This window comes from Plodia interpunctella, chromosome 2 (assembly GCF_027563975.2).
Source record: "Plodia interpunctella isolate USDA-ARS_2022_Savannah chromosome 2, ilPloInte3.2, whole genome shotgun sequence".
NCBI classification, from domain to species: Eukaryota; Metazoa; Arthropoda; class Insecta; order Lepidoptera; family Pyralidae; genus Plodia; species Plodia interpunctella.
In genome coordinates this window covers 2484386-3605928 of record NC_071295.1, presented here as the reverse complement: position 1 = coordinate 3605928, position 1121543 = coordinate 2484386, and the positions used below count along the sequence as shown (strand labels likewise).

Here is a 1121543-nt window from a genome sequence, read left to right as displayed (position 1 = left end):
TATTGACGCTGTGGTTTATTGTATTACTCGTGTTATAAAGCCCATCTGTCTAACATTAATGGCAGCAAATCGAGTTCCTAAAACTTTTCTATACCAATTGTAGTTACAACAAAAGGCAGATGACGTTATTTTTTGGTATATATAACTAGTTAAAATTTGCACCTGACAGAACAGGGTTCGTTACAAAGACACAAAATAGTACCTACTCTATTTATTCTTACTTAAACAAAATGATTTGGTGTAGGTAATGGATCCAAGCTAAGGTACAAAAACTCTACAAAAATATTACTGGATTCTAAAATTTACACTTACCTACTAAAGTCCTTAATACTAAGTATCACTAAAAGTTACGTAGGTACTTATTTTTAGTATACGGTAGTTAACTTGCAAAGGCAAGCTGACTATTATAGGATTCGATATGAGGCGAAATTATACAGCCTTAAAGAAATCCTATCAGAATGCTGAAGTTGCCGGCAGCCGAGGATGCGGTGAGCACTGAGTACACAATAGGTGCTTGTGGTGCCGGCTTCATACTAATATTGACGTTCAATTTCTTTTTACGACATAAAATTTGCCGTCTCTTCAACTTATCTCCAGTTGTTAAATTTATAACCAGTGCCAGTTATCTACGAATACGAGTGGGCTGCACCAGTCAACTTTCACGTTAAGTGTAACCTGCGCATAAAAACCCAAAGTACGCAATTTGGTCAAAACATCGGTGGAGCGCGAATTTAAGTCAACGTCAAAGTCGACTGGTGCAACTCACCCTTATTGTTTTAATGTTTATTATTATTAAGGAAATTACAAAATTACAACTCACCGTTATAACATAAATGAATGACTCGGCAAGTTGGGGACCAATAACAACATAACAGCAAGTCTTTGTAAAGATCTCTAAAATACAATAATTTCTAGGACTGTGAATTTCTTTCAACTATTTTGTGTCTCTGGGGATATTAATTTTTTTAATTCTTTACGGCCTTCGCTGACTATTATGACTAATTCTACCTGTGTAAAAGTGTACCTATGACTTTTAGAATAAAATAATGACGCCAATGGACGTAAGCAAGCATTATATCTAAGGGACGTCGGCCTACACGCGCACAATGCCTTCGAACAAATCTTTTAGGAACCAAAACATAGGGTCAACTAAATATTTATCCCGGAAGCTCCCCGTGAGGTCTCATCGTTATGACCTTAGTAAGATCATCCGTGGTTGCCGTACAAAGCGATTACTAATCAAATTGTTGGCAGCAGAGGCATGGCCGTAGGGCCGAAGAAATTGGTTCTCACGGACACGCGCGGGTTACAACAAAAACGCTGGCCTGTGGACGACGGCAACGCGTATTAATTAGCCGCAAGTATCGTTGATGTACCATACGCCGCGACGTTGGGCAGTACTGTCAAGTTGTTAAGGTATTTTAATCTCATAGCCTGTAAAGAGTAGGTACCGTGATATATGTCCAAGATCACCGTGAATAAATTAAAACTTATGCTCTTTTTCGTCATTTCGCTACTGAGCTATCTCAGCTGATATGGATACTTATATAACTTGTAAGTGTACTTTTTTAGAGTTTAGTTTTTTTGTACTTAATGTTCTTACTCGTATATCTGTGGTCTATGCTTTTTGTCAACGTTGACATTTTGATGCAGTAAATTTGAATTTGGACCTGTTGAAGTCTTTTACATGATAAAGTTAAATGCAAGGATATATTAATAGAATTTAACTAAAATATGTTTACATAGGTAAATTATCATGTTCGTGGGCTGTGATTTTGTGCTTATAAAAAAAGCGTTTAGGTAAGTAAAAATATTATGTACTTATCTCAAAACTAATAAGTATTTTAAAATTATCACTGCATTTCTGGCATTTTTGATTCGTAAATATTTTTTAAAATCTGTACAGCTATAAATAGCGTTTCGACCACAGCTGAGAAGATCCGGCGAAACGCTTTTATCTCAGGATAAAAGGAATAGAAGCATTGATGCATTCGGCTGTACTCGTCCAGGCTACTGTCCGTGCGTGTCGGATCCACTCAGCGTCGAATTCACGGCAAGTCAAATGTTTAATTTGCTCTATAAATCACGCCATTAAAAACATTTCAAGGGTGTCATCGCCGGCCGATCTCATTGGAAACGTGACTGAGCTAGCTGTGTGGTCGCTAGCTTGCGCGGGCGCAAGTCACTGTCTTTACAAAACTTACAAAACAGTTACAGTAGAGAAAAATCCGTATTTCATTTCAATATCTATAAAGTGTATTTTGTCGCCAACTTTAGTATCAAATCAGATTTAAGTGCTTCATTTGACACAAAATAATTTAGTTTAGCACTTCGTAAAATTACAAACTTATTGTTATTTGGAGCATAATGCTCTAATTATTTCATCTAAGTATCTAAAATTCAAAACATCTGTCAATTTTGATCTTTCATGGACTGAATGTTGGCCTTTGTCCAACTCTGTATTTTAAATGTTTTGTGTTCCATCATCACACAGTATTGGTATTACTAGCGCATTGTTGATATACTCATTGTGAGGGATATAATGCACTTGTATATCAAATTCAATTTGTCGAGATTTAATTGAATTACCCATTGATGCCGTGAGATGTTACAGTTATTTATGAAATGCTAAAAAGCAATAACTTATAGTACGGTAAAGACATGCAACATTTTGATTGCATTTTTTCTTAAAAATGTTATGATTTTGTCTTAATAGCCGTAAAAATGGCTTTTTATTTAACAATATGAAATTTCATACTACTAATTCCAGTTTTTTTATTAGTTCATTTTAAACTGGTTTCCGATTCATAACAAAATATTAGAATACTTACTATAAAAGGATTTTTATTAATAAATTTACCATGATAAATAAATAATCTCCAGCTAATGAAATTGACGAACCTAGGTACTTAATGATACTTAAGTACCAGGTATAGAATCATGTATTTTAAGTAATTGCCAGAAGTAAAATGGAGGGTTGCGTGACATGACTAAAACTAAACTGTCCAGAGGAAGTTCGGAGCGCAGTCAAATTAAATTAGATTAAATTGATTTATTGGTTGAGTGTGGGTCCTTCATTGTAAAACAGCGAAAATACAGAAATGAAGCACGTAACTTACACATACAGTTTTGTTGTATGTATGTTATTATGTAAATAATATTTAAAAAGTTAGTAAGTTTTTAATGTAGTTACGATAAATTAGGTGTACAGCTTTATTTGGTTGTAATCTTTTATATTTATTCTCTAGCTGTTGCCTAGTCATTCTTCACGTTTCTATCTTCACACCAAAGATCATATTAATTCATTGCCCTGAAACACCTGAAAAAAGGACAAACAAACACAGTGACTATTTCCACTCTATCCGTGCCTGGCCACAAGCTATGCCTAGCCATTCATTGGACAGCCGAATGCACATTTATTGAGCTTTCTTGCATCTGTTAAAAAATATGCCTTTGTTTTTGATGCATCATTAAAACACGCAATTGGAGCGCAGTGACATTAGCTATTACTTATCTAGCCAATAGAGCTAAGTGTAAATCAGGCTATACATACATCTCTCATCGATATAATTTGAGTAGGCTCTGTTACTGCCGCCGCCGCGTCTCGTCCGCGTCCCGGCCTCGTCTCGCTTCGTTACACGCCTCTGCGGCACAGAGCCCTAATTAATGACATTCGATTCAGAAAACTACTAGAAAATGGCCCGCCGAAGTTGCATCCTTTTTTACCCTAGGAGTGAATAAATTAAATTTGAATTATTTAATTTTAAAAAATATTAAAACGAATAACCTAAATTATTGTCATTAAATGAGTTTATGTCATATACGTAATGACAATAATTTAGGTATAATACTATATATATATATATATATATATATATATTTCATATAGCGATCACTATAATAATATCTAAATTTTAGTCGAAATTAGTAATATACATTCATTGTTCAGCGTAAACATAAAGTAACAATAAAATTAATGTATTCAAAGATTTTAACATTGTTTCATTTTGGTGGTTGAATTAATTTTGTAATTGTTTCTACGAGTTTGGGAACTTGTAGTCTTTGTTCAATGATAAATAGCAGATATTATCTGTTATAAAACCAACCACATTAATTAGTAGATTTTTGTTATTGATATGAGGTTTTGGTAATTTGGTGAAACTTAAACTGTCGTGGTATGATTGCACATTCTTTACAATGGACAAAATCTGCCTTGATTTAGTATATTCATATATTACAATCAAACCCATGTTGATTACGCGGCTAGTGAAAATAATAAGTGAAAACTACTTCTAACTTCGCTTGAATATGGGAGTAGGGCGAGAATTCCATTTAAAAAATGCATACGGAGATATTTGCAAGCTGTTTGCACAAATAGCCAGTTTAAAATTCAGGTCCGCCGTTTACAATATCTACTGATGCTCGTGTAATTTCTTTTATAAACTACAATGTGAGACGTCAAGGACTCTCTGTAACTACTAACTTCTGTGTAGAAGAAGAATAGTAACTATAAAGGTTCAGATGTTATAAATACTAATTGGTTCTAGTCAATTAGGTACTCGAGCATGGTTTGTTAACTTTAGTCTCGTTTACTTGCTAAGGTCTTAATTCACACCGACCGGCGGCGGTTACGCAAACTATCAATAATGACACAAAAAGTGATAATGCATCACCTGCCACAACGGATTATTAAACCAGATTTATTGAAAAGTCAACGAAAAAAGTCGAGAAATGAACACAAAAACGTTCACATGGAAGTGTAGCGGCATATAAAGCGATTTATACGCGATAATTCCGATACATAAAACATTTCATTATAGGCAGCGAAGCCCCATTATTCAAAGATATTTATTCATGTCGAATGATTGCATTTCTTTTGTGAATCGACAATGGCGTCGCCGGCGTATTCCATTTGCGCGGCATCGTTCATTCCTTCATTGTGCACGCGAGCGTTTTGTTTTGAATTTGGAACGGCGGCTTTTCACGCGCTCGCCTCCCGCGCCCGCACCACGTATCCTATTCTAAAATTAAATGGAGCCAAGATTGATGAGTTTAGACACGACCTGTGACACGCACTACCGAATGTTACACGTACCTACCTCTGGTTCTCAGTTGTTTGGAATGCGCTTTATTTCACCCTTTATTATAAACGGTAATTATTGGTAGCGAACGAACGCGGCTTGTTTATGTACTTATGTCCATAATATGAGCCGGTTTTTGTTAGGCATTTGAACACCTAATAGGATTTTTAATGCTTCCACGGAGTAGAGTAGTCGTATTAAGATGACGTTAATTTATCTTTTAGTTACGGTTGCTAAACATATATTGAGCGCGTCGGTTACTGATAAGCTAATTGAACGCGGGGACTTGATGCTATGAGATGATGAAAATTTGGAAAAAGTTATTTCAACTTCATTTGTAATGAGTAGTCAAGTTATGCTTCATTGGTTATTTATAAATAAATTACCTGCAGGTTTTATAAATAATAAATAAATAAATATATTAGGACAAAATTACACAGATTGAGCAAGGCCCAAAGTAAGTTCAAGACTTGTGTTATGGGATACTAACTCAACGATACTATATTTTTATAACAAATACGTATATAGATAAACATTCAAAACCCGGCCTAATCAGAAAAAGATCATTTTCCATCATGACTCGACCGGGGTTCGAACCCGGGACCTCTCGGTTCAGAGCACTTTACCACTGCGCCACCGAGGTCGTCGTTGTATACTTTATCTATATATGTAGATATGCAAAGACCTTATAACTCGAACTCGACTCGTGGTACGGACTCGAAGCGAAGTTAGTTTATACTTATCCCTACCAACCGCTCCTCAGTAGTTTTGATATTGTGTTGGTAATTTTAACTATCTTTAATGTATAAAAGTAATTTAATTATCTATATGATATAATTTATTTATCTATATTTCGTGCCTTAATCTTAGACAGATATCAGTCTTTTGACTGAAACGCTTAATGAAATATGCAAGTTGTAAATTATCGTATGGTTCTTATGATGTTCTTAGTTACTGTTAACTTACAAAAGAAAAATAATTACTACAAAAAGTGATATCTACACTTCTATATGTAATTACTATCCGTATAATGTAAATAGAGAGTTTAGCTTAGGGCCGTAGCCGTACGCCGTATACAATTTCAATCATACTGTAATTGAACAAAGAGTCGAAATGCGTGTGATTGATCGAGTGGAAGAATTTAGGTGGCAGAGCTCCCAGTACTGAGCTACTGGACTAAAAAAACTGAAGTCATTATTTACCACCACATGAATTATAAAGACCACAATGCAATATAAAACATATTTAATAGCTACCTGAAGTTAACATTACGGAGCAAATTATAACAAACTGCTTATTAATTACAAGCTGACAAGTATATTTTATTATTAAAATTTGTTTATTCCCTAATATGGGAGAAAAGGAAGCATTAGTTTATTGGTATAATGACTTCAGTTTTTTTAGTACAGTAGTTCAGTATTGGAAGCTCTGCCACGTAAATTCTGCCACTCGATCAGGCTTTTAAACGCCGATGATCATAACCTAAGGAAATTTCAATCTCATAACAATCTTAATCGCCTTGGAAGTAATTACGCAAACTATATTATGTCTGCACTATACTCCTTCTGCTTATGTACGCGTTAAATTAATTTTGTTCAGTTTGTAGGCAGTCCCTTTGATTATATTGATTAATATATATTTTTTACATCATAAGGTAAGCAAACCTGATGCCTGATGGTAAGCAAACCGCTGTCCGTGGACACCCAGCAACATGATAAAATTTACTGATGCGTGGGCAACGCATTAGTAAATTTTTGTGCCCAGTAATCACAGTGCCCCCCTTATGCAGAAAACTTGCACCAAGATTTACCTCTGCTAAACTAGGGTACAAAGTAATGTTGCACTAGCTTGCTAAGTTTATTTCAGCAATAATTCAAAAATAATAATATATTTGTGATAATCCATTAATTCATCTATTATTATTTTTTATGCTGAAAAGGTTGTTTAGGTTGAATCATGCTTGTGATGTGATGAACTGTCTTTATAAAATAAATGAATTTTCAATTTACATTTCTATGTAGTACACTAAAATTGCATATTGGCATCTGAACACCCAATAGGAGTTTTAATGTTTCCATGGAGTAGAGTAGTTTATCTTTTAGTAACGGTTGCTGAACATCAATTGAGCGCGTCGATTTCTGATTACATACTTGACGCATAAATAAGTTTTTTTTAAACTTGCCATAAAATAGCATTGTGTTCTGAAAGAAATAAAGAAAGAAAATATTTTTATTAGAGAGAAAAAAAACATAAACTTACAACTAACTATGCTACTTAAAATTAACAATTCAGTAAGTATAATTGTCGAAAAGGCCAGCTCAGCGTGTTGCTGTGGCAGAAACCATAGCGCTGATTTTCACTTCAGTTCTGTATCACTAGAAAATCTCACCTACACCTATGTAATTCAATTCCTAAATAATGAATCAAAACAATATTGGGCACAAAATGTTATCGATCACGATTCAATGAATAAATGAGTATCTGACCGTGCTTTGGAGTTATTATAGCCTAATTCGAATGTTTGGGCAACGGCGCGGCCGAGAAATTGGGGCAAGCGTGGTAGTTTGGCCGGCCCTGTAATTTGCCCACCGCCGCGCCGCGTGCTTCTTGGAACTAACTATCGTGCTCTATTTCAAAATTAACCTTTGTGTGTAAACAAAAGAAAAAATCTGATAAAGTATTCTTGATTTTGACTGACGCATTGTATTCCTGAGAGCTGCGGTCGAGATCTGTGAGAATGATAAAATTATCTTGATCAGACATATAAAAAGACAAATAAAATAAAATTATAAAATAATATTAGGACAAATCACACAGATTGAGCTAGCCCCAAAGTAAGTTCGAGACTTGTGTTATGGGATACTAACTCAACGATACTATATTTTATAACAAATACATATATAGATAAACATCCAAGACCTGGGCCAATCAGAAAAAGATCATTTTTCATCATGACCCGACCGGGGATCGAACCCGGGACTTCTCGATTGAGTGGCAAGAACCTTACCACTGCGCCACTGAGGTCCTCAAACATTTATATGGTAAATAATCTATATATAATAAAAAAATAATAGCAATAATCTATATTAAGATAATTCAAGATACCTATTCGATAAGTAGATAAGTCGATGAAAGAATGCATAACTGCTTCTGTGGACTAGCTAAAATATACTTGATATTCGAAAAGTGACGATTTCAATTTCATTTCATACATATATTATTAAATGTCTGCAATCATATAATTCGATGGCTCGATCAATCATAACGATTTTATTTTTCTGCAAACACATAGGTACCTAATAGATACGGTATTCAAGACTTAAATTACATGAAGATCGAATTCAGGATTTACAGAGTCTATTTTGAAGTGAATCATTTAACACAATTCGAAACAAACGTCAAGTTTGAGAAAATAAGTATGTAATTCTTAGTTAGTTACCATAGGTAGGAAAATTTATACTCATAAAATCTCTCACGACTGCACTCCACAATGGAAAGTGGAGCAAAATGTTGTCTAATGGATATTATTTTAGCATTTTAATTGCAAAATGAATTACTGTATTTAAACACAATACTGCATTATTAGGCATTCATTTACATACAGAAGTGGCATGATTTGATTATATTATAAAAATAAATGTTTATGTTTCTGGGCGAGGCTGCTATTAGTTCGGGAAGTGGGGGGAAACTCGTCTGATTTTTATCTCAAACGGTGAGCCGACGTTTCCATCGTGGTAATTACAGAGTTTAGGCCCTAGAGTGAATTATTAGACGCGCCGGGCCGTAATCAAGAGAATAATTGTTATTCACGAGTTAGTGTTTGGTGAGTGTTGCGGTCGCGCGCTCCGTCTACAAAATTGAATTTCGTTCAATGCCATATAATGTGTAGGTTTTTAGAGTTCCGTATTAAGGTTATAGCCGAATTTATACCGCAGCCGGCGAAAAAATCTTCTTCTTTTTGAATTCAATCTTACTTCTGGAAATGATAAAAATAATTGGACAACAATAGGATCTAATCGGGCCGCACGGGAACTAAAAGGTTAATATCAAAATACATTGAATTGATAACACGAGAGCTGTAGGCGAGCTGGCAGCGCCCTGTCTGCTAATTTGTTGCCAATGTAATGTAATATCTACCGAGGACGCCATAAAGTTCACATTTCAATACAAATTTGGTGGAATGGTCGGCTTAGTTAAAGAGCTTTGGCATAAGTGGCATATTGAACACAAGCAATTGTGACTAATATTAGTTATATACTAGAAGTAAATAACAAATAATTAGTATAATTTTTAGGCTTATATACCTTATTACATTACTACAATAATACTTCGAGAATATTTCATAACATCTCTAGATAGTATACATTCTGTTGACGATAATAAAATCTACTTTAATTTTCATATTAAAATAATGTACGGAACTTACTAAGTGCCATTAATATTTGCACTTGCCCTTTATAAATGTCTGCTTCGTGTTTTGTTTATTGTGCTAATAAAAGTGAATCGAGGTTCTCTATGGCTAGAGTTCGAAGCTTAAAACTTCGCCGTAAAAGCTTGTTTGGTTGACTTACGGAGCTTTTACACGACAGATGAGTAAACTATGTATTTTTTTATTAGCACATGGATCTTTGTAAATTTAATTTCAAAATAATTATATTGACGGCGTAAGTACAAAAATATATATAGTATGTCAAGATCCCTGCATGGCATGGGCTTCTACGCCGCGGTTACTGGAAGTATTCTATAATCTGTGGCCGCGGTAATATGAGCGGTGATCCATGATGATGTGTTGTTGACTATACATAATTATGTTCAAATGCCAAAAAAAAATATAATATTTAAGTATTATATAAAGAGCTCACGTTTAACATGCTCAACGGTTTAATATTCAAATTTAAAACTTATTTATACAGACAGATTGCAAAGTTTTATCATGAATAATAATGCTATTCTTCAAAGAAATAACATAAACAGTTTTATACCAAGTTTTAGCGTTATTGAAATGAGGCGTTTAACATCTAGACAGTCGTAAAAATAGGCATCGAGTGAAATATTACAAACGCATTCATTTCATATTTAAGTGCATTAACAAATGCATAGCGATTTAATTATCCATACATTATACAACTATTGGGGCTTTTAAAAACAAAAGATGAAATACAAGGCAATTTATTTGTTGGGCGCCGCCCGCCCTCGCAAATTCATTACAGCACAAGCTGGCGCTTCCGTTTCCGTATTACAGCCACGCCACCTAGCGGCATTTTCGGAGTGTAATGCATTCAATGCTGGTTTTGTGTTCATTTAATAACTTAATTTTTGATGTTCCTAATTTTGCAAATGCTTGGAGGATATTTTATATAGGATGTCCATGCGAATCTAATGGTCTATTGAATCTTTGTTAACAAGATATAGATTACATGTGTCATTTGCCTAACTTTTTCTCATTTTTTTTCATTTCCAAAATGCCTTCTCCCTCCAAAAGAATGGCCAATATGAGTAACCAGAAACATAAAGTAATATATAGGGATCAAAGTAACCACCAAGTTTCTTTGTTATGGGGTTTTAAACTCCTGGGTAATGTATTTTATAATTGATAATTAAACATCTTACACCTATGCTAATCTGAAAAAGACAGGTTTCCACCTTGACCAGACCGGGAATCAAACCGGCTCAGAAACAAGATTTACTTAGTACTGCGCCCTAGACGTCGAGAGAATGCTTCATTTGTGGCTTTTTGGAAACAATTCACGTAGTTTAAACTGTTCAATGTATATTGATCTGAGATATACGTCCGACTGAATGCATGTCATGCCGAGCTAATATGACATTTGTTATGAATTCGGATAGCTTGATATGATTTTGACTGTATATGATGTCGTGACCGATATCCTTGACTTGGTCTCAGTTTGCGCAGTGCTTATGGAAAACTTACATACTAACATGTAACTTCACGTCTACCTTTTTATGGTTTTTAGGCAATTATAATGCAATTGTAAACAAAATTAAGTTGCTAAGTATCAGGTAAAACACTTTTATTATTATTTTAAACTGTTCAATGGATGACGTATTTGAAAAAACCGTGTGTTTGTAAGGTGTCGTGACCGCCCGGCTGCGTGACTTGCCCTCAGTTTGCTCAGCGCTTGCGGAAAACTAACATAAACTTGAATATGTGCGAGTTCTCTGACACGTTCTGATAAATAGGCTTTGTAATGGTAAGCGACTATTAGAATAATGTTTGTTACTATGGAAAATTGCATTGCTTTTATTATAAGTTGTGCCATTTTTTTATTCTGAGCTATGATGTGGTATTTACTCATAAGATCACAAAAAATATCTGTTTCTTGATTTAAGGTAGTCTATATTATGTCAATTTTACTTTGATTCTGATAACGTCCTTTTTTATAAAAAAATGTGTGATTTAAAAAATCATAACAGTATCGGTTGAATACTTGTATTCTGTGTCTACGAATAATTGCTACGACTCGTAGCACACCGCTCGAGTAGTGACAACTTCGTCATAAATTAGCTTTATTGTGCAGTAAAGGGAATCCTCGTGTTAGATTAAGTTAGATATGTAATTATCTTAATCTTTAAGAATTGTAAAAAATAATGAATAAACGGATCCTATCGAATTTCGAAAATTAGTTTTTTTTATTAGTCGAGTAGTTGAGTTGACATACAGAATTTAATTTTCCAAATACATAATTTAATATCAGTTACAATGGTAGACAATTAACAATGATTGATAAATTGGAGACGTTTGTTACTATCATCGTTACAGTATGAGTGACAGTTGACAGCGAGTTGAGTGCTCGTCGGGGTATCACAGAGCAGTAAATTATGCAAGTCTGTGTTGTAGCGGCGGCCGTCAATCCAGAACACAAGTGCCGCGCGACGCTCGCTACAAATACACGGCCTACGCCCCCGCCACAGTACAGGAAACTTGAGCAGTAATACTACTTTGTATTTGCCTAGTCATTTTAAAATATTTATTAATGTGATAAGTTTTAGTTTAGCAGTGCGGCGCGTTGTGTATTGACCAGTAGCTGGCAACATTTTTTTATGAATTGTGTTTTTGTATCGATACTTCGCAATCTAGGTGTTAAATTAATATAAGTTTGTTTTCTATTAATAAGCAATATGGAACTTATATTGAATTTGATATCGTGCCCACATTTTGGAAAGATAAGCACGGATTGGAATTAATTGAAATATTGATTGATATATGTAAATCACTATTTTTTATACAGAACGACTCCAAATTCCATAAGACTATAATGGTTTAATTTTTACTAGTTGTATCGGCCTATGGTAGAATGTGAGGCTGTGAGATGTTGTATATTATTATGTAACTAAAAATTATATAAAGCCTTGCCTTTGATGTAAGATGAAACGACTTGAAAAAATAGGTTAAAAAATGAAAAAAAATCTGTCAATGTTTTCGCTACGTTTTTAAACAACATTAAATAATGTAAGAAATATATATTACACTTAATAAAAATGTACTGGTTTTACTTATACTATGGGCATTATACTTGATATGTAATTCAATAACAATAATCGGATTCTCTTTAACGCCGACTTGCTCTTACAAATTCACTATAAGAACATCCTATAGTATCATTGTGTGTATAGAAATATGGTTCTTATTGCTTTAAGTTAAGGAGGGAATTAGAGGGGTATGCAGCTCATTTTAAATGTGAAGATTGGAAAGCAGTTTGGTCGGTAATAGGCCGGCCGGTTTGAGCTTACAAGAACAAGTGTTACGTGAGAGGGTTATTGTATATGGATATTGTTTTGAAAATACCCGGTGTGAGGCATAGGCAGCTCCTATATTGCACCTTAGTAGTTTAGTCTACTGAATCGTTCCCCTGCCAATATAGTTTAGATACAATTGTATTTTGAAGATATTTTTTTGTTTGTAATAATGATGACCTCCGTGGCCTAACATAAACCTAACGTGGTCATCATTGGAGCCGGGCTGCTACATTGGAGGTCCCATGTTCGATCCCCGGTCAGGTCAAGATTGAAAATGATCTTTTTCTGATTGACCTGGGTCTTGGATATTTATCTATATAGTATATGTTTTATAGAATATAGTATCTTGAGTTAGTACCCCATAACACAAGTCTCGAACTTACTTTGGGGCTAACTCAATCTGTGTATTAGCGCAATTTCCTATGTATATCTCTTACAATGAACCGGGAATAGGTTAAGAGATTGAAATTAATTTTTTTTATCGACATTTTGAATTAAATTAGTGCAATTAAAAGACATTTATTTTATTAAGTATTCATTAGACAGGACGGCGGAAATCTAAAATTGATAGACCTCAATTTCAGATATGCGGGGAAAGCGCCTGCGATTCTCAGTTTGAGCTATGTCCAATTCAAAATTTGACTCTTAATTCATTCTACGAAATAGCCTCGTAATTTTATACAGGGTTATTTGTCAAACAACAATAACTAAGATAACATAAGTATAACAACTTCTTCGAACTTTGTCGTTAGATTTAGATGTTTCCTGTAGCATAGTAGCTTAGGCGTCACCACGTCCGGCCGCTATCTGGAAGTCCTGGGTTCGATTCCAAGCGATTGGTGTGTGACTTTGCGTCCATCGGATCCGAGATATAAGTAATTTAATTTTCCATTACCTTTATCGTTACGGTTGCTGGTGTTTTCAAGTAGCTCTGTCTTATTGGAATTTTGAATTGCTTATTTAGAGTTACAAATTTACTGCGGACTTTATAATGTACCTTGTCAAAAGCTCTATTGGAAAGAAATAAACCAATCATAACGACTCGATACATAAACATGAATCGAAATGGGTTAAATGCCTGTTCACCATTATGCAAATGCAACGGTTTTAACTGCATTTTATTTGCATCAGCCGATAAGACTCGCTATCAACACAATGTGTATCTGGTCTTCAAGCCATTGGGGTAGTAGGGTGACACTGAGTAAGAATGTTTTCGGAAACTAAAAATATTATAGTAACACATGTATTTGCTTTGAAAAATATATGTCTTATAAAATCCAAACCTATTCTTATATTTGAATCTCATGGAGAGGTTAGCAACGTGTATTTGAGCCTCAAATGCCAGATTTCCATTAAGGAAATGGGATTTTCAGTACATTCAACATGAAACTTTATACTGTTTGTAAAAATAAAAAAGAAATATAATTTGCAAAATTACTAAACTCCTTTTTGGAGATTTTATTTTTAAAGCAGTAAAATCTGTCTTCACGAGACCTAATACATGGCCACAACCCTTTCCGATTGGACGACCTTACATACGCACGTACAAAAGAGCGGACCTGTTTATTCGTTCAAATTGCGATCTCAGCGATTTGCAGATGCCAGATAAGAGGCAATTAAGTCCACTCCAATATACGAGCAGAGAACATTGGCTGGACATACGTAACCAATTTTCCGAGGTCCATTAATAAATAAAATCTCATATTTGCGCTCGCCCACAACCAAATGATATATAACGTTTGTTAATTAGGTTATCTCGAGAGCGGCATCTACAAAGGGCATCTTAAAAGGCTCGTTGATATTAAAAATGCGGCTTATAACTTTTATCATAAATCACCCTCTGGCTAAAGACGAGAGGGCGCGCGAAAAAATGCGATCTACTTGGAACAAAAAATATGCAAGTAATGACGGACGCACCCTGAGAGCTTTTTCGGGTTTTTGAGATGGTGTGCTTAGAATTAATTAGTGCTTGCCGACAATACAAGCTGTCACTTAACTTGTGAGACGTGACTATATTATTGTCGATATCGTTCCATATCGAAATCAATATAAATTGAATAATTGTCTGTTATCTAGCACCAGTAAATGTAAGAATTGCACTTTTTTAAATAATAAAGATATATATTTTTTAAGGATACCTAGGCTTTTCTGCGTTTTGTCTATGCCATTATATTTGAATTCCATATTTCTTTATAATCTTCAAAAACTTTGATGTGCGTTGATAGCGGCTATTTATGAAGTTCAGTTTAATAGTATCAACATTAAACGTTTTACTAATAATATTAACTTTACAAATTTCTTAAATCTTAAACAAAAATTTGCTTCTTGTCACAATTTGGAAACTCTCTAGAAATATAGTAATATTTTCTAAATCGTACTGATTTTTGTGGAAATCTTTGAGAAGTGTGTACTTATGGCCATAAGTAAGTCCACTAGTAGTCACTTGTCACGCTATGATGATGGCCAGGTCAATCCCAATCTATCTATAAATTGATATAAGGCAATGTAATTCGTGACAATATTACGGTATTAGTTTTTGTTAAAAACAATTTCGTTTAGATAACGGTGATATTTTAAAGTTTTTCCTGCCGGGAAGGTCGAAGTTCATTAGCTATTTCGTGATCTAAAATTAGACTAGCGAGTTGTTTTTATACTTTACTATAACTGTATTGCAAATAGCAAAGCGATTCTTATGAGTCACGAGCTACCGATTTTAAGTGATTCGTGATTTACAAGAAATAACCGATGATGGTTTTACAACTTTATGATAATTACTATCAGTTAATATACTTTTCTAAATAGTCACAACACTTCTAAGGTTTTCTGTTTTTATTTATTGATTTAGATGAATTCATATGTTCACCTGAACAATTTCAATAGCAAATGACTACCTAGTCATTTACTATTAAAATTGATAATTGATTTCAATAGTAAATGACTACCTAGTCATTTACTATTAAAATTGATCTAGGCATGTGTCCTAATTGTTAAAATCCGTTCACATGAAAAAATATAAACCAATCACCCGTCTGTGAGAAACTTCGAAAGCAGAAGGAGGATTATCATCATCACCCACCGAGGAGCAGCGTGAGAGCCCTCGAAAGTAGACTGTGGATCCTGATCCGGTTTACGATGGACTGTAATAATAAAATATCAGCGCCTTTATCGCTTGCCTCCTCGATAACCATCCGTGACGAATTCGCACTCGTTGAACTATACTCGGTGTCCACATAAACACACCCTTATAATGACTGATGATGGCCCTCATACAAACCACATATGACTCTATGCCAGATGAATAAAGTACATATTGTAATAACAATATAATATAACTTAAGGCGTTTACTGGCTGCGCGGAGAAAATGGCTGAGATATTCGTATCGATATAAATTTATTTCCAATTACAGCGCGATGTTCCCGAGTTTTCGAATTTTGTGAATTAAAGTTTTCGGCTGGAGTTCTTGGAAATAATTGTTATTACGTATAATCTTCTTATTAATGAAGAATAACAGACATTATTTCTCTAAAGAAAACCTCTTATGGAAAATTGCGTAAAATAGCGGCACAATATCAATCGACTCTTACAATGACGGCCGGAATTGTAGATATCTATATATTCTATCATATAGCTGTTACCCGCAGCTTTCCCCGCGGTAGAATATGTTTGACCACGGGTGAACTATTGCATTTTCCAAGTGCATAATGGGACATAACTCCTGTATATATTCTGTAGAGTTTTTTCAACCAAGCCTATATGTAATTTATTTTAATAAACTTTTAATAACATTTTTTTTGAGGATAGGCCCCTGGTCCACCATCCATTGTTAGCAATTTCAAAATGTACATGGGTTAACAAATTACGTGGGTCAGTTTGCATGTTTTGTTATTGCGACATTGTTAAATGAAATTTGTTCATCAGTTGATTTATAGATTTGGGAGTAAAGAATTTTTAAAATGTCCACACTTACAGCTTTATTTCATAGAATAATGACAGTTGCTCTATCTACACTGACGGATAGAGTTAGCAAAGCTAAGTTGACTCTACATAATCATAGTGTAATGTTACAGTAATAGGTGGAGTCAAATATGTAATAGTTTTATTTTATGATCATTTACCAAAAATATTATAGTGACATTTTCGATTTTAAATTACTAGATCATTTGAAGCATGAAGCAATGATAAAAACAAGAAAATTCATTACTATAATTGTTTGGCTATTCATCAGTTTTCCAGCTAAATACTAATTAAAACCCATATTTAATCATTTTCAATGAAAAAGATACTGAAGTAGGTGTCATTTTTAAATTTCGTACTATGCCATGCTTTAGAATTTTGGATGATTTTATACAAATGATTGGATGATTTTATACAAATGATTGGATGATTTTATACAAATGATTGGATGATTTTATACAAATGATTGGATGATTTTATACAAATGATTGGATGATTTTATACAAATGATTGGATAATTTTATACAAATCATCCAAAATAGTATAATAGTAGTTTTTCATAAAATCACCGAATAGATTGCCGGTGAAAATTCCATTAAGGCCTTTGAAAAAATAATTCATAGCATATTTTCAAGTTGACAAAATCCATACTAATATTAAAAATGCGAAGGTTTGTCTATTTTTCACACGCTTGCATGGCTAAATCGCTGCACCATGGGCCGACTTTGATGAAATTTAGAATAGATATAGTTGACTTGTGTTTGACATAGGCTACCGCAAGTGGAACTGCGGGCAACAGCTAGTTTTAAATAATTTCAAGTGCCGCGTTCCGACACGGCGGATGCCGTTTTTGTCACAGTTCGTCCACCTTTCCGCCAATCACAGAATCTCGAACGGTATCAACACAAAAAAATTTTAAAAAAAAAGTACTTTTCGTGACCGATGCGCCTGTGTTTGATTCTTTGCTTTTTCGAAAGTCAACACTTGGTTATTTATTGTGCAACTGATCTGTAGAAACATTTTATTGGAATTTTATTATACAAATAAAAGTAGGCTTTAAAGGTTGGTAATAGAGTAGTTCAAGGAAAATTGTGAGGTAATGTATTTTTGCTAACGTAAATCCCCTATGCCGATAGACTATTTTTCACATTATCTTAATGTATTAAATATTTAATTGAATATAGGATAATAAGACGTAATAATAAATTTCGCTAAACATAATAAATTGAAAATATCGTGGAAAATAATGTTTTCATTCGACCGTGAAATTTACTTACATGAGTACCTAACATAGATACTACTAGGTTGTGAAATATTAACTTTTTTTTCAAAAGGTTAAGGCACTTTTTAAAAAAAATGGATTAGTCTATTTGAAAAAGAAAGTACTACTAGATATAATAATTTTATATTAATGTTTAAAATTCACTTACGGTAAAAGATTATAATAATTCTCTATATTCGTTTCATCTCGCCGATAAAATTATAATGCTGAGAATTTGAATAACACTCATTCATCGTCGAATTGGTGTATAATTCAAATATCTTTTTCTGTATCATCGTAATTTACATACGCTAAATAAAAAGCGGTGTCATCACAAAAGATATTTGGAGGCAATATAAACATAATATCAATTTAAATTCCTTGTTAGTGGAGCGAAAGCCGACATCATACCTGAAAGTTGAGGGCTGTGATTGGTTGGCTAGTGGACCAATAGCGAGCGACGAGTGGAGCTGGCCCGAGCCCCGCAGCCGGAACATGTCGGCGGGCGGGCCGACACTCGGGCTCTCCGCGCCTCAGTTGTATTCCACACCTTGCATCGACGTGACGTGATCACTTATACGTGTTATTGTTTTGCTCTTATAACTTATATATTTTTAAAACTCGGTGGAAGTGACAATGCCGCGTCCCTCGCGTGAATCATACGGTGATCAAAAACCACCATATTCATACATCTCCTTGACGGCCATGGCGATCTGGAGCTCGCCGGAACGCATGCTCCCGCTGTCGGAGATCTATCGGTTCATCACGGACCGGTTCCCGTACTACCGGCGCAACACGCAGCGCTGGCAGAACTCGCTGCGGCACAACCTCTCCTTCAACGACTGCTTCGTGAAGGTGCCGCGCCGGCCGGACCGGCCCGGGAAGGGTGCCTATTGGACTTTGCATCCGCAGGCCTTCGATATGTTCGAGAATGGCTCGCTGCTCAGAAGGCGCAAGCGATTCAAGCTTCAGAAAGGAGAGAAAGACAATTTGAATGCAGAATTGGCAGCCCTCGCTAGTTTTAATAGAGCATTCTTGGCACGTCAAGCTAGTGCACCTCCGCCGCCACCGATGATGCCCAGTGCCAGTTTATACACACCCCCGATGTGTCCTCAATTAAGTCCTGAGCCAGCTGAAATGCCAGAGATGACATCAATAACAATGTTGCCGAAGGAGAGACCTCGTCGGGCTTTCACAATTGATGCATTATTAGAGCCAGAACCACCGCGGTCATCGCCGTCGCCTCCTCAACCAATGATGGTGCAGCCGACGCCGAGGCTAGGGTTGTCGATGCCATCGCCGTACATGGTGGCGGCGCACAGATACCACGCGGAGCTGCTGCAGGCGGCGGCACATGCGCTGCGCCCCTGCTATCTGCCGCCGCCGCCGCTGTCCGTCGCGTGACATCCACGGCTGTTGAGTAGCTGCTCCAACCTATCGTGCAATGCTAGATTGTAAGTACAGACATTTAAATGATACACAGATTAGTACAAGCAAATGTTTTCGAATAATGTTCTATTTAGCGAGCAGAATCGTTATAGTTAAAAATTGTAGAGCTTGAAGATGTTCACTCTATCTGGAGTAGGTAGGTATCTACATTTTGGACTTATTGATAACATTATTTACAGGATCAGCCAATGTGAAAATATACATATTTCTTTTGTATATAGGTATCTATGTATTTTGAGGCTTAAATCCGGGCCAGGTAGAAATGGCCAATACTTAATTCCATAAAGTGATTCATCCTTCGTAGAAAGTGTGATCAAAATATTTTAGCGATCTCAATTGTAGCTATTTGCAGTAATTATTAATTAAGGATAATGAGTGTATATTTATAAATCAAATTAAGATAATGTCGAAATATTTCTTGCCCAAAAGTAATTAGATTAAAAGCATATTATTTCTTTTTCACTAAGATTTTTTCACCTGTTAATTAATCAAGTTCACAGTATCTTTGTAAATACAGATTCCAATTTATAGTTCCAATAAGTTTTATGTTAGTAAATGTTGTTGTACGTATACTGTTATTTATTTTAGCTAAGTAAAATTATTTAATTCTATTGATTATTTTATAAAATTGACTATCAATTTGTAAATATCGTTTCAAATTGTTATAATTAACGAGTAGCAAAATATAATGAAATAATTCTTGTAACTGCATACATTTGTTTTATTTCGATTATTATTGAACTGATTGTTTTGTGAATATTCAGATAAACTTTAAATAGCATATATTATCACAGTTATTCTACAATCAAATCCAAAGCTTCTTGTCTTCTTCTGTCAGTCTATTATTCAATAATGAAATAAAGAAAAGCAATATGTGATTTCAAAAAATCTGAATTCTAGTTTGTCAGTAACCTACGGATGACAAAACGTTCTACGTGGGAGGTTTGCCCCCCAACGTCAATAAGCGTGCTGGTAAATGGTAAAAAGTGGTTCCTTCGGTGGTCTTTTTCATGGATAACGCGGCGCGACGTCAGGGTTTGTCCTCTAATAGGTCGTGATATTGGAAGCCGCGGTGACTCAGCTCCGGCCTCGTTAGTATGGAATCCGGGATGGACTGCGAGGATAATTCACTAAAAAACTTAAGATCCAAGCTAGAAAACTGGATCAGTGTGTAATAATGATAGGTCTGCACTTGTTCAACTATTGCTCGAGAACTTTTAGATACATTTACAATGTGAATGTGTTGTTGGAGTAAACTTTTCGAAACGCAGATTAAAACGGGATTGTAACTACTCTAAATGTAATGTTTGATTAACGTAAAATTCTTTATAGATATGGAAAGGTAAACACATAAAATAAATCTACACAAATCTCCACTAATATATTTGCTAATTATAAAGAGGAAGTGTTTGTACGTTAAGTTTGGTCATTAAACTTCTCAACCCATTTCCAAAAATTCTTGCACCAGTAAAAACCCTCGTTACCTACACCTTCTAACTATCTCCACGCAAAAAATCATACAAATTGAAAAATCACATCGAAACAGAGCAAACTGTTTTAATGTGAAAGTTCAAAATAAAGTTGCTGTTTCCAAGTAAATACATTTTTGGTCGACAATAGATTTATATGTATGAAAGTTTAAGTTCATAAATGCCAGATTGAGGCCTGTATAAATATATGTCGGAGCGAAATGTTAAAATCAGTGAGTTGGAAGTTTGTATGAATTTTTATTATTTTTGAAGTGACGGGCCGGGATGGGACGAGACGGGACGGATACGTTACTGGAAAAGAAAAGGGCATGTAGCCGATAACAGAAAAAATGTAAAACGAGAAATTTGAGACAATACGAATTTAAATCAAATAAATTTTACCAGTCTATCGGAATATGGGATAACAAATGGCAATAATACGGACGAGGGCGAGGGAAATATCTTGTACTTATATACTTGTATATAATAACTGTTTAATCTACTGAACAATGTATTTACGCTAAAGTAGCTCAAAATGTTGCCGAATCAATATTTGATCATTTCATTGTAGCTGATTTTAGTCAATCAAATCATATTCAATAAACAGTAAAGTATTTTAGTATTCAGCTACAGTGGTGTTATTTCACAAAACACCTCTCAGCATTATCATCAAGTGTAGACGGGGTGATCAACCCCTACAATAAAATAGAGATGTAGTTGAACCGAGTAAGCCATTTTACGTAATTTACACCAACAACGCTTGCATTTGCACAAATACTAGCTTTTGTTATAAGAAAAACAATAGGTGATATTCTTTCAAATATATTATGATAGTTTATTTTTACAACTTGCAAATACTTTGTTTACTGATTAAAGTTGTTGTTTATGTTTTACTTGTACTACAATTTATTTATTTAACATTTTGCTCGCGTTTGGTCATGTACTTACGCTATTTCACAATTTGTGGTATCAAATAAAACTGGTATAAGATACGTCTTCGTTTGAGCTTATTGCAATATTTTTTCTTTAAACTTAAAAAAAGGAGTTTGGATCTATCTGTGATTACGTAGTTTTGTATGGATCTATGCATCTTTATTGCTATTTTGTAGTATCCAGATAAAGAAACATAACTGAATGATAAGTTCTATTTGATTATATTCTTATATAATAAATTATTTATCCCATTTAATTATAAATATAGAAAACCTAATATTTCAGTGTCAAAGGTGCTGCTAGTTTATCTATGAGTGCTTCAAGCAAAGATTGATCAACTTTAAATGTTTTTGAAAATAACAGGGATTAATGAGCGGCCACAATATTTTAATTAAATCGGGAACCACTTTACCCACTCGTCTTTATAAATAAATAATATAAAGTATAAAACTTAGAAATGTATAACAACGAATACATTAATAATTTTCATCAAAATGATATTCAGGCATTAACTGATGCTATTATTAAATCATTTATGTACACATGACAAGAACTGGCATAATAATGCGGCGCTTTTCGAAATATGGCATAATTCAAGGCAAATACGGTATTTAATTATATCCTAGACAATGTTAAAATCAATAATACTGTCTGTCTGTTTGACAGCTTGTTTACATACTGTGTGTTGCTATAAACTTGTGGGAATAAATGTCCGATATTGTATAACAGTAATGTTTACTCAATTGTACTTAATTATACCTATTGGTGTTATAATTTCGTCATTGCAACCAGTCAATTATGTTGCCAGCCGTAGGTGTGAGATACGTGTCTGGTATGAAATAATATTTTACTTAGTACCTATACGAAGTAGTAGACTAAGAGTGTGTGTTCACGGGACCCGCCATCGGAGGGAAAACCGGAGCGAGGAAGCGCCATATAAATGAGTTTAGAATAAAGCGGCATACTTTTTTTTTTCAACAGCCAGGGTTAATTTTATTCCTACTTTCCTACGGATCCGGATGACGGATCCGGCAACACGGGTACAGTAGCTTACGATGTCAAGAAAATTGCTACGCTTGTCCCATGAGTACTACTTAATTATAATTTCATTTATAGATCTTCATGAGTATTTAAAATACCAACATAAAAACACTGGCCACCCGCCATCATATCGTCCAGGGTTTTCTAATTAGGAATTATCTTCCTATAAACATGCTAACATTTTCTATAATTTGCGAAATTCTCTCTCCCATCTGATCACATACCCGGTTTCTTCCCAGACGTTGAGTGTCGGAGCGTCTATAACTTGCGATAATGTAATCTTGTAATTACACATACATAGTATTTATAAAATATAGACGCAAGTGAGTAAACAAATATGATTCGCAGAGCCGACATCCTATAAAGAAGTTAGCAATGTGATTGTAAACACAAATGAAATCCGTAAGTTGATAAATAGAACACCGTACTGCGACACGCGGAACACGCTTCCAAAACACTCCGTGGCTTGTATAAATAATAAATATTTGTAAAGGCAGATGTTTGAAAAGGATTATTATACGATCCGAAAATAATAATCGTCCTCTCTTAGCACTCCTGTTGACGTTTTTGCCCCGAACACCTTTGGAACTGTAGCCTATAATTTGGAAATTAATATCTAACACATTGTGCCTATCCGTCGGTCCGTCGATTTGCCGTTTTTATAGCTTTCCCGACACCGTAACTGCTAATTATTTCTACCATGATATCACCTCAAGGGTTTCGTGAATCCGTGCTAAACTATTTTCAACCTTCTTCATAAAGTTTAAGGTTTATAAGGTAACGTTTATTGAAAAGGTGATGTTGATATAAAATCAGGATTAAACAAAAGCTGTCAGGAGTGGCGGTCGTTGCGAGTCAGCTGGATCTTGACAGATTGTTGAATTTATCAAATGCTACGTTTGGTTTCATGACTATTAATTACCAAAATTAAATACTATTTAATTACGACATTTAACGTTATTTATATTTTATTTTTAAACTTAAATGGCCATATTCAATGCTTTATTACTTAAAATAGTTAATTTAAGCCCATTATTACTTGTAGGTAATTAATTGTCTACTTACAGTTAAACTTCAATTCAGACTACCGAAGTTCATTTCAAATTCGCTTCTATTTCCGAGGCATAGAGATACGTGCAAAACTTGATATGTTAATATCAACTCTGCCGGTATGAATTTTTGAATTTGCAATGAATTCGGATAGGTTGATGTGCTGTCAACTATGTGATATGGTATGTACTTGTTACGATGGTACAAATTACTTCCCATAGAACTAAGTAAGCGTCATACTTAGTTAACAAATATGTTTCTATTAACGAACAATTTAAGGTCATATTGCGAGATTCTATTATAATATCAATCGTTCCTCGGAGCATAGAGAGACAATGTCATTCATAGTGATAAACGTGGCGTGTATTTTGACATGCCCTTTATTTTAGGGCTAGCACGTTTATTTATTTGTATGATGTTTTACTCATTCCCATTCCATGAACCCATCCCTGCAATAGATTTTTGATTATGTCTAGGATTTGAAAACTCTTCAAATTTACCTAATTGATTACAACTTAAAAAAAAGTACTGTTTAAACCAATAAATCTGACAAATTAATGGCTGATTTAGATTTAGATTTGAATATTTAAATGATAGGACTTTTATTTTTCCAAAAGGAAATTTCTTCTTTTAAAAAAATATAAAACTGCTGCAACTAACATTTAATTTGCATCATTTGTAAAAGGAATATCATCAAGATTCGAATGGAACTGATGTAAGGATTTTAAGATTAAGAGTATAGAATAAATATAGGGGTCAAAGGGAATACATAATTCACTTGTTAATGTTTATCACGTTTCATTATTAGACGTCTATCTCACATTTTATAAATATAATATAGTGTAATGAGAGTATTTTGCAACCATTTTTACAAGCTATAGTGTTATTGCAAACATTATTTATATAAAAATTTATGCGTAACATAAATATTTACACCAAAATGCAAATATAGAAATTTATTATGCGCAATGCAGTGAAATAAACGTAAAGTATATCTCTTTTTGCAACTATGCTGTCTATTATTTATTTTAACGATTTATATTTGTTTTGCAACGTTCCTTTAAATTTTATTTCGAACAATCTGAATTAATCTAGAATAAGCACTATAAAGAAGTGCCTTAGTTTCATAAGTTTTAAGTAGTATTTAAAAGGCGGCAACATTTGTCGTCTTCAGCATTGTCAGTAGAGTAGATATAATTGATTCAAATAAGTACCTGAGCGTAGTACAGTTTTAAAGAATGATGTCACAAGGATGAATATATGCATGCCAATGGTCTGATAGCTAGGGATGCCGACGACCGTATGAAGGTGATACGAAAAAGTAGGAAAATAGACTATGGACTCCCACGGTCAACGGCTGAGGAAACAATAAGGAAAACAGGTATAGGACATAGAAGAGAGAGTGTACAGTTTTAAAGAAGTATCCAGGAGATCAGTCTACTAGCAGCCCTGTAGGCCGGCATTGTCGGTGTCGGCAAAGGCGTCCCGCTGCGTGGTTCCGGCGATTGTACCAGACCCGCCCCTCGCTCGCTCCATCAGGTTCCATTTACACTCTGTCAAGTATAACTTGGTGTTTCACTGGGGGCGCCACCTACGCCTTAAAAACGATATTTTAATACCACAGAAATTAGTTCCCTTTTCTGCCACGCGCTATCTTTTACTTGACTTATACGTCTTCCATGAGGTACAATATGAACGACAAAACGAACATTATTTCCTTGTAATAGCTGCTAAATTACAACGAATGTTGTAGATGATAAACAATTTCAAACTAGTACTTACCTTGTTGTAGGCGCGCTTTGATCTTGAGTATTTGCATTCTGTACTTTCCATTCTATATGTTTAGGTTTCTACTTAGTGAGATAATGTGTGTTTCTACTTAGTGAATATAAGGAATATTTCGGGTCTCTATCTATAAGCATAAATGTAATATGGCATACTTTATTATGGCATGGTATACCAAAAAATAATTATGCCTTAGACCTACTCGTAATTGTGCCAAATCGGTATGCCAAATAACAACAGGACAAAATAAATTACGTCGTATGAACAAGTACGAAATTATATTAATGTGAATTTTCTTCATCAATTTATAATAAGACTTGTATAATAGTAGTAAATGAACAATAGATATCTTAATACAATTTCTTATTTTAGCTAATTTATGATATATTATATCATTATATTATTATTTTTTAGATGCCTTGAGTATAGTAGAGATTCATAATTTATTGAACCACAATTTAATATTCAATATTTTAATAATTCCCTGCAATAAAATCAAACTTTGTATGGTAAATGTCAATGTAATCCCCGAGAAAATTAAATATGCCAAGTTAAATATTAATTAAAGTATTTCAGCTATAAAATCAATCTACGCATATTTATTTCATTGGGTTGGGTATTTTATTATTAATATTATTCCTAGGCATTACATCACGTTCCTATGTATTTTCAACAAATACGCTTATTTATGTAATGTTAACTTAACTGACATTGCCATCTAATTATTATAATATAATTATTCTATACAGTCGATATAACATAAAATTAGTCAAACTCATTGCAAATTCGTCTTTATTTCCATCGCATGAAGTATGTACACTTACAAGTAGTTAACTTTACCTACTATTTATATTTACTATTACCTAAAACGTTGCCATAACTTCCGGTTAGATGAGGTCGTAAAGGATATTTCATACGTAAAAAATTACATTTAGCAAATATGCTGAAATATGCACTAATAAAGTCAATAGTAATTAATTTATATTGAGTATTTAATAAAATCCACCATTGTTTTGATTGTTTGCCGCAATGAAACACGTGACAAGACTATATGTAAAAAATGTACATTATAAAGAAATTGAGCTACAGCTCCGTGCTTTGGAAGGCATGTGGTAGCTAGTTAATTGGCTGTTCAAATGAAAAGGATGGCGAAGCTACAGCAGATGTATTGGACATAAAAATCTTTTGCCATTTTCTGACAAAGTTTATTTCTCTATTTTTTTCTTTAATTGTCTCCACAAGAAACAATTATCTACTATTAAAAAGTTTAATTTTTTACCTAGATAAAAATATTATTATTCAAGTAGAATAGAACCCAAGTAATCATCAGGTGTCTAATAGAGTAGCGCTTCTCAAATCTATCAGATCAGAGTAAAGCCAAAGTCATCAAATCTCGTGTGGAGTCAAGAGTGAGTGTATATGTTGTCTGTACTTAAACTTGATGAAATATTTAATAATTATCACAAGTACCACACAAGTATTTGAAAGCAGGCATAGTTGACAAGCGCCTGTAATCCGTACACAATGCAATAATGACGTGCTCAATCAAGCGCAATTCCGGCGGGAGCTTCCGTCAACAGAGAGTGCGGAGGTCTTATCAATTACGATTTTATGGTGAAATCACCATTGGTCGTTAATAAAGCTTTCAAATACTTTGTATAATTACGAAAATGTTAATTCAATTCATCCTGTGGTGTGACAGGAATATACTGCAGGTAAAGCATTGGGAAAACCGTTTCCATCCATCCATCCATTGCCATTCATTCCCTATAATGGAAAATAAGAATCAAATATGTTACACATAGGTCGGGTATAATAGATATATATTTTTAATTTCGAACGAGAGATCTAATGTTTTGATCCTAAAAACTATTAAATTAGCCATAGTAATATTATAAAGAGAAAAGATTATTTTTTGTTGTAATGAATAAAATCAAAAACCACTAGACCGATTTTGATGAAATTTCGCACAGTGAAAAATAGACTAAACCTTCACGAGTAACATAGGCTAGTTTTTTATATAGTTTTCCCCGAGCGTAGCCGGGACGGATCTCTAGTAGTAAATATTACTAATGTGTTCCTACCTATACACTTGAACAGTCAGTAAAGAAAAAGTTTTATCACGATGTTTTCCTTAGTGTAATTTGTATAGGTTAGAAATACATTGGGAAAAAGTTCCTGTAAAACAAGGTACTTGTCTTCTGTATTGCAGCAAATTGAGTCAAGAATTGTATTGCAGTTGTCATTATATCACGTATGGTGCTCCGCTGATGGTGTGAAGCGAGCCGCGGCCGCGTTTGAAGTCGCCGCCGATACCGTTCTCCCCGGGTCAGTTTTTCTACGCTGCGTTTAGGATTCGACCTCTTTTTTGTCCATGTTTGTAATGCCGAGTGTGTGGGACTTGACACGTAGGTAACCATTGTTAATTCATTCCTGTTTGTTATTGTTGCATTCCAAGTTTGTTATAAGCTATTTTGTGGCCGGCATCTTCACAAAATTTTTTTTGATGTGCTGTTGGTTAATCTGCCTTGTGATTTCTAATTGTATCGCGCGGGTAATGATGCATGAGTAGGAAGCGATCGATATGGTATCCATTAGACAAATTGTAAGTGATTTCAGTTATCATTCACAAACGATTTATTTAATGTTTGCACGCGAGGCAATAAAATATCGTGGTATCAATTACTGCGAAGAATTTGCATAAAGTAAAAAAGATCGTGTAATAGCCAGGCTATCACAGTTAAGTTTTCCATAGATATTTATAGCACTTAAACAAATTATTGCGCCGATGTTTACAACATTATTGCCATGTTTAATATTCTCTAGTCACGTCGAGCTATTAAACAAAATGGTAAAAACGGTGTAGAAGTACCTAAAATGATAAGCATACTTAAGTTTGTCTCAGTTTTGAGTTCCCGGCGAATCAAGTTTAGCACAGCGAAGATCACTCCTCTCGTTATTTGCTTCATGGTGCTTTTCGATTTGTAGTTTTTTCTGTTGAATTAGTACTTTCTGTTCATATTTAGCATGCTCACGTTTATGTTACCGAAAGTATCTTTTGATGAAATAAAAATTAAAGTTTTAATAAATATGTATAACTATTAAGTTTGCTAATTCAATTTTAAGTTGCATTTACTACTGCAAGTGTCTGTTGGTTCAAAATTGCACATTGACCCACTTTTTGTCAGCACCAATTATGACAGTATTCGTGTTTGTCACACTTAACTACATTTCAACCCTTAATGCACTTTTGATAACATATAAAATCAAACAGACGAAATATAGGTAATTATTTAGCTAAACAACATAATTTCATGGGTCAGGTAAACCCAGAGTGTCAATATTTTGATGACACTCAATGACATCCCTTTCCTGAAAGTGTAGTAAAAAAGAGAGGACACAATTAGATTTCTTCTCAGATCATCAGTCCTGTGTTTATTTGCACATTTACTCACTTATGACGAAACGTATATTTGCCCGCTTATTACCTCTATGGAACGAGACAAGACAGGTTGGTAAAAAAACATAACTCAACAAGTGTTCAAATGCATTTTTAACTGCCTAGTTCTTTTTGTATAACACATGTGATACATTTTAGTTGTTACTTGAATAATTCCTGAAAATTATTGAGGGAAAATAAGTGGGCCGTGTTGTTGCAACCGGAACTAGTTATATTAGTGCCACACTTTGAGAGGTATTCCTGTCATTGCACTATAATTGCTAGGTCTAATTTACAAATTAATTAAGATTTTTATTGATTGCGTCTAATATGATCATCGGCATTGGTAATGATAATGAGGGCAAAAGTGATGCTTTATGGGGCAAATTAAACTAATGATATAAATAATAATACACAAATTGGAAACTTGTACTGCGGCGAAGTTCTAAATTTCGAGATATTAATTAACGCCGGCATTTATATTACCAGCGGCATTCTTGAAGTTTACTTCGACGTTGAGAATATTACTTATCGTTTAATGATATTTTCAATCTATCAATTTCAGCTTAATCGCACCTCTTTACGTTCTTCGTTTATTCTTGACAGATTTTATTAAAATTATTATCAGGCAGATTAATTTTAAATTTCCAGTAACGTTAGTTATATTCTTATATCTATAATTGTAAATTATTAGCAATAGATATACAGCGATTTTATTTAAAACACATTTGAGAAATATAATGATTGAATACTTACTAAAAATAACAAGATTACTCGTATCTTGTCACTTTGTATAGAGCAATTTTTAAGTTCATTATTTTTTTTACAGTCTACTTTTAACTTTTAAAATGAGTATGATCAATAGGTGAGATACTTTATGCAAATACGCAACGTGTGGTGTCTGCTCCGACAGCAGCTGGTATGCAAATGAACACAGCAAAATAATTTTAATTCCATGAAAATACAATTTTTATTTAATTTAATTAATTAAAAAAAAATAAGTATATGTATACACGGACTACCTCTAGATTGAGATTTTTCCGTCCGATATAATTTTCGTATTTGGTATTTTCATCTTTGAAAAGTATAAACCCTCCTAGTATTGTAGCTTCTCAATAAATTGGCGAATGAAAAACAGCTTAAACATGGCAAACTAATAGTGAATAGTAAAAAAAATCAACTTTATTTACTTACTTTCTTCCATTATATTTACACCGAAGTGACAGAAAAGCACACAATGAATGATTTTAATTTAATTGCGCGCCATGAACATCAATTCAATTTTCCCGGGGCCAAAGAAAAAGAATAAAAATCACAAACAACATCAGCTTCTTTATCGTGGTGGAACTGATTTTGCATCATTACAACCGTCCCGAGATTGATTCCCATACAATGCTGCTGTCAACCTCGCTGGGTGAACAGAATGCGCTTATTGTTGTTACAACAAAATGAAGTCGTAATGAGAGGTTGCAGCTTGTGAATCAAATTTAAAAGTGTTCGATCTTACGTCAAATATTAAATACGAATATAAAGAAAAAACGTATATGTATAATAATCAAATATGTATTGAGTGTTTTATACACTTTTTTAGAGGAGTGTCCCTTATCTAAGGCGTCTTTTGAATTCTCGACTATGAACAAGTAAAAACTATTTATAGATGTCGGGCGGCGATGAAGAAATATGTACCTAGTATAAATCTTACCGAGTTCATTTACTTTCACTGAATGTTTTATATAGTTACGATCAAGCAAGGTAACTGGCAAAAGGCCTCCGATCTTTTCAAATTACTTTAATATGATGGCTTTAAAACGTTGACATTTGACAAGCGTCAACCGCGACTGACACGGGCTGACGTGGCGGAACGGGGGCGGTCGACTCTCGCGCCTCTAATGCATATCATCTCGGCATAATACCACACATTCATGCAAATATATCATTGACTCATGAGAATCATGACCACTTTTAATTTTATTAACGCTTTACAAACAGTCGTTATGCATGATGTAAATGTAGCTATTGAGGTAAAAAGTTAGTAGATTTTTTTATTTTACACATTCAGTATCACGTTTTATGCTCAATGGGTTGTGTGTTTGATGGATTTTTTATCAGTTAATTAATGTTTATGGATGGGATTTTTTATACCATCCGAAAAATATTGGACGCTGAGCTCCTACGATTCGCAACATCTGGGAAAGCGTTTAAATGTGTGAAAGAGAGAAGGAACAATTCACCACGGTATTCTGTGACTCAATCGTTTTCTAGTCAAAGTCGTCGGAGAGTTGATGGAAACGCGCATTTACGCGCGGTCAGCGGCGAGCCTTTTGTCTTGTTTGTTATTAACAACAATGAGCTGCCCACGCGCTACGGCGGGCGGAAAGTGCTGCGCGGCTCTGTGCCTGGAAGATGACTAAATTACTGAGAATATTTTTATTAGAATCAAAATGCAGAGGTAAATACATTATTTTAAACTATAATTTTTTTAACTAATTATTAATTTTATGGCCTTCACTGATATCACCATAATAATATTTATAAAATGAACATCGATGATTTTACTAACTCTGGTGAAGGAAAACATCGTCCAGAAACCTTCACTGTAGTTGTTGATACCAGCTTGAGTATTAAATGGAGTTGGCAAATGACAAAATCACTTCATCACCGATTTACACCAACAAGAGCAGAGCTTTCAAAGGATGAACAATATAATGGTTTGTTGTATTATCTTTATTACAGTAGTTAAAAGATCCTGCATTTGTCCGGTAATTTCTCTATGCTGTGTTGTGGTCGTCGGTCTGTGTTGCAGGCAGGAGTGATTAGCCGCGCACAGCCCTGTAATCACACCTCTGCTGCCCGGGCGTCTGCGCCGACGCATCGCACCCCCCGCGCACCCCGCCCCACGCAGCCGCGGGCGAATATCTCCAGAGCAAACAGAAAAAAACACAAACAACCTCGCCATCGTGCGTACACTGTTAACGACTCGACCTGTTCTCGGTGGGAAGATTTAGCGAATTTGAATTTCGATTGCTGGACTCTGCCCGATGTTCCATCCATCACTGGAATTGATGGATTTGGGGCCAAAAAGACGCGAAAAACTGTCCGAGATGAAAGCGGGCCATTTCGTGAGCGGTATTAGTAAGCGATGCCATTATGCGCCCTATTTTGTTTTGTTCGCCGGTGTTGATTAGATTTTACACCTAAGTTATTTTAGTTTAAAATAACGTGTGCATTTTATTTTGTTCTTATTTTCTCTCAAATGCGTTGTTTAGACAAGTTTTAGATGTGAAGAAAAAAAAATTTGTTTGGTGATTCCAAACAAATCTTTGTCTTGGCTCAAAGTTGATGTTACTCGTATCTAGTTCTTTCTTACGGTCATAAAATGTCCATGAGAAAACGTTAACATTATAGAACCCAGATGAGCTAACTTAGTCAACGTAAAGACATAAGTTCATAAACATCTCTAACATTTTTCAATTTTGAACAGACCTAACATTTTTCAATTTTGAACAGAAATTCAAATGCGTCAAAACACACAGCTATATTTTCTAAACCCGTACAAAGTAAACATTACTTACAGTAATTTAGTAATATCATGTAGATACAGGTAAGTACATAGACAGTGTTGAGGTGCCCGTCAGTCTGCAGTGGCTGGGATGCGCCGCGGTGTCTGCACCAAGTTCGCTTTCTCCTTGAAAAACTCGCCTGATTCACATAGAGCGAGCAGCTTGGCAAGTACGAATAAATTGTATTATTTAGAGTAATAATTTAACATATGATAACTTGTTATAATTAAACATATATAAATCATTAAGAAGAATACTTACCGAACTTATTATTCGAGGATTTTTAAATAAAATGTCCATATTAATTTCGTTAAAATAATAAAAACTCAATTCGAATAGGAAAAACTTAGTTCGAATATAGATATTCTAATATGTGTACTTATTTATTTAGTCGTATGGCATTAAGTCATTCTTACACTTATAACTATCATAATCGTACATCTAAATTCTTCACCCATCAACTGCGCCCGTACATGACATTAGGTATGTTTTCAGGAGTTAGTACTTCTGAAAAACATACCTAATATATTATCATAGTTGGTATGTAAATCTGAAGGTAGGGTCGAAGAAATATTTAAGCAAGTCTGTATACAAGCTATAGATGAAAACCACATTAAAGTAAGAAATGGTAAAGAAAAACTCGACTATTGTGAAACTTTAGCAATATAATTCCTGTCGCCATTACCAGGGAAGGATGCTGTAAAAATGGCGGTCGTTTTGCTGTATTTTATTTTAATCTGGCTGGAATTAATGTCCGTTGTTGTTGGAGAGGAATGTAATTCTGTAGGAGTGATTTAAGGAATCCATACTATTTACCACTTACTTGAATAACACGATACATTTTATTGAGCGAAACAAGGACAAAATGTATGTAGTTATTATTAGCAAATAATAATCTAAGTACATGTTGGTTGATTAATACGGTGGATATACGTGGATTCGATATGGAAATTTAAATAGTACTTAAGTATGTACATATGGATAATTTGTCATTCAATTTAGATTCACTGGGTTGATCGACATCAATTAGGTTGAGATGCACCGTCAAATTTGACGTTGATTTTGATCGGCGCGCCGCTGATTTTTATGGATAGACTGTAATCATTGGCGGCCTTATTATTAATGCAATTTTTAATCTACATAAGCATATGATTTATGATACGAAATCGTCATGATAAAATGCACTATATCCGTTTTCTTTATAAAACAACACCGATGGAAACACTAAAATGTTACTTGTACAATCATCTTAACATATTATATTTTAATATCCATAAAGTTACCGTACAGTTAAAGTGAAATGTCTGCTAAATGCTGCCTTTATGTAACTGTCATAACGGCGAATTTGCGATAAATTTGGCTATGTTGTTGTGCTGTTGACTGTACCTGTATACTGGGTTTACGACGGTTATATCTATCAATGGTGATCTCTTCTCCATGACAAATATTGGCGGCTTTTCACAAAGTGCCCAGTTTGGCCATTATGTCGGACTTTCTGTGATTGTCCCTTTGTTGCGGCCGGGTAATGATGACGTCTCGAACTAAGAAAAAAGTAAAGACGCAGCGAGAATCGATACAATACGATGAAATAAAAAGATTGTATAACTGAACCGCATATTCTCCAGGACGAAAAATACTAGTGTACGACCAACTCGACAGATATATAAAAACAGAAAGTTCCGATATTTGTTGGTTAAGTTAGGATAATACGATCAACCTTACAACATAAGAACAGAACACGTTCTTTCAATTTAACAGACTATTTATTTTGATTACAAAGACTGAATTAATCGGTGGACTGGTGGTATGTGTGGTAAAAAAAATTACTCCCAAGACAAGTCGCTGGTATTTGCCTTGGGAGTAGTTTTTTTGCATTTCGTTATTACTACTAAAATCTCCATACTCAAGTTAATATTTTTTGTATAATTTTTTTATAAACCTTTACACATCTCGATTTTCGTTCTCTATGTTTCGCGGCGCTCAACCTATTTTGCTTGGCGACGATGACGTGAGGTCTTTGTGTACTATGAGGGTGTCAGTCCACAGGTGCCGCGTGCCCGGGACAATAAGTGGATGTTTACCTGAATATATTGTGTCCGTTCACTAATACCGCATCCCTTTGTGACAAAATTACGTTACTGAACATTCATACTGGCCACACGCAAGTGGTCTTTACATTGTCTATGGCAAATTTCGCACGATAACCACTTTATAAACTGGTGTTAGATTTTATGTTAAAAATGAAGAACTATGTGAATTTATAAAGATGTAAAGTTATAAATTGTGTAATACTTAAACAAGTGTATGTGCCTTGTAGTGAAGTTTAATTGACCCGCAGATCTAATAAGTAGGTATGTCTGGTTGATGTACTCAACACTCCCAGTGCTATATTTATTTCGATTTTAAAAGAGACAACATTTGGCAAATGTGACAACATTTGGCACCTCTTTTAAAATCGATCTACAATGCATAAAGAAATTCAAAGTATTTTGCTTATTGTGCAAAGTTCTAGGCGAGTTGCAATTAAAATTAGGTAAGGATGTTGGTAGGTAGAACAGCTTGTAACAGCGTACAAAAACAAACATATTCCACGTTCCCCGACGTCTGAGGCCAGATGTATAAAAAGGAAATAATATTTATTCTACTTGATGTATGTTGCGCCTGCGCCGCCGGACCTTGGCCGTTTTATGATGGTGCATCTGCCACATTTCACGCTTACCTTTACAGTTTTCCATCGGCTTTCTGATGTTGCTATAAAAGTTTATGTTTTCGAAAAGATCGGTATTTGCCTGCCGATGCAGACATTGGTCATGCTGTCTGGGCGCATTGACAATTTTTTTTTCATTCAATTTGAGCAATAAAATGTCGTACTGTTATATTTATTGGGATCAAAGTCGAGTATGGTTTGTGGACGTTTAGTTCGTATTCATGCAGATGGCATACACGGCCCGTGTGCTGTAACATATACGTAACTAACAGACGAACAATACTCGAGAAGTGCTTATTAAAATATTTGTTGTTCTGTCGTTATTTATTTGTATTCGTCGAAGGCTTTGAGAGATGCCGACGGGCGTTGATGTAGGTGCAGCCGGCGCAGGACAACTGTGACCAATCCATGTGAATGATAATAACATGGCGAAATTCCATTTTGCTCGGAAGACTTCACACATCATCTTGCCTTATGAAAATTATAATTAATTTATACACTTATGGCGTTGTCGGACTAGTTCATGAATAACAATGAGGATGATGTGAATTCTTAATTTATCTTCTATTGTAGTTAATGTCGTATAAATTACATTACGTAAATAAACTAGCATTAGTTGCTGACTTAATTAACTTTTTTACAGAAGGGGCTTGCATGAAGTGATACTAATATTAATATCTTACAAATAAGAACTTGTTAGATAAATTAAGTAGGTATTTGAAACACTTCACGTTATAATAGTTAGTTTTTATTATTTTTTATGTTATGCATATACTTTATTATGAAATACCTGAAAGCTTCATTTTCCAAATTGCTCAAATCCTAGCTATTATTGATAAAGAAATGTTTAGTAAAATTAATTTAATTTTCTGAAACAAATACCGTTAGGTCAAATGGCCATCATAATCGAAATTAAAATGTATGTACCTTGTTATCTAAGCGTGTAAGAAGAAAACAGTTTTTAAAATGTTTCATTTGCACAGAGCAACTTATTTCTCTAATGTTAAATTAAAGTTGAAAGTTTATTGTGCAGTAGACTTTATCTATATAATATGATAAAATTTCACTATCAGGAATATTGTTATTAAAAACTTTAATGTTTCCTGAGTATGTAAATAATAATTGCAAACGCAAGCTTTGATCACACATAGCGCATAGCGGGAAAATAATTGAACCTGCAAACTTTGATATTACAAGTGTACCTACTTAAGTACATTCTGATCAAACTAGGAGTTTAAAAGCCCCTTGTTTACAACATTCTAAACAGCAAGCGAAGGATTCAATTAAACGGAATCGATTATGTAGCCCGAAACAGCGATGCGGCTCCTGCGGCCGAGTCGGCTATAGAACGAATCGACTCAATTATAACTGACCTGAGCAGGGAAATTAAATTGGGCTGCGGCATCATGCGCTCAAACGACCACACTGTTAAAACATTATGAGCCATACAATTTTTATCTCACTCTCAAATCTTTAAACAGAAGAGATCAGCGGGTCCAGCAGACGCTCCGGCGCAGTGAGACAGAGACTGCGAACGCGGCGAAGAAAGAGATGGAAAACTCGACCGGCCGTCAGAGGTCGAATATAAATGTGGAATGTTTATGGTTCTACCGTTTTATTTTATTCTTGTGCCGGCAAAGCATTAAATATTGTTTCAATTGAAAGCGGCGGATCAGACGCGAGTGTCTAATGAAGAGTGGATTAATAAATGGCCGACAGCCGATCGGCTGGATTTGCAACTCGCGCCGATGCGTCGTCTAGATACGGCACTACTTGTGTTACGATAGGCGATATAGATCTACAAGCTCGATCTTACTAAGTGCTGCGGAGTGCACGTTGACTCACGGCTATTATGGATATCTCGGATGAAAGATGAGATTGTAAACGTACCGCGCCAACGAGTTACAGTCCCGTAAGTCATGGCGATCTCGCATGAAATGTAACCATTTTAAATAAAGACAGCACTTACTTATATATAAAATAATTGGTTTATCATATCTTGATAGAGGATATAAAATAAATAGATTTGACGTATTAAAATAATAATAGTTTTTAAAATAAATTCTGTAAATGCCATAATACATCCCATTGGAAAACTTGAAAAAACTGATCAGAGTAATAGAAAAAAATTTCACGGTTAAATCAGTTCGACGTTTCAGACTTTAAACAATGATTCACAGTATAGCTACATGTTTAAGTATTAAAAGGAACAATGTTTTTTTAACAATATTTGAAGTTCAAATACAAGAGGCGTTGTGCAACTTTGCGGATACGGGAAATCTTTAGTATGAATAAATATTACACGAATGAATACCTCTTTGAATTTGCAATGTAAGAAAACTCATACACACTTTAAATGAAGAATTAAGCATATAGGAAAACTATTAGCATACTAAAATGAAATTGAGAATAATACATATGCAAACATGTTAGCTATATAGAAAGTCGCTGACACTGTTGCATGGGAAAATGTAATTTGTGTTCAAGCTGTATTATTTATGCTAATTTGTTTGCTATCACAATGAAGGGAGCATTATGCGGAGTAGAGAAAAGAGGTAAGACATAAACTTCAACAAACAGTAAATTGAAAATTTGATGAAAGCGAGTTGTCGCGTCGGCACTTTCGGAATTCAGAGTGAAATACATATATCGGCGTGCGACCGCCCGTGTACAAAGGCTTTGTGGAGGCTTTCTTGCGCTTTGGTACAGCGGGCCAGGTCGCATTGAGCGCGATTCGTCGCGGCGCTGCGCTGGCCGCACCACATTCGTGCGGTGTTGTGACACCAGCACACAGCATCACTCGCGCCGACAGACACGCCGACTGTTTGCATTGTGCTACGTGCCGTGACATATCTTTTGTCGCCCAGCCGCCGAACGAAGCCGTTTTATGGACTCGCGCTTTGTCCTCGTTCAATGAGCTACATGTAAAGGAGGGTTGCGTTAATAATTACGCTGAGACCTAGCTTTACCTGGAGGTAATGGCTGGAGCCATTGTTCGCGGTCGTGTATGTTCAAAAGATACTGAAAGAACGTGATGTCGCAAGCAAGCACATATTTGTTACCTATTTAAATAGTCTTTGTTATTCTACGTTTTTATTCTTGCCTTGCAAGTGTATATTCATTAAAATCATTATGTATTATTAAACATCATGTGAAAACGGATGGATATTTAGATCCATTTTAATATTATATAAAAGACTATCTAAATTCTTCAAAATTGCACATAAGTTGCGAAGAAATCATTTGCATATAAATAAATAATTCAAGAATTGCATGTTTAAATTATATAGAACAATTCGCCTAAGGCATGATGGTATCAGTCCAATACGATCAACTGGTTGAACAGCTAGTTTGGATATTAAGGACTTTCCCGACATCACACTAATTGATGTTGGATACCTACTTTATAACCTGAGTATATTACATATTTAACTTTATAACTTGCTGCTTTTAGCTAATGCAAATAACTAACACTTGGTATGTTGCACCAGTTAACTTTGATGTTAACTTTAACCTACGCGCTGCCGACGTTTGATAAAATGACGTACTTGCTACACTTTGCTTACGTTTTTCTGTGCAGGTTAAACTTAACGTCAGAATTGACTGATTCAACCGAACCTTAGGGTGGATTGCACTAATCAACTTTGACGATAACTTTAACGATTGTGCGTTATTGTGAAATAGCGTATATTGCGATTTTCTGCGCAGGTTAAAATTAACGTCTAAGTTGACTGCTACAACGCACCCTTACAATCTCACAGCTTCAATTCAACATGTCTCTATGCGGTCGTATTTACGTAGCTACCATATAATAAGCAAATGGTCAACGCGGAGTAAGCCTGCAGAGCCAGTTTTACTAAACAGGAGTTTTGCCTTGAGAATTTTATGGGGCTATATATGAATTGGTGTTTACGAAACAAGTCTAATATGATCGAAATCAAAATTACTACACCTAATAATGCAATATTACGATAACAATTCATTGTGATATTCACATATGTGGATATATTGTTATAAAAGATAATATTATATACATATAATAAATGAAAATTATCTTATTTTTATGAGATTCCAGTTGCAAGCAATGTAGTTGGTCAGACCAAGTGACTGTAAGTGACATGCCATGGCTATCATAAAGTAAATCAGCCCGACGCAACTAAAAGACGAGGGATTTGCAAAATTGAAATCATTATGACCTGAATTCGCTTTTGAAAAAGAAGTACTTAGTTATGTAAATCTAAATCTGATGAGTTTATGCGGTGTTGGTCTAGACGAAAAAAAGTAGAAAAGGCTCAATAATAGATATTAAATGTTATAAAACATTAACACGAAGTCAGTGTCCAGAATGAAAGCTGTGGGGGTCTGGGTGTGACCGATTTGCTAATGTCCGTTCTCTCATAGTTCACATAATCGCGTTCGCAATTAAAATCTCATTTTACGCCCCTTTTTTCATTATATAGAGGACATTTGAAAAATCTGTGATGAAAATTTTATACGAAATAGGAATAGAACTGTGTCGTGACTAAATGACAATTGATGGTTTGCGTTTGAGCTAGAAGCTTGAAAAGGTAAGAGAATACGATTTAAAATATTTCTATATTGCAAGCTCGGTAAAAAGCATATAACCTATTCTTAAAAATATGACTATTTAATCTACAATGTATAAATTTATATTTTATATCCGTATATATAATCCATATGTATACCGACTTATTTTATATATCAAATGCATATAGGTACTTGAATGCTCACACCAACAAATGTATATATAATATTAATAATCTTTAAGTTTTTTTTTCAGTGAGTGAAATGTAAATTTTTTCGAGAAAACAAAGTTTTTTAACCACACATGTGCCAATATTGTCTGTGATATCATGAAGGAAAAACTGATATTCATATTATATTATGCTTGATTATTACTTTGATTTTATTATTATTTAATTTTTTTTATGTCCACTGCTGGACATAATTATTGCAGTTTGGATAATTCTAAGCTATTTAAACTTGACTATACATAAGTTGTAATGTCTTTAGATAATTTAGTTTCAACGTGTCGGTGTAATCAGAATCTCTATCTAGCAGTTAAATCGCTAGACTTCCAAAAGATACCATCACATTTGTTCGATAATAGTAGCTGTCTGTGTAGAATGTATATAAATACATGACGCAACACTATAAACAAATGTCACTTTAATAGATCAATTTTATTTATTGTAAATTTAATCCCACCAAAAACATTTTCATGTAAAAATGTTGCCAAGACGAGTCTAATTTGCTTCACAAACTTTAGTCAAAATGTATGAAAAAGTGGTCAGATCTCATGTAGACTGTACAGCCAAGATTCTTGATATTAATATGCGCCCTAACTTTACTAGACCTAACTTCACATAGTCTACATTCTAGTTAAAATGTGTAGCTTGGCCGTTTCCTTACTCTGAAGTATTATTATTACTAGTAAAATGTAAGAATCATCACGTTTTAGTATGATATTACTTAACCGTTCCGCTTTTTAGTAGTTCTAGTACTAGTTGTAAAATAATTATAGCTTTTTATAGTTGCACTAGAAATTATTTCTGAATATAGGTACCAAAATGTATATCTTTTTATTAATTAAAGTCAACTATCAGCAATTAGGAGTACATTTTCACAGACACATTTTCATGTCAAATTTTGAATCATATATACTCTTATTAATTTTGATTGTAGTAATTTTAACTAAAGAGTCTTGTGAAATTTGAAATTTGGAATAGATGTAAATGACCCGAGGTCAAACATAGGTTTTCGCGGGCAGAGCTGCGGACATCAGCATCAGAGTAAGTTGTTTGTACTAAGAAGTACATAATATTACTTCTTAGTACAATTAGAAGAATATATAAGAATTATTTGCGTAATTTAAGTAAAAGTAATTTAAGAAATATTTATATGTATTTTGTGTGTTATTATTACGTCACAAAAGGTTCTGGTATTCTTTTTTCAATCTACGCAATCCAATTTACCATAAAAACAAGAAAGAACTAATTTACAGTGTTTTTTCTTGAATTTTGTCTAATAATTATTTTACATGACATTTATGTCGTAAATATTGAATGTCTGTGATACATACTAATTTATAAAAAGAAAAGATTTGTAAGTATTTCTGTTTTATTATTTGAAATTGTTGAAATTGAATAAACTCAAAAACTACTTGACCGATTTTGATGAAATAAATTTCAAAGCACTAAGATAGACGAAACGTTCTGAAATAACCTTAGTCTACTTTTTTATTATGGTTTTACTCGAGAGAAGCCGGGCCGGGCTACTAGTATAATATAAAAAGGGAAATGAAACTGCACATGAACAGTTAACGCACATTTTTATAATATATTTTCACTAGTGACTACAATAAATTATAATACATATAATTCCTTAATACTATTATCTCCTATATAATACTGTACATATTTACAAATAGAACATAGCTAAATAATGACAAATATCACAGTTCCAACATAGTTGTATCTGGTCATACAAAATATATTCATACAGCCTTTTAGAGTAGTTATTCTCGGGTTAATCACAGTATCTGATTATTCTTGGACATTTTCCTGAAAATTAATATAATGTTTTCATTTTGGATACAACGACTCATTTAAAATTATGAACATAGTTAGTGTGTAATGTAATACGAATTAGGGTTTTTGTGTAATTTGTGTAATTTTTTTTTTTGGAAACGGAACCCTTTTGGAAATCTAAGTTTAATAAGTGAAAATTAGTCGGAGCCGGAGAAATCAACACTTGCAAAATTAAAACTTGGGTGTACGGACCTAACACCTGGCACTGATATTAGACTTTCAATAAAGTTCGTATTTTATAGATTTGAATTATTAAATGCTTATAATTATTTATAATATAGAAAAATAATTTCTACAAAGCGTTTTTCATTTTTCAATAACGCAATTTATTTTCCAATATGATCTATATTTTCGCGCAGCACACTTTGAGAACCACTGCTTTAAGGTATCTTTTCTACAAGGGTTATATGAATATTAATAGATAGGTACATTAATGTAGACTAACAAAGGCTTGAAACTATATTGACATATTTGACTTAATTGATTCTCTTATCAGAGCGATTGCCCGGCTCTTTCGTCAAAGATCTTTCTTACTTTTGTTTCATATTCGTACGACATTCTTAGTTGTGAGGCTCCTTCATTTTTGACTATATCAAGCCAGCACTTCTTTGGTTTGCCCCGTCTTCCAGGACCAGGCGGTAGCGGCATCGCCAAATATTTGTTCTCTAATAGTCCAGTACATTTGAGCCAAACTTTCTTACCTAATTGACTATCTATGTATAATTAAAATAAGAGATGTTTTGATAATTATTTTTGTAATACTATGGTATTGAGTTAAACCGTGTGAGGTAAAAAAGTTACGGAAATGAAATATAAAAAAAAACGAGTTTTAGTTGTAAGTTTACGTTTTCGACTACAATTAACAAAACGTGTCTTCAGCGTCACTCACCTGATTTCAGATTTCTGCCTGTTCTCAACCTCGACATTTCAGTAACCCGTCACTACACTCTTGTCGTATATTTGCAAAACCACAATACAATCGTAGCGGCTCCACTAGCGACTGTTATAATGCTCTAATATTTATTTTAGCTTAGGTTTAACACACATTGTCTCTAGGAATCTTATACTAGAGTTATTTGAGATCGTGCTATGTCGATGCTTTTACCTGCAACAACAAAAAAATATTAACAACCCAATTTCATAGGTAAATAAGAACTTTACAGTGGTGTGTTTTAAACAGGATTGCCTAGCTTGATCTCACAAGTGGTTCTAATGAACTATCTAGTTCATCGGGTTCCACTGAGACGGTGAGCTGTATTCACACTATAACATTTTTAATCAAGAACAAACTTTGTTCAGCCCACAATTGGACTCATGTGGATATACGAGTATAAACTTAACGACACTATGCTAAGCTATTAGTACGGTTCGCATAAAGAGACTTTTGAAAGTAAAACTATATGGAAGAATATGGAAAATACTCTACGTGTTATCAACACTTGTTTAGGTTTATTTTGGAATGCAGCAATCCATCGAATTTTTTTTCCTTGTGAAAGAGCTTGGTATAGTGTCGTTAATAAATGTAATTTCCCTTGTAGTTTAGTTGCGTATCTGTTACATTTATTTAAAGCAGCTGCATTAAATGCGGTTTGTGGCTTGCGGCCCTTTAGTGAGCTTTATTTAAACAGCCAATAGCCATCGAGTGCTTTGCGCGAAGAGATTATCCTGTGGGGTGTGGTCCCGCCCTAGAATAGGACTACTCCATGTTCTCCCGTGAATGTCGCACGAGTCGAACTAATTAACACACACCCAATAGGTAACAACAGCTTCCCAAAGAGGGATGAAGTCAGGCAGGCGGCCAATTGAAAATCATAGCCTTATCTCTAAAATTTTAGATTATGTTTTTGAGCGACACCTGGTCTTTGGAGCGCTTGGAGCGTCACAACTACAAACGTAACTTGGAAAACGCGAGACTTATATTACAACGTGAACCGAAAACGATAGTAGTTTTTAAGTTGATGGGGCATTGTCTTGTATTGTATAGATAGTTTATAGAGATCTAGGGTTAGCATAATTGATGGAGCTAGGTCTATAGCATATTACTGGAATACTATTCTAATTCGACTCTGCGGCATTACATCTACAAACGATTGTGACTGAAATTTCAGTAAAATCTGACCAGACTGCCAATATACTTATGCTCTAATGCTTTTGAATTTTAGATCATTATATTAGCCAACTGAAGACAACCAATACCAATATTTCATTTGAACACATACAAAGGTATTTAGATATCATCAAATCTATTCCCGAGGGTCCAGAGCCAAACGAGCATACTATGGGTCGCTCTAGTTATTTGTTGAATAATGTCTATGGTCTAATATTATTAAGTAAGTACTACATAATGTTTCTAGCCTAAACCAAACAGGATTTATGAGAAATCCATACTAATATTATAAAGATAAAAGATTTGCATTTTTTTGTTTGTAATGAATAAACTCAAAAACTACTAGGCCGATTTTGATGAAATTTCTCACAGAGATAGATGAAACCTTAAGGAGTGACATATGCTACCTTTTTATTATGGTTTTACCCTTTTATGGTTTTGGAGTGAAGCCGGAGCGGGCCGCTAGTTAACTTATAGATTTCTGTGGACGATGATTCAGGATCAAACAATTGTGTTGTTACTGCTAGACTAATTGCAGCAAGGAGTTTTGTTAAAAGAAGCTTGAAGTTACAGACTTATCCATAAATTTCACCATACCCGTTTATTTAGTTTTATGATCTGTTCGGTAAACATTTTCTTTATAGAATCGCATCTTTCTATACTTTAGCTACTTGTTTATTGAGATTATGCATTGGTAACATTGTAATATGTATATATTTTATGATTCAATTAGATTGGTCGACTTGATTGTCAGTAGAAAATTGTAATTAAATCCCAAAGATTAACTTTAAACTTACCATTCATGAATTAAGCGTATAATGTGAAAATTGACTGGAGTCCCGCCAGGTCCACAAGGGAGGTAAACAGGATTGCTGTAAACCTGCTAGCAGTTCTGCGTGGTATCTCTGGGCCGCTAGCAGGTAGGGTGCGGGCGGCAGCGGGAGGGGACAGTGCGGCTGCAGCGGTGGCGGTGGCTGCGGCGACGGCGACAGCCGGCGAGGCTCGGGCTCCAGCAGGGCATCGATTGTGAACGCTCGTCGGGGCCGCGGACCTGCTGGCAGCAGTGCTGCTGTGTCCGGCGCTTCCATAGGCTCTGGACTAGGTCTCGAACCAAGCGTTGCCGCTGGTGAGTACAAACTACCATTATGTACCACAGCTGGCGGAGCTGCTCCAGCTTGCCTCGCCAGGAATGCTCTATTAAAACTTGCCAAAGCGGCCAATTCTGCGTTTAAACTCTCTTTTTCACCCTGATGCAGCTTGAACCTCTTGCGCCTGCGGAGCAGCGAGCCGTTCTCGAACATGTCGAAGGCCTGCGGATGCAAGGTCCAGTAGGCGCCCTTCCCGGGCCGGTCCGGCCGGCGCGGCACCTTCACGAAGCAGTCGTTGAAGGAGAGGTTGTGCCGCAGCGAGTTCTGCCAGCGCTGCGTGTTGCGCCGGTAGTACGGGAACCGGTCCGTGATGAACCGGTAGATCTCTGACAGCGGGAGCATGCGCTCCGGCGAGCTCCAGATCGCCATGGCTGTCAAAGCTATGTAAGAGAATGGTGGTTTCTGATCACCGTAAGATTCGCGTGTTGGCCGAGGCATCGTTTTGCACAGAACTGTATAGCAATGTAAAATTGTCACCTTGTTTATGATTTTTTTGGTAACACGTCTCTCACAGCGGAGTGGAAGATAAGGACTGGGTGAGTGAGCGAGACTGCGGCAGTCGGCGGGAGTGGCGCGCGCGAGCGACGCCCCACCCGCCCTGCACCAATGGCGCGCTGTTCTGTTTGTTTGTTGTTTTTGTCGGCTCCGGGCCCGTTACACAGGAATTTAAATTGTTATCACGTTTACATTATACAAAATTTATTCGACACCGACAACACTTGAGCTTGTTTCAAAATTGCAATGATTAAAGTAGATACTTACAGATGCTGTGTGCGAGAGAGACAGAAAGTGGGCTGAAGTGATTGAAGATGATCTTTATTAATGTGTAGGTGGTTAGCAGAGGTTGCTTGCGCCGAAGCCGTGATGGTTTGCGTTTATCACGTTTCGGACATGACTGATTAAAACTATAATTAATTACCAGGTAAAGTAGAACGCCGTCTTCAATTTCGTAAGAGTAATTTAATTGGAGGTATTATAACGTTTCTACATACGTATAACTACCTACTGGTCCAGCCAAAATTTGGAAGTTAATCACATCGGTAATGTTATTTAAATAAATATACATTTGTGATAAATTGAGTTACATAAAAATAATAATACTTACGACAAAATTTCACGACTTCTTTTTGGTTTCCTATAATTGAGTTTCCCAGAACAGCTTCAGAACTTAGAGCTCTTCAATAAGTGAAGTGTTGATATAGGTAGTATTTAATAGGAATGTAAGGCTGATTTTAAGTTTTAAGGGTTACGGGTTAAATTATTTTCATTTTCAAGAATTCTTCTCTTCTGAAATCGCTTGGAAAATTAATTTAAATGCCAATTTGGACTCATGATCATGACAATAGACGCATGCATTGGGCATACAAAACGAATTTTACAGACGAGACGTTACTTTAATATTCCAAAATTATATAGTGCTGGGTAAGTGACGCTTCTGTCGTGTTGCGCGCGTCGATTGAATTTAATGGGCCTATTTGCGCTGACGCCGATACTGCGCTATAGAATACATAGAACGCAGAAGCGCGTCTCGTGGGATGATCATTCTAGGATTTTCCTGATGAATCCATATTACTGTGAAAAGGAAATAAAATAACTTATAACTATTCAAATGTTATCACAAAAAAATATTATAAATATGATAAGTAGTAATAAAGTTATTGGTTTATTTGTGTCGTATTAATATCTACTCAAAAAGTCTTCTTGATTTTTTTGATATGATAGGATTCACGCATACGCAGCCAAGGGCATGACTAGGTAGATAAATCTGTTTCTAAAAGTCCTTAACAAATAGCGTACCTACTCTTTATTCTCTAGGTATTCTCTATATGGTTTGCAGGTTTACAATTTACTACCTTCACTTTTCAGACTAATGGTAGAGGTGTGTTAATGAAGGTGAATTTTACAGTCAAAGTCAAAATATTACCAATATAAATATATTATCCTAAAGCCATGCAATATGAATTTTTAAAAAAACTTAATACGATTTTGTTATGAAGTTTCTTAGGTGTCTGTTATTTCTTTATTTTGTGTCCAGGACGTGGCCTGGGTGCCGACGAGGATTACATCTAGAGTCGGCACGATTAAAGGCTGTCGCGGTGGGAACAGCTTTGGGTTTAGCCAATTTTGTTCTCCAATAACTTCGATATAGCTAATAAAAAAAATGGTTGCAACTTATGCTGCTAATATGTGTGACTGAGAAAATGGAGGAATTCGTGTATATTAACGTTTACAGTAAACCATCCAGTTACCCTGCATGGATCTCTATATGACATATGGCGATAATAAAAATGAATCTACAATGAAAAAACGTGCTGTTGGCTATAATCAATCGTGGCGCGGTACACACTCTATCAATTAAATACTTAATAGAATGCAATCATGCCAACATTGACTATAATAATTTATAGATAATACGACGGAAAAGTCGACCGTAGTTTCAGTCTAATAGTAAAGCTTTATCAAGACGAATAGGGCTCGGCCCGCGCGTTGTCAAATCAAGTTTATTTCACACGTTACTTTTAATCAAATTATTTCTATAGCTATTATTAGCCGTAAACTTGTATGAAATATAATTCATAAATGTAGACGATTGTAAACACCAAAATTGCAATCACTAATCTACAAATTCACTAAGTTACAAAAAATAGCTTTCACCGTTTTGCGGCAATATAAAAGAGAGTAACATAAATATGGGACAATAAATCAGTTGTTACTGAACAGTGGGCTTTGCAAATACGATTGTATGTGCGTCGGGCCATTAGCTTCGGAACAAGCTCAATAGTTAGCACCCTCGCATTAGGCACGCCCGATTTGACACGAGAGTGCTGAGACCAAACATCAGGGAATGGAAAGAAAACTCTACACGTCATTTGGTTTACTATTCCTACTATATCTGTTGTGAATGGAAAGTGAATATTTTCTATATCTATAAATATAATAAAACCGTTAGTAGGCTATAACTGTACATAGGAGAAATACGTCAGTAGGTACGTCAAGTAACATGGGTACAAAAAATAAATTTGGGTGTAAATATTCTCAGAATAATCTTTTTATCTCTGTATGTTTGTTCGCGCATCTCGCAAAAACTACTGATAGTAATTTGATTCGGTTTTACAGGTGTATACATTTGTTGTAATTTGTGAGTAACTACTATTTTTTGAGTACCCAATAATTATATAAAGAGATCTCGCCACCACCCATACAGAAACGATCAATTTGCTACGAGAGTTGTACTGCCCAAATAGAAATAGAAAAATGTGTCCACAAATTGCATATTTATAATGTAGGTAATATTTTATTTCTCTTAACATCGCGTCTAAATGATAATAAAAATTTTAGTTTAAAAAAAATTTAGAAGTCTAGTAGTTATCACATCTTTATCTGTTTTTTAATTCTAAAGAAAATTTTAAAATACCAATAGGTAAGGCAAACCATACAAAATTATTTTAATACACAAATTATATAATTAAAATGGTATTAATAAGGGATAATACCCAATTTAGCGTGAAAAATGACAATAAATAATTGTTTGTTACGTTTTAGAGTTGGGCATTCGAATACTTTTTTTTTTCTGGGGAGCTCCATAAAGTTAAAAAGCTACAAAAAAAAGTTTAAAGTTTTGTTTCCATAATATAATCAAGTACATTGTGGTCGTTTAGTCACAGCGACGCATATTACAGAATTGACACGCACATAATAGTTTTGTGACAATTGTGTAATTCGCTTTTAATAAGAATATTCCCTAGATCAAATGTCATGTGGCAAACATGACGGCAGAATAATAAAATGAAATATTTTTTGGGAACTCCAAGTACCTTATAAAAGTTACACATCCCAGTGTTATTTCAATATGGATTTGAGATGGAAAAATTATTATTTTCTCAAATTTTATATGAACATCGACATTTTATGCAAATTCTAAAACTTCGCCTTCTTGTTCGCTCATGTTATTTAAGTTTTGATATAGAGTATTCTTAAAAAAATTATAACGTGTTTATGGTAAATCGCCGTAACCATTTTTACGGGCGAACATTAAATATTGGTACGTGTACTTACTGACACAGAAGCTAGAGGTTTCAACAAATAGCTACTTATTAGTGCCAATTCTACAAAGTTTTGTAATTTCGCTTCGTAGACTTCCTACGCCTACGGTGCTACGAGTCATTGCGTCTACGAGATTTGCTACGAACTAGTATTTAGTTTAATTCATGTCTTGTAATTTAAGATGAGAGAGAGAATTAGGTTGTGATATGATAAATTAATAAATAAATAAATTTATTATTATATTTATTTATTAATTTATCATATCACAATATGGCAATTTGGTCATATTTGTTTGATGGGTACGAGATTTGAGTACGAATTCGTTTGTTTTATTTAAATTACAAGTCAGATTTGTTATCATTCTATATGGGAATAAAAGAAAAGGTATTTTTGATTAAGTTTTATTTTCATGTTTTTTATTCCTATAAACATGAATCAAATAAATAAGTTTATGTCTAATACAGGCAAATTAATGAGTGAAAATGAATATATAAGTGTATAAAGTTTTTTGATAGCCATAAACATATTATCAATATCTCCAATAAAGCTGTACTTATGTTTACAAAGATTAAAATAAAAAATGGTTTAAATAAAAAATGTATACCCACCATTCAAACCGATTTAAACTCATTCGGTGTTTAAATCGGCGTTTGGCTTCTATAGCTACTATAGCCAAAAATATTTTAATACGTATTTAAAAAACAATACCACTTCACGGCAATAGGTATTTGCTTTAAATATTTATATGAAGTTTAATCAATATCTGCATAGTTCAGCTACATCATACATACATTACGAAAGAAAAGTGTTTAAACGTTAGTAATCACGTGAAGCCATAAAAAAGCATGTTCTCAGAGCGGCTGTCACCTGTTGCGATATCCCATAGACTATAGACGCAATCATGGTACCTCAATCTTATATGGTCCTAATGATTGCCTTTTGAAGTTGCCGCATCAGCCTGGACACGAGAAAAAACACAAACACCTCCACCTTGTTATTAAGTGTGAATTCTACAAATTGTTCACAAATATTTGCGTCTACCTGTGCTTTTTTACAAATATTTATTATATTTGCCGTGACTGAATCAAGGACTAGTGAACTCGGTTCGGATTAACCACGGTAAATTAAGGAAATCGGTGCTAGATGGAGTTGATTCTGGGCGAAATGAATGCCAGTTGCCTATTTACTGTTAAAAAAAGAAAGACAATTTAGGGTTAACGTAAACACATGTATTGAAAATCGCGTTATATTTTCTTTCATATTGCAGCTGTTATTGCTGAGTTTTGAAATTAACCTTTTAGTTCCCGCGCGCCTCGATTGGATTGCGATCTTGTTGTTGTTCAATTGTTTTTATTATCTCCAGGATCGAAGGGTTCAAATATAAAGTAGTCGTTCATAAAGTAAATGCTGGAGCCAGTGCCCTTGTATTATGAGATTGATAAAAATATACATTTATTTGTAGAATATTCAGTGTAAGTGCTGCTAAGAAAGATAAGAGTTCTTTTTCAGAAATTAATCATTGATTTCATTTTACTTATTATTGATAGGTTACCATAATTTTTCTTAATAATGTTGAGCTGCGTCTTTACTTTTGTGTGTAATAACTATAAATAAATAAATATAACCTAAACGATCATTTGATCAGACCGAAATAGGAGTACTGTGAATTGCAGTGTGCCTTTTGTTTCATGTCACTTAATAGTTTTCGGATAGCTATCTCTTGTACTCCTCATCTGTGTTCCTCATGTTTGGTCGTAAAACATCGTGTCCGATTGCCGACAGTTTAGACGAGTATTTTCTAATACTCGTATAACGTCCTTTTTATTGAGTGTAAATAATTGACTTGGTATCAGCGCCGCGCCGCCATCTGCTCGCTAGCCTTTTAACACTCCTTTTCGGATTTCTCACTTAACTTTAATGTTCTCATAAAATTTTACGTTTCATGTGAATTCGGAGGAAAGTCATTCTTATATTTAGCTGTATCAAAAGTCAAAATCGTGCGTTCGAATATATTTGTATATTACTCTGGCGAGATTAAAAGAATCTCTATCTCGGTTAACCCTTTTGATAAAGCGACAAGTCTTTAAATACGTGGTTGGTCACATTATGAATTGACGTTGTTTACGTCGCTGCGACGTCGTTAGGCCGCAAAATCGGCCTATGCAGAAAATTTAATGACATACACTTAATTGTAACTATTAGCTGTGGCTATAACCCGTGGCTAGCATTTAGCATATTGATTGTGACAAACTGACATCTTCTTTGCGTTTCGAAGTTCTCCGAAGGTTGTATTTTATACTAAGTAGCTGTTACCCGTAGACGTGGGTCAATAGCAGCTTTTAACACTCTCCAGCCTTTCAACTATGTCCACATCGAAAACCATCACACTTTCATTTTGATGTAAAGACGAACAAACATTAAAAAACAATTTCTCATTTATTTTTATTTATTTATTTACCACTATTACAACTAATTTTACAGGGTTAGCCTAATTTACTAATTACAAAAAGTGCTACATTTGTGAATTCACCAAAATAACAGAATTTAAATATTTAATACAATCAATTTTGCTCTATATATTTAAAGTCAATTCGTCACATCACATCTATAGCATACATTTTTCGATTACTGAATGGAAGAATTGACTGTTATGGCAAATTAAAAAAATTAAAGTTTCGGCCGCAATTTTACAACTGGTCGACGCCCACCTTCTTAGGGAATACTGTTGTTGCTTCTCTGCTGGGGGAATATAGAGTGCTATTCTAGGTCAAGAACACGCCTCTTAATAGCTATGTTTAAATCTCAATTAAAAATAGTATACTAAATAATTTATTTCGATATTGCCTTTTGTTTCATTTAATGCCGTGTAGAGTAGTAGACAAAAGATTTGGTTATGCAATATTTAGTTTCTTTGAAGAAACTTTGATAGATAATTATCTTCAATTCATTCATGACGCAGAATTGAAAAGGACAATAAAATTACATGGGATTGATATTCCATTGTCCAGTAATGACCTTGGGTGGACGGTCAATATTTATCAGTCACGGATACATTGTCCGATCGGACACAATACGGCCTGATAATCAGAAATCGCCTAAGGCTTTAGTCGTTATACAACGTGCAAAATTTAATTCTACAAGAATTAAATTTTGCACGTTGTCAACTCTGAATTAATTTGTTTCTTTATTACTTGATTCCTAAGTAAATTGCTGCATTGTTACAATACCCTTGGAAGTACATTTATGAATGTTTTAGTGCTTTTCAAAATATGATCCCGGATCTAGATTATATCGAAAGCTGACCAATTCACGCTGCCGTAATCTTCTCTGCCAATAGATAAAAACATGAACTATATTCATCCGAACTACTTATATAAACTTACAATGCGATTCTTTATATACCCTATAGGATTGAATATTTGGTACTTACGCCGAATAGAATAGTACAAAATCGAATGAATAAAGTGACTCTGGACATTGTTCAAAATATCGAGACAATTCGGGCCATTTGGCCACCCTACCCAGGGCACGCGATTCAAGCCGCAAGAAATAAGTTGATCGGCTAATAAATATATAAAATGCTCTGTGTTATTAACTATCATTCAAAAGTCACCGCTTGGCTTTGATAAGCGGCCGTTAAATTGCGCACAGCCTGTTTGCGGCAAACAAAATTGAAATGATCAATCATGGAATGACAAGCCTCTTACAAAACCTGCTGTTTAAATCAATTTACCTCGTGTTTAATGTCCAAAAAATATTCATTTTACAACCTCGAGCCTTTAAAATTAGTTAAGTCTTGTACACGATATAGTAGACGGAGTTAACGTGTATAAAAATACACGTTAACTCCGTCTACTTTAGTAATATACTTCAGTAATTCGTGGAGGTAAATAGCAGTAACCAATATGTAAGTCTGTGGCAGTAACAAAGATTATGATAGAAAGTATAACATTAATATAGAAACGATATATAAATAGAGTAAATATATAATCAGATCTATTTGATGCAGAAATAAGCAGTCTCCGTAATGTATTTCCTACGTGTCGACCACAGAGTTGCGCAGCAATCTGAAGACGGTGCCATACGTTCTGATGGGTTATCTACATCTCCAGATTGTTACTCGAAGTGCGATAATCTCCTAAAAGGTGTTCTTGTGTTGTAGATAATTAATATTTAGGCTGGGCGCGCTGTGGCGGCGGCACCCCGCGGCGCGCGCGCACCGCTGGCTTTGTGCCGCGCCGCCGACCGCCGCATTTGTCATGTTAGCGCGCCAAAGGTGTGAATGACTTTTTTCTAACCATTATTAATGACAATGATAGAAAATATTGTTTTTTGTTGTAACAGTGTTGATTGTTGTCAATTAGTTTTTTGTTGCTTCACCGAGGTTTGATTATGAGCGTGTCTGATCGATTTGTTGGATTTGAATTGAATGTTTGGATTAAAATATGACCAGCTCCATTAAACCTCTTGCGTTATTGAATGCGGTGTTCTTTATAATTTAAACAAAGAGAATAACGATTACTACTCGTTTCATTCAATTATGAATCGAATTACAATGCGCCTCTTCATTTTAAAGATTAAAACAGTTGCTTTAAGAATACTAATAAACATTTTACAAAAATAATTAACCCTATAAAAATACTACTATATATGTAGTAACCGTCAAATTCAAATATTTTGCTAAAGTATTTCTACTTTAACCATTAAGGACTCATAAAATATTGATTTATGATTGATATGATTTTGCAACAATAACTTATTTTTCGTACAGAGAAAGGTTAGTATAATACAATATTACTCTTTACAACTTTCTTTCATGACCATAATAATTTTAGAAAGCTACTTGTTTTCTTACTTAAAAAATGAGCCAAATCACGATCAAGAATAGAGGGTGCTCTCCGCCCTCGCTGAGTGAACAATGAATAACAACCGCCAACATTATCCATTTTTATTCTCAACCCCAACAATAACAGGGACGCCAGATGAATGGAAACAATTGAAATTTAAATATTTCAAGAAAAATACGAAACAGAGAGAGAAAATATTGATCAAAAGAGTGAACGCTTTTGAGGGAATGTACTATCGTGCGAGCTTTTCCTGAAAATTTGCTCAATCTCGTACCTGCTTGATAATCCTACTATTAAGTACTAGGTACTCAATATTAACATTCGAAAATTTGTATGTGAGTGAGTGGTATAAGATCACCTAACATACCGAAAGACTACAACCTAGAATAGCGCAACTATAAAGAAATTATTTAATTAATCATTTTTATTTATAATATTATATAGTCCAGATCTGCGATAATGATTTTCACTATTATTTTATTACATCAAACATTTTTACATTTCAATAGCGTACCATTTTTTATTATTACACAAATATTAATTACACTACACTAGGAAATTTTCGTAAAACTTTGCGTGGCGTAGCAAAATTTCTGTATAGTTGTGATATACAAAAAAATATCTGGTGTTGCAAGTCCTAGATATCAGATATGTTGTAATTAAATAAACGATAGTACCAACAATGATGTATCAAGGTAACTTCCCGCGATTACTTTCGGCCGCTTGGAACAATAGCTATTATATTCAAAGCAAATGGACTGCTTTGTGCCATAACAGTAAAGTATTGCTTCCGGCTAATCTACCCGATTTGGTACTTTCCGACACGATAACCTATTTTTTAATTGTAGCTGTGTAGTGAATAGCTTCGGATATGACGCGTGTAAAATAGATCAATATATATATATATATATATATTTCATTACAATGTTGTTTTACTGTTCGTAATAAATAGTTTGTTTGTATAACCTAATGTGCAAAAGTCCGCTCAGGTATTTAAAAATTACGGCAATGACATATCTAACTGAAAAACATATTATCACGCCACTATGAAATTCTACAATAACATACTTTATCTATTATAATTGTCGCACACATCCATATAATCCCTTATCGAAGTCAACAAAATGTGATAGTTTTTCCCGATGAATTAAACATTTTCATTGTTCGAGGCGGAGTGCGCGCGGGCGTCGGTACTATTAACGTGTGTTTCAGAGATAGCATCGACCGACAAACTCGATTAGTGCTCGAGTGGTTGTGTTCGGCTGTGGTACAAGTTATATGATGTTGCGTTCAATATTTTAGTTATATATTATCAAGCAAATGGCACACTACTCCATTAATGTTGCCCGTTGTTCATATAATGGCTACGACCCGTAGCCATGAGGAATACGACTAGCTATGTAGTTTTCTTTTATCTATGGTATGTACTTGGTACTGTAAATTTCCACTTACAACTGTCAGATCTGAACGCTTCCTCAAATCGGTGGTTATTTTGTCTAAAGAATATTAATTTAAAATTCATGAATCACATTTTAAATGTATGATTGATATCTTATAATATATAAGATATCAAAAAAATCTCTGTAACAATCTATTTCTGTTTGGTAGATAATGCTATATGACGTTATGTCCTCAATTCTACACATTTTTGGTAATTTTGTGCAAAGTTTTAAACAAACTTTGTTGTCCGTGGTCCAATCGCCGAGATACATGGGCAATTTTTTTGCCTCTATCATTTAAATTCAACGTAATATGTATATAATACAGGGCTGTTAAAAAAAATACATTTTTGACTATTTTCGGGTGACGAGTAGCACGATAAAAAAAATACTGTTCAATTATACCACACACCAAAGTATTACTGACGAGTACATTATATCAACACAATTTATACGAGTTAGAGCATCAAAACAAGACGCGTTATACGCACGATCGCAGGCAATATGTCCGTTGTTAACTCACTATATCAGGCTCAATATTAATGTTTATGACGTCTTCCATGATTACTAAAAGTGATCTATGAAGAAAAATGTTAGACAAAAAAAATGTCTTCAGAAATATTTAAAGGAATAAAGATATTCACTCAATTAAATTAATGTAATTTCATCTTACTAAGAGTAATAATAGCTACGACGCCTACGAGTCTACGAAATCGTAGATGGATCGTAGCGGACGCTACGAAGAGCGGTCATTGTTTATCAGAATTCAAAGTTAATTTTGGAGTCATAATCTCAACTAAGTCGAAGTTAATTACTTTTGGCTCTCACAAACAAGGCTTTGGCGGTAACTTAGCCGGCTCATAACTCATCCCAACGCGCATCCTCCTCTTAATATGGTGCGCGTACGCAGACGCATCGGCGCGGCATTCTTACTTATAGTTTCATCGGCGTGAACGAGATGAAACTATAAGTAAGAAAAGAACAGACTCATCGGACATAATACGGAATGTTTATAGCATGAGAACTTCCTTTTAATTTTTTTGGAAGCACTATTTCAAATATTGTTTTAATTGATTGCCCGCAGACCTTTTGGCGGCGGAGAACTCCTAATTATAGGCTGTTCCTATTATTTCTGATTCAGAGAGACAGTTTACGGCGTTTTACTGGAACTCTGACAGCGGTTGGACGTGTCTTGTTTATTTTGGTTTTAGTAATTTAACACGCACTTACCATTGTAATTAGTTAGATTACGGATACGGTTTAACAGGGAAAAAATTGTTCCAATTAAACGTTGGGATCAATATGGACATAAAAACTACTTGCTTTCAGTATAAGATCATGCGATCTTCACCATTTACGTGATTGCATTATCTACACTGATTATGGTGGTGTAGAATTTGGTCCCTGGAATGGGACCGCTCTATATCCTCCCGGGCATGTCGTACGAGGCAACTGAGGGACACATAACTGGAGCGAACGAACGACGAACGCCACAAGTGGAGTTAAGCAGGACACGTTGCGGGTATGGACACCGAGCGATGGACTAGACGAGTGCTAGATGTAGACCTAGAGAGACCACCAGAGGAAGAGGTTGTCCAGTAGAGAGATGGGTGGACGACTGCTAGAAGTATAACGGTCATATCCGGATGAGGACAGGGAGCCATGGAGGAAGATATAGAAGGCCTAAGTTCGAAAACTGATAAAAACGCAGCCTGTTTTTATGAAATGATGATGACGTAAAAATGTAATATTTGTCATAAGAAATTAATACGATTTCGGAAGATTGCTTTTAAAAATCTCATTAATTGGCTAACACCTACACACACATCACCTAAACAAAGTTCACACGTCAACGTCCCACATAAATCATACATTTATTCTACAAACCTCAGCCGTGTAATTAAAAACACATCATTATCGTTCAAATACTTTATTGCTCAATCTCGTATTTAGTCTTTATAATTATACCAATGAGACTATGTTTCTCAAACAACCGAGTAAACGCATTAAAATAATAAAGTCGATTCTCTAGAACAGTGTTGTACAGAAAAAATCCTAATCATGGTATCCTTTAAACATATAGACAAGACAATAGTAAAAACTGTTGTTTTTACTCTTGTCTACGTCTTATCTTGTCGAGCAGACTTTCGCACAGCTGTCCTAATATCTAGACGAATTTTGATTGTTTTATTTATTTTGGCTTATTTAATTATTTTATAACATATTTGCTCGTAAAAGGCGGTAACTTATTTCACCAATTTCAATATCGTATTGTATCTCATTACGCACTTGTGCATTATTGTAATGTAAAACGCATGGATTTAGTAAGTACTTAACGGAGTACCTACTAATTCCATGGTAAAACGTACAAGTTTTTTTAATAAAGTAAAAAGTACGGTTTATTAAGATGCTCCGTCTATAAACGAACGATACTTTTAAAAATCTTAGTAAAGTGTTTATATGCCAGAAAAATGGCACTTTATCAGCAGCTGTCAGATCATTGGCACGCATATCATCCTTGAGGATATCAACTAGCACTTTTTGGGTTTGCCCCTTCTGCCAGGACTAGACGGTATAATGGCTTAGCTAGACATTATACATACGTAAACGTTATATTAGTGTGTACTCTATGCGATGTAAACTGTTAAAATCTGTAATACTCTTGAGTGAAGTCTTGTTACACGATTTGAGCGAACGGACTTTAATTGGAGGCTGTAAAGAGGTATGCACCCGCATGACCACAACGCGGTCTCTGGGACCATTGTGTCATTTTACGCGCCTCTATAAAGTTAACCCTTGACGACGGGACTTACCTACAGTGTATAATATATCAGTGTTCATGGTCACGTAACTAGCATTTTGTAACAGTTGATGTGCCCACCTAAGCAATGTTACTCATGATATGACTTACGAAAAGGATACAAATATTTTTAACAATTATAATGTAATAAACACATTAAATCTATTATATTTCTATGCAAAGTCGGGAAAGAATTGCTCGTTATTAAATACAAAAGACAAAGCAATAAAATATTAATTTAAAAAATAAAACAACAATAAAATAAATAAAAGTGTATACGTGTTCTGTAATATGTGTGTACTGATCGAGAACAATAAATAAAGATTTGTAGTAGGTTTCATGAGGAACTCGGTTATACAGTAGTTGACGCGGTGGCGGTTAAGGAATTTCCGCAATGATACGTCACAGGATGGGTGATCAAATGATGAAGTTTTTTCACATCGAGCTCGTCTGTATTCGGAAGGCTACAAATACAGCCCAGATCTAGAGATTGACTTAAGCACTAGGTGTCGGTAGTATTTGCATTAGATTCACTTTGAAAATCTTTATTCAAATGAATATATTGAAATGGAAACATCCAGAATATTACAATTAACTGATTTTGTTCAGGAAGAAACAAAAAGGGTTCTCGGTAGATTGATATAGATTGTAGGACTGAAATAATAAAAGAATCCCTTGGAAAGAAGAAATCATCGATAGGTGCTGAAGAAAGTATAATGACAACTAAGTATAATTACGATGAAGGACATATAGTTAATTATACTTGCGTACAAATAAAATTAATTAAAATAAGTAGTTGTAATAACTACTTAATACTTGGTAGGTACTACAGATCATAAAGTGCACTGTGTGAACTTCAACTCTCTCCATGTTTTGTGTCTAGTTTATTGTAGAAACAACTGTGGAGGTCCATCGCTAACATCTACTCTTCGGCTTTGTACCGACATCTTAACGACTAATTGGCGATGGAAATTTATCATTTAAGAATGATTTTTGTCAATTTATAGCTTGTGCTCTGACAGTGGAAACTTGAGTTGTATATGTTGTACGTGACTGGTCAATGAAGTTATGTTGGTAATATTAATACGAAGTTCAAAACCGTCTAACGTGCGAGAATATTACACTGTTTTCTCTTAGAAAAGGTGTTTATAAATTAGCTGCGCCCCGGGGCTTCGCTCCTGTGGGAATTTCGGGATAAAAGTATCCTATGAGTTATTCCAAGTTATGTTCTTCCCGTGTACCAAATTTCATAACAATCGGTCCAGTAGATTTTGCGGAAAAGAGTAACAAACATACATACATCCTCACATAGTTTCGCATTTATAATGTTAGTATATATAACCCATTAGGTAAAATAGTCAAAATGATCTAATAAAAGGAAGTCCTTAGGAAGACTAATCGCGAAACTTTGGATGTGTGTGATGATGTTTGTTACAAATCTACTGGGCTTATTTCGATGAAATTGGATACACGGGTGAAATATATCTAGGAACAGCATATAAGGGAAAGTTTTATACTAATTTCACCATAGAAACGAAGCCCCGGGGCACAACTAGTCTTTGATACAAGAATGGTTGAAATTCAAGACATATTATTCTTAAATGAGAACGTTTACAAGGTGTGAATAGACATGAGTTTTCACAACACTGAATTTAGCAAACAGCATTGCTCAGAATACACGCTGAAAGGAAATCTTGTAGGTCCCTATCTGCGAGAAAGGGAGATATATTAATAACGTATTTTTTAAAGGTTTTAATCCAACAACTAGTATTGAATCTTTGTTTAATTATCTGGGCTACACAAAGCTGAAGATAAGAAAGGTTGACCCTGCCGTTCCTCTCGAGCACCTACCTGTTTCGAGCACTATTTGCTTACGATTCATCCCATCAGACCCTTGAATAAACTCATTACAGCTGAATGCAACTCCCGCTGAATACAACCTTTCAAATGATATTAAACCACATTATCCGCATTTATTCCCAAGTTTGATTAGTACCGTATAATTTAGTCCTGTTGTAATTATATGTTGTTAGGAGATATTGACACCTCGTTAACATAGTATTAAAGTTCAAAATTACGTGAGTGATTTCGGTGGCGGCGCCTTTGCCAGCGTAAGATGAAAAGCACCGCGCGGCCATTTATCATCGACAATAACAATAGTATTGGGACAGGGATCAAGAAATTAGTCGACAAACAAAATGGGTATCACATTTTGATCGTGAAGCAATAGAGAATATGATTTCTACCTGAGATGTCCTGTGTTATAATATGAGTTTTTAGATGAGGTAATATTATGTTCGAAGAATTTAAATATAAAAAAATACGATTGATAAAGGTAAAACTCGCGAAGAAAATAAAAATCCATATAGCATATGTAAAAGTATAGTTGTACGAATACCATAATGTACAATCACCTGTCCCAACATTATCAAATAGCACGCGTGTGTATTGTTATTTTACCAGTTGAGTGAACAGAATCACAACATAGACAATATTTCGATATTCCATCTAGCGTGAGGGCGGGAGCAGAGCCCCGCCTCCGGAGGGGGCAGCCAATGGCGGCCCGCGGAGCCCTAGCAGCGCCACGATTGTCTTTGCCGCCGTCATCACAACGCAATTGATATGTAAAACCATTCCAGTTTATGCGTTTCAATAAACAATTAATTACCAAGACTTGAACAATTGTCGTACATTGTGTAGTTGTGTGGACATATTTTTATTCTCCCATATTCAATTCTGCATTGTTGAGTGCATTTTACTGCTGTGCCATGCCTTTCTTTAATTTACCGACTGTCCAGTTGCGTCTGAGAATAAGGATAAATTATAAATTTACTACATAGTTACCATGTATTATATTATTTTTATGCAAAAGTTTTTTTATTTCATAGTCTTTGTTCTACCGATTTACAATATATTTTTCATAGATTAATTACAAATTAAAACTTGGTAATCTATTGACATTGAATTGAGGCTAAAACACTGTTAATTTACTTCTCTTTCAAACAAAAATCTAGATCAAAATTGGCTCATCTGAATGGTAGCGACCAGACATTCCAACACACGTCAAACTTACAACACCCTTCTGTTTGCTTCGATGGTTAAAAATACTAACTATAACTGCATATACTGTATACTAAATGAATTATAGTGTGTTTCTATTAGACTTTCATGATCTCCACCACGTATAAAATTGTTAAAGACACAATCTGTGTTTGGAGTAATATAACTACTGTTTTTTTTATCAGAAGATATTAATTCATCTCTTTTAATTTTATCTGACAATCCGATATTAAACTTTATCACTTTAATTGCTTTAAATATGAATTTGAATAACTTAGCACAAAATTAAGGTTACTAATAGACAAGATGTCAAAACACTTAATACATCGGTATTTTAACCAAATCGATCTCATCAGAGAAATAAGCTTTAATTAGTTTGGATTCAAACGGTCATGATAACGGCCGATAATACCTTATGAAAAACCGTATTCCATCAAAACGTCATTTGAATGTTAACAATAAATATTTATACAGGTAGCAGCTGTTCTAAAATCTTCGCTCTGATACCCAAATAATAATTAGCCTGCCCTTAGCACCTCGGTCGGCGGGGGAAAAAAGACCAGCGGAGCCTCGCTCGCGAACCAACATAACCTGTAATTTGGAAATTATTATCTAACACATTGTGCCTTTCTGGTTATCCCGCCGGTCAATTTGCCGTTTTTATGGCTCCCACAGAGCCGCGGCCTCTAATTATCTTGCCACGATCTCGACTAGGGTTGCCAGACACGCGAGATTGTTCACACATTTTTATATGGTGTCCACATACAACAACTTACTTTCTTGAGATACTTCTCAGATGCTAGGAACAACTGGTTCACTGATGTCGAATGTTAATTGTTAAATAGTTGAAATTCTATGCAGTAACAGAAGCAATTTTGTTTCATTTAGTTTTACCTAAGTCGAAATATAGATATTTGGTATTTATTGTATATATTAAGAGTGTAAATGGCTTAAGTGAAATTTAGTATAAATTTAAGTACTTTCGTATTATCCCACAAGTTGTTAAAAATACCTAATATTTAGATTTTTATATAATAAACTTATCATTAAATATTTATTAATGCCTATTAATAATTTCAAAAACCTAAAGTGACATTTTGCAAAGATATTGTGTTAGTTTTACCAACTGGCAACCCTAACCGCGGCCTGAGGCGAGGACTGCATACAATACTGAGCTGCCGTACAATTTTCAACTACAAACTCTTAATATAAAGTCTCATTTACAATATAAAATATTGGTGCCATTTTATTTAGAAACATGAGAAAATGTGTTTGGAGGAGTAACACGTCTGCGAATTCTATTTGTTTTACCGCGAATTCTTTAATAGTATTTAATTACGATGATCACTTTTTGTCGGTATCAAAATAGATATGAATAAAATTATATATTTTAGCACTAGTAATAAAATCGGCAATTGGGGCGGTAGGTAGCCTAATTATTAACAAAATGTACATCAATTGAGAAGAAATGAAACATGAAACTATATGCATTTGCATTAAAATAAAATTAATTGATGAAAGACGGTTGAAGTAGTAAGTGTGTTGTGAAGCTTGTTAGAGGAAAAGCATTATAAACCATCCCATTGGCTTTTACAAGCCGTTATCTATGCATAAATGTCGTAAATTCAAATTATAATCGGTGAGTTTTAACGCCCAATTTTTAAATTAGAGAGACTTAACGAACCGGGTAAATATCAAAACGTTTGGGAGCGACTCGAAGCTCGAATAGTATTCTATTAGAAAGGACTACTAATAAAATTAATTTATTTCTCGATTACAACAGTAAGACGAGTTACAAACGAGCCGACCCGCGTCATTAATCATATTAATTAAGACGAGGCATTAAGGAGCCTTTGTTCGTGATGCTTTCGATAAACGAGCGACTTCTTTACGCTCGAATAAATTTGTATAGAAACTAGAAAGTATATGCCATAGAATATATGAATTTCTGAATAATTTGCCTGATGAATCTTCAGTTTTATGAATTGATGGGGAAATTTGAGATCATTATTGTGAATCATTAGTGTGGTAGACACATAATATTTGTAATGTATACAGGAAGTATTATGTAATCGTAAAGTCAAAATAATTAGACCCACATAGGCGTCATATTTTAAATTGTATAATACATTGGTTTCAAAGCTAAAACTACTAGCGTTTCGGAATGATCACCACTGCTGAAAGAAACTCAATTAAAGCACTTTTTCCATCACATTTTTATCAATTTCTTTTATTTTAATTATTTCTTGGCGAAATATAAAAAATATTTCCACAACTAGATAAAGAATTTTAGAAAAAAACATTACAGTTTCCATTGCACAAGGTAGTCACAGTTGACTAAAACGAAATCCATGTCAATAAATAAGTGTTCCGCCAAATATTTATCGTTCAAAACGCCTCAAGAAAAAGTTTGAGAGCCGGTGTTACACAGCCATAGAACAATAAAACGTATGAAATCTTTTGTTATTACCAAATTAATTATGGCGGCACAAATTCAGCGTGAAAATAATTACCGAGATGCTATTGTTAATCATAGTTGCTGCGGGTAACAGCACTTTCCATTCATCAATCTCGTCAAAACAATGGATTGGATTAACACGAGCGCCGTAAAACGTGACCGCGTGCCGGCGCGGACGCATGCACACGATATTGAGGCTACAGACATGGAAATAATGAAAGGAAAACTTTATTCGGCAAAAATAAATGTATTTAAACAGATTTGCTTAAGATAAATAAAATCGATGGAGCAGGAAGAGCCCGCTGTTAGAAAATATTTGTGTACTTATGACCTATTATAATTTTATACGCATGAATAAAATTATACAACAATTTCATGTAAAAGTTCTTATTGAATACAAAACTTACATTTTGCACTAAATATTTTCTTGGAAAACTTGGGATCATAATAATAATTTTCTGTAGAAAAAAATATATCTCGGCGTATTTTGATGATGCCACGTATTCTTTTGTATCTTACATATTTTATGGCAGTCTCCATTGCAATTATTCTATCATTCGATTACACACATAACAATGCATTAACAAACGATGTCGCTCTGAATCTGTAACTAGATAACATCTTAACTAAATGAACCTAATAAATTGGCTTTCGGAGATCTAAAGGAATAAATATATTTGGAAACGTTACGGCAGTCTTTTTTCAATAAAATAAGTTTTTCTTTAATTTAACACCTTTTGAATGAAGACAAAGAAGAAAGAAACCTCAGCTCTAGAAGTACTCACCTTGTTTACCACGATGACAGATTTGATCTATTTACCAGCTAGTATACAGAATGAATGAATTTATTGCTGTAAACATTATGGTAATCATCATAAACCAAGTGTGTTATTGCTAACCTACCCCGCCATCTAGTGGCAGGTAGTAGGATACAATAGGGAACTAAACTGTCCACCAATGTGCAAGTTTCCTCACGATGAGTCCGTCACCCGAAATGTTTACATCCATACCATGTTTACATTAATGCGGCTTTTAAAGACTACATAGTTGCAGATGGATGAGCGCTGCGAAGCGGTTGCTTATTTTGCTAACTAATTAAAATTTCGACGTCCCCGGTAAAGTGGCAATTACTGGCCGAGATTGCGCGATATACGGGAAAAAATACCGCTGTAATAAGTAATATGCTCCGCTCGGCGATGTGGCTAAGTTTCCACATTTACGCGCAATTTTGTACGTAATTGAATGACAGTTTGTAACCGTATTTTGCTTGCGTGGTCAATTGGAAGTTATTGTTAATAATTTCTTCTACCTGCTGTAGTTTCCCACTGTTGGTTAAAGAACATCTTCCTTTAATTTTATTTCGAAGAGTTAATACCTAAGTAATTAATTCATTAGCGAAGTTAGCGTATTATGAGAAATTGCTTTTACATGCAAGCAAGTGCTTGAGAAGCGAAAGGATCTTATAGCCCTCATTGCTTTATAAGTAGCCCTTGTTTAATGTCTGTGAAACGTATTGTGTTTTTTTTCATTATATGAAATAATCTTTTAGGCGGATCACAGGTGACACAAAAAGACAGATCTATCTAACAATACAGTTAGTACAGCCGCATCCACTGTGATACATCTTCTCACTGAGCGTTCACATCAAGGGTAAGGAGGTGAAATCATATTTTCCGTGCCTTCTCCCAAACAACTGGAAAACTCCTGTCACACACGTCGTAAACATTATACCAATGAAAAATTATTTATAACTTCATCGGCTACTGTGATCGAACGACCTTCTCTGTAATTACACAACATTAGGGCCTATTATCGCGTACGATGTGCTATCAATATAATACGTCGTCATAATCATTTTATACGGTTCCTAGATTGCGCATTATCGAGGAATTTTGCAAATATTGCATGATGTACGCTGCAATAGAATATAAATGGATATCACTTAAAATAATACATATTATAAAAAATATTTCCAGTAAAATGACAATGAAATAGCGATATTAAATGAAAATTATGTATCATGATCATTCAGCAGTAATGGAATGAAACATTATGATATACAACTCAATAATAATAAATCATTGATTGATTCATTATTATTTAGCAATCGTGGTACAGTGATCATAATTTTGTTTAATTGATTTATGTGAACATATGTGAGATACATTTAAATATAACAGTTTGAGAAATCCTGCTTTATTCAAGAGATCGTATTAAAAAAATAGGTATGTTTTACCTACTTATATTTTAAACGAAGGTGCGGACAACCAGCGTTGATAATAAATTGTATATCCAATAATTGAGGGTGAAATAACCTTTTGCTAATGCTTTACGCATAAAATTGTAGTAATGAACAATATTTAATTTGTAAGCAATGATTTAAAGCCCTTTCAATTCAGGTAGAAGCCGCCCGCGCTCGAGGCATTCGTAAGCTATTTGCGATTATTTCCGAATTTCATTATTGCGTTATCATTTCGTTAATAACCGTATCGTTTTATCGCAAATTTTGACTTTAAATAAAAGCTTTAGGGTACATATTTGAGTGGGTTACCTGATAAGCAAGAAGATGAAAGATGCCGCGACCATTTGTCACTACTTTCGGAACGAGGTGCCGCGGTAAAGTACCGGCCCGCCCTGTTTGCACCTCGAGCTGGCTGGAGCGAGTTTTCTTTTTTCCCTGGCAAAAGATATAATATAATAAATATGCAGAAGGACAACTCATAGCACCCATCATATGAGGTGTGTGCACCAGCAAACTTTAACTTTAACCGTTTACGTTTAGATAAAATAGCGTACTTTGTGTACTTAATGCCACGCCCGTAAATGTACAGTATGAGAAATAGAAAAAAAAATTTGAACAAAAAAATTGTAACTCGTCTATGAAGGAAACATGCAGATTTAACGCCAAATACCTACTGTTTAATGATACGAAAGAAGGATATCAAAGAAATCTGCCATAAATTATTATTAGTAATTCTACCTGTGCCTGCAGTATTTTTGGCTGTTTGCTCAGGTCATCGTAAGTGGTACATTTATATTTTCTTTAATTTGAGACTTGGTGACCGGCACAAGAATGCAAAGTTAATGGTTTTGGTTTGGGACCACCGTCATCAAAATTATGCATAGCAATTTTATGTGAAGGCAGGCTACTCTGAAAAACTGGATTAATTTAAGCATAAACGGATTGAAAATTCTGAAATTTCTATTGATATAGCTATTATCACTTGGATGTTCATATTAAATACTACTTTCATAACAAATAACAAATATTTATTTCCCAGTCTGTCTTTTAGTCTGTCTCTTGCGCTTTCAATGCTAAACCACGAGGGCAATTTTGTTATTGTAATTAGTTAAAATGTACATTACACTTAAATCAAAATCATCATCAGCCTATCCGTATCCCACTTAATGTGGGGTCGGTACAGCATATCAATCTCCACTTCTCCCTGTCTGATGTTAACCGAACTGTTACTTATGTTTTAGCCATAACATGCCTAACGCACTCAATCCACCTCTTCTTCGGCCTGTCCCTACTTCTTTTCCCTTTCCGTAAAATCCATAACCCTTCTTACAACGTTATTCTCCTCCCTTCACATAACGTGACCATACTATACATAATATGGTGTATTTAATTATATTCACGCACGCCGAATGTAAGTGGATTGGTATATTAAACAGGCCATTAGATGCAAAACGCCAAATCATTTTACAAGAAAGCGAGAACCCACATCGTTCTATTTACATAAATTTATTCATTTGCAAGCGCAAGTGTTGTAACTCCCTATTTAAATTTTACTTTTATTTCATTACCCTATTTTCTTGTCAATATGATTTATTTTATCGTTGTGCTTTAGCAGACGTTATGATCCTATTTATTTGGCTGTGTTAGACATTACATTTCAATAAGCATCTTTAAAGAAACTGACCTGTAAATTTAACACACCAACTAAAGCACTAATGATCTGATACGGCGATTTGCAGTACCCATTTATATGGTTTGCCAAGAACTTTTAGAAAGATTTTATTTTACTACAAAAGTTCACTTGTGTTTGCTATATTTAATTATAAAGTAATAATATTCTAATTCATCGTTCGAGGTTGTGTAATTGAACAACATACAAGTTGTAAACAGGTTGTGATACAACACGAGAGTTACAATGCTACTCGTCTAAGCCGGTGATACAATCTCCCAAATATTAAACTAATATTTAGGCAACGCTTTGCCCGAAGCCGCCTCATTTACATAAGGCACGGTTTTATGATGTCGTATTATTTAAATGATAGAGTAACCCTTCTATAAACGATTGAAGAAAAAATTAATCAGAGACCATTCTGTCAATCTACAAAAAATAATCTTTATCTACTCCTGTAGAAATTTTGTGATAACTGCTATTTTGTATAATTTCAGCTGCCACTCTCCCGTGAAGCACAAACCGGGAAAATGCTCAGATGAAACAGAAACAAAAATTGACAGAATATGCTACATGAGAGAATTAAAAAAACAAGAAATGGAACATAATGGATATGGACGTTGTCACATTGTCCTTTGGTCATAAAATTAAACTTAATAACATCATACGTCGTGTTGCAAGTCGCCGCTGCAGAACCGTGCCTTACTCCCGTCGCATGTAGCAGTAAATATCATAATCATAACCCATTAGTCTGTTAATGTTATGTCCCTGCCGGCAGCCTTTGAGCTCTGTTTTATATTACGCTATTAATTGTGAAGGTTTCAATGAGCCTGAGAAGAGTTTTCTAAAGCTTTCATAGGAATTATCTTTACGAAAGTATAACAAGGGATTTGAATATATTTCAATGGACTAACTGTTACCCGCGGCTATGAACGTAATTTGTAATTTCACTGAATGCAAGATTTTATACCATAAAAAATACAGTTTCACAACGGTGAAAATAAAATTCATACAGTAGCAGAGACGGCTCCTCGCCCAGTATTTTTAAGTTTATTCTCAAAAAGTAAAACGCAAACCCAACTAGATATAAGTTGGGTTAGGTTAATTTTGCGCCATTGACAAAAATAAACTTGATTTTTCTTCATATTTACTAAGTCTCAATTGCACCAGTTAGCTTTAACCTACGTTAAACAACGCAAAGTACGACATTTTATCTAATCAGCGGCGGCGCGCAGGTTAAAGTTAACCTCAATGTTGAGTGGTGCAACTGAGGAAATGAAAAAAATTAAAACGCTTAGACCTTATTTTATATGTTAGTGTTTTGATCTATCGATTTGAACTCGACCCAATCTTGCCAATCAAGGTGAACTGGCAGTGCTATAATGAAGATGATTTATTTTTTGTCTGTCTATTATATATACTTGGCTTTTTATGATGGTGCTTCCGTATTAAAATTATTCATAGGCAATATAAATATTTTCGTAATTGGTGTAATGGCCGAATTGACACGTTGGAGATTTGTGAATTGTTAAAAAAATTAAAAAAATACTGTTTATTTTTGTTTATGCTAATATCATTTGATATTAATGGCTGTCATTCTGATATTTTGAAAATTTCTCATTTTGATGTTTTATGTCGAGAAAATTTATGAATGCAATCAAATTTATAACATTGCTTTAATTTCAGTAAGATTCAATATGTGAATTAATAATTTTAGATAGATTTTAGATATACTTATGAAATTGATTAATTACTATGAAATTCTTTTTAGACATAGGCTATTTTGTGTTATGATTCCCACGGGAGCGGGCCACGGAGCGCAGCTAGTAAACAATAAGAAGGTGTCAGTTGTTAGTGAAGAATGTGCAAGATGAGGGCCGGGCTGGTCCGCCCCTTTCTTCGCGACCAATCGAACAACAGTGCTCTATGCCGGCTCCGCGGGATCTCTAGGCAAGCACTTGTTCTAAGATGTGTGGAGTAAGTTAAATAACGCAGCGTCTTCGCTTCTTGTCGAGGAACCCAGTTTTGTACATATAGTTTAAACGTAATGTATCGAGTTGTAGCGAAAAAAATATCAGCGAGGTACGCTAGAACCCAAAGAGTAAACTGCCATAAAGAATATGGCGAAATATAATTTAATCGAAAACAGGGTTTAGAATAGACCGCTTTTGATAATTTCCAAACTAAATTGTATTTTAAATTGTACGGAACAAGTACAGTAATAGCTGCTAAAACGCTAAAAGGTGTGACTTATAACCAAATTAATTACATTGTACCGGGTGGCGTCACCGCGAGCATCTCACGCTTGCGCCGCGACCGCATCTCTCCAACGACAACATGCACCGCTTTCATAATCCAATTAGGAATAATTGTCGATAAACTGACAGGCAAGATGGCGATTTATGTGGTGATATTTCAGCATCGTTAATAAATTTATGCTTGTTCTTGCCGTTTGATTGCACGCCGTGTTTCCATTAAGTTTATTCGATTCGCACTCGAAATGACTCTCAGTATTGACAGCTTATAATCTGATAATGATTCATACGAGTGCTGTCAAAATAATTTACACACGGAACTTTTTTAAAGTGCAAATTATTCCATTAATCGGCCGTTGGTGCAAATTTTGTAAATTTACAGTAAGCTTCTTTGATCCCTAAACCATAAAATAAGTATGTTCTTTCCTATACTAATACTTATACTTAATTAGGTACTGGAACATATGGATTTAGGTTACGACGCTCAAGGACTGAGGTAGTAACCGGGAAGGCGCTCAGATGAGAGCGAGATATTTAAATAGGTATTAGTCATATTTGCTTTAATTTGGAAATTTAGCCTCCGCTGTTACGTAGATATTTGTCACAATCACATATATTCTATATCACGCCCGCGATTGTCAGCCACTCCACAGATTTCCTGCAATGTTTCCATGACAACAATGATTTATGCTTTGCGTTCAGAGCGAGCGTTTCTTTGGGAGCATCCGAGGCTCCGCTTCGCCAGCAAATTGTCAGCTCTATTGATTTCGCGGCACATTGCGCTGGTGAGTTACGACCTTTGCGGTGAACCCTGACTGCATCCTCTCGATTTATTAGATCGTTACACCGCATCGGGGCAAAATAAATTCAATTCCATTCTTCCCCCGTATTTCACTGTGACAAATTCCGACGATCCCATGCGGGCTCTAACGTCTCTCTCGCTTTATATTTGGTTTGGGCCTCGGTTTACATCTCCTCGAGTATATTGTGCTAAACAATGACCAAGTTTTATTTACTACTTTGATGTGGAATAAACAAATGCTAGGAAAACAAAAGGTAAATCTTTTATGTCACTCAAACAATCCAGTTGTTTTTTTTTCATGCCATTGCGCTGTCAGTTGATGATAAATTATGCAGCAAGCACATTGCCTGCGACTGATAGATAAACATCACTAGTTGTGGCCCACGGCTGCGGCCGCGTTTCGTTTAGTTGATGAATCCGACAATCTTTGTGCGAAATTGCTGTTTGTTAGTTTTTCAAGTGATCAGTGTATGGACTTGAAATTAGCGGTATAACAGAGTGCGAAACAAAAATGTTCCATATATCATCCGAAGGGTAATTTGGTCTGTGTGACACGGTTGTTTAATGTTAGTTACTGCATTGTGTTTGAAATAAATGGGCATAATACGTCACAACAAACATTATTTCATTTCACTTTATGATTTTGTAATTCGGCGTGAAGCAAATGTCGCGTTTTGGAAGGCATTTGTTCGGCACAATGAGACACAATACAGAGCAGTGTAAGGGTAAACGGTAATGTCTCGTTATTAATGACTTACGTTTTGTTGCACGCCTTTCATGTTTGTGAAAATATTGTGAAATGCACATTTAAAAAATCACTTTTGGTTACGTAGCGCCAATAAACAATTTTCTACTTTTGCAAGAGTATTTTTCTGTTTATTTTCAAAGATTTTGTACAAATCTGTGAAATGAAATTTAAATAATTATAATCATCTAAAAAATAATAACTACCATTATACACGCACATAGTAACTGATGGAGAAAAAGCTAACCAAAGAATTTCATTTAAATTAATAGATAATTTCTGTGAAATCGATCTCGAGGTGTTTGTGAGCCGGAGCGTGAATCAATAAAGACTCCGCACTCCCGTCGCATGACAGAGATCCATAAGCAGCGTAAATAACACGAGACGAAACAACAGTATTCAAATTTACCATTCGTCCCGGATTTAAACAAAAACGTTCTATTTAATAGTAGAATACTCATAGCACGGGCATGCCAAGGTAATATTACATCTGAGTGTGCTGCTCGAATCGATTTAATAGTAATCGAGACGCGTGCTTCATCGATTCTGTTGGCGAGTGTATCTAGTGTTGTTCCGCTCAGTTTAGTATACTCAGCTTTGTAATTTCTATTCGAAATTCGATCGGTTCTCTGCTCGCGTGCCGATGGTCACCCAACTCATCTCGAGTCCCTGTAATCAGCGATTCGACAAACGCAATCTATCGAAACCACTCGGGATATCAATGCCATTATTTTACCGTTCGAATATTTTTCACTCGTGTTCTGGTTTGACTTAATCATGTTAATTGGGGTTTTAAACTAAGTGTAAAATTGGAATTTGATTTACCGCTAGCACTTTTAATTTAAATTTAGTACGAGTATAAGTATTACAAGAGATCTTATTTTTCAATTGTTGCATGTTAGATTTGTCAGCTTGATAATAGTTTAATCAATTTCGTGTTGCAATCTCCGCATTTCAAATAATCGTAAAGTTGTACTATCGTGCGTGTGTATTAAATGTGTTATTATAGTTGTCTACAAATAGGATTCTAGTTATTCACTATAATAACATATTTGTCAGTGTTTCCTGGGTTCCCCCAATTGCCAAAGCTGTACAAATCGCTCATAGTTGAGGGGAGCAAAACGGATGGGCGGGTCGGTGTAGATAAGTAGACATGATGATATCATTGCACCGAATATGATGCCATGTATGTTGAACTATGGTATGTACCTACTGCTACTTTATTGTTGGCAAAAGCCATGTCAAATGCCTTTAGGCGACTTAAGTAAAATCTAATATTAGTACTTGTTTGACTTTAGTAATATCATTATTATCTAAACAATAACAAACTTGATGATAAAGAAAAACCATATTAGAACTATGCTCAAGGAAAAGAAATTATAATATATCGAAAAATTCTGTTCTGTTCTTTATTTGTAGTTACTATCTTTATTGTTTCTGTATTGATAACAAAGTTTTCGAATTACCGCCGACTACTGTCGGCTCAACAATAAATATTTAAAGAGGTTGGCAGGTGCAATACACATCAAATTGATGTTCAAATAACAGTGTACGTCGCGCTCAAATAATAATAAAAACAGGTCCGGCTCTGCGATGACCAACAATTTGAGGATTAATTCTCAATACCTACAGCTTTAGTCACTAAGGATGCCGAAACCCGTGTGACGTATGAAAGAAATCATAGGAGAGGACCCTTGGTTCCGACACTGGTTGGCTGTTTAATGCAATTTCCATTGATTGACTTTTGCAATCTAGATACACGGGAAAAGACATTAGATCTGAAATATAATTTAGTAATATTTGTGGATGAGAAGACATTCTGCACCGACCTCTCGTGATGGAAAAATATAAGATAAATTATGAATGTTTGTTAAAAATATATGTTTTCCGATTCTATTGATTTGACGACCTCGGTGGCGCAGTGGTAAAGTGCTTGCCTCTAAACCGAGAGGTCCCGGGTTCGATCCCCGGTCGGGTCATGATGGAGGATGATCTTTTTCTGATTGGCCCGGCTCTTGGATGTTTATATAAGTATGGATTTGTTATAAAATATAGTATCGTTGAGTTAGTATCCCATAGCACAAGTCTCGAACTTACTTTGGGACTAGCTCAATCTGTGTGATTTGTCCTAATATATTTATTTATTATTTCTTTTTTACTCGTTTGAATAAATACCATAAGTGAACCTATGAAGAGTTGAGCAATAAGTACCTACTGAAAAAAATTTTATGACTAAGTTCAGCCCTATCAACACAGGTGTTGCCGTCTCATCTAAAATATTCATAGCCAACAAGTAATAACCTCGATACCCACTAGCCTATAGCAGTGTTCGATTCGACTTGCTTTTCATTAGGTACCCAATCAGTACACACCGCGTCTAACTCGCGATTCGTCACGAAGGATTAATTTGACTGACCTCTATCTGCTATTAAAATAGATAAGGTACAGAAAACATGTTACACATAGAAAAGGATATTTTAGCGCGATGAAGGAGTCGAGGACAAAATAAAATGACAATTCAAAATAAGTACTTAACATTTCAGTTACTCCATCTAGTCACCCTTGAGACCATGTCCAATGTCTGTTCGTCTGTCAAGACATTTCTTCACAGGAATGAAAAATCAAACTTATATCTAAGTCTGAAGACAAAACTGTTTGTGTCGCATATTTTGCGATTTCACAAGGTAATCAAAACCTAAGGTATTTCCCGTTAACCTAAAGTAATGAAGAAGTACTTCCTTATAAAAGTTCTGCGAAACTATTCTCTAATTCATGCCTTATTGTTAATGAAGTTTTTTTTATCATCTCGTAGATTCTAGCTGAAGGCTCAGTTTATAACCCTGCATATGCTGAGCTAATTCTGTACCGTCGTCATTTTGTGTGTCAGCATCTCGCAGAAGGTCAAGGTCAATCTCGAAAGGACAGGCACCTACAAACGACGGCTATAAATTACATCATTTGATTGGTTCCAATCAAGCATGGTCTCGATTAAAACCATCAATTCGGAGCCGAATTTAAATTAATTTGGAACTTTGAGATTTAAAAACTTTTTATGTTTTATGGTTATTTGTATTCGGATCGAAACAAGTCATCTTTAAGAACAATCTTGTTTAAAATCTGTATCGTACTTTGTCTGGAATAACTCCGTATTGTTACTGTCAGAGAGATCCCATCGAAAACATTCTGTAAAAAACTAGCCAAGTCTCGATGAAGTTGATTGTTTCTCTATAAAAAGTAGTGAAATCTCTAGGTAAAACCAACTCAAATCTAAGGTTCCTTACTGCAATACTGCACAAAAATACGCCGAAATGTTCCTGTAAAGGATGGTACGGCAGTGTTTGCTTCGCGTTCGACTTGGCGGAGGCACGCTAGATTTACGTCTTTATGTTTTATGAAACAATCAGAAACAGGAGTTGCGAAATACGCAGATCACTTTCAGCAAGGTGTATAACGGGATTTATTGGGAGTATTTTAACTAGAGCAACCGTAACTTCAATACATTTATATCTATAGTCGTTAGCTATGCTTGTAATTGTTGGCAGATTTCAATTCCGCATGAAAAGTTGCACCGGTGTGAGTTAGCGCCCAAAGCTAGTTTCACGCACGTTACATTGCCAGACGGCGAAGCGAAACAATGGCCATATGCACAATTGCCATATGAAAGTGATAATTCGAAAAATATAAACCGCAGGGTAATGAGTGGCGAGACGTCCCTCCTAGCGACCGATGAAATGACTACGAAGGGACCTGCAATTAGTGAAGCAAAATGGCTGCCCTCCATACCACCGCGTATGAGCCACGTCAATATATTCATTACGTCCATTAGTTGGATTCGAAGGGGCAGTGTTCTGTTATAGACAGGTCAGAAATGCCTGGTCGGTCGATCCCCAACTTACACGACATGCGTGTGTGTTAATTTAATTTTCTACTTGCAATAATTGCAGGTGGCTCCGGGGTATGCAGCGAGGGTTTACACGACATTTTAACGAGTTATTTGTGTATGAAGGCTCTGCCAATGTCTGCTTTTGGTAGGAGTTTTGGCGATTTAAATATTTAGAGTCTGCATTGGCACGCGGTTAAGTATTAGGAACAGAACTCTACTTTATTACCCGGCCCAGCTCTGCGCTTTGAAAATGTGTTGACTTATCTAAATACAAAATGTGCTTTTTACTGATTCCGAATAGCACACAACACATCTACGAAAAAAACGTCATATGCTTGACCGAAGATGGCGGCAGAGCTATTAAAACATACTATTTATTTGTACAGCAGAAACTGGTCATTATACTTATGTGTATTTAATTTATGTTCCATTTATTAATTTCAAATTATTTAACTGTGGGAATGTAAAGTCCACAGCAGTTATTTTCAATTCAATTTTATTACTCATAAAGAGCTTTTTACTATTTGAACTTATTACTTGAATAAAAATAAATAATTGTGAGTGGTTACATACAACATTACACATAAACCTAGTATGCGTAACCTGAAATCACCTATTTCAGGTTACTGATGGTTTTTTATGGGATCGCATAACTACATGGGTAGGTAATAGAAATTTTTTCTATGTATTGTAAGTACTTATTATTATATTATATTTTTTTAAGAATTGAAAATATTAACATTCTACGATTTGTACCTAATTATGACTAGTGTTTTTCGGCTTATAAATCGTTTTATAAGCGTTCATGAAGCAATTTCGAGGTGTAATGCTGTAAAATAATAAACTGACGCTCAGGTGTGCAGTGTGCTGTGCTGATCGGCTATAAGGCTATATAAATACGAACCGATTTTCTTAACTCTTAATCCATTGCTTCTTCACCAAAAGTTATCGAACTATAATATCTGAGAAAATACTCAATGGAAGTAAAATAACTTTTAACGATCGTAACCAGAAGTCAATAGTTTTTTCTCACACAGAAGTTTTGTGGTATCGTTTACAAGTTTACGATACTAAATTCTAAGAACATAATGGTCTACCTGCTCATTGATGTTTAATTATATGAAAAAAAAAACTTTTGAAAAAAAAAGTGAATGAAAAAAGGGAGCTCTTTGTGATCGTATTGCTCTAATGTTTTTTTGTGCTTGTTTGACTTAGTATGTGCTATTCTGTATGAATGAAGAAAACAATACACCTAGACATATATTTAGACTACTATATCTAAGATTAGGCAAAAAATAATGGTGATATATTCAATTATCTAGATATATTGTTCTTTTTATTTTTTTAATTGTACTGTTGATAAAATTCGAATTTATGATGTCAAAAGGCGGAACAAATTTGATTGTAATTTTACTCAATGTTCTACACGATGACAGTGATACTTTTGCTGACTGAGATTCAAACAATTAACATCTTTCCGCAATAGAAGTCTTAAAATTGGGAAAATTAGTTGTTAACAGAGAGAGGACTTGCCATTCCGCTCACGTCCACCGAGGACATGATAAACAAAATATTATCAAGTGTCTCATCATTACTTTTATTAACTTTCAAACATTATCAGATCAAAATTGCGGCCTGGTGGGAAGATTACTGTCTGCACTATATTATTTACGTAATTTAGGTGGGACCATGGTGGGACAGATTTTAAGGCTGGCTGCGAGCAATTTCTTGAATACCCGTAACTTATACGCTCAATTTGCGATTCGAGCGCAGTGCAAATAATTGACCACAATCATTGACGACGGCGACTATGGATGTATCCACAGGCAGATGTAGTTTGTCATTTTATATTACGTGTGGGTAGGTGCCAATGGCGTGTGATTGCGCCTTAGAATAGGATCACAACATATCCTCCCGTGGATGTCGAGTGAAGCTGCAAAGGGACACATAGTTTTGGCGGCAAGAAAAGCATTACCAGGGAGGAATGTGTCAGAAGGAAAATGGTTTAAATAAACACAACCTAATCTCCCAAAATGTAAAGTTTACCTTTTATGCTGTTGCCCCGGGCTTCATGGCGTCACAGCCCCACAAAATGATCTTGTAATGTATTATAACAATATTTTTCAACGGTTAAAACTTAAAAACAAAAAGGAAACCCCGTTAAAGCGCCTCAAAAACATAATTAAATTTGGACTCGTTACAGTAATGATCCCTCTAACACACCGTGAAAATAAAGAGCATTTACATCGACACAAATACGTATCATAAAATCATAACACAAGCAGATCTAGTATTTCGTGAGCGGGGCGTGGCCGTTGCGTATTAATGTGGCCAAGAGCTAGTGATGGGAAACACAAAGTCTAGCAAGAATCGAAAGGAGACAGAATCCATGAGTTTTACATATTAATCCTACTTCGTATTGGAAAAAGCTCTGCAGGAATATTTGCTTTATGTGAAATCAAGGTCCTGTCTCTCATCTGAGTACATTCCCGGTTTTTCCTCAGCCTTTAAGCATCAGAGCCCAGAGTATGCTCGGAAATTAAGGTCATAGGGCATATTACACCATAAATTACGGGAATGTATCTCGTTACCTGTAAAGCTATATGTATTTGTTGCCTTTTAAAACCCATATTTTTAATTTAAAAAAATCTTTTTTTGGATAAAATCGTATTATAATTTATATATATATATATACATAACTTGTCTCTACAGTTATGTCTATATAATCAAAATCGCAAATTCCTCACACACTAAGCTGTGATTGATTGTTATCAAGTATGTTACCGTTAACACTGGTGACAGATTTTTCAAATCATCTAAAGGTATCTCACATGACTTTTAAGATTTAAGCAATATTAAGTTTAATATGAGCTAAGATTCATGCAGCTTTTTAATTAAAACGAATTTTCGGTTATATTGCTCAAAAGTATATAAAAATAAAGACTCGGTTGTTGCCCAACACTAACAGGAACGATAACCATCTCTTTATCTCTTTGAGCCCGCCGACCATTGTGAGCGGCCGCGAGAAAAGTAATTCTTAATAGACAATAACCCGAGTGTTTAACGCTTTTATTTATGTAACACAATGCGGTTCGCGAGGTGTATGGATCGGGGCTAAATCATGCGCAATGAACGCAGACCACTTAATGCCAGAATGGTGAGGGCACAGAATTTTAATGATGAAACAGGAAAGGTATTCAGGAATAGGAAGACCACAGAAGTGATTGTGCTAATTACCTATTAAAATTAGAAGATGTAAACCAATCAATGAAGAGAATTAAGACAAGCACTATGCCGAACACACTTTTTTAAATTAATAGCTTAATAGCTTTGGCTGTGTTATTTATATGTGTACATTAGTGATAAAAGTAAAAGAAGAATACATTTTACAGTAGTTTTAGTTACATAACCGTACAATTTTTATTTTGTAACGTATAATGTTGCAAAAAGTACAATTTTGTTGTTATATTACTATAGTGCTGAATCACCATTACATAGTAAAAGAAAATATATAAAACTTAACTCTAAGAGCAAAAACTTGAACAAATTTTATTTCTTTCTGGACAAGCAAGTCGACACTTATTTTAGGATTTCTTAGAACGAAAATAAGTCCCAACAGTTTCAACTTGTCCGAAAAAATCACTGCCAGCGGGAATGACATATTTAATAAGTCACTAAGTTAGTTTTTTGTTTTTACAGCCAAAGTTGCTCTTTTGCAAGTATAGTCCTGAGACTTGAGAAATCTCGCTGATGTTTTCTATTTATTCGAGTACTCAGCCGATAAATTAACCGTCGTGCTGCCGCTCGCTAATCGCACTACAACACAAATATTTAATAACAATCCGAGATCCTCTCAGATGACCACTTATCTGCACAATAAATACGTAGAGTTGCTAATTATTTTAAACCTTCGTGCATATAATTAATATAGGCTCTTTATAGATTTTTCGTTAAATATTCGTGTCAAATGCAAACTATTTAAATTTCGAAGGTATTTTATTACTGAGCTGATATATATTTTGGCTGCATCCCAATTTAAGATCTAGTTCATATAATAAAGGTCAATCCACACGATCAATCAGTTTATTTAGGTACCTAATCATAATGATTAGATGTGTGATTTTTTTGATTTCCTATAATATTTAAGTACATACATAAACTAAAAAACTAAAAACTTGGTAATCGTATAAAATATTGTTGAAATTATTATTTTACTAAAGAAAGTAACTCCATATCCTTCACTGTTCAAATTATCGCTGCACGATTGTTAAACATTATTACGTCGGGTGTTGTTTAATAGAAACAAAAATATCTGGCGGCGCGCCTCGTGTTTGATCTCGAGGTGTTCGGCCGTCCGGCGCGATTAGCCGTCTCACAACGTATAATCAAATGTGCCTCGGGCCTCGTGTACCACGAAATCTACCCGACCATCAACTCCCACTTCCAATCCATTGCCAGTTTACATCAGATAACTTCAATCCGCCGCCCGATAAAAGAGTTGATGTGTAACGCATAGCGAGGGAATATCGTAGATTTGTTTTTAAAAAGCGGCCAGTTGAATGGAGAAGTGGTCGCAATCGGCGGGCGAAGCCTCTCATTTGGCCGCCATTTGTCGGCCATTTCGGTGCACTGATCATAAATGGAGCTCCGGGTCACGTTAGCATCTCGAGAGAAAATGTGAAAAATCACACTTCGACGCATGAATTATCCACATTACAGCCATAGCTTTACAAGCTGGATGAACAGAGGTAGAATGTGCTAAATATGCCTTATCTATCTGATATACTTATTAATTTTTTTTTTCAAAGGCCTATTAAACCTATTTACATCTTGATTAGCGTCAAAAACTACGTCAAGCGTTCACACAGCATACACAGCTTCAAGTGACTGGCACTAATATCGGCTACCCTTTGTATATTCATGCCACCATGAAGGACAACTTCTAGTAGAATAACAGGCAGCCTATGCTAATATTTCTCAACAAATCACATGCCCACTGAAACTATGTCTAAGCAGCTGTAATTTATTGCGATCCGGGCCGGCGAGGCGTCATGATCATGAAGCCCAACTTAAACTGCGCTCACGGCTGGCTGTATATCAGTCGGCTTGAAGGGGAATCTTTAAAAAATTACACAGTTCTGTGTACGTGCGAGCGGCTAGTGGTGATTTATTTATTTCACTTAAAATGCCCGGTGTGGCGTGTCGTAAACAATGTAAGCGCAGTGAGCCCCTACGCGGTGCGATTTTGGATCTATATTTTTTAAATGATTACCAGCGTTTTCTTACTATATCTTCATTTTACAATTTAACTAATTACCTAGTTAGTCATCTGTATGTAAATTTAAATTCCGACAGAATTTGCCTTTCCATTCATTGCATTACCTTCCTTTGTGGTGCATTTTTTTCTTATGTAATTTTCATACCCTCAACTTCGATATATGTGATTCTCAAAGATATAAAGCAAAATATGCCTGAATATAACTTATACAACTAATTTATTATTAAATCAAGAATCGTCTGCGACCGACACAAGCAGACGATGCGGCGCAGCCAGAACAAGACAGCAGAGGTAGAGTGAAACAAAACATACGAGAAACCGAAATTTAGTACCTTGTATCCTACAACGGTTTTATTTTTTCGATTGAATATATTGTTTTAATAACTGGCCATCGCAGCAGTATAATGAAAAATGGAACGCTGCGTTTGATTGTAGCCCTAAACAGTTTAATTTCATTAGCTCTTTTAAATAATTCCTGTTTCTGTTATTTGAAAGGGAGAAACAATATTTTTTTAAAGCAAATAGTGGCAATTGTTGCGATTAATTAGCTGTGCTTATATTGAAAGCATAGGCAACTCTATTGAAATATGACATGGAGTTCTAATAAATAACTATTTTTTATTAGTTTAAAAACAAAGTAAGTAGGTGAAAATGCCCGAAATTACTTAAATATTTTTAAATAATTACATAAAGAAAATAATAATTTCTGAAAATACTTTTGGGACCTGATTCTTACGAAATCGAAGTTAATTTAATCATTTCTTGAAACATTTAACGCAGTTTAACATATTTTTTTCGATTACGAAGTTTGTAGAGTATCGGGCCCCTGGCACATTTACTTTCCAATAAACGCACTAAATAGTGCGTTTATTGGAACACATCCTTACTAAAACCATGATACTTGCATACATTACTGGATAATATTATTATTATGGGTGCACTATAACGAGTGTAACAAGAACAAACCTCTGGCTGCTAATCCTCGCATCAAGCATCTAACCAACTCTAATGAGCTTCTTCAGATTAACGTGCTTTGACGTGATGGATGAGATATGAAAATTTGTTTGATTAGTTGCGCCAGCAATTCTCATTTGGGCCTCGACAGTAATAGCCTTTTTAGATAGTTTTTTGTGTTAACTATTTATTTGTTATTAAGCATATTGTGTTTTAATGTGTTGATTTTTAAGGCCTCATCTTTTAGCACTCTACGTTGTCTACTAAGGAGATATATTTATATTTTTAATTAAAAACCACAATACCCTTGGCTTTATACCTAATTATTTTACATTCAACTACAAGCTTTGTTTACTTTAGCGCCATCTCTTAGCGAATAGTTAAAACTGAAGAAAATATAATCTGAACGTTTAATAGTAATTATGAAATATAATTGAATTATTCATTAACTTCTTCTTTAGTGATAATAAAGTATTTTAAAATCTTTTTGTATATGAGTTAAGTCTATTTTATATAAGTGCTGCATATTTATAAAGGCAAATCCAATATGTATTTTTTTATTAAGATATGTGCGAAATAGCCTATCAAAACAGGACAGGCATTGATTTAAACTACCATTAAAATATCCGTTCAGTCTTTTTACATAAAAGGGCTACCCCACCCAAAAGTCGGCGTCGACAATGTCACCCAAATTAAATTAATTCCGTTTAAATGTTGTACGACACCAAATCACAATCAATTAGCCACGTAGTCCATTGTGAACCCCTTTCCATTGTAGGGGTCCCCTGAAGCCAAACGACAATATGCTTGCTCGACATCGGCGCTACTCGGCGCCTCGGTACATTATCTTTAACATTATAAATTAAAGATAAACACAGATGTATGCAAATTTAAAGCTCCGAAAATAAATAAATTTTGAAACAAAATACTTTTTATACATATTTTTGATATTGTCGTCAGATATTTTTTGCATTCGATGAGCGACAAAAAAATAACTTTCGTCCACTAAACTGTTTAGGAGTTGACTTGTTGGGAACCGATCCTGGATACAACATCTTGCGTATAATAATCATTCAAACAAACTATACGTAACTATTTGACGACCTCATACGTAACTATTTGACGACCTCCGTGATCATCATGCCGGACTGCTACACCCCGATCCCGGGTTCGAACCCCGGTCAGGTCAACATGGAAAATCTTTTTCAGATTGACCTGGGTCTTGGATATTTATCTATATATGTATATGTTATAGAATATAGTATCGTTGAGTTAGTATCTCATAACACAAGTCTCGAACTTATTTTGGGGCTAGCTCAATCTTTATGATTTGTCCCTATATATATATTAACTATACGTCTGTCAATCGGTTGAAGATATTTGCATCAAAATTGAGTTACATTTGCAAGTTAAATAAAAGTTTGTAAAAAATATTCGTAGTCTGTAATTATACACGGATTTGATAAACACAGTATACATACATTTTTATTATGAAAGTCATGTCAGAGCATGGACAAGGAAAAGTTCAAGTCTAGTCTGGAAAAAGTTCTAGTCTTATAGTTATTTTTTTTCTAATTGGATGGGTGTGTGCTAACATTGGATCAGATTTTAACATATCGCCTAAAGGCATATAAAATAAAAATGTTATTTTTCAATGTCCCGTGTCTTATTCATCTGCCGATTTAAAGATAAAATATGTAGTAGTAGATGATACCTACGTGATGTGTATGTCTAAATATATTCTGTAAAAAGTGCTCTTCTCTTACTCTGCGTTCTTTGTATTTAGGCATTCTCTATAATCATAGGGGACGTCCCCATTCCAATTTGTCATCCAGCCCGAAATACAACTCATGATATCAAAATGAACCTTACAACAACGACACAAGCTCCACCTATTGTTCGCAAAATCTGCAAGCGTCATAAGTTTTATATCCTTTTAATACAGCCGTAATAACATGACAATAATAGGGTAAATGTTTTGGTAAACCATAAATAAATGAAATAGTGCCCCGCTGTGATGAGACAAATTTTGTAACACTCGCTACAATGCAAGACTTTCTTCCATATAAGGATGATGATTGATGATCATATAAAATCGACGTATTGTTGAATTTCATTCATTTCTCCTTTGATTAATAACGAACAGGTGATAAATACTGCTATTAATAAGACTCATAATTTACTAAAGGACCGTTTCACGCTTTTCATTGACTAATTGCTTCAATAAATATTTCCAGACATTTAAGAATTAATTTTAAATCTTTGCGCATGAACTCGATAAGGACATCTTTCCTCAGATCCGAAATAAAAAACTATCTATAACTTCCCTTCTCTCCATTATAAAATATTTTACCATTTGCCACGGTGTGAGTATTTCTTTTTAATTTATGCTATAGGAAAAATAGAGGAAAAAAATTCATTTTAAACATCATTTCCAGAATATTCCACTTTTAAACAAGGCTTCCCGAGAGCGGGTTTTTTTATTACCAGATTATTTCAGTATTATTCAGTACCTAGATTTAGTGCACACGCCACCAAACTTTCTCATTTTAGGACAAAGCAACATGTATTTGATGGAATTGCACAAATGTTCTTAACAGCTTGGAAAGTCAATCACTCACTAGTCACGGCAGAAAACAATCCGTCTGTTTGTTCGAGTCAGCTAATAGGCCATTACAGGCTCTGCTGTGATGCCGACCAACATGATACCGGACACGCGAGAGCTTTACGAGTACCTTCACAATAGAACTTACTTCTAAGTTGGTAAAGCTTATCCTCGAATGTTCCGCAAATATTTACCTTCACACGCTCCTCAATTTTTACTAAGTATATATGTTGTAGACAGTAACTGAAATAAGTAGTAGTCAGATTATTGTCTAATAAAAGTGGTTTAAGCATTCGGTAATCATTCTGAAATAGGAAACGAAAAGTCGTAATGAAGTCCTCGAAAACTAGAGAAATAAACAACCATTTCATCAGCAGTAAATTTAAGAAATAAACTTTTCAAAATATAAGCACTTAGTTAAATCTAGTACACAACTAATTTCAGAGGTCATTTTAATTTACTAACTGATACCCATTTCGCGATTCTCTTTTCTTAAGATTTTCATAAATATGATTAGATTATCGACACTCACTATTTAGAATCAAAGGATTGCGAGATAGGTCGAGGTAAAGTAGGTCATTAATCATAGATTATAAATGTTATTTCCTTTAAAGTACAGGAGTGTGGTTTATTTACATTAAAATCTCCAATTTAAATTGAAATTCTTTGTTTTGCTATAAATGCGGTGTACAATTTGGCAGTATTAAAAGAGTAGCAACATTTATATTATATGATCCCGCTATTAAATCACTGAAGTGCAGAAGTGCGAAGTCCTACATTTCCGGCATAAACTTGGTGCGAAATAACGGCACATCAAAGTATACGCGGGCGGATCGAGTGTTCGAGTGCTACGTAAATTGAGCAGATTTATAGCACCAATAAATTCCCGGCAGAAGCAGAGTAAAGTGTGGAGTGTTGTTAGCGGTTATATTGCTCAAACGTGCGATATTTATTTAAGAGCCACTAAGTGGGCCGGCCGAGCAAACTGAGCACTCCGCTAGGAAATGGCCCACGACTAATGTGTGAGTAGTAACGGCCGCCCGCCCTGGCCCGGGCGCCATCGCTCTCAAACACAGCAAGGAAAATTGAGTTTATATTAGTCTATCGATGAATAGATTTATAAGCGATAATATTGTTACAACTAAGTAACTTTTAATAACTGAAACAGAATTAATTAATTATAATTATAATATCTTCTATAACTAAAACTACGGTTTCAAATTTAGGTTGTTTACATATCTTATATTCTCATTTTAAAAAGACTAGTTAGTTACTAGGTTTAATTTTTATTTTCAATTCAGATCATAGCATTAAAAGAACTTTTCAACTAGTTTTTAGTTTCATAATAACAACATCCTTTTCAAGTATTTATTACTGAAATAACATGAAAAATGTCTTCATTAGAAAATAGCCAATGTCGAATTAATTATATAATTACTGGAAACTACTTTGAATACATTATGTATAATACCTCCGCATATGAAAATTGTCCATAATTTTCATTATACTTAATTTAGCTACTGGGGTATTATGTAATCTGTGATTTAGCACATTATGACGTATTACATACTTTGACCAAATGATCAACTAATTTAACTAAATTATATTTAGCTCTAGATTACCCCAATTTGACTAGCTACCTGCCCCGGCGCTGTCGTAAGCGTTTCGTGAATATCAACGATAGCGCTGATTATAAAACTCGGGTTTATAATCCTGATACCTATAAACTAAAACAATTGTTTTTAGGTGTTCCCTTAGGGAATGATGCCTGAGATAACTTCTGTGCCTATCCTATTTTAAACACAGTTTTTTGTTGTTGATTGTATTGACCATGATCGAACTATAGAAAATGTTTAGCTTTTCTACTTGCACATATTATTTTTTTTGTTTAAAAAATGTTCTATATAAAACGGCCTTACTTACAAATATGTACTTATTTCAAAAGTCACAAAACCATATGAAACCTTTGTAACTAGGTCCTAAGTACTTATAGGGTTTCCTTGAGGTGGTTGGGATTTTTTTGAACCAATATTTGCGAGAGTGCTCCACTCTGCTAGCTGCCAAAGTGCCGACCCTCCCGTAATAAAGTGAGCTAACTTTTCACAGCTCGGCTTTACTTTATTTGTTACTAGCGCCCCATAATAAAAAGTAGGCTATGTTACTCCTGAACATTTCGTAGGTATGTGTACCTACACCCGCACGTATAGGTTTTTATTTGAATAAGTGTGTATAACCTAAAAATGTGTGCAAGTTTGGTTACGTCTTCACTTTATTCAAATATGTATTTCTGTCTGTATGTTTGTTCGCGCATCACGCAAAAACTGCGGGATGGAGTTTGATACGATTTTCAAAATTGTGAACTTGAAATCTAGTACAGGTTTCATCACCGAAACTTTGCTTAGAACCCGAGATATTGATAATAATACTTTATGAGCGGATGCACAAAACAAACGCGGGTGAAGCTGCGGGCAAAAGCTAGTAAAGAATACAGTTGGCAATAAAACCCTTAAAATTCTCCTCTTCTGGTAAATGCAACTAATGTTACATTGTATCGATATCAGAATCATAAAGGATGCAAGCATTTATTACTAAAGCAGTAATCTACAACAGTTGCACGTGTTACCTTGATATGTAACACATCTGTGTAATTAAACCCATTGACTCGCAGTCTATGAATGAACAGTACAGTCTGCCATAAATCAAGTCAGCCTACACAGATCTCTATACTGCGGTTATAGTGGCGAAATTGGAATTCATTTTATCAAGTTAACTGGTGGGTTGACAGGACGTATCAAAGTAGGAACTATACATGCAATTGTAAAGTTATCATACGCACTTAGATATAGCTTGTCATGTTTTAATTAGAGATAACGTGACAGGTCGCTTGAGGCCCACACCTTCAACGACTAATTGAGAATGTCTTACTTCGCGTGCCCGACATGTTTATTCATTAATTTAATGAATGAGTTGACGTACCTACTCGCAGTCGCACGCCCGTCATTATTACGTTACCTCGTATTAGATCGAGAAACTAAAGAGAGTCTAGATAAATCACATCAACAGCCAAAAAATAACACTTTTGTATACGTATATACGTTTTCCTCTCGCAAAATGTTTTCTATGGAAATCTCCGTTACCTCATCTTTGAATACATATAAAAATGATCCGCTTACTAAAATACAAAGCACGGTAACTAAATTAAAGACTAAAAATTCTGTATAAAATTCTGTAGTCTCATTATTGTACGCGTCATATTAGCGGGTATGTGAACTGCTATCAATTTGAATGCAATGTCGTTGTGCTCTAATAGCACGTTGCACATCGTGCACTGTAATATTTAATACGTAATGCCGTATTTCCAATTTCCTTTATTTCAGATTTCAGTACTCGCACAACCCCATTTATCGTATTAACTTAGTTACCTAATACTAACTATGTGTCCTGAATGGAATTTTATAACGAACAAGATACCTACCCATATCGGCCGGACTGATATATTCTACCCGTGTACCAAATTTCATAACAACCGGTCCAGTAGATTTTACTGCATGTATGTATGTTTGTTTGTTAATCTTTCACGTAAAATCTACATACATACATTCAGTATTTATGTATGTTTGTTACTCTTTCACGCAAAATCTACTGGACCGATTGTTATGAAATTTGGTACACGGGTAGAATATAACCTGGAATAACAAATAGGGTACATTTTATCCCAAAACTCCCATGGGAGCGAAGCCCCGGGGCACAGTAATAAAGTTTATATTTCTTAAAAGTTATTAATTATATAATTAAAAATAGCATAAATTTTTACCTAAACTACGACAGGGCGGTTACTGTAAAATATATAGGTAGTTACTTAGGTTCTGTTATTTTTATTTATCTATCTATTGCTTCATCCAGTAAATAGTTGTTATACCTTCGCATACAAAAGTCCGACATATTTTCAAGTTCATGGTTAATTAATGGCAAAATGGGACAAAAGAGCTGCGGTCAATGAAAGAAATGCATCTAACAACTTTGTATTTTACATTCTTGTGGCCCAAGTGACAGACTCCGGTAGGTATAGGATAGATAAAGTGAAAAAATTATTCTTAAAACTTTCGCGCTTTAAACACATAACTACAGGTATACCTATCCTAATTTAAACTAGTAATATAAATATGCGAAATTAAGTTTTTTTGTACCTATCTCTTCACGCGATATCTACTCAACCAATCTTCTAGAAATATCGGATATATGTATATATTAAGAGTATGGAGAAGGATGAAAGGTACCCTACCTTTCATCCCGGAAAAAACTATTGTTCCGGAAAAAACTTTTGTTTCTTTATTGTGATTTGCGAAAAATCTTTATTTTCTTATAGGAAGCGCTAAATGCGATGAGTGAATTTCAAATCAATGAAGATAAAATTTGGCATGGAGTTACATTATGGCTAGGAGTCTTCCGATAAAGAAATAAATTTTGGAAATTATTTCCCTAAAGGAATTTGCGAAAAATCTGTATTCACTTTAAGGTGGCGCTAATCCAACACAACTATGCCAATTCCACTCTAATACGGACAGAAAACAGTAGTACTTACTCGTGGGAATTTCACGCGGGCATACCCGCGGATAAAAGCTACATTAAAATACGTTGTAGTTATAATGATAATATTTTATTGAATAACTTAAAGTGAATGCAGAGTGAATTTACTATACATACAGAGTGAATTGTTTGGCTGATGAAAACAATTTGAATGAAATTGAAACGGGTCTTCTTGATCGCTCCTTGACATTCTTTAGGGCAACCGTTAAAATGGCAAAGGAAACGCTGTGGTCTGGTTGCAGGCGGCACGCAGCGACACAATAGACTGTCCGTCTGTCTGTCCATTGGTCCGTCATTAGCACTAATAACTCCATACACTAGATTGTGGCATAAAAGTGACGTCCTTGCGGTCGCCGGGAGGAAACGCTCGAAGGAACCCTAATAATTCTATCAATAGGCCCACAGTTGTGGTCAATGTGGTAATCGCACTTCTAAAGGAAATGTTTGGAATGCCGTTTTGCTAACTGCAACAATTGGCACGGAAGGGGATTCAATTTAGACGGACAGTTGTTGTGGTCGGGCTAATGTGCTGCCTAGATTCGCAGTCATCAGGTTTCAGACAACTTTCAAATACCTATACCTACTCACATAAATTGAATTAAGTATTTTATTGGTAGGTACCTCGCATAGCTAGCTGTTCACTAATTTTCTATAAAATATATTAGTTATAAATCATCTCAAATGTCGATGAACTGATACTCAAACATTACACACGATCACAAACGTGTGATGATAAAATTACTAGGCAAAATATATGAGAATTGAGCTGACCAGCTCTCCCTGGCAGCACCCGTTCTCGAGTTTACGCATGGGGCAGTCATCGCAAAGGTCAACGATAATACATACAGGGAACCTGACAACCTGGCCCATAACGATGACACAAATTTGACCATTTGAGTGAGCATGACTTATGCACTCGATCGACATAATACTAATGTTGAAGCGTATGGTTCCCGCCGCTCCCGCATTCGATATCTTGTCGTGGATAGGAGACTAGGCAACTAAGGTATATAACAACTAGCCTAGACAGGTTATAGACAATAACAGCATTCCCAAGGAGGGATCATGTCAGGCAGACCGCGGCTGGTCATAGTATCAGAGCCGAATTTTGAAGATAAATTCTGTTCCGCGAATCCTAGGCTTTTGTTGTCACAGCCAGGAATATAATAGGAAACACGCAATAATGAGTCTGAGAGAGTTCAAAATTATAAAACACTTATGTAATGTAAAGTCGAATTTGAAATTTATAGCACATTACGCCATCTACCGTCAAGTAGCTCGAAGTAAGATAGAATTAAATTATAAAGAAAAATATCTTCGTTATCTGTGATCATGGAATAATAAACTAATTTTCCCGGGTCTATGTTGATTTTAAATGAAAATAATTATTGTTAAGTTTAATCAAATTCAAATTATGTACCGATCCATTTATACAAATAAATAAGTTATATGTAGGTAACAGCGTAAAAGTATTTTGTTTTATTTTTCTCTTGCATGCAAGTTATTATTTATACAAAAATGACACGACATTGACATCTATTATACGATTGACATTGACAGTAATGTAAATTTAACCTGAATCTAGAACATTGCTGTAGTTGTTTATAGTTTTAGTTTTAACATTTTAAAATAAATTAAAACTGTTAAATACTATAATATTGACGATATAATGTCATTCCTAAGACCGTTATGTAACTTGAGTAATATCAAAAATATTCCATCTATAATACGAAGATGTTATTCTCAAAATTCTATAAATTTATCTGATCCAACAGTTTTGAATTATCTGAAATATCTAATGTTGCAGCATGAAGATCTAGCCACAAAATCACGAACACCTGAAGAATCTAAACGATTGTTTGATATAAAACCTATAGTTAATGTTCTGGAGCAAAGGATCGCTCTATACGACAGTATCGAGTCACTGAAGGATCTCAACAAAAAGGAAAGTGAAGATAGTGAAATGAAAAAAATGATTAAAGAAGAGGCTCAAATATACTTAAGTAGTTTGAAGTCAATTGATGAAGAGTTGCAGCAGATATTGCTAGAACCTATTCTTACTGATGGCGGTATCTTACTGGAAGTGACGGCTGGTGCCGGTGGCCAAGAAGCTATGCTATTTGCGAGGGAACTCTTTCAACTATATGATTTGTATGCAAAATATAAAGATTGGGAGGTCAATATAGCTTCAATTGAGAAATCAGACCTTGGGGGTATTAGAAAGGCGTCAATGTTAATAGAAGGGTATGGTGTTCCAGAGTTAATGAGAATAGAAGCTGGAGTCCACCGTGTCCAAAGAATTCCATCAACAGAAAAGAGCAGTCGAATCCATACTAGTACAGTCTCAGTAGCCGTACTTCCCCAACCAACAGACATAGAACTTAGTATTCCTGAGAAAGATATTACGATAGAAACAAAGAGAGCCAGTGGAGCTGGCGGCCAGCATGTCAACACCACAGACAGTGCCGTCAGAATCATACACATTCCTACTGGTACTGCAGTTGAGTGTCAAGAGGGCAGGTCACAGATAAAGAACAAAGAAATTGCAATGCAGAAATTAAAAACAATATTATTACAAAAACAAATTGAAGAGCAATCTTCTAAAATAAATAGTGAGAGAAAAGCGCAGGTATTCATTTATAAGTAGTACATTTTATAGTAATATAAAACTTTTATTTTATTTTTAAAAATATACATGGTTCTAATTTCTAGATTAGTCCAGGATTCAAAAATTAATAGTCATGTCATATTTTAAATTGCAGATTGGCTCTGGTAATAGAAATGAAAAAATCAGGACATACAACTACCCTCAAGACCGAATCACGGAACACAGGGAAGGTGGAGGCACCATGCACAGTTTAAAGACATTCATGGAAGGAGGGGCACAACTCGAGCAGTTACAAGAGAGCCTACTGCGACAACAGAGGTACCAGAATGTAGTAGAAGAAATCAATGAATTTGTGAAGAAATACCAGACAGATGCCAATAATAAGTAAAGCTATTAGGTAATTTATCCATACTGTTTTTTTTGTTTCTAATGAATACTCAAAAACTGCAGGGCCCATTGTGATGAAATTTGTCACAGAGACAAAATCTTTAGGAGTAATATAGGCTACTTATTATGGTTTTCTCCAAATGAAGCCGGGGTGGGCCGCTAGTCTTAGTATATAGAAATTATGGATGCCTATATGCAACATCTTATATGTTGAAAATACTATATTCTATGTGTAGCTTATTGACAAAATTATGGAAAGCTTAAACACATTTCATGACACCAATGTTAGCCAGCACACTCTCTAAGAATTTGATAATCAAATCATATTAAATAATCTTTAAGGTGGGTTACAGGTAAAACCTTCTTCTCATATACCTACATATCTTGTGTACTGATTGACATTGACCTAAAAGGAAGTAGTTATTAATGTGCATCTGATTTGAGTGCCATTGTCAAGGTTATTATTTCACACAAGCAGCTCGTCTGGCTTCGCACATGTAAAAACATAATAAATTATATGCCTTCCTCTGGAATCACACTATCATTTGGCGAGAACCGCATGAAAATCCTTGCATCAGTTTTTGAGTTTTGTGTGAACATACAGACAGATGTGGCAGTGAACTTTGTTTCATAATATGTAAGGAAAAGGATTGTGCACCTCTGATATCACACTGACTTTTAAACAAGAAATAGAATTTTGCCTACCTGGCAGATTTAATAATACATATTTTGATTATTTGTAAATATTAAATAGTATGTCAGGTTGGACTTGTTGCATATTAAAATAAAATTTAAAAAATATGTATTGAGGTTTTAGTTCTCTTGAGTACTAGTTATTGTTCTAGGTAGTCTAGTAGAATATTTTAATAAAACTGTGTTATAATATACAATTATTTATTGTACCAATAAGTAAATAAATCACATTTCAATTGAAAGTAAATATTTCACATCTAACTACTTACGTAATGACAGAGATTCCAAGTACTACTTATAAATAACTTTAATTAGTATATGTCGCTAATATTAAATATTTAAATAAATAACATAGTCTTTAAATGTATTATAAAATGTTTTAATAATTAAACTCATCGCAACAGGGCTTGATAAAGTACCCGTTTCAGTGAAATCAATTGAAAAAATACCAGGACGGAATAAATATAACATTAAATAGATATTCAACAAAGTAAGGTAACACAGTAAAATGTAATTTTCTTTGCTTAATTCAAACGCAGATATGTTTACAAAAGCTATGCCTAGCTAACCTATCCATTTGTAGTTGCTTAAATATATTTTTTATTAAACATTCAATAGACAACGAATTTATAGAATATTTATCAAAGAATTATAATTTCTCTATGGGGGGTTAAATTTCTTTTATGTCAATCCATTGCATGATATGAACATAATGCCTCTACTGTGGCACCTTGGAGCGTACAGACTTATTAACTATTCTCATGTAAACTACACCTATATTGATCAAACAAATCGTGTGATATGTGTGTGTGACATGTAATTGTTCTACTCAATACTAACTGAAAAGTACTGTAATGCAGAGATAAATTTAAAATAACGGATAAAACTAGTGAAACACAGTAATCAATTTAAAACTAGTGAAGCTTGAAGATGATTGTGAAAATCAAACATATTAATTTGGATGAAAATTAAACATATTATCCATAAACGAAGACTGTAAAATTGAACCTATATAAAACTGCTTCGGTTCACTCTGAAGTAATCATCAAAGTACATATACAAAAAGATGTCCAGCAAATATGGAATTTGCTTTGATAACGTCTTAAGTCTAGGATCAAAAACACCGCAGCAGATACAACATGATGAGGGGGATCCAGAACAAGTTTTGCGGCATGCTGCCTCGCCCGCACATGTCGATGTTGCTCTCCTGATAACAATAATTATTTTTTTTAAGTATAAAAATATAACAAAACATTAGTTATCTAAATAATAATCGGTGATGATAGATAAAAAAAAAGAAAATGTGAGTAGGATTATTCCGACATGACTGCTCGTGTCCGTGTTTGTACTCTGGAGATAAACATTTTTGTCCCGCATTTTTTTTTCATTTATTGGGGTTAATCGTCAGCATCTGTGTCCAACAGCCTTTCGTCTATGTACAACTGAATGCTTCATAATACTAACTTATATTATAAATGCGAAAGTAAGTTTGTTACCACTTCACGTTTTATCTACTCAACCAATCTTCTTGAAATTTAGAATACATGTAGTTTGACGTATGGAGAAGAACATAGGGTACCATTCATCCCGGAAAATAACTGTTCCTATGGAAATTTTACGCGGGCGAAGCCGCAGGGAACATCTAGTATGAAATTACTCGCACCTACCTCAGTATGATTCCTGATACATGACATCGGCTGTTTTCTGTACAATGGGTGCATGTGTTTCAAACACGGCAGTGACTCATTGTAGTTGACCTCCGTCGCGTCCACAGAAAGTACCGGCACCTCTTCCTTGGGGCACAAAGCGTCAACAACTATCATAAGCATGTTGGTATAATTCACCAACTGAGCATAAAAAGGTCTATTGCAATCTGAGACTGGTTTGTTCAGTTTGTCGTCCAAATTGCTATACTCGAGCTGGTACAAGTAAACTTCCCTATCGCAAGGAGTCGGGCGAGTCCTGTTGATCAGAACTAGTTTCTCGAAGTCTCGCTCAGTGATCCGAGAAGGCGGCTTCAACATGTAGTTCTCATCGTTTTCTTCATCGTTCTCGTAGCTCTGGTATGCTGTTAAAACGGAATCGGTTAATAACCAAAATTTTTAATAAATGTACTTACTATTACATGCAAAACAATACAAAATATAAGTTTATATGTATTTACACATCAATTATTAATTTCATGCGAAAATATAACTTGTAATTGCTTAGGTACCCTTGTATGTATTGTTTATACATTTTTTCGTCCCTACGTATTGACATGGGTAATAAATAGGTATTAAATAAAATACAAACATGACAAAAGCTAATATAAGTACGTATGAAAGTATGATTTTATTTAAATAAATAGTATTAAAAATGTGTATATTAGGTATTACCAAATAAGTAGTTCAACTTGTAAAAACACGCTGTGGTATAGGTAACGCACATTTTTGATATAAGTGTACAATGCTATTTATACCTACGCTCCACGCACCCATAGAAAACTGCTCACGTTTAAATTGTAGAACCGATTTTTACAATTTATACAAAAATATGATATGAATTTTGTATATTGTTTTTATTTAGGGTGTAACCCTACAGCTACGACATTATTCCACACAATACTACTATAAAACAGGAGGTGGTTCTCAATATTATTCGCGATCTTTTCTATTACCATTTTTTTTACACAAAGTTTTCAAGTTTTTTTTGATCTAAATCTAGAATCAGAATAATTAATCCTTGGCTAATAGGTTCTTGGTGTTCATCTATTTGATAGATGTAATAGGTATAACAAACATAAATTAATATGACATAGAATAAGTTCTATGTCATATTACTTTCTATTTTCTTATATTGCCCGATATCACATAATCTGAATATTACCTATATATTATTCGTATAAATTTTACATGCTGTTGCCGACAACTTCGCACGCGAGCCATAATCTTGTTCCCGCTGGTACTCCGGAAAATTGTTTCTTAATGTCCCTTAACCTCCTCATAAAATATACGTATAAATTTTGAGCTTCTCTCTCTTGAAGTAAAAAGAGAGGTCAACAACTCAAAATGAAAGTTTCAATCAAATCAAAAAGTAAACTGCAGGGGTGAAACACATAATGTAAATTGAGATAAAAGCCGGTATGTACATGCGACGCGTTACCAATACATTTAATCTACGACACGCATTCTGGTTTAAGTATAGCGAAATAATTATACCTACTTACAAATATTTACTAAATATAAATAAATCTTAGAATACAAAAAAAATAATTTATCAAAGAGCAGTCTTTATAACCTTCCTAAAAATTTGGCTAAATTGAGACAATATTAAGCCGTTCCATGCATAAAATCTGCTTTATATGTACACATATTATTAACTCCAAAAAATGGACCTATCTAGAACATCGAAAAAATTCACGCATCTATGTAGATGCCAAATATCTACTGAATTTTATAAAAATGCGACGTAGACCTATTAGTGACATCAAAGCCTTTCTGCCAACTTAATAGAAACTAACATGCACAGACTATCTAAAATATCACTTATAAGGGTGAGTTGCACCGTCAAATTTCACGACTTTTAGACAAAATGCCGTTATTACCTAATAGTTTTAGACAAAGTTGACGGTGCAGCCCACCCTGTGTATAAGAATATGGAAGTATTGAAAATATCAAAATGTCAGTGTCCAAAACGACACTACTGTGCTGAATCTAGAACTCACCAGTGGGTGTAACATACTCTGAAAACAAGATGGAGTCATTACTAAAAACACTTTGCTACATCCAATTTTTGACTCCATACACAAATTTCGGTTTATCTACTATTGTGAAAGTCTATTTCTTCTGTGTTGTTTAGTTTTTGTGTAGGGCTGTCGCATGCACCCTTTTTGAAGTGCTTACTAGTTTTTCAATCTAGATCTCTATTAGATTATATTTTCAATCTCCTGTAGTGTAATAGTTCATTTGATTTCGTTTCAACTGCCACATGATGTGGGATTGTGATGTAACATTGTAGATAAAAACAATTTGGTCACAAGTAGTGTAGTATCTCTCCTTTCATGCATAGAATAGACAAGCTCTTTGGCATAGATGTTTGCATACTGCATAACAAGAGAGTACATGATCAATATCAACCTAAGTGCTCGTCGTCATGCTACAGACCATGCCGACAACGCGCCACAACGGCAACATCAATGCATATTTATCACAACATGTACACTTATATAATCTTTATTAATTTAACGCCAAAGAACCTATGGTAATTTTCTTAGTTAGGTGCTAACTAAGAAATTTACCATAGGTTCTTAGGCGTTTGAAGAGCCCGATATTTCTATAGAATAACTTACGTTTGATTTTGGTGTATTAATCATCGTCATGATGAAATCACAAACGCCACAAAATATTTTTATAGGGCCTTACTTTCCTATGGGTTTTTCCTTGGACGAGACCGAAACACGCTTATGTCTTCTCCTCGTAGAAATTGCGGCGTACGAAAACATCAGAAATACAAGTTTTAGCTATCGTTTGTGCCAGGAATATGAGTCATGGTTAAAATTTATTTTGCCGTCCGTCGAGTTTTTCCTCCTATCCACATATATTTTTTAAACATAAAAACGTGTCAATAACAAAAAAAAAAAACTAGATTCGCAATCACTTACCGTCATCCATTGTATAACTTGACGCTTGTGCCATCCCTGATGCGATGGTGTTGAAGAGCCAAACGCTGGTGGTCAGGAACCAACCCACTAACAGACGGATGTTCTCTAGAGGCTAAAGCCGGTAAAAAAGTTAGCGTATAAATTAATGTACATCGACCATACATAATGATACATAACAGACATTGTTGTAGTGATTATAAATTATGATAATTTATAGGTATTACCGTTAACAAAGAGGTGGCAGGATTGGCGACTTTCTTTTCTCTAAAGCAAACAGCCTGGTAGTCCACCAGGTGAACAGCTTTGTAAATGTCTTCTTCAATCAGTCTTCCCATAACATCTGGTCGAATCTGTAATTGGATAAAACAAATGTGAGTAAAACTATCAGCATTTTTGTCGGGCCTTATCAAGATAGACTTCCAATACATATATGTGTGGACGGGCGTCTTAAAAGGTGGTCTAATTATTTTGGTGGTAAATTTGTCTTTTAACTTGAATTGCCATCAGTTGGTTGTATCTAAGTCCGGTCCAATCCTTTATGTCATCAAACTACTTTCGTCGAGGGCGGCCAGGAGGTATTTTGCCAGGGATTTTGCCCTTTTTTGAATTACTATGAAGGAAATAAATCTTACTTTCCCAAAGAACTGTCCAGTTTGGTTTGAATCTTCACTAACCACCACCCAGCCATTGCTATCAACCAGGTAGCAGTCCCAGTTCTCCGACAGACACGTCACACATTCTTTATTGTGTTCACACTGAAAAGGTATAAAAACTAGTTGAATTAGAACGAAAAGAACCCATTGAAATATTTTCCAGCTGTTTCATGAGAGATGAGGGGAAAATAACGGACTATGGTTGTATGATATTATGGTTGTGATTAACCAATAAATATGATTTACCCAATAACATAACAACTTACAGAAGACGTAATATTCTCGAACCATTCAGTAAGCCTCTCATGCTTGAACTGAAAGCCGACGACAGCGGCGGGGGCTTTCCTGTGCCCGTCACTGTGGAATACGGCGTGCGCGGCGGTCACCATAGCCGAGCTGACGTTGAGAGGGTACTTGGCAGTGTTCAGCTCCACGCTGTACACGTAGCTCAGCGGGTCGATGTAGTGTTGGTCGACCGCGCGCCGGTACCACACCTCGTCGATGGCGCGCGGGAATTGCTTGCCAAATTCTTGTCTGAAAATTAATCCATTTGATCGAAAGGGACAAAGAGTATAAAAGGAGGTTCAAAGAAGCACAAACAGTACCTACAATCGTACCCTCGCATATGTAACCGGTGCTGGTGCCAAATATTGAAAGTATATTAGGTACTAAATTGTTTTCCACGTCACCAGCTAAGTTTCAAGTTAGTGGTAGTAGTAAAGTTTATCGAATGGTCATGTTCAATATCAGATGATCCTAAAAAGCCGTCGATGGTAGTACAGTGAGGGTATGGTGTAATATAAATATTCCCTTACTTGTCGTTGTCGCCATGTTCTTTCGGCGGGTGCGTCTGCCAGCGCGTGAGGCCGCTGTGTGTGGAGAGGAAGGCGACGATGTACCCGAATCGCTGGATGAATTCCACCCTGCGACAACAATGCTTGTGTTATTACGAATATAATTTCATTTCTTCATCACATGCAGTTTTATTTGACCGATTTTTTCAATGATCTTTTTTCTGATTTTCCAGAAACAAATATTCACAATGACTTATTTAATTTTGAATCTTCCAACACTAAAACATCCATTTCAAACTCCGTTTGCTCCGTCTTCCATTTGTTCCGTTCAATAGCTTTGTGAAATGACATTCTTTATTTTCAACATTGGATGCAATTAACGTCTTAGCGTAAATGAAGAAAAAGCAGCGCAACAAACTGCACCGCAAGTATTTCTTGCTCCGTTCCCCGCCCTCAACTTAATTCAATTTTACTTTTATGTTAAGTTTTTACAATTAGTTTTAACCGTAATAACCACACTTATGCATACTTACTGTCCTGTATGAAGCATTGAAAACTTTATAAACCTGCCTTTTTGTGCTTACTTGATGTTAACACAATATATTTACATATACTGAATACCTACCTGGTTCCAAGTGAGCATATAATGTAATTAAATTATAGGGGAATCTATAAAAACTAAAATTGATATATCAAACAAAAATTTTCACTTACATTAGTACCTATATTCTTAGTTATTAACGATTTTCGAAATTCGTTAATTTCAACCACTTCTTTGATACTATCATCTATATAGTTTTATTGGTAATTATAGTATACAAACATACATATATTCAAACATTGGAAATATTATAATCCGCTGTAGGTACTTCATACTTTACCTCGGCAGTAATCCAATCACTTTTGTCAATGGGCTATCCAGGTCAAAATTGAGATAAAACCAATGTGCAATATAAGTAAATAGTGCTTCTCTAAAATAAATAATAAATACTCAACGAAATTATTCACATATACATATATAGGGGGATTTTGTATTCACTGACAATATTTTGCCTATGCTCATGACACTTTTCCATGAACTTTTCCTATGGGGACAACGGGGAAAAAATACAGCTGGTGTAGATCAGCTGTATTTTTTGACCCATTTTCCTCAGAGTAGCTGATATTTTTTGCGATTTCGGGGTTGCTCCCACACGAAAAGTTGTTCAGTATCTTGGACTGAGCACGTAAATAAAATATTGCCAATGAATACAATATACACTGTATGACTACATTAACAATTTCGTGATAAACAACTCTAATAATTTCGTGAGAATATAGAAAAATCTTTATTGCCAATTAAATAACAATGTTTATTTCAAATTTAGTAGTTCTTTTACCTTAATATGTGTTTTCAAACTTTTAATATAATAATTGACTTTATAAGTTACCTCGGTTAAATAAAAATAATACAAATTACTTCTTATTCGAATAAAATAATTTACTTACGCCTTTTCATCGGAAGCCGACTCTGAAATGCTCTTGTTAAACCAAGCGGTGTTTCGAGCGTCGTACACCAAAGCCTGCATCAGTCCGTGATCGCCTGTAGTTTTTATTTTTTTATTAAACTTGAAATATATCTAAGTATAAATGTAATATGTAACCCAATCAATTTTAAAGCAGATATCTTAAGCCGATTGAGCTGAAATGTTGTATACACAAATTTATAAGCGTGACGGTGCACCCAGGAAGGCTCACGACAAGGGAACTCCTCAATGGTTACTGCAGGGTCATGATTTTTTGTCACGCATATAATTCAATATAAAAAACTTATTGATGTTAAACGCAATATTTGCTGTTTTTTATCGTCGTGAATCCCCAGTTACATTCTTGGCTGTGATGCAGGCTCGGTGTGGGTCCAGGACCCTTCGTGGTATGATTTTGCGATCAGTCGCTTGCGTGACATCAACCCTCTTTGGGAATGCTATTGTTGCCTATCATCTGTCAAGGCTTTCTGTGCCAGTCGCCTCGTACGATATCCATCGGAGGACATGGAGAGGCTGGTATTTTCCGCCGTAACAAACTGTTATCTGTACGTACACTTTATTGTTTTGTATTTTTGGACATAGTAATGACTATTTTTCAAAATGATTATTATATTGTGATTGAGTAGGCTTACAATAATATTCGTTCCTTGGAGTGTTGTTTGTAACCTTGCTGCGTTCCTTCGTTTCAGGAGTTCCTGTAAATAAAGAATGTGAAATAAATTAATGAATTCCCATACCTACACTATATTTAATATAATGCCTAATGATTATTTGTGTTTCACAAACTGACATAGATTTGTCTAAGTATTAGCTACGTAAATTAACGCTCCAAATAACATCCTCGTTATCCCCCTACCAAAATTTGGGTATTATTTAAATTGGATCAAATGTTTTGCTAGAGTTACCGTTAGCAAGTACTTTAGAAGTAATCCATGGTTACAATACGTGCTATGAAAGTTGAGACATCGTATGGTTTATCTGCGCACTAGCAAAACGGCCTATAAATCGTCCAACGCGCAGGGAATTCATAAATATGTTATATCAAGTCTCGTCTTTTTCAAATTAGACCATCGCAGGCACTTTTCACTTCAAGTTTTAAATTATATATTCATCAATGCTACAATCTACTAGCTACCTACCGTTGTTATGTCGCTCGTGGCCCTGCTTATTCTTGTGATGCTCCGGCGGTTTGGGCTTGGCCGGCCACCGCCACCCTGGCTTAGCCACGCGCTCCAGGAAATACAGCAGCTCTTCCTCGGGAGACGAGAATGTGTGCTCGTAATGACGGCAGTACATCCTGGAAATATCAATAACTTACTCTATTTAGAGTTACCCATCTTCAATTCGAATGAATCCTCCGTGCTTCTGAAGGTACATACTGGTCCCGCAGGTGCATTTGCAGGTGATAAAAAACCCACCAATTGTTACTGTCATGGTTCTTACTCTATGTCCTTGAGTGATAAAGAAGGCCAGCGCTCCAATTATAATGAATTCACAAAATATTGCTGATTACAGGTTTAATAAAAATGTTTTACCTAATAGTGCAAACCTAATTATCTGGTAAATTGTATCAACTATTTCAATTTTGTTAAAATGTAGGTATGAAGGGTAAATATGTAAATAAAAACTAGTAACCTACCAGTCAGGGTGAACGCTCCATTTTTCAGACAAGTACTGGCGAGCAGATATATTTTTGGACGTCAGCGAGAGCCTATGGATGTCATCCGTCGGTGGTGGCGTTATTCGGTGTCTGCCATAGTTCTCTGGGATGGCCACCACCAACGTGAATGGCGAGTCGCTGATCCCCGTCCAGAAGTAATGCTTTTTGGCCCGCGATACTCTTTTCTGGGGATTAGGAATGATAAAGATTGTGTTGTAATTACTATGTTGCGTCTTCGATCTCATTGAAATATCAAATTACAAATTTGTTTTATGAACTTCGCATATTTGTACAATGAATTTTCTTTATCATGCAACAAGTCATATAACCAAATATCTTCTTTAGGTAGTAGTTTACTAGTTGATAATATTATTATGCAATATATTTGAAGTTAAATTATTGATTACTTTTCTGTATCTGCATTACCGTCAAGATCCACTTACAAAGTCTTCCAGGTGATATTTGATACTCATCATTTTGTTCCCCGTCTTTTGATCAATTATTTCCTTACGAAGCTGAAATACGAAATGTCAATTATATTTTTATCTTAGTTAGATTTTTTTTGTTAAAATACCTAGCCTAAATAACAAACTTACCGCAGTCAACTCCTTGCTAAAATTCCTTGGACTTCTATCGTCATCGAATAATTCTACTTCTACCATGTCTACGCTGTTATAACTCGGTTTTAATATTTGCTGAAACTGTATAAAAGATAAATGTAATTTATGAACATAATTTCAATTTAATACAAATATCATTAATAAAATTAGGACATACCACGGGTCTAAGGTCAGGATGAATTAAAATGTATCCATTATTTGTAACTATGAAGGCATAGCCGTTGACACCAATCTATTGAACAATAAAATGTTAATTGAGTCTAACAATCTTATTGCCTAAAGCGATCTTTTAATGTATATAAAAAGTAATTTTACCTTATATGGTGTCATGAGAGCTTGGATTTCTGATAACGGCACATCAGTTCCAGCTACGCCTAATAATCTAGCTATACGCATCTGGAATTACATGTTCACATTTAGTTTCAAAAAATACACAAAATTTTTGAATAGGCATGTCATATTATAAAAACCAAGAAATGTTCAATCATATAGCTGCATGTATTGTTTTAAAAATTAATCTAAAAAATATTCTAGAACTACAAAGTCTTTAGTAATTCTAAGCTAAAAATATATCAAAAATCATCATGACAGTAAAAACATGGCTTATATCATTAATCAACAATTAATCTAACTACTCGTTCATGGCTGCTGTAAAGGCCATCACTGTAAACTACTGTTAAATATGTAAAGTCTGGCTTAGATCTAGCAATGTTTACTTCTCGTTTAGCATCTACGCCCCGTTAGGCGAAGTTCTATATGTCACATAGAACTTTCAAATTATCAGGATTCTAGTTTATGTTATCCATTATTACAGGTTCTAGCAAAACTACTGAAATATTACACAATTTAATGATATGAAATTATAATTTCTACTCTTTATACTAGAAACCCACTACCGCTTCTCGTAGATAGGCCTCAATAACCTTTGCAAGGGATCCTTGACAGAATCTGTTGACATTTATTTAAAGTATTATAACAGTATAGATATTTACAACTTTATCTTTTAAATGTAACATTTTGAATAAAATAACTAAGAATTTTGTCAAAACATGAAAGCATTTATTCATGCCGAATGTTCAATAAATATTAGATTTTTTAGAAAATGTTATTTTTTTCTACAGCCAAATCAGTTGAAACATGTTGATATCTGATACGTTAGAATTATTTCTTCCATACGTCGTCTGCCATTCATCATCAAAATTTTAAATCTATAAGGTCTTTGGCCTACCTCCTTATGGCCGTTCTCCTCTACGGACTGCGATTGGTTGTGGACGTACGAATGCAATAAAACGTAATAATATAGATAAATGCATTGTAATAATTTCCACTAGAAATCAATATGGCGTCCTCTCTCAAGGAGAAAACTTTCTGTACACTAAAATGTTCAGTATATAAAAAGTTCGTTCATTCTTTAAAACATGTACTCTCAATAGCAGATGCTCAAGTAACAAAAGCCCCATACGAGTCAAAAATGCGGGCTGCAGGATTAAAATATTTACATTTAATTTTCTGAATAAGTCAATATTTAAAAATGTCTCTACGAAGACATCACTAAAGTCAGGCAAAATACTTTTAACTTTATTAGATAGTGTGTGTAGTGGAATAGATCATAACTCTTGCATAGAAAAATTAACTTGATAATTGATAGAAAAGTTGATCATAACACCCTAGTGGTCTACGCCTACTATCTAGTAGAAAACTACTATCTACTATAAGCCATAAGGGTTGAACAACACATTGATCAATCGGCAGAGTGAGGACCGCGCCAGAGTGGGCGCAGTCGACATCTTTCGAGGACAGATGCATCGCTAACGGGGCCAAATAACACTTTACCGTTACTGAAATCCAAAAACTAAATCATAAAAACTCTCTCGTATCTTGCAAAAACTTTACATTAAATCATCAAAACTTTCTAAGTGTAGTACCTCTTTTGTAACTGATACCCAGTAAGCTTCATTTATCAGTACATTCTCTGTGATGTTCTGAGGGGAAACCATCAAACAAAACGGAATATTATTAAGGTATTCACAAGGTAAAGCAGCAAGAGATAATAGAAAAGATAAAAGACTCAAAAGTATAAGAGTAGATAGGGCTTACTTCCAATTAGTAGAAAATATAACCAATCTGTAACATAATCTCGACATATACGACAATGATTCTCTTGGTCATGCATAATGAAAAATTTGGAATTTTGAAAATAGCTCTATAAGAGCATAAATCTTTTAACATCAAGATTTTTGAGAAGACAATGATTATTTATTAGTTTCTAATACTGATCTATACTGTCTTTACAAAAAGCTTGATACAGTTAGGGAGATATTATTAAAATCATAATTATTGTAATAAAGTGTTCATTTTCTTACCTCGTTATGACGTAGATCATAAACAGGCATCGATACAGAAGTCATCAATTGATATTGTGAATTTCCCAATTCGCTATATTGACCTTGTTTCATCTGCATATTAATTATAATTTTGAGTACATAATAAATTATAAAAAACAAATTACACAATGCTATGCTAACTTAAGTTACCTGAGTGATTCTCCATCGTCTTTCCTGTTCCTTTTCAGAATTAAAAAGTGCTTTGTCTCTCCGTTGACTCATAAACCGTTCCTTTTGTTCTGCCCTCTCACGTTGTTCCCATAAATAATCCGCAACTTTAGGATCCTGTTGAGATTTTCATGACTTATATGATACATCAAACAGTGTATAAACAAACAAAGACGTGTCATTCGTACCGTAATATTTGCATAAACCGGCGTCCAGACCACAGGATGTTTTTCTCTCTGCAGCACGAGAGGTCGAGCTAGCACGTTCACATGCTCCAGCACCCGCTCGCGCACCTCCGCTAGAGTACTCAGATGAACGTAGAACCCCCGATTGGCACACGCCATCCACTTCACCTCTCTCACATCCGCCACCTATAGTCATCTCACAATATTATAACACATGCGTTACAAGTTAAAGAAGATTATGGTGCGTAGGTCAAGTAGGTACTTAAAAAATGTTAATTGGGAGGCTTGTGTATATATTACTATTATTTATTTTTCTAATTGGAAAATAAAGAGGTATTACGTAATTTTCACAAATAAACGAAAAAAGCGTTTTCATTGCATCACAATTCAACAGTATAGCACACTACTGATTAGTACAGTAACATCTAAATAAGTCTGTTATCTAAACATACAACTCATACAAATGAACAATCCAAGCGTAAGCGTGAAAGAAAAAGATCATTTTCGAATGAGAAACATGCTTAGAAAATCTTTAAAAGTTGTAGACAAAGACAATAAAAGAAAGAAGAGTACCACATTCAAGGTGTACTGGTAGTTAAGTACGAAGGACATTATGCAGGTCGCACAATACAACACACAGTAATACCTGGAGTGGTACTACCTTTACCTCGCGCCCTATCAGGTACGTAAACACCCTCACCGGGGTATCGTACTTCCAGTTGAACTTCTCAAATATCTCCTTATAATTATAAGGAACTCCATCTGTGACCAGCATAATAGCCTAAAAATGGCAATGATCAAATTTATATATACTTGTAAGAAATTCATTAGTATGAAATGATTGATAAAGTGAATAATATAATACCTGATTACAGTTAGCTCCTCCACTATTATTTCTATAAATTTCAAGAAGTTCAAATGCTCTTGTCAATGCGGCTGAAAAGTTAGCTATTTCCATTGTTTCAAAATTATCTAATGCTAACTTCAATTCTCGAAGATTTCCTAAAGTAGCCTAAAATAAAGAAAAACAGATTTGACAGCATCAAAATGATAAATTACTCTAAATATGTCATAATTGTTGCATTAATTTACCTGTACAAGCGAATCTTCAAAGCAGGGTACAATTTCCTCAACGGTATCAGCAAATGTCATCACATTAACAAAATCATTATTTCCAAGAGTATCCAAAATATTAGTGACTACATGTTTGGCTATATCTCTTCTTTGACCCGTCATCGATCCACTGCGATCCACTAGGATCACCACGTCTTTGGGACTTGCTGCCGCTTCCATGTACCAAGCCCTCGTTCGACAATCGTAAATATCAACAGGGTCGGCTCTCCATTTCATTGCTGAAATAAAATTTTAAGGTTTTTAACTTTATCCATATTGTAGAATAAAAAGCTACGCTATGGTATAGTTACACATTGCAATACTTTACTAGTCGTACACCTTAACAGGTTAATTGCTACAAATAATAATTTAAAATGGGTAAGACATATACCTGGATAATGCCTCATAAATCCTGTGGAACTGCCAAAGTACTGCCATGAAAGAGTTGGATCGCTTTGGTAATTATTGATGAAATGTGTGTCTAGTCCTTCTGACCAATGTATTCCCTTAATTACTTCTGGTGCTGCAAAATATGTTTTGTTATATTGTAAACTGTACTTTAAAATGATATATGTTGTCATGTCATACGTGTTCAAATAAAAATAATGTAACCAATATTTAATTATATTATAATTTTCTTACCCCAAGCATAAACATTTGTAGGGACATGTACGCTGCTAAAATTAGTGTTAACTGGAATGTGTGAAAAATGCGGGTTTTGTTGCATATGCGCGTTTTTGGTAGGTGGCCGCGATATCCAGTTCTCCATCCCAAAATCCGTTTCTGGTGTTGTGCTGATGGATATCTCATCCACTGGTTCCTCCATTTCCTTGCTATTATAAAACTTAAAGTCTTCAGGTACGGGCTCGTTTTGTTTGTCAAAGGCCATATTTTCAGCTGCTTCTACAATTCTCTTCACTGCACTAATTTTTAGTTCCATCATGGCGCGAATATCGTCTGACATACTTTGGACTAACTTTTCTCCATCTCTTGATTCTATCTGAGCTGACTTGAAGCTCTAAAATTATACATATAATAAATAGTAAATAATAAATACATATCGGTATGTTTTATAGATTTAAATTCAAGTACGAGTGTACCTAGCATTGATTAGTGATTTTCATTTTTTTTTTCAAGTTTATGAAACAACATTTTACATAAAAGCATCAAAATAATATTCTAAATATTAGCTTACATCTTGTACTTCTTTCTTCCTGGTGATAAATTCGCCAAAATGATACAACTCCGTACCAAGTTTGACCGCCCATGCCTGCACGCTGTTAAATTAAATCCTGTGCTAAGTACTTATATATTATTAGTCCCTATAATCTCATACTAATATTTATAACTAATACATATGAAATGTTGGATATATATTTATTACATAAATCACTCAAAATGTAATGGGTGTATGAAAAGTACCTATATGTTTTTTTATTTTAAAACTATAAATAAATTAATATAAATTGTTTCTAAAAGCGGGGCTTAAATACCTGTAGGACATTGCTGATATAACTACGACTGGAAATCAATATTACATTTGCTATCAATACACTTTTGTCAACTTTTCGTTACAAATAAAACCTAACATAGATCCAACAGGTTATTAAGTTCATACATTTTCAATCACCTTCCACATTATAGGAGGTCACAGACTTCTTTGTCACAATCACAGCAAATCTGAAACGAATCATACTTATTTGCAAATTCCGATGATACTTACGAGTTAAGAAGAATTTTGCCATCATAATGAGGGCTTGCGATGCAATCCCTCGAGTCTAGTACCAAGAGAAGAAGCAATAATACAGTATTTCCGACCCGCTTGCACATCAGAATCACTTAATCTAATTTGGCCCCACAAAGTCGATTTACAAATCTTTATACGTTTTCACTAGCATGGCTTTATTGAATGTTAAATTAACTGTATGGTTTTGGATTTGGAATCTAATGCAAGTAGCCACTGATAAAGTTATAAGGATGAACATGGAGCGCAGGCGTAGGGCCTGTCGGAGCATGCGCTCTGCTCCCCTTGCGCGGTAGGACTGCCGGCTTACTGACCCATATTGTAGGTATTACATTGCGATACGATGTGTTGTGGGTTCCCTCGCCTACCTGCAACGCATCGATTTGTATACTCCCGCATGAGTAGGTCAGGGTGTCGTTATTATACTTTACGAAGAAAGTATCCTTAGAATATTTTCTCAAACGATTTTTTTGGAGCTGCTGTTTATTGTTTACATACTTATCTTTTTTATTTGTCAAGGACATCATATAGATAAATTGATCAGCCGTTTCGATTCAGAAACTTTTGTAGTACATAAATACTTTATGTTTGAACAATTCCAAATACATTTTCCAGAACCGTTTCTCACATTTATTTACCTAGATTTATTTACACATGATATAAGTGACTCTTTTTTGTATAATTTCAATATCTACATGGATCTTCCCATAAAACTGCAATTATATAACAGGTCTTGAAAGAAAAAAAATACATAGGTGCAACAAATTTTATTGAGAAAGTAACAAAGGTACAAATGTATTGGACAGTGGACGTGAACCCTAAGCCTATCACGACGAGAGCCTAGCTACAGCCGCTAGAAATAGGGTGGTGAGCAGCAGGGTGAGGTCTGCGTGGGTCTTGCTGCCAAGGCCGCATGCTGTTATGTTCCTTTCCTGTATAAAATTAAAAATAGGTAATTAATTTTAACATGGTTTCCATAATTTAAACATTTTTGTAAAATACCCAAAGAAAAAAAATCACTTCCATGGCTTGATATCTACTATCTTGATTAGGAAATAATATTAATTCTGGACATGCGGTCATTAATAGAGAACTTAGAAATACACACCCCTTCATGATAAGTAAAGCATCCTTCAAGTCTTCTTCGTTTCAGTTGCCCAAGCTCCAACTTATGGCACGGCTCGCCACTCTCTCTGGACTCCTCTGTCACCTTGGGCTTCGTTGACGGCGGCACTGTTGTACAGTTCTCTCCGTAGTCTGTATCCTTACTATCCACCACAACTAAGAGCAGATTCGTCTTCGAAACGATCGAAGCCCAGTAGCGAGGAAGACAATCTCCAGGTTTATCTTCGCTTACGATTGGAAACGCACCCATTGATTCCACAAATAATCGTTGATTCAAAATGTACAATGTAATTCGATGGTCGCATGAAAAAGGTTTCTCATTTTCGTCTTCCTTGACGTGTATGGATTCATTTTTGACAGGCACTTGAGTGGTGGTCACCGGCTCCTCTGTGGACCCGATTATGAGTTCATCGTAGTCTGTATGGAAACAAGCATGCGGTTAGACAAGCGGAAATATTAGGCCGACTAGAAAGATCTCGTACTCAGCCATGCTTCTAGCGAATACATAAATATATACTATATGTACGAGTAAACATAGAAGCCCAAATGTTAATTTTCGAACAGTTTCATTGTTTGATAATTTCATATCTCAAGTAAAATCGTTTAAGAATACGGGTGTAGCCATTATACACTTTTTTTTACTAGTAATTAAATTTTATATGATTATCCTCTGAAGATTGATTTGAGATAGCACATAATGTAAATGTCCTTTTTTCGTCCAAAAGCTATTACGTAGGTATGCCATGAGAAGATTCCAACTTCTATCCCCTTTCAACACAATATGATCGACGTAATTCAACTGGCGGCTGTATTATTTATCATGTGTCAAACTTTTGCTACAAAACCCTGCTTATTGAAATTACAAGCGCCTAAGATTTATACGAGTAAGCACATTTATACAATTCAATATATATACATTGAAAGCAAATTAAATCTTTGCACCACTATTTGTAATTTACGTATTCGCTAATTGTATGAAAAATTTCATCATCAATAAGACTTTCAGCCTTCATCAACTCACTGCTGGGTACAGGCCTAGTAAAAAAATATACCCAGCGTAATTAATAAACAAATTGTATAAAATATATGACTTCGACAGATATTCAAATTATAGTTATTAGAAGCGATAATGAGATTCGATGCTCGTCGTAGCTCCATTGTTCTAATTTAAAATAGATGACTCGTCTTAAAGGTTGCCTCATTAAAATGGTATCCTATTCATGAAGGCTTTACTTTGATCTGTATACGAAAAGATACTCAGTAGAAAGTGTTATACCTTACCTTTTATGTTATGCTTATTTCTATATTTATAGCATAATTCGTGGTTAAATTACCAACGTTTAAAGAATTTAGAAAATTCTATTATTCTAAATACGCAATAATAAATTTATATTACAACTAGTTGCGCTAGATATATATATATATATATATATATAAGTAGGATTATTCATTTTGGTCGATAGTACACATGATTTGTTACTTACCATCATCAACAACGATGCTGGCCGCGAGAGTCTCCCAACTTTGAGACAAGTTGGACACAAGCAGTACTGCTTCTATCACCAACCAGCGGAGGAAATTTGCTGCTAAACTAAATGGCTGAAATGTGAATAAAAAACATTTATGCAGTAGACTAGCTACGATTTTGGCTAAGAAGGTGCTACGATTTTGCTAAGAACTACGATGGTGCTAAGAACTTAGTAGCAGAGTCGTTATGCACGTGCTAAGTTATAATTGAATACCTAATGTATTTTTCTAATATTGTTCGATAAACAAAATAAGTACCTAGGTAGTCTTTATAAACCAATCTCAAAGGATGCTAAATTAATATCAAATAAATAAATACAATTAATAATTCATTATATGATCATATTTTCTGGTACACAGACAAATGCCGAAGTTGAGGGGAAGCGTTGCCCAGCAGTGGGACATTATAATGCTAAATTACCGTATTCAAATTCCAAGCGTTTCCTGTAGTTTTCTTCAAGTCTTCCGGTGGACATAAGGCCTGGTAGTTATAAACATCTACGTGCTCAAACACCTGCTTCTCCAGAAAGGACTGCATCACAAACTTGGTGTTCTGGTCGAGTGCCCCGAAGAACTGGCCCACGTCCTCAATCTCCTTGGACAACACTATGTAGCCTGAGCTGTCTATGACGTAGCAATGGTACCGGTTACCTTCACAAGTGAACTCCTGTGTGTGGGAAAATAGCATATAAATTTACATTAAAATCATTGACGTAATACATTTGCCCCAAAAAATATTTTACAATATGATTGATATGCAAATTTCTGTTAGATATTCAAGATTAAAAATTAAATGTTCCCCACTTTGCCGGCAGTCGGCAGCAATATCCGAATGAAATTCCGGCCTCTCGTCCGATCCTGAATTATTTTTGTTCAGCGAGGAAATATCCGCACTGAATATTATAACAGGTCGGTTCTAGGTCAATCGTAATATCTGTACGAATCTATATCATGTTCTCTATACAGTTTTCATTATACATACAACTTTATCGTGTTTTTATACGTACCGGTTCTGTAGTCATGTTAGTGATTTCAGCGAATCTCTTCTGGAAACTTAAATACGAGAACTGAAATCCGACCACCGAAGCAGGCGTTTCAGATTCTCCATCCTTGTAGAATATAGCGTAACTAGCCGTCATAGTGATGTCACCGTCTTCATTCTGCACTGGTGGTCGCTCCTTGATGATCTCGTCTAAAATCGGGAGTCTAGTGGCCACTACTAAAGATTCTTCGTTGATCATGTGCTGTAATACTGCCGCCTTGTACCAGGTTTCTTCTATAGCCAGGATGTACTTGTCTCCGAATACTCTGTATGAGATATCAATACATACAAATTTGTACATTGGATATTTTTAAAATTCTTCATGGAATATACTTAGTTACTGATATAGATGACGAAAATATAGTTTTGGAAATTTTTGTCTGTCTGTCTGTTTTGTGCGCATCACTCGAAATCTACTAGACCGATTTGCTTGAAATGTGGTATGTTACCTTATACCGGGTTAACATCTTAGATACATTTCATCCTGGTAAATGGTAGGTTCCCGTAGGATAATTGAAAAACTAATTATGAATCAAAAATGCCTCAGAATCCCGGGTTAACATCTTATAGACATTTCATTCCGGAAAATGAGGAGGGTCCTGTAGGAAAATTAGATACATTTCATCCCGGTAAATACGCGATGCACGCGGCCGAAGCCGCGGGCAAAAGTTAGTAATTAATATGTAGTAGTTTTGACTAATGCCTTAAATACACAAGGATCGTAAGGTACTTACTTTTCGGTAAAATTTTTATGGCTATTCCCAAAATCATCAACGACTTCATTCTTGTCCTCTTCAAAGATGTAGTGCCATCGTGTGAGACCGCTCGAAGTGGCAATGAATCTGACACTCACATTATACTTCTCAGCCAAGCCCCACTCCTCCTTGGAAGCTGACCAGGTCTTGAAGTACGGCGCGGTCAGTTTGGCGTCAAATACTAATTGTTTCACTAAGTCTTCGTTGCAATAGTAATCGTCCTTTTCCAGGGGTGTAGCTTTTTCGCAATGTTCTATTTAAAATATAATAATAATTAAATTTGAATTATAATACATTAATGTAAAATTAAATAGCCTATGAAATTATAGCTACTTATTATGCATATTGCGGCAGCGGGAAACAGGAAATTGAACTTAAGATGAGAAAAAAATGCGAATTTGAATCATATATGTTTACCAGTCTTACAGAGTACGCGATAAAAAATTACTGAGATTTTGCTATGAAATTCATGCGGGCGAAGCCGCGGGCAAAAGCTAGTTAATAAATAAAAACATTCAAAGTAATTTAAGCCTCGCGTTATTTTTAGTTGCTCCAAGAAAATTACATTATTATTGATATTTTCAATTCTAAACTTACTTTTAACATCAAATTCGTTGTTCGTAATATCTTCAGAGTATTGTTTCTTCGTTATGTCAGTCTTATTCATGGATAAGTTGACGAGGAATTTCCATATTTCTTCCTCAGCGTTGTCAGACTCGTGACCTTCCAAATAGTGGTACTTGCAGTAGACCCTGCCAACAATAAAGTTATTCTTTATTCTGTTTATATTTCTAATAACTTATTCTATGGGAAAGCACGGCCTTGAAACTATTTAACCTAGGTTAAATTCTATGAATAATTTAAAAACAAATAAATCAACCTAATGGTGTCATAGTTTAATATTAATCATATACTAATTGATGAGAAGGTGAAGGAAGGAGCGTGAGACCTAATTTTAGATTGTTAGGCACGCACGTATTATTCCCAACTAAGACTGTGATGCACCACTCAACTTTGACGTTAACTTTAGCCTTCGCAGAAAAACGTAAAATATGCTATTTTGTCCATACGTCGTCGGCGGCGTGCAGGATAAAGTTGACTGGTGCAACTTACCCTAACTTTGTTAAACTTTACACAGGCGTTGCCATTATGCAAGCTTTATTAAGCTTGCATAATGGCAACGCCTGTGTAAAGTTGTGCAAGTAAGTGTATGCAAGCTTAATAACTTGAACAACGAAGCTTTACGTGCTAATTACCTCCTAGCACTAACATGATTAGCATAATTATTACGAAGCTGTGGAGAACTATCAAAGGTCAGTGCGGTCCACTAGCGTAATAGGTACAAAGGGAATGTAATGTAAAGATTAGGCTTTATTTTATTAATACATATTTGAAACTTTGTGACACAAAATTGCAATAACAATTGTGAATGAGTTGTAAATACAAATTGTGGAGTCGAAAGGCCATATTGGTATCCTCCACTAGTTAATAAATAGACACAAGGGCTTTCTTTAATTGTTAGATTTTATCCATAAAATATGTAGGTAGTCGTTAATTGAATTTACAAGACTGGTAAATAGGTGTTAAACTATAAAGTAGATTAAATAGATATAGATTACATAGATTCCGTATTGGTGCAGAAAATAAATTTACTTCGCCACATGCGAACGAGATTATATGAGATTTGTTTGTTGTTTTTCAATATATAATTACAAACATTATCGTGGTAACTCGAGCTAACCTAAAAATTCTGATCGTGTCATGTAATCTCACTATTTTAAAATAAATTTAAGAATTTAAACAAATCTTGAAACATACATTGAAACTAAAATCAAAAGTAACTTTTTAAGGCAATGTTATGAAAAAAAAAACTCACCAATCTGGATGTACCCTATAGCTGAACCGGAAGTAGTCAGTGACGTTGATGCCCGTGAGTTCTTTCCCCTGCTTCGCCTCCAATGGGTTGTCCTTCAGCATGAGCTCCGTGTCCCCATACTGCGTGGGCAGCGATATGCCCATGGAAAACGGCGTGCCTTCCAGTTTGTTGAAGAAATAATTGTGACTCACGCGGAAAATCCTCCTGGCAAAATTAAATGCATGTTTATAATTGTATTGTATGGATAAATAACACAAATTGAGTACGTTTTCACAAAGTTCGAAACTGGTTTTGTTGGATTCTTGCTTTATTTTATAACATATGCATTAAATAGATCCAAGATCGACTTAATTTAAGAGTTTAAACGACGATTTATGACGTGAAAAATATATTAACATTATAAAGAACATTATTCCACACTCCACAAGCAATTATCCGACCTGTATCTATGTTTTGTCATATTATATGATTTCTCATTTATAATACGGACATCTTTTACCTGAACGTTTTGATAAAAGCGGAACACGGAATATATTGGCTACGTAATTGAGATTTTACAAATAGATTTTAGTGAGAAAAGTGTCCACTTTTCCGATATAACTTCCTGGTAAGAACCTTCTCGGCCTCTGTCATCCATCATGTCGCGTTTCACGTGTAATTGGAGCGATGATAGGTTACGATGAAAAAATTGGTTGCAAAAATATTGTTTGTCGAGCATCAAATAAAGGCCTGTAACAGCTGTTCACATTTTTACATCGTTTTCTGCATTCGTGACAGTAAACATAACCTCGGAGATATTATCCCGAAACTAGGCAAATCTTTTGAATTTTCAAACTTCTTTATAATTTAATAATAATTAAATTGAAGGTACCTCCTAAAATGCAAAACCCAAAAGTCATGGAAATGGATAAAGTCTAGACTCGATATAGATTAGGGACTACTTTTAACCCTTGGGAGGTTGTATTTTTATTTGAAAGACAATTTAATCGCTTGGACTATATATATAATAAGGACACTGTGCGTTCAGCCTACAGATTTATATATTACCAGCTGTTTGGAAACGTCTGTTTTCTAGCAGACGAGAGGCATCTTTGGTGTCGGTTTCTTAAATTTTATTTAAGTTTTTATTAAAAATACAATTAAGGTGGTTATACATTGCACTTTTTGTAATAGAATAAATTAAATTAAAAATCATCAAATCCAAAAGTTAGCCAAGTTCCTAACAAAAAAAAAACAAATAACCTCATGTCGTCATAGTGAAAGAGCACCCGGACGCCGCGCATCTCGCCATGGTCGCCATCCACCAGGCTTTCTCGCAGCCGCTTGATCTCATCGCCCAGCTCCCGGGGACCCTTCCCGTCATCCACTTGCTCTACTTCCACAAAGTCCACGCTGTTGTAGTTCGCTTGCAGTTCATCGTTTATCTGTGATTGGTAAAGATTTATAGAAACATTAAGTTTAGCTGTAACAGATGTTGATCTCATTATGATATTTAGATGCTTTTGGTAAGCAAATTTTTTAAATCATTATTAGTTTATTTATCGCAAAACGTGCCTAAAAATAAAATTATATGTTTACTCATAAAAACTTTTTCTGAAGAAGAACAACAAAATAATTATGAAAAATGTCTGTTCCACCCTAATACGCATATATAAATAAAACCCCCTTCCAAGTCCGCCAGCCACGCTCTGCGGCGCGTGAAGGAATATCTTATTTTCTCCATTCCATACCCTTCGTGGGAGTCTTTCTATATTCCCCAGACTATCCGAAATACATCCGACGTCCAAATTGAATCTAGCTACCCTTTCTGTATACACTCCAACATACAGTAAGCTTGGCACAAGATATAAGTTGAATAGCATCTTTAATTTGAAGTTATCCTAGGTACTAATAATATTATGAATGCGAAAGTTTATGAGGATGTGTGTATGTTTGTTATGTTGTTTCACGCAAAATCTTCTAGACCGATTATTATGAAATTTGATACACGGATAGAATATAACCTGGAATAACACATAGGGTACTTTTTATCCCGAAATTCCCACGGAAGCGAAGGCCCGGGGCGTACCTAGTATTTTTATAAATATATATTTTTTAAATTGCAATTCTCATCATAATGTAGTCATCGATAAATTTCGCTTTTTCTCGATCTAATTTGGTTACACCACGTCGACTATTTTGGTTACATACAGCTATATCTGCATCAAGCACTTCCAAAGAAAAGAATCCGTACGCTATGCACCTATAATGGAGAAAATAGAAAATGGCAAATAGCTTACCGTAGTCCTCAAAAGCGGATGCAGCAATAAGTACCCATTGTTGCTCACTATAAATGAGTAGCCGTTGACTCCAAGCTGTAAGAAATAAAATATACACTGAGCTGATTATCGTGCAGCATGGTAACTCCATCAACCAGATGTAGGAATATTACATGTTGTAATATTGTTGGTGAAAAATTATTTCAAATTATTATTTGTTTATGTCACGCACAGGCGGCTTCTAATTAATTTGACAAATATTACAGCATTTGTGTAAGATTTTCGAATTCCCTAAATTCGGAAAGAAAATCACAAGATACGGCCTAATATAATAATAATAATTTAATCGAAGAAGTTCGGATGCCTATGAACCTGTAGCCAAGTTTGTACATGGAATCAGAAATGTAAATAGACGTTCGGCTCCGTCTCAATTAATTCTAATTGTTCCATCCCTTGAGAGCCATTATCCCGGTTTAGATATAAGGCCGTAATTTCATTGTTGCTTACTTATTATTTAGCATGTGCTAAGCAAATAGCAGTATGTCATTTTGTAAGTAGGTACCTTGATGTAATTATCAATGCAGCTAATGGTAGATCTCTAAACAGAGACAAAATAAATTTGTAAATCTGAAAAGAAATTCTTCAGGACTTTTTCCGATAATTAGTTTAAATCGCCGATAAAAGATTTTTGTGGCTAAAGCCGTCGTCGCCGGCAGTGTTTATTATTAGTTCATGGGAGTTGTTGTTAACTCAATCTCATTCTGCGAAATTTTAATTTTATAACGCAACCTTATACCAGTGTGAAGTAGGTGACACGAGGTTAATTGGGTATGACCTCGACTTCATATAAGCCAAAAATACATCTATGTAGATATCTGATATTTAAAATCATAGTAAAATTACCATATTATACAATCAAGAAAACTGAAAACAAACTCGATATGATCGAATAATTACCAAAACCGACAAGTTCAGTGAACATTAAATCTTGTGGAAATCATTATTCAATGAATTTGCAGCCGCCTCATTGTGTATTCCACGAAATACTCTGGCCTAAAAAGTAACAAATTTATGTCAGCTATTTCTATTATTAAATTGCAATAATAAAAAATAAATAACGTGTATTTGATAAATGCTTTGTATAAAGTTCAGTTACTGAATTCCAAGCGGAGAGAAAACTGTACACGTATATATATATTTATTTTTCGCCGATGTCGTACGATTACATAGAAACATATATAATGTTTCGACTTCAGACATTGTCGTTAAGTCATTGTATTCCGAGGAAAATGCTGAAATGTATTTATCGATGAATACATTTATCGAGATTACGATTGCTAACCCTGAATTCGACATATTTAACTCTAAGTTTACAAGCATATTATATCGCGCTCACGCGTCTGGCATGGATGCGAGTGCGATACTTAGTAAAAAGTAATATTGAAAACCCCAAATTTTTGTTAATTCTTAGTTATTAAGATATCTGTCATGTCATGTCTGTTTATTATTATATACTTATGTTCTTTCTTAGTCTATCAAACTCCTTTGTACCTAATATTCTCTGTAAGCACATGTTTGGATTACAGCCTGTTTTCTTTGTATTTTATCTTTATGAATATTTTATAATTGTTGTAATCTGTTTTGTGCGTGAATAAATAAATAAAATAAAATCCCTCATAGCAGATATACATAAGTAGAAATATTTTAAGTCCAACGCAACAGCAAATGGCATATAGGTACAATATTTGGAATAAAATATAGATAAATTGATTGATATATATATATATATATAGACAGTGGTCGTAAATTCACATCGAATCTTCAACATCTATTTTCATATTTTAAACCGGCCCCGGGCTTTGGGACATCACAATGAGAAAAACAACAAACAACAAAAATCAAATAGTGGCTCTGAGTACATATTACGACTGACGATAAATACATGGGGTATGTATGATTCGTAACTTCACGTCTAAAATTAGCTGTTAAAGAGCTGATAGAGGTATATGTACTATGTATATACGAGCCCTTCAAGAGCAGTAACTTTATTATCACCGCTGCGCAGGTTTCGTCTACTTGAGCCGTGTAATAAATGGTGAGGTAGTGAATCCAGTTTACTTCCGTTATACGACTAATATCTTATAAAATACACACAAAGTCTCAATAAAACGTAAGTGCCAATAAAAAAGAAAGTACTTGGAATGGATTTACTCCGCTAATGAATAGATTTTCGTTTCATGCTCGAATGTTATCAAATACATGGGAAATAGTAAGTATGCTATAATATAGGATTCAATTCGGTTTTCACTGTTGAATAGGATACTTTTAGTGAAAGTTTGACTATTAAGAATAATTTTTACCCGTGCAAAACCAAGCCCGGTAAATATTTATAATCGCATGTTCTAACTTTGCGTATGCTACCGCAAGGAAAACGAAGTTACAAGTGTCCTCAAATTTTTAAATTCAAAAACATTTCTTTAATACATTCTATTCCGTTTTCAGGTGGAACCTTGAAAGGTCATATTTCAGACTTAAAGAGAAAGCTAAGTAAAATAACTAAATACTAATGTTAATCCTATTGTAATCTTAAGAACGACAAACAAGTAAAAGTATCATCAGAGCCTTGGCTTAAAATACGATTTTGGATTTAATATGTTACAGTTATTACACCTGGAAGTGCGGCTAGACCTTGGTGCAGGGCACACCTCGGCTAGACCTGGGTTTAGCCGCACTTCGGGGTTTAGCCGCAACATACACAAGATAAATAGTAGGTACCTGATGAGGCTGGGCCAGCTTGGCGATGCTGTCGATCGGCACGTCGGTACCGGCCACTCCCAGCAGCATGGCGTCATTGTTCTCAGCATTGTACTTCAAGTCGAAAGCGGGGATGGCCACCGACGTCACCAGCTTGTCTTCATCCGGCTATGGCGAGTAAGAAAAAAATTTCATTTTTTTTATAATTTTGAATTTCATGCAGGGTAACGTGTTACCTCTTTTGACCTTAAAATTTTGAAGTTTCGGCTGTGATTTTACAACTGTCTGCCTGACGTAAACTCTCCTTGCGACACCCATGGGAGGATATGGAGTGGTTCTATGCTAAGCGCGCGTCATGATAGTAATTGTTTTATTATATTAATCTAGCCTTTTCACGTGATTTTGTAAGCCTGTTTTTTATGAGATTTGAATTTGTGGAAATCTTTGCAGGAAAATCTTACACTCTCCATTGAACAGTAGTGGATGAATTCCATATACTTAATAATTAGCGACCCATCCCGGCATAAAAAAATATACTATCTATTAGTGAAAACTGTACAAAAATCCGTCCGGTAGTTATAGTTTATCGTGTTCATACAGACAGACAGACGCGACATTTATATATATGAACCTAGGAATTTACCTTATCAACGTCACTGCTCACGTCCCATTTCGCCGTCCGCTGTAATGATAAAAACATTATTCACGGAAGTCAGAATTTCCCTGGAAAACCTAATAGCTTTTCTCAGAGGCTTTGAGCATAAAAAGATCGCATTGTTTTGCAGTTGAAATGAGGACACTAAGAATTCCAAACGTTAATTTCTTTGTCCATTTTCGTCTGCTCATTTGTCGACCCGACTTATAATTGACTTTGTCGTAATTAAGTTTATTTCTTTAATATAAATTTAGGTTTGATAAAATGTATATTTGGTTGACGATTATAATAGCTCAAAATAACATTTTCAGTATGCTAACTAACCTAACTTCATTTTACACGTAAAATATGTGCTGTAAAATTTAAAATTGGAATATATTTTTAATAAATAGTTATTTTAACATTTACATTTCAACCAGCCAGTATCTCACAAACAAAAACATTGTCTTTTTTTTGTTAAGCCTATTTGTCGAGCTTCAACTATTTTTGTTCGATATTTCTACAAAAAAAGGTCAATCTTTTAGGTACCGTTTGATCTATATTAGCGTGGGTCCAAGTGGGAGGTGGATCCTCCCCTTCCAGGATCATGGGGCGCGCGATCACATTGATGTATTTCAACACCTGCTGCTGGACTTCCTCCACAGAGTGAATGTGAACGAAGTAACCTGACAAAAAAATTATCAAAAATGATCTTGCCAGATATTTTATTATATTTTTATAAGTGTAAAAGAGGAGCACAGCTAGTCCTAGAATAAAAGTGGATAGAGCATTTCAAAGAACCGATACATTAATATTTATTAATATACTATTTAATACATAGAGGAAAATAAAATATATACGCGTATTTCAAATAAACGGCACTTTGATTTGATATATTTTTTAATAATACCTACTTAAATTTGGTTATGATTCTCAGATTAAATTATCATGTAAACAATTTTATCATAACCCTCCTGCTGCAAAATGTTTTAAGACGAGTTGATCCCGATTAATTTAGTTACAAATCCGTGGACGTATTTTTTTTTTCATTTTAATGTAATTTGGTTGCGGTTGCCGATATAAAAATTTTTTATAGGTAATTATGTCTTCGATATTTTAGACAAGGTTTTTTGTTGTCACACAATATTTGTTGCCATATTCATATATTAATACTTTTACTAAGTCAAGTAAGAATAAAATGTTTTGTTTGTGAATTACGTGCGAACTTGTACATATATGTATCATCTATTGCTAAACTTAAAATGTTTACCTCGATTCTGACAAGCCATTCCCCGAATCTCCGGAACATTGGTTACTTCCTTCCCTATAAGGTACGTAAACACCCTCACAGGTATGTACGTCTTGCCGTCCACCACTTCTCGATTGTTCTTCTCAAACACTTCGCTCAGATTCCCTGGCACATAGTCCGTAATGACCATCACAAGCTGATTGCAGCCTTGAGTACTGCTCACGTCACAGTCTTCTCTCCTCAATTGTCTTTTCTAAAATTTATCATTGTTATGAGCAATATCCCATTTAGTAAGACTTCCAATAAATAGTATGACGACTTGTTATTTTAATTATATAATACGTACGTATTTTAATTATATAATACGTACCTAACGTATTATATAATTAAAATATATTTCCTGCCGAAAATCTATTTCTGTATTTATGGAAAAGGGATATGAAAGATTTAGATATATATATTCCTATTATAGTAGTTTGCTACAACATATTTAAGAAAACCGTGATTTTATTTTATTATTATTTTATTTCTATTTCATTCTGTATGCTTAATTTTCATTTCTTAAATTTATATTCATAAAAGATAAATATTGTAAAGATAAATATTTTAAAAAATGTTATACTTTATTAAATTTATCTTACCGCTCTTAACTGCTCAAAAGCTCTTTCATATGCTCGTGTTAAGTTGGCATTTCCTTCCAAAGGGACTTTGTGATTTTTCCCATTGTCCGTTGGTTCCAAAATGTTTTTTATAGTGTTCAAGTTTTCCGGAGTGGCTTGCACTAGGTCATCGAAACATCTGATTGCATCACGCGTTTCATTTTTCACCGTATACACGTTCACATAATCATTATTAGATAGAGTGTCTAACAAGGACTCTAATGTTCTCCTAGCTACATAATTTTTGAAACCAGTCATTGACCCCGAGACGTCAAAGAGAATAATGACGTCCTTTGAACACGTTGCAGCTTCGATGTACCAAGACTTGACTCTACAGTCGTATGTATCCACTTCTTTTCTATTCCATGGCATCCCGGGGTAGAAGCGAAGTATACCGTGAGAACTGCCGAAGTATTGCCATGACAATGATGGGTCGGATTGATAATTCTTTGTGAACATTTCATTGAGACCTTTTGACCATAGAATTGCATTTAGGGCGTCTTTTTCTAGAAGATAAAATATATTTTCAATATAGAATATTGGAAGTATTTCAACTTTAATGTATATGTATATAATATTAAAAAGTTTATTATATCAATATTTACCTTTGTAATAAATATTAGTAGGCACATGCACACAACTAATATTGGTGTTGACGCTTATGTCATAGAAATGGGAATCTTTTTCCAAAGAAATATTCAGGTAGTTTGGGTTATCCTTAGCAAACCGCGGTGTGGAGACCTCGTATTTGTTTGCGGCTTCGGCCGCCTTCTCGTCTTCGTACTCGAAGTTGGAATACTTCGAAGAGCAATATTTCAAGTCGAAATTTGGATCTTCTGTCATCGAATCATTGAATTCTTGCGCCAGTCTTTGTGCAGTTGCGTGAATGCACTGTTTTAAAAGAGTAAATTAAAAGATAATGGTTTATCTAACGGATAATGGAATGAAAAACAAGTCAGTGTCTATCTAACAAGGATTGTGGTGTCTGAAACCAGATTTATGGCTGTGACACTAGAGAAAATGATTAACTATCATAAGTCCATAACCAATTTTAAGATGCAACACATGTTGATGTTACCTTCACAGCTTTAATTTTCCGTTGCAGCATGGTGCTGACAGAGCGCAGTGATGACTCTAATATTTGTTTACCATCTTTCTTCTTAACGCTTGCATTCATTTGTTTATATTTCTGAAAGAAAAAAATTATAACACGTATTCCTTTTACATAGGGATATAATTATTTTTTTTCATTAAAAACCTTGCCTGAATTGCTTTGTTCGAAAACTATCTTTTTTTTTAAATAAAATATTAACAACTACAATGTTACTGGCTGGGTTCTCCGAAAAAAGGTGCCTGTGACATAGTCTGCTTACTATTCAACGAACTGACCGATCAATACTCACTATTCTTATCTGTTCAGACTTGGTCAAAGCTTCGCTGAGCTTCCATACTTCGTCCCCCAGTGTCCTCGCCCATGCCTTTACTCTGAAAGACGACGATAACAATTTTTCTAATTCGAAAATAACTACAAGGAGTTATATTCCGCATTAAATTTTTCATACGTTCCTATTACCCGTCAAATTGTTGGTCTCAGATATATCTGAGACTTTTTAGATTCTAGACCTACACAAAAACATGCTACTACAACCCAAAATTATCCAAACCCATTTATTTGATATTAAAAATCTTATACTAAAAATCCACTGATAAACTGTTACTTATTAAATACATAGTTACGAGTTTTTGTTATTCTGTTGCATGAGTATGTAGCGTGTTTGTAAGAAAAGTTCGTAGACACTCGTAGAGCCTTTGGGGTATCAAATATGAATGCCCTGCCGTAGCGCGCTACGAAGCTACGATGATATGCTACGAGTCATGTTTAATTTATCATGTAGTAATCTGGGTTTAGTGCTTATTTTAGTTCAAATAATTTACTTCAAAGGGTGTCACATATCTTTCCCCTAGAAACCTAAGTAGAATAGGGTACAAAACTTAGAACGCAATAAATGATTTGAACTTTATCCACACACGCTATGCTTTCAAATGAAAACGTTTGAACTCTCGTCTTCTAAAATTGCTAAACTCCTGTCTGAACAATTGCATATGACATTCGTTAAAAGTTTCTACAAGTTTGTTTATAGGTTGTCGTAAAATTTTCAATTTATTCACAATAATAAATTATTTTCCAGTGTGCGTATTTGTTTATAAATAATATATAAGATTTCCTCATTTATGATGCATCGTATGTATTTCTCAATATGAGATTACATAGGTAAAGATTATTACATTCACAGATACAATAATTATACAATACAACTTCTTTTGTCACTCGTCGATATGGATTTCCCATACAAATATTTCGACATAATATATCCTGTTATTTTCATTAAGATAGTATTAACCTAGATTTCACCCACTTAAATATATATTCCGTTTAATTTGTCATTTAAAATGAAAACTGTATATATAGAAACATTCAGTATTTGAATAATAAAATTATGATGTATCCAGGCCTCTTAAATATAATCAATACTAAAACGAAAGTTACTAACGTCGACGCATCACTAACTCAAGTTCAAAACACGGTAATATGCATCTGATAACTCGACGTTTATAGCTATTACGCTGCCAACAGAGTTCACGGAGCTTGTAACTTTCGTAACAAATTTTCGATGAAAATACTCGCCACCTTCATATTTTTTACATAAGTGGTTATTCAATGTTATGGCCTTACATTTAACTACTTACATATCGCCTTTCCAAGCCGGTACAGGTTCGGGAACTACCAACAGTACTACCAGGAGGCTCCAACTCAAACACCGCATATTTATTTCGAATCACGCGCACTAACAAGACAACATTACGCTATAAGGCACACCGTTACTCTATTTGTTACTCATTAAGGCTAAACTGTGTAACATTGTTAAACTCGTAAGCCATCGGTGCAACAAGGCCACTACCGAAGCAACGGCACAACAATTAGTCACTTTTAACGAGGTTATAAATAGTTTCTTTTTTTAGTTTTGAAAGTAGTAGCACTAGGGATTTGCACTATGCTAGATAAAGTCACAACACTACTTATTGTGGGTTTGGAGTTTTTCTTTTATTTTTACGTGCGTGTTGTCCGTGATATTTTCCGCGGCGTGCGTGGCGCTGCTTGTGGCGGCGTGTGGCGCGGCGGACGCACGTGCTCCATCTATTCTGGGCGGCCGGCGAAACGCTTCGGGCGGCATCGAGCGCACCCGAACTGGGTCGGACGGGCGGTACGGGCTTTTGAAAGCTCTAGTGTAATGTTTTCGTGTGTTTGTAATAAGCCAGTGTGCTTTTTGTAGCAATTAATGAATAGCGAACTGAATAAAATATTTACCCGCAGTAGCTTTTTTGTGTTAATGTAATATAGAAAAGCAGCAATTGTTTTATTTAACGCTCAGTTGGTTTGTAAACAAGCAGCGTGTTTAAAATCATTTGCATTTGACAGCCCAATGATATACAAAACAAACTTTCAGTACGTTTAATTTGGAACGGATGACAAAAAAAAATCATTATGTTCCCAGACGGCTCTTTATAAAGTTTTTTGATTACGTTTACGAAACAGACAGACGCGGAAGGCCACTTAGTTTTATACTATATAATGATAATGATGTATATTATATTTTTTCTGTTTGTATATCTATGGTACCTATTCATCAGTATATAATGTAATCTCATATATTCATGAAAACCTCAAAAATATAACTTCACGTAACTATGTTCCATGCTGATCTGGGAGCGAAATAAAAAGAATGTGCCAACTGCTTCTCCTTCCGCGCAGTTTGCAAAAGACAATCAAGGACTCTTCCTATAGACAAGCCAGTAAAGTACTTAATCTCAATTGCTCCAATAAGCCCGCCGTACAACTAAAACTGGCCTTGGAGATTCACAACTCTTGGCTCTGTCTAACGCGTAAGGGTTAAAGGTATTAAGCTATAAGATTTAAATACTGAATATATAAATAAATAATTTACATCTACAAAGTTACATCTGTACATGTTTCCATTTTCAATGCCCTCAACGTGCCAGTTTAGTAGTGGACAAATCTGATAATTGAGAAAGAAAAATCTATGTTCAATTCAAATATCCAATTTTTGCTTTCTTTGTAAATATAAATTACAATCCTATATAGTAAATGGTTAGCGAAGGATCACTGCCGGTGTACGTACCCGTCGCCTCCAGCCCGCCTCAAGATAAATGATAAGCGCTCTCGTTTCCTACTTCAATTAAGTAAATGGACCGGACTGACATGAACTACTCCATTATCATGCGCACCTTTATTTGTCCGCTTTATATACCACGTCCAAAAATATTCCGAATCGATTCATAACTTGAACTTTATTTGTTATTGAAATTTGCGACGTTTGACCTTAAGTTTTTTTATAGATCTGGAATTATTGAGGATCTTTCACATTTCAAATATAATAGTGTCCCGAATATTCGTATCCATTTTACCTAATTCCTAGACTTACCTTACCTAATACCGTTTAAATGATGATTGAATTGAATGATTATTTCGGCATTTCTACACTGCAGAGTTAAAAGCAAAGCTACAGAGTACTAGCATTTTGGAACTACCCAAAATAGTACTCTGTAGCTTTTTAAGAACAAAATAAGGAAAAGTAAAAAAAATCTGTAGACGCCTAATTTCGGAATAGATGTTCAAACTTTGACTTGATCCTATTTATGTGTAAAACCGACCGAGCTAGCTACCAAAGAAAGCAAAAATTGGATATTTGAATTGAACATAGATTTTTCTTTCTCAATTATCAGATTTGTCCACTGGCACGTTGAGGGCATTGAAAATGGAAACATGTACAGATGTAACTTTGTAGACACAGATCTGATAAAGCCCGCGTCTCCGTGGAGTGCCAGTTACAAATGGAAAGTCGCAAATCTTGTTACTTCACAAACGGTATTGATTCCCTGCCAGTTGGATGAACTTGTTGGTCACAAAGTGATTGTTCGAGTTTCACTACTACTATTTTTGATCTTATCGTCTTGTTAGGAGAATTATAAAAAATGACCAAAAGAAAATTTTAGCTAATAAAAAAATTAAGACACATTTTTGTATCATTTGTGTGTAGAAGGTAATTCTACTTCTTCTTTTACCGTTAAAGACAATCTGAAGTAAATGAATATATTCTAAAAGTTGATCCCAAGAAAAGTAGATGTATTTAAGAAAATTGCTACTTATATATATCAGTAAGAATGTAAACGTAAATAAATTGTATTGTACTTATATGTAATTAATGTACTTTTAGCTCATTAAGTGATAAAATGTTATTGTTTACTATTTCAGATTGAGAAATAAAGAAAACAATATTTAAAACCAAAAATAGAAATAGGCCAGATACGAGAGTTCCATTAATTTTAAAAATAAAATAGATAAGCTCATCACGAGCACAAGTAAGTTAAAATTACTTCTGTATCTAAGAAGTAATATTACGTACAGGGTGAACGTAAAATATTAGCACAAATTGAGTGTCGTCTTTGACAACTTTAACACTACGTTAGCGAACGCAAAACATGCCAACATTACTAATCAGTTGTCCCCTTGTGAGGCAGTTTGTTTTAGAAGTTTGCTCGCGTTATGGTTATGTTTTTACAGCTTTCCGCTAAGGGCGTGGAGGTTTGAACGGTGGCGCCATAGATTTGAGCCCGAGCGCTAACGGACTTAAACTCATCAACCACCCAGTCATAAATGGATTTATTGAAGCGATGCGGTGGTAGTCATATCGTTAAGATGCCTCCCTGGATAATATCTGGAAAGATAAAGAAATATTTCCAAAGTTCGAGGCCTACTTGTGTTACGTGAATTTGAATACCGCTCTGACTCATGTATAATATATTTTCATCGGCCACCACTTGCGTAGAGAAAAACATCGTGAGGTAACCTGCATTCTAGTTGATGATTTATCATCTAGTGTAGGAAATGGAGAAGGCAATGGCAAACCACTCCATTTAATATTGCCAATTGTGTGTGTTTAATTCCACTATGTCAACGGCCCTCAGTTATGAGGAATTGGATTACAGGGAGGAATGCCCGGGCACAAACCTGGCACCAACGTTTTTGGCCTGCATAAACCTTATCTAGATGGAGCTTCTCTGTGGGATATGAATTACCTTACCTCAAATTGGTTTCCATGTGGAGATGAGTTCAAACATTGCGTTAACATGTGATAAAATATATCTCTTCATAAAATATACTTGTATGTCCGCATGTAAAATGAGATCGCACGACTATATAAATAAAAATAACCATATAGCAAGCGCTCTATGTATATCATGTTTGCTAAAAAGCAATGTTTCTATTGCAACTTTTATTATATATGGCAAAATATATATACGGAACACATTATCTTCCAACTTTCAATAAAACTTTAGTCACAGTTGTCACACCTCTCCGTAATCTGCAAGTGATTTCAACCGTATCCATATTTCAAAGGCAGTTGACAAGGGCTGACGACGGCCTCGCACGGGGTCGTGAATAGATTAGTATCATCATGATATTACTCTCTAGATTTCTATATAATTGTGCTGGATAGAGTATATTTTGCTTTTAGTCTCAAATCAATAATAATTAACATATTTCAACATTTTTCGTCCATCTTTAAAGAGGCACGCAGTGTTATTTATTTAATCTAAATAATTTTTCATTTCACTCAGTATTTTTCTTAATGCCATCATAAGTGTTTGATCTAGGCGACGATGAATCAGGATTTTTTATGGCATCATTTGATGTCGACCGCCCTCTGCAGTTGAATGGTTTCTGTAACACATGAACTGACTTGACTTTTTCCATGTAGAGCCAATAGAAAGTGTAAATAAGTTGTTTTGTATAATTCAATCCAATTCTTATATATGTTTCTTTTTAACATTTGATACCTCGTTTAATGTGTTACAAGGGAATAAAGACATTAATAATTGTTAATAAATTTACGAAGTGACACATATAGTTCAATATATTGGATTATTATACTTTCCACTTATCTTCCGTCCAGTAAGTTCGAATATGACTGATGTCTTTGTTCATAAGCTGAATAAAATATGAAAATATGATTGAGTTGTCCGTTTGGGATGCTAACGAGCCGCCATTCTGAAGTCAACGCAACTTCACTCAAAAATTGCTGAATATAGAACAGATTAAATTTTTTTGATACGAGAAATGCCACCGTAGCAGGATCCTTATATTGCCTTGTAAGGATTTACAATTCCTGTGCGTCGTATTATCTGCCTACCAACATGGGAAGCATGCGTGATGTATAATATAATATATACCTATTACATAATGTAAATTTGTCTTATTTTTTACTTAAAACACAAACAGATATGTATCTGCTATATGCACAGACTTCAGTTGTGTTTTAAGTTTGGTTTATTATATTGCCAATTAGAAGATTCCACTTCAGTTATTAGATATTGATTTTTTGATTAAAACACCATTTGCAATAACCATAGCGATGCCCAGCTCATGCCGTCATCTTTTGCCTACTTTCCATCTATTAAGGCTAGCCTCACTAAGGGTTGTCACATGTTTATGCCAAGGTTGATATTGACAAAATAAATAATGAATCAAAAATGCCAAAATAAAAATAAAAAAAACCTATTACTACGGTCCGTATATCTTAAATAATAAATTACTAGGATCTAGATAAATTAAATTCTGAGAAATTTTCATAATCCTGACAATGACCTAAATATATTCCTTGTGTAAAGAGCGCCAGTATAACAGTACTAAATACAAATTTTTCATGTTTAATTGTTACTTATGACAATTGTTTCACCATCAATCTAGGAACTACGACCATTTTGTTTATATTATAATTTATTGTAAACCTTCATATTTTAATATCTTAATATTTATTAAGACGTTCACACCGACAAATAAATTAGTATGTTGTTATTAGTACCTTTATTTTTTAACCCATAAGGTTTAATGTGTGTATCTATGCGTCTGTCTATATTATTTTGGTATATAGCTTCTAATTTTGATCTATTTCTTTATTGTTTGAAAGGTGAACAAACTCTAGCAAGTTCGGCCATGAACTACGAGGAAAAATAATTCCTGTTGGACATATAGCATTCAATTAGGCGACAAGGAAGAACGGGAATATTCTCATCTCCGTTGCGTTCAGAGCCTGCGAAGCCCGGGGTCAGTCTCAAAAATAACATTACAGTTTTGAAGATTCTTCAGTGATTTTGCAACCGGCAACCGGGTTACATAATCCTTAGGAAACCCTTAGTCGCCTCGTACGACATCCACCGGAGGATATGGAGTGGTATTCTAGGGCGGAACTACACACCCTTAGCCATGATTAAATGTCGAGATTTATAAATTGTTTAATTTTTGTTTTAAAGATCAGAAGAGAGGTCGCAGCCAGCCCTGCCCCGAGGACAAGACCGAAGGCGTCGCGAAGGCGGGAGGACCCGGCGCCTACTCGACGAGACGATCCCTTATGGAACGTTTCCATCTTATCAAACATAATACAAATATAGATCATGCATAAAAATTGGAAATGTTTGGAACTAATTGGTACATTTTCATATCAAATAATAGATGTGACGCGGCTTCACCTGTGTGAATCTCATATACACGAAATTTCTAAACTTTTACTTATTTTTTTATTGAGCTAAACCCGTAGTTCCTAAAGTCTCGTAGCTATACCCATTATTACATATTTCATACGTGCCTGCTTCCGGTGGCCCGTGGGTAGTCCCACAGAAGAGACCATTTCGAACTTTATCAATTGACAATCGAAAATAATTTTAATTTGTGAGGTTTCAATTTACTTATTTTGTACATTCTTATGACCACATCAGACAGGAAAAGGAATTTTCAAAGGAACCGCGAGTATAAATTCAGATAAAAAGTTGGAGAATTAGTTTATTTAGGCCGGACATGGTACAAAAATTGTTTCCGAATATTAAAATGACCGATGGCAAGCTTTTTATGGGAAAAGGTTAATTAATCCCTCTGAATGTGAACATTTTGATGTAATTTTCTCTAGGTATTTTGCCCTATTTATTTACATATTTATTCATATTTTGACAACATATTACACAAACATATTTTTATCAAAATAGAGCATTTTAAGTAAAGGCGTATGATGTAAATAGGCACTAGTTTGCATTCCAATTATACGTATATACAGATACAGAAAATCACAACTTATTGGTATAAAGTATTTTGAAAAAGAAATTTAATAAATATAAATTTTAGACTTTAAAATCAAAAGAACATCTGAGATTATGATATGTTAAAAGAGCTTCAATGAAGTATGGTCACAGAGCATGGCATATTCGTGTAAACTTAACAAGGTATGAAATGATGATAGATTAACCCATGTTAACCTATAAATGATACGAGTATAACTCTGTGCGAAAATCAAATCAGTATTGTTACAGATGAATTTAACCTATACGAGCGGACATAAACGACTATGCATATTAAGTATATGACTATATGTTGACCTTTCAGATAATAATACACTTTGGAATTGAAACAAACTATAGAAACCGATCCGGTATGAGTTTTTGTGTAAATATCATTCCGCGAGATTGAGTTTGCCAAGAGCAAACGATATCGATTTCGGTAAGTTTGCTATACAAAATGTGGTATGTACAAAAGTACCGATTTCAATCAGATAAATCGAATCTTTTTAATTTCTATTAATTTAAACGATTCTTTTCAATCAGATAAATCGAATCTTTTTTAATTTCTATTCATTTAAACGATTCTTATTTTACTTACCTACTTTATACTATATGTATATAAGTGAAGTTTAAAGAATCATGGCATACTTTATTCCCTTTCATATGTGTCCCACCATCACGCTACACGCCACAGATAGTGCTGTATCGGTGGCGTTATATTGGTTCTCACAAATTAAGTCGAGTTGTCACACTAAAGAAAAAGTGAAGTTTAGCTGACACAAAATACCTAGGAATATGTGCAGTATGTCAGCCAAGTTACCCTTGATGGAACTCTATGTGGTGTAATCCAGCGAATTTGTAATGATTTCTTCTGTTCCCTGTACATACATAAATTGGAAAATATATATTAAGAGCTGCGCCTCACTTCATTCCCCTGGAACCTTATGTGTTATTCCAGTTTATATTCTACCCGTGTACCAAATTTCATAACAATCCGTCCTGTAGATTTTGCCTGAAATAGTAATTAATTATTAATTGAACACTCTGGATTAAATTCTCTTTCATATAAAAATATATATGATCAAAATCGATTCAGCCGCCTGGCTTCAAATGATGCCACGTACATAGTCATACAGAGACACAGACATATTTAACTTATAACTCCCCCCCTCGTTGGGGGTTAAAAATGACGTACTTTCCGTTTTTCTGCGCAAGTTAAAGTTAACGTCAAAGTTTTCTCAAGTTTAGGCATTTTACACTTAGACACCACAGAACTTAATTTAAATTTAAAAAAAGAAATTTGAATTTATAAAAAAGTCAAGAACAAAACTAATTTATATTCGAAATTGCCGACGCATGGAATTTTGTAAAAAATCTCTGGCATAGTGACAGATCAGCTAAACGGAGCAATTCATCTCCTCAATGGAGCTCGGGTAACGGGATCGCAATACAGCTGACGCTATAGATCAATAAGAGAAGAGTACAGAAGACCATATTTTTTCATCAACAGAATAAAAATCACAATTTAAAAAATCAAATTTTCAAGAAATTGTGTTAGTGCAGATAAACTTTGATTTAATACTATTTATACACTCAAAATCTCCACGGCCGAAAATGGCATTATTTTTTACTACAATCACAAAGTATTATACAATATTAGAATATCAATAATAAGGAAGTGAATTAATATCATTTATTAGCTAACCTACCTATTGATTAACAATTAATTCTTCGTATAACAGTAGTACGGAAAACAAAACAATTAATATTGACCTGTTTGCTGTCGGTTGTGACCTAAAAGGTGAGGTAACTGAACTGTTAGTAATGAATATATAGGTAGAAATACATAAATAATTGGGAAATAAATCTGTTCTGAACCTGAAACTTAACCGCCATATACAACAGTAATTCTAAACTGACTTATACTAATACTTAAGTCAAGTAGGTACTTAATTCTTGTACTTATGTTTCTCTGCACAACATTATTCTTTGACAAAGTAGTCAGGTAGCCAGCGCACGTGGCAGCCGGGGGTAGAGGGGTGAATGTAACAGCCAGCTGGCTCTGGGTCGAATGGGGATATTAAGTACTCAGTCATACGCCTAGTACCGCGGTACTTCACCTTCTTGTGGTCACATGTTTCTATTTAAGTGAATCTATGTTATTGATTGATCATTGCTAATTCAAATTAGATGTGATATTGTTGGAGGGAGTCGACGAATCTTAGAAAGAAGATTAAAGTAATGGGTGAGTTTCAATTGTTTTTATTTCGGTCGACGTCGGTAATTTAATTTTAACTATCAAGTAAGTAATTAGTCAAAAACTTAAAAAATATTTATAAAAGATATAAATATTTGTTTTTGATGTAGTTTAAAAATAGTCAGTTTTGTGATGTTCCGTCACAGGTGATTCTCAGACCGTTTCGAACGCTGAGAAAAGAATGTGACTTTTTCATGTGACTTTATTATTATTTATTTTATTTCCATCTTGTAGATTATATGCCTTAGAAATAGTGTTGTACGTTATGTTGTATTTATTACTCAATTCTTTACTTATTTCTCGTATTTTGTAACTGCGCTTGTGGTTTCATACGCTCGCTGATTGTATGTAACCACAGGAAAGAGCTACATTTCTAGGCTTAAACTTTCTTCCATAAAATAAATACCTACTTGAGTTCAAACAAAAATATAGGGAGATATTACTATACAAATATGATTTACATTAAATAAAAATATAGTAAGAGATAACTCAGACAGCCTATTTTTTACCATTAATGCATCGCTTCAAATAGGTATTTTCTTTATCTCATTTATACCCGTAAATCTAATGATTTAGTCATATTGTACTAAGAATAACAAAAATAACAAAGTTCTTGCAAATAAAAGTTAGTTATAACTATAAAGATAGTTATATCTAACTTAAAATAAGTACCTAGACAAAATGTTGAGTGACTTGGATTAACACACAGACTACTTTTTATTCCAAAAGAACGCGATCCTCGTAAGATTTCAATGGTCAATGGCGCTTTATAAAGTAGATGGCGCTCCTGTGTGTATAAAATAAAAAAAAAACGTGAGTATTTTTTTAAATAAGTAAGTTATGCAAAGAGTGATAAACAACGGGGTGCAGCTAATTTATATCGGTATAAATGTACTTTTGTCAGCAACTGCATGAGTATACCAACAAGGAACTAAATGTGCAGGTTACGAAGGTCACGGTGGACGTAATTCAGGAGAGTATAAACGATTGGCAGTAAATTGACGTATTTTTAATGTTATCGGCGGTATCGCCGTAGTAACCAGCTATCGATCGAGTTGGTATGGACTACGCAAGAAGTCGATACTATACTACTTCCGAACTGGCCACTCGTGGGAACGCATTGCGGATGGCCAAAGTAAAGGGTTTTTCAGATTTACAGCCAAATGCACAGCGGTTTCTTTAATAGAAATTAATCTCAATGTTGGGAGCCTAAATATTTAACGCATGTAAAGTTGGGTGTTTTATGAAATCTTATGTATGTATCTATATTTTCAGCCATAATTTTCAATTTAGACTGAAAACGTTTGGAAAATAAATCAACAACTGGTATATATTACTTTTTCCAGAAAAATAATCAGATAAGAGAGAGTCTCTTATCTGAGCGTTTTTTTAGTAATTTCCACAGCCATAGATACCGCGCTACGCAAACCTAGTCACTTTTAGAATTACTAACTTTAAAAATACATCCAAACTTCACATAATCCAACTTATCGTGTATTCCGTCCGTATCATCCCATTTCCGTATTGATTTTCCCCATTTGATAACAACCTGATAATGGCAACATTATACATATTTCGGTAATTAGTATCTGTGGTGAACCAGCTTATCAATATAGTAAAATCGACACTAACTTTTGCCCACATCTACATACACACTTAGTGGCATGAAATAATAGGGTCACCAACAAAAACTTGTATACGTGTTCCTTGTTTCACATTATGTGTTTATTTGAAATCGTGTTCAGCTAGGATTCAATCATTTTATACTTTGTATCACAGATTCTCCTGATGCCAGATCGAAAGCATTTTTTTTAACACTAAAGCCAATTCTAGTGGTTCTTTCTTACCGTATTTTTTTCTAATTTTGACAAAAGATCTTCACAAAAGATGGCATAAAAAGTACATCATCTAGCAATAGTAACGTACTTAGCATAACAAGTGCTTCAATCTGATAACACTAGGTAGGTGAGTTTACAAAGCATTAAATGTTTATATCGATTGTTCTCGCTATCTAGGTACGCTATGTCGCTGCAATGCAATGTTGAATGAACGAGTTAATATTCTTTTGACGTTGATATTTTGCATTGCGGTAAAATCAAAAAAATGGTCACCCTAGCTATGGTGTCGTCAATAGCAACTGTCATATGGACACGGCGCGGCACATGCGAGACGGCCGTGGCCGCAACACGCGCTGCTCTTGTCGGCACTCACAATGCTCAGGTCAAATAAATAACTCTAATGACCCTAATACTTTCCGTAGACAATTTACTTAACCTTTTATCCTGTGCCATAATAAAATGTGCAAATATGTGCCTTACTTCATAGCTATGGGGGACACAGGTATGTTAATTTTACAAAATAACATTGTTAGACGCACCGAAAGTATAAACACAGTTCAACGATAGCCGCAATTAAATTCTGTTTTAACTGTGTAATAATTGATAAACACTGCCATTGATGTAATAAAACATGCACTTGTACCTACGTCTACAATACCTAGCCCATAGTTCAGTCGGCCAAGTTTCTCGTTCCTACATCACCGTGCAAGTGCATTCGAGATGGAAGTCATTTTAATGTTTTTATTTTCCTCTGTGATCCTCACCTTGTTTAAAGTGAGATGTAAGTGATATAGCCGTTACTATATCTATCGGCGTTCTTTACATTAAATATTGGAAGTAGTTTGTTGATTTTTATGAGCGTACATTTGACGGTATTCAATTGTCTTAAATTAGATGCCCATTTGTTCACATTAAGTCATATGTATTAGTAATCGTCACGTCGATATTTAAAATGCAGGGTCGCGAGATTGTCGTGATTGTGTCGGTTCGGTAGTCGGGGAGCCGGGAGCAGCCGGGACTCCAATTAGCGGTATCGACGGCATGGGCAGAGCTCCCGTCAGTGGTCGGCCACGCCGCGCACATGCGCACGTATCAAATGCATGCATTCCCTTTTAAAAACATCGCGAAATACGAAACAAACGCATCCATTTCCTTTCAAAAACATCGCAGCAATGAAATACGAACCACTGTAGCCGACTTACCGTGGTGGAATTTTTGATACGAAGCGCCGATTCGGAGATAGTGGTTACTAAAAAATATTTGCACAGGAGAATGAAGCTGCCGAGGCTGGATTTATGTGAGTAACATTATGTACAAAATAAAAAAAAATACTGACAAAACCGAGACGGACATTCAAAATCAGCGTTAGTGTCATTTAATTCCATTCAGTCAAACGACTAATACAAAGTCTAGACATCAATTATTACCTAATTATATATTGAAGCCAGATATATCGCGCGCTAGAAACAACACATAACCACTTTTTTATGCATACAAATCGATAGAACATATTGGAGATAATTAATTTAGAAGTTAACATCTGAACATGAATTACTAGCAGACCATGAGCTAGAGAAAAAAGAGTTAAAAGGGTGGAATGGAACATAAATCCCAAAGCCTCCAAAATGTTCTAAATCAACTGTAAAATTAGAACACTAGAGAAGAGACAACCTACAACTCGTGATACCAATCCATAACCTTTAAAAACGCTAAAAATCTACATAGTAATTTGTACCTTGATCCATTGAAGTTAACTGATCAAAATACTATGAACTTAACTGACTACACTAAATAAAAACATGTGAAATTAAAACATTGTTAGGCATAAATGAAAAAAACGAGAATAACTCTTTGAATTTTAGCGAAGCCGTGGGTAAAATTTTGTGATTTTTTTTTAAATTTTGAAACATGCAAATATTTGAAAAATAATGTCATTGAAAAATACGTTCAATACTATTTAATTGGCATATGATTTCATGATTTCAGAGGCGTTACCGGTGTACTAATGGACGGTGTTTCGGTTTTGGTTCGTTACATTTATTCATCAGTATCCGGAATCAATGACGGAAAATTTTACGGTTTTTCAATTCTGTCATTATGATACTGACGGTATGCGGTATGCCTTAATAAATAATGTAAGCAAGCTAAGTAAAAATATAGTTTTTTTTTTTCAAATGAATTTAACCTCGCTGAGCCATTTCGGCACGATGTTATTAGTATTTTATGCAAACTGTACCTACGCCTGACTATGTAATTTTTTTGCTGAATAATGTTTTTCTTTCTTTCTCTCTTCCATAGACTTCAAACACACCTTCTCATAAGTTTATAAAAGCTAAGGCTTGTTACATAAATTCATTCGAGGAAAAGAACAAAAAATTCTGTAATACAATCAATGTTCCTGTAATACCCACAAAAGTGTTGTGCTAGCGACTGTTGACGAAGTTTTCGTACTTACTAATTGTATACATAAAATAATCTTTAATAACTTTTTTATTACCTTTACACAATAATAATAAGAAAGATTTTGTAAATTTTGTCAAAACTTTTAGCATTAACAGGAACCATGGTACTTTTTGCTACGAGTGATGCCCCTGGCAACAGGTTAGTCGTATATAAATCGAAATAAAATATAGGCTTATTTTGTATTGCTCGTATATACGTACGCGTGTTTTCCCCCTTCCAGTGAAAATATCGGGAAAACATGTGTTCAAAAAGTCTACATTGCACATCCTCACTACGCTCACAAAAGAATTTTTAAACTGCAAAATATAAACCTAAAGATTATGATTAACCTAAGATTTTTCTTTTAAACATCGTTCTTTATATTGGAATAAATGTTAGAATACATTATTAACAGCGAATTAACTTTGATATAATTTGTGCCATGGTTCCAGCCAGGTGGAATGCATTATAACTATAGGCACAAAACAAATACTGTAACCTTGCAGATCATATCTTCTCGATCTAACTTCCCTCGTTTTATGTTGCTATGTGTTCGTATGACAACAATCGAGTAATGGCAACAATTCTGATGTCAATGAATGTAATCGATGAAAATATTTATGACGGTGTAAAGGTCTTCGCTCACTTACACTATTTCGATTACGTACAATTTAAAGTCCAATAAATAATACGTCATGCCCTTAAATTTATTTATGTGTATAAAAATAAATTAAACATTATGTTCCACTTGAAGGAAAATCCAATACCATCAGTGCTAGCGCTACTAAAAGTTCGCGACCGAACAAATATCCAAATATTTGTCAGTGCAATTGGACACGACACCACCTCGTCACACCACCCACCAACGGGTCAAATATCCTTGGTACCTGTCTCCTCATAACTTACAAAAATACAATAATTTATTAAAGTGATTTTCTAGACCTAAATCTGCTATCACCGGTAACCGCAGTTACTTAAATACGACTTAAGTTCATTAACTAAAAATAAATTATGTAAGAAGGTAATACTATCTTATCCCCGCTGTTTTGCGCGTTAACTTATTATCATAAAAATAATTGTTTTGCATTCGTTGTTTATAACAAATCAATTATGCGACTTTTTTCAATTAACACATATCTCATCTCTTCTCAGAGTATTGTGGTTGTGTGTGATGTGTCTTTTTAACTTTTAAATGGTTGTTTTATTAATATAGAAATATGTATGAGTGCGCGGATACGAGTAAATCCTACGGTAGGGTTATTTGGATTTGATTATTAAATCTGGTTTTCTGCCTCTTTTTTCCGTCAAATTCATATCAGTAATCACATAAAATAACGTAATGTAGTCTGTCTAGCGGTGAGGTTTAATTGGCCTTGAACTACATTTAGTAATCGAACCTAATCTCTGACGTGCATGGATGCAGGTGGTACTAGCTGCCGAGCTTCAATTAAACGCTGAAGAAGCATTGACCCACACTTGAACCTTCAGACAGACATTATAACTAGACCTAGACGAATCTGGGCACTTTATTTTTTGTTAATTTCTAATTATATTTTTTGTTAATTAAGTGATAAAAAATTCGTATTTGTGATACGTTGGTATGTCATTGGTCTCTGCTTACAATGTTGCATATTATCGGTTTGCGACGTAATCAACCAATGTTGTTGTCTACATACAAGATTACTCTTGCTGTGCCTACACATGTATAAATTATTTATTATATTCTTAAATATTGTAATTTTTCATTAAAATATACTCTTATATGTTTTTACATGTACGAGGGCATTTGATAATGATATAATTAATGACCTGGTTCATAACATCTGAGGCACCCAAAAATACCTATTGTATTAAATAAACATAACATTCTATTCGTTTCGTAGCTCTTCGGGTAAGCTGTGGCCAAAAGATAACTTCGATAAAATGAATAGAAAAAAGATCTTTCATGGAATTAATAGGTAATACCCACAGATATTACAACATTAAATAAAATAAATATATAAGGACAAATCACACAAATTGAGCTAGCCCCAAAGTAAGTTCTATACTTGTGTTATGGGATACTAACTCAACGATACTATATTTTATAACATATACATATATAGATTAACATCCAAAATGATCTTTTTCTTATTGGCCCGGGGGCCAATCAGAAGAAGATCATTTTCCATCATGATCCGACCGGGTATCGAACCCGGGACCTCTCGGTTCAGAGGCAAGCACTTTACCACTTCGCCACCGAGGTCGTCAAAATACATGTAATGTTCTAATATCTGTGCGACGAATTCCATGCTTTCACCCTCTTTTGATATTTCGTTGAATAACGTCAGTTATCATGACATTAACACGTCGTAAGTTGATGTAAATTGTCATGCTTTTATGAAGTTTAGAGAAACGTCTATTGTATCAGAATGGATATACAATTTCTAAGAAGCATAAATATATGAGATCTATACAGCACAATATTACTAGAGAGCGTCATTTCTTCGATCTATAATTCAAATAACATTAAATCATAAGAAAACTCAAGTAAATATTACTGAGAATTCACGAGACCGTGACTTTGGTAACAGTTCTTTGATGCGTTGTAAATATTAATTTCGTTAAGCAGTTATAAAAATTATACAACGGAGTATTTGGTCCAGCGGTTGCTTAATCTCGTATAGCAACACGTTTCAGCTTTTAATTCGAAAATTGGAAGGTTAACAGAATATCCTTTGACGACTGTGGAGACTGAGCACAATGCTGGAGCCAATGCGTGTGAAGAGTGTCGGAGAACGACCAATTTGAGACTCATTGTTGGATGTCGTTTCTCTTCCTTTGTCATCTGATTGGTGATACATTTACTACTTTGGATTTATTGGTGCTCGCTGGATTTGTATAATATATATATTTGTATACTCTAATGATAACGAGGTCCATGAATCTGCAAACTCATTTTGTGCATCAGATAAATTGCTATTTTCAATTTTTATTGACTTCTCAAATACAAAATTTGAATAAGAGAGCGATATTTGTACTTAATTCCTTTTTTACTTCGTCGATTTCATCTAAAGCTATATAATATGTTTTTGAATTATTGGCGCAGTCAGATTTGTTTTGTATAATGAAGTACGATTTATGGAGGAGTCTTTTCTTAGGTAAATAAATAACTTAATACTATTATTTACACATCTTCATGAAATAAGTGCCCAAAAGGAAGGACGCTCAAATAATAAATCAACTCAGACCCTCGCGCTCCAAAGAGTGCGGTTCTCCTAATGACGTACTACTTTATAATTTAATTATTAGGCCACCCAGAAGGTCAAAATCACAGTCGCGCATTATACTTAACGTAATGCAGTTAAGTACTTTATTTTATCTTATCTCCCAGACATGGATACAGTTTTGACTATTGAAAGTCAAACCGATTGAATCAAAATCTTTGTTTCATTAAAATCAATTGGCAATCAATCAGAACATTGAATGTTGACATTGACTCGTACTTTCATCGGTTATCAATTCGTGATTTGTGTCTGTTAGGCTGGTTTACAATTGTACGTGTTATCTCCGCAACTTGTAATGCGGTGTAATTGTCTGAATGCCTCTATTGATCGCGTGCCCAACGCCGGCCAGTCTCGTGATGCTCTGCTGCCTCTTTGCATTCCCATAACACCACCACGCCATATTATTTAACACGTTCAATGCCACTGACACTACATATAAAACAATTCATGAAACGGTCACGCAACGTCGCGTTGAAAGAATTATTATCTATATATATTTACAAATTTACAAAATAATATTTCATACAACTGAACATTCAAAGATGCGCTTAAATAAAATTAATTGTATATTATTCGATACCCGTGCTATAAAATATTCATGAACATGTGACTACGTACTGAAACAACACGTTTTAAAATCGATTCCACTTCATTATTTAAAACTGAATGAAGCTTTTCTAACAAGCGCACAGTCCGTAAGAAAAGCTTTATTATATTGTACTAAGTATAATTACCAATGAAACGTCAGGAACGTTTTAATGATAGATAAAATAAAAAATAAACATTACTTCCAAAAGTGGAAATATACATGACAGTGAATTCTTACTTTTATTTGATCTTGCTTAAATAGCAATATCCATAACTCTTACCTGAAATACCTTATCAACGCAAAGAAATTGGTGCGGCTGTGAATAAAAATTGTAATCAACTACTTCCCACTACTTGTTAATGTCTTTGATTAATGAGATCGTAAAGTACCTTATCGCTGACATGAGACAAAGTTTGCAATTTTGCAGCTACTTCAGCCGGTACGAAAAATATATGAAATAAAAACAATGTTGTTTGCTGTATCAAAAAAGTAATGAAACATATTTCCTCATCGCTGTCATCATAAATAATAAAGAAGAATACGTGTTGTGAATTCCAGCAATGCAGAAGAAGACATGCCGACCAGCCATGCTGGGTCGCATGTGGCTGGCGACGCGCCGTCAGCTGACGCTAGAGCACTCCCCCGCACATCAGTTCGCGTGCTGCCAATGGCAAGCCGGCCAGCGACCCGCCACCAGCTACCTCGTGTACAGGTCAAATTCAAATTCAAGTTCAAAATTCTTTATTCAATTTAGGATGATATACATCACTTATTGACGTCAAAAAAAATACTTAAACTAAGTCTACTGCCGGCTTCCAAAGCGCAGGTGAAGAATAAGCGGCCTGGTATAGGTGAGCACTAGCTCGCGTGCTGCTAGTGGCAAGCCGGCCAGCGCCGTGTACAGGTGAGCACCAGTTCGTGTGCTGCTAGTGGCAAGCCGGCCAGCTATACCTATATCGTGTCATTTTTTATTTATTTCAGAAATGCAGAAGGAAAGAGACGAGTTTATTTTAGACATAAATCTATGAAAAAATGTAAACATAAACTGACACGCAGACGTAAATATTTATCTCATTTGCAGTTAACATGAAGAAGATAGTAGATAGAGTTTTTCTATTACGACATTAAAGAAAACATTTTTGGCCCCGGATATAATCGCACGTTCCTACATAAGTTTGCACCAACAACTTGTTTAATATTTACGTAAGCATATAGGTTTCAAAATTAGGTCTCATTTATGTCAAGGCTAAAATTCTATTTCGTTCATTGAGTTAATGGGTGACATTAGGTATACCTACTAATTATTTGGTAACATGTTTACTAGCACCCGTTTTCAGGTTTCCACTATATTTTAAAATAAATACATAATATAAAGAATTATATAAATTGCACACGTGCTCTTCACGCGAGTACAAGTCGCATTTGATCGATTTTTTCATACTTTATTGTCTACTGTCTATTACATGTAACACTCCTCCCGCCAAGTTGAATGACAGTTTAGTACCGTTAGTAATAATGTAAAGTTATTTTTGACGACCTCAATGGCGCAGTGACAAAGTTCTTGCCACTGAACCGAGAGGTCCCAGGTTCGATCCCCGGTCGGGTCATGATGGAAAAAGATCTTTTTCTGATTGGCCCAGCTCTTGGATGTTTATCTATATATGTATTTGTTATAAAATATAGTATCGTTGAGTTAGTGTCTCGAACTTACTTTGGGGCTAGCTCAATCTGTGTGATTCGTCCTAATATATTTATTTATTTATTATTATTTATTTTTGTGAGAAGGTAGAGTTATCATATCATCGCGCCTGTGTCCCATGGACATGGCAAAGACTAAGGTGTTCAAGTTGCCACGATCCTGTCAAATTTTATTCAAATCGCATATAGATATACCACCTAAACTCTCTCTTCAGTTATAGTGTTCCTAGTAAGACCCTTATGAAGAAAATCTGTAGTTAGAATATTTATACTCACCAGATGGATATTGTTCGTGGCGATCCTGTCAGTGGGCGTGGCAAGCTTCGCGTGCCAGCGACTGCCCCCGCGGTATGAAGGTCCGCCGGTGAAGCTCAACTACTACAAGTGGTTCATCTACTTCACCAACTGGGGCTTCATGATGATCGCGCTCCAGGCCGGCTTGGGGCTCGCTGTCGTCGTGCGATATAGTAGCAAGAAAAATTGCACCTTCTGTAAGTTATACAAGACTCGCTATTGACTGATAGCTATTGACTGACCCATGCGAAATAATTTGGCTATCTGAAATGTTCAATGTCATTTTAAAAAATTATGTTTAAATAACCGGATTTTATTACTTTTTCATTCATACATGTGGTGTTACTAGCTAGTTGATTTGATCAATCATATTGATTGGCGGCTTCTTCACAATGTTTTTCAATTTCATTCTATCCAATTCCGGCCGGCAAATTCAATGAAGCTACCTATTTCGTTTGTTTCAAAAAGCCTTTTAAATTGTGCTTACCTTCATTCATTTCTATAGATCTCCCTCATTTACAACTGCTACTAGAAAAACGTGCTTCGCCAATTTAAAAATCGTTACGTGCATTCTTCCTACCATGATTATTTAATTCATGCATGTAATCATTAAACATCTCACACAATTGGAATGATGCAATAGAATATCGAATAAAAGAGAACTTGTGTCTCATTATAAAAAATATCTATGAAACCAACCATAGAGCAGATGCAATTCTCAAGAATTTGCCGCTCGCCAAATTGTGTGGTCAGTCGGGTCACAGCAATTTTACAATGTCAAGAGCCTCGCGTGGGTGCGTCTATTTGTCCCAACCATTTCCTTGAACGACGCCTCACGCGAATCAATTAGTCTGAATCATGCGGTCCTGATCATAAACATTAATATTATGCCCGTTGCACGCTGAATGGACTGACCTAATCATTTATATAGCTATTTTGGCAACGCCAATTTGAGGAACGTGTAGCGCTTCACGTTTTCACCTATTATGATTTATGATCCTATCAATTTAAAGTTTGGAAAGATACCATTTGTTGCCGGGGTCAGTTCACGCCTTCAATAAAATCACAAGCACAGAAGTGACCATGTGATTTTGCTCTAACTATATTTTTAGACATACATACTTTACACATCTACATCATATTGTATGACAAAATCTCATAAGTACTACATTTTTCAATCACAGCTAACCTTCAAGTAGTAGTCCGTCAGAATGTTTTCACAGGTATGTCTGGTTCTACTGTTTGTTACATTTTCATTTGAATTACGATTATGAACCGCCAATTGAGGGCTTCGCATGTCGCAAACATTGGGCGTATAGTATAGATTAGGTCGTGAAACATATTCGGCATCCAATTCCAGTCATCGACGGGGTCGGGGATCAAGAACTGTCGATTGATACAATTTCGCGTCAATTAGACCACGTCATGGCTGTTGTTCTGTTGTTATCCTTATTGGCTCCCATTCTGAGTCTATTTGTTTTCAACCATATGGAAAGGTTCTTATAAACAACTCTATTATTCTTCATGTATGCGATCCCTGTGTTTAAAGTTCTGAGAGTAGTTGTTAGTAGTTAAATTTTAAAATATTCTCAATTTTGGTTATTGATCAGATTCTTTCTCTATTTTTTATTAATAATTTGAATAATAAAATACACGTGTTTTATTCGGTTGTAACAAATACGAGAACAGTTAAATAATATACCTGCATACGCATTGAATTACACGCCATACATTCTTCTGAAGAATTTTTGCGTACAAGATCCTTGCGATGCATCAAATTTCATTTTATATTATCTGATCTCTTGAAAATATGTTCCAAATTAATTCGCGTTTTACTGAATAAAACTTTCAGCAAAGATTTTTAAATTAGAAAAACAAATAGGCGTATATAGGTTATGTATAAGTTAATCAATGTCACCAAATTTATACTGTATCTAATCTATAGACCGGAATAAAGATAGATTGTATTCTAGAGCTGAATGTTAAAATAATCAAACTGGCGCCGACAACTTCCCCATTACTTATCCCTTAACCTCTACTGTTCACGACATAATGAGACATGCTTCCCTCTCGTCTTTTAGATACATAGTGGTCCCTGATTTAGTAATGTATTTGTACACACCACGATTTTATATATCCAGTTAGTTATAATGTACTTAAGAACTAGATATAAGACAAACATTTGCTAATTAAAGATAAGGCTACGGTAATATTTATTGCGCCGCTTCTTCTTCACCTTCGATTTGAAAGTGAGCAGTAGACATAGTATTTTTTTTATATTGTGTGTATCATTCTAACTTGAATAAAGATTTTTTTAAATATAAAATTGCCAGTATGTGAAGACGAGGACGCTCTGACGCCCCGTCGCCCGCGCACCCCGCTACTGTGCCGCGCGTACTGGCTGGCGCAGAACATCGCCACAGACCTAGCGTTCGTCATCACCCTCATCTATTGGGCCCTGGTTTATGATCCCAGTAAGTAGATCAATTATTTTATATACTTCTCTTTGAAACATATGCCTCATTACCAGTGGTGGTGTTTTTTTTTTTATTTTTAACCCGTCGAGCGTCAGGTTGTACTTGAAGTTCTGAAAAAATGCCAAATATCAAGATGAGATTCTTATTTTAGAGCTCCATGATATCGATGCTGTAAATCTTCTCGTCCACGGCGGTAACTCGCTGCTTATGATCTTCGAATTGGCCATCACATCGCATCCGATGCGCTTGGCGCATGCACTGTACGGCGCAGGCGCAGGCCTCGCATACGGCGTGTTCAGCGCCATCTACTGGGCTTTGGGTGGCACAGACCGTTTGGACATGCCTGCAATATACCCCTCACTAGACTGGAATCAACCCGGTAAGCATATAATATTAAACTTAGTTTTGAAAATAGACAGAAATAGCTTTTCCAACCTTATCTCTCGCACGGGTCAGTGTAAAAAATAATCATACTTAGATGAGTTGGCTGTAAATTTACAACGAGGTCAACTCTTCTTGGGAATGATATTGTTATCTAGCAGCTAGCACAATGTGTTTAGTATGGAGTGATTCTGCTTTAAGGACCAGGCCAGACCATAACTGTACCCATTTCATATTTTTGGCTTCGTATTTCACAGATGTTGAAATTGGGAATTTTTAATAAAACTTTACAGTTTACTAGACATTTCCAGGCATTCCGCTTCTGTGACTGGTTAGTTCTAGTTGCCATGCCGTCTCCAATTTCGTACATACCTAATTTAATTCCACTCATTAGTTTCGAAGTCGTGATGCAAGATATTTTATCTGCGACTATTATAGACTATAAGTATTGATAACATTTATTATAATATTAAATTTTAAGAACAAAATTAAATATGAAAAAAATTCCATTTGTTTATAACAGGAAAGACAGGCTGGCTAATAAAAACGAACCTTCGACTTGCAACGAAAAATCTTGAAAAGTTAAATTTTACCAACTTCTGTCTTGCTGTATGCATAGCTGACTTTTAAATTTAAGAATTCATAATTCACTATGTCACGCAAATTCACAATTATTTCAACCAATGTATAAATTAAGTGTCTAGAATGTTTAAAATTACTGATCAGATAAACGAGACACTTTTTATCATTGCAGGCAAGGCGTTTGGGTTCGTCGCCCTGTGCGCGGTTGTGATGATATTCGCGCATGCGTTCGCGACTGCGCTGGTAGCGTTGCGACTGCGCCTCGCCGTGCGGCTGCGCCCCACGAGGTGCGCCGGAGAACGCCTCACCCTCCCCACGCACTGAGGGTGCAGGAAACGTGTCTGAACGAAACGGTCGCAAACGCAGCTCAACAAACTATAAAGCCAACTTTACAGATTGGGCCAACATGTGCCGCCAACTGATGTACAGACGAGGACAGATAGATCTGACCACCTGCGCAATGTGTCCCACAAACGATGACATATATATGGCGTATGGCGTTTGCGCAGTAACAAAATTGTCTATAAATCGTATATTACGCAGGGCAATCGTATATAATTGTATACGCTGTTTCGTCTTTTATGGCTCATTTTGTCTAAGTTAATAGGTTATTTTATTTGCCCCCTGTACTGTACTATACACTAGTTTTGTCATGCGTCAATACTTTTTCAAGCATGCAAAGATATGTTTGATATTATTGGCTGAAATGTTAACCAAATGTGTAGAGCGGGCTTAAAACATTCGTCAAACGAATACACAAGTGGCTGTAATCTAGCATAATACGTTCGGGACATAGTGACGATATCGGCGTGCGTTTTTTATTTCAAGCAATAAGACCAGAACAATCGCATTCCTTTACTTCCCAAAGAAAAAGTAAATTATTAAGCAAGTGCTTTGTACTATAGTAGATAGATTAAACTAATTATGTTTATTAAAAATATATACATTAAAATTATGTAATACAATGTAATAAAAAAGCAATAATTCACATTCCAAAGATGTTAAAATCCGATAAATTTTGTGATAGTCCCAAAGACGTTATCGCTTGTACTAACTAATATGTTCTAATCTAGACTATCTAGTAGATAGAATTAACAAATGATGTTCTCGATTACATAATATGTGAGAAGTCTTTGAAATTCAACATCAAGCTAAACATATTATAATTATTCAGGATGTATGTATGTAATTGTAATGAAAAACAAAGCACTATGTTATACTTCATATTATGTTTTTCGGAGATTGCTTAGCAAATTCTGTATCGTCGCAAAAGTTGTAGATTCTTTAATATTTGATAGTTATTTGTTATAGGTAAGTTTGTTTGTTACTCAATTAATATCGATGAATTAATTTGATTTAATTTTATTCCTATAACTGGGCGTTTTAAGTAAAGAAAAATAACATGAAAAATATAACAAATTTAGAATGAATTTTGTCATAGTGACGACACATTATTATTATGTATTGGTTGTAGGTTCCAGTTATAATATTAGAAAGGCAATTGAATATTACGTTTTCACTCATTGAAAATTATTTAAAAAATGTTTAAACAATTTACAAACTAAGTGTGAAAAACCTTATACTTAGATATGTGAACATTTTGCTCTCGTCTCTATTGTTTAAATAATTCAGATAATTTTAGACAGGTTATGAGGCATCATGTGTACATGTACCTAATATCTATAAAAAATATGCTAACTTAACTTGATATATTATGCTTATTATGATATTCATAATAAGAATAATAAGCATAATATTCAAAAAACAAATTCTTAAGAATGTAAATGTAAATCATGGAGTACGAATCTGTGACGTGTGGTATAGGTACCTAGTTATTAGTTTTTGCACATAAGTCAACTGCCAATGCTACTTAGATTCTCGAGAATATATATAATGAAGTTATGAAATAAGATGTTATGGAATACGTTGCAATCTTTGCCCTTTGTAAGAATCTCAAGCTAACACAAGGACATACCATAACTCGATTTTTACGATTTACTCTGAATGAAAAGCAGCTGGTTCATTTAATTTTTGTATTCCTTTCAATATTACGAAACCAAATATACTATATCAACTTATAGCATAGGATTCCTCATTGCTGAGGATCGTGGTCATTACGTGAAATGAAACACACACAACGATTTTCTTGGTACCATTAATGGAGTTGTTTGCCATTGCTTTCTTCATTTTACACACAGGTGTAGTTTAGTAGTCAATCAGTGTATAGGTTGCCCCAAAGTTCCTTTACCAAAAGCAAACGGTGGTCGATGAAAACCACTAAACGTGAGTTAGATTTAACTCATATGGCACGAATATGATTCCAACTTGGGACCTTTGGATCCGTTGGCGGGCGTCTTAACCATTTTACCACCACTGCTTCATATATAGGTATTAGGAGTATCTGTAATTTGCAAAGACCTATCAATGAAATACACAATCGCATTGCATAATTATAAGAAGTTATTTTTTTAAATGATAATGATGCTGAACCTGTGGCTTTAATATATACGTGCATTTATATTAAATAGTGAACATTATCAAGCTATAAAAACGAGTGCTACAAAGTTATGTCAATTTATAAGAAAACACGCAATAATTATAAACTAAAGTAATTCTTAAGCACGTGCCCTTTTAAAGCAAGTAGATTATAGAAAATATTATATTTGTAATGCCAACTTAACTAAACAATATCAAAACTAAGTGATTATAGGAACTTATGAGTTTCATTTCATTTGTGATTTCTAATCTTTAGAAGTTATTTTACAAAAGTTGATTTACTATTCTTGGAAGTAATAAATAAACTATATTGTTATGAAAAAAATATGTTAAAACATATTTTATATATAATGGATATAGTAATAATTCTAATGTTATCTGAAGGCTTCTATATATTCGTACGATATTAGGAGTACCAATCGCAAAGTTATGTATAGAACTGTATGAAAGGATCTTTTAGGTTGTAGTGGGCCAAGGCACTCCTGTACCCATCTGCCCATACACCAAACCTTGTACATACACTGCACTTGTACCTACATATAGAGTACAGTTCTATTAATAAGCATCTACAAATTATAACTCAATGTATACCAGCCAATTGCAGTGCACATTTTAGGGAACTGGGCGAAGTATTGTTATTATAACTGTGTTATACTATGTAACTGCTATAAATCAGACCTTTGCACGTTTTAATTATATCGTTTGAAACAATTTGTGTATTCCACAACTTTGTTAAAAAGTTGTTAAAAGTTGGTAAAATTATACTTAATATGACTATTTAACAGACGTACAAATCATTTATGACAATGGTTATGGAGAAGAAAAAATTAGCGACAAAATATTTAGCTGTTAAATGAGTATCGTTCCTAACATATTGTAATATAATAAAAAATACATTGCTGTGATTTTATTATTTGCTGTCGTATTTTAAATAAATCTGTGAGAAATATGTGAATTTTGGCTGTTTTTAAGAATTTTATATTTTGGCGTATTGACTGACACGAAAAAATATTTAATAACTCAAAGTATTATTGTAATAATAGTACACTTTTAGTTTAAGTATCTGTATAGACAAATAATACATTATAAACATAATTTGTGGTTTTATTTGAAAATACCCAGATGGATCGATAGTACATTGGACGTTACACCAGATTTTGTGTGCTCCTATGGTGTGCTCATGTAATACTTTCAAAATTACGTCAATTAAAAATACAACTTTTACATGTACCTAGAAGGAAAAAACACTTTAGTTTACCTACATGTAAAGAGTACATGGGATGTGGAAGTACAATTATGAATAAAATAATCACATGAGTTCATCATCAGATCCTTATATTCACAGCTGGGTAACCTTCTTCAGGCAACGACAACCTTTGTCCTGGGTCATCATTATCCAGTTGTACAATTTTCATCACATTGTCAACCCATCTAGCTAGTACCAGTTGTCCGACACTCCATTCGTTTTTGTAAATCTTTAAACTAAGTACTTGGTATACAGATTGTCTGTTTTTTTAACCATACTTTTCGCTACAGGAATGCTTGACGAATATGATATACTAGCTTTTGCCTATCTTCCAACTATCTCTACATAAAAAATCACTCATATCCACCTTTATCCGTTTTGGCATATCCATCAGATTTTTTTAAACAAATTGACAACCTTTAACGGCCACACTAACCACTAAAGTTTGTATCGTGGGTCCTATAGACACAAACAGAAACGGGCGTAACACATCCAGAAGTTCCATAAACGCGACAAATACTTTTTTGTGATCACAGGTAGGTACAAATATTTATCCTTGCTGGGACTGAACACAGGACAATTGTACTAGTAAAAATCAAATTAACTATCATTATACTAGTAAAAATCAAATTAAAAATTTAAAAAGCCCCCTATTCTGAAAGTGTGTTCATTCTGTCATCTGCTAAAAAAAGAGCTGACAGTTTCCAAACGGCTGAACTCACATTTTTCAAACAGAATACTCTCGGTGAAATCGTCTTTCAAATAAAAAAAAACTAAATCAAAATCTGTTTAGCCCTTTGGCTACTACGATGCCACGAACAGATATACAGATACTATTATACTAATAGATATACAGACACATTAAACTTTTAACTCCTCCTTCTTCTGTCGTCGAGGTTTAACAAAAGGAAGTTTTTGCTAGTCTAGTTATTTTATTTTTGTACATGTACATATTTGAAACATCCGGCGAGTCAGGTCTGGGACCTGGGACTAGTCAATGGCGATGAGTATGGGAACTTTGACATTGTTTTGCTTGGATAGAAGATGCGACGTCGTCGCGGTCCTTGAGCGCGAGCGCACGGCTACTAGACTACTATACGCGCAGCATCCGCCGGCGCACGCGCAGAACTTCAGTTGCGCGTAAAACCACGCGCACCGCGCGCGTTCATACTTCACAGATCAATTGTCGCGTTTCTAAACGCTGACAGTTGATGATTATCGTCTGAATTAGTTTGACTATATTTTGTGCTTAGTCTTTTTAGGTGAGTTTATTACTTTTTAATTTGAAAAGAAAAAAACAAATAATATTTTAGCTATAATTTAAAAAATATATATACTACTTTGAATTATCCTTAACTAATTATATTAGCCCCGAAATTAAAAGCCCTTTTTGTTAATTTGTTATTAGATTATAACAATTATATCATATATTATGTGTGCGTTTCCACTGTGTCAGCAAAATATATATCTAATAAATGGGTCACTGCTCCAACCCAGTCAGCCCGTGATCAACGTGTTATATTTTTAAATCAATTTAATAAGTTATTTCCATATTGTATCATTCAATTACTTCTTTACGATCTCCTGGCCGTTGGATTTAAACTTACAATTACGCATAAATTATAACTCTTATATTTATTTAGGTACTTACCTACATTATAAAAGGAGGGAATTTATATCTCTAAGTTCGTTTTTGTAGTCATTCTCGTAAAACTACCTTACAAACAAATTTTGTGTTATTATATAAAGTTATTTATTTGCTAGCTTTATTACACAAATACCAACCCTTGAAAAGAAGAAAAAACTGAAGAAATATCGAGTGTACATTACCTCCAATTTTTTTTAAACCGCTGTCCTAGCCCCAAACGGCTGAACCGATTTGGATCTAGTTTTTTTATCACACAATCTAAGTTTTTATAGTATAAAACAACAAGAAACTGTAATACATTCATAACATAAAATTGTAAGCATAATTTGTTTAAGACACACACATATAGTTTAGGATTAGTTACTGGAGTCGCTGGTCAAAACAAAAACGCAGCCATAAGGCGGTTTAGAAACTGTGACACCAGTACGTACGATTCAATTAACACGTATATTATGTACTTGAAAGAAAAATAAATAAAATGCAATACAAAAATAACCGGAGAGCATGCATTAACAGAGCGATGAGTTGAGATTATAGCAGGTGAGTTAGATTTGTTAGGAATGTGGGAAGTGGATCCTTAGATTCTGCCTACCTCTAGGGAAAGAAGCGTAATAATATTATGTATTTAATAATGTTCAAACAGTCTCTCTGTCAATATACGCAGTACTTGTTCTAATTTCCTGAAACATCACGTGATAGGTCTCTAGAAACGAGCTGGTCGCCCAGAGCCGACCTATATTTATCTCAGTGGCCACTGCAACTGTGATCGTTGGCATTTCATTGCTAATCTCACGTACGTGGTTAACGAATCTTTCTAAAGTTCATGTGCAGTGCTCTGTAAGATTATATGTATAGGAAAAAATAACGCATCTATAGGTAAGGGATTTATTCTGTTTTTTACTAACTATATGGCATATGCTGGCATAGGTCATCGTAGGATTATCTATTTTTAGTACTATACATGGCAGTATTTAAATTGTTTACATGTACAATAGGATATTGGTTCATTATCCATTTGGATAATTGAATGTATGTCGCTGCCATCCCCACGCAAGTAAAAATAAGTCAGCAGCTCACATGCCAGTATTGTGGGATTAAATATTTATAATGTATTATCCAAATATGTTTTGATTTTGCGTTCCACTATAAAATAAACTGCCATCACACAACAAAAACATCACACACGTACAGTCAAAAGCGAATCAACTCGTAGAGAAGCAATCGTTGCTACTTAACTTGCGATTGACTAACATGACTGTGTATATCGTACATCGTCAGTTTTAGGAATATACTCGTATACGAAAAAATATATAACAATTATTATTATGAAATGTTTGTTGTTGTTAAAAACATAAATTAAATATTATTTATGAAATAACTATTTATTTAAGCATGTCTTTAGATATTTAAATTATGATTTACGCCGTTTACACTGGATTTTCCGCAATCGCCCTCGGATATATGATTATTTAAATATCTTGGGAAGTGGTTTAGCGAGAAAATTAGCGATTACAGAACATATTTACCTCGACCCAATTAATGGCTAAACTATACTTGATCCTTGTGACATTAAATACTTTTATGTCTACTCTCAGCCCTTTATGACCTTCTATAGTTTCATCAATAGACTGTACTTTTTTCTCAATTTATATCAATTAATATCTCCTCCAATTAGGGTGAACAGACAAAAATAGAACTTGCATCTGTGTTTACACCTAATTTCGTTTAGATTCTTTTAATGACAGCTAGGTTCACATTTTGATTATTGGTATTTGCGAGTGTGTTAAGACCAAAATCTGGCCGGCACTGATTAGTGCGAGTTCAAAAACACTTAAAACTCGCATACAACATCAATCAAATGTGAAATGGGTTACTAAATATCATCAGAAGTTACATAATTTTTAGACAGTCCTTGTAACGAACTCTAATAAGTCAGATCGTCGGCTCGATGAGTGATTTGCATCGATGGCTAATATGAGAGGTGCGTGAGGCAGTGTTTCTACACATCCTCTGCAGCGCTCTCGACTCGCCCATTATGTATCATTCTAGCCGCTGCTTAATTGCCGCTATTGTAGGGAACGTGCTTGATCGAAGGACATCTATTTCACAATATATTTTCTAGGTTTTATAAATTTCACGGGCATGTGTATTTTTTCTTTCTGAGGCATCGTTGCTTCTAAACGGATAAAATGATTTTAGTCAAAAATGTCAAAATGGTCTTGTCTGTGTGTATATTCAGCGCTTTTGTAGAAATTTTGGTTTTAGATCTTTACGACCATGTATTTTTATTTTCTTTGTTGTTGATCTATGCCAGTTACAAATATTTATTTATTGAATGAATCCGGTCTCTCATACGAGTAACTTCAGTAGTTTAGAGGTCAACTATAATCATGCATTTCCCTGATTTCCATATCCTTGAGAACGCTCGATAAATTAGGTACAGCCAGCATAAATACGCAAAGCACATAAATATATTCAAACATAATTCAATTTCATCACTCGCCGATGTGATTTCCATACAGTGCAACTTGACATGTGGTTGCCTGTTCTTGCTCTTGAACTTAAATATCACTAACATGATATATATTTTTAAGTACCTGAATCTGCTAAAGCTATTTTTATTTGGGGTCACGAACAGTATTTCTTCTCCAGGTTGCTCAAATCTTTGTCCAAATTATGCGAATAAAGAGTAGGTACTTATATACTTAAATCTATAATAAAGACTTTATGTTTAGTCAGCTATAAATTATAAGAGTCAGTTACTACTTTTCTAAACAATTTATTATAATTGGATTCAAGCAAGAAACACCAGCAGAAGTCATAATAAATCCCTCAATAATTACAAAATGTTTACTTATCGCTAAATTCCGTTCTACGTGATGTAACTTGTAGGTCATTGGTGGCTTCCAAGCGTTGTTTGGTCTAGCGAACTTGAACTTAGTATATTTTATGAGCCTACCGAAGGCCATACTCGTCATCCACTCTTGCGCAACCAAGCCAATGATCAAATATTGACAGCACACGTGCGATAACATTACACCCATTATACATAACACTTACATGAATATCCATAGATATTGAATATAACTGAACATCTTAACATCAATAATTAAGTCAATAATAGTGATAAAACCAGCTTTAAAATGTTCTGTCTCGTAAACCTTCCTAATAGGTGGCGAGCATTATAATAATGCCCAGTCGATTTCATTATAATAATAATGTTAGGGTAGGTTTGGGCGGGAGTCCTACATAACATCAAAATTCTCCAAAGGCCCTCTACGTGTTGGATCCATATCCCCACGCAAGCCTCTCAAAGGACCGGACTTAGTGCGGTGAATTCCAAAAGAGGAGAAACATAATACAATAATAATAATATAATTATTATTATGTTTGTGGATGATATTAAAATGAGCATTAATTAAGTTGCGCGGGCATTTTTAGTGTCGAATTAATCAATTGGTACATAACACATACCAAAGGGAGACTGTCACAATTGCATTACCATAGCAAACACTAAACTGTTTTAAACGACTATGATTACCTTATCGTCACTATACATGAGGAACATCAGCGCTCTACACTATTAAATTGACGTTTAAGAAAGCCATCTTGGCCTTAATTGCTGTAATGTTGCCATGTATATAATAATACAATGTGTCTGTACTTATTATGTACTTGCAGTCAAGTATAACATTGGTTAGGTTTCTTAACAGTTTAATGTCATCATGGTGGTTCTTCAAGGTCTTTCGCTATATATGTAAGGCGCACTGGATTTATAGATGCCGTACTGAGATAGATCTGATGTTGATTAATAAAACTATATGCGCTTTTTTATTGAACAATATTTTGCTCTACCATGGCAATAAGGTAATAAACAAAATTATTATTTGCAAAGGACTTCCTCAGTCCTTTAAACGGTTGAACATATTTGTTTCCGAAAAACTCCAAAATCGGATAATCTTTTCGGAAGCTACGTCACTTCCACTGTTACCTTACTTACATATGCATAATATGCTAAACCAAACATCAGTTTAAATAATTTACCCATAACTAATTTGAAAATAAATAAATCGTCGTGACGGTCACATGCCGAGGTCTATCGTGTGAACTCGCTAATTCAATACGCACATTCATTCATTTCACAAAATCAGGATTTGCGTAAGTCGGGAAAATCTAGACTATTGTTGAAGACAATGGGAAAATTGCAACTAAAGATAACTTTTTGCAGGTTATGGCGTTATCCAGTTAGTGCAACTTGATCTCATTACTGGCTCATAACGTTTAGAGGAAGTACAATTAACTAGTAGAAACCAAGATGGTCAATTCAATATTCCAGTGCTGTATGGGAGCGATCAAAGATGGCGATGAGACGTCTAAGCTATTTTCGCGGTGTTGGAAGAGCAAGCTGTCCCCGCTGTGCTGGCGACTGCCCGTGCTCATCTGGTCGGTGTGCATGATCACGTGGACCATGTCCTCGCTGCCCGGCAACCGAGCCAAGTTCTTCATCTACATGACGCACTGGGGCCTCATCATGGTCTTCCTGGAGTCCTTGTTCGGCATTATAGTGACTGTGAGAAAACCCATGGAAACAAAAGCAGGTAAGTCCTGTAAATTTACTGTATCCTTTACAATCATCCTGAATTTGTTATACCAATAAGTCATTTATTGCTATTTATTTTTGAGGAGTTAGAGCCCGGAAATTATAAATTGTCTGTTGGTGTATATTAAATTCATTTGATGTTCGTTCCTTAACCCATAGTCCGCGAATTCCTATCATAACAACATTTTTCAATAACACAAATTTTGACTTCAAAAATAACTTAAACCTTACTGAGTAAATATTGAAGGTCCAACTGATTAGATTAACTCATCCTCGCTCAACACGATACTAAACTGTAGAATATTCACAGAATTTAAGATATGTAAGATATTACTCGTATAAATCGGCCAATATGTGAGGAGAATATTCGAAAACTAATAAGTAACCAAGGTAAGGTACTTACATAAATGAGGAAATTGAAATTATCATAAGTCTCAATTTAGTTTACAATTAATTATACGCTCTTTCGTTATTTATTTAGGATCCCTTCACTTTACTTAAATTCATATTCGAATCTAGTTAGTACCAAACTCCAGTTTATTTGGTATGAATAAAACATGATTGGTTAGATGCATGTTTACCTGACCTACGCGCGGCCGCAATGCCCGATCTCGTGCAGCAATGCAATATTATCCACAGCAATTAACTAGATTTCGCAGCGCGTCACGATACACGTGTTATCATTTATTATGATAACAAACGTTAATGTTAATCGTCTTCAATACGTAATAATTCAATAATATTGTACACAATGTGACAATTAATCTAATAGTTCCTATGCCTAGAAAATCTATCATGACTAATAACAAAATAATTATTTTCAATTTATACACAACCTGGATGGATACACAGAATATAAGAAAGAGGATCATTATAAAACAATAGCCAATACGTCAATAACGTATGATATAAATACAAAATTACGCATTATCAATGTATTGTATATAATACAGATAAGAATATATGTGTTGATAAAGATCAGCGCATTATATTCGCTAATACGTGCCAGATAACACACAAATATATCATTGAGTCAACGTAACATATGTTTGTTCAAAATATGCAATGGAATATCCAGATTATACAAAATTATTATGATTTGTATTACGTGTGCGGGGCTATCGCTTATTAATTTAGCAGTGTTTTTGCAATCTCTCTGACCAGACTGGGACCTTGACAATTTTCATTGACACTTCAGTTCACTATTGTGGTTCTTTGCTTCACTGGTTCAACATTTGCACAATTGGGCAGTTTAAACAGCTCATCAGTATATTACGAGAATTTTATCAAATCAAGTAGCCACTGTTTACGGTTGAGGAGTTTCACGTTAATTGCAACAATAAGAGCGTTAGGGAAAGTGTTTACAGTAATCGTTAAAGAGTGAGTGAGGGCGAGCGTCCGCGATGTTGTGTGCGAAGTGTCCGGGCCAGTGGCATTGGTGGCTCGAGCATCCTTCACCAGCCGATTTCTACATCAGCAGATGGCAGAGCAACCGGTCGGCTTTACCTTTGCTCTCTTTAAGGACAATCGTCTGCCTATATTCCGTGGGTGTATTAGTGGCGACCCTGACTGTGACCCCGCGGGCCCTGGGCTCCAACGCCATGTATTGGTTGCTGTACTTCCCGCATTGGTGTTTCCTTCTAATCGTCCTCACGTCGTTCTTCTCCTCGGCCGTCTCAGCGTACGTTTATTTTAAGAAGCCAATTGGTATGCATTCTGTATTTAGTATGCCTTAACATGTTTCCTTGATGAGTTCTTTATGTTTTATAAAAATTGCCTTCATACAGTTGTTGATGGCAGATTTTTAATTTAAATGAATTCTATTTAAATTTTTAAACACAGTTCAGTTTATGTTGCAATATATAAATAAATTTGTAAACATTGTACCTAAGTGGTGTGATCCGACATATCGTTATGGTATTAGAATATATATTATATATATAAGTAAGTACGTGGGTTCTAAGAAACTAACCGGTTATATATCTTGGGCTTATAATTTTTCCGCGAATACCAATAGGTATTCAAACATTACTACCATATAATTAGACAAAGTTTTTGCTATACGACTCACAAGATGGGTAAAAATTCGTCAGATAATTCTGTTAAATTTCTTCCACGACGTTTCTTTCGGAATGTCAGACAAGGAAAAAGTTCTGTGCATATTTTATTTATACATATAACTCACTACCTAAAACATTTGACGATCGGCCAAAAATTTAAGGAAACCTATATGAGAAGACGCGCCGTGATGAGAGATAGGATCACGTCCTGCGAGACCTTGTGCCGCTTGCACTGAGGTCTCGATCATATGTCACTCCTAACTGGTCCTAATTGATAGCAATCGCTTTATTCTTTATATCTTACTTACTTTATGTCCTCTGCATACTTCTGCATAAGTATATCGAGTTTATTACTTTAGGTATACATAAATAGTACAAATTTAGATCGTGAGAAAATGTATCAACTAAAGTAGAACCGTAAGGTAAACCGTAGAACTAAAGAACTAAGGAGTCACCGATTTCAAATTTATTATCACTATAAGATATCTTGATAAGTGATTTTCATGGAAAAGTAGACTGATCTTTCCGAAAGGCCTTATCAGTGGAAGTCGGTAAAAATAAAATACAAATTCGTAAAAGTGAATTTCAGTAAAGAGTTACTTAAGAGAACATTGAATGTTAAACATGAACAAGTATGTGTAGTTGTACGAAGAACTTATGTATATCTTGTAGTCTATGACATCACTCGTTTGATGATCTTTGTTGACTTAAAAATACTCCTAAACCTTGACTCTGCTTTTCATTTGTCTTTGTAAAACAATAGCAACAGCTACATGTTCCTCTGACTAGAAAGAAACGCGTGCTTAGTAAGGAGATAAGATAATAGTTTTAGTTGCTATTAGTTTTGTCAAAAGTACTTTAAAAAATTTAAATTTAAAGTATAAAGTAAAATATCTAATATGTAATTTGCTAAAAGTATATATACCTATATACGAGTAACAACCGCTGCATGTGTTTATTTTCTCCCATAAGTTGATGTTTTCAATCAACCTAAGTATTTTTCAAATTTAAATTAGAACAAAATCTGAACAAAATTTGAATAAGCCAATCAAATTATTTGAAAGTAGGATCATCATCACCACTTTTCTTTGAATTTTTACAAATATTATTTAAAGAAACATTTTATAAACACATTCTCAGAACATATGTTGCTGTACTTTATGACCGATATAATTCTTGTTTTTTACAGACGCTACATTCGGGCTGCCGTGGTACGTCAAAACATATTGGGTCCTCTACAATGTGACTATTCCTCTGGCATTCCTCATATCCACTTTTTACTGGGGACTCCTTAAAACTTGTGAGTAATACTGTACTTATACTTTTTTTTTTAATTTTTGGAACACGTCCAGTCTAATCCGGATACTCTTCTTATTAGCGTGTCGATTCCAAATCAAATTTTCCCCGAAAAGTATTCAGCCATTTTTACAGCTACATCGGTGGCCGCCATTATGTCATCCTGGGTACCTACAGATGTGATGGCATACGAGTGAGTAAGATAACAGGTGCTTCCAATCTGATAGTTATTGTTGGAAATATTCTGAAACAAGTACGATAAAGCGTTATGTTAAAATTGAAAAATAATCTTTTTCAGCTGGCAAGATGACGTACTACAACCCTCACCCGGTGCTGGACGTGATGCTGCACGGCACTAACTCGCTGGTGACGCTGGTGGAGCTGGTGATGTCGGCGCACCCCAGCCGCCTCATACACATCTTCCAGCCGCTGCTGTTCTCCCTTGTCTACCTCATCTTCAACGTCACCTACTATTACGCGGGGGGATTGGACCCGTAAGTGATGTTATGAGTACAAGCTTCCGACGTATACCAGGCCAGACGAACGAGTTTCGCTCCGATGATCAAAATACAAAAATTTCGTCAAAATCATCAAAGTGATTTTGAGTAACCAAAGTGAATTTGAGTAGCTAATGTATTAGTTATACACAAAGAATACTCAACAACTATAAATAAAGAACTGGTTTAGTCATTTTTAAATGAAGATGGGTCGGTAGATTATTGACTTTTAAAGGAAGCATTGGAAGGATGTTTATTGCAATGTAGAGCTGAACAAATCCACTTTGCTCCGGATTTTCAAATGTTTTCACAACATCAGGTTATAAACACTTATCGCAAAAACAAATATTTTTGCAATGGTCACATGCCATTTTTTCCTTAAAAATTACACTGAAAAAAAGAAATAGCTGAACCAGTTTTGCTATTTGCAAATTTCTTTAATAGATACCAAACTTTGGTTGTAATTATCTAAACCAATGTAACTGCATGTCCCAAACCAGATAAGCTAATCAGTTCTTGATAATCAGTAATCAAAATGTTAGCTATTATTTATTAAAATAAACCAGTCAAACTACTTTAGCTGCAAGAACAAACTGTTTCATAGCTGGTAACCGAACATATGTACTTAAATTTAATACAATGTTGATTAAAACATTGTCATGAATTTATTTATAGATAACACAATCAAAGTCATTATTTGGACATTCATCAATTTATTTATTTGTAGTAAACTTTTCTAGCAGCCATTAAATCATCATTTGATTAATATTTGCCTATGTCGAATGTATGAAGTTAAAATAAAAATGTAAGTATTATCACAAAACTGTTTAACAATATTTAATTAAAATATTGTTAAAACTAGTTGGCACTGTTGGCAGCACTGCGTCCGAGTCAGTACATTAAAGTTATATGCGATTCACGTTAGAACTCGTTCTCTGCGTTCGGTCATTATTGTGTGGCTTGGCTGGTGAAGGCGGCAAATCGAATTGATTTTCACATTCCTATTGTTTTCGGGAGATTTGTAGCGACATTATGTATATAAAAAAAACTTAGTAAACGTGTTTTCGTAATAAATAGTGCAATGGCAGACGGTCAAGACGAGACCTCCGCTGATCCTATGAGTGACTATTTGCGCTTATGGGGTCTTGAAATGTACATAAATTTGTTCAAAGGTATGTGAATGTTTAATTTTTATTTAGTTCGTGTTAGTTTAATGTTCAGTCGAACAATCATCAAATATTGGCGCGGTCAGAGAAGGTATCGCAGAGGGCTGCCGGATCGGGTAGCACGAAAGCGGCAGGGAAGCCCCGTAGTGTGTCTTGTCGCCAGTGGGCGAGGCGGGTCGCTTCATTCAAAGTTCCATTCGCGCCGCTTGCTACTGGAGACAAGGGTGCCCTGAAAGGGTCAGTCCAGAGGACTTAGAATTTTTAAGATATTTTTCACAATTGTTATCAGTCTAGTTTTGGTTTGCAGTTAAGATGATAATAATTGTTATGATTAACCTCTGATGTAAGCAATATGTTTTTACCAATCTTAACTAATAAAATATCCCGAAGATGTGTATGTTTTATTAATAGTGTGGATAATAATTTCATATTTTTTTACAGCATAATATCCATGATGATAGCATCCCTGCATCATCGCATCATCAAATGCTGTGTGTATCAATAACTTGCCAATCCTTACTGATAGCACCATACATTACCTACTAGTATATTGCTGAATCAGGACTTGAAAACTTACAGAACTTGGACAAATATACAGAATGAGGAAGTACCAAACTTAAATACAAATGTAAGCATTTTTACTTTTTAAGGTAAAACGGATTAAAACGGGATCTTATTACTGAGATTTCACTTGCTTCGTCCATCTGTCTGTCTGTCTATTACTAGGCTGTGTCTCATGAACCATAATGGCTAGACAGTTGCAATTTAATTACTAAGTACTAGCTTTTCCCGCGAACTTCGTTTCGCTCTACATCCCGTTTATCCTGTTCCCGTTCGACAAAAAGTATCCTATCACCTAAGTTAGCTCATACCCTGTCTGTATACCAAATTTCATAAAAATCCGTTCAGTAGCTTCAGCGTGATTAACGGACAAACATCCAAACAAACCCACTTTCACATTTATAATATTAGTGTGATATATACCTACTTCAATGAATATATAAATTTAAGTAGGTACTAAAAATAAATAATATAAGTTAACAAGGAGCACCTCCTATAAAATAAATGTTCTTTTTTTGCCATTTTTTGCTCGATAATATGTAATAATAATGACATGGATCCCTTCGTGGCGAGTCCAACTAGCACTTAGCCATTTTTATTATTATTTATTAACCTGGTATGGCAGAGCATCAACAATATAATAAGAAAACAAGAGGACTGTTATTAGTTCACTCTATAGTTTCTTAAATTTCAGGGAGTATACAACACTTTGAGTTCATGTAATGAAGGAAAAGGACTACTTCTTCACTACAAAGAAAACGGAATGAATTCCTGAAAGTTAGCCTCTCCCGGTGTGCACTGAATTATATAAAATGAAGAAAACAGACTATGATTGTTATGGTAAATTTTAAACTCAAGTAAATATGTGTTTGACATTAATTTGGGCTAAGCAATGTCTTATTAATATTTGGTTAACTATTCTTTATTTTTATTAGCCCTATTTATGTTTTATAATATATTGGTGTTTGATTACCAGTTATTATACAATGGAGATACTACAGCGTATGTAACTTAAATTTAATAATCTGGATTTTCTTGAGTGAATGACAAGACATTAAATTGTGTTATTTTATTTTTTTGAACATTTTAAATAAATAATTCAAAAAAAATACTTATATAATATACATTTTTTTATTCATTATTGCACTTAGCCCGTTATCCCTATGTTAAGGTGGCTGTTAGACCTGTATATACATCCACAAGGCAGGACACCATTTGATAATATTATTGGGATTTACTGGATTGATATGATTAATCATATCAATCCAGTACATCCCAATAATATTGAAGGTGGCCTGTAGATCCAGGTCCAATAGCAGATCTAGGACCAGCTACTGGTAAATAAACCAACAGGAGCAGGTAAACAAACAATGCTGTTACCTCCACATAAAGTGTTTGTCTACTAGTAATGAAACAGATTAGCAAGAGATAACCACACCTTAACATTAATTATTAAACAAATAATTTAATATTTCTTACTGAACTGTTAGATTTACTAGTTATTTAACACTTTAGCTTTAATTAGCCAAAGTAACTTTGCTAAAGCAACTTTACCGGAGCACTATTGACAGCCAAACAGTTTAGTTCAAATAACAAAACTAAGTTATCACCAGTTACCTAAAAGAAGTTAATATAATATTACTAAACTCTGTTTACAAAACATGTTTTAGTTACTTGTAGCCCTCAGTTTAGTAGTCACTCGATTTTGGTGATATGCAGCTAAACTTTTAGCTACTAGCAACCATTTTTTTTTTTCAGTGTAGGTATTCGTAAGTTTATTCTTCCTTATGTAACTCAAATGTTAGGTAAATCAGATTTTCCCAAAAGATAACAGTAACCGTACGACATTTCGAATACTAAACTGGCTTTTAACGAAGGTTTAGTACTTCTCAACGGTATTCAAGGTTTGCGTAGCCGTAAATGCGTAGAACGCACCTAGTGCCATATTAGGTATGGAATATTTTGCAACTTTTAATAAACCTAAACACGTCGTCCTTCAAAAAATCCTATTTTTAGAAATTTTCACATACGGTACATTTTTTTCATCAAAATAGTTTGGCTGTCTTCGTGTATCCATATGATTTAATTACTTTTTATTATCAGATACTCGATTGTATAAATACCTATAATTAGTTGTGAAATATCTGGTAGTTAAACTACATGCAATAAAAATAATCCTTGACAAATGCAAAATAAATAATAATAAAACCCTAATTGCTCACTCACGGCCACATAACCACTTAAAACTTCAATTCTATCGTCTTCGCAGGTCACAATATATAGATTTGTTGGCGGACATAGTGCACTTGGAAATAATATTTCCAAATAATAGTTTCGCAAGAGATGACAAAAGAGCATTTATTGTACTTGTGTCAAATGTTGCAATTTTTATAGTTAAGAGTTAGTAGGTACTTACCTGTTTAATACTCAAATGTCAAAGTTTACGTTAAATTCTCTCCAAGGTTCCACCAGAGATTATAAAGATGGAGTATTTATTAAGGATTTAACATAAGTACCTACTTACTCGATAACGAACTTAACATTTTAGTAGTTACGCGCCATTCACAAATTTTTCGAGAATGAATGGAAATAAGCGAAAAAGACTTCCTATTTATTGGCATTCTAGTAGTTTTCACAATTAAAAGATTGAATTGAAGACTGGTACTAACATTTATTATCCAAGTTTGCAAGTAAATCCCGAGAATATAGAAACACTTATCATTTCCCAATATCTACGAACATCAAAGATGTTTCCTTATTTACTTCAGCCAGTAGTGTATTTCTATTTATACGATTTTAATGTTCCACCAGGTTCGGTCACACATACATTTACCCAGTGATGGACTGGTCCAAGCCTCAGGAAGCAATGGTGGTGGTAGCTCTGACGGGGGTGTTCCTGTCCGCGTGTCACCTCATCGTAGTCGCCATCGCCACCCTGAGGGACACCCTCGCTAGAAGGTGTCTCAAAGAAAACGTAGGCATCTGCAATGAAGGATTTGCCGCTTGAACCTATAGGAAGACTAATCCTCGAAAATGTGTTCATTTATAGCCAAGAGGTTCACTCACCTGGCAAAAATACTGATTGATATTATGTACTAGAAAATGTTCACCACATTTGGTATAAGAATTATAAATTATAAAATGGTACCCTAGACTGAACAGAACACCCGTTCAGAACAAGGACCACGTCCGCCACTGCTAAGATTTTGCAGTCCAAAACTTTGTTCAACCTTATAAGTATTTATTTTCCTTCTCTATTTTTTTAAAGATTTTTACACAAACGAACAGTGAAACATTCAACAAACAACTTCTGTACTAACTCAACACAGTCTAGTCCTAAAAAGTTAATTTATAAAAACTTTTTAAAGAGGTTCATCGTTCGATAGGTTAATCCATTCATAATACTTCCACAGTATAATGCTTTTTTTATTGGCATTAAAGTGACAACCACTGACGTGTAACCTTTTAACAGTGCATGTAATAAAAGGTGATCGTATCACCTTTTAGAAATGATAATCATTTTAATTAACGATTACTGGGAACGGCCGAAGAGATGTTATTTTAGGTCTTATTATATGACTCTCTGATATGGACCAAGGAAGTCAGTAGGCAGCGAATAATAAAAATCATTAAACTGAAAATGGCACGAAATAACCATAAACTACATAAATTCAGATAATAATCGTCAAAAAATTTAACAATAATGTTTACATACCTACGCACATTATGATAATATTTTTCGATTACAAACGTCAAGATGGGACATTTTATGCGGTTTTTTTTCAGCTGTGCGACGTTTTGTCGTAAACTAAAGTTTTCACGACAGCAGCATACCATTTTAGTTTTATTAGTCATTACCGCGATTATAATACACATATTATATGGTACATACATTCGTTATTACCTTTTATAAGTCTGTAGTTTGCTGATTATTATCATCTTATCATTGTACAATTTTATTGATGTTATAGAGAAAACACATTGAGTATTTATTCGTTGCCAAACAAACAAAGATTGCAGAAAATTATTGTAAAGGTATTTCTGTATTGATAGACAAGCGAACTGTGATTTAGTTAAGTCCTTACTTTAATGTCACAAGTAGGTAAGATGTGTTTGGTTGGGTAGTTAGTAAGTAAATTATGGGTGATTGATATCTCATCATATAGGTAGATAGGAATGTTTAATTTTTCCTAAATGTTTTATTTTGATTGGTTTATTTGGTATATTATCAGTTACATATTATTATATTAATACATATTATTTGATGTTGTACTTAGTTCATGTACTTAAATACCGACAAATGTGTTTTAAACGCTTAACATGAATCACCGATCATAGAAGATAAAAAAGGTTTTTGTATAAAATTCAGATAGGTAGAAGGAAGTGATATCAAACCGTCCTATATAATAGACATACTGATACTAGTAATTTCGACTGACGACATATTTTTTTGTCTATTATTTATTTTTCCTTTATAATATAACACTTATAAATTAAACTAAATAACATAACACTACTTATACCCGTTATCAACTTAATATTTTAGTTAAGATGCTTGCCCATCCAAAGATGAATTTTTAAGTTAGTTCTATTCCTTTTGAATAAATTAGAATTACTAATAAAGTATATCAATATTTCATCTATACATTGTTTTTATTACTATTTTTTAAATAAATTATACGTATTTCTACATTGGTCCTCTTCAAATAACGTATAGTAGTACCTACCTACCTATGAACAGTTATAGATCTAACAAATTTGATTTGGTGTATCTAATAATAACATAATTAATTCAGGTAGATATAATCTCTTGCCTACAAATATTTACAATTCTAACACTTTTTAATGAACTAGTATTAGGCGATTAAATTCTCTTTTTTCTATGAATTATAAGTTCGGTGATTCATAATGATAAGTATTTTTGAACTGGACGTCCAGGGCTGGCGGCAGCTATGCTATGCAAAGATATCTGCTAAACAATTGGTAATGTATATATGTGAGACACAAAAGGTGAGAATAATAAATAAATCGAAGTACAATTTAGGTGGAAGTGGAAAGCTAACCTTTTCCGCAATATAGATATGGAGCGCCAAAGCGCTATCAAGAATCATGCTGCGTAATCAATGATAACACAGTCGCAGTGTTTGTCGAGTGAAGTGAGTCGATACAATGGGATCCGGCAAGAAATATCTAAGTAACCAGTTTAAAGGGCGCATGTTTTACTTGGAACATGAAGAGGGATCAGAATTTTACCTCAGTTCGCTTCAAAACAACCGCTCCGCTGTGCCACTGCTCTTGATTAGGCTCGTAGTGTTCCTAGGATGTGTTGGGATACTATTGTCGTCTATAATCCTCACCAGTATGTCTATAAATGGCAAATACTGGCCCATATACTTCACACATTGGGGATTAACTTTAATTACTCTATGTTCATTTTTTGCCTGCTGGGTGTCTTTCGCAGCCTATACTCGAGGACCTATTGGTGAGTAACTACTTATTTTTAAATAATCAAAGGATAAAAATTACTTGCATACAACATTATACAAGGACTTATTTGTAAAACATCTACCAGAAAAGTCGAAGAACTAAATTGCTAATGGATTTGCAGATTTTCAATACTGCTCGTACAGTTAGGTACCTAGGTTCACATAGTTGTTTCAAATATAAGTATGTATCGAAAACATTAAGGTAAGGAATTTGCTTGGCATACCATCTTGACACCTGGAAAATTGTTAGCAAAGAGCATATGAAGAAAAAAATACAAGATGAGAGTTGTGCTTATCAAATATACATAGTGAAATGAAAGATTGTTTTCAAATTTTAATAACGCCTTTCAGTTTATGCATAACATTTTTGTTTTGGCGCGTGTTTGCTACGCAACAATGAAAAAGTTAATCATGCTCGAGATGTAGAATTTTTTTTTATAAGTATTTGTATTCACATTTGCGTCTAACTCAATTTTCTGCCAGCGAAGGAAATACAAAGTCAAACTCAAGTATTTGTTGATGTGCTATAGATCGCTGTAAGTATAATGAACATGTTACACTCTGTTTCAGATTGCACATTCGGACTGCCGTGGTACGTGAAGGCGTACTGGTTCAGCTTCAACGTCGCAGTGCCGCTCGCAATCTTCATTACAGCATTCTACTACACTTTCTTGACAGGTGGAGGTAAGCAATTCTAAAATGTTTTTATAAATAAATTCTCGTTCAAATTTGTGAGATGAAGAGAAGACTCATGAAAAACTGATGATTATGAGGGGATCAATACCTCGCCACTGTCAGTGCATTGTCCATGGCGTTGTAGAGGTCTTTAAAAAAGATTATGCATGGTTTTAGACACAGGTTTTAAATAAGAGAAGATTTAAAGTAGCTCTTGAGAAAGATAATCACAGAGATCTAATCGCTCTACCGAGGGCAGATCTACTGTACCTTTTTTTACCGAGTATGTTATTTCTAATATAGATAGCTTATTAGATTTTACTCAAGTCGCCTAAAGGCATGTGACACTACCTACCACCACTGGTTCAGTGTAGCTTGCCACGTAACTTGCCACGGACGTGCGAGTACGCCAAGACAATAACATAATTTGTTTTTACTCTATATAAAGCGATGTTTATGTCTGCCGTCCGCACATCTAAACCATGAAAAATATCAAAAAACATGATATAATTTGCAGCTATCTAAAATTTTTCAATAGCAAATACTTGCTTTTTAATGTTTGCTTCACTATGTGTAAGAACATATTATGTTGATAAATTTAGTGAGTCCAACAATGTTATTAGTATGACGAAAAATTAATATCTGCTTAATTGGTTATTTTGTATTGATAATGAATATAATACGAAATTCATTGGTACCAACCAATTTTTAAATAACTAAACAAACATTAATTAGCGTAACGAACATAAATGCTATGAAGGATTTTATTCATCCGTTATTCAAAATGTAGGACACTGTTGACGACAAGGATTTCAGTGGCCACATTTCGGGGCCCAGTCATAAGGAAAAATACAGTTTTAGCATGTAATTAAATATTGACAAGCAACGAAATAACTAATTAATAATAATCTTACATTATTCCTAAAATATCCGTGACACCAGCAACCAACAAGTTAAATATTTATTTTTAAGTATGATGGCATGTTTAAATAATGAGCTTTTATCCTTAAACCCAAATACTTGAAGAATAAAATGCGTGCTCAGAATTTAACATAAATATATTCTCGTCGTCGTGCCAATTGACTCACCTCACCACCGGTCAAAGTCCAACTCCCAAGGCGGTCAGGAAGCTGGACTTTGAGCGTTGGTGACTTAATCGGGCCGAGGCTAAGGTACCTCAGAGTCTAAAGAACAATCTAATTGCAAGGTGATTTCTCATCAACGAACGCTTCCGATGAACTGAATGGTAAAACCTGCTCACTGTGTAGTCACTAGTGCGTCATTCATACGGTTGGCTGACTACACAACGGTACTTGTGAAGTCATGTTAGATGTATTTACACGATTTGAAAAGATCTTAATACTAGAACTATCTACAACAAACTCAAAAAGATCCGTCCATTTTGAGCCAATCAGTCAGTTATAGAAATTTTCTAAACCAAATAAAAAAGGGGACAACATAGAAAAGTGTGTGGGGAATACTACACACTTTTCTTGGTCTCCACTCTAAAAGGGATTTTGATTATTATTTGTTCGTTACGATTTGAGAAAAAGATACCCCATGTGTTTGTATGTTTCTTGGTAGGCCTTCATTCTAAAAATAACTTTCTTCAAGTCTATAGCAAAGTAAAGCATAACAAGCAGAGCTAATTTAGACATATGTTTGAAATAAATGTTTCAAGGTTTACCTATTGCTATATCATTCAATATACTTTTCTCGAAGTTTGACCGGTAAAAAACGCTTAGGTATAAAATCTTGTGTGTACCATTTAATAGATGGTACACACAATGATGCTGAAAGTAAAATACAACAAAAAATAAATTAAAAATTTAAGAAACCCCTGGAAAAGAGCTGATGATATCCTACTAGAAAAGAGCTGATGATATCCAACTTAAGAACAATTATTTCAAATAAAAAACTAGATGAAAGTCGGTTCAGCCGTTTGTACAATGCCAAAAACACTTTGAACGTATAACTCCCCTCCTTCTGTCGTCGGGGGTTAAAAAAGTAACAATATTTCCAGATGAAGAGTTCGCAATCGACCCGGTTCTGGACACCTTTATCCACGCCGTGAACTCCATCCTCATGCTGTGCCTGCTGCTCACCGCTCAGCATCCCTCTCACATACTGCACTTCTACCACCCCTTGTGCGTGGGTCTGCTGTACATGGCCTTCGGGCTCATCTACTACCACGCTGGCGGGACCGACCCGTAAGTTCAGAGTTACAGTCAAAACATTTATTCAAAAATTGGACCTTCACGGACACTTTTTCACGTCAATTTTTAAATTACATATAGTGTTTCTCAAAAAGCCACAAACTATACATTTCATCGAAAGTTTGAAAGAATATTCTTTACTCTTTCACGTAACAACACGAGATCGAAGTCTCGGAGCATAGGTAGTTATATTTTGTATCGATGTTTAAAATACCTTCTGTATTTAAATCAAACTTTAACTTGTTTCATACATTACAATAGTAAGTAACTTCTAGCTAGATCTGACTAGCCAAGCCTCAATGTGTGCAACTAAGTCAATATCTATGTCAGGTGCTTATTACCATGACTACCATGACCACTTTATGTGAAACTAGGTATTAACTTCGTAGTGGAAACATAATTGTTCAGGAAGTACAATTCAGTTCTATACTTAATGATGAGGAAGTAAATTATTTTTACCAGCAACAAAAAGTGAGGTCTATTCTATAGTGGATGACTAATGACTATGGTAAATATTCTAAGAATAGAGACGATCATATTATTGATCAAGATATTTTTAGCCGACTGCAAACTTTGTAATGTATGTTTTAATTGGCATTTATATAATAAGACGTTGTCAAGGAAACTAATAATTATTGATTTACTGGTATGCATTCTTTTTTCAGAATGGGAAATCCATGGATCTACCCAAACATTGACTGGAGGGACCCGGGCCCCACTTCGGCGATGGTGGTAGCCTCAGCAGTCATGATTCTGATAGTGCACCTCGTGATCGTGCTCATATCCCTGGCCAGGGACTGGTTCTCCCGGCGATTCATAAGGGATACGAGGACTATGTCCCTCAATTCTTAGCAATTATATATTTAAAATAAATGCTCTCTATGATCATTATTTATTTTATTCAAATTCCTTTTCGCGGTTTTATAAAATTGACTTTTAAAAAACACCTAATTATCGCAACAAAGTAGTTTATTTGTAATTTATATACCGTGATAGGATGGTAATATTTTGGGTACAAGGAAGTTCAGTCAGGGTCAGTCGTGACCAATTTGAGTTCATTCACATATGTCATACATGTGTATAGATTGCTATATCGGCTACATAATTTTTGTAACACCCACGCGGTAAACACGCTTTAAACAGATTTTATTCTGTTTCGAGCCGAGTATAGATCGTTGCATTGAAATAGACCTTACAGATATCGTATACAACGTTCTTGGCGACGATATAGTTTGTTTGTTTGTGTTGTCAATAATAGTGTTTTTAACCTCCCCCTGTCTTATCCCCGCTTGTTATATTAGTGGCCATGTCGCCGCGAAGCTGGGGGTTCACTTAAAAATAAATCTTTAAATTTTGAAGATTTGGCTCTGATTGTACGCTTTAATTAAAACTTAATTACATAGTACAAGAAATATATACATTTGCAAGAGCTTTTAGTGACGGAAATCTGATTGGTAATGACTACACTTACATATAGTTTTAATACAATGACACACAATGTAAGTAATGATCTGGTGCAACGGGATCTTCCACACGCCTTCGCAACCCACGCGATTTAAATTTATCCTGTTTTGACGGACCTTGACGGCGATTCTTCTAATGGCTATGCTATACTACATACTATCGGCGAACTCAGACAGATACTGACCCGAATCAATTAACATACTTCCATTACGTAATTTGTATATGAGCGTTGTTTAAAACAAGGAAAAACCAGCGATGTACGTCGAAACCAAAAAGTTTCGTGCACTGTTTGTCGATAGTGTCACCGGCACAAATATAATTCATAATTTTGTCTCAATGGTAGTTGTCTTCAAAAAAATTTTGTTCTAAATTAATAGGTACTAGTGGCTCATCTGGGCTTCGCTCGTTAAACTTCCTCAGGAATCATATCTATTGTTGAAAAGATCCGTACTAGTTCGTATGCAGTAGTTTTTGAATTTTACGCGAACAGACAGGCGCGAAAGAGGACTTTGGTAATTATAACATATAAGGATAATACTATAAAAGTATAACATGGTAAGTGGCTCTTTGGTAAGGTGACCAACCTAACTGACCGATTCGACCGATCTGAACAAAACATGCTGACTAATTACTTTATGATTACAGGAAACAATGTAAGTATGTAAATTTTTTGCGTGACTTGGACCTTAGACGACGACCGCGGTGGGTTTATGTGCAATTTCCAAAACCGGTTCCACTGTCCGGTTTCGACGACGAATTCAGACTACATATAATGGTAGACCTATCTTCCTTAAGCTCAGAGTACAAATTCGCTTGTCGTCATATTAGGTGTAATCTTTTATCGTGATTTTACATTTTTTATAAGATAACTATACCTACGTAACTCAACAGTCACGCACAGTGTCGGCGGCGTTTCGATAACGTAGCCGCGGGGACGCAGTGTTCATTAGCCAGTGAACGAAGTCAGTCGTAAAATTGGGAGGCAACAAGGGAGACCTCAGCTGCCAGTTCAAAAAACGCATGTGGTATTTAGACAATGAGGATGGATCCGACGGATCTGAATTTTGGCTCAGCTCTTTTCAAAAGGACCGCTCCGCATTACCACTACTCCTCATCAGACTTGTAATATTCCTGGCATGTGTCGGGATGTTGATTGCAACTATAGTTCTGTCCATCATTACTGAACAAATAGATGCTAGATACTGGCCCATATACATGACACATTGGGGAATTATTACGTATACATTGTGTACATTTTTTGGATGCTGGGTATCCATCGCAGCCTTTACTGGATCTATTGGTGAGTTTAGTGTTTTTTTTTTTTAACTAAATGATAATGTTTCCTAATGATAACGATCGAATAATATATCTAACCATTCTAATTGACCACGTCGTGTTGTAATCGAATAATAATGCCGCAGCATGATATAACTTGAAAAGCAATATTTTAACATTTTTTTAAATCATCATAGCTAAAAATTCAATTAGCAAAAATATTTAATTATTTATATACTTTTTTGATTTACATTTTATCTATAAAAATAAAACTAACTAAATTGAACTTTAGTAAACACTTGCAAATTAAATATTTACAAAAATGCCAGTACCGGCAATTCGTTACCTTGAAGTAATGTCGCCAGAAGAAGCAAAAATATTTTGCTATTATTTATTTTAAATGTTACCTAAAACCGTAGTAGTGTTTCGGTACGGTATGTGATCTTATCAGCACAAATATATAGCTATCGAGGACGTAATTATTTATAGTTATTTGGACGGATAATTGATAATCTAATATCTTTCAAACGCAAAGTAATGCGCGCATTTCGTCTTCCTTCAGAGTGGGAAAAAATATTTTGAATGATAGGCAACCTCTGATTGCGGCACTTATTTTACAGGCAACCATAAGTTACAGTTATGAAATATACCCTATGCCCTTCTCCATACTTCAAACTATGCAAAATGCAAAATTTCAAGAAGATTGGTTTAGTAGATAGAGCGTGAAAAGGTAACAAACATATAAACAAACTTATTTTCGCATTTATAATATTACTTATGATTAGGATTATAACTGGGAAAGTAAGTTTGTACCATACATGCAATTTAGTGTATGAATATACATCAAATGATCGCGGAAAAATAACTGCTTCCGTGAGAAAATTACGCGGGCGAAGCTGCGGGCACAAGCTAGTACATAATACATTTATTAGTTATTAAAAATCACCTTGAGTTCATATGTTATTTCCCGCTTTGTGAGTTTGCGAGTAAAGCTTGTCATAAATAAATTATTAATAACTAAAAATCATTATTTCATGTAAGTATTTCCATCATAAATCGTGAGTTTTTTATTTTTATAATCCGACTAGCAGCCCGTCCCGGCTTCGCTCGAGTACAACCACCTGTAAAACTATGACAAATCTTTCTCAGAAATCACCCTAAATAGATAATCAGATTTAATTCTATTAAAGTTCAGGATTCGAACCATTAATAGTAACAACGTGAATTCAATGGTGTTTACCGCTGAGCTGTCTACTCATATCTTTAGTTACATAGCATTTATGCCAATTTTCAAGCAGATCAGTAAAGATTTTCGTTATTCTTCATACAAACTTTACCTCGAATTTTTACCCCTTTAGGGGTCAAATTTTGAAAATTCCTTTCTTATCTGAGCACTACGTAATAACCTGAAGCTACTGGCCAAATTTCGTGTTTTATTCTTTGGAATTTGTTTTGGCCAAATTTCGTGTTTCTTCTATGGTTTAGGCTGGGCATTGATTAGTAAAAAACGCTTGTTCTTTATTATATTAATCCGATGAAAAGAAAGAGTATTTGCACCATTTTACATTAATAAATCACAAAAAATAAATAGAAAGTAACTGCAATAAAAAACAATTATAATTAAACTTATACTAAAATTAAACTTATACTAAAATTAAACTTATACTAAAATTAAACTTATACTAAAATAATATAAATAAAAAATCAATTACTATAAATAAAATATAACCCGCTGTCTGTTGCCCCGCAGAAGTGCACCCTGAAGGCTGGCAGCAATGCCACAGTATATTCAATGCAATTCTGTTTAATTGGTGCGCCATTGAACTTTAATACAATTAGGTCAACTATACACATGTTTTGTCCAATTTTCCAGATTGTTCCTCCGGCCTGCCGTGGTATGTGAAGGCATACTGGTTTTGGTACAACGTGGCCTTACCGTTCGCTTTCTTCATAACAGCGTTTTATTATACATTTTTGTCAGCTATAGGTGAGTTATATAAATTACTATTTATTTTTTAATTACCTACGCCTCCTTGATAATTCTATAAACATGAGTAGGAAAAAAGATCTGTGGAATACAAAACAAAACGCTTTCAACAAGCAATAATGAAGATTTGCTTGCATCCTCTCATCTGCTAGAGAAGAACTGATGGTTTCCAAACGGCTGAACATACGTTATGCTAAGTGTCGATTTAAATGTCCTTCAAATACCGGTTAATATCAAAATCGGTTTGGACCATAAAATTTAGCTGTTATTAAAAATGTGAAAAATCTATTTAACTATATTAATTTGAGTTTTATCTACAAATTCAATTCAATATTTATTTATTCAGTTAACCAAGATATATAAAAACTGTGTACGGTACAATTTAATAAACACTAATGAGAGCTCGCGGCGACGTAAAAACGCTCGTGAAATTCACCCAAATACGTCGTTTAACGATCGGTGACGACCTTTGTGGCTTAATGGTCATCATGCCGGACTGCTACACTGGAGATCCCGGGTTCGAACCCCGGTCAGGTCAACATGGAAAATAATCTTTTTCAATTAGATCTGGGTCTTGGATGTTTATCTATAATTGTATAGGTATGTTACAGAAATAGTTTGTTGTTTAGCCCCAAAGTACTAACTCAACGACAGTATCGTTGAGTATCAACCTGTGTGATTTGTCCCTATATGTTTATTTATTTATTTTTGTCCCGAAATTTCCACGGGAGCGAAGCACCGGGCGCAGCTAGTTAGTACGTATTAAAGTTGAAATATTTTTTATTACCTCTATAAGGTTACGGCGGTCAAAGGCCAGGATTTAAGGTAAACGAACGTTAATTTGAACGAGGATCAATAATAATATTGTCGCATGTGACAATTCTCAGAACATTCATACGTAGTTTAGGATTTTAATAGCCACCAATTAAAATGTCGATTGTTATAGAATAATGTACTAAATGTTTTTGTAACAATAGAAAATGGGCTCTTGGGATTAGTGTTCTTGGCATCAGATATCGTGGTATTTTTATTTTCACGTAATATGTCAAATTTAAAAATACATACATATGTAAAATACTAAATAATCTATTTTTGAAAATTATTTAACCTTTCAAATGAAGAACGTTAAAATATTTGGAACCATGGATCTGATAGACAACCAAAGACTTGTCGTGACGTTTTGCTCTTAAGAAATCGGGGAGACCAGGGCAAAATAATTGAAAATAATATTTTTTTATCTAAAAAAATATTTACATTAGAACACCAATACTCACGCATCCCATAATGGATCCAAAATTTTATTTCGGAAGTCATGTATTCGATTAACGAAAAATCTACTAAACTATTATGTGAATAGAATTTACTATGAAGCAATATATTTTTATGGTTCCGTATCTCAAATTAATTTAAATTAAAAAAAATCCGGAACCCATATAAAATCACTCATGCAATCTTCACAGCTAATTTGCTTCGAAACTACTGAAGCGAATGAGTTGATAACTTTGGAAAACTGGACCGATTGTTATGAAATTTGGTACACGGGTAGAATATAACCTGGAGTTACACATAGGGAGTGAAGCTAGTAGTTAATATGTGAAGTTAAGGCTTGTAAACTTGAGCTAGAGAGAAAAAAGAAAGGCATGTAGAGAAACTTGAAACTCTTAGCATTACCTGAGCTTGGCTCTACATGAAATCTGATATCGAAAGTCAAAACATTTCAGTATATTATCGATGAGAAATTGATATCTTTACCTTATTTCCAAACAATAATGTTTGTTTGTTTGTTTGTAAACTCTTTATTGCACGAAGAAAACACATATATGGATATTATAATTACCGATAATTATCGGTACATAAGCGTTCGTCGCATTCATAATATGCTAATAAAGAGTCCAAATATGCTCAAATTCTTTGTTACTATACGTCTTCAGCTATAGTCTATTAACGCTAATAAAAATCGATATTGATCAATTGACGAATACCACTACTACTGCTTTGTTTTTTATCCAAGTAGATTGTAATTGCAAGATAACTTTGAGATATTGTGAATAAATGCCTATCTACCTAATTTATCTGAATCTGTGGGTTAAAGTCAGGTCTATCAAGGTTACACGCGTTTTATCGTCTTAGTAAGGATTTGGACATTATTTAATATATTATTTCATCAGATAATTTATACACGTCCAACACAAACTTTCCTTGGATTGTTTTGATTTTTCGACATAAGTATCGCAAACCCTACTACTATACAACCCCTGACCTTTTCGAAAACGCAATTTACAGCAAGATTTTGTAGCAGCCATATGATTATTTTTTGTATGTTAATTATAATTTTAACATTTCCAGTGCACACATTCGCCTACATCGACCCAATCCTGGATGTGGTGATCCACGGCATGAGCTCGATCCTCATGATGATCCTGCTCCTCACCGCCCGCCACCCCTCGCGCTTCTTGCACTTCTACCAGCCCTTCAGTATCTCTCTAGTCTACTTGTTGTTCACCATCATCTACTACCTTGTTGGCGGGACCGACCCGTAAGTTTATGACTGTTTAAAGTATAAAATAATTAGAATATTATTTGTTCACTGTAAGTTCAATACATTTTCAATGAGTTTCTTTCGGCATTCCTTTTCAGCAGGGATGGTTTCAAAACGCTAATTTGTAGCTTTGAGTCAAATATTATAACCTCTATTGCGATTTGGTACCCGAAACCAACAAGTATAATTTAAATTTGACGTGAAAAAGTGTCTGTAATGATCTAATTTTTAAAGATCTAAATCTTTGGCTGCACTGAAAAGCGCTGTTCAATCTTTCGCGCCATATTTTTGCTTGTTGAAACAGGTTTGGCCTTTTCGCCACGATAACTGAACTAGATTAATAGCAACAGACATACAAATATTATACTCATAGTACCCAGCTGACCTGAGCCAAATGATGTCATGGTGCGCTCCTGCGTACCGACCTTGACCATATTCATCGGCCGTGTATTTTTGTAACATCAAGTCAACACAAATTCGGCAGGCTGTGTTTTGTCATATAATATCATTAATGTCGTAGGGTCATTTGAATAACAAAAAAATATCATTATTTTTTTTATCAATACGCCAAATCGGCTGATTATCGCTATCAACATGAATGATATGCAGCTAACTATATGTATTAAAACTAAAAAAAAACAACACTGATATCTAACTACTTATATGATAACATCGTCGTCAAGGATGATATGAGTCGTAAAGAGAATATCGTTCCAATCCGCAACGTCGATACGCAAGGACGATGCGTAGTCGAGAATAAATAAATAAGCAGACCCCAAGCTTGATGCTTTATGGCTGGGAAACTACATCGAATGCTCTCAGATCACCCTTCATGTTGCAATCTCAACTAGACACCTAAATTCTTGCTCTTTCTCAATTAAAATAAAATAATTTCGTAGATTTATCCAGTAAGTGAAAAGCAATTATTTTATTTATATCACTTATTAAATACACTTTACAAATGAAATATAATTATTGAAAAAATTACAGTCAGATTTTGATGGTCTATTATAGGTATGTTACATTGTAACTAAATTGATAATATTTATCGAACTGCAATAGTAAAAATACAGCGACTGATGATGGCATATACATTTATATAGGTGTATATAGGCCATCATTGGTCGCGATCGATCATAAATGAAAACTAAATTGAATAATTTATTATTTCACAGTAACGGAAACGTATGGATATACCCCAACATAGACTGGTCGAAGACCGGTCCTACCACGCGCATGATCATCGGCTCAACAGTCGTGTTCCTGACTCTCCACTTCATGGCCGTCTTGATATCCATGGGCAGAGACTGGTTAAGCAACCGGTACATCAGAAACGAGACCAAAATGTCCGTCAATTAAATTACATTAATCTAGTACCTACCTAAAATAGTATTATAATTATGAGTTAAACGGATTTTTAAGACTGCAGACAATTCAAATTTCAAATGTATCCATTTCCTGACTCGAAATAGGAATTGTTTGATATATTTTTATACGCACATTCCCAATCTATAAATTTCCTAATTGCCAACGGATATTTATTAGAATCGGGTGGAACTATACAGAAAACAACTAAATATTTTAGTTTAGAAGTATTTTAATTTTGATTTTATTTATTGATTTATTCAAAATTTATTTATACTGTATTATGTTGAACAAATGCTAAAAGCATTCTCTACCAGTCCACCTTCGGGGAAAAGTAAAAAATATAACCATTTGTAAAATAATACAAAAATAGTAAATATATTTAAAAAAACAATCATAAAGTCTATACTCGCTTACCAATAAATACAAAGAAAAAGACTTTTATGTTAGGGCTAAACTGCGTTGTGTGACATAGGATAAGCCGTCCTTCGATGATTATACCTAATTATCGTGCCGATCTCGGTAACATATATGCCTAGACGTCTAAATCTGTTGCAAATTACCTTCAGTTTTGACGACCTTTATGACGTAGTGGTCACCAGTACCACTGGTACCAGATCACCGGCGCCGCTCGTCCGCTCTCTGAAGGTACTGGGTTCGATTCCCAGCGCGGACAAATATTTGTACTTGTTGATCACAGATGTTTGTCTGCGTTTGTGGGTGTGTTGTGTCCGTTTTTGTTTTTGTGTCCCACGGACCCGCGAATAAGCTTAGTGCTTAGTGTGGGCCGATGGGTGTTATCGATTTATTATTTTTAGTTTTTTATTTTTATATTCTTGGGGTTAGCACGAGTTTTTTTTTTTCATGAAAATTTTATTAGATTTTGACGTTGCGTTGTCGATACGATTGCGTTATTGTCAAAACTTGGGCTAACCCCGCTGGAAAATAAATGATAACATTTTTCTTGATAGCGAATCTATTGTAGATATTTTTAATGTCATCAGGCAAGGCATTCCTGAGTCGAGAAGCTTGAAGAGTGAAGCATCTGGACATAAAATCGGAGCTGGAAGTGTCAGCAAAAAGGACAAGTGACTTTGGTGTGAAGCACATCTTCATAGGATTCGTGGAGATATCGAAAGTTTTATCTTTAGATTTCTAAACTATAAAACACACAGCTGGTTGTGTCAACGTGAGCGCTTTAATAAACATTCTGATTTTCTCAGATGAATAATGTCTTTTATTTACAGAAATCATATAGTTAACTTTACGTCGTAAAGTCATATGTAACTCACTGGACAAAAACTTCTATAATATTCCATTATATGTTGCCCGAGGCTTCGCTCCCATGGGAATTTTGAGATAAAATATATCCTATAGCAATGTTGGATAATGTACCTTTCCTTATGAGAACACCCGCCTAAAACACAAAAACTCACAAACGCTTACTTCTTTATAATAATATAGTATAGATGAAAAATCCCTGCAGTTGTTGGAGGTTCTACTAGGTTCTTCGCCTATGACCGTGTATGTATCATAGGAATATTGAGAATGAGACAAAAAATAGGATTTTTTTCTCAAACTACATCTACAAATATCCTCGAGACAGTTTGTCTAACCATCGCATAAACTTGTGATGTTTCTAGTAGGCCATGAATAGGAGAATTAATAAAAACAATGTTCACTATCACTGAACATATATTAAAAAGTCCAATAATAGTATAATCATTATACAATTAAACCTCCACTCCTTTTGATGAATCACCAAACAAATTTGGCACTATTCGTAAATATATAGGTCGGACAAAAGATAACTCACAATGTAACTGGCAGTTGATACGTTATCGATAAGGTGTTGGTGTGTAAAGTAGTAGGTGATCGCGATGAGTGCTATAAAAAAATATTTCAAAGAACAGTGTCAGGTGCGGATGTGTGGGTTGGAGCATGCCAACCCGAGCGAATTCTATCTGAGTGTTTGGCAGACCAACAGATCAGCCACTCCTCTATTTGTCTTGCGTCTTATCTTGTTCCTGGGCTCCCTTGCAATAGTCTTAGCTTCGTCTATCTTGTACATACAAAGCGGTATATACGGGTTCTGGTTCATCTATTTGACACATTGGGGCTTGACCGCGAATGTCGCGGCGACAGGGTTTGCTGCACTTGTGTCTGCGCGATCGTTTTTCTATGGACCCACTAGTAAGTACATTTTGTTTTATTTCAATTTCATCAGATCATTTTTCACTACTAATATAGCCACAAAGCACTCTCTCTCTCTCATCTAAGCCACAAAACATTATTTATAGACAAAAAGTGTGACTTAACCCAATAATACTAAAAGCAAAGCTTGTAGAAACTAGAAACACGCTCTGCCTTTTGTACTTACTCACTTTAACCCTGCACTGCTGAATATATTGACCGATTGAAAACTATAGTTAATCATCCTACTTACGTACTACTACATTATAAATGAAATGAAACACAGATATTAGAACATTACATTGATGATTTTGATAATTCAGGCAAAATCTACAAAAAAATTAGAGGTACAACTACAGAAATTTCTTTGAAATATCGTGCAGGGGTAAAGTTGCTAACACTCTAGTTAAGGTATAGTAGTCATCATCATCATCATCATCACAAAACACGGAAACCTAGATAGTTTTTTGGAAACTTCAACAGGAACCAAACACCAGCTGCCATGGTACGTGATGACCTATTGGATATTGTACAACATCGCAGCACCTGTGGCCTTCCTCATCACCCTGTTCTACTGGACTGTACTATTTGAAGGTAAATAATAACTAATAGAAAGCCCTGAATTTAATAAACAATACCTGTTTCACTCGTTACTCGTACTCGTAACTGAAAAGTGATGTTTAAATTTTAATTGAGTACGCAATTTTTCCGATTATAAAAATAAAATTTTGACACAAATGTTGATTGTCATCAATTCGAGACGAAAAAAAATGTTCGTGCGATAAAACATTGATGAGTTCCCTCGGCGGGACTCGTGCCTATCATAATAATGTACCTATTCTCTTCAAAGCTAAACGAATGTTCAAAATTTCAGATACCTGCTTAAAATTGAGTTACTAGATTCCATCCGAAAAACATACATAGCAAATTTCAAAAAAGATTATAGAATCGCAATTCATCCTTTGAAATCGACTAATGATCCACTGTAAATTTCCAGCCGGAGTAGAAGAGGAGCTGAACTACGGCCTGGACGTGGCGGTCCACGGCCTGAACTCCGTGGTGATGTTCGTACTGGTGGTGACGTCAGCACAGCCAACCAGGCTATTACACATGTACCATCCCCTCGGCTTCTCCTTGGTTTTCTTCTTGTTCACGCTCTTTTATTACTTGGCAGGAGGCGTGGACGTGTAAGTATTTACATAATTAGTCGTACTTGGTTCAAAAGATTGGCGTGATGTGGTCAAGGAATATGGTCTAGCAAAGCCGAAGATAGAAGTGTAGAGATTATGGCAGAGATTAGCGTGACAAAATGTAGATAATTTTCTTAAATTTCTTTCTTATTTTTATAAATTTTAATCTAAAATATAAAAAGTATTCTAACTTTTCTACGCGTATTTTAGATATTACATATTATAGAACTTACAAAAACAAAATCAATAAAAAATATATTATTTTATTGATTTTAATGGATCTTATTTAACACGACTTAGCGCAATGAACCATATTTAACAATTTTAATTTAACAGTGCCTTTGTGAAAAAAATTAACACGCAACTGGAACAAAAAATATAACGTTTAGCGTGAGAACGCCTGATTGCGTGTTTTTTTTTTTAGCAAAAACACTTTAAACTAGTGTTTTTAAAGATATATTGAGATATATATTTATTTGTTCAAATAGTTTCATCCTAACGTATTTCAGTTAAAAAAATGATGAGAAATTAATTATTATTTTTAATTAATGACCTATATGTTTGTGAGTAGTTTAAAGTTGAAACAAAATATCTTTTTACAGCAAACAAAACCCGTTCGTGTACTCTGTGTTGGACTGGCGACACGCAGGGACGACCGTGGGAGTAGGTGTGCTCACAGGTTTCCTGCTTGTCTTCCTGTACCTGGTCACCATGCTGCTGTCCCTGGGACGGGACGCTATCGCCAAGAAATTCGTGAAGCCCTCCGTGTACGTCAACGAGGAGCTACCCTTGCGGCAACCTACTGCTGAACAGACGCAGACTGGTGTCTAATTTTATACATAGTCAATGGAGGGAAATCTGTATTGTTGTGTTGCGTTGCCAAAATAAGTATAATTAATAATAATAGGAAAGTAATAGAAAAATATATTGTAATATAAGAATATTTGTTTTACACAGATTAAAGGACCAGTATTACTCGTTGTATTGCGTTCTGTACTTAATAAATTGGTACTTTAAAAGTACTGAGGTCTGTTTACTTATGACGCAGAGTGTACTTAATGAATGTGATGTTGTTTTCCCTTACAGAATAAATACCTACAGTGTTGTCGGGTTTTTCAATTAACTTACCTAGAATAATTGTTGTATTATGAAATACATGTTGAAGAGCGGGAAAAATGATTTACTTAAAAATTCGGTTAAAACGTTGACTTCACAAATTACCTAATCCATGACGGGGCTAATCCCTGCATAAAACAATATGATTTTTCTTTCTATCAAGCAAAGATAATGTCACTGCAGACTTTCTGGCTAATCTGTGAACGTCAGTCACTTTTATAGTGAAATTTATTTTGACTTTAACGTAAACAGAATGTTTACAATATATTTATGTTTTTATATCATATAACACCTTTATTCTGTATGTATCAAATTCAATTGGTTTTAGAATAATTATACTAAATATCCAGTAACCATTTATCAAACAGGTCATCGCTATAACTAGGCTATCTGTTATAGAAACTGTTGTAACTGTTTATCTTGGGAAAAGTTTGGACAAACTGTATCAAAATGCCTTTAAATTTAACAGACTACTTAGCGTAAGTACCTTATCCTTTTCCCTTACTCTACCATACCTACATAGGTACATATTACAATATATGTATAGCAAAAAGATTAAGACCAGACAGTTGACATTGTAAATTATGTTATAGGTATAAATAAAGTAGTAAAGTTTAAAATGGAAAAGTGATAAACCTTCGCGACAATAGGTATATCATTCAGTGGCGATAATAGACGCTAGCTCACCTCTATGATTATAGGGTGATATTATACCCACCCCTTGCTTACCAAGTAAGGGTAATCGTAAAGGTCCCTTACGTTGGTATGCAAGGAGTGGGTACACCATCTTATATAACCAAATAACCAGATAGATATAGATTTTGTATTATAATCATAATACAAAATCTATGTTATTAACTATTATCTACTGTTGGTAGAGCACAAGTAGAGATTTCTTCCTCAGAGCCGTTGAGCGTTAGCGCCTAACGCACGATCATCGGCATCCCTTTAGTTATCAGACCACAAGTATTTAAGAGACTGTTTGACAACAATTGAAACTCGTGATTCTTTAAAGGTCAGGGTAAAGAAAACAACACATGAGTAATAACACAGGAGTAGTCCTATGGTACTTTAAGGTAATAGGTAGTAATCATAACAAAACAAATATTTTTTTGATCAACGACCGCGTTGGTCGGTATATAAGCAGTTGATCCTGTAGAAGTTTTTATTGATAGCATTTTCTTGCATCGTCAGTTGTGTGGCAACAAAATTCGCCCATTGCAAACCTGTTTTAGTTAATTACATAAGTTACGGTAGCAGTGTTTGCGCAACTTTAGTATTGCGCGCGGCGTCGTCTGCACCACCAGCCAGACGCACTGTGCGCGAACCCGCGGCCGAGCGCGCGAGACGCCTTGTTGCGCTCACCCTTCATCTCGTTCTTTAAAATACACTTGAAGTACAATTCTAATATATTAAGTAAAGCCATACTTCGGAAACTACAGTTATAAACATACTTATGAAAATATACACTCCGCGTACACTGTCACTGAATCATAAAACGTACCGTTTATCACTTCCAAAATAAATAGCCGGCCAAGTTATAGATTAATCTAGATATTATATTGATAATATGAGATTGGTCGATAACGAATGATCCGATACTCTCACTAACATCCGGTCTCTGCTTCGCGCGTCGTCGTTGCGAAAGAATTATATCTCACGCAACGACAACCCCAAATTCTGTGATAAATCAGTGTCGTGAGAGAGTTCGGAGTGGTTTATGAGATGGTGAAATTTTATAGGAAGACAATATCGTTGTCGGATGTGTGGGTGTCGTCGAATGACAAGTTAAGTGATTTCTACGCGTCGTCATGGCAACGCGGGGACTCTCCCGTGCCGCTGCTGGTGGTGCGGCTGCTCCTGGCGGCGCTGGCCTTAGCCGTGCTGAGCTGGACGCTAGTGGAGGGCGGCAACGAGTATTGGCCACTCTTCCTCACCAACTGGGGGCTGGTCCTCATTAATGCGATGTTGCTTAGCGGCATACTCGTATCCATTGTGGCGTTGTTTAACCCGTCATATGGTAAGATCACTGTTTTCGTCTGTGACTTTAAGTACCTACATTAAGGCTAATTGCGAATCATTAAGAAATCGATTTACAAAAGGGTTGTCATATAATTATGAAGGTAAAACTTAATAGTTGTGTAGGTAAATAAACAGTGAATATAAATTTCAATTAAATAAACTGTTACTGGTAATTTTCTTAATACTGACTTTGTGGGAATTATACGATAAATAAATAAAACTAATAAGTTAGATATCTACTACCTCTACTTTATATAGATGTATTTAGATTGCCATCAAAATACCATTTTCTTCGTCCAAAGTCCTAAGATGACAATAACTATTAAGTATTCGAATAACAAGTAGGTAGGTACTCGAATTCGAGTAGCTACCTAATAACTACTATGATGTTGCCCGGGGCTTCGCTCCCGTGGGAATTTTGAGATAAAATATAGCCTTAATCTTGGATATTGTACCTTTCTAATGGTGAAAGAATTTTTTAAATCGGTTCGGTAGTTTCGGTGATTACCCGCCTCGAAACATACAAACTCACAAACGCTTACCTCTTTATAACAATAGTATAGATTATCTGACGACTTATTTGTGTATTTATGAATCCACAAGGATTCTCGTTGTTATATTTTGAATTTAATTCATTCTAAAACTTTACAATGTAGATCGTATATTATGTAGGTAGGTTCAAAATACACCTGTCATTTCCAAAGTCATGATAGATTGTACGATACTTACTATGTCACGTATTAATGTTAACCTATATAAAGCGAACGATACGAGTACAAATGTATTATTAATAACATATAAAAATAAAGCATTAGAGTTAATAGACCGGTTTAACTGTAGAATGTCGTTTATGCAGAAATTTATTAGCTGCATTGCATACCTACATGCCGCTAATACCGCAACATTAGATAACTCGGAAAAACCTGGGGATATCCTTGGATTCTCCAAAATAGTTAAATCAAAACTATAATTTCTCATGTAGACCTTGAGCTCAGAAAAGAGACCTGTAGGGTAGTTGTATATTGAACTCATGGTTAGAGATTGATATTTTAATGCATACTTACCTAACGTGTTCAAACATATCTATTTATTATTTAAATAAAATGATCGCTGATATTTATAAAGCGATTTTTCAGAATAGTTTAAAATTTTCGATCTTTGATCGACTAGATACTTACAGAAAATCAAGAAAAAGATGCCGCCTCTAATAATTTCTTAGCACAAACAAGTTCCGATCTTTGGTCATGGTTTTGTTTTCCTGGGGGTAAATAAATAAATATACATACAATATATTTTATGTTGTGTATGTACTTTTAATTTGTAACAGTAAAGATATTACAAACAATTTATTTCTAAATAACTTATACAGTCTTCCTTATCGAGTGTTATTGCTAACACTACTAGTGTTAATTTTTATCCAAGTCGCCTAAAGACGTCTGTAGCAGTATGCAGTACGAAGAACCTGAAAAACCTGTGTTCAATATTAACCAGACCATACAGACGATTGAAAGGGTAGGGATCACCTTTCCAGGCCTACTTTCCTTATCCATCCATAACGGAAACCAGGGCTCAAACAGTGGGGACTATAAATGGCTATAATTAGGATGGTATTTATATGGATACACACACGTAGCACGTTACTAACGTCCGCTGTCTCTTTTTCCCATATCGTGAGCTCGTCGTGTAAAAAAGAAGAGAACGTGAGGACACAATGACGTAGTGCTACGTATTTATGTTTCATGGTAGTCTGCGACTATTTACTAGTCCCCAGGAGCAAAGCGGCCACCTGTAGACGTTACATACTAAACCAGCTCATCTACTTACTTAGTTACAAGTATTTCCAATATGTAAAAACACAAGTGGGAAAAAAACTACCACCACTGATTTGTTTATTATTTGGATAATAATTACAATGTAGGCTAAAGCATAATCAATACCCTACAAGTCTTTGTTTTGATAGACAGTAACCGACATTGTGGATTGTAACAATGGATGCTTAGTTCCGCTGTAACTTTGTTAGCAAACACTTAGTTAGATTAGTAAATATTTTAATGAGAAAATGTTAGTGCTTATAATCAAATCCTACTAATTTCACAGATGACCTAATGTTGAGATTAAACCAAGTGGATGGGTTAGGTATATATAGTTACCTAAGTAGGTCAAATGACAACATTTCGGAGGAGAAGTCTTTTAACGTGAAATTTAGACTAAAAAAGCATCTAAAGTAGCTTTTATTACACCAAGTATATTACAATATGCAGGTGTGTAATACGTCAATTATTATTCTCAACTTATTCAAATTACACAAGCTAACCGCATAAAACAATACTTACGACAACAGATAAAATGTCTTCTCAGTGAAGGCATTAGATAGAATGAAAAATAATAAGAAGCTACTAATTTTCTGTTGACCTTCAGCGTTGTACCCAGTCGCTATAAACGTTGCATCTGTTATTGTATAGCGTGCACGCGCACGCGCAATTCTCGCATCGCCACTGAATAGCGCTGCCATAATGTCCAAAAAATCCAGGAAAGTTCCGCAATTTTGTGTATTCTCCCTTGACAATCTCACTCTGCTGTCCCGGAATTCACAAATATTAAAAAGGTACTTTTTCACAAAGTTACGATGTCACGATTACTACGGCTGTCAAAGTCACACCAAACATACTTATATAGATAAGTACACCAATAAACTATGTAGAAAAACTGTTTTTACAAAAATAAATCATCCGGAAATTCCATTCGTTCATTTCCCGGTCGTCCAGGAAATAATAAACCCGGATCTGACAGTCTGGTCTGATAGTTACGAGTAAGAATAATTTCGTGCACGTGCGGCAAAACACCGCTATAAACATTCACTCAAATTTTATTTTTCGATAAGCAACTGAGCTGAGTAGACTTTTATCTAAATTGTTGACGACCTCGGCGGCGCAATAGTAAAGTTCTTGCCACTAAACCGAGAGGTCCTGGGTTCGATCCCCGGTCGGGTCATGATGGAAAATGATCTTTTTCTGATTGGCTCGGGTCTTGGATGTTTATCTATATATGTATTTGTTATAAAATATAGTATCGTTGAGTTAGTATCCCATAACACAAGTCTCGAACTTACTTTGGGGCTAGCTCAATCTGTGTGATTTGTCCTGAATTTATATTTATATTTATTTATTTATAATTTATTGTTGTTATTGTTTTCATTATGTTTTTAACACAAATCTAAGGTAATGTATTTTGTTTTTCAACATACGATGTCGAGAAGGTATAGGTAGAAGAAGAAGGTATAAAGGTATAGGAAGCTATAGGTAGAAGATATTGCTTATTAGATCTCCACTTCTGTTGTCTAGAGAACAACGAAAAAGGTAATGTATCAACATTTTCGTTGTTCTCTAGACAACAGAAGTGGAGATCTGATAAGCAATATCTTCTACCTATAGGTAGCTATAGGTTTATTTAAATAAATATTTAATTCGTTCGTTCTTGTACAAAAATTAATAAAATCTTACCACATTCGTATCTATGTCGCACTTATAGGCAAGAGGATAATTGAGACTATTATTAAAATCTAGACAAGTACAATTTGTTATTTTTTGCCTAAATGCAAAGTTTACTAGGATTTTTTCTCATTCGAATCATTAGAAATGACTCGCATAATATCTTTCAGGCATTCGATTATCCTAAACATCAGACCATAACGCACAATTAACCAAATGACATATGTACCAAACAGGAAACTTGGAACTGCATAATCACTACTTAGGATCTGTCTGTAGCAATGGTCCTCATCATTTCGGTCATTCATTTTTACTATGCAACGCAAGATGCGCTGTGGCAATGGCACCATCCGTCGGCCCCGGGCCGCCCGCTGGCCCACATCATCGCAATGGTGCCGTGACGTAACTGCTTACAACACATGTAAATAAAGTCTTGTGCCATAAGCAATCACGACAACAGCCAGCGCCCATTAAAAGTGACCCTCGTCGATTTTTTAAAGTCAAAATTAATTGTTTTCTTTTGTTTTAGTACTACTACTTTATACTTTTTAAAGTATCTCCTTGTTTAATTTCAGAAACTTCACAGTTGCCATGGTACGTCAGCATGTACTGGTTCTTCTTCAACATAGCCATCAGCACATCCTTTCTCATAACGGCGCTCTATTGGATCCTATTGTACAATCCCGGTAAAAGTACTTATTATTCTCTTTTCTTATTCATCATATCACTGGTACATATTACATAACGCACAAATATTTGAAATGTTTAAAATATAGGTAAATATATAAGCACAATACTTAACAATTATGCAAACAGAAACTCCCCTCAGTGCATAACTAATATCTCCGTATCATTTGTCTCGCAAGATTGTAAATTATAGAAAAATTGTGAATCAGATTTACGACAGCATTACGAGTATTTATCGACAGTTTAATATCATTTTCGCGACGAGCGCGCAAGTGGGGTTGCCAGAAATGACTTGGTTTCTTAGACATTTCTGGGGTCCGAAAGGTATCTGAGTTTTGGTGTCCGATCTTAAATTAACTACCTACCCAATACAAATTTAAAAAATATTGATTGTATACCTACCTTGTTTAAATCCCTTACAGATCCGGATCCTGAAGATCCGCTGTTCTGGTTGGACGTAGCGACACACGGACTGAACTCTTGCATAGCGCTGGCGGAGGTTGTGGCATCGCGCACTCCCGTCAGAGCGCTGCACTTCTACCAGCCGCTCAGCGTAGGGCTGTGGTACGCAGCCTTCACCGCCATCTACTTCGCGGCCGGGGGCACGGATGGGTAAGTGATATATCAAAACAGGAACATGACCTATCTTGGTCACTCTAGATCGAGAATTAAAACCTGTCCCGATAGATCACACTTTTTTAATAAAACGAACTGAATGTAGGGCTGGCTGACAGTCAGCGGTATTCGTTTTGCGGCAAGGGACACTAATGAATTATCGAAATCTTATACAAATCCGCATGGTTTACTAAAGAAAACTCGCACTGAGTATTCATGAGGAAACGCCAAAAAGTTTTCAGTACTAAAATACTTAGTAGTAATATCTTAATGCAAATACACGCTCCGTCACTCACGCCATGTCACCACTATTTCAGACAACACTGCTGGGTGTCAACAGAGACTAGAAATTTCCATTTAGGTAGCACGATTCTTACAGCTCTTCTAGGTCTTCATAATACCTACAATTATGCTTAAAATTCTGTTCCAGCAATGGCAACCCTTACATCTACCCAGTGCTGGACTGGCGCTTCGGCTGGCGCACGACCGCGCTGGTGGCGTGCTCGTGCGCAGGTCTCCTCGTCATCTACGCGGCGCTGTGGGGCGTCGCGCTCTGCCGCGACAAGATCTCTATGACCATACGCACTGTCAGCCTCGACTTGCCCATGGTGCCAGATTCCATGCAAGCGAGAATAGTATGACGGATAGACTTCTATGAAGGTCGGGCACAATCGGTTGTGTTTCATGACTTATCATTATGTAATTATCATCAAAACTGTGTTTATATTGCCATTCCAACTACTATGTTCGGCCGATGTCCGACCAAAAGTTCAAATATAGCATTTTATCAACAACGCCCAAGTCCATACTAGTTATATACACAGAGCTAGTGCAAAAAGATAATAGTTTACCACCTACACTGGACAGTATTAAGATTTCTCTCTAGTAGTCCATTTTATATTTGGTGCGTTGATCAGTTGTGTTGATGTGTGATAACATGATAACTATTGTGTGTCCATTTTGTTTGTGTGGAAGCCTTCCAGCAATTTCTAAGCTTATAGAAGAAATTGTTTAAAATGTGAAAGGTTATTATGTATAATAATAAAAACTCAAAACCTCTTGTATATAAATATACATATCGGTTTCTTTATAGATTTAAGATGTACATAATATACCTACTGTGTTGTATTTATATTTTAATACAAAATATATTGTTTTTATGAATTAAAAGAATTTTAAATAAAAGTCGTGATGTGGTTATACAACATTTATTTCACCTTTTAATGTATTCAAACACAAAGCAACCTATTACAGTATGATTAATAACAAACTAAATAATAATTATGATATGTGATTATTTAAAGTATGACTTATTGCGTCTGCCTCGAGCCGACACGTACGTTAACGTCCTCTTAATCCGAAAGTATTAAACAAAACAAATAGCAACAACCAAAATAAAACTCATTTATAAAAATAATTTTGAAATACATCTACCATTAGGTATATTATAATTTAACAAACGATATCATGATTATATTTTGGACAACTCTCAAAAAATAAGCGACCTTACAATTACTTTGTATATCCAAAAATATATATCTTATGTACATAGAGCTAAATATTAAACTAGATTCAGGTCTAACAATCACTCTCCTCGCAGTCCGAGACACTCGCTGAGATCCCGACGTTGGCTTTCAATGAGGGTTTCAAATCTTACTATCTCCATATTACGCTTGTGTTAGCTATCCGAGCGAACACCAAATTTGAATTAGAAACAGATACCTAATTCTACCTAACGTTCTACATTGTTGCGATTCACTTTAATAGCATCGTCATTTTCAGCCCTTTTTAAATCATCCAGATATGCTATAATGAAAAACCCTCATTGGTATTTACTTAAATTCCACAAATTACTAATACTAAATTATTTATCCTCTTTTTCAAATGGACATGTTCCAAAAATGAGTTTAAATTTCAGCATTATAATATTGTTTATCATAGAAATCAATGCTTTTATCAGTTTGTAAGATATAGATGAGATACATGTCCCGTGTAAAAGCAAACACATAACCAACCTCCCTTAACATACATATATAACTAGTCAGCCTAACTTACAACATGGGAATTTCCATTGTACATTTGTTATAAGTATGATATCACAATCATGGGAAATTATGCTACAATGTCAATTCAATAGTCCTAAGTTAAAAAGGCATTTCCAGAGATCAATTCCATGATACCATCGACGTTGTATAGACATTTCATCTCACGAAGTCTGATTCACAAGTTGTTTAATAAATATAGGCAATAACTTATTCAATGCAATCTTGTTGGACAGTACTTCATGAAGTGAAACATCAATACGTAGCTCAAAGCTATTAGTGATGGTATCACCGCTTACTAACCGACCAACGACCTACTGCGATTCGTGGACGAATATTATATTTTGTATTTGTTATCACTATTCCCAACTGTCATTAAAACCGCGGTGAGCGATAACCCATAGTATTCAATATTTGTAATATGCATCCACGAAACGCTAAACTTACACATACAACACTATACAGCATTAATTATACTATTATTTGTAATTTGTTACACATACAACACTTAAACGCTAAAGCGTCTCAATAAGCCTAGGACAGATAAAAGTATAATATATTAGGATACTAACAGGAGCACTTAAATACATGGACCATCGATATCAGTTGTATAATACGGTAACATGCAAAGGAACAAAATAATTGTCAAATATTAGTGTAGTGACTCGAAATATAAAAAGTAAAACTCCTGGAATCCCGTTAGAGAGGACGACTTTTTGAACTTCTGATTCAATATGTTTTATATCAAATAGCTAATACATTTATTTTTATCTATACTAGCACAAATATGAAATAGGAAATCATTAAATATTTTCTATAAAAACAAAGTGATTTTTTTTAACAACCACTGTAACCGAATCCCAAAGTTTATATCCCGAGATACTCCAAATTATATAAAGTAAAGCCTGACTAATGTAAATTAACTCAAAAGCCAAGTATTGTAAATTTAGAATTTAAATTCTCCCCAAGGATAAAAATAATGTTTGTAGAAATATTTTAGTAAAATACATATACATAAATTCACTAACTAGGCTAAGGAAAGTTGTTTACTTTAGGCACATTTGGGAATAAGTTAAAAATATATGAGTGTAAAGGATTTGTGTCAAGAAAACTACTTGAATATACTATAAGCTAAAGATCACAAACTTAACTTACACTTAGAGGTTAAAATACAAAAGTTGATTAGGTACTTCAGGGTGTACAGGCAAAGTGTAATCCAGACAGTAGTCATAACAAGCATTCAGTTTTAACTTAAATTCTTTTGGATACGGTGCTAGTTTACTCGTTACTAAACTTTGGTGTTAAAGTCTTGTTATAATGTTCAACCTAATACATGCACACGTGCTAAAAAAGCACGTTCTTAGGTTAGTTTTTCAAATAGTACTTTTATTTCTTACAATTCGAAACATACGAAAAATGATAACAAATTCACAATTTTTGGAAGCCAATGTGCAGTCACCGATGTGACGAATTGCTCTTTCATTCGAAAGATAAAGTATTGCACCGTAAGAAATTCACAAATTTTGACACATACACACAAATATTTGTACCGTTGTTCAACGTAATTCGTAAATTGCAGTTTTTTACCTATTTGAAGTCTTGTAACTTCAGTGCCTTTCGTAATAAACTATACGTCAATACAACAACCACGTATAAACATTACTCCTACATTTTGTGATGAGATTTTTCTATACTCGCAAACATTAATAATAATTCCACTACATTTGATTAAAATATGTATAATGTGATTTATGTATTAATATAATCTATGTTTTTTAGTAATTGTTTCAAATATCTCAAAAAAAGGTTGTAAATATGTGTAAGAAATCGGTACCTATTAACAAACTGCAGGTGACGTCGAGAAACCAGTTATATTTTTGTTTTTCGCAACAAAATGATTGCAAAAGCATAAAAACCAAATATAAGGCCTAAGCTTTATGAGTGAGTAAAGTAAAATGGATAACATACTTAATACTACTATTGATATCGTCGCAACTGCATTTAGTTTTTTTCAGGATGAATATTGAACACTTATTTATGACTAATTGCTTAAGATGACTGTTTATCTCCATGGTTCTCGCCCAAGACAGTTATGGCCAGACGGTAAACATCATCTCTTCCTGAAAACAAATTAGTTCTTCTTATTCCATCTGAGTTTTGCCTGTCTGTCTGTCTGCATGACCATGCCGACATGGCGACTAACCGCGCTGTCATGAGCAACAAGCTCAAGAAAATTTTGTATTGAGAAATATTAATAATTTTTATGAAAATTGAGGTTCGTAATCCTCAATTTTCTTAAGGAAGGAATCATGTCAAAATTTGTTTGTAATAAATATTTTTGTTTGTAATGAATAAACTCAAAAACTACTGGGCCGATTCTGATGAAATTTGGCACAGAGATAGGCGAAACTTTCAGGAGTGACATAGGCTACTTCTTATTATAGTTGTACCAGAGCGAAGCCGGGGCGAGCGGCTAGTAATTAATAAAATTGTCAAGTAGGACACTATACCTGCAATAAGTCGATGTGTGGGTGCTCGAGCAATCCTAATCCGAGTTCGTCGTTACTAGTTTCAGTCGTAGGCTCGGTGCTCTCTACTGCTCCGCCCATTTGTCTGTAGCGAGATACATACAATGCAATACAATATATAATCATTTATTTCACATTGTTTTGTTAAAAAAAATAATTGATTATATATACATATATGTATATACTATATGCAGTAGAGTTACTGGTATCTAATGCATAACCTTAAAAAGGCGCATAAGGCGCGACTTTTGTCTACGTGATAAATACAAAAGTTTTCCTTTTTTAGTTTTAATGTCGTCATCTGTGCAACGGCTGTTGCATTAGTAAATGCTACCATCTGTGATGAGCATACCGTAACACCCCAGTAATATTATAAATGCGAAAGTTTGTTAACTCTTTACGCTCTATCTACTTAACCAATCTTCTTGAAATTTTGCTTACATGTAGTTTAAAGTATGGAAAAGGACATAGGGTACCTTTCATCCCGGAAAAATAACTGTTCCCGTGGGAAATTCACGGGAGCGAAGCCGCGCGCAAAAGCTAGTTAGCTATAAAAATAAATACTTACACACTGTCCTCGTTTATCAATACGTTTCCGTGCAGGAAGAGATCACTCCGGACGGTGTAAATGTTGCTCTCGGAGCCGTCGCCCTGCTCCTCGGCCTGTCCAACAAATATTACATTTGATTTCATCAAAAGCCACTAAATGAAATATCTATATATTTTAGTGTTGCATTGTTAAGGCCATACCTACTCGAACACTAACACCAAAAAAACTTTCACCAAAAAATCAGAAACAAAATACGCGATTCCCGGAGAATATAATCAAAAATACTGATAGTTAATGGTGCTTTGTAAAGTAGATGGCGTTACTGTGTATAAAAGCGGGTAATACCGCGGGGTGTAGCTAGTATTATCTATCAACATCCAACAAAAGTAATCACCGTGAGGTCCCGCAGCCGCACGGCCATCGGCCACGGACAATGCGTACGCGCAGCGCGACTCTCCTGCGACTCGGACGCCTCCTCTAGTTCCACGCACGATTTCTCCATCTGTGGTTCCTCGGTCACCGCTTCTGTGTCTTCTACGGCCTGTATAAAAAGAAATTAAACTATCATTTATTTATTTCGTGTTTCATTTATGTTGTTCACAAAAACATACAAATATGTACAATCGACCGCACATCAAGCTAAGAAAACTGGCCTCGATTACCGTGGCATAAAAATCCATGCAGGGTATCGTCTAAACTTATGTTATGTGGTCGACTGTTCAAAGTAAAATAGCCCATTTGGTAAAATAAAAAATTTACAAAATGAGCTATTTTGAGGACACAGCACTTTTAATAATTACCAAAAATATGTAGTCCAAATTGTCCGCTGGGTTGGGTTGGTGTACGGGAGAGTTTTCTCCATTTGAGTGTTCCTTGTTTATATGTTCCTGCAGGGCGTCCGCATCTTCGAACAGCTCCTTGCATTCTGTAATCAGAAAAAAACGATCGACTGTACTGCCATGGCGGCCTGTAAATTCGATAAGTAAATATTTTACTTTATTTGTAGGAGATTAGACATTGTCAGCCCAAATGCCTTAAAGAAATAGTTTTTGGGAGTGCTAGCTCCAGTACTATCTACTAGCTGCACCTCGTGGTGTTACCCTCTACTTTATAAAGCGTCATCAATTATCAGACTTTTTTTCAAAATCGCGAAACGCGTACTTTCAGGATAAAACTTGGCCCAGACGTATGATCGTGAAGAAGTTTTTTTTTATAAATAAATATATTAGGACAAAATCACACAGATTGAGCTAGCCCTAAAGCAAGTTTCTCAACGACACTATATTTTATAACAAATACGTATATAGATAAACATCCAAAAAGATCATTATAAATATAGTCAATTCGCCTTTATAATATTGGTTGTGTGGGATAATTAGAAGGATGACTAGGAGGATACCATACCAGAGTGGAGACAGCAGAGCGGCGGTGGCGGCGGTGGCGGCGGCGGCGGACGAGGACGGTGGTGGCGCGCGCAGTGGTCGCGCAGATGCTCGCGGCGCAGGAAGGCGCGGCCGCAGCGCGCGCACGCGTGTCGTCGCAGTCCTGTGTGGCGCCGCGCGTGTCGCTCCAGCTTGCTCGCCGACCGGAACGACGACCCGCAGTTCTATACACACACAAATACACCATCACAGATAAACTAGGATGATAACACTCCGACGGAAACCTATTTAACGTGCGGTAGACGTGACAGATTGTAGTAAACGAATATTATTTATTAGAAACATAGAATATAATTTAGTTAGCCACATAAAGAAGTAAATCAACATAAAAGTTAAATATTGGAGCTAGAGAAGACTCACGGGGAAGGTGCAGGGATAAGGTCTGTCGCCGGTGTGCGCGCGCGCGTGCTCTCGCAGACGACAGGGCTGCGAGAACACGCGGCCGCAGCCCTGCCAGCCGCACACCAGCGACGCCGCGGGCCGCGCGCGGGGCGAGTGCGAGCGCGAGTGTGCGCGCAGACCCGACGCCCAGAAAAACTGACGCCCGCATTCATCACATCTGCAACCAGATTATTTACGAAATTACAACTTTCTAACTCCAGATTTTTTCCAAAAAAACAAAACTTAAGAACTAAGAAACTCGTATATTTACCTGTAGGCGGCATCATCAATAGTATGATCTTCCTTCAAATGTTTCACAAGTTGCTCTCGAATCAAATATATTTGACCGCATCTCTGTTCTGTACCATCAGGATTTACTTTTTTTACAGGACACTCTGAAGTAACTTGACGTGGCAAGCGTAAATCTTTGTTATGGATGTATTTATGCCTTTTCAATTTCTGTGCGCTCCTGAACTCCTTATTGCAATTGGGCACATCACACTAAAAAAATGGTACTTATAAAATAATCAAAGAATTTATATATTTTTTAACTCAAACAATAAATGATCAGAATGTTTAATTCATTGTTTATTAATTGTTTAATTGATTCAAAATGTTGGAGCTATGTAACAAGATAATTTCCTTACTAAGAGACATTATTCCAAAAAACCACTTAAACCCTTTTTACCTTAAATTTTGTTGATCCTACAGACAGATTATCAAGGAACTGTTGTGAAGGCACCTCAGCCTGCTTGTGGTATTTAGGCTGGGTTTCATTAAAGAATGATTCTACATTAACAGATGATTGCACAGGGTTTTCTTCAGTATCTAAAATACAGAAAAAAACATTTTTTTAAAAAGAAAATTATTATTTTTTTTACTTCAAGTAAACTAAAATAATTTACAAAACTTGCATCTACACAAGTACTTAACTTACAATACACTAATAAGCTGCTCTCACTACTAACACCTTGACCACCATGTTGTTTAAGCTCAATCTCCTGATTTCTCCCCATCTCACTATACAGAAGACTATTTTCAATATTAAGACTTTGTCCTGATTCTTTATGGCCTGTTTGAAAAGGCCTTACGTCATAGTCATATTTAGTTATATTCTCTAATTGCAGGTCATTTTTAATGGTTGGTCTTAACAATGTATTGGTAATATCAGGTCTTGTATTTGATGACCTATTAGAATTGGACACATTTAATGTCTCTGCCAGTGCTGGAGCTTTTGGTTTTCTCCTGAGTATATTTGGCTTTTTAAATCTTCTGTTACTTTCTTGTGAGACAAACATGGCTATTTTCTGGTCATTTGAAAGAGCACCTGTAAAAAACATGGAATAGATTAACTGAACAAGTTATTTCTGCATCCTCAATCAACTCTTTTAAAACAGACTTGACAAGTTTACATTACAACAAGAGATTCTTACAACTTGATTTATTTTTTATTTTTCTCTAGATGGAAATGTGTATACATACGGTGGATAGGTACCTTTTTATGTCCTTATTTATCTTCCATAATATTCCTGCTATATAACTAAACCAGGCATTGTGTGGATACCTGATTCTTACTATCTTTATTCCTGTAAGTACTCTGTGGTTCCAGTTCTACAAAGTATCACAAAGAAGGTACCTAGGTAAACGGTGGACAAACAAGAACGAGAAGCAACTTTGTTCAGCAGCACTGCAAAGCAGCAAGCAACATCAGTCAGGCAGACAGCGGACAGCCATTCATAACTGACGTAAGTCAATGTCATTGATTTTAAAACAAAATAATCCTAATATATCAAGTGAATACCGCCCGGTACACCGGTGATTACATATATTTTTTTGAATGCTCAAAATTTTCTGTATCTCTATACGACTTGCTTCCCCCTTATGTCCTAAGACCTGTAAATATGCAATAGGGAGTAGGAGTTGCTTGCTTGGTTGTATTGATCATGGAATTAGTAGCTAGTTACTCCCGAAGTACTTACTAAATCCATGGTATTTTTTTTAAGTGTCATGGCTCCATCGTTCGTCAAAACGATGATTTTGCCCGATTCAGTGTATAACCTAAAATATAAGAGTATATATATTTTACATGCATACGGATATAGGGAAGAGTAAATAAAAATTATAAGTAGATATTATTATTTTGTATAAATTTTGCCAATATAATTATAAATGGGGAGAAAACTAATGTTAATAGGGCATATTATTAGCTTAAGCAAAGCTCAGCGCAGATGGCGCTACTGGTACAACTACGGTACACAAACAGTACGACCAAAAATACCTTCTACGCAATCATGGTGCGAGTTCAAAGGAAAAAGGAAGGATTTAGTGGATTATCCTATTTTAGGTCATAGTTAATAAGTGTTCCGCCCCGTAGTCTGCCCAATAGAATATGCAGAGCATAACAATGCAAATTGGTAAACACAATTAGTTATTCGCCACGAACTTGACCTCTCGCGACCACAATATTTTTTTACAAAATTGTGAATATTTCAAAAACGACTGAACCGATATTGATGCCTCACGAACTTAAAAATTCTATTGACAGATTCCACATACCTTTTAAATTTCACTAAAATCAGCCCAACGCAACGGCTCGAAAGTTATCGCGTTACAAACGTACATACGTACAAAAAAATATAATTTTTGCCCCAAGTAGAAATGGCAGAACTTGCTCGCTTCGCTCGCTCGGTCAATTAGCACATTGCTCTCATTATGGGCATTATTCAAGTTGCGCAGGCAGAACTTTCTGCCAGGGAACTTCTAGATATATTTCAAATAAATAGGTACTGAAAATTAATCATTGTTTCTAAAAATATATTTATTTCTCATTATGACGCATTGCTACTGTTAAATCACCATTTTCATCTAAAATAAGGTTTTTCAATATTTTATCATAATGATAGCTGAATTTTATTAAATTATCAAAACCATGGTCAAGAACTTTAGATAAAGGCATTTTTAAATATTCTGGCAACCCACGAAGACCTTGATAAGCAACTCTGTATATAAAAAAATGGGTATATCCATCTGGGAATTTCTTTAGCAATTCTTTCCACCGAATATCACTCCAAACTTTATATGGAGACTTCTTCAATCTGCAACAATAAGTATTTTTTTTTAATATAATAAAAATAAAGCCAAAGAGTATGAACTTAAAAATTACTTTCTTGTGAAGCCACAAATTTCTATGAATTCAAAGTTAGAATGTGATATCTACTATTAACTAACATGCCAATTGCCTACTGAATAAATTCACACTTACTTTTTGTAAATTTTCTTTCTTAATCTCCTTAAACTAACATGATCCTTAACAAATAATTGAATGTGAAGGCTTCTCTCCCAGAATTTTTGTAAATATATATAGTGATGTCCAAACTCTTCTTCCACTTTCAGCCAAACATCTTTTCCAAACCTTCTGTTCTTTAGCTCTTCCAGAGGAAGGTTAGTGTGTTTCATCAATAATTTTAAAAACATATTAGCCTTGTCTAGTGTCCATTTCCCTTTCATTTTTTTCTTTTCCAATAAGTGTTTACCTATAATAGAAAGCATTAAGGGGAATCTTTGTAAACTCTTAAAATTTCTTTCAATAATTTGAAATCAGACATATAATAAAATGGTTGGAAGAGACTTGCGCACCGAGGGTTCCGTAAAAATTTGTAAGCTATAAAATGTTGAAAGTGTTGTTTTATTTAAAAGAAAAAATATTGAATTCTTTTCCAAGGTTCATTTCTGAGGTTCTTTTCAGAATTATGAAACAAACGGAATCCTAAAAATGATACAATCACAATATTTACCATGAAGACTTATTTTTAGTTTATTGTATAAGCCTCTTGGCTCTCTACCAAGAACCATGGCACATATTGGCACTGCATTCCGAGGGTCGTTTTGAAAGCATATTTCCATAATTTTCTCCTCCTTATAAGTATAAAATCCTTTGACAGGAGCTCCATAACTTGTTACAACATGCTTATATACTTGATAAAGGGTTCTCTCTAGACCACGAGCTAAATATGCTGTTATAAAAAGACGTACTTTTTCCTCAGGTGCTGTAGGATTTCTATTGTTTTGTTTGTTTCTCCATCTAGCAAAACTTAATGGTTTATCAGGAACTTTATACTTCTAAAAACAATATCAAAAAGTTATAATTATCGTAACTAATATTATAAATGTAAATATTAATAAATGTGAATTTAGTGAAATAATAAAAGTAAGTTTGTTACCACATCACTCTTAAAAATATTTGAACACCTGATAAAGTGGCAAAGAATCTTATTCAATAATAAATTTTGTTATTTAGGATAAATATTTATAACAAATTAGAATATAATAGTATTATAAATTTATTACAGCATCTTGGAAAATATATTAACAGATTTTGATAAAATTTGTTTTGAATTGAAGTAGACATGAATGTTGAATTCTCAAATTTTAATGAGGGTGTAGCCAAATGTCCACATGAGTTTGAAAAAAATAAAACTTACAAACCTTAATGAATTTACGCCAGTTTTTATTCACCAAAGCAACTTCATCTGAGTTCAAGGTATCCAATTTATATGCCTCAGCGGCTTGTTCATTATTACTCAAATGCTTCAAGGGCCTAGTCAAACTTTTCGACATTTGATACCATGGCCGTTCCCAATATATTTCTTTATCACTTATTGTTTCCACTAACAACTATAACAAATAAGTACTAAATTATTACATATTTTTTATTCCTAATGATTTTGCTAATATTTGCCAGTATTTTGATACCCTACTCTTATACTATTAAAATTGATCTGTATGTGTCATCACTATGCTTGTCATCATTACACTAACTTGTTGCATTCTATTTCATGATAGAAGTGTCTCTTTGAAACCTGGTCTCTTCAGATTTACTTAGAAAAATGAGAAGTTTAACAAGCACACATGATGGATTTATTTTATTATTTCTACTGACTAGACAACTGAACCTGTCCCTTAATACTAATTATTGTAGAAGTTTAAAGAAAATTTACAAACCGTCATGTATTTCTCATCATCATCATTGAGTGTAATTAGGTATTCCAGAATCTTTTCCATAGCCGAAGGCTCATTTGAGTCTATATCTTTGACATCTTCATACAACTGATCAATCATTTTCCCGCAATGTTCTTAATTAAGCATTCCCTTAGTTGTCTCGACCTAGATCCGAAAGAATTGAAAAATATCGGTGCAAGCAAAGAATTCTGAGATTGAGGTTATACTATACGATGACCAAAATCAAGCAAGTCACAAAACATACCTTACATATTGTTAAGAATGAGAAAGGTAACGTAAACAAGACAAAGATACGATTACCTACCTCAGCTATTTTTTGTAATGATAATGATTTTAATAAGTAATTTGTACGTAGTACAGTACACCTACTAATTCCATAGTAGCATGTTGCTTATATACATAAGCCTAATCAATCTAAGCCTATATCAAAATATCGATATCTTTTAGTCATTACGATACATTTGAAAAATATGATATATATCGATATTTTCTCCCTATTCGGCCAACCCTAAATCAAAACCTTTTTTTTTTGTTTCTTTTATCCATTTGGAATGGCAAAGGGATCAAAGCCCATAGAGCCATTAAATCAAAAGCTTGAGTTTGATTTTCAATTTTTTTGCTAGTTTTCTTTGTCTTTGATTTCAGTGCTCGACAGTCAATAGAGAGTATTATCTCGCACATTTATCCCGCCACGCCAGTACAGTACTGTATATTGTATATTGTTAGCCTAACAATGTTAGGTACACTAAAGCGTTGCCGCCTTTTGCTATGTCATTAAACATTTTAGAGTACTTTATTAATCCTCATTATGTAGGCATTCGTTTATGAAAATATACAACAATGTAGTATAATCGGGTGTTGAAATATTGGGAAAAATCGTTTTCCATAAGATAAAAAACTTCGAAAACTATGGGATACGGACGTGAGGGCGGAGCGTGCGTGCCAAAGTTAAGTCTAGGGAGACTTGACTCAGTCCAGCCCACACGCAGTCGCTTCGTGGTTGCTAACCTTATGTAATGCCGGTATCCGGCATGTTCGATTACAAAAAAAAACACATAATGACTCGATGTTCTGTTCTAGAGTGCAAAAACACTTGTGGTACTAAGAACTTATTACGATCTGGTATTTTCTATCATCGGTAAATCGCTATTTACTTTGAATATCATGATTTTATATTTCGGTAATAAATATTTCCAATGAACTCGAAAAAAATATTAGTGTGAATGAAAAATTACTTGTATTCCACTGTGACAAAATCTAAAATCGTATAACGCTTGGTCCGTACGCGCCATCTAGCGTTGAGTAGCTACCCCACCACCTATTTGAGTAGCAAGCACAGATCAAAAACAATATACATCGATCTATTGATATCACATTGCACTTTTTGTGGAATTGGGATCCACAAAAAGTGCAATGTGATATCAATAGAGTTCAAAATTATAATAAAGGTATTGTGTTTTATAATAGACTTGAATCATTTAGCAAATTCGTTTTGTATTTAAGACTTTGTGTTCTAAAAGCCTATTCAATAACCCACTAAATCCTTCCTTTTTCCTTTAAACTCGCACCACGATTGCGTAGAAGGTATTTTTGGTCATAAATCTGCAACAATATTGAAAATTGGCGCTTTTTGTCTCCATTGGCAATGTTTGTGTACCTTAATTGTACCAGTATCGTCATCTGCGCTAAGCAATACGCATATTACGCAAACGTAATATGCCCTATAAATAATGAACTATCGATGGCGGCTTTTCGATAGACTATCGGTAGTTTGAGAAAAAACAATACTACACAATAATAGTAGGTACTCCGGAGTACACTAATTCTATGAACAGGGATCCTCAGAAGTGATTTAAGATCATTGAAGTGTCACCCACAGCCATGGAATTAGTAGGTACTCCTACGAAGTACTTACTAAATCCGTACTCACAGCCTCACGCGCGTGGGGCCCAGGAACCTAACCTAACAAAAACGACCGTTTTTGTTATTGTTAGTGGTTCCTGGTTGTTTTAAATGGTGGATTGCAACTTTTTAAATCTATGCTCACCGTTCCCCTGGTAAACCAGTGTTGCTAACAGTAAAACTTAGGTGTTATATATAATGATATTTTGTATGTAATTTACATGTATGTAAATTACATACAAAATATCATTATATATACCTATATGTTACTCAAGAACCTCAAACTGAAAATAATAATACTAACTTTGCAATGTAAGAAAATATTTAAAACTATGAAATCCTTACATATTATAAAACAAAGTTTCGCGTCTTCTGTCTATTCGCGATAAACTACGAATTTTCATACGGGTTTCACCAAGAGATAGCGTGTTTCCTGAGGAAGGTTTCGGTGTATAATTCATTATATTTTTACCCGAGCGAAGCCGGGATGGGCCGCTAGTAAACAACAAATAAATCACCAAATCAAATGAACAAAATTAAAAATTATTCTTAATTATAATAATACTCTTTTGTATGTTTGGATTTTATGTGTTTGCCGAATAAATGATTTCTTTCTTTTCTTTCTTTCTTTTAGTCAGTTTATATAGTTATAGTTAGTTTTTTATGGTTGCAGTGCATTAACGGTGCGGTGCGGTGATTGTGTTTTTTGGCTCTGTAAATTTTATTATATTAAATAAAAAAATCGATATAATTTATATATTTTTCAAAATAAGCACATACCTACACATATAATTTGTATAAAATTAGGTACCTATATTGAATCGTTATTCGACAACCTAATTGGACGTTTTATTAAAATTTGACAGGTCACCCTGGTTGTAACTAGGCATCTCACTAAATTTATTAATAACTAGCTGATACATGCGACTTCGTTCGCGTGGCCGAAAAGTAAGTTTGGTAAGGAGTCAAAACTACAAATGTAACGATACCTAGACAAACAGAAGATGCTAATCAGACTGAAAAAGTATACTTTCTATAGTTTAGCTGAACTATTATGACTCTTCTTCAGTTGTTCCAGAACTTCGATGTTTATACCTCAACAGAAAATGCTCATCAGACTGAACAATTTATGTTAAATCGTAATTTCTATATTCCCTATAGTTTAGCTGCACCATCCTGGGTCTACATTAGGTGTTCCAGATCTTCGATTTTTATATCTTAACAGAAAATACTCATCAGGCTGAATAACTTTTGTTAAGGCATCATTTCAATATTTCCTATAGTTTAGCTGTACCATCATTGTTCTCCATCCACTTTGTGTTCCAGTTTTCAAAATAATTTATACCCTATATGTTGCCCAGTCTTAATAGCTATATAACAAAAAAAAAATCATTCAAATCTGTCCAGTAGTTCCGAAGTTTAGCGTGAACAGATTTTTTTTTCAAATTCTTTGTTGCTGTGACTCTATCGCCTAATTTTATTTTTATGTAAATGTATTCAATATACAGGATTTTCTACTGTTTTATTAAATGTATTGATTTGACTTATTTACTAGTAGATTTCTGATATAAAAACCGTAAACCAAACACTAAAAGCAATGTTTGTCCACTATAAATGACAGCGAAAATACAAGTTTTAGTGAAAATCCACTAAGTTGGCAACACTGGGGGTGTTTACAGGTTATTTATTTTTTGTTCTGGCCGGGGTGATACGTATACGACACTATCAATATCAATGGACACTTAGGTACCTACATACTATATACTGTAGCGTATACGATAATATAAAAAAGGTAGGTAGGTACCTACACTACAGATCTACAGCAGGCGTAATAGGTACAGACGTAGTGGTGTGTAAACAAAAAAGCAAAACGCAATGTTGAAAAATCTCAGACAATTAGAAGAGGATTTAGAGAGCGACGATGAATTTCCAAGTAGGTTTTGTAATTCGATCTATTACATATTTGTGATAGGTTCTTAGGTATATGCTTTGCCGCTTAACAATGTAGCATTCCAAGCGTTTAGGAGCTACCATTTGGGTGGTATTGAGATATGGCTGTATTTAGATAGTTATGGTTGACCATATGAAATTAAAAAACAATTAACTTTATTCATATTTATTGGAAAAAATCTAACTACAGTTTAAACTGTTGTCTATTTTCCAACAATTAGATTTTTGTAAATGTGATCTATGAAATTTCTTTTTAATAAAATAAGACAATTGTTTGTTTAGAATAAAACAATTGTTCATTTTAATTCCATATGGTTCTAGTTACTAAACATACAATTGCAATTATCTCGCGATGTGTACCTACATGATTAGAGATATTTATTGTACGAAAACGTACCCCTTTGCATGTAACAACATTAAGATCGAAATGCAACAACATTAAGATGGCTAAAAGCCAGTCTTCCACTTTTTTCACAAAATCTCAAATACTTAGGTATCTCCGAAACAAGAATATGCCCGTGGTACCCTTTTGCTAGGAATGCCGCACATAAATAACACTGACACTATTTAATATTTTCAGGTCATTATGTTGAAACTCCAGATATCCCAGCATATAAGAATGATAGACGCTTTGACAAGCTTCAATTTCCTTGGCTTATAAAGTATCTCAACAAAAAAAAAGAATTGGCAGATATTTGGAAACCTGTCCTTTATTCTACCATTAATGAACAAACTGTATTAGAAAAAACAAAAGAATTAAGCTATGGAGAAAAAATACTTATAACTGAAGGTGTACTTAATCAAGGAGACATAACATGCCTGAAATGTATAGAAAGCAATTGTTCTGACTCAACATTGCTTTGGCTTCTCAATTTCTTCATGTATAAAGACTTGCAATCTCACTATAGCTTTATGAGGACATGTTTGACTGAAAGTCTTTTAGAGGATACTTATGATTCATCATTGGACTCTATTACAAAACTGCACAATTTTGAAATAGTAGTGGGTAACCAAGGACTTAGCACTACATGATTTCAGTGGTGTTGCAAAAGATACACAAGAATGTAATAATAAAATATATATTTTTTTTTATTTACACACTTTCATTTTCCTTTTGAACATGTTCCAGAAATCCTTTGGAACATCTCAATGACTGTTGGTAGCACTTTTCAAAACCTTTTGAGTCACTGTCCTGTGAAAATAATACTGACTTTGGTTAAATTTTATTCAGTATCTATATTCCTTCCATATTATAAAAAGAACCCTTGTTATGTCTATCTGTATCAATGCAATAAACTCCGAAACTACCAGACTATTTTTGTATGGTTTTCACCAATAGTGTGATTCCTGAGGAATAATTTATTATGATTTTGCCTGAGCTAAGCCAGGATGGGCCACTAGTCCTACTATGTGTGTATGTATGTTTGTTACTCTTTCATACAAAATATACTGGACTGATTGGTATGTAATTTGGTACATGGGTAGAATAAAACCTGTAATAACACAAAGACTTAAAGTGCAGCTAGTATTACATAAATACATACAAGTAGAGGATGAAATTGTCTGACAAACTTTCGACCTAAGAAGTGGTTGGAACAGAAAAGGAAGACTTGTCCAGCATTGGGATGGCTGCGGGCAAAAGTCTTCCCTTTCTGTTAAATTGGATAGCTACATAATAAGTGTATTCCTTTGTATTAAGACTAACAAATTCGTGCATTAGGTATATGAGCATTTTAAATCACTGAAACAGCATTGTGTCATAATTATGCAACTAAAAAGTGATATGCTGATTGTGCAGTTAAAGAGTAACAATGATTATTTTTAATTATAATAAAACATGATTTCTGAAAACTAGATACATACATAATAAGGATCCCTGATGATTCTTTCACCCTTAGGATCGAAGTCTCCAAATAGAAGTAATTTAGCTTTGCAACCTTTTGGAGCCCTTTTACTTAGATCTTTCATATTTGATTCATCCATACCAAATATGTAATCATATTGTTGAAAATCCTCAGTTATTATCTGGTAACAAAATAATTAAAATTGTCATGTATGGACATATTTTTAGTTCTATTAAGTACCTATCAAACATTTATTTTCATATTCATTTTTGCATTTTCATATTATTATGCTACAATCTTATGTGCCAATGCCAAGACTCACTTGTCTTGCATGATTGCTGTAAGGGACATTGTGTTTCTTCATAGTGTCCAAAGCCCTAGTATCTGGTGGATTCCCCACATGCCAACCACCTATGGCGGCACTATCTATGTCCCACTCATCACCTAGACCCATTTCATTTACAGTTTTTTGAAAGACTCCTTCAGCTATTGGTGATCTACATATATTACCTGTAACAGAAAACAATTATGTTCTTATTACTCATAGAGTGTTTTCACGTTACTTCCTCAGCCGTAAGACGTTAGTTTGTCCCAGGACTCGCCTTCATACATTTTCTACTCCAACTCAGACTTCGGCATCCTTAGTATTCAGACCACTGGCAGGTATAGGTATCTTCCCTGATAACAGCTCTTTGTAGGTTAGGTAGTCGCTTCTACCAGCATCGGACGGGAACAGCGGGTAAGTAGTAATTGGCTTTATTAATAGCTAATAAGTGCGTAAACTACAAATTATGTTAGAAAAACGGAATGCATTTATTACCTACCAAGGCAAATGAAAAGAGCTTTCTTTTTATTGTTTGACATCTTACACAAATGTTTATACTTGTAAATAATTCAAAGTATTTTACCACAGGCTAGGCTTAAAAACCTACCTACTAATAAGAACTAAAAACTTTAAGATAAGTGAATATAAAGAAAGAATAAATTCGATCCAATCAATCGATGAGCCGTCAGCATAGATAAGAATATTACTAGCTGTCACGCCGCCGTCAGTCTCACAGCCAATAAGGGGCTATTTACACATTTCCGGGTTCCTGTCCCTGCCGTGTTCCGTCAGGGACGGCTAAAAAATCGGTAAAGTACATATACACTCGTTCACACAGTTTCGTGTCAGGCACATCCGGATCGTCTGTGTCCCGGAGCTCGCTGTGAGGCGCGGACGATCTGACAGTGCTATCCGATTTTTAAAGTAAGTACAAAATGAACACCGAAAGGTTGATAAAACTTGTTCGACAGAATAATAAACTTTACGATCTTTCTAATCCACATTATTTGAATTCTAAGAGAAAAAATATCTTAAGGGATACACTGATTACACATACACTGACACGGATTTCCCTGTTAGGTGTGAATGCGGGTGACGGATGGCACGTCCCCTGACAGTAACACTGAAATTGATAACTCGGAACACGTCCTGACCCGGAAATGCGTGAATAGCGCTTTACTGATTTCCGAACCGACTGGTTGCAGTTGTAGTTATAGTGTTGAAGAAGTGCAATACCTACTAGTAATACTAATCGATAGTATACCTATTTTTATACAAAATAATAATATGTACTTATAATTTTTTTTTTACTCTCCCCTATAGCCGTATGTATGTCTAATATATTTATATGCAATTATACTTTAGGTTATACACTGAACCGTGTTTCAATATTGATATTTTAGGTATCCAACATATTATATTCCGTGTCAATCTCAACCTTGACGTTGGCAAAATCATCGTTTTGGCGAACGATGGAGCCATGATACTTTAAAAAAATACCTACCTAGTTCAGCAGTTCTACCTACCTACTTACCTAACTTATTTAATCAACAATAACATAAACGTACAGAACAGTATTACCTACTCCTATCATACCAAGACAAACAAGCAAAGTCCAAATAATAATCACAATAATTTACTTAAGTACCTAAATTCAAGTCATCAAGTGAATTTCCTATGAAATTTTCAGAATCGCCTATAAGGATAGCAAAGTGAAATAATATTTTATACAATGTACTCCGAAGTCGTGAAAACTTTAAACTCTGTGGCAACTCGTATTTTGACTTGGGGAAACCCATTAACATGTGCTGGAGGAGAGGTGATAGTGTGTATTTCTGGAAATCCTGGTTTACCAGATTTTTACATTGATTTTGCATTAGAGTTGCACAAGTTAACAGGATTACCCATGTGTGTCATTGGTAAGTACTTATTTTTTTACAAATTTATACATAATCTTACATATTATTAAAAGAAGTCTCTCTGTCGTGTCTGTCTTTATGAACGCGATAAACTCAAAAACTATGGGACTGGTTTTTGTACGGTATTGGTTCGCTAATAGGTACCTAGTGTGATTCCTAAAGATTGCTTATATATAGTAAGGATGATTGATATGAATGATAGTTAGGTAGATATTATAATATTTCTTTTGAACCTAAAGCTGCTACATAAGAAGTATGGATGCCAACCAAATGAAGTAGGGAAATACCTCAAAAAATAAATTAGTTTTCTACAGTTATGTATGTTCACTGTTTAATTTATAATACTTATTATATCTTTATAGTTTTCTAGCTCAGAGACAACACAACAGTCTCTGAGCTAAGCCTATGCGGAAGGACAGTTAGCTAGTATATGATTGATTTTTTACTTTTTGTTTTAGGTCAGGCTGGACATGATGTTATTCCAAACGAAAAGGATCTTGTTTTGAAAAATCAAGAACATTTATACTCCCTTCAAGGTCAAGTAGAGCATAAGTTCAACTTTATTAATGAAAGTATAGATAAGAATTGCCGTATACACCTTATTGGCCATTCAATAGGTTCGTGGATGATTATCGAAATGCTAAATAAACATTCCACATTGATTGACAGAATAGTATCAATAAATTTATTATTTCCAACTATTCAAAAAATGGCAGTAGCTCCTAATGGAAAATTTATTACTAAATTTTTGTCTAGAATACATGTTTTACTAATGTTTTTTATTAATTTGATTCATATTTTACCTCAAGTAGTTCGTTCTTTTTTTATTGATGTTTATATTTATTGGAATAAGCTACCCTCGTCATATAATGATATGGTAAATAAGTTTTTAAGCCCAAGTAGCTTTGAGAAAATGATATTTTTGGCATATGATGAAATGGCTAATGTTAAGGAATTAAACAAAAGTGGCATTGATAAAATTAAATCTATTACTAATGTTATATACAGTGACAGAGATGGGTGGGCACCAGTAAGCTACATGGAAGACTTGAAGCAATTTGAGCCACATCTCCAAATGACGCTTGTTGGTGTTGATCATGCTTTTGTGTTAAGATCCTCAGAACAAGTTGCGGGTTTGGTGGCAGAATTTATTAGAAATAAAACATAATATGGGAATTTGTGAAATCTTGAAAAGAGATGAAAGAGTATTGGTTTGTCTAGTTACACAAAGCACAAGTGATAGCAAGAATTACACATTCATTCAAACTTCTCATCTCCTTTCTAGCATTTTGCTAATATCTAAGCTGCAGTAGGCAATATAAATCATTATTGAAGATATGTGCACTTTAATTTATTAAAAATTATGTTACATGTTACATTTAGTAATATTATACATTATCTATACAACCACCAAGCAAGTGACATTGAAAACTGGCTGGATCACTGCATGGAAATAATATAAATAATTAATTCAACTCTATATTCCACACAGTGACAACAGGGGTTTGCACATGTCACATGAATAGTTATTGATACCAATAAAACAAATTTATCTTATATTTTCAACCATACATTTTACTACGTAAGTACACACAAAAAAAACAAGGGAGTATTTTGGGTATGATTATTTTCATTATAAAAGTAATGGCACTTGAAGAGGCAGTTGTTTTTTTTATATGCCATATTAATGTTCATGTATGTAGCCATCAATAAAAGCTTTCATGTTAGATTGCTTTAGTATAATTTGGATGAAAAGTGGAATTCATAATCTTGTTTGTAATACACCAAAATATAGCTTATTTAATAATCAAAGGATTCAAACCAAGGGTACTTTAATATGTAAATGTTTGTTATCTACATTTAGGTTTGCAAAATTATATGAAGCTACTGGTTATGCATTTAAACTTCATATACAACAGCAGAATAAATACTAGGTATAGCTAGATTGTTATTTCACGATGTATATAGTCTTTGGTAGAACTATGTATTTACCAATTTATTAAAATATCGTGTAAATGCTAATGCTAAAATTTCTTAGTTGAAAAACTAAGAAATAATTCATACACAAGGCTGACATTTTGTTTGACTTTTCTACATTTATTATTATTCACTGTAACATTTGCATAACACCGTAGGTACATAAAGCGTTTTATAGGTATAAATATATATCTACAGAGGCAGAGTTAGCGAGACTTCAGATAATTTACGTGATCATGTCTTGAGAACATTACATTCATAATAATGGACGAGTGACTTTTGCCATTTATAATGACTCTCATCCTAATCATCCGCCTACTCTTATCCCACAATATGTGGGGTCGGAGAAGCATGTCAGTCTTATCCATTTCTCCTCACCTGATGTTAACTAAATTATATCTCGCTCAAAACACTAGAAGAATAAAATTACTATAAAGTAGGTACAGTAATTTAACTGTGGTCAAAGTGGCATGATTGAGAAAGTTTTATAAAAAAGTTTTTTATTCAATATTGATCTCTATATCAATAGTAAACGATTACAATGAATAATAATGATGTAGAAGTTCCTATTTTTTTAACTTACTATTATTATATTCTTTGTAAGTGATAATATGTTTATAAATAATAGTATAATAAATAAAACATTCCTTGAACAGCATTATACCTGTATATGTTTAAGCATAAAAACAGAGATTCCGATTAGATTATAGACAAAGTGTAAAAATAAAAAATGGCTACATATTAGGTATTTGTTGACGATGATGCACATTTGAGACAGTTATCAATCATAAAACTTTTAAGTTCCATTGATAAAATCAGTCTTTCTTTTATATCAACCTATCTAGCATCATAATAACCTGTTTTAGTAAATCTAAGAGTTTGTATTCATAACAAAGCCTCAGTAAGGTCCATTAACTTAAAATAATTTCACTGTGAAAATGATGTGTACAAAATTACAAACATTTCTCATAAAAGTGTTAAAAAAACAATACAGTACAATTAAATTTGTAATTATAATTTTTGTTTGGCCAGAAGTATTTGGACCTATTTAGACGGTCTGCGAATACAAAGCCTACAGATTTATAAAAACGCAACTGTACTTGGTGTTATTCCTATATTTTTAAGTTCGATACATATGATCCCTCCAATAAAATAAACCTATCGGCTTAAGAATTAATAAATGCAAGAAAGAAATAATATAACAGACTATTTGGAGTAACTTTAATTTTCCAGTAAATTGCCAATTGCAAAATAAAAGAAAATTGAAACTATTTATCTAGATATAATAAATAATGCGAATAATTGAAACAGTAAAATAACGTAGGCAGAATGAAGTCCAATTATTTTTTAATTTCTCATTTCCAGCAATAACACAAATATAATTTTATGTACACATCACATTATCATTTTATGGAATAACATTTTAGCACTTTATAGGATAAATACGTAACATACACAGGTACGACAGATACATTATTTGGCTGCAGTGTCCATTAAATCTTAGCAGAACAAGTCTATACACTGGCACCTAGAAATAAAACAAATTAACTGTCAAACAATTCATTAATTTAAATAAAATTTACATTACTATTATGTTATTACCAAGATAGAATTAATGCAAACCAGCACTAACTGAAAAGGAACCCTTTCGCACTGGTTTATAAAGTGGCCTATATCACCCATATGTATGCCCTCCATGGTTTACGTCCAGTATTTGATAATTTTTACCATATGGTTCAGCGTTAACCTTAATAAAATGGGTTCATTGGGAAAATATTGGACGTAAACTTATCTATGGACGAGAAAAAGTAAAACATTGCGGCAGCGTTCATAGGATTCAGCGTTGAAGAGACCAGTGAGATTCGGAAGAGTTCAAGTTTTAAATTATCTCAAATACAAATCACCCTCTCCCATGTCCCTCATAGGCAAATTCCAAGATGAGAAAGCTTTTCTTTCTCAACGTGCTTTACTTTTAAAGCACTTTTTATTTCAAGTTTATCAGCTACAAAGTGAGGCATTTCTTCCGAATTCCCGATCCAGTCTCAATTTCATCAGAAGGTCTTCCATGTGATCCATAAAGAAGTATCTTGTAGACTGCTGGGTGACCCAGCAGTGAAGACATTAAATTGACTAATAATGATTAAAATAAATGGATTTTAACGTTCGTATTCGAACAATAAAATAATAATAAAAATAAATACATCATAACGTGCAATACATTAAATGTTATATTTTTTACCAACACTAGTGCTGCCCCTTGAAAATTTTTAGTTGGTATCTACCTAAGAGAAAAGGCTTCCCGGGTCCAACCGGTCCCGGCTATATGGATACAGATTTATTTTCATGTAAATATATTTAGGGTTGTGAAATATGAATATAAAACAGAGTGAAAAGCTGTTGCTACCACAACACTACACGTTTGGGCAAAATCAAATAAGCAATAATGAGCTTATTATGACAGTGCGAAAGTGCTCACGACTTAAATTGCCTTTTTAATAACATAAGTCATTAAATCGGTCATTCGTGTTCGTTACCCCATCCCAGTCGTCAACCCTATTAAAAATAAACATGAATACACACTTGGTATGAAAGTGTATTTTCAGTACACTTGCTTATAATGTGGGTTTTATTATTTCAAGTTTAGGCCATTTACGCTCAGCTTTAAGTAACGCCTTGCATTGCATATAGAAATCAATTAAGCACATTTGTTCAGAAATGTGTGTGTTGGCGGCAATAATAATTTTTATTTAATATATTTAAAGGTATGTGCTTATTATGGTGTGTATACTTACTTACCTACCGGTTGAGGCGGTATCGGCCGGGGAGGTTTAAGTGAATAAAAGATATTATGGTTTTACTCGAGGCCGGGACAAGTGTGCCTAATTGATTTTTATATGCAAAGCGATAATTAAAGCGAGCATTATTGGCCTAAACACGAAATAATAAAACCCACATTATAAGCAAGTGTACTGAAAATACACTTTCAAACCAAGTGATGTATTTATAATATATATATAATATGGGAAGACGACTGGAATGTTTCCTAAGTGAAATTCCCATTCGTCCCTGGCGGGGACAAAACCGGGGGTGACGAACAGGAATGACCGCATTAAATTAAGTAAAGAGTTCTCTTCTAGTCCATGTTGCATACAAGACATGCGGACGCGGCGGCGACATAACGTGAACGAATAGCTATTAACATAAGCTGTTTCTACGACGGGATCGCGTCGCCTCGTTTTTTTGTGTATAACATGCTAAATCAATGTCACTTGCCTTGCTTTGCGTAGATATTAATACCCCACTCACGCTAGCGCAGAGTCGAAGCGACGTCACGTTTTTCACCTTTAACGTAACCATCTCTATTAAGCCGTTATTGAAGGTAAAAAATAATCGAAACCACACGACTCCAGCTAAGAGACTATGTCCACATCGACCTAGCGTGCTTCCATATTTACATAACACAAATTTGTACTTTAACAAAGCAAAAACACAATATGATATATATGAGAGAAATCACGTGTCGAGTCTGCGTCAGTGTGAGTCGGGCGCATTGGGCCTACAAGTCAGTGTAACGCATCGCAAATCGTTTCAAATCGATGTTATATTGTGTTGTTACCAATATATTTTAATACACAGTAACAACTGCACGTAACGGGTACTTTTTTATGGAATGTAATGGGGCGAAATTTCATTATTTATCAATATTTTACTTGATTACGGTAGTAGCATAAATGTGTGATAATTTCGTAGCATAATAATTAAGAACTAGAATTATAACTATATCTGTACAATGTATGGAAGAATTTTGTAACTTACAATTTTGTGCGTTAGGTTCATATCTATGTAACATAAAGAGCGGAAACGAATTATTTATTATTATTATAAATACAGTAATGGTCAATTATTATATGTGATTAAGTATTACTAGATGAAAATAATATAAAAATTCCTATACAGATATTGTAGAGTCAGACAACTCTGACTTTCGTATTTTTACACAACCTCCTGAAGTATAATTACAATGAAAACCGTTCATACTATCATGCGTTACCATATTCAAATATAACGAATCCCTTTATAGTATGTAATTGAATTATAATTTTGAAACCTTACTTACCTAAAGGGATACAAAATTTCACAATAATACTCGTACATCAAAAGGGACAACACATGTATCATACACAGGACAGAAATCTTCGTACTGTGGATCGAAACGGACGACATAAACCTGGATCTACATTTATGATCGTTCCATTCGGCTCCAATAGAGACCGTGGCAACTTCAACATGTAGTCTCCAATAGCGGGTCTGCTACCTTTTTTACGGTATCGATGTCCATTGACGAGCATATCATTTTTTGCGAAGCGGACTTGTAGAGTCGACGAGGCCGATCTTCGTCATCCGACAAAGCGCGGGCGGCGGGTCTGGGCTTGAGGCGCGCGGGCGACGGGCGCGGCGAGCGCGACTCGCACGTGCACGACAGTCGTGGCGTGCGCGGCCGGCACTCGCAGCTCTCCAGCCCGCACGATGGACATACCACCGCCCGCCGCTCCAGTTTTCCGCGCTTGAAAGCTGCGCTCTCCCGTCGCGAGTCAGATTCGCTGATGGCCGCTTCGCCCCCCTCCTCTCGAGACATTTTGCGGTCCCGATGCGATTCTGCAGACGACCGCACCGTAGGATTCTTTATCCATGGGTCCAGGGATTGGCGTCCGGATCGCGAGCGGCCAGCTGCGCTCTCGAGGTCGGCCTCGCTCATCTTCCGCCAAGGGTTGCCTAACACAGTGACCGCGTCGCTAGCGCCACGCTCGCGCAGTCGCGGCCTCGCGTCTGTCAGGGGGTCGTCTATGGCCTGCAGCGAGGCGTCAGGCGAGGAGCGCTCGCTGCGCGGACGCCCCGCCAGCGGGAGGTGCGAGGGCGAGGGCGCAGGCTCCGCGCGCGGCCGCTCCGAGTGCGAGCGAGCGCGCGGCGGCTGCGTGCGGCTGGCGGGCGTCACGTCGCTGAGCGACCGCAGGTGGATACGACGTCGGACGCCCACAGGGGAGTCCGTGTCAGTGACATTTATGCTGATATTGTGAGCGGCGGGTTTTGGACTTTTATTTTCATTCGATCTGATATCATTATTGTCCACACACTTATCGTTCTCTTTATAATTACGCGGGCTGACAGAACCGTTAGTATTAGCAGAATTTTTATTGGGGCCGGCCCGGCTGGGCCCGGCCCCCGCTAGCTAGAGGAGTCTTTCTGTAGCTGAACTTGAAGTGCCAGAACTCAATGTCGAAGCAGGGTTTTGGTCATCACCTAAATAAAACATTACGTTTAGACACGACGAATCTTTTGCGTTGGACAGGTAAAGTCATAGAATAAATGCATAAAGCAGCGCACACGCAATTAACTTACCTTGAGTAGTCTGGCCAGTGGCCGGCAGTCTTTGTCAGTTGAGCAATTCTACTGAAACAAATCGTTTCAGTCTTTCTAAATATTGGTTGAAGAGCTCGACATCATTGTGTCCAGCGCCCTGCAAGATCGAAATAAAATAAATATTAACACAGATATTTAAATGTAAACCAACATATAATATGCATGCAAGATAAATATTAATGCATTTTTAATATTTACCTCTACCCACAAAGGCTCGACAGCACGAGGGCAACGCTCATAAATAGCTAATCCGTGGGAAAAGTCTATAACCTCGTCCTCAGTGCCGTGAATAACAAGGACTGGAGAGGTCACTTTGGGAATTTTGTCGATACTGAAATGTTACAAAATTCTTTTGTTAAAAATTTTAGAAGATTCAGAGGAATCCAATAAAGAGACTTTGTCAGTTATTATTATTATGTAAAACTAACTACACCTTAGGACTTTGCCGACTTTTTAAACGTAGGAACTCTTTTATGTATAACATAATATGATGTTGTATTTTGTGGTTAATACTACAATTTGAATTACATGCTTAGATCCGATCTAATTATGACTTTTAATGTGATTTTGACTATGTACAAATTAACTTTTTTCTAATGTGTTACAAAGTCAGATATGTTGCTATCAAATAAGGAAAGATGACATTATAAGGCCCCAAAAGTAAGTTCCAGACTTGTATAATGGGATAATAATACAATGATATCAAATTTTATGACATAAATTAACTAAATAGAACATCTAAGTTCCAGGTTAATTAGAAAATGTTCATTTTCCATTTTACTGGGAATCAAACCCAGAAAGGCAATCATTAGGCTACAGAGGTTGTCTATAGTTTATTAAGCACAACTATATTATAATGCCTTAAAGTCCCATGCTATTAGAATACTTTATTCCCAGTAATTTTACCCAAGTACCAATAACATTTCGTGTGATTGTAAAAATTGTAAAAAACATCGGTATAAAAACATTTTTTGGAATTTATAATATCATAGTTACCATGTCATGATTGGACTTTAGTTGTGTCCTTGGGTTATTAGAAAACAATGCAGCAATAAGAAAATTAACTAAAATTAATACAATAGTCAAACAAAGCAAAGCAAAACAGTTGAACAAAACTGATTATGATACCTATTGTTCGTAAAAAGAAAGTAGCTGTATATGAAGTTAATAAGACAGAAACAATAAGGTCCACTAGTTAACTAGGGCTAAGTGGTTATGTAGTGAAAGCATAACAGTTTCTGTTCACATAATGTTCATAAAAACCTGTAATTTCATACAGAATTATTTCATGCATTTCATAATGCATTAAAGGATGTTATATCATTGATACTACTTACAGGTGGCTAGTTAAGCACCACTCTAGGGGTGGTTATTGAAATCAATAACCACCTTGATTGGTCTACCAATGATCATGTTTGTCAGTATTGCTTTAATAAATCTACCCCCTGTAGTTATGGATATATATACAGCGATTGCTAAATCTATTTAGTTTTGTGTACACAAAACAATGTTATAATTTTGAGCCTATACAGATACATGATACTATTATAATTAAAAATTTGTAGGTATAAGTATTTATTAAGCGATTTTGTCTACCAAGGATTTTTTTCATACTGAGAAATAAGATTAAGAAGTCATAATATATTTTGAGTTCATCTATTGTAAGCGGTGGTGGCGTAATGGCTGTATAAGACCTATGGATCGAAAAGGTGTCAGGTTTGTATCCTACTTGTGCCTTTTGAGTTTGTAACCAATCTGACTCATATATAGTAGTTTTCATAGACCACCACTGCTTTTGGTCTGGGAAAACATAGTGAGACCTGAACATTGATGGACAGTCGACTACCTGCCACTAGATGGTGGTAAGTAGTCATAAAACTCATGTCAGAAGCTTTTAAGCGACTTGAATAAAATCTGACACCAGTGTCAGCAATAACACACTTGATACAATGAGTTTTTTATAACAAACTAAAAGGTGGAATAATCAAATTAATCAAAATAAATAATTGAAATACAACATAATTGAATCTTCTAATGAAATTCTATTATGATAGTCTGGAGAAAACAAGAACACAATGATAATATAGACCAAATTTTAAATGAGTCATGATAATGAGTGATAAACAAGCATGAATTATTCATAATTGAGTGTTGATTTATTTGCAATATGAACTTCATCAGCAAAATAGCTGTTAAAGACAAATGATTGATTGACTTAAATTCATTATCCAATTTGTTTTGTGACTTTTGTTTAGTGTATCTTACTGTGAATACAAATAATATAACTAAAAATAGTTGATAAAGATTTATACAAACCTTGGAAAGGCATCAAAGAACCATGTCCTCTTTGTATTTGGAAAGGCAACTCTCATTCCAGACATTAAGGGAGAATGCAAGACCACTGCTCCCACTTCATACCGTGCAGCTAGGTCAACAGTGGGAACTGTTCCAATGCTCTGTCCATAGAGTATTATATTTTCTGGGCTGATGCCATAACGAGTGCGCAACGCTTGCCATGCAGCATCTATATCTGCATACAAGTTTTTTTCCGATGGCTTTCCACCACTAACACCATAACCAGAATAATCATAGCTGAATATATTACAGTTTATTCTAGTGCCTAAGCCTAAATAAAAACTACTCATTTGTCCGAGATCTACGGCGTTTCCATGCGAAAATAAAATCGTGAAACGGGCGTTGGGGCTGCAGCGAACAAAGAGACAAGCGATTCTGTTGCCTCTGGTAGTTCTGGAGTAGAAACCTTCTATGTTCTCTTTTTCTCTTTCCGAATACTGCCATTCTGCTCTTTCGGTGAGGGTAAGCGAGAACTTGGATCCAGTTTCGTCGGGTGTGAATGCATACGTGGGTTCAGGAGGCAGGAACGCTAACTTAGCCGCAATTTTCCCCGGGCATGGCGGACAACAAAATAGGCAACAGAGTTCATTGAAACTTAACCCGTTCATGATGATAACGAGCAATTAACCATGAGAAAACTATTGGACACTGGCCATTACAAAATTACAACTCACAAATTACTGGTCATGGCGAAAATAAAAGAATTTCACAAAACTGACAGTTCGTCAACATTTCATTCGGCCATGACGGATTTTAGTGTTGCCCTGCCTGCGTTTTTGCGCTAATCTTTAAAAGTATTGTAATATGCCGATCAATGACATTATCGAGTGGCTTGACTATCGACTAGTGCCTGACTAGTAGTGCAGACTAGTTAGCTACAGATATAATGTGTAAAATATTTTTTTATATCTGTGAGTTTAGCCGTTTTAACTGTCATTTTTCGTAGGTAGGTATGTACTATGACGTCACGAATATATTTTAGTGCCATCACTAAAGACATTCGCGAATACGATTCAATGCATCAAAAAAAACCAGCTGGTCGGTTTGGAATCCTGATTTAGAAACCGAACGTACCTGTGGCTAGTCTAAAACCCAGTGGGGGCATTTGGTGTGCCTATCTATATTCTTTGGCGGTGGTTGGTCTGCAACAAATGCCATAAGGCATTTATTGCAGACCAACCACCGTCAAAGACTGGTCTTTGCGCTGCACAAACGAGTCTAATGAAACAACTAGTGCATTAATTAATAGGTAATTAAAAAACAACCAATATTTCTGTGAGTAATTTTATTTGTAAAATATTTCCATACAAAAATGTATTAAACAGACAAAGTTATCTATTTATATAAGTATAAGAATTAAGAAAAATTAGGGACTTTTTTTATTAACACTAAACATACATGAGTAAGCTAGTAATTTATTAAAGATAATTTTTATTATGCAATAAGTAAAGAATGTATTTAGTCAGTACATTATTATAGGTAGTACCTAAATGTTAGCTGTGAGTACAGTCAACAATCATTGGTTCGTAGAAAACATTTATTTTTATCGATTGTACCTATTTGTATTATAGAGCACAATGGTAATTTATCACATTATCGTCGACTCTAGAATTCTACCTGTACCCTATTTATGACATACCTACTATAGTACAGGCGTTAGAAAATAGATAAAATCCACACTTAGTTAAAAGGCTCTTGTAAAGTCGGGTACGGGTCTGTTATAAGCGAAGTCGCTGTTATAACATTATATCATTTTATGATATATTTTCATATCATATTTCTTTCACATAAACATTTCCTTATATCAGACACAACAAACATGGATAAAAAATGTGTCACAGGAACATAGATGTAGTAAATAGTTCTAGATTATCCAATCGCGCCTATATGCGTCATAGTTCCAACTTCCCTTATATCACCTTAAATGATCCGTCTCCCCTAGTTCATGGCCGCCGCGCGCTTGGTTGATATGTCGGTCAACGGCCAAAACAAAAATTCCATGCCGTCCTGTGTGTTCCGTATCAAAATAAAACACCAGATCACTTTGCATTACACATGTAACTACCACTTAACTACTTAGATTTATTTTAAATTCGATTTAAATTTACGCACTCCAATTGTTCAAGTAAGTCAAACGTCCATTTTGCATAATGGCAAAAAATTCTCCATTTTTTAAAATTCTTGATATCGTTATTTTGTTAATTGTTATCTTCATGATGATATTGATGTATGTTTGTATGTATGTAGTTGCGATATAATTTCATACTTTTTTATTCCAAAAAATATTTACTTTTTGGGGTAAATTATAGGGCTCTGGCAACATTATGTGGGTGAGTGAGGCGGCAGGCGGGAAAGGGTACGCAGTGAGTGGGGAGAGTTTTCGTGATACTATGCTCCGTACTAATGTCGTCGAATGCTGTATCTAGAACTATTTTAATACATCTATGCACAGGAATGATTAAATTATTAAAATACTGTATTCACATGAAGACAAGGTACAAACTATCAATCAGTCGGAGGATTCTACAAAATAATTAATAATTATGTACATACGACATATGGCACCCTCTATAGATCCTTTAAATATTTTATCACACTTCCAAAAATTAATCATCAGTCCCGTCCATTATAACTAATACAAAAACCTTACTAGCACCCTTTTTAGAAGTGTTAATAGCATCTTGAACACCCAAAGAATCTACGCGAGGTACCATGTCTTATGACTTTGTATTTACATATGTATTTTGTAACAGTATAGCTATGTCCGCAGTTCCGCACCGAGCAAACTAAAGAATATTAACTACTTTTTGACCCTTTTTAGCATCCTAGACGTTGAATACCTTTCTAGGTTCGGTGTGGACATAGCACTCAACTCAATACACCCGTGTTTAGAATACTGGTGCGAATTCCAACTCATTTGAATATTCAATCATATCAACAAACAATTCCTACATATAAAATTTAATCTGATTTTAATAAAACAAATTGTACTAATGATTACAAAAAAATCATCATCACTTTCGGTGATATAAATAAGTCATCATGGGATTATTAAGTTCGAATCCTTCCATGATAACCTTTACTACTACGTGACATCCGCCATATAGCAAGAGGTAGTAGTGGTATGGAAGTCACATTTTCTAGAAATTACTGATTTGTTCACTATTGTATTCTCGTTTTTTAATACATGTATCTTTAGATATCAATAATATACTAACACAGCAGCTGTTACAAAATATTATTGAGGATACGTCCCATTTTAAAAAAGATGTCGGCATTTAATTTCAGAGTTATTGCGTTATGTAAATTTTTATGCGTTTTTGCATTATGGCATTTTGTGATTCTTACTGATGACCGAATGCATGAACATTGCGTAGATTGTATGAGTGCTTATATTTGCCGCTATGAAAAACCAGTAAAGCATATTACATATTTTTAAGCTAGCTTGCAGACAATAGCAACAATGCGTATTCATTTTCCTACAATTATATCACAGTAAAAGCATTTACAGTAAATATTTTTGTGCGAAATTTATTTTATTTTTTTCATAGAAATGCAATTTAAAATACAGCAATTAGTAGCCGAATAAATACAGATAAAACTTAAATTCGTGCAGTTATTTTATATCCAACAGCAGCGCACCGGGGCTTCGCTCCCGTGGGTACCTTTTACTTTCATAACAATCAGTCCAGTAGATTTTGCGTATAAGAGTAACAAACAAACAAACATACAAACATACAACCTTTCACATATTAGTAGGATATGAGAAATTTCTACAAAGCATTATGAAAACTTACAAAAAATATTAGGCGTTAAATAGCAATTGCTGTGATGAAGAATTCCCTCTAACGTAAGCTTAGAATTGGACACCCTACAATGGCGGCCGGTAATATCTGTCGCTTGGAATCCAAAACTCTAGGGCTGAGTCGCAAGTCCCTACCACCAACACGTTGTTGAGATATCGCATCTGAAATAGAAGAAGTAATTACTTTATTGTTTTTTTTTCAATTAATGTATGCGTGTGACGTTTATTTACCTGGGTAACGTCACTTGTGCTTGTCTTGATCGAGGCGTACTCTTGTGGCGGATAACAATTGTACAAAAACTTTATTTCTCCTCTGTCTGAACAAAGAACCATTGTTCCCTGACTTTGGCAACAGCTAGTGATTTTACTGGAAGGCATTATAATTGGAGGTTCCGGCCATACCTCATGTGTCTTTAGATAAAGATTGTCTTCAGGATTTATCAAATGTATGCATCCCTTTGAATCACCAATATACAAAGCAGTTGGACACCAACTGATGCAAACAGGGTATGCTTTCTCTGTTGGTATTTTTACATCATTTGCTATAAGTTTTCCAGCTATTTTATCCCACACAGCAAGTGTTTTATCTTCACTGACAGATGCTACCATGTTCTTATAACAATGCAAGTCTAAGACTGGTCCTCTGTGAGGTTTGTAAGAACTGATCGGTGAGGATCCCACGCGGAGATCAAAGGATAACACTTTTTTAGAATACAGCCCAGCCATCACCATGTTATCTTCTGCTACAACTGATAAGGCCGACATACCGCATCTGAAAGTATGAAAATTAAGTTGGATGGATTGCAAGTTGTAAAACTTATAAGTTATAAGTATGTTATAATAAAAGAGAATGTTGTGCAAATTAAATTTAGATTTGTAATTTTGGTGTATATAAATAGCACATATTGTTCTGTTATCCTTTCTATTGCAAAATTCCCATGGGAAAATATGCAGCTATTGAAGACTAAAGATAATCTATCAGTGGTATCAATTACTACATAGTATAAACAAAGTCACTTCCTGCTATCCGTCTGTCCCTATTTTAATATGGGATTTTTAAACAGAAGTATTATTTATGATGATTGCAAACCAGAGTAAAGTCGGGCCGCTTACTAATATAGTACTCAACTCACTGAAAAGTTTCAATGCACTCAAAGCCAGTCTCCAGATCCCATGCTTTGACAGTATTGTCCCAAGAAGCTGAGAAAATTTTTTTGGCTGCATCCATATTGTCCGGAGCCAGGTCCCACACCCAGCCCGAGTGGGCATCATATCTTATGTGGCGAGGTTTAGTGTCAGTTACTGTGGTGGAACATTCCACATCTGGAATGACAATATCTCCAGACTTGATATCCTGGATATTCCACAGGGCCATACCCCGGTCCCTGCCACCAGACACACACACTTCTCCTTTCTAGAAAGTACATCGTAACATATAACCAAACATGATAAAAACTAACTCTTTTTTAAACTATCCAATATTGACATAAAACATATCTATGTTGTATAGTTAAAAAAGAGCCATAAAAGAAACTAGATATTTCAAACTCAGTAATTATTAAAACATCAACAATTTAGAAAAAAATCCAAAAATTATAATATTTTTTAGGCTCTAATTAGGTCAAAATGGAGGGAGAATAGTGAAAGTGAAAGTAAAACACTAGTTGATAGAGTTTTGTGCTAGGTAGGCTTACATGAAACAATCTTGCAATAATAATGGTTTACAATGAATGTAGTATTTGTATTGGACAATTTTAGGGACTTGAGCAACAATTGTGAGGTACTAATTGATCAGGGGGAACACATTACCATCATCTCTTAAGATGATCCAATTTGCGATCTAAACTGATCTGCATTGGAAATTGAGTTAAATTTTTAATGTGAATGTGATTCAGTTTAGGTTCCTAAATTGAACTGAGTTGCATTGGAATCATTCTATAAAATTTGATGGTAGGCCTGCAGGTACTATATTTTCACTTGACTATTACCTTCCCTGCTCACCACAAATTAGCCGAATGTACCAAAATAAAATGTAATGACCAAAATAAGTCTGCATGTAAATATATAAGTCTGTTTACTCTGACTTAAGAAACTTACAAAGTTAGTGGCCCAATAAACTGTTATAATAAAATTTTATGTACTGAAATTGACTTACATTAACTAGAAGAACAGTATCAACAGATGCAAAATGCACATCTCTTACTACTACATGTTTCATTGTCTCATTAACATTACTCCATTTTTTTCTTTCAATATCCATCTCTACACATATTTCCTCCCAGTCCACTTCTACCTCCTCCCATAATTTTAGATGAGGGAGAGGAGGAAACGCTCCCTTCACTTTGGTATGAATCCAGGTTTTCCATAAGTGTTCATCTGCTAAAATATCATCAAATCTCTTGCATACTTTGCTAAGTGTATTTCTTAAGAAATGTGGATCTAGAAATGAGCATATATTCAATATGATCTGCAATGACAAAATACTGGTGGTTAATGCAATTTTTTAAATCAATTCTTAAAAGGAAATTAAATGGAAAAAGAGCATAGGTACTCTATACACCTTCAAGAACAATAAACATCAGACTAAAATTTCAAATCAATCTTTGCTTAATTAGTAGCTATCTTTGCTAATAGTATCTATTTGCATTAGCATATGTTTTTCGGGTGAAGTTCATGGTTGAAGCAGACATCTTCAACCAATTACTATTTTTTTTTATAATTAAGTAGGATGACCAATATATTATTATATTTATGAACTGAACTTTCACCCAGGATTGTCTCCTGGCAAGGGAACTCATCAATGAGCTTCAAGCGTCATAAATGTCAATTTTTAAAATACTTCTTACATAGAGCTATTTCACTGTTTAATAACAATTGTTATTACCTCAACTGGCATATTCAACAGAGCACAATCCAAATTATCATCAACGGCAATATAATCTTCATCTTTTTTTGAAATGAATTCATTCTCTAATTCATTCAATTGGTCTTTCACAGACTGCAATATCTCACACATTACTAAGTTTTATTGTAAAAATTGTAATACTTATATATTTTTTCAAACAGGAACCTGAAATAATTATTGTCTGTTGAAATTATGCAATATGAATGATATATATTTTGAATTCAAATTTTAAAACAGTAACAGTTTCAAATTTTAAAACAGTAAACAGTCACACAACAATATTCCTATATTTTTTTTACAAAATTAAAAGTACCTACGCATTCAATGAAGATGCTATATACAGTCAAGGTTTCATCTCATTAGTATAATAACAGCTGGTCATTATCTAACATTGATAATATACCTAAAATACAATATCATATGTTAACGTTAGCTCTGAATAACATAAATATGTATTTTGACAACAAATTCTATTAAGTTATATTAATAATTTTGAATTGTAATCATAGTATTTGAAGCGTGTAATAAAACTGAATAATTCTTACATACAAAATATGTTTTAGATGACAACTTTTCGTCCATTTATTTAGTGTAATAAATATATCTTTTTAAATAAAGCCTTGTTCAGCAATTTTGTTCTTTAAGTATTACCATTTATTCCACTTTCGTAGATCAAATAACTAAAAAATAAACAAAAGTTTAATAAAACTTGAATGAAAACATGAATTGTCATATTTTATCTGTCAATGTCACTAGATCAAAGATAATATTTTTTTTATTTCTGATTTAAAGGTATCCATTCACGACACAGACACATAATACTGCCTGTCGCCCTCGTGAAGCGCTACCTACCTACCTTTGCTCACCACCAGTGGACCAATATTACAAAGCCGTGGTCCCTCAAGATTGTAATATGGAAAATGAATTTAAAAAAAAAGCAAAGCCTTAGTATTCTGTGATCTATTCTCGATGATCTATTCCGCACGGAGTTATTTTATTCTTTGCCCTTAGTCTTTGCTACTTCAAAAAAAAACTTTATTTATGGATAACCTACGAGGGGAGGTCAATAAGTTCGTCTCGTATAGTGGTAGATTTTGTTTTGTTTATCACTACTTATTATAAAAACACGGTACAGATCGATTTTTTTTATCGAAGGAATTTATAAAAAGGTATTTTTAGTTTGTTGAAATTGAAGAAAAATAAAAAAAATGGGACGTAGCTAGTCGGTTTCAATTTTCTTTTAAAGATAATTGAAAAAACCATATGTAAGTATAGCACTTCACTCTTATTTTACTCAATTGATTCGTGAAACGTTTACCGACAAGATGGATTTAGAGAAAGAGTTGACAAATAAATTTTTAAGCGGTGAAATGTCTTTCGCCGAATACTCTAGTGAATGGTTCAATTATGATGATGATGACGAAGACAGTGAGCCAAACAGAAGAAGTTTGGATGAGTCAAGACACATAAGTCAAGTTGTTGAAAAAGGTATAATAAGACGACGAAAAGGAACCCGATTGACACCGGCTTTGCTGGGTCTCATGGGTGAAGCAAATTTGCGTTTTGCTAGAGGAGATAAAGAGACTGCAGAACGCATGTGTCATGAAATTATAAAGCAGGTACCTACATCTGCAGAGCCTTATCAAACACTAGCTCAAATATATGAAAGTGATCCTGAGAAGTCATTGCAATTCTCTTTACTAGCTGCACATTTGAGTCCATCAGATCCCAATGAGTGGCTGAGGTTAGCAGCTATTTCTAAACAAAGAGGTGATATAAAGCAGGAAATGATGTGTTACACTCAAGCCATAAGAGCAGATCCCCAAAACTTAGACAATCACTTAAAGAGAATTGAAGTCTTAGATTTTTTAGAAGAAAATAAATATCCACTAAGTATGTTTAATGTGACTCATGTAAGATGTTACCATAAAATAGCAACTTCCTTACCTGCTAGTGAGCCTGATACTATCATGAAATATACTAGGCTTGGTGTAACTTTATATCACAATAGTAATGAAATTGAAAGGGCTTTAGAATTAATGGGAGCTGTATATAAAAAATGTCCAACAGCATTTAATTTAGAAGATATAAATATTTTATTGGAGTTACTTATATCCAGAAAACAATATCAAACATGTCTGGAGGTGTTTGTTGCAAGTGCAGGGGTAACCATTGAGGCAGAAATTCAGACTATTGAAAACCCTAAGGGTGAAATAGAAGAGCAAACAAATTATTTAGAATGCTCTATGCCTAATGACTTGCAAATTGATTTGAAGAGCAAGTTGTTGGTTTGTTTTATATATCTTGGTGCTATTGAACTGGTTCGCAATTTGCTGAAGGATTTCTTGACCAATGATGTTGAGAAAGCTGGAGATCTATATATGGACATAGAAGAGGCACTGTCTGCCATGGGACACCATGAGCTAGCCATGCAGCTCTTAGAACCTCTTGTCAATAATACAAGTTTTAATCTAGGTGCAGTCTGGCTAAAACATGCTGATTGTCTGCATAATTTAGGCAAAGATGATGATGCTATTAAATCATATTACAAAGTTTTAAGCCATGCCCCTCAACATCCAGAAGCTCGTCGAAAATTGTATAATATTCTTATAAAAAAAGGACAACTGAATGAAGCTGTGAATATCTTGCAACAAGATTATCGATATGCTATCAGCATGGAATTACTTTATGAACAATATTGTGTTTTGAAAGAACATAATATATCTGAAAAATATATGGAAGTTGGTCAAGCATTGCTGTCAAAAACATTTATTCAATATAGGCATCCTGAAGAACTTGCTATTGGTTACAGTCAGAAAAATCCTAAAAATAGTATTGAACTCATTCAGAATTTCCGTAATGTTAGAGGTGAAATGAATTGTTTGCCAAATGAAATACACTTTGATGAAGATGAAACATTTAAATTAACCCCTGAGCAGGAGTGGGACCTTTTTAAAGAGTTATTAGAAATTGCTTTCAAAAATAAAAAGTATAACACCATGCAAAGATTGACTGCTGGTGCCATGACTTCAAAGTCTTTGTTACCACATCGAGCTGATATCGAATTCCTTTCTTTTCAAGCATGTCTTCTGAATAATGATATAGAAAATGCAAATCGGTTTATCAAAGATTTTGCTCAAAGATACCCAACAATACGGACATGGAATCTCCTTGGATTTCTACTTCTTACTGTGGTAGAAATAAATCATATAAAATATTTAATGAGACTGTTCCAGAAAGAGACAATACCAAGTGATGTAAAGAGTTTACTTTTGGGAAATAATTTTCTTATGTCTGGGAGATATATTGTAGCATTCAAACATTTTTTAAATTTTCATAATAAAAACCCAATGGACCCATTATCAGCATTATTAATTGGGATTACTTTACTAATAATGGCATCACAGAGAACTGTTAGCAAACATCAAAATTTGATATTACAAGGCATTTCATATTTGCTGACGTATCAAAAATTGAGAAATTGTGATCAAGAATCGTATTACAACTTGGGCAGGGCTTACCAAATGTTGAGCATCAATAATTTAGCTATAGAATATTATGAAAAGGCATTAGCTTCTGGACCAATCACTGTTTGCACAGATCATGGAGTCACAGATTTGACTATGGAGACAGCCTATAACCTCTACATTCTTTATAAGGACCAGTCTCCTCAAATGGCGAGGCAATACTTAAATAAATATATCGTAATATAATTTATAAAATAATAAAGTAATTATGTTCATTTCAATGTGTTTTTTATTATATTTTGAGATTACCACCCACTGATGAGAAAAGCCCTCTACTATCTACTAAATAATGTAATTGGACATTAGATATGTCTACAGGGATTAGATATACTATAAAAATATGTATGTTTACTACACGCTTAACAAAAAAAAAAACAAACCTAGAAGGAAATAAATGCATAATGATCTGCATGACATGTAAAATACACCAAAAACGGTTTATTTTTGAGAATATCTTCAAATATGAGTATGTTTATTTCATGGATTTAGTAAGTACTTCGACGGAGTACCTACTAATTTCATGGTTTAAACCAAAAGTTGGTCACAATCTAGAAAAGAGTTTGTGATTTTGGCCGCTTTTCTTTCGCGATTTTTTATTATTTATTCTGTACATATGGGTAAAATACAAATCATTCCTCCTTATAATATTAGTAAAAAATAGAGGTTTGAGATTAGGTGGTATAATACAACTGGTCAAGTACCTAGTCAACTGGCGTGCCTTTCCACGCGCAATGTTGGGTTTCGATGGTACATATGTCCTACAAAAGTATTAGACAATCTGAAACACATTTTCTTCGGTAATAAGTAACGATTATGACTAGGTATAAAACCAACATATTAAACGAAATTCATTATATGTATTTGCTACTACTTACTATGGTAAATTTTTTCAAGTGTCCACCCACACATGACTCGGGCGAAGAAAAGAGAAAGTATCCTGCCTGTTACTTAGGTACAGTGTAACTACAAGTTATGACGAGTGGTCAAATGCACGAACATCTAAAGTATCGCGATATTTTAGCTCTATAAACGATGAATATAATATTATATATATATTTTTAGGATACAAACCTAAATTATGGAGAGCAAAGAAGTTGTACCCGCGAACTCCATTGCGTTTGCAGACTTGTGCTCCGTTTTGGAAAAACTACGCGACGTACAGAAGAATCACAAGAAACAGCAAAACAAAACTAAAAGCATCAAACAGGCACAAGGAGATATTCTGAAGATGTTTTTAAATGAATGTAAACTAGCCGCTGCTAAAGTAACAGAAAAAAAGGTAGGCGCTTTTGTGTTGTTGGATCAGACAGTGTACGAATATAGATACAGCTAGACTTGTGTATTTCAGCTACTTTCATAGCATTATGTCCCGCGGACTATTAGTTTGGGGTAATGCAGCTGAGATAGGAAAATTTTTTGTATTACAGAAAAGAGCTATTCGTTTTATTTACGGATTAAAACCTCGAGATTATCTTCAAGAACTATATAAGACTATAGAAGAGTTCTTGAAGATAACTATAGAAGAGTTCTTAAAGATAATCTCGAGGTTTTAATCTAAAAAAATGTTCGGCACCCTGATCACAATCATAACCTGTTGTTTAAGAAACAATAATTGTAAGCCCTTCTGGCATGGGACCAACACTGTTCAAAAGAGTTTCTTTCGGCATTTCTTCTCAGCAGTGCTCGTTCCGAAATGCCAGTAGTTTGTAGCTTGTGAGAAATAACTATAAATATAAAAATTGACGAGGAAAAGTGACGTGAATTGACGAGAAATTTTTTTCTAAATAAATGATTTGAATTTGAATTTATACATATGTAGGTACCTATTGGTTCATACAGCTGTCTGTATGAACCAATAGGTACCTACATATGTATAAATTCAAATCTTAACTACTACATATTATACCCATGTGGGTATAATATGTAATAGTTAAGATAGGCGAGTTTGTTACATTTTTGCTAACATACTAGATAACTAAGATACATATATAGGAAAGAGATATGTTTAGGATTAGTGCACGGAGTAGGTACAGACTTCCGTACCTACTCCATGGATAAAGGCAGCACCCTCTTTAATATGACACGCTTCAAACTTTGTCGAATAATCACGGAAATGTTTAAGGATTCTAGCCTATTTAACATTCTTCGACTTCTACTACCCGCGTGCGACCGCGAGAGAAGTCCATACAACATGAAGGAAAGCAAACTGGGCGTGTTACTAGTCAAGGTTCTTGCTATCTCTGACTCAATGGACGCGCAGAAGCTCAAGAATTACAGATCTGCGGCGGACAGTAATGCGCCAGACTTCGCCAGCGTTGCTTACTTTGTCATAAAGAAGAGGTTCGGCGAAAAACCCGGATGCCTAGACATTGGGAAGGTTAATGCAATTTTGGATAAAATAGCCATGGCCGAAGTGGGCAATAAAGGACGTAAGTACTCAAATTACTTGAGAAACAAAATTTTGTTGGACTCTAGGTCTATATTGAACCTATTGCTTTTGTCGTGACTGTGTGTCGTTTATTCCTTCCTCCCGTAGGAATCGATGCCGTGGGACGCATCTACTTAGATTTTTAATATTCTAACATGATTGTTTTAGCTGCTCTTCACGAAGCGTTTAAATTTGCCATCGACAAACTGAGCCCAAAGCAATTTGAATGGTTCCTAAGGATGATTCTCAAAGACATGAAGTTGTCAATGGGCACCGACCGGATTTTGGCTGCTTTCCACCCGGACGCACCCAGCTACAATAAAGAGTGTAATAACTTAATGAAAGTACGTGATTTTTAGATTATATAAGTACCTATTTATTATTTTTGGATTTGAAGCGTCAAGTGTAATGGTTGCCTGTGAACCGAAAGGTCCCAGGTTCGAATCCTACTCGTACTACATGAGTTTGTATTTGTATACCAATCTGACCTCAGGGACCCATGAGGAATAAGAAAAAAAAATATTTTTGGATAACATAATATTATCTCTCTGTCGCACTAGTCCTCATTACTCCATGTTAGCTGTCCATCTAGGTAGGGAGAAGTGAATTTCTTCTCGAATTCATCATTATCGCTTGATCAAATTGTATACAGGGTGATTTCTTATAAGTACATTGGCATTATTTTATCTACATGCTCAGTCCAATCGTACTGAACAACTTTTCGTATGGAAGCAACCTTGAAATCTCGAAAAAAGAAATCAGCTCACCCATATATACATTTTTAATGTTATATACTTAGAACAGCTGATTTTTTTTCGTGATTTCAGAGTTATTCTCATACTAAAAGTTGTTCAGAATCATGGACAGAGCATGTAGACAAAATATAGCCAATAGGTAAAACCGAAACGAATATCAACATCTTAGCGAACATGAAAAATAAGGTTTGTAAATGATTGTAGATAGGTACCTAATAAGATATTTTTATCTGCTGTCAGGTTTGTGAGATGTTCGATGATGGTAACGCGAGGCCAGTTGAGATGGGCGTGCAGATATTTTATCCCGTGTGTCCAATGCGTTGCGAGCGGCTCGATGTCACGGAGACCAACTTGCATCTATCTGCGGACAAAACATACATTGTTGAGAATAAATTCGACGGTGAACGATTTCAGGTATATATACATGGTATTGTACAGTAGACCCTGTGTCAAGTCACTCTGTGTTGATTTTTATTTATACCGCGCTAAAAAGGGCGAATTTGCAATTAATTTGTGTTGGTTGATGTGCTTTCAACTGTACCTATTTTGTGTGTACTCGAAATGCGCGACTATATAATTTCAAAATTAATATTTTACATATTTTCGTTTATATGAAAATGTTTTATTAGTCTGCTGAAATATAGCTCTTTGGCATTTCAGCCAAAGAGCTATATTCGTCTTTACCTTCCCTTCTTTTTTTCACAAATCTATCTACAATATGTTATGCCCAGTTGTACGAAGTACTTACTAAATCCATGGTTATGCCACGCCACGTCTGAAGGAATATTCCTCTAAAAAATTTTTGTTTATCAGAATGAGTGTTTATCAAATCATGAATCGCATCGCTAGCGTACCTGGGTACTTAGGTTCAATTTTCAATTTAGAAGGATTTGTCGTCTCTTTTTTCTTTTTCAAGTCGGTTATAAGATCAATCATTAGTAGGTACTTATGTTATTTGGTATAATTACATATTTTCTAGGTGTAGCGAATATTTATATTTCATTTTAAGATTCACATGAAAGATGGTGTTTACGAGTATTTCTCGCGGCGAGGCCACAGTTACTCTGATAACTACGGCAAGACCCACGACTCTGGGTTGCTAACTCCACATCTCAAGGACTGCTTCATTGGGAGCGTGTCGAGCTTCATCATCGACGGGGAGATGATGGGCTGGCATAAGTACAGCCAAACCTTTAAAATTAAAGGTGTGTTTAGGTCAATGGTTTTTTATTTTATTTCCGATATGAAACGACATTCTTTTTTGATCCGGAGCGTTTGCGTTGAGGATAGGTATAGTATAATCCACTTTACCTATGTATTAGGTTCTATAGACTCTACACTTATTTACACTCCATTTTATCTTAAGATTCCTAACATGTAATCAATCTTCACAGCATTTTGTTGAAAACAAATCAAATATATTAGTTCAAAACTACACATTCGAAGTCTATTTTAATTTCTAGTGCTGTAAAAAGACATGGTAAGAGTGTTTACATAACAAGACTTGTAAAGCTTATTGGTCTTTGTTTTCAGGTGAACCGTTCGACGTAAAAAAGATAACAGAGACGTCGAGTTTACGGCCATGTTTCATCGCATACGACGTGTTAATGTACAACGGGAAGTCGTTGGTGGGACCCGCGGCGTCGGGTGGGTTGCCGCTGTCACGACGGCTGGCGATTTTGGACGACATGTTCGATGACGTCACAGGCGTCATACTGCACAGCAAGAGGGAGGTCCACGAGGACAGGTCAGGGTTTACAATTGCTATGCGATAAATCCGCCTTTACGTTATGTAAGTAGGTACTAATCTTAAAACAGCGATCGTAGTTCCGTTTTGTTATATTTCCTAGTGATCGAATGTTTCTGAATTTTGTGGTATTGCTTCATACTAGGTCAGTCATAAGGAGCAAATTGAATGAGGCAATAGAGAAGCAAGAAGAAGGAATAGTCGTGAAGGATGCCTCGTCGTACTACTTGCCAAGCTCGACGAGCGGCGGCTGGTACAAAATTAAACCCGAGGTAAGAATACAAAATATAGTATTTTAATTTTGAGCTCTCCGCTAAATTTACATTATGTATCTTACGAATTAATTTTTATTTAGAACTAGCTTTTTCCCGCGGCTTCGCCCGCGTGAATTTTATAGCAAAATCTCAGTAATTTTTTTATCGCGTACTCTGTAAGACTGGTAAATATATATGATTCAAATTCGCATTTTTTCTCATCTTTCGTTCAATTTTCTGTTTCCCGCTGCGTGTCTCCTTCCCATTTCCCGCTCCTAGCCCCACTCCCACTTTCTGCAACACGTGCCGTCCCATTTTCCATGACGTTTTACGTCCCGGTTTTTTATTAACCACAAACGTAAATTAAACATTTTTTGTATTTACTACAAAAAGTAAGTGTGCCAATTTTCAGCGTTTTATCTTGTAAATTGTATTAAGTCCCATACAATCTTTCACTCCCCATTATAAAGGGGTTGAGGGTTAATTTTCAGAAAAATCTGAAACACGTATTCATTACTTTAACAACCAAAATCCAAATTTTCAAGTCACTAACTTCAACGGTGTAGAACTTTCATATTTACAGTTTTTCATCTCTTTCACCCCTTCGGAGTAGAATTTCCAAAAATCCTATCTTAGTACTCACCTACACTCACCTACATGCCAAATTTAAGCTTCCCGCCCAGCAGTTTCAGGTGTACGTTGTCTGTTAGTCAGTCAGTCACTCAGTAACAGAAGAGTTTTATACTGATGTACATACTGCGCCCATTATATATATATCAGACTTTAATCGATAAAAACAATTTGTTTATATTCTGTTTATACCTTTCTATAAAATTTTAAAGTTCCGTGGATTGTTATTTTAATTTTCCTTCATTTTCCGGGATGAAATGTCTATAAGATGTTAACCCGGGATCCCGAGGAATTTTTGATCCATAATTAGTTTTTCAATTATCCTACGGGAACCTGACCATTTACCGGGATGAAATGTATCTAATTTTCCTACAGGACCCTCCTCATTTTCCGGGATGAAATGTCTATAAGATGTTAACCCGGGATTCTGAGGCATTTTTTATTCATACTTAATTAGTTTTTCCATTATCCTACGGGAACCTAACCATTTACCGGGATTAAATGTATATAAGATGTTAACCCGGTTTATAAGGTATCTACAAATCAAATTTCAAGCAAATCGGTACAGTAGATTTCGAGTGATGCGCGTTCAGACAGACAAACAAAAATTTCCAAAACTATATTTTCCTCATCTATATCAGTAACTAAATATATTCCATGAAGAATTTTAAAAAAATATCCAATGTACAAATTTGGCCTTTCTTCAATTTTATTATATGTATTTATGATTTCGCGAATTTGAATGGACTTCCTCTCATGAATTTGAATCAATGAAAAAAATAATAAATTTGATTAAGTAAGTCAGTTCTCGAGATTAGAATACAAATCCAGTTATTATAGTAGCAATGGATGATAAGCATGCATTAAGAAAACTAAAGACGCCGAAGACCGTCTGATAAACAGTAGGAAAGTGGACCGGACGAAGAAACAGGGAAAACGTTCAAATGAGAGGGAGACACTATTAAGAAGTTATTATATAGACGCGCTCTCATTGTAAAGTTTATACATAATTAATTATTATAAATAATTTATGATGATACCAATATTTGTAGTACACGAAATCGACGATGAACGATATGGACGTGGTGGTAATCGGCGCGGACGAAGCTGCCAACAAGCGCCAGGGCCGCGCCAGCAGCTTCCACGTCGCCTGCGCTGATGTCACTACTCCGGGTAATTGATAACATCTGTGGTATACTAGCGAGGTAACGTGCCCCATCCTGGCACGTAACTATACATCATAGCCACATGACTTTTGCTCCAACGTCCGTGCGCCTCGCCGTACTTACTTATCACAGTAGTGGGGAGGAAGTGAATATAGACGCATACACTACAACATCTTTATTTATATCACGTATAACACTGGCTACATATTCCTTGGGAATAAGGTAATTTCCTGTGTATAAAATAAAATAAAATGTAAACACTATTACCTAGTATACCAGTGATAGTAATTGATGTAATTTTTATGGTATCACTAAATATATTTTTTTTTATCTCATCAAAGTATAATTAAAGCGACTTTTGACTCCCAACATTTGTGCCGTCACCGTGTCCACTATCACACAAGCCCCATATATTTTTATTTGTTTATACATGGCAAAAAGTATCTGGAAAAGTATTTGAATCATGCGAATAGTTTTTTACCTCTAAGGCTCGCCGCCTACCCGCTGGCTCAGCATCGGACGCGTGTCCAGTGGGCTATCGTTCGAGGACTTGAGGACGTTGTGCGCGGCCCTGGAGCGGAACTGGGTGCCGCTCAAACAGAGAGAGCCGCCCGCGTCGCTCGTCTTCGGGAAAACGAAGCCTGACTTTTGGATTTTGCCAGAACACTCCGTGGTCTTGCAGGTGAGACATTATTACATCACATAAATTGTTTAAGCTAGAAGTAAACATTATATAACATAACAACAAAAAATGTTTTTTTTTGTATTACCTTCACATGTCACTAGGTACCACCTATCACAGCCAACCGACCTGGTTCCTACAGTCGAATTTCAATTGTGATCGTGAGTTTGGGGGCTCCCAACGCGTCATATGGCAATTTGGGAGCAATACAAGGGCTTTTGGATGATAAAATATACATATATACTTAAACACAAAATTGGTAAGTATCTATATAACATGGCCAAATTAACTTCTGGCTGCAACGTGAAACGTCAAATATCAATGGAGTGCTTCGTCGTCGTTCTCGCGTCTTTCTACCCTCGACGACTGGTGTTCCGCAGGTAGGCCTCTTGTTTGGGCCTATTCGACGTGCGGAGTCTGCGCTGCTTCTTAGTAACATAGCATACTTACTAAATATGCTTTATGCTTTTTTATGAATAGCGGGGTATGTGTAGGTGCGGGCGACAGAAGCTGTGCGGAGCGGCGACAGTGGGGCGGGACACTTGCTGCGGTTCCCGCGCGTGGAGCGGCTACGCGCGGACAAGCCTGTCGGCGACGCCATGACGCTCATAGAGTTCAATACCCACCTCTCTGTGAGTTACTGTTGTTCATTATGTTCGGTAGCCTAATAAACTAAAAAGAGAACATTACTAACTAGTACTTTATTTTAGAGCAAAAGCAACGTGTCGAAGCTAGCGACCACCGCAGTAAGCGCGGATCAAATGGAGCTCGAACAGGTCAAAATCACTAGAAAGCGGAAGATAAAGGAAGAGCCGAAAGTAGCGCCACATTTCAGAGTGGTCGCCGCGGCGGACGTGGAGGCCGACTCTAAGGCGCTGTTGGATCGGAAAGTTTGCGTATTGTCGAGTGACGAGGACTGTTCGATAGAAGAGTTGGACAGGATAGTGAGGTCGCACAGTGGGATCCGTGTCGCCAACGTGGGTAAGACTAGCTAAATTATTATTCGCCCACTAATTTTGTATCCATAAAGTAGGTTTTGTTGGCCTTCCAAATAAAATAAGGTATGTACTTTTATTTCGTATATTAAAGTTATTACGCTACTTGTCTGTGTCGCGCAATTAGATACGTGTAATTACGCGACACCGACACGGTAAAAATAAATAGCGGAACGATCGAGGTTCAGTTGCGATCTAGCTGAAGTTATTAGCGCGATTGAGTAGCGGGGCTGATGTGGTTATATAAATGATGGCACTAACCGAAATCACATATTTCAGGCCCCGATACATGGTGCGCGGTGGTGGGCAAATCCACCGCTCTCGCGCTCCGCACGATAAAATCTCAAGAAGTGGACGTCACCACCACAACATGGCTGCGATCACTGGAGCCCTCGCCACTCCCTTGCCGCTTGGAGCCTTTGGACCTGCTGGCGATGAAATGGGAGACGAGAAAAAGCTTTAGTATAGATTTCGATTGTCACGGAGATAGTTATACAAAGCCTTCAGATTTGAATTCTCTCAAACGGTGCTTCGACAAAATGGATAGTGTAAGTATAAGTTAATTGATTATAAATAATTCTAACTACTTAATTCCAATTAATCATTCAAAAAATACTTGGCAGCACATGTACGTCTTTACGATAAATAAATGAACGAAAATTGAACTATTTTATAATCTGTAATATGAAAAAGCCTTATGCTCGAGGATTTCAATTGTTTTTCTCAATTTTAGACCATATTCTACATATACGGAGTGAAAAACTTACATAGCGTTTCGTTTGTTGCAGGAACCAAAGGTATACCTCACTCAACAGGAAATGTTAACGTTAGACAAAGAGTTATTCGGGGATACCAACCCATTTTCCTTCCTAAGACCCTGCTACATGTATTTTACGAAACACCATAGCGTTCACTCAATACGAGCTCGTATGTTCGGCGCTAATATTTGTCGGCAGCTGTGCCCTGATGTTACACATGTCGTAATAGCGAAGTCGTCAAAAACGGAAGAAATAGATGAATTGAGAAGAATGACCGACGCGTCGTTTGTTACTGAAGAGTGGCTGGAAAAGTGCCTTGCTGCTAGAACTATTTTGGAAGAAATGTAATGCTATATGATGTTATATTACAATCATGCGCTTATTATTTTTTAAGTATGGAATGTATGAAATAAATTTTATTTACGTTGCATTAACGTTTTATAAATGACAACATACCATTCAAACCTTATGAATTACGCGAAACTAAAATCATTACATGTATGTAAGTAAACATCTGCAGGTTGCTGCATCGTTTGCCTGCTTTCTGCCATATGTTAAAATGTAAAATGGATTACTCAAAACAGTTCGTTGAACAAAATACAATCGCAGCACAGCGCTGTTAATTACAATAATTTAACGCGTCGATTTACAAAGCACATTGCACAATCGCGCATTCACCCGCAAAATGAACTAAAGTGCGCGTGACATGCCGTAACCCGATGCGCCTCAAACAAACCCTTTATACGCTCGCTAAAACATAATAAAACCTTATTCGTCATTAATTATACCCATATTGCTTCTTCAGTTTACCGCATTAGTATCGCTACCCATGGCAAAGGCACCTATCATTACCACCCGTATACATAGATACATACCTATAGATACTGTGATAGATAATTCCATCTTTCTCGGTTTAATTTTATATACCTAGATTATACTGTAGTTGCCTAAGTACCATGCGTTTACCTCGTCTTGTGTCTTGGCATAGATTACATAATATTACTTCCAATAGTGTTGGGTAGGTCAATTTGGTTTTGCTGATGCACCTTCTACCGCAAAATAAATAGTTGCTACTAAGAATACCTATACACATTTACGTGCTGATGCAGAATGCAATGTGATATGGGCATCGATGAAATTCTTATTTATTACAATAACGATACCTCTGCTCGGAGATACGGTGGTCACCAAATGAAATTCGAGAGCTAATTGGCAATCGTCCGGCGAGATTGGATATCGTTTACCACCCTGATACAATATGAATTACTTTGACATATTTTTGTTTCCATTGATCTCGGAAAATTATGTAAGCTGATAATAATGAAATCTTTATTGCCTTCAATGTTGCTAAAAAAATTAAATAACTATTTAGATTTTCTCTGCAAACTATTTAGATCTTTTATGTTGGGTGTAACGCAGATACAGTCATTTATAGACCTCTTTATTGATAGAGTACGTAAACGACTTCCCTCAAGTCGTTTACCTTGATGGTTCTCTGTTATGTCTCCCAAAGTTGTAAAATGGTTTAAACATTTTTAAAAGTTAGCATTCATTTGCTTGATACAAATTCTTCAGTTGTAAAATATGATATTGCTTCTAAGAAAACGTTGTACATGACTCTAAACCCAGCCTATGCAATAAATGTATCACTTTACTGAAAAATATACAAAAACATACAACAAAAGTTTCTGTGCAAATGGTCAAGAAGCGCAGTAGGTCGCCCGCCCACAACCTTCTCCGCCAATAGGGAAGCGGTAGGGCGGAGCCACAGATCGTGCCTTGCGTTTTAAACATGAATCCCGCTTTACAGTTGTCAATCGCTGTAAAGATGTTTCAGGAGGAACATGAGTTTATTGTAATCGATCTGAAGAAAACGTATAGTGTTGATTAAAGATTTTTTTAATACGGTCGTGATGCAAAGTGAAGGTGGTGAGGCGGAAAGTGGTAGTGGTCGCAAGGCGTTACGAACGCCGAAGTGCGCGCGTTGCAGGAACCACGGGGTGATTTCGTGCCTGAAGGGACACAAGAGGTTGTGTCGCTGGAGGGACTGCCGCTGTCCCGGCTGCTTGCTGGTACTAGAGAGACAGAGGGTCATGGCGGCTCAGGTGAGGGTCAGGTTACTTCATCAGTCAGTACCTACTACCAAGCTACCTATCTTCTTAATGAGGAAAAGGAAGGGAAAATAAGCGTCTGGATTGCGCGAACAAATTGGGCAGACGTTTGGAGATTTATAGTTTTTATTATGTTTGAACATGCTAATCTCTGGAATTACTGGTCTCATTTGGAAACTTGTGGTACCTACTTAATTAAATAAGTCAAAGCCAGAGCGTGCATGGACCTATCTCTATGCCTTAATGCGTTTGAGAAAAAAATAAAATATTCAAATAACACAGTTTGAGTTAGCCTCAAAGTATGTTCGGGTTTTATAGGGTACCTACTAACTCAACTCAAATTATATTTTATAACATATTTATATAGGTAAACATCCATAACCCAGATCAATTCGAAGAAGATTATTTCCGTCTTCACCTGACCGGGGTTCGAACCCGGGTCTTCCGGTTTAGCAGTCCGGCATTATGACCAAAAATTAGGTTACAGAGGTCGTCCGTATCGTCCTTAATAATGACTGATGAAAAATAATAATTTAAAAAGGTCGCACTCCGGAGACAGCAAGGCGCGGGCAGCGCGGAGTCCCGGGACGGTGAGGCGGCGGCGCTGGCGGCCCGCAAGCGCGCCTACCGCGCGCGGCTGCGCTGCATGCAGATGGCCAAGTCCTACTCAGTACAGCCGCAGCATTTTGGTGAATTTACATTTTTTTATATATCAACTAGCGGCGTGTCCCGACTTCGCTCGTGTAAAAACCTTCACTTTAAAAACTTCCTCTTGACTCTTCCACATTATCTATTAAAAAACCCGCATCAAAATCCGTTGCGTTTGTTTCAAAAATCTAAGCATACATAGAGACAGACAGACAGCAGGAAGCGACTTTGTTTTATACTATGTAGTGTTGATTAAAAAAAGAACCAAAGAAAGATGACACCTACTTACTTAAAGTACCAAAGCATGGTCTTTTTTATATTTTGCATGACTTCATACATCACTATAAAAAACTATAAGTAAAAGTAAGCTTCTTAGCGACATGAATTATTTTTATTAAACACTAGCATTTACCGGCGGCTTCGCCCGCGTATATTTCCCACGGTAACAGTTATTTTTCCGGGATGAAAGGACTACCCTATGTTACTTCTATGTTCTTTACTATGGTACTTCTATGTAGATAGTATGCAAAAGTTCAAGAAGATTGGTCGAGTAGATAAGAGTGTGAAGAGGTAACAAACAAAATTACTTTCTCATTTATAATATTAGTTAGGATTAGGATACGGTCTCGAGGTCAAGCACCGATCAATACTTATTATTTTATTGATTCAGGAATAGTTTTATTTTCCTGCTACTTTCCTATGAACGTAATGGTATCTAGTTCCGTTCGAGATAAATAAAAATGTCGATGAAATTCAATATAATAGGAGGTTTAAGAAGGGCATGCCACAGTCGTACACACCTGCTAACCCTAAACAAACTTTTTTTAAAGCGATAGTTCAGTTTTTGCCTATAAATTGTAAATAAACGTAATATGAAGTGTTCGGTGTCTGGCACCCACCACTCGGTCCAATGTTATTGTTGTAAGCGAGCCGCCACTGTCGAGTGTGTCTTTTCTCACCCGTGAAACGTTAAATGCGAATTAGTTGGACAAATATTTACTTTGGAACACTTGGAGCGAGTTAAAATTGTATATTTTGAAAGCTATCTTTTAACTATCCTAACATGCATTCTATTAGTCAAGATGGATTTTGTTAGGGATATGATATTGTATAAGATAACTCTAAAACAACGTAGTGCCTTTTGTGAGGTAGAAGGTTCGAATCCCACAGGAAGCATATAGTTCCTAGAAAAATATAGTAATTCTCAAGAAAGCGACTTCTTCGGAAGGCTTGTCGATAAGGAGCCTAGACTCTAAGTGAAAAGGTGCTAGGCTAGACCATGGAGGCAAACTATCACACACATTAACCCAGAAAGACATTGACTTCCATGACAGCAAGCTAGATTCCTATATGATACTTTTCACTAGATACTAACAATACTATTTATATATTGACGGTAAAACAACGGTATCGCTCATCTGTTAAAGATCTGAAGACAAAAATAGACCACCACGGGCGTAATAACTCATGAAAATGTCCCCGCTTCATTACAGAACAAAAGCCGTCATCCAACACTCGGTAACATTTCACTGTCTATCAAAAAACCTAAAATAATTTCTTTTAACTATTTTTATGGGTTGTTAAAAAAGTGTAGAGATTGCTTTACATTTACAAGCGTCGGCGGAGGCGGCTCTTTGTCGCGGTGTCGGGTTTCAGATACTGTTGACTGTAAACACGTCTTCCGCTGGGTGAATGATAGCTCAGCGGGTGCCAACACATCTTTCAACGTGTAATTTGTTTCACAGTTTTTTTTTTATATTAATTGCTGGTGAATTATGTCGCATAACGCATCAATCAGATTTGAAGATGAGTGATACTTGGAGGTCAGCTTATGTTAACTCTCGATGGCAAATTGTTTCCATCTCCGCTTATAGGTTTCGTTTGCTTTGCATATAATTAATATATGACGAAAAGGCCGTCAATTGAGGTTCAACATTTATTTTCTCTAACATTCACACACTTATAATGATTTTGCCATGTATTCTCGTATCATATAAATAGCCATCATTGAAAAAGTAGTGGTTTTGCATACGCTCATGTTCAGCAACATCTCACGGTTTGTTTGTTGTTTACATTTTAAAATATAAGTTATTTTTTCAGGTAACACTCGGTTGATAAATGGTGATCCAACATGGACAGAGCGTGTGCGACGTCGCAGAGCTTTCGCAGACGCGGAGTTGGACCGCGGGTCTGCGCCCGCGCCCCTGACGCCCCCCATCCTGGCCGACGCGGTGCCCCCCGCGATATTCTGCCGCCATCTTCTCGCCGCTTTGCTGACAAACTACGCCCCGGTTCCACCGAAACCTCAGCGCCCACAGAAGCTATCATTTTCTATTGAATCCATTATTGGTGTTCAATAAATCGTTCACTTAGCATAAGAACTGCTACCAAAGTTTACACTCGTACCAGGTTTCTTCTTAAATAACAATTAGTGTGTATTTAATTACAAAGATATCTATAACAAAACGTCAACGGAAAATTAAATCAGGACAGATTGCTTTTTTCATTTCCTGATATCAGTTTTAATGTTATCAAATAGCTAAAGGATCTGTGCCATAGTAATAGTTATATACTATTAGTAGTAAAGAATTTATAGACTTTAATAAGGCTTTATGAAATAGGATATTATGTTTTCCAAAATAATATAAACAATAGTACATATGTAATAATAGGCCAAATAAAACTTTTCAATCGAACAATGAGTGCTTTATTAACGAAATGTATGGTAAAAAGAATGTCTATTGTGAGGTCATTGTTTTACAACCAACCAACTTATATACTGAATAGTTGTTACAAGATCATCGTAAATATCGGTGTTCCAAAATGTGGATCTACTGGAAAAGTGAGTACAGACAGTTTGGCAATAAGTATAGGTTTTGTAAATATCTTTATAAAGGTATAATTTGTTTTGAATCTATGCCTAAAATTTAGGCCAAAAGGAGGTAGAGTTGAGCTCAGTGTTTATTAAATATTATATTTTACAGTTCACTCTGTACTCACTTTGTTAGAACACAGAATAGGTAATTCATGAATCAAATTCTTAAGTATAATTTGCGCAATCAGATAACGTACAATGATACAACAATTTCATACCGGATCTTAGTCTACATATATTTTTTTATTAACCAATATAATGATATTTTAGAAGATAAGTGACTTGTAAATAGTACTGGAGTTATAAAATAATACATAATTTATATTCAATTATTTGTTTCATTGGACAATAGAAATAAATGTATAATTTCACTTTTTATGATAAATAAAATTTAAATTATAAGAAAGATAAATAATCTTATGGAGATTGTTGTGAATATGTGAAAAGTATATCAAAATAAACCTCAATAAGACAAGGCGTTGCACAAATTAAGACACGAGTTTAGTTAATTCTATATAAAATTAATACAAATGCTACTAATGATTCCAAAGTCCGATCCAGCAACTATACAACAATCTGTGCTGCATGTGCATGCTGCGTGCACCGGCTTTAAATAGAATCGCCCGGCAATACAAAATTATGTGTTATATATTATAATTGCTTCCTATTTTAAAAGCAAACAACTGTAAAATTGCGTCGTCGGTGAATCTATGTTTACAAATTTAGTTTGACAAAAATACTTTCGGATTCTCCATCCTCATCCCATACTAGTCTCTGCATTTGCGCAACGCCTGAAAGGTTTACAATTAAATGAAAATTATTCTGCGAAAAGACTGTAAAAGTATGTCTAATGTAGTTTTCGAATAGGTAAGCGCTTCAACTAAATAAATAAATATTAAATGATGGACGCATACATTATAAATACGGTACATAAATACGTGTATAATGCGTAGTTAAACTTCAACAAAAAATGATTACCTTATAATTCAGTCCAATTAGCAAAAACGTTTCAGAAATGGGATCCGAAAATTTTATAGAGTATCATGTAACAGAAACGCCTAAACTATGTTCCTATGTTTTCAGAAAAAAAAACATTCATCCCTTTTCTTATTTTGTAGGGAACATAGTTTAAAAAAAATCAATGAAAAATATCGTTAAAAATAAAAAATGTTACGAATCTACTATTCCATGGCGTCATAACAAACTTTCAAAAAATAATAGCATCAACGATTGTGCTAATTCCAGCCGCAGAACGCCCCAATTCAGAAACGTAAGTGTTAATCGGACTGTGTATAAGTATTCCTCGTAAACAACCTACAATATATCGACAACACATCACAAATGTTCGTCCGCACTAACAAACTATTAAATAATTCCTTTGCCTCGAGGAAGGGAGTGCCTCACGAATGCCGCCTCACTCACACACGCATGCGAACACTTAATAAACTATTATCACGGTTTCTTTTTAGGAAAACAAACTACAATACAAAATTATAATAATAAAATCTACTGACCTTAAAATAAATAATGAGGCCACCCGCATCATGTATAAAAATGAATTCTACTTAAAAAATAATGTTTCTCAAATAGTATGGGAGGCGTTTGCTATAGATACCCAATAATTTTCAATTTGTTTACGGGTACCGAGTACTGAGATAATACCGAAAGTTTCATAACAACAATATTAAAATTAAACCACCCTTTGATCCGGGAACAAGGGCGGGCATTCATCCAAGCATTGTCTGGGCTTCGTTGGCACATGACAAGGATTGGGACTAGATAGGATTTGGGATAGGAACTGACTGGGATTACAGGAATACGGGAGGAGACACGTCGAACATATGTTATACTAGCTACGTGTAAGGAACGCAAATTTTGCGATATGCAATAAATATTAAGAAAAAATAAAATTATATAAATTGTGAAAAAGCCCAAAATTATTTTTTCTCCAACGGAATGTTAGAAGTTGCTAATTTATTCCCCAAAATTGAATATCCACTGCATATCTAACGCGAATCGTAAAATCAACACCCAACTATATCAGAACCCCGTTTTCTGAACAATATAATGTAATGACATCAACAAGTGGTTAAAGTCAGACTTTTAGCTTTTTTAAAACAAAAAATAACAATTTTACTTGCATAATATAATAATATACATCGCAATATGTATTTACATATACATAATATTACTTTCATTTAATATACACGTAAATAGTACTTTATATCAATCATATAAGTTTGTCCAAAATATCGGCAAAGAGGTTGGAGACTGACTGAGACGGAGGACGGTTGAGGTCGAGATGTACTCCTCAGTGTATCGTCCTCCTTACTACTCCTCGTTTCAGGGGCTAGAGAACTTCGTTGCCGACATGTTCGACTAACACAAACATACAAATCCATTAAAACAATATACAACGTAAAAATACTATTTGGTATATTATAATAGCAGAAATCTAGCCGTCATAAAATCTATCAAAGCTGTATATTATATCTACACTGACACAGAAATATACTCATACACATATATTAGTCAAAATAAACCAGTCACAAATCACAGTTGACATAAATTCTCGATTTCACTAAGTCTTGTAATTTACATAAAATAATAGTTAACACATCAATTTAAAATATCTACTAAAATATTTGAAGTGAAGATGCGATTATAAATAAATGCTTTTTGAAAAAAGTTGCCAAAAATGAATAGAAAACAAAAAATATCTCAATTCCAAAATTTGCATTGATATTAGTAAAGTTTTAAAAATAAACATAGGTGAATGTTGCTGAGCATTGTAAGAATTTGCTCTCAGGCACTACGAACTAAACTGATACAACCTGCGAATAAGATACTCGCAAACGTGTACTGGAATCTACAGTCTTGGAACGTACTGATCACTCGTCGATGGACGTGTCACTATGCATTACAACAATATTAAGTATCAACCGTGAATGCTAGTGCAATGGTGACGCACGACGCGATGAGATTGTGAGACTGATTCGATGTACAGTTTAAGACTATCGACTAACCATTACAAAATACAAATTTTGTCAACAATTCAGAAAATTTGATCTTTTCGGAAAAAACAAATTGATGAAATACAATCGTCTCGTCTTCAGCGTTACAATCTATAACTATTACTAATTTTCATGCAATTATAGTAAATACTCGACCACATCTATTTCATTATGTCACCTGGTTAAAACAACGGTGAAACTACGACTACAGGCTCGTGTTAACACTCATTCCGTTAACGAAAACGAACGGCACGTAAGCATGCAACGTGCGACATTGAATACACAAACGAGTACGTAAGCCTAGCACCCTAGTGACGCATGACGTCACTGTAGCCCGCCGCTGAGTCCAAAGCCGAATTGATCGCGTGTCACAATCACAACCTACGAGAGCCCGCGAGCGAGCGTTGGGCAAACATTCGCCGGCCGCCCGCGGCCCGTTGAGCTGTGTTGGCACATGATGACCGCGAGTCCCTACGCGCAATGTCGTCCCGACCCGTGCTGACATTGATTCCCCTGCAAACAAAAATATAATGGATACGTATCAGTATCACAAAAAAGAAAACTTCTTATTATAGTAAAATTAGGTTAGTTTTTAGTTGCGCTTTTCTCTGATGTACTCTTCCGGGGTTATACTCGTAGAAAATACGGTTCTAAAAGGATAATAAGATTTTTTATGCTAGGCCTAATGATAGGATTTCAGAAAGTCGGAAAGAGCATGGAAAACAGGTAATGGAAAATAAAGCTAGGCACTCACCATAAAGAAAGTAATCGTGTCTATATGCCGCACATGGCCGAGAGGCGCGCGCTGAGCTGCACCGGGAACTGGTCGGTGAAGCGGCGCCAGTTGTCGTCGCCGACCTGGTTCTTGAAGCCGTGCAGGATCTTGGTGAACATCTCCTTCAGGTCGTCCTTGGGGTTGGTCCAGGATGCCACGGCGTCGCAGAAGAACATGAAGTCGGGCACCACGCCCGCCGGGTTCACCTGGATCATCTGGCAGATCCCGCGGAACGCGGAGTCCTTCTCGTCGTTGTCGCGGATGTTCCGCAGCGATGCGCACCTGAACCAAAAATCAACTTTGTTTGCCCAACTAAAAAATAAAAGCTTCAAAATATTAAAACTCGATCAAAATTTTGTGTGACCGTAAAGAATAATAAGCGAATAAACCTTAGAATTAAAAAGAAAATGTACATGATGTATATTGGTCGATGTAAATAATGATAGTACTGAAAGTGACTAGCACATAAAAAATATATTTGAACACTGATTTAATGAACATTCCAAACTGTAAGACAATAATATAAAAAGCGATTTTAAAGAAAAATATATATATATATGAAAACATGCTGTTAATTAATTTAATATAAACTTATATAAGGAAACTAAAAGTTGGTTGTACATATTATTATAGACATTTTGGCAAATGCGATCTAAAGGTAATGTCTATAACTGACTTGCAGTTTGGATGAAATAATACATTATAATTAAATAAGAAATAGCTGATTTATATTTTAGAAAGCGGATGGTGTTCAACACATATAAGAACAGCACCGAAAAAAAGATGATCAAATAAATACCATCCCTTATACCGCCATAGTGTCTGGTGTGGCCATGTCATCGGTAAATTACTGAATATAAATTTAGGTACATGCCTGGTAAACTAAAATGAGAATAACAAATTGTAAAACAATATTAACAAGCCATGAACAAACACCATCCACGATCGAAACAATACCTAAATATAACTTATTCAATATTAAACGTAATATAAAGTAATAATAAAAAAAATGACTACAGACCACTGGCGTACAAATTGATGTAAAACGGGTGCGACGTCGTGGGGGCACACATAACCTAGCCGACCGATAGTAATCGCTACACGCCACGACACGACATACCGAGAACAAAACCAAGAAAACAAATCAACAAACCATCCAAAACATACTTAAATTACATAATTTAACAGCAAAAAATTAGTGTCACAAATATAAAAAAGTGAAACAATGTTAGGCTAAGTAATTGCTATTAAATTAAATACAGGATTTTTTTTTTTAAAAAGACGGCCGAGAATTTTAACATTTATGAACTACCCCAATTCCCAAATCGCATCCAAACTGTGTCAGGGAAAAAAAAAAAGAAATGAATAAGTACATAAACATTGTATATTATGTAAAAACAAATTAATTGTTTTTATTAACTGAAATTTAAATTTAACTATAAACAAATAATGCCGCGGTCTTGGCCATCTTTCTAATGAGGCGCACACATTAGTATTGCAACTACTATTGTGGTTATTAAATATATTTACATTACACCCCATAAAAATACTGATAAACTGTCCTCATTGAAGTAATAAAAATAAGCAGAAACTTGTCTTTAAATTAGCAAGTTTTAGCTATTCAATTCAATTAAATAGCCTTTAATGCTGAAATATCTAAAGTTATTAAAAAAAAGTTTTAGCTATATTTTTGTTCAAATACATATATATAGAAGTAGATATAAAAAATCATCGAATGTTAAAACTGCAAAATAGAACTGATTAATAAATACAATTAGTAACAATGAATAGCTTCTGCCAATAGTTAGTTATATATAAATAACAAATTAACGACAGATGCTATCAACAATCATATAACATGGTTAAGGAAAAAGTAAATGAAGCAATGATCAATGAAAATATATAGTAATAATAATAAAACACACTTTTAAATCATCTGCCACCAAGAAATTATTTCATAAAACTCATCTAGCAAATGAATAGCTAACATTTCAATAAAATAATGTATTTAAATGTTTTTGGCGTCACATACCTGTGTTTTCAAGTAGTGTTTTTGGTGTGTTAGGCCTGTTGATGATATCAACTAAATGATTCAGTACCAAGGGAATATATTTTGACGTATCAGGTCCTGAAAAAAAAATAGCACTCTAAAATAGGTGTAAATCCAATATCTGACACGAATGAAATGTTTTAAGTGTTAAAAAAATATATAAAAGCCTCTGCACGAACTAGTTTCACATGTGAACCAGACCAGAGGTCTTCGATTTGAATCATTTTCACGTGTTCCAGGATAACATCTGGAGTTGTGACGCCGGAAGTTCGAGATAAACATTAACTTTTAATTTTTGAATATTCGGCTGAGATTTAAAACCGGCCGCTTGTTTGACCTCTGCTTTAAGCCTCATTGGGAATGTTATGTTGCTTATGGGCTGCCAAGGCTGTGTCACTCGGTCGCCTCGTACCATACCCATGAACGGAACCACACATCGACATCAAATATAATGTAACTATAGTATTGAGTTACCTAATTTGATGCTGATCTCGCCAATGGCCCAGGTGGCGTTGTTGCAGACGGAGATGAGCTCGGGGTTGAGGTTCATGCCGAGGATGGGCAGGAACTCGGGGATGTAGGGGTGCACGTGCTGGAAGCACGCCTTCGTCAGGTCGCCCAGCAGCGCGAACGACGACTGCCGCACCTGATGCCGACAACGGATTTTCGATTATCGACTTTATCGATCCCGAAAGTAAATTTTATAATAATATTTTCCTCTGTTATTTATGATTTTTCTGTGGAGAACAAATATGTTCTTTTGTTTCCAAACATTTTTCTCTTTAATTATAAATAGGGTAGTTGCATGGGTATTTTATTAAGAGTAAGATTAAGTATTTTTTATTTTCCATTAAAGTATAACTGAATTCGCTTTTTTACTCAAATTTGTGACGTCACTTCGCCATTATCATATAAGCCCCATTTTTTGACACGAGGAAAAAAGTATCTGGTTGGACTCGATGGCAACTACTCTATTCATACACTATAAAGAATCGAAATATTGACATTGAATAAAGTTCTTAATTTATTGTACATGACAAAGGTCCTGACCTCTGGCATAGGATCTTGCATGCACTGGTAGAGCAGCTGCATGAGGTTGGAGTTGAGCACGAGGTGGTCGATGTGTCCGTCGAGCCCCTCGGTGAGTCCGCTGAGCAGGTCCAGCGCTACGATCATGAAGTCCTTGTCCGGCGCCTCGAACTGCTCCGGACTCTGACTGTTGGCCTGACAAATGTTTTTGTTAATATTTATTCATCCCTTTGATACATTTCCACATTGAATTAGGTACTAATTGACTTACTTAGGCTACAAGAAATTGTTTATCTGGTAGGGAATATTATCTGAACACTTTGTAGTCTTTTTATAATAACTTTATTATAGGAAAATGAAGTAAACAAAAGTGAATACTTACAATATTCTGGTTTAATGTCTGTTCTATTAAAGACACGCATCTCCTGAACACAGGCTCGCAGTAGGGTAAGAAGCCGGATTGTAGAGCAGTAGCCACAGATGAGAGACACTGTGAATAACAAAAAATATTATAACATGCAAATATTATAAATATTCCTAATAATTTATATAATATTCCTAATAATTGACATACAATCAAATCTTCCTAAAACTAGAGTGGAGTTATCGAACAATGCATGACCCTATAAGATTCACTGAACATGCTTAGATGAAATTACGTTTTATATACCAACTTGGCACCTGTACAAACATACGGCTAGGGTGGATGGACGAATGAGCCTGGTCTAAAATGCTTTGTTTTGCTATCTTGGTATATAAATCTATTATTTAATAATGAGTTTTAGACTCATAGCAAGCGAACATTGAATTTTATACGCGTCAATAAAGATATTTAAACCTACCTCGAGTAGTGGGAAGAGATCCTTATCTTCATCCTTCAATACATTCCACTTGGTAATGAGTGGGGGCATCAGCAGGTTGATGTACTCCTGCTTATTGAGGTGGTGTCCCACTGAGTCGGCTAAGGTGCCGATGGCATCATACAGTATGAGTAGGTTCTTGTGCTGGTATTTGCTGAACGCATAAACGAGAGTCTGCAGAATGTGGCCGAGGTAAGGCACCAGTTCTGTGCAAGCCTCTTCTTCAAGGGTGGCGAACGCACTACAAGCAGCTTCTTGCACGCGCTTGTTGTTGTCCAACACGCGCTTTAACAGCTGAAAAATACTCTTAACAATTACGACAAAAATTTGTAATTTGATATTTTGTAATAATAATTTTTCTACCATTCCAGTTTCTATAGTGACATAGGTTACACACGTCGGGAATGTAGCGTAGAACTAATATATTTGCTAGTAACTGTAATGTTTGTCCAAGAGCAAAAATCAGAGGATGTCTAGAAGTAAATCTTGTCTATGGTATCGTTCTTTAGATGGTCTAGTTTAGAACCTTCAAAAATTCATTATATCTTATGTACCTGGTCTAATCATAAAGGGCAAGTGGCCACCAGAGAAGATATCAAAAAAGAGTTCTAATACACACGTGAATGGGTAGAATATGAAGTGTGTATTAAATTGATTTTTTGGGTCAATGAAAGACATTCAATCAGACACAGTGTGAGCAGACACACCTCGGCCATGACGGGGCGCAGATAGTGGTCGTGCGACTGCGACACGATCCAGTGCGAGTAGCGCGACAGCGTCCAGCACGTGATGGCGCGCACCAGCGCCTTGCGCTCGCCCAAGCAGCACACCAGGTACGGCACCAGGTCCGGCAGGTGCGGCACCATGCCGCCCATGCAGCCGTCCGCCACCGCGCCCAGCGCTAGGATGCCGCTCTCCTGTCGACGATCCATCACATATCGGTTTATAAATTACTAGATGTTGCCCGGGATTTCGCTCCCGCAGGAATTTTGAGATAAAATATAGCTATCTTGGATAATGTACCTTTCTTCAAAGTAGATGGCGCTACTTTGCATAAAAAGATAAGTGTTTCTTAAATAATTCTTAAATTTTTAGCGGATTAAGAAGATATCAGACCTTGATGACCCAGTTGTCGTGGAAGAGCGTCTCCTTGAGAATGGGGAAGAGCACGGGCAGCAGATCCGCGCCGAACACGTTGGCGAGGACGTCGAGCGCGGCCGCGCTGCACTTGCGCAGGTTCCAGTCCGACAGCGACCCGTCGTCCGCGTCCGCGCCTTCCGACTCAGAGTCCGACTCCGCCCCGCCCGACATGTTGCTGTCGCCCGCCCCCGCTGGACAATAATTGTATCTGGTTATTATATCTTTATATAATATTCTATAATTCTGTCATTCACAGAAAATATAAAGTATATTTTAAGCATGCTTTGCTTTTTCTGTCAGTAACACTTATGTGCAATAGTGAGAAAACATATTTTAGCGTAAAGTATGCACTTTACGCTAAAATATGTAACTTTTTTATGAATAACAGGGTAATATTATAAATGCAAAAGTCTGTCTGTCTTTCTGTCTAAACCGCTGTGTCGATTGAAAGTTGACGTAATTTGTAATTTAAACAGCCACTTACCATCTTACAATTTTTAAAAGAGCATCAAAGGTAACTCAAAACAACTCATATTATTGTACGATTTTTTTAGCTAGACTATATCTACGGAACTGATGTATTTGGTATTTTCAAAAAATATAGCTTAACAATTCAATGACGCCACTGGTCCATTAATACTATAAAATATTTTTGAAAATGTTACTTAATGAATCCGCGAATTCAAATGAAGCTATACAATATATGCACTGAATTTAAACTAAGCACACACACTATTATGTGTGCTGACAACGTTGTTTCTGTTTCGTGTCATAATTACACACATTATTACATCTCCAATCGCGTTTTCTCAACTAAATAAGACTTAACATTTTGAAGATCCGATTGTTATAGAACCGCTTGCCAGACAATAGCAATGCAACATACCATTATGCTTCATGGTGTGCGACCTAGGCTTGTGGAAGCGCGGTCGAATGTCGGACTCGCGGTCGGGCTCAGCGTCGTCCGCGTCGTCGTCGCGGTCGCCGCGCAGAAGGATCACGTCCATCTCCGAGTACCGCATGCCGTGCACCAGCACCGGCAGCAGCGCTTGCAGCCGCGGACCTAGCACCTGGAAAACAATTTTAGTGAACAAACGACAAAGAAGAAACGTCTTCTATAAAAATAAGATATGTATAGTTTAAGTTTATTTTACACATCGGTTTGCTGTGTGACTAATAATTAATCTATGTATATTGCTTCATATCAATGTGATCTTTATATGAATGCTAGAAAAAAGCAGAAATGTACTTTGATTCACCATGATCATGACCAATGTTATACATTTGGATTTTATATGTACATTTTGAGCAAAATTTTATTAAACCACATATCTTTTTTCCATATCTGATGATGACCAGTTCAATTGCAACAAACAAAAAGTTGTTAAAAAAAACATTTGAGAGATTCAGTTTGGAGTTCCACTCCAACCAGTTAAACATGTCTATTTTAGATACCCAAATATTTATCACTTACCTCTCGACAAACATTTTGCTCTGCGAGAGATAGCCAGAACTCACATGCTTCCAGGGCCACAGCTTCTTCAGCATCTTGTGTGCGTACTAACATATACTACAAACAAAAGAAAATATTTAATGACTTGAGATCTAAAACCTAATAGCAATATTATAAAGAGGCAACTAGGCCTGACAAGACATCTAACAGCGGAATAGTCCCCGAGGAAAGTTAGAAGAATAATATTATAAATGATTTGGCATGATTTTGTGTGTAACAAATAATTATCAATTATCTACTGGACCAATTGTTATGAAATTTGGTACACAGGTAGAAAATAACCTGGAATAACACATAGGGTACTTTTTATCCCGAAATTACCTCGGGAGCAAAGCCCCGGGGCGCAGCTAGTTTAATATAAAAAAAGTGGTAAACAGTTGAGCAATAGTAATGTGGTGAGGTTGCATGACTGAGATGTGAAAAAAATGTGTTTCAACAGAAAAAGAAGTATGGGAAAAAATACCATATTTATAATGCTTTCATACCTCAATTATGTTGGGTAGATGTGGTATAAGCCTGTCCAATCGGACTTCCAGAAGCAACACCAGTGCATGGCAAACATTTTTTCTAACATCAGGATCCTCATCTGCGGCCAGGTTGAATAAATTCTGCAATGTAAATAAAGCTTTTCTTAATATTTATTTCCACATTATGAATTTGTATAATTTTAAATTTAATAACATTTTACAAAATAATTGGAAATAGTTATTTAACATACAAATTACTACAAACAATAATAGATATCCATACCTCAATGAATGAATCAATATGCAGCATGAGAGCTTGTGTCCTTCCCAAAATGAAGTAATTGACACAAGCAATAGCATGACATCTGATTTTTGGAGAATTGTGCCTAAAGAATTGTAAGAATTTTGGTATTAAAACATTTAGTGGCCTGTTTAATGCATCACTGTCCAGTAGTTCTGCTGTATCTTCACATATTTTTTGCAGTGCTCCAAATGCTCCCTAAAATAAAACAAATTTTCTTTCATTTCTATGGACATCAAATAAAACAATAATTGCATAAAACATACAAAAATTAATACCTCACAGACATTATAGTCTTGTGAATCAAGCATTTGACACAAGGCTGGCAAAAGTTCCGGCCATGAGGTTAGTTCGCCTTTGCTGGCGATAGTGGTGATAATGATGCCAACGGTTGCACGAATTAGAGGAGATGGGTCCCCTACTGCTGACAGACATTCTCGCTTTATGAACTCTGCCACTTCAGGTAAAAAGCTGTTATAGTGGGACTTTACATTATTTTTTAGAATCAGACCACTCAGTGACCTAGTTGGCTCTTCTTCATTATCTAATTTAGTCAAAACAAATATCAAGTAATTGTTGAAGTCGGGGTACTTGTTCAGCTCCTCCAATTTCTGAAATATTTGTTAAGGAAATATGATTGTGAGATGACAATGACTGTCATGTCGGAAAAATCGATTTTATCACAAGCATCAAGAAGAGACGCTATCTTGTAAATAAGCACTACAAACAAATTATGTGATAAATGCAAACAATCATTAACATATTAGGCGAGAATTACTTGTAAATACAGAATCAGACGGTTATGAACATAAAAAATATCCACGCCGATAAACTGCAACGACATGAAATTTGCAAAAAGGATACTTGTTGAACAGCTCTTTGGGTCGCTGTATCTGGTGATTGTGACTCTTTCAAAAGAGTCAATATTTGTCTGAGTCCTTCTTGTTCAGGTTTCCACTCCATTTTCATATTAATAATCCACAAAACGGTTTTATTTCACTCGGTCCCGTAAAGATCAACCATGCCAAAATTTGACGAATTGATTGCCAGTAAAAAAAATGTTGTCATTGATTTTGATTAGTACTCCAGTCTAGTGATGTGCCTAGCTCATGGGACAAATCGATAGTCAAGCATATGAACATTCAGCCAACATATTAAATATATTATATTTATATTAGGAAAAATCACACAGATTGAGCTAGCCCCAAAGTAAGTTCAAGTTTTGTGTTATGGGATACTAATACGTATATACAAATACGTATATATAGATAAACATCCAAGAGCCAGGCCAATCAGAAAAAGATAATTTTCCATCATGACTCGACCGGGGTTCGTACCCGGGACCGATAGGTTCAGAGACAAGCACTTTACCACTGGCAGAAATCTATGAATAAAATTGTATACTATATGCATGGTACTCCCGAAGTACGTGTGTACAACATCCAATGTCATTTAGCAAGGCATTTTTGGCAGGTACCTAGGTGCCTACCTACGCTACCTGCCTACCACCACCGACAAGAACGATACCATTATTAGGTAGATGTCAATGTCGCCCGTCACGGCCACACGTCACGTTCACGTCCCAAGCCATGTGTGTTTGAGTGACTGATTGATTGATGTTGACCAAAAATACCTAATTTCTATTTTAATTTAATTGAATAATACTTGTTCTAAAAATGCCAAAAATTAAAGCAGAAAAGAAGTCAAGAATACATAATGAAGTTGCTAAGCAAGGTTATTTCTTTATTAGAATGTTATGAAGCCTTAAAATTAGGTTATTTTAAACATTTTTAGAAATTTTTATATTTACTATTTTTATATCTTACAATTTTCAGGAATCCAATTTAATAAAGACTTTGGCCAGCACATCTTGAAGAATCCCCTTATCATAACTTCTATGCTTGACAAATCTGGTCTGCGCCCAACTGATGTCGTCTTGGAAATTGGTCCCGGTACCGGTAATATGACAATAAAGCTTTTGGATCGTGTGAAAAAGGTTGTGGCATGCGAAATTGACACCAGGTAATTGTTTTCACCAAAAATGATATTTAGCCATTATTATAACTGATTTACTAGCGTCTTACCCACCCTCTTTCTTTTGCATAATATCCTGTTATATAGGTAGTATATTTACACAATATAAACATGCTCCTCATAAATTCTATATTATAGGTTAGTTGCAGAGCTACAAAAAAGAGTTCAAGGTACACCATATCAAGCCAAACTGGAGATCCTTGTCGGAGATGTATTGAAAACAGAATTGCCATTCTTTGACATCTGCGTTGCTAACATACCCTACCAGATCAGTTCCCCACTTGTTTTCAAGCTATTGCTACACAGACCTTTCTTCAGATGTGCAGTGCTCATGTTTCAGAAGGAATTTGCACAGAGATTAGTTGCAAAACCAGGAGATAAGTTGTACTGTAGATTATCAATAAATACACAACTGTTGGCTCGTGTTGACATGTTAATGAAGGTAAGTTGTGATTTGATTTATCTACATTTCAGAAAGTTATATCATGTCTTAAACTCCAGGCTATTTTATGTTATATTGTTGACACCCATATATGTTTGAAATTTAATGAAAATCCATCTAGTATAAATTTCATGTTATGGAGGGGATTTTCAGATTTATAATATTAGCAGATTCTCTGACTTTTAAGTTTTGTGAACATACTACATGTTTTAAAAGTCACACATTCTTATCTATTCTTAATTTACATTTAATTATTTCAGGTTGGCAAAAATAACTTCAGACCCCCACCAAAAGTAGAATCCAGTGTTGTCAGAATTGAACCACGAAATCCACCACCACCAATAAATTTTGTAGAATGGGATGGATTGACAAGAATTGCGTTTGTTAGGAAAAACAAGACACTTTCTGCTGCTTTTAAACATGCAACTACAATGGCTGCTTTGGAAAAGAACTACAGAGTTCATTGTTCCTTACACAATAAGGTAATTTTTGAACATCATCATAATCATCATCTGCCTTACCTTATCCCATTATCAGGGGTTGGTACAAAATTTCTGTTCTTGCAAGAATTCCCAATCTCTAGTTGTACTACAATCCATAATTTTTTTGCATCTTCCTCTCCCCCTATCTTACGAATGAACTAACTTGTATCTATTAGTTCTAAGCTTTTTGACTATAATAACTTCTAACTTTATGACCAAAAATAATTTATTATTATAATTATAAAATATTATTAATTATTGTATACTGCTTGTTTTCTGAAAAATATTAATAATATGATGATGATGCTATAAGTAAAACAATTATAGCAATAATAAGTGTAGCCTTTGAATTTTGCAGCTCTTAGCTTTGGGTAAACCATTAGGCATATAGACTTGATACATTATTTGTATATACCATTAATAATCACATTCGATTTTTTCCAGGAAATACCTAGTGATTTTGATATTAAGCTAAAAGTGCAAGAAATATTGACAAATGCTGAGGCTGATCAGATGAGGGCCAGAACTATGGATATTGATGATTTTATGAAATTATTACATGCATTCAATGCAGAAGGAATACATTTTGCATGAGTAAACATTTTGACTTTTATTTATGAGCACCCTATTGCTTTTTAATGAAAATAAACTAAAGCAAATACCAAGTGTGTTCAATGAAAAAATATATCAGGAAAATATGTAAAATGTATCTGGACAACCACATCTTATTTACCTATTTTGTAAGTCAACTATAAGCACTTGCTTGATTCAAACTGGACCTTGATTTTTGTATCAGTAAAATCAAAGGTAGATAAACATTATATTCACATTGAAACAATGATTTGTATAAATAACAATTTTATTTCTCTACCAAGAAACACAACTAGAACTAACTTGAGTTCATGTTATTTTTGTATGTTTCAATCAAAATTATGATATTTTCAATATGTGGGTAATTAACAATATAAGGCAGACTTTTTGAAACCCCTGTCTGCATAGTCTGTGTGTGTGCGTGTAGATTTGAATGGGAATCCAGGCTGTCCAGGTAGAACTGTTGGTTTGGTTGTCATTACTCTCCAGCCACCTTGCTTTGACCAGTCCTAAAACATAATCATTGACATAATAACATTGCAATGTGAAAATCTATAAGTGTACAACAATGGACATTATGTAGCTGAGGATATTATGGGCAGAAAACTTTAGTTAACTTGTTTATTTACATCTGTCTCAGCTAAGAGTTTTCCCAGATTTGCTGCCATAGAGCATTGGATCTCAGGGTCAGCTCATAACTATGTCTATTTACAAAATTCATTAGACAAATTAATATTACCTAAATGATGAATTAAAATAAAGAAAACACATATTAACAATAAATAATTATGTAAATTGAAAATTTGGTATACACTTACATTTCCATTATATTTGAAGTAATAATGTGTGCCCAGTATTCCAATAGCAATTAAACCCAGCTTTCCAGTAAAATATCTCATAGTCATTGCCCGTTCAGAACCCTGTAAACAAACATTTGTAGGTTTTAGATTTACTTTTGCAGGTGAAAATGATTATTACACTATTATAATTATTTGTGAGTCTTGTAAACATGCAATCTCTTTTGAATTTAGGTTAGTTATGTAATCGTACCAGGGCAGGCGCAAGTGCATTGAAGATCACATCCAAAGGCTTGCGGTAAAAACGGCGAATAGGATTGGTAAGTTCTCTGTAGTATTCTTCTACGTGCACTGGTTCGTGAGGAGCTAACACTTGATCCTTGAGCCACTGTTTACGCCAAGATCTCTCAGCATCAGTCATGCCCAAACATCTCTCCCTTTCAACGGCCACACGACCAGCAATAGTCATGGGCTTCACACCCGCAGTTTGAGCCATTTTGATGTTTTGATTTCAATCAAATTAGTATTTCTAAGAAAGTCTTTCTGAAAGCAATTTATTATTTTGATTGTGATTGCGAATGAATGAAAAAATTTCAATTCAATAGTGACGTATGACATGACGTTGACTTTATTTTTTTTATAGGACCTGTACCTGTAGTTCTAATCCCCGTTTCCTGAAATACTTCTCAATCAGCTCTACAAATAACCTATCTACTCATGAAGACAAAGAAAACTATAGACATATACATATCTTTCGTTTCGATCTCAAGTAAGTAAGAGAAGAACCGGGATAGAGCATTAATATCTTTTGTCCCACACCATGTGCCCGGTTTTACAAGGCCCAATCTGCCGCTTTGTATTTTGTAAAGAGTAAAGTAATATATAAATATTTTGTATGAGATGGACAGCGTTCCTAAATTTTCTTTAGGGTAAGTGGAATTTTGAACTTTAATGAGTAGAAAAACCGGCTTCGTCAAGTGTTTCTTTCTTGAACTTTGAATGAAGTGGAAGATATGACGAACTTTATAGCGTTTGAACAAAGAGTTTAATGACAGTTTGCGTCATGTTATTTTTCATTTATGGTGCCCCATCTTTTATATATTCTGATAGAGGGTCCGCTTTCATGTCGAGAGAAGCAAAAATAATTTCTATCTTCATTCGGTGTAGCCACTAGTAGAACCACACCCTATAATCCAGAAGGAAATGGTCAAGTGGAGCGCTTAAATGGAAAACTCTGGCGCACTATTCAATTATGATTAAAAATCAATGATTTGCCAATTACCGAATGGGAGAAAGCATTGCCAGTCGCTTTGCATTCGATCGTTCTTTATAGATATGTACCGCTACAGAAGAGACGCCACATGAGCGACTCTTTATTCACGAACGTAGGTCCTCAACTGGAGAATCAATGCCTTCGTGGTTACTTACTCCTGGACCAATTTTAATGAAGAAAAATGTCAGATCTTCTAAATATGAACCTCTTTTAGAAGAAGTTCAATTATTACATGGAATTCCTTCATACTCATATGTTCGATTACCAGATGGAAGAGAATCTACTGTTAATAAGTAATAGACATTTAGCTCCCTGGCCTCACCTAGATTCAGTCTTCGAAATCTGAAGAGGACGAGGCTAAGGATCTCAATGAAATTGATGAAACTGCTACTGATGTTGAAGCCAAATCCACAGCCCGTCATTCTGATCGCCAGAGAAGGTTACCTCGTACCTAGGCTTCTAGACTATAGCTTAGAATAACACCACCCAGGGTGAATGTAGTGTATATGACCGAATATTGTTGTAGCAACAGTGTCATCATAAAAATGTGTCATTTTAATGTAATTTTTAAGTTGATTAAAACCAAGTTTATAAGTTGGTATCTAAGTATTATTTTAACACACTCGTTCGTCGTCTACAGTTTTCTTGGTCACTGTGTTTTGCATTGGCAAAAGTATGTCAAAATGCGATAGTAGGTGTTCTACCTATTTTATTGCAACATTCGTTTGTTGTTGTCTATGGCAGACAATGTAAGTTTATTTTATTGCTGTTGGTTGGATTTTTGTGACTGATACGAGAAAATACAATTATTGTAAAAAAGTTAAAAACTGTCGAGAATTTTGTCGTGATTATAATCAAGATTATTGAAAATAAACAATATGCCTAAATTTCATAAGGTGGACATCAACAAAACAGAATGGATAGTGCCAGAACGATACCAATCTTTAACACCTGTAGGATCAGGCGCCTACGGTCAAGTTTGGTATGTAGGTATTTATTTAAGAAGTATCCTAGGCATCGTGCCAATGTGTAATTGTATGTTTAATTGTTTATCTAATTGTTAATATGTCTATGATATAGTGTATGTTGTAACGGTGCAATGCCCGAGCGTGGGCGGACTGGTAAAATGTCTATTTTGTCTACAGCGCCGCTGTGGATACGCTGCATAATATGAAAGTTGCCATCAAGAAGTTGGCGCGGCCCTTCCAATCAGCGGTACATGCGAAGCGAACGTACCGTGAGCTGCGCATGTTGAAGCACATGAATCACGAGAATGTTATTGGTAGAACTCTGACAAAATTTCATTAGTTAGAAAATTTACACCTGTATGGTATAAATGGTGTACATTTTCTAATATCAACAGTAAAGTAATATTTAACGCTTTCTTGAACTTTGATAAACAAAAAAATATTTGAAGCTATTTCAAAGATTTGAATTTATCAATAAAATAGAAAAACTATTTTAGGAATTTCGCTTACCAATTTTACTTGAATTCAGGGTTACTGGATGTATTCAGTCCCGAGAAGACAATAGAGGAGTTCCAGCAGGTTTACCTAGTGACGCACCTGATGGGTGCAGACTTAAATAACATCATACGCACACAGAAACTGTCAGATGACCATGTACAGTTTCTTGTCTATCAAATCCTCCGTGGCTTGAAGTACATCCACTCAGCCGGTATTATACACAGGGTATGTTGTTAATAGTGATTTCTTCAGTTAATGAAATTGACTGAAAAATGTAAAAAGAAAAAAGTGTAAAGTAAACAATTAGTATTTTACAAGCTTTTAATTTTGTTAATTAGGTATGATAGGCTTAAACAAGGCAACAGAGGAAGGCCTACCTAGAACCAGATATTATGATGTTTTTAGAAGGTATGATAAGAATAAAATGAAAATACCAGAGACAGAGACAAATGGAGATAGGGGAGTCTTTTGCGCAGTAGTGGGACACTAAAAGTTAAAAAATTATTTACTGAAACATATTAGGTACTTTTAATATTCTGAAAACTAATTAGAACTGACTTATTAGGAAGGATTAAATTAATTTTTAGGACCTAAAACCCTCAAATATTGCTGTAAACGAAGATTGTGAGTTAAAAATATTAGATTTTGGCCTGGCCCGGCCAACAGAAACTGAAATGACTGGCTATGTAGCCACAAGGTATGTATTTCACGCTTCATGATAATTTTAAAAACATTTGTTGTTTTGATAAAATTAATATTTACAAAAAAAATTCTTGGTCAAATAGCATAAGTTTCTGATACACTAGATTAATGAGTTTTTAAACTCTTGCAAAATAATAAAATCAATATTAACTGCTCAGTGAATCAGTATTTTTATTTATCATGAAATAAGGAAAATTTATATCCTTTTTGAATATTTTCTCCAGCTTTAATTCTCAAGGTTTTTTTATTGGTTTGAAGCTCAAGGTGCCTTGTGATTAAAAACAATATAAACCTAACTGATTTTCCTTTACAACATGTTTTTCTCTGATATTGTCCTGTTGAATATATTATAGATTACAAGAATATATTTCATATACCACTTAATATATTTTTGAAATCTATGATATATTAAACATTTAAAAAACCCACTGACAGATGGTATAGAGCTCCTGAGATAATGCTCAATTGGATGCACTACAACCAAACAGTGGACATTTGGTCAGTCGGCTGCATCATGGCAGAACTGTTGACTGGAAGAACCCTCTTCCCAGGCACAGACCGTATCCTTTTTAGTAGGTCAGCTCTAAATGTCTATTTATCGTTATACTTAAACATATGAAGAAATGAAGCGTGTGTTTTGTATTTATCTGTGAAATCAAATTAAGATTAGTGTAAATGATTTCTGGCCTTAATGCAATAAATTTAGAAATTATATTGCATTGAATAGCAAGAAACAGTAGTATGACACTTATATGTATTAGATGAACTTCACAGATAAACTATAAACACTTGGCAGCACGAAAATATACCTGCATGATTGAAAATTATATAATTAATTTTCATATTTCAGCTATCTATCAGTGTTTTGTATTCCACTTGTTGAATGTTAGCATTAGCTTGTATTATGACCTTGTTGGCTTTCAACCTTAATGGACGAGACAGATATCCATCAACTGAATCTGATCATGGAGGTGCTCGGCACACCGCCTCAGGAATTCATGGCGAAGATATCCTCAGAGTCTGTAAGTAGACATCCACATGTTCATAATTCCATTAATTGGGTGAGAATATGATATTTTTTGTTAGTATGTTTTGTAAAATCACAGGAATTGATTATTCCTACAGTGTATTTGATTATTTCGTATTTGATTTGCATATATAATAATAGATATGCAAATTTATGTATTTTGCGAGAGGTGTAGAGCAATGGCATGAGTAGGACTGCCTTTGTTCTCTATAGAAGTAGTCCTCTTGTGAACTTATAGATTTTACAACTTTTACATATTTTGCAGATCTGACATTATTCATGCAATCAAATATTAATTTCAACAAGTTTATGGACACATCTTCAAATGTATATTTTTATTTTGATTTGAATGTAACATAGCTTTGCATTAACATGCTTTATACTGTGATATGTACATACGTATGTCGCTTGTGTAAGTTTGGTGCTTGCAACCTTAACATTTGTGCGTCAGATATTGATCACCTGACCAGGATTTTGTTCTTGTGCGGTAATCCTGAACAAGAGACTATTGATAAGATCATTAGCGAAGAGGTAAGCATCTAACAAATGCAATTAAAATGAATGATATATACCTAATGCTACCAGTTGACTTTATTTAAACATAAATAACACTTTTCCGCGGCAAAATTGAGCATTTATTGGCTTTAGTATTGTTTTTCATTAAACAATCCTTGCCACAGATCTTTGCAATTGAATGAATAACGCTTAATGGGTTTCTTGTAAAACTTCATCATGGAAAACTTGTATATAATGGGGCAAATATATATTAAAGTAAAAAATTATGTGTAAGAAGAATTTATTGAGTTGATCTCACTACAATATTGTATGGATATGTGATCTCAGAGCAGGTTTTAATTCATCTATTATTAAGTATATAAGGTGGTATTTTAATTAAATCATTATAGTAGATGGAATATGTAGTGTACGGACCTACCTACATGTTGATATGTGTAAGTATCTTGTATGCATTTACATAAATGTTCATAAATAATAATGATTGTATGGTGATGTTACCTGGTATTTGCGTGTATGTTATTTTATTGTTATACGTATATGTTCAGTCATTTGCTGGGTGGGCGGGAACAACAGTTATATAATACGATTCTTGTGTCATTAGAATACTTAGTCTTTTTAGTTGTCGAGAAAGTTTACTGTTTAGATTCTGCTTAGGCTCAGTTAATTTTTTATCACAAACACTGGTCTTACTGGTTGTGACATCGTATAATTTGTAGGAACACTATAACCATTGGTACATAATTTCTATAAATCACATAGAGATAGTAAATTTAATAAGTTTGACATGGAAGTAGGACAAACAAACAAAGATATTACTGTGGAGAAGATTTGTAAATTTAAGATGTTCGCTCCAGGCCAGGAACTACATCATGAGCCTGCCGAGGCTGAACAAGCGCGACTTCCGCGAGGTGTTCCGCGGCGCCAACCCGCTCGCGATCAACTTGCTCGAGCGCATGCTGGAGCTCGACGCTGACAAGTACAACACTTTATTCTTTCTTTTTTGATAAGTTTGCTGAATGAGCATTGATAGAGTTATTCGGTTGTGTTATATAATCTTTACGTGCACTCAAACCTACATATTTATACATATATGTATAGGTTAAAGCTTATTTCACCATTTTCTGATAATAGTATATACTTATTATAATCTGACGGATAAAAGTAATTGATAGATATATCTGCCTGTTGTGATTGGCCAGTTAGCCCTATCCAACACTTGTAAAACATTATGTTAGGTAGGTGGTAGGTTAGGTACATAGACTATGAGATAGTTTATCAACAAGCAGTGAAAGAAGCCCTAAATATTGTATTTATAATGTTCTTTGTAAATGAATCAATAAATATAAACAAATAATAGCAGTTTCTTGTGCTGATCGTACCGGAATACAGTATGTTTGTATGAAGAATGCACAGGTTTTAAGTAAACGAAGAAAGCTTCGAAACAGACAACGCAGAGGGCGACTTTGTTTCGAACTATGTACAGTCAAGAAAGTGAAAAAACGGATTTTAAACGAACTATTTTTTATTAAAATTGTATCTATAAGCAGCACAAAAATGACTATGTTATAGACGAATTACCGCGGAGGAGGCGCTGGCGCACGAGTACCTGTCGCAGTACGCGGACCCCACGGACGAGCCGGAGTCCTCGCCCTACGACGAGAGCTTCGAGGACATGGACCTGCCTGTCGACAAGTGGAAGGGTGACTATTACTCTCTCACCGCATGTTCCCGGTTCTGTTCGGGGCTGTGACACCCAGAAGCCCGGCGTCAGCGTAAAAATAACATTAAAATTGTGAAGGTTCGGCTGTTTTGAAGATTTTACAGCCTGCCACTGACGTCAACCCTCCTTGGGAATGCCATTGTTGCCTATCAGCCTATTTGTCTTCTGCTTGATCTAAATGAAGGAAGGCCTTTGTCCCGACTGTGGGCACAACTGTTTTGTGCCTTGAATAAAATAGGTAAACTATTAATAGAAATGACCTGTTGACTTTTCCATCTGTGACGTATTCAAATAAACTAATTGCAATTCAAGTTTGACGACCATGCATATTTCCTCATCTTCATATTTCATTCCTACTTCAAAGTTTTCTGCACTTTCTATTTATTGACACAAAAATCAAAATCACGCGTCTTGGTTTTCGATACTTAACTTTTGATATTTGACAAAATCGATTTGTGATAAGACCGCGTGCCGACGCCCCGCTACAGTCGCTGACAACAGCAACGTGGTCTACCTCCAATGAAGGTTTCACATATTGCCCCGGGACTTCATTACTGTTATCATAATTTGAAAAAAAAAATGTTTATATTTCTATTGTTTGTTTCAGAGTTAGTATGGAAAGAGGTGGTAGAGTTCAAACCACACCCACAGCATATGAACACCGTGGTGGAAGTGAACCCTTTATAATCCGCACAACGGAATCACAACCTATCAATATCAAACTGGCACGTAATTGTAAACTAGTCCATGCAAAAAATAATAGAAACAGTACAGATATGTTTCAAGTAAGTCAGTGTGTCTATTTTCTAGGTTACCTGTAGTCAATAGTTCTATTTACCTTTTAGACCAATAACATTGTATACTGAAGTTTATCCATTGTGTACGGAAAAACATTCAAATATAAGTAATGCACTAAAAAGACGTTACAACTATTTGAATCATCAGTTAAAACTCAATAAATTCCCTCTGTACTGTTCTTATTATGGCAAAAGAACTTAGTGGTATGCTGGCAAGCTGCAATGACTTAGTTTAGAATGTAACAATTGTTTTTGCCTTTTAAAAGCCGTTGGTCCGAAGACTAACATCCAATCATTTATGATTTCCAGTAGGTTTTTACGAGGTAGCCTACGCAATAATCGAAGGCGTAGGTTTATAAAACGCGATATCGTAATATTTTTAGAGAAGTGCAATTAGTGATAAACCGAAGAGATACTGTTATCTAGGATGTAGGACGTAATATTCAGGCGTATATTTTTATAATTACATGATTTGCGTATAGGTGATGTCGATTCAGTTAAGTGACCCGGATTACATATTATATAGTTACGGAGTCACGTGGTCTAGCTATAGTTCATATTAATTGACCGAAGTATATTTAACAGTACAATGTCGTAACTGTGAGCGAATTTAAATCGCATTGCTGGACAATGGGTTTTTATAAAACGACATTTATTTTCTTGATAACATATAACATTCTTAACGCTTGTATGAAAATTATATTAATGTTACGCCAAGTACTTTATGTTTATCATTAAAATCAGATACACATTATTGTATTATTTTATTTTGATGTTATGTTTTGATAAATCATGAATTTAAAATAATGATATGTTTCATTTAGAACACTGTTATCGGCTTGCGTTCAACATTTTGAAGGTACTACTTGCTATATTCATGTGTTTTTGTTGATGGCCTAAAACTGTTCTAAGGAGGTCCATATGATCTCATCTTTAAATTTTATTGGTTAAAATTAGATTGACCTTGTTTTTATTTACCCAGTTATATTTTACCCTTTATTGTATGCTTCAGGCATTGGTGCTATTACATTATTTCCAAAATGACGTAAATAACGTTTTACTGTAATTTGTCAATTATAAATTTTAAACAGGGGTTTGGACTTTTTTCAAATTTGTTTAAAACTCTCATCAAGTTTCTGTAGTAATTAAAATAGTATGAATTGAATGTAGGCCTTGCATATCGTCCATCTAGTATGGCGTTCGTTTTATTTGCTCAGGTTTTACGTGTGAGCTATTGTGTGCAACTTTATTATTATAGTCTTGAATGTACTATACTGTATCTAATTATTTATGAAGTTAGTAGCTTTGTCGTGTTCGCACGGTAGTTGCTATTGACGAGTAGAGCATTGGTAATGGAAAATTATTAATAAAACTAGATTGGAATAAGTTTAAGATAACAACGAGCTGCCTTATTCCTTGCAATATTTTGTCTTTGTGTGATATAGAAACTAGCGCTCCGATGTCGGGAGAAATATGTTGATTCAATATCACAGATAAAAAACGGGTTACCCCCTACCGCTGCTAGGTAATTAAGGCGGTAGTTCATATCTGATGTGTACTGTACACACATCAGATACGAAAGTAAACCTCGCTCTGTAATATATTTTTCTCTGAAAACTTACTATGTTGTTTTAACAACAAAGTCTGGCGCGATGTAGCATTGGACGGAGCGTCGTGGAAAGAAAGAGGCCTGTCCAATACTGGGACATAAATGACTTTTAAATAATAATAAAATTTGATTGGAAGACGAACTCCTATTTCAGAGCTATAAGGTTTACTTTCGTATTTGAATCGTTTCCAACCTGTGTAAATGGCTCTCACATCTGCACCGAATCTGCAGCTCGATAAGGTGTCATTTTAAATTAGCCATTTTGAACCTGTGATCATTTGATTACAGAGGAGGCATTTTGGTATAGTGGACTTAAGGGTTAAAATTTGATACAAACGTGCAGCATACGGATTCGGTGTGCACGAGCTTTAAAAGTATTGCATAACGCATGTACCAATTTACCAAAAGCAATAATGTTTGTAAATGTAATATTTTTAATAGATTATATTTAATATGGCCTTACTTAAACTCGTTTGTAAATTGTTTTGAAGTCACGTATTTTTCCGAGATACTGCTTTACTTATATGGAGAAAGCACAAAGTACACCTCTATTGCCATTATATTTAGGTACACGCGTTACCATTGCATAATGTGTATTTATATTTGTTACCTAACACTGTATTATAAGTCCGTCGATATACAGAACTTGATTACGTTACAAGTTTCGACTAATGGTAGGTCTGGGTAGCTGGATCCTAGTCTATGGATCAAAAGTGGAAGGATGGATTGACTTGAATCCGTAACATGAGTAAAGTCCCCCAGATTCAGATTCAGTGCCATATTCTTACGTGGTATGGTCTCTTAAGTGAATATAAGTTCTGTATAATCGACGAATTGTGAATTATATTTTACGAAAATGAAAATACAATTGAAACTGCAACAATGTTTTTTTACCTTTTACCTTTGGTAGAATATTTTATACTAGCGGCCCGCCCCGGCTTCTCTCGGGTAAAACAAAAGTAAGCCTATGTTATTCCTGAAGGTTTCGTATATCTGTGCCAAATTTCATCATAATCGACGCAGTGGTTTGAGTTTATTACAAATAAACAAAACTACATATATATGTAGTTTTGTTTATTTTAGAGAAAATATTTTCTCTATATTAGTATGGATAGACTTCGAAACGTGACTTTACGTATGTCCTCGCTTACTAATTTCTTATTCCTAGTACAAAGGCTGCTATTTATGTATCCGGAACTGGCCAATAATTCTAGAATATTTAAAAAGTAATTACAACATTTGAAAATAGAACTCTTCGGCTAGAGAATAAATATTTTTCATATCCCTCTCATTTGTTTTTTTCAATTGGCGCCAATTTTGAAAATAGCTTGTCTTCATTGCCATGGATTTAACTCGTGAACATTTTCGCGCGATGATTTATTATGATTTTCGGCGTGGATTAACTCAAAAACAGTGCATCGAACAACTGATTTTAACTTTTGGAGATGAAGCACCATCGAAAACCACTGTGTATTATTGGTTTAAGGAATTTCAACGTGGACGGTCTATGCTCACGGATGAAATTAAGGAGGGTCGTCCTAAATCGGTAGTGGTACAACAAAATATTGATGCTGTGCGACAATTAGTAATGCAAGATCGTCATGTTACATACCGCGAGATAGAGGCGTCTCTGGGCATTAGTATGACGAGTATACACGCGATATTACACGAACATTTAATTGTTAAAAAAATTTGTTCGCGTTGGATTCCGCACAACTTGAGCGTAGATCAAAAACAGGCTCGTGTCGACTGGTGTAAGAAAATGATAAAAAAATACAACCGTGGCACGTCAAAAGCTGTTTATAATATCTACACAGGTGACGAAACCTGGATCTATGCTTATGACCCTGAAACTAAACAGCAGTCAACGGTGTGGGTCTTTCAAGATGAACCGAATCCAACAAAAGTTGTTCGTGCGAGAAGCACTTTAAAGCAAATGGTCGCTTGTTTTTTTGGTATCAACGGACATGTAGCTACAGTGCCACTAGAGAATAGTAGGACGGTTAATTCTGAATGGTACACCACCATTTGTTTGCCAGAAGTCTTTGAAAAAATACGAAAGAACAACCCACAACGCAGAATCATACTTCATCACGACAATGCTAGCTGCCACAAGTCGGCTGAAACAAATAATGTTTTGGAGGGTCAAAAGATTGAATTGACGGGTCATCCGCCGTACAGCCCCGACCTGGCACCCAATGATTTTTATTTATTTCCAAACATTAAAAATAAATTACGTGGTCAACGTTTTTCGAGCCGCGAAGAGGCCGTTGATGCGTTCAAAACACACGTTTTGGACATACCTCAATCAGAATGGAAAAAGTGCTTTGAAAATTGGTTTCATCGTATGCAGAAGTGCATAGATCATCGCGGAGAATACTTCGAGAAACAATAAAACCATATGTAATAATATATGTTTGTTTAATTTTGTTATTCCGGATACATAAATAGCAGCCCTCGTATGTGTATAGGCTCAATATAAAACAAACATAATTGTAGGCCGAGATGGACACTTAAGGCCTGATCCTTTTTTTTTTGCGCAAGTATAGAGATACGTCTGCAACATGCACACACGTGAATTACTCCGAACGTCGTTAGGTATAGCACGGCCACGGACACTTTTATTTTAAACAATTACCGATCAATTATGATAAATAAATAAATATATTAGGACAAATCACACAGATTGAGCTAGCCCCAAAGTTCGAGACTTGTGTTATGGGATACTAACTCAACAATATTTTATAACAAATACATATATAGATAAACATCCAAGACCCGGGCCAATCAGAAAAAGATCATTTTCCATCATAACCCGACCGGGGATCGAACCCGGGACCTCTCGGTTCAGTGGCAAGAACCTTGCCCCTGCGCTATCACATGATATTTGGCGACTACATTTGACTATGCTTGGAAAAAACAGAGTGATGCTAGGTGTCATAATTTCCGAGATATGACGGGTGCCGTGCGGCACGGCACGTCTTGTAATGAGAATTCAAACCAAAGATGCGGTGGCCGTGCTAGAACGGGCGAATTAGAAACGAAATCAGCCGCACAGTAACACTATCACCATCCCACTATATTCCTAAATATTTAAATGAAAGGCAATATTCGTTGAATATTGTACATTTATTTCAAACAATACCAGCCACTGCATGCCATGCACATGCACATCAAGTGAATGTTTATGACATTCACTATTAGTCTTATTTTTGAGTGGAATGAAGAACATTTTTAATTCCATAAACCCCCGATCTGTAGTTTTTTTACAATATGTTTGTCTTGGATATTATAGAAATTAAGATTAACCAGTTTTGAAAACTGGTGGTTACCGTTTACTTAGTATTGAATTCATACGTAAGAGGCCACGCCACAAAAGAACTCCAGTGGCAATATGACACTAAGACATCAGGCTGTAGCCTCGTGCTTGCGGCACTTCTTTCGTGGCATAGACTCATGGACTAGAGTTGGTTGAACTAAACTTTTTTAAAAGATTCCTTACATATAATTTTCGTCAATCGATGAAATCCCTTCAGAGCCAAAACTTTTATTTCTTTTAAAATAGATAATTTCATTGGACTGTCTAATAACGAATATTTAGTGAGTGAATTCATTTACTAAATTAATATTATATGCCTACTGAAACGTGAAACGTTACGTGAAAGTCCTTAGAGAGCGGAATTTAACCATCGAAGTAAGACACATAATTCGCGCCATAAGTGTCGCGGCCATATGTGTAACTATCGATAATAGATCGACAACGTTGTTATTGTCGGCGACTTGCGCAGCGTCTGCCCGAATCGTTTGTGTCACAGACAACTGTGCCTTACTCCGACGATTAAAGTTTGGTAGTGACATTGCAACTATGTTTAACATTATGCTGTTAACTCATACTAAACACAGTCAGTATCGGAGATACAACCAAATAATTAAACATTATTATCCACTTTCGCCTGAAATTTATTTATATTTAATAATGTAAACCAAATGGTCATCATGTATTGAGATTGCCTCAAAAAAATTTAATGTTTGATAAAATATAAAATACAATTTAAGCAGCTAAATAATAACTTTCGCAGAAAGTAGATACTAACTCTATAGTCAATTATGCGCATGCTCAAATAATTCATTGTTAGTGTTTCTTCATATTATATGGCAACAAAAACACTATTTGAGCACTGGCTTTGAGTGATATCATAAACGACAATATTCTACTAAAGCTTATGTGGGCCGACACATAGCGACCGCCTTCCGTAACATACAGTGGAAATCTATTTCTTCCAGTTTAAATATATAGACTAAAAACGTAAGACGGTCGCGACGAGTCACATTGGCCGACTTTATTTGCCTTAGCTCACTCGCACACACAATGTTCATTGCAGTAGAATGCATGATGCAAGTGAGCTAACAGCGGCGTGTTACTAACCTTAACATCCTAAATGTGAACGCAATTTATAAAAATACTTCAACAAATCAAAGTATAATATACATAATTATTATACAAATCAGAGGATGCATTTATCATGTACAATTATTATTAATAAATAGTACGAATCTAATTCATTATACAAATGCGTTTGTACACGCCTGTGCCAGCAGAGCGGCGTTCATGATTTGGTTTCCTGGCACTAATATGAGAATCACATTAATAAATCTATGTATCACATTTCAATCAGTGGCAGGCTACACTACAAGGAATGAAATGTTTTTTGCACTGTCAAATTGAGTGGAAGTTCATCCCAGTCCGAATCAGTATAATCTCTAGTTTGTACAGCCACAGAAGTCGCATCCAACCCAGGTAGATCTAACTCTAGTGGAGGCGAACGGCTGGGGCCGGCAGAGGTAGAGTTAGGATTAATCACAGCACTACTTAACGATGCACTTGAACTCGGTTCTTCTAATGTTTTATTGTTAATTACATTTACAACACTTTTCAGTCTTTTGCTCTCGCGACTCGTTCGACTCGAGCGCCTTCTTTTACGGTCCTTGTTCACTCGACGTTTCCGACTATTACAAGTTCCACTGGGGCCGGGCTGCTCCTCCGCGACCGGAAGCGGACTACTGGATTGAGGTAAGGCAGTTTTCTTCGACGACTTGACACCCTTTCCCGAACGCGTCTTACGTTTTCTTTTCTCTTTATCGGGCGCCGATCTATCTTTACGAGGTCGAGAAGAACGTTTTTTACTTTTCTTTTTTTCTTTCGAGGCGATTTCCTTACGACTTTTTCTCTTGGTTTTCTTTTTAACAGGCCTGCTTCTTCTGTCACTGGAGCGCTCGGAGGAGCTCTCCAAGTACTCGGTTAAGGTATCATCACTGGAGGAGGTGGAGGTGGAGGAGCTGGAGGAGGAAGAGGGTTGGACAGGCGGCAGCCAGGGCTCTGGCTCGGGCGTGGAGCGCCACGTGTGGCTGGTGGAGGCCGTGTCGGACTGCGAGCGCCGCGCCCCGTAGCTGTCGTCGTCGCTGGACTCCACGCTGGTCATGTGACGCTTCAATATCAGCTTGACGAGCGGCACCGCGCCGTCTTCCGCCCGCTCGGAGCTGGGCGGCGGCGGCGGCGGCGTCGCGTCCTGCACTATGACGTCGCTGTCCGAACCCAGCAGATCGACCACCTCGGGCGTCCTGTCCTGCGGAGGTTTTATGTACCCGACCACCATCACTTCCGAGGAGTCGTCGTCCGTGTCAGAGTGTGAGATGGTTTCGATGGGGATGACGTTGGTCGGCTCGGCGATGTAATTTTGAGGATACACCGGCTGAGGCACTCTGGAAGGGCCTGCTATCCTGGAGGGTCCGGGAGGAGGTTCTGCGGGCTCGGAACTCGAGACCATAACTATGTCTGAGTCCACGCTGGCGTCGGAATCGGAACTGGAAATGACTTCGTTGACCATGGTGGATATCCTGGTGTCGGTGGTGTAGCGCACGTAGCGGTCGTAGCCCGTCATGTCGTAGGGAGTAGATGCGAAGCAGTATAACTCGTGGAGGAAGTGTTCTGTTCTATCTCTAAAATAAGGCTGCATCGCAGCTCTGAATTCAGGCGAGTTGATGTGGTACTGGGGAAGTAATTCTAATATACGGGTTATTACATATGAAATGTGCCCAATATTTTCATTTAGTAAATAGTGGAGTTCTCGATTGAGCCAAGGCACTAAACGATGCATCTGTGTGTCATTGTACCTTTAAAAGAGAAAAATAATTTTATGAGGTCTGGAAACAAAATACTGTATTGTTTAATACACTACTGTTTTGGATGTGTTTGTTTTAGTGGTGTATCTACTAAAGGCGTACAACATGTGACCATAGGCCAGTATTGGCGGACACATACCTATAGAACTGCGGTGAGCAGTCCCGGAAGCGGCCCGTGAAGTCGGGCAGCGGGCGCGCGTACAGGTTGTGGCGGTACACGGTGCGGCGGAAGGCGGCGGGGTGACGCGGCGGACGCAGCGCCGCGCGCGGCGGCGTCGGGTACTGCTGCAGCAGCAGCTGCTGGATCGCCAGCGAATCGCGCCGCGGGAGCGTTAGCGTTGTCCTGTGCATACACATTATCTTTTTTATATGTGACGCTTTACCTACAATTAGTACAAGTAGATTATACACCAAAATTTTAGGTGGCTACATCCAATCCTACAAATAAGGGTAATTTGTTGTTTGAAACCAGTGTTTTAGTTTAACACAATGGAAAATAAATTAATCAGTTTCTGATTTAGAAAAATAAAATAAATAGTAAAAAAATTCTTTGATGCTAAGATACAAAAATAATTACTCCATAAACATTAAGGTAGTTGGTGGAATGATGTGTCATGATGCTTAAGTATGTAAAACTTTAGGTAAATTGCCGAATATTGAGATTAATAAGTATTTACACATACTTGTGTACTCTATATGTATAGTATGTATAGTACTCTATATGTTGCATAATATTGTGCAATTATGTAAATAATCCTGATAATTTTCTTAAAAAATCTATTCCACAGAGTAAAATCTCACTGGTTTGTTTGTTTCTCTACAGAAAGAATAAAAAATCTAATAATATTTTATAAACAAACCAATCTTACCTGTATCTAAACCTCCTGTTTGCCTGTGCAATAGTGCTATCAATATCAAATCTATCTATACTTTCTTCCGTCTCTCTTTGTTCCACCAAATACTCTTCATACTGATGATTAGAACGCACATTGTGAATAATTGATTTGAAGTTCTGCTTGCACAAGGGGCACTCTGCTTTTACCTGGAAATTTTAATCATCAAAATATGTAAACATCAATCAATTTATTTGTGAAAAACAGGTACAGGGAACATTAAGCACAAAAAATATCTTTCAACATTTAGAAGACAAGTGATAAATAGCTACAGGCAGAAAGAAATCTGACTTCTCTATATTAAAATACAAAAGAAATTATATAACACAATTTTAGAAGATCATCAAAGATATTTTTGTTTGTTCCATATTGTTTCTTATAATGATGTAAGCACCTATATGTTTACCACATTATTTAGGCCACATGTTACTACATGTCTGAAAAATCAAAATGGAATTGTATGTTAACTTACTTTGCTCCATGTCAGGAGACATGTAAAGCAAAACTGGTGTAGACAGGAGTCTGTGAAGGACTTGTTCTTGCAAGTACCCAAGCAGATAGCACAGTTAGGAGGAGGTGAGCCCCTCCCACTTTCATTTTGTGGACTGCTGTCTTCACTCTTCACACTGTTCGGATTGGCTCCAGAACTGTCATCTTGGGTCACTGATGATACAGTTTCCATTTTTATGCTTCCCTGGAATTTTAAGCTTTTAGATATATTACATGGACTTAAAAAATGTAGCAGAAAATTGGCATCATTCAGCTGAGATTTTTCTTTTTCATTTAATTTCAATATGTGCAATTTGAGGAAATTAAAGATAAATCATAAGTTGAGAAAATTATATCAAACATCTGATTGAAGCACTAATTGAACTTTATTTCCCAACATCCAATTAGGATTTGGGAAATGAAGTTGTTATAACTTTAATAAATAATAACAAAAGAAAATATTTTTTTATACCACTGGACAAAGACCTTCCTTTTCGAATATACCCAGCTTGTAAGATTTGGATAAATTCTAGGAAGCGATATGTAGGTATGTTTATTCCAGACCATAGTTCCAGACGTGAATTGCCATACCAATAGTAGTGCCTAGTCACCGGGAGATATTGCATTCACGAAAGCCTTATTTAATTTCACAACAGTATGGCTAGACTACATTAACTTACGGATGGGGGCCAGTAAGCAGTTGGGTTGGTTCTACTTGGATTGCTGGTGTTATCTATCCAATCCAGTTCACATTGTCAATGTGCGTGATCTTGACAGATTTACATCGTAATGTGACGTACGTACGCGACGAGTAACAAAAAAGTTTAGTCTGGATTTTAAAACACAGCCGCACTAAAAATTATTGAGACGAGTGCCAAATTAAATTTTTAACATGAAGCTATCAACTAAAATGTCCATGAAATTTAAAAATGGCATATAGGTACATATATTAATTAATTTGAAAGCCATTTATCAACACCTGAAACACCCGAAACACCATATTTATTGAATGAATGAAAGAAATAGATACCATAGAACGAACTGAACGAAAACGCAGTGAGTGAACAAAATATACTCAGTCAAAGACAAACAAACAGAGAATCCTATGAAGATTCATGTGGAACATGGATTTAGTACGTGTATACTTCGACGGAGTACCTACTAATAGGTATATTTTACGGGATATATATATTACGCAAAGCTTAGCGCAGATGGCGCTACGGGTACAACTAAGGTACAGAAACATTGCCAATGGAGGCATAAAGCGCCAATTTTCAATATTATTGCAAATTTACGACCAAAAATACCTTCTACGTAATCGTGGTGCGAGTTAAAAAAAAAAGGAAGGATAAGTGGATTATCCTGAAAATAATAACACTATCTTAGGTTATGTTCTGCATTATTTGGTTAACTGTGGTTATTAACTGATATAAACTTGACTGAAGATCTTACCTGTATGAAGCCCATATTTATATAAGTCTTCACGTGTGAAGTGTTCGGAACTTTTATTCGACCGTTTACTGGCTCGAAAATTTTACAGCGTGAGGCGTATCCCATAGTTTTTGAAGTTTTTTATCTTATGGATAACGATTTTTCCCAATATTTCGGCACCCGAATATGCTACATTATTGTATATTTTCACAAACGAATGCTTACATAATGAAAGGAATCGTAAATCGTAAAGTAATCGTTTTAATCGACATAGCAAAAGGCGGCAAAGCTTTTGTGTACCTAACATTCAGTGCTGTACTTTTGGATACATTTACAGTAGTACTCCCTATTCCATGAGAAGATCCCTGTTATTCTTACAGAAGTTTAAACATATATATATATATATATATATATATATATATATATATATATATATATCTATAACTGTGTAGTTTGTCGTCATTAGTGTCTTTAAAGTGCGGCCCAATCAGCCACTTTGTATGTGATTAGCCGGACTGGGCTGGGAAGTTGTATTTGCATACAAAAAATCATTAAATATATAAAAACATTTTAAAAATGCACAATGATGGCCACTGTGAAATTATCTTCTATGAAATATTTTCCGAGAAATTACATATCTTTTATGAAATTTCTTTCCCTGAAAACTGGAAGTTTTCTAAAGATCTCACCGATCAACAACATGTTTGTTTCGATTTGTTTTCGTGTTTCATTGTAAAATAAAAATAATTTGTTTTGTAAGGAACAAACCTGCGGTCAATAGCTGGCCGACCGACGCCGACATCATAAAAAAAATATATAAATATCACTGTCAAAATTGATTTCTGTTTTGATTTCGTGATTGCCCTCCAGTCAAATCGGATTATTTTCGGTGTATTGTTATCTAACATTTGGAATTAAATTGAAACTTTAAGACAAGATGGGTTTAATAAAAAAGGTAGGTACATAAGTCTAACGAAATTTTGTCCAAAAGTAGATAATGTTGTATTGTGATGTTTTGTTTCTAATACGATTCTAAACTTGCAGACTACTGGTCTGACTGGGTTGGCCGTGGCTGCTAATCCGCACCATACACTTGGTGCACTTTATGGCAAGATTTTAAGAACACTACAGAAAATGCCAGCGGAAGCAGTCTACAGAAGATATACTGAGCAAATTGTACGTGAGAGAGCTGCTGTGCTAACACAGGTAGGTACCAAATTTGTTACCAATTGATTTCTATTTCATTAGGTACCTATACATAATATAGGTAGGTAGCTACTAATTTTTCCGTAAAGTTACACAATAGGATTAAATAAAACTAGTTTTTCAAGAAGTGAATAGATTCAATCTATATATACCTACATTGTTATTAGAGTTGGTCATCAAAATTTATTTTCAGACCAAGGATGTTTTTGAAATCGAGCAGAAAATCAATTGTGGTCAAGCAGAGGAACTGATCATACAAGCTGAAAATGAATTAAATCTTGCAAGAAAAATGTTGAACTGGAAACCATGGGAACCACTCATTGCCAAACCTCCGAAGGGCCAGTGGGACTGGCCTCCAGCAAAGAATTAACATTATTGTAATTATTTAATTCATCCAAATTATAGTAACTTTTGATTTACTTAATAAAATAAATAGTTGATATTACATATGTTACACTTTTATTTCTATTGATTTGACATGAAAGATATGGAAATGATTGAGAATTAGAAGATTTCATACTTTCCAAAGGGCCCAGCGGCATCAGATTATAAATTTTCACAATAATATTACAGAATGAGGCCCTCTAGCACATAGAATAACTGAAGTTTCAATATTTAGTTAGATGTTAGGCTGTCGATGAAAATATTTTTTCCCTCGTATTCATAAGTGTTCTTCATATCTTCATTAATAGTGCTGTTGGGATACGAGTACAACAGAAATCCTACTAATATTATAAATGCAACAGTTTGTGAGGACGTGTGTATTATTTCACACAAAATAAACTGGACGGATTGTTAGGAAATTTGGTACTCTGGTAGAATATAACCTGTAATACCTACCACATGGGGTACTTTTAATCAGATTCTCGCGGGAGTCAAGCCACGATGCAGCTAGTACATTATAAATAAAAGTAAGTATTATTATAACATTTTTATTTCCTAAATAAAATATAACCTGGGTTTTTATGATTAAATACATGTGAATTCTCCATTAGATTATGAAAAACATATGACGATACAGTTATAAATCTGCACACTTAATCATAAATTCAGTTGTATTGCAAAACAGACTAAAGAAAGTTATAACCACAGAAGTCAATCTAGATTGAGTTCTGTGTATATAACAATAAAGAGTATTTACAGTTTCAATACACTATGAGACTGACAATTTAATTTTAGTGTTAAAAACTTTCGTGGTGTTAATCCAGGAATCAATTAATACATATCTTTAATCCTAAATAAAAAATTAGAATCTAAGCATTAAATATCTTGTAAATGCGTGATTTGTTATAAAAATGGTACCTATATTTATAATTACTATGCTAAATTCTCAAGGTATAGACAGTCAGATGATATAATTGGTTGCTTAAATATTTTGTTGTCTTGTTGTACTACTCTTTGGCTGAAATTGTAGGTATAATTATGTAGTTGTGTCACCTTAAAAAGTATTATATTAGAATTCATTCCTTAATTTAAAAATGTTTATTAGGCCACACACTATGTTTTTTTTGAAGATTTTACTGGCAACTCTTCAAAGCTTCTGATAAATAATTCATTAAATTTCATATAAAACATCTTGAATAATGTATATATTTGGCACAACACATTATCCAGTGTGTTCAATATAATATTAATAATACCAATAATTATAAATTTATGCCTCGAACTCATCATAACAAGATTAATGCGACCACAACCAATTAATAAATTTTAATATTACATACTTAACAGATATACATAGACAATAATCACAGATTTAAAAACAAGAGTAAAATATTAAAATACTAAAGCCCTGGTTACAAATTCACATAATTTTTCCAGATTATATAATCATAATCAAGAATTATCATTTTAATATCCACAGAAAAAATCTCATGTTCATGTATGTCTAATATTTGTAACATTAAGTACTGACCTGATCTAACTTTGAAAAACTGTTAACTATAAAACAAATCCATACAGTCCAAAATCACTGTAATAATTTAAGGATAGTGTTCAGTGATGGATTAACTAATTTCTGCTAATTAATTTTCACCCATTCTTTTATATCACATGTTATGTATTATTTTATGTGGTAAAAATATAATTTCTTCTTAATTTGTCACTCTAGTTTCAATGATTGAGTAAACTAACTTGCGCGTTACATACTAATGAACAAATAACACAAGGAAAAAGTGATAGTAAGTGCTTGTAATCAAGTTATTCAATTCTAAATCCACCTTCAAATGCATAAGTTAAACAAATAAAACAATCCAACTTTAGCAACTTTTAAATTTGTTTCAGTGTTTGTCAGCATTAAATTCATTTGGCATTCAATTATGTTTCTGTTTAAGAGTTATTGTATTTATTCTTAAACTATCCATGAGGGCATGATAATGTGCTTAAGTTTGGTATTACCAAACAGAAAAGAACTCATTAAGTATATTATTTATATACACAAATTATCCTACCATATTTCAGATACTAACATGAGTGCAATATTTTGGAGAAAGTTATAAAAACTCTTAAGCACCGCTATTTGACAGTGTGATTTCCAACTTTATGAGATGTGTTGACTACACTCATGCAAGAAAAGTGTAGTCTAGTAAGTGAAAAGGAAAAAAAAAATAAAATAATGTTTTCATGATTCTCTATTCCTTAGTTAAGTGTACAATGCAAATTGAACAGTTGTAAATTATTATGTGCATTTTCTTCTCTTATAAGGAATTAATAAACCTATTTTAGTTGAAATGTATTCTCTCATCAAAAATTGAAAAGAGAAATGACACTTTCCACCTAAAATAGGTTTGGCAACTTTTATGAATATGTATATTGAAATCAATAATGTTAATTACACCAGTGTAATGTAGCAATAATATAAGGGAATGGTAACTCACTAGTGAAAAAAATAGTTTTAAATTATAATTAAATTGTAGATTCATAGTACAATAAAGAGTACATTTTTAAATTACTATGATACTTCATGAGTCTTATTGAAAAAAAAATTATAATCCACCAGGGTCTATTACTAATTTACTTAAATTAGTTTAATAATAATGATCCTTACATATTAAAATAAATAATTATACAGAAATATGAAGTATTAATACTTAATACCTGAAACTAAAATTTACTTATGATAGCAAATTCACAGAGAACAAATGATCTCACTGGTAAAAAGGTATTGCATGATCAATTGAATTTGCTATACACAGTATTGTATTTTACTTGACCATCAACTGAAAATGTAATTATATAGTTTTTGAAATGCAGATGATTAATTATGTTGATGTGACCCCTTTCCTCGCTACTAATAGATTTAATACTGGGTGTTTTTTAATGTAACTAACAGCCTTCTTATGTGTTACCATTGTGAAGTCATATCCATTGCATTGTAATATCTTGTCGTGCATTCTCAGCCCGGCCTTTGCAGCAGGACTGCCCTCATGAACTTCTGTGACATAAATACCCTGAAATATTAATTAAAGTAGTTACGTAAAAATCATGACCGAGAAGAATGGTATTCATTAAGAGGCATATACCTATACTCAGCACTGGGAAACAGAAGGGTTGTCAATGATGATTTACACTACTATACATTTACAATATTATAATAAACAAAGTTTTGATTTTTTTTACTGTTTTACACGATATTCCTGTAAAACAGTAGGACAACCTCACAGGATTTAAAAGCAGACATCATAAACATTTGTTCTTTGAATGAAAGAAACATTATAAATGAGCCTTGCAACAGTTGCAATACTGCATAATGTATAATATCTGCATAATATATTATTTCTGTACATCTACATAATAAAAAACCGCGCGCGTCAAATCTATGGCGCGTGATAAGACTTCCAACATTAATCAGCATTTTCACGAAATATCTTATACAGACTGCAGGGAAATTTTAAGTAGAAGATGTTACACATCAGAAGACGTGCAAGTAACATTGCATTGTTAACACTTACATTATCTGTATACCCCTGAGGGCTTTTACGATAATCTTGGTCAATGCCTCCGCCAATTTTAAAGCCACATTTCATGACTTCACGCCCTTCTGCGTCAACACCAGCCTCTTTTTGAAGAGTTATAGGAATCTGTTAATATAATATAATGATAAATAACATGAAAAAATAAAGAAACACAATGGGAGTGGTCTTTAAACATACACTAAGACATTCCATTGCCGTGCCGGCCTGGTGCTGAAAAGCCATTTTCGCCATGGTGGATGGGTAAAATTATTAACTTTTTGTGGAATAAATAAAGTTTAATAGCATTAACGCATGCAACAACAAATTAATAACAAATCACAGATATCGCCAGTCGACGAAGATAACACTTTGGACGTAATAAATAATAAAAGCACAAGCAAGCATAGACAATAAGCTTGACACATTATTTTTCTAAAACGTATTCAATAGTAGTGATGTATAACATGTCATGGAATTAGTATGAAGTAGTTACTAAATCCATCATAAAGCGATGAATCTAAAGTTTATCCGAGACAGAGAATGGTCTGTGATCCGAGATTATCAGCATGAATTGGATTTACTCCGTTGTACGAAGTACTTACTAAATCCATAATCGAGAGGAATCGAGTTATCAACTAGGTATATTAAAACTTTTAAGAAAAAAGGAATAGGGAGCATTACTACACATTATTTCCGCCAGAGTACAGCACTGAAAATAACTACACAAAAGCTTTGCCGCCTATTGTGTACGTCGATTAAAACGTTTAGAGTACTTTATTAATCATTTCATTATATAAGCATTCGTTTGTGAAAATATATAACAATGTAGCATATTTAGGTAATATCCGAAATATTGGGGAAAATCGCTTTCCATAAAATAAAAACCTTCGAAAACTATGGGATACGCCTCACGCTGTAAAATTTTTGAGCCAGTAAACGGTCGAAAAAAGCTAGGCTAGGCTAAACATTTCACACGTGAAGATTTATTGGACTTAATACAGGTAAGATCTTCAGTCAAAATCAAGTTTATATCAGTTTATGACCACAGTTGACCAAATAATGCATAACATAACCTAAAATAGTGTTATTATTTTCAGGATAATCCACTAAATCCTTCCTTTTTCCTTTAAACTCCATCACGATTACGTAGAAGGTATTTTTGGTCGTAAATCTGCAACAATATTGAAAATTGGCGCTTTTTGCCTCGCAATGTTTTTGTACCTTAGTTGTACTAGTATCGCCATCTGCGCTGAGCTTTACGTAATATTGGGCCAGATCACTGACAAAAGATGTCAGTCACTTTGTCTCGTTTTATCTCATGTATTTTTATTACGCACATCTCTTTCTTGTATGAGTGAAATTTTTATAATATAGCTTGGTCTTTGGAAACTACATATTGTGACTTGAGGACAGGCTATCGTACCCAAATGAGACAGACAGACTTTTATCCCATTTTTTTTGACCTATGACTTCTATTTCCATATGATTTCCATGTAACAGACTTTTTTAAATCTATATTATTTATATTCATATAATATAAATCCCCATAGATTTAGAAGGGCCAAGTGCGCGGCCCGGTAATCCGGTTGTAGGGTTGTAGTTATAGGTATTCATACAAAGAGGCCGATTGGAAAAAGATGTATGTACCTATCTCGGTACCTACCTAGATAATGTATTTGATTATTTGACTTTGACAGTTACTGTCGACATAATCACTGTCAAACAAAGCCATCACGTCAGCCATAGGCAATATTGGTGCAAACATTTTTGCAAATAAAACAACGCCGAATCAGAAATTAAATAGAATTTAGTAAATTCAAGGGCACTATTTTCATTCTGTAAATTGTTTTGATTTAACACTTTTAATAAAAGGTAATTACAGGGAAATAGGTAATTAGTTTTCCCAAAAATATTCCCGAATGCGATGTGTACTAGTAAAGTAACATGACGTATTCATTGTGTACATGGTATTATATTAGAATATATACGTAAAATATTTTTTATTACAGATGGCAAATGGACCAACACGAGGTGTCTTTCGAATAGTATTACAAAATTTTATTAACTCGTTGAAACCTCGACAGATTCGGGGAAATCATATCGGTAAGTGCTATGGCATGATTATGACTAGTTTGTCTTATGTTCTTCATAAGGTGTAGGTAGGTTAGATAGGTATGTTCTTGTCATTGAAATTGGCATTGGCATTGTAAACACATAAATACAGTTTCTTGGCAAAATATTAAGAGCAAGTTTCACATCTTACCTGATCACCAACTATGTTTTCTTTCAATCCTTTCTAATAATACATGAAAGAAGTCAAGGTATGAGTAGGCATCAGTATTGCAGATACCTTGACTTCTTTCATTTTCTGAAATATTTCAAAAGCAGCCAAATATCTTTCAATTTTACTACTATGTACAATGAATGTTGATGTTGTATATTAATTATAATTTAAGTCAAAAATACACTACAGAACACTTTAATGTGCAACATATAGCTCAGTCTCACTCATTACCATTGACTTTAGTGAGGTTGAATTGTAAACCTCACTCATGTAAATTGCAATGAAAAGGAAGGAATAATATGTTTTCAAATGTTCCTTGTGTATTTATGGATATACCATGAAATGGTTTTTCAGGTAAGGATTATATAGGGAATGTTTACTTTGAAATCCCTGCTGACCCAAACAGGGGTAAGAGGAAGCCTTCCCGTTGGTACGACCCACCAAAAGGTCTGGACTTCCAAGATCCTATACCTGCTGAATGGCAAGCCTGGTTACGGATGACAAGGTAAATTCTATCAAGCATCATAACATTTTAAATAAATGCTATGCACATTTCATGTTAATTTATTGCTTAGCTTGTTTGCCAATAATGCCCTGATTATCTATTTTCTAAGACTCAACAAATTTTTTGATATGGTTACATAAAATGAAATTGTTATATCAAAAAACATTTATTTCAGATTGTGGTCAATACAGTATGTTATATTTAATATTTTTTTAATTTTAGGAAAGAACCACCAACTGAAGAAGAAATTGCAAAGAATCTGGCTGTGGCTAAATTAAAGAAGATCAATGCAGCGAAAATAGAAGAAAAAAGATTGGCAGAAGGAGGGTCACTACCTGTACCACCAGAGAGAGGCCCAGAGACCTACCCTACCTACCCTGAGTACCACACTGGACACCCTGATAATCATCCAAAAAACAAGCCGAATGTGAACTAGATATAGTATATGTTTTAGATAATTTGTACATAAATAGTTTTGTGTTAGTTTAGATGTAAACAATTTAATTTATTTAAATTTTATTTCTTTCCTTAAGTTTCGATTGTTACATAGGTACATAGTACATATACCTAGCTAAATGAAAAATAAATATTGTATCTTTGTCAAGGTATTGAACATTTCTTTATCTTTTGAAACCCCCTGGTTTAACTGAACTGGTTAAAGTCATATTTATACCCAAATAAACTTTAGACCCAAAAAATAATTATTTTGCTGGCCTTATCTTCAAAGTCCAGTTCCAGTCCAGTTTCAAGGTCCATACTGACCATATCACGATTTTTTGCGGAACAAAAGTTGTTGCCGCCGGATTTTTTTTTATGCCTACTAAATTATTATTTGTTGGCCAAAATGATAATTCGGGCTGACTTTTTTTACACCAAATTTTAAAACGGCATTCCATCTAAACTACGTACTAGCGAAGTTGCTATATAAAATAATCCATGACCTCTAGTAACTTTTCGATATGCGAGTTTTATAGCTAAGAGATCTTTTGGTTTTGCTGAGAGCATGCCAAAGGGCACAAATATGACTTTCTACAAGGTACTCACTAGATTACATATATTTCAGACCTTTGAAAGCGTTGGGAACCCAATGCGAGAGGTTTATTTATTTTTAGAAAATTCTTCACGGCTTTTCTATCACTGGTGGCAAGTCGAGGGCTAGCTGCTTTTTGCTAAGATGTCATACAATTATATTTTAATATAAAGTAAGTATTACATTTTAATCCAAGAGTTATAATTATTTGCCATTGCTGACAAAATAATGATTAGCTTCTGTTATCAACAACAATGATTCGTTGGAGATAGCATAAATTTTCAGACACCTCTATCCCTGAAATCTTGTTCGGTAATGAATCAAGGGTCAAGAAACACATCAGCCTTGCTATCTCCTATGCGGTCTTGGCACGATGCTTGACTGGCATTCTTTACATTTTTGAGTTTTACGAACTGCGACTCGGGCCTCCGAATTGAGAATTTCGGCATAAAAAGAATTCTGTGTTATTCCAGGTTATACCTAAAACCCGTGTACCAAATTTCATAATAGTAGCATTTGTGTGAAAGAGTAAAAAATATACCTACACACATACTTAGATACTTACATCCTCACAAACTATGCATTTATAATGTTAGTAGGATTGAGATTTACGTCATTTTATCTCTTGTATGTTTAAGTAGGTAGATCATATTTAAAAAGTTACAATACCTACACCAACAGTACAATTTTCCAATCCTTGAAATTAAGACAACAATTATAAAAATAGATCCCCCCAGCAAAAAGATCAATTTCAAGCGATTGATAACAAAGTTTATTGAAGTGACGTAACATTATGTTATTGTGAATGAAATAAGGTCGCGGGAGTATATTTCCGACGACCAATTATATATACCCATATCAATCAGTCGTTGGACTATTTTGGACACAGTCACACCTCCGCGCCGGAGTCCTACGCACCCGCCCTAGACCCTGAACTAGCATCAGATTTAAAGGTCAGTTAAATCTAGATTAAGTACCTACATAATATGTTCTGTTTACATCTTCATATCACTTCCATCCACTTTAACCAAGGGGAATATAGGTATTGCGTTAGCAACAAAGTCTTAGCCTTGAGCTGAGGATTAATTAAAGCATTATTTATTCCACTCGTGATTTTCCAATTGTCAAAGTACCAAATATGTATGATGTAACATTTATTATTAAAAAACATATAGGTAAGTACTGTTTTGCATAGGTGTTATTTATTTGATTAAACTTAGTTGATTATCCTTTGTCAATCCCTAGTATTTAAGTACCTCTATCCTCTAAAAGTCCGTATCAGAATATTGTCTCCGTTGCAGTTTATTTTGCATAATTGATAAAAAACAAATATAAATTCAATTATTCCATTGAAGTAACTACTTGATCACAATTAATTGTTAATCTTAATGAGTTTAATGTCTCTATGTCAAGATAAAATTCATTCATTTATGATGTTTGTCTTCAACCTCTTCAGCCAACGTATAAAAGACAGATTCATTTTATTTTCTAATCATTTGCATACGCCTTAGCTGCAAGTAAGTACTTTATATTTTCATTATAAACATATTTGAAAATCTATTTGTTCCAAAGTTTATAAGAACAACAAGCTACCTTTCATGAAGTTGCATGTCCTTCCGCAATGTAGAGTCGGGCAAATGCAAAACATGACTACCTACGTGACTACTGGCAAACGGAAAAGATTATGGGAAAAAACGCACTCTGTATACTTATAAGTGTTTTATACCGAATGTTTTTACTTACTTATAAGTAAGTAGGTAGGTAGGCCTATGCCTACCTAGCAAGTGAAATGTTTGTTGTTGAATGAAATAATATGAATAAGAAAATAGTTTGTTGTTGTATCAGAAAAATGCCGGAACAAACACTCAGCTCGCAAGAGATCTTCGCCCTCGAAGATAAGTATGGGTGTCGGAACTACGCGCCTGTTAAAGCTGCCCTTTCCAGAGGCGAAGGTAATGTCACTGAGAATACTTTTTGATAGATTAGGTATTTATGAATCTCTGAGGACCAATTTTATAATATATACTTAATTATAATTTGTAGTTGCGTTTGAGAAATATTTTATTTAAAATAATCAAATGTTGTCCTAGCCAAGTTTCCTCCCTCGATCGTCAAACGTGAAAAAATCATGGAATAATTTATGAAAAATATTGATGAAAGTATTATGGAAAAAAAAAAAACTTACAAACACTTTATAAAATAGTGTAAGTACTTAGTGTAGATTAAAAGCGAAGCAAAGATTTGTGGTGATTAGGTACATTTTTTATTTTGAACCTCTTCGTCACCTGCTTCGAAATTTAACACAGAAAAGAGAAGATAGTTGAGTCGTGATGTAATTAGTACTTAGACCAAATTGTCATCTGACTTCAGTGTGCTGGTTGATTGCCCGTAATAATCCAGTTCAAGGAATATAGAAGAAGATCTGAGCCTCGTGACGTCCCACAAATCTGTTATCAATTTATTGTGTTAGACGCTTGTTCATTGTAAACTTTTATGGTTGTAATTTGTTAAATCCACATCATTCCGTGATTTAGTGTAACCTCAAGTAAATATATTTAGTCAAATGATTTATTTATTCCTGTAAGTTATTTATTACAGATTAAATATTAGTTAACGTAACGACGTTCATTTTATTTAGGTACGTTTTGAGTGCTGTGTTAGGTAGGTACCACAGGTAGGTACTAAATTTAATCATTCATGATTTTCAGGTGTGTTTGTATGGGATGTGGAAGGAAAGAAATACTTCGACTTCTTGAGCGCGTACTCCGCCGTGAACCAGGGCCACTGTCACCCGAGGATCGTGGCTGCGTTGAAGCAGCAGGCGGAGAAACTCACTTTGGTTTCCAGGTAGCTTTCCTTTAACAGACAACACTCAACGGCCCACATATTTGTATCTTAGGTTCGGTGAACGCACAGATTTCTAAGAAATAAGTAATTATATTTTATTTTTTACTGATGAAGGTCATCATTCAGGAAGATATGGTCGAAAAGTAGGCGTGTGGTTTCCGTCATTCATAACCTTCGGTGGATAGGTATCGTACAATACGTAAAATTAGATAGCTGATAGGCAACAACATCATACCCAAAGAGGGTTGACGTCAAGCAGGCAGTAGGTCATAAAGCGAATAACGCCGGGTTTTGGGTGTCATAGTACTCATGCGAGAATGAGAGATTAGGTGCTCTCGAATCAAGTTTTGTGAAGATTACAAAAAGTAAAAATATTTGTTACTTGAAGTAGTGATATAGTTGAGATGAATCTAAAATTGTCCCGATCGAGCCGGTCTGTCTGTTGTTACAAGATAACCCCCTGTTGACCGTCTCCGATTAAAATCGGTGAATACTGCTCATTGTTTACCTAATTTAGTAGATAAGCTTATAATAATTTCTGTTTAAAGTAACTATATCGTTAAGATAGGAAAACATGTTTTTAGAAGCCTGAGTTACACTTGTCTAGGTATTTTCAATTAACTTAATACATTACCAACAGGGATGAATATTTACTCACCTTATGTTTCTTAATAACATATCGTAATCAGTAAACTACCCTTCCGTGTTACGATGACTGTGACAAGGCGTAATACTACGTATCTGGAAGATATTTGTGTCAAAATTAATAGATAGGTACCTACATATATACGTGTAATACCTATATTTGTTTTGTAATGTTTAACACTGTTATGACTATTGTTCATTTTATAGTTTATCTCTTTCTTTTATTAATTTTTAATTTTAGTTATTTTATTTTTAGTTTCTGTCGCGGCCTAAAACCGTGGCATTAAGCTGAGCGGGAGCCAAATTTGGTTATGTATAATATTGTAATTAACAATGTTGATTTTGATATAGAACTAAATAAATTGTTTTTCTTTACTTCAAAAAATCAAATCTAATGCTTCGATTATTATAGTTATATATTATAGTATGTACTAACAAGGAATTAGTAGGTACACCGCCAAGTACTTATTAATTCCGTGAATTCAAATAATAATTTTAACGGGAAATATTTGTCTGAGAAAACTTAACATGTATTAATAATAGATATACTTAAGTATTCAATGTGCAGCGCGTGAAAGTTTTGGAAACTACAAAATGGGATAAACTGGTTTATTTATTCGTATTGTAGTGTTTCTTTGTATCGTAATTAATGGACAACAGTAAAATTCCACTCATAAGTTCATGACCTGATAACGTATAATAATAGACTATAGTTGTATCAAAACAAATTAATGCACACAAACAGAAATCTTATATCATTTGAGGTTAAGATTTAAGTACAATCAGGTAGAAATGTTTGCAAAACAATTTATTTTTATGCACTTTATCGGAGAAAATATTTATCTAGGTAAGGTAGGTACTAAAAAAACTTTGCATTTAACTTTTGCTTATCACTGCCATATTATTGACATACCTTCGAAGAGGCAAGAACATACCTTCGAAGAGGCAAGAACATACCTTCGAAGAACAAGACAGATTAAATTTTCTCGTCGACTTATCCCATTGGTACGATGCGATCACTACCTTTACCTTTACTCCCTTATCGCGAGGGAAGAGAGGAAGGAACTGACATGCTGTACCGTACCAGTACAGCATGAAATGTCAGTTCCTTTTTGAAGTTGACTTAGGTCAGCTTTATTTTATGTTTAGGTATCCATGGTATGCCAATTAATTAAACCATAAAAAGTAGTTTTTGAAAGTTATATTTTACTCGATACTAAAATCTAAATTAGAATTTAAAAGACATCAGTAATCGTAGGTACTTATATATATACCTTAATAGACATCAGTAACTGCAAGAAGATGCTTCAGAATAAAAACCCCAAGCTAAATATTTCAGAGCCTTCTATTCCGACCAGCTGGGTCTGTACGAGAAGTTCATGACGGAACTGCTGGGGTACGACCGCCTGTTGCCCATGAACACTGGGGTGGAAGGCGGCGAGAGTGCCTGCAAGATCGCGCGCAAGTGGGGCTACAAGGTCAAGAAGATCCCGGACAACCAAGCCAAGGTAACTAATTTGAAACTAAACATTATTTCCAAATTGTTTAACACTGATAGATAGCAATATCTACCATACCTTCGAAGATCGCTTGCGCTTTTTATGAACAATTTGTTTATGAATTATTGATAATTGTTATCACAATACCGCAAGCTACAAACTTTAGTAACTACCTAATGACCACAGACTTATATCTAACTACAAGCTAATGAACGACCCTGAAGGAAGAAACCCGACTTCTCCTGTGTGTCGTGAACTCGTGACGAGTAACATATTGATGCTGTCTTGCAATCTAAGAAAATTATTGATGATCTAAAAAAGAGTTAGGTATGATATGAATTCAACTTATCAAAAAAATCAGCTTGATAGCGTTCGCAATTGTATGCACTATTTTAAGTGCTGGTGGAAGCTACGACATCAGACTAAATAAGTCTCTTCTCCTCCTCAATTCTTTTTAACTCTTTCGCAGATTGTGTTCGCGGCCGGCAACTTTTGGGGCCGCACTCTGTCCGCTTGCTCGTCTTCCTCGGATCCCAGCTGCTATGAGGGATTCGGGCCTTTCATGCCAGGGTTCAAACTCATCCCTTACAATGACGTCCAGGCTTTGGAGGTTCGTGCTACTATACCTATAACTAGCTAATCAACCAAATCAAAAACTATAATATTCGTTTCCCTTTTTCCCAGACTCAGAAGGTCAAGCTAGGCCTTTAAATCGAAATTTAAGTTATATCGTCTAGAGCAGCGTGCTATTTCTAACATAATATTGTTTTTCAGACAGCCTTACAAGACCCAACAGTGGCTGCGTTCTTCGTGGAGCCAGTGCAAGGCGAAGCGGGCGTCATCATCCCTGACAAGGGCTACCTGAAGAAGGTCCGCGAGCTCTGCACCAAGTATAACGTGCTATGGATCGACGACGAAGTGCAAGCTGGATTAGGTAAACAAAAGTTTTACGACCTATCTTTATTTAGTACCTCTTCCCTGATGCTCTCAATACTTGCGTACATTCTTAGACCAATTTTACTGTCTGCGTGATTAAAAGGGACAGGATAATTTGTAAATAAAATGTTGGCCTATCACCTCTTTAGTATAGAAACATTAAATATGTTTGACGTTCATAATCATAACATAATCATACCTACGACTTGACCTAAAAGGTATCTTTTAAAGTACACTATGTTACTACCTAAAAAGTATATTTGATAAACAAGAAATTTGTAATAAAGTCAGTTTCAAAATTACTTGAATTGATTTCAGGTCGTACTGGCAAGATGCTGGCAGTAGACCACGAGGGTGTGAAGCCGGACATAGTGATCCTCGGCAAGGCGCTCAGCGGCGGCATGCTGCCCGTCTCTGCGGTGCTCACCAGTCACGAGATCATGGGCGTGAGTACACAACACTAGTTTTACTTTGTTTGGTTGGTCACAGGCTGGCGACCTCGAGGTCTGAAGCCAGACGTCCTCGACAAAAATGCTAATACTAACTGGGTTTGTTCTTTTTTTTCTAAAGATGTGACAAACGGGCCGCGATTAATTCACCAACCACCCGCAAGCACTGTTTTCTTATGCATATCTTCACTTAGGTACCATATTTATACAAATGAGCTAGGTATATTTAAAGAACGTGGAATAGTGTAAGTAATAATACTTTGTGACTTTACCAGTATCGATTTTGGCTAATTTCCAAGAATTAGTTTATAAATTCCGCTACGGTCACGCAAATATAAATAAGTAGTACATACAAGTATAATACGTACTTACCTATCTGACATTGATGAAGATGGTGTATGTTTCAGGTGATCACCCCTGGAACGCATGGGTCAACGTACGGTGGAAATCCTTTGGCTTGTGCAGTTGCCATGGAAGCTATGAAGGTGAGTTCTTAATGTTTATATAGTTTATTACATCATTGCAGGAAATGAACCTTTTCTAATGGACTGCTCGCTTTTTCGGTCTTGTATAGGAATCGCGGGCTTTAGCGATATCTCACAGTAGCAGTTTTCCCAGTTTCCTTGGTCTAAATATGGCTAAAGAATTTTAGTAACCACAGGTACTTCTTGAAGAGAAACTGTGTGAGAAAGCGGCCAAGTTGGAGTTGGTCCTTCGCGAGGAACTGGAGAAGATCCCGAGAAAGAAGATCACGGCCATCAGGGGCAAGGGGCTAATGTTCGCCATCGACGTCGACGATAGTAAGTGACATCTCAAATATTTTTCACGCTAGGTACCTAGTTTGGTAAAGTTTGAATACGAGTTAAAATGTGAAATTGTCATGATTTTCAGACAATTGACTTTGAATTGAGTTTTTAATGAATAAATACTTAATTAAAAATAAAATTTCTTAAAAAATCCACCATTTAGAAGTAAATAAAAAATAATAAAATATGTCGCTTATCGTACCGTTAATTTTTTCAGGCATTCCGGCTTACGACTTGGTTCTGAAATTGCGTGATGCCGGTTTGTTGACTAAGACCACCCACGGACAGACCATCAGATTGGCGCCTCCTCTAGTCATCACTGAGGAACAGCTGCGCCAGGGCGCCGCCATCATCCGCGGGGTCTTTGACAAGTTCAACAAATAAATAACTCTTAACAGTATAGTCGTAAAGCTCAGACTCCCTTATCGTACCCCGCGACGGGTGAAAGGGACAGAAAAATCAAATTGTGTCGTGCAGAACTGTTTATTAAGTGTAGGTACAGTCTGTTATGAAAGTGAAGTAAACGGATTTTGAACGAACTACATTTTTTTTGCCATTGCAATATTAAATAGAAAGGTCAAGATTGGTTGATAAACACAAGTGTTACCAGTCAATAGGGGACAGCGCCCTCATTTATTGTTATCACTTTTTTGACAGACTGTATAATTATATGTAATTAGACGTGAAATCGAAAAACGTTTACGGTGAATGTTTTATGTTCAAGAAGTTTTTGGCTTATGAACATATCAGAGAGGTCATCTTAAAAGCAGTTTCATACAACGACTATTAAACATAATTAATGTGGCAGCTTATCGCGTCACTGCTTTACGACTGTTACGAGTAAAGTAATGCATTTAACCGCTAAAAATATCAAATTCATCATTATATCTGTGATCAAAATGGAAATAGTGAGCAGACATTGAATAAATTAAATTTCTAAAATATTGTCCTGCTAGTCCACTAGTCAATTAAATGAGGAAGTTCGTAAATTTTCATCTCGAAAGCGCTATATTGTCATGTATTATTACTAGTATTTATTTACAAAGAATATTGAGCGCATCCTATAAAACATTACTTCGTGAAACTATTAAATTCTGACTATAAGCTTATAACTATTAGGTATATTTTATTTCATATTTCGGTTTATCTCCCTTTTTTACTCGATAAGTTTATATTATATTTTGTGTATGAAGGTATATGAAGGTATATAGGTAATTTATCGTTTTACTGCCCTTGATTTCTCAATAAATATAAATTTGTGTTTAAATAAAATAAATATTTTGTGCAATATAATGTATTAATAATTTATTTGATCATAATAATTTAACAACCGTCTCACAACACACATGGCATCACAGATAGATTTGAGGTAAATACTGTACTTTTACATAGTCCGTGCGTAGGGTACTTTTATAATTACTATCACAATCTCAAGTACATTTTGTTCCCGTTTCACTGGCACAAATTACCAACTGTCAGATGAAGTGCTCATAGCGGACATTAGGCTGCTTTTCCACTAGACATGTGCGAAGTAGGGGAGTGCTATATGATAAATACATTTTCAAAATTATTACTCTTGGTAGGTACTCTTCCTCAAATACAGCTTATCAACTTCGTGCATCGATTCTAACTTTCTGCTGTCTAGTGGTCTAGCACCTTTAGATTTTAGGCAATGTATGCTTACATTGCCAAGTTGTTTCAGGAGATATTGCAGCCTGAATAGATAAGATGAATCCTCAGAAAACCTTGTCAAAAGCAGCCTTATGTTGTCTATCCCTGTCATCAGCCTCTTTGGCTATTAATCGTTTATGAATTACATAAAGAGTTTTGTAAAAAAATCTTATTTCTTTACCTCACTGAACGAAGCAAGGCTTTATTCAAATATTGCTTGTGCAAGCTTTATTCATATTTAAAAAACGTATACCGCCTTTCTCATCTCAAGAATATTCTTTATTCTAGCATTTATTGAAGAAAAACTTCATGCTATAATATCGAGAAAATAGATTTTGCTATCAATTCACCTTTAATTTGTAAACAAAGTGTTATGCAAAAGATTACGGAATTATCCAAATTCTTAGAGATAAAGCAAGGCCAATACCTGCCACTGACAAGTCATTTGTCAGTTGGTATAATTATAATTAAAGCGAAGGCATCAACATTCTATAATACTCGATTCAACATTATATACTGGCAATAAGTACTTTATATATAATTATAAGATTTAAGGTTAAAGTCCACTCTCTAAAACACCTAGTTGTGCCCTCATCGTGTCCGTCAGTTTTGCCATAAGTACACTTTCGTCTAACGTCATTTTCGGACTCTCCAACAAACCTGAAAACAGATTGCGGTATGTACACTTATCCACAGACTATATTATTATAAAAATATACCGAACATTTTGATGACGTAATAGGTATGTATCCAAAGAAATTCATTAAATGACAAAATTTGTTTGCTCTTACAAATGGACGCATTAACTGATCAGCTGAGTATGGATGGAGTCGAAATTTTATGATTTATTTTTGGAAGTTGTATTCCATGTAAGAACATGTGAAAAATAGCTGATGTTTAAAAAACGCCCTGTATTTAGTTGTGGTTAACGTATTAAATGAAAGTAAATGAAGTTTCATTCAATGTGGTCGCACCAACACTGTCGTCGTAGACACGTCAGCCACAAAGAAATAAAGAGTGGTGATGTTAGTAATATAACATTTGAAAGACGCAGAAGACTAATTTAACGATAGCCGGAAAAGGAAAACGCCAAAGGAAATCTCGTTCTAGGGGAATTTGTTTATTATCAAGGTGATTGTTTATTACCCATTAGAGTTTAAAATGAACAAGATAAGGATATTTAACATACTGCCAAGTAGACCATGATCTTCATATGTTATATACGGTGTAAGATTAAACACAAGAACCAAAATAATGAACCACATAAACAGTTGAAGTGATTTTCGTGTACTACACAGACTACTAATTATTAAATGAAACTAAAGTTTTATTAAAAAAAAGATTGTTCGAACAGGCTGGAATTACAAGTCGTACCTATTTGTACAGGAAAATCACTGAGGAAGTTTTAACAATGCCGTACATATAAATAAAATAGTTATCAACACATACATACACGAAATATTAGGTGTTGTGATAATTTCGTGTCGTAGGTAATAGATAGGAATAGTCTTTTTATGAGCACACACACAAAGATACTCCATATATAATAAACAATTGCATGCTTGTATGTAGTAAACAACCTACCTTTACTGAGGCAGTCCCAACATTCCTGTATCTGGTAGCTGAGGCCGGCGCTGTTGTGGAAGTGGAATTTGAACTTGCCCTTGGGAAGGGTCCACTCGGTAATGTTAGCGCCCCCTAAGCGGAGCACCGTGGGGCACCAAAAATACTCAAGCTGGAAGGGAAAAATGATAGTTGAATTTAATTCAGCAGTTCTTTTTTATTTTGAAATAAAGTTAAATAAAATAAAAAATAAAAATGTTAACAGCTATAAAAAATATTTTCAATATCACTCATATAGTCATTAAAATAAAGTTGGTTATCGTTTGCGAAAGTTTGAAAGTGAGAAATATAACTTACAGCAACAGTTCCTTTGGAGCCCACTATTTCAGCTTTATTAGGCATCGTGGCTCTCGTATGAGCAGAGAGAGTTGCCGTACGGCCATCTTTGTATTTCAACGAACAGGATATGGACTCGTCCACACCAGCTTTACTTAAGTGCCCCGTGCACACAATATCGGTGGGCGCTTCCTTATAAATAAATTGTATAAGTTGAAGCATGTACAACCCAAGGTCTAAAACCGCGCCCCCACCCAGGTCTTTCATCCTAAAATGTTAACCTCAGATCAATAAGCGCAATAAAGTCCGTAGACTTTATTGCGCTTCTTACTTCGTAAAGTAAGAAGTACTAGCTGAATTAACTTAAGAACAAAATGTATTACACTGCCTTTTCACGTGCAACGCGTCACACTAAAAATTTTTTGACAGCATGACGACTTGTTATCTAAAATCTCAATGGAATTGTTTACAAAACGAATGCGTGGAATGAGTGACATCTGTAACCTGGTTCATTAGAGATAATTGAAAATGACACCGGCTCTGTGACTATACGTGAACGATGCGAGTCGACATATAGAAGGTCGTTTAAATAATGAAGTTTTGACAGCTCGTACCCAGCAAAATTATGTTGAAATTGTTGAAGCAAAAATATATATGAAGTAGAATAGGTAACCAAATAGAACGTCCTTGGAATACAGGGGTCATTTTCAGAAGATTTTTTCAAGGAAGGTTTATATAAAGTATATTTTGTAACGTCTGATGCGTCAATTGTATTATACCCAGGAGAGTTTAAATAATTGGTTCCCAAACACTGCGACAATCGAATTAAGACTGAGAATGAAAACAAGCAAATGATTATTAAAACTATTGAAACTTCGGACGTTACGATACTTGGTTTAGTGAAGAATGATGAAAGAATACAAATATCTTACAGGTTCCTCTCAATGTCGTTAATTTCCACCCCAAACTGTATGCTGATGTGATAGATGTCCCCAAGCCCGCCTGAGGCTATGTGCCTGTCCAAAGCGTCATAAGCAGGGAAGAACCTGGACCACATGCCTTCCACCAAGAATAATTTTCTCTCCCGCGCCAGATCCACCAGCGATTTTATCTGTTTGTACGTCATACCCATTGGCTTCTCGCACAGAACGTGTTTGCCGTGTTCTAACATTAATTTAGTGATTTCATAGTGTTGCAAGTTTAGTACACTGACGAATACAATGTCTGTAAATAATAAAATTGAGAGGATGTCACTGAGACAATAAAAGAGATATTTGTGCTAAGAGAACTATAAAGTGTCCGTACAAATAAATGTTCTTATGTATGCGTGCACATAGGTATAGGTGCGTGTGCACTAATGAAGCTGATTAATTTCACTAAGGAATATTGTGGACACTACTCCCGATTTATTAATTAAGTTTGCAAAGTAGGTATATATTTAAGATTAATTATTTAATACGAAACTATAAGTGTTATTTTCTAGCCACAACGAGAAAAGGTATCAAAATTAAGATTCAGAGAAAAAGGGCATAAATAATAATATTTAGGTTATTGTACATATATCTATCTGTACGTAACCCATAACATGACACATGTGCATAATATATAATAGATGATGATTGAAAAGCCAAGTTATATGTCACAGTAATTACAGTAACCGCTGAAGTAATATTATGAATACATTGAAAGACAATGGGGACGATAGGTATTAGCATAGTGGTATTACCTATAGAGTGGTCACGCGCTAGTGCCTCGTAGCCTTCATAAGCTGTGGTGATTTTGTGGAGCGTGGCCAATCTGTGCACTCGTTCCAAATCTTTACCAGCTATAGCTACCACTTTGTTCTGTTCTGCGGGGAGCGTGTGCAAGGCTGTCAGAAAGTCGTGGGCTATCATGCCCACGCCCGCTATACCCCATTTCAACTGAAACCCCATCTGGAAAAATAAATATAGCGATTGATTTACAAACAAATGCGTCGGAAAATTAGCACTTCGCCGTGTCGTGTCGGTGATCGATGGGCTGATAATGAATTTTATAAGTACACAAATAATATTACTCAATCATCTGATAATACGATAAGCCATTTAAACAGAGTTTGAAATGTTTCTTAGACTGTAAAAATACTACACAAATTCGAGTTATCACTTAAGTTTCAAGTTTTTGTACGCATTTCATTTTAAACGACCTGACCTGAATTCTTGATCACCAAACACGTGTGAGAAAAAGACACCGCTCAACTAAAGTTACTAAAGTGTAATATTCTGCCCACTCTACAATTACACCTCGTGAAATTCGATCTTCGATAGTTTCGATACGTAAGTGTTATAAAGCAGTTCAACACTGAATCCGTTTCGACGAAAACCAAACAGTAGAGATAAAAAAATGTAAAAAGTCTCGTACATCACTAAGTATCTCTTATCGTTCCAGATTACTGTACAAAAATAATACAGACTCACAGACTCTCTTTGCTATCTCAAGTTTTCATCAAACCGCTGTGATTTGTCCTCGCACGAAATCACTTGGCAGTTTACTTCACCGTTGAGTGATAATTGAACTGTATAATGGCAGAAATACAGCGTGCGATATTTATAGGCTCGGTAGGTAGCCATATGTGAACGCGTTCAAAGCAGCACATGCTATGTTTCCATTGACCGAGCTGTATTATTCCAACTGTGTGACATTTTTATGTCATCACTGTATCGTTATCCTTACATATTATAAAAAGAAGTCCCTCTGTTGACTCTGTTTGTATGAACTAGATAAACTCAAAAACTACTACACGGATTTTTGTACGGTTTTCACCAATAGGTAGTAAAGATTCCAGACGAACGTTTAGGCGTATAATTTATTATGGTTTTACCAATTTTACCGAAACCGGGACTTTTGAAAATTGTCTCATTGCCTCTTCAAAAAATCGCGTTACATAAACAGATTCAATTCTTGCGAATTGTAACCTATATCATTAAAGTGCGAAAGTAAATCTGTCTGTTACTCGTATCGCCGAAATATCTAAATCATATTTTATTAACTTTGATATAGAGACGGATCGCATAATTAATTGTGGACTCCTAGAATCCCAATCCAAATTGTCTGTCCGTTTGTCACAGCTTTGATCTCATAAATTGAAGTGATCGAACATCGTTACGCAATAAAATAAATTTACTTGTGTTTGCAATATGTAGTGGTAGGTACTAATGTGTATTTGGAGGAGACTTAATTACAAAATAATTACAATTTAAAGTAAAGTCATAAAATAAAGTTAGGAAAACACATAGACGAGTATTTGAATTACTGACAAGTGAGTAAGTAGGTCGTATAACTAAACCAAAATAATATAAACATAAAGATAAAATAGTACAGATAATCCAAGTCAATTAGAGAATGTCGTAAAGTTAGTATGCACTAAATCACAAGGTAAACATTTATCTACCTTGCTTCAACGTCGAACATATGACGTGCTTCTTCTTCATAGTCGTATTTCTCATGACTGAGGCACTTACATGGAATAAAACACACGTTTCTTGGCATTATTAATGGAGTGGTTTGCCATTGCCTTCTCCATTTCACACACAAGTTAATAATCAACAAGTGTGTAGGTTTCCTCACGATGTTTTTCCTTCACCGGAAGCAAGTGGTGATCTATGAAAACTACTATACATAAGTCAGATTGGTATACAAACTCATGTGGCACGAGTAGGATTCGAACCTGGGAACTTCGTAAGATTCGATCCTCAGGCGGGGGTCTTAACCATTACACCAACACCGCTTCGTGACGTGCTAAGCATTATCAATAAAAATAAATTTATGAGCAAAGGAAGAATATAATGTTAGTCACCATATATAGAGGACATGTGTGACAACTGCCATGTTTAATGATAAAATGGAATGCAAGGTTGAATAATTTGCTAGTTTGCGCAGAAAACAAGGATTGCCATGTTAAATAATAAAAAAATCGAGTCCTAATAAAAATGAAACATGTAGTCTTACGATATATCTTAAAGATTATTTATATGTATTGATTTATTTTTTTAATTACAACATCCGATAGAGTCGGAACTAAACCCCTATACTATTTATTTAATTAGTAACTGGAATGAGCTACTATTTATTATTATATAATGAAAGTAAAATTTTAATTAAGTACACAGGTGATACAGTATGTAATAATAAAAAAGTGACTTAACATAGAGCAGTGGTTCTCAAATACGTACCTAAATTCTTTTTTGAAGATTGAACACTTCGATAGCTGAGTATTTGACCATAAATATAAAATTAAGCATAAAGCCATAAATTAATGTGTGCTGAACTGCTGGCCTATTATTAGACTTTCTATAAATTTTATAGTTTCTAATGACTTCGCAAAATGAATGAAAGATCAATTAATTTTATTTTGTAAGGCTTTATAAGGCTACTAAGGATAGAGAGGTATGAAAGGCGATGGGGGTAACCTTTGCCCAGCAGTGGGACAATAGAGGTTAATTTAAAAAATGGCTATGAATGAATAGGAGAATAGGTACTTTTTTAATACGGCCAATATTTTCTTGGAGCCCAAACACATGTTTTACACCTTGAGAAACTGACATACAAGTAATAAAATTTTCATGCTTATTCTTAAAAGCAAATGAAGTCTAATGCAACAAATCATCTGTAATATAAATGAACACATTTATTCTAATAGATAATAACCGGCCAAATGTGTGTGTTACTATAACAACCAAATAAGTGTGAGTCAGATTCCCGACTGAACGACCAAGAGTTGCGTATCATGTCATTTGTTCAAAGTTTTATAGTAGCTAATACAGTTGGTAGACTATTACTCGTAAACTTATAAAGCCAATTTAGGTGTGACAGTTTTTTTTGTTAATGTTGTTATATCATATATATGAGTTATTCGTTACATCATATATATGAGTACTAACTATCTAAAGGCGAAACTACAAGTGTAGGACTACAGAACCCTAACAAAGGACTAATGTTTATATTTAATTTGATGCTTCAATACTGATTAACATTTGATGAAATTGACCATGGATAGCAATGATGTTGTGCTGTAAAATGACATTTTCTTTATTTACTGATTAACTGGGTTGTATTTTATTACACAATAATTTATATATAATAATGTTGTATATGTAAAAAATAGTTTTGTAAGTAATTCAATCAATTAAAAAACCGAAATGCGAAATGTTTGTAGCTTTGGTAAATATGAATGAAAAAGTGTTTGTGAGGGTGTAATTTCTGAATAAGTGATATGATTTCTTAATATAAATAACTAGCCGCTACACTCGGACAGCATATACATTTTACGATAATAGGTAGCCTTTGTATGTGCCAAATGTCATCAAAACCGTAGTATATATATATAACCGTAGTAAATAGTAGTAATTTTTGAGTTTATTAGTTATAAACATACAAATCTTTCTTCTTTATTGACAGATAATAGGCACAGGTTTAGATAGATAAAGATTACACACAATTGCAGGTTTCTCACAATGCTTTCCTTCACCAGAAGGTAGTGTAGTGGCGGCCTATTCAAAAGGAATGAGAAGGATTAAAATCTGTGACCGATTACAGGAATGTGTTTTAAAACCCTGGACTAAAACAGCTTAAACAAATGTAAATTGTATCTATTTATATAATATATAGTTGACAAGGTCAAAGAAATGTTAAAAATATGTATATCAGATAAAATAGATTTTTTACATTTATTTATTTCATCAAATTTAACCTACCATTACAGAAAACATATTCACATCAGGTTAGCCTTTTACATTACTTATGCATAATATAGGTATATATTCAAAGATGTTATTGTAACGAATGTCGAGTATTGTTAAAGTTAAGTTGTTAAAGAACAAATAATTGAGAAATTTGAACAACTACAAAGCGGCTTTTAGCTTTAGCAATGATAGGATCTACATTTTCAATTAGGGTACTATTTTGATAAATAGTAATTATGTTTATATACCTAAATGAAAAAGACTTATAAACTATATAATAAAACTACTTACCGTACTCGTATTATAATTAAAATAAACCTTACACAGAAAAAACTTTAGTACTTTTTAGTTTGAATTTCAACTTCGTGTTCACAAAACTTATATTACAAGTAGGTAGACAATATTTTTATAGATACATAAAAATACTATATATGAACACAATTTTTTTTTTGGTTTTACATCGAAAATACTAAATTACAACTGCTGCAGGGCAGCAAAATAAAGACCAAAAGAAAAACCGTCCCGTGCTTGATTATGTAGGTATCGGTTGACTGATCTGACATTAAATGAATGTTATCAATGACAAGACACATGACATGTAATGTCAGTTTGTTAGCACCATAGATGGAAACCAACTACTACTACTACTACTAGACCGCTGATAATGCTGATATTGACTGAAAAAGCGTGATACTTTGGGTCACGATTTTTGACAGTGTGGTGAAAGTTTTGACAGGGATCTTACTTAGCAAGGTAGTGGTGTAGTCATGTAAACTTTATCATTCTTTATTTAATCATACTCTGAATTTTGTATAGGGTAGAAGTTAAGTACACGTTGTAACATATTTTTAAAATGTATTTATTTTATTTTATTAGCTGTTTAAGTCCCACTGGGCAAAAGCCTTTCCTAACTACGAAGTTTGTGTGGAGGACTACACACAGTCTGTTGTCTTGTCATTCTTTGTCGAATTTTTTGATGTCATCCGACCTTAAGAGCCTTTTTCTCAAAAAATGTATTCCATGAAGCAAATAAATCGGTATATTGGGTGATGGGCTAAACATTGCTATAAATATTAAATAACAAGGGAGCCAGTCAGAACACTACTTTCGTAGTATCTAACTATTTGAAATAACCTTCTACCTACTTTAATCAGACTGAAGCTGGAACCATTGCTTATTCAGCATTTTCGTTAGTACTGATATAAATTAGATATCGCCTGTTGTGGATCAAATTTTTTGCATGAGGTTTTTAAGATTAATTGTGTCGTATACAGCTGACAGGTCGACAAATACTAACCATATTCAATAAATTGTGTTAGTTTTAGGGTTTTACTTTCGGTTTGTGATTTGCCATGCCAGGCTTACCACGGAGGCCTTCCAAAGAGTATATAATCACTTGAGGCTTACCAGTTATTCTTATATGATTCTTATATATATTAGGTACCAAAAAAAGTTAGTCTCGCTCGAGGCAACTGTCAATGTCAATTGTCAATCAAAATGATACCTATTTCTTGTGTTTTTTGCCTTATAATTATTTTATTCTTTGGGTTGTAAATATAGGTAGTCTATTAATAGATTTTCCTAAAAAGTTGTATAATAGTTACATTATAAGTAAAATGACTTTAGTGTTACGAAAGTATTTGATACCAAAAAATAAATCATTTACATATAATTTATGCAATGTATTTCGCCGAACACTGAGCGACAACAAAGGTAACGACAATCCAGAATTCAGTAATAGTACAATTTTAGTTGAAAACGGATTTAACGTTCAAGAGCTTCCAGTTGTAGTGAGAAGATGGAAAAATATTGAAGTGGAAGAAGAAGCAATCGCACCAAAAGGTAAACATGAATCAATCAGTTATCAACTTATTCAATCAGAGTTTAATCAATGCCTGGATCTACGCGACGTGTTTTCTTTGTTATCAAAATGTACTAAGATAACTCCAAATATTGCCCTCGGAGCTATGGAAAGGATACATTATCTGGAGAATAATCCAAGCATAACAACAGGCAAAGAATCAAAAAACATGCATGTCAATTTAGCAAAAGGGGCAATTTTAGATAAACTGATTAAAGTTGTCATAAAAACGGAAGATACTCAGACTATACTGAATGTTATACAATCAACATCCACATTCCTGGAGCCATATAAGCCTAAGTTTAGTGATGAACTTTTATTTCGAACACTTGACAATAAACTGAATATTGAGCAAATTTGTATATTTCTTGCATTTCTTATAGAAAATAAGACTAATACTCAGTATGCTACTACAATTGACAAACTGTGGGTTGGTTTTATTCAAAGAGAAGGAGATATAAATGAGGAAAATATTGGACAACTGTTTTCTGTATTGACTGGATTGAAAGTGAGCAAAAGGATATTATTAACATTGTTAGAGCAGAAGTTATCCCAGTTGTGGGATAAAATAAAAGTACCAGTAATGCTAGACATACTGAGTGCTTTTATAGAAGAGAAGTATTCATCTGTGCAAACATTTAATGTGGTAGGTACGTGGCTGCATATGAACATACACACTTTGGATGAAGACTCTTTGCTAGATATTATAACAAAAATTACCAGATTAAATTACACAGATGATCAAATTCAGAAAGCAGTTGAGAAATACATGAGGCTCAGAGGTCCTAAAATTAAATCACATGTAATAATTGTAGGAATTTTAAATTATTGCATGCATTTCCACATTCAAAGTGAGCAAATATTAAAAGCTTCTGCAGAGTACTTTATTGAGAACAGCAATTGCTTGCCAGCAAGTTTTTTGAAGTCTTTCATTTACCCCTTTGGCTTTTTATCATATCCTACAAAAGACAGGTTTTGGGAACTGGCAGAAGACATAACTTATCAGAAGTTTTATAATATAAGTGCTGATAATTTGTCTTCAATAATTCTATCATTCCTTTATGTCGGGAAATATCCATTAAAGTTAGTGAATAGAATTTGCAGCCCCGAATATTTGGTTAAGGTAAAGCCAGATATTTATCAGAAACTACATTTGATTGATACTGTTTTATCACTAGAATGTGATGAATATTCAGGACCTCTCCTGCCTAAAGATCATTGGAACCAGCCATTAAAACAAGATAATAGAGTAAAAAATATGGTTGACAAGATCATGGAGTATATCATAGAAATGGCAGGTGATGGCCACAAAGTGTCTGCAGCTGTATTACTGCCACAATTTTGTTCAGATGAAACTTATCTTGTAGATGTTATGATATATCCAGTTGATTTGGAAATAAATACTCCTAATTGGAAGTCAAAATCTGTGAAAAATGAAATTAAAGCTGTGCTTATCCATTTGCCTGATCAGTATTGCTCTGATAATGAGCAGCTAGTTGGTCCACAAATGATGAGGAAAAAACATCTGAAGATCTTAGGAATGCAAGTAGTCAGTCTAAAATATTCAGTACTTAGCCAATTTTATACTTCCTATAATAAACATGGTTTGAAGCAGTATCTAGCAGATAGCATACATAGTTCAGAATTATGTTAATTCATTAATCTACTGGATACAAATAAGAATTAATGTACCTTATTGTATATGTGCCAATAGTGCCTAAAATAAATGTGATAATTGTATTTATAATAATTTATAAAACCTCTTATTTTGTTAAGCATATGATGAAACATGTAAGTAAAAAAGTGTTACTTGTAAGTACAAAGGATATGTATTTATTGTGTACATTGCAGTAACTAAAAATATACAAATTATATTTTTCTAGTCTTTAGAATTTGGGTGTAAAGTTTTCAAATATTCTGTAATAAAATTATGTATTTATGAAAATGTGTATTATTTAAAGTGTTGGGGTAGGATGATCCAATTAAAATTTTAAATATTTCGTCATTAATTTATTTCATTATACTCATAACATCTTTTTCTTAAATTTACTCACTGGCTAATTCTCTAGAATTATTATTTGAATATTTTAATAATTTCTTAAACAACTTTTACATTTCGAAATATATTTTCTAATAAAACTCGTTCCAGACCAAAATATTTAGTAAACAGTTAAAACTAGCATGTCGCACTGCGGCGATGGATTTCTGTTCGTCTATCAGGTAATCCGATATAATTAACGCGAAGATAGATTCTAATACAAATGCACAGAAAGACTGTCACAATTTATAAGAAAAGTTAGTTTTAAAGTTAGGTTTATATGACACTGGAATACAATGGAATAATCATGGTTCACATGAGTATAATGTCCAAAACGAAAGTCATATTGGCTAATGGGTTTTCAAAGTTGAAATAAGCAGATCGCGGGTAAGGTGCACTACACGTCAGTGAAATCACAGATATAATATGGCTTTAAACGTTAATCGTTATTTCCATTGATTACCCATAGCCAGAAATGACTACACAATAATTTATAGCCATAATGATGTATCACAGCAACTCTAGCCTGAATATTTAAATGTAAAGAATGTGTTAACGCTGACTCACAGCCTAAAATCTAACATACGTAATTTTACATCAATAAACTTGACACTCGACAGTATTCTCTATTCCCGTCAGTTAAGGTGGCTAGTTGGTGTCCCTCATTCCACTTTGATCCTCCCGACTAGGATCCACTAGTGGATCTCTAATATCGAACTAAACAATGTCAAAACTATTCCAATTATATTCTTGACAACTACCTACTAACATTCTTATCTGAAGGGAATTGCGATTTTGCCGCCACAGGTTTTACAGTCGATTAGATGTTTTTTGTTATACGATTGTCGTGATTTCATTTTATTTTAGATAAAGTTGCAAATCGGTGGGTATAGTTGCGGCTCCCCGTGGTTTTCTTTTGAGGGTGGAACACTGTTCAAATTAGTTTCAATTCAAATTAAATCAAGTATTGTAAAATTGAGCCCGATCATCCAATCGACTCTTAAAAACTTTGATGGCGATTACATTACCTATACTGGCTCCGAATAAGGCTAAAATGTACGATTGAATTACGAACACGATTTTAAAACTATTTGTAATAGGATAACTATCTATGTATGTGCATTTCTTGAATTACAACTATGTTAGTTAACGTGAGATCTCTAACACACAATGTAACTCCAAAGCTATTATGATTATAAGGTACATTACTGATACATTTATTGAAAGATGACTGCGTAAATAGTCTAAGTAGACTACTTATGTATCTAAATAGGTAGAGTATTCTACTTATTTGTATGGTGGTAACCATGTCAATGATTCTTTAGAGATGGATAAGGTTTGGCACACGTTTGTGATTACAAAATGACAGCTCTAGAATATAGTTCTTGTAATTACATTACAATTTCTGCCATGATCTCAATTTTAATAGGTCAGTAAATCTTTGGCGTCTTAGACTGTAAATGTATTTCGACATTATAATAAATGTTATATTGATTGAACATTATTTGAAATTAATTATAGATTTACATAGTTTTGTTCGTTCTAAGTGGTATATTTAGCTTTTATGGAATCGCATTCACAACTTTCTATTCATTATTAATTTAGAAAGTGTAATAATTACTGAAGGATTTGTACGTTATTATATTAGTTTCTTTTCAATCGTATGACACCAGCTAAATGGTCTGTGCACCAGTGTTTTAATAATTTAAAATGAAAATAATTATTTTCTAAAATAACTTCATAAATTGCTTCTTTGAGTACATACTAGGTGTGTTCTCGGTCATATTAATGTCATTTTCTCATTAATTAATAAAAAATACTTAAAATATTTATTATAATTTTCGAATTTGCATTAGTATATAATTCAATAATTTATCTTTTCAATAAATGTCGTCTTACCTATTAATAGGCATAAACAGTAAAATAGATATTTCTAATCGAAAAGGAAGATATGTTACTATTTCTATAAATTTAGGTAGATGTATTTTGTATCACTAGGTGATGACCAAATATCTTTGCCTTATAATCGAGAACTAAAGTCGTTACGACGTAATAAATAATTTGAATTCATTTATACTTAATTTAATTAAGTGAAATATCACTGACACATATTGAATAGTTTCAGCTCTCACATGTTATCGCTTTCGCTTTGTTCACTGCACACATATTATCGTTTTTAGGTACTATTCAAATTCAATCACTTATTTAAAACAAATTCATGGTACGGAGGCACAGGAAATTAATTTCCACTCCTAGAGCCAAAATTAAATTCACATTCTTTTTTGTATGAAAATCATAAATCTCATAATATTGTCGAATTTTACATAGATACGACTTTAACACAGAAACTGACCTCTTGTTCTTAGTAAATATTGGTTTCAACTATGGATTTATCTAATATCTAGTTACTTATTATTAATAACAGTGATGTAATGCACTAAAAACCCCTCTTAGTACAAATGTCCTCTGGGGCGATACTTTCAAGTTGCAGTCGGCAGCAAAAATATCAAATACAAATACTAGGGAGATTTCGAAATGTTAGTGTACCACAAGTATATACTAAATGTATATGATCTAGTTACCACATACCTAAGTTTAATTCTCGTTTCCTTGCAGCTTGCAACTTGATAGTCCGTTAATACAGTACCTACTTAAATGATTTTTTTAATGATGGAATTAATTATATTAGGTACTTCACTTATGGACTAGGATATTTTACAACACCGATTCCTATTTGGCAGTTACCTAACACTCTTTAGATGTATCTTTATTCTTATAGAATGCCAAGACTTGGCCATTACCAAAAGTCAAAATTTTAAGTTGTCAAAAAATCAAAGAAAACCAATGGAAAAAAATACATTTCTATGTATTGTTTATTTTTTATTCAACAAATTATCGTACATCGTACCTATAGGCAATGGCGGTAATTCTACCAATTTAGATAAATATTTGACTACTATTTGACCGCTTCTTTAATTTTAAATTTCAAAAAGATGAATCTACTATAATTTTCAATTTTGGTAATGGTACTTAGTGTTTTCGAAATGAAAATTGACAAGTTTTTTTTTTTACACAAGATGTACTACAATTAATACTTTGTATAGTATGTATAAGTAGAATTATTTAATGGATTCTTATAACTACATTCATGGCATTTTGGTGTCATTAATGATTCACATGAAACAAGTTCACATTGATCGCAAATAAATAATCGATTTTTGCCACAATTAAAGAACAGGTATTTAGATCTCAATTTTATGAATGGTAACTGTTTTAAAAATCTGTGTACTTTTTAGTTACGTCCATTTTTCAATTTGGTGCCATTCTAATTACCTGTCGTTTTTGTGGCATAAATGAATGCTATCTACATAAGGTAGGCTTTTTTATTGCAGACACGTTTCGATTATACCTAAGTGTAATTAAAATAAACGCTGACATGATGAAACTTTATAAAACGATCACAGTAAGAAAATGTCTAACTACGCGAATGTGCGTAACGAGCTTCGAAGTTGCCACTTCAGATAATTTTACTGTGGAAGGTTGCCACAGTAAATGAACGCGCATTGCTCGGCCGAGTTGGCATAATATCTAAATATTACATCAAAATGTAAGATCGCATATTCGATTCTCTTTAAATTTTTAATATTTTATTTGCGACAGTTGAATCTACTCACCATAAAACCCTGAGGATCTTTGGATACGTTACATTAATTTCAATAGTTAATTGTACAAGAGATAAAAGGATATTGTAATATTATTTTTGGTATTTTTTTATTTTATTTAAAGATAACTAAAGTCAAAAGTGACTAGAATTACGATTGCTTTCATTAAATCACTCTACGTCAGCTGGGAAACACGAATAGTTAAATTTTCACGCTTCAGTCCCACGGTAAGTTTTAAGTTGAGCAGATGTAAAAGTCTAACAGAATAATTTATTTACAAAATATATTTCATATCGATAAAAATCTTCATGATTTTCTTCAATAAATGTATACGTTTACAAAGTATCTACTTTTTAACATTCATAAAAAAACAAATAAAAGGAAATACTTATAAACAATCCGTACGTTTATCCGTTCGTCGACCACAAAACAATAATAAAAAAGATATGACATATCGGTAAATAAGAGATATCTTAAATAGTTAACTAAATTAATTCAATCTAGCCCTAGTCTAAATAACAAAACGAACTTAGAACTAACCACCGATAGTATAAGGCTCTTCTTTAGATTCATACATACATTTATCCATACATATCTATACAACAGTGAATAAATTTCAAAACAACACCACTCTAAACAGCAAATTCAACAAAACTTTCAGCTAACATTATACAATTAAAACGAACGTCAGTATACTAAATACGAAAATACAATATTTATAAAGAAATGGAACGTAACGTTCTTCTCTGCAGTCTTTCGAGGGCGATTATGCGATTGTAACGAGACACGAACTCGAAACGACTAATCGAATGTTCAAAGAGCACTAATAGTTATAAAAGAATCACAAAGACATTTCATAAAGGCGCACATTGGCGCAGTAACTTGCACAGCTGGTACTAACAGTTCGAGAGAGCGTGCGATTGCGAAGTCTGAGCGCATTCACGAGTAGATGGTGATCACCTCGCGACCGCCTCCACGAACCATCAGCACCTTCTCCAGGCCCTCTGTCAGCACCTCTAGAAACTCCATATCTGTGGTTAGGAGACGAAAAAACTAATTATAATTTTAATTTCTTTTCAAAAACCTCAACATTTCAGTCTCATTTTAAATTTGAGATGGAAGACGTGGATTTGACTCCACGACATGTTGTGTGACACGTTCATAGCAGGTATTAAGTTTTGTATAATTTACATCGGTGACGTACAGACCAACTACTTAGTTGGTCCGTGGGTAAAAATAGATTTTGTTTATGATTTTTTTAAGTGATAATTATGTGGCATGCTTACAATTGGACTCCCTCTCAAATTTAGTGTCCCTGGGCGGGCCAGGCAGGTTCAGTATGACAAGCTGGGAGTCGTGCGAGCGTGTCACGATCACTTCGTTCAGCTTCACCGCTGTGTGCATCCGCCGCACTGTGCCTTCGTCACTGTACACAAAGAGATGAGCTATGAAACATACTCAACGAATTAAACCTTAAACCTATTAAGCCGATACCTACCTTCAAAATGACTTTGATCTAGAATTATCACTATTAGAATGTAGGTATACTAATTATGCAAAAGAATTGAATGAAATGAATAATATTGTAAGATAAATTATTTTTAGGATGCAACAGTTTCATTAGCGGTTAGCTTTTTTAGATGATTTTCAGATCAATTCGACTGACACATTTCATAATTTTTATGAGTTGGCATAATGTAATCTATAAAAATTTCTTAGAACTGAGAAGCAACGTTTACAGAGAGAAAAATAACAAATGAAGGACTTACGGTGTGATATCGGCCATGTTGGGTTTGGGTTTGAGCGTGTCTCCATTGGGGTTGTTCTCCTTGTGCTTGTCTGGTTCAGGCGGCGGCGAGACGTCGCCCTCGCACTGCGACCGTTCATCGGAGTCCCACATTGAATCGATTATGTGCAACAAACTACTCCGAAAGTCGTCCTAATTCACCCCAATTTCGTCCCGTTTCAAAATGGAATTTGGATTCGCGCACCGACAGTTGCACATGACGGATTCAAGGCGAATAAAACACGGGATGTCATATATTATTTAAATTGTTAAACTTTAACTCACTACGGACATTCAAACATCCAATCTCTTAGCTAAGTGAACAACCAAACGAACTAATGTGAACAAATCAACGTGGATGAATCATTGGCAAACATATGACCACCGTGTGTAGATTCGCTAGGACTCATTAGTGAAACATGATTAGTATGTAAGTACGATTGATTGTATGAGATAAACATAAAATAAATTATATGCGGTGCAATAGTGGCCATTCCATTTGGCTGTGTAGGATTATGCCGCATCCATATAATTAGAAAGAATGTTTTGTACATCTTTGAAAAAATATGATAGGAACATTTTCATGCAAATTATATGGAAGTGACTTTTGGGAAATGGTAACAGTGCTATAGCTTAAAAATGAGGAACAAAAAAATCACATTTTCAACGGAAACTGAAGGATAAAACAAAATAAACCTTATAGCGTGGTGAATAAACATTTCAGTTTCTAGCGAATAGCTTTTAGTGAGCAATTAGTATAATTTTGGGTAGAGACGTGGATGTTTTAATCTCGTAAAATATAACTAAATAGAAAAACTATTTGTCGTGTTTGACCAAGTAGTGTTATGTTGGACATATTGTATTTTACATAAAAGTTGTTGTCTTTGTCCATTAAATAGGAATTATCATACATTACTTGTACCCACTGTACTTAGGGACATCTTATGTGAGCAAACATGCTCGTGTAAAGTATAAATCTTTATAGAGGATTTTTTAATCTATCTATGTAATGAATATGATAATAAAAAAATCTTGTACAACGTACATACATTAATATATAGGGACATATTTACAAGTATTAGGTATTAAACGAGCCACAGATATGTATTTTATATAAATTATTACTCAAGAGGTCAATAAGGATTCTTATAAAGGATTCTTGTGAATTTCCATATACAGGGTTATAATATCCATGTATCGTTTAAATAAGTCTTCATTAACGTGTACTTAATTCTGTTGACTATAATTTTTAAATTTAAAACATTCGAAGTCGAAATTCATCTCTATAGTAAACAAATTTTTCTTCATTATCTTAGCAGAATTGAGCACATTGATTTCAAACATATATTTTGCATAATTTTAAAATAGTAATAATAAGGGGCAATATGTTCACCTTGTCATCTCTGTCCTTGTCTTTGTCCTCGGCATCAGAGAGTGGTGGAGAGGGGGCGTCTTCTGCCGTCTCAGCGCCGGGCTCCGCGAACCGTACCTTGCTGGCGGTCTTCACGTCTGCATGGTGGTGGTCCACTATTGCTTGAACCTAAACGTTAAGAAGTTATATAATTCTTGCTTTTGTAAATACTAATTATTTTTGCTATAAACAATAATGAGAAAAGGATTTCAGCTAAAGGATGCTACGCGCGCAGAGAAATAGTAATTTGTACTAATAATTAAAATTCTAATGATTTGAAAAGCTATAAATCTTTTCAAACATTGCTATAGCTTCACATAGGCAATAAATAGTAGATATAACTCAAAATACCTAGTGTTAGCACAGTTTCTCTTGCCAATCAATGATTTTTATATCGATAAGTCTTCTTTTAATAGTTCAGATGTTAATACTGAAACCATTGAACTATTGAAAGGAGTTCTTTTTTAACTTAAATTGGAATTTTTTGGAATCGGCTTTAAAATGTCGCTAGATCCGTAGATTTCATTTTACAACATTGATCTAAGAAATAGTGCACATTAGCCAACGAAATAAAGTGCTAGACATTTATTTAAATATAGTTGAAAACTTTTAAAAAAATACGCATTAGAAAAATATTAGCTATGACATCAAAAGCAAAACGTTTATGTATAAAGGTTTTTTAAATATAAGAAGGTACTTTATAGGCTAAATGATGTGGAATGATAATGGACGATGCTAAATTTAAATAGATTCTTGAAAAATAATGAGATGGCAATCTTTCAAGGTTGTAACATTTGGAAATATGTTTTAATGAAGGTATTTATGTAGGTCGATGAAGCACTATGTTCAAAATCTTTCGTTACGACCCTGTAAGTAAGCCTGTCTATTCACATCTTAAGCTTAAATAAAAACACATATTCATTTACACATTGCTTTAAGTATTAGAGCTAGCTTTCAAATGATACAATGCAGGAGAGAACTAAACCAAGAAAAGGCTAGATGACGAACTTGACATCGATTACAAAACATGTGCATAATCAAGGTATACCTAATAAATAGATATTTTAAGAACATATAGACCGAAATATTGTAATAGTTACTATAAAATGCGTCATCTAGCCTATTAGCTAATAAAAGTGGACTGGTCGAGGGGTACTATATCCGTTTACCAGAGGCAACTTCTCCTCAGCATTTTCACGATAGTCCACGAAATTTTGCATCTGTGTTCAGCGACAGACAAACATCATGTTAGTATGCACATAGTTTATAAAGCTTTATACAGTATATCATTCGATTTGTGATTAATGTTTGTAAGTTTGATAAGGATGTTTGAAATTAAGTGTCATTTTTTTCTTTTCGTCTTCTTCTAAATATGCTGCAAAAATTTTCCCAAGATTTTCCCAAAAGTTAATATTATATACTGTGTATTGTATATGTTACTGACATTTTTGATTCAGGTCATACATCAGTATGACAGCAATGATGATAGTCACTTAATTTGAAGGCATCCATTTATCTATCGAATTGTGGTGTAATTAGAAGTAACTAATCGAGATATGTAGGATACATACCATGCCAAGCGTCTCCTTCTTGTTGAGCCGGAGCTCTCGCAGCATCTGGTTGCGCTGTTCCATCATCAGCGTGCGCTCGTATGTGTACGCGGATATGTCGCTGTCCGTCTGAAATTAATACAAAATTATTTATATCACTATCATTGTAACCCATCCGCAGTTTTTTTAGCCTTGATGGCTTACTTTTTAAATGTTTATAATATTTAACTCGTCTCATTACCATCTCAACAACTTCGACTTCGGCTTCAATTCGGAGTTGATAGAGGAACATCTTGAGGTCCTTCTTCATCTGGATAGAATTGTCTTCCATTTGTGCTACGGTGAAGATGCGCATCTTGCAGTTCTTCCAGGTGCGGTGCTGCTTCAGCAGGAACGGCAGCAGCATTAGCATGCCGCCGTCGTGCACGATCCACCAGATGTCGATGTTGCCTGATATCTGCAAAAGTAAAAAGTTATCTAATAATTTTAAAAATAATAATATTATATATTAAAATATATATATAAGATATCTAATATCTTTTTGGTACAATTAAACTTGTCTAAAAATGAAACTAGTCTCGACAATGTAAGTATATGTATATCAAAATATTCATAATATTGTAACTAGTTTATCACCCTTTTTTCATATCACAGTTCTGTAAACTGTTAGAATTAGCCCACAAATGTTTGCATTCGAGTCCAGGCAGAAGTTCATGTGATCCGTACTCTAAAGGGTTTGGGCTACTAAACTCTATCGTTATTTTGTGTGGATTTATTGTTGTTCACTTAGACAAAACATAGGTCCACAAACCTTCTCAGTCGAGTCAGGGAAGAAGTTGATTCCTTTGGGTACCAGTAGGGCCATACGAGCGGCAGCCACGGCACGGACGGTGTGCAGGAAACCGTGCCACTTGGGCTCGCTGACAGGCATCTCCTCAGAATGCCGCCAGCCGTATGGCCAGCCAACGATCACGGTGTTGGGCTTTAGTCCTCCCAAACCACAAGTTTGTACGCTGAAAATTGTATTTCAGTTTGTATTTTAGTATGAAGGATTTACCAAAATCTTGTTGTTGTAGATTGACCATATTTTTTTAATTTTACGCTCAGTTCACTATTTACTTCTCTGATAAAAGAGAATTTCAAGAATTTTGAAATTCATGTGCAAAATAAAATCAAGATGTTACAAGATATAAAATAATGTACATTATGTATGGTGACATTGCGATATTATATTACTAATTTTTAGCTAGATAAACTTACAAATGACTGAGTCCATCAGCGATGTTGGGTGCCACTAATACATCCACGAATCCCTTCAGCTTCTCGTCCTCCATGCATTTGCGTAAGTTCTGCTTGGCACTGAGAGCCTCGCTCGACAGCCGAGTGTAATCGCCGGATATCACAGACACGCATACCGTCAAACCCTTGCCTGCAAATGTGTTGGATTTAAGAAAACTATTTGGATCAATTTAACATTTAGGCAGGTTAACACTTTTAATTGAAACTTTAACGTACACTGTATTTTAATGTACACTGAGACTGTGAGCCTTCTGAAGGTCATTGCTATGGGTGTGCTATATAATGAGCCTCCTAAAAAAACGACTTTCTCTTTAGTTAAATATATACAATAAAATAACATAGAATAACTAATACTAAAATGAACAGACTAATGGATATTGAATTGATATTATGATTTTGTCGCTCGGAACAGGCAGACATTTACTGTTCGTTTATAAATGGATCGTTTATCCAAATCTGAAGTTGAAGTCATAAAAACAATGCATCCTCACCAGCTTTGAGTTGACTGGCGAATGCCAGCATCTTGCGGTAGGTCGGTTTGAGATCAGTGTTCATTTTAGCCAGCACGAGCACCTGCGGCCGCCAGTTCTTGGTATGGGGAGGACCTTCTTCCAGGCGCAGCAGGGAGTATCGAGCCGCTGACAAAGCCAAACCTCGGAGGCCGTCACCCCATTCCTTCTCCGCTCTAAAATAAACATAAACCCATTGTTAATCCAGTGGTTATTTATATAAATTGGAATGAAAGTCATGTGCTCAATTAAGTATGGATATTTAATAAAGTATGAATGTTCGTAAAATAAAATAGGTGAGAGGTGCAGAAGAAATGTGAATATGTAACTTACCCGCGATATTCGATGTATTTGTAAATAAGGCCAGCCATTCCCATAGCAATAAGAGCATAGAACCATGACGTCATGAACATGATCGAGATACACAGCGTCAGACCAGCAAGAGATAGAGACCTGAAATGAAAACGCTTTTAATTATAGATTTAGCCACATGATTATTGCTGATATGCGGGAATTTTCTTTTTACATAAAGGAAACTGTGACTTTACTCCTGAATAGATAGGAAAAAAATGTTTGTTTATCATGGAGGAGACTACTTACCAGTGGTAATACTTAAATCTTGGACGCCAGTTAGGAGTCTTCAGAAGAGTTTGCAAGGCGCACGCCAGATTGACGAATCCGTAGCACATGAGGAAGAACATAGAAAGCAATGGCGCGAGGATGTCAACGTTACCCAGTAAGATACCGCATTGGCAGATCAACATCGTTAGCAGAAGGGCCCTGGAGAAGTATCGTAATTGTAAGTTTTTACATACGTGAAACTTATCTTCATGGAATAATAGACTCTAAAGTAATTATACGTACCTTGTAGGTTCGCCCCTGCTAGATGAAACGGCAAATGGGGCCAAGAACGGTATGATCTCATCCTTTGCAATGGCTTGAAGGAGACGGGGTGCTCCGGTCAAAGATTGCAATCCGGCTCCAAGTGTCGATAGGAAGGAGCCAATCAAAATTACCCACTCGTTTGGCCATGCCATGTTAGCTACCACAAGCTTCCCTCCAATAGATTGGCCAAACCTGCAAGTACATGCGACAATTAGAAAAAATATCGTAATTTACTTTTGAACTTAAGAAAATAAGTCATAATTATATTCAAAGATCGTAGATAGGAACTACTAAAGAACAATTGTTGTGTATTTCAAAACATGTTTGTTTATCCAATCAGCTTTAGAATTAAAGTAAAATATTAGTTGCAACAACTTCAATTCATTTTAATTACATATAAAGAATCCAACAATAAATTGGTTTATTACGTAACAAGAGAGAACTTAAATTGGAAACTCACTTGTCACGGAGGAGCAAATTGTCCACAGTCCCGGCGAACAGCAATACACAGGAGAGATATACGGTCGAGGTAGTAAGGATGGCGCAGATGGTCCCGATCGGGATGCTCTTTTGTGCGTCTGCCAAGTCTCCAGATCGATTGGAGCCAGCCATTATACCTGTAGATTAAAAATGTATGGCCTCATACTTTCGTTTTTTTAAGTGTATTTATTGATAAATTTTCTCTATGTAAAGTTACAAATGCCTAAAATAAAAAGTCTCAGAAAACATTTTTACGTAGAAATTGTAATTTTTGCAGCTATTTCTTGGTAAGAGAATACATTGCCGTAATCGATGGAAAGTTTGGGCACGCACTTCTTTTCAGCTTTGTACATTTGTGTGTATTGTGAATTTATAAATTCCTTTTCAACTTTATTCACAAAGCGCTGCGCGTGTAAAGGAAGAGAGTTTTAGATTTCAGTTAAATTTGTAAACGTTGAAATAAGAAAAGACTGTATAGGTATTATGTATGTTATACTTTATTCCTTACCAGTTACTGATGGAAAGAAGATTCCGATAAGAATCGTAAAAGTTGTCGTGAGGTCAGCGTAAACTTGATTATATGTTGGTCTCTCCATTTGTTCGATATCATCTGGCTCCTTTCCATATGCAATGTATTGCCCTAATTGCAAGAATGAGTCTTCCAAGTTATCGAAAAATACACCGCTTGATAATCCCTGGAATTCAAGAGTGGTAAATTTTCAGTGTGTCCAAAATCATTAATTAATTTTTATTCTTAAATTTTATTTAATCTCTTCAAAAATATTTTATATCCGCATGATAATCTAATAATGTCCATAATTATGGAATTTGTTATTTGCTTACCTTAATTCCTTTTACGATGCTAACGTTGTGAGCCAAGAAGTAAGGATCGCAAGTGTTGTTAGGACAGAAGAGTTTGTACAGCGGGCCGGTGATATTCTTTGCGCAATCGCTAATATGGATATCTTTCAGTAACCGTTTGCCCAGGATACACATTCTGAAATGTAATATTAATTACTTAACATTAAGAAAGATATCACTTATTTACTCATGATGCATATAGATACTAAAATAAAATAGTAAGTTGAATTTGGTAACCGCGAAGAAAACATTAAAACAATATAGCATACCACAGTCTTCTATGACAGACATCGCGAAAACGCTAAGATATGAGACTCTAGTATAACACATCATCATTATCACCTGCAGCCCTCCGTGACCCACTGCTGGGCATAGGCCTCCTACCGTCCACCGTCTCCAGGACAGAGATGGTTGGCGTCAACCATCGCTGTCCTGGGCCATCCTTATCCTGTTGTTGCCAACAATTTCCTTTACATCTTCGACCCATCTGCCGGATGTTCTAGTATAACACATTAAGTAGTAGTTACAGATATCTAAACTTACTGAAGTTTGTCATTTCCATTGAAGTTAACGAAGATGCCAGCGTAGACTGCAGAAATGGACAATATGACGCAAGCGAGCGCAATAGTGGCGAACTTGTTCACAAACTTGACTCCCACGAACACCACCATGCCCATGACGATGAGCAGCCCCGTGCCGTACACCCTGAAGTTGTTGTACATCGCCTCGGGGTCCTTGGTGAAGTCGCCGAAGATGGACAATGAGGGGGCCATGTATGTCTGCAAGAAAACATATTGCTGAGTCACGTTGTGAGGAAAAAAATAATACAAACTTGTCAATTTTCATAGTTCTGTGACAGAAGTACATGTGCATGTCCAATGGTTCCAAATATTCATATACATAATATAAGATAATTTTTTGTTTTGGTGCAATCGAAAATAAACACTGTTTTACCCACAGCTGATATTATAATAATACATCCTGATATGCTAAAAATACCAACAAATTGCTCGTTTAGTTTTATTGGCGTTATTAGAGTTCAAGGCTCATATATTCGCATCGCAGGCACGAGGCGTGTTAACAATCACTTTTATATTGGGGTGGGAAGTTAGCAAGTTAGCGAGTGAGCAGTATTCTACACACGGACGACTGCGGAGTCCGCCTCCAATTCCGGTAATTGAATAGATGAGAATACACCCGTTAGCAGCCAATGGTCTTTTTCGGGTTTTACATCAGTTCTTTATAAATATTGTGCTCACAGCGTATTACTAGACCAAAATTGAGACTTAAAATACTAATTTGATACCATGTTTTATTCCGTGAGCTAAAATACTCGAAAATATATGTGCATATAGTACCTGTTCGATTCTGATATTAACACATTAAATTTTTTCATTGACAAGTACACTCACCAGCACGATCTCGACAGCACCGACGATATACATAGCCGCAGCCAGCGTCGTCCCGGTGTAGAAGAGCATGCCGACCGCGCCCCCGCACTCGGGGCCCAGCGAGCGGCCGATCATGAAGTAAGACCCACCAGCCGGCACTACGCCGTTCGTCGCGATCGCAGACATCGATATCGCTGTTAACATCGTCTGGAACAAAGTATTTTATATCAAATGCGAGCCCGTCAAAATGCGATGCACATACAAAACAATACCTAAAACAAGCTTGAATTTGGGTAAAGAGTGAGAAAAATCTGAGAATTATATAATAATAATAAATAATAAATATATAAGGACAAATCACACAGATTGAGCTAGCCCCAAGGTAAGTTCGAGACTTGTGTTATGGGATACTAACTCAACGATTCTGTATTTTATAACAAATACATATATAGATAAACATCCAAGACCCGGGCCAATCAGAAAAAGATCATTTTCCATCAGGACCCGACCAGGGATCGAACCCGGGACCTCACGGTTCAGAGGCAAGCACTTTACCACTGCGCCACCGAGGTCGACAAATTAAGTATATTTCGCTAAACTATAACTTAACCTATATAATAAGGAGACGATTATCCTTATAAAATACAATGTGATCCTTCTTTGCAACATAAAGCTACTTCAAAAACAACTTCAACGATTTTCACATATGCGTAATATAGCAACTATTTTTAGAATAGGAAAACCACATTCTATTTATTACACCAGAAATGTCACTAGATAGGTAGGTATAACATTCGTAATTTCGCTTCAAACATTTTCATGTTTAGAGATAGGTACGACATCGACACGCGAGTTCTCTCTAGAGATATCCAACGCTGTCGCAATGCGAGTCACCCGCAAAAAATGTAATCAACATATAGATGGTACGATGTAAAAAAAATATGTCAATGCAATTTGTGCTTTAATCTAGTCACTGCGGTTGAAATCTGAAATGGCATGTCGGATGCCAGAGTCTTGATTGATAGCAAACTTCAGCAAAGTTATATTGGCATCGCGTTCTGCACATTTCAAGATTCAAATGAGCGCTAAGTTTATATTGAAGTGTGTGTGTACCTCGAGCTAAGTTCAGTAACTGCATAATCCAAACATTTTACATAAATTCACATTTAGGATTAATTGAATGTGTATTTGTGTGGAAAATAGAACTTACCGTACAACAACACGTGAGCACAATGAGGAAGCCTTGTATAGCTCCGGCGGTGCCGACGACCCAGGTGAGACGGATGAAGAGGATGACGCCGAAGATGTTCTGGATGCAGGGTAGGTAGACGCCGATGAGGGTGCCCATGCGCGCGGGCGGCGCGGGCTTGGCGGCGTCGGGGTCGGCCGCGGATGCTGTCGGGATCGTGTTGGAGTAGTCCGCCAGGGAACTGAGGAACGTCGCCGCACGAGGTCTGTCCTCGATTTCTTCCTGTAAGAACAATAATACTGTTAATTATTTTTTGTTAAAACTCCTAATATGAGTATTAATAAGTTTGAGAGCGCTGGTGGAATCTTTATTTAATTATAAACCTAAATTTCATTGCACAAATTGCAATATATAAATGTACTAAGACCATTATATAACGGACAATAAACATAAAACATTTGCACCTACAAAGTCTGTATGAATGTTTTATGTCAGTACCAAATAAAATGAAATATCAATAAAATTTAGTTTGTGGATGTAACAACACTTGGATCGTCAATTAATTTAAAAATAATTATTTATAAAAAATGTGAATTAGTATGCCTGTGGTAGTATAAAGCTCTGGGGCGACACCATTGGAAGATGTTCTGACACAATAAACGATCCTATATATGGGTTGTTCATCCAGTTTTATAACCCGCCATAACGGCATTATGTGGATTTTAATTGAAAATGTTTTCATTTCCAAATTTGTATTAATTATCTATAACAGTTTCTTGTTTCGATATAAATAGTCCTTACTTGAACTAAAAGCCTCTTACACAAGACTTGTACGTATGATTATTTCGTCTTATATACTTTAGACTACGACCTCAAAGTGAATCTTGTGTATAAAGCTAAGCCGCATTATCGACAGTTCATCCTAATCCTAATCCTTCGCCAGAAAATGTCTTGAGAGCATTCCTAGCTCCGATTTGAATTCGGATCACGTCGCTGACGTAAAATACTTACATTCGCCAGTCGTGAAAGAAAGTTACGTATCGGTAGGTGTGTGCTCACTACTCACATCCACTAGATCAGAGTTACGTAATTACCCTTTTCTATTCCACCAGCCGCCTCCGCCCTAGTCATTATCTCGATCTTTGAGCAATTAACATAGTTCGCAAGCTCAGATATCGTACTTTACCTTCATGCAGGATTTATTTTTGTTCGTATTAATGATGATGATACATTACAAATATAAGATAATTATTCATATTATACTGTGGTAGAATAAATCACATACCTAATGTGTATACTATATACCTATAGATATAGATATGTGTCGCCGATGCTCAATTGCTAAGGAAGAAACCGGGAAAACGCTCGGTTGAGGGATTATGTTCGTCGATTATGTCGTTGGATAGGATCGATAACGATTTCTTTTCTGAATTATTTGTTGTATAACTAAAAAAATAATAGTTCCTATAGATAACCTAATATTTGCATTAGGTAGAATACACAGTCTAGTGCTCACATAACCTCTAAATTGTACATATACGGCAGCAGCGGAACGAGATTCTTCGCGCTCGTATTTTATTCACGCGCCATTTGCACCGCTCGGCGCTCATCGTAACATCGTTTCGCGAAGGGCGCGCCACTCCACGCCGACCGTTGAGAAATACACCTACCGTGAAATGCAGGTGAGATGGGAATTTGCGTGGACAATCTACAGTTCAATACGAGAGAAGATAATCTCAGAGTCAAGACAGTTTGATTTGTGAGAATGAAAAGTTTTACTAGTTACATGGTGGAATTTGCAGTAAAACAACTGGCACACCACACGACTGACGAACAAAGGAGTAAATTGGAGTGTAAAATGGTGAGCTAACAATATCAACCCCAGATAAAAATATAGGATAAAGTAAAATAGTTTTTAAGCAATATATTTTGGGACACGCCACCTACAATTCTCTATGAATTAAGTTGATTGCTCGAGTCGACGGGTCATTAGCGTGGATTGCAAGTTGGGTAACAAACTCCCGAAGTGACGGCACTCACAACTCGCAGCGTAATCAAGTGATTTATCACGACTCTTTGTCAAGCTCCGGCTGCTTTAGGCTAACGACTGCACCATATGTAAAAGGCAAGGGAGTAACATTTTAAAGATGTGGCCATTAATTTGGTCTCAACTCATCCTTAGCAAGTGTTATAGCAGAAAATTATATTTTTCTTAGATTCCATGCAAATAGCTGATGAATAAATCATTCTGATTATACACAACACCATGTATAGATATTAAAATCTTTGAAAAAATTTCAGCTTTCAACCAATAAAATTTTATGTGCCAAAAGGATTATCAATACTGCTTTTGGAAGCCAGCAATTATCCTAAACATGGCATTGTACGTTTTCCAAGCAATAAAATAACGGTTATATTCCAAAGCTCGCAATTTATCACTGGAGCTTTTTTCCTATTTGTTTTCATTTGTCTTGCTGCCATTATTCGCCACTTTATTTGGGATTCGGAATGCTGGTCTGTTAGAATTGCGGACGTAATGAAGTCCTTTGTTTCTCGAATGTTCACTTTGTGGGAAGACCTCGACGACGACTCTGTTTAAAATACTTATTTACATTTTATGTACTCGTTGGCTTTGAATATAAATAACGATGTGGGAAATTACAAATTCGTTCTCCGAGTTGACATACTTACATACACATGTCGAAAAGTCGAAACACATTATGTCAAGTTAAATATGGAAGTTTTAAAATTATGTATATTTAGCTTATTTACATTAGCAAGAGTTTCTTTCGACACTTTACTTTTAATTGATAATATTTATAATTGTAGCTTTGAGGGCAGTGTTTGAAGTCTATCATTTTATATTTACTAGAGCATCATTATCCTAGTGGAAAATGAATATTATTTATTTTTATACTTAGTAACTTAGGAAGCCGTGGCGTAGCAGTCGTAACTGAGAATTGTTCTGAATGTAACCGCAGAAACCTGGCTTCATTTCGCCGACAATAAAACCGAACCGAGAAATAAAACAGATAGCCACACACGTTCTCCATTAGGAAATTGAATGGATACTCGACACAAATAGCTAACAAAGTTTGCAGCATGGCTGATCACAGTGATAAATTTGTAAATAACATACCTTTTATAATCAAGTGCAGTTATTGTTTTACTTTAATTTCAGATAACATGTATAAATGGAAACATTGACAAGATTTCAATCGAATTTGAAAACTGTAGTGGCCAATATAGTGTTCGAAATTAATAGGCGTATAAATATCTATGGTATCTAAAGACTCGAAATGATCTCTATACATACGAAACTATCCGATTTCAACTTAGATCTAGTGATAGCTAGGAACAGTAAAGTACCACACTTTTAAAGGTACGGATAAACAGGGGTAAGTTTATGAAAAATGTGCGTTGGCGAATGACATATTAATTGAAATTTCAATTGCTTTAATTTAAAATTGGGAAAGTCTTTTGACAATAATAATATTTGTTAAACGCCTTCTCAAACAGAACTTATAAGAACATTAAGTACACATTGTAAATTCTATAGAGCTTGCGGCGTCTATCTAAATTAACGTGGAATCAGAATCCCAGTGTACCGAGGGCCCTTGGAGGGATCCCAGAGACGTTTTAAAGCCTCTCGCGATGCTTGGTATTGTCGAGACCCTCGATGGCAGCCTTGAGTCTGAGAGCGGCCTCAAGTAGAGAGCTCCGAGACAATCTGATCAAGGCCGTGGAACCAATATCCGCTGCCGCCGTACGGAATTAAACACGACCTGGTCAATCCTACAAACTAACATTGTATATTTGGCTAATATAACAAACAAATAGTTTACAAAGTTGGATAGAGATAAATATGTAGAACTAGTTTTTGTCCGCGGCCTTTCCGTGGTAGCCTATGTGCCCTCAAAATCAGCCTAGCGGTTTAGCCGTAAAAGCTGACAGACAGACAGACTTTCGCATAAGATTGGAATTAGAATTTTTTTACGATTACAACGCTAAGGGCTCAGCCACATGCTAAGTACTTTGTGTTTGATCATTAATCTTGCCGCAAACTACTGGCAAACAGAAGCCAAGCCTCGCCGCGCAAACAAGATTGTTGGTTAATTAAAGTTTCCAACTGATGGGTTCGACATTACCGGTAATTTAATCTCTTTTAGGCCGAGTTCACGCGGCCTGGGTCGTGTCAAAGCGGAACCGAAACTTATACTATTCAATGTGGAACCGCAAGCTATAAATAGCGCTGTCAAATAAATAATGTTTGGGCTTATCACAATTGAAGTTATTTTCTCTGAAAATAAATTTCACTAAACTTGTTGTCTTGGATTTCTTCAAATGTCTTGGAGTTAAAGTGGCATAACCCATTGTGATAAGTTCCGTTGTCAAAGTATAAAATAATAGAATCTTCTTTCAAAAATGCGATTAATTTGCTCCAAAAATAGAAAAAAATATTCACACGATCGCTACGACCACGCGAATGTGGATTCAAATTGGAGAGATTAAACTGGGATTTATTTGGTATCGGAGTAGTAATATTTATTTATCATTAATTAATTGAACCGGTGAAGCGGTGGTGGTGTAATGGTTAAGACGCCCGCCTGTGGATCGAAAGTTCTCAGGTTCGTATCCTACTTGTGCCATATGAGTTTGTATACCAATCTGACTCAAATATAGTAGTTTTCATAGACGACCACTTGCTTCCGGTGAAAGAAAACATCGTGAGGAAACCTGACACTGGTTGACAGTTTAGTTCCCTAGTGTGTATGCGGATACCTGCCACTAGATGGCGGTAAGTAGTCGTGAAATTCATAACAGATGCCTTTAGGCGACTTGAATAAAATCTGACACCAGTGTTAGCTATTAATTAAGTACAATATTATTAATAATTAGTTATTAATTAATTACAATAATTAATTGAAGGACTATATAACTCGTCATAGTATTTTCCTGCTGAAATTGCAAAAATGTCATCACAATTCAAACCTAAGGGTCATTTTATTTTAAGTTTTGACTGTAGGCAATTAAAGTAAGCATTGCAAAAAAGGATAAGCCAATATCCCGTGAAATTGATTGATTTAGGCACCAGAGTTGGGCGTTACATATTTTAGGAAAACCGAAATAGCTCAGGCAAATTTTATTTGGGCATTATTTCGGTATACCTACAGGCTTTTGATACAACAGCCTTAAACCTAAACGCTCGACTGATTAATCTAAATATAGGATTAGGTCCATAATCTTCTAAAATAAATATTTTAGTGATGGTATTGAATATACGAAGCTGAAATTAGATATTTCTACGTTAAAAAACGTCTTGGTCAATTAATAAATTACAAGACATGAGTCAGATTGGAAAACAAACTCGTGTGATAAATGTAGGCTTCGGACCCGATTATTCTTTAAAATTATTCAAAATATTATTATATGGACAGGAACGACGAATTCAAAACCAATCAAATTTCAATGGTTTTCCGAAAATTATAATTTAAATAATAGCATTCATGTTCATGGCTCATAGTATTGAGCCAGTGATATTATTGTAGTCTTCTAACGATGGATCAGAGCACGGATTGAGTCAAATAATAGCAATGTAGAGAAATGAGAAATCTGCAGCAGAGTCACGTAGCGTCGCGCCAATCATTTATAAAACTAACATTTTCGCATTCAGCTTCACGCTGACTCAACGTTATTTATGTTTCAATATTTCTCACTCATTTCTTTTGTTTTTTTTTTTCGATTTAGTTAAGTTGGTTTCACAAAAAATGTGTCGGGAAAAGGAAAGCCGATAAGCGTTTAAGCCCAGAGAGAGAGAGAGAGAGAGTGAATTTTTTCTTAAAAAAAAGGATTCTAAATTAAAAATCTAAGATCCATAGATTTTTTATTTCGTGTATCCACCTGCGCTTTGGAAGTCGACAGTAGACAAATTAAATCATTTATTAAAAAAATCAGACAATCCCAGGCACATTTTCACATCAAGTTTTATATTATACGGTAATTTCCCAAAAAGCTACAAAGTAAGACTTAGTTTCAAGTAAATTAACGATGTATATAATTCTTAGTAGAATAAAGAATGTTGAATTTCAATTTATTTACAGTCTTATCCGATAAATCTAAGATGAGTATGTATTTTATATAAATCGCTCTAAATAACATTCTCAATCCGACATCGCATTACGTGAAGTCAGGAGTTGCACAAATGGCGCGTGAATTATAAAGGAGTAGGAAATGTGGTGGTTAATCCCGCGGCGCAGGTGCGCTGTTACCTTTATTTGCTTAAGGGTTGGCGCTCACATAATTTTATGCATGCATAATTCAATTCAAAATATTTATTTCAAAAAGAGTACATTATACTAGTGTTAGTAACAACAAATCTGTGGCTTAACGGTCATCATATAGGATATATATAACGGTCATCATATACTATATTGGAGATTCCGGGTTCGATCCCCGGTCAAGTCAAGATGGAAAATGATATTTTTCAGGGTGACGTGAATGTTTATCTATATATGTATGTTATAAAATATATACTATATTTTTATTTTTATAGATAAAATGTAAATTACGAATTACGAATTAAATAATAAAAATATATATTACAAAGACGATAAATTATAACTATAATTAAAAAAAAATATTGAGTAATAAATTTTATTCATGACACTATGTGTGGGTACCCCTTGGGAGGCTTATTTACGCCGCAGAAAATGTATACACGTGTTTGTTATAACGAAGTATGCAAAGAGCTCCTGTTATTTTTATAAAAGTAAACGTGATGAAGGGTGTGCGGTTTATTTTTACACGTTCGGTATTATTTTGCTTGGCAACAAAGACCATTTCAGCCTGTATTATGTTAATGAAAATTATAAGTGTAGAATTTCGTATTTTCTTCTCGTTTCGTCCGAAGGGACTATGCAAGTCCGTTGACAAAAATATTGTATTTTATATATTAAATTCGAGAAAGATACGATTTCATGACATGGTAGTAATATTTAATATTATTTTTTGACTAGAAGAATCAAAATTTCACGCGAACGTAGTTACGGGAATTGCTAGATTTCTGATAAACTTTCTGGGTATTACATGGGTTCCCGAAAATTCGATTTCAAATTCTGGTAAGATCGAGCGAGGCGCGCGGTTCGAGCCAATCGAGTAAGAAATTGGAGTGCTACGAGCGTAGGTAACGAGCTACGAATGATCTACGAAGCTACGAAACCACTACGAGTACGAGAGAGGGCTCTACGACGCTTGTAGCTTGTATCTATAATATTAGCTTTATAATATGTGCAAATACTATGTTGCAAAGATGTTTTACGTAACATAATAAGGTAACTTTTAAGTTTTTAATTGTTATTATTACCAAAATGGACCTCATGTTGAATTGAATTTGAAATATAATTTAAAACGTTGATATATATGTATTTGTATATTCTGATACGTTGACCTACCTACAACTTTCCCATTTATAGTTTCATGGTATATCTTGCGCTTACAGTCTCCATACTAACGTTTAAAAAACAAGTATTCATCTATTTAAAAAAATGCCTAAATAGATTAAAAACAATATTCGTATTTATCCTTCTAATCGCAGACGTCGGATAAACCCTATAAAGATTTTCATAATCGTTTCGCCGTCGTAAATTTACGACCAAATGGTGTAACGTCTTGCCTTCAAGTTTGCTACGAGAGTGCTACGATAATACTACGAAAGCTCTACGACCCCTTATGTGCTACGCCATATAATATTAAAGTAGAAAATTTTCTACCACGTTTCCAATTCCATTTCAATAAGGCGCTAAATCGCTAAATTTATACAGTTTTCTCACGGAATTCATAGAATCCCCTTAATTCCACGTGCGAATAGCGCCTTCTCAGTTATTCCTACTATGTTTGTAGATTTCAATCAGTATTCGTATTTCAAAGGCATTTGCAAAGCAAAGCATAACGCTCAGTAGAATGTTTTTCGAACATGAGATGTGCCTTTTATTTTGAAGAATAGAATCAGTTACAATTTAACGTTAATGCGCTTTACGCTTTCTTGTTTAGATGAGAGGGTTTAAAGTAGTATTTTATCTAAGTGACGAACCAGTTATTTACTTCGTTTATTTCGGATTTTTGTATTCCATGGTACCTGAGGTTGTGGCAAAAAAAACATTATTCAATGTTCAAAAAAATACCCTTTAGATATGTACTGCCATTATTATTTAATACTGACCCGGATAATATACATACATTCGTGCAAGGACATATAAAAATTCATATTAGCGGTATTACAGTATAAAATAACCTATAAAGTTAGACTATAATTCCCGGATGACTTTTACGACACTCCCGAAACTGTTTACTGAGTAAACATTAAATAAGTATAATGCAATAAATTCGCTGGACAGCAGGAGTGCTCGTTTGTGTCGTGGCCCGAACTGCGTGACCAATTTTTGTTAAATGTATATTTTTATTTTATAATTTTATTGCTTTTGCGCGTAACTAAAAGCGTTGCTGTGAAAATTTTGGCAAATCCAGCTTCGAAATTATTTGATATCTCTAGCCGTATATATATATGGCTATTTCGATTCGACGGTTATGTTCGATTCTGATATATAACGCTATTCTCTCGTATTGCGTAGCTATTACATAGAGTAGATTTTATGTATTTTTTTATATGAAAAAATAATTTGTTGTTGATACCAGTAACCCTGTATATATTTAGATAAAAAATAACTGCTTGTACATTATTTTGATTACAAGTGAACAAATGTCGCAAAGTCTGGAAATATGTTGTAGTAGACAACATATTTCCAGACTTATATGATTGAAAATATTAATTGAAAATTGAAATTATTAATTGAATTGACTTGGAACTACGAATTTTTAGTTGAAGCCAACTAGAAAGTCGAAGTTCCGAGTTTAATATTTCAATCATACTGTTAATTTGGATGAAAACACACTTAAATGTCAAATATTAACCAAAGCAAATCGACGGTCAGACCTCACAAACAGATTGTAACAATCTTGATCAAATTAATTGAAAAGTTCATAATGAAAATGGGCCACGATTTTCGGGCCTTGTCATAAAGGCATAAATAAATCGGGGATGAGGAGAGGTGAGGGTGAAGGGCGCGGGGATAATCCGCCGGATTACAGTGAGGGCGCGCTTGTAACAACAGACTCGCAAATTGTCCCTCTTCTTGTAATAATGATAATATAATAGCTGAATTGGCTTAGCTCATGTTACAAGGTGCTCTTATTTATTATATTTTTCCTTTTAATCTCAAGAGAGTATTCCCAGAAAAATATATACTATATGTATCTATATAAAAAAGAGGAAGGTGTTTATGAGTTTGTGACTTTGTATGTTTGAGGCAGTTAATTTGCGAAACTACCAACCCGATTTCAAAAATTCTTTCACCATTAAAAGGGTACCATCAAAGATATCCAAGATTGCTGTAGGCTATATTTATCTCAAAATTCCCACGGGAGCGAAGCCCCGGGCAACATCTAATCGTATCGTATCATATAATCTTGTTGAGCTGTTTTTTCTTCACCTCGGCTTAGTCGTCGGCTTAGTAAGCTTGCGACGTTTATAAGAGATGTGAAGTTGAAATAATAATTTGAATAGAATATTACTTAACTAGACACATTTTCCATTACACCTTTGCTTCTGTGAACTAACTAAATAAGTTTTATAGAAAAATGTTACTTTTGAAACAAACTTTTATTGTCATCAGAAAAAAATTATTGCATTCAATGTGTGACAAAAAATCATGTTCATACAGTAAACCGTTGAGGAGTATCCATCCACGTCTGGAGCCGTTTCTGTGTGCACCATCAAGACTCGCTTATCATAATAATGCATTGTCATAGAACTTAACGTGTGTACAAAATTTCAGCTCAATCGGCATTACATAGTTATTAGGCATTACATTGCAAGTTAAATAAAAGCTAATAATAAAATATGATGTTTGAGTAATAAGATTTTACAATGTTTTCGCCGAGTTATGAGTTTTGCGTTTTTGATTCGAATTTGTTCTCGTAACTCATGTTAATCTTAATAGGTCAAGCTGTACAACGGTTTTATGAGTAGTATTCATAAAATTCGTTAAGAGATCTAACTTGTTTAAAACTTTTCGTATTATAGAGTATTCATAAAACTCGTAGAGTTTATAGTTAAACATGTTTCATATTTTGCCTTAATTTTAACTTTTTTTTATATGTTCCATACCTAACAAAAATTGGATGGTGATGTTTTAAAAGTCAGTAGAAAATAAATCCCCCAACGGGTTAAAAGTTCTTCAGCGCTGCAGTCAACCGACTGTACATATAATGAGTAAAGTTGTACCGGACGTTTGCAGCTTTAAAAGCTTAAACTAGAATTCTGAGAGCTTATTGGTTTTTGTGGAAAATTTAGAATACTTGTAGAAAATCTCTGTGGACATCAGTTTAATTATATGAGCTTCACTGACTATTATTTTAAAATACATTTCATCCGTTTCACTCTGTTTATTATAACTATTTTTTTTTGTTTATTTAAGTGAGCTAACAAAAATACATCTAGAATAATAATAAAAAAATATTAAGGTATAAAAATGACAGTAATGTAACAGAAAAAAAGAAAAACTTAAGGTAAGTAGTTCTTTTAAACTAAGAAATTCGATTGAGTGCTTAAAACGGTTGCAGCAGGATTTCCACTCGAGGTCCGATCTTGAAAAGTTTATGTTCTGGCTTCAAGCATCGGTGGCATTTAAAGTTGGCTTGTACAAATCGAAATCGCAAAATAAATGTTATTTTTAGTTTTGAAAGCTTTCTTCCTCTTATAAATTCTTTATCTCATTTGAGAAAACAGTGGAGCTATGCTGGTCCCGGTGCTTTGTTTTTGAAAATTATCTTTGTGATGATAGCGTTTTATATTAATTTATACATTAGAATACTACCTTTGTTATATTTTTTGGTCACGTAAAGCCTTTTTTATATACATATCTATAGCAATCTTGTGTCTACGATTTACAACCGACGTCGGTTACAACTCAAACCGACACTCGTCAACACTTCCGTTCTGCAGTATCAGTAGATAAAGGTGTCGATAATGTAGTTAGTAGCTCTGTTGCAATTAGTAACAAAGGCGTAACGAGTCTGCGGTATCGAGTTGATGCAGTTGCGGCTTGGAACTGCCAGTCTAGTCCCACACAGGCACGGTATTATAGCACACAGCTTGCCTAGAATACTTTATTTATTAAGATAATATAAAGTGACTAGCTGCTTTACTGAGCTTCGCTTCCGTGGGACATTCATGATAAAATGTCGAAATCTGGCCAGTTAATGGCTGACATTATACATATATATATATATATAGAACAAAAATATCTCATAAAGAAGAAACTAGATATCGTCTTTTGACGTATAAGTTTAGAATGAGACACTATCAAGTTTTTGTCTTATACGGAGTAGATAGAGCCACGAATTGCGAAACTGTAAGGCTACGTTTATCTGTATGGCTGGCTTAGAATTGAGATTAAAGAAAGTGAATGATTGCTTATCGAATATAAGAAGAATTTCCAGTTTATAGCTTTTCCCTTGATTGACTGTCGCAATCTGGCGAGAGAAGAAGTTAGGACATTCTGTTCCCTAGACAGGAAAACAACAGATACGAGTTCAGATAGACAGATCGTTTATTCCTTATAACATGGTGATATAAAGATGTTAACAGCGTAAGGTAATTCATATTCTGCTTATTAGTCATAGCGTTAGAAAGACAAAATGCAACTTAAACAGAATAAAATAAGTTATTCCAACACAACAAGCTTGAACAAGTTGTTCGCAGTGTTAACCCAGTCTGTTTTAATTATGCAAATGAGGTATCTGCGTCAGTTGCATATAATGCCATTCCGCGCTTTCAACTTTAATTCAGCGTCACTGTTTAATGACGGCATATTATTATCTTTTGTTTCAGTTGTGTTTTAGTGTTTGTTAGGGTTAACTGTCTCTCTCTCCTAGTTGCAGTTCAATTCTTGGCTACGACACTTCGGAGCTCAGGGACCGCATGCAGATTAAACCTTTTAATTTTGAAGATGAGGTTATTATTTTTCAACTGACCGCCTGCCTGACGTCAACACTCTTTGGGAATGCTATTGTTGCCTAGGCTACTTGTCCCTGTTTTAAGATTATCTCGACTTCCACGGGAGGAAATCGAGTGATCCTATTCTAGGGCGGAACCACATACAAAAGGAGTACTTACATGGTACAGATAGAGGTTGGTGTCACAGCCCTTATCCTTCTGCGCGGGCAAGCCATGTTCGTCGGTGTCACCTGCAAAAAGCAAAACTACGTTTAGCATATATTTTATATTATAAATAAAAAAGTGTGTCGGTCTGTCATGCTTTCAGGTTCGTAAGTTTTAAGTTGGGGTTACCCGTGCGTTAAATCCAGTTTACATATAAGATGAGAAGGCCAAAGGTAGACATTTCTCAATTTTCTGTATGAGATGTATTTCAAATTACAGGTGTAATCACATTTGCCTCGTCAAAAGAGGCAGAAAGGTCAAACATCAAAGTGAGAACCGCGGGAGTTCTATTTTGGCGTTTATTGAATTGTGGAGGGCTTTGTAATGAGATCTTTTATGTTTGCTCAGTCTCCCGGTACGCCGCACCGATGAACAAATTAATGAGACATCCATGAGGGAATTTATACAATATACACTCTTGTAATACAATCACAAACATTGGGTAAGTATTTTAAAATAATACTTAATAGATTTAGCGCCATGTCAAAAGCTTAAAGGAAAAATCGAAGGCATTTGTGATGATGGTACTTTATACTTTACGAAAATATGAACAGAAAGGTGTCTGTATTATTACCAATTTGGGGCGCTAGTGCCGTCGATAATGTCATATTGTTCATTACTTGTATAATTTTGTTATATTTCCTTAGCAAGAAGGTACATAGATACGTGTTTACATCACTAGAAAACCACATAAAACTTTCGTTCTACATTCAACTCTACTCCTTTGCTAATTCGCACTTAGTTGTTGCTTATGTATTATGTTTCAAATTCAGTAGTCATTCATTCATATTGTTACTGTAAATCCGGCAACCAACTTGAATAAAGCATTTATTATGTCTAAGATGTATTACAGTCAGTAACATAAAACTTTTCAAGAATGCAATAATGTTACTATAATAATAACAGATAATAATGGTTGAAGCCTTTTAAATGAAGCTGAATACAGGAGAGCGGGACTCATTTGAAAATACCGAATGTCCAATTAATTTGGCGGCGTGTGAACGATCCAAGTAGTATTAAAATATTAATTGGATTCGATTGTGCTGTTGTGTAACCGGTTTTAGGAGATCGGCGGCCGGCGGCCGCTTCGTATTCCAGTAGGCTATTCAGACGAATCTGATAAAATTAATATTGGGTTTTACGGATGCATTCAGATACGTGTGGGCTTTTGTTCCATTATTTTGACCCGTTATTTTTATTCAAGCAATTTGGAATGGATAATTTAAAAATCTGATTCTTATATCACCTGAATTATAAATTAAGTTTTAATGATACTAAATAGACTAAATAATGCATGGCAAACACGATCAACTCAATATTTTTTCACATCAGCAGGTCACTTTTCCACGTTAAATTGCAAATACCTGATATAAAATTATGATTTGGAAAGCTACAAGCTATTAGCAAACATATTTCAATGGCCATACTGCAAAAAGAAACACATATATGAGCACTTCCATAGTTCAATGGATTAAAAATAGGTATGAAATGAATTAAATATCTCAAATAGACTGACATAAATCCTGTACCTGGGTCATACATAAATATTTATATTCGCAGAATGCAATCCCGGGGGCACGTTCCATTTTCCCCGGACGCGGCAGGCTGGCGCGCCTCGCAATAATTGAAACTTTTTCAATCCACCTTTATTTCTGCCACAATAGACTCGTAATTGTAACGTTCCATTCCGATCTCCACTCGTTCGGATAACTGCAGGTATTTAATGATTTTCAAAAAAGGAATTTTCGTTTTATGCCCAGTTATATATGGTGTCGTGGCGTGCGTGCAAAATGGTATGAATTCGAATATAAATATGGCATTCAAGACTTTAATATCATCACGGTTTCGTGTATAGACTTGGAAGTTGGATTATTATTTTTGTACAAAAGATTTTTTTTTCTGTTTGTTGGCCGTATTTATCTATGCATTCATATCTTAAAATGAGTTGGGTTTTTAGCCAAATGGGTACTTATCTTGCAAAAGAATCCGAAAAAGGAATAAATCAGAAACAATTAAATTATACAATTTAACGTGGTCTGATGAGAAAAGTCAGATTACGAAACCGGGGTCTATAAACATAAAGACTAAGTAAGTATACAATAAATACTACCTATAGTAATCGCTTTTATGTTGTAGATTAATCCATAGGGTATTTATATAACATTTAATCCTTATTTAATTAAGTGCAGATGAATTACACACAATTAATGACATGGCTTAGTTAACGCAGAATATTCTTGAAAATGAATCTAGTTATACACATAGGTATACAGTAGCCATACTAGTGAAGTGATTGATTTGGGCTCGGCTTTAAATAAACAGCCTAATGAGATTTCAGGATTAATTAACTCGCTTAGCAGAAGGCCACTTAGCCTACTATGAATTTCGTTTAAAATTTGTTGTATTCAATTTCCGAGTCATAAAGTGATAATAGCATCGAGTAACAAACATGTAACAAAAGACCATTGTAAATGAAGAAATTAAAATAAATCTTGCTTATTTCTCAAACAAAATGTACACACTTAACATCATAAAAAAATGTAACTGCATTAGATTTACCGGTATAATTTTATCGTCAACATCAAACATGTTTGAATTCAGAATAAAAACTCAGCATTAGATTGACACTGGCAGAACTTTAATTTGAACTGATGATTTAGATAAAAATTTACTAAGCACAAAAGTCCATAAATGCTACAAAGAATACGAAAAGAATAAAAGAGTTCGTAGGTATAATCTGCGATCTCAATGTCTCAGACCGATCGCCCACTTCACAAAACGAATCTTCCCAGAATGTGCGTTAACAAGCATAAACCCAAATGTGAAACACCCTCTGTGGTTAGTGTTACTGCCGCGTCGCAGTAACGTAACTTTAGGAATCCCATTGGCCACAAAAGTCGAGTCGTCACATAACATCATGAGCGTTGACAATCCTTTGTCTTGTTAGGAGCAAATATGTCTTGCCTGAAATCAAATAAAACTAAGGTTTCGGGAGAAAGCCTTTTATTTTTTCTTTTTAATAAATACAGCTGCCAATACTACAATGTTGCGCTGAAAATACTCGACGTGCCAGATAGACATTAACGCGCATGCTATACCTATTTGGTTTAGAAAAATGAAAATAACAACATCGCTGTGATTGAAATTTTCAAGTGCCCAGAGCATTTATTAGCAAAAGTGGAATTAATAAATCCACAATCAATTCTAATTCTATAATATCATAAGTCTTAAATTTTAAGAATTAATCAAACATACTTCCGTTCGACTAAGTTAAAACAGTTGGTAATGAATATGTTCATAGCATTTTGAAATACCAGCTGGTTAATTGTCTACTAAAAGTATAGGTGGGTCAGCTTATTTGTAAAGTTAGTTTCAGATTATGCGAACTGTGATTTTATGAATAAGTTTAGATTAAAATATTGGTAAACATATGGCTACGTTCGAAAGTATAGCTTTTATTATAATACTTAATAAACAAAAGCAGCAGAATTTGTTACGTACTAACTATATTTTTTATTCGGTTTGTTTTATTGCAAATATCAAAGTACATTTTTAGAATATTTTACTAAACAGTTTTATTTTGTGACTTCTAAGAATTCTCACAACAAGAATCTTAATGCAAAATCTAACGTTACATAACCAGACGACAATTTTCATCTGACGGCTATCTCAGCCCCAAGGCCCAAGTTTTCCCAAGTTCTCGAGAACTGTTAACTTGCCTATTTATCATTCAGCGATATAGCTAACCATCTAATTTACTTGTTCATTAAACTTCATAGACAGTTGTTGTGTGTATGTTCTTCCTGTTACACCACGGTAACCACGGTAAGCTAAAACTCTTAGAATAATTAATTTAATTTTCAAAATAACAATTTTAATCATTATTTTGTTTTATTATTCGCACGATTCTAATTGATTTGTATTTTGTTTTAGTGTCAATTTTTCTTTTAAGATGCCGCTTTTTTATGGTCTGTATGATGATGACGCTTATCATGTTTTATAACGAAATTATTGCCTATAAGAGATATTTCAAATACCCATAAGATATTGTTCAAACAAAGTTCGTTTTCATCTAAATTGGTTGCGTTGTTTACGTGAACGAAGCTTGTTTGGACAGATTATGTTTTCTAGTGCCTCCTATACACTCGGAACCAATAGGGAGTTTTAGATTTCATATATTTGATTTCCGAAGCATTTTTTCGCATCAGACAGTCTAGTATAAATAAATACAAATAGTTGAAACGTGTGGTTTGGCCGTTTTGTTACCGTCACGTAGATTTCATAGGCATTCGTTATCTAGAGTAAAGAAACGGCCAAGCTACACGTTTTAACTAGAATGTAGAGTATGTGAAGTTAGGTCTGGTAAAGTTAGGGCGCATTCAAGAATCTCGGCTCTACATGAGATCGGACCACTTTTTCATACATTTTGAATAAAGTGTAGAGTTTTTTAAGCAAACTAGACTCGTCTTGGCAACATTTTAATATGAAAATGTTTTTTGTGTTTTTAGTGTAAAATGTTGGGTTGAATGTTGAACTGAGCTGAATAATATCTAAAAGCAAATCACGACCTTGCAGTACTCGGGAGAAACGTTTCGAGTAATTATGGCGCCTATCTGAAATCTGGAAGCTGTCACGAGAGGCAGGGTTAAGAACAGCACGGTTAGGAACCCAACATAGCTCCAAATGTTTAATTTTATTGGCCATGAAATTTAAATAAAAAAAAGATTGCAAAAAAGTCAATCAAATATTGTACAGTCAGATATAGACATAACATCACTCAAACACTACTCTTGGTGGTCCCGGTTAATTTTAAAGTACCACCATACCATCAGTGGGGATAATGGCAAGGATACCGAGGGTTCACGACGTGTGTTAGTTTGAGTTAATTTTATCTGGCGCCGATCATATACGTCAATGAATTTCTAACTCCTGAATAAGGAGGGTTATAGTAGTCGAATGGTTGATTTGGATTTATTTTTTTTTATATGAAAGAGATATTTACCCTAAGGTTTTCTTAGCTATGTTAGGAAAATGTGCATCTAGCCGTTTGAAAACTGTCAGCTCATTTCTAACAGATGAAATCATTATAGAAACTTCAGAATCCTGGGGTTTTATTTTCATAGCAATAGACATTTTTTTGGGGATCAGAAAATTAAAAAAGGAAGCTGAGCAGTGAGCATCCTTTTGCTAATACGGTAGTAAAAGCAAAAGCATTGTCCCAAAGATATAGAATAAGCTTCTACCATGGCTCCTCAATAATATCTAATCTCTCCTCCGAGAGATTATCCACAAGAGGTCCTTGAAAAGGGTATGGATTCGGAATAAAAGGTATGTAATTAAGTATATAGGTGTATTATTCCAGCGTGGTTCTACGCTAGTGTGTACCTATATCTGCAGCTTATAATTTCACTACATCTTTCGTCAGTCTGTCCCTATTTATTTATATTTTAAATCTTTAAGTCTGCGTAATTGATTTTCATGCGTATTTTTTAAATAGATAGTTGATTCCAGAGAACGGTTTAGTGAAAGTTTAGTTTCTTAAGGTTAAACCCGAGCGAAACCGGAACGAGCCGCCAGTTACCAACAAAGTGGTATATGGCTATGATACGCTATTGCTTGTACATCTCGTGCGTCTTTAATTTTGTTATCTACAATAAAAAGTATATCATTATACTTTATTAATCATTTACCAGATCTGGATCTGTCTGTCTTGGAATTAATTTTTCTGTATATAACTTATTCGTATGTTCTGTCAAAAGAATAAAGTTAGAGGACAAATATTTTAGGTAAAATTGGACGGGCCGATAACTTTTATTGATGACAGTTCCCTGGGGTCCGTCGGGACTCTGGCGAAGCGCCAAAAGGGTATGTTGTTTTATAACTAACGATACGGCTGTCAGGTCCCTCATATTTGCCATTATTCAGAAAGGGATATTATTATTTATGGAGCTGTTGAGAACCAAAATATTTTTTATGAGGACGTAGTGTGCGTGATTGTAATATTCGTCATATTTATAGTCAAATCTACACAAGTTTAATTTTTTTCATTTTTGTGATATTTTAACTATAAACTATCCAAACATTGAGTACGTATATACAAATGCTAGTACAGACTAGCATTTTTTACTCATTTAAAGTTGAGATATTTTTGCTAATGTAAAGTATTACTTGACTTATATAAAGTCTGTATAGTATATACCCCGAAATGGCCTCCACAACGAGAAAGTGCAAAAGACATTTCATAATTTTAAAAGTAATTACTAACTATAATAATGATTATGGGTATTGCAAATATTAATTTATCAAGTTATAAGGTGGAATATACTAATTTTATTATAATAATTTTTCAATATTAACCTATGCTTCATCATCACAAGACCCGTAATTCCATGACCCGCATATCTATGCCAGCATTTTCAATCCGGGGCCATCCTAATCCAGTTATATTACCAGAATATTCTTAGCGACATCAACTGTAAGCAAATTCAGTCTCGTTCATTCCATTATACATAAATAACTATAATATACTAATATTAATCCCAGCCAATCGTTAACATTTATGTTAAATACCAACGAATAACTAATTACTTAAACCACAAATATTTAATGTTTTGCGCATTTCACTACAAAAATGATTCGATCCTATTACGCGACACGCCTGCCGTCTTAGAGCGGATTACGTTGATCCTCGGGATCCGAAATCCCTCAAATCCCTCATGTCCCCAGCAAACGAGTTCATTTAACTATGTGACGGCTGACCGCCCGCTGACGGCTCTAAAATCCGGCCAATTTCAAACTCCACCTCCGATATTGTGCAACTCACACTGGGCAAGTTTAATGGCTGCAATAGTTGTCACTAGTGAATAATTTCATTGTGTTCAGAAACAATTCATTTCTGAGTGGCGTAAACTTGTTAGGTGCATTAATCAAGGCGAAATTTGTAGCCAGAATTATGACATAAATGCCTGTAGTTTCTAAATAAGACAGATGGATTTTAATTTTCAAAATATATAAAGTATTAATAATACTATGTACTTGTTTCTGTATTTCCTTTGTAAAATAACAATTTGTTTAACGTTAACGATTTAAATTTAACGTACAATAATTTGTACGAGAAAGTCATAAAAAATTGCTTTTCCTATCTAAAAATAATTCCTAAAAAGAGAATCTTCGATGAAATTTTAGACTGCTATCAGTCTGTAAGTATGTTTTAGTAGTGGTCCCGGTTTTCAATACAAACCTATTTAGATTAGCGATGGAGCGAATATACGGACCGGAACGTTTAATCCGCTAGCCATTTATCTCTCGTAATTAATTCGACCAGTGTGCGTAGTGAGTATAACTTTCAGTTGCTACTTTTGGCCAAACTTCAACCCAAGAACCACAAAAAGGGTTCTCGGCTCCGCTAACATATATCAACCGTGCGGGTCAGATTGTCGCCAAACTTCAGAATGCTTGTTTTTATTTCGCGCAATAACTTATATCTTCAACTTTCATCGGCCGGCCGAAATAATTTTACAAACTTCTGACCAATATAGACGAAAGTTAGTTTATTTAGTTCCGGTAAAAAAAGTTTTGGGACAAAATTCTGTTAGGTTTGTTAACTACAGGAAAGTTTTAATTAGAAATGTCCTTGTTAGTTAGTACAAGGGATAAAAGCTTGTTGTTTGGTTAGACTTGGCGCACTTTGAGCGGCAGTCAACAGTACGTTAACATTTATCTGCAAACTCGAGCTCAGAATTTTAATGAGGCTTCAAGTGTGATCAACGTGTAGTACCCAGGGCTCATTTTGTGCAGTTACTATTTATTTATGTATAAACGTCGTCAATCAAACGGGTACCAATTAATCGTTAATTGAAAACGAATTAATAATAAAGCCACGTTTAGCTTAAAGTTATGTTTTACTTTTAAATAATAAATTATTATCGTTTGGGTACCGCATTGCGGGTTTTAACGCTTTGTGTGTTTACGACTGTTGTAGGGGTCAAACGTGTCATAAAAAGCGACATCAAAAATATTTTAAATTGGACGCTACTATTACACTCTACGTCACATAGTCCTGTGATTATAAATGCATTATGTGTGTATTAAGTAAAAAATGATAATTACATTAAAGTATTAAGGAATAACATAAAGTAAATATATAACATGCATTAGAAGTATGTCGTAAAGAAAATTAAGTTAATTAGGTATGTCGTTTCATGTCCTCATACCTTTCGTGAACACATAAAAGTAGACAGTGGATGTCTTACATTACTTACACTTCATGTCTGCCGATTTAAATTCGTTTCTAACGATTTTACATTTTGATGGCAATATTGAAATATAAGAGTCGACGAATTCCGAACACAATTGTCAGTGCTTTTATTCAGAATGTTGGATTTTCAATTTATATCCAAATTATTATGTGCTCGAGGCAGTCAGGAAATTATTTCCGTCGATCTAAATAGAGTTGGCTGTAGCGTGCGTCATTAGGAGAGCGTTCCCGAGCTGATTAATATTCGCGCCGCGGGGTAGTCCAGCGCAGAAGCGTCAAAACTTTTTGCCAATCATTTTGGATCGCCCGCTATACGTGCTCCGAGTGCAATCAATTCAATAGATTTTCCTTTTATTGTCATTTTTCTCTTCGTCCTTTTATTGTGATGACGGTTTTATTTTACAAAGTTGATATTACTCTCCAATCAATTAAATTCACTTTAAATGAAAAGTACATTTTTAGCTATTTACGGTTTTTGTGCTATGAAAGCTGTGTGCTTAAATATTCTTTGATAAACAATGTATCATATAGGACACAAGTTAATGCAAAGTGTGCCTTGTCGTCATATACAGAGAATCCAATTCACTTATAGACCGGACAGAGTTGAGAAGCCTAATCAGCGTGTCTAAGTAAATAGTTATAGTTTATTGAAGTAAGTTAGTCACGTCCGGGCTTGCTATTACAGTCAGGTTGTGTTCGTGCTTCAGTATGTCATATTTGATCAATATTCAGTGTTTACTTGGCAGTCGAGTTTATTTACTAAAGATATCACGGACGGGGCTTTGTCGCCACTAACTAATTACTATGGTTAATATATTTCTAAATGTTTCATCGTAAAGTTTAAGCTTGGTATATGTACATAAAATTGGTATAACTATGAATAATTGAGCTTGAAAGTTCCATTTCATTATTCAACAAATGTGATATTTGTCAAGTAAAAAGTAAGAATTTATTCAAGTCGCCTGAACCCATGGGATACGACTTTTAAGTACAGTAGACATATACAATACACACTAGTGAACATAACAATCTATCAGTGTGCAGGTCTCACAAGCATTTGAAATCAAACAAAACAACTGTCGAATATGTTGGAACGCGGTACTTTAGCTTTGTAAACTCAAATTTTTAAAGGTTGTGAAAATTCAGTCGGCAGGGGAGCTGCAATAAATAAATAACACGTTCAGTAACAACAATACGACGGACACAAAGCCGGGGAAAATAATAAATGTTAAAAGCGATCGGTTCGTTGTATGAAAGTCTGTAGCGTAGATACTTTATTAACAACGTGATCGTTTATTTTTTATTTTATAAAAAGCTCCATTTTCCAAATGAAAAAGAGTATAGCTTATGTTAATAGTTACTTGGACGTAAAAAATTTGAACATTTTCTTTGGAAATTGCAGCCTATGAAAGATCTTATAATCGCTATCATATCGAGGATGGGTTTTTCTCATAGTAATACCAAAACATATTGATAATCATAGGCTATATTTTTGTCTCGGAAAATAAGCAATAAGTATTTACCGAGGCGTAAACAATAAATAAGAAATAGCCACGCATTAAAGAAGGAAGCTACTATAACTAATTGCTGACATGGTTACGTCACACAATGAATGTGACATCGTAATTAATTTGCGTAACGTTGTTTGTTGTATCATATATACATTAAGGTGAGAAAAAAAGAAAAGTTATATTTGAAATCCTCTATACATAATAACAACTCCACCATTCAACCAAATATAACAGGATATTTAAGCCGTCGTTTAACATGAAATACTTGTCAGTATTATTAAATCAATGCTTTCAAATTCAAGCGCCCTTGTTACTGGGAACCCCACACAAAGTCTAAATTTAGATTGTTAGTGTCTACTTAAAATTACGCAGACACAAATTATATTATCACTATTAAATCCATTGATTCTAATATTGTGTGAAAATCTGTTTGTCTATCAAATTGTTTGTCACGCTTGCTGTTACGGCAAGACGGACGGATCTTGAAGAAATTCGAAGAAAGTTAAAGACCCGAAAAGGCTGCTTTGTTCCCCAATGGATTTTGATGCGTTTTTTTAATCAAGAGGAAGGTGTACATAATTTATTATGGTTTTACACGACCAAAGTCGGGACGGGCCGCTAGTTATTTATAAATCCGTATAGCAATTACTGACGCCAGCGCGACGCAATGCAGAGCGGGTGATTGCTCGGATGGAAATTATTCTAATTAATTAACGCTGATGGATCCGCAGATATACCAGTACAAGTAGGTATATATATGGAACATTGGGGTTATGACATGGTTATAATTAATAATTGAGGTATGAGTTTGATTTTTGTACCAATTATTGTTGCATTTAATCACAGTATTTAGATTTGGTCTTGCAAGAAAAATAAATGAGTAGGTAGGTAGCACAGAATCATATAGGAAAAGTAGGTAATATAGTGTTAAAAAAAGGAGAAATAATTTAAATTTCAGAGATAATTTATATGCCAAATATTCAAAATATAATTCTTTGGACACGAATTTACTTTTTAAATTAAAGACTTTTAGGTCAATGTGTGTGGTATAAGTAGAAAGTATGCCAAGAAAATGTGCAAACAACGATTGCGTTATATTTTCCATAAGGATCTAATCCTGAATGTACATAAACAGAGGCTCCTGAACTATTATTAGATAAGCATAGTAAAACACCACGAAATTGCGACACAAACTGAATAACTCGATCCATAGATTCCAGTCCCCAATATCTGAGCGCGGCGAACAAAATCAAATATCAGCGAATCTAGTTCAATTACGATCTGGCAACGACCCTAGAAAATGGGCAAAAACCACGCCATAACCGCCCCTTTTTTAAAACTATGTATACTATAAATTAATTCGTCAATACAATTAAGTATCATGCCCAATTCCAGAGGTAGGCGGAGACTACGAATTTTTACTTCCTACGATTTTAATAAAACTATCGCTACCTTTACACCCTTTACGCACAATGAACTAAATAATAAATAAGGCAAAAACTGGGTATAAATAATAAAATAAGGCAAAAACTGTGTATTGTGAAAAGGTCCTCCATTATGACCGATCCATTTGGTCCATTTTACATCGAACGATATTCTGCAAGTCTCCAATTGGAGTGTCGCTGCATTCCCGATTCACGGGACATGAAGGGGCGTAAAGGTGGGATCTGAGTCGCGTGTTGAAGAATGTTGAACAAGCACGTGGAACGAAAATGTATGTTCCTTTAGAATATAGTAGGTGATGTTTATATACTTTTTTTCAGTTTTATGTACTGTGCAAGAAAATAATATTCTGCTGGTTACAGCCATTGGATGGTACGCCAAACCTATTTTCATCTTAATAATTATTTGTAATCTTGTAAAAAGAAATATGTATCTGTATTACAAAGAGTTAAAACAAATTATTCTTATTGTAATGTAGACAGCAATAAATGAATTTTAAATCAATACAAAATCTGTATTTGTTTATAAATAAATTTTTAATACCGCGCAAGTCCTGAAGCGTTGCCAAACTTCCAGTGCAAAAGATTCCCAAGTTTACTTTAGAAACAGTTCCCTTTGGTAAATTAGACCCGACTTTAAGATTTAAAATTACAATACACAAACTTTACATAGCACACGTTGATTGCATAGAACGTGTGCGTGGAACGGCACGGCAATCACCTTAAGCCGACTATTTCAAAAAGAGAATTTAACTCAGAAGGCTTAACGAAATGAGTAGAGACATACATCTATGGGTACAAAGATTAACTCCTGTAAGGCATATAATTTTTATTTCTCTAGATCTTTTGGTTAAGTAAATATGACAGATATTTACTTATTCAAAAGATGTAGAGTCTAAACGTGCTTCCAGTTCAATTCGCGATAATAAGTCATTCAGGCTGTATTGCTGACGACCATAGGTCAACAAAAAAGAAAAAAAAAACCACGGAATTTGTTCAAAAATGTACCTATCTATAATATTTTAAGGTTAGGTAATTTTACGACCGGCTGATAGTAAATAGATAATTATACATTTATATAGGTCATTTCATGTAGACTTCGTTGACGAGGTAATAATGGAGATATGTGGCAGAAACGGACGATGATAACAAAGATGGAACTGACAAAATATATTTCTCATTACATGATGGGATTTAGCTAAGTTTGATATTGTGCCTGAGTGCCCGGAATTAACAAAAAAGTGAAAAAAGTGTCTCTCTCTCTCTCTCTCTCTCTCTCTCTCATCTAAGCGTTTTCCTGGTCGTTTCCTCAGCCGTTGAGCGGCGGTGCCCAGGGTCCATATGGCGCGGTCATTGGCATCCCTAGTTGTCAGACCAATTTTTAAATTATCAAAACAAAATAATTATGACTTTTTGTTAATATATCACTACTAACGGACGGAAAGAGAAAAAAAATACCACTGTCTTGGTCAGTTATGTCTGGTTTAGTTACATAGTGAATAGCCCCAGAAGAGAAAGCACACATACGTAACGTCAGCTCCGGGGTTTATCTAGCGATGGAAGCAGGAGAGATAAATGTTTCTTCCGACAGTTGATGTGATACTCATTTATTTTGTTAGGGCCGACTAGCCGTGATGAATGTATCAATGTATCTCCAAAAACTGTTCCGGACCTATATCATTGTCACTGCTTGAAATAATGCTCAACAAATGCAATGTAGGACACATTGCATTTGTTGAGCATTATTATAATCTTGTATCAAAAAATAGCTGTTTATTTATTAGCGATGACCAATGTTTCAAAACTAATGTTCATTTTACAAAATATTCTTTTTGATTTACATTCAAACTTAGAACACCCCTCTGTTTGTGTCGAGGGTTAAAAACTAATTAAACTGGTTTCAGAAAGCATTATTTGCTAGTGGAAGCGATCGGTCCTCACCGATCAGTGTTTGACCAGCGAACCCTCATTTGCATGATAAGGCCTGTCACCGACATTTAAAATTATAATTCAGGCCGTTTACGGATTACAGAGTGGATACACTCGCTTGATCTCAATATTCTAATTTATTGGCTTTTTTTATACAACTGGAAGTATATATTAACAATGTTGTCATTAACTAGGCCACAATCCGAATTTACAAGAGTATATATATGTGATGAAACCATTAAAAAGTATATTTTAATTGTGGAGAAACTCGCTTGATACCTAATTTCTTCTTAATCCAACCAATATTTACTATACATTCATTTATTGACTTCACTTATTTTTTGTGACTCTTAAGAAAGAAGAAGGGAGAAGTTACTCCACAAATCCCAATCAAAATCGGGTTTATGTTACGGTTCATTATTCATTAAATGTCAAGACGACATTAATCAATCGAGTAAATATTTTAATTAATGACAAGAGCGCGCAAGCTATGTACACTGGCTTGAGTCGCAGACCAGATTCAAATATCGTCATTTTGCAAAATCGGCAGCTCGGCACTCTTACTCGCCATTTATTACAGAATATGCTGAAAAATAGCTCCTTTTTCGTTAGCGTCTTTGAAGCGAAGGGTTTGTTTGATCTTTGAGAGGATATAATGAAATAAACTTTTGAAATTGTTTTTCTAATTGGACCATATATTTACACATAGATTTCAGATAGGCCACAGTCCAACTTTCGCTATGGTTCTTTTTTTTCACTATTAAGTAGTCAGATAAATACGCTTGTACTCAAAACTGTATTGATTCCCGATGGCACAGCCATTCGGCGCAGATAATTTAGATGTTAACTCGATAGGTGGCCTTTGCCAGCTTTTTTGTTTGTTCGGATTTGGGTTTCGCCATCCAGTAGATTTGTCCCCGGATCCGGCATGTACTGGCATCCGTCCAAATGCCTTTCGGTCCCTCGCCCTAATTTTCTTTCCAACTTAAAATTGTATGAGTCCTAAGTAAATTGCAAGCCCTTTATCTACTTTATCTATCACAGTAGCAAGTTTCAATACATATCTTATTATTTTTGTAATAACATTCAATTCAAAGAAGTAGGTGAAATCTATGTAAAAAGACAGTGAAACTAGATACAATTAAGAAATATCATAGCAATTCAAATTCATTTAAGAGTTTATTTCGATATTGCTTTTACAGCAAGGGTAAATTTACTTTAAGTAATGAACGACTGACTATGTCAGTAAACGGGAGCTTTTTCTTGAAGATTTTCTATCCGCTCTACAGCGAGGAGACTCGTGAAAACGACAGGTAAAAACGACGAACCATTTCTTTCGCGACGATCACTTTTCACGCATTTATAACACTGATTTATCGAAGAAACTTTAAATCGACACTGACAAAACATTTCTTTGTTACATCAATTGTGATTTGATCAACAAACAATTAATAATTTTTAACTTTTGTTATGCCCTGTACCTATTTGCAAAGGAATTCGTTCTCTTTGTATCCACAAAGAGAATGGGCTAATATACTTTGTTTCGCCATTTTGAAGGTGTAGCGGAAAATTATTTATTATGCCGGCAATGAAACCTTTTTGTGAATAATTCCAGCAGGTCCATATAAATAAATAAATAAAAAATGCAAAATACAGTCGTATTTACTCAATAGTACCAATAAAGGGTCAGACAAGTGTGAGAGAGGGAGAGTTGAGATTTTTACAAACAATTATGTAAAACACACAGACAGTTGGCTTCACTGCCAGTGAAACCATGTCACGCCGGCAAATAATATAAAGAGTATGATATAAAGGAAATTTGGTTCATTCATAATATACGCAAAAGGTCGGGCAGATATAACATAATCTTCACAGCCACCGCAAAATGGGTGCTCTGGTAATATCAGTTGTTTGCAAAAGGGACGGGAAAAGTTCTTACATTACAATATCACGATGATTCTTTTTCTTCCTATATTACCTGCGCATGTTTAATAAGTATAAAAAATCTGGTTACACCAAAAAGAATTCCGAATGATTGTGACAAAACGAAAAATGCCGAACACAATTTGCCGTACCTATAAAATGTTATTCAATTCGGAGTTTGGCTTTTCACTGGCGGTTGCGAACGCGCCTCGCGACCGGATTTTCAATCCCATCCGGATGGTATTATTGTAATTTTCCTGACGGCTCCATAAATGGGATAAAACTGTCTCTCTCTCTTACAAGATATAACAATAACAACTTCCAACTTGTACGGAGAAATTCAATTGAATTAAATAGTTTCAACGATGTCGGATTTTGATCCTCAATCCAAAAGCCTATTGATTAAATTCATTGTCAGTCAATTTTTATGTGTTCGTAACAAACGTGTTAAAACACCGTCCCCAACAGGAAATCAGTCAGTTTACTGATTGTTGTTCAGTTTACTGACGTATTGGATTATGTTCATCCACGGCGAGAGATTTAGATACCCTATTCTCATAAAATCCCAAACTAAACTAATACCGGGATCATAAATCCTGGATAATTAGCCGTCGACACAACACGCCGCACTTAAAGCCTCACTTAAACTTCCAAGTACGTGTATTGTTTGAAAGGTTCGAGCGTCAGACCGCTTGCGGTAGACATACTTTGTTCCTCAAACTCGAGACTTTACACTTCTCTGGGTCTAAACTTATTTATAACTTGCCGCTCGCTGTGACTTAAAAATTATGTATTTTTATTTATTTATACCAATTGTTTGTTGTTTGTGCTGGTCTATTCGAGAAGTAATACACTAGTATTAAGGAATAGTATATGAAGTAGTAGGTAGGTAGTATTGGTATAACGTAATAAGATTTTTATTAAAAAGTTATTTTTACAAAAACGTAATTTTTGACAAGCTTTTATTGTCGTCGGAGAGATCTTATTGCATTTAATGTGAAACAAAATCATGTCTGGGAGCCGATCTTGAGTCGGGAGCCGATCCTGAGTCCCATCTGGTTATGAACATAATAAATTATGGATTAACATGGAAACTGAAGCGACGTAAAAATTTTCAATTCTATAGGACAAGCGGACCGACAGACAGATAGACGAACAGGTACAACTAAATATAAACATGTGGAATCCATGTAAATATTATTTAATCAACCACAACTTTTATAGTGGAAATGATGTTGCGTCAAAGCGAAAACACGTCAAACGCGTAGATAGCACAGACTATTTGATTCGTGTGTCAAAGCGTGGCTGCACGTGAGCCGCTTTATGCTTGCGCAGCCACCCATCATCCAGCCGAGCAACTGTCTATCTCCCGACAGCTACACGAACGCAATAATGTACAGCATATACCCTCGAGAGTGCTCGGTTATTTAGAGATGTCAGCAAAATTGCTGCGTCTGACATTTTAGGCTCATCTATCATTCGGCTTCCACAGTTTTTAAGGTTTGTTCCATAAATGGATTCTCAGGTGAATAGCTTTTACGCGTTTACGGTAAAGGGTGCTCTAGTCAAGTTGTAGAAATCTTTATACGACGGTTATATTATAGCGGCATTTTTTTAATTATTTACAGGTGGATTTGTGGTTAATAGTACGAATTCATCTAAGAAACTACTTAGAAGAAAGGCATACTTCCATACTGACCGCAAATATCTGACCTGTCACCCGCACACAGCTGACGATTATAATGACATTTGTTATACAAGTAAAGTACTGAGTAAAAATATAGATTATTTTTTCAAAATTTTACTCCCAGACTAGTTTGTTTAAAAAACACATCCTATATATTTCGTTGCGGGAAACAGCCGATATTCCCACCTAATCTACTTTTATAAGTCTAAGAAACAAGTTTCAGGAAAGTCAATTTTATTTAAGTCTCATTTGCATTAAGACTTGGACAAAGATCGACTTATTTATTATGTACGTAAGTAACAACTAAAAACTTTGTCCAGAGGCGTTTTCCGAGCGGAGGGCCCTAAGATTCATTCAATTTAAAAGTTCACAACGACTTGAAAGTTTTGTCCATCCTAAATGTACAATTTAAAGTACTCAGTAACATCGCGAAATATAGCACTCTGAATTCTCTAAATGGGCGATTTTAAGTTTTTAAAGCAATCTGTAAAGTTTGAATAAAAATATTTTGGATTTTTTATGAAGGCACTTTTTTCACATTTTCGGTAACACACGAAACTCTATTAACGGAATCCAACAACGACGCCCATCCATCGGGGCATATGTCTGACAATACCCTTGTTATTTTCGGTTCGTTCATTCAGAATAAACAGAAATAAATGTCCCCTTCATTTCCATTTTCATTCATTAATTCACTAGTTTTACTCATAATTGCAAAATGCAATGCAACTGTATAAACCAAATTTAATATAAAGTAGTACCTTTTTTAAAATTCATAAACATAAAATTTAATGACAATAATATAGATTACAAATAAAAATAATCTTCCAACGCTCCACAGGAAGGCAACGTTCTCAAAACACTGGCAGCGTTTATCGCTAAATTCTACGAGCAAAGAAAGAAATTTAATTCTGGAAGTGTAATACATTTTGTATACAGGTTATTAACTGAACCGGCTGCGCAAGCGATTTCAGAAAATGAAACGATTTACATACAATCAGCCGGCAATTTAACCTGCTCTCTACTAACCACCTGGCGATTCTGAAAATGCTCCATTACATAAATTATGCTAATACAACGTCACGACCACTAATAACCTTAGTGACACGAGTATCGTGTTGCAGAGATTTTCTATTGTATTTTTTATATGTCTTCAAGACGTTTTTCTACATAAAGACATAGATAAAATACAGTACAGTATACTCTTATACTATAAAATTTAACGAGAAAAGTGCCTTTGACGGTCAAATTTTTGAATAAATGATTTGTTTTTTACTTGTATATATAATCAAATCCTTATTTCTTTCCGATGGATATCGGGCGCATCGGTGGAATTGAAATTTTATATTAGTGATAGGTTATCTGAGGTTGCTAATCTACATTCTGTAAGAAGAAGTCGCTGGCACATTCTATCTTTCTCTTTCACTCCCAGACAAGATAGAAAGAAAACAACAAAACTGAATTCCAAGAAAGTACTAAAAGAAATAAAAGTGTTTTTTTTTATGAGCATGTTATGATTATATAAATATTTGTTGTAAGACTTAGTTGTTAGATACTCATACATAAGTACTTCATTATATTGAGCCAGGGTCATGCATGATTCAGTGACCACACAAAGTTGTTTATTCTATAGCCGGAGTCGGAAGAAAATATACTTGTTATTTTAGTAGATTAGATATAAAATTCGGTTATTAGTATTCATGACATTATCTATATTGGCCAAGGAGTAACTGGGTGAGTCCGATTACTTATGAACTCCTCGTTTTATTTCCATGTAATATTTAGAATGCGCTGAATTTCCATGTAAAGTTAGAAGGGCAGAAATGTATAACGAAAGACCAACCAATCAGTTGTTCCTTCGAGAATAAAAAATAATTGACCGCTTCAAATGATTGGAATGTGGTAATTTTTTCATTTTTCATTTTTTTTTCATATTTCATAAAAATATAAAATTTAATGAAAATATAAATATAAAAAAGGACCAGCGGTTCAGCTGTGAAAGCATGACAGACAGATAAACAGACAACCAGACTGACAACCGATGTGTTAACCTAATAGATGTGATGTGATGTTCTTTGCAAAAGAAATACAAAAGTAGATTTTCCCGTTGAAGCCAGCTTTACAACGTTATAAACGTTGTAAAGTAGTCTCAATTCCATCAATAACCTCGCTATACAGCTAGACGTGACCTTTGAGTTTCATAACTCTTAGATCTGTCTACCCTGTAAGAGGTAAAGACGTGATATAATTTGTAAGTTATCATATTCATCAGTAGATGAATATGATGACTTACAAATATAGCTAGATCACTCAAAATCTTTTCCCTAAACTAACCCCGCTATGTGAGCAACACGTTATTATTTTCTGAATAGAAGTGTCTCTGTTGACCTGATTTTTTGTTCCATTCCAATTGGGATCAGGCTGAAAGCGAGGTTTTCTTTCTGCATTCCCGTCCTATTCATCAAACTGGTTCAAATTACTGAAAATATATAGTTACTTTTCAAATTTCCAAGTATTTTTTTCGATTTAATATCGATTTATTATCAAGTAAATCGATATCACAGTTCTAAATATGAGTGATAATCATGATCATCGGTTTTGTAAATAATATCGCTAACATAAATGAAGTCGAAATGTCATGTAAGACTCAGTTCTAAACTAAAAACGTTTCCCCCGTTTTCCATATCTGGCATCTGGCATTCAGTTCTCATAACATAACCCAATTGTGGGTAAATTCCCGGCGCGGGTAGATCCAACAAAGGTTACCGCATCTCATCTCGGCCACGCACCGAAAGCCATCCGAAACTGAAACTGCTGCCCGAGAGACGCAAAGGAATTACTTTAATACATTGTACCGGTTGTATAGTTGTACCGTCCTACTCGAATATTGTAATATCTGTTCAAGAACGTAGGTACCGAGCTCTAATTAAGTTTTAACTATTACGGCTAAGTATGGAAGTTTGGGTATTAATATAGGAGATAGCTGTATGCAAAAGATACTTGTTATTTTAGTAGATTAGATATAAAATTCGGTTATTAGTATTCATGACATTATCTATATTGGCCAAGGAGTAACTGGGTGAGTCCGATTACTTATGAACTCCTCGTTTTATTTCCATGTAATATTTAGAATGCGCTGAATTTCCATGTAAAGTTAGAAGGGCAGAAATGTATAACGAAAGACCAACCAATCAGTTGTTCCTTCGAGAATAAAAAATAATTGACCGCTTCAAATGATTGGAATGTGGTAATTTTTTCATTTTTCATTTTTTTTTCATATTTCATAAAAATATAAAATTTAATGAAAATATAAATATAAAAAAGGACCAGCGGTTCAGCTGTGAAAGCATGACAGACAGATAAACAGACAACCAGACTGACAACCGATGTGTTAACCTAATAGATGTGATGTGATGTTCTTTGCAAAAGAAATACAAAAGTAGATTTTCCCGTTGAAGCCAGCTTTACAACGTTATAAACGTTGTAAAGTAGTCTCAATTCCATCAATAACCTCGCTATACAGCTAGACGTGACCTTTGAGTTTCATAACTCTTAGATCTGTCTACCCTGTAAGAGGTAAAGACGTGATATAATTTGTAAGTTATCATATTCATCAGTAGATGAATATGATGACTTACAAATATAGCTAGATCACTCAAAATCTTTTCCCTAAACTAACCCCGCTATGTGAGCAACACGTTATTATTTTCTGAATAGAAGTGTCTCTGTTGACCTGATTTTTTGTTCCATTCCAATTGGGATCAGGCTGAAAGCGAGGTTTTCTTTCTGCATTCCCGTCCTATTCATCAAACTGGTTCAAATTACTGAAAATATATAGTTACTTTTCAAATTTCCAAGTATTTTTTTCGATTTAATATCGATTTATTATCAAGTAAATCGATATCACAGTTCTAAATATGAGTGATAATCATGATCATCGGTTTTGTAAATAATATCGCTAACATAAATGAAGTCGAAATGTCATGTAAGACTCAGTTCTAAACTAAAAACGTTTCCCCCGTTTTCCATATCTGGCATCTGGCATTCAGTTCTCATAACATAACCCAATTGTGGGTAAATTCCCGGCGCGGGTAGATCCAACAAAGGTTACCGCATCTCATCTCGGCCACGCACCGAAAGCCATCCGAAACTGAAACTGCTGCCCGAGAGACGCAAAGGAATTACTTTAATACATTGTACCGGTTGTATAGTTGTACCGTCCTACTCGAATATTGTAATATCTGTTCAAGAACGTAGGTACCGAGCTCTAATTAAGTTTTAACTATTACGGCTAAGTATGGAAGTTTGGGTATTAATATAGGAGATAGCTGTATGCAAAAGATATTAAAGTTTGTACTGTACAATAATTGCGAATATTTAATTGAAATAGTAGCAACGTAAATAAATTAAGACAATGTAGGTTCATTATTTAATGAGCATAATTGCAAGAATTTATTTTAAGTACCTATAATGTTCCTTTCGCCTCTGAATACGGTCATGTAAATATATAACATTATAAATAAAGAGGTTTTTTGAGTATAAAATACAACAAAGCTAGTGTACCTCGCTACTCGCTAGTGTACTCGCGTTGCGAATCAAAAACTAGATTTTGTTTTTTATTTTTTTTGTCTGTTTTGTTTTCACAATTGATAGTACTGTCGAGTGACATGATGTCGAATAACTTTCATATTTTGGAGGCTTTCCGTTTTAGTGACGGCACTGAGGGCACTCCAGAGTGTTGGAGTGATAAAATAATAACATTTTATTTTATTACATTTTATGGCATTCATTGTAGTAGGAAATAGAAATGAAACTATGGGTCATACGGAATGAGGTCAATTGGACAATAGATGGATTGAATTTCTGGTTTCAATTCACTACGATTATAGGTACATTCTGTCGGCAGGAAAAAAAATTATTCATCGAAATTTCAAGTAATTTCAATAGCTTCGGCTCTATATATAATAAAAAAGACGCTGTTGTTGTGTTTCGAATCTTCGCGAACGAGGTATGAAAACAGCTACCATTGTAAATTAACGCCGACATTTTAATTAAAAATTAAGAATTAAAATTTCTAAGATCTTATTCTGAATAATAAATAAAAATATTCGGTTACGACAAGTTTGAGTATGTTTCAGCACAAGTTTCCACAGAGTTGCGAAGTTCGTCCGTATCATATAACCGAAATGGTAAGGTTTCTAGAAAAGAAAATGTTACGTATCTTTCCAATTTTAGTTATGCCAGTATATTTTCCATCACTCTAATCTTAAAAGTTTTGGAAAAATGAGAAAGGTTTAATACATACAGAATAACAATATTGTGCACAGAGTTCATATGTTCCGCAGAAATCTCTGTATATTTTCTTAGTATAAAGATTTACATTAAAATTTTTGTCTCGTGCTTTATTTCATGATATGACTTAGTCTAGTTGGAAACTCAACGCATTGCATTTATTTTGGCACCTGGTAATAACCTAATTGACTTTATTTCATACTAGCTGTTGCCCGCAGTATCGCTCGCGGTAGTTTATGTCTGGCATGGGTCATATCCATATTTATATCTATAATCATTTACATATTTAATAAAAAAGGCCCAGCGGTTCAGCTGTGAAAGCATGACAGACAGATAAACAGACACCCAGACTTTCGCAATTATGATCTAATACATAATACATATGGACGTAAGTGTTTAAAGAACATACTTAATACTATTATTACGTATATATGAATAGCTATGTGATGTAAATAACATTTCTGAAATGGATTCTTCCTATTGTGCAGATTGTCTGAGATCTCATTCAAAATACGCTGAGAATCCGCGGCGACACTTGCAGTCAGTATTATCGAAATGAAAGAGCTCGTCGTGACCATGCAGACAAACTACGAATTCACTCTTCGTGGAACATTTTACTATGAGTTTTTTATCATGCGGTCATTATTAAAACATTACTTAAATACTTTTGAAAAATTTTCGTAGTAAATTTGCGTTGTATTCCTTTTTTTAGTGAGTCCCAGTGACATTATATTATATACGTATATTATTTATTTATAAATTAAGTACAACGTCCAGCAATAGTTCTTGTTGTTACTGGACTACTACAAAACTCCGTTTCTTTTAGATTTCCGTAGGGAGAGTAAAATACATAATGTATTAATTATACAATACATGTATATTTATCAATTACTAATATGTATTAATTAATACTAGAATGTATGCGATTACTTGCCACTAGACGCAGTAGGTAAACGTCATCCAGATGCCTTTGGGCGACTTGAATAAAATCTGACAACGTGGTTATCAATTACGAGTAACACAATTGAAAAGAAAGGAATATAGTTTTTAAATGTCAAATTCTAAAATAATATTTCGAAATAAATGAATAGTGTTATAGTTCTGTCATGTGTATGTTAGAATACAATAAAGCAATCCCTTTAAGCGGATTCACTGGCTTCGACAAGGCGGGAAACCATAGAGCGACAACTTACTGATGTATTTCCGTGTGCCATTCCTTCACCTTGTTCCTCAAGTAGGAAGGTTAAGGCTTCTGGTTTATTTATATTGCTTCTGGTTTATATATATGTTACTGTAAAAACCGACCGAACTACAGTAAATCCTAAGATTTACCAGCAAAAAACAAAGCTTAGTGTTCTGTGATCATAGCTCATTTTGGACTTTTACCACCGTCTGGTAAATCTTAGGATTTACCTCAAAGGCACGGTAAATGTTGTATAAGACATGTTATCTACGTGTTTTTGAGAAGATAACTTTATTTGCACGATTTTTTACTGATCAAAAAGTATTGTAAAGGCAATTAAAATCAATATTTTATTACTGAAAATGATTAATTAAATACCAAATAGTTTAGAAAAGCTAAGTAAGGGTTTGGTTGATTAGTAATGTAATCAGATTAGTAGTGTAATAATTAATAATTACTCTCGTTCAATTAAATCGTTTGTTGGAGATAAAAATATTATGGAGATAAAATACAATATATACAATATACTATACAATGTTAGACTTTTGATGTATATACTTTTCAGATTTAGTAAGTATTTACAAGATAAACAAACAAGTAGCAATATTAAATTAATACGTTGACGTAGATTACAATTACATTCATTACTCGAGCATAACAAGACAAGATCAGATTCAATCACAGCTGTCAGTTGTTATTTGCCCACGTGACTCGGGGGACATTAGCACACACCATGTTGCACATGGTAATTAACATGTTGCTACAAAATGTCGTGGTATTGGCAACTAAATATACCCACCTTTTTTCCCTGGTGACGTGCAGTTGCTCTTGTTCGAGGGGGACTTCGTCTCAGCTGCCATTTTCTCTTTTTCGGAAGCCATCGCGGTTACTTTCGACACTCCGAGTTTACGCGGAATCGCTGCCTCTCATTCCTCTACCCGCCATACATAAAAATAAGTTCGTTAGGAGCGCACGCGACCGTCCCAAGGACCATATAAAACAATTTTAATGGATAATGAACGATGACTGATTACTTATGACTAATATTGGCAAACAGCCAACCAACACTTTATTGACTTTTACTCACAAAACTATAACCGCAAAAAATAAATACGGATGTATAGAAAAAAGCCGCAGTTCGGACACGGTGTCCTCATGTGCCTTAATACCTGTTTTATGTTGATGAAGGCTCTATAAGTAATAGTTAGTACGTGAGTCGCTAATTGTAGAATTTACACGCTGCGCCGGCGCCGTGACTTAGCCGGCCGAAGATCCTACCTGGTGTCAATGCTAATCACTTTGCTAATTTTAAATTAAATAGTTGTTCTAATTAGCGAGTTTGCATAATGGCTCGGTGTAGAATTAACGTTCTTGGGTAAAATGAATAAGGTCACCTCACGAAATGTTTTTCGTCATTTAAGTGTGACGCGAACTTGTAAATTGTTTTATCGGATAGTGGAGTCTCGAAAATTTGCCAAGTATTTTTATCTTGTTACAAAGTTATCGATCTAAACTTTGCGCTTACCGTCTATTGAGTTTATTGTTGCGAGGAAGATTTGAAAAAGACTAGTCAAACAAAATATATAGGTATAGGATATTTCTAAAATTGTTCAAGTACAAACTTGTATTTAATTTGCAATGTTTCTTGTATTCGTATCGAAACTAACAAGCTTAAACACTTAAATCAATGAAATATAGAATATCTTCCATATTTCATTGATTTAGTGGTTAATTCTAACTTTTTTTGCCGGCGCTTGCGTGACTTGATAGGTTTTACAAAAAATTCACTGCCGATATTTTTTCTTAATGCTCACTTACGCTATAGAAAGTAGTTTTTCAGTTCCTATTAGGGCACTAAAATACCTACTTATTAGTTTTCCGTAAGAATTAGAAAATACGCTAGCCGCTCAACGTAGAATGAAATTTTTTTCTTTGTCTATCGTAAGTGAGCTAAGAAAAAATCCGAATTTGACCAAAGTTTTGAATTTAGCCAAAACTTTCAATCTGTCAAAATTATTTTTTATTTATCCATAGCTACATATTTAAAAGAAAAACTAATGTTTTACAATCAGATCTTTTCTAGCAGACGAGAGGTGGGCAACAGCAACTTCGGAGTCGGGAGTTTCCTAATTTAGAATTCAATATTTATTTTAAGGTTATTTTTTTATGAAAATGTATGGCAATGATGTACAATTTATTGTATACAATACAATAAATCAATAAATTTCATAAACTACCAATAGTTCTGTTTTTAAAAAATATACAAAGGTAATTTTGAAGATAATATTGTCAAAGGAAGGATTGGAAGAAGGCATTGTGCAACAATGGACTTCAATGATCGATGAATTTGTTGATTTTGCTATTCTTTATTTGTCTGGGCTAACTACAGACATTTATTACATTACTAACCAAAAATGGAGTTATGATACTGGATGCCATATATATAATATGCGAGTTTATGGTAAGTATTACAATAACTTATAAATTAAATTACAGAATTGAGGAAAAAATGAATTTCCCTTATAAAGTATTGGGTTGCCTTTTCGCGGGAAAACTGAATCTCCATAGATTTATTCCGTGCGCGCTTTTTTCCGTTCCACTTTGTAGTGGAATTTATTTAAAGGATTCTATTCATTAATAATGATAATGATTTTAATATTATTGCTACTTCTGTAATAATTAAAATAACATCAAATAATGGCTTGTTCACAGTCCTGCTTTCGTTAGGTACAAGTAGTTACACACACCAAGTATTAACATGAGATATCGATATGAGTGAACTTTGATAATTAATTTCCCAAGAATAAATATTTCACATCTCATATTTCGTTTTTATTACCGAAGAGAGGACGATTCTGTTTATAACTGCTTGGCTCTATTTAGCCCGCTCTACAAAGCTGCAATTTAATTCCAACTTTATTGCTAACAAAATTAAGACTATTTTCGCATGAAATGGATGAAAAATGTGATGTTGGCGTAGATCTTTGTAATATTGAGGCTATGTGTGTTTGGGAAGCGACAACCACTGTATTTCTGGTTGTATTATTAAGAAGCAATGCGTTTATCTTGTCCTTTTAATTAAGCCCTTGACAAAGACAAAGACATTTTATCGGCTTTTTGCCACGACATGCCTGCGTATAACCTGAGTGTCTTACGGCAACCACACACACATAACCTGTCAATAAGTACGCACGAATTCTCAAATGTTACGTAAGCGGGCACGATTATAACCTGCAACACTGTCAATAACTGTTATTGTTGTGAACGTGATGTCGGATGCGGGATATGGACCTTAGGACGGGCGCGTGCGTGTGGGCGTCTGCGGCGGGCGCGTCGTGCGAGACGCGTGGGCTTCGCGTGCAGCGCGCGTTTGCCGCGCGCGTTCAGACCCGGCTCGCCGGATGCTGCGGCCCGGGCGGGATCGATGCGGGCGGCGGGCGGCGGCGGAGTGCAGCAGCTGGGAGGCTGCGCCGCGCCCCGCCGCGCCCCGCGCGCCGCGCACGCGCCCCGCAGCTCAGCTCGGCCGCCGGCCGCGCCGCCGCACCGCCGCCGCCCGCCCGACGCCCTGCCTCACGCTGCCGACGTTTCAATTCCCTCATCTCGTACTGATTTACGATACGTTCCATCGTATAAAGCAATTTCTTATTTTTGCGAGACATCGGCAGGCTTTGTCAGATTTATAGAATTACGTACAAAGCCTAATAAAATCTGGCTTTATTGCTTAATCGCCCATGCCGTACAAGCCTTTAAATAACAAAAATCTATGTAACTCACAGAAAACTGCTAGGCAATGCCACTTGCTTCCAAACAAAATATCAATAAATGATTTTGTTTTAACTAAAAAATACTTCATAAAATAATGATTCCCGAATCAATGTCACATGCGGCATTAAAGTTGCATAACTTGTGTGCCCTCACGTCAAGGCGGTTGGCACGCACCTGATTTCGCGCGGAATCACAATGACTTTCTTATTTTGTCGACGCGGGTATATAGTGAGAACAAACGGGTATATAGGGTATATGGAGTGCGGACGCTATCGTCGAATAATGCCAACTCGAGGGACAATGACTCCCGTAGCCTGGCGTGTCTTATCAGCCCCTTTGTAGGCACTTTGACAGGTGAACGAGTCAATTATGCTGCGCTGTGGTCGTATTGTGAGTCGAACGAAGGTTCGTTATGCGTAAATTCAGGTTGAGAGAAACTTAGTACTCAAAAATATTATCCTAACATTCAAAATTCTATAACGATGAATTATTTATACATTAGGGAGATGCTACGTATGCTGAGCTATAAAAATAGTTCTGTTTCTATCACTAAATATAAGTAAATAGTTTTCCAAATAAAATCTTCTTTGTTGACCCACACACAGTATAAATACATTAATTTAGTCACAAAGGCCGCAACGGTCGAAACTAAAGCGAAGTAAGGATAAAGGTAGCAAAACTAGCGTGAATTAACATTTTCCGTCCAGGTAATTAAGGCCGGGGCGAGACGGAGTAAGCCTGGGCTTAGAACCATGATTTGTTATCCGCTAATAAAAAACAGACCTATTTAATATGGATGCCTTAATTTGGAGAGATAAGAATTTTACGTTATTTTTTTTATACGGTACATACTGAGGATAATATTTCAGTTTGAAATAAGACAATGCAGTAAACTATACATTTAGATATAAGGTACTTACGAAAGCTGATTTTTGTTTGAAGGTGACCTTGCTGAAATCCTTCAAATCACAATGCTGGTCGCGAAAGTGAAGAATTGTGAAGCACCTAAATTATTAATGTTTATTTAGTAAAATAATTTACAAAGTAGATCCTTTTAGTTACCAAATAAGATTGAGTAACAATAACAAAATTACCTGACATGTTAGCCTGTGACTTTCGCACTAGATTAAACCTGTCTCGCGATATAAGTTAAGTTTAAGTTACACTTACTATTTATCTAACCACAGGTTCACATATCATCAACAGCAATACATAAAATGTTCTAAACAAAAAGGCCCCAACACAGAGTGGCAAACCCAGTAGCAAAACACAGATTTTCATTTGTTACTCGCTACTATTATACTGCCAAGATAAAGCTTCATTAGCTGAAAGACCAGCAATATTAGAACGTTTAAATATATAGCACAATGCTCTCTCGAGATAAGCACATTTTGCATAACACTTGATAAATTACACGACACATATCAAGGGAGAAAACTCCACCTCCATTATGCCATAAAATGAAAATAATATCTTAACATTTTACCCTCGTAGCGAAGTTGCGATGTATGCCATTCAGTGCAGTAATTTGAATGGCACCGATTCCAAATGCATAGTTCAATTTAGGACATCAGCCAATATTGATTGGGTATTATGATTCGACGAATAAATGGGCTCCTGCTGCTTGAGTTATTTTTATTCTCTATTAGTTTTCAAGAATTTGAAAGAAGAAAAAAAAAATCGCATCAATTATTTAAAATTTTTGTAACTATTTCTCGATTATCACATGGAACATAAAAGACTGGTGCTTAAAGAACCAGTCTAGGCAGTCTAGTCAGTCTAGGCAGTTTAGGCGTGAGGAAAGAGGCGTTAAGGAATTGTTAGGCGTGATTCGAATCGGTGCTATTCGATTTAGTGCGCTGAACGATACCTGAAGTAGCGTGTTACAAAATGTATTGTTTTCCAAGCTGCAAGAGTAAGTGAAATGAAGGATGCCAATGTGAGCTGTTAAGACTCAAGTGTAAACTAGTGGAAACATTTTCAAGTGTTATAAATGGGGCCATTTTGGCTACGTATCGATACATGAACGTTAGCCAATATCTGTTATGTGTTATTGAATTGTATGGAATACTTTTTATTCTTATTGAATGTGTTGTTATGAGAGTATAGTGTTTGAATGGCGACAGCCACATCACTTGTACAATTGATGCAGTCATGATTATGTCTGTAATTTTCTTTTACATGGAATTTTGCTTGTTCTATTGTCACGCTCTGTAACACGTAAATATATTTTTATTCTTGATATTGTTGTGCTATATAAATATGGTTCCCACGGGAGAGCAAGTTTTTACATGAGTATTGTTTTCAAGAGACTTAATGTATGACTGACACTCATTTAGTAAATAAAATAATAGCGAACGTGCTGAAATTTTATGTTGGAGCTAATATTATACGTGCCGTTGTTTGTGAATGACAAGCCAAAGAAGTTTCTTCGGCCTAGATTTTTCCAGAAGAAAATAAGAAGTATATTTTGAAGCGGTCTGCAAACTCGGCGCTCCAGTAAAAGTTGGCCAGCATCTGAGCGCTTCTCAAACTTAATAACGTGCACTTCACGAGCTCTCAGTAATTATTTATAAGTCGACCCGTCATCATTTTGTAAACTCTGGCTGATTAACAAGTTTCCTTAGCATTTTCACTAACTGCGCCTTGGTGGTTTATATCGGATTTGGTATCCTCTTTTTCGTCTCTGCGTTATCGTCGATTGTGATGCGTCTTTGGTTGCATTCGAAGCGTTGACGCAGCGAAGTTTCGCGTATTGAAATTGATCGTATTTATCTGCTATAGGACTTCATAGAGCTCTTATTCTCTATGACCAGAGAGCGTGTCGTAAACCAGATAGCCTTGAGAAGTTCGTCCTGCTGCGTCAAGTTCTTGAAACTGAATTCGATTAAAGAAACCTAAGCCAGAGTGATATGGTTTTGGAGATTGACTCATGTAATATGAACCCTGAAAACATTACTCCTTTTTTGGTAAACATTTAAATAAACATATCAAATTGCTTATACTTTAAAAAAAATTATAGCCAGGAGGTGAGAAAATCATATGGATAGGTACTTGTACTTTATTCATTTATCTATATACACCTGATGAACGATTATGTGATGTGTTTATCGTTGTATCGCGGGATAAGTATGCGTTATCTCGGAAACTTCAGAAAGTAGGGCTTCACCTCGTATTAATAATTATTGGAAGCTGATTCTTCGACAGATAAATGATAATATTTTATAAATACATTTATTTGTTGATGGAAATATAGTATCAGTTACTAGTTGTCCAAAAAAAAATATAATAAATATTAAATTATATTGGAAACAAATATTTTTTTAGAGTAGGTAATACATTTAACATTACATATATTGCAATTAGAATGGTCGACAGGAACCCTGGGCTCAGGCGTTTCATGGCTGAGGAAGTACCGGAAAACATACATGAGAGAGATCAGGCCGAATAATTCCCATGAGTTTGTTTATAGAGCGTTATAGCGAAAAATATTACTTAACTCACCCGATTTATTGTGATTCTAGTCGGTCATCTGAACACTTATAAATCTATCTCAAATAAAAAGGAGTCAAACTTTGCACGGAATAATGTTTGCGGTTATTACGTCACTGAAAAAACGTGCTTCGGTCGGAACGTGAAGTAAAAACGAAAAAATGCGTGGTTTTGTTCTAGGTTTTAGCTGGCGTGTACTAATGTGAGTTAAAGCTAAGTGCAGACTGAAGCTCTTGTATTAAGCTGTTACATTCTCCGACTTACTTAATGAACAAGTTTGTACTTTTGAGCTTTTTTTCACTCTGCTGGAAAGAATTAATAAAGGAAAGTAAAATTAAATACAATATAATGTCATTGTGAAGAGGTTCTTACTAAAGAGATATTGCTTGCGTATTGGGCTAAATATACTATAGCCAATATTGAAGAACCCTTGGGGATCCTGGGCTTTAACGCTTGATGGAGGAGGAAAAAAATCGGAAAAGCGCTTCCATATTGCTTGCGTATTGGGCTAAATATACTATAGCCAATATTGAAGAACCCTTGGGGATCCTGGGCTTTAACACTTCATGGAGGAGGAAAAAATCGGAAAAGCGCTTCCACGAGATTGAAGAACCCTTGTATTTATTGCTTGATACGCCATTACATGGAGATCATACAAAATACAAAGGGATCATAATACATGGGATTGCCTTCTACTTCTCTTTAAATAAAATTGGTCTATACAAATACAAAGTGGCTTTGTATACGTTTGGCAAACACCAGCCAAAATTTCGTAACACATTAACAAAAATTAAACAACAAAACATACAATTTCACCTTTCCTTTCCTTTCCGTAAGTCCAATCAGTTGATCGGTTACTTTTAATAGCAGAAAAAAAAATTTTTTTTTGAATGATTGCTTAGTTTCGGCACGCAAACTTAATCTGAAAATTTGGTAGGGGTTTAAAAACTCTTAGGGTTAAAGGGTTTAAAAAATATATTGAATAAAAAAAGTTTATAAAAAATTCTGCAGCGATGTAGACCAAGAGTAATGACAGGCAAAGCGGCTTTGGCGTCCAGCGAGGAATCCCGTTTGATTAGTGTAACCATTTGTGTTCACATTCTCGGGATTTTCTGATAGGGAAAGGGTTTTACTTGGTTAAACAGCCGATTTCTCTCACACGTGAAAGTTTCTCAATGACAGAAAAGGTAAAAGTCATTTGATATTTAAAAAAATATATTTGCATTTTGTGATGATCGCCTTGTGTTTATTTAATTATGCTATTCTTACCGACCTAACCATGTATCGGCAAATCTCTTAGAAAAATTGTATTTATTATAATTTTGAAAACGAATCCTAGCTATCAGTATAGACTTGGTAACCCTAACCTTGGCTGAAATCACGGCTCACCAACGGACGCTTGCACGTATTCGGCCGAATAAAGGATTCCTTTTATTTTTAATTTATTTTCGCAGCGTCATGCGCCATGGGTAATTACAGCCTAGGGCATGAATCCTGATAACCTGCCGAATTTAATTTTCCACGTGTGTTTTAAAAGTTAGCTTCAAGTTTTATTACCTACAACTACTTAAACAAATGTCGTTTATGAGTTCTCATATATTTTGTTGATCTTTCTCATGCATCAAAATATAGATAGGACCCGGTGTGTCAAGTTTTGCACAATGTCGTTCATTTTTGCATAAATGTCACGAGTACACGCGACTTTGGAAAATCCTAAATCGATTTTTTAAAATCAGGAACAACGCCTGAGTTATGTCCTTTATTGGGTTGTTGTAGTCCTTACACTGCGGTGTTTGCTTACCATTTGGCGACTTGTATTCTCGTTTGCCTTCTCATAATTATCATCATCATCAACAGACATTTAAACTTTCCCACTACTGGGTCATATGCCTTCTTTAGGGATAGATAAGGTATTGCTTTCTATGTTAATATAATTTTCCAAAATCTCTTTTCTTTCGTAATCAACTCAAGGCTCTGGACAGACAAGTAACATCATTATTTACGACACCTTTTACGAAAATACTCTTACAATTGCTCCTAATTTAATTTAGCTTCATTCCCTAAAGGCTGAAAATATTAAAATTTACTTTTTAGCTAAGAAATATGTACCATCAACAACACATCAAACTTGATCACTAACGACGGATTTGCTATGAATTTGGGTAAGTATCAGGTCGATGGTTGACTGTACATGGTTTTCCATTGAACTCTTGTTATTCATAAGTTATTGAATGGATTAAGAAAGTGTTGTTATGTATAACATTTATTGAGGATTTCCACAGAGAAGATGTACTAAAATTGGCAATGTTCCGAAATTAGTACTTGGTAACTTAATGGGAATTGCGGTCGTAAAAACAGACATTTAAGTAGCTACAAACCGAATAATTCTCATTTATCAAAATGGCTCAGGAAGACAATAAAAGCCCTATCTGGGGGTCCCTCTTTATAATAATAGTAAGGTGAGGGTAGCTTAGGTCATAATGGAATGGTAATTATAAAGGAATACGCTGTAAAAACTATACGTTTTCAGAAGACAATTAGTCGTTATAACGAAACAAATTAATATAGTTTCTGCTATTCATTTCGTTTATCGCTTTTGCATAGAAGTCTTTATTAGCTTTTTGGTTAAAACTGTAGACTCTAAAGTTTCAAATTAACGTTACGAAATTATGTTATGGACCATGGACAAATTCTTTTCAGGTGTGCTCAAAAAATGTGTCATTGAGTATAGTTGCTGTGTTAGACATAATGATGTCGTAAATTTCTACATTAGCGAAATACTCATATTATGTTTACTCATAAATTATGTGGCAAAAGAAGAAATGTCAATGATTCAATATAGGATATATTGCTGTACTTTCCAAAATTTAATATTTATGACTGTAAAACACGCTAATTAATAAACGATAAGATAGAAATTGATAAAAAAGATCATTAGTCATAGACGTATCCGTTCAGTCAAGGCAAATTGACCAATAACGTTCCACAGGTCCTCCGTTGGGTCAGTCGTCCCACCAGTCATAGTGGTGGGTCCATGGGTAAAAGCTTCTCAACTACTTCATCATGAGCCATTGCAAAAACTCACTCTTTTTAACACATAAAAATCACCTAAAGTCCGCGCCAGGATAAGAAGTCAACACACAACACAACAACACGTTACTTTAATATCATTAAAATGAGAAAGCATGAGAAAGTGATTATGTAGATTGTAAGATAGGAGAAGTGTTTGCGATAAATCTCAGAGACCTAGACAAAATCGATCAAGTTTGATTAGACCTGAGCAGGGCTGAGTTATTCTGAAATATGAGGATAATCGACGCCATATTCCAGGCCCTGGGCATACAAAAGATTATCGCACAACTTTGAAGGAGGAGCAGAGATATTACTGACATTAGCGTCAGTGTGATTTGTGGACACACATTATACTCGTATATGTGACGCACCAAAGTTATATAAGAACACAATAGCCCGTTTTGTAGTCAAGATTTATGTAGCTTTTTAGGAACGTTTTTGTACTCTGTACGATGTCCGTAATAGTCTTCTTCCCAAAAAGGCCGGCTCAAATTCAACATATGAACTTTTTGGAAATAGACTGGAAAAATACAGTATAGGTCTTGAAAATAGCCTATAAACAAAATGTTGTCCCAAGATCGCACCTACCAAGATAATATTCCAGGCCAAACACGGCCGACAGGAGACGTCAGTACCCTTTTCTAATTAAAGTGCTGTCATAGCGCCATCAACATGATGTATATTCATGGGACAAACGGCGTATGTAATTACTATCCACACTTAGACAACTGAAGCACTGGTTATATTCCAATTTTGCTCATGAATATTCTATGTGACCGTTCGTGTAGTTTGGACCATCGAAATTACACGTCAAATATGTTCAATGTGTAAATTAATATTGACAGATTTACAATCATCGGACACTAACTGTGTTCCAGGCATTTGCTTCTGTAGCAATTTTGGAATATGGTATTTATTCTATTTTCGGTTTTTAATTGGATATCAAATAGGATACCTGAGTAGTTCGATTTTTAGGATGAAAGTATTAACTTAAATAAATATTTTCCATACAATTTTTATTTTTATGAGAGGTCTTCGAAAATTTGCTAGATATAAATAAGTTTGTCACTGAAAACATAAGAATCTTTAGGTTCGTATCAAAAAGTAAGTCCTTTTTAATCCCATACAATCAAAGGTTAGAATTCACTTTTTAAATTCATATTTAGGATGTTTCCGAAATTTTACAAAGTGGTCATTATACACCGCATTGAAATTTAACGAGTATTAAAAAACTATTCAAATTCTCTTGGTCTCCTTCTACTCAATTTTTTATTACGGACTGATGAATTTAACATTAGTAAATGAGCGTAGCGATTTGGCTCTGGCTAGTTAAACAGTGAAGATTGCTGAAAATCATTACGTAATTGTTATGAAAACTAAATTAGTGCCAATAATTTAGTTACGTATGGTTAATAACTTTCATATAGCTATAAATGGAGCGATGGATCTGCGTTGCGGAAAATTTACTAATTTTGATTGATTTGGGTTTAAATAGTGTCTACCTAATTATTAACAAAGTTATCATATAACAAAGTTATATATTGTGCTAATTTGATTAAACCAATGTAAAAATAGAAATTACAATTTAAGACAAAAATCCTAGAGGGTCCGAAACTAATTTAGTTGTTTATTCGTGAATGACCCGTGTGTTTTTAGGTGGAACCCTAAAAACACACGTTTATTATACAGCCCACAATCATATGAGTAATCAGTAATCATATGCCCTTAGAAAAAAATTGTGTGGTCTAAATATAAAGATAAGGCTGAAGATTAAAAATCCCCAAGTTGTTTTTATTGAGGAGCTTGGATTTATGACAGCAGTAATAATGTCACATTTCATAAGAATCGGTAAGTATTAAACGGAGGAAGCAGATAATATTATAGATAGTCACATTAAATCTAAATATGACGCATTGTGGCATATATTAGTAAAGAAGTAAACAGTTTTGCTTGTTTACCATATTTGTGTATTAAATAATTCATTAATATACCTATATTATTCAGCTGACTGACAGACAGCCAAAACTACTACTGGATGTAGAAAAATGTGGTAAGTACATTCCTAAGGGAGTATTTAGAGAGGACGTCTCGAAATTCCTACGAGGGCGGAAAAAAGAGCATTTATATTTTTTATTTTTGTCCTTATAGGTAAGTGTACATATACTTGTGTAATAAATTTATGAATCCTTAATGTTCAATGTTTTATTGGAAAATGAAATCCGGTATAGGTAATAAAGTTTCCTGAAATAAATTCCTACCACTAAAGAATTTCAGGCGGTTTAGTCGGTAGAATAAATATATTTTTACACTATCTTATAAATAAGTTTATAGAGACAAGTCATACAAATTATACTCGTATAAGCTCGAAAATAAGTTGGAGACATTTAGTATGGGATATTAAGATCGCGGACTCACTGGTTCCTTGCGGCGCTCTCCGTCGGGATCGAACCCGAGACATCCCATGTAGCTGTCTGGCTTGATGATTATTAAGCCATAGAGGTCGCCTAAAGTACCTAGTACCTAAGTTGCGTAATCGTATCCATAGCAAGAAGTTGTAAGCGGAAGCTACTTAACTCTTACGGAATAGAAAATATATTCTAACAAATATGTTCGAACAAAGATGACATTTTACTTTGTTCACTGGCTCGTGCGACATTGGCGTGTAACTTGGCGATATTACGAGACAATATACGAAAATGTTATGTACATGGATCTGTACATATGCTTTGTTTTACTCTCGATGCATATGTGGAGCATTAAAATGTTACACGTGTTTCAAATGAATGAACTGCTTTTTATATGGCTCTTTATAATCGAATTCAGCAATGATTATATTTTCGTAATTTGCGTATGATTCAAGAACTATTCAGCAATCGAAATTAAAGGATAAAATTCACAACAACAATCGAAAATCATCAATTTCTTTTATTAAAAAAAGTCCCTTATTTAGTTGTACCTTTATATTTTCGACCGACTTTAATAGGTATATAAATAATGGGTTATACCAACATTTTATCGTAAACACCCAAGATAACTGATAGGCGATAAGCTAACGACTTAGCTCAAAGGTATCTTCACAGGTATGGATGACACATTACATTTATGATTTTTTTTTTTTGCCAGTATCTTTTGCCACTTGAGTGTAGCTGGCTGGCTCTAGGCCGGCGAAAAATTTAGATGACTGAATCGATATCCAAGGAAATCGATTTTTGATAACATTTTATTTGATTACATACAAATAGGTCAGCTGATCGGACTTAGTATAAAGTTTCGTTCCTTTTTTTAAAGTATTTCATTTAGAAGTTGTTGTAATCCATATTAGCTTATTGTGAAATTTTGTGCAGTGAATAAAAAAATATTCTATATATGTATATACTATAATAATATAATTATGGATTAAAAAATATATTTGTAAACAATACCTACGATTGTGTTTTGTTACTATGGAAATTGAAGCATGATATAAACTTTTAGGCTTAGGCCGAATCTGTCTAACCAAGCCCAACCGAGGGTTAGAATATAATATTAGTTTGTCATATAGCTTTGAGTTACCAGTTTCGTGTATTAAAATACACGAAATCTCGGCGGATCTCTAATTTCACGGCGGACGATGTTACCAGACGAGAAAATGATTTTCGTAACGACATGTAGCCGCCTTATTTCGCTCAAAATAGGCGCGGTATCCCGGGGCAATCGCTTAGCACTGATTTTCATTTGATTTACAAATAACGAGTCAGTTTTACCTCACCTATATTTTTGATTGTTTTTTTATATGTTTACGTATAAAGAACACATATTTAAAGTATATATACCTACAACAAGATGGTAAATATACAATGGTCGATTTACCCCATGAAGGTATCACTTCCCAAATCCTGTTTTCGGTTGTATTGTGCTTACTTAAATTTTATAGACACAGCTTTGCCTTTTCCGAATCGATATTGAAATAGCCATTTCAATGTTTTTGCAAGAAATTTCTAGTAGATAAAAAGAACTATAATAATTTCATAACATTAATCATGGAACAATGAACAATATCTGTATTGAAAACATAAATTAAAATAATAACTCGATCCCATAAAGAATGTCGTAAAGGTTTATCAATATGATAGTTTAATTTAATCACACCTTATTGATCGATGTTATCAGGTGTTTATGTATTAATCTTACAAATCTGTATCTATCTGGTATTTCCTCTGACACGATAGATTAAGTAGTCGTTCCGTAATGCCAGTAGGTACTTTGTAGGTTTATGAAACATAAACTAGCGGACCGTCCCGGCTTCTTCGGGTAAAGCCATGATAAAACAAGAAGCCTATGTCACTCGTGCCATAGCCTATAACACATGTTTCGCTTATTTCTTTGCGAAATTTTATCAAAATCGGTCCTGTGGTTTTTGAGATTATTAATTACAAACACACAAAAAACAAAAATTCAAATCTTTTCTCTTTATAATTTTAGAATGAATTAGGTGCGAAAATGTGATGTCATGTGATCTAATGTAAATTATAACTAAACGATTTGACTTTCCATAATCTTTTGTTCTTTATTGTCATTCATCGGTTTGGGTTCTAAGTGGTTTGGTTTAATTAAAAGAAAAACTATCTGTGTGCGATTCACTAAATAAGTTCTTATCTTACCGAAGTCCCTTCAGAGATAAGAGTTGCTAGTTAATTAAACCCTTTTTTAAGAAAACAGGGAACCCATAAAGTTTTGTCATGTCTATCCGTCCGACATCAGATTCGCTGTCTTTTAGAAAACTGTAATGTGATAGACATATTCACAATTTTTTTTGTAGATCCAAATTAGGAACATTTTTTTTTTTCTACCGATTATCGTAATTTGTCATTGAAAAATGTTATGAATATTGTTTGACGATTTTTTATTTACTATTTCTTTCGTGAATCACATGAAAAAATCATGAAGATAGCACATATGTATTTGATATTACTACCAGTATCTTTAACGAGCAAAAGACAATACCTAGTCTTACACCATCGATGTAGATAAGAAAAAAGATTATGATCTTATTTCATTTATACGGTAGTAAAAACCTACCTATATCTGCGTTATTTTTCGCACTTGATCAGCTTTATTAAAAAAAAAAGAACCGACAAAAATTTTACGGCCGGTTTACGCTCGGACGTAAAAGGTTTACCTACGCGCGTAGGTAAACCCATTTCTGGACGAGAACGATAAAAATAAATCCGTGCTCTATTCAGAGGTTATTGTTTATTTTAACTTAGCAATAAATTAAAATACAATACCTATACGATTTCTTGTTTTATATGATCGTCGGTTTATGTTTAACATTATATTTATATTATCTACATATCCTTGAAACATAAAGTTCATACTTTAATACATTCCTACTGGAAATTCGTAAATTGCAGCTTCAAATATTCAGAGTAAACGAGGTGTCATATAATATGCAGAGGGTCTGAAACCCAACCATAGACAAGAAACATTAGTAGAATATCTACAAATAAGTATAATTATACATTGTCATGTACTAATAAGTATTTTAAATGTATATATGACTTTTGTGTCTAGAAAGGTACATAATCAGAATAAAAGACCTATCATGTAATATGACCGGATTTTAAGGAGTTTGGGGTGGATATAACGGAGAACTGAGAATATAACACACATTCTTTAGGATTCCGTACCTCAGTATGTAAAACAACATATTTAAAACGTGTTCTCTATTGAAATAACTTGCGTATACTAGGCTTTGCCTAGTTTATTTGCGAAATTTCGTTTCAGTCAGTGAGTACTGACAACACGGCCTTTAAAGCATGCCAAGAAATTTACGCGAACGACCATAAATGGCTTGTTAGCTTGTTTTAGATACATTTTAGATTTATTTTATGAAAGCTGTGGTTAATATTTGGAAGTGGAATATGTGAAGTGACTTTGGTCTTCAGTTACTCTTGCGTGAATAGTTACTTCTACTAGCAAAAAATAATCGAAGAAGAAACATGAATTTATTCGACATTGAGATGGACTGCACTACATCAAGCACTTAATAAAGTGCGTATACGAACAATCCAAACCAAACCAAAGCGAAATAAACTGAGTTTTAAACTGACTATAGTCAGTTTATTTCGCTTTTACGACAAATTAGTTAAATCGATTTTATGTTACTTCATATGCCTCATAAACCAAATTTCTACAGTATAACACAAACATTCGATAGACTAAACAGGGAAACTGTTGAAAAAATAACTCCTTTGTGTCATTGTTATTGTTAGCAAGATAATGGGTAAGCAAGGATTCGGGGCAAGGCCAGCCTTTGTTCAGTCTGGAGACAATGAGGGTATCATTAGACAGTTGCGAATTTCCAACACCGAAATATGTTTTATCTAGTTATTAAGGTTATTATCGTCATCTTATAATTTGTACTAACTTCGCACCAGAGCTTTCCATATACGTGACGTCTGGTTTCCATAAGCGTAGCATGCATTTTCACAGCCTCAATTTGAAGCTAGCTACCAAATGGGATTGTTTTACTCCTGGCAAGTAGTCTGCTTCGATACAGGATTTTTTATACAATATTATAGCTAGCTACGAAATCAGACTATGAAGTAGTCAAAAGGAATTTTAGTTCTTACAACTGTTTTAAATGGGTTGGTTTTGATGTGTTACTCAATAATTCAAAGGTAGAATAGAATTTGAAATAGTATTAAATTATTATTACGAATTGTGTACTATAAGTAGATGCAGGTCACAGGACATATAAAGTTCAGTATGGTGGAGTAATATATTCTAAAACGAGGGACTTAATTGATACGTAATCATAAAATATATTTCTAGATATCGACAATTAACATTAATGGAATTTTAATCCCTAAGTATCTGTGTATCTATCTGCAACGCGCCCAGAATATAACTCTGATATGAAATTAATTTAATGAGTTTCAGAATTAATTTCAATAACTAGTAATTTGCTTTTCGGAGTACACAGGAAGTACAAATACAACGGCAAAGTTCACTGTTTACTCGACTTCTAAAAGCCACGACACGAACATATCCTATGTGTGCTAGTACAGTATAGGTAGGTGTGTGACTTCCTCCTGTGTTCTAAATTAATTTAGCAAGCGATGTCAGAAGTACATAAACATTTGTTTAACATACCCGGCGACCGAGCCGGCTGGAACCCTCGTTAACAGAAAATTAATATCAACACACTTTCAGCTCCGCTTAGCGCTCAGTGTTGCATCGCTACCAGTTGAATCGAAATCCAAATCTAAAGTGGTAAACTTTAAAGTAGTATTTATATTAAAAGTTTCACTTTGTAGTATAGTTATAAATTTGCGCAAAATATATTTAGTGTCATATCGATTGAAAGGGCTATGAAAAAGGTTGATTTTGAAAATGTAAACTAAACTTAACTAGTATCTAATAAAGTATTAATATAAGGTCTAATGAATTTGGATGTTTTTTTAATGTTGCCAAATATTTTTAGAAATTCATTCATCGGATATGGATAGACTAGTAGACCTTTATCTACATGAATACATATTAACAAATTTATAACCTTCATACTGCGAAGTGTATGTAATATGTAAAACAACCACTTGGAAAAATGTACATAGGTACTTATGTTTTTTTCACATATAATAAGTTGTAGCCTCCTCATAGATTTACTGTTAAAATATAAATTATAATGTTACCCAAAATATGTATGGGCTTTTCCTGTTAAATAATAATTAATTTATATTTAATAATTTAAATAGTTACCTGTAATGATAGTTCTAAGTAACATTACTTAAATAAATAAATACATATTACTTCTGTTTTAATAAATTTATAAATGTCATTAATAAATCATGACATTTATAAATTGTGTAAATTGTCTATTTTTTTATACTTACTGCATAGTGACTGTTTAAAGTTTTACCTGTAAAGAAAAATAAACATTATTTAACTTCTATTTTTAATGCACAACAAAATTAATGAAATTTACTGTTTTCTGAAAAGGAAGCGTTTAATTGTTAAATTCTTCCAGACTTTTTAATTATCTATAAAAAGTTTAACCAGAGTTGAACTCCTTTTTAAACTTTGTATTTATTATGCGAAGAAAAAAGTAAAAATAAATATATCCGTATACTTTGTTGACGCCATAGAATTTAATTAATCTTTTGAGGATCTCGAATAAGTTGAAAATGTAGAAACGGATAGCATAACGCTTTAATGGCCCATTATCCGTCTCGGATATCCACATTTTCACTGTTCAAATTTCATGACCTTTGTGAGCAAAATTGTAACGATAATGGACAATTTACAATTTGAATGTATAAGAAAACCCATTTATTCCGTCCGGCCCTTGGGTCCCTTTGGTCGACTTAATTTCGTCGTGGAAAAGCTGGTTGGGTAATTGTACAAATTCAATTAGGGCTAAGAAAATAAGGCGTCCCTCGAAATAAAACATGTAGATTTATTACCTAGTCCCTAAAGGATATAAATATCCGTTAGGGCTAAAATTTTAATAAAATAAAGTAGCTAGCCTTTATGAACTGTACGTAGATAACCTACTAATATAATTATTATAAATGCGAAAGTTTATGATATGTATGTTTGTTACTCTTTTAAGTTAAATGTACTGGACCAATTGTTATGAAATTTGGTACACGGGTAGAATATAACTTGGAATAATACATAGAGTACTTATCTCATAATTCCCATGAGAGTGAAGCCCCGGGGCGCAGCTAGTATCTTGTAAATTATATACTACATTAAATAAATAGGTTTATAGGCTATTATAATTTACATATAGGTATACAACATAATAGGTAAGTATATAATAATTAAGAATCTGCGATTGTTCTTATATAATGTCTTCATATCCTGGCTATCACAATCGTAAAATGACAAGAAAGCCCGTAAAATATATACGGCGTTAAAATTTACTGATACGCATTAAGTAGCTCTATAAAATGGTTGTAAAGGATATAATATCACTAACGAATGGCTGTCTATAGATGATTACACAAGCTTTTACTGCACCACAAATGGAGCCTGAGATTTTGACAATTCTTCGTACCAAATGGAAAAAGACAAGAATTTTGGAATACACATACCCTGTACAAGTAGTTTTATTACTAAAGGCAGACTTTTATCAATATCAAGAGGAATTTTCTTGCAAATATTCTCATTAAATTTCCCATTGTGATTTACCCCGTCTGTTGGATGAAATTTAAGTGAAATTTAATCTAGTTCATAATGTAAATTTTTATATGTTTTACACCATATACCATGTAGTAAACACGGCAACAATGTTTTAATATGGACGTCGAGGGCGAGCTGACACGGCTGAATTACGGCCTATTTGGAATTACGCGCGCCTCAATTTATAAACGGAGCTTGCACGTTTGGAAATGAAAATATGATACTTAAAAAAATACTGAAAAAAAATCTGTTATTTATCCCACTTTTGGAATGGAACAATTCCATAATTGTTATTTTTATAATTTTACTGACAACCGCTTTGGCTTCGCCGAGATGTCGGAGATGGGTAAAATGATGAAATCAAAATCAAAATCAAAATCAAATCATTTATTCAGAAATTAGACCTTCACAAGCACTTTTTCACGTCATATTCTAAATTAAATGATGTTTACCAAAGCTACAAACTACTAGCATTTCGGAACGACCACTGCTGAGAAGAAATGCTGAAAGAAACTCATTCAAACAGTGTTGGTCCCTATTATGCCAGAAGGGCTTACCATTTTTTAAATATAAATTTATGTATAATTTTTTATCAGTATTATTAATTATTGTCAGGACGAAACTATGCTGGCTGGGTAAATTATAAAAAAGAAGAACTTATGAATGGCTGTCACTGTCAAACTGTCATTAAAATTTCGCACTCGATAAACGAATTAGATGTAATTCGTGTTGATTTACCATTTGTCCGATTTTATTATTTACTTTACGTTATTTTTATTGTAATTAAATCAAAGACTGGACCTGACTATAATTTATTGGTGTTTATAAAACCAAAAATAAACGACGAGCTACCTTGACAATGTAACGCTCTCACCCTTTCTGCGACATACATAATAAACTTTCCTCTTGAATCACTCTATCTGTTAGGAAAATCTGCATGAAAATCCGTTGCGTAGTTTTAAAGACCCAAGCGTACATAGGGACAGACAGACAGCGGACAGCCATAAGTATTAGGCTTATCCTGTAAATGTAGATGTAAGTTTGATATATAAATAAATAATTCGATGCGATAATGTACTATGCTTTTTACTATGCCAAAAACAAAATAATTGCAAATGGTTAGATGCGATAATTTTACGTTGGATGCATCGTAAGAGAACAGATAAATTATTTTCAGTCACGAGTTAAAATAAAGTGTTGTGATAAAAGTCAATAAGGTTCAGAGTCCTCCTACACGGGTATTGCAGAACTACCGATATGCGGATTTATCTATAATAGTAAAATGTAAAGCGATAAGAATAAACATCTCGTCAAGATAACAGTCTTATGAAATATAAGTTATTCTCCGCAGTGATGCAACTTCACTATTGTAGTAATTTCGAAATTATGGATAAAGACAGTCTTTCTCGAGAAATAATTATTCAACCCGTTCCAGGAGCTACAAAGAACAAACTCATCACATTTTAAATCGTGATAATCGGGTTGGTTTACGCTGAACGACTTTACGTAGTTTAAATTCATGACTTTTGAATATAGCGAGCAACTCTGTTTGAAAAAGGAACTTCATTTTTATAAATACAAATGCATTAATATGTACAACACACGCTTCAGCTTTTAGATTATTAAATAATCAATATTAATAAATATAATCAAATGATAACTTTATTTCCAGAGTCGGCAGTGAGGTTTGGTTGCCAAACAAAGTGAAAGAGCGTTCCACACTTAAAAACAACAAAGTATGAGATTCTAAAGGAACCCTAAGTTGGTTAAGCTTCGAGAGAATGGCAGAAGATTATTCCCACTGGTGTCTAATCTATCCTTCATCTAGTTAGAATTTATGTGAAAGGTTAACGGTGTGGTATTCAGGTCGTGCATGAAGTCTCTTTGGGGAGACTTCATATCGAATGTACTTGTAGCGTTACGCTTGATTAGTTAAAAAGGTAGGTATCTAATTTTGTATTACGTGGGCGTAATCGCGGGTGAAAACTGATATTCATATTTAAAAAAAAAAGTTTTATTGCCACATAGTGCACTCATATTTAAAATAAACATTAAGAAGGTAATTAATAGGCTAACAGGAATCTCCCTCACGCACAGCTATTAACTGATAAACGTAAAAATATCTTCAAACATTGTTATCAACTTTTCCTAAAAGAAACAAGAAGTAGCCATGTAAATAGAGCTGAGATATCAGTAAACAAGCGAAATGTCTTTAAGAAGCACGCCTGCAACGCTTCGTAAAGTTGATTCAATGCGGCGCGGCGGATCTTCGCTCGCGTCGCAGACAATCATGCTTACTATTCTGATGTTTACACTTGATTTCGCGCTACATTTCGATGTTTCTCTCTAAGCACCTATTTATCATGAACACTACTAAAATTCTATTCTTATCAGCTTCCTACGAGCGCATTAACTGTGCGGATTTTAATTAATAATAATTGGAGCGGGTTCTTTGTAAAGTATTACACCTCATAAACATTCGGATTGTATTATACGTATGATTCTGATTAATAAGAATTGGGATAGAGTAACTAGTAAATTATATTCATTATATTAATATCAACATCACATAGGTACATAAATATATCCCTTCATACAATTTTCAAATTGTAATTCGAAGTAGAGTAATTATAAATCCATTCATCCGTATGTCACATTTATCTTGTTTTATCATCTTTTTAAATATTACTTTTGAATTTTAAAACAATCTTATCTCAAATCTTTAAAAGTTCTTTGAATCAATGAAACTGTAAAGACAGTTATCTATTGATTATTAATTATCTGTAGGTATTTTTTCAGGTTTTCAAAATCAGTTTTGAATTTTGATTGATTTGTGGCAGACGAGCGACATGGTTACCTAAAACCGTGACCTCGGTGACAATATGCTGAGTGGTTATGTGACCAATATGTAATTTGTAAATAAATAGTTATTTTCATTATATCTCTTTGATTGATTATTTTTTTATCGATCACTTTATATAAACTAGCGACACGACTCGGCTTCGCTCGGGTAAAATCATAATAAATAAAACACAACTAAACCTTCCTTTTGAATCACTGTATAAAAAACTCACATTAAAATCCGTTGTGCGGTTTTTAATATCTAAGTATACATAGTGACAGACAGACAACTGAAAGCGACTTTGTTTTATACTACGTTGTAATTGCGCAAATAAACAACATTTATCATAAAACTAAATATGTCATAGCATAGCTTATATAAATATTTATACACTTTTACGCGACAGACTTCTGAATATCATATCTAACGACCAGCGTCACGCGAAAATATAAGCCCTATCTATAATTTGTGGGCCATTTGTTCCCAGTAGGCAACGATCTTATTACCAAGCTCCGTTGGTAGGTTCTACTGCCACTGTATCAGAAAAGGTAGGTCGGTGCTTGCCCTATATTTCCTCCTTGTCAAACGCCTTAATAATGCCGTATGCCGTCCTTTTCTCCCGTGACGTCACACGCAACCCTCCACGGCGCGTGTGTGCGTTCCCGATTATGGTCATCCGTGTGTGTCTGATTATGATAGTTCAATCTGATTCAACTTTTTCATATCATACTCGTAAAAGGGGTTATAGTCGGTTTGCTATAACCGTATCGGTTGACCATATCGTCAATTCGTCAAGCAAATGTTGTACATATGGCAAATTAACATTAATATGTTACTAATAGGTACGAGCACGAGCCACTCACATAAACCCGAAAGGTAGAATAAGTTTTACTTATTATTTGTGTCATAATAATAACTTATAGAATCTATATTAAACAAAAATGATATGGTATATTTTTAACTCTTGCTTATTCTGTTTCACATTTTAATTTGTAGTACAAATTATCAAAATCATTATGTACAATTGTTGCATATTTTTTTTTTACCTTTTATGATCAGAACTTCAGAAACCTGAGGGAAGGAGATTATGAAGTTTTAAATAAACATGGCAAATCCCTGATACTTTTGTAATGTCAAGTATAAAATTGCGTAGCAATAGCTCGTAGACCAGGTACGAATCGCTACGATGTCAAGCACAGAATACCTATTTTTGTATTATAGAATGAAAGCGAACTATTTAATATTGAATAGTAAATAGTCATAGAAACGTTATAATGTTCAGTGTATTAATGTATTTAAATTACAATTCTGACCGATGGATGCCACCATTAATTTTATTTAACAATTGTTCCCGGCGACGATCCAAAGCATTCCATGTAATTTCATCAGAAGAAACCAGGCGGAATCGAATGCTTTCTACCGGTAAACGTTTTCAGTGTGCTCAATTTTAATTAAATTTGTTTTATTTAACTTTCAATTGTTGCGTCCCAAGCGTTTCGAAGATTTATTTTGGAAGAGTGATCTTGGCAGCTTAATTAAATCTTTAAAACCGTTTTCGTGAAATGGCTATGGCTTTCCGGATAGAATAGTAGATGTTTTATTTAATTTGTTTTAGTATTTTTCTCTTATTATCTGTAGGTTACGATTTTTAGTGTTCATTGGCACGTGCTGATAAGGGAGATAATAGAAACAATTTAACAATCAATTTGCAATATAAAATAGGGTGGTTAGTTGCCATAAAGTCAATTCAGATACTTTTTTCCATCTCTCAAAAAAATATGAATTCTTTCTTTAAATGAAATTGATCTATTAAAGTGACTTTTTATTGTTGTGTTCCATTAAGTGAAAGCATTTATACATTATTTTATACTTAGTCAACTATTATTTAGGGCAAGTATAAAAGATTTGAATATAGAAAAGTTAATACCTAATACAGAAAATAAATATTGATATCTTATCTCCCATTTATTGTTTACATGCTAAAAGTCGTGACACAACTGTGACTATAGCAGAAAATACGTGTAAAAATGCAAACAGGTTTAATTAGTGGATGCAGCTTTTTATGTTCGATCCGTCAGTGCAATGCTAATGTTCCGTGCACCGAACACGGACAGTCACAAAGATGAATGTGGTGGGATTAATTATGTAGATACCTTTTGCAGTACGTGTCTGTGAAATTGGAATAACAGTTTTAAAAGTTTAATGAGAGTTTTTTTTGCATAGATTAGTTATTTAGTAATTAAAACATACAAATAGTTCTGTCGTTTTATTTTTAATTTAATTTAATGTGACTGGGGACTTGCGGGGATGAGAGAAAGAGTTAGAAGATGGGTTTACGCCTGGCAAAAACGTTTACGCCCAGGCGTGTGTCATTAACTACATCCGTGTGTCATTAATATCTGAGCACACCGATAGGAATCTAATGAACATCAATACTTTATTGGGTGGTCGTGACGTTTATTTGTGTACGGCCAACACCACAACAACGTACCTAACCAAATTTATTGCAAATTCACGACTACATATTACCGTCGCTTAGCAGCTTATGCAGTTGACTGTACATTGGCTTATTTTGGCATGGAAAATCCCTTTGTTGTTCCTTCGTCGCGGATGTAATCTCCAGATTGCTTTTTTGGGGGATTGTCATGAATATTCCATATGGCTGTTTTGGTAATCGATTGAAATCGATATTGTTGTTTACGTAGGCGATGCATTATACATTATTTTGATAGAACCGTGTTAAAAATCAATAACGTACTTTATGATACTTTCTCTAGATTTAAAACCTATGTTTATATTATTTTCTTCTCATTTACGCTTGATATTTAAACACAATAAAGTAGCTTTAGCAAATTCGTCTCTAAAATGTTTACAGGAAAGACATTTGTAAAACGGCTGAATTATCTCATATTTTAAATTAATACGGGATAAGTCGGCCGTTGTACATATGCCGTTCCTTTTATTGGATATATATAATATTCTAAGACTAGTTAGTCATAACCGACCGAATCCTTATTACGTTTACAACTGAATAACTTTAACATAATCGCAGGCAAAAAATTTTTCAGCGCAAGTTCACCTAACGATGTGTCCCAGGTTATAGTTTATTATTTATAGAAAGGAGGGAGACCGGAGATAGCTAGGGAGCTATAAAAAGTCTAAACCTTATTATAACTTCATACTATTTTTGCATTCTAAAAAGCTTTTACGTGCGTGTAATGTGTTCCTAGTGGACGCATGTAAAGGGTCTTTTTATAAGTACTTTATATATCGAATTTGTTATCTTAAAATATTTTAATTTTCTAATACCAGTCTAATAATTTTATTTTGCGTTATATTTATTTGTTAGATTATCGCTTAGCTGCAAAATTACGAACGAAAATAAATAATCGTATGTCCTTAAACATATATCATAAAATAATAGAAAAATATGAAAAAAAAAACCACCTAAATGCAGTAGTTGCTGTGAACGGCCCGTTTGACCTTTAACATATCTCATTAAACAAAAGAGAAATATGAAAACGAGCGAGTACCCCGTAGATTATCCGCTTAACCCTACAAAGCGGAGCGATTCCTCAGCTCGGGAAAGGCGATAGCAATCAGCAGGCTACTTGTATTTATTTACTGTAGGGTTAACTCCATCGTTAACCCTCTTAGATACAGTTACTGGAGCGTTGTCGTTATTTTTAGTGACAGAATAAACTTGATAATTATATTATGTAAATTTAAGTCAGCTTTAGCAGTTTAACAGACAGATTAGACAGATTTAGGTCAATCAAATCTTTATAGATAGAGCCTTTGCTTTCAAATATATTCTTGGGTTATTGATTTACTCTTATACCGGCTACACACTATCGCCGAAGTCTGTCTGTGAAGTGAAGATGCCGACACGAATACAAAATTTGCATAGTTTATATAAGAGCTCTTATTTATATATAATAAAAAACCAGCAATGTAATAACCGAACTAAATTCGACAAATTTCGGCGAACGGTTTGGCGACATTCACAACACGAAAGATCACTAGTGTCATTAAACTTGGTGGTAAGTACCGTTTAAAAGTCCCACCACCTACCACCTGGTGTATGGTTCTGAAGCGGAATTTCGGTCAGGAGAGGTAAAGAAAATTGTCCTTGAGTTATCATAAATTATTAAATTTCTGATTTACATATCGTAATATGTGAGTGAATAATAAAATATCTTTAGTTTGTTACCCTAAGCAAAATTATTAAAAAACGTATTTTGAACCTACTTAATCCCCAATTTTCTTTTTTTTTTTTTGCGAGACGCCTGTATTAATATAGGAGAGTATAAATGTGGTTTACCCAACAGAGCGGGAATTCCCTTGATTTCGACGCAGTCATAAAGCGGTGGCAGTATCAACAATAATTTCTGCGAACTCAGCTGGGCCCTCTTAGAAGATAAATAAATTTTAGACGCTTTGTACTCCTAATTGTGACGGAGTTTCTTGGCTTTTACTTATTTAAGTCAGTTTTTGAATTCTGCTTGTGGATCTGCTATATTTTCAGAGCAGGATAAAGATATAGAGCGAGAAACATTATAGCAAAAATATACCTTTATCGCTCTACATAGACATTGACCGATTGCTGAAAGAACGGAGTGCGGCAAATTCATAATTTATTTATTGCTTTCACAATACATATTTTATAAAATTTGACTGCAATTTTAAATATCATATGTTAATAAAACGCTGTAGATAAAATCAGCGCTGACGTATTGTTTAGTTACTGGAATTCGTCTCATGGTATTTACTTTGTGTATAATAATACTGCTTAGCCGAATATTTGCCGAATGTAGCAAACAACCGGAGGTGTTCCTTTCAGAGATCGTATCTCCTAACGCTCCTAGCTATTTCGGTTTACTGTGATATTAACATTGATTATATTGTTTTCCGGATAACAATTCATTTCGAAGGCCACATTTATCAATACCAGCACTGACAGGCTGCTAGCCCATCCCCTTTGAGAAAATTCTTCAATTAAAAGCTCTTTCCCTTGATCGAATTTGATAATCTGGGCAGGAGGAGAAGCACCTGCAATTTATCGATGGTACTCGGAGTTTGAGTAATTGGAGTGGAAGGTAATCAAATAGATGTTTCGAATACTTTAACAACTACACACAACATTCTATGGAATTCATATTAACTACTTAGGTAGGTACCTAAGAAAGGTATATACGTTCCATTGTGACATAACAAGAAAACATGGTTGGTCTGATTTTGATGACATTTAAAAGGTTTGTATATCTGGCGAATAACTAGTTGACTAGTTAACAATTAGTCAGACCTCGTGAACGCAATAATGTTTCGAAAGTTATCGCGTTACAAACATACATATATTACATTAATACATATGTACAAACATACAAATAAATTATTTTTGCCCCAAGTACATTTATAGAATTAGCTATCCATACGACGTCTTTTCACAACTACGAATCTAACCTCTTAACAACGTCGATGCTGCTCCTCCATCCTTGTCCTGTCCAGACAAAAGCCGCATTTTCCTTACTATTTCTGACTTCAAAAGGAGATTGACACAGATAACTGGCGGCTTTCCATTCAGATCTCCAAATATATACAAGAAAAACTAGGTTATGTTATCAGGCATGTGACTGATAGGCAATCGGCATCGAACAAAGGGCTATAAGATAAATATGTGAAAGTGGCAAAACATAAATATATAGATAAATGATCGTTTACCTTATCTTGCCTTGATCCTTTTATAAGCGCCAATTTGCGGTGATATACTTAAATGGCTATAAAATGTTCATTTATGTAGCATAGGCTTAACAGCGGAAAGGCAATAATAGCATTCCCAAAGAGGGTAGACTTTAGACTAAAAATATACATATTTACATAAATTAGTGTAGATACAATATTTTTTTCTTTTCCTAGCATGTTCTTAGTTGCATTCAGGGCTGTAACGCTGATCCAAGAAAACATTTACCCCCTGTTGTAAATTTCAACAGTTCGCTTGTCTGGGATCATATTAACACTATGGTTGTCTATCTACTTAAGTTATGTGGATATGGAGTGGCCGTATTCTAGGGCGGAGCCACACACTACAAATAACGCTTTTATCAGCAACTCTGCCTTATCATATGCGGTCTCAGCTACATCTGTAAGTATCTGTCTGCTAATCTAAAATTTATCTGTAATAGTTTTATGATAGCAGATAAAGACAATCGCCGACAACGAGAAAATAAGTGTTTTACTAAGAACGTAGGTAGGTTACGTTTACTTAGATTATAGTAAGAAATGATAGTGAAGTTCAATGCAATTAGAAACAAGATGTTTATCGAAATCATTTCTAAAGAAACACATTGGGAGAAGCGATAAAGACTCTTGGAATTTGTTTTGTGCTCTTGAAATTGAGTTTAGTATTTGTAATCATGATTATTTTGATTAGTTGACTTGTGTCTTTATGTGTCATACTTACATACAAATCACGTTTACTTCCCGAGGGAACAAAGAGAATATCGATTTCTAAAACTCATAAATTCCATCTCAGATAAAATTGATCTTGGTTTCATACAATCTTTATATGAAACTAAACTAAACTACAGTTCATTAAACTCACCTTCCTCTACCGGCACAGGGATGTATGTACCACCCACACCCTCTACATAGCCATTCATTGTATCACAATGTACGTGATAGTATTTTAACAGCACTAATAAACTTTTATCTGTGGAAACCGTTGCCGGTGGCTCGAATAGCAACACTGCTTGCAAAGTTACTTTGCTGGCATTAAACATATTTTTATCTGGTGCAAGAAGTCACACTTGAGATACTACTTACGTCATAGATATTTTTAAAAGGCGTGTGATAGTTTTAATGCTCATAAAAAGATTTCACCCGCACCTTCGCCAGACGCTATTATAAAGCTATTAAAACTAGTTCAATATTCATCGGTAACTTTTTAATTTATCAATTTCATCTAGTTAAAGACGGTGTTACTAAAAATCGTCTAGTTATAAATTTTGCCCGATATTGGAAAACCGTTTAACAATTTGTCTGCACCTTTGCTTCTGAATATAATATCAGAAAGCTCGTTTATTACTTTAATTAAATTACCAATTAATTATAGAAAAAACACAGGGCTAATGTAATTATTTTTTGTTTCGTTGATTGTCTTGATGTTTTCATACTATACATGCGGTACCTAGCCTAATCTAAATCTGTCTTGATGTTGGCCTCCGCTGTCTTTACGGGTGACAACAGAAACGTGTTGAAAAAAACTATGAAATCCGTTTTTTTTTAATAAATACATGGATTTCAATAGTAAGCCATAATATCAGTTAATCTCTATGATAAAATTAGCAATTAAGTATATAAGCCCAACAATAATGTAAATATTACATCAGTGGAAAGAATAGGCCAAACAAACATGCAAACGCTGATTGTATATTGCATAGTTCTGGTGGCAGCCACTTTCGCGGGTAAGAACATTATCTTTCATAGAAATATAGTGAATTAAAGAATAATATTCAGAGTTCAATAGATAAATAAGATTAGAATGTAATGGTAATTATCGAGTTATCTTAGATTATAATCTATGCGAGTTATGTATGAAGGACAGTACTAAAACTGGTAAGACACCATAGCTTTCCATAAAATAGCCATTCAGGTCTTAATAACGGCATTCCAGAATGCTACAGTAAAAGATTAGAATTATGGGAGCATTTTTTCAAAACTGATAATGTTATTTTCCCGAGTAGGGTGTGCCGTTCACAAGAAATGTATTCTTTGGTAGATGAAGCATAAATTTAGTATTATATTAGAACTTAGAAAAAATAGGATAAAATAAGAGTTTTTATTTTTGTTCAGCGGAACTTCCAGAATCAATTTCTCGCAATGGCCAAAGGATTGTAGGAGGTTCGGTGACCGACATCAGTCAGTGGCCAGAAATGGCTGCACTGCTGTTCTCTTTGGGGACTACTGGCCATACGCAGTCTTGTGGTGGTACTATCCTGAATCAAAGATCTATCTTGTCAGCTGCTCACTGTTTTTAGTAAGTATCTTTAATCGAAGCAAATGCTAATCAACTTAACAAATGCAGCGGTTTTTGAACCGGCAGAAGCATTTGTTGTTTAAAATTATTTTTCTTTCCCTTGGCCCCTTATCCCATGCTAAGTGGGGGTCGCTTTTAAATTTTTTTTTGCGCTTATTTATTCTGTCATATGTTATCGATTCGGAAATTTTCTTTCATATTATTTTTGCTATTTAAGTAAGTTTTTTCATACTATTACAAACAATAATGTTAAGACCTCGATCACATGGAAAATTATTTGAATAGTCTACTATATAGACAGCGATCATCGTCTCATCTTTTTTTTTTAAGCCTCATGCCACAAAAGGTAAAAGTTGAACAACATAGTTCACCTACAAGCACTGTCTGTTTTGTCAAGACTTGAAAATATCGACTCGAATCGAACTCGCGTTTACGGTGTCCAATATTTTCAGTGGCCTCGCTCCAGAGAGATGGCAAGTGCGATTGGGTTCCACCAATGCCAACAGCGGAGGAGTTGTGTTCACCACCCAGCAGATAATTAATCATCCACAGTACAGCCCTCTCACCAATGACAACGACATAGCCATTTTACGTGTCGCTGGAACCATCTCCTATGGCAACAATATCCGCGCGGGAAGGATCGCTGGTGCTAACTATAACTTGGGTGATAATCAAGTCGTCTGGGCTACTGGATGGGGATTAACTTCTGTAAGTAAAACAATCTATGTCATGACTTAGTTCACACTAAGATGGCTGCAATTCGGGATAATACTAATAATATTAGGATTTCGGAATGATTATGATTAGTATACTATGCACTATTTCTTGTTATATTGCTCGGTAACACTAGGTACCAATTAAAATTTCATCGAAACCCACAAGTAGATATAGACTGAAAAATACACATATTCTCACACACATCCAAACTTTCGCAATTACAAATATTATTATTAGTATACTTCTAATAGAAATAACATGTAAAATTTATGATTTTTACAACAGGCGGGTGGCAGTCCTTCAGAGCAGTTACGTGAAGTCCAAATCTGGTCTGTGAACCAAGATATCTGTAGAAACCGCTATGGATCTGCTGGAGCGACCATCACTGACAACATGCTATGCTCTGGTTGGTTGGACGTCGGTGGTCGCGACCAGTGCACGCAAGACTCTGGTGGTCCCCTCTTCCACAACGGAGTCGTGGTCGGTGTCTGCTCCTGGGGTTTCGGCTGCGCCGATCCCTTCTTCCCTGGTATCAACGCTCGCGTATCACGCTACACTGCTTGGATTCAAGCTAATGCATAAAGCTAGTTTAATAATAAATTATCTTTTGTTTTATTAAACCAATCTGTCTACATTCTATTTTTTCTTACGAGTCCTAACATGAGAACAATCTTTGAAGTGTTGAAAATATATCAAATATTCGTTCAAATCCCCATATTTTATAAAGTAAAACATGTTTTAATAAATAAAGTAATTTCCTATAAACTATATTTATTTATATGCCTGTAAAGTCATAAAAAACATGGTAAAATTGTATACACAATAAGAATTAAAAAAAACTGAGTTAATTTTCCTTGTTTATTTTCTCTAGTCTTTAATGATTTTTTATATTTTTTTCAATTATTAGCCATACGCATAGAGGGGTTTTAACGCAGATACATAATATCTTAGTTTATCTTCAAAAATAAGCTTATTTGATAAAATAAATTATATAAAAACAGAAAAACATAAATATTTATTCATTAGTGACAGAAAGAATAACATGCGCACTCTGATTTTCTTAGGGCTGGTTGCAGCCGCTTTTGCGGGTAAGAAAGCACATGTTTAACATTTTACAATGTGATATATACCTAACTTTCTAAAATTATGAATATCATGAAATCAGTTCATCTCTCATTAGAGAACTGGTAACTACAATGTAACTAATAAAATAGTAACATTATTTATCATTATGGTATTAGGCATTGATGTAAAGTGGGATGCACTAGTCAAAGGCAGTCAAAGTCAACTTTGACGGTAACTTTAATCTGTGCAGAAAAACACAAACTTCGCAATTCTTTCTAAAATTTGGAAAGCACCCAGGTTACTTATCCTAAGACTCTTCATCAGAACTAATTAAAATTAACTATAGATGTGGAACTACACAGGAACATCCTACCAAAATGTTATTCTCTTAGGTATATTTTTAATTTGGAGATATTTTTCATACAGCTGAACTTCCGACATATGCTTCCCGTGGTTCAAGGATTGTTGGAGGTTCGGTGACTGACATCAGCCAATGGCCTGAAATGGCTGCTCTGTTGGTTACCTTGGGATCTGCTGGTCACGTGCAATCCTGCGGAGGCACCATCCTGAACCAGCGGTCGATCCTGTCGGCTGCTCACTGCTTTGTGTAAGTAACTGATTCCGCGATTGATTTCCGCTTGCCACGATCAATATCAACAATATCGATATTTCCAATTGACCGCAAGTTTTATATGTGCTTATTGTATGGTCCAGAACATGTGGTCTTGTACCGTAAATACTGGACGAAGATGTACCTACTGGACATATAGCAATTATATGTTAATTATACAGCTTCTTCATTGGTAACTAAATATAATACTTTAAATAAGACAAAACTAAGTACAAAGTTTATGTACTATGGTTATATATGTCGCTAGTTGCCCTATTTTCCACGTCTGTTATTGATCTAAGTGTACATCTTCGCAGTGGCTTCACGCCAGCGATGTGGCAAGTGAGACTGGGCTCCACAAACGCAAACAGCGGAGGAGTTGTGTACGCAGTACAGCAAATAATCAACCACCCATTGTACAATACTCCGGTGATGTTTGACAACGATATTGCGGTTTTGCGTGTTGCTGGTAGTATCACCTACACCAGTAACATCCGCGCGGGAAGCATCGCTGGTGCCAACTACAACCTGGGCGACAATCAAGTCGTGTGGGCTACTGGATGGGGATTAACCTCTGTAAGTATACATAGTACCTAGTGACGTGCCATTCTTAGGATCTTATCTCTCATTTTCACATGTTCTCGGTTATATTCGGACTAGGAACCCACAAGTAGATATAGACTGAAAAATACGCATATTCTCACACACATCCAATCTTTCGCAATTACAAATATTATTATTAGTATAGTTCTAATAGAAATAACATGTAAAATTTCTGATTTTTACAACAGGCGGGTGGCAGTCCTTCAGAGCAGTTACGTGAAGTCCAAATCTGGTCTGTGAACCAAGATATCTGTAGAAATCGCTATGGATCTGCTGGAGCGACCATCACTGACAACATGCTATGCTCTGGTTGGTTGGACGTCGGTGGTCGCGACCAGTGCACGCAAGACTCTGGTGGTCCCCTCTTCCACAACGGAGTCGTGGTCGGTGTCTGCTCCTGGGGCTTCGGCTGCGCCGATCCCTTCTTCCCTGGTATCAACGCTCGCGTATCACGCTACACTGCTTGGATTCAAGCTAATGCATAGAGCTAGTTTAATAATAAATTGTCTTTTGTTTTATTTAACCAACCTGTCTACATTCTATTTTTTCTTACGAGTCCTAACATGAGAACAATCTTTGAAGTGTTGAAAATATATCAAATATTCGTTCAAATCCCCATACATTATAAAGTAAAACATGTTTTAATAAATAAAGTAATTTCCTATAAACTATATTTATTTACATGCCTGTAAAGTCATAAAAAACATGGTAAAATTGTATACACAATAAGAATTTAAAAAAACTGAGTTAATTTTCCTTGTTTATTTTCTAGTCTTTAATGATTTTTTATATTTTTTTCAATTATAATGTTACGTGATGATCTTTTTAAATAATAATAGCCATACGCATAGAGGGGTTTTAACGCAGATACATAATATCTTAGTTTATCTTCAAAAATAAGCTTATTTGATAAAATAAATTATATAAAAACAGAAAAACATAAATATTTATTCATTAGTGACAGAAAGAATAACATGCGCACTCTGATTTTCTTAGGGCTGGTTGCAGCCGCTTTTGCGGGTAAGAAAGCACATGTTTAACATTTTACAATGTGATATATACCTAACTTTCTAAAATTATGAATATCATGAAATCAGTTCATCTCTCATTAGAGAACTGGTAACTACAATGTAACTAATAAAATAGTAACATTATTTATCATTATGGTATTAGGCATTGATGTAAAGTGGGATGCACTAGTCAAAGGCAGTCAAAGTCAACTTTGACGGTAACTTTAATCTGTGCAGAAAAACACAAACTTCGCAATTCTTTCTCATATTTGGAAAGCACCCAGGTTACTTATTCTAAGACTCTTCATCAGAACTAATTAAAATTAACTATAGATGTGGAACTACTCAGGAACATCCTACCAAAATGTTATTCTCGTAGGTATATTTTTAATTTGGAGACATTTTTCATACAGCTGAACTTCCGACATATGCTTCCCGTGGTTCAAGGATTGTTGGAGGTTCGGTGACTGACATCAGCCAATGGCCTGAAATGGCTGCTCTGTTGGTTACCTTGGGATCTGCTGGTCACGTGCAATCCTGCGGAGGCACCATCCTGAACCAGCGGTCGATCCTGTCGGCTGCTCACTGCTTTGTGTAAGTAACTGATTCCGCGATTGATTTCCGCTTGCCACGATCAATATCAACAATATCGATATTTCCAATTGACCGCAAGTTTTATATGTGCCTATTGTATGGTCCAGAACATGTGGTCTTGTACCGTAAATACTAAGCGTGACGAAGATGTACCTACTGGACATATAGCAATTATATGTGAATTATACAGCTTCTTCATTGGTAACTATTATAATACTTTAAATAAGACAAAACTAAGTACAACGTTTATGTACTATGGTTATATATGTCGCTAGTTGCCCTATTTTCCACGTCTGTTATTGATCTGAGTGTACATCTTCGCAGTGGCTTCACGCCAGCGATGTGGCAAGTGAGACTGGGCTCCACAAACGCAAACAGCGGAGGAGTTGTGTACGCAGTACAGCAAATAATCAACCACCCATTGTACAATACTCCGGTGATGTTTGACAACGATATTGCGGTTTTGCGTGTTGCTGGTAGTATCACCTACACCAGTAACATCCGCGCGGGAAGCATCGCTGGTGCCAACTACAACCTGGGCGACAATCAAGTCGTGTGGGCTACTGGATGGGGATTAACCTCTGTAAGTATACATAGTACCTAGTGACGTGCCGTTCTTAGGATCTTATCTCTCATTTTCACATATTCCCGGTTATATTCGGACTTGGGATGCCCCAAAACCCAGTTCATTTATGAAAAAAACCCATTAAATTTTGAAGATTTGGCTATGATTTTACAACTGGGTCGCCTGCCTGATGTCGACCCTCATTGGTAATGCTTGTCAGTCAGTCAGAGATCAGGAATAATATTCTTCTTATACATTTAAGAGCTGAATACTGTATTACTTCGTATAAATATAACTTAGAGTGAATTGTACCAGTTGAGTGAATTGTTTGACGTTGATTTTAACCTGCGCGCCACCGACGTTTATACAAAATGACGTACTCTACATTTTTTGTGCAGGTTAAAGGTATCGTCAACGTTGACAGTGTAATTCACTTAGAAGTTGTAAAAGATTTCATTTTCTTTATAGGCGGGAGGTAGTCCTTCAGAGCAGCTGCGAGAGGTCCAAATCTGGACTATCAACCAAGACGTTTGCAGATCCCGCTATGGTGCTAGACTTACTGACAACATGCTGTGCTCAGGCTGGCTGGACGTCGGTGGACGAGACCAGTGTACTCAAGACTCCGGTGGCCCCCTCTTCCACAATGGTGTCGTTGTCGGCGTTTGTTCTTGGGGAGCCGGCTGTGCTGATCCCTTCTTCCCTGGTGTTAATGCCCGTGTATCACGCTATATTGCCTGGATACAAGCTAATGCCTAATTATTGACTCTTTCGTGTTTTATTTAAACAATTAAATGAATTAAAGTTTCATATGTCGTCTTTAAATTGCATCTTTCATTTGATATGAATTTTTAACTGCCGCGGCACTATAGGCCGTTAACGAAAGAGAGAAATAAAGCAGATCATTAGTATTAAAATATATATAGCAGGTAAATAGAAATACTTAACAATGCGAATATAAATTATTTCCTACTTGAACTATTCAATCAATATTTTGAAAATCTACAGAAACAACAGAAGAAGTTAAAGGTAACTGCAGCATTGGGAGTATGAAATTGAAATATATTTTTAACGTAGTATGAAAATTAAAATTAAAAAAGAATTGTGGACAGATATCGTAGTATAGCCCCAAGTGTAAAGAGATAGACAAACATAACATTCCCAAAGAGTGTCCACATCAGGTATCCTAAATACACACACCACCAAACCTGACTGAACGTTGATAACCAACAGGTTATTAAAGATCAGTTACGATTATGGACTGAAGAGTAACCCGCTGGTAATACAAGACTAAGGATGCTACTTATCTTTAGTTAATTTATTGTCGGAAATGGAAAACCAATGATAAAATGATAAAGCTAATCAATTTTTCATTGGGACTTAAACGTAAATCCCAACAAATTCATATATTCAATAATCTTATCTATTTTGATACTAGCTTCGGCAAGCAGCTTCACTTATGTAAATATTTTTTCAATGAGAATTTGATTTTTTTTATGTTGCTTATAGAGTCACAGTCAGGCATATACAGTCACTCGGTTCACTGACTTCATAAAAAGAGTGTTTCCAATTCGTCACAATATTTTATTTTTATTTTCTTTCTAGCGGCTCGTCTCGGTTTTCCTGTGTAAAACATAATATATTATATACCTAAACCTTCCTCAGGAATCACACTATGTATTGGTGAAAATCATACGAAAAATTGCCCGGTAGTTTTCACGAACAGACAGTCAGACTCGGCCGGGGACTTTGTTTTATAATATGTATAAAGATGTATGTTACTCGATTACTCGAAGAGACCTCTCCAGGTGTCAATTGGAACAAATCTATTTGCAAGTTGGTCACACACATAGTGTTAAGATCTGATAATGGGATCTCGGACAAATCTAAGATTTTCGAATATAGTAGGTAACCTTGCAGCGATTTCGTTATTTTATAGTGACTTGAGCATTTGCTCTCGGACAGCACAATTTTGTAAACTCAACTGATGGCATTGACATGACATCGAGACATGAAAACTCACAGTATTTTATTAAACATTTTTATTTCAAGTTTGCATTATAATCCTACTAATATTATGTGTATTTGTTACTTTTTCACGCAAAAACTACTGGATGGATTATTATGAAATTTGGTAAACGGGTAGAATATACTGGATGGATTATTATGAAATTTGGTAAACGGGTAGAATATAACGTGGAATAACCCATAGGGTACTTACTTTTTATCCCGAAATTCCCACGGGAGCGCAGTTCCGGGGCGCGGCTAGTACACAATAACTGAATGCTAAGCATTGGCTGCCGGTTTACTTTTTGGACACTTGGAGTACCTTAGAGAAATATAATAGGGTACCTAAGTACTCATACTAAATACATTGGAGCATTTTTATCCTCCAATGAAAGAAGGAGAGGAGATAACTCCTCGATAGTTTAGATAGGTAGAGAGTTAAGTTTTACGTGTCTGTGTATCTGTATGTCTGTCCGTGGTATCGAAGTAGTCAAACGGATGAATCGATACTGATTTACTGTTTTTTTTATTTCAAAGAGAATTTTATCGAGAGTGTTCTTAGTTATGTTTGCTTTCAGCCGTATGGAAAATCAATAATAGAAGTAGACGTACTGTTGGTAGGACTTTAAAAAATCCAGTTATCAATATTAAAGATGGTAAAACAAAAAGACCCAATATAATCTCTCTACTAATTTTGATTTCTTATAAAAATTTTCGGCCACGCGAACGAAGTCGCGGGCATCAACTTGTAATGAAATAAGCACTAAAAGTGCCTATTACAAGTGCTTGTAAGAGACTATAAATTATTATTTTCTTGAGTTGGAAGTCGATGCCAAGTATATCAAAAAAATATTTGATTAGTGAAGCTACCTATGTCACAATATATTAAATAATAAATATATTAGGACAAATCACACAGATTGAGCTAGCCCCAAAGTAAGTTCGAGATCTATTAAACCTATAATTTGGACAGGTGTATATACCTACGTCGGCAGTCCTTCATAAAATACCAATTTCGGTTTTTTCTTCGACTTTTAAATACTCAACAGACTTTCGAAGAATCATGAAAACTTCAAGAATTTTTTTATAAATTGAATTGATTTAACCGAACTTAACTTTGAAATTACTTACCAGTATGTCCAAACTATATTAATATCTAATAAATGCCACACTAATAACGAATATTATCTAGCTAATTATAATTTACTGCGAAAAAACATTCAACAAACATTAATTTTTTACTTTGTTTTAAGCTAGCTGTGCCCGTAACTTACATTTAGGGACTTCATTATTAATGTTGCTTTCGCAATAAGTAATAAGTAATATTTTCATGAAATCACAAAACAATCTCTTCAATTAAAAGAACAATTATAAAATTAAGCAAGAACAACTCCTTAATATCAAGCTTTTCGTTGAGCTGACTAGAAAAATTGTACACTATTTTGACTATCAAAATTGCAGACTGTTTTGTTTCATCTTTCATAATTGAATATTTATTTATATTTTTGCCACTATGCTTATATAAAGTCTGTAATTTTTGCAGACTTTTCGTGCAGATTTTTTTATAGATTAAGAATTTGGGTAGTAAGACATTGGGTGAAGGTAAACTGTACTGTACTTACTAGAGAGCAAGAACTAGAGAGTTCTTGCTGAAATCGTTGATATTGCTTAATTGATTCCCTCAATCATTTATTGTTACATTTAATAAATCCAGAAAGAATTTTTAAAAGATAACTTGTTATACGTATTTTCAAATTCATCAATATTTTTAGAAAATACCTATGTTCCATATAACATAGGTATTTTCTAAAAATATTGATTATACATATACATCCCTAATATTTATTGATACTAATGGGAACATAGGTATTTTCTAAAAATATTGATGAATTTGAAAATACATACATAATTAAATAATTTATTGTTTCATTATAATTATGTATTTTTTATAATTATATAAATTAAATATATAATTATTTTATTTGGATTACCAAACATAAATTAATTTAATAACCCATGTAAAATCAAAGCTTATAAAAAATCATTAATAGGCATTTCATCTAACCTTACTATTTAAATTACTTAAATTAAAAAGGCAAACATTAATTAGCTAAATTCTATAAATACTGATATACCTTCTTTACAATAAGCTTCTCAAATTAATATATATTATTTTTTACATTAAATAAAAAAAGTAAATATGAAATACTTTGAAACGGATTGTTCAGGAGGATTTTTGCGACAGACTGCTCTATGAAGACAATCACAATATGTACACCTTATCGCGAGTAAAAATCTATCCAATGTCTTGGGGTCTAGCCCAAATGATATCACAATTATCTCTTCAAAATACCGATTATATTTAAAATACAGATAATGCTATAAGTATCTAGTATAAATACTGGGAGATCGCGGATGTAACGTAATGAAAACCGAAGAGGAACAACATGCGTGCTCTAATTGTCTTGGCACTGGTCGCCGCTGCCTTTGCAGGTAAGAATTCAATTTTTTTTTCAGTAGTAATTTTAGTAGTGTTTTTTTCCTCGTAATGAAAGGAAATTATGTTTTATCCCGAAAAAGTTTCTTATATTGTGGTTACTTGAAATAGAACATATATTTACAGATATTAATTTAAATTGAAAATTCTTTATTAAACTTAGAATTATATACATCACTATTGACATCAAAAATTTATTTAAAACTAAGATTTTCAAAGGGCAGGTGAAGAAGAAGAGACGCAACAAACTTCAATGCAGCCTTTTTCTTTTCTCATTCAATTCAGTAACTAATGCTCATATTTAAATGCTCTTTACACTAGTATTACATAACCATGATCATATATTTTTATTTATTATCAAAAACCAATTTTTTTTTATAATAAATATTTAAAAAAATTATTACTTGTAAGATACATTGTGTTTTCAAGCGATGGTCAAGTCAATCTATTTATTTAAAACCTAAAAGATTTTTAATATTGATATGATAATAACTTGCGTAATGACTTAAGACAGAAGGTCCCTTAAGTAGGGACTAAATAAATTAATCGACTAGGTAACATACATCTCACAACTTTTTACGGTAGAAAAACTGAGCTGCGAGACTTGGGTTTTTACAGCATGTTTTTTAATGGCATAAATAATTCAATTAAATACATAGTAAATAAATAAATATATTAGGACAAATCACACAGATTGAGCTAGCCCCAAATAAGTTCGAGACTTGTGTTATGGGATATTAACGATACTATATTTTATAACAAATACATAGATAAACATCTAAGAGCCGGGCAATCAGTTAAAGATCATTTTCCATCATAACCCGACCGGGGATCGAACCCGGGATTAATTCAGAGGCAAGCACTTTACCACTGCGACAACGAGGTCGTCAAATTAATACTTTACAAATAATGATATTTATTTATTTAAAACTTTATTGTGTAAAATTATAACCCCACCCCCCATTTTGAGGGTGATCAGCGAGAAGCCTGACTATCCGATTTATGTGTACTGGGTACACGCGCATATGTACATTCCGGGCCCAGAAGCCGTTCAGGAATAGTAGATTAGTAGCCAAGGGCTGTAAGGCACCAATTGCAGTCCGAAATTAGCAAGGGCGCCTATAGTTCGAGGTGCAATTGATGCTTACACCCGAGCTAACTACTCTGCTTTACATTTTTTTGTGAGGTAAGTAGAAAAAAACGCAATAAAAAAATCCCAAAACAAACAATATTTAAAGTAAACGTTATCTATTACCGCCTATTATTATTGAAAAGAACCAAGTAAAGAACTTTTTATTTTTTTTTTAAGAACGAAATCGAGCTTCGGCATTCGATACCTATTTAAAATTGATGATTAATATATTTATAGGAAGACAAGGCTGAATAGCGAAGCCACCTCTTTGGTCATTGGGCTGAATGCATGATGTCTATTGCCAATATGAGGTTAGATGTACGCGTACTTTTTGAAAGAGTGAAATATTTATTTTTAATTACTTACCGCCCTAGGGATTATTATATGGATTATATGATTGTGCTAATTGGTCACGTACAAGCCCCATTTGGGGGTAATGGGGACCTACTTATCGAATATGAGAGATGTAAAAGATTTTTATTTATCTCATTTCATGAATTCGTTATTATCACATAAAGCATGTTATTCTTTCCAAGATAACTCATAAATTGCATTTGGGTGGAATTAATGTTGCCAGAGATGACGTGGGTTATTTAGAGATTATTATATAAATAATAACCAAAATTCTATCGCCCTCCGCCATATGTCTGTTTCTAAGCTTTCTATTAATCCATGGAACGGATTTTGATGCAGTTTTCACTGTTATTTAGACATTCATTCTCGAAGGTTTGTTTATAGGTGATTCTTGCGAAGCCGTAGTTTATTTGTATAAAGTTTATTGTACTCTTAGCACGATAATGGTTTCAATGTTATAATACTGTATTTTTCTCTTTAGATCGTTCTAATTAATTCATTGCTCATTTAAAAGTTTTAACTCCACTTAAAAAAACTTTCGTCTGAGCGTTTTTATGCTTGATTCCCTTTTTAACTTTAAATTTAAACGTTAGCACGTGGTATGAAATGCGCGGGGAAGGTTGGTAATTCAATTGTAAAGTCAGGCCCTGGCACCTTGTGGTAGTAAGATAGTAAGGTGGTAAGTTTTTCTATCAGACTGTATCATTTTTATGAAGTTATGACCAGATTTATAAATCTGGTCTGTCAATTAGGGATGCTGACGACTGTGCCAAGTGATGATGAAAAAGTTGAAAAGCGGACCCTGGGTTTCGATGCTCAACGGCCGCCAAACCTGCAAGACCTGCAAAACCGGGAATACGCTCATGAGAGGGAAAGAGAGAGTAGTTTTATATGAATATAAGGAAAACACCTGGGAAAAGATGCAGTGTAATATAAAATATACCTTAATTTCAGCTGAACTTCCAGCAGACCCTTATCCCAATGCCTCAAGGATCATCGGCGGTTCGGTCACCAGCATCAGCCAGTGGCCTGAGATGGCCGCTCTGCTATTCTCCTGGGGAACCACTGGCCACAGGCAATCCTGCGGAGGTACCATCCTGAACCAGCGGTCCATCCTCTCAGCCGCTCACTGCTTCGTGTATGTATTACTTTATTTTTAGAAATTATTTTTGGAAGAAAATTCACAATTTATGCTCTGTATAGTAAGTGTATGGAGCATATTAACTTGTAGCGTATAATCATCTAAGTAATTTAAATCCCTGATAATTTCAGTGGTCACGCCACCGCTAGATGGCAGGTTCGTCTTGGATCCACCAACGCCAACAGCGGAGGAGTTGTGTTCACCACCCAGCAACTGATCAACCACCCTCAGTACAATAGCCCCGTTCGATACAACAATGATGTCGCCATTGTCCGCGTCGCTGGCTCCATAAGCTACGGCAGCAACATCCGCGCTGCTAACATCGCTGGTGCCAACTACAACCTGGGTGACAACCAAGTCGTCTGGGCTACTGGATGGGGATATACTGTAAGCGCAAAATATTTTTTGGTCTCACTAGTTATTCAGTGCCATTCAAATTTTCGCTTTGTGAAGTTTGATGTATAACAAAGTACCAAGACTTTGCGTTTCAGACTCTAAATGGCATTTTAGTGTAGAAACTACTATATGCGTTGTTTCTGTTTTAACTTTAACCTATCATGTTTGAGGTTTCGTCTGATACTGATAAAAATCCGTACTAACTTTTGCATGTATATTGTAATGTTTATAGATAAATTATATCCATTATCATAGATTACACGTATTCATTACTTTGTTGTAAACAACCAAAATCCAAATTTTCAAGCCACTAACTTCAACGGTGTAGAACTTTCATATTTACAGTTTTTCACCCCTTTCATCCCCTTCGGAGTAGAATTTCCAAAAATCCTCTCTTAGTGCTCACCTACACTCACCTATATGCCAAATTTCAGCTTCCCTCCCGGCAGTTTCGGGTGTATGTTGTCTGTCAGTCAGTCACTCACTCATTAAGGAAGAGTTTTATACATTTTGCGCCCATTATATCTATATCAGGCTTTAATCGATAAAAACTATTTATATTCTGTTTATACCTTTCTACAAAATGTTAAAGTAAATCGGTTCCGTGGATTGTTATTTTAATTTTCCTACAGGACTTCCCTCATTTTCCAGGATGAAATGTCTGTAGGATGTTAACTCGGGATTACGAAGAATTTTTGATTCATAATTAGTTTTTCAATTATCCTACGGGAACCTGATCATTTACCGGGATGAAATGTATCTACTTTTCCTACAGGACTCTCCTCTTTTCCGAGATGAAATGTCTATAAGATACCCGGGATTCTGAAGCATTTTTGATTCATAATTAGTTTTTCAATTATCCTACGGGAACCTGACCATTTACCGGGATGAAATGTATCTAAAATGTTAACCCGGTATATAAGGTACATACCAAATTTCAAGCAAATCGGTCGAGTAGATTTCAAGTGATGCGCGTTCAGACAGACAGACAGTCAGACAGATAGACAAAAATTTCCAAAACCATATTTTCGTCATCTATATCAGTAACTAAGTATATTCAATGAAGAATTTAAAAAATATATCCAATGTATAAATTTGGCCTTTCTTCAATTTTATTATATGTATTGATTCAGTATTACTGTATGAATTAACAAAATAAAACTTTAATTAAAGATATTGCTGGTTTCAGGAATTTGGCTCTACATCTGAGCAGTTGCGTCAAGTCCAAGTCTGGACTGTGAACCAAGCGATTTGCACCAACCGCTACGCAACCCGAAACTGGGTTGTCACTCCCAACATGCTGTGCTCTGGGTGGTTGGACGTCGGCGGTCGCGACCAGTGCCAGGGCGACTCTGGCGGCCCTCTCTTCCACAACAGAAACGTCGTCGGCATCTGTTCCTGGGGCATCGGATGCGCTGACTCCTTCTTACCTGGTGTCAACGCTCGTGTATCCAACTACATTGGTTGGATCCAAGCTAATGCATAAATACCTTAAATACACGATGGTTTTCTCGAAATAAACATGGCCATATGATTACCGGAAACTAATTCGATATTTTATTCGTTAATTTTGAGCCTTTTGTTTTAGTTTTCATATATTCTATATTTACTTATTTATTTTAAATAGTTTCTTTTTTATTATTTTCGTGCGATGACTAACAACTAACGATTTATCTTTTTAAGTGATAACTCTCATCACCGGAATCACCAATTTAGATAAAATTTTAGATGGACTGATAAATAGATTGGAAGGAATACTATGGTACTTACTATGGTTTTGGTTATGAATTAAATTTACTTTTATATGATTATATGAAAAGTGAAATAGTAATACAAAATTACTATAATTAAATTACAGATATGTGTTAAATGAGTAATTCCATTGTTACCTAATGAAGTTCATATGCTTTATTGAGAGACTTTAATTTAAATACTAAATATAAAATGTACAAATTTACATACTTACATTTATTAATATGAAAAGAATAAAATTCTGCCGATCAAAGTTGTTTCCAGTGATTTACGAATTTATTTTATTTTCCGATCGAAAAACATAAATTTACCTGGAAGTCGAAATAATTTTAAAGGAATTTTGTTACCAAACCATGAAACGAATGGGGAATAAAATTGATGAAGTTTATAGGGGAAATCCATATATGGAAACCTGTAAAAATCCTGTAAACTTATTTAAATTAACTTATATTTACATATTCATTGGTTAATATTAAAACATTTTTATAGTAAGTAATTATTTAGTAAGTTTCCTTATTTGCATATATTTAAACAGAAAACGAACAAAAATATTCAAACGAATTTTCAAAAGATTCGATTACGTTATGGTCATGCTTCTTAAATGCACAATTCTTTCAAATGTTTTACAAAATTAATTCGTTGAAGACTAGATTGATACTGATACTTAACTTCGACGAAAATAAGTGTTTCTATTCTTATCTCGGGAAAAACATAAATAGATAAATTAGGATAAGATTGATGAAGGATAATGAATACTTAGTAATTGACGTATCCATAGTCTTGCTCATACAAAAATATAATATCAATTAATCCTTTAAATCTTCCAAATTAAGAGATTATCGTGATAATAATAATAGTAATTAAGTATAAATACTGGTCTAAGGTAACAGTTTCATTACTGAAGAAGAATTGGATAACCATGCGTACTCTGATCGTCTTGGCGCTGGTCGCAGCTGCTTTTGCAGGTGAGGTTTGATAATCATTCATTATACTTAAAAGAAATCCATAGAAACTAAGCAATGATTCGTTTTAAAAACTAACTAAATGTTATGATTTAGAAGTCACATCATATCTAAAAAAAATTACTAATAATTACCACTAAGAAAAACTTTTTGTGATATTTGTATTTATTGTGTCTTTCTTAATAGCGTTGTATATTTCTCTTTAACTTTCTCTTAATTCGGTACTATGACGCCTCATAGCCCGGGTTAGCGTTAAAAAGAAACTTTATAAGATTTGGCTGTGATTTAGCACCGGTCGCCTTTCTGACGTCAACCCCTCATGGAAATGCTATTATTGTCTATCAACTGTCAAGTCTATGCGTCCTTTAATCGTCTTGTATGACATCCACGGAGAGAAATGGAGTGGTTGTATTCTAAGGTGAAATCACAATTGACATCCGTTACTCAAAGGCAGCAAAATAATTCTTATGTAAAATGCTTTTTTTAACAGCGGAGGTTCCCTCCGACCCCTACCCCAACGCCCAAAGAATCGTTGGTGGTACGGTCACCGACATCAGCCAGTGGCCTGAGATGGCCGCTCTGCTGTTCTCCTGGGGAACCACTGGCCACAGGCAATCCTGTGGAGGTACCATCCTGAACCAGCGGTCCATCCTCTCAGCCGCTCACTGCTTCGTGTAAGTATTATGATTATGAACAATAAGGCTGATGATTTTACATGAACTTCGATGAAGTTTAAAATTTACGAAAATGGAAATGATCAATCATCTTATTTTTTCTTTCAGTGGCCACGCCACCGCCAGATGGCAAGTGCGTCTTGGATCCACAAACGCCAACAGCGGCGGATCCGTCTTCACCACCCAGCAACTGATCAATCACCCTCAGTACAACAGCCCCGCTCGTTACGACAATGATGTCGCCATCCTCCGCGTTGTTGGCACCATCAACTACGGCAACAACATCCGCGCTGGTAGCATCGCTGGTGCCAACTACAACCTGGGTGACAACCAAGTCGTCTGGGCTACTGGATGGGGCACAACCTCTGTAAGTGTCTCGAAATAGCGTAATAACACAAATACTAAAATAACACTGATCCTGAAGAAATTGATCACAGATTTAGGAGATTCCAGATTTAAGAGATTCCATTAAGTAAAATTCTAAAATGCTTGGTTTAGACTTCCTTCATCTTATTGCACATGTGGTGAATTTTATGTAGAATGAAGAATTCTGACATCATATCAATTGCTTGTTTACAAAGCCATAGTTGCTAATGAGTTATTGTTTTCTTCCAGGCTGGTGGCTCCCTCTCTGAGCAGCTCCGTCAAGTCCAGATCTGGGCTGTGAACCAGAACACTTGCAGGACTCGCTATGCCTCTGCTGGCTGGACCATCACCGACAACATGTTGTGCTCCGGGTGGTTGGACGTCGGCGGTCGCGACCAGTGCCAGGGTGACTCTGGCGGCCCTCTCTTCCACAACAGAATCGTCGTCGGTGTCTGCTCCTGGGGTCTTGGCTGCGCCGATTCCTTCTACCCTGGTGTTAACGCTCGCGTTTCCCGCTACACTGCCTGGATTCAGGCTAACGCCTAAGTTTTTTTTTTACGAAAATAAATATGATTGGTAATTGAATATCGCTTTTAAGTCCTAAATACCTGACAATTTATTTATAGAAAACAACATATCTAAACTTTCGCATTTATATTAAATATACTTATTTTTTGTACAATGATTGTGTAGTAAAATCGTTTTGTGACTACCGTTTGGACGTGTGTGCGGTAATGAAAAGCAAGATAGTAAAAAGTAGTTCCGGTTGTGTTCGATTACACATGTTAGCTTCTTTTTCGTGACATATAAAATTCTACTGTATTATAAGAAGTGAAGATTATAATGAGAAATTAGTACTTGGAAATAAAGTGTTTGTTATATGCATTTTGATAAAATAAAATGATAATAAATGAGGAGTTAATCACTTCAGAGAGATAATATGGATAGCATAGCACTTACCAATTTATCAATCCATTACATTGCAACTGTGCGAATTAATAATGTTAATATACAATATATTACTAGTGTGATAGAATATAAAGTATATCTCTCTATCTTAAATGAAAGACGGATTTTCTTAAACATGAAATTATATGACTTTTTGTGTCAATCAAAATTGTGCTATACGCTACAATTTATTAATAATATATCACATTTTACAAATCGCGCCACGAAAGTCGAGATCTGACGTACCAAATTTGCTTGCTGAATAGCAAAATGAACTATAAATCGTCTACTGATCAGCAAATTATATATACGACAGATATCTCAACTTCTCAGGGATCACAAGTCTAGTTTACCGTTATCCTGGTAAACCGAATACGACCGAAGTACCTACTGTCAAACATCTAACAAATAAGGATGTAGACCATGCAATATTAAACAGATACAGTAGGAAAAAATGAAGATGCAACCGATGATAAAGATCCGAGACATCGCACAATTTCAAATAAAATAAATTAGACTAGATTTTAATTTAGAGTGCTTTTGTAATTATTATCTTTATGCAAGCGAACAAGGATTTCAAGATTCAATAGAAATACTTGAAACACAAGTTATAAATATTATGAACAAAAGGCAGTCAAACAGTTGTGTGGAAAACGTCAAAATGCGCGTCATAGTGATTGCGTTAGTATTAGGAGTAGCTGCAGTCACTGGTAAGCGAAATATCTCAATATGTTATAGATAACAATTAAAATGTATTTCAATGTACGACTTTTTATGATATATTTTTTGGCAGGATTATGGCTTAGATTTGTGTTACTAATAATTTTCTTTGAAAATATTGAAAAAAAAAAAAGATTTTTTCTTCTCAGTTCTCTATCTTGTTATTATAGCAACAAAAATAGTGTAATATTATAAAACATATTTTCTTCGGTTATTTAATTGCATCAACCTCTACTCAAAATTTGCACTAGTGCTGCCTGTCAACAGGAGCATCAACCGAACTGTTTTCTGACAACCTCGGTGGCGCAGTGGTAAAGTGCTTGCCTCTGAACCGAGAGGTCCCGGGTTCGATCCCCGGTCGGGTCATGATGGAAAATGATATTTTTCGAATTGGTCCGGGTCTTGGATGTTTATCTATATATTTGTTATAAAATATAGTATCGTTGAGTTAGTATCATAAACCCAAGTCTCGAACTTACTTTGCGGCTAGCTCAATCTGAGTGATTTGTCCTAATATATTTATATTTTATTTTATTTATTCTTTTACAGCAATTCCCACAAATACACAGAAGATAATAGGTGGTTCTGCCACCACCATCAGCCAGCATCCTGAGATAGTATCACTATTGTACTCATACTGGGGATCCAGCTACTACCAGGTGTGTGCTGGAACCATTCTTAATATGCGCTCCATCTTGACTGCAGCACATTGTGTTGCGTAAGTTACATCAATTAATTTTATTTAGGAAACCAAAAGTTATATATCTAGCCTTATATATCTCATAACCGCACATGTTTAAGAACACAATAAATAGTAGCCTGGAAGTGATTGTACTGGTAAAATACGGTTGTCTATGATACATCTTTCTAGTTATCGTATCTCGATTCAAATCTAAGTCTTATCAAGAAAAATGAGGATATCTGCCACATATATTTACGTAGCATACAGAAACTTAGTACTTAGTTCATCATGAAAATTTGATATTTCTTTTAAGAACCTTCGTATAATAAAAAAGCAGTTTTGTAAGCATTTTTCGCATTTATATCGCAATAATTGAGGAAAGTTAGAGGCTTCCAGTTATGCCCCGTTTAATTCAAATGAGCGGGTAGTTAACTCTTTATGATTTCCTGCATTTGGAGTAACAAAATTAGCGTTAGAGTTCCGATGGCTTTTTATGACTGCTTTTTTATTTATTTTGAGCCTTTCAAATCAACAAAAAACATCTATATCTACTATAAAAACTAATAGAGCTACGATAATAAAGTAAAAAAAAATTTCAGAGGAGATTCTCCAACACAATGGCGCATTCGAGCGGGATCATCTTACTCTCTCAGTGGAGGCACAGTTTACAGCATTGTGTCTATTATCTCTCATGCTAATTACAGTAAACCAATAGCTCATGATAATGATGTTGCTATACTGCGCACGTCTTCTAATATCGTCTACAGTACTGTAGTAAAGGCTGGAAGTATAGCGGGAGCTAATTACTACTTGGCTGACAATCAAGTTGTCTGGGCAGCTGGCTGGGGAACCACTGCTGTAAGTCACATGTTCATTAGTTTCGAACTGTTGCTCAATAATTACATATATATAGATATCACAATGGCGAGGAATCACTGTTCAGAGGATAACTTAGCCCGCTTGCATGTTGGCACGATAAATTTAAAATATAATAAGTATGCTTTTCTGAAAAGTTGTTTCCTGATCAGAAATATTGAACAATAGCTACACAACGACCACACCTGGCTAGATTAATTTGTTCCTCTATAGTTTATATAACCTAATCCTACATACCTTAGGTCATGTCAATGTCATATAACCCTATTTTCAGGTATGACAGCAAAATTTAGAAAAATAATTTAGTTTAGAGTGATATAATTTTCTAAAAAATATTTTCAATGTAGGTTGGAGGATCGACAGTAGACCAACTGCGGCACGTTCAAATCTGGTCTGTCAATGCTGACATCTGCAAGAGTCGCTACGCTCGGAGCGGGTACATCGTGACAGACAACATGTTATGCTCCGGCTGGTTGGACGTGGGTGGCCGCGATCAGTGCCAGGGTGATTCTGGTGGCCCACTCTTCCACAATGGCGTCGTAGTCGGTATCTGTTCCTGGGGCCTCCAGTGCGCGCTGCCTGAGTACCCTGGCGTCAACACTCGTGTCTCCAGATTCACGCCATGGATTCAAGCTAACGCTTAGAAATTGATTTCTATGAATTTAAATATTATATTTTTTCGACATCGTGGTGTTATAAAATTATAAAAATTGACGATAGATTTCTTTTGAACTGTCGATTAATTGACAAGATAAGATAAATTGATATTGTTTGTTGGATTTTTATTTAGAGTAACTATAACAATTAACCCATCGCGTCGCCTAGTATCCGGATTACAATTTATTTATGTATGTGATTCTTCGCCATCGAGGTTAAAAATATAATATGTATACGTAGAAAACGAATTTTAAACATAGGAAACCAAATAGAACATTGAGATGATATATAGGTAGGTAATTTGTAGAACACTTTATATAAACATCCTTTACATCACGTACATACACACAAAGAGATATTTACTAAATATTATATGATCATGTACTCAGCTATTTCATCGACGTTTCTTACCTGAAACAAAAAAACAATCCAAGTATTAGAAACTAAAGTGAAATAAAAAGAACATTCAAGAACTATATTGTTTATTGTTACAAAAATAACCAGAATTGTAAACCAAAATATTCGAGAAGTAGTTTGTATCTGTAGGTACCTATACAGTTTGGAGTGTAAACAACAGGCTACTTCAAATTTACAACAACAGCTTGTTTCCGGGCAGTGGTGGGATGAAATTAATTGCATTGTAGACGTAACAAACTTCAGATCTGACAAATTCATTACAGAGCTGCCATTCAGTTCATCCGATCCGAACATAAAACTACGTTTTAAACAATTAAACCTATGCCTTTATATGGGATCACCTAAATTTAATAAAACGCATGTTATGACTTCATTGCAATGTTTTAAAATATTTTAAATTTATTGGTATTTTTCAAACTACGTAAGTAAAATTTGACACTCTCCAATGCTCATCAGTGTTGCCCTGCGTGTCAGATTCAACGACAAAAAGAATACTCATCAGCGACTTGCGTCATTCTCATGTCAGCTTTGAACACACGTATTTTTGTGAATCAATCGCGAATTCTCTTCCCCAAAACCCGAATTTCTTCCGAAAAATCAATCGCTCAGCAATTTTTAACAAAAACACCAAATCGGATGTACCAAGTCGTGAAGTGTAAAAAGTACTTTTTCAGTTTAAAGTCAAATAGCGGTATGAATTATTTAACTTTTGAGCCCAGCTGTAGTGATTCCCTGTCGAGGCCGAGCGCCGGCGGAAACACCCGAGAACCTGGATCGATTCACTTGAACTTGTCCATGTACATCAATGACTAGTATATTCATAGCCATCAGACCGAGGTTATGGCCACTTAAGGTAAAGGTTTTCTATTTCCGACTGCAGCGATAAACAATCTAAGATATATTTCAGAAAGGTTGATCGCTTTTCCCGCTTATTATATACTAGCTGTGCCCCGGGGCTTCGCTGTAGGAATTTTAGGACAAAAGTACCCTATGTGTTATTCCAGATTATATTCTAACCATGTATCAAATTTCATAAAAATCCGTCTAGTAGATTTTGCGATTAACAAACATACATACATCCTCTAAACTTTCGCATTTCTAACAGACCTATGTATGTTAGTCTCTTTCATGCAAAGTTATTACTGGTACTCAGGTAGAATATGAATAACACATAGGGTACTTTTTATCCCGAAATTCCCACGGGAGCGAAGCCCTGGGGTGCAACTATTACTAGTATGAAATAAATGTAAAGTACGCTTAAACTATATATGAATTGGGAGCCCGCGAGGTAGACTAAAAGAATCATAAATCTACATGATTAAACAAATTTATGTTGTTTCCAAGCACATAAAAGTAACAATAATAACATCGAGTTCGATAAGAGAAGATTTTATTCTTATCGTGAACCCAACCCAGTGATAATATGTATATTGTTATGTCTGTATATTATCTTTGCAAAGTGTGAGTCAGCTGTTTACAGTAGGGTTCTGTATTGTAAAATTTCGTCCATGATTTTGTCAATTTGTCAATCTATTAATTTACTTTTATTAATTTTCTTCTATTAATTTACTTTTAAAATACCTATACATTTGTTAATTGACGTCTTTCGAGAAAAGGCTGCGGTTAAGTTTGTTGCGCCGCTTCTTCTTCACCTGCGCTTGGAAGTTTAAGTAATTGTTTTGACGTCAATAAGTGATGTATATCATCCTAAATTGAATGAAGAAATTTGAGACAGAGATAAGGGTTGCAAAACTTGAAGGTAACGGCAAAGATTGTGTGGAGGAGTGATACTAATCTATCGCCTATGAGGACAGTGTCTCCAGTTTTTATTCCTTGGCTGGAATGCTTCTTGTTATATTATGATGGTACCCTAAAAATTATCTACGTATGAGTGTGGGCATATATTGTCGTGTCCAATTTTGATTGGACGCTAACAAACTTCCAATATCATCAGATTAAAATGTAATACGTATTCTTGTAGTATCATTATAAATGAAATATAGTAATAAAAAAACAATATAAAATGAAACTGACACTTCAATCAAAGTCAATTTAACCTTTTGAAAATTTATCAGCAAATTAGGTCTGGTTAAAATTTACAAATTATAAAAAAAAATCCTATGGCTCTGTCTGATTGTTCGTATAAACTCAAAAACTATTGTACAAATTTTCATGCGGCTTTAACTAATATATAGTGTGATTCCTGAGGAATGTTTATGTGTATAAATGATTATGTTTTGACCCGAGCGAAACCGGGACAGGCCTATAGTTAATATCAATTAATAGAGTATGATTCCATTAACGTTTGACGTTAACGGATAAGTATGAATGGATGTTATTGTATAATACACTATATCTGTCTATACTAACATATAATGCTTTATTTAGTAACAGACCAACACCTCTTGGAAACAGTTTACTTATAGAGTATACAAACATTCATAGACATTATTAAACTCACATAATATAACCCGTAATCCATCTGCGAGCTATGTACTATTTGCTTGTTTAAACTAAATCAACACTGACATTTAATACATTCAAATTGTCATAGAAGGATATCCAAGAACCTTCATAGATAGTGTCGGCCACGTTGTTATTGTTTATATGTCACATATCAATCTAAACTATATGTTATTCCTGTCACTGAATTACCGAAATAATAAATGTCAAGATTAAATATAGTCCACTATTATTGTTTTGTAATAACATTATTGTACGAAAATAGGTACCTTCTTACAGTTGTACAGTCAACAGCACATCAACCTACCCATATTCATTGCAAACTCGCCGCTATTATCCCGCCATAGAGGTACATGCAGGGTAACTTGATGTGCTGTTGACTGTACTCACGTACACATGGTTGAGAAACACACACACGACTCTCTTGGTAATATTAATAGAGTGGTTTGCCATTGCCTTCTCCATTTCACATACTAGGTGATAAAATTACCAACTAGAGTGCAGGTTTCCTCACGATGGTTTTTTTCATCGAAAGCAAGTATTACCCAAATGAAAATTACTAAACATTAGTTAAATTGGTATACAAACTCATGTGGCACAGTAGGATTCGAACCTGGCATCTTTTGTTCACGGGAGCCACTGTACCGCGAAAATACATAAAAAGTAATACAAGAAAGATATATGTACAACAGCGGACTTATTGCATTACTTATTTACTAATTACATAAAAAATATGAACAGAACTAAAATCGATTTTTGAATGTTACGTATCTATTTAAAAAGACTGCACATACCATTGACTAATTCTTATTTTTGTTTGTTTATTTAGAAATTAGTTTTGTACATAAAAAATATTATAAATGATGGACTTATGCCAAAGCCTCACAGCTCGGCATGGTTCAACTTAAATGGAATTTTCATTTGATATTTTCTGCATCCCAAAGAAAAATTCAAACGTTTACTGAACAACATTTTTCGCTGGTTTATCTTAAGAACTTCCAGTTGAATGCAGTTCTAACATAACACTTGAATATTCGAAAGCAATTTTGAATCTGTTACTGTCTCGCTACTTGTGTTTAGACAAAGACAGCACGACGTTTCTGTATGATAGTTTTAAAAAAATATTTTTTCATACTACTGATCAAGCAACAGTTCATCAATATGTTGATTTTCATAAAAATAAAATGTCGGTAGAATTCCTTCAAAGTAATTAAATAACTTTTTTAAATACGAAAACAATAAAATGTGCTTATTAAGTAAATTTTTCGTCCATCTTGTAGTTTCAGTAATAGTGCACACCATTGCAATAGGAACAATGAGAACACTTTTAAAACTACTATAGAAGAATAGCAATAAAATCATAATACCTATAAAAACACTAAGGGTGGTTGCGCTATTCAACTTTAACCTGCGTAGTAAATTCAAAGTACGCAATTTTATCTAAACGACAGCGGCGTTAAAGTTAACGTCAAAGTTGATCGGTGCAACCCACTCTAAATATTTTAAAATTTTGAAAACAGGAGTTATGAGGGAGAATAAAGCAACCAAAATTCTGAACTATTTGAAGCATACCGCTATAGGTTTAAAAGTTTATCCAATCCCAATATCGGATCCAGATCTAAATATTAGTGGTGCTGTCCATGACACTCAATCAGTTCTAGGTCAGAGCCTTGTACTATTTTGTCAGTTGTCATTGACGGGACCAAACTAGCCGATACTATTTTGTAGGTCGGGGGGAAGGACATATCGCTTATTAACTAATCAATGAGGTCATAGTACAGCTCGAACACTGTGTTCACTGACAAGGTCGAGGCTCACCCAGTGAAGCTATTTGATTATTGACAAAATCTGATATTTATAAATATTGATGTATAGTAATTTTACTACGTCGCTTCCGGTTCTGATGACCTTCATTGTGAATAGATAGTATAATAGTCAAAGAAAAAGAAAGAAGAAATACTTGTGTTGCATTGCAAGTGGTAGGAATATTTTATAATAATAGTTAGGTACTTTTTTATTTTATTTATATTATATTAATATAAATGCGAAAGCCTGTTTATCTGTCTGTCTGTTTCGCTTTTACGGCTAAACCGCTGGAATGACTTTGATGAAATTTGATATATATGTAGTTAAAGACCTTATTTCAAACATAGACTACTTTTTCTTCAAACAATCAGCACCCAAATGACTATAATTTGGGCGCAAAAATGTGTATGAAAATCTTGTCTATTCCGCTTTCGCTGATAAATTCACGCGGGCGAAGCCGCGAACGCTAGTTTATTGTATAATAAAAAACAATTACTTATAAATCCAAATTGTTTTGGTAATTTCATCAAAATTATCTCGTTAAATTAAAATTAAAACCATTTTCATGTTAAGCTTGATTACAAATTGAAAGTTGCCGAGTAAAAGTCATTTAATTGTGGAGCAATCCAAGAGTGAGCGCGGCACAATCCAAGAGTGAGTGCGGTACAGTTCGCAACTGTAATTTACTACGTTCTCGTTATGCCAATGGCTCGTTTAAAATGGTGTATGGGACAAGAGTAAGCGATCGCTAATTTTCGGTGAATTTTAGTGCTAAAAAAGTTGTGACGTGACATAACTCTAATATATATAACATTTTTGGAGAAAATGTAGTAACGCGAATTTTTCCACATTTCCAATTTTTCCACAAATATATTTTGTATTGTATAAATATATAACTGTGAGACATGGCCTCTGTAAGAAGATGCAGCGAGTTATGTATGTATAGTTTAACCATGAATCTTTAATACGAAAATAATATATATGTTGGTACAGGCAAAAACGTTAAAAGATTGCTCTATAAATAGCGTTTAGATTCGAAAATGTTCTTCCCAATATCAACATTTGTCTAATTATTATCGTCGTGCTGTTTACTTTGCCTATGAATTTTATCTCAATCGAAATCAAAATCAAACCATTTATTCATATCATATCCATAAATTAGACCTGCACAGGTTAAGGCTATCCAGAATTCATGTTTACCTATTGTTCTTTTTAGACTGGGCGTTGACAAATCAGTCAGCCTTGTTTTTATATATATACCTATATATGTCTATATAGTAATCGCTTCCTCTACAAATTTAGACCACATCGCATGTTCGGTCTAATACGAAGTAGTTTGTTGTTAGTTTCAGTCGCCTCGTCGTCGTTTTTTACGCTCACGAGTGTTCACGATTCTGACATGGGGACATGCTATTGCACACTTAAGTGTGTTCAAAAGACTACCTATTTGTAGACGTTTGCCTCGACTCAAAGCCCTGAGAAAATTATAGATAGAACTAACTATGCGGGCATAGGGATAAAAACTACTATATATATATATATATGATATTTAAACCTACTTTTCAAAAAACCCTTTCTAAAATGGAATATTTGAAACACCTGACTTTAAATAAAATTTTAGATTTATATTTTCATTAATTCTCTATGTTCATTTTATTACAAAACTATTCCAATGAAATAAATATAGAAATTAATCTGTTGACACTAAAACCATTTTATCAAGATTAAACTAGATGAATATTACGTGAGCGCCAAATCAAAAGCAAAAACAGGAAAATGTTAGGAAGATATATGTTCACGTTCGCATAAAAGTGGCAAAGGAATGACAATACGGACGATATAGGCGGCACGTTCCACAGCGTCGAGGTCGTAAAACTAGGTCGAAAGCGAACAACATGATTCCATGTCTAGAAATTTGGAATATCAAGTACCATATTCGTGTTCCCGAAGAATATTAGATCGATAATTTATAAAAACTATGTTATTAAAACTATTAATAATAACACTATATTTACCAACTTTAATAATATCACCTAAGTATTTTTTGACATCATGTGACTTTTTTATCTCACCATAAATAGTCTACTTGAGATGGGTTGCTGAGGTGGTGGGTGATGGGTTGCTGGCATGAGAGTGTAATTGATTTTATAATAGATAGGCGTGTATTTTTAAATTTGTATGAGAGGAAAGAGAATCCTGGTTTTCTTCCGAACTTTCTACCTATCGGCTTCGATTTCAGCTTTAAAATCTAGTTGCTATCGTAGTTTCAGTTTCGTCCAAAAGTTCTACCAAAACTTTCAACCAGTCGAACTAGTTACATCTATAGGTGACTCTAAGGTGAAAGAAAAAATACTTTTATCGCTGTTAAAAAAATAATATTACTCGTGGAAAGTTTCAGTTTCGGTTTCAGCCTTTTCACGATTCTATATTTTCGGTTTAACACTACTTACTAACCAATATATATATATTAGATTCTGTCATCCCCGGTTTCCCCCGGGCGGTTTCCAAGTGCGGGTAAATATTTGTACTCGTTTCAGTTTTCAGCGTTTTGTCTGTTGTTTGTTTTTGTGGTTTGCGTTTATTGGACGTATGACAACTTTAGTATCGTATGACTAATGAATCTGTATTTTTATATAACTGAAAAAATAATATATAAGAAATAATTGGACCCAATTAAAATAAATGTCATATAAAATACAGAAAATTACGAGTTGATGTAACAATATATGTAACATCAACTCGTAATATATATATTACTATAAATTAATATGCACTTCATGCAAACCGTGTATCTTTTAAAAAAATATTCTACATTAGGAATACATATTAAAAATTATGGTGATAAAACAACAGCTATGGAAAGATGAACATAGGTAATTAATTAGCAAAAAACATGATTATTAAAAATTAGGTGTGAAAAGAAAATTTACTCCTACATGTTTCATTGGCATATAAATAAAAAAAAAATAAAATCAACTTGTTTACATACCTGCTGATATACTGCTGTACCCATCAGGAGTCATTAACGGCGTTTCCCCGGCACTCCACATTTTCCAAGTCAATATAAAATGTCTAAATACTATATCATACACAGTTCACATAGAGGTATAATATATATTGTGACATTTAGAGATTCAGTTCGCATTGCCCACTAATTGCTCACCCGTTATTCACATTATGAATTAACTAAATATTGTCATTTATTTGACATAGTTAAACAAAAACAAACAAAAAAATATTTACCTAAAGATTTAGTTATTTTTAGTAATATATATATATATTGATATAACTGCAAAAGTCTAATATAGTTATGGTTAGGGTTATTAATCATGTAGTAGGCAACTATATGTTTCACATTTTACACAATTGCGATATTTATCAAGAATAGATACAAAAAGAGCTTCAATTTCTACAAATATCCAATATTTTATAATGAATAATTTTGATCATACAAGGGCACCACCATGCTAAAACTTTTGCTGGGTGCGTTTTTATATGTAAATAAAAATATTCATCACACAAGGCATCAAAAATTGTATTGTGTAATAGAAAATTTAATTGCAAATAATATCGAAATTTATTCAGCATAATCCAACGAGCTGATATAACTGTAAGATGTATGTATTATGATCGACTTAGTTTACACATTCACTTTCTGCTGACATAACTAATTCAGCCGGAACATCTAGAATTTACCGCCGGGCTAACAGTTTCATTTCTACGCCTTCAGATGTACCAGAGGTTCATAAATCATGAGAAAATGGAGCACTCAGAGTATACAGTAAAGACGTTACGTCTCTGCTTGGCTTAATCATTTTTGCCGATTAAGTTTTAGACCGGCTTTCTACCTTATACAAAAGCGTCTTAAGTAAGTACATAAAGTAGTTTACGTACTTTTTAAAGTTGAGTGTGTTATAAAAAATGACCTTTAGCTAGATACAAATAAAGGAGGTTTAAATAATGTAGACACTCCTTTCTTTTGAAAAATAGTAAAAACTAAAAAAAGTAGGTACTATTATTACAAAGTAGCTCCCAGCCATATTCTGGGAATTGGTCGAAGGAATTGGAAAAATGTAGAACAAATGGGAGTAGAGGTCACTTTTAAAATTGCAATGTGGGTAATATGTATTTATCTTCTGACATAACCTAAATTGTTTTGTTACTATTTTTTGTTTTTCTTTTTAAGGAATTGTAAATAAAATTGTTAAAAAATACTGACTGGTATAAAAAATCACCAGTACCTAATAAAATTCATAACACGAACACATTTTTAGAATTTACGTAACACCTCGCGAATTCTTGGCCCCACGGCACGTCAAGTTCGAGTTGGTGGTAGCCCGCCACTGACACCACCAGGGGTTGCTCCACCCCAGCACCACCCTACCCGCTCATGGTCAGGTTAACGACATGACTCATGAAACTGGATATAGTCGGATAGGGCTTCCAATTTATCGAATGCGATGTAAAAGACGGAAAATAGTTTTCGACAGTTTTTTTAATATAAAAAAATATATTTATTATTTGGGTATTTTTTATAATGGTTCTTTATTAGCCATTGCATCTCAAAAAATACTCTCCTCTTCTTCTTACTATATATAATTTATTCAAAAACAATAGTTGATTACGATTCCAGAGTAAAAATGCATTATTTGTAATGAGAACAAATTCAGTCAATTTTATTTTCTACTCATTCAAATAGCTAAATATATGTACACGTTCCACGACATTCAGGAGACGAAGCCGCGTGCGAAAGCTATCTTTATCTATATTATTTGTATTGAAAACTGACGTCACGAAGTACGTGACTTGCAATCGTTCTACGGTTGAAAAAAAAATTGCATGTGCTGAAATCACAAGTCTAATATTCGAGGACTCAATTTAGACGGTTGTGGTGATCCAATGGTTAAGATGCCCAGCTATGATTGAAAAGACCAAGGTGAAAACCATAGATATAAGAAAAATAACGGTTAAAACCCTACTCGTGCCACATGAGTTTGTCTTCCAATCTGACTCATGTATAGTAAGTTTTCATAGGCCACCACATCCTTCCGGTGAAGAAAAACATCGCGTGGAAACTTGCACACTGGTTGAATATTTAGTTCACTAGTGTGTACGTGACTATACTTGTTTTTAGACTACGGTAGGTAGTCGTGGAAGTCATATACCTAGACGACTTAAATAAAATCTAAGAGTATTAGCAATAACACACTCGATAAGAAAGCAAGAAATTTAAACGAAAGTCAGAAGTATAAGTCAACAAAAAGGTAAAATTCATACATTAACCTTTACTTTAACTCGTAACAGAGTTCACTGTTCTTTGCTTTATTTAAATTTATTTCATAATTCATAGTTCCGTGACTTTGAAAATCTATTCTTGAGGTGGAGCTGAGGGTGGTAGTGAGGGTGGCGGTATGCATAATTAAAACTTAATAAATCTGACTTTAAAGGTACTTGTTGGCCTAAATACAAATTCAAGTACGACGTTCATTCATCATAGGATAAAGCCTAAGTAGGTACATCTAGTATTCTAATGTATGTAACGAGCTAAGCATAGCTAGTAACATTTAATTCTACCACCATCACAGACATACGGAAACATCCTTCTAACTAGAATATTTCGATACATTCATTAAAAATGCAAAACTACGTGCTTCGTGGACGTTCCCTGACTTTGTGCAGGCGGCCCTGACCTCTGTCCTTCTGCCTATCGATCCACCTCCACGCTGATCATCGTCAACCGACGGACTGTTGTACCCTTGGCAATACGTTTTACTGTTATCAAACATGATTGGCTCGTAAACTGTACGGTAATAGATTTCAGATCGCGCCATTGTAGTTTGTGCACTCAAATTAATTAAACATATTAAATTTATGAAAAAAAGTAATTATAATTTATTGAAAAACTAACTACTGTCTTAACTAACAGCTGAAAGGCAACAATAGCATTCCTAAAGAGGGTGACGTCAGGCAGGCAGCCGGTTACAAAACCATAGTCAAATCTTCAAAATGTAATTGTTGGTGTTTTACGAGAACCCTGAGCTTCGAGGCGTTACAGTTAAGAATGGAACTGGGAACAAATATAATAAATAAATAGAGACAAATGACACAGATTGAGTTAGCCCCAAAGTAAGTTCGAAACTTGTGTTATGGGATACTAACTCAACGATACTATATTCTATAACATATACATATATAGATAAACATCCAAGACCCAGGTCAATCTGAAAAAGATCATTTTTCATGACCGTTATTCGAACCCGGGACCTCCACTGTAGCAGTCCGGCATGATGACCATTAAGCCACGGAGGTCGTCATATTGTAACTTTTATGAACAAGCGAGGATGAGAGAGACTACCCCGGACAGTTTGTGCTCAAAATATTTTATACTAGCGACCCGCCTCGGGCTTCGCTTGGGTAAAACCAGAATAATGCCTATGTACTACTTATAAGTCTTTTCTCTTTAAAATATTAGTATAGATAGTAATGACATGGATTAGTATGGATTGAGGACTAAGATGTGATGTGTGTAAGAAAACTCCTATCACAAACGTCTGATGAATGTGATAACAAATGACAAATAAGCATGCTATTTTATTTTCGTAGGTATTTTGGTAACATTTGTATCATAGCATGTAAGTATAGGTACAAAAAATACAAGACAAAATTTCTTAATTAATAGATCGTTGAAAGTGAACACTTTTAAAATTTTCGGTTTCAATAGAACTATTGAAACCGAAAATTTTTAACAATGTTCGAAAGTTGACATTACACAATCAATATAATTTACATAGGTGACAATTAGCAAAGATGAAGTTCTACATTTTGCTTCAGCATTGTTTCGCGTTTCGCGCGGGAATGAAATATTACCCGCTGCGCGGCGGAAGTCTGCACCGTCGTGCGATAATCCGCACAAGCGATGTGGAAATTACGTAGAACCATTTACAAGCTTTTTGCATTAATCAACTCACACTGTTTGTTTGTATGTGCAAAATAATATATTGTTTTCGATCTTACTTGTACAAGGTCAGACGAGGGAGAAGTGTTTTTGTGTGAAAAGAAGCGCGTTTTGATGCGGTCCCAATTCGATAATAGGAGTGAACGAGGAATATGTAGTGTAGGTCCAAGAATTAAAACGACGAACGAACTGACAGCAAGAAAACGAGATAGTATGATTTAGGAGCTTTTACAAGTGTCAGTTATCAGTATGTTGTAGAAGATAATAAAGCAAGGTAACATCATACTGACCGTATCTACACATACCTGCAGCACTACCGGGATAGGTAGCCTATATTTGACCTCGGTTCATTAACTATCTGGGCCATCGCATGAAAATAATGTATCTTACAAGTAATCAATTTACATTATATTCGATTAGATTGTTTAGTCTATGGCGCCCCACTCGATTGAAACTCTCGTGTCCAAAACGAATGTGTAATTTTTCCAAGCGGCTCATCGGATGAAATAATTCCGTAGTGTTGTATGGTTTGTAACGTATTAAACAATCTAATCATGCGATGGCCAAGTCGATCTATTTATTTAAAACCTAAAAGATTTTTAATATTGATATGATAATGACTTACGTAATAACTTAAGATAGAAGGTCCCTTATGTTGGGACTGAATAAATTAATCGACTTGGTATTACATGGATATCACAACTTTTTGAAGGTTGAGAAACTGCATGCAGCATATATATTACAAGTTTCTTAAAATTTGCGACTGTGAAAGCGTGACTATCTTTCAAGCTAAACCGAAAGACACGCTGACATATTTTTGCATTTATAAAATCAGTTGAAGTTTTGGACATTACTATAAAGTTCATTAGAGCTAATAGAGTCACGAACCTATCGTTTGCAGCATGTGATTAATGGCCACAGTTGGCTGGTGATACCAAGATAAATGGTTCAAATTCCTGTGGGTCGGCCCCTCGTCATTCCAACTTCATTTGTACAAACCGAGCTACAATAATATTTGTAGCCTAAGCTGCGTCAGTTTTAACAATTTCTGAATGTCTCACTCTATGATACAACTCTATATGAACTCACAATGTGATACACTACACTACACATGCACTAGATTATTTATGACATAAAAATCAGTATCCCCAGATCAATACGCCCCCGTATTGATTAGTCCAATGGATCTAAGTGGTAAATGGTAAATTTTTATTTAGTTTAATCGAGCATAAATACGAAGTCGTACTTGGATTTGACTCCCACACTGTTGCAAATGTACAGTGTGCTAACAATACTAGACATTTTTATTGCTAGCTTCTAACTTGCAATGTATGTATGTTCGGGTGGAACTCAATTTTGAAGTAGATATCATAGTTTGGATGGTAATGCATAATAATACGATAACCATGATGATGGTGCTCCCAGGAACGGCTCCCGATGAGGGAGCTCTTCAGCGGTTTATTGTACGGACATGATTTTTGTCACGTGTTCAATGCAAAAAGATCTCTCTGATAACAATGAAAGCTTGTGTAAAAATTTCTTTTTTCATTTAAAACTAAATTTTGATACCTTCATTATTTCCCAAATGAGTTTAATTTCATGTTTGAATATTCCTAGTATTGTGAATGTTTGTAAAATACATAATGTTACTAGTGCAGGCATATAACAGTAGTGTAGACTTGGAGCAAACACTGACAGTTTGCAGGTTGTGTGTAAGAAATATAGGGCAAATGGCGGCACTCCCCCAGGTGCGGTGCAATGTTATACATAGCGTAGATATAGAGAACCATAGACATCATATCTTTAGTTTCGCTCATATGAGAAAGAGAAAGTGGGACTATGTTAAGTCGTTGTCTTTAAGTTTCTTTATCGTTGCATAGATATTAGAAATGCATAAGGTGAACTCAGTTACTGCAGAGCCTGAGTAAAGTTTGCGAACTAAATTATGTCACGACGAAAAAATAACGTCAGAAGAAAATGTATTAAAATGATCGCATTGCGAACGTTTTGTGTGACAATTGCGGCTCTGAACAAAAAGTTAAACTTCTAATACAAATATTTGAATATATTTTTTGTAAAAATTACGTGAAATCACAAAGATTGGAAAACTCAACCAAACGCTTCTATTTTTGAAATAATTCTCACTACGAAATGGAGTAAAAAATATGGGCTACCATTTTTCTTGCAGCGTCATCGTACGTAGTAACTAACTTAGTCATTCAGTAGTCGTGGAGTCGAAACATGTAATCTGTATAATGATTTGACAAAGTTTGTTTGCTCCTAAACACTAATGGCAAATATTTAGATTGAGTACATGATAAAAATTACATGCACCAAGAAAAATTTACAAGAGCAGTCCATTGAATTCAGGTGAAGATGAGTGATCAGACAAAATGTAAAAAAGTGTTGGGAGCGCCCGATGGTGGCTGGGGATATCTCATAGGTATTGCCACTATTATAAATTTTGTAAGTACATTGTATTTTTTTAGTTATTTATTAGACCAATAACAAGATAATGTTGGTTGAACACACTTTGATGTAAACATTGCAGTCTTTTTGGAAACACATGCATATGGTGTCCAAAACGAAACGCAAAAACTGCAAACGAGTAGATGATTGATGTATTTGTTTTATCCCATACGTTTACAAAGTAAAATTGATATTTGATAATAATATGATAATTGAAGATTTAAGAACAGTATAAACAAATTGTGAGGCTGTATCAATATTTTGTTTGGTTTCACAGACGTTAACTGCTGGATTCATGTCATGTTTTGGTATCCTCTACAATGAATTTATTGAGAAATTGAAAATAGGATCAGCCACTGTGGTGCTAATTACTGGGGCTAATGCTATGAGTGTAGCAGTATCAGGTAATTGTGTAATTGAATGAAGAAAGTATTATATTTTTTAAAGTTCGTCTCCGTCACTATCGCTTTTCGCGCCAACTTTAGTTAATTAAGTACAAGTTTATATTATCACGTCTCACACTATAAGTATATATGAGCCCAGTATCACTGCAGTTATAGAAGCAGAAAGGGGAGGCCTTTGCCCTGCAATGGGACATACAGTAAGTTAAAAAACTTGTTCTATTGATCCTTTCAGTGTTCAATAACTTCTATAACTGTCGATTCAATGTGGTTTCCCGCCATTCTGCTAAGGAGCGGTGGAGTCGTCGCGCCACTACTAATTTAAATATATTTTTTAGGATTTCTAACGAGTCCCTTGTTGAAAGTGATGAAGTTTCGACTGTTGGCATTTGTCGCTGCTTCTCTGTTTAACATTGGCTGTTTGGGCAATATCTTCGCTAACTCTATCATACCATTCTTCGTTTGCCAATCCGTGTTGCAGGTAAATATAACATGTAATAAATAATTATACTATTGATATGTAACAAGTATATGAATACTCCATATATAGAATTAATAAGACATCTGAAATTAAACATTTTATGATTGAGTGTTAAGTAATGCTTATATCTTTGAAGTTTTGAGTTTAAACTATAATAAGTTTTAACATTGTTAATGTGTTTTATATATGCGTATTAAAATAGTAAAATTAAACATTCAAATCGAAATTTAAAACCGAGGTAAATGTGGTATAAATAAACTTTATGATGTGATAGGTGAATTGTGAAAAATTTACTCCCTGGTATCTGCGGTTACGTTATGTTGTGAAATGTTAATTAAATATATACCTCTTGATTAAGTATTATTGACACAACCTTGTATGTAATATGCTACGTCTTCAACAGACATAATAATTATCAGATAAGAGTAATATTTTTTTGATATTCAGCAACATCGAAAGGCCGTATAGGGCCGTATAGGGGCGGGGCTTGTTTCGTTTCCCGTTTTATATTAGCCGAGTGTCGGAAAAATCGCTTTCCCATTCGTCTGCCTCAGCCCCGTATATCGTCACATAAACTTCGAATACAATTGGAAAAATAGCAATAAGACATGTCATGTAGTATTTTCTTCGCGATTATTTCCGACACCGGTCCGTGTGATGTTTCATGGTGAGGTGACGTTAGTCGGAACAGGGTGCGCACAACCCCAGCAGTGCAATTGGGCCATTGGTAGATTTATCTCTAATTTGGATAAACCATAACATGTATTTCATTTAAAATAGCCAATTATAAAAAGTGTCATGATATTATGATACTCGTATACTTACAATTGATCGGTCCGTCATAATGTCAAAATTTCTTTTCGTACTCAAGGAGCAAATTCATGTTAAATGTTCAAGCAAATAACTTTTTGCAATCCATCAACGCATACTTATTAATATGTGTTTACGATTTCAGGGATTCGGATTTGGAATATTATATAATTTAACATGTACATTATTCAATGAATATTTTGTAAAGAAGCGTTTTTTTGCGATGGGTGTAGTGCAAACATTCACAGGTAAGGATTTTAACTTTTTCTTCTGGTTGAATATTGTCAAAAAAAGAAAAATAACAGTGCAAATAGATTCCTGCATTTAAAAAAAAAAAACTAAAAATGTGTACCACTGGCTACTTACCACCTGACGACCACCTCGGTGGCGCAGTGGTAAAGTACTTGCCTCTGAACCGAGAGATCCCGGGTTCGATCCCCGGTCGGGTCAAGATCGAAAATTATCTTTTTTTGATTAGCCCGGGTCTTGGATGTTTATCTATATATGTATTTGTTATAAAATATAGTATCGATAAGTTAGTATCCCATAACACAAGTCTTGAACTAGTTTTGGGGCTAGCTCAATCTGAGTGATTTGTCCTAATATATTTATTTACACAAAAATAATGTATAAAATAGTATAGATTATTTTTTTAAGATTGGCGCTACATATTATAAAACTACAATACATGTTGTTATTTCAAAAAGTTCATTATATTTATTTGTCTATTTGAAGTTGTTGAGAACAAAGTAAATTCAATACTATTTTCAATTTTCTTTAGTGTTATTTTTATTTCGCCATTTACAAATTTTGAAACTATACATGGAATTAATCTGTCAACGCACTGATTGAACTAGTGTTAACTGCTTAAATTTATTTGCAATACTATGATGCCAAAGACTCATTTGTTTTTTATTTCTTAATAAAATAAGTTAATTTTCATCTGATTTTTAGACATATTTAGTATGATCATAATTTCATTAATAGAAATGTATTATTGTTGATATTTTACAGCGATATTTACAATGGGTATACCGATACTGTTAAACACAACTTTAAACCTGTATGGGTACCGTGGTACTTTGATGATTATTTCCGCTTTAACCATGAATTTGTTTGTCGCCATTGTTCTCATGCAACCAGTGAAATGGCATATGAAGTTGATTGAAGCACCACATGAGACTGAAGGTAAAATTTCTAAATAAATTATATAGATAAAACTAAATAAAACACTTTTTATAGCTAAATCGATGGTGATCTTCCCACGCCAAGTGTGTTCTGAAGAGATTCCGAGTTGGTGTTGGGAGATGACGAGAAAAGGGGTTTCTCGACTAATGTTTTTTGTGACTGTGGAGTCGTTCAATACATGGCTCATCTGTTGTTTTTATCCGAAACTGTATCACTTCCTACTGCATAGACCTTAGTGAAGCCAATGCCGCGATCGTTGTGGCTACTTAAATATAATTTGTTTGCTATTTCGGACCGAAAGGAAAAAGAAGATTAAATTCACTGAAAGTTCACCGCTATTGTAACCGCTGTTATAACGTGTTAATATTACATCAACAGTAAATTACATCTCAAATTTAGCTTTAAGAACGTCTATATCACACGTGACCACAATTATTTTCATGTCATATATAGAGTGGAACCTAATAATTATTTATATGTAAGTAATTAGGACAGTATTGATGTAGGTATAATATGATAGGTGGAAATTTAATTTTATCGATGTACTTCAAAGAGATCTGCTCGTATAATTAACTCGCTTTTTAAGAACAAAAAAAAATATACAAACAATATTTTTTTAATTATTAGTTATTTTTTTACAGAAGCAAAATCCCTATTGTTAAAAAATGACAATGAGGGTATACCCATTATTAAAATAATAGACATAGAACGCAACCCTCCAACTGAAGATAAAAACATTACGGATGACGTTAAGAAACTGCCTGTAACGGAAGATAAGGTTTCTGCTCCAATGTAAGTTGAATAATGCTCGGTAGTTTGAGTTCTACTCACTCTACTCAATTTACAATAAAATATAGGTGCAATAGATGTTTGACACTTGTAAATAGTATTACAGAAATAAAGAGAAACACAACAGTGATTGCTTACACTGGTGTACATAGAATATTTGTGGCCGTCCAAATCAAAAGGGACCTTATGGCGGCTGGCACTTAGATCTTTCTTGCCGTTGTTCGCATACAAAACTACGGCAAAAATGGCGTAAGTGCCGGGCGCCATAAGATCCCTTTTGATTTGGACGGCCACGTTTCTCCAAGTCATCTGAAGTTCTCAGACAAGAATTTTTAACATGAATTTATTATTTTTTTTAAACAGCCTAATAATAGCTAGCTACTTATCAATGACCAAGTTTCCTCACGATATTTCACCAAGCAAGTAAAGTCTATAAAAACTACAATACATGAGTTAGATTGGTACACAAACTCACGTTGCACGAATTGGAATCGAACCAAGAACCTCTTGATAACAGGAGGATACGTAGTCTTCCCAGGACCTTGACCGTTTCAAATTTAAATAATAGAGATATATAGATCTGTATATAATAATCGTGATTGTCCAATTACAGGAAACTAATTAAAGAAATGTTCGACGTCTATCTGCTGAAGTCATTCTTACCAACGTATGCATCCCTAGGCGTGACAATGGCACTACTCGCTGACTTCGTTACAACTGTAATGCTGCCGCAGACTCTTTACGCTGCCAATTGGTCCGAAGTAAGTGTGTGATATTCCGAACACAGGACGTGCGAAGATTAAAATATAATCTTATTTATTAATGTGATGTAACGTGAACAAAGTATTTCTAATCCTAAATTCTAAATCCTTTATTAGAATGCAGGATGAGAAATTCCTATGGGAGAGCGATTCGGAACAACCGTAACATTTTAACGTTTCTTGTGACGATACGGCGAAAATCATTAAATAAATCGCACAAAACACATTCCCTGTTATTTATAAAAAAAGATAAAGCATACTTACTCTAAGTATGCTTTATCTTTATTTATAAATAAAAATAAAAAGCTAAAGTATGTTTTGTCTCGTTCTGTAAATACCAAATTTTGTAAAGTGCGATAGTGATAAAATATACCTTAGCTTAAAGTATGCTTAATCTTTTTTATGAATAACAGGAATTGTTTATAAAATGTCACTTTATATATGTCTATAGTGTTAAAAAGTGTCTTGTGCTTTTCAGGACGACACAGCTATTGCAATGTCTGTGATGAGTTTTGGAGATTTATCAGCGCGAGTTTTTTTCATATTGTCTAGTAAATGTATAAAGTTACCAAATAAGGAACTGCATATGATTGGTGTTGTTATAGCAATTCTACCAAGAATAGGTATGTATGCAAATATGTATTTAAGTATTACAGTATATAGTATAAATTAGCTTGCAAATAAAAAAGTTGCTTGTCATCTATATGATATAATTACCGCAGCTAATCTAACCTGGATGAGAATGCTTTCGATTTCTGCATTTCCTAAGAAAAAATTCTGATATATAATTTCATGTCTTTTTTAGGCTTCTTGTTAACGAAAAACCTGTATGCTGTACTAGGACTACTGTTCGTAGTAGGAGTATCACGCTGCTTCTTGACCACGTTGATCCCTCTCATCATAGCAGACGCTGTGTCTAGCGACAAGTTTACCTCAGCCATGGGAATGTTTATGATGCTAATGGGTGTGTCCAATTTATCCTTGGGATCAGTTGTTGGTACGTTTACCTTTACTTTCTTCGTGTTTATAATTTTAACTAGCTTTTTGCTTTTTCTTCCATTTTTGAAATTCCTCTTCTTTTAGAGTTGAAATAACTAGCAAACTATGTTAATATAGGCCAGTGAGTAGCCACATCTGCAATTGCTGTCTTCTTTTTTGCTAGTCGATGGCAAATCTACAACGCTCTATTGGGTGCTAAATATTATATATTGTTGCTAGAACCGAGCCACTTCGTTTGCTTCATCGAATTCTTAGATTGCAAACTACATAATTGCTGTGAGAATGATAGAAATCTTCTCTTATTGCATACCCATAGGTACTCCCCAAAAACAACGCTCAGTTGTTTCGGCTGTGCGTTGTTTGCTACTCAGCTACGGAAGAATTATATTGATTGATAGGAGATTGATTATTATTAGTATTAAATTATATTTAAACGTTAAAGAAATAAACATAAAAATAAAAGACGACAGGGATCAAAAGATTAAAGTAGGTATTTTATAAAAAACTATTACTTGTAAAATTGGATCTTTTATGTTTTAGCTCTGAGAGCTTTAGCTTTTTTTCTTTTTTTAATTCTAAGTAAATGTTTTATTTTGTGCCGTTATTACAATAATATATTAAGTACAGCATTATATAACCGCCAACATTTTTCAGGTGCTATAAGGGATCTAACTGGCACTTATGATACCATTGTCTGGATATCTGCTATATTTTTAATATTCACCATAACACAAGGATTAATAGAAAAGTATTGTCTAGAATGTAGACACAAGAAAAAATGTCAAGAACAATGAAATGGAGATTCTTAAGATATATTTACTAAGATTATAAACACAATTTTTTAAAAATAAATATGACATTTTTTGCACAAACTTTTATTGTCTGTCGTCAGATGATTGAACTAGTGACAAAAAAAAACATATCCGAGCAGGAAACCGTTGAAGAGTCAGTCTTTGGCTTGTTTTTACCGTTACAGGTGCAATTCGAGATTAGGAACGCAGACAGCTATGATTTAGTTTTGGGATTCGTATGCCTCTTGTTTTCAGCTATATTTGCGGAATGCATTTATCAGTCGTATGAATCAGTAAGCATTTTGTGAAAGTGTTTAAGTTTTAAGAAGTAGGCATTTAAGTATCTGCGGTGAAAGATAAATCATCAAAAGGGAAGGTATATCTTTAAATGTTTCAATGTTTTTAGTAAATTATGTACTAATGACGCTTTGGACGAGTTCTTTATTAATTATAACTGTTTTAAGTAGGTTATAAAACTGATAACTGTCATGAATTATGATAACCTATACGAGTAAGTAACTGAAAAAATATATGGCTTCATATAATTAATATAATTACGTGAAGTTGTAATAATCGAAAACGTTTTAATAACATGTCCGTGCTGTAAACGGTTGAGAACCATTGGAGAACTTATCATAATCTGACATATAAAATAAACTATTCTCAGAAACTATTACTACTTCGCGCTGTATGTATACTTCAAAAGATAAAACAGAATACGTATTCCAATAATACCCTTCATTAACGGATAATAAGCGTTTAAGAATGATGGTGGAATAAAGAAACTCCCATACAAACATGAACCCTGAAACATAACACTTATTTTTTGATAGTCGTGTAAAAATAAATCTGTTAATAAGTACCTATAAGTGATACGCAACCTTATGACTAAGGTTATCATATTACAGAAAACAAATATTTAATTATACGATGTTTAGTATATTTCTTAAATTGAAATGAGTTTGACCAGTAACAGTAATAAACAAAATTAATTAATGATAGTAGTGAATTAAAATTATTTCTGGAGATAGGAATAGAATAAATAAAATAAAATGAGTGTGGTCAATGGAAATTATAAAAAATTCAAATTAGTACCACCAGATGGAGGTTGGGCGTACGTCATTTGTTTTGCTTGCATTTTGATACTTGTAAGTACAAAAATAGTGCAAGGTCTTATTGTCGTTGGTGCATTAATGTTAGTCAAAAAATTTATCGTAGTTTCATTGTTGGCAACTCTTCTGATGAACACTATGAGTGCTTATTATAAAATAACATTTTTTACACATGGACTGGATGTACTGAAATGTGTAAAGAAAAATGTAAATATTACATAATTTTAGGCACCAACTGGAGGATTTAGACCATCATTTTCTTTAATGTATCATGATTTGATGGAAGAAATAGGGATGGCTAGCACCAAAATTGGATTCGTAGCTGGATGCAATGTCATGGCACTCTCATTATCAGGTAAGGTTTGTCCATTGCTTTTCAAGACAATAATGGTTATTTACTTCTATCGCTTTGAAACTATTCAAAGTTTAGAGTAAGTTTAAAACGAAGTGAACTTTCGGGGTTCATCGCTGTTCCAATAAAGCAGTCGACTTTGCAATAAAAAAATATATTGTTAATGTCGTACGAAACGGCTAAGGAACAAATTGCCTAAGCAGTTAAATGGAAACAATAACATTATCAAGGAGGGTTGACATCATGCAGACGGCCGGTTGTAAAATCACAGCCAAATTTTAAGGTCATTTTTACGGTTTCGTGGTGTCACAGCCCAGTATGCTCTCGGAAACATGCGGAGATAAGAGAGAGCGAGACGATGACATTAGAAACAGGCGGTCTCAGGTGCAGGTGTAGCGCAACCTCTTTGATATTTTTATTGCGCTTACATATATTATATTACTTCAAATAAAAAATGTAACATTCCAGGTTATTTAACGAGTCCGTTGATAAAAGTGATGAGTGTGCGACAGCTGGCGTTCCTAGCGACGGCTTTGTACAATATTGGAGCGTTGTTATCTGCTTTCACATATTCGTTTACTGCCTTTACGATTTGCCAGTCTTTGCTGCAGGTAATTTCAACTATAATTTAATTTATGTCCTTTGCCGATGAGAAAATATTTACAACAACGTCGAAAAGAATGAGAGGAGGACTTAGTTATTACACACGATATATTACCCAATTACCCAATGTCCAGCATAAATTATTGTTAGTTCACTTTCTTTTTATTGTCAAAGTGGATAATTTTATAAATATTATCCTGGTTCATGGGTGATTTTTCTATTTACTTGTACTCAAGGATGTAAGGATTTTTTGATGGATGAATTGTTATAAGAATAATATTTTTTTCAGAATGTTGGTTTCGGAATATTGTACAATTTAGTGTTTACTTGTATGAAAGATTATTTTTCAACGAAACGATTGCGTGCTGTCAGTCTTATCCAGACAATAAACGGTAAGACGCATGATTTCTCTACTTTACATAAATCCATGGGCCTTTCTGTCTCTGATAAAGAGCTATTAAAACTAAATTGTATAAAATGCTAACTTATTAAGAAGTATGTATGTACTTCATTGGTTTATTATTTTGCGTGCAACTAACTGTACTTCCATGTAGACAGAGCACGAGACGAGATCTTACTGTAAGGACCCCGTGCTTTACTCTAATTGCGCCACTTATTTTTACAGTTTTACATATCATTTTATTCCTCCTGATTTTTCTATGAATAATTACAATGAGCTCGCGACAAACAAAGCTGGCTTAATTTGAATCTACACAGACACACTTTCTATATATTTTTAGCAATTGCATCGGTGTGTGTACCGTATGTAATTAAGAAGGCCACAGAAAATTATGGAACTCGAGGAATGTTGGTTTTCATATGCGGAATCAGCATGCATGCTTTCATTGGAGTAAGTTTTTTACAACCAGTGGAATGGCATGCGAAGAAAGAAGAAATAGTAGAAGAACATAGCAAAGGTCAGAACACTATAAATAAATCCTCCACTTATACAGTTTGTTACTTTCTCTCATTGTAGTGTCTTCCTGGTAGTATTTACAGCTATGATGTCATGAACCCAAATGTCCACATATTCTACGATACTCATGAATATCTTTGAATATGTTACAGAGATGAAGAATGAATCGCCTAAAACTGAAAAACATGAAGACAAAACCTATACAACTGGCAAGGGAAAAGAAAGTGGAAAGATGCAAGAAGGAAATCAACAATCTGCATTTAGGTATATTATCACTTTAAAAACATTAAAAAAACTACAGAAAACATTAAAAAAAAACTACAGACAGCCATTTATGTAAAGACATATGTTAAGCATACCACGAGTTAGATTTAGTTGTGTTTGGATACGCCTGCAAATTGACAGGTAAAAATATATTTTGTTACAGAATTTTCTGGAAAAGTCTAATCGACGTCAAGGTTTTGAAAGAATTTGGATTATCTCGTACCTGTTTGGGTTTGAGTACAGTATTTGTAGCAGATTTTCTATATTCTTTGATGCTTACTAAAGCATTTTACGCAAAAGGCATGAGTCGAGTGAGTATGTACTTCTACGAGTACGTAATATGCTTTTCTTTTCTTATATAAAAGTCCATATATCCGTTCTATGATACACATATATCCACTCTTACTATTTTTTATTAGCTTCTTTATTTTCCTCTTCTTTTGTAACTCTCTTAGGTATATAGCGCATATTTATATAAAAAATTCCAGGAAAATGTGACATCGTTTATGACTTCAATAGCAAGTGGAGACTTGGCAACGAGAATAGCTTTTACATTTTTCAGTGAACGCATAAAGAAACTGGGAAGTAAACAATTGTTTGCTGTTGGGAGTTTACTATCATTCATAGCGAGATCAGGTTCGTCTTTTTAAAATATTGGTAAAATTGAGCATATTAAAAAAAATGTGACATTTTGAATTGTTTATAAACACTACCTAAATATTCAAACTTGCTAGAAGATGGAAACTAGTTATTATATCTTAGACTTCACTCTTCATTGAATTGAACGAAAAGAAAATTATCCTAAGCTCTACTTGTGGATCAAGACGGTCAATCTAAGTGGAAGGAGAGAACTGTTTCAGCTTTTCTCTTATAGATCCACAGATTTGAATTCCTGGATGAAATAATTGGACATCAATTTTGAGCGTGATTGGTTTTTTTCTTATTTACATTTCAGGGGCACTGTTGTCAAATGACAAAACGTACATTCTAGTATTTTTAACCATAACTGGAATAGCTAGATCGTTTGGCACCACCCTCATTCCTGTGGTCATCGCCGATGCTGTAGTTCCGGAAGACTACACAGCTGGTTTGGGTATCACATTGCTGATTATTGGAGCGCTAAACTTATCAGTGGGACCAATTACAGGTAGGTTCTAGAAATTTTGATTAAGTCCTTATAAGTTATAGCGTCAGATTTGGGTAACTGTCAAATTATATTAAAGTACATTTTGATATAAAAACGAAAATTTGTGGTATTTAGGTATATAGGTGAAATTATAATCGTATTCTCTCTTAATCTTTAAAAGAAATAGATTTTTGTTTTGATATTTCGTTCGCATAATATTTATTACTTTTATTTTGGAAATCTGTATCAAAGAATTTTTTTTTTAATAAAAGGGAGCGGGATAGTTTCTTTGTTTAATTTTTATAATACGTAGGAGATATGTGGCAATAAAATATTCGGGTTATTTATCCGAGATCATATTTATAGCAGGTAAATTAAATAGTTGCATTGTTATTACTTTTCCAGGGGCAATTCGAGACTACACTGACAGCTATGAGTTGGTTTTGGGATTCGTATGCCTCCTGTTTTTGGCAGTCACAGTTCTATTTGCAGTGGATATTAGAAGTAATAAAAATAGGAGTAAAAAGGAATGACGCATTTATCAGTCGTATGAATTAGTTATCCATGCTGTATGGAACTATTAAGTAGTATTATGTAGCTTAATTAAGGTGAAAACTCTTTCAATTATTCATCTATAGATATAAATAACTCAATGTTTTAAGTATATTTTTTATTAATGACTCTTTAAACGAGTTCTTAATTAATTAAAAGTGGGTTATAAAAATGATAATTGTCATGAACTATGATAACCTATAAGCATCTGACAAAATAAATGGCCTTGTAAAAGTGTTTGTGCGTTGTAATTATTATAAGTCTAATAGAAAAATAAAATATTTATGGCAGCAGAGTCGAATGATGAAACACTACAAAATATTTTTAAAGAGAAAATTATGCTGGATCACAATTTTAAACTAGTTGATGGTGAAGTAGGGTGGGTAACTGAGAGCAGTGGTAGCAAATAGATTGCAAGCGTAGTGAAAAATATTCTTTCACAACTAGGTAGTTATAGAAAAATCTTCTCTTGTAACTGGTTAGGCAAGTCACTTTCGTGGACGCTCGACGAAACACAAAAGAAGTTGTCCGCGAAAGTGAAGTGGAGGAACATTTGCGTAGAACATCCGATGGTAAGGTGGGTCGATGACTTGAGAAAGGTAGGAGGTTGAAAGTGGTACCTACTTACGGCAAAAAGGTGAGTGGCATAAATTGATCCAGCAGTGGGATCTCAAGGTCGATGATGATGATAATATATAGCGAGTTAGTTATCTGTAAAATGTATATAATAATCGACAGTATCAGACGTCGATGCCTGATATGTCCATAAACGAGGCCTGACAAACTGAATAAGATACAATCAAAAAACCTGCGAACTTAACTACCTACCATTAATTAACCCGAAATTAACAACACTTAGGTACCTATATAAAATAATTAATATTCTATTGAAGGCAACAGTAAGTTTTTTTAATTATTTGTTGGTTTGTTTCCTCTTCACGCTTTATCTATTCATTAAATTTTCTTAAAATTTCGCGTAGCATACTCGTAACTAGTCTACCTTTCTACCTACTGTTCCCATGGAAAATTCACGTTGGTCAAGCCGCGAGAAATCTAATATAAATAATAACCTTCACCATTCGAATAATCAAGAATTACCTAATTCATTTTAATTGGAGACGTTTTAAATATTTATGGAAACCTTAAGGACGCGCCAAGTAACTTGACGTATCTACATGTTAACTGGTTCATTACATGATTACCTCATTATATAACGAACCTATTTCTTTCGATTAAATTTTTTGAAAGGGCTTTTATCTATCTATACATATATACCAGCCCAGCCCTATCGCACCTTATAAGAGTGTAACGCCACGCATTATGACCTCTTTAGTCACATCGCGTGCGCGCTGGCATGATTTTTATTTCTTTCAGTCTAAATTCAAAATTTTAAATTATTGTTCCACTTGATATTTTGAAATCACATTTTGACTCATTCATTACCATAACGATATCGGCACGTACCACAGTACGGTATAATAATAATAAATTATATATATAATAAAATATCTTAAATTATTTATAGACCCCTGAAGGGTAAGTGTTTTAATATGTTTCGGAAAGGTGTTCTAAATTTTACAGTGATTTAGTTATTATAGTTTATATTTTTTTTATTGTTCACAGGTCTGTATTTTACTTATTAATTATATTATTATACAACTGTCTGCCTTTGCCTATCAACCCTACCTGAGATTACCCTACCACCTAACAAGAGTAAGTGAGGGGATAGTAAAATAAGTGAGGGGATAGTAACTGAGGGGATAGTAAAACAAATATATACATACTAGCTATTATCCGCGCTTCGCTTGCTTAAATTTACCACAGAGAGTTATTTTTTCGTGATGAAAAGAAGGTAATTTACGTACGTAATTTCAAGAAGATTGGTTGAGTAGATAGAGCCTGAAGAAGTAACAAACAAACTTACTTTCTCATTTAAAATATTATTTAGGATAAACCTTTGAACATTAACTATTTTAAAACTCCTATTTGAAGAAATTAGCAAAATATTTCAACTGCATCATGTCGAATTATACCCACTTAATTAATTCCATGCAATGTATCACACAGATATAAGATAAAATTAATGAAAAAATATAAAACCAGTCTATAGACCTATTAAACCTCTTGAAGTTCACAACTCTGAATTGAAAAGGGACCAACACTGTGTAGATATAGGTACCTACCTATAGTTTCTTTCAGCATCAGCACCAGCAGTGGTCGTTCCGAAATGCTAGTAGTTCGTATCTTTTTGAGAAATATTATAAGTATAGGTAATATAAAATCGACGTGAAAAAATGCATATGCCTAAAAAAAGTGCTTAGACTTTGAAAAGTTGAAATAATCACTTTATCATAAACGGCCAAGCAAGTATGTTGAAATGAATAATTTTGTTATGTAAAATGAGATGGCGCTTCAATTTAAATTTGTAATATCTTTAGAACACATGTTAAAAGTACATATATAACAAGAAGGTAATATACAATGGCGGACTTATCCCATTAACGGATCTTTTTCAATCAACAGAAAGGGAGAAGTAATGTTGTACAAATAGAAGGAACAGGTAAGTAAAAATAAATTAAATATATATAGAATACATAGTTATGTTATGTACCTAATATGCAAAATTATATATATGATATTATAGGTATTCATGATAAAAGTTAAAATAATAATTAAGAATATTTTTGTACGTTTTTCACCAATAGATAGTGTGTATCTTGAGGAAGGTTTAGTTGTATAATTTGCTATGCCAGGACGGGCTGCTAGTTACACATAATGTAATGATTCAACTTTCTGGTGGTCGATTTCATTAACGTAGACTAGATCGACAAAAACTTATGCAATATCCGTCCGTAAGATATTAATGATTTTAAATATTCTTCTCAGTGATAAAATTCTAATGGAATTATCTATCTAAATGATGGAAGCTATCAATCAAGAGTAATTAACGTGTCATTTAAATAGAAATATAAACAAATTCGATGTTCAGGTATGTCTTTATTGGTTTACAATTAGTAGAAGCCGTTAAAAATGTCGTTATTTAATTCACAAATTGTTTTGAAACGATTACACAAGTTAGGTCAATATATAGGTCTAGCCGAATATATACACTATACCCCTAGGTCTAGCAGAACATAAGTTGGTTATACCCAGGTTTAGCAAACTCAGACCGGCTGCACTTAGGTATTACCTACGCGTCTCGGAGCCCAGGGACCCATTCTGTTTTCTCCACTTCGCACGATCTTCCGTATCCCTAGTCAGACAAAAGACACGCATATCCTTGACAACATTAAGCCAGCACTTCAAGTTTGCCCCTTCTGCCAGGGCCACTAGTAGGATAGAAGGGGCGGGAATGGCATAGCCAGACTTTTATTCCCTACGTGATTTGATAGTCTACTCAGGATGTGGTACTAGCGCAGGCGCCACTCCTGGAGCTTATTTGCTATGTCACGAACATGAAGACTGCCGCAAATGCACGTGTCTGTCACTTGGCTTTGTCGAATCGTGTGATACTACTGTCACTAGAAGTTAAATTTAGCAAACGATAATTTCGTCGAGAGACACTTTCGCGTATTTGCTTAACTGTGTTTCATTTACTACACTTGCCCATAACACGTACACGTCCCTTGGGACAGTCACACATAATTACGTATTTATTAATAGCCAGTTAGATCTTGTAATTACGTGAGTGATAACCTCAGTTCGACCGTTGCATATTCTTGAAAATTGTTGTTGGTGCGATTTAATGTTGCAGGAAACGAGATGAGGTATTTCGTTTAGCGACCCAATCCGAATAGTACCAGTTAGTAGTCAATATTTTCATATGCGAAATGCGATTCGAAGAATACAATAAAATGTACATCTAAGAGCACCTCAAGCTAAATCATTTGTTCGGGCTGCCGAAACAACTCTGAAACTAAGATGATGATTAAAAGATAAACTTGTTACAATAATAAAACTATATTCGAAAAGTTACACTCAATAATTGGTGAACTTGGAAAATTGGATGACGTATGAAAATGAGTAAAACCCCTTCCACACGACCCAATTTTACGCCCAATTTGATTAGATTGACAATCAAATTGGGTCGGAATATGAAATTCAAGGTCATTGGGTGGTCGGTATCGCCCGATTTGGGATTGCTCAGTCAAATACTTAAATTGGCGATACAGTTGTATACGTGTGGACGGACGATCAGATTGTACCCAATTCAATCGGCAATCAAATTGGGCAATCAGATTGTGTCGTGTGGAAGGGGTGAAAATGCTGACACTGTACGATACTAGCTCGTACATCATTAGTGATGGATGTTTGTTTCTAAATTTTAATTTCTAAACAAATAAACCCCATCACTAGTAACTACTTTACTGGCGGTGTTATTGAAGGAATACATTTTAGTTAACTTCTCATATAGCATCTGAAAAATATATGTTCTTGAAAGAGTGCTCTTCATCAACTTTCCTCACGTGTTGCTATTTGAATTGGTGCGTTTAACGGAATATATCGAAAAACTGGCTAAGCTAAGCGAGCTAAGTAGTTGGAGGTCCGGCCTGTGATATTGACTAATATGTAAATACAAGTTCATTAGGATCAAAGTCAAACATACGTGTCTTCCGCGATAACTTACGCCTGGTTAAATCTCGTTCTTACGGGTTGTTTATCAACATAGATTACAAGGGTATTGAAAATATTCAAAACATTTAAGTATCTTGAACTAGCGTCGGTAAGTACATATAAAGGTCACAAAATATTTGGGGAGCATAACACCCAGAACGAGAGAGCGTCATTAGTCTTCTGTTCTGCACTATGGTTCGCTAGTTGAAAACTTACAATTCAGATCATACTCCACAGTCTCGCACCATCGATATCTGAGGTAATACTAGTAAGTAGTACTGTTAACAACCTCAGCCTTCTTCGTGTGCGTCTTTGAATCGGTTGCTAGGCAACCAATATTGTTGATAACAAGAAGACCGCTTGCTACAATTTTCACAACCTATGTTTTACTCTTTGCAATAAATTAATATTTACGATCGGCTAGCCAGATTTATTGTTCATCTATTCAATTTAATATAAGTATATCCTCTAGCAAGTATACAATAGTATACAAGTACTAAAAGTACCGGCGTACTCTGTAACATACTCTACTCACATGTTATTCCCTTAAAGGTGATCAGATGTTACCAACTTGCAACGTTCTCACTTTTGCTGGGTTGTGGGTTCCACATTCACTCCTTATAGTCCATGGGCTCTGCTCTGACTTAGGTGCACTATATACTGGATGATAGTCCAGGAATTCCGCCACTAATCTAATATTTGTTGAAAACTTCGGATTTACAATTACAATTTCTATATACATTTAAAAAATATATTAGCACCATTGATGATGCAAATAATAATGATGCAAATGAATCTATTAGTCGCTCGAGTTCAGAATTTTTTTCATTCAATTATTCAAATGTGATTCTCCCTTGCACCATTGTTACAACGGAAAATTTATATTTATTAATAAACATTTAAAAAATATATTTTTCAGGAAGTTGGTCTTTAATATATGGTATGGTCACAAAGTCAAGACAAAATAGTAACTACTTACATCGAGGTAAACTATCAAAAAATTATATCAATTGTGTTTCATTCAAACAGTTTATCTAAATCATTCTTCATTGTTTTATAGCACATTTTATTGTATTAAAAACATAATTGCACGCATTTGACGTGTATGTGCCAGTAGTTTTTAATTAATTATATAGCCATATCTCAGTTAAATCATAAAGTCTATAAATAAATATACACTTGTTGCTTTGCTAAAAATGAAACATGAAAAGGTAAAGTGTAAGGTGAATTATAAGGTGAATGGCGATAGATAAGAGCTACTTATATCAATGTCGAATCATTGCACCCACATCATAGGCTATTAGTGACAAAGACATATTTTTTAATTTGTATGCTAAGGGCATATATGGGCATACGATATCCACACAATATGAATATGCTTTGTTTTAAGATGACTACAGAATTCCAAAAAAGATAATATATACGACAATAGGACTTGTAATTGATTAAGGCGTTCCAAATCATCAAAAACTATTTTATGTTAAACGAAGCCATCCTGTCTAAGAAATGAACAAATTGCTTGGAAATTAAGGAAAATGGCTTTTTTAAAAGTACCTTATTTTTTGACTGGCACTTTCGTTCACGAACAAACAGACGAAACAACATTGTAGTAAGTACATCAAAATTTTATAAAAACACGTAGACCTTAAACTCTAGAACCAAATATAGTATAAAATGGATTAAGCCTTGTACATAGACACAAGTGGAAAAACCGGCCGATATGCCCATATAATTCGTTCATTTGTGTTTTCAAATGATTGTTTAATTAAACATTAATGAGCTTAGATTCATGCAAAGCGCTAGTTCAATATTGACTTACTACTCATATAACATAAAGATTTGTCTACTACTGTATATAAAATAACAATATAGACAAACGACGGGGAGAGAAGTAAAATATATACACAGTTGTGAATTAATGCATTGATATGATTGATAAATAATGAATCAATTTGGCGTGTGTTTCTATGTCCTGTGGTTCGAACAAGTCCATATCCTCACATTCTAACCAGTAAATGTAATAAAAAATCGACGATGTTTACTTGTGTGCACTTTTGATGCAGAACAAAAACAATGCGTATTACCAATCCAAAGAAACCAAGAGGAATGCAAATTTCTCCAGTATGTGTGATAGTATTGTTCAATGACCTAGCCTTATCGCCCTGTCATGTCATCTGTCTGTCATTATTTTTCTGTTGCTTTTGCGTTGCAATGTAAGGAATATAGGAAATAATAACACGATATTAATCAAAATGCCACAACGAACATAATAAAGTGGGCTTAAATCATACCAACATTAAAATTTCTAAATCAATGTACGAGTGTTTTCTGAACATCGAATTTTCGATAGATTTAGAGGATAATTACCGACCGGCGGTGCTTTGAAAGGTTTTTTAAAACTCTAGTTCATGAATTAATTCAGAATAATAGGTATATTCTTAAAAAATATTCAGGAATATTTTTTGAAATAAGTTAATAACTCCTAATTTTTTTTAACAACTGGCCCTCGTAGTAGAATGGTATTTCATAGTAAAGCCACTTTATTTGACAACTAGCTACGCACCGGGGCTTCGCTCCCGTGGGAATTTTGTGATAAAAAGTAGCCTATCTATTATTCCAGTTTATGGCACATACTACTTTCTTACATTTTCCATTAGATAGCGGGTCTTCAATAAAAAAAACTTTTGAAATTAAAATTCACATCAACTTACGTTGAGGATTTGTCAAGACTTTCCGATGGAGAAATTAAAGATTTTTGTGATGAATTTTTAATAATTATACCAACAATCATCGATTTACTTTTATCGCTGTAAACTGGTGTTTATGTATCGCACTAGACTACAGGTTAATGTATGTACTTACTATATTTTTTTTAATATGGAAACACTGTGAACGTGCCTTATCCTTACTTCGTTACTAATATTATAAATGCGAAAGTCTGTCTATCTGTGTTTTCAGGGCTAAACCGCTGGACCGATATTGATGAACTTTGGTATGCTTTTAGTTAAAGACTCCCATTCAAATAAAGGCTATTTTTTTCAAATTTTCACCCCGGGTGAAAATTTATATGAAAAACGTATCGGTGAAATTGATGCGGCCCAAGCCGCGGACTAAGACTAGTGTTAAACAAATAATAAAGAAATATTCAACATTTCTCACTTTAAAAAAATTCGCCGAAAGAAGTTTGCAAAAATGAGTAAAGTCCAAACGTAGCTCCCGTTACTGTTATCGTGGTATTATGTAATCTGTGCTCCCGTGAAAATAACGGGATATAAAATACTCATAAATTTGTTGGTTTATTTATTCTCATAAACTTTTGCATTTATAATATAATAGGTAAGTATGATCAGGCTTTGTGATTACTTAAACCTTAATATATTCTAGAAAACCTGTGACTACTATGTCATACTATTTAAAATAATTCAAAAGAATACGAAAAATAAAATCGAGGAAAGCCGTCTCCACGTATCTTTGCTACCATTTAGTCACACATATAATGTGGGTCATCCGATCACGACCTCTCCATTAATATAGACGTGCAACACAGACAAACACACAATAAAATTATCAAGTGTCTTATAATAATTAAAATAATTTAGTGACTTGTGCCAAAGACAGCGTTGTGAGCGTGTTTTCCGTTTTGTTTTTTTACGGTAAAACAGAATCTGTTTGCTTCATAGGTACATCCTCAATTACGTGTCGTAAATTGTTATCCTTTCAATAAACACTAGAAGTGCTAAATAATGTGAGATAAGAAGACTCACTGAGACCACCAGCCGAGCATATAAAAGACATATTTCCATTGATAAAGTTTTAGTGGAGTTTAATTTCATAATGGTGGCGAAGGTGCAAGGACTGTGTAAGGGGGATGAAGAAAAGTACGAGCTTGTGCCGCCAGAGGGCGGTTGGGGGTACGTGGTCTGCTTAGGCTTGTCTGTTATTTTTGTAAGTTTTTTTTTTATATTAATAATTAAAACATTTTCAGCGAATTTATAAAAATATGAAATTTAATTGTATAAAGTATTTTTTAAAATTTAATAAATGTTACTGGTATTTTACAAACTTAAAAAAATTAGATTTTTTAAAATTAAAAACTTAAGAAATTATGAATGTGTCAAATTGCGCAATATTCTCAACATTATGGAATGAATAAAATAAGGATTTTTGATATTCTTCGTATTTCTCTATTATTTACTCTAGCGCATGCATGTTCTGAAGTACAATCGAACATACCTAAACCACTTGCGGAAATCCGTGTGTTCCCCTGGTTGTTATTCTTCGATCAATTTTTGTATCCTTTTTTCCATACAAGATGCAAATACCTTTTATAGTGTCGGTAACAGGCTGTAAAATTTTTTTCTAATTCAATACCCACATCTATTGGGTCTATCCCTTTTTTGTACCTACAAACGGACAATTTCTGTTTGCGTCCAGTTTTTAAGTACTTTTTTCTTGTCTAGGATTTTATTAAATAATGAAGTCGCTATCGAGAACCTTCCTAGCTTTGTTTGTAATATAGTCTGGGCCTGGACTATAATTTTTTCTAGTATATTTAATATATGTTTCGTCGACCTGATTTACGTAACTAGTATTTTCCTGTGCCCTGTTTGTGGCCTCCAGTATTGTATCTGATCTGGTATGCAGTTTTGTTTTATCTGTATTAAATGTTAATTGAGGCATCCGTGTCTTTGTTTTGTTTAAATCTGCGTAGCCTTTTTTGAGATTATTTCCTGTAGTGAGATGTTTTTCTTAAACCTTAAATCTATAGTCATTATAATATATTTTTTAAAATGTTTATTTGTAACTTTACCTATCCTTGAAAGTTATTCTATTCGTGTCTTTTATTTTTCTGTTCGTATATCTTTCTGACCAATTCTGTTGCTTCTTCCGATATTATACTAGATATTTCGTTTCTGAGTTTAGTTCAGGCTAGGTTTAACCTTTTTTAAAACTATACCGTCTTATTTCAAAACACGGTCTATCTTTAATACCAACATATATATCATACCTGACAATCAAAAAATTAAAATTTAAAAGCCCAAAAATAATGTTTGGTACCTACCCTACAAACACTAATGACTATGTCTTTTGATTAAAATTAAAAAAAATATGACTGTTTTTTATAGAATTATTTAACACAAACTTAAAACTAACATTTCTCAATATATGTTAAATTGTGCAATTATTTAAGAGCAAGAACGTTGAACCTAACCCGTTATGTTAAATTTTTTGTTAGCAAACTAAAACATAATTCAGCTGACGACTGTCCGAATCGTCTTGTCTAATAATTTCGCATACCTTTTTATTATACATTGCAACAAAAAGGTTTTTATATCCTAAAAATCAAATTAAAATTTTATTGCAACGCAATTTGAGCTAGGTACTCCATAATTTGTGACGACCACAGTGACTACTGCGTATGCGTGTAAAAAAACATTTTTCCCATTCACGTTATAATTTAGGTAAATCTTCTCTTAACACTAAAAATTTCCCAAGAAAACTAAAATATATATTGATTGATGGTAATACCTATTTTTATTATAGATAAATGAAATATATAAATTATTTCATTTGGAGACAATTATTTGTTTATATTCAACTTTTTTTTTTGTAAGCAGTAATCGTGGTTTCACTGACTGATTTCTTGTTATTGTTCTTCTTCTTGCCTCTCCGATCAACTAAAGTAGGCCGTCAATTTGACAAATTCTTCCCTATCTTTAGCGAGGCGAAACAACTGGGCGTAATACAATAATTTATATTTGAATATAGTTTTACTCTTTTAGAGTAAGGTGAAATAAAGGAAATTATATGGCTCTAATTGCGGTGAAGGACGTGACTAACGGCGATTCTTGTGTATAAAATCCATAGACGAATGTGAATTTACGACCGGCCGCCTGCTGACAGCTAATAGGCTATAGTGTACCCTGCTGTCAAAGCTTTCTCATACGATGTTTATGGATGAATATATGTAGTCAAGTGGTCATATTCAAGGGCGACAACCATACGGATATAAAGATAGGTCTACAATTTATAAGGATCAGTTTCCAGCACGAGGATTGTACACGATATACATCCAAGTTCAATATAATTATAATGAATTATAATTATCAATTTTATGATGTCAAATATCGATCAATTTTATTGTGATTATCGACTAAAAATATCAAATGACAATGACCTCTAAACCTTGACTAGTTCTCACACAGACTAAAATATTCTTGTTTCTTTGTATTATCTTTAAATTTAAAAATATATATATTAATATAGAATTATTATTTCTTAAACTTGGCATATAAAAAAAAATAATAGATAAAGTGTTGATAAGTTCCGCTGGGCACTCGAATCGCACGTGTGATACTTTGCAGGAAATGCAGATATTTATATTTATCACTTTATTTATTTAAGGGAGTATGTACATCGTATTTTTTTTTTCATAACCTTGACGAGAAATAAAAACAAAAACATGAGTATACACAAATTGGTTTTAAATGAAAAAGTTTATATAAAACCTATATTTCTTACGGACTGTACGCAAAAATAAATGAATTAGGAGCATATTATCAACAAAAACTACAATGGAATAAATAATTATTAATTTAGATTTACTCATAAAATTATAACAATGTTTTTATATGAATTACATGAAGTCTTGTGCTTTTAAATGCATACTACATAATTGATAAGGATCTCTATGATTCCTCAATACAACTTCAGCAAATTCTGTGAACATTAGGCGACGAGGAAATAAATGAGCGTTCGTTTTCGAATATTATTAAGTGTCTTAATTGAAAGTATTAGGATATGGCAAATAAGACACGGCCTCTATGGCTTAATGGTCACTATGCCGGTCTGCCATACCGATTCTCGGTTAAGTAAATATGAAATGACCTTAACCGGTTTGTGTCAAAAATAGAATAAATATTTACTATCAATCTTACTTAGTTTTTTCTTTGTGGCAGAGGATTTAATACCGATTTATGAGCCATCAATTTTTTTCGCCGTTACTATAAGGCCTTTGAGTTTGCTAAGTTGAGTTGGGGGAGCTTGCTTGAGTTCTAAACAAAATATATTTTTCGTATATATAAGATGCAGCTTAAACCCACGTGATAATGAATGCCTGATTTAGAGCCAACATAAAACTTATACTATTTGGCCGACGATTGCGAAGAAATTAAAATAAAATAAATTAAAAAAACACAGATCATTTAGAGAACAAATAGGTACGTTCATTCACATTCGTTCTATTTCTAATTTAAATCTTATACTTAAGCCTTGTCATCAGAATATAATTTAAAAAAATAAGAAATATATACGTAGGTACATATTTTGTTATAAGTTTACTGCACCCTCTTAGTTTACTTGTGTCTCTTTCCATCCAAAGGTTGGCTGGAAGAAATTGCATTAGCGACAAATCCGCCTTTGCACTCATTATGTTTGAATATCTTGTTGTATCCTTTGTGAATGGTGCAATAAAGAGTCTATCTATCTATCTATTTTTCTACGATTTCATATTTTAATTTTGCCGTAGATCGCCGGGACCGCACATCAGCCAGTATTTGGTTTCATCTACAACGATTTTCTTGAGGATTTAGGAGCTGGTACAGGCGCAGTCACAGTTGTGTATGGAGTCTTCCAGGTTACACTTGCAGTTGCAGGTAAGATATTTTAATTTAATAAGAATATTTCTCAAAATGTATTTAATTAATTAATACTTTATATTAATCAGTTGCTTTGAAACAGGCTAACAAACAATATACCAATTATTGAAAGTAAAATTTTAGCAATTTTTTAAATGTCCAGAATATCCATATAATGTAATATATAAATTTTTAACCATATTTTTAACATTTAGACCTAGTTAAACCTTGGAACAATACTAGGTCACTCGAATTTTTCCGTCATTTCTGCAACAGCAACAACATATTTTTACTACTGTTTATTGGTGCCAATATGCTAATTAAATATTTGTTTACAAACGAAACATTTTGTGAAATCGCTCAGGTGGAAGGTTGGATTTGTTTTTGTTTACAAATATGTAACACCACGTGTTTGGAAAATTTATTGCAAATGAAGAAATCATAAAAACCATACAGTTGTACCTTGATCTAGTAACAAAACATATTGACACTTGTCTATCAATGCAACATAAATTACAATAGAATGGGAAATGGGAAAATGCAGAAATTATAAATACTTTATAAATAATTATAAATACTAGGTCTTTGTATCTCTTTATGTGTGTATTTTTATAGCTTTATATATATATGGTTTTTAGTTTACACATTTGTAATATCTCCTTTTTCATGCACCACCATTTATTTTTACTAATATCCTTTCACTGAGGTAGCCTGGAAGAGATTGCACTAGCGATAAGGCCGCCTATTGTACTTTTTTCTATATTTTAGTCTCCTAAGTTTTTGTCTAAATCTTATTTGGTGCAATAAAGTGTTTTTACTTACTTACTTACTTAAGTTGAGTTCGTGGCTGTGACACCGCGAAGCCCAGATCAGAGTAAAAAAAAACACACAACGTCTTGAAGATTCGGCTGTGATTTTAAAAATGGCTGCTGGCCTGACGGCAACCCCCTTGGGAATGCTATTTTTTGTCTGTCAGCTGCTTAGATTATATGTCCTTTAGTCGCCCGGTATGCCTTCAACGGTTTAAATTTTTGCTACAAAAAGCAATGTTGGTTTCAGGATTTTCAGCAAATATTGCATTGAAAAAGTTGTCACTAAGGCAAGTTGGTCTTATAGGAGCATTCATGTATACAACGGCGTCATTTTTAGCAATATTCGTCGTGTCCACAACCCAGCTAATCATAACAAATGGTTTCCTACAAGGCCTAGGGATGGGCCTTTTGATACCAGTGTCATACACCAGCTTCAACAGTTACTTTACAAAGAAGAAAGTGCTCTATCTCAGCTTGTGTAAGGCTTCAATTGGCCTGATAACAATGGTTTATCCGTTGTTTATAAAGTTTACACTAAGTGAGTTTGGATTTAGAGGAACCCTTGCTATATTGTGCGCGATATCGGCTCATAGCATATTTGGAGCATTAGTGATGCATCCTGTCAAATGGCATATGGTCAAGCAGCCGAAGCCATGTGAAAAAATTGTTTGTAAGTATTATCTCAGTATAACAAATGTAATGTTTGAATATTTTTTACTCAATCACGTATTAATCGTTGAGCACACTAATAAAACAAATGTATGTAAGAATGATACCACACTTATGTAGGTAAGAATGATACCACACTTTTATTCCGTGAAGCGGAGTCGAGGTGCGAAGAAGTAATCTAATGTAATAGATATAAATATATATATTTCGATATCATTTATATTTTACATACACATTATCACGTCTGATTTCCATGGGGGTAGACAAGACAGAAACTAGGAATTTCCATTTGTCACGATCCTAACAAATCTCTCCTCTTATTTATATTATTTAATTACCAATATAATATTCGTCTGTGAAAAGGGTCGTTCGCAAGTAGTAATTTTGACAAGTTCAATAAATAAAAATAACAGATAACATGTTACAGAAAATTAAACAATAAACGACTAAATTGTAGATAAACAGAATTGTAGAGCTAAAACAAATACAGATTGCTTGCTTAATGGAATGTCACCGTATTTGATACTACTAGTGCAAATATTATTCATTGAATCAAACCATATCAAAATCAGACGTGGATTTCCCCACACAATATAAGTCTTTGGGAAAATCTTAATTATGTTTGATTTTCTTCGCAATTATATTGTGATTCTGAGGAATCAGAAAGCACTGTACATAAAAAACACCTCAACATATTTATGTTGACAATGAGAGTTGAAAAGATAATCGTAGTTCTAAAACTTACTTTTTTAAAATTGGGATAGTTTCAAAATAAAGAATAATAATAACAACATTATTTTTTACTTAGCTTTTTAATTGGATTTTGATTTTACAAATTATTTACAGTGATACCACCTACCCCAGCAGTTAATGAAGAAAAAGTACCATTTGACTTCCCTAAAAATGGAGGACTGACAGTGAACAAAACTGAGAACACGAGATCAGTTGAGAATTTATATTCAAACGTCAATACCAGGAAGGGTTCAGAATTACTATTCGTGCCTAAATTGGGTGACTCTAGACGATTGAGTATTCCCGTGGTTTTGATCTCGGCTGATGGGAAGACAGATAGTAGGTTCAATTCCAATGATAATGTCTACCTCGAGAATTTATACAAAGCCGCCTCAGTATCTAGTCTTGGGAATTTTGGAAATATTGCAGCGGAGCCGATGCCTATTATTAAGAACAAAGAAGGGAAATGGTAACTATGACGTGTATATAAATTTTAATTAGCAATAGATACTCAATTAGGCAGTTGCTATTAGCACGAGATCAATGGATACAAGTAGAGAGACAAGCGCAAAAAATATGGCCGATATAGTAATAAATATTCATAATATAATGAAATAATCATACCTTACATTACTGCGTTTACATAACTTTATCTGTATGTTAGATTTGATAACAATAAATCTTTTATTTTCAGGCAAACAGTAACAGAGTTTTTGGATTTGACTTTGTTGAAAGACTTCGTTTATGATAATATTATATTTGGCATGGCTTTGACATTCTTCGCCGATTTGACGTTCTTCACATTGGAACCTCTATTCCTCGATAGACACCATTTAAGTCGGGTTAGTGTTAAATATTTTTATAGTCAGTTAATTTATTGATATCATTTTAATGAGGGCAGAACGTAATTAATGCAGAACATTTGTTGTATAACTTTAAGTGTTTGCTTTCAAGGATCTAATCTTCCCTGGCATCACAATATACTATTAGAAACAGTTTGATGTAATATCAATAAAATATACAAGGTTTTAAAATCAAGGCTCAAGACGATTGCATTGCACCGAATTAATTTTTAAAACCATACCACACTCAATAGACTTCTCTTTAATTTCGTGAAATCAATAGGATCTTTAAATTTTGTAATGAAAAATCATGCAGAACGATAAATTATATTTTTGACTATATTTTGAGTCAGCATAATGTTTTTCAGCAAGAAATAGTCAACATAATATCTCTGGGAGGCGCGACGGATATGACAGCGCGGCTGCTACTGGGCGTAGCCGGCCAGTTCTTCAGGATCAACAGTCGGCACATGTTCTACGCTGGGGCGCTCTTTGCGGCCATATTCAGGATAGGTGAGTATTGTTAATAGAGTATTCATATTTATCATCTTTACATTATCAACTTTCTTGTAAAACAGTTTGATAATCTCTAATTATTCCTGTATATTATTTAATACAATATCAATTGTCGCATGATAGCCGCTGCTACTTCTGAAACTGGGTCTTCAAAAGATATTCTATAGATACTCTCCAAAATTACTCTTTACTTGTCAAAATCATAGATTCTACAGAAATCACACGTAACACTGAAAATTACACTTAGTGTAAGGACTAGCTAACAAGGACCATTAATTTTTTCCAGTGTTCGTCCAGTTCACAACGTACCTTCCTCTGCTCATCCTGACAGCGGTTCTGGGAGCTCTGAGATCCCTAGTGCACATCGCGCAGCCAATAGTGATGGCAGAACACGTCCCTATTGAAAGATATCCACCAGCGTATGGGCTATATATGCTGCTGGCTGGAGGACTGAGCCTCACTGTTGGACCCGCTATAGGTGCGTTAAGTTCATGTACAATCTGCCACAGATAAATCTGACTCCCTAAGAGATGGTGTTCAAATCGCGGGGGTCAGATTTCTCTGTGGCAGACAAATACACACAACAAGGTTGTCTTTGATTAATTAAAGATCGATCAAGGAATAATTCAGATCACGTCAGACGAGTACCTATGTCAGAGAATTTAGCATTTAAAGTTATTTGGCTGAAAGGCCTTGACACACAAAGTTTTAAAAACCCCTTATAACATTTTCTATGTCGGTAAAACAGACGCATTAAGATAGGAATTATGAGGGTCCATTAAATCATCTATTATTACTACATTTTAAATACCCACTTGCTTACCTGACTAGAAAATAATGTTTTTCACAGAAAGTATCTTATTTACCACGGTGGGCACCAAGAAATTTCATTATTAAATTACCCGTCAACTTTACAGCCAACTACATATATAACACGACTTTACACACCGAATTTTGAAGCCAATAACTTTTTAACATAAATAAATATTAGAAAATTGTTATATAAACACGTTTCAAAAGTGGCATATATCAAGTGTATGTTCTCTAAAATTGCAGGTTTCATCCGAGATTATACTGGGAGTTACGTCATTGCCTTCAACATGCTCACAGCCTGCAACCTGTGCTGCGTCATTCCCTGGGCTATCGAAGCCGTCATCAGATACAAGAAGAGACCAACCAAAACACTTGAAACGTGAATTTTTGCTGAAAACTAGTCAATGTTGAAATTTTAAGTGCAAAAATGTACCATATTTTGGTTATGAATAATTGAATTAACCTTTTAATTTTAACCATTATTTACGACCAAACAGTATGTAATTATATTATCAAAGGGTAAATAGTCCAATGACTTATTAATTGCTTAAAAGCAATAATAATTGTAGTCTTTAAGAGATTAATTGAGCTATCGATAACAAACACTTGTGAGGCTGTATGTCTGATGAGAGAGGGATCATTATAGTAAATACTTAGGATAAAAGGTAGCAGTTTACATTATTAGATAACCAGATCAGACCAACCAGAAAACAAGACTTCTGTCAGACAGATAAAAGAGTTCCTTCGAAGAATCGATTCAATATCTAGGTAATTTACAAATATTCAATACTAGACTGCATAAAGTAGCACAAATGTAGATACCCAAGTAGTAGGATTTATCATCATTATTTTTTTTTTAATAACAGCCATTTAGGTACAAGCTAATTGCATTTCTTTTTTGTACATTCTTTTTTCAGCTTTAAGAATCTCGTATAGTTTAAAATAAAATGTGGAATTCGAATTACCTAGAGAACTTGATTTTGTTTCGATTCTTTATTACCGATTTATTATCATTGTTTTAGAAAACCAAAACCTGGGAACAAATTCCAACCTGTCCAATTACCGACTAATAAAAAAGGTTAAATAAAAATATTAATATTTTTTTAATAAGTAAGTAAGGTATTAATATTTTTTTAATAAGTACTGTAAAATAGTAGCTACGTAAGTACCCAGATTTTATATTATGATCTAACCTAAATTGAAGTTAGCTAAGATTGAGGCTTACTTAATAACAATGTAAATATAATTGTAAGTAATTTTATATTTAAGTATAATATAGATTAAATTAAATGTAATATTACTGTATAACAAAAGTTGACTGATTTAGTATATTATTTAGTTTTATTTAAATTTACTTGTTAAAATAAGTTCTGTTCCTGCTTAAGTGAGTTCTCATCCTAATATTATAATTATTATGTTGATATAATATCAACATATAAAATAAAATAATTGGTATAAACAATTTTATTTTCTAACTGTTGTCAATCTATTTGTTTCCTAAAATATGTGCCGTATCCTCGGAGTTCTATTGTCTGCTTCTAAGAAAATACTGGATTTTTCCTCCCTGTAGTTATGGGCAACGAGTACTTAAAATTAATTAATGGTTAAATTAGGTAATTTTGACTCTCACATTGACGCTTGAAAAATTCATGAAAATTATTATCCTAACCAAGAATTAAGAAAAAAATATTCGATAGATATATTTCGAGAAAAAAAAATCAACAAATGGCATTATTAATGGTATTCAGTCCATTTCCTTACAATAGTGTGTGTTCGATATTTTTTATTAGCAATTTCTTGGTTTTTTTTTACCGAATTAACAATCTCGAATTAAAAGATAATACCTACTCATGAAATACCTATACAACATTTCAGTACTTATAGGTATGTGAAAATTTTCCAATTTTTCAAATGTGATCTGATCATTTTCACTGAAAAATAAAACTCCTTTCGAAAAACTCCAATCCAGGTTGTATATATTTACTTATTTAGTTCAGAAAATTAGAAGAATTCGCCAAAAACTGGACAAAGTTGCCGATTGACTTGACCTCCAAAGCGCAGTTCAAACTAACCTAAATCAGATATATATCTAGGTCTTTCCGTCACAGTGTGAACAAGTATATGACCGGATTTCCTCGAATTTCCTTGAAGCGGGGCTGTCGATATCGCCGCCGCGCCGTTTTGAAATTCATAGCAATTTCCCATATTGTAAGATCTATTTATTTCCGTAGGGACATAATGAAATTGAACTATTATCGAATACTTAGAATATAGTTAACAAAGAAAAATACATAGTGGGTCAAAGTAGACTAGACCGCTGCTTAGCATTTCCTTAAAATATTTTCCCACATTAATAATGTAGGTACTAATATTTTTCAATCAATTAAAGGTATTTTATGATAATCAAAGGTATTTCAAGATGAATTTGCAAGTGTGTCGTTGTTTTTAGGATTTTGAAACATCGAAAAAAAGACAGGCAAATTGAAATGCTACATTATCGCGAAACGTTCGTAATATATAGCTGGTAACTCTCACACCATGCATTGTACATGCATTCATGCATTCGCGTCGACGTCAGTCTGAGTTCAGCGATAGTACGAAGCCGGCATACCTAACACATTTGTAAAAAGCAAAACCTTTATGATAATTGATAATTTTGTGAGAAGATTTTTCAATTTATTACTAGGTGCTAGAAAACAACGTGCATCTGTCCTAATGCAGTTTTGGTAGGCACAGTGTCAAACCCAATATAAAGCTTTGTTTACAGTAGACGACAATAATGTTTGATAATATTTGAAATAGTTCAACAGTACAGTTCAATGTATTAGCAAACAGGTGACTGTTTGCATGATAATTCTACAGTATATCTACATATTGTGATAGTGCCAACAGTCACGAACAAAGAATCGTGATAGTATGATGTGAAGAGTCTCACTGTAACATATATATTAGGGCTGCCTACAAAGACTTCTTACAGTAGAATAATACCTAAGTTTATTTACACAACACCAATAATGTTCGGGATGAAAGAAAATAAATGAATTGTAAGTAGTTACAAAATTCAAAACGAGTGAAACAATATCTGCTCTTGTAATACACAAGAAAGAAAATGTTGAATTAGTTCAAAATACCTTGTAAACAGGGTCTAAATACGAGAGAAATTCGCACAAATCTTTTGCGCGGCACAATCTGTTGATGACCCTATCACAGTCAATATTACTCCTATCCGACATGACACAAACATTTGTCTCGTTGAAGTAACTCAGTCACAATAGTCATACAATTTATATCAGACGTGTTCATAGGAAATGGATAATAAAAGTGTGGATAATGTGAACAAAAGTGTTACACAAAATGTGGATAAAGATAGCTGGGGCTATGTAGTTTGTTTTGGAACTATCATATGTTTTGTAAGTATTATTTTTAACAAATGAGGTATTTATAGCGAGAGTCTGAGCAAAGTTGTTGTGTTTGCACAATGTTTACGACTTCTTTTGCCTATCATTATCATTTCTTTATCTAGTTCATGGGACTAACTAAATGAAAGTATCACGCGCAGTCCATATACAATTGTATAAATATTTTATGTTGATTCTTATAGTACTTACTTGTATCATGCGGATTGTGCCAATATTCTTTTATCTGAAATTGAGAACTATACTATATTTCCAATAGATGCTTTTTTATCAATTAGTCCCATTATATAACAGCCTATTGTTCAAATTTTCAGATCGCTGGAATAGGCCATATAAATTCCTTCGGTCTGATATACAATGACTTCATAATCTCTACAAACTCTACAGCCAAATCATTAACTACAGCCCATGGCGTTTTTGCTATCATGCTTGCCATTGGAGGTATGTACGAGTACCTATAAATGTGCTTTGAATATTTACAGATCCAATTTTTTGACGATTCGTTTCATACAACACGCCAGGAAAACTACTAAAAATGAAACGACTTAACGAATGCCTACAAAACCAATTTTATTTTGTTTCAGGAATAATTCTTAATATATTATCTAAAAATATGCCATTACAAGTTGGTGGCTTCATTGGAGCTGTTTTGTTGTCCATGGGATCTTTCTCCACGGTATTTATATCAAATACCAATCAACTACCGTTCACATTTGGGACCCTGCAAGGGATTGGCTTCGGCATGATTGTACCAGTCTGTTACTCAACTCTGAATTACTATTTCGTGAAAAAGAGGACCACTGTAATGAGTATGTGTAAAGCTATACAAGGAGTCATACTGATGTGGTATCCGCAGATAATAAAGAACATTATATCTGTATATGGCTTCCGAGGAACTCTATTTATCATAAGTGGAATAACCTTACACACGTTTCCTGGAATATTGGCAATGAAAATGCAATGTGGAATGAAACCTAAAAACAAATCAAGTACTGATCTGTCTTTTTCATTAATTGTTTCAGTCAAGTAGACACCGGTATGCATATCATTAAAATTTGCAGATATTGAATGTGGGAAAAATGGAGAAATTGTTGACTTGTTAAATCAGAATGAAAAGTATAGTAAAGAAGGAGACAACAACAAACGCAAGAGTATTATTAGTAAAGTCGGGTAAGATGTATACTTATTCTTAACCAAGAAAGAAACTCTCATATAATATCTCCAGAACTATATAGTTGTCCCAGATAATTATTCGAAAACACGTTTTTGCATAAATCTCATGAGCTATTTCAAAATTCCTACGAGATTCGGTTGTTCTTTTTTGAAATTCTACTTGTTTGTAATAACAAATGAATACGGATAATAATCTGATAGTATTTAACAAAAATGAGGCTAATATTTGATATAAATCATATGAAATATGATAGCTATATGATGCCTATCTAGAATACCTATAATGTATTTTGTATAAATTTTCAGGTTCATAATACAAGACCATTTGAACTTGAGAATCTTAAAAGACCCGGTCTATTGTAACATTTGCATAGGTCAGAGTTTCGTCAACTTCTCCGATGTGACCTTTTTTGTTCTACAGCCCATGTTGTTGTTCCAGTACGGCTATAGCAAGGCAAGTGTTTTTGTTTACTTCAGTTTGACAACTGCTTGTAATGTAGCGTATAGTAAGCTTGTAGATAAGTATGATTACATAGTATAAAACGAAGTCGCTTCCTGCTGTCTGAAGCTTGGACAATGACGCCTCGCTGCAAAGCCCGGTTCATCGTAACAATAAACCTGATAAATTTGAAAATTTGATTGAGATTTTGTTACTAGCTATCTGCCTGATGCCAACCTTTCTTGGGAATGTTGTCTATGAACTGCTAATGCTATTAAGAGACATATATAATGGTTAATGGTATTGAGACGAAGACTTATACGATTAAATTACATGAGTTAAACTACTGATTCAACTGTCAATTGATATAAGCGTATCAAATGGAAAATTTATCGAAATGATTTTTTATCGTTTTTACACTTCATTGTTTTTATCAATTTGTGCTCATTTTTCTCAAGAAAGATATCACGCTGTCACTTGTCTCTCTCATCTGAGCCGGCTGCTTGTAATCTATTGAACGTCGGAGCTTAGTCCTCTGTCACTTAATGTTAACTAAAAGTAGGTAAACTGACCCGGGGATCTGAGGCTCAACGGCTGAGGAAGAAACCACGAACACACTCATATGAGAATCTTGATGTCACCTAAATTGTTACGCACAAATTGAACTGAATTGAAACTGAGATTTTTCACTGTTTTATTTCATCAACATTTGCCATCCCACTCGACATTATCTGCATATTTAGGTAGGTATATAGTTTCTTTGACGCATCCTATCCATGCCTTTTTTATCGTCCTCTATTCCTGAAACGAACTAGTTTCAACTTCCTGCAGGGTAGGTGTAAGGGTAGCCTTACAGGATAGGTACTTCACCTACCCTTACGAAGTAGTTTGAACGTGTTTTTCATTGAACACTATTCGTGTTTATTGAAAAACAGGCAAACAACAATCTTGATATTGATTCCAAGTTTTTATATGTTTTATTTTTTTAAATAAAAATTTTAAGTAAACATTATGTTTCATTTCAGGCTGAAGTAGCAATGTGTATATCAATATGCGCCGGCGCAGATGTTGCTGGTCGTTTCACCCTTGCTGCAATCAGCAGTATCGCACACATCAACGTCAGATTGATATTCTACGTTACAACGTGCCTGACTTTGCTCAGTAGGTTAGGTAAGATATAACAAGTTTATTTGTTAGACAAATTAAAAAAAAAAACCCGACTTTTAATAATCATTTCGCTACTACTTTTAAACGGCTCGTATTTGATCAAGAACCTCCACATCAAAATTAGTTATCAAATAAAAAAACGCATCCAAAACAAATAAACAGCCAAATACACAGACAGATACACAGACAGATACACAGACAGATACACAGACAGATACACAGACAGATACACAGACAGACACACTTAGTGGTCAACTTATAACATCCCTCCTTTTTGCGTCGATTGTATTGTAACTTGTTGCATCAGAATACGTAGTAACAATAATAAAAAGATAAGTTTCGTTGACTCAATTAATTATCATATGGTAAATAGAAGGCTCTTATTTATCATTGAACAAGTAGCGATATTCTTCCTGTGAGATACGTAGACGAACGACTGAGCAATGGAACAGCTTCTTCTTCTTAGTTATTATAGATATACGACGCGACATCTCTTTCGGTCCCTCGCGTAATTTTTCCCTCTCTATTATCTTAATTCAATCAAATTTACTATACATATAATTATTACATCCAAACCTCAGTATTATCTATAAAATAATACAATACTTTCCAGCGATACTTCAAGTAAGAGAGTTCACCTGGGTGGCAATAGTCACGGGCACGCTGGGTGCCCTTCGGGCGTGGCTCCACGTCACCAGTCCTTTGATCGTCTCTGCCCACGTGCCTCACAATGACTTCCCCGGGGCGTACGCTCTCATGTTGCTTGCTGTTGGACTGGTCAATGTGGCTTTCGCTCCAGCTATTGGTAAGACTTACACTCTACTGACCCTTTGCGTGTGGTTACACGTCATCATTGACCCTCAAAGACTGACAGAAAACTCTCTTGAAAGTTTTACTGTCAGTTCTCAAAAACGATAAATAAATGCCAGCGTTAAAAACTGTCAAACTGTCAAACAGCTGTCAAAAGTGAATTTTACATCACGCATACAGGATATTCTCGTTTTAACCCTGTATAATAATGACTGTTTTATCTATTTGTCAAACTTTTGAACTCTGGAATAACCAGTCAATACAAGAACCGAGAGAGAGGTATATAGGTTTATTTTTTGGTTGTTGATCTATGACGAGAACAAACTACGGGTGAGTTGAACCAGTCACCTTGGACGTTGACTATGACAGGCACCCCGCCGACGTTTAGGCAAAATTGTATTTTGTGTATATCTGCGCAGATTAAAGTTAACGTCAATGTTGACTGGTGCAACCCAGTCTCCAAAGAATACACAAGAATGAAATTTTCAAAAAGGAAATCTGAACAGAGTTTTGCATGACTAATAGACGTCTGGAAACTTCCATCTGGCTGCAACTGAGGATCGTCGGAATGTCGAGAAAACTTCTCGGCGTTTAATATTCACTACTCCAACGGTAAAATTTTCATAACTCACAGTTGGAGAAACGGTCTTTTAAATTAACGTTTTAATTTAAAAAGATTTCACGTAATAAACTTGCACTACTGCAGCGAGAAAATAGTTGTTTTCTTTTTTCTTTACAAATGTGGGGCGTCCGGGAAATTTGCATAGATGGAAGCTTTAAGAGAGTTATAAAAGAGTTATTTTTTAGCGCATAACCGAAGTAACAACACTAGCAGTGTGAGAACTATTTTTTTTTTCTTTAAGCACCTAATAGATGCAGAAAACTGCATTGAATTTTCGTTTTTATAAAAATTAATTATAGTATAAGTCGACCTTAAATATAGACTAAATAACTCTAAAAATTAAATGAGAAATCAAAAGTAATTGATATCTGATTAAAATGTTACAATCTTCTTCTGACATGTCGCGACGCTCTTTCATAAAAGTACAAATTGTTCTGTGAAATTGCCCGGATTTTTCTTTGTGGATTCGATCAAGTTTTTCAATAAAAGCAATTTAATCAAGAAGTCACATGCGACTTGTCTACTGCCTAGTGGTGATAAATTATCCTTAGTCCAGGAAGAAAAGACAAAGTGGCCGGTTCTTATTGAATAAACGCGTCCACATTTATATTGCCTTAATTACTGGTTAATTAACTTGAAAACAAATCTACTTCATAAGGAATTACTAATTAAAAGGGCTATTTCAGATTAACTATGCGTCTAACTGCCAAATTTAATTGCAATCCGTCCAGTAGAATTTCCATGATATCACATAACAGATAAAATAAACATGATCGCAATTAAGCCAAAATTAGCTATTGTATAATCACGCAGTGTGTATTTTGGCTTGGTTGCATAACAAACATACATTATTGGATATATGTAATTGAGAAAACAAAATATATTTTACCAGTCCTACGGAATTCACGATAAAATAATGACTGAAGTTTTACTTCAAATTTTTTTTTTGAAGGAAAATTCGCGCGGCCCTTATAAAAGCATCATTATTTTTTCCCGTGACTTCACACGGGAAAAAACTGTGATGCTTTAATTGGAGCAGAACAAAGACAAATTTAAGACTGATTTAAAAAAATGTTTTACGTAATGAAAGTACTACGTAATTCAAGCTAAACTTGCCTAATGAAATAAAGTATCTATTCTGAAACGAAAAAAAATCTATCAGACCTAAATCTATTTAGGCTTTTCTTTCTATGTTAAAAAGATGGCCTAATTGTCGTGGTGTGTTATGGAATATTGTTATTTAATTATTTACTTGCAAGATTTCTCTACATTTTCATCATTGCAGGTATACTGAAGGACGAGTATCAAGACTACATCCCAGCATTCTACGCGCTCGCTGCTTGCTGTCTACCCTGCCTTATTTTTTGGGCAATAGAGTATAGTATTACACGAAAGTGATAATATAATAAGTATGTATAACGAAATTGCTAGAAATAAATTGTAAGTGACGTATTCAAATCATTTAATATCATTAGAATGTATAGTCCACAAACTACACATTATACACGATATATTCTGGTGGAGAACATGCCCTACTATTTTTGATCTAGATTTATGGCCCGGGCAGAAAGGGCAAACCCAAGAAATACTTGATGTCTTCGAAGATGATATGCGTGCCAATGGTCTGATAACTAGGGATACCAACAACCAAGCGAAGTGGAGACGAAAAAAAAGTAGGAAAGCGGACCCTGGGCTCCGACGCTCAACGGCTGAGGAAGAAACTGAGATATCGCTCAGACGAGCGAGATGAGAGTTTAATTATAACAAGTATTTTTCACTCAGAAGTTAATACTCATTTGGGTGGCTCAGTATTTACTTCTTTACCATCGAAAGATTTGTATGAGGCCACAGTTAATGCTTTATCAATGACGTCGTATTGATCCTTACATATGTAGCAGAGTTAACCAGCTAAGAAAGATCCCACGAATCAAATCGGGACCAAAAATACAAAAGAACTTGGTACGTTTAGTGCAAGGGTGTCTTAACCACTCAACCATCGCTTTTTGTTTACAAAACCTAGTGAAAGTACTCCAGTAAAATATTACGGTCGCTTTTTCAGAGTTACTTCAATATTGCGACTGAGACTGGAGAGCGTCATTATTAGACACGTAGATTTGTGCGTGCGCTGAACATCGATAAGCTGGTAGCGGGATGTTGTCGATATATAAATCGTATCGACTGGCTGCTACTTTGACTGGACTGGTTATTGCTAAGCGGCGCTGGGAAGCCTCAATATAAAAAAGTAAATAATACAAAATATCGAAATAATTATTCATACAAAAATTACGTGTCGAAGTAGCAATTGACTCAATCAGTGATTATAGTAACATCAAAAATGCTAACGATATTATTAGATCACTGTGTGGTTCCAGAAATATTAGCTGCATTGACTATTAAGCAGTAAAATAAAGAAGTTTTTTATATAGACAGGAGATAATGTGTTCAAATTACAATTTTAGCTAAATATTTTAATAAAGATACGTGGCTTATTAAAAAATAATATTTGATATTTTTTTAATATATTGATGTTTTACCGACGTTGCATACTTGGACCATCACTAGCTCTTCAGGAATCTTCGCTCGGCAAAGTTTTATCGACATCAATCTTGGTTGGCCATGTTTTTATAGGTTTTACTTTTTATCAGGAATCGCATTACGAAAAATTACCTTATTTCTGTGATGTAAATATCTCAATTTCTTTCTCTCTGTGTCTCAAAGTCTACTTCCTTAAATCAATATACTCGTTGCATATGTATGTCTATAAACATAATTAAAATAAATAAGCTCTGAATAACAATATCGTACAAATCAAGTTTTTTTTATCAGATTCGACAAATCGTTTGTGACTTTAATCTGGTTTAATCTAGTATTTCGAAACGATGTAATAAGCAGTTTGAACTGGATACCGATTTATGAGTCATTTTATTCGATTTTGTAGACATTCCACTTTTGAATAGTGATATATCTATTTTCACAAACCGGTCGGAGTTGCACAACATTAGCCAATGCTGGCTGTTGACTTCTAAGCACGTGAATCCTTCACAGTCAAACTGCACATATAGGTGATGTCCTGCAATCGATTCAAGTGACTACAAGTACTAAATAGAGACTTCATACATATAGACAACCTAGTTATATGTGTAAACCTACTGGTTTACACATTTACTAATATCAATATGATTTTGTGAAAGGAACTTTTAATTTCTTTTTATTTGTTGTTAGTTTTCAACATTAATTTTATGTCATTATTTATTTCAACTGGCTATAAATTGTATTATTTTGAGAAAAGGACATATTCATTACCTTTTTCCTCCATTACCCTAAGTACTTATATACCTCATGTCAATTTGTGTTAGTAAGCAAATTACACAAATTGACGGAAACTTCTTATTCGCTTTGTGTATTATGCTGGTTATAACCCACTTTACATTACAGAATCGTAATATCGACGATCGAATAATCGACCAATATTTGGGTTAAATAGGTCATAAATTGCCAGCAACAAGGAAACGGAGAAAAGATAAGAAAAATCCAAGGTCCTTGCGGTTCAGCTCAAGCTCGATTAGGAACGAAAATTTATTCATGAATTCCAATTCGAACTTAGTTTGATCGAAGACAGGAATTGAAGTCACTGCGAATTTTTATCCCAAAGACATGGACATAAATCAAATTTTATGCTATTTTTTTTTCAATTGTCGGCAACATAATAGTTTTTTCGTACATCATTTTATAATGTTCTTCTATTAAAAGTATGAATGAAAACTATTGTTATAAATGAAGATATTATTTAAGACACATTCCACGCACATGTATCTTTCTATTAATTTTAGTTTGTATACTTAGGTACTTTCGTTTTACAAACTTATTGCAAACAAACAAACCCATATTCACGGTTCCCGCGGAAATTAAAGATTATTCACGTGTCTTTCTTTTTGGGATACATATATGATAAATCCCCACATTTATAAGATTAACAGGTTAGGTGCGACAGGCCTTATGGCAAAGTAAACAAACTCTAATAGTTTTCGCTATACGAGATGCAGGCCCATCGCGCTAAGGTTTACTGGCCACTTTAAATGTAAATGTTTTTGATAAACTGTTTTGATAGGCGCCTAGTGTATTATTCATGTTGAAGAATAATTATGGGGAAATGATATTACCTACGTATCTACTCATTTTGATTATTCTCTGCTTATCTCTATAGTATGCAAAAAGCATCTCTGATTTGCAAAAAAACTAAACAGAATTTAAAAAATAGGTAATGTTGTTAAATATAAGAAAACAGTATAAAATTAATATTGAGTAATATATTTTAATATAATATATTTACCAGCTTTATCTAGAGAAAATTTTAGAGATTTACACCAGTGGAACATTGGTATAGATTTTTCATAATTTGGCCTACTGTTTTAGGTACCTAGTTAGTTTTAAATAGGTATCAAAGAGATATTATTGAACGATACTCCTATATATATATATATATATATATATGAAGCTACTAGGCAAAAAAGAGAAAGAAACTCGCATGCCCTTTGAACAACCTTTCAACCTAAACGGTGGGTACTTAAATTGATGGCAAGTCTGTATGAAAGTGACATCGCGAATGACAGGGTTGCCTCTTCGGATAATGGAGTGGTTTTTAGTGCCGCTACCAATGCGATCGTCGTCACTCAAAGGATCGACATGGACCTTGCGTGGAGCTATGTATTAGTGTATAATATATACGTTTTTTATAAAATCATAGAGTAATATGATCACAAACATAAAGTATATTTTTTGTGCAAACTTCAAGTTGACGCATTATACGACGTTCAACGCAGTAATTGTAAGCAGATTCGATGTGCGTCAACGCATGTCAGTGTCAAAACCTATAGAAAACAACGGAGCACAACGAAACTGCGATGTGCTGCGTCGTCGCAACGGGCACGGCTCAATGACATGAAATAGAAGTAGTAACTGCACGCCTATGGTCTCTATTAGGACCACTCCAGTTCCTCCCGTGGATGTCTTACGAGGCGACTTAGGGACCCATAGCCCATAGCCTAGCAGCTGATACGTAACATTAGCATTCCTAAGAATAGTAGATGTCGTCGAGCAGACGGCTGTGATTGAATCTTTAAAATTGGGTTTATTTTTCACGCTACACTTTGGTTTCACAGCCCTAAATGCAATTATAACACGTGAAGATGAAAAAGAGAGATATATTAAATAGTTCCTTAAACACAACACCTTATACAGAGTGATTTTTTATATATTGACATTATTTTATCTACATGCTCAGTCCATGGTACTTACTGAACAACTTTTCGTATGGAAACAATCTTAAAATCGCAAAAATAAATCAACTGATCCATACATTTTCCACAAGTAAGGTATTAAATTTTGTATTGAACAGCTGCTTTTTTTTCGCGATTTCGGAGTTCCTCCCATACCATAAAGTTGTTCAGAATCATGGACTGAGCATGTAGACAAAATATTGCCAATGTATAAAAAATCATGCTATATAGAACCTAGTGTTCCAAGAATCTTTCTACAATTTTCCCCCATCAAAATATACAATTGTAGAAAATATAACACTCCGGGCCGTACGGCCGAGAAAAATTATGATCTCCCCGTGATGCTGAGAATCCGAGATAATCTGCGCGGTCTATTGTACAAGTTTCACGTTTCAGACGGCAAGAGATTCAGGACGTAATCTCGAATATGGAATGTTTATGTAAAACCTCGTACGTGTGGACGAAATTAATATTGATCGAACTGGATTTGGTTCTTAGGGAGAAAACAATGTCTACTTAAGATTTAAAACCGTGACACTATTATAAAAAAAAAATGTTTTATTATTATTTCAATTAAAATAGGAGTTTGAAGAGTAAATACAAAGATCGATATTGTTAGAACGGCATTTCATTTTGAAAAGCAAAAATAACGCTTGAGAATCTATACTTATATACTATTTTTATAAAGAGGTAAGCATTTATGAGTTTGTATGTTTGAGGCACCCGCCTCGAGCTCCGAAACTACCCAATCGATTTCAAATATTCTTTCGCCATTAGAAAGGTACATTATCCAAGATTGCTGTAGGTTATATTTTATCTCAAAATTCCCACGGCAGCGAAGCCCCGGGCAATATCTAGTCATTAATAATTTAAAATTTGACGTGAAAAAAAGCCTGTCTTTCTTTGATGAATACACGCTTTAACTTTGATAAATTCTCCAAAAACTAATTTTGAACCCTGGACTACCCAAGACCTCTGATGAAGTTCAAGTTCATTTGAAGCAGGTCACAACCTTGGGCTCAGTAAAACCGCGACTCGCGCTTAGCCGGCTAGGACATGTCTAGCCCGGGCGCGCTGTATCGACCCACCCTTAGCTTCTGAAAAACGCGACTGGCAAATACGTAACCTAGAAAATTGAACCATATGTAATTGGAATACGGAAGCCTATTATTTTTACATCTGAATAATGAATTTAAAATAATGCACAATGGTCCACTTAGTTTATTAGTAGGTAATATCCTTTGTTCTTTGTTAATTAACGTCTTTCATGGCTGCGGTTATAAGTCAGCAAGCAAATTTCCGACTAGATAATGATGTATAATTCCTGTGCAATAAAGATTTTCCATTTCTTTTTTTTGATCGGGTGACTACTTTATGAAGAAGCCAGTATTCGGAGGAAAAATCTAGGTATGTACCTATATCAAATTCTTGCGTTACTGAGTAACTGACAGAACGACAGACAACGCACAGCCGAAACTACTGGGCGTAGAAAGCTGAAATTTGGTGTGCAGGTTCCTAGGACAATGTAGAGGAGCACTAAGAAGGGATTTCCTGAAATAAGAACGGATTTTTACACATATACGAAGTTGTGGGCAAAAACTACTATACTATATAATGAAAGGCTACACTAGTCTTTCATTGTATAGCTTTCCTAGTTTTAGAAACTCTATTTTAGTATTTCAAATCCAGTTATCCTGCTTTCTAACTTCTAACTAAACTCTGTTTCGCGACTCTTATTGGCTCTATCTATGCCGTATAGACGTGTCACTGTATCTGTATCATATATTATAAATATTGGCGTTTAATTTGATTATAATTGCGTAATATTACTACTTAAATGGTAGCTATATTATTGGCTTACGCGATGTTATAATGAATTGGTCTCAAAATAGTATCCACAGCCACAAAACTGTTAAGAAAGTTTATTTTTTAACATTATAATTGTAAAATTGTTGAAGCATACCTTAAATTTTTTTTTCAGTTGTCGCGTAAACAGAAACTTTACTTGTAAGTCGCATCAAAAGAACATTTTATCAAAAGGAAACCCAATTTGTCCTCAAAATAACCGAAATGAAATAAAAGAAACAATAAATAAACCATAAAATTGGGGATGGACGGGTCTCGTCAATGGGGAGGGCTTAGTAGATATAAAATATTCGCGAAAAGGACGTATATCCCACGCCGCTGATGACCAATGAACAAACATTTTCCGTTTTCCAAGAAAATGGTTTTTTCAAAAGAATCGTAAGTAAACAGTATACTTAAGTACCTATAATTAATTCTAAGTATTTTTATTTCTTTATTAATTAAATGTAAAAGGTGAACCACGTCTTGGGCTTTTTACACCAGTCAATCGACTGATCGAGTAGTCTATAAACTAAGGATAAAAAGTATTGCCTTTCAATACTGTGCCTAAATAATTTAAAATCATTAACTTATTTATTTGAATTATGCCAACTAACTGAATTAATACAAGTTGATGGACTCGCATGTTGATATCATTACTGATAAAGCCTACAAAAGTCTTGGTTTTATAAAACGACTTAGTACTCCCTTTAGTAACCTAACCAGTATCAAGGTACTATATAATGCCTATGTTCGTAGTACACTTGAGTATGCTAGCAGTATTTGGTACCCTCAATATGTTACTTACATTAATCAAGTTGAACGTATTCAGAAGAAGTTCGTTCTTTATCTTAATTATAAGTCTCGCAATAGTTTCGATAGTTACGAGGACGGATGTAAACATTACAATATAACTACTCTCAGTAATAGACGTATTATCTCCGATATGATGTTGTTACATGACATTGTCAGGGGCGGTCTTGATTCCTCTGATCTACTTCAACAGATTGGATTTTTGGTGCCATCTCGCCTGACATTCCGACATCGTAGATTGTTTCACGTGCCCTTTCATACCATTAAATATGCAGGAAATTCTATATTAACAAGAATTGTAGATACGTACAATAAGTTTTTTTCAAATTTGGACATATTTTTATTAACAAAATCTAAGTTCAAATGCGAAATTTTTAAACAAATAACAACGGATAGCGAGCGAATGCAATAGAATGTGCATGTACATAATCATTGTGTTCCATTTTATTCTGCTAATTATATTATAATGGAATCTACAATGTGCGTGAGAGTGTATGTACATGTACATTCATTTTTATAATTATTGTTTTTATTGCAGCGTGTTGCTTGTGCATGGGGAGGGGTAACAACCTTTCCCTATGCATAGGTAACGTGTTGCATGATTTTTGTTTCTCATCTTTAATAATTTTCCATACAGTATGTATACTAACATGTTTATCGGCGTCCTCCAGGAAGCCGCGAAATTATGTGAAGATTTACGTGTGTGTATTAGTTCACTCTTCTAATGGTCAGATTTAAATATGTGTATAATTTCAAAATTCCCATTTGCTTATAATTTTATCCAGTATAATCTCACTTTAGTAATACCACCTTGCTGACCTAATATATCTAGCTTTATATAATCTTACCTTTAGCTTTTATCCTATCGAATTCTGTAATTGGCCTTTCTTTCTTATAATTTTGTTTTAAGCATAGTAATTACTAAATGTAACGCTGTTGAATTCGTAAATAAATAAAATAAAAAATAAATAATACATAATATCCACAAAGGGTATAAATACATTTTTACTATTTGAATGGCGAATGTGAATAGTAGTGACATCTTCCTTATTTCTCACTTAACACATATTAGCGCCATCTAGCGAGATACATTAAAATTAGCAAAGCGCAGAATACAGAAAAGTGGGTTCAGAATTTTCCCAACGTCCCTCAGAAATGAAATGAAAATGCTTTCACAATTTTCCTGTAGATGGCGGAAATAGGAATAATCATAATTGCAAATAGATAATTTGTCATTGAAAATAAAATATTGTACATTACAACAGAGATTCAAATATGTTTAGTTCTAACATGTCATTTGTAACTTTTTGAATTATTATGTTTGTGTTTAACAAAATATTATGTTTGTGAATATCTAATTTCTAAATAAATTATTGGGCTTTTGTTAGAAAAACTACATAGGTACTTAATTATGTTAGAAAAAATATAGTTTATTTTGTTAAAAGAAAGCACTACAAATACATTACGACGACATTGTGCTGGCATGAAATCAAAGGCGAATCATCAAAATAAAAATTTTCGTGAACGCGCCTGAAGCCTGTGCCTGAGTGCCTGGAATTAAAACGAAAAGAAAGAGAGTTTATACTAAGAAGCACTTATTTTATTATTTAATACCTAATAGACTAGATATCGAGAAATGGATTGGATTATTTTCAAACGACCTCGACACCGCCCCTGACCACTGAGATATATTCATTGTAGATCGGCCCCTGACTTTTTAATTAACCTATCAGACTCACAGGTCTAGTTCACTGTTCAAGGCCATTGAAAATTGAAAAGCTCTGCAATAATGGAATTTGCTTCATTATATTTCTAATAATATCAAGAAAGAGTTTAAACCTCTCATGCTTCATGGTTGAAATGTATATCTATTATTATAAAGAGGTAAGCGATTGTAAGTTTGTATGTTTCAGGCGAGTAATCTCCGAAACTACAGAACCGATTTCAAAAATTCTTTCACCATTAGAAAGATAGATTATGCAAGATTGCTATAGGCTATATTTTATCTCAAAATTCCCACGGGAGCCTCCCTTCTTCCGGATATATTCAGAGATACGAAATTCACCCGAATTTCACCCTTCACGGTTACAGAAAAGTCCATGAAAGCCCGCGACTTCGTACTCGTGTAATGAATTTCATCTCAGTAGATATCCCTATACTTATTATTCTTTCGCACTTGATATTTTAATCTTAATACAGAAGAAGCATGTAACTGATAGATATACAATAAATATATTGAATAGTATGATATTCACTTTCTCAAAAACTTACATAAAATGTACACAAAATATAAAAATTGAGGGTAGTATCCACACAGTATCCAAACGCACAAGATCGCAAATTGTTGATAATAAAATTTCAGACGGCGGCGGCGCTCTTGAACTGCCGCGAGTAGCCGCGACATGTTGCCCCTGACCGAACTCTGGATAAATTTGTCCTAGACTCGATTTTGACGATCAATATTATAGAGTTCGGAGCTCTAGGCAGAGATTACTAACTAGTTCTAAATTAGTAACATTTTTCGATTAACTGATTAAAATATCTTCTCGGCGAGTGTTCGGAATTCCTGAAATACATAGAAATTCTCTAGCTTAGGCCCCCATCCCTAGCTTAACCTAGGTCTAATTTCTGAATAAATGATTTAAATTTGGATTTCATCTTGACTCTTATCATGGTATCATTAATTATTTTAGTACAGTCAACAGCACATCAAATACTCTGCATGACTCTCTATGGCGCGGTAATAGCGGCGAGTTTGCAACGAATTTGCGTAGGCTGACGTGCTGTTGACTGTACACGCCATATAACACGCCATGCCTCATTTTCAAATTTTTCTCTCGCGGCTCTACTGGTAGAAATTTCTGTAGAATTATGCAATAAGTTTGTAGGTATTTATTAATTTTATTTTTAAGAATGCAATTTCTTTTAAACTTTTATCTGTCTTTCATTTTGTCTGTATGTTTGCGATGTGGTTTTCACAGTTATAGCAGATGGCCTAACTAAAAATCTGATATAGGTTTCTTCGCGATAAATTGCTTAGAAGCCAAGATATTGACAAAAATAAGTTATAAGCATAAGTAATAAACGCGGGCGAAGCCGCGGGCAAAAGCTAGTTTTAAATAAAATTATCAGTTTCGATAAGTGTAATGTAACATTGTTATAAAATAGTTTTAGTTCTGTATTCTAGTAACTTAAACTAACTACAGACTGTGCCAATTTCGTAAATTATGTGCTTAAATTGTGTTTTATTATATACATTTATTAGTGTATACATCGTTATTTCATTGAAGATATTATAATTTATTTATTTTTCATACATAGGTGACGTATATAAAATCATAATTTAATATACTAACACGAAATTGTTCGAGCGCGGAAACAATGAGCACGCTAAATAATTTCAAATTTGTATGGAAATGAGTGATTTATAAGAAGATGCCTCTATTATTTTGTTTAATAATAGAAAGTTTTCTCAGAATATTCCGAGAGCGCTTGCTTGAACAAAAGCTCTTTGTTAAATGTGACGGGGGAAAAAATCAAACTTGTGCCTACACAGTGAACGTAAAAACATACTTTAAAAATATTCAAATAGGAATATTTGCAGAAAAACGCAAAGTACCCTATTTTGCTATAGGTCAGTCGCGCGCCAGTTAAAATCAACGTTAAATTTGACCGTGCATCTCACCCTTATTTTTCCTTTCTTTGTTCTAGTTTTTCCATTTATATAGAAATAGGGTCGTAGGTACTTGAATTTGGTTAGTTCACGGGGTATTATAATCTTTCATTCACTTTACTTAAATTTACTCAACTGAATTGTTATCAGTTGAGTACATAGAATACAACATTTCCAAAATAAATAATCGGTGAAATAAGAACGAAAAATTTCGACTTTCCATACTAAGTTCTGCGAATTTGTATCGGAGGCCAAAACTTCGTCATATTTTGGTATCGGATTTCTTTGGGTACCGACTCAGTTTCATCATCCTTGTTATCAAGATTATATATAAAATAGTATTTTTGAAATTAAATAAAAGATTTAATTTCAGACTAAGTCCATTTACGAGTATATGTTATTATATTATTTTGAAAAGTGGAATAATCATTATTCTGTGAAATAATTAATATAATAAAGCGGTACACACATGCCGTAAACTTGTAAATATATATACCTCATTCTATTTGTGTTGATGTTAAAAAAAAACTGCAGTGAATACAACCCTGTCTAGAACACACCACTCCAGAGCCTTCCGCCATTACTGACGTCAAATTGTCATTTCCTGTGTCATTAAGTTTCCATAAATCTTGGCTCAGACTTTAAAGGGACCAGATGTCCCAGGGTTGTTTAACTGAGCATTTAATGGCAATAATCTTTGCGTAATTTATCAAATCCTATTGTACAATCTGTGCATACCTCGAGTGACGGATTTCAATTTAAAGTTAGGTCAGACCACTTTATAGTTTAGCTTGTGTTACCTGAAACAAAGATAAATCGTATTAACATAAAATATTGTATAGAAATATATGATAAAAATTATTACATATATGCCTTAGATCGGTGACATGTAGGGTGAGTTGCACTGTCATAAGGACAGCCGCGCGCCGGTTAAAATTATCATTATAACATATTATATTCCGTGTCAATTTCAACCTTGACGTTGGCAAAATCATCGTTTTGTCGAACGATGGAGCCACGAAATTAAAAAAAAAAAAAAGAAAATTTGACGGATTTCTTAAAAATAAGGTTGGACAACTCAATCTCTCTCTATTTTTAAGAAATAGCATAGATAAATGTAGATGGTCAAGCGCGGTTTAGCGTTAGTCAAAATCGATAGTTGTTTTTTAACATAATATAAAAAAAAAGGAAAAAACAACGTGAAAATGTTTCGTAATGCTTGTAATAAGTTTAGATCCGCTATCCTACCCTTCACCCAGGAGGGTTAAGAGACTTCATTTGGGAGGGTTAAATTATATCTTTAGGTCATAAGTAAATTTTATTTTTGGTGCACTAATAAATCGATTTTCATTTAATGTTATTATGCCAAAATCCATTGGGACATAAAAAGATTTTTTTTTGTGATCGATTGATGATGACGAGGGATCCATAATCGAAAACAAAATAAATCTACACTCTACTATTATAAATGAGAAAATATGTTTGATTGTCCTTCTTTTACGTCAAAAAATAATTCTCAATCCTGTGCTCCGTAGCATTTGATAGAGAATTTTTTTGGTGTGGAGATGGTTTGAGATCTATACAGTAACAGAGGTTACTTTTCGCCGCGGCCAAAGCTACGAGCAATGGCTACTATTTATATAAATTAAAGACGTTTTGTCTTACTGATCTAGAAGGACCACTAAAGATACAGGCTAACCCTTATAGACGATATCAGTAAAACCCGAATGAAACTTCAGAAGCTCATCTCTCGTAGTACAAGGCGTTTAATCCCAAGTCTGACCCCGTTAAGCTGATGGATCAGGTCTGGACGCCGATGATTGATGGCCCCAACTATATTTTGCGGGTCTATCTTATTTCTCTTATCTTATATCTTATCTTGTCTTTGATGGGAAGCGAATTGGATAGCCTGTGCAGCTTACGTGAATAGTAAGCGTAGTTCGTGAGATATTGAAGTAACCAATAATGTTAAATGAGTATCTTTGCAATGCAATATCATTTAGTATACTCTTTTTTATATCAAGTATAATAGGAAATATCTTATATATTATCATCATTTGCTGATTTGCCTTGGGCTACCTGGATGATGCCTGACAGACTGCGAACCTAAGTAGGCTGATGCAATTCAGTCCAGGTGGGGATTCATTTACAGTTTTTTTTTATTATTTTATTTATAAAAATACTACAATAAAATTTACCCAGTCCAAAAACCACGAAGGTTTGTCTGGAGTGCATATGTATCTATGTTCAATTATAAATTACCATGGAACTAGTAGGTACTCCGAACAGAACTTACTAAATCCATGTAAATTACTTACTGAAATTACGTTAGTATACTTAATCTTATAACATAACAGAGTGTTAGTAGCATTAAAATAACATAATACAATGTTTTGACTAAATAAAACAGTTGACATAACTCGTGCGAATATGGATCGCCTAGTTTCTTGCTCCCCCTCTGCCCTAAGACGACATGCAATCGGGACACGGTGTAATGTTGGCCACCAATAAGATAGTTGCCGTGGTGCAGTGTAGCATCTGTCTAGGAAAATATAATCGAAGAGCTTCGTCACGCGAAGAAGAAAATATGCTGATATGTTTGATTTTAATACTCAATTGTTATTATGATGGAACCAATCGATGGATTGTATTTCGTATTAAAAAAGTTTTTTATTTTATATTTCTATTTGCAGCTTAGCTTTACCTTGAATATTAATCCATATCGTATTTTTTTATAACTCAAATTATTTAAGTTTGCGTGACAGGTACAGTAATGGTTACAATGATCTAGACCTGAGAATTAGGTCTAGGTAAGGTAATGCCAATAGGCCAAATTTATATTAAAAATATCAACATTAATAGAAAAATGGGTTCGGTATGAAATTTGTACCGTGGGCATCGGCTAGTTTGTTTCTAAAAAGTCTTTAGTAAAGACATGGGAAAATTACTAATGATGCGTTTAGTTTTGTTTCGAAAACTTTAACACGTGCCCTATCAAACACAAGGCTGAACAAAGTTTGCTAACATTGCTTAAGGCTAATTCGTAGTACATTATAAATAAATATGAGTACCTAAGTAAGATCCCCTGTACTTGGCCAATCTGCCAGTTTGGAACATGAACAGGGGGACGATTCTATATGCTAACCTTAAGTCAAAGTCGTATATCAATGGTTTAACAAAAACAACTCTTATTTGTACGTGCAATTAGGGCTATTATAATAAAGGCTCTGAGACACGATTATGACTTAACGTTAGCAGAATTGACGCACACAAGTAGGCAAAGCGCCAAACTGATAACTTTTGGACATGAACATTGCTCGGGGCATTTCAGTGTAACGCCTGTCTGTACTGTATACATGTGTTGTAATATGTGGACACTAGTATTAAATTTCAAACATCCTTTTTGTCTGCTAATATTTATTATTTAACATATACACATAAATACAATAAAGATACTGATATGAGAGTAAGCACAAAGGTGCGGCTTACTTCAGATGTTTTTTGTTCCAACCCGTGAGATGTTCAAAAGAAAGTTATAAAATGAAATGTTACAGAAAAATATATGTTGAAAATATGAAATTTTCATTATTGTTAACACATAATATATATGTTCTTTCAAGGAGCTTTTAATTTGTAAATTTAATTCATATAAGGTACTACACGTACTTACGTACTTCATAAAATAATTATGAAAAAAATATAATTTCTCTAAAAGAAACTATTTAGATGTCGGCAAGATAACCTGATTAATAACTGTTGTTAGCTGTTAGTAGTTTTCTTTGTAGTTTGAGTGAAAGCCTTAATTAGGTACCTCTTGTATGTTTTTATACTATCCTGGTACAAACAGATTTGTTAACTAATAATATAACCTAAAAATCTGAAATAAGCAATCTGGAATCCTACATCAGAGATTACATGTGATTTTTAGCATGCATCTGCTTGAAATGAGCTGATGATTTCCAAACGACACATATTTTACAAACATGGCTAAGATAACTCTCGATTTAATCCTCTTTCAACAAAAAAAAAAAATCTTAGATGAAAATTGTTTGATGAAAAAGTTCAGCCATTTGGCTGCTTTGATGCCATGGACAGACATACAGATACACAGACACGTTAAAGCTATAACTCTTTTTTTGTCGTCGATGGTTAAAAATAAGAAAAAAATGCCCTAACCTAAATATAGACTTAATAACAGCATGCTCGTTTTTCCTTTGAACAAAATAATTACTATATCCATAACAGACTACACTCGTAATTAAATAAAAGCTGACTATATTTCCATTCGCACACGATAATTAAAATCTCATTTATCATACGCCGCCAGTGATACAGATCTGCATATTTGATATCGACATAATTCAACTACCATTTGGCCAAAACGAAGTGCCACTATAATGGTATAGGCGAATAGGAAATCGTTTTTCAATCTATTGCGAGCTATTTCATGCATATATTGAACTGTATAATTCATATTATAATCAGATAGTTTTTGTATAACGTTCATAAAATAACAACAAAACAAAAAAATGAAGAACGGAATGAAAATAAGGAAAGGTACCGATGTCACAAAATGTCAGATATAGCCTAATTTTAAGATTATTTTCAAAAATACTAATTCTATATTTCTTATTACAGTTATTTAGCTGCGCTTCTAGATTCTTCTGTATTTGTGTCCAACAGATCCACGAAACAAACTTAGGGTGAGTTGTAAAGTTAACTTTGACGTTGACTTTAACCTATGCGCGCCTCCATTAGACAAAATGACGAACATGGCGTGTTTCTGTGCCGATTAAAGTTAACTCAACTGAGCCAACTCTCCGGCCGTTGAGTTGTCAATTAATTTATTTTTATGTGGTATGGATATCAACAGCAATTAATTAGTGTGTGTTAGTGTCAAAGCACAATCTCAACCCGCCATATTGGTTTTGGCGCAATTCCTGTCCACGGGTCAGTGAGCATTTGTATAGCAATGGTTATTACATTATTAGTTATCTAATGAATGTTTCATGGAAATAAACGGATGCGAAAAATGACAGTTTTCTACTCTTTGGTTTTGGAGCAGTGATTGTCCAGTGGTAAGATAAAAAGTTTATCGAAAGATTCTTCCTTTTCGAGTGTATTAACACTGAATTACTTATTTGAATCCTAATAGTGCTTCTTTGTATTTATAGGCACATAATTTGTAGGTACACCAATCTCATTTATGTAAAGTCATTTTCATTTATTACTTGCTTTATGAAGAAAAATATCGTGTCACACTAATTGACTCGCAAGTAAGATACTCATGAAAGTCATGTCAAATGCCTTTAGGCTAATAAAATCTGGCTCGATAAGAGAGTAAAGAGTTTTCTACCCAAGCTGACGTATAGACTATCCCACAAACTAGATCTTTTTTGATAAGTCTAAGAAAAGAGGATGATCGCTCCCCAAATCAAAAAACCATATGACAACTATACAATATTGCGAAACAGTTCGCTGAAATTACACGGATTCGATATACATTGCTGGTTTTACATTGCGAAAAATAATAGCTCTCTCATACTAACTACGCAATGATTTCGTCGACATCTGTCCGAGTTCTGCGATAGTGTGTAGCCGGGTAGAGCATTGCATACAACTATGATTTAAAACAATTATTTTTGTTTTTATAACTGCTTTTCTGCAGAATAATATAGAAAAGCATTTCTCAGAACACCGCGACTGGCTTGTTTTCTAAGAAAATTGTTACAAGTATAAGTTATTACTACAGTATCGATTTATTGTTATGTAGCATTGTTATTATAAGTAGTTACTTGGATGGAGTAGAAAGTAGGAACTAGTATTGGCTGGAATATATTTCTATAGAGATACTTTTAGAGCTTGTAGAAAAGCAAAATAATTACGGGAGTCTTTATGGGACAAATAGAAGCTAAAACAATTTTATTTACTTTTGCAAAAAATACTGGATAGGATTAGATGCGGTTTTCACAATTGTATAGTTCATAAGTCAAAATCTGGTACAGTACAGATTTCATCGTGATACGTTGCTTAGAATCCGAGACATTGACAATAATAAATTATGAGCACGAAATAAACGCGAGCGAAACCGCAGGCAAAAGTTAGTAAAAAATAAATTATAAAAAAAATAATTCATGGGAATAAAATACAATTTTATATGGAAAAACTCTTCTCTTAAATATTCACATCCGTGTTAGACTTGGACTAGACCAACTAGACTAGATTAAATAGCCCTTGGAAAAACGAATCGAACCTTGGTTTTCCTTTTATCCAAATAAAAATAAAAAGCCTTATTTCAACTATTGATAATAAATTGAACATAGCTCGACATCCGACCCCAAAAGAATCGAGTTATTCCGTTCAGCGCACCGATTCAAATAGCTTATGTACTTGAATAGCACCTGGGTGAATTTCATGAGCTTTTGAACGCCGCGTGTAGCGTTTCACTAGTGTCCGACATTTTATTTAAATAATCATTTTTAAAAATTAAATTTTACAAAATTTTTTACTAGTACTTTACATTTTTATAAAATAGGATAATTAAATTGATTACTGTGTGTGTATGGTACAATTTAATAAACATTAATGACAGCCCGCGGCGGTGTTCAATACGCTCGTCAGTCGCCCTCCTTTCTTTTAATACAGTTCCACAGGCGTCGAACAGGTTGCCCAACTTTAACGAATTCTGTATACATTGCTAGTTTTTCGATAAATAAAAGTACTCATACTATGATAACTACGCAATGTTCACGCAGTCGCGTCGGCATGTATCTGTGTTCGGTGGCAGTGTGGAGGTAGCAATAGACTTGACGAGATATTGAACAATATTTTTCATTACTCTATATATCGATATATCTTTAATACATCACTAACTAGGTACTTTGTACTCTAAGACGAAAACACTTTAAATTTCTCTCGACACCTGAAAACTATGAATTGGTGCTAAACGAATATCCTAGGAATTGAAGTAGGTGTTATAGAAATCGGAGCACTGTACGGAATGTACACGAGAATCGCCGAATCACGGGGTACAATTGAGTTTCTAGCCAGTTTCCTATCCCTACAATGATTTTGTCAACATTCTTTTGGACCAATCTCTTTATGTAACAATTGGCTTATATTACATGCTTTTATCAAACTTGCAATGTAAGTATGTTTGTTTGGATGGAATCCTGTAACTCAATTTTGAAGCAGACATTATCATAAACCAATTGAGCTTGAATGTTGTACTGTACACTCGATTAGTTTTGGATGAAAATGTACTGTTATGATTAGCATGACCTGACGGTGCACCTAGGAATGGCTTCCGACGAAGGAACTCCACTTCGGTTTACTGCACGACTACCTATTACTTTGTTGTCACACATTGAACGCTAAATCTCTCGACAACAATAAAAGCTTGTGTCAAAAAATATATTTTTGTAGAAAATTAATTCTCGTCCAATTTATTGAACAGACAATAGTTTTGTTTCTGAAGAAAATATTTTATTAAAATCCTTTATTCAGTACAATTTACAATATCCAACAACATTATAAAACCGCACCACAAAAACCTCGCAGGGTTTATCCGGGCATCGGCGAGTCGCTGTTATTATTATTTAATCAACGTATTCTTAAATGTTTTACTATTCAGTTTGAACAGAGTCTGTAGTTCAACAGGTAAGTAGATTATTTAACAACTTTGGTATTAAGTAATTATTAGTTCTTGTTCCATACAGGTTATTGCATCTAGTTAGAATATATTTGTTCAATATATTTGTTAAGAATACAAACGTCAATCAGAATTATTTATAACCGTTAACTAAAATATGCTTTATTTGATCGCTTTATTGATTCGAGAGCCTTTGACTAGATAATTCAGACATAGGTACTACAGCGCGCCCCGGCATGGCTCCCGCGGGAATTTTTATTTTGGGATGAAAAGTACCCTAGGTGCTATTACAGATTATATTCTACTCGTGTACCAAATACTATCAAAATACGTCCAGTTAATTTTGCATAATTGAATAACAAACTTGGAGAATGCTTGAGAGGATATATAAGTATGCGGGAGGATATTTGTCATTCAATTATGAAAATTGCCAACAATCCTCACATTTTTCTTTCTCATTTAGAATAATTTCTTTGAAAAATAAAAAAACTCCCCACACGATATATTTTCATAATATCAAGTATATTATAAAAATATATCGTTGAAAATATTAATAACGAATCCACTACAGCCATGTATTACTTTTGCTCGCAAATTCGTAGCTCAAAGCTACAATTAATCTAAGAGGGTACGGTTAAACTAAGCCAGTCACCTGTTCCTAATTAAAGGGACGAAACCCACATAATTACAAGCTTACGTCTTGTCCAGCATGAATGCTGACAATTAACCCTCAAGATTGGTATAATGCCGTCTTCCCACGGTCCGTCAAGCCGGGAGAATAGTGCTTGAGTCCACTCAAGGGATCATTAGTCCATGGGACATATGAGTTTTTGGTGCGAAAAATTAAAATTTTACCAAGCACTTTTTAATTATAATGAAATTTGATATGCCTATAAATAGTTGAAGACCCCCGTTTAAACATTGGTACTTTTTCAAAAATCGACCCCCGAATTACTATTATAGAGGGTGAAAGTTTGTGTGAAAATCAAGTTGAAAAGATGACTTCATTACACACAAAAATATTGATCCTAGAAATCAGAAATCCGGCATGGGTAAAAACAAAATATAAATAATTATGCTGTCATAAGTAACTATTCTACACTGACGAAGTCGCGGGTAAACAGCTAGTTCGTAATATTTTTCTACAAATTACTCAAACTGAACTTAAGAATGTCATCTCCTTTGGGAAAATTTAATAAAATTTGTCACCAGTATTTGTGATAACTAATAGGTACACTCGATAAGAAGAAATTCAAGTAATGACACTGATAAGAGAATACGAGTTATCCAGGAAGCGAATTCATAAAGTTTTTTTGCTTTTTGCTAATTCTGGAGCAAGCACGTTACTAGGACCGTCACTATATCCTAACTGCGAAAGGAAAACAATAAATCAGAAGGCGCTACAAGATGAATGGTCATTGTTTCTGTTCTTTTTCTTAAAAAAAAAAAGAAAAGAAAATAAGCGGCCAGTTACATATATCTGGATTTGTTTACATCTGTGAATGCAATAAAAATACACAAATCTTTACATATTATAAAGCAAAGTCGTCTGCTGCGTCTGTCTGTCTATTCGCAATAAACTCAAAAACTACTGATCGGATTTTCATGCGGTTTTAGGTGTATATAATTTACTTAGTTTTTAATTTTACCGACACACCTTTCCATTATTTTATAAGAGCTACAAATGAAGAGTTCTATATCTAGATCTATTTGTGTGATTAGAAGGGAACCGAAAGGGTTTGCTAGGTATCTACACTAAACGTCACACTTTATCCGGAGAATACGACATAATGATTGATTGGCGGTTTAATGTTATTCCATTTCGTTCAGACGTTCCTTAAGGCGCTATGTAACTGCACATAAGCGGATATTTTATCTATTTATATTTTATTTTATCTCCTTTAATATCTAAGCAAAAAAAAATACAAATAATGCCGCACTAGGTAAAGAATTTCAATTGAAAGTTTTATAGTTTTTTATAATACAATGTGGTCATAGTTGACTAAACTGATTTAGGTGGCCACCGTTTTGATTTATTTATTTTGATTATTGCCATAATCTGTTCAAAAGACTTTTTTATTTTTCGTCAGAAATAAAAGAAATTGATAAAAATGGCGCCTTAAAAGACGTACATTCAACAGCATAAAAAGCTATCTAAATTCACTGCAAATTCGACACTATTACCGCCGCATAAATATCAAGAATAAAGTATGAGCTTATGCATGGATGAATGTACATGTGAGGATGGCTATTTCTTCTTCAAGCGAGTTGCAAATAATCTTTCGAATGACTTAATGATTCTTAATACTACGTTCTACTGTTCCCACGAGAACAACTATGATATAGAAAAAAAAAAACTTTTGATAGGTTGGCTTAAACTTTTTTGTAACAAACACAGTTGCAACGAAAAAGGTCGAGCGATCCCTAAACCCTTTTGCCCGACCTTTTAACTTATATGGTAATCAGACTAATACTTGGCCACGTGTTGTTCAGCCTTACATGAACTATAAATAAACCTTGGCTAAGACAATATTCAAACTGTACTGAATCATCTTAATCTTCTTCTGACGATCAAAATGTTTACTCGTTTTGGGATTACAATATCTCTGACATTATTTTTCATTAAATCCATTTGGATTACAATTAATATATATAATTAAATACAATACTAATCTTTCTTTCTTCTCTTTGCGCATCCAAGCTGAAAATCCCAAGGAAAAATAGGTTTTTCGAAAATCGTATTTCCATCAGTTTTAACTATCGTCATTTTTCATGTCACAAATTATATATATGAATATGAAAAGATGAATTATATGCGGATTAATTGCGATTATTAATCGACAACTTTAATAACTATGATAATGATAACCAATTTTAGCGCTCCATTCGAAAATTTATGTAATTCGTGACGTGACCAATTCGCCCGCAGCTGTGATATTTCAGAACGATGATTTGCCAACAGACCATCAGTTTGTTATCAGATTTTCAGCTTGAAATTTACGGAAACTTCCCAATTTGTTTACGGTATTTTACTTGGCTATTTGGTAATGAGAATTACTTCGTTGAAAAAGTGGACGAACAGTAGTATCGAATGCAAAGATACTTTTTGGGAAATATTCTTTTAGATTACCAAATATTGTTTATATATTAGGTATCAGAATAGTAATAACATATCTTGACTATATTATACATGTCTTTAATCCTTACGGAGTACACATAGCAATAATTAGCTGTGGGACAGGCTTATTGGTGGAATAGTGACTTTAAAATGAACTGAAAGGTTGCTATAGCCCATCGTTATCTGTACTGTTATGAATTAATAAAATAATTGTTAGTTTTGAAAAGTACTTTCACAAACACTCGAATTAGAAGATCGTATGTTCCAAAGAAGTTACTGAATTTCTCATCCAATTAAAATGTAATATATCTAGGACAGCTCCATATAGACTTACCAACAAATTCAGGGTTCAATTACCTACGCTCCCTTCACGCAATTTAATATGAAGAACAAAACAATAAACGTTTCATCGGAGGTGCGATGTCTCATGACATTTACATTGGATTCCACGAAGACCGAAGGCGTTATAATGGTAATGTATACCTAGTGTCATAGAAAACAGAAAATTTGTTCACATAAATATACCAAGAAATATGCTAAAAATTTGTCTACTTACAATATAAATAAAACACATTTTCTATGTTGTGTTAGGTTTCTCTCAATTAATTATTTAATTTAAAGTTAAATTATAATTAAGGTAAAGTATTGTCAAAATATTGTTTTCTTTGTAATTGTTTTTTACCTGGTATTTACGTTATATTATTCTAATATTATAAATGCGAACGTTTGTTTGTTTGTTTGTTACCTCTTCACGCTCTATACTCAAACAATCTTGAAATTTTGCATAGATGTAGTTTATAGTATGGAGAAGGGCATAGGGTACTTTCATCCTGGAAAATTAATTGTACACGCGAAGTTGCGAGCAAAAGCTAATCGATACATACATACGTAAATATTCACTTGGCTAATGGATTCGTTAAATTGAAATCTTCTTTTTAAGGAGTAGAATAAAAATAAAATATAAGTATCTAATAAGGAACACACTTAATCGTCATCCATTTATTTAATCGATCGTTTGTACAGTAAACAGTAAGACAAGTAACCCCACATGGATATTAACGCGCTGGAATTAACAGCGATTTCGCAATAAATTTAAATTGCTTCAAGTAATGTTGTATTTATGAGTTATATTTATAATAATCCAAAGTAAAGACGTGGCACTAAGCATTGTTATCCGGGATAATGTGTCTACATTTATTTAATGTACGCCATTTCGGTTAAACGTGGTTGCTTAGACTTTGCCAACAATGTGTTATGGAGCCTTCCTTGTGTGTCATACATCATGACGGATCCTAAAATGGTCGCGACTCAATTTTTCTTCATCATTGATGAATAGAGGCAGCAAAAACATAACACAGATTTATGGTGGAGGTAATGTATATCGAAAACTGTTATATAGTAAATTCTATCTAATGTTCACAGTAAGTAAGTCTTGGACTTTATTTGTTAAAGATTACAGAAATAATAAATTACATTAAAATATTTTCATTGAAAAAGGTTGCTTACGGTAGTAAAAATAAATTGTGTATAAAAGTGGCCTAATATAATAAAAGTACGTGTAAGGTGAAGGTACTGACTGCAAAACCTCTTTGCATAAATAAATAATGAATTGAATATATATAAATACTTATTTCTCGGTTTCCTTCCTACGACTTTTCCCATTAAATTCATGATCAATTTAAAGATAAATAATTCAATGTAAGCTTGAACCATTGGCGCATCAGAGCTTATACAACTTTAATAGCTGTAAATGGACTGATTGGAGAACTTCATATTGAACCACCTTAATATCTAGATGTGATTTTATTAACTAGCTAACCCACGACTTCTTCCGTGTACGTTTCCCACGGTACGTGATCTTTTCATGAGATGAAAGGACTTCGATTCTCCGTAGTCCCAGCCAAATGTGATATATGTATGACATTCAGAGAAAATAAATAGTAAACTGGTCGGAATTTACGACTGCGTACTGCGTTTTCCAGAGTATGGCGATTTTTTTCCAGTTTAATATTGCCCAACATTCAGTAGGTACAATTATTTATTATATTAAAATAAATAAATGATGATACATAACAGATTTTTCTGGCAACTTAGTTGTGTCTTAGGTCTATTTGAAAATCGTGTCACAATATTGTCAACATCGTGTATTTTACGTGGGGAAAATATGATTTTATGTAAGTAATCAGTATTCAACGCAGACACACTTTGGCAAAGAGAGATAAATTGCCAGACCGCTGTTATTGTTGTTGTTCAAATCTAATTTGAAATTTAAACTGAGCCAAAATACGATGATAAAATTCTCGAGTAGTCTAACTTTTGAACCTTTGCGTAACAAGTATTGAATTGACAGCGCAAGACGAAATTAAATATAAGTAAATATGATAATTTATTTCTATGAAATCAGAATTTTCTGTTGAGGTTCAGTATCTCCTTTTCCCGAAATGTCCCTCGGTGTCAAAATATCTCATAATGTCCTCAAAAATTCACATTCCCAAAAATTTCCATTCACCAAAATGTCCCTTTCTGTAAACCAAAATGTCCCTTCCTCTATCAAAGTTACTAAATTATATTTTAAAAACGTGTTCAATAAAAATCTGACAAGGCAATAGTACCTAGAATCGTGAATATTTTCATTCTTTATCATTTCTATCGGAACTATTTTCATGTAAATTGGTATGTCGATAGCCGATACATAATAAAGTTTTCCTGTAATCCAACAGGCGATGGACACCAATTCATGGATCCTTTGTGGAATGTTGAATTTGAACCACTGTTACTTCATCACTTTCGCCATTTGATACTAAATTAAACGAAATTGACTGTATAATATATTTGTATTTTTTAAATTCAGTTTATTTTAAGTTTACTATTTAATTTGTTTATTATAATACTGAATGTTTCGTAATTAATGAAAAAAAAAATATTATGTAGCTCTCAGGTCCCACTGCTGGGCAAAAGCCTTTATCATTTAAGCCTTATTTTTAGCCAAATTAAAATTACAAATTTGAAATTTATTATTATAAAAACTTAAAATTTTATTCTCTCGGCTGATTTACCAGCGGGTGATGATTTTGGGGCATAAAAAGTATGGAATTCGATATTTTGTTCACCAACTAAAATACATATACCTAAATGATACATAACCTACATAGCTACTGCAGCTTGTAACTAAATTATTAGTATCTGGTCTAACACAAAATAAATATTTGTTTATTTGAAATGTTAAACCTATGTACGGAACTTTGTCATATCAGGTTTGGGCTTTCAACGTGATTGAAACTGAAAGGCTTAACGGATATCGTATTAACTAGCCATTAGCCAGCGATACTGCCATTAAGTTTATATCAGCTTTTGATCAACACGTTGTGATATAATTCATTAATCATTGACATTTAACTAAATTTTATTATCTCAAACTAGAGTAAAAATTTCTATCTTACTTCCAATAAGTAATTACTATAATTTAGTCCACTTTAAATATGGTTCCGTCTTAGAATATTCTCCCGTGTGTGTCGTGCGACTAAGGAGCACGTTGGGAGCTCATAGGCAACAATGACCCTTCCAAAGAAGGTTGATGTCAGGCAAACAGGTCGGTCGTAAAATCACAGCCGAATTTTTTTTAAAATATCGCGGGCTCCACGTATGTAACGTTGAGAGATACGAAATGTAATTTCATTGAAATTGAGATTATATTTTGTTGATAATTTTATTATTTAATTTGTTGAAACTCTCATTTAAATTTACCATTCTCGTATGTATATGAACATGACACACAGATTTTGCAATAAATGCTTTTGACTTTAACGCAAATTTGTTTGGAAATTCATAATTTATTTACCAAAATTAGCATTTAAAAAAAACGAAGCGCTTCGAGAAAATCTAGTAGTGGCCTTTCGCTTCTCTGATTGGTACTGGCACTGCCATGATGAGTGCTGATTGATGAAAGTGGTATTCATTAGTATTTTATTATTATCAGTAAGTTTATGTATATGTGATTCTGTATTGTAAATTGCAAATTAAATAAATTTACTATTTACTAGGTGCACTTTATCGCATCACTGTCTGTCAATGCTATCTCTGTTTGTTTAGAATTCCATATGGCGTTAAGTTTTTTTTTGTAATTTTGTACAATAAAGTTTTAAATGAAATAGCGATATCAAATTTCGTCTACATTAAATCAAACTTTTATTTGTTTATTCACTCAGAATCAGTAATTTCAAAGCACAATACGAGTAATCAATGAACTGTTTTCCAAATCTAACATCTGTTCAGTTATTAGTGTGCAAATTCCAATTCAAATTGGTTAAAACTTTTTTTTTTCACAACTCAAAAAGGAGTATTGTTTTCTGGGCTTTTGATGTAGTTCTAGATACTCTAACAAAAGATCTTACGTCCTATCCTTATCGTCCTCAATTAAAGCGTCTAGGTTGCCATTCAGAGAAGACCGTGGATGACCCAAAGCAGTAATGGAGTGATAGCTAAGTTAAGGACAGAGACCATGGGACCATCTGGTCAGATGACATTATATTGTGAACGGGAAAGCGACGGATAAGACTGGCACAGAACCGTAGAAAAGAGGGAAGTATATACCCAGCAGTAGGCTGATGTAAATGTAGTCAAATCAGCAGTTTATCAAATAACCTTCAATTTTACATCCAGTAAATCCTATGAGCCGATATTGAACTATTTGTTAAAGTCCAGTTTTGGTCTAGCACTGGCCTGGAGCTTGAGCAAACATGGGGGCAAATAGTGCATTTGCGTAATAAAGTGGGTGTTTGCAGATTGCAGCGCTATTGGGCGGAAATGATGCGACGGGTCGTCGGGACCGGGACGTAGATCAATCGGGGACATACACCAAAAGGTACATACACCAAAATAAATAGACTACAGGACTGTACATTAGTTTACTTTGCTATTCCTATCTTGCCCTTTGACATTTCGGCTTATGGTACAAAATCCTCTTATTTATTTCTGCACACAGGGCAGGTTTCAGGGACCGCATGGGACATTAGGATACCGGAAAAAGTATGTGAATTGTAATATTATAGAATATGTATATAATTGAATACATTTTACTTACTACTCTTTTCAGAGTACCCCTGAGTTTTCGACTATCTTGCCGATGACCTCATAACGAGATACAATTAGTATGGGGCATTTTGTTAAGTCTAACAGTCGTCAAATATATATGAATTTTTGTTGTCATATCTTGAGAAATACTTTGGTTACTAAATAGTTTTAATAATGTATAATTGTGAGGTGCATCAAAGATTCCTAAAAGAATCAAAGTTTAGTCCGGTTGCTAGTCATTATCGCTTATAAATACATACTATTACAGTCATTATTAAGTCCTTTGACTTGATTAATATTTTTAAAAAGCAAAAAGCATGTGTGACGTTTATAAGAATTGATTAATATTTGTTCAGAAGATTTGAAGCATGCAATGCAAATGAGATTTGTGATCAAATAATTTACGAAGTTACCTTAGCTACTTCATTCTCAACAAAAATACATTGTCATTTATGTTTTCAATTCATAATTTATTTCAAATGAGGACGGGCTCAAGGTGCGACGTTAAAACTAATTATCATTTGCATATTATAAGAATTCTTATTAATTAGGTACATCAGCTTTAATTCAATTACAATATTTTATTACTATAAAATTGCATATGAACAGCGGTAATTTTAGGTACAGTACGTTAGGTACTGTACCTAAAATTACCTGTGTGCAGTGCATGGCAAGTTTTCCTATATAGTCTATCACCATCGTCATAAGGCTGATGAAGACCCAGTGCGTAATGCCTAGCGGTAAACTGCCTCCCTCGTAAGGGATAAAGACGCAATACTGAGTTCTTTCCAAAAAATCGGGCTTCCGCGATTAAACCCGTAATTTTATTAAAATTCATTTAGTATTCCTCAGACACAGACAAAACATATACACATATCAAAAGGTTTCACGATCTCATTTAGATCTCAAAGACCAAAATTAACTAATGATAATCTCAACACCATTATCTGATTACGCCCGGGGACGGAAATAAGCGGAAAAGGGAAAAATAATGTAATCAAATGAAGGACTTTGATTTCATTTGAGACAAAGTAATGAGTAATAAAATCAAGACTATTTTGCCCTATAAGATTTGGTCTAATAACAAATTTAAAAAATACCTAAAAATCTCGAGTTCTTCTAAAAAATTTCAACAACGAGATGTGACGATAACTGGAGATCAATTTTTTATCTTTGAATCTACATAAAATCAACTATATATTTTGAAATCAATCAAAAATAAACGTGAAGTAATCTTTGTTTGACAAAATATATTTTTTGTCGTTTTTGGTTTTAGAAGTTTGTAGAATATTTTTTTTCTGTGTTTCGATATTTCCACAAAATGGCATTTACTTGTGAATATGACCAAAAATCAACAAAAATAAACGTAGTATTTGCAAGAAATGAATAAACCTTTCTTTATAGTATGGTGAGAATGAGAATGCATCTCGATTCACACGAAGCAGTAAGAAAGTAATAAGATCGATCTAAATAGAAGGATAGTAAACAATTTCATGTGGTACTAAAAATATACGACTTGCGACTATCACCTGGACAAACTTATAAAACAAAATGGCGGTAATAAAGTAAGCCAGCGCATAACTTGACCCGTTCTTGGTATAGAACTAACTGTAAGTAAAAATAATTGCGTGGACAGAAGAAAATAACAACAAACAATAATAAGATTGGCTTCGAAAAGACCTATGGACAATAACTATTTTAAATTCCATGCATAGGTATCAATGTCAATATAGTTACATTTGATTTGAGTAGGTGTGCCAGTCGAATGACATCGGTAGAGTATTTTACGAGTATTTAACCTTAATTTTGATGACCAACAAACTTAAAAATTGCATTGACCGATCCTACATACCTTTTAAATTTCATCAAACGCTTCGAAAGTTATCGCGTTACAAACTTATCTACATATAAAAATGTATTTTTGTCCCAAGTTGATTTGTAGACTTCGCTTGCTCAGTCAATTACAATACGTGCACATATGTATAAAATAATAGGCCTAATACTAAAAAAACACAAATCTATATAGGAGCCGACAAGACGACATCGAATTTGAAAAGAAGTAATTTTGGTGAAAACAGAGTTTTTTTGCCCGACTTGACGCCTAAGTCCTTTTAAAGGTGATTTTGATTCAATCTATCTATGGCTGTCTACGTAGTAAGAGATAAAGACATGATGTAACCATGGGAATAATACCTCCAATCGCCAATATTATTGACTCTCAATAAATGCTTTCAATCAAATTGAAATTGGAAAACATTTCCAATAATGACCTTTTGCAACATTAAATAAGACAAAGGTACATCCTATATTTATTAATAAGGCAAATCAAATTAGACGTTCGTTTATTAAATATAATGGCCAACATTTCAATAGTAATTGATTTGGGAAATGTTTTTACATTACATAATATGACTAATTACATTGAGATAAGACTTAAAATCTGTTTATGTAAATGCATAAAATAATTGATGCTATTAAAAAAAACTAATTCTTAGGAAAATATTAGTTGTTGGATATTAAAATTACTAGCTTTTATCGATTTATGTGCGTAGTCGGAACCTTATTAGTATTTTGACCTTGTTTAATCAAATGACATCTTATCGTAAACGTATTCGTAATCGTTTCACAAAACACTGTAGATTTCGAAAAAGGCAGGTCATTCCAAAATCAATTACTAAGGTGAAGCACTGAACTCATTCGGACTTAAAGGATAGCAGCTGATTATGTTTGGATTCGATTAAATTGGGACCCGAATTTGCTATTTTTAATATCTTGCTGGCGTAAAATAATTATTTTGAAAATCAATCCGTTCATCATGAGAATGGATACAGAGCGGCGTAAAATTATCACTACACACATAGATATTTTTTTTTTCTTTTATTTTCTACGACTATATTACTACATATTTTTATCCTGTGACTGAAAGCTCCCAAGTTTGAATGCTACTCTTACCTTTAAGTTTGTATACTGTGACACTTGGGTTCCGGTGAAGGAAAATATTATGAGGTGTGTGCATGAGTTAAAGTCATGTAAAATGCCTTTTGATATTATGAATAAAAATTCAGACATAAAATCGTTGTGTCTCATAAAATCGGAAAAGATGAATAAAGCCGAAAAGCTACCTAAAGAAATAAACAAATATTTTTGTGTACATTAATATTTACATTACAGTATTTCTTTGAAAAAATATTCTGAAAATATGTAATGAAAAAAACTTATCAATAAACTTCAAAGCCCTCATGAAGGTAATATATATAGGTATGTATGGGTCCAATTATATGAATACCATTTTTATTCGACAGCACCTGATACGATTCAGGACAAATTCTGTTTTATGTATCTTACGTAATATTCACGAATTGTTTTTATTTAACTCATCAAGTTTTTGACTGCTTGCCTTTCAATTTTGGGAGAGATTTATTTATCGTAAAGTTAATGTTCAATGAAAATAAAAGTAAGTAGGTGGGTCATAAAAGGTACTTTATTGGTCGTTTGGCGTGTGTTACTATAGTATATCAAGCATTATTCCCAGTTTTATTAGGTATCCTTGAGTAGGGCCTTAAGAGTAGATCCTGATTACAACAAAACATGAACAAAATTTACCTGCATCATTTATTCACAATCTCCAAATCCTTATTGCGTAATGGAACTAATTATAATAATGACAAAGTGTATTAGTTTGTCTGTCCTTCTTACACGTGAAAACGGAGCGATGAATCAATGTGATTTTTTCTGTGGAGATACTTGGAAGGGTAAATAATTAGTTATGCTAATCTTAGTCGCATGCGGGGCCAAAGGTAAGTTTTAAATATTAGCACAATGCAAAATAGGATCTCGGACCTATTTGCAAGCAAATGATTTGCAAATTTATTTGTCAAGGCCCAGTCTTTAAACAGTAACCGTTTGAAAGGCTTCTTAAAAAAAAATTATGTCTCGGTGAAATTTTAGTTTTTCTCGAAGGTTAACTGATAGGTAATGATTTTAGCATTAAGTCCGCCCTTTGTACCATAATTTATCGGTAAATAAAGTTCATAATCTCGAGATTATAAACTATCGAAAAAGTAGGAACGTCACATGACGGTTCCGATGTTAATTATCATAATTGATATCACAAACACAATTTAAATAAAAAATCATTCGAAATACAAAATCGCGAAATGAATGCGGCAGGGTAAATAATGGTTCAAAGCGAGGTATTGAAATACTTCAGGCTGGGGAGCACAAAGTAAAGTATCAAAGAAGTAGGTACGCGTAGCGCATACCGATTAACCTTTAAGCCTAAACGCAATGTTTAATAAAAGAAATATTTGCTTTAAACTAAATCTTAACGCAAATGTAAATGTTAATATTCCACACTTATATCATACTACAAATAAAAACGTGTTATTTAAGTATATGCCAATATGCCAGTGCTATGTCTCAGAGCTAAATATGCTGCTGAATTGCGTGGAACGTATACTCGAGTGGAAACCATGGCTGGGTAATCGAAGTGGATCGCGCACCGGCTGGATAGATGGCGTAATGACCTGAGAAAGATGGCAGAGAACGACTGATGGGAGTTGCCTATGTCCAGCAGTGGACTGTTGACGATGATATGCGAAGCGGAGAAGACAATATAGGATGTCATTTTCTGTAACCCCCCATGATTTGATACGTGAGGTGATAAATTGTGGAATTCGATAGGTCTGTCTGTAACGACGGGCTAGGAACGCCCGCCATCCTTTATTTGGTTTGAAAATATTTGAGTCTACCGCTTTATTAATTCCAATATTATGGGAAGATTGTTTTCTGTGCTTCGAAAATGTAAACGACATTATAATATTTTTCAAAATATGTGATTCGTTATATTGCGTTTAATTTTTTAAAAGTTTTTAGTTACTGTTACATGTTATACGTGTTACCTTATGCCGTCTGATCAATTCAATTCAGATAAACACCTCAAAACTTATATAAAGGAATCCATAAACCAGCACACATATTAATAAAAAAGAATAATTATTCTCAACCGATTCTTAGCTTTACAATCTGGGTATGGCCATAGAATAGTACTATCAGTATTAATGAGAAATAAATAATTAAGAATAATACTGATAGTATTATTCTATGGCCAAACCCAAATTGTCACAACAGTGAATGAGACAAAGTAAATGTAACCAAAATATGGTTAAATTAAATTTAACTAATTTTAAATTCCAGGTACCTCCAATACATATTTAATATTAAAATACAAAATGTTCTTCAAGTTAGATAGTGATTTACCTTTCAAGATAAGTTTTTTCTCTTATTAAATCTTATTCAGTCTATATCTTATCTTACTCAGTAACCGGCTATTTATCGAGAGCAACAGATGGATTCCTAGAATCGTTCTTATCACGGCTCCTAGTTGCGAGTAGCTTAGACTCGAGCTTTGATGCAGCTTTACGACGAGAGCTTTGTGAAAATGAAGACTATTGTTGCAACTCTGAGGACATGGCTGTGAGCAGATTATACGGATTATACTCTTACTATATCGAAGTAACTTTAGAAGAGAAAAAAGAGTAGGAAAGCGGACACTTAACGGCTGAGGATAAGAAAAAGAGAAAGAAGAAAAAGAGAGTCACCCAAAAGATTTATTCGGAAATTATACCATCACAGACACACCCCAGAGACATACATACAACTCAACGACGCTTTATTCTTTAACATATATAGATAAACATCCGAGACCCAGGTCAATCAGAAAAAGATCATTTTCCATGTTGACCGAGGATCGAACCCGGGACCTCCAGTGTAGCATTCCGGCATGATGACTGTTTTATTATATGTATATTGATATTAATTGATTAGACATTCACACGTACTTCTTCACGTTAAAATTAATAATATATAGTAATTTCTCAAAAGCTACAAATTACTTGCGACTGTCTAACAAAATCTATTATCTACTAGGTATGGGTAAACAATAAACCCAGTTCATTATTACAGCGGCGAAGTATTGCATTGAAATCAGTTCAGATTCCAACTTTTTATGCGACTCGATAACATTGCAAAATTGCTTTGTACTTCAACATTCCTGATTCCAAACTAATGACCTAGTTTTCTGAATTGTATAACACTTATTTCTCCAAGGTAAATTGCTATGAATTTAGCATACAACATTTTATTTAATCGTAGTAACTTTAATATCTACCATCGATGGACCAAAGCACTGATGGTGTGTGGTGGTCGAGACATGGACAATAACCGGTTGGTGAACCACCAGACCGCTGGTCAGATGACATTGTTTGGGTCACGGGAAAGAAATGGATGAGACTGACACAGGACCGCAGGAAATGGCGCGAAAAAACGCTTATAACCAGCAGAGGGTTGATATTGAAATGATGATGACTGTAATTTTACATCCTTACAAATTAGAAATCTATGAGTACGTAAGTCCAGTCTTACGTACTTATAGATACACTATATTAGTTCCAGGGCCAGCCCTGGAACTAAGATAGTGCGAGCAATCCGGACATAATATTAAAAACGTGCTTCTTTGTAAGATTTATTAATAAAATAACTATAACGGGCTTTATCACTCGGCTTTTTATAATTGAATTTCTATAATTGAATATGAAATGAAAGTAGAATACGATATGCATTAGAAAATATACCTAAGTACTTTTATATTATCGATAGATTTGTAACAATAGTTATTACTCATCCATCGCTCTCTTTTTACTCACTAACTAGAGGTCTGTCCCAGCTTCGCTCGGGTAAAACCATAATACAAAAGTTGCTTATGTCACTCCAAAGGTTTTTTTCTATCTCTGTGCCAAATTTAATCAAAATCGGACCAGTAGTTTTTGATTTTATCCATTACAAACAAAAATACAAATCTTTTCTCTTTATAATATTAGTATTGATTTGGGTGTAAATTATTTGCCAATTCTTCCCAAAAAAAACATTACTTATTTTAGATAGTAGTAGGTATCAGAAATTGCCTCAGAGCTTGGTAAGTTTCAAGTTACATATTAACGCAGCCTACGACTCGGAATATTGATCTTGCCGCCAAAAATTGGTCTTACGCAGTGTGAAAGCCAAGGTATCAAACTTAGCTGAACCAAATCAAATTTACTCCGGTAACTACTTATATTATGACCAGAATGGTAAATGATCTGTCTTTGTGTACCGATATATATATATATATTTGAAGCAGGTTGAATTGATTAAACAAAAATATTAAATTTAATGATTTAGTCAAATCATCGCATTGGATAAATTTATAGCGGCCTGAATCGACCACAAATCGACCGATTCAGGCCGCGAACACGGAAAGACGAGAGAGAGGTTTATGTCGTTGTGTTGTTATTCGAAGTTGCAGTTGGCCTAAAAGCCAGAAAGTTAACTCAGCCATTGTCCGTTTCTCCCTCGACCTGGTTGCGAGCCACTTTAAACAACCCTATTGTTCTAGGGCCCTTAGTAGCCGTAACGCACTGTGAGGGTAAGTTAGTTAACTCCAGTTTGTATTCGGTTACTGTGCTAGTATTACATAGTACATTATTTTTAAAGATACTAACATCGAATATTTACATTGCTACGGCAAGCCAGCTATATCAATACCAAAATCTATGACAGTTAACAGAAATTAACATTAACGGCAAAAAAAATGATTTGTATATTATATACTATTACCGCGAAATAAGGTCCATGCAGGGTAGTTTGACATGTGGTTGACTGTACCTTTAGAGTTCTTCATCATTCTTTCAGACTCTTCAGTCTACTTACATTTTCTTTTTTTCTCAAACTCGACTTAATTGAATAAAACTAAATCTTATTTTTGTACGTTAAGCTACGTATTGGTCGATTTAAAATATGCGCATTACAACACATGAGTCGAAATTTACAATAAAATATCCGACATTATAAAATGAATGATAAATTGAACAGCTGATAATAACATTGGTTCCTTTTAAATGGAGTTGAAGCGAACAGAACGTCCCACTCACGAAACACTCGCCCCATAAGGGAACGTCAATTACGCATGCCGAAAAGGGGAAAATCATATTACCGAATTATTGAAAAAGATAATGTTCATATACGGAGCCCAAGGTCCCCTGTCCTACATTTTATTCATCACTAGTACGGTCGTCGACATACTTAATTATCAGTGGGCGAAGTGCGAGTTTTCATTTAACTTCTCACCATCGCATCGATTCGAAGTGAGACGCATTGAACCAATCACATTGCGCCATGGTGACACAACGATAACCACACTGCAATGTAATTGGTTCGCTGCTTTTCACTTTGAATCAATTCGATGGTGAGATGTGAAATGCAAACCCACACTAACCCCTCAGACCATTGACGACATCACGTCAGGACGTTGGCTACGTAATTTGTCATTTATTACCTGGATGGAATAAATGATAAATTAATTAAATGAAATATAAATCTAGTACTCATGAATATTTTTCTACATCAATGTACGAATAGAATCTACTTCTTAAATCACATTACATAAGAATATTTACGTAATAGGTAAATGCCCATCACACAAAAACTGATTGCTTCGCATATTCTATTATCGATAAACAAAAGATTCGGAGAAATCACCGAAATATGCTTATTATAACCAAACCTAATATAATATGGGCTTCCAATATCTAAAATCTAAAGGCGTTTCCTTTTTCAGGAACCTTTATTATCCACGCTCTTCTTTTTAGAACCACCCACCTGCCTGACGTCAAGACTTCCCTTAGTCACCTTGTACGACATCCAGGGGAGGATATGCCTATGTAATTTCTATTATAGGACGAAAACCACACGTCATTGACAAGCATATCCATAACATAAAATTTCACACTCAAAAATTCAACTTCATTGTTAGTATTTTACTTCGGTAACTAGGTATTGTTTGTTTGTCCTATTTTTTAGAAATTTAAAATTTATATAAAAGGATGTGGCGATAGTCTGCCTGACAAATAGAGATCCCAAAACCGTGCGAATAAAAATCGGACGAAGGAAACGATGGCCGAATATTCAATCGAGACCAGGTGAAAAAGACAACAACTTAAACTTATTACTTGCTTTTAGAGTAAGTTATCGTAATTTAATAGATAGATACCATAATCGATACGCAATAACATTGGAGTGAAATCAAAGAAATCTTGTCTCGTTCCACGAACCAGTACGAACTGCGAACTGGGTCAAAATAGGTAGGTACATTGAAACGTGTGTGCAAAGGCCTTTAGTGGTCTGAAGCAATCCAATTACTGGATTAGCTGTACTAAAGTGGGGTGAAGTGAGGCGACGCATCGCCTTTTGATGGCCACCTGGGCACAAGTTTTTCAGGTTATTAGAAACAAGAGTTAATATATTGTAATCTATACAACTCTTTATTTATCATGAAAAAATATACAATTATATATTAATTAAATTAATTAAATTAAAATTAATAGTAAAAATAAATGAAATAAATATATTAGGACAAATCAGACGGATTGAGGTAGCCCCAAAGTTCGACACTTGTGTTATGGGATATGATGACTAACTCAATGATACTATATTTTATAACGAATACATATATATAGATAAATATCAAAGACCCGGGCCAATCGGAAATGATGATTTTCCATCATGACCCGACCGAGGATCGAACCCGGGACCTCTCGGTTCAGTGGCAAGCACTGTACCACTGCACCACCGAGGTCGTCAATAAAACTAAATTGGAACTATAATAAAATAATATCTAGACATATAATAAAACTGTAAGTGAGCTATGTCTGTACATGTACATAGGAGATATCAAAGAAAAATAATTATCTGGTCTTTATGGGACTAATAGAAATCCAAACAATTTTTTAATTAATTTTATTCTGTCTGTGCGTTTGTTCGCACATCACGCATAAACTAACCTTGACTAACTGGAATATGAAACGGTGGTGCCGCTTCATATTCCAGCCAAATATACGTGTATTTTCAGACCGTACTAAACCTCAAATATTTAAAGCCCTAAATTGAATCTTTCTCTATACACTTATACGGCTTCGGTTGTATTTTGATATTTTATGTATGTATGAGTTCTTTCGAGAAAACCAAACCAACTTAAGGAAATATTGATTTCCTTCTCGGAGAGCGCCGCGATAAAACAATTAACCGACAATATTTTATTCAATGTTTCATTTTACTTAACACTTTTTACTTTATATATATGGCACCATTTCAGACATGTAATTAAAATTATTCTATTTTTTATGTAGCTAACAGGGCAAATGTCTCCCCTCTCTTTTTCCAACCTTAATTAACACCAAAATCATTCTACAATATGACTGAAAAACGTCGCGCGTCAGTTTTAACTCGTCTTCCTGATTAAGTCCAAACTATGGTCGGCTTGACCGAGCGAGACTTTTAATTAGTGAGTTCCCGTTTTCATATTTGTTAACAAAAATGTGTCGTTCCTACGAGCGTTTCGAACGCCGCGGCTGCGCTGTTACTACAATTATACAAGCTTTTATTTACTTTTACCTGTCCCGTTGTCTGTATGTATTCAAATCTTGCAAATTAGGTTTCTCCCACTTCCAGTTGACTTACAGAGTTGAAATTTCCGACGTCGCTTCAGTTTCCATGACAATGCATTATTATGATAAGCATGACCTGATGGTGCAGCCCGGGGCGACTCCAAACGAGGGAAATCCTCAACCGTTTACAGCACGGACATGTGGTTTTTTGTCAGGCGTTAAATTAGTCTGACGACAATAAAATCTTGTGGCAAAAATGACATTGCAAGATAAATGTAACCATGGAAAAATCATTAAAAGTTTATACGCATTGATCGTTCATTAAATTCTCGTAAAATACTGTGAAAATCAAATGCCGTGACTGGCATCGCAGCGGGGCTTCGCAGTGTGTCGCGGTCAATTATGGCGATATATGGCTTAAATGCAGAATAAAAAGGGCACGGAACTAAAATTCTGAAACATAATATAACACCAGTGACATAAAATTTAACTTAACTTTCAGCGAGTTTTTGCGACATATATATCTCGACATTTTATTTTTGCGGTAGCAATTTACCGTAGTGTAAAGTCAATCATTTTCCTTATATATTCATGTGGAACACCAGTGCCTTCGCAGTGGTCAATCATGATAATTATATCATAATTTTGCAGTATTAAGTTAATTATTCAGATTTTTATTGTACCCATAAACTGTGAACTTTTTACATGAGTTTAATTTTATATATTCTTTAATGTACAATAGCTGTTGAGCGAGCAATTTAAAAAAATAAAATATATTCTATGGATGTATTGTACCGTCAACTGTGACGTTAACTTTAACGTACGTAGAGAAACGCAAAGTACGCCATTTTATCTAAACGTCTTTTGGTAAAATCAATGTAAAACTTGACGATGTTACTCACCCTGATACAAATCTGACAGCAGTGATTTCACAACATTAACTATCAATAATTGCACTTCCTTAGGAAATATAAAGGTTATACTATAATACTGTTTGTCGCAGGCGGAGCCGCAGGCTAATATAACATAAATAAAAACAAATAATAAATTACAATCGAAACTATTAGGTATATGCTCTGTGCTACTAAGTACTATTTATACCCTGTTTTAACTAAATTTGTAGCTTTATTTACGAGATCAGTCGCATCCCAACTTGATTATTTCAGTAATGGATCGTTTTGTGACAAGATCAACAGAGTGCTGCTTCATTAAACTGGATGGCACTACAACTAAAATGTTGACCAAACTGCGGCGCCATTGGCGTGGCGACTAAACGCTTTAGTCGAGTAATTTCAACACAATTCATACTAAGTATGTATGGCTGAATTACTTTTTGGTTACATTTTTGGTTTTGTTGGTATGTAATAGACAAAAAGAGAGGTATTTGCCCAGCAGTGGGACACTCAAATAGTCTGAGAAGTCGGGTCCTCGGAGAGAACCTGTTCGATCAAAAATCGCCCTGGAATCAATTTTTTTACGTAAACTTGATAATAAAATTGGCTTAAAATTAATAAAACTATGAAATTGGCGCACAAATGAGGCAGACTATTTTGCATCTAGCATGTAGAAACTATCGTTCTACAGATAGAAAATTGTCCATGGAATAAGCAGTCGAACTCCGAACTTCGGAACACGGCAAGGTTGGATAATAAACGAACCGATAACCGTTGTTAGGGCAGAAAAGTATTTATAGCGGTAACTTTTTAAATTGTAACTAGAAGGTTAACTTAAAGTCTTTAAACTTCAGTTGATTGACTTGACTTCGGGTCAGTCAGCGTAAGCCATAACCATGACACTAGAAAATATTCCTCTTGTAAATCAAGGTGGCTTAGAAACGGACACGTCATACTCATGTGGATATCGTATACGAGATAAAAAGCTTTGACAGCCGATAGATTTATTAAAGCATTCACAAAAAGGTTTGACGTCAGACAGTTTATAAAGTCAAAGTTTAAATTTATTAAGCGGACACCGAGCTACGGACTTCATATCCGTGAATGCAACCAGGAACATTATCATACGAGGTGAGAGACATAAGTAATGAATAGACAGACTAATCTGGCTGAAGTTCCTAGAAACTCAATTCTCATGGCCCACTTGTTGGCGCAGCAACAGTAGAAGTCCTTGACCTTACGCAGTGTACTGCGGTAGGCACTGATTGTTACAGTTACCTTATCGCACTTCTTTACGGCCTGCCGAGTTTAAGGAACTCCTATTCTTAGTTTTTCATGAGTGTACCAAATTTTTATTCATAAAAAAAGTTAAAGTCGTTAAAATATGGTTTATTAGGCACTACCGCACTTCACGATATTTGATTAAGCGTTAGAACAGTATATAAAATTGAACAATACAATTACGATAAAATTGAATTGTTTTTTTGCACTCAGCAGCTTAAAAGTTGTTAATACGCAGCTGTAAAATGTACCTATATGCAATTATCAATTCTACTGAAAACTCATTGAGACTTTGACATAACATTAGCAGAATCATAACCACTACCACTATCACGGATCATCCTCATTAAGGAAACACAGCGCGATGCGACACGACGACGCGACGCGAAAATATCTCATGTATGACAGTGTCATATTTAGTCTATACAATACACACATATACACATACATACGTACAATGTAACCATATGAGTAGGTACGTATTTGATATTGTTGTCGTATCATTTTGTCGGAGTAGGTATATCACCTTATGCCCCCTTGCGTCGAGATGGTGTATATTTATCTTTAAAAAATCGTCGTCCTTGTTGATGGCACTATGTGTGAAAACAGTGTATTTGGTAACACTTAATTTAAAACATAGTGGTATACTCGTAATATAGTATTATCAGCTTATCCCATTGAATAATAATAAATATAAATAAATATATAAGGACAAATCACACAGATTGAGTTAGCCCAAAAGTAAGTTCGAGACTTGTGTTATGCGATATACGATACTATATTTTATAACAAATACTTACATAGATAAACATCCAAGACTCGGGTCAATCAGAAAAAGATCATTTTCCATCATTTCCATCCGACCGGGGATCGAACCCGGGATCTCTCGGTTCAGAGGCAAGCACTTTGCCATTGCGCCACCGAGGTCGTCATTGCTTATGGCTTCCGGTGTGTGTTGCTCGTTATTGGGCTATTTGACACAAAACACAGACACAAAATAACAACTGTACTTAGTACAAATTTGACACTTCATCTTAGTGACGAACTGCCGACTTAATAAGACAAATTTTAACGATTTGACCACATACAAAGCATTATTTTTACCTTGCATTATTACTTCCTACGTGCGTGAGTTTGAAGGATGAGCAGTCGATAAGGTGACACGAGTATTGAGAGGTGTTTACGAAGCCACACCACACCAAATTGCTTTCTAAAAGTCCCACCTATGCCAATGCATGTCAATTTCACGTCAATATGTGCAATTGGCATATTCGTGTTCTTGCACCTTTGGTCCAATATAGCTGACTTGATTTCTATAAAAGTTTTCTTTAATGCATTAAGTAGGTAACTAAACAACTTACCTTCAGTCAACAGTCTTATTTCTTAGTAAATACTAGCCAAATGTACTATGCTAATGGCTAATAAAAGCTTAGTAAACAAACAATATTGAAGGCATCCTTAACCCTATTAACACAGCTGGGATATGTTTATTTTGAATGTAATTAACTTTGCATATTCATAAACCTAAACTAGGCAGGTATCTTTGTACGTTGATTATGTCCTAATTCCAGTAACACACCTTATACCTAATGGCCCATGCCTCAAACATCTAGTTGAAAACTACAAAAAATGTTCAACATTTTCTTGAAAATATATAGTCTAAAAAGAAACATAACGAGATATAACAACGTCCAGTCGTAAATTAATATGAAAATATGACACCAACAAATGCCAACATCATAATATATTTTTAATTTTGACAAGATTCTGAACTTGTCAAACTTCTAAAATAAAGTTCTAAAATCTAAATTTCACTTGCATATTTTCTTTCTTGACAACATTACACACACAACAGTGTGTTTATAGATTGAAGTACCCAAAATATCCCAATTGAGTAACAAAATCCCTCCTTTCAGCCCTATTGGCCCCATCTCGAGAGTTTCCAAACAAAACTAGACCAAACGTTTATTGGACAAATAGGTACACAAAATAAAGAGCGTGAGTAAGTATAAAAGTTTACCTATGTATTTCTATCCGAGTATCAATCTGCTTACTATAATAGGTACTAGTTTATTTACACAAGTGAACCTCGCGACAAGCTTTTTTGATCATATAAATTGTGAGGTTATAACTTGATAGTTAAAATTTGAAAGGAAAATTTTATTATCTTCTTTTTTGAGCATTTAAATAATAATTCTTCACCTCGCACGGTCCTCGTCATCCTTCATTGTCAGGCTATAGGCGCACAATACTCATATCATCCTTATAATAATGATAAGTTTGTCACGAGAATCTAATTCACAAAAGGAAACTTTGTGAGTAAAATAATCTATATATGTATTGTGGTTGTTTTAAATTCCAATTCTAAATATCTGTTTCACCGCATTCTGTTACAGTATAGTCTATTATTATTAATTTTACAAGTGTGGTATAATGATCTGTCAGATTACAATAGGATATTTTATCAGAAATTGGTGAAATTCCAAATTTATGAAGTTTTTATTTTGTGTATCAAACACAATGTGGATTATAAGCTTTTAAAAAATAATAACCACAGGTTGTTACTCCAAAAACGTCGAAAATACCAAGTATCATACCAGTATTTATTCTCGCAATTTCGTGAAATTTAATAAAATATCTAGTATCTAGTGATATGAAGACGAAGTTAGGAACTAAGTACAGTCAAGATCACCAGCTTACCCAAATTCATTGCACATTCACCTTTAATACGACTGTATAGAGTTCCATGCAGGGTAACATGCCACGGAAACTGTACAAGTAGCACATAACCAAGTTTTGTTGTGAATGTCCGTCTGACGCTGGTAACTTTGAGTAGAGATACGTCTTCCTGTTATAATACTGTTATTATCTACTTACATCTTGTTCGATATTGTTAAATGATAGTGTACACTGCATTAATATATTACTAAATTAGGAGAAAAAGTGGATATATTTTTCTTCTTACGTAATCCCTTATTTAGACTTATTTAGCCCTTTTGGGACTAGATTTTGCACTTTTTGTTGTAGGTACCTTGATGAACTCCTTGTTTAATGATTTAGTTCGAAAAGGGCTATCTAACTCTTAATAATATTTCATCAAAATCTAAAATTAGGGCGTCGATAACATCGAACTTTCGCGATGACACATCATAGATATTGATTTATATTTTTCTATATTTTTGTAGTAGATACCATTTGTTTGATTATGGCAACATACCACATCTCTACGCCGCGCCGATCCGGGTATTCCCCTTAGGAGCGTTTTGCTTTTTACATAATACATTATAGTATTATGTATAAAATATGTGTAAAGGTGTTTATTTCTCTAGTTGGTCGCTATTTTCGACTATTGCTGCAATATTATCTGCGTATCAAACAAAATAGGTATACTAATTTTTCCATTAATTTTTACTCCGCCTACTTTAAATCCCTTTGGTTTGCAAATAGCCTTTCCACAAATATATTTTATATTTTAAAATGATTATTTTAAATTCTTGTTAAAGATAGATGTGTAATGAAAATTGACAACTGGGTTGATTAATAAAATCCATAGGTTCTCTATGGATTCGATGTGCAAAAAATCGAAGCATACATTTCAATTTGTTACTTCAAACATAGCTGTGCAAGCACCAGTAACAGAAAACAAATGCAATTTATATATGTTTATTCAATTTCTCAATAACTGTTATATGCCAGCACAGCTCCGACATCGATATGCATGCAAAAATAAGTATACTTACAGAAAAGAAAAGCAAGAATAACAAAGCAGAGTTGAACAAGAATAACAAATAAGGTAACAACAAAGAAGGATGTTTATATAACATTCTTGAGTTACAACGTCGATTGAACATTGAGTAATCGGGGTTACATTTTTGATATTATTTTATTATGACTATTTATTGCTAAATTTTTAATTTGTTTTTTAACTCGGATATGAATTTGAACACTTATTTTTTTACAAATACCTAACTACCTTGAGTGAGGATGTTGTATTCCAACAACATCCTATACACGAGAACTAGAGACAGAGGACAACACACAATCATAGTCGTATGCAAAAGATAACACAGGAATTCAAATGACGCGTAATAAAGAAACTGCTATGCACAATGAATGCTTATAAGTTTATTTCTTAGACAAATTAGAAAACCCGCCCGAGTTTAAATATTCATTTCGCTACAAATTTGAACGGCTAAACCGATTTTGATCAAACATAAGAATCACCGCATAAAAATTAGCTATTAAATAAAAAAACCGCATCGAAATCTGTTCACCCGTTGACGAGCTGTAAACAGTAGTACGATGCCACGTAAACAGACACGCTTAGCGGTCAAACTTATAACATCCCTCTTTTTACGTCGGGGGTTAAAAAGAACATCTTTTCTGATAATAATATGGGTTTCGTAATTGCTAATATAAATAAGGCGATGATGTATCTATTGATATCCATCAGAGTAATTGCAGATGTGCGAACAAATTTGTGTAAACTGTGTATTTGAATATACACATATGGCTTCCACAGGGCAAACAGCGAATAACTATTTTAAACTTACACGCCAACAGGATTGCAGCTGCAAAGCAATATTTTCGTTTTCACATTCACATCGCTGATTGGTGTAGTGGTTTGCACTGAGGTATGAGGTTTTCTCTAAATGTTATTTCATCTTCCGTTGCAATTTTAATTTTGAACACCATTGCTTTTTGAAACATTTTGTGTTATGTTTTTTCTAATTTTAGATTTCACATCACGATACTTGAAGATTGAAATCAATCTGTCCGCGTCAAACTCAGAGATTACGGAATGGATTTTCATACGGTTTTCAGGTCACTCAGGTTTGATGTGTAAGTATAAAATAGAAGGGTGAAAATGAAGCCAAAAGCTAGTTGCGGTATAAATAGAACCCGAAGGGCGAATCTATTGTGAGGCTAGGAATGCAAACTATTAGAACATAATACGTCGTTGCGTTATTGACAATACGTTTAATTTCAGCAAAATTTAATAAAATTAGGAGATTTACATATTTTTATTTATTTATCATTCAACTCGTTCATCTAAACATTTCAGATGAAGCTATCGATAGTTCGGCAACGCAAAGTTACAAGCTAGATTGTTTAAATGAAAAGAAAAGTTTAAATGAAAAAATATATCTAAGTACTTACATAGTCAATGGCGTATTTGTTATGTAAGAAATGTTTTAATCTGTTTTAGCTATTACACTGAGTGTGTGACATAAATAGATTTTAATACAAGGTCTTGGAGAATTTTACTGTTGCTCCGCTGCACTGCAGCACAACGCTATCAAAATTAATGGTTAATTTATGAGGAATGAATTGATTAGAAGCAGAGAAATCTGTTATTGAGTGACTGGAAAAAATTGATTATGGGAATAAAAATCAGTTTGAGTTTCGTTGCGAATGATAATTTCATTCAACTCTCATGTCGACCGACACTTCATTATGTTGCTCGTTGTGACCACTTCGCCAATATTAGAGGTTTATATGGAGAAGAAGCGCACAACACCGTGAACCTTGACGTGCATTGGAGATTAATATTGATCTTTGCCGGCACTGGCTGAAATGAGCTACAGAAAAAGAAATTAAAGGCTACAAACAACCTTTAAAAATACAAAACAAGAAACTATCTGAATATACAATTATACTTAATATAAACGAATACAATGACTTTCGCTCTCAAGCAGATAATCAGCTCATGCTAATTAATATATTATTGTTTCAACAGGAAAACACTATGGGGGTCATGACCGCAGGCATGTGACTGATTACGTTATCAGTAGCACACGCCAATGTTAATGTTCGTATTATATCATTTCACTGGTACACCAGCTGCGTACGAGTCATTGAACAAAAAGGGGATTAGGGTCTAATACGAAAGTTTATATTTTCGGAAGTAGAAAATATATTTTTGAAATCTTGTTAGCACATTTTTGAGATTTAGGTACTTACACGAGATGATAATATTATTGTAACAATAATCTTGAATTAATGCTAATCTAGATTAATGATACAATAACACAAGTTATTAAAATTGCAGATAATTTTTAATGTAAAGAAAGATGTTGATGATTTCAAATTCTACAGGATTTTCCACAGTGCATTTATACCAGTTCAAAAGTGTATACAGTCAACAACATATCGGGCTCAAATTCATTTTAAACTCGCGGCTATTACTGCGCAGCATTACATGGCAAATGGTCGACTGTGGTGAACGTGTATGAAGTTATTTATAAATTCATAAATATACTCCATAACAGTACTTCGTGCATCACATCGACCCAGCTTGCAAAGAGGGACATTTTGAAGTGCTTATAAAATGTGTACTAGCGATGGTAGCTCAGTCTGAATGTCGCCCAATAGTTATAGGATTAAGGCAAGGTTTAGCATTGTACTTCTTACTACTAATTCTCACTTTACTTTTTTATGGATATATTAAAATTATCAAAAAGCCTACAAATCTCTTTGAATATTGTAATTTACAGTTAGAAGACTGCTCATTCAATAATTCTGGCTATATTTGTAACAAAAAATAAAAACTTATTAATTCTAGTCAAACCATGACATGGTTTTTGGAATTGGAATTTTTGTTAATTTCAATCGTATACTACAGTATTTTGGAAATTTTAATCACTAGCTGCGACCCGGGGCTTCCCTACGGTGGGAATTACGGGATAAAAAGTACCCTAGGTGTTATACCAGGTTATGACATTAATTTTGTATTTGTGAAAGTTAATATATTCTTGATATTTCATGACATAATTATATAAAATGTGCAGGTTTTCTCACGATGTTTTCCTTCACCGGAAGCAAGTGGTGATCGATGAAAACCACTGTATATGAAATAGTTTGATATACAAACTCATATGGCATGAGTAGGACACGAGACCTTTCGATCCACAGAGGTCCGTCTTAACCATTACACCACCACCGCTTCGTGATTTAATGTGAAAATATGAAATCTTGTCTAACAAATTAATGAATATTACGTAAATAACATCAAAGTAAGTCTAATGAATTACTCGATATCCAATACAATATCGGAATACGATCCATGTGAAAACACACGTACTTAATTGAAATAAATTGAAAACAACGCTCCAATCAAGATCGATACGGCTTGAATACACACACACACACACACACAAATACCTAGACACACAGGCATACATACACACTGTGTCTTGATCTCTCTAATGAAGAAATTACTAACTATTGTCTAATCATTTCCTATTGATTTCTTGATAAAAGCACCTACTTGCTATAGCTGTGGCCGAGCGCAGGTCGAAGTAACGTTAAAGTTGACTGGAGCAGCCGACCGAGCCTAGCCGCCAATAAAATGACATACGCTGTCAAAATTGTCTGGTGCAACAGAACCTTCTGCAACGAAAGACATACGTTGGGGATAAATGTTTTGATATTGTAATAAGTATTAACAACATCAAAAAACAATATTGGAACAAAAATCAAACTTGGAAATCAATTCTTCCATATGTATACTTCTATATCCTAATTAAATATATATATCATTGTGTTCTTGTGTGCGTTTGTTTATCCGTCATTTACGTAAAAACGGAGCGTAAGGTAATTATTTATATGAAGATATAAATAATTTTTATATTAAGTATTTTTTTGCGCAGGCGATGCCACGGGCAACAGCTAGTACTCTATAAAACTTAACGCCTATATTCAATTGTAGATTAAACTACTTTTACGCGCTCAGTGCTTCTCTTTTGGAGATGTCGAACTTTTTATACCAACATTACGTGACATGAATAAACTAAGTACCTGATTAGGGTTTTTCTATTAGGTACCTAAAACTGGACGTATTATATAGTCTGTGCTATTACGTATATAGTTATAGGTTGTAGATTAGTTCTAAATTTAAATTTAGAGTTAGTTTCTAAATTTAGAGTAGTTTTAAATTTCTTATACTTATATAAGAAATTTGTGTTGAAAAAGAGATTAAAAATCCGATACAAAACGAAATGCCAATTTTTTGCAATAACCTCTCAATTTAGTATGCAGTGAACTATAGTAACAAAAACATTTTTCGGTCACATTAAGCATTTTTAAAATAAAATTACAATTTATTAATTACACAATTCTTCAAATAGGTTACTTACTAAGAGATATGGAATTACTAAAAAGCTGTCCGCAAATAAATTCGAATAAAAGGAAGGAATTATAATTGTTAATAAACTTATGTTCATTTTCATTACAAAAATCGAAAGAAAGTCCAGTCGAATAGAAAATTCGAGATTTAACAAGATCCGTCATTAATTATAATTAAAACTCGCTCCTGTGCTGAGCATCTGAGATGAATTAATAAAATAATATGCTGGAAAATAATTTAAATACAAATTTGTATTAACGACTCACTGAAAACAGAGAAATCTTGCATGTTTTCCTCAGGTCGGTAATTGTTGTATTTTTGTATATTTTATTAATGTATGGAATAAATGATCGCGCAAACGAAACGTCGAATTAAGAATGACAACAGGTGCAATTGCGAAATAACTTCATATATAATAACAGAAATAAACTATTATATATATTAGGACAAATCACACAGATTGAGCTAGCCCCAAAGTTAGTTCGAAATTTGTATTATGGGATACTAACTCAACGATACTATATTTTATAACAAATACATATATAGATAAACATCCAAGACTCGGGCCAATCAGAAAACGATCATTTTCCATCATGACCCGACGGGGGATCGAACCCGGGACCTCTCGGTTCAGAGGCAAGCACTTTACCACTGTTAAAGTGCAAGGTAAGCAGTGAAAATGAAATAAAATAATTTCTACATAAAAACAAACATTCCGACTAATTAATAAGATCCAAGCGTGTTCTATACATATGGATGTCTACGAACCAGTAGGTCGTAAATCTCAGTCAAAAAGAGCGTGAGAACCAATACGATAAGAATGTATGCTTCGACTGCTGATTTCTGAGTTTGGTCGATTTACCAAATGTACTTAATTATTAAACCTATATACTTTAGCATCAATTTCTATACCGAGTAAAATCGCATTATGAAACAGAAAATGTAAGATATTTGAAAATACATAATGTTATTTTAACCGAAACTCACAAGAGACCAGTTACTGATATTAAATACAAAAATAATACATTAATATAATGGGAATAAACGTGGTGCAGAGTCAAATCACTGGAGCCATAAGTTCGAGAGAAAGAAATATGACTTTTTGTTACAACAACAGCAGCACAAAACACACAACAATTAAATAAATTATACATAATTATAAAACCGATGCCTTTAACTTCCACGAATAATGTGGTAAAAAATCATTAAAATCCTTTGCTTGTCCTGAAAGCTGAAATTGCGCGGCGACACGATAACTGTGCTGTAAAGCCAAGTACAAAATAAGGAGAACACAAGTCAAACTCAAACAAATCTAGCGATTTTATAAATAAGTACTGATTTATTATATATATCCCTCTCTTATCTCCGCACGTTCCCCGTTTCGTTCGGGCCTGTAACGCCTCGAAGCCCCGTGTCAGTATCAAAATCAAATCAGTTCAGAAATTAATCAGTGAAAAACAACGGCTGATTTATTATCATGCAATCCCAATCGTAACCATCCTATCTAAATCATAGGAGATAACTTATTAAATACGTCAGTAAGTCTAAATTATTTGTTTGTATATTATCTCTTCTTATAGTACATAATTAAGTATGTTTAATTTTCGCATAACAAGTAATAAAGTACGGAGTAGGACATACATAGGTAGACTTTGGTATAAAAAACGTCTGCATGGGTAACCAATTCTTATCTATTTCTGCCGCCAAACAGCAGTGCTTGTATTGCAGTATTACAGTTTGAAGGGTGAGAGATGCAGTTTAATTACATGGCACTGATACTGTGACAAAAGATCCCTAGGCCACAAAGTAGTGTCACGCCTGTGGTGTCGCTGGGGTGTCCACGTACTCGTACAATCACCTGATTGTCCATGTCCACCCCACCTGTGCCCCATGCCTGCTTTCCATCTTGGTAGTATAATAAAAATACAAAAATCACATGTTTGTTTGATTTTTATTTATACGTAGGTATATTTTTTTTATTTTCAAGTTTAAGGTAATTTTAACTTCTATACTTTTTTATTTTGTGGAGAAACGGTTGCGAGTTCACGGTAGTTTTGAGCGGAAATCAACGTCTGAATCTGAATTGACAAACTGAAAGTATAAGTTTATTCTATTCACTGATTGGTTATACAGGTATCTTGGTTATACTGCTGAGCAAGCAAACAGGCATACGGTCCACGATGGGAAGTGGTCACCGCACCCTATACAATATTATGTAAGTACCATGGTTATCTAACAAATTGTACAAATTTTTGTACATTTGGAAGTAATAAAAATATTGATCAAAACTTTTAGGATAAAACAATAGGTAAGTAACTAATGATGGGATTGACATTGAATAACTAGAGTTTTCCAGGTTCTAGTTACAGCATTCGTATAATATCCCATTTTAACATTTGCCAAATACATTTCTTTATACAAAATATAATATGACTAGCGGCCCGCACGGCTTCGCTCAGGTAAAAACAATAAATTATTCACCTAAACCTTCCTCAGAAATTATGCTATCTATTGGTGAAAACCGCATGAAAACTTGTGCCATAGTTTTTGAGTTTATTGCGAACAATCAAACAGACGCGACAGAGGACTTTGTTTTATAATATATATATATATAAGGATGGTACAAAAATATTCTTATAGAATCTTTTAAAAATAATTCGTCATTTTGTTTACTTACTAATTACCTTGGCTTTATCCATCACACGGAGAAGAGAGTCTCTGTGAAATTAAAAAAAAAACACATTTGCGAACCCATCTCGAAAGCATTAACATTTAGAATTATTTATTTAAGCCTCTTCATAAATTGTACATTCGCAAAAAAAGAAAAACAATTTAAAAAATGCGATTGTCTATTCTGCTTAGTTCCATTTCACGAATTTTCATGAAATTATATTGGTAGATATATTTATTAAATGGGTAATTAATATAACCTGAAATCTATATTTAATCGCGAAATAGTATTGGATGTGAAGGCCAGGACTTTAGTTAATAATGTTTAATTATTAGTCACGATCTTAATAAACTTTCTATCCTTAATTTTACGTATACTATAGTATGGAGGATTCGTAGAGGAAACCTTTGTGTACTTTCGTACTTCCAAAATGTTACCTGAGCTATGTGTAAACAGGGCGACGTGTCTGGGGGTTAATGTGTGGACTTACAATGAACTTTGTTATAACAATACCTTTATGATCGAACATATTCGCACCTAACTACTAAGAGCGTTGCATCGTCCACTTTGATATTAAGTTTTAACTTGATATTAAAATTGTCTGTTTAAGTAAACGTCAAATTTGGCTAGTGCAACTCACCCTTAGATACGTTTCTCTTTTTCATCTAAGCGTTTTTACGATTTCTTCGTTTGCCATAATGCGATGGAATCCAGGAACCACTTAGGAGAGTGGATCTCCAGTACGCAAGGTCTTCGGCATTCTTAGTTATCAGTCTATTTAACACACGTACCGTTAACGGAAAAAAGTCAACACTTACTTGGTTTGTACCTTCTGTTGTTTGCCAGGCTCATGAGGAAGCGGCATAGCCAAACAATTGTTTTTTTATGTTCATTCCCTATGTAATATGCTTAGATTTCAATGAGGCTACTTTTCTTGTAATCCTTGCATATTATAAAACAAAGTCCACTGACGCGTCTGTCTGTTCGCAGAAAACTCAAAAACTGATACATGGATTTTTATGCTGTTTTCACTAATAGATAGTGTGATTCCTGAGGATAATTTTGGTGTATAATTTATTATGTTTTTACACGTGCTAAGCCGGAACGGGCCGATAGTAAAAAATAAACCACGATTAAATAGTAAATTTCGGTTATCCACACAGAAGTAATGTTCCCAAAGGAACTTTCTAGAGTTCGAAGCAAAGTAACATACAACGAATATACACGTGGATGAAATCTAGTCATATAAAAATAAGGTATTATTTATATCTTAGAGATATTTATTTATGGAGATAATAAAGAACAATACGTATGGGATTAAAACTTGGAATAAAAGTTTCACGGAATTCCCGCAGGAACGAAACCCAAGAAATAATAATCCTAGAAGCAAAAAGTGATCTTATTTTATTTTTAGCGTAAATCTTTGGTAAAATCCACGCAGATGGATGGCGGTACAGTCAACCACTTAACTTTACTATTCATGGATCTTTATGCCAAACGTAATGCCGAAACTAATTCGCACAATGGAGCCAAGACTGGGTAAACTAATAGCATTCCAGTCGGAGAGTACAGGCTGTTTGTCGACAATAAGCTGCTGTTTGCACGCGCTGTATTTGCCAAGCTAGGGCGACCACGCCGCGGTAGAATATCGGAAATTATTTGATTGGTCGTAGAAATAAATAGGTATTTTAATGTGCAAGGTTTTAATCAGACTAGAATGGTCAACCTCCGCAGTAAAATTTTAATTTTTTTGTTAGTATTTTTTTATTTTTTCTAAAAGGTGTATGTTTGTGAATCTAGCAAAATTTACTTCGAATATATAAAACTGTGTGTCCGGTAAGAAATATATTCTATAAAAATTGATAAGGGTGAATTTCACGAGCGTTTTAAACTCCGACGCAGGCTGTCATTAGTTTTTATTAAATTGTACCATACACAGTAATCAATTTAATTATTCTATTTTACAAATAAATAAACTACTGGTACAATGTTAATTTTATAATTGATTAATTTAAAAAAATATTCTATATTCAAAAACAATGTCGGACACTAATGAAACGCTACACGCCGCGTTCAAATGCTCGTGAAATTCACCCATAATCGTTCTGTAAAAACAAGTAGTACTCGTATGGTAACTCTAGCTTAGTGTTTTATTTATCACTTAGTTATTATTATATGACATAATATTTTATGATTATATAACGTAATTGACAATCAAATTTTTCTAATAAGTATTAGAAACTATACCTGGGTGAATCTCCAAGCGTTGCGGCCGCTGCGGCCGCACGTCGTTGTAATTTTTTGAAATGTTATCAAAGACAAGAATCAGTTTTACAATCTGACTTTAAAATCATAAATCTGTACTGTGGTAAATGTCAATTTTATGAAAGATTCAATTGATTTTGGAAATGATTCCTTCCAATGGAATTAGTAGGTACTCGTAGGACCTACTAATTCCATATGTTCCTTCCTCAAGAGAATTGACGGATGCCGGCGCGGCCACAGCGGTCGAAACGCTCTAAGATGTTTATTTTTACACTTTTTGTGTTATTTGAAAAAAAAAGAACACTATCTATGGTATCTTGGAGCTAAATTTGCCTAAATGAAAATATTTAATTATTTTACATACATGTATAAACCATACTATGTGTCTTAGCTACACACATAATTTAAGCGTTACATAAAGAAATCATATGTGTAAAATATCTTTTGAGTTTGACAATTTGACCATACCGTACCAATGTGCATATTATTCTCCTAGTGAATAACCAAACAACTAGTAGCAAACTCCTATAGGTTCATTTACACAATTTATGTGTGGGAAGCGAGTCCAACTAGTTGACACTGAAACACAGGGGTGTGAAAAATGGCGGTGTCTCCAGGGAAATCTCACTTCTTCGGCGACAAGGCTGACTCGAGTGATTTGTGTCCCACAGTCCTGTGTCATTGCGAACTATACAAGTTGGTTACTAAGAGGCTTTGTAACTATTGTTCCAGTTAGCCTAAGGCCTTGTGTGAAAATATTTTTGACTATAAGCTTTGACGTAACTTTCCCAGCCGTGGTTCTCCCTAGAGACATGGGGTACTTCAAACAGAAATTCATTGTTCACCGAGAAATTAAAGTCACAGATTCTAACAAGGTTGTATGTTGAGACCAAAGATGAAACATAGTGTTTCATACGACACCTGTCTCCGACAATAATAAAATTAATAGAATAAAATGCAATTTCTAATACATAAATAATTAGAACAACGTTCATCACATTCACAGTATATACGTACCTGGTTCGTATTTTTTAAAAATAGAATCGTATTTTTTTGCAGTCTGCATTATAAATACTTATTTTAAAAAAAGAACACTCATTGCAGTCAATAGTTGATGTAACACGACGGAATTTTGGCCGGATAGGGCTGGCAACGCGCGTGTGATACACAAGGTTTTGAATGCACAGGCCACTTCCCATCAGGTGGGCCACATGCCTGTTGCTTGCTCAGTAGTATAAAAAAGTTCTTTTTTTAATTGTTATTTTTTTTATTGTGTCACATACTTTTACTGTTATCAGAGAGAGCCTGTTGTATTAAAAGAAAAATTATAACTGTGCAGTAATCGTAAAGGAGTTCCCTCGTTGGGAATCGATTCTGTGCACTAGTAGGTCATGCATGCATATTATTGTCATGGAAAATCGAAAGTAGACGAAATGTGATTTGCGAGATTTGAATCAAACATTGGGACAGGTGAAAGTAAATAAAAGTTTTAAAAAACTTTTATTACTCACTTAAGGATTTTCATGCCTAGAATTATGTTCGCGCGGGAAAAGTTAATGATATCGAAGTCGCGAACAAAAGCTATTATAGCTGGGAAGCTAGTTCTATTGTTCCCCTCTCAGCTTTCTTTCAAGCTGTAACATCAACGCAGCTTTTGTTGGCTGAAAAGCTCAAACTGTGTTATAATGTGCTTCAGAATATTAAGCAAGATGCAATATCACAGTGGTTTTTTTACAACGCTATATGTTTCCATGGCTAAATCGCAGGACCAATTTTGATGAAATTTGAAGGTAGTCGTAAAATTCAAAATAAAATATGTACAATATTTCACTTACCTGAGTCGGGAAGCAATTTTCCTTTCAGCTCCACGTCGCTCTCCGCTGATGTCGCTCCATAGTTTTTGTACGTTTTCCCGCTCGGCTCCTCGTGTTTTGTCACCTTGAAACGTTCCGACATTTTCCCACAAAGTAAACTTTACTAAAACTTAACTGACTGTACGTTTAATTTATACTTAATTCCACTTAATTTAACTGTTTTTATGATACACTTACACTATGAACACTAAGGATATGCACTTGGATATGTTTGTCGCGGGTCACAATTGCTTCGATCAGTCATCCATTTTCTGTAAAAAGACATAATATATATTACGGATATTTAAAAATTTAATTCATTTATTCATTCACTTTATAACCATAAGATTGAGTTGAGTAAGGATAAACTATATCACACATACTAAACGGATGAAAAACTCCTGAGGGATTTAAGTAAAATAGTAAATAAAAAGCGATGCGCCGACGCAGTTAATATTATAGAAACTAATAGTAATGAACGTCAATTCGAGTGCAAGGTATTATTAATATCTCAGTTGATGTGAATGCAAGATATTCATATAAAATTAAAAACCAATTAGATTATTTGCATAACTTATAGTGTAATCAATTCTAATCTCACTTTTAGGATTCATTATGAGTACTCATCTGAAAACATTATTAAATATAATAATATAAGCCGTACATTTTCATATAAATTGCATTAAAAAAAATGGTAAGCCCTTCTGGCAGGATAGGGACCAACACTCTTTTTAAACTTGCTTTTATTTAACTTGCAATGTATTTTTTTTATTGAGTTTCCTTCGGCATTTCTTCTCAGCAGTAGTTGTTCTGAAAAGTTATTAGCGTTGGTAAATATTATAAGTTAGAATATGACGTGAATAGACGATTTGATTTGCAAATAATCGTAATATGAAAGTGTCAGACAACCGCTCTCTATAAAAGTAAAAGATTCAATCGAGCGTGAAAAAACTATTTTTCATTCGAATAAACAAATCGTAACAGTTGTGTGAAAATCTGACAAACGCAGAATTTTTCTGTGTTCATGAATAATAGGTAACATTTTTTTGTGAAAAAATCGGTATAATTCTAAAATATTTTTTACATAATGTACGTTAAGATACTAAAATGCGAACAAATGAAAAATAGTGTTTATGCTCTGAGAAAGATACAGATATAATAAAATCTACTTGTTCTTAAACCCGTAATTGCAAAAATCTAACAATGGAATATCTGTTAAAATCGATAGTGGTAAGTATGTATTGCTGATAACGATAACTCACTTGAAACCATTATCAAACCAATGTAATTTTCATCGATATTACACATGTTTGATGAGAGCTTGAAATGCACAAGGCGATGGGAAAAATACCTCAGCGGGCAACAGGCCCAAGTACAATTTTACTTTGAAATTTCAACCAAGGCTACTAGAATCATTTTTCTAACATTATTTTTCACCTAAGAACTTATAAATTATAATATGTGCTGAGGTACAGTAAAATCTTAATGAATGTTTGATTTATAAAATTTTAGGATAGTATATTGTTTACCAAGATATGAAAGCCACAGATTCTAACGAAGCGTCGCAAACACACGAGTTCTGAATCGTACTTTCTTTAGAGTGCTTTATACGACACTTACCTCCGGCGATAATAAAAAAATGATTGAATAAAATACAATTTCTAATACATAGGTAATTACAAAAACATTTTTAGGTCGGTAATGACAATGAAAATTTTGTCCTTTTACAATAAACTATACACTTTGACCGCAATCCTAATAATTCAAGAACTTTTGGAAAAAATTTCGTTAATCGGGACGGGACAGCAATATTTTGAAAGAAAACAACTCCCGCCCCGGCTTCGCTTGGGTAAAGCCTTTATAAATTATACACCTTTCTGTGATTCCTAAGAAAGGTGTATCGACCCATCACACTAGTTTGACGAACTCAGTGGCGCAGTGAGGTCCCGGGTTCGATGCCCGGTCGGGTCATGATGGAAAATGATCTTTTCCTGATTGGCCCAGGTCTTGGATGTTTATCTATATATGTACTTGTTATAAAATATAGTATCGTTGAGTTAGTATCCCATAACACAAGTCTCGAACTTACTTTGGGGCTAGCTCAATCTGTGTGATTCGTCCTAATATATTTATTTATTTATCTATCATCAAAATCCGTTGCGTAGTTTCAAAGATCTAAACATACATAAGAACAGAGAGACGGCAGGAAGCGACTTTGTTTTATACTATGTAGTGATTTTAATCCCAGCCTAGCCATTCCACAAAATTCTTTGGTCCATTCGGATCTCTCCAACCACTGCGGTTCTAATGTTATTTAGTACTGAAATTGGATAGAAAAAAAGATTGAATGATATATTTGCAGAGAAACACGGTGTCATCATTCCTGGCCCGACCATGGCGGAAAATTAAAATGCGAATGTAGCACAAATATGCTGTTTTATAAGTGCCTTTCAGTGCCACGAATCCCCAAAAGTGTGCCTTTGGCTATTGGGCAAACAGATAACAATAAAAACTGACAAATAACTTAATTATATAAGGTAACGACCTGAATTGTAACTGAAACTTAGACGTGAGAGTAACAAAATGTATTTTAACAAGTACCTTTTAAACATAACGAAATATAAATATAAAAAGTAAGTAGTAAAAGTGCCTAAAGAAAAACAGTAGAATGAGTAATCAACATTTTGATTAATAAAAGTGGACACATCGAGGCCCTACTGATGCGATCCGGTATGCTGCACGGTCAGACAAGTGACACCTAATTGATGTGTATTGAAAACAAAATAATTGTGAGCCTTGGACGGACACTGCAATAAACGCACTAGCAATTGTAATGATGATCGTGCATCGATGCACGATTACGTCTATCTTCGTTCTTCACATTTAAGAGGTACATACATGAGCATAGTCTACTGTTTCAAATGGGTCCAGGGGTTAAGACAATCTTTCTGTGATCGTAAGAATCGAATTCTATTGGTGCTACATGAGTTTGTATTGTAATTTGATTCATTTATAATAATTTACGTAATGTGCATCATCGTGAGGAAACCTGCACACTGGTTGACAGTTAAGGTTCAATAGTGTGTATGCAATTACTTGCCACCAGGTAGATGCGTGCGGTAGATAGTCGCAAAAGTCTTGTCGATGGCGTTAAGCGACTTGAATAAAATCTGAAACCAGTGTTAGCAATTAGCACACTTCATATTTCGTTACCGGCTAAATATCTGAAAACTATCAAGCCTTATGAACTTTCAAAAATTGACTAGTTGATGGCGTAGTAGTCACAATGCCACACCATATCTCTATCCTGGATTGTATTCCCAGAGCGGGCGAATATTTTATGCTCATTTTCAAAGAAAGTCAACAGCTCTGAGTATGTTGGTCATTGAACAATTGTTCATTAGTCCCAAAAATGTATACATGTTAAAGTGAACGAACTATTCGTAGATGGGAAGGCCAACACAGTCAAACCACCCCAATTAATCGGAAACCAGTGACTATTAACTGTTTCGTCTATATAGATGCATTGTATTAATGTCAATATATAGAACGCATATGCAAATATGAAAACATTTGCAGTTTCACTTTTGGAAACTTTTATTTCCAAAAACGTGTATATTGGAGGAAAAATTAAACTGCATATTGTTAAGTTAAACGGAAGATTTTAACTAATTTTTAAACTTTAGGACGAGTTGCACCAATCAATATTGACGTTGACTAAAAAATTTACTTAAAACCAAACAGCCGACTCTCAAAGCGTAGGTGAAGAAGAAGCGGTCCCGGTCAAATTTTTCTCTTTTTGTTAGTCTATGAATTTTTCCAAGTACTAAAACATTTTAATTTTTATAAAATCATATTATTTATTAGCCTTATACGTAAACAAAACGCAAGATATACATACAAAATTAAAATTTGCCAATGTCGAACGAATATATTATCTCAAAAACTCTTCGTGTCAAACAATGTACTTGCCTATTTACTTTTCGGTTACATACCGCTACATACACTTACAACGTAATTTAATGTTTAGTATATTTATATTTTTCATATGACTAGGCTGGTCAAGCGTGAATGGACTCGCGCAACGTAAATTCTGTACATTGTTAATTGAAATATATATTTTTTATTTTTTGTTTTTACTATAATAATTCTAATTATTTTTTCTGAAAACGCATCACGCAAAATTCAATGGACCAAATTCTTTGAAATATTTTAAAGAAAATGGAACGCAAATTTAGGTTAAAAATGAACAATTAGATATATTTTCGCCCCGTCAATGCACCAGTTAACTAACGGTCCCGTGGGATATTTAAATATCATAGTTTTTGATTAATTTACTGGAAATTTTGTAAAGAGGTGCACTAAACTTTGTAAAAAATAAATAATATTATTAGGTAATAGTAATAGGTATAGATTTATTAATTTTTTTTATGAATTGCAAACAGATCAATGTTCCTAAATTTATTAATAATCAAAGATCCTCTTTTTGCAATGGATCACCGTGAATTAGCGAGTAGAAGAACCAATTTACCTAATAAACTAGTATAATAATGTGTTAAACCAATTAGTAAAATAAGCGTACCGGAGCGTTAATTATAATATAACTGTGTCCGTTACATCAAGTGTGCTAGTTGCCTCGAGTGAGGTATTTGATTGTGCAAAATTAACGAAAACTATAACACATTTTTAATTTATAATCTTGAGAGAACAAAAAATTACAATAAAAAATTTTAAGTGAACCCTATAAAGTAATTTATAGATTTGATTGGTAATAAATAAATTAAGTGAACCCTAAAAACCAACCGCAAATGTTTTCAAAATATACTTAGGTAGTAATTTAAAATTCTATGTGCCTGTTGAAAAAAAATAACAAAATACAATATACACATCCCACTTATTCGTATCTCTCTCACTGAGCGTTTTCCCGGTTCCTTCCGCAGCCGTTGGGAGTTGGAACCCATGGTCCGCTTTCCTATTTTTTCGCCTCCACTTGTCACTTGTCTTGACGTCGACATTCCTAGTTGTTAGACAATTTGCACGCCAATCACCCTCTACAACATTTATACACTTAATTATTTTGTGGCAACAAAAACGGGCAGCAATGTCCTTTTTATATAACAAAAAAAAATCAAATGGAAATATAAGTTATAAGCGACTCTATAGGTTGAAAATACTGACTCAGCAACTGTAATACATTTTAATTGCTTCACGATGAGAACATGAGTGTTGAAATGAATGAGACAAATCAATTGGTTCCAGTTATGTCGTGTGTTTATTCGAATACAGATATACATTTTGAAGAAGTAGTCAACTTTTTTGAACATTAGAACTGATTATGACTAAATAGAGAAACGTAGAAATATACCTACTAACTAAAGAAATAAAGATATCACATAGTTTATAAAATCATGTTTTATTTATTTATTTTACTGTTTTGTTTCATCTGATAAATCAAAATGAATAAACTTTTGTCGTATCTTGCATTTCAGATAATAAATCTCTTTTTAGTCGAAAAAAAGAGAGGAAATTTGAAGGTCAACAAACATGTGTTTCTTGATTCAAAGGGTATAACCGACAATAATTTACCGTCTGTGAAGGGAGACCCTTGGTCTATGTCCCTTATTCTATTCAATGAAGATAAACTCGTCTTGTTATTTTTTAGGGTTGCAGACATCAGAAAGAATTACCGTATAGGGTTAGTCGACACTACATTTTAGGGTTTTGGATGCATCGATCATACGATCTGAAATATAGTTCTATAACGCAATAAGTTCGAAATGATAGATTTTTCATAGTGTGTTCGTTACTCAACAAGCACAGTATACTGGACAGATTTCAATAAAACTTGGCACATGTATAGAATCTAATCTTAAATACCACACTGTTCCCTTTATCCCTAAATTCCCACGGGAGCGAAACCCCAGGGCGCGACTAATTTGGTAATTTGGTTACGCTCGCATACAGATTTTCGGTAGAATATGTATTTTACATACTTTGTCATTTTTATTAATATAGCGTTCCGCTAGTTATTGTTTGTAAAATTGTATATTCACTATTAACTACGTACGACGATACAATGCCCGCTAGATAAATTAGTAACTAGTTTAAAAGTCAACTTTATTCAAAAAGCGCAAACGCTGACATCATAAAATTGTTGATTTGTTTCGACCGACATTCTATTTTTGGATGAATGTTATCTTTACGCGTCCAATTTGTATCAATAACGCGTTATTTGACATTTCCTTATATTCGTGGGGGTTAGAAATGTCCAAATTTATTCCTGAGTGATCGTCTGACAGCAACAGAGATCGGGCTTTAGAACATATATTTTCCTAGCGGACTGTCCCGACTTCGCTCGAGTAATACTCGGCTCGGGTAAAACTATAATAAAACTTTCCTCTTGAACTATGAAAAAACTCTCATCAAAATTCGTTGCGTAGTTCTTTAGTTTTCACTAATTGTGCTATTAATGTTCTCAGTGGGTTTTTAACCATGGGAATTTTGGAATTTTAGACTTTTTAACCAACATTATATCTCAGACAAAAAATATTATTAGATGAGACTGATAATTTCTGAAATGAGAACGCTTAGATAAAACTTTTCAGTTTTATTGTATTTGTATAGATGGATAAAATACAAATTGATTGATTTTGTTTTCTTCAGAGACATTTCTGTGACACGTATACGAAATGGTATTTAGTTAGTACTTCATGTTTACTTTTAAGATTAAGTATATATTTTAAAGAAAACCGATGAATTTACAACCGAGTAAAACATGGTACTACGGTTTAAGTAAAACAAAAAGGTACAAAATAACTTGGTCGTAGTAAAGTAATAGAGGATGCGCAAGAATTTAATCTAAAGAAATACGATCAAAGAGAACTTCATGTGGCGAGAGTTTGTTGGTAACTCACTAAATGTTTATTTGGAAAGTATAGTGTGCGATGCTTTACACAGTAGTACCGTGCGGTGTTTCCAATATATTGAAGGTTAAAACTTAGGCGAACACAGGACTGCTTCAGCAGTTATAAACATCAATTTCTCATGTATCTCGTGGAGTAAGTGGATAGTTAAATAAACGAATAAAATTTAGAGCTGAGAACATAAGTAGTTTAAAATTCCTAGGTATTGGAATGTTACCTACCTATTTACTTCATTTTTAATTACCTATTTATTTATAAACAACAATAAAAATCAATATCTAGATAGCTGACAGTACAATATGAACTTAAATTTCTTAGCACGGTCTTATAAATTATTTATTTGAAAGTTCAATTGAACAACATATTCAATTAACATTACTTATTTAAAATTATAGTAATAACAAGATGTGAATGGATTTTTTTCTGAAATATAAAATTCTTCAGCATACGTCTGTTTATAAACTCAACAATATAAAAATATAATACAAAAAAGCCTAATAATTGAAATACAATAATGAAGTTAAGTTTTACAATGTATCTAATGAAACATTTCCGATGTAAGAGTGGGAAAACCTGTCAATGACACTAAATGATAAATAGACGGACTGAAATAGAACGTGACATTTATCCTGTAACTATGTGGAGGCTGGCGGTGATGTGACAACGATGTACCTACAGCGGTATAACACCTTTCCAAACAAACTTAGTCATCAACATCGGAAACAGAAACATCGACTGAAGTTCACGGCTACTTCGAAAATAGACACGCTTCAGAAATCCATTCAGACGGGCATTTGTTTATTTTTTAATACAAGACGAATTACCATTTCCTCTCCATATTTCGTCAAGAATTTCATCCATCAGTGTCAAAAACAAAACAATGGTCTCCTTTTCTCATTATGATCCCTAATTATCTGTTAAATTGTTTACGGGCTAAAACTTTGCTGACAATAGAAGCATTTTTAAACTTTTTCAGATTATATTATATTCAAATCAAAAGAGGTGTTCATTAAGGCCGAGTGAAATTAAAAAAGTTCAACAAAGGTCAGGGAGTCCGCGCTAATGTTTTGAATTCCTTTGCATTATGTTATTACAGCCGCACACCGTACTATAAATTAAACGGAGCGCGCGGAATTTCATTGTCTCCGGTAGAAATACCGTGCGCGCTCACAATGCATTTCTTTCAACGAAATAGGTTATCGAAACTCGCTGATAGCGCAATCGATCTAAGCCCTTGAACATGGTACATGAATGAACAGATTTCTTTATCATTATTTGCATATAGCGTCCTCCAAGTATCTTTCAGGCCTTACCTTACTGGCTTAGCATATCTAATCTAGTTAGGCTGCACTCGACTTGACGTCACTATGAAGCCGGCGTGTGCCGCGAAAAAAAGTTCAACAAACTTTGTTGCTTGAAAAATGAAGAAACACTGAATGGATAAACTAAAAACAAATTGTTAACATACTTAATATGTAGCACTAGTATTGTTTGTGTAGTTTTGTTGTAGTTTTAAGTGAGGTAGCACTTGTGTACGCGCGTAGCGTCGAGCGATGACGCGTATTCGTCGCGCCGACTGAGACTCGTCTGACAGAAGCGCGGCGGAGCCGCGCCGGTCGCTCTGCGCAATTTTCTCAAATGTGTACTGAACACGACTGTACTAGTTGATATTGCAAAAGGAGTTTGTTTACATGCGAAGAGTTATGCGAAGATGCTGACCGGTGTGTACTCTCGTTACGCAACTGAAGATTGTTGTTTTAAAGGGAGAAAATCACAAGCAAGTCGATCAATATTTGTTCGTATATACTCGTATGCAGTACAACTCTAGCTAGTTTAAAGTTGGTAAGTAACTTTCCGACTTTTAGAAAATAATTAAAATTTAATTATCAAGCCGCCTGAACAAAAAGTTTTATTCTAAAATCAGTACACGAATTACTTATGCACGACTCAGATTTCGCATATTCATATTTTCGTTCATTTTTCGAGTTGAATATAAAAGAATATGTACAGTCAACAACACATCAATTTATAAAAAAGTAAAGCAAATTCGCTTCTATTACTGCGACATAGAGGTCATTTTAGGGTATACTGACATGTGGTTGAATGTAATATTTATATTGTACTTTAGCTTGGTTATTTAGGACCAAGAGGATTAAGGTGTAACGTTAATTAATATACTGCAGTTTACGATGAAAGAACAATAGATAGATTAACACACCTACCACCGTTGTTATCATTATCCAAGGCGCATTTTGTTTATGGCCAGTTGTTTAGTTCCTATCTCAAATAATTGTGACTAATTCAATAAATTTTTATTACCATTTGTGTAATCATTTAATAAATTATTTTTATCGTAACAAAATTTACAACTAATTTGAGACATTGAAAATTCGTCGAATTTCCAGACGAAAATACATTTGTGCAATATTTTAAGGCTCAATATAAATAATATGATATTACTAGCGGTCCGTTCAGACTTCGCTAAAGACATAATAAATTATACACCTAAACCTTCTTAGTACCTATTTATTAGTGAAAACCGCATAAAAATCCGCGCAGTAGTTTTTGAATTTATCGCGAACAGACCCAGCAGAGAACCTTGTTTTATTATTGTATGTAAAGATAATGATTTTATATTTTAGACATTGTGTATGTCAAATACTTAGAACAAGGCACGACACGCCCGTCACATAATTGCAACTGCAGATTTAAAATGCAAGCCAGCTAAAATTGCGCGCGTACGATGGCGCTGTATTCTTTGCCGTTCTGACACAGATATATAGCTCACGTTTAGTTCGTATTACTGCCGCACGCAACGTTATCCTGCGTGCACTTTACATGCACACGTAGGGTGCACGTCATGAAGTGCAATGCGAAAGTGCAGTGACCTACCGCATGTTGACTGCATTATGTTTGTTTTTACTGATAAGCTATGGTTGTGCGATAAAATGTCAATCGACACTATTTTTGTTTTAATAAATGTGTTTTGTTTAAAATTTATCTATGAGATAAATATACTAAACCCTTTAAAATGTATTCCCGTTGTACATACTCGTAAAGAACTCAAGTATTTTTTTGTCACTATCGAACGTTACAATATTTGACATTGCCTTAATGAGACAAAACTTAATTATTATAGTTTTGGTGAACGATGGAGCCATAGCACAAGAAAAGAAGAATAAGATTACTATGCTTTAACTTTTTTATGAATAACATATGTCATATATGTACGTAATGAATAATATGTCTGTATGTTATATGCCTGAAATGTTTGTTTTCGTTAAACTAACACGTCCCGTAGATGTCGTACCTACTGCGACTAAGCGACACAATCTTGGCAACTGATAAGCAATATAACATTCCTTAAGAGGGTTGACATATACAGGCGGCCGGTTATAAAGTCACAGCCAAACCCAAAAAGTGCTGGCTTGATGTCTTCGAGGATGATATGCGTGCCAATGTTCAGGCAACTAGAGATGCCGACGACAGTGCAAAATGGAGACGAAAAAGTAGGAAAGCAGACCCTGGGCTCCGACGCTCAAAGGCTGAGGAAGAAATCGGAAAAATGATCAGACGCACACTAGAAAATAGAATAGATAATAATAATTTTCAATTCTAAGGTGATAACTGAAAATCAGCGTTTTTGTACTCTCGCTAGTGCAAAAAGTGTCGCTGAGTTACGATCATTTTGACTGCTGCAGCACACGAGTGTTCGTACTTATTGTGCTTTTAAGGATCTACTGTTATTTTTATTCCGCTATTTTGTGTCTGTAACAGTTGAATAAACAATTTAGCTATCTATCTATGATTGTTCTACGTAAAGTAAAAAGATTATTACAATACAAAAAAATAGGTGAACTCGTGTTGGAAATAAATTAGTAATTTGTAAAGACCTTTTTCATTTACAGTTTGCCATTATTGTTTTGCTATGCAGCTGACAATAATATGCATTTCGCATGTCAAGAAATGGTGTCCGTCATAGCAAGGACAAGGTAATGTAGAGGTCATAATATCATTGCAATGTCGACTTAGCTTCAACCAAGAATGTTATATAGGTACCCGCTCAGAATTCAATTTTGTATTCTTAGTAGGTATAGTGTAATATATAAAGATTTACGATGTCTATTAAATAGCTTCAACACTTCAACAGCTATACATTCTGACAGCTCACATTATGATTACTTCGAAAAACTTATAATTTAAGGAGGGTTCCTAAGACTCCGGCCCGATTGCTCTGTCGTCCACCGTTACGAGTATTTTGGTATTTGTTGACGAATCTGTGAAACCTTATGGAAATCAATGGTGCATAACTGAACGCAACGTACTCCGTCGACGCAACGGAACAATGCAACGGGACTCTAAGTCGGAACCGGATTTCATTGCAGATATTATTAGTAGTTACAAAATCAGAATTTCGATTTAAATTATTGCTATAAAATGGTCAGACAGCATAGATCAATAAAAAAATACACAACAAGGGACAAAAGTTGTGACATGCAAAAAAAGTCCTAGCCATTACGCAGTTTACTGGCTGCGGAGAAAAAAGAAAAAAATTTAACTTCAAATGTCAGTTCAATCAAAATTGTTGTATCTTCAGCCCGCTTGCGTGTACCGTGCGGTTTTTCTGAAATTTATTTTACATTTTTAGTTTTACCATCATGTCGTCGCCAAAGTCTCCAGATGAGTTGGATGAGTTGGTTGATATTGACATCACGTTGATGACCCTCAGGAAGCCGACTGAATTGAAAAAAGTGATCGATTCCGTACCAAAGCCAGTGCGCGCAGTGCCCAAAAATGGTCTTCCGATGTGGTACAGGCTGGGTCTTGAATCCAAGCTTCCCGTACCGAAAATGCCGGAGGGAAGAATCGTTTTTGCGCGTGGAAAAATCGGAGAAGACGTGAGTACTGAGGACTGAACTTTTGACAATTCTTAATTTATAAATATCACAGATAAAATAGAAAACAGAAAACTATATTGCATCCGGATATACATAATAAGTTCAGCCTATGATAATTTTTGGGGATCTTAAAATACGTAATTATGTTCTACTTGTATGGAAAATTTTTATTCAGGATATGTACATAGTACCTACTCCTGGTCCTCACATAATTGTGCGACTCTTAAAGTAGTCGTAAGCGGAGATAGACTAGGCAGATAAGGGTAGCAGACAAGGTAAAAAAATATCTACCTATGCTCTAGATACAAATAGATATATTTAAGACCATTATGATAATTCATAGACTGTTACAACGCGACTGAATCATTATACGAACATTTAAAGTAGGTTGAAAAGTCAATTTCAAAAAAAATAATAAAACGCAATATTTAAGGTGTCGAAAAAACACATTACAGCAAACTTAGATGAACATAAATTAAAATAAACTAAAAATATTTAGTTTATTTTAATTTATGTTCGTCTAAGTTTGCTGTAATGTGACGCGCGTGTAACGTAAAAGCTGTATTGTACAGAGTAGTATATAAATACAGCACTAGTATATAAATACAGTACACAATATACTTAATCTACTTTTTAAGTACTCCTGTCTTTTTTTCTATCCCAATTCAATTTTATTGTAACCATTCAGTGCTTAACTACTGGGGTATTATGTAATCTGTGGCTTAAGAAAACAGAAGTACATACTTATCTAAGTATGTGCTTATCATGACACTCTTAAGAAAATATAACTTTATGCAAATTCATGCGTAATTAAAAGCCTGTGAAGCCGTTCTTCAGCACTCATAAATCAACCTTTATTTCGTTCATTCGCTCGTTCATTTGGGAATTCTTGACAATTAAGTATTTTATCCAAGCATCTATCATTCTTTCATTCCGGGATGAGATCGAAAAAAAAACATAGCACGTACAGTCAACCGGACAATACGATGCGGCTGCGACTGCGTAGACCTTATGCTGCAGCAATAGAGGCGAATCGCAATTGAGTGAATTGAATTTGATATTTGGCATAGGCATGCGACCCACCTAATGGTGAGTAACACTCACCGCAGCCTATGTACACCTGCAATATCAGGGGAGTCACACGCGCGTGTAACGATTCTGCATAGTCTCACCCCTCAAACACACACAATGCAAACACTGTTATTTAGTGGCTAAAATAGATAAGAGTGAGGTACCTACCTTTGTAGATGACCTTGATACAAACCTATTTCAAAATAACATTGTACAGTCAACTACACGTCCAGTTACCCTGCATGGCGATAATAGCGGCGAATTTGCAGTGAAATTGTGTAAATTTCTTTATTGACATCACACGGATAAAACCTAATAAAAAGACGCCTATGTTATCTCTGAAGATTTCGGCCCAGTAGTTTTCGAGTTTATTCGTTACGATAAATATTTTCTCTATAATATTGTTATGGATATTCTTCTATTATTCTTTAGACTTCTAATATGTTATAGAAGAATCGTTTGTGTGTTGTGAACATGTTTAACTTCAACAATACCTACACAAAAAATGTCAACAATTAAACAGGAAATATTAGTTCGATTCTTAAAGTGTGACTATGTGATGATCTCATAAGGCAAACAATATTATTGTAATCTTATAAAACTTGTAATCTTAGGGATTATCACGATGACATGGACACCAATAAAGCAATATAGATATATGTGTTAACCAAATAATTTTGAGTTTTATATGCGAAAGTTAAAGGCCCTTTAGGTTTGCTATTCACATTTTATTCTCGAGTGATATGCAGCCTACCAATCACAGTCTATCATTGGGTCAAATCATACAGCAATCTGATCGGATAGTCTGCGTTTTACTGCGAAAGGATTCGGTAGTGAAAAGTGAATGAATTGCAAACTCGCACTAAGGCCTTTGTGAGAAAGAGGTATATCATTATAACTGGTTTATTGTGCTTTTTATCGATGAGAAATTCGGGTCAAAGGAAAATTCGTATTTGATTTTAGTCTCTATTTTTTAGAATATCTTAGCTACTGTACACAAGTTAAATCCTTTCAAAAGACGCTTCGTTATGCTAATGCAGTGGGTTTGAATACCGTGACGTGTGAGGAGCTTATTTGGTTGTATGTTTAGTTTATGTATATTGCTGTATTTTACATTTGGCCCTAATTACGTAGGCAGTTCTTTGCGGGGTTTCATTCTAATTGGAGCGTGTTTTTGGACTTGTAAAGTATTCTGTAAAGAAAAAATCAACTAGGCTTTCTTTAGTTGCGTATTTAGCAAGCCTTAAAACGTAAGATTATCATAATAATAATAATAACTCTGCACAAGATACTTCTGACAAACATCTTACAACCATCCAAACACATCACATTCAGGTATCTGGTTGAGTTCCGCTAGCATGTGGATACTGCATGGGATACAGTGCGTGTGTGAGATGTTGCGAACCACGAAACATACAATAGCACGTCTCTCTATATGCTGTCTCTTTTACCCATATCGTGTACGCATCGTGTAAATAAAGAGAGACGAGAGAACGTGTGGACGCAATGGCGTACTACGTGTTTTGTTTCATGGTAAAGCAACAGTTTTGGCGGTTGATACTGATAATAAATTTCTATTTGGTACCTAAATACAAACGACACAGTTTGTCATTAGCAAAATATTTATAAAGTGATAAAATTACATTAAGCCTACTAATTTTATATGTGAATGTTTGTGAGGATCTTTTACGCAAAATCTACTGGACGGATTATTATGAAATTTGATAGACGGGTAGAATATGATTTGAAATAACACATAGGGTACTTTTTATCCCGAAATTCCCACGGGTAGGAAGCCCTGGGGCGCAGCAAGAGTGAGCATCACCTATAACTTAATAAAGTATTTTTACCTAAGAATTGATCCAAATAAGTTAGATCCCAAATGGCATTGCTCGTTGGGATATCGCAGGAACCATGGGAAGTGCCTTGCTTTAAAGTTGGGTTGGCCTTTTAGCGTCGCTTAGCCTGCTTCCGGGTCTTCTCTAATAACATTCGGAAGTTAGTCAAGGTACTCTTTATTCTGGCTGACAATGACTAATAAGTTTTTATTTATTTAATATTTAAAAACTGTATTAAAAAATTAAGTACAAAAGGTGAACTTAACGCCATATGGCATTCTCTATCAGTCAACCATCATTAGACCAACCAAACATAGATAGCAAGGTGGTGCCACAAAGTGCATTAAACGAGAAAAAAGTTTACTCAATAACAGATAATAGAATAATAATTTTAAAAAATGAGATAACGGTTTTCACAGAGTGATTTTAAATCTTAAAACCATAAACAAGAATTGACCTCAGACATACACCTCCAGTGCATTTGCCAACTGCTAAACTCATTTCGTTACAAGTTTTAACGCTCCTCCATAACTACATAAACCTAGAAGTTTCCGAGTTGTACCGTTTCTAACAATGACTCTGGAACTAGCTGCTCTGGTATTTTCGTGGAATTAGTAAGTACTATAACGTACTTACTAAATCAGTAAGTACTACGTACTTACTAAATCCATGGGTATTTTATGAACATCCACAAACTTTTCTTCAAAAATATATGAGTAAAGTTTCCTATTTATTAGATGCACTTTATCGCACAGCCATGCTATCTCTCTTTGGTCTTATCGTTGACCGATGGATAATACCATGTCCATATGGCTTAAAGTCCACCATTTGTAAATATTTTTTTGTAATTTTGTGAAAGTTATAAATAAATAAGTACTGCCATATATTCGCATTAATTTGGTCGACGTCGTTACACATCATGACATGAATTAAACCACAATGACTTTCTTCGCTTAATTTATAAATTTACTTAATCTGATTCTAGTAGGGAAAACTTTTATTGGCTTCTGTTTATATTTTGTTTTTAATTTACAATATTCCTATATGGTTTAAAACAAATAAAAATCCTCTAAACAAGCGTTAAACTAGTGCCAAATATTATTAAATAATAATAGTAGTAAATAATATACTAACATAATTTTATTTAGTAACTCTTTTCTATCGCATTTACATGGATATAATATAAAAGCATTCGCATGTTTTGGAATCGTCTAAAAATAAACTCTTTGGATAGACTCTTTCTCTTCTTTTATTACATTCTTTGAAGCGTCTAAATCCGGATGTCAATTATTTGTGTGTGCATTCAAATGGAATAATAGGGACGTTCAAATATTCACCGTCTGGTCTAACCACTTTCAATGTAATCGTCTACGGGACTATTTATTTTATTCTTTCATTAAATACTATTACATTTTATCGACATAATATATTTTTGCTCTTAAAATTACATAATATATTTTTTAACATAAGCCAAAGTTTATTCTTTATTATTTCACACGAGCTTTTTGTTAAAATTTGAAACAGCCAAATATGGCGAACTGTTCGCGGATAGTGTGGAATCGGCATTAGCCAGGTGCTACTCTATCCCATGTAGTCCCGCATGCAATCAATAACATAGCACCATCTTGTAAACTTCAAAGCCATCTAGTAACCAGCGCACCTTAGCACCAGCCGCCCGGGTATACCGCAACCCCTACCCTTTAGGTGAAGCTACGCCACGCCTACGCCCCTAACTCTAAAGTTATGAATATCCTTGGCAATTCTGATGTTTGTCGTATTATATGAACAATCTAAGTGTTACTGAAAAAAATTGCCGTGTTTTTATTCGAATTTATAATTTTTGGATGAAAATTAAATTAAAATACATCGCTAAATGATTGCTTATTATGTACGACCTGTCGTAACTTTTCCTACTTATAATTTTCGCCTGTGTTGCGTACCTACCAATATGAATTAATTTCCGTCCATCCATTTTCCTAAAAGAGCAAATTGATGACGCTTCTAATTGTTTCCGGAGCAGAGAAAATTGTAACAGGAATTCTCTCTCTTTTATCGAACTAGAATAGAAACATTACAAAATATTTTACTAGTAACACGTAAAAATACAAAAACGTTACATACTTTAAAATTATTTTGATGAAAATTATTTTTAAGAAATACAGCTAATAAACTGAGTAATATGATAAATGTTCATTTAATCACACCTGAAGACTGTCTTACAACTTAACCCCTTACCGCCATAATTTGATAACCTCTTATTTTCATAATCAAATAGCCAGCAGGATGCTGCTCCCATAGGATCCAGCAAATAACAACAACTACTTTCGGCTGATAACTGTATATAATTCATAGGATTTATGCCCGTTCGATCTCCCAAACCGATCCAATGTCAGTTTATAATTTCAATTAATTCCTACCAGACTTACTGCATCTTTATCCTTTACCTTTAGTGTTGGATCTAGAATGATAAGAAAATATTCAAATATACCTACTAGGTATCTGATCTTCTAGTGTATTTTAGTTTTAAGTGAACCAAAGAGGAAAAATCAATCCAGCGGGTGGTAGCCCTGATTTACTGATAATGAAAAGTAGGGTTACCTATGTTTTATATATTTTGAATTAATTATACTTGGACTACATGGATTAAATCCTTGGACAGATAAATTTTCTTATACTACAAAACAGAATGCAAAATATTTACTTACAAAATTTTCTCTATCTGAAAACAAAATATCACAGATAATTTTCCGTAGTTCTGGGTGTAACGTGCACATTTTTACGTTTGTATCCATCGGACCTACGATACTAGCTTACTGCTTAGAGCATAGTTGAATATTTTCTTTATTATTTATGAACTTTCATTTCCAGGTCAGGCGTGTGGGCCTCGGCGGCACAGGTCCCAGGCCCACCTTCGACCTCACGGACCCCTACTGCCACAGCGTGTCCTACGACTATGTACCCATGCACGACCCACACTTGGCCCACCACTTCGCCCAGAAACCGGCCCGCAACAGGATGAAGATCCTCGGATTCTGCACCAAAGATGGCAGAGCAGTTTGTTCATTGAAGGAGTTCAATCAATATAGGAAGTATTTATATAATCAGTTCATGGATAGGATACACCAAGAGATGAAGCGATTGGTGAGTTCTTTTTGATCAACAGATACCTAGTTACCTGTAACAATTAAACCTCTGTTTTCATATATTTAGTCTTGGAAGGTAACATTCTCAATATGATATTCTTTATGATATTGGAGTGCAAGCATATAATAATTGCAGTCTAACAGCAATAAAGTACACAAAGTCATATTATTTGGTCATATTATTTAACATCAATGTGGATGTAAAAAATAAAACACAATTTATTATATTTTTCCAAAAACTGAGATGCTGTAAATTTAATTACCTTTTAATACCAGAATAATCTTGTAAGTACACTTACCAAAACAGTTCAAAGTTTATAGGAGACAACGTGTAATTTAGTTCCAAATGAATTCTTATGTGAAATGTGTGTCGGTTGCCTGTAAGAAATTGCTTTCGCGATAAAGGCCGCCTTTGTATTTCAACCTTTATTTTATGTAATCCTCTATATTTTTATGAAGCAATGAGTTTCATTATAATTATTTTATACTGATTACAGGACGAACGAGCTCGCGATGACCTGACCTTGAGAAGGGTAGAAGTAGACGTAGCGCGGCGACTGCAGGTGTTCACCAAGGCGGAGAAGGCTCGGGAACATCTGGAGAGAATAGCACAGGAGCAAGCGGACGTGTGGGCGGAGAAGAAGAGGCTGTAAGTGTTTCAATTGTTTCTTCAATAATTTGACATCATTCATCATTCTGCGGTAGAGGTTGATTTGGTACTGCGACTGCAGCTATGCACGCACCATGGTGGAAAAGGCTCGGAAATATCTGAAGGGAGATTTTTAAATTTAGAAGATGACGGTTGAATCTGTAAATTTATTTTATTCCACACTATGTTCTTCTCATAATTCGGTCAGGATTTAATGCCGCATTCGCGTCCTCTTTCTTTCTCTCTCATATTTGCTTGTTAGGTTACATTTTGAGCTATGACGCCCCAAAGCCCAGCAAGTTCGTGTAAAAAATACATACAATTTTGAAGAATTGGCTATGATTTTACAACCGGCTGACTGCCTGACGTCAACCCACTTTGGGAATACTATTGTTTCTTTATTAAGGGTCTATGTGTCTCTTAGCCGCCCGGATATTCAATGGTCCTATTCTAGGGCGGGACCACAGGTCTCAAATACGCATTCGCGTTCTACTCGTAAGTAATACATACTCGATGCTTCGCCATTGATCAGCAGCTCCTGAATTAATGGCTACCAGTAGCTGCTCAGTCTGCTCTCAATTGATACTCGAAATTGAATCTTAAGATATTGGACAAAATGTTAGGAGCCAAACTTTATTAATATATGCGATCTGGGTTTTTAATATACAATTAGCAGTCTGTATGAAATAAAGTTTGACTGTTACTAAGCATTAAGAAATGTATTTTGTGAAATAAAACTTTAAAAGAAATGCAATACGTCTACAATGATATGATTAATAACAGTTTTATTTTAATAATTACCAACATAATCATACTCGTAAATAAATTCAACCACAACAATTAATGGAAATCTAGGTAAAAAGCTTGCAATATTGCATATGGATGTTGACATATTTTTGTACCGTGTTAGATATAATATACGAGTATCTAATCTACAAGCAACACCAAACAAATGTTTGGCCTGGCATAGGGCATCTAGATATGCTAATCGTTAATTTCTAATTAGTCAGTTACTTCGCCGTTGACGTGATAAGGACACTAAATGAACGCTAAACTAAAAGTTTTACACCAAAATTTTCTGGCCGCATCTATGCCTACCGTATTAATTAATTATATTTAGTCTGGAAAATGTTTTACATTGATGTTTTTAAGGACAGGACGGATCCTACGTATCTATATACGTAGCCGTGATAGTAAATTAGAACTTAGAAACTTTCTTGACTTTTCACCGTATCTGAACTTGTTCACTGTTCTACCTAAATGTTCATGAAAAATAAGCCTTCGTTATATGATTTATTTTCAAAAGTTTACTCTATTCCATTATGGTCTCGGAACGAAAGAAAAACGTTATGCTAGCTGTTTCTTCTCCCCCGCAGTATTTAAACGGTAAGAGCGAAAGGGATGTAAACTGTATAATCTTGTCATTAGTAATAGGATAGCCACCTATCACTATTGAATGTTAATCTACCAATAAATAAGCCGGCCATACAACTCGTGTCCTCAAGTTTCACAACTTTTGGCCCTTTCTACCTTCTTAGATAATATCTAAATATATTATCATGATATGTATTATATAGAGTATACTCTTCTTTTAATTGTAAGATTAACTGTTCATAATGTTGTATATTATCATACCGTTTTAATTCAAAATTGTTTGCAAAGAACTTAAGCCGGGATAAACCTAAACAAGCTCGAGCGATACGTGAACGCGGCTTGATTAACGGCCACACTTTATTTTAATTTACCTGGTATTTTCAGTGTTCTATTTTCTCCCGCTATCTCCCATAACAGAGTTGACAGAAGGTCTATTCAAGATAGCATTTTCAGTTTGTTTCTCAATGTTAACAAATAATTTATTTTCTATATCCAATGCTACAGTTAATTAATTAATGTTAATTGAGTAATTTTCTGTTGTTACTAACGACGACGTCTCTCTCTTTCTCATCTGAGAGCATTCCCGGTTTCATCCTCAGTAAAAAAAACTAGGTACGGTACCAAGGGTCCACTCTTAATAATAAATAACATAGTCGATCAATGTTATAAACTAGATAGGTATTATATAGGTATATAACTCCTAACAGCTCCTAACAATGACACCTGTAAGTTTAATTAAATTAACTTCTACTGCTTATTGTGTATTCCAATGATCATCATTTTAGACAGCTGCATGTGTTTTATCGGTGGAGTTTCTTTCATGTTTCCCTTCCCGTTGCTAGTAGTTTAACCTCTTGACTTAGCACGCTTACTTTTATTTTATTTTCCTTTTTTTATTAAAATCTGCTTTAGTCTTCTTCGACCCCTTCTTTCTTATAAAAATCATAACTAAAGCTGATCTAAACAAATGCCTGGAAAATTATAATTTACTTTGAGACTATTTATTGTTTATAATTAACGTAATGATGATTAATAAATTATGCTTCAATAATGTTTTATGCAAATATGTTTAATCCATTTTTCTTTGAGTTCATTGACAGTATCACATGACTTTTAGACTGGATTTAACTGTTCGTGTCACGGACACGGGCCGAAGCAAATTTGCATTTAAAATTCATATTATGTAAATATCTGTTACTTGTTATGTTTATAATAAAGTTGACACTTGCAAATATTAATATATTGATAGATTTGTGATCTGTTACTACGTGCGTGCCTTCTTTTGCAAAAGGAAAATTTTAATTCTTGGTTGACATTTCTATTTTCTAAATTATTTTTTTATTGGTTATTACACTTAGTAAATTGTGAATTCGTCCTCTTTATTTTAAGACCCATAATTATTGTCAATTGACGTCAGTGGAGAAATGGCTACGCTGAAGTTTCTTGCGCCGCTTCTTCTTCACCTGCGCTTTAGAAGTCGGCAGTTATTGACGTCAAAAATCTGCTTAAAACTATAAGTTTTAGATAAGATAAGAATAAGTGATGTGTACCATAAGTTGAATAAAAAAAATTTGAATTTAAAAAATACTTTTAATTAAAGATGATTTACAACAGATATTGACGACAAAAATCTACTTAAGTCATAATAATAACTAACCACTGCCGCCCAAAGCGTGGATGAAGAATAAGAAGATAATAAGTATTTAATCCCGTGGAGAAAGTAGTTCATTGTCAACTTGCCCTATAAGGATTTTAATAAATGCTGTCGGTCGTAACATTGCGTAGGCTTGTAACAATAAACCTACACACATTATGTTCATAATATACACAATCATACTTTAATATACAATCTATAAGATTGTCACGAATAAACTGTAAAGATTAAAATGTAATTGAATAAATAAAGGCTAAAGATACGGCTCACGTTTTATATATGATAAAAATATCTATCTAGACAAAGAACAATAGATGTCTATCGATTTGCAAAGTACAGTGACCAACACGTTAAAATCTTCAAATGGCAGAGAAATAGAAATCCATTTTGCAAAAAGAGAAACGCGAAGAGGAAACTTGCGGTTTTTGCGTGCAGCCTACCGTAACCTAACGGGGAGTATTATGTAGTTCAATCTCATGTGGCTATGCTAACAATTTCTCTCTCATCCTCGCACATCTACCTACCACTCTAGCCCCTACAACCTATCAACCACATCTCTCTCTAGTCTTCATATTCCCAATGGCATTCGGGCCTGTGATATGACTTACAATATAATAGATTCAATTGCAATTTTTTGGCCGCCCGCCTGCCTTATGTCAATCTTCTTTGGGAAAGTTATTAGTCAGCTGTCAATGCTGTGACATTTAGTCGCCTCGTACAACAACTACGGGAGGATATGGGATCATATTATTTAACCCTTTGTCTATAATTTTTTTATAAGATAAGTACAATAAGTTTTTTTTGGTCCCAATTTATTACGGATAACGAGCACCGTGGCGTAGTGGTCGCCAGGCCCGTCCACTACATTCGATTCCCAGGGCGGGCAAATATTGGTAGCAGTGATCACAAATATTTGCTTGCGGATCTATGTGTGTTGTGCCCGTTTCTGTGTTTGTTTCCATCTCTCTTAGTGCTTAGAGTGCGTCGTTGTGTGTTGTCAATTTTATTCGCCGCTAATACAGCCGATATAAATATTAAGTAGGTAACTTTATGTTCCAGTTGTCTGTACAAAATAATTCATTATGGCAAGTGGATACGTGCAAAGTGATAAATAGTCGAAATGTTAACTAAATAGACACTTAACACATCATTGAGTTAGAAACACACGCTTTAGTTAAGTAATTCACACGTGATGTGCATATTAAGTAGTCAATGTGTTATGCGAAGTCGAAGATTTTGTATTTGGCTTAGTTGTCTATTTGCAATAAGACTAAACAATGGTACAACTGTTTTCTTACACTATTTTTGAAGTAAGTCTGTACTACAAAAAACTTTTGTTATGTAAAAAATATTTCACATAACACAGCTGCATTTCGCTAAAATAATAACTTGTGTCGTAGTTCACATTTTGTATAATGAAATAAAAAGCTTCAGTTTTATTTATTGTTTCCGATTTTTGGGCCCAAAAGCTAAAACACCTTCACGTTTTTTGGACAGTAAATAAAAAGGTATATTGATGAGTCTACTCTCCTAAAAATCAAGCCATCATACAATAAGATACTGAAAGTTAGATACGCCTAAAGCTCAATATACAACCTTCTAAGTTCCTAACATAATCGAAACTCCAACTTCATATCTGTATTCAGACTTCATTGTGAAGGTTTGTACCATATACATCCTTCATGCGTTTTGTTCCTCCAAATTGCCAGTGTGGCTACGACAAAAAATAAAATTTCTAAAACCACGTACCTAACGGATTTTGTTACAGTTTTCTCGGTTATTTAGACATTTTTGTCCATATAGTATATATATATATATATATATATATATATATATATATATATATATATATATATATATATATATATATATATCCGTTAGAACCCGTGCCAGGTCACTAGTTCAATATAAACAGAAATAAGTATATAGATATATAGCTGAAGATGAACAGACATCAGTATGTTGACAATCCTATATTTTAAATACGGATATAATAAATTTGTGACGTTAGAGCTTCGAGTTAGGGCATTTAGTAGAATTAGAAATGTGTAGAATTAGATCGTGTGATCTAATAAGTTTTTGATGCTAATATTGGCGAATGTGAAAATAGTTTTTGATGAGATGGATACTGTTTCCAGTTAGCGCCTAAATATTTTTTTTGCCATTATCAAATGGGACCAATTATTGGGTGAATGCGGAACGAAACACTACAAACTCCTTGAGCGTTGCATCTCTAGCATAGCCTTCCAACTTGCCGGCCCTGCACAGATTTGCATAATACATTTCAGTGGAGATATTCGTCAAGCCCTCTTCAGATGGTGTTGCATAGGATATAATAGTCTTCTTTTTAAATCAAATTGACTTTAATAATAATGGTAAGTTTTTCTGGCATGATATGGAACAAGACCGTTTAAATGTGTTTCTTTCTGTATTTCCCCTCAGCAGTGGTCGTCCCGAAATTCCAATAGTTTTGAGAAACACTATGTAATTTAGAATTTGGCTAGAAAATGAGCCAGTACAAGTAAAAGTGATTATATAACAGCTGTATTTTATTTGTGCATATCTCCATTATATTAAAAAAACAGACAGCTAATACAACATATTACATCATTGTTTCTCGAGCAAAAAGGAAGTAGCAAAGTTTTGTATAAATTACATTTATTACTGCCCTACTTGATAAGGTAACTGGGCATTGTACGCTCTTTTAAACGCGCTAATCCTAACTACTATACTGAACTTCTCCCCTCCTCTTCACGTGACTGATAAAAAGAAGCCTCGCTATGCTAGCTAGTTATCGATTCTCGTAAGATATTGGACTCTAATAGCTTTTCAACCCAATTCCTTCTTTGAAGAAAGAAAATAACGCCCCTCATATTTTTTATGTTTGTATCACATATAAGCCAATTACACTTTTCTAAAATATGTAAATAACTAAGGGAATAATGATAAAATTTGTATATTGAAATTTTTATAAATAAATAATTATTTAATAGTTAATTTAAAGGAATTCGGCATAATTTTATATTCAATTTTTTATCAAAAACATGACTTTTTGAAGATAATTTACAGTCGAATCTGCCCACTGATTATCGTATTTATCACTGTTCCCGAAACGCGACGCTCATAAAACCCGCTCCGTATTCGCTGCGTGCGAATGATTGGAAGTCGATAAAATGGCATTGGATCGGTCTAAACATACGCCGAAAAATGTTTATCGCCGAGTTATCTGTCTCCCTTTAGTTATGTGGAACTCATATTATTATGTACGGTAGGGTTTGATATCTGGTTTGTGGGTTTAAAATACCCAAATTTATTTGGCAGGAAACTAATGAAATGCCATTAATATCGTATTATAAAGGAAGAACTAATACTTCATTTTCTATGTGTTACGTTTTCTGTGGAAATTTTATTTTATTTATTTTTTTAGTTGATTTAATAATGATTTAATAATTAATGAATTAATTTAATAATATCAGGCGTTCTACATTTATAAAATTCCTAACTTCCTAACTTTAGACTACGTGTAAATATATGAATGTCAAGATAAATATAATGATTGATTATAATGATTGAGAACACAAAGTTCCGTGATTGAGAAGCTTCATACAGTAAACTGACTTCGTGCAAACGATATTACTTTTGTCTTGTAATATCTTTGTGAATATTATCTCATTAGGGAAACCACATCTACAAGACGAATTCTATATTCTCGGTCACCCATTACTTAATTTTACATAATATATTTGGATTCCAAACAGGAATAATTATCCAAAAATACAAACTGCAAACCGCGTAACAGTTATTGAAGTAGACGTGGAAAGTCACAGTGCATTTTCACCGCGGAATCAAAGAGCTCCGCGCGTCTTAATTAAAGAACCCGGCACGGAAAACCACATACAAATTCCACCATTTCTAGCTGAGAAAAACCGGGAAGGGCTGGCGCGAGCTGTGCCCCAGTTTACGTATTTTAATCTTGTCAACGTAACATGCATCGGATTTTTATTCAGATAGCTATAGGAAGAAACACAACATTTTCATTGGTATTCGCAAAAATTGGTAAAACTATGATCGCATCACATCGCATTTTCTTTTAATTAGAAAAATATTCTGAACGCATAAAATATTATGATTCTTAGCGTCTTGGGTTTAATAAATCGTATGTACCTATGTACATGGTGAGTAACAAAAACTATAGGCTCTTTAATTCATATGCGAAAAAAATAACATCCATCTAAAGGGAGTTTTTTGATAACCCTATTAATCCTAGAAATATTTTCTCGTTACCCACATCTCAATACATTCAAAGCCAGGTTTTAAAGGTTAATTCAAATTGAGACTATTACCAACTGTTCTACCGACGTATTTCACTACAAAAGAGAGATAATATGGTATGGAATATAATTCGATTGTTACAATGACGCGACTTAATTCCTACCCCATTTCAATAATGCCGTTTTAAGCAAAAATCTATTGAAGCGTCTTTTGCGTAAGTATAAAAGGTTTTCGCAGGGATTTGCTATTATAGTCCCGTTTGTCTGAGTGAGCACATTGTATTCTCAATGGAGGAATGTAAGGTTTTGTTTGCAAATACGTTCTTATCATAATATTTTGTAGTCTTTTAAAAAGTTTTAACATACTTTTGGCAAATGAGATTTCAATGTTGAGCTTTTACAAGTATATAAATTGTCATCAGAAATCATTGTAAAAAAATGATCTTGTTCGTTTTAATATTTTTTGGGAATTTAAATTGATTTCAAATGAAATAAGTATAATTTATTTTTCAGCGCAAGAGAACAAGAGAAGAAAATCCAAGCCAGGATGAAATATCTCGCCGAGTTCAACGAAAAACAGCGCAAAGAGCGAGCGGCGCGTGCGTATGAGAAACAGAATAGAATAAAGCAAAGGGTCCAAGCTGCGGCAGAGATGGAGCTACGGAGGAAGATCACCATGGTGCGGCAGTGGAGAGCCAATGAGAAGAAGCGGGTGAACAGACTCAAGCAGGAGAAGGAGGCCAAAGAGAAGAGGTTGGAGACTGAGGTAATGATCCATTGTTACAATATAAAGCAGAGGGTGCAGGGAATATGGAGGTAAATCACCATGGTGTGGCAATAGTGGGACAATAAGAAGAATATGACAGGCTTTTTTCATGATTAAAAAAAGTCTAAATATAATTATTATATTGTCTAAATAATCTCCACAGTTCTCCAGTTCAGTCCAGTTCTTAGAGACAGAAGCAAATAAATATGTATTCGTAATTATTTTAAAATTATTTTTTTAATTAAAGAATTCGCTCATGCCAAACCTTTAGGTAGATATACTTTCAATTGTATGGGTGTTATTATACCAGTAATCCTAATTTGCTTAAAGAAATACAACGCATTAAAAATTTTGGAATGAATTGCCAGTTTATAAAAAAATAGAAGTAATAGATGAATACACAGATATGAGAACGATGAATTCACCACAAAATCGCGTATATTTCAAAAGTATTTACATGTAAAATCTTTTTCAATTCCCTCACGTTCACGTTTGTCCACATTCATCAATATATTACGTGACTCCTATGTCATTCTAACAACATACATGCAGGATTTGCAAAAGACTATGGCGATATAATTTTTTCATTATAAAAATTATATTTCAAAGTCACGAAAAACAGATGTTCTAAAATATATTTAGATATAGAATGGTACTCAACCATTGTTGAACCACAGAGAGATTTTAATGAGGTCGGCAAGAAAATAATTTTATTTCGCAAAATTTTTTTTGCCATGCGTCCAATTTTGGCGCTGCCACTTCAGAACTGACGGAACATGCTTTCCATAAAGCACATATGCGTAATATAATTCGGATATAAGAGTACTGAATGACACATTCCTAATATGTAGCTATACCCGGTGCAAAAACGAAACTAATTTGTAAAATTTTGTCAATCAAGCGAATCAAAAACTGTAAACATACCTAAAATATTTAAGCATAAATTATAAAAAAACAATACCTAGATAATTTTGGATTTATCTCCTTGTAATTCTGAGCTTGGTGACTACATTTCTTATCGGGGCTGTGTTAATACCACAATTACTCTCGCCAAAGGTTTTTAAGGCAATTCCAAATGGGTACTCAATTTCATGGTGACTTTTAGGCACCGAAATGATAAGCCATTAGGGGCGTTCGAAAGTCACTTCGAGTGTTATAAAATATTTTCGTTTATTTCCCAATTTGATATAAGAAGCTTTCGGTTTTAGTAGAAATCACATGTGCAATATTTTATTTATAGTCTTTCCAGCAGCAGCAGTTATATTTACGCAACAAAAAAATCTAAAGTGATCAAAATTTACATTGTTGGTTTCAATTTAGATTTGCTTACATTTAAACTTTAGAATATTTTCTTCTAGACTATACCACGACTGTATATATATATATATAGTCTGATTAATAAAAAGACCTCCAATCTCAACGTGAATGTCGTACGATGCGACGAAGTGATAAAAATAACCTTCACAGATCATAGGCAATAATATCATTTCTCATCGACATCAGTTATTCCACCGGTAGTATAGTCAGCCTAATGTTAAATTTTTTTTTATTTATATTACGTAGTTCCTGAGAATCCCAGGGAGCCCACAGCCACAGAATGACACCACGGGAAGCCATCCTACCATGGTTTTATTCTCGGCTGTTAAGTGTTGTCTTCTGTCTCTCACATAAGAGACAGCAATTGACAAACGATCTATGGTTATAGGCAAACGACAAATGGGCTGCGAGGGTGAACGCTCAAAACAAAAAGATTCAAGAAGAATCGATGCTTCTGAAGATGTACAGCGAAGATATGAACGCTGGCGCTATGAGGAGAGCTAAGTACGTGTACATTTTTAATTAAATTATTACGTCGTCTTTGTCCACCCCTTCTCTTAGATTATTTGGAGTCAGGTCTCCTCACACATTTGCGCGAGAAGTGTCTTCTCTGCGTTATCTAGCGATTAATTAAGTCTGTATCTCTGGATCTGGAGCCAAGCGGCTGAACCGTCTAAACCTTTATTTTAAAGGGAACAGGGTGATAAAATCTGGCATCTAACCAAATAATCGGTTTGGTTGGTTGTCCTACGCTGCACTTATTCCAAAGTGAACAACATTGTCTAAAACCTAATCTTTTGAATTTGTTACATTCAGGAAAGCGGAGATCTATGCCTACAACACGGACTTGGAGCTGCAAAGGATCAGGCTGGCCAACTGGAAGCTCATGCATGGTGGAAATGCGAAGGCGGTTGGTCTGGTCAGGAAAATGGGCGTGGAGTTTGAAAAGGTGATTGTAGATTATGTTTTCGGGGCCAATGTCTGCATGCCTTGTGAAGTAATTCTTGATTCGTTACATTACCCCGGGTAACATAGTCTATGTGACGTCAAGTCTTGTATCGAAAAAAAGTGTCGGTAAAATTGTATAAAAGTAGAGGAAACCCTTCAGGCTTAACCTGATCCCTCAATTCCAGTCCAAACGTGGAGCCAAGGGTATGAGCCTGGAGTTGGCGCACAAGATGGCCAACGAAGCCATGGCTACGGCGCTGTCGACACAGGGCGACACGCTTATGACTCTGGGACAGGCACGAGCTAAAATGGACATCGAGACTATTCTACCTCCCGCACCTATCAAATTACTAGACGAGGTAAGAGGGAAGATAAATCTATGATTTCTATAATGCTACAAACGCACTATCGATGTTTCATTCATTGCTACTTGCTGGACTTAATCTCCCACTTTTTATTTCCTGAGAAATTCGTAAATAGCGCTGTTTTATCGGCAGGCACTCTATTTTATTGAGGTACCCCATAAAAATAGAAACACCTGAGCAGGATTTTGACAGTGTTGTCGACTTTGGTGCACTAAACTGTTTTAGATTTAGCCCAATCGGACCTATAAAATTGGATGATTAGAAAAAGTATAATCGAAACAAGATATGGAATTAATTTTATCATAACAAAATACACCTGAACTATCAAAACAAAAATTTGCATTTAATAACAAAGGTGGTACTTAAATCTATATATCATTTTCTATATTGATTTTCAAACTTATCGTTATCATTTCCCTCCGGGACGATCGGTCTATTTTCCCGATCAGTCAACTTATTCAGTTTACTTTCCCTGTTGATGTACTTTTCTAACGGTCTACTTTCCCGGTAGGTTACTTTTGTTTAATAATAAATAACTCAGTGTCACATACAGTTTGACAAGAAATATTACAATATCCATGTTTCGTAACTTGATCCTCAAAATATATTGTATGAAGGTCCTTATCAAGTATACGCATCCACCCGTCAAACATTTCCGACCCAATAAAAATGTTTCCCTCATATGATTTCCATGAAAAAATTACTTTATATTTTTCGTACAAGTTACCTACATAATATAATTTTAAATCTTAAGTAAATCTGATATTAAACCTAGATATTTAACTCAAGCGACTGAACATCATCTAAGCAAATTCTACAAGCTATCAAATAGATTGTCTGAACGATTCAATTTAAATTGCAATCGGAATTGCTTCCAAAGCCATGCGGTTTTGATTTGAAAGCTAGAAGACGCTTTGTCGTTTACATTAAATGTATGGGTTAGATCGGGGACTTGCTTTCTAGTAATTGTAAGCACCAGTGCATCTAATTTGAATATCTCCCTGAAACGCAGACTGAATACGAATAGGATTGATGCAATATTCAATTACAAATATGTACAGTTATTAAAAAACTGTCATTTTATGTAGTTTATCAATATAAAGACGACCTCGGTGGCGCAGTGGTGAAGTACTCGCCTCTGAACCGAGAGGTCCCGGGTTCGATCCCCGGTCGGGTCAAGATGGAAAATGATCTTTTTCTGATTGGCCCGGGTCTTGGATGTTTTTCTATATATGTATTTGTTATAAAATATAGTATCGTTGAGTTAGTATCCCATAACACAAGTTTCGAACTTACTTTGGGGCTAGTTCAATCTGTGTGTGCTAATATATTTATTTATTTATTTATTATTTAAAGACATAAGTCTTGTACAAACGATGATTGTACGTTAAGGCGGAAATACATATGCTAGTAGCTTACACAATTACCAGCACGTAGGTATGTCTTCACATTAAAAAGGCAAGTAACTGACATACCAATGCAAAAGCCATAGAATATTGCAAGTTCCAGCTACAAGCATGTCAGGTAATACTTGCTCGTTTTACTTGTTTGTATCTGCTTAAAATTGTAAGAAAAAAATCACCTAATGATGAAGAGGGCTCTTCAAACTTGAACGCGAAAATATATTGCTCGTATATTTTCGGTCTCTAAAAGTCTCGAAAAGGTCTCTCTCTGACTTTGAGGGTATAATACTTATAATACCTACATAATCAAATGAGGAATCAAGTGATTTCTTCCAGTCAGTCTGTTCCAATTGGACACTATCTCTTATTATTTTTTTGTACTTCATATCTTCAACCATAATCGGTATTATTCTGATGTTATCGTATCATAAACTCATAATTTATTACAATCAGATCCTGGACAGCGTGGTGATGGAGTTCGCTCGTAGACGTGTGAACCTGCTTCTCCGTGACGTGGAGAGAGTGGTCAGACATCGTGCAGCCGACGTGTTCTTCGAGGACTACCGCCCGAAACCTAAGAAGAGGTATTCAGATTTCTACACACAGAAAACCAGCAGCAGCAATATTTATAATCATATCTTGATGCGATCAAGTTTCGGTCTTAAACTGATCTGCATCACAAATTGTAAATCTCTCTGCATTTGAATCGTTCCTTAAAAAATGAGGGTAGATCTGGGCATACCTTCTTTTTCTCTCTCTCTCTCACTTGAGCGTTACCCCGTTTAAAGGCATTAGGTGTCAGAGCCCAGGTTCTGGATGATCGGTTGATGGATATGGCATTAGACGTATTTCTTCTACTCTCAGTACTTACTACGTCAGTTGCTCTTCACAAAATAACTCCCATAGATTACACGAAAATAAAGATATTACAAATCAAAAAACCTTACACATTTTTAGAGGCAAGAAACCAAGGAGGTATTCTATCCAGCAAGCGGCGGAGATGGTGCACCAATACGCAACGGTCCGCGGCCAGTCGATTCTGTTCGGTGAAATAGGTTACATTCAGAATGAGGAAACTACAGACCAGGTCATGAAGAGTGTTAAAGATCGACCGCCCACCCCTGTGGTAAGCAAACTATCTATAATAATAGAAAAATAAAACTTATGACAATCTCAATTTCATCGTAGTCGTAGCTTTTGTGTCATGATAAAGTCTCTAAGACAAAAAGATGTGATACTGTCTGTAAATGATCATTCTTATTAAATGTACTTTAAACACTGGTGTCAGATTTTTCACAAGTCGCCTGATGGCTGCACGATCTCTTGTCTTGACGACTCCCAATATCACATTTCTCGGCCATCTTCGCGTATATATTATATTCATTCTGGGCTGTGACGTCGTGACGCCGTGGTCAACTTTTGAAGATTTTACTGTGATTGTAGAATCGCCTAACGTAATCTCTCTTTGGGAATGCTATTTTTTCCTATCAGCTAAGGCTATGTCCTATAGTTACTTCGTTAGATATCTGCGGGGGGATATTGAGTGTCCCTATAAGAGGGCAGAACCACACGGCAGCCACAACCACTGACATCACTTAACGGCAATAGTCGATACTATTGTGATATTACTATATAACATACCTATAAATTTTCATACAGCCATCTAGAACCAAGCTGGCAGAAGTTACGTTCATAGACAGGATTGAAGATTTGCCTGATCCAGTTGCGGTGGCGTCCTACCTTCCTGAGAGAAGAAAACTATTGGAGGTATTTTAGCCAAAGTTGATATTAAGCCATGGGCTGTCGTTTTTCTAAATGTGATCTTTATTTCTATTTTTTGTTTAATAGTAAATTGGGTGAATATGGTACGGTTAAAATAAAAGACGCTATCATTGCATAGTATAAAATTTCTAAGTGATGATAGTAGCTTTTCTCGTAGTCTGTGTAGCACGGTTTCACTGAGACTTAGATTTCCTGTCCACAATTCTAAATCACAGATACAGATACAGACAGATATAGGGCCTACATTACAGTTTGCTACTACGTTTACTTTGCTGAAAGTAACATATCGAACAGATAGCGTTAAAAATGTTTTACACAAGTGTTGAATAGGGCTAACTGTCCAATTACATCAAGTAGATTTATCTAGCAGTTAGATTTATCTGTCAAATTACAATATAATATTGTCAGAAGGTGGCGAAACAGGGCCTTAATGTTATTATGTTCCAGATGGTGAACGCGGCTGCTAGGATCCTGTCGAGGAATGCGAGTGAAATGGTGCATAAAGGCATGGATGTCACCATCGGCACAGTCACGCTTCCAGTGATGAGACATCCAAGTTGGTATTGGAGTGTTTACCATTTTCGCACTAATGAAATCTAAATCCTAAAAATATTATAAATACGAAAGTTGTGAGCATGTTAACACATGCTCTTTCTTTTACAAAATGTACAAGACCGATCGTTATGAAATTTTATGCACGGGTAGAATATAACCAAGAATAACATATAGGGTACATTTTATCCTGAAATTCCCACGAGAGTGCAGCCCAGGAGCGCAGCTAATCATTTATAGTTTTCTCTTCGTTAAATGTAGGTTGAGCACAGATTGAGCTAGCCCCAAAGTAAGTTCGAGACTTGTATTATGGGATACTAACTCAACGATACTATATTTTATAATAAATACATATATAAATAAATATCCAAGACCCGGGCCAATCAGAAAAAGATCATTTTCCATCATGACCCGACCGGGGATCGAACCCGGGACCTCTCGGTTCAAAATAAATGTTAGTAAACCAAATATTCAATTTATATATAAGAAATCAAGTCAAGAAGGAAGTTGTAAATAACTAATACTTAAGACACAAAATATCTTGCAGTGGAATGGGGTGAAGTAGTAGAAGGGCTCGCGTCAGCAGTAGTGGACAACAGGGTGAATGCTGACTGCGGTGACGTTCGGCGCACGGGAGAGTTCTTAGCCAACCGCATACTCAAATCTCTGCTGGCTGAGATGAAGATTGAGAAGGAGAAAAAGGTAATTCGTTAGTAGAAATAATCGAATACTAGCTACGGTGATATACAACGCAAGAATTCCCATGTCAAATTATCCTGTCAATTCTTTAACCAGAGCCAGATTCCTTACGCCGCGAGTATATCGAATGTATGGAGGTTTACACTGAGGAAACGAATAAACCTATATTTGATATTCTTGCCATTGCCCGGATGTTTGTTAATTGTATGGATTTCGATGAAAAACCAACCCTATACGAGTAGAATATAATCTGAAAATAGCATATTACTATATATAATACTTAAAACCTAAAATTCTTACGGTAATAAGCGCTTGGGTGCAGCTACCTGTCCATTAGGACAGCAATAATTAGCAATAATATTTCGCGTTTTTAAAATTAGGATTACCTAAAAACGCGAAATGTTATTGCTTGATAAGTCTTCACGCTTATCTTCTTGAAATTTCTCATACATTATTGAGGACCGTAGACAAACTATCATAAAATATGCACAGGGTATGGAGATAAAACATCACTTATTTATTTCAATTACAATAAATACATTAAATAAATCATTGCAAGATTTATACAATCTCTCTCAGAAATAACAATCAACTGTCATGACAACATATTTCTCTTTTGAGTTGTCATGTTCTAGAGATTAAAACTCTATTCTAATATACATATAATTAAGTACGGAGAAAGACATTGTGTGGGAAATACACGCGGTCGCGGCATCGAGTATAAGCTAGTTAAATGTATTAATGAGATCAACGTGTTCCAGAAAAATCCACCGCCGCCTGAGCCGGAGGAGTCTCCATCAGACTTCTACGTTCCAGATAGCGAAGCCGCTGCCCCGGAAAAAACTGACTTGCCCAACAACTGAGAAGACTGAGAAAGCAGAGAAGAAAGTAGAAAGGAACCAGTTGAGACTGTTGTATTGATATTTATTTGTATTTTTGTGCAAGTAACAAAATCATTTTTTTACAGTTTTCTATTGTCATTTGTTCTACGGTCTATTGTGAACTCGTATCGTTTTGTAATAAAGAGAACTCATACACTTTTATATTTAGTTTTATTTTCTATTAATATAAACGTCCGTCCGGCTTCGCTTGGATTAGGCCTATCTATTACGTAGTGGAAAGCGCAAGAAAATCCTTGCAGTACTTACCTACTCGTACTTAGTTACTTGGAGTTTATCGCGAACACACATTAAAATTCGTCGAATGATGGATTATCCATGCATTGTAACTGTCCAAATTTCTTAGTATGTGTTTCTCTGCAAAAGTTGAGAAATTTATTATAATAATGGAAATTGACATTACTAATGAACCTACCAGTAGGTAGGTATAGTAATACCTAGGTGCAAATTAAAACATGTACGTTACTGGAAACCTCCGAATAATAAAGAAAATCACACAAATTTTACTAAATAAGATTACACTGAACCTATCTACAAATAAATAATTCATACACCAACCAGATATAATATTTGGCAGACCTTAAGCGTTTCCACAAAAAGGCAGCTCCTTAATTTTGCGCCGACCCTTACTTTAGTTGAAGAATGTAATTTTTTTCGAGAGTTTCTACGTGATCGGCCTCCGATATACCATAGTAGGTACCACTGAAGCCTCGACTCGAGGGTAGATTAAAGAAACTGAAATCTATTGAACAAAAACCTGTAACGAAGCCAATCGCCGAACCTCCTGAGATTTAAAGTACTTCACGAAAAAAATATTTAAGGGTATCTTTCAAATCATTAGTGGTATTTAGGTATAACAAAAGAGACTTTAAGCTGTAATAATTAAAATACAATGTGCGAATGTTTATTGTATTATTGTAAGTATCTATTGTTTCGTTTCACAAGATTTAGAACTATTTCGTCGCTTGCTGATAAATCATCTAATAAAGTGATGGAACAGATATCTAGCAGTTAGTTTTTATTGGCGAAACAGGCGGTAGTACGGAGTACCTACTAATTCCATGGTCGCTTCTACTACCATGGAATTACTTATTAAATCCATGACTACTACTGAATATACTGACAGCGGATGTCAGGGGTAAGTTTGACCCGTTGTACGGAGTACCTACTAATTCCATTTTAACCCTAAGTTTAACCCTATGGTTTGACTCTTAAGCATGGAATTAGTAGGTACTCCCCAGTAAGATCCTACCTATAGTAACTATTCAACCTCCGAAGCATTACAAATATTTTACATCACATAGACAACATCAAACACAAAAACAACACCCGTCAAATTCAAAATCCGAAACCTGCATCAAATCAAGCACCCATCAAATTATCAGGCTACAAACACCGAAAAAACTATCCACAAGAAAAAAAAACCATAAAAACTATCCAAAAAATTCCACCAGCTATGCAGTTGTTACACGAACACAAAATCCCGGTGGTGATGAAGGATTTCAACATGAGCGCGAGCATTTCGATGAAGAAGGCGTCTTGCGACAACTTCGAGGTGAAGGAGAAGAGGTCTTCAGATGCCTCGTTGAGGTTAATGAACCCTGTGGCAAGTGGGGATAATGTGGCTAATCTGAATTCAGTGCATAAACTGAAGGAAGAATCCCCGCCTCTTGTGCCTTGCTGTGAGGGGAAGGAATTGCAGGTAAGTCCAACTTAGTAGCTTCCAAAATAATTATATAGTAAGTACAATATATCGAATTATATACTAAGTAGTGCAAATTTCCTCGATTGTATAAATGTACAAGTTTGATGTTATTTGCATTTAAATTTTTACTTTGCGAATATTCAGATGAACTTAGGTGAGGCTAGACAGAGACACTTATCTAATTAAGCCCTGGAATGGATTCATTCCATATCATCCTAAAGACGGAGATGGAGGCGACTAAAAGACACATATAGCCTTTGCAGCTGTAATCAACAATAGCATCCAAGGAGGGTGTCAGACAGATGGCCGGTTGTTTAATCACAGCTGAACAGGTGAAAATGACAAGAATTTTAGTTACCTTGAGAACTAAATAAGTTGAGAACTGTACCTAAAAGGCATTATATACTTTTTTAACTTTCAGGATAAAAAATAAGTACCAATTTCATTAAAATCAGTTGTATTTTCTGTGTACAGTTAGATACACAAAAGAAAACCGCAAAATTTCTCACAATATTGCCAGAAGCGATCTAAATTTTCTAGATATTCAAGCATATTTCAAAGATCTAAGCAACAAGAATTATACTTTTATACCCAGTTGCCCTTAGTCTGTCATTTAAATGAACAATGGAATAAATAATTCCTTCGAAATAAACGGTAAATTCTGTCTTTATCCGAACCAAGCTCAAAATGTAGCATAATTAATGAATTCTAAGGAGTTTAGTTCTTGACATCTAATTAGAAAGTATACGTACCAAGTACTGCAATTATTCCGAAGATTTTGTCACGCGTATAAATATGTATGTTGATGAGGAAGGTTGAACTTCTGAAACTTTTGTAGCTTTCCTATTTATTTGGTAAAATTATTGAATTCATTGTGATAAAACTAGTTGCGTTCCAATTCCAACGCTGCTCCCTTGGGATTATCGTAATAAGAAGTGCCTATGCAACTCATTATAATGTAGCTTCGTATGGGTAAAACAATTTCGGAATCTTTTTTTCATGTCATAACGAAGCAATCATTTTATTTTTGCCAATATATTTATAGAATATAAATGTGAAAACGACGCCTACCGAAACACAGTCGTTTTAATTCCATATTACGGTCACGATGTTGACCTTTAGTCATTAGCAATATGTAAAATGGTAAGTAGAATTATGGAAGGTACATATTTGATCAATATAAAGTAGGCATATTTAATTACACGCGTTACTGATAACCTTCCGTCTAGATTATAATAGTAAGTCAAAATTTTATTTATGCCGATAATAAGGGCACAATGTTCTAAACATACCTATACCATAGCTAAAGCCACGTTTTTTTCTTTTCATAAAATTATCACTGTTATCACATTCACCATGTCCTAGATAAATGATAATCGCTGCAAGGCAGGGTGCTAGCGATGCATCAATATCTATACTACTTATTATTATATAGAGGTAAGCGTTTGTGAGTTTGTATGTTTGAGGCGGGTAGGTAATCTTCGAAACTACCGAACAGATTTCCAAAATTATTTCACCATTAGTACATTATCCTAGATTCCTATAGGCTATATTTTATCTCAAAATTCCCGCGGAAGCGAAGCCCCGGGCAACATCTACTCATATATATGGATGGATGTAAGTAGGTTTACTTTGTTTTTGCCTTCGTCTGTGGTGTTCCTGTCGTGCTGTGTTTAGTCACTTTCTTCTAACACTAGGCGACCTGTAATTAAGATTTATTCACACAACAATATAATACAAAAGTAATATGTGATGTTGTTAAAATACAATGCAAAAACTATCCAAATTCATTGCGCCTGAAATCTAATTCACTTTATCTCATGAGTTTAATTAATTCTATTTCTGATTTTCCAATGAATATTTGCCGGTTTTATTCCTCAGTCATTATCATGACTTCTGTTACAATAACAATAAACAATTTAATTAATTATAGGAAAGGTTAAAATAACTTAAGTAAATAAAATTATGGTGTAGAATGTTATCTGATATTTCCCGATTTCTTCCTGAGCTATATATAGAGTCCAGGGTCCGCTTTCTCACAATTTATTCTCCATTCTTCGGCATCTCCAGAGCAAATCATACGGGTCACGAATTATTGTAAAACTTAGGCAGCACATGTAGGAAAGCCGAATATCAAAATCCGGAATAGAATATCTTTATTTTAATGAATGAATCTAAACCCTCTTTTCAATTATGGTACTACCTCTGAAAAGGGACTCGCTAGTCTCCTATTCGCTAGTTTCCATAATGGGCCGTAATTTCGTAATCCGCAAATGCCAAAAGGGATAGAGAAGCAAGGATCGTAAACTCACCACATCGCTATGTAAATTAAAATATAAATAGACAAAAGTGTTTTATTTCAATGGTTAAAATGTGAGGTTTAAATATATGAGGATTTAAACCTAGGATTCAATTTATAAGCAAGTGTTCACCAACGCTTTAGAAGACTATAGCAATATTATTATTTACTACATGATAATTACATAGGTAAAAGGATAAAACAGCGGCCCAAACTGAGCACTAAGGTTGTGTATTGTACAGGTGTGTGAATCTAACCGTTTGACACAGTATATACAGGTGCTGCAAAATACTGCTTGTGTGCTGTATTTGAGATGTCTGTTTCAGATCAGTGAAGACCTGGTGCGGAGTGGGTTGTCAGCCATATCGGTGAAGCACGACGGTGTGATCCAGTGTCAAAGCATGTCCAGGGCTTGCGAGAGAATGCTCTTACCTGGACTCTTCAAGGTTACAGTTGGTTACGCTTTTTATTTTCACTATTTAGTATTTACTTCTTTACACTGTGTTTACGAGGACCAATAAGAGGTCAATGAAACAGACATTATGCGTAGCGCCATACATACAGGTGTATGCTAGAGGTAGCTAAAGGAGCGTATAGAGCAGGACAAATAGCGAGCCACGGTTTGGGGAGAGGCACCATATTAATAGGCGGTTTTGTTTAGTTCTAGACATGTTTTGAATGCAGGTTGAAAGTGCTCCGATCGTGAGCTGGGCGATGCTGCGAAATGTTTCTCCTTCTCTGTAAGTTCCGATAAATATACGTGTATAATGTTGTAAGTAGGTACTTAGTTGGTAAATTTCAAACGTTTTGCTTGACGCATAATGTAGACGTATCCTACTTTCCTTTATCCTTATTTATCTATGTAACATTCAGTTAGATGGTTTGTAATTATTTACAAACTATACATGATCTTTTGCGATAAGTCTGCCTTTGCGTTTTAATTCCTATATCACTTGTCTCTTCTGTAAATTGTGAAATAAAGAGTTCATCTTTCTATCTATCATCGTTTGTTCTAGCACCGCAACTCATTCCGCTGCCTACACCGGCCGGACCTGAAGAGGGTTCCGTACCTTCGCCGCATGACGCCAGACGAGCTGGAGATGTTGTTCAGAGGCTACGCGGACCTACCTCATCGCTCACACAACGGTCTTTGACCTACTATTATACCTTACTTCCCACGACGACAATTTTAGACACAGTTTGACCGGGTCCTTTCTGCGTGAAGAGTCTGCCAGACAGCTTTAGTGGAGCCAGCCCAGCCCATTCAAGAGTAGTGTACAGGCAGGCTTCGCTCATGGTCCCTGGATATCCCAAGAACTCATGTTAATGTAACGCCATAACACTTCCAAAGCTGATGACTCGCAGTTTCTTCTGCCCATATCCCTTTCAACATTGACGAAGTTTACATGATTTGCCACCTTCTTCGCCCGACGTGAATTAGAGAATATTCCGAGGATACGCGAATCTGCCTTATCAATAACACTGTGTAGTAGTAGTGTATCTATGCCATCTGGTGCGGGGCATCCGTCAACACTATAGTCTCTCTCACTCAGGTATATATTTATGCTGGATGGAATGCATGGAAAAGCAAACTGCCGCTACAGAAATACTTTAATTATTACGAAATCACACTCTATATTTATACATACTGCAGCATTTAGTATTAATTATTAAATATCCTGTTTTATCACTAACATTTTTTGTCAATGTTTTAGAATCCAGAGACGATGCACCACGCTTATCACTGCCGCCAGATGAAAATATCAGGTCCCGGGACCTCAAAGACAAAGAAGCTAGAAGTCATGACGATGGTAAAATCTCTAGAAACTAGTTTATATCACAATCCATTTAATTTTCAGAAATCCATTTAAAGCAATTTTGTGACGAAGGTCTCTTTCTACCCTATTGGTATCCATACTAACGCGAAATCAAGCATGTCTATAAAGCTTTTATATCTAAATTGCCAGGGTCATTTCGAAATTAAACTTATAGACAAGGTAGACCCAAGATGACCCAAGATCATGGGCTACTGCGCGGAAAATACGTGCAGCTAGTTAAGTAGGTACCAGTGAAATTCAAGTGGTAATGCAAAGAGAAAAGAAAATAATTATTTAAATTCTCTGTGTACAGGGGCAGGTACTACACTCCATCCGATCCCAGAAACTCGTTTCGGCACTGAGGACGTCCCCGCTGGCATGAGATTGCATGGGGCTCGTGCCAGGCTATACACGTCCGTGCTGGCTGGAGCTAAGGCTGGTGATCAGTTAGAGTGAGTATTCAATTGCAGGTTGAAGGGCATAAACATTTGTCCAACGTACGATTCGCCAGCCTATAGACTGACACTGCAAGCTCGCCCCCGATATGCCATAATTTTGTATGGAATTTAAGGTGCCTCTCGCATAAAATTGTTGTGTTGAACGTTGAAGAGCAAAAGTGATGCACCCGTACTTGGGTGAAAAGTAACTGAGGAGGTCATCTGATTAGTCCAAGATGAGCCAAAAAAAAAACTAACAAAAATACTAGTACCAGCTTCAAAACGAATTGATGTAAATATATATAGACCGACATTGACAAATTAATTATATTGTAAAAGAAAATGGTATTATAGATATTGTATTTATACTGTGTATTTGTTGGTTAGATTTAAAGCGTGGAGGTTAGAGTCCACTCACCGAATACGACCCTAGTGAACCTTATAGACACAGTGAAACCACTAATACACGTGTTTTTTTTGGTTTTCAAGGCAATCGACAAACGAAGACTTCGACATACGCGTTCCAGATGAAATTATACCCGAAGATGAAGTTCAATTAACAGAAGACCTCCAAATCATTCTACCCCCTCGATGCGACGACATAACGACAGAATCCTCTATAAACAGTTCCCACGACAGTCACATTAGCTAACAGTGAAGGGCTAATACGTAAATTGAAAGTTAAGGATTTAAATTAATGAGATTTAACCTAAAACGAATACGTTTCGGCCTGAAAGTAAGAAAGAAATATTATAAGCTGAAGCGTAGGTACCGGCACATGTCAACAGCGCTCGTTATGTACCTCGGCTGGATGCTAAATGATTTCTTAAATATGACTTAAAATAGTAAATATAAAAAACTGATTATTCAGCAATAAAAATAAACAAGAGTACATAGTATTTTATTCCTCTCCTATAATCCTATTTTCGATTAACATGCTAGCTAACGTTGCATTCATTAAAATTTCCAGTGCCATGTTATCGTTTAAAATATTTTTATTTCATGCAATATAGTTAAATGGTTCACTCGCATGCTCGGTCGAGTTATTATAAAGATAGGTATATTATATACAAATATACTAGCCGCGCCCCGAGGATACGCTGCCGTCGGAATTTCGGGATAAGTGTTATTCCAGGTTATATTCTACCTGTGTACAATTTAATAACAATCCATCAGGTAAATTATGTATGAAAGCGTAACAGACATACATGTATATATTCTCACAAATTTTCGCATTTATAATATTAGAATGACACAGAGGAACTATAGCGAGCGTCGAGCGTCGCTACTGTTAAATAAATTTTACAAGTTACTTTTAAAAAATTTTTGATCTGAAACAAACGTAATATAATATTGACAATTTATTACAAGGTTACATATTTATGGTAAGCTCCCTTATAAACATCCACAGCACTTGCAAGTTGGTCTTATCCAAAATCGATAATAGTGATAGAATAAAACAAAAAATATAAGTGTGAATTTATATTGAATAACCTTTCTACAATATTATACAGCGGACTGAATCACCCACACTCCATTATCATACAAGAACATAATATAAACATTGAACAAAACCAAAAATCATAAATAAACTCATTTTTTTACATCAGTGCATAATTGCTATAATTTTAATTACACTTTTTATATTATATGCGTTGTAGTTAACTACGGTACGATTAAAGCTTGCTAAGAACTCGACTGGTGTTCGTAATAACTATTGAATAAGGTTGAATTTGGCTTGATTCATTCTCAATTTGGGTCCGTAGTGCTAATTATGACACACGCTTTGCTCTAAGCACTTATAAATTGAAATGATACGCTTCACTACCAATTGCTCATAAAAAATACTTGTATACGTAAACCACAGTAATGGGGAGCGCCCTTTAACCCCTTTATTCATAATAAAGTTAAAGTGCACTTCACTTCACTTTTTAATTCTATAGCTCCAATCACAGATATTATATCTGTGAAAACGATGATTTTCCCGATGTGAAGGTTGAGAAAGACACTGTAATTATCACTAAGAATTATAATCGGTTAGAAATTCTACAGCAGCAATTGACCGGTATCCAAGAGCAGGGGAAACCTAAAACACAACAAATAAAATTTAAGCTAAAGTATGCCTTGCCTACATTTTACAATATTTGACAGTGACAGAACGAGACAAAACATACTTCAGCTTATTTTTTATGAATAAGACGTTATAACGCTAAATTTAGCTTGTAATTTTAAAGATTATGATAGCGTTCCTATAGGCAGACCACACACTTCGCCTTCATGTTAGAGGCGAGGCGCGGATAATGTCGACCGTCTAGATTCCTTTAGCCACCTCCCCCCGCGCCCCGCACCCGCAGACAACGCCTCATTTAAACACACACCGAATCCGTATCCAGGACGTGCAAAGCCAAATTATACGACTTTTTAAAGTGCAGGCGTTTCAATTCCATACAGTTGTGTAGCGCAAGTGCTGCACAACAATAAGGTGAGCACGAATCTTTAATCAGTCGAGCTTAGCTGTGTCATAACAACACCCAGATACCTAGTTAAACCGCAAACTCAAAAGTAATACACATTTAATATTTACATCAGTATCAATTTGGCCTCTACTTATCTCGTTACATCCCAATTTTTGTTAAAACAATCCAAAAATATTTAGTAAACAATTGTTAAAGTACAGAAATAATATTTATATCACAAAAAATTGGTGAGATTTAACAGAGTATAAATCCTCCAGGCGATTTTGCTGTCAATTATTTCCTTCAGGCAAGAACAATTAAATAATATCAATGATGTTAGAGTTGCAAACGAGAATATGTTTAAATGATGATATAAAGATTTGTCCACATATGATAGCAAAAATATGACGAGACTTTTCATAATCAACATTTAAAAAAGTACAAGTAAGTTTTAAACGAAAATCACTCAAAATTTTCCAATTTTAGCAAAGTATCCACTTTTTACGTAAAATTGGAGGAAGAAGTAAACTTTTAACGTCCCAGATTTGGCATAGGATTCCATACCTACTCTCATTTGCAATCAAGATTATACGATCAAAATCAGATGGTCCCAGACCTAAATCTAAACACTACCGAATCACATCAGAAGCTGAAAGCATAATACAGTTGTTACAACTATGTGTTCAGTTACAAACACATTAGTGTAAACAAAGCCTTAGCACAAGGAATGTGATGAAAAGAAGACCAATATTCCCAACGCAAATCGAGCACTGAGAACTGCGGAGGAGTGGACTTTGTAATTATTACGATAAGGTTGAAAATTTATTAAGATTCAGTGCTGGCATAGACAGCGCAGAAACGATTCGTTTTATTATTTCCGTGTATTTTACAATTATGCCTTTTTCTGACCTTCTCTTCTCTTGCCAACTGTATAGGTATACAAAAAGCAAAATCAAAAATAGCAAAAATGTATAGGTTGACAAAGGATTCAATAAGCTTTGACGATAAGAAATTAAACCTAAATATTAAGTTAACGGTTTTGTGATGAAAAAAATATTTAACGTCGCTTAATTTTCGCTAACGTGTTCGTAATACGGTTGCTGTCAATGAATTTGAAAAATCTTCTATTATTATTATTATTATGTACATAAGAACTTCAGTATGTACAGAACCACTCACTATGCAGCTTGACTTTAGAATTGTTACATTAGAAATGAAAATGAAGATAGAAATAATGAATAAATAAATTTATACTAAATAATTCATTTACATATTTGTCTAGCCAAAAAAATACATATTTGTCACAGAAAATACACTTTCTGTTTTACAGGAAGCCTTTGATATTATAGACGGTTGCTCAAAATACAATATCAAAGAAAATAATATAAAATTGATAAACAACTTAAAAGACTATATTCAGGCCTTTAGATTTGCCCCGTGACATACGTGAAAATATATTAAATTTCTAGAAATATAATGGAGCATCATGGAGCCAAGTCAAGCCAACATACGTTTATAATATCCACTTAACAGTTCACATGCGTGCAATATCTATCTAAAGCAATTACAATCAAAATTGCGTTTACGAATACAAAGTTCGCACTCTTAATCACATAATTCATTTATTTTTCGTTCACGAGTTCTAAATGTTGAATCAAACGTCCTTAACGTAAACGTAATCAAAAGTCCTTATATGAATTAGGATGTGTCAGTATTGAAACGTTAGAATTAGTACCGACAAGGAAAGAAATATAACACAAATTATCATGCTATCTTCTTCATTGTGATATTCACTTGTGAAATAGCAAAATGTTGCTTTCCGCTCAGATTTATTATGCGCAAATCTTGCATATAACCTGGTAATAAATACCCAAATGATAACGTTAAATTTGCGTTAATTATAGATTATGTAGGTACTCCAATTTGTCTTCACTAACGTGATTTAACATTTAGCACTTTACAAATAATTGATTTATTAACTCCAAACTCCTAATTACTATACAAAATGGAGGTAAACATTAAATTAACCATAATAATAATAAAAAAATCATTTACTCTATGTAATCATTCATTTTAAATAACATAAAAAAATAATGAAATATTTCGATACAACAAACAGCTAAATTTTTTTTTAAATAATGGAATAATTGATTCATCATTGTGAATCTTTTAATACTGACCTCAACAGTATGAGTAGGCTGGACAGTTCTCAAACCTGTTTTTTTTATATATGCATGTTCTCCTATATTGTTCGTGCCCAGCGTAATTAAATATACTTCCTCTAGTTTCCAGAAACTATATTAATTATTGACATTATTGATAATTAATTCAGTGCAAAAAGAAAATAAACTTAAATATATTTTCATACAAAATCCTAGTACATTCCAGAATAGCGAATACACAACGAAGCAATATCTAATAAAAGTTTGTCTCAAAACCTATTATCTATAAATATTTAAAATATTCAGCACACTCGCGTTAAAATCTCAAAAATGTTTTCTTAAATAAACGTGTAAAAAGTCCAGCTTATTCTTATTGTTGAGGCCAGTGTTAGTTCACTGTTTCTAGCTATTCGATAGTCCGGCACTGCCACAGCGGCACTCACTTCACCGCACCAAATCTAGTGAAATTGCTGATCCGACGCGGGCGCACCTTACTTAAATTAAATGGCATCGATAACCTTACCTGGAAAAAGGAATAAGATAATCAAGTTCAGTATAAGATTTTCTTTACGAACTTGAATAATGGAGCAGTTTATTATTTTAATCGTTAATCATCTTTTAGTATCATACGCTGACGCACAACTCAACCACAGAACGCGATTCGAACGATTAATCACATCAAATTGTATGCATTTCTCATTACACATTGCCGTCCCTTTTTACGAAATGGTGGCGGGTAGCCGCCTACTCCGCAGCTCATAGCTTGTGGTTGCTGGTGAGCCACGTCAACCCTCGTACATCTAGATATCAGATCTCACCGTGGCTGTGGTGGCGGGTGTCCGCCTACTCCGCAGCTCATAACTTGTGGTTGCTGGTGAGCCACGTCAAACCTCGTACATCTAGATATCAGATCTCACCGTGGCTGTGGTGGCGGGTGTCCGCCTACTCCGCAGCTCATAACTTGTGGTTGCTGGTGAGCCACGTCAACCCTCGTACATCTAGATATCAGATCTCACCGTGGCTGTGGTGGCGGGTGTCCGCCTACTCCGCAGCTCATAACTTGTGGTTGCTGGTGAGCCACGTCAACCCTCGTACATCTAGATATCAGATCTCACCGTGGCTGTGGTGGCGGGTGTCCGCCTACTCCGCAGCTCATAACTTGTGGTTGCTGGTGAGCCACGTCAACCCTCGTACATCTAGATATCAGATCTCACCGTGGCTGTGGTGGCGGGTGTCCGCCTACTCCGCAGCTCATAACTTGTGGTTGCTGGTGAGCCACGTCAACCCTCGTACATCTAGATATCAGATCTCACCGTGGCTGTGGTGGCGGGTGTCCGCCTACTCCGCAGCTCATAACTTGTGGTTGCTGGTGAGCCACGTCAGCCCCTCGTACAGTCCATCGCCGGTGGTCGCACACGACGGCTGCACGTACCAATTGCGGTCGCGGATCCGTGTCAGACCCAACTTCTCTTGGATCTCGTGAGGTTTCATTGCTGCAATCAGACATTAATTTGAAATTAATTTACGTATTTATATACTTAAATATTAATCATTTACTAAAGAATTGTTTGTAAATATTGTGCAAATATGCACCTCGTCTATCAGCTTCTTTAAGTGTACTAAAGGTAATCTGATATACAATGGTAAAACTTATTGTTAAGTTGTACCTATTGTAACATGAAATGTATTTGTAGTGTAATAAAATAAACTCTAAATTAATAATATTCTATTGACTCTATTATCTGAGCGTTTTCCCAGCTTCATCGTCAGTCGTCCGCTTTCCTAGTTTTACTTCTTGACTTCGCATTCATTGTATCATTCTCGAAAATAAATTGCAAGGTATACCTTCTGGCAAGTCCTGCTTATTGGCGAATATGAGTATGATCGCGTCACGCATCTCCCGGTCGTTGATGATCCTGTGCAGCTCCTGGCGCGCCTCGTCGATGCGGTCTCTGTCCGCGCAGTCAACCACGAATATTAGACCTTGGGTGCCTGGAACCAGAAGAGTAGCAAAATTGAAGAATTGATTCAGGAACTAGCGGCCCGCTCCGGCTCTGCTCAAGTAAAACCAAAGGAAAGTATCCTATATTACTCCTGAAGGTTCTGCCAAATTTCATCAAAATCGACCGAGTAATTTTTCAGATTCGTCAAGTCATAGTCAAGAAACAAAAATACATTTTTTTTTAAATATTATTAGTATTAGTATGGATTAACCTTCACATGCACTTTTTGATGTTAAATTCTATATTCATGTATGGAAATTACTCAAAAAGCTAACAAACTACTGGCATTTTACAAAGATCTCTGCTGAGAAGAAATGCTAAAAGAAACTCGTCGACCCCTCATATTTAAAGCATAGAGCATATTATAAGCTGGTAGACTAATACCATTGCGTAGCTACGGGCTATGACCAGCCATTGGTAGGATAGCCGGTGGAAATAGAACAAGTACATGCTTGCTTGGAGTGTCATTGCTTGCTTGGTGTAATTGGAGTGTCATTGACATATTTACAAAGTCTGTTGAATGACTACACCGAAATTATAATTGAATCAAAACAATCAACTTAACTCACCTGTGTAGTAATGCCTCCATAGAGGTCGTATTTTGTCCTGCCCCCCGACGTCCCACACGTTGAATTTGACGTTTTTATACGTTACGGTTTCTACGTTGAAACCCACCGTGGGTATCGTTGTGACTGACTGACCTAATTTTAACTTATATAAAATAGCTGAAAAGTTGCGTTAAGGATAATCAAGTCTTAATAGACCAAACGTAAACATAATATTTTCGTAATATGCTAGTGATTGCTAATAATAGTACTTGTGGTCAAAACAAAGTGACGTAGTTGGCAGTTGTTTCTTGAAGATATTTTTTTTATCATTCTACCTACGATTCGGTTGCATATTTCATAATTGATTTTCGTTGCACGTTCAAAAACCAGTAAATTGTACACTTCAGCAAGATTTAAATCGCTAAACTCCGTGAACGGTTATTCAAAAGAGAAAAAAAACAAATAGAAAGCGGCCAGTGTGCCCGTTTGAAATAGTGGCTTTAAAAAAATATGAAAGAATAACTTCTAAATTCTAACTACCTAACAAATGGACTTTGTTATTTTAAATTGCGAATGTTTATTATTTTATTGATTTGATGAATTGATCGATTGATAATTTCCGTAATTAAGTATGTATTCCACTATATTCATGCATATTTTTCTACATAATGCGGACTAAGAGGAAGCGCAGATAAATTGAGTCATTGCACTAATTTATGCGCCAGTACCAATGCAGAGTGTGTGCGCTCGACCGTGAAACTACATGACTGTTCTGTACACCACGTTATCCAGTGATACTGTGCGGTTCGCTGATCGAAAATTACCATGCGTTTGGCGAATATATAAATTTGATAAGAAACTAAATTTGTACAAGAATTGTTGCACTAAGAGGTATATGTATATTTTTATGTATTTTATCAAAACCACAATAATACGACACCGTATTATTTGGCCAAGTCCCGCTAACTTTACAACACGGTGTGAATTATACAACTCCAACTGTACCACATGAATAAAAAGGGTCTACTCATGGGCTGATAGTTACTAAGATTTGCCGAAGACAAATTTCTAATTCTTGTCAAATAGAAACCATTTCTTGTCGTATAATAATTTGTAATAGCAAAGGATACTAGTCTTTCCGGCAGCGTCTAGCCCCAGCATTAGTATCCTCATCTCCTTGTTGCCGAAGATTTTCGATAACAGCTTCCCCATCGTGCTGAGCTCGCCTCAACCGCACAACTGGAATGGGAAAAAATAATGTGTTATTTTTTAAATCCTCACTCATAAAGATAGCTAAAGTATGCTTTGTCTCAATCTGTCAATATCGAATTTTGTAAAGTGCGATAGTGGCAAAACTGCTTCAGCTTAAATATAATAGGGTTAAACTAAACGATGAAAAATACACATTAGTTTTTAACATGGCAATGTTTGCAGTTATTTGTTTGAATCTGTTGCATTATGAGTAGTCTTCTTCAGTACACCACACTCAGTAGTCTACTTACTACTTTTTTATGTAAAACTATAGACAAATAGTTTTAATCCAACAATCTTTGAGCAATTAGCATTTGCTCACACTGCTCCTTCATTTACTTCTTAGTATGTCGTTCTTTAGTAGTACGATTGACTTTTGCATGCCCGTGTAGGTCAAGAGTTAAGATTGACTAAAAGACCAACTTTTAGGAAACAATTTTGAAAGTTGCATCTCAAATTTAATGCGAAGTCGCAAGATCGTGACGGCGGGAGTTACAAAATGTTGCAGCCACTTCGAAACTGCAAGCTGCTTATGGACGCTGAAACTTTGTTTTAATGGCGTGAGAATTGCTAAATAGTGCCGATTATGTTCATAATTTTGACGTGAAAACAAATTCGTATCTACATGATTTATTATATATATGTAGAAAACCCAACAATTACAGGTGATTTTTCACACAATGGCTAAACTTGCAGCGCATTTAATAGTTCCTATTAAATGCTACAAAATTCAGTCAAGTTTTACACGAAATATACATAATTTTAAAAACGTGCAATATTTTACATTAATCATAACATAAATTACACCAACAGTGATCAGACTAAATGATGTACGAAATCTACAATTCCATGTTGGTTAATTAAATTTTGCCCAAGAGTTTCGGTCAAATAGGAGTGACCGCGTCCGTGTTATAACTTTCCCCAACTTGGCAATTGTCTGCAATAACTTAAGTAAGGCAAATATCCCGACGACGGACGATATCGATCCATGATTTATCTTCACTTTATCATACTCGCGTGTTCCGGGTTTCATTCACGGCTGTGATGCCTCGAAACCTAAAATTAACCTAAAAATTTTGAACCAAATGTTCAAAATTTTTAGCTGTGGTTGTTGCCAATTTTTTTTATACTACCAAGCAGCAAGCTTGCGGCCCACCTGATAGGAAGTGATTACCGCAGCCTATAGATTAGCCCTTGCATACACAAGGAGTACCTCTCACACGCGCGTTGCAAACTTTGTTGTCGAAGGATTAATTGCATGCAGATGAGAAAAAATATCATAAAGGTTAATATAAAACTGACTAACAAAACAGCTTTACTTCTGAAGGTTGATAAAATTTTGGTGTTTAAAAAAAATAAAAGTATTTAAAAAAATTTTGCCATTTCACGAGCGGGGTTCGCAAGATAAACTCTCCTCCATGTTTAAAACAGCAAATAACAATTAGCAGACTTTCTCGTTTACCTATTGTTGATTGTTATTCTGGGTTGAAAAGTTTATTTTGTTGCGAAAATACTGTTCATTTGTCGAATGGATGATATAATGGATGATAGAATGTGGAATAGTGCGGTTTTGGTATTTTGTATAAAAAAATTTTTTTTCAGTAAAAGTCAAAAGTGCTATTATACATATAACTGGGACATAGTGAGTAGAGGCGACGGCACATCGAGTCTTCTAGTTTCGCAACTATCACCTCCGTCTAACCCGTATACCCAATAAATGACACGATACCCTCTCTCATCTGAGCGTATTACCAGTCCTTCCTCAGCCGTTGTGATTCGGAGTCCGGGGTCCACTTTCCAACTTTTTCATCTACTGTAGTCGGCATCCCTGGCTATCAGAGTGCTTAGTGCAGGTTTACATTTCACTTCTCACCATCGAATCTATTCGATGTGGGACGCAGCGAACCAATCACATTGCAGTGTGGTTGTCGTTTTGTCACAATGGCGCAATGTGATCAGTTCGAATCGATTCGATGATGAGAAGTGAAATGCAAACCCACACTTCGTCCACAGAACATTGAATGACGAGATACTGCATCTGTATCAACTCGAACTATATATGATTATAACGTATTTTATTGTCTTGTGATCAGGGTAAAATAAAAATATATTTTTTACCTAGACAACTACCCTATTTGTGTGGCCCCGGGGCTCATTGGCTAAAAATGTCTCCTGTTTCATCAAACCTAATGCCTAATGCATTTGGCCTAGAATTGATATATAGACCATCAATCAGCTGGAATGGGGCGACGCTCTCGGAAATCATCTATCATGTCGAATCACTACTAGGAACGTTTGCCGATAGCAATGATTTTTAACTCTTTTATATTCGACTGGCAATAAATGGACTTGATTTTGTGTACGTACTATAATAAAAACGAGGTAATTTGATTAAAGCTCCTGAGAAAGAGCAATTATTTTTATACTGTGATAATAGAGAATCGACGCACTCTGAGTCGATCTCAAAAAATGGCTCCCTTGCGGCCTAGAAACTTGTCGGTTTAATTTGACCGACAAGTGTAGTTAATATCCACACATTTAAAGTTCATGTAAACATAAACAATGACTGAACCATTGTTTATGTTACGAATAATTTAACATTGCGAATTTTCATAGATGACAACCCTCAAACAAATTATCAACAATCTGGAAACTCTTGCTTTGTACATTACGTTCCATGATGTAAAATTTTATATAATGTATGTACCGTCACTCACACGTCTTGTAAAGTGGAAGAACATCAATATTCATGCAGACACTTTCTATTCGTTTAGTATTTTATCGAGAGCTTTTTGCAGACTGAAATCAATTAGGTGTTATTATATTTCCTAAAGAAGAAAATCAACTCAATAATTTTCCTCAATTTAGGATACTTTCGCTCTTATGTTTAGAGGTCACGTCGGCGTTTTGTTTTATCATCCCGTAATAATAACAGTTCTGAAACGCCGTCAATGGCATTTATCAGTAGTCTTTGAGAAATAAACTTTGTTATATCTACTCAATGGAGCGTAAGACTAGATTTTAACGTCGACAAAGACAAGGAAATATCGTATAGATAGAACGACATCCCACGATCTACCTACGTATACGGCCGTCGTCGCCCTAGTTACGCTGCATCAGGCTAAAAATAAAGCAGGGTTTAAGTCTATGGCAATATCACATCAATGAACAGGTATATATAGCAAGTTTTGTTTATTTTTGTAAAAAAATATACCAATTATAACAAAGTTAATGGTTTTCTCGAATGTCTGATCGATTCTGCCTCTTCTCTACCTCAATCAAATCAGGAACTTTACCGACAATCTAAGCCGAAAATAGTAGGTTTACGTAACACTTTTATTATATGCACCGGCCTTAAACCTAACATATTGTAATATAGGCTACCGCCTGAAAAGCCGCGGGCAACAGCTAGCTCCATATATTTTATACGTTTTCTTACACAAATATACTAAAATTTGGTTACTAAACGTGCCGTGATCATCCGACCCAATTCTCTGTTCGTGTTCGAAGACACACCGTTCAACATTTATGACTTCGAGGCACGATGTTAAGTTTTATTCTGTTTATCAGGCTGATGCCATTGCGTCCATTCTGTTTCGTTACGACCGCATCGTTACTCTTTTATGTAGAAAAATAGACAAACGTTTGTAATTTGGCTGATCTATAGTTAATTTTAGAATATTAAATGGTTTTGGCCTTGACGAAATAGCATGTTAATACGCCGTTCAATACGATCCATTGTAAGGTCAATATGGAAAATAATATTTTTAGATCGGCTTGGACCTTATGTTTATACATGCGTACAAAATATATTATCGTTGAGTGAGTATACCCTAAAACAAGTCTTGAATTTAATTCGGGGCTAACTCAATCTGTTTCGTTTATTCATTTGTCCGATAAAATCCATTGTACTAATCGTAAAGATCAATTGCCAGATTTTTATAAATTAATGGAATAGCCGGTAGAAGGTTAGCACTACCTAGCCTCCATTTCCAGGCGCCCGGGATGGATCAATTTATGAAATAAGGTGAGTAGACAAGGTAACGTTTTTATTGCTCCGTATAGTTGTAGATATCGTATGCAATGTAGTCGCATGACGTAGACTTCACATCTGTTACCAAGTACACTTCGGAAGAACAAAATGAGACTTGGCAATTAAATTGTACAGTACAGCAACACATGACATGCTAGCCTAGCATCGAACACAGTACTAATGTAACAGTGGCGAATTCATTTGAGATGTTTGACGTGCTGTCGACTATACAATGATAGTAGATACTGTCGGTGCGTTTGTTGGCTCAGTAAGATAAACAAATAAGAGTTAATGATTACATAAAGACTAATTAGAAAACATTTAGGCAACCGTCATGTGTGTGCCACGACAATAGTCTGACAATTTACGTACCTATTTGTTAGACCCTTGAAATTGCACCGAAAACCGCGCCAAATAGAAAAAAAGTAAGAAAGAGCACTTTGCGGGCTCCGTTGATTTATAATTAAAGAAAACAGCGGGATCTTATAAAATATAATTTTTAGCATACATGTCATTTAAATCTTCAATGTAATTGATTACAAAGTTATAGTATGATTTTATCAAGGGCGCCACCCGTTCAATTTCCGAATGGTCAACGCCTAGGGCGTAACCATTTCCACGTGATTAGCTGCGCAAAGCCAATTGGGCATACAGATGGAGTTAGGCGAGTATTGCCGAGAAATCGGCTGTAGTGGAAAGAAAATTCCGCACTCCAATTCGTTTGAGAAGAACTCTTTCCGCAAATCAACAATAACCAACAAAAAAAAAAGAAAAACCTAGTCGCAAATTGCCGTTATTACCGTTGTATAGGACAAGTTTTTTAAACACCAGCCAATATCTAGATAAATGTATAACGAAAAATGTTTCACACAAAAGGGCCGATCAATTAGTAAAAATCTAATTTTTATGTTTATTAATCAACCAACACTCTTTCATCGGGGCGTTTTACGATTTCTTCCTGGTCGGTGAGCGTCGAAGCCCAGGGTCCGCTAATCAGAAATAAACCACTAACTACTTATGTAGTTTTATTTGATTTTTTTGGACGTTGTTGTACTCCATGCACTGCGGTCTGCGGACTGCGTTATAAGTTTGGAAATGTTATTCGATATACTGGGTATATTGTGAAAATACTGGCATTTTAAAACGCCCTCATGACTCATTTGTAGCAAGTCAATCACAATGATTGGTTTACTTCATTTACAAATAAGACATTTTCCTTTGCCATTAGACGTCTTATTAATGAAGTCAAAAAGTAGCTTGAAAATTGTAGTAGTATTCATTCTAGTAGTAGACAGAATGTCCATTTGTTAACAAAGTTTTACAGGAACTAAGTAATTTATTTAGAAAACGCGGCATTGCATAAACTTTTGCGCACAGATGAAGTATAACATTTACTCAAGTTAAAATATGTATTTTACTTGTATAAAAAATTCTTGGAATAAAAAAACTCATACGACTAGAACACAAGCCATATTACAATATTATTTAAAGTTTCATCTTGGGTCGATTCTCGATTACACTAGAATAACAAATCATCAACATATCAGCGACCCTATCCAATATTTCGTCTATCACATTCACCCCAGTGTATTTACAATGCTGAAAATAGAGTAATCCCCTCAGCAATATCAAAACCAGCAGCAGTAAATGGCGTAACCCCTACACGAGGTTTGAACCCTCATCACCGCCCACGGTAATTGGACCAATGCCAAATTTAAGAAATTTAAGTACAGAACAAGAATTATGAACAAAATTATATCTAAAGTTTTTAAGTCTTGTGATGTGTGTTTTTCCGCCCTAGGGCGCAGAATCTTCCCGTGGATGTAATACAAAGCCACTAGCAACTAAATTGTAGACAAATAAACTGTGACAACTAAATTGTCACAGTTGTAAGTTAATAGGCAAAAAAAACAGTATCCCCAAAAAGGGATTATAATATTATAAAAAATTGACGCGACTTTGGAGTTCAGGGCGTCACAGACGATATGGAACAGAATCACGCGAGGATAAGAAGTGTATCGTTACGGTAATTCTGAAAATCAAAGTAGAACAAGTATTCAAGTGTTGACTTTCTCAGAGAAAGGAGATACGAAAAATGTAATGCACAATGCGGAACAGTTTCGGACTTGCAATATTACGAATTTCAGTCAATGGAAATTCCCAATACAGTGACGATTGCCGTTTTGCAGTATCGTGCCAAATCGGTTTAGGTTATAAAGTTAACGATTTTTGCTTAGGGACTTATAAATGAGCAATTTTTACCGAGCAATTTTTACTTGGCGACTTGTAAAATAGATTTTCCACAAAAAGAGATTGCGACCATTTAAAATAATTCTGATTACCGTATTACCATAAGGAGAACTTTTCATGTAATGAAGTCATTTTTTTGTTTAGGTAGTAGACACGTAGATTTCCTTTCTAGGTAAACTATAAATCAATCCAGCAATGCCTAACACTCAATCACATACTGTAAAAATTTATTATAAGAAAGAAAGACGAGGAAAAGCTAACCCGCTAATACTAGATGGTCAATGAACGCACACGCGATAGCACTAATCGAAGTGAGCTAGCTGTGTTTATAGAAGCGATGGAACAAGTTTATCCATTCATAATAGTGATGTCTCAAAACCTGTCTAGGGGCACGATTTCTCAGTAGGTTAAGAAAAAAAGGTATTCGCGGGCCGTGACCGCGATGGCGGCCAGTTCTATAACGGTAATAATTCCGCCTCATTAGACGTTATAACAAGAAACGATAACGATAAGTTTTAATAACTAGTGATTTCTATGTGCTAATTCTACTTAGAATCTCAAGACCTAAAGATTTTGGTACAGACAAGAATGCCTAATTTTATTTAATTAGAACGTTGGATTGACGATGAGAAATCAGATAATGCTGTGCATCATATAAAGAATAAAAAATAGTACACAGAATTGAATAAATCTAAAAATAATACATTTGATGCTGCAATAGCTAAATCGATAAGCACCATTGCTAAAGTCGCGAAGTGATCCGAGATAAGATTACAATTGGAAAAGGTTAAAGTTCACCTTTGAGAGGTTATATACAGCTTTATCTCCATTAACCTAGATAGAATAGTCAGATCTAACAGAAATAGCTACAAACGGAATACGCCAGCGTCGAACAAAATTCAACTATTTTACATACACGTTGTACGCCTGGGGGCTTGACTTTACTGTTCGGTTAGTTCGGTTCGGTTAGTCATGACATTTCAACATTTATTTGGTACAGTAGGAAAGGGTGCTAAAGGAATCAACTATTTTGTTGTATTTTATTTAAGCTATGTATTTATAAATGAAACATATTAGTGGTTTTCGGAACCAGGTGAAGGAGGATCTTGTCATAAAATCAATTTAGATATGTCAAAAACAACAGTTTGTGCAACAACATGTAATAAAGCCTGAGTTAGGTGGCAATTGTCAATACACAGCAACTAAAAAGATAAAAGTACAATGAATGATACATCAAAAGCAAAAGGAGTTTTTCCAATGATTTCAACAGGTCATTAAATAGCTTTTACACTGTTTCAAGCTACACTCTTCATCTTAATGTATACTCTTGGACTAGAGCAATAGAAACCAGAATCAGAGCAATCACCCGACGGAAATGCGACATATGGACGGAGTTAATTACTTCAATACGGAAACACTAACGTCCAAGCCCCCAAATTAAACTATTTGTGATATGTTGTACGATTTATGTAACTCGATTACATGAACTATTGATGATTTTAATTTAAGGACGCATCACAGTTTCACACGGTTGTACTTATAAAAAAGTTGAAAGTAGTTAATCGAATGAAAGCACCTATCAAGAATCCATTTCGTAATAAATTTAGAAACTATCATTATGACATTGACATTTTCGAAAAGATTTTCAGGATTATATAATAAGGACCTAAGAATTATTTATTGCCAGTAGTTAGCAATTTATCCCTAGTTTTCAAATATCTAATAGTGGTTATGGCGCCGCCGTCTAGTCTGGCCTGGAATGCGCTATCAACTTGAAATGAACAGCACTAAATTGAACAATATCGCAAAAGATAAGTTATAATCTCAAAGTTTTTAAATAGTTTCTAGTTAACTCAGCTCTAGTAAATCGATTTCATTGACTGTCATGGACGGAACACCTCGGAGGGCTCACATCCACAACTCAAACACGGAAGTCAAACTCGAAAATCAATCATGGAACTTAAGAGCAATAAATATCAAAATAATTTACAAATTAGACAGAATAACGGAATACATCTATAACATATAATCGAGGTAGTATTCTTGGACTTACAACTAAAACTTGGGGTTTACGAGCGTGCATAGAACGTTTTAGTGTACCCATTAGAGATACATTTTATCGCAAAAGAAACTTAAGAGATTTCTTGTAGACTTGAGATAAAATAAGAAACACGGACAGCTGTAAAACTATGATAATACGCATTCATTCATTTTCATTGCATATCACATATCTCTTGGTATATCATTGGAAGATAAGAAAACGTATGTCTCTTACTAAAGCATTGACATTAATTTCGCATTGTGTACAATTCGGCGCAGTCTGTAGGATGCCAATATATATTAATAACAAGTTCGTTAATAAAGTATAATCATATGTCCATACTTGTGTCGTTTTGTAAAAAAACGAAGAGGCAAGAATTTTTTGCTTTTTTAGCGTTAATTGTAAATTATGCTTCATATTCTCCTAGGTATAACAAATTCTCTTTTGCAATGGGCGTTAATCATACGTCAAGGGATTTATCGCGCTGTCACGATGATTTTAGCGATACGACGAAGCTACAAAAAACTAAAACGGAGCACATACAAATATTTAACCCTAAAACGTTCTTCAACAGAAAGTTAAGTAGGAACTAAAACGCAGTACAAATTGATTTTGCCAGCGTGTTTCACAAGATCAGCCCCGGTTTACACCACATAGGCACTATTACTATCGCCAACTGTCATTTATGGCTTCCTACCCTTCGAACCGACATCCCGATATCCCATCGATTTATTGAATAGAGGGGAGATTCTTGCAATACTACCAAAGATTTTGACCGGAAGTTATTTCTAGTTTTCCCCCTTGCGGGTCATAAATATGTCAAAAAGCATATGCATTACTATGTATATTTATTTTATGTGTATACTGTAACGTTAAATGTGATGACAAAAGTTTAGTGGATTCATGTGGGTTACGTAATTTATTATAATAAGGTCAAATTTTCCTCAATCATTGAATTATTAATATTGAGATAAGATAATAATAAACTACATAAAGCTTAAAACTTCAAGATTTTTTTACGTTATTATATTAAATGCAAATAAATATTATATTCATTAATACAGAGTGAGTAAAACACATCTCAAGTTAACCTACAATATTTTAATATTCCGTGTGATCAACCTCTCATCGTTTTAATAAAAGCTTGTGAGGCGGTCCTCCACCCTGTGGGAGGAAGATGTAAGGTTTAACGCGGCTTAAATTCTAACAAGCTTTCTTCCGTACATACACAACATAAATTATGTTTCATGTTGGACAAAGAGCGAACATATATTTGGATGTTCCGTTGTATTTGTAGAAACGATAACAATTTTTGAATACTTAAACACATTTTCATAATTTGAAAATTATTCCATGACCGCGAAAGTTTATATTGAGTAATAAGTGAGGTCACAGGAAATTTTGACAACGTAGATTATACAAGAATTTAGATAAGATAAGGTGACGCGATTCCTAATCTGTGATTTAAAAACAAGTTATATATTTATTTTAGAATTAAGTGATCTGTACAGATTAAACTTCGAGTGACATGTTTTATTTTCAAAAAACATATTTACAAAAAGAATCAGTCATTGGTCGTCGAAAAATCTCAAACAGCATCTCACCAGTAGGAGGCTGACCTCACGTTTTGCCCTCTATCAACTGGACGCAATAACAAGCTTATGCGAGTGTAGGATGACCTAATAACGCAAGTAGAACGACAATTTACTTTAATTCTGTAAATTAGTATAGGAAACAGAACAACAGTAAATATTAAGTTTCCTCAAAATTGTTGCACATGGATAAATTCATGGAAAGAAAACAGCATATAACCATAAGATTAGCATAAGTCATATATGTATACACAAAAGCACAGTCGAGTCAAAGGAGGAGATTGTTTAGGATTTTTAAATAGAAGATAATTTTACTTATTTCGGACTGCATGCAAACGAAGTTGCGGGCACATTGTAGGAATGATTCAGTCTATCGCTCGGGTGACATACCTATATCACTAAACAGTTTCCATTTTGCGGCAATTCGCAACCTCTATAGTTAGTGGCTTAAACGGCAGAGTCGCAAAATGTCAATATTCTAGTATTTAAAGAATAGGAAAGTAGAGGTAATACAAGTTTAAACATTGAATAATATGATTCTTTCTGAGCAGGTGTTGCATAAAAGTAATTTATCATTCTTTAATGATTATTCAAAATAATAGTTTTCTTTGTCTCATTTTGCGAAAGACAATTTACGACTACGAAACATTTTGCGATTGCACCCCTATAACATATTTAAGTTGACAGACAGATTAACATTGTAGTTTTACACCACTAATAAACAACAAGGTAACAGTCAAGTCATACAGTGCCACTTGACAAACCGACTGCAGCAAAACGGAAGAGTCTAACTTCGCTGCACTTAGATAGCGCTCACGGAACCAGTTATGTAACCGCAAGGCAAGAGGCATACACTGGTGTACTGCAAAAAGGCTATTAGATTGCACGATACGAACTGCATTTTTAGTGCAATTGAGTGCAGTTATCAATATCAATTAGGCAAAAGAACTATGATTCACGAAGACTTTTAATGAGTTGAGAGTACGACCTCTTCTATACTATAATGCCAATTGCCGTGCACGACAGGAGCACAAATGTTGATACCTTTATTTTGTATGTCAACCCAATCAACTTTGTGGATACAAGAAAATATTGAATTTCGCCATTTCTCCTCAGCAGCGGTCGTTGCAAAATTTTACTAATTTTTGGCTTTGAAATTTATTGCATAATTTAAAACTTGACATAAAAGAGCTTGTAGAGGTCTAATTTCTGAATATGCTGTGAATTTTGAGGATTGTCGCGATCATACCTTGCTTTGACTTCAAAACTTAGGACTGTGTACTTAACCTTAGTTATCGTGTAACATGTTTTATTCAAATGATTTTAACCTTGTTTCTTTGAATTGCCGACCTGATATTCTAACTAGTGCCATGTTATAGGAAGCCAGAAGTCATCCGACGTTACATAATAAGATTAGGGAATTTGTGTCACGGCAGGATATTTTCACAACTATCTTTCTTTGTAACATACATGTACTTGCAATAATGTTGATAAAGTTCCTGCTCATGATAATAATTTTTCTTTTCTCTTTCTTTTCGAGTGTGACAGTGATGTGAACTGAGAACTGGTGTCAGATTTTATTTAAGTAGTTCTACATCAGACATGGCTTTTACTGCCGCCATCTAGTGCTAAACTACTAAAACTAACTAAACCAATCAAACAGTGTAGAGTTTCTTCGCGAAGTTTTCCTGCGCCAGATATGACAATAGTAGGAATCGAACCTAAGACCTTTCCATCTCAAGCTAGCGTTTTAACCACTGGGACTATCGCCGGTTCCATTTAGATATATGATAAGAATTAGAAAGAAGTGAGAAATATTTATAAGATGCAATAAATACATTGATTCTACCTTCAGTTTGCATTGCATGGCTTTTAATTGTAATAAACATAGTCAAAAGTAAATAAGTCAGTTTAGCTTTTGCAAATGCAACAGAGAACACGCGGCGATGAGACAGTAAAAATATTGTTATTAAGTACATCAACGGAATGCTACCAAAAGTGACCGTGGATATTGTATTGATTCAGGGAAAAAAACTGTAATGTTACTTATCTCAATTTCATACAGCAATACATCCGTTATGATAACCCGCCTAACAGATAACTTTGAATGCGTATTATTCAATTATAACTAAACGCTAAGTATAGGTATATGCGAATTTATATGTCCCGTACTCATTCAAAACATTTAGATAAGTACCAAGGTTACATTCACAGTATGTTAAAATTTCATTACTTCTTCAAAGAAAAGTATAAAAATTTACCCAGAACCTCCCACTTGGTCAGTTAGGGATAAATTAAATCCTTATTTAAACTTGCAACAAATGGTTGGGCGCTGGTGGGCGGTTTAACTATTCACATATACTTGCGGCTATGTTTAATTTAGTCGATAGCATAGAACAGAATCATAGAAATGGTAACGCCAATTCAACTAAAAGAGTACATCTTACAATCACGACGATGGTGAAGTAGCTACAAAAATTTCTCACACACTTATCTGTCTATGACTAAGAACTTTTCATAGTTAATATTATGCGCCAAAATTAAATGGAGTAGAACGATTATGACATTGAGAAAATTTAAATCAACGTTGCCAACTGGGCCGAAATTCGGGACAGACCACAAATATCTGAAACCGCACAATTTTGTATCGTTGTGGCAACAAGGTTTCGGGACAAATTCTGAATAATGCAAACACTGTCAACATTGACTTAAATAATTTTCAGCACGAAACGAAAGAGGTATAAAGGTTTAGTTAAGAGATAACTTGAAAATGTTATATGTGTTGCTGATACTAGACGTTAATTTACATTTTGATAAAAAGGACCCTGAAATCGAAATAATAAGACTCCTTTCGAAAAATTCCAATTAAACTCGCATACAAAATACAAAAAATCATTACAAATTAAACTTGCGACTGAACACTATCTAACAATGAGTACGGCAATTATCTCGTGGTGTTATCGAAGCAACCTTGATCCAGTTCCCAGAGAATAATGACGAAGAGCAACCATTCTTACAATTTAACAATTGAAGCCACGTGGAAAGTACACGATTTATTAACATACATTATGCGCGATGTTTGAATAAGATTCTAGTCGCAATCGCGATGTGTTGTTTGAGGAAAGTAACTCTGTGTTGAAAATGAAGGAATCGTGAATCATACAGGTAACTGAGAGAGATCCAATGGTATTTCAAATGGACAAAGGATCATATCCTCACGACTACTCAATACTAGATACCTATCCTAACATATCTAGGTACTAAGTTTTAAGATCTCATCTGGCAAATGATAAATAGATTCCAGTACAGATTCAGAGAGTAATAATTGTCATAATTGCTATAGAATTCAAAATATCCAAATAGTAGTATTCTTAACGATGAAATCTTGAGTAACGGGATGACCAATGACGCTATTTTCGATTCGAATATTTATTAATGTTGTCCCTTCCACTTGTCCTTTGGTCCAAAGGTGGCAGACCGTCGAACCATACGACTTATTTAGCTGTTATTTTCTAATTTGTTTGTTAGTACTAAGACGAGGACTTCCAGACTTGATTGGAAGATGATGAACAAAACACGGACTTTTTTATGAATAGAGAATGATTCAAATTTGACTTTTCTGGCACATTGCCAAGTCTTGCAAGGTAGATTTGAACGAATTTGTCTAATTTATTATCAAAACAGATCAAACATTTTCGAGACACGATTGCTGCTAATAAAATTTAAAAATTTTCAAAGGTTTATTATCATCCTGTTTCTCACAACAGCCATTACTTAACCGTTAAGAAACGTGGGAACCAAGCCAAGAGGGAAGCTTGCTGAATTATATTTGTGTTGTCTGCAGTGGCAATAAATATAATGCCTGAATTAAGCCGATTGTAATCACCACCTTAGTTATTCTTATTGAAAGATATTCTATTTCTTTAAATATCAAAGTTCATTTTCGCTTCAAAATAAATATGTGCAGTTCTCACTAGCCCTCATACATAATCATTCTTTGAAAGGATTTGTGAATGATGAAAAATGAAATGACCAATGGCCGAAATTTCTGGGATTTTTCAATATTTTCCATTCGACTATCCAAATAAAGACTATCGTAAGTGATAAAATAATTTAAAAATAATTTCTCCAATGTTCAGCGAAATTCAGTATGACCAAGTTTACTCATAACAAACACTTAATAAGTGTTCAAATGAACTTGTTCAAATAAACTAAGTATTGTGTACACTGTGGTCTTGTGTTACAACTATGCTCGGTCAGGCCACTTAATTTATCTTTAACAAAAGACTGTCGTCAACTCGACACCATGTTTGCGAGGTGAATAACCCAGCTAATAGCATGTCCTCTAGACTCAGATCTGATGATGTAAACATTTACTGTATATGTAATTAAGTTACTCAACTATGTTCTATGGATATAACTTTTGAGCTTTCTAGGCTAGAATATTGGTTCACGATTGTATGTACAAAATTTAATTAGAGGTGTAAAATTGTGTCATGTTACTTTGAGAAATACGCAAATTTGATCAACAAGCAATTAATGGAATTGAAAAATTGTATACTAATGGCGGTCTCACGTTGTTGTGGTCCATTTGATAATATCGTATAAAATCTTTAAGCACGCTTAAAAGAGGCCAGTGACAGCTTCACTCCACAACCACTCACAACTGTAATATATAAATAACCCTTTAAAACTATCATAATAATTACACTATTGCCTAAAGAACCAAAAATAAAAGAGAAAGAAATGAAATAGGACGTTATTACGAGATCGATAGACACGAAATATTACGAGAAGAGCCACCCATAAATCTTCTTATCGAATGCGTTACTAACACTAGTGTCAAGTTAGCATAACTAATAGACAGTCCTAAGGAAAAAATCAAATATCATCGAAATTAGTTAACGATCAACAACAACATAGTCTAGTCAAAACCTACAACGATGTCGACAAAATGTTATTCCCAGTATTGTCCATTCGAGAGCAGTTGGTGACACGTACGGGTCAGCGGAACGCGACACTTCGTTGATTTAGGAAGATAAATGACCTGACACACGACACTCTGATTAATACATTGATTTATAGGGTAGCTAATGAATACGATGATTAGGAGATAGAAATCAATACTATTTAGATGGTATTGAATTTAAACTAGAAATGATTTTGTGATATGATCAATATAAGATATGATTATATTTTTTTTTACTTTCACAGTTAAAATGATACGAAAATGAATCTAAGAATTTAAGCTTTACTAGGTCCATCGTGATCATAATATAGCTTTCAGGCGTCAGGAGCTCTTTCAATGATTACAAATCTTTATCGTCCTGTCTTAGTACGTCACCAAAATTTAAGTCTTCATTTCTGCCTACAATCATTTCCTAAGTGAACGATCAACAAAATACTACAAAGAACTACCGATCTTCCCGGATATTGTCGCCGGTGGAGTATTGTTATACCATTACGAGCATATCGATATTCCAACAGCGTCCAACTAACTGTTGTAACGTTATTATAATTCTGTGTTGTTGCCGTTCCGAATTACACTTGGGACGTGTATCCGTACATGATTCAAGAAAAGCAGTTTTAGAAATATTAACTTACACTTGCAAGCAAGTTGACGTGAAAGCACATCAACATTTTGCTACCTTGTCCAATGGCGCAAAATATCTGTTCCTTCCACGATACCTATTTCCTAGTTGCACTCACCATGTGGTACATTTGAATCTTCCCTGACACAATCCATCCACCTAATTTTAGGCCATCCTCAGGCTACATCCATAGAATAAGCTTGTTTCAGTAAAGAACTACGTGAAAGTAAAATTTTAGGTAGTCAGCTCAAGCGTCTGAGAAACTGTGTCACTTGAGGCAAGTTAATAACAGACTCACCGCAAAGGCTGCCAGCAAACATCGCTAGCTTGCGGTCGTGAACTAGCGAATTCATAAGTTTCCATCTTGGTACAACAGTACCATACCACAGACTTGTAATGTACAGACAACTTCATGTCAAATTTTCTTGCGTAGACTTATATCGTATCAGTAATTGTACATTTGGCTGCACTATTGGTTGCTACAATCGAAGTGATCTAATATTCGTAATCACTTGATTTAATGTGAATAGATAGAAAATCTACACTGCGAAATCACGCAAAAACTTCTTGAAAAAGTTTTAAAAAAGTATGTGTACTTAATTACTCACTCTATTTCTATCAGTTTCGTTTTTAGATAGATATATTTTTAGCCTGAGAGGTGATTCTTTATTACGTTTAAACGGAATTCAACATCTGTGTAATGGTAGTTGACTAATGGTAAAAGATTTTGAAAAATTAATATTTAGCTTCGTTTATTATGCGGTATTGTTTAGGAATTGTAACGCTTTTTGTGTATTGTCTGCTTAAATTTAAAATTTTTATCATTACAAAATTTAAAAGATGTCCCAATATGACCAACAAGGAAGATTTTATTGTTACTCAATCACGCTTCAACCGCCGAAGTGATATTCACTTATTTAAACTTTATTGTATTACTTTAAAGAAGGCTAATAAATGCATTTAATGCCATAAGGCATTCTCAGTCACACCTTCGAAACAAACAGGTTATTTTAAAGTGTATGGTTAGTAAATCAAAAACCTTGGACCAGTCCCAACATCTTTAGAATAGGTATACCTTAAAACTTACTGACAAACAAAAGGCAGCCAATCGATAATAAGCGGCCATCTTTTAATGAATCCGACCGCACACATTGGTTAGTAGGAATGGAATAAACACGATCTGGAAGGAATGCAAAGCTGACGTAATCGACTAGTGGATTTGCGATGTGGTTAGGGTTGGCAAAGGACACGCTCGTTTTTTTAAAAGAGAATAATTCAATGTTGGTCTTTGTACACTCACTCACGTTTTACGATAAAATATTACCTGTATACAGATGTCTCTCTCACTTGAGGGTGTTCTCTTAATCTTATAATACAGTTAAAAATATCCCAACAGGGACAAACATAAAATCTGGCTCTCATTTGTGAGTTCGCTCACGAACAATAAAACAGCACATACAATGCGGTAAACTTCGCGCTATAAAATATATAAACAAAAAATTTTAAAATTCGAATATTATGTTTAACGACATTTCTTGAGTTTACATTTCATATAATACATTTTTAAGTACTATAGATTAAAATAAAAATCATGTGCAGTGGCAACCCTAAATGTATTATAATATAGCAGAAGTAAGCAGCCTAGGAGAATTTGATTGAAACTACAAGTTCGTTAGTTTACTTATCCGCTAAGTTGTATTACGAGCGTGTACTAATATTATCTAGCAAGCAAATGTTATTCTGGCTATACACAATCGCCAAACAGTTCATCTAAAAATGGCGTATTTGGCATACATTGTCTTAACAGTTTGCTAGGCAATAATAGCATTCTCAAAGAGGGATCTCAGGCAGGCGACCTGTCGTAAAATAATCGAGGACTCACAGTCAGGGTTGCTAAAGAGCAAGACGCTCAAATGGGAGACAGATACATGACCATTCGCATTTAACGATAACAATAGTTCAAAAGGAATATTATTGGCAATGTTACAAAATTTATCGTCTGCCATTTAACATTGTCATTCTGATATAAATGCAAAACATAATATTATGAAATGGAGAAATATCGACGTAACCTAGCAACGTGACCGATAGTCTGAACATGGAACAGCATCAAGGGGCATGAAGGCTTATTGTTCAAAGGGTATTATTTTGTATTGTAGCCTACAATTTGTATGTCGACAAGGGCCGAAGACAATGTTTACACTATGCAAGTGGCATGCCGAGTTACTGATATCAGCACTAGTTCTATAGTTATATAGTTTCTAGCACCGCATTCGCAGGCGTAATGACAATGACTTTTTTTAGAATTTTTAGAACTTTCTGTAGAATAACAAAATAAAAACAATATCAAGCACATTGCTACATCGATTTGAATATGTGCCACTTATCTATTACTGATATATAGAAATAATGAAGTGACGACTTATAATGGCGTGTATGTTATTGTGTGAATACATTTTCTATATTAAACTTCTGACATCTTATGTAACCTATGTTTCAGAAAGAAATAAATGAATGAATAATTACACAAAGTCTAAAATAAAAACTTTCTCCCAAGATCAAATATAATCTATATACTTTCATGGCTGATTAAATGATTGGCTAATGTTTCTAATTTGCGTTGACAACTAGTTTAAACTAACATAGCAAACTCGACCAGTGTTACACAAGCGTGAACGTTCTGACCGATGCATACTAATTGGTTTACCTAGAAACACCTGAATTGTTGATACGGGCCTTACATATAAAATCGATGTAACAGATGGAAACCTTGGCACGGAAACCGCTTCACATATGTGCATAGGCACTTCACTGATAAGCAACAATGATACGACAATCGAATATATGTCCTAAATGTTTAAATCAGAAATTGAACGTGCAGTGTGTAGTCGTTTTTACTCGATGAGTTTACTTTCAATGCGATTGGTCATTTAAGTCACGAGGATTCGGTATCGAAGTCACGAGTAAGAATGGGAATATATTGCATGCTTGAAGCATAGTTGATAGTACTGTATCAACAGAATGTCAAGTGTCCCCTAATCAAATCTTACAAGCAAAATTTCAAATACTTTCGCTTGTCCTACTCAGTTGAACTTTTCCGCGTCACCAAGTCTTCATGACAATGCATTATGCGTTGAATGCAACAAAATCTCCCTGACGACAATAAAAGCTTGCGTCAAAAACGTTTTTTGTGCATTTTTCACTGAATACATTGAATACATCGCTTATTGGCCTTAAATTCACATGGCTCAATTTACAGACAGACAGACTTATGGACAGGTGAAGAAATGCTTCTTTTTCACCTACGCAACTTCGCCACAGCATTATCTGAAAAGCATTATCTGCAAAGACATGGTTATGGGGATACATTATATATATATAATGATACTTGGATACATCCATCCAAGACCTGTATTTAAGCTGTTGACTGTACCTTTCATGTCTACATACATAGATTAAAACCAAGTCACGTGTATTACGATAATAATGAAATAATCTACTAACTAGACATATAGAACTACTGAATATAACAAAACATCACAATTTAAATATAGTTTGACATTGACGACGTATAAATAGTAAATATTTATTTACTTGTCATGGCTATGTACGCTTTTTATGCCATATATATCTTTGATATGTTTACAAACATGACACCGCCATCAAAACCAATTTAATCTTGGTGTAATATCTTAGAAAGTTTTTTCTGAGTGTATTATTTTCAATACAGTTTTAAGCACACATTAAATCGGTACAAAAATACATCCATCGCAACTGGTTACGAACAAGGACGATAAAGTTTTCGATCGCAACTTGTTGCGGACAATAGTTTCGATGGCGGCCCAAGGATTACTACTACCATTGCCTCATTTTTGCTGTTGGCAACACTAAACTTTTTTTTTACCGATTTATTGATTGAAAAAGTTACCGAGTTCAACGCGTTACTTACATCAACAAGACCTCGCCAGCACACCGGAACCATTCCACTCTGTTGGATTGTTTCCACAATCCTATCACAGTACTGTTGCTGCTTATCTAACGATACGCACACATAACCTGTAACAAAGAAACATTGATTGTTATTGAGTATTGTACTATCCGAGAACGGACATCGGTCTGTCAGACGGTAAAACGGTGGTGGTCGAGCGGTCAAGGCTAGGAAAGGTCTTAGATTCGAATCCTACTAGTGTCACATGAGCTTGTATACCAATCTGATTCATGCATTTTTCATAGACAACCGCTTGAACAAATTTTAATGAAATAGCAAAATATTTAAATTCAAATATTATTATTATCGTAATTAAATCTAATTAGGAATCCGAACAGCACGGCGACACTTAATAAAATCCAATAAAGACAGCGATGATTTGCTAATAAATTAATATTATTTGACATCCCCTTAAATTCCAAATCTCTGTTTAATCCCACTTGGAAACAATCACGAATCTCATTCATTTCACAAAGTACCCGCTTTGCCGTTATCCAAGCTAGAGGTAACCTTGACAAATTATATTTTTTTTGCTTCGATTAATAAGCCTATTGGGCAAGGATTCTTAGAATTCGATTCGAAAACATTACATTTTTTATAAATTGACCCTTGTCAATTTATAGGATAAGAGGCATTTTTATTACTTTATACGTTTCCCGGTAGTCCTTTTCATTTCGCATCAAAACAAATCTTGATATCTTATTTTCTTTGTATTTTAAAATGTCTTATGGTTTAATTGATATTGAGTGTCGGAATAGGGAAGGACGAAATAGGATAATAATGTCACTGCAAAAATATTGTTATTTATGATGTTTCAACGCACGTAATTTTCACTGACCGCTACACTGAGAATACTTCTATATTATGGTGGCTACTTAATTTTATCAAAACATCTAGGGAGACTATGATATTAGCATTTTTAAGCCACTGCTATTTAGAACTCAAATCTCAAAGTAACAAATTACGCAGCGGAATTTGATACGATTTTCAATGTGATTAATAATATTGAGAATGTGGACGAGCCTTAAGTAATTAGTCAATTAATTAAATACCTAAATCAGTGCAAGGTCGTCCCCAATACCCGTAGAACATGCCCGTTTGCCTATAAAACGCGTGTGCCACAAAAACCTACTTAAACCAATAAACAAAATAGATGTAATTGTATTACTAGGCTTAAAAGTTAGCGTTATTACTACTATTAGAAGAAAATAGGTATTCAGTAGACGAAAGGTGTGACAAGTAACATAGAATAAAAGACTAATAGATCCATCCACCATCCTATTAAATAGGTACCTACATAGGTTAAAAAGTTACATATTTCCGAGTACTAAACTTTTTACCAAATATTGTGCTTAATATCAGTAAAATCGCGATAATCTTTTCTCGATTTAGCAGATCAATGATTTGAATAAAATTCTCACAAGCCAGCTCCTTAAATCCAACATTGTATTGGATCAACATTGCTTTCATCTGATTCTGTAACCGTAGGAATGTAAAGTATTATATTGCTTTCTTGCACGTGTAACGTTGAATTACTTTAATATTCAATGCTTACACTAATATTTTATTTTATGATTAAACGAGCCGTGAGAGAGACTAGAAACAATCAAAGGTTTTCAACTTTTTTTTATACTTCTAACAAGCTCTAGACCGTGGCTCCACCCGCTTGAATATACCTATCACGGAATCTGTTTTTTCTTTTTCGAGATGAATTTTACCCTGTCCTTCTTCATACTCTGAGATACATTCTAGGTACCTATGCAAAATTTGCAAGAAGATTGGTTGAGTATAAACATACTAAGGATAGTAAAACTGGTTGAATGATTGAGATATCAACGTAGAAACGGTAAAACTATAATAAAAAAATTAAGTATACATTTTTACTATATAAAATAGCAGTTTTCCAACAGTCGGGAGCGGACAGAAAGTTAGCCAAGTCTAGAACAGGAAATTGCCAATCTGGGAGTTTCTCTGCCTAGGTACCTAAGTGCTAAGGAATATACTTAGTGCTACCTACCTACAGTACTAAGTTTTTGTTCTCACACTACCTATAAGTTGTTTCTTAACAATATTATTGATCTAGCTATCTAGCTTTGAATGCACCGACGTTGTCAGTATCGGAAAAAGGAGGTACGATTTTATAACTAACTAGACAGTAAGATGTGCGTATCGATTGCGAACAGATCGTTATCGATAAAGCGTTAGCGTAACGTAAATTTGAATCGCTTCTGAGCGTTTGACACTTGGCTAGTCCTGCTGAAACGATAGAAACAAAATACATTAGATTGAATTAAGTACGTTCGTTATTTTCGTAGTGTACCTATTTTGATAGCGATGTCACACGTTTAAACTTTTTCGAAGAGTTTTAATCACAATGTCGATTTATAATTAAAAACTCGTTGACACGAATATCACCGTGGGAATATCCTATTTACGACCCCATTCACACCGGTGCCTGTGTTGTGAACAGGTCGATTTGAGGTGTTCACGGCACGAGACCGAAATACGGCCATTATGGTATTTATGTCATGTGACCTGGGAGCATGAAAACGTGGCTTATATTTTTTTGTATTTCATTTCATTTACTTAATTGCCATTTGCCACATCGGAATCATACCGGAACGCAACTTATAGAAACCAACTATTCATGAATTCGAACACATTTTACTACTCACTACTTATGTAAGTAATTCATGAGTAAAACGAATCCTTAGACTTACCAAGAAATTAGAACGATAAATTATGGAAAATTAACCCTTTGGAGTTTCCAACATTGGGAGAACATTTTTAGATTTCAAAAAACGAAGATTTAGACGAACTCATTTCACCTCACATCAATATTGATAAGATAATGAAGCCTATTAAAGGGCCTCCACCTGCATTTGAAACTCAACACACGATACACCAAGAATTCCAACTGATACCCTGAATAAAAATGTAAACTGTGAATTATAGCGGACTGTAGATTTAGGCTGGTAAAAATAAAAATCCAGGAGCTACGGAGAAACGTGACCGTTTATTGGAGGGAGAACGAACAAGAGAGAAAAAATTCGATACAATGTTGCCGTAATCAAAAAATTAAATATAAAAAACAAACTTTTTAATGTTGGTGTTCCAACATATTGCCGGGGCAAACAAAAGATACAATGAGAATATTTTCAAACTATAAATATTACACTTTATAGAATGACATTAAACCTTAGTACATAGAATAAAATTTAACTTTCTGTAAGTAGTATGTACGCATACACTATGAATTGTAAATTTAACCAAATTATTGAGTACAGGTTTTAATCAGACACTTAACTGATATCTAAATAAATAGGAACGGTATTGACATAACATATTGAAAACATTAAATGTCTTAAAAAATATGCAAACATTTTTTTGTTGAGAAACTTACATTGTTATGTTTGCTATATAAAACACTATTACCTGTAGCTTATTCTACTAAAATAAGAAAAGAGTTATTTACTATTAATACTTATACAAAATTGTACATAAAGGCTGGTGCTGTGCCTAGCCCTACGATAGTAAACACATATCTTGGGATTGGTAAGGAACACCTCTAGGCACAGCTGCTACCATCATCACTATCAAGCGGTAGTACACATATTTTCACTACAGCTCTTCTATGTATGTGGCCGTTTGAAGTTTTTACTTCAACCACACGAACCCTACCATCATCACCAGGATAGGTATTAATTACTCTGGCTAAGGGCCAGTACATTGGTGATAAATTATCATCCTTAAGTATTACAAGCGAACCTATTTTTACATTTGGTTGAGAGGTCAGCCACTTTGGACGACATTGTAAAAAATTCAAATAATGCTTACTCCATCTTTTCCAGAATTCTAATTTCATCTCATTACATATTTTCCAAAATTGAGATCTAGTAATCATAGTAACATTTGCATCTGGGTATGTATTTAAAGCTGTACCTATCAAAAAATGCCCTGGAGTAATGCAGGAAAAGTCAGTTACATCATTAGATAGTGGCATTAGAGGCCTACTATTTAAGATAGCCTCAATTTGGCATAAAACTGTATACAATTCTTCATAGGTTAAAATTGACTTTAATAACACTCTTTTTAACAAATTCTTACAACTTTTCACACCGCTTTCGGCTAAACCGGCAAACGTTGGGGAATAACAAGGTAAGTAATGAAATTCAATTCTCTTTTGAGCTGCAAATTGAGAAATTAATCTTTGATGTTCTGTAGAATTATGTAATTTGTACATATCATCTAACTGCTTCCCTGCACACCTGAAGGTTGAAGCATTGTCGCTGTATATGGCAGTAGGCAGCCCTCTTCTGGCAATAAACCTGTTTAAACATGCAATGAAAGTCTCTGTTTTTAAGTCTGAAGCAAGCTCTAAGTGCATTGCTTTGGTTACAAAGCATACAAACACGCAAACATAACCCTTTGTGATTATTGGCTTTCTTACTCTAGCAATTTTCAATGATATTGCACCAGTATAATCCAAACCGACTTTTTGAAAGGCGCGACATGCTTTCACCCTATCAGGCGGCAAAGAGCCCATTAATTGCTTAGAAGCTTCTGCTTTTAATCTAAAACAAATGGTACACCTGTACAAAACTTTCTTAACTTCTCTAAGACCATGTATTATCCAGAATCTTTGCCTTAGTGATGACAGAGTCAACTTAGGGCCTGCATGGAGGTTCCTCAAGTGCTCGCTATGAATTATTAGGTTAGTGACGCGCGAATCTCGCGGCAAAATAATTGGATGCTTCTGCGAATATGGTATATCAGCATTATGCAAGCGCCCTCCAACCCGCAGCAAACCACTGTCATCAATAAAAGGACAAAGAGATTTTAAATTGCCTTTAACAATGGCCTTACCACACCTTAAAGCATGGATATCATCCTTCAGAAACTTTTGTTGTTCATACATTAAAATAATTAACAAAGAATTGTTAAGTTCCTGACTGGTTACATAATTAAGCTTATTTTTAATACCCTTGGACCTTGCATTTTGACAGAAGCGTAGGACATAAGCTATCACTCTTTGCATCTTATTAATATCCGAAAATTTATCTAGAAAATCCAGACATAATGTTTTAGAAACAATAGAAGTAGAAACACAAACCATAGCGCTCAAGCATGCGGAAGAGTCCTTGACCTCAGGTAATTCTTGTGGTATTGAAAAATTAAAATTTGGTTTATACTCACTTGAATGTAAAAATTTTGGTCCCCTCCACCAGAGGGGGTGATCAGCTAGCTCGTGAGGTGTCACACCTCTGCTAAGACAATCAGCTGGATTCTCCTGCGAGCTAACATATGACCAAGTGTGTGTTTGTGTAAGTTGCATAATAGCTTTAACACGATTTGCTACATACGCTTTTAATGTATTTATGTTAGTTTTAAGCCAAGCTAAAACAATTTGTGAATCTGAATAAAGGAACACATTTTGTATTTTTATTTTTACTGATATTGTTTCATGGATTCTGCTCACTAACTTAGCGAGCAGCAAGGCAGCGTTAAGCTCCAGTCTTGGTATAGATAAACTTTGTGAAGTAGGATTTATACGAGATTTCGAGCATAACAAGGAAATCTTAACATTAGCTGCCTCATCAACACATCTTAAATATACACAACAGCCATAAGCAGTGATGCTGGAAGCATCGGCAAACCCAATAATTTCGGCAAAGCTAATATTATGCAAACTTATGTAACGCTCTATGATTAATGGTTTCATAGAAATTAAGCTAGTGTAAAACTCATGCCATGCTTGTAGCAACTCCTTATCAGGTAACGAATCCCAGTCTAATTTAGCCTTCCACAGACGTTGCATAATCACTTTAGCACCTACCACAATGGGCCCAGCAAGGCCTAAGGGATCAAAAAACTGGCTAATAAAACTAAGAATCTCACGTTTAGACTGGGGCATATTACCCGTAGCTTTAGGACTTGACACTATAAAAGAATCTGACTGAGTATTGTAACACATGCCTAAAGTCTTTAATGAATGGTTGTTTGCTTGTAAATCTATCTCATCAAAATGTTGTCTATCTTGTGGGATGTCCTGTAATAATTCTTTTGAGTTAGACACCCACTTATGTAACTGAAAACTGCCTAGACTCAACAATTTACATAGTTGCTCTCGGGCCTCTATCAAGTTATCAGAGGAACAATTAGAAAATAGAATGTCATCGACATATGTGCAATTATTAATTATGAATGCAGCCAATGGGAAGTCATCCTTGTATAGCTCAGCTAACCATTTTAAACACCTAGTTGCTAAGTAAGATGAACTTTTCAACCCATATGTGACAGTGTTTAGTTGAATGCATTGAACACTATCATTGGGATTATCTCTCCATAGAATATTTTGCAAAGACCTGTATTTTGGATGTAACAATATGTTGCGAAACATGTTCTTTATGTCTGTTATGAAGAAATAAAAATCTATTCTGAATAGTAACAAAACATCAACAAGTTCCTTTTGTACTACAGGTCCATTAAGCAATAAATTGTTTAAAGAAGTCTTATTACTGGTTTTCATAGAACCATCCATAACAACTCGACATTTTGTCGTTTTCTTTTGTAAATTAATAACAGGATGGTGCGGTAAGAAGTACACTGGATCAGTTGTTAAATTGTATTGACTGATATCAATGACCGTACCATGACCTTGTTTTAAATATTCATTAATAAAATCTGAATATAGTTTATAAAGACTAGGGTCTTTACCAAGTCTAACTTCTAAATTATAAAATCTTTTCAAAGCCAAATGTAATGAATCTCCTAAAGATTGATTAATAGAATCTAAAGGCTGTTTTAAAGGCAAAACAACTTGCAATTTATTGTTTTGTCTGTCAAGCTGAATATTTTCTAAAAATATTTTTTCACACAATTCATGTTCAGAATGTGTTTCTGTAAATGTTTCAGGAACCTTTTCACATTGCCAAAATTCCGATAGTGTTTGATTTAAACTAGAAGTACATGCTTCACAAAATAAGGAATTAACCGCTTGTGTGTGTCTTAAATTAATATTGTCTAAGTGTATGCTACCTGCAACTACATGACCAAATTTTGTATTAAGTAATGGAGATGAAGCCGCATGCCCTGCATGGTTGTATTGTGACTCAGGCGGCAGCAACACCTGAAACACAATGTCAGCACCTAATAAAATATGTATATTGCTTGACTGATTAAAAGTCTTGTCGGCCAATACTATATTGGGAGGCAATACTAATTTATTAATATTGAAACTTTTCTGAGGCAATTTTGAAGTAATTTTGTCAAGCAAGTAACAAGGAACAAAAATCTTAAAATCCTGTGTCAGTGAGTGCAATTCCAAATTCACCCTTTGCTTTAATTCATTAAAAGTTTGACCTATACCAGTCATAGGAGTACTTGTAGTCTGAATCTGTAATTTTAATAAATCTGCTAGCTCTTTGGTCACAAAGGATACCTGTGAACCAGTATCGAGGAGAGCCTTGGCATAAACTTCAGTTCCGTTGCTCGCTAAAAGTTTTACCTGTGCTGTAGGCAACAGAATTTGTTTTGTAGCAGATCCAGCCACCAATGTGACTGGTGATGGTGATGGAGCCTCTTCCTTATGGAGAAGAGAGTTATGATCCTTCTTACAGACCTGACATTTAAACTTATATCTGCATGGCTTATTATGATTATTTAAACATATTTGGCATATATTATTAGCTGTAACAAACTTTATTCGCTCACTTATTGACATTAATTGAAATTGGGAACAAGAAAAGAGTTTGTGTTCAGACTTACAAAGTAAACAGCTCTTCTTTTCAGTGCTGGCAGGCTGTAACTTCTTCACAGTAGCTATGTGGACAGCTTTTGGAGCCGATGACACTTTATCTCGTTCCACATTCTCAAGCGCTAAAGCTCGCTTCTCTAGAAATTCAATGATACTTGTTACACTAGGTTGTTGTTGTCTACCAAGTTCAAATTCCCTATTGCAAATCATATCCAATTTTCTAGTCAAAATGCAAAGAATGATAGCATCCCACTGATCAACAGAGTGGCCTAAATTCTTTAAAGCAGCTAACTGTTGCTTAACAATTGACAAAAAACTTCTAATATTAGATGCTGTAGACTTAGTCATAGGGGTTATATCTAACAATATATTTATATGGTCATTTGTGATTTTATACTTATTATCGTACCTTTCTTTTAATATTTTACGAGCCTCATCATAGCTTTCAGAACATAAAGGAAGATTTTTAATAATCTCATGAGGTTCGTCCTTTAAATAACTTTGTAAATAAAATAACTTTTCGATGCTCTCTAAATTATTATTTTTATGAATTAATGCATCGAAAAGCCCAATGAAGGCTTGGTACTCCCTGTATTTACCTGTGAAGGTCGGGATTACCACGTTTGGCAACTTAATTTTATTTAGTTTTGGAGTTTGACACATTACTGGCTCCTTAACATGTTTTGTAGAAAGTCTTCCAATTTTAGTAAGTGCTTCTAAATACGTACTTTCAACTTCATCCTCAGGGTCATCGGGGTCCCTCGCAATAATCTCGAGGCATAAATCCTCCCACTTAGAAAATGAAGCTCGCAGGCGTTCCTCCCTGACGCGCAAGGCATGTTCATCCAATAATTCAGAAGTACTTGGATCAGTTAGGGCGTTATGCATTTTAGTGATCACACCCTTAACAGCCGCGCGTTTACGTCGAAGAGTAGCCAAGTCATAGGTCTCGGCAACCGCGGGCTCGAAGTTATCTTTTGGCATGGTTGTTTTTTAGTTGAGACGAGGTTGAGACGGTGAAAACACTTTTTTGCACGTAAGTAGTAAATTTGCACTGATCTAAATCACAAAAGCGGAACAAATTTTATTTATTTTCGAAATGTAAACACAATATCAAAGCTTTGACTTGCTGATGACACAAAATGGCGGGCGTTGTTCACTGTTGTCGTAGACTCGTCGTGTTTGGCACGGCGCATCGGACCAATGACACGCGTGCACGCCGGTACAACAGCGCCAATTGCTTGTCGTGTCGAAAGTTGGCAACTTGATCGCACCAATCAATGAGGCGAACGTGTCGTCGCACAGGATATGAATTGAACGTGGAATTGCCGCCAAATAAAATTGTGGCAAATACAAAGTAAAATTTGCAATGTAGGTATGGAAAAAACTTCCTGCTTGCCTGTTGTATGGCAACAAGCTTGCCTGTAAGCTGCCCTTGCTCGCTCCTTCCGCAAATTGATCAACAATATTGATTGTTGAACACTGCCGTCACTCCGGTGGCTGTGATGGCGTCTTCCCGCGCCGTCGTTCATAGGCACGCGACGTGGATTTGAAATTGTATACTGCACACCACTCCTACAATTAACTCGCGGATATTTACTGATCGAGAAAGGACCATGAATAAAAATGTAAACTGTGAATTATAGCGGACTGTAGATTTAGGCTGGTAAAAATAAAAATCCAGGAGCTACGGAGAAACGTGACCGTTTATTGGAGGGAGAACGAACAAGAGAGAAAAAATTCGATACAATGTTGCCGTAATCAAAAAATTAAATATAAAAAACAAACTTTTTAATGTTGGTGTTCCAACATACCCACTTCACTTACAAACTCATTAACAACACTTAGTCACCCACACAAACACGAAATATTCCGTGAAACCAGCACACCACATTTGGTCCCCCTGGCAATCACAGGTCCATGCTCCGTGGCCACAGTAATCTGTCTGCGCGAGAGCACGCAAAGCTTCCGTCCGTAACGCACGCCAATCGGCGTCCGAAAGACAAGTTATTCGCGAGAGCGGATTAAATCAACGCCAACGTACCTACTTCTAGTAGGCGGGACTGGTATTACAGAAATCTGATCAATATTGTGGTAAGAAAATTGATTCGACGAATTACTTAATTCATAATATTTTATGAAGCGTAGGAGTAGAAATACAAATAATTGAATGTTTCAACATCGTATTTTGCCTACGACTGATAATATAATCGCAGAGTGCTACAAAGCGTATCTCTTGACTCCTGATAGGTACGCCAACGAAGTCCGCTATTCGCGGTTCAGCTGGATCGCAATTGAACCTTGATTGTGCTGCTATTTTTTACCGTTTCGTTATCAATGTTTTGACAGAACCTTGCTCTTGAATAAAAATGTATGAAGATCAAAATAGAAGCTTAAATCGCAGTTGTCAAAACACCCAAAGAACATACGATTTCACATGAGGATGGACACAACGCATGCAGAGGAGTTAGTAACGGCTTTCCCGCTCGTCACTTGTAAATTATAACTCATTCCTAACCATGTTGCCATCCGTCTATTACAATCATGCCGTTGCGCATGACAAATGAGCCCGTGCGCTTACATATCGCAGCGCAACTATCAGGATTACGAATCCAATAGCTACTAAGAAGAGGCTTATTTTGATAAAACCCGCCAATCCTCAATGGGCCCACGTGGTGGGTCATAGCCCAACTCCTTTTATCCAGAAGCAAGGCCTGTGGTCCAGAAGTTCTCAAACAACCAACGACAAAGACAAAATATTTAACCAAGATTCCACAGTGACTTATTGATCTAGTCACGGTCTAGTCAAATTTGGCTTTTTTACGGTCATTTCACAGACGTTATCTAACTTAACAAGCAAAGCTGATTAAAAAACATAACTTACACGTTCACCGTTTCGTTATCACGTTATGGGCCTAAGTAATTACTTAATAAGTTTGGAGCCTGTCACGACACTTAATAACGCACTCCTAAGGGCTACTTAAATGTATATTGTATTTGATATACGACCTCCTAGGTTTAGAGAAAGGTCTTGGATAACTTAATATAAGAAAATTTTTAGTTATTAGGAACACATAGCACTTTGCCTTCGTTCGACTTCACTTATGCAGTTCTGAACCGTATTAGGAATGTAAAAATATTTTTATCAACATGGTTAATTATCAAAATTGCAAGAAATTTATTTAGTATCTCTCGTATTTCTGTAGATAGATAGGAAAGTCATATATTTTCATATGTTTGGGAGCTCGTAGTCTAAGGCTCGTAGCGATGATTAATTTTCAGAGGCAGTGATGTTTAGAAACTCATTACGGTGCACATAGTCTATCGACCAATTCAATCGACCATGGAACATATCCATAAATAGAGTCCGGCCTATACCTATAGCTACCTACTACCTATTTTGTTTATCACCATGCCGATACTAGCGACGCAACTCCCAGACTTTATGATCACTAATAAAATCATCCAGAATCGTTAAAATGTCGATAGTTAAGCGGAACCCGTTTTACAACCACTTTATTCGATTCGTGAGTCCCAGTTGAGGTTTTGCTAAACCGCCAACTCTGTACAGTTAAGTCCTCTATAAATAGCATCCTTTACGAGTTTAATTCATACCTACCCTACATATTATAAATGAACAACCAATGGTAACAAGCTTATCTAGACTAGGAAATGGAATAAATATACTATGGAAATAAATAAACTAGGTAGGTACATGATTGGGGAAAATCGAAGCTCATAATGGCAATATTGGAAATATTAAAACTTCATAATTAATTTTGTGCAACTACCAATTATAAGTATAATAATATAATAGTTAATAATAAATAACAACAGTCACAAGCGCACGCATAATGCTCACTAATGTCTGCATACCTGTAGTACGCCCACAAGATTTCTATACTGAATGGAGCTTGATATAACAAAGATAACCCAATTTTAACAGTTCACAAATAGGTAGGTGTATCTTATATAATTCTTATCCGGGGTTCTTGGTCTTTTCTTTACTTTCCTTACCTATTATAAAAGAAAGCCCTCATCCGCATCTGTCTGTCTATTTGTGATAAACACAAAAATGACTGCATGGATTTGCAAGCGGTTTTCACTAATAGATAGTGATTTCTGAGGGTTTAGGGGTATAATTTATTATGTTTTTACACAAGCGAACCCGGAACGGGCCGCTATTATATTATAAAATGAAGGCCCTATCATATCTGTCTGTATGAAGTGATAAACTTGAAATCTACCAGGCTGATTTTGGTATGGTTTTCACCAATATATAGTGTGATTTCTGAAGAAAGTTTAGGGAGTGAAGCTAGTATGGTCTGCTAGTGTGCAATAATAATACTTAGTAATTAGTTTATCGAAAACCTGGAACTTTCTTAGCAACCAATAAAGTCAACTAATCTTTGTAAGATAAAACAAAATGTGGAAATTTTAATTTGATAAACAATCTTAACTTAATGCAACAGTAGATATACCTTTTTTATTTTCAGCATAAAATGCATATTTTTATCTAGGTAGGCAAACATTCGTGGAGTAAGGCTAAAATATAGGTATATATTTAAATTGGGAAAGAACTTTACTGAGACTTTACCTGTAAAATTTGTACAGGAGCAGAGCTAACTGTAACACTTGTAAACTGCAAGCCTGGATATATAAAAAATGTGTACCTACCCAGAAGTTCAGTACATCTAATAACCCATATACCTATTTAAGTATTTGTAGTTAGTAGAGCTAAATAGTAATTTGGTGATTTCTGGCTATAATTTTATATGACAAAAACCAAACTGACAACAGCTATCATAGTTCAACTATTAGCTCTAAGATTAAGATTACTGAACTAAAATAAATATGGTTAAGATAACAAATTCAGCCTTCATTATTATTATTAATCTTATCTAAATTTATAATATTTTATCTGTTGGAAATTTTTAAAATCTGAGTTATTTATATTTAGTTCTAGATATTTTTCCATTAGCAAAACAATGTAAGTTATGATGAAATATTTTACCTTTAAAAGGGCTAAGAGTGGTTAGAAAATGTTGACTACTTATTAATTGTCTTAGCTGTTATAAATTGTACCTGAAGAATTGAAATTTCTAACCAATATGTGTAGAATGACAGTTAATAAAAGACCTTCCCAATACAAATATTAACTTCCAAGACCTAGAGAAGATATCTGAAACCCAGTAGTATCATAGAAATCAAAGTAAATAGGCAATAGAATATTGTATTTTAAAATATACAAAACATACAGTAGCCAAGTTGTTATAAATAGGAGTGAATAGATTGCCAAGAGACAAGCCCTACAAACACTCAAATCACTATGAATCATCACCAGGAAAATACAAAATTGATACACCAAAAAAGAAGAAATAAAAAGTGAAGGTTAGGTCACCGAGCGCATTGCTTTACCACATAAGTGTTAGTAGCATTATGGTGACAATGTTTTTTATTAGGAATACAAAAAAAACGCATCGAATGTCACGAATCACAATCCGCAGAAAAGGCGGTGCCGAGATCCGAGCCGAGTCGGCAGGCTTGGGCGATGGCGGTCAAGTAACGGCCAATGAGACCCTATTTTTTCATCTATAATTGCTGTGTTTAGACTCTGTTAAGTTCATAACTAATAAATAAAAACATATATACTATTTTATTCAAAAACACTTACCACATGACACGAATAAATCGCAATAAATTCAACAAGCACTCACAACACAAAACACACCACACCACATCCACGAAACGAAACGATTGACAGATATCTGTGACAGATATGCAGGACACTAGCGCCACGTGTTTGAAAACTTTTTGAAGTGAATGAAGTTTGCGAATTTAGTGTGACCAACACACAGGACCCACATGAAGAACATGTACCTAGGTAGGTAAGTATAGTCCTCGCGTCCTCGTCGTCCTTGGACTAACTGAAAGGCGCCGGATCTACCCCGCCAATTTCGATTCGAGTGCCTCTCCCACAATATGGATATATTGTATTGTAATATACTTGTAGCGAGATATATTCTAGCCACATACTTATTCCTCCTTTATAGAAGAAACATACGTTTTTATTAAAATTACGAGGTCACACTACACTCAGTTTAAATTAACAGTGGAAAAAAAGTCTGATTAGGAATAAACCGGTGAAATAGACAAATTAAAATGATAAACTAAAAACGAAATACACATTTCCAAATTAGGGCAAATAATGTAGTTGTTGTTGATGATGTAAGTACATATGAACCATACAATGTTTTTACATGTATTTACCCTTAAATACTCCCTGTTTTACACATTTATCCGGCCAGAGTATAGCACTGTATGTTAGGTACACAAAAGCTTTGCCGCCTTTTGCTATGTCGATTAAAACGTTTATTAGAGTACTTTATTAATCCTTTCATTACCTATCTAAGCATTAGTCTGTGAAAAAATACAACAATGTGAAATATTGGGAAAAATCGTTTTCTATAAGATAAAATTCGAGAACTATGGGATATTTTCGAGCCAGTAAACGTAAAAGTCGAAAAGAAGCTTGGAACACTTCACACGTGAAGACTTATTAAAATATGGACTTCAAACAGGTAAGATCTTCAGTTAAAATCAACTTTATATCAGTTTATGACCACAGTTGACCAAATAATGCAGAACATAACCTAAAATAGTGTTATTATTTTCAGGATAATCCACTAAATCCTTCCTTTTTCCTTTAAACTCGCACCACGATTGCGTAAAAGGTGTTTTAGGTCGTAAATCTACAACAATATTGAAAATTGGCGCTTTTTGCGTATTTTATTGGCAATGTTTGTGTACCTTAGTGGTACCAGTAGCGCCATCATTTGACCTTTGCGTAATAAGCCCTATTGGTTAAATGGGATCAAAATGTAATTTTTTACCAGCATATCACTGTAGGCAACGGATTTTAAAGCAATAGGAGTGATCTTGTAGTAGCAGTGATTCCAGTTCCCAGAATAAAGCACAGATATAAGAATAACAGTAATATTAATATCTGTGGAATAAAGCTAAAAGTTTATTAAAAATCACAGATTTATTAATGTAAGGTTTTTAAATCTGTTTTATATCTGTGTTAAAAATACATGAATACCCAATCCCGTATCTACAGAGAACAACAAATAGAAAAAAAAAGATGTCATTGTCAAATAAAATTTGATTGATTTAGTGACTTTGATTAGTCTTAGTGGAGGTTGTTTTGGTATTTTGTTTCTTACTATCGCAATTTTAAATTCAAAATGTTTCTCACAAGACAATGTTCAAAAATACAAAATTGTGCAAGAATTTTGGCGTCCAAAAAATTTTATGCCGCTGTGAATGTCACGACTATACAATGCCCCTGTAAACATTATCAAATATTTAGGTTAGTCAAACTTTTATTGCATTTTTTTTTCTTTATCAATAAAATAATTACATTTTATTTTATAATTTACAGGTCAGATAAAACAACTAGTATAAACAGTTTTGGTATCATATTTCCAAGTTCTGGAATAAATATAGTTCGATATTCGACTGTTTCGAACGAATCGAAGAAATCCCAAGATTTGTTGGAAAAGCAAATAGCTGGTCTTTCGAGTGACATTCACCAGAAAAATAGGGTTTACAAGAATGATTTGAAGAGAGTGATGAACAAAGTGAAAGAAATGAACTTTTCAACCACAAGACAAAGCTTGCTGCTGATAAGTTGTTGTGGTGAATTGTTACCAGATGAAGCGCCTTCAACACGAATGGCTCTTACTGAGGAAATATGGAATATCCTAAAGTAATATTTTTCTTTTATATTTACATTACGAATTTTACACATGTCACATAGCCTTAATACTATTATTTTGTGGAAATTAGAAGAAATAATTAAAAATCTATTTGGGGTAGAAATTACCAGAATGTTTATTTTATTATAACAAGTTTATTTTAAAAAAACTTAATATTTTTTGTAATGCTTACATAATATTCCATATCATAAACAATACTCACATACTAACCCAGTTATTCATAAAACGGTAAAACATAATTTAAGCTGAAACACTCTTTCTGTGAATTTAAAATTTTATAAAGTGCGATATTAACCAAACTAATATTTTTAACTTTTTAATGAATAATGGGATAAATCCTAGAACAAAACTTCATAGAGATTATAAAATTTTGTTACTGAACATAATTTCTTTACAGGGCTCATACAACATTTCAAGTAGAGCATTATAATGAGCTATTACGGGTGTATATTGCCAACAAGAGGACTCTCACAGCAAGCAGTTTCATCTCTCAAATGCATCCAGTTGCGCCTAATATCACTACTTACGAGTTGATTTTGAGGGCCCTTGGAGAGTTAAGTTTTTTAAATAGTTATACCTTGTTATTTTAATTATTTAAAAAAGGCTGCATATAAAGAGTATAAAATTAATCAGTTTGTTGTGTGCTCTTGGTTGGCATCAATGTGTGTTTTTCAAACCATCTTTACCATTCTATTTGGTTTTGCATTAACAAAAAAATAAATGGTTGTTAAAAATCAATTTTCTTTACTTTTTATATAATCTTGAGTGTCATTTTTTGCTATTTTAACTAATTTCTCACCCACATACATACAATAGTTCATATAAAGCTTGTTGCAGGCTATAGTGTATCTTTATTTTGTAACAAGCAAAAGATAATATCACAAAACTAAGTGTTGCTTTTTTTATATCAAATGGAAGGGTGTATGATAGTTCATAGTGTTCATCAGAAGCCTGGCATTAGAATTTGATGTAGGACATAGGCATATTTATTTGTATGTAAAACTTTATTGTACAAAAATATAAAAAACATGTAACTTGATGCAGTGAGATAAAGTAATATCTAATAATAATATTTAACACGACTGTGACAGGCAGGAGATTTAAATCAAGCGACAGAAGTCATATCAAACATGAAAGCACATGGATTTCCTGCCACAGAGAGCATATTCCACTCATTGATCATTTGCCAAGGGAGAGTTGGGTAAGTTTTCTGTGATGTTAGATTTAAATTCCCAGTACTTAATAGTACTGGGAAACAAAATACTTATAAAAAATGTGGGTTTATGTCAGTGTTCCATAGGCACTTTGTCACAAATTAATCACGACGTAGTTATGGCAAATCAACTGTAAACCATAAATGATAATGATGTTTTCAGAAATATCAAGAACATCCAAGAAGTTCTTACCATGATGAAGTCTTTGAAACTAGAGATGACCATAGACACGCATACAGCTGTCATCAGAGCGTTGGCCTATAACAAACAGCCCTCATATATGTTCAATGAGTTGGACAGGGCAAGAAGGAGCGGATTGAAGTTCAGAGAAACACATATCATGGAAATTGTCAAGGCCACAGCAGACATTGGATTGTATGAATGTATTCCTAAGGTCCGACTCTCTTCCTAATGCTATGTTTATATTCAAATCCTAAAATAATTATAATCCACATTATTTCAAACTGAGAGAAAGATCAAAGGGAAAATTATAATAACATGCAACACAACCACACCGCACGGCGCCAAAGCTAAGACAGAGTTACAATGCTCGCACGTTTTCTAGCCAATTAGCTGCGCCCTGGTTCTTCGCTCCCGTGGGAATTTCGGAATAAAAATTAACCTATGTGTTATTCCAGGTTATATAATAATAATACTTTCGCACTAATAATATTAGTAGCCCATACAGGTGGGGTGACAACAGGTGACATCAAATCACTTTGCCGACGAGTAACATTTTGTTTTTCTTTTTGTACAGATACTTCAGTATCTCCCAGAGGAAACATTGCAGACACCATCGATATCTGCATATATGCAAAGTGTGTGTACGGCTTTAGTATTTCGAAACCATCCCATACCGGCATTGGAGATTTACAAATGTCTGCCGCTGCCCTCATTTGGACCGAAGGATGACCAAGGATTGCATGGGAGAAGCTTAGTCAGAGATTGTGTTAAAGCTTCTATTGTAAGTTTATTTTTTTATAATATACACCATAAATTTTGTAATCAAAATGTGAGTAATCAAAATATAATATTATCGTTTATCACCAAAGTTATTGAGGTTTGTGTTTATCCCAAAATATCAATGAGTTTACGAACGTAGTTTGTAACTCAATTATTTTTTACAGGCCTCTTTACTGTTTTGCATTCTTTTTATGAAAAACATTAAGATATCTTGAACTAGCTATTGCGCGCAACTCCGTCGACCCCGGGTCATCGGGCCGGGACAGCGTGTCCCCTACGTAACGATCGGTCTACTTGTAGACAAACAGACAGACTGACTTCCGCAAGTTATAACATTTATTTAGCACTAGATTATATATAATACATGTTGTTTTTTCGCCTTCCAGCCATCGAGTGTCCTAGGCTTAGTAACCCAAGAGCTAATGGCCTCCGGTCGGAACCCCATCGCTATACAAAACGCGTCCGAAGCTGCTTTACAACAAGGAAAGGTGCCCCTGGCCTTGGACATGTTCGTGAGAATGAAACAGATGGGCTTGCCGCTCAGACCCCATTACTTCTGGCCTATACTGTTGCATAACTCTAAAAGTTATGGAGAAAAAGGTATAAAAACGTGATATTTTGTAATATATCCATACTTCCATAGTAATATTATACATGCGAAAGCTTCTCCTTCTATCTGTTCCGCTATCGCGGCTAAAGCGCTGGACCAATTTTGATGAAATTTAGTATGCATGTAGTTAAAGAACCCCATTCAAACATAGGCTACATTTTTTCAACCAACCCCTAAATTACTATAAAAAATAGGGGGTAAAATATTGTATGAAAATTGTGTATGTTCCTGTCAAAAGCTAGTTTGCTATAATTTTCATTTGAGATAACATCTTGAATGGTTTTTAGAAGACATTTTGGTCAACCATCCTATAACTGGATAAATTACAGCTCTAAGCGAAATCTTGTCACTGTTTCTTAGGCATAATGAACACTCTATCGACGATGGTCTCAATGGACGTAATGCCAGACTATGAAACTATAATGAACTACACACTACCGTACGTCAGCTTCACATCACCTCAGAACTTGATGAAGAAGTTCCAGGAAGCTGGTCTGCCTATCACCACTGTTATGACACCCATGATGGAGACACTATTGAATACGGGGCAAGTCAGGGCGGCGAGTGAGATATGTATGTTATTTGCACTTCTTCCTCTTCTTCTTGATTAAGTATCTGTGTAATAAAAATAAAATACAAAAGGTTGCGGTCAGTGCGCTTTATAAGGAACTTCCTCCTGCGTTGTCCGAGGTTGTGGTATGACCTCCCTACCATAAATACCACATGGATACTTCAAAAAGGGCGCGAAAAAAAATCATTGGGTGTCGGGACGCGCTTGTGACACCATTGGTGTTATAGGAGTCCGTAGGGTGCGGTGACCACTTCCCATCAGGTGGGCCGCATGCCTGTTTATTTGCTCAGTAGTGTAAAAAAAGTACTTCGTTAAAATCCTTATAGACAAACTGTAGAATCAACTTTTTTTTCAGGCGAGTTATTCAAAGGTAAAGTAGACGCCGATAAGCTCTTAAAGCCTCTAGTTAAAGGCTATTTAATAAGCGCGGATAATGTGTCCACTGTACATATACTCCAAGACATATTGGCGAAGGCTTCGGTCAAGAGCAAAGATTGGGTGGGGCGATTCCTGTGCACGTTCATGCAGCATAAGAAGCTGCAAGAGGATGTTTCGGATTTCAAGAATTTAGTTCAGGTAAGCTGTTCTGTAATATATAACTTCGTGTGGGTTTCGCCCTAAAATGAGTTTTCCGTGGAAGGCGAAAGTCTTCTGTGTGGGCAACAGCATTCCTAAAGAGAGTTGACGTCAGGCCCGAGGCCAATGCCGTGAATGCAAGTAGGAACACGCGAGGATGGGAAAGAGTCTAAATTTTTTGTCGTATGATCTTTAATAAGACATTCTTAATACAGTCAACAGCATATCAAGCTATCAAAAACCACTGCTAAATTGCTTCTATTGTCATCTTACGAAAATTTACATGAAGTCGACTGTACCTTCACAATAATAACGAGGTCAATTTTTATATAATTACGAGCTTTTGCCCACAACTTCGTATGTGAGTAAAAATCAGTTTCAGTTCAAATTCAGTTTCTCGAGGAAATTTCAGAAAATCCATTCTTAGTGCTCCCCTACACACAGTCTTACCAACCTACACACGTCAGCTTTCTATGCCCAGTAGTTTCGGCTGTGCGTTGTCAGTCAGTCAGTCTAGTAATGCAAGAGTTATATATATATATATATATATATATATATATATATATATATATATATATATATAGATTTCTTATTTAATTTCTCATCACCAGGCAATATCGAAACGCAGACTGAAGATATCGACAGCAGCGGCCGATTATTGCGTGAGCCGTATACCAGATAAATGCAATAAGCAATTGGCGGAAATTTTGCGAAACGAACTTATCAATATAACTGACGATATGATCGCAGATGATGGAGACATCTTTACGCAGCAGATGACGCATCCGGTAAGAATATTCCACCTTAAGACCTTAAGCTTAACTGTTATCACGATACTAGTGCCACGAAAGTAGTTTCGTGACGTTAATTTTGGTAATTTGAAGCTGTGGCGGTGTAATGGTTACGACGCCCGCCTGTGGATCGAAAGGTCTCAGGTTCGTATCATACTCGTGCCATACGAGTTTGTATACCGATCTGACTCATATATACTAGCTATCATACCTATCATATATGCTAGTTTTCATAGACCACCATTTGCTTCCGGTAAAGGAAAACATCTTGAGGAAATCTACACACTGGTGGACAGTTTAGTTCACTTGTGTGTATGCGACTATCTGCCACAAGATGGCGGCAAGTAGTCGTAAAATTTCATGTCAGATGCCCTTAGGCGACTTGAATAAAATCTGACACCAGTGTTAGCAATAACTTCTAATAATTTAACTAATAATGTCACGTTTAAACATTACATTTCTTCGGTTGTGACAACCCTGTCCGCAATGTCAACGCTGACAGCTGTATCGCATTTAACTAGGCCGTCAAACATATTTAAACTTCTCCAGTGTTAGCAATAAATTCTAATAATTTAACTAATAATTTTACGTTTAAACATTAAATTTCTTCGGTTGTGCAATCCTGTCCGCATTGTCAACGCCTAGTCAAATGCGATACAGCTGTCAAGCTGTGTCGCATTTAACTAGGCCGTCAAACAATAATAATATCGTAATAAAAATTAAGGTTTGAAATCAACTTCACTGAACCGTGTTTCAATATTGATATTAAAAAAATATATTCCGTGTCAATCTCAACTTTGACGTTGGCAAAATCGTCGTTTTGGTGAACGATGGAGCCATGACACTTAAAAAAAAAAGGTTTGAAGTCGTAATAAATTTATCAATACTAAAAGTGAGTAAAAATTGTTACCAATTCCTTAAGTTCCTGCCACATTCATATCCTACTAATATTATAAATGCGAAAGTTTGTGAGGATGTGTATGTTTGTTACTTGTGTTGTTTTTGACGACATCCGTGGTTTAATGGTCATCATGCCGGACTGCTACAGTGGAGGTCCCGGGTTCGAATCCCGGTCAGGTCAACATGAAAAATGATCTTTTTCAGATTGACCTGGGTCTTGGATGTTTATCTATATATGTATATGTTATAGAATATAGTATCGTTGAGTTAGTATCCCATAACACAAGTTTCGAACTTACTTTGGGGCTAACTCAATCTGTGTCATTTATCCCTATTTATTTATTTTATTTATTTATTACACTTTCACGCAAAATCTATTAGACTGATTGTTATGAAATTTGGTACACGGGTATAATATAACTTGGAATAACACATAGTAACAATTCACCCACGGGAGCGAAGCCCCGGGCGAAGCTAGTCTTATATAAAATAAAAATTGTTCCAGAAACATATGGACGAGGCGTCGCTTCGAGCTCACTTGAACGAACTAGAAGCTAAAGGCATGAACACACGCGGCGTGTTGAGGAAGCTGTTGCAGGTGTACTGCAAAGAGGGGAACTTGCACGCGGCCAAGCAGATAGCGGATAGGTGTCAGAAAGAGGGGGTATGTGTAAATAAATAAATGAATATATGTATGAACGTATCAAACAGATTGAAGTAGCCCCAATGTAAGTTCTAGACTTGTGTTATGGGATACTAACTCAACGATACTATATTTTATAACATATATATGTATAGATAAACATCCAAGAAAATAATTTTTCATTTTTGACATGACCGGGGATCGAACCCGGGACTTCCAGTATAGCAGTACGACATGATGACTAGGCTACAGAGGTAGTCAAATGTTATAAAAAAAAAAGAAAAATATTCATTCAGTATACAATCGTCAGTTTATCGGAATCGATAAACTGTTTTCTCACCAAATCAACCATTTCGATAGCTAGTAGAATTAAATGAATGAAATAAGTGATATGTATTCCTAAATTAATAAATAATTTTGGTTTGATGAATATTTTCAAATCTAGGTATTCCTATCAGCCGGTATGAAAGCCGCCATCTTTGATTTACACGTGAAACTGGGCGAGTTGGAGGAAGCTGAGATGTGTCTAGCAGATTTAAATAAAACCGCGCCGAATTTCAGTCTGGACGAGTTCAAAATAATAGATTTTGCGACGCTTATGGTTTATAGGCACAAGATTGATCAAGCCATCGATATGATCACTGAACAGTCGAAGAAAAGGTAATACTTTTAATGCTATCACATCAATGTCGGCTTTTCTTGGTAAATCAATATATAAAACATTAGGACAAATCACACAGATTGAGCTAGCCCCAAAGTAAGTTCGAGACTTGTGTTATGGGATACTAACTCAACGATACTATATTTTATAAACATTCAACATTTTCCATCATTTCCATCCCGAACGGGGTTCGAACCCGGGACATCTCGGTTTAGAGGCAAGTACTGTATCACTACGCCACCGAGGTCGTCGAATGGTGAATTCAACGTACATTGCTGGTGTAGTATAAGAAGGTAAAAGCTATTGCAAAGAGAGTACAATAGAAAACGGTACAATATATACAATCAAATTCGCTTTTCCAGGCACGTGGTGGGTGGCCAAAGTATCCAAATGAATTGCTGGCGGCTACTAGACGCCATGGCGGCGCAAAGCAATCCACCAGAGACTGGCAAAATGTTCTACCTCCTCATCTCTTTGGGTTACTGCAAGCCTAGTAACGTTATCCTGGGACCTCTCATACGAGTTCATCTAAAAAAGTAAGTTCCTCGATTATTCATGTCGGTATTAAGAGCTAATATCTGATCAGCTGAAGACTGGCCCTGGCAGAAGGGGCAAACCCAAGAAATACTACAAATAACTTGGAATGCCGAATAGATGAAAAAGTAGGAACGCGGACCCTGAGAACAAAGAGAGAGGGGATATTCCTAATATGACTCTTATCTGAGCTGTTTTCCTGGTTCCTACATCAGCCTCAATGCGTGTAGCCCAGGATCCGCTCCTACATCTCCACCACAAATCACTGACTATCAACATTTAAATACGCCTCAACTATTACAGTAACAATCTCCAAGAGGCAGTGAACGAATTCACGAACCTATCAGCAGAGTACAACAAGACTCCTCTGAAACACGAGTTGATTTGCGCCATACTGAGAGCCATGGGCGCCGGCTCCGAAGACAACTTCATCACGAACGAGAGGAACAACGGAAGGTTGAACAAACTGGTTCAGAATGTGCTCAGTGTTAATAAGCAGGTCCATGGACCCGGGGATGTGCAGGTATGGTCATAAATAATAATCAATCTATCTTTAATCAAAACAATTTAGCCTAAAAACAAACGTATGTCTACATGTCTATTCTAATTTAAACATTGGCTAGATGGGCTGACCCTTTTTGCCACTATTCGTATTAGTATGAGGTATGTCGGCAGGGTAAGTGCGTCTGGTTCACTGTCGCCATGCAAGGGTAACGTAACGTAACGTAACGTAACGAGGTACCTATGCGAATTTTTATGCGTAATATTTAATGTAAAAAGAAAGTATGTATTGTCCCTGGGGGTGGAGTGGGAAAAAAGATGGGTGGAGGGGGTATCAGAAAAAATTGGAAGTGGTTTTACAACGTCGCGCGAATGCAATATAGCCTAATGCTATGATAATATATCCCCGTTTCCAGCTAACCCTAATAGCAGCATTAGCAGACGTGGGCTACACGAAGACCCTCCGCAAACTATTCCTCGATCCGACCGTGAAGTTCCATCCCGACGCGTTGCTGCGCCGCTGCGAGCGCTTCGCGGACGAGAAGAGAGTTCACGCGCTCGAGAATATCGCGAACGCTGTTCGAGATCTTCGGAGAGTCGATGTTGACGAGATTTACGAGATGATACTAGATGTTTACCGTGAGTATTTCACGTTATATTCTGTATGGTCTACTAGCGCCACCATAACATATTTATCAATTTAATAATAAAATAAAATTAAAAAACATAACAGGACACTACTACACTAGATAAAGGATTTTATTACATAGTATTATGGTTTTTCATTGTAAAAAATATTGTCACATTTTACGACAAGGATTTTGGTGGCCAGTCTTCTTTTTAGTAAATTGGGCAACTGTGTTCAATAGGAAACTGTAATACTTTCTTTTCTATATTTATCATATTTTGTAGTATATCATATCATATTTGTTTAGTTTAATAATAAACACTTGTTTAGTTTTCGCCTTAAAAGTAATGGATAAAAATGCGATGGCGGCACTAGTCTGCGGGTTGCTTAGTCAGGTTTCTTAGTAGACAAAAATAGTATACAAATAGCTAAACAAAGTTACTTACAGATCACACAGCCACTTCAAGTATAATCACAGAAAAACCTTCACGAAGTAACACGACAGCGTTTTCTCAGTGGCTAAACAGTAATTTCACTGAAATAGCAGCACATCGAACGTCGCTTATAACAATGGATGAATGAATGGATATACAAAGGAACACAACCGCACCGCACGGCGCCAGAGCTAAGACTGAGTCGTTACAACGCTCATTCGTTTTATGGCCAACACCCAATTAGAGTGACAATAGGTGACATTGATGGGTCACTTTTTCGACCAGTACCATTTTGAAATACGAACTGTTTTACCAACAATACTGTAGCTATAATGGCAACAAAGTTAACATTCCGTCATAGAGATAAATTTTAAATAAAAAATTAACAAACTAATCAGTGAAGCGGTATAATAAGTATTATTAACATCTACTCAGCATAATTTCTTGTCATTTCAGAACGGGACGACAATAGCAGCGCCGCGACAAATCTCTTCAACAGAATGCAAGAGATCGAGGTCACACCGTCACAGAAATTCGTACGCAACATGTGTGCGTTGCTCAAAGCGAACAACACTCCGATACCGACTGAGTTGTCCATGTTGTTACAGGAGAAGAAAGCTGCTAGGGAACGCAAATGAGTGACTTTTTATGTGTGTAGATAAAAAATATAATTGATTGTAGTATATGAAATTGTGAAATCTTTAGTGCTAGTCTCTCTAAGTTTGTATAGAATTAGTGTATCTTGACAACGGATCAGTATTTCAATCTGAAACGTCGATTAGCAACGCAACAGAATGGTGAGGTCCGGGATTAATACCATATTTCTTAGTATATACTTTTGCTGTCTTAGTTATTAAATTGTAAGTTATAAATGTAAAGTCTGTGATATTTAAATTATTGTAAACTTTTACGTTATTAACTATTTTGTTTTGTAAATAAAATAATTGTTTTTCATACGTTATTTTTTTGCCACCCTACATCACAAAATTAAAGATCCATATAATATGTCCAAGCTTTAATGTTGGTTTGGGAATGAAAAAAGCATTGATATGTATCAATTGGCATGAAGCACCACCTTCAGCGCAGATAGTTGTAGAGTTCGCACTGATTTGTCATTGACACATATACGTCAATGTCTAGTGACAGGACGATTCCCGCCACTTTGGCTGACAGGCGAACGGGACTGTAGCCGGAGGGCTAACCTGTGTAATACCTAGTTTACCGAATAAAGGTTTTGCAGGAATAATATGTGAAGTATTTATTGATGATAGTAAACGTCAATCAAGGGAGTGTACTCTAATTCATGACATTTCTAATAGGCGACAGGCTACCAACTTCCTAATTCCACCAATATGTTCACCAAAATGCTTAACGTGGCCTTTGGCAACTCAACCCCAGGCCCATATAAAGTATCTGATTTAACTTGATGGCAACTATAGCCATTATAATAATGGAGTGCGTCTCGACTTTGGTAAAAATATAAATGAAAATTAAACAAATTGGTTTGACCTAATTTGTATTTATTTTAAAAACTCTATAACTATCTAATAAGATTTCGTGCTGTTCAAGTCTTCTATAATCTTTTTATTCAACGCCGCCAATGCTTCCATCGCCTGTTTCTTTAGCGGCTCGTAATCAGCCTTCAGAGTTATAGAAGCTATGTCTTCTTCTAGAACAATCTTCCTGCTTTCCAATTGTGCTAATTGCTCTTCTAGATTGTTTAATTTCGTGTACATTTCGTTTCCTTCTAAACTTGTCTGAAATAAAATTATTTTTATTAAAATGTCACTCGCCTTTGCGTCATAGCATGGACAATATAGAAGCGATATCTGGGAACAAATGCCTATTTATTAATTTTCTCTGGAAAACTCATGGAATTAGTAGGTACTAGTGCGGAGTAGGTACCTACCTATTAATTCCATGGGAAAACTTATAGGTAATACATATGCAAGAACTAAATAACAAAAAGAGATGTGGCCAAGTTTTCACTGACAAATATTAACCAATGATAAGGTGCAGTAGAAGTGCGCTAGTTGAAGTCCGCGAAAGAAGTTCCGCAACTGCGGCGCTACAATCGCTTATAATAACAACGTCGTCTATACTAGTATTTTATAGAAAGTTGCACATATTTTCGTAAGACTTCTTTCGTGGCAAATTTTCATCTCTCTACCTGTAATTTCTTTAACTTGCTTGTTGCTTCCAAGACTGCATTTTCAGTGGGCGTCAATTTCTCTTTAATAACTTTCACCTCGGTTTCTAGTGCCTTCTTCTGATCTTCACCTGAAAAGTATTTTAATTTTAGAATTTTAGTTTACAATAGTATACATATCTGGTAGCTAATAATCCTACTATAATAGTATAAAAAAGATGCGCCTCAGGCCGTCGCTACCGTAGGAATTTTGAGGTGGAGCCCTGTCGCGAACTAGTCTGTAATGATGAGTCCTGTTTTTGAAATCTCTCAAATCCTATCGACATATAAACCCTTACCTTCGTCCCTTAGTTTCTCTAAATTGGAAAGTGTGTTAAGTTCTTCTTTCATGACACTGGTTTTCTCTGGCAACGTCTGCAGTTCTGTGGCGAGGCGTTCCCGTGTTGCCTCCGCCTGTAATTAAAGATTTTAATGGAAAAAAAGACTTAGCACCAAAGGCCGAATGTTACACCGATTTTTCTACAAATTATCATAAAAATTTGCTATAATAATTTGATTAGGACAGCAAGTATACCCACTACTCTGAAACTGTCCTTTGAGAGTTACCGATTTGTCAGAGATGCAGACAGACTCGCGAGATGCCTCGGTTATAGATAGGTTAGACCTATATGTGACGATCGAAGAAGTAAATCATTTCGTCTTATAAAATATGCTTTAGCCTACGCCTACGTCTATTAAACAGCATACGAACCTTTTTCAAATTACTTTGGAACCTCTCATAATCATTAGTTAGAGTCTGAACAGACTTTTTATTATCATCATACGTCGAAGTATATCCTTCTTTCTGTTTCAAATTATCAATCTCACTCAAATCCAAGTCTATGTTAGAACTGCTGTGTTCCAAAGCGAAAACCACATCTTTTTCCAACTGCTCGATTTTCTCCTGTTCTTTTTTCAGGTTTTCTTCATACGTAGACATGAAGGTATCCATTGTTTCTTCTCTTTTCTTCAGTTCTCGATATTTCTGGTGGCGTTCTGAATTACCTTCTTCTAAGTCCTGTAAACACAACACAGTCATGTCGAAGCAACATAAAAGGACAGGCTTAATCTCCCGTCAACCCAGTGATCTCTGTCACCAATATACGAGGAGATTCGACCCCAAAAACCCGGGGAAATGGGGTGGATGAATAAGAAGAAGTAACACACACTAATTGTTACTTTAGTTTTTTATAAAATTTTCACTAGAATTTTGGGTCATTTCGATAAAATGCATACATTGCATAGGAGAGTTGCATACAACAAAGATAGAAACGGCCTCTTTTTAAATTTCCGTAATTATATAATATGTCATACAGATGTTTGAGTTTAATATTTTGGCAGAGTATTGACCATTTCATATTTAACTAGCTTTTGCCCGCGGCTTCGCCCGCATGAGTTATTCTGCGAAAGCGGAACACAAACTTTCACCCCCCATTATAGTCAATTTGGTTTATTTTTGAAAATAATCTACCCTATGTTTGAACAGGAGCCTTTAACTATATGTATACCAAATTTCATCAAAATCGGTCCAGTGGTTTAGCCGTGAAAGCGGAAGAGACAGACAGACTTTCGCATTTATAATATTAGTATGGAAGCAAGGATATTGAAAAAAATAGCTTACTTGTTCAGCTTGCTCAATGAGTTCCTGCACTTTGCGAATCTGTTCTTTGATGCTTGCCGCATTACTGTCAAGAGATGATATGGCAGCGTTGTCTTCACGAACCTGGAAAAAAAGATCAACATAATACTTTCCATAAATACTTACGAAATTAAAAAAATAAAAGTATTTAACATGGTTGAAAGTTATCAATATCTCAAACTCCTTTCGAACCATGTCTAATAATCCATCCATAATAATATTATATATATTACGTATTTTTCTTTGTAATGAATAAACTTTTCATGAAATTTTGTCACAGATATAAACGAAACCTTCAAGAGTAACATAGCCTAGTTTTTGATTATGGTTTTACCCGAGTGAAGGTGGCGATGCGCCGCCAGTCTACTATACTAATAGTACTTCCATAATAGAGCCACAGTATAACCAATAAATTGGTTATACTATCCATAATAAAAATCAACACAACACATAACAAAAATGAATAAAGTCATGAATCATCAAAAAGATATTATGGGAACTGTTCATTCACTCACCTGAAGCAATAACTTCTCTCGTTCTTCTTGCGGGTCTAGTTTGTTGTTTAGTTCATTTTTCAGGTTGTCCCTCTTCTCCTCAGCTGTGGCCAAACGACGATGCAACTCCAATAGATGAACTTTTATCTATTGGATAATAAACGATTTAAGTAATACATTTTTGTAAATTTGAAAGCAACGGTCTATTATAGGCAGAATCTATACGCAATTGGCTTTTTACCAACTAGTCAAATTAGACACTGTTTTTCTAATGTCAGAATTTTTTTTTATAAGGAGCTTGTATGACAGTAATGTAAATACATTACTCTGTCGACGTCACGGATTTTGGAGTCGAAAAGCATTTTCAAATATACTATAATTTGACTGAATAAAACTGATCGATTAAAGTGACATTTGTTTATCGTGTTTGATCATTATACAAACATTTTGTTTTTATAGCTAACATTATTACGCGATTACAGTATAGATCCATATTGGGAATTTATGACGTGACGTTGTCTTTTTGACTTTACAAAAAAATTACCTATTTTTCATAGTTTGAAAATAAAAATGTTTTTAAAATTTTCGTAAGGCGCCACAGCTCATGCAAGTTGATGGAATTCTAGACAAGTTACCTGTGATCCAGAAATCTCTTTGTTAAACTCCTCTTTTTCCCTGTTCAAATGGTCGAGTTGAGTCCTGGCCTGCTCCACCTCATCTCTCAACGATGCAGCAGTCGACTCCAAGTCGTTATACTGGTCCTTCTGTTCTGGTGTCATCTCTGACAATATCTTGGATATTGTTGATTGCTCCTGTTACGACAATGCTACTCTGTTATAGAGAATCGATTGTGTCATTTACTAACGCTAGTATCAATTTTATACAAGTAGATTTTATACAAGTCAACGAAGATGTAAAAACTAGATAGACATTATAACACTAGACAGCATACAAGAAAGTGAAACACGTATTAAAAACATACGAGAAGAAACAAGACAGAGCGCAAAATTCTTTGTTGCACATTATTTTATGTATACATAAATAGACAAAATGCTCAAATAGCCTAGCGTCTTATCGCTGTAATATAAACTCTATAATTAACAAGAAAATCCATATTTTTTATTTGGGGTGTAAATTTCAATATACACGTTTCAAATTACAATGACGTGGTAAATTTAATAGACACGCCGTCAAGCCTGGCCGAAGCGGAGAAACTCCTGTCCCAGCACCAGACCATCAAGGAGGAGATCGTCAATTACAAGGACGTGTACGCCAAGATGATGGAGTATGGAGAGAAGATCACTGCGGTATGTTTGATCACATATCCCTTATTTATTGTGAATTAAAAAAAAATACACTTATATCACGGAGGTTGTTACAAGTATTCTATGGGAGAGGCCTACTAATCTATAATACACGTCCTGTAAAGCATATATTTCAGGGAATAGTCTCTTTACAAAATTTACAATATATTTATTTTATAATAATAGTACCGCGAGTGACCGACTCACTCGTACAAGCGTATTTGACAATTGAATCTTATATTGTCCTTTTTACAATGCCTTGATCTTGCCGCTTTATATTAGACTAGCGGTCCGTTCTGGTTTCGCTCGGGTAAAACCATAATAAAAACGTAACCTTTATTAGTCCTGATGATTTCGTCTATCTCTGTACCAAATTTAATAGTATTATTCGATTTTACTTTTCGGAAGCAAGTGGTGGTATGAAAATTATTATATAAATGAGTAAAAAAACTCGCACAAACAAGTAAAATATGGCATTAGGCAAATGATATAGGTATATCCGTAGGACTTGACAACGTGAAATATATAAATTATGCTTTAGGACGCCTCTTTCGTTACAGTCGTATGCCTCACGGCTGAGGATCGTGGTCATGAATATAGATATCTAGATAGATAATATACTATTCACCACCATTTTGTATAGGTATGTAAGTAAACACAATACATGGTATGGTTTACAAGAAAACTGCAAGACGATGCGCTGTAGTGATATCGTAGATTAAAAAATAAATAAACAATAAAAGGTCCAGTATTAGAAATAAATCACAGACGAAAATAAAATACATTAAATTAAGCGAAATGAAACACACACCCCTACATTCTTGGCAATATTCATGGAGTGGCCTGGTATGGTCTCCATGTGATATATAGATAATAAATCATTAACTAGGTAGACCAACAAGGGAGCAGATGTTTTCCTTAAAATTGGGTCCTGGCCACTAACAATAGCCCGGACTTCAAAAATTATAGTATTCCGACTTCCCCACCCCCACCTAAGTTAGTTTACTAATCTAGATAATATAAACGTTGCGTGAAACGAAACCATAGCGGCATTTAAAGCCGCCAAGCGCCATCTAGTGGAGGGATGCTACAATACATTTAGTTCTCAGGTCACAGCTAATAATAGCTCCGATACATTAATTCTTTCTATTACCCAAATGTATATTATACTAGTTATTCCCGCGGCTTCGCCTGCGTGAATTTCCAAAGGGAAAAATATTTTTTCCTACTTTTGGTCCTTCGCAAAATTACAAGAAAATTGGTTGAGTAGATAAAGCGTGAAGTGGTAACAAACAAACGATTACAGTTATAAATTACTTTACAACAAACTCCAAAATAACTTAGTTTTTTTCACAAATAAGTATTTATTTTATGTATTTATATTATAAAATACATCATACCAATATCATAAAGAGCACGATTTGTACTTTTGTTTTTATGTTTGTAATGACAACTCCAAAATTATTGGGTCGATATTGATGAAATTTTCCACAGAGATAGACAGAACGAGAACAGGAGTAAATTAGCAACGAGGATCCGAGCGAGGCCGGATCGGACCTCTAGTCATTTATTCTAACTATCTATCTATAATTTCTCGAGCAAGGACTAGGACTGCATGAATACCTTTCATTCCAGGAAAAACAACTGTTCCTGTAGGAAATTCACTACTAATAAAATATGTAATGAACATAGGTATGTTCATTACATATTATATACACATAGGTAGGTACCTATATTCATTCTAAAGTGACCTTACCTTGTCCATCTGTTCTTTAAGTTGCCTCAACTGATTTTCCTTCCTCTGTTTCTCTAAAAATACATGTTCCACTTCTTCTTGAAGCTTCTTGTTACTGGTTTCCATTTCTCTGATCTGTTCTTCAACTGACTGCTTCGAAGCCTCGCCATTTGCAATGCGGATAGCTGTGTTGTAATCAGCTAAGCGGCCTTGGAGATCTAAATATAAGTTTAGATTGTTAACAACATTTGTCTAATTCTTAAATGTGCGCTGAAAATGATGATGATAAATGTTGTCACTTTAAATTGTAGTTTGATTTAGGAAACTTAAGCATAGCAGTTGCTTGTCAGTTGTTCAGCGAAGCGGGAAGATTTAGAAGACCTGGGATTCTGGATAACCTATCCGTTAATTAAAATAAAACTTTCTACTATGTTTTAAGTAATAATAATATTAGCCATTTATTTGAGAAACAAATAATATAATACAATTTTGAAATAACATCTCATTCACGCCCATTTACGCATGTTCCCGGTTGTGTTTACGGCTGTGATGCCGCGAAGCCTGCGAAGTGAAGCGTAAAAAATAACATTACAATTTTGACTCGGCACAGGAAAAGTCTCGGCTATGATTTTACAATCTGACGTAGGTAAACCTTCCTTGGGAATGCTATTGTTACCTGTGCACGTGTCCTTTAGTCGCCTCGAACGACATCCACGGAAACATATGGAGTGGTCCTATTCTAGGGCGGAACCTTCATAATACAAACCAGTTAGTTCCTGCGCGAGCTCCCTCACTCTCTTCTCATAATGTTTCTTCGCCGACCTCTCTCTTTCCCCCGCATCTGCCTTCTCATTCAGCCTCGCGATCTCCGCCTTCATCTCCCTGATCTTGACCTGCATCAGCTCCTCCCAGTACCTCTTGTCTTGTAGTTGCCTCGTTCGGAAACCACGCGCCGTGCCTGTGCGTAGCCCCGATATACCTTGTTGGGTTATTGGTCTGTCGATCTGAATTGTGAAATTGTATATATGAGACAAGTTTCCTCTTCTCAACCCAAGCTGCTGTGCCCAACATGTGTAGTGTGGTCCATAAATGTATATTATTTTGTATCGATACCAACATGTCAACTTATCAAATGATTATGCTAGCAGGTTGTGGAACGCAATAAAATATTGAGTATTGAGTTTTTTTTACACAAAATTGTAATTTTGCTTTTCGGTAGAGAGATCTTGTTGCACTCAACGCGTGCATCAATCATGTCCGTGCAAGAAACCGTTGAGGAGTTCCTTCGTTGGACGTCGTTGTTGAGTGTACCATCATGTCTTGCTTCTCATGTGGATTACTGCATAAGCGTGATTTATTTCTCGTAACAAAACAAAATTTCACTAAAGATAATAAGCTTGTGTCAAAAATGAAAATTTGTACGACAGATTCAAATATAATGTGCGCGAAAATTGTGTTTCACAAGTGTTGGACAGGGCTAACTGGCCAAATCATATCAGGCGGATATATTTAGCATTTAGTTTATCTGCCAGATGACAACATGATATTAATTTATTAGAGAGTGGGGAAACAGGATCTTAATGTTATATATACTATCGGTCCGTCCCGGCTTCGCTCGGGTAAAAATATAAAATTATTCATCTAATTGTTCACAATTAGAAATCACTCTCTCTCTCATCTGAGCGTATTACCAGTTAAATACTGGTATCACTATTAGTGCTAGGAAAACCGCATGAAAATCCGTGCAATAGTTTTTGAGTTCATCGCGATCATACAAGATAGACAAACGCGGTAGAGGACGTTGCTTAATAATATGCAAGGATAAGGAAACGGAACTGATATGATTAAAAAAAAAGTAACTTACCATGGAGAACCCAGTCATAGCAGTGGCCTGCCGGCCAGTAGTGGGCGGCGCTGGTCCAAACCCAGCAGTCGACATGCGAGAGGCAGTGCCTCCACGGTATGCTGAGCTTGGTCTCATGGTTCCGCTCCTGAATTTAAGACAACGCATATGGAGTCGGAATCGGTGGTGGTGTAAGGTTAAGGCCTATGTTTCGAAAGGTCCCAGGTTCGAATCCTACTCGTGCCACATGAGTTTGTATACCAATCTGACTCATGTATTAATTGCTTCCGGTGAAGGAAAACATCGTGAGGAAACCTGCACTCTGGTTGATAATTATTAACTTGTGTGTGAAATGGAGAAGGCATTGGCAAACCACTCCAATAATAATGCCAAGAAAGTTGTTGTATGTGTTTCATTCCACGTAATTACCACGACCCTCAGCCATGAGGAATACGACTACTTATGAAGAGATATGGAGTCGTTAAGATAATTGGATAGCATTTTATAACTCTGTTTCAATGCCATAGTTGAAAAGCGGCGGCTCCGACGCTTAACGGCTCAGGAAGAAATCGGGATAAAGCTAAGATGAGAGAGGAAGATAGTTTCCGTTTTACTGTGTGTAAAAAATAATATATCTTTTGAAGTTTTCCCTCGGATTTTATGCATGACAGCTTGACATCTGCCCTCTTTGAGAATGCGATTATTGCCTATCAGTTGACAAAGCTATGTCGTATGTAACCCTTAATCACGTCGTACGAAATCCATGGGGAAATGGAGTGATCGTAGACGGAAAACAATTATAAATTAAGTATAATTGGATTGCCTATATAATCATAATAAGCAGGATTCCTTCAATGATCAACAAATTATAGGATCGAAATTTAGTTAAATGAGAAACTGCACTTAAAATATAGATATTGAATTTCTGACATAGTAAACTTGTAGGACATAAAAATTAAACTTACCTAGACACAGCAGAACCAGTGTTAGTATATTCTCGAAACCCACGTCTTGAAACTGGCCGAGTGTCCGTCCGCCGCACCCCGCTGCCTGCGTGTGACACGTCCTCGGAAAAATCCATAATAAACAGGTATTTTTCACCTTTAATATGGGTCAAGAATAACACAAAACGCCCGCTAGTGGCCACCTTCATGCAATGTTGTGAGTTCGTTGCCATGGTGCGAGCCGTTGCCATAGTAAGAGAGTCTGTTGATGAATGTTGCCATGGTACTGCTAAAAACATTAAAAAAAGACATTGGGGTCGTGGGAGCCTTCGGCCCTTCGATTTTTTTAAAATAAATAAATAAATAAATATCACAATAGGACAAATCACACAGATTGAGCTAGCCTCAAAATAAGTTCGAGACTTGTGTCATGGGATACTAACTCAACGATACTATATATTTTATAACATATACATATATAGATAAACATCCAAGACCCGGGCCAATCAGAAAAAGATCATTTTCGGTTCAGAGGCAAGCACTACCACTGCGCCACCGAGGTCGTCAATTATCTAATGCATCTCCACCAAAATTATTGAGGTAACCGTTGACCAAAAGGCGGCAACTGCAGGGACTGACATTTTTGTAAATATATGTATGTATATAATTCTTACCCTTTTATAGGTACCTTGATTATTTTGAATTATTTTTTTCTTTAATTAGTTTACTTTAACGTTAGATATTATAAATCTTCACCATCAAAATATCGAATTTTGGTTGTATTAAAAAGAAGCCACTAACGCGTTATGAGTAGCTATTGAAGTGCGTCTGAAAAAGTAAGTTAAAGCCAATATTTGATGTATGTAGGTAGGTATGTAACTATCGTACTTACAGTAAAATAGGTAATTGTATAATGACCCGCATGACCAAATCAATTCGTCATTTCCATAACAAAATATTCATTGTTTGGATGCGCGCCTAGATAAGGCTTTACTTATTAGTATGAGACGTCCTAAAGCCTCGACATATTCAAACTTAGATCTGGTGTTACAGTAGCTTATTAACCATCGTTAACTAGCAGCAAAATGAAATTAGTCATAATTTTGATTGCGATATTTAACTTCAGTCCAATCGATAGTTTCAGTTTTACTGGAAATTGGTATAGATATTTTATCAAAGAGATGAAAGATGTCGGTAGTATTTTTGCTGAATCTTCAATCAAAATGAATTGGTTTGAACAACCATTGGACCATTTCGATAAAGAAGAAACCAGGACTTGGCAGATGAAGTACTTTGAAAGACACGATTACTGGCGTAAAGATGGACCTATTTATGTCTTCATCAACGGTGAAGGTCCAGCGAGCTCAATATTTTTGAAAACTGGAATGTTATACGATTTAGCTAAAGAAACAGGAGGGGCCATGTATCTATCTGAACATAGGTATTATGGAGACAGCAAACCATTTGCCAATTTTACGTCTGAAAACTTGAAATATTTGAGTTCTAGACAAGCTTTGGCCGATGTTGCAAATTTACTCAAATATGTTTTAACAATTCCTGCATTCAAACATTCAAAAGTAGTGGTTGTTGGTGGATCATACGCTGGGAATCTAGCAGCTTGGATGAAGTTGCTGTATCCAAACTTAATTGACGCGGCAATCGCCAGCAGCGCTCCTGTTGTAGCTAAAGCGGATTTTTACGAATATCTAGAAACTGTAAGTGAAGATTTTGAGCAACACGGCACCGATGGTTGTTGGGATAACATTGCCGCTAAATTTAAGAAGTATGAAAAACTTTTTAAAACAAGTGAAGGTATTAAACAGCTAAAAGAAGAAGAAAATATTTGTAGTGATACTGATTTCAGAAAAGACGAAAATCGTCAATTGTTTTTCTTAGACAACGCTTCGAGGTATATGGTACATGCACAGTATGGTAGTCCAGATACAATTAAGAAATTGTGTCAGGATCAAAAATCTACTTTCGCGGGTAACATTGACGAGCCTAATGTTCTTTGGAATGAAAAAAAGCAATGTATCAGTTACGATTTTGACGAAATGATAGAGGAAATACGAGACATTGATTGGTTGGTCTCCTGGTTATATCAGACATGTACCGAATTTGGTTATTATCAAACGACCAATTCTAATAATCATCCGTTCACGAGAAATGTTCCCATTGAATTATACTACAGACCCATTGAATTATACTACAGATATTGTTCGAAATTGTTTGGTCCTGAGTTCGATGAAGAAAGGGTCGAAATAGGTGTTATACAATCAAATAAAATGTATGGTGGTTTGAATCCTAATGTTACTCACGTAGTATTTGTAAATGGCGATATGGATCCGTGGAGTAAGCTAGGTGTTCTTGAAGATGTTTCGTATGAAGCTCCTGCTACTATTATTCCTATGGCGTCACACTGCAGAGATTTATTCTCTGATAGAAAAAATGATCCGGAGGAATTAAAAGAAGCTAGGCGTTACATCAGATATCTTATTAAGGATTGGATAGGATCTGGAGATTATAAAACCTCAGGGTGAATAATTATTCAATATATTTGACGACCTCGGTGACGCAGTGGTAAAGTGCTTGCCTCTGAACCGAGAGGTCCCGGGCTCGATCCCCGGTTGGGTCATGATGGAAAATGATCTTTTTCTAATTAACCCGGGTCCTGGATGTTTATCTATATGTATTTGTTATAAAATATGTAATCGTTGAGTTAGTATCCCATAACACAAGTCTCGAACTTACTTTGGGGCTAGCTCAATCTGTGTAATTTGTCCTAATATATTTATTTTAGTATTTGTTAATGTCACGGACATTAATATATTAAAAGTATATGGTCAATGTAAATACTTTTTATTAAATAAATTTTGGTAGAACTGGTTAGAGTAGCGAGTAATTATATAAAATGCATATCGATAGTCTGTCGATAACATCATGGCCATCATCGCAATCAGTACTCATAATATCGATAGTGCTGTCAATGTTGTATCGATAGATATACTGTAGATAGCTTCGCAACACACAATCATACAACATGTCGATAGTTTTTGTACACAGATATTGCAATAAAAATGTTTGATTAAAAAACACTAGTGATCCAGTTACCGTTTTGTTGTAGTTGCAAAGGGTAGATTATATATAGTTATATTATTGAAACTACACGTTTAATTATAAAAAGATATATTTTATTATTCATACATGTCTCCTTATCATAGGTTACGTTATCCAACACCCTTCTTCAACAATACATTCGGATGTTGATATATTTCATTAAAAGTTTCTAAAATCTAGAAATGAATTGATTTTTACATAAAAGAACATATAATAATTAGTTTTAATTATTATTGTAAATTTATTTACATCAATATCTTACAAAATTGTTGTGTTTTGAATTCCTAAATTCCAATTAGCTATTATGTAAATTATGTAACATATTATGAGAGTTTCTAGAGTATCTTTTAATTTGAAAAAGAATCTAAGTGAAGCGTTAACACTGAATAAAAATTTTGTTTTTTCTGTAATACTTATTTTTAAATTGTATAATTATTTATAAAATGGTAACGTAAGTAGCACCTGCATAAATTTTGAATGTACATTTGTTTCAAGTAAGATATTTCGTTCAGAAAAGAACTACACTACATTTAATACATACCTATTTACGTAGAAAATGGTTCTCTACGTATAGATAGGTATTTTATACCCTAATTTTATATAAGTAGTTTTCATAAAATATCATGAGTACAAAAATATTATATGCGTATGTGTACTTTAAAACAATAAATTACATTAAAATTTGATTTTAACTTAACAATATTTAGATAAGTGTCTAATCTAAATTCTATTAAAATATCGTTTGAGTATTGAAAATGTAATATAAGGTAGGTATATAAAATACAAGTAAACATTTATTAGCATTTCACTATTGTATGTAAGAAAAATATTTACAAAAGAACGTACAATACACTAAAATGGTTACTTATACTTACTTAGATAATAATATACCTACTCTAATAGATACAACTAAAAAGAAAAAAGTGATATATTGTTAACAAGTGACAAACCACTGTTAAAAACATTCAAGAACAAAATCGTATTGAGAAGATAGATTTTATAAAATGCTCATTTGATACAATATTTCAATATTCTGACATTATTTGTAAAAAAATATGTATTTGTAATAAAGTTTTCCCATTAGCAATTCCATTTTTTCTCTTTAGGCCAGAGTTTTATAAGGAGTAGGTATACGAAGAGAAATCTGGACTTAACTAAGTATACATTTTATTCCCAACCCAGTAATGACTAGGATTGACACATTAATTAAAATTTAAAATTAAAAAGACATTCATCGAAGTTGAACACGACGTCGTTATAGTGGCAGTGTATATTCACTTATTTCATAAATTACATTACTATATTACAAAAATCTAAATCTAAATATAGAGATTATAACAGAAGTGTTGGTAAACAATCATAATACAAACTAATAAGTCTAATTTATTATTTTATTAATTAAAACAACGTATGCAAAAATCCACCAAATTTAAAAATTTTAATGTCAGATTCGCATTAAATCTGATTCGTTCGTCATTTAATTCATCTAAAAAAATGTGATGAAAACTTTTCTTTTGCTCTTGAATTTTTCTTAAATAATAACCACATATAATTTACAAAATCGATCATATTTACAATTTGATACAACGCAGATACAGTCACATTCTTAGTTAATCAATTGAATGTATTCAAAAGACTACAAATTACTCTCTGGTCGTGAATTTTATTAGTTCTCAATCTCAAATTACAAGATTGCAAATAAACATAAATATCGAAAATTTCTACTGCGCTGTATACAGTTTCGTTAACATGATGCTAATCAATAAAATATTGAGCGTGTGTATTATCTCAGTTTAAACAGCGATGGCCATGATTGTTCCATAAATTCGTTTTTTTTTTATCATCGAGGACCATTCGCTTCAAAAGGGCTAGAGCCGTTTAACAAGACTCTAGTGATGTGACAGTATCGACATAAGTGAAAAAGCTGTGTCGATGGATTTAGTCCCATTCTCCGATGAACATGTGGCGTGCATTGGCCGCTGGTGGTGGGGGATATCCGATCCCAGGCATGGGGAGTCTTCCATACAACGCGTATGGGTCGTATGGATCGCCATCTGCAATATTGTGGTGGTTAATCCATAGTGCTACATGTACAACGTGATGTGCTGGTTTAACGTGGAATATTGCTTCATATGCCTTGCTTGTTGAAATTGCTACGGTTTAAATTCTCTGTAAAAGTCTGTTAAGTTCAGTTTATGCTGTAGCTTTGTAGTCATTGAATACGCTAGTCATTACTATTATCGATTAGAGTCGCCATCGTCGATGTGTTTGGACAATATTAGTGTGAGTTTAAGTATTTTTTTGTTACTTAAAAATATGCTTACCTATTGCAGTTACAAATCGGTATCTGCGATAGTAAAACGTGCGCATTACTAGCTAGAGATGTGGTGTATTTGTAAGATTTATATTTTGAAAATGTAACCAACTATATATAACTTTAACAATTGATGTATATATATATATATAGGTAAATGGAGTTTTTAGAAATATTTTAAAGTATGTAACAGATGAAAATAAATGAAAGGTAGGTAACATAGAAGTGTTTAAGACAGAGAGGGAAGGAATCACACGTAATGAAGTGCTGTAGAACTTTATTAGTGTTCTGAGTGCCTATGTTTTTAGCCAGGTCGGGATTCAGAATTTGCTTTTCTTCAGTCCAAATAAACTAATCAAAATTTTAATTTTACATATTTAATAAAGACAGAAAAATCTCTCGTATACGAATATTTGGTATAAAACACGTGGAACTATAACAGATCTGTAACTGTAAGATCTGACGAAATAAATAATTACGATAATTATGACTTATGACTTTCTGAACCACGACCATGCTTCAATAACACGCGATATCACCCTACTTTTAGCGTGCGAAGCTACAAAAGAGAAAGACGTCGAAGTCAAAGGTGAGAAAGTGACAGAGTTAGAAGCAAGAAGGTGCCAAGCGAAGCGGAATATAGAAACATTAAATACCAAGTCTGTAGCGAAGATGCCGCGTGGTATAAAATTGTTGGGTTAATCTGTATTCTGTACAACTTAGCGGGGCTGCTGGATGACGAGGGGTCTCAGTCTCTGGTCCCTGTTAGGATAGAATTGGTACATGAGCTTCTCTTTTCTAGGGGGACGTTCGTACGCACCGATTCCGCTTTCGTAGGAGCGAGCGTGCCATAGTGCTGCGGGGGGCATCGGTGCGTGGACGAATGGGGGCACCATGTGTGGTGGGAACGGGCCAGGGTGGGCGTGGGCCACGCTGTATCGCTTGCTGGGGACCGGAGCCTCTTTCAGGGTGAGTCGCTCGGTCATTGTTGGCAGTACTTTGGCCCCGTTCGTCTTTACGAAGTTCGGCACGCGTGCTCTTAGACCGCAGTAGTACGGGTCATCTGGAAATAAAAAATACATGTCTCAGATTTACTTTGGTAAAATATTTTTTTATGTAAGAATAACTGCTATTCACAATATCCCGTATTGAAGATAAAAATATAGATATTGATAGTGAAGAAAATGAACTTTATAAATTGTGTAAAATTATAATTAGGTATAAATTTCGATAAGCTATTTCTAAAATTGGCAATCAGCTTAAAAACGAACAAAGTTTTGTTCTCAAGAGATAAATTGCAAGTATCTGTTCCGATTAATGCATACTAAAGATCGGAATGTCTCATATTCCGCATCCTACGTTCCGAGCGCCAAATATCAAGGATGCCGAAATGCCACAGTAACGTTGCGCCAGCGCATTGTCTCGAGTTCACCTCTGCTCCGACGTGTGAATGAACCACGCACGTCACAAGAATGCCAGGGTAATTTTAATGTGATCTGGTTATCCTTTGACCTGTTCGTGATAGGTTGGTAACTGCCAGGAAAGTAGCCAAGGTTAGCTCTTTCACATGTTGAGGTGTTAAAGTTAAATATTTGACTTCATTTACCAAGTGTCAAGCGATATAGAAGAGTAGAGTTGGAAAATGGATTTGTGTACTTGACTGTACTTAGACAGAAGCACAACCACTGCTGAGTATAGACCTCCCTTTTTACACTTCACTTCTTGCAGTCCTGTGCCAGTCTCAGCCATCGCTTTACCGTGAACCAAACAATGCAATCTGACCAGCAGCTGGTGGTTTACCAACTAGTCTCGGTCCCTTGTCTCGGCCATTACTTCGTCACTATTTTGAACCTACATATTTCTATTTTGCCTCGATTGATTTCTCATACAACACATCCCACACTTTCGATTGGATGTTACAGATAAAGCTGTTTTGTTCTTTTCAGATCGGACCACTGTTTTCTTGCTTTGATAAATACAATAAAATATATAGACTGTGCAATGTTTCTTTTAACATGACAATGCATGTTCCACGAAATCCTTTTTAGATTTATCACGTGTTGTTTGAACATTGTCGAGAGTAATCCAGCGTCCTAGGTAAGCGATAGAAGCGGCAAGACCCGATGAATTTCGTAACGTAATAAGTTATGTTGCAATGTGCATGTATGTATTTACTTATAGCCTTTGTTGCCGCCGTTAACACTCATAATGGTACAGCGTCCTGCAGCGTTACGTCGCCGAACTAGGCCGCTGTGTGATGCATTCATGAACATTTGATTGCCGATGGATCTCTTTGCTAAAATGCAGATCATTTATCTTTAAGTGTGATCTTTGTCTGACTACTTTATATGGTTGCGTTTTGTAGTTTCATGTTCTACTATATGCATAAACCTACGGCTTAAAAACATCTTTTGAAATCAGAAGTAAGTGGAAAAGAAACTAAGACTATATTATCATCATTATTGTCACTAACGAGAAAAGAAGGAAACGGAAGGAACGAAGCGTTTTTAAAAAAAATGTTTAATTCCAGGTTGGCTTGTGAGTTCATACCTAGTTACACCACACCAATAACAAAAACAAAAAAAAAGTACCTACCATTAAAATATTTATGTACGTCAAATAATGTATTCAGAAATTAGACCTTCATAGGCACTTTTTCATATTCAATTTTACTAAATGAATTTCTCAAAAAGCTACAAACTACTGGCATTCTGCCGAGAACTTACCTATATCATATATCATATATCTCAGTAAACTCAGCGGTCTATATTTCATCGCGCCATTATAAATCTTCAGATGTAAATGATTGTCGACAGTTATTGATATAATGTTCACACTTAACACGGTTCTGTACATAGTCATAAATCTATTTGTCTGTTTGTCCGTTTGTCCTCTCTGTTTAACTAAAGCATTGGGTCCTTATTTGTAGTGGAATGAAATTTGGGTACGCTATAAAAACTAAATTTTAATATATACTTCCTCTTGTTGTTAAATAATATTATAAAAGCGAAAGTTTTGGACGATTATGATAAGATTTTGATGAAATTCAGGTTTACCTACTAACATAATGGCGTGCGATGGAAATCGAATCCAAGACTTAGGATAGTTTATGGGCTTGGTGACCACTACACTACGGAGGTCGTCATTAATAATAAAACCTACGTCGATTATTTAACTTTTAGTGTATTCAATTATTCTATCAATCTTAAAGATTTAGAAATCTTTAAGATTGATAGAAGAATTGAATACAACGACGCTTGCAATAGAAGTACAGTATTAGCTAATTAACTATTAGTTTTGCCAGGAATGGGCATTTGTAGTCTAATCAAGAATGTTAATTGTAAGGTCTAATTGCAACCCCAAAGTACCTACACCTACGGTAATGATCGCGGGACAGACAAATGAGCTAATAAGTGTCTTATTGTTTCAATTCTATGGTTCAGTACAAAATGTTGATATTTTTTGATAGTTGAAATATTTTTTTTGAAATAATTTTCCTATGGTGTGTTGTTGGATAGATCTTTAAAAAATAATAGAGGTGTACGAAGAAAGTTTTTGGATTTAGCAAACCGTTCGTAAATTATTAAGTTCCAAATTAGCATTTTTCTGCCTCTCTACCAACGAAACGGTTTTTGTTAGGAAATTCAACCGCATTAGTACTCATATACTATAACGAAATTAGAAGTAATACTATCACCTACGTTAGCTTTAGAAGTTTACGAGTAATAGTTCACCAACAGTATTCTACTATAAAACTTCGGACAACTGTGGGCTTCGGGCGGATTTGCATTTTACTTCTCACCATCGAGTCGATTCGAAGTGAGAGGCAGCGAACCAATCACGTTGCGCCATTGTGACACAAGGACAACCACACTGCAATGTGATGATTCGTTGCGTCTCACTTCGAATCGATTCGATGGTGAGAAGTGAAATGCAAACCCGCACTTCGCCCTCTGGTGGTATGGTACGAAATTGGACTCGCACTTATTTGGTTGTTGTAGTAAACTACGGAACCCGTGTACGTGGACGACACGCACTTGGCCAGTTATCGAGATAAATTATGTCCCAGTTTTATAAGGACTATATTTTACACAAATGAGAGTAACAAATAAACACCGAAGTATAAAACAATGGAACTCAATGCCTAATTCAGTCAAAAAATGACCAATGAATGAAAAAATATGATCAAGGTAGATCTAGAGATCAATCCTAGGTATTCATATCAATGGCCTACCTTGGATCCAATAAAATGTGTATAACTAATTTGTATACGTATTAAATGATTGACCTAATTTTATTACATCAAAACCTATTAAGTCGATCATGGACAGACGATAAATGTCTACTCGACTACGTTTTTAACGATTAAGTAAAGGATCCAGTATCCATTACAGAACTCCACAAAGTGTGCCAACAATTGCCGCATTAATTTGCTGGCAACACATAAATTTTCCCAAACAGGAATGGTATCAGTAGACCGTCCCACTGATCGGCTATAACAGTTAATAAAGTCAAGTCTGTCTCTGGTCATTACGTCCCATAAACAAACATTGGTTTCGTTTTAATTCTAAAAATGCTGGCCGGAATTGCAAATAAAGGAAAATTTTAATTGACCACGATTGATTCTTTTTTTAAAAATGCAGCGTCTAGGGACGGTGAAATTGAATAGAAAGATGGCGCCGATCATCGAGTATATAGATTGATTGCTTTATTAACTATATTTAGTATTACATTTAAATAAGGCAATTAATTTAGTTTGCTACTTATCTAGACTATAATTTAGATGAGTTTGTGTAAATAAAGGTAAATGAAGGAATCATACCATATTTCTTGTTGTCTTTGCCTTTGTCTGACTTTCCTCTCGGGAACTGTGTTGGGACGCGCTCGTTCACTTCAATGTCATCGTAATCCGGCTGAAATACATATTATTATCATTAATTAAATATCATATTAAATTTAAAGATATAAGAAATCAAAATGTTGATAAAATTAAATGCTTTAGAGCTTTATGTCAAGAATATTCTAAGGTATATAATTATCAAGCAGCTAGGTATATAAGTTACTAAATAAATACCGTGATCATTAATTTCTCCCAGTTAGATCATGAATACCAACAAATTTGTCGTCTATACAAATTTATAATGAAAAAATAAAGCGATTTCCGATTAATTTGTCGAATTAACATCTTTTGAGGTCAAAGGTGGTATAAATTGACAAAGTAGCCTCTGAGGTTTATCGGAATACCAATCTAAGTCATTGAATTAAAGTTCGTGCCAACCTCAGCCTAATAGCAAGTGTCAAATGGCTCTGTCGACACTGAGGGAGAAATTTCGTAAATCGTCATTTACAATTACGATGAGATGACTACTTAATACCTAAATATATTATTGAAGTATTTAATATTTCTTGTGACACTTATTAAACTCACATTACTAACTTTTTTATTAATAATAAGAGTTTTATCAAGAACTAACTTGTATCTTTTAATTTTATTATTTTAATTTTTAATATCTTTTTTTTTATTAATAACTAGATGTTTCCCGGGGTTTCGCTCCCGTGGGAATTTTGAGATAAAATATAGCCTATAGCAATCTTGAATATTATACCTTTCTAATGGTCAAAGAATTTTTTAAATTGGTTCGTTAGTTTCAGAGATTACCCGCCTCAAACATACAAACTCACAAACGCTTACAGATAAGAGTTTTATAAAGAACTAACTTTTATCAACTTAACTTGTATCAAAATCTTAAGTTTTGTGACGTATACAGATGAAGAAATTCTCTGATGCAAATCCGTTAAATGCACAGTGAGATAGACATGTGAATCGACCATTCTCAAACTATGTATTGATCGAGATTAAGCAGATGAGCATTAGACCACATATTTATATCAAAAGGTCATCAAGAGTTGATAAAATAATAATAACAATTTCCTCATGGCCTTGTTTCCCACATAATTAAGTAGTTCATATGTTAAGTCAAGATAAGTTTGTCTATATATTGCACAGGATTTCCGTTAAAAGAACCTAATATTATGTTGAGCTGTTTTTTTGTACTTATTGATATGATATTAATTATTATGTAAGATGCTCTTTGTTTCACGAACCTTGGTTTGCAATTTTGGATATAACGTAACACAAGTAATCCGTAGCACTTCCTAGACTATTAAGTACAATAACTACTCATGCTTAAAGAATAATTTACTTATTTAATGTATTTTAAGTACCTAGTTAGATTGTGGTGTTCAATAATTTTCGAATGTTGAATTTCGGAGTCGTGCAAAGATCGAAGACGTGAGTAGAATCGCGCAGTTAAAGTGGGAATAGGCGGGACACTTGGCTGGCTGGAAGAGAAGGCCATCAGTGGACTATTAGCAGTGACCGAGTGGTGGCCGGAGACAGTGACAGATGCTAGTTGGTAAACCACTAGCTGTTGGACATTGATGGGTCACGGGAATGCGAGAGGACCGAAAGAAGTGAGGCAAAGGGGAGCCTTATAACCTCATCTATGGGTTGATGAAATGACAATGACGATTCCAAAATGTCATAATCGTTTAATACTCTTCCTTGAGAAGGGGTTTGGGTAAAGTTGGCGTAATTTTTATTGAAATTTTACGGCCATAACGATATGTTATTTTGAAATAATATATGATATGTTATTTTGAAATAATAATGACAAAATTACTTATATACCTAGTTATTATGCCAATTAGAACAGATATTTAGTATTTCTTCTATATATTAATTCCAATCAACAATAAATTCTATAAATAACCCACTATTAAATACCGAATCAATAGGTCAGTAAATAAACATCGAAACTGGCACACAAAAGACATTGTGCGTTTGTTTGTGAAGTTTATACGCCGCGATTAAACCGTGCTTTTAGGTAAAGTTATGTGATTCAGTATCTTTTACCCGCCGATGTAGTATGAGATAAGATTGCATTCAATGTAACAATGCGCATACATGCATCACTCGAACAAATAATCTGAGAGATAAGCTCTTGCCAACTTAAAAGAGAGAGAACGGCCACCTCTGTCATACAAAAAGAGAAAAAGTTTTTCTACGTCTAAAATATATATGATATTTTAATATGTTTTTGACACCCTAAAATACAAGTTTTTTGAAAAAATGGCACTATAGGCATCATAGCCTCAGTGCAGTGGTGATAGGATGTTATTTTTAATCTTAAGTTAAAAATGTGGCGACTGTTTTTTGATTTTTTGTAAAACCTAAAAATGGCTGATGTGTTGGCAAACGCCTAAAATTTATAATGTAATCATTAAAAAAATATTATTTTATTTGAATTGTTCCAAACAAATAGACCACCTGTGAGTGACATAGCTAGAAGCACAAATAAGACTTCCAGGAGTAACATATTTAATTTATTATTTTTCAAATCGGACCTGCTAATCGGACCTCTCTCTCTCTCTCATGAAAGCATAATTTCATTTCTTCCTCCGCCGTCGAGCGTCGTAGACTTGAAAACTATTGTGCTATAAACAGAACCGTTGAATGACATACCACAGATAAAAATACATTAGTTTGTTGATGTCTTTTTCGTTCCATAACAGACAAACTTTAGAAATCGATAAATCATAAGAAGTAGCTATAAAAATCCAATTATATTGTGTAAAATGCCCAAAAAGTTTTAGAAGCTTGTGTAATCTATCTCACGAATTTATCATTTAAGTTTTTTATACCTATCATAAATGGTTATTCAATTTCACTTGGTACAAGTAAATTAAGTACATACTTTGCTCTATTATAAGAAAACATGACAAAAAACGGAACGTGACAACACTTAAAGTACTGCAACCGCAGTACCCACAGTTACCCACACACAACCCTATGCATTTGTAATAGAGGCGAATCTGCAATGATTTTCTGGTAATAGAAATTAAAAAAAAAGCGATTTGTATCCTTGAATAACTCAACACTTTATCCCGAAATTCCCATGGGAGCGAAGCCCCGGGCGATGTTAAATATTAAAAAATATTTTTTTTTTAAATTTTATGACCTTGCTACCCTATTATTATCAATATCACCTATAAAGTTTATAATTAGATTATGACCTTTACACAGAAAACTATGAAGGCACAAATGCGACGCCTTTTCCCAGAAGCAAAACTGACAGAAAAAACAGGGTTAAAAATGATCAAGATAATAATTACAAACATGTTTACGGAAAATTGTTTAAAAATCGAAATCTTCTCTAAAGTGTAATTTTTAAGGGCAAATAACTTTTCTAAATGCACATTCTATAAATGAAATAAGTATAAGGTTTGCCCTTAAAAAACAAAACAAAAACGCGTCAAGATGCAGTGATACAAAACTGATCTGTCACTGAGTTATTTCTTTGAACTCCAAAAGCGTGAAACTTGTGGACAATAACCCTATTGAAATATGTAAAGGTTCGGCTTTAAAAGTCAGTTTTCTACTTTAGATTTTTTGTGTTCATTACCGCACGCATTACTCCAGACGAAGAAGAAAGCTACGAAATATTTGGGTGATAGAAAAAATAGATGCTTAATCCTAAAATACCATTAAAAATTGATTCTAAAATTGTGATGTGTTTACCAAGATGCGTGTAATATAAATTTTAGTTTGAGAGAATTTTCATGGAATGGAATTTTCGGGAAGTTTTTGGTGGCACATCACTATCACAAGTGAAAAATATTTTGGAAATCACATTGTTAAAACTATCAAAATGTTTTATTAACCAAGAAACCTTTTACATTGAACCCGGAAAATCTTCAAAAGCTAATTCTGTGCCGACAATATTTCCAGAGTTCAATTTGCATAAATAAGACCATTATCGCTAATACATTCGCCTTTTTGGTCCTAAATTTGGACCATCTTTAAAAGCTTTTACTGATTCCGCTCCGCCAATCGCTTTTGGACATAATTTTATGAATGTTTTGGATCTCGTGTAATTTCACATACGTGCGACCATTAATTAAGGTGATAGCACCAAATTTTTAAAATCAATCTGCTAATGATTAAGTGTTTGTGATAAAATGAGAGTGCATCAAAATGTACGTTACAAATTAAGTATGTTTAATTAAAATATTTTCATTATCATATATATAATGAAATTGCGTCATAATTTTAAAAAACATGGTTGCAATGAAGTGAGCTATTTTTGATTTCAAGAGAGTAAAGCCGGGAGCGAATGGTACGTAAAATGTATATTTATTTCACGCAATAATGAGAAACGCAATAGGCAATCATAATGCATTTACAGCTAGATCGTGTATTACTCAACAAAATTGTATTCTAGTGCGGAAAAAATAATCTTTTAACAACAACAACAACATATGATTTGTATTGCAATTTTCACTTAAAATTGCACCTTCAGACCACAGATAGACCATAACATTTTTGTCCAATCAGAGAATCCACATAAATTGAATTGAAGCTACTGGTTTTCGAATTAATTCTATTTTTAAATTCAAATTTCGAAATAAATTACGGTTGTCTGACGTATGGTTTTGGTGCTTTAAGGATTTAAGGTATTGAAATGTAAATTCTTATTGGGTACTTCTTGAGCGAATTATAGCTATATTAAATCCTTCCGCATGTCTGACTTTCCATAATCTGATATTATTATGTATAATAAATAATAAATAAAAATAAAAATCATTTATTTTCAGACCATAGATCCATAGTTTGTTAGTAACAATAAGACTTATAGACTATGTTAGTAGGTATAATAAACACAAGAGGTTTATAATTCTTCACCAAATTACATTTTTGACAGGTCTCGAAATTTTTTACTAATTTAAAGCTAATCCGCCCCGCATAAAACATGCAGAATCATCATTATGGAAACTCAAAAACCTTGCCAACATGATGTTGCCGACTAACAGACGTAGAGTATTTTGTATATAGTTATTAAATAATTCTGTCATCTTAGCGTCTTTCCGGTCTTCCTCAACATATTACTAAAGAAATCCTACCTTGGGAATATCAGCGGGTCCGTATCCATTTTCTCTCGGCGGCAGCTTGGGCGGCTTGTCCCCTCTCCTCTGACCCATCTGCATCATCAGCTGCTCCCTTGTCGCAGCCACCACTCCGTGGCCGTTGTGGCCATAACCTCCAGAACTGCCGGAAGACCCGGAACCGTTGGCGTTGGAGCTGGCGATGCTGTACGGGTCCTCGTCGGGGATAGGGATGCGCGGGCGGTTCTTGATATCCATTGGCCTTTGAACTGTGGAAGACAGTGTTTATTTAGTTTTTATTACTCATTTACAAAAAGGAGTTAAATATGAATGAGAGAATAATTAATATGAAAACATTAATCTATTATTATAATTTTATAGTTTAACTCGGTCTGAAGATGGCACCCATAAGGAGACTAATTCGGCAGTTTGACAGTTTTAAGAGCTACAAACAAGCGAGTGTTCGATCAGCCTGAATATTTATTACTAAAGTTTTAATCCAATAAGAAGATGCTTTATGATACGAAGGAGGCGTAGTATAAAGCTGAGGCATAATGTAAGCCCCACTGGCTTACATTATGCATTCTCAGCATTATACTCAAATCTAACTCATTATACTTAAATGCAGTTAGGTTCAAATTTCGATCTTGTCTCACCAATATGACACATCATAATTTACATCTTCAGCAATTATGATTTGATGACTACTCAGAATCCAATTCGCCTACAAAATACGATCATAGAAATTCACATCCTTTTTTTAAAAATTTGATTCACATGTTTTGATTCACATTTTCAGGATATTTGATTGAACATATTTCAAAAATCCACTCGCAAAATGGCAAAGCAAACATTTTGTATTTCAATGAAAAAATATATAATTTCAGTCCTATCTACAGATCCAACGATCACGCCGCATCACACAAAGCTAATTTCCTTAATGACGACCATCGGCTAACTACAAATAAGATAGCACGTGTAGACCTCGAGGAATCTGGAGCCACGGCATTTAGCGACGGTTGTGAAACAGAAACAGATGGTTGATGAGTCGTGATCGACTGGCAATCATTACACTCACGACTGAGTTATGGAAACACAGGAGTGCTATTTTTGAAATGTATCTATTTGTGAATAAAAATGATGGCTGTGTATCGAATAGATACTAGTAAAGTAATTACCCTTGAATATATAAAGGGACCGTTGAGCCCGATATATATTATATTTTATTTAAAAATAAAATGATAGTTACAGTCAACTCAATCAAAAATATTTAGACAGTACGCGGTTTAAAGGTTTTTATTGTACTGGCTATATGTCCCCTCTGACTTCTATATAACCCACTAGTTTAGTTACTTTAGCGCACTAATATACGTATATTTATTTATATGAATTTAACAAAATGATTAACTCGATAAAAATCAGTAGTCACACCAGTTTTCGATGAAAATTTCTCTTCGAATACGTCTGATCTTTTGAACGTGGTAGTTCTACGAGTAGACTTCGTAACACTAAACCATTATATATTAATCGAAAATAGATAATAGAGAGATTGAGATCGACAGTTCTCTTGAATTGACCTAATTGTTCTGTTATTTCTTGCAATTTTATAAAGGTCAAACCAATTTTGCGAAAAAATAAAACTGCAATCAGGGTGTGATGGTGAGATTGAGTTGGCTGTATTGAGAAAATTGGAACAGACAGTTTAACACAAAAATAAACTTGATTTGCTCATTACATGCAGCAGAGTCGGGATAAAATTGCACAAGCCAACACAACTCAATGTAAAACACATATTGAGTCTCAAAAGTATTTCTCGAAATAACTAAATTCTTTAACCAAGGATGTTTATTGACAGAAATATTACGTAAAAAAACATAACTGAAATAATATAAGTTATCAAGTCGTCAATAAATCGTTTAGTAATAATTACAAATAAACTAACAAAACTAATGTTAATGCTTTAAATATTTCACGTCGAATTAAAACCAATGACAACGCGGAAACCGTTCCAAACAATATTAAAAGCGCTTTAAACGCTGAAGCATACTGCAATTGGTAATTATATCAAAGTGAAGTCCTAATCACTGAGGCTTCGAACAATCAGAGAATACAACCTGGTCATTACTTTAATGGTGAATTACTTGTGTGTAAATCAAACAATCGAAATTGAATTAATTGATTAGTGTTATTAGGAAATGCATTAGTTGAAAAGATTGTTATTATAATTCCATTGAAGGACACCGTTTATTTGGTTTGGTAATTGATTTGGACAGTAAATTGGATTGCGCATACGAATTGTTGAATTGTGGAAATTATGTGATATGGAAATGATTAATTTGTAAGACAATGTACCGACATTTACACCAGTACTCTTAGTACTATCTGCCACAGTAGCAGTATCAGGATAAATAAAAATAATTTAGTATCTAAAGCCAAGTACTTTACTATGCTCGTGTGAAACCCAGCATATTTCAAATCAATTGAAAATAACTGTAAAAGAATTTCTGAAAATGCTAAAGGACCTATTATAATTTCAAAAGTTAAAATAATAACTTTCATAGATATGTGATACAGCATAGCAATAAATTTAAGATTGTACAAAATGATAATGTGCGCGGGATCTTCGCACACATCTCTTCAAAGATGTTTGTCTGGGAATCACAGACGCTGTGTCGCAACAGGCTTAGAATTTAGAATAGCGTCCACAATGACCGGAATACAAATCTGGACAGACTAATGGACAATACAGTATTTTATGTTCAACATGTAAAATATTGCTGGCTAAAAGTAGTCAAATGAATAATACACCAGTGTTTGAGATATAAAATTAAGGTATAAAAATTTTATAAGTTAAGGTATATTATATTAACTTAAAAAGAAAGAGAGAGAAAACTTAACAGAAAACTCAATAAACTGAAAATATACCATTACAATCATGAGTAAATGAAAATTCAATTATCTTAACCTAAACATCTCACAACCTCTTATGGGTCTGCTGGAAGAAATTTAATTTGAAATGAGTAGCACCTTTGTACATGCTTTCCTATTTACTGCCTACATAAATAAATAAATATCCCAGTTTCAAAAAATATCATTTTGTTTCATTTAATTGTACCTAATCTAATATTGCACATATGTATCTTAAATGAGACAACAACACAGCAAATGTCAGATCATGCTTCAGATAATACAGCGAAAGAAAATCATACCAGATTTCCAAAGCAGATACCCAGTAATAATAGCGATATAGATGGAAATGATATCTCTCACGTCGCTCTAGTTAAGGTCCGATTGGCGCAACTTCGGATCACTTTCGGATCGTTTCGTTTTGATCCCAGCATGCTTCCTATTGTCATTGAGTGCTATTTTGCATAACCAAAGTCACGATTGAACAACTTTTAAAAAATGCTATTGCTACAATTTGCTGCAAGCCTAGTTCATATCGGTCGATGGAGTGTAGTTTTTGAATGATTGATGGAATTGCCGTTACTGCGGCAATTCGAATGACAAATGTCATTCGAATTGCCGCAGTAACGGCAATTCAACATAACGTTTAAACATATCTATTTTATCAAATGATAAAATAGATATGTTTTGCTAACAAATAAGTCAGCCACTTAGTAATTATTAATATCTGAATCGGAGTAAGAAGTAAAGTAACGAAATCTATGCCTGATAGAGATCAGGCATTTGCTGTAAACAAATGCCATAAAACACAATCTACCTTCATTTATCAATCAATATTTGTTTTTCAAAGTTTAAATGCATTACATGTGAAAAAGAGAACAGAAGAGTCGATTGTTTGGCGACCTCGACCTTGTAGCAACAACTTTGCCAATTCAAAAAACAGAATCCCAAAGATATAAAATACCAAGTGCTCGATCATAATTCAGTAGTAATGGGAGTTCAGAAATTATGCCATTCTGCCCCAGTGATCTAGTTATACCACAGTCAGTCACGAATGTGTGATTTGACCTTCATTGGGCAATCAAAAACGATGATGTACATTATGCGCTCGCAATGTAAATCCAACGGCATGACAAGTAACTGCCTAAGACTACTGCAATGGTAATAGTGGCGAATTTGAAATGAATTTAGATAGTTTAATGTGTAGTTGATTGTACTAGCTTTGGATTAACTGCATTGCGAAGTGTTCAATGTTAACAAGTTGAAGAAATAATATGTACCAGTAGCGCTAATTGGTACTTATGTGTTTTGTTACCGCCCGTCCACGCAATAAATAATTTGTGCTTGATAAAAAAAATAACTGATGACAATCAGTTGATATGTCGTAATTTTGAAATATGCAATGTATATGGCCCAATGATCAAATAGATTGATAGTATTAATTAGTGAGATATTTAGTATGAAACTTATTGAATTTAAGCAATTAATACATGAGCCTATTATCTATCATCTTTTTCACATTATTTCATATCTTCATCTAGGCTTCTTAGCTTCTGACTCTGAGTAATTTCAGATTTTATTTTGTGGTGAAAAGGAAATCCCTCTTTAGACATACTAACTAGTAATAGTAAAATATCCTTTTCGTGTACGCTATAGTTTTTTTGCTGGAAGGATCTTTAAAAGAATCAATGTTGCAAACAAATGAAATAATGTGAATATAATTTCGTGCTGCAATACGGAAGAAACAAATCAAATAGATAAGGAAGATAAGACTGTGACCCGCGTACACAGGTATTTTAATAGTTTAGTTAATATCGAAACGGTCTCTACTGTAAATTGTCACGATTCCTATATCGAAAACGTTTACCTTACCAATAGATTTATATTGTTTCCTCTAACAGATAGTGACTGAATCCAGGGCCGGCACTACAGGATGAATGGGCTATGCGTGTCATTTGTATTGGGACTCTAGATTAATTAGACCAACACAAAAAACTCTATGATTACAAAATTTGAAATACTGCCCCAGTTTTATGCTCTTAAAGCTTAAACATTATTTTAAAATAATAAGTTTTTGTATGTTTTATACACTTTTTCCCATTTGTATATCATCTACATAAAATAATTTGATTACTTTTTTACGTAGGAAGTTATGGGGCGTCAAAATTGGATCTCACCACGTTCGTTTCATCCAAAGGCCAGCATTATCCAAACCACCAAACCGCTGCAGAAAATCTATCAACTTATCTTATCCGGGGAAAATCACAGGAATCTTACAATGCGGTTTATTCCCATAGCTTTATTGAGCAAAATCAATATTGGTCTGTGAAAAGTTGTTATGTTTCCAATATTGTGTTAGAAACTTACCGGCTGGAGTGAAATGAGGTGCATCAGGAGATTGTAGATTATATTGTTGAAGGAAACAATATGGTTCCTGAGAAGCGAGCTGCATATTTGATGCGGTTGCAAGCCATGAGAACAAAATCAGATTTGTAATTTGTTACTCACCTTGGTAACGTGTTTAAGATAAATATGCTTAATGCTTTTGGTAATTTATCATAAGCTCCAAGTGTGAATTAGAGATATTTGGAATTGCATAAACAATTTGATTTTACAAAAGCTGCATGTTAAATGATACGTGGTGTAAGTGTGCGTTTTTTCATATATGTTGAAAAGCGTGCAGCAACAAAATTTGCAAATATGGACACTTTCAAGTGGGATTTATAATAATAATGCCATTTTTTCCATTTTTCATTCGCGGCTCTGCTGCAAGATATTTCTCTAGAAATAAGTAGGACCTTTGAACTTATAATTTCCTATTTATTGTAAGTTTTATACACCTTTTGTTGTTAATACATAAATAAAGAACATGTTTAACCAACATGCGTTTGCTTGAAATTTTCAAGTGCTTTTTTATTGCATTTATCAACGTAAATGTCCGATCAGCTACACTTGCGGAAGCGAATCCTGGGTAATTCGGTCGGTCACCTTGCTCAGAAACCAGTCCATTCGGCTGCGCCAGTCAATTATCGATCGTTCATTAAAAAGCTGATGATCCTGGTCTTAAGGTCATCTTATTGGCTCAACCACTTTGTAATCTGGTCTATATTTGAGTGGAGTACCTACTACACGTAATATTAAAAATTATTTGGAAACTTATGAAACATGTGACTTTAGCCAAGTCACATGTATCATAAACACATTCGCTTCGTCTTTTAAAAATATCCAAAAATAGTCCAATGTCTACTTCAACATAGACATGAAATGTTACTCATCTGGTGATTTCATGTTTTAAATATATTCATTTCTCTAATCAAATACTTACATTGTTTCTTAACATGTTCACAGCACCAACACCATACATCTATGAGCATTAGAAAACGCTTACTGGACACATTCACAAATCTGACATTATCCTCGACAAATTTCATTCTATAAATATACGTTTTATAAACTTTGAACGAATATTTTTTCTATATTTACGGTGCATTGTGACCTTCGATCATAGAATCAAAATAAATTGCGTGATGACCACATAGGAGCATTTAGTTTTTCAAGGAATGTGAATTATGTGTGGTCTACATATTTTTTGGTTTGCGTTATTAAAGTCAAGGTTCAGACGACTATGATTAAACGGTTTGTACTGATTTTTCGCGTGAGAACTTTGCATTATAAAAATATAATTTATCAGTTTATAAGTAAGTCTATTAACAATTTTAGAGGTCAAAATGGTGAGTTAAGTTCGGGTACAAAAATCATCATCGGGTACAAATATTCACGATAGCAGTTAGGTAATAAAATAAATATATTTTTTATTATATAGACAAAGTGTCCTAAACATGGTTATATTATCTCGGATAAAATTGATAAAAATATTCGATCTTAAGAACTTGCTTGGTGGTATGATAATTTATAGCTTTATTCCATAAATATAACACAAAATACAAAAAAAACAGGGTACACATCGTTAGTCGACAGCTATTGAAGTTTAGTGAGTTGTAACTTGAATATATGCATCAAAAACATCGCTGCACTTGAAAGCACGAATGCTTTTGAAAACTAATAATGATTTTCAACAGTAAGTAATAGTATTATAACAAAGTGCACATGTAAGGTCGGAGACAAGGTAACTGTATCATTGTTTGTCTCACACCTCACATGTCTCTCATTCAATGGTAATTACACTGATGACGCCTGCCTGAGCTGTGTCCTTGTAATATTTGTGCGATGGGATACGTTCATTGGAATGTTTGCTTCCAATTTGTTATTAACCATTTCGGTCACCGCTTTATTTTTCTTATCGAGTGTTTTATTTATTGATGACTCTAGTGTCAGGTTTGTTATATGTGACCTGAAGGCATTTGTCACCAGTCACCAACGGTTACCAGTGGTGCGGATAATACGTGTAAACAATGAATTTACTGGTGATTTCAGTGTAAATGTTCGATAGTATATTCGTATGGCAGGTAAATTCTAGTTTCATACATGTTGCCCCTAGATTGTATCTTATATGTTCAATAATTAGTATTTCATATTCGATCAAATTCCTTCTGATATATTATTCCTAAATTTTTGAGTCGCTAAAGCTTTTGACAGCTCTCAAGGTTTAATGTTCTATACATAATATCTCTGTTACTGGTATATCACACACTTTCTTTAGGAGATACATTTTTGCGCCACATATCAATAAATAAAAGGACTCTGCACTCAAGCTATCCACATGAGCCGTCATTTATTGATAATTCGAAGATCGTATTGTAATGGTGCATCCTTTATTGATAAATTATTTTTTCCTAAAAGGAGCCATGAATCGTAATATATGATAAAACAGATGTGTTTATATTGTAAAACGCTCTTCCCACAATTTTATTTCCCGTCAGCCGGAATTCAGATAGTAAAAATGTCAGTTCACATTGGATAGGACGTGAATAGAATATAACCGATGACAGAGATTTATGGAAAGAGAGTGAGAATGCTTTTGTCTAGCAGTGGAACATGTTATATTAGGTATAATTATTAAAACAAAAACTTTGGCGACAAATTGGGTCAATTAAAGTTTAACGTAGAATTATGATAATTTGCAACATTGATTTCTTCATGATGAACTTTCTATGAATTTGATTTAGAGTGAAAATAAAGTTACATTTGAACAACGAAACTGAACGATATCCCATTAAGTAAATCAATGTTAAAATGAGCTGTTCATCTGTTGATTTAAAATATCCTTTCCACAAGAATAATGAGACGCATTTCATCGTCAACGAAATATCTCGTGTGAACTGTCTCATCCGTGAGCCTCTTCACTTTGCGTGTTGGTGTTAGGCAATTTGTCTGCTATGACATGTATTGTATCGTTGGTTGCCTCGTGATTTTTCCCCAGATTCGCGGTCTCAGGCCATTGTGATCGCTGTGCTCCCATTGTAGACTGTAATGACGCTACCAAAGAGATAGGCATTAGTTACAGCTAAGGACTTTTTCAAAACGAACAGTTTCAATTTTTAATTTTTCAATCTAAGTTCTTATTCTTATTAAAGAGCTGTGCTCTATTCGCCACGTCTAATTTATCTCATATTAAGTATATATCGACATACCTATATACTTCATACGAGATAAATTAGACTCGAAACGACATTATAAGGCTCGAATATAAACGAATTATTTATTTAAATATGGCTGACACACTTTATATTTCATTTATTCATTGTGAAACATAGGTACATTAGACGGTATTATAGGTATTAATGACGACCGCTATGTCTTACTGGGGTTCATCTGTCATTCTGCACCTGGTCCTTCGAGTATACTTATAAATAATGTTTAATTTATTAAGTGACAATCTTGGTTTTCTAATTGCATCTACATTTTTCGCCCAGAAATTTCAACACATTTCATAATTTTTTTCTCCATCCTACTCTAGCACCTCACAATTTGATTGCCACTATATTCACACTTTAAAAGGTCCAGTATTCGCCTTGCTGTTGCCCGTGTTGGCTACATCGTGATTTTGAAGCTTAAAACCTGACATTTCGGACGTTGGTAAATTGCTATTCACAATATTCATTCTAACCTAAGTAGCATGATCGATCTAGAATGCAATTCCTAAGTAAATGTATTTTATTTTCGTATAACGTAACCAGTTTGTTGTAACTTTAAACCGATTTGTGTCTGAGATAAATTTAATTTGTATTTCATTGTAGAATATTTCTAATTCAGTACAACAATCGACACCGTATTTCAAATAACAAATCAATGTAATGCCACAGTATAATATAGTGATGTATATAGCTAATCAACAATCCACACATTAAAGGAGCTAAATTGATATTTATGTTTGATATGTCGTGAGTGTGAGTTAATGCACATTATTATATGTCATACAATTGATTATATTCAACAATTTATTACCTCTCTTCAAATATATCTTATAGCCACCTTATCAACTAAGAAGTAAGCGACTAGTTTTTCTGAACCACACGAACGAAATATAGATTTATCAAACTAAGCGCATCCATAAATGAATATCTCTCTCATTTAAGTGATTTACACGTTTCTATCTAGATATGAAGCGTCGGAAGCCATAGGTATTCTATTTTGTTTTCAGAATCCATATTGAATGAGGCAAATATCACGCATGTCTTCCTTAACGAAATTTAGCATCATGAAGACCAAAATAAATAGTAACACGTCTAATTGTTTAAATCTGACTTAAGTTTTAATCAAGATCTTAAATATATTATAAAATGTTAGTCAAAATTATTACAGTCATAAGGTTGGTGCCAGGTGAGATGTATCGAGGACTAAGCCATTATGGATTTTGGATTGTAGCCAAGTTGAGCTTCGAATAGAATGCCTAAATAAATAGCCAAAACTCATGTAGATAATAGGTATGGCAAGCTGTTATATATTGGTTTATTATTTATTACTATACAAGCGTATGTATTTACAATATAATTAGCCTCCTCAATAAAGTCTAAATCCCCACATATTATAAAAATAAGTCCCGTCGCGTCTGCCTGTCTGTATGATCGCGAGAATCTCGCACTCGCAACACTCGCACTCGCAATTCTATTTTATTTATATTCTTTTCATCAGAATCGGTTCACCTGTTTAGCCGTGAAGAGTGAACAGGCAGTCGGACTTTCGCATTTGTACTCGTAATTGGTTTGATAATTATTAACTTTAGACTTAATACTGTATATTCTTATTGGTGATTTGGTAACTATACTAGCTTAGTTGACAAGTTTATATGTTTTTCATTTTTATTGTGTCGTTATTTGTCTGTTTAAACTGTATGTTATAATATTGAGCTATGTTGTTATTGTTAAACATGATCAGTGAATTTGTAACAAATCAGTGTAAACAACTACTTTGGAAGAGCGGGCTCTCCAAACACAAGTATTTTATACTTAAATGGAGGACCCAATCACATATGAGCTATTGTAAAAAGAGTCTAATAAAGATATATTATATTATTATTATTATTCTACCGCACGGATTTTGTACGGTTTTCACTAATAAATAGTATGATTTGTGAGGAAGGTTTAGGTGTATACTTTATTAGTATTGTTTATTATTGTTTACTAGAGAAATCAAATCAAAATTAAGTCTGCTTGCCAAAAAGCATGCTTTTAATTTTTTGCACACATATCTAACTTCGCACAGTCCAATTATACAAATAAAGCGAGTCATTATTGCTTCCATTATGGCCAGTACATACAATTAAAATATGCGGAAACACAGCTTATTCCTAATAAGTTTCGTCTAATTTGGATTCTCGAATTGACAGTTAACTTCCTAGTCAGTTTTTGTAATATTGTGTTACATTTGAGATCATTATTTCTAACGTCAGTAATTTGGTGTGAAATCGTTCCGAATTCATTAGTTCTTTTTAAGGATTACACATACAATACACAGACGTTTAAAAGGTGATCCTGCATAACGATTAGTTATGCAGGCGGCTAACGTATGATTTTTATTTTATTTTCTATAGAACTTCTGAGCTTAAGGCACAATGTCATGTACTTGCACACTAGCGCCACCTGTGATGGAGGTGTTGGATGCTATAAATTTATTTTGTTTCTTATATCAAATCCAATCTGGCGGTAGTGTGCGGGTACATCGCGCCTTAATAATATAATTTCGCATATATACGTGTTTGCAGTCATTCGTGCTACCGAGTCCCACCCACATATCAGTCCCTAGAAGTCTTTCTTACTAATATTTCAAATAAAAAAAATGAATACGTGTGTGTCTGTTATTACTTATCTATATTCAAGAACGAATACTGCTGAGCAGATTTCAATGACATTTGATGGATAAAATAGAACCTGGAATACCAAAATATGATTTTATTGTGAAAATTTTATATAAAAAAAAAACTTTCAGAATTTCCTTTTATTTTGTTAGATTTAACATATAAATAGTATAAAATAATAAAACATAATGCTATTTGTTTGAAACAATGACGAACCGAGCAATGATTTACAATATTCGTGGCCAGGCTCGCCATTGAACTTGACCATCTGAGTTTTTAGCACGGAAATAATATTTTTTCTATGATGAACTAATCGGTCGTATTATGTTTATGTTTTTAATGTTGTACGTAATCTATATGCAAATTTGAAGATGTGTTTTAGTTTTGAAGTGAAAAATGATTAAAGGCGGTGCAAGTCGATGGACTAAAAATAATTTGCTATAGACGGAAATTTCGGAATCATGTTCCTGTAAATAAATAATCTAACCATATTAAAAAAATAGCAGTAAAAAGCTGTTGTATTTATCCTTTAATAAGGTTATTATTAGGTCATAATTTAATGCCCATTGAAATCTAATATAAAGAATCTATTCTAGTGTTGAAGTTCAGAAACCGACAAATATGACAAATTGTATGGACATCGATGGAAAGATAATCAGAAAGTAAGAAAACTAGTAAGAACAAAATAAGCAGTAACATTCTTCGAAGTGCTCGTGCTGTTCTTAACACAATGTTAGCTAGAAAACCACCCATTGACATGTCCAAACGCCTCTGTAACAAAATAAATCACGGTAATCTTAAAAATAGGGCAAAAGATCGTTTCACACATGGGGTCCAGATAAGATACCTGCCAGATAGGCACAACCATTTTCCCAACTTATCTTGTTAGCGGCTGATTGTGACAAAGCCTTACGATCAAAGATAAAATGCCACAAATAGAACTCTGTGTTGTAGAAAGTAATAGTACTTATTGTGAGCGCAAGGTCGTTTAGGCGGATATAGTATCAGTAATATGTTAATTTCATTGCAGCTGATAGTTGTAATGTAATTGATTTTGCGGCTTTTAGTGATTTCAGTGATTTAAAGTCATGTTTGGTTGATAAGAGCAATGTTACGGTAACTGTTGATTGAATTTGACCGCATTTATTGTTAACACCTGCAAAGAATATATAATCCTATTTGTAAAATACTGTACCATTTCCAATGTTAAATATGTCTGGTAAACTAAAATTGAACTAATTTGCTTATATTACGCACAGTATCTTTTGGTAAATGATTTGGTTGTATTGTTTATTTGATGCGCTTACAAGGGCATCTACCCAGAGAAGTGTCAAGTATGGCTAATGCAAGTATGACGTTTTATGTAGGTAGATAGTTGCTAGTGGTGCAATATGTGTTCTAAACTATGCTTCAATATGTGTTCAAATTGATGAAACTATAGAGAAATGACAAAAATTGCTGTTTGCTGTAATTTATCGGATGACAAAAGCTTTGCTGAATATTGATATGTATCCGTAAGGAAATCATCATCAGCCTAGCCTTATGCTCACTTTAACTGAATTAAATATTTACAGGAACTGATTATAGTCATACCTGGAGGCAATTTTGACTTGAGCATGTCCATGGCGACGACATTGATAACTAGCACCCAGATGGGGCACTCCAGCAGCTCGCTGTCCGACTTGACAAAGGCCACAGCACTGAGACACTGCGTCTCCAGCCTTCTGCGGTCGGGGTATGCTCTCCGGAGCTCCCGGTTCACATTTGATTGAAATTTCTTCATGTCGAATAGCTGCAAGAGAAATTTAAGATAAGAACCTTGCTAAAAGAGTATAAAGTAAATAATATAAAACTGCAAAAGAACTAATAAATAGATCCATCAAAAAGAGAGGCATAATATAACAGACAATAGTCAAATACGCAGAAAAGGCTTCGATGAAATTTGTAGTACCGCGTTTTATTCACTTGCGGTTTGGAAGTCGGCAGTAGATTTACTTTTAAGTAAATCCTAAGTTTAATCTCTATATTTGATTGGATACGATAAACAATATAGTATGTATAATAAGAAAAAGACAACAATGCGATTGTCTTTACGCTAAAGTTCCCTAGATACAAAACGTGCCATTGCTAAAGTTAGTAAAACTCAGTATCTTCTCATTTTAAAATTAAATAAACTTATAAATTTAAGTCAGATGTGTATCTTATATTATCATTATACATATAAGTAATTATACGATGATAATAGCTATTTAAACAGCTATTTAGATTGCGAATAATTTATACGACAAGTCTATTAAGTGACATAATGTTATAATTTTTTATGCTGATCCACTATCGAGATTGGAGAATTCAAATGATTTATTTGACAATGATTAACTAGCATTTCAAAGAAGGCTTAAGATTTGTATCAATTGTGATAAAAAAACAAATAGCAAAAGAAGCAAGTAGCTAACACGATCTGATTGTTCAAACAAAAACTGAGACGTATATTTTTTATCTTAATTAACCAATTTAATCAAACGCGCGATGTTAATCTAAACAAATAGACAGATAGACGAATCAATGGCTTTGATGTTATCGATTTAATATTACACAACAGAGAAGAGGCCGATGATGAGACAATTGCTTTATCAAACAATGCGACCCGACGTCTTCATACGCCTCTTGGATATAATAATTTGGATCGGGATGATGGTTCAGATTTTAAAAAAGATGAATTTTGTATGATTATTAAAACGAAAAATCTTAGTTTATACCTGTTGATCTGGAATTGTGAACTTTTCTTGATTCATAGCAGTTGTTGCATTGTACATTTAAAAAAATTTCTAATTATAAAGACAATAATTAAAATATTAAACTGCATGGCGAATTTGATACTAAACAAAATTTTTGTTCCACCGCTATTGCAAAGCAAACCTTTGTCGTTAAACACGGAACTCTAAAAACAATGATGAAAATGCCGAGTCAGATGCATCGACGAAATTGGATGAGGCTTATGAAGTTGTTACACAACCGATGCACTTCAAAGTCGTCACAGTACTTGCATCAAACTGTCCGTCTAAACGGAGCAGACATCTGATGGTATCTACAAAAAAAGTCGCCGCTCACATTCTGCCCACATCAGTGGTTTCTTATTGATGTGTTTTGAGGTTCTTAATTATTACTGGTATTTTAGTTGCAGTCTTGCTGCATTGTGTTCTTACGAAACGACCATTCTCTAGTTAATTGAAGCTATGATGAATCGCGTTTTACCCAACTCCTTGCGCTGGAATTTTTGTAAAGTTTTATTAGTTGATTTAAAAAAACCTTTGCGTTGACATGATAAAAGATTGCATTGTTACCTATTGAATTAGTCGCAAGGGAATTTGGTGTGGGAACGAGATGAATTGCATGAAAAAATCTCAGCGATAAACATGTTACAACATGGCATTGTTTATAAGAGATTTGATTTGGATGTTAAGTTGTAAGAATATTTTTTACGTCTGTAAGTAAAGGCTTTGCAGATTGAATGGGCACTAATATAAATGAGTATATACATCACACGTCTAGGTACATCACATGTAGATATAAAAAGAAAGTACATACTCGTAGAACCAGTGTTATAGTATTTACCACGTCCATTCGCCCTTTGGAGGCTCTGGTTTCGATTCCCATCATTTGTACTCGTGATCACAGATATGTGTCTACGGTTCAGCGTGTGCTGTGCCCATTTCTGTGTTTGTGTCAATCTAACCCGCGATACAAGCTTATTGCTCAGTGTGGATCGCAAAACGTCGTCTATTTAATAACTGAAAAATGCATTACAGGTGGCTCAATATGAATAAAGAAGGTATTCAATACAAAACCAATTAACATGTTACAATCTAACATTTAACGCTTTGAACAAAAACAATAGCATATTCAGCGAATCGCTTTCGTTGCTCCTAAGGAAATAGAATAACATCCAAACAAAATAAATGGTGCAATGACTATTCTTTCGGTTACTTAATGTAGTATCTTTCACATTGTTCATTGCAACCTCCTTACGTAAAACGTCGGCAATGCTGTACGAATTAGGACCGAACTACACAAAAGCTGTGCTGTGCTCTGCTGAAGTTAAGTTACTAGAAACTGAAACTAAGTTTAGAATTTTCTTTGTCAAAATTTACGTTTAGGTCGCGCAGTGCGCAGCTTGCCGGGAACTGCCTAAGCCAATAGAATTAAGTAATTTTTAACTAACAAAATTTTGTTGGCTTTTCAAAACTTGGCTTCAGTTAGCACAGCATAGCAGAGCACTAGTCGAGTTCGGCCCTATGAATTAGTGGTGTATTCTGCTCGTTCTCTAGGAAGTTTAGTGCTATTGTTTGATGTAGTTAAATTAAAGTCCTTAAATTTGAATATGTATAGTATGTACATAACATTTTTAGTATTAAGCATGAGCTAGCACACTAAATGTAATGTTTATTGTAAACGTTTGTCATGTAACCTGTTGGTGTACCTAATAAATAAATAATTCAAGGGAATTTTCATGACTTTAATTTCCACATACGTATCTGAGACAGATATTGTCGATCTATCATCATCAGGTTTCATTAAGCTTTTAGAAAACACAATTTCTTGCTTCACAGAAATATAAACTGTGTAATATTTAGCGATTTGCAATGTAACATACATTAATAGTCCAATAAAACTTCTTATTCATAAGAAAAAAAACATTATTATTACAAATATTGTTTTAATTAACAATATGGAAGCGGAATACATTCACGAATGCAAACTCAAGGATAATGATATCATGGGAAAGTGTCGCAATGTTGTTATAAAATCTATTCCAATGATGATCTTAAATTTCGTAAGCACGACCAGAAGAAATTATGTGGCAATGTCATGGTCATAGTTGATCGTGCTCAAATGTACTCTGAACTACTCAATGCAGTCGTGATGCGTCTTAAATGACCACTGCACAATGCAACACGCATTAGAGTAATGTTCAAGCTTTTAAATTTTTTCTCCACCGATCATTGTCTTTAATAATGACGAAACAGAGGAAATTATACAAATGGTGCAATGTGAGGCAACCGCTTTAATTGTGGAGTTTTTCGGTGTAACGTTATACTGAATGGAATTATTTTCAACCTTCTTCGCATTGGTGGTCTTATCGAATCGCCATTAGAGTGTAACCTTGCAAAAACAATAATTCCGATTATAAATAATTTATTGATGCCTTTTGATATTTCCAGCCAAGCGCTCAAAATAAATTGACACAATTTCATAGAAAATCAAAATTCTCCCTTTTGTTTTTAATTTGTACAATTATTTTTCTAAATGTATTGGCATAAACTAGTGAAAATATTTTTTCCTGGAATCTCGAATGAAATTCATATAAATCAAAGCATTTCGTTCTGAAAGATACCGGAAATGGATTAATATTGATTTTAAAATCTTCACCGTTTTGCCAATGGCAAATCTTACAAAATTTTACATTTGCGGCAAAGCAGTCGATGTTTAAGAACGTAACTAACTACTATCATCATTGGCTCAAATTATATGATAGTCATTACAAGATCACGTTCACCCGTTTCGTTCTTAAAAGGTAAATATTTTATTGCTTAACATCAAATTACTATGTCTTACAAACTATTGGTATGAATATATATATATATCTATATATATATATATATATATATATATATATATATATATATATATTCAGATATTATTCTAAAAAACAAAAATATGTTTTTATTATTCATATATTAAATTTAAAGATTTAAATTAATAGATGCTAAATATCTCTTTCATGGCAGCAAAGTTATCATTATGTCACACTATATTAGTATGTTATGTTATAACTATAACGCACTTTTTTATATTAATCTTCTTCGTGTTTCGTATTACTGGGCAGCCGTGAAATTAATAGAGGCAAGTTTCGACATCTCACTACGTAAATGCTTCCATCTCGACGGAAATTACTACCAGTAAATATTTATTTGGTGGCACGGCACAAAGTGATTTATCATCCTAAATACATTAAACAGCTTGTGAAGAATCCTTATGGCTATTGTTTTACAGGTCATTTTAAATGAACACTCAATTGTGTATGTAATGAGAATAATAATTTATTGAATAAAGAGTATAAAGAAAACTAGTCTCCGTGCAAAGTGAAGACGGAAAATGTAGGAAAGCGGACTCTGGGCTTCGACGCTCCATAACTGAGGAAATAACCGGGAGACCGCTCATATCAGAGAGGGTGGGGTAATAGTAGGACAGTTCTTAAAATTATTCAGTAATATCGATATGTAGCGGTCGTATTTTACGGCGAAATCACACGCCACACGTACTCACTACTCTTGGAATAGTATCTGATGTATTATAATCCTTATAACCAAGAAGACAAGGCCATACAATTTTCCGTTTCTTTTTTTTTGATCTCATCATAGACACGGTACTGTTAGAGTAGTCTTTTCTCTACTTTGACAGCTTCTTCTTCAGCCATAGAACATCGGAGCCTAGGGTATGCTAATATTGGAGTAGTATCTGATGTTATATACTATGATTTTTATATTCATAGAAGACAAGACCTTAACTTGAAAATTTTCTTCTGTTCCACGGCATAGTCAGGTAATCCTGCCTGGCTGTCGCGTCATTGGTGACGACCACTGTACTCTTCACAAAAACGCGACTCTTGGGGTAGTATCTGATTAATGTAGGTTTAGCACCTACTACGTATATTCATAGGTCTTACCTTGAAAATTTTCTCCTGTTCGAGGGCATAGCCAGGTAGCTTCACGATGTCCTGCCCGATGGCTGTCTCGTCATTGCTGGCGGCCGCGGTACTCTTCACAAACACGCTACTCTTGGAGTAGCGCCTGATGAGTATGTTACCGGCGTCATCCATTTTTATTTTGACTCCCTGGTGAAAAAAAAATTGATGTTCCCTATATATATATAACATAACACAAAATATTTCATAACGGCCAATGAGTGGAAAAATAAGACCCTATATAGGATATTATAGCATCCCGTCCCGTCTTTGCTCGGGCGAAACCAAAATAAAGTATATTACTCCTGGAGGCTTCGTCCAACTCTGTGCCAAATTTCATCAAAATCGGTCCAGTAGCTTTTGAGTATATTCAATACAAATAAAATAAAAATACAAATCTTTTCTCTTTATAATATTAGCATAGAAGTATGGGCTAGTCGTTGCCCACAGCACCGCCCGCGGTAGGCTGTGTTTAATCTCGGTCCATTAACCAAGTTAATTCCAAATTTCATTAAAATCAGCCTAGCGGAAAGCGTGACAGACAGACTTTCTCATTTATAATATATGTAGGAAATATGGATATGAATATGTATAGAGCAATAGGAAACATGGATTTTTTTCTAGGATACCACAATTCAATTGAAAAACCTTGCTCTATACAGTGCTAGACAGTAACTTGCAACTATAGAATTTGATAGCGAACAGAATAGACTTAATAGACATCTTCCAAGTGAATTTGCAAGGGTTGCAGTTTATATCATAAGTTATAATGTAAATCATTGATTGTTTTTCTATTGTATTAAGTATAAACCTATATTATATATAGGTTTATAAGTATAATATGTTATATACTTATAAGTCTATAAGTTTTTTATTTTTATTTATTTTATTGCCATTTGAAAACCTTTGTTTTTTGCCATAAGTTGTACTGATAACTAATTAGTTAATTTATATTATCTCATCAATAAATTAGGGTTTGTTAGATCATGACACCATAGTGATGTGACCACAAAAACCGTTATCTCCGATGACATCACGGTCAGTTATCTCAACATCAACAAGTACAAGGTCATTGGCTCCGGACGGTACACTTTTTGTTATCTCAACACCATCAATCTTATTATGATTTATGACAAGCTTTTCAACAATGAAATGAGCTCCAATATGACCTATGACATCAAACTTAAAGTTGTTGGGGCATATAGAATCTATTGTTCCCTATGTTTAAATTTTAAAACTATATTAACCTATATAAAATATGCGGAAGATGTATGTTTAGACAATGCGATAATCATGTATGATTTGGACGAGCCGATTTGTTTTGTGATGTCATTCTGGATAAAAATAATGGATACAAAAAAGTATATAAGGTCATAAGTCTATTTTATACAATATTGAGAATGTTGAAAAAAAATTTATATAGCATAGCGTTATATCTTAGGGCTGACCCTATTGTTCCGTTGTCCTCCACTGCGTTGACGTCTTTGGAAAACAAACAGAGCGCCCTTACGAAGTAAGATTACACTTAAACGCCGTCTACATAAACTTTATGTCAAAGCAATTAATATGAAATACTAGACTTGAATGATTAATCTTAAATGTCAAATTGTACGATTTATGACAACTGTATCTTTAAATCCACCAATTGATCTAAAAGGAAGGAAAAGTATTCTAACATTGATAGTTTTTAGACCGTGGATCCAAATGGAAGAAGGTATTAAATAGATGGTTATTTTATAGTTTTTGTAATATTTTAAACTCAAATACAGATGCTAAATCTAATTATTAATAAGTACCTACATAAATATAAATTAAATACTGTTTGTTTATGATTTGGTATTTCGTAATCTTATAGATTTCCACCGGCCTGTGCCGGCTTCGCTCTGGTAAAATCATAATAACAAATATATATAAAACTTCCTCAGGATTCACAGTATATATTTAAAAAACCTGCATCAAAATCTATTGCGTAGTTTTAAAGATCTAAGCAAACATAGGGACAGAGAGACAACAGGAAGTGACTTTGTTTTATACTATATAGTAATTTTGTCTTTTTCTTTGTACATTTAAATATCATTAATGTTAACAATTTTAATTACAGTAAAGCTGTCAAATATACCACAGTGCTTATTATGATCGATTGCTCTGTAATAGGGTCTTATACAGTTGTTATAATATGTTTGCAAGTTAAATAACAGCTGGCCTTTCGGTGGAGACCTTGCTATTCAAATGTTGGGATCTTTCCAATGTGAATGATATATTCAATTAACTAGCTACAATGTTGTCTTCAGACAACAATTTTACGTGTAATGTGCATGTTTGATTTTACTCAATAAAAAGATTAGGGCCAAGGGTGTATATATGTTATATAGTGACTACATATATATTTGTGGAGTTGTGAACGGACTAATTTGAACGTTAAATTAAAAATGTATTTGTTAATTGAAAAGTGTATATCCCGATCTGTATACAAAAATAGTATATTAGTATTTTTTTAAATTGAAAAGTGAAATTAGCTCTGATAAAATAAATTAAATTAGGAAGAATTAAGGTAACTTTTCACCAGTTATATTTGAAATCGATGCATATTTATAGCTACCATAAATCTTTCCTTAATTAATTTTATCGTCGATCAATAACAAATCATAATTAACGGTGGTATTCAGTGGGAAGTGGAGCAAGATTGACGAAACTTTAATTGTCGCGACGGTTTCGAATACCAACGAACCGCTAGCCCGTGTATAATGTATTCCTAGACAACACGATGATGATGGTCTAGTAAGCAATACAATTGAATTGTTCCTGAATTAATAAGCAATTATATATGGAATAAAACACACGTAACGACTTTATTGGCAATGATAACCCTTCTATTGAATATAGGTGATAAATTACTATTTCATGTCGATTATATTAGTGCAGGATTCCTCACGATGTTTATTTTCACAGGAATGTTTGCTCTAATTTTATATATAAAATGTTAACTAATGCAAAACCCAATAATTTCTTCCGAATGCGGTTGGTTTTTTTTTTTTTTTTTTTTTTTTTTTTTTTTTTTTTTTTTTTTTTTTTTTTTTTTTTTTTTTTTTTTTTTTAATAATAATTCTTTATTTAGCCATTATGACATAGAACACATTACGTAGTACACAAAGGGAGTAAGTACATGTTTGTATAATTGTATTATAAAGTCCCCTGCTCCAACCAGACACAATCAATCTCTGAACTAGACGTTAGTCTGTATCTGAACTATACCGTTGCCCCGGGGTGGTAGGGAAATTTATAGAGTTTAGTGCTTATGGCAATAAGAACAGAGTAATGATCTAGGTTTCCCAAACTAGACTAGTCTGTTATTTTTGGGAAACCTTATTTAAAAGTTACTAAAGAAATGAAACCTTAGCTAGGAACTTAACTAAATTGATTTGCTGGGTACAAAAGGTGGCATGTGTGAAGTGTGTATGTGTTTGTGTGTGTGTGTGGGTTGTGTGAAAATAAATGTGTGTTTGTTAGGAAATTGAAAGCAGGATTTGGATACAGAATGGAAGACAGTTAGAGTAACAGGTTTTCGGTTTCGTCGTAATTTAATGAATGTAGAAATTTTTGCACACGTTTTTTGCAAACAAATTTTGAGCATGAGTAAATATTGCTTTCTTTGTTTAATTTATTATAAAGTTTTGCGCCTAATACACTGAAGTTTCTGGCTGCTGTTGATGTTCTGTGTTGTGGTATTATGCAAACCTTATACTGAAGATGTCGTCGTCGGTTAGCGTTGAGGTTTGGGTCAAACTTTAGCAGAGAGTGTTTTTTAAGTACCGTCTGTAACACAAAGAGCTGCCTCACTGCCAACACTTTTACGTCGGTGTAAAGCTGAGAGGTTGGGTAACGGTATGGTTTACGTGTCATCACTTTAAGGACAGCCCTCTGTGCCCTTTCCAATGGCAGTAAGTTTGTTTTTGCTGCTGACCCCCAGACCCGAACACCATACATTAGAATAGACTGACATAGGGCAAAATAGGTATTTTTCAGTGTATCAGAATCCGCCACGTTTCTAAGATTTTTAAAGACAAATATCATTTTCCGCACGCGAGAAATAAGCGACTTAATTTGTAGTAGCCATTTTAATTTTTGGTCTAGAATAATACCAAGATATTTGACGTTAGTTACTTGGGGGATAACTGAACAAGTGCAATTCGGGGTCAGGTTTTGGCATATATGGGCTTTAATTACAAAATTGTGATGTGAAGGAAGTGTTGTCGAATTAAGTCCAAATGGCAAACAATTAGTTTTTGATAAATTAAGCGAGAGTAGGTTATCAGATAACCAAGACATAACAACGGCCAAGGCTGATTCTGCATGTATTTGGGCTTCTTCCCATGAGCGACCGGATACTAATAAAGCTGTGTCATCAGCATAAGTATATATGTTACAAAAAGGAATTGTTAGTTTGCACAAATCATTGATATATATAATGAAAAGTGTGGGGCCAAGGACACTTCCCTGCGGGACTCCAGTTGTTATGTACTCCTCTTCACTTGTGTATTCTTCAATTTTTACTTTTTGTGTCCGATTAGACAGGTAACTTCTAAAAAGATCCAAAGCCACACCACGAATACCGACAGCCTCCAACTTTAAAAGAAGTTTGGGGATAGAGACGGTGTCGAAGGCTTTTGATAGATCTAGGAATAATCCTAGTCCTTTTCTCTGTTTTTCAAAGCAGTCAACTATGTCATCAACCAGTGCAGATACTGCATCCTCCGTCGATCTACCCGCTCTGAAACCATACTGATTATTTGAGATTATATTATTAGCATTAAGGTATCTGAGTAGCCGAGAATTAATAATTTTTTCCAATAATTTTGACATTGCAGTAAGTACAGATATCGGACGATAGTTGGTGACATCGTCTCCATCACCACCCTTATAAATTGGATGAATGATGGCTTTCTTAAATGCATCTGGGAAAACTCCACTTGTGAGTGATAGTTGAAAGATATGTCTTAGTAATGGGACAAAAATTTCACGTGATGATTGCAGAATACGGGATGAAATGTTGTCCCACCCAGTAGCGCAATCTCTTCTTAAATTCATTATGTGGTCATTAATTTCGTCATTAGTGACATTAAAAAGAGCAAAGGAGTTTCGAGGGGATGAAACTGGTGCTGTGGGAGGTACAAATGAAGTTTTATTAGTTTGCCCTATTGTATTAGCTAAGTTTCTCCCAACATTTACAAAGTAGTTATTAACCTCATTCACAGATTTGGTAGGATCATGTGTAGACTTTAGGAGGGCTTTAGAACTAACGCGTGATGGTGCAATATTTGTGATTTCTTTGATCGCCTTCCATTTTAATTTGGGATCATTTTTCGTCCTCATTAGAGCCAGCCTATTGTATTCTTTCTTCAATTTCTTCAAAAGTTTATTGATATAATTTCTGTATCTTGAATAAGTAATCGCAAGCGTGACGTTATTGTGTTGTTTTTTTAATTGTTTATGCATTCGGTCTCGATTTCGTATGCAGCGTAGAAGGCCTGGCGTAATCCAAGGCTTCAGATTTCTCTTACTACGGGGGGGTGTGTACCTAACGGTGTTTTTGTTTATTATATCACTGACTGATGAAACCAAAAGATCTGTAGCAGAATTTACGTTTTGAAGCTGTTTTATTTGCGAAAAATCAAAAGAAGCTAGGTCAATTTTTATTTGTTCATAGTTTATTTTAGTACTTGTTATGGATTTAACAGATTTTTCTCGTGTCAACTGAAGCGACAGCAATGTTGGATAGTGATCGGTGATAGAAGATTCGAGAACTATTGCAGTGGAATTTTTATCAGTTTTTAATAAAATATGATCAATACATTTTTGCAGTCGAGTGGGATAGGTATACGTCGGAAGCAAACCGTGTGCTGCCATCAGGTTGAGGTAATTGTCAGAACGGTTATCGCTGTCATAAGTGTGTATATCTATATTAAGATCTCCTATTAAACCAACTGTTTTATAGGATTTTAGGGTCAATAGAAGATCATTGACAGAATTTAAGAATATGTCTGTGTTTTTATATGATGGTGATCTATAAACAGCTATGAAAGCGAACTCCGTTCCAAGTGTACAAACTAGACAATCAGCTTCCTTTATAATTTTAGGTTCGAAGACATTACAATCCAAGGTGTTTCTAATGTATATAACGACGCCTGCATTTTGATTGCCATCATCTATCGTTTGATATGATGTAAAGTTATTCAATTTAGGGAGATATGGCGTAACTGATAACCAACATTCTGTTAAGATGATAATATCACATTGTATGTTTAAAGTTGAAAGAAGTGTTTGGAATTGGTCAAAGTTGCAGTTTATGCTACAAATATTCAAATGAATAACAGTCAGAGATTTTTTATTACAATTTATATATTTGAAACATTGATCCGGTGCACATAAATAACTTTGTGATACATTAAGCGCCTCCAACTCATTGAAATAAGAGCTGATATCTGTCATATTATTTTTAATAATAAATTTATTGTATTATTATTTTTTAAATAGAGTTGGAATTGCGCACTGTACCACAAAAAGAAGGTCATTAAGTATAGACAATTATGCTTATCAAGATACGTATTCATATTTTGTGTTGTGTATAACGAATTAAGTGTAAGTGTTATAATATATGTATATGGTTTGTGTGATATAAGTGATGTATGTAGATTATATAATATGAAACTTTTATATTCCCAGCAAATGTTATTAAACAGATAAATTTGTAAATAAGGATAGGCTAAGTAAATGCAAAAACACATATTGTAAGAAATTTTCATAATAAAAGGCTCAAATAATACAGACAAATGGTTTGTACTGACATATAGTCATTGTTTTGTTAGGAGAGAGTTCAGCGTGATTTCAGAGTCTACGCGAATCGCTTTCGATTGCTCATCCTTCTTCATGTAAATATTTCCGTTTCCGGTCCAGCAAAACTTGTAATTGTTGGCTTTAGCGTATTCTCGGGCCTCGTAGAACAGCTTCCTGTTGCTTCCTGCAAGGTACTCGGATATGTATATGGGGGTGGGGTCCCCTGCTAGGCCAATATTGGAAGTGTTGAGTCGTTGGTCTCCACTGTGATCTTTATTATATTTGCGTGCCGCTGCCAGAACTTTATTCTTCAGGTGAACAGATTGAAATTCGGCAACGATTATTTTATTCTTTCCTATGCGGTAAGTGTCACGTATATCCGAGGGTTGGATTTCCACATGTAGTGCTTGTCCTATATTTTGTAGGTGGGCCGTCAGGTCCGTAAACGATTCTTCCTGGACCGCTGGAACATTTCGTATTTCAACATTGGATGGACGAGAAGTCTGCTGCATGTTCTCTATTTTCTTCTCTAGGCTGACTATATAGTTTTGTTGATCAAAGCGCTCTTTTTCAAGAAGCTGTATTCTTTTCAACATATTTTCATTACTATTTTTTAGGCTTTCCAAGGTATTTTCAATTTACACGTTAGATTTTTGGATTTTAATATTTTGTTTTTTGATCTCAGCGACCTCTTCTATTAGTTTATTCATCATTTTTTGTTGATTAATAGATGATGTGTGGAGTGCCTCCATCATTTCCCTCAAATCACTGCTAAATTGATTCACTTGGGTAGGTGATGAGGAGCCCTGACGCGGCCTTTTATGTCGTGTGGTAATATTGTGAAGGAGGTCCTCAGAACTTATTTCGGTGCGAGGGATTGACAAATCAGTGTCTGATTTTGACATATTTGGTGTTGTTGGTGGAGTACGCTTTAATGGCATGGAAAAGCTTTATTTTCGGGAATCGTTAGTATCAACCGCTTTACGGCGCCGTAGTCAAATGAAAAAGATAGGCTGAGCAAATAGTAGAAAATGAAAATGCGTAGGCACACAGCTGATTCACCTTTCTGGACTGGATAGATATAAGTTGCAAGTAATCCTTTTGTTGTAATTAATATTTTGCTTCGAAACTCTGGCCAGGCTATAAATTATTAAACTTTTTGTTATTACTTAGCTATAATAGGCAACAGTATTATTATTGTGATATAATGAACAGGTTTATAATTATTTGGTATGATTTCTTCTGTGATATAATCGCAAGCGCCGGTAGCTTAATTTTAAATCATTCACTTGCACTGTTTCACTTCACTTAACTTAGAATAGCATAGGTGCGAGAAGGAGCTACAGAGTGTCCACTTCTTTGTAAATGTAGAAACCATTCGTGCGAGACACTCAAACTGGTTCGATTTGGCAATTTTCGTTTATGCCTAAATAATTGTTATGGGCCACTGTATTGAACTAATCAAAACAATTTCAAATTAATAAGATACTTAAACTGGTTTTGAAAGTAAGCTATAACATGAATTCTTTGACCGACCTTACAAAATATTAATCATACACTCATTCAAGAACACAAACATTAGACACGGTAATAAAATTGAGCATTTTTTCATTAGCTCCCGGCATTTTTGTGTTTCAATTCGTTAACTTATAATCTAGTAAACCACAGTTTATGTCGTAATAAAATTAATCTACGTGATCGGAAATCGTTGTAAATTGTACAACTATGTATATGTTGAATACATGTATCTGTGAAAATAAGCGCCCGCGTTTGTATAGTAAATTGCTTGTAAATTGATGTTTAAGAGAATATTATATAATAAATATAGTGAAGTAAGCTATGTCTGTACATATGAGATATTAATGAAAAGTAATTACGAGGGGGGACTTTATGGTCTACAAGATAATATCTACCTATGGATTTTCAAAATTTAAAAGAATATGCATACCTACTTTAAGCTAAAGTATATATATAAAGTATATAGAAGGATAAGTATGATAATACTATGACCCTTGATATTGTTTTATTGAACTATTGTTTACTTATATATTTATATATTTATTGTATACTTATGATTTGACTGCTTGTTACCGTATAATGGTTACCGAAGCGGTGGTGGTGTAATGGTTAAGACGCTCGCCTGTGGATCGAAAGCTCCCAGGTACGAATCCTACTCGTGCCACATGAGTTTGTATACCAATCTGACTCATATATAATAGTTTTCAACGTCCACCACTTGCTTCCGGTGAAGGAAAACATCGTGAGGAAACCTGCACACTGGGTTGATACTTATTAACTTGTGTGTGAAATGGAGAAGGCAATGACAAACCACTCCATTAATAATGCCAAGAAAGTTGTTGTGTGTGTTTAATTCCACGTAATAACCACGACCCTCAGCCATGAGGAGTAAGACTATGAATAAATACCGAATAATTCGAATATCAAAATTGATTGGTCGTGTTGTTATTTGCAATTTATCTCGACAATACAAACAGTTCACGTGTTATAACAAGATTGTTGTACCTCTTCCTTGTGGTAAATTCTATTGTATGATAATATTGATTTGTTGATATTAGATCTTTATTACAAGTAATCTGATTAGCTATCTGGATAAATAAATACTATTTTTTGTGTTGTCGTGTTACTGTATGTAGATGGCGACAAAATAACAAGCATACACACATACATCCTCACAAACTTTCGCATGTATAATATTAATAAGATATAAAATGTGTACTTCCATAATAATGAATTTCATTTTAAAATATCTCACTAGTTTATTAGAAAACATATATTTCCTAGGGATTATTTAAAAAGTCTATTATATATCGTGCCAGCCAACCATAATGGCTATTACATAATTTTTTAGTGATTTTATATTTATTATATTAACTCAAGAATTATTACCAAAGTGTTAATACACTACTTAATACTTTTGGTAATAATTCTGAAGTGTTAATAATATGGATCATTGCATTTTTTAAAGTCACTTAAAAAAGTAATGTCTTGTACATATAAAAAAAAATGATTGCGTGTTGGTCATCATTAAGGTGGGCGTGCTTGACTAATAATTAAAAAAATGCAATGAATCCGGTGTCTGTTCATCATTGCGTCATTTGAGTTATTTCGATAAAAAAAATTAAGGACTAGTATGGGCTGTTGGTTTGATTATCTGCAGATCGTGAACTCATGTTGTATGTGTGGGTGTGGTGTATGGTAACTGATGGTGTATGACACATAATTGTTTACTATTAAGGAAATTTATTTATTTACTTTATAAAATTGGATAATTCGAAATTTATAAAAATAACTCAGTATAAAACGAAACAATTATCCACTAGAAAATAGAACTCCTTTTTTTAAAATTGGTTAGATTAATTGGATTGGATAAAATTGCTGATAAACGTAAAAGTTTCTATTTAGTGGTAATACTTATTTCAAGCTTAAATTCACGCTTAAATTTAAATTTATTTAAAAAACACATTTTAACTTTAACTGATAATTGTTACTATACCTAATGATTTATTTAATGATAGTTGAGATAAAATAATTTTTTTCTGGCTTAAACTATGTATTTTTCGTTATTTTTGTGATGGATTTTTATTATTACATCCATTTCGGTGATAAGATTTTTCTTTTAACACCAATTTGTATATAGGTACACATATGTTTCTTGAAAATATTTTCTTCTTTCTTGTTTGACCAAACGCGTGGCCACAGTGACCACCTCTATATGGTATGGGCTCATAAAGGATAAGCCAATTAGGTCCGTGTGATCAAGGTCTAGTACTCTAGTCTTATATACTGATTGAAATCTGAAAGATCCCGAGTCTGTCAACCATAGGTACATGAGATAGCAATATTTCAATAAATAAATTGATTGATGGATGGATATAAATGGGAGCTGTGGTCAAAAAACTCTATTGGACAATTTCACACTTTGTCTTAGGTATTTATTAGTATACGATTAACTAGCGGCCCATCCCGGCATCGCTCGGATAAAACCATAATAAATTATACTCCTAAACCTTCAAAAACATGTATCATATTATCTATTGGTCAAAACCGTACAAAAATCCGTCCTGTAGTTTTTGAGTTTATCGCGTTCATACATACAGATAGACTTCTTTTAATATGTATAAGCTGTATGTTAATTACCTGTCCTATATGTCTTTTCAATTCTTCTGTCTTTTGATCTCTGTGTGGGTTGTCGAATCCGCACAGGCCGATTCTGTAAAAAAAGAAAACAAAATTTAAGTAATACACCCATACATATTCTCATACGGTAAAAAATATTTATTTTGATGTGCATAACTTGGAAATAAGCCAATGTTAAAAAACCCATTTATGAAAAATTACTATTGTGATGACCATGTAAATAATTTACATATTTGGCTTGTAAATTACAATAAGTGTTTCCTTGCTGACAACTTTACAACTACATTATTTTAAGATATGCAGGTAAAATACATTGAAAACGTAAACAGAGAAAGCTATAGAGACGTTTTGCTACATGGGCGATTAGCTAGCTTGGCAGATTGCTCATTAGACGTTGCGCTTTGTTGGACGTTTTGCTACTTAGACTTTCTGATCGGGAGCATCTCGTCATATCTTCCATTTCGCTCATACAAGAAATGTGCGTATTAGAAATACACGAGAGGAAACGAGTCAGAGCGCTGACATCTTTTGTTCCTCATCCATCTCGTGTCCAGCTAAATCTGTCACTTTATATGAGATTAGCAGCTGGATTAGGCCGGGATATTGTATGAAAATTTAAAAAAACGTTGTTGATCACCAAACTGTCTAGATTTGAGTCTGACGTGAGTGAGCAGGAGTTCGATTCTCACAAAATGAAGTTCATTAAAATTTCTCCAATACTGTGAGTGAAGAAACCTTAAAAATTTGAGAAAATTAATGAAATTAATTTCGATCGACTTAATTATGACTTATTGCTATATCATATTTGTACATATGTGTGTATAGCGGCCTTTAAATACAACAAAACAACTGTATTACATATTACTACTGTATGAACTAGCATAGTATACAGAAGTACCTATAAAACTTGCCATACATTGAAATTGGTATAAATATTCATGGGGCACAAGTAGGATACGAGCTTGGGACTTTTCGTTCATAGGTGGACGTTTTAACCACCATCCTGGCCAAGCCATTCCATCAAGGCTTTTTGTTTCCCATGTAATTGGACAATGGATAGGAATTTGTGATCATTTGTATTTCGTCGCCGTCTCGGAATATTGTTGTAAAACCGTTCCTTCTATCCCGAGAATGCAGCGATCAATTTGTATTCCATCGCTGATGCTACTTCTGGCTTCGGGTACTGATCGACTGTCAAGGTATGTACTGACCACGCGCAGATTTTGTACACAGCTATGTTTTGTTTTGTTGTAGTTATATATTGGTCAAAAATTATAAGTATAACAACTATTACGACTCGCAAGAAGGAGAAGTTATACCTCAGGTTGTTACAAATAGATTAAAATGTTATTATAAATTAAACGATTCTAGAACTTAAATAAAAATGGCATATATGTATAATAGGGCAAAATAGAGCAAATTTAATTTATTTATTTGTGAGATACAATTTTATTTTTAACACCGCATTGAGAGGAAATCAGATTATCCAGGAGGCAAAAATGTTTTTGCAAATAAATTATTTTTGTAAATATTTTTTCTTTATATTTGTATGCAGCACGTTGTTTTGATTAAGTTTTGACAAATATATTTTCCGGGTCCAAATGCAGTATATATCTATAGTCTGTACGCAGTCTTATACTGTCATGGAGTTCTGACTTCGATAGAATAAGTGAAATTATGTACTTTAATGGCGTGGTGATAGTGTGTGTTGAATTAAAAATTGTTTAGGCGAAAGTGAATATATGAAAGTTTTCTTGTGTTAGACCGTAGTAATGACATCGGCATATATTGAATCTTGACATGTAAGTATTTTTAAGTTAATGTTATCGTAATTAAGTAAGTACCTAACGAATAAGTAACTTTAATTATCCTATTAGTGTAAATCACCACGTCTATTGGATATATTTAACATTTTTCATCAAGATTCGAAGGTTTCACAATCGTTTTACTATCTAATACTTAAAAACACCGTAATTGTTATAACAAACAAAACGTTGGGTAATTTTCATTAAACTTTACTATCCTATGGTTACAAAAGTGTTAATTTTTATTAATCTTCGTCATAACAATACACAACCTACGTGCTAGCACAACGTCATATTACGGTGCTCAGGTATCAATTTCATTTGACCTTTGTATCATAGCACATAAATACGATTTTAGGTCAAGTTTTATTTGTGTACAGATATATTGAATGACAGGTTTTTGTTTGTTTTTAATTTTTTGTTAAAAGTTTGAAAAGTCAATGACACCTTACAAAATTATATAGAAATATGGTCTTGCAATAAACTGAATGTTTGAACCCGCAATGATCTCCTTGATCTTGTGTTTTTTTGTGTATTTCAATAAAGTTTGCATAAATCGATTGTTGTTGGGTTTTTATATGGGCTTTTTGAATTGAAATATTGTCATTGCATAGTTCATAGTGAAAAAAAAGGTTAAAAATCTTTTTTCCACTCTGAAATACATTCCCACTAGTACATCGTTATGTGTAGTAGTGAGAACGAGGTTGATTCATACAAAATGGTTATGAACTGTTTATCAGCATACAAGTGCAGAAAAAGGTTTTACACCTTTTAGCACGTTGTAGCATTTAGCACTTTTATTGTCCAAAAAGGTGAAAGCCTCTTAGCCCATAAATATACATTTATATTTCTTAAAATAGAAAAAAAACCTATATCAAAGATATAAGAACATTACAGGTTCTTATATCTGCAACCTATGTATAAAAGTAGCTGAATCTTCGAATTTCACCAAAACAGTCCTAAAATTTAGCAGGAAAATACAGTGTAGCATGGATTTTTTTACCTGTTTAATACTATTCTATTAAACAGGTATTATTATATCTATGATATAGGTTTTTTTTACGAAAGTCGACTTTCAAAAGTCTCTATGGGTGGTAAAACTTCGTACCTACGAAAAATAAATATGACACTTTTAACGTGGGTCAAGCAGCGGGTAATAATCTACTAATTTAAAATTACATTGATTGAAATCTCACGGTCTGCGTAGCGCTCAATTAGTGAACATCAAATTAGTGAACATCAAAAAAATCAAAACACAAATTTATTTCAATTGCTCAATACCGATTGGTTATAGCATACGCACTATTTGTTAGAAAATCACCAAGTTCGCCATGCTATTAGAGCAACAAATAAAGTAAGCAGAAAAGTTAACCCTTATTAATCACTTTATATTCGTTGATCAATCTTTTGAAGATAAACTTGTTGGGAAAAATCGATGTCGCCAAAACGATATAGTAGCGATCTGTATTCCTGAATTCGCATACACAATACAATCCTCATATGTCTCGTGAAAGTTGTCAAAAATTTCCAACAATTAATTAAGTAATTAAATGGATAACAATCAACAGATCACACAAAGCACTTAGCTTGTGATGGACATAAATGGACATAAACACAAAAAATGATGGACATAAACACAAAAACTCTAAAAAAGGTACAAATATTTGTTGTGTTGTGGATTAAGCCTTCAGATAGAAAAAAATTGGAATCGTTTTATTCTGCAACATGATTAATTTAGTCTCGGCATAAAATTAGCAAACGGTCGTCGAACCAGTCCCCCGGTGAGTGGAGACCTTGAGTACTCGCTACCGTGTCACTGGCGCCCTCTATTTGACGACTTTTTGTGCAGTAATTAATGTTAACTCAACATCAGTGTGGAGCCAGATCAGTGGGCTTGTTTTCATTTTAGAGACGACAATAATGCGTTTATAATGCGTTTAGATATAATTATAACAATTTGTATGTTGCGGCAGCAATACAAAAACGGCATAGCTCAATCACATATATAGATTAATGCTGCTAACACAGTTTCTTCATAGCTTTAGATCTGTTTTAATGTTTATGAAAATTTCGTATGCAATATTAAGAAGGTCACAGATTTGACATGTGCAATGTACCTTATTTTTTATGATTAACATCAGATTAAAACTTCGTCAGTAATTACTGAAATGGTTTACCAAACTAACCAACTGCCATACACTTCACATATTGTCATAATACACACAATAAATCAATCACAATTCCTAATTAAAACTACAATTATCATTCCATAGTATCAATGACCTGTTTTAGATAATCATATTAATGATAGTATGCAGAGCAAAACTTTTTACCACGCGTGACTTGTCCAAGGATGTGTCAAGTTGCAATGTAACAATGTTCTTAGCTTATTATGTATTGTACTATTCTAATTCAATTACATGTTATTTGGTCATTATCCAAGTTGGTCACGATCGGGTAATGAAAGGTATGTAAATTATAATGAATTTTGATCACAACGTGCTGGCAAAGTTATGAGCGATTTCTTTAATGTCCTTGAGTTGTCGAGTCTTGTTTAATAATGGGATTTGTACCGAATTATCATAACTCTAATATGAATATATATACAAGCAGGTTGCAATTTCAGTTTCCTTATTCCTACGAGTAGCGAAAATTAAAAAAAAAGGTAAGACAGACCAAAAATAATAAATCTGTTTGAAAATGTTACAATTCAATCCTAATACGCTCTAGAATATATATTTTTTTTCATTTGTACTAAAAAGTCAAGTCTATTGACTATACGTTAGCTATCAAATTACTATTTTAAGCCTTGGTTAAGAGACAATGAACTTCAAATGGCAATTTTCCAAACAATGGTGTATCCTGGAAAGTCCCAAGTTCAAGTGTGGACGGAACCACGGTATACTTTCAATTGGATACCAAACTAATACATGGACTCTGTGCCCCTGAAAATAGTGGCGAGTTTACAATATTTTTTATAGGTAGATGTGTATTTGTACTTCTAAACCTTAAGGCGTGAAGTCCGCAAGACATTGTTAGTTGTCCACCCTATTTAAGTGTCTACGCTTCATTTCACTCAAATTGATCAAATACAGTTCTATACCATTTGTAATTTGCAACGCACTTTCCCGAGAACATGGCGGAATTTCTTTTTCACTTTTTTTGATATTATAGAGGTTATAGCCTATAAAGAAAAAATAAAACCGTGTAAACGTCTATAAGAATAACTAGTTTTAACATTTACTTCTTATTAAACTAACAAATTTTAATAGAAAAACTATAAAAAAACAGGATTGCAGACCTTGAAATAAATACCTAAATCGTAACTACGGTTACTATAACGTAAATATTTTTACAAATCCATGAAAATCTTCATAGTTGTGCGATTCAATAAACTGGTATGTATAATAAAGCTTGAAAAATGATTACACTACATTTTGAGCATTCGAGTAAAAGCTAAAAATTATACATCTGAAGTAGAAACATTTAACAACTGGTCATTACATTGCAAACGAAAGTGGTGTAGCTACTTAAACATTTCCTATCGATTCATAATATCGATGTTCGATATATCTAAACATTCAATCGTGTAAACAATTTGGCATTACAAGTTTTGTTTGTTAAGACGGAACTACACAAGTTATGCAAAAAGTAATATCGTGATCAATTTTATTATTAATAGTGAAGATCGATCGAGTTGGAGTCGTGTTTTTATGTCTGCATATGTCTACATCAGATACATAATCTCCAGATCTAGTATTTTGATATATACCTCAAAATATGTTGTTACAAGGTTTTGGATCGTCAAAAGTTTTTAATATGTGTATGATTAAAAATTTGGACAAAAACGAATTTACTCATTTCTAAAATAGTATACATTGAATTGACGTACCTATTCTGTTCCTATTATATTTCTTGCATCTCAATTTTGATGAAGATATTTTCGACCGATTGAGCTGAAATTTTGTACAACTGTTTAGTTTTGATGATAATGCATTATTATGATAAGCATGTATGATGATGGGTACACCCAGAAACGACTCCAGACGTGGTACCTAACTCCTCAACGGTTTAATGCATTTTTATTTTTCAACATAATATTTTTGTAAAATAACTTGTTATTATTGATACTAGATATTTATTTCGAAATTCAGTCATTTAGTCTTCGTCTTATCCTTTAGTGAAAGATCGATCGATATCGATAAAGTGTCGCCAAGCTCTAGTGGAAATACTTTCATTCGCGGAAGCGGTCGCAGGCACAGCCTCATCGAAAGTAAAAGCTGATTGCTTGGTACCGGTTCGTAAATAATCATCTGTACTTCTGATAAAATACATTATTTATGGTACAGTAAGACTTTATGCCTTACGGGGTAGACTGAGACAAAGATCGCAAGACTCAAAAGCTAATTGGAAAGTGCGTTTGTAATAAATAGTTTTTGTATATTGTAAATTTTAGATGCAAAATAATAATAAAACATATATTCTTTAATGAACTCCAAAAAAATAATTAATTTAAGTTTGCTGGTAGATAGATTAAATTAAATATAGTTCTTAATTCAGCTTATTTGTACTAATCATATAATTTTATAAATGCGAAAGTTTGTTTGTTTGTTACCTCTTCTCGCTTTATCTGCTCAATCAATCTTCTTGAAATTATGCATACATGTCTTTTGACGTACTTATGGAGGAGGATATAGGCCCTTATTTCCCTTTTATTCGCAGCTGTGGGTAAAGGCTAGTGTTAAATAAACATCTCAATCTAGTGATATCAGATTCACGTTGTTATAAATAACTGTGGACATAATAATGTTTATTATACATATAATATTTCGTAATATGTTATGTCATATGAGATAGGTAAAGCATGTTCAAATCACGATTTTATTTTTTGCCACAAACGAGTTATTAATTCAACGCCTAATGTATGAGGTCCTTGGGGTCAAAATCCAATGACATATTTACATAAAATGATTTATTATATGACAGCAAATCTTATAAATATTCAATTGATTAATTTAAAAATGATATGAAGTTACCGTTAGTCCTGTAAATATATAAATTAAGTAATTATATTCAGATTTTCTTACTGTTGAAAATCTGAATTAGTAAAATTCAATAACCATAACCCCCGTATTAATAAAATGAATGACTGTCTGTCTGCTAGCGCCACTTTCATATAGAAAGCGTAACACTAATGTCATGTTTCCTATCAAATGTCCGACCAATAGGTATTGCGAGACATACGCACAGATATACAGACAAATCTATGGATCACTGTAATTAGCTATGCAAAAAAAGAATATAAAAGTTCTCTTACGTAACAACCTGTGTGGCTGTTTCGTATCATTGTTCTTTGTTTGTTTGTTTTGTAAGATAGCATGTAATTAAAATACCGTATTTTTTTTACAATATCTTGTATTAAGGTACGGAATTGCTGATTGTTATACCTCGGATTTTGATTGATATCAGTAGTAAAATTTCATAAAAGTAAACGCTATTCTTCTTCTTAGTCGTATTCCTCATGACTGAGGGTCGTGTTCATTACATGGAATGAAACACATGTAACAACTTTCTTGGCATTATTAATGGAGTTCTCCATTTCACACACAAGTTAATAATCAACAAGTGTGCAGGTTTCCTCACGATGTTTTTCCTTCACCGGAAGCAAGTGGTGATCTATAAAAACTACTTACTATACATGAGTTAGATTGGTAGGTATAAAAACTCATGTTGCACGAGTAGGATTCGAACCTGGGACCTTTCGATCCACAGGCGGTGGTCTTAATCAATACACCACCACCGCTTCTATTCATTCCATCGAAATAATTCGAAGAGATCTATTAAATAGAATTGAGCAAATTGCTGCCAGAATAATCCTATTATAATTCAAAAAAGGAACGCCACACGTTATAAAGATGCTGTAGGTCAACAACGCATTATTAAAACACAATAGAACTAGTGATGTGATCCGTGAAACTGAGTCGATGTATTCGAATAAATTTCGTGCCAAGGACTGCAGTGATTGTCCGCGGATGCGAAGACTCCGCTCTGTCACCTTGCGATTCAAATTAGGTCGATTGAACCGAGATCGAGATGTGCACGACCCGAGTAATATAGTTAGATGGATGAGTGTGTAATTATATTGTATAGCTGTGTGTGTAAATGTCCATATTTCACCTTAATGGAACAAGCGAGCTGCGCTTTTGGTACTTTGTGATTTCGCACGATAATATAAGAGATAATCTAGTAAATTATTGTGCGAAAATAATGAGAAAATCAAAGTCGTAATATTTAATATTCGCTCATGGTATATGCTGTACACACATGATTAGGAGCGAATATTAAATATTATCTATGTCGCTGTTGTGTCCATAAATATGATATACAATACTTTTAGATATATGTATATTTATGTATCCAGTTGACATTACCCATACTGTGAAATATAATGAATAATATTTATATGTTTTGTATATTTTCAAAGTTGATTTGTGTGCAGGCACGTGCATGAATACAGTAAATTGCGCTTATGTAAACCCTAAAACTGAAAATCTTGAAAAGACTAGATTAGTAGGTATCGATCATTGGACAAAATCTTACATCAATACAGATTAAATAACACTAAAATTATTTGTAAGTATGACTGCAACATTAATCATAACGTGTTTACTTTGTATTTGCGATTAAACGTTTCCGCGGTCGCTTTCCGTATTCCGATGAACGATGAATCGATAAAATCGATTATCGACGCGTAAAATCGGTTTAGCCGCCTCACTAGTCTTACTTTCATTCCGTTCCTTATTTAATGTTGTTATCGATGCTCCATTTATTATCTAGTTCATTATCACTTTCTTTGATTTTGGAAAGAGTAAGCAAACAATTTGATCTAAAATTTGTTTGCTTTGCATTCTTTGCCATAGTAAATTAAGTGTTAATCATTGAAACTTTCAGAAGTATTTATTACATTCAAGATTTCATTCGTTCAGGTGAAAGAGATTGATCACGATCTCGTGCCTTAATAGTATTTTTGTTTTAAATCTCATGTGTTCTATTTCAATAAAGAAAAATAGCCAAAAACATACTGGCTGGTATCGTAAAATAGCACATAACTTATCTATGTTTCAGAACTCTAATTGAATGAACAGATCATAATATGTATATTTAAATTTAGTAACTGGTATTTTTTTTATCGAATACTTCTATTAAACAATAAACTGGACACGTTTCACGTTTCCAATGTTTTGAAAGGTGATTTGTGGTCCTAACTAAACCACGGGCCGTGCCACGCTCGGGGCGTTGCTAAACCGTTGCGAAACGGTAACAAACTTAGGTTGTGTATATAGTCCTGTCTAGCCTAGTAAATGGGAATATGGGTCAGTGGTTATCTGGTGTCATGTAAATGTTGCTGACTGCTTTCAAATTCTTTTGATACTTATAAATGTGAAATTTCAGATACGAAGTGCAGTATTAGGTTCGATGTGTGAGGATTATGTTTCTCGATCACTCAAAATCTAACGCATAAATTATGATGAACACATTGAAAAAGAAAATTGTAGATACAGGCAGCATATGTAGAATATATAATAATGTATATATTAGGACAGGTAGAATGTAAATTGGTAGGGTACATATGATACTTTTTGTTACTGAATACCTAAAATCCAATTTTACTGAACCATTCAATTGAATACTCGAAATATATTTGAGCCATAATTATATTTTAGCACTCAATTGTTTAGTTTTAACACTATACTACTATACTAACATGACATGAAATCAATACGTTGCACAATTTGACATTACGATCGATATGGCTCCTTTATACTATGAATAATGCTACAATAACTCATTGTTTCAAATCATTCCTATCTAGTTTCGACAGCCATTTTGGGTATAGTTCAGGATAGCTATAAATTTTACAAACCGCACCGAGTTATTGCAAATTTATTGGCAAATATTTTCTTTTCGGTCATAATTTATTTGAAACCTTTATTCGAGTGCCTGCATTATAAATTTGTAACTTACACATTACGTATAACAATGAAATGTTTAAGACATCAGTATCACTATCGAGTTTGGGCTCTTAATAAGGATTACGGTTCTATCTTACTAATATTATAAATGGAAGGTTTGTGACGATGTATTTGTGTATGTTTATTATACTCTTTCGCGCAAACTCTATGTACTGGGAGGATTGTTATGAAATTTGGTACATGAGTAGAATATAACCTGGAATAACACTTAAGAATCAAAAAGCATCTTCTGAGACCGAAAAAATAGTAAATCTCGCAATTAACAAAACTGATCAATTAAAATGACATTTGATTATCGTGTTTGATTATCTAAATACCACCATACATGTTATTCTCTACTCAGTCGAATAGGCAATTGCGATTTAAAACCACAATTTAGCCCACGAATCCTCCCGATGTGTGTTACAAAATCATGAGACACGTTGTAATAAATCTTGCATACGAAAGACATTCATTTGTACAGTTAACTGCATGTTAAGTCACTCTGTATGGACCTCTATGCTTAGTAATAGGGGGCTATTTGCATTGCATTTGGAGTAGGTTGTTAAAATATAGTATGTACTTAGTTGAAATTAGATTTCAGAGTAACATAGAATGTTTGTTTATAATGTCAATATTTCACAAAAAAATGCACGCAACCAAGGAGCAAAGTAAAACTCAATCACGCTAAATCCGTTTTCTATAAATTGTAGTAGGTACATTGGTACATCTATCTTCTTTCACCTTCGCATGTTTCGAGCTGTGATCTAGATTGCAATACCTTGAAGCCTGGGGTTAGTATAAAAAATAACCTTAAGATTTTGAATATTCGGCTGTGACTTTACAACCAGCCACCTGCCTGACGCCTCTTGAGAACGCTTTTGTTTCCCATCTGCTGTCTTGGCTACGTGTCCTCTTGAAGCCTCAATCTAGAGCTGGACTACAATAACCTGGAATAGCGTATAGGTTACTTTCTATCCCAAAATTCGTACAAAATCGTAGCCAGTGTTTAATATCGTGGGCCGTTGTCTATCATTTAGATAACATTAGTTTTATCTTTTTGTTAAGTGAATGAATTTGAACTAGTTGGCCTTCGTTCCACCTACTAAGCCATCGGCACTTCGAAAACAGGATACGTACGTCACGACATTTTTGAATGCTATTTGTATGTAACATGTAATTCTGATTCCGTATTGTCATGTTCCGTTCACGAAGTAGTTAATATTTTGAAAATTAAAATCAAATTCCACTCTCTAAGTAACAAATGTGAAGATGATAATAACTATTAATCGAAATTACTCGCTAATATTTCGATTAATTTTTTTTTTATTATTTTCAGTGTCGAAATAATAATTATATTATTATCGCCTTTTGTAATTGTATGTTTTGATTTATTATATATATGTTAATATTCTCATATTATATTATTTGTTTACCATGAATGAGATCATATTGTGAACAAGGAGATTACTTAATTTTTTGCCTATATAGTTTGAATTGAGCCGTCTCGACCCAAACAATCGTTAGGTACTTTGGTTATTTTGGTATAATCTGATAATCCGCTTAGAATTGAGATATTATTTATTTACTTATTGTGCACTAGCGGCAAACCCGCGGCGCCCCTTCACCCTCGTTTATTATGTGCGTCTGCTCATAAATTATTTTTATCGCATCAAATTTCAATCACAAACACACAGCAGACTAAAATTCTAAAAATAATTGTTTCGGCTTTTATTAGTCCCATAAAAACGCCCCATAATTATTTTTTGTAATACCTCCTATGCACAGACATAACCCACTTATAGTCTTATATGTGGCGCTAACCACGAGTTCATGTTAAATGGTTAAACTCAAAAATCATACTTTTTACATTCATCTAAAACACTCATTTACAAGTACAGTGGCATAACATAGGAACTTTTATATGACGTCAAAATACTTCCCATACACTTTTCTCTTTTAACGACTGTACAAATAAAACTATAATAGAATGGTCTAGTAAAATGAAAAAAATATTTTTTCGAGTTTGAACATTTCAGTAAACCCGTCGTCATCACTACCATACTTAATGATCTAAGCTACCATATCAACAGAAAATGCCACAGACGATATTCCTCACATTCTTCTGATTAGGTTTGTATGATTTCTAGCTGGACAACACATTATAAAGAGATTAATAGCTTATTTAATTAAAACGATGTATTTATATATATAATATTTTAAAACAGGTAAATCAAAAAGTCTTTGACGACCTCGGTAGCGCGGTGGTAAAGTACTTGCCTCTGAACCGACCGGTCCCGGGTTCGATCCCCGGTCGGGTCATGATGGAAAATGATATTTTTCTGATTGGCCCGGGTTTTTGATGTTTATCTATATAGGTATGTATTTGTTATATAATATAGTATCGATGAATTAGTATCCCATAACACAAGTCTCGAACTTATTTTGGGGCTAGCTTAATCTGTGTGATTTGTCCTAGTATATTTATTATATATATATATATATATATATTTATTTGAATTACTAATTTTTACTTATTTAAATTAATACGCAATTTGTAATATTATTTGTTTGATTTTAAAAAATCTGATTAGTATTTTACGATTTATGTTAAATTAAGACATGAACTATTGGATGAAGAATTACCAATTCTCAAAATAAAACTTACTAAAATGGTACGCAAAATCGTGTTTAAATTAATGCCTTATGGAGGTATATACTTAAAAAAATATTCACTTGTATACACTTATTTTTTAATTTATCACCAATTCTTATCTCTAGTCTTAAATACTAATATAGACGTTATAATTGTATGTAATTTTAATCCCATATTCTTTGTCAAAAGTAACCAAGGCTGTTCACACAGTAAAAACGAAGACTGAAAACGGTTTAATGTGTCGACCTTGTTGCTATCGAAATAAAAGTCATAACGCGTATTTTATTACAGGTTATTTACCGCTCTGACAATACTAACACAGTTAAAAAAAAAATCATTTGTCTGTCTGTTTGCAATTTCATCGCAAGGTCTTCATTATAATTAAGGCTAACGAGCTGTTAAAAGTTTATTAATTAGAGATTTATTTGATTTGGCGCAATTACTACTGGTGTACAGTTAACAGCATATCAATTAATCCAAATTAATTGCTGATTCTTCGTTTATTATCGCCGCTTAGTCACATAAACAGCAAAGTGCAAGATAACTTGCCTTGCGGTTGCTTGCACCTAAGCATTTGGTATAAGTAAGAATTAACGGACGATTGGTGGAACTTATTATATGGATGGTACCATATAAATAGAGAAGCTAGCTGATACGGATTTATATGATGGCTAGTTATGCCCCGCGGTTCCACTCCCATAGGAGTTTTGGGATTCTGGAGGGATACCCAGAAGGAGAAAATCCCCAAAGAAATTCAAAGAAACCTGGATAATAGTAGCATAAGGAGAAAGATTTTTTCCATCAAACCACAACTTCCATTCAGATTACAAAACGTATGAAAACATAGACATTCTATTTTTTCAACAAATTCCATGTAGAATTACAATAACACAAAAAAATCGGTAATCCATTAGGATACTTCCGAGTGGAAATTGCATATACTTATAAAATGAACTATTTCGAATCCGATTACGTACCGTGCAATTACATTACGTTTACTGAAAATGTCAAAATAAAATTGCTTTTATATCATCAATATAAATTTTATCACACATCCCGTGTTGTGTAAATTACTAGACGGCTCCTAGCTAAAGGTTACTTGACCAATTTAAGAAGGCCCGAACGTTACGAAATTTCTATGCATCTCGTTAATGATAAGTCGCACAACGACTTTGATGGTTAGCTTGTGAATATTTATGTGTAACTTCTCAAAATAAACCACGATGAATATAGGTGTTGAAGGATATTAGCATGTTTGGAGGCATTTTGGCATGGGCGTAGCGAGATACGGGCAGATGGTCTCAGTTGCCCCTCCTTGAACAGCAGTCACGGCGCTTCGTATTAAACTTGTGAATCTAACAAACTTAAAGGAAGAGAAAATAAGAGATTTTAAAATATTTTGTAAAGAATTTCGTTGATTACTCTTCAAGTGATAAAGCTAGTTTTGGTTACATTTTCACAAAAATGCCAAAGTTATTACACAAACAAATGACCACAAGTGATTAAATTCACGTTAAAATTGAATTGATACGATAACAACATAAAGGCTTGTCTATGTTACATAATTAAATTAGAATTCATAATGCACATGTGTGACTTTCCTGGTGTGGCAGGTGTCCATAGGCTATTGTAACCACTTTCAATCAAGCGGGCCACACGCATGTTTGCTAGCTCAGTGATATAAAAAAAAAATGTTGTTAAGTCAATGAAATATGTTCAAATTTCGTCTATTTCCAGTACTTTTACTGTACCAGTAAATTTTTCCCAGTAGTACTTGCAGATGGGTCATTATGTCACAATTTCCAAATTATCTAACTTAAATATTAGCTTAATTTAAAGGATTATATGTAAAGTTGTGTAACTTATTTATTCATTTATCAAGGTTCGATAAGCTAAGAATAAATACCTAAGTCCTTTTTTGCAATGGACTGATAAAAAGTCACTTTCAAACAATCTCTGTGAAAGCTTTATCCATGCATACACGATACAAAATTAGTTGCTCAATTTTCCGCTCCGCTTCCCGCTTCTTTCACTAATATGCTGCGATGGCTAAGGTCGTTAGATGATTTGGTACAAAACAAAGTAAAGTACAGAATAATACTTTAACAATAAAAATTAAAAACAATATGTCTGCAACATATAAGTCAAATAATTGCATGGTTCCCGGTTTAAATAAAATAAACGTACTCTAAATTTACGATCTGTCGCCAGCCATACGTTAACCCTCTTTTGGAATGCTGTTAGGCCTTATCAGCTGTCAAGGGTTTACATTCCTTAATCGCCTCGTATGACATCTACAGGAGGATATGGTTGGATATCCGGTATTCTAGCGTCGGAACGATACGTCGTTCGATAGCTGTTTTTTAGATTACTAGCTGCGTCCCGGGACTTCGCTCCCGTAGGAATTTCGGGATAAAAGTACCCTATGTGTTATTCCAGCTTAGTTTCCACCCGTGTACCAAATTTCATAACAATCGGTCCAGTAGATAATGCGTGAAGAGGTAACAAAAAACTTACATGATTTATATCTGTAGATTATTTAATCTATGTATATACCGTACGATGCCTTAGGCATATTGCGTTTAATAAAACCACGCAGGTCATTTTAAAATCATAACAAATTGTGCTATTATACTTTATGTGCATTTAATTGCTATATCGCCGAGTTTCTAATGATGTATTTTGTAATCTGCGCCTGTGGTTTATGCGTTGATATTAACTGACAAGATAATTAATTTAACATTAGGACAGCATTGCAAAAGTAGCCACTGTACAAACTGTAATGATTCATTTTACTTCAAGTGATGATTGTGCACTCTGTATTAATTTCTCTCATCACCGCAAGTTACTATTTGCCCTCCGAGACTGTGACCAGGGCCCGGAGTCAGCGTATAAAAACCACCTTTAAAATTTCCAAGTTTCGGTTGTGATTTTACAACCGGCCGCCTGCCTGACGTCGATCCTCCTTAGGAATGTTATTGTAGCTATCTGCTGCCTAGGCTATTGTCCCTTAGTCGTCACATAGACTAGGCTTCGTTCAACATACACGTGACTATAGTAGTGCTCCTAATTGAGGGCGAAACCAAACGCCATTTTAAGGTCTTTTTTACGCCGGGCTTCGGGGGACATAACCCAGAATGCAACTTATAAACAAAGATAGAAGAAAAATGAATGAAGAAAATGCTATGCAGCTAGCATTTTACTACTATACGTGTATATTTCGACATGGTTCATGGTGCAGCGTATTATTAAATCGAATATCGTTAAAGAATTACGAAAAGACACGAGCATAAAACACAAATAACCTCTATGATTGATTGGTGTTTGAAACAATAAGCTTTCTGCCCATTCATGAAACAAGGCCGCAAGCTATCGATACAGAAATCGATCTTGGAATCGATATGTCGATACAGAAACAGTGTGCTGATGATCTCAATTGATCTAGGTCACAATAATACAATTTAGATCGTGATTGTACGTAATGTTTTATCCAGTAATTAAAGAATTGTGAGGTTACGAATTACGTTTGCGAACAAAAGGCCTTGTAACAAGCCGAAAACGCGGCAAGGTGAAATCATCATAAGGAATCATATTATAACTGACTTCTTCTTCTTCTTATTTGCATGTCGATGGCAAATCTACTTGGGTGCTAAATATGTTCTTGCCAGAACCGAACCACATCTAACTACATGTATAATAGGTAAAGATTAACATTTGACGATTCGGTTATGGTTTACGACCTGCCGCTGCCGTCGCTTGTAGGCTTCGCGGCATCACAGCCTCGAATACAACCGGGAACATGCGGAGATGAGAGAGAGAGAGAGAGAGAGAGAGATGAGATAACTTATGCGTTTACCTCAAAGTAATTTAGTATACAATCTAAACAATCTTATATGACGGAACAAACAAACAAGATATTTATAGAATCAAAAATTAATTATTCACGCTATCATACAACAAAATATCAAAATGTATGTGCTGTTATATTTGAAATGCAAATATACAAATATCATTGGGACATTTATTGCGCCTGTCTAATGTCAATTTAATAAATTTTATGAAAATAAAGTTGCATTTATTAAGACTTTTCAAGTAGACTATCAAATGTGCAGATTATTTGATATAATCGATTTTGAAGATTCGGTTGTGATTTTACGACCGGTTGCCTATCTGATGTCAACCCTCTTCGGAATGGGCAACAATATTTGATCATTAGCTTTAGGATTTCTCGCTATAGGAGGATGGTCTTATTTTAAGACGGGAACCATATGCCTTAGACAAAGATAAGAATGTGGTAACTTGTAACAATTTCAGTCAGTAAATAACAGAGAGGAATTCCTAAGCGAGAAATACACATTTCAATTTAGAGGATATTCATTCGAATACATACACAATATTCGAATGAGATTTAAAAACAATTGTGATTTAGAAATTCAAATAATTGTTTTCAATATAGAGCTAATACAAATTCATGTGATTCTAACAACAATCGAAATAAAATAACTGTATTTAAAAACATTTTAAAACAAAATAGAAGGCCTCAACGCATGAGTCGAAAATAGATATAAAATGGAAATTAAATAAAAATAAATGAGATGAAATTAACCAATTGGAAACAAACAAATAAAAAAGCAGTGAGTACTTTCCCAAAGCGAATCAATTGCGAAAACAGACGCTCTTCCGTGGGTCGAATCGACCCGACTAATCTTCTATTAAAACGACGGGAGCCCAGCTTACCCACGTGCGCGGACGCATCAGATTGTCCGCATTTGCATGCCTTGACGACTTAGATCTCGAAGAACCAGTCACTCCACAACTTGTCCAACTAATCCTTACTATTCCCACCTCTAACACCTTGCAATAAAACCCCCCGCAAAGATCGAAATCAATGCATTTTTAAGAAAAGCAATTGACTCAAGAAATGTCACGAAAGCGTCGCATGCGCAAGACTGTTTAAATCTTAATTGACTTTTACGAGTCGTTAGAATTGGAATCGCCATTTTTGTAAATTAGATCTCGCACGCGAACAAGTAATTTGAAATAAAGTAATTTTTTCAATTGATTCGAGATCACAAGTGATTGATACACTTTGTTTACTTGGTTTACTTCGTTATCTGATTCAATTCTCAAATTAAGTGGTATAGTAATAAAATAAAATTATCTAAGATAATTTTGGTTGCTACTTGTTGCTAAAAGTGACCCTAGTCATCATAAATGAAGGAACAGACAATCAAAATCTATTAGCAATTGGTAACAAGACCGCAAGCGGCCGAAATCATTGCTTGCATAATGTCTGAGACAAATTCATTGACACTGACCAACGAGATCTTACAGAAACCCACCTCAATGCCGCCCTACTTTCCAACACTATCTGTAGATGCAATTATGTGGACAATACGACAAACCAACATGCTATTATATCATACAATACACAAATATATATTGTTATTTTTCAATCAGGATATGTCTCTATTGCCATCGGCTTAGGGCTTCAAATCGTGGAACATTTAATTGATGGAGCGGCAAATGATATGTTGGTTATCGCTGGAGACAATAGATAAATCGAGAGCATTGCCATTTTGTACTACTTACGTTGCAATAAAGTGCAATCTAAATTTAACCTTAAAATAGTACAAGAATAGAGTTTAGTTTAGGTTTTGCAGGACCTGGATCAGGATATGATCACTGGCGCCAAGGTTTTGGTAGTTACCATTAGGATAATTACGAAATGCTTGTGGGAGTCAGATTTACGATTAATGTAATGGTAGTATTAATTTTGACTTAATGGTCATCATGCCGGACTGATACAGTGGAGGTCCCGGGTTCGAATCCCGGTCAGGACAAAATGAAAAATGATCTTTTTCAGATATATGATAAATATATTAAAGCCTCATGTTGTAGAGGGTCTGGTACAGATAATTAATTCATATAGGTTAGTTTTAAAGTTTAATAGTACGTTAAACGTTTGATATAAACAACTTCAGTAAAGTAGATAAAGCATTAGTACTTCTGGAAATTATATTTACTTAAATAGTCCCTAGTTGAATTAAATTCAAAATAACACTAGATTAAGATAACAAAAGTTTTGTCGTTTAATCAAAACTTACCAAAGAAGGAACAATGTTGTTTTCGTGCCCGGTTCATTACACCCGCGGTGGGCTCAAATGTTTGTAGGAAATTTGCAGGAAATTAACAAAATGCCTACGCAATTCGACTCGAATAGACTCTTAGGCCACTGCTATTTATTCCTTCATAAGAATTTCTTAGAATATTGAGATGAATGGAACATAGAAACCTAATTCAGACAATAGCATTTTTATTAAGTGCTTTCATGCCACATAAGTATATTATATAGCTTTTGTAAATAATTATATGCTTGATGCTTGTTTCTGAATAATTAAATTATGTCACAAAATGGGTCAATGCTTTATTTAACAATTTATTTGCACTGAAGATTGTGTTATCTTTGAAACTATAAAGATTTTAATTAAGATTTATGGATTATGTGCATGTAGGTTTTATCTTTCTGACATTACAACAATAGAAAAGGCCAGGCTGGCAATGACGATCATCATACAACCTTATAAGGTACCAATCTATTGTAGGATACATTAAAAAAATTGCAAATAAGTGCTTATTTTTTATAAGCACCTATTTGCAAGCACCTAGCTTTTGCCTGTCTAATGACTCGAGAAAAAAAATCCTATTGTATGAACAAAAAACTGAATAAAATAATAAATAAAATTTAGCCTTTATTATAGCGATCGTAATAATTGGAAATTAGAATTATGATGATAAAGAACAATGAAGAATTCAAGCATAATAAAAATAACCTCAACGTTCAAGATGTCTGGCATTTCCACAAAATATGACACCAAGCAAGGATCTTGCTGCTTCTGTTTTCATACTTTATCTATATGAACGAATATACACAACAGCAAATTTGCAGCATAACTCTTTGATTCTACAAAAACTCAAGGCCAGTTCCAACGACCTATTGTGCGTACGCTACAGCAAAGTACAGTCAACAAAGATATCGATAAGAACACAATAAACAATAACAGTCAGGTATTGCAACATGCATGTGACCGAGGACGGAGCCTTTACACGATACGTTTGTTTCAAAGCACACTGAGGTCTTTGGCTCGTCCAAATTTTGTCAGTATTTTTTAGCTGCGTCTTTTCTAGTGTAGGTGTTATGGTTAACATTTCAGTCAGACTATTTGATGCGTAAAATTATTATGCTTGATTTCCTGCGGTACCTTAAAAGGACCGTAATAAGCATGTAATAGCAAGACTTTGACTAGCGCGGTGATACGCTTAGGAGACGATGTAATACTTAAGCGTCTGAAGCTACACTTTATTATAGCAATTAATCATTCATATCTAGGATTATGCCAAAAAACTTAAGGGCTTTATACTGACGTGACATATACTGCATATGATTCATCAATTTTCAAAGTAAATACTTTGAAAATTGAGATAATCCACATCATTTTCATTCACCATTCCAGTAATAAAAAATGCTCATTACGAGCTTACAGTTATACTTTATTATCTAAATTACATTTTTAGAATGTTAATATCTCCTTGTCAATCTGAGTGGACATTGACGGATTAACCAGTTACGAAATGTGTAAATGACATTCTAAAATAGGCAAATAAAGTAATTAGGTAGTCGATCAACATCGACACAAAGGGATAGTGATCAATGATTACAAATCGCAAACTTTTGTTAGTCGAGTAATGTTGTCAGATTTCACTTTCAAGAAGACACATCGATCAAAAAACAATAATTTATAGTTAGTAATTATTGTTTATTTCCGGAGTCAGATTATTGTAAATATTTTATTTTTTATTCGACGGATTCAATAAGTCTTTGTCATTAAATTTGTAAACGACATTGTCAAATGGTAACTTTTGAAAAGTTTAACAACTTGTTACATTTTTTATGCGAGAGAAACAAAAAGGAAACATAATTACATTTTTATATTGGAGATTTTTTTACACTATTTTTTCATCATAAAAATATCTGTTATGACAGAAGTGATCTTTCAGTAGCATAAGTATGTGTTTAACCTTTAAAATAATCAGTATAAAAGCAATTTACAAAGGTCGTAAAAGAGTTTAATAATTCGAAAATATAATGAAAAATGTACCGTACAAACACCGCCAAGGTGTGGTGATAAAGATTTCATCTAGGCATTTATTAAGTGTCATTTCTTTATTGCTTAGTTTTAAGAATAAATAAAATAAATATAAATAAATATTTAGGACAAATCACACAGATTGTGCTAGAGCCCCAAAGTAAGTTCTAAACTTGTGTCATGGGATACTAACTCAACGATACTATATTTTATAACAAATACATATATAGATAAACATCCAAGACCCGGGCCAATCAGAAAAAGATCATTTTCCATCATGACCCGACCGGGGTTCGAACCCGGGACCTCTCGGTTCAGAGGCAAGAACTTTACCACTGCGCCACCAAGGTCGTCAAGAATAAAATTAAAGTTATTCGATATGTTCCTGTTAATACATAAATATAAACCATTTTTTCTAATCTTTTACGCTCAACACGGAGGAAAATTACCGCTGTACAAACTTGTAATATTAATTTCCTCAAGTGAAATAAAAGGCATCATAATTTTCTTTAAATTTCATAGTAAATCTATATACCTAGTTAACATTTTGAAAGCTTAATAGAAAGTACATAAGGATATAAATAATTGTTTATTGACTAAGCTAATAAATATACCTATATAGGGACTAATAAATTAATATGAAGGGATAAATAAATGAATATGAATTAATAACTATTATTTATTCATGGCAATTTCGAAAAACTCTTTTTTTCTTCAGTTATTTTCCGAATGAATCAAGTATACGAGATATAGTTTTCAAATGATCACTTAAATTTAATAGAAATGTGACGCAGTAGTAAAAGTCGACACTTTATTACCGTCAAAATCGTAAAGTGTAAAGTTAAAACGCTCGTGCCGCCCCGTCAATTGTCGCGTGGGCTGATTTGCACATTTCTAGGGTTGACACATGATAAATTTGACAAAGGACGGCAGTAAGTCCAAGGAGTGATTTAGATCACTCAAGAAATTTCTGTTGAAATTACCTTTTGTTTTTTAATTTTTATTTATCTACATATTTTTTACACATTTTTTGAGCTGCCAATTTTCGCAGGAAGTCCGTTTTTCAACAAACCATTATAAAATATTAACTTGACACAAAATGAGGTTTTAGAGGATACAGTGGATATAGAAGGAAAATTTTGATAGGAATTGTTTCTGGCAACCCTATTCCTAGAAGGCATTATCGACGGGGCTTGCCGAGGAATTGGGCCAATCTGCGCTTGCGCACCTGGTTTATTGTTGTTATGAATCATAGACTAGCTCAGTTTGGAATTTAGTTAGAAACACGTGCGGTAGAAAGTCTACAGAAAATTAGGTTACAGCTGGAAATTGAGAGCAATGGTGATTAGGATAACTTATTAGTTAAGTAAGTAGGTATTTAAAATGTAGCGTGTGGTTCACACACTAAACTGGGATTTCTACAGTCCACCACACTTTTTTTAAAAGACGTTCCTCCCGTCCATCTGGCCACGTGAAGCCGGACAAGTGTGTGGGACTTTAACCCACTAAAACCACACGGTGTCAACGCCTACCGCATTTGTGCCGAGACCGTGTGCTAATCTCGCTCCACAGCACAGAGGGGCGGAGCGGCCAACGGGATAGCCCGACGGTCTCCTTTCTCCCGTTTGGGGAAGGCACGCTTGACACAAACGCGCCTTCTACCCGGGGGCCGTTAAGCTGAGCGACGGAATCCCGCTTCGGTCGCTTGACCGGCCCTATTGTGGGAGCAGTGGGTACAGGCCGTAGGCCCGCCTTCTGCGCCCTGGGCGCCGGCGGCGGATGACGAGGTGCGTGGTGTCCTCGCGCTCTCTCTCCGCCGCCTCTTTGCGGAGCATGATGCACTCCGCAAAGGCCTGCACCGCTGTCCAAGACGTCTCGCTGTCGGCCATCTGTCTTACGACAGCCGGCAGGGAAGTTCGTCCCCCACTACCGCGCGCGGCTCCGCGCGGTCTTCCGCCCAGGCTGGGCAGACTTCCAGTGTATGCTGGGCGTCCTCGTCCTCGCATCCGTTGCAGTGGTGGCAGATAGCAGACGGCTCAACAGTCCACTGCACTAGCCAACCCGTGGTCCGACTCAATCATTGGTCCACTGGTATCAAGGGCAGTCTTAACTTTTGTAATGCAATAAGACAGACATGGGGTCATAAACTAAAGTAGGTTTAATGATCCTTAAAAATGTACTTATCTTTAAAATCAAGTTTAAAACAAGCAAGATATAAAAGGAACTTTGTAATAGAGCGATTGTTCACCTTAAGAAGTGGCATTGATTTTATTTATAGCTTATCTTTACAACATTTCCCTCTGTTCTTACGACAACCGACCAATTTCGGAGTATATTTATTATTTTTATGCACGGAACAATGAGGTGTACTACTTAGTTTTACCCCTTTATAGGGATTTTAAATAAGTTCCTTTTCTGCCCGCTCTGGTAGAATTTGTTTGCTTTGTTTGAAATGCTTATTTCAAATGACTATTTATTTAACTTCCGTTATGATTATTCATAATAATAAAATTACATTTTTTATTGAACATCTCTAATGAATGAAATCTGATTTTACAGGGGCAATGCAACTAACTACCCTTGAAATATTAAACAAATAATTTCAAACTCACTTTTTCACATCAAATTTTAAATTATATAATAATTAACCACTATACTAATATGCCTTTCTAACCCTACTTTTATCATTCGAATTAGCTATTTAACGCCCAACAAAAAGAATTAAACGTTCCAATAAAATACGTAGCATGTTCCAACTCCGAGAGATAAATCAACTCCAAACCGACACGAACCCTAAACGCAAATTCAGTTCACTTCCTACCAGATAAATCCAATTACTTCACTTAAAATTAACTCCAGAGTAGGGTTGCCAACTAGCTAAAGCACGTCCCGTTTCCAGGAACCTAGACGTCCCGCTAAGTATAAACGGGACGCTAAATATGACACTTGTTAGAATGACCCGTGTTAGCATAAAGATTAGCTGCGTACGAATATTGAAAAGGGTCAAATGAGAGCTATAAGAAATATAAATTATCTTTCTATAAAGTGTATTTTATATACTGTTTAACTGTTTTAATTTTAAAAAATGTTAGTGATAAGATAGCATGTTTACTTTTAATTCTCATTCTGAATTGCAAATAATAATTATTATTGTATTCTACACAAAAATGAAGGGTTCTAAATAAAGGGTTTTGAAAAGTGATCTCTAAAAATATGTAACTTATGTTCAAATATACATTTATAAGAAAAATCTTCAAAAAAGGCAACCTCAAACAGCACAAAGAAATGCGATTCCTTTTTTAAATAGCTAAGACATATTCCACCACTGGGAGGGAACAAACCTCAGTTTTTTAAATGATACCATTTATTGTATTCTACAAAAATTGTACGATGTCCCGGATTAAAAATTAATTCATGTCCCGCTTATTCGTATTTTAAAGTTGGCAAGCCTACAGCAAAGGCACTATCGTTGGAAGCAAGCCCTAATTATTGAACGAGAATGTTGGATCTATATTGTTCGATGTTTAGAATTAGAGCCTAATTAAATAGAAGCTTAGCTTGGGCCAGTAAATGGGGATTTTAATGCTCATCTGATATGGGCTGGCGACACTTCCGCGTATCTATGTATAGGGGGAGAGAAAATCTTTTTGAACCTTACAGTGTTAATACAAATGTTCTAACAGCGAAGTAGTCATTTTGAATTTGTCTATCAGATAACCAGTCTTATTGAGATGTAGCGTGTGTATAAATGCAGTGGAAAATATTTTCATTGCTAAATTACTATCAAATTAAAAGTACATATCTATTAATAATTAAAATACAATAATTTGTTGTTTATTAGGTAAAATTTTTACTAAAATTACTCAAACGTCTCCTAGCAAGGAAGGCAGATTAAAATGTATTAATATTTTAATAATAGGTTTTTTTCAAAAACTTATATCTTATATCTTATTGTAGTGAGATATCTTATTGTATTCCGTAAACCGTTGAGGAATTTGTACGTGTGAAGCCGTCCCTGGGTACACCATCAGGTCATGCATATAATGCATTGTCATCTAAATTAAAAGTGTGTACAAAATTTAGCTCAAACAGTTGAAGATATCTGCTTCAAAATTGAGTTGCAAGATTCCACCCGAATAGACATAGGGACGTACAATCAACAACACATCAACCTACACAAATTTATTGCAAATTCGCCACTATTACCGCGCCATAGAGGTTCATGCTGGGTACATGTACTGTTGACTGTACATAGTTACATTGCAAGTTGAATAAAAGCTTGTAAAACTTTACAATGTATATAAAAGCACATTAAAAAGACGTTCTGTGTGACAGTACCACAGTGTAGTGAAATAGCAGCAGTTGTCTGATAGCGGCCGCTGCGGGCTTCCGTGTCATAATGACGTGATCACATCGCGCTCACTGCCCGATCACCCGGCTTCGTTTGCATTTCCACAGTCTTGTTTTCACACACCGACTATCGCTGTATATAGATTTATTTCCTGTATTGTTTATTTGAAGCTCGTTATAGGAATGGTTCGGTGCAAAATGGCGATAATATTATATTTATGTGAAGGATGATCATTAGCTTTATAGTGGAATATACAAAATATGAAAATGTCTTTTATTATTGGTAAATAAATACTAAATTAATGGCACTTTAAATTTACATAGAGTTGCCTATATTAATAATAAATACTTAGTGAGAAATAAAATTTGCTATAAATATATTTTATTTATTACAGTGATAAATTGAATAGAATAATAATAAAATTTGTATAAATTAAATAACATAATGCAACTAGAAAATCTAATTTGAATAATTTATAATTCTCATGCTGTTAGGTACATTTTCGCCAAAGACTCCAGTCAGACACAAAGTCCAGAGACCGCTTCAATTATGAAAATTCAGGTGTGATTGTACGATTAGCCGTCTGCTTGATCAACCCTTTTTAGGTAGATACTCTGTTGTTTGTCTACCATTTGTAATTTTTATCCTTTAGTTGCCTTTGCATCTGAAGTTAAGATGTGGAGAAGTTATATTCTGGGGTCACATGCAAGTCTCTTTCTCTCATCTTCGTGAGTTCCCGATTACATTCGGAGCTGTGACGCCCCAGAGGCCAAAGATGCGTAAAAAAAATTGCCATTAAATTTGACTATGATTTTACAACCGGTCGCCCGCCTGACGTCAACCCTTTTTGACAATGCTATGGTTGCCTATCAGCTATTATGGCTTTATGTCCCTTAGTCGCTTCGTATGATATCCACGGAGGAATATGGAGTGGTCCTATTCTAGGACGGAACCACACGCCTCAGTTTCAATACTTAGGTAATCAGTTTTAAGTATTGAAAGTAATCTAACATTACACAAGAGAGAACCAATCTCAACATGTCAATAAGCATTACTAAACATGTCAATTTTCTATTTAACCTCAAAATGACCTGGTGTTGCCAGCCGTTGAGAAATGTTGCCATAATTAAATCAGTTATCGTCGTATTCGCACGCACGTTTGGGCAATGTCAGAGACACGTAACTTTCACTATCAGCGACACGAATTAATCTAGAGATTTATGGTGATAAAGGTCGTTTGAGGCCAAAAGTACTGTAACGTGGTAATAAAGAATTTTATTATTAGCAGGATCTTGGAAAAATGAAAGTTATTTAACCGCAAATTACTGTGACGCAAATGGTTATTTGGGAGTTGATAAGATTTCAAATTTAAGAGATATATACCTATTAAAATTAATGCATGATAAACCAGATTTAAATACTGCATATGGTAAACGTGAAATACTAAAATGTCAGATATATAGAAATAATATAATGAGTTGCCAGCAAATTCGCTCCTAGCGGCGAAATTAAAAGCCTGTTCATTATTTTCACAGCTGAGACTTTAGAAAACAACCTCAACCTGTACGCGTTTAGAATATATGTAGAGGTACGGAACCATTGACGTAAATAAAAAAAATGCCACAGTACAGATGATACAGTCTAGCAAATAAGTGAAACTGTAATAACGGTTACGGCACTCAACCTTGCGTCTCGCACGCTCTGCTGCGCGTGCGCCTTCTATTAGCACTTACTTTGATGTGTTATTTTTTCTATACTGTAACTGTGAAATTTCAGCATGTCTTCATTGTTGATACTAGAGAAATAGCCTCTCTTCAGCTCTCCAACTATTTCCGTAAAATTATCTTACGGCAATGCTCCACTTTGACGTACAAATAAACAAACAAACTTTGACATCTATTAATCTCTAAAAAAGGTATAGTAGTATGGAAATGGATAACCTTTAAGTAATTCAGAAATGTCATAGAATACAACACGAGAAGATAGTCTTGTGACAAAGACGTGTGATAAAGACACGTGACAAAGTGATAATTATGTGTACAGTACTTGTAATTGACATGTACTTTGAAAATGGAGTCTTTATTAATCTAAGGAAAATAACGAAAAACGCTTTTAATATAATCTGTAATAATATAATAACATAATAGTATTTCCAAAATATTACTTCCAAAATATGATTATCTCGATTGGTTTTGGATAAGAATAGTTACATCCTAAAATTATACATCAATTTAATAGATTCTACACGATGGAGCAATAAACATGCTTTTACATGCAAATATTTTCTATTATGATATCGAGTAGTATTAAATAAACAGCACTTAAGTATTTACAAAACTTCTCAGTTCGCGATCTTAGTAAAACTGGCTCAATCGTGATTAGCATTTCACAATAGCAATTATTCTATAAGCTGGGAGTCGTTGTGAAATGATTTAGTGGGACCAGTCGACTGGCAGCTCGCGGGCTAACAACGAATGAACCCAATACATATGTGTTGCCGTTAGGAAAGGGTCAAGGATAAACCAGTGTAAGTTCAGAAAATTCTAGATTAAGTGGTGATATTAATATTATTTATTCGATAATCAAGGCGAAAATCCTGACCATGACAATGGTCATCCAGATTTACCCTTGTGAAACTCTTGTGTCAAACTTAATCATTATGCCACTTATTTTTTATGTGTTATTTTTTGTATGTTTTTGTTTAATATGTGAAATAATTATTAGAAATTATTATATGACAAACAGCTAACACATTAGCGAACTAAGTAAAAAAATACTTCAATATTTCACTCCTTAAAATGTATCTCAAAACAAGTACTTATATTTGGCCATAAATTGGATGTAGATTTATTGTTATGTACAGCCAACAGCACGACAAGTTTCCCATGCAGCATCTCAATACTGTGGTAATAGTGGCGAATTTGTTTTCTGTACACACAAACATACATGTATAGCGATTAAGTTTCGTAGCTACAAATAGGTCGAAAACTGGGGCAGACACGTGCCACAATGGGCTTATAAAATATCTTTTGTAAGATAAGCCGAGTGTGTGGGCATGTAGCTATTTGTTGTACTTACTTCTTACATAAGTAGGGTGACCTAGTTTTGACACAATTAATTGTCACTTAAGAACTTTATTCATTAGGTAAAATGTTAGCTATTATTTATGTCATCAACAACATGTTTAGGATACATTGTGTTTCTCTTAAGAAATTATTGAAAATGTCTTTTTTTTCTTACTAAATACTTTAAAAGGATACATATTGTTTACCGTTGTATTTAGCTATTTATCGTTTGTATTAGGTACTTTAGTAAGTACATAATATTTCATTTTTAGCTTAATACAAAATGACTTTTATTTATTTATTTAGCTAAATGTATAGTAGTTATAGGACGCTAGATGATGGAGAGGGCCGCGGTACATGCTAACAGATAGAATTCTGTAAGTAAAGTTGGAGACTGATATTTGTAGGATGTCAAAGTGGAGACCTTTGCGCAGCTGTGACATGCAAATCCGAACTGAAATATATTGAAATATATTTAAGAAACCTTACCTCATGCCGTCAAAGCCGTCGTCGCTGCCGTTGATGGTGAGCACCGGCGCACGAGCATAAGCTTTCGCGACGCGTCGGTTTTTTTCGAACACGATCACTTTGGCCCAGATCTCGTCGTCTATCTGTGTCCATTTGTCTAGCACTTCTTGTATATGTTCCTGTTGACAAAGAAATTCTAAAATAAAATATTGTACCGTTATATTTTTTCATACATAAAAATAAAAATAACCTTCTATTTAACACGGTTCAGTCTAGAATATGACGAAATCACTCAATATTACTCATTCATCATCAAGAATGATCAGGGTAGGCTGATGACTTATCATCATCAGCCTACCCTTATCCCACTTTATGTGTGGTCGATACGCCATGTCAGTCTCCTCTACTTATTCTGTCTGATGTTAATCGATCTCTAGTTATTCTACTATTTCGGTTAACAACAGATACTATACTAAAATTAGTATAATAAAAAATCAGTATAATAAAAAATGATAGTATTTAAATAAATACTATCTATTTCAAACTTAACGACTTGAGGTCTACCCACTAACGAACACAGAAAGCAAGACAAGCCTATGACGAGATGAACTAAGAGTTTTCGACAAAAGATGGATGAAAAAGACCAGAGACAGGATACGGTTGGATGGAAAGAAAGTGGGAGGTTTTTGCCCAGCAATGGGACATGTTAAGTCATGAGGTATACCTACGAAAGTGTCAAAATTCTGCCTTCATCTCATAATTACTACTGTCAATAATCGTAGCATATTTTAATAAGTGTTTTATTATAATTCAGTCTATTATTTTCTCTCTTTCTCTCTCTATGCTTTCAAATTTGCAATCATATCACCAATCGCCAATTATTGAATGTTAAATTCTAGGAACAGGCATATGCATACGTTACGTATCGTTCTTTCGACTCAAATCAAGTAAATTTGTGACACTGTACAGTAAAAATCAATCGTAAACATTTATCAACGTGCATTTATCACAACTTCAAATCATTGAGCGGCCTTGCCAAGCCCAAAGCCGACCTTGCTACAGGGTGTTGCTGTAAGTGGAGATTACGGCAGATATTAATCCACCTGTATAACTGTAGCAATAGTGTCGTAAGGAGACATCGGACCCGCAACGTCGCGCTCTAGTAATCGTTCGTATAGGTGTGATTAAGGACATTTTGATATTGTTTTAAAGTGCAAATTGTGATATTTATGACCTTCCGCGATATTTTATATTTACAAAATAAATATGCGCGTGGTTCTCGCGGCTTGTAACCTGTCATAGGTTTAGGTACTTTCCAACTATATCCACTCCAAAATCACCACAGTCCAATGCTCCGTTTCGTTGTGAAGGGAGCACACACAAACACATTTATAATACGAGTATTAGGATACAAGAGATTATTGAGTAGTAAAATGATTTCCCGTTAAATATCCTGTTCTCATAATTTCAAATATTCTTTATATAGGAAACTATACTCTATCGCATTTTGAATACACATTATATTATATGAACTTATCGACCAATAAACGATTTTACACCGCAAAATAACAACCTAAGTGATAATAATACCAACTTGCACTTTCTATAAATCTAATATGAAATTCACGAATAAAAGCTGGCAAAATTACTGTGCTAAAGAAAATTGAAAGTCTATTACCGCGTTCAAATTGACGCTAAATAACTGTAATCAAATTGTTACTCTCATGCCAAATGAAATCGAGAGTTTTCCGCGGTGGTGCGGAAATAAGAAAAAGTTGACTTTCAATGACCCCATGTTATAAAAATTTATCTAGTAATAACTGTTATTTATCTTTTTTATACAGAATTTTTAGTCTGTTTTGTTTGTTGGTGATTTTGTGGTATGTATGAATATAATTTTGGAAATTGAAACATGAAGAGGACGCACTCAATTTATGCTAGTCTAGACATTTACCACAGTACAGTTTAATTAATTATTTTAGCCAATAGTTAGTTTTTTAAATTATTATTTTAAAGTCACATATTAAAAGAATTCTTGTCTTTGTTAAACTTTGAAAAATCTTAATGACAGTGCGGCCGCAGCGGTCGAAACGCATTGAGAACCAGCCAGTGAGTGGGACACAAATACAGACAGGAAAAAATAAAGTAAGTTTTTTTCATTATATCACACCTCGGAGGCCATTGTGTAAATTTTATTAATAGAAACTTGCATTACGAAAGACGAGTAAATTATAAACTTCTATAAGTATTCATGTTGCTAAGATAAATTCGCCACTCTTTCGTATGAATGCAAATAAAATATCTTTTTAATAACATCAGAAAGGATTCTGCTGTTTCTATTGAGTGAAAGAACCTTAGTAGATTTGCTCTTAGAATGTATTCTACCCATAAATTATTCAACCGCTCTAATATTTTATCATTTCTCTATTCAATCAAATCAGTTCACAGTATATGAAAGCAACGAATCAATATTTTGCCTCTCACAATAAGCGAATCAACTTTCTAACGCGAATATATCAATTTCTAACATAATAGTCAGGTTCTGACAAATACTTTCGCTGTATTGTGGATTCGTTTGTGCGTCTGTCCGTCTGTTGGGCTGTCCCGGGAGGTCAGTGGTGTAGCTACTGGCTAGATGGTGCGTGTACCCCCAAGTGTGTAGGCCCCCAAGATCAAGCAAGGGCTCTCAGATACTGCACTGCGAGGTTTTATGTGATATCCATTTTATATACAATTTGAATGAGACTTTTGACAAAAAAAAGTGTTTTTTTAAGTACTTATCTTGCTAAGCAATCCCCGTACTAGTCAGAAATTTGTATGAATAACACCATTCATACAAATTTCTTAAAATACTATAAACAATATTTTTAAACATAAAAAGTTTTAAAGTAAGTATACTAAACGATAGAGCGTAAAATTCCGAATCCGAATATAACTAATTAATTTTGGCCAGAATTACTTTATCATTTAGTGATGGGCCCCAGATATTCCTAGCACTCGGGCCAGTGGTCGGCAAGCCACGCCACCAGTGGAGGAGAATACTGCTCGTTAGCGTTTTGTATTTATTTGCAGTGCCTTGGACAGTCAGTCATGCTTGATCATTGGGCTGATTTATGGCAAATGAAGGGCGAATGTTGACTTACATCGATAAGTAGGAGAATGTAAACGTTTTATTTCATATGAAAGAAATATATTGAAAATTATCTTTATTTTCAATACAACGCTTCTTTAGGTTTATTTTTATTAAGTTAAAAGACGTTTCTAGATTTTTTACAAAAGATATAAAGGTTAGATGTGTAACTGTTATTGAATTGAATAATTAAGCTCTCACACTTAAATCACCCAAACAAAATTATACGACTTTTTATTGGGCTGTTATAAAAATTTATGGCAGCCATTTTGGTGATAATGAACATCAGTTGTCATGAAAAATGTTAAAACAATGCATTTATTTTGAAACTAGCTTTCTCCCGCGTGATTTCAGATTTTTTGTTCCGGGATGAAAGGTATCTATGTCCTTCTCCGTACTTCAAATTATATCTATGCAAAATTTCAAATGTCTGAAAGTAACATAGGTATCTATTATGTTAGATTATGGAGATCGAGTACGTCATGCACACTCAAATGGTTTGACCATTTGAGGCGGCGGCGTCGTGGATCGGGTCGGGAGGTTCCCTCTATTGTGGTTGAGCTTCGCGATGGCTGACTCACGCGTCAACTCGTGAACGGGTGTGTGAAAAATATGAATAGAATATGACGTGAAAAAGTGCCTGTGAAGGCCTAATTTCTGAATTTGATTTTGATTTTTGATTCAAGAAGATTGGTTGAGTAGAGTAAGTAAGTATGGACTAAACCTCCACATAATCATGCCATATTTTAAGTGAAAAACTATTTCTTAAAACTACAGCAGATGAAAACTTTCATCTTTGAATTACCATTCACTTTAGCAATATTACGTAGAATCCCCACAATTATGTTTGACTGTTACTCAATATATCCAGAATGCATTCGCGTGCGATGTACGAGTGTGCAAATGTTATGTACCGAGTCGATAATAGACTCAAATTGTTGGTGATTTAATAGCTAGGACTATGCAGATGCCTCGACTGTCTTCGAAATTACTTAGTGTAATTACTGCGACTGATAATTGATTAAAAAAATATCGTTCGGCGAAATAATCCAATAAAATATGAGTTTTTTGGTCAGTGGTTTAGCTGTGAAAGCGCATATACAGAATATTAATCCCTCTCTCATTATGAGCGTTTTCCCGCTTATTTCCCCGGCTGTTGAGCATCGGAGCCCAGGGTCCGCTACCTGCTTTTTCGCCTCCACATCGCACGGTCGTTGACAAACCTAATTGTCAGACCATGGCATTTATAATATTAATATAGCATCTTAGTGTTACTTTACGTAAATTATGGTAAATAAGACAGAACATGTGTCCCTTAGTCGCCTCGTACGATAATATTGTGGTTTAACAAGAACCATATGCCATCACTATAGGCAGCAAAATTAATTAATACTAAGTTAGAAATAAGTCACACTTAACGCTTCAATCAACGTTCACAGAATGCCAATGCCGAAGATGGTTCATCATCAAATGTTCAGCCTTAATTAAATCAAAATCTGATCTTGACATACCAACTTGAGGTACGTATTAGGACAGATTATGTGGCAACAGAATAGCTTACCGAAAATGTTAATCGGTGTCATCAACCTTGTTTTTTATTTATATAATGGAAAATGTCTTGGTTAAAGGTGTGTTAATGTCTTTGTCAAAGGGAATATTATTAGTTTAGTATATTGTTAAGGGTGGTTCTCAAAGCGTTTCGACTGCTAGAATAGGATCCGTCCATATCCTCACGTGTGTTAAATTACATTAAACTAGCTGCGCCCCGGGGCTTTACTCCCGTGGGAATCTCGGGGTAAATAGTACCCTATGTGTTATTCCAGGTTATAATCTATCCGTGTACCAAATTTCATAGCAATCCTCTAGTAGATTTTGCGTTAAAGAGTAACAAGCATACACAGATCCTCACAAACTTTCGCATTTATAATAGTAGGATGTTTAATAGGCTAAACTACCAGTTTATAATGTATTAAAATTAATAGAGGTAAAGATAGTGTCAATAGAGGCTAGTATTTGTTGTAGCAACCGATTAAAATATGGGTTCCGACTCAAAACACATGAGTGTTTTGAGTGTTCATAGTTAACTATTTGTTGCCCCGGGCTTCGCTCCCGTGCGAATTTTGAGATAAAATATAGCTTATAGCAATCTTGGATAATGTTTAACCTTTCTAATGGTGAAAGAATTTTTGAAATCGGTTCAGTAGTTTCGGAGATTACCCGCCTCAAGCATACAAGCTCCCAAACTCACAAACGCTTTATAATAATAGTATAGATTATTAGTTATTGATATCCATAACTTTATTCTATGGACGTCGCATGAGATGACTAAGATGCAACCTTGGCAGCTGATAGGTAACAACAGCATTCACAAATAGAGTTGACGTCATGCACGCGGTTGGTTGTAAAATAACAGTCGAATTTTGAGCTAAGGGAGGCAACAGGTGACCCTCGCGTTAGAAGCTTTTTCACAATTCAGGGCGGGAATGCTGCCTGTGTGATGGGCACCTTGCCTAAGGAGCCTTGTTTAGATATTTTTGATTTATAAGTATTTATAAGTTAAATCGTTTTTAGTTTAAATTAATATAATTTGTGTTTTTATTCTTCATTATATTTGTTAATTACAGTTACTTGAACAATAAAAATAAAAGAAAAGTCGAATCTTTAAAATTTCAAGGGTGTTTTTATACTGACACCGGGCTTTGCGGCTTCACAGCCCCGAACGAAACCGCGAACATGCAGAGACCGAGAGAGTAAAACTAAACAAGACATAGAACTGATACAATTCTGTGACCTCGAGTACTGCACCTATATATATATGGTCCGGTGCATGCATGCAACGGTTATGAGAGGTTGCTCAATACTTCGTGATAAATTCGCTTGTGTAAGTTTATCAATTTCATCGTTTTGCGCATTATTTCCCGCCCACTTTGGGTGAACTGTGGCTTGGAATTTAGACAAGGCTATACTGTTATGAATATATGGACACTGGAAATTACAGTAGAATTCACTTTACTCTTCTACTTTCTCGCATTATAACTTGAGACATAGTTTCATTTTATTATTTTTGTTATACAGTTCAATACGCCTAAGTTTTATTTTTATCATGTTTTAGTTGAGTTTTACTGATATCAAATGATAGAACTGGACAGAGAATGTATAGATAGAAATAATTATCAGCATAACTCTTTACTTATTGAGTTAAAAATGGTATTATGAAGTAATTAGGGTATTTTAAACTACTATATTTTCATTTATTCTGTAAATTTTTAAATATGTTATTTTATGCGAAATTACGATTAATATTTAGACTCGATTTTGGTTATGAATTTTAAAAACATTATGGAAAAATATTGCGTTAAGTTTTCTTTCATTTCTTAATTTTACAACAATGGCACCAGTATTGCTAATACTTTAATTCATTAATTTAAGAATACGATTAGGAATCCAAAGAAACTTAATTTAAGACTGTAGATTTCTCATAAACAACACTAAAATCCTAATGCTAATACTTTAATTCATTAATTTAAGAATACGATTAGGAATCCAAAGAAACTTAATTTAAGACTGTAGATTTCTCATAAACAACACTAAAATCCTAAAGTATCAAAACTATTTTTGTTACACATTCCGCATGCGCCGAATACTATATCAAACATACAAAATTGTACTTTAAAGTAACGGGCAGTAGATTTAAATTTCAGTGGCAATTTGAGACGTCCGTAGTGATCAGGTAACAGTTCGTAGACGGCCTTGCAGGGTCGACTTGCCGTAATTATATAGTAACTACATTCCTAGATCGGATTAACATAATAATTGTAACGTTATTATAATTAAATTATATACACAAATTTAATGATTGGTCACCTAAAATTTTACCACACAGTAGATATTATTTGCTGGGTAGGTATAAAACAAATTTAAATTTAAATATAGTTTTCTCTATTTTCGAGTATGTTAATTGCTAACAATCGGGTTCAAATTTTATTCAAGTTACCTAAAGGCATTTGACATTACTTTGATTAATATTTATCGCGTCTCGTGGCACACACACACACACATACACTAATTGAACTAAAACTATCAACAAGACTTGTGCAGGTTTCCTCACGATGTTTTCCTTCACCGGAAGCAAGTGGTGGTCTTTGAAAACTTATACATGAGTCCGATTGGTATATAAACTGGTATAAACTGGTATACAAGTGTAGGATTCGAACCCAGGACGGTCGTAACTTGACTTAACCGCTTCAATACCCCGCTTAAATATAGTGTTTTAAATGCTTTAATAAATTATAATTAAAACTTGAATTAGTTTTGCGAAAATTGAAAGTCATCGGTCAAGGCCTATATCGTGGACCAAAATGCAGGTTGATATTTAAGTTATACTTAAAAAAAAGCAACTTATAACCTCAAGTTACCCTCCAAAATCAGGTTTATGCAAATAATTTTTCTCTTCTTGTCAGTTTTGTAATATTTAAAAATGATGATTCAGGTATATTCTTATTAATTATTACTTTTCAAAAGACACTGATATTGGGTTGTTTATTTTTAGCACAAAATTAGAAGATTTTTTGTTTTTATAAAAAAAACCTTACGTATACTTATTATCTTATCGTTTGGAAAGACAGAAAATATTTATTTGCCAAAAACATGAGTACAAATACACAAATTGATGTTGAAATGAATTAAACCTACATGTTTTATCGAATATAGGTATGCAAATATAAATAAATAAAGAGGAACATGCTATCCACTACAAATAACGAAAAAATCCCAATAATTATACTTGGACAAAAATAAATACTTATTGTAATAAATATTTATTTGAAAATGTATTCTTTCTTTTTATAAAAATACTAGTTGCGCTCCGGGGCTTCGTTCTCATGGAAATTTTGGGATAAAAAGTGTCCTATGTATTATTCCAGATTATATTCTACCTGTGTACCAAATTTTGATAACAATCGGACCAGTAGATTTTGCATGAAAGAGTACCAAACATACACACATACATTCTCACTAACTTTCCCATTTTTAATATTAGTAGGATATGCCGTTGTTACTTTCATCTAATTTTATTCCTTGACAGGTGTGTAACCTGCTAAGAAACCAAACTAGTACAAATTTTTTTAATAGTTTTTGTTATAAAATAACTTACTCGTGTTATAAACTCAAAGATGGATTAGCGTTAATCAAATCACTATTATTAACCAACACCTATCATTATAACCAATTAGATGTTATACAATTCACGAACTTTGATGTGTTTATATTCTATTTTTGGTACTACACACATTAATATTACCAGAATCATATTTATATTCTTTTCGGATTCTAAGCAACGTATCGCGATGAAACCTATACGAGATTAAGTTAGACCATCCGTAATACAACTGTGAAAACTGCATCAAATTCCAAGTAATAGTTTATGCAGTAGAATGCTTTTAGCATTGAGTTCGCCATTTGTTTATAGTATACAATACTTGGAACAATAAATATAAAGATATTCAGCAAAAATTTAGAGTATAGACAGAATTATTTAATGTAAAAAATAACGTAATATTTAATATCATAGTTGTATTATGTGTGTGGAATGTTTTAATATGATCTAGATTATGTAAACAAGATCTCGGACTAACAATCTCAGGTGGCAACGTTAAGCAGCCTTGGCCATCCTGTTGGCCTTTGTGTTGCCGCTTTTATACAGCCATATTTTGAATTGAGACAGAAGCTGTTTTGTATGTAACAATGTTGTAGGAGTACGAACGAACGAGGAGACGCTTCATTTACATTTCTTTAGCAAAAGTTGTGTGATGATACGCGGTGCTGAGGCAGGTGAGCGGGGGACATGGTTCCGCTACTTATGCTTTCCGCTGCTTTTCTAAGGTAAAAAAGTTGATGTTTAAAAATCATGTAAGCAATTTTCGCAATGAATTTAAAAGATTTGTTTATACAGAAATTATGATGGAACACACAAATTCAATTAAAATGCAATGTATTTGCAAATTTAAGATTTTGCAAAAATAATGTTACCTAGTGAAAATATGGCTAAAATTAACATTTTATTTATTTGCAGGTAACATCAACCGTTGTCAAAAGTGATTCACGAGGGTTAAATTAGATCTTTCGCACCTCAACATGGAGACTTCTTCGAAAACGCATTGAATCGTTAAATTAATAAATTAAAATCATATATATTTAGAAGTAGATCCAAGGTCAATGAACTCAATATACATGTTGTATTAGTTATAATCCACACAATTACAAAATAAACTTTTTGTCTCTGTCCTCTTACCACACTGCCTAATTCAGAATTGCGTTCTTTTACTCTTTCAATAAATCATTTCTAATAATATCAATCCTAGGTTTCTTTTGCCATAAACCCATCAATACCCCAATGTTTAAAATTACTAAAAAATTATGCCAATTACACACTATAGTTTTTATTAATTAATTTTTTTTCAAATCTTCTTTATTATAACAATGCTATGGGTTATTTAATAACAGCTCGATCTATAAAAGTGACTGTGTCAGACCTACTGACCTTTGACAAAGCTTGGGTAAGTCACGAATAGAATAATGTGTTTATATTTTACATAGTTACATACCAGTATTTTATAATAAAGGAATTTTTGTATAGTATGTAACTAATTCAATGTCAATCTAACATTATTCAGAATATATTTTTGCCCATAAGCTTTTAGTAAAGTTAGAAAAACCATTAAAAAATCTCCCTTATTTTAACAAAGAAATAACAAAATCAAACTCCTAGTATAGACCACGGGAAATAGTGAAGTTTCCCGTTCATGCCTTTTTTTAGTCGTATTTTTAAATACCTACTTTTTTACGTCCCCCATACTATAAATGTGACTACCGTACTTACTATCTCGAGATGAGCTAATAAAAAAGGTTTGCTCAGTCATAAAACGAAAAAGATTTTTTTTTACTTCAATAAAGATAAAATAGTGGACAGGAGGAAGAAGTAGGAAGACAGGGCGTGGAGACATTAAAATACCTAATCATAAAAGGAAAACAGAGCTGGAATAAGAAAAAATAAATGCTAAACATATAGTTTAAGACAGGAGACGTAGACAAGTGTGAATACAGGTTTGTGTTAACATTTGTAGCGTGGGTGCACCCGCGCTTATTGTCTCGTAAACCAATACCCTAATCTACAATCTTTGTGTCTGACATCATTTGACGCATACTCGAGTGAGCCAATGAAATAGCAAAGTACAACTTGAGTTCTATGACGGATGTCAAGTATGAAAATAATATACCTGTCGCTCTTATTTCGAATGTATCTGTTCATCCTGCTGTCATAGGACTCAAGTTATTTGGCAAAATATTGCTCAAACTTATTTCTGTAGTTTTAAATGGTAAACAATTTATTAATTTTACTGCATAAGAAGCTCTTTCTAAACTGATTTATTTTAATTAAACCATGTAACGGTATTGTGGATAACAAAGATATTATTTCTTAGTCATATTATTAAGCCCTTTTTTAACATAACGGAAATCCTCAAATAACAGAATTCCTAATGGAACCCCCATTTCCAGGGTTCCATTAGGAATTCTTTGACGACAATGCTCGAAGGAAATATTTAATGAGCAGACAGGAAAAAACGAAATTTTAAGGCAATCACCACAGGATTTAATTTTATATAACTTATCTGCTAAAGTACCGAAAAACAGTTTATTGTTATCATGCTATTGAATGAAAAAAAATCACATACTATTACTAAATACTGGCCAAGTCACGTGCAGCAATTTTGTAATCAATTCATCTAAGAATCGTAACGACAAAAGCTCTAAACTCTAAGCATTAGTTGTGAACAAGTGTTAAACTTTATCCTCACAACAACTTCTTTACAACCATGACGAAATGTATAATGGATTTTGATCTCAATATAGACGGAATATAGAGAACAATGAATAATTGTCAAACGGTAAAGCTAAGTTTGTAGACGATGATGTAGTCTGGGCATCTAATAATGACTACATGGTGACACATGTGTTAAGGTTTATTGCACAATTGATTCAATTCTCATGTGCTTGCATTGCAATAAACGATTAGAATTAGTTATATAAGAAAAAATATATCTATTAAATTGAAATATATAATTAATCTACAGGCAATTATAAGGAAATTCCTTGTAAACTAAAACTGAATACTGATGATATACATGCCAATGGTCTAACAATTAAGGATGTCGAAGATCGAGTGAAGTGGAGGAGAAAAACGCTCTATGGCGATACGGAAGAAACAGAGAAAACGCCATTTTATCCCTTATTTCCCATTATTTACTTGTATATTTAATTATTGTTCAACTGAAACTAAATTAAATAAAAACCTAAAGATCCATACACAACACTGCACTTTGATTTAAAAGATTGAATATGGTATGTCAAGCGGTCCTTCTTGAGCGGCAAATGTGACATGAATTTGTGGAGATTGATGTGTTTACTGTAAAGTAGTAACTGTTATAAATATATGTATATTGTCTCAAAATCAGTAATGTCTGCAAAAGTAGGTATATTCAACAATGAAACATTTGCATCTTAATCATGAAATATCTTGATCAAAAAAACTTGTAAGTTTTTTACTAATAAGTTCAGCGTACGTTGATCTTGAATCAGGGATATTATATTCGGAATCGGATGGACCTTGTCTGAATGACTGTAATTTGAGGTCGATGACTGCAATTATGTGTGAATCAAAAACCTGAGCATAAGTATATTACCTAAATTGACAAAAATGTTCTCAGTTCGAATGTTAAATAATATCTATTAAATAATCTGTCCCTAATTAATAATTTTTCAAAATCATTCGAAGAATGATCATTATTTCTTAGTTGTAAATGAGTCAAACGAACGTCCGACTTAGACAGTTAGCTATGTACAACTTGTCGTACTTGTCATCCCATAGAAATACATCAATTTATCATCAGCTTTGGACGCACTGACGTTTTTATGTGTGCTTTGCTTACAAGACGAGTAAGAAAAATTGAACCTACTTAGAACTATGTCCATAAATTATTCATAGACCCATCCCATTTTGCTCGTAAAAATGTTAAGCATGTGTCAAAACTCCGCAATGCTCAGAGTTGCGAAGCCAGAAGTAAAGATGACGAAGATTATGCTTGAGTCCACATCTTACCATCGTGTGAAAATCAGCGTGCACGCATCATGCACACGCAGAGTCGTGAGCGAAAGTGAGAGCTCCTGGTTACGTAAACTTAGGGTTGATAACATGTGTCTTGTCACGTTTAATGAAAAATGAAGTAGAAAAGTAACGGATTGTAATGTCAGTCACATCTCGTAAGAATTTATCATCTAAGTTCATTATTGATGGAACTATAACAGGAAAAGTACTAGAAAACTGTTTGTTCTCTGATGCTACAATACAAAGTGAACGTTATAATAAAGATCAAAAGATAGATATTCGTCTGTCGATACAGAAACAAGTATAACGCTGCAGGACTGGACAGGTGCGTGAAAATGAAAGTTGTTCTCTTCCTGCTTACCCGTTCGCCTCGACGACACCCGGCGCAGTTATGTCTATTTAGAGTTTGATATGCAAGGACGATGCAAGAATGCATTAATAAGATCGAATGCTAATTGTAATGGACTTATTTGCAATGCCACGTGCTAATATACGCGTGAATAAGAATGGCAGGTCAATGTGAAACATTATAACACTGGACTTTCTTGAAGGAATTATACGGAAATCAACAAGTTTTATTACAGTAATGTCTTAAACAGGACATTACGATGATAATAATGTTTAGCGATGGAATAAATAACACTAATGATATAAAAGGCACAAAAAGCAGATTGCTTCCTCATAGTTCACAAATATTCGCAATAATTAATGTATTTAGTTTAATGGCCCGAAAATTATTTATTATGGCATCGAACAGGTTAACTTTATGAGTTTATTATACATCACGACCGAGATGAAACCAAGAGTCGGGAGCGCGACTTTCACTTTGCAGACGCTAAAAAGTGAAACTGGAATCATCATGAGCAAGATGAACGCCGGTAACTACAATCATGTTAACTAGACAATAGATAAGAAGCCGTCAATGGAAAACGTGTTTTTGATAGTCCACAATAACTTGACAATAAATGGAATAATGTTAGTTGTGAAAATGCGGTTGTTGGTAAAATGGAGAGACATTACACAAATCACAAAGGTGATGAAAAAAAGAGAATCGTCAAATAAAAGAACTTGATATTAAAAATAAACAGTTTTACATTCATAACAAATGTCGAGACCCAAATGATGACGAGAGGAATTTTGGAGGTCATCGAGGTGTATATTTGGACGGAAGTGAAACACCACATAAAGGTAAAATTACTGTACATGATGCAATTTGAGACGGCGATTAAAGAAATAAGGGTCATTTTTTAAAAAGATCATTGTTTTTTGTAACTTATATTTTATTCAGTTTTATGATGCAATAAAAATTATAATACTAACATAAACATTACTACTATTGTTACAAACACACTATTCTCGTTTTTGTGCACGAATTAGATGTGCTTATTTGGAATCAAAGGTTGTTGGTATTAAGTGAACTATTGTGGATTACAACTAAATGTCAATAACAGGCAAAACCCAATATCATGTTATAGGGCCATTTGGGTTTCGTGAGAATGATCAATTCGATATTATTTAGCTTGAAATTCGCTACGGTGGAGGCATTCGAATAAAACCATACAAACATTCGAGGTCAATTTTATTAAGTCAGAAAATTCAAGACATTGCAAGTCATTCATTTATTTTAAGCCTTCGCGAAATTTCGAATGAGATAACATGTTGAGTTGGCATGCAAAGATGTGATTTGAAACTGTATAATCATCGATTATTCTGGAGATATATCATCAAACATTGCTTGTCATGGGCAGGTTCAACGTTATTGAAAGGGTTAAGGATATCGAGATCAAGGATCGTTTCTCTTTATTGTGACATTTGACATATTGCGAATGTTATGATTGCAATATTTTTTGATAAATGATGCGATTGTTTGTAAAATAGTCCAGTATATAAAGAGTCTTGCGTGTAAGTTGTCTTCCTTAATTATTTACTAAAGCATTTTGAGGCGGATGTCTGTCGGGACCGTCTCTTTGTCAAGGACGTATACAATTCCCACAATATTAAGGTCGCTTAACACGGGTCGTCAGTTTTAAATTTTTGTTTCTCTGCTATGTTTGTTCATGTAAATGTTATTGTATCTTTCCAAATTATCTAAAGCTACATCGAAGAATATAATCTTGGCATAATAAAACACCAACATGCATCAACCCACAGTATCCAGCATTTGAAACTCTTACATTGCACATCTAAATATCAACTACCATAAGTGACAACTTTAGTTAACCTTTCGTAAGCCTTGTCCGAGATTACGTCATTACTTTTGCCGACTATTTAAATGTCAAATATTGACCTATGACATGAAGATGCCACCTGTCTTGTTATTAACCAGCCAAGTTAGATGATCTCTGAGCCCAAACCAATAGTACTACAACTTGGTTACTTGAAATTGCGAAGTTTTGAATGGCGAAATATCCCGAACATAATGAACAGTAGTGTAAAAGAATACTAAGAACAAAATGTAGTACACACATACAAGATATTAAAAACGGAAACGACAAATAAAAATAATATGTTTTAACCTCACAGGGAAAAACTGCATCTGATGATTTAAGTAATTTAAAAAAAAATATTAAAAAAAAACTAAAATTACAATAAAAAACCAAATAAAACTACCTACTAAAAATTTTAATTCAAATAGAAAAGGTCACAAATGTTCAAGCAAAAGTTATTAGGATCAACAAATTATACAGGAACAATTATGTACCACACATGTCGTGACCTACCTGTCCCCTAAGGCATTACTCTCGTCTATGATCAGCGTTGATCTCCAATTAGACTGTCTACCTGACTGAATATTATGCAAACTTACAATTCGTAATAGCTTTGTTTTCCGCCTGTTACGTGCTCAATAAGCCTATGTGAATTATATTTGCTTGTGAGCAACATATTTGGACGACTTTCTGTTTGCCGATTTTATCTAAATTAAATCTGCGAATTCCAAGGAGTTTATCAATAGATGCAAGTTTTTGGTAAAGTTGGTTTTTGACATTATGTCAAATCTACTTTGCTAAAAACTGGCATGAATGAAAATTTTAAGTTCATTGATCTTTTACATATGAAACGTATTTCTTTGCATAAACGGATAAGTATGTTTTTGAATGAGGTGAAATGACTGAGCGTTTTAAAGATACAGCCGAATATATTGAAAGTATAAAATGTTGAATGGTTATTAGTTAAAGCTAACAATTTGGATATAATATTTTGTTAATTCAAGTTAGTGTCACGGTTAATATAAATATAAATGATATAAAAATATCTCATGTATCCTGTAACACATTTAATTCTCAAGGTTAACATCAAATTGACAAATGACATAATCAGGTTTCAAATATTAATGGATATTGTTACTTGTGTGGTAAACTATAAGATTCAGTATTGATTGAACATATGAAAGAATTATTAAACAAACTAAGAGTTGGTCAACGGTGTCAAGTATCTTGCGAAACTGCGTGAGTCGACCACCGCGCACTGGTACAGTAATGTTGTATAATGACTGTATCCATGCAATTTGTCACTCAATGTGGCTCAATAGTTTGATATAAAAGTCCTGTCTTAATATTGTTTATTGCATCAATATATAACTGTACAAAGCGGAAAAAGAAAGAAGAAGCATTGAAAATAATAAAAAAAATATTACTCAATGAAAATTAATTTAAAGCTGATAAATTATATAACCTAATTTTAAGGACATGTCACTATATACGTTCAACTTTAAAATAAAATATCTTGATAATTTATTTATTCAATCTTTCATCTCTATTTGTTTTAGATTTGCTTGATAACAATATTTGTAGTAGAGTCAAGTTTCACATGCATGTCAAGTTATCCTATATAGATTTTTATTTCTTAGTAATAACGATGAATTTTCAGTGAATTTTGGTTGATGTAGTGTCGACTGTACATTACAAATAAAATTCAGCAATAACAAAATAAGTGGTTATTGGTTTACACGACCTCGATCCACATTTAAACGTTGCACCTATTTCTAAATACAAATTACATTTAAGCCTTGATATTCTGAAATGCTAAATCTAGACAAATCGTGACCATTTTAAAAATTTTGCTCGTTTTTAAAACTATTGGATTTCGAAAATAGCATTGGATGTTCGACATAATTGTGATCTGTAAAAATTTTAATCGTTTTAGCTTTGTAGGTATTTATTTTGTACATCTTCTAATCTAAGATTGTACACTGTATTGTTTTGCAAATCTCCAACGAATTTACTTCATTTGTCATTATTTAGTGCCACATTATAATTGGACAAACAATTTTCAACAGTTTTATTAACTTGCAATTCGTTTTAAAGTTGTTTGAAATTTCTAAATATCTAATTTGACTGCAAAGCAATTTGAATATCTCCACTTGCTTTGTTCCGCCTTTTAAATTCATTGCTCTTACACCAAAGTGGACCTCGTTTAAAAGGCACTGAACTTTACATTTAATTAGTTTTTATCTTGTTTGTCTTGTAATTGTTGCTTTAAATGAATTTATTAGTGAGTAACTATTTACCTTTGTTTAATAAAGTGTGTATTTATTTTATGTGATATGAGCTTTCCTGTATCTTTTCAATTTACTGTCTTAAGTTTGTTTATTCTCTTTGTTAGTTTGTTTATAGGTAAGGCTGGTACGGGCTTATTTTAAGAAGAGATGAAAATCACGTCACTCAAAGGGCATTAAAGATGGAAGTAAAGGGTTCCAGGAATAGAGGAAGACCTGAGAAGAAATGGATGGAGTGTGTCAAGGATAGTATGAACAGGAAAGGAGTATCAATGGATATGGCAAATGACAGAACAAAATGGAAGGAACTTACATACTGTGCCGACCCCACATGAGTGGGATAAGGTCAAGAAGAAGAAGAAGTTTGTTTATTCTCTTTTCATCAATTTGAGGATGTGTCAATTCAGTTTAGCAATTTTATGCCCATTTTGCCAAATTGGTTCTCGAATAAATTATATTGCTTACAAGTTTGGCTACAGCGATTTAAATTGACATTGCAAGGTGAATAAGGTCGAATAAAATATGCTTTCTAGACGATTTCAAATATTACTTCTCGGTTATGGACATGCAATGTCATTATGTTAAATATGATATTTCTAGAATATCACAATAACGATTTTGATTTTTTAAATAAAAAAGCGCCGCGCCGTATTTATTGGTGCCAACCTCACGTTATTATAAACGTAAATGGACCCAAAGTAGATAATTTACAAGATAATATAATATGCGTAGCACTATATAGGTATGTTATAACATAACATACCTATATAGTGTACCTAAAATTATATACAATGTGTATATTAAGAATGTTGAACATCTAAGGTAAAGTACGAAGATCTTATTAAATAATCCATGTAAAAAATATCAGAACCTACTACAATACAAGTAGATGAAAAACTTTCAGAGTAAAAATGGACTAATATATATCAAAGATCTGATTTTTAATTTATGAAAAAGGACATCTAATCTTTTCATACAAAAAAAAACTAAAAGTAAAAATATTAAGACAAAGTTACAAATAGAATAAAGAAAGCTAATAACTTTACTAAACATTGTAAAGTACGAGGTCCTCGTAAAGTGAATGTGTCAAGACATATCTTGTTGCATTCTATTAATTTTGCCGCGAGGTTCAAGTTCCAAGCACAAAGGAAACCGGCACCTAGATAAATGTAAATATTTAGTTGAAGTATTTGCGGTTATAGAACTTTCACAGTTAACCACATCGATTTCTAGGAAATATTTTTTGAGAAGAAATAAATTCTATACTGATCTTGATATTAAATTCAACAATCAAAATATATTTATTTGATAAAGCATTATGTTTTTAAGCAGGAAGACATATAAATGTTGATTTAGAATAAATATGAATATCTCGCAAAAATATTAATATAAAATTAAATTTTAGGATAATGCAAGTATTTTTTTTTTCTAAACTTGAAAAAAAAGAGAAGATATAGCTGATAATGAAAATCTTACAATAACTATTGATAGAGTAAATATCGAATCTAAATAACACACAATAGCTGCCAATGCTTTATACGCAAGTTCTCACGTCCCTAATAACTCTGAGTCGACGGAAACTGTTACAAAAACGTAACCATAGACAAAGGAAAGAAACGTAATACGCGGAACAACTATGGGAGACAGTGTTAGTGTAAATTAAGATAATAAATTTAGAAGAGATCCCATCAGTCTGTCGGGTCACAAACTAAATGTCAGTAGTGACATAATTACCTATTAAATGTGTTCTCAAGTTGGTCGAAATTTGATTACCGTTATTCTTTATAATGTTTTGTCAATTTATATATTTTCGAAGAATAATAAGTGATCTCATTCTTTCCTTTTATATCTATAGACCAAGTGTTGCCCCTGTGGAATCGCAAGGCTTCCGCTACATATATACATATATCTTTTTTATAATGACAATTTTAATTATATGTGTCAATTGTTTTATTGCATTTAAATTATTTATTACTAGCAAAGACTATTTCTGCGATAATCTATCATTTGCTATTGTACAAGTTGGTATCTGTGTGAACTGATCCGAAGTCGTCACTAACAGCGCCTCAGCGAACAAGTGATTGATGGTTAGAAAGTTTTACTTGCGATACTATCGAGTTACATTTACAGTTGCTAACACTTCATTAGCTTAATATCTAACGTATTAGTACAAGCCAGTGATGCGAATCGGCAAATGATACCGTCGTTTATCAAAATTATGCATGCTATTAAAACTTTATATGACACATAACCTTAAACTTCTTTCGCAATCAGAGTATACCTTGTTGTGCGGTAAAAGGTTAAAGATGTTACGAATTAATTATTTCTGTACAACACTAAACATACATATGATTTCATATGTTGTAGATTAGGTTAATTATACATTGCTATATTAGCATCTTAAGTTTTTGCTAATCTGTGTCTTTATGGCCATGTTGCAAGATATGATGCATAATAAGTAGCTAGGGTACATCACCAAATTTAAAATGTCAGTCTTACTTAACCACACCTTTAGCAGGTATGATATTTGGATTTATGTCAAATAAAATACTTCACATAAGTGATCGATCATCCATCAGCTTATGTGCGTAGGTTGATGAGTTTTTCTCGATATTCCCAAGGTACTTATTATAAAATGTTTTATTCCGACAAAAGTATAAAATGTGACGACTTTTTAAAAATAAAAAGTAGTTTTTAAAAACAATCTCTCTCAACTCTGCAATTTCCCGGTTGCGTTCGGGGTTGTGAAGCCGCGAAGGCTGAGGTCAACTTAAAAAATGTCCTTAAAATTTTGAAGATACTGCTGTGATGATTTAACTAATTTTTAAATGATTTAACAACCGGCTGCCTGCTTGACGTCAACCCTCCTTGGGAATGCTATTGCTGCTATCAGCTGCTTAGACTGTGTGTCCCTTAGTCGCCCTGTACGACATCCATGGGAGGATATGGAGTGTTCCTATTCTAAGCCGGAACCACAAGTCACATACACAGATTTTTTTAAAGAATATTGTTATTTATTGTATTTTATTGACATGTTCCGAAATCATAAATTATGGAAGAAATGCAACTTGGTATATGTTCATGGCGATTACTGTGTAAATAATTTTATTCTGTCACATGTTCAAATAATCTTACCTTATAAAGTTTATCCTTTTGATACCAGACGTCTTCTTCCTCCTCCATTTGATTGGCTAGTGTGAGGTCGTCGCGCGACCGCGACAGGATTCGTCTTCGAGACACCATCTCGCTACCCGACACTGCCTCGAACGGGCCTAGGCTGAAACAAAAACAAATACATTCAAATATAATATGCTTCATAATGGTGTGCAAACACCGCAGTCCATGGATACCAGCAACCTAATAAGAGTCTCTGACGCTTTGCCGTCTTTGTGGTCAAGTTCTACCTCTGGGTTACTACTACTATTTAATCTATATTTATCTGTACATATAGATTAAATAGAAAGGGTAAAGGGAATACTTGGTAAATACGTACAAAAGCAGAACTAAAACAAATTCAACCAATCTCAATCTATTTTTGTTGTTCAAGCTTGATTTTTTTGTGAAACATTGAATGCAATAAGATTTTTCTGATAACACAGTATAAAAACTTGTGTCAAAAATGACATTTTTGTAAAAAACTTATACGATTAATTGTAATATTGCAATATTTATTTAAAATCATAATAGTAAAGTAGTAAGGAAAATTAATAAATAGGTCATTTTAAATAAGGTGTTGAAAGAAGCAATTTTCACATCAATAAACTAGACAAGCGTGTTGAATCACTATCATAACATCGATAATATTGATACAGTTTGTAGCTTTCTATAGATTAACGTATACGTAACTATTATGAAACGAAACAATGGACTCAGTGAAAGCTCTGTTATTGCCATTCTTGTTTAAGGTTGGTCTGTCTGAATATCTGTCTCCTCATCAGCTCACCATTCAGAAGTAATAGCATCTAATACATCAAACTAGGCGGTGATTGTGGCTAAGGAATTAATACTATTTGTCTTTTTGTTTGTGTATGCCTGGTTTATGTCGTTAATAAATCATTCTTCTATCGGACTTTGGTAGAGTTGCGGTTCTTACTTTTGTTTCTATGTGAGAATCTGATGCCAATAGGATTACATCAAAAGATAGTATATTTATGAAGGAAATTATGGTAATTACTCTTCGTACATCTGAATGGGGATATAATATATGTTGGCGTTTACAGGAATAGCAGTAATATGTTCTGATATTCTCTTATGTTCGCCATGACTGATCATAAGACGACTAAATCAGAATATAGCAAAACGGTCACAATTTCACTACATGTTAATTTTATATTTAAAGTTTACGCTTCGTTTTAACTTCCTTTCTTTTTTTTGTATTATTTATTTTTTTGTCCTCTATAAATATGCCTTTTCCTGTCGGTTGACTGGAAGAGACTCCTCCATGGAATAGGTCCGCTGTTACCATCACTGTTTCTTGTATCTTCTGTTCGTCAAGCAAGTTAACAAAGAATTACCTACCTTCTGTAAACATTTGTCAATAAATGTAATCCCACATTAGTAGTAATTATTTCCAAATTAACAGACAATCTAAGCGTGGGTAGCTTCTTTACACCGTCATATAACAAAGGCCGCTTCCTTCCGAGCCGAACAATGTGCGGCATTGGATTCGACATTGGCGTTCGTGGGGCGTAACTAACGACCGCCGCCGGTTCCTCTCATTCTTTGATGCTCATAGGATGGTTCTTTACAAGCTTTATATCAACACTAGAGTAATTTATCTGTTTCTGATTCGTAATAAAGAAGTAGGTTTGTTCATTTGTCCTTTTTTGCATCAAAACGGAGCACTGGATTAAGCTGATTTTTGTTGAGGAGATGGACTGGAAAGCTAGAGACTAACATAAGCTACTTTTTCTCGAGGGTGAAGCAGCGGACAATAGCTAACATGTTTATACTTTTAAAAAATAATGTAACGTTTACAAATATTAGAAATATTTGTAAACGTTACATTATTTTTTAATATAACGTAACGTTTACAAATAATGCTGTTAATATTATTGGAAGACATGTATTTAACCCCTAAAGATTTCATTGACTTTTTTTGAGACATGGTTTTGAGCTTCTCCGAATTTTCAGTATTATATATTTTCAACAAAGCAAGCTTAATAATCTAAGATGCTTATACAAAAAATTCTAGTAATGAAGTCAAAGCAATAATGAACATAGAAATCTTCAAAATAAATATTGTCTCTTAAGATTTTCACAGCCACTTCATAACACATAGGTGTGAAATTGCATTTTCTTCGCTTATTTACTGTCTCTTTCGCTTAAAGTAGTAGCTCTCTCATTCCAAGTCATTTATATCAATGATAGGAAAGTGGAAAGTGCGTTTCCTACAACTGTGCAATTTTCAAACCCACACAATCAACGTTCCGATCAGTGATAATAGCTACATCAGTTTCTATTTTAATCATAGCTATTTTACAAAGCATGTACGATTCATTACGTAGATTCAAGGAGTATAATATTTTGTAATATTTACTGTTAATTTCTTCTAATCATTTGCTTTTGTCAAAATTATGTTTATTATATTTACAAGAGTAAAACAGGCGTTTTTATTTATTCAATTTGTAAGTTTTTCAATCGATAATTTATTATTAAAACATCAAAGCACAAACAATGTAGCTTATTTATTTGATAGTCTCCAGACTGAGGTCAAACGATTCAACGTATTTTTAAAAGATAATCAAATAAATTTACATACACATTTTCTATACATACAGTTCGATGGCAATCTCAAGCTTGCAATAATTTTGACAATGCAGATAATGTTACTACACCACTATCGATTTATCTTTCTTACTAGGTCAGTTGATCAGCTGATTTCCTTCAATAAATAAAGCACTTGTTACTCCTTTTATCTGTTAGAAAGAGATCAAGATAGCTTTGTCAGATCTCAACGCTGATTCTGCGATATCAGTTTCGCAGTTTCTCCAGCACAATGTGCTCTATATACGTAACTGATGCGCTATCAGAACTATTCCTTTCAGATACTTGCGTTTTTTTAACAATCACTTGGTGATATTATCTTGTGACATCAAATAAGGTTATTTCAACTATTTTTCATTCACTTTCAACTGTTTTGTTCACTTTTTGATATTTATTAACACCATCTAACTAAAAGTACTTATATTTAGCCAATTCATCGTTACCTTTATCTTTATAGAAGTGAATGCTCGTCCAAAAATGTTGATAATAATATTTTTAAATTATTATTTCTTAAACAAATCCATTCGTACTCGGTAACGTTAACAAAGTAATATATTTTTCGCTTCATCAGCCCTAATTCTTATTACATAGATCAAATCCACGTTTACACACACAAGCAATTTAAATTTAGAAATTTAAACAACTGGCTGGTTGAAATAAAAGAAGAAAAATAAGTAATCGTCGAACATAAACTAGATATAAATCACAAAGCTGGACGGCTAACGTGTTCGAATGCTGCGCACGAGTCGAGAGTGCATGCTTGCAGTGTCGTTGTTCGAGTCGCGTGCCTGTTTTTACCTTGGCATATTGGCTTTTTGGCAAGTTACATTCTTATACGTCATTTCAATATAGCTTTAGTACAAGAAAACTTTGAGAGGTAATTTTCAAATCTATCTATATAAACATTATTGACGATTAACTTTAGGCGATTGAACAACATCTGATGCCAGTTTTTATAACAACTACTGGATAAAAACTAAGTCTATCATTAAACTGAAGAGTTTGAAGGGAAACCCTTCACGAAGATAAACCGACTAAAATAAAGAATATAGATAGGTATAAATAGCATGAGCAATTTTAAAATTTTATTCATGATACTGTGGTGGGTGAACTTCGATGTGAGTAAAAATCGTTTCCTGTGTGAATTTCAGGAAATCCCTTCTTAACTCCCCTACACTGTCCTAGGAACCTACACACCAAATTTCAGCTTTCTACGCCCAGTAGTTTCGGCTGTGCGTTGTCTGTCATTCAGTCAGTCACTCAGTAACGCAAGAGTTTTATATATCTATATAGATCATAGAGTTTTATATATCTATATGATCTATATAGATCAATGATGTAATAAATAAAATTTATAAAAGATATATAAATAAAATTTACATAAACTTGAGCTTCTTCGTGCCTGATAACATGTTGATTATAGTTCCATGACACATTTAAATAATATAATTTGTATACACAATAGAGAAGGAATATAAAGATGCCGCCTTAAATATGTTGAAATTACTTCGCGGGTATTACGTACAGACTATTATAAAACAGATCTGAGGGCTTAGTGAGTGCATTTTCCTTCTCACGATCGAATCGATTCGAAGTGAGTCGCAACGAACCAATCACATTGCGGTGTGGTTGTCATTGCGTCACAATGGCGCACTGTGATTGGTTGAAAAATGAAACGAAACTCGCACTAAGCCCTCTGTTCGACTTAACATAAATTCTAGACAATTTAGAAAAATAATTTTAAATCAATACTTAGCTTGTGTATTACTAAAAATGTAATGTCTTCGAAAAAATGTGTGCAGTATTTCGTATCACAAATGATACATTTAAACCCAATGTAAATCTGAACTACGTTCTTAATAAAAGTGTGTTCCTTGTTCGAAATATCTGAAGTCTCTAGTATCAACCTATAACAATAATAATAAAAAAAAAATTAAACAAAATATAAAGTATCATTTGTGACATACATTTGTATGTTTTATCTAGATGAAGAACGATAATCTAGGTTCTTATATATCCGATAGATCTGTTACTACAATAACTATGGTAGTGAAGACGTCACAGGATCCGTTAAGGCACGTTGACCCATAAACAGAGGTGAACGCATCACAACTCATAGAGCTTGGGTGAGTGCGATAGACGTCGATAAAATTCTTGTCGATATCGATGTTCAAAGAATTATTTTTTGTTATTTTCCTTTTAATTTTAAAACTTCACACTATTTTTACTACATAATTTCTTTAAATGAATAACTAAAAACTGATTGAAGAATGTTGTGTGTTCATAATAATGTTACTATCTATCGTTTGCCAAGTAATTGTGTATATAATTACTGATTCTACTTCCACTTATTAGTTCTACAACCACCAGTAAGCACATAAATGACAAATATTTAAATTTAAAATATAAATCTTTTATTTACCACCATATTATTTATTACCATATCTGATTCATTGAGGAGCTTAATGGCACAGTGGTTAGCGTGCTCGGCCCACAATGGTCGGTCATTGGATGGGTGACCAAAATTATCTTGAGCTCCTCCGTGCGTTCAGAAGGCACGTTGGTCCCGGTTGTATTTGCAATCGTTAAAACCTGCCAATCTGCAATGGGTCCGCGTGGTGGGTCATCGCCGTAAGAAAAGCCAGTGTCCCAGCAGTGGGGACGTTTTAATGGCCATTGATGATACTTATTCATTGTTTTATTTTATCAAAAATCAACTTATCGATAAAATTAAAAAAATGTGTTAGCGTCGTATCGTGTCTCTATCGACATCCCAGCTAGACCAGTCATTACGGGAACAGCTTAACGGAGCAGGTTTTACTTTTATTTTCTTTGCGTACGCGCAGGTATCCCCGCTATTATTACGGTATATTATTACCGGGATACCACGTGCTTGTAATCGGTTTACAACCTATTATCTTTTTATGGTACAGCGTGGAAGGATAACCTTTTCATCACGTGAATGTTTGAAAATAACTATCAAACATGCGTGTTTTGAAGTTGTTTTGTAGTATTATAATGTTTTTTTTTTTAAATTAAGCAATGATACAGTTTGTAAGATTATAATAAGCTTGATTAGTTGATCAAACACTAATATCCTACATAATGGTAATCCAAAATTGATTACGACCTTGAACTTTAACAAATATCAACTATAAATTTGGTTTATTTTAGTCTTGTTTCAAAAATATTATATTTTTTGGGATTTTATTATCTTTCAATACACGAGAAGTGATTTTGCGAACTCTGGACTCCGGGCTCCAACGGTTTATGGCTGAAGAAGGAAACCGAGAAATCGCCTAATAAGAAAGATAGAGAGAAAGACAAGAAGTAATTACCATAAAATATCTACGGTAAATCTTTAAACTATACATCAAATTCTAACTAATAATATTTCAAATGCGAAAGTAAGTTTGTTTGTTACTTCTTCAGGCTTTATCTGTATAATCAATCTTCTTCAAATTTTGCATACTTACACATGTAGTTTGAGGTATGGTGAAGGACATATTCACGCGGGCGATGCCGCGAGCAAATGCTAGTTTAAAATATAAACAAGAAAAATTTATAATAATATTTTCAAGACTTTCTTAGATTTATCGCTGTCGTAATAAAACATTAAACTCAATATAACGAAACAAGTTCAACTATAACTTACAGTTTTGCGTTACGAAACGTTTAAAATTTCAGAAGATGTAAGAGCATTTTACTTGCAATTACCAATTCTAATGACAACGTGGTTTTTATCCTAATTGCGACTCGCTATTATGAACTGAAATTGGCATAAGTTACAAGCTAATCTGATCCGTATTTCGCGAACGGTACGGTTTGAAATTGAGTCAATAGGTTTTAGAGGATAATTTCGACACCGATCGGAGTCAAAAGACGTTCCTTTTGATAATTGGTTGCGTTCCATTTTCACTAAACGTGTTTTTTTGTTCAACGAAACGTTTTTCGCAATACATGTGAGTGTCTTTGTTTACACATATTTAGTAGGTTGGTTTTAATTGCAAACATTAATTTTGAAAATAAATGTTGAAAGATATGGAAGTAATTAATTAAGTTTACAAAAACTAGTGTAGAATAACAGTTTTTGAATATTAGAGAGCTGCAAATATACCAAAATAACAGTATTTTTAAGGATGTTTTGCTAGGTCCAATGAAGTAACTAAGTCTTAAATTAAATATATATTTTTTTAAATAAAATATGTGAGTTTCAATAAAATATATGAGTTATATCACAGGTTTATGATTATCGTAGTTTCTGATTCACTCTCTCGGGTATAGATCTGAGAGAGTGAATCAGTTACTCCTACGTTTACAGAGGTTTACCTAACACCTACAAGCTAAACCTACAAGTGATACTAGAAATTATAACTCAAACACAACAATTAAAGTATTATTCCGAACGCGACTTCATAAATTAACTTGATAAAATATACCTACTGATATATTAAAGAACTATTTTTAGCATTTTTTAAATTAGGATTTTAACATCTGAGTTGAATATAATAAATATTCAGTAACTAGATAAGTATAAGATAAAAATTAGACTGCTGATTGAAAACTTTTTATACGAAGAATAACCAATTAATCATTTCCTCATATTTCCTCGAACAAAAACAACAATTTAATGTACAGAATAAATAAATAAAATAAAACTCTTATTTTACTTTTTTTTTAAATATCGAAGCGATTTCAACACAAACAAATTAATTACATACACAAACAAAGAGTTCGGAAGATATGTCGTGAATTATTTTGTACAGTCGTAGTACGAAGATCACCCACTCTCACTTGTTTAATTAAATATGCTATTAGCATACAAAGGCGTAATCATCAGGCTATACTTTCCAAACAGATCAATCACTATTTGAATTATTTCGACGTATAATTTAGATCTCGCTTCAGTTATATTTAAAGTATAATTTATGCACACTTTCTACGATTCGTAATTTAGGTTGTTTCAAAAATGATTCGCTTTTAATGTTTCCAGCATTTCTTTGTGCGCATAAAAATACAGTCTTCTTCAAAAAATACAACAGTAAGTATAAAAAATATTGTAATGACGAAAATATCGAAATATTGGTGCAATCAAAACAAATATTTTATAGAGACATAATCACGGGCCATGTGGACAAAAACATGTTTTAAACTACGAGTATTTTATTTAATCCTTTAAGGCATAGTTACGAATATGACAACACAGTATTCATACGCAACATAGACAGGAACTTATTATAAAACATACAGGAAATAAATGTATTGAAGTATTGAAAAAAGGCGTTTCCATGCATTCAATATTAGCTGACATATGTTAATACAAACATACTGTTTATTATAATAGGAAGTCGCTCATCTGTTGACAGAAATGGAGTATAATGTTGATTTGCAAACACTGAATATTTGTTCCGCCATCTAAGGGTGAGTTGCACCAGTTACTTTTACGTCAACTTTAACCTGATCAGAACAAAGCAAAATACACCATTTTATCTAAACGACGGCGGCACGCATGTTAAAGTTAACTTCAAAGTTGACTGGTGCAGCCCACCCTAAATATATCTGTGTCCGATTCAACTGTCAAGCTCACTTGCATGTCAGTTTAATGTCAAAAGTGTAGTCGAAGTATCCAACTAATTATTATAAATGTGAAAGTTTGTGAGGATGTGTGTGTACGTGTGTAGGTTTGTTACTCTTTTACTCTAAATCTACTGGACGGATTTTGATGAAATTTGGTTACACGGGTAGAATATAACCTGTAATAACACATAGGGTACTTTTAATCTCGAAATTCTCACGGGAGTGAAGCCCACGGGTGCAGCTAGTTCTAAATAAATACTAAGTAGTTCAACTGGGTAAACTACTCAGATAAACTACTGGAAATATAAACCCACTGGGAACAGATGGAGAGAAATTGCAAAGATTTTTCATTTATTTATTCTACTTAAGTTTTACGCTTGTTTTTACAGAATGGCGGGAAACCGCATCGAAACGCGAGTTATGGAAGCAGAAAGGGAAGGTCTTTGCCCAGCAGTGGGACACAAAACAGGCTCAAAAATATAGTTTTACGCCAGCATAAGCTTATTCTATTTTTTATCAATTCAAATTCAAAAAGTAAAAAAAAATGTTTTCATGATTCCAATAGGTAGTTAGATATATAACAATTACATTAGTGATTGGTAGCATACAGTAGACTAACAGAACACGTGTTTCGTAAACAAAAAGGTTAAAATAAAGCGGGTAGTTGAACTTCTGTTAAGCTAATAGAAGAAATTGCAACTATTGTTTCTTAACATCTATAATACGCGGAAGTGATTCGGCAATTGTAAATGTTAATAATACATATGATAGATGCGGAAGAGTTAGCAATATACCTGTCTACTTGTATGCTTAAATATCTTCATGCTTTCAATATAAATGGCTTATAACCATAAATGAGTTTACTCCAAGTATTTTCCGCAAAAAGCCGAACTAAACAATGTTATAATTGTATTAACTGTTTGAGAAAAAAAAACTGAAAATTCTTCTCAGACTTCCAACAAAATTTCACTCAATTCTTTCAAATGGTAAACACTGAGGGAATAAAACGTAATCAGAGATTTCGTAAATTATCTTTTATAACACACAAAGTGACTTGTAAAAAGTATGGTAGGTAACAGTAATATGTAACATTTAGTTCTCAGCCAGAAAATAATTTAAAAGACTGAAAGACCTCGTATCTTAAATACTGTTTTATTTTTCCTGTTTCTAAAAGCCCTATTAAAACCAAAACCTCAAATAGTCTTGACCCCTACAAAATGCGCATCTTATTCAGGTACATACAGGATAACGCTGGTTTTTGCTGATAAGTATCGCTGACAGAAATGTGGAACAGGTGACCATAACGTCTAATGTCATCCTTATTTGATAGGTTACAAGTCACAAGCTATGAAGGTATACAGTTTAACGATTAAGTTTATGGTATATAGCCTAATTGAGATTTTTCAACAAATCAAACTTTATTCCATAAAAATAATAAAACATTATTATTGTTGTTATGGAAGTTTTGAATGTAAAGTTTTACATTAATACAAAAAAAAGATCGCGACGAATTTAGGATATCCTTCTTATTTTTTGAAGTCGGTTAAATTAAAATGATAGTTCATTTTACTTACCTAAATATAAACACAAATTTATTTATTTATTGATTATACTCACAAGTATAGAATTTAATTAATAGATTTTATGAGTTATGCAAAAAAAAATAATTTAAAAAAAAGTATCTTATAATTTGGGTGTGATTGCAACCAATAATATTATCGGCCCATAACGGTCCACTACATGATAGGTTTTCCCAAAGTGTTTTACTAAACATAAAAAACAAATCTCATTATATCACGACAGTGATCAGTGTCGCTCGTGAATTTGTATGAGCAGCATTTTAATTACTATACCTATTAAGAAAAATAATAAAAGCACTGGCGAACAAAATCGCAAAGGACACTTACGACATTTGGTCAAAAATAGATCAAAATCACGCTATTTCCTCACATTTAGTTACAGTTAACGCCTTCCAGCGCTGACCTTACTTTCCGCTGTGGCGTGTCACTTGGGCCCAAGGACAAGTGCGCACGCACACGTACACTAACGGTATTCTGGTATCAGTTACCGCAAGTATTTTATTAATATTCACTGCCATATTTTGTTGGGAATATACAACATCGATGTTTTTGTCTTTGAGTTATGAATGTTATGTTTACTTAAACTGATAACGATTATAAATAACTTCAGTGAGATGAGTACGATATTAAAAAAATATATTTTTATATACGACTTCATATATTTTATACTATTTATTTAAACAAACCCGCTACAAGATCGGTTGGGTAGTTTTAAAAATCTAAAAATACATAGCACTGACAGCGGGAAGCAACTTTGTTTTATATACTAAGCAATGATAATAATATAGAGATAAATTTCAAAAATTCTAAGAAAACAAAGAAAGATTGAAACAGAATCCACGTCACTTCCTTCACTACCGTATGAATTAACTGCAAAAGGTTACAATCTCGATTCCTAAAGGGGTCATTCTGCATCCCACAATTACAAGACCATACACGGAGTAACTACACCTAAAATGGAAGTTTCAAGTTAAGAATTTTTGCAATCTGTACTCGTGAGAACTGTAGAGCCGTCTAAAAATAAATATTTTTCAGATATATTGATCTTTATATTGATTAAATTAGTTTTGTTAGACGTGATCATAAATCACATAATGTGACACTATGAGGTTGAAGATATTTAGATATTCAATATTATCTCAGGCTGTGAGAAAATAAGAGATCAATAAAAAATAGGTATTATAAAAATAATAACGATTGTAGTTACTATTTTTTCATACAAATTCAGGGACAGATAAACCTAACTCCCGAGTTAATTTTCTACCACAAATTAATAGGAAAAACATTATTTTAGTTATACTGGCGACCGAAGCCGGGCCACTAAAACGAAGTCATTAAAATTTATTTTTAACTTTGTGAATAAAGGTAAACGTGGTTTAAAAGAAATCTTAGAAACAAACAGACGTGGCGCGCGGACGATTTTGTTTTATACTATGTTGTGTTTATAAAACAATATATTATGTCGGCCCACTCAGTTTTCTTTAGACATTTTCCCGTGCACATTATTCGCTACAAAGTGCACCTAAACTTCGTTGTTATTTTTTGTGTGTGTCAAAATTGAACAGTTCACTGTGGACAAACCTCTGTGGTTTTTGTCAGTGTTCTTATGTTATGTAATATATATATTTGTTCTTTATATGTGAAATAAAATAAAAATAAAAAGTTATACGGTGAAACTTGTACCCAATAACACGTACAACAAGACAAATATCGAGCATTTAACTAAAGCATTGTCTAATTTTGATCATTCGGTAACGCAAGAAACGAAACACAACAAGGAAACTACGTCTCCACATCAACACTATTGTTATTACTTTTTATATCACAACTTAGGCCATTTACGTTGCATAAACATGTAAAAACACCATTTAGACGAGAGTTATCTAACGAGGCTGCAATGACTTGCTTTCTCTCGCTAATATATGAATGAAAATGATCTTTTATGTAGTAGATATGTGTCTAACACGTAACACATTGTTTAAAGCGCCATGTTAATTTTGACTGACATGCCAATGGCTTCTTGGCAGAATGGCGGGAACCGCTTTGGATTTATAAACCGAAAGAAGAGGTCTTTACCCAGCAGTGGGGCACAAAATAGGCTAAAAAATTAATGGTTAAAGTTGTAAAAATTCAAGTATTGATAATATATTTACCGATATGTGTCTCGGGGATTTTTTTTGGGAAAATATTATAGCAAAATGGCCATGCTATTCTAAAAATCTACTCCTTATTCATCACTTATCCCTTTTCACTAGAGGTCGTGTCTTCTCGGAGACTTTCGCGCATTTTCATGCTATCCTATAACTAGGATTTCAATAATTGCTTGTAATTTTCCATACCTACAGGTATTTAAGAAAATAATAAATTATATCTCGTGTATAACAAAAATAAATTATTACATCACCGGTTAAGTGATAAAATGTATTAAATTGATGAGTTATGTAAACGAGCCAGTCTGCCTCGAGCAAAAGCCCAAATATAGGTAAATAGTTTGATATATTATCGATAGAGATACTAGACATTTCAACCCACATACCTACGCTATATTATGTAGAACATGCTTATTAATTATTCTTTACGAAGATTTACGATTTTTCTTTGCGAATTGAATTATCAGACATATAAAATCATTTATTCAGAAATTAGACCTTCACATGCACGTTTCACGTCAAATTATACAAGTTATATTTAAAACAATTAGTTACAAAAATTGCCTTGTTAAGTTCTATTACAAAAAGAATGCTATGATGAAAAAGTTTGGACGTGGACTAGGAGTGGAAATATTTTAGCGGGAAACAATGAATTTATAACTATTTTTTATAAAAAGATATATTTCTTTTTAATTGAATTAACATAGGATTTAAATTTGCTGTTTTAAAATATACAAAAAGACCAATATATTTTTAAAAGTTCAAATATCATATCTCACTAAAGCATACGTCCTTGTCTTGAGTTTTTACTAAAACAAAATAAAAAATAAAAGTACAAAAAATGTATTGAACATCCGTAATAAAACAGAGCGAGCGGGTATTATGCGGATTTGTATATATTTTTAAACTATTATATATTTTATAATAGAGTTGTTTTATAACTTTATAATATTGCCTAATACAAGTGAAAATATATAAATTAGCAATCTAATTAAATGGGGTGAAATGTGATTTAATGATGACGGTCTTAAATTTTTAAAATATAGTTGAGATGTTATGTAGGGTTATATTTTGGACAGTCAACTTCATATCAAGCTACACAAATTCATTGCATACTCGGCTCTATTACGCAGGCGTAAAGGTTCAAGCAGAATAACTTGACATTTCGTCAACTGTACATATCTAAACTAATCCTCATACAAAGTGTGTTATTGCCAACACTGGTTTCAGATTTTATTCTAGTCGCCTAAAGGCAGCGACATGACTTTTACGACTACTTATCTCCATTCTAGTGGCGGACAGTTGCATACACACTAGGGAACTAAACTGTCAACCAGTGTGCAGGTTCTACTAATAGAGTGCAAAGTGCAAGGTGAAGACCGAGCCGAGTAGTAAAGGAAAACTAGGAAAGCGGACTCGGGGCTCCAACGTCTCCGACATCTGAGAAGAAACATCACAAGGACATCGGAAAACAAAAAAAAATCCAATATCAGTGTATGTTGGAGTACCTTGGAGTGGACATTGAGGGGGTCCTCATCAAGCTGAGCTTCCTGTTCATCCTAAACAGTCTATGATTCCTCAAATCCATCCTAAACACAATTCACCACACAACCACTCACTGACCACCAAGCAAAACGACTAGCATTAATTGGAACATAATGCAATGCTAATTAACATAAAAATTTCAGGTTTAGCCTTAGTAAAATCGTTAGAAGTTCTTGCAAAGTAACCACATTATTCACCGTCCCTTTTTAGCACACATCGAATAGTATACGCTGAAAAGAGAAAGGCGAGGTGTGCACTGACGAAATTACGATGTCGCAAGCACATGCTTCTGTTAATTAATACTTGGATTTTGTTGTAATTGTTTTTTTTAACACATTGTTATGCCAAACAAATGATGGCCGCAATCATTGTCATTAACACCTGAATATTTGCCTATTGCCTTAATGTCAGGCGGTTTAGCATCTGAAATTGATGAAACAACCTTTATTAAAATATTTTGCAGATCTGAACTTACGAAATATACAGTGTGTACATAATCATACAAATTAATTTTAATTACAAAAGCCTGACATTAATTTTTGAGTTGGTAAAAGTGTTACATTTTTTTAGTACTTTTTTTCTTAAAAATTAACATTTACAACATAAATTAATTCATATGTTTATGAGTGAAAAGATTTAAAATATTCATTGAGACAATCGTTATCTCTCTATCGTAATAACCCAAAATTTTGTCCGCGGTTCTGTCCGTGTGATGTTTCCGAACAGTCATCCTTCTCTCTCTCTAGTCTCTTCTCTCTCTTTAGAATATGACGTGAAAAAGTGCCTGTGAAGGCCTAATTTCTGAATAAATGATTTTGATTTTGATCTCCGTAATTCAGACTACATGAATGAAAATTTTCAAGAAGATATTGGTTAAGCAAATAAAGTGTGAAAAGGCAACAAATAAACACACATACTTTCGCATTTATTATACTTAGTTAGGATACATTTAATTCCTGTAAGAAATTTCGCTTGGCCTCCACGGATATCATATTTGAATGGCAGAAACCGCATTACATCTCAAAGCTTAATTGTGAACTAGGAAGCGGCTAGCGACTGTAGGAGTGATTCCGCACACAGAAATGGCAGCGATCCACGTCCGAGATACTGAACGGCTCGCTTGGAGCCCCTTCATGAGATCCAAAACATGTGTTGTGATTTATTTCACACCCGATTAGAGAAATGTCAGAAGAATCTTGTGATGTACTGTCATTTGTGAATGTAATTAGAGATTTTTGTAATTATATTGAAAAATTTCTATTGAGCCTTACATAAATAAATGTTCAATTAAATAATGTTCTGGGATCTATTTACTGTTATTCTAAAATAGGTTTTGCCCACGACTTCGTACGCGAGTATCTCGTTCCAAAAGGATTTTCTGAAAATCCTTTCTTAGTACTCCCCTAAACCCCCACGAAATATACTCGTAACAGAGCTTTCTCTTAATGGCAATTAAACAAATTAAAATATTGATAAATACTGTTAGAATATTGTTAAATTATATAAAATAGAATTAAATAATTTCAAATTTTTTCTTTTGTTAAACCTCATTGAACTCGGCACAGACATAAACAAAATAAAAATCTTTCGGTGACAAGTCACTACGCAATCTTCTACGATTTTTACGTTTTTGTCCAACTTTCCATGAAATCAAGTTGGGTAAGCCTCTAGTATAACTTGAGTCTAAAAAAAATTAAGGGATTTAATTTATATTGTAATTAATTTTTACCCATAATTCAAGTCGAGCGAAGGTGACATTTCTTTCAAGAAAAACAATATACTTATGTATTTGATCCTAGCTCCCAGTACCTACTAAGCCAGCCAGCTCCACACTGTTGCCAAACTTATACATATTTCGACGCGAATGTGTGAACATTGCGTAGATCAGTGCTTTTATTTACTACAATGAAATACTAGCAATGTATACCGTATCTGGCAAAGTTTGGCAAACTGTTCGACATTGTGTGCATGTGACTATGTAAATGTCCTAGCTGTTACCCATAGTTCTGCTCGCGTTAGCCAGTGTTTGACCACGGGTTATTAGAACCTAACTAATAGGTATATCTATTCCACATTTTATAAAATCTGTTTAGCGGTGACGCTTTCACGACTACACGCTAGGCTGATTTTAACACAATACAAGACAGATAGACAGATCGTATTTCGCTTTTATTATATTTAAAATATTGATAAATACACTGAAATAAGAATAATTATATTTCATCTCACTTTAAGTATCACTGGTGGTCGCACGACATTTGACATTAACATTTTGCAGTTGCGTGTATGATATTTTTATATAATAATTACTATAAGTGTTCAATTGCGACACAATTCGGTGTCATGTCACGCGAAAGGGTCAAAATGTATGACATTTATATTGTAGAAAATATTTTAATGTCAGTCAAATTAAGACTGCTAAGAGGTCTCACAGCAATGATTGAATTGACCTCAAGGAATAAATAATATTTTAAAAATGTCTTCCTTATAAGGTCAGGTATGCAGCAGTGACCTGTACCGGCCTGTGTGGCTTGTGATGTGGTGTTCGCTTACCATCTGACTACCCGCATGCTCGTTTCCCCGCTATACTATAATAAATCTAATATTTGTCTTAAATCAACATCAAATTAAAGGTTTACTAAGAAATAAGACCTTCACAGACATTTTCGCGTCAAATTTGCAAATATGACGCGACAATGTCTGAAAGTTACAAACTATTAACATTGTAACCTGTATCATCTTCGTTCTTAATAAAGTCTAACTGCCATGATTTTAGCATTTTTGTCCATCATTACAATAATGTAGAAAGTACCGTACGCATATCTCACATATTACGGCCCTTATAGGTACCTTATTTTGTCATAGAGAAACCATAGACTATTGCATAATAGACGAACATTCTCACAAAACAATACTGTAGCTTGACCGAACCTAACATTTCAGACGCGCACCGTTATCACGCGTACGTTTTACGAATAATAATCACATATATTTATCACATAACATTTATGTGTTTTGCCATAGAAATATAGTCTTTATTGCGTGTGTACAAGGATCTCTATTTGCAATGTTTGCAAGTCTTTGAACTGTAGTTTTAGAATTTTAAACCAAGTGATATAGTTTTGTGGTGGTTGACATTCTTTGAATACAACGGTCATTGCGGTACCATCTCGCGTTAATTTTCCTATTATAAAGCTAATTAGTTGAAACAAATATTCGGTCACTTTTTGTGATCACCAAAAATGGTGTGCACATATTACAAGATGCTTACTTTGCAGGTTTATCATCATAATTTTCAGCCTACATCAACTACCTTAAGTCTCCTGAATTTCGCGCCACTTTCTACGTAGACAGTGTATCATCCTTTCATCCTTTTCATTCCGTCTTTTGTAGTATCATCCTTCGCTTTCCCGTGACCCAAACAATGTCATCTAACTAAGTAGCTGATGGTTTACCGACGGTCTTAATTCCTGTCTCCGCTTTTGCATCTTACATTTCATACTTTATATTCAAAATTAATCACACTTTTTAATGCGATATTTTTCCATTTTAAATCGTAATAATTAATTTTATTGAACAAATTTTTAAGAAATTTGCTCTACAATATAAAATTTGACAATATAATAAATTCAAAATTCCACAAAGACACAAAGAATAGTCCAATTGTATTTTAAAATTAAAAATGCATAATTTATTATACGAACGAAATAAATGCGGACCTGCTTAAATGACGCAAAATTTCTCATTACAATGACTAAAGGACACATTCTTAACTATTTTATCATACAGTAATCGATCATATTCATTGAGTAATATGATGACAATAAACATAAAAACTCGCGGCATGTCTGTGCGTGTTTACGACGTGTCAATAAAGCTTGGGAAAATACTATGGGAGGTTCGTTCAAGGAATTGATTAGTTATTTTATAACTCATTATATAGTTTGTTATTTTTAACTTGTAGAAAAGGAGCTAGTTGTCCTTTAGAGTATATTTTTATCTCTTTCTTGCTTGTCTAAATAAAACCAATCAATAATCAATCAGACTTGTATCATATACTTTCTACGCCCCGGGTGGAAATTAATGGAGAAATAGTAGACGCTAGTGACGCAAAGGCGTGAATCTCGATACATAACAGTGCAAATGGGTTAATTTCACAAGCGTTTGAACGCGGCGTGTAGCGTTTCATTAGTGTCCGACAATTTGTTTGAATAAAGAATCTTTATTTTATTTTTTAATGAAACATTTATAAAATTAACGTTGTAGCAGTACTTTACTTATTTATAAAATAGGGTAATTAAATCGATTACCAAACTGTCTATGCTAAAATTTAATAAACACTAATGACAGCCCACGGCGGAGTTCAAAACACTCGTGAAATTCACCCAAATATATCAAAGGAGATTTATGAAAATACGAATCATAATTTGTTAGTTTTCGTTGTTTGTATTTTTTCGGGGGTGGAGGGGGAGTATCAGCTGAGAGAGAGCGGAGGGGGTGAAGGGGGTGGGGAGGGTGGAGTAAATGTAAAATAATCCAATACACTCGTAACCGGTTAATGCATGTAGTCGGTATATTTAACCAGAACATTTTTTCCGCTCCACGTAAATGTCTCTATCAATCCTCCCACGAACGTCAATTTTTTTACTACGAGTTGCGTGAAATATCGACCCAAATAAAAAAGTGATCGAGATTTATTACTTGGAGATATGTCGTATTTTTATGGACGATTCGAACTTCTGTATTAGGCAATTTACGATCCAGTAGGAATAATAGAAATGTAAAGTATACTTTTGAAGATAAAATGAAAGAGACTTTTTTTTTATTTGCTTCCAATTGTGGAATATATATTTAAAGATGTATTCCAAAAGGAGAAACTAAAATTATGTATTTAAAAACAATTACATTATTATGAAAACGATTGGTTTGATTATTTAATTATCAAATAATAGAAGCTTTAATTTGACTAAAGTAATCTTGGAAATTATCTGCTTTATATGGAATAGCCAATTAAACAAAATTGGTCAAAAGGCCGAGAGTCTAACAAAATAAATAAATATATATATCACACGAACATTCTAGCCTAGCATATCCTGTTGGGCGCCATTATATTTTATATCGACTGTCAATTTCTCCTCATTTACATTCAGTAACGACACTAACCGATATCTTATATGCCTATCACGTCACTGCCTCACAGAGGCTACGTCACAGAGCTACCCATCAACAATTAGGTAAGAATTTGTTTTGTAATCCGCTAGCTTTAATGGCTGCAGTAACCTTAGACATCCGGTCTTATTACGTTGTATTTCTGCTAATAATTTAGTATTTAATTTATTGAGATACTTAATTTACTCACCGCACTTATTACTACACACTGAACGCATTTTATGTTGTCTTTACTGTATTTGTTGTCACACACAATATTATTAGATCTACATTTATAATTCAAGTGTCAAATCGCGAAGGAGATAAATATCCTTGTATCTGTCAACTTTTGAATATATTAGTACTTTAGATTTTCACACATTCGTACACATTACAAATATAGAAATAAAACAAACTATCTAAAAGGTAAATAGCGAACAATGCCCTCTTTGTAATGAAGAATTTTCCTTAATACACTTGTACCGGGTGATAACGCCCATGTCTATGAATCACTCAGTCTATGGTGTCATCAAACTCGTTCAATCGATCGAGTTCCGTTCTATATACAATGGACTACTTTTGACGGTGTGTGTTCCAGGAACATACTTTAACGGTTGCCGACATGTAGTCGGCGATAGTGTGTTGACCTAAGCAACAACTTCTGTGTCCTTCTGTACTTCATTCGTTGATCAATGACATGATATAAAAAGTCAAGTCTATTCTCAACCTGCCAGTAACATGTCTTTTAAATTAAAACAATGTAAGCAACTCATCATTACAAGAATATATAATATATGTATGTTATTATTCTGCAACTTACTATGTGTTCTTGGATCAAGTGCCCGCAACTTTTACGAAAATCATAGATGAACAATAAAATGATATCGTACCTGGAACAATGATGAAAATAATATTTAGTATACATATAATGAAATTGCTAACTCCTCAACTACCATCGAGGGAAAACAAAATACGCATTGCATAATCATTCATTTATGAAAGAATGAATGACTTCTTTTTAAGCAATGTTAAAAAAATATTTATAATATAAGGTGATAAAGAAAAAGTTGCCACGCCTAGGTACAGTCAATAACACACCAAATTACCCTGCAGGAACCTCTATGTCGGGGTAATAGCGGCTAGTTTACAATGAATTTGGGTAGGTGGATGTGCTGTTGACTGTACCAGCTTGCGTAAATCTCGTGGGAATTTCAGTACCTATATCAATTTAATAAGCTGACAATATATAGCGAAAAAAAGACGATTTTTTTTCGATAAAGAGAACTATGGCTGAATTTGTGCTTAGGCCAACATACACTTAATGTAATCTTATGTCACTGGTATTATATTAGGTTCAATGGGTATGCAAACAATACATAATTTTTAACGTTGCGCAATTTTAATACAAGAAATATCAATCATCAACCATTGTTTTTACTATAATAGAAATCAATGCAAATAATATTATGAATGAACTATGTGAATAATAAAACAAAATATTGTTTCTAAAATTGACGTCCTCCTTATCGGATTTATTTTATTTAACTTAATAACCTGTATGGAACAAGAACTAATAATTACTTGATACCAAAGTTGTTAAATAACCTACCTGTCGAACTACAGACTCTGTTCAAACTGAATAGTAAAACATTTAAGAATAAGTTGAAAACTTTTTACCTGCCTAAATATGATAACAGCGACTCGCCGATGCCCAGATAAACCCTGCGAGGTTTTTGTGGTGCGTTTTATAATGTTGTTGGATATTGTAAATTGTACTGAATAAAGAATTAAAAACAAAATTGGGAAAAAAAACTACATACTGAAAATGTACGAAAGAACCAATTTATAACTCAGAATAAATCACAAATTGGGAAGTACCTATTACATTCTTCGTGTAACACAGTAACCGGAAACTATTAACGAAAGAAAAATAAAAATTCCACTACAAAATAAAAAAATAGAAGTATATAGATCAATATAATAGCTTTGCTATAAGTTTAATACCACTATTTGAATGAGTTTCTTCCGGCATTTCTTCTCAGCAGTGGTCATTCCGAAATGCTAGTAGTTTGTAGCTATAAGTATTAGAATATGACGTGAAAAAGTGTCTGTGAAGGCCTAATTTCTGAATAAAATATTTGATTTTGATTTTGATAATAAAAGCCAGCGAGACGCATATCATAAATCATTGTGCAACGATGCATCGTGCATAACTTAAAATTCAGGTATGCACTCGAATCGATTACTACACTTTCTCCACTACACATGATAATCTAGGGTTGGCAGTTTATTAATAAATCGTAAATTTTTCTCTGTGGCCATTAATTACTAAAAATAATTGACACAATACACAGATTGTCCCTTCATCACAACTTTTACTACATATGGAATAAACATTGCAATTAATGGGATGTGTTTCATTCCCTTCCCATACAACACTAAAACGCCTACTCAAAAATAAATGAAACTCACAAAATTAACAGAACTGTAGATTATAGAAATTAAAAGAATCTAATTAAATTAAACTATCTTGTTAAATATTTTGTGAATTTATAAAACGACATTTGTTGACAACCCTACACGTTTTAGACACAAGCCGGTCACTTACAAACCAGCCAATTTGAGATAAACAAGTTATCGTACATTCGAAGCGTTAATCTCGAATCATCTCAACTTGGTCACTTTTTATCTGAAACGATGTCCGTCAATTGGACGTCACGCCTAAGAGTGAATGATTTATTATGTTTTGTGCCAATTGATTATGAGTTTTAATTATAACAAGGTAAGGTTTTATTACATATGGATTGTAAATGATTGGATGTTATAGAGCATTGTTAAGTAGGTATATTACACTAGGAACACAAGTCGAGAAAGCTACTCAAAACTAGTATGAGTAAGATTAAACACTTTAATTCTAAGAATATCTCTTCATAGTCGTATTCCTCATGGCTGAGGGTCGTGGTCATTACGTGGAACACACACAACAACTTTCTTGGCAATATTAATGGAGTGGTTATGGTCAGATTTGTATACAAACTCATGTGGCACGAGTAGGATCCGAACCTGGGACCTTTCGATCCACAGGCGGGCGTCTTAACCATAACACCACCACCGCTTAAGAATATAGGTCCTTCTAAATTCTAACAACTTAGCCATCGTATGAATATAATGTAAAGAATTCAAAAGAAAGTAGTCTCATATTAGCATATTCTTAAAATCTAATTATTTGTAAGTAGTACTTGTCTGAGTATATATTATAAATAATTATGCTCGGTATTTGACAAAGATTATTTATTTAGGGCTGGTAAATCACGAGCAATACATTTAAAAGTAACAACAGCTAAAAATGGTGCATGACAGCATTTGTTTTTAAAGAAAAAAAACATCGCGCAGGCGCGAGCTCGTCGTCACAGCGCATGCGCGTAGACAGTACTCATACTAGATGAAGTTTACCTAATAACAGTTAAACATGTTGTTAGCTAATGCCATATTCAGCCGCAGTAAAATTACCTCTAGAGAGTACCAAAAGTGATCAAACTAATCAAACAATACACGGCTTGAATTAGTCCGGATCGAAACCATAGCTAATGGTTTTCAAAACCAGTCACCAGTTTGGTCGAGTTCATGTAGTCATGACTACAGTTTAGTTCCGGTAAATGTGGCACCACTTCCTACATAAAAAAGGTAATTTTATAAGCCCCTTTTTGCAGTGACCTTCTTTTTGACTGTAATGTCATGTCATACACCAATCGTACCTGAACTAAACACGGTATCATTTTTTTTTGTATAAATCATATTTATTTTTCAAAATCAACATTATTGTACTAACACAAAAAAACCGCATGGTACCTGGTTCAAAGGTTATCAATTGCTATACAACGAGGAAGAGCAAGGAAAATAAATATGATTTTTACAAAAAATATAATTGAAAAAAAAAAAACAATAAATTCTAAAAATGGTATCAATTTCATCAAAGTTTTAATCTTCATTAAAACTTTTGAATACAAGTAATCTTGTTGTGTTTATATTTATGCGTAACTAATGCGCTAATAATATAGTTCATGAAAAAAATTACATATAAAATACCAATTAATGATACTAAATAAGTATACCTGTCGCCTGTGTGTGTATGTGATCGTGCTAATCTCAAAAACTATCTATCGGAATTTTAGTAAGGTTGTCAGTAATATATATTCTGATTCCTGAGGAAGGTTTAGACGTATACAGACGGATTTACTTAATACCGGAGTGAAGCTGGAATTGACCGCTAGTATATTATGAAAATGTCTTAAATATGCATGTATTTTTTGTACTCCCGTGTGACATAACACACGTTTTAACTGCTTTTATGACAGCCATAAAACATAATATTTCTCAACTTCCGCGTGCGTTTAAAAAGTCGGAATTATTCAATCAAAACGGGCACATCACAAATCATTTTATGATTTATTAATAATCACATTGAGCTCGCTGCTTCGCCGGGGATTAGTCGACCTGTCGGTCTGTCTGTTGCAACACACGTCTTGTTTATATCACGGTATTACGTTACAAACAGACATGTTCTTTTATTTAGAATCAGTTGAATGACAGATGTTTTATTTTTCTCAAAGCTAAGGTCAGCTGTAATTGAAGTAACCTTTAGCTATAATCTGGACTCGGCTATATTACGGAGACAGCGGAGCAATATCGACGAATTTCCTACCAAAATGTCCAGAGTTCGCAATACAGAGACGAGTGGAAGAAAGAGTGTCTTTGCCCAGCAGTGGGACACAAGAACAGGCTAGTTAAAAAGATGATTAAATTAGATTTCCTTGTATCTTCAAAAATATTAAAACTTAGATTTAGGCAACACCTTTTTCACACATTTTCATTTGTTAACTTTCTGCGATAATAGTACCTAAATTCTATACTATAATATATCATAGAAAGAAAAACAACGTAAAAGAAATGCCTAATATTTGTTCATCATTGTTCTTTAAAAAATATGACAACAACCAACAAAATTTACACTGTACATATCCTTTGTCTCACAATTGAGATAATAAATAAATGTCCAATGAGATAGTGTTTCTCAAAGTCATGATGACAGCCTGTGGACAATTTTCCGGATTGTACGGAATCCTAACTAGCCCCAACTAATATTATAATTGCGAAAGTCAGTTTGACACGCTCCATCTACTCAACCAACCTTCTTGAAATTTTGCATACATATAGTTTGAAATAAGGAGAAGGACATAGGGACACACCGACAGACACCTTTCATCTTGGAAAAATCACTGCACACGTGCAAAATCACGCAGGCAAAGGCTACTAACAAATAAATACGACTCGGGCTTTGCTATTGAATAAATTTGACTCTCATCTTTGCGTGTTCCCGTTTACAGATTAAACACCCACGGTTCTCGTATGAATATACCATAAAATTTTCCAGATTTAGCTATCATTTTACGACCAACCGTCACTCTTATTGGGAATGCTATTGTTACCTACACGCTGTTAAGGCTATTTGTTCCTTAGTCACCTTGTACAATATCCGGAAAACATGGAATGGTTTTATTCTAATTTATTAATATGGCTCACTCAATTGTTACTATTTTTAGATTGAAAACTTTGAGAATCACTGGTGTAATGTTACATAATAGGATGCACCTTTCACCCGCACAAAACCTACATTGATTTGTAGTCGACGACGACAGAGCCATCCGACTGATGAAGTGCATTTATCATGTTACGAAATTTATGCCCGAACGGTTTGTGGGTCATGTGAATGTTTTTACAATAAGTTACTTTTTTAACCCCCGACAACAGAAGGAAGTAGTTATAAGATTAACGTGTCTCGTATTCCCATGGCATCGTAGCAGCCAAACGGCTGAATTCGATTCTGATCTATTTTAAACAATTTCGTCTGATCTATTTTAAATATAGTTTATGACTATTCTTATCTAATATAATATAATATATTAATATAATATATTAATCTGCTTTTATCGTGTCCAAACTGTCCCTTCTCATGTACACTTTTAGATATTTGGGGTATATTTTCTTAGTTATCCGTGATAATTGGCTGATAAATTTTCCCACAATTTGTGCCAGAGGGACGACTGCGGCATTTTTTTGCCTAATTATAGCTTGTTACCAATATCTGACTGCCATTTACAATTTAATAAAAGAAAGTCGATTTTAATGGCGTGAAAGAATAATGAAAATTTAATTACATGATTTTAGAGACATTTAAAATACAACAGTGTTTTATTGCGCAAATTAGTTACAAAATTAGTTACAAAATACATTTTAATTAATCACAATGAATTATCTCGTTAAAATCATGAAAATATTATTTAATAAATAAAGTGGTGAAAGGCTGCCATTTCATTTATTTTAGATACATTACGTCCTAAAAGTTGTATGAAATAGGGACAAGTTCAAATGAGAAAGGCTAAAGATACTTTTTGCTTTGAACTACCGCTAGCATCCGAATAGATACAGTAGTTAATTTCATTGGAGTTACAGAAACCCGTGACATTTGTACCCATAAAATACTTTTCTTCGCATTTTCGTCACTGCATCGACAATGGAAACATTCCAGCTAGCATATTGTATACAGCTACCGTCGTGACGATTACTTTTGTCATTTTCGTCAAGCCTTGCGGTAAAAGTGACAGCATTTTCTATTAAAACACGCGGATCCACATTTTTGTGGTTGAGATTGACAAATAGTGTTACAATATACGACAGATTTGTAACTAAATCTTTGTAAGAAAATGCTGTCACTTTTACCGCCAGGCTTGACGAAAATGACAAAAACTTTCCGTATTTAATCAGTCAAAAACAATTCAAAATACCTATAATTGTAATTGGTTTTGATAATGATTTCAATCTGCTAAAAATTATGGAAAATATTTTTACTTTAATTAGATGAATAGATTGGATTCAATTTCTTGGCAATCATGCATCATATATTTCAAAATGCTACTATTATGTAATGTAAGTATTGTGGATATGAGACAGATTCAAATTATGTCACTTATGACCAAAGGTCGATCACTTCTCGTAATATTGTGAACAAAGTCGTTGTCTTTTAAAACTGAAAGGCTTTTACAGTCACATTATTGAAAGAAGGATAAATTATTTTACAATAAAATCCTTTAAAAGGCTTTTGTTTATACAAAGAAATACCTTAATACTTTCAAAACAAATTGCCCACGCCGTAAACTGTTGAGGAGTTCCCTTGTTGAGAGTCTGCACCATAAAGACATGCTTATTATTGATGTATTATCAAATTAACGACGAATCATTGACGACTTGGAAGTTTCAACTCACGAAGGGTGAGGAAGAAGAAGAAGAAGAAGTACCTATATTATTTTACAGTATTAATTGAGTGAAATACAGAATAGCCTAAAAAATCGTTCCTATTCTGTAAATGAGAACAGATTCAGAACCTTGCAATTTATATTTACATATGGCTGTATTGTTACAACTTGAGATATATAACGCTACAAGAAAATGCATATATATCGCATAAATCCAGCGTAAAAACTTATCTCCTGACGTAATTAACGGAGATGCGTTAACATTGGGTTATTCAACTTGGAAAGCGGGAGAAATGTGGAGAAATTCGCATTCATACTTCTTCAGCGATTGAGCTAGATCGAAGCAAGAACCGTGACGATAATTCGTGTTATCTAATTTGAACTTTATGCCAATGTTTTTAGGGTTTATATTAAAATGAAGTGTTGGGATGTGTAGTGTATGAAAATATCATATGTAGTAATTTCTTATGAGGATTGTTTTTAGGTATACTATAGACATAACTAATAATAATCATGTAACATACAACTTTACCTAATACAAAGAATACACATTATGCTATATTAAAAGTACATAGGCTAAAAGCAAACAATTTTTGCTTAAATTCGGTTGCTTCTTAATAATCCTTGGGAGTATTAAAACTCAAGTTTTTATAGTCAAGTAATTACCACCTTATCTTGACTAGATCTGGAGACATCTTTGGTGGACAAGGATGTTAAATATTAATGATTTATTTAAAATACGTTAGTCGCATAAAATTTAATAGTCTTTGGCCTTGTGGCCCACATTCTCGAGAAAGCTTGGGACCTATTTCCGACACCAGGTTTTCTCACTATTTAACTTTATATCCAATCGTTAACTTTTAGTTAAAATTAACATCAAAGAGAAAACTATTCCAGTTGGTTAGTTAGTCCCGGGCATTCACATTCTAAAACATACATAATAGACATAAACATACCAATATAGAAAATTAAAACTCAATAAGAAAAAAGGCGATTTATTAATAACATGATACCAAAAACTTGTGAGGCTTGTGGACTAATAGAATATGACTAATTCATAACCTCATTTGAATATCGTACGAGGTGATAATGTATAAGAAGATTCAACATTTGATACTTAATAACAGCATTCACGGGTTGACAGATAATGCTAGTGGTCAATTGTAAAATCAAACTTGAAAATGTAAAATTTTCCGAGCGTCACAGACGAGAATGAAATCGATAACACGCAAGCTTGCGGGAGATCAAAAGTTCACAGTCGTGTAATTAATACATATATTTTCTTAAATGATCATTGTAAAATAAAATACCTATATAAATCGGACGTGTGTCGAGATATAACAAGCGGAGGTCGACGTGTGAGCCAACTTGTTTGGAAATGTCACTGATTTTGGCCAAACCGTATTGGTACGTGCCACTTGGCGACGACTTGTTTACTTGTTTTTGTCTAAAGATACTTTTTTTATTTGATAAATAAAATTATTGATTTTCTATCTTCTATCACCATGCAGTTTATCGAGTTTCGTGTCTCTTAGCTCTGTGTACCGCGTAAGGGAAGGACGTGATACTAAATCTGTGTTTCTGTCCTGACTCTTTTTCTCATCCTGGCATATTTCTGGTGTTGCATTTAAGGTTGTGACGCAGCGAAGTCCAGGGGTCAGCGTAAAAAGCAAAACCTTACAATGTTGAACAGCTGTGATTTTAGTACGGGCCGATTAACTAATGTTAACCCTTTGAGAATGCTATTGTAAGTCGAGAGGATATGAAGTTCGTTTTTTCATCGTACAAAATCCAAAATGAAAATACTTAACAAAAATTCAAGAGATTCAAACTCACAACACCGTAAGAAATTGACAAGAATTTAGTATAATTTTAAACGTTACCAAAATGACCAAATATACAAAACGAATGAAACGAAAACTTCCGGAGATACCCGAGACAAGACGATTCAAATATTTTAATTGAACCTTAGATTAATTAGTTTGTAACGACGGGTGTATCTATACATGATTTATGGTTTTTAATCAATGGCCTGCTATTATATTTTAATTTTTTATTTCAAACTGTGACTTTAATTGCATAAACTCTTCTGCTGTAAAAAAATATTACCTACTAAATCTAAAAAAAATAATCTAGCAACTTTTGTATATTGGAAATATTGTATAGTACTCAGTCAGTAGGTAGGTTTAATTTCATTCACAAAATTCACTGTTTTTGTTACATTGTGTTTATATTTTTTTCTAAATAACTTATATTTTATTTTTGGATGTCGTTACGATGTTACTACACACAGTCAAGTATAATTAAAATCTAATTTATAAACGAAACTTTACTAATATGGCATCTGGATATCACGTGGTGTGGGTAGACAAAACCTGTATTCATTATTAGGTATGTGATACTTTTAGTATATATATATATATATATACCTATTTAAAATTGGGATGTTTATTAACTATCAGTCAAAACAATCCCATTAGCATAATATCTAATGGATATATTCGGAATTCGACGAATATCACAAAAATCTTTGCTTAGTAACAAGTATATTCGTTTCCATTTTTTTAAATCATTTATTTATTTTTTCTAAATAGACTCTCTCTCAATATTATTTGAAAAATATTGTATTATTGTAAATACTAGATATATTACATTATTTTTACTTTATATATATTTACTTTTACATGCAAAGAATTAAAATTTGCACATGTCGGTTCATTGTTTGCATTACAATTTATATTATAGTTTATATGTAAGTAGTATACCTATATACAATATGCAAAATTTGTTTATATAAATCAACACTTATTAGATTTTAAGTATCCCATAACACAAGTCTCGCACTTATTTAGGGGCTTAAAAAGTTTTTAAAAGCTTTGAAACGAGATATGGACTCACAGGTTTGGGGCGACAAATCTAAACTGATCCTAGATAATTTTATAGTTTCCCGGTTAATTTTTGTGTGATATAATCCGGCTAAAACAAAAGGGTCTCTGTTAGCATTGACATAACAAGCATTCTGATTAGGTCATCCAATTTATGTGGACTGGTTTACGAGATCCGGCTCAAATAACGAGTTGACATAAATAGCAATTTTGCCATTTTGCGGCCGAAACAGAGAGGACAGTAATAAACCGCCAATGATTTGTTGCTTATAACAAAAAAGGAATTTTATTGCATAGTTACAAAAAATGCAAAAGTTAGCTCTCGTTAGATTGTTTTTTTTTTTACTATTTTTATTTCATAGACATCCTAAATATTCATTTGTTTTTACGACAGACTTATGACATTTTTATCCACATTTTTTTTTGTTTTAATTTTAGCAAGCTATTTCAAAATATCTATTACATTAATCGAGTGATCTTGAAGTGCTTTTAGATCAACTTAAAACCAAGTAATACTTATGTGTTGTATTTAAATCTAGCGGTCCGTCCAAGCTTCGCTCGGGTAAAACCATAAGAAATTATGGATTCACACTATCTATTAACAAAACTCGCATCAAAATCCGTTGCATAATTTTAAAGATCTACGCATACATGACACACAGCGGACAGCGACTTCGTTACTATGTAGCGATATTGATTACATAAATCGAATCAAAACAAATTTTGAATACTAAATAGTACACTGCCCAAATAGATACATGAATCCAAGCAATGTATATATACCTGAAATATTTTTTATGTGAACTGCAAACAAAAAAGAGAAATCGCTGCAATCGATTGGTTGACACCTCTCAATGTCGCAGCCTTATTATTAAGACAAACATCGAGCGTGTCTGTCTACAGGCAAGGACGATTGAAATAAATATTTATAGTCAAGTTACTTCACTCCTATGGGAATTTCGAGATGAAAAGTACTAAAAATTTGCTCTTCTAGTCGTTTGAGTCGCTGACTAGGCTTTCCTGGTCAATCCTGTAGAATATTTCATCTGACTTGAATCAAGAAGACATATTCTTTGATTGACTTTTACAATCTATGTGGGAGGAGAAGCTAAGATTTTTTTAGCTCCCGCAAAGTATGGAATTATTCTTCCGACTTAAAAAATATTTTCTTTCCCCTGATTGACTTTTACAGTGAAACAACAAAACTCAACACTGTTCCCATGTTTTATGTAAACATAATAAATTCATGTCTAATTAAAACACCTATATTTTGTTAAATAAGTAATTATTCGGAACAGTTGTAATTACAGATATACACAGGTTAAATGACCATATTAAAATTCATAGAACTCCCAAGTTGAGTCTAATAGTTTAACCAAAGATAGAGTTTTAAGGTTAACGATGAGTAAAATGATAATTTAAAGACACCATAAAAAATAATACTGTTGCCAGATTTGCATCTACACTACACTACTAATAACAAATCCATATTTTTGTAAACTGGAACAATTTGCGTTTTTAGACTCCACATTTAGATCGCAAAGAAATGTAAATAAACAAGCTTAAAAAAAAACAGTTTGATAAATGAGATCCGAGAAAAAAGATTGTTTGTCTATTTACATTTTTATTTAATAAAAACATAAAATCTGTGTTTATTTTTAAAATAATCTCAACCCATGTCCAGATTAAGGTATTATAGTGAATTTTTTAAAAGTTTATCTGGACAAGAGTCATGCTCTGCCCACATGGACCAAAACCTTGCTCCGTTTAACCTCATGTATAATGTAACACCTTTTGATATAAGGGCGTGCGTACACAAGTGTAAAGTCAATCTGACAGCCGCTGTCATTCCGCTGTGTCAATAGTGGCGGGTCAGCCTGCTCTGGATTATGACATGGATTTGGCAAAGTTGGACTCGTGGGTGTATTATCGTTTTCTGTTGTAATATTTACCATAAGATTTTATTATCATACAGTCTCGATTACGTAAGTTTGTGGCTGACAACTGAGGAAGCTGTCGACCGTGGGAAATTGAGAGGAAAATGTGCCAACCCTGATCCAAAAAAGTTCTCATATGACCTATATGTAAAGCAAGTTGTCTTTTTCAATATTCAAATCAATTGTTTTTATGGTTCCGTACTTCAAAAGGTACAAACAAGGGTCACTTTTTCCATCTGTGTGTCAATATTAGTTTTCTGAGGATCGCTTAGAAGAATCAAGTTAAGGATATAAACCATTTGTTTATATCGATATTTTGCCATCCCACATGAGAATCAAAAGTTTTTACGGAATCCTCGGTACGGTATTCCAACTCGAACTAATCCATATTTTTTTGTGCTCAGGAATTTTGTGCTTAAGATTACTTTAACTATTAACAAGTAAGGAAACTAATTATAAATCAATAAATAAAATCTTTAAGACATAACACACAAACATTTATTAGGTCCCATAGAAAATATAATGACCATAAACGTCTTACGACTGTGTAAAACTGTCTTAACTTCACTGATTACTGCCATCGTACATATTAATTTCTAAAGCGACCTTACAAGCCAATCGAAACAAGTTTTACGATTACGACCAGACTTGGGCAAGTATTAGTCCAAAACTGGACTGGTTTAAACTGTCCAGTTAATAAACCTATTAGATATCATTGGGCTATAAATTAAGATTTTTAACAAGCCCGGACATTTTACCAAAGTTTATATCAGTTTCCACTTTAAATTCATTGTAATAATACATCTATGTAGCAAGAATTTGTGAATTAATTTAAAAAAAAAAACATTAAATTGTATTATTAATTTTGATCATGCAAATGATTTGCTTCGAATAGCTGATTTAAATAAAATAATAAGTTTAATCAGTGTTTTCATAAAATTAATCCATACTAATATTATAAATGCGAAAGTCTGTCTGTCTATTCACGGCTAAACCGCTGGACCAATTTTGATGAAATTTGGTATGTATGTAGTACAAGCCCCAAATGACTAAAATAGGGGGTGAAAGTTTGTATGAACATCGTCTGTTTCGCTTTCGCAGATAAATACACGCGGGCGAAGCCACGGGCAAAAGTCTTTAATAAATAATAAAGTCGTGAATTGTATATATACTAATAAATAATAAAGTATAATAATATATATTAATAAATAATAAAGTATAATACATATTAATAAATAATGAAGTCGTGAATTATATGTATACTTTATCTGTTATAATCTCAGGACAATATCCAAACATTTGATATATGTTGAGTTGAACTATGAAAATATTTTTTTTATAATTTATTATGCTTGGGAAATTATATATAAACAGACTTTTTTTTGTAAATAAATTAAATATATAGGAACAAATCACACAGATTGAGTTAGCTCCATACTATATTCTATAATATATACATGTCTAGATAAACATCCAAGACCCAGGTCAATCTGAAAAATATCATTTTCCATGTTGACCTGGTTGGGGATCGAACCCGGGACCTCCTAGGACAATAAAATCCGGGATTCATACTGGGATAATAAAATCTATTGATGCCATAAGAATTTTATAATCTGATGTTTCCTATAGCTCCTCCTGCGGCGGCTGTTCATATATAAAATAACATCATCAAGTATAAGAAATCCAGACACCTACATAAATAAAAATGTAAATATTCCGTTTCAATCACACGAGTGTGCAGTGACTGCATGTCGCAAGACGTCTAATTGCAATGATGCAATCCGCAGGTGTTGCTGGCACATTAATGTCATAGTGCAGCCGACTATACGTCACTTTTAAAATTTGCCAGTGACTTGAGAAAGGAAAGGGACTTTGGATTTTTTATACGGTTATTTTATGATAGACCTAACACCTGTATGTGCTGACGTCCTTGGAGAAAAGGCAGCGGTGAAGTTTGTTGCGCCGCTTCTTCTTCATCTGCGCTTTGGAAGTCGGCAGTAGTTTAAGTAATTTTCTAACGTCAATAAGTGATGTAGATCATCCTAAATTGAATAAAGAATTTTGAATTTGAATATGGCAGCTTTCATTTACTACAAGTTGTTACCCGCGGCTTATTCGTCCGCAGAAAAAAGATATGATTTATTTAAAATGATCCATAGGAAGCTCCAAAGAACTCTAGCTTCGGCGGATTTTTGAAAACAGTCTATATCTATGTTAGTATTACTCTAATCTTTAGTTATCTATCTATTATATCCTTACCAAATTATATTCAAATGGGTCAAGCAGTTTTCTCTTGAAAGCATAGACAAAGGGGAAGACATACTACCCATTAATATAAATATTGAAGTAAGTTTAACTTGACAGAGTTAAGTTACCTGAATATATTGTATTTTTTAAAATATAGACTAAATAGTTACTCATGTGTGTGCGCTATATTTAAATCATACAATTAAAATAAAAATCCAAATGTCAGAAAATCTATACAGAGTAAACCAATAGTTTTTAATGTGTTTCTTTTTAAAGCAAATAGTACTCGCATATTATCAGTTCGCAATTTAGTAATTTATTGATTGAAAGCTACTTATTAAAAGCAAATATGTATTTTAATACATAGCAGTTAGGTTTACATTTGCATGTGTTTCGCCACAGGAATACGCGTTTCTAGGATCGGAAGAGATAATGCTCGAAAAGATACACTGAAATTATGAACATCCGATGGCCTTTATATTCGGAAATGCGGGTAAACGCGCGATGTGATCTTGTGCTACAATGGAAAATAAGTAACGCTCTTGTATATATATTATATTATACGTTCTTATTACATAAGAATAAAGTGAATATATATATATATATATATATATATATATATATATATATATATATATATATATATATATATATATATATATATATATATATATATATATATATATATATATATATGTATGGTTGCGCTCTTGCTTATGTTTATGTCATGCTTTGTGGTGTTGTTATGCTTTGTATGGTTAAAACGCCTGTGGATCGAAAAGTCCCAGATTCGAATCCTACTGACACTCGAGTTTGTATACCAATCTCAATACTTCTAGTGCCACATGAGTTTGTATACCAATCTGACTCAGGTATAGTAGTTTTCATCGATCACTTGCGTCACTTGCGTCCGGTGAAGGAAAACATCGTGAGGAAACCTGCACACTGGATGATTATTACTTGTGTGTGAAATGGAAAAGTCAAACAAATTGTCGTAGTTCATTACTTAGTGTATGATAATTTACACAATGTTTGACAAACTAATATGATCAAAAATCTGAAAGGATAGATTAAGCTATATTTGTTGGTACAAACTATCATTAATTAAAAGCTTTACATTTCATAAAATTAAAAAAAACAATAAGCTTTTTATGATATCCGGTTGAATTTAAACAAGAGTGTATTCAATCGGGTTTCTCCAACCCAGCTACTGTTTGATGCACGTTAATAAACCATTCAAGCACCTTTTGTATGTCACCGCAGCGCTACTGGCTACGGGCACAGACAAACCAACAATAAAGTTCACACACGTTACGCAACCACCTGACAACGTTATTGTCAACGTTAACAATAACGGATAACTGTTGCTTCGTTATTAACTAGTTAACAACAGTTTAACGCACCATTAGTTTCCCATTCATAGAAATTTCGTAGATTCTTGATCACATTTTCGACTTTACTCTTTTGTCGTATAGATTCAGTCATTTTTATGTAAATTTTTATTGTGTGGTATTTGCAAGGCGTGGCCTGTGCTACTTTTGTTGGTTGAACGGCTATATTCATGTCAATATTTGCATAAGAATTACTTTAATGTTTTCTCCTTGTTGTTAGTATTAAGCAAAGTGTTGCCAATTTTGTCTACGACTGGCGCTTGATTTTCCTTCGACTTTTTTAACAAATAATTTCTTTATCAATATGTTACTTAATAACCAGTGACTAGACGCGACTACGCAAGACAAATGAATGTTATAAAATATAAGCAAACATATCTCGAGAACCGCATTAAAGTTTGAAAAATACATAACGACCGAAATTGAAAGATTTTAATACGACGAGAGACAACAAAGAAAATCTAATCATAAAATATTATTTTGAGCCTATTTTTAATTAAAAAGCACTTAACAAAATATCCTAAACTACTGGTGTAGCTAATTAATAAAACTATTTTTATCTCCACATGTTGAATGATTGATGACATAATCCACAAGTTTTGTTTCTGTAAATTAATATGGGCGATGTCGTAACGTCTTTGGAAATATTGTCTATATTTCACTAGCTTGGCGTATGGTTTCTGGTTTAATAAGCGCTCCACATCCTCCCTCAGCTATCGTGATAGGCGATTAAAGGATAGCCTTGACAGTTGATAGGCAATATCAGCATTCCCAAAGAGGAATAATATCAATTATTTTCGGGGCCCAAAATACTTTAAAGTTCGCAACTTTACAGCTCGAGTTGAAGACATAAAAGAGAGCTCGTTTCTCACAATATTACTATAAAATTGTCAAAATCAAACGCTTTATTATTACACGCAAATTTTAAAACACTAACTAGCCTTGTGTTAATGAGAATTTAAATATATTCACTAGAAATGTTTGCCGGCTATCGACACACGCTGTATAAACACAGTAAATTTATTGCAAATCCGCAGCTATTACAAACGCGTAAGGTTCGCTAGGAGACTTATCACGGAGGTGTCTGTACTTAGTAATTACCCCTACTCATAAGACATGCAACTTCAAATGTCTGCTGTTGCCAACAATGTGTATTATTACTATCAATGGAGACCTTTGTCGATACATGCCAAGGCCAAATCTCTGTCATCCGATCGGTTTCTTCAGCAGTTGAGCGTCGGAGCCCAAGATCCACTTTCCTATACTTTAAACCAAAGTATGTATAAGTGTATACTGTTCGCGCTCTGAGTCTCCACTTCCGTGATAATTTAAGAATATAAAACAGGTTTTATAATAGTCAAATTTCATCGAAGTGTCTTCCATTGAAGTATAACTATTAAGTGTTTTGGTGCTCAGTTCCTTTTTGTACGTATCACAGTTTGCGGTTCTTGGTGTTTTTGTGCCTGTTTCTGAATTTTTGTCCATTGGACCTGTAATAGTTTAGTGTTCAATTTGTTTATTTATTTAATATAAGGATATTTAATATAAGGAACGCTTACAGTATTTGCATTTGACGGCCTCGGTGGCGTAGTGGTATAGTGCTTGCCCTTGAACCGAGAGGTCCCGGGTTCAATCCCCGGTCGGGTCATGATGGAAAATGAACTTTTTTTAATTGGCCTGGGTCTTGGATATTTATCTATATATGTATTTGTTATAAAATATAGTATCGTTGAGTTAGTATCCCATAACACAAGTCTCGAACTTACTTTGTGGCTAGCTCAATCTGTGAGATTTGTCCTAATATTTATTTATTTATTTATTTATTTATTACATACCTATATAATATTATAGTAAGTAAACTGTAGTTGCAGTTTAATGCGATACATAAACACCAGTTAGCAGCGAGCACAACATTTGCCAACAATATAATTCGCTGCCGTAGAAAAAATTGAAGATACAACCGTTTAAGATATGGTTGGATATAATATGTACTTAATGTAGACCATTGAGTGTTGTTCATTTATTATGATTATTTATTATGAAATTCATATATTTTTCTTGTTCTATGAGATAAATATTTTATTTATTTGTTCTATTTTATTTTACAGATAAAGGTTAAAGCTTCCCAAATTGACAAATATAATTTAAAATCCTTAAATTAAATTAAACAAAATTATTTTCAACACGTCTTAAAGAGATTTGTATAACTATTTGTATTCCTGCACTCAATAGGTCACAGTTCGCTCTCTTTTTGAACTATAATTTATTACTACATTATTAACTTTGCGTGTTAGAGGGAAAAACCTTCTTGGCAGCGTTCAGTTAAATGTTAATAATACATACTTTATTGCTAACTGTTCACAAAATTCACAACATCTAACACAAGAATAAAAATTAACGTTTTACTAAAGCATTAAGATGCAATAACCTTGCGTACCATAATGGCTTGTAAGAGAAACTCCCATCTGCAGGCGCACGCGCCGCTTTTATAGCGTTCTTATAAACGACATCAACGCGCCGCTGAACAGTACTAAGGATATTTTTATATGTTTATGAGAGAAATAATTGTAAAATTATCCCTATGTAATATACTGAATATTTAAGTAGGGTTGACACAACCTCGGCTGCAGCTTACTAGATTTATCAACTTAGAATTATCAAGATTACCAAGATTAGTGTATTCTGCACGTTTTATTTTTCTTTCTAGACTTTAGTTTTTAGAGTACTAGGTACAAGAAAATAGTTATATAAAATGACATGTAATTTTCTAACATGTAACTGGCGACTTTATTCTTACGCTACGTCTCTCTTACGCAACCATCTTAATTACTATACCACGGCAAATTGCTCATTCACCTCAGCTGCAGAATTTTATTTAATTGGTGCACATTAAAATATGCGTTATTCTAGTTCCGCAAATTACGTCTATAATTAGCCACGCACACTATCACAAGTGAAGATAGTAAGTTTTTTGTCAAACTGAAAAATTTCGCCACAGTTTCCGCACATTCGGCCAGACAGACCTAATTGTGTAATAACGGCGGACAATTACGCGACTGATTAAAATAAAAAACACTCACCACTTGCAAAAACTTGGGAGTGAAAGTCACGAAACGGTCCGAAAAACGGCGATACTGGCAGTCAAGTATCACAAATTATACGCACACAACACAGAGATTTTCACTGTTTGATTAAAAACACAGGGTTCGATTTTTGAAAATTCGAATGTTCAGGATAGAATTTTCAAACTTCGCGCGTCAGTACGGTGCGCGCTGCGGCACGGGGCGGGCGCGCGACACGGCTGGCGGCAAGAGACTGCGTCTGCGACTCCCACCATCGACGCCCGAAACACTAATCACCTTGCTATCGAGACACTCATTTCGGATCGAGTCATGAGATGAGGCGGATGAGATTTCCAATTGCATGGTCAAGGATGCGCGACCTATGGACTGTCCAAACGACCAAGGCCCATGAGCAATTAAAGTTATGTCAACTCTGAAAAATATGGTGAAATTGGAAAAAAATCGATAAAACTTATTTGTCTGCCTAGTTTTATTGAGATTTAGTCGTAAAACCCATTTGAGGTGCATATTGCATGCTACACATACATATTTAGTATACATAATATTAAAAAAAAAACAAAAGTTATATATCAGCTTTTGTAATAACATTAAATGTAAATGTTACCTTTAGGTAACTACAACAATACAGCATACGAAACACTGAAAGAAATTTTTGATATTATGAGTTAAAAAACACCTAACTGTTACTATACGAAATCATTGCAACTACTAGGTACGCTAGTCACTATCCTATTTAGATTTTCCGAATCCATTATTGTTTCTTCCAAATTTGACGATCTTGATGGCTCAGTGTTAAAGTGCTTTGCCTCTGAAACGAGAGGTCCCGGGTCCGATCCCCGGTCGGGTTGGAAAATGATCTTTTTCTGATTGGCCCGGGTCTTGGATTTTTATTTATATATGTATTTGTTATAAAATGTAGTATCGATGAGCTAGTATCCCATAACACAAGGGTCGAACTTACTTTGGGGCTAGCTCAATCTGTATGATTTGTCCTAATATATATATGTATTATTTATTATATTAATATTTATTAATGACAAGGTCAAATCAAACGATTAGTATTAACGTCTAAATTTCGTTAAATATAATAAGTTCAAGTGTATTAAAAAAGTTTATACACAACAATCAGTAACTTACAATTATCAAGATTACTAAGATTAGTGTAATCTACACGATTTATATTTTCTTTCTAGGATATAAAGCTCATAACTCATGGCACGTAGGCTCACGGATCTAGAAGGAACAGACCTTTAAGTAGTCGGTAGACATAAAACACCATATGTGGAGCACAGACTGGTACACACACGCGGTTCAATGTCAAGTTGTTTAATGTACAGACACGCAAGACATGTTACTCTATTCGGACCTCTATGTGGTTGTAATAACGACCAATGAAAAGGTATGGTAAGTCAATAAGAAAAAAGTTAAACGTTATATTAAATAAAAAGAAATATGATTATATATTTTCTTGTTATAGATTCTGATTGATTTATTTTAAAAATATAAGTCTTACTACTTTGCCCACAACTTCGTACGTGAGTAAAAATCTATTTCCCGTGAGAATTTCAGGAAATCCCTTCTTAGTGCTCCCCTACACTGTCCTAGGAACCTACACATCAAATTTCAGCTTTCTACGCCCAGCAGTTTCGGCTGTGCGTTGTCTGTCAGTCAGTCAGTCACTCAGTAACGCAATATATAACTCTTGCGTTAATTATAATTTAATTTGTAAATTAGTATGGAATTTGCAGCCGGGTTATGTGATAACTACAACACAACACATCATCCAACACTACATACAAACATAATCGTACAGGGAACTCCCAAACAATTCCGAAGTTATGATTTCTTGGAAGTATGAGACGTTCAGACGATATTTTACAATATATAGATTGAAGTTATCACTCAGGGATTTGGCCAGGCCCGGGTTTGCACGGGCTCATTTATGTATGTATCAATTAAAATAAATTATCGAAATAACTGTGAAAACTGCATCAAAATCCGATGCGTGGTTGAAAAGGAAGAAAGCCATGCATTAGGTAAAATAGCGTGTAATGTTGATGTGTAATGATTTGATGTGCTGTTGGCTGTACCAACTAAAGTATGGACGAGTCAACTATATCCTAGAAAGTTAATAATCTATGCTACTATACTATATTCGCATATAATTTATTTTCCATACAAAGACCAGAGAAACAAGTTTACAAATTGTATGTTATCTGTGGCAAGTGGATGACAGCCTAGTTTCCGAGATACAAACCGGTATCAGTGAAAGTGTCATCTGAACGAACGAAAACAAATTCCGTTTTAATTAAACGAGATATCAAAACACACGCTTAAGATAAACATTGTCTTCAGATGCGGGTCAATGTACAGTTATTGTTATGTTTGAAAGTATGTACTTTCTACAAGTATAGAAAAGTTTGTTCCAAATATTATATATATATAAAAGAAGACACTGAATGGCTGACATATCAACGCACAGTCCAAACCGCTGGGTCTAGAAACTTCAAATTTAGCACGTAGTTTCCTTATGTGATCCTCTAAGCGAAGCGGTGGTGGTGTAATGGTTATGACCCCCGCCTGTGGGTCGAAAGGTCCCAGGTACGAATCCTACTCGTGCCACATGATTTTGTATACCAATCTGACTCATGTATAGTAGTTTTCATCGACCACCACTTGCTTCCGGTGAAGGAAAAACATCGTGAGGAAACCTGCACACTTGTTGTTTATTAACTTGTGTGTGAAATGGAGAAGGTAATGGCAAACCACTCCATTAATAATGTCAAGACAACTTTCTTGGCATTATTCATGCAGTGGTTTGCCATACGTGTATTTCATTCCATGTAATGACCACGACCCTCAGTCATGAGGAATACGACTACGAAGAGAAGAGGAGTTTACAGTCAACCGCACTTCGACTCTCAGCTATTGAACCTACATAAAATCCTATATAAGGGCAGTAATTAGCAATTAAAGGGACCCCATACAAGAAGTTATACAAAGACGATGGCAGATGTAATATCCAACAAATGATTGATAAATAAAGCGCTAATAAAGTCGTTATTAATTAGCCATCTAATTAGGATGACTAAGGCGACGTTTTCTCCGAGGCAAGCCTTGAGTAGTCAGCACATCCCACTAGAAACGATAATTACTCTATGCTCACGCTGCGGTGATGTGACAGAATGTAGGAAGAAGTCGTATTGTGTAAGAGACCCTATATGTTCTTCTACTAGTCTATACTAATAAATATGAAAATGTACTCGTTCTTTTTATTTCAAACGTAAAAACGAATTTACACATTGTTTTGTGATGTTTTTAGTGTGGAGTTGGAGAGTGACATATGCTACATTTTAACGCGAACGGATAAAAGCGAAAGGATATGCTACATTTTAACAGATAGTATCGTATATTACAGCTGTTCTTAAAAAAACAGTCGGTATTTTCTTATATGAAAGAGGAAGGCGTACATAGTTTGGCAGGTAAGAAAAAAACATTATGAAAATAAATAAATAAATAATAAATAAATATATTAGGACAAATCGCACAGATTGAGCTAGCCCCAAACTAAGTTCGAGACTTGTGTTATGGGATACTAACTCAACGATACTATATTTTATAACAAATACATATATAGATAAACATCTAAGACCCGGGCCAATCAGAAAAAAATAATTTTCCATCAAGACCCGACCGGGGATCGAACCCGGGACCTCTCGGTTCTTGGCACTGGGCAAGAACCTTACGACTGCGCCACCGAGGTCGTCCACAAATGAAGGGCAGGATATTGAGTTCTGGAAGAAATAGAAACCATGCGTCAGGCCGACCACATTTTAGATGGAATTAAAGATAGATAGATAGGTAAAGAATATAAACAGGTCCGGGTTATCATTTTATATGAAACTTGATATATTTTATACCAGTTCAACTAGATTTTGTCTGCACGTCCACGTGAAAAAATATTTTTCGTGGCAAGCGTGAATGTATGTCTTCAGAATATATGTATTGTTTATATTAGATATTTCTTGTTAATAAAAACAAATCTGTTACAATATTAAACCAAACAGATCGTGTAATGAATAAAAACATGAGGTCATTTGGTTCCGGCCAACGACGCCTATTGTCTAAAGAATCAAGTGTAATCGGAACTATATACGATATACGTTTATTTCCTGCTATTTCTTAGGAGGCGTTATACAATATATACATTTGAACATAGACATAATAACAGTGTTTTTGCCAATCTTTGGAGCGAAGACCGAAATCAAAGTAAGAAAATAATTTTATTAAATAAATATTTCGCTTTTATACTATAATAGCAGCTCGTGCCATAGTAAATATATATGTATATATATATATATATATATATATATATATATATATATATATATATATATATATATATATATATATATATATATGTTACTCCTGAACATTTCGTCTATCTCTCATCAACATTTTTGAGTTTATTCATTAAAAACAAAAATAAAAATATTTTCTCTTTATCATAATCAGTATGGATATGGATAGATAGCACATCTACTCCAAATGATTGATTGATTAGGTCCTACAGCTTTATTCGTAAAGATCAATGCTACGAGCAATTTGCGGTGCTTTTAAACTTTTAACATATTTTCCACGTAGGACGCCTCGAGGTGTGTACTAATGAGCATGGTTCTTTACATCGACATTGACCTAAAATAATCGATATTTGGTTGCGAAAGCGACGAACCTGCCATCGTCACAGTATAATTAATCTGTCGCATTCATATGATTAGACTGTGGCCGTAGACTTACATTGATCTGAGACTGTGGCCGTGACATTATTCACGAGATGAGTTGATCAGTAGATTTGTGGTGCTGTTTTTTTTACATATTAAAAATAAACATACAGTTTTTAGATGTCAATCAGAGATCTACTTACGGCAGGATAGCCCTGGGCTCCGACGCTATATGGCGGCGGAAGTAACTGGAGAACACTCAGTTGAGAGACACAGAATGATAAAACTGCATTATTAACGTGGAATGTGCAAATAACTGATACATCATACTGGGGGACCCCGGGTTTTGTCGTCCAACGACGGATATTACCAAATGAGTAATCATTAATCGACTTTTTTTCTTATTATCGATTGATTTCGAAAAAGGAAGAGGTTCTCAATAATATCTGCATACCTTTGTGAGGTTATTTGGCAATAATAAATGTTCGTGTAATATTTTAGACGGATTAACCCGAAGAATGACGCTTGACAAAAATTTAAACAATTTTAAAAGTTTACTGTATGTACACATACAATAATAATATATTAACAAATAAAATGTAAACTGTTTAAATGAGTTTCTTTGACATTTCTACTCATCAGTCGTTTAGAAATGCTAGTAGATTGTAGCTTTGTGAGAAAAATATAAATATTATTATATAAATAAATATATTAGGACAAATCACACAGATTGAGCTATCTACAAAGTAAAAAATCATAAAATCCAGACCCGGGCTAATCAGAAAAAGATCATTTTCCATCATGACCAGGGATATCTCGGTTCAGCGGCAAGCACTTCAACACTGCGCCGCCGACGTCGTCTATACATAAATATGACATGTAAACTTTTTGTAAAAGCCTAATTTATGAATAAACGCTTCGACTTTGAAATAGTCAAAATCGTTTAAGCATATATCATCAAATCTACATTACGATAATGACATCACACCTACAGTCAACACTTCAAAATCGTATATGCATATCATATAATTTACTAAATTAAGGACAAGGCAAACGTACCTAAGTACATATACATATATACTTAGGTACGTATATATATGTACTTATTATTATTATATATATGTACCTACTTATGTTATTATATATATATACTTAGGTACGTTTGCCTTATATATATATATATACCTTCAAATCTCTTATCTGACATATCTATACTTCAACAATCCTCTCGAGAGAGCTGGTAAAACCCATTGAGAAAACCATGACGTGGTCAACGTGGCCTATATCTGACGTAAATGACCTCTTATTGTAAGGAAATAAAGACTATATCTTTATAGGACAAAATACATTTAGGTGACGTCGATTTTACTTTGTGGTTTCCAGCTTCGGTATACTAATTATATGCAATTTTTATTGGGATTTACTTTTAAGTTTTTTGGAGTTATTCTATATGACACACATACCTTAGTATGTGGAATATACAATAGGAGTTAGTATATGTAGTTGAGAAGGGAGAGAAACTTGTGTGTTTGAAACTAAAATGGTTACCTATATTAGGTGATTAAATTATATTAAGAAAACATCTAATTTATTAAGTTAATGAAACCACAATTTTTAATAGATTTCTTAATAACCGAATTAGACCGCAAGAATGGTTGATAGTTTTGATAACAGACAAATCGAAAGACATATAAAAATGTAATTAAGATTATATTTATAAAGACTAAATAATTTCGACAATCAATCGATCACGAACTCTTTTGATGTTGAAAACAATTTAACAAACTAACAATTCGTAGAAATTATTCTAACTTCTTCATAGTCGTATTCCTCGTGGTTGAGGGTCCTGGTCATTTGTGGAATGAAACACACACAACGACTCTCTTGGTAATATTAATGGAATGGTTTGAAGGCCTAGAATGGACTTCTACATTACCAAGAAAAGAATGGCAAACCACAGTAAATTCCAAGAGTAAATTCGAATCTTGTAATATATGATAGCAAACGAAGTTTAAAGACTTAATAATAATAACAATTGTCAAAGAGTTTAACCTTCGATACTATATATCATACATAACGCATATATCCCTAAATAGCAGAATATTTATTTACAATTGAAACGCAGTAGAAAAAGCACATATAAAAAACCCACGAATTTTGTCATTGCTGGTGAATCACAAAATTACAGAAAACAGACCAAACCGGTTCAACAGATTTGAAGTTTTTGCAAATTTTGCACACACAAAATACACCTCCATTAATTTACTCGTACGAATACATATATCTTTACCTCATCCCTGATTTCGTAAGTAAAAAGGTATCATTACTTAACAGTTCGACATTTGTTCAACGGTACTCCTCGGTACGGTATGCCTAACAAAATATGTTATCAGTCGAATTACGTATAAAATATTCACATTGCGAATATGATGTCACAAGGAAAATCTCTAAGGTAAGGTCATTGAGCCCGTAAAGCTTTAAAAGGGAACTGTTATGTTGCTACCAATTTTGTACGTTGGAAATAGTATTATTTTATGTATGTATTTTGGTCACAATAATTATGCCTAAGATGGTAGCGTGAAAAACACAACATATATTTTTGTATAGAGAATAGTTCCATATATTAAAATGACTTCTATGGCTTATTGGTCATCATGCCGGACATGGAAAGTCCAGGGTTCAATTCCCGGTCAGGTCAAGATTGAAAATGAATTTCATTTTCATCAATACCGGTCGACTTGGGTCTTAGATGTTTATCTATAAAGAGATGTACATACGTTAATTAGAGTTATATAAATTCCTTTTGGTATATAAGATACGTCGATAAACCAAGCGTACTAATAAAGTAGTTAAATTAAAGTATAAAATAATTAATAGTATATATTAATTATTATATATATATTAAGTATAAATTATTTATTATAAAATAATAAGTAAAATAAATTAAAGTAGTTAAATGTGTTGAGAAAAAAGTCCAACATCTGAGAAGTGGGTTGGTTTGTACCTAACCAACCCACAAAAGCCTGTTAAAATATTGTCATAGGAAAATTGTTTTAAATATAATTATTTATCTGCAATATTGTTTATGAAACACCCCAGGTGCCATATTGAGTGTTTGGTTCCCAAAATAGCGTATGGTATTTTTCTCTAAGTAGGAGGTTTTAAGTGGGTAAGTATATATAATATTTCCAGATAAGAATTCCAGAGACTGAAGTCTTCAAAATCACAGCTGAATCTTTGCTCTATTTTGCGGATCCTGCACATCACAGCGCCAAATGCAAGCTATTACACACGTTGCAAGAGAACGGTACCTCATAAAGTAGTGTAAGTGTAGTAATGTGTCTGTTTATATAACCGTTTATGCACACCGTGACACTGAGATACACAAATGAGTGACATCACGCCGTCGCCACCCAATATGAACTTGAATTCATTGACACTAGTATCTTGTGACTCACACGACCTTCGCAGGCTAATTATGATTTGGGAATATCTATTACCTACGTTCTTACGAGTCTTTTCCTGTATTAGTAATCTTAGGATCGTTTTCTCCTTCTAATGAGGTCGTTTGAACGAAGCAAAAAAATGAACGAACGAACGATAATAGTAAATTATATTATAACTTTTAAATAGTATTAATAAATATGTATTGCGAACTAAAACAATTCACTAAACATATTCGAACACGGATAACATATGGTAGCATAATGTAATGATAATTTTATTCACTTCTCGAGGTTACATGATGCATTATTGCAACCGAAATGCATTTAAAATCCTATTACTCTTAACACGGGTTCGAAATTAATCGGCGAATGTTAAAAATCGATTAATTTCATTCGATCGTTAATAAAAATCTCACGTATTCTGATTACGATGAAGAGATTTGAATGAATACTTTTTTATTTTTAAAAGTTACAGTGTGTGTCTCCAGTAGCAATTTTTAGTCAAAAAAAAATTAAGACACGTCCTTTTTATAGGTATAAAATAGCGTATTTGTGAAATAAAATGCATCTCAAGTCATCAAATCTCATCATAATACGTATTTCTCATCATAGATATTTTAAAAGAAAATATTTAACAGTGAGAAAAACTGGGTTATTCAATATAGCAAGCCCCTGGCACCGTTGGTTCCGACAAATATAAAAAAAACAAGTCCATTTCAAGAGCAAATACATCATTGTCCATACTTCCGCGGCTCATCTGTCTTGCTCCGAAAAATATAACAAACTAGGGTTGTCAATTTTCCTTCTTCATTTTCAAGTCTACATAAATTTAGTTTTTTGATATACTCGTATTTGTATATTGTTTGCCACGAACAGTGCATTATTTGTGGCCTGATAATTTTATTATTCATAAATTCAGCTATGACCAATAAACAATATTTAGGGATAAATCACACGGATTGAGTTCGCCTACAAGTAAGTTTGAGACTTAGTTTTATGGGATACTAATATTATCCCATAATCCAGACAACATCCCAACATTAAAAACCCAGAGGTTAATCTGAAAAATATCATTTTACATATTGGATAATATGATAAATAATTTAAAAAAGTATTTTTATCTTAATTGATATTCCTACAATTTTCATATTAATTTCTTTCATCTGTGGTTTAGAGGATACGAGAGAGTTACCTTTTAATGATCAACATGTTTATGATAAACGCTGATATATATATAATCAATAAAAAAATGTTTAGGCAACCCTGGCGGTGCCGCCCCAATACAAGTACCAGAACAAATTGAATCCCAGTTCGTAGAACCGTGAAACGCTGAACGCGGAATCCCGTCAATAAATTAATTATTTTTAAATTAATCATAAATAAATATTTATGGACGACATCCCCAAATTTATCGCTTCGTAAAAGCCCTTAATGCTAGCGATTTGGGAAATTAAGATATTAATAATAATTTATGGCTGCAATTCGTGTTTATTGATATGCAAATAAACGTTGAGATTTTGTGAAAAATATTAGAATAAATTAGCATTTCTAATTATTACAAAGTATTGAATGCAATACGTGCAGTCTACAGAATTTTGACGTGAAATTGGAACTGTAAATTGTAAATTAAAAAAACAACGGACGCTATCACATCTTCATATTTTCATAGAATTTCAAGAAGTTAGCCCTCAGACCACACGCACATGGTGAAATCAACGACTCGAGCAGACTTTATGCGACAACGAGCGATTTAGTTTCGATGCAATCTCATTCGATTCTCAACTTAATCCCAATCTACAACAACAACTAATATTATAAATGCGAAAGTAAGTATGTTTGTTTGTTACCTCTTCACGCATTATCGACTGGATCGATTTAACAATCGATATTTTGAAATTTGGTACACGAGTAGATAAAAACCTGAAATAACACATAGGGTACATTTTATTCTGAATATCCCACGTGAGCCAAGCCCCGGAGCACAGATATTTTTCAATAAATACCTCTGCATCAATTAATTTCTTATTAGCAAGAAAGTTAAAAATATGTTTTAAGGAAATTAGAAGAGACAAAGAATTCTCACAATTTCATTCTGCAAACAATATGCCATCCTTATAAAATGTGAATTTTGTCTTCTGTCAAAAACATCTGGAAGTTTCGATGGTGACAGGATAGCGTTTGAGTGTGGTTTATAACTTTTATAAGGAAGCGCCGCTGTGCACTTAACGGTCCATTGTTCACATAATGGACGAGACAAATAACATTTTTGGCGAAATGTAGGCGGCAAATTTTTGGATATTTTCTTCCAAAATTTCTTTGAACCTTAACGCTCAAAACATAGAGCTCATTATACATTTTTTTAAGTTATTCTTAAAAGGAAACGAAGTATTTGGTTACAAGCCCGCCGCTGTGAGTCTTCGCGATATTATTTCGACGCGTTCCGTTACATTGCTTTAATACTCTTAATATTGTTGATATTGTTTATTTTGCAGTACCAAACCAGCCAGCACTGGTTATCATTGATACTGTATTCCTGACACAACGTTACTTCAAGAATGTCTTGCCAAGAGGAATAAATTGTAAGCTAACTTGAGATACAACCACCGCAAAGACCACAGATAATTAACATTCAAGTTATTTCACTAATAATTTCTTTATTTTTTTAGCAATTTCAGAATATATAAATAGTATTCACACTAATGTCCCTATCGTACTTTTCAATTAATCAAAAATTTATTCAACTTAGGATGATATACCTACATCATTTATTGAGGTTAGAAATTTACTGACTTCCAAAGGCATTCGAAGAAGAAGCGGCGCAACAAACTTCACCGCTAACCTTTTCGAAATGTCTTTGAAAACAGAAAGCTATAAACTATAACTAGCATATTTTTTTGTTCTGGCTGTGTTCTTGAGTTCGTAATACCGCCAACTTGTCACACTTGCTCGCACAATCGCGACCCAATTATATAACTTCAAGTACCGTAACACCAAACTCGGTCAGTGCTGTGTCGCCGCCCGCTGTGCTCCCGGACTAGTCGTAAATCCAGGCCTTCCCCGTAACCTAACAGTGTGTGAGGCGAGAAGTCCAGAATTCAAGGCGCTTATTCTGTAACCGTGCGGTCGAAAATATGTTTTGTATTTATCAAGAACTGAGATCTTAAGTCTGCGATGTAGCCGGCGTGTAGATAAAAAAATACCAAATTACCTTTAACTAGCGGCCCGTCCCAGCTTCACTCGGGTAAAAAAAAGAAAATTATACCCCTAAACCTTCCTTAGAAATCACTCTATCTATTGATGAAAAACGCAAGAAAATCAGTGCAGTAGTTTTTGAGTTCGCAAACAGACAGACAAACGCGGTAGAGGACTTTGTTTTATAATATGTAAGGATACTGTAAAGGAGATGGAGAATAGATCTCTTCCTAATCTACATCAGTTTATATACCACAAGCTTCCGATGAAGAAAAATGTAAGAAAACCTACACCTGTAACTGCTTGCTACTAGATAGCTGTAGTCGTAAAATTCTGATGCCTTTATGCGATTTGAAAAAATGTAGCGTAGGTCTGGTTTCTGAATAGACTTCCTAAAATAAGAAAGTGTAAAGATTTTATAAACTACCTAAATAGCAGCCAAGCAATCAGATTCATGAACAGATGAAATACAGACGCAAAGAGAAATAAAAACAGATGGCTTTGTACCGTCATTGATTACAGAATTGACCCCTAACGAAGCGCCAGTGATGTAACATTACGGTACCTTAAGTATTTATCGCTCGCTTTCTTCAAGTTATAAATAACCCACCCTTAACTCACCGAGGCCAAACCTTGATTAATATGACAGCTGAATCTTTTCATCGCCATATTGAATGATTGATGAAAAATTGGCTGTGATATTGGAGAGTCGGAATATATATGTTCGTATTTCTGACAGGAAAAATGAAGTATAGGGATTTCTTTGTAGCTTAATATCGCATACGGTTCAAAATCATGCGATTCCAAATTTGGTTAAAATAACTTTTCCCTTAACAAACTTATGTACAGTCAACCGCATGTCACGTTAACCTGCATGGTTCTCTATGCGGTTGTAATAGCCATGAATTTGATATGTTGATTGTACATATTACTACTTTATTGAACGCACCCAAAAATTAAATGGAACTAAAATATACAATTCCATAAAAAATTCAATCTTCGAAATAAGTTGCACCTTCCTACTTAGTTTGCTGTTTTTAAGTTTAATATTTACCCTGTTTTGTCGTGTACATATATTAATAAAATATAAGAGATTACTGGGTTTCTATAAGCTTTACATAAACACACATGTTCATGCAAATTTCCACATAATTTTCAATAAATCTCATAAAGTGAATTTCATATTCTCACCGCCTAGAAAGAGACAACCGTTTGTTACGATATGATCGTTAAAAAAACAGTAAGTCACTGGGTGTCAACACATATCAAGTTATTTATTGTGTTATGAAAAGATATCTATCTCAAAATCGTCTGCTCATACTCGTACAAAAGCGTACAGTGTATTTTAATACAGATCCGTCAGTCCAATATATAAATATTTTAACAATAGGTCTACCTGACATAGAGATATGTTTCTAATATGCTATGTTATGCGGATATTATATAATTTTTTAAATCTTCTGTAGATGCCGCAAAAAAATTGAAAAGTGATTTGTTTCGAACATAAACATCTAATTTTGTAGCTGAATAAAAATGTCTAGAGTACTTAAAGTATATATTTGAATGCCGCAAAAAGATCACATTTTTGTTTACACTGATAAATGTATATTATTTTAGTTTAACTTTATTTCGCATTAACATGCAAGCGGCCTAAGTATAGTAAACGTCTAAACTAAGAACTAAACTTTTGTCGTGTCTGTGTCACCAATACACTATACAAAATTCACTACTGACTATAGCTGGATCTAAACGAACTGTGTTGCCGTCGGGTGTAGGTCGTGATCTATGGGTGGGTTTGGTGGATGGATGGTGGTCTAACACCCAGGCACCCCAGAGTGGGTGTCAGCATTAAGTTATACACGCGCGTTGAACGAGAAAATCTATGCTCTGTTCAATTGAAACATTAGGAACGCGTCGGTTTAGGCGAAGTCACTTTTGATTTATTTATTTAGGTTTTTTTTTATTTGGTTATTTTGACACATAAGTAGGTATTTTTGATGTTTTTTATTGAGACTGCTAAATGCATTATTCATTGCTTTTTAAGCATTAAGCACTTTATTGAAGTTTGCGTTGATTGCTAATTGTTTACAAGCTGACCGTTAATGTATCGGAATCCTATTCATTCCAACCAATAAATATTAAAGAGTTAATTATTATTTTTTAATTCACATACATAAGGCATTTGAGTCCTAGACACAGATTTTATGTAACTTATATCCCATAAAAAAACTGTTCCCCTAAAAAATGACGCGGGCGAGGCCGCGGGCAAAAGCTATTTGTAACTTAAAAAAACTTTAGATTTGTAGTCTAAAAAGAAAAGTCGTAACAGTATTATCTCCCCGTTTTCATCTAGGTAAGTGTCTTTTAACCGACTTCAAAAAAAAGGATCTCAGAGAGAAAAACAATGGAAAGGTACAAATCATGTAATTCACACACAAGTAGAAAACTTGAAGTTTTGATAGAAGGTACTATTGAGTATTCTTGATAGTAGAAAGTACTATAACTTATTGTTAACACGAGCCGCGATGTCTGAAGCAAGTTCGAGGAAATAGGCATGTGAAGACATCGATAAAAGTTTATCGATGAGTTATAGTTTGAACATGTAATTTATTTGACGATTAGCTTATGCTTCGTAATTATTATTTCAATTTAGACAAATTGGATAATTTATTTGGCAGTCAAATCAAAACATCTTGTCGAGAACACTGATCAGGAACATAACAACTTTTTTAAGTCATTAATTCGAATAAAAAAAAATAAATTGAATTAAAAATGCCCAAAAATATAATTGATATATACTTAGGTTGAAATTGAATTGACATCCAACTTAATAGTGAATAATGTTATTTTAAATGAGGTTTTTTTTTAATTTCTTCTTTATCACTGCACAACTTGGCCTCCATGCGCATTAGGCTACTTTCATTTTTTTTAACCTCTTTTTTTAACCTGCTGGACAAAGGATCTATCTGGAATATAGAATGAATATGCGTAATATAAAATATCATAGGAAATAAAAGACATTTACTTCGATGTGGGCAACATCGATGTCGACAATATCGATATAACATCCCTATCGACGTTTAGCGGCAAGTGCACATGCAGGCAGTTCAATGAAGGCCGCATACAATGAGTGCATGCATTGCGTTGTCACTTGCACTATTTTGCATACGTGCAACTATTCATTGCGCGGCGACTACTGATGGACAATGGATTTCTTTTTATCGTTGAGGCTCATAATGCCCAATCATCGAAATGTACAAAGGTCTCGTAATACCAATTTTGAACATTTCTGATTATCAAAATATTCAACTACTAATATTTGTACCAAGATAATATTGAACAATGTGTTTTTCTTCATTTGCTTTATTTAAATGAAGTTGATAGTTTGATATAGTTTACTTTTCGCTCTGTCCTATACAAAACGGTAGGATAGTTAAAGTCTTAAAACATGTGCATATAAGCACGTTTAAACAAATCCACGATACATAATAAACGGGAAAATATCTGCCTCCGTTACCTCAAGTAAGCATTTGTAAAATAATTTAATTAGTATTTACACTAACTTAATTACATATCATAAAATCCTAAATTATTTGCCGTTTTGGGAGAGGGTTTTTGTAAATTGGCAATTTGATCATCGAACATTATGAGCCTAAACGTTTTAAATGACGGAATAACCCCGACCCGACGAGCGTTTCGTCGTTTTTCTCGACAAATAGATTTATTTGGATGTATGGGCGGCTTTGTCTTGTTACAAATAGGTACTCCAGGGCTGGCCACTGGCTACTATTAGGCAAATCAATTATGTCATGAGCACTTATTGCGTTTTGTCAAAGCTTTTTGTGGAAATCTTGTTCTTATATTATTGCCACGAGAAAATTTGTAACATTTTCTTCATAGTAAGAAAAAATTTAATTATATCTGAAATATACAGTAATTTCGTATTAATTAGCTATTTTTTCTGTACATTAATTTCTGTTTTTGTATTTATTTATTCATCATCTGGTTATACATAAATGAAACATTATAAATTAGTAGTTAAAATAGGAATAATAACAAGGCTCACGCTACAATCGAAATTAATCCAGAAAAAACCCTTAGTACTGAGGGCTATCCACAAACGAGTAGCCATTTGTCCTTTAGCTATTATGCCGTCAATTGCGGACCTCCAGCAGCGTGTCTTACGATGTGTTCATCCATATTAGCAGAACTTGATATAGGTACAATTGAAATGAGCCAAATTGAGAATGCACGCACATTCAATCAGAGAAATTATTAAAATATAACTAAGTAGGTACCCAAAGGGAAAGCCACCTTTAACGTCGTGTTTAGGAAAAGTGGGTTTGGGTTGGGTTTAAGCCTGGGTGTTTTTTTTTTTGACATAAATGTGTGTTTTTATGGGTATAAATAATTTCACCCGGGCGTTAACCATCTATGCCGAGAACCTATGAAATATCCTCGATTGCAATTACCTTCATTAACATTATAACTTTCGAATTGCACATTTGTTTAGTTAATTTAACAGCGGTATTAAACAAGCTCGCAGTTTCATATTTGCCCGGACTTTTCAACAAGTACTTACTAAATTTTTCTGCAGAAAAGGCGTCCATTACAATCGTATTGTTTCAACCATATAATTTTGTATTAATCTACAATGTCTCACGTCGCTAATGTATTAAAATAATGAAAATATTTTGTGCTAATCTAATTTATATTAAATGTTGTTCAAATGTCGTAAGTAGAGGCGCCGCACGCGCAGATAATCAGATCATAAGTCACGCTCAGCCGATATTCTCTCACCCGAAACAATAGAAAATCAACCTTAAATCTCCAGTAAAAGGATCAATTTAGATGCACTCACATAAAGAATGTTTTCGAAAGGTTTAGGCATGTAGGTATCACGAAAATGGCATGACCTAGTGCTTATGTAAAATCGTTAACACTTTTGATTTTATTATTACATCCTTTGATTTCATAATTAGGTGCTTTTAGATAAGATTGACAGTTCAATTAATAAATTGAATTTACAAAAGGGATGTACAAACTTTAATGCAATAACATTAAAAGTTTATTTAGCTTTATTTTGCTAGTCGAAGCTGTACCACCTATGTTCGCAATGTTTGTTATGGTCTTCATAGAAAAAATATATTGTGTATTAGATTAACACATGATAGAGAAGATAGGCTTAAAATAACAGAGACCTTATGTACAGCAGTGTGCAGAAAAGGGCCGAGATGATGATAATAATAACTAAAGAAAAAACGAACAAAGTAAACTTAATGATTTTCTAGTTCTACCTCATAATATAAAAGGTACGCAAGTTCATCAGCTCTTTACGCTTTATTTAGTCAATTATTCGTCTTAAAATGTTCGTAATACCAAGCCTAGAAATCAGAGTTATTCAGAGCTATCGATAAAATGTGATTATATTATATAATTGTTCTACAATCGATTTCCCAACCGATGTAAGATTACGTAGGATCAATTAAGGAGTATTTTAATCCAATTGTTAGTATGATTGACCCCATTGCGTGATTGTTCATTGACAATACTGACCACTATTGTTGTGTGACCTACTAAGTATGATAATGAACCCGCTAGCTTCATTAGTCTATCAAAAGTCATAATATAGATAGCTGTCGGTGGTTAGGTATAACTAAGTATTCAAACATAAATGAGACCAAATGCAAATTTCTTCCAGTCATCATTTCACTGGGACAATATAAGATTATTTATTATACAAAATTAAAATAAAAAACACATACTTATATAACTAGTTACTAGAATATGTTATTTAAATAGAAAACGATAATATTATTTTATTAAAGTTTAATATTATTTTTGTATAACCGTAATGAAATTTTAACTACAACTTTACGCAATAGGGGTTAAAGGACAAACTCTTACTTTCAGAACATGTCGGGTTTATATTAAGATCAACAGTCACGAACTGTGTGTAATTGTTTGTATGTAATTTAATTTAATTTTCGTCGAAAACTTGGGCTTAAAGAATTGACGTTCTATACATTTTATCTCTACATTTCCACGGGAACGAATCCCCGTGGCACATATATTTTTTAATTAAAAAAGAGGGGTCTGGTTAATATCGGGTTAAAAGTAGATTATATCAGATCAGGTATAATTAGCTTCCAACTAGTGGAATAGTTTTCAAATCGGTTGTGTCATTCCCATGATGTTTGTTCAGTTCCACTACAAAATACCACAATTTATAGAAAATTATACAAAGGTGCTATTTGACTATCCTATTTGGTTGCATGGTCTGTGCAACTTTATCCAAACTACTTATTGGTTTTCCAGTTGCTAACTCAAATTTCTCTTTGTAAGACTAGAATGAAACTATATCATAACCATCTATCCTCAGTACAAGAGAAAAGAATTATAGTAGCATACGACGCCTTAACCAGCCGTTAAAATGCTCTTTATGGCCAATAAAAGTGATAAACACCAAAAGTAATGCGAAAAATAAACATTTTGATGCACTTTTGTGATCTTATTTATTCGCGTATCCCTATCTTTTATGCTTTACACAAGCGAAATTAAACTTCAAAATGTTAAAAATAAAGTTTGTTTTCGATTGTCCGGCATGCGTTACTCTGTTAGTTATAGACCAATTTTTCAGTGGATATTGTTTAAACAGTATATTTATTAGTGCGATACTAAATACACGTGTTTGTGGTGGGTAAGGAGTCTTGAGGACTATTCAGTTACTGATTCAAGATGAGTCGTAGCGATATTGAGGATTTAATGTGCACAAGTTTGCTCTTAAATAATGTTATTTGGTGTTGTAAAAGGCGTAAAAATGCTGCGTTATTTGCTCAGGCCCTTATATTATAAGTGAGATTACGATGACTTGTTTAAACTATATTCGTATGGTCTTTATGTCAAGAGATAAAAAGCATACTTACTTAGTATTGTATTCTATCATATGATGAAGTAGCTATTTCTGATCTTCTCTTGGATCTTGATCTTGGTATGAGCAACACTTTTCATTTGATATTCAAATTATTCATATGTTTTCTTCGTCACTAAAGTCGTGACTTGTAAGATTAATGAACACATTACAATATAGATACAATAAAAATCTGGTTATATAGTTATCAATAATCAAAACTATGTAATATTTTGAGGGACCGTACCGTGTACTTTAAATTTTAAATGTGCTTATATTCGTTAATAATCAAAAAAGAAATGAATAACCACTAAGGAGCCAATCCATCCTTCAAGATAAATGAACGAGATTATTGTAACAGATGACAATGTGTACACTTACCCAAAACTGACTAACATAAAATATAGCGAAGTCAAAAGAAATTAAATCTTATGGTAAAGGACAGAAGCTCTAATTGAGATGACTCTGTAGGTTTGCACAAAGGATTATGACCAAAAAAATAAGAGACATATTAATATAAGACATTAAAAAAAGAGAATAAAGTAAGGGATTGATTCACTCACACACACACACACACACACATTCGCGCACTCATAGATAAAATAAATATATGTGCGCACTTTAATAGGAAAATGTTCGTAAATGCTTACTTCTGTGTGCTTTCCATAAATTTTTCAAAATGAATCGATGTCGAAAAAATTTACATTCTATGTTAAGAAATAACATCAAACATATTAGATCTTACTTTTTTAACCCCCAAAATATAGAAGGAGGGAAGTTATAAGTTTAACGTATCTGTGTATCTGTATGTCTGTCCAAGGTATAGCAGTAGCAGCCAAACGGCTGAACCAGCATGGTAGTACACACATATATAAAATGAATTGTGTGTTGCTCTGAGCCGGTACTTTACAGTTGAAAATTGATAAATTTACCCATTAAACTATTAACTTATATAAATGTAACCGTGAATATATATTATTTATTCGGTTCGATGTTTATCTTTTCTGAACCCAAAATCGTGTAACGTACAATTGTACGGAACAGTTACTAATGAACACGCGGATCTGCCGAAGTTATTGTACCGTGGTAATTCATTTGGACACGAGCAATACTTCACAAGCAATATCTTACGGACCGTCTGGTTCAGGGGACGTGGAGGCAGATATGGGCGAAATGGTCCAACCATAACTGGTCTTTATCCAAAACATTTTCAGCCCTATTTAAACTAGCTATATTCAGCAGTATCAGCTGAATATCAGCGGCTTGGCTTCCAGTCTCTTTTGGCATAGATCTCATGAATTTGTAAACTTGTTGTTTTTTTTTGTTGGTTTTTTTTTTCTTATATTGATGACGTGTGAATGAATAATGATATGGTCTTCCATCGCCTTTTCTATTTCTCCTATTAGTTGATAATCATCGATTAAAAGAGTGTAGATTTCCTGACTTCATTTTCCTTCGTCAGGTATAAGTGGTGGGTCTATGAAATCTACGTTTGTCAGTTACATTTCTTGATGCGTGCGAGTATGTGACACAACGAACGACCACATCGTAATAGTAACTCTTACCACAGAGTATATAACGTCCTTGCCACTCGACCAACATCGTTTCATTCTTAATTTTACCCAAATGAAGTCTACAAATGTCCGGACCGTTCCCCAAGTCTACCCGGAGGTCTTTATTCAAGATTTCGCGGCGGTGACTGCAAAGAACATAAAAGCACTCATACATGTTTATGATGTAACAGATTAATACGACAAACAACGGTACATTTTTGTCTTATTAATTTGAAACGTTTTTTTTCGCAAAATATGCCCAAAAACAGATTATGACAGAAATACAGCTTGGAAATGGAATACGTTTTTAGCCAAGTTATGTAATGAACTATAATAACAATACTTATGTAATGAACTATATTGTCACTATTTTTGAGGCACGTGTCTCCGATTAAAACATTTCGGAAAACAGAACTCTCAGAACTCTAACGTATTCCGATGTAGAAGCAAATCAAAGACTTGAATCATAAATCTTAACTATCTCATGAAACATGTGAAAAAAAATAGTTGTGATAGGAAATAAAGAGCAACATTCAACAACGGGAACATTGTGATGCTACTCACTTAACTTGGATAGGTAAGAAGATTAGGGTCGCGTTATAAATCTACCCGTCGCATATATTTTTTTCAAAATCAACAAATCCAAACAAAATATTCTCTAGATAAAGTCAAGCAGTTATTCATTGTAACTGGCTTATGTTTTATATCACAACCATCGGACATAAACGCTGACCATCGTATCTGGTGCTGGTATCAGCGACTTGCTAATCTAATGTGCATCTAACACAGTAGGTGACGATTCCAATGCATTTGATATATTTTTGTGTGACAACAATATATCGAGAAAAACAACTAAAATGGAATACGTCTAAAAATAGGAAAATTATAACGCTCTGTGCCTTTGTGATAAATTATAATTTCAGATGCCCGAATATTATTTTATGTGGCAATATTATTTTATTGGAAGAATTGTTATAAAAATTAAATAATAAAGCATAAATTTAATATAGGTATTTTGTTACGTACTTATGTCCGTTTTTACGGAATCGCAACGGGTTGTGTCAGGAGACTCTCTCATAAAATTCCAAATGTCACAGCAAAATTGGGCAGGTAGAAATAAAGTGACCTCTGGTTCGTTGACAATTTTATTTTCCTTTGAATCCTGCAAGTTTGGTCATAATAAAATGCAAAGAAAGGTTGTTGTTAAAAAAAGAAACAGACACAATGTTAGAATTAAAACTGATCTTGAAAAACCTGAGCGAGTGTGCGTGTTTTAGAACTGACACTTCCAATTAAGTAGTTGTATTTTTTTTGTTCCACAATACTTGTGAAACTTGAATATCAGAGCCAGTCCAAAGATTGTCCAATGATTAAACTAATTCGGATTAGACAACTGATCCGAACTAAATAATATGTGTATCATTAAACAACAATGACATTCGCACAGGTATTTTATACGTTATTTAAATGGAATTAGAGAATTTTGAAAAAGCTTTATTTAGTTTCACCTGCCCCAATGTTTGCTTGTCTGTCTGTAATCAAATTTCTCACGACGCTTCAGTTTCCATTCCATATTCCACAGCTTATTAGCCTTATGGTGCACCCAAGATTGACTCCCAACGAGGGAACTCCTCAACGGTTTACAGCACGGACATAGGCTTTTTGTTACGCGTTAAATGCAACAAGATATCTCTGACGATAATAAAAGCTTGTGGCAAAAATGACAATTTTGTACGTTATTCTCGTGTTCATAAAATTACTACTTAATATTAGAAATTTTATAATCTGTGACGGGAAATGAAGGAAAGTGGGAAAGTGGTGGGATAAAAGGCTGTACCATAAAATAAATTAGTCAATTTCATAGACATACAATTATGAAGACGGATGGTGGATGGGACTAACGATTTCCATTTAATTGTATGAAAAATCTGTGGAGAAAATTGTTCTTTATGACGACGATAAAAGTAAGTTTTTACTTTCTTATGTTTATAAACCACTCCCTACTTAGAGAAATATAAAGTTCTATTTAAAATATACAAGCTATATCAATATTTGCGCACTTAAATTCTATACGGTAACATAAAAAACTGCTTAAAAGTCAAAACAAACTGAAGTGAAATTGTTATCGTGGTCAATCTCATGCTATATCAGAATACTGATCATAAGGAAAAAATAATATATATGGGTAGTTTTTAAATACCTAACTAGCTTTTGCCCACGTCTCGCCCGAGTGGATTCCTCTACAAAACTTTCACCCCTCATCATTTGGGGGACTTTTGAAAAAATCTAGCTTACCTATGTTTGAAATTTGGTATGGATAGTATAGTTAAAGACCCATTAGACAAAAGGGTCTTTAACTTTGCTATATTTCATACCAAATTTCATCAATATCAGTCTTGCTGTTTAGCCATGTAAGCGGAACAGACAGACAGACTTTCGCATTTATAATATTAGAATGGATTATTGTGGAAGTATGGATATAAAAATAAAAATATAGTGAATTTCGGTAAAAATTAATTAGATATTAATTGAAAGATATTTTATACTCTTTTTAGATATAATTAAAATAAAAACTAAATTAAAATGTTAAGTAACACGTTAGAAAATAGCTGACGATTTTTAAACGGCTGAACGCACATTTTCCAAACATAATTAAGAACGCTCTTGATTAAAACTCGCCATTTTAGTTTTTATTATTATTTAAAAGACGGAAAGACTTATAGATACAAACACGTTAAACTTATAACGCCCCTCTTTGTGTTGTCGGGGATTAAAAAGAAAGGTTACAAGGGTACAAAATCAAACGTAAAATTTTCTCTAAATCAATGTTCTATACTTTTTATATAATAATATAGAAAAATATACTCTTTATAAATTTATTCATATATTTTATTGAGGTTGTAAATAAACGCATTATTGCAATGTTCCACAGAAACGTGTGCAATATTTTTGTCACGAATTTTATACGCATTCTTTTGTGTGTTCGCCAAATTCTTGAGTTATGAGAAATTTCGAATGTGCTCTTTGAGAAAGGAATTTTACAATAAAATATTAACATTAACATTTTCAACCACTTAAATATCATAAAATTAAAATCCCAACTAACATTATAAATGCAAAAGTAAGTTTGTTTGTTACCTCTTAACACATTGTCTACTGGACCGATTGTTATGAAATTTAGTACACGAGTAGAAAATAACCTGGAATAACACATAGGGTACTTTTTATCCCGAAATTCCCACGAGAGCGAAGCCCCAGGCTAACTGGTAACTAGCTGCGTTACAAAATAATTAAACCCGGATATAAAAATAACAAGATGCTTCGCTCGATCGATTATAAAATAACAGAAAAAACAATCACTGAACCTTATATTATAGCATTTTTCTTGTTTTATTTTGTAACATAAAAAAATATATAAAAGATTTTAAAATATATAAAAAATCTTAAAATATATTTTTAAAAAACAATAATAAATACCGCACATTTTAACATGCAGTCGAGTTCAAATCAAAACAATAAAGGTCAAATTCTAAAATAAGCCTTTAAATATAATCACTTAACAAATTCTTAACACGTTGCATTCTGAAAGATATAATTTATCATTTCATTTCGAATACAAATTGAATATGGTATGTGTCCTTACTCTTTGGACTTTTTATTGATTCCTTTCATTAGTCGAATTATCTCAAATTTAAAGTGAATTTGGGGTGAATGCACCGCGTTTCTTTTTTAATTCGGAAATATTTAATTCGACTTGGTTTCTTGCTTAACAATTTGGCGAGGAAGTAAAAATAATAACGTCATCATCTTAAAACCACTGCCGGCGATAATTCCATGGCAATGCAGGAAAATAGGAGATTATGCTTTTTTCTTCTATATAAATAACCAGTTTATTAATATACAAACATTAAATCTATTCATTTGGATTATTAATGAATAATTATCATAAATCATAGATCATAGTCAAAGTGATACTAAACTAGCTACTGTATGTAAATTTCCTTTAAACCTACTAACTGAATAAGATATCTTTTTATCGGATAAGTCCTCTGTAGCACCCATATGTAACTTTTTTTGTTATTCATATGAGTATATACTTATATTTATCACAACAAAGTTACTAATGTTACTTTCCTAATTATAAAAAGTTTTATTGATGGCATAAACACGCGGAGACGTGGGTAACGCGCACGATAGTCAAAAACAATGGATTTCATGGCTCATTTTAATGGATGTGTCAACAGTAAATTAAAGCAGAGATGTCAAATAATCACGAAATAGCTTTGAACCAACAGAAATGCGTGACTTTGAAGTAATTATTTTAACCGTCAACTCATAGGTGTGAACTGAATAATATAATATTCAATTCACACCTATGACAATTATTAAGGCAGCTAAGAAAATAAAAATTTACGGTAGATAAGTAAAATTTAAGAAGTATTTTACTAAGAAGATAAAAATATATTTTATGTTCCATAAAGAAAATTTAAAGACATGAGAAGAATTTGTAAAATTTCTGTACGATCCGTTCCCTAATTATTTACTTTTATCAAACCTCACAATACCTATGCTTGCTATTTAATAACTTTGAGCGTATAACTAATATAAATTCAATTATTTATTCTAATTATTAATCAGTTTCTTCAAGATACAATCAACGCAAGTTATTCACAGCGCAAACTGAACAAAAAGGCATTTAAATAAACCAAAAACTGCGACTTCTAATAAAACATAAATTCTCACTTACACTTATCTCCATTGCTGTTTGTCCCGCTATCTGCTAGATAAACCTACGCAATTAAAAATTAGTTCTCAAAATGGTTTCAAAGAACAATAATTGAATTAAAAGGCGTTGCTATCTGGGCTTTTAAAAACTATGTTTTATTTATGCATTTAAATCAAGTGTGAAAGCGAAACAAGATTTATCTTTGCTTTTTATTCTATGCGAAAAACAGTGTATGCCATTCAGTGCACCATATCGAAAGGCACCGATACGAATTGCGCCTTACGGTTTTAGAGCATCAGATTATTTCCTGTAAGATTAGATGGAAAAATAAAATGTGTTTCTACTGAAACATCTAGAGCGAAGATTTTGCTCGGCAATAAGCCAACCTTGACAAGTTATTTTTTGTATTCCTGTTATCTTTTATGGGTAATAATATTGTATTCTAGTATTCAGTGTACTTAGCTCGAATATTCTAGGAATAATTCATTCAAATTATTCCTTAAAACGCATCTAATATTCACAGCGAAACTGTTGGGTACGATTCGAACCTGTGCTATTCGAATTGGTGCGCTGAACGGCATACCTTAGAAAAACAGCATGAACTTTAAATGGCTTTTTCTGTAAGGCATAAATAATGGCGGTCTTTGTTCAGAAGATGTATGGAGACCAAACTAGGTTTGCTTGTGATATGGGTGTCAGCGTCGTGTAGGTACATGTAACTGAAGTGAGTAAGGTCAGGTACTTTTATCTGTAATTGTACTCACGATTACTTTGAGATATATCTCTTAAGATATTTCTAGTGGAATGTTATCTATAGTAAAGTCGGTTATTGTTCAAAAAAGAATCCTTAATGTGTTTTCGAAATAGGTTTATATTGTATTTTTTATTTTTCATCTACGAGTATTTTTAATATAATAATAAAAACCTAAGCAAATTTATGTTTAAATGAAATGTATCAATGACCAAAAAAAACCCGAACATATGGTCAACAAACAATTGTTACAAAAACTTGAAACAAGGAAAATTGTTATTGAAAAAACTGTCATTACTTAAAACATTTTTTTTTAAATTGTATTTCTTTGTTCTATTATTTATGGCTTTATTTTATTTATTGTATTTGTTGCTATAAAGCAATTATAAAATATACAATTAACAAAATCGGAGCAAAAAGTACTAATAATTACCACTTGTAAATCAGTTACAGAAAAAGGCAAAAGTGGCATCGTACCTATAGGAGGGTAAAATTAATAGAAGAAGATGCTCCACCGCCAAGAACGAAATTCCAAAATATTTGATTGAAAACCTATAGTGCACCAGCTTCGCCTGTACGTAGTTACACAATAATTTTCTGCAAATGGGATACCTATACTAGATACTTGACACATAGGCAGGGCACCTCCTACGCAAGTGACACAATACCAAGGACTTCAATAGAAACCTGAAAATTCGATTTTACTGACATCGTGTGTTAGATGTTTGCAAATAATATACTATTGCAGTCTTCATTTTGCTTGTATATTTGAAAGCGTATAAAGTTATTTGGTTTAACTTTATCCTAATTTGTAAAAACAAGTCTTCATTGTTGTGCTTTGGAATTTGGCGGTAGACTTAATTTAACTTTTTTTTTGACATATTTAAGTGATGTATATCATCCTAAATTGAGTAAAGATTTGATTTCGAATTTGGATTTGTAAAAGCAAAACTACCAAAACATCTTGCTAAATTTAACTTGCGAAACCTATCAATAAGTTCGTTTAAAAAACATTTTTTTTTTTAATATTTACTTAGATTTTATAGTGATAGACAGGAAGAAGTCAATACTTTTATTGCCTAAAACTCGGGACTACATAACAGTTAGACAGTTGAATTAAAGTATGTTCAACTTATGGCTGAATGAGAACAATAAAAACTCTATTGGCATTGCTCAAACCTCCCATTCTTACTTACCTTATCTAAAACAGTTGACAGCCTTGCGAACATGGTCTAAAAATGACCTTACACGAATATAGTTGTTTCTTAGACCATAACACATGGTCTTCTTCGTGTGGGCGTCGTAAATGACCACTAAAACCGATTACTGTGTTAACATCGAGGTGAAACATTCTACGGAGCCCTAAACTGGGAAAACGAAGCCCACGCGACATGGCGATTATGACATCTCCAATAGAAACTACTAAAATTGTGCGGTGACAGTTACGCGATAAAAACTATTCACTCAAATTAGAGGGTGCATGTTAAATTATGTCTGTGGTATAAGTCGTTTCATTAAATATTCTGATTGAACAGTTTTATAGAATAGCACCTATCTAGCTGTTAAAACAATAAAGATAATCATTGTTCCATCCTAAATTGTTTTCAAAATTCAGATGAACTTTAAATTCTTGAAGCACTCCATAATCAAAATTCTCGGCCGGTTATAACCATTATATAGGCATAACAACTTATCACCAAATGATATCATTGTTTTCCCAGCAACTTTTGGGAGCACACGATGCAATAAAACGTACAAGTACCGCATGCAAGATGACCGAATGACAATCATTGTGATTTGCGAGCGGATTACTAATGATTTGAAGTATTTCGAGATTATAACTGTTTGAAGCGGTTGTGGTTAAGACGCTCGCCTGTAAACCGAAAGGTGCCAGGTTCGAATCCTACTCGGTTTGTGAACAAACATGACACATGTATACTGTATAGTAGTTATTAAGCATTTGCTTCCGGTGAAGGAAAACATCGTGAGGAAACCCGGTTACTGGTCAATCATTTATTTAGTTTACTTGTGACTCATCACTAGATGGCAATAAGTTATCGTAAGCCATGTCGGATGCCTTTAGGCGACATGTATAAATTCTTACACCAGTGTAAGCATATGAAATACTCGAAAAATTTCTGATTACATGTTCTGTTATCTATCTTTCTCTAACCTGAGAGCTTTCTCGATAGGTGTCCTCGGCCATAAAGTGTCGAAGCCCAAGGTCCGCTATTCTATAATTTCCATGAATCAATAAATACATACGTAAAATTTAATTTGTGAAATAAAAGTAGTACCAGTACTTGATATTCACATATAGTATGTATACAGTACTTAATATTTACATATTATAACAGTAAGTATAGTGTTATGTTCATTCAAATGAGAATAAAAGTATGTGTTAAAGTATCATACATATTTAATCAAGTGACTAGTTTCTTTATCGTGAGAACTTTACGACCAGACTCTAACGCAATATGACTTTTAACTTCCATCGACGTCAAAACTAAATTAATCATGATAAATAAATGCTATTAGCTTCGATTTTTATAAATATCCTTTCACTCTGCAACAGGACCATCCTCAATTATTTTTAGTAATCGCTCAATGCATCACTAAAGTTCGGTTGCACTTAATTTTGACGTTAACTTCAACCTGCGCCGTAGGACAAAATGGCATACTTAACGTTGTTGTGCGCAGGTTAACGTCAACGACAAAATTGACTGGTGTAACCGAGCCTAACCACTATCTTTAAAATTCCCCCGATCCCTCCGTGACGTAGTATCCGCTGTTTGGAGGTCCTAGGTTCCATTCCCAGCGCGGTCGAATATACTTGTTTCACAGATACTAAGTATTTTTCTGCGGTTCTGGGTATGTTGTGCTCGGCATACTGCGCAACTAAGCACTAGTGTAAACCATTAAGTATTATCCACTACTTTTTTTTAAGTTTTTTTAATTACTCACCGATTCAGGTGCATATTTAAAAATAAAGATCATATTACTGAATTGAACCTACACTCACCTACATGCCAAATTTCAGCTTCCCGCCCAGAAGTTTCGGGTGTACGTTGTCTGTCAGTCAGTCAGTCACTCAGTAACGGAAGACTTTTATACTGATATATCTATAACAGACTGTAATCCATAAAAACAATTTGTTTATATTCTGTTTATACCTTTCTACAAATTTTTAAAGTAAATCGGCTCCGTGGATTGTTATTTTAATTTTCCTACAGGACCCCTCTCATTTTCCGGGATGAAATGTCTATAAGATGTTAACCCGGGATCCTGAGGATTTTTTTATTCATAATTAGTTTTCAATTATCCTACGGGAACCTGACCATTTACCGGGATGAAATGTATCTAAGATGTTAAACCGGTATATAAGGAACCTACATACCAAATTTCAAGCAAATCGGTCCAGTAGATTCCGAGTGATGCGCGTTCAGACAGACAGACAGACGGACAGACAGACAGACAGACACACAGACAGACAGACACACAGACAGACAGACACACAGACAGACAGACAGACAGACAGACAAAAATTTCCAAAACTATATTTTCCATGAAGAATTCCATGAAGAATTTTAAAAAAATATCCAATGTACAAATTTGGCCTTTCTTCAATTTTATTATACAACATTGATGATGTACACAATTACTAAAACGAGTGAAGAAATTCATTCATAACAAATCAATAACATTTTCAGCGAAACCTACTAATATTATAAATAAAAAAATACATATTGGTATATTTTGGGTATTTTGATAAGTTTTTTACACAAAATTTATGTTATACTTAATAAGTTTTTTATTCGACAATGTGAAATTTAGCATTTAGCCGTCATCGCAACTCGCCGTAAGCAGTAGTCATTGCCTAAAAAGTAAAAAAAATCCATTCATTCTCACAAACTTTTACGTTTACTTATAGACCTATGTCATGGCTCATATTCCTTATCTAATCCAATGAAAGAAGCCAGCCCAAGCAGTGGAAAAATAAAAATGGCTGATAATGACAAACGTCCTAACTGTAAATAATTTAGTAAAGCTGTGATCATTCAATGTCATGTTTACACCTACAACATAAGCATATGTATCGTTAGATCAATACTTATTACTTAAAAACGATCTGATAATTTATAACAATTGATTAATTATAGCCGAAGTAATTAACAAGCTTTGGTAGCCTTGAACTTTCCGAGATCTCGATACGGCACACGTGGCGTTATCGATTTTATTGTGTTTAGTCGATTTGTTTCTCATTAGTTTCACGCTTGCTTCGATTATTTTGAATGGTTTAATTAACTGTTATACCGATAAGACTCACTAGCAATACTTATCAATATTTGTGGTTGATTGGTGTGGTGTCAGATTTTATGTTGTCTATGAAAACTATGTACTGCATGACATCAGTTCAGTCAGGCTTATGTGGCATAAGTAGGATTCGAACCTGGGACATTTCGATCACGAGCATTTGTATTGGTTAGGTAACGCGATATTTGAATACATGTTTGTTCCTAATTTTTATGTCAATATTAGATAATCAGCGACATTTTACACTTATCAAGTTGATTATAAGTCAATCAATCTGGTTACAATTAATCAAAGTATACTTTGGTATTCTGATCAGATGGAGAAGGCAATGGCAAACCACTCCATTAATAGTGCCAAGAAAGTTATTATGTGTGTGTTACACATTAATTAATCACGTAATGACCACGACCCTCAGCCATTAGGAATACGAAATGTGTAGGCACGATTCTTCTAATATTATAATGGCAAAAACTTGTGGGGACATATGTGTGTCTTTCAAGCAAAATCTACTGGACGGATTGTTATGAAATTTGACACAAGTGTAGAATATAACCTGGAATAACACATAGGGTACTTTTTATCCCGAAATTTCCAGGAAAGCGAAGCTCCGGGGCACACCTAGTGTTAGATAGATAGATAGATAGATAAAAACTTTATTTGTAGCCACAGTACACACACATATATCAATGTTAATACAAAAAAAATAACTGACACAATAAACGTGTTAAATAATTCTATCATGGTTTTACGGAACCCTTAAAGTACTCTATTGTAAAACGCTTCTTATTTGATATTGGCATGATCCAAACTAATTCGTTCTTAGCAAAAACCTAATTGAGTTATTACGTCTGTGTATTATAATTATAATACAGTAACAAGCCCATCATCTGATTTCATTTTACAAATTTGATTAGCGTCGTGCCATTGAACCCGTTTCAATAGATTGGCACATTAGATATTAGCCGACCGCTGCTCCGCCCGCGCGAATTTCTCGCGGGAAGTTTTTCCAGGATGAAAGGCACCCTATATCCTATTTCGTGCTTCGAATTACATACTACGTATGCTAAATTTCAAGAAGATTAGTTGAGTAAATAAAGCGTGAAGAGGTAACAAACTTCCTTTCGCATTTATAATATTAGTTGGGATAAATACGTAGGTATACATATTTTTGAATAAGATATGGTTTGAAAACATGTGACCGCTGTATGTATTACCTACATACGGGTTACTTTACTTGCAGATTACTTTATTACTGTACACATGACTATTAATGTAAGAATAGGAAAATATAATCTGCCATTTTATTGCTATATGAACGAAATCTGAGTGAAAATATAACAATCCAATGCGAGGTGTAATAATTACCGGCTTTGAATGTAATCTATTTAAAAAATATATGCAACTTCTATATTTAATAGTAGATTATATGAAACTTCTTTTAAATAAACTAAAATGGCCAATGGAATTCACTGGACTTTTATTTTATTTAAATTAAGTAGTTATTACTAGCAACGTAGCTCCACCTGGTTTGAATTCGGTGAACTATCGAATTTTGTAGTCAAGGCAGCAAAGTAAAAGTGAAACTTACTTCGGTATCTTGTTAGTTACCCTTGCTTGCCGTTCACTTTCAGAGTCGCTAGTGACTGACAGACACCGCATCGGCGCGTCGCATGCTTTACACTCATCTTAAGCTGGATTTACAATATCGGCGAGCTTAGACAGATGTCAACGTGGATTGTACATTGTGTATATTGTACCTACTAGATGTTGCCCGGGGCTTCGCTCCCGTGAGAATTTTGAGATAAAATATAGCTTATAGCAATCTTAGATAATATACCTTTTAATGGTGAAAGAATTTTTGAAATATGTTCGGTAATTTCGGATAATACCCGCCTCAAACATACAAACTCACAAACACTTACCTCTTTATAATCATAGATAGAGTTTTTTTAATACAAGGTAAATCTAGAAATTTATGTCGAGACACGCAAAGTTGTTTGCTGAAAGTGTACCACCGGCATTATGCTAGAAATACAATATTGGGTTTAAAAAGTTCGTCGAACTTCCCATAATATGTACTTACATCTGTGGTTCCTTCCGCGATAAATGTCTCATCTGCTTGCCTGTCACGTGTCCAAATAGCCTTAGAACCATATCCCATTGCTCAGTCGCGCCCCGTCATTTTCACGTCCGTCGACAGACAACGCGGAACAACGCAGAAGTTTCGACGTACAGTCAACAGCACATCAAGTTACCCTGCATGATACCATTGAAATTCATTTATTTTTTAACAAAATGGCACATAATTTTACTGTGGTTGTGACCTCCTATTAAGTGGAGTACACCTGTATTAGGCACCCTCTTTCATAGCTAATTGTAACAAAGTACCTGTTAACAATACCATTATAGCTCGGCAATAGCGGCGAGTTTGCGATGAATTTGGGTAGGTTGATGTGCTGTTGGCTGTACATCAAGGGATGTCAATTTCAAAACCTATAGAAAACAACGGAACGCATGACAGAGCTGCAACGTGCTACATCGTCGCAACTGAATACGACTGAACAATGAGGCATGGCAATTTTTGCTAAAGCCATCGAAATGGCCCAGCCATTCTGGCAAGAAAGGATTTGGTAGCAGTATAAATAAATATATTAGGACAAATCACACAGATTGAGCTAGCCCCAAAGTAAGGTTGAGACTTGTGTCATGGGATACTAATTCAACGATACTATATTTTATAACACATACATATATAGATAAACATCCAAGACCCGGGCCAATCAGAAAAAGATAATTTTCCATCATGACCCGACCGGGGTTCGAACCCGGGACCTCTCGGTTCGGAGGCAAGCACTTTACCACTGCGCCACCGAGGTCGTCAGAGCAGTGGATTAGTATTTTCCATAGAATTTGTAGATACTCCGTAGTACCTACTAATTCCATGGTATTTTCTGATTTACGATCGACACGCAAAGAGAAATAATCGCACAGATAATAAAAATAGTACATAGATGCACAGATGATAAAAAGCAAGTGTTACCTTCTCTCGCGTTTCTTCCTCTTCGTAGTGCTAGTCCCCTTAATGGTTCTGTACAAGGTCATCATCTTGAAGATTCACAGTAAAATCACAACACACACAAACACACGAAACTATAATTTTTTTTTTTATAGATTTTGACACATTTTCACTGACACTTCTAATTTCACTCTCGTCGCCGTTGATTTGTATCTGAAATGAAAAACATTTAAGGAATATAATATAGGTAATATAATGGTATGAGATTGATATTCAAATATAGGGTCAGTAATTAAGAATAAGATTATTTATTTAGCTGCCTCTCAGAACACATTCTCACGCTCTTAACAGCTCTGAAAGCATTTTCACTATGATTAACATTATTTTTTTTAGCCAACGGATTCAATATCACCTTACAATTTAGTATTTGGATCGAGTCTAGAAATTGCATAAATAGAGTAAATAAAATAAGAAAAACTTGCACTTCTACGGGAACAAAAAGTACCTTCACGCGTACCTTAAAATCGATTGAAAGATGAATTTCCCATTTTCAATCGAATTTACATGTTATTTTAGATAACACAAGTTTTTTTATATATTGTACTAGCAGGGACCCGGGGCTTCGCGCCCGACTGAATTTCGGGTTAAAAAGTACCCTATCTGTTATTTCAAGTTATATCCTGAAACCTACCAAATTTCATAACAATCTGTCCAACAGATTTCGCGTGAAAGAGTAACAAACATACATACACGAACTTTCGCATTTATAATATTTGTAGGACATATTGACAATTACAAGAACATCGACACGAGTAAACTAAAAGATGTTTCATACAATTTTGATAATACATTTATCAATATCAATAAATCACTGCTCAATTCATACATTTATAACTTCAACTACGTCCGTCCATTGCCTAACAAATTAAACTAGTGATTACTCACTTTTCAGTTATTCTACTTTACAATGGGCACCAAATAGTGAATTTGTCATAAGTCGATAATATCATTTATCAAACGCAACGGGGAGTAGACAAAATCAGGCTGTAGACAAAGCAGTATTCACTATCCGACAATTTCACCAACAGAATTTATTAATTTTATTTACAAATATTATAAGTATAGATATGGTAGACTAGTGGCAAGCTTAATGCTAAAATCATGAACTACCAGTCAGAATAGTCAATTACATTCATATTATCCATATGTCTATATCCATCCATACTATAAATTTTATTGTAAATGCAAAAGTCTGTCTGCAACCCTAAAAAGCGCTGGAACGATTTGGAAAAAAATTCGTCAGTATAGCTAAAGAACTAAGGTCAAATTAGAAAAAAAAAACTTTTTCAAAATCAACTCCCAAAAAGTTGCCACATAATTTTAATTTAAATATCTTTATTTAACTTAAGATAATTTATTCACAACAAAAATTTACTCAGAACAAAAGCCGACGTCCTTAGTGCAGGTGAAGAAGAATAAAACTTGTACAAGATTAACTAAAAACCAAAGTATCACCAATGGCTATCTCAATGAATGTCCCATCTAAAACCTTTGTCTGTATATATATTTGTCCATTTCTCCTAGACCAAGTGACCGAACCGGTCCCGTGGCATACTGACCGAAACGATACAGCACTGTATAATAAATTTATATGACTCAAAAGCGAAAGCCAGATTCAATAAACCGCTATTTAGAATTTAATTATTGACTGACGCTTTCCAATTTAAAACAACATGTGATTAAAACACTTCATTTTTTAATATAATTTTAACCGGTGGACTTTATGTCTGAATAAATTATTATTTATTTATTATACATACAATTTACTCCTTGATGATCACAGTAGACTCTGTCTGTGATGATACACATTTCAAAACATTTTGATCAATTCAATAAGCTAATTATAAGCTTAATATGTACCTACCGCCAACTGGACACGAGTCACCCTGCATAGCATTACGCAGTAATAGCGAATTCGCAATGATTCTGATAGGTTATGTGCTGACTGTACGGTCACGTCCAATTCGATTACACCATTTTTCCAAACTCAACGGAAAGACATGAAAATATATACGTAAGTCCCCCAATGACCACGGGCCTTTGTAACAAGGTCCGAAACGTCTGGGAAATGTATGTGCGCTTTTAATACATGACGTTTAATGTATAATGTATGAAAGGCGGCCTGTAGAGCACTACAAAAACTAAACAAACCACACATGCTAATCAATACAATACGAGTATAACACACGTATCATACTACGAGTTAATTTCTTTTCGACACGCATAGAATGATATCCGCTTGCTAGCTTCATTAGCAGACCGTTTATTGGAATCTAATTGTTATTTCTCCAGCGATAATCATGAATATTCTGTGGAAGTAGGTAAGTATTGATTAAATTAGATATCATGTTAGATTGGGATTTTATTTTGAGTCTGCATATTAGACGTGTGTAAAGAGTTACACACGTGAAAATGAAACGACTCAGTGAGTCGTTTCATTAAAGAGTTAGTCGTGCAGCAGTTACGTCTACAAATGGATCTATCTGTTTAGACCAAAGTTGTATTTTATATTTCTAGATTGCCTGATCTCTCCATTTAGCATTTTGAACTTCAAACTTCAAGGCTAAATCAATTATTATGTTAGTGCAAAATCGTAGGTATATGCCAAATTATATAGTAGTTTGTGATGATTTGAATTTGATTTATATTATTATATGTCGATAGCTGAAACTGAAAGGGTGGTTGAGAGCGTCAGCATAGCTCTTGGTTTTTTTTTTGTTGCATGTACCATAAAAATACAAAAATATAATGCATCATCATATTTAGACAAGAGCCTTTCTAATACAACTCGCAATCAGACATAATTTTGGTATATTTTAACTTTCTTATTCGAATAAATTAATCGATAAATTTGATAAGTAGGTATATTTAAGTAGGTATATTATATGACGACCTCGGTGGCGCAGTGGTAAAGTGCTTGCCTCTGAACCGAGAGGTCCCGGGTTCGATCCCCGGTCGGGTCATGATGGAAAATTATCTTTTTCTGATTGGCCCGGGTCTTGGATGTTTATCTATGTATGTATTTATTATAAAATATAGTATCGTTGAGTTAGTATCCCATAACACAAGTCTCGAACTTACTTTGGGGCTAGCTCAATTTGTGTGATTTGTCCTAATATAATATATTTATTTATTCATGAGCTACATCCAAATTACAGCTAAGCTGTTGTTCAAATCAAATCAAAATTAAAAAGTTTTTTTATTTATTTCAGATAGTAGTAGACTTAAAAGATAACCTTTAGGTTAGTAGGTGTTAGCAATAACAACAAAATAATGGAAGTAAACGATTTAGCGCCTGCAATGGCCGCAACTTACGACACTGTGAATATACCTACATAATTAGCTGCATGTATCGATAAAACTGACGACACCCATTACTAGTTAATCAAGTCAGTGTAAGAATTAATTGCGTTGCATTCATACATGCCACTTAAAATGCTACTAACACTTGATGAAACTCTTAAAGATTGGAAAACTATGCGCCATGCATTGCATGAAAGTTTAAACTTAATAAAAACACACAATGATACGAGCAGGGGCGTTACCATGAAACTTAGGGTGTACCGAGCGCACACTAGCGCTACCATCAATTTTTATCAATTTATTTTAAACAGAGGCAAAATTTAAAAATCTGGTTCGGACTAATTATCCTTCCCTAGAAGAGGGACTGCATTAAAAAGTATTGCAGTTTTATATTGGACACAGTTGCCACAATCTACTAAACTGAAAACGGTGGCCACAAAAGTCCGTTTAGTAAATTGTAACTACAATAGAAAACTATATTACTTTTTAATTAAGTCCTTTATATAGCATAGAACAATTTGACCACGCTAGATTTTTAAAATTTGCTTTTATTTAAAAGAAATTGCACGAAGCACGTCAATGCGTCCACTCGTTCCCTCTTTTTTTTTACACGAAACTGGAAAAAGAGACATCATGTGGACGTTAGTAATGTGTTATGTTTCGTAGTTCAGGTGAAACATGTCCTGAACACCTCTAGACTAGACCTCCATACGAAAAAGATTCATCAAGAGGAAGAAATGATGACAGATTTAGTTAAATACTACTTTAAAATAACCAATATATGTAGTTATAATCGCCCAACCTTAACCGCCCTACATACTACATTCCTAGTGCCCACACTGCATAATTCATGTCCATGTGTGTAGCTTAAAAATCTGGTATGATTGCAACATGACCGAGCAAGATTTTGCCAAGATATTGTGAAATCTATACCGGTTCCTTATAGTACTGCGCTTTCATATTTTTGCGATTAATTAAACATGTATAATTAATGTATGAAATGTACTGATGACAATTCAAATCAAATTCTTGGAAAATCTGATTACATTTATTTCTTTTTTGTAATTATTTAGTCTGTGGTTTTTATCTTTCATTAAACTTGACGACTAAAAAATAATAATAATTTAAATGTCTGTTTGTTACGTGCATTTTAAACTGTATTGTATTGTTGGAACTGTATTTTAAAATGTATTGTACTGTACTAGTTCTAAATATACATAATACTGCCTACTTGTTAAATAGGTACTTATAATATGTCAATTTATATGCGGCCCAATACCTTATACAGGTAATCTGGGTTCTTATATTAAGACAAGTTTTATCTAATAAGGATCTAGACAGGCATCCTAAAAACTAGATGGCCTAGATCATTAGACGAATCAAGTATTGAGGCATTCCTTTTATTTTTATTATTATTTCAATCATGCCATACTAAATATCTTCTTCTTATTCATCGAAGTCAAAGAAATACCTCGAAAAGTCCTGTACTTAAATATTATAGGCGTAAGACAATAGGAATTTTCCCTATTTTTAAATTTAAATTCGCAAACACGACCGTGATGTCATGCGCGAATCTTTTAAATAACTACTTACATACAGTTAAAACTTGTATTGCATCATTGTATAAAACCATAAGTATGTACAAAAATTCCGCAACCTCTTTCGCGTGAAGACTTTGAAACGCACGACGTACCGCAATGGTCGCTTTAAACCACTATATTACAATATAAATTATTACAATTACACAGAATTACAATTGTATTGCTCAAATTACGTTTAGCTACTATTTAGGAAACGGTGAGCAAGGGATTTCGCAATTGAAAGTGGACAGATCATTGCATTCTGATTTCTGAATCACACACCCTTGAAAATCTGGAAATTGTCAACAGAAATTAAAATTTTGCAACTAAAATTCTTGTATGAATATTCATATTACATTGTTCGTGTCAAAAAGTGACTAAGATAATTTGGAAACATACTTTGGCGGTAAGTTTAGTCACAATGATTTAGTTATCATGTGAAAACTTTCATACACACATTTTGTGGTCAAGGTATTCTAAATTCGGGGAAACAGGGCCTCGAAGCCCAGAGTCAGCTTAAAAAATAGACCTAACAATTTTAAAGATTAGATTGTGTTGAAGACCTTCCTGACGTCAACCCTCCTAGGAAATGCTGTTGTTGCTTGAGCTATGTGTCCCTTAGACGCCTCATACGACGATTCATGGGAGGATATGGAATGGGTATTCTAAAAATACAGACTTTATGCATAGAAACAGTGTATCTTACTACGAAAAAGTTATGTCGCTTATTAAAATTGTCCTCCATTCATAATTCTAGATTCATGCGATAACGGAACGACGTAAAAGGGCCAAGGAACAATACCCTATGGTCTGCTACCAAGAAATATCCAGACGTGTCGAACCGTAGACATTACCTGTATTGCAATAAAGGTCCTTATTGTGTGTCGTGTTTGAAATGCGAACAACGTGGGCATCCTGAAACCGTGATTAGAATTCATTATTATCTACAGTAAGATGATATCCCTGCTGTGTATATTTGGTTGGAATTGGAGGTCTTGGTAATATGGATCGTTTAACTGTTGCTTCACTTGGGATATGAAGGTTGGAATCAAAGGATATCAGCTAAAGGGCATTTCGTTTCGACACAAACTAATGCATGTCATAAATATTTAGTTGTTAAACAATATTTAGCAGTACGATCAAAACTGCATAACTACAATTGGGGTAGGTTGCACCGCTAACGTGTTTTTCTACGCACGTTAAAGTTAACGTTAACGTTAAAGTTGACGGTGCAACCCACACTAAGAAGTAAAAAAACTCGTACTTTTTGATGATGATGATTCTTCAAATTCTATCCTAATTTTTTGCTTAATATTATAAACATGAAAATAAGTTTATTTGTCACATTTTTACGCATCCAATCTTCATGAAATTTCGCATACATATCATTAGGAACACGGAGAAAGGCATGGAGTTTGCTGGAAAATCAATAAAATTGTCGTCAATTCAGTGTTATTATTGGATATCTATAAGGTCTAAAAGTAAATTAAATTATAATAATGATAAGAAATCATTATGTATGAATTTCCGTAAATACGTCGGAGCCGTATTGATGGAAAGACGAAAACCACAACATTTCATAAGAATGCATCTATTGTTGTGGAGTGAAGTAAGTACCTAATCCATTCCTAATGCCTAATACGTTGATAGATAAATGGACGACCAAACAGAAGGCGATTTCGCTTTCGACACAATAATGTGCCCATATTGCAAATAAATCGCTTCCATACACACATATACATTAGAAACGTCAAAGTTACGAAACAATTCGCAAATCCTAATCGATTTTAATATCGATACATTGATCATTATTTTAAGAAGCGTGAGGAAATTAAATTGACTTAGTCTATAAACGAATATTCCCACAAAATTTTAGTGTTTATGAAATGTTAATCGAGTTTATTTGATCAGCAATCGAGTGAGTCTGGGTCTGCCCATTTTCGATGATCGCTTGCGCAAGCGTCGCATCTGAGGCGCCATTCCAAGCGTTTTCATTTCGTTCTATTTTCAAAAAAGTGGGCTTTTGGTTTATGTTTTTTTAATCACACGAGACGTTTAAGTGACAGATAATTTAAGCATCATTATCAAATATTTCTTTTTATTACATAAATGCAATCGGTATTACTTATATTGATGTACCTAACTTAACCATTGTATGTAATAGTTGTTCCAGACAACTAGCAAAATTTTAGAAAAAGGATTAGTCACAGGTATATGAGAAAATGCGGCTACTTATGTAACCCTATACCTATGTAATATCTGAAGATTTATTAGTATTTGTTGGCAAAAATTCATTATTAGGATCTTCAATACAAACATGAAGCTAGCTCAATAAGTTATAAAATCCTGCATCTGACGAATCCCGCTCTCGACATTTCATTCGTATTGTTAAAGTTTATTTTCTAGGGCATACGAAGTTGAGTTAATCGTTTGTTTTAATTTTATTTTCTTTCACAATTTGACCATTATCTTGACCGGCATCCAAAATATATAATATATGTTCATTTGTATATTTTTTTTCTATCATCGCTAGGAAAGTTGAGTAGCTGTCAAAAGGAGTTGTCAATGATTCATGATGACATAATAATGTAGGTATTTTTGATGGATTCTATATCTTATTACGACACATTGACCTTGGGAAAGCGCCACTGATTTGCAGCATTTCGACAAGTACAGTCGTTCTCGGTTTCTCCACAAACTTCACATGTTTGCCGCCGCGCCTGTCGTTGGCATTGCTTTAATTAGGGCTATCAATCCACTCATGCATACATAAAATATACTAAACTAGCTTTTCGCCTGCGGCATCGCCCGCGTAATTTTTTCCGGGATGAAAAAGTACCCTACGTCCATACTTCAAACTACATGTATGAAAAATTTCAAGAAGATTGGTTGAGTAGATAAAGCGTGAAGAGGTAACAAACAAACTTACTTTCGCATTTATAATATATTTGTTTGGATAATTTGTAATTAATGCAATGCTTTCGCCCAGCTGAAATAAGTAAAAATGTAGGCGCGTTTCAATGTAATAAAATTATAATCTTATTAAATATTTACTAACTTCAATGAGTGAATTTTTATATAATCTTATTCACCTACGTATTCTCATTGTCCCGAATGTAAACTGGCGGACAATGGTTAGCGGTTAAGTTATAATTATTTTTATTAAAAAAATGTAAATATTATTTTAGTGCAATAAACTATTTTTTTATTAGTTTAAGTCCCACTGCTGGGCAAAAGCCTCCCCTAACTTTCTCCACGCATTCCTATCCTTGGTGTTCTCTTGCCGTTCTTTGTCACGTCTACTGCATGCATCAGGAGAGATGGACATACAGATTGACCTCAAGGATTCCAAATGACGGATACAGGAAAAAAGGAAGGCCTAGGACGAGATGAAATTTAATATAAATTATCGAGTATAACCTTTAAAAAAAACATCAAATTAAACAGTTCTAAAGAGTAAGTATCCAAAAATTGTTCATAGAATTCAAATTCGAAATAATCGTCAACCCTAGCAGGTTTTGTTCAACAAGTGTTAAGTAAATATCATATGCAAACATACTCGTTGTAAAACTATGCAGAGATTTGACTATCCACTACTGCTAACTGACCAACAATGACATCTTCTTATGAAATGCTAAAGTAAATTAATGACTTATTCATATTTGCCATGGGCAGTTACTTTGACAGTTTAGATAATTACTATAATAAACTAGTGGCCCGTCCCGACTTCGCTTATGTTAAACCATAATACATCTAAACTTCCCTCAGGAATAACATTGGTGAAACCGAACAAAAATCCATACTGTAGTTTGACGCATTCATACAACCAGACAGACAGACGCGACATGGGGAGTTCATTTAATAATATGTAAGGATATCTTTATATAAGTAGGTACATATGTTTTACAGTCATTTTAAGTAATTTCCAGTATTCGGTGAAACATATAATGTAAAATCTAAACTGTATACATGATTACGAAATAAATAATTGTGATTATGAAATTAAAATTTTATAATTCAATTAGTCGTGGTTCAAATAAATACATAAAATTTCATATAAAATATTGGAAGGAACTTTCGCATGGGATTTCATTTCCTCTAAGGAATTAGAGAAATTCCTTTCTAACATGCTTAGAATTTTAGACTTTGGTACAAACTTTTGAAGCATACATTGATTTCATCAAAACAGTCATTAGTTAAGAGGTATAAATAAATAAGATGGAATTCCTTACTTACATCACCTCTTAGTACAGTCGACAGCACATGAAAGTTACCCTGCTTGAACCTCTAATGTCGCGGTAATAACGGCGAGTTCGCAATGATTTTGGGCAGGTTGATGAGCTGTTTTCTTTACTAATGTTTTACGATGTCGTTTTACTATTTAGCGTGTATTGGATATTTATATTTTAATAGGTTTTAATCACAATAACTCCAAATTACACGTAAATCAATTAAATACGAAAGATATGAAAGTATTTATAAAAAAGAATAAAAAAGTACTTTGAAATATATCAACGTGCAGTCAAACATATAAACTACCCAAAATCATTGCAAATTCGCCCCTATTGTCGCGGTATAAAAATCCAAGCATTATCTATGTTAAAGTAAATTTCATTATGAGATTTTATGATATATATCTTTATAAGAATAAAAAAATAACTAGTTACCCAAGTAAAACTTTACCTGTTTTAAAAATGGTCTTCCGGGGCTATTTTCTTATGTTGCAGAGTTATTACTTATTACCTAGTTATATTGATTTTGTACCAATGTTTAAATATTGGAAATTAAAAACATGATTTTTCGGCAAATCCATCATAACTAATTTAATCTATATATATATATATATATATATATATATATATATATATATATATATATATATATATATACAACTCTTCCGTTACTGAGTGACCGACTGACGGACAGACAACGTACAGCCGAAACTACTGGGCGTAGGAAGCTAAAATTTGGCACACGGGAAAGGGATTTTTACTCACATACGAAGTTGTAGGCAAAAGCAAGTTGTTTATAAATTATTTAAAATGTTTAAAATTATATTTGTTTTTGGAAATTGAACAAAACTAAGTACACAATTGTTTTTTTATTTTTAAGTATATATTTGTACATAAAAGCGATGCTATAGTGTCTTTAACATACCTACTTTTGGTAGGTACATATAGTTGTTTTCACTGCAGTACTGGTGGAAAAATTAGTATCTGCAGTTTTGCAATAAACAACAATGTGTCTATTTACATAAACCGTACTTACAGACCTAAATACCCTCTTGAAAGATTAACTTTGTCAATGAAAAGAAGGCCATATTCATTCAGATTCTGAGAACAAAAACAAGAGATCCCGCCATTTCACAACAAACAATTTTGAGTAATAAACCATCATTTACCAATTCTCCACGCTTCATCTCCGATACAGTAGTGCCTAGAGAATGTCTAGCCTACTCAATGGTTTTTGTAATTTTGTAACTCTTACAAAAGGATACATTTTATGGAGTCTATAATATTACTCTTTACAATATTTTAAGATAACTATTGAATTTAAGTACCTAATTCTAGATAATTATTTTAGAATTTATTTTCAAGTACCTAAGTATTTGGTATGACTGAAAGTATTTCAAGATAATATTATACTTGAAATGTATTATATCTACCAGCTGTACTACTGTACTATATTTGTCTAAGTGGTTAAAAAGTCTGACTAGCTAATATAATTATAATGGGTAGGTTATTTTATAATCGAACTTATAATGCCAAATATGAACACATTTGCTTCGCCTTGAAGAGATTTTTGGACCTAGGCATAATTTTTGTTCATTATAAAAATACTTACATTATAAAAATACTATAATTTTTTGGGGCAATTCGACGGATAAGGATATAGCTTTTAAAATGCAAAAACGCTGTATTCGCGCAATGTTTAGACTCCAAAGCACTGATAGTTGTCAGCCGTTTTTTAAAGAACACAAAATTCTTACACTTCCGTCACTTTACATACTTGAGGTAGCAACATTTGTGAAAACCAATGCTCATTTATTCCCTCGTCTAGCTGATGTTGTATTGAGGAATCATCGAGGTATCTATCAATTATGCATGCACCCATCAAAAACTGCTTTACTCGGTAATAACATAGTATGTATGGCACCGAAAATTTACAACAAAATTCCAAATCAATATAAAAGCTTAAATTTAAATCTATTTAAAAAGCACCTCAAGTCTTTATTAACTGATAAATGTTATTATACTTTAAATGACTTCTTTAATGATAGACTCTGATAGAATTTAAGGCTAGTATACATTATAATTCTTTTTTTGTTTTGGATTTGTAGTGGATAGCATGCTCCTCTTTATTTATTTATATTTGCACACCTATATTCGGTAAAACGTGTAGGTCTAATTCATTTTGACATCAATTTGTCTATTTGTACTCATGTTATTGGCAAATAAATGTTTTCTTTCTTTCTACTACCTATATTGTAATTAATTAAGTAGGAATAACTGGGCTAAATAGTTAAAATAAAATGCATCAGACATGCCCATAGACTGCATAATATTTCTTTATATCGATCACAATACTTCCTCTTTGACATACCTAATGTGAGTAGAAAGTGGACTAATGGACACTAACATTACTCCATCATAACCTCCACTAATGTCTAGAGCCTTGCTTCTTCTTCAGGAAATACAAGTTTGTTATGCTTTCCCACTATTAAGAGTAATTTATTGAGTTATATCATTGGTCGTAACTTTGTCAATTATAGCCCTTTATGAGCGGCTCTGGAGTTGTATTATATAATTACTGTACTGTGTACAGTCAAAATTATGTTAAGTTACCCCGCATATACCTATGCGAGTGTAGCTTTTATGTGTAGTGTTGTGTAGTAGTTGTGTGTGTGGACTACCTATATGTGTGCTGTATATGTGTAACTACACATATACACATGTGTAACTACAGAATATATTTTCATAACCAGGGGCTAATTTTAGCACAGTCTAAGTAACCAAATTAATTTAACGATTTTTAAAATATACCTACGCGTTAAGCACTATATCGTATAGTTGTGGGCCTTATGCCTATTTATTTAGTTACCTATATAATAAGTAGTTACATACTGAGACTCCATCCTTGTGGAATGTTCCAAATTTGACAGTGATTTCGCTATAAATTTAGCTGGACGTTGTATCTAGCAAATTTTACAGGGTTTAAGCAATTAACAATGATCACATAGTTTGAATAAAACATTGTAAAACAAGTATATTGAAGGATGTATGTATGATTTATAAGTAAAACACATCGAAGAACTGAGCTCATGAAATTAGAATTAAGAAGTTATTTTAAATATATTTTGATCAGACAAGAATCTGATGAGTCATTTTAATATACGATTTGTATGAAGATTTTATTGTTTTATGATCAATTAAGTACCAAAATCGTATGTTTTATTATTTTTTTCATTATTTTGCATAAATCAGGCGAAGTGTGACATAATGCGGATGCCACGAGGTCACCCAAAATGTCCACCTACTTTTGGAGTCCTTGACAACTATTATATGTATCTATATAACTCTATTGGATCTCGTATAAATTATATTGACCTTAAACATACACATAATTAAAAATGTGTAAATCATCAGAAGTTGTCTTACTATAATATTAAATTGGTTTAAAGTAAACTGGATAAAAATTTAATAAACTGATCAGTTTTTGCAATATTTATTTTCTTGAACATAATATCCAAAAATATCCTAAAGAAACTATGATAACTTTTTAGATTAATTAAAACAAAATTTTAAACAGCGGTTATAATAATTACATCAATTAAAATTGTACAGAAAAGTGGAAAAGGTATCACCATACTTACATGCAATATAAATTTTAATACCGTTATTTTTTTGCCAAAGTCAAGTTCGACTTCTCAAATTCACGACCCTAAAGAAAAAAAAAAGAAAAAAATAGTGGGCATACCTTTAATTTTCAAAGATATAATCCTCCAGAATACGGTATAAAAATTATCACTTCACTGTCCAAATTCGTACACTATCACACTAATCGAAAATCACTCGTTCGTAAAATAAATAAAACATATGAAAATTAGAAATTATCACTTCAATATGAAGCACGAAATGAGCCTTTATTGCTTTGTGAATAGAGTTGCAATTCGCATACAGAGTGACGGGTAGAGATGTACGGCGTTAGACGCGTGTTGGCGGCACCGTGAACGCCGCGATTTTGCGCGTGCGCACCTGTCATGCTCGCCCACGTCGGGCTAAGTGGGTGACATACAGCTATCCGAAATACGAATTTTGGAAGGAAGATCGATAATTTACTTTTTGAATTTAGGGTATACTGAACCTTTTAAGTTAGGTGATTTTTTATATCTGTTTGGGACAGAGACATCTTAAAAAGAATTCTTTTTATTTTGCATTTAATTTTGTATTGATTTTAACAGGAGACAGATGTGTGAGGGCAAAAGAAAATATAAGGTCGAAAATTTGTCTGCACATGAAATAAACATACCTATTTCTTGCTTTCAATATTTTTAATATAAAAATATTATCACTGTTGGGTCTGAAGGTTGACTGGTGGAGAATGAAAGAGAAAGATATTTCAATAAAAAATACATACAAATAGTGGACACAATTTGTACATTTTTTTAAAATTTTTGCAAAGTTTAAAATTATATAAACAAAATTTATTTAGCCATAAGATAAATAAGATTCGAATATATACATACTAGTATGCATTTTCGTTCCTTTGTAAAAATAATTACTGAACCCATAAATTATTAAGCTCGACTCATCTTTCACAAGTCGTAAGCTCGGCAATGACCTCCTCACCGCCAAACTCACTCCCACAATAAGCTCCTATGCAGTTAATCAAAACAATGGAACATAGTTGCTTACTTTATAAGCAAGTACTGTGGTACAAAATAATCATAAACTTACTGTTTATATATTTCTTACGCAATGATAAATTGCTTCCTTTTGATGACATTTATTTATCTGACATAACATACCATAATGAAAATGACGTTATTTATTATAATAAATAAATACTGATTTCAATTATCATTTCTATATTTAAAAAAAATAATAAGAAAAATACATAGATAATTATGCTATTGTGAAATTGCTATTATGAAAAAAAGAATTAGTGCTATTTAATGAGTCAGTATTCTGTGTAACTATTTAAAGTAGGTACACATTTTTTTTACGCTTGGGTTAAACCGTAATTTATTATGGTTATATCTGAGCGAAGCCGTGATGGAGCGCTAGTTGTTTATAAATTAGTCTCTGAAATGCATTATTTTAGTTACGTAGTTAGTTGCATTGTTGAATGTTATCGGTATTTCGTATGCTTCATAACCTGTTCCTTTCCAATAATGAAGATTATGATCTAGGATAGTGATTAAATGTTTTTAAGTACTATGTTATGTAAAAAACGTAGCTAATTACGATATGTTGTCGTATACCTTAAATATAATGAAGTAGTTTATAACTATTTTTGAATAAATACTGCATATAAGAAGACGGAAACAGCAAGGACATTTTTTACAAGCATAGGCTTGTAACTTACTATAACTAGATGTAGGTAAATCTGTACGAGTTCAGTTTTGCAAATTATACAAAATTACTTTATTTCAACTGTATGTCGACCAATCATTCACATGATAAACATGATCAACTCCCAATGAAGGCTGGCGGTAGTCCTCTTAGCCATATACTTTACAATGAATACCTAAATTACATTTTCGTTTTTAATCTAATTGTAGATCACGTGGCAAACGGGATAATAATTTCCTCAACTTACCATGCCTCAAAATCAGCCATTATACCACCACTAATGTGAAGATGTGTAAACTTGATGAATCTTATACTAGTTAGAATCGATTAGATTACCTAGTTAACCACATTGTAATCACCGTGGCTGCCACCCGGTAATCAAATGAAGCGGCGGCGCAACGCCGGAATCAGCGCACTTTCGACGTCGCCTCAACATGGCACGCTTTCGTCGCTGGATAATTACATATAATTACCGACAATTATGGACGTAGCGATCCATGTAGCTTATGAAACTCTTGGAACGGGAATTGATACTGATTTTAATAAACCACGCCCTTCTGGTATCTAACATTTAAACTGGTGGGAAGGAAATGTGAAGAGGTAATGAGTACCTATACATACATAGCTTGTTGTTTGTTTGTAGCAACGAAATTTTTTTTACCAATATGTACAATAGCAAAAATTTGATTGCCTTTTTTTCTAACAAGATTATTTTTATCATAGTGGACAAAAAATTTGAGAAAGAAAAAACAATATAATGGAATTCTGCAAATTATAGCTAAAAATAAAGTAACAGATCGGTGAATATCAATTATGTAGAAGTGGAGGACATGTTGTTACGACCCCAAATACAAAGTGGTATACTAAGGGTTGATGATGATGATAAAACCTGATAGCGATGTAATAACAACACCATTTTCTTCCTTGAAAAAATGAAAGTAAATGCAAATATAAGCCCAAAATTAAATGTTCATTATAACATAATTTGCGCGCAAAAATGGTTGCTTACATAAACAGCAGCTCCGACCAAAGCAGGTGCAGGTTAAATACAACCAATCAGGCTGAAATATCAAGTTGTTACAGGAAATTAGCAAAATTTCGAACAGACATTATGATAAGATATAAGTTATGTTTATATTAACAGTTCTTAGTAGGCAAATGGGACATCGATAGTGGGTTATATCACGAAGGTTAATAATTTTTACCGTTGATTTAAAAAATGCCGTTTTAGAAATCCATTCTAGCTAGAAAAGGACAAACAAGGACCGGTTTCCGTGTGATCCTAGAATCCTACTTAAATGGTTCTAAAAAATATTTAACTTTGGTATTAACTTTTAATTATTTGTTTATTGGCTGCGCAGGCGCATCAGCGCGGCAGGCCAAATAGGATGTGTACGGTGATTGTCATGACGCCTAATATGGCGGTTCCGGTGCTAGCACCGTTAGATTGCTGCTCGGCTTTGTAAGCCGACTCCAACCGGGATTATTAGGACAATAAGGATTAATTAAAAGGACCAGCGTTAATAAAGGGAAAGTAGGACCTCTCCCTTAAATCTTCTAATCTTATCTTACATAATGAGCACAAACAATATTATGCAGTCACATAGTTAAACTTTTTATTTTTAAATACCCACTATCGCTAATATGAAACTTTATGAGAATTAATGTAAGCTAAAATCATGTAGTTAATATTGGTAGGTTTGGTTTCATGACCTTGGATATTTAATTTTCAAAAGTCCAATCTTCTTATAGAATCGGAATGACTCGATGATTCTACTAATATTATAAATGTGAAAGGGGATGTATGTGTGTATATGTTTTTTTACTCTTTCACGCAAAATCTACCGGACCGATTGTTTTGAAATTTGCTACTGGTAGAATATAACCTGTACCCTAAGCACATAACCCTATGTACCCTTGTAAAATTTCTTGATAGAAAGTAACCTTACTTTGCGAAACCCTGGGGCGTAGCTAGAATTATATAATTTTCAATCAGTACTTTTCAATCAGTACTTACTAATGAATTAATAGCAAAACGTTTGAAGAAGTGCAGAATAATGCAGAAAGAGAACCTTTTCTCTCTGTTATTGATACCTATGATATTGCGTGCCCCAGTTTGGAAAGTTATACAAGATGTGAGAAGTTTCATATGTCACAAAGTGTTATGACTGTCCAACACGTAACTTGACACGTGGAGATGGTTTAGCACTCACATAATGTACGCTGGTATATCATCAGTTGAATATGGAACGTAGAGTGAAAGCAAACGATTTAAACATATAAATATCTCTCGATAAGTTAAATCATAAACAGTTATAGTAACATTAAAGAAAAAACTTATTAATAGACATATATTTTAGGGAAATTCTTTAATTTCCCAAATCTCAATAAAATGTTCATATCTCATGAGTATCATCTTCAATTCATTTCACCACATAAAGCGAGAAATCTCATAGCGAGTTCTGATATTATCTTAACAACAATGCGATTACAGCGTTTAGCTGCAAACCTTGGAGCACACGTTTTGCTTTCACTATAACGCATAATAAATATTAAACGGCAGAAGAGCGGCGAAGCGCGCCCTTTCATTTGCATGCCAACGATTTTCCGCTAATTTACACATTGTGTAGAAAATTTGTTAAAAATAAATACCATTTTCAACAAGTTGTTTGTTATTTAAATTACTAGGCAGTAACATTTTGGAATAGTTATCATAAGTCAACGTAAAAGCATAAATTTAGAAATTAGGCCTTCACAGACATGTTTTCACGTCAAATAGTACATCTTAAAATTTACTTTACTTTACTTAAAATTTTCTCAAAAAGATACAAACTATTAGGAACGACAACTATTGAGAAGCCGAAATGCCGAAAGAAACTCATTTAAACATACTTAAACGTTTAAACGTAATGAATTAACAAAAAAATTGTTCGTATGTGCAAATTAACTATGTGCACATTGGTGCCACCAACAAATATCAACCAAAATGCCGGTGCCCGTGCTGTGTACACGGCTTAAAGATCAAATAGTAACTATGTCACTGTTACTAAACATTGGTAAACACGTTACCTCTAAATCTTTAATGATATTACATTCAACTCTTATAATTTGACCACTTTCACTGAATAATCGTCGATGCAGCATCACGCAAGAACCAACACGCGATTCTTTCGTTTATATATTTACCCACATTACATTGGTCATGTGTGTGACGAACTATGTGTCGATTAGGAGCGTAAGCCACCAATATACACTAGTTAGTTATTTATGATATATGTCGAAAATCGAAACTAAATGAATTTAAAATTAATACCTTGAAATTTATGCAATAAATATCAACAAATAACATAAGAATATATATTATCCGGGATAATTGCACCAGTTTGTTTCCATGGGCTGCGTTGTTTGCTTACCATCAGGTAACCCGCATGCTCGTTTGCTCACACTGTTATAAAAATATAAGGATCTGCCAAGATACCCAATACAACACGAATGATGACAACTAAAAAAAAATAACAGCTAACAGTACATAATGAATGACGTTGTTTTAGGAAACAATAAAATCAAAATATAAGACCCTTTATTTGATACAAATCTGCGGCAATTATTAGTTTTGACCTCTATTTCTGAATACTTAAGAGCTACTAGTTTATATGTGGAGGTGCAAGGTCGGTTACATTGAGCATCCGCTGAACATTCCAACTTCAGGGAAACCAGCGGCCTTCAAATGAATGAGCCTCAAAAATGTTAATGATCCTTGAATTGCCGGTTTTTTTTATTGGTATTTTGTATAAATATTCAATAATAAATTACACTGAACCTTTGTTAGCAAAATGCTAATCAAAATTAATGTTACGAATTTATCAAAAAATTCACGCACGCGGATGACTGCACACACAAGCAAGTGAGAATGATGTGCTCACAATAAAAAACCTGAATCGGTTTATCAGTGTAAAAATTATCTCTTATTTAAGATAATTATTGTATGGAATTGTGACTAGTTGTATAGTGTACGCGTGCACGCATGCGTTACAATGCCACATAATAAACGTGCACTGCTGCGCATAACGCATTTGGTTTACATCAGAATTTATTACCAAAAATATGAAAACGTGAAATTCTCACGAATAATACACATCAACGATCATCCTATAGGAATTTTTTAAATCGATTTTACACTTATTCATATTTGATATACTTATTTTACCTATTTGAATAATTTGGAAAAGTCTACTAAAGTAAAATTTTATTTATGTACCTATAAAAGCAAACTAAAGTGTTCGACTTATGTACCTTCAAGTAGGACTCCCTGTTCCCCTGTTGTTGTGTCCCTGAAGGTTGTACTATTATTAAGTATATGACTCATATAATGATAAATTTTCACACAATATATTTAGTACGTAGGAGTTTGTGTATATTACTTGCATTTAAGCATAGTGTATGTATGTACAGTATATCAAGCTACTCAAATTCATTACTGTTATCGTCGCATAGTGTTCCATCTAGGATCACTTGAATTGCGGTCGACTGTACACTATATTTTTTTACTTCAATATTACAAAATCTGTCATCGCACATAGAACTTGTAAATAAATATATTTCTCGCTCATCGCGCATATTCCTGTATTCATTCTCAGAGGATCCGCAAACTAAAAGTTAAATTATAAATTCAAATACTTCTCGAACGAAAATGACATCATACCTTAAAACGAACACACAGGTGTAGCAAAGAATAAGAATCTTGGAATGTTGGAATCGAACTCCGAACCCAATCGGACCTAGCGACCTTCACAATGTCACGACCTAGACGATCGCATGCAAAAACCTTTGATAAGGATATTGTTTTAAAATGTGCTAATTTGTTGACTCTAGCTTGATATCTTAATTTAAAAAAGAACTGAAAATTTCATGTCTGAGGGTTGTAGTGATTACGTGAAATGAAACACACACAGAATCTCCTTTCACAAATAATCATAAGGTATAGATATCGTTGAAGACTAAACAATTGCATATATAACCTTCCTTATTTTAAGCAGTATAATGTTATCTGGGCAGGATACGGATAATTTAAATTACACTCGAAACTAAAAAGTGATTTTTCTGACTTTACGCAAAAAATCAAATAACACATATTCATTGGCATTCTTTCTTTAATAATAATTCCATTCTTCAAGTCAACGCGACATTCTTCATTTTTTATTTCAGTGGAAAACATAACCTTTCTATTTATCAGTGAATCTATCGTGATCACTACTCATCAGTACAACATAGATTCGTCATCAGACCTTGACACACTGTACTATTGTCTGTCTGTGTGTGGGCTCATTCATCATAAACTTCGGCGAGATGAGTGCAAAAACTAGTCGGTGAGTTAATCTTTGACATTTAAATACTTATTTTCTTGCTTTGCTCGGGTAAAACCATAAAAAGTATGCCTATTTCACTCCTAAAGACGTTGCGTCTATGTGCCAAATTTCATTAAAATTGGTCGAGTAGTTTTTGAGTATAATTACAAACAAACAAAAAATACAAATATTTTCTCTTTATAGTATTACTATTTTCCAAATCTATTTTTAGCAACACCGAAGATAACGAAATAAATTCAATATTATATTCATAGCCAGCTAATAACTTCGTCCATAGAACTTTAGTCAATTTTTGACATTAGCGCAACGGTGGAAGAAACCGCGAAAACGCTTAGATAAAAGAGAACTTTCTCTTTATTTACAAATATTTCCATGAAACCATTTACCTTATCTAAAATTTACAAAGTTGCTAGTAGATGTTTACTGAAAATGTAAGTTTAATTAATTTCCCTAACGATGCGTCTTGTCGTCTTTTTGCTACATCTCTATGCGCCCACCACTGAGCTACAGATTAAATATGGCACACATGTGAATATTCATACATCCACTATACTCTGAACAATCTCAGCGATGATTTTCCATGTCTAATTTAGTCTTAAGTTAAATTTGTATTTTAAATGATATTCCTACGATATATAATATATAATAAGTTACCTATCTCTTTGAAATCAGTCAGTCTAAAATTATTTAAGAAGAACCTTCACAAGCTACTTGTAGATAAATGCTATTACAAACCTTTAATTTTTGATCTGTTAAATTGTATTTTTTCTTTTATATTTGTACGCCGCTGTGGCAGAATACAGAGCACTTTTAAATGTTTCTTTTTATCATGTACCTGTATTTACAAATAAATATTTTTGATTTGATTTGATTTGACGAGTAAAGTTTTTCCCTAACGTTGACAGAGAATAAATAATTAAGATAAATAATTTAATTACATAGGTAAAAAACGAACTATCAAAACTCTTAAATCTTTCCAGATTTTTCATAACAATATAATTATAATACTTTTTCAACCACTGTTCAATTTCTTTTTACATTTTGAAGTAACATTTGCTTTATTGTATGTTTAATTTCTGGTCCGAAGATATTTTGAAGCTGGATATCGTCGGTCCTTCGATCTAAGTACAGACTAAGTGCCTAACATCGCTATGCTAATGCAACGCCATCCCACCACTGAAAAAAAAGCAGTGAACATTTATGTAACACTTTTTAGTTTTGGACTATTTTTTTGTTCCTGCTTCATGGTTGATTCGTTCTATTAATTAAATATAAACAATTTATAAAATATTATACATGTTTTAAAAATTATATATGATATACCGCGACCTCGGTGGCGCAGTGGTAAAGTTCTTGCCACTGGACCGAGAGGTCCCGGGTTCGATCCCCGGTCGGGTCATAATGGAAAATGATCTTTTTCTGATTGGCCCGGGTCTTGGATGTTTATCTATATATGTATTTGTTATAAAATATATAGTATCGTTGAGTTAGTATCCCATAACACAAGTCTCGAACTTACTTTGGGGCTAGCTCAATCTGTGTGATTTGTCCTAATATATTTATTTATTTATTTATTTATTTATTTATAAACAGTTATTCCACAGCTATTCGAAACTTTTATCATCCGTGCTAGGTAAATTCCAAGTTCTTTATACGAAAACAGTACTTATTTACAGTTATATTAATACCAGACTTCAGATATCGTTAATGAAAATAACTAACAACTTCTAGAGGTGTGACTATAGTGAAAGTAGCATTCAATGCTTTTTATCGTTACCTACCTATTGTGCCTAAGATCCGGGTTATACACGCTTCTTACAAGCCGTGGGGTTAAACTGAGGTCAATTTCGTATAACATCATCAACTCTTAACATTATATTTTTGTTAATATAGCTGTAATAACTTTAATTACAGGCTCGTTTCATCCGCAACGCCCTTCGATTTGGATAAAAAGTTGTTTGCTTGCTTTTTTGTTTTACAAGCACATGTTTTGCACAAGTTTCTACATTTTAATAACTAGAGACGTTTATTCACAATAAAAGGTAGCCTATGTTTTTCTTGAAGGTTTAGCTTATCTGTGTGCCAAATTCCATTAAAATTGGTCTAGTAATTTAATCTTTCCTTTTTATAATACTAGGTAGTATAGATAATACCTATAGATTAGCCATTTTCCGAGACTGTTCCCAAATCAAGACTCCATATCACCTAAGCCCTACCAGGAACTCTTCAAATGCATTCATTGACTCACACAAATATTTTATGTAAGATCTTTTCTGATAACACTTACGAAGTGACAGTTACACGTGTTATTTCTAGGCAACTACCGATAAAATTATTAATGTTAATCTCAGAAAGCGTTACATAAATGTTATGTCAACAACTTGTCCATATAAGTTTGCATATAAATGAAACTCAGTCACAGATATAACGATATAATGTACTTCATCCCATTTAGTCACGTAATCAAATAGCAGAATAATAATTACGAATCAATCACAGATTATTAAGTACATATTATATAAATATTTGATTTCAAACTAACGAACTATAAACGAAACTATTAACAATGTTACAGAATAGTCAATCATCTACATATGCGTAATCAATAAATATTTTGTATATCATATTGAATGAACTATCTATACAGATTGTTGCTGATGAAAGCTATTAATAATCACTAAAATTAAAACAACAAATATTAAAACAAGAGTGCAACTATAAAAAAGTAACTGATATTGATTAATGAAATGAAATATATATTTTTACCAGTCAATTCAGCTCCCTTATGATTTTTAATGAAAAGCCAAATTGTCACACTCCATTTTTGGGTTACATGACCCAAACAAACAATTTAACTAGTCTTTAAATTTTTCATTATTTTGGAAAGCAAATGTCCCATGGTTTTTATTTAAATACGCATTGTTAAGCACTGCCCGGGCAAGCTACTAGTTTAATATATATAGTAACTAGTGATCAATATAATACGAGGAATGTGCTATGCAGGGAAGTATTGTACAGACCAATTAAGAATAGAAACGCTCTAGTTAGCTACGGCACCTTCCTATATTCACACGAAATACATATAAAACCTTTATATTATACTGGTGAATGTTAAATGAATGCGAATTCCGCAATTTCTCTTATTGCTTCAGAGTCAACGGGAAAGTACTTATAAATTTCAATAATGAAGTAAATTAATATATTGTGTTTGCTGCTTTTACACCTAGCAATCGGAAAGTATATAAAATCAAAATTAAATCCGTTGTGTTACTTGGCAGCGATCTTTAGTTGTCTCTATTCTTATTTGCTCCAAAATTAAAACGCGGAAGTACATTCGCCATGGAGATCAAGATACATAGATTTTAACACCCTAAAGGCATTTTAGCTTAGTAATTGTTAAATATAAAGATCAAGCCGCCAAAATGCCTTACCACAAGTCAGAAACGGACATGACCTGTACTCAGATGGGTACATTGACGGACATACCTTGTACTCACATGGGTACAGACCACGTCCGACATAGCTCGACAACCCCAAAGCTTACAATTACAAATTATAATTAGACAATACTTTGCTCTTTCTAAAATCTACAATAGTAAAAGTGTTGATTGTAACAAGAGTGAGAGAGAAAAATATTGTGGAATTATATTTGCAACAGTAAAGCTACCCCTGCTAAGGTCCACTTCGAAGGCTTGTCCTTGGTCTTCAAATTGAAGGTCCACACGTAAGTAGGCCCTCTGGTCCTCGTCTTGTACACTGGGCATTCATACATATTGCGCAGATCTTGTTTATCTTGAGTTATAGCCTGTACGAAGGAAACGTTATTAAATTTTCTTTATATGACTATGGTTCATTAAGAAAGTCTTAACTATTTTATTGATACGCGCAATTAATACTCGACTGTCGCCACTTTTGAATACAATAACGATAAAAATGGCAAGTTTACATTCAGCTAAAGCAATTTAATATCTTAAGGAAAAGAAAGTTCATACTGAAACATAGACTAGTTCTCTCAGTCATAGATCGTCGGAGCTCTGCACCGGGTAAAAGCTTAGATGTGAGAGAGAGAGAGAGAGAGAGAGAAACATACTCTGACATTGATGACCGGCATGAGCGGGAACAGGTCCTTGAGCCTGGAGTCCATGATGATCCCGGCCTGGACGTCCCACCTGGCGCCCTCCATCAGCAGACCATGCACGTACGCTCCGTCCTTCGGCGCCGCCCTGGCGTCAGCGATTCTGTGTCACCAGCCCACGGGGGAAGGGAAAGGAAAAGTTACATGCAATGCAGCATAACAGAAGCTAGTGATACGCATAGTGGCCGGCGCATGAGATGGAAGTGCCACAAATGCATTTGACATTCAAAAGGTTTTAGAAGAGTTTTTAAACTCGTGTTTCTGTCTTGCTAAAGTTTGTCTGGCAGGGACAACACGAAAATTAAAGGTTCTATGAATTTTAATTCTAAATTTATCATTTTATATTAAAAGAACATACTTTGGTAAAATACCAGTAAACCAGACCCAGTTTGTGGCACTTTATGTATGCAGAAATAAAATCTTATGTCATTCATATACATACATCAATAAGCATATAATATCTAAGCACTTTTATTCAAACAATTGTAGAATAACTTTAAGTACCTAAGTAATTAAGACTTTAAAAATTTGTCGAAAAATATAAGCTATCTTAATGTCTCAAAACTAAAACCATCCGTTTGGAGGTAGGTATACATCCTGATAAACGAAGTATAATGTAACAGCGACTATGCTGTATGCAGTCATAAAAATAATAGCTTAATAACATGTTTAATATGAAGGTAATTGAGCATAAATAAATACCATAGTAATGATGACTAGCTTAGTATAGTTTGAATGTTCATTAATCATTGATTACCTGCCTGTCAAAACATAAAGCAAAGGCGCCAAGCACAGAACGTTAATATTTTATCTTCCTGCTTTGTTAGCAAAAATAAATGTAAATAAAATACACGAATTACTAGTCTTTTCATCCCACTTACGAGTAGCGCAAGCTATCATGTCATGCATGTGAAAAATGAAGCAATCATCATGCTGTCATACTTTTGACACATTGACAACACATTGACATGCTATATCAGAATTCAGCAGACCAGGAACATAGAAATTCATTTTCCGTGGAAAAAATTTGATGAACATAATGTGCTGTATAACTGTAATAAATAATACAAATACTAAAATTATTAAGAGTTAAATCACAACAACTGTCTCGCTTCTACCTAGTGTGATTGTTGAGAAATGCTGTATTATAATTTAAAATTTGACGTCTAATTCTCTCTCTCTCTCTTTAAGGTCCTTTAAGGTCTTTTTTTTCACGGTCTAATTTATAAATAAATACTTTTGACTTCAAAATCGTTGCTAACAAAGTACTTTTTTATCCAAAATTCCACACTAGCAGCCCAGGGCCCAATAGATAGCCCCTATTTAATATGATACTAATAATAATTGAAAATGTTTTTGAATAAATAAATATAAAAGACTCACGTGAACTCCTCCTTCATCTTCTTGGTGACGTCACAGTGCAGACACATCTTGTCGAGCGGCAGCTCGTAGCGGCGCGCGGTGCTCTGCATGATCGCGGTCAGAAGGCTCTGCGGGTTGAAGAATCCGGCCAGCCACACTGATGTTGGCAGCTAACATTATACAAAAAGTAAATAGGTATTCTTTCCAGAGAAATAAATGTCTAGTTAAAATTTCATGTTAAATAAATAAACACGTCAAATTCAATATTTTATGTCCTGTTTATACCATATTGTAATCCGATAAACAAACTGCTAGATAATTCTACCTAAAGTTATTTGGCAGGTAGTCCTATGCAACACTCATGGAACACAATTTAAACGTTCTGGTCGAAAAGTTACAATAAGCGATCAGAGGGGTTAGCACGGGTTTGCATTTAATTTCTCACACTCTCTTCTCAGCCAATGACATTGCAGTGTGGTTGACGTTGCGTCACAATGGCCCAATGTGATTGGTTCGCTGCGTCTCACTTTGAATTGATTCGATGGTGAGAAGTAAAATGCAAACCAGCACTTCGCCCACTGATACTTTATCAACAAGCGGTAAAACAGGCCTTTAATCTTTTTAATTTAAACAAACTTGATATCTATCGCAAAACGTTACGTAAAAAATGTTAACATGAAAATATTTAGCGTTAAACAATAGTGATCAAATTTACCACAAAATCAGTGGCCCACGTCTCCAGTTCTCTCAGCCGGAGACACAAGTCCACGTACCAAGCCGACAGCCCGAGTAAAGAAGGGTAGGCTCGACTGGACCATATCGCCGGAACCTGAATAGAACAATCACATTAATATATAACGAAATTTTCCGCTGAAAATATTATATGATACGTACTTGATCTAAGAATAGTGCGTTTTCAAGCTCTTCCATATCCGACGTTATTGTTAGCTCTCCCTGTAACATTACATAACATTACAAACAAAAGAAATCATATCAGAAGCCTTTAAGCAATTTGAATAAAATCTGACACCAGTTTCATATAACTTGCACTTGCTAACATTGAATTTTGTTTGTTGTTTATTACACAAAAAACATAAACAAAATGTAATATGTATAAAATAGATAAAGCTGGACAAGGCTGAATTTATGTTATAAAGGTATTATAACCATAGTAGTAATAACCCATTCGATTTGAAAGGGAGAATCTTCGACGCTATGCGCCAGGAAAAAAAATTTCTTCTAGCAACTCTAATGTTCAAATTCTTTAATAATTCATACCTTGTACTTTTTTCTTGTAATCATAAATGTAAAAAACAATTTTGTATCGAATATATAATGTTTCTAGTTAGTTCCGTCAATGTTCACGCGGAACATGTAAGTTTATTTAGTTTATTTAAAAAAGGAAATGGAAGTAAAATAGTAGTAAATCTGAGCTGTCTATCATTAGCCTTCAATATACAAAAGCCAACCTTCAACCCCAGGTCGAGTTCCCTCAAGGACCTCTTCATTTCACCGGTTAAGTAATTCATCCGCTCGCACTCTTGAAACGCCACAATGACATAAGGCGTCCTTTCCTCAACCTTCCCCATGATCTCCACCATGTTGAACTCTTCTGGAAGCTTCTCCATTATCTCGTCTAGTATTTGTTTTACCTGTAACATGAAATCTAGTTGACGAGTCCAATGACGAAAAGGAGAAATTTTGACTGTGAAAATCAAAGTCAAAACATTTATTCAGAAATTACATCATTACCGTCACATGCTTACATGCTTTCGCATCGTATTCTAATATAAATATTATCTGTCAATGCTACAAACTACTAACATTTCAAAACGACCACTGCCGAGAAACCTTCCAGCCGACAGAAAAGTATCTGTGGTAGATTTTGTGTACTATGTGACCCACCTTATCCTCTCTTGTGACTGTAGCCGCGCCCGACGCTTGCGCATCTCTCGGTTGCATCTCGAATATCGTCCTGAACAGATTCTCAGAAGTCGTGGTTAGAAACCCAATCTCAGCATTGGGATGGAGGCCGTATAAGTAAGGTGATTCCGCCGGCATAGCGTCTTCTATGTACTGGTGATAGCCAACATAGTCTGTGTTTGGGGGGGCGGGGAAGCCGGGCGCTAGTTGTAGTTCGCCGTCAACCTGTGTTAAAAAACAAACATAAAAATATTTTTTACGGGACTTTTCGGTTAATTGCTTCAATGGCAATTACTAAGTAATTATTTTATGTTCCCTGAACGTCAGAAACCAAGTCAACATCTAGGCGTTGAGTCGGTCAGTTGTTATATTCAAATGACAGTGTTGGCAATTGATTATTTTATGAATAGTTTAAATTGATAGAAATTGACAATTCGCATTTGTATCGACTTAAATTGATAAATTAAACAAGAGTTTTTGTAACAACATAATCGTCTCTATAGGACGACAAAGAAACGATTAATTTTTCCATACACAGGTTTGACACGATTTCGTTCTTGCAAATATTCTATTCCCAGGGGATGACATATTAGACGTACCAAATCAGGTTGCATCAACTCTTCAAGGTAAGCGTTGCAGAGTCTCCGGTCCCAGTCGTCTGTAATATGACCTCCGTACATGATTTCCCCAAAGAGGTACCTCAGGTCTTCCCAGGGCACTCTCGAATTCGCCTCCAAGTAATTGTAGAGAACGAACACGCTGATTGTTAAATCGCCTGTGTTAGAAATATAATAAAACCGTTTAAAAATAACATGTTTTGTTTCGTATTCTTTCATTGCTTGGCAAAGACATTCGGTCCCTTCTTCCAAAGATCTCTTTTGTATACTACCATGCCTTGCTCGCAGTAAACCCATGATTTAGTGCTAGATTTCGGGAAATGATTTAACTATAAGTAAACATTACCATCTTGAGTACCACTTTCTCTAACACACAATGTCTATTATAATCATTGCCTTTTGTGTCGCGTCAATAGTGAAAGCAATTATGCCAAAATTGAATATACCTGCCTGCACCATCTTTGCATATCCGACCAATCATCACACCAGTGATGCCTTTATGCTCAATTTGAATAAACTGATAATGAGACACGGTGTGGAAATAATGGAGATTTTTTTAAACGAGCTATTCATGATTCGCCTTGGTTTCATCTTCAGCCGTTGAGCGTTGGAGTCCAAGGAAGTGGCATGTGGTTCTACCCTTTTATGGTTTAACCCTAGAATGGACCACCAATACTAACCGACATTAAAAGGGTATATCTTGTTCCAGCCCTGAGGCCCGAACTTGCGGCGCTCGGCCACGACCGCGTGGAAGTAGCAGAGCGCGAACAGGATCGCTTTGAACTCCGCCTCCTTGCCGCACATCTCCAGCGTCTCCTGGTTGAAGTTGTCCAGCGCTTTGTGAATGTTTGCCTGAGAACAGAAACAATTATTTAATTTTGGTCTTTAAAAAAACATATTTTCTTTTGTACACATATTTACAACAAAACCTTTATAAATCAGTATCCACAGAAATGCTTCGTCAAATTTTAAAAGTAAAAAGTCCACCCCGTATCGTACCGGACGTATCTTTCCTATGAATTAGTGAAAAAGGGGTAATATTTGTTTCACAGTGGAAATAGTGTTATTTAAAAACAAATGTAATATGACGCGTTAATGTAATGTGAACGCTTCCATCAGGTGGACCATATGCGTGATTTTCATGTTTACATGCTTAGCAGTAGAAAAAATATGAGATACTAGCTTTTAACTGCGGTTTCGCGTACGTGTGAAATTCTCACGGGAAATGTACTTTTCCCCTGAAAAAAAGCATATAGGACATTCGCCATTCTAATTGTATATATGAGAAACTTCATCAACATATAAACAAGCGAACAAGAAACAAACTTACTACCACATTTATAATATTAGTTGGGAAATTGTGATGGTACCTGCATGCCCGTAGGAGGCTCGTTGGTGATCTTAATGCTGGACTCGAGGATGCCCTGCGGAATGATGTGCGCGTCCGGCGTGGGCGCGGGCTCCGCTGACATGAACAGCCGGAAGTCGTCATGGCAACCTGCTTGGAAACTTTCCATCTTCTTCTCCAGGTTGGGCAGCCATTTCTTCACTAGGTGGATGTTCTGGAAGTGGAATGTGTTTAGGAACTATAGAAGGGCAGGTAGTTTTCATAATGTGAGTGAATAAAAATGGGAAAGAGTGAAAAATTCTAGTATCAGAGACCAAGATTCTCTTTGAGACGCTGAGTCAGTGAAGTAAGTAAGCATGTTCTGGGTCATCTTAGGAACTCATTCTAGTAACAATTTAATTTTACCTGTTAAATGGCCCTTAACACGGAATAGAGGAAAACGACCAGAGATGAAATATTTAGAAGTTAAGGAAGGCTTTTGCCAAGTACATAGTAGCACTAATATATGCAGAGGTAAAGCAATCGGCTGATATATCCATCACCAAGCACACATATAAAGTGATTGGTCTTTGTCTTTTTAATTGACATAACATAACATAATTCATTCTTGTCCATTCTCTAGCATCATCCATTGAAATCCATAATTTTCTTACAAAGTACAATTAGAAAAAAATTCTCAAATTTCAATCTAATATTTAAATAACAGGTACCTGTAAAATAACCCAATGGCCCTTTTGGATGCCTTCATCCATGGCCTGTTCGGCCACGATCTCCTGCCCTTGCCCTAACGAGACGTTGTGGAAGTTCCCTGTGTCCGCAGTGTAGCCCATGACCTTTCCAAGAGCTTCCACGTCCTTCAGGGGGTTCACCCCCGGCGATAGGATGAAGAATATAGGTGTGGTGGGACTTGTCTCTTCGAAAGATTTGCTGAATTCCATCGTACGATTTTCTACGTACTTTCCTCCCATCTTCTCTTCAATATATGCCCTAAAATAAACAATTTGAAGAAATATAATAATTGTTTGATATTACAAAATACGGTATGCTATGAGTATATTAAAAAATTGTTTAATAGAATAATTTCTTAGAATAATACTCACGCTACAGCATAAGTCATACGATCCGGCCTCAAAGCTCTCAACATGCATAGTCTTTGGAGGGCTGTTTTATTTTTCCACTCCTGAAATAAAATAAAATGGTAAGCTATTAAAAGAATTCTTCTTCTTTTTATCATGTCGCTTCGGCCAAATTTGTGTGGACCAATACGACGCCACTAGGCAACGACATACGGCATTATCTGTGGCGTCATGTTCAGCGTGCAATAGGGCACGCAGGGCATGACTTTTTACACATGTAAAGAGACAAATATTTCAGTATCTCTTCATGGACATCGTATATATTTCATATCACCTGCCTGTCTTACGAAAATCGGTGCCTTACACTAATTTTCATCTCAAATTACTGGCCACAATGATAGATACCTTTTATAACATATTTCCATGATTTATAAACATTAGATAAAATACATACTTGTGGAAACTTCTCTCTCTCCGGGCACTCGACCTCGACAATCTTCTTCCACCTCTTAGGCGACGTCTCTATATCCCGGTCGAGGTTTCTGAACTCTTCCTTCCCCGCCAATGAGCAAATCCCGCCCCAACTATGGTTAGATAGAAAGTCGACGGGACTCGTTACGTGAGGCTTGACGGGGAAACGAAGGAAGAAATCCAATTCCACTGGAGATATTTCTTCACTCATAAGGAGCACCTGCCACAAGTCAATAAATTAAAAAAAAAACTAAAAAGTCAAATCAGACCATTTTCCAAATGTCAAAAACCAAAAATTTTATTTCTAATTGAAGCAATGTTATACTTACACGAATACATAAATGAAGATGTTACAACTTGAATTATACAACATTTATAACAAGGAGAATCAAGATTTTTAGCACATACATATATTTGATATATCAAGTACCTGAAACGTCATCTGCGATGCGAAAATAAGTTTGTCACATTCAAACAGCCCCCGGGACGTGTACTGGAACACGGAGTAGCTGATGCAGTCAATAAGGTTCTTTATCCTCTGGCCGACTTCGTCCGCCGGCTCGGCTCGTTGGATTGCCTTTTGGAATACTACGCTGAATGCCTGAATAATGACAAAAAGTTACATATACAGCGGGGAACTTATCCCATGTAGGGATCTCATATAGTTAACCGTCGATAAGATATGTTTACACTACGTAGTATTAAGTAGGACGTACAAAACAGTATTGGGATGTTGAGAAACAGATTACTAGTTTGCCTTTTCCTATTTGTTAATTTTCTTTGGATTAATAAATATACAATAAATAAAAGTCTACATAAATAACATTCATGACTAAATGCAAAAAATCGAGAATAATTTACATACTTTCAATGAAAATTGATAAATTGGATTGATCGTATTCAGGTCGTTGAGGATGAAGTACAGAAGAGACGCCCGCGCTGAGGCGGGCCGATAGAACTCGCGGGCTTGATCTATTTCTTGGGAGGTAATCTTTGCTTCTGCCACCTGGAATTAAGAACAATATATAAACCGTTAACAGACTAGTGAGAACCACAAACCGTGCTAAGTGGAGAAACACTCAGCTGTGAGAGACAGAAATAGTGAGATAGAATTACTAAAAAAATATCTTTGTAAATATTTATCACTGCGTAAGCAGCGAAATTAGCCGACCTTTCTTTCAATATCCGCTGCAGTTTTTTTTGTAGTCTCTAAATTCTCGACCAACGCAGTGTCCCCTAGAATATTCTCGCCAGCTGACGACAGTCTCGACAAAAGGTCATCTTCTAGCGTTTTTAATTGTATCTTAAATTGGTTTTGCTGTTTCGTCAATTCAGCCTTCAATTCCTCTAAATCAGGTCTTTCCGCTTTGACGACTTCTGCTAAAAGTTGATCTTCTAAACCGTCTCGAGTCACTGTGAAATTCACTAGGGTGGTTTGTGCCTGCATTTCCGGCTTGTAATGAGGATTCGCCAGTTTTGTGTGTAGTATGAGTCTGAAGTTTGGACTGTATTCAATTTCTTTATCGCCTATTTTTATAGCCCTGGAATAGATTAAATATTTATCAATTTTATAATGTTTCACACTAGATCAAAAATTTACGGCACTAGTCTTCGTGTCCCGCCTCATTCACTGCATATGAGGCGGGACACGAAGACTAGTATCATATTGTACTACTTACTTCCCCTTTTTAATTAAATTTCTTCCAAGTAGCGAATCCAGTACAGGGTCGACGGTTTCTCCTATATTCTCGAGAAGTACCGTCTCTCCCTTTGTGACTGCTTTCTCGATAGTGTCCAGGTAACCTTTCTGCCCGAGTCTTATCACTTGGAGCTGGTCTCCATATTTTTGTTTAATCCACTTAACACCTTGTAACTGAAATAAAAATCAACGAAAAACCAACTTCAACGTACGAGAAGCCAATGAATTGCTATTGCTAAGGTCCGTGAAGATCTTGGTATAATGTTCAAGATGGCACTTAGGAATAATAAATAAACGAATTACTGTAATTATTAATAATATCGACTGAATTAAACTTATTTCTTGTATTTATATAGACAGAGATAAACAGTGAGAAACCATGAGAATCGATGAGAAACATTTGAAAAACAGTACCTGTGGATCAATCATAAGGGGCCACCGGTCTGAATTAGACAGTATGGTGGCGTTCTCTGTGCTCATGCGGTCAGAGGGGAGCCCCTCATTCTGCCACATCGCTATTGTAGTGTCGTCGGTCAACATCGTCAATGGGTCCAATCCTTCTGTTATTGGTATTGGAGGCTGCAATAATGAACGACAGAGAAAGTTTTAGAAATATTTGAGACAGAGCTTAATTTTTTAATTATTCTAATTTGTATCCCATTGCTAAGCAAATGTATCACATTTTCTCTTCCACCTTTCTACCAGTCACACAAAAAACTTGTCTGAATCGTCTCGTTATTTTATCCGTCGTATATTCCATTCAATATTAATTGGACTTTCATAAAAAAATTATAAATTTGCGACAATAATATAAACAGCAATTTTGTTTTGAATTTACCTCTAAAGTCTTCAAGAAGACGAGCCAGTACTTATGCAGCAGATCGAGCCGGTACTGCTTGGTGAAGCAGCCGACGTACGATATGAAAGCACACACCAGAAGGATGTCGCCAGGCAGTGTCGTGCTTTGTTGCATGAAACTAAATAGGTAAACGATCAGAAAAGGTTAGATTTGTATAAATGTAGCCCAAAATTGACAACTAATCAGAAATCTAATATTATGCCTCTCTATAATGTGATGTACATTTAATTTAATCATAGTTAAGAACAAATATTAGATTTTATTTTAAAGAACATATTTTATTACTGAATGCATCAGCAGTATCGAATTGTTGGCCATAGTAATCCTGACGCTTCAGTATGAATGTAAATATTGTGGGCAAAACATAATCTTTGCTTTAACGCTTACGATGGAAAGATATATAATATAATGCTACTATGCTAAGCCCACAAAACTTGTAAAATGTTAAAGAATAATGCTGCTTTTTGATACATAACTTCTTTAACAATTTTTCTCATTATTTTAAAAATAAAATCTCACTTAGACACTGCCTCCGCCCATCGCACGTTCTCGCTAGCCAGCCCGTTGACCAGTCGGTTGGCTAGCTGTATAGTTCCGTTCGTCGCGTCAGCCTCCTGCTGACATTTCATCTTTTCTGCGGTCGCCTTTTCGAAGTCCGCTGTCAGCCCCGCTAACAATTCTTCTAATGACTGTAAAATTAATGATTTCATAGGAAAATCGATCTATCAAAAAACATATTCTACTAAGTAACTCTCTTCTCCTCAAAACTGTGGCCCTGATATGCGTGATATTTTATTACTTATAGCCCAATTTAGAATTCACGGCAAAAAAAAATTGGCAAAGTTTATGATACATAAATCATCACATCAAACATAAACATTTGGATCTACTTGTATTTCTCAATATCAGCAGCAAGGTAGCTACAAACACACTAGGGTATTTAAGCAGGGGTGAAAAGTGGAATGTCAACTCATGAAAAAAAAATTTCACGTGTTTCTCACCAAAACTTTAGCCTTGATCTGCTTCAGTTTCTCAATGGCAGCAGCTAGCTCAGCGTTGGCCGCTTGCAGCGCCTTGCGTTTTGGTTCCACGTCGCAGAACACTTCGTAGAACTTAATGATGTTGATCACCCAGGCGCATAGACCCGCTGCTGCCGCAGATTTCGATCGCACGAATTCTATGACCCAAAAGTAGTTAGTTACGTGACAAATATAGTGGATAACCCCAAACAAGTTGATTCGATTACGCAAAATTTGTAAAACCAAAATATTAATATTAAATTCACATTAAAAATATTAAATTCACAAAAGTAACAAATTTTTGTGAACTATGTAAATGCTATATAAAACTAAGGTGACAGATAATTAGCATGTAAATGATTATGTAAGGGCAGGTTTTTTATATTGGTATTTTATAGAGTGCAATGGTATGGCTATTTACCTGGTTCAAATTCCGCATCTTTTAGATACGGTTGAATAGCTTTTATAACGTCGGGATGAATATTTTCCTTGTCGTAATTGATCAGAGATTCTAAAAATACGTCCACTTTTGCCATTTCAATCTGAAAAATAAAATAAAATTATTGATGATTAATAAACTTTTTTTTTACACGTGATAATGAAAAGACGTCCACTAACAAATACAGTTTGAAATATAAAAAATATCTCACTTTACCATACATGTGTCTGTGCACTCTGAAATTAAGATAATATTTTTATACTTTTAAAATGGAACCTAAATGAATGCTCATTTATATTTAAATAAGGGCAGTATAAAATGTATTCAGATAGATGAACAAATATTATAACCTTAGCAGCCTTCCAACTTCTGTCCTTGGGTATCTTTCCTCCCGGCGCCATTAGTACCATGACAGCCGCTGTTACATTGGTCACGGCACCGGGCGGGGAACCGAAAGACTTCAGCTCAGTGAGGTTAGCCTTATTCAGGGTGTTCAGAGCCTCTTGAGCAGCTATCAAGGCTGGCTCGGCTTTTATCAAGTCTTCTTCGCAGTCTTTCTGCTTTTTAGACACTTCTTCTGTAATCACTGCAACCCTTTCCTCTTCTTCGTCAGCTGCAGGTACATAAATTTAGTTTATGAAAATGAAATGAAAATGAAAAATGAAAAATTCTTTATTACTCAAAACACATGATACAGTTAGAATGTGATTGGAATCTCCTTTTAAGCGTGCAAGCCTGTGCCAGGAGACTCCGCTCTTTCATAAAAGCGCTTTATATAATTAGGTAGGTACTTAAGTGTAGGTGGGTAATTAGCAAGTGTACAAATGCGTTTCAAAAATGTGTTCGATATATCAAACTTTAGTTTAAATTTACATACATACACACATACATACACATACATACATATACATATATACACACACATATATACATATACAAATAGATATAAACATACATATATACACACACATATATACATATATAAATAGATATAAACATACATATACAACCATACATATATAATACATATAATTATCCTATACTTAGTAAAGCTTCGGTCTGTTCATATCCTTTCGTTTTAAGCCATCTAGTAATAATAGTTTTACATTCCTTGTATAGTTTACTATATATGTTAATTTCTTTGTTTATTTTATTATATAAATTGGTTGATATTACATAGAATTGCCTTTTTGCAAATCTTGTTTTAGTTTGTGGTACTTTAGCCACTATGTTTCTTCTTCTCCTAGTTTCTGCTTGGGGATCATATACTGTAACCTTATGCTTATTTAGCACACAATTTAAAATATATAGTTGTCTAACCGTAAGCAAATTACACTCTTTGTATAATAATTCAGTTGAATATTGTTTTTTCTTAAAATACATAATTTTGATAAGGAATCTCTGAGCTCTTTCTAATCCTAGAAAATGGGTCTTAGCAGCATTTCCCCACACCGAAATACAATAGATGAGAACAGACTGCACGAGGGATATATATATACAATTCAATAGGCTATATATTTGGTAAAGGTCCTCACTACGTTACATTACTATATAAAGATGACGGATCTATTCTACTACTAAAAATAAATCCGCAATGGGCGCATCACGTTATAAAGAAAGCTCATATGTTTCTTGATATTACAAAACATTATATTACACTACATGAAAATCATCAAACAAAAGATTTTATCTGTATTTAAAAAAAACTAAAAAAGACACGAACCTGCAGCCTTCTCACTCTGCACCTTAGCGGTCTCAATGCCAACCATTTCTATCAATTTGTCGGCAGCTTCATTCTTCTCTTGCAATTCAACTTCTTGCACTGCCAATATTTTCTTCAAAGCAGCCACCTGAGTCGCCGTAGAAGCTAGTTTTTCTAAGCCGTTTTCCAACCTTAAAATAATATGACATTTTTGATAGTTATATTGTACGAGTAAGCTGGGAATGTTTGAGTTTTATAAGTCCATTTATCCACCTATCATGTGTAAGCCAGGTAACCCAATATGCTCTCTAATGAAGTTGAGATTTTTTACGGAATATCTATATATAATATTAATAAAAATGTCACCTTATAATCTTGGCTCGAAGTTCCTCAGTCTTATTATTCACGAGTTTGGAATACAAGCTGATCTGTTCTAGAAAACTCTTCGGCGTGGTGTAGTTGTATCTTCTTTCGTTAGCGAGGAACGACTTCGATATTGTATTTACTGACGTGTGGACGTATGCCATGAATCGTGCCACGGAATCTCTGAGAGCAATCTGTTAATTATAAAAGTTTTTTTTTGTCGAAAAAAATCACCACCCAAAATAATATCATGAGATCGGTAATCGGCATGAGAGAAAGAGAGAAAAGTATATAATTACAGGTAATACATGTAGCTCTTGCAGGAAATTCATCGAGACGGACACGAGCGCCTCTTGCGGCCACTCGTGGAACCAGTTGATGGACGTGCAGTTAATCAAGGCGGGGAACTTTCTCGAGCGCACCCGCAGAGTGGAGCCGACAGGGGAGAAACAAAGAACGACCTTCAGTTGCCTCCGCACACGGTCTATGAAGAATTTCCAGCACACTTCGCGCGTGTCTGGAAGTCCAGCGCCTTTTACCTATATCATTAAAGTAGGAAAGATGTAGCATAAAAACTTAATCACCCCATATCAGTTCTCTCTTAAGTCTTAGTTCTCGTAATTAACAATTAAGATGCAATAATGAAACTCAAATATTAATTATAATCGTTGAAATTATGTTCACCATTTTTGTATAATTTAAAAACAATTCCTAGTCGTTCCATAAAATTAAATTTCGAAGACAGATGTTTTACCTCATTCCGAACTCCAGCCAGTATATTCTCGATCTCGTCGTCCGGGAATAGATCGCCAACTTCGCCTGACGCCAGCAGATCGTTGATCAGAACCAGAAACTGTTCGTTCGCTACCTGAGCGTCAGTCATCAAGAACATTATACCCACGTTTTTCAGGCCCGTTTTTATATACAGGCCGTTTAATTCGTTCTGAAAATCATGAACAAAATATATTGAGTCTTAATATTATATTTAAGTATATACATAAAAGATTTTATAATAGCAATATGATTTTTTTACTTAGGCCAACTTTGGTACCAATTCAACAAAGAACTAAAAAAATACATTAATAAAACTACTGTAACGAGAAACAAAGTATATAGTCATGGAAGCAATTTTAATATTTTCACTAAATATTGATTTATGTATAACACTGTACCTTGAGATCAGACACTCCATAGCCCTTCTTGAGCTGAATCTGTAGCACTTCCAGACTGGATATAAACGCTGCTAGGCGAGAGAGGGATTGTTTACCCGAGCCTCCGACACCCACTAACAACGCACTTCCTCTAGGACTTTCTAATATTCTACTTATTCTGTAACAAAAAAATGCTAAAAAATACAATTTGAAGAATGCATGAATCATTTCGATAACAAAATCATTCAAAATCAATTTAATATCAAATACATACCTATTCAACAAACGGCCTATGGAAAACAAAGTCCTCCCGCCCAGCAGTGGGATATATAAACAGGCTATTAAAAAAATTATATACCTGCAAATATGCATCATGGCGTCCTCGAATAGAACCAGATTCATAGCAGCAATAAGATCGTTGTAGCTGGCCATAGCCTCAGTCAGCAGCTGGTTGAGCTGCTCCCAGTTGGCTATCGGCATGTACTTCGGCTCGCCAATCCCTCCGGCGAAATGGCAGTAGATGTTTGGGCGTTCAAAAACAACTGCTTCATCTATTTCCTGTGAACATTTTTTTTTTATAATTGTCATTGTCATTTTTGCCACAAGCTTTTATTGTTGTCAGAGAGATAACTATTAGGTCATGATTATCATAATAATGGTTCGTCATGGAAACTGAAGCAAGTGGGAAATTTTAACTCAATAGGTCAAGTGAAAGTAGTTGAAATTTAACTTGCAAGATTTCATTACAGACAGACAGGCAAACATCGGGATAAATGAAACTAAATAAAAGCTTGTAAAAAGGATATCAGAGTTTTCTCCCGCAGAATATATATAGATTTTGCTAGATATTCTTACATAATTTGGAAGTAAAAGTGCTTATTAAAGTATAGGTAGGGTCCACAACACTTTAATGGAAATTTTGAATGCAATAACATAAATTACGTTACCTCGAACGTCTTTTTGCAAATATCCACTTGCATCTTGAGGAAGGCATCGATGTCCTTGTCCTCGGTGAGCTTATCTGCGTACACCCTGTGGGTCTCGTGCATCCACAGGCGTATTATATCAGACGGATTCACCAGACACTCATTAGTACTGAACAAGAAACCCTAAAAAATATTTGTTTATAATTGTAGCTTTGAGAAATTTTGTATTATTTCAATTTTGATGATGAAAAAAAGGATGTGTAGCTTGTGAAGGTCATAATTTCTAAGTCTTTTATTTTGACTAAAAAATACCTTGATTTCCATACAAAAAAACCGTTAAAAGCAAATCTGTATTGATATTTACATTTAACTGTAAACTCAAAAACTACTGAACCGGTTTAACAATTAAGCTGCTTTTTGCGTAACATGGACGAAATCGCAGATCGCATATTTAATAATTTTTGTAATTAATTTTTACATACCTGGAAAACATTCGACAAATCCCTTAAATTGAAAATGTAATGAAATTTAATAGCTGTTGGTAAAAATATTTGTGACGCTTTATTATGCAGGGTTATTGTGGCAGTCACTACACTCGCTGCAAAGAGAGAGAGAGAAAATAAGCAAAATATTCACAATTTCGTTAAAAATGTTGATAAGATAATAATTTTACGGTTTAACCGCTGGATTAATTTTGATGAAATTTAGAATACATATAGTTAAGACACGAGATCAAACTTAAGCTTCCGTGGTGGAACTGCGAGTAACATCTAGTTACTTAATAAAATAAAAGATAAAAATATTATTTCTTCTGTTAAATATGATATTGCTTACCAGACAATTTAGTAATCAGCGGATTAATCCTCAACTCAGGATTGGTCAAATGCTGATACAAGATCAGATGGTAAATATTATTCAATGCATCATTATTAGGGAAACTTATCGCAAACACACAGAAGTGTCTCTGCAATCTCGGGTTGATGGTGAAACTCCCAGATGTCGGGTTCATACAGGATACGTATTGAGTGTTGTGAATATCCTTCAGGGACAATTTTGTCCTGTCATACCTGTAAGGAGACATGAATATTAGAAAAAGAAAACAACAGCTATTTAGTGAACTTTCTTGGGCCTTAAAATCCAACATACATTCACAATAACACAAATTTACTATGTAGTGATTTGTCCACACTATCGGCGAAATCAGAGGACGACGCTAATGAACATTACTTAGTTTATATTTGAGATTTTTTTACAGCAAGGAATGACTAATCAGTCATGCCAAATAACTGTAATTAGGCAATGAAAAATCTGACGCAAATGTTAAATATACATTACCCTCAATCCATACTTCCATACTAATATTATAAATGCGAAAGTCTGCCTGTCTCTCTGTCTATCTGTTCCGCTTTCACGGCTAAACCGCTAAACCGATTTTAATGAGATTTAGTATGCATTTAATTAAAGGCTTCCTTCAAAAATAGGATACTTTTTTTTCAAAAATCAACCCGCAAATGATGATAATGGGGGATAAAGTATGTGTTCCACTTTCGCAGAGAAACTCACGCGGGCAAAGCCGCGGGCAAAAGATAGTAAGGAATAAATAAGTAAATCTATATACCAATGTCCATAGTCCATATGCTGACGAATTATCGTATGGGGTTGGACAGTCCCATATGTATCTACTTCGGGCATGTTCATGTCGTCTATGAAGTAAATAAGGGTTTTGCTGCCTGGAGGGCCGTAGTTACGACCCGCTTTCTTTTCTAATGGTTTCTCTAAAACTTTTTGTAACATTTCTGAAGAAGTGTAAAAGTTGAATGGTACAGATTGTACTGCGTAATTTTCAGGCATGCTGTAAAATGAATTCCATCATTATATGTTATTGTTTACATGAAAAATAGAACTACATTGTTGAATAAGAAAAAAAAAATTGAGTCTATACTACTACATTTTTTATAAAATGACAAGTAATTATAATTAAAAAAATACATAAACAACTATACATGTACCCCTGTAATTTTTCATTCACCAACACGGTTTTGCCACACCCTGAACTTCCTACTAACATTACAGGGTGTTTATTTTTCATCAACAAATCTAAGAAAAATCTTATTCTTATAGTTTCAGCTGTTGGGACCAACACAGCCTGAAAAATATAAACACGGTCTAATTTCAAAGGTACTTTCGAAATTACACGTAAAACAAACACAAAAAGACTACTAACTTGTAGTGGAATGTCGGAATCGAGTTCGAATTTAGGTATTTTTTCAGTCCACGGCGTGAACTGTTTCGTATCTTTGTCGATATAGTAATCGAAAACAGTGCCCCCTGCAGGGAACTTCACTGACTTGAATTCGTTGACCCACCATTTGGTATATTCTGAAAAGAAATCCTTTCATAAGCAGCTAACAATAATTTAAATGAATCATTCTAACAAAATACCACTACAATTATAAACCAGGATTAAGTTCCAAGTTACTATTGGCTTTTTATACTATTTAATTTTGAAAATATCGTTTACAAACAGCTCTCATGCAGTAGTTAAAAGCGTTTTGGATTAGAATTACTTAGAGTACAAAAAATACTTATAATATAACATACCGACTCTATAATCAATGTTAGTATCTTGGAACATGGCGGATCCAAAGGCCCAGACGCAGGCAAAAACAAAGAAGATATCATGCCATTCCTTCGGACAATCCGCGGGTGTATTCTCCGGGACAAACAGACAGTCTAACAGATGGCACAGCATCTGAATGTGCGCCATTTCCACTATAGGAGTGATTTTCTTGAACCTGGTCTTGACTGTCTCTAGACATGGAGGGATGTATTTGTCAAACAACATGACTAGATTTGACTTCTCCGCCGGGATCTTTCTTGTTTCGACCCAGCTTGTAACATAACTGAAATTGAAAATATATATAAATTAGTTGCAAACTCGGCAAATAGTACTAAAATTTATAAATATTGTATTTCATAATTAATTAATATTTTTTGATGGAAATAAAAGAATCAATCAGCATTTGTTTTTGAAAAGTGTTTTATTAAAATTCTACTTACGGATTCCAGCCCAAGTCTTGTGGGTTGATGTACAAAATGCCAGCTCTTGAGACGGTGGCCGGTGTCGCAGTACGCAAATTTGAAATCTCGAACATAAGCCTCATGGAAGGAGTCAAGGCTATTCTCTCATTGCTAGCTAGCGTCAAGATCTTATTGTCATCCATCACCGTATTCAGGGATTCGATCCACATCGGATCTATATCACCGTCTAGAACGATCCATTTCGGATTTTCGCCAACTAAGTTCGCTTGATCTCTCATGATCACTGAGAATAGCCCGTCCTTCCACTCTCTAGTTGCCGGGTTAATAATCCCGAACAACTCATCGTTAGTCACAGCTTTCGGATTCAAATCGTTAAACAGAGGCTTCTTCTTAAGATTCTGGTAAGTTTTGAACAACGTTTTCCACACTTGGGTTTTACCGGTTCCAGCGTTACCAACTATGAACACAGAATGTCTGACTTCTAATAGTTCTTCAAGTTGGACCACTTTAAGTATGAAGTTGTCTTCGGGTTGTAGCGTGAGGTCCATGGCGGCTTGTTTGACGGTCCTTTCGAACTCGAGGTCCCGTTTGCGAGGCACTTCCAGGGCAGGAAATAGGTCTCCGATCAGGCCCATAAAGACGGGCATATCGTCGGTAACTATTTTTGGTATATTGAAATCGCGAAGGGTTCTCATTAGTACTTCTTCTTCTGGTCTACCGGGATCACCTCTCTAAATAAAAGGAAGAAATCAATAAAATTAATATTAATTTTGCTTCTTCTGAAATACATTTACATTTACTCAACAAATCGCAAAAAAAATAGGCAGCAAGGGTTTTTGTTATGACTCGTAGAACGGGGAGAACTGGTAGCCGAAATATAAAACTAAGTGAAAAAATCATTCGATAACTCACTTTCAAAGATCCCGCGACCACCAACACCGATTTTATCGCCCTCAATCCCCAATCATAATGATCTTGTTTCGACAATAACTCTTTACACAAAGTATACAGTGTAATGAACTTCCTAGCCAAAATCTTGGCTTCCTGGAACCCTTCAGCCACTAACATGATCTCGCATATGAGTTCAAAGTCCGGAACGACCATGGCACAAGGTCGAAATAAAGCTTTTAGATTTTCCGGCAGCTCTGTGCGGCCGGCGTACCCTGGGTTCATGGTGATAAAGATGCCGACACTCGGCACTAGGGATATTATTTCGCCCATGAAGTTAAATTTTTGTTTTTTGTCCCTGGAAAATCAGTATATTTTAATCTTAAACCTCAAGCATATCAAACATCCTCACTCACAAACTTTCAGATTTATATTAGTAGGAAGTCTGATTACCTAATAGCATCTTGTACAGATTTCACTTGGACAGCTACCACAGATAATACTTCCACGGAGATTCTGTTGAATTCATCAAAACAACCCCATGCGCCTGTCTGAGCCAGGCCTTTGTAAATATTTCCGCAAGACTGGAAGACAAGACGACATATATAAATATACAGGGCTAAAAATACAAGTACTGAAAATCCTTCCGGAACGATCGTACTCCTCGAGGAAGTAAGAAGTAAGAGCTAATAAGTTACAAAATAATAAACAAAACGTTTAAAATACCGAGCTAAATAAAATCTTTAGTTTGTTCACCAATGAACAAATCAGTCCCAAAGGAGATTCTAGTGAACTCAGTGCATCAGATTAAGGAATATGTTCCACCTGGTAGTCCATTTGTTCGGAACAGTTGAACACATACACCATGATACCCAGGGCCCTTCCCAAATCTTTGGTAGTCTCAGTCTTGCCCGTGCCGGCCGGGCCCGCCGGCCCTCCTCCCATAATCAAGTGCAATGACTGAAAAAAAATAATAATTGAGAGTATGAAACGGATTAACTGTTGTCCACGTGAGTTTGCAGTGATAGTACTAATTTCCGGGATGAAAAATAACCTATGTCGTTCCTACTGTTTATAATTTATAAGAATGCAAGTTTCAATAATTAAAGTTGAGTAGACAAAGTGTGAAGTCGCATTCATTAATTTTTGTTAGGATAACACTACTTGGAAAAAAATATCGAGTTGTCCTCACATATAACAGAAGCATTCTTAAGAAAAAAAATACCCAAAAGACCACTGCTTAGAAGATACAAGAAAAGATAGAGCCAGAATTCAATAAGTCAACTAAATAAAAGTAACAGAACCTGAGTTAAGGTGATGTAGCATCGATCAGTCAACGGCGTGATGACCAACCTCGGAGTATTCCCTAAATACTCGTAGCTGTACTGGAACTGCGCATCGCAGATGTTCGCGAAGCAGTGCACTTCCGTCTCGTCCCATCTGGAACAAATAGCATATAGAAAGTTAAAACTTACTTTTTTGTATTCCCATTATTATAGTTCACCAGTATTATGTATCAGCCAAAAGGACGGTTTCTACACTCACAACCTCTCTCCCTCTCTATTTATTTTCATAAGTATGTTTGTCACTTATACATTATTATCACAGGTGCAAATTTACCGACGAAAATCTTATAACATATGGTTACCAACTTCCAAATGAGCACCAATAAGGGTTAAAAGCTCATAAATTTTCCGAAAAAGTAACTAAGATTTAAGAAAAAATACATTTTCTCTCTGCATCACTTTTCTGTTATTTACATGTTTTTTGTATTACAGGTAAAAATAAATAAATAAAAACAAAATTAGAACAAAAAAACTACGTTCTTAAATGTTAATTACCTGTGTCTAAGCTGCGACTGCCACTGGAAGGCGCTGCCGGCCTCGACCTTGGCCTGGATCATCTTGCTGACGACGTCCCTGGAGTGCACATCGATGGTGCAGATGGTCATGATCTTCTGGCGGTCCTGCTTGCTCAGCTCGCCGATTAGCAAAGTGATCAACGTGCTCAGCTGAGCCAGTTGCTTCTTGTAGTAATCTTTGAGCGCGCTGTCGTAACCTTCCTCGAGGCGCGCGAACGCCATGTTGACTTCCGTCGTCCACCAGATTTGAGACCCGCATAGTGACACCTGTCAATACAAATGAAAATAAATAAATAGATAGGTAAAACTTGAACCCTATGCCAAAAAGTAACTATTGTAATTACCTATATAGCAGTAACGTATAATATTGTGCAAGTAGTATAGAAATTAAGCACAGCAGTCTGAAAAAATATGTTTATCTTGAATCCATACCTGTGCCATGAAATCAAAGAGCCACTGTTCTCGAGGCTTCTCTTCGTAGGAAACTGTAGCTTCCCCGAAATAATGGCGAATGGTTGATCTCATTATATCCTGTAGTCTGTTCAGCCATATTTCAACCTTTAAAACAAAATACAAACTATAGGTTGTATTGTAGGTAGATTCCTAAAAAGATCCATATTGGTCAGGGAACAAAACGGCTGGTATTACGCAGAGATATATTTCGTAATAGCAATGAGCTCGTAATTCGTGACTGCCCATAAGATTCTAAAAGGCATACTTCTACACCACCGTTGTTATCCGGCGAGAAAAAAAATAGTTTTAAAACATCATCTGCAGATATATTTAACGTTGCATGGCAAGAAATTTGCGGACTGTGAATATCGGCGGCGGCGTGTTGTCAATTTAAAATATGCCTACAGAGGACACTATAAAGCTCACTTTTCAATGAGCGACGTATTGATGGGAGGCAGGGTTGCGATAGAAGTTACATTACCTTAAATGTGGCTTTTTTACTTCCTAAGAAGTTCGTGAGTTTTAAAATTTTCAACTGAAGTAAATATTTACCGGTCCAGTACAGTCGCAAGTACCATGAAAGGGCACATATTCTCCGTCCTTCGCTATCATGCCCAAAGAAGTTTTCTCCGCCGGATTGTCGCTCTCTCTGAATTTCAGCTTAGCGATCGAGTCAAAAAGTTTCGTCAAATGTCTAAAAAAATATTTCTTATGAAAACGCTAAAATCTTTAACAGGAATTTTTGTTTCTAAAAAAACGAATGTGCATATTTATCATCTAAATTTTTTACCAATAATTAAACTGTGTTTAAAACGAAACACATATTTTCAAAATAATGATTCATAATAAGATATATGAAGACTTACTTAATAACGAGTTCGGCTTGGTTTCCATTGGACAATATATCCAACAAATCTGCTGAGGATATGAAATAGAACCTCGGGAAAGCCAATCTCTTGGTCTCCAAATATTCGGATAAGGCTTTCTCGCAAATCACCAGGTCTTTCTGTAGATTGTCCAGCTTTTCCACCAACCCTTCTTTGTTGGTCCCTTTTACTACATTCGGTGTTTTAGCCATTTCAGATGACAAAATCTATAATAAAAATATTTTATAAAGATTTTTTAGATTAATTTTGTGCTGAAATAATCGTGGAGGAGCAGGACCGCAGAAATCAAAGCATATGAAATGAGAGCCTTACCCTATACCCTAACAATAGCAGTATTTTAATCCAAACTTCGCCTACCCGTAGACTAAGTTATTCTAGATTGGGGATTTTTCATAGACATACTACAGGTAAGAAAGAGAATGGAATTTAAATGTCGAGAATGAACGAAAATTCTATGTTGTAAAAGAAAAAAGCCGATAATTTTCAAGAAATCACCACTCACCTTAAACTCATTATCGATCCGGTCAAACCTTTCGGAGTCCTCCGGCAGCTGTTTCCTAATGTCCTCCGAGCTCATGAAGATGCTCTCCAGGTGTGTCCAAGTTCTCTGCACCTCAAACCAGACCGTGATCACCTGATCCGCTATCGACAGCTTCTGCTGCCACCCTGACACTTCTTCCAGAAAGTGCGCGATGAATTTTGAGGTTATTAGGTTTTGGAGTTGGACCTAGATTGAATTTTCATCTTCGGTTATTTTTGTCGTGAATCAACTACTTAGTTTTATTTATTTTTATAAGCATTTTCATAGAAAAAGGAAACAAAACGGACTGTGGGCTTACGACACTTAACGGATAAAGGAAAAATCCGAGAAAACCCTCACTCACATGAGAGAGAGAGACACTTTCTGATCACTCTGAAATTTGACAGTCAAGCAGACACATAATTACTGTACATGCGGGAAAAATGTATTGTATACGGAGATGGATTCAATTAAAAACTCAGTTCGTCCTTTACCTGATTTTCTTCTAAAGTTTCAATCAGCTCTTCGCTGGCCCTCAACAATACACATTTGGTTCGTGGATGTATTTCCTGCTCAAACTCCATCCCTTTCCAAGTAGTATCCAAGTCTTTGAGCACCTTCTCCATGGACATTTCCTTCACTGCTTTGTCCACTATATTCTTCACTTCTTCCTCACATTCGTGGAGGTTTAGAGCTAATAAGTCCGCCAGAGTTGTATTTGTGTCCATCACAATTTTAACCTATAATTTTTATTAGAATTAATTACATCTTATTATGAGATTTTTAGGTGTTGTTAGATACTTGTTTGTACTGTGCAAAAATGTATAATTTACACTATCTACTTATGGCTTTATATTTTTAAAATACATAAACCGAACATATATTATTTTATACATTTCATTAACTAAATATAAAAGCTAATTCGGATTTAGCATGCTGCGTAATCAATGTGTTTAGTGGTCAACATTCTATTAAATATTCAATTAACATTTTATTTTCATGCTTGTATATTTAAAAAAACCACGACTACAAATACATTTTACATAATCACACTATATAACTAAATGTTATATAAAAAACATATAATTTTATCTAAGTATCAAATTATTATTAAAACTTAAAATACTGCTTTTCTATTAACAGTAATTATTTATTTATGTACATAAACATATATTTTCATTCATAAATACATACTCACAGTGACTTCTGCAGGCAATGCGGCTAAGCTCTGTGGACCACAAACATATTTACATTCGCAGACCATATTAACAGCATTCTTTTTTTACAAAATCATATTTAAACAGGCCATTTTTATTAACTTTTTATATACAAAAATACACAGACCGTTTATTATACACACCATTATACAAAAAAATAGAGTATCCAACTTATTTTTCTAGTTATAAGATTATATATGGATGAAGTAAATAACTTAAACTAGAAAGAAAGAAAGAAAAAAAAACATTATTTTGGGATAGCCATTCAGTACATCAAGTAATTTCGTGAACCACACTGGCCTTCCGCAGTTGCCAAGTACGTATAATAAATGGAATATTATCATACCCTCGTTATCATACCGCAATACATAGACAAATTTTTGGTGTGTTCAATAAACGACCTTTGAGTTTAATTTATAATTCAGTGTTAGTTTGTACAAACGTGGACATCGAGAAGCGAACACATGCTATTATATATGCAGCTCACATGCAAAATAGTCACCCATTCATTAATCCAATCCGATGAACACCAATGTGCATTGCATACACTATATTTACAATAAACATATATGTAACAAATATATAACTTTGGTCTATATTAAGACAAATTGGCGAAATGGAACATTGAGATTTATTTCTAAATATATTTTTTATATTTTAACCGATCCCAAAAAAATTGTCCCTCAATTCTTTGCGATGTCTTTTGTTAAAATAAATTATCGTTAGTAAAACCATTTCGAAACGTAAGCATTTAACTGTAGTGGCAAATTCATATGAGACCAAATAAAACAATTATTACACGAATGCCTAATAAAAATATATACTAACATAATACTCCATTCTTCGAGTTTTTTTTAGAGTTTCTTAATTTTGACTATATTCTTGTTAGAGGTTTGTTATATATCAATTTAACTGGCCAATAATAATATTAAGTTTAAATCTAAAGAAAAATTGTATTAATCTTGTCACGATACATATCTGATATAATAATTAAGCAAAATAAAAGAAATCTCGAGATCATCACTGATTTGCAGTCCGAGTGCGATGGTATGAAATCCAAAATAAGAGACTTGTCAACCCGTTTGAACAATCAAGAGCAAAATGCGCGTTCCTGTAACATAGAAATTCAGTGTGTCCCGGAAAAGAAGGATGAAAATCTTATCACAATAGTGACGAAACTAGGAAGCATAATAAAGTGTAACACTCCACCGGAAAGTATAGTCCAATGCACCAGAATAGCAAAAATTAATCGGAACTCTCCTCGACCTCGGTCTATAGTCGTTCAGTTCTGCAGTCCTAAAAAGCGCGACGATTTCTTGGCTGCCGTCGTAAATTACAACAAATCTAAACCAATTCATGACAAGTTGAATTCCACTGTTGTTGGACTGAATGACCAGAAACTACCAATATTCGTGATGGAGCATCTTTCCCCAGCCAACAAGGCTTTGCATGCTGCTGCGAGACTGGCGGCGAAAAAGAAAGGCTACAAACATGTCTGGGTGCGCAACGGGAGAATATATTTGAGGAAAACGGACAACTCGGACTATATACTGGTAAAGGATATGGACTCTATTGATAATCTCAAGTGACGGATCCTTCTTAGTTCTTGATTTTCTTTTGTCTGGTATGTACATTTTTAAAATTCGATTCCTCACTATCAATATATTACCAAAATGTTGGTGGCCTACGGAGTAAAACACATATTTTTTCTAATAATGTAGCTTGCACTAATTACGATATTATAATCATAACTGAGAGTTGGGCAAACGACAGTGTGTTTGATTCGGAGTTGTTTGGTGGAAGGTACACTGTACACAGGAGGGACAGAAATATTTTAAAAAATCACCAAAACAAGGTGGATGGTGGCGGTGTTATTATTGCCGTTTCTAATAAGCTCCCGTCTCGACGAGTAGCAGAGTGGGAGAGTGAATGTGAGGACTTATGGGTATTAGTCGACATTCCACGATCAAAATCCTTCACCCAACTGGCTTTTTGCGCGGTCTACCTTCCACCTGCAACTGCGTTATCTACGCTCGAACACTTTATCAATAACTGTAATCGCATTAATGAGGTCAATAATTTGCACACTTTCTATATTGGTGACTTTAACTTTAGTAAATTAAATTGGTCTCTAGTGGAAAGTGACAATGACAACTATCAACCACCAGTTTTGTATCAAACATTTTTAGATTTTATGAACATCAATAATTTGTCTCAGTATAATTCGGTGAAAAACTCAATGGGAAGAATTCTGGATCTTGTTGTAACTGACATGTGTTCTTGTGATGTTAGTGAATCTGCTGATTCTTTGTGTAACGTTAGTCCACTGCATCCTCCTCTTCTAATCAAGATTCCAACCTCCGTTGAAAATACCTTAAATTACAATGGCAATAGCAGGCCAAACTTCTATAAAGCTAACTATAATGCAATTAATCAACACCTAGCGTCTGTCGATTGGGTGAAACTTTTTTCAAATATCTCGGATATAAATCAAATTGTCGATATTTTCTATCAGCAACTACAAGATGCTATACAAAAGTTCGTTCCAAAAACTAAAAAGCGTAACAACAAATTCCCACCCTGGTTTAGTCGAGAATTGATCAATAGGCTGCGGGAAAAAAATAAATATAGACAAAACTACGCTAAATACAAAAACCCCCGCGATTTATTTTCTTTTAAATTACTGTCAAAACGTTGCAAGACTCTCGCGAATGAATGCTATAAATCATACATAACACGACTAGAAGAAGATATTGCCAAAAATCCAAAATCTTTTTGGAGTTTTGTAAAGCGTAAGCGCGGTGGTGCAGGGTCTTACCCAGGAACTATGTCTAATGGTACTATAACAACTTCAGACGGCACAGAAATTTGCGATCTCTTCGCCTCATATTTTTCATCAGTATATAACGAAGGGCAGAGTACGAGTACGTCTAATAATGCCAATAGTGACAACTCGCTCGGCTCCTTCGAGGCCCATGGTGATAACCTGTCATCTATAACAATCACGAGACAGGAAATTTTGAGTCAGTTAAAAAATTTAGATTGCTCAAAAGGCGCTGGAGCAGACGCAATTCCTCCAATTTTTCTTAGACGTTGTGCAACCAGCCTAGCTGATCCAGTTCAATTTATCTTTAATAAATGTCTCACCCAGGGAGTATTTCCAGAGGTATGGAAATTGGCTAAAGTCGTTCCTATTCATAAAGCTGACGAAAAACATCTTGTCAATAATTACCGACCTATTGCAATACTATCTTGCTTGGCAAAAATTCTGGAACACTTAGTACGTCCGCACATTCAACGGCACTTTGACAAGTACTTAACCGAGAGACAGCACGGCTTTGTTAAGGGCAGATCTACCTGTACTAATCTTGTTGAATTTACTGATGAGCTAACTAAATCTATTGATAATCAAAAGGAAACAGATGTAGTCTATACAGATTTTAGCAAAGCCTTCGACAAAGTCCCACATAACGTCGTACTAGAAAAGTTAAGCATGTATGGATTCAGCGGAAATGTACTCAAATTTTTTGAAGCGTATCTGTCTAACAGGTCATTTTATGTTGTAGTAAACGGATTTGTCTCATCACAGTACATCTCTTATTCAGGTGTTCCTCAAGGGTCTATTTTAGGTCCCATTATCTTCACAATATTCGTTAACGATCTTCCATCCCAGTTTCTAAATTGTTCATCGTTTATGTTTGCTGATGACCTAAAACTTGCCAAAGAGATAAACTCCGTCGACGACAGCTCACTCTTTCAAAAAGACATAGACGCCCTATGTCAATGGTGTTCTAAAAATGGAATGCACTTGAATGCCAGTAAATGCTGTTTGATTAAGTTTACACGTAAACAGAACATCCATAAGACGGAATATCATATCAACGGAAATAAAATACAGGAAGTCGAAGTTGTCAGAGACTTGGGAATATTACTAGACAAAAAACTTACTTACGTTCCCCATATTAATTCTGTGATAAAACGAGCTTCCCAAATGCTGGGCTTCGTAATTAGAAATGGCAAAGTTTTTCGCAAACCGGCAACTAAATGTACTCTCTACAAATCCTTAGTACGCCCAATTTTAGATTACGGCAGTGTAGTTTGGCGCCCCCATTTCGCGACTCATGTATTGCGGATTGAACGGGTACAAAGAAGGTTTACACGTCATCTGGCGTTCATATCTAGCAATGCAACAAAAGAGGATCCATACGACAATCGTTTGGCAATATTTAATCTTACTACCCTTGATAAGCGCAGAGATATCCTTGATCTGTTGTTTCTTTATAAAGTTATTAATAATTATATAAAATGCCCCCAAATATTAAGTAAATTTAATTTTAGAGTACCACGACGACCACCTCGTAGACCAATCCAATCTTTTGTACCCCCCTTCCGCAGAACAAAGTTAGGAAGAAACTCAACTATAACCAGAATTTGCAGATTATACAACGGGATCAGTGGATTGGCAGATATTCACAATTTATCTTTAAAAAAATTCCGCACTTCAATTTTGAGTTGCTTGAGTACCTAATTAACGTAAGTAAAAGTACCTAGTTATGTTGTTTTTAAAAAAAAAAAAATTTTATTATTTTCTTCTTCATTTCTCATATCTTGTAATACTACCTACACACACATTAAAAATATGGATTGTTACCCATTGCATGCTGGGTTTGCCTTTAATTGGTCGATCAATTAGAACTAATTCTTTTATACATGTATCATCTTTGTATAATATGTTGTTTCGATTGTTGGTGAACTAAATAAATAAATAAATAAATAAATAAATAAATAAATAAATATATATAGATTATATAATATAAAGGTATTCATGTCAAATTCGGTTATTAATTTTAACATAGTTTACCAGCGTTTAAAGTTTTAAATGCGTTAACTCTGCTTTCGGTTATTTTTCTACTATTCTAACCCTGCCCGATATAATATTGACCGACTTGGACAATTTACAGACCAAAGCCATACTTTGTAACTGTGTCACCTTAGTAGACCGCATGAGTTGGTCCCAGTGCCGCTCCCTAATAGCCGGGTTCTGTAGTTCACCCACGGCCCTCAGTGAAGTTAGCATGTTTTTCACTGTAGCCTCTAGGGTGATGTAGGTATCCCAGCTAAAATTAGGATGACACATTACTTGTGTCCGTTTCGGAGCTGACGGCAATACAGATAACATCGTAGGAATTCAGTAGTTCCATCCCTTTATTGTTTATAGACTGAATAGTAATAATTGAAAATACACAACGTAGTAGGCACAACTACATTAGAGCCAACTATATTAAGAACGTCGTTCTTGTCGGTGGAGTTCCGTCCATCTCTTTATTTGGTCCTACGAAACTATTAGATTTCGATTTTGTTCTCACCTTCTCATCTCCTTGTCCAGCAGCCTAATCTCCTTTGCAAACTTTTTACATTCAATGTCCATATTTTCGACATCTATTTTCCGCCACGGCGTCGTTTTCCAGTCCTCAATACTTGTCCTCACAATGTAAACATAATCCCAGAGTTGCTACAAAAAAATATTTAATAAGTACATAGATTCTAGAAGTTATTATTCTTAGCTTCTTGGTATCATTTACTATGGAGCAGTCGTATTACCAATTTCACCCTTCAAACCTGGATATAGTAAAAATAATTGAATAACAATAGTATCGCAATACGATCGAGCTGAACTGTCGGGCGTGTGAACTGAGGAGTCAAAATTGATCAAATGCGAGTTGGACATATTTACGGTTTTCAGATTTATTCTTTAACATGTGCTATGAGACTATGGATTTTGTTAAATTTCATGATTCCGGGTCATGTATTTTACATGTACCTGCAATAAATGATTTATTATTATTATTACTAAAGGGAGAGAAAGGCTTTGGTTAAATCGCAATAATATGCGGTATAAATGGTCAAGTATTTTGATTGTGTGCAAGTTTGATTTTCTTCGCAATTGAATTAGAATCCAATTAAGTGAAATTGTCAACTTGAAATCTTTAAACGTTTCTGAAAAGAGCCTTGATAGACGGACAGACAAACCACTTCGAAGGGTTCCATTTCTATCTTATGAGGTACGGAACCCTAAAATTAAAATAAAATAAAACACACTTTTAACATCTTCAATTCCTTTCTGCACTGCTTGAGCAGCTTAAACTCCGGCACGTTGACCTCAAACAATGACCCTGACCCCTGAATACTCCTCATCTCTTCTTCCAAGTGCAGCATCTCGAAGTCCACCCTAGACATGACGTCGTAAGGATCTTCACAGTCATATTTGAAGAACTGAAATATTAAATGTTCGTAAAACTTTGTTGTACGAAAAAGAACAACTGGAAAATGTTGAATTATTATTTATTTATTACTAGCTGAGCCCGGGGCTTCGCTCCCGTGGGAATTCGAGATAAAAAGTACCCTATATGTTATTCCAGATTATATTCTAATTAAGACGACCTCGGTGGCGCAGTGGTAAAGTGCTTACCTCTGAACCGAGAGGTCCCTGGTTCGATCCCCGGTCGGGTCATGATGGAAAATGATCTTTTTCTGATTGGCCCGGGTCTTGGAATTTTATCTATATGTGTGATTTGTTCTAATATATATTTATTCTACTCGTGTACCAAATTTCATAAAAATCGGTCCAGTAGATTTTGCGTAAAAAAGTGACAAACATACATACACACATCCTCACAAACTTTCGTATTTATAATATTAGTAGGACTGACTGACTGAGAGTTGCCCGCGGCAAAAGTAGCCTGTCTCATCTGAGAGTTTTCCCTGTTCCTTCCTTAGCTAATGAGCGTTGGAGCCTATGGTTTGCTGATCTCTCTCACGCCAAATAATCAATAATCTAATCGTACGAAAAGTAGAGTAATGAAGTTGTGTGGCGCATTGTGATTGCTTACCTCATATCTCTTAAAGACCTCCCTATAATAAGTAACATGAGCGTCAAATGTGGCTATCTTCCTCCTTATGCCACTGACCTCTGCTGCCTGGAGGGGAGCTACCTGCTGCTTGACAGTAACGGCTAGCTTCTTCGTTGCTTGCCACATCTCTGGTAATTCCTGAGAAAACATTTATCATGGTATAAACCGGCAAACGATCAAGCGGGTCATCTGATGGTAAATAATCATCGCTGCTTAGAAATACGAGGAAACTCCTCAATAATTTTCAGCAAGGGTGATATAAGAAGCTTGTGTCAATAATTATTTTATGCAAGCTTTTATTTAACTTGCCCAGTTAGTGCTGGTCAAATCTTTCAATTTGATTTGAAATTTGAACCACAGCCTAGCATCCGATAGATCTCGTTATAGTTTGGATCAAATTATTATGAAATGCTTGCCCTGATGATGCACCCAGGATCGGCTACCGACGGTTTACTGCACGAACATGATTTTTTGTCACGCGTTGAATAATTTAATATCTCTATGATGACAATAAAAGCTTGTGTCATAATAAAACTTATTTTAAAACGAAGTAATGCAACTTGGCAATGTATATACCTGAAGCAAGACATTAACTTCTTCAGGAATGTCCATGTCATAGAACTTGAGCAGTTCAATGGTCTCTTGGAGCGGCTGGAACATCTCGTCGGTTGTGAGAGTCCTCTCCTTGACGTGCATCAGATAACCCATCACCGCAATCAAAGCATCGTAATCCCCTTCAGGTACGGGTTGAAGTAAACCTGAAAAACAGTTATTTTTTATTACATTATTTTAATTTATTTTAAAAAATTATTGCACAAAATTACAAACAAAAAGCTAAATACAAAAGGTGGACTTAACGCCATATGGCATTCTCTACCAGTCAACCATTTTTCAATTCAAATTTCTAATTTTAAGCAGGTGGGCTTTAATTTTACATTTAACTATTATTTATTTGCCAGTATCTGTAGATACTGTTAACTAGTTCAGTATGTTTCAGTGGGGTTAAAAAAAATATCATGTAAGTAATTCTTTAAATTAATAGATTCTAAACAATATAACGCTGTGACATGGTTACTTATCATTTTATAAATAGCGACTATGTATAATGGATGAAATGTCTAATATAGCGAAATGAAGAAACCTAGAAAAAGTTGAGGTGAGTATCAGATATCCTGTTTCTTCCACAGCCGACGTCGGAGTCCAGAAGGAGTCCAGGGTCCCATCCACAGTGATATATCTTAACCAAAGTATACGTACCTTCGTCAGCTTTACGAATGAAGTTCGCCAAGTCACTGAGACTTGACGTCACGTTTTGTACCAGGTGTTCTTTGTACATATTGCCCCACTTTCTTACAAGGTTCAGCAAAGCTTGGCGAAACGGTCTAACATCAACCTGGAGCAGTATTTATTAGTCTAAATGCCAGAATAGTTATCACGATCAATAAATTTATAAATACATTTAAAAGCCAAAGGCTGACTTACTCCTGGTACAAGCCAGCTATATACCCAAGAGTAGAAACATAAACCTCAGCACATGAAATCAAGATTAATATACAAATCATGCATTTCGATAAGTGATGTATGTACCTGGAACCAGCAGTTGAAGACTTGATAAGATTCCATGTCTTCAATTTCCAAAAAAAGGTTTTCAAAATTGTCTATTTGTTCTCTGAATCCCTCCATTTTCGGCGGACAAGGCGTGGGAGGAGGGTCGTCGTTGTCATCACTTCCGATCTTATCAATTTCTTCTGGCGAGAGTATTCTACCGTATGTTAGGAATATCTCCATGACAGCATCTCTTTCCTCAAGCCACAAGTAGGAGTAGTTTTCAAATGATTTGCAGAAATCGTTTGCATCTTCGATAACCTTTAAAAAGTAAAAATATTGATTTGTGGATCGAAAACTTTTGTAAGTACAGTCGACCGCATGTCAAGTAAGTAACCGATTGGTCTCTATGCGGCGGTGATAGCGGCAAATTTGCAATGTATTTGCATCGATTGATGTGCTGTCGTGTATACTTTTAATCTTGAAATGTTTATACGAGAATTTTCTCCTCGCTTCGTATAATATAAAAACATTACATACCTTATCAATAGCGTGCAATATCTCATCCATCATTTCAATAATATCTTCACTACCAGCGATCTGATTTTCGTAACTAACGGAATCCTTTTTATAAATCCTTTCAGTCAATTTCGACATCTGTAGGATATCATCAATTATGCTCTGGAGCATAGCTGTGAATCCCTTCTCGTGTGAAGGCTCCAAACTTGGAGAGAATACCAAGTCCGGTTCCAACAATTCCAGTTGAGCTTCAAATAGCGGAGCCAATTTGTTATTTGGATTCATATGTTCTGCTATATATCCCATGCTAAATAACAAAAAAAAAGATACCTGTATATTTTGTATACACAATTTGAAAAATTTGCAAATTTCTTTGGTATTCATAATATTCCATTGCTATTTCCAAAATTAATATCTCACGTATCAAGAGTTACCTGCAAGCAATGGATTTGAACAGTGATTCTTCCATCAGGCTGTCTATAAAAGAAACATAGTTGACCCAATTTTCACTTTCCTGATTATCCTGCATGTTGAATAACTCCATGTTCTCTTTAAGAAGCTCTTTTATGCGATTGTCAGTCTCAGTGATATCTGAATAACGTTTATTCTTCCTCTCATCTCGATCATCTAGGTTCAGCAACGTGTCTTTCTTTCCTTCTTTTCTTTCAAATAATGGTAGAACCGACCATTCTTTCATCACATGTTTTATTTCTTTTAAGTTCTCCTGTATCCTTGACATTCTCTGATATAAATTTCCGACTAAAGTGTGTAGTTCTTCCAACTGATCCCAAAGATCTAAAATTTTTCAATAAAATATAAATAAAATTAATAAATCTACAGGAAATTTACTATAATATATATATATTATAGTGTATTTTGTAACCTACTTGTAAGTGTATTTTGAAACCTACTTGGTGAGTTCCAATTCAGCTGATGCATTGCTTTTTCAATGCGTTGATCGATGGCTTTAATTTCATCCTCAACCAGATCAAATTCGACCTTTTGACTGTTTTTTCTGATCTGATTGTACCAATCAATTGTAATTCCTAGATTTATCCTGTATTGCCTGAAAGTCTCTTGTCGTTCAAATATTTTTAGACTTTCTGGTGGCAACATGTCTTTGAAATCTGGATTTCTACGCAAATGATGTACTTCTTTTAAAACGTCTAATAGCTGTAAAAAACAATTAATCGTATTTGATGTTGCTTTAAAAACTAAAATTATTATTTTTTTTTAATATTTTGTGAATCGTAGTTACCAAAGGACTGAAGTTTAAGACTAGGTCAGATCCTTGACGAGCGACGATTTTATTATTTGTCTTCAGCTCAATAATTTTAGGAATAGTTTCTGTCCAGTCCTTGAAATATTTCTGTTTGAATTCTTTAATTTTCTCTATGAGTATATCATATCTCTCGAACAGTTTCAGTGCTTCATCCGAATCCTTTATCCTAAATATATAATTGGGATATTACGAAAAGTATATTGCGAAATGTCCTTTTCGAAGTAAACTGCATTATAGCAAAACTAACTCTAATCTACTGAGTGAAGATAAGAATTGGACAGTGAAAATAAAAAAAGACAAGAAACCCTCACAGTCACACATGTATCAATACTGCATTGTTTAGAAGATATTAAGCCACATAATCAGCTTTCGCAATTTGCCCCACCCCGATGACTTACGGGTGCGGCAAATAGCGAAAGCTAGCTACAGGCTTCGTGATCCTCGCTGCTAGCATCGACATGTACAGCAACCCCCCCGCCACCGGCGGCATGTACGCGTCAACTTCCATCATGCCGTACTTCTGCAGTCTATTTGTCTGCTCCGTAAAAAGGTCCTAAAATAGGAGACGTAACGTTGACCAGTGCTGGAATATCTACAGTGGTTTAAAGTGCAGCAAAAGTCAAGAACGCTACAAAAATGATTTCGTCTCAACTGACCTTTATGTAACTATAATTTGAGTAAAATTTCATTAAAGTACTGACGAAAGAATTAACTTACTTCACAAGTGCCCATCTCCTTGTCGAGCATAACAATTATGTCGGAATATTTAGCTGTGAATTGGCTTTTAATTAGGGGTCGATCTAAAACTGACCCGACAATGTCGATTAACTGCAATTGTTATAGCTTTATTACTATTTAGTTTTATTATTAGGTTAGATACAACTTTCCGAAAATTTCTAATACATAGATTTACCTTGAATATAGCTTCTAAAGTTGAACAATTATCGAATGATTCCACTAACACTGTTGACAATTTTAAATCCAATTCGACTATATTCTGCTGGAAATCTTTGAAGTCCAAATTAAAAGTGTCATCATCAGGATCTAAAACGTCATAGGATTTGGAGGCAAATCCGTGAAAGAATGCTTCAAATTCCGCTGATATTTCCCTTATTTGGCCCCCTAAGACTCGTCCTTTCATACCCCCAATTTCAATTTTTTCTAACTTTTGAAATTCTAATACCGTTTGGAAAAACCATTGAATAGTATTAAGGCGATCCATAAACTTGTTCAATCTCTCGAAGACTACGTTTGGATGGAATGTCCATGGAATGACTCTTCTGTCAACGAAATATTCTGGTAATTTATCTTTGAAGTAATCGAATGTTGCTCGGAACTTCTTCAGTATTTTTATAGTCAAATCGATACGTAACGTGGCTTCGTCAATGTCGCTATGGAACAACGTGCTTGGATCTAGGCATTTCTTTGCCTACGACAATAAACTTAATGTATTATATACCATTTTCTACTGCAAATGTGCAATTAAGTACGTTCAAAAGAATATTACCTGGTAAATAAGCAAATTTGCAATTTGTCTCAATAAAACCATCAGTTTTGAGGAACTGCAGTAATATTTGGAGTCCCTCCAAATCATGCATATGACATGAAAGAGAGGACCAAATAACGACTGACATTCAGTGAAATCAGTATCCTCCAAAGCTTTGAAATGTCTTTCCAGAGTACGCAAGTAAAGGTCTATTTCTCTTGCTTCTGCTAAAGCTGAAAATTATTGATTTCGGCGTTGGTGACTTGCAAACTTGTAGATTAACCCAAAAAAAATTAACATGATAAACTAAGCCCCGTTGTACCCAACGCGATGCAAAATCTCTACAACACTAGAGTCATCGAGAAGTAGCGATTTGCAAGGAGTTGGTTCTTCTGTACAATGGCGGAATGAAATAATCATCAAAACGTTGAACCAGAGGTCACATCAGAACAATCAGAAAATGATAATAAAATAACGATGAATAAATACTTTACAAAGTTACACGAGTTACCTACTCGTACTTTACTAACCAACAGATGTGCTTTATTGATTAAAATGTTCATTCCGAAATTATCCAGGGGGAAAATAAATTGAAATCTGCATAAACAAATAATATATAGACATATTTACTGTAGGTGGGTACATATAAATTTCTTGACAGAACTTCATACGATACTAAAATATGGCTGGTCTGGCTCTGCCTACTTCTTAGATAAAGAAGAGTTGTTGTATATGTACCTATATATACTTTAAAAAATTAACTATAACGTTGCTGTTTTACCAGAGACGATGTTCTTGAACAAGCGGCTAAAGCAGGGGTAGTACGCAGAGGTGGTCTTCTCCAATATGACGGCCATGCAACGGACGCGTTCGGTGCGCAGCTGATCGTAGATGTTGTTCAAGTTGCTTAGTCTCGACCTCCAGAAATGCAGTTCTGGTTGGTTAATAAAAAAAATCCCCAATATTAACACATGGCTAACAGGATTAAGTCCCTTTTCAAACAAAGACAAATGAAAATGACAGACAGATCAATAAGATTCGATGTTGATGTTGTGTTTATTGAGTTCATTATCAGATTGAGTATTATGGGATAAAAAAGTAAACGTAATACAAAAAAATGTCATTCACGTTAATTATTAACATAATATGTTGCATGAGCGAGTGGATATATTCTTTTGCTCATTGTGAGTTCATTAAGGTCACCTTTTTTTGTTATTTGTCATATAAATAGTTTTAGTATAAGTCATCAATTTCGCATTAGATACATCTAATATCGAATACATAGTGGTAGTTAAGTAATAAATAAATGAAAACGGAAAATCTAACCAACAGACGGCACAGGATTCTGTCCATTTTCAAAGGCCTGCGCAGGGTCGTCCATCATGACGTCGTTGATCTGCTGGGCCCATTTGATCACCACGCCCTCTATCGCGCTCTTCAAATACAAGTCTACCTCCTTCCCTTTCAGAAGTTCCTTCTCCGCATCGTGCACCAGTTCTACCCCCACAGGCATAGGTAAAACTGTCTGGCCATTCACTTTACCCTTCACCTAGATAAAGACCAAATTCAAAGATGACAAAAGAAACAAATATTACAGCCAATTAAAAAACAAAATCAGTATGTAGTTCACTCACCTCGTAAACGGTGCTTTTGAGATTGTGTATTTGCTTTAGGATGTCTTGTGATACAACTAGTGGCCATCCTTCGTGATTGAGGGGGTTGGACAAGAGAGGAACAAAAACTTCGTCTACTAGTGCAGCCAATTCATCTATTAGTCTTGGTGCTAAGTCACCTGTACCAAACAAAAAATAAATTTAAGGTTATGGAGGTCCATTATTGTTCTGTTAGAATCGAATTGCAGTTGGTACCAGACAAGATACTTACCAAAGACGAGCATATGCGAGCAATTTTCTTTAGGGACGACATCTGCCTTCTTCTTGACGAAATAAACTGCTTTATTCTTCAAATAACAAGGAAAAGATATGACAGGAACTAATTGGTTTGCATGAGTCAAAACTACAACTAAGAGGAGTGGAAAAGGTTGGTCCACGAAGTCCTTTAATATGGAACGATGTTCTTCTAATCCCAAGGCACGCGTCCATTTTTCAGGTTTAAGTTTTAGTGATTTGACAGCGTAAGATCCTATGAAGTCGTAGCGGGGGTCGTGGTTGGAAGATGAAGATGTTTGGTCCATTATGCTATGTTCGGCAACATTTTTCTGACTTGTTCTCCTGTTGGGAGTCGGAACCTTTTTGAGCCGCCTTGCTTTGAGCAAAGCTTAGCAAAAGGCAAGTCACGCAAGTTCGGTAGCGGGCCATTATAGCACGCTGTCTCCTTTGTAACGAGCTATCGGTAGGTACCTACTATACAAAAATAGATGGTGTAGAGTGTACAGATAAAATGTCAATAAAAAGCCCTTTATTACAGCTATAAAAAATATTTTCATTTTGGGCATAAAATTGGTTCAATCGACCGCATTTTTAACAGTAGGTATTTGGAACCCTTAGCGCGTTCAGTTATTTTGGCATATAGTTGGAAAAAATTACCATCGCCATAATGTGTCAAAATACTATTTATTAATACTTATTATACAATTGCATTTATATATAATGATGCGAGATTATTCCAAAATAAGTATTTATGCAAACATTTCGGATTTATGTTTTAGTATCAGTGGAATGTATTTATTTTAAAAAAATATTTTGTCTTTTTCAATGAGAAGCTGAGACTGCTAAAAATCAGAAATATGCAAAATGCTCTTTTACCAAATATTAACCAACAATATATGCGATATTTCCCTAATTCTACAATTTAGGAGGAAGCTACATCGGAGCCCGAGGACCGCTTGAGTTATAACTTTGTATTCAAATGAGCCGAAAAGCAATTTCTTCCAGCCAACCTTTAGGTGGAAAGTGAAAGAGATTAAGACACATATTTAGCACATATTAGCTAAATACTTTTTATGTTTTTGTCAACCACTTTTGCGGATGGTACCGACGGTAAGTGAGCAAGGCGCGTGCCAGGAGACCGCGGCGCCGCCCCCCGTGCCTCCACCACAGATGACACTCGGGCGACGTCGCGAATGAGGCCAACTGTCTCCTTGCTGGCCGGTGGCGCGAGCCACACGCTGGAGCGATTTGGAAATGAAAAATTCAATAGATATTACGTTACAAGAACTTATACAGTCGCCGCAGACTAAACACATATTTAATATTACAATAGTTAACATGGATCTGTAAAAGCCAATTCACGTACCAGGGAAGTAGTTGTTTTGACAAGCGAGCAAATTCTAAGATTTAGGTCCTACCCGCAGTGCGATATTTCACCGCGCGGTTTATTTCTCTCCCGGACACATTGAATCTTACTAGAAATACGCACAAGGCAGTAAAAATTCACGATAAAGTATAGTACGAGTGCGGAATATATAAATTCCTCTCGGTGAAATAACGCAGTGCAAACAGGACCTAAATCTTAGATTCTTTTGAATGGACTTTTAAAGTGACATACATAGTTATACATTTTATGGTTTCAGAAATTTCGCCACTATCACGTCAGCTGGTTACAGACATAGCCTAGCCGTAGCCATGTAACAATTTCTTTTTTGCTTATTAACCGATATATATTTGTATCGCTTTCATTTCTAACTTGAAAGGTATGTTTATATCTGCTATTATTATATAATTCAGTTACAGGTTGACAATGGCATAATAATTAATTTAGTCGATAAAATATGGAATGCTGCGAATTCTTTCTATAAATGCACAGAGCAAACGTAGCTTAGGGAAATCAAAGGAATAACCAGTATTTTGTTAACAATAAAAATAGCCTAATGTTCGTTATAAAGTAATGGGAATGTAATAAATAAGAGATGTTTATAGCTGCTTTTACATTTTATTGAAAAGTTTACATTTCTTGTCTATAAAGTATAAATTTGCAGTGTCTTCGACTATTTTATGCTTACTTACAAAGCTTGCTTGTCTCTCTCTGAGAAAATATAAAATGCAATACCGAAGGCAATGCATAAAAATTGTATCTCTAGATAGGTACCTTTTTTCATATAGTAGGCAACATTGACATGGTATAAAATCGTTTTAGCATATAGGTATTCGATTTATAGCGTACTTATTATTTCACGGTTTTGGACGCTATATTTCAATTCAATATTCTCTCTACTTGTTTTACCCTGTGAAGTCTAGTTTACACTTCGAATTGAATTCTATAACTACTATTTCTTTACTATTCACCCCATGCGTTCTAAGTTTATTATTGGGTCATGCATCAAAAAGGAGAAAATAAATAAAACTGAGTAATTTATAATACATTTATTGATAATGACAGCGATGGTCGACTCAAATTGCTACTTGGCAAAAATATTTCCACTAGAAGTGAACTATTTTTGTATTATTAAATATTAAAATCTCTTTATGCTTATAATGTGTACACAATTATGACGATGCAACCATCTATGCTACCAAGTAGCTGCCTACCCGCTTATCACATAAAAGAATAAGAAATACATGATTTGTGATTTATGTTTATTTGTTTATACACAATTTCAACACTGCAACTAAAATAATTCGTTCTAATTCTAAAATGAAACATGCGGCACGATTTCAAAAAACTAATTACATCAACATCATAAAAGCTCATAAATTTGTTTCAATTGACTGCAATAAATACAAAAATCCTCTACGTGAAATAAAATTATAATATAATAAAACAAATAATTTCATTTACCTAAATACTATTTGTTTAAAACAAAAGCACAGCACATGGTCAGCTTATTTTCTAATAAAATTATTTTAGGACCTACATGACGCTGAATGGTACGCGGTCACGTGTACGTTGTGCAGCGTACAGCACGCACGACTCGTTCGTATTTTGCGTATTATCTAAAAATATAACATCTCCACAATAAACGATGACCTCTTTGCGATTTCGCAGTCGTACGCGCGCTACGTTGGACACGTTACAATGAGCGCGTACCTCATAGGGTCACTATTAGCCTAATACTAGGAGCCCTAGTGCGTACCTCGCCGCCAAACCGCAGAAGACCAAGCGATCAGTTCCGATATTACTCCGGTTCTTTGCCCATGTTCTACAACTACTGGACTTAAGCACATCGAGATTTCAAAGACATCCTACAATATTTCAAAATATGTTATTCATTATTTCTTTAACTTCGACTACACGTTGAGCTGCCCTAGTTAGGTTTAATGGTCAATAAATTTAAAGTCAAAATCTTAAAATGCAAAATTAATGCTGTTTAAGTCAGTTTGTAATTAAAACTAATCGTCAGAGAAAAACTACATAAATTTGCTAGTTAAATGTATAGAAAAATGGAATGTTTAAGTACGACAGTCTAATAAGCATTCGATAAATGTATAAATGTGATAACTATGTGTGACAAATATGATGTCAGTCAACGCTTACAAAATACCGTACTCCTAGTAAGAGTTCTACAATCTACTGTAGACAAAGCATCGAAATTGTTATTACATACACCAAATATGAACTTGAAACGACGCGCCTAAAGTTTTCTATTTGTACCGCTAGAGGCGCTGTCCCAATCTACGTGTAATAAACGCAGAATAAAATCATTTTGATTAGAGATACTTTGCAGAACTCATGCTAAGTGATACAGACCGCGGCTTCAACTAACGATTACATATTTTTTATTTGAAACAGCGATAGTAAAATGTTACATATATAGCTGAGATCAGTTTTCTGATTTTACATTTGTTTTATATACGAAACGATTCACGACGAAGCCGCGACTCCCATTAACATTGGAGTTAAATTCTCGAGTGCATCGTTTAAACAGCTGATTCAATTTGATAACTTCGTAAATACGTAGAACTTACGTGTACATGTTTAATATACATATGTTTACAGGAATGGAGGCAAGTGGCGAACTACATGATCGCTCGAGTGTCTTACAATACTAGTAGACAACGAGGCGTTAAACTATTTGTGTACTTTTTAGTGTACTTATGAGACTATTACTAAAAGGATGGAATATACATTAGGTGAGTTATAACTATCGCCCGGCCACCGTAGAGCTCGATGTGGACTAAGGCGGCCTCTAGACCATCGATTATATTGTGCAATATGGATAAATAATAAGGTTATTTGTCTTGATGAAATAGTCACTGCTTTTGATAAAGCTTGAAAACTTTGAAATAATACTTTTAAATTTGGTCAAGGTATATTATTCTTGCCATTCATTCATATTGGGCAATATAATTGACTGTTTAACGGCCGCCTAACTGATTACATGCGCACAATGTCGCTATGTTTGATATTTTACCAAAAAATGCCAATATTCCAAACAACTACCACTCATATAACTATACGAAACACGACTAAGAAGTCATCCTTCTAATACACAGACAGAATGCCTATTATTGTTCGACAGTGGATGGAAATATTAAATTGAGGACAATTTAAGAGTGATGTTTAATTTACATTGTTTAAGACTACTCATATTTTACATAACCCCTTATTTAGATACCTACACAACTTAATCGATAAATCTTCGGCGCAAGTGATAAGCTTATTATGACATTTTATTTTACTCTGAATCATTATAATCTAGTAAAATTTAACAACCTTTTTGTAGAAATGGTCATCAAACATAAAATTTTAGCTCGTTCGCTCATAACTTGCGCGCAACAGTATATCAATAAAAGTCAGGGCTTCGGCAATCCGTCAAATGGTTGTGTACTAAGTACAAGTCTTTTTAAGGACGAAGATGTAATATTGGACGATTTCATAAAACTCTACTTGAGACAGTGAAAAGATAAATCCAAGTCGAAATAAAAAAAATATATATTCGTAGATTACGTGGCAAGAAATAAACTATCACATTTAAAATCGGCAATCGTGTGTAAAACACAAAATGCTTCTGAGCAAGACGATAAAAGTACGAACATGTACTGTAAAAGTTATAATCGATTTTGAAATGCTTTAAGCGGAGTGTTAGATTGAAAGTTTGCGAACAGATTTTATATTCCTGGCAGAATATAAAACTGGACACACCATAGACAAGAAAAGCAAGGTCTATGAGCGAAACACATAAATAATTTACGATCGCGTCTATACCACAAACTATACAGTAAAAAATCCTATACAAATAATCCATCGAATCTTAACATCATCGATCACAAAAATTTCATTGGTTCTAAATTATTAAATTAAATAATAATACACACACAAAAATTCACATATTTACATCGAAATGAAATGATAATAAAATTAAATCACAATTATCAATTCTATTTACATATTCAATAGAAATAAATTTACTTAGTCAAAGAATAAAAAGTCGGATTCATTAAAAACATTCTCGAACGTTCGGAACTCGCGTCGTCGTCGCGGCGTTGAGCGTCAACGAGCGGGAGACGCTGTTCCTCCAACAACAGCGGTCCAACAACGATATAAAAGTCAACAAAAAGGCATCAGATATTGCTTTACCGAGGCGGTAATGAACGAAACGTAACACTACAATACATACAAAGCACCATATGCGTTACACGACTGCAACAAAAAAACTGGTTCACTATACAAGTACAGAGTGGACGAGAACTGGACGTTCTTGTAAATTCGGTCCGTTACTCGACTTGGGAGGACAGGGACGAATTGAGGCGAGTTTATTTGCTTCTAGTTTTGGTGCCAACGGCGTTTATACTCTCGCCGCGACTCCGCGATCTGTGCAGATTATGTAGGCCCTCTCCTGGAAATGAAAGAGGGAATTATATTATAAAGAACTACCTAGATAAAAATACATTACCTGCGAACTAATTATAACTACTAACTACTTATAGGGGACCACCACTAAAATGTAAGAATCCTTTTTTATATAGAAATAACAGGCGTTTTTGATAAAAACGTAAATTAAATACATACAGAAGTCAAACTTTATATAACCGAAAAATGTACGCTCTAGTAAGATAAAGTAGCGTATATGATTGTGAAATAATATCAAAAGATTTTTGTATTCTTCAAGCTACACAGTGGTCCGCCTATCTATGCATATATTAACTATAATACTTATATACTATACCAATTCTATCTACCCAAATAATATTTATAGCAACGAACCTTAAAATATTTCCTTATAACTTGTTCTTAATATGAATTCTATAGGTATTTTAAATCTTCTTTTAAAATAATTTTCTGCACAAGAAACACAAGATAAAAGTTAATAATAGCCGACATTATTTTATTTATAACAATTTTTATTTTTAATATCGTGCAGCTATTCGCGCACATATTTTTGTAAAAGTATAAAATTAAATTTTAATGAGTAGATCAATAAAGGCGTTAGTTGTTTAGAAAACAAAACGCACAGAACATGATGTTGTGATACTGTGGTCATGTCTCTCATGAACAATTGTCGAATTGCTTGTTAAAGAGGTGCCTCTATTGAAATTATATCACACTTATTGTCCTGTTTTATACACACTGAAGGATTCTGTATCGCGCATATAGCTAGACGTTGTATTGGTCCTTACAATTAGACACGCTATTAGAAAGCTCTGTCCCGTGGAAGGCTTCCGCGGAGTGATCGCACCAAGACGACTGTATGTATTATAGACTGTGACAGCCGTGTCGCATACCCACTACGCCCGTTCGCTATCCGGAGGTGCTATCGATTCCTGCGGGAGCGATCGCCTCCGTGTTCGGAATTTGACTATCCTAGACTACTACACATTGTTCCACATAGTACAAAAATGTAAATCATGTTTTTGCAAATAAATATATTTGTAAAAACATGATTTACAGTAGTAGTACTATCTGTCTTTAGACGGAAGCGGAAGCGAGGTCGGGTGTGGAGTGGAGGGTGTGGAGTGGAGTGGTGTGTGTGTGTGTGGGCGTACCCTTGGTGGCGGCGCGCTTGAGCTCGGAGTCGCGGAAGGCGCGCGCGGAGCGGCCGCGGCGGTCGGCGGCCAGCTTGTCGGGCCGCACGAAGATGCCGTGCCGCGGCGGGCAGCTGAAGTACCGGCTGCCGCCCACAGACCCGTCGTTTTTGCCTGACGAGTGATCATTGATACGTGTTAATGTCCCATCGAATACAAAGGACTAGAATAGAAACAAATTTAAAATATTTCTGCCAATTATGTTACTAGATATTATAAAGATATGATTTTCTGCCGATGGTCACATGCTGATATGGACAGGAATTTGTGAAAAAGGAAGATTTCAACAGACTTTAAAAAAATAAGTGAATCAATTTATTTCAAATTGTTTGTCACCCAGATGCAATAATATGCATGTTATATATAATATACATACAAACATTCCTCTTGAATCACTCATCTAATAAAAAAACCCGCATCAATATCCGTTGCGTAGTTTATTAATGGACAGACAGAAGGAACCGACGTTATTTTATACTATGTGACAAATTCTTATACTATTCCACAGCAGGGAAGTGTAACAAACCTGTGGGCGCGTCCAGAGCGACGCCCACCCAGACGCCGGGCGCGAAGTGCGTGGCCCCGATGTAGGCCACCACGCCCGTGCTGCTGCTGAGGCGCAGCGACACGCTCTCCCCCACCGTCATCCACTCCGGGACCACCGACCCTCGCCCGCAATGGCTTTCTGATGATTCGTCTGGAATACACACAGTATTACTTTTCTTTTTCTAGCCTTTTGTTATATCCAACTGCTGGGCAATGGCCTCCCCTATTTCCAAGAACCTCTAGTGGTTGCTTGCTTGCTGCCAACCCCGCAGGAAATCATCCAAATCATCTCTTTCGCAGTTTTCCCCTTCATTATATATTCTGGCACCCAGAGGCCTTTATTTAGATCCTTCGGACCCGCGATAAACCTAAAATTAGTGTCTAATGTAGGCCGTTGAGTGTTGTCCATTTATTTATTTATTTCACTCCATTTGATACAATAATAAAATAAATAATAAATTGATTGTTTAAGACAAAACACGCCTTTGACTCACCGTCTCCGATCCTCTCAGTAGAGGAGGCCGGCGTGTGATCTAACGGCCGAATGACGTGCGTGGAGGTCTCTATCGCGGACTTCGGCCGGTTGGCGCCCGACCGGGAATTCCTGTTAGCGCCCGCTCGACGTCGAACCACCTGACAAAAACGTTATGTGATATTAGCCGTTGCCTGCAGATCTGCCCGCGGTAGCCTATGTTTGACCAAGTTTCATTACATATGTTTATTCTAAATTTAATCAAAATCTTCCCAGCAATTTAGCCGAGAAAGCGTGACAAGCAGCTTCACATTTATGATATTAGTATGGATACAATATATTATACATAATACTCTATATTCAAGGTAATTATGAGGGAACTAAATATTATTTTGTAACTTTTTTATCAAATATTTACAATAAAGTGCCATGCTGACGACCTCGGTGGCGCAGTGGTAAATTACTTGCCTCTGAACCGAGAGGTCCCGGGTTCGATCCCCGGTCGGGTCATGATGGAAAATGATCTTTTTCTGATTGGCCCGGGTCTTGGATATTTATCTATATATGTATTTGTTATAAAATATGGTATCGTTGAGTTAGTATCCCATAACACAAGTCTCGAACTTACTTTGGGGCTAGCTCAATCTGTGTGATTTGTCCTAATATATTTATTTATTCGACTACCCTAATCTCGGTTCAAGTGCAATCATCATATGGAAATAAAAACAATAAACATCTCACCTTCCCAGCCGGCAGCTGAGTTTTGACGATGCCGTGGTCAGGCCCGGGAGAAGCGGAGTCGCTCTCGCCGACCGACGACGCCTCCCGACTCCTCTCGCAATCGTGACTCGACTGCTCTGAACTCACCGACTCGATTTCAACCTCTCCTATAATCGATTGAATAGGCTTATTTCCTAAAGTAGTATAAATGGAAAAGATGAGAGAGACTACTATAGTAGTTAATAATAATGTCAGCCGACTGTCTACTGTCCCAATCATCATGTAAAATACTTGTCGAAAGTTACAAATCGAAACTTATTTTGATCGAATATATTCTCCTCCTATTAATGCCATTGTCATTCTCCAGTTTTCAATATTAATATATTTCATGAATATCTCTTATGTACAGACATAGACTAGTTTATAGATTTATTATATGATAGATAAATAAATAAATAAAATCTTCATTCAATAGCTTCATTCATATCTTATATATCTTAATTCATATCTTAATAGCTATGTTACAATAGCACATGTATAACAAAAAGTATAAAAATAAATGTTGCCTGAGCTAGGGTGAAAATCACCCTATACCCCACCCATGATAGACTAGATGTTGCCCGGGGCTTCGCTCTGGTTGGAATTTTGTGATAAAATATAGCCTATAGCCAATCTTGGATAATGTAACTTTCTAATGGTGAAAGAATTTTTTAAATCGGTTCGATAGTTTCGAAGATTACTCGCCTCAAACATACAAACTCACAAACTCTTTACCTTTTTATAATAATAGTATAGATATAAACTATTTCTAAAAAAATATCTATTTTTATAAAATTATAAAAGAAATGAATACTAACCAAACGAAGATTCATGCAACACTTCCCCATTGACATGCACAGGATCGCTACTTTTATTTTGACTAGACACAACCACGTGATTCTCCACTGGAATAGCCCCAAGCGGGTCCACCATCACACTCTTATCTTCCTTTACTTCGTCGCAATCCCTCAAAAACGGATTGATTCTCTTCGCGCCTGGAGTCAACACGGGCGTTTTAACTTTCTCGTACGACGTATCTTCTAACTCGTTCTTTGATTCAACTATCTCATTCTTCAGTTCACTTATGTCGTTCCTTAGTTCAGTGATTTCGTTCCTTAGACCGGCCATTGACGTTTTTGTTCGACTTATGTGGGTGTAGTCCATGGTTTTGTCAAAGTCTGGAGTGTCGTCGACGGACATGCTTCGGATTGATAGTGTGTCATCGTTGGTTAGGTTCGTTGATGATACTGCTTGTGAGCCTGAACAAAAAAAAACATACAAAACATTATTTACATTGGAGCTCACTTCTATTAGATCAATCGAAATATGTACTATTTAAAATTAATGAAATAAATGATGAAAAATCAATAGGAATCAAAGTTATTACCGTAACCACTGGATGATATTGAGGGTGAGTTTTTGCTTGGTACTCTTTCACAGGCCAGTTCGTGTAGAGAGTCTAGCGTCTTGGAAGTTGGTAGAAAGCCACGAGGTGTCGCTCTGGCGCGGGTACGCTGAAACAAGAATTTATCATTCTTCGATCCGATAAATCAAGCCACTTCAAATGATATGATGAAAATGCACATATTTCAGAATAACGAATCATTAGAAGTAGGTACAACTTCCCATCACCATCTGCAGCCTTCCGTAAGTCATAAATAGCTATAGGCTATATAGGCCTTCCGTCTACGCCAACCTTTTCTATCGTGGGCTGCCTGGCATTCCTTTACATCTTCGACTCAAATAGCAGTCCAGTGTGCAGTTTCCCATACACAAAGTGTATAGTTATTAAGATAACTTACATGTGACCGCGGTGTTGTAAGTTCATCATTAGGCGCGGATTCTGGTTCCGAATGGGAATCATCATCGTTACGCCGTCCTGGCTCTTCGTGCAACGTCGTCATACGCAGCCCTAGCTTGCCACTCGCCGGAGACGCTGCAAAATCAACCGGATTTCGTTCAAGACAAATTCTAAATTTGCAAGAAACACCACAAATCCTACAGTTAAAGTAAGTAGCATCAAAATGAAATTTTACCAGCGTAACACTCTCTACTACTACTACTGCTTTTATATTTGCATTGCTTTTTTGTGTGAAAGAAAGTAATTTATTACAATTTCTTGCCACGGCCTTACTCGGAGAATGTTTTCACACTTTTAAGTAATACATTCCTCGTTGCTATCTTGAAGAGCATCTCTATCAGCGTGATTTATCTGTACTTTAAAAAATCATTTATTAAATATGTGTATACTTTTTAACGACTAAACTTCTCAGAGTGCGGCTGTGACAAAAATAAGGAATGAATTAACAGTGCAAATATTAAACAACAAAACAAAGTAACAAACGCCGCCATAAGTGGACATTGACAATATTCATGTATTTTCGCACATATGCCTCAGTCCGATAAAATTAAACACAAATTAAACCTTAAAACTACATATGAACTTGTAAAGTAATAAAATAAATAATCTTCGCTAACACAAATCACAATTTCTTGAACCAATTCATGCTAAATAATGACTCATGCCGATGTGGCTGAAGAAGAACGTCGATGATGTATGAGCAAATTAAAATTAAATCACACGTCCAACTGTACCTATAAGTTTAATAATGAATTGGCATATTCGAAATGTATACAAGTGACGTAGAGTAGCACACACAATGTTACGATTGACAAAGGGTCATGATCAGAATTAAAGTTAATGTTATCGCAGACATATCAATATCAAAAGTAGATTTCTGATATGATTATCATCTCAAAATTCAAAGCATTCTGTTTAGTGCTGTTTGGAAATGTGTGCAGGAATACAAGGTAGTCAGGAATACAAAACACAGAACAGATCAATTTCGAAAATGTCAATTCAGAAATGTTTAACAAACAAAATTTAGAACAAAACTGAAACAAGCCAAACTAGTGATCTACGATATTTTCAGTTATTGACGTACACTTGTTGGGCGTTTGCAGTCGCAGTGAGTTCAGGTTCAAATTCAAGTTTAGGAACGTTGGACGAGCTGCAATAGAAACAGTTACGAACACGTCAGTACCACGCCGCTGCAATGTCATCCTAGATCATCAAGATTTCTGTCTTTCATTTATACAATAAATAAAAATATACTATAAATTTTACTGTTCCAAAATACAATTTCCAAATTGTAAATTATACAAATTAAAGTATTCAATTGCAAAATATCTTTATTGAGAAATTATTTAACTATTATTTAATACGACATCAAATTATTGAATTAGGTAATATAGTATTTTTAGACTAAAATAAATCAAATTGGTCATATTAAAGAGCTAACATATTTTATCAGGTTAGCTCGTGAAATCACCATCACGTACACAATTTACACACCTATGTTACACAATACAAGTCTAACCATGCTTTCAATACTTTTTCTATCAACATCCTTGTCATTAATACAGATTGCAAGTTGCTACATTTTACATGCATTTTGACCTAGAACGTACACACACAATCCTACTTTTGGTAATTGACTATATCTACATAATTACGTACTACTGTTACAGAACTGCCTTTCAAGTTTTTGAAAGTTGTTGAATTTCGACTGTATTTAATTTTTACGTTACTAAACAAAATAGTATACTAATGATCTCAACATGAGTTAAGTCTCTTGATAAAAATCCCTTAATGTTATAGGTCAGAAGCAGTATATTACACTTGATTACTATTCCGAAAGCAATATTCGGCTTTGAAACCCACAGCAGATAGTAACGAAGAGGGAAGGAGGAGGGAATAATAAGACAGGTCATGCTTGGTCCATGCAAATGAAAATATACTTGCAAACCAACAATACAATTAACACAACGACAGAAGCTTGATGCTTATAGCTTGCATTTAATTTTCCACCTAACAGCCAATACATAGGGTCTAATTTTGTATCTATTTGTTTTACATTTGAAACGATACTTTTGTTCAGTGAAGAATTAGTCATAGAAAGGTAGCCAATAGATTGTTGTGTTTTGAATAAATAGCCAATCAACGGGTTACATAAAACAGTTCGAACAATGATCACAACACATCTATTTTTGGTCGTTCTCGTTGCATGAACATTCGTCTAATAATTTCGCCATACATTGCCATTCCGATTCAAGACCATATTATTGTCGCTGTTTACCTGATAGGAACGAGCCTGAAGGTAGCGGGGTGAAGATACAGAAAATACAACGTTAGTTAAAGCCGGGATAATTTTCTTAGCCGTAACATTCTTTGAGACGTTTCAAAAGTGAATGGGCTCTATATATTGTACGTGTTTTGATTGATATAAGAAAATACATTTTTATAAGAATAAGATTTAAAAAATAGTAAATAGCAAGCATAAAAATCGTGCGAGGAACACCATTCAGATAAAAAAGTTCTCAAAGAACAGCAAAATTTAAATGAATAATTCATTAGAGTGATAATCACTCAACATAATACAGGAAGTCATGGTTTAGATAAATATAGATGGGAGAAGAAAGAGATAGATTGAGCCATAGCATTGCCACAAAGCAAGTTGAAATAAAATGTAATCGTGAAGTTATGAAGACGTGGATGTTTTGTTATGAGTTGAGATGAGCCTACATTTTAGAATAATATAATTTGACCCAAAAACCCATTATTAATTCGGTTATAACCAACTATTCTAAGGCATCTATCGTGCATAGTTTTAATCTGTACAAATGTATATATTGTCATGTATCCATATGCTACTTTGGTGCACTAATTACTAAAATACAGTTGTCAACTTTTTGCAAACTTCAACACACTATGCTTGGTTATAATCAACTTTTGTATGTGCCGTTTATTTACTATTGCACGCACTAGTGCCCGGACGATACTGTAGGCATGACAAGATGTGTGATTTGTATGAATGACAGAAATCAGAAAATGAATGTATTGGAAGTATAGGAGTATTGTCGCTGTATCTTATAATTATGTCGCTTACGCTGTAAAGGAAAAAATGTTATTATCATCACGTACATAACAAGACGTCAATTCAATAAAGTTAAGTGAATAGTAGTTGTATCGATTGAACGTACTTGAACTATAATTTAGATAATGTATTACCTCACTTACACCACAAAATTTTGTACTAAAAAAAGTTTAGAATTACGGAAACAATATAGCACACAAAATTTCACACACAATAATAATGAATTAACAAAAGCCAATAATAACCACCGATCCAACCACTACCCAGTATGCTATCCCTCTTAATGTCCAACTCACCTAGTCCAAACGGTTTGGTCGGTGTCGGCATATCTGGGTCACTATGCACAGGCGCCGCGTACGAGTGCCTGTGGACCGTACGCCGTGGCGTTTCGTCCACGAGGTCGGCGACGCTGCCGGAACGACCCGAAGCGAGCCCGGCCAGCGATTCCAACGAGGAGTCCAGACGCATGATCTGAAATGTTCATTTTTTTTGTTATCTATGATATTTTTGAGAAAATCGGAGAACATTGTAAATATAGTGCATAATAAGTATATTGGTAAATAAAATAATTAAAAAGAATATTTACATAATAGTGTAAATTAAATGTTAACTACATTTACTGAACTTGCTACACTTTTCTAGGATGAACGTAAGATCTTAATACGAACAGCATTTTTCTTTGCTTACTTAGTAATTTACTACGCAAAATAGAATGCATAATATTATCAGAGTTTGAAATCCAAAACCAATTACAAAAAAAAATAAAAAATGTACCGTTGTAAAATTGCAGATGCAATCCACAGCCTGGCTTTTAGACGAACTCCAAAGAAAATATTTACAAAAATAGATGAATAATATACAGGGCACCAACATTTCTAAAACTACAACATACATTTGCATATTACAACCGCTGAAAAAAGGTACTACTACTATGTGAGTGAAAAAAATAATAAAAAGAACACCGTCATAATTTAACTAGATGGATTAAACCAATAAGACTAGAAAAACAATGATATTACAGAATAAAAAGCCACAACATTGACACAACAACTATGTATCTACCTACATAAAGTAGTAAATTGAAAAGTGCAAAGTGATTCTTCAGAATAGTAAGATGACACAATTACTAATCAGGGTTTAGATGAACCGAGAGCCCAGTAAAAAAAAATTAAATAATACCTAAGTCAGTTAAAAGTAATAAAATAAAGTTAAGGCTATTAAGACTTTCGGTTCCAGTGCTCCCGCCAATAACTTACAACATCCACGTTTCACGTATCCATTTCGAAACAACTGACACGCAACATATCGCTCTTTCTCGCTTTACATGAGTTTGAACCGCGGCGAATTGGTCAATCTAAGTGATTTGGCGCATACCAAAAGACTCATTTGTAGCAGTATTTGTTTTCACAAACCAGAATGGAAACGTCGTTTTTATCTAAATAGATGTATATAGATAGATCACATAGATAAAAACGACGATGATGTCCGACTGATTTCTATTATGGCGACAACTTCAACAATTTTGTACTCGTTGGTGTGCTTGCATGTGGCTTATGTAGCCGTATTGTATCTTATTGGAAAACGTTCTCATGCATTGACAAGAGTATAAGGCACCAAATATACTCGCGCGAAACGCGAGAGATATTTCGCGCCTTCGTTCTCACTATCCATTTCTCTTGACGCGATTCGCGATAAAATTAACGTATTGAGTTTGTTGTCTGCTGTTTGCATTTTTTGCTTAATATTAATGAAATTGCGATACTAACAGTGTATAGACTTAAAGTTAAAGACAGCGTGTCGGCCATGCAAGACTCACGTTGGTTCCGTTCTTGGCCGCCTCCAGCGCCTGCGACAGCTGGCGTAGCAACACACATGTTAGCAAGCTTTGCGACATCTAAATGCTATTCAGTATCAATTTTAATCTATACTTTTTTTCGCGGTAAATTAGACGTAGAAGTTTTAACTGTTTATGTGTCGATGTTAGGTTCATGGGAAGTTTCATTATTATTTCACTGCTGAATAATTACATTGTTTACTTCCACAATCTCGACCTATACAACGTTTAATATGATGAAAAAGTTGAAAAGATTTTATTGATACTAAATAACATGTACTTCGTTAATATCCTAGGTGTTAGTGAGCGTCCTATAGTAGATTTAAATAACAATGTTATTATACAATGTACTACATGTTACACTGTTTGCGTTTACTAAGTTATTTCAGTGAAATCAAGTGGCAACAACATCGAATAGCTTGTAACTTATAGAACGCAGTGTTTAGCTTACGACAATTTATGAATATTAAATAAATTGGCTTACTGAACTATTTTCACGCCAAAACTATGCCAAATCACCAGGAAACTATTACATTGGCTTTCACGTCTTTCTTTGCATGTCAACTCGACGAATCAGATTAGTGAAGACCAATAAGCCCATGTAGCACTTCACTTAACTTGGCATGTAGCATATTTTATGGCAGAAAACTTAAGTGCAGTATAAAAAATAATAATTTGTAATTTTATATAACAAAGTACTGTTATAAATGGAGCTGATGGAATAAAATGTTGTGATTCTAACCTAGTTATCAGTGAATTGATATCTATGTGCTACTATCAGTATTTTAATCTGAATTTTAATTGGAACTTAACTATTTCATCAATTTTGGATAACAAATACGGTCTAGCTCTCCAAAGTGAAACATTACTCAATTCACTTCTGTGTATTCATTTATGTTTGCACATTCCATGGCATTGTAACCAGTAAATGTAGTGAATAATATAAATGCCTCGAACGTATATATCAATATTTTTAATAATGTTAAAAAGATAGTTTGAAGTTTCGAAAATCACAATGGTAACCCATTATTCATTTTGTCATTATTTTAGCTATCAGTTTGGGCCTTGTGAAACTGGGCACATGGTGAGGAACTAAAGATATTAAGACTGTCAGGTTTCTTCTCATGTATTTCTAACATGTACATGTCTCTCTCGTATAATCGAAATTGAAGATATGACAGGATTTATAAGTTTCTCTGTCTACGGTTGGAAATCTCAGTCCATGGTGAGTGCAATGACAGTGGTAAGTGAAGTTAGCACACGCTCACCTGCGAGAAGTTAGGCACAGAAGCGGTCTTGCGCATAGTGATAGGCTGGCCACGTGCCTGCTCCAACTCCTTGACGGCGACGCTCTGACGCAACCGGTCCAAAGTCAGGATGCTCTCCACTGCGCTCACGCCTCTTGTGTATTTCTCTGATGAATGCGAGTTATATCACATGAAAATTTTGTCCGCGTTGAAACAAATAATAATGTTATTCAAATCAATACTGTGCATGTTATATTGCAATTTACTTCCTATGTTTTGTCAGGTATATTTAAGAATCATTTTTGTTTAGCTTCTATATAAGAGCTAGCCCTAACAGTGTCTTGAAAATGATAGCAGATTGTTTGGACTGCTCATATGCATATCAATATCATTAAGTCACATGTACAGCTTCTGTTGTTATAGATTTAGGTACTAATAAGTAGATAATATTATGAGTTTAAAGATTACTATTATTATATTTGTGTCTTCTTATATATTTTATTTATAATCCCAACTAAGTAAAGTTAGTTTGTTACCTCTTCACGCATTATCTTCTAGACGAATGTTATGAAATTTGGTACACGGGTAAGAAATAACCTGGAATAACACATAGGGTACTTTTTATCCCGAAATTACCACTAAAATTGCACACAAAAAAATATTACATAAGTATTATATATGCGGCTAGTGATAGATGATGGAAACGTTTAAACCGAGTACTGTACAAGGTGGTATTTTGGCAAAGTTGTAATTATTTTAAAAAAAGTATATATCACCAATATAAGTCTCGCCATCGGCCGCACTGGCCTCCTCCCCAGTGGCCGCAATCTGCGCCAAACTTTCCCTCTCCTCCAGCTCTTCAGATGCCTTGGGGATATTCGAAACCACTTCGTACGTGACGCCCGTTTGCGTCAGCTGGTCGGTCCTGTAGATGTCACTACTCGGTATATAAGTCAGCCGTTGGGTTAGTTTGTTATGATAACAACAGTCAGATTATAGATAATAATAAACATAAACGATCATCTAATTAGAAAGCATGTTAGATTGTTATTTATTAGCAAAAAGCTTTGTGAACGCGAATATTTAATAATTCACAATTTGTCCATATAACGTGCATGCATGTAAAAGTTCAAAAATAAGAGTTACTATGTACTAATGGATCGACTTGATGGCGTTAAGAAATATAGGCAAGTTAATGAATTACCATCTAAGGTTGTAGTTAATTGAGGAAGAAAAAGTGGCAAGGCAGGCTTTGGCCTCGTACGTTTTATAGCTCAAGAAACAACTCTTATGATAGACACTCATGAGTAATAACAACCTGGGAAGTTATATAGTGACCGCTAACAAAATAATGTTTTGGAAGTTTAAGTTAGATCTCAAAGCTGAGACTTACCTCACAATCTTCTTCCGGATCCTGTCAGTGAGGCTCTGTCGCTTGTAAATGTTGAGAGCCAGCCGCTTCCTAAGTATGAGATCCATCGGCGCGGGGTGCGACAATCGCACGGTCACTTTCAGTATCAGGTACACGCGTTCATTGGCTTTAAAAAAAAAACAATTAGATCAAATCTAATTTATTTTTTATATAAGATATGCGGAATAAATCCTCCGTTGCAAATCCTAAATTTGATAATGCCAATAAACCTTCCGGAACGATCAGTCTATTTTCTTGTTTGGTCTACTTTGACTATTTGGTCTGTTTTCTCAAACTGTTTTTGTTCTGTTTTGTTCCCAACCCGTATACCATACTACCTGTATACTTCTGTTTTCGTAACAATCATGCATGTTATATTGCAATTTACCTCCTATGTTTTGTCAGGTACATTTAAGAATCATTTTTGTTTAGCTTCTATATAAGAGCTAGCCCTAACAGTGTCTTGAAAATGAGAGCAGATTGTTTGGACTGCTCATATGCAGATCATTATCATTAAGTCACATACTTATAGACAGGATATATATATATTTATATATTATATCTATAATATATTTATATATTATATATTATAGATAGGATAGGACTTGCTAAGAAATAAAATGAAAAATATGTAAAACTCAAAATACCTTCAGTCATTCGGTTAAGGTATTGCGAGTCATGTATAGAGGAATCCCAGGAGGCGATAGCAGACACATCCTTGTCGTGATGATGCAGTATTTGTAGCTCGTAGAACTTGTTGCCGTGCTCTTTTGGTAAGATGGAGTGAAGGCCTGCGACGGTCACCTCTTCGCCGGATGGGTGGGTCGTTAGGTCGTCAGCTGAGACAATTTGAAACGATTAAGTGAGTCCCCACATTTATGGACGCGGAATCGGCTTTAACCGATAAATGCAACCGGGCGCACGAAACTATAAACCGCCCAAATCGTCACTATAAGCACGCGATATGTTCGCGATAAATTGAACAACTTACCGTTGAGATCTAAAAACAAGACTGGTATATGCTGCTCCATCCCCGACGGTGGATTCCACGCGGCCGGTGCTCCGGGTATAGGGCTGCCGGGGCTTGGGACTAACACCTGTCATAGTAGAACCAATTTTATTTATTTATTCATGAGTTCCGATACGTATACATTAGAGAAAAAGATAGATAGTTCGTTTATTCCTTAGAACACGGTCTGCGTGTTAGTCAACTTCTAGTCTAGTTACTTTGGAGTGATAACATCGCAATATTATTATCTGCTGATACCTATAGTCTATCAAGAAAGTTAAGTAATTAGGTCTATGTGAGATCTGAAATAAGGTCGCTGTCTCCTATTGGCTGTCAAGACGGGGTGTTTATCACCTATCTATTTGCATTATAATTTTTGTTAATTTGTATTATAATTTTGCCAAAAAAAATGCCAAAAAAAATTAGTTCGTCGAAAATATAATTTCGTTCACTTTCGTGACAGGCTGTACATTAATTTTGCAACTATATCGCTAAGCTATCGCAGGATGACTGGAAGAGATCCCTTCATCAGTTAAGTTCGCCATTGTACATTTGTGTATGTTCTTTTAAAATGTGTTCTACTTACAATAAATATATTACAAACAAACAAGATCACTTACAGCGTTCCTTTCCTCGGTCAAGGACACCCATTGCTCGACGAGCGACTGTTCCCTCTCCATGTCTCTTTCGCTCTTCATCGATGGGGACATATTCACCAGTTTCTGTGTACAATATTATCAATGTGTCAAATCTCCATTGATAATACATTCTGTTCAAAATATAGAAGGAAAATGGCAAGGCAATGCTCAAAAATGGTAAACAAACATACCTGTAACTGGGCGTGCAAGTGTTGTCGGCGGCGCGCCAGCGCGTCGCTCCACCTCTCCCGCAGCACGGCCAGGTCCTCCTCCTGGTACGAGTCCAGGGGCTTCTGCAACCGAGATCTGGACACCACAATGTGTAATCAGTTAACACTTCCAATTGAGTTTACATCCGATTAGTAACAAGTAGAACCTTCAAGCTTCTGAAAAAGTTACACCAAAAACTTTTAAGTGTCATGGCTCCATCGTTCGCCAAAACGATGATTTTGCCAACGTCAAAGTTGAGATTGACACGGTATGTAGTATGTTATTATATTATTGTTATACAATGTATACGATATTGAAACACGGTTCAGTGTGTAACCTAAAAATATAAGTGTATATAAATATATATAATTATAAATCGCACCTGACAGTGACAGAGCCGACCTCCACGCTGACAATGTGCTGACAGATGATGGGCAATGTGCCAGAGTTTTGTGCCGGTCGTACTCGAACTGCCAAACGCCGTTGTTGGCCTTGTCTCAGTTGGTACACACCGCCAGTCACCATATCAGCTCGAGGAAGCACCTGGATGCACAAAACGCGTATAACATCTTTAAAAGGTTAAGTGAGATTAAATTCTAAACAAGGTATACTACAATGTCAAGGAGAATGCTGTATCGGCTTACCTTGAATCATCATAATATATATAGGAATTTTATAATATCATTTGCACAAAGTAGTTGCATCAAAAAGACAACTAGGTGCGAATACTGTACCTATCCTGCTAATTGGAGAGAAGAGTTTATAGGGAAATCAGAGTATGAAACAAAAAATACTAACTTCAACGGGCGCATATTCGCCCTGATCATTGAGCTCGTGTATCTCGACCCAGAGTTCGATCTTACGAGTCAACTCGGCCCAGCGATCGGCCAGGGACCTCGCCTTCGCCAACTGTTGCTGTTCAACTTCCCAGTTGCCGCGCGCGCGACTGAATCCCGCAGATCGATGGCCCCAAACTTCGATTGATAACGCACCCTCTGTTAAAAAAATAAGTAGTCAAATTCGACATTTGGAAGTAAGTTCTGAGGCATGAAAGTTTTCTTTTTAATTCATTCATTCATTATTATCCTAAGTTTTGACTTCCTTTATCGAAAAACGAATGTCACCGACATTAAGCTAAAAAATTTGATCGTTTGAAGTGGCAGTGAGCCGGATGTATAGTGTGTAGAATAGTTGAACAATCAATGTTGAACGACTGGATTTAATGCTATAAGCATCATATATCAGTCCACAGTTCCATTGGTTCATATTTATAAGACGTCACTGACACAAATGTTTCAGTGATGTTATGGCTGGTACCGCAAAGCTAACAATAGTTGGACCGCGAAGAGACAGATAACACTCACCCGCACAATGCTCTATGAACTCCTCGGTGAGCGGCAGAGTGTGGTCGTGCTTCATGTTGAAGCGGAAGGTGACGGCGGGTGTGTGCCGCGGGGAGGTGGGCGGCGCGGGAGTGTCCGCCGACACCAGAGGGGGGACCACAACTGGTTCGGATCCCCCCCACAGCGTGTACTGGCAGAATACGAAGTGCGATAGCGACGGAGGGAGACCGGTGGCTTGCTTGATTACTACGCGGATTGTTACCTGGTGACATTAAATTATGTTATAACTCGGCCGGAAATGAAAGGTAAAGAGAAGATTTTCTACTCGTTTGTCATCATTTAATAAAAATATTGTTTAATTTTTATTCCATTGTGTAAACCCGGGTAATATTGTAGAATGTTTAGTGAATTTTTACAAATGAGTCATTCCATCATTGAAATGATGAATGAAATTATCATTCATCCGGCATTCGCCGGAACGGAAAAATGGACGGATTACTAAGTAAATGAAGTCTTTGGCGGTAGATGTTATAATACCTCATCGTTATATCACCTTTCTAACACATACGGAGATATATTATAAACCGCAGTTATTTATAAATGTAAAAAAAAAATATTTATAGATTACACAACTATTTTATTGATGTCTAATTTGACCAAATACACACAATACACATAATACCAAAAATAAAAAAGTACAATAAATACAACTTAAAAACGGTAGTTGAAACCTCCCAATACACCATAGTCCTTGAAACGGCCCATTCTGTTATAAGTGCCTTGTAAGCTGAGATCTCCATTTCTACCGACAGGCCATCTTGCGCCCGCCGCCGCTCCGATAGAAGTCATGCCGTGAATCTGTCGGCTAACATCTAAAGAGGCTTTCGTATGGTCACCAGTGTAATCCATACTACCTCCGAGATGATTGGAAGATCCATAAGGGCTGATTACATGGGTTCCATAGGCTGTAGCGCCAAGTTTTCCTCGGTGGTCATCAAAAATGTTATGTTTGTAGCCAGCTTTGCCAAATGCTGATTCTCCTGTAGAGCCTAGTGTGCCGAAGAGTTGTCCATTATCAGAAATCCTGTGGTTGTATGTGACATCACCAGTCTTAGGATCCGCTGACAGCTGGCGACGATACCTCGAATGTTCAGGATTGTGATACCAATATGGATAGTCGTTTATTTCTTCTGTTTGGATATATTCTTGGGTTGACGCTGCTACCACCGAGCAGATGAGAAGACAAATTGCCTTCATTTTGATTTTTTTCTGTCTTCAACAAGAGTAAACTTGTTGGACTGATGCCTTGGTCTTCCCGAATCCAGTATTTATACAATAAAGTTCAACTCAGGGATTTTTCTTAGTTCAAACATATGCAGGGACAAAGTTATTCCCCTGAGCCGTTTTCATCATGTTATCATTATTTATGCATAGGTTATCAAACGAACAAATGCATAATTTATCAAACGAACGAACGACAAGATGTTTATGTTTCAAGCAATATTCGACCTTATTATTTATATATGTAGAAATGAAAATAGTTTTAGGATTTAAAATTAATAAATTAATCTATCATTGTTATTTTCAAAAAATCCCTTATTTGATTTCGTACATAAGTACATTGTATTATTTTTTCGAACTTCAGCTCGTTTGTGACAAAATCTATGTATATAATTTTAATAAATGAAATGAATGTTTTATTATAATATTAGCTATTTCCAATATTTAAGTCTTTTCTTGTAAAACCCCCAACTGGTGGATGGAAGTTCGTAGTGCGGGCTCTTCTATTCCCACTTTTTAGGCAAACTTTGTAAGCATTTTATTACAATATAGCTTGTAATTAATCTAACACTTTCACCGCGACACTTTATATGAATTGTCGTGCTCCCAGCACGAAACTTAGCGTTTGGAAAATAAATACCTACAACGAATATTGATGCACAACACTTTGCACAGCAACGCTCGAAAATGTTTCTCACATTGTGAAATGGTTTATACATTTAATTTATTTTCCATGAGGTTTGCATTACGTTCGCAGCGAAGTCTACCTGTATTGTATAAGTAAAGTTACTTGGTGAGTGGCGGGATCCGCGGCATCGTCGTCGTCGCGCAAGTCGCCGGAGCTGTCGGACGCGGCCTCGCAGATCCGGTCCTGCGGGAACTGGCCCGACACGCGGCTCAGCTCCACCTGCAGACAATTACATTCATCATCGTCGTCTGCAGACCTCCGTGACCCACTGCTGGGTATATGCCTCCTTCCGTCTACGCCAATTACATTATTTCCATATTATTTGTATAATCTCCAACATACTTTGTGGATAAATTTATGTGTGCGAATTGTTTCAATTTGTTTGCTTTATACTACAACAGTAAATCGTTTTATTTTACCCTTTCTCGATTGGATATTGATAAGGATTGGCGGAATAAAAGAATACGATCCAGCTAGATAGTCTCTGCCGCGTTTTTTTTTCCCCAAAAGTAGCAAAGAGACTCGCCAAATATGGCTAAAAGAACATGAACATATTTTGCGGTACCATACATCAACATTTAGATACACTTATAATCCTATCACTTATGTTATTACATAGGGAATGCTATGATTTACTATAATATTAACGATTACTAAAATTAAATTTAAATTCAAGAACTCAGTAACTAAATTTAATTCATCAATCAGGCATAAAATAATGAAAAGATTATAATCAAATTTTAGCACATAAGGTTTCCCTCTTCTAAATAAGACTGGGGTCACTGACCTGCAGCCTGCCGGCGACCTCCCCTTGTTGGCTGATGATAGGAGTGTGGTAGTCCAGGGTCACGTCGTGGAACAGAGCTTCTAGGAATACGTTCGCGACGCCAATCAAGTTGTGGTTCTCTTGTGACTCGTAGAACGGATCCACTACTGCTTTATCTGCCGGCTCCTGAGAAATATTTGAAATCATGATTTATTCGTTCAGATTAAGAAAGGCTTTGGTCAATATGTAAAATTATTGACATAAAAATATTTTAAATTGTGTTTGCAATTAAGATTCCGGCTCAGTATAATACTAAGTAGCATAGTATGAAGAATTTGCGTTTTACTAGTAACTACGCAAAATACATAAGAGTGCACTTATGTAATTTTTTGGATTTCACGTTGCGATAAGTCCGTTTTTGTATAACATACTTTATTAATTTATTAAGTTTGTCAACAATTGTTACAAGAATACCTTTATCCATTTCTACATTCACAAATCTAAAGCTAATTGCACAGCCGAGAATAGCGGACACTCCAGCGACAAGAGCATCACAATAATCAAGACAAGCTCTTAAATAAGACGATGTAATTTCCTTTTTATGTTACCAGTCTTATTATATATAAGCAATGTAAGAATGAATTTTTAGAAAATGTCTTGACTTTACTTGATAAATGTTATACTTTTGGATGTAGGTATAGCTAATGAACTAATATCCGATTTGTATCTAACAAAATTCGAGAATACTTAGAAATTTGTTAACCTGTTAGGACTCATAAGAAAAGATGTACTATATTTTATAGAAAATATTTTATATTTTTATGTGTATGTGTAGTATAGTCACCTCCTCGACAACATCGTCCGATCTCTGCCGATGCCGCCAGTCGTCGTACATGTCGCGCATGTCCACGAGCTTGTTGTCGAGCTTCTCCATCGACCACACCTGTCCGCCGCGCCCGGGACGCTTCACCATTATCGCTGGCTCCGACACGAAGGCGCCACGCTATTCAATTATGCGGTTTTATTATTTATTTTTGTTAACAAATTATTTATATACTAAATGGAGGGGTACTTGTCTTTTTCCACATTAAACTGTGTTTGCGTATCATATTCGCTCGTAATAAATTATTAATTAATTTTTTATTACTCGTCATCATCATAACGAATGTGTTATTATCGCTAACACTGGTCGCAGATTTTATTCATGTCGCCTAAAGTCATCTGACATGACATTTTCGACTGCTCACCGCCATCTAGTGGCAGGTAGTCGCATACACACTAGTGAACTAAACTGTAAACTAGTGTGTACGATGTTTTCCTTCACCTCAAGTAAGCGAGGGTCTATAAAAACTGTTTCATTATACATGGCACGAGTAGGATAGGAACAAGAGACACAAACACAAACACAAACCTTCCTGTTGGGGCTGAGGTTCTGCGGCGGTATCTGCAGCGTGACGCTGAAGCGCGTGTTGCGGCTCATCTCCTCGGCGAGGAAGTTGGCCTCCTGCACGAGCGCGTTGGCGCGCAGGATGTCGGCCTTGAGGCGGCCCAGCGAGCGACGGAAGGTGTCGTCGCGCTCGGCCGCCCAGCGCTCCACGCGCGCCGCCGTCGTCGGCGTGCACGCCGCCAGCTTGCCTGGAACCGGATATTCTTCTTCTTTACGTGCCTATTCATTACTGAATGTTGGCCGTCTGCTCCTTAAATTTTGTCTTATCTGCCCACTAGACACTAACAGCTGTGTGCCAAAGAGAGTTGACATAAGACAGGCAGCCGATTCTAAAATCATAGCCAAAATAATCTTTACGGTAGTAAAAGTACAAACTGTGGTCGAAATAATTTTCATAGTCACCATAGATTTTTCATCAATTTCTTTTATTTATCAACTACAACTTAAAAAGTGGTACAAATTTTGCTATACTCGATAAATGATTTTATAAGAAAATATTATAGTTTTCCATATACTATATACTGATTACATTAGTCACAATTTACTTCGCAAATGGCTAAGTGGCTATCATATTTGTTGACTGTTTTGAGTTTTGTAAAGTAGGTCTCTTCTCATGATCACGCCGAGCTTGTCACTCAACATATAAATTCGATTAAATATTACTCATGTATCATCTAGGATTCAAACCAAAATGTATTTATGCAGTAAATATCTATAATTGTTATTACTTACCTAACTTGAGGGGATCGTACGAATATGGAGGGTACGGTGTCGACGGTGATAATATATTTCTTAGTTGTTGGAACTGTCTTTCATATTCTTGTCTCTGTTTTTCTAATGCAACTGAAAAAGATAAACAGATAACAATATTCATTCAAGATACAGATAAACATAAAAATAGCAATAAATATCTAATTTCATAAAAATAATAACGTGTTCCTTAAATTTGTTGTGTAAATAATTAAATACGACCTAGATTTACACACAAGTTACATTATGCGCACTGAAAATACATTTAAAGAATAATAATTGATTGTATAATACGCACTTCTAAATATGGGACTTGGTTACGTCTCAGGCTTGCATATGCAAATTTGCTATAGATCATCTACGGCAAACAAACCATGGACAGGACCTACGCCAAATCCCAAGTCTTGTGACACGCATCGTACCTTGTTTGTCCTCTTCGTGTTGTTTCTCGAGCCGCGAGATGGCGGTCTGTATGGGATCGTTGCTGAGCTCGTTCAACATTATTTCGTCTCGTGCGAAGTTGTAGTCTATGGGCTGGGCTGGAGTTTGCGGCTCTGACGCGGCGGCTGAAATACACATGAGGTGTAACGGATGTTCACAAAATATTGCAAAATACTTATATGGAACGCCCGAGTAGAAGGTAAACTATTTCACTAAAAGACAAATAAGATACTTTCTTCTAGCAAATTTACTGTGCACATAACTGTGCTGTAATATGATACTGTGAATGTAATGTGACTTTATAAAAACTAGTGCGGACAGTGTTATTGTCGAGAAGCAGCATCAACCACCATAACTACGAATAGAACCTTTTCAATTTTTTATGTTTTATTCAGGCTCCGTATAAGATTTAAAAACGTAATTTTTTAATATATGGATTCTAAACTTTAATGACATAAAATACTAACATTTGCCAGTCTGTTTTGGACAGTTGACCCTGAAGAAGTGATGGTTTCCCCATAGTATCCTATCAGCGTGGCCGAGCCTAATGTGCGAGACGACTGGGGTTCCATTGACGAAGCACCTGGCGCCGTTCAGCGGTTCCATGTGGAGACTTCCGCCTTCCACCAACAGCAGGCAATGTTGGGGTTGGATTCCGAGGCCTGACAGCTGGATGTCGGCTGAACTGTCTGCGCCTACTAGAGTTCGGTCCTGTGAAAAATGTATGCTCAATTTAGTTTATTGGAGGCACTTTTATATATCGTCTAAGTTTTTAACGTAATTATCTTTAACGTAACACTTTCTAGCTTTGTAACGTAAGTATATTAAAAGTGAGATAAAACATCACTTCGTGAGTGAAAACCTCGCAAAATACATTGAGACAGAATTTTCCTGATTGCATATTGTTTGTAGAAATTCTACATAGGAAATAACGTTGAATTCGACATTACAAGACAATTTTAAGATAAAGATATACCTTAAGATAGTATACAAGTAACTCGTTCAATGAAGGATCCGCGTTCAAGTTCACCAAATAGTACTTATTCTTCTCAACCTTGATACCGCTGGCTTGCACGCTGATGCCCATCTTTTCTAACGCGTGTTGCCTTTCACTCTGTATCCGACCTAAAACAAACATCCTCATGACAATGTACCATAAGTCACATTGCCCTTTAAATATGCCCTAATGGGCCCACGAAGACCGGGCTAAGCAGGCACTAGTTCACCTCTAATACATGACACTTGCACTTGTGCAATTATGTCTACACTAGTTTTAACCGTTGAACATATAGCGTCCACGAAAACGAAACCATTTTTTCATAGATAAGAAGGATATCACATAAACGAACAAAAACATGAAAGCACAATAATTTTCATATTGTTCGGAAGCAAATAAGGTTACCATTAATTGGAATTTTCGTGCAACAGTTGTATAGTATACAACTACATTAGCAAATGAAATTATCGTAAATGTGATATTACAATAATTAGAAAACTAGTAAATCGTTGGATATTTTCACAAGCTCTATCGTATATAAAAATCTAACCCCAGTAAATGTATTCATTAACCATGGCAACGTCCATATCACAGATTAATTGAAACGGAGCAATTGAATTTATCTTCAATGAATATCCGGTGACGATTGCAATGAAGGATTTTATTTAATAAAGTGTGTATTTGTTTATCACTGAACATCAAAGACACCGAATGCATACCAGTTTCCACGAGTTTCTCCTCCCACGTCCTGGACATTTCCTTCATGAGATGTTCGCTTTGCGCCAGTTGTTCATGGACGTCCTCGCCCACTGGTGAGCCCTGGATAATCACGATCACATGTTACTATTAATAAAGAGATATCAATATGATGATACAGAACTAATCTACCTAATTATAATTCCTTGACATTATTTTAAATTAAAAAAAATAAAATTAATGAAAAATTAAAATAATGAATGATTATGATTTATTTGATTAGTTAACAACGGCGAATTCGGAATAAAATTTTCTCAGATTCGAATATAGAAAAGTTTACTTTTTCTTTTTTTATTACCGGCCAGTACACGATCAACTCACTGCTGGGTACAATCCTATCTGATACAATCTAACCTGCGGGCTGGTGCTTTACCAACCGGTCTAAGTCCAAAAAAACCACTAGGTAGGACCTAGTGGCTAGTTATGCTTATAGCCAGCAGGCCGACGGCCGTGCGGAGTGGAGACGAATAAGTAGGAGCATACGAATAAGCGGACCCTACATGCTCCAATGTTAAAACAGCTGTGGAAGAAACCGGGAATACTGTCAGATGAGACAGAGAGAGAAGATTCTAGCCAACAATAATTACCGTAGCATGTTTAAGCATCTCCTTGAGCGCCTCGACCTCTTGCCGCAACTCCCTGATGATCCTCGCGTTGGGGTCTTCGTTGACGACGGCGTGGTTCACTATCCTCTTGGCGCGGTCAGCGTATCTCAGTGTCGACAGAGTCTCTTCGTAGTTGTCCGCCGCTGGCGATACTGTTGCCACCTAATGATAATAATGGAATCATCATCATCATCTCAGCCTGTTCTCTGCCCACTGCAGAGAATAGGCCTCACTTCTTTTACGCGAATGTTGGCGTAAAAGGAGAGAGTCCTAAAAATGGAATAGTATGTAATGTAATATAATCTGTAGTAATATTAGTATGAACTATATGGCCTTTAAAAAATGACTAATCAGCTACCAGTTCCGAGGCAAAGGTTAGCACATTTTCAGATGAACAACATTACTACAATTTTTTGTAATTGCAGTAGGTACTGAATCAAGTGATCGTGATTTTATACTAACGATTAGATGATAAACACCCAGTGTTGCCAAGCGGATACAGTGCCCAGCTAACGTCCAGCGATTTTTGATCTTTATAGACAGACTGTACAAATCAAGTTTTAGATGAATCTAGTTTTCTAATCTTTGGACCAAGAAGTTATCCTTGATAAAAAAGCCATACCATAACAGTCTTGCTGTTGCCGCCCAAATTGTCCTTCAGGAGCCAAGTGAGCACGGAGTCCCTATAGGGCACGAACTTGTCCTTGTTGGGCTTGGCTGAAGACTGGTCCGCAAGCTTCGATATCACTAAACCAAGGGTCGTCAGCGATCTGCAAGATAAATACATCACATTGAGATGTTGTTTGATTTGCATTGGTTCAGTAAAAATATAGTTTTTGGTTTGAACATTCATCAAAATGATAATTCATTTAGGTCCAATTTAATAATGATGATTCATTTAGATCCAATTGATGCAAAAAACACTGAGTGGTCATACCATTTTAATCATAATCATAAGATTGTATATCAAACTTTGAATAATAGCTTAGAATAATAGCATAGCTTCGAATGCCATTCCGGGTGGTCCCTGGACTAAAAGGTGTCATTGGGACTCAACAAATGACACAGGAGTAGGGAATCCGTACAGAGGCTAAGCTTCATACAACTGTAACTTCGTAGGTACACTACTACAAGGTAATCAAATTCTAATACTCTTACGTATGACATAGTATAAATAAAAATGTATTGTTGTTATAAATCAGTTAAGCTAATTAATGGGAACAAATATGGGCAAGGGTAAGACACAGAAGTTTTATTTCACACGTTCACATTTCAAGCGTGCCTAGTGGCAGTTAATCCAAGGATATCCTGTGGTTAATCCCAGTAGATTGATTACGGCATCTCGCGCTAACCAATCAGGGCTGCTTTATTGGTTTCTAGGAATGCGTTCACCTAACCCGTAGTAATCAAATTAGCGCTTCGAAGGATAAGTCGGAATCTATGTTTGACTAAAGGCGTTACCATTGAGTTCAATGAAGGATAAATCTACTGTAAAATTAACGTGTAACCGACTACTGGAAACAGATAAATTTATCTATTCTGTTTTTAGTATGATTCCAAGAGTCGTAAATAAACGGCTAAGCCATAGCTCCGTATTCCGGACATGTGTGGCATAGACTAAAATTGTTATGTATTTTATAACACGGCCTAACTGGAAGAAGTCCAGTTAACACGATTTTGCTTTATTTCCTTATACGTATTGTGTATTCAGTATATTGCAACAAATGATACATAATATAACTTGTAAAATGAGCTCCCCATAGTTTCCTTAGAAACTACAATATGGAGTTCTTCAAAGTCGTGAAAAGATTCAACCAGGACTGGCCCTTAATGTTGTAGGCGACCAAGGGTTGCTATGAGCACTTCCGAACAGGTGAGCCGCATGCCTGTTTACCCGCTTAATAGTTTATAAAGAACAAAATATAAACCGACTTACTTGTTGATATTGGACCCTTCCTTCAGCCTATCGCCCACGGCGCCAGTTTTGACGGCCCGTTCCGAGCCTGCCAAGTCCACCAAAGATAGCCTCGCCACCTTCTCCCCCGTCACCCCTGTAGCAGCATCACATAAAGTCTGTGTCAACACCACGCTGAACACCGCGTGAGATCTGGACGATTCGCTGTTCATGTTTGTGGCCGCGACTGTGCGTGATTTGTTGCCTTCTGTCATCAGGTTGTCGATGTCCTAGAAAAGATTAAGAATTATTGAGCATAGATATTTTGTAATTCGTAATTAGGGTAACTACATACTAAATTCAACAAAGATCGTTTATTGACCACTGCAGCACTTTTTAGTTCGATCGAATTATACTAGTATGATTCTCCACATAAAGTGTGGCTCATTAAAATTATTAAAGAACTAAAACAGAAATTTACCAAAACCAGGTCAGGTTAGCATGAACAAGAAACAAACTCGACTAAAGAAACTCCAATATATCATCTGGCATAACAGGGAGTCAAATTAATTAAATTATCACCCCAAGGAGATATGTATTTACACAGAAATGTTTACAATGAGAATGTTTGCTTATCCGAAGGTCGGAACTTCCCTCGTGATTGGAGTTTATTCTCATTAGAACGAAAGTAGTAAAATTACTGAAACATGTATTTATCACATCATAGACAAACGGCTTTCTATGATAGCCGAATATATATAGTCTAGGGTTCAAATTGGCCTGGGTCTTGGTAGGCTGTATTATCTATATTGTATATATTATCTATATATGTTAATAAATATAGTATCACATAATTAGTACACATAGTTGAGTTAGTATTACAAAACACAAGTCCCGTAAAACATTTTATTATTATTTTATTTAGTTAGATTTTAAATAACTGTTTAACATAGACTATATTACTATATAAATAATAAAAAAACTGAACGGGCGATATACAAAGCTAGAATAAAATGATCGGTCGGGCACAAATTTCAATTTCCGAATATATTTTGCTGCGTTTGCTTTATTGGAGGAAAACAATGAGCTTCAATAGAATAAATGTCGTATCATAACAGTCGAGGGGAAAACCGATATTGTTTTAAGCCAAAATGAAAATCCTATTATTGAAATACATATACAAAACTGATAAATCGTTTCAGTCAGCCAAGTTTAACAATATCAAAAAGAATAGAGGGCAAAAGGAAAATATTACGTCGACAAACTTTGCACTTTTTATAAGCTCTGCTTCGTGTTTTTGATTGAGATGTTGTGCAAACAGTACGAGGTCACAGAGAAAACTAGAAAATAAATGGATATTGGTGTGGAATGATTATGTTCTATGCAGTGACATAATAAACAGAAACTATATGTACATGGTTAGATTTTTATAGTTGTGTTAAGTTAAAGTGTCTGAACCGTCAAGACAGATCGAGAATATACTGAAAGTCTAAAAGATAGATAATAAAAAAAAATTAATAGAAAACAAAAAGATTAATAAAGGTAAACATTGAACAAAGACTGAATATTATCACCGCCAGATATTGAAGCAAGATCACGCAGTATAAATTGAATTTAGAACACAAAGAGTTTGTCGACATGAACACTCGAGACGTCTAGTTGATTTCAAATGAGAATCAAGTCACGAGTACGTAGAGTGGCTGCCGAAAACATTGCCTCACATGTACAAAAGCGAGAAAAACGATCCTCAAAGTGTATTGAATACAAACTACTCCAAAATTCAATAATAGACTGTTATTTACTATCTGTTCGAGTACGTAAATAACTATTATATACTCACTCACATTCAACAAATAAAAACTTCAAGCAACATATATTATTTTACTAATAATATAAACGCTTGGATTTGTTAATTAGCGACTTGATGCTGATGTTCGTTGCTCAACCTTAAAAAAATTAACTAACTTCGATGTACTGAATACGCGGGGAAATACAATCTTTAGTGCTAGAGTAGTAGATCAGGTTTTAGATTTTCGTAAAAGGATTATTTCTTTTACGAAACTACGTACATCTTACTGCCCGGCTTCTGTATAGACTAGAACAAGCTTCGCAATCCCACGATCATGAAATTTTCAACAAAGTATGAAATTATCCCATATATTGTGGATATTGCACCGTCATCACTATGTTACTGCGTGATCCATCATACGCCGGCTTTGGGAATTAATAACGGGGCAAACATACCTCGGAGGCAAGCACTGGCTTTATTGAAACATTCTAGAATCCTAAGCCTACACTGAAATAAGTCCGTAAGTTATCTGATCGTTTAGCATGACGAGTCCTTGTTTATTTAAATAAATACAGTAAAGGTAGCAATATTAACTTTGCACACACAAAAAAATCTCTTATATACCATCAACTTTCTTTTTTATTTGTAAGTTAATATCAGAAAATATGCTAAATTAAACAGAGCCCTGAGGTATTCCTCGAAGCGTACCTGTTTTGAAGCGCACCTTTTCGTTGCTTAAAAGGTCTGCACAGCCCTAACTAAAATATATCTTTCCATTAAGAGATAAAAATCTAAATGGTATAGAAGATTCACAGTAACGTGTAAACCAACCACACGTAATCAATAGATATAATAAAATTGAAGAAAGGTCAAATTTGTACATTGGATATATTTTATAAACTCTTCATTGAATATACTTAGTTACTGATATAGATGACGAAAATATAGTAATGGAAATTTTTGGCTGTCTGTCTGAACGCGCATCACTCGAAATTTACTGGACCGATTTGCTTGAAATTTGATATGTAGATACCTTATATACCGGGTTAACATCTTAGATACACGGTAACGGTACGGTAAATGGTCAGGTTCCCGTAGGATAATTCCCGATAGAAAAATCCCGGGTTAACATCTTAAAGACATTTCATCCCGGAAAATGAGGAGGGTCCTGTAGGAAAATTAGATACATTTCATCCCGGTAAATGGTCAGGTTCCCGTAGGATAATTGAAAAACTAATTATGAATCAAAAATTCCTCGGAATCCCGGGTTAACATCTTACAGATATTTCATCCCGGAAAATGAGGAGGGTCCTGTAGGAAAATTAAAATAACAATCCACGGAGCCGATTTACTTTAAAGTTTTGTAGAAAGGTGTAAACAGATCAATCGATTAAAGTCTGATATAATTAATGGGCGCAGTATGTATCTATATATCAGTATAAAACTCTTCTGTTACTGAGTGACTGACTGACTGACTGACTGACAGACAACATACACCCGAAACTGCTGGGCGGGAAGCTGAAATTTGGCATGTAGGCACTAAGAGAGGATTTGGCTGTTTACAACAAAGTAATGCATACGTGTTTCAGATTTTTCTGAAAATTAACCCTCAACCCCATCATAAGGGGGGTGAAAGATAGTATGGGACTTAATACAATTTTCAAGATAAAAGGTTGAAAATTGGCACACTTACTTTTTATAGCAAATAACCGTAATAGTAAATACAAAAAATGTTTAATTTACGTTTGTGCTTAATAAAAAACCGGTCCGTAAAACGTCATGGAAAATGGGACGGCACGTGTTGCAAAAGGCGGGAGTGGGAGTAGGAGCGGGAAATGGGAAGAAACGTAGTGGGAAACAGGACGGGACACATGCAAAAAACATGATGGCACAATATGTACGAAACGGTACGGGATATCTACTTTACATTACATAGCAGGAAGCGGGATTGGACAAATTTGCGGGACGAGACAGGCAGTGGGAAACACAAAATTGAACTAAAGATGAGAAAAAAATCGAATTTGAATCATATTAATTGTTTTACAGAGTACGCGATAAAATTACTGAGATTTTGCTATACAAAAGCTAGTGAAAAATATAAATGATTCTATAAATTATACAAAGGAGTAGGAGGAGTATAGTATAATATGTATACTCAAACCTGCTCAGGCAAATTCATAACTCATTCACTAGTAGGTAATTGCATTTAAAATGCATATTGGCATGAGCGTTGCATCGCGTGAATAGCATTAATAACGTCCATGAAAGGTTAATTCGCAGAGAATTATGGTTTTGGCTCATTTCGCATTCTGAAAAAAGTTCTTAAGAGTGCTTAGTGGTTTTGCATGGCATGGGTTAACCTGCAATTAAATCGATATCGTCTTGGTTTTTATGATTTTAGGTAGCGATAACACACTATCTAGTCCTAATATTATAAATGAGAAAGTTTATGAGGATGTATGTATGAAATTTGGTACACGGGTAGAATATAACCTGGATTAACAAATAGGGGTACTTTTTATCCCGAAATTCCCATCACCATCACCACATCGTTCCTGCATGCCCAATGAAATGCAACCACAATAATTATTTAACGTCCATACCTTATTCATGCTACCACAGATCAATATCTACCCATAAACTTATTTTTATCTAAACAAATATTATATTTAAAAAAGTACAAGCGGCGAAAGGGACATATGGTAAGAGCATTTATTACACGCTAATAAGAATTCTCATATACTGATATTTTTCGTAAGCAGAAAAATAAATAATTTAGTCTCATGAATAGTGAAAACAATCTGTTCAGCCAGGCCAATACCTACGAGATACTCAATGATGGATCATATTGAATATTCATGAGTTGAATTAAATGCCGACTATCAATCAAATTGACACCATTCCGAAGACAAATATTTGATTGGTAAATAGCCTATGTAAAAATTAAAAATTTAGGGTTCTATCAAATGATAAGACTTGATATCTCAGCATGTAAAAATTAAAACAAAATCGCAATTGCTCATTATACTGAGCCTCAACCATGCCCAAACATTCTTCAATATGAAAATGTTAATTCAATATGTATACCTATAAAATATCCCGACCAATAATAAAGCACCTGTCCCATCTCCAGCGGAACAGAAAGGGGTTAGCTATAAAAATAAATAGCGGACATTACCATGAGTTCTGCGTTTTTGTCACAAAGGCCCTAAAACAGTAAACACCGATAAGAGAAAAATGACCAGACCGTTTGCTCCATACTCATCGATCACGTGGGCTCTGCGCGGTTTATCTATACTGGGAATTGAGATGAAAGATCAGACGCTTTTTCATGAATAATTCATAAATTCTTCGTTAATATTGATTGGATATTTTTAGAAGTAAAGACCTAATTTACCCATATATTATGTGTCAGTGATATACACAGTTCAGGACGAAGATCAGAGAGCAAACTTGCATTTTAATAATGACATAGATGAAACAAACAATAACAGCAACAACAAAATGTACTAGAAATACTGGCTGAAATTACAAAAGAAAGATATCTACATTTTAAATAGAATCTTCATGCACACAGTCATAATCCATGTCATGTCCCACGCTCAAGTGCCCATCTGAATGAATGATACAATTTAACTCGTTGGCCAATCGATTTCGACTGTATAATTAATAGGATGAAAAAGGGTAACCTTACATTATTTAATGTCATTTCATTAACATTACAAAATATCGTACTTTAACATGACATTTACTAGAGTAGCCACAAATAAATACCCCGATACGTCCTTTACAATTTTTCACCAAATTGAAAATATTTTTCGCATATGTCAGACACAACTTTTCCATTAGACATCTAAAAGAATGCTTCAAATTATGAGCGCTACTGGCCGAGGTATTTGAGAAGTTCGTCATTTACAATTACAAAGTTTTAATGCCTAAATTATAGTTATATAGCGACACTTTGTTTCGATGGTCGAGGTTGCCTCGAAATTAAACGGCTTCGATGGAAAACGATCGGCGCAGGGTCGAAAACGAAGGAGTAATGACAGCCGTTAAGCCCCAAGGCGCTCTAAGTTAACATAATGAACTCCTCGAATCGGCCAATCAGAAGAGAATGTTTTGCCCAGCTCCAACCAATTTTCTCAGCAGAATAACCGCTCTTAAAGCTTCTAAAAAGAACCATTCATTTTCAGCCTATTGCTTTATACTGTTATAGCTGTTCTTACTTGAGAGATTCACTAAGGGTCAAAGTAGTGGGTACTTTATCTCGACGGAATCTTCAAAATGACCAACTAAACGATAAGAGCACTCGACATTTTCTTTCATAAAAAGAAACACACAATATACACTTATTTTTGAAAAAAAAAAATATTTTGACAGTAATTTAAAAAATTCTACGAGATTCTACGATTTCTTAAAACTATCTGCACGAACCGCTATGCCCTAGTAAAATGTTTTTAAAGCCTTTTTTTATCTGCATTGCAAATAAAATAATCTATATAGGGTAATTTTTTTGTGTAATGCGCGCCAGAGGATCGCAATTATTCGCTGAAACTGCAAATGTCGAGCGGAGAAAACAGTCCCCCGCTGACCAAGCAGATTGCAGACAAATTATAGTGGAAGTAACATTTTGAAACTGAAATAAACCAGAAAACGTTTTCATGATTATTTTTACAACAAGTGCTTGTTTTTGGGATAATGTTTATTTGTTTACCCCCATAAAATAAAGGAGCCACAAGATTTTTGACTACGATGTTATTATTTTGTTCTGATAAGTATTAAACGGTTTTCGACACAAAATTATGGTAGTCTTATGATAGCATCATATCATGCATCATATCATACAAGCTCCATGACTTTTTGTTTTTGATATTAGAATAATGAATCCTATTTGACTATGAGTAGTGAGCACCTTCCATAGCTCTTACAATAAGCCTTGCTGTAATCAATGACTCATAAGATTGACTATAAATCCTCGTAGCGCTAGTAGTCTAGCGCTAAGAGGATTTCACGCTCACCTGGAACGAAGAGACCGCCAGCTGCGACAAGCCATCTACGTACGGCCCCAATACGGCATGCTCGCGCACTCTCAGCGATCGCCTGGTGGTCTCCGGGTCTAGCAGGTCGTGGACACGTTCGTTGTATATCTCCATGTAGGACACCTCCACCTGCGAAATTAAGATATAATACATTCACAAACCGCCCATTGCCATAGTGTACGATTGCAATTTTTTTAAATGCGTGATAACATCAGTGTAATATTCCCTATTTAAAGTAGATGAGGCTATTCCTCAGAGACTAGGTACGCGTATTGTATTTGACTCATAGCTGTCAGAAAACGTTGTACATGTGCTAAGTTATAAAAGCACCTTGTATGTGAGCGCGGGCGGCGACTGTTGCTTGGCGATCCGTTCGAACAGCGCGTTGCAGAGTCTGGGGATGATGCCGCCTTCATCACCCCCCGATGTGCCCATCATCGTGTACGATTTGCCTGAACCTGTAACAAATAAAAAAAGAATTAAAAACATTATTTCTAACAGCCGTAAGCGGTGTTGCAAGCGTCTCATAGTCTATGGTGACCATTTAGCATCCGTGAGCCGCATGGCTGTTAAGAATGTGCGTGTGAAGAATAAAAATGCCAGATGCAAGTAAAACGGGCAGGTAGCTGGCATATGCCACCTGCTTTTTTTTAGGTTTAAGATATTTATTCTCATTAAGAATTACAAATTAAGCCACTAATGAGAGAGCCCCGTGTGTTTAGAAGCTACGAGTAAGTTATAAAAAGTTGAATTTAATTTGCGAACTCAGTTGCACCGACCGTTTCACTAATAGGACCGAGAAGCATTAAAATTTAATTATACCGTGGCCGAACAATTGGGATAAAGTTCCAGGCAAAATTACATCCAATAAAAAGGGAAAAAGGGATAAGATTAAAGGGATGCGCTTAAAATTGCTGCTTTTATCAATGTTAATTGATATTTTTCATATAATGCCAATTACTAACATAATAAAATCTATTGAGATTTTCTATTCGTCACACAATAATAGTGTTATATTCATTCAATGAATTGCGTGGTTGATGTCAATGGCACTAGCAGGCAAACAATAAGATATGTTTTACCGTAATAGTTGATTAAAAAAACTATTTTATTGTTTTACATCCGTTCACAACTTAACATAAATATAGTATTGTTGTATTTTATGATTCTATAATATTACATGTAAAATAATATAGGACGCTTCCACAACAGACCGACTTCATATTTTTTACATAGTTTTGATTACATAGTTTTTTAATGTAGTTCATAACGTTAACAATCGGCGTACAATTTTAATTTGTCTGATTTTTTTATTATTTTATTATATGGTCCGAAGTGATTAAAATCTTGATGTAAAAGTGGACTAAATAAATAAAAAAAGATTTTTCATTTGACAATAGCACGCCGATCTATTATGGCGTAAACGCCGTAAACATACAAACCGCGTTCGATCAAAATTGAGATTAAGTTCGAAAAAATGTTTGTATCAACGAGGCTGGATCAGAGTGCACAAATGAAAATATGCTTTCAAATGAGAACAATAGAATAATAGTATCATTTTCATTATATTCAAGTAAATTAATATTTTGTCAACAACAGAAGCTACACAATCGCAAAGAAACTTGAAAGCCAGGCGAGCCGCCTGCAGATCGACTAGGGCCACTTTCGAACAAACTCATATATTAAATTAATTATACTAAAACGTTTAATATCGCGTAGGCCCGGGCGTAAACCCATCTCTGAGCTCACCACATTTCCAAGAAGGGGTTAGAAAAACAAAGGCTACATAAACGTCGCTTAATGCTAGCCTTTGTTCCGCTAAGTTTTTCTTAACCCTTTAGGGATGGTTTCCGTACCTACGTACTACGGTTCAGCATAATGCCGAAGCGCAATTATAACGCAAAGGTATTATATTTAGTTTTCATAATGTATTCCTTTTTACCTTTTCACTTTTCTACAAAAGAATAATAGTAGATCAGTTTTGTTAAATAACCTAAAATAAAAGTTGTGAATAATAAAAACAAAAATAAATGCAAATATTTACTACACGAATTAAAGTAAAGTGTATGGGAGAGTTCTAGAACAACATCTGGATCAATACAGGGCACAGGGACATTGGGACAAATGTTTTACAAAGAAAAATCCAACAGCCTTTTTGTTAAAAAAAAAAACCTATATATGGGTCGTTACAAATGTACCTAATGCAAATAAAATGTGTCTCGAGAGCCAAAAACATACATTCAATATCGTAGTTATATCGAAACAATGGTACGAGATGGCGATGCTCGATTTATGGCTTTATTATGCAATGGGAGACACCTGATGCCCGGTACCTACACTAAGGCGTGTGCCCACTCGATCCACAGAAAGAAAAAATATAAACAAGAATAAAAATATCAACAGCATTTTCTTCAAATATTTTTCAATCGTGCTAAACTTACGAGAGAAACCAAATAACACAGAAATATTTATTAACAAATTGATTTCGATGAGTCGATTATCTCTATTAACATAGCGATAGATCGAAATGCTTTTACAGAAATGAAATACTAAGAACACTGGATATAGAATAATGCGAATAGAGAAATTGTATAAGAAAATAGAAAAACACGTAGAAATGAAACGAAATGTTTGAAGCAGTAAAGTCATTAAAATATAGGTATTAAAACAAATTTTCTTTTAACTAGCTAGATTACGAACATGAAGCTTTGTGCCAATGTTTTTTGACAAGATATATCGACGGTAATTAACACCCACCTAAAATAATCAAAATAATTTGGAGTTTACACCTTTAGTCAATTTGTAGTACGCATTGACTAAAGGTGTGACTTACATGTACTCGTAGTCTTGCTTGGTAAAAGACAGGTACTTCGCATTATTTTATGAATGAGTAACATTGTAGCAGCATTTTCTCAGACTCATAAAAAAGGAGAATGCTTAACATTTCTTCGGAAAGAATTCATAATGAGAACGGGTAAGTACACTTTTGATAATTTATTTATTCAAAAGATTTGGAAGCTAAAAATAAACCGGTGTCTTATAATTTATGGAAACAGAGATGAAGAATTTTCATATAATTTTTAACAATCGAAATTATTTAAAACATTCATAATAAATACTGCATCTTAAAAGTAGTAAGTATATAGTAACTCATAGTTGAGTTAAGTAAAAATGTTCGTTACTTCATGAAGTTAAAAATAAACAAATATACATCTACAATGGCTTTTTATCTACACAACAAATTTAAAAAAAAATCAAGAACACTCCAATCCAATATAATGTGCAACAACAAACGTCTTCAATTTGATTTATGTAATGTCACAATCGATGCCACATGGCCATATCGAAACTCGAACTAGACATGAAATTTAGTATTGCAAGTAGCGAGAAATCCCGCCTCTGCGTCGAACTTTACTGGCAACTGTACATTCAATGTGGAAGCTTGAAAAATTTATAGCTTTTCGGGATACTGGTCCGGGTGGACACAAAACTATTTCGCAAACTAAGATCGTGAATTGGGTGCATATCTGAATTTTTAAACTATTTACAGGCTTTATGATAAATAAAACCAGGATTGATGCATTTTGAAATGATATACTGAAACAGGAAAACAATTACATAGTTTTGTTGTACATGACAGACACTATAAGACCAACAAGAAAAGAATGACAGCGAAGTAGCCCATCTATGCTTAATTAGATAAAATAAAATGACACTTTTGTGATTATAACTAACACTTAACACTATTACCCAAAGGATTATTATAGTTTTCATAATATATTCAACATTTTGCGAAATTTGCGAATTAATTTCTAAGTCATGAAGTCGTTGGCTCTAAAGAAAAATACGTTCAGTGTTTGTAAACTTTTAATTTACTTTGTTCTTCAGAAGAGTCGAATAATCTAGCCAATAACCTGCATAAAGATTTTAGTTATAAATTTCAAGTTTTCAGCAAAAGCTAAGCTAAGCTAAAATAAGTAAAGACCTCCAATACTATTTAGATGACTACTTGAAATGACGATTAATAAACCAAATTAGTTATAGTACATGACGGAACTGCCAATTTAATCCATTTCGGTCCAAAAATTGGCGCTGCTCCAGCAACCCACAACGTACCGCGAGAGCATAGCGCCGGCTTACTACGAAGTTTGTACAAATGGCTTTGCTTAACTCTTACGAGGAATGGACGGGATGGTGTTGAATGAATCGATTTTATTTCGTATATCAGCCGCGTATATCGGCGTTACTGCGCTCCCGATATATAATGAAACAGCATGGCTTTGTATATAGATCAGTGAAAGGAATTGCCTTCGCACATTAGGACTGCTGGTTAAATAAAGCATACAGCATTAAAGAAACACAAAATAGTAAGGGCCTGCTTCACTGTTTGCTGATAATGTATCTGATAATCTATATCATACCGAACAGATAGCACTAATATTGTGTTTCACAAGTGTTGGACACGGCTAACTGGGCAATCACAATAGCCATAACACAATAAGCCATGTACGATAAAGGTCATTCCTTCCATTTTATTTTAATAAATCAATATACGCATCTCAGGTTAGCTACGTAACTCACGTCAACATGGCTGGATGAATGCTCAGAGCCTTGGCAAAAAGCCAGATAGTGACGTCATTTCCGAGGTTAGTTGGCACTCAAATAAGCTAAGCAAGCCTACTGGCGATTGAGTAACACTCTATTAAAAAAACTTAGCTCTAAATCATATCTGGTTTTGAAAGTAATCCCGATGGATAATATGTTGTAGTTTAAATATCACGACAAAATATTATCCATCAGAGGCGAGGAATATATAACAACGATTGCAGATGACATTTTTCGGGCCAAGTTAATTGGAAACTCTGTCGACCTAAATTTTGCAGAATAAAGAGCGAGCGACGTGTCACCTCTGACAATTAACGAACGCAAACACCGGACAGTTAAAAGTTAGTCCGATGTTCCAAATGGTAAAAAAGGGCGATCAGTTCATCAGGCTACGCTTGCAGCCTGTGGGACGCCTATGTTGGCCTACTTAGTAATATAAAAAAACAGTTTTTAAAATACATAAATATAAATTTTATATATATTTTGCTGCTTTGCTTAACATTTTACAATCTCTTAACAAATTTTTCCCAACCAAACAAGAAAGATATAATAAATAAACTTGAAATATAATACATAAATATATAAGATCAAATAAATAAATAATAACTTGAAATATATACACACAACAAATTAATACAATTTAATTTAGTTTTAGAGTAATTCACCCGCTTCAGTTCACCACTTAGGCTACCAATGACGTTCTTACCTCCTATTTTAGGTCACCTGCACTATCTTTGTTCCTGCACTTCGCCTTCCATTACACAATCACACGATCAAACGAGGTAAGAACCCAAAACTAATTTACATTAGTCTAATTATAAAGTACTTTTTGTTAGTTATTAATATACTTTTTGTCCATTTAGTTATAAATATACATTTTATCCATACATACGGAAAGCCCTAAGGGACCGGAGCGGACGTCTTAAGGAAAGCCTTAAGCCAAAGGAGGTATCAAAATGGATGATGATATGTATGATGAACTGATACGGATTATACAACACAAGAATACTTTATTGCACAAATTAGTTACGTTGATTTGTATTAGGATTATTCGGAATACCAAATAATATCTATCATAACATTTCAGATAACAATACCAATCATTTGATACGAGATGTAGAAATTACCTTAGCAGGGAATACAAATTGATTTCCTTTCAACACGAGACATCCCGAGTACCAATATACAAGGCCCCCGAGGTTTAACACGAATATTAGACAAACTACATTACGTTACTATCTCTTTAGGGATTTAAATATTATAAACAAAACGTTACGATCACACAAGTCTACTAATAAAATAATCGTAATAATAAATTTAAATAAATCATTATCATATCTATGTTACAACGTATATTGAATATAAGTTAAATCGATTCATTCTAAATAATAATTAAAATGTTGATTTGCTTACCCATGCTACGCCATAAAAGCACAATTCGTAGCATTGTAGCGATCGTAGCATAAAATTACGCCGTAGCATATCGTAGCTCCGTGCTACGAAACACGTTCAGTTAATGAATATATCGTAAACGTAATAATTATTGTATTCTATTAGACTTTGTAGATAGTCAAAATATAATATTAACTATTTCGCTTTTTTATTATGCATAAATGCATAACAAAAAAGCGAAGCAAAGTTACACTATACATACATTATGTATAGTGTAACTTTTCAACGCAGTCAAATTCAAGGCGCTAGGGATGCAGCTGGAGGCCATCTCACATTTGCATGTATATTTGAAATTCTGGTACATGGTAGAACTAGAAAATTGAGAACTTATAAGTTAGAACTTACAAGTGCCTCGAGACTATATATTATATGCATATATCTCTAATCAAATCAAGTTTAAAACGCGCGTCCACAAAAATACTTAAAATATGCATTTTTACAGATATAAAATGTTCCACCATTTTTAATCATCTTGCTGATGTATCATTTCATATACTATTGAAATAGTTCCGATAATAATAATAAATATAAACGTTTGATACAATTTATTTACATAAAGATCAAGATAGCCGATATATTTTTCATTATATCAACCTCCAAAAAAAAAGGTTCCTCATAACGTCCAATAAGCGTCAGTGTTTGCATATGAATGCTTCATTTCCCCACTCGTCACTGCTGCCGCTGTGATCTAATGAAATATCCGAAGCTTGCTGAATCAACTTGTCTGATATGCAGATTCATATCAATACTAATTGAAATTTATATTAATATTAAACTTATTATATCTATTCCTGATAAACATAATCGATAATATTTCTAGTAGTTGGATTGTATGAGATTATCAACAAGTTTTCTCCTAGTTTTCATAAAAATGTATATATATATATCCTTTTTTATATCTCCAAAACCACTTTCATCCAACGAAAAGAACCAAAGTTACCTGACGATTTTATGTAAATCCCAGCGTTAATGTCCCACGGGGACTCTCCCACAAAGCCTTATTGTGAGACGGCAGAAAACTGATCCTCAGCTGCAAACCTTCTTTGTTCCTTACACGCGCCGTCATTATGATAAACTTTGAATTATAGTGGAGATTTTTCATGACAATTGCGATCCTTCGCCTTTTCGAAACAATGACTACAGTCGAATGTGTATTGTCTTCGTTGAGGCACATCATTTTTTCTTCGCTGTGTATAATATTACTATATTACTGAAAGATAAAGTCAAGCTCAAGAAATGTTTTCTAACTATGTATGCCTATATGACTATTCTAAAAGTATAGTTAAACAACTAGTATATTTCAATAAAACGAGATTCCGGAAGTAAGATTCAAAGTTTGACAATTTATACTTGGCGGCATTCAAATTCAGATATTTAAGCACTATAAACAAGGAAACAAGGAAATAAATATGCATTATTGACAATATAAACTTTTTAATAGCCAATAGAAAAGTTAACCGATTTGTGTGCAAATACAATTTCACTCTAGGTTATCCGCACTTTACTCAAAACCTCAAAACCTTTTTATTTATTATATTATATGAAAATGTTTTGAATAAAGTGAAATTAAATTTACGATAATTATTATGTCCATTCTTTGTTATAATTGTTGTTTCGTGCTCCGGCCACGTGGTCCAACTTTTCGTCCAAGTTAAATTGAGTTATAATTTTGCAGATCATCCCGACGAAAAAATATCAACATGATAGTCAACAAGTTGTCTTCACCTACAAGTTATTATCCTCGTATCATAAATCCAGATGGCTGAACAAGGGACATCGCAACAGACAGATGCGCTGTAACATAAAAGCACTACACATCGACACAGCGAGTAACGAGTCGGCTAACGAGTTATTGCTCATCGATTCTCGTATTGTGAGATATCGATACCAGCGATTGTATACTTTGATGTCGTTGGCGACCATCCGTTATTGCTTCGTGGAATTTTACGTTCTATTGCTTCCATTATTGTGACGTTTGATAAAGACTAGCAAAGGGGTTACCTTTGATCACAGTTTCACATAAATTCCCCATGTTTATGATATTGACATGTTCTATGACAATTTCCAATAACAAGTCGTCTAGTTTCTATACTGTAGTTTGTTATTACAACTTTAAAATTCAATGGAAAAGGGCTGTAAATTTCCCAACGTGGCTGCATTTATATATTTAATAATAAATGTATGCATAGTAACGTCTATGTATTCATAGATCGGAATGAGATCAATATCACACGGAAACTTTTAAATTGCCTCTAATATTTTCAGATTGCAAGAAATATACAAAAATATGTACAGAGCAATATAAATATCGTAATTTCTTTCCAGCCATTCACTTGAGTTACTTTGAAAATCTAGCGCAATCCCTAACTTTAAAATAAATATTTCTCTAACAAATCATTCCAATTTTTAAAATAGCTGCATTATAAAGTAAACTGCACTTGGCCGTGTACAAGAATGGTGCATTTTATTCATAGCCCCGCCACATTCACCAACCACAATGTAGAACGCGGGGTTTAATCCGCCTATTGTTGTGAAGTCGAACACAGGAACTAACCACAACAGAAAACTTTTAATATTTGTGTTCGTACGGAATAAAAACAAAACCAAATATGTCGCGTGTGAATTGAAAAACATTTTCTTTTTTTGTTTTTAGGTAAAATATTTGTTATTTACAAGTACGAATTGGATTTGGCTTGCAATAAAATATTGAAGACTAAAATGAAATCATTATTTGTAGCCCAATATATAAATTATTAGTCGTTATAAAGTGGTTGCATAAAACATAAAAAAATTAACAGAGGAAAAAAAATATAACGTGCAAACGGAAAATTCATGAATTACAAAGTGGAATGGTTCCAAATGAATCTAGTTATACGTTCGCTCGTATGCGGTACCTTTCGGCTATCGAGAACAGCTAGGGGAACCAGGTGACTGAAAAGTCCTGAAAATTCAGAAGAACAAATACCATTTTCACTTTGCAGAAATACATGCATCCTAATTATAGACACAGCAAAATATGGTATTTTGAATCCATTATAGAAAGGAGTCACATAGAGGCTACAACAACATATTCATGTCATGCCACTATCCTTTTCACCTGAAACTATGAAACCCATCTCTCACTAGAAACCATACAATATGATGGCACATAGAATGGTCACACACACAAATAAACATACTACACATTTTATCCCACGATTGCTGAGAGCTGGTAAGCAACAAGTATTTCAAGGTTTATATTACGCTATCTATTCAAAAAAAGACATCTAGGCAACCCTAAGTGGGACTCTGCTTCTATAAATATTCAAATCAAGCCGCGCTACGAACAGTTCAATGTGGAAGCTGACGTTGGTTCAGGTGAAATAAATCACTACAGTTTTCCATCAACTATATCGTATTTAAGGAAAAGAATAATCAATAGCTAATATATTTTATGTATAGAAACGTGCGACGTGGAGTAGGAAGGTATCTATATCGGCGGAACAAACCGAGAAAACGCTCAAGCTGAAAGAGAGTTATATTATATTGAAATTAATTAAAAATGGAGATTTCGACTAAAGATTAGACCTCTTTACGAGATCAGTCTCAAGTTATAAATATTCATATATATTGGGTTTATTAGACTGAACCCCATAGATCTTAAAATTCTGAGAAAAACCTTCACAAAAACAAACTCCACAGCAAATCATAATGTAAATGGATTTGCAATACAGAGAATAAAAATAACCTTGTTAGAAAATGAGGCAATTTCCAAGGGCCCTTGATGAAGGTCGTTTTAAGCCGGCTCCAAAAAAGAGGATATAAATGCCGTTATCATTTCATGGTATGTTTTATTAATTTGCATAAGTGGTATTTTGAATATAATATCATTTTCACCTGATCTACCAGTAATTCCGAAATTAAAATATTTCATTCGTATTGTTAATAATAAACTTCAAATAGTCTCCCGACTCAAATGTAGATACAGTACAAGGGATATAAAATAGAGATTCGAGAATGACATTGAACATGGAAATGCACTCGTGTAGGCCGACAAACGAGTGACGTCATCTACAGTTGCATAAAATGTTTATGTAATTGTAACCGCAGGATCTTACATCATGTTACAACACATTTTATTACTTTTGAAAACATTATGTAGACGCACATTATATATTCGTATCCTATTTTTTATATGATATCCTGAATAATACTTGAAATCGCTTTTCCTGAATACCTCCGTGGCCTAATGGACATGGAATATAGTATCGTTGAGTTAGTATCCCATAACACAAGTCTCGAACTTACTTTGGGGCTAACTCAAATCTGTGTGATTTGTATATTTATTTATTTATTTATGCAGTATTCATCCGTACTTATTCTTACATTGATACGATACAGTAGGATTTAAAAGTGCATAGGCACTCTGAAACTGAAAAATATCTATTCATTCTAAAATGGGTTGCACTCCGGGAAAACTCGAATATTAACGTTGTGCATTTTTGACGTCTTACGAATTTTCGATCAGGTTGACGCGAGTTTAACATTTTTTACCCATCACAAAAAGTGTAACGCTGCTAAATAAGTTTTCACTTCAAAAAATATTTATCAGAAGTCTTATAGGTAGAAAAAATATACCCCTGGTATATATTTTCTCATAACTAATAATAAAGACAAAGTTTTCGTCCTCAAGAGACAGAGCGGACTCGAGCCAATCAATTCTGTTTTCGTCCCCTCCATCCGACGACGTGTCATCTAATGAAGTCGCAGCTGCCGACTAATCACATCGCTATTTTAAATAATTACACTGTCACACTAAACAATTATGTTTAGGTTGGGTACATTGCTACTTAGTATATATGTCAAGATTTTACGTCTCGATATGTAAATTACAATGCCACATTATTGTTATGCCTTTTTATGGGACGAAGATATTTCAACTTCAACTTCAATTCTAAAGTTATTTTAATGGTTTAATGATTATTATATGATATTATATGAGATTTTCTCAGTAATTCCTAAAACAGGACCTCAGGAACTACAACGAGTAATGTAGACTGATAACATTTTTTCTAATTTTAACTAGCTTTAGAGGTTTATCTAATAGTTGAGCAGCTTAAAAATAAAGACCGAAAGATATTATTTCTAAATTCCCATAAATACGTAAAAATACAAAACGCGCGCCAAATTTTCACTGACAGCGTAGGTACGTGAGGTGAGGTCGTTCCAGATTAATTTACCATCCTAGCGTAATGAGTTTCAGGTCTTAGCGAGCTAACGTGTTACCGTAAAAATGAAAGATGATTTTAATTTTAGCTGTACTACGAGGGTCTTTGGAATGTTATGTAGAAGAAATATAATTAAAGCGATAAAATAAACAAGCTTGACTTAAGATATAAGTAGCCTATTTTTGAACCTCATTTGTGGGCGTAATTATGCTGCGGTTGAACTCCCTAACTAAAACCTTGACAGAGCATAGACATGGTATAATAAATAAGTTTTTTTACAGAACCGAAATGACATTTTTGACACAAGCTTTTATTGTTGTCACATTCAATGTGTGACAAAAAAATATATCCGTGTAGTGAACCGTTGAAGTGTTGCCAGGTCATGCCTGTGTGCACCATCCGGTCATGCTAATCATAATAATGCATTTTCATCCAAGACGGTTGCAAGATTCCACTAAATTATACATAGTTACATTGCAAGCTTGTAAAAATATTATTCTGTAACATAGGGGAATAACTATAAGAATGAAATGCCATACTAAACGTAGGTATACAAAAGGTAAAGGGCGAGTGATGAGCATTCTGGATTAGTAAATTTAGATACATGCGTAATGTAGGCAATTTCCTGGAGGCCGGCAGGTCGGATACGCGGGAAATTGATTTCGAACGCTAATTCTGCTTTCATAAATGTTAGTAGTTTGTATTTATTTAATCCATTTTGATTGAAATTATTGTTGCTCGACTAATCTAATGAGAATGTATATATATATACCGACCATTGCGATATACATTGTAGCTTAAATTAAAAAGTAAATTTTGATTGAACGACCTCTGGGTGACCTAATTAAATGAAAATGACCAAAACAGAATGTTCCAACAAATTGGCGGCGAAATTCGTCCTTACGAGCAGAAAGCAATTAAAATTTCCTCAGACAGAACCGGGGATGCGGTACTACAATCGAAACTGTTAATTAATTCTATGCTTATCAGCCCATCGCTAGCTTTTTGTTTGCTCTAATTGTGTCCAATGACAGATATTTCAGGGCTCTGTTTTGCCCTTTGGGTAGTCACAGTTGAAATTTTCGCAGATGATGTAATTCTGTTGCCACTATAACAACAAAAAGAATAAAATAAGTATTTAAGGGGGCCACCCCAATACATATCCAATGTGATTTTATTGCCGTTTTTATAAACAATACTTGCACCCTAAGTGCAATTGGCCGGATTTATTTATATTATTTTTCAAACTAGAAAAAACAAGTCTATCGAAAAACCAACATAACTAACGTCAAACTCTTCAATGTGCGTCATTGATTGAACTCAAGTGATAGCGATCTCTCCATAACACATTCACTTGAAAAATGTTGAAAAATGTAATCGTGTACATTCCATTAAAAGAAGGTTAAGGCTACCTTTTAGACGTATGCTTGAAAGAGAAACTAGAAAGTTAGGTATAATGAAGTACATGATCCGAAGGTATTTTCACACAGTGGGCAAATGAGCATGTTAGAAATTATTATCAAAACCTTCAAACATTTTGCTAAGCACTGAAAAGGATTGCTACAAAGACTTAGGTTTAAGCTACGAAGGCTCAAGTTTAAGTTGAATGTTTATGTCACACTGTAGGATTACATGTATAATGTACCTACGTAATTGTTCCAAAGGGATAACCTAATGAGATTTAACCCTCATGAAAGAAAATTAATGAGCGTCACTGGATGGGGTCAAAAAAGGCGTAGTTGGGGTCCATTCGTATAATATGGAATTATTCTTACTTGAATTAATTAAGTAGTATAAGACATTACTGAATGTTTATGTTCAATTGAATATGCAGAGTGTTCGCTTTGGGGGGCAAAATACATCCATTAAATTCTTTCTTCACATTTACAATATAAATAAATTTAGTCAAAATGTAAAAATATAAGCACCTAACTATTATAAAATTAATAAACTTCATCAATTTTTAATTACTATAAATGAGCAATATATCACTTTGACAAAATTAAGACACTAATTTAATTTAACACAGTGTAATTAATAGCTCATCAAAATACAGTAAACAAATATTAGAGTTGTTAATCCATTTCGCCCTTTAGCCGGCTTCGCGCATAATTACCTGTCACTCTGGAGAGAGCTAACATCGCCCGTTAATATTTTCACCCCCATAAATTTCGCTAATTGTGCATTGTTTGAAAAAACGTTTACCATACATTAAGGTACATGTTCCTTGTAATTTTTTCTGAATAGGTCGGTGATTATATCTGCAGTGGACTGCTGCACCGATGTATAATTCACTTATTCATATTTCTTTATAGTGCCTGACACAAACTGAATCAAAATCTGTATGAATTTAACGTAAATAAGAACATTGAATTTATTTTTCTTTTAATTTGCAATCTGTGAAAGCAATAAAACATCAAAACATTTTTTAAATGCTTTAATAAGTTGTTGAATTGGATTATAATAAGCTTGTTACATGAATTTGCAATTCAGTCAAAGAATATATTCAACTAGCCGTGAAAGTCGGGAAGACAGACAGACGCACGAGTGATTTTACATATAAATAAGGGCTCCGTTTTTTATATTTTGAGGTACAACAGGTAAAATAAATAAAACACGTCCAATAAAACCACTACAATGGACGATTTCAAGGCTAATGATTGTATTTCAGTCTGAACAGATTCCTCTATTGTGGTAATAGGGTACAATCAGACGACAGGATTATGGAGGCAAAATGGGAACACAGCCCTTTGACCTTTTCACATCTGGTTCCTGGCAACTTGGTCACTATTAGTTATTTTCCATAATCAATAACTTCCTATGTTGCTGAATCGGGAAAATAAAAACATAAAAATAAAGTCAGAAAATATAGTATTGTTGAGTTGTAACACAAGTCTCAAACTTCTCATATTCATAATCTAAAATGCCATGAAAATGTCCCTCAATAATATTTCCAGTGTAGCCACGCCAATCTCTTTATTGGATTTTTTATAGAAGTTGTACATGTTTCAGTCGCGGATTCAAAAGCAAAGCAAAAGTCGTTATAAGGAAAATATACGTAGAAAATTAATGTTTTAAATACATTGGGAAAGGCGTGTGAATGAGATCCGTCCTTTGAGCTTTTCGCAGCAATGGTACTTCGAATTACTCGCGCGTGAAATGTGAGGAATTCATAAAGCGTCCTTCTCAGTAAAGGTGCGAGCAAATTCACGGATTCTTTCGTTATAAACACGTACGAATATTTTTTCTCGTCCGATATGAATTCCCGTGGCTTCGTGCGTGGTATGAAGAGCATACTTACTTTCTGAATTTCTTAAAGCTATTAAAAGGCATTACTGGGAACACGAAGGTTGTCATTAAATAAGGGATAACATATTATATTTTTTATCTCTATCTAAAAACAAAAGCTTGTAAATTATTACATTTAACCAGTAAGCTCAGCGTTCGTCTAGCTGTACTGTTACTGTTGAATGTTGTATTCAGCCATTCGGTTAATTGACGTTTAATTGAATGGCGTTATTCAATTGTCTAGATATTTAACAGAACGGCTATTTTAACTAGTTGCCTGGGGCATGTATATATACCACTTGTACGTTCATGTGTATCAAATAAATTTATAATTTTATGACGATGTCATTATTTTCAGGTAAAGTAGCATTTGTATGGATTAATACTGCTGTCTCGGAGTTAAGTCTATTACGCAGGGATAATACGAAACTAAGCTTATAATATAACGACACACATTTATAGGTAGTTTTACTTTATATAAATCACGGGCGTGTAGAATGAACTTTACAATACGCAGCGCAGGTCGCGCGAGGCAAATAATTAACTCTGCACCAGTAATTAAACGGCTCCGTATAAATTCTCGACTACAGTTTACAGCTTCAGCTTACACAAGTTTAAAGAAAATTCACCGGTATTACCAAAGCATAGCGGTCCAGGTAGGGTAACTTGAAATTCAGTTGATTGTACGCCGTCAATGACTAAGTTGGAACTTTTGGACTAAGTTAATGAACAATATCATAAATTCGAATAAGCCGACAGTGAAAGTCGATAAAATGATAATTTACGATCGATATGACTACCAAATGTAGCGTAAAAATACATTAGCTTTAATTTCCACTCAAAATATAGGTCAAGGAAAACCAAGGAGAAAAATAGCTTTAGTGAATCTCGATACCGTAATTTTGTTCTTTTATCCTGGAAGGAGATCAGCTGACCTAGTATTTCGTCCAAAGGCTGAATGAAAGTCAAACTAGAGACAGTTAACTTTTAATTAGATTTTAGAGATAGTTTGGGAATTTAGTTAGCGTGTTCGGGGCGGATACGTGAAAATTAACATTATTTTTTAATTAAATATTTTGTTATCTTCCGAATAAAATATTTCTCGCGCAATATGTTGAAGTGTCAACGGCAATAGTTATACAAAAACAAAACTGTTCAGGTTATAACAACACGGTTTATGTAAAATAAAACTGTGCGTAGTTTTTGCCTGCATGACTTGATTCCGGATCAAACGTCAAATAAAATAAATAGTCAAGTGACAATGACACTGAAAACCTGAACGAATGATAAATCCCATTAGCATTTCCGCTGCGTTGTGTGCGATGTGTTAAACTTTGTAGTTTTCTATGTATTTTTGGAGAACAAATCTTGACTTATTGTGATTAAGAACGTAATTATCATAATAATTAATACTTTCATATTATATAGTATCGTGCAATACAGTGAAGTACTATATTAAGTATTAAATATGTAAAGACCAGAATTCTAGGATTTACTTTCAATGTCTAAACTAACGGGAAATAAAAGTTAAGAAAAGAACAATGTTTCGCATTTCAATTTTTCCACAGCGAAACTTTTTTGCCCAGAGGCGTGATAAATAAGATGAAAATTACAACAAAAGCTGGTAGCGGCATTAATCTTGACGTCGGGCTTGGCTAGTTGAAAAAACAAACAATTTGCGCCGGACATCAAGTGGTGGAAAATGGGGCACTAACGCCGCAGCTTAACGCTCGCTATCTCCCACAAAGAAATTAACTGAGAAATCGCAATTTTTTTGCAGGAATAAAGTGCAAGATGTTTGTTTAACCTTGTAAAAGCCTGCACAAGTTGGGGATGTATCTAGGGAATACATTTCAGACGTCTTTTCCCGAAGTCTTCGGAAGATCCGAATAGTACATGTCATAACTGATGGTCCCAGTATCCCAGATTGCGAGCAGGAAATAATAATAATAATAAAATGTCAACTGACCTGTCTGTCCGTATGCAAAGATGCAAGCGTTGTATCCTTCGAAGGCATTGTCCAGGATATCCCGACCTAGACAGTTGAACACTGTCTGTTGGGAAGCAAAGTGTGACGCGGATGGCTCCAGGGAGAAGAAACAGTGGTCGAACGCGAACGTCTTTGGTTGTTTCCTGAAACAAGGAGGGTTGGTTGGTTACATTATTCCTGCTGATATTATAAATGAAAAGATAGAGTGAAGATGTTTGTTATTCACGAGCGGCAAATTTAATAGGACGCCTTTCTATAAAATTTTATAGTCGGGTACGATATATCATGAAACACAAAAAAAGTTAACACAGTTAAGTGCCTCACGTAACCGCTTTCGTTCGACAATAAATAAATTAATCCAATACCCGTAAATACTCTCATGTCTCTCATGAATAGTCAACAGCACATCAAACTATCGAAAATAATTTTGAATTCGTTTCTATTATCATCGTAGGGTAACTTCTAGTTTACTGCACCTTTAACCCTTTAACCATTTTATGTGAGTTTTAATGAAATCAAGTTACAAACATAATGAAACCATTTGCATCACAGAAGCAGTTCATTCATAGTCCGTGCAAGTCATTAACCCATGTAAGTTGAGAGAGTGTAGGAACAAACTGTATTTGTTGGCAAGGGTCAGTGACAGGAGCTAACTAATGAGCTAAGTTTTAATTAAACTACGCACGCTTACTGTCTATTACTATGGGTATCAAGTAGTAGAAATTATGTTGCCCTTAAAGGCTGAATACCTCACAAATATCTTCAAGGTGTTTTTTTTTTACGTTACAATAATTTATATGAAAAATACAAGCACTACCAACAAAAACCCATATAGGTTTATACGTGGTAAGGCGAGTCACTACTCATTACAAATTCACTCAGTTAATATATAGTTCTTAAGCATTAATTTACATTAGGTTATACTGGTTTCCAAATTAATTATTTCCTCACAAATATTGTTAGGGTATTCATTCAATATAGATGGCAGAAAATACTCCCACATTCTTTTACCGTGGACATTGTTAACTGAAGGTAGGTTATATCTAGGTAGGTATGTTAAGTTGCGCAAGCCCGAGCGTCTAGTTTTAACTTTTAAGGAATTTATTTTTTTTAGGGGTCACATACAATTTCCATTTTAACTTTATCATATATATTTATAACTTTACAATGCCTAAATAAATCCGCATCATTAAGTTTGTATTTATTTTTAATTTTTTTTGGGGTGATTGTCTTAAGTAATCTTAATTGTAATTTAGAAATATTTTCAATATGTGTCTTGTATGTTCTGCCATAACTACTTATACCATAGTTAATAATACTATCAGCCAAAGACATACAACATTCGCAAGGTATGATATGGGAGTTTATATTTTAAAATAGACAATTTGGACATAATTGCTCTAAGTTTGTTACAAATGCTAATTATGTAAAATGTGTCTAAATCTAAGTTCACGTTTATAATAAAATATGCTTTTATTTTAAACTCTCGTGTCCTAATAGAGTTAATTGAAGAAAAGGCTTCGGTGAAGTTTGTTGCGCCGCCTCTTTTTCACCTGCGCTCTGGAAGTCAGAAGGAGAAAAGAAGACTTAGGGTGCGATACACCAATAAACATTGACGTTAACTTTAACCTGCGCAGAAAAACGCAAAGTAATTAAAAATTTATATAAACGCCAATTTATGTAATGGCAGCGTCGAATAAGTTAAAATTAACGTCAAAGGTGACTGTTGCAACTCATTCTTAGTTTTTATATAATGTAGTACATTTTTAAACAAAAATCTAATACAGTACCTACCTATATCCTAACTTGAATAAAGATTATTTTATTTGACTTTGTCTTACTTGCATAATATATCCATCGACAATTTTCTGTGATCATTATGAACATTATTTTCTTATATATCCATTCACAAAAAAGTAGAGCTTAAAAAGAAAATAGGTACGATAAAACAAAGCCCCAAAATAAATCGACATGTCAGATATATATTTTCGACCGACCTTCAGTATGTAAACAAGTTAAAAAACACATTACGCAATAACGCTCGGACACTGAACTCTCGTTAAAAGCAGACGATAACAAGTGATGTGATGATGGAAGCACGATAATCATAAACAAATACGCTGATATGTAAACAAGCTACTTAAAGGGTTTTAAACTAGTCGTTTATAGCAACAACAACGTAGTCTTGCTATGAGTTACTATTTCAGATAGGGATCAACACTATTCAAATTAGTTCTTAGTAGTTTCTTTCGGCATTTCTTCTCAGCAGTGGTCGTTCCGAAGTGCCAGCAGTTTGTAGCTTGTGAGAAATAACTATAAGTATAAAAATTGACGAGAAGGTCTGCCTGTGAAGGCCTAATTTCTGAATAAATGATTTGATTTTGGATACTGAAATAATTACACCTCAAATAAATTACAGGCATAATACAAATTGAAAAAGAATTTGCATTTATGCATATCTTTGGTATTGTAAAGTATCCTAATGTTCCTTAAGATCATACGAGTACATACAAGATGTAACGTAAAACGTATACTACGTTAATTAAATACCTGTCCCGTACATATATCCTAACAGCTAAAATGTAATGTACATTTACTCAAGAAACCCCGATAAATTCAGCAATTTAGGATATAAGGGTAGGTAAGATAAGACAGATTTATATGCTGGACCTAGGAATGTGAACGAGAACGTGGGAAAACCGCCATTTCCTCCAATTTATTGGACCTAGATCTACAAATCCTTATTCCAGGTTTTACCACCTGAATCTATGTTATTCAGAAGAAGAATGAACAACAATTCTGGTTTAATTTTTGAAAAAAATAAATATTTTAAGAAATTGTTTTGCAAGTCTAGATACAATGTATATTACGTATAGTTACGTGCGTTATAGTATATAGTACGAGTATAATATAAAATTAAGTTTTTCACTAACCACTTTAACAAGATAAAGGTGTGAAAACCGAACTATTTCTTTTTCAACTTTCCCTACACTAGTAACAAATAAGTAGATAAGTGACAGAAGACACGTGCGACTTAACGTGTGTTTCCTTTCCCAGATAAAACAATATGATATCGGCAAAACTTTCTCGATACGCGACGCGAGCTGAGTTAAAAAGTTATATGAAGTAAAGGCCGATACGGGCGAATCAATTCATTCTCTTGTTAAAGTTTGATCGTACTGACGGGGATCCGATTTGTAGGGAAAAGAAAAGTTAGCAGTTGTTTTTCTATTTGATATTAAAATCACAGATTAAACACATTTGCTGTTGAATGTACAACAAGAAATAAACAAAGTAAATATATTTAATTCATAGAGTAAAAATTATGAAAGCAGAAAAAAAAAATGTTAATAAACATATGTCGGGTAAAAAATACTGCAACAAATAGCTAGCCTAGTTAAAAAAGTAAACCTACTTTAATGCTATTGACGAAATATCATCAATATAATTTTTTACATGCAGGTAGAGAGTGTTGTAATTATTACAATACGTGACGACGGAATTGTGACGAACGCATCCTTCCATACTTCCATACGTACATAAGCGGAATTTATTATTATAAATGCGAAAATCTGTCTGTCTGTCCGTTCCGCTTTTTCAATTTGCGTTCCGATTTTTATGAAATTTGGTATGCATGTAGTTAAAGACCCCTTTCAAACAAAGACTTGGTTTTCAAAAATCAACCTCCAATGACTATAATGGGTTGAAAGTTAATATGAAAATCATGTCTGTTCCGCTTTCGCAGAGAAATTCGCGCGGGCGAAGCCGCGGGCAAAAGCTTAAAGTTAATTAAGTAAAAAAAACAGTCACTCTATATTAAACACAGAAACAAGAGTACAGAATCTCCAAGTCCACGTTTAGCGGAATAGCCTTATTGGTGTCATTGAGATTCTGAATTCGATATGCATATTTTATATGTGAGAGCCATTAACAGCATAAAAACAAAACTTAATTATTTGTCAAAATAAATTAAGGAGCAGAAGTTTGGAATGTGAAAAACATATTTACTATTAGTCTGCGCCAGACTTTAGCTTCAATTTCCGATACATTGAACATTTTTAATTCCAAAAAATAACTCCCTCTGTCGGGCCCAGTTTGCTCGCAGCTTTGCCAAGTTGTGAAGTATTGTTAAAATCTGTTAGGTCGTAGAACTTTTAAGTTACGTATACGACGAGATGGTCCTTAACAAAATTTTGGCAACGATTCATTTATTGGAATTGCGATTCGGCTATTGACCATTTGTCACACGGATCCAATACAATCGGGCTCATACTTCATTCCAAGAACCCAATTGAAAATGAAATTCTCAATCGAAAATAATTAAATAAGCAAATATTTATTTATAATTTACTCGATTGCAATAAGTATTGTAATCATTAAAATTATCTAAAACTAAAACAACAAACAAGCATAAGCTAGCGTGAAAACCACAAGAAGTATCAAAGATTTCACAAAATGATATAATACTGAATATCTATATCATCAACCTCAGATGACGCCATTAAAGTAGCACCAACTGCCAATTATTTTGGAGTCGACCCAATTTCCAACGCTATAAAACAAATAACTAATTTCGACTAAAAATAGCCGCGTTCAATTCTCCCTTTACTTGTTATTTAACCTCGCAACAGTGTTTATTAAATTAAGTACAGTCCGTTGGATTCTAATTTAACTTTAAAAGGCAAACTTTGGAAACATAATTTAGTATATTTCCTTTCAAATCTATGACGCTTCGTTATTTTATCCTATTGATTGTCTTGTGAATAACTGAACTTTCAGCCTATCTTACTATATTTGACGACTTACTTTTGACGACCTCGGTGGCGCAGTGGTAAAGTTCTTGCCACTGAACCGAGAGGTCCCGGGTTCGATACCCGGTCGGGTCATGATGGAAAACGATCTTTTTCTGATTGGCCCGGGTCTTGGATGTTTATCTATATATGTATTTGTTATAAAATATAGTACCGTTGAGTTAGCATCCCATAACACAAGTTTCGAACTTACTTTGGGGCTAGCTCAATCTGTGTGGTTTGTCCTAATATATTTATTTATTTATTTATTTATTTGTATATGAAACAAAATTGTAATTAAAGTTTCAGTCATGTTGACATTATGCATGAGAGAAATGTATGATGTACTACAGTTTGACTCTTTCCTACAAAATCAACTGATATTATTAATTCAAAATATGGTACAGAGGTAAAGTAAATACTGACAAGATTAGAATATGTTTAAATCCCTACATTCCCACAAATGCCCCGGGAAGCAGTTAGTACTATAATGATACACAATAATCGGCTAAAACAAGAACCGGACAGAATACTAAAAGCAGCGATAGCGGCGAATGACAAATTTCCATTAGGACCATCAATTTGCGTCAGTCACTCCGTTTTCGGTTGCCGCTACATTGAGAGCGGAACTGAAATGAATTATTTACAAAACGCTTTAATTAAACTCATAATTTGCATCAAGATTTTAGATTTCTGCTGAAGTCGCAAATTTGATGATAGTCGTTATTATAATCAAAACGAGTCAATTTAGAAGATGAAATTTTATAGCCAAAAGAGGGCCATTCGGTTTTCAAATCTATTTTGGGACAGAGCATCAGATTTTATAATTAAATCTGAAATATATAGAATAAATAATCTGAGATAAAATAAATATTATATACTACCTAGGTCATTAACTCGAAGCCTATGCGTTTTCCACTCGCTAAATTCATAGAATATAGCCGCCAGTATTCGCAACCCTCGTGAAGTACTATCAAAATATTCTAAAGCAAATATTGACAAGATACAAGCAAATAAATTACCACGGTTTTAAAAATCACCTGTAGTGGTAAGTATTTTAATACTACATATGCATAGAACAAAATAAACTGTATTGGCGAACGTATCAAACAAAAGAAAATAAGCATTACAAATAGCCCATTTGGATGACTGATTAAAAAAAAATCCATTAAGGTACTGCACATTTTTAACATTATAGCACAGATTCCACCAAACTTTACGAAAGGCCTGCGTGAAATCTAACCTAACACACGTTTTCATCGCATCTTGTAACGCCCAAACAAAGGCATCCATGTAAACGAAGTGTCTGAAAGATTAATGGGCTTGAAAGCCGGTGTCCGATAAATTATTGAAGGTGTATCGATTACGGCGGATAGGACTTGTGTCCGATAGGAGTGGCCCACGGAACCACTAATGTGTCGTACAGTTCGATTGGAAAAAGGAATATTGCAGTTGTACTGAATCTTCACAATCTAGATGTTCGCAGCAACCGGTATAAACCCGATCCAACTATTATGCTAGATCTTCTTCCATTTGCAAATCAGCTTGCTCATGTATAAGATATCTTGTACTTGATCCGATTATAGAAATAGTAATATATATTTATTCATAGCATAAAATAAGTACATTTTATAACGTTCATCTTTATTTCATTGACAACTGTTACTAATACCTGACAAGTTAAGGGCTTCCAATATTTACTTTAACTACTAATAAACTACTAGCACATACATCGTAAAAGGCCGACCACAAACATGCTATCATATTACACTCAAGCTGTAAAGATGATTCCAACACAGTACGTCCTTCGTCGCAGCTATTAAAGACAAGGTCGTAGACCCAAAGTCAATCCCCCAAAGTGCTATCATTAACCGTGCAATATGCTAATTTAATTACATTAAGCGTTTATATGAAAACGCTTTTATTATATTGAATGTCAGTGTTCTATCATTGTACAGAGACTTTAATACATGGGGGAATTTAAATATTTCTCAATATACGAAGATTTTTTCCCAGAAAATGCTCTAGACCAAATATTTAGCAATTTATATATAGACCAAATATTCAGAAAATTTAGCAAAATCTGGAACCTAAACAAGGCTAGGATAGGAATTGGCTCTCGGTCAAATGGAGATTGAGATAGCATGGCACATAGCCTGTAACGATAAACGAAATGTTTATTCATATCGGTAAATCATGAAAATTGAGCAAAAACAAGTACAAAACAAAGAAGCTAGGATCACAATTGGCTCCCGGTCAAATGGAAACGCACATAGGCACAGTAGCAATGAATGCAGATGAAGAGTTGGTGGAGAGAGGAAAGCGGCACGGCGTCAGGGCGTCGTCGGATGAATCTACTTTAGTTTTCTGTTTGTCTATTACCTAAGGGGTCGTATATACATGCAAACACGTTGTTACTGATCATTTATAAAAACAAGCCTCATAAATTACAACGTCTAGAGGGAGGATGTATGTAGGCACATATCCTTCCTACTTTCCAGATGTATTTATCCAAGAAGACTTATAATTCATTTGCATAAGAGTTACTTTGTTACAATAGTTGTTTGTTCGCTTCCATGAAACGGAACTGCATGTAAGTCCCTTGCATGAACTAAGAATTAATGATGATGCCAATCTTTCTACCTGCATAAAATCAATCAATTAAAGTATAAAGGAAAAAAGCTGGTTTCGCTCAACAATGTTTTACTACAAATAGATCATCCTGAGAATTGCTGAATTAAAAAAAAAACGAGCATGCATGTATCACAATTTGATTCGCCCGTGTGAACACACCCTCAATCACCCGTTGGAAGAAAGCCAGAATTACTCAAAAAACGCGCCTGAAAGGACTATGAAACTGTGGTTTCCACGCGAAATATCAAGTTGCATTGAAACAAACTCTGGTGTTTTATGTTGCAAACTTCAGATATGAACTTATAGGGATACCATTTTGTTGGGATAATCAGACCCGAACTCTGATAATCAAATGATAAAATGGTATCACAGAATTTTATAAATCTAAACACAAATAAGTCTATGTCTAATGTAATGTCAATGACTTGTGTTATTTAAACTAGACGAACGAGAGGACTAGTACTAACCAGCCTATTAATCATAAGTAAAGTAGGCATTCCTTGACATAATAAATGAGAAAAAACCTAAGGACATACAAAATACATGATAATATTTTTGAAGAAAAACAATACAATCACGCGACACGAACAAATGAAATTTATAGGTGTTTGTTCGACGTAGCTGAACTTTCTCCATTGAAAGAAAGGAAAAACAGGACGCTCATAATACAAGCAATAAATTCGATTTGCATTTGGATCGTCGCAAACAGACATCTAATATATTTGAATTTGCGTTTGCGACAACCACCAAAATGAAATAATTCGTGCAATTTTGTATCGATAAATCATATAAATGAATTCATAAGTGAACTTCACCATCAAATGCTTGCTTGAATTTCAACAGATCTGTAAACAATATTAATGTTTCTAATCGCAAAGGAATTCGACCCAAAACTTTATCGGAAAAAGTATCAGAATTAAACTAAGCATAGCTGGTCCATCTCATTAGGCTTTAGACCGTCAATAATACAGGCAACAGTAGATCAAAATGTCCAAAAATCATTGCATATTCACCGCTATTACCGCCGCAAAAAGTCCATGGATACATAACTTTACGTGACGTCGATTGTACCACCAAACCACGTTCAAACTCCGCCGCCGTATGAAGTTCAAGAAACCAATTTCGACAGGTAGACGCCCTTAGCAAAAAGTAATATGGACCCTCTAAGTCGTTGGTACTAAGCTGTCATTTTGTTGAAGTTATGCCGTCATAATATCGTGATATTACTCCTCCTGGAGATTATCATGTCGGGCATGTGAACAGTTCAGAACGTTTGAAGTTCCCGAGTAATATTAACTTTACCAATGTGCGTATGCTCCTTATCTACAGTACGATAGAATAAAATGTACGATTAATAAAATATAACTGAGCTAATATATATATTTATAGTACAACGTAACATGTTGCACAATAATTTTAAATAATAAAACGTGAGGTAGTAGAGCCAGTAAGTCTCCATGGTCGTATAGAGAGGCATAGAGACAGTAAATGATAAATAATAATCATAAAAACTGGACAGAACCAAATAACGAACACCAAACATCTCATACATAGGAGGTATGTTAGTGTTATATGGCCTAGTTTTGGCTTACAAAATGCCAATTAAATGAAATGACATAACCATAACTACATTAAGATCAACCAAAAAGATGTTGTCACGTCATTCAAACGACTTCATAAACACAAATGGCGCAAACGCGGTAAATGAAGCTTGAAAACTAAACAAGAACTTTCTAATGAGTTTTATGTAACGTATTACGTATAAACACTCTGATCCTTTTGTGCCTAAGTTATTTACCTAAATTATATATTGCTTTACATTTCGCATTGAGTGACTATCGGTTGAAGAAGACAGTCTATGCTACAGAGTAACAATAAATTTTATGTCGAGTATGAAGACCGTTATCAGTGAGAGAAATAGTGGAGAAATACATAGTTCCCCACTTACAGAAGACAGGCGAGAATATAGATAATTTTAGGTAAAACCTGAGTAGCCGAACCTTTCTCAGTACCTATACCGAACCTATACTGTTGATGTATTTGAGAGAAACACTTAAGTATTACAATATATTAACGATTTATTCGTGAAACAAAATTAGTATGTGATATTTATACTTAATTAAAATAAAAGCTTTAAAAAGAAATGCTATTCCATTAGTCACCTTCCATTTACGAACTCACTCCCCCGCCCACATTCAGCAATTTCTACATCCCACAATCTCATTTACAAATCTAACAGGTTTCTGCAAATAGATTATTAAAACCAGTTGTTTATATTGGGTATTGCCAACACCTGGAGAAAACAAAACCAAAATCTTCAATTCAGTCTTCATTCATTGCGGCTTTATGAATAAGGCTGCCATTGAACTCTGAAATACTTACCTATTAATAACTCAGTGTAAGTTCGTGACAACTTCAAAACAAATTGATACCAAATTCAAAAACAAAAGATTAGACAATCAAAATTCTATCGAAATAACTTTCAGTACAAATATAAAGCTATAAAGAAAGTTTAAGACAGATTTAGTACAAGGCTTGTAGTATTTCTAGTAGAATCAATTGCGTCATTTTGTGTTATCTATACTCTACGCAAGAATATTCTAACCACAGAGATCGTCCTAGTGCGACACTTTCCCTTCTCAGTCTACTTAATCCAAGTCCTACTTACAGCCAGTGTCACCATTGTTCACAATAAAGCGAACGAAGGCTTGCGTAAGCCCTTTATGTTTCTGCAATTGTTATTCTGCTGCACATTTGTAAGATTTAAAACCGCAAAGGGATTTTAAAAAATAACAATAAAGCATAGTTTATTATTGTCCATTAAAATCTATAAAACTGGTAGTTGGTTAATTAAGTTAGATATGTGATGATGACGTCCTTCTTGACGTGACTCCATCAACGGTGAACCTATTGTGTGAGCGGATATGACTTGAAAACCCAAATTAAAATTATTTTTAAGTAAGTTTATATAAACGATCGATTAATCGAAAATTTTATTACTATCCAAAAATCTCATCTTGAGGTGGTAAAATTGATATCAACCCAATAGAGTTGCAATTCCTGACCCTGTCAGTTTTAATATACAACATTTAAACATTCACTACAATTAAGCAGCAATTATGACAATAGTTTGTAAAATAGGGAAACTTGAAATAGGATAACTTTAAGGTAGCGATGTGCATACAAATGATTGAGAAGCAAAACGCGAGACGTTGATGAAAAGCAGGAAGATAGGCGCGTGACAATCCGCAAAACCGCATCAAAATCCAGTTGCATAGCTTTAAAAAACTAAGGTATACATAGTGACAAACAGACAGCGGGTAGCTACTATGTTTTATGTAATGATACAAATGAGTAAGTATTTCATAACAAAAACCTCGCACTTAACATAGGGCTAACTCTATGTAACTTGTCACCTATATATATTTATTCGGTCTGTTCAATCGACTAACACATTATGGTACTAGTGTTGCGATAAGTGCCGCATCTTCCCATTTATTTCTTCTTAGGGGAAACATTTGTCAAACTACTCTATACAGTTCAAACGTGTTTGCGGAGTTTCTACTATTATATTTCCGAAAACTAGGAATATTGAACAAGTATTAAGATAAACAATATAAATTAGACAGTTTCCATTTCATATGTAAATTTTATGGTGGGGGAGTCGATAAAGGCCTTCATACAATTAAACTAGAGTCAGTGCCTGCCTCTAGTGAATAACAAAATGAGCAAATAATAACAAATAAAATGCCAGTTATAACAATTATTTGGTCAAAGCACAGACATATTAAGGATCAAACCAAGATACCTCGAAATCTCCTAAATTCCAACAATAAATGTAGGCAACCAATCGCAAAGTCTAGCGAACTCAAGCTAGCCTTCCTCAGCGTCGTCTTCCAAATTTAGTTTCATATTCGTCTTTCCGCCCACACCCACCGCGACATCGCCACCAACGTCGAAAAAGAAAACAATTTCATTTAATTAAAATTACGCGAACCATTCGGTAGATGAGCAAATATTAGAAGCTTGGAAGCATAGTAAACATGACAAGGGGCCATGTTTACTTTTCGACGAGGCGATGACGTCACGGGGCGCCGGGCTGGCCCGGGGCGTCCCGATTCTGCTCGGGTCGGGACTCCACCGAAACGACGGTAGCTCGAAAACTTGTTACATGGTTTTGCTCTCCAAAAGAACTTTTATACGTAATCTTAACCGTGTGTTATGGACTTCACAAGTAAATTGATTTCGAGTTTCGAGGGCGTCTGGTAGATTTGAAGGGGACTAAGAACATATGACGTCAAAGAAGAAAAGATTAACGACTGGCTTTATAAATAGGCTTGTAACGATATTTAGGCAACAAATGAAAAGTTATTTATATATATATATATATATATACTCGTATATATGTACTTGAAATTATTGAAGAAGTTGAGTCAAGTAAACAACAAAACAAGCAGATAATAAATTGGTTATGGCACTGTAACTAGTAAATTTTAGAAAGTATAACGTGTCGATACGTGTACTTAATATATTTTTCTCCTAAGAAAATTTGTTATTTAATTGATATTTAATTAGATACAGAAAATCTAAAGATGTTTTCACTTGTGAAGATATGCGATGTCGCAAATACTGGTACAGAATAAAGAACGCAGACTCGTGACAACCGCTGAAAGGATGTAATTCATCTGTCATCATGCGCCGAAAACAATGTGTCTCTTTAAACAGCCTTTGTTGTGGAAATATTTCACCCCGTGTCTTAAAACATGAGCAGCGAGCACTCTGGCAGGATTAAAACATGGAATTAAAGCCATTAGAGATGCTTTACTTTGTAGCTTTAGTCTAAAATGATAAAAGGACACCCATAATATTCTCAAATATCGGACTTAGCGAATATCTCGTAGATCGCAACATTTGAATTCAAAACGTATTTACATTGTGCTAAAGATGATGATAAGATTGTTATCAACATGATTAACATATTGTGTATGATGTCCTTGAAGTCTGCAATGTGGAAATAATATTTCAGTGCAGATTATTTATTGAAATGAAAAGTTACATAGACACGATACGGGAATTAGTAGAAAGTTGTTAAAAGGTCAAATGATCAAAGGTCACCTTTAATTCTCCTGAGGAAACGTCATTCAGACTAATACATATTATGTGACGAAAAACGTATCATCTGACATGTGCAGATGTAGATCTTATGACATGTATCATGAGCGTCGACGTGTTAGCGTCGCGTTTTGACACATCTGTTTCTTGTGATATATTGCCTAAGGAAAAGACATGAATTCAAAATACGGTGTCCGTTAAAAAACATACTTAAGATCGGTGCACATCAAATGCTTATGCATCATTGTGTGTGAATTTTACGCAATGCGTATAGGCGTCCAACCACAATTCCATACAATAATTGTTGCATGCACGCACACCCATGCTCCATACGCATTAGGTCTGCACTGGCCTTTAATTGTATACAACGCTCTCATTATGTAATCTTTTAGCAGAATTTTTTTCTATGAAATACTGTTTAGTTTTAAAGAATCATGCCTTGAATGTGGGAGTACTGCGAGGGAGATCATTCGTGCTAACTCACACGGCCGGCTTCACAATCTATTGTAACTTAAAGATCCATGTCTATTGTAGCTAATCCGTAATTTATCTCTCCAATGCGTTTAACTTACTTAATACTACGAGATTGGGAATGCTTGCAACTGCTCAACACTTGCGACAGCGCTAATTGCCTTCCGATTGACATAATTTCTCAAACCAGTTGAAATTAAAGGGATAAATAGCAGCCGGTGAGGAATTTACATTCATTCCATTCCATTCAGGCGCTCCCAGCCTCGAAGGAATGTAATTTGGGAATACCAAGATACCGCACGTTTAGTTTATTATTATGATCTTCGTTATTTGACATCTTCATACGAACAAGAATAACAAAATCATTGACATAATAACGAAATGAATTAATGATAAGTTTTGTTTTGGGATTCAATTGCAAATTATATAGAGATTCTAGACGTTGAAAAAAACAGAGGATCAGTTTCAACATTGTGAAACTTTAAGCATTATTCATATTACACCTGTCTGGAAACCCAATAACGCTTTCATAATGGCGTTCTTAGCATAAAAGCAGAAGCGAGGAATTTCGGCGACAAACACCGCAATAACATCAATTTATATAAAATGAGCGTATTCATGTGAGAAACGTAACATGTGATTATTTAAAGCGCTTTTTTTTTCATTTGAAGGATTTTCTTCAGCTTTTGCCGATCAATAGAAAGAAAGAATATACGATTATGGAAGAATCGGAAAATAAATAAACAAGGTATTTTATTTTTCATAACCCATACCTTTAGGTTTGACCAATATGGAATAACGTTTGAAGATATAGAATAACAGTTACCTTATGTTTGAGCAGGAACATAAAACTGCACTACAATTTCTAAAACGCGTCCCATGCTTATCAAAAATGAGTGACGTTTCATTGTTCAAAAGCGGGTTGAGTAGCTCTGGCCCCAATGCACACAAGAATTTTCTTGTTACACTAGGAATTCGTAATGAAATTCTCGAGCATTGCAAGTGAAATTTAGAACATTTTTCTAGTAAAACGCTATTTATTGTGTAACATAATGTTACTAATCTACTGAATAGGCCATCTTTGCCCTATTCGGTATATTATCTTCGCTGTCACTAGGACCATTAATAGTTATATTTCGATTATTTAGGAGATTTTTGGAACTATCCATAGTATCTCCTAAAAAAACGAAATGAGAAATAATTAAAAAGAAGATCAATACATTCGTTTATGAGTTACCTTTACATTAGCATATAAATTTGATATTTCAGTGCGATCGCTTTGAGAATAATTTGAGTCGCACAGGAAAAGGTAACGACTCCAATTTTCCTTCGCGATATTTATGTTTGGTCGTATAAAATGGTGGTAACGTGTGAATGTGCCCAATACTTTTGGGTTATCATAAAAACGTCGGGTTCATAATGTGTACAACTTTTTCTTGGGTCTTCTTTACCGTGGTAATATCTGAAAATTCGCTTTTAGCACGAGATAGTCATTAATTTAAACTTCAACGCAAATTTTTGTTAGGACTTGTATACATTTTCTTTGTATTCCATTTTATTTGTTCCAAGTAATAAAAAACAATTTTCCTCTTCACACTTTGTCAACAACAGCGAGGCAATTAATTCTTTATCTTGGCTTCTTCCTTCGCATAACTGGGATGGGAAATTCTTTCGTATCTAGTTCGGGTCAAAGTATTTGGATACATTGAATTAGTACAGAGAAGCATCGAAATTAACAAGTTCTCAACTCTTCTTGGACAGTCTTCCACAAAAATATGCAATATATTTTTTTATGTTTATGTTAAATTAATATTTAACATGATCTAATTTGATTGATGATTTGAGATTCCAACGATTATAATGCCAGTATCAAGGTTGAGAAAGACCATGTCAACAAAATTAATTCAGTAGTCAATAAGACATTCTAGCAAATTCCAATCTGTGGAATTGCAATCTCAACGAGATAAAATTTAATTCAATTCTCAGTTCAGTACACGTGTAACGTGGAGTGTCGTAGTTCCCTTTAGTTGCTGCAATCTGAACAGCGAGCTGCAGTGACACAAATATTGTTGAACATTACCCGTAATGTTACCTCCTATTGCAATGAGTTCTTGTTATTAAAAGTACTGAACCTGAGCGATTAAGGTCCTGTCCGCACCCACTGCGATATTACACCGCACAGTTTTTTTTTCGCTATTATGTGACACTTCTTACTAGTGTATTCGCACTGGTGTTAATAAATTAGCGAGGAAGTACAGTGCGAGTGCGGAATATGATTCTCGAGAATAATATTCCGCGCGGTTAAATATCGCAGTGCGGACAGGACCTTAGAATTTAGATTTTATATATTTTTGTAAAACGTATGATCTATCAATATGACTACGGAAACTTTGCGATCTTCAATATTTTTAATTAGTTAGTATTCCGTGTCCAGATTTTTCTGCAATTTTTCTTTTTCTATAAACAATGTATCCTAGGCAAGTTTATAATTTCATTTATTCACACAACAAACTAAAACTAACAACGATCGCCAATAAAAGTAGTAGACAGACCGATACTATCAGCCTATGCTATCAGCATATCACTGCATCGATCCGTGGGTGCGAGCTCACGATTCATAGTCATATCATACAGTCGTTTATTTATCGCATTAAATATTTTATAGGGTTGTCATGTGATGTGTAACTGGCAACCTAATCTTTGTTTACTTCCAACAGATTTTGTTTACTTCTTTGCTCAAGTATGTTGCATCAGTGCCAAGGGGCCTGGTTATACCTGGAACCACATCGCTCTAATATAAAAAAAAAATCTTGTATATGATAAATGTTATTTAATATTATTGACGAAACAAAATGTAAAAACAATAGTCACTATGTAATGTTGGCAGAAAGTTCAATTACTAAGAGAGACAAATAAGTGCTTGACCTACGTTATCATTGTTATCGTACGTAATTAAACTTTACCTAATACTTTGGTAACAAATCAATATTCAAGCATTATTAGAATCATACAATTTTAATAGTATCTTAAAGAATAATTGGTCAAGTGCGTGTCGGGTCACGCGCAATGTTAGGGTTCCGAAGAAGTGTGTCTAGTGTATATTTACACTAACAGTGACACATATTTACTTTCAGATATACATAAGTAAAAATGTTCTCTGTGTAAGAAGTGGGTACATCAAATAAAAATATTTTTAATTGTTTTTATACAGTTATGTAGCGTTGTTTACTTCAGAACCCTAAAATGGAACTTTGTTTACCAGATAGTTGTCATGCTTCGTCTGTGGACATGTTTGAAGTGTTACCTGAAACAACAACAAAATTCCTAAAATATTTATTTGAACAGTCTAGACGATCTGAATTATCCAGAATTCCAGTTTGAAAGCAAATCACGTTGTAGAAATAATTTATTTTTAGATAACTTTCACATTGAAGACGACACGTTCACACCGACGAAAGAAGGATTTCTCAAAGTGTCAACCTTTGTTAGTTTAACAGTTCGTTGAATAAAATTAAAATATTTGTATAAAATTTTATATCAATCTAAGCGGACCCAAACGTGTTTTAGACAGATTTATTTAGTCTTTTTTTTTAATATTCCATCGTATTAGTATTTTTTTCCAGTCATTGTAATCCTTATGTGAAGAGTATTTCGGTAATGTAGGTATTTAATAAGTAATGGTAAGTCTAGACGATCCGCATCAGCTGACAATTCAAGTTGGAAGCGAGCACTGGCCAACAACTAATTCAATTTCACACAGAGAATTACGAAACAAAGAACTCGAGGACCAGATGGGCAATCGCATGCCAGCTGACCTGTTAATAATTCTCATTGATTCAGCGGTTTAACCAAGTGGCCGCATAAATATTCAAAAATGTTTTGGGGGTGATCGACTGAAAATGTTGCAATTTTTGCACTACAATTTCTAAAACGCGTCCCATGCTTATCAAAAATGAGTGACGTTTCATTGTTCAAAAGCGGGTTGAGTAGCTCTGGCCCCAATGCACACAAGAATTTTCTTGTTACACTAGGAATTCGTAATGAAATTCTCGAGCATTGCAAGTGAAATTTAGAACATTTTTCTAGTAAAACGCTATTTATTGTGTAACATAATGTTACTAATCTACTGAATAGGCCATCTTTGCCCTATTCGGTATATTATCTTCGCTGTCACTAGGACCATTAATAGTTATATTTCGATTATTTAGGAGATTTTTGGAACTATCCATAGTATCTCCTAAAAAAACGAAATGAGAAATAATTAAAAAGAAGATCAATACATTCGTTTATGAGTTACCTTTACATTAGCATATAAATTTGATATTTCAGTGCGATCGCTTTGAGAATAATTTGAGTCGCACAGGAAAAGGTAACGACTCCAATTTTCCTTCGCGATATTTATGTTTGGTCGTATAAAATGGTGGTAACGTGTGAATGTGCCCAATACTTTTGGGTTATCATAAAAACGTCGGGTTCATAATGTGTACAACTTTTTCTTGGGTCTTCTTTACCGTGGTAATATCTGAAAATTCGCTTTTAGCACGAGATAGTCATTAATTTAAACTTCAACGCAAATTTTTGTTAGGACTTGTATACATTTTCTTTGTATTCCATTTTATTTGTTCCAAGTAATAAAAAACAATTTTCCTCTTCACACTTTGTCAACAACAGCGAGGCAATTAATTCTTTATCTTGGCTTCTTCCTTCGCATAACTGGGATGGGAAATTCTTTCGTATCTAGTTCGGGTCAAAGTATTTGGATACATTGAATTAGTACAGAGAAGCATCGAAATTAACAAGTTCTCAACTCTTCTTGGACAGTCTTCCACAAAAATATGCAATATATTTTTTTATGTTTATGTTAAATTAATATTTAACATGATCTAATTTGATTGATGATTTGAGATTCCAACGATTATAATGCCAGTATCAAGGTTGAGAAAGACCATGTCAACAAAATTAATTCAGTAGTCAATAAGACATTCTAGCAAATTCCAATCTGTGGAATTGCAATCTCAACGAGATAAAATTTAATTCAATTCTCAGTTCAGTACACGTGTAACGTGGAGTGTCGTAGTTCCCTTTAGTTGCTGCAATCTGAACAGCGAGCTGCAGTGACACAAATATTGTTGAACATTACCCGTAATGTTACCTCCTATTGCAATGAGTTCTTGTTATTAAAAGTACTGAACCTGAGCGATTAAGGTCCTGTCCGCACCCACTGCGATATTACACCGCACAGTTTTTTTTTCGCTATTATGTGACACTTCTTACTAGTGTATTCGCACTGGTGTTAATAAATTAGCGAGGAAGTACAGTGCGAGTGCGGAATATGATTCTCGAGAATAATATTCCGCGCGGTTAAATATCGCAGTGCGGACAGGACCTTAGAATTTAGATTTTATATATTTTTGTAAAACGTATGATCTATCAATATGACTACGGAAACTTTGCGATCTTCAATATTTTTAATTAGTTAGTATTCCGTGTCCAGATTTTTCTGCAATTTTTCTTTTTCTATAAACAATGTATCCTAGGCAAGTTTATAATTTCATTTATTCACACAACAAACTAAAACTAACAACGATCGCCAATAAAAGTAGTAGACAGACCGATACTATCAGCCTATGCTATCAGCATATCACTGCATCGATCCGTGGGTGCGAGCTCACGATTCATAGTCATATCATACAGTCGTTTATTTATCGCATTAAATATTTTATAGGGTTGTCATGTGATGTGTAACTGGCAACCTAATCTTTGTTTACTTCCAACAGATTTTGTTTACTTCTTTGCTCAAGTATGTTGCATCAGTGCCAAGGGGCCTGGTTATACCTGGAACCACATCGCTCTAATATAAAAAAAAAATCTTGTATATGATAAATGTTATTTAATATTATTGACGAAACAAAATGTAAAAACAATAGTCACTATGTAATGTTGGCAGAAAGTTCAATTACTAAGAGAGACAAATAAGTGCTTGACCTACGTTATCATTGTTATCGTACGTAATTAAACTTTACCTAATACTTTGGTAACAAATCAATATTCAAGCATTATTAGAATCATACAATTTTAATAGTATCTTAAAGAATAATTGGTCAAGTGCGTGTCGGGTCACGCGCAATGTTAGGGTTCCGAAGAAGTGTGTCTAGTGTATATTTACACTAACAGTGACACATATTTACTTTCAGATATACATAAGTAAAAATGTTCTCTGTGTAAGAAGTGGGTACATCAAATAAAAATATTTTTAATTGTTTTTATACAGTTATGTAGCGTTGTTTACTTCAGAACCCTAAAATGGAACTTTGTTTACCAGATAGTTGTCATGCTTCGTCTGTGGACATGTTTGAAGTGTTACCTGAAACAACAACAAAATTCCTAAAATATTTATTTGAACAGTCTAGACGATCTGAATTATCCAGAATTCCAGTTTGAAAGCAAATCACGTTGTAGAAATAATTTATTTTTAGATAACTTTCACATTGAAGACGACACGTTCACACCGACGAAAGAAGGATTTCTCAAAGTGTCAACCTTTGTTAGTTTAACAGTTCGTTGAATAAAATTAAAATATTTGTATAAAATTTTATATCAATCTAAGCGGACCCAAACGTGTTTTAGACAGATTTATTTAGTCTTTTTTTTTAATATTCCATCGTATTAGTATTTTTTTCCAGTCATTGTAATCCTTATGTGAAGAGTATTTCGGTAATGTAGGTATTTAATAAGTAATGGTAAGTCTAGACGATCCGCATCAGCTGACAATTCAAGTTGGAAGCGAGCACTGGCCAACAACTAATTCAATTTCACACAGAGAATTACGAAACAAAGAACTCGAGGACCAGATGGGCAATCGCATGCCAGCTGACCTGTTAATAATTCTCATTGATTCAGCGGTTTAACCAAGTGGCCGCATAAATATTCAAAAATGTTTTGGGGGTGATCGACTGAAAATGTTGCAATTTTTGTATAGATTATAAAAATACTAATCTGATTATAATAATGATAATCAAAATTAAGTATTTTTTATCGTCGTCAAGAACACATCTTGACAAATAATCATGTCATGCAGTAAACCGTAAACAGTTGAGGAGTTCTCTCGTCGGAAACCAATGCTGTGTGCATCATCAATTAGTAAATCATAACAATGTATAGTCAAACTAAATTGAAGATTTCATCAAAATTGAATTCTCATACATACATTATATTATAACAAAAATAAAAACAACATACCTAACCCATTAGATAATATGGTGATTTACTCATGAATATAAAGTATACATATAATACAGGGCCCTACACTGATAATTTTCATCATAGTTCGATCCTTTCAAATAGCATCAGAAATGGAATATAAATTAAATATAATACAGTCATGAATTCAGGCTGCAGCGGCTGCAATTACGATTTACTTTATATAGCAGAGTATCGCTGAACAAAGGGACACAATCACGTGTCAAATGTTCACTGGTCCAGTAATAAACTCCTAATCCTATCGATTCTGTGTTCTATGGAGCGAGTCAGTAGCTAGCAACTGATTCAAAGATCCGAATTAATATAAAAAAATAATAATAAAGGATGAAAATAAAGAATAAACAAACTCGAAAATAGAAAACATTTTCCGAAAACAGCATCCCTATTGCAATAGTAATTAGAAGTTCAGACATAAAAACAAGAAGTTTCTGAAATGCTAGCAAGACTGTGGAGAGATCTATTAGCAAAATTAACTGTTGAAAGATACTGTTGTTCGTGAAACAGTAATCCTGACCTGGTATTGCAAGGAGTATATGGTTCATTCAGTTAAACTTTTATTGAATTAATAACTGCGCCCCGGGGCTTCGCTCCTGTAGGAATTTCGGGATAAAAAGTACTTTATATGTTATTCCAGATAACATTCTACAAGTGTACTAACTTTCATAATAATCTATCCAGTAGATTTCGTGTGAAAGAGTAACAAACATAAACACATACATATAATATTAGTAGGATATTTCCGTTCTAAAGTAATCGTGATATTACGATAAGGAGGAAACCTAATTTTATACATTTTGGGGAGCCAAGGGCCTATACGGTAATCTTCAGTAAATTGGAAAGGAAATGATCACATCTTCTTGGAATTATATGTCGTTTACTTATAATTAAGTAATTTTTCGCTTCGTTTGGTTTTGGAGAAGAGAAGGAGAGAAATAAAGTCATATTCTTCAATACTACCAGACGACCCGAACTTAGTGTGAGCTGTATCCGGTTTGTGATTTATTCAACATTGTATTATTGTTTCTTATGATGACGAAGCGGAATATACATATTCAAATGTAAATAAGTAACAATGATTACAGATGAACTTGAATCTGAATTCGGAATCAGTAAGCAATTTCCTCACGTTTTCCCAGCAAAATCGATATAAACTCGAAAAGATGATCGTGAACATATAGTAGCTGCGATGAATATACGAATCAAATCGGTCGCCAAGGAGACCATACGTAAACACCACTGACGTTGAGTGGTGTATTGATTCAGCGAGCAAAGACCTCACGAACGTCACAGTTATAAAGAAAAAAATCGCCTTCTCTTCGGCTGCAGTCTATGGAACCATTGCCCCCTTCGTTCGTGGACTTCGCAATGTCTTTTGAATGAATTAGCAATTTTAAGATCTTGCAAATTCGTTTTACGACTCTCAATTATGCACAGTTTGCAAATTGTCGTTCTCTTTTAATTTAAACGACAAGGCTGTCTTTTGAGCAGTACCTAAGAAATAATATAGTGAAACAAATAGAAATAAATTATTTTAACCCAGATGTTTTCTCACTATGTTCAATCTTTTTGGGGTACAGAAAACCAATTGTCAATTTTGTGATAGATTTGCACGTCAGGCAAGAAAAGTTGTAGAGTAGTATGTCTGTAGATTGAACCGGTTTCAAAACTGATAATTAGACAGGAACTTCGCTCACGAATTAGAGAAGATGAGAAGAGAGATTAATCAATGCTTGAGTAAATATATTTATAGGAATTCGGCTGTTATGTCTTAAACTTGAGATCATTGAAAATTTATAAAGTATAAATTACTTCTAATCCTAATCTTCTACTACTTTATACTACTAGTATTTTTATAATGGAAACATAGATGTTTTAATACATCTATGAATGGAAACAAAATAAAGAAAATATTTTTTAGTTTTAAAATTTAGAGTGCCTTTCTATGAGTGCTATTATTCTATTGTTTAAATTCGAACAGACTAAAAACAAATTTTAACTAAGCCATAGCTCACAGTGCAGCACTAAATGCCCAAAATTGTATTTCACGGTAGGTTATCCACATTGCAGCGTGGCATTGCATTATTATTGTGCAATAGTACTACTGGACTGAGCTGCAGCGCCAAAGTGCATTGATTTTCATGAGGAAAATATTGCTTTTCCTTCACGATGATTGTTCATTGATATTTAATTGTATACCTCAATCGGGTCACAATTGATAAATTTTATCAAGAAAGCAAGCATGATTAAAACTAACCATAGAACGTTCATACGTTTTATGAATAGTTTTCATCACGCTAATTCTCACAATAGTTTCAAGGTTGGAAGTGAAATTACAACTTGATACGGTTACACAAATAACGTTATATATGTAGTAATTTATATATATGTGTACGGAGTATATGTATTATATATATTCATATATATACATATATGTATATATATGTGTGCGGAGTACATGCATTATATATATATATATATATATATACTCCGCACACATATATATACATATATGTATGGAGTTATACACATATGTGTATGGAGTTTATTTTTGCTTATGGAAAAAATGTGCTATTCTTACTTTGTCGAAATACTGTGACTGGATGCTACCTGAGATATATAATAAAACTTTAATCAAATTAAATCGTAGAAAAAAGAACTCAGTAGAACTGATGACTATTAATTCGAGAAAATTCAGGCTTAAGTTAAAGTGCGTAGTAACAAAACATCGCGTAGTAGGTAATTCACGATGTATTAAATTGCACAAATTAGAGGGAAGGCCACAAGGCGGCAACAATGAAATTATTTCATCAAGAGGCCAATCACGAGGTCGGCTGAGCATTGAAGAACTTACGAACTACGTCCTATCATTAACTGGTGCGCCTTATATTATATTTGAATAAAAGTTAGTTAAGCCACAATGAAAGTAAATGATTAGATTTTTGAACAAAAGCTGAATTACGTGTAATTCTTGAAATTACTACTGAAACACCTTTCAATGAATTTCCTAATGAATCAGCTTCTGCGCATACTGCTAAAAATTTGAAAATATAAAGACATAATCAGAAAATTTTACAAAATATCATAAGTTTGCACCATAACAAAAATCGCGCCTCGCTCCCCGTCGTACGTGCCTAACTCCTAAACAGGGAGCCCCAAACTAATTCCACAACTAATCCGAGCGAAACGATCTTAGGGTACCAGCAATGTACACAACGATGACGAGAAGAGAATTCCTTCAAAAAGAAGTATAACTACAAATAGGATACCGATAGCGGAAAAAATGCACATAGACATCGTCAAGGATGTAGGAAAGGAAATCGATAGTGACTGCAAAACATGAATAGTAAGAAAGTGAGACCTCAGTAACAGAAATATACATGTCAAAGTGTGAGTCACAAATATTAACATTTATACGATATTTATTTATTCCACTGAATTCTATGTGATTATATTATCGGTGCATAATTTACTCTATATAAGTATAAAGTGTATATACAAAATTTTACAGTTCGTTATTCCAGTGAATTAAATCACTATTGTTAAGTCTTTCAAGCGTTTACACAAAAACGAACCACCGGAGAGAAGAAAGCTCGGTTTCCTTCCTGTCATATCTGTAGACAGTAATAGTCTTAATAAATTTCCAGAATAAAAGGCCACAATATATTTCACAAGGCAGGAGAATGCCAAAACTGTTGTACATGTTCTGAAAACTGGCATGGTTTCGATTCTACAAGACAAACAATAACAATACAACAGAAATCTTGATATTTCATATGAAGAAGTATTATTGGGTTTTTCAAATTACAAAATCTATGGGCGATATAATAGTGAAATTAAGGAAAAGCCTCCAATTAACTATTACTATGGAGGGGAAAACTGTATAATTTTATACACCCCACAGCGAAGGGGCGCACTGAACTGAGTTCACAAAACGGTATCACGCAAGTCTTCGATGTCGCCGTTAAGAATCTGTTGTTATTGTCCAGTTACAGTCATAATAAAATTTATGAGCTTCCTAAACACGAGCGCAGGATATATTGTTCTATGTTCGTATCGAGATACAAAAGTTCACAAAAGACGTTGACCTCAGACTTCAGTCAGATAAGGACAAAGTATTACTTATTTTTTCCAAAGTTCAGAATACCATCGTTTATTGCCATCTTCAAACTTAAATTGAAGATATATCTATAAGCAGATTTAATACTAGAATTGAGTCTTATTTTATTCGAGCAAAATTATTGATTTCAATATAAGAAGCATATCTATATAAGAAGCATTTTAATGCTTGTTATAGAAATCCATAATTTTATCGAATAAAATTATGAAGAATAATTTGAAAACTTATAGATTTTTTTTTTAATCTAGTAAATTTTAGGATATACATAGAATGAGACAAAATTCAAACAAGCTCTCCCTTAATGTCAACTTGTCCAAGTAATAATAGAAGCCCATATTGAAGCATTTCGAAGACTCATATTACAACCTTCGCCAAAAACCATCAAATGTGAAAAACCTCCAATAGTAGATAGCAAAACACAATAACTATATGACACCACGGGCGTGGACAGTGATGGGAATGGACCCGGTCTGTTAAAAAAGTTCGGGTCAGCTCTGTGGATTAGATATAGGGCTAAAACCTTTGGAAGTCTGGTCGGGCTCTTTGTCCATCACTGGGAGTGGACACTAATGAAAGGCAAACACGCGAGCCACCGCCCAGCACGTTATTAATTACAATTACTACGGCGCGTTCCCAATTTCGTTGTCATCTGCCGTGAAGAGCCTGTAAGACTGGGAGCTTCGTGTATACAAAATTTGATGCCGTATCTAATTCATTCGAGTAACTTGAACACTTTGTTTATCTCACATGTTTATTCAAACCTTGAAGTTAAATTAGAACAACAAGAATATAATTTAGCTGTTGACTGTTGTTGATAGATTCCTAGGTTTCCTCGAATAAAGGCTGAGCTGATATCGAAATTACTTTTATTATTTGTTTATTAAAACACAATTTCAGCGTTATCGCTTTTGTTCAATATGTTTAAAAAATGGTTAGAATCACAACGCATATTAAAATGATTATTTATTTTATGAAGCGGTTAACCTAACTATAATACATGAAAAGAACAAGTTTACATATTTCCCAGAAACGGTGTATTCCACACAATTGTTTACCAACCGGCTTTATTTGACGTGAATATCATAATTCTGAATATAGTTGCTGTTGAAGAAGTTTATGATAGCCTGAAATAACCGTTTTAAAAAGTAGTTTTATCATATAGTCATCTTCATTCGTGAAACGTGTAGGTTTAAGTTTTATTTTTAATATCACATTGTAAATACTCACAAGAGTGATAAACACATTTTTGTAAATAAATATCTTTGTATTTATTTCTTGTATGTATGTTTGCTTTGCTTTGCTTTGATCTAGTAATGTATTTAAAAGATAATTTAATCGAAAGTGTTCTCAGTTAAGTTCGGAATGTATGTACCGCCGTTTGGAAACCGTCAGCTCTTTTCAGTTTCGGAGTCGAAGGTTATTTAAAATTTTAATTTACTTAAATTACAGTTATTAAAATATATAGAAGAGATCTAGTTATTTATACGGAGCTGAAACGTGCCTTTCGTCGCTCTCCCGTCTCAGAACCTCAGAACGTCTAAGTGAATACGCGAGCGTAATGGGGGCGGCCTTTGTTCGAAAGTAGGACATTCTTGGTGGGCCATTATTGTGTGCGCCTGTATGTTGGCAACTACTGTTTGTGAAGGGAAATAATTCTCAAAATCGTATTAGTAGGGGGAACAATCGTTCTGAAATTATATTAATTTAACAGCACAATTATTTATTGATCACGAAGACACTCATAACTGAAATATTTTTTTTTTATTTATTTTTTTTGACAGGTTGTAATTTCTTCATAACAAATTTCCTTTATTGTCTTAGCCTTTATTGAATCTGTTAACAAGTTCACGAGTAATTTTCGCTTCCTTCGTACAGAAGGCGTTGAATAAATAAGCAATAGTCTGTCAGGAACGACCTTCACATCTGCGGCCGGGCTAAAAATATCCCGCGGTTGCCCACTCCGTAGTTGCAGCCTGTCTGAACCAACCCTCCGCTAATGATTCTCATTCATTATTAAAATGTTAATTTTACTTTGTTTCTTCGTTTTTAATTATACCAGGTTGAGCAAATAGATAATGGTAATATGCCTATGTCTATTTGATCAAACAGGTTCAAATTGGATGGGTCTAATTTAATATCTATTACAAGCATCTATTCAATCCATTCAACATTTCTGGTTAAGAAAATCATAAAGGAGAATCTTCAAACTCTATTTTACATAAGTGTGGCATAAAATATAATATATTCGACTGAACGATAAAGTGAGTTTACGATCAATACCAAAGGAACTGAATATTCAGAGGAGCATTAGATTGACTGAAATGCATGGATAAGTAAATTCGTCTCGGATCTCGGTTAAATAAACATCTGACGTCCGGAACGTAAACAGTTCAAACTAGAAACGTAGGAATTCCGTAATGCATTAAGATTCTAATAGAGGAAAGATCGCTGATATTTCCTTTCCTGTGATAAATTATGCGGAGAACAGTCATGACACCTGCAAATGCAAAAATTTTCCCGGGTGGAAAATACGGCGGTTTCATTTATTCCTACTTCTAGTACCTAAATTGCGTAACTTCAAAAAAGTAATCAGCCAGTTCTTCATTCATTCATCATTCGTCCGGCGGAAAAAAGGCTGCGAAATGAAAACAAAAGGAAATGTTCTGTTCAATAGCGGAGGCTGAGTAGCCGCGAATAGCGTGAGATCTCTAGGGACCGACGTCCCTTCAGCTTCGCTCCCTTAGCACTTGGAAATTTCATTTGGAACCAGTACGTGCTGCCGCGACGAAATCGCCCCTTTCCCAGCCCACGATTTAGGCAAGCTCCTCCGAGTTATATAGACGAACGCCGGGCACAATAGCCTCGTTGGTATGGAATTGAAATTAGGTTCCTATCGCGCTCCGCCGGGTAAATAGAAAAAGTTCTACACACGATCCAATCTCGAATACGATCGGGATTCGGCGGCCATAAAGCAAATTAGAAATCTTCATATATGTATCTCAATCCTATAAAGGATCTGTTCAGCATGAGAATCAATAAAGGGTTTTGTTCTCTTTTATCTGGCGCGAGTTCGTGTTTATCTGTAGAGTGGAAGGTCAGGGTCGTGTCGCTGGGATAGGAGGACGCAGCCTTGATGAAGGAAATCTCTGTCGCAGATTTACGAGTCCGCGAGAACAATGTCTGGTGCCTCATTGTTGTGACACGTAGCGTGCAAATTGGTTGGCACGTGCGTCAGTGTACACTACACGGCATGTTTACTCGCATTGAGGTCGAGAACAAAAACAGGATTGCGTACAGACAATAAAATAGTAATAATACTGTGATGAGTAGTTAGCTGAATAAGCTTAGGTTGATGGATTGCTACTGGAAAAGGCAGGTGTGGATCATGTTTGCTTGTCAATTAACAATCACAACTAAGCAAATAGGTGTTTCAACGAAAGTGTCCGCGTATTCTTGGATCGTTGACTCAGCAAACGTGTAGGAGGAAGTAGAATACTAAATAAGGGACTGCGTGCACACCCGTCAAATAGCACTGCAATAGCACAATATAATAAAGTGTACTACGAAGCAATAGTTTTGTACCTTTATTTATACTTTTAAAAGAGTTTCAATATATATATTTCCATATACATTTATTTACAAAGCGTGGATATGTTCTTACCCAGAATCTAGATGAGATTCTTGAAACTGTGTGAATGCAGTGAATAGGAAAGATGTTAATCAAATGCTCTTGAACAATAACGTACATTTACGCGATTTCTCAATAAACTATTGTTTCTTATTTATCGTGAATTGACCAACCGATTCATATATGAACAAACTTCTATTTGAAGTGGAATTGCTTATAAACCTATATTAAGTTACACTGCTTCCACTTCACTTCTATGGCGTGGTAATAGCAGCGTATTTCTAACGAATTTGGTTAGGTTGACGTGCAGAATACTACTCCCACAACCACGTGTTCCGGAGACAGCTTAGCTAAATCACTAAATTAGATAAAACTTGACTATAGAGATACGTAAATACAAACTATAATATAGATATATATGCAAATTTAGATGGACTCACATATATGCTTGTTGAATATGTTTAGAAAAAAATTAGGTAGCGATTCATATTCTTCGGTGTTCGTTAGCTGTAGTCAATTAATGTTTTTAAATTTACATTTGACACTATCTATGTCTTCTTTATTCTAAAGGTCGTATGTGAATAATGTTAAAACATGTGATAAGCCACATTTTGTTAAAATGCAAAATAATCGTGCTGCTTTATTTATAACCAAAACATAATAAATTATACACTTAAACCTTCCTCAGGAGTCACACAATCTATTGATGAAAACCGCATGAAAATCTGTGCAGTAGTATTTGAGGTTATCGCGAACAGACAAACAGATGCAGCAGAGGACTTTGTTTAATAATGTATAAAAACAATATATAGTAGAAAGTTTACGAGAAAACCTACAAATTAAAAGTAAGTACAGTCATTTTACGAGGGTAGTTATTCAGCCAGTTTACGATGTGTTAAAAATCAACGACTTCTCGTGCAGATACGACTATATTTATAAACTGTTGAGAGAGACGGAAAACCATTCTATATTATAAAAAAGTGTTTTTTTATTTTATTTTCACGTCAAAATTGTGGTCAATCTAATATTGAGATGGTTTTTGGTATGTAGACATAGGCTACACTTTTTACACACACTAGCTAATGATGTTAAATTCTTTCATCAATATTTCGATTAGTACAATAGAAAGTGAATCAAAATAAAAGCTTTTAAATAGAAATCTATCTATCGATCTAAGTTCTACCACAGACAATATTAACGACAGGCAATATTTTTGCGGGCGGTATTCATCTATAAATTTAAATAAAAACCCGTAAAAAAAGGCGAACGGGATCGGATAGACGCGTTATTTCTCAAATGTACATGTTGATCAGCTTCTATCTCCTGTAAACTCCCCTTATGAATTACTGATGACTTCGTTACAACTGTTTGTTGCCTATTCTACATTTTTTGTAATAGAGCAATGCAATGCAGATGCAGAAAAATATACCTTTAATAAAGTCGTAGATAGTAAAAAGATAAATTCATGGGCAGAAATGAAGAAATATTATCTGAAAATACTAAAATTTGGAAAAGGTAGTAAAGAGCTATTCTAGTTATTGTTACTTGGCACTGAGCCTTGTCTCTTGGGACATGTTTGATTATACAAATCTACTCAATGTGTATATTCAAACTCTATAGAGAATTAAAATCACTTCGCTTCGGACAGCCCACGCCACGTGAGCTGAATTGACTCCACGCCTATTGGAAATGTCAGAAGCAACGTGTTCCGTTTCACGTTTATATTGCACAAAACAAACAGGGAAATGTTTTAGATCTTCAGTTTATTTTGCTCCGATACAGATTTGAAAAAAAATGTCTAAGAAACTTCTGTAAATAATCGTTTTTGACATTTATCTTCAGATCGAATTGACTCAATAACGACATAACAAAGTAAAAGCAGCAGGTAACAACTTCAAATAGCATTCTTTAGCTCAAATAAGGACATACGAGTACCGATAACCTTACCATGAATGGATGTTGTCAATGAGTACGACAGGAATCTATCTAAAGGATCTACACGATTTGTACGCATGTGAGTGTCGTGTAGACTGACAGCAAGGACGCAATTTGTTGCATTGCACCCGTTAAAAAAATTATTTTGAACGGCGTCAAAAATGTAAGAAGTTTCATCATGTGAATATTTTTAGTTCCATTCTAGCTTGTATTAATTCTTATTATTTTTCGGATTCTTTAAGATCTATGTCTATATACATTACTATTATATTAATTTTGTCTTAATAATTCCCCACGATAATGGATTATTTCTAAATTCTGACTTTATGATTACCTGTAAATAAATAATAAACAAAATTAAAATTATAAATAATTAAAAAAAATAGAAGCGATAGTCAAGCATTAATATGACATAATTATCACTCATTTCATTCTAAACATAGATAAACATACGAGCCGCGCCTACAAATCATAACTTTATCAATAATGTCTCATGCTTATTAACTATGTACTGTATTTCCTAGTAAAAACAATAGTAAATGTCTTCCAATGTCATATTAATTTTATTCTGACTTTGTTCGTGAATACTTAGGTTCGGATCCGCGTTTATCTCGCGTGCTTTTACCTTAATATATGCAAAGACGTGTGTTGTGTGTGACCTTATATATATTCGTGTTGTGATGTAATGACCTCCGCGGAGTACGAGCTTCGCGATAGAGACCAAGGCCGACTGATCCTGATAACTTATCGCACAAGTTACTACATATGGGTGTTAACTGCAAACATTGACACACATTTGTGGAAATAGAAAGAATTCGCTCTATGTATACCAACAGACACTTCACAAGACCTTAGCATCCGAAAATCTAAAGAAAATCAATTTAAATTGATTTTGTGATTCACTTTGGGTATAGCGGAATGATTTCGCAATAAAAAGGCAGAAAGAAATCCTTGAAATGTAAATGGAGAAGTGGGACGTTCGATCTCAAGTTGTCAAATAAAACATAGACAAAAGTCACGAGTTGAGACTAATCTCAATAAGCAACAGTAGAACAACGCTCAGTCGCCCACATATAAACTCAAACAAAATACTTGAGCGGAAAGAACATGTGTCCAATATTAACTTAAGGAAGTTCATGGAGAAATAGGAACAAAATCCTTTCCCAGGCATGAACGACGCAGAACAAAATAAAACAAGTGACAGTGTAAGATCAGCGCCCCAAAAGTTAATCCGAACTGTCGAGTGTGACTTGACGAGAAATGTGCTAGCGTCACATTCCTCGTTCTTCACGTTCTCTACACCTGGGACACTGCACGATATATTGGGATTGATCGAAAAATTTAATATAAAAGCAAAAAAAAATAATATAAAACGTGCAAACGATTACATTCAGAAATTCTATAAACTATTCAAATTCAGTAGAACTGAGACCGCTGTTTATCTAAAACAGAAATACTCGCAGAGCACATTTATTTATTCTCGTGAATTCTAGCAGTGGAAATACATTTACCGTCAGACCATCGTATCAATCACATGTAAAGGAAAACGTTTTTCGGAAACTACTTCTAACTTAGATCATGAAACATTTAATCTCCTGACGTATCCCGCAGTGAATATAACAGTACATCAACGTCACACATGGAAGCCGATCCCATGGGAACCGGACTTATCCCTTGATACCTAATACCGCTGATCGTTCGTGACAGTGAGCGATGATGCGACTTTCGGGAATGAGATACTGTGATGAAGTAATCAATAGCGATCCTCTATGGAGATTAAACTCTTTGCACGCGTACACTGAAGGAGAGATTTTATAGGTGTTGATAATCAACTTTATCTATACAAAATCATTAATAAATACTAATAAAACAGTAAAAAACTTTGTACATTAAATATATTTAAAAAATAATAATTTACGGCGATGAAGAACCAGTAATAGAACAAGATTTTTTTTTTTTAATTTTGTCGTGTTGTACACGCTAATCTCCGGAACTACTTGATGGATTTGAATGTTTATTTTTTTGTTGTATATCAAACCGGTGCAAAATTTTGAAAACTAAAACAGCTTGTGCCTTACTCCCGACCATCTAAACTATAGAGATATCGAAATGACGCCTTAGCAAAAGTAGTTTAGTCTGTTGAGCATTTACTGTTGACGAATAAAAATCGAAGATCTATCTTTTGATGTGGAATTCAAACAAAACAGCTTCACTATAACGGCAAAAGTTGTTCAGCGTAAAAAGTAATTTTACTTATTTCATAGTTTTGGAGTTTAGGATTATGATTTATAATACACAATAACATAAGCTGGGAGTGCCTCCACGTGGAGAAAGCGGTAAAGTTTAGGCCTAATTTCTGATGATGTCGGATCATATACATATAATCTATGAAAAAATCTGTCCAGCTGGTTTGGCATAACTAAGTAAAAAAACATTCTCACTTTCGTATTTATAATTCACTGGAGTCATACGCGAACGAAGTCGCGAACATCAGCAATGACATAACATATATTTTAATTCAAATACTATTGTTGGACGGTTGTTGTGGTGAGGTCATGATGATGATTCAACAGATGCGAAGTGCATTCACGATTATCATACATTTATTTTTACTGCTGCTCCGTAGCATTTTAGAAAATTTATTATACCTACTCAACGAATGTTAATCAACATAATGACCTAATATGCGGTAATAATATCAATGAGAGCATAACCTAAACAGGGCAAAACAAGCAAAATAAACTAATTTCAAAGTAAATACTCCAAGATAAGGTTATCTGGCGCTTGTCAGATTCACTCACGTGTCCATTAGCATAACTTTTTATAGCCGCTATCTCATTTAGTTGTGATGAGGGTTTATTGCCCTCTATTATCTATTCAGTAGGCGTCACTCTTAATTGCGAGACATAATGGTTCTTTTGTACTCTTAACAAATTCAGAACTTTGTGGAAACTGCCTGAAAATTAGTCCTCTTATAATTTGCACATTGCACACGATGTTATCCTACAATTGTAATTGTATGTAAAAATATTTAAAGTTCTACTTAAGAAAACTATTGCAAAGTGTTGGTTTAGAATAAATACATCCGCATTACATAAACTGTACAGTATCTAAAAATATCTTTGAAATTATTAATTCTAATAGAGCTAACAAGGAGCCTAATCAAGACGCATATCCGCATGTTAATGTACAAACTACTACCTGTGCGTATTGTAAACAAAAGCTGTTGTTCACTTGTACAATACGGAAGATATCTCTATAAAAGGGAAACAATGAACTCGTAATTAGTAGTGCACTAAATAGAATGACCCTTTTATTATAATGCTTTAGAAAGTAGTTAAACCATTGAAGTTAACCATTGACTGGTAAAAACTCTTCACAAGTTTTTCGGGGCATGTATCTAACAATAGACACTGAAAATATACGTATATGTAATGTAATTATTTCAATACAATTATCATCATGAACAGATGTTATATGAAACGAGTTACAATTTCAGGGAACCTCTGGGTGAATTAAAATTTTGTCACATTATTTAGTGCAAATAAAAAATGCTATATTTTTTACAAAGTTGCCATAATAATGCTGAATAGTAACCAAAAGTGACTGCTCTATAAAAGTACAGTAGCAAACCGGTGCTGCGTCAAATGTCTCGTGAATGAGCTGGCTCGGTCGGCTGCGTTGCGGTCGTCTGTTCACATTATGAAGTCAGCTGTGGGTACATGTGGGTACTGTAGGTTAGACTCAACCGTATCGTGAATGGTAAGCTTTTTGTTTTTAAACGGTTCGCCGCTTTTCTTAAAGGCCCCAATATAGATCCTATTCAGGAACACCACAGAGGGAAGTTTATTCCATGGTATACCTGCTAAATATGTAAATGATGGCCTGTTACATCTTTACGCGCCAGTTTACCGCTATGTCACTGATGTGATGTTACACCTCAATCATCAGTTGTGAGCTAATGAACGGCTGTGGACATAACCCGTTCGATTATATGAAACCCTAAGTCCCGTTGTGGATCTTTTGTCACGCATGTTGAAACTATGTAAGTAGCAACACTATAAAAGTTTACGACAATGCTTCTTAACAGCTATCGTTAAAGTAAATGACCAACATATAATGTAGACTTCCGTATCTAGTAAGTAGTTCACCGCTGAAAATTTTCTATTTATTTTCACGTAAATTGCTCGGTTGCCGTACTTTAGCCTATCCGCCAGCCTCAAGAATTTCTTTTTAGACGCAACGAAAATAAAATGACAAAAAAAATATTTAAACAATAACTTTTTTCATGGAGAATTACCGTTCTCAAACAATGCCGAAATTCACCACGCATCGACGTAATGTAAGCGACATTATGTAAATACGATTCGATACAGAAACTTCATAAGCGCGTTTCGAAATCAGCCGTAACTTTATCGTATATTAAAATTCAAAAATATCCCAAGACTTTAGGTTGGTTTGATACGAAATCGTAATATGCCTTTATTATACTGAGGACTGATTTGAATGAACATGGTCGATGAAAATGGTCGTAATAGACCTCATGAAAAAGTCGAAATGCTCCTGCGTGCTAAAGTCCCGTTAATAGAACGTGATTATATGATTTGTTTAGGTAGGTTTTGCATTCAAAAGTTAGGTATCACAATGGCGGCTATTTCGGGACAATGACGCATTATAACCGATAGAGACGTCCATTATAGCACATAATAATTCTCGACTGTGCTATAATAAAACGGAAGTCACCGCACAAGTTACACGAACTCGCTTTTCTAAAATGAACGAGCGATATGGCTACCTTTCCACAGTTGCCATAAAGAGGAATGACGTCTGGTCGGGCGCTATGTATGAGGGCACTTCAGTTGATGAGGGCCTTATGAGCAGGGTTGCGCAGTCTTTTTAGATTACATTGGGTTTGCTGACCAAACGATTGTAGGGTTGATTACATTTAAATGTTTTTCTGGTTTTATGCTTTTACCTCTAGGATCTTATCCTGATAGGTATGTACGATCAACTGCAAAAGTGTACTTTTGTACCTAAATCCTAATGAAAGTATTATTGGATTTTTGCAGCTGGCCGTACGTTCAATGAAAAAACTAATATAAAAAGAATAATGTATTTTTTTTACATTCATTGATGATGAGCATAAAAATTTGGTCTTTAAAATTATAATAATATGTAAATCGATTTTACTAGACCCTATAACTAGATGAACACTCAGAATGAAACTTATAAAGCTCTAGATTCATCGAGCCTAACATTATTCAAACACTTCCAAGTTCCATCATCCGATTGAGCCTCTCGAAGTCGGAGCAGAATGCACAAGCTTGGAAACTTCTTATAACTATTAGCATAAACCAGGCAACAGAAAATAACACTTAATTTTGCGGGATCTCCTTCATCTATGGCCCATTGTGTTTATATTAGTAATAAATAAATATTCTGCACTTTCGCGTTTTCAGAAAAACAGATAAAAATATTTTAAATATATAACATATTTTTGCTATCTTTGTTAAGTTATGGAAATATTTCTTTTCAATTAACGCTTTCAAACTCTATTCGTTTGCGCTATCAATTTGTTATTTCTTGTCCCTAGTGTATGAGTAGCGATACTCAGCTAAGAATACAACTGCTTGTGATAATAAATTTTTGGTCTAGCTTCTATAGATCTAAACAATCACCTGTCCGACATTGAGGTCCTGAACCAACAAATCCATTATACTGCCCCGCACATCTATCAACGAGGCCACAAGCCCGAGCTACAGCCCTGCCCGGCTCCTTATAAATAATTCCTGGAGCTGAAACAACCTAATGAATAGTTTAAGCCGCCTTTATCCGATTTCATACGTAGTCCGAATTTCGTTTTGTCTGTTGTATTGTGGCCAAATTGCTGCGTTTTTAGTTTTGGAAATGCGGATATTTTATTTAATCTTATATAATCTATAATCTCAGTGATCAATTTAATGGGATCTTTCATATCTATATCATTCTTCTATATCATTGATAAAGATATAAATAATCGGTTACGGATCAAGATCAATCAAACTAAGAAAAGTTATTCTGAACGCAAGACTTGTTCAATAAAATACGGTCATTCATATTTCATCGGCTATTTTCTCAAAGCCTACATAAGTCAATTTCAGTGAGCAGAAAGAAATACGGAGCAATAAATTTTATTTATCCCTCAGAGGCTGGTCTGCAGTAACGGTACAGTTTGCGGGAAGCACCCCTAAATCCTCATCATGAGTGGGGCGATCTTCGCGAAACGTAATTACCTTTATTTTCTCCCAAAAAGGGTCTACAAACGGCAATAGAAATAATAATGGGCACTCTATAACAATCATAATAACACAGAAAGGTGATTCGAGGTAATTTAAATATCACAAATTAATTGCTAACGGAGCATTATATTCTCAAAATTGAGATAACCTGCGAGTAAGTTTTCGAATCGACTTTACATTTGAGTCAAAAGAAAATTTGCGTTAAATATTTGCAGTGTCATTAGTAATAAGTAAAAGTTAAAATGTTCATGTGAACATGAACATTCACAAAAATGTTATTATTCTCAAACGTGATCGGATATTCCAATCGACATTAAAATGAAATGCAAGTCTCATCGAAATCAGGATTCGTGGTTAAATTATGCGATGGCATAACACAGTAGTTGAAGCAAACAAGGGGTCCGTTTTTAACGAGCTTAACTTCTCGATTTATTACGGTCGATTGGGGTTTTGCGATTCGCAATCGAATTATACGGATAAATCGTGTGGTATTGAGATTCCTAATCGTCTGAAATGAGTAATTCATTCGGTTTTGTGTTGGCATAAGAGGGTTCTTTGTCTAATTTTGAAAAACATTCGACTCGCGAGCTGCGAGCAACGTTTATAACTTTTGTAAATTTTTCTTCGTAATTTTTTGAGAAGCTTTAACTTACTCCCCGTAAATGTTAATATCAAAACCCAAAGATACTTGAAGCATGCCGAAAGGTGCTAAGATGTCCGTCGCTACTGGGGTTTAAGTGAGATCCCGTGGGATCGAACTTCCCCAAAACTCAAATAACGGCTACAAACTTCGAAGAAGTTTTGAGTTAGTCTTACAAGTTAATAAACATTCGGCAAGCCAGGTTACGAATACAGAATAATTGTAGGGTATATCAATAATTAAGTATACATATACTATTAAGTATAAGTATGTAATTTTTTTTATACGGCCGAAAATATATATTTATAAGTATATTTCAAGAGCCAAAATGTCTACAAGCGAAAGGTTGCATCCACATTTATTGGACTGCAGGAAGTTAGGAGCGTTAATTTGAATGTTTTCGCCAAGTAACTGCCTGGCTAAGTGCGCTGAAATTGCGCTCACGTACAGTTTACTACGTCTAGTGTAATTAATTCTGCAAGCAAACTCCTCGGGTTCAGCATGTATCCACTTGAGATTCCGGAGCTGCTTGCTGCAGTAAAGCTGCGAGTAATTATAATGTAATTGGTATGATTTAGAACTTGAACACCGAATGAGACACGTTAGCAACTTGTAGTAGATGTAGGGTTAGACTGTTATCTAATATTGAAAACAGCCACGCCTGTTTTCTACAGAATATAAAATTAATAACGGCCCGTCTCGGTTTCGCTCGAGTAAAACCATTAAATTATACATCTAAACCTTCCTCAGGATTCATTATGCATTAAAACAATCCGCAACAAAATCCGTTGCGTAGTTTTAAAGATCTAAGAATACATAGATCTAAGAATACAGACAGTGGGGAACGACTTATACATTCATTTAAAAATATTAAATGAAAATATTATGAAATGATCTGGGAAACTTGGACCAGAATACAAATTTAGATATATAATATAGAATACAAAATACATTTGTTGTTAAACAATAACAGCTCAACGTTAAATCAAGTTTCTATTATTATACCGGTGGAAATTATAATTTGATTCGGGTATATAATTATTACGCTGGCCGTACACAAAATGTGGTTAGGTTCCCACAAGTTCCGGCGCTGCGGGGTAGGAATCCGCAAAGCGTAATTAACCTAGCTTTAGGTTCGAATGGAACAAAATACCTCTGTCCCACTCATTATATGTTACGTTCGCGGCAAAGGATCACTGGAACAATGCTTCTGGGTCACATATGGATTACTGTACAATCGTTGTTGTTTATCGTTTTACGATCCATATTTCAATATTTCCACATAGGACTTTCAAGGGATTACGGGTTCGATTTTATTGGCCCCAGTATATTATACCCTGCAATATTGAAAAATATAACAAAACAGTATCAACAACTGATATATTAAAAAAGGTGCTGTCACAAATGAACTCAAAGACAACAAACTATGTTTTGCTAATACCAATAAATTAGAAGATCATAAAGCAAAGTACATAAAGATAAGACAAAATAAACAGCTATCGAGAAATAAAAACTATATGTTATTCATAGAAATAGTAAATCTGATGTTTTTCTTAAATAAATAGATAGACAGATAACATACCGGATAGCGGATAATCCGCGACGCTTTAGCGCTGTCACGGGGTCTTTCTCTCGCGTACTCAAGAATCACAAGACATTCATCCGACAGTGAATAAAGCGGGTATTCAACGCGAAATGAGGTCGTGCACAAAGAGATTGTTAGGGTCCTCGGGATATCACGATCCAAACACTTCCGCCTTGGGCTGTGATTATGGTCGAAAACTCTGGATTGCTGTGGGAACTCGGCTAGCATATACATATGTATAATGCTGACATTAATAGATAATCATGGGAGTAAAGTCAAATGTCGAGACATCTTGTATGGCCACAGGGTAAAATTCGGTATATTTTGTATTCAATCTCTTATTACACTACCTCACGAAAAATGTGACAAGATGACATGACGTACGAGACTCACAGAGTTCACTAATGTGGACTTTTTAAAGAAACTTAGAGTACAGTACAATTTCATTGAAGCTCCTAGTGTAATAAAGTTAAGCTCCTTACGTCACTACGAAACCTTTCAAGTAAATCCAGTATGAAGAAGAAACAGCGAAATAGGATTTCAGCCATATTAAGGACAAATTTTGTAATTCGCGAAACTAAATAAATTTCTACTTCGCGGACAGTGACACGGTCGTAGGTCAATCATCATCATTATCACAAATTGATATTTAAAACATTTTTCCGTATTAGTCAAGTCAAGCATACTCTAACTTGTATATTTTTATAATCTCGTCACGAATTATTGACATAGTGGATCTAACAGAGAATATCATCAAGTTTATCAGAGATCAGATAATATATTAACTGAAAAAATACATAATCGATATTGAAACGTAGACTACGTTTCAATATTGTAAAAAGATCGAAGGTACAAGCTACAAAAATACTCCTTGAATTTCGTGTAATAAAGCTGATAAAAGCACAGAAGGTTGTGAGCACCTACCTAGTCAATGTTATCAGTAACGCAGGGGTAGTGTCGCTTCTGTTGATGACATAAATGGCATATATTGTAGGTAGGTTATTCATACATATGATGATATCTTGATGACACTAATATCTATGAGAATGGTGAGAGATTGAGTTCTTGTTTGAAAAATTGAAACATACTCGTATCTATCCATGGATCATGCAGTCTAGCTTTCTAACAAGATGGAAATGGATAAACAACGATTCTGTTAATTATATACTAAAAGTACACTGGCATTGTTATTACAAAACACAATAAACAGAAATCAAACAACAATCAAACGCTTAATCAATTCAGATATTGATAATATTGATATCCATAGTCAACAGACTATCTTTCCATCAAAGGAAGAAAAAAGATGGTGGCTATGGATAAATCCTACGATATTAGTTTGCAGGGAGGCCGGGACAGGACTGAAATAATTCCACTGGTATCCGAGAGCTGAATACAAAGCGACCTCCAGATTGTTTTAAATAGCGTAATCTGGGTAAAGTAAGGCAACTATTGATTTTCTAATCGAGATAATTTGCATAGCTAGCACTCTACACAGTTTTAGTGGAAAAGTTTACAAACAGATTTCTAACATTAATATCTTTTTCTTAATGGTACGGCCACATAGAAACATACAACGCGCAGTTATTTATACAAGAAAACTTGTTAAACTTTAGACTTACTTTCTGCTTCAACTCTACTTGACCCTGTTTTACATTACAACAACCGTCATAAATGTGACATTCGAATTTCCTGGGGAACTTTTATCACGCGACTTTTTCTGTGCAAAGTGAGAAGAGGAGATTACACGGATTAATAATGAAGATATGGAAATTCGTGGTCAAATGATGACAGTGTAGAAGATTGAACCAGTCTGAGGAGTCAGTAGACAATTCATTTAAAAGAAATAAAAAGATAATACACATATTTTTTTAATAGTAAATACCAATTATTTTCTATAACAGCTAGAGGGTTTTTGGGTCAATCAATATATGAAGACGTTGTCGTGTATCCTAACACGCAATGGCGATTAACTATTTCATATTGCTTAGGTTCTATAAAAAAATCCATTACTGTGGTCTAAAATAAGGTCTCATTTCCGAATATAAATAATAAAACTATGCAACTATGTACCTACATGGTTGTAACAAATTTTGTTATTGCCCCTTTTACTTATACGTGTTACCTATGTTTTTCCTATCAAATAGCTGATAGCTCTATTCCAAAAAGTAAGATTTCATACTACATCACAACATTATATGTATTAGGTTGCAAAAAATATGTATAGTTGAATAACCTCGTTGAATCGACAACCGGACAAAAAATCAATTGCTGATTTAGTAACACCAGCCAACATCGACGACTGTGTGAATGTCTGCGGGCGGCGACTACGGTCGGACAGCCCGAACGCGTGTCATCATATTTCAGACCATTGTTTTTTGTTCAGCCGATTTGTTTTGCTAGAATGTTTTCATGTTAGTACATTTATTTTGAACGTAAAAAATATATATCATTTAAATTTTGATTGATTGTTGTTGGCCTTGTACAAGCACCGACAAACATTTAGCATAATCCCATTGCGTAAGAAAGAAAACCCGCAAGGCCATAATACAGTCAATATTTCTAGATTTTCTTGGTCTCTCTCATCTGAGTCTGGTGTCATTATCGATTGTGATGCATACATATAAGCCCCGGGATCCACAAAACAATAACGCTGCTTAGGTACGCTGTAGTTTTTGTAATATAAAATATCTAAGTGTTAATCATTCGAAGTAATTTCAAAATATATTTCAGTGGATCAAAAACACACTGGTGATGTTTCTTTCGCAGCCATTGTTTGTTCCAGAAATGTTAATTGTTGACTCACCTGAGGGGAAACAAGGATGAGTCATCAAGTGAATGTTTTAATCGACAGTTTGAATTCACAGCACAACAAATATCGGGAAAATACCGGATCACAAGGTATTGCATATTTATTGCTCTTACTTATAAACTCATTAAAAATGAAGATACATCGCATCCTATCCTCGAGAGGAAGTAACTAATAGGTACGTGTAGTAAGTCTGGTCATTGATTTCTGTCACTACTACTACCTACTTTGGAAACGGAAATTATGAACCTTTGTTAAATTTAAAACGAGGGCTTTGGAATGACGCAACGTAAGCCATATATATTTAGTAACAAATTGACAATAAAACAACAATTTAAGGTAATTATTTTTTGTTGTAAGAAGATAGTTTTAAGTCACGCTACAGGAAAGTAAGAGAATACAGACTCTGATAAATAACCTTAGACTATGAAATACTTCTATAGGTACTATATTTACTATATTTTATTTCAGTCATCTATGTGGAAAACAAAAGGGAAGCCCTTTTTGTCTCGCATTGTCTTTCAAACAAATTATAAAAAAGAAAAATATATTCTCGGTCGCGTAATTCATATATATTCACATCGTTAAGCAAATAGTATGCTAAGAATCAACACAAACTAACGATCACAGCCACGCATAAAGCATTCTCTCACCTCCAGATGCTATCAGGTGCATGCTCTCATTTACCGTTACCGTGTTTCGCGTTTACCTTGCAGAACGGTTAATCAAAACACTAACATGATTAAACATCTCGCCACGCCTAAGGTCGACGACCCTGATCAATAAAAACCGAGATTTAACAGGTCATACAAGGATTTCGGTTTTTATTTTATTATTATTATATTATCTCCTTATGCATTCAAAGGAATTTGATTCTGTGTCAACACACGATGGAAATTCTACGCCTTAATTAGATAATAGGCCCTAATTTCCATTTCAAGTTTAGCTTGGTCTTTTGTTTGTTAGAAAAATCTGATGAAAGTTCTGCAAGAGCTTTTCGCTTTTAGCAGAAGCCCAGGTTCAGCCCGACCCAGATTAAAATTTCATTTCTGTTTCGGATGGAAATCCTGTTTTCATGCAGTATTTAGAATGTAGAAAAGTTTACGGTTTCGACACTTTAATTCTATGTGTTTTATTTTATGTCTGTTAATAGGGTTGGGATAAATCAAATTGAAGGCTATGGCAGTCCCATGTTGTTTATACAATACTAGCGGCCAATCTTGGCTTCGCTCGAGTAAAATAATAATAAATTATACACATAAAACATCCTCAATCACTCTACCTATTGGTGAAAACCGTACAAAAATCTGTCCGGTAGTTTTTCGCGTTTTAGTTCGCGTTCAGGCAGATAGACGCGACAGGAGCAGGACTTATTTTTATAATATATAAGAACTAAACGTTATTTCGCTTCTGTAAGCAATGATAACGAAAAACATAAGCTAGGAAATAGTAAAGTAGACGACGTTGAAACTTAGAATCCATTTGCAGCCGACAGTATCCAAGAGAATGGAAATATAACGCGACATTTTACAGGATGATTTGCATATCTCGCAGCTATAAACCGTATGCGCCAGTTGTTTAATGTTTTAATAGCGTAATATATAAAATAACGTAAAATCAAGTTATTTCATTTACATAATGTTAAGCCGATTTAGGTTAAATAGTATACTTCATATACCGGTGCGCGACTTACTTGCTTGGAGCAATTATGCTAAACTCGCATAATCAATAGTTTCAATCTAAGCGCAACTTGTAATATATAGTGATTCTGCATAGCCAAATCTAATTAGATTTCATTAATACAAGCAGAGAATCACTAAGTCCTATTATTTAATCTGTGAAAGGTTGACCTATATTAAAATCGACTGTCCTAATTTCTAAATCGTGTCCATTGGCTAAAACGACCTTCACGTTTGCATTTTAGGATACAGGGTCTAATCGGTCATGTTCTATATCGACATACACCAACAGCCGAGTGAGGCGGGTCGTACGTACCTACCCACCCATAACGAAGTACGTACTGTAAAACAGGAATGTGCAATTTAACAGACTGTGGTCTTTTAACTGTATTTTTGTGAACTAGGGTATCTTGTATTATAAGATTCGGCTGTGATTTTACAACCGGGTTCCTGCATGACGTCAACCATCTTTGAGTATGCTATTGTTGCCTATCTATATGTCTCAAACATTCTGGGGTACACAGGCCACAGTTTTAATATGTAGCTTTTATTAGATTATAATATGTTAAAACACACAGGATACCGTATTCCGCAAAAATGCGAGATTTAATAATCATCAAACCCAACCACAGCCCAGGTAGGCACTATGAAAATGTCAGCTATTAAATTCCGACGGCTTTGTCAGACAGGTGAGCCAGTGAGCAGCCGCGACCCGCGTGGAATTTACTCATTTATAACCAGGACCCATGTGGCACTTCCAGTTATATTGTATTGTACCTATATAGCGACGGATAAAGTAACTTGAAATTACTTTAAAAAACCAAACCAAAACGGGTACCCGTTGATTCGTTTAAAATGATTGTTTTTAATTTCACTTCGCCAAAGCTTATTGGCCTAAACTTACAACGCACAATTATTATCTAGTCTAATAGATTTTTCTGCACTTTAATAATTTAGCTTTATAATTGTTAGCTACAATTTTAGATCTCTGTTGTAAGACATCCTAAAATCGTTTGGAATTTATTTCTTTAGACTTAATAGTAACCTAGTTTTAATTAACTAGGTTACTATTAAGTGATTGAGACAATATTCTCATATCAACTGTATGTATGTAATAATAATTTCGAAATATACTACAACAGGTTAAAAACTTAAGTCGGACACAGCAGGGGGTGTAGGGGGTAACCCCCCGCAATAAAAAAAAGAAATATAGATAACAAACCTAGCTGTGTCGGTTAGGTTAGGTTAGTATTGTGAACACACCAAGCGGAGCTAGCGAAGCGAGAGGAGCTTCAAACTATGCCAACAAAAGGTAAGATGGTTAGGTTTGGATATGTGTCCCAAAAGTTAGGTTAGGTCGGAAAGAGTACTGCATAATGGTAGATAAATAAAGATTATTGCACAATAAAGATTAGGCGTTATACTTTTGTACTTAACTGTTTAGTGAGAAACCTAATTAAACCATTATGAATATTAGAAGTAATAAATTATTTGGACTACAGACTAATTAGGGAAGTAAATGAACGGCGGTAAAATGTTGCGGTAATCAAAAATAAATTAAGAATAATAAAAATGTACGAAAAATTTTTAAGCAAAAAGTTTGTGTACCAACCTATATTAGCAATACAAAAAAATAGGGGAACCAATAGAGACCCAACTAAAACTGCCTCTGCTCAGTATATTTTTTTCGGGAATGCTGTTGGCTCTTTATTGCCCATTGCCACCTTTGGTAATTTTGGCTAGTCACCCTAGAACCACAGTATAATAAAAAGTACAGTATGGCCACTCACTCACACCCGTTTAAAACGGGGTCCGTTTTAAACGGTCTCACATTCAGTTATGTATTTAACAGTTGCCAACTGACTAGAATCGAATGTGCTGCCCAATCTATGCAAATCGCCTTATACGGTTTCGATTATGGCGCCAACACTGCAATTTTATTTCACCTGCACAAATTATTCTAGTGTGCATACATAAAACGTTTGTTTCTTTGCCGGGAGTGCTCCACCGTGGTTTCACCTGTGTTCGAACTGGTTTTTTTATGGGACAAATACGCAGATAAAGACTTTAAACATGTTACAATCTGAAACAATTAAGTGACATCTAGCCGTCAGATGTATCTAATTTTATGTGATAGTTACTCTTGCTTGAATAACGTTAACAGAGATTCGATTGAAGTACATAAAGCCCTTTGAAATGAACCGTTGATGGATTAAGTAAACATTTTAAGCACACTTCAGCATGGCCGTAGAATAAATAAAAAATGAAAAGAAGTTCTTTTATAACACAGTGAATTGGAACTTCATTGTCGGTAATGGTTGTAAATAATATTTGAAGAGTACCACGATAATACTATGGCTGTATATCAGCTGCCGAAGTTATGTATATATAGTAGCCATCACAGGGGGACATGAGTGCTCTTATTCTATTTATTATATTCTGCATTTTCTGGATTTGGTTTTATTAAGGTAAAAGCCCAAATCCTTTTCATTCAAATATCCGGCTATGTACTGTTCTGCTACGCTAACAGAACGTGCGCAAGCGCCACTTGCGCAACGAGTCGAGGTAACGCGCCAATCAGAGCATCGCGAGCAAAGACTGCATTATATTTGGCAACCAAATCAAATCATTTTAAAGATTTCATTCATTTAATTGATGTATCAAGACGACGCAGTTTAAAAGTTAAAACTAAGATATGTAGAAACATAGGTACACATTGTTTGTTTTGTTATGTTTGTAGTATGTACTAAATAAATAAAATTCCAGGAGTCGCTAGTAGTAATTATATGCCAAAATTTTATGACGTCGCAAACACTCGGGACCTTGACTATAAAATCCAAATGTGGAAACTTCTCTCTTCCTATTCTTTATTATTCATATGAATCTGGGGCACGGAAGTAGTCTAAGGTTAGATCGTTTATCGATATTTCCTAAAAGTAATTACGATGCGGCTCACTCGAGTTTTTTTATGTTCTTTTCGTGGAGTTCCGCGAATCAAATATTGGTGACTATACCTTTCTTTATCAAATATTTGAGTGGAAATATAGATACAAACTACACAAGAGTTTCACAAATTGAGCGTATGCTCATAGTATCGTTGTGTCATAAAAACTTAAAAGATATTGGATGTAAATCTTTAGTTTTATTTATATTTGCTAATATTTACCTTTCTTTGTCGTGTGCCTGTGGATACTGCAGGATGGTCTGCTGTCCATCCATGTCCACCACGCATTGTGTTCCAAGCTCCAATTCTGTAAGAAATGAGAGTACCTATTTAACGCGAGATGCTTTTTACTTTAAAGACTCCCTGGTGGGACAATGGGCTTTTATTACATATTTTAATGAGTAATCCCTCATTTTTATTTTCTCTTTAACCCACACAATGAAAAATGCTAAAAATGCCGTATTTAAACACATATATATAGGCCATAATACATAACATAATTGATTAATTTCGAGATCTTACTAATCTCCTTTTAACACATTTTGTTGCGGTTATCCATTAATTCTGAAAGGTTTCATACCTATTGCGTATCAAGCATATCGTAGGTAGGGTACATTAGTTTCATAAGCAATGTTTTTTTTTATCTGCAAATAAATTTCAGTCATTTCCAGTTAGTCAGTCAGTTTTATAATCACAGATGTTTACAAATAAGTATTGACACAAAAACTAGATTAGATATTAGCTTGCCAAATGTTCACAACTTACGATTGATGTGACCATGTGGTCTAAGATAATTAATAGAGTTTAACAGGAAAAAAAATCACGTCGTCAGATCGTCGGACAAAGGAAGTCAGATTTCAAAGAGCATAAATGTCTTAAAAGAATACCTAGATCAGGACAATAATATGTCACAAATCTACGCCACATTTCGCTTACACGGTATCCGCTGCGGTGGAAGTAATGAAGACTCGGCTGAAACAAGTGCCATTAGACACGGTAGAGGAGCAAACAGTGAGGTAATGGTGTCTCGACAAGTGACACGAATGCTAATACAATTCGCTGTGTATACTTCCTAATTTGTTACAAATCTGCTCTATATAGAAATGAAGGCTATTAAAATTTGTAATTTAGAAACGAGACATCGGGAGTTAGTTCATTTCATATATTTCACGACAAAGATACGATACTATACGATACTTTATGTACTTATAGGATTGATAATGGTAGTTGCTAGATTACATTACTATACTATCTACTGATGTAGGTAGTATATGTATAGTAGTAGGTGATAAGACCTGCACTTCCTCTGTATAATATAGTGGTTGGATTAATTTTATGTTACTAACACGAAACACAAAGTGGCTAAATGGCCTATTTTTACTATTATAAGTAGTAATAAAATATTATAAGTAGTAATAAATGGCCTATTTTTACTATTATAGGTAAGTTTTGAGCGTTTGTAAGTTTGTATGTTTGAGGCGGATAATCTCCGAAACTACCGAAACGATTTCAAAAATTATTTCACCATTGGAAAGGTACATTACCCAAGATTGCTATCTTGGCTTTATTTTATCTCAAAATTCCCACGGGAGCGAAGCCCCGGGCAACATCTTCACATTAAATAGGTATTACACTAACTGTATATAGTATTATTCAAATAAGGTATAGGCTAGTCTCTATATAACAATGCGGTCAAGGTACAACTAAGTGGCACAAGAAACCAAAGCACAATCCGTTTTACGCTAAAATAAAAACAAAGATACTATTAACATGTTTACAAAATAAACTGAGGTAGGTACAGGTAATGTGATGACTCAGTCGGCAGTATGTGTCTAATATTTTGCATTTGAACGGTCTATGACTCATAACAATATAAGAATAAAGTTGAACAAGCTCAGCGTATCGTCGAGCAAATTTTTAGACGTTCCTTTACACCCCGCGGTAGTCTTTCAAATCCGGTTCTACTAGACTGTTTTATGTCGGCCTTATGTACAACACACTTGTTACTGGCCAGACGATCCTAACGTTGGTTTTATAGTTTGTAATAAAAAATATTAACTTTGAAGTATTGGAGACCAGTTGACGTTCCGGTGCTTCGCTTCCTAAACATAAAGTGCTGATAATATGGCTAGATTTAAAGAATCATAGGTATTGATGCTTACATCATGAAACTTCTTTAAATCTAGCCATTTCTCTTTTCAATCCCAATCCAATATACATTTTTTAACAACAGGTAATTTTTTTATATTAATAATTAGCACTGGGGCTGGCTATAATTAATATTTTAATAAAAATCAGGGTATTTGAAAACGTCATGTTGCTCAACCAACGAGGAGTGACCACAGTCCCGTCCGTCGTAATCCGTAACGGCTCAACGGCTGAGAATCGATTTAATAACAAATTACGTAAGACGTTCCGCAAAGTGGAGCAATAGCCCACAATCACATCCCTGTATCCACCAATCTAACTACCATGTCGAAAGACGCTGAAAGAGCCACTCTTTAAAGCCCAAACTGTTTCTTTTTTTTTAAGTACAAAATAACTAAATATTTTTTAGCTTGTTTTATGTCCTGCTGCAGAGAAAGATCGACCAATGGCGAGAGGCAGACTGAAAAGGAATTGAATCAGAATCACGGGAAACTGCATTGAATCGTTAGTTATACCATCGACACGTCCCTGGAAATTACAATAAATCCATATCTTCAAAGAGATAATAAAGGAAAATAAGACCAAATGTTTTTCTCAAAAAATATCAAAACAAAATAGACCTTATTGAAATGAGCTGAAATAAATATTACCAAGCTAGCCAATATGGGTCACACAGCTGTGGCTTTCACAATGCTATTATACCTATTCCCTTTATACAGCATGATTATGATAATACCAGAAATACCAATACTGATTTTACCTATATATCATATATATAAGAACTACTAAGACTACTTTTAAGTTAAAAACATATAAACAACAATCATGCAGTACTGCATTAGTGGCTTAATCAGGACTTGGGAGGTACAAGAAGTTAAACAATAAATGATTAGGTATATTCTGGTCAAGTCTAGGTGTAGACATTGTTTATAATGTCTATAGAAATAACCAGACCTGACATTACCTTTAATATATGTATATTATAATATCATGAAATCTAGGTTTAGGTCTGGTAATTTTTGTAGATATTATAAAACAGTAATAACACAATGCCAAAATCTAAAATAATATTATAGTTAGATTAATTATGGAAAATATTAATAAAATATTGAACTGCATCATCTGATGAGTAGTTATTGGATGTAAGATCAGCTCAGAGATGTTTTATGACATTGGCCATTAAGTATCCTGTAGGCCAAGCATAAAAAATATTGTAAGATTAAGTGGTCTTTGCAACGAATGTAACCTGATAGAATATTCCTCACAAAAAAATGGAAACAAAAATCAGTTTTCCATTTGCTATTTTATTACAGTTTTTTACTTCTAATACAGAGGAAGAGTGAGAAGTGTTCAGTCCAGTAATCAATCAGGATATATTATGGTCTTCTTCATAAGTATATATAATGATAACAAGAATATTCATGCTTGAGTACTGGTGAATAGAAAATGTAAAAAAGTATGAAAAACAAGTTGAATGATAGACATTGTTTTAGCAATTAAGACCATGAAAGATTAACTGGAAATAAGTAGCTCATTGTAGTATTGAATAGTACAATTTTGACAAAGATATCTTTTGTTACATAAATGTGTAGCAGTTTGTTATTGAATCAGTCAGTGATTCACAAGGTCGAATCAATTTGGAATGTAACTGAGTGGGTGATGGATTTTCCATAAATAATTTTAGTAATCAATAATATAAGTATTGGACACACATATCAGATTAAATAAGAACTTGTCTTTTGCTCTTTACACAACATTACCTATTTTTATCCATCACATAATTTTAACTAAGTACCTTTTTCAAGAATATAAATTATTAGTTCAACTTTTGAATAGGATACTTAAATAGGTATAACAAGTGAAATTCAAGGTCAAAGAGACATTCTAATGTCTCTACATTCTAATGTACAAGAAAAAAATTAACCCCCTGATTAGAAAAATTACCTACTTCCAAAAAGGACACCAAGTAATCAAAGACCTAGAAAAAATCACTTTAGTTTCTCAAATATTTAGTGAGAAAACCATTACTAAAAGAATAAAGAATTATGTACCCTAATTATGCAGAGCAGAACATAGTTATTGTTTATGTTTCCTTAGATTAAGTGAATATTTTCATGAGAAATCATACAAAGAGAAGCAATGTGCTAAAACGCAATAGGTAATGCAGCCTTCCTTCATTTTATCTGAACAAACATATTATAGATAAAATGTGAAAACACGTAGTCACCTGAAAGATATCAAATCTTTTATTTATTAGCAAAATGAAACTAGCTCACCTCGCCTGTTAAAGGGACGAACCCGAACAGCTACTTTAATTTTATCCGAGGCCATATTGACACTTAAATTACACAAAAAATTGTAAAACACAACACTTTACACATCAGAGTACGTTAATTTATTGCACATAATCACCCATATTCTAAAACAACAAAATACATTATTTCACGTTACGATCGCGACGTTCCCGAATTGACACTGGCCGCCATGTTGTTTTTACGTTGCCTAGTGCTGTGCCTACTTGTATAAATTACCGATCTAGCGATTTTTAGTGACGTACTTTGTATAATATAAAGCATTCCGGTATAAACCATATAATCAGAAATCGAATTTATTTTTATAAATACGTGTGAATGTGATTTGAAAAAGAAGAAGTGTCGTATATATAGACTCTGTCATATCTTCTCACACGAAAGGGAAGGCTGAAACATATTTTTCTCATCACGTGCCCGGTCATGTCGAGCCGGAAAGTTGTATAAATCTTCTAGATATCTCATTACTTGCCCCTCGTACCTATATATAGTTTTCTTGGTCTTGGGTCGGTGGGATAAAGTCAAAATCAAAGCAATTTAATTCAAAAATTAGACCTTCACAGGCACTTTTTAAATTTTTTCTGTAATAATTATGAGATATAAGAAATGGAGAAAAAACTCGTTTAAACAGTGTTGGTTCTGTGATTGGTTTACTATCATGCATGCCCTGTCATAAACATGATAAATTTTATATAAAGTTCTTTATTATGGCAACATAGACTAAGACTAGACAGTGACACTGACAATGACGTGACAGTTCTTACAACAAAAACAACATGAAGCGATGAGACAACATTATTTGCAAAAATTCTGCCGGTTTGCATTGTTATTTGTGATTTTGCTTTATTACTGGTGGAAAAGTTAATGATCGCATGAAAACTTATACGTATTATCAATTTTTTTAGTTATAATGGCTGGAGATCCACTATACGGGTGGGACCTAACATTTAAGACTGTTGAAAAAGATATCAAAAAGAAATCTGATGTCCTTGTCGCATTTATTCATTGGAATCTGACAAAAAGAGGTTTTCGCACAATTGGTATTGGAGATGAGGTCAGTATAACAGCTACATCTCCAAAAGTAATGCAATGAAATACAACTACAGTCTGTTAACTAACATTCATTGAAGAAACAATATGAATATTCCAAGTAAAGATATAAAGATTAAACTTCAATACACTAATTGTATTTAATAATTGAAAGTCATTAAGTTTAGGTACAAGAATGCATGTTTTTCTTACTACTTCCAGCGCACATTAACCGGCGATGAAGAAAAAAGTGAACTGTTGCCAACAGGATGGAATGATAATGAGAACTACACTTTGAGATACGTCTTAGAAGACAAGCTGTACATCTTACATGGACTCAACACTGACGGAAATTTGATCATTAATTTAATGGTAATTTGTTGATGATTAATCTGATTAAGGTTTTAAACATTGTTCACTCAAATCAAAAACTTTTGAGCAGCTATTTTAAATTCTTATCTAAAGATTGTGCTTGCTCTAATTTTCACTTATTAATTTTATCATCATCCAAGAAATCTTTTTGTCTCTTAACATTTAATTATGGATGTTAAATAATAAGAAAAAATACAGCAACAGTATTGTGATAATAATTATTTTTTACATAATATCTGCTGTAATCAGACTTGTATGACTTAGAGGATCCAATGGGGACTATGTGTGATAACAAATTGTACAACAAATTTTCTAGAGATCTGAAGATTTACAAGTGACAAACATTGCTGTAAAAACTGAAGATGTAGTAAAAGAACTCAGTGGACCAGTGAACAAGATGATGCCAGACCACAAGGATTTGATGTTTAACATTAAAAGGGATCTCATTGATACCATTACATCAAAAGCAACAACCTCATCCGAAACTCAAACTACTACAACTAGAGGTTAATATCATACTATTCAGTTGTGATTTGAAAGATTCTGTAGGTATTTTAAAATGTATGAATACCACCTGTGCCAAACCCAAGGATTTAAATTTCATCAAAATCTGACAAGTAGATTTGTAGTGAGATGAAACATACATCTCTATATGTCTTTCCATACCAGTACCTAATTTCATCAAAGTGTGTTTTGCAGAAAAGTGACAATTATATACCCTCACGAACTCTCATATTACACTGTTAGTATAATGCATCATTAATACATAAATTGTGATGCATTTGTATATAATTATTTACTTATTATTATATGAATTATGAACAACATTGAAAGGTAATTCATTATGTCTTTTTAATAACTGTAAGATTCACCATGACTGTTTAAATGTTAAATCAAATCATCAAAGTTAGTAGAAAGCCTTCACTATTTTTTATTATAATTTAAGGGCTATCAGAACTAGAATCTTTTTCATCCTGCACATACATAAGATAACAACAATATAAGAGGATGTCCAGTCCAAGTACCCAGCTTCTAAATACTGGTATGCATTTCTATTAAACATGACAAAATTTTCTAATGTGCAGTCTAGTGGTGGTAAAATGACGCAATGGCAGGACTAATCAATATTTCTTTGATCTCTTTCATATTCATAACCATTCTGATTGTTATTTGAAAAGTAGCTGATTTAGTTAACGTAAATTACAAGATATTTGTTTTTAAAAGTAATATTCAAATAAGAGCCATATCTTCTTAAACATGTTTATATTTTACTCATGACAATTTCTGTTGATTACAGTTGAATCAAACAATAGGATGCCACCAGACGACCCACTGAGAATCCCCAGGCCTCAACCCAATGTTCAGCCTGACACTCATCCATGGTATATCATTTTGTATTAGAACCTTTAATATTTTATTTATTTTGTTACATGAGTACATAGCCTTAAGCATAAACTATAAAATAATAAATAGAACCTGTGAAAACTATATACACAATTTAGATTGGTATAGAAACTCATGTGGCACAAGTAGGAGTTGCAACTGAGTCCTTTCGATCACAGGCGGACGGTCTTACCCACAGCAATGAAATGAATGAATGAAGAGGAACCTAGTATGAATTTGATTCGGCTGCAAGAATACAACACAATACTTTAATTTTTAAATAAAAGAAAGAAATAGAAAGCAAAAGTCAAACTATTTATTCAGAAATCAGACCTTCACAGAAACTTTTAAATTATATAGTATTTCTCACAAAGCTACAAATAACTGGCATTTCAGAATGACCGCTGCTGAGAAGAAATGCTGAAACAGTGGTCTGTTAACATTTAAAGATGCCTCTATCATGCCAGTAGGCTCACTACTTAAGTACTACTTCTACCTTAAACTATATTTTACTCTTGCAACTACTAATATATTTAATTTTCCAGGGATATGCCTCCATCTCCCCTCCGCAATTTGGGCCGGTCTGATTTGGATCCCTTCGCACCTGGCGCTGGAGGGATGTTGTTCAACCCCTTTGGACCCAATAGACTGCCTGACGACCCCGGTATGGGCATCCCTGGAGGGTTACCCAGGTACAAAAATGTCCATAATATTATATTAGCCGGATATTGAAATTTATCTCTTCATTCGTAATATATGGCAGAAATATTTGTTTTTACTAACACTAGTGTAAGTTATTATAAATGGTTACTAACATCATAAGCCTGAAATAAATATTAAGAATTTGAATATAAGGACAGACTGAACACAATCTGACGATACTGCGTCATAATATGATAACACTGCAGCCGGAGAAAGTGACAATATTCGTTGGGATAGTTAAGATTAGGATTTAAATAATCCACTCGACGAAGGTTATAATCATTTAAATTTGTTTATTGTATTCCAATGCAGGGGTGCCGTGCCGCCCGGGGCCCGCTTCGACCCGTTCGGGCCCCCGGGCGCCGGCCCGCGCCCCGGCCGACGCGCGCCTCCGCCGGACGCTGACCATCTCCCACCCCCAGGATTTAATGACCACATGTTTATGTAGCCATTCAGAATGGTCGTCATTTAACTTGTAATTTCGAAAGAAATACAATAAAGTTTATAACTGTTCTAATTGGCCTTTTTTATGTAGCACAGTCATTTGAAATGGGTCCCATACGTGAAGTCGAATGTCGCTGAAGCGACGCACGTTGTGACGAAAAAAAAAAGTACTAGTTCAATACACACAGAAAGTATTACACAAGTATTACAGGTTGTTATTAAATCGCTAAAATAATTACCATCAGATAACTGAAAATCCTTCCTATTTCAATCAAAGCCTTTAGTCACCCAGTTAGCAAATAAAAATTTCGTTCGCCTGTCGAGTTTAAAGTAGGTAACCTGAAATTGACAGAAAGAGAATTTTATCCACAAATATTTAATCTAAATAAATTAAATGCCTGTGAATTTACCAAGAATTTGATCCTTTTAAACATGAAAAAGAAATACTAAATCCACGGAAAAAATTATAAAGCATACATAAGCAAGTCGTTTTGTTTCGTTCTGTTAATATCGAATACTGACTATAAAGTGCCATAGTGAAAATAAACAGTAGATATTAGGAGAATAAGGAGTATCACTGCACATTTATCGCGCCAGAGTACAGCACTGTATGTTAGGTACACAAAAGCTGTACCGCCTTTTACTTGTCGATTAAAGCGTTTATTGTAGAGTACTTTATTAATCCTTTCATTATGTAAGCATTCGTTTGTTAAAATATACAACAATGTAGCATATTCCGGTGTCGAAATATTGGGAAAAATAGTTTTCCATAAGATAAAAAGCTTCGAAAACTATCACGCTCACGCTGTAAAAATTTCGAGCCAGTAAACGGTCGAAACAAAGCTCCGAACACTTAACACGTGAAGACTTATTAAAATATGGACTTCATACAGGAAAGATCTTCAGTCAAAATAAAGTTTATATCAGTTTATGACCATTGACCAAATAATGTAGAACATTACCTAAAATAGTCTTATTATTTTCAGGATAATCCACTAAATCCTTCCTTTTTCCTTTAAACTCGCACCTCGATTGCGTAGAAAGTATTTTTAGTCATAAATCTGCAACAATATTGAAAATTGGCACTTTTTGCCTCCATTGGCAATGTTTGTGTACCTTAGTTGTACCAGTAGCGCGATCTGCGCTGAGCTTTGCGTAATATGCCCTAATCTATATCTGTAGGAGGCGCTGAGAGTTATGTACGAAAGCTAAAGTGCAAAGTGTGTAGGTGAAACAGAAACACCTTCGTATTTCTCCATAATTTTTAACGCCAGCAACATCGATGAAAGAGTCATTTTTTATGATGGTAACATTGTAGCTTTAGTTCGTCAATTTTTTTGTGCGGTGCACACGTTTTTCGCGTGTGTGGTGAATTTCCTTGGCTGCTCACGGCTGCAACCGTTCAATTTCTATTCAATGTGTATGGCTGTGGAGGTGAGTGCTATCAATTTTTTAAATTTTATCTCGTATTGTCCATGATGCAATTTCTGTGAAGGTCGTGCCCTCTCAGTAGGCAAACGTCACCACGCTTGATATTATACTTTTTCTGTCTGCTCTGCTAGTACCTACCAAGTTTATTAATATCAACAAGGTACCTACTTTTCCACGGTGAATTTTCCGTAATTTTGTCTTTTGTAAATGAATCTAGGGCGTAATTATGTAGGTATTACCATGGTACTACATTGAATGGCTGCCTGCAGTTGTCTTTTGTGCTCTTGCGCGTGGATCACACATTATATGGATGCCATATCCACCATTGTAAAGTTGAACCTGATTTTGTGGGTAGATGTGAGATAATTATAAAAATGTTTACGCCTTTATATTATCGAAGCTGTATATCGTCCTCAATTTGCTGACAACAATCACAGCTCAGATTTTTGTAGTTTTCTTGATTGAAAGTAAAACTAGATCCTTACTACACTCCTTAAAAAAAACGCCCATAGGCAACAAGCCATACTTACCTTCTTAGAAAATTGTCATTAATATCCAGTCAGGGGCAGAACAACCTGACCTTTATTGTAGGTGTAGGCAAAAGTTTGTATGTCCCGGTTAGTTTTATCTGTCACCTGTTTTAGTTTTATATGTGTTTTATGTACCAAAGTATATTCTGGAAACTTTTATTGCATAAGTATTTCACTGTATGTTTTGTTCATGATTATTATAATTTATAATACATGTCAATGACTTTGTAGGCATACAAAACTGATTTAATTTCAGTTTTATATGTCCCTACTTTCACCTCTTAAGAAATTATTGGTTGATGATTGTTATATGAGCATATAAAATATTTTTATCAGTCAAATGGTTCCAGTATATTTAAAAACAATGGTACAGATTGCTGGTGTAAATTTATAAACAGGCTGAGCTACTTAGCATTGTGTTGGATAATGTCCATTGTCCATATTTCAATTGATGTAAGTAGTCTGGCTTTTGATACACATACACCACTTTTAAGATTTGATTGCAGCTATCATAACAAATTGTAAAAGTAATGTAAGATGCCTTTACTAGAATTATGTGTTAACATGATGTTATTCAGTCTCCCCACAACTTCCAAATAACTCAGCCTCTCATTAATTTGAATTCCATAATACTATAACAAAGCATTTTTTTAGGTATTATAGAGTAATATTGGGTTATTGATTCATTTATTTATTTTGACTAAAAAACTAAATGTAAAAGCGTTTGTTTTACTATCAGAAGCCACAATTTCATTAATTTATTCAGTTAGGTATTATAAGTTTTATTACCTACATATTTTTCCTGTTCCAGATAGGTTACTGTTTTGACAAATGCTTGTTGTAATACTTTTCTCATGGTTGTTTTCCTATAATCAGGTTAATGTTGCCAATCTAATAATAATAACCATTTCACTGCAAATAGATACAAGGTTGATTTGGAAGGTCCACATAAAATTTTATAATCATCTATTGATTATAGTTACAATTTACCATGTTCATTTTTAAAATTGTTTACTAACAAAGAAAAAGTTTTGAGGAATTTCTACCTGGTCCTACCCATCACCTGGCAATAGGGCAGGTAGTGGTAACATTATATATTTTTTATCTATCATATTGTTCTGTTCTAAATTTGGGCAGGTTAGTCCCTACTTGAAATATAATGGGTTGACATTTTGTGTATTGTTATCTATTACTAAGAAATGTTTGTGCCCTAATTTCCACAAACTCACAAATATCTATTCAGTTAGAACATAGGGAAGTAGGCTTATAGGTACTTTTTCATGATTTATTAGTATACCACTGGCTACATTTCGGGAGTTTCTGGACGAGAAATAAATTCTGTATGTGTCCCAAGTTACCGATTATATGTATTAAAACGTTTTGAGTGAATTATAGAAATTATCCGTGTTTACAACTCAAAAGTTCCCTTTTAATTGAATTATGACCAGTAATTTAACATACATTCCCGGAATAACATCGCACTGTTTATTAGGTTTGACGCCAGCTTGTATTGTGCGCGATACCAACAACTAGCCGTACAGTAGCGTGAGTTTGTGACAAGGACGTCAACTGCAGCATATCCTAGGCACCTACCTACCATGACGCGTGACGCCATTGTATTGTTATGCAAGCGCACCGCAATTTTACACGGCAACGTAGGTAGGTAGCTCAGTTCAATAAAAACAACACGTGTTAATAACATCAGTCATTTTGAATAGCGAACTGAGTCGAGGAAAATTTAGAGTTGCTATTGCCACACCGGGATTCATAGAAGAGGGTAAAGGGACACCCTGGAGGCCGCATCGACCCGGCCTTGGTAAGCGTCTGTTGACCTGCGCTGACGCTGATGGTCCGTTACCCCAAGCACGTATACGATCCCGCCCGATATAACACGAAAATGTTCCGCTCGGCTAGTTTCCTAGTTACCATTTTAAACCTTATTTGGCTCATGCAATGACATCATTACTAATTTTAAGCGAAATAATAAGCTTACTAACATTTTTTTGTTAGATCAAAAGTAGACTTTGATAAATTAGGCTAAATTCGCTTAGTCACATAATTAGCTAGGTAGTTGCTATGCGTGCCGTAACACCCATTTCGGTATTCATGTATTTACATCGGTCACTTTACTATAAATATCGTTCTAAATTATGGCTTACCTTTTAAAATGCCATCATGCCTGCGGAATTTCCGGTCCATTGCGTGGAGAGATCGCTAATGTGCTGTGCGTTTGCACGAAGGGGATGGCGACAGTTCTCTCTATCTATATTAAAAAGTTGTCCGGTTATTCAGCAAGGGCTAAGGTCGATGCTCCACGGTCCTCTAGTCTCGGGCTTTCGAACTCGTAGGGCGTCGCACTCCACTATGTCCCTACGACTCGCTAATACGCAAGATTGATGTGATCTAAGTTGACCTTACGATTGACCTCTCTTTAATAACGTTGTCGTTCTAAGATATGAATGATTATTCATTCATTCGCAAATTCATATCGGACATCGTATGTAGACCACTAGCTACATTTTTTTGTGTGACAGTTTACCGTTGTTTGGCCTGATTCTCTAGGTCTATCAACTTTAAAAGAAACTTCGCTTTGTTCAGCTTTTGCAATTGAAAGAATTGCATTAACCGTTCAGAGCTTTCATGGCCTTTTTTGCGTTCAATAAAACTCGTGTCCTTCTGTGTAGTACCCAGTACCTGCTTAGGCAAAATGGTGTAAGGAGGTCAGAGCGATAGCGCAAGTAGCGCTTAGAACCAGGTCGATAAACGACACCGGGTCAAGCTTTCATGCTATGGATAAAGCATTCCTTACAACTTCTTTGTATCTTCCTTTCAGTTAAACAGTTACTTTCATCAGTATTTTATCTAAGCATGAATTCAAAACTTTGTGCTTATGTCTGCTCTGGGGGCGAAGGAAAAATATATAATGTATGCAGCTGCTTGTCCCGTGTTGCTAATCCCGTGCAAGTTATAAAGTTAATCAAGGGAAAATTATATTAATTCGTCTTAAATGCGAGAGAATTGCAGCCACTTTTTTTCAACATCACTATATCTGGATCTGAATTTAGATTCATTAACACAATATTTTATTGCATCCACATTAATAGCTTAATGTGGATGCAATAAAATATTGTGAATCTTCTTATTAAAAGACGATACAGTAATATCTATCTTGAAATAATCCGAAAGATCTCGACTGAGCTATTTTTAATTTCCTATAGCAGTTTTAAAAATGGCTTTTAGAAAGGTGACCTAGGTCAATATTACGTAACGTCTGTTTTAAGCTCCACTGACTGAATTTAGTCTAGTTTTCTACTGGATTCAATATCTGCGGTGACGTCATGCGCAGTACGTCACAGTTATGACGTCAGTCGATACGTAACCGTGTCACCTCTTCCTTCACACCGAATTCAACCCCGACAGTTGATACCATATTTAAAATTACTTCACTTCATAGTAGAAATAAAGTATGGCAGCATAGAAATCATTCCTGGTAGGCTGCCATGAGTTGTGTCCATGCTGCCATCGAGGTACCTTTTAATTTTAATTTATTTTAATTAATTATAATTTTATCCAAATTCTAGAAAATCGTACTTATTTGGACAAAAATAATAGCCGCTATAGAATCCTGATTCTTTTTCGGTGGAAGTAAGTTTTCGGCGAATACAAGGTTCAACATCAATCCATTTATCAAATTCTCGAAAAGTCATTATTCATGTTCTGGTTCCATTATCTCCAATTTATGACTCTAATCTAGGATAACTCTATATCTCTTTATTGATTTATTTATAGCTTTTAAAAACTGCTACTTCCTGATCCAAATTTCTACTTTCTGAAATTAAATGTCTGTAAGGTCTCGATCCCATCGTCGCGTGGTCCCGGAAGCATTCTGCCCCTCATAAATCTTTGTAAAGTCTTTAGGTGTAACTGCAGTAAAGTTAAATATCATGTTAATTATTTTTAAAGTAATGTAAATACTAAAATGTTATTAATTTTGAGTTCATCGGTATTGGGTTCAATCGTTCAATAATTATCGCTCCAACGCTCGCTACGTGCTATTCATTGATCTATCACGAGGTTAAAATAACAGGATAACCGTTTTATTATTGGAATATTTCTCATTAATGCCATTATCATTAATGTCATTATCATTAATGTCATCAAATGATAGTACAGTTCTTGACAAAAACTTCTGAGAACGTTTAAACAGGTTCATTATGGAAATTTACATTTAAAACGACGATAACTGCTGCTCCAATACCAACTTATTCAAGAATCTGTAATATTATATTAGCTCTTAATATTACGAAAGCAATAATCTTATTTAATAGCATCTTCCAGCATGTCTTTATGCGGCTCGATCAAACTAAGAATTCTAAAATTACAAAATGGGTTCGCCTCTCAGGTCGGACAAATTTCTTATCTAATCAATCACAGCATAGGCCAGTGCCCTTGAAAGCAAATATTCTCATAACTACGTATTGGTATGAACTATCGCTGGGGAAGCCGCAGGGCGCGGGTAGAGTCGTTGACCGAGTATTGATCCCTACGAAATGGGTCGCGACCCGTTTCCCGTTGCAATTACCTACAGAGGGATGCACTGCTCTCGACGCAGCCTGTACGTAAAATGTATAGAATGTATATGAGCTCCCCTATTCTGAAGGAAAATATCCTGTTCGAGATATTTGCCACGTTAGTTCAGAAATAATTCTGTAAACCATTTCATGAATTTTGCCTAATTTCTGTTACTGCGTTCATGATATTATTTACGACATGGAAGTTCTGTACAAATAGAAGTCTAGTTTTATCCATTGCTGCAGGCGCTCTTGTTTGAGGGTCTAACTGATAGATGTCAGCATTTTTCAAAATTTCTCGTAATGCTCCTAAAATTTATATAAATACATGTTTGTAAAGACGACAGTATATTACTATGTGTAAATATGTAGTGGTAGTGTTCTTGTAGGTAGCCGTAGAATGAGCTTGATAAATAAGGCTGTGTAATTACGACGCAAAATGCAAGCGGCACTTGTTGTGCGTCGCAGACCTCAAATCTTATCTCCAATGGAAAACCCATGCTGAAGGCTATCAACAGTGTACGTACAGAATGCTACTTCCGGTGATTCATTTCACTTCATTCTGTATATTTGGTAAAGCAGTTTGGTGGCAGTTTTATTTACCTAGAATTAAAATGGAAGACGTCACTTCCTTTCACTCCAGCAATATTTATTCAAAAGCTAAAAATACTTCCAAGCCAAAGCTAATATTTCCATTTGGTTTTTCAAATATCGCAGTCGTGCGTGGCGTTTGGGTCGTTTATTGCCGATCCCAAATGTCAGTCACGTCAGTGCGGTGATCCCTCGGTGCTGGTACGGCTATATCATTGAAGAAACATTTCGCAAAAGGCTTATTACTTGCCCAATATAAAGGAGCACAATGAAGCCTAATAACCAGTTGCCATTAATTTCTGGGCACAAACCTTGGTTCATGGCAAATATTGATGTGCGGGGCGAGTTTGAATAATTCATATAAGGTAATGAGGTCAGATATTGGCAGCACTGCTTTCACGACTGGCTTATTTCCATTAATTGATTCCTGGATCGCCAACACAGAGCGTATTTGTGATTGGATGGCATGGGTTCACTAACCAATAACTACTGCTATTGCGAGAAAGTTGACTTGCCCCTCCAAGACCGGCCCATTCACTTTTCACTTCGCAAAATAGTTCTCTTCTAGGCCTTTGTTCTCTTGCTTTGGATTTATCATTAGTTAGTACATAATATTAGCAATCATCCACGGAATTCGTTTCAACAGTACAGCTGTTGTGGAATGTTCTGGCTAATTATCAAAATTTCTTTAAAGACACGTTGCGGTAATAGTTATTTTGATAATTTTGCCTATTTTTTCGTTTGTAATACTAAACTGTAGCAGCAAAGTCTTCGAAATTGATAAAAATCTCGTAATTTTCAAAAAATCGGAATATATTTATCAATTTAGTTATTATTATCATAAATTTATCAGTAGAGATTGGATATGTCGTGTATTCGAGGGTCTTATCTTCTACCTGTATTTTAATAGATTTGTTACCTTGGTGACAATTTGTTCAAAATCAGTTTCAATTTTATTATTATTAGTGATTAAACTGCAACACGAGAATGTAGTTTAAGGAAATCTACTTTTGTACGTCATTTCCATATTTCTAGAAAGGATTTCTACGATGTGTTCAATGATAAAATTCACTTAGAAATTATTATCTTGCGATTAGCTTGGCAGTAGATATAGTATGGAATCCTGCATAATTACGTGTTATTAACGCTGATTATGTTTGCATATGTATTAACGATGATAAACTTAAGATTGGAGCTGATGATAAAATGCCAGCGTTAATCGCGATGGAATCAGTTTTAGACTGGACTCCATGTTTATTTTCCGTAGGGACTGGGTTTCCATAAACACGTTTATCGTGGGAGGCGAACTAACAATGGTCCAAGTTTATTTCAGCACGTTGTTTAACAGCCACGTGTAGAATCCAAGTCACGTGGGGCACTTTAATATTGTTACATCGAATAGGAACACGTTTTATCAAACGCTTGGTATTACGCAAATATAGAACTATCCAGACTTACGTAATGATGAACTAAAATCAATTGGGTTTTAATTAGTTAAATATATACAGCGATACAGTTCGGATGACTGACATGAATAAAATCGTCAGAAGTGTAATAATTTACAATTTTCCATGAATCCCCTCTATATATAGACTAAATTTTGAAGCTAAATCGAAATATACGAGACGTGAAATGACAATATTAGAATTCTATAAGTTTTCGTACCAGTTACGCTTTGGTACCTATTTCTTGCATTCAAATGTAGCTTTTGTAAAACCGTAATTATGGTTAATCTCTGTCATTAGTCAGTAGTTATTGATTCAATTGTTATTTGTTTGGTATTGTGTCAGTTACATTATTGTTTTGTAACTATTAACCATTAGGAGCATGCAACAATTTTAAATATTGGGTTAACTAAAACTAGAATATAAAGGACATGATCATATCTGTCCTTTATATTCTAGTTTTCAATCTATCAAGTTACACTTGAAAGAATCTCAGCTTTTCATGCATTTGTAAATTTTAACACTTGTGGCGGTAAAATGGAATGAACTGCGAAAAGAAATTTGCCGCAGATCCAGAAGACGACAAAGCTCTCCCGATTATTCTTTACATTTTTGTAGTGTTTGCTGTTCACGAAAAGCTTTTATCACAACCACCTCTTGCCAGTTTTCATTGAACTTTAGTTTGAAATGGTTAAACGTAAATGTTCATATCCTGAATACTTAATTATGCACATAAATAAAAAACATATAAGTACAGTATCTGAGTAAAAATAGCATTTTATTTATGCCTCATCTGAATGAAACGGCCCACGTCCTCAATATTGCACACTACATTTACTTTGCCCTCGTGAATTTAGTGGCCTAGAAAATCCTTGCCTTATGTGGGTGTTTCTAAATTTATCCAGACTAACTAGATGAGAAGGCTTCGGACTGAGAGACGTGAAATGGCACTGGAATGTAATTATACATTTTTTATTTCAATTGTTGTGACATATATTTGTTATTTTAATTATTGTGACATCATGTACTGCTGTCTTATCTTCGTCTCTTCAACATAAACTAATAGCTTCTGTGTTTTCGTATTTTACTACGAACGAATTTTTCTATCATTTTAGAAACTAGATTATTTCAAAAGTCTATGAATGAAGACGACTTTGAATACAATACTCTTTTTTTGCCACGAACATTTCACATCTGCGTGGGTATCTCTTAGCTTGAATTCTTTCCCGTTTCATGCTATTATTAGAATGTGACAGAGAGGGAGAGACTCGAGCACTAATCGAATCTTCTCGGCACGTACACGCATTACGAATACCATTGTACATCTAAACTGCATCTGCTACTTCGTTATTTGCATTATTTGCCATTTATGTGGTCCATGCTCCCTAATTTCTGCGAAATATTTGTTAAGATATGTTTGGTCAGTTGCTAAACCATTGGATTTGATATTTAAACTTTGTTTAGACTGCCAAGCAGTTTGGTATTCAATTCAATCGCACGCACTTGTTTAGTCTTCGCAATATAAAACCTGATACATGCGTAATATGCGTTCCTGAATGTCGAATGATGTGTCTATCTTCTGAAATTGAGCTGGTTCTCAGACATTCTTTATGTAAAGTTTTGAAAAGTTTGAAACATTACAATGTGGAGTACCTATGTGCGGGCAAATATGGACGAGGTTCGGCGTCTGGCTGCGGTGACGCTGACGCCAACGCCCCCGCCGTCGTCGCCGCCGCCGTGACGTATGGAGCGGCGGGCGAAGGCGCGGGCCGGTGCTCCGCCGCGCCAGTCTATGCACGACCGCGGCACGGACAGTGTCGACCCGTTGAGATGTGAACGCATAACCTTACAATCTGTCTACCACGACAGCTTCTGTTGCAAGTGAACGATCGTTTGGTTTAATTTATCTTATCGATCAACTTTATTTTTGTGTTCAACTGTCTTAACATCCGCTGTGCCGGACACATGTAAGTGATATTTGTGTAGTTAATAACCTCTCGTGTCCTGTATTACTGACATATTTTGAACAAATTCTAGTGTGGCGTGCAAGCGTGACTAAAGTAGAACTGCGGTGTAGGCATCCTACGTTTCATCTACGTTGAATGGATATGGTCATTATACCTGACCAGGTAAATCGGAGTCTGGGCTGAAATTGTTTTGCTCACAACTCTCATTTTGCTTTTCACTTATTTGTTTGTACCGTTTGTTTCATACATATGTAGTTCATTAACAAAGCTTACAATCTAATTAAAACTTATAACGATCAACAGGTGTTCTTTCCATGCACACATTTGTACGAGTATGGTAAAGGTTACGTCCTCTTTCACGTGCTATTTATTCGAATGTTTGCAATTATTCTGCGTTGCTACTGACATAGAAAGTTGGTACACGATATTGGTAGTATTATTATATCCATTTTCATAAACATCATGGTGTCTTCTCAAATGGCTTGATGGCACTGGTGGGCCGGCGTGGTAGTAATTTTTTAGGTTAATTAATTAATTCGTTTGCCCTTAGTTGTGTTAATTTAGAGCCATTACTTTTAGTCTAGTGGGTGCGGCCGAGTGGCGCTTCGTTGACTGGCATAGTTGGCATATGTCGGTCCGTAACATATTTCTAGCCCTTTACCTTCTGTTGACCAGTATTTGAGATTTAAGCTATTATTTAATTTTCCTTGTGATCTATGCAAATATTGATTTCAGTGAGACTAATCAACTCTTAAGATTATATTGTCATGTTACAGGCGTGATCCATCATTCAGATAGGGTTTTAATAATAAGAAAGTATGTGATGCTTGAGGAAAAGTCTTGATAGTATTGTTCTTGTAAGGTATGTGTCTGTAGCGAAACAAAGGCACTCGGTATATGAGCAATTTTGGTTATCAACTCATTAACATCTAAGTACTTGGTCAATGTCGATGTCAGAGTTTCACGGTCAAATATTAAACCAGCTTTGTCTCATTGCATATGTAATTATTCACTGATATTTACTTGGTATATTTATTGCTGCTATAATTCTTATCTTTAAACTTTAAGAAGCTACTTTTTGAGATGATCTATTTTACAAGAAATTAGCTTTGTCTCCGTAAAATTTAAAAAATGTTTCTATTACTATACAAATAATATTTACTAAGTTTCTCTCATATCTTCTAGGGTGATTCGCTCATGTTATTAAATATTCTAGAGCATGTAATGTTACAGGTTGTTTGTACTGCACCTATAATTTTTTGTCCGATTATAGGTACCTTTCATGATGACGCACGACTTTTTGCATGAAACAATACACATTATGTGTTGAAATTTGCACCTTTTCAACGAAATAGGCCGCAAACCCAGTAACCAAAATATTTTTATCTCACGGCGAAATAAATCCTTTGGTGCCAACCATGATCTGAACAAAGCGCTACCAATTACAATATCGCTTTTCTATTATGATTGCTAAAAGCAAGACAGTTGACCATGTTTCTTGTGTCGATGATAATATAAATATCCCGGCAACAAAAAAATTTTCCCCAATTGCACTGTTGGGGAAAAATTTTTGGGGAAAACTGTTGGGGAAATCAGCCGGCTTGGTCAGAAGTTCCGAATATAAATTCAGTGGTTTGTACATTTTTGTAATAGTTGCACAGTATACTGTAATTTTCAATGTTGGTTGACCTTGCTTAGTTTCCTTGTCGGTCACTAGGTATTTATGATTTTGCAACCGACCAACATTCCAATTCTTATACTTGATATGTATTGTCCATTATTATAATATAATAATATATTGGATGAATTTCCACAGTGTCTTATATTTCTTCAAGCCACGTGTTGCATCTACCGTTATAAACGCCGAAATCGTCTATTCAATTCCTTCGTCTATAATGGATGACACTGCCAGCTCTATTGTTGGAACTATAACATCCGCACAGCCTCGTGCCCTTGCAATGTCTTTACTGGAATCTATGACAAATTTAGTTTTGCTCTTTATGCTAATTGATTTCAATGGCGAGACGGTCTAGGGGGTCCAGCCAGACATTGTGAACATTAAATCGTCTGCATTGTAGCCCTCGTGTGTGGGTAGTCTGGGGTTTATCGACCGAATCGTCTAGCTGGGATACAAACTATAATTTTCGGTAACAATACCAGATGCTCATCTTTAGGGATCTGAAGATATTAATCTGTTATACTTTTCTTATTACTTCGGGAAACCAATAACCAATTCGAGATGTATTTTATATTTTAAATCAGATTTATTCGAGAAATCTTATGCCAGTAATTCAAAGTGTCGTGTAAAAGATAGTCAACATTTATTAACAGATACAATACGGTTCCCAATTTCTTAAATTGTTCCAGACCCCGTTCCTAATTCTTCAAAGGTCATTACAACTGGTTTGCTGACCTTTATGCTCTATATTTATTATAATTTAAAATGATCATATTCGTAGAGATATAAATTTAAATTTTGAACTAAAGAAGTGCAAGTTTCACATGCAATATAAGAAAACTTTCTAGTTTTACTTGAGTTAAAGGAGTTGTCATGTATATTTTTATCGTCTGGTCTAAAATAGATTGAATTGGCTATTATCTCATGCTGCGAGAAACAGTTATAATTCCTTAATGTTAATATAAACTGCTACGATTAATTGGATTAAACAAACGATAGTAGCGAGAAACCATATTTTTGTTCACATACTTAATAGATTATAATAGTAAGTTATTTTCATACAAGCGTTTTGTCTACTTCAACGGTCCGTTTGTTTTTGGCGACTCCCCAATTTATACTTCTCAAGTAAATTTTTAGGTGTATGCCAAGGTATTCCTGATAACTATAGTTATTCTACAAAATTCATCTATTTTTCTTCTATAGAAGAAACTTTTTTCTTCTTTTGAAAACGGGGAGGAGTGGTCTATTTTTCAGCCAATTTTTAGAAATGTTTATAGCATTTCCAATGTAAACATCTGACGTAGCGTTAAGCCCACGCCATGTTTTCTTGCCAAAATCTGTTGCGTCGTCCTACTTGAGTACGAATCGTGCTGTTGTCTCTGTATCTTGTGTTTTTTGCGATAAGTGCGGAAAAACGCGTTTTAGTACCGAATACACGTCCTAAATATGGTAGAGCTGGGGACTGTGAACGATATTTTAAGCGTTGTGCTCCTTTCGCTCTTCACCTCTATTCCTTTGCTTTTACACAAATGTCAGGATCCTCAATTCCTAAGGAACATGTCGATCAGTGCGTAGTGTAATGCTAATGTAAGTGACGTAAGTGCTATCATTATCACTGATGCATCAAAGCGATAGCTGTTATCAATTGAACTGTAACTTTCAACAAAATCCTAATTATGGTTTCATTTAGCGCACTGTCTTCTTTAATATGTTGACTATATATTAACGTTTCAAAGAATTTGTAGAGTAAACACATCGATTGACGCATTCTCTGCGACGTGACGTATTGAAGTGTGTTGTTTGTTTGTTTCAGCTGGAGATCCCTTCTGTGGCGACATTGATGGAGTTCCGCTTGGACAGCGCGGAGTATTGCCAGGCCCAACACAAATAAACTAAGAGGGCGTTCGTAGCCGCGAGGGAGCAAGAGCGTGCAACTAGACCCATGTGCCGGGAGAGCGCGCTGAGAATACGCACCCCGCGCTATTTTACACGTACATCCACCCACAGGTAGGTTTTCAATGAGCAGCTTAAAACTCATGCCAGCTGCCCTTGTATTAGACAAAAAATCTTAAAAGGTCGACGACCTTTGTAAGTAAATCCCTTTAATACAAATAATAAATTGTAATTGATTCGAGTCGACTTGGTGATATGAGGAAGATCTTTAAGAATTTAGACGTTCCATGATGAGATTATCACATGTCTTAAGATGTAGCAAAGTCAATGTCATCCATATACCGAAAGACGATATATCTCGCTTCGTGCCAATAATATTAACATGGACGCGAACAAAAAGATTAAGAGAGGATTAATATCAACGACCATATTCTGGCGTCAACCTATCAGTTATTATCTATTCCCGACCAAGACAAGACGTGATACACACAATATCGCAGTACATTTCGCGCGTTACGTTTATCGGCTGCTCGAAATAAGTATTTATCGTGTAAATACAGTAAAACAGTTTGTTGTTGAGTGTTTGCCATCCAAGTTATCACCGTGGAGTGAACAGCAATCAGAATGTGCTAACTTGTGACGGAGTGTTGGCTCGGCACTGCGCCGCCGGGAGCCGAACGCACACATGCTCACATGATCGAAACTTCGCTTCAGTTCAGCATATCTACGTCTATTTTTAGTACTCATTTTTTATTCCACTTCAGTCGTTGCTCTGGTTTTGACGCAAATACGCCTTTTTTATTTAAAAATGATAATAACTCGTCCGTCGCCGCGACCCTCACGTTGCACCACGTTAATAACAGCTTGTTATTGTTTCAGTTACCTTAAATTCGGAGTCCGCTGTTAATTGGAGCATATCATTCAGTTGCCGAAGTTCGAGTGAAAACAAAAAAACTTATGTTCAACGCATAATTTAATTTCATTCCACATTCAGTACTTTTGTTTGGTTGTCTTCGAATGTGCTCAAGTGGTTGAAAACGCCATCCATGCGGGTATCTCCCATGATATAATTGGACCTTTTCTAAAAAAAAGCAAGGAAACTGCTGTGTGTTGTGTGGAAATAGAGTGAGAGTTTGACTGTGACGGAGCGCGACAGCTGTGCCGCGAGTGAGTTTACGAGTGTCGAGTGTCGGAGGAGAAGCATCGGCATCATGAAGCAGAAGGACATCAGACCGGCGCCCTCGCTCATCGAGTACAAGAACCTGCGGTTCCTCATCACCGACCGCCCCTCCGATGTCACTATCCAAGCTTATCTGCAGGTAAATTATCATTTTGTTATTTCGTTTTTCACGAAGACATTCCAATCGTCTTTTTTCTAATTAAGTAATACTATTAATATTGGCAAACTGCAGTAACAAATTTACCGTTTTACCGATTGATCAGTCACTGTTACTGCTAAATTAAATACACGTATACTGATATCGCATTCGTCAGAGATATATGAAATTACCCATCCGACATGATTCCTTGATTTGTCTTGGGAATATGTATTTGTAAATTGAAACTTTGTTTCTAAATAGGCACGTGTGCTATGGGAAATTGCTACTGGTATTAATTTTGGGTCCCAATCAAAAAAAATACTAGATGAATATTAATGACTTGCTGCAAAAATATAGTTAAATAGTTTTCCATGGATTCTGCCCTCGGTCATATTTTTCAAAGTTGTTTTTAGTAAGAGGAAATGTTTGTAAGTATGTGTGTCGTGTAAGCTTCGGTACCACTGAACCCATTTCCAACATTCATTCACCAGTAGGAAGCTGCATTATTCCTGAGTCATATAGGGTACTCTTTATCCCTTTATTCTCACAGGAGCGAAGCCAAGTGATTTAGCTTATTCTGTATTGCAAACTATCTTTAAGTATGCCATCCTGTCCAACTGAGCAAGCAATCAGACACGCGCGATGGGAAATGGTTCACCTTCTAAGCTTTGTCCGATACATATTTTTTCTTTTAACATTTTGAAACGAGTACCTATTTGTTTAGTTGAAGCTATTCTACTTTTCTTGTATCCACATCGTAAAAATATCAACTGCTCACAAACAGTCGTCCCATAACAAGGGTCTGACGTAGTTTCGCGTGACAATGAACACGGTACATGCTCGGATGCCACTGAAGGCCCACAAAGGCCGGGAATCATACACAAACTGTTCGCTCGCCATTGTCTGCATGTTTCCCCAATAACGCAGTTGTTGCGCGCTGCTGTTTATATTGTTTGCGTAGTTCGCCGTTTCCACAGACGTAGATATGATTAATGTCAAAAATTATACCTTATGTTATGTACCAACCAATTTTATTTATTAAAAATATCTTTTTCCTAATGGTTAGTTGGAGAGAGTTTGTAAGTACATACATATGTTATTATTTGAAACAAAAATAAATTATAAATGCGAAGGTCACTTATGTATGATGAAAAAAAACTTGTTAGCTTTTCAGCTAACTTGAACAAGTGAAACGCATCCAATAGTATGGGGAGTATTGAAACAGTGCGCTTTTCCCATAGAAAATACCCGCGGATGAAGATGCGCTAGTAATAACGTACATAAATAAATGGGTATAAATCGATCTATTTCCTGAAATCAAATCATATTTCAGCACTGTAAATAAAATTATTTACCCAATTATCATATCAGTAGTTTGTCTAAGTAAAATATTATTTGATTGTGTATCAAACATTCAAATACTTACACTAGTAACAAATATTTTATGACGCATTAGTTTAAATCCACAGAGATAATGTCTCATTCACTAACACCACCACTATTCCTAAATACATACACAACAAATGTAAATAAAAACTATGCAAACAATGGTGGTAAAGGATACCTCATGTAATACGATATTGTGACCACGGCCGCATGTACCGGACGTGCAATTTCAGTGCCAGGCACGGCTTTGCGGTTAAACTGAATGCATTATACAGGGAAAAGTAGACTGGCGTACCAAGCAAAGCGTAAACTATTGTGTTAAACCAAGCATGTCACTGAAATTCACTGGATAGATAGATTATTAATGTCAGCTTTTGTTAATCTGTTTTATTGTACCTGGTTAAAATTTTGGAAAATCTCATTGGGATTAGTATTTGGATATGAAATGATAATTTCCCTAAAATTATGTTTTTCCTCGACAACATCACATTTTTCCCGGAAGCAAGTGAATGAGAAATAAACTTAACGAATGTATCATTGAAATACTTTGTATATTTGAGTATTGATAGATAGGTGACGATTGAAAGTGCTCCAGCGGTGTTGATACTGGCCATCCTTGATCTTCGCCAATATTGACTGTCAATAATGCTACTTAGTATTGAAGTGATATGACTGATATTGCTCATCAAGGTCAATTGTTTGATGATGCGTCTATAAATTTCGATGATTTATAAGATAATAAGCTATTTAAATGATCTCTCTATTGTCCTATCTAACCGCACAGTAGCGCTACCATAAATTCAGCAATTTTTAGAAAAAAAAAAGTTTAATTACGCTACACTAGACGTTGGCTACACGGTGTTGTTTTTTCGGTTTAGTCGAGTATGACTACATTGTGCCATGGAAAACTTAAAATCCTTTAATTTAAAGTACTGTAAGCCATCGGAAATGATAATTTACCTGTGAATTTATAATTGGCTTCCAATAATTGCTAGGCTACCATTTACTGTGGGACACTCACAACGCAATACAATTCAGGAAACTGCCACTTTAAGTGGATCAGGCCAGAGGACGAAAGAATAACACAATGTAGTTATATTTGTCATTCTTACGACCTTCGTCCATATATAAAAAAGTATTTCTACGTAGTCTGGGATTATTGTTTGTTTTATTATTTATCGATTGTTTACCAGACGTCTGTCAAAATTAATTCACTTTAGAAAACTTCATCAGTTTCTTGATCTCTTCGTAGAATCAAGTCACTTTGGCAATTGGCGAGTGGTTGACAACAACATCATTTAATATCCACTAAATAATAAAGAAATAGACATGATCAAATCACACAGATTATCACAAAAAAAAGTGCTCGTTTGTTCGGCACGCCTAAAGTTTCAATTTAGAAGAAAGAATGAGGGACGGTTTTCTCCACACACTAGCACAAAGGCTGGATTGGTCATGTTAAAGTCCAACGCAGTGTTGCCATTTGTCTAATCCCTCCAGATGTCACATTCGTCCAGTATTATACTGTCATATGACAGCTGTCAGCACCTGGCGTTTTCACACTAATTGAGAATATATTTATTAACCGACTTTAAAAAAGGAGCAGGTTATAAGTTCGGGTGTATTTGTCGTGTTTAAAACTAACTTGTTAATATCTGTTTTCAGGAGCTGCGCAAGCATAACGTGTGCACGGTGGTGCGCGTGTGCGAGCCCAGCTACGACACCGCGCCACTGAAGGCCGAGGGCATCGAGGTCCGCGACCTGGCTTATGACGATGGCACCTTCCCGCCCATCAACGTCGTCGAGGACTGGTTCGAGATACTCCGTGAAAAGTGAGCCCCTTTTAGTTCAGCTTTACACTTTTGTTTTCACTCCATTGTTCCACCAGATGAGAAGAAAATGAAAATTAAACCAGCTATGACGCACGAGTCAATGGCAGTTGGCATGCTTTGGGTGACTTATCATAGTATTGAAGTGATATTACTTGAAAGATATATTATTATAGTCCAAATACACTATTTACACTAGGAATATGGGTCATACTAGAACCCGCACTTCTAAGAACTTATGATGTTAAATATCTCTCAGACTTCCTACCTCTCTTGCGCGTTATAAGATGTAGTTATAGCTATACGTTATCCTATATATAAAAATAGAAATATAATGTATAAGAAAGAAGGCCACACAGTTGAAAGAGATGGCAAAATACCTTACATCATAAAGTTCTTCTAGCTGCATGGTTTACACTGTTGCTAGTGCTGCACTATAGCCTATAAATATCAGAGTTAAGTTTCCATAACTAAATTATGATGATAGGTACGTGAGACTCCTCCCAAAATGTTTATAGCTCAGTCCTGTCAAGGTGAAGTAGTTGCTGCAAGTTAACATTTCGAAATTTTTCGCGAGCTGTATTTTATTGGCCTTTAAACCTATCAACATTAATTAACATTACTGCTACGATTTTAATGGTCCCATTAAATTCAATAATTTATCGACAACGTGACTAATGAGAAGAGTCATTACGTGGCACCGTTAAGTCTTGCTTGACAACATTTCTAGTCTTGTTTGTGGTTTCTTGCATTTATGATGAAAAATAATCATGTATGCTGATATACTATTTTGTTCAGCCGTTTTGGCACAGGTCCACAGTGGTCCGAGCAATCATGTCAATCAAGCAAATTCATGTGAACGAATACAAAACAAACACTTTCATTTATAAATAGTATCCTAATAACTCCAAGAATACTTACTCATGTAGTAGTAAGGAGTGTATTATTTATTAGACACTATAGGATAATAAATATTGGCACAAATAATAATTTAATTGTTGGCAACTATCGACAATAATGCGTTGAACTTTTATACATATTATAATATGCAGTATATGTTAACATATGATGTGATATGCGAGTCCAAGTGTTGACTTTCGAACCAAGGAAATTATGCCACAACGCGTAAACAAGCGAGCCTGTCCATAATATTTAAGTCTACGCCACGTTAGGAAGTAATAACATAACATATTTTGTATTGCAGAGCCCAGAACAAGCCGGAGGCGGCGGTGGCGGTGCACTGCGTGGCGGGGCTGGGCCGCGCGCCGGTGATGGTGGCCATCGCGCTCATCGAACTCGGCATGAAGTACGAGGAGGCCGTCGAGACCATCCGGGAGTGAGTTCCTCTTCATTTACTGCTCATGCTAACTCTCTGGAAGACCTGCATTCCAAACAAACAAATTCCTTCCCTTCATGGGATAAGTCTGCCATTGTTTATATTTTACCTTCTTATAATTTATGTACTTGAACATGTGTTATTTGTACAATAAAAATATTACAAATAACTCTGGTAAAACCATAATATAAAAGCCTATGTCACTCTGAAAGATTTCGTCTATCTCTGTGCCAAACTCCAACAAAATAAATTAAAAACTATTAATTAATATATTTAGTTCCCTTTGTATCGTAAAGGTATCAACTTGAACTTTGAAGTTATGTACTAGCAGTTATAATTTTTCTTGTTGTTTTTTACCTAGTTGTCAGTGCATCTTATTCGTGACTGAACATTTATTTCGTATGTTTGTTAATTCGCGAGTGTTAGTCATGCCCGTTTTATAAATTTATTTATCACCAATAGCTAGACATCAAGATAGACATTTGGCCTTTTAAATCCTCAACTCCAAGGTTAGCTGATCTTAACTTCGGAAAATGACAAGTCTTTAAAACTTTGACATTTGCTCAAAGATATTTAATGTACTTGTAATCCTCACCTGACCGATTTTAGAAATAACAAACTTCAAAGCTTGAAGAAAGGTCAGCAGGGTCCTAAAACAACATTTATAAACGCAAGATGAGAAAGGTCTAATCCACCGATTTGCAAATATTATCATCTTAAAAATCCTTAAACGACTCGAAACTTGTCTTGAAATAATATTTTTTTTAAATTACTTGTTACATATTAAACAAGGTTAAAATTAACGCTTATCTAACGAAATACGTTATTATTATCATGTATTGTGTAATGTAAATGTACTTTGGCATCAGCAAAATTCTTCAAATTCCCTTAGTTGTTTATTGAAACTAGCCGAAGTTTACGACGCAGGCAAGCATGATGCATCTGATTATATGCGCTGCGCAGTGTTGACTGCTAAATCATTTTTGTGACATAATATTTATTTTGGGCTATTTGGTTTGCATATAAAAATAACAAGTGACGCGCGAATCAGGACAAAAATTTTGTTGATATGTTATACTACAATCGAACATTCAATATTTTTCAAGTTTCACAACTTATTTCGATATAAATCCTACACATTAATATGGTGTGGTTGGAAGACCACAGGGAAGGTCATGTTTTATCTGTATTAACGTAGATGCATTCTCTATTGCAGTCAAAGGCGCGGGGCCATAAACGCGAAGCAGCTGTCCTACCTGGAGAAGTACCGTCCGAAGTCGCGACTGAAGAAGAACGGCCACAAGAACGCGTGCTGCGTGCAGTAGCGTGACGTCACGCGCGTCCACAGCGAATCTAGCTCTGCTTTCACACACACACTTACACAAGGGAGCATAGACAACAATCAATTAGTTCTATAACGTAGTTTGTCGCCTCTTTTTGACGACCCTTTTATTTCTTACTTTTCCTTATTTTGAGGACGAGACCGAGAGTTGACACCTATTGACGAGAAAACTTCCCGACTGATTTTACTATCGATTCGGCCTCGATCTTCGCTCCTCTCCGTATTTGACATGTTTATCTCGAATTTTCTATGATATTTAATTGAGAGCCTTATTATAAGCTAATGTTTGTATGTTCAAAGTAAAGGTGTATAACCCTTGTGCTGTACTGTGTATTAGTGGAATATGTTAAATAGAAGCGAGCCACAATTTGTGTTCATAGTTGAAACAGTTACTCGGGTATTTATACTAAAATCATAATAAATTACAATATCCATAATAAATACAATGCAGTCAATGTATGCTCTTAGATTTCTTTCGAGTTACTTTGTACTTTTGTGTGGTGAAATCATGATTTATATATAAACTAATTATTATTTTCTTTCATAGAGACTTAATTATTTTAATGTTTAATTTAATAATAAAATAATGAGACATAATAGAGCAATTTGTTTGGAAGAGTAATTTCATGTCCAGGAATGTGCTTTTGTAATACGTAGTGGTTATTATTATGAGCTGTCTCAAAATTGTGCAACCTATGACTAATTCATTGAAATTCTGATGTAATAGATACCCATTACATGCATGCGAACTTTGACTCACGAATGTTCCAATAAAATAGCTCTTTGATATTATTTTTCTATTTCTAATTTTATGAAGATTATCGAAAGTATATGATTGTGTAACTATGGAACAGTCACATTCAAAATAAAAATATTTATAATCAATTGCTAGTTTCATTTTTTTAATCAATATCATTATATAACTACCAGATTAATGAAAAAATGTGCGGTATTTTAATGGGGTTTCTAGTTCATATATCTTTATTTAAAACAGTATTTGTTAAAAAAAATGAGGTAGTGAGCATTTAGAAATAAGAACAAACATAATAAGTGATTTTTTTTAAAGTTAGTAAATTTACAATACTTTTATAAATAAAATTATTACAAAAAGTAATATACATACAATTGCAGATCTTAATCTATTGAGTTTCTTTGGAGATAGCAAGAAATACATATACATTTTGCTTACGTTTTTAAATAATGATTTGCATATCTTTACCGCAATTATTAGGTGGGTTATATTTTATAACACTAAGGAGAAAGTTATGAATGATATAAAGTATGAAAGTAATACTTACACACTAAGAGAATAAGTACTGATTTTCATGGACTCAAGTTCTTTTGTACTATTTCTACATTGGTACATGCACTTTCATTCGCTACAGATATTCCACTCTCTTGGCATATCACATCTCACTGCGAAAAATATAAAATTAAAAAACATCCGACATTCGTACTATTTGTCACTTTTGGTTCCGCCTGTGATTTTCTTCCGTGCATTACTTTTCTTTCTATCAGTGATATTCAACTTAGCGTCACCACTTTTGATTCCATCGGTGGTTTCCTTCTGCGCATAATGGTGCGGTTTCCCCCCGTAGCGCGCGATGAACAGATGAATGTTGAACTTGCGCTTGCAGCCGTCGTGGCTCATGTAGCGCACCTTCCCGAACACCGCGCGCTCCGCCCAGCCCTGGTCGTGGACGCCGCAGATCGACCACATGCATCCTAATTGACATTCTTTATTTAACTTAATTATTCCAAGTAAAAACATAAGTACGTTAAAATGTAAAATGGCATTCTCTCCCAGTCATTACTTTCAACAGGACTAGGGATTTCTATTTGCCACGATCTTGAACAATCCTCGCTTTCTCTAAACTCATCACACTATTCATGCATGCTCTTTGATTATTATAATGAGTCTTTTCATCGCAAAAAAATTATGAGATAAAAACATATAATCGTTAAATTGAAAAACTGCACTGTTTGGTAAAACAACTAATTTCCGTTCAGACAATTGGTAACAATACATTCTACAAAGGAATATGGCTCCGGTCGCATTTGAAATCCATAAACGAATTGTCAAAACTCTTGATTTATACTGTTTTCTCTTCCCTACTAATTAATTCATAGTTTCCATCAATTTGTGGTTCCTTACCAACATAGCCGTTAGGGTCCCGCCCGTCAATACTGTAATGGTCATTCAAGTAAATGGCATATTTTAATGCGTCTTCAGGCGAGGGCGTCCACTCCAGAATCTTCTTGCACCAGTACATCCGTAGGAAGCCGTGCATCTTGCCTTCCACGACCAGCTGCAGCTGAGCAGAGTTCCACAGGTCATCATGGGTTTTAGAATTTGATAGCTCTTCTAGTGTGTATATGTGTGTTCTTTTATCTTTTCTAAAACAAGAAAGATTATTATTATGTGTATATCCAATAAATATCCTGCTTATGTTGCAATCCACTGTGGTTGTGTTGACTAATAAAAAAGTCTTTACATAACAAACCTGTGATCATCCAATGTCTTCTGCGCCCAGGCACTAGCCCCCTTTATAGAGTCGTAATTATCTGAGTAGAAGCAGAAGTTGTCGGCCAACTCGCGGCGCACGACGGCCTCCTCGAGGAAGGAGTTCACACTCTCCGTGAGCTCGGGCTTGTGTCGCTGCACGCACAGCGCTACTCTCTGCACTGAGATCTGACCTGGGATTTCAATTATTAGTTTTTTACAAAAATTGCATTTTTGTCGTAAGCTTTTTTTAACTGCATCAAAGAGATCTTGTTGAGTTAAAGGCGTGAGAAAAAAATCATGTCCGTGCTGAAAACTGATCCACCGTCAGGTCTTGCTTATCACAAAAATACATTGCCATTAGAACTAAAGCTAGTATAAGAGTACTTGGAAATCAACATTATTTGTTCCCATGACATAATACCAAGTAAATAATTTCTAATATCTCTGTGCTTGATTTTATCTTAAACATTAAATTTTATTCAGGTTTCAATAACACTCTTTCAACCGTGTTATTCATAAAAAAATTAAACAATACTATAAACTAAAGTATGTTTTGTCTCTTTCTGACAATGGCAAATATTGTAAAATGTCATAATAACAAAACATAACTTATGCTTTAATTTTTCTCTAAGTAATTTTTCTGGAATTCATGCATAAACTTTTAACCGTCAATGTGTAATTGTTAGATACTGCTAAATCTGCTTTGCAAGACATGATGATAGAAGGGAAAATCTTACCGAAATGGAACCAAGGAGACAAATTACTGAGTGCATCTTGTGTAGGGTCATTCCTTTTTGTAGCAAATATTTTGAGCCTTTGGTCAAGGAAGCTCTTCAACATTTTAACAGCTTCATCATAGCCTGGCTTTGCCCAGTCTACAGGCCCCACGGATTTGTCAGCTTCTCTTGATTCTATAGCTTCCGCCCAGTCTATAGGCTGTAATCAGAATAAAATTCAATATATTTGGGAATGCTAGTAGTATAAAAGTGGTGGCCTCTTTAGAAATTATCAAAAACATCTTTACTAATAAAAATTCTGCTTGTTTGAACACTCCACCAAACTTTTTTGAACACTAAAATCTTTGGAACTACTAGACTAATTTAAAAAAATATTTTAGTATCTAATGCTGGTTACGAAGTTGTAGTTCTGAATGCGGGTGTTAAAAGGAAAACATGATATCCAGAATCTTAATATTACCATAGGAATGAGCTGCAGCACATGTTTCATAACAGAAAATGATCTTCAAGTACACTATACACAAATGGTTGTTAGCTCACCTCAGGCTCAAAACTACTTGTGTATGGGTGTTTGATGACAGGCGGGAATTCTGTGAGGTACTCATCCAACTTAGAATTGATCTTGTTCCGGATGGTCCTAGCCGAGTACTCTTGCTTGTCTGAAGCCACCCAGCATGGGACAACATTGTGGGCATCCACCTGAAAATTAAATTATATAATTTTAGATATGATGATGAAGTGGTCTCAAGGCCTCAATACTTTTTGGCTTAGGAAGACACTAGGAATGTGTTCTAATAACAAGAAATTTTGATTCTGTCAAAGTTTTTACAAGAACTTAAAAATAGATCAATTTTGATATCTTAAAAAAATGTAGAAAATATAATAAAACATTATACAACACACCTGTATTAATGGAACATCTTTTTTCATTTTCGTCTTGACACCATCCAGCCAGCCAAGAGGCACTCTAAGCGGATTGAAATCACACACAACAGCTCCAATGTTGTGTTTCTCGACCCACTGAGGTAATGCATCAGCCCCGCTGCCCTCAAGTAAATGGAATGATATGTTCAGTTTCTTGCATTCTGCTGCTACTTTTTCCAGGCCTAAAAAAAATTAAAGCTATGTTATTAAAGTTAACGCCAGCCTACATCATTCACATAAGTGTGGAAATTCAGACTAAATATAAGCAGAATATTTACAAAATATGGGTCTTTCAGCATTACCAGATGTCCCAATTTTGGCAGAATGTCCTGTTTTTTACCCCAGAATTTTCTGTCCCGCGCGGGATAGCTCTTTCCCGCTAAGGCTAAGGGTAACAGAAACAGGTAATTTAAATATTCAATAAAATTTTGCTGTTGTTTATATTACAAATAAAACTTAACTACTTATATTAATTTATCTCGCGATTGACGAAATAATTTTGCTTTCTAACACTTTCATAGGTTTCAAAATCCCGCTTTGGCCAAAAAAAAAAAGCATAAAGTATGTTAGTTTTTAACTATAAAATTGGTTTACCTGATTAATATAAAAAATATAGTTTGTTAGGTACCTCTAAGTAAAAAATGGAATTGTCTGACGGAGGCATCCAGATATTTCGCTATAATACAGAAACAGACATGTAGGGGAACTTCGTTTTTCAGAGCAAGTTTTTGTGCGAACAAGAAAGCCCAGTTGTCCTGAACACGACTGTCCCTGGACATCCAATAGACTATTCCTTCACAATTGTCTGATACAAGCTGTTCTTGGGTTATAATTCTCACACGTTTCTTGTTGAATTTGTATTGCAAAATCGAATCGGCAGTCTTTTCTCTCTCTACTTGAATGCTTTTCATAAAACCTTGAATATCACTTTCATCGGTACTACTAGAAGACGATGAAAATTTAGCTTTTTTCGGAGCTGATGCCATATTTATAAAAGAACTTTTAGAAAGGAAATTTCGAAAAAATATCCTCATTTAATTCAAAATCAAAACAAAATCGCAAAACGGGAAAACTCTAGGCAGGTTGACCCGCCATTTTAAAATGACGTTTTTCTTTTTTATTTGTAGTAATTTGTAGACAATGAAAATAGAACCACACTGCCATATCTCATTCACAACTAGCTGCATCTCGCGGTGTTACCCGCGTAATTATTTTTTAAATATTCTTCCGCTTTTATGCACAGTAGCTCAATCTACTTTACAAAGCGCCATTGACTACCCGACTTTTTGAGCAACTCCTACGGGAATCGCATACTTTCGGGATAAATAGTGCCTTAAGTGTTAATCCAACGTATCAGCAACCTCAGTACCAAATTTCATAAAAATTCGCCCAGCCGTTTGAGCTTGAAGAAATAGAAAACAAACATACTCACACACTTTCGCCTTTATTAATTTTTAACCATCGACGATATCTTCAGTTCCTATTGCAATGAACAAATAAGGATGAAAGACATCTTCAATAAAAAATTTCAAGAATGAGCTCATTGTCGGTTTATCCGACCTTCATGTATTAGTGTAGTATTTCGATAGGTTTATCCTACGAATAAATCACAAGGAATGAAGTTTATGAAGTTATACACCGTATACCGTATCACGTCTTTGTCTCATACGAGATAGACAGAGCCAAGAGTTGCAAAACTCGAAGGCCACGTTTACCCTTCTAGAGATCTTTTTGGTGGAATTGACACCAAAAGCTCTCTGATTTATTGATTTAAATCGTCATAATATTCGTACAGGTTTCATACAGGTTGTTTGCCCATCGCCTAACAGGAGAATATCCATACCCCATTGATCAAAAAGAAGAGCGATCCTTTTTTTGGCGACTCGGTGAATCATATTAGTGAAGATCAAGACAATTGACAGCACTCCTCCCATGATTGACTTTTACTATCTGCGTGGGAGGAAAGCAGCTGGCACATTCTATGTTTTAAACATAGAATGTGCCAGCTGCTTCTTTTTCCTTCCTTCGATCAGCATCGGACAAAAGGACTTATTAATTGAAGACTTATTAATATTGTTGATTAGAATAAACAGGAGTTTCTAAAACTATACTTTATTAGTGCTAGCTATCGGTTCATCATCATTATCATTGGACGACGAGGACGGCGCGAAGTAGTAATTTCTCAAGTAGTCACTGCAAGGGTGACAGAACGGTCTGTCGATGTTCACCTTCATGCACTCCATGGAACAGAATACGATTAGCTTGCACCATCTGCATTTAATTGTATCTTCTTTATTGGGAAGGATGCACTCGAAACACACGTTAAACTTTTCCTGTGAAACTATCAACAACTTAGAATCCACAGTCCTACCGCAAATGTTAGTTTTAATACCAGCTGCACAGTGAGGCTGTATTTTGTCCTGTAGCGTGTTGTTCTAACGTAAAAATAAAAATAAAGATACATTGGATAGTATGTGTGAGAGCTTTTAATTAGAGCATGGAAGAACCAGCAATGTACGTGGAAACCGACAAAATTTGGCCAATATATTTATCCATTGTGTACAGCTGGCATAAAAGTTCACACTGTGTAAGAAAGTGACGGATCCATAACATCGCATCCGAGAAAAGTGGAGGAGACTGCTGTATCGACCCAACATAATGTGCGTGGGATAAGGGTAGACAGAATGATGATGTAGTTGTAGAAGTCAAGTCAGTTAGGGTTAGTTTGTTTTTGACATCAGTGTTAGCAATAACTGAGTCGATAAGAACAAACGAAGAAACAAACTTATTAAAATTCTATCGTCCTACTACCTACTATAAAAAAGGAATTGCTTACAGCTTTTGATGTAAGTTCAGGCTTCACATATGGCCTTTTCATAGGCACATTTCCTTCCAGTTTGTCGCCTGAAGTATAATCTCGTAAAATGATGGCAACATCAGCTTCTATTCCATTCTTAGTTGAAGCACTAAGCTTCGCTTCCTTAAAATTATCTTTAAACCTCTTGTTATAAAGCAATACCATACAAAGCAAATGTTTCAAGACACGATTGTTTTTGTACATTTTGCGTCGAGTGGTCTTCAAAATGTCCCATATTTCGAGGCAGCGCTCGGGCGTCAGCCACAGGCCTACGCATTTTTTGTCTCTCTCTTTATGTTCCCTTAGTATCATGTTCCATTGCCGATGTTGGTATCTAAAAAAATATTGTACGTTAGATAATCCCACCTAGATACAACGAAAACTGAAAATTGGCAACAGGCTGAAAACGTTCGGTTTCAGCCAAATATTATGTCGTAAAATTTTGTAACAGTTTCGCTGATTACTACAAGACTAGATTTACATTTCCAAAGGCCAAAAAAGTCCCATTAATGATATTCCTACAACTTTTTAAAAATGATTTTTTATGAAATTAATTAATTATTAATTAAGGACTAAACTTGCTCCATAATGTTTTATTCACATGTGTTACATACTTGTCGATAACGTATACAAGTTCCTTCATAAGCTTAGCTTGCAACCACCGTATGTACAGCATCCTGGCGCAGTCCGTCATCAGCTCCTGAGCCTGCTTGTAGTCCCCGTCCGCGCCTGTCTTCAGCATCCCCGACTTCTCTGGCTTCTCTTTCAGTGACTTATCTGGCTTCTCTTTTTGTGCTTTCTCAGGCTTTTCTTTCTGTGGTTTGGCCTTCGGATCTGGTTTTCCTGAAGCGAAAGAATGTTTTAATTGAATCGACTTCGAAACTTAACGTAATGGCTCTGTCAGAAACAATAGTCAGATTTCAGGTGAGTAGGTTAGGATTTTGGAAATGGAATGAAAGAATAACATGTACAGGTACATGTCAAGTTGCACTGCTTCTATTCAGTGGTATAGTAATAATATACATGTTTCGATGATGACAGATGAAGACTGTATATTAGGTAAGTGAAGTATTCGGCTCACCAATTGCCACCGATGGCTTGGCACTAGCGGTTTCTAATTCAGTTAAAGTCTTTTTCATATAAACGAAAATATTTTCGTATTTTTCCTCTTTATCTTGACATTCAATTAAAGGATCAGCGCCAAAAAGAAGTAAATTAGTAATCTGCAAAATGAGATCGAATATAATTTTTTAAAATTACATTCAGTTTTCATTTTTATATGTGAATGAATTTCAAAAGTTATATTTCCCTAGTTTAAATTTATCTCTAACATTTAAAAAAACATATTAAAATTTTGTAATGGTTTGATAGGTATGGACATGGTGGTCAATATAACCTAAAATGGCATGGCGCTTCTCATAACTTGCATGAACTATCCCATTCCTTAATTGATATACGAGTAAAGACATATATTTTTTCCATTAATTAACGTAGTTGCCTACTTACCGTTTGCAGTCGTTCCGTCGGGTTTGCAGTTTTGAAAAATGGGAAAGAAAACATCTTGACTAGAATAGTCTGGTTGGACATATTAATGATAGCATTCAGGTCAGTGTTGGGGCTCTCGATGAAGATGTCCTGTAACAAGGCTCCCTTCGACATCGCTATATCAACGGCGGAACGCCCTTTGAATTGAGCGGTAGGGTCACAGCGGTATTGTAACAGAAGTTCCAGGATATTTTGTTGTATCTACAATAATTTTCAATTATAAATTAATTATATACACTACTGTAGTATTAATATATGCTACTTGATGTTCAAATTTCTATATTCCTTTAAAGTTGACTATAAATTAAGTATAATATTCATGATTACGGAATTACATATTTGTGGTTTTTATTGGTCAATTATGTATGCTTTAATATGCACTGTATGCCTATATATCTATACCTCGACTTCCGTATCAATATCCGTTTTCTTTGCAAGCATCACATGCAACAAAGTAGGTCCAGGAATATCTTCATCCTGATTGAGAAACTGCAGCCTATGATTTGTTTCACTACCACATTCAAGCAATGTTCGAACTAGATCCCAAATATTTGGTGTCAATAATGGTTTGGATATAGCTATATCGAGAGGAGTGTATCCAAACATCTGGTAATTAACAAAAAATAATTAGCAATCAACTCAATTTTACATTTTTATTGATCTATTTTATATTACTTGTTAACATTGAGGTGACGCACACCATCAAATTTGCATTAATACATAAAATGTTTAGTTCGGTCTGTCAATATAGAGTAGAATGAACTTCACCTCTAAGTGCTTTTAATCTTTATGTTTAGATTGTATGCGTGACGTGCATCATTTCAACTTAGACAAGATAATTGTATTACATGTGGATATGTTTCATTCACATTCGCTCCATGTAGCACTAACTCAAGTACAAGATCCGGACAACCCGCAATAACAGCCATTAAAAGTGCAGGCTGAGGAGTCTTCACTAAAGTTGGATTGGCTCCATCCGATAACAGTTGTAGAATTGTAAACATTATTTTTGACAAACTGAAAAAAGTCATCACAAACTGTGAATTATAATATAACAGCGCTTAACTAAGGACTACAATTGTTTGTGTCTGAGTACATATCAATCCAATACATACGTATCAGTCTTTAGTTTATCAACTTCGTCGATTGAAGAAATATCTTTCTCAGAACTTCTGTACATCGCCTCTTTACTTGGTTTTGTTGTCTGTTTTAAAACTTTGGATGTAGCTTTCTTAAGATTTGTCTTGTCTTGTTTCTTTGGAAGTTCTTCATCAATATCTATGCCTATTGTCATATCATTAATCTCAAATATGTAGGTAACCGCATTCGTTATACTTGGACGCACAAAAAGATCATTTATTGCAGAAACATATTGTACATTGATTCTATTGTAGACCTGTTTGTCGTCTGAAATTGACTCGGTTGAAACTACTTCTGGTATACCTTGCAGCATTGATTGATCCTGTTTTTTTTTTGGCGCTTCCTTTAAAGATTGAACTGATTTTCTTGTACTTTTTATCAATTTACTAGGACTTTTGACAAGCCCTGCTGTATGTTGGAATATAGCATCACGACTAATGTTCCATTCATCTACTTCTACCTCATCTGCAAAAGTGTCGAACTTCAGTTATTGGTCATCATTAGGTACCTAATTAAAATTACGATCAATATGGAAAATAATAAAACCTACCAGATATTGGAGGGCGAGGTGAGACTGGTGGACTCAGAGCTTGTATCATTTCACTTGGAGTGACGTCTTTTTCAGTAAAAAGGTATCTGAGGATCGCCATTCCGAGAGGAGTACAACATGAGTCATTGTAGCTATCCACATTAGCCCCAGCTTCCACCAAGAAATGGATTATATCTGTTTGATCCCCAAACTGTAAGTTTAATTACACTTATAATTATAAATTAGTATTCACATTACTTTCATAGCTTCATGACAAATATACTTGTAGATAAGAGGGAAGTATACATCGAATTGAATTATGCAGGTGGAGAACTATAGGTTTCTTACCTTTTGATTAACATTACAATAATCATATTAGTTATTTACTTACGTAGGTATATCTAATGTATCTTAAGGAACTGTATGAATTTGAAGGCGGAAACACATTGACTATTTCGTTACCTGAATAATGAAATTCATAAAATACTCACAGTAGCGTACATAACAGGCGAGTTTCCTTTGTTATCGGTGACACCCGGACAAATGTCACCATCATTAATTAGTTGGGTTACAGTTTCTATGTCTCCCAAAAAGCTAGCCATTAATAATGTTCTGTAATATAAAACATATGAACAGACCGTGCGCCAAGAGTCGCGCGCAACTCGAAGGCTTGAAAACGTAGGATGGGCTTTCTGGTAAACTTTAGATTCAGATATAATATCTGATCGCTCTGAGAAGAATTTTCAGTATTGCTTTTCCCTTAACTGATATTATCTACGGGAGCAATGGGTACAAGAACAAGCTATATATTTCTTCACTCCCAGAATGCAAGAAAGGCAAAGCAATGTGCAGTAACAACATTTTAATGATGGTAAAGATAGATTGGAACATTTTACCTGCTATCTACTTCATACTTTCCAGGGGGTTTGAACGCCTTCCGATGTCCAGACATGATGCAGAGCATGTCTACCACCGACATCTCCTGACCTACGCGTTGTTCCTCGTGCTTGTAGCAGTGTTTCATCATGTCGATCATTAAGTCTTCGTTGTTCCAAGCGTAGTAGTAAAAGTTGGCGTCAGACACAACTGTTTGATCTAGATCTTGGATCATTTCAATCTAAAATTTAAAAAAAAATTGGAATCGTCATAGAATCTGGCTGTCTGTTTGCGATAAACTAAAAAATTACTGCACGGATTTTCATGCGGTTTTTACCAATAGATAATATTATTCCTGAGGAAGTTTTAGTTGTATGATGCATTATGTTTTCATCAGAGCGAAGCCGAGACGGTACTGTATATTTTAAAAATTCGCATCAAAATCCGTTGCGTAGTTTTAAAGATATCAACATACTTATATTGATAGACACACATGAAGCGACTTTGTTTTATACTATGTAGTGATAGTGATAAAAAAAGTTCAACATAGAAAAATATATGTAGTCATCAGGGATTTATTTCTGTAGCTTTTGTAATAGAAGGTACTGTCGAAAAATATAAGTATGTTATAACAAAACTGCTATAGAGTATACCTCTTTAGGTGGAGGCAAGGCATCAATAACAACCAACTCTTGGATGGCTCCCTGGTAATAGTCCCTCTGAAAGTGCTTGACGTCACACAGCTTGCTGGCCTGGTCGGTGCAGTGCTGGGGATACAGCTTCATCCACTTCTCCATTGCTTGTTGCGGATCACATCCATTCTGCTTCAGCAAGTCTAACGCGCTGTTGATTTCTCCGATCTACAAAATATGTGTAGGGTACACATTCATATTTTAATAACTAACACTTATAATTACAATTTCAGATTTGGACTGTTGTCTTGTTGTTGAGTTTAATCATTATACTGGATTTGAGGTTAATAGACCTCGATACGACTCAATGAACTTAAGTGCATTCTTATCCTTGGTGATGTCAGGCACTGCTTCAACAGCAGTCATGATATCTGCAACCTGATTCCGCTTCTCATTCAAGAATGTTAATACTTGTACCCTTTCATAAGGAGTTCTAAGGTATCAAGGTGTAACTGACGGTGATGGAGTTTGACGCTAGCAGTACGCGTTGCGGCTCGACGAACTTGCGCGCCAGTTCGCCTTGGGTGAGGTCCGGTATGATGCTGCAGCAGCCGGGCCGCCACGCCAGTCGCACCAGCCGCATGCCGCGCCAGAGGCCGACGTCTGCGTGTGAGAAGTTTGTCTCCACACCGGGGCCGTAGCGGTTGTTGTTGGAATATAGACCCTTTAGACAAAGTTGTGTAGTCAAGTCAATAGTAAAAGATTACGTCAAAGCCTCACCACGGTGTGGTGGTTGTTACAAATTGTTAAAAATAGGACTACAATTCCTTATTATCAAGCATATGATATATGCTTGATAATAAGGAATTGTAGTATTCCTTATTATCATACATCATTATGCTGGACGTCTGTTTCTTCTCGCCAGTTGTCTCTTCGTTATAACTTGTTTGAAGCTTGATAAAAGGTTATGCGTACTGAAAATTGAGCATATGATGGTTCTAGGATTTAAATTTGACAAGGAACAGAGGGAAAGGACCCCAGCATGTGTTGAAACCTCCCCTTACTTCTCCCACGCATGTGACATAAATTAGGAAGAAATGCTATTTCAATGGCTAAAAATTAATCTACTAAACGAAATAAATTTATCTATTATGAACTTGTTGCGACAAGTTTCCTCTCACCGTGAACACAATCCCGTCAGGGTACGACATGGTCCCGTAGCCGTGCATCTCGTTGCTGTAGAAGTAACCCTCGTACGTGGAGTGGACGCCGTCGAACCCCGAGTATCGCCAGCGGTAGTCCCCGAGCCCGTGCATGGTGTCGCAGAGGAAGGACCCTCTGTACCATTCTATAGACTGGTGGAGAGAGAGCTTTTCTTATTCCACCAATAAAGCCTCCATTATACACGGTCAGAGATGGTTTTACGCCCAGTATTTCTTCCATAAAAGTCAGGCGGAAAACAAAGATGGCTTTACGCCGGACTGTTAGGGTAGAAACTGGGCAAATGCTGCGCTGGGCGTAAATTCATCTCTGACCGTGTATAACGGAGGCTTTACCTAACCATCAAATGTTATACACGATACAATTAGGAGGTACAACTGGTATAAGCAAAGAAACAGAAAAATACTTAACTGAATACTTAGGTAATTTCATATACTTTAAGCAGGAAATGAAAGTATTCAATACGAATAGATTTTTCGTAAAGTTTATAGAAAACAAGAACAAAACAGAATTTAGATTTAAAGTAGGTTATTTTCTTCTTATATACTTGGTTAGGCTGTCTAGTCCAACGGGTCAGACGACGAGTTCTTCTTTTATTGGATCGACTGAGTCAATAGGTAACTCTTTCTTAAAAATCGGTGAATTTACCTTAGCTCCAAACCAATGATGTTCTCCTTTACCACCCTTCCTATCTCTTTCGTCCTTCTCTCCGAAATAATATTCATCGTACGGCCAAGATTTGTCGGCGTATGTTTTGAGTCGTAAGTACGGCGAAGTCATGTCTTGAATTGATTGAATACTATCATATTAAAATTAAAATATATTTACAATATTGTATAGAGGTATATACATCCAGATTTTGTGAAGATCATATCTCACATATCTGAATTACAAATGAAAGGTAAACCAAATTTCTTTTGGCAGCTGGAAGTACAATAACATTATAAAACATGCCAATTTGTGTTGTGACGTAAATTATGTCAGTCTGGGGATTTTTTTTTGCATATGTAGGATGTAGGACTGAATAGGACAGATATATGAATGTTGTAGAATAGGTGAACTTTTGAGATCCAGAAAGTTGTTTAGTTTACTTTAAAGAAAAAAATTGATCATTTGAATAGGTACGTATTTATTAAACGCAATCAACAATCGTATGAAAATAATGTAAGTATTTATTTGTAATTATTTAGGTAATTTACATAATACATTAAAAAAATAACAAATTTGTGATATCACGTAGCTTATAGAATATTATCACTTTTATTTCCTTCATTTATTAACAGCAACACCGCATGCAACTTGTCTTAGATTTCATAAAGTATGTGTATTCCTGTAACAAAGATAAAAGTGAACATTTGTAAGCGCAGATGTGAGAAACTCAACAATGTTGGGGAGAATCTACTTATTCAATAAATCGAATCACAAATCGATCAAGTCGAAAATTAAATATACCAATAAGAATGCGGCTCCCAGTAGCAAGGCTTTGTGCTTAGGCTGGACAGTGGCATTGGGGACTTGGACGGTGGTGGCGAAGCTGTTCAGGTCGCGGTCCCAGCCGTGGGAGATTTTGCCCACTTCCCGGAGCGAGTCGCCCGTCATGATCTGAAAATTTAGAGTAACTACTCATACATACTATAGAAATCAAAATGATAAGAGCTTCTGAAGGCTGTATAAATATAAATATGCATTAATCTCATTATGGAACTGTTTGATAAAACTATTGGGTATTGATTATATTATTATATTGATATCCATATTTTGTTTTTTTAAAGGACATTTTAATAACAAGGGATCTAAAAAATGAGCTAATTGACAAAACAAGTCCCGGCTTTAAGCCTGCTGTTTACATTTGTGTAATAAAGAGTCATCGACATCTCAACCACATGAAGTTTACTGCTGGACATCACAAAGACTGATCTGACTGATTGAAAGCAGCGTCCAGAATCTGCCTGCAAATTTGGCAATATTGTCAGGCCATCTGGTTGGCAGATATCCAGTGCTGCGCTTGCTGGTACGTGGCTGCCAATTTAGAACCTTTCTGTCCCAATGGCCATCAGACCATAAAGTTGTGTAAGCAAGGCAAATGACCTTAAATTCCGACAGCATGAGCGCGCTCCGCTGCAGGACAGCCGGGCCTTCAAGGGCGAACAGAACCTGGTCGTTAAGATCTCGCACCAGGTAGGACGGCACTACCGACCACCGTTGCACCACGCGGCCCACGTAGTCACCAGGCGGGGTTATCACTTTCATTTCCTGTTTGCGAATAGAAGACAATAAGCGTAGAATAGATGAAAGCGAAGTTGATACTAAATTAATTGAGTGATTCAATGAGGAAACTGCATAAGTGACGGTAATCTTATCAAGTAGACAATAATGGTGTCTGCTGATCTAAACTGTGTGTTCTTCAGGAGACTCACATCATGTTCTTAGTTAACAATCGTCTAATTAAAGTACAGTAAGCGCAGTAGCTGCGGTCTACAAGGAAAATAGCCGGATGCTACTGCCTAGTTTCCATTTTGATTTCGTGGCTTTCTGTCTCGAGTCTTTTATAAGGTACCCGCAATCTACAACATTAAAAGCTGCCTTTTCAGCACCAGAGTTTCCTGCCGCGTGAACTTTTTAACTACTTCTTTTTTGCGTGTTAATGGTATTTTACAACGAGAGCAGGTCAAATCATGTCTTCGTCGCAACCAGCTTCTAAGGTACCTGCAGCCTACAAGGGAAACAGCACGAAGCCGCAGCCAGCCGCCTCTTCAGCACTATGGCTTCTTGCCTCGTGCTGTCATGGAGGTGCATCAAGAAGGCCCTTCCGGAGCCGCAGAGGCATCTCTGCGTCTGCGACGAAGACTCAGTCGCGATGTACAGAGCCTCTCCGTGCGGTACTCGCACGATGTACCGGTTTTCTGACTCCACTTTTGATATTACTAATGAAGAAATTGAAAATAATGAATTTATTTTTATTGCAAAATTATATTGAAAAACTTCGTCATGGGAAACTAAAGGTTGTCAGTAGAGAGATATAAAATACAGAAGATAATGATCAGGTACCGGGTTGAAACCAATATCAAAGCACTAATTAACTATTATGTTAATTAATTTCATAGGTGTTTGAAATTCAGAACAACATGGTAATTACCTAATTGGGTAAATATAAAAATATAAATTACTTTTTCCTGTTTTACTTTAAATAAATACAGTTTTCCTTCAAAAATATCAAAGCTTTTACTTGACGGCATTATTATAATTGGATTTCTTTTCACAAAAATATATTTTTTTTCATGTCACAGCTAAAACAAAAAAATATGTACGTACTTAGAAATTCTTGAACAACAATGTTACGAAAATTTTTGTTAGCTACGCATCTTGTGTACGTTGCGATATAAACTTCAGATGTAAATAAATGCAATAAAGTTAAATGGATAAATCACACAGATTTAAATATCTTCAAAGTAAGTAGGAAAATTGTGTTATAATAAACTAACTCAACGATACTGTATTTTATAACATATACGAGTACATAAAATGACAATAGATTAACATCCAAGACCCATGGCAATCGTAAAAGGATCATTTTTATCTTGACCGAGGATCCAACCCGGGGACTCTCCAGCATCAAAGAAGCACTCACAAAGCACTCACAGTCGTCTATCTCGACAGTCTGCTGGATGAGGAGGCTGGTGACTCCGATGAGGAAGTCCAGGCCGTGCACCGGGATGAACTGGCCGCGCGGGTTGGTGCGCCAGTTCTCTGTGGTGACGGGTAGCTCTGCGCGATAGCTGTCTATAATAAACATATTGAATTTGATCAATTTTGGGCTCAATCAGCTTATCATCTTCTGCTTCCTCTCTCTTTATCTCGTCATTCACAATAGATTAGGGTACTTTTTATTGGAAATTCCGACGAGGCAGGAATTTTTCATATAAATGTACGAATGAACTTGTTTTCATGGAATTTTTATTAACAATTACAAGAACGCAACGCAGGAATCTATGAGCGTAGAATATTTTGGAAACTTCGAAGTTTATGCAACTATGGTATGTTGTGATTGTGACAAACATTACCGCAAAAATCTGTCATGCTTGATAATCATACTATAATTATATTTAATACTGATCGTTTGATGTTTATATGTATGCACGCAAGCTTCGGATTTTCCATGTAAATGTGCATTTGCTAATGTCATACCTAATTATTGTTTGTATTATTCTGTAAACTCACCATTCGGTTGCGGCTGCACACTTATCACCAAGTCAGGTTTTAACGTAGACCCGTCGTCTGGAATAGTATAATATAATTATTTAAAAAACATACATAAAACGTTGCATTTTTTATCTTTATACATCGCCTAACCGTGGAAATATTATCATTTATTTGATAAATCCATTAAGGGGCGGGATGTCTGCTTGCGTATCTACTAGCGACATTATATTTAATCACACCTTCAGTATACCATCATATCATATATAACATAGGGGTCATGCGGTTTTGAAAGCACTTATTTTATGAAATAGGTTCGTTAACGCCAATCAACTTTGACGTAAACTTTTACTTATGTGCTGCCGTCGTTTGGATTTTTTGCGCAGGTTAAAGTTAACGTCAAAGTTCAAACGCAACCTTTTACGCTTGCAAAACAACATTTGTGCTACGATTACTAGAAAAGCTATCGGTGTTTACTACGAATTAGAGGTCTACGACTATACCTATGTAGCCCACATGTCTACGATTTTCTACATATCTGCTACGACTTATCGTAGCATTTGTCCATACTTACTAAAATTATAAAGAGAAGGATTGTATTTGTTTGTAATGAAAAGTTCTGGACCGATTTTGATGAAGTTTTGCACAGAGACAGAAGAACCTTCAGGAGTAACATAGGCATAATTTGCCTTTTTAATTATGATTTTACTTGAGCGAAGACGGGGCGGCCCGCTAGTCAGTGGTAAAATGAATTGATTGCATCATTTGCATGCAATATTCGTTATTCAGTTTATAATTGGTTTTGTTATTGCTTTTTTAACGATTATTACATGCATATTCATAATCAAGTTACTTATATCTTCGCCCAAAGGCAAGGTCAATTAAATTTAAAATATGGTACACAAAGACATTAATTGTTATTATTCCTACAATCAGATAAATAATGACTTGTACTTACCTGACGTTGACGCCAAGTTATCGACTCCGTTATCATTTCTTTCTTTTAAATAAACTTCGGTTCTTGTATTTGACATCACAACCACTAACAAAACAAAAAAAAAAACTGTCTTCCTTCAACAGGAGGCGCGTTAATATTTATTATTTATTTTTCAAATCGTATATGTGTTGCGCCGTGTTGTATTTGGTGATTGTGACAACACTGAGTTATCGATATTTCGAGTGTACCTACTTATCGGTTATCGGAGATATAATCATTACGATTTATCAATCTTGTTCGAACGTCTGAACCACGTGTTTATTATTATAATTACTTATATCATTGATAAAAATAGCTCAGACTGTTTTCAGAAATGGCAAGTATTTTCACGGCTTTCTTTTCTATCATAATATGATTTTTTTTAATAGGCATTAAATTCAAATGCAAATTATTTATTGCCATTCATATTATACGTCAGTTCTTGGCACTAGGACCACTAGGACACTGTTTATTATTAGTTACAATATGAATCCTGTCGGGTATTTGCAATATTTTAAGAAAATTTAACGGCCGGTTGATGCATTTGGATGTGTATTTTATGATTAGTATAAATCCATACATTGGCCAGGAGCTAGCTAGGTTATTATAGCGGTTTTTAGTTGTTTTTATAAATTCTCGTAGGTATATGTGTAAAATTAGACAGTTTAATAGCTACTTTGTCCATATCTTTCGCAAAATTTGAGCTTGAGATTACTAAAACGTATCTGTAGGTTTATGTACAAAAAGAGAATACAAAGAAAACACAACGGCTATTGAAAACCATTTATATTTGTGTGTTAGAGTAGTTACTTGAACTTAAGTTAAGTGATAACATTCAAGTTTAAATTATCGGTAATATTCACCGCCTTATTACGCTTCACATTCATCAATAGTCTATCTAAACGTTCTTTCATGATTTTTATTATATTTTATATAATCAAATACAATTTTAAGAATCTAAGGAGTTGCGACACACAGTCCAAGCTTCCGTAAATCCGAAGCCAATTCTGGTCCGGAAGACTAAGTCGACAGAGTGATAACACTCCATAAAGACAATTTTAACTTATGACTACGAATAGTCAGGTGTAAACGAAAATTATTTTATTGTCTTAGTATAGTCTAAAGTGCTGATTTAGTGCTAAGTCGCGTTTGATGCAATATTATTGTAATGTGGACCTCACGAACCCCGAATGACTGTTTGTCCAATACCAGCTCCACAATCTTAAGTTATCTTGTACATGAAAATTATTTATTAAAAGAATAAGAAAATATAGACACAGTTTGTAAAATGAGTTTCATATTAGACAATTTAAAAAATTTTTTTTTACACAGGATATAAATTTTAATTAAACATGCATTAAAAATTTTAATAACTTTTTAAATACTTTTAGTTATATGATTATTTTTGACTCTTACGTCGACTTGCTTAAATACATACAAATATAAATAATATAAATATATATGTCCGTAAATACTTAACAACGATAAAAGGTACCTTCCCGTTTCATCCACAAACGTTCCCCACGAATTAACATCTAGTCCTGCCTCAAAACTATCATATCAAATAGTTTAACGATCACAAATACAATCGCAAAAACATAGCAAAAGTCCGTACAACGTTCAATACAATATAATATTCAAATTACATTTAACAATGAAAGCGTAGTATTTGCGTTACACACGCCAGCGAAGTCTATGGAGATCATACGAATACATTCCTACGCGTCTATGGCTGGTTAGACCCGTACGAATAATATATGTAGCAACAAAACCTACGTACTAATGAAATGCTCCATTGAAGTGATCAGCAAAATACTATAAAACATTACATGATTACAACTCATGTTGAAAGGAGATAACTGGCAAAGACCGTTTCACGTTCAGGCTTCAGAAGCTCCGATGGTCGCAAGGTTCCCATCTTCGGAACGTGACGCGGCTCCACGCCCTGTGTCGACGATTTCGGTGTCTGTTAGTGCGTTCGGATGATTTATCGTTGGAGGGCTCTCTGCCAGCCGATGTTCAGCTTGAGGGTGGCGGGCAGACAGGGGCTGGCCTCACACTCGCCGTCCAGCTCGTCGGCCAGGTTGTCGTGCAGCTCGCGCAAGGCCATCAACGCCGACCGCGCCGCTCGCTGGCAGCTCATGTCGCCTTCGCAGGTGGTGTCCGCTTCCGATAGGAACACGAGGTCGCATGTAGTGGGAGGTGCTTCACCCTGTAAACAAAACGTGTCATTTATTGGTACTTGCGATAGTCAAATTGAATCCTACAATACTACATTTCGTGATAGGAATACTTACACAGAGATAACAAATTTGATGCAAACTGCATAGTGGCAAAAAGAGCTGTCCACGATCCCCTGCTAATAAGTCGACTCCACGGCATCGTTGAACAATTTTCGCTAGTACTGGACAAGATCCTTCAGGGCCACCTGTAAAATGAGTTGTCATTTAGGATACTGAAATATTCTAAAAGAACATTAAAAAAGAACGAAAATGTACTACATACCGGTTGCTATTACTGGAACACGATGTCTGCCGCTGCCTCCCATGTAGCCCTCCGAAAACTGCTCCTCAGTTTTGCCATTCAAATAATGCCCTGCGCCCTGTTCACCCTCGAAATCGTCAACCTTATTTTTGTTATAAATCGGGATTTCATTGCTGTTAACATCGACATTTTCTTTTTTTACTGCAACTCTTTTAGCTTTGGCTTCTTCCATAGGTATTGGGGATGCCACATTTTCAGCCCTATGAGTTTGGAGACTCTGTTTAAATTCCTTCAGCGCTTTTCTCATTTTTTCCAAACTGTATGCTGCTGCTAATCGTGACAATAGTTTTTCTTTCATTTCCTGTTCCTCTTTTGAATCCAAATCGTCACCTACGTTAGTGTAATGTAAAGCTTCATCAACGATAAGGCCTTCCATAGTCTTTAATTTCTTATCAATGCTATCTAATTTGGCGTCATTTTCTTTTGATGTATCGCGTTTTTCATCATTACGGACAGCATGAGGCCTATCAATTTCTATTTCAGTTTCTTCATTTGGGCTAGCTTGCACATAGTTCCTCTTTACGTTACTATGTTGCCGAAAACTATTTAAAGGATAAACAACTTCTTTATTGAAAGTATCGAAGTACTGTTTTCGCAGTTTGTCCTGAGTTAAATCATTTACAAATGCTTTCGTACTCTTTTTGCGTTTATCTATGCCAAAGTAGTCAGACCAATCAATCGACTTTTTCTTAATAATTATTGGTTTTTCACTTTCATTATGATCATGTTGATGATTGTCATGTTCATCATCTTTACTCAGTACACCAGGATGATGCATGACATGTTCTTGATCATTTCCTTTTAGATCAGTAGAATTATGATGTTCGTGAGTTGTATTAGTATTTGCTTGAGGTAGCATAGGCGGTTTGCCATCATGAGATTCTTGGTTGTCGCTACTTCGCTTTACTGGATTTTTAATTTCAGATTCAGGGTTGCCAAAAACTCTTGATAAGTCTCTAATAATTTTCGGGTCTGTCCCGGAACTGCTCCTAAACGTTTTAGAAGTTTCACGTTTGTTCTGATTTAGGGCAAATCTTTTCTTTTTAATGTTGAAATCGTAAGGTCCACTACTGCGTTTAGTCACAGGGAATCGTTTTTCTATGGAATCGTATGTATACTGATCATCATCAGCCAAATCAGAGAGACTATCATCATCTAAGGGCTGAAAAGCGATTGCATATTCTTCTCGAAGGTCTTCCTTGTCATCATTGGGCAATTCGTAAGTATTGTAATTTGAGTCGAGAACATTTTCAATTTTTCTATCAGTCTCATAATCCGGTGATATAGGGCGATCAGCATCTGAGTCAGAGCTTCGCTTTCTTTTGAATGCTATGGGTCCCCAATTGTTCGGATATCTCTTCTTAACTATTTTCTCCTTGTATAATTTAACAACTCCTGGAGGAGCAGGCTCCGCCTTTCCCTTGTCGTATTTATACTTTGACCACAGTTCACCCAACAGCAATGCATATTCTTTGTCGGTTTGTGCTTTCTCTTGAAGCTCTTTTTTTTCTTCTGCGTCGTTTTTCCCTATAAACAATTCTCGAAGTTTATCATTGTCGGGATGATGACTTCTTTCACGAAAGGCTGATTCTTTCTTATTTGAAACAGTTTCAGGATGCGAATTCTTTTTTTTTATTAATTTGTATTCATAGGCTTCCTGTGGTCTCTCATTTTCTTCCAAAAGTTTGACTATATATTTTGTATTTGAGTCATCATCAAGATCTTCGACGTCTACATTGTAGTCAGGCTCTGAAAAAAAATTAAACATTTTAAAGAGAGTTCAGTTTTAAACAAGATAGATAACAATAATAAAAACTATATCTTTTCTATCTCGACAAGATGCGTATAGAAAATTGGATTACCAGGATAGACCTGCGGTGGAACGAATTCGTAAAGGGCGTCATATTCAGGCAGAGGATCCATGGGAGGATGCATGCGTCCCCGCTGCCTCCGCTGGAGCGCCTCGAGTGCCCCGCGCAGGGAGGAGCCCCCTCGCTCGGCGCCGGCGCATGCCACAGCGCACGCGGCCACCGCCCAGAGCCACTTCACACTCATCGTGGAGATACTATAAGAAAAGTAAAAATTTACAGGCGAATACGATTCTGTAAAAAAAAAATAATTCATGAAAAAAAAGTGAAAAAAAAAAATTAAATTTCATCTATTGGAAGAGATTTATTTTGAAATTACCTTATTTGTATACAAACCTTTAAATAAACAAATGAGATATCATTAAGATTTTGGGAGAATTATCATTAATGTAGCGGCATCTCAACATAATAGTCTCTTAAAGTAATCTTAAAACTGGTTTAAATGAAAGAATAAACAATGTTTTGTGAAAATACATCGCGTATTACAACAAAATAACTTTTTCATTATTTTTGTAAATAAACAAAAGTTGGAAATGTCCAATAAGTAAGAAATAATGGTTCTTTGTGTAAAATATAAATTTAATTAAAATGTTGTTCGAACATCGATCAGTTTCCTTTTGTTCGGGTCTGAGTAAATATTGACTGAAATTTGGAGTAAACATTTCTCTTAGGCGCAGCGTATTAGAAACCAAACCGTTGTCCGTCAGAACGGCTGGATGCCTATAGCGAGTAATTCATATTATAATATAAATGTGAGTGAGTAATATTATAAATGTGAATGTGTATTTGTCCTTCTTTAGGACTAGATAGCTTACACAAATATAAAATCGAAATAATTAATTTAATGCGTATTTTTTTTTGTCTTGCCCTACGTGTCATATTGTAGATATTATAAGTCGAAAAAGCACCATTTTTTATATTTTTTTTGTGGTTACATGATATTCACATAGACTACTCGTACACCCTAGGAATCACACTTCACAAGCGGTCATCCGTCTTGACGGTCACCGATCAAGTTGTTGTGCCCCCGAGTCAGTAATCTCGTTACCCGCGGGCCTCGGGGACCCAAACCGAGTTACCCCGGGGTCTCCGGGATCTAGTTACGGTGTAAATGCTTTACCGTAATGGAAACACACTTTAATAGCCACCCACTGGGAAAATAATCATAATTTTTTTGTGCTACGTGATGAGTTTAAAAAAGTAATTAATAAACTAATAAACTTATATACATACAAAGTTACCACTTTATATTACCATATATGGCGACCTCCGTGGCCTTATGGTCACCACGCCGGACTGCTACACTGGAGGTCCCGGGTTCGATCCCCGGTCAAGTCAACATTGAAAATGATATTTTTCAGATCTATATATGTATATGTTATAGAATATAGTATCGTTGAGTTGGTATCCCATAACACAAGTTACTTTGGGGCTAACTCAATCTGTGTGATTTGTCCTTATATATTTATATATATTTATGGTGCCTTGGATCCTTTATGCGAAGTTTCAAGTTAATATAAATAATGAATGCTAATAATGTTTCGCGACTGATAACTAGTTGTTACAAGTTTATCAGCTTCACTGCATAAAGTAGTATAAAATTTAAAAATAAAATATTACCTCGTTTCGTAAGAATTATTGAAATATAATGTAGTTACTTAAACGTAACAGAAAATTATAATATCCCTATTAAATATGCTCATGTGCTGAGTTGGTGAATTTCTTAGCATAAATTATCCCTATTATATAAGTAGATAAATAAACAAACGAAATTATTGTTATATTAAATTCGAAATTCAGAACGAATACGTTCTGAATTCTACTTCAAGCTTATATGTTATTAACTTGTAACAGAACCCTCCGCTAAAATAAAACTTGAATTTTGAGAATTCGTCTGTTAACTATTCGAAAGTTCTAACACTCGAGTGTGTCGCTTTACTTTTAAGCGGATTGCTTTTTATAAATATTAAGCGGATTGATTTTGTCGAATAATCTAGCAAACTAAAATATAGCAATCACTAGCTAATATCTGTTTATAGTACCTAACTGTTGAACAAAACAGAGCGCTGTCGGAGCTGTGAGTGACACGCAATAACAAAATAATAATGCTACCCCGCTGTGGAGGCCTTCACAATAATTAACACATTTCACGTGATTATGACAAATCTATTTCAATTTAAAAGCCTATTACAAATTGATAAATATATATATAAAAACTGGGCCTGAGAGCATACGTAGATACCATTATTTTTTTCAATTATTGGTAAAACATGAGTAAAACTATACAAGCTCTTATTATTTGGCTTTGTTTATTGAATGGTTTTTCAATTATCATCGCCATCAACTAGAATACGCTGGATTCTTCATTAATGATTTTTTCTATAAGCGGAAGCAAATGGTCTAATAAAACTTTAACGCGTTAGTAACTTTAACGCGTTAGTAACTTTAAGCGAGTTAGTAGGTAGAATTTTTGGCATGATAATAAAAAAAGACATTCGATGCGATTAGTACTTGTAGTACCTATATGTAAAACGTACCTAATATCAAACGTCAACGTTTGATATTACATTTTACGCAAGATCTTTTATGTTCTCAAAACTATCAAATTGATCCCAATAAAGAGAATCATAGTTCATTTCTTTTTAGTTTATTTGACGTCATGGGTTTCAAGAACAATATCTGAAAGTGGATTTGGTGTCTGCCGTCCATTTGGCAAACATAGGGTAACTTTTTGAATATCAGCTCAATTGTTTATATTAATATAAATATCAATCTTAAGTATGATTGTTTTCTTAAGTTTTTTCTGGAAATATGTCTCCATTAATATTTAAACGTTTATATTTTTTTGCAGCTTATTGTACGTGAACCTAGTAAAATACTACATATCTATTGGGCTCACAAATAACAGAGTTAATTGAACAACGACTGGAATGCGAACATGAGGGAAATTACGTCTCAGGTAGAATATTGCCTGTTGATATTATGTTTTCCCTAATTACGTGAAGTAGAAAAATTACTGTGTATATAGGTGTTTATTTGATGTTTGTGTCTGTTTTATTTTGTTTTAGTTCTATTCTACCAATTCAGTTTTAAACAACGTATTCGTTCATTAAATTTTTACAATGTTTTATTTAACTCGTAATGTAATTAGTATTTCAAAATACATTTTAACTCAGATTAAAATTCAGAAAGCATCACAACAGATGAGTGACAAAATATACAAAATCTTGACATTTATACCGAGACGCCTGAAAGCAGCAGGTAAAGAAGATGATGATTTTTAGTTTTTGAGAACAGAGATAGTGATCAACCACAGACATCTAAAATGGAGTTAGAGTTGGCCAGCTTTCTAAATGATAGAAGCAAAGAGCTTTAAATTTTTCAGCGTTATCCGAAAAAAAAGAAATTGTAACAAGTTTGCTCAGGACCTGTAGAAAAATTATTTTCTTTAGCAGGTTTTATTCACTCTCCAACTAGAGGCTGTTTGTGTGACAAATTCAGACATTTAACAAGCAGTTTGATTTACTAATCTACTTATCGTGAAAGGAAACTGGTTTTACTGATTAATTATCTTATTTACCTCTACTTTTCAGCCTGTGCTGGTCTAGATTACTGCAATTTGTATTTCGTATTTCAATTTTAAATAGTTAAAGCATTGTATTTTGTACTTCGTATTTTAATTACTTGCGATACAGTATTTTTTAATTTGTATTTCAATTAAAGCATAACAAGTATTTTGTCCGGCCATATAGGGACTTGGGTATCTTGAAATTATTAAGAAGACACCCTGGACCGTAGATATCTTATCTATCAAATTACCAATATTGCGAAGTAATCGTCGTACTGATACTGGTCGTTGCCCGGGGCTTCGCTCCCGTGGGAATTTTGAGATAGAATAGGTATAGCCTATAGCAATCTTGGATAATCTCCGAAACTACTGAACCGTTTTAAAAAAATCTTTCACCATTAAAAAGGTATTCTATATGCGATGTGCATATTAGCTAAGTAATTTTACTTAATGAAATAACTGCTTAGAAGATTAAAAGCATTATCACATACATTTACATTCTGCACAAGGCATCCCGTTTTTGCATTATCATCATCGTACATTGAAAGCATTCGGCGATGTGACCCTCGGGGTATGATATCGTATACATGTCATATTTTTGGGACGTTCTGCCGTGAATGATTACGGCAGAACATCCCAAAAATATGACTAAGCATCTGGTAGGTATTTATAATACTTCATTTATAATATACTTTGCTTATCTAACTACCTACTGTAGCCAGAGTACTACGCCGGAGGTACCAGGTTCGAAGTTTACAAGAAATTTATTTACCTAGTCAAGAAATACATTTGAATTTCTTAATATACAAAATACACGGCCATAATTTATATTAGAAGGGTACAAAATTCTTGATTGCTTGTCAGAATAAACGTGATGGTTCACGATAGAAATTCATCAATCTTTTTTTTTTATTTCAAGCTTCGTGCGCCATTCGCTTTTATCCAATGTTTTTATTTACAATTTATTGCTTTGCGGGAATGTGTTTTCGCGTTGAACTGCGAAAAAGGGGTCGTAAGAGGTCGTAGGGTCGTTAAATATATTACTTGTGTTTAAGCACGTCATTGTTTTACGGCTTTTACCCGAGCAATCATGAAACGAGGCTTATATGTTATTCAAATATATAAGTTTTCTTTCATATGGTATCATCATTTCTTCTCATTTTCGTATTAATGTAAGTATTATGTGTAGTTTTAAAATTAAGTTACAAACTGAGGCATATAAGGCTGGTACATAAATATTACATAATATGTATTTCCAAAGATACTAAACAAACATTTAACCGTTTTAACTTTATCCGTTGCGTTGTCGGTTTGAACATCACGACTACTGAAATGGCTACGAAATTGTAAAAAGTATATTGATTACATTGTTCATTAGTGAAGTAGTAAATACGAATATAATATATGTTACGGCTTAACCCCGTAATGCGGCTAGACCCATGTTAAGCCGGCTAAACCTGATTTTGCATTTCGGGGTTTAGCCGTAACATATATTAGTGAATTATCTTTTTAGTAGTAAGTTACTAATCTAAAAATCAAAAATGGGATTTGCATGGATTTGTAATTGGTCAATTGGTACACGACTGACGAACTCTCAATTGATACTTTTTATTACAGAATTTCCACATAATCCGACGTCTTGGACGATAGCCAATTAAATACATATTGGTATATACTTATTTAACACTAGATGTTGCCCGGGGCTAAGCTCCCGTAGGAATTTTGAAATTAAATATCAGCAATCTTGGATAATGTACCTTTCTAATGGTGAAAGAATTTTTGAAATCGGTTCGGTAGTTTCGGAGATTACCCGCCTCAAAGTTCAAACGCTTACCTCTTTATAATATAGTATAGATTACGTTATTGGACGTGATCTTGCTGAAAATGACAAAATTTAAAGGTAGTTAAATAATCGTCTAAAACAATATATTTCTAGAATAAAGCTTGGTTAACGATTATGCATAGACAATGAACAATACAAATGGAAAACAGTGTGTGCAACGAACGTTCTGTTACTGAAAATATATTGCTTTTTACTGAAAAATAAATGGCAAATAACCGACCGTAACGAATAAACTGCATTGAACTTTGTTTCGTAATAGGATGGTGTACTATTAAGTGTAATTTTACCTTAAAGCATCGAGCACGGACACAACAAAACACGTGGATACAGCACGGGCGACCAGATGCCCTGATCGAAGAAAAACAACTGAAAATGGTGTGTTGGGGACTTGGGTCTGCGCGGGTAGGCTGCGCGAGAACTAGGGTTCCGTCCGTCCCGCCGGCTGATCCTGGCTACGGAACCTTCTCGTCATAGGTATCTCCAGTGCCCCACTCCTCGGGGGTGGAGGGGGTTATATAACGCGGCGATCGATAGCCTGTTCTGTAGCCTGGAATGGGCGGCGTGCACACTGCATATTTTGCTGCTAACCGCCAATATTTTTTATATGGATGCACTTATCGCGCGCAGGTAATTGCGTTTCTGTTTCATTACGAGGCGTTTTCAGTTTCTCCTATTATTTTCAATTCGCTATTATTTTTCTAACATAGGCACTGGATTGTTTTGTTTGAAAAAATTAAAGTCTTTTAAATAATATTTGTAACTTACATGATTACCTACTTTTCAACATTGTTTAGAATACTATACGATTCCTACTAAAAGGTATTTAGTTGTATTATTTTGTCTCGAGTTATAAACATGTATTTTATACAAGCATACGACTACGGCCTAAGGGCTAATATAAAACGGTCCAGTGTAAACGAAGGCTAAGGTGCGGGCGGTGTATAAGGCTTCCCATTCTTTCGTCGCGGTATTTAATTGAAGTCAGGCGTCGCAAATATTCAGCCATTATAATTAATACGACGCACGTGGATCCCTACAAGCCTATGAGACCGCCTACCAACATTATGCCTGGCTCCTAATGCAGCGGTTCACAAACTTTTAAGTACCTAGATCATTTTGAGTGTAAGACTGGTGGTTAGATGGTCAGCGATTTAAAGGAAATTACTAGCACAAACTGGATAGGGATGGCCCAAGACAGGGAAGGTTGTCGTAGACAGGGAATGTTGGATATAGCCCAGCAGTGGGTCTCGAAGTGTTGAAGTCGTTAAAAATGTCAATGAAACTTGTTTCATTATGTAATGAACTATTGACGTATAAACAGGCACTGTACTTTTATTTTCAGAGATCTCATTGCATTCAAAGTGTGACAAAAATAATCTGTGCAGTAAACCGTTGATGAGTTCCCACGTCTGAAGCCGTTTCTAGGTGCACCATCTGATCATGCTTATCATATCATAATAATACATTGTCATTTAAACTAAACTGTGTAAGTACAAAATTTTGGCTCAATCTGTTGAAGATATCTGCTAAAATTGAGTTACAAGATTCCACCCGAGACATTATGACATTGAAAGTTAAATAAAAGCTTGTATCGCACACCTGTATTCAAATCCCTTCATTACTTTCAAATATAGGAAAGTAATGAAAGGATTTGAAAACCTATTTGTTTTTTTGATAGAAATGTTCTAGAAATGTTCTCTACCTAGTAACTAAAAATTGTGTTGTGTGTGTGACAATATTTCGCTTCTTGTGCTAAATTGTATCCTGCAATCTTTTATGCATGAATTCAGAAATCTGCGGTAATTATATAGACCACTGAATATAATTTGACAGATCCACAAACAAAGGGCAGATCCAGAAACAAATGAACGGAAACTAATAATGAAGGGCTTTGTTGATTATAAGCAAACGACTCGGAGTTAGTTCTCATTTAACTTCGTCTGTAATATTTAATACTTTTGGGTAGAAACCGTCGATATCTGTTGCAGAAAAAGTAAATAGATACTTATTGTTTACCTTTTTTGTGATATTGGTTATTACCATCATCAAATGGAATTTTCCGAAATTCTACCGAAGGTACAAATATTTACCCGACTACCGCGACGCGAAAAGAAGGTTTATTTTCACGACTATCTCTCTCTCTCTTTCTCTCTCAACTAAGCGAGTTATTCTGCCGTTGTTTTGTTTTCACGACTCTCTCTTTCGTCTGAGCATTGTCCCGGTTTCTTCCGCAGACATTGAGTGTCGGAGCCCAGTGTCAGCTTTTCTACTTTTTCTAATTCTTGCGAGGTAAATAAAAACTTAACTTTTAATGCTCAGTAGCAGCTTTAACTTGATAAGCTTTGTCTTGATGATTCTGGCATGAGTAGTTCTCGAATTACTTTATATGCTAAAGGTGGAATATGATGAAAACTAATAGCTTGGAATTGTAATAGGCGTAGAATTACACTACCAGGATAAAATTTTAATAAAAATCTCTTCATTTATAAAAGATCGTGGCAATACACTAAGCACCAAATAAATAAACATATTTCTCCATTTACAAAAGGTCGTCGAGTACCCCTTTAGACAAAATTCAATAATATTTCCCTGTTTACATCCAAAAGCATAACACAATCTAAAGCTTCGTGAATGTGGGGGGTACAAATCCAGTTGTAATCTGTGTAGGTACGATCGTAGCGATACGAGATAGGCCGTGATACGCAGCAAATGGACGCAAATTTTGTTAGTGTAATATTGCTGGTGTTAGTACCTACCTCGATTTTGGCCGAGGATATTTTATTTTTTTGTAGAAAATTCGCTAAGTGCTTGTTGACAGGCTTCTATTTGTGTTCTGTACCTGTATATCTTTTTGTACCGAATACGTATAAAGCCTAAAGCTGAAATGTCGCTACGAACTGTAGTTGTGACTCACCCTGTTATTCATATTCTAAAATATGTTTTGTCTCTTTCTAGCAATTTCAAATATCATAAAGTGCGATGGCGAAAATATTTTAGCTAAAATTACCTATTTCAAATTATTTGAGAAGCGAGAGGTACTCTACTCAAATACCTAACAGATACAATATTCAATAAAGGATAGACAAGATTCCAGAATGGCAGCAATAGCACCCGCTCTTTGACCTTTGTCTCTGGACATTTAATGGAATAAATCAAAATACCACCCCGAGTAGGTTAGGTACCTACTCGGGGTGGTATTTTGATTTACTTACAATTTCTGCCGAGATGTTGAGGGATTCATAACAATTCTTAGAAGGATTAGGTAAAATTATTGGAAAACCAAAGCTCCTACGAAAACTACTTTGCCGTGATACCTAACTGTAATCCTGTAATGTAATCTACTGAAATACTGAAAGTTTATCTAAAACATTTGTTTCGATTTATATGTTTGTAAACATAGTATAACCAGCTTTAGCCCGCGACTTCGCCCGCGTTACATTTCCCACGAGCACATATATTTTTTCGCAATGGAAAGTACCCTATTGTCTTCTCCATAGTTCAAACTATATGTATGCGAAATTTCACAAAGTTTGTGTAAGAAGTTAAAACGTGAAAATTTTTACAGAGAAAATACTGGAACCGTTTAAATGAAATTCCATTTTGTGGTATATTTTATATTCTCATACAAAACATCAATATAGATAAAGTCCAAGACATTTATTAAATATGAATAACATATCTAATTTATAGTAGATACTTAGCAATAAATTACGAAACTTGTAAGTGTAAAATTATAACACTGGCCATATCGAATATTTTTAAAGAAAAATATGATATTAACCAATGATAAAACGAGATTTAAAATATTAAAACTAAGTTATCTAATACTATTCTTAAAAATATCAATGGCGTAACAGATCATTCACTGTATTAATAACAAAATTAGTAAATACATCCAAAAACTAGATAATTCAAACACTATTCGAAGTCCTATAATTCGGTTCTGTCAGATGATAGTTATAGTATGTAAACGTCGAAGCGAGATTTACATTTAGGAAGCCTAACCTAATTTGTTCTTACAAAGTATTGTTTCAACAATGGCACTCTTTTGACTATAACAAATATCACTTTTCTGTAAAGCTCCATATAACAACACAAAGGACATCAATTCCTGCATTATATTATAATTAAACATAATGTCATAAGTTAACTTAGTGGATGTGGAGTTAAAGGGGTTGTTATAGTTCCTGGTCTGGATCTTCAGCATCAGCGAGTTTGATGAGGCCTATGAAGCTTTTCTCTGGCTGCATGAGGGAGTGCCGGTCGCCGCCGGTGTTCTTGACCGAGAGTTTGTCACCAGCTCGGAGGAAGAGAGCGGAGGCCGAGAAGCAGGAGTTGGGCTTGTCGAGGATGTCGACGGAGTGCGAAGACTGCGCGCACTGCATCAGCGTCTCGGCGCCATTGCGGTGCAGCATCCAGGAGACCACGTCGTGGCTGTCCAAGTAGTATATCTGCGGAAGATATTGGCTAATTTAGATGGAAAAAATCTAGTGCGATATGCGCGCCGATGATGAAGAAGAGAAAGTAGGGAATCGGATCCTGGGTTCTGACGCTTTACGACGGCGGAAGAAACCGAAAACACTTTCAGATGCCAGAGAGACGTGTCACGCCAGAGTCGAGGTTGACAAGAAACTAAAATTATATACTAGCGGAATTAATATTTGTTATCTTTCAAATTCTAGGTATCATCATTTGTTTTTCATCCATAGGCTTTATAAATATGTCCATAAATATACCATACGTCCTAACTAACCAACCGAACACAGCCGATGTGGAATGACAGAGTAATATACATAGGGAAATGCAATTAAATGCATTAATATGTGCTAAATGCACACGTTGGTACAGCACAGAGCTGTAATCGAAAATTCGCCAAATTCAAGCACATGATTAACTTTTTGGGTAAGTGAATCATTGCTATATTCATAAACCAGATGCAAAGATTAGATAAGATAAACACATCCACATAATTTTGAAGATAGTAGAACTAATCAATATATCTTATTAGCGTAAGGAGCTGGTACGCGTAGTTTATCTAACGATGGATATAAATGTATGTACAGGAATGTAAACATGGTTATAAATTCGAAATTATCTGAATAACTTCAGCTCTGAAAACTACAATATTGTAAACTATATTATGTTGGCAGTATATTTTTTTTGCTACATAACGGTATTTTATATTATTTGTAAACAGTTGTACAATCCCTTAGCTTTAGTGTATCCCCGAATCTCCCATATATTAAAATTGTTGTAGCGAGTCCCTAATCGAGCGTGATTGGTTTATGAAAACCGAAATTAAAATCATCAATAATGTTTTTTCATCACATTTTCATTACAAATATAGATATTTATCTTCAGTGACTGTTTATTGGAGATAAACGGATCTACTTAGTATTATTTGCCTCACACTCTCTCTACCCAGGAGCTGTAGACCCCATAAAGTTAATTCAGAACCGTAGCGAAACTTAGTGGTGGCAGTGGTGGGACTGCGTGAATCAGAATTACCTGGACATAGACGAGGTATACTCCAGTATGGTGGACATGCACGTGCCCGCTCCGGGTCAGCGTGGGGCGAGAGTGGGGGGAGGCCAGCGTCCACGGCGAGGGGTACCACACGTCGTGGTGTGAGCCGTGAGCCACGCGAATCAGGCCGTTACCTGAAACAATAGATAAATATTTACTGTTTAATTATAATTCTGAATTTATTTTATTTTATTAGGCACACAGATTACCTTCAGACAATACTGTAAGTAATTTCATTCAACAATAGTTTTAAACGAATCTATAATCCAATATAGTGTACTCAATTCGCGTTATGTACCCCTATTTATTGTTAAGTCCTCCTTAAAACACAATGTACCTATCCTGTGTATAATGATGTATAGAACAAGTATGTGTCTGAACAAAATAGTCTTGATAAATAGGCAAACAAACGGACAACGATGTGATGCTATCTGTAGGAAAAACTATCTCACTTTCATCCTGGCGTGTACGCGCGTAAAAAATCAATTATTACATTTTGAATTTTTGCTAGGCTTTTACAACCAGCTGCCCGCCTGACGTCAACCCCCTTTGAGGATTCTAATATTATATTATATATAGGATTATAGTCTATCAGCTATAAAGGCATGTGACCCTTATTCGCTTCATACGAAATCTGCGGGAAAATAAACTATATGTACGTTATAAGCTACGGAACCCTAGAAATTACACAAGAGTTCTAACTCTCAAGAGCAATAAAGATTAATTTTAGTTTCCAAGAAGGAAAGAGCCTGTCATTAATTACAAAGTAAGTAGTTAAAGTTCTGATATTGCTAAAGTTTCTATATGACAAAGGAAAAGACGCCCTTGAAAAGACAATATGATCTTCAGTATTTTAATGTTGTAATGTAAACCTAGAAATAATGTACCTCTATTTATCGCTATCATGTATCTGAAAAGTACCTCTAACAACCTTTACCTGACACCAGGTAACATCCGAGTAGGTCAGTCGGTCAGGTAGGTCGTCATAATTTATCGCATTACTTACGCTGGTAATATTTTTTTATTGCATCTATACCTTCTACATTTCAAAGCACCTTGGCATATAATGTTGCTTTGTATTAAATATTGCTTAGTTTTGATCCCATTAAAACTATACATATAGTTACTGGCCCGCCACGTGCATGAGAAGTGGACCCAACATGGATTAGTATAGGCACTGTCTGATGAATGAAATGATGAAATTCTCAATTTTAGTCATATTGAACATCAACATATAATTCAAATAAATAAATGTCTTCGATAATTTTAAGTTAAAATTATTATGCGTATAAATTAAAATAATGACAACACTAATAAAATTAGGTTAAATTTTCTTATTTAAATCGATTTATTATACGTTGTTTATACATTTAGTTTCACCAAAAAAGATTTCTATATTTATATTTCTATAGATATTATTTATTGTCACCCGAAGGAAAAGCAAAAATCTGAGATTAAATTTGCCGATTCTGATATATAATACTAGCGCTCCTCACATTTCAGGACCAATAAGTAAGATATAACGGCGTCATAGCATTCATGTCTTGTATTCTTTACTTAAATTAGTACTACATAATTTCTCAAATCCAGCCGATTATACCTGGAACTACCTCTTCCAGATTCTAATAATAACGGCAGTTAAAATTGTACATTTCTTCCTACGTCGGTACACAGCTTACCTTTATAATGCTCGTGTATTTCAGGGCTGAGGTGGGAGGTGTTGCCATGGAAATGCGCCGCGATGAACGGCCGCCTTTCCTGGAAGCCAAACCACTTCTTGTCAATATGTTATTACCAAAATACCTAGTTAATTCAATCGGATAAATAAGGCTTAGGAACTTTGTGAAGATTTTCGTCGCGATTGGAAGGTAAATATTGTGATGGAGCGAACTAAGATCAAATAACAGATTTGTTTATTTAAATTAACCTTTCATGACTTAGGGAAAAGTACAGTAATAAAGTTACGTCATTTCTTTAAAGATAAAAATAATTGAGCTACAAATTCGCTAGTGCCGTAACTTCTTAGTACGAGTAATTAAGTAGATAAGTAATACTATTTAAAGACAGCTGCTAATACTATTTAAACTAAAACAAATTATCTAAAACAACAAGTTCGTCTCGTTTAAGCAATTAATCCTAACTGAGGTATCAACTAAACGCTAAATACGACTAGATTTACGGCTGCAATACAACAGGCGTGCTAAACACAGCGGTGGCATTCAAAAACAACTTCATATAGAAGATTCCTATACAAAGAAGATAAACATATTCCACGCAGTACACCAATTCAATGGCGGTGGTTCCGTTACCGATCGATTTTTTCATATATTAACAAAACCTTTCCCGGAAACATTACCGTTCGGGAATGAGGATCTTTCCTATTGCGAATTAACTTCATATTAGAAGACCCAGTTTTCTATAACAAACTCAGCAGGCAAACGAGAATGCCTGTTGGTACCTACCTAACCTATCTGATGGTAAGTAAACTCAATCAGTCCTTGAACAACACGGATTTACTCGATTTACTCAATCTTCTTGAAATTTTGCATACATGTAGGTCGAAGTACCTATTGAGAAGGACATATAGGCTATCTTTCATTCTGGAAAAATAACTGTTCACTTACGCGGGTAAAGCCGCAGGCAAAAGCTACTATGTAATAGTTATTTTCTTAAACATTAAGCAATATATACCTCATTGTCGCTATTCCGGGCGGTCCGCACGACGGCATGCATGGGCGGCTTCGTAGACAAACTGTCCAGGCTCGCTGAGAACTTCTTGGTTTTACGTCTGCAAATAATGAACATTTTGTTACTCATTTGTCTCTATAGAAAAGGTCTACCTACTTGAACTGGGAGCGGTGCAGGCAAGTCAATATTAAAAAAATATTATATATTAATATTAACAAACAGCCAATTTTCCAAGGAAATAGTAGTGTTTTCCGGAATGAAAATATTCCGTGCTTCTAACTACATAATATATGCGGTCGACAACTACATTATGTAGAATGTCAATTTAATGGACCTGACATAAATAAATTGAATTATCGCTTTCGTATTCTTAATAAATTATTGTCATTAATCAATACAAAAAAAACATAGGCCATGTTGTTTTTCCTCAAATAATGTACATCAATAAAAAATACAGAAGTATTCGCTAAAAACAATAGCTATCTAGCTATCCACCCCATCCCTTACCACAGTGGGTGACCCGGAAAAGGGTTAGAAAGTCCTAAAGAAACACAAATTACAAATAAATGTAACGAATTCTTTTCATCTTCAAATTAAACGTAATCATAAATTTAATTACCAAGTAATTAATTTCAGCTGAGTATTACATTGCAAGAAGTAATCAAAACTTGAGTAGGTACTGTTGATGTTTCTTAGCGGCCGTCGAGAGGCACTCGTAGTTGGTAGAATATTACAACGTTATATAGTATTCCAAAGACCGCACGCTTGTAGATTTTAATCTAAGTTAGTGTACTTATCATAGCTTCATTATCGTTGGCACTTTAGATACCTTAGATACTTTACAAACTATCTAAGGAGGAGGTTGCATTGTTTAAAAATATATATATTTGTTGGTTTCTATTTCGAGATAAAAGGAGATAAGTAGTAGAATTGAGACTACGTCAAATAAAGTGACGAAAGAAGACATCGTTTTTATCAAGAATATTGTGAATTCGTGAACATGTAGGTATGTTCAGCTATATAAATTGTACGTGATACTTTCACAAAAATATTGTGAACTAGCTTTTGCCCGCGGCTTCGCCCGTGTGAATTTCATAGCAAAATCTCAGTAATTTTTTTATCACGTATTTACCGGGATGAAATGTATCTAATTTTCCTACAGGACCCGCCTCATTTTCCGGGATTAAATGTCTATAAGATGTTAACCCGGGATTGTGAGGCATTTTTCATTCATAATTAGTTTTTCAATTATCCTACGGGAACCTGACCATTTACCGGGATGAAATGTATCTAAGATGTTAACCCGGTATATAAGGTACTACATACCAAATTTTAAGCAAATCGGTCTAGTAGATTTCGAATGATGCGCGTTCCGACAGACAGACAGACAGACAAAAATTTCCAAAACTATATTTTCGTCATCTATATCATTAACTAAGTATATTCCATGAAGAATTTTAAAAAAATATCCAATGTACAAATTTGGCCTTTTTTCAATTTTATTATATGTATATTGATACCCACAATTTCATGATAATACCTATTACATTCTCAATTTAAAAGTTGAAAGATGGCGCCCAAACGGAAAATTATTAGATTTTAGGGAAGGTTTTCGTTTTAATAAAAAGTCAAGATGTGACGATATGGCGATGGCGATCGAAAATATCTCGTGCCTATTGAAATTATACTCTGTGGGTGTATGGACTAGGTATTATCTCGTATTGACACCACCAAATAATTAAGAACACAGAAGTGGGATAGTATCGGCCTTCATCACGTGGTCACTCCCACCTGGTGACCTTTAAGATTCCATTTCATCTTTAATTATTTCCTAGTTAAAGAGACTACGTATTTTAGAATTCCCTTTATAATACGGCAAGTACGACGTTAAACAGAATAAAACATTTTTAGCGTTCATGTAAGTAGGTACATTGTAATCTACCTTAATATTAAATTAGATTCGCTTTAGTGTATTTTTAAAATGATATTGTCTTGAGTTTCATGTTATTTAAAACTAGTATGTGTAAGGAACCAGTATAATTGAAACTCGAGCACATTTTTGTGGCTGAATTTGATATCCACCACCGCCAGGTGAGGTTGGAATCTCCATGGAATACGCGGTATTCAATGACATGTATAATTGTATATATATATTCGTTATCCCCGACGAAAAACAAGGGATGTTATGGATATTTTAATACATTTTACATGAATTCTGTATATTTGGAATGAGATTTTTTTTAGAAGTAAGTAATATACAAATTTTCAATGGTAAAATATTCCGAGAATAGGTGATGTCCCAAATGAAGCAGACCCGGTTTGAGAGCGGTGTTTTTTGAATTTCTATACGAAATGACCCCGACGGTCATATTTTTATGATTAAATATTACAATGTCACTGTTAAAATAGAAACTATGTAAAGCTATAATTGCTTTAGCAATTCAATGACCTGCAGCCTTACTCTCGAATCACAATCCCAATATACGATCCCAATCTCAATGCAAGAAACGTCATTTGGCACTCTTGAATTTAACACTAGCGCCACATTGGTGCGGATATTGAATGAACTAAATTTCATTGGGATTGAGTTTTGGAACTTGAGATCGTTACTCTTGAAGCCACTTTGACAGCTCCATATTGCGTTGAAATTGTGTTATTATTGGATATTGTAACAATAGCGAAAGAGTAACTTTGTTAGAATTGAGTTAACATTTTAGCTGTGAAAAAGTGCATAAAATGGTTCGTTTGGTGTTGCAAAGCGTAATTCTTAGTGATGTCTATAGGAAGGATTTGCGAGAAACTCGTAATTTGCGTAGGAATGCTCGATACGCCGATAAAACCCTTGCTATGACTGACGACGAGTTTAAGCGAAATTATTGTGTCACCAAGGCATTTTTTTATGGATTGTGCTAAGAATTTGAACCCTTAATGCAAACTCCAAAAACGAGAAATGATATCAGTAAAAAATACAAGGTAATTTTGTTTGAAATTATGTGTTTGTTTGTGAACTGAAACACAAAAGAACCTGTGTTTAATTGGTTTTGGTTTACAGATACTAATAGCTCTTTCATTCTTTGCGACTGGCGGGATACTAGGTACTCCCATGTCACAGCAATCATTATCTCGAGCATTGAGGGATGTGACTGCAGCATTAAACAGCCCGAGTGTTCTGCATAAAAACATAAAATATAGAGTGTTACATTATTACCCTGTTGTAGCAACAAAAATTATAAACACTTGCTGCATGCTCCACAATATGTGCAACCGGGCACATTTAATAGTGGAAGATGATGAGAACCCTAATAACATACAGACCTAACTGTTGATGTAGAACCCGCACTACAAGAAAGAGATGGAGCTTCTATAGAGCTGCAAAGGGATACCCCTTAGAAGCTAGAGCAAATCTTGTGCGACAATTGTGGGCAGCATGTGGTGTGTGATAATGAGTAATATTTGGTTGGGAATATCCTCACAGGAAGTATAAAAACAATCATTAAGTTAAAAAAATATATTTATTGTTTATAATCTTTATTGACCTAAAATACAGAGAACACTAATATAATTTGTATTTAATAAATTATTATTTAAATAACATTTAAAAATCTACACAAAACTTCATAAATATTAGTATGGAATCATATAATGCCTACAAAACTTTTTTCGCCTTGCTGCTCGCTGTGTTCTACCTGCAGCCCTACCTCCACAGGAGGCTGTGGATTATGAATATGAATTTCTTGCTCTATTTCCAGGGTTTCAGTGGCAGCCTGTGATGTGGATAGCAGGTCTATTAATTTAGAAGGGCGAGACTGCAAAAGAAAGGAAGTTATTATATATCACATAACTGAATTATGCACATAGATGTATATTACAATTGTGTGCAAAATGAATTATTTGTTTTTTACTGTTATTTTACTATATTTTTTTCCTTTAACTTTTATTTCAATGTTGAATGTATTCAGCGGATCATTATTATAATTTATGTATTTTTTTTTTATTTAAATAAACATTTGTTACAAATAAATTCAAGCCCTTTTGGCATAAGAAAGACCAATACTATAATGAATAAACAAATATAATGTAATTTTTTATTTTACTCACATTACTTTGTGGAAAGGGGTCTACAGCCATTCCTCTGGTACCTGTGGCAAGAGAGTCACCCATCACCCATGACTGCCACTGACTGCCACAAATAAATAAAAAGTAGTGACAGCCCTAGCACCATATCTAAGTTACCGCCAGTGCGCCTCATGGACTGAGCCCGTTGCACAGCTTCTTCAAGGCAGACTTCTTTTCTGCCCAAACCATGAAAAGGAAATAATTATGATTTAGTACATGACTAATATTGATAGATATTTAACTTTACTCAAGTATTTCATTGCTAGCTAACCTTAGCCCAGCATATTATTCTACTTTAAGATCACTTTTACAACATTAAATTGCTAGTTAATAATAAACATATTCACAACATACATACTAATAAAAATACGTACCTTGATTTCGGAGTGTAAACAAAGAAGAAACAACGTTGTTGTGCCGTGAATATTGTAGCAACTTTAAACTTCATTTTTGGTAACTTCGTCCCAAAAATTAATTTCGACAAATTTAAGAGTGCCGAGCACTTAAAACACAATATTGATTTTCATCTTCAGCTGATTGATTTATTTCTTTTTGTATAGGTTTAATAAGTAAGTGTAACCGGCCGTCGGCTGGTTGTTTTATGTTATGACTTTTTTTTTGTAAACTCTACACATGTTGAGACACAGGAATAAACTCATACAGCCAAATAAGCCGATTCAAAAATTTAATTTGATCATTCTTGTCTAAAAAATATGTTATTAGTAAGAAATAAGCATTTTTGATAAAAGTACCTCTGAATATAAATAATTTTCTTTAAAATAACTTAAATTCTATAATTTTTATTAAAGTTTTCGTTCATTCATTTGTTCTATTTCCGTGGCTGACAGATTGATGTCATGTTGACGTACAGTGGAATCGACAATTACGACACAATCCCAATGCCAATACAATCGCAATAGTAATGACTTCAAGAGTAACAAACAAAATTGTGATTGGAATTGCATTGAGACTAAATTGAGATTGAGATTGATTTCGAGAGTAAGCCTGCTGGAGGCTTACTCTCGAATCACAATCCCAATATACGATCCCAATCTCAATGCAAGAAACGTCATTTGGCACTCTTGAATTTAACACTAGCGCCACATTGGTGCGGATATTGAATGAACTAAATTTCATTGGGATTGAGTTTTGGAACTTGAGATCGTTACTCTTGAAGCCACTTTGACAGCTCCATATTGCGTTGAAATTGTGTTGTTATTGGATATTGTAACAATAGCGAAAGAGTAACTTTGTTAGAATTGAGTTAACATTTTAGCTGTGAAAAAGTGCATAAAATGGTTCGTTTGGTGTTGCAAAGCGTAATTCTTAGTGATGTCTATAGGAAGGATTCGCGAGAAACTCGTAATTTGCGTAGGAATGCTCGATACGCCGATAAAACCCTTGCTATGACTGACGACGAGTTTAAGCGAAATTATTGTGTCACCAAGGCATTTTTTTATGGATTGTGCTAAGAATTTGAACCCTTGATGCAAACTACAAAAACGAGAAATGATATCAGTAAAAAATACAAGGTAATTTTGTTTGAAATTATGTGTTTGTTTGTGATACTGAAACACAAAAGAACCTGTGTTTAATAAATTGGTTTTGGTTTACAGATACTAATAGCACTTTCATTCTTTGCGACTGGCGGGATACTAGGTACTCCCATGTCACAGCAATCATTATCTCGAGCATTGAGGGATGTGAGTGCAGCATTAAACAGCCCGAGTGTTCTGCATAAACACATAATATATAGAGTGTTACATTATTACCCTGTTGTAGCAACAAAAATTATAAACACTTGCTGCATGCTCCACAATATGTGTAACCGGGCACATTTAATAGTGGAAGATGATGAGAACCCTAATAACATACAGACCTAACTGTTGATGTAGAACCTGCACTACAAGAAAGAGATGGAGCTTCTATAGAGCTGCAAAGGGGTATAGAAGCTAGAGCAAATCTTGTGCGACAATTGTGGGCAGCATGTGGTGTGTGATAATGAGTAATATTTGGTTGGGAATATCCTCACAGGAAGTATAAAAACAATCATTATTTAAAAAATATATTTATTGTTTATAATCTTTATTGACCTAAAATACAGAGAACACTAATATAATTTGTAATAATTAATAAATTATTATTTAAATAACATTTAAAAATCTACACAAAACTTCATAAATATTAGTATGGAATCATATAATGCCTACAAAACTTTTTTCACCTTGCTGCTCGCTGTGTTCTACCTGCAGCCCTGCCTCCACAGGAGGCTGTGGATTATGAATATGAATTTCTTGCTCTATTTCCAGGGTTTCAGTGGCAGCCTGTGATGTGGATGGCAGGTCTATTAATTTAGAAGGGCGAGACTGCAAAAGAAAGGAAGTTATTATATATCACATAACTGAATTAGATGTATATTACAATTGTGTGCAAAATGAATTATTTGTTTTTTACTGTTATTTTACTATAATTTTTTCCTTTAACTTTTATTTCAATGTTGAATGTATTCAGCGGATCATTATTATAATTTATGTATTTTTTTAAATTTAAATAAACATTTGTTACAAATAAATTCAAGCCCTTTTGGCATAAGAAAGACCAATACTATAATGAATAAACAAATATAATGTAATTTTTTATTTTACTCACATTACTTTGTGGAAAGGGGTCTACAGCTATTCCCCTGGTACCTGTGGCAAGAGAGTCACCCACCACCCATGACTGCCACTGACTGCCACAAATAAATAAAAAGTAGTGACAGCCCTAGCACCATATCTAAGCTACCGCCAGTGCGCCTCATGGACTGAGCCCGTTGCACAGCTTCTTCAAGGCAGACTTCTTTTCTGCCCAATACTAAACCATGAAAAGGAAATAATTATGATTTAGTACATGACTAATATTGATAGATATTTAACTTTACTCAAGTATTTCATTGCTAGCTAACCTTAGCCCAGCATATTATTCTACTTTAAGATCACTTTTACAACATTAAATCGCTAGTTAATAATAAACATTCACAACATACATACTAATAAAAATACGTACCTTAATTTCGGAGTGTAAACAAAGAAGAAACAACGTTGTTGTGCCGTGAATATTGTAGCAACTTTAAACTTCATTTTTGGTAACTTCGTCCCACAAACTTAAGAGCGCCGAGCACTTAAAACACAATATGGATTTTCAGCTTCAGCTGATTGATTTATTTCTTTTTGTATAGGTTTAATAAGTAAGTGTAACCGGCCGTCGGCTGGTTGTTTTATGTTATGACTTTTTTTTGTAAACTCTACACATGTTGAGACACAGGAATAAACTCATACAGCCAAATAAGCCGATTCAAAAATTTAATTTGATCATTCTTGTCTAAAAAATATGTTATTAGTAAGAAATAAGCATTTTTGATAAAAGTACCTCTGAATATAAATAATTTTCTTTAAAATTACTTAAATTTTATAATTTTTATTAAAGTTTTCGTTCATTCATTTGTTCTATTTCCGTGGCTGACAGGTTGATGTCATGTTGACGTACAGTGGAATCGACAATTACGAGACAATCCCAATGCCAATACAATCGCAATAGTAATGACTTCAAGAGTAACAAACAAAATTGTGATTGGAATTGCATTGAGACTAAATTGAGATTGAGATTGATTTCGAGAGTAAGCCCACTGGAAAACGATCTCTTTCGCAGGCCATTGAGTCGATATCGGTTTATTGGTGTTTATATTTAACCGAAATTGTATTAGCCCTCGTAAAGTGGGGTTTAGCGATAAAATCTGTTTTAAAACAGGGTAATTTCGAACTCGATAATTTATAGAACAAATATAAATAATAGTTTAAATTATTTTTATTATTAAAAGTATAATTATTTTTATTTCCTGTTAATTACATAGGTTTGGATACTACCTACAATATTTTACGGTTTCCTAGAAAAGTAGATATCAAAACATTAAAAAAAAATTAGACGGATTGGTGATGTAATTTGATAACATTTGCGGTCTTTTGCATTTTTATGTATTTAATCTTTAATTTAATTTCTTATATTTCAGAATACTCATTAGTTATTTGGTGGCTCAAGTCCGTGTATTTGAAGATACTTTCTAAGTATACAAAGTTTATCTTGCCCCGAGCAAATTATTAGTCTTGCTCTTGACTCAAAAGGAATAAAAATATTGTTAGAATAATTTTCTCTGAAATCCTTTAAGAACATTACAATTTAGCAGTGTTATTACTTTAAGTAAATTTTTTTTGGTATCCTTATCATTTATTCTTATCATTCTTTGTTGAGAAATGGAGTTGTTTAGTATAGCAGAGTAATCTTTTAATCACATAGTTATATTAATATAGGTACCCATAGTTATCTGTCCTGCACCATAAACCCAAATGTTTATATCATCCATAGAGCAACACGCCCATGCTCCTTGCCACCGGATGTCATGTCTAGACTTTTTTCGCGGTAACTGTATCTAGTGGAAGTTAGCCCAGTAATTTAATCCATCACATTTTTCTGATTCTGGTGTGACTCAAATTCAAGTCTGTATTCGACAAGGTAAAAAAAAAAACTTAAAACTAAGTCTACCGCTAATTTCCAAAGCTCAGGTGATTTTACGGCCTCCTGCCTGACATCAATCTCTTTGGGTATGCTAGCATTTCATATCAGCTGCAAAGGATTTGTATCTCTTAATCACCTAATAACTATGCGTCCATAGGTATTCCTGTGGAGTTCCTGCTTCTATGGATTAGTAATTATCAGAACCACACGCCTAGTAGATGTCTGCAATGCTGCCTTACCTCTCATCAGTTTTAGCCAAAACGCGCGGCGACGCGACCTGCTCCACCGCGTCGGACGTCGTGTCCGGGAACACGTGGCGTTTGTCGCGCGACAAATGCTGTTCCGTGGATGTCGGCAACGTCGGCAACCCTGTTAGAAAATTCGAATTATGATTAGAACATTTGCCAGATATAACTTTTTATTTTTACAATCATCATTATTTAAAAAATATATCCGTCAATTATTATCTCCAGTCTATACGTTGAATAATAAACTTTTTCAATATAAGTTAATAATTATAGTAACCTATATCGGGGTTCTCAGGGTTCTCGTTAATCATCTTTTTGATCTGCCTGATGTTGTTGATGAGCGCCTGGTCGTCCTTCTCGAACAGCACTGAGTCTGCGAAGTCTGCGGGTTTCAGCTTCACCATGTTGGTCGTGCCAATCTGTTGACAACACACGTCAACTTTTGAGAATTAATTCTCATATGCGTGAATAATTTTTGTTAGACTTTTCCAAAAACTTTACAAATAGTAGTAAATACATATCTTATGTTATGAATAATTATGTAGCGGGAGATATAAATAATAAATGAAAATCGAAGGTCGAAACAGTGTGAAATAAAAAGGCAACAGAAATGTTGTTGTGTTTCACTTTAGTTAGTGACTACGACTCTAAGCGACGAGGAATAGAACTGTAAGGAAATAATAAATAAGTAAATTCCCAACCAAGAACCAGTTATATCGTTTTCCATCTTGATCCAACGCATCTTGATCGAGATCGAACGCTTACACCGAAATTTTAATGTTTGTGACAAGGAATAGGAATGCTTATGCGTTACAATAATACGATTTTTCATAATGTACTTGAGTGTGTACAATTGAGTTCTTCCTTCAATACACCAGTACAGCCTGGCCATAATAATATTTCATCGAAGAGTGATAAAAACCGGTCTGATTTAATAAAAAAAAGTATTATTAAATTGCTAATTAATGTGGTAGAATATAAATTAGCTATCAAACCACATCTCAAAAGCTTCCAAGTATCAGTACCCATTAGCTGAGAGATAAACAAAACTTTATGGTCCTTCTCCACTAGGCTGTGGTAAAATATTTTAAGCTGAAGAGTTTTTATACGATTTTCTTCATAATACTTGTTAGGAAAAATAATTTTATCACCAACATCAGTGTCCATACTCCAATTAAAATGTGTGACATTAAATGAATATATGTACGTGCCATACCTACATGGATGGGCAATACATTCATAAACTAAACAATGAATGCAATGCATTTTGTAGCTCATTTGTTTTAAGTAAGTATATCTAGTTTCCATTGTTATATACCTAATTATATTTATTTTCAAGTTTTCTGCATAAGAATTTAGTTGAGATGCGAAACTATCTTTTATTCCGTGCAGAACATGCATGACATTTTAAGTGGAGTTTTAAAAGTTCGACTGTGTCTGTATCTCTGTCTCTGTTTTTGGCAGCGTTATTCTCAATATTACGATTTACGATCGTATGTTTGAAAAGTGACTAAAATTTCGGGACACCCCAGAAATTATTAAATGTTTTTTTTTTTTGATTGTAATTTATCAACTGTTTATTCAGTTATCAAAGATGGAAGAGCACCTTTAACAACGATTACAGATAATATTGGCAACAGTAAACATTCGGGCCGCTTTTGTTTATTTTCGTGGCACTATCTTTGTAGGTCGACGTAATTCTGGTTCATTTTGTTTTTATATGTCAAGTTATCGCATTGTTTTGGAGTTAATTAAGAAATAATATGTCTTGCTTTTATTTTACCGTCAAAGATTTTTTTCATTGTATATAGTAGGTACATATAATAATTCTTCTAACCTCTTACTCTGTCCCCGGGCAGATTTCTTATGTGATAATTATTTATTGATGTTTATTATTTTCTTTTATGATTTGTTAAAACACAAAATGATTGTAAATAATCATCGCCAGTATGTATCATTTATGGTGATAAATAACAGAAACGCAATAGAATTAATTTCCATAAATCTAATCTAGCTGTGTCACTGTTACATTGCTTAAGTAAGAATAATATCAACAAATTTCCACAAATTTCTTTAGTTGTTTTATACAAGCTTTTATTATATAGTCTCTATAATCAAATAATGCAAGTTGACAGAAAAAAAATTATAGTAAGAATAGAACCACCCGGCAGGGCAGGTAGACGACATCCGAATTATTCCCAATATTGCGTTTTGTGGAGCTGCGGCCGCCGTTCTGCCTGATGACGCCATTTCGTCTATTGTTGTGTCAAGTAATAACAATTAGTTTACCCTGACTTACAGTACAATAGGTCTTTACAATATACTAATTACGAGATTTGGAGTTTGTATGGATGATGAATAGGAATCTTCCTGTTAAAGATAGTTGAAGTTTTAACGGCAAGTTGGATTTTGAAAGTTATAATAAGTAGTTTTGTCAAGAAATTGGGGAAATACTGAGAGTAAACCCACCCGTATTAAGTACTAGCGGCCCGACCCGGCTTCGCTTACCTTAATAAATTATACGCCTAAACGTTCCTCAGGAATCAAACTATCTATTAAAAAACCCGCATCAAAAGCCGTTACGTAATGTTAAAGATATAAGCATACTGGACAGAAGGACAGCGGCAACCTACTTTGTAGTATGATAGAAGTGTGTAGTAACTTCCAGCAATCATCAAATTTCCAAGATCACTCAGTAGCACTTCCTTAGTGCCCTTGAAACGTCTGATACACTTCCGTAAGTTCGATATTATTACATTAGCGCTCCGGTGGCGGATTTGGTAAATTACATGATAATCTTCAAGCAAACAATTACAATTGTTCCAAAGGCTTATCCCTGCTTTGGGAGCGCAGGGATTTAAAGGATTTTGTGTAAAAATATTGCTCAGGAATTTACGAAGATTTCACAAGCTGCCTATAAGGCAAACGTCCACAGACGCGCCTTCTAATGCTACTCCTAAAGTGAGGGAGACACTAACCTTATTTCTATTCCTGTCGTAGTCCTGGTACCAGTCGCCGCTCTCGGCATCATCATACATGTCCTCGTCTTCCTCATCGTCTGTGTCGTCGTCCTCCAACACGGTGAGGCCCCGCAGCTCGTCCAGGGACTCGTCTGGGAGGCCCTTGTTGTCCTTGGGACTGTCGTCGTCAGTGTAGATCTGGAAATAAAAGACGAACGATCATTATCATCATTGTATAGTTGAATTTATTCATTCGGTTTCGCACCGTGTATTTTTCGGATGGTCCCCAAAGCATTTACAGCTGCGATGCGTAAAACTTTTTCGGGAATATTGATTAATAAATCCTATTTTAAATAAAGGCCGTGGGATAGCTCCCCTATGAAATACATTTGAGAAAGAAGTTTAGTTATAATTTATAATCGATTTGGGACACTGATCAAATCAGTTTCTTTCGGCATTTCTTCTCAGTTGTGGTCGTTCCGAAATGCCAGTAGTTTGTAGCTTGTGAGAAATTACTATTTAATTTATATTAAATAGTAATTTCTCACAAGCTGATAGCACAAGCAATTGACGTGCCTGTGAAGGCCTAATTTCTGAATAAATTTATTTGAATTTTAATTTGGGAGTGAAAAAAATACTGCTCTATTCAATAAGTTCATCTCCGATGATTTAATTTGTCTTACACTCGGTTCTTTACAACCGTCAATTACGTTTAAACTGCTTTACAATTCTATTTTAAAATCTCTAGACTAGGCAAAAAGTCACTTGTCTAGGTAGTATTGGTTACGTATATAAATAGGTATATATAGATACTAAAATTCCAATAAAATATTTTACTGGCGGTTTGATGCGATATGGATGTGGTCACCATCGAAATAAATGTGGCCGCATTTGCTCGAACGCAATTAAAAAACGAGCCCTTGAAACACAGAAGTACCAAGCGACCATGCGTATAATGATCGTTCTTTTTCACTCCCTCGTATTAATTAAATACATGAGCAAACGAGCCAGCTATAAGGCCCAGTGTAGAATGACCAGGTAAGCGTATCAATGTTACTATATAAATAAACTATGAATCGAACGAAATTCGAAATTGTTTAAGCATATGCTCCCAGCTTTATATCATTACGATTTTGTACCTAAAATGTATTTGATGCAATACTCTTAAACGATTTATAGCAAAGTGATCCTCTGTTTTGAAGTCGCAAAACGTACAGTCATACAATGTATCCAGTTTGCCGATGAAATGTTATGCTATACTTAAACGAAAATGGTGATTGAAACGAAGTGAAATGCTCCAATATCCCTGTTATAGTATGCTATTATTGGATTCAACGCTGTTTTCAAGAAGCAATAGCGTGTTGTTTTGAAATAAATAATTTAACACTTTAGTAGATATACAGTTGAGAATCGAATGGTGGGTCAAAGTGCTTAAGATGTTGTCATAAAATAAAATTCTTTATTTCAAACAAAAACGCCCATATACAGATCAAAGATAGTAAGATCTTTATTGAGATCCTTATTGTATATAGATAAAATTAATTTATCTTGAATTAATTATTTTATTTATGTAAAAGAAAGGTCAGTCTCTTAAAATCTCTGTATCCATCCTTTCGTTTATGAGCTTCACGCTCCACAACATTGCATTGAGGTTTATAACGCAGTTGGTAAACTTGACATATAATTTACAAATTATTTATATAAAAAAGTAATAATTATTATGTTAAATAAAGTTTCTAAGTAACAGATCCTGAAACGAGATCCATTTAAACAGAAAGCTTTCAAAAGTTTTTCAATTAACGAGTAAACAATAAACGTAATGTTTTAGTTTAGATTACAAGGCTTCAATAGAGGACTGTTTTAAAGGTTTGATTTAGAGGACTGTTTTGACTGTTTGTTACAGCAAGTTTATTTAGGATTGTAGTCTTTATAAGTGCTCTTCGCCCGAGGTAAAATATTAGGTATCTTACATAATTTATCTTGGTAATTCTTCCAAATACCTTATGTGTATTTTTGACTGGACGTACTTAGTACGTAATAGCTACCACACAGGCCTCTGACATAAATAAGAGCTGCCTTTAGACCTATAATTTTGTACTTTTGTATAAAGAAAATATTTTTGATTTAAATAAATATAAAGCTAGATTTATTAAACGTTATAGTTCTAAAATCATATGTAATGTGAACATGAAAAATATATGGATATATGATAACTCAATACTCATGTAACTCATTGCATTACTGGAATAAAATCGAATCTCACCTTTTTCCCAATTGTAAGTCACATTTTTGTGCAGCATGTTACAATTTTTATTACAGCAAATCTTGAGAAAGCTATAAAGAAATTGGCGCAAAGATTTTCTACTTGATTTCAAAAGCACATAATATATCAACGATTTGCTTCAACAGAAACGGAGCCAACTCAAATATATTTAGATTTATGTCTGCTATCAATTTGTTCTCGAAATTGTATTTGACAGCCGGCGAATGCTGAATTAGGTACCGTAACTCGTTACTATTTCGGTACAAACATTCGTAGTAATATTATGTAACATATGCGTATGGTTCAGATCTGCGTCTAATGGGAAATAGACCATAACCATTTGATAGTGAAGCGAATAGGTACAACTCAAACTATTGCTGCACCTTGGTTTGGTAAACTGAATATTTTGTGAAATATTCAGTACTTTTAAGATGTTACCTTACCACAGTAAGTACCTAACATCTTAAAAGTAATATCGTAAAGCTATCTTCACTAAAAAGAGAATGTTAAATTATGAAATCAATCTTCTTGTAGTTTTGCTTTTCATTCCTTTATAACATTGGAAGCGGTCCATAAAACAACTTTTATGACACAAGGTTGAGTGGTTCGGTACAAACTAAGCGACACACAATATAGACTTTAGTTCAGCATTTGCGGACTTTTGAGGTAACACACTGAATTTGAATTGTTTAATGATGGCTAAGATATAAATAATCATTTGTAATAACATTTTTTTTCTCACAGGACATTTGCTTGTTATCCTACTTAATAAATTCCTTATCCTACTTAAACTAATTCAAGGGGATTTATGTTTTGAACATTTTCCTAAAAGGAAACAAATTCTGAATATACTTACATTGAAAGGTCTTTCCTGGATTAACTTTGTTTTCAAGTAATGGAAGCGGATTAGCTTTGATAACTCTGATATTTTCGCGCTTGGAATTTGTGAAATTAACAAAATTATAATACGAATTATAATAGAAACGGTCAATAAAATTCTTGTAAAACTTCCAACTCCATCGGACATTTGAGATCAATATGAAATTCGTGTATTTGGCAACTGGTATCGACGGAAATCATAGTACAAACAAAATCAAATCACACAGATTGAGCTAACCCCAAAGTAAGTTCGAGACTTGTGTTATGGATACTAACTCAACGATACTATATTTTATAACAAATACATATATAGATAAACATCCAAGACCCGGGCCAATCAGAAAAAGATCATTTTCCATCATGACCCGACCGGGGATCGAACCCGGGACCTCTCGGTTCAGTGGCTAGAACCTTACCACTGCGCCACCGAGGTCGTCTTTGTTTTCAAGTAATGGAAGCGGATTAGCTTTGATAACTCTGATATTTTCGCGCTTGGAATTTGTGAAATTAACAAAATTATAATACGAATTATAATAGAAACGGTCAATAAAATTCTTGTAAAACTTCCAACTCCATCAGACATTTGAGATCAATATGAAATTCGTGTATTTGGCAACTGGTATCGACGGAAATCATAGTACAAACAATTTTTATTGTACCTTGTTTTTCTCGGTATATTCTTGGGATATCAGGCCGTTGATCTCAACCAGATGTACCTACTTGGACAAATAATATGTTGATCAAGTGTTTATCGACCTTTTCGTTGTGAACCTCGCACGTGTCAAGTCTAATACTGAGATCCTGACATGAAATAGCAACAGCGGATATTTCCAGATGGATGGCAAAATCGAGTGGCTAAGTGGATTGGTTCCCATTTCCTCAATCACGGGTGACCCGTGAACGCCGTCAGGAAAAATACCACAAGTCTTATGCCAACGCGATAGGGTTTAAAATGCAGTTTTTTGTTTACTTTCGTTGCCAACCGTACAAGTTGCAGGCATAATAATGACATAAATTTAACCCACTTCGGGTTCTCTGAGACCACCTGTTGCAATGCGTTATTTAAAATTTGTATGTGTTATGTGCCAAATACGGGAAATCAATTAGGTATTGAGAGTTCGAAGATGTGTATGTTAGTAACTTAGAACGTTTGTCACGAATAAATTGGAAAGATTTTAATGAAATCGGACATACATATAAATTCACTAGATCTTCAGGAGTAACATATAGGCTTTTATCGCGAAAAACGCGTTCTAATTGGTCTACAACAAATAAATGTAATTATATTGTTTGAAGCTCGGTGCGTGTTGTTTGTATTGAAAGTGTTTTGTATCCAATTAAAACGTATTTAAAGTACTACGTCGTCAGGTTCTTTGATCAAAATGTCGGATCTGATGCTCACAACGAACAACCTGAGTATATCTATAGGTAGTAGGTACCTAATGAAACTTCGTCTTGATGTTCAGTAAACAACAAGTAGGTAGGTACACACTCCGATTAATTTTCATGATACTTCTAATTTTAACACATTTAATATTTCTCGATATTTTTAATGTTATGTAAAGTAAACATATAAATGTATATATGTACAAAACAACTTGTAGGTATGTTCTTTAGTGACTGATCACCTCAAATAAGTAAACTTATTTGAAACAATTACTTAGTTTATTTTCTGAAGTTTACACGATAAAGAATTTATAGAAATTACGTAAGTAAAGGTAACAGTTTATCCAAGGCTGACAGAAACTTTTGCCTCCAAACAAATTTATCAATCTTGATGAACTCTATAATTTCATTTTTTTTCTTTTTGTTTTTACTAGCTTTTCCCGGTTTTTTCATGGATCACCGCAAATTATGTTCCTATAATGTACAAAATGTGCGCCAGTGCATGTCGGTTGATTTTATTCAAGTCGCCTAAAGGCATGACTCTTATGACTACCACCATGTCAAGTCAAGGTTCCTCACGATGTTTTCCTTCACCGGAATCAAGCCTACAAACTTATCTTCGCACCAATAAGATTCGAACCTGGGACCTTTCGATCACAAGTAAGGGTCCACCTCAGCTTCAATTGGAATCATTGTCAAGTCCAAGAACCTAAAGATCAATAACATTCAAGTGTTAAATAGGTCGAAGACCGTCAATCGTCCTGACAATTACATAAAAAAATTCGTGCGACTTATCGGCTCCAATTTATCGATCAACGTATTGAAGTGCATTCGCTGGCCTCTGTCCTTTCGGCGAGCGACTACGCCCACACTCCTTGTACACACCGAGTGCATATTGTTGCATGTTGTTGCACACGTATTAGGTCTGCATAGGCCTTTAGAATAAAATTATTGTATAAAGAAATTTTCTTGAATATGCCAAATTAGTTCAAATTAATGTTAAAAATAATTGAAGAGATGCCGGTAGTGCCGCCTTTTGTAATATAATGGTCGAATCTTTAAAATTTCAACGACTATGTTATTTAAATTTAGCAATGTATTGAATTCCTGGTAAATGTTTTATTGTTTTATGGATCGCGTTGATAACAGCGCGACTCATACAAATAAATTAGTCATCGCCATTTGATGTAATGAGCATTTCATTTCAGCTAATCATTGCGTTTTGCGGTTTGGACTTTAATTTAAAAAATGACTATTAAATTTTATTATTTATGTATAAATATTGGGAGGGATTTCAAGAAATCATTTTATTTAAATTCAACACAATGGATTTTATCGCAGTTTCTATTAAGCAAAAACATATGTGATCTTCTACGTCCCATTTTTATTATAGATGCGCATATTATGTACCTTTAATCGCGGAATATGTAGCTAACAGCGCGTCAAATATTCGCTAACAATTATACATACCTAACTCTCCATAATACGAGTATATTCCATGAAAAGCCGTCTTTTCACCTGAGCGCTCACGTAAAGCCCTTATGAACATAATCATTAGGCCCCAGTCCAATTCATCAAAGGTGTTTGACTATAAACCGCAACTTTCAGAGGGTTCCTGCTGGTTACGCAATACTTTAGTACTTATATTACACTAGCTGTGTGTAGCCCGCGACTACGCCCGCGGTAGTCTATGTTTGACCTCATGTGAAACCTATTTCTTTCATCAAAATTGGCTCATGGAAGTATGAATTTCTATGGAGGCTAAAGTAAGTCGTGAAGTAAAGCATAAATAATTCGGTCTAATACAAGGATCCATAACACAAATAATACAAATGACAGTTATTTTAAGAAATAATAGGAAACTATTTGCCATGTAAAAATAAAAATATTTTTAATCGTTATAATAACCGACACTGTTCTTCATATTGAAGTACTTACTATATTAGTAAGTGTAGGAGTAATTACCCGACTGCAAAGGAAGGGTATTGTTGTAATATTCTTTATTACCTCATATCTCCAAAACCGCTGAACGGATTTACATAATTGAAGTATCGTTACCTACACTCGTCTTAGCTGCCCGAGGTTTACCCAGTAGAGTTACCTTGATAGTGTGGTAGCCACAATAGTTTTACGTACGATGGACGCCTATTTATAAGAAAAAAAGAAAGGCGCTATTTTATTTTTCTGTGAACATATAACTATTCAATATGGATTGGAATTCCACGCCAGGCTGGATTACGTTCCCGTGCCATGAATCGCAATCGCAAATTGCGTTAGCCCAGTTTTGCGCCTGAAATAACCGAAGTGCACTGAAAGCATCATGAGCGCATATTTAGTATTCTCGGCACGCGGCGTCGGCGTGACTTCTGCGCCATTCTGAGAGACGCCGATCGACGTCACTATTATATTTTATTTTTATTTATCACCATTATTCATTATACGACGAACAGATTATACTCACTTTATTTTTATTTATAACTAGCGACCCGCCCCGGCACCGCACGGGTGCAGTGTTATGCATGTTATACATTTATGTACAAATAAACCTTTCCCATGCATCTATTAAAAATCCCGCATCGAAATCCGTGGTGTAGTGTTAAAGATCTAAGCATACAGGATAGACAGACAGCGGCAAAGGACTTTGTTTTATATTTTGTTGTGATGTACTTAGTGACTAACCAGTCTATGGCAGCTAGTCTAGTCGAGCGAAAAATAAAATATTTTATCAGTTTCATGTATAGTTACATGCATGCAATACATTTAGAAATATAGTCCCTATCTAATACCATAATAGGATTATAACCCATATTCAATATTATTCAATATCTGACCCGAGCACAAAGACGAGTCGCAGAAAAAAATTGTCAAAAGCATATTTATAATTGAACCTGTTTCGGGAAATTGGGGCAAACATCCAAATTAACAATTAACTTGTACAAAATTTCATAAAGGCACAACACTTCCTGAAGCTTACTTTAGAAATACATTTCAGCCATATAATAATATGCTGTTTTTATTTATAACTAGCGACGACGAACATAATTTAATAGTCTGTATCTTTTCTTTTAAAAAAAAAACGAAAATGTATTTTTTGGTACACGTGTAAGATCAGGCGGGTTGATACAATATCCATTACCCCCGACTACACAGTAACATAGGTATCTTCAGCAAATACGACGAGATGATAAATGACGCCTCATGTGTACTGTATGTAACGCGCTATCCATTTACTGGGATTACCTAGACACCTACCACACAAATAGAAATATAACACACGACATGGCGTCTACACGTTCTCTCTTTTTTTTACTCGATGCGTACACGATATGGGAAAAAGAGACAGCATGTGGACGTTAGTAACGTGCTACGTATTTGCTAATTACAACTGGGTACGCAATCTATCTACCTAATATCATAAAAATGCGTAGGTATGTCTGTCTGTCAGGGCAATAATTTATTGATAAATAAATTGATTATAATAATAACCGTGTCTTTTTGCATTATGAGACATATTTAACGAGACAATGGCCTTGACATTGAAAAATATAAATCTGTGTCGATAACTGATGACCCTAATGAAAGCATCGTTATAACATCACTATGATGTTGGGTCTCTTGCGTCTCGAGGAATAAGAAACCTAACCGATAACCTTGAGCGGTAGGTAGAGACTTATACAAAGCTTATCTTTAACATTAATTAGCAGTTAATTAATTATCCCGAGATTAAAAAGGTGGATTTTATGAAAGATGTTTGAAATTAGCTATTTAAAATTTATTATCTATATACAGGGCTACTAGCTTTTTCACGCGGCTTCGCCCGCGTTAATTTCCCGGGATGAAAGGTAGGTACCCTACTACTAGTTCTTCTCCATACTTCAAACTATTTGTATGCAAAATTTCAAGAAGATAGAGCGTGAGGAGGTAGCAACTTAGTAACAAACTTATTTTCGCATTTATAATATTAGTTAAATAATTATTAAATTTTAAGCTAATTTTAACAAAATGGTACACCAATCAAACTAATGCCTATATACTAACAAGAAAAGGTATCTATATTGTATTGCAACAAAATCGTGTTCTTGGAAAAACAGCGCGCGAGAAATGGCAAATGGCCAGCGTTACGACCCAATTTTCATTCTGTTTTAGTTTTTATTGTTCAAAAGATTTCATAAAATAATAAAACTCGTTTGTACTTATATGTTATAGACACATTTTATACTTTGTATTCGAAAGAAATGTACACCACGACGTTGTTCGCTCGAAATTTTCACGAGTGAAAAAAACGGTGACGATGTTATTACTTCAATCTTAGCACGATGAGACATTTCGAATATCATATAGCATAATAATAATGCCTCAAATAAGGAATTAAGAGTAGTTACAAAAACAATTAAAAGTAGAAAAACTGGGAAAACTAATATTTTTTGTTTTCACGTATAATTTATCAGATTTTCCTAAACGTTTCACCACTTAAATGTTATGATACACAAAAGAAACTTCAAAAACAAATCCATTACTTATAAATGTGCCAGTAGAAGCACGGGGCTAATGGAGAAACCTGATACAGTGTTCACGGGGTCACGTGTGATGGAACAATGCTTGTTTACCGCGGCCCGACCTCTTGGACAATAAGGTTTCGAGAGGTTACACGAGCTTGATGAAAAACATGCTATATTATAGCATGTTTATAAATTAACAACAATGACAAAAACTAACGAACCTACAAATAAATAGCTTAAATCTTTAGCATTTAAAATATTAAGATATGACTAATAGTTATTCCAAGAGACTTTTCTCTTGCAAGCGATTTTTTATTGCGAATTTGATTTTTATATACTCGAGTGTAGGAAAGATTCATTGTTAGATTTATTTTATTTTAGGTGTTTACTCCAAGTCTTCAACCGCAAAATTATACTGTAACTGTCCAGTCAGTAATATTTATGGCTGTAATAGTGATGTAATTTGTAAGTACATGTTTGTAAGAATATGCAAGATCCTTGGTCAGATGTGTCTGTGTCTTCGTTTAAACGCAATAAATTTTGAAGCAATTTTCACTGTAATTGGACAATTTATTACCGAAGATTTAGGTATATATAAATGAATGACCCCGTACGAAGCCGGGCCAAGTCGTTAGTTGATACTAAATAAAAAATATATAATTTATTGCTCTGAAAATGTAATTTGAGTGAGGGGCGTGGGATGGTCACGTTGCCCGAATTATTACTAAATAAAGTACATCAATAGCAAATTGAGAATGAGATTTTCAGAACAAACTAATTTGTTTTCTTTTGCTATTTATAGTAGTAGTTCCGGCATACTATGTTGTCGGTAGTTACGTACGTGTAATAAAACATTATTATCAAAAACACCTACGCTTTAGTGTGGGCGGCAGTATTCTTGAAGTCAAAGCTGTAATAGTGCTTTTAACTTGTGCTCGCTGTGACGTTTATTGGTGGTCTGAAGCCTGAATAGGTAATACGTCATTTTCATTGGAAAATACTTGTGTACGTGCATAAAAACTATGTCACTTAGTTGCAGATGTAATATATTTACTTATTGTAACATAGTATAAATGAAATATATTTACAAAATTTAGAATCCATAAATAGTTAAAAACAAACGTTTTGAATACTAATATAAGTTTATTATATATATTTAGTCGTGTAAAGTATAAGAAGAATCTACCAATATCCTTAATTTCAGTAAGTTACCATTTGTATGAAACGTACGAAAGACGTAAAACGTAAGTATAAAAAATAAAACAAATTTCTACAACAGCGGCCATCAACTTAACTATAATGAAATTAGGCAAAAAAATAGGTACTATTTGATTTACATTTGAGAAATCGTGTAAATGTAATTAAAAGGTTGTTCTTTCAAACAAAAATTGGCAGGAAAGATGGAGAAATGACACGCGACGATGTCGTCAACGGGACGAAGATAAATAAAGAATAGCCTGACGGAATAGGGACACGAGACGTAGAAGCTCCTGGGCTATGTGAGATATTTGAGGCAAGGGCTGATCTTTCGTCCTACCTATTTCACGTGGAAATCGAATTCTTTGTCATCTAATAGCACGTGAACTACGTTGTGGTAGGTACCACAACGTAGTTCACGTGCTATTTATTAGTTTAAATATGAAAATAACAAAAACAAATAGCTAAACTAACATAAATTCAAAAGATTATTTTTTTATACCTACTTATTTTGTTATATTTTCTACGAAAATTATTATACTAAAAACAATATTAATTAAATGCAAAAATATGTATAAATAAAATTATCCCGCAGGTAAAACCACAAAAAAAATATTCAATATTCATTCATTCATTCAAATTAAAACTAAATTTAAAAATGGATTAAATTAAAAAATATATATTAGAGCTGTCTCCCCGCGTCAATGATCCCTCCCCGCCCAAAATGCACCATCGACAATTCAAAGAAACTTTCACACCTACGCAATAAAAAATGTTTGACTGGATTTTTTATCACCTCATCAGCTACGCAAATAAAGTCAGATATAATTTATCAGCAGTCTTTACACTTTGACTGCGATATAAATAACTTCCTAGATGTTTTCTTAGAGCACTACACTTATTTTCAGAACAAATCATTACAAGCGTTTTGCAAGCCTGGTTTTATCAATCCGGGTCATCATCAATCCGCGCACAGCTGTCTGAAATACACATTTATTTATGCAGAACCTGCTTCTCCCGCGGCTCCGCCCGCGTGTTTTTTCCATTGCAGTTATTTTAGGGCTGTCTTGTATCTATTAGATTATATTTCCTGACATAGGTACTCACGTTCACTCCTGACGCCTTCACATCCTCCCTCACACAGTCCTTCCATATATATATATATATATATATATATATAGACACAACACTTAGGTGTATATATAGGCACACATTTTATCTCACATGGCCACGCAAAGCCAATGTCTATGTGTGTATTGATTAACAAGTCCTAAGGTAAAGTCGAATTACGTTTGGAGTAAGCGATTTTTATTAATAAGACAGGTTTTCGGTCGGTCGCTCACTACCGACTTTGTGGACAGATTTCAATGAAAATAAATACCTGTAGAAATTATTTTGGGAATTCGCCCCGAGGCATAGCTAGACCCGTCCTCCGTGTAAGATTATGATACTGTAGTAATTTAATATATTACTATTACCAACTGAGTGCTGTGTGGAACAAACTAACAACACAACTATACCGCCTTTATTAACGTTGATTGAAAATACTGACTGGGACAAATCGCACTTCACAATAATCACAATTAGTCTATGTACTATTCATAGACTGCGGCGCATATTTGCCAATTATAATTATAGCATGTGCATCAATTAAGATTATTTTAGTAAGTATCGATCTGATGAGACATTTTGCCGTTTGAAGCCATGGTGGCGCCACTGTAATTAGCTATTGTGATTTATGCATATGGTAGTTTGTTATGAGATTGCATTTCCCTATTCATTATTTATTCCTCTATATACACGGAGTGTTATTAAATATCTACATATTTCTCTCGTCTCTGCATATTCCCTATATTCGGTTTTTCTCTCTCTAAACCTGCGAAAATGGAGCACGTTTTTCGAAATGTTTTACGGATAGTATTCCATCATAAGACACTTAACTTTTATCTGCGTTATTGTATAAAGCATAATAAAATATTTTTCGCTTTTGTCCATTTAACTACTTAGTTTAGTCACACGTGTTAGTCATGGATTAAACTAAACAGCTTTGTTGTGAGTTGAATGGGACAGTTTATTGAGCGTGGGCTGGGTCATCAGGAAATCTTGGGGTCAGCGGCCATTTTAATTGTTACTCTGTTTCACGTACTGACGTCATTTGTTATGTGAATCATGCATTTGTAAGTGCTATACTTAGTGAAGGAATTCAAAACACATATTTTTTTATTACAACATAAATAGAATAGATAGCATAAAAGTAACCCTGAATAATTCAAATGATGTCTAACATAAAAGTAAATTAAAAATTTAAGATCCCCTCAAAAATTTCTCAGGCGTCATCCCACCTGCTAGAAAAGAGCTGACGATTTCCAAGCGGCTGGACGCACTATAGTTAAGAACACTCTTTCAGACAAAAAAAAAACTAGAGATTCAGCCTACGATGCCATGGACAGACATACATATACACAGACACGTTAAACTTACAACTCCCCTCCATCTGTCGTCGGGGGTTAAAACCGCGCGAGTACCTAGTAAACTATGGCTATTCTTAAAAAGCGATAAATTCGTTATATCCTGCTCTTGAACTTAGGAGCCTAGGGAAAACCAGAAGAGCATAATTTAAGACGAACAAAAGATTACCGATTAAATTTAAACGTTTCAGGGAAACCATTTAGTCCCAATTCCTAAGTGCCTTTACGTCAATATTACTATGTTCTGTGGGATAGAAATTATTATTAGATGATGAAATAATACTTTTTCAAAATTTGGCTGGTAGAAACTGCATGTCCGATAATTCCGCCTTTGCGCTCATTTATGAAATTGAAATTCAAATTTTAAATCATTTATTTAGAAATTACACTTTCACAGGCACTTTTTCAGGTCAATTTTACAAAAATATGAAATAAAATGAATGAATGATGAAATAAAAAAACACCAACACCTTCCTCAGGAATCACACTATCTATTTTAAAAACCCGCATCAAAATCCGTTGCGTAGTTTTAATTACCATAGGGACAGACAGCGGGAAGAGACTTTGTTTTCAATACTATGTAGTGATACCTACTATAACTTATGATTCCTGTTCAACTTCATCCTATGAACTCTTTATAGCCATATTGCTATAAAGAGTTAATTTATCTTTCTACTATATATCTATCAAAAGTTTACGTTAGGGACAACACGAATTTCGTGACAAGGGACAAAATAAAGTGTAATGCATGAGGTTTGAGTGAGATGGAACACTACAAAACGAAATTACGTTATGTGCTGTACTGGGGGCTTACTATCATCTCTTAATGCGATCCAGCCTAGGAACCAAACTGATGTGCATCGCAAATTCATACCGAGTCGAGTTAATTTTGAATACTAACGCGATTCATTTCAATAATGCCTTAATTCATCTGCGCTGCATTTGATTCTTTCCGTAAAAGTTGATGGTAGGCCTGCTGATCTAATAGCAGAAATGCAGAAATAGGATAGTATACCTAAATAGATAATTAAATAACTTATTACAGTAGATACCTACTTAATAAAAAATGTTTAACTTCAAGATAAACAACTAACCATTCCATACAACCGTTCAATTTATCTGATAATATTGGAATTCTATAAATTCTGAGAGGGAGGGAGAGAACGACGAGCTCAGTTAATTCCCAATGTAAGTAAGCAATTTATCGTTTAAGAAATGAAATTTAAACTAAAATAGAATTAAAACTGTTAAATATGACTAGACTTTTTATTTGCGTGTGTATTGAATATATTCCTGTATTGTAAAGTATTATATATTCAATTGTATTCTTGTATTGATAGACCAGGGACGCGATTCTCATGCAATCGAAATTCATTTCATCAATTTTGTTCATCGAGGAAATACTCGTAAGTATGTAGGTATGCTAGTATTCAATAATTTACTTCTTTTTTGTAGATTTTCAAATTCACAATCGAAAAAGTTCGTTTGTACGATGCGTTCGATTAGATGTAATTTTCAGTGAATATCGAAACTATACTAATTAAGAGTTTTTAAGAAAATTTATTCAATGAATTTCTATTGCATGATAATCGGGCCCCAGAATCGATAGGTACGTAAAAATTCCGTGACTCTCGAGACGGTATAGGGAACGCGCATTACGCACATCTTTTAGAAGTCAAAACTGGCATCAATCCAAGCCCTACGAGTGTTTGTAAACTTGTCAGGAATCTATATTTGTTCAATTTTATGTGTGACCACCTACTGACGTCTATCGGAGACCGTTCCGCGCCAGTGTAAATAAATACCAACCAAGATCACGAAGATTTCCGTTAGGTATATAGGTAGCCAACGTCGTACTGAAATTGATTTTGAATATTCTATCGTAGCAATCATCATAACATCTACATGACCTATTCCCATTTTTATTTATTTTATTCTAAAAATACATTTTGCTTATTCCTTTCATTTTCTTTCTGTCCCACAGTCTCAAATTGAAAGTACAATGCAAGAGTAAACATTATACATCATACGAGACACTAATTTGATTATTGACACCTCGGTGGCGCAGTGGTAAGGTTCTTGCCACTGAACCGAGAGGCCCGGGTTCGATCCCCGGTCGGGTCATGATGGAAAATGATCTTTTTCTGATTGGCCCGGGTCTTGGATGTTTATCTATATATGTATTTGTTATAAAATATAGTATCGTTGAGTTAGTATCCCATAACACAAGTCTCGAACTTACTTTGGGGCTAGCTCAATCTGTGTGATTTGTCCTAATATATTTATTTATTTATTTATTACTAATCTCATACGAGACACAAAAACATGTCAGCAGTTGGTATTACAACTACAACTAATGCAGACAATGTTCATTTACATATTAATATGGGTCATACAAAGGTTACCTTACAACTTACACCTGATGAAACGTATAAAATAACATCATCGAAAATAATGAACATAGATATTTTAAATGGAGACGTGACTACTTATATTCTAATCTAAAAATAGTTAGCAGCTTCTTGAATTCCATTAACGTTTCTAATACATATTTCCAAAGGATTAAGTGCCCATGCATTAACTATTAACGATGCCCATTATATTTTTTATGGTTTGTTTAACTTCATATGAGGTGGTTACAGCTTAATATTATAAGAATTTAGTCATTCACTTAGTAAGTTATGGTATGTTTGTGTGTTTTATTGAAATCTACGAATCGAAAAATTTTCAAATCAAGGTATTTTATCACATTCACATGACTGATTTAGCACTATCTGTACAATTATTGCATTAGAATTCTAAAGACATTGCGCAACCAAAGGCCGTATGTTCCGAGTAGGTATCGTTTTTTGTTTACATTTCATATAACTGGTTTTGTGTGCGAACGAAACCTGTTAGCCTGCAACTGCGACCATACCACACCATTTTTTCAACAAACCTTATATCTCTCCGAATATTTAAACTAGAATATTATCTTCATTGTTTTCTTGAAGAGAATCTAAATTATCATTACATTTATGTTTGCTTTCATCAATTAACTTATCTTTTGTTTACTCGCTACCTCCACAGTCCATTAAGCAAAGGGCATTGGGAATTGTACACACTCAGAAACGTTTCAAAGAAATGTTTGCACTTTGATAAACTGTTATTGAGACCCGACCTGATACATGAAGGACGAATTCTTTAATATCTATTAAAGCAGTTTCCATGCCACTTAATTCCTCGTTCGAGCTATTGGCTGTAATAACAGACGCGAGTATGTCAACAGACCTTGGCCGAGCTTCTCAGCCTGTGCCTTATCTATATCTACATACCGCATCAGTAGCTAGTTAGATAATTATGTAAGATCTTTACAACACGTAGTTTGCTCACTAGAATACTGATTCTTGAATAACAATATTTAACGTTATTTATACGATTCTAAACTCGACATAGGTATGTATTTTATTACTATTTAACCAACTATTACCCTTTGGTACAAATTATTTTGGTTTAAGCGATTTCATTTCTTGACTTGTAATATAAAATAGGTAAAATTACTTACCGTGTCTTCGAAACTTTCGAAATCGTTGAACAGTCTGTTACTGTTTATCTTGTTGCTCAAGGCTCTCAGGTTGACCGACATCGCCACCATGTTGTCTTTGACTTGGTCCAGCTCCTGCCGCAGCCGCGCTATCTGCACTTCCCTGACCACTGTTACCACTATCAGAAAAACGGCCAGAATCCCGACGGACACCGCCAGAGAAACCAAGCAAGCATTTCTCCGTCTGCTCTTTTCTGCCATGCTGGTTTTGTATTGTCTTTCGAAGTCACCGCTCACTAAATTCTTGGACATGTCCTTAATCTCCTTCATCGCGTCCGTCTGCGTATACATGGCGACGGGGTCGGGTATTAGTGCGTGTTTTTCAGCCATCACAGACCGGCACTCACTCGCGATGTCACCCGATACGGTAGTTGTAACGATCAATTAGCCGTTATCGATACATTATCCGTGTTCGCGGAAGACCGGGTCGAGGGGTTGGCCGAGAAAGAGATAGCGAGAGGTCCACGTGCGGAGTTGTATTTGGGAGTTCGGCACACGCGTAGTTAGCAGGGCGGTCTAGAGGCGAGTGCGGCGCTTGGCGAGCGAGTCTGCGCGTGCGCCGATGTAGATAGAGCAAACTTTGGATCTCGGGCTCGGACTGCGCAGTGCCCGCCGCATTCCCGCTCTCGTATAATCCAGAGCTATCAAGGAATGCAATCGGGACGATTAATCGGCCTTCCGACTACTGTAATTTAGTTGATGGCAGTTTAGATAATTTAGGAGAGCTTTTTGTAAGTGACCAGTTCCATCTTTTGATCCGATGTTATTGTGGATATCTTTATCTCAATAAAAAATTACTTGGCTACCCAACTCATAATTTTGATTGCTCTCTCTCATTAAATACATATTGAAATATTATTATGTTTTACGTTCAACGTAAGTAAACGTATTTCACATTAGTCAAGTTTAATTTTCCTGTATTTATGACTCTTACATATGACCCTCACTATGTCATAGTCACTCGCCCATGACCAAAGAAATTAAACATGAAACCAATATAATTTAGACAGGTCCCAAATTTGCATTCTAAGTATCCACAAACGCGTTTGAGAGTTGAGAGCTGTACACTCAGAAATAAACCCGGATCTATATAATTAAAAGATTTACGAGATATTTACCGTAAGAACACGAACGAACTATGACGTGACCGACTGTGCCAAAACATGGGCCGGCTGCTTGCAAACCCGGTAAACATACCATAAAATGGTAACAAAAAAGACGTGCAAATGTTTTTATCCTATCGAATCTGCCAGAAATAATTGTATTTATACAAATACAATTATTTCTGGCAGTCCTTGAATATAAGCTTTGTAATCTTAAGGTTATTATTGTGGATATGTAGTGATAATCGGGGAGTTACTCCTAGATTACTTTAGGTAAGCTCAGTATTTTCCCATTTTCTTCCCAAAAAGCCCGGCACAAATCCAACCTAGAAAAGGATTTGCGCCTTTTTTTGGATAATTACCTTAGCACGACTTGCCATCGTTTTACAGCATGGAATTCTCTCTCTGATCTTAGCGTTTTCACGGTCCTACTTTTGTAAGATAATTAGGTGCATCAAGTTTATTCATCTCTTCTTCTCTAAACCTCTTCAATCCAAGATTATTTTGGATGTCAACATAAACTATGATGAGAAATTTTAAAATACTCTTCAGTGTGGAGTACTGTGACATTTTTAAAAATAGGTTAAATATAAATCATAACGAATGATGTTGCTCTCCGTAATGTGGGTTAAATCTATTTTGTATTTGGAACTTCAAAATTTAAAATTAAATAAAACCGGCCATGTGCGTGTCGGGCTAGTGTACCAAGGGTTCCGTTACCGTCATAATACTAATAAAATAAATGCGAAAGTAGTTTATTTATTTATTTGTTACCTCTTCACGCTAAACCAATATTTTGATACTTTGTACATGTAGTTTGAAGTAGCGAGAAAGACATGTGATACCTTTTATCCCGTAAAAATTCAGATTCCGATTAGCTATAAATAATTCCAAAATAATAACTTTTGATGTATGGGAGCCCCTTAAATATATTTAGGTATATTTATCAATACATATAATAAAACAGAAAAAAAAATCCTGTACGTTGAATATATTTACATAAAAACAAAATTAGGCGCTATCGCCTAATTTTTAGTGGGAAACGGGGCGGGAAACGTTTTTCAGTCTGATGGGCATCTTCTGTATAGGTATATTACACTTTATCTGTACAGTTAAATTTCCCTAATAATTTTGATTCCTTACCAAAAATTGTTCGGCCACGCGAACGAAGTCGCGGACATTAGCTAGTCTTTAATATTTTTTTTATCTGGACAAGTCATAAACTGCTTAAAACCTAGCCCGTCTGATTGCCTGATGTATTTATGTTGTAAGTAGTTCAATTTTTTATCGGTTAAGGAATCGAATTTATCACCCGCTATCATCGCTATAATTAATTGGTGTAATAACAATATAAATTCACTAGCTTCTGCCCGTGGCTTCACCCGCGTGAGTTTCATAGTAAAATCTCAGTCATTCTATTCTGTAAGACTTAAACATATGTGATTAAAATTTGTATTTTTTCTCATTTTTAGTTCAATTTCCATGTCTCGTCTCGCAACTTGTTCAATCCCGCTTCTCGCTTCGTTCCTTAGAGGGATCTCGTACCGTTTTGTACATATTGTCCCATCACGTTTTTCACAATTCCCGCCCCGTTTCCCACTACTTGCCTCGCCCATTTCACGCTGTCTCCCAATCCCGCTTTTTACAACGCGTGCCGTTTTATTTTCCACGACGTTTTACGTCCCTTTTTTTATTAATCACAAACATATACATTTTATGGATTCACTCGTCAAAAATAATGAAGTTTATATAATAAATTTTCACTTCAACATTATTCCATTCCCCATAAAAATTGATAGTGCATTATTATATTATTTGACGACCTCAGTGGCGCAGTGGCAAAGTTCTTGCCACTGAGCCGAGAGGTCCCGGGTTCGATCCCCGGTCGGGTCATGATGGAAAATGATCTTTTTCTGATTGTCTCGGGTCTTGGATGTTTATCTATATAGTATTTGTTATAAAATATAGTATCGTTGAGTTAGTATCCCATAACACAAGTCTCAAACTTACTTTGGGGCTAGCTCAATCTGTGTGATTTGTCCTAATATATTTATTTATATTTTCTTCTTCTTCCTCTTCCTAACATTTCAAGTTATTTTCACTTCAAAAAAGATGAAGAGTTAGAAAATTGTATTAAGTCCCATACATATTTCTCTCCCTTTTGAAGGGCTTGAGGGTTAATTTTAAATTTCAGAAAAATCTGAAACACGTATTTTTGTAAACAACTAAAATCCAAATTTTCAAGTCACTAACTGCAACAGTGTAGAACTTTCTTATAAAAGGTTTTCACCTCTTTCACACCCTTCGCGGTAGAATTTCCAAAATCATAAGAAATAGTGTAATAGTAATGATTTGACGTGATTTACCCGAACGAAAAAATAATTAAAACTTTTACCTATCGCATTTTTTTCGTAAGATATTTTTCCACGGATCCAATGGATAAGGATGCAGTGGGACACGTCGATTGGTTAAAAAAGGGTTATTTCGTAGGAAACGAAGTATTAATGTATCTATATTTCTTTGACTGAAATTTGCATTTAGGTCATTCTATTCTAGGTGCTCGTAATTCTCTTATTCTAATTTCCCAGGATACCTGACGCAAGCTCCGAGCTCGTAGATGGGTTTACGTTAAGTATTTGCCCAGTTTCTTTCCAAAAAGTAAGACGCAAACCCATCATCCTGATGGGTTTGCGTTGGACTATTTTGGAAGAAACTACGAAAGCACTGGGCGTAAACCCATCTCGTCCCCGCTTCATTGGTTTTCTAGCACGGAAGACACTAACTGATATCTATGTCCATCTGGAGACCAGTTAAAAGAAGTTGTATTGCTCAATTGTACGCCCGATTCGATATTGGACTTTATTGTACCTTTAATCTCATCTAACTAATACGGCTGAAGTGTTGGAAAACTAAGACGGATATTGGTTTGTATAAAATGCATTTGGACTGAGTTCCATTTAAGTAGATCTATATGAGATTCGGATAAGAAATTATTATTTTTATTATTATGAAAGCCATATCTTTTGTTGTAATTTTCCCATTAACTTCAATAATGGGAAAATTACAACAAAAGAGCTGCCGTGGATGCAATTATAATATTTCCCAAAAGAAGTTCATCTCTAAGTAGTATATACCTAAGTTACCGAAATTGCCACGAGCGAAGTCCCAAATACTTAATAAATAAATCAAAATGAAACTAGAGACAAACCACGCTAAATGTTTGTAGTAAATGACTAATTTTATCCCATTTAAGTTAGCACTTTACTTTATAAATGGGTAACACTAACGAGTGATAGCGGTCATAACGTCAAACGGTATAAATACATACATTGTACAATAAGATTGTACATAACATAGGTCTCAGTTTGTTTAGGTTTCGTTAGCTAGTCACTCAACGAAACTAATTTTAGTTCACATAGAATAAAATATGTCGTCTTTTCTATAAGTAGGTACACATCTAAATATCTAAAACAGCGGTTTAGCCCTGAAAGCGTGACAGACAGTTTGCCTTTATATGGGTATGGGAGTCTGAAATAATATTTTTTTTAAGAAAATGCCATTTTTGACACAAGCTTTTATCATTGTCAAAGAGATCTTATTGCATTAAATGTGTGACCAAAATTATGTCCGGTCCGTGGTGAAAACCGTTGAGGAGTTCCCACGTCTGGATCCGTTCCAAGGTGTACCATCAGGTCATGCTTATTATAATGAAAAAATGCATTATCATCCAAAGTAAACATGTTTACAAAATTTCAGCTCATTCGATTGAATATTCAAAATTGAGTTGCAAGATCTCACGTAGGGACATAAGTAGGTAGTAGTTGCATTGCATGTTAACCCGGTAAGGAATAAAAAACGCGATATTTTATATTTATTTAAAGCAGTAACAGATAGATATAGTTAAATAAAAGCTTGTAAAATTAGATGTTTAGGAAAAACACATAAATAATCAACCGAGCATCACCAACCAATTTCATCTTGATCACAATCATAATATGTTTCAGTATACCTTTTGACCATGTACTTTATAGTGTACTTACATTGTTATATTACTGATAAAACAATATACATAAATTTATATTTAAAAAATGGTAAGCCCTTCTGGCATAATAGGGGCATTTCTTCTCAGCAGTGGTCGTTCCGAAATGCTAGTAGTTTGTAGCTTTGGTAAACATCATTTAATTTAGAATATGACGTGAAAAAGTGCCTGTGAAGGCCTAATTTGAATAAATGATTTGATTTTGATTTTGAACCGAAACTCCTGTGAAAACTACATAGCAATGAATTGAGTGAATGTGACTTTGAAGGTTTATTATCAAAGTAATTAATTCACTTTTGCCCTTATCCCTATCATTTACTGACATACCCCTCTGAGGTGATAGAGATTAAACTATTTTTAAATTCTCATGATGAAATACGCATTTTTTAAGATACTTGGGTAAGTATCTTATGTACATAGGTAGTCAATTTTTGGCCTAATTACCTAATTAGGCCAAAAATTTACTACCTATGTACATGCCGAAGTAGGCACGGTGTATTACGGCTACTTTAGTAAGCGAGTGTATGTTATTGAGGTAAATATCTATTGCTCACACACTTACTAAAACAAATAGAAAATTCAATGACATTGAGTGGGTGAGCTAAGGTCATGGAATTAGTAGGTACGGAGTAGGTACCTACTAATTCTATGGCTTAGGTTCAGAGGGCTTCTGCCAGGCGATGACCAAATAACATGTCTACTACGTCACTTCTGTCACAGATTATATAATACTTCCAATACTTCAGTTTCGCTTACATAATTCTAAATTACCTATAAGTACCTATGTTGTTACCCGATCTGAAATATACAGGTGAACTTTGGCTCGGCCGAATTTTATTACCTACCTAATACAATAGAGTTTCTAAGAAACAACAAACTGGCAACATAAATGTTTTTGCGCCCAGTATTTTTCCAGATTCTTCTCAAATAGGTAGGTACCTAGTCGGGTCCCTACACACCCATCAAACAGATAGGTTAACGCCAGACTTTTTGCGAGGAAACTGGGAAATTACAGGGTGAAAGCCCATCTCTGCTTGCCAATACTTCTGAGAATTCATTGGCATTGATAAAGTTACGAGTATTCAGAAGATACATCGAGGCGCGCTGTTTACTTCCCCAATGCTAAACATTCTAGAGGCAGACTGCCCGGCACCGAAGCCCACAATACCTACTCGCTTTCATAATTCAATCGTAACCTATATCGATTCCCATCATTGGCAGATTGTTTGTAAACTGGGCGCACGGTTCAAGGAAGAATTTTTAGCGATTGCGTGCGTTTGTAATATTCCTCTATAAATAAAATAGGTACGCTTACAGGTATCACCGCATCGCACCGATACATATTCTGACAAGCAATTGGGTTAACTTGGGGTAGGGTACTTAATATATTTTTGGTCACCCATCCCGTGAGTGACCATTTAGAAAGTGGCTTGACCGCGTCTCACTTACCACAGTAGTACGCTGTTGTGTTCAACAACAGTAATGTTTTGTCATGCGAGCGACTGCCTTTCATCGCCATCACGATGACACAGTATGCGTGATCGTGCCAACGTAAACTGGTGTCAAATCGCAAATTCTACTCATCGGTAGATGTGTAATGCGGCACACGTGGTCGTACGACGGGAAACGATGGTACGGTAAAACAATAAGTGCAAAAAAAAATAAACATTTGGATGCGCAAAACAACAGTCGCAACCTTGTAATAGGCAACATTATTAAGATAGGAGTTATGACCCATCGCTGATCCAGACTGCTGACTTTCATAAGCTTCTAAGTAGGTACATAACTTACCTAATTTCGTAACCTAGGACTCATATCACCCTTCTCGAAGAACCCCTAACAAACTAAACCAAACAACTGTAACAAATAACTGTCCAATTTCATTAGAATTTCACTAGGTATTTACCAGCTGTTAAATCGTCCAATAAAGATGTGGGTTCCTCACGATATCTTCCTACCTGGAAGGATCGTTCATCTGACCGTTTACCTGGTTTCTTTCGCAGCCATTGAGCGTAGGAGCCGAGGGTCATGCATCACGCTTCACTGGAACGATGTAGTGAATGTTCCAATAAAATTAAGGTATTAGTGGTGTGTGATTCCCGCCGTAAAAAAGACATCCATTACCTTCCGTGAATGTCGTTAAAGGAGGCCTAAGAATGGCGGCCGCTCGTGAAATCTTAGCGGAATCTTAATAAAGACACATGAAAATATTGTCACATTGGTAACAAACCCGCAGGACAAAAGTTTACCTAATTACTTGATAGAAAAATAATTTGTTCAAAAGCAGTCACTAATCGTTAGTATAACTTCAGCAAAAAACCTGGTTTGTTCTAATAAATATGCTTAAATTAAATGATATGAATTTTGTCAACCGCTCACACCATTTACTTAGGGACAGTACACTAATCACATGAGTATGACTCAAACTCAATCAGTGACTCTGCTCTCTCTGTGACTCTGCAGTGACAGCTGGATCTGCTGTAAAATACTAGATCTTGAGATCCCCACTGCCTAAGTATACAGGTTGTTTTTATATATGCCATCTTGGATTTTTAATGTGAATTTCCAATTCCATTAGTCCACAACATACGTCCTTATATTTTAAAACAAAGAACATCTGCCGCGTCTTTCTGTATGTCTGTCTGTTCGCGATAGTTCATGCGGTTTTTAGCAATAGTGATTCCTGACGAAGGTGTATAATTTATTATATTTTTACCCGAGCGAAGTTGGGACGGGCGGGCCTGTAATTGCAATGAAATGCGAAAGTACAAGTCCATTTGTTTCGATCCGCTGGACCGGCTAGTTCGATATTGAATATATAATGGATTAGATTCAGTTAATTCTAATATCAGTATTTTATTTTGGTATTTCTCGTAAAAGAAACAATCCAACCTCGAGCACACTACACTCTGGATGACTTCCGAATGGAAAGATATAAAGGGTAAATCGTAAGAAACAAGGATACCTACTACAAGGACCGGTGGAGCAGACATGTAGATATGTCGGCCACATACGAGTATCAGCACTCAGCATTACCTCAGCATTCCGACCCCAAAAAATGGAATTCTCGAATTTCGCCGCAAGGTGGCCTGGATAAAGCGAAAGTAGAAAATATTTTATAGTAAACAAAGTCTCGATATCAGCTCTTATTACCTGAATCAATAACTGCAAGTGCATTGAAATTAATATAAACAGAAGAAAGACGCTGAATCCGCTGTTACATAATACAAAATGTGTTTGCGGAAATGTGCCAAATTTACCATGATATTTTTTTTTATCTAAAAGTTAAGATTGCGTTGTCCTAATAATAACTTATGTTATTGTTGTTCACACTTACGCCACCCACTCGACCATACATAGTTTGTTTCAGGTCCTATCTAAAAATTAAGTGCCTAAATAATTTCCGTGTGATAATATTATAATTACATTTACTTTCTTAGTAAATTCTCGTGCTATTAAAAAAATAGAACTGTGATTCATAAAACAAAATGTGTTTGCAAAATAAAGTTCATTGAACTTTTTTCTCGCGAATCGCACTATGAATGACTCTGTAATTTGTTTTACTTTGCCGTGCAAGCCTGCAAAGATTTAATAGCATAGCACCACAGACCACTTCCTAGATTGTATAGATGTGCAAAATTAAAGCCAGGTGTACAGATATGCATCGAATGCACGCATATGCAGTCACATAAGCCATTTTCCCAAGAAAATTAATGCAGGTGCAAAATTTGCCTAGGTAGTTTTAAAGTCAACCAATTATTCACACGTTAAATAAAAACATAATGCGTCATTCAATTTGTAGTATTAGTTTTACCCTCATCTGCGTTTAGTTTAAACAATAAGGTTAGAACAACATCCAAACCGGCTCCATACAAGGCGATGTGTCAAAGTAATGACGCAGGCTTATCCAGATTTCCATATGCTACAGTAACCAACATATGAATTAGATAAATCTAACAAAAAGTACTTACTTATGTAGGTATACTTGAATGTTTGTTGGTGCAGATGCGGGAATTTGCGGGAAACTAGTGTAACGCTGTTCGATTTGAAAAAAATATTTTGTTGTTTTGTATGATAAACACCACATTCTTGAAGAAGATAAGTTGTTCAGAATCCCGAAATTCCCGAGGAAAGCACAGCCACGTGGCAGTTGGTGCCAGATGCCATTAGGCGAATTGAATAAAATCTGAAACAAATGTTAGAAAAAACACTTCTTTAGGAAAAATATAAATGTTTAGGTAAGTACTTTACTGTGTGTAAATGTTTGGATGTGAATGTGAGTAAGCAGGATTGTTTCTCAATTACGCAAAATGTACACGACGAATTTCGTAGAAATTGGCGTTAGATTTTTGTCCTTAGTGGATAAGGACTTTCCAATTTAGGTATGGTTGTAAGTAGTAATAAGCATCAAGCAAGACATTCAATCAGGCTGCTCAATGACGGGTCATTTTTTTACATGCTATGCGCAAGATTTCTCCACAGCACAGATTATTATGTGGATTTATATTTATTATAGAATACTTCCAGTATCCATAGTAAGTATAGAGGTTTTAGGGGTAACGTGGTGTCTGTAATTTTCAATTGTTTTTGCCCTCTGGTCACATTATTCCTACATAGAATTAAAACATCGTATGTGCTGCAAGCTGTAATTAGTAATTTGAGTTTCCTTTTTACACGTTTTTTATGGACTCGGTATGTTAATTGTGTAATTGTATTCCAAAACAAGCGATACGCGTGATGTTTAATGAGTCATTATGCTCAAATTTCTTTACCGCATATGACGCGCTGTATCATTCCTTTCTTATAAAGTAAGTGTCATCAAAGGTCGTAGGTTATTGATGACACACATTTAGATGTCCTAAATAAACAAAGGGTGGCCTTGAAAATACTAGATGTTGATTTGGAGATCACTATCAAAACAAAACACTACACTCGTAAAAGGCCAGCCGTACCAGTTTGAGTTTCCTAGGTGGTAACTTGCCCTTGGTCCGCGAATTTTTTAACACCTTTGGGGACCAGATTTCTACTAGATGTGCTTAACTATTGGGTACCTAATTAAGTAATTTAAATATGGCCAAAGTGTTACTAAGTAATAATTATGTCAGCCTTTATTGGTTAATTATAATATACCTGGTGATGGAGTTAGGGTTCAAATGCGCTGACCGGGAATATTTAAGAATAGTTAAGTGGTTATGTGCAAGTTTGTATTGCGGCTGACTTGTATGAATAAAGATCGTAGTTTAAATTTACGTATGAGTATCGCTATAACTGTGTGCATATTTTAGGCTATAGGACAAATTTAGTTACAACATACCGCCCACCAAAAGGACTACAAGTCATTTTCCAAAAAAACAAAACACATTAATGACAAGTATATAAAGTTACATTTAGTTTTAAATTTTTATTTATGATTAACAGTGTTGGTTTACAATTTCTTAACATAGTTCAACACAAAAGTAGAGTTTTACTCCAGAGAATACTTACTTATACAGTTTGTATTATTTATTTATTGCCGTATCTCCTGGATTCTGAGGTAAACCTATAGGTAGATACTTTAGCTATTTAACCCAATTCATTAATCTGGCAATCAGCATAAACCTTCGTTTGTAACTAAAGCTCCTTTGTTATTCTACAAAATAATCTTTTGTTGTTTATCTGACTACCTACTCTAATTTACTACGGGAGGTAGGTAAATATAGTATCGCTCAGGTTTTGGGAAGTGTCCTTGACTTTTCTTTTGAATTTATTTATACCTGCAGCCGAATAGGCGCATTCGAAATCATGGTATTTTATTTTTCTTTACAGTAGGTAGATGGGTACCTACCTACATACCTGTTACCTGCCTACCAATATGAATATTAAACTTTTGAAGGTAAAGTCTTCTATTCTAAGCCAGATTATTTTTGAGGAAAACGGGATTTTGAAACCTAATAAAAAGCGGCATTCTTTTGTCAAACGCAGGACTATAATCAAAAAACCAAAATTAATATACCTACGTAGTATAATAGATTTTTCATATTTTAACAAAACACAAACTTAATTGATATTAAATATCAATTATGTAGGTACCTACGCCTGCAAAAGTATGCCGATGTCGTGTTTTTTTTTTTTTGCTTGACTGCGAATCCAAAAAAAGCGAAACAGTAAAAATCTGTAGTCAAAAATCGGACATCCCGCCAAAATCGGGACATTTAGCAGCTCTTTTCTGTGAAACTTTTATATTTCGATTAGTGTGTCTATTAGGTACCTAGTGTAAAAGTTTTAAGTAGGTAGGTAGGTACCTACACTACATAGAGTTAAATTTAATTTTAATTGTTAACCTACTTGTTGAAGTATATGAAAAATCCCAATTCAGTGACTTAGGCCTTACGTAATATTTCCTACACCTAGGTAAAGTTAAAATGATTAACGTAGATATGTCTTAATAATAATTATCAAGATTTGAGGATTTATAATTATTTGCTCATCAATGCAAAAATTTAACTGCCATACATACTAAATGAGAGATTATTTTATTACCGTTACAAGTATAAACCCTTCAGTATGTACTCGTCGACCGTCCGACGAGGAGCTAAGTAACCACATCGTCTTGAGACAATCGCGTTTTGTTTCTGAGTCGAAATTCCTTGAAACACTTGGCATCGTTCCGTTCCTGTTATTTGCAAGTCCGGTTTTGTTTCCTTCGTCTTCCTTTGTTTTTATTTTTTGTGATCGTGACAGTTGGCGGGCTTGATGGTTGGTTGACCAAGCTACTCGTGGAATTTATTAATCGAGTTGATAATTTGTTTGATAGGTAATGATAACAACGTAAATAAATGTAATTACTATTGGCGAATTCGGGCGATGTGTTTGTATATTGTTAATAATTAATTTTGTGATGGTATTGGACTAATAAACTAAAATTTTGTCTAAGTGGAGTAACAATCTATAGTTTAGCATTCTTTATTTTAAATAAGCACTCAAGGATTATGAATGGAATAACAAACCAAGTAAGGATTGGAGAAGATACCCCATTGGAGCCTGGACAAACAGGCAAAGTTTTTGTGAATACTGTGTATTTAAATAGTAAAGCTATTGACGGTCCCCGGCCCGGTTTAGGTAAGTTTATTATTTGTTGACAAGCAACTTCGTTGTGTAAAGTTTATGGCGCGAAATTCTAAATACCAGATTTATTTGACGCGTGTTATTTTTAAATTACAGGTAAAAGCGCGGCGATGGATGTAGAAATTAATACAAAAATTCCGGTGCAATTACATTCTAAGAGATTGAAGTGTGGTTTAATAGTTGTTATAACTATAAGCACTCTGAGTGTAATAATGAGCATATCCCTAGCTTATTACCACTGTGTGAATATGAGTTTGTTGCAAAAGCAAGTGGATTTCCTGCTGATGAAAATGGAAAACATCAAAAATAATCAGCAAGGAATGCCTCCAAGTTTGGCTTCCAGCAGCGCTGAAGCTCAAATGGCCAGCCCACATAGCATATTCTCCAGTTCACCTGAAGACCATCCTGCTGTACCCAACTCACCAGCACTGTCCAAGCCAGTATACAACACCACTATGTTACCAAATGGTAAGATATTTCATTTTATTTTACTTAATTTTGATGATTACTTAGAGCAGGACTTAAACGATCAGCACCAGAAGAGGTGTTTGCAACCCAAGTGCTAATTGTATGACTATCTAATAAGTAATAATGAAGGAATCCTTGCATTATCCTTTCTGAAATAATATTTATGAGTATAGCAGGTAAAGACTTGGAAACAACAGCAAGATAGAAGCTTATATGTAAATTTTTATAGACCCATAAACCTTATAAAAGTTCTTAGTTATACTTCAGAATATTTTTTAGCAAGTATAATTTAAATGAGTAAAAACTCCATCATAATCTCTAATGTATATTTTCAGATATGTTTGTGACTCATTTCAACGGTGCCCATATGGAACTCAACTTGGGAACTCAATGTGAGTATTTATAAGAATATTATTACATATGTTGATTTAATAATTGTGTTAGACATATCAACTAACAAGCTATCGAACTACCTTGTCCATGACAAAAAGTACTAGTCACCAGCTCTCCACAACTAAAACCACCTCAACCCAATGCTCCATTTTGACATAAAAGAAAGACAAATAAATACACTTTCACACTTTTACAGATTATAAATAGAAGTAACTACTCGTGTCACATCTGTCTGTATGTACACGATAAACTCCAATCCTTCACAATGGATTTTTATACTGTTTCAATCTTGATTGACTTTTCTCAGGAGTCACACAGTTCCTGAGGAAGGTTTAGGAGTAATTATGGTTTTACCCAAGAGAAGCCCGGACGGGCCACTAGCACAGCTTAATGTTTTTGCCTTTCTCTTCATTAACACTACCTATCTTGTGTTTACTTAATAATTAATATTGCTAAAACGATACCTACTTCACATTCTATTTATATCTCATGTTTATCTTGTTTATCGCTTACCTACCATTTTGTAAAAATTTGAAATATAATTTTTTTTGTATCAAATATTAATTTCTCTGTGTGTTCAATGAAAACAATCAAAGTAATAAAACATTACAAGAACACGTGATATATAAAAAAACGAACTTAGTAGGCTATCTCACAAAAGATAAATATTTAATTATGTTGATAACCACACTTACTTCATGTTCCCAAGGACTGCCACTATCATCTAGGCATTTATAATTTGTCCTATGCCTACCCTATTACCTATGTTTACTACACAAATCTCTTTTGCATATAAGAATTACTCACTCAGATTCTCTCAGCATTAAATATTCGCTGTCGCATTTTTAACTAGGTATTTTAGTCATCCTTGCTACTAAAAACCTATTTTTCCATTCTAAACTAATTTATTTATTTGTTACTAACGGCCCGTCCCGGCTTCGCTCGCGTAAAAACATAATAAATTATAACCCTAAACCTCATGAAAATCCGTGCAGTAGTTTTTGAGTTTATCGCAAACAGACAGACGCGGTAGAGGAATATTTTTTATAATATGTAAGGATTCAATTATTTAAAAAGACTACAATGTTTAGCTATATACTTAATATGCATTGAAAAAATATTATAAATTCACATGTTTAGCATATTTATTTATTTTCTTACAAGAATTAAAATGTAAGGTAAATAGGACTAAATTATAAAAAATAAATTATTACGTCCTTTATATCGAATCTAGGTAATATTATACTACAAAGTAATACTTATTGGGTAAATATCACATTACTAATCACCATTGGCACATATACCTCTTACCTAATGGATTATTTCTTGGAGAAACGATTTATGTAATGAGTATTTACAATTACTGTGCTCATTATAAAAACCTGTACATATATTTTTAACCCTTAAGATAATAAAATCCTAGAGATAATAAAAACAATTGAACAATTATAGGAACCAGATAATTATTCTCATCAATGATATAAAATAAAATAATTATATCCAGCTAAAAATTTACAATAGATTTACATTTATCTTTAATGACAGCAATAAGTACAAATTACCTGAACATTAGGGAGTTCCCCTAAGTAACTATATCGCGTATAGTCGAGCAAATATTAGGCTAAATTACAACATTCTATTCATATACAATACAATGCTTGGTCGTAACGTCTATTTTTGAATTGATTAAGTAACTGAAGACGCATGCAATTCTAGACTGGGCACTTAATTGTCCCTTAATTGTTTGAAGCTTGTTAGTTATTTCTTCCGAGACATGGTGGTGTTAAATGTAATTTACCAACTACATATATACCTACATATATTATGTAGTACATCTCTTTCATTATTTCACACAGAATTTAACCAGCTTTAAAATTTTCTTTAGTGAAATTTTCACCAAGTCGAGTCTTATCTCAAGTAACACATTTCAAGTTGATAAATATGATAAATAAATATATATATATGATAGGGATTTTGACAATAGATGGACTGTATTAATCCAAGGCATTAATGGATAGATGGACTTAATAGATGGATGGAAAAAACCAGAGATAGGGATACATGGAAGGAAAGTGGGGAGACTTTTGTCCAGCGGTGGTACAGGAAAGCTATTAAAAAAAATTCAACAACGAAACTCGCCGACGATGGAGGGTTGTTAATAAAACGCTTGAAATGTCCAAAAAATATTCAACTATGTATTTAATAAAAATGTATTTCATAAAAATATCTTGTTCCAGCCATAATCGGACCGTGGGTGCGCGACGTGAAGGTGTCGTCTCCGAAAAGCCACGAGAAGATAGAACTAGACAACAACAAGGTGATCATCAAGGAGAGCGGGCTCTACATGATATACGCTCAAGTAAGTTGCATTTTTTTTATTCGCCTGTGTGTTATTTCTTATTAGTAGTGATCGTTCCGAAATGCCAGCAGTACTGATGTTTCTCTCTTTAATATACCGATAATAGAAATTAACCACAAAAAAAAAGCTGATATAAATAGGGTGTTCAGGTGACAGGAATTAAAGCTCCCCTGTTAGGGAAACAGAATTGTCACAAAAAACAAATTTAGAATTGTCAGGATTTTTTAAATAGTAACAGAATGATAAACAAAACACGCAGACAGCGCGCGCAACAATCCCGAATTAAACGTTTTACGCATCATAATATATCACCTACAATAATGTCAGGAAGTTATTACTTTGTCAGGAAGCCTTACATTTTAAATTTCGCTTCCAGATAGTGTACTTAAGCCAAGACCCGTGCTGTTACTTAATGTTCGCGCGTCAGCCGGACGCGGCGCCGCGTCAGCTCGCCTCGTGCTCCACCGCCAACGACTCCAGCGCGCGCCCGCTCGCGCGCTCGCAGATCTCCTGCTCCACACAAACTGTGGCGAGACTCTACCAGGGCGATATAGTCAATCTGTCCCAAAGAGAACACGATAGAACTGTTTGGCTCAGACCGGGGTATTCGTACTTCGGCTTCATCAAAATTGCATCATAGCACGCCTTAGTTATACGTAAGATGGAATTTTTTTTTGGTGAAACAAACTGCGTAGCCAAGTTTTGATTTTTTATTTTAGCTTTAAAATGTGTGATAAAGACAGTATATATTCGTTTTATGCGCTAACAATGTGTGTGTAAAATGTGATACTCGGCGGACGCCATTAAACTTGTTTTAAATAAATAAAAAAACAAAGACAATTACAACGAAAAAAATGTTAAAAAGAAGGATATATACTCATTATCTCAGAATTTTTGCTCATTATGTTTAGTCCTGTGGAACTTTCCACAAGTATTGAATTACTGGGTGATTTCACCTAATCCGTGCTCAAAAAGTTGTTACAAATTGAAGAATCTGTCTTAATGTTGGCAATGCAATAAGTAACGTCTTCCATATTTTATAAGTTAAATGTTAAGGTTGTTTTGTACTTAAAAACAAAACTTTGAATAAGAAAGAAATAGTAAAGTGTGTAGTTGGACAGGACTGAAGACAAAGTCAGACATATAATAGATTTATAAGAAGTTATATTAGAGTGTTTTGTAAAGCACAAGACGAGAAGGATAGTGTTCATTAAGAGAGGTCTTTGCTAAAAGCAGTGCAATGAGTACAGCAACACATCTAGAACATACGAAATAACAGTGAAATTTGGTTTTTAATTAAAAACTTAAGTGATGGCGCCACTGGACTCAAGTTATTCACTGGACTCAATGCACTGCCTTAACATCATTAGAATAGAGTAGTTTTAACTTGACCCCTGATCAAGTTCTTAGATTTTATGGGAAATATTGAATGCTAATTCAAGATTCGATGTATCTATAAAGGAATTTTCACTAGAGGTTCATTTAAACCTAGATATAAGGCCACAAAGTAAGACGTAAGAATAAGCCGGTTTATGGCAATAAATAATTTAAAAAACATTATTTCTGCGATTAATGATAGTGAAACAATATTAATAGCATCACACCAAGTTTTCTTGATTACATTATCTTAATAATTAAAATAATCTTATTCTACAATCGGCAATCGTCCTTAGTATGTACTTTTAAGTGCTTGTTGCGCATAATTTGTAGTTTATCTATTTGTTTTTTGATCGATAATCTCTGAAAGTTCAAGTTTAGTTGAAAAAAACATTTTTTTATAACAATATATTCCATAGAATTTAATTCTTTAATGTAAGCCATCTTCACGAGGAATTAAATCTATGCTGATAATTAGAAAATGGAACTAAAAAGATTCTAGATCCTAGAAGTTCATTCTAATTTAATTTGTTTATTAAAATTTGTTAATATCAAAACCATTTGCAATAGCAGAGCAATATTAAAAGATCACATTTTAGCTAATACATTACTTACTAAACGGAGAGGTATAGTATGATGCAATACTTGTATAAATAATAATAAATACATTAGGGAAAACATTTAACACTACTGGATTCAAACAAAATTATTATTCATTTGTTTACATACAATTTTGTTTTTTTCACTGTACAGTCAACCGCACGTCAAGTGACCCTGCATGGATCTCTATGCGGCGGTAATAGCGATGAGTTTGCAATAAATTTGGGTCGCTTGTTCAACATCGCCATGTTGGCTGTATCTAATGTTTTTCCTAAAGTTCATAATAAGTATTGTAGGACAAACCGCAATCTTTTATTGTTTCAAGTTAATTATTATTATTACATAAGATACTTTAAAATGAAGATATAATTGTACTTTTCCATTGTAAGTTAAACAGACAGCTACATAATAGCATTAATCGCAATATAAGTATACTATTATAATTCTGTAATTTGTATATCGGTTGATATTAAAAAATTCTGCATTAATTTAATGTAAATCAAAAATTGCTATTTGAAAATATGTAGTTACTTTTTTCTTAGTAAGTGATTACTAATGATGTTAAGATTTCTAGTCAATTTTTGAAATTCATTTTTGTAAGAACGGAAATATTGAATTATGATCATTATCATAAAATTCTGTTTCCATTAATGTCTTAGATTTAATTTCCACAGTTTACATGTGTTGTATATAGTTATAAGATTGTAGTGATAACATTCTAGTGCCTTATTAAACGGTGCCATTTATATCTCACGGTTTTTATTCATTCAGGCCCTAAGTTTTTTGATGTGTTCGCCAAACTTTACAGTTTTGCCGTACATCGCTGGTTTTTCCTTGCGGTAATAAAATCTCATACGTAGTTTACGCATTGTGCTTTCATTCAGGTCGATATATCGGCTTTACACTATGGACGAACTGTGTTCGTCCATAGTGTAAAGCCGGTGTATGGCCAATACTGATGTTCAATCTACTCCTTAAATGTCGTCATCTACTCACTATCTCGAAACACGCTCAAGAACTGCGAAATTATTTGACTATTTGTGATCTCATGTAGGATTCAAAATCTATAAAGAATCTTTGATTACAGAAAACAATTTGTTTTCTGTTCTTTGCATACGTGCAATAATTTCATATTAGTAAAATTAGATAAATGTAAACAATTAAGATTATGTATGATACCTAACAATAAAAGGCAAATTTTATCTTTTTTAATCATGTCATAGATTCGGGCGGGATTCCCCCAACAGCGTTCAAGTCAAACTTCCGTAAATAGTTTTGAGGTTTTACACGTTTTAACCAAAGAGTAAAAAAATATAGAGGTGCTGTCATTCCGTGCCGTTGTCGGTCACTGTCACTCTCATTATTGTCATTGTCATTAAAAAAATCCTCTGAGAAAAAAAATACACACATAACCTCAAATTTTTCTCGTTTAAAATTTTGATTAAACTCTTCATTACTCAAAAAACAATGTTAAGCAGGTATTATTCTCAAATAGTGTGAAAATGCTAAAAATCTTCACTTCTGTGATTAAGTATCTAATTAAAAAATGAACTTATTTTCAGAATCCGAGTAAGACGAGACTTTAGGTTAATTGCCAGGTATTTCTCCGATAAATCAGATGGTGAAGAAAAATTGCCACAAATAAATAAGAAAACGCAAGATGGGCCCAAGAAGCAAGAAGACAGTACAGAAAAAATTCAAGAGTTGTTGAAATTGATGATGGCCCAACCCAAAGTTTCTGATAATGAGTACAGTGAAAAGTTTGTAACCGCCCCGAGCATACCGAGGAGGAGGAAACAGAAGTCGGATGAAATTGAAGTTAAAACACAGAAAATTGGTTAGTTTTATACTGGAAAAAAAATATCTCTACTCAATAATACTACTTTAATAAAGTGTTAATAAAACAATAAGTACAAACATTATATATTGGAAGAAAACACTATGTAAACAATCTCACCATGTTTTTTTTATTTTATAGTCTTTACATATTTTCAAAATGTCTGTAGGTATGATGTGATAAACTTAAAAACCAATGCTTAGTGTGATTCATGATAATTTATTATGGTTTTACTCAAGCAAAGTTGGGTAGGCCAATTGTATAAATTAAAGTAGACTTTTTAGGAATTTACTTCCATGGTTTAATGTTTAACTTTAGAATGTATAGTTTTTAACTGATATTTGATTTATTTGAACATAATGCCTACTGAGAAGATTATTTATTAATATTAGCACATTGACTAGTTACAATATTATGCTCTGGATTATCAGAAAATATCAATTAATTTTTTTTTCAGAGGAAGATATTACCAAAGCTGCCAGCGAGGTGGCTCAGGCCATAGGTGGAGATGTCAAACAGACTGAAGCAGAATTATTGTCCAAAGTGCTTGGTAAAATCAACCAAAATTCTACCTCTTTGAGGTAAGTACATAATGTATTTTATTTTACTATATTTAATACTTAATAATATTATAAATGGGAAAGTAGGTTTGTTACCTCTTCACACTCTATTTACTGGAATAATCTTCTTGAAATTTTCCATACATGTAGTTTGAAGTATGGCGGACATAGGGTACCTTTCATCCCAGAAAAATAATTTTTCGCATGGGAATTTATAATGCTCACAAGTATATTTTATGGTTTTAATTCTCCACAACATTTTGTTTATTTGATACCAGATTTTACCATTAATAGTCTGTAGTGCATAAAAAGTTGGCAGTAAGTTATTAGCTAAAAGTGTTTTTTTATGTCAATAAGTGATTTATCATATCCAAATGAAGAATTTAATTTCAAACTCATACTTTCAGTGACCTCTTAATTGGGATGAAAGTGGATCGCACAAAGGAAAGTGAGGATGACCATCTCAAGACGGAATCTAGAATGGACAGGGGCCAACAAGTAAAACGGCTGGTGAACAAGAACCGAGATGAAGCATCCAGGACTCGTTTCACTCAACGCAAGGAGCGGCAACTGCCAACCAGGGAAAGGCCGAAACCAAGTAAAAGGTAAATTTTCAAGTCTTCACTATGTTTGATAAAAATCTCCTTAAATGTCTTATTCATAATTTATTCTCAAGTTTATCAATTCCGACATTTTCAACCAAAACGGCCATGGAAGTTACTTTCTCATTTAAATTTTTGAATAGACATAAAACTAGAGGTCGCCCGGGGCTTCACTCTGGTGGGAATTTTGAGTTAAAATATAGCCTATAGCAATCTTGGATAATGTGCCTTTCTAATGGTAAAAGAATTTTTGAAATTGGTCGATAGTTTCGGAGATTACCGCCTCAAACATACCAACTCACAAACGCTTACCTCTTTATAATAATTGTATAGATAACAAAATAGTATTTTATGAACATAATAAATTATATAGTTCTCATCCAAGCCTCAATAGTGCCAGCTGATAATAAATCAAATAGCTATAGATGAGCCTTTGTCTTATTGTATGTTATCGTTAATCATTAAGTATATCTTTTTTTGTATTTCCAGTTTACCACAAGCAACAATGATCAATATATTTAGTGGGGAACCTCTGGGGATCTTCAAGGCTAACGAGGGTAACTATGGAACCAAGTTGGAAGTATGGGATCAACTGAAGCAGCGAGAACTCACGCTGGCCACATCGCAGCCTCCAGCCAACTACTTCGAGAAGATGATCCTGTGGACTGAGCAAGGAAAGGTCTGGAAGTTCCCCATCAACAATGAACAAGGTAATATAAACTAACTACAGCTAAAATAAACGAAAGGGCTCCTCCTTGAAGGGTTGAACATTCCTAACCATGTCCCCATGTCATTCGCGGTTGTGACGACACAAATCCCAGGTCCTTTATGTTGATGATTTGGTTGCGATTTTACGACCGGCCCCTTAGTTACCTTATACGATATCAACGAGAGGGAATATGAAGAGTTTGTATTCTAGGTTGGACCACACTCCTTATAAAATGTACCAAGCATGTTATGTGTTTGTACCGTGTTCTATGGGAATAAACTAGTTTACTATTTATGTACAACTTTGTATGAATTCATAAAAGATATTTTAACATTTATATCTTCAAATTGAAATCATAATGTTATATTAACGGCATTGTTACAGGCATAGAAGAAGAACAAAACGTCCCATTCACAGAACACATCTTCCTAGATTCCCATCTTGAGGGTTGGTGCCCCAAGAAAGGGCCTATCAGACATTTCATGGAGCTGGTGTGTGTCGGCCTCTCCAAGAATGCTTTCTACACGGTCCAAGAGAAGAAAGACCATATAATGTGGTACAAAGAGTATTTTGAGTCCAAAAAGGATATTTTGAAAGAAGTGGGTGCGTGGGACATGGGGACCAAACCACAGAGCAGTGAAGCGTCAAAGTAAAGCAGTTTAAAATTTTATTAGGTACAGATAACTCTTAGGTATTTTTTGTTATAAAATTAATAAGTGCAACCTCAATGTGTATAAATAAACATTATTGCAAACTACATTTAATGGTATTTTCTCAGGCTGATACAAGTACGAAGAAAACTAAAGGTAGGTAATGCTAGCATAGCCAAATGTGATAGAATATTTTCATACAACTTCCCGGCTCATCGACAGACTACGTTATAAAACTAGGCACACAACGAGAAACACAAGATTTGCGTTTGATCCCGTTTCTTCTCGTGTATTTCTAGTACGCATTTCTCTTTTTAATGTGAGTGAAATGAAAGATATGACCAAGTGTCCTGTCTACCTGCTGATATGAATGCGGAATAGGTGAGGAGGGACAAACATGCGCTGTCCATTAAAACAAAACAATCTTAGTTATTCACTTTATTGCACCTATGGAAGTACACTTCGTTGCTAATTTTCGATGTATTCAGTTGCAACAGTTTGTTGTCCGGATACCAGTTACATATTATGCGCATTATGACTCGTCTGACATACATTCAGGGATATTACAAAAATTGTCAGTATCATTAACTTACATCTACAGATGTGATTCTCAGTTTCAAACTACCGAGAATTTATTAATCCTATCACTTCATCCTAGTTATTTCAAGACAGCATCAAAATACTACCAAAATGCTAATAGATTACATAACATTATAACATTACTTTTATAACACATCTTTGATGCTGATATGACATAATAGAACGTCGGATTATCATTATAAACACCTACCCAATCGGTTGTATAGTAAAAAACAAGGAACTCATTACAGCTAAGTACATATCCTTACATTAAACATCGTATACCTTAAAAGCCTCAAAAATTGTTCCAAATAAAAAAATCAAAATAAATTTAAAATTAAAAATCACATCATTTTGTACATAAGTGTGTGAGTTACTTAGTTTGTGTTCTAATGATCATTTTAAGCATTTTTATACACAGCGTCTGGAAGTAGATAACTATTTCGTCAACTGGAATAATTTTACCACCAAAATATGAGGCTTTTGTCGGGTCCCAAAAATACAAATAAATGATATTAACAAAACAGTATTCATTGTTATCAAACATCACAACTACATTATAAACTATTGCAATAAAAAATGCTTATTTTATACCATTGTTAAAACAATAAGTTACAAAGTGGTCTGAGTATTTGTTGTTACTGAAATAAATCTAAAGTCGAGATTGATTTTATCTTCGAGAACTTCAGTGTGTGTTACAGAAACTTGAAGAAAATTAGAGAAATATCGACATGGGTTTTATAGTTAGACACCATAACAAACTAGGAAGACATAGAAAATACAATAACAACTAAAACAAATTGTTACACAATAAAATACACAGTCGATGGAATATTTTTACTAATAACTTGGAATGAGCTTGGAATGCCTGACATAATTATCATTATTGAGAAACACTTACATATTAGGTACATCATGTACTTGAAAACTTTTCACACTTTAAAGAAAACTTACATAACCAATAGTTATCATACTTTGAAATTCACTTGAAATAATATTATTGTCAATAAATTGGCGTTTTTATTTCGCTAACAGAATGTTTCAAGCACAACCGAAATTAGTATTATAATTGACAAAATTCTTAACAATATTTATAAAGACAACATCCCAGGCACGAAGCCTAAATACTCGAACCTACAGCAGCATTCTAATTGAGCACCAAATTACAACTATATTGGTGAATGTAGCGAAAATGACACACATTACATTTATTGGAAAATTCATAGATTAACATTATGTTAATTACTAAAGCCGGATCTCCAGCCAAGTTTTTTGAAAACATTCAAACACAAAATTTGATGTTTATTCACACATGCTAAGGAAAAGTCAGTTAATCTAGCAAACAAAATTGTGTGTACGTTTTTACCGGAAATAAAAAAAAATGTTGATTTAAGCAAAAAGTGTGTAGTGAAAGAATATTATTTTGTGTACACGATTTTGTTGAATATTGACATGTTGATTGTGTAGACAACGCGCTAGATCCGGCTTAAAATTGCTAGTAGTATTACACGTCGAGGCACGCTGAGCGTTTGTTTTTACAAAACCTTTTGGTTTGCTTAAAAAATCGCTTAGGTACTTACAGAGTCGCAGAAAGAATTACACAAATGCTTCAAAACTGATTTAAAGTTAGGTTACCTTAGCAAACTGACTAAAATAATGTGTGAAAGAGACAGTATGATACGGAAAAATACAAGTTCGAGTGCTCATTACACAAAGTCTGATAAATAAAGTATGAATAAAGTTTTCAAACTTCTTTTGGTAAATAAATTTTTAGTTGCACCGAAATAAATTTTTTGATCTATAAATCTACTTGATCGTATTAAAAAATGTATCGCTACCGTCTAAATTAATTTATAATGCCGAGTTTACACCTAATAAAGGCAAGATTAAGGCAAGACAATGCCAATATGTGATTCAAGTTAATCTAAAATAAAACTAAATCGGCACAACCTAACTGCAACAATACAGCCCGATCTATTGCGACAAATTATTGACAGCATTAGGTACATAAGAAAAATGGCGTATGTAATAAATTCGTACATATTTGTACAATGCCGCTTAAAATTGAAAATACCCAAATTAAAAGTAACAGAGTCCATTGTTTGAACAAAACATTGCGCATATTTATTTTAGTAGCGTCAGACGTATATGAATTTGACGCTACGTTTATCGTGGTTCAAAGTACAGTAAACAGCACAATCATCATGGAATTTGACAATAAAAACTGTCTCATTGAGCCTGGTGCGTAACGGTGCGCGATATTGTATGGAATTATGTACCGCTACGCATTAGGGCCCGGCCCCATTGCTCCGACCCGTTGCGCTCCATCGACGAATCAACGGAGCACCACGCACAAATTGTATTAAGTTTCGACGCAGGTCAATATCAAACCTACTTAAACAACGGGGCCGCAACGCGCTGCTTCGAGGCAACGATGACGCTGGGCCTTTACGCATTCGATCTGCATCTGCCTTAATTCTACAACAGATTTTGATGATGCCATCTCTTGGACATTATTGAAATTTGTTGATCACAATATTCTTATTCTCGAGCGCATAATGAACGTACCTGCATTGCGTAGTGAAACCAGCAATGTATGTCATTGCTGGTTTTCAAACCTCCGATATAAACTTGAAACCACCAAAGTTTGGCCTGTTTGCCAATATTTTATAACATGGTATTATAGTGAGATATGTTGTGTTTTCTGTTGTGTAACCCACGCTGAAGACCGACATTCTCGACTGGACGGCTGGACGCGGGACCTTACATCACCTGTAATGTATGAAATGTCAAATGCAAATAAACGACCAGATTCATAGAGGAGACACCTATTTCTTTTTTCATTTGTAACATTGTCTGAGAGTAGTCATTTTAATAACTGTAGGCCGCATCTGCGGGCGCTAGGTCCATATTTGACCTTGGGTCAATAAAATATCTTGCGTAAATCAAACAAATGCTTGACCGTTCCTTCCCGCCCGAGCCTGACAGAAGGGACGAACCTAAAAAGTGTTCCTTGATAGTACACTGATACCAAATTATATATATATATATGCCACGCTTACACGGCTAAATCGCTGGCCGATTTTTACAAATATGGATCAGATATAGTTATCTAATCCGAATTTCACAAGCGAGAGCTTTTTTATAGCTGTCTCTATCTGTAAACTCTGTAGTTTATCGGCTATGCACAGACGAATATATGCGATTAGAATTGTTTGTTGATGCACGGCCATCTTCCTCGAAATCAAAATCAAATCATTTTATTCAGAAATTAGACCTTCACAGGTACTTTTTCACGTCATATTCTTAATTAAATGACGTTTACAAAAGCTACAAACTACTAGCATTTCGGAACGGCCGCTTCCACGATGTATGTATATGATGTTTATGTATGTGTGTATGTATGATATCATACCTGCAGTATCTGGCTGGCCTCGAAGGCAGTCCCGGGCAGCAGCACTATGGGCGCGGCCACCCGCCCCGCCTCCACGCACACCATATTTGGGAATTCGTCGTCGCCAAAATCTGGGATCTCCTTCGCGTACTCTGACCAGGGGTTCCAGATCACTGGAATAGGGTAGTTGACGAGGTCAGAGAATTGTATAAAATATGTATAATCTAGATAAAATAGATATTTAGGATCATTCTGTAACAATCCAGCTGGATCATTTCGACGACCTCGGTGGCGCAGTGGTAAAGTGCTTGCCCCTGAACCAAGAGACCCCGGTCGGGTCATGATGGAAAATGGTCTTTTTCTGATTGGCCCGGGTCTTGGATGTTTATCTATAAACACATGTCTCGAACTTACTTTGTGGCTAGCTCAATCTGTGTGATTTGTCCTAATATTTATTTATTTATTTAAAGTTGGTTGGAAAGTCCATTATAAAAATGTATGCAATTATAAAAACTAATAGACCATCATAAAAAACAAAACTTTTCTAAAAAATTTGGTTAAGAAGTCATCACAATAAATGTAATATTTAATGCAGTCGTCGAACAAACAGCTTTCTTTGCGAACATTGTAGTAAGTTGTGACGTCACTTCTACGTGTCATTTAGTATGAAGCGTATGGACGAGTCCTAAACTGTGTGATTTTATTTTTGTTATATCTTTGAAAGCATTGTAATTATCACAGTAATCACCTATTTAATTATCAATATTAAATTACTTGTTTATCACTGTACGAATAGTCGTCAAAATAAAAATATGTCTACTTGCCTATTAAGAACAGAGTAAAACGTGAGTTTTACGGGTGATCTTAGTGGAAACGAGCGCTTCAGAATACCCTAAGGGATCGTTGTAGAGTAAAACATTGTAGTGAGAGTAACTCGGAGAATAACATGAGTAAATGCTATTATTTTTTTTAATCTATACTATTATTATAAAGACGTAAGCGTTTGTGTGTTTGAGGTGGGTAATCTCCGAAACTACCTTACCGATTTCAAAAATTCTTTTACCATTAGAATGGTTCATTATCCAAGATTGCTATAGGCTATATTTTATCTCAAAATTCCTACGGTTGAGAAGCCCCGGGCAATATCTAGTTTTTAATATGTGTAAGACCTACATTTGTTAATTTACGTCGAGAAAAGGCTGCGGTGACGTTAGCGCCGCTTCTACACCAGCGCTTTGGAAGTCGGCAGTAGACTTAGTTTAAGTAATCTGAATTACGTCCATGGAGTAAACAGAAAGTAACAGGTGAAGACACACTTTAAAGAGTTTTAGTGAAATACTCACCAGTGTCAGGGAAGTTGTACTTCTGTATCCGCATCTTGCGGCCGCTGACGACGTTGGTGATGATGTGCTCCTGCATCGTGTTCTGGTAGACGCGGTCCGTCCACTCGTTGATGGTCACCACCTCGCGAGTCTCCTGGTACACCGTGCCTTCCCGCGTCTAGGAACACCAATTAATTCAATTTGTTTCTAACTTTCACTTGGTTAGAATTCAAATTCAAATAATTTATTATAAAATTCACAGTCACTTTTTCACATCAATTGTTTTATTAATATTAATTTCTCACAAGCTACAAACTACTGGCAATTCGGCAAAAAAAATGACCACTGCTGAAAAGAAATGCCGCTTTTTACTAATTATATATCCGTTACTTTTTATTTATTATAGTAATAAATCTGTTTGGATTTTGGATGGAAGTTCTAAAAATAATGAGCATCACCTTGCTATCACTGTTCGGTTGACTGATAGCGAATGCCATAAGGCGTTAAGTACATATATTTTTTTGTAATTTTGTGCAATAAAGTTTTTAAATTACTTAAATAAATAAAATTGCTACTTGAGTGCCGTTTTACCTTATGTGCCATTGACCTGCACCATCAATGGTGCAGAGGACACGAATAAGCTTCGTTTGCATCAGTAATAGTGTAGAAGATACTAAATAATTTCGTTTTACTCTATTAATTTCGCACTACGAATGATCGTGAGCCCGAATAATTGTCTGTGGTGACATCAAGACGAAATTAAGGGCTTATATTCTATCGCTTACTGATAAAACACCTGATACTATGTACCATCGAACAAGTATCGTAAAAAAATGTGTTTCACAAGTGTTGGACAGAGCAGATACTTTTATCCTATAGATTATGATAAAGTGGAAAACATATAAGACTGACATAAAGTGGTGAAACATATAAGACTAACACCACATCACCGGAGCAGTTTACAAAATCAATAAAAAGAGTACCTTATCAATGAACATGCAGCCGTGCATGCCGGTGATCTGGCAGCGGCGCACGTCCGGCACCTTGAAGTACGTGTGCAGCAGCAGCTGACAGCTGAACGTCAGCTCCTTGCTCGGGTTGTACACCCCGATGTTGAAGTGGAGCTCCTTCTCGCGCAGGATCAGCCGGTACGTCAGTCTGAATCTGAACGTTACGTTGTAGATTCTATGCAACTTTTTCTGAGGTTGAAAATCGAAGTTTCGGTCGAGGTAGTAAGCTTATACGAGTAGACAAATAAAACCCCTGCGAAAAGATCGGTCTACTTCCCCGTTTGGTCTATTTTGAAGTCACTAGATAAAAAATAATTTTCTCCCTTGTACTTGGTCATAAGTATAAATAAATGGACAACTACGATGTAAGCTCTGTGCTTATTGTGTGCCTTAATAGCACACACACTAAGGTTGCATATGTCTGAAAGAATGGAAAAAGCAAGCAAACAACCGACACCTGAGATGCCGCAACATGCTTACTCACTCTCTCTCATCTGAGCGTATCATAGATTTCTTTCCAGCCATAAATAATGATGACGTAAACAATATCTACTTAACATTCTAGATAAAGAAATGAATTGAGATGGCATTATTTGAAACGAATATTGTCCTAGACTTCGTACGTAGTCTTGCTGAATTATCGATAGTGGACCACAAAGTTCAGTTAGGATGTCGATAGTACTATCTATACTATTGATACAGTTCATGACTGTAGACAGCATAGCGACTATCAAGACGCAATAATATCGGACAAGTCTCATCGATATTTCCACTATTGGCGTACTATAATCGCATATCGGGCGACATTACTAATCGCTGGGTACTCACTGGAAGTGCCACATGGAGCGCGTGAAGTCGTCGTCCATCAAGCTGAACACGGCCTCGACGTCGCCGCTGGGGAGTCGCTCCGGCATCTTCTCCACGTGCCAGCGCGCTACCCGCGCGAACCCGTGTTGCGGCCCAAACGCCCATTGTCCGAATTGCGCTGCACAACATAACACTATTACATAACATTAATGTGAATAAAAATATCGGAGAAAATCTGCACTCTTGTTAATGATTTATGAGCTCCACTCTCGAATAATATCGTCAAAGACAAAAGTCAAATTATTAGAAAATTTTGCATAATGCAAAATTGACTTGTAATGCACGAAAAACACACGTTTTCGCGTTGTGTACCGACCTTTAAATAATTAAGATACGTTTAAGGTACTTTAAAAATATAACTTTTATCATCTGGATCTATTATCACATAAAGACATAAGGCACGTTAGGGGTTCCATTTCTGATGTTATTACAGTGTTAAGAGCTAACTGGAATAAACTGTCTTTAAAAATTTTACAGCCAACTTCACAAAAAAGGAGTTGCGATATTTTTCACTATTCAAAATTTTCACATTTGTTGTTGATAAAGATCAGTTCAGGGCCCTATTCAATAAATATTACAAGTAGACAATTTTGTAGACAAGTAGAAAAACCTCAATTGAAATTATGATAATCACATTTTAAAATATTTAGACTATGATTTTAGCAGAAATTAATGAATTAAATTGTGGCATAATATACGAACATCCATCGGTAGCAAACGCATCACTTTATTTTTAAATGTATAGGTTATTTTTAAATGTATAGGTTATTTAGTAAAAGGTGTATTACTTTTGAAATGTATAGGTGGCCGGAAATTCTCGACGCCCGAACCGAAACTAAATCGTTAGTCCTCACTCAACGAGCTTCTTATGTTTATAAACTAAAGATTTTAAAATTTTATCCGAAATGACCTTTAGGAGTACAGGCGGTAAATTACTTTAGAATATTATATTTAAATTAATTTATGTAAGTAAAAGTAAATTTCCATCTGTACGATTTTTAAACTACGTAACGAATGTTATTCAGCAGAATTTAGGTAGTCAAGTATTTGCATGCGTATAAATTATTTACTGAGAAAATTATTGTTATACCTATGTTCGGATATAATACCCGATAAACGAAACTCATTGGCCTTAATTATTAAGACAATTTATTTGTTGCACTACAACACTTGTCGAATGATATTATCCTTAAGTTTATCATCAAGTGCATTTGTTTTTTTAGTGAGCCTCTAGATATATAACCTTTTGAGGCTTTTATTCATCGATAAAGAAAGCGTTAAGGTGTTTTTTCTGTTGTCATGATACTGAATTGAATACTTACGAAATACAAACGGTATCCCTCCTCTTATCGCCCGTTTGCCGTCGAACACGGCTTGTTTACTGCAAAATAGAAAAAACCGGTTAAGCCTTTTTATAATTCATTACATATAGAAAAAGGGGAGCACCTATCCGCCTGTCCACTAGAAGCACATATAAGGTGCATAAGCAGATTCAGTACATACACAAGTCGAGAATAGCGCCATTTTAAGCGCCATCGCATCGCAAACCCACAAATATGTGCATAATATTTATTTATAGATTTCCCGGTGGGTATCACGTCGAGCGTGGTGAATGCTCAATACACGGTCCCGATCCGCCATCGCAATGCAGCGTATCCCCGACAGCTACCCTATGCACCTTACACTTACTGCACCAGCTCACGTTTGAAACAAGATCAATTTTAGCGGTTGCATTCCAACGCGGCCGGGGCACGATGCAAAAAGCACCCTTATATTATAAATGCATCAGTGGACAGGTCGGACGCGACAAAAACCGAGCCGAAGCAAGCGACGTATAAATTATTTATGCCATTTTTAGCATTTCGGAGTTCGCGAGGAGTGGACGCGGTCAAAGAGCTTCCATCGACAAGTCGTAAACAGACATATGTGACATTCCATAATCTTTAAAGGGTGCCATAAAAAGGACATCTAAAATCTTTGTATGAATGAAGAAGCTTACATATTTACAACCCTGGCCCATTGTAGTTAACTACTACTTTAAAAATCGAAATTAAAGTCAACGAGGTGACTTGATGCCACGCCACTTAGCGGTAAACCGTAAACAGATGATATATCAGCGATTTTTTTGTCGTGTGAATAATTCAGGAGTTAATGAGAGAATTGTACACGACGCGGGCAGCGTGACGGAGACGCGGAACAAATGCTAATTATTTGGTTCCAATAAGGATATTAATTAACGAGTCGATTACCCGAGGCTGACCACGTCAGACCTCCAACACACGAATCAAGGAGGACACAAAAACAACACTCATGCAGCACATTCTTGATGTGTTTCAACTCTTTTTATAAAATACAAAGAAATTTTAACAATTTTCATACTCAGAGCCTGAAACAGTTCTAATTTTAAGAATGGACACGTTTGGCACACATAAGATATTTGTGCCAAATATGTGCATTAATCGGTCTCCCATTTAGCTGTTACTTTAGATACGTAAATAAATAGGAATGTTTGCTCCATGAAGTATTTGATTTTGTAAATGGATTTATCTGTATGATTACAGTCTGTAATAAAGATTGACCAGACATTTTGTTTATATGGCTTGTCGTGGGAATTTCGGGATTAAAGTAGTCCAGTAGATTTCGCACGAATGAGTAAGAAACATACATACACATATATCCTCACAAACTTTTGCATTTATAATATTAGTAGGATGTAAATTTTAAGGGAAATTTTTATTGTATGTACAACATAATTTGCAAAAAAAATTGCAAAGACACAATAGGTGGACTTAGTGCTAAAAGCATTATCTAACAGTCAACCATTGGTTCATACAGATTATTGTATTTCTATTGAGCAAACTGACAAACAAACATTAGAGAAACAATCTGTGTTCTCGATAATTTGTGCGTTCGCAATAAATAACTCCCATCTCCCACACGATCAAGCGCCCGCGACCCAATGATTTCACACGAGCCGGCTCCAACAATGACATCTACGATCTACATAGGTCCCATTAATCCCATATTCAATGTATAATGTTAATCCCATCCCAGACTTGCAGACTTTTTACAAGAGATCTAATCAACCGCAAAAATATTCCAATCAATCGCAAGTTCTACTGATGTTCTTTATAATGTATTGGTTTCTCAAGTGTTATTCTTTTCGAGTGTGTTGTTTACGAAAGGCAAAGGAACATGACTTTAACGACTACCTACCGACGTAAAGGTGACAAAATAGTCGTACCTATCCAATTTAGTGTCCTAGTGTGTTAGTGTAAACTACAATTAACTGAGTGTCAAGTGTGTTGTTAACGTTTAGCGTCTATCGCGTTTATCGCCTGTGAGAAGAATCTACAATTTAAGCACTTTCTCATGATTGACTTTTACAATCTGCGCGGGAGCAGCTAGCACATTCTGCTCCCTGACCAGATGATAGTAGATATTTATAGCCTATTATTATATTCGAAATTACCTTTATTATTTCACAATTATTTTACATGTACCTAGTATCCAATTTCCCTAATTGGATTAAAATTTTATGATTATTTCAAAAATTACCACAAAAAAGATAATAATAATGTTGTTGACATTAATACTTATTAATTTCACCAACATTACCAAAAGACTATATAACTAAACATAATGACTAAACACAAAAACTTTTATGATCCTTGCCAATACTACTCTTATGCAGCAAATTACGTTTGTACAGTCGGGTGCAAGTTAAGTTACCCTACATTGATCTTTGAACCGCGGTAATAGTGGATTGGTTTAATAGGTGTGCTGACGGCTGTACGTACGTGTATGTGTGCCGAAACAGCCCAACTTAATTCAGTTTACGACCAGTAAACTTTACTACTCAAGTGTAATTAAGTGTATGGAACAGTAACCCATAAAGGTATGGGGGTAGGACTGCCTGACACTAGAACATGCTAAGTGGCGTAAACTTAATGATGCAATTAAGACATTTCAATATTTAATATTCAGTTATGCTGATAAGCACATTACCGCAATTTTTTATTTAACTTAATGTCAAGTTCAATAAATTATGCTTTTATGATAAACTATTTTAATGTAATAACAGAGATAATAAATTACTTATTCATTTATGTACTCGTATAAGAAACAATTATACATAGTACACACGAGTACGGTAATTATGTAACTGTTTGAACAAAATTACTTTTGAAATGTATAGTATTTTATTTAACTAATTAAAAATATATTAAATGTTACCTAGTTCGCATAGCAATATCATAATTTGATATCCTTGGTGATAATAATATTACAATTGTTCAGGATCTTCCTTTCATCAGCACTTGATCACTATCATAATATGTTTCAGTACCTTTTTACCGCGTACTTTACTGTGTACTTACATTGTTATATTACTGATAAAAAAATATACATAAAGTTATATTTAAAAAATGGTAAGCCCTTCTGGCATGATAGGGACCAACACTGTTTGCATGAGTTTCTTTCGGCATTTCTTCTCAGCTGTGGTCGTTCCGAAATGCTAGTAGTTTGTAGCTTTGGTAAACATCATTTAATTTAAAATATGACGTGAAAAAGTGCCTGTGAAGGCCTAATTTCTGAATAAATGATTTGATTTGATTTGATTCTTGTTGCACTGGCAACTTACAAAAAAAAAGTTATTTTATTCCTTATTTTAAAATATTTTACACACTCAGCTACGATTATTCCCGCCGATTGCTTGTAATGTGAAAAGTGACAAATTTCTTGTTATTTAAAAATAGTACATAATAATTTCAACTATGTACCACTACATAATACATTTCTTTAGCAACCAAAGAATTCGGTCAACGATCCTCAAAAAGTGGATAGTGGAAATTGTTCAGTGTTACTAGCAAACAACTAGAAGCACGAAAAGATTGTCACAGGTAAGAGTCCTACTCCAAAAACGACTACAAAGCTCGCTGAAGGCTCAGGGGGCTAATTACCATCATCTCACTGATCTGCATTGCAAATTCGTACCATCGAATTATTTTTTAGTACCTATGAATGCAGTTCAGTTTAGGCACCTAAATTGAACTGAGTCGCATTGAAATCGTTCTGTAAAAGCTGCAGGACTCTTTAGGTTATTTAAATTTCAAGACTGCAATGGGGCTAGAAACGTGGTTTTGCAAGTATGTACACCATCCAAAAAAAAATTACATGTAAAGTACAATTAACTATTAATTTTCCATATAATTTTTGACATTGTCGATAAATTACGTCCTCGCAAACATTCGTGCTAACCCGATAGTTAGCTATTAAATTCAAAGACGAATCAACTTATGTACACTATCAATATCAAAATCGTGACATACGTGACTAAGGTTGTTACAATCTCAAACTGCGAGCTATCACAAATTCCCTATGGAACATTGGCGTGCAAAAACAGCAGAATCTCGGCCTCATAAAGCAGAAACAACACAATAACTCCATGATCAGAAGACTTATCCCAAACTAGATAAACTTTTAATTAGACATTCCGGATGGAATTCCTCGGGAACTGTCGCCGAGCGATACATTCCCTTCGGCAGAAGGGCGAGTTTTTACTCCAAGCAAACTCGTTCCACGCCATTCTCTGCCAGATAAATAGCGACAATAAATATACCTTCGGAGCCAATCGCTTTCCCTACGCTTGATTTTAAATCAATTTCCACCGGGACGTAGGCTGATTTTGAGTAAAATCATTTATTGTATCAGCGAATCATTTCACATTTGATTATGCATAAACAGATAAATTAATATTATTTCTCATTGTACGTTATTGCTAACACTATTGATAGATTTTATTTAAAGTCTAAAGCCTTCTGACATGACTTTTGTGACTACTGTATAGTATTAAGTACTGGCATAAACACTAGTTAACTAAATAGAGTTTCCTGAGAGAGAGAGAGACAAGATTCCTCGAATAAAAAAAAAATTGATATTTTTAATTTATACAATTACCAAACGCACAAAAAGCGATTAAGCTAATCTTACAAAGAAGCAATCCATGTCGCATGTGCCAGTAAAAACTGTAGATAGTAATTTCTCGGCTCTCATGCTCATTGTTCTAAAGACTTTCCTTATTGAACCAATATGACGGGCTTCGCTTCTCAACATTGTTGTCACGAAACTCTCGGAAACCGCGGCAATGCACATATTGCATCTCCTTGCCGCAGACACTACGTGCATATATTTGTGTACGCAGGCCCGGGTCCAGTTTTCTAAAAAGGTTGGTAACCCAAAATCACTGAAATTCACATCACAATTTACTTTTTTATTTGCAAAGGGCTAGAACGGATTTCTTTTTAGTGCCTCTGAGAAAAAAAAAACAACTAATAACCTAACATTTTCCTTGGATTAGTGTTATGGATAAGATCTAACTGATATGAAGTGACCCTATACTTATATGATTTAACAACAGTTGTAATTATTTATTGTATTTGATTTTTATGTCGTACAAAGGCAATTAGTTTGTGTACATGGTCAGCCCATAGCGTCCTATACTCTTGGTCCCTCGACCCTTGCACGATAACTTCGTAATTACTCCATACTGTAGTATTACAAAGAGGCTACTAACCTGTTATGCCCATGAACGGTATTCCATTATTATTGCCACAACGCTCATAAGCCTGGGGCGTCTCCGTGTAATATTAACGTAATTTAAAAACAATGTAATCATCTGCCCTAATATGTGCTTTGAATAAAAAACATAACACTAACATTTATCTAGTAAAAACGTTGATAACAATAATCTACTCTAGAAAAAGTTACGTTCAATAAACACCCTTCCTAGTAGTTAATGAATCCTTTAATTATTTAACTTGTTGTGTTATGAAAAAAGGTTGTAGAGCAAAAAGCGCATCAGAAGCTATTTGAAGCGCTATAGAGTTAATGACTCGGAGCGTGTTACTTGACATATTAAGAAAAGGCAGTAAACGGGTTCGGGGAAAAAATAGCTAGTGGAGTTAGAGCTATCGTGGACAAATTAAAGGTCGAAGGGACAATGCGAGGTGGTAATTAGAAACGTTTTAGACAGTCTAGCCGCGTCCCGATACCGGTATAATTACCCTGTCTGCATGGGACTAGTCAACTGGCTGCAGTGCGAGTTTGCAATCTTTTCACCCTCTCATCTTCGCATGTCAACGAAACCCGCCCTGAGTCAATGAAAACCAATTAAATTTTGATTCGACTGTGGTTTTACAACACACCGTCAGAATGCTTATTCGTCTGTCAACTGCCAAAGCTGGAGGCTGTGTCCCTTCGTGGCATCCACGGGAGGATGTAGACTTATAATATTCTACGGCGGAATCACGGGCCACAACGCAATTTTCACTATCGAATCTTTGAAAAGCTGCTATAGTGTGAAGTTAATTGTAAACTCGCACTAAGGCTTCTGAATGGTATTACCAGCCCCCGTTCAATACTGTTCGCTGGAAACCAGTATTTTGCCAGTAGCTGCACTGGAATTATGATCAATTAATTTAAATAAACAGTTATGCTATTAACGTCTGGAGCAGCCATTTTTACGATGTCAATACGAAGTCATACTTATAAAATTCTTCAAGTAATTATTGGTTGCCGTAAAACTTGTCGCTTCGTATTAAACTTTTGGAATGCTCAATTAGTTTTCAATTTAAATTCTCTGTTGCTTATCCCAACTAATAGTGTGAAAGCGAAAGTGGGTTTATAATTTGTTACTTCACGCTATCTACTAAGCCCGTATACTAAAAGTATTCTTGATACACCTTGAATAATGACCTTACGACATCAATATCAACCTTAACTAATCAATATAAAATGAAAAAATCCCTTAAAAAAATAAAGTTTGTAAAAATGCTTATATACGTATAGGTTTGTTACTCTTTTACACAAAATCTACTGGACCGATTGTTTTAGAATTTGGTACCCGGGTAGAATATAACTGGAATAACAAATTCCCTCGGTAGCGAAGCCCCAAGGCGCATCTAGTTCTAAATAAATACAAACAATTTGTAATTTAACTAGAACAACAACTGACATGCTAACTGGCGAGGAAAAGTATCAAACTTCAGAACGTTATAAAATTAATTATAGCGTGTAATAAGTAGCAATAAATGTAATAAATACTTAAAACAACATTTGTTCAGACAGCATAGATAATTACTTGTACTTCGTAAATAAAATTGCAACTCATTAGTTTAATGTTGAGATTCTATTTGTACGATAAACGCATTGTTACAAGAAATTAATATAATTTATTTTATACATATTTAATAGTAATGGCAACTTCAATACTGAAAGTAATTTTTCTCGCAATTAAACCAAAATAACATGTCTTTATTTCCAGAGGTTTCACGTCACGGTTGTGGTTTCTACAAAACCACAGCCGACGGCTGTGTATAAAAATTTGGTATAAAACAAAGTGGGCTTTGAGGGGTCATAGCCGAGAATGTAATGGGAACAAGTAAATGTTGATTTTACAACATTTGGCCCACAGGAAAGTTAATGATAAGTTCACCCGTCGTGTCTGTTGAGAAGAATAAAAGAAAATAAAACAATGGCGGCCCATTGTTCACCGTCCACATGTCCCAAATGCTGGATTGAACGTCAGCTCAGCACCTTGGATTTCAAAAAATGATGACTCACTGATAAACTATTATCTTATTTGTCTGTCTGTATGTTTTAAATAGTGTTCACCTGAATATTTTTGTTGGAAATCACCACCTAATGAATTCTATTTTATTCCTTAGTTCGAATTAATAGTCAACTAAGCGGAAATCATAATCCTAAAAAAAAATACTTAATTATTTTTATCACTTCTTTTTAATTTAAAAACTATCTGCTGTCTGTCTATATTATAACAAGGGAAATCAAAGGGACATATATCATTAACTATCCTAAGGGTTTCAGCAGGTTTTTTAAGATGTAAGTTTTTGGGAATAATCATTTAATAGAAAATGTGTGGAACAACCATTGTTTTTAAAGTCAGATTAGGGTTCTAGAGTTAACGATTTTCGCAACTTTCCAAGTGACAACAGATCCTAACTCTTCACATTTGGACATGGACAATTTATACTCAATTAATGCACATTCATTGCTATTAATAACTTATTAAAATGTAGTCCAATCGTAGGAGTCAACTTATCAAAATAGCAACTTAGCTATATAAATGTTCCATTTAATTAGTAAGATTCATGCCACAGTATATATTTAGTATTTTAATTGAAGCGGTGGTTATGTAATGATAAAGCCACCTGTGAAACGAAAGGTCCCAGGTTTGAATCCTTCTTGTGCAATATAAGTTTGTATACCAATCTTACTCATGTATTTTCATTCCGCTTGCTTCCGGTGATCGAAAACGTGAGGAAACCTGCACTTTGGTTGATTGTCAATTTGTGTGTGAAATTGAGAAGGCAAAGGCAAACCACTCCATTAATAGTGCCAAGAAAGTCGTAATGTGTGTTTCATTCCACATAATGACCACTATTCTCAGCAATGAAGAATAAAATTATGAAGAAAAGTGACTCTTAATTTCCTTTGGTTTCCAGTCTGATCGATTGAAACTCAGTACATAATATAGATTTATTATATGATTGGAGCAGTGCGTCTGTGATTTCACAAGTACTTCGCCCTTCAAATGTATGACTTGCCTGTAGAGAATTTGAGTCAACAGCTGCTGCCCTACCGATCCTAGGAAGTGAAATATCGGAACTAACGTGGGTTGCAGCAAGAGGCGTCTATACATAGTATTTAGTTAACAATATATACTATAACTATTTAGTTACTTGCTGCGAAGGTAAAGAGAAATGCACGTATGCACGGTCGCTTTCGCGATTCGATTTGTGTGTATACGAACGACTATATAACAACTTATCAATAATTGGCGATAGGTAATAGGCGACTTGACTAAAATCTGACACCACAAAGTGGACAAACTAATCAAGAGCTTTGTATGTAAATGCAAGAGGAACCATAAAACATGGGTCAGTACTAAGTAATGAGGATGAAAGATGAAACCGACGCACTTCATAGGGATAAAGTGCTACTAATAGTACCACAAATCAAGACTAACTTTTCTTTCATGTTTATTGCCAAGTCAGATTAATAAAAACTATAAATATAACCAGACAATAATCCTAATAATCGTCCGTATAATAGAATTAGCTTGGAGTTGCCAGACATGTATTAAATAGTAAACCTGAGCACAATAAACAGACTTTGGTCTTTGAAAACAATAGATACCTGTTATTTGTATTAAAACTGCTTCATTATTTTACCAAATTAATGTCTGTTCTCTTCACCATACATCACAAATTGTAATGACGTCCAATACACCTTTACAATCATCGAAGCATCTAGGTGTATACAATTCTTCAAACACATTATAAAATAATTTAGAAAATCTAAATGTTCAGTGATTGATGGCTGACTCATGCTTCCTTGTTTTTCACAATGTATATAGCACGTTAACACTTATAACATCAGTGCAGTGCATTAGTTAATTAAGCAACTAGGAACTCAAATAAGTGTTTAAAATTATCAAGCATTACAGTATGGTGGATTACAGTAATTTATAAATTCAATAAGATATGCTTCGCTTGCGCTTTAGCTGCAAATAAATGCGTTTGCTATTTGCTACTAACACGCCTCCAGTTCTAGACATTTGAATTTAAATAATATTGCGTAATAGAATTAGCGGCCTTTCAAAATCCATCAACGAGATAATTAATCATAAAAAATGCAAAGATCATTTGTGCCCAAACACATGGGCTTCGGACGTACGTAGCTATAATAATAGCAACACTGATGTTATTCCATTAAACTGGATAGTTAATGAAGGTCCTTATAAAAGTAAGTAAGACAGGACAGAGACAAACGCAGGACAAGAAGTGAGTGAAGTAAGTGGTCGCACAACAACCTCCCCTTGCGACACGGGTCAGCCTGTAAATAGCGCGCAGATGCTCGGGACAGCCGATTAATAAGGCGACTCCGCCCCGGGCTGCGGTGGCGACCTAACAGCGCCAATTTACAAACACCCCGCTGCCAGATAAGCCGATTAACCAGAATCTCGGAGACAAACGTCTCCAAGGTTGCGGTTGCCTATTTCATGCTTTGTATTTACAGTGGCTGTGAAGTTTCTAGGGACCGGACAAATGCACTTTTGCCCAAAATTATAACCAAGATTGTAATAGGGTATTAGCGTCACAAGAAACAAGCTAGCCAAAGCCATCAAATAATATTACCAGATATTTGACAAAATTCAATTATGATTTTTTGTCAGTAAATTGACCGCAATTTAAAAAACAAAACACAATAATGAAATACCAACTTCTGATATCTATTTCTTCATAATCTTTAAGTTTAATAAAAAATTAATTATATTAAAGTTATATTCAATAAGCCTTTGATGACCCAGTCTGAGGTATCAAACTACATGTCATAGTATCAATCTCTAACATACAAAAAGCGGTGTCGACAACGAGCCAATGTGACCATTTTTAGCCGGATCCCGAACGAAAAGCCGCGTCACGATCTCTATCAGCTGGTGCGCAACATTAGCCGATAGATCATACATACACCGTGACCATGTAAGGCCGCTACGAGACAAATTCGATGATGTCATGCATCTTGTAGACTCGAGTGCTCCACAGCCGAATCGCGTGCGCTCTACACCAAGCTACATAATTACACGCCCAAACAAAAGGCAGAGTTATCACGGACCGACGAAAATTGTGATCACCACGCAATGGAAGCGTAGGATGATAATAAGCACCCAAATAATGCTATGAGTTACATCTTAGTCGAGCAAAGAAGTGACAGAGATAAATTACCTTTCCTCTCGAGATTTCCCTGCAATAACTAAATTTAAAAACGTTTCGCACATTGTGAATTTTCTATATCAAAATAACATACTAAATCTATTAAATTAACCACCTTAAGATAGGTTTATTCTATACCGCATCATTAGATGTAAATACTGGATACCAAAAGGTCAAGAACGACTGCCGTGATGAGGATTCACGTCAAAAATTTTAAAAGACGTCTTAATTGTGATAAATCGTCCTCACAACATATAATTACGGATATGTAATAATAATTATGTATGTACGGTTATAGCTGGAAATAAATCATGTCCGAGTTAGCAAACCTAAAGGATAATTGTACTAAATCACAATCTAAGCACTGAGACAATGAATTTTGAAAGTGGGTGTTGCATTACTAAATCACAAATTGATCCGGTAAAGCTGCCAATGTAGAATTGACTGGAGCGATGCTTTGGGCGCAGGCCTATTGAATTTCATCCCAGATGTCGATCTTGTGTGACAATGTCTTGGATGTTAAGTCGCGGCAAAAAATACAACATGTGTACAACGTGCGGTAATGGGGCAAGCACGTAGACTGGACACTTCGTTGAGTTTGCTCAATATCAATGAACAAGTATCTTGACGAAAAATCTCTTTAGTTCTTAATAAATAAAAATATTTTAGCGGCTATAATAGCAAGTTTAGATAAAAATAATATCAATTAGCCGTAGCACCCGAGTAATTTACATCGAGCCTAGTCAAAAGAGTTGAAGCTGTGGTAGTGGAGCGGCCGGCTATTCAGCGGAGTCAATGGCGTGTGACCGGCGGCTGACGAGAGGTCGGCCGCTGGATGGGTGACGCTGACATTCTTTACTCTTGTCTTGTTTTATTTTTATAAACTACAAACTATTCAAAAGCGACTAGCCTTTTCTTCTTAAATCGAAAAGCGAAACAGTCTATCAGGTTTTAAACATCTCATCCATTCCAAGACTAATTGTAGACAGTTTATATCGATTCGATAGGAAAACGAAGTGAATAAATAATAATCGCAAGCGTCGTAAATTTTCCATCTAATGGTGCGATAAACCCGTCTCCACAAGCGCTGATCCGTGAAGCTCGGCATAAAATAAGGCTTGCACTCATTGACGCGCGTCGACGATCGATGGTGTAATCTCGCGGTCATCCCATCCTGGCTTTGTCTGTGCATCGGGAGCGGCATAAAATTATCTGGGCATTAGCGGGCCGAGGGGGCGAGTGGGGAGTTCGGGGACCATTTGTCATCGGCGGTGCGGGATGGCACGGGGGGGGGGGGGATACGGGAAGAAAGTAGCGGCGACTCGGGGCTGCAGACGGGACCACAAAAACAAGACGCGGAGAGCAGGGGCGGGCCACCGCACGCTCCAGCCACCCGCAGGGATGTGCCGACGGCCGGCCAACTTCGTTATCGCCACGCTAGGGGTGTTACTAAAACACTGTTGTTTAACTTTCATGTCCAAACGGTCAAGCGGAATAATTAGAAATGAGAAATTATGAAAATTTTAGCTTTGGATTACATTTTAGACTGTTAGATGTACTACTATGTACTGTTTACAGTTAAAATGTAGAACGAAGAAAGAGACGCTCACTTCTCTCATTATAGTATTTTTAATCGCAAAAGATGCCGGTCTCAAGAATGGCTTCATGCAAAAAAGAAAAAACAAGCAAAACTCAACAACGCGGATGTGAACAATGGAATTCTTAAAGATGATAATTATAATATTAAACAATACAGATTTACTTTTAAATTCAAATTTTAAGATCCTAAAACTTACACGTAGCATTAAAATCAAATCAACAAGGTTTAACGTGGTAATTTATACGATAATACTTGTATTGAAATTTGTGTAAGCCGGGATAGGATATGGGATAAGAACGTTATAAATTGACTTATGCAAAAGTCTGATCGGACGGTCGAAAATCCCTCAGTCATAAAAGGGTCAAGCGTTGGTCACGTCCGCCGTCCACACGGGCGCAAAAAACGCGCGAGTACAACTACTATATTGGATATTAGAACAGAAGGCGCGTGCCGACAAGTTTTTGCTCGAACCAACCGCGAACATGCCAGTCACACGTTATTTAATTTAGAAAATCACGCACAGACCCTTAATATTTCGGAACAAGAAATGAATATGCGTCTAGTCTAGGACTACAATAAATGTTATCTGATGCTAGCTATACCTAGTGATAGCGTCACATCACGATCCTTATAAATATTTAATTCTGGTCCGTTACTAATTGTCTCAATAAAGATAAAATCTATTTTTTGTCAATTGCCATAGAAACCACAAAGAACTGCACAAGATAGTTTCGAAATCAGTCAACATCTAGACTTGGACAGGAAATTGAAATGGATGCCGCAATAAACGTAGAGATAAAGATACGTGTTAGAGATATAACTATAAGACAAAATACTACATTCCATGGAAATCAATTTATTATGAGCAAACTAAAAATACAAAATGGCTGAACATATATCCTCATATAGACTATAGATAACAGAAATTCTTAGGAGCTTTCATAACTAACAATATCTCCTACACTATCAGCTATACCAAGTCAATTTTAGGGATTGTTGAACCAGAAATATCAAACCGAGCCTTAAATCCTGAAATGATAGCCAAGAAATACAACTACGAACATATAAATATAAAGAAATCAAGCGTTCCCTACCCCTAGCCACCTCACATTAGGTCCTAGCTATACTTGTGGCTATAGCTATGTCGCACATAGAATCATTAGCGCCAGTCGGTCGTTTGTTAGAGCCATTCTCTGAGAGACCGTTTTTTGTCTCCGCGCCAAATTGCATCCGCACAATACGTGCGCCTCTAAATTGATTTAGAATTAATTGCGATAAAACATGAGTTATTACGCGTGATCCAATCTGCGGAGAAATTGCATCGTAGAATGCAAGTCACGTTAGGTATGCAAACACAGGTCGGGTGATAAAAAGTTTCATCGAATCAGTAATTTCTGTTATTATTTCATTAAAGTCATATATCTACATAATATGAAAAAAAGAAACTTGTTTATAACTTCGCAATAACACACGTTACAATGTTCAAGCTACATAATGATAGATAACGTGTATTACATAAATATTCTGCAAATTTACGAGAATATTTCCACACAAAGGACATGAATGAATCTTTAGAGGAGTCCCTAGGACCGGAAAACACAAGCTGTCATGACATGATCTTGTGTGATGTGCCCAATAGTGTGTTATCATGAAATATGGGTTTATTTGTTCTATGCAAGTATTGTATTCCACCCGACAGTGGAAGCAAAGTAGTATTGTTAATTGTATGTTTATTTCGTAGTGGCAGTAATGCTATGATACATCCGCCAACCATTCATGTTTTTCAAAAAATTTGACCCAAATTCTATTTTTATGAAAAAATTAAAATACAACAGGTTGTATTGTGTGTGCCGATAATTAGGAAATGGACATGAATATCCTTGGTCCACCTGATACCATACCTTCCTTAGAAAGGTAGGAAGAACAACACGAGAAGAATAATATAAATGATATAATAATATTGCTGTTGTATTGAAAATCTCAAGAACCAAAAGCCCAGTCATCGTCCGAGTAGACTTCTCAGCCGAGCACGTATCATTAGCGGAAACCGCTCGTTTGCACGCGGATACACTGACGGCCAGATTTTTTCAAAGTAATTCCTCCGAACCGGCGCCATTTTGATAAATATACTCAAAAATGTGAATTAGGCTGTTAACTCAAAAAAGTTTGAATTAGGCTGTTAGATAAAATCAAACGATTATTTTGAAGACATTGATTATGAGCGTACCTACGCGCCACGTCCTGTGATGAATTCTTCTATTGCACACATCCCTACCAGGGATAATTTAATTATTTTTTCAATTAACGCAATGTTGGAAATGATGGATATGCGATATTTTCGAGTAAAGCCATGTGCAATCTCCTTGAGGTAAGGCAGCGCATTTGCTTTTGGTAGCCCCAAGCTGAGAAACATTCACTCATTTTTCATATTTTTTTCATTAAAAATTCTAACATTAATTCATTAAAAATGTATAACTTACACTATTTTAATTGAATCGATCGAAGTCACAACAGGCTTTTAGTGAATAATTTTTTTTCGACAATGATTCAATAGATTTTTTGCTGAATATACATATACCATATATACATAATAGAAATATTGAAATCATTTGAAACTGCGACCTATTCCGTGTCTTTAGATCAAAGTTTTTGACCGTGTAAACGCAGCATTTATGCTTTAATGGTCATGATAACTCCCGCTGATTTACTAGGAACTAACTAACTACTGAATACTGATATCTTTTATTGAGATTAAGCACGAAACAGCTCGGAACGGAAGTTTCTCTGAACGATAGCAATCAGACATGCGGCAATTTTATACAGAAGTGTCCAGCTGCGCTTGTGACTATGAAGGCTGTGCTTTGTGGACCACGAACCTTGAATCTAGCTATAAAAATTACAAACTATGAGTAAACTTTAAGAAACTTTTGACCTTATATTTGTCAAAATATAGCTCCGAATCTGGGCTCCGACGCTGTGCTGACCTGAGAAGTAACCAGCTATAAGTCTGTAATCTAATTTGACTTCAGCTGCATACGAGACAGGTCACAAAATTCATAGGATCGAATGTGTTTGGAAACCAAACTAGCTAGTCTTAGAAAAAGTCCAACCAGCCCAAACGTGGACACGATTTTAAGACCTCGTTTACAATATTGGACGTAAGGAGTGTGGTATTTTTAATTTCGTTTTGACATCTATTGTGTAGATTTTATTTTCAGTAAAAAATTTCGATAATATTTCTGATGATAAAATTTTTCCTATTTCAAATAAAAAACCATGATAAACTTGATTTTCGTTATTCGGAAACATTTACATACTTATCTTGTAATTTTTATTTTTAGAGACAAATTTTACAATAGTATTGTTCAAAAGGTATTATGGCCGAATGTTTTAGAAATTATAATTAAGTTTAATTAAAGAATGAGCTTTTTGAAATTGTACAATCAAATAATTTTCTGTAAACTGAAGTGAGATTATTTATTTCACTAAAAAAGAAGTATGTGTCATATAATACAAATTATATGTATTTAAAGCAACATAGGAATATGACATTCGAAATTTTTATAAAAAGGAAAGTAATTGAAATTACAGATAGGGTATTTGAAGCTCAAAAAGTAAGATTGCGGGCTTTTAACTTATTAACTGGACATTGACAGTTGGACAGTGCAAAATTATTCTTTCTCGACACAGTCTATAATTTGACTTCGTCTTAATTTGCAGATAATTTAAGTAAATAATGTCAGGAGTATTAAGCTACACATATATTGCTTAAAACAACATCAAGATTTATATTAATGCTAATATAAGCACAAGTCTTATTGCGAATAATTACATGGTGTCGAACTCATAATTAATCATTCGTAAATAAATTATAATTATTAATTAGATGTGTTGATATGGAAAATTAAATTGCGTTTGCAGAGCTTATTCATTTGCACATAAATAATATTCTATTCTTACAACCATAATGACATTATTAAACTACTTATACCTATGTTTCTCGATATTCAGAAACTACTGGACCGATTTTTAGCACAGTGACCTCCATGTGCAACATTGTTACATTAGTACGTTTTATTTATGGCAGACGAAGTAACGAGCGAAGCGCTAGTTCATAATAATTCGTATTTTTTTATAATATTTCATGCTATAAAAGAAAATAGCAGAATAAATATTTTATCATAGTCCTTGAAATTTTAATATAGAAACAACAGGGTGCAACTTTATATAGAAAAATAAAGTTTATATTAATTATGAAGATTATAATAGCAACATAAGCTTTTTATGACATTCTCATTCGTTCTTTTAACATAAAATTATAATTTATACATTTTTCAGTTTCATTTAAATTAAACTCACCTTACAAATAATTGTTCTTGATTGTTAACCCTCCATGATACCACCGTAGCTCCTAAAACAAAACAGCTTTCATTAAAATGCTCAAGTGTTAAATTAATAGTAAAATATTGAAACAATGACATTTTTATTGTAATTGCGTACATATTATTTCATAGTAATTTTTAGAATTAAATAATTGTATAAAATAAATATAGCTTATAGCTAGCTTAGCTCAGCCTGAAACATATTTGAATTAATTTAATATGTGATATTATCCAAATAGCTCTGTTTTTTCTTACAAATCCTATAATGTAAACAATCTTACCATGTCTTTTTCTGATTTTTACAGCAATATAAATTAAATTAGACTTTTTCGGAAATTATATTTGTGATTATTATATGTTAATAGACTTTAACATGTATGAATGCAAAACAAAATTTGGTTTGATTTTAAACATAAATATATACCTACTTTGAGTATTGTTTACCTTGTAACAAAAAACTAAGTGTTTTTTTTTTACTTACTTAGTTTACATATATTCACTATCAAGTATTTCATAAGTATATAAGTAAATAAACTAAAGTTTGAATTTCAGATCTATACCAGGTGGACCAAGTGGGTTATGAAGTTTAAAATAAATTTAATTAAGGATATTGTATTTGCACTTTACATAATGTAACAATGTTATCTTAAGTGTGATAATTCTTAAAATTTCCTTTTAAAATTTGTGTAAAAAATATTTCTATCGTTTTGTATAACATTTATTTAATAATATATGTGACAAGAACTTCACATCACTTTCACCTAACACCCCTTATAGTCCTATTTTTTGTTCGAGATTTATATTGTAACTTAATTAAATAATTATATCCAACACTGCCATAAAAAAACTTTGCCAATATACAGCTATGGCCTGCCACAGGAATTTCGATATAAAAGCACTTATTACTAATCTAGCATACTTATTGCTATTCTAGCGTGTACCAATATTCATGAAAATCCAATAACTAGTATTTTCGTTATTGAGTAACGTACATACAAACTTTTGCATTTCTAATATTAGTAGAACTTTATTATTGTTATCTTGATATTTCTGTGCCAGTATTTTGGGTTACACTCACTTCCTTGTGATATGATATATTAATATTGCTAGGTGGTGTATGACTTATGAATATTTTTTGTGAGTACATCAAAAACCAACCTACAATTTAAAAGCAAGTAGGTACCTACCTATATACAGTTTACTTCCTACAATCCAATAGTCAAGGTCATAATCACCGCAGACAACTTTATTCACTGAGATGAAAAAACAGACTCACTTGAAACTATTAAACAGCTGCAACGTAATTGACTACATAATGATTTTTAATAAAATGTATTCATTCTACGAAAATTAAGTATGTAACAGCTAGTAGATTATTAAAAATTAAATAACATACAATTTCAAAAGTTCCGCGCGTCCCCACGAATATAAATAAAGAAGTTGCAGGTTATACCGCTGTTGAACTATGAAGATAATGCCTTAGTTATAAAAACAAAATCGAAATTTCAACCTAATCTTAATAACAAAATATAATATTTATTATAAAATCTCACTCACCGAAAAGATTTACGGTACAAGTTGTATTGTTGCCTCTGTCGAGAACGACAACACTCGTCGCTGCCATTTTCCGTTTGACAGCGAAGCCAACTGCCAAAGCTGGTGCTGAGTTGCCAGCTATTATCAATTTCGAAAATTAAAGCTGTCAATTTGACAACTTAATTCTACTGAGTATTTCAAGTTGAAAACAGTCTCATATTTACAATAAAAATTACAAAAAGCCATTCAAAGTACAAGTGTCTATACTCAGTGGGAACACCTGGTCTTTTGTAGAGGCTTTTCTGTGAAATAGATCTATATAATTAGGGCTATCTAATAATAAGAAAATTGGAATTTGTTCTGTATTATTTTCAGAAACATAGGCTTAGGAAAATTTTCCTTCAGCCGACGCGCAACTTTTTTTTTATTAATTTCATTTATTATGTTCCAATATTTTAAATATACTATTTCGTAAAATAAAGAAATATTTCCTTTCATTTTATTTGGCAACACTATGTAGTAGATTTTTTATGTTAGTAGAAATTCGTTTAGAAACGAAATGTCAAAACCAAGGCAGAACTTGTCGAACTCGTTTAAAAACGAAAGTACGACTTTGATATGTTTATTTTGTATACATAAAATACCTATTGAAATATATTTTGTATTGAGAAATCTAAGTAATTAGTGTGAAAGGAAAATTAAAGTTGTAAAATGTAATGTAATGTTGTAAATGTAATATGCTTTAGCATGTATAATGAAAATTATAATACGTAACCTAAATTATTCACCTTATGAACGCATCGACAAGCAACCAATCAGAAGCGGACAACGCTGTGCCGGCAAGTGTCATTTGCGGCATCATACGTGTGTATTTTTCCGGTCCTTGTCCTTTCCATTTAGCACCTTTCTCAGTTGGCTGACGAAGAATTACGCACGTTCAGCGTGAAATATTGGACGTGTTTAAAATGTTCGGTTCAATGAAAATAGTATTACTTTTAGGTATAATTTATTTATGTCGTGCTGCCGAAGAAGATGTACTAGAACTCTCAGATTCCGACTTTTCTACGGTAATATCTCAGCATGATACTGCACTAGTCATGTTTTACGCACCATGGTAAGTCATTTACCTCTTTCTGTGAACTTTGATGTGTATAAAGTTTCATTATCGATAGTTTGTTTGATTGTGTCAACTTATTTTTTTTTAGGTGTGGCCATTGTAAGAGGTTGAAACCTGAATATGCCGTGGCGGCCGGCATTTTGAAGAACGATGACTCTCCAGTAGCTCTGGCTAAAGTAGACTGTACGGAAGCTGGAAAATCCACTTGCGAGCAGTACTCTGTATCTGGATATCCTACACTAAAAATATTCAGGAAAGGAGAGCTTTCACAAGAATACAATGGACCTAGAGAGTCTAGTAAGTTCCATACATTGCTTTCCGAAATTAATATGTTAAAACTGTACAAAGTAAATGTGATATTTCTCTATTGATTTTAAGCCTACATACACACTACAATATGTATGTAGTTTCAACCAGACTAAAGATGTGATACCTAATTTTTCACAAGATTAGTTTTAAGTCCTCTACCAGTTTTTACTAATAATTTTGATAATTAAACAATTATAATAACCTTTTATTTTGATCAGAAAATTTGTTAAAAAAAACCTGTTTTACTAGATGGCATAGTCAAGTACATGAGAGCGCAAGTTGGTCCCAGCTCCAAGGATCTGCTTTCTGTCGCTGATTATGAAGCTTACCTCAAGAAAGATGATGTGGTTGTCATTGGCTTCTTCGAGAAGGAGACTGATCTCAAGGGAGAGTTCCTTAAGACTGCAGACAAGCTCCGAGAGGAAGTTATCTTCGGGCATTCCACAGCAAAGGCTGTGCTGGAAAAGAGTGGTTACAAGTAAGTACATTTTCAATTTATTCATTTTACACCTGTTTTAATTGTGGTCCTTAATTCACCACAACAATACTGAAGAGGGGTTTTCAGAAGATAGTTGTTAGTCCTCAAAGACTCAGTCAGGCATGTGATGAATGTAAGTTCTTATTATTGCACCAGCAAGCATGATAAGAATAACTTTAGTTGGGTATTTTTTCTATTTCTTCAGGATGAATAAAATTTATTCTTTGTATGTGCACATATCTGATATTCATTGACAAGACTACATTACTAGAAACAAAGATATCATAATATGTTTGTGAATGGTTGTTGTAAGATATTACTATAAAACTTAAATGACTAAACTCCATGCTAATCTCCACTGCAATCTTGGAAATGATTCAGGAAAATCAACAGCATTTACTCATATTTCTATTACACTATTGAAATGCACTGCACTGTTGTTTGATGGGTCAAGGAGAACTGATAATGATAAATTCGAAAAATATGAGCATGATATGGATGTTTAAAGTTTTTTCACTGTTTTTATTGTTTGTTTATCTGTTTTGAATGTTATGAGATAAGATAATAAATTTATTGTATACTTTCGATTGAGCTTGAAAGGTCTTCTCATTTTCTATAATACAAAGTTATGTCAAATAGAATAGACAACAGGAAATTCGTGATAAAACAGTTTCTGCGTCGGCGGCGTGTTCGTGATGCAGTACAATGATATCATTAAAATCAGCACAATATAATTCCATGTTGACAGAACAACAGCTGACTATGCTTCAGCCTTCATATATACAGTTGGATTCCATCCTAGTTATGAACTTGTTTGCAGATTTACATCACGATTTCCCTATTTATTAAGTTATACAATATATAACATCTTGTTTATCATCACATTCAATTTTAGTTTCATAAAAATTGTCATAATTTATTATGAAGACCACAAGCTCAATAGTTTCCTGTCGCCGCCGCCGCCCCTATTTTATCATCGCGCGCCTATCGTAGATTAGGGGATATGATTCCCCTGTGGATCTAATTGTAGGACAAGCCCTTTGGACAAGACAAGTCCATACATGTGGGTGTATATATTAATATAATAAACAATAAATTACTATGTAAGGTATGGAAATAAGGTAATTTAAAAGTAAAAAAAAATAACATTTTTTTTCTAGAGCTTGCAAATACCAATTCAAAACTAATACTGATTTCAATTATTGTCTGATGCTGACAACTAATGTAAATTACTAAGCAGAATGGTAGACATAATTACCACATCAGACATATTATTTATTAAACAATACATTTATTCTAATTCAATTATTGAACCAAATGTTAGCAAATATACACACACAGTCATACTTGATTATTCAGTTGCTGTAAAAGAAAGAATAAAAAGTTAACTGAATAATAAATACGCTTAGTTCAAACAATATGTGTTGTTGTAGCTAATAAAACATCCAATATTATTTTGCTTTTTATCGAAGTTCTTTCTTCAAGTAAAGATAAGAAATGGGCTCATGCAATTATGTTAATTTAAAAGACCTGTACGTACCAAGAGAAATATAGCCACAGAAATCAGGATGCATTTTTTAAAAATACATTTGTCTCAATTTCATTTTCCAAAGACAGCAGCCTGTTATACTTTTCTTTGGAAGAAAAAAATACGTATTTTCTGATAACTGGTAGCTGGTAATGTTAAATACGTGATTTAAATTTATTTTTATTTTATTTAGGATGAATAATAAATTCAACACTAACATTAAAATAATGTAACAAGTAATATGTTTTATTCAAATTAGTACAATATACAATAGTTAGTGATACAGATATCAGTAACTTTGCTAATGTTATATATATTTCAATGAGCATACTTTTTATCAGTGGCACTTTATCGGCTTATCCATTATGCCAACTTACCGGTGTATTACTGCGAAAATATCCAATTCCAGTTTTTTATATAATATGTATTTTTCTATTGTATATTGTTATAGCAAGGCAGTTTTCTATTGATATTATCTATTAAAACAATGCTTATGTATATTAACATGCAATGTGTTTTTCGTTGCTTTTCTTTTTTAAACAGTTTTGTTTTATCTCATTTCTCATTAAAAATATCATTTGATTGTTGGTTTATTTTTTGCAAATTTATTTGGAATAAATTACGGTACCTACATATTAGCTGATCGAGGCGAGACTAAGTGAGGCGTTTGGACCTAAGATTAGGAGCACTCTATATCTTCCCGTGGATGTCGCACGAGGCGACTAAGGGACACGTAGTCTTGATAGATTATTTAATTAAATCCAAAGAAAGTTGTGGTTGAAGGACTTAATACGCTCGTTAAATAAATGTACGTGAATAGGAATTAAAAGTTAAATATATAGTATTTAAAAAGTAGGTATTTAAATAATCTAGAAAACTATCATCCATTACCTTTAACGTGTAGATTAGAATATAGATGGTATAGTACAGAATTATCCGCATAGAAATCAATGTTATGATTGCTAAATGGTCCGTGTTTAATTTAAAACAAAGTTTCCTTTTGTTAATTACTCAATTTTCCTTAGTTTCACACCGATTAATTCGATTATTAAGGCCGAGAATTCGTTCTATCTAATTTGTAGTTACCAAGTGTAAACTTTTATGAAACTAATTTATGATTTCCTCTTAGCTTTCAGGATGTATTGTTTTTTTCTCGAGTCTTAAGATTCATGATAATTTATACAAATCAATATCATAGGTATAATAAGTCTAATAATTTTTGTCACTATCATGGGTAAGGCAGAGTCTGAAAATGTTAAACCCATTTTGATGTACTCATGGAATTAGTAGGTACTACGTAACAGAGTACCTACTAATTCCATTGATGTACTCTAAATGTTATTGCTGTAATTAAACAAAGGAGTTTCAACTTGTTAGTTAAAATATGTTTTTCTTACAATGTCCGACATTGACAAAATGCTTTTCCAAGACATGGAAGTAATTAATATAAATAATCTTGTCAACAGGAACAATGTAGTGTTGTACCGCCCCAAGCGGCTGCAGAACAAATTCGAAGACTCTTTGGTGGTGTACAAGGGAGACCCCGAGACCTACTCGCTCAAGGCTTTTATCAAGGAGAACTAGTGGGTATTTCTTATCAGCAGTGCTTGTTCCGAATTGCTAGTAGTTTGTAGCTTTGAAAATTATGTATTTTTGATTTCGATATGAAACAGCGCCTGTGTGAAGGTCTGTTTCTTAAATCGAATTCCCTAATCTCTATGTTCAATGGGCCTGTCTTAAAATCGTTCCCGAATCATCAAAATTAAAGATTTTTTTTAATCTGTCTCTGGCTTACTGGGCGTCACAGCTAATAAATGTAACCAGGAACGCGAGAATGAGAGAGATCATATAGAAACTATACAAGCACAGTGTAAATAAGAGTACGCTACCTTATAGTCCACCATTGTGGATACCAAATATAAATGATATCAGGTTACGGACTCTCAGGTAAAACTACTTACGCGATAATCATAACAGTAGCGTTACTACGATAAAATCACATAGTTGCCATTACTGTAACAATAACTGAGTTGATAGTAGGCCGGTCGTAAAAATGTAATTAAATTTCAGTTGATAATGGCTAATGAGGTCTGTGTATTAATTTGGTAAAACAAATGTATTAGCAATAGTTTAGTTTGTTTTCAAAACATGCCAAATATAGGGTATTGGGTTGGGTGGGAGGAATGTGATCCTCAATGATGACTATTACTTTTACTACTTATTTCACTCGAATGATAGCGATATGTCGCGCGTCAAATGTTCCCCAAGTATATTTGTAGCATGAAAGCTTTTTTATTTTATTTATTTACGTTGTTCCTTGCAGCCATGGCCTGGTCGGTGTGCGCCAGAAGGACAACATGCAAGACTTCTCTAACCCTCTGGTGGTCGCTTACTACGATGTGGACTATGTCAAGAACGCTAAGGGTACCAACTACTGGAGGAACCGCGTTCTCAAGGTTGGTACTCATACAAGACTATGGCTCCACTTCCGTGGGAATATTGGAATAAAAAGTACATTATGACAGGGTGCATAGGCAGGGTGACAGGGTGCAGGTGTTTCACTTTGTCATGGTATTATCGCTACAATTTGTATCAAAAGTCTCGGACCAAATGTTGCAGTTTACAGTTTAAACTGCAATGCGTATACGGTAATGCTGAAGCAATGTGGTAATACATTTATATAAATGTATTACCACATTGCTTCAGCATTACCATTTTCAAACATCTTATGTAGCAATTTTCTCGATCTAGGTCGCGAAAGAGATGACATCAGTGACCTTCGCCGTGAGCGACAAGGACGACTTCACTCACGAACTGAACGAGTTCGGCATCGACTTCGCCAAGAGAGACAAGCCGGTAGTCGCTGGACGGGACAAGGACGGCAACAAGTTTGTTATGTCCGACGAGTTCAGGTGAGATAAACATTAACTAGAATTTTGAAGATACAGTTGTGCTGAGTTCTAGAGAATTGACATAAGCCAGGTAATCTTATGAATTGTCACTAAAATATATTCCCCAATTCTAGCATCGAAAGCCTCCTGGCGTTCTCCAAGGACCTGCTGGCGGGCAAGTTGGAGCCGTTCATCAAGTCGGAGCCGGTACCGGAAGACAACACGGGCCCGGTGAAGGTGGCGGTCGGCAAGAACTTCCGGGAGCTGGTGACCGACAGCGGCCGCGACGCGCTGCTGGAGTTCTACGCGCCCTGGTGCGGACACTGCCAGAAGCTGGCGCCCGTCTGGGAGGAGCTCGGAGATAAGGTGAGGCATCGAGATTGAGTAGCAGTTTCCAGAAATATGTGTAACTACAAATCGCTAAGGTACCTTTATCTGTGGAACGTCACATATGCTGTAGGAAAATAAACGATAATGGTGACCTAACATTACATTTAGCGGTGTGTTGGCATCATGGCCAAGGGCAAAAGATGAAACTATGTCAATAAAATCGAATTTCCCGAGGCTGGTTTACATCTTGCGATTGAACTTCACCAAAAATTTAAAAACATTGTGTTTACAGCTCAAGAACGAAGAAGTGGACGTGATCAAGATCGACGCGACTGCCAACGACTGGCCCAAGGCGTTGTTCGACGTGTCCGGGTTCCCCACCATCTTCTGGAAACCCAAGGACAGCAGCAAGAAACCTGTCAGATACAATGTGAGTATATAGCAATATATAGAGGATATGATTTCATAAATGAAAAAGTAATTGGTGGCAGCCATAGATGTGTTTTCGGCCATTATTTCCCTACTTATTACAGTATTTCCCTATTTATTCTGAAAAACTTCAGAATAAACTGAGAAATACTGGCCTAAAATAATCTTATAGTTGGATTTTTGGGATGAAATTGGAAAAATTCGAGACCTTCTAGTTTCGCAACTCTTGGCTCTGTCTACCCTGTGAGGAATAAAGACGTAATATGTATGCATGTAATCCCATTACTGTAGTAGGTTTTGACAAAATGTGCAAAGCCTTGTCAGTGTTATAATCCTCCAGGGGCTATGTAATAATGGTAATTTGTTAAGTTGCAACAAACAATGCTGACAAAATGTTGGCCTTCTTTTACTTGAAAACAGATCGAGGTTATTTTTGGTGTGGCGATTTTGGAGGACTTTTACTGCGGGAATTTTTCATTTTATAAATCTCAACCAAAAAACATACAAGGCTGAATGTTATGAAATAATAGCAACAAGATGTATTTTTTTATGTATTTCAGGGTGGTCGCGCTCTGGAGGACTTCATCAAGTACGTGGCGGAGAACGCCTCCGGAGAACTGAAGGGCTGGGACAGGAAGGGTAACGCCAAGAAGGAAGAGTTGTAAACCCATTGTGATGTAAACTTTCCGTGAAAGATCTGTGAGTGAATGGATTGTCAGTGTGCTTGTCAGTGCTGCGTTTGGTTGACGTGGTCGCATTCAACTTTGGAAGATTCAGAAACATAGATTCTGTAACGAAAAGGAGTTATTGAATAATTTATGCCATACAGTTATTTGGCAAGAATGAAGTATGGATCCCATACTTATACATATGGAGTCCATACTATGGATTGCAATATACCCAAGAACACAATTCCTTTTGAAACATTAGTTATCTATCTATGTATGAATGAATTAAATTTCTTTCGTAATTGTATGTCTTTATAATCATATTTAAAGGTTCTTTGCTGTGTAAATGAGTAATTTAGCGTACATGCTATGAATGCCGCCAAGTCTCCAAAGCCTATACTTAAGTTGATCTAAATACAGTAATTTGAATGCATTTCTATTGTCAGTGGGAAATAAATTAGGTTATTTATAATATTTATTTTATTTTATTTCCTTCGAATTTTATCCTTCCTCATCTTATGGAGAAAATATCTTTAAAAAGGTTTCTCAAATCAAGACTGACAAGACAAGACATAAATGTCTTTACTATAATTTACAATTTTGTGAGGTCTTTTGCGAATGCGTGCGATTCGTTATTGTATGGAGTTATGGCTGGAAGTTGCGTACGCGAGCACACAAACGCTGCAATACCATGCTCCATGATTGCAGCTTCGTTATTTTGTATGAGTTTTGACGTCGAAACTCTATACAATTCTTTGTTGTCAACATGCATGATGGAGGACGATGAAGCAATGGGGGCTCGGAAACCGCACGACTACGCAATAGGTCTGCACGGGCCTTATGCCGCCGCTGCCTATTAAAGTCACTGATTTGATAAACCTAACCTTCATCAAAATTGTTTGTCAGCAGAAAACTGCCGATTTATATAGCATGTGAATCACGTGAATAAATCAATGTTTGACTTTGCTATTTACATCTCTCACCATCGAGTTGTTTCGCAGTGAAATGCAGCGAACCATTCACATTGCAATGTGGTTGTCGTTGCGTCACAATGGCGCAATGTGATTGGTTCGCTGCGTCTCAACTTCGAATCGATTTGATGGTGATGAGAAGTGAAATGCAACCCGCACTTCGCCCTCACCATCACGTTCATGTTCCCTTCACACGGTACTGACGCCACGAAATGTCAACGCGAAAATAAATCTTGAAACGTTGAACATTCAGTTGTGATTTTATTAGCTACTCGCCTACCAGGGTCAACAAAAAATTCAAAACAAATTGTGATATCAATTTTTATTATAAGTTCTCTTCCTTCCACCTCTGCACCCATTCTACCATAGTATCTATGTTAGCCTGCAACTGTTGCTGCGTGTCATTCTGAAGCTCCATCACAATGTCCTCTTTGTATGAAGACTGAGCTTCTTCTAGAAGAGTCTCAAAGATCTCACACTGTATGTTGTCTTCTAATTTCTTGCCGGTGTAACCTCTGGAAATGATTTGGAAATATAAAGGTCTGTTAACATTTTCATTTGTGTATATGCAAGTGTTGTAGAAATACTTGGACTTCACTAATCAATAAAAAGCAATCAAAATATGTACTTAACACTAATCAAAATGCAAACTGGGCTTAATATTTGCTAGAGTGAGTGATCTAGCTTTGTTTGGTAATTAATTAAATGTGCACCTTGTGTGTTTTTTCTATAAAAAGTGAAGGTGTACATTTATTTAATAAATCCTTACATAACATAAAACCAAATCCTCTACTGTGTCCGTCTGTTCACGATAAACTTAAAAACTACTGCACAGATTTTCATGAGGTTTTCAACAATAGACAGATTTCTAAGGAAGGGGTATAATTTATTATGTTTTTACCAGAGTGAAGCTGGGACGGGCCACTAGTAAATAATAAAGAAAGGTACCGTAATATACGGTAACCTTTAATTTTTGACAATTATCTTAATTAGAAATTAATTATTGCAGCACTTTATCATTACCTCGCTGATAACCTGTCATAAAGTGTTGTGTTATTTGTTCTGATCACAAAAACCCCATCAAACCACCGTTCTGGGAAGAAATCACACCCGTGATAATCAACTATGTTCCCTCCTTTAGCCATCATGCCTTCCATTATGTCAAGTAACTGAAATCATTTATTGAGTACATGACCAAATACTCAGTCCTCAGGTGTGCAATTCGAACTGAATAACTTAATTATATGCTTTAAATAATATTAATGCTTTAAACCTCTCCCATCTTGTCATGTTTCTGGTTACATTCAGGGCGGTGACGCCCCAAAACTCTTGAGCTTTGGAGGCGCCAACCATGGTTCACATAAAAAGAAACTTAAAATTCGATTTGGCTCTGATTTTATAACTGTCTACTATCATGTCTATATCCCACTTGGGGAATGCTCTTATTGCCTATCATTTGTTGGGGCCATGTGTTCTTTAGTCGCCTAATATGGAGTTGTCCTATTGTAAGGCGAGATCACACACCACACATATGCTGAATTCCAGGATTTAATGTGAAAAGTGCGTACATTTAGCAATGGATTTCTTGTGGCTGAAATAAAAGCATGAAAACAAAAACTGGTAAGTAACCTTATCTTCATTCAAGAAAGGGCATTGATACTCAGGATCATACTCATCTAAACAATTGTATTCTTCAGCTATCTTAGACACTTCTCTCCAGTTAAACTGTAGACGATCAGCTAGCGTTTGGCTGATTGTGGACTTGCCTACACCTGGTGTACCTGAAACCAATCAAGTGTAGGTACGTTTTGTTAGGTAGGTACCTAAATAATCCCTAATAGTAAAAAATTAACATTATTCACGTCACTGCTGCAAATCTTACCCGTTATTAAAATATTAGGGACTGTGCGTGGTAGAGAGGGCATTATTAATATAAATTTGATTCAATTAGCTTCCTAATTTCTATGAAACCAAACCAACCAAAGTTTCAAGCATGCACAACACACATGCAAGCGAAAAAGAAAAACATATAATTGCAAACAACGCCGCGATGACATTGATTATTTTGATAACTCTGACAATGACGACTGAAATGTTTTTCTTTGGATCATAGATTATTAGAAGAGCCAGCACATGGATAGGTAGTCCAAGTTCCTACTTACTAAATCCATGGGCCAGCACGCGGCTTTAGATTTATTTTCCCCTTTGTCTGTTGAACCTTTCCTTAGGAAATATATTGGCGAGAATGACCAGAAATAATCAGCAAGTATTTTGTAAAGTAAATGTTTCGTGTTTATGAGAATTTATTTTGGAATACTTTGGGAATTCTCATACATGACGAATTTCCTAGACCCACTGACCTGAATGTGATTCAGGAAACTCCTTATTGGTTTACATCACGACATGGGTTTTTTAGGCGTTAAATGCCACAAGATATCTCTGAGGGTCATATATTTAGAAAGGGCCCCGAAGCTGAGGGCATGGAAAAGGGAGTATTACTGCACATTTATCCCGCCAGAGTACAACACTGTATGTTAGGTACCTACACAAAAGATATGCCGCCTTTTGCTATGTCGATTAAAACGTTTATGTTAGAGTATTTCATTAATCCTTTCATTATGTAAGCATTCGTTTGTGAAAATATACAACAATTAAGCATATTCCGGTGCTAAAATATTGAGAAAAATCGTTTTCCATAAGATAAAAAACTTCAAAAAGTATGGGATACGCCCCACGCTGTAAAATGTTCGAGCCAGTAAACGGTCGAAAAGAAGCTCGGAACACTTCACACGTGAAGACTTATTAAAATATGGACTTCATTCAGGTAAGTTCTTCAGTCAAAATCAAGTTTATATCAGTTTATGACCACAGTTGACCAAATAATGCAGAACATAGCCTAAAATAGTGTTAATATTTTCAAGTTTTAACACTATATAAGTTTTAACACACTAAGTTTATCTAATCGGTAAAAAAAAACATGGAATTAGTATATTAGTACTTACTAAATCCATGAAAAAACCTGTTTCGAAATAATCACTCAGATATAAAAAAAATACAGATTTAAAATCTGTGAAAAAACGTGGATATTTTTTTCTGTAAATGGCTGAATGGGCTTCGATCCCTTTGCCTTAATGCCTTTCCATATGGATAAAAAATAAACTTTGGTAAAACAAAAAATAAGGTTATATCATCCGAAATTGTAGGTTAGTTTTCTATTCTACCAAATAAAATTTGTACATTCTGGTATATTCATTATTTTATTTGTTATCCGATTAAATGTCGCTTCACTCTTTATTTTATTTATTACAGAAACAATATGCGAATATATAGGCCTCGTGGACTAACAAATGGCCAAATAGCTCTAGTTACGGTTCTTGGCGTTCTTGGAGGAGTTTATATCTGGAGACCGCTATTTGACGAACTCTATCCTAGTAGAAGAAGGAAGGCTGTAGTAACTGAAGAAGTACCTGAATCAAAATCCGTATAAAATCAATCAAAACAATGGGTGTATTCAGTCGCTGGTTTCAAAATGCCAGTCCACTGTCAAAGGCTTTTATGGCTATATCAGTTACTTCTGGGTTAGTGGTGTGTCACAGATACTTCTATGCACCTTATATTAAACGAAAGAGGTACAGACAAGCTGAAGAATGGGCAAATGCAATATTGGATCAAGAAGAACAGATGCAGGCCCAATCTGAAAACTATAATAATTCATACTAGATATTTAAGAAGTTATTGTAGATATTTATTACATTAAATTGTAGCTTTAATTCAAATTGTGTTTATTGTAATGATGTACCTACTGTTTTTTCCCTAAAATACCATGCACATTTTCCTACTAAAGTTCTAGACAGTACCTACTGTAATAATATTCAGGTGAAAGCAATAAATCATTCCTAATTCGTTAAACATTTTGACATGTCTATTATAATATTGTGTAATGTAAGGAAAATTTCATAATGTTATAATAATGAAGGTGCTCTTCTATTGTTGCTGCTACATAGTATACTTATTATAACACCGATTAGACAATACTTCCGCTACCTTAAACTTATGGGTCATCCAATGGAACTACTGAAAAGAGAGTTCCATTATAAAATGCAATTAGTGATACATTGAAAGTATTGCATAATGTTTTGCATATATTGTTGCAAGTTGCAACTGTGATCTCTGTTGATACATTTAAGAAAATAAACCATGATTAAATTACCTAGTTGTTGCGGTAAAAAGAACATTATGTCCCTCTCCAAAACTTCTTTAGGTAGGTACTTACAAATTTAATCGCCAGTCCGAAAATGCAGAAAAAAACAGGAAATTTTCTGAGAATATATGATTATTATTAAAGGGAAGGATTTTGGTAGCTTGGTATCTTAGATTAAGTGTGTCTAGAGTTGTAGGTACCTTGTGGCCGGAAGGAGGAAAAGCATGACATAAGGTCAGAAAAGTTGGGCTGGCACTAACTAAATCAGAAGAAAGTCCCTTATTTCCACATTACATAATGTGCGTGCTTCCGGTTATAAATCACTTCTATTCTAAACGATCTGTGTTCCGGTCTGGTCTGGGTTCCGAAAGGAGTAAAGAAAATATCTTGTAAGTTACAGCTTCTCAACCAGACTCTTCTAGAAAGGACGTTGCGTTGACTTGCAACGTAAATTAGGTCTTCATCAACATGACAGGAATGTAATTAAGTATATAGCGTATTTTTTAAATCGTAAGGTAATCAAGAGTGTTTTCCGGACTAGACGATTTCTTTCCACGTTCATTTTTTAGCTTACTAGCGACCCGTTCCGTTTTCACTCAGGAAAAACCATATTGTGCAATCCATATGAAAGACTGTCAATATTGAGTCCAAAACAAGAATTTTGCTTATTTAAGTCGTACCTATGTTTAACTATATAATTATAATGTACTAATCTCTCTAATCAGACATTATTATCACCAACTATATATACAGTGCTGTGACCCGCGTGACGCGACGACGGGGCGGAGAGCTAGGTCATTGACCTTAGAACATCTATTTTACGAATGAGAAACTATTATTACACACAACATTTTTGGGTTGTAGCCGAATTGAGAAGTGTCCCATCGCATTTTTATTTTTGAAATTCGAAAGAAAAGCGTAGAGTAGGGGTGCACCAGAGACCCGATCACAGGACAGGTGTAGGGAATCAGAATTCCCCCCTATACCTAAGATGACCAAAATCAGATCATAGCATCGAAGGGGATAATTCAATTTCTGTACATTGAATATTTACATAAAAATAAAATGAGGTGATAGTCATGAATAAAGTAAGAATTTGAAAAAAAAAATCTGTGTTATGCGGAACTACTGGACGAATTCGAATGAAACCTTTTGTTATTAGCTATTAAGCCTGGGCAACATATATAGGGTATAAATGATTTTGAAAAATGGAACACCAGATGGAGAACTATGATGGTTCAGCTAAACTATAGGAAATATAGAAATGACGCCTTTCGTCGAAAAGTTCTTTAGCCTGATGAGTATTTTCTGTTGAGGTATAAAAATTGAAGACCTTGAACACCTGATGCAGACCTATGATGGTCCAGCTAAACTGTATAAAATTTATTGGTGTGGAGATATAGAGAAGTGTTATCACAGGCTCTACTTTTGCCGCAGGCAACAGCTAGTTCCATAAAGATTCCATTTTGACGTAATCAAAACTAGTAATTTTCAAAAAATGATTAATACAGAAATCCCCTGGAATGAGTGGAGTGGGTCCTCAAAAAGTTCGGGGCGTCACAGGCAAGAATGCATCTTTTTTCGCCTGTGTCGCCCCAATTAGGTATATAGAACCTTGCACTGCAAAATCACTTCTATATTTATACATTCTGTCTCTTGAGTGGTGCGCTTTGAATTATTACCTACTTGAGATCTGTGGCATATTTAATTATAACATTTTGGACTCAGTTTGAAGTGTAGGGTGAATAGTATGGAGGTTAAGTAAAAAAAAAGATAGGAAGTATATTTTCACTGGAGGCTACCTTTATTCTATGAATTTACACTTTAGTTGCAGTCATAACAAAATATTTCAGATATATGTATAACCTTATATAAATTATAAAATAATGTTACAGTATAAGCCTTGTAAAAAATATAGAAAAGGAATGAGTTTGTAGCCCTTCTTTCCTTCTGAACACCTTACGGTGAATGAAGTATCGCAGTTGGATGAAAAATTGTGCTGTTAACAACGCTAGCTACTTCTTGCCCTTTCCAGCTTTCTCGGCGGCTTTGGTGACCTTGCCGCTGGTCGCGTCCTTGAAGTTGACAGCCTTGATGACACCCACAGCTACGGTTTGCCTCATGTCACGCACGGCGAAACGACCGAGGGGAGGGAATTCCTGGAAGGACTCCACACATAGGGGCTTGGAGGGCACAAGGTTGACAATAGCGGCATCTCCAGACTTGATGGACTTAGGATTGTCCTCAGTGGACTTACCAGTACGACGGTCTACCTTCTCTTTGATTTCGGCGAATTTGCAGGCAATATGGGCTGTGTGGCAATCAAGCACAGGCGTGTAACCGTTTGAAATCTGTCCAGGGTGGTTGAGGACGATGACCTGAGCGGTGAAGTCAGCAGCGCCCTTGGGGGGATTGTTCTTAGAGTCGCCAGCGACATATCCACGGCGCAATTCTTTGACGGACACATTCTTAACGTTGAAACCAACGTTGTCACCGGGCACGGCCTCTTGGAGAGCTTCATGGTGCATCTCCACAGACTTGACTTCAGTGGTAATGTTGGCAGGTGCGAATACAACAATGGTACCAGGCTTGAGGATTCCAGTTTCAACTCTGCCTACGGGCACCGTACCAATACCTCCAATTTTGTAGACGTCCTGCAGGGGAAGACGCAGGGGCTTGTCTGTGGGGCGGGCAGGTGGCAGGATGGCATCCAAGGCCTCAATGAGGCACTTGCCTTCAGCCTTGCCTTCCTTGCGCTCAACGTTCCATCCCTTGAACCAGGGCATTTTGGTAGATGCCTCCAGCATGTTGTCTCCATGCCAGCCAGAAATGGGTACGAAAGCGACAGCAGCTGGGTTGTAACCAATCTTCTTGATGTAAGAGGAGACTTCCTTTTTGATTTCCTCGAAACGGGATTCGCTGTATGGTGGCTCAGTGGAGTCCATTTTGTTGACGCCGACAATCAGCTGCTTGACACCCAGGGTGAAGGCGAGCAGGGCGTGCTCACGGGTCTGACCGTTCTTGGAGATACCAGCCTCGAACTCACCAGTACCAGCGGCGACGATCAGCACGGCGCAATCGGCCTGAGAGGTTCCTGTGATCATGTTCTTGATGAAATCTCTGTGTCCAGGAGCGTCGATGATAGTGACATAGTATTTGCTGGTCTCGAACTTCCACAGGGCGATGTCGATGGTGATACCACGCTCACGCTCAGCCTTTAGTTTGTCCAATACCCAGGCGTATTTGAAGGAACCCTTGCCCATTTCCTGGGCCTCCTTCTCGAACTTCTCGATGGTACGTTTGTCGATACCACCGCATTTGTAGATCAAGTGACCGGTGGTTGTGGACTTGCCGGAGTCGACGTGTCCAATGACGACAATGTTAATGTGAGTCTTTTCCTTGCCCATTTTTGGTTAGTCTAGAACAAAGAAATAAATAAATTGTATTAAATTGTTTTGATCAAAATTTGCACAAAACAATACAAAACACCGGCGAGAACAAGGTCACATCAGCCTCATGTACCGTGCGGCCGGCAATATGGCTGCCGCATGGCCGCCTCGCCCTATCTTGACATTTCACAATGGACGTCAGCCATTACGGCAAATGGATGCAATAAATCGGATATATGCATATATTTAAAACACTACTTAGAATTTTAACATTATTAAAATCTATATAAAGTTGTTTTAACATGGAAATATGGGAAACAAGTGAATCATCAACCACGTGGTAATATCGAACGAGATGCGAGCCGGCCCGTGCATCGTGACGCGTAAGCACATCGTGCACCTTTTGAAAATAGAATCATGTAGAACTTTGTGTACTTAAACACGATTAGAGAACAAAAGAAGTTCTAAATCACATCTAATAAGACAAATATGTGTGCAAGTTGTTGAATGGTTTAGAATTACACCACATTACATACACAGTAACTGGAACAACTAGATTATTAGGATATTACAACTAGGTATAATACAAACAATGTAATACTAACACTATTGTTAAAACTATAGAGAAATGGATGTAACACTTTTACACAGCACTTAACAGTCCTTTCGACACTCACCACGGATTACAATCAGCGTGTAATATCCGAGAAAGACTCCAACAGAATGAACGAGAAATGGTTTTTCTTTCAGCTGGAAGGAGTAGAGTCACTTCCGGTTCTCAGGGTGCCTAGCCTACAGTTTTAAATTACCCTACATAAAATACCAGATTAATAAAAAATACGCGTTGTAGTAATATTATTATGTATCATGTATCCGTTCATCAAAATCATTGTAGCAATAATGACTATTATTTTTATTAAATTAACTTAGATTTTCTAATATCAGTCTTATTAGATACTAGCCGCAGTACCTTCCAAAAGGGAATTCATATATTTTAGCCATTCCCTTTTGCCGTATTCTACAGGAATTTTATTAATAATTTATATTCCTATTGTCTTTTGATTTACCGTTCCATATACCGTTTCCCGCTAAAAGTGTCACGTACCGTTTCTCGCAAAGTCCCTAGTCCTCAATTTTCCTACTACATATCGTAAATATTTTTTTATAATTACGAAATTTTATATAAATCATCTTTTATTTATTCCCCATGAAATATTGGATTTATTTCTAAGTTTAAAATTATAATTATGTAATTATTCGGTGTGCCATTTTAAAATTTATTAACAAATATATCAATAATAACATTCAGGTGGTTTCTTGTTCTGCTAACAATCATAATATCAGGTCTACAATAAGGTCAGCAAAAGAATTATTTGGTCAAAGAGATTTGACAAGCAAAATTTGAAACTATGCAATTTAAAAATGCTTATTTTTAATCTACACCTGAACACCTGTAAGTACGCTAAAATTATTTTAAAATGTAGCCTAATTAGTAATTTGTTAATTCTTTTATAATAAAGGTTTTTCTTATTTCATTAGAAAATAAATAAAGCAAGATTATTATTTAGAAAATGTAATTATTTTACATGAAATCCTAACTGACAATGACCTCTTTTTACCATTTTATTGGCAGGTTCATAGTAATGGCAACACACAAGCGGAAGTGACAACATTACCTGTTGGCTTTAGGTTGTCATTTACGTTTTGTTTTCGATTTCGATTTTGATATACAAGCAAAAATATTTAATCTAAACTAAAAATAATAAATTAATGTAAACATATGTATATTATGTGTTAACATAACGTCTATTTCTTGTGATTTTTTGACATTTACGGTGTTCTCGTCATATTTTCAACTGATGGAATACTCTTTTTATCATTTGAGTTTTTTTCCGAACGAAAATGTCAAATTTCTGTACTTTCGGCCTGGCCTGGCCAGCAAGCAAAGTAAGCAAAGCAAGGCAGCAAGCAGTGCAGCAGTCGGTCGAACACACATAGATTAGATTCTCTATTTATTATTCGAAACAAATGAAAATTTTAAAACATGTTCCAGTTAGTAAATATTAAGGGTAATTAGTTATCTTTACTAACATTTTTACGAATACCGAGAACCCAAACAGTATGTTTAAAAGCCGCGGAGACATTGTTTATAAATGCACAGTGCGGTTACTAGAAGATACAGAGATTTTGGAATGTGAATTTCATGTAAGTAATTTATTAAAACCAACTAAAGAAGAAAAGTCTGGCCAGTTAGAAAATCAAGGAAAACTAACAATGTTTCATTAACATATCCTGCAATTGGACGCCTTTTATAAATTTGATAGATATTACAGATTTCGGATTTCTCCTGTTTTTATCCAAAATGTAGTAATACAACCAAATAATTTATACCTATTTATCCTAGCATACAACTGATTTTTATTCACAACCAACAAAATGAACATATAAAATCAACAAATCCATAATAATATATTGATTATTTAGCTGTAAGTTTTCTTGAGAAATAAATAAATAATAATAAAAAATATACTTAGTTTATGTTGCATATTCTAACAAATGTCTATCTGGGGGCACGGCAGTACCCTGCAAGTTGAGCAAAAAAAAAAAGAGGATACTTTTCTCGAAGTTACATTTAGATTTTAATATAAATTTCTAATCCCTTGTTTTACTCTGTATTAAAGTAGATGTCTTTGATTTCATGTAATGTATGTTTCAGAAATATTTGACTAGTAGCTCTTTGTTTATATTTTACTTTCTAGCCAAGTTATAAAGGAAAATACCTCTTGGAGCATGTATGCCAACAGCTGAACCTTACAGAAACAGACTACTTTGGATTACGCTATGTAGATGCTGGCAGTCAAAGGGTAAGGTCTATATTTATTTAATTATAATGTGACAATAGATTTCTGCTATTTGTTTTTTTATGTACCATTTTCAAATTCTTAATTTCTCATTTTTAACAATGAAAACAATGCTTTATTTCAGCACTGGTTGCATATGGCAAAATTAATACTGAAGCAAGTCAAAGGTTAGTAAATATTTAAGTGGTAAAATCATAAAAATAATTACAATGTTGAAATATTTGTAAAATTATTTCAGATGCATCTCCAATACTATTTAGTTTCCGAGTGAAGTTCTACCCGCCAAACCCACTGTTACTGAAGGAAGATGTGACAAGGTTCCAGATATACTTGCAGCTGAAGAGGGATCTACTTCATGGACGGCTGTACTGCACGGCCAATGAGGCTGCCATGTTGGGAGCACTTATTATTCAGAGTCAGTATTTTAGTAAGAGCTGGCACAGAAACTCTGAAAATGAGAGTGAGGTGATTGACTTTTGCATCGGTTCTATTTTAACCATTCTAAAAACTTAATTGTTTTTTTTTTCAGTTGAGCTAGGTGATTATGATCCCAATATTCACGTTGGTAACTATGTGAGTGAGATGCGGCTGCTTTTGAGACAGACTGACACGATCGAGGCTAGGATTCAGGTCAGTGTGATTTGTCATGAAGTTTCACCAATTAATCTACAACACTAGATGTTTGATTCCTAGGTATTTCATATTAGAAGTAGTTTACAAGAAACTCGTATTTTATGCCGTGAAGCCGGCATGAAATACGAGTTTCTTGTGGATGCACTATGCGGACAAACAGGCCTACCATCAACTTTTACAGAATGATTTAAATGCAACTCGATTCAATTTAGGAACCTAACTAAAATGAACTCGATGTCAATGTAAAAATCAACTCGATGGTACGAATGTGCGATGCAGTTCAGTTTAGGTTGGGTAAAGTGGATCACGTTAAGAGATGACGGTAAGCCCCAAGTAGGCCGAATTTAATATTTGTCACGTGTTAAATGCAACAAGATCTCTGACGACAGTAGAAACTTGCGACAAAAATAACATTTATGTAACATTTTTATTTGTTACAGTTGTGTTTATTCACTGCCCATCGCGTCTGTATATTGTATAGAATATAAAAACATTCCTTGCAGGAGTTACACAGGGAGCCGGTGGCGGGGACGCCGGAGGGTGGCGGGGGCGCGGGCGGGGGCGGGGTGCAGGGCATGTCCACGCAGGAGGCCGAGCGGACCTTTCTCAAGATCGCCTGCCAGCTGGACACCTACGGCGTCGACCCTCATCCCGTCAAGGTATGTTCTCCATAGGCTGTCAACGAGTTCTTCTTTTTCTTTGTGTGCCTCTATGTTTGCTCTGCCCTTGCAGGACTTGTACTCATGCATGTAACCAACCTTGTGACTTCTAATAAAATCTGAATTGGAATCTGCAACCGTCAAATATATTCTTGCCTGAGCCTAGTGAACCAATCAATACACGACGATGGCAAACTCCATTCCAGTCAACGAGTTGGGAAAACAGTCTGCATTTATGAGAAATGCTATCGATAATCTCTAATTACCACCGGAGTTAGGCACTACTCTCATTATATCGTGTTCTTCATTACTTTCGGGGCTGCGGAGACTGGGGTCATCTTAAAAATTTATCATAAAAAAATAGGAGTGAAGCTCAACCAATCACCTTTCTATAAAAAAAGTTTTTCTTATCCCGATAACTGTATACAATTTTTTTTATTGCATAATGATGAGCGTTCTTTAAAGCTTTGAAGTATCTAATAAAAAAGTACACTAAAGCACTCCTCTTACAAAAGACTCAGTGTATAACACATGATCATAAGCTCATAAAATATGGCGAAAGGTAATAAAACCATAAATCTTCAAAGCTTTGTGTACATAACGTTTTAATGTGACCAAGAAAGGGCTATTCGACCTATATCTTACATGAAGGTGAGGTCACCGACCCATAAACGAATTTGACTGGCCTCGCGTTAATCTATGGAGTGCTGTTTGAACAGTTACGCGCTGTATCGTCATTAATTTACATTGTCTTGTAAAGTGACGTAGGTAATGAAGAATTCGGTGTGGTTTAAATTTTCCATCCGCGTGACAGGTTTTCCGGAATATTGCAACACTTTTATTGGACATCTTTATGCATTGAGAAGGGAACTGAATATCATTATATAGTATAAAGCAAAGTCGCTTCCCACTGTCTGTCTGTCCTTATGGTCAACGCCACGGATTATGCGAGTTTCTTTAATAGATAGAGTGATTCAAGAAGAAGGTTTAAAAGTATATAACAGGCATAATATTGCATTCGTGCCAAGCCGTGGCGGGACGCTAGTACTTATATAAAAATGGGATAATCAGAATTTTATAAAATTGTGCAGTGTTCAAAAACACATACTCTATATATCTTTCTTTCTTTTCTATAGGACCACCGTGGCAACCAATTATACCTTGGCATCAACCACAGCGGCATCTTGACCTTCCAGGGCAGCCGCAAGACCAACCACTTCAAGTGGTCCGAGGTTCACAAGATCAATTTCGAGGGACGGATGTTCATAGTGCATCTCAACTACCCTGAGGTATTTTCGTAATTAGTTTTACTAAAAAAAAAAAGAATAGATTTCTGGTTCTGGACGTTGCATACAAAGCTATCAAAGATTTTATACATTTTATTTTTAAAATTTGTAAATAGTACATAGGAAATTAAAAAGAAAAATTTGTTTTTCTGGCACTGGCTGCTTAGACGCTAAAAAAAGCATTCATTATTCGTCTCATTTAAAAGGTGTTCTACCGTTATTTGTCAAATTGGAATTGGTGTGATTAATTAAACTTATAACACCCCTTTGTCTGTCGCATTGGCAGACCAACACGGCAGTTCAGATTAAAAATAATAAATTTTATTTTTAAATGTAGCTTTATTGGTAATGATGCGACGTGCTCAACAAAAAAAAAGAGGGATAAATAAATAAAATCAATAAATATATTAGGACAAATCGCACAGATTGAGCTAGCCCCAAAGTAAGTTCGAGACTTGTGTTATGGGATACTAACTCAACGATACTATATTTTATAACAAATACATATACATAAACATCCAAGACCCACATATATAGATAAACATCCAAGACCCGGGCCAATAAGAAAAAGAACATTTTCCATCATGACCCGACCGGGGATCGAACCCGGCACCTCTCGGTTCAAAGGCAAGCACTTTACCACTGCGCCACCGAGGTCGTCATATGAAATTGAAATTTCATTCTAATTTATCATAGGCGTGTGTGACTTATAACAAATAATACATGAGCGTGATTATTTCAGAAAAAGCACACAGTGGGGTTCAAATGTCCGAGCGGAGCCGCGTGCAGGCACGTGTGGTGTTGCGCCATAGAGCAGATGTTGTTCTTTACGTGAGTGTATCCATTATACCGAAGTATTTTTAGAAAAGTTTATTTATTGTTACTGAACTAATAAAAATGAAATTCAATCTATACTATATTATTATATAAATGCGAAAGTATGTATGTGAGTTCTGTTACGCTTTCAAAGGCGTCAGTTTTGACGTATTTTGGCATAGATATAGTTCAGAGCATAGATGTAATGTTTTCATATCTGTGCATAGAGGTCAGACAGGCACGGGTGCAGCTAGTTAAAATAAAAATAAATAAATAAATAAGTTTTTATTATGTTTAAGTTCCGTGCAGGCTGAATTCCTGTGCAGAACTTTTGCTGCATCCTATATAATCGTTACACATATAAACGTTTCAAAATTTCATCGATATTTGTGTTTTATGCTGTACACGTGCTGGATATGCATTGGATGTGTGCACGGGCCTTTAAAGCGGCATTCTCTCCTTGTAATGGTGTGATGTAAAAAACACATCGCTATAACACATGGCTGTCTATGTCTACGTCTGAGTTTATGTAGCGTATGTGAAATTATATTTTTTTAAGGTAAACTATGCATATTATTTTTGGATTACGATTTAAAACAGCTCTTTAAAACTTAATTCCTTATTCATCAAGTGACTAAGTATGTAGTCTATGTTGTGTGTTTGTAACTCTTTCACGCAAAATCGACTGTATGGGTTGTTATGAAATTTGCACACGGGTAGAATTATAACCTGGAATAGCACATAGGGTATTTTTTATCCCGAAATTTCTAAATCCATACTAATAGTCTATTCCGCATTCACGGCTAAACCGTTGGACCGATTTTGATGAAATTATGTTATGTATGTAAATGTTGACGACCTCGATGGCGCAGTGGTAAAGTGCTTGCCTCTGATCCGAGAGGTCCCGGGTTCGATCCCCGGTTTGGTCATAATGGAAAATGATCTTTTTCTGATTAGGCCTGGTCTTGGATGTTTATCTATATATATTTGTTAAAAATATGGTATCGTTGAGTTAGTATCCCATAACACAAGTCTCGAACTTACTTTGGGGCTAGCTCAATCTGTGTGATTTGTTCTAATATATTTATTTATTTATGTAGTTAAACACCCCCGTTAAAACATAGGCTACTTTTTTTTTTAAACCCAACCTCACAAATGTTTGTATTGAAAATCAGAGGAATTAACGTGGCCAAAGCCGCAGATTCGCTCACGTTAATCCTCTGATTTTCAGCAAAAGCTAGTAACAAATGAATATGTCAGGTTGTCGTCGTCGTCGGAGGCTAGCGTGTACTCGGGCGGGGGCCTGTTCTCGTGGGGCACCAAGTTCAGGTACGTGGGCCGCACCGAGCGCGAGATCCTGCAGCGCGACGGCCTCCTCGCGCCCAGGGACGAACAGGTATATCACTCTATGTGTGCTTAGATCTTCAAAACCATAGGATTTTGATGCGGGTTTTTTTATTACAGTGATTCGGCAGTAGAGTTAAAGTAAATTTTTTTGACGTCAATAATTATGTTCAATTAAAATTCACCATAGACAACAAAAGTTGTTTTAATAGACATTTGCATATGGCAACATATTTTTGTATATGGCGACTATTAAAATATTCTCTTCTTCTTCTGTGCATACCCCGGAACAAGATGGTTCATTTTCTGTAAAATAAGTGGTTTAAATTGAGCAAAAGTGCTTGTTTAACTACACAATTTACACTTTTGTTGTGATGTATATCATCCTTAATTGAATAAAGAATTTTGAATTTGAATTCAAAAGAACAGTTTATATGTATGTAACATGCATAATATTGCACCAGTGCGAAGCCGAGGAGGGTCGCTTGTATAGGTGTATGATTAATCTCCTATGAACCAGAATGTTAACTGACATATAGGCTGTTTACTTTTTTCCTACATTCGAATTTCAAACGCCTTTAATCAATCGCAATCGTGGAGGTGAGAGGTGCGGGGAAAGAGGGCCGGTCCTTACGCGCTATATGACGCGTTGGAAGCTAAATCAAGGGCTGTAATTTTTGGAACATACAATTAATTAATATAGATAAAATATACATATAATAATATGTTGTGGCAACCCTGACTGCATAGTCAACGTTCGAGGTTGTTCTGCTTTTAACAAGGCCATCGAATAACTGTGTGAATCTCATTACACTATACTAGCAGAGTAAAAGTCAAAGTATTAGTAAAAAAAATTTGACATTCAATTCGACATACCAATAAATTATAAAAGATACAAACTATTAGAATTTCGGAACGACCAATGCTAAGACAAAATGACGTAAGAAACTCATTTAAACAGGGTTTTTAAGTGAAGTGAGGTGGTTACCCTGTCCACAGGAGGAGTCGGCGGGCGCGGGCAAGCGCAAGGCCAACAGCGTGCCGGCCACGCCCTCCACGCCCATGACTGGTGATTTTGGTACTTACTTTTGATGTGGCTATTTATCAATTTTATTTCTATTTTCTTAAAACAAAATCTGAAATAAGAAAATATTTTATTTTCAAATATTTTGCAGTGTTGTTGTACGTGTGCATGATTGTTCGACAGTGTTCTTAATTCAATTTTGAAATTGGAAAATTTTTCTTTTTGTTTAATTTTTTCCTTTTTATAGGCCAACATTCTTCTATTTTTAAATCAAAGTCGAGTATGAATTTGTGGCTGTACCATTTAGCCACAAATTATTACTGACAAAGTATTTAAAATCTAAGTTGTTTTCATGTGTGAATTATTATTAGCATGATTTTGAATTCATTCCAATTACGTATTTAAAAAAAAAGTACTGCAATGTTTATTAGGTTAGTGTGTCTGTTATTTAATTCTTGATTTTAGAGAAAAACAATATTGTTTTACGATTTTCTTGTGTGCATTACATAATTTGGAAAGCAATAGCAAGACTGTTGAGCAAAAAAAAAATCACTAAATCATCACCAAATCTCGTTAATTAAGATGACATTTGGCAAGAAGCAGTATTTTTGGAAATGCCGGATACCCTCTGGAAGCGCACAGCTCTTTCAGTAGAATATGCACTGAGATACTGGTCATTTATCAATGCGGCACATGATTTTATTGTCACGTCTTCCATTCACATCACTAAAATATATTCGTGACGTAATAGTAGGCACCTACGAAAAATGTTACACGCTCTTCATATAAATCGACAAACATTTGATTTCTGTCCCGATAAAGTCCACTGTGTGTGTTTTTAAACGGTTTTTACCTTTATTATCTGTCTATTGATATGAATATCTATCTATAATCGAGTAGTATTATAAACAGAGCAGTCGTCGCAGGTTACAGCAGCCTGCCGCGGTCGACGCACAGCGCGCCGCTGGAGGCGGGTGCGGGGGTGGGGGCGGGGGCGGAGGCCTGCAATGGCGGCTGTCTGCTGAGCGGACCCGCCGTCGACATTGCGCTGGCCTGCTGCGACCCGCTGCGGCCCGTGCTGGAGGAGCCCAAGCCGCAATGTCAGTATATGTTTAAGAGCACCTTTTATGGTTGGACTTTATGATTAAATTATGGTATGGTGGGCCTTTATGATTTGACCATTTTTTTTCAACTGTTATGGTTTTACAGTTTTACGGAAGTTGCACCAATTATTTAACAAAAATGTTCAATGAATAACAGGAAGACATTTTATTTTCCAGTACCGTGCGCGGCACCGGAATACAGCTTACGAGATTCATTCGAGCACTCATCAACAGAGTCCGGGGCCACGTGCCCCGCGGCGCCCCCCCCCGCGGACTGGGGCCGCCTCCCCCCCGCGCTGCAGCCCCCTCCGCGCCCCTTCAGTCTGCTCCGAGCATTCGTACCCTCATTCCTCTTCGTCTGGCTATCTCTAGCTCTCCTAGCATTACTAGTCTTCGAAACAGACATAGCATTATTCAAATCCCTCAAACACAAGCCAGAGTTCATTGCCCTTCGAAGACACTACTACGCCCCCCTGAAGGAATACTTGAGACGGAAGATGGTCGAACTGTTCTGATTCGCCCGCGTCGACCCGACGTCCAAATCGAAACTTAGACGTCGATTCGACACGACCGATATCTATCGTCGGTTCCATTACGGATAACATATAATTTAGCCCTTAGTTAAATGTAAACTGGGTTTGGGTTATTGTCTAGTTTCGACCTGTGAATAGTAGATGGCGCTGAACGATCTAAGCGTTTTCCGATTTAATACGTTTGCTAATGTAATGTCTAAAATTTAATGGCGAAACAAGTGACATTGTACCGATGTCGAATGTGTGTACTATTCATGGAATCAGTATGTACTTGTACGAAGTACTTACTAAATCCATGGTACTATTATATACATGACTTCTACATACAAAAAGTACAATGTAAGGGGTGACAGAGACGACGTAATAAAGTGTTAGTTAACTAACGTGACATGTTAGTTATATTCTAAATCGAGATGTTTTTGCTTGTCATGTTATAAAAAGTTTATCACGGACTATTTAGTAGAATGTCACTCGATTTCCACACTCATGTGCCGAGAAATCGGGATAACGCGCACAACATTAGGGCTCAGTGCGGGTTTGCAATTTACACTTCACTATCAAGTCTTACCGCAGTTAAAGAGAGGTGTGTTGCTAACTCCACTGCCCTGACTCTGTGGTTAATCCTGACTGCGACTCCTAAGTGTCAAATTTTCGGGCACATTTTGATAGAATCGTTTGTAATTAGTATAGACTTGATTAGCATTTTCATTCGGTTGGAATAACAGATTTCAGATGCAGAATGTAGATTTTAATTTCTAACTCTTGGGCTCAATATTACATAGTTATTTTACAGAGGTAAAATATACTAGTTATTTTTTTTAAATGTTTATATCACACCATGTACTGTGCGATCCAATTTTGCCACAAATACTACTTTTAGGTATAGAAAAGTGTACGTACAGAAATTTAAAATAAAATAACGGAAATTTTCAATATGCAGATTCATCATCCAGGATTATGAAATGCAATATTAATGTATGCTTACAAAATATAAGGTTAAGTATATATTTAAAATGAGGCTAAATATCAGGACGAAGTTTGTTATCCCAAACGGCTATTCATTTATCTGTAAGATATGACTACATGCGCTAGAATAAGTCACTATAAATACGCTTCTACAAGTATGACAGTATAATTATTTGTAAGCCTATTACTTTTCGCACAAACTTGTTAAAGCCTGCTTTTAGTTAACTTTACACACTCGAATTTATAGCACTATTTAACTAAACTATGATGCTTATAGCACAAAATGTTATTATTTTTATACTTTTACGTGAATTACTTATCATTACTTATTTTATTATGTACAAACTTTTCCTATTATGTTACTATAAGAACTGTGATGCTACGGAATCTCTATTTTAATTAAATATATATTTTGTTACATTCCACTCAAGATTTTAGTCTTCCAAATAGATCTTATTTATTTTTGTTAACTACTTTGGCCGTTCACTTGACACTTCATTTATCATACAAATAACTTTCATTAATTCACACATTATTTAAAATATATTATCGGTGTCTTCAGCGGTTAATTAGTTAATGTTTTGTTTCTAGGTTTTAAGATATGTTAATGCACAAGTGATATATATATCTCGCTTATATAAAATTACTAGACAGCACGGACAAAAATAAGTGCCATCTTGAAATTTTAACTAGTCATAATTATTAGCAAGAAATGCAATGCACAATATTTTTTTTACAATAAAATCTACTTAATTTTGTTTTATGCTTGACATGACAAATATTTTTTATATCTTGACATGTCAATTAGGATAAGATATTATTATTTAATTGTACACTTACGGCGTACTATCCCAGTTTTAGCGATGAAATATGTAAGTGAAGTCCTAATGAAGGAATTGGTTTGGAATGTTTATTTCTTGTTATTATTTATTTGTAAAATTTTGTACTGTCAGTTAATATATTTATGTCAATAATTTTATTTCTTATTGGAAATAACATTTAATTTATGAGAATGGGTAATGCCTTATTAGATTTGAGTGTTTAGAATAAGAAATAATTCGCGATTCAGAATAGTGGACGTAAATGAACTGCAGCATTTAAATGTTAGAGACACACTTAAATTGTTAACATTTGTAATTTAATTTATTTTATAAATAATGCATTTTAATAAAAATACATTGAGCTTCAGAATTTTAAGACTTTTATCCTTGTACTCCTAAAGTGAAAACGTTACATCTGCTGTGAGCTCTGCCTGACACGTTTTGATTTTTTAATCGAGCTGTATGTAGTCGAGTAACAATTCCATATGGACTGTCGAAACTTTTCGCAGTGACATGTAGCCATGGAATTAGTAGGTACTCCATATACTTACTAAATCCATGGATGCGGCTAACCAATCACATTGCAGTGTGATTGTTTACGCGCTCATCATGTCATACTGTGACTCACTGCGAAGTTTTGAAAGCCAATATTTAATTTAATTTTTAACTCACTGTGAAAATGTAAAAAAGGTATTTATTGAAATTTAAATTATCTGAACCAATATCAGCAAGCCACGCCCCATCAATAGGTTTACGCCCAGTATCTTTCCAAACAGTCCCCCATAAGATGGATTTGCGCCGGACAAATACTTGGGCGTTAACCCATCAACAAAGTGTATTGCAAAATGTATTCCAAACGATATTATAGATCGTTGCAATGAAACATCTACACGAAATAAATTTCATATTTTATTAATTTAAAAAAATCCTTCCAAAATAAGCAACAAACAATAACAACATAAGAATAATTTGTGGAGTCTGCTGGACACTGCGGTCGGCGTCGCTGGTCCACTGTATGGCACTCTGATAAACTGATAAATAACATTCATTTGTATACAGAATTTCTAGTATGAAAGAGTAGTCTAAAAAGTAGCTGAAATCCCAAAAATCGGAATAATATTAGATAACAGAAAGGGCATAGATTTATTTAGCGTCTGATATAAAGGGCACAGGACTGAAGATTGATTTACTCACACATAATGGATATGAATTTACGTCCGTACGAAGTCGCGAGCTCAAGCTAGTTGTATTTATTCAATTTTTTATGCTCGTCACAAGTCTAAATTGATAATACATCTTAGCTTAAAATTACATAGGTATACGAAAATAAATAGTAAAAGATTCGAAAGTAATAACGAGCTACATGGAAAAGTTTTCCAAGGTATTTTTCCTTCATAGAAAGCAAGTTTAAACAAAAATAGTGATCTGTATACCGATGAATGTTGACTATACACTATCGTAATATGTCATATCGCGGACATCGGTATACTGACGTCAGACCGCGCGAAGCCGACGCAACACCTATCTATCATACGATCATTGAAAGATATATTATATTAATAAGATGTCCAAAATAATTATAGATTCAATGACATCTTTTATTGTATGTTCCGTTAAATTCCATATGTTTTGTATACTTTGAATCAGAATATGAATTTATCAAATTCATTGAAATTCGCAAAAAATACTACTTTATGAAATTCTGTCCATTATTAAAAATTACGATGTAAGAATAAATTTTCATTATGAAAGACTATAGTTACTTGAAGCTTTTTTACTTTTATGAGGTATGAGATCCCTGTGCGAATTGTAGTGCTAAATAAGTAATGCAGGGAATTAACGCGACGCGAACATATTTAAAAATACATAAAAATTCAGATTCGGCCTATCGTCATGTAAAATTATACATCCACTTGAGCTTAAACCATTAAACTAAGAAAATTCCATATCCACCCATAAAATATATAGGTATGTACCTAAACGTAACATAATAATAGTGTATAGGAGCTGGCCTGCAATTATTACATTGGAATTGCAACGCGTGTTCTAAAATAATAGATTCCTTGGATATGTATTTATATTCATTATTCATATAAATTATAGAAACACAAATTATTATAAAACATTTCTTCTTCAGCTCAATGCTGAGACATATTTTTTTCATTTCATATCATTTGCGAAAATAATTATTTTACTTACACAATGCAATTTCACTTCGACAAACGCTTGCCAGCCCTGATATAACTACTATACTACGGATTAAAATAGCGGCTAGGTGCCGGTTCTAGTAATATTATTGTCCGGGATCCGGGACAGACTAGTCCACGATGGAAATCTGTGCAAAGCCCACTAGACCCGTCTCGTCCCCTGCCTCCGAGGGGTCCGCCGACTCCAGCTTGAATGTGCGGGACCGGGAATTGGGGCTCGACCCCGACGGGAACAAGTGGGAATCTACCAGCTGCTGTAGATTCGTAGCGATGGCTTGCGAGTCTTTCGCTTCGACCAAACCCGCGCCCACTAACTCTGTGGCGATACCGTCTGCGGAATCTCTTCCTGCGGCGAATTCGAACCGGATATCATTCAACTCTTTCTTCGCATTGCGCATGCGCAGAACTAGATTGATCTGCGGTGCGTCCTCAGTGTCGATGGATCCGATGGTGAAGCCCGCTCTCGGTTCCTCTTCACTCTCGCTGTCGGATGAGTCAGCTCGCAGCAACTGATTCATTGGTCTGTCGGCAGCACCTTCCTCTTCTTCATCGTCTTCGTCACTTTCCCAGACCCACTCTCCGGTCTCCATGCGATGCAGCCGTCCCGATGTCCCCGGTTGACGTTTGCTAGCTTTGTGCACTCTGGTTTCCATGCTAGGACCGATCGACACTAAAGTTTGCACTAGGTACTTGCGATCCTTGGCTTTTTTAAAGAAAGAGTGTTTTAACAACTCAGTAGAAGATGGCCGTTTGGTAGGGTCTTTTTGAAGGCATTCTGATATCATCTTTCTGAAGGTTTTCCCGTAGGCTTTGTACTGGTCCTTCTCCTCTGCCCCGGTGTCCAAAGTGGGCGGGTCGTTCTGTAGCGTTAACATTAGAACCTTCATAGGAGGATATTTGTGGTACGGAGCTGTACCGGTCGCCATTTCTATAGCGGTGATGCCGAAAGACCAAATATCAGCTTTGAAGTCGTAACCGTGGTTTTGCTCCATAACTTCAGGTGCCATCCAGCACGGAGTGCCGACAAATGTGTGGCGAACCTTCTGCCGAGATAGGTCTCGGCCGGTGGCGAGCCAAGCGGATACCCCAAAGTCTGCAATTTGAACGATTCCGTCGTCACCAAGGAGAATATTCCCAGCCTTTATATCCCTATGTATCTGTCCATTCTGATGGAAATACTCGAGGCCTTTCAGGACTTCTTTTAAAACGGTCGCGATGGTAGCCTCGTCGAACACTCCGTGCTTGCAGTTGGAAATTCTCATTTTGTGTTTGATGATATCGAGGAGACTGCCACCTTCCAGTAGCCGTAGTACCAGCCACAGTTCTTCTTTGACAACGAAGCTTGTGTAGTAAGTCACCACATTCTCGTTGTTGCAGCTTGACATCGCTTGGATTTCCTTCAAGAGTTCGTCCATGGAAGTGTTCCACTTTTCTAGATTGATCCTCTTGATGGCGCACTTTTCCCCCCTTGGGGCGCAATAAGCGGCGTGCACCACGGCTGTAGCGCCCACTCCGATGACCTCCAACAGTTCGTAGTCGTCCTGGCTGTTCGGCCAAGAGTGACTCGTCGCAGCCATTTTGACTATTTAATAATATTTAAGCTACCCAGATACAGCTAAGTCGATTGATTTTGTACTTCTAGTAAGGCCAAGTGATAAGGCATGTATTCAAAATGATATCAGTATTTATACTTTCGGTTTTACACAGGGGTTCTCGCCCATGTCTATGTGGTTATTTTGTTTCCAATTCTTTGTAAAAAGCACCCATCTTCTGGGTTCCGCAAAGTTTTTCTCTATTCTGTGAATGACGTTACTCTCTTTTCTGAGTTCCTCCAGAGTCTTCTCTTTTACGATGAGCTCGTCGGTGTGATAATCTAAATTTGTTGGGTACAAGTCGTCACCTAGAAAAAAAAAAACATGCCACATATAGGTCTTAGTTATTTTTTAGTCAGTACATAATTCAAATTTGACAATCTAGAGATTAGGCATTTCACAAGGTAACAAAGCCAATTAATACATCTAATTAACATTTAAATATTTCCAATATGTTTAATTAATATCTGTGTTTCATACCTGGATAAAGGGAAACAATCCCATCTTTGGCCTTGCCGGACACCGGATAGAGGCAATAGTCACAGTACCCGCTGCGTTCCCTGGCAAACTCCACCAACTGCTCGATGTCTGGGATGCGAGACAACCTGGTCAACTCGTACTGCTGTGGAGGCTGCAGCTCTATCTCCTGGTTGTTGCTCTTTTCTATCAACTCGGAGGGCCGCGCCCACTGGATCAAAAATTTTATCAATATTACATTAGGATTTCAATCATTATTTTTATTAAACTCTCTCTTCTCTAAGCGTTTCCCCAGTTGCTTCCTCGTCACTAAGAGTCAAAGACCTTACTACTTTTAACTAATCAGCTTATCTTTTTAATTATAAAAAAGTTAATGTGTATGTACTAAAGCAAAGTATATTATTTCCCGTTTTGTCAATGTCAAATATTGTAAAGTGCCAATATGCTTTAATTTGTTTTAGGGTTCCAAAGAAAACAAAGAATACTTATAGTATTGTTATGGGCTAAGCTCAGGGGCCAAAAATTTGTAATAGTAGAGATCATGTATGTACTCATTAAGCCGACATCACTGTAGAAAAAAAATCCAATATAAACAGGAATTAACAGAACGTAAAAATTACCAAGGATAAGAGGCGTATGGCCATTAAATATTTGTTTGACAAACAACACAAACAACGTTCATTTGCTTATTGGCTACGATTGCAGCGACACGAACACGTGCGATATTATTCTGTACTTCATTTAATAAAAAATATGCTGCATTCTAATTTGTGATGGAAATATTTTCTTCCTTTTAATTCACCTCGTATAGATAAAAAACTTCAAGGAAAAATTGACACAAATATTCGTATCATTATGCATATTTGTAATAATTTACATTATGTGGTATATACTGAATAGGTATTTTATGTTTACTGTGCAACTTCTTACCTCAACCTTGACAACTTCACTGTTGCTTCTGACTTTCGGACGCGTTTCTAATGCGGCGAGAAAAAACGCAGTGTTGAATCTCTTTGGGAAATTCTTCGGAGTCAGCCAGTTGCTCCAATAGTACAGAGACCAGATGTCTGGGTAGCACTGAGCCTCGGTACAGAGGTTGAAAAACTCAGCTGCGTCTTTAGATATCTGGAAGATAGAATCAGATTAGAATACATTAGGACAGCAGTTTTTAACCTTTTTTAGTTCATGATGAAACTCAGCAATTAAATATGTATGGAAAAAAGACACAAAATTAAGTTAGGCCCAAAGTAAGTTTGACAATTATTGTGTTATAGGATACTAACTCAATGATACTATATTCTATAACATATGTATACATATATGGATAAACAAGCAGTTTATCAAGCATCTACAAATTATAATAAAATATGACTTCTCTTTTTTTGTGAGGATGATAGTAGGTACATTGTATTTGCTACTCACACGTTCCTGCCAATGTTTAACATCAACTTCAGAAATGGAACTCGCCCACAACCCCAACCTCTTGCTTTTTTGTGCACGGCTACAGATTAGGAGACCAAGTTCCTCAAATGTCTCCCGAATTGCAGTTATTCTTAGTGCGATATGCCTAGTGAAATGAAATCAATTTTAGAAAGAAAGAAAGAAAACATTTATTTGCCAAAAACATGAGTACAAATATACATGTTTTACCGAATATAGGTATGCAAATATAAATAAATAAAGAGGAGCATGCTATCCACTACAAATCCAAAACAAAAAAAGAATTATAATGTATACTAGCACTAAATTCTATCTGAGTCTATCATTAAAGAAATCATTTAAAGTATAATAACATTTATCAGTTAATAAAGACTTGAGGTGCTTTTTAAATAGATTTAAATTTAAGCTTTTATATTGATTTGGAATTTTGTTGTAAATTTTCGGTGCCATACATACTATGCTATTACCGAGTAAAGCAGTTTTTGATGGGTGCATGCATAATCGATAGATATCTCGATGATTCCTCAATACAATATCAGCTAGATGAGGGAATAAATGAGGATTGGTTTTCACAAATGTTGCTACCTCAAGCATGTAAAGTGATGGAAGTGTAAGAATTTTGTGTTCTTTAAAAAACGGCTGACAACTATCAGTGCTTTGGAGTTTAAACATTGCACGAATACAGTGTTTTTGCATTTTAAAAGCTATATCCTTATCCATCGAATTGCCCCAAAAAATTATTTCATATCTAAGTATTGATTCCACTAAACCATGATAAGCTGTAAGAAGCGCTCACAAGAAGACAGAAGTGTTATCACAATTTCACTTTTTTCAAAGGTAAATCTTAGCCCAAACTTTTGTATCCTAGGTTAATTTATTTTCATCAATCAAAATTGTATTCATGATATTAAAATAATGGGCTATTACAGATAGGACACTATTGAACTGTAAACACATGAAATGGAAAAATTGCCTGGTGCAAACTTGATTGCCTTCAATATACATATAAACTGACTGCCTCGCCATTAAAGACTATTATAGTAAATTAACAGGTTTGATGCAATTCATGATGACAGTGTGCACTCCTGGGACAATTCAGTGTGATTTCTCAGTTGTAAATACAATACTAACCATAAATAAACTAACAAGTCTTATTTATTTTTACACTGGATTGGATTTTGGACTTCAAAACATTAAGAATGTGTTACAACTTGACCATCATTATCTATGTGCAGTTTGATACATGGTTCTGTGTCATTAGTGTCAAATCATTACTAAACATATACAGGACCGTAACATAAACATAGTCAACATGAATTTTAATGTAATTTTGTTAAGCATTTATTTTAATTATTGAATGAAAAATTTAAATTACAAACAGCCAAGTCAAAAATAGACATTCAGAAACAAGTGTGATTGTTTAGCATTATCTTACACTGTAAGTTATATTATTTCAATTCTGCTGTTCTTTTACTATGTAATTACACTACAAACCTGCTATATGTATGAATTACGAAAATTAATTAAGAAAAGCTAACCTTTGTATGGGGTTGGGTTGAAACAGACTAGAAGTTGAAGTGCCAGTGTGATAGAAGGCGGCGAAGTCTTCGTCACTAAAACCGTACGACTTGAAGAGTTGCAGCCAGCGGTCGTCTCCATCCGTTGCTTCATTCACGCCGCCCGGAAAAACCACACTGTTGGGGAACGAGCCAGTACTCGGCCGAGTCTGCAACAACACGTCGTAGTTAACAGCGCTTCGAGACTTCTGCACGTCACTAAATCGCTTATTCAGCAGTATCAACGACGCCGAATTGCGCCAGCCCTTACGCATTGCGCTATTCATTGCACTAAAATGCTTCCAGCACACTCCGACGTATGATTGGAGGGTTATACAAATAAAGGTCGACACATTCAATTTCACATCTAATATTTACCTCACGAAGGTCATAAAACTGAGAATGTTTTGTTATCAGTTCAAGATAAGTAACAAAACGATAGTACAGTAGATTTTTAGTAAAATACGAAAATAGCAAAACTGACGTCCACTCTTCCCATCACATTATTTTTTTTGCAGCAGGGTCTGACGCAGCATAGGAATTAAATAATGCGTTGACATTGACACTGACAGTTAGATTGTCTATGCCTATTAGAGGATTAAAAAAAAAACCTTTTCAAGAGGTCGCTACAGTTGTGTGATTCGTCGAAAATTCGTCGCGAGCACTTTTTTATGTAATATCATATAATAACTAATATTATAAATGCGAAATTTTTTGAGGATTTTGTGAAAGAACAAACATACCTACATAGGTTTACATGTTTGTTTGCTACTCTTTCACGCAAAATAATTGGACAGATGGTTATGAAATTTGGTACACGGATAGAACATAACCTGGAATAACACAGGGTACTTTTTATTTCGAAATTCCCACGGGACCCTAGGGGGCAATTAGTATTTAACTAAACACAAAGTCGTTATTATGAGGTGGCCTATTACAGCACCTTTAGAA

The 1121543-nt window shown here is 34.7% G+C and overlaps 69 protein-coding genes and 6 long non-coding RNA genes across 162 annotated transcripts; 42 read left to right on the top strand and 33 right to left on the bottom strand.

Moving 5' to 3' along the window:
* Positions 1-18603: 18603 nt before the first annotated feature.
* On the top strand, positions 18604-20208 carry LOC128680649 (fork head domain-containing protein FD4-like). Its single transcript, XM_053763941.1, has one exon. The coding sequence runs from the start codon at positions 18692-18694 to the stop codon at positions 19457-19459; it is 768 nt and encodes a 255-aa protein (XP_053619916.1). The 5' UTR covers positions 18604-18691; the 3' UTR covers positions 19460-20208.
* A 21625-nt stretch (positions 20209-41833) lies between these two features.
* LOC128680693 (fork head domain-containing protein FD4-like) lies at positions 41834-45897 on the bottom strand. 2 transcript variants are annotated; one of them, XR_008405888.1, is made up of 3 exons: positions 45004-45897; positions 42989-43204; positions 41834-42072 (listed from the first exon to the last, which is right to left on the bottom strand). XR_008405888.1 is itself a non-coding variant. In XM_053763994.1 (2 exons), exon 1 carries the CDS (start codon positions 45790-45792, stop codon positions 45007-45009), a length of 786 nt encoding a protein of 261 aa, XP_053619969.1. In that variant the 5' UTR covers positions 45793-45896; the 3' UTR covers positions 41834-43204; positions 45004-45006. The 2 variants fall into 2 exon arrangements, 1 of the variants encoding a protein (XP_053619969.1); XM_053763994.1 differs by having other exon boundaries at positions 41834-43204; positions 45004-45896.
* Positions 45898-90585: 44688 nt separating this feature from the next.
* Positions 90586-92041, top strand: mRF1 (mitochondrial translation release factor 1). Its single transcript, XM_053757073.1, has 2 exons — positions 90586-91651; positions 91785-92041. The coding sequence occupies exons 1-2, from the start codon at positions 90692-90694 to the stop codon at positions 92016-92018; spliced, it is 1194 nt and encodes a 397-aa protein (XP_053613048.1). The 5' UTR covers positions 90586-90691; the 3' UTR covers positions 92019-92041.
* An 853-nt stretch (positions 92042-92894) lies between these two features.
* On the bottom strand, positions 92895-108504 carry stj (straightjacket). 9 transcript variants are annotated; one of them, XM_053757022.2, is made up of 28 exons: positions 108179-108504; positions 107651-107732; positions 107098-107473; positions 106847-106978; positions 106435-106694; positions 106208-106354; positions 106004-106123; positions 105346-105528; positions 105140-105274; positions 104969-105061; positions 104531-104587; positions 103834-103860; positions 102921-103001; positions 102763-102837; positions 102582-102686; positions 102429-102500; positions 101965-102170; positions 101465-101622; positions 100958-101020; positions 100288-100381; positions 98821-98928; positions 98272-98539; positions 97985-98107; positions 97577-97702; positions 97353-97464; positions 96417-96434; positions 94378-94778; positions 92895-93917 (listed from the first exon to the last, which is right to left on the bottom strand). In XM_053757022.2, the coding sequence occupies exons 1-28, from the start codon at positions 108283-108285 to the stop codon at positions 93825-93827; spliced, it is 3822 nt and encodes a 1273-aa protein (XP_053612997.1). In that variant the 5' UTR covers positions 108286-108504; the 3' UTR covers positions 92895-93824. The 9 variants fall into 9 exon arrangements, with proteins under 9 accessions (XP_053612997.1, XP_053612972.1, XP_053612981.1 ...); XM_053756997.2 differs by having other exon boundaries at positions 103834-103888; positions 104532-104587; XM_053757006.2 differs by having other exon boundaries at positions 103834-103888; positions 104532-104587; positions 106010-106123.
* Positions 108505-108951: 447 nt separating this feature from the next.
* Positions 108952-125252, bottom strand: Ca-Ma2d (Ca[2+] channel Muscle-specific alpha2/delta subunit). 2 transcript variants are annotated; one of them, XM_053759750.2, is made up of 19 exons: positions 124827-125252; positions 123482-123563; positions 123157-123267; positions 122684-122969; positions 122061-122584; positions 121441-121672; positions 120720-120856; positions 120180-120218; positions 119558-119704; positions 116804-116878; positions 115767-115948; positions 114525-114728; positions 113246-113400; positions 112628-112901; positions 111859-112159; positions 111273-111518; positions 110809-110923; positions 109308-109741; positions 108952-109131 (listed from the first exon to the last, which is right to left on the bottom strand). In XM_053759750.2, the coding sequence occupies exons 1-19, from the start codon at positions 124901-124903 to the stop codon at positions 109027-109029; spliced, it is 3726 nt and encodes a 1241-aa protein (XP_053615725.1). In that variant the 5' UTR covers positions 124904-125252; the 3' UTR covers positions 108952-109026. The 2 variants fall into 2 exon arrangements, with proteins under 2 accessions (XP_053615725.1, XP_053615733.1); XM_053759758.2 differs by having other exon boundaries at positions 109308-109711; positions 124827-125045.
* Positions 125253-133367: 8115 nt separating this feature from the next.
* LOC128677990 (protein rolling stone-like) lies at positions 133368-150679 on the top strand. 6 transcript variants are annotated; one of them, XM_053759240.1, is made up of 6 exons: positions 133368-133509; positions 142215-142368; positions 143634-143845; positions 145982-146122; positions 146277-146504; positions 147261-150679. In XM_053759240.1, the coding sequence occupies exons 1-6, from the start codon at positions 133506-133508 to the stop codon at positions 147410-147412; spliced, it is 891 nt and encodes a 296-aa protein (XP_053615215.1). In that variant the 5' UTR covers positions 133368-133505; the 3' UTR covers positions 147413-150679. The 6 variants fall into 6 exon arrangements, with proteins under 6 accessions (XP_053615215.1, XP_053615184.1, XP_053615188.1 ...); XM_053759209.1 differs by lacking the exon at positions 133368-133509 and adding an exon at positions 135674-135741; XM_053759213.1 differs by lacking the exon at positions 133368-133509 and adding an exon at positions 135721-135861.
* A 1244-nt stretch (positions 150680-151923) lies between these two features.
* Positions 151924-167301, top strand: LOC128677154 (protein rolling stone-like). Of its 3 annotated transcripts, none has more exons than XM_053757816.1 (5): positions 151924-152092; positions 156707-157076; positions 160328-160438; positions 160733-160928; positions 165470-167301. In XM_053757816.1, exons 2-5 carry the CDS (start codon positions 156794-156796, stop codon positions 165663-165665), a joined length of 786 nt encoding a protein of 261 aa, XP_053613791.1. In that variant the 5' UTR covers positions 151924-152092; positions 156707-156793; the 3' UTR covers positions 165666-167301. The 3 variants fall into 3 exon arrangements, with proteins under 3 accessions (XP_053613791.1, XP_053613800.1, XP_053613781.1); XM_053757825.1 differs by lacking the exon at positions 151924-152092 and adding an exon at positions 153217-153354; XM_053757806.2 differs by lacking the exons at positions 151924-152092; positions 156707-157076 and adding an exon at positions 158458-158785.
* On the top strand, positions 160977-163765 carry LOC128677177 (uncharacterized). The gene is made up of 3 exons (XR_008405509.2): positions 160977-162103; positions 162539-162725; positions 163353-163765. It is a non-coding gene; the product is annotated as an uncharacterized LOC128677177 (long non-coding RNA).
* A 477-nt stretch (positions 167302-167778) lies between the features above and the next one.
* Positions 167779-171923, top strand: LOC128677168 (protein rolling stone-like). Its single transcript, XM_053757838.2, has 4 exons — positions 167779-168140; positions 168715-168828; positions 170843-171029; positions 171701-171923. The coding sequence occupies exons 1-4, from the start codon at positions 167828-167830 to the stop codon at positions 171885-171887; spliced, it is 801 nt and encodes a 266-aa protein (XP_053613813.1). The 5' UTR covers positions 167779-167827; the 3' UTR covers positions 171888-171923.
* A 1474-nt stretch (positions 171924-173397) lies between these two features.
* Positions 173398-180896, top strand: LOC128678885 (protein rolling stone-like). The gene is made up of 5 exons (XM_053760779.2): positions 173398-173799; positions 175648-175761; positions 178108-178297; positions 179476-179646; positions 180670-180896. Exons 1-5 carry the CDS (start codon positions 173520-173522, stop codon positions 180755-180757), a joined length of 843 nt encoding a protein of 280 aa, XP_053616754.1. The 5' UTR covers positions 173398-173519; the 3' UTR covers positions 180758-180896.
* Positions 180897-181461: 565 nt separating this feature from the next.
* Positions 181462-184153, top strand: LOC128676215 (protein rolling stone-like). Its single transcript, XM_053756209.2, has 4 exons — positions 181462-181858; positions 182342-182452; positions 182856-183045; positions 183651-184153. The coding sequence occupies exons 1-4, from the start codon at positions 181546-181548 to the stop codon at positions 183877-183879; spliced, it is 843 nt and encodes a 280-aa protein (XP_053612184.1). The 5' UTR covers positions 181462-181545; the 3' UTR covers positions 183880-184153.
* Positions 184154-184452: 299 nt separating this feature from the next.
* On the top strand, positions 184453-192185 carry LOC128676225 (protein rolling stone-like). Of its 5 annotated transcripts, none has more exons than XM_053756239.1 (5): positions 184453-184643; positions 185907-186184; positions 190250-190366; positions 190784-190973; positions 191407-192185. In XM_053756239.1, exons 1-5 carry the CDS (start codon positions 184615-184617, stop codon positions 191615-191617), a joined length of 825 nt encoding a protein of 274 aa, XP_053612214.1. In that variant the 5' UTR covers positions 184453-184614; the 3' UTR covers positions 191618-192185. The 5 variants fall into 5 exon arrangements, with proteins under 5 accessions (XP_053612214.1, XP_053612196.1, XP_053612204.1 ...); XM_053756221.1 differs by lacking the exon at positions 184453-184643 and adding an exon at positions 185365-185664; XM_053756229.1 differs by lacking the exon at positions 184453-184643 and adding an exon at positions 185367-185664 and having other exon boundaries at positions 190250-190360.
* On the bottom strand, positions 192169-199635 carry LOC128676194 (zinc finger protein 157-like). Its single transcript, XM_053756201.2, has 11 exons — positions 199415-199635; positions 198857-199246; positions 198608-198747; positions 198191-198420; positions 197899-198097; positions 197501-197702; positions 196897-197021; positions 196491-196637; positions 196115-196209; positions 195529-195631; positions 192169-195138 (listed from the first exon to the last, which is right to left on the bottom strand). The coding sequence occupies exons 2-11, from the start codon at positions 199215-199217 to the stop codon at positions 195109-195111; spliced, it is 1632 nt and encodes a 543-aa protein (XP_053612176.1). The 5' UTR covers positions 199218-199246; positions 199415-199635; the 3' UTR covers positions 192169-195108.
* Positions 199636-200719: 1084 nt separating this feature from the next.
* LOC128679953 (uncharacterized) lies at positions 200720-203428 on the bottom strand. Of its 2 annotated transcripts, XM_053762506.1 has the most exons (6): positions 203243-203428; positions 202921-203082; positions 202405-202593; positions 201714-202038; positions 201182-201452; positions 200720-201014 (listed from the first exon to the last, which is right to left on the bottom strand). In XM_053762506.1, exons 2-6 carry the CDS (start codon positions 203035-203037, stop codon positions 200738-200740), a joined length of 1179 nt encoding a protein of 392 aa, XP_053618481.1. In that variant the 5' UTR covers positions 203038-203082; positions 203243-203428; the 3' UTR covers positions 200720-200737. The 2 variants fall into 2 exon arrangements, with proteins under 2 accessions (XP_053618481.1, XP_053618500.1); XM_053762525.2 differs by lacking the exon at positions 200720-201014 and having other exon boundaries at positions 201282-201452; positions 201952-202038; positions 203243-203426.
* Positions 203429-206182: 2754 nt separating this feature from the next.
* LOC128674521 (uncharacterized) lies at positions 206183-207882 on the top strand. The gene is made up of 2 exons (XR_008405168.1): positions 206183-206773; positions 207371-207882. It is a non-coding gene; the product is annotated as an uncharacterized LOC128674521 (long non-coding RNA).
* LOC128674495 (low molecular weight phosphotyrosine protein phosphatase-like) lies at positions 207854-209707 on the bottom strand. Of its 4 annotated transcripts, XM_053753029.1 has the most exons (5): positions 209459-209707; positions 209237-209347; positions 208957-209144; positions 208654-208815; positions 207854-207982 (listed from the first exon to the last, which is right to left on the bottom strand). In XM_053753029.1, exons 2-5 carry the CDS (start codon positions 209244-209246, stop codon positions 207884-207886), a joined length of 459 nt encoding a protein of 152 aa, XP_053609004.1. In that variant the 5' UTR covers positions 209247-209347; positions 209459-209707; the 3' UTR covers positions 207854-207883. The 4 variants fall into 4 exon arrangements, with proteins under 4 accessions (XP_053609004.1, XP_053609003.1, XP_053609021.1 ...); XM_053753028.1 differs by lacking the exon at positions 209237-209347; XM_053753046.1 differs by lacking the exon at positions 209237-209347 and having other exon boundaries at positions 209543-209707.
* Positions 209708-209746: 39 nt separating this feature from the next.
* On the top strand, positions 209747-213670 carry sturkopf. 3 transcript variants are annotated; one of them, XM_053752994.2, is made up of 3 exons: positions 209747-209883; positions 210650-210878; positions 211337-213670. In XM_053752994.2, exons 2-3 carry the CDS (start codon positions 210692-210694, stop codon positions 212044-212046), a joined length of 897 nt encoding a protein of 298 aa, XP_053608969.1. In that variant the 5' UTR covers positions 209747-209883; positions 210650-210691; the 3' UTR covers positions 212047-213670. The 3 variants fall into 3 exon arrangements, with proteins under 3 accessions (XP_053608969.1, XP_053608964.1, XP_053608976.1); XM_053752989.2 differs by lacking the exon at positions 209747-209883 and adding an exon at positions 210128-210284; XM_053753001.2 differs by lacking the exon at positions 209747-209883 and adding an exon at positions 210145-210288.
* A 515-nt stretch (positions 213671-214185) lies between these two features.
* On the bottom strand, positions 214186-221395 carry LOC128674484 (uncharacterized protein). Of its 2 annotated transcripts, none has more exons than XM_053753017.1 (4): positions 220590-221395; positions 218472-218604; positions 218253-218370; positions 214186-214383 (listed from the first exon to the last, which is right to left on the bottom strand). In XM_053753017.1, exons 1-3 carry the CDS (start codon positions 221234-221236, stop codon positions 218287-218289), a joined length of 864 nt encoding a protein of 287 aa, XP_053608992.1. In that variant the 5' UTR covers positions 221237-221395; the 3' UTR covers positions 214186-214383; positions 218253-218286. The 2 variants fall into 2 exon arrangements, with proteins under 2 accessions (XP_053608992.1, XP_053608985.1); XM_053753010.1 differs by lacking the exon at positions 214186-214383 and adding an exon at positions 218013-218153.
* A 503-nt stretch (positions 221396-221898) lies between these two features.
* On the bottom strand, positions 221899-228097 carry LOC128678065 (F-box/WD repeat-containing protein 9-like). Of its 9 annotated transcripts, none has more exons than XM_064436606.1 (7): positions 227990-228084; positions 227652-227741; positions 227318-227503; positions 226589-226900; positions 225567-225847; positions 224665-225205; positions 221899-224595 (listed from the first exon to the last, which is right to left on the bottom strand). In XM_064436606.1, the coding sequence occupies exons 3-7, from the start codon at positions 227447-227449 to the stop codon at positions 224500-224502; spliced, it is 1362 nt and encodes a 453-aa protein (XP_064292676.1). In that variant the 5' UTR covers positions 227450-227503; positions 227652-227741; positions 227990-228084; the 3' UTR covers positions 221899-224499. The 9 variants fall into 9 exon arrangements, with proteins under 9 accessions (XP_064292676.1, XP_053615357.1, XP_053615368.1 ...); XM_053759382.1 differs by having other exon boundaries at positions 227656-227741; XM_053759393.2 differs by having other exon boundaries at positions 227884-228071.
* A 205-nt stretch (positions 228098-228302) lies between these two features.
* On the top strand, positions 228303-240710 carry DNAlig4 (DNA ligase 4). Of its 5 annotated transcripts, XM_053758973.1 has the most exons (15): positions 228315-228603; positions 231760-231817; positions 231928-232144; positions 232988-233294; positions 233462-233637; positions 234289-234462; positions 235058-235253; positions 235582-235795; positions 235941-236067; positions 237732-237852; positions 238334-238527; positions 239022-239159; positions 239238-239508; positions 239802-240070; positions 240311-240710. In XM_053758973.1, exons 3-15 carry the CDS (start codon positions 231944-231946, stop codon positions 240626-240628), a joined length of 2706 nt encoding a protein of 901 aa, XP_053614948.1. In that variant the 5' UTR covers positions 228315-228603; positions 231760-231817; positions 231928-231943; the 3' UTR covers positions 240629-240710. The 5 variants fall into 5 exon arrangements, with proteins under 5 accessions (XP_053614966.1, XP_053614948.1, XP_064292658.1 ...); XM_053758991.1 differs by lacking the exon at positions 231760-231817 and having other exon boundaries at positions 228303-228425; XM_064436588.1 differs by lacking the exon at positions 231760-231817 and having other exon boundaries at positions 228315-228507.
* On the top strand, positions 228602-231086 carry LOC128677851 (uncharacterized protein). The gene has a single exon (XM_053759002.1). The coding sequence runs from the start codon at positions 228664-228666 to the stop codon at positions 231049-231051; it is 2388 nt and encodes a 795-aa protein (XP_053614977.1). The 5' UTR covers positions 228602-228663; the 3' UTR covers positions 231052-231086.
* A 1318-nt stretch (positions 240711-242028) lies between the features above and the next one.
* dmrt11E (doublesex-Mab related 11E) lies at positions 242029-245612 on the top strand. The gene is made up of 3 exons (XM_053756986.2): positions 242029-242385; positions 242933-243080; positions 245140-245612. Exons 1-3 carry the CDS (start codon positions 242194-242196, stop codon positions 245397-245399), a joined length of 600 nt encoding a protein of 199 aa, XP_053612961.1. The 5' UTR covers positions 242029-242193; the 3' UTR covers positions 245400-245612.
* A 118-nt stretch (positions 245613-245730) lies between these two features.
* On the bottom strand, positions 245731-258119 carry Tnpo (Transportin). Of its 2 annotated transcripts, XM_053756967.1 has the most exons (16): positions 257928-258118; positions 257342-257674; positions 257046-257261; positions 256781-256903; positions 256257-256352; positions 255669-255852; positions 254759-254973; positions 254350-254559; positions 253625-253936; positions 253165-253272; positions 252804-252977; positions 252228-252399; positions 251736-251831; positions 250725-250800; positions 249683-249985; positions 245731-249441 (listed from the first exon to the last, which is right to left on the bottom strand). In XM_053756967.1, exons 1-15 carry the CDS (start codon positions 258030-258032, stop codon positions 249703-249705), a joined length of 2703 nt encoding a protein of 900 aa, XP_053612942.1. In that variant the 5' UTR covers positions 258033-258118; the 3' UTR covers positions 245731-249441; positions 249683-249702. The 2 variants fall into 2 exon arrangements, with proteins under 2 accessions (XP_053612942.1, XP_053612948.1); XM_053756973.2 differs by lacking the exons at positions 245731-249441; positions 250725-250800 and having other exon boundaries at positions 249780-249985; positions 257928-258119.
* A 503-nt stretch (positions 258120-258622) lies between these two features.
* LOC128679546 (uncharacterized protein) lies at positions 258623-260622 on the top strand. Its single transcript, XM_053761858.2, has 5 exons — positions 258623-258797; positions 258899-259085; positions 259236-259539; positions 259800-260021; positions 260466-260622. Exons 1-5 carry the CDS (start codon positions 258740-258742, stop codon positions 260613-260615), a joined length of 921 nt encoding a protein of 306 aa, XP_053617833.1. The 5' UTR covers positions 258623-258739; the 3' UTR covers positions 260616-260622.
* A 240-nt stretch (positions 260623-260862) lies between these two features.
* On the bottom strand, positions 260863-262010 carry ND-B17 (NADH dehydrogenase (ubiquinone) B17 subunit). Its single transcript, XM_053761870.1, has 3 exons — positions 261663-262010; positions 261431-261532; positions 260863-261121 (listed from the first exon to the last, which is right to left on the bottom strand). Exons 1-3 carry the CDS (start codon positions 261903-261905, stop codon positions 260978-260980), a joined length of 489 nt encoding a protein of 162 aa, XP_053617845.1. The 5' UTR covers positions 261906-262010; the 3' UTR covers positions 260863-260977.
* Positions 262011-263404: 1394 nt separating this feature from the next.
* Positions 263405-271399, top strand: LOC128681347 (mitogen-activated protein kinase p38a-like). 4 transcript variants are annotated; one of them, XM_053765153.1, is made up of 9 exons: positions 263405-263664; positions 263828-263964; positions 264180-264373; positions 264736-264845; positions 265286-265410; positions 266329-266408; positions 267248-267369; positions 267963-268093; positions 268721-271399. In XM_053765153.1, the coding sequence occupies exons 1-9, from the start codon at positions 263561-263563 to the stop codon at positions 268798-268800; spliced, it is 1083 nt and encodes a 360-aa protein (XP_053621128.1). In that variant the 5' UTR covers positions 263405-263560; the 3' UTR covers positions 268801-271399. The 4 variants fall into 4 exon arrangements, with proteins under 4 accessions (XP_053621128.1, XP_064292379.1, XP_053621123.1 ...); XM_064436309.1 differs by having other exon boundaries at positions 263405-263668; XM_053765148.1 differs by lacking the exon at positions 266329-266408 and adding an exon at positions 265793-265872 and having other exon boundaries at positions 263406-263664.
* LOC128681449 (uncharacterized) lies at positions 264179-265848 on the bottom strand. Its single transcript, XR_008406018.1, has 2 exons — positions 265660-265848; positions 264179-264413 (listed from the first exon to the last, which is right to left on the bottom strand). It is a non-coding gene; the product is annotated as an uncharacterized LOC128681449 (long non-coding RNA).
* Positions 271400-271531: 132 nt separating the features above from the next.
* On the top strand, positions 271532-323165 carry LOC128681361 (histone-lysine N-methyltransferase SETMAR-like). Its single transcript, XM_053765171.1, has 2 exons — positions 271532-273221; positions 323078-323165. The coding sequence occupies exon 1, from the start codon at positions 271862-271864 to the stop codon at positions 272912-272914; it is 1053 nt and encodes a 350-aa protein (XP_053621146.1). The 5' UTR covers positions 271532-271861; the 3' UTR covers positions 272915-273221; positions 323078-323165.
* Positions 273630-279103, bottom strand: LOC128681262 (E3 ubiquitin-protein ligase Topors-like). 2 transcript variants are annotated; one of them, XM_053765053.1, is made up of 5 exons: positions 278762-279103; positions 278065-278286; positions 277569-277741; positions 276839-277042; positions 273630-276690 (listed from the first exon to the last, which is right to left on the bottom strand). In XM_053765053.1, exons 2-5 carry the CDS (start codon positions 278272-278274, stop codon positions 275208-275210), a joined length of 2070 nt encoding a protein of 689 aa, XP_053621028.1. In that variant the 5' UTR covers positions 278275-278286; positions 278762-279103; the 3' UTR covers positions 273630-275207. The 2 variants fall into 2 exon arrangements, with proteins under 2 accessions (XP_053621028.1, XP_053621039.1); XM_053765064.1 differs by lacking the exon at positions 278762-279103 and adding an exon at positions 278554-278741.
* ND-13B (NADH dehydrogenase (ubiquinone) 13 kDa B subunit) lies at positions 280315-281167 on the top strand. The gene is made up of 3 exons (XM_053765333.1): positions 280315-280467; positions 280557-280718; positions 280912-281167. The coding sequence occupies exons 1-3, from the start codon at positions 280450-280452 to the stop codon at positions 281086-281088; spliced, it is 357 nt and encodes a 118-aa protein (XP_053621308.1). The 5' UTR covers positions 280315-280449; the 3' UTR covers positions 281089-281167.
* On the bottom strand, positions 281637-285081 carry LOC128681439 (uncharacterized protein). Its single transcript, XM_053765320.2, has 3 exons — positions 284870-285081; positions 284669-284797; positions 281637-284167 (listed from the first exon to the last, which is right to left on the bottom strand). The coding sequence occupies exons 1-3, from the start codon at positions 284921-284923 to the stop codon at positions 283979-283981; spliced, it is 372 nt and encodes a 123-aa protein (XP_053621295.1). The 5' UTR covers positions 284924-285081; the 3' UTR covers positions 281637-283978.
* LOC128681427 (uncharacterized protein) lies at positions 286383-288068 on the top strand. Of its 2 annotated transcripts, none has more exons than XM_053765307.2 (4): positions 286383-286561; positions 286681-286774; positions 287310-287460; positions 287683-288068. In XM_053765307.2, exons 2-4 carry the CDS (start codon positions 286681-286683, stop codon positions 287894-287896), a joined length of 459 nt encoding a protein of 152 aa, XP_053621282.1. In that variant the 5' UTR covers positions 286383-286561; the 3' UTR covers positions 287897-288068. The 2 variants fall into 2 exon arrangements, with proteins under 2 accessions (XP_053621282.1, XP_053621274.1); XM_053765299.2 differs by having other exon boundaries at positions 286384-286543.
* Positions 289289-296960, top strand: Oat (Ornithine aminotransferase precursor). 3 transcript variants are annotated; one of them, XM_053765121.2, is made up of 10 exons: positions 289289-289443; positions 290336-290442; positions 291199-291337; positions 293322-293490; positions 293951-294091; positions 294256-294415; positions 294736-294863; positions 295274-295351; positions 295528-295666; positions 295890-296960. In XM_053765121.2, exons 2-10 carry the CDS (start codon positions 290340-290342, stop codon positions 296054-296056), a joined length of 1224 nt encoding a protein of 407 aa, XP_053621096.1. In that variant the 5' UTR covers positions 289289-289443; positions 290336-290339; the 3' UTR covers positions 296057-296960. The 3 variants fall into 3 exon arrangements, with proteins under 3 accessions (XP_053621096.1, XP_053621105.1, XP_053621114.1); XM_053765130.1 differs by lacking the exon at positions 289289-289443 and adding an exon at positions 289771-290007; XM_053765139.1 differs by lacking the exon at positions 289289-289443 and having other exon boundaries at positions 290320-290442.
* Positions 296866-305522, bottom strand: LOC128681363 (trans-1,2-dihydrobenzene-1,2-diol dehydrogenase-like). 4 transcript variants are annotated; one of them, XM_053765186.2, is made up of 6 exons: positions 305254-305522; positions 300969-301176; positions 300175-300466; positions 299264-299510; positions 298928-299078; positions 296866-298003 (listed from the first exon to the last, which is right to left on the bottom strand). In XM_053765186.2, the coding sequence occupies exons 2-6, from the start codon at positions 301174-301176 to the stop codon at positions 297900-297902; spliced, it is 1002 nt and encodes a 333-aa protein (XP_053621161.1). In that variant the 5' UTR covers positions 305254-305522; the 3' UTR covers positions 296866-297899. The 4 variants fall into 4 exon arrangements, with proteins under 4 accessions (XP_053621161.1, XP_053621177.1, XP_053621170.1 ...); XM_053765202.2 differs by lacking the exon at positions 305254-305522 and adding an exon at positions 301433-302614; XM_053765195.2 differs by lacking the exon at positions 305254-305522 and adding an exon at positions 301643-302614.
* LOC128681267 (uncharacterized) lies at positions 306448-308768 on the top strand. Its single transcript, XM_053765071.2, has one exon. It carries the CDS (start codon positions 306579-306581, stop codon positions 308475-308477), a length of 1899 nt encoding a protein of 632 aa, XP_053621046.1. The 5' UTR covers positions 306448-306578; the 3' UTR covers positions 308478-308768.
* On the bottom strand, positions 308819-523196 carry kcc (kazachoc). 11 transcript variants are annotated; one of them, XM_053764968.1, is made up of 22 exons: positions 523011-523146; positions 514602-514891; positions 336117-336187; positions 323906-324166; positions 322717-322902; positions 321848-322083; positions 321287-321440; positions 320952-321138; positions 320424-320580; positions 319943-320155; positions 319679-319858; positions 319412-319531; positions 319061-319254; positions 318531-318699; positions 318082-318283; positions 317512-317727; positions 317292-317399; positions 316890-316940; positions 315703-315849; positions 314293-314462; positions 313810-313949; positions 308819-313554 (listed from the first exon to the last, which is right to left on the bottom strand). In XM_053764968.1, the coding sequence occupies exons 2-22, from the start codon at positions 514720-514722 to the stop codon at positions 313463-313465; spliced, it is 3375 nt and encodes a 1124-aa protein (XP_053620943.1). In that variant the 5' UTR covers positions 514723-514891; positions 523011-523146; the 3' UTR covers positions 308819-313462. The 11 variants fall into 11 exon arrangements, with proteins under 11 accessions (XP_053620943.1, XP_053620934.1, XP_053621005.1 ...); XM_053764959.1 differs by having other exon boundaries at positions 522856-523055; XM_053765030.1 differs by having other exon boundaries at positions 314293-314396; positions 522856-523055.
* LOC128681386 (trypsin CFT-1-like) lies at positions 389076-391099 on the top strand. The gene is made up of 4 exons (XM_053765238.1): positions 389076-389190; positions 389579-389762; positions 390215-390470; positions 390765-391099. The coding sequence occupies exons 1-4, from the start codon at positions 389139-389141 to the stop codon at positions 391059-391061; spliced, it is 789 nt and encodes a 262-aa protein (XP_053621213.1). The 5' UTR covers positions 389076-389138; the 3' UTR covers positions 391062-391099.
* Positions 391478-393292, top strand: LOC128681410 (trypsin CFT-1-like). The gene is made up of 4 exons (XM_053765275.1): positions 391478-391567; positions 391971-392151; positions 392472-392730; positions 392946-393292. Exons 1-4 carry the CDS (start codon positions 391522-391524, stop codon positions 393240-393242), a joined length of 783 nt encoding a protein of 260 aa, XP_053621250.1. The 5' UTR covers positions 391478-391521; the 3' UTR covers positions 393243-393292.
* On the top strand, positions 393689-395748 carry LOC128681417 (trypsin CFT-1-like). Its single transcript, XM_053765287.1, has 4 exons — positions 393689-393777; positions 394181-394361; positions 394686-394944; positions 395395-395748. The coding sequence occupies exons 1-4, from the start codon at positions 393732-393734 to the stop codon at positions 395680-395682; spliced, it is 774 nt and encodes a 257-aa protein (XP_053621262.1). The 5' UTR covers positions 393689-393731; the 3' UTR covers positions 395683-395748.
* LOC128681400 (trypsin CFT-1) lies at positions 399316-403998 on the top strand. Its single transcript, XM_053765262.1, has 4 exons — positions 399316-399423; positions 401868-402051; positions 402186-402441; positions 403640-403998. The coding sequence occupies exons 1-4, from the start codon at positions 399378-399380 to the stop codon at positions 403934-403936; spliced, it is 783 nt and encodes a 260-aa protein (XP_053621237.1). The 5' UTR covers positions 399316-399377; the 3' UTR covers positions 403937-403998.
* LOC128681393 (trypsin CFT-1) lies at positions 405017-406789 on the top strand. The gene is made up of 4 exons (XM_053765251.1): positions 405017-405167; positions 405655-405838; positions 405947-406205; positions 406454-406789. Exons 1-4 carry the CDS (start codon positions 405122-405124, stop codon positions 406748-406750), a joined length of 786 nt encoding a protein of 261 aa, XP_053621226.1. The 5' UTR covers positions 405017-405121; the 3' UTR covers positions 406751-406789.
* LOC128681382 (trypsin, alkaline C-like) lies at positions 407733-410202 on the top strand. Its single transcript, XM_053765224.1, has 4 exons — positions 407733-407862; positions 408422-408590; positions 409154-409412; positions 409778-410202. The coding sequence occupies exons 1-4, from the start codon at positions 407772-407774 to the stop codon at positions 410072-410074; spliced, it is 816 nt and encodes a 271-aa protein (XP_053621199.1). The 5' UTR covers positions 407733-407771; the 3' UTR covers positions 410075-410202.
* Positions 410344-430491, top strand: LOC128681290 (monocarboxylate transporter 13-like). The gene is made up of 11 exons (XM_053765093.1): positions 410344-411357; positions 423917-424194; positions 424475-424601; positions 424937-425079; positions 426035-426137; positions 426904-427077; positions 427719-427869; positions 428480-428627; positions 429106-429250; positions 429433-429624; positions 430281-430491. Exons 2-11 carry the CDS (start codon positions 424105-424107, stop codon positions 430418-430420), a joined length of 1413 nt encoding a protein of 470 aa, XP_053621068.1. The 5' UTR covers positions 410344-411357; positions 423917-424104; the 3' UTR covers positions 430421-430491.
* LOC128681306 (monocarboxylate transporter 3-like) lies at positions 431366-435451 on the top strand. The gene is made up of 10 exons (XM_053765094.2): positions 431366-431565; positions 431758-431884; positions 432350-432492; positions 432774-432876; positions 433225-433401; positions 433553-433664; positions 433828-433975; positions 434153-434300; positions 434620-434811; positions 435196-435451. Exons 1-10 carry the CDS (start codon positions 431470-431472, stop codon positions 435321-435323), a joined length of 1374 nt encoding a protein of 457 aa, XP_053621069.1. The 5' UTR covers positions 431366-431469; the 3' UTR covers positions 435324-435451.
* On the top strand, positions 443488-453512 carry LOC128681272 (monocarboxylate transporter 9-like). Of its 2 annotated transcripts, none has more exons than XM_053765091.2 (8): positions 443488-443867; positions 447485-447611; positions 448653-449075; positions 449921-450275; positions 450501-450648; positions 451017-451161; positions 451451-451642; positions 452221-453512. In XM_053765091.2, the coding sequence occupies exons 3-8, from the start codon at positions 448718-448720 to the stop codon at positions 452358-452360; spliced, it is 1338 nt and encodes a 445-aa protein (XP_053621066.1). In that variant the 5' UTR covers positions 443488-443867; positions 447485-447611; positions 448653-448717; the 3' UTR covers positions 452361-453512. The 2 variants fall into 2 exon arrangements, with proteins under 2 accessions (XP_053621066.1, XP_053621060.1); XM_053765085.2 differs by having other exon boundaries at positions 443488-443901; positions 452221-453509.
* LOC128681322 (monocarboxylate transporter 6-like) lies at positions 455167-461062 on the top strand. 2 transcript variants are annotated; one of them, XM_053765097.2, is made up of 8 exons: positions 455167-455387; positions 455708-455834; positions 455978-456382; positions 456455-456563; positions 456873-457020; positions 458031-458175; positions 458786-458977; positions 460890-461062. In XM_053765097.2, the coding sequence occupies exons 1-8, from the start codon at positions 455286-455288 to the stop codon at positions 461000-461002; spliced, it is 1341 nt and encodes a 446-aa protein (XP_053621072.1). In that variant the 5' UTR covers positions 455167-455285; the 3' UTR covers positions 461003-461062. The 2 variants fall into 2 exon arrangements, with proteins under 2 accessions (XP_053621072.1, XP_053621083.1); XM_053765108.2 differs by lacking the exon at positions 455708-455834 and having other exon boundaries at positions 455241-455387.
* Positions 523197-526107: 2911 nt separating the features above from the next.
* Positions 526108-549315, top strand: LOC128681213 (uncharacterized protein). The gene is made up of 13 exons (XM_053764948.1): positions 526108-526440; positions 532218-532490; positions 532990-533141; positions 540954-541206; positions 542912-543027; positions 543340-543472; positions 543657-543830; positions 545693-545823; positions 546197-546365; positions 546899-547006; positions 547469-547577; positions 548121-548275; positions 549034-549315. The coding sequence occupies exons 1-13, from the start codon at positions 526201-526203 to the stop codon at positions 549133-549135; spliced, it is 2115 nt and encodes a 704-aa protein (XP_053620923.1). The 5' UTR covers positions 526108-526200; the 3' UTR covers positions 549136-549315.
* Positions 549316-550494: 1179 nt separating this feature from the next.
* On the top strand, positions 550495-556321 carry LOC128682164 (uncharacterized). 2 transcript variants are annotated; one of them, XM_053766749.2, is made up of 6 exons: positions 550495-550873; positions 553502-553621; positions 554192-554321; positions 554891-554986; positions 555306-555444; positions 555919-556321. In XM_053766749.2, exons 1-6 carry the CDS (start codon positions 550628-550630, stop codon positions 556079-556081), a joined length of 894 nt encoding a protein of 297 aa, XP_053622724.1. In that variant the 5' UTR covers positions 550495-550627; the 3' UTR covers positions 556082-556321. The 2 variants fall into 2 exon arrangements, with proteins under 2 accessions (XP_053622724.1, XP_053622716.1); XM_053766741.2 differs by having other exon boundaries at positions 550497-550873; positions 553502-553627.
* A 577-nt stretch (positions 556322-556898) lies between these two features.
* Arf6 (ADP ribosylation factor 6) lies at positions 556899-596886 on the bottom strand. 3 transcript variants are annotated; one of them, XM_053766761.1, is made up of 7 exons: positions 596775-596886; positions 583306-583412; positions 563729-563837; positions 562620-562775; positions 561893-562039; positions 561361-561540; positions 556899-560570 (listed from the first exon to the last, which is right to left on the bottom strand). In XM_053766761.1, the coding sequence occupies exons 3-6, from the start codon at positions 563808-563810 to the stop codon at positions 561398-561400; spliced, it is 528 nt and encodes a 175-aa protein (XP_053622736.1). In that variant the 5' UTR covers positions 563811-563837; positions 583306-583412; positions 596775-596886; the 3' UTR covers positions 556899-560570; positions 561361-561397. The 3 variants fall into 3 exon arrangements, with proteins under 3 accessions (XP_053622736.1, XP_053622749.1, XP_053622742.1); XM_053766774.1 differs by lacking the exon at positions 596775-596886 and adding an exon at positions 592919-593055; XM_053766767.2 differs by lacking the exon at positions 596775-596886 and adding an exon at positions 586065-586259.
* Positions 582483-589744, bottom strand: LOC135309694 (uncharacterized). Its single transcript, XM_064436505.1, has 4 exons — positions 587795-589744; positions 584766-584820; positions 583306-583412; positions 582483-582509 (listed from the first exon to the last, which is right to left on the bottom strand). The coding sequence occupies exons 1-4, from the start codon at positions 589742-589744 to the stop codon at positions 582483-582485; spliced, it is 2139 nt and encodes a 712-aa protein (XP_064292575.1).
* Positions 586342-592906, bottom strand: LOC128682151 (uncharacterized). Its single transcript, XM_053766728.1, has 3 exons — positions 591829-592906; positions 591112-591237; positions 586342-590473 (listed from the first exon to the last, which is right to left on the bottom strand). The coding sequence occupies exons 1-3, from the start codon at positions 592082-592084 to the stop codon at positions 590457-590459; spliced, it is 399 nt and encodes a 132-aa protein (XP_053622703.1). The 5' UTR covers positions 592085-592906; the 3' UTR covers positions 586342-590456.
* A 1392-nt stretch (positions 596887-598278) lies between the features above and the next one.
* Positions 598279-608861, top strand: LOC128678448 (leucine-rich PPR motif-containing protein, mitochondrial-like). Its single transcript, XM_053760020.1, has 16 exons — positions 598279-598472; positions 598545-598871; positions 599279-599435; positions 599973-600082; positions 600258-600489; positions 600853-601059; positions 601445-601658; positions 602029-602241; positions 602595-602815; positions 603427-603603; positions 605012-605170; positions 605595-605809; positions 606173-606346; positions 606648-606867; positions 607262-607484; positions 608364-608861. The coding sequence occupies exons 1-16, from the start codon at positions 598348-598350 to the stop codon at positions 608543-608545; spliced, it is 3156 nt and encodes a 1051-aa protein (XP_053615995.1). The 5' UTR covers positions 598279-598347; the 3' UTR covers positions 608546-608861.
* Positions 608862-609410: 549 nt separating this feature from the next.
* On the bottom strand, positions 609411-618337 carry LOC128680631 (intraflagellar transport protein 74 homolog). The gene is made up of 11 exons (XM_053763908.1): positions 618076-618337; positions 617132-617258; positions 616034-616271; positions 615289-615485; positions 612864-613040; positions 612250-612375; positions 611717-611818; positions 610808-611113; positions 610395-610509; positions 610078-610187; positions 609411-609664 (listed from the first exon to the last, which is right to left on the bottom strand). The coding sequence occupies exons 1-11, from the start codon at positions 618303-618305 to the stop codon at positions 609452-609454; spliced, it is 1941 nt and encodes a 646-aa protein (XP_053619883.1). The 5' UTR covers positions 618306-618337; the 3' UTR covers positions 609411-609451.
* Positions 618338-618444: 107 nt separating this feature from the next.
* Positions 618445-621239, top strand: LOC128676361 (putative serine protease K12H4.7). Its single transcript, XM_053756449.2, has 2 exons — positions 618445-618709; positions 619193-621239. The coding sequence occupies exon 2, from the start codon at positions 619236-619238 to the stop codon at positions 620592-620594; it is 1359 nt and encodes a 452-aa protein (XP_053612424.1). The 5' UTR covers positions 618445-618709; positions 619193-619235; the 3' UTR covers positions 620595-621239.
* A 19-nt stretch (positions 621240-621258) lies between these two features.
* On the bottom strand, positions 621259-794047 carry exp (expansion). Of its 5 annotated transcripts, XM_053756407.1 has the most exons (11): positions 793780-794047; positions 780884-781072; positions 710747-710888; positions 690848-691005; positions 662323-662395; positions 651316-651483; positions 646185-646383; positions 633449-633699; positions 628308-628398; positions 624306-624548; positions 621259-623225 (listed from the first exon to the last, which is right to left on the bottom strand). In XM_053756407.1, exons 2-11 carry the CDS (start codon positions 780946-780948, stop codon positions 623110-623112), a joined length of 1506 nt encoding a protein of 501 aa, XP_053612382.1. In that variant the 5' UTR covers positions 780949-781072; positions 793780-794047; the 3' UTR covers positions 621259-623109. The 5 variants fall into 5 exon arrangements, 4 of the variants coding, with proteins under 4 accessions (XP_053612382.1, XP_053612400.1, XP_053612393.1 ...); XR_008405402.1 differs by lacking the exons at positions 780884-781072; positions 793780-794047 and adding an exon at positions 724193-724305 and having other exon boundaries at positions 624142-624548; XM_053756425.1 differs by lacking the exons at positions 780884-781072; positions 793780-794047 and adding an exon at positions 774726-774744.
* Positions 794048-803162: 9115 nt separating this feature from the next.
* Positions 803163-842679, bottom strand: Dhc93AB (Dynein heavy chain at 93AB). The gene is made up of 67 exons (XM_053758374.1): positions 842329-842679; positions 842079-842236; positions 841771-841993; positions 841226-841378; positions 840466-840677; positions 839872-840387; positions 839676-839786; positions 839357-839511; positions 838935-839124; positions 838588-838849; positions 838111-838471; positions 837698-837983; positions 837200-837478; positions 836870-837005; positions 836189-836370; positions 835592-835750; positions 834801-834974; positions 834068-834213; positions 833692-833818; positions 828683-828712; positions 827979-828224; positions 827467-827691; positions 826944-827170; positions 826630-826771; positions 826057-826182; positions 825605-825891; positions 825068-825203; positions 824589-824723; positions 824217-824347; positions 823788-824121; positions 822894-823606; positions 822435-822736; positions 822058-822212; positions 821843-821979; positions 821452-821685; positions 820668-820900; positions 820316-820431; positions 819855-820016; positions 819266-819465; positions 818929-819085; positions 818511-818699; positions 818056-818295; positions 817760-817950; positions 817415-817584; positions 816042-816304; positions 815674-815794; positions 815235-815410; positions 814753-814922; positions 814213-814351; positions 813789-813953; positions 813355-813548; positions 812847-813216; positions 812541-812681; positions 812106-812276; positions 811659-811895; positions 811229-811308; positions 810839-811115; positions 810151-810342; positions 809461-809632; positions 808763-808938; positions 808146-808388; positions 807710-807892; positions 807135-807194; positions 806956-807069; positions 806262-806410; positions 804834-804981; positions 803163-804548 (listed from the first exon to the last, which is right to left on the bottom strand). Exons 1-67 carry the CDS (start codon positions 842636-842638, stop codon positions 804387-804389), a joined length of 13461 nt encoding a protein of 4486 aa, XP_053614349.1. The 5' UTR covers positions 842639-842679; the 3' UTR covers positions 803163-804386.
* Positions 842680-844751: 2072 nt separating this feature from the next.
* Positions 844752-947283, bottom strand: Khc-73 (Kinesin heavy chain 73). 8 transcript variants are annotated; one of them, XM_053753173.1, is made up of 39 exons: positions 947073-947283; positions 942871-942955; positions 896746-896909; positions 880555-880682; positions 880204-880353; positions 873439-873686; positions 872125-872272; positions 871485-871664; positions 870861-870960; positions 870121-870269; positions 869612-869855; positions 869126-869269; positions 868686-868796; positions 867918-868141; positions 867351-867509; positions 866528-866692; positions 865843-865959; positions 863793-864033; positions 863227-863423; positions 862811-862971; positions 862410-862524; positions 862201-862302; positions 861563-861668; positions 861219-861410; positions 860554-860698; positions 859937-860097; positions 859182-859327; positions 857896-857934; positions 856376-856550; positions 855282-855296; positions 854088-854153; positions 852945-853078; positions 852530-852656; positions 851961-852401; positions 851125-851270; positions 850406-850544; positions 849892-850062; positions 849327-849479; positions 844752-848179 (listed from the first exon to the last, which is right to left on the bottom strand). In XM_053753173.1, exons 1-39 carry the CDS (start codon positions 947125-947127, stop codon positions 848097-848099), a joined length of 5826 nt encoding a protein of 1941 aa, XP_053609148.1. In that variant the 5' UTR covers positions 947128-947283; the 3' UTR covers positions 844752-848096. The 8 variants fall into 8 exon arrangements, with proteins under 8 accessions (XP_053609148.1, XP_053609158.1, XP_053609168.1 ...); XM_053753183.1 differs by having other exon boundaries at positions 859937-860085; XM_053753193.1 differs by lacking the exon at positions 855282-855296.
* A 536-nt stretch (positions 947284-947819) lies between these two features.
* On the top strand, positions 947820-951108 carry PI31 (Proteasome inhibitor 31 kDa). Its single transcript, XM_053754710.2, has 7 exons — positions 947820-947921; positions 948011-948159; positions 948357-948506; positions 948823-949012; positions 949804-949888; positions 950435-950581; positions 950904-951108. Exons 2-7 carry the CDS (start codon positions 948016-948018, stop codon positions 951037-951039), a joined length of 852 nt encoding a protein of 283 aa, XP_053610685.1. The 5' UTR covers positions 947820-947921; positions 948011-948015; the 3' UTR covers positions 951040-951108.
* Positions 950588-951985, bottom strand: LOC128675378 (uncharacterized). The gene is made up of 3 exons (XR_008405271.2): positions 951446-951985; positions 951275-951374; positions 950588-950713 (listed from the first exon to the last, which is right to left on the bottom strand). It is a non-coding gene; the product is annotated as an uncharacterized LOC128675378 (long non-coding RNA).
* A 331-nt stretch (positions 951986-952316) lies between these two features.
* On the top strand, positions 952317-973238 carry PRL-1 (PRL-1 phosphatase). 4 transcript variants are annotated; one of them, XM_053754752.1, is made up of 7 exons: positions 961391-961570; positions 961641-961732; positions 965062-965255; positions 966021-966460; positions 969512-969678; positions 970880-971011; positions 972228-973238. In XM_053754752.1, the coding sequence occupies exons 4-7, from the start codon at positions 966353-966355 to the stop codon at positions 972334-972336; spliced, it is 516 nt and encodes a 171-aa protein (XP_053610727.1). In that variant the 5' UTR covers positions 961391-961570; positions 961641-961732; positions 965062-965255; positions 966021-966352; the 3' UTR covers positions 972337-973238. The 4 variants fall into 4 exon arrangements, with proteins under 4 accessions (XP_053610711.1, XP_053610727.1, XP_053610701.1 ...); XM_053754736.2 differs by lacking the exons at positions 961391-961570; positions 961641-961732 and adding an exon at positions 952317-952469; XM_053754726.1 differs by lacking the exon at positions 961641-961732.
* Positions 973239-973400: 162 nt separating this feature from the next.
* On the bottom strand, positions 973401-977632 carry LOC128675348 (deoxyribodipyrimidine photo-lyase). The gene is made up of 7 exons (XM_053754696.1): positions 977149-977632; positions 976500-976702; positions 976137-976295; positions 975597-975795; positions 974858-975050; positions 974509-974750; positions 973401-974078 (listed from the first exon to the last, which is right to left on the bottom strand). The coding sequence occupies exons 1-7, from the start codon at positions 977552-977554 to the stop codon at positions 973810-973812; spliced, it is 1671 nt and encodes a 556-aa protein (XP_053610671.1). The 5' UTR covers positions 977555-977632; the 3' UTR covers positions 973401-973809.
* Positions 977633-978615: 983 nt separating this feature from the next.
* Positions 978616-986277, bottom strand: LOC128680348 (ankyrin repeat and MYND domain-containing protein 1-like). Of its 2 annotated transcripts, none has more exons than XM_053763430.1 (15): positions 985969-986277; positions 985281-985454; positions 984617-984823; positions 984121-984327; positions 983488-983708; positions 983083-983203; positions 982613-982802; positions 982038-982527; positions 981771-981939; positions 981325-981528; positions 980884-981123; positions 980459-980600; positions 979992-980220; positions 979357-979711; positions 978616-978853 (listed from the first exon to the last, which is right to left on the bottom strand). In XM_053763430.1, the coding sequence occupies exons 1-15, from the start codon at positions 986098-986100 to the stop codon at positions 978626-978628; spliced, it is 3309 nt and encodes a 1102-aa protein (XP_053619405.1). In that variant the 5' UTR covers positions 986101-986277; the 3' UTR covers positions 978616-978625. The 2 variants fall into 2 exon arrangements, with proteins under 2 accessions (XP_053619405.1, XP_053619414.1); XM_053763439.1 differs by having other exon boundaries at positions 978645-978861.
* Positions 986278-986474: 197 nt separating this feature from the next.
* LOC128677665 (uncharacterized protein) lies at positions 986475-1000767 on the bottom strand. Its single transcript, XM_053758672.2, has 13 exons — positions 1000604-1000767; positions 994900-995102; positions 992999-994786; positions 992791-992921; positions 992482-992705; positions 991989-992045; positions 990476-990588; positions 989539-989595; positions 988960-989100; positions 988027-988244; positions 987409-987573; positions 986773-986922; positions 986475-986650 (listed from the first exon to the last, which is right to left on the bottom strand). Exons 2-13 carry the CDS (start codon positions 995090-995092, stop codon positions 986597-986599), a joined length of 3291 nt encoding a protein of 1096 aa, XP_053614647.1. The 5' UTR covers positions 995093-995102; positions 1000604-1000767; the 3' UTR covers positions 986475-986596.
* A 3147-nt stretch (positions 1000768-1003914) lies between these two features.
* On the bottom strand, positions 1003915-1037279 carry egr (eiger). Its single transcript, XM_053757781.2, has 8 exons — positions 1036639-1037279; positions 1020421-1020600; positions 1017720-1017861; positions 1017434-1017563; positions 1008534-1008630; positions 1007522-1007600; positions 1005825-1005976; positions 1003915-1004767 (listed from the first exon to the last, which is right to left on the bottom strand). Exons 1-8 carry the CDS (start codon positions 1037005-1037007, stop codon positions 1004495-1004497), a joined length of 1422 nt encoding a protein of 473 aa, XP_053613756.1. The 5' UTR covers positions 1037008-1037279; the 3' UTR covers positions 1003915-1004494.
* LOC128677147 (uncharacterized) lies at positions 1011605-1016308 on the bottom strand. Of its 2 annotated transcripts, XR_008405508.2 has the most exons (5): positions 1015692-1016308; positions 1015296-1015499; positions 1013021-1015012; positions 1012629-1012822; positions 1011605-1012336 (listed from the first exon to the last, which is right to left on the bottom strand). It is a non-coding gene; the product is annotated as an uncharacterized LOC128677147 (long non-coding RNA). The 2 variants fall into 2 exon arrangements; XR_008405507.2 differs by having other exon boundaries at positions 1015296-1016308.
* An 11084-nt stretch (positions 1037280-1048363) lies between the features above and the next one.
* Positions 1048364-1054868, top strand: LOC128678808 (uncharacterized). 2 transcript variants are annotated; one of them, XM_053760643.2, is made up of 5 exons: positions 1048364-1048612; positions 1049020-1049391; positions 1049727-1049783; positions 1052022-1052143; positions 1052520-1054868. In XM_053760643.2, the coding sequence occupies exons 2-5, from the start codon at positions 1049034-1049036 to the stop codon at positions 1052781-1052783; spliced, it is 801 nt and encodes a 266-aa protein (XP_053616618.1). In that variant the 5' UTR covers positions 1048364-1048612; positions 1049020-1049033; the 3' UTR covers positions 1052784-1054868. The 2 variants fall into 2 exon arrangements, with proteins under 2 accessions (XP_053616618.1, XP_053616609.1); XM_053760634.1 differs by having other exon boundaries at positions 1048365-1048917.
* Positions 1054869-1055463: 595 nt separating this feature from the next.
* On the top strand, positions 1055464-1058587 carry mRpS31 (mitochondrial ribosomal protein S31). Its single transcript, XM_053756461.2, has 6 exons — positions 1055464-1055598; positions 1055683-1055957; positions 1056415-1056538; positions 1056925-1057122; positions 1057609-1057829; positions 1058213-1058587. The coding sequence occupies exons 1-6, from the start codon at positions 1055588-1055590 to the stop codon at positions 1058479-1058481; spliced, it is 1098 nt and encodes a 365-aa protein (XP_053612436.1). The 5' UTR covers positions 1055464-1055587; the 3' UTR covers positions 1058482-1058587.
* A 314-nt stretch (positions 1058588-1058901) lies between these two features.
* Positions 1058902-1085088, bottom strand: LOC128676382 (uncharacterized protein). The gene is made up of 8 exons (XM_053756473.2): positions 1084985-1085088; positions 1083405-1083456; positions 1066973-1067031; positions 1065612-1065768; positions 1064757-1064937; positions 1063795-1063951; positions 1062473-1062624; positions 1058902-1061829 (listed from the first exon to the last, which is right to left on the bottom strand). The coding sequence occupies exons 1-8, from the start codon at positions 1085049-1085051 to the stop codon at positions 1061821-1061823; spliced, it is 834 nt and encodes a 277-aa protein (XP_053612448.1). The 5' UTR covers positions 1085052-1085088; the 3' UTR covers positions 1058902-1061820.
* Positions 1085089-1085524: 436 nt separating this feature from the next.
* ERp60 (Endoplasmic reticulum p60) lies at positions 1085525-1093185 on the top strand. The gene is made up of 9 exons (XM_053757961.2): positions 1085525-1086077; positions 1086169-1086377; positions 1086639-1086867; positions 1089862-1089978; positions 1090719-1090851; positions 1091147-1091307; positions 1091421-1091652; positions 1091909-1092046; positions 1092606-1093185. The coding sequence occupies exons 1-9, from the start codon at positions 1085929-1085931 to the stop codon at positions 1092708-1092710; spliced, it is 1473 nt and encodes a 490-aa protein (XP_053613936.1). The 5' UTR covers positions 1085525-1085928; the 3' UTR covers positions 1092711-1093185.
* A 740-nt stretch (positions 1093186-1093925) lies between these two features.
* Ak6 (Adenylate kinase 6) lies at positions 1093926-1095724 on the bottom strand. Its single transcript, XM_053756833.1, has 4 exons — positions 1095567-1095724; positions 1095314-1095465; positions 1094708-1094853; positions 1093926-1094199 (listed from the first exon to the last, which is right to left on the bottom strand). Exons 1-4 carry the CDS (start codon positions 1095607-1095609, stop codon positions 1094010-1094012), a joined length of 531 nt encoding a protein of 176 aa, XP_053612808.1. The 5' UTR covers positions 1095610-1095724; the 3' UTR covers positions 1093926-1094009.
* A 959-nt stretch (positions 1095725-1096683) lies between these two features.
* LOC135309896 (uncharacterized) lies at positions 1096684-1097214 on the top strand. The gene is made up of 2 exons (XR_010370154.1): positions 1096684-1096887; positions 1096994-1097214. It is a non-coding gene; the product is annotated as an uncharacterized LOC135309896 (long non-coding RNA).
* Positions 1097215-1099666: 2452 nt separating this feature from the next.
* eEF1alpha1 (eukaryotic translation elongation factor 1 alpha 1) lies at positions 1099667-1102077 on the bottom strand. Of its 2 annotated transcripts, none has more exons than XM_053753965.1 (2): positions 1101952-1102077; positions 1099667-1101303 (listed from the first exon to the last, which is right to left on the bottom strand). In XM_053753965.1, exon 2 carries the CDS (start codon positions 1101290-1101292, stop codon positions 1099901-1099903), a length of 1392 nt encoding a protein of 463 aa, XP_053609940.1. In that variant the 5' UTR covers positions 1101293-1101303; positions 1101952-1102077; the 3' UTR covers positions 1099667-1099900. The 2 variants fall into 2 exon arrangements, with proteins under 2 accessions (XP_053609940.1, XP_053609932.1); XM_053753957.2 differs by having other exon boundaries at positions 1101880-1102041.
* Positions 1102078-1103119: 1042 nt separating this feature from the next.
* Positions 1103120-1113687, top strand: Frmd5 (FERM domain containing). Of its 4 annotated transcripts, none has more exons than XM_053755032.2 (12): positions 1103120-1103479; positions 1104034-1104138; positions 1104260-1104302; positions 1104374-1104550; positions 1104665-1104765; positions 1105272-1105427; positions 1106564-1106716; positions 1107456-1107544; positions 1108790-1108925; positions 1109873-1109942; positions 1110824-1110997; positions 1111178-1113687. In XM_053755032.2, exons 1-12 carry the CDS (start codon positions 1103396-1103398, stop codon positions 1111513-1111515), a joined length of 1626 nt encoding a protein of 541 aa, XP_053611007.1. In that variant the 5' UTR covers positions 1103120-1103395; the 3' UTR covers positions 1111516-1113687. The 4 variants fall into 4 exon arrangements, with proteins under 4 accessions (XP_053611007.1, XP_053611016.1, XP_053610998.1 ...); XM_053755041.2 differs by having other exon boundaries at positions 1103121-1103343; positions 1109873-1109951; positions 1110815-1110997; XM_053755023.2 differs by having other exon boundaries at positions 1103122-1103479; positions 1109873-1109951.
* A 529-nt stretch (positions 1113688-1114216) lies between these two features.
* Positions 1114217-1117104, bottom strand: fray (frayed). The gene has a single exon (XM_053758659.2). The coding sequence runs from the start codon at positions 1117102-1117104 to the stop codon at positions 1115638-1115640; it is 1467 nt and encodes a 488-aa protein (XP_053614634.1). The 3' UTR covers positions 1114217-1115637.
* Positions 1114217-1121090, bottom strand: LOC128675566 (acyl-coenzyme A diphosphatase NUDT19-like; the record flags this gene model as incomplete). Its single annotated transcript, XM_053755053.1, has 6 exons — positions 1114217-1117427; positions 1117600-1117807; positions 1118527-1118721; positions 1119019-1119163; positions 1120575-1120762; positions 1120971-1121090. Coding segments are annotated over 6 exons (1071 nt in total), but the record flags the coding sequence as incomplete, so codon positions are not given.
* Positions 1121091-1121543: the final 453 nt, after the last annotated feature.

Excerpts from the sequence above, each read along its gene's own strand:
- fray (XM_053758659.2), bottom strand. The coding sequence starts at position 1,117,104 with ATGGCTGCGACGAGTCACTCTTGGCCGAACAGCCAGGACGACTACGAA.
- PRL-1 (XM_053754736.2), top strand. The coding sequence starts at position 966,353 with ATGAAGCAGAAGGACATCAGACCGGCGCCCTCGCTCATCGAGTACAAG. Across the intron at positions 969,679-970,879 it reads TTCGAGATACTCCGTGAAAA|AGCCCAGAACAAGCCGGAGG; the intron begins GTGAGCCCCTTT and ends TTTGTATTGCAG. Across the intron at positions 971,012-972,227 it reads GCCGTCGAGACCATCCGGGA|TCAAAGGCGCGGGGCCATAA; the intron begins GTGAGTTCCTCT and ends TCTCTATTGCAG.
- LOC128681306 (XM_053765094.2), top strand. The coding sequence starts at position 431,470 with ATGAGTGTGGTCAATGGAAATTATAAAAAATTCAAATTAGTACCACCA. Across the intron at positions 432,493-432,773 it reads TTTGCCAGTCTTTGCTGCAG|AATGTTGGTTTCGGAATATT; the intron begins GTAATTTCAACT and ends TATTTTTTTCAG. Across the intron at positions 433,665-433,827 it reads AATCAACAATCTGCATTTAG|AATTTTCTGGAAAAGTCTAA; the intron begins GTATATTATCAC and ends ATTTTGTTACAG.
- LOC128677990 (XM_053759208.1), top strand. The coding sequence starts at position 136,080 with ATGGAAGTCATTTTAATGTTTTTATTTTCCTCTGTGATCCTCACCTTG. Across the intron at positions 143,846-145,981 it reads CAAGAAAAATTGCACCTTCT|TATGTGAAGACGAGGACGCT; the intron begins GTAAGTTATACA and ends TAAAATTGCCAG. Across the intron at positions 146,505-147,260 it reads ACTAGACTGGAATCAACCCG|GCAAGGCGTTTGGGTTCGTC; the intron begins GTAAGCATATAA and ends TTATCATTGCAG.
- Frmd5 (XM_053755014.2), top strand. The coding sequence starts at position 1,103,396 with ATGTTTAAAAGCCGCGGAGACATTGTTTATAAATGCACAGTGCGGTTA. Across the intron at positions 1,105,428-1,106,563 it reads TCGACCCTCATCCCGTCAAG|GACCACCGTGGCAACCAATT; the intron begins GTATGTTCTCCA and ends TCTTTTCTATAG. Across the intron at positions 1,107,545-1,108,789 it reads GAGCAGATGTTGTTCTTTAC|GTTGTCGTCGTCGTCGGAGG; the intron begins GTGAGTGTATCC and ends TGAATATGTCAG.
- LOC128682164 (XM_053766741.2), top strand. The coding sequence starts at position 550,628 with ATGCAGTTGTTACACGAACACAAAATCCCGGTGGTGATGAAGGATTTC. Across the intron at positions 553,628-554,191 it reads CTGGACTCTTCAAGGTTACA|CACCGCAACTCATTCCGCTG; the intron begins GTTGGTTACGCT and ends CGTTTGTTCTAG. Across the intron at positions 555,445-555,918 it reads AAGGCTGGTGATCAGTTAGA|GCAATCGACAAACGAAGACT; the intron begins GTGAGTATTCAA and ends TTGGTTTTCAAG.
- LOC128681439 (XM_053765320.2), bottom strand. The coding sequence starts at position 284,923 with ATGGCGAAAATGGCTTTTCAGCACCAGGCCGGCACGGCAATGGAATGT. Across the intron at positions 284,798-284,869 it reads CGGCAATGGAATGTCTTAGT|ATTCCTATAACTCTTCAAAA; the intron begins GTATGTTTAAAG and ends TTATATTAACAG. Across the intron at positions 284,168-284,668 it reads CTCAGGGGTATACAGATAAT|GGTATTTATGTCACAGAAGT; the intron begins GTAAGTGTTAAC and ends TTAATATTTCAG.
- Ca-Ma2d (XM_053759750.2), bottom strand. The coding sequence starts at position 124,903 with ATGCGGTGTTTGAGTTGGAGCCTCCTGGTAGTACTGTTGGTAGTTCCC. Across the intron at positions 122,585-122,683 it reads TACTAATATTTATTACAAAG|AAAAAGACGCCCTAAATGCA; the intron begins GTAAATATTGAT and ends TTTATCTTCTAG. Across the intron at positions 115,949-116,803 it reads ATCCGCTTTTGAGGACTACG|ATAAACGATGAACTGCAAGC; the intron begins GTAAGCTATTTG and ends TACCAATCACAG.
- LOC128681417 (XM_053765287.1), top strand. The coding sequence starts at position 393,732 with ATGCGCACTCTGATTTTCTTAGGGCTGGTTGCAGCCGCTTTTGCGG. Across the intron at positions 393,778-394,180 it reads GGTTGCAGCCGCTTTTGCGG|CTGAACTTCCGACATATGCT; the intron begins GTAAGAAAGCAC and ends TTTTTCATACAG. Across the intron at positions 394,945-395,394 it reads CTGGATGGGGATTAACCTCT|GCGGGAGGTAGTCCTTCAGA; the intron begins GTAAGTATACAT and ends TTTTCTTTATAG.
- LOC128681410 (XM_053765275.1), top strand. The coding sequence starts at position 391,522 with ATGCGCACTCTGATTTTCTTAGGGCTGGTTGCAGCCGCTTTTGCGG. Across the intron at positions 391,568-391,970 it reads GGTTGCAGCCGCTTTTGCGG|CTGAACTTCCGACATATGCT; the intron begins GTAAGAAAGCAC and ends TTTTTCATACAG. Across the intron at positions 392,152-392,471 it reads TCGGCTGCTCACTGCTTTGT|TGGCTTCACGCCAGCGATGT; the intron begins GTAAGTAACTGA and ends ACATCTTCGCAG.
- LOC128678808 (XM_053760634.1), top strand. The coding sequence starts at position 1,048,788 with ATGAATGGAATAACAAACCAAGTAAGGATTGGAGAAGATACCCCATTG. Across the intron at positions 1,049,392-1,049,726 it reads CACCACTATGTTACCAAATG|ATATGTTTGTGACTCATTTC; the intron begins GTAAGATATTTC and ends GTATATTTTCAG. Across the intron at positions 1,049,784-1,052,021 it reads ACTCAACTTGGGAACTCAAT|CCATAATCGGACCGTGGGTG; the intron begins GTGAGTATTTAT and ends ATCTTGTTCCAG.
- kcc (XM_053764968.1), bottom strand. The coding sequence starts at position 514,722 with ATGTCGGAACGTTTCAAGGTGACAAAACACGAGGAGCCGAGCGGGAAA. Across the intron at positions 324,167-336,116 it reads CCAACCTCTATCTGTACCAT|GAAGAAATCGAGGACAGACC; the intron begins GTAAGTACTCCT and ends TTGTTCTTACAG. Across the intron at positions 316,941-317,291 it reads AGAAGGAGACGCTTGGCATG|ATGCAAAATTTCGTGGACTA; the intron begins GTATGTATCCTA and ends CGCTGAACACAG.
- LOC128676215 (XM_053756209.2), top strand. The coding sequence starts at position 181,546 with ATGAGTGCTATAAAAAAATATTTCAAAGAACAGTGTCAGGTGCGGATG. Across the intron at positions 181,859-182,341 it reads GTTTTTCTATGGACCCACTA|GAACCAAACACCAGCTGCCA; the intron begins GTAAGTACATTT and ends AAACTTCAACAG. Across the intron at positions 182,453-182,855 it reads CTGGACTGTACTATTTGAAG|CCGGAGTAGAAGAGGAGCTG; the intron begins GTAAATAATAAC and ends GTAAATTTCCAG.
- LOC128681400 (XM_053765262.1), top strand. The coding sequence starts at position 399,378 with ATGCGTGCTCTAATTGTCTTGGCACTGGTCGCCGCTGCCTTTGCAG. Across the intron at positions 402,052-402,185 it reads TCAGCCGCTCACTGCTTCGT|TGGTCACGCCACCGCTAGAT; the intron begins GTATGTATTACT and ends TGATAATTTCAG. Across the intron at positions 402,442-403,639 it reads CTACTGGATGGGGATATACT|GAATTTGGCTCTACATCTGA; the intron begins GTAAGCGCAAAA and ends TGCTGGTTTCAG.
- LOC128676225 (XM_053756221.1), top strand. The coding sequence starts at position 185,621 with ATGAAAATATACACTCCGCGTACACTGTCACTGAATCATAAAAC. Across the intron at positions 185,665-185,906 it reads CTGTCACTGAATCATAAAAC|GAAGACAATATCGTTGTCGG; the intron begins GTACCGTTTATC and ends GAAATTTTATAG. Across the intron at positions 186,185-190,249 it reads GTTGTTTAACCCGTCATATG|AAACTTCACAGTTGCCATGG; the intron begins GTAAGATCACTG and ends GTTTAATTTCAG.
- sturkopf (XM_053752994.2), top strand. The coding sequence starts at position 210,692 with ATGTACTCCGAAGTCGTGAAAACTTTAAACTCTGTGGCAACTCGTATT. Across the intron at positions 210,879-211,336 it reads ATTACCCATGTGTGTCATTG|GTCAGGCTGGACATGATGTT; the intron begins GTAAGTACTTAT and ends TTTTTGTTTTAG.
- LOC128681382 (XM_053765224.1), top strand. The coding sequence starts at position 407,772 with ATGAACAAAAGGCAGTCAAACAGTTGTGTGGAAAACGTCAAAATGCGC. Across the intron at positions 408,591-409,153 it reads ACTGCAGCACATTGTGTTGC|AGGAGATTCTCCAACACAAT; the intron begins GTAAGTTACATC and ends AAAAAATTTCAG. Across the intron at positions 409,413-409,777 it reads CTGGCTGGGGAACCACTGCT|GTTGGAGGATCGACAGTAGA; the intron begins GTAAGTCACATG and ends TTTTCAATGTAG.
- LOC128677851 (XM_053759002.1), top strand. The coding sequence starts at position 228,664 with ATGGATTTAGAGAAAGAGTTGACAAATAAATTTTTAAGCGGTGAAATG.
- exp (XM_053756399.2), bottom strand. The coding sequence starts at position 724,272 with ATGGATTTGAGGAATCATAGACTGTTTAGGATGAACAGGAAGCTCAGC. Across the intron at positions 691,006-710,746 it reads AAAAGGATAAACTTTATAAG|GAACATATACAAGAAGTGCT; the intron begins GTAAGATTATTT and ends CTTTGTCAACAG. Across the intron at positions 646,384-651,315 it reads AACAGGAGAAAATTTTCAAG|CTATTCGACATGAAGAAATT; the intron begins GTAAGACCTATG and ends TTTCTCTTGCAG.
- LOC128681290 (XM_053765093.1), top strand. The coding sequence starts at position 424,105 with ATGAGTGATCAGACAAAATGTAAAAAAGTGTTGGGAGCGCCCGATGGT. Across the intron at positions 424,195-424,474 it reads TTGCCACTATTATAAATTTT|ACGTTAACTGCTGGATTCAT; the intron begins GTAAGTACATTG and ends TTGGTTTCACAG. Across the intron at positions 429,251-429,432 it reads AGCAATTCTACCAAGAATAG|GCTTCTTGTTAACGAAAAAC; the intron begins GTATGTATGCAA and ends TGTCTTTTTTAG.
- LOC128681213 (XM_053764948.1), top strand. The coding sequence starts at position 526,201 with ATGTCGTCGCCAAAGTCTCCAGATGAGTTGGATGAGTTGGTTGATATT. Across the intron at positions 543,831-545,692 it reads CTATCAAATTACTAGACGAG|ATCCTGGACAGCGTGGTGAT; the intron begins GTAAGAGGGAAG and ends TATTACAATCAG. Across the intron at positions 547,578-548,120 it reads TCCAGTGATGAGACATCCAA|TGGAATGGGGTGAAGTAGTA; the intron begins GTTGGTATTGGA and ends AATATCTTGCAG.
- Arf6 (XM_053766761.1), bottom strand. The coding sequence starts at position 563,810 with ATGGGGAAGCTGTTATCGAAAATCTTCGGCAACAAGGAGATGAGGATA. Across the intron at positions 562,040-562,619 it reads ATGGAGGCATTACTACACAG|GCACCCAAGGTCTAATATTC; the intron begins GTGAGTTAAGTT and ends TTCTGGTTCCAG. Across the intron at positions 561,541-561,892 it reads TAAGCAGGACTTGCCAGAAG|CAATGAAACCTCACGAGATC; the intron begins GTATACCTTGCA and ends GTCTGATTGCAG.
- DNAlig4 (XM_053758991.1), top strand. The coding sequence starts at position 231,944 with ATGGAGAGCAAAGAAGTTGTACCCGCGAACTCCATTGCGTTTGCAGAC. Across the intron at positions 233,295-233,461 it reads CGAAGTGGGCAATAAAGGAC|CTGCTCTTCACGAAGCGTTT; the intron begins GTAAGTACTCAA and ends TGATTGTTTTAG. Across the intron at positions 240,071-240,310 it reads GCTTCGACAAAATGGATAGT|GAACCAAAGGTATACCTCAC; the intron begins GTAAGTATAAGT and ends CGTTTGTTGCAG.
- LOC128678065 (XM_053759409.1), bottom strand. The coding sequence starts at position 227,449 with ATGTGTGAGATATTGCAGTCTGTGAAAGACCAATTGAATGAATTAGAG. Across the intron at positions 226,901-227,317 it reads TGTTGAATATGCCAGTTGAG|ATCATATTGAATATATGCTC; the intron begins GTAATAACAATT and ends TTGTCATTGCAG. Across the intron at positions 225,848-226,588 it reads ATACTGTTCTTCTAGTTAAT|AAAGGAGAAGTGTGTGTGTC; the intron begins GTAAGTCAATTT and ends TGTACTTTCTAG.
- LOC128676361 (XM_053756449.2), top strand. The coding sequence starts at position 619,236 with ATGAAAGATGTCGGTAGTATTTTTGCTGAATCTTCAATCAAAATGAAT.
- ERp60 (XM_053757961.2), top strand. The coding sequence starts at position 1,085,929 with ATGTTCGGTTCAATGAAAATAGTATTACTTTTAGGTATAATTTATTTA. Across the intron at positions 1,086,078-1,086,168 it reads GTCATGTTTTACGCACCATG|GTGTGGCCATTGTAAGAGGT; the intron begins GTAAGTCATTTA and ends ATTTTTTTTTAG. Across the intron at positions 1,086,378-1,086,638 it reads CAATGGACCTAGAGAGTCTA|ATGGCATAGTCAAGTACATG; the intron begins GTAAGTTCCATA and ends CTGTTTTACTAG.
- ND-B17 (XM_053761870.1), bottom strand. The coding sequence starts at position 261,905 with ATGGCTCAAACTGCGGGTGTGAAGCCCATGACTATTGCTGGTCGTGTG. Across the intron at positions 261,533-261,662 it reads ATGCACTTGCGCCTGCCCTG|GGTTCTGAACGGGCAATGAC; the intron begins GTACGATTACAT and ends GTTTGTTTACAG. Across the intron at positions 261,122-261,430 it reads ACTTCAAATATAATGGAAAT|GACTGGTCAAAGCAAGGTGG; the intron begins GTAAGTGTATAC and ends ATTATGTTTTAG.
- LOC128682151 (XM_053766728.1), bottom strand. The coding sequence starts at position 592,084 with ATGCCAAAAGATAACTTCGAGCCCGCGGTTGCCGAGACCTATGACTTG. Across the intron at positions 591,238-591,828 it reads CCCTGAGGATGAAGTTGAAA|AGAAGCGAGCTTTAGCGCTT; the intron begins GTACGTATTTAG and ends TTGAATTTCTAG.
- LOC128681322 (XM_053765097.2), top strand. The coding sequence starts at position 455,286 with ATGGATAATAAAAGTGTGGATAATGTGAACAAAAGTGTTACACAAAAT. Across the intron at positions 456,383-456,454 it reads GAAACCTAAAAACAAATCAA|ATATTGAATGTGGGAAAAAT; the intron begins GTACTGATCTGT and ends TAAAATTTGCAG. Across the intron at positions 458,176-458,785 it reads GACTTTGCTCAGTAGGTTAG|CGATACTTCAAGTAAGAGAG; the intron begins GTAAGATATAAC and ends AATACTTTCCAG.
- mRpS31 (XM_053756461.2), top strand. Across the intron at positions 1,056,539-1,056,924 it reads CAAAATTCTACCTCTTTGAG|TGACCTCTTAATTGGGATGA; the intron begins GTAAGTACATAA and ends TCATACTTTCAG. Across the intron at positions 1,057,123-1,057,608 it reads AGGCCGAAACCAAGTAAAAG|TTTACCACAAGCAACAATGA; the intron begins GTAAATTTTCAA and ends TTGTATTTCCAG.
- LOC128681427 (XM_053765307.2), top strand. The coding sequence starts at position 286,681 with ATGGCAAATGGACCAACACGAGGTGTCTTTCGAATAGTATTACAAAAT. Across the intron at positions 286,775-287,309 it reads GATTCGGGGAAATCATATCG|GTAAGGATTATATAGGGAAT; the intron begins GTAAGTGCTATG and ends ATGGTTTTTCAG. Across the intron at positions 287,461-287,682 it reads GCCTGGTTACGGATGACAAG|GAAAGAACCACCAACTGAAG; the intron begins GTAAATTCTATC and ends TTTTAATTTTAG.
- PI31 (XM_053754710.2), top strand. The coding sequence starts at position 948,016 with ATGGCTGGAGATCCACTATACGGGTGGGACCTAACATTTAAGACTGTT. Across the intron at positions 949,013-949,803 it reads TCAAACTACTACAACTAGAG|TTGAATCAAACAATAGGATG; the intron begins GTTAATATCATA and ends TGTTGATTACAG. Across the intron at positions 950,582-950,903 it reads ATCCCTGGAGGGTTACCCAG|GGGTGCCGTGCCGCCCGGGG; the intron begins GTACAAAAATGT and ends ATTCCAATGCAG.
- LOC128675348 (XM_053754696.1), bottom strand. The coding sequence starts at position 977,554 with ATGAGGATATTTTTTCGAAATTTCCTTTCTAAAAGTTCTTTTATAAAT. Across the intron at positions 976,296-976,499 it reads AAGATGTTCCATTAATACAG|GTGGATGCCCACAATGTTGT; the intron begins GTGTGTTGTATA and ends TTTAATTTTCAG. Across the intron at positions 975,796-976,136 it reads CAAGTAGTTTTGAGCCTGAG|CCTATAGACTGGGCGGAAGC; the intron begins GTGAGCTAACAA and ends TTCTGATTACAG.
- LOC128680348 (XM_053763430.1), bottom strand. The coding sequence starts at position 986,100 with ATGACTTCGCCGTACTTACGACTCAAAACATACGCCGACAAATCTTGG. Across the intron at positions 982,803-983,082 it reads CGCCTGTTATGTACGCTACT|TTTGGGGATCAAACAGATAT; the intron begins GTGAGTATTTTA and ends TTAAACTTACAG. Across the intron at positions 979,712-979,991 it reads CTTGTATACGTTATCGACAA|ATACCAACATCGGCAATGGA; the intron begins GTATGTAACACA and ends ATATTTTTTTAG.
- Khc-73 (XM_053753173.1), bottom strand. The coding sequence starts at position 947,127 with ATGGCCTCGGATAAAATTAAAGTAGCTGTTCGGGTTCGTCCCTTTAAC. Across the intron at positions 850,545-851,124 it reads CTCAGCTGCCGGCTGGGAAG|GTGGTTCGACGTCGAGCGGG; the intron begins GTGAGATGTTTA and ends CGTTTTTGTCAG. Across the intron at positions 849,480-849,891 it reads CGCTCTGGACGCGCCCACAG|GCAAAAACGACGGGTCTGTG; the intron begins GTTTGTTACACT and ends ATCACTCGTCAG.
- LOC128681347 (XM_053765153.1), top strand. The coding sequence starts at position 263,561 with ATGCCTAAATTTCATAAGGTGGACATCAACAAAACAGAATGGATAGTG. Across the intron at positions 266,409-267,247 it reads ATAAGATCATTAGCGAAGAG|GCCAGGAACTACATCATGAG; the intron begins GTAAGCATCTAA and ends TGTTCGCTCCAG. Across the intron at positions 268,094-268,720 it reads GCCTGTCGACAAGTGGAAGG|AGTTAGTATGGAAAGAGGTG; the intron begins GTGACTATTACT and ends TGTTTGTTTCAG.
- LOC128677665 (XM_053758672.2), bottom strand. The coding sequence starts at position 995,092 with ATGAGTGTGAAGTGGCTCTGGGCGGTGGCCGCGTGCGCTGTGGCATGC. Across the intron at positions 994,787-994,899 it reads TCCACCGCAGGTCTATCCTG|AGCCTGACTACAATGTAGAC; the intron begins GTAATCCAATTT and ends ATTTTTTTTCAG. Across the intron at positions 986,651-986,772 it reads TGGGAGCCGCATTCTTATTG|GAATACACATACTTTATGAA; the intron begins GTATATTTAATT and ends TCTTTGTTACAG.
- Dhc93AB (XM_053758374.1), bottom strand. The coding sequence starts at position 842,638 with ATGGACCAAACATCTTCATCTTCCAACCACGACCCCCGCTACGACTTC. Across the intron at positions 838,850-838,934 it reads TCTTAAACTTCAGTCCTTTG|CTATTAGACGTTTTAAAAGA; the intron begins GTAACTACGATT and ends TGTTTTTTACAG. Across the intron at positions 828,713-833,691 it reads AACTCATGCGGTCTACTAAG|AGCTTAGCCGCATTGCCTGC; the intron begins GTGACACAGTTA and ends TGTGGTCCACAG.
- LOC135309694 (XM_064436505.1), bottom strand. The coding sequence starts at position 589,744 with ATGTTTCGCAACATATTGTTACATCCAAAATACAGGTCTTTGCAAAAT. Across the intron at positions 584,821-587,794 it reads TATCATTGAAAATTGCTAGA|AATCAGATGAAAGCAATGTT; the intron begins GTAAGAAAGCCA and ends CTACGGTTACAG. Across the intron at positions 582,510-583,305 it reads GCTGGCGAGGTCTTGTTGAT|GGAGATTTTGTTGCATTCAA; the intron begins GTAAGTAACGCG and ends TATTGTCGTCAG.
- ND-13B (XM_053765333.1), top strand. Across the intron at positions 280,719-280,911 it reads GAGCTGCTGTGCTAACACAG|ACCAAGGATGTTTTTGAAAT; the intron begins GTAGGTACCAAA and ends ATTTATTTTCAG.
- LOC128678448 (XM_053760020.1), top strand. The coding sequence starts at position 598,348 with ATGTTTCTCACAAGACAATGTTCAAAAATACAAAATTGTGCAAGAATT. Across the intron at positions 601,060-601,444 it reads ATTGTGTTAAAGCTTCTATT|CCATCGAGTGTCCTAGGCTT; the intron begins GTAAGTTTATTT and ends TTCGCCTTCCAG. Across the intron at positions 606,868-607,261 it reads ATGGACCCGGGGATGTGCAG|CTAACCCTAATAGCAGCATT; the intron begins GTATGGTCATAA and ends CCCCGTTTCCAG.
- LOC128677154 (XM_053757806.2), top strand. The coding sequence starts at position 158,482 with ATGTTGTGTGCGAAGTGTCCGGGCCAGTGGCATTGGTGGCTCGAGCAT. Across the intron at positions 160,439-160,732 it reads CTGGGGACTCCTTAAAACTT|CTGGCAAGATGACGTACTAC; the intron begins GTGAGTAATACT and ends AATCTTTTTCAG. Across the intron at positions 160,929-165,469 it reads TACGCGGGGGGATTGGACCC|GTTCGGTCACACATACATTT; the intron begins GTAAGTGATGTT and ends ATGTTCCACCAG.
- LOC128680693 (XM_053763994.1), bottom strand. The coding sequence starts at position 45,792 with ATGCCTCGGCCAACACGCGAATCTTACGGTGATCAGAAACCACCATTC.
- LOC128679953 (XM_053762506.1), bottom strand. The coding sequence starts at position 203,037 with ATGATTGATCAGTTGTATGAAGATGTCAAAGATATAGACTCAAATGAG. Across the intron at positions 201,453-201,713 it reads ACTAAAAATAAGTCTTCATG|GTAAACACTTATTGGAAAAG; the intron begins GTAAATATTGTG and ends TTTCTATTATAG. Across the intron at positions 201,015-201,181 it reads AGAAAGAAAATTTACAAAAA|ATTGAAGAAGTCTCCATATA; the intron begins GTAAGTGTGAAT and ends TTATTGTTGCAG.
- LOC128681393 (XM_053765251.1), top strand. The coding sequence starts at position 405,122 with ATGCGTACTCTGATCGTCTTGGCGCTGGTCGCAGCTGCTTTTGCAG. Across the intron at positions 405,168-405,654 it reads GGTCGCAGCTGCTTTTGCAG|CGGAGGTTCCCTCCGACCCC; the intron begins GTGAGGTTTGAT and ends TTTTTTTAACAG. Across the intron at positions 406,206-406,453 it reads CTGGATGGGGCACAACCTCT|GCTGGTGGCTCCCTCTCTGA; the intron begins GTAAGTGTCTCG and ends GTTTTCTTCCAG.
- LOC128674484 (XM_053753017.1), bottom strand. The coding sequence starts at position 221,236 with ATGAACGGGTTAAGTTTCAATGAACTCTGTTGCCTATTTTGTTGTCCG. Across the intron at positions 218,605-220,589 it reads TTCTTTGATGCCTTTCCAAG|TATCGACAAAATTCCCAAAG; the intron begins GTTTGTATAAAT and ends GTAACATTTCAG. Across the intron at positions 218,371-218,471 it reads TCGAGCCTTTGTGGGTAGAG|GGCGCTGGACACAATGATGT; the intron begins GTAAATATTAAA and ends TCGATCTTGCAG.
- LOC128681267 (XM_053765071.2), top strand. The coding sequence starts at position 306,579 with ATGACTTTAGTGTTACGAAAGTATTTGATACCAAAAAATAAATCATTT.
- dmrt11E (XM_053756986.2), top strand. The coding sequence starts at position 242,194 with ATGCAAAGTGAAGGTGGTGAGGCGGAAAGTGGTAGTGGTCGCAAGGCG. Across the intron at positions 242,386-242,932 it reads AGAGGGTCATGGCGGCTCAG|GTCGCACTCCGGAGACAGCA; the intron begins GTGAGGGTCAGG and ends TAATTTAAAAAG. Across the intron at positions 243,081-245,139 it reads AGTACAGCCGCAGCATTTTG|GTAACACTCGGTTGATAAAT; the intron begins GTGAATTTACAT and ends TTATTTTTTCAG.
- LOC128679546 (XM_053761858.2), top strand. The coding sequence starts at position 258,740 with ATGCCAAAAATTAAAGCAGAAAAGAAGTCAAGAATACATAATGAAGTT. Across the intron at positions 259,086-259,235 it reads GCATGCGAAATTGACACCAG|GTTAGTTGCAGAGCTACAAA; the intron begins GTAATTGTTTTC and ends TCTATATTATAG. Across the intron at positions 259,540-259,799 it reads GTGTTGACATGTTAATGAAG|GTTGGCAAAAATAACTTCAG; the intron begins GTAAGTTGTGAT and ends TAATTATTTCAG.
- LOC128681386 (XM_053765238.1), top strand. The coding sequence starts at position 389,139 with ATGCAAACGCTGATTGTATATTGCATAGTTCTGGTGGCAGCCACTTTC. Across the intron at positions 389,191-389,578 it reads GGTGGCAGCCACTTTCGCGG|CGGAACTTCCAGAATCAATT; the intron begins GTAAGAACATTA and ends ATTTTTGTTCAG. Across the intron at positions 389,763-390,214 it reads TCAGCTGCTCACTGTTTTTA|TGGCCTCGCTCCAGAGAGAT; the intron begins GTAAGTATCTTT and ends CAATATTTTCAG.
- LOC128676382 (XM_053756473.2), bottom strand. The coding sequence starts at position 1,085,051 with ATGGCAGCGACGAGTGTTGTCGTTCTCGACAGAGGCAACAATACAACT. Across the intron at positions 1,064,938-1,065,611 it reads CGCTCCATGTGGCACTTCCA|ATTCAGACTGACGTACCGGC; the intron begins GTGAGTACCCAG and ends CGTAACGTTCAG. Across the intron at positions 1,063,952-1,064,756 it reads GCTGCATGTTCATTGATAAG|ACGCGGGAAGGCACGGTGTA; the intron begins GTACTCTTTTTA and ends TGGTGTTCCTAG.
- LOC128681272 (XM_053765085.2), top strand. The coding sequence starts at position 443,791 with ATGGTGGCGAAGGTGCAAGGACTGTGTAAGGGGGATGAAGAAAAGTAC. Across the intron at positions 447,612-448,652 it reads GGTTACACTTGCAGTTGCAG|GATTTTCAGCAAATATTGCA; the intron begins GTAAGATATTTT and ends TGTTGGTTTCAG. Across the intron at positions 450,276-450,500 it reads AAGAACAAAGAAGGGAAATG|GCAAACAGTAACAGAGTTTT; the intron begins GTAACTATGACG and ends TTTTATTTTCAG.
- Ak6 (XM_053756833.1), bottom strand. The coding sequence starts at position 1,095,609 with ATGCCCTCTCTACCACGCACAGTCCCTAATATTTTAATAACGG. Across the intron at positions 1,094,854-1,095,313 it reads CTTTCTTGAATGAAGATAAG|TTACTTGACATAATGGAAGG; the intron begins GTTACTTACCAG and ends AAATGATTTCAG. Across the intron at positions 1,094,200-1,094,707 it reads TATGACAGGTTATCAGCGAG|AGGTTACACCGGCAAGAAAT; the intron begins GTAATGATAAAG and ends AATCATTTCCAG.
- LOC128681262 (XM_053765053.1), bottom strand. The coding sequence starts at position 278,274 with ATGGAAACTGTATCATCAGTGACCCAAGATGACAGTTCTGGAGCCAAT. Across the intron at positions 277,742-278,064 it reads GTCTCCTGACATGGAGCAAA|GTAAAAGCAGAGTGCCCCTT; the intron begins GTAAGTTAACAT and ends TAAAATTTCCAG. Across the intron at positions 277,043-277,568 it reads AACAGGAGGTTTAGATACAG|GACAACGCTAACGCTCCCGC; the intron begins GTAAGATTGGTT and ends GTGTATGCACAG.
- LOC128680649 (XM_053763941.1), top strand. The coding sequence starts at position 18,692 with ATGCCGCGTCCCTCGCGTGAATCATACGGTGATCAAAAACCACCATAT.
- stj (XM_053756997.2), bottom strand. The coding sequence starts at position 108,285 with ATGTGCAAGCGGGTCGGAAATACTGTATTATTGCTTCTTCTCTTGGTA. Across the intron at positions 106,124-106,207 it reads GAGGAGCTAACTGTAATCAG|GCTATTATGCTGGTCACAGA; the intron begins GTATTATATTAT and ends TGCCATTTTTAG. Across the intron at positions 97,703-97,984 it reads CTGGACAGTTCTTTGGGAAA|ATTCGACCAGATGTTATGGG; the intron begins GTAAGATTTATT and ends ATCCAATTACAG.
- LOC128678885 (XM_053760779.2), top strand. The coding sequence starts at position 173,520 with ATGTGGTATTTAGACAATGAGGATGGATCCGACGGATCTGAATTTTGG. Across the intron at positions 178,298-179,475 it reads CTTGTTGGCGGGACCGACCC|TAACGGAAACGTATGGATAT; the intron begins GTAAGTTTATGA and ends ATTATTTCACAG. Across the intron at positions 179,647-180,669 it reads ATCAGAAACGAGACCAAAAT|GCAAGGCATTCCTGAGTCGA; the intron begins GTCCGTCAATTA and ends TAATGTCATCAG.
- LOC128674495 (XM_053753028.1), bottom strand. The coding sequence starts at position 209,498 with ATGTCAAACAATAAAAAGAAAGCTCTTTTCATTTGCCTTG. Across the intron at positions 209,145-209,458 it reads AGCTCTTTTCATTTGCCTTG|GTAATATATGTAGATCACCA; the intron begins GTAGGTAATAAA and ends TTTCTGTTACAG. Across the intron at positions 207,983-208,653 it reads TCATCAGGGATCCTTATTAT|GACAGTGACTCAAAAGGTTT; the intron begins GTATGTATCTAG and ends TTATTTTCACAG.
- LOC128681361 (XM_053765171.1), top strand. The coding sequence starts at position 271,862 with ATGGATTTAACTCGTGAACATTTTCGCGCGATGATTTATTATGATTTT.
- egr (XM_053757781.2), bottom strand. The coding sequence starts at position 1,037,007 with ATGGCTGAAAAACACGCACTAATACCCGACCCCGTCGCCATGTATACG. Across the intron at positions 1,017,862-1,020,420 it reads ACGACAGGAATAGAAATAAG|ATTGGCACGACCAACATGGT; the intron begins GTTAGTGTCTCC and ends TGTTGTCAACAG. Across the intron at positions 1,008,631-1,017,433 it reads TTGGCTAAAACTGATGAGAG|ACGTAAAACCAAGAAGTTCT; the intron begins GTAAGGCAGCAT and ends CATTATTTGCAG.
- LOC128680631 (XM_053763908.1), bottom strand. The coding sequence starts at position 618,305 with ATGGCAACGGCTCGCACCATGGCAACGAACTCACAACATTGCATGAAG. Across the intron at positions 616,272-617,131 it reads CTATGACTGGGTTCTCCATG|ATCGACAGACCAATAACCCA; the intron begins GTAAGTTACTTT and ends TTCACAATTCAG. Across the intron at positions 609,665-610,077 it reads GCAAGTTAAAGAAATTACAG|ACAAGTTTAGAAGGAAACGA; the intron begins GTAGAGAGATGA and ends ATTTTATTTCAG.
- Oat (XM_053765121.2), top strand. The coding sequence starts at position 290,340 with ATGCCGGAACAAACACTCAGCTCGCAAGAGATCTTCGCCCTCGAAGAT. Across the intron at positions 290,443-291,198 it reads TGCCCTTTCCAGAGGCGAAG|GTGTGTTTGTATGGGATGTG; the intron begins GTAATGTCACTG and ends CATGATTTTCAG. Across the intron at positions 294,092-294,255 it reads ATGACGTCCAGGCTTTGGAG|ACAGCCTTACAAGACCCAAC; the intron begins GTTCGTGCTACT and ends ATTGTTTTTCAG.
- LOC128677168 (XM_053757838.2), top strand. The coding sequence starts at position 167,828 with ATGGGATCCGGCAAGAAATATCTAAGTAACCAGTTTAAAGGGCGCATG. Across the intron at positions 168,141-168,714 it reads CTATACTCGAGGACCTATTG|ATTGCACATTCGGACTGCCG; the intron begins GTGAGTAACTAC and ends ACTCTGTTTCAG. Across the intron at positions 168,829-170,842 it reads CACTTTCTTGACAGGTGGAG|ATGAAGAGTTCGCAATCGAC; the intron begins GTAAGCAATTCT and ends CAATATTTCCAG.
- LOC128681363 (XM_053765186.2), bottom strand. The coding sequence starts at position 301,176 with ATGGGGTTTCAGTTGAAATGGGGTATAGCGGGCGTGGGCATGATAGCC. Across the intron at positions 299,079-299,263 it reads GCTCCAAAGGAACTGTTGCT|CTTGAGTATTTTTGGTGCCC; the intron begins GTAAGTTATATT and ends TTTCCCTTCCAG. Across the intron at positions 298,004-298,927 it reads TTGGGACTGCCTCAGTAAAG|GTTTGTTGGAGAGTCCGAAA; the intron begins GTAGGTTGTTTA and ends ATCTGTTTTCAG.
- LOC128676194 (XM_053756201.2), bottom strand. The coding sequence starts at position 199,217 with ATGTTTGTCTCACAAGAAAGTAACAGAAGATTTAAAAAGCCAAATATA. Across the intron at positions 195,632-196,114 it reads TTGATAAACGAGGACAGTGT|ACAAATGGGCGGAGCAGTAG; the intron begins GTAAGTATTTAT and ends ATCTCGCTACAG. Across the intron at positions 195,139-195,528 it reads CACACATCGACTTATTGCAG|GAAGAGATGATGTTTACCGT; the intron begins GTATAGTGTCCT and ends ATTTGTTTTCAG.
- mRF1 (XM_053757073.1), top strand. The coding sequence starts at position 90,692 with ATGTCATTCCTAAGACCGTTATGTAACTTGAGTAATATCAAAAATATT. Across the intron at positions 91,652-91,784 it reads ATAGTGAGAGAAAAGCGCAG|ATTGGCTCTGGTAATAGAAA; the intron begins GTATTCATTTAT and ends TTTAAATTGCAG.
- eEF1alpha1 (XM_053753965.1), bottom strand. The coding sequence starts at position 1,101,292 with ATGGGCAAGGAAAAGACTCACATTAACATTGTCGTCATTGGACACGTC.
- Tnpo (XM_053756967.1), bottom strand. The coding sequence starts at position 258,032 with ATGAAAATGGAGTGGAAACCTGAACAAGAAGGACTCAGACAAATATTG. Across the intron at positions 257,262-257,341 it reads AAGACTATAATGTCTGTGAG|GGAGCATTTGGAGCACTGCA; the intron begins GTATTAATTTTT and ends GTTTTATTTTAG. Across the intron at positions 256,904-257,045 it reads ATATTGATTCATTCATTGAG|AATTTATTCAACCTGGCCGC; the intron begins GTATGGATATCT and ends TTTACATTGCAG.